Source organism: Panthera onca, chromosome F2 (genome assembly GCF_046562875.1).
Source record: "Panthera onca isolate mPanOnc1 chromosome F2, mPanOnc1 haplotype 2, whole genome shotgun sequence".
Lineage (NCBI taxonomy): Eukaryota > Metazoa > Chordata > Mammalia > Carnivora > Felidae > Panthera > Panthera onca.
The window spans coordinates 79,409,895-80,397,483 of NC_138356.1; the positions used below are offsets into that span (position 1 = coordinate 79,409,895).

The 987,589-nt window shown below is 52.0% G+C and overlaps 4 protein-coding genes and 5 long non-coding RNA genes across 21 annotated transcripts; 3 read left to right on the top strand and 6 right to left on the bottom strand.

The window, feature by feature from the left end:
* Positions 1 to 27,207: 27,207 nt before the first annotated feature.
* On the bottom strand, positions 27,208 to 32,377 carry LOC132664844 (uncharacterized). The gene is made up of 2 exons (XR_009603883.3): positions 31,790 to 32,377; positions 27,208 to 27,425 (listed from the first exon to the last, which is right to left on the bottom strand). It is a non-coding gene; the product is annotated as an uncharacterized LOC132664844 (long non-coding RNA).
* A 54,985-nt stretch (positions 32,378 to 87,362) lies between these two features.
* On the bottom strand, positions 87,363 to 98,712 carry LOC132664845 (uncharacterized). The gene is made up of 3 exons (XR_009603884.3): positions 98,526 to 98,712; positions 97,245 to 97,295; positions 87,363 to 87,585 (listed from the first exon to the last, which is right to left on the bottom strand). It is a non-coding gene; the product is annotated as an uncharacterized LOC132664845 (long non-coding RNA).
* An 8,714-nt stretch (positions 98,713 to 107,426) lies between these two features.
* LOC132674802 (uncharacterized) lies at positions 107,427 to 116,753 on the bottom strand. The gene is made up of 3 exons (XR_013553564.1): positions 116,565 to 116,753; positions 115,384 to 115,530; positions 107,427 to 107,770 (listed from the first exon to the last, which is right to left on the bottom strand). It is a non-coding gene; the product is annotated as an uncharacterized LOC132674802 (long non-coding RNA).
* A 19,521-nt stretch (positions 116,754 to 136,274) lies between these two features.
* KCNK9 (potassium two pore domain channel subfamily K member 9) lies at positions 136,275 to 213,983 on the bottom strand. The gene is made up of 2 exons (XM_060611401.3): positions 212,328 to 213,983; positions 136,275 to 137,162 (listed from the first exon to the last, which is right to left on the bottom strand). The coding sequence occupies exons 1-2, from the start codon at positions 212,995 to 212,997 to the stop codon at positions 136,321 to 136,323; spliced, it is 1,512 nt and encodes a 503-aa protein (XP_060467384.1). The 5' UTR covers positions 212,998 to 213,983; the 3' UTR covers positions 136,275 to 136,320.
* A 29,739-nt stretch (positions 213,984 to 243,722) lies between these two features.
* On the bottom strand, positions 243,723 to 814,557 carry TRAPPC9 (trafficking protein particle complex subunit 9). Of its 6 annotated transcripts, XM_060611402.3 has the most exons (23): positions 814,426 to 814,557; positions 805,348 to 805,941; positions 795,585 to 795,730; positions 792,935 to 793,063; positions 784,739 to 784,765; positions 765,237 to 765,358; positions 757,446 to 757,571; positions 736,352 to 736,568; positions 732,481 to 732,624; positions 700,987 to 701,113; positions 689,566 to 689,711; positions 680,930 to 681,015; positions 677,840 to 677,966; positions 673,900 to 674,032; positions 670,486 to 670,649; positions 653,321 to 653,473; positions 624,808 to 624,932; positions 456,631 to 456,773; positions 435,598 to 435,708; positions 381,480 to 381,633; positions 362,863 to 362,953; positions 244,884 to 245,104; positions 243,723 to 244,345 (listed from the first exon to the last, which is right to left on the bottom strand). In XM_060611402.3, exons 2-23 carry the CDS (start codon positions 805,929 to 805,931, stop codon positions 244,178 to 244,180), a joined length of 3,444 nt encoding a protein of 1,147 aa, XP_060467385.1. In that variant the 5' UTR covers positions 805,932 to 805,941; positions 814,426 to 814,557; the 3' UTR covers positions 243,723 to 244,177. The 6 variants fall into 6 exon arrangements, with proteins under 6 accessions (XP_060467385.1, XP_060467386.1, XP_060467388.1 ...); XM_060611403.3 differs by lacking the exon at positions 784,739 to 784,765; XM_060611405.3 differs by lacking the exon at positions 732,481 to 732,624.
* LOC132664575 (uncharacterized) lies at positions 253,785 to 258,565 on the top strand. Its single transcript, XR_013553372.2, has 3 exons — positions 253,785 to 254,183; positions 257,027 to 257,232; positions 257,430 to 258,565. It is a non-coding gene; the product is annotated as an uncharacterized LOC132664575 (long non-coding RNA).
* A 34,857-nt stretch (positions 814,558 to 849,414) lies between the features above and the next one.
* On the top strand, positions 849,415 to 852,479 carry CHRAC1 (chromatin accessibility complex subunit 1). 2 transcript variants are annotated; one of them, XM_060629584.2, is made up of 3 exons: positions 849,415 to 849,711; positions 851,020 to 851,146; positions 851,832 to 852,479. In XM_060629584.2, exons 1-3 carry the CDS (start codon positions 849,565 to 849,567, stop codon positions 851,948 to 851,950), a joined length of 393 nt encoding a protein of 130 aa, XP_060485567.1. In that variant the 5' UTR covers positions 849,415 to 849,564; the 3' UTR covers positions 851,951 to 852,479. The 2 variants fall into 2 exon arrangements, with proteins under 2 accessions (XP_060485567.1, XP_060485568.1); XM_060629585.2 differs by lacking the exon at positions 851,832 to 852,479 and adding an exon at positions 851,269 to 851,825 and having other exon boundaries at positions 849,460 to 849,711.
* A 7,763-nt stretch (positions 852,480 to 860,242) lies between these two features.
* On the bottom strand, positions 860,243 to 971,748 carry AGO2 (argonaute RISC catalytic component 2). Of its 7 annotated transcripts, none has more exons than XM_078441949.2 (19): positions 971,685 to 971,748; positions 921,130 to 921,325; positions 902,888 to 903,008; positions 894,890 to 895,071; positions 892,741 to 892,877; positions 891,802 to 891,936; positions 890,918 to 891,005; positions 890,099 to 890,246; positions 889,288 to 889,407; positions 889,033 to 889,155; positions 885,397 to 885,530; positions 883,474 to 883,658; positions 882,003 to 882,162; positions 878,337 to 878,427; positions 875,940 to 876,134; positions 873,902 to 874,036; positions 870,650 to 870,751; positions 869,892 to 870,091; positions 860,243 to 869,680 (listed from the first exon to the last, which is right to left on the bottom strand). In XM_078441949.2, exons 1-19 carry the CDS (start codon positions 971,731 to 971,733, stop codon positions 869,572 to 869,574), a joined length of 2,610 nt encoding a protein of 869 aa, XP_078298075.1. In that variant the 5' UTR covers positions 971,734 to 971,748; the 3' UTR covers positions 860,243 to 869,571. The 7 variants fall into 7 exon arrangements, with proteins under 7 accessions (XP_078298075.1, XP_078298076.1, XP_078298074.1 ...); XM_078441950.2 differs by lacking the exon at positions 971,685 to 971,748 and adding an exon at positions 970,402 to 970,540; XM_078441948.2 differs by lacking the exon at positions 971,685 to 971,748 and adding an exon at positions 936,142 to 936,232.
* LOC132675247 (uncharacterized) lies at positions 970,437 to 972,436 on the top strand. The gene is made up of 3 exons (XR_013553615.1): positions 970,437 to 970,550; positions 971,409 to 971,546; positions 972,084 to 972,436. It is a non-coding gene; the product is annotated as an uncharacterized LOC132675247 (long non-coding RNA).
* Positions 972,437 to 987,589: the final 15,153 nt, after the last annotated feature.

Consider the following 987,589-nt stretch of genomic DNA (forward strand, 5'->3'; position numbering starts at 1 on the left):
CCTAACACTGGCTGGGCTCCTTCACAGGGACCAGCTGGGACCTCCTCACATGGTGAGGGGCTACCCTGCCATCTCGCAGGTGGGGGCTCTGTAGACCGTGGCGGGAAGCCCATACAACAATGCCCTGTGGGGTTCTGGAAGGCAGCCGGGCCATGTGTTCATCACTCATTAGCTGTGCAAACTTGGGCAAGTCTCTGGTCCTCCCAGAACCTCAGTACCCTTGTCTGTCAACTACAGTAAATAAAGTCACCATTGCAGGGCCATCCCGGAAGAGTAAATAAGATAGAACATATATGATGTGCATGGCACAGTGTGGGTGGCGCTGTGCTTGGGATGTGATTCCAGGCAGATGTCCCCGCCCCGCTTCCCGGTCTCTCAAATGAGGATGTTGAACGAGGTCAGTGACAACTAAACTGGACATCCACCCATTTAATCAAGGAACTTGTTTACAATGGAGACCCCTGGGGTCTCCTGGCCTGGAATGTGCAGGGGCAGGAACTGGGAGCCTGTATTTGCAAACGAGCACCCCAGGGAAGTCTAATCCTTAGATGGCTCCAGGACGAGGTTGGGAGCTACAGGGCAAGATGCCCTCTAAGCCTGGGGCCTGAGAGCCCGGGCTCTGGGCCGTGTGATGGTCCGGAGGTCACCTCTGCAGACTAGCTATTTTCAGATCCACCTCCCGGGCCTCTGGCAGTGTCTGTGCAGATTACACTGGGCGCCTGCTCTCTGCTTCTCTCTGCTTCCTAATCTAATTATCACAACAACCAGATGTGACAGGCTCCCTCTCAGACCCATTTAATAGCCTCCAAAGGCACCTCTCAGTGTTCAAGCTTTCTCTAATTTTCCCCTCCCTCCTCGAGCTGGACACCTTGGCTCCTGGCACCTTCCCTGTGCCAATTAGCAGTGAAGTATCCTTCTGCCAAAATAATCCGATTATTGGGCACTGAATAGCAACCACAGACTGTCACAATCAAATCCTCGTACCCAGATCTCCAGGGAAAAGAAAATCAGCATTCTCCAGGGTCAGCCTCCTGGAAAAGGACAGCATCTATTTTGGAGAGCCGTACTTCTGAGCACTGTTGTGAGACCGTGCCTCTCCGTACCTTTGAAAATGCGGTGGATGTAAAAATCTCTTTCCCAGAAAAAACGCACATGTGCGCCTTGATTCAATTCCAGTTTCCAGAGCTCATGGCCCCTTGGAGACCATCCTGGACCCTGGCCGTCCGTTGTCTCCTCTGTGGCTGACGTGAACAGTCCAGGCCCAATCTGTGGCCCAGAAGCTCACCACACATGGTTTCTATATTCCCTTCCCTACCTTTCCTTGTTCCCGAATTTCCCTTCCTTTCCAGAAGAGTAAGTGGGAAATTCCCATTCCTGGCCTTGCCTCAACGTGTTCTTTACACTTTGCAATATGCCTGCCGGTCTTCCTATGTCCGGAAGGTGCCTCTGTTATTTGTAATGCCGTGCCCGTGCCATGGCGTGGGTTTTTCTTCACCACGGATGGACGTTTAAATTCCTCCCTTCCTCTTTAAGGCAAATCGTGCACCCCTAGAGCACAGAGAATTAAGAAATCAGCATAAACAATATTGATCAAGGGAGAGAAAGCATTATTTTAAAAACACTGCAGACCACAAATCGAATCGTGGTGTAACCCACAGTTCCGCCCAAGGCCTCACTGGCCGGCAGACGGAGCGCACACTCCCCAGAAGGGCCTGGTTAAGGGCACCCCGCCCACCCAGATGCGTGCCCTGAATCCCAGGGCCAGTGCTCCTGCCTGTGCACCCTCCCGGGTTATTTCTTATTTCTTGAGCAAGCCGTGCCTTTCCCGCACCCATTACTGAGCTCGGACTCCCTCGGGAGCTCCACCGCATTTACATATTAAAGGCTTGAAGCCGAGCTAAGGGAAAGGGAGAGCGACTTCCGTTCACATTCTGCACCTCCTCCTGTCACATCCTTCCACACCAGCCTCACTGGTGCCAGTGTCAGGTGCAGGACAGGAACAGGCGGGCCTGGCTCCCGCTTCCTGGGACATGCAAGCCACCGTCAGCCGGACAGGACAGGCCTCTCGTGCAAAGTTCGTGAACAAGGGACTGTCGTTTTGTGGCTGCTGCAGGGCTCGTCCTGGGCCGTGGATTCCCCCAGGTCTGTGGTGTCCTGGGCTGCAAGAGTGACCCGTTGTGATGTGTCCAGCAAGCCCGACGATCCTTTTCTGCGCACACACCTGGCCTCCCTCCCACTACCAGCAGCCGGACAGGTGGGGCTTATCAGGGCTTATTACCTTACAGCCTGAAAAGGGGTGTGACGGAGGACAGGTCACATGACCCAAGTGGCCCATCATTCATCCCTGGGTCCGCACCCCTGCGTGCTGGAGGGAAGGGCTGCCTGGTAGAGGGGCGGGGGAGGGGGCGGCCACAAGCCACTTGCACAGAGAGGCAGAAGGTCTGGAAGTGGATGGAGGGAAGGGTCAGGTGAGTGTGAGGTCCTCAGCTCAAGTCCTCGGGGCTGCTTCCTGAGGTCCTGCCTTGGCTCCCTGAGCTGCCCCAGACAGCTTTCCAGAAAGTAGAACAGTAAATTCCTCTTCGAAAAAATTTAAGTCTCTTTGATGTGGGGCCCTGACCCATGAAAATAAATGCATGACACACATATAAAGAGTTTAGCAGCTAGATTTGTCTTTTGAGTTAAAGGCTCTGTGCCCTGGGCCCCTCCACCTCTCTGAGCTCACCCCTGTTCACGCAAATCCAAGGCAACCGTTTCTTTCCTGCTGCTGCAAATGCACTTAAGGAGTATTGCGGGCATTTCCCGTTCAGCTAAGATCTCTGTGCCCAGCTCTTCCCTCCGCCAGCTTCGCAGCTGTGCCTCCAACATCTAGAAGAGTGCCAGGCATAAATGGCGTGCAGTCACATGACTGAATGAGCCACCTAACAAACGAAGGAAGTCCTAGAGAGCAAAGGGCTCAGAGGCTGAACCAATGACCTAAAATTGCATATAAGCTCTACCACTTAAAAGCTTAGCTTCCTTGAAAAAAAAAAAGTAGGTAATTTTCTGAGACTCTGTATTGCTACTAACAATGCAGAAAATATCCATGCACAATATAGGTTTTTTTTATTTGACTTTTTTGGTCAGGGTTCTTCCAAAAACCTATGGTCTTAATCAGTGTTCTATAAATGGGTATAACCTTGAGCCCTTTCCTTCCTAAGACTCAGATAACTTATCTCGAACATGAGGATAATAAGCCTATTGATTTATTTTTTACCTCCTACAAGACCAGAGTGCATGAGCGTTCCATGTTAACTGGGAAATGTTGGCCAAATGATGAGGATAATGATGCTAACTGCGGTTAACAATTATGCAGTACATATTGTATTCTAGACATTGTGCTAATAGCTTTATTCTGTGAACTCACCAGGACCCTTAGTCAGGTATTATTCTGTGAACTCACCAGGACCCTTAGTCAGGTAATTAATTAACGAGAAGGTGCAGCTGAGGCTGGGGGGGGGGGGGGGCGGAGGTATGCATAGCATCCTGCGGTCAGCTGGCAGGACTGCCCTGCTATTTGGATCACTCACAGGCTACAGAAACATGCTGAGCAGGGAGGGCCACGCGGCCAGTGGGATGGTGGGACTAAGGAACCGAGAGTGACTTTTGGGGCTCCCAGATTCCGTGAATGTCATTGCCAACCAGCTTCCACTTATGATCTGTTCCCCAGTGCTGCTGTGCTTCCTCTGGGCTGCCACTTGATCAACTCCTCACTCAGTGTGGACCCAAGATACCCCCGATCATGGACCTTTGGGTGAGTTCAAAACAAAGGACACACCATTGTTAGAAGAGGGGTGTGGGCCCCACCTACTGGCTCTGGACCCAGAAAGCCTGAATGTGAACAAGGTGTGCCTCTAACGAGCTGCGTGACCCTAGGTGGGTTATTAATCACTCTTTGCCTCAGTTTCCCCAGGACAAAAGGGGGCATAGTGAGAGTCTGTCCTCACACAGTGTCTGGGAGCATTACATGAGTCAATATAACTAAAGCACTTGGACCCGTGTCTGGCCCATAGTGAGCATTCCATCAGCACTGGCTATAAAAAAATAGGGCTCTGTAGAAATGGGAAGAAAGCAAGTCAGAATTAGCAATTCTGAATTCCACGATGAGAAAAGAACATCAAAGTAATCTCAGGGCCAACTCCCAGCGTACAATACCCTTTGGAATCCTTGAATCTCTTTTATAGCATTCATCTAGCCGCACATTCATTCAAAAACCAAACAAAAAGCCTTACTGAGCTTGGTTAACGCTCCTGCCTGCCCCCACCCCTCCACTCTTCCCACCTGAGACACATGCAGTTATTAGCCTGCTGAACCAAGATGGAAGTGTAGTCAGCAGAATTCACTCAGTAAGAGCGTGCAGCCCTGCGTGGAGTCAGGAGAAATCCAAGGTGAGCCGCCTGGGGATGGGGTGGGGAGGGGGCACGAGTCTCTGAAGGTCCCTGGAAACTGCCTTCTAGGAAGGGGGTGCTCTGCTGAGACGCGGCCCCTTTGTTTGCAGAGCGCTGGTGGAAGCCGGGGACACATGCTCATCTCTGACTAATGCAAGAGGGCGCCTTTGGCAATGGAATCGGAGGTGGGATCTACAGAGAAGGGAGTGGAAGCTTGCTGCTCCTGAGGCTGCAGGAGGAGAGGAAACAGGAAAACCACATACGACTAAACAATCCCAGAAGAGGAGCGGGTGTTGGAAGAAAATATTCCTTCCAGGCTCCCCCAACGGCATGCTGCAAGAAACTGGGCGAAATTTCCAAGAGGACATTTCACGGAGTTAACTTCACGGAGGCATTCAAGTAGAGAAGGGTCTCTCGCTGAGGGAAACACTGGCTTCTGAGTCCCCTGTGTCACAAAGAGAAAAGCAGACTCGTGACTATAGGTCACGTGCTGTGGAGGGGTGTGTGCCTGAAGCCCCTCCTCCATCCTGGGAAATCTTCATCCAAAGCTTTTTCTGCAGGTGGATTATTCTAGCCAGACATAAAGATGCACTTTGTTCTCTGTCCAGGTTAGTAATGGGATGAACACCAGGACAGTGCATGTGGACAAAAAGTGACCCAAGGTTAGGAAGTGTAATGGGCTGAACTGTGTCGCCCGCCCCCCCCCCACTGTTGAAGCCCTAACCCCCAAGACCTCCAGATGTGACTGTATTTGGAAAGAGGGCCTTTACAGAGGTCATGCAGTTAAAGTGAGGTCAGCAGAGTGGGCCCTGATCCAATGTGGTGTCCTTATAAGAAGAAGAGATTAGGACACGGGCACACACTGGGGAAAGACCATGCAGAGGACGCAGCGAGAAGGCGGCATCTAGAATTCAAGGAGAGAGATTTCAGAGGAAGCCAACCTTGCTGATTCCTTGCGTGGCCTTTATCTTCTGGCTTCCAGAATTATGAGAAAATAAATTTCCGTTGTTTACACCACCCGGTCTTTGGTATTTTGTTACTGCTGCGCTGGCAGATGAATATGCAGAGGTGACATCTGGATGACCTCTATTTTACAGAAGGGGAGCTAAGCCTTGGTGAGAATTAAGTGATTTGCCCCAGTGTAGATGATGGAAGATTGTAACCAGGTGGGTCTGATTCCACAGTTCCTGCCTTACTTCTGCTCTTCTGTACTGCCTCTTAGGTGCAAAATAGCACGCTCCACGCTAGGAAATGATAGCAGGGGATCCCAAGCAAAACCTTTCTTCCCTGCTTAAATACCTCCACTGCTAGTGAGCTCACTACCGCTCAGATAAGCCGTTTCCATTTCTGAACATCTGAATTTGTCAAAATGAATCTTCTTTATATGGAAAACAAATGTTATTTTAGAATATTCATTCAGTGCTTTATAGCCCTGTCTTTGGAGCAGCATGGACAGAGTATTTTTTTGTATCCCCAGAATGTCCTTCAAGTTCTGTTAGAGGACAGTCATGTCCATATTGCAGTGTCTCAAGATAAAGCAACTACCATATCATGAGAGCATCTTTATACGACAATAATTCCAACGTCCCTCCTTATTACACTAAAATTAGGTTAACTGACAGTTGCCTGGTCCAGTTAGTAAGACCATCCTTTAAAAATGGACAAGCATGATTTGAAATGAGTATAATTTGGCATCTTTACCAATTCCTAGGCACAGGAAATTATTCACCAACAGTTTGCCTTTTCCCTGAGCCAAAGACATACCGGGAGTGGCCTGTACGTGGACTTGGGCTGCCGATGTACGAAGCAGCCGAGTGGAAACCACCATCTGTTAAATGGAAATGAGAGCACCTGAGAGGAACCTAGAGTCGGCATCTTCTCTCGAAGCAAAGCCGCGAGGAAGGAAGAGTCCAGTGGGAAGCTCCAACCCTACCACACGCTCCAGCACACGGTGTGGACAGGGGAGCCCGCCATGCAGTGCTAGCGCTCCCGGGGAGGCTGGCTCTGGCTGGCCTGTTAGAACAGTGGGGAGGGACACGTGGCCCCCTTCTCGTCTCTCCCGTTCCCTGGCTGTCATCCCGTGCACCCCAAGGTTCCAGTCAGTCCAAATCATCGTCAAGGCCACAGCAAGGTCCCTGCCAAGGAGAGGAAGGAAAGGTGCTATTTCCCCAGCCAAGTTGGATCCCAAATGGGGATGTGTGACCACAGGGTTCCCGTAAAAGTCACTGAAGAATTTTGAGTGGCTTCAGCAAAAGGACCAGAAGTCACGGTTCTACACTGCAGGCAACACTGAGAAAGGCTCAAAGTGCCCAGCAGAAAGAAGTCTGAATGACTTATGTGCAGGCACTTTTGGAGAGTGGTATTAGTTGTGGCTCTGTGATGCCAATGCCAGTGCGAGATGGGTGTTTTAAATACTTTTAAGAGGTATATAATTTTCTACTTTCAAATGCATGCAGATATACAAAGACAGCTAATACAGGGATGTGTAGAAGGGCCTCCGAGAACTGGCTTTAATTAAATTACCCCATTAAGTGCTTCTTGATGGCTTCTAATGTGCCTGAACATTCACCACTAAGTACATTAAAACATTTTTCTCTCATAAGAGCAATAAAAAGGATGAACTACCTCAACAGCCTTAAAATAAATGAACACATCATATCCGAAAACAAACAAAATAACGAAAACTAAACACACTCACACACACACACACACACACACACACGAAAATCTGGCCAAGTTTTCTTGATGGGTATCCAGCAGATTTGAAGAGAGAACTGTGCTGTCTTCCCAGGTGGGCACACTCAGTGTTACACATTATCCGTTCTTTTCAAGTCTATTTACGATTCTATGACTCCAACCTAAATCTTAGTGCGATGTGGTGAAATGCCACAAAGGGTTTCTAACGTTCGTCTGGAAATAAGCACACAGAGGATGCTGGCCAAGATGTGTTGGAAAAGAATATTGGGTAGGACTTATCCTTCCAGGTAGAAACTGGAATACATCGAAAATAGTTTCAACAGTATGATGTGCAATCTTACCAGCCACCTGGTGCCAGATGGGTCATGAACAAAAATGCACGCAGGGCCCTGATATTGCACGATGGTTTTGAACAGGGGTCACCTTTCATATCTGCAAAGGGCCAGATAATAAATATTTAGACCCGGTGAGCGATCCCTTCTCAGTTGTAACAACCCACGTCTGCTGTTCTAGCACGAAAGCCACCACGGATGATGTAAGACGAGTGCCTGTGTTCCAATATAACTTTATTTACAAAATCAGGCAGCAGGCTCAGTTCAACTCATGGGCTCTGTTTGCCAACCCGGATCTTTAAAGGTTTTTGTCCAGAATCTAGAATTCGAAACGTTCATGTACATATTATCCTGGGACTCAGAACTGTTTAGACTTCTTAGGCAGACCTCTGTGGTAGACTGGGGAGAGGAAAAGGTCATCCTCCTTTTCAGCCCTCCCATCAAGAGTGAAACTAGGCTCCCACTCTCTGACTTGCTTTGGCCAGTAAAATGGTGTGATGTCATCATTAGGAGCCTGGGCCCCTGGAGGAGATGCGAGCCTCCTCTTATGCTGAGAGCCAGTTTCCATGGCAACAGACCTGGTTTCCTTTGCTGGAGGATGGGATTCTACGTGGAGGAGAACCCTGGAGCCTTAGCTGAGTTTCTGGATGCCAAGCAGACTCACTTACAAGCCCCAGTTGAGGTCAGCTGAGCCCGGGGAGGTAAACAGAACTGCCTAGCTGAGCCCAGGGGAAGTCACTGACCAAGAGACTCATGAAGTCAACAGAAGATGTCCTGTTAAGCCACTACATCTTGGGATGGTTTGTATGTAGCAAAAGCTAATTAACACCAATCTGCCCCTAAACGTGGAAACCAAACTTATTTCATAAGGTAGTTCTTCCAAAGGGAAGAACAATTAGCAAATCAACTATGCTTTTATTTACAGACTTGTTCTTAAGACCTCTTGGCTCCACTAGGTCCTCCTGTTTTCATTTCTGATTCGATTGTAGGAATGTACTTAAGATTAGATGCTTCATACTAAATGCTATGGGAGTGCAGGCACAATTCTGAAACATCTGATCTGCTAGAACCCATGATCAAGGCAGAATCATTTTTGCTCGTGACCATATTAGCACCAGGAAGCTAAGTACCATTGCCCGAATTGTCTCAGACTAATGAGGAAAGAATAAGGCAGATTAACATGCAAATGGCATGTGTGTGTGTGTGTGTGTGTGTGTGTGTGTGTGTGTGTGTGTGTGTGTGTGTGTGTCTGGACAAGTAAAAGGACATGATTTTATAGTGAGCTATATCCTTTTAAGTTTTTCAGTAGTTTGGAGTAAGATGTGAGAGGAAATTAAGTGTCCGTATGGCAATAAAAAGTAAAGACACACAAATCACCAGAAATTGTCCAGCAGAGCCCATGGTCCTCCACATCACAATCAGACATTTCATTCCAGCAAAATAACTTTCTCCATCACGTCAGTGTCATCGTTTAGAACTTTTTTGTTTTCTTATGGCTTTAATGGGGTGTGTCCTCTATAATTTTTCTTTGGTTCTGATTCTGTGTTTGCTCATTCTCTCAAGGTAAGAACAGAGCCTTCAACCGTGCTCGGTCCACTTTTGGTGCAATTCACCAGGCTAAACCTGGACTAGATGTCAACACGGGAGGTCTCTGCTCTCATCAGCACTCCTGTCAGCATCTGAAATAAGGTAATCTCACTTGAATTATGGCTCTCAAACTTCAGGAACATGTGAAAATGCATAGTTATGAGCTTTACCTCCAGAAAATGTCATGAAGAGTAGAGAGTAAGAAACCAAAGCAAAAAAAAAAAAAAAAAGCAGCAAAAATGGACAGATTTTAAGGTCGATATTAACAATTCAACAAAAGCAGTTGAGTATTTTTTTTATTTTAGAGAGAGAGAGAGTTGGGGAGAGGGGCAGAGAGAGATAGAGAATCTGAAGCAGGCTGCACGTCTAGCATGAAGCCCAATCCACGACCCTGAGATCATGACCCGAACCAAAATCAAGAGTCGGACGCTCAGTGACTGAGCCACGCAGGTGCCTCGGCTGTTGAATATTTTAATACCACACGTGTACAGAACAACTAGACAGAAGATCGATGAGGAAACAGACAGCTTGAATACGATCAACCAACGCCAGGCTAATGACCCTCATAGAGCAGCTCTGTCCTCTCAAGTGCTCGTTCTCCAGGGCAGGGTGTTTGTTAGACCATAAAACAAATCCGAATAAATTTAAAAGAAGTGAAGTCATGCAAAGTGTGTTCTCTGGCCACAATGCTAAGAAATTAGGAGTCAATTACACAAGGAAATCTGGGAAATTTCACAAATATGTAGAAATCAAACAATGCAAGCCCAAACAACCAACGGGTCAAAGGAAAGAAAATCTCAAGGGAAATTAGGAAATACATTGGGATGAATGAAAACAAAAACACAACATACCAAAGCTTATGGGATTCAGTCGAAGCAGTGCTTAGGAGGAAATATGTTCCTGTAACTGCTGTCTTTAAAAGGAGAGATCTGAAGCATAACCCCACTTCCTACGTTAAGCAAATAGAGAAAGAGCAAACTAAACCCAAACCAAGAAAAAGGAAGGACATTAGAGCAGAAATAAATGAAACAGAGGATACAAAAACAATAGAAAAACCAAGGCCTGGCTCTTTGCAAAGATCAACAACATTGACAAACCTTTATGCAGACTGACCAGGAAAAAAACCCCAGAAGACTCACATAACGAAAATCAGGAGTCAAAGAGGGAATGTCACTGTGGGCTTTACAGAAATAAGGATTGTATGGAAATACTATGAAAAAGTTTAGGCAAACAAATTAAACATCCTATATGAAATGGACACATTTCTAAAAAGACAGATTCTAAATTCTAAATGGGCACATTTCTACAACTGAGTCAAGCAAATAGAAAGCTGAATAAACCCATAGCAAGAGCAGACTGAATCAGTCACCAAAGACTTCCAAAAGAGAGACACCAGTACAAGACAGCTTTCTTGGTGAATGCTACCAACATTTAAAGAATTAAAACCAATTATTCCTAAACTCTTACAAAAAACAGAAGAGAGAACGCTTCCCAAGTCATTCTATGAAGCCAGGTTTATTCTAATACTAAAATCAAACGACATCACAAGAAAAGAAAACACTAAACCAATATCCTTTGTGAATATAAATGCAAAACCCTAACAAACTACTACAAAACCAAATCCAGAAACCTATAAAAAGGATCATACAACATGACCAAATGGGATTTATCCCAAGAATACAAGATTCAACACACAGTATGGCATATTAATAGAAGAAAGGGCAAAAACCACAATCACCTCAACAGATGGAAGAAAAGCATCTGACAAAACCCAGAAGGCTTTTATGATAAAAATACTCAACAAACCAGAAGTAGAAGAGTACTTTTTCAACCTGAGAATTAATATGGGTTTATCAAGGCTATAGGATATAGGATCAATTTAAAAATTGTGTTCTATCTACTAAAACTGTCAAAAAATTATCATTTAAAACCACCACTTTCAGGAAGATGGAAAACATGTGCTTTGCCCTATTTCTCCCAATAGGGCACCTGGGCACCTTGGACCTTATGTGTAAAATAAACGTGGCGGGATTCTGAGAAGTAGAGGGAAGAAGGCAGACTGTCTAGGAATCTCAGGACCCAAGGAATGACATGGTGATGAGTTCCCTGCGTTTTCTTTTTGCCTCATTTATCCAAGACTTGGAGCCAAAGAAAATGGCAACTCAGAAACACCAACAGCTACAGCCCCAAAAAGCTCCAACGAAAGCCTGTCCCGTCTAGTCAAGGGCCAGAAAGTAGGCAGCCTAGCAAGACAGAAACCTTTTAAATAATAACCAGTTGGCTCCATGAAAACATAAGAAAAATCTGCTACCCTACCCCCATACACACCAACTCATATGGCTGGACTTCTTCTGCCCTTTGGAGGCCCTAATGAGCCTCCCTCTTCTCAGGGTAGGGGCTAGCTCAGAGAAGGCCAGGTAGAGAGGCATGGCCTTCCCACCTGGAACAAGGCATGAGATCCCCTTCTCCAGTCAGTGGAGACCATGTAGGGAGCCAGAACTCCCAACTCCACCCTTGGGATGAGACCAAGGGAGATCCTGTATTTCTACCTCCATCAGGCAGTGAGGCAGCTGGTGGGAACTTAATTGGTGTGATCACCGTAGAAGACAGTCGGGCTGTTTCTTTAAACATTTACCTGCCATATGATCCAGCCATTCTTGTCACAGATCACTGTCCCAAATGTGTAAGTGTATGTCCACATAAAGACTCATACACAAATGCCCTAGCCATCTTGTTGTTGTTGTTTTAAAATTTTTTTTTTGGTTTATTTATTTTGGGAGAGAGAGCCTGAGCAGGGGAGGGGGGCAGAGAGGGAGGGAGAGAGAGAATCTAAAGTAGGCTCTGTGCTCTCAGCACAAAGCCAGATGTGGGGCTCGAACCCACAAACCATGAGATGATGACCTGAGCCGAAATCAAGGGTTGGACGCTGAACAGACTGAACCACCTAGCCCCCAGCCATGCCACCTTATCTGTAGTAGGCGAACGCTGAGAAACAGTCCAAGTGTCCATCAGCAGATGAATGGATAGACTCATCTTGGTGTGTCTGTACAATGAAATCCCACTTAGGAGGGAGAGAGACAAGCCGTGTGACCAACAATATGCAAGAATCTCAAAATAGTTATACTGAATGAAGAAAGCCAAACAAAAGAAGTACATGCTGTGTGAGTCCATTTAAAAAACTCGCTATTCTCTAATGACAGAGAGCAGATGCGTGGTTGCCTGGGAACCTGAGAAAACAAGAAGAATGTAAGGAGAGCTCACTAAGGGATGCACGAGGAAGCTTGGGGGGTGATGGATCTGTTCATTATCTTAAGGCCCCATGTTTATCCCTATTGACTAGAACAGAAGGGTCTGGAACACTGATAAGTTGGATGCCTTCATTAGTAAAAAAAAAAAAAAGGGCAAAAAACCCCCAAAACCCAGAAGATAAATTTCTCCTCTATGTGAAGTTGGGGGGAAAAATGATAAGGGGACAAATTTGGGGCAAAATATGAAATTGCAAGATTTTCTCACTCAATACTTGAAAAACTTTGCACTATGAAAGTAGCCTGCTTTAGCAAAGAGCATAGTCCTCCTTGCCCAGGTCCACGGGCTGAATCCTCAATGTAGATGTTTCGGTTCAGAAACATGGGCTGAACACTGCAGCCAACAGAGGTGAAATTCCCTGAATCTAGAAAAACTGATTAACACCTTTACGTGTAATAAACTGAGATGCATCGTACATCATGCCTTTACAGTTTTTTTAATAAATGGTCCAATAATTTGAAGTTAAATAATTCGTCCTCCTTGCTCCCTCAGCTCTACAGCTTGGAAGATATATAATAAGCTGAAATCATGGTACAGTCTTCTCTTCAGTGAGTCCTTTTACCAAATTCCAGTCTTAAAGGCATGACTGGCATGGTTCCTAGTAAATAGTAGTCCCTCGAATGGTCATATTTGCCAAATAAATGGGTAAGAGTAGATTTGCGGAATCACAGTGGCCCAGAGGTAAGAGGTGAAGCTCTTTGTTCCTGCCACCAATTCCCTCCGCTCTACCTCATGGGGACCTACTTGGATCACTCACTTTGGAAACCTTGCCATGTTGCTAGAAACATCACTCATACCTCTCTAACTAGGACATCTCCCTTTCCAGGAACTTAGCCCAAATGCATCCAAAAGTGGGACAAAAACATCACAAGCTGTGTTCTTTCGATCCCAGGAAGCAAAATCAAAGAGCGTCTCCACCCTGGGTACCGAAGCGTCTACCTTCAGGAGCGTCCCTCTTGAAAACTACTTGTGTATTGCATCCTTCCTGAAACTAAATCCACGGAAGAAAAACGTGCTTCAAACACCAGAGTGTTTTTAAACAAGCCTTCTTAACTATCCTAAATATGGAGAAGGGGCAAACAGATTCTGTTTCATTAACAAAATTCATGGCCAGCTCCTAACACACTCATTCTACAAGTATTTGTTGACCACCTACTATGTGCTGGTCACTTTTCCAGCTCTGGTGATATAGCCATGAAAGAAGAGGCAAAAATGGCTGTCCTTGTAGAGGACATTCTAGAGAGCAGAGCCAGCCTGCAATACTTACAATAAGTAAGTCTTAAAGCAAGTGAGAAAATCCTCAGTTTTGAGGAGGTGAGGGAAGTATGGGATGGAGATAGGGAGTGCCAGGGAAGGGGCATCTGCAATCAGCTAGAGAAGAAAAGCCCACGTGGAGGCTTGTGAAGGGGGTGAGGAGATGAGCCACACAGATACTGCCGGGAAAGGAGGTTCTTGTTGGAGGAAACAGAAGGGCATTGCTCAGAAGTGCCAGCCGTGTTTGGGGGCCTTCATGGAGGCCCGGGAGGCTGAGAAGGACACCAGAGAAATGTGTAAATGTATACAGACCCTGGCTGTAAGGACTTTGACCATGCTGTGAGTGAAAGGGGGAATCCCTAAGAAGTTTTGAGCATGGATGACATAATCCAACTTAAGTAGTTTTTGTTTTGTTCAATGTTTTTCAATTGTGATCAAATACATACAACATTTGCCATCCTAACCATTTGTAAGTGTACAGTTGGTGATCTTAAGTACATGCACATATCCTTCTTTTCGTCTTGCAAAACTAAAACTCTATGGATACTAAACAACGCCCTGCTCCCCCCTCCCCCCAGTCCCTGGCAACCCCCATTCTACTTTCTGTCTCTACCAACTTGACTACTTCAGGTACCTCACACTGGTGCAATCATACAATGTGCTTTTGTGATTGGCTTATTTTGCAAGCATAACGTCCTCAAGGTTCATCCTCATTTAGCATGCGTCAGAACATTATTCCTGTTTAAGGCTGAATTATTGTCCATCGTATGAACAAACTGCCTTTTGCTTCTTCATCTGTAAATGGACACTTGGGTTGGTTCTACCGTTCCGCTGTTGTGAATGATGCTGCTGTGAGCATGGAGGTACAAATATCTCTTCAAGACCCTGCTTTCAATCTTTTTGGGCATGTATCCAGAAGTGGAATTGTTGGATATGGCAGTTCTATGTTTAGTTGGTGGGGGTGGGGGGGAACTGCCAGACTACTTAAGCTCTACTTAAGCTCTAGAAGGGCACTCTTGCTATAGTGGTTAGGGATACACTACAGGCAGGCAAGAATGATAACTCACTCTTGCTCACTGAGGAGGCTGTCTTAGATATGTTTCCCTGCCGGACTCCAAGATGGAAATCTGCATGTAGACAGTGCACCAGCAATTATATCTGAGGGGAGGGATGTACCCAGGGAGGGAAGAAAATGGGATTTGGTGGAAGGAGGATTTGAACAGAGATGCCGATGCCAAAAAAAAAAAAAAAAAAAGTGCATCCGATCCATGGGACTCTGAAGCTGGGATGGCCCTTTAGTGCTGTCCAACCTCAAGACAAGATGGCTGGGCCTTCCTACCCAACAGCGGCCAGTCTCTGGATGTACACTGACCCCACAGTGAAGATGTGACTTGGACTGAGCAACTCTCCTCCATGGAGGACACTCCCCAGAGAGGGACTCACTGACAACCTTCAGCCACCAACCCTACCAGCAGCTAGGAATGTAAGCTCAGTTTTTAGGGGGAAGGGGTCTTGGTAGCATACCACAGCTCCTCACAGAGGCTACTGCAATAATCTATGCTTGGTCAAGGGTCTTAGCAGACAAGGTGAAGGGAAGTACAGAATTCTTGAACCATCTTGAAGGTGGAGTAGAAATTATTTGCTGACAAGTAGGATATTTGGTGAGGTTAAAACCCAAAGCCAGAATGATGTCGAAACTGTTGACCTAGACACTAGAAAGGTCAAGTTGCCATTTACTAAGTTGAGGAAGACTATTATTGGAACAGGTTTTGGGGTGCTGCTCAGGAGTTTAATTTTGGACATGTTAAACAGCAGGTGACTAGTAGACACTCAAGGGCAAATGTCAAGCAGGTGGTTGGATATACCAGGGTGGGTTTCTGGGGAAAGGTCCATTTGGGCTATAAGCATAGGGACATTAGCATGTAGACATTATTGGAGACTGTGAGGTTGGAAAATGTCATGTGAAGAGGAAAGAGAAGAGGTCTGAGCACTGAATCATGGGCAAGTCCAGCTCTTAGGTGAGGGAGACCCAGCAGAGAAGATGGAGACGGGGCAGTCAGTGACAGGAGAAAATGCGAGAGCATTTAGTGTGTTTCCTATGGTGCTACCACCACCCTCTGCTCTTTGTCCTCTCCAGCTGTTATGTGTCCTGGAAGGCTGTCACCTATGTGATGCATTTCACGGGCTTCCTTGCCCTCGGGATTCCTTTCGGGTTTAGCCAGTGGGAGTCCCTGTCAGGACATCAGAAGGTGCCAGAAGAGAGGTGGGGATATTTATTCCTCCCATGTCATCCTTCCTCAAAGCAGTTTGGGGCTACTGTATCCTTCTATGATCAAGCTTTGTGCCCAGCTGCCCCTTCCTTGGCCCCAACTCTCCACTAGATCCTGGTACCAACATTTCCATCCTCTACCCCATGGGGTGTAGGAGCTCTGACAGCTTCTTGGGGGGTGGTTATTCTCCAGGTGAATCTACATCCCTTTACCCTGTCATGCTCTTTCAAATAGTCCATTCATTAAAATGCCCCTTTGAAAATTCCTGATGAGCATTTCATCTGGATCTGCCAAGACCCTGACTTATGTAATGTGTCATCTTGGAAGGAAAGGAAGATTTAAAAGTTTGAAGGAAAAGGGTGAAATCCACTGTGTCATGTGCTGCCCGTAGTTTCACTAGGATGTGGACTGAAAACATGGCCACAGGGGCCCACAGCCCGGAACAAGTGCAGATATTTTCAAGAGTGATGCCTTTAGCAGGTGGTGGCAAAGGGATGGTAACCGCCTAAGAGAGACAAAGAGAGGAACCTGGAAAAGAAAGGGTATACAACTATTTTAGGGAGTTTTGCTGTAAACAGGAGCAGAAATGGAGCAGAGCACGGAAGGAAAAGTGAAACCAACACCAGGTTTTTAAGATTGGAGAAGTGCATCCATGTGCATGAAAATGACCCAGCACAAGGAGGAATTGACGCTGTAGAAAGGAGTAGAAAGTTACTGCGGCCATGTCCTTGAGTAGGAGAAAGCAGATGCCTCCCTGTGCGGGGGATGGGCTGGCCACCAAATGTTTCTTAGGGTGTTTATCTACTGGGAGAGAAGGCAGAAGGTGTGCTTACAGATGCTGACAGGTGGGGACGTGTGGGAGCAGAAGTGCGTGGGGTTTCTTTTCTTATCACTTCTATTTTTTGAACAAAAAGAAAGGCCATCACCCGAGAGTGAGGATGGGGTGGAGGAGAAGTGTTGGGAGATCCGAAGAGAGAAGCATGGCATGCCATTGTCCCGAGTTGGGGAGACCGGGCCAGGGAAGGTAGGACCATTGTGGGAGTGCGCGAGGGCCACACCATAGAGATTCAGTCCTAAATTCAAATAAGTCCATGGTGTTCTGGGCTCCTTCTGCCATATTTAGCTACCTGGGTGCAGGAACAGAGTAGGGAAGAATTCTTTTACATGTCTGGGGCTTTTCCAAGAGAGTACTGCCTAGCAAGAAAGGGCAAGAGAGCTGGGGTTATGCAGAGAGTGCTTGTAATCCTTTTTGAGGAATCAGCATGTTAAGGTGGAGTGTGACTAACAGTGCAATGATGTGAATCCAGGTACTAGAAGGAATGATCTGGAAATGTGGGTGGTGTATTTGATGTATCAATCCCTACCCAAGATGCACTGAAGGATACAAAGGATCTTTGTATATATTCCTCGTTCTCAGCTGAACGTCTGATGGAGAGGAGTAAGTTTTACACTGTGGGAGAAGAGAGTTTAGCGCTAGACAGCACACTTTCTCCATTCAGGGAAATTTGCAATCTCTGGCTTGAGAGCCTTCACAGAAACTTGAAAGGTAGACATGGTTGCTCCATTGAACGGATGGGGAAACTCAAGCTCGGTAACTTGTCTTCTGTTGGAAGAGCTGGGATAACTCAGACTCAGTGTCTTAGTCACTAGTCACCTCAGCTGCCTCAAGACGGCAGCCTACACAACAGATGTTATTTTCTCAGATTTCTGGAAGCTACAAGTCCAAGATCAAGGTGTTGGCAAGGTTGGTTCCTTCTGAGGCCCCTCTCCTTACCTTGTGGATGGATGTCTTCTCCCCATGTTTTCAAATGGTCTTCCCTCTGTGCCTACTTACCTGTGTCTAAATTTCCTCTTCTTGTAAGGACAGGAGTCACCTGGGATCAGGGCCCACCCTAATGGTCCCCATGATAACCTAATCACCTCTTTAAAGACTCCATCTCCAAACGCAGTCATGTTCTGACATATTGGGGTTAGGACCTCAACATTGAATTTGGGGGTTCACAATTCAGCCCATAACAGACACCAACATTGCATATGTGGGGAGTGTCCACGTGTGTGTGCATGGGTGTTTGTAAGATGTGGAGGTGTGTTTGTAAGTGCAGAAGGTGATGTTTTAAAAGTACACAAAAAAGTAATAGCATTTGCCTTTCGATTGGAGAATTCATTTTGGAGATAATGTATAAAGGAGGATTTGTGCTTCTGATTCTTACACAGGTTTTCCTTCTTGATGTCTTACAATTAAAATATATTAGTTTGTATTGAAAATAATGGAAAATTTTCAAACAATAAAGAGAGGCGTATGTAACAAGGGCCACGTTGCACTTGAGTATGTAAACAAGGTTATATAGACTCAAAGCTTGTGGAGTTTCAGAACCAAAACCAATGGTGGTAGTTGATCACAGCTAAGTGATGGGAGTTTCCCTCCCTGTGTGAGGATCCCTTTCTCGGAACCTTGGTGCCCTCATCTACAGGATGAGGGTCTGGCTGAGATGATGCTCAAGGCCTTTTCCATTTACAAATGTCTACATTCCACAGTGCCTGAAGGTTGGGGTGACAATAGCAGGCAGGAGAGAATCTTGAGCCACAAGAGGTGGGGGTTCTAATCCTCATGCTGGTATCTACATCACTGTATGAACCTGGGAAACTCACTTTCTCTCTATGGTCTTGGTTTCATCATGAGCAGAGTAAGAGACTTGAACTAGATCAATAGTTCTTTACTCAGTTCTGGACTATCCTGACCAGGAGGAACTTCCCAGTGGCTTTTTAAAGGGCCAGTGAGCTGAGGTTTCTCTCTCCTGCCACCAATGGGCAACTTCATATCTGTCCATAAAAAAATAATCGACTTCTGGGGCGCCTGGGTTGGCTCAGTCAGTTAAGCGTCCGACCTCGGCTCAGGTCATGATCTTGCAGTTTGTGAGTTCGAGCCCTGCGTCGGGCTCTGTGCTGACAGCTCGGAGCCTGGAACCTGCTTAGGATTCTGTGACTCCTTCTCTCTCTGCCCCTCCCCCACTTGTGCTCTGTCTCTCTCTATCAAAAATAAATAAATGTAAAAAAAATTTTTAAAAATCAATCGACTTCTAAGGAAGTTTTTACTTAGAGAAGCAGGTTCTTTGGCTAAAGGAAGTTTCTCACAGGGGAAGTGATTTGAGACCTGGCAGTTTAAAAAGGCTTAGAACTCTAAGGGACAGGCAGAAACAACTGCCTGATATGTTCAAGCATTTATACAGGTGGAGTATGTAGCATGCATGAAGATGTAAACTGGACAGCTTCTATCTGGCCAGAGCACACAGGATATTGTGGGCCATATGAAAGCCTTGACTTTTACTGTGCTGTATGTATTTAGGGGCTGTGTTAATATGTGCATACAAATTTATTATTATATCTTGACAAGTTATTCCTTTTATTATTATGTAGCACCCCTTTTCACATAACTTGAAAATAGCAGATACAATGTTTTTTGATACTATTTCCCATCAATTTCAACTACTTTGATTTATTTTTATATGCTGCTTTTGTTGTAGATGGAACTTTTGTAAGCAGCATAGATGCATTTTTTATTTTGCATTATCAAATCTAATATACTCTGTCTTTTAATACATACACATAATCTGTTTACTTTTATTGTAATTACTGATAACATTAGATTATTTTTACCACTATGCTTTCTCTTTCTCTGCTTTCTCTGGGGCTAATGGAGATTTACTGTTTTTCCTTTATCCTTACATTAATGATTCTATCTCTTTTCCATTGTGGTTACTCTTAAATTTTCAAAATATACACCTTTTTCTAACTATTTGTGAAGTTGTTCAATGTCACTATTTTCAGCATCTTTCTCCCCTCGCCAAAAGTGTTGGAACTCAGGCATGCTTTAATTACCCTACAGATTCTGTCTGCATTCATGCACCTCTTATTACCACTTGACTAGCATTTTCCTCTGTTGTACAAACACAAATAAGTGACATTCTTATTTGTTGTTAATGTTTTTTGTTTTTTTTTAATTTTATTTTTAAAATTTACATCCAAATTAGTTAGCATCTAGTGCAACAATGATTTCAGGAGTAGATTCCTTAATGCCTCTTCCCCATTTAGCCCACCCTCCCCTCCCACAACCCCTCCAGTAACCCTCAGTTTGTTCTCCATATTTATGAGCATCTTATGTTTTGTCCCCCTCCCTGTTTTTATATTTGTTTCCCTTCCCTTATGTTCATCTGTTTTGTCTCTTAAAGTCCTCATATGAATGAAGTCATATGATTTGTGTCTTTCTCTGACTAATTTCACTGAGCATAATACCCTCCAGTTCCATCCACGTAGTTGCAAATGGCAAGATTTCATTCTTTTTGATTGCTGAGTAATATTCCATTGTATATATAAACCACATCTTCTTTATCCATTCATCCATCAATGGACTTTTGGGCTCTTTCCATGCTTTGGTTATTGTTGATAGTGCTGCTATAAACATGGGGGTGCATGTGTCCCTTTGAAAGGTAAGATTTAATTACATTTACCAACATAGTATACTGGTTTCTCTCTTTCTTCTTCTTTTAACTTGTATCCTAGCCAAATTTCTAGATTCATCTCTTTTCATGCTCAAATATATCCTTATGGATCTGGGTGTTTCAGCAAGAGTCAGACTGAGGTCAACTCTCTTTGTATATGTGAAAACAACTTCATTTCACTTCACTTTTGAATAATGATATAGATTGGGTTTAATATTCCAGGTTGATATTTATTTCCCTGCTACATTTTGAAGATGTTAATCTAGCATCTAGTATAGTTGATTAAAAGTTCTATATAAGGGGCACCTGGGTGGCTCAGTTGGTTGAGCATATGACTTTGGCTCAGGTCATGACCTCTCAGTTCACAAGTTCGAGCCCCGTGTCGGGCTCTGTGCTGACAGCTTGGAGCCTGGATCCTGCTTCCGATTCTGTGTCTTCCTCTCTCTCTGTCCCTCCCTCGCTCGTCCTCTGCACTCTCTACAATAAATAAACATTAAAAAAATGTTTTGAGTCCCATATAAGTCTAGTTGTTGTTCATTTGTACGTAATATTTGCTTCTCTTTCTGGTAACTTGGAAGAGTTTCCCTTTATTCTTGAACTTCCTGAAATTTTACCACAGTGTTACTAGGCGTGGACTTGTTTTATTCTACTCAGCAAGATTCACGTCTGTCTTCACTCTGGAAATGATTTCTCTTAGAATATTACTACACTTGCCACTCTGCCTATTTTCTAGTTCTGGAAATAGTGTGATAATGTGTATATTATCCCACAATCTGTCCCTAATGTCCTATAACATCTGCTTCACATCTCAACATTTTACACTCCTGCACCAGGGTCTGGGTGAGTTTGTCACAATTACCTTCCAATTCTTCATTCTCTCTTTGACTGTGTTCAGTTTACAGCTGTTCTACCTGTTGACTGAAATTTTATTAATTCAAATTTCTAAAGGCTTTGGTTCCTTCTCTATCGATGCCTCGTTTTCCTCTCTTGCTTTTGTCATACAATGCTCCATGTCTGTATAGAATTTTTCCTTTTTGATTTCTTCTTATTTTACTTCCAAGCAAGCCCACTTTCATTTTTGTTTTCTTTTAGCGTTTTTAAAATGTTTAGGGTCTCCCGGCTGGCTCAGTCAGTAGAATATGCGAGCGACTCTTGATCTCAGGGTTGTGAGTTTGAGCCCCACAGTGGGCGTGGAACCTGCTTAAATGAATGAATGAATGAATGAATAAAACTATTTTAAAATATAGGGTTTTTAATTTTTTATAGTATATAAAATTATCTCACCTATAACAGCTGTTTCTTAGTATTGGTCTCTCCACATAGTCCCCTAGGGTTCCCATTTCAAAACCACATACGATATTGTCATCTCACTGGGAAGTTTCAGTGTTCTTCCCAGTTCTTGATTTGGGCTGCCTCTGCTCATTTCTGCTCCTCTGGGAAAGCAGCATCTTTCTGGCCACAGCCTTGGACCTCGATCACAAATTGCATCTGCCTCTTTTCAATGGCAAACCTCCCTCGACTATGAGCCCCTTGTTTTGTGCGATGATCCCGGATGAGCCGTTATCACACTCTAAGCCTGGGTTCCCCGTGTTAGTGGCCACAGCAGAATTTGAACACATGATCGTCCGTGTGTGTAGGAGGTGTGCATAGTGATTCTTTATTTACAGCTGGGCATCTTTGGTGTCTGACCCATGGAGGTGTTTGCTTTTATTTTCAGTGGGACTAAGTCCACTGATATAAGTGCGCACACACATATTATTGTTCCAAATGTAGAGTTGAAATTGCACAAAATAAGCCTTAGGCCTTAGGCCAAAGGGTCCCCCCACCGAGGAGGGGAATGATGAGGTCAGTTTCACACAGTAGCAGGAGGCAACTGCAAATAAGGAGGAGGAGGTGGGTCTTGTTAGCCAACCACCTCAAAAGGCAGCAGAGGAAGCCAAATGGGAAAAGCGGGGGCTTCAAATCTCGGCCCCGCCACCTCCTTACGGCGTGACACTGAATCTCTCAACCTCCCCGCAGCTTCCTTTTCTTCTCCCGTAAGATGCGAATGGCGGTATACCATTTACCAGTAACGTTTGAGTGATGAGCTCAAATCGGGTGCTCGTCAGCTCTGACTCTTGTTTATTGAGCTGTTCCTATGCTAAGTGCTTTGTAGATATCATTTCAATTACTGCTCACAAGAACCCTGTGAGGTCGGCTTCATGACGCTAAGGTGCAGAGGTAAACTCTGAGGCTTAAGGGAGTAGCAGTAGTGGATTTGTCTGCAGTCAGAGGGCACGCAGGCAGGGGAATGCTTACTTGCCTCTACTTGCTGCTTCCATCTGGCCGGCAACCAGCAGACAGATGACAGCTTTTGTTTTACTCTCCTTATTGATAAGGCCACGTCCCCAGGGAGAGGGAAAGAAGGTGACGGTGGCACAGAGAGTGGGGATATGGCAGGTGAGGACAGGAAGGAAGCGAGGACAATTCGGGTGTGAGCTAGAGGGGCGAGGGGGCGATATTCCTGAGAGCGGGGCACACCCATCTGTCTCTTGCAGGCACCATCTGGAAGCTTGCCTTCAGGCACACAGACACGGGTTTCCGCCTGGGCTCTTGGGACCTTGGGGAAGTCATTTCACCTTCTGGGCTTCCAGGTCCGCGTGCGTGACGCGGGAGTAACAGTGCATAGGCTGCAGGCTTCTGGGGAGGATGAAATCGTGTAGCACGTGTGGAGACGCCTAGAACGGTGCTTGTCAGAGTAGAGGGGCAAGGCCAGGAGTCAGACTCCAGTCCCCATAATTCACAAGTGCTTGTGCGTTCTGCATCCCGCCGAGGACCGGGCGCTTGACCCTGGCCTCCAGAGACAGGCAGGGCTGAAAATGCAGAAGGGAGAAGCCTGCAGACCACTTCAAGGATTGTTTCTTCACTTTTTCAGCTGCTTTTAGCCCTGAAGACACTTTCCATGCGTTGCTAATAAAGCCAAATGGGAAACCGGCCTAAAGAACGTAAAGGTGAAGGCTACTTCTTCCCTTAGTTCTTTCCACCGCGCCCCCCCCCCTTTTTTTTCTAATTCTTGTAATTAAACACAAGTCTTGAATAATGCAAACCTATAATTCATGCAAATTGATCCCTAATGAGATGGAAACAAGCCAAGTTTTAATTTGTTGAACTTGTGGGAGATAGTATAATGAGTTGGAAGAAGCAGATGCAAAAATATGTCCCCTTTCCTCTAAAATGAGCCCAAACATTTCATTTCTGTGCCTAGTCTCAGGCGCTTTTAACGCCTTCAACATGATTTTAAATATTTTTGTCAAGGAGATGACCGCTCATCACAGGCCCCCTGAGCTACCTTCACGCAGGCTTTGCGGTTTCCCGGGATCCCCACATTTGTCCAGGCTCTGCCGTGACCTCTACTTCCTACGACTCCTCGGTGGGTGAGAGAACTTGATCCCTTGACGGTCCGTAACCCGCAAACGCTCTGCCCGAACTGAAGCCTCAAGAATCTTCCGTCATTCGTTCCAATGTGGGGAAGAGGGCGAGGTGCTCCTGAGCTCTGTTCGGGCGAAGCGCTCAGAATGGAAGCCAACAGAGGAAAGCATTTCAGGGAAAAGAACTGAATAAGCCAAAGTGTGGGCGCATGAATATGCATGAGGTGCTTAGCATGTAGCGATGAGACAGATCGTTCTCTTTGTGTGGACTCTGCTAGGTACACACGGAAGGAGGTCGCGCGTGTTGAATTCGTCGGGGTGCCCCTCCTGCGACTGCTGTCCTCCTGGGGCCCCAGCCCTTCCCCTCAACAGTAACCAACACATCCCCCTTTGTACAGAACAGGGGGGAGACCGGTGTGCATGTGCATGTCCCACGCTGGGTGGTGAGCAGGGGTGCCCCAAATGTGGTCCCCACTTGTGAGTGTGCTACTTAAGGAGGCCCCCAAGACAATTCCCCAGGAGGACTCGTAGGACTCACCCTACAGATGTGCCCGGGGCGAAGCTTTACGACAGCAAAACGATCCAAAGCAAAGTCAGCAAGGGAAAGTGTACAAAATCCAGAGGGGACCAGGCAGAAGCTTCCAAGGGTCTTCTCTCAGCGGGCGCAGAGAGGAGGTACCCCGTTCCCACAGCAGGGAGGTGTGAACACACGTGAAGTATCTAGCAGGGGAGCTCACTGGAGGCTCCGTGGCCAGGCTTTTCCCTGGGAGCTGGTGGTGTAGGCCCAGCCATGACTCAGACCAAACTGCAGACGCCCGCTGGGAAAGTGGCTGTTGAGAATAAACCCCTTTGTACGGCGGCCACTCTTATCTATTCCGGGGATGGTGGGAACCCTCCCGAAATCCACGTTTCCACCTCCAGCCAAGCGCCAACCTGGCGAGGAGCCCCGCAAAGGACAGCAGTCCCCGGTGCGCCGTGCTGAATATCCTCTTAGCGGGAGGGCAGGAGAAGCGTTTACTAGCCAGTACGGAACACAACAAGTGACGCTAGAGAGTATGGGAAAAATAATTTCTAATGCGTACTTATGTTTGAGAGAGAGAGGGACAGAATGCAAGTGGGGGAGGGGCAGGGAGCGAGGGAGACACAGAATCCGAAGCAGGCTCCAGGCTCTGAGCGGTCAGCACAGAGCCGGACGTGGGGCTCGAACCCACAGACTGCAAGATCATGACCCGCGCGGAAGTTGGATGCTTAGCAGTGTTCCCCGAGGGAGAAGAAGGTGGATGGAGAGAATGCTGGAGGGTCACATCGATGGCACAGATGAGCGACTTAGGGACGAAACAGACTGGTCAGCACAGGCTCATTCATCTGCCTGTGTCCCCTTCCTTCCGCCACTGGAACCAATCGGTGCAGACGCAGTGACTGAGCGCCACACAAGTTTATTCTCTCACGGTCCTGGTGGCCACTCTGAAATGAGTCTCCCAGGGTTAAAAGCAAGCTACTGGGGACTCTGAGGGGGGATTCCAATTGTTCAAGATGTTCTGATGCCAAATTATGGATTACATTTATTTGGCCAATGGCCGAGGCTATTTTTTTTTTTTTTACAAGAACTTTACCAATTAGTTGTTAATAACAATCTAAGCTGAGAATAATTAAAATACTGTCATAGATACAAAATCAACTTGGTGGTCAGAAATCCCTTATATGGTGGCATCAATCAAATTGTTGAAGTCTGGCGTTTAAAAGAACGAGTGTGCAAGTTTCTGCAAGTTTTAAATATCCCGTCAATGTACATTTAGGGAGCACTAAAGGTGTTCAAGGTATTCTATTAAGGCAAGAGTCACAGGGGCGTCTGGGTGGCTCAGTTAAGCGTCTGACTCTTGATTTCAGCTCACATCATGATCTCGTGGTTCATGAGATTAAGCCCTGTATCGGACTTTGTGCTGGCAGCACAGAGCCTGCCTGGGGTTCTCTCTTCTCTCTCTGTTCCTGCCCCACTAGTGCTCTCTCTCTCTCTCTCTCTCTCTCTTTCTCTCTCAAAATAAGTAAATAAATTAAAAAAAAAAAAAAAGAGTCACAGAACTTGATCTCTAGGAGCCTGCTGGAGGAGACACATGCACAAACATCATGTGCAATTCTGGCCTTGAGAGACGAGGCTGTGTCCGTGCAAAGTGCCTGACGACCCCAACTGTTTCATTCTGACCCAGAGAGTCACACGAATTCCAGAGTAGGCATATGTTCAGTTAAGCCTTGAAGGTCACCATGACAATAGTCATGTTCATAGTTAACGATATCCACTTTTTCTGTTTGTATGAATTTTTTTTGAAAGGAAAAAGACAAACCCATGAGAGAGACACAAATCAGCATGGCTGTACGCATGACCGAGTTCTTGCCAACGTAGAGAAAAGAGCAGGGGTTCTGGACCCACACAGACCAAGATTCAAAGGCTGGCTCTCCCACTAAAGACCTGTGTTTATTTGAGTGATTTATTTAGCTTCTGTAAGTCTTGATATCCTCATTTATAGAGCAGAATTGTTAATAACACAGAACCTGGCAAAGTTACTTCTTTCCAACACCTCAGCCATTTTGCTAACTTGGTAAACTTGGGGGCAATTTCTTCACTGTTAATTTCTTCAACTGCAAAGTACAATTTACACTATGTACTTAAAAGAGATGCTGTGTTAAGATAATGATGTATGCGACATCTTCTCTGTAAATTATAGAATGCCAAACAAAAGTTAATATGTGCAATTTAAATACTGCCTCTGAGGAGATAAAACTACACATAGAGGTTCGAGGGATGAGCAATTAGAATTGGGTAATCTTGGAAGGCTTCCTGTAGGAAGTAGGATATGAATTGGTATATTTATGTCACTTTTGAAGCACTAGGTGTAAATAACACGATTCAGGTCTCCATGATAAGAGAAGTAAGTGCTAAGACGTCCCCACTGGGGATTTGATCAGCATAATGGTCTTCTACACAGGAATATTGATTGAGTGTTCTTTTTATAATACAGTCAGCTTTACTGAGATAGCAATTCTTTTATCCAGGAAATTGATCGGGGACACAGCTCATCCAGGGTCAGTTTTTAGTATAAAGGATGGTCAAAACGGACAGTACATGGGTCTAGACAGGCCACTGAAATTTTGATTTTGCAGAACCATACTGGCAGATGAGGGAAGGTTCAACAGGAGTTACGGGTAATTAGAGTGGCAGGTGTCTCACTTAGAGAGAAAAGAGTCATGTGTACAGACAGGGTTCTGGCCAAGGGAAGCAGGGAGGTCAGGCATGGGAACCTCGCTGCCCCGGACAGCACTTGAGAGCCTGCTTGCTAGAAACAGGTCACTCCAACACCAGCTTCAGATCGGGGAAGTTTCTGACCATCACTCCAGTACGTCAAGAGAAGCACAGTGTGAACACTCTTTTGGAAAAGAGGAAATTTGAAAAAATATCAACTTTATTCCTTCATGAGTATGGAGAAATAAGGATACGCTGGTGCTATGAAGGGTGGTGTGGGCAGGGAGGGTCAAGGTCAGCCGCAGAGTCTTCTGCCAAGAATAATCTAGTTCGGTGCGGTAGAAAATTCCAGAAGGCTGTCTGGGAATTTTCAAAAGGTACAACGAAGTTTATCCCCTTGCAAAGAGTAGCAGAAAACTGTAAAGATAAGACAAGTCGAGTCAACTAGGCATCACAGAGAGACGTGGATGAGAGGGACTAGGGAGACTGGGAACAACTATCTTAAGAGTCAGACCAGAGTCTATAAAATAATTTTTAAGTGGATATAAAAAGGGGCAGGTGAAAATAAGTGATATGGATAAAAAATTTGCAAAACCACCCCAAATTGCAGAGAAAATGCAGAAAGATGAAAACACAAAAATTCAAAGTAGTGTAATTAATATCTGAAAACAAAGATATAGCAATAGGTTCAGAGGACACCACAATATAAAAATGGTGCCTTACTAGAAAATCCGAATATAAGTTATTTTTATATACAAAAATGTAACCAATTAAATAAAGTTATTAGAAAACCTAAATAGGGCAGCAATCATGGGCCAAAATGGAAGGAAAGAAAAGGAGTTAAGGAATTACTTCTGTAAAAGTGCTCAGACAAGGCATAAGTGAATTTTTTTTCAAAATTCTTATCCCTTATAAGCAGGGCTAAAACACAGAAATATGGAAACACTTTACACCCAGTATATAACCTTGTTTCCAAACCCAGATGAAGATAGCATACGAAAAAAATCAAAGGCTTACTTTGAAATATTGATATACAAGCCCATAATAAATTACATGCATATAAAACTCACAGTAAAATACAGTTAAAGTAATAAGGTATTATTTCAGAATGAAAGGATAGATTCTTAATTATCGTTAATATTTTTATCATTTCTGGAAGAGACAGATAATTTTTACATCCTCTTGGTGGTAAAGCCCAACCTTATTGTCTATTATTATCATTTCTCCATGTCTCCACCTCTGATTCTCTTCTCAGACCCTTGCCCTCAGCACCCTGAGAGATGGAACCCCTCTGCCATCTTGCAAAGGCCAGTGGCCAACTCTCTGGACTCACTGTATTCCAACTCTGGTCAGCATTTGACACGGTTGAACGTGGCGTCCTTGAACTTATTTTCTGGAAGACCACACTCTCTTGACATTTCCTTCTGCCTTTCTGGTGGCTCTTTTGCTTATTCCCTCTACTCATGTAAATGGCGGTGCCCCAGGGCTCATCATTTACATTTATATACAGGGCTAACTTATGAGCTCCACTTTCTAGGTGCTCACTGTCATCACCTACTGAGACGTTAACAGACTTCTCGAGGCCAAAGTCTAACTCCCCATCCCTTCCTCCCAAAGGTTCACCTACTGAGTCACTGGCACCGCCAGAACCTTAGGTGGCATCCTTCTCTGCTCCCTTCTCCTCTTACCCATGTGCAATCTGTCAGCAGGTCTTGCCAGCTCTGTTTTCAAAATTAATCCCCAAACTTCCCACTTGTCACTGGCTCAACCATGTTGACCCTCCAAGAGAGATGCTCTCATCTTTGAGCTGAAAGCCCGTGAACACACTCAGGATGTAGGTAAGAACATGTGCATTATTCCACATCCATTTCTACTCTTCCCTCATTGTACTCCCTCACCAGAATTAAGCTCTTAAAATAATGGAACAAGGTTCCGAAAAACCGTCTATCCCATCCCAATGTGTTTCCATTTATCTGACAACCCCTCTTGAACTTGGGTGATTATCTCTCCTCTGCACACACCACCATCACAGAACTCACTTCCTCCAGTTTTCTGAGTTCCCTCTGCCCTCCATGAGAGAATGCTGCTATAGGATCTGTCCCTTCTTCTATACCTGCGCTTTTCCGTACCCAAACTGATCATAAGCATCTGTGAGAGGAGGGACTTCCAGCTGGCACCCCACGATAAAGGGTCTCTGTTCCAGAAGAAACCTTGAAAATCTGCTTGAAGTCAACACTCAGACACTGAAGTCTTGGGGAGCAGAGTCCAAAAACATATGGGGAGCTACAATGCTTAGTCCAGGGAAAGGCGGAAGATGTGGAACACAGAGAAGGAATGGTGGGGGGAGGGGAGACCAGGAAGTAAGGCTCGCCGGCCAGCGTGTCTCCTACACTCAGGGAATCTTGGTCATGATCACACCGTGTCAGTGTAGCCGGCTCCCTCCCGTTCCCCAACTCTCAGGCAAGTTGCCACCAGGTATAAATACCGTGCAATGCTGTGTGCGCGAGTGCTCATGTGGCAACGGAGGGAGGAGGAACAGAGAGGCAGTGTGTCAACTCAGCTCGGCAGATGCAGGAGTCTTGAGCCAGAGGCAACAGATGAGCATGTGAGATAACCACTCCCCACCCCGCCACACACACCTCTCATCACTGGAAGTGTATAGAATCTTAAGTAGGGGTTTTCCTGAGTGTGCAACAGGGAGCTGCCATCCATGGGACCGTCCACGGATGGTCCGTCTTCTACGGACCCGAGAGGTGGGGAGACGGCCACTGCTGCGTGGACCACACACGCTTAGCCTCCAGTGTGCACTGAAACACCCTACATGTCAACACAATACCCAAACAGCAGCCAGTGTTGTTCATAAGGGCGGCGGAGGAGGAGTACTAGACCGTCTTACCCGATGAGACACTTGCAAGCTCTAATGGTTCAGTAAAGGATCTTTTGCTAACTCCAAGACGTGGCCTTAATGAATGCTGGCAAATGTTCAAAGTGAGGGAGGAGGTATGCAAATAAGATTAATCTGCGCCTTATCGAAGGTACAAACAGAAGCTGAGTAAATGTGTTCAAAGGGAGATTTGCTTGCTCAGTGCTTTGTAATACAGTCCCACACATACTCCATCAAGAGCTCAGCCTACAAACACATGCAGAGGCACATCTCCTACCAGCTGCTTGCCTGACTCTTCTCCGGAGTCCAAGAATGTCAGGCCTGGAAGTCACGGCACTGATTTCCAAACAGCTGTCCTTGGCCCAGTGTAATCCATAAGGAAGGTGCTCCCGGTTCGTTATAAAAATAGTGACAATGAGAAGGTTCAATTACAAAGAGCCAGTCTCGTCTCACGCATGTCTCTTCCCACGTGATGTGGCTCGGGCAGTGTGTCTGCACCGGCTGTGCCTCTTGCGTGGCTACACCTCCCACCAGATGGGTCCACGCTGGTTCTGGCCAAGCAACGTTAGCCACTGGGATCCAGTAATGGTGCCTCTTTGCTCCAAAACACGAAACGAAGTGGATTTCTGGTGTTGCTAAATCTGGGCTGGCTCAACATTGCCTACTGATTTATCCACTGTCCCATGACCTGTTGAACCAACTCCCTGCGTTCAATTCCCTCTCAAATACTTGGCATTGTTGGTTCTGAACAGAGATGGAAGGAAAAGGGGGGCCAGTCCTGATCAGTAGGTGGCAGGTTTAAGAAGCAAGGGAACTTACTTACCAGGCTTGCCTTGAGCGCCACCTGACGAGAAGGTCTCTGCACCCACCTGCCAGAATCTGCAGTTTATAGAGAGGCCTTAACAGGATTGATTCAACCACATCTGCCATCGAGATGTTCTCAACAACACCATGTTCTCTCAAGGTGGAGTCCTTGGAAATGGCTCCACTGTGGGACAAGGATGGGGGTGGGTGTGGGGGGGAGGGGTGGAGGGCAGAGAGCACGTCCCAAGGGAGGAGCCTCTGCTGGCTCAGGGCCAGATTGTAGGCCAGCTGGTGGTCACGGCCTCTCCATGACCTTCTCCCAGCAGAATGGTGTCTTCTTTCCTGGTTTTATCCCAACCGGTCCATTATCTTTCTGGGGTTTTGTATAGTTACAAAGTTAATATATGAAAGTAACTACCACAATGCCAGCAACTGGTTGGCATGTAGTGATTGTGGATATGCTACTCAGTACTCAAGATCAGACTCACAGATTCTAAATCCATTTCCATCGCTTACTGGCTGTGTGACCCTAAGCAAGAATGGAAACATTCTTTGCCTCTGGGTGGCTCAGTCGGTTAAGTGTCTGACTCTTGATCTCAACTCAGGTCTCGGTTTCATGTTCATATGTTTGAGCCCTGCATTGGTCTCTGTGCTGGGCAGGAAGTCTACTTAAAAAAAAAAAAAAAAGAATTCTTTGCCTCGTTTTCCAAATCTGCAAAATCAGGACAGAGATTTTGCAACAACCCAAAGCATTGTTGTAAAGATTAGTTTGGTTCATGTAAAGCACGGGTACCAGTCCCAGTTATAATGGGTCCGGTAAATATGGTTCTATTCGTGAGATTATCGCCCACACACAACAAGTCAACTGATAAAATTCCAACAGAAAGGGGAATGCGAAATAAGTTTTTGAGACCTAGAGTGAGCTGGTTGGAACCTTAGGATTTCAAAAGCAAAATGCGTATCTTTTAAATGAGATACTTCAAGAGGTTAAAGAAAGGTATTACCCTGAGTAAACTGGTAAGACTCTGGATGCTCTCATCCCCTGTAGAAGTGAATGGTGTGTATATCTACACGTTTATGTCTATATGCGTACCTGTGTGTGTCTGTCTTTGTAGCTGGCTAGTAGGAGAGAGGGAAATGCACCTGTCAAGTTGTTCCTGGCTTGGCTGGTTATATTCTCTGGAGAAAAGAAACCCAGTTCTGGAGGCAGGAGGCAGAAACTGGGATTTCCAGTTGTGGTTGCCACACGTAACGCTTACGTGATTGCGAACATGTTACGAACTCTCTGAATTTCATTCCATTTACCCCGCCGTGGAATGTGTCTGCCTTCAGAGTCTGTCGAGCAGAAGGAATGGAATTGTGCTTGTAAGATAACAGCGGATTATGAAAGGGATTTCAGCTGTTCTCCAATAAAAAGCAGAGGTGCAGGCTCAGGCTGAAGAAACCGGGAAGCAGGCTTCGATCTCTGTTGCAGATTTTGGTTCCATTTTCAGAGGAGAAAATGTCCCATTTTCAGATGGAGGAAACAGATGCTCAGGGAACTTGACTGTCTTGCCCAAGATTGTTGGTAAAGCTGAAGGGCCTGGATTTGAACTCGACGAGCATGGAAGGAGAGCTCAGGTTAGCAGCCTTGACTGTCTCGAACGCCTCTAACCAGGTGAGGCAGTGGGGCTGGACTGCATCTCCCAGGGGGCTGCAGGAGGTGTGAATGTCATCTGAATGTCATCTATGACATAAGAGCCATTGCCAAGGCAGCCCAGTGCGGGGCTCGAGAGCCAGGGGGATGGAACCAATGGGCTGCTTTATAAGCAGTCCCCAGTGACTTCTCAGACCCATAGGAAAGTTTACAACAAGACCATTCTCGAGTGAAATTAATTCATTGAGAAAAATGGTAAGGGGCCAGGGTCTGTTGCACACAGATATGTGCAGGTGCGCACAGAGGGGGTCATGAGAAAGTTAACAGTAAGACATGATAGATGTTGGGGGGGGGGGGCGCCACCAAAACCAGCCTCTGGTGTTGGAGATTCAGGCCTTTGGGATTTCTGGGCTCCGTGGTCACGTGCTAAGAGAACCCGCAACCATGTGGGAATTACACTTCCATCAGATGCCAGGTGACAAGGGGCCTCGAGGTCCCCGTGTACAGGTATTTGGTGTGTCCAGTAGAAACATTACCTGTCATATCTGTGCCAGCTCCACATAAGGAGAAAACAGGACAAATCATAATAACTGATTCATTATATACTTGTGTTTGCAAAATGTTTCCAAATACATCTTCCCAGCTGACTCTTATACCAACCCAACGATATTAATAAAAACTGATATTTATTGAAAACTTACAATAGACCAGGCATAATAGTAGTAAGCACTTAACCTGTATCTCCTAATTTAATCCTAAACAACAACAACAACAAACACCCACCATCTTATTGGTGAGAAAACAGGTCAGGAGAGATTGAGGACTTTGTTCAAGGCCTCCCGGTAGGGAATTGGTGAGAAGCAGATGCCAGCCCAGAAAGTCCGCTTCCAGAGGCCAGAAGGTGTGGGCAAGGCAGCCAACCACACTCACCTCCTATAAAAAGTGGCTCTGAGGCTCGGAAGATTGAACAATGACTTTGAAAAGTATTGAGTGCTAGCAAAGGGATCACTTTCATGCAGACACAGATCTCATTGCCAGCGGCGAACGGCAGGTGCCCAAGTCGCCTCTGCGGTGTCGGGCCAGATTGCAGTCCTTCTGGTGGGTCCGCGGTCGGCTGATTTGCCTGACGAGTGCCACGCTGGAGTCAGGAAGCTGCTTCCCAAGAGCGGGAGAGCCCTCCCCAGCTCCCCCCACACTGACCAAATGGCAGGTCTTCAGGGCTTCACTTGTTCATTTACATTTCAGGCAGAGCCAGCCCTGCTCGTCTCTAAATATTTTATAGTAGAGGCAAGAAAGACGCCTGTTGTTTAATTTATACCTTAACTTTCTTCCTTTAACCCCTGTCATTGCCTGAAGCCAGAGCTGGAATCTGGGGAGAGTCTGGGCCTGGATTTAGAAAGCAAGTGGTACCCAGAAGCACCTGCTTTATGGGATCCTTATGAGATTAAGTCGAGGCAAGGGTACAGGCAGCCAGACCCCGCCCACAGCTCGGGACATTTGAGTGAGGCCAGCTCCAGGAGGCCCCCAAGGCAGGCTTTCCAGTACATCCAGCACCTCCTTCTTGTCCCGGGGTTCAGTTGCTCTAACAGAATTAGCCCTGCTACTAAGTAAGGTGGAAGGAGTGGAGAGACCCAGCCACCCCACACTGTAACCCCCTTGGAGCGCCACTGCGGGGTCACTGCATCTCGCCTGCGTGGAGCCCTCTTTCTTAACCACTGCTTCCTTGACGTTCCCGCCGTCGGGTTCCAGGGCAGGCGTGCTTGGCCCTTCTAGAAAGGATGACCCTAAGCCCTCTGATGCTCGCCTGGGCCACAGTCCTGCCCCCCTGAGCCAGTTTGTTTATATCCACAAGCTCAGTGTCTTTGAGCGAGCCCTTGGGGCTGGGGAGCAAGGGGTTCAGGCTTTTCCTCCATAGCCTTGCCCGGCATCAGAACCCCACCCGCCACAGAAGAATGTCTGAGACCGCGGTTCTCCCGGGCCTGTTTTGTTGCCACTCGTAATAAGACTCGTACTCCATTAAAAAGGCTAAATAGCGATAAATGTTAAAATGAACAGGATGCGAATATAGTTGGGTCTAAACTGGTCTGTGCAGGGCAAACGGGTCCTCCGCCACCAGAGCTAAGAACCGTATAAGGTGGAAGGAGTTATGGTTCTTGTTTCCAGATAGCTCTGGCAAGTGGCTGAGACTCTGTGAGCATCACTGTTTTATGGCCTGTCTGGTTTCCTCCTGGTATCATAAAGGCAGAGAACAGCATGTAAATCCCGTGGTCGAGGCGGGAACGAGGCGAGACCTCACGAATGTGATTGCATTTAAGCCAAGTCTTAAAGGCCGTTGGGATTGTGATATTCCCCAGAGACAGCGTGGGGGTCCGGAGGTGGAAGCACACGGAAAAGGGGCAGAACTGACACGCGCGGGATGTTCAGGGAGGGTGGAATCATCCAGGCGGAAGAAGCAGAGGATAAAAGAAAAGAGGAAGGTGGAGGTGAGTTGTGGAAAAGTAGTTTGCGGGGCCAGAACGCTCCCCAGGAAGTTTAGATTTGACTCCCAAGGGAGTGCAGACTCCCTCGGGGGGTTGCAATGGAGCAGTGGCCCAATCAGAAGGGGAGACAGAGAAAGTGCTGGCGGCCCCTCTGTGTGTCTCAGGGGTGGAGGGGGTGTCAAGGGAGAAGAGCCACCGTCCAGCCAGACTGCACACAGCAGGAGGGCCCAGGAGGGGAGAGGCGACTGGGGACATCAGCAGAACCCGGTGGTCCCCAAGGGATCAAGGGAGAACCCTTGTTACCTGCTTCTTCCAGATCAGGAGACAAGACAGCCTGAGTGTAGGAAACCTAGAGTGTTATGTTCACGGTGTCGATGGGAACGCAGATTAACAACGGGCTTAAATGAAACTTTCGGGCTGCAGACCCAGTTTGGGGGTCTCATTAGAGGCTTACACAAGGGGCTTCGGCTTTGCTTTCCGGGTGACTTTTAGTGGCAGTGCCGTGGAGGTGAATGGGAGAGACACAGGACATTTCGGTGATGGATGTCATGGGTGCAGCGTGATTTCTGAATGGGTCCTAGAAGGCAGGGCTCTGGAGAAGGGCAGCTCCTACCACAGACCCGTGATTCAACCTGTTTCTGGCAAAAATAATCAGAATTAATTTTAGGGTCTTTGCTGGATACCCTCCCCAAACTCACAGATTCACACTGTTATCCCCATTTCATAGGATGCAAAAGCATACTCACCTCAAAAGAGAAGAATCGCATAGTTGGTGAAGGCCCCAGTTTGGGCTCTGAGGCACCTTCTGTGTGTGCTAGTCTTTTTTTTTTAATTTTTTTTTTAATGTTTATTTAGTTTTGAGACAGAGAGCATGAACAGGGGGAGGGTCAGAGAGAGAAGGAGACACAGAATCCGAAAGAGGCTCCAGGCTCTGAGCTGTCAGCACAGAGCCCGATGCAGCCTCGAACTCATGGACCATGAGATCATGACCTGAGCCGAAGTCGGACGCTCAACCGACTAAGCCACCCAGGCGCCCCAAGTCTCAATACACTCAGAAGAAAACGCCAACCTGAAGCTGACTTGAACTTAAACTCGAGTTCTCGGTAAAAACTAAAGCTTTGGGAATCAATACCGTAAACTTAAAAGTAAGCTGTCTTCGATGTCACTTTCAGTAATAACAATCACGACTCATAGTTACTGAGCGCTTAACCAGCGCCAGCCTCCGCGCTCAGTGGCCTACCCATATCACCTCTTGAACTCTTGACACGGCCATGGAGGTGATGGAGGTGGTACCCTCGAGGAACACAAGAGGAAAAAACCGAGGCTCCTGTTAACAAGTGGTAAGTCAGGGAACCGACCTCCATTCCCTCTGACTCTTGAGACGTGGCAAATACACACGGTGTTCTAGACCTAACACGACCTTTTGCAGGCAGCAATTTGCTTTTTTTTTTTTTATTTTCAAGACAACACAAAGACGTTACTATTAATAGCCTCCGTGCAGCTGAAGCAGGCGGAGGCTCAGAGAGCTTAAGTGACTCACTGAACAGTCATACGGCTCCAGAGTGGCTTGCTGGGGATTTTCAGCAAGTTCCCCTGACTCCAAAATATATGGGTGAGTCAGGTACACAGCCCATCCTGTTCTTTCTCTAACCTGTTCCTCTTCCTTTACTTGTTCCCTATTTTGGTCCATGGCCTTGCCAAGTCACCCCCGCTCAGAACCAGAACCATCTCGATTCTTGTCTCCTTTCTCCCCGCCCACGTGCACAGTCACCGCGGCCTGCTTCTTTATTTCCGAAACGTCTCTTTCCTCCTCTCTGGTTTCATCTCCCCTGATTTAAATAGAGCCTCCACCTCCAACAGTCCGCTGGCCTTTCTGGGCACTCTCCCCATCTCTCCCAGGGACACGTACCTGCGGGTCTGCACAAGAGGTACCTGAGGGCTTTTGGACACACAGATCTAGAGATTCGGATTCTGGGGTCTGGGGTGGGGCTCACACCTTGGCGTCTCTAATGAGCTCCCAGAGGAGGCTGCTTCTCTGGCTGCTGCTTCTGGTCTGACTCACTTAGAGAACCACTGTCCCACACCATAACCCCGGAACCATCACTTCACTCTGCATCTAAACTCTCCCGCGTCTCCAGAGGAAGGTGGATTCCTGGCATTTTAAAACCTTTATGTGAGCCCAGGTGAGGCAAAACAGACCTGATATCACTGCAGAAGCCAGAGCTGAGAAACACCACTCATGCTGATGGTGCACACGTACAGAAACCCTCCTCAGCTCAAAGAAACCAACCAAACTCCGTGGATGCAGAGGTCTGAGTGAGCGGGTCAGGGGCAACCCATCTATGTTCACATCCCCCCCCCCCCCCCCACCAATTTCAGTGTTTCATTTATTTGGTCATTCCTTCATGACTCTAGGTGACTAGAATCCATCTTTGAAAAAATGAACAAAAATCCTTGTTCTCTTTGGGTAAGTATGACCCATGAACCCTGCTCTTAGATATCAGGGATACCGAGATAAAAGAGGCTGAGAGAATATTCCCAAGTCCCCTCGGAAGGCAGGAAGCCATTCACTGCTCAGACCTGCAGTTGGGTTTGGGAGGCTCAGGCCATGAAGAGAGGCTTAAAAGTCCTGCTGATGAAACTATCATCTGGACTATGATTTGTCAATCACTGTAATGCACTATATTAATAGAATAAAGAACAAAAACCACGCAGTCATCTCAACTGATGCAGAAAAAGCATTTGACAAAAACCCAATGTCCTTTCATGATAAAAACACTCCATAAAGTAGGAATACAGGGAGACCTCTCAGCATGGCAGAAGATCCATCTAGGAGACACCCAGCATTCTTACGGCTGAAAGACTGAATGTTTGCCTCTAAGGTCAGGCATGAGATCAGCATGTCTGCTCTTACCACTTCTGCCCAACATTTCACTGGAGGTTCCAGTCCAGATAATTAAGCAAGAAAAAGAGAAAAAAGAAAGACATAAAACTTTCTTTGTTTATAGGTGACATTATCTTTAAATAGAACATCTGAAGGAATCCACTAAAAATCCACTGGACTAACACATGGGGTCAGCAACTTTGCAGGATACAAGATCAATACACAAATTGTAATGGTTTCCTTACCTACCAATGAACAACCCTAAAATGAAATTAAGAAAGCAACTCCATTACTAACATCATTAAAAACTGAAGTGTTTAAAAACAGACTTTAAAAAAGTACCGGACTTATACACCAAAAAGTATAAAATGTTGATGATACTTACAGATCAGTATAAAGGTAAGGAAAGCCCATGTTCATGGATCAGAAGACATAATATTGGTAAAACATAATCCCTAGAGAGAGATCTACAGATTTTATTTAATGTTTTTCAAAATCACAGCTGGCTTTATTCTGCAGAAATAGGCAAGAAGATTCTAAATTTCATTTGGAGGTGCCAGGGACCCAGAACAGCCAAAACAGGGTTGAAAAAGAACAAAGTTAGATGATTCACAATTTTCAAACTTTCTACGAAGGTCCAGTCACGAAGGTGATGTTGTACTGGCATAAGGGTAGACATGGAGATCAATAAATGGAATAGAGACCCCAGGAATAAGTTCTTACATTTACAGCTGATTGGTTTGCAAGAGGGGTACCAGAAAAACTCAACGGGAGAAGCTTGTGTTTTCAACAAATGGTGCCATCACAACTGGAAAGGCATATGGCCCCTCCCTCATATCATTAAAAATAAAAAGATTCCAAATAGATCAGAGATCTACACGTAAGAATTAACACTTGGAAAATCTTAGAAGAAAAGAAGGAGCAAATCTTCACGACCTGGGGGTTGACAGTGGTTTCTTAGATACAGAACCAAAGAAAAGCACCAAGAGAAAAAAAAAATAGATAAACTGGATTTCAATACAAAGAAAAACTTTGGTGGTGAAAATGACACTCTTGAGAAAGTAAACCGGCAACCCAGAGTGGGAAAAAAATATTTGCAAATCATGTGTCAATAAGGGATTTTTATCTAGAATATTTTTTTAAAACTCTTACAATAATAAAAGGGGGGCACTTCAAACAGACCCAAAAATGAGTAGATATTTCTCCAAAGAAGATATACCAGTGGCCAACAACTACACGAAATGGTGCTCAACATCATTAGTCACTACAGAAATGCAAATCAAAACCACAAGGAGACTGTGTTACACTCGGTGATGCACAGGCTGCCGGTGGGAATGTAAAACAGTGTAGCCACTTTGGCACAGTCTGACAGGTCCCCAAAAAGTCACACATAGCGCTATCACGGGACCCAGCAATCCCGCAGCTAGGTATCTGCCCAAGAGACTTGAAAACAGTCCACAAAACCGTGTGCATGAAGTTCATAGCAGCACTATGCATAATAACCAGAAAGTGGAAACAGCCCAAATGTGTTTCAATTGATGAATGGATAAACACTATATGGAACATTTACACAATGAAAATTATTCTGCCACGATAAAGATGAAGTACTAACTCATGCTACAATATAGGTGAGCCTTAAAACATTATGTTAAGTAAAAGGATCCAGACACAGAGGGCCACATAGTCTATGTTTCCATTTATATGAAATGTCCAGAACAAGCAAATGGATAGAAACAGAAAGATTAGTTCCTCTCAAGGGAACTCGAGGGCTGAAGGGAACAGGGGAATCCCATACTAATGGGTATGGGATTTCCTTTTGGAGTGCCAAGAAAGTTCCCAAGCCGGGGCAACTGGGTGGCTTAGTCGGTTAAGCGTCAGACTTCAGCTCAGATCACGATCTCACTATTTGTAAGTTCGAGCCCCACGTCGGGCTCTGTGCTGACAGCTCAGAGCCTGGAACTCACTTCAAATTCTGTGTCTGTCTGTGTCTCTCTCTGTCTCTCCCCCTTCTCCACTCATGCTCTGTCTCTCAAAAATGAATAAACGTTAAAAATATTTTTTTAATTTAAAAAATTAAATAAACATTAAAAAAATTTTAATACAAAAAGGAAAGTTTCCAAGCTAAACCGTGATGGTTATGTAAACACATTGAAATGTACAGTTTAAATGGGTTGAATTTATACTATGTGAATTATATAATAATAAAGTGAGTTTTAGTAAGCCCATAGGATTAACTCCTGACCAGAGCCGGAGAATAAGCCGGTGATGCATGGGAAGATGATACTGAGAAAGTCGCCCAGAATGCAATGGAGGGTTACAAAGAAATGACGGGCCTGGCAAGAAGCAGGGAGGCTAGATCAGGAGCCTCTGATGTCCCTGCAACAATAGTGCCAGAAGGAAGAAATTAACGGATGTTGACAATGGAGATAATAACCAAAAATATTCCAGGAGTGAAGATTTTTTCTTTTGTAAGACATAGTCTCTCCTGTTCAAAGATGATACACTGAGTTCCAAGCAAAAGGCATAGGTGTCTCGAGAGACTTTAAACATAAAGAAAACAGAAAATCCCAGAAGCTTTTCAAAAAGAATAGTTCACCTACAAAGAAATCCTCTTGAGGACAGATTTTTCATCAGCAAAAAAAAAAAAAAAAAAAAAGGCACAGAAATGGAATACTATCTTCAAGGTGCCGAAGGAAAGTAACTTTCAATCCCAAAGCCTCACTAAGCCATAATTTATATGCAATGAAAAGTTGAAAACTTGCGGATAAACGCATGACTCTGGAGCTAGAATGCACGGATTTGCAACCCAGCTCTGCTACATATTATCTATGGGGCCTGGGGCACAGTCGGCCTGAGTTTCCTGACCTGTTGCATGGCTATAAACACCACAGAGGGAGCTGTGAGTACTAAGTGAGTTGGTGGGTGTATGCACTGGTGCTCAGAACACGCGGGGCACATAGAACCGCTATTTAAGGGTTAGTTACAAATTCAAGAGACCTCATTTGACAATGAATATGGAAAACAGCTTTCCAGTCCTATCACCCAGAAAGTTATTTTCGTAACAATTAGTACCAGATTTAAAAAAGAGAACCAAAAGAAAAGTATTGAAAGAATAAAAGGACCAGGGCACCTGGACAGCACAGTTGGTTGAGCGTTTGACTCTTGATCTCAGCTCAGGTCATGATCCCAGGGTCATGGGATCCAACCCACTTGGGGCTCTGTGCTGACATCAGGGAACCCGCTTTAAGATTCTCTCTCTCTTCCTCTGCCCTCCCCCACTCTCATGTGCACTCTCTGTCTCTCTCTCTCTCTCTCTAAAATAAAATCAAGATTAAAAAAAAATTTACTGAAAAAAACGTTTAGAAAGAATAAAAGGGTCAACTCAACAAAAGGATAAAACAAACTACCCATCAACCTATATCACATGCAGGATCTTGCTTACATCTTTGTGCACAAAACATAACCTCAAGGTATGTGCAATAAAAATTAAAGAAAAAAATGGACAAATCCATGGTATATTTTAATGTAACAAGATTACGATAGAAGTGTGAATGAACACACACACACACATACACACACGTGTGCACGCACACACACACTCTCTCCCTCACAAATCTCATAAAAATGTTTCAACAGTTTGAGTTTAGACAGTTTGTAACTATCAATCTCTTGATGTATAGTAAATTAGAAACCAACAGTGAAACTGTAGAACAAACAGAAACCACCCCCTCAAAAAAAATGTATACTTTGAAATCAGGGGGAAAAAATAAGAAAGAGTAAATATATGCAAATTAAGTGTTCAACAACCTAGAAAAATTAGAGGAGGATATAACAGAGAAGCCTGTTGAAAATGTAGAATTTAACATTATTTTTTTTTTGAGAGACAGAGAGACAGAGAGAACAAGCAGGGAGAGGGAGAGAGAGAATCCCAAGTAGGCTCCATGCTGTCAGCACAGAGTCTGACACGGGGCTCGATCTCACAAACTAATAGATCATGACCCAAGCCAAGATCAAGAGTGGGACGTCTAACTGACCATGTCACCCAGGCACCCCGAAGAGGTAGAATTTAGAGTCCACTAATATTTTGCTCTAAAATCTCCTTCCTAGTTGGTACCATTTGTAAAATACTGTTACTTTTCTTTTTACACATACATTCAAAATGTTATTAAATTCTTAAAATTGTGAGACTCGTACCATAAATAGCGTGCCTCTGTGTATGTGTTTGTAATGCTTAACAAAGATTATAAATTCCAGGAGGAGAAGGATGATGATTTATTCACTACCATATCCCCATTCCATATAATAGCGCTTGGCATCTAGGAGCATGATAAATATTTATTGAATATTGTAGTTGAATATGAAGTAAAATGAGTCAGAAGCTCACCCTCAGAGACTTTTGCAGAGTCAAACAGAAGTGGATTATAATCCTGGTTCTAGAACATTCTGGCTGAACTCGAGCAGAGTGTAACGTCTCTAACTACAATTTCCTATGGCATGAAATGGAAATGACAAGAACTCCTTTGCAGGGACCTTGCAGGACTTAGGGATGGGGACCAAGCATCAACTGTTAAATCAGGGCTCTGCTTTGTGATGCTGGGGCTGGGACCGCAAACCACATTTCTGCTGGTTCCTTGTTATGCGCTGGTGACAGTGGTGGGGGGGGGGGGGAGGACACTAGAAAGGAATGTAAGGCTGGGGGAGACAGAGGCTACCTGCTCCTTCCTGTTTGCTCCCACGCACTTCCTGTCTACTTCCTGTTCATGTCTAAATTTTAATGTAACTCATTCTAGCCTTTTCCCTTGGATCCTGGAGCCCTGAAGTCGCCACTTCTGTACACCTTCGAGTTCCCTTTCTATCCTTTTGCTTACCTAGCAGTCGTCTTTGTTAAAATCTCTGTTGAAGTATCTTGTGTGGGTTTTGTCTTCTAACTGGCTGCAGGTGCCGGTTGATGAAGAACTCAAAGCCCCAGTCTGCTGACTCCCCTGGTCCTTTGCTGTCTTTCACAGAGCCCTTTTGCTGGTATTTTGCTTTCTCACAACAGTGCCCACAAAAATCTCTCTAGGCAGTTCCCCTTCCTCAGATAAAAATGGCCAGATTTGGGGTGACCGTGTGGCTCAGTCGGTTAAGCGTTGGACTTCAGCTCAGGTCATGATCTCGCGGTTCCTGAGTTTGAGCCCCGCGTCGGGCTCTGTGCCGACAGCTCAGAGCCTGGAGCCTGCTTCGGCCTCTGTGTCTCCCTGTCTCTCTGCCCCTCCCCAGCTTGCACTCTGCCTTTGTCTCTCTCAAAAATAAATAAACTTAAAAAAAATTTTTTTTAAATGGCCAGATTTACAGAACCAAATCCTAGCTATCTCCGGGATTCAACTTTGCCCCTCATTAGATACACTGTTTCAAAATTTATTTGCCACTATTTTGTTTTAGGATAACAACCTGAGCTAGATATCGAATTAGTCTTCATTGATTTTTCTCAGCACAATGCTGAACTTGATCGAAATCTCTCGGTTCTTTTGAAATGTTTTCCCGTAAAGTCATACTCAAAAAGATATACACATTTGACAAATTGCAACGGTCTGATGAGAAAGTGAGGAGCGCCGACCTTATTTAATTCAGCTAATTAGCAGGCAGCCCTGGGAATCGGAGACCTGGCCTTGACTCTGGGTGGGCCCCACGAGTTATTAGCTGTGTGAACTTGCACACAACAGGGGACTGCTCAACCTACATCTTCCCACACGTAGAACAGCTAATGCCTTGTTGGGCTATTAGGAAGATTAAGTGGTTTCTGTACAGTTCCTGGTACACAGACCATTTTGAGTCAAACTTGGGTAGCATAGGCTACAGACACTGGTCTCATCCTCGGAACGAAACGAAACATATTCCCTTCAAAATTTCTATAAAATACGGTTGGATAATTGGCACAGTTCTCTGGACCCGGAGGACACGGGCTCTTTTCCACCTTGCTGCATCCCTAAATGGAGAAGTGTATTCAGTCCATGACTTCCAGCGGTATTTCTTGGAGCCTGGATGATCCTTAAAGTTCCTTCCGAGGCTGACGTGAAGATCAGCGACACCAGCCAGGAGACAGGAGACCAGTGGGGAGCCTTCAACCCATCAGGAAGGTTCTGGCAGCCCATAAAGGAATCTCTAGTCAAACTGGCATAAACACTAGAGACATTTGTCAACTCAATACCAAGTCCAGCAGTAACATAGGCTTCGGTGCCTGAAAATAGCCACGAGGACCAAGTCTTTCCATTCTGTCCGTTCTGCCATCCTCGGTGTTGATTTCCCCCTCAAGCCAGGAGGACGAGATGCTTAGAATCTTACAAGCTTCACACGTGATCCACTGACACCTTGTGGAAGAAAAGCGTCACCTCTTGCTTCACTATCAGGACCAAAGACTGCTTTCCCAGAAGGCTTCTCAGCCTTTACTTGGTAACTCATCAGGCAGGGCGAGGCCATATGTTCATTTGCAAGAAATAAATGCAATCCCGGAGTCCTGCGGCTGCTTAGGGGAGGACAGCACTCACAAAACACCAGGTTTCCGTTACGAAGAAGCAGGGCTGGGAAAAGGGATCCCATTACAAGCACGTGTCAGGAGACCACTGACCCCAGTGACGCCCAGGCTTCTTCTTGGTTGTCGAGATCTCTGTGCGTCAGTTTCCCAGGGCTGCTGTCAGGAGTTACCACGGCGTGTGGCTCAGAACAGTGGAATTTATTTTATCACAGTTCTGAGGCCTGCGTAAAACATCCAAGTGTGGGCAGAGCTACGCTTCCTCTAAAGCTTCTAGGGGACAACCTGCTGCTCACCTCCACTGGCTTCTGGGGGCTCCTGGAGTTCCCGGGCTGGGGGCTGCACCACTCCGCTCTGCCTCGTTGGCCACATGCCTCTGTCTGGACCAACCCTCTCTCTGCACCCCCTCCCGCCATGAGGGCACGCTCACTGGATTTAGGCCCACCGGATAACCCAGGATGAGCTCATCCCGAGACCCTTAGCCTGATTATGTCCGCAACAAACCCTTGTTCAGCTAAGATAAGCTTTACGGGTTGTGAGGACTAGGATGTGGATAGAACTTTTCGACAGGGAGGGGTGTCACCATTCAGCCCACTGCCCCCACCACAGGGATGCTGTGACGCAGCAGATTAATAGCTCCAGCGAAGCGCAGCCCCCAGTGAGTGTATGATAAATAGTGGTTGAGTCTACATCCATTTATACATCTCTGCGGACTCAGCTGGCATTTTACTCGCTCCCTATGCCATTACTTCTGGGGTTCTTGGCAGAAGGCATCCTTCCCTTGGCCCGAAGAAGAAGAGAGTGAGCCAACAGGACAAAGGGGAGAGGCGGGTGGAGGCTCAAATACAGGGGTGAGGAGGTTGACCCAGATGGCAAGGAGAAAGAACAAGATGGCCGTGACCGTGGGAGTCCAGTGTGTGTGTGTGTGTGTGTGTGTGTGTGTGTGTGTGTGTGTGTGTGTGTGTTGTGTGTGCTTGTGTTAAGAGGTGCACCCAGGACTGCGGGCCGCCTGCCTCACTGCTTTCTCAGTCCTGCCATGGGCCAGGAACACATCCCATGCCTCGAGTCACCAACAAACCCCAGAGCGTGTCATGTCTTCTATCTTGAAAGACTCACAGCACCACAAAGGGCACACCTTACCCTACGGCCAAGCTTGTTTTCCTTTGGGGCAAACACATCAACCTTCCCAATCCTTCATTTTCAAATAATAGCCAAAGCAGTTTTCTCATCACTCTGTTTTCCACTTTTCAAAGACAGGTGGTGCTGAGATTTCATATTGAGATTTCATGCTCAGCCATTGTCCCAGCTGCAGTGAGGGGCCACAGGGGTCACCACCCCAGCCCCGTGTCATATGGGGGAGGGATCTGAGGCTGTGAGACGTTAGCTCACCTGCCCACAGCCATAGTCAGGGGGTTGGAAGGAAAGGCCAGAGGAATAGACTGAGCAAAGCCCCAGATGGAAAAAGTTCCTGGAAATCTGGGAAGATGTGCAGGGCGGGAGCTTGTCCCTTTCCTGGGTCGCCAAACTCAAGTCAAAAATTCCTGTTTTGTCGCTCAAATCATCCCTAAGATTCTTTATGCAATCCCATTTACCAAATAAAGGTTAGACACTTAACTGTAAAAGGGTCATTACTCATGTTCTGGAAACTCTGAGCAAGTCAAGTGAATCCAAAGTATAAAATAATAAGATCTATAACTTTGTCATCGATTGCATCAAATGTGCTATTTATCACCAGCCATTGACATGCAGTTACCATCCTCAAACTGATCCCTTTATATTCACCTTTAAAAAAAATTTTTTTTTTTTTTGGCTTGGGCAAAAAGCCAAAAGTCGAAAATGACAAGATGAATGGAAGAGGTCATCGAAGAAAAGAGCAACCTTGAAACCTTGAACTAGCCAAGTGAAATTGCAAAATCGCATCTTTTTGCCCTCTGTCCTCTGGCAGGCTCTGGCCGTGGGGGCTGGGCGGGAGAGAACAGCTCAGCCAGCACCTTCTCGGTGCTCCCCACGAAAGACAGACCCAAGAATTTAAGTGACTTGTCCGTGATCACATGTTCAGTTAGTGAAACTGGTGGGCTGGGAACTTCTGTCTCCTGACGGCTTTCCACAATGCCACCTTGTTAACCCAGTGACTCAGGGTATGACTTTGTCTAAAATAAAAGTATCTCTGCTCAAAGGCTTTGAGAAAATTGCAAGGAGAGTAATTGACTTGGCAACAGCAACAGAGTAATTCTATCAGTCAAGGTTCAATCTGAGAGCCAGCATGATGGGGAGCATGAGAGGGTGGGAGAAGGGAGGGAGGGGCAGATAGGGAGACAGGAGGAGGGAAAGTGGGAGGGAGGGGGAGGGGAGGAGGGAGGGAGGAGCAAATGGAGGGGGAGGGGAGGAAGGAGGGGCAGGGAGAAAGAGAGAGGAAGAGAGGGGGAGAGAGGAGGAGAGAGGGGGGAGGGAGAGAGGGATGGAGAAGGAGAGAGCAAGGTAGAGAGGGGAAGGGGGAGGGAGGGAGACTATGGGGGGGAGGGGAGGGAGGGGGTAAGGAGAGAGGGAGGGAGGAAGAGGGGGGACAGAGGGAGGGGTGGGGAGGGAGGAGGGGCAGGGAGGGACAGAGGGGGACAGGGGGTGGGGGAGAAGGATGGGAGAGAGGGTGGAGAGAGAGAGGGAGGGAGGGAAGAGGAGGGAGAGAGGGATAGAGAAGGAGAGAGAGCACGGTAGAGAGGGGAGGGAGGAGGGGCAGGGAGGAAGAAAGAGGGAGGGAGAAGATGGGAGGGGAGGGAGGGGGGAAGGAGAGAGGGAGGGAGGAAGAGGGGGGACAGAGAGGGAGAGGGAGGGGGAAGGAGAGAGGGAGGGAGGAAGAGGGGGGACAGAGGGGGAGAAGGAGGGAAGAAGGGGGAGCAGAGGGGGAGAGGGAGGGAGGGCCAGATGGAGGGAGAGAGGGAGGGAAGGGGAGGGAGAGAAGGATGGAGGAGAGAGAGAGAGAGCAAGGTAGAGAGGGGAGGGGAGGGAGGAGGGGGAGGGATGGGAGGGTGGGAGAGAGGGGAGGGGAAGCAAGGGGCAGACGGAGGGGAGGCAGAGGGGGCGAGGACAATGGTCACACAACTCCAAGGACCAGCCAACCAGTGTGAAGGCAGTGGGACAGGCAGGCCACAGGAAGAGAAGATCAAGGGTGGGCTGGGGCCCCACAGGCACGTGTGCACAGGCAGGAGTTGCCCTCCCCCCCTTCTCCCCAGGGAAAGCAGAAGCCCTCTTTTAAGGTCTCCCCTGATCAGGTCAGGCCCACTCAAGATGATCCCCCCAATTTAAAGGCAGCTGAGTGTGGTCTTTAACCACGTCGTAGCGTTTGCACAGCCGCATCTAGATTAGCGTTTCACTGAGTGATGGGTGAGTTGTTCCGCCCAGCCAAGGTGACAAGCCAAGAGGCTGTCATAACCATCACAGATCCCCGGTGAGGGAGCGTTCGAAGTCCACGGTGAAGTTTCCAAATTGTATGTATAACGAAACAATAGTTTCAAGAGATGCCAAGCCTCCAGATGTATTATTGGCTATAAAAGCCTATATGGCTGGATTCAATCTTCTAATATATGTCAAGGATTTTGCATCTATCTTCAGGAGAGGCGGTGGCCTCTGGTTGTTTTCTTTTCTTTCTGGTAATATCTTTCTCAGGCTTCAGTATCAAGATTATGCTAATAAAGTCAGGGTGGTGGTCACCTCTGGGTGGGGGTAGAAACTGCCAGGAGATGCCAGGAGACTTGCCTGGCACTGGGAATGTCTTTCTCCTGATCTGTGTAGCTTACAGGGGTGCATCCCCCTTGTAAAGACTCACTGATTTGCACCCCGATGAAACAGGCACTTTGCCACGTGTAGGCGTGACTGTCCAGGCCTTCAGGGAGCAGACGCTAAGAAGGGCTTTTCCAGGGGGAGTGTGATAGGGGTGACAGAGGGAAGGAAAGGAGGGCCTTGGGTGAAAACTGCAGCAGGTCCCGAAGGTGCGGAGGCTGGAGGCTGACACGCTCCCCGTGGCCAAGACCCTCTTAAAGGGAGGGCAGGCTGACCCCTGACCCGCACGCGTCCACGCTGCTCTGGAGCAGGTACAGAGAGGCGTTTGGAGCCTCCGCGCCCCAAACTAGTGAGTCTTGAGGATACAGAATTCCAGCCCAGCTCCTCTTGGGTCCCATCTTTATGTCCTTCCCGTGTGCAGGACCGCCAGGGCACGGGTCCTCACGGGCTCCACATCGGGCCCTTTATCACTGCAGACCCGTACCGAACTGGCGAGCGAACGGGCCTGCCCCTCAAAACATCCCTCTGCGGCTCGTGGAGCCCCCTGGAAACTTGAGGAGACAAGGTGTTAAATGCAGGCAAAGTCCTCTTGGGTTATTTTGCAGACAGCCGTCCTCAGAAATTGGTGGTAATTAGTATTCTGGCTATTTTTCCAAGGCTGAATTCCTCCGAGGTGAAGCGGTTCAGCTTTGTAATACCTGGAGCAGAAATGATGCATGTTATGAGCGCAGGGAATCATCAAACAGCCACTGAAGGGCACCCACTGAGAAACCAGAGATCAGCCTCGTGAGACGGCAAAGCAAACCAGGCTCAGGCCCCCTGCAGAGGGAAACCAAAGGCCACAGAACGAGAAAGTCCAGGCCAGCTCCCGGGAGGGCAGGCAGACTGCGAACCAGCCTCTCCAATTAATTAGCCAGAAGAGCAGCCTTACTTACCTCTGATGCGGTGCCCAGGTCTGTGTTTCCCATCGTTGCCCTCAGATGGGGAACACTGGCTCCTCCTGGATCAGTTTCCTCTTGCGATTGTAACAAATAGCTCCAAATTTAGAGCCCTCAAATGAAACAAAGTTACTCTCTCACAGTTCTGGGGGTGGGAAGTCCTACCGGGCACCTCCTGGGGCTCCAACGTGGTGCTGGCAGACGCGCCCCCTCCCACCCCCCCAGGAGGCTCTGGGGAGAGTCTGTTCCCTGCCTTTCCCAGCTTTTAGAGGCACCTGCCTCCCTTGGCTCCGGCCCCAGCGTGCTAATCTCCACTGCTGACAACAAATCTCTTCTTCTCCAACTCTGACCCACCTGCTGTCCTCCCTCGGGAGGCTTTAGGTCAAATCCCTGTCCTTGTCTCTTTCGGGTCTTGGAGGCCATCTGCAATTCTGGGCTTGTGGCTCCTTCCTCTGTCTTCAAGCCAGTGGCCCAGCACCTTCAAATCTCTCTGTCCCCTGCCTCTGTCCGCCCTCCCTTTTCTCCTCTGTGCCCCATCATCCTATTACTGCCCCTTCTCTGCCTCTGCCGCCTGAGGAGGTGCTCTTGGGTGTGGTGCGGTCATCAGCATGGAGAGTGTGAGAGATACGTGTGTGTGCAAGTGTGATGTGCACGAGCATGAGTGTGTGCGTGTGGTGTGTGAGGGTATGAATGTCCAAGTGTGGTGTGTGAGAGCCTGAGTGTGTAGTGTGGGGTGAGTGTGTAATGTGTGGGAATGTGTGCGTGAGCACGTGTGTGAGTGTAGTGTGTGAGAGCAGGAGAAGGCATTTGAAACTTGCCAGGTCAGAAACCGAAGTCTGGATCTTGCCCCCAGACACCTGCTCCTCTCCCGGTCTTACCCGCCCAGGGGAAGTGCCAACCCCCTGCGGCCCCCTTGGCATCCTTCCTGCACACCCCCTCCAGCCCACCGGCAAGCCCAGTCGCCTGCAGACTTACCCTAAGCCCGACACCACCACGTCCATGTCCAGACCAGTGGGTCCGCGCACAAAGACGCTAACCCCTCACTGCTTCTCTTGCTTCAAGAGGCTGTCCTCGAAACAGCAGACAAAGTGACCCTGCAGCTCACGCCCGGCCCCTCGAAGCAGGGCCTGCAAGGCGGGTGTGGGTGCACGGGACAGACTGAAGGAGTTCTCTCAGGGGAAAACGTCGGTGAGGGAGTGGGGGGCACAGAATGCACGAGGGGATGGATCAGAGCCAGGACGGGGTCTCGGTGAAGTGTGGCCTCAGCCCATCCGCAGTGGGGGAGCACTGGGAAGAATGAACCGCATAGCAGAGTCCTCACTCCTGGGCACAAGAACGCTCTGAGCCCTTTGCTTGTCCCGAGGGCGGTTGTGGTCAGCTGTGGGCAATACGCCACGGAGGGCAGCAGCTGAGCACCATCAGCCATCAGCACTCGCGGGGCCAGGGATGGTCGCCCCGGCATCCAGGGGAAGGGCACCAGGGTGGCTCATCAACAGTTCTAGAATGGTGATTCTCAGACTTCGGCACACATCAGAATCATCTGCGGGGGGGTTTCCAGGTTTAGTAGATACAGGACACGCAGGTAAATTTGAATTGCAGGTAAATGAGTCTTTTTTTTTTTGTAGAAGTATGCGATATTGCATGGGACACGGTTACATAAACATTATTCACTGTTTTTCAGACATACTCAAATTTACCTGGGCGTGCGGTGTTTTATGTCCTCCCCAGAGGGCTTGGTGACAAACGCACTGTGTGGTCCCTGAATCAGGGGGTCGGGGGTGACGTCTGTGAATGGGTCCTTCTAATAAATTCTCAGGTTCCACTGATTCTGCTGATCCAGGGAGCACACGCATGTTGAAAACTCCTTTTGTAGTGTGTATTTTGAGAGTGTAAGTCAGATTGTTGCTCAAACCCTTCTGGGGCTTTCCAATCCCATAAAGGAAAAGCCAAAGCCTTTTAAGGGCCCAGGTGCCCTGGCAGTAACCTCTCTGGCCACACCCCCTAATTCCTTCCCCTCACCACTGTACACATACTGGCCACAGGACGGTTTCTAGAACAAATCAGTCAGAGTCCAACCCGAGGACCTTCGCACAGAATTCTCCTGATTAAGTGATTCTCCTCTAAATAGATGCACTGCCTAGCCCTCCCCCTCCTTCCACCTTTGCTTAATTTGACTTTTGACCCCATTTTAAATTGCACCATGAATCCCCCCCCCCCCCCCACCGATCTGCTCTGCGATGTTCATCACGGCAGCACGTTTCCATCTGACAAGCAGGAAAATCAATCACTGTTTATGATCTACCTCCTCCTGCTAAACTCAAGTTTCCATGGGCATGCACATTGGTGTTGAGTGTACCCACTTCTGTTCCCAGGAGGGATGTCATTTCCCAGCACAGAAGAGGTGTTCAGCAAACACGTGGGATTGGGGTGTAAAGACAGGAAGACGATGTACCCAGACGCCACCGAGCCCACTGTTCCCTCATTCTGTGAGCACTGGAATAAAGTCACCCTGAGTGCCAGGCACAGAGGATCGTCTGCAAAAAAGAGCTCTTTTGCAAACGGGTAAAGTGAGCCACCCAGGGTACGGGGAGGTGGAATACAGCTTTAAAAATGCGGTTGCAAGAGGACTTCGCGCAGTTGGACCATTGCACGACTGCCAGCTATTCATCGTCGTTTCTAAATGAATCATCAGGCGACAGTGGCCGCTGACACAAGCCGCCAGCAGATAATGTCACAAGGATGAGGCTCAGAGCCCGTTGTGACAAACCCGCCAGTGTGCGTCAGCAATCAGCACCGAGCAGCCCTACGCTCTAAGTTCAGAGGGCTCCCTACACTTTGTCCCCAAGCATTCCAAAAACAGCACGAACATTTCACTCTCAGAAAATACAGTATCTGTAAGGCAGAACCGGCCAAGCCTTCGGTCTCTTCAGGGGATTAGAGGCCTCCGTGAGAGCAGAGAGGCTAAGGAGGAAGAACCCGGCCCCACAAGTTGCTCTGCATGTAGGGTCCCGGGAGGTGCCGGGCAGATGGACTGCTCGGTCCTTAGACTGTTCACCCAAGGGTGGTGGCATCCACAAGCCAGTCACGTGCAGCTTGGCCGTAGCTCGTTGTGCCAAAGCAAAGTTGCTGCGCGCGCCCCTTAGGGACAGATGAAGGCGCTTAAACACTTTGTTGTCCTCTCTAGAGATTAAAATCTTGTTAAATTACTGCAAAGTTAACTAAAGCCTCCGAGTGTGGAGATGAAAAGTATACAAACACCTTCCGCTATTTCTACTGAAATATTTTTTATTGGAACTACACCTAGACGGCTTAACAAATGTCTACATATTAACTCTGAAATGTGTTAACTAAAGTCATCAACACATGTATCAATTAAAACTAAACTAAGCTTTACGAATGGAACAGATTCAAGATGCCTCGATTGAACATCAAAGCTGGCAACTGAACCAAAAACTGTGTCATTCGTTGACCTCACTGGATTGACCAGTCCTGAGGACAAATACAATGAAATAAACGTACAACCTCCCATAGAGGCAGATTCCAAATTCTTTCTTCCGACCATGCGTGCTCTGTTTGAAGGTTCCTCACCTTTGAAACTACCTACCCTCTTTCATGGAGGCCTAAGAATGAACACCTGACACCGAACTCCTCAAGCAGGGGGTAATCAAACTCCCAAAAAAGTCTCAACAGGCACAATTGGTGAGTTTGTTCGTAACTAAGGCACAGAGGTACACATCTAACGAATCTCACAAAACCCTTCACCTTGCTACCCCAACTTGAAACAACTTGAATTGAGAGGAATAGGACATGCTTCCTGTTTTCAATAGGCAGAGTTGGAATAGGTCTAGGGTGATTTGTAAATCTAAGTGGTTTAGAGACACTCAAGGGCATTTAAATACAGCAAAGTGTTTCCTTACAGCTCCCAGCCCAACCCTTGCCAACTGCGGGAGGCCAGACCCCGTATCTTCCTCTACCAGGGTGACCAGCCTCCGGTTTGCTTGGGACCTGGGGGTGGGGGTGGGGGGTGTCTCCCAGGGCACACAGACTTTCAGTGCTAAAACTCGGACAGCTACAGGCAGACAGGGATGAGTTTGTCACCCCAGGTGAACCCTCAGGTCTCTCGGAAAATTCTTTCCCCACCATGACTGCCCCCGAGGCCAGGGAGGACCTCCCAAGAGTTATTTTCTCACTCATAGGATGCTGCTGAGGTTCCCTCCCCCACCCCGCTGCCCCCACAAGCTGTTGCAAGCCCCTCCCCTCAGCTCTGCGTAGCAGTGTTCGTGGCTCTGCCCCCTGAAGGCGCCAGCTGTCCCTGGTCAGCCCCCAGAAGCCAACGGGAGGCCAGGGAGGGCCAGACAGGTGAGTGGCTGCTGGTACAGGTGGCTGTCCTTCTAGTTAACTGAGGGGCGGGGAGAAAGCAGCTTATAAAAAGGCAGGTTGCCGCTGGTCTCTGGTGGGGGGTGGTTGTGAGCTGTTGGGGGCTCTGACATGGGGGTGGGGGGTTGCTGTGTGTTTTCAAGCTGGAAAGTTCGGCTCTCTCTCTAGATTCCTTCCTCTTGAGGAAACTCCTGTTTTCTGCTTCTCTCTCTTGCTTTCGTCCCGCTAGAGCCTAAAGAGGCCGTAGCCAACAAAAGTCTGCTTTAGCGCATCTCCACCTGCACATCTGAGGCCTCCTCTTTACGTAAAAGGCCCTCCTTTGCTTTGAGCCCTTTCCCCCTCTGAAGAGGAAGCCGGGAGCATGTCTTTGGTTCAGAGTGCTAAGGTGAGGCTCTGCTGCTTTTCTCCAACAGAACAGGGCAAGAAGGAACTGGCTGGCCCCTCGTGGCCCAATCTCGGGGGGAACAATAGAGTAGGCTTTCAAAGGCAGCACCCCCACCCCCTCACAATGAAAATCCACGTTGATAGGCGAACCATAGGCAGGGCCCCACAAAGCCTCTGAATCGGGCGTGGAGAATCCTGGGAGCCCGGGGTCTGTGTGACAGCTGTGTCGGGCTATCCGTACCCATCTTCCTTGAGCTTGGTTGTTAGCTGGGTCAGAACAGAGAGCCAGAAACGTGAGACGTCACGTAGATGAACCTGAGCTCCTAACTAGTGAGCTGCAGGCTTTCCTACATTCCGACCGCTCTCTCCAGGGCAACAGGACTGGCCGCTCTGAGCAGTAGGCACTGTCTTCTAGATTCGGCTTTATTAGCTCCTGCTGGGGTCCTGGGGGGTCTAGATAGCTGCTCAGATCTGAATTCATGACAGTCGAGAACACCTGACCCCTATCAGGTGTTGGATCCACACGGCACCAGAGTAAGGTGCTCAGCAGAACCAAAACGTGTGAGGATCTTGCCACAAGCTTTGCCTGAGACTCAGGATGTCAGTCCCTTTTCTGGGCAGTGGCTAAAACAGACTGTTTTCCTTAGATCTCTTCTGATAATCCACACAGACTGAGTTGTCCTGGAATGAGCAGCAAAAGGGGCGATTACTTTACCCTCCCTAGAAAACCTTAGGGCCACCTCTCCCTAACCTGTGAAGTATGAGGACTTCTACCTCCAGTCACTGAAGTGTCGTTTGGGTACCACATTGTCAGCAAAGAGCTGCAGACTGTGAGCTTTCTCGTAAAACTTAAAAGACCGTTACTGCATTAAGACCTTGGAGCTAAAACACACCAAAACCTCTTCCTTTACCTGGCAGGGGTCCGATATTCCTTGCCAATCCTTCTCTCGTCAGGATTCACCTTCCCAGGAGAAAGTGTCCCTGATCCTAGTTCCTGCCTTTCCTGGTGACCGACTTCCACACCTCTCCTCTGAAGGATACTTTATCCCTACCTTGGAAAGGAGAAGTCTCGTTTAGGCTTTCTCAAAGCACCCCAACTAGTCCCTGTTGGGGACAAGAATTTAGGCCCAGTTCTTTCCAATTCACTGGCTCTGATTTTATGATGGGAGCCATGTGAACCTAGTTGTGGCCGGACTCCTTCCTACTCCTGTAAACCTGAGCTTTCTTGATCTGATGCTACTGCCCAAACTTGTGAAACCGGGAATAGGAAATAGCTTCTGAGGCTTTCACAGACCCCATCTCCACGTGGATTGTGCCCAGAGTCCGGGGACCCCAGCTGTGCCACTTCTGTGGGTCCAGGGGTAGCATCGGGTTGGAAATGGGGTGCTAACTAGATCGTGAGGCAGCCCCTGACATGGCCACAAATGGCCAGCAGGTGCAGCTTATGCCAAGTACAGGTGATGCCAGTGCTCCTCGTGGGGAACTTGGAAACGCAGAGCACTTAAACTAAGCCCACAGCTCCGAGGAAGAACCTGGAGTGTTGCCTAGCTTTTGCTGCCCTGCTATAAATACGGTGCAGAAATCCTGCCCTCTCCTAAGAGCTTAGAGGAAGGTTCTACGGAGCCTCATGCTCTGGTCACAGCCTGGCCTTCTGTCTCCAAGCTGTCATTCCTTCGTGAGCTGTCACACTCAAATGTTTGCGTTTAGCACCTTGGTGGTCAAAACCCTCCTTCCCAAACAATACAAGGGCCTGGGTGGGTGGGTGACCACTTTGAATCCTCCACAAAGGAACAGTGTAAGGACTGCTGCAAAGCTGAGCCTGAGTGCCTTTGAAGTATGGTGCTGATGTGACCTTAGGAAAAGTGCGGTAGATGGTAGCTGATCTGGTCTTCCCGCATCTTCTACATTCTCCGTGTCACACCCTCCACTCCGGCCGCGATCAAATGTACGTGAAGTTGAACATGTTGAGGCTGAACGTCAAAATAGGTGGCGTGCAGCGGGGAGGTTAACTTTGCTGATTTGTGCAATGTCCCATGATACTTGTACTAGGGCCATTTAGATGCCATCCCGTGAGGGGCCAGTGGCCCTAGTGCTGAACCTTAAGCTCTAGGTGCCTGGCGAACAGACTCCTCCGCCTCCAGGGGTGGTAAAGCTTATAATCCTAGATTAAACGTCCGTGTATACAGGCGTTCCCCAGAGATCTTGTGGGATCTTCTAGGCTACCACAATAAAGCAGCGAAGTGAACTTCTTGGCTTCCAAGTACGTATGAAAGTTCTACTCTATACTGTGGTCTATGAAGTGTGATAACCTGGTCCTAAAACACTTGAACTAAATATTGCTAGGAAAACGGTAACCATTTGAGCTCTCAGCGAGTCCGGCTTTCTGTTGGAGGGTCTGCCCTGATGCTGATGGCTGCTGACAGATCCGGGTGGTGGCTGCTGAAGGCTGGGGTGACTGGCAATTTCTTAAGACAGCGATGAAGTTTGCCACCTCGACTGACCCTTCCATTCACAAGTGACTTCTCTGTAGCATGTGATGCTGTTTGACAGCATCTTGCCCACAGTAGAACTTCTTTGAAAACTGGGGTCCTCTCCAGCCCTGCTACCTTACCAACTAGAGCTCCAGAGTATTCTAAATCCTGTCCTTCCAACAGTCTCCACCGCATCCTTCCATCTCAGGAAGCCTGTTCTCTGCTCCTCCCCGAGCAGCACCTCCTCCTTGACTAGTTTTATCCTGAGAGGACAGTTCAGTCCCATCTTCAGGCTCTGCTTCTGATTCTGGTTTTCCTGCTGTTTCCACCACATTCACAGGGCGTCCTCTGCTGCTGCCCTGAGCCCCTCAAAGTCCTCTGCGAGGGCTGAATCCACTTCTTACAAACTGCTGTTTAGGGTTAACACTTCAACCTCTTCCCATGACCTCATAGATGTTGTTCATGGCCTAGAACAGTGAATCCTTCCCAGAAGGTTTTCAACTTTGCCCAGATCCATCCAAGGACTCCTGTCTATGGAAGCTATATCCTTCCAGAATGTACTTCCTAAGTAACAAGACTCACAACTCATAAGTTACCCCCGATCTGTGGGCTATGGAATGAATGTTGTGTTAGCAAACATGAACCCCTTAATCTTGCTGTGAGGCTCCTTCAGACCTCTTGGGTGAGCAGGTACTAGGCCGAGAGCAGTAAAACAAATCTCTAGCAGTTCTCAACAGTAAGCCTGAAATATTCTGTTGAACCATGTCCTAAGCACTCAGTCAGGCTTTGTTGTATTGATACAGCACAGGCAGAGTAGACCTAGCATCCTTCCTAGGGGCCTTAGGATTTCAGCATGGCCAATGAGCATTGGCCTTCTCTTAAAGTCAGGAGCAGCATTAGCCCCTAACAAGAGAGTCCGTCTGTCCTGAATTCCTGGCTTCAAACTTCAATCTATAGATGTCCTAGATGACTGCCTCATACAAACATAAGGTGGTTCTTGCTATAGTGAAAAATCTTACGGATTAGCTAAATCTTACAGGTAACTTGCTGTATCACTTCATACTTCTGTTATGGAGATCGCTTCTTGAACCTGAAGAACCAACCTGTCAGCTTCAAACTTCAGCTCCCCACCTCCCTCGGCCCTTACAGAATTGGGAAGTTAGGGCCTTGCTCTGGACTAAACTTTGGCTTGAGGAAACGTTAGGGCTGCCTTGACCTTCCATCTCCAATACTAAAGCTTTCTTCATATCTGCAATCGGGTTGCCTGGCATTCTTATTCCTGTATTCACTGGAGAAGCCCTTTTAATTTCCTTTGGGAACTTTTTCCTTCTTGTTCACAACTTGGGTCGCTGCCCAAAGACTAGCTTTTGGCCTGTCAGCTTTCAATGTGCCTTCCTCACCTAGTTTTTTGACTTTGTGTTCGAGTGGAAAGAGTCCCATCTCCCTTGGAGACCACTGTAGGCTACTAATTGGTCTAATCTCCGTATGGTCTCACCAAGCCTTGAAGAGAAGGGGAGAGACCAGAGTGGCAGGTCAGTGGAATAGTCTGAACACTGCCATTAGCGAAGTTTGTGGTCTTATGGTCATGGTCCTGGATCGTGGTGCCCTGAAACAATTAAAATCACCACATCAAAGATCACGGATCCCCGAACAGCATCACCAATAGAAAAGTCTGAAATACTGTGAATTTCCAAAACGTACTGCAGAGAGCAAGTAGATAGGTGAAAAATCACACTGATAGACTTGCTCCGTGAAAGGTTGCCACAAACTTTAATTGGTGTTTAAAAGTGCAAGCACTCGAGGTAGGTCTGTAGAAGATCAAATGGAGAGCAGTTTCTGTAGCTGTCCTTCCCAACAGGGAAGAGCACTTTTCAAAATACTTGCACATTAGACCTTCGGTCAGGTCAGTAAGAATACTCTGAGCATCCCAACTGAGGGCTGTCCAGAGTCTTAAGTGCTAGACCAGAGCTTACAGGTACATGGCTTTGCTGAGAAAAGGGAGCCACCAGCCTCTGCCCTGAACTGTGCTTGTTTTGGGGAATCCTCATTGCTTTCGAGATAAGAATCCATTCTATCAGGCTCCAGGGTGACAACTGTAGCTAGACTTTGTTCCTGGTTGAAGCTCTGAAGGCCCCGAGATGGAATCCAAATAGGCACGAAGTAGACTGTACTGAGCAAGTTGGCACTTAAGGCAGCCCCCTTAGATGTGGTTCTTCTCTCCCCCCATAGGTTTGGGTCTGCCTGAAACATTCAGGCTCCATGATTCCCGCTCTCCTCTTACCCATGGCTTGTCTCCTCCTGAGGTGGTTTTAATACCTTCATGGACCCTTAGGAACTGTGTTCCTTTGCCTCTATGGTTCTGGGCTTGAGTACAGCCTAGTAGCTAATAAGAACTTCATAAAGGGAAAGTTCTTACTGATTCAAGTGGCAAAAACTAGCAAAGGTTGGTTCAAATATCACCAAAGGATATCTGGACCTGGGCTGGGATCAAAGGGTGGCAAGAAATACAAAGAACGGTTGGCTGCAGAAAGGTTAGCATCTGCTGGCCTGGACTAGTCCTGTAAGAAAGGAGCCCCATCAGAAGGCAAGGGCCTATGGAAAAGCCTCCTGATAGGAGCAGCTTTGTTGTTCTGATGCATGTGATGTTGGAAGTTGGCAACAGTTTTAGGCAAAGTAAAGGACACTGAACTTGGAGCTCTACAGGGTTTGCCCTGGTCTATCCTAAACTCTTCGAGCTATGGAAGTTGGGAGGCTGTACATCACATGCAACCAGATCCTACCATGGCTCTTGATCCTTGTCTAATGAGGTTGACTACAGTTAGGGATACAGGCTAAGTCAGGCTGTCTTCCACATCGAAATCACCTCAGGAGAAGGTGGGGGGTGGGGGGAACACTCATATTCCTGGTCTGAGAATTCATGTTCTCCTAATGTAGCTTCTTACCACAGTTGTGTTTATCGTGCACAAGTGCTAACGAAACTGAAATTGAGGCTAACTGCACCTTGGTGACCAGCATGAGTGGCAGGTAAACAACTGCTTGCTTTGAAGTAAACAAAACTACCAGGAGCTCTGGGTCCCAAGTGTCCACAATCTGAAAGCAACCACAGCCAGAGCATTTTTTTCTGCTACCAGGGCCCCTGGATCTGACTTCGTAGCTGGCCTTCTTACTACAGCACAAAGGCTTGATGTATCTGGGGACAATTGGACAAACCTGACCACATGCAATATCCGTACCAGCTGGGCTTCAGAAGATACTCTGAAACCTACACCTACTTAGGTAGAAGGTTCCTATGGGCATTCACTTTGGGTCCCAGGTGACCTGGCATCTGTCAAAGTATATTCGTGTCCCTCTACTGCAAATGGAACATATCTCCCTCCTCCCCTACCTCTTAAGAATTGAGAACCAGGTATTAATATGAAACAGACCAGAACTTTGGAGGGATTATCCTCCCCATAGGCAACCTGTCTGAAGTGACGGTTTGGGGTAAAACTGGGGCAGAATAAGGCTCTTGCCTCCTGCCCTAAACTGTGTGCTCTTCCCTGTGAAGAGGGCTATACACCCCTATACACTTGGGCCTCACTATCTTCCAGAGGTGAAATCTGGCGAAGTCTGCTATGTACTTCTGGTCCTCCAGACTCTGTGAGGTCTCAGGGCATGGGGTTCTGAATGGTTCGGGGCGGCAGGGGGTGCATGATTTCTGCTCTAGGGACCCAAACAAATCATGGCTCTTTTTCCTTTTGAGTAGGTTTCTGAATTCTTCCTCAGCCTCAAGAGAACTTGGGGGCAGGAAACCAGAGGTTTACTGGGGCGGCCTTTATGTACTTTATGCCTAGGGAAATCTGTCCAGTGTTGCTACTAGGACTACTGACTATACAGGTCACCATGAGTCTGGGAACCTTCCTGCACCTAGCCCTCCAAAGGGTGGCCTTCTGGGTTGGATGAACACTTCTCCCTTAGTTTTCTACCTGGGAGTTCCAGGAATCCTGCCAGGGCACACTATCGGTTTCACCAATATCTCAGTGGTCCTTCTGGTTCCTTGAAGGGACTTCTCAGTCATAGAAGGCACAACGGGGGTCTGTCCTTCATTGGGGGTCTCAGTCCTGGAGAAGTGGATCTTCCTCCAGGATTCTGCCCACTCCACCATCTTCTAGACACTCTACAACTCCTCCTATACCTGGATGTCCTCCTCAAACCAGGGTCTCTGTCCCGAAAACCATCCCCCCACTGATACTTTTGAGTTGGCATGTTGGTAAGATCTTCCCAATTTCTAGGATCTCAATGTGCCCAACAGATTGCAACTTCTCTACCATGAAGGCTTGAGCTGAGGGGGCTCTGGCTCATGAGTCTCTATCTTGTTCATGTCTCCTTTAGAAGCTGTTCTTTGGCTGGTCCCAATTGCTCCTGCTCTGGGTTCTGTCTTGAGACTTCATGGCTTTGACTAGAAGCTCTGTGACTGTTCCACCCCCTATCCCTTCTCTGCTCCCCTCTAATGGAGCTTTTCCAAGTTGCCTCCTAGCATATTCAAACACCTATGGGCTGTCCCTACAGGGGTCTCCTAGGTGCCCCGAATACGAGTTGGTCTTGGTGGACTTGACCATCTCCCCTAAACTAGCTACACCTCCAAATTCCTCATCCTTCTCTGATACCATTTGGAGGGGAGCATAAAATAACACTTTCTCAGCTTCCAGATAACCTTGCACAGATGGTTCTGTTGCAGTCTCTGGGATTTAAGCAGCTATCCTGAAGTTCATAGTGAGAAGGGGCTGAGGGTAAGCAGGTGTTCGTGTTGGGTTACAAATCTGGCAATACTACCACTAACATGACTTCTAAGTGCAGTGGCAGCTCCTAATGGGTCCTCCACCCTTCCATCAACATGTCTGAAATTGGTCTCCCTGGCTGAGGCCCTTGGGAATGGGATCAGCAGTAAGTTGAGGAAAAGGAGGCCCATATATGAACACAAGCCCGTGGTGACTTGTATCAGATGAACCATCTTGGCAAATGATACTCTCGTGATCCTGATCTGCAAGGCTGGCAATCCTTGACGTGCTAGCTTTTTGGCTAGAACACATACTACTAAAAGCTCGGTGCCCACAAAAGCACCTAAAGACTGAAAACCTAAACTGGATTAGAATTCGGGGTTTCTCGTGCTGGGAAAGAATGACCTTGGCATCTATAGCTATGAAGCTTCCCGTGTACAGAATGGCTGCCAGCAGTGCCCCTTCTCCAGTGGTACCCAGAAGTTCTGTGATGGATTTCCCTTGAATGCTGACGTCACTACTGAGACTTCGAATTGTCCTCATTCCTACAAAAAGTTCCCAATGTTTCTAACTTCAAGTGACTATCAGGTGACCAATGGCTAATGCTGCTAGTAAAAATAGGTAGTTTCTGTAGAACTGTTGCTACATTGCTTTAGAAAAAGATGTGCTCTCTTCCAGCCATGAGTGTTAGGTTGATCTTCAATGTCTGGATGACTTAGTCTGCCATGCTTTTATGTACCCAGTACATACAAAGGCTGGGGATAACTTGGTGGCCACCTGCCACGAGACTGGGAACTCCTCAAGGAGGAAGTTGACCTGGAGCACATAAGGGCCGAGCCTTTCTGGGTCTCACCCAGTTGAATGGATTGTGCGGAGCTGATCTGGCACGACCCTTGATCAAAACTACAGATGTTGGCAGTAGTCTGTATGACCAGACATCAAGGCAATTCTGGCTCAGGACCCTTGTCTAACACTCGCTCTAGAAAGCCCTCTACTGAAGTGACCAATAAAAGTTGATTAAGACTTGTTTAGAAAATGCTGTGAGGCCAGTCCTGTTAAAGTCTCATAAGTCCTTCCAGATGCCTAGTTCTGTGAATATAGTCTGGGGCCAGACTAGGTCTCTTCCCCCCCCCCCTTTTGTTTTAAACCTTAAGAGCAGTTTTTAAGCTCACAAAAGATGAGCAGGAACTAGAGGGACTTCTCCTATCTGCTTCCTGCCTCACATATGCATAGCCTCCCTCACTGAATATCTGCCACCAGATGGTACACTTGTCAGTGAACCTACACTGACCCATCATCTCACACAAAGCTTAGTTGATCTTGGGCTTATTCTTTGTGTACACTTCAATAGACTTGTACAAATGTGTGGCCCATATCCACCATCACTGTATCATATGGAAAATTTTCCTGCCCTAAGAAAACTCTGGATGAAATGGTTTGTGCAAAGCAAACCTAATACACTATGGACTTGATTGAAGATACTCCTCTGAGTTCATTAGTGTGTGACCAGACTTTGGTCCATATAGACCTGCCACAGGCCTCCATACTGTTATCCATGGGACGAGAAGAAGCTCAAAGGCTTAAAGTGCATAAGGCAGGTGGTAAGGAAGTGTCTGCCAAAGACCAAACTGATCTTTGGGGTCTGTGCTAGAGGAAGGAGGTGAAATGTAAGCACAGAGCTGAACAGAATGGTGGACAGGACCTAGGTCTTGCATGGACTGGGAGCAAGGGTGAGTGCAATCTGCTGACTGTAACAGGGACAAGCAGTGTGGGTAGCATATTTCCATCTTCAGAGCTCCAGCAGACCTTGAGGATGGAACAAGTTGAAGTCCCCTCCTGCAGGGCCTACTAATTACCAGACCCCCCTGAGAAAGCAGGCTCACCAGGTCTGATGAGACGGGTAGAACACATTACTGTCCTTCCTCAGGGCAGTGTGGGTGCCGAAGCAAACAAAAACAGGGTCCCATCAATGTGACTGGCCAGCTATGTGGTCACATAAGATGTCTTTTCTTTCAAGTAGAAATAATTTAAGCTCACAACAGTTCCAAAGAACACTACTAAGTTTCAGCAAACAAGTAGCCAGAGAATAAACCACTGTTCCCAGGAGACTGGTCAAGGCTTCCTTCAAGCTGATGAAACAAACGTGTGGTGCTAAGGAGTCCAATGTGAGATATAGCAGCTCTGGAAGCCTTAGGAATTTGACTGCACTTGCTTGAGGCCAGCCCAGCCAAGGGTGCTTCCATAGTGACTAGCAGGTGCACAGGGAAATCTGGGTCTCCAACCATGTTCTCTAGGACCCCATCACAAGGACTCCAAATGCTGGAATTGAGCAGAAACAGTGAGAGGCAGACTTGTAAAGTTTGGACTGTCTGAATTTGCCGGTATGACCTTCTGTCCTTTTCAATGTTCCCCCCAGTTCTAATCTATTCCATTCGTGAAATGTTACAGTGAATGTATGTGTGAAAACCAGGGCCCGGAAGGATGAAGTACATTACCAACAAACGAGACGTCTTCCTTGTGCCTCCTCTGATCATTCTCAAGGGCAAAGCTCATCAACGGTGATAGAAGTGGAAAAACAAGTAGTCTTGAACTTCACATACTAGGATTCCATTTCTATATGCTCGTCTTCCACGCTTGTCTGAGACTTATGCATGCTGTATGTAGCAGTAGCTGCTTTCTACTGTACACGATTTCCTTATAGGAATATACTCTGCCTTATCCACTGTGTCATACACAGGTGGCACCATTAATTTTTAGCCATCCCCAAGCTGTCATGTTGGATCTAGAACTGGTACACATACATACCAGTCCTAGGCTGGGTCCTAGGCTTTATGTGCTTGGTTTGGGGATGGGGATTGGGTCGGGGGGGGGGGGGGGGGCGGGGCACACCAGAACAGTGTTCCAGAAGGTAACTGATTTTACACCGTTGCTAGAGCAACTGGAATGCTCCTATATGTACTTGCTAGGGCTTATAGAATTCCTTCCTTGCTGGTGACTCGGCAGTGGTATTTGTAGTATCTTTAACTGCTGAGGTTGTGTCCTAGTTACTTACATCTCCTGCTTGGGTATCTAGAATATGCAAGGTGTCTTCAACGTGACCCACAACACCTCGTGACGATGATGGGAAGAACTTCCAAGTCCTGTGGGCCCTTCACTAGCATGTGCATGTATAGTCTCTGAAAGCTCCAGGGACCAACTAGGGCCCTTGGACTTCTGGGGTAGTTGAGCGTACTTAGGACACTAGTGTTTAACTGAACTAGCTATAGTGAATCGACTGGGGGGGGGGGGCGGGTCTCTGGTTCCTTTCAAGATCAAATATACCTGGAGTGCTGCTTATATAAATCTCCTGCTAAGAAATAAGCAGGGGGTTCCAAGATACTCAAAGGAAAACCAGGCCACCCCTCCTTCCCAGGTCTTCTGAAGATGGAGGTGAATGTCAAGGGCATAAGTCATTGTAACCCTGTTACTCCTGGCTAATGACTGTCACTGCTTCAATATAGAACAAGGCAAGGGCAAGCATTCTTCCATAGTCTGAAATAAGGGTGTTCAGAGACTGAAAGAAAACTCCCTGGTGATGTCTTAACCTAGACTGGAAAATGAGATTGCTATGTGACCTCTTACTGCTGAAGGAATCTGAACAGAAGGAATCATGCCTTCTATCTCCTGAGCAGGACTCTGCTCCCCAGAGTGTAACACATGGGCAGGGAAAATACGTTAGTGGCTCTCTGGATACCTGGAGCTACATGTAGCTTAAGAAAACCATGGTAGAGCACTGCAGAAGTCCACTTCTTCCACAGCCTCCTACGGAGCTTAAGGCAGCTCAGGCCTTGGATGGCCCTGGGAAACGGGCTGAAAACGTGCAAGGAAAGCTATAGCTAATAGACTTCACACTGGGTTTATTTTCCTCTAGGACTCTGGTTCCTAGGCCTATGGCTGGTTCAAAGAGTCTCTTAAGACTGGTGCTGGGGCGCCTGGGTGGCGCAGTCGGTTAAGCGTCCGACTTCAGCCAGGTCACGATCTCGCGGTCCGTGAGTTCGAGCCCCGCGTCGGGCTCTGGGCTGATGGCTCGGAGCCTGGAGCCTGTTTCCGATTCTGTGTCTCCCTCTCTCTCTCTGCCCCTCCCCCGTTCATGCTCTGTCTCTCTCTGTCCCAAAAATAAATAAAAAACGTTGAAAAAAAAAAATAAAAAAGACTGGTGCCTACTCAGGAGTTGCCCAATAGACCATCCCTAGAAGAGCCTTACTTCTCAAGGCTGAACAATTAGCTTCTCTGAACAGCAACTCCACACCTATTTGGTTGATGGTGTTGGAGCTCTAGGAAGCCTGGCGAGACAGGACCTCTTCCCAATTCCTCTAGGAAACTGGCTTCCACCTACACAAACAGGTTTCCGTGTGGTTCTTGGGTCTCAACCCAGCTCCGTGCACTAACGGCCACATCTAGGTGGGTGACTTGTTGCTGTACCAGCAAAATGTGTGCGTTAAACCAGCAAAGCTAAGTCCACCAGTGTCTCCCATTGACTTTTCTGGCTTGGATTTTCTCCACTTGAATAGCAAGTGCATGATTGGTGGAAACCTAACCCATTAGTATCCTACAGAACAGAACATTAAGTGAAAACAACGTGGCCTATAGCCTTTGGATGCTAACTTATTCAAATACAGAGTACTTCCAATGCATTGTGGTGATTTTAAAGAACAAGTGTGCCTCTGCCAGCGAGGAGACCATGACCTAGTCGGTGAGGAAGACCATGTAGTCGAAGAGGTATAGAGTGTAAAGTTTCAAGGCAGAGATCATGCAAGGCCTTAAGGACTCCAAAGACTTTGCCCCCTACTTAAAACTCAACAGTACATTTCCATTTTACTCAAAGCAAAAATGAGGGCTTACTTTTAAGGCTTTCACTCGCTCTTTGTAGAGAACAGGTGGTAGGGAGGACAAAACCAATTAAGAGTATCCTGTAGAAATCAAAACACAGAGTCATGATTCAGTCCAGAGGGGTGCATGGGAATAGAGAATGGACTGAAACTAGAATGTTCTGAAGGAAAAATAGACAACTGCTTTGATACTCAAGTTAGGGAGACCACTATGAGGAGAAAGTCAGAAGTTGGGCAAAAGTTTGAGATCTATAAAAGCAAATAGTTGTTAAAAGCAAACTGTATGAGGTTTAAACTCTCCCCATATTCTCTATGCAGAGCGTAGTGAAGGAGTTATGTTTTTGTTTTTGTTTTCCTTCCATGTCAGGTAAATAGAGGAAGGACGAGCCAACAGTGTTTGCAAGCAAGTCGTTATGGGGGATGGGTCTCCCAAACTCCGTTCAGAAAGGTTTACTGGCAATGGACACTGGCTGTCAAATGATAGGACCTGCAATGATATCAGAGTAAAATAGTGTCAAAACTTGAAGGTAGTCCCTTTTAAAATTCAAGATGGTTGGGGCGCCTGGGTGGCGCAGTCGGTTAAGCGTCCGACTTCAGCCAGGTCACGATCTCACGGTCCGTGAGTTCGAGCCCCGCGTCAGGCTCTGGGCTGATGGCTCGGAGCCTGGAGCCTGTTTCCGATTCTGTGTCTCCCTCTCTCTCTGCCCCTCCCCCGTTCATGCTCTGTCTCTCTCTGTCCCAAAAATAAATAAAAAAAAAACGTTGAAATAAAATTCAAGATGGCGTCTACAGGCAGCTGTGGGTACTGACAGACTCTAGGTGGAGTAGAAAAGCATCTTCTTAGATGGGATCTCAAAACCAGGAGACCAACGGCTCTGGATCCTCTAAATGTATGTTGAAGTAGCCATGGGTGACCTGCGGTGCTGAGGACAGAGGGGAGGGCAAGAGGCAAGGACAGTCAGTGAAGGGAGTGGGGGTGTCCCTACGGGATCAGAAGATACTTGGAACAACTCGGAAAAACAAGGTAGAAAATGATGCTTAGGCTCTAGAGCTGAGGAGTTTGAGGGAGAAGTGAGGAATGTCCTGGAGTTGCTAAGAAAACTTGCACCCATCTCTAAGCCCAGTAACTTCAGGGATGTAAGAAGTCCTAAGCAGAGGTGGTACACTCAAAGGGGCAGCCATGTTTGTTTCCCCAAAATAACGTCCAGAGGAGTTTGGGGATCTAAACTCTGCTAGAAGAATACCAGAAATCCCCAACCCCCCCAATCAAATGTTTTGGGGCATCGGGGGACCTGGGTGGCTCAGTTGGATACGTGTCTCTTGATTTCAGCTTAGACCATGCTTTCCTGGTTCATAAGATTGAACCTCTCATCGGGCCCTGCAGAGCCTGCTTGGAATTGTCTCCCTCTCTGCTCTTCCCTCACTCCTTCAAAATAAACCTTTATTAAAAAAAAAAAAATGCCCCAGGGCATCATACTAGGAATGATGAGTCCAGACAAATAGTAAAGACGGGATATATGAACCTCTTCAGACTCTATCTTCTTGACCACAACTTCAAAACGGTCTCCTCTTGTGCCTCTTCTGTCTTCTGACTCTCTTGAGCCTGATCTAGAGCCTGCAGTTCTAAATCCCTTCTCCCTACAAGCACATTCTCATTCATTGTAAAGAATCTGACTCCAGTTACCTGACTCTATTTTAAAAATACACAATTGACGTGAAAACGGACTTCCCCAATGGGCATCCCTAAATTCTCCTCCCTGGAAATCACTGTACATCTCCTCTAGAAATGAGGGTCTGTTCTTCATCCCTAACGGAGTTGGTCTGTACCGTGCTCACAGGGTTTCTCCTTTCCCCCCTCTTCTGCTAGGTGATCTTGTCCTAGAACACCAGCACTGACCTCCTTAACTCTGAAAAGAGGGACTCCCAGGGAACCAAGGAAATGGATGTGTCATCAGGGAGAAAATCTCCACAAATGCCCGGTGTTTCCTGTTAGAATCAAATATAACCAGACACCAAAGCTTAAGGAGCTGGAGCTAGGAATCCTTTCACTTGGGATTGGCTGATTCCCCCACCTTCTGGACCTGTGGTGTGGGCTTTGACCCTCATGTATATTCTGTCTTCACTAGGAGAGGACTCTGATAGAATCCTGTAGATGTAGTAGCATCCTACCTAGGGAAGTCCTGTGTTCCTGCAAGAATCCTTGGTTTTCTTGGCAAGGTCGAAAGGATCGTGCCTTTTTAGCACTATGTTGTCTTTAATTGGCTAACCTGAAAAGTACCTTCGAATTTCTGAGATAGCAGGGTCTTAGGGAAGTAAGGTGTGTAGTTTTCTTAGCTTTATCCAGGTACATCTTACATGAAATACAAAGTATGCTTTGAGTTTGGACACCTGCATAGACCCATAATACCATCACCCTGATCAAGGCAAGAGTATTTCTAGAAGTGTACACACACCAGGCACTATTGACTGGATCCTAGAGGGAACCAAGAGAAAGTTATGCAGAGAACATAGTCTAGGGTGATCAGTGATGCTGGCAAGAAGGCGTTAGGGAGGCTGAGCCAACGAGAAAGGGAAAACTCTTGAAAGGGGCATGTCCAAGGAGGAAGCCTGTGGCCCTGGTATGGGGTAGTAGAAGCTGGTGGATAGGGCACAATCCCCATATATCCTCACGAGAGGCCCAAAGAAACTTGGAAATGTTGAGGGTAAGATAATTCATGTCCACACTCTAAGTGTGGTAAAGATGGCCTTCTGGTGAGGACAACAGGCCGCTTCCTCTAGGGTTACAGCTGGCTGGACTCCACTCCTAGGGCACTGGCACCACCACTGGTGTCAGGTGAAACAGGATTCTTGGTGGTCCTCTGGATGAACACCCAACGCTGCTGGGATTCCTGGCCACACAAGGCCAAGTTTGTCCTCTGAAGACTGCATCTGGCCTAGATCAAAAGACCCAATCCCCGAAACATCCCTCTACCAGCCCCTCCCTTAAGTTTAAGGGACCCTAACAGGTCTCAGCAGGTGGTGGACCCCCAGCACAATATGGAGGATGAAGTCTGGCATTAAGCTCTCCAAACTCTTTCCAACCAGGCTGAGGTGTTGAGAGTCTTGATGGTCCTGTGTGAACTAAAGAAAGCTACTGTTACCCCTGTGATCAAAGTTCAAACTGGGACCAGAAATGGACCAGTCAGGAATAATCCTCAGACTCCAGCCAATAACCTGGTAAAGCTTGTCTTCCAGACCTGGAAATGGCTTGGTCTTAAATCTTTGTGTTGTACTGGCATTCTGCTGTGAAGAATCTTGCGATTGCTTATGTGTCAGATGACCTCCAGCTTATGACCATTTGGCCACTGGAAAGTTCTAGGCACTTAGTGACCCCTCTCTAGGCATTTATTGCTACCAGGACCCAGGCACAAGAGAAGAGTTGACTTTCAAACTAGTGGGACTGGATGTGTTGCTTCTCCAGGAATCTGTTGTGGTCATCCAGCTGGGGCTTTTCAGTGGCTCCACAATGTAACTCTCTGCCATTGATCCTTCCTGTGTTAAGTCCCTTGAGATGTAAAGACTACGTGGCCTGGCAGCTCCTATCCTGGCCTGGGTGAAGCACAGCCTCCTTGCTGTGTGTGTCCAGCTCTGAAATAGCTATAAGGGTAAACTGTTCCATGGATCCAAGCAGCATCCTCAAATGTGCAGCCTTCCAATTCTAAAGGTGCCCATGGGGCAATGCCTCTTCATGTTAGCACAAAGACCGTAACTTGCCCTCCTCTTGAAGTCATCCTGACAAGTTCCAGATCTCTGAACACCGCAATGACCCTGAGTCCTGCCTTTCCCTAGAGAATCCTATGTGCTTGAAGCAACCCTAGATTTTATCCCCCCCTAACCCCAAGAAGCAGGGTCCCCCAGCTTCACATGGACAAAGTGGAGCTCTGATCTGCTTAGCCAGGTGACCTCTTACTAGCCAGAGGTGCTAGCTCCATGAACTGGATTTGCTTGGGAAAGCCATTGCCTAGAGTTGGGTTAATGGTCAGGGTCCGTTCTGGGCCTCCCTTGCTTTGACAGGGCCTCCAAGGACATGGCTATTCTGCCTGGCACTGTTCTGGGCCCTCTCCTTTGGAGTAGATGAGGGGAACAGTGTTATACTAAGTGCTATACTCGTTGGGGCTGTAACCAAGACCGTGACTGGATGCCAGTGCTCAAGGTAGATGTTCTGCCCAATGAGATCTCTCCTTGACTAGATGGTCAGCCTTAACTCTCCTGAAGGGACTTTCCTAGTTTATCCTGGGATACTTCCATGTGGAAATCACATAGAACCTAGAAGCTGGAGGCTGACCCAGGTTCCTGCATGTTGCTGGAGTAGGGGCACCTCAATGATGTCAAAGTGGGTCCTGTTTCCAGACTCCTTGGTTCTGTTGACCCAATCTGAAAAGAGAAAATAGATTATTTCTGCTGACCTACAAGTTCATGAATTCCTTCCTCTGTCCTCCATTCTACTAGAGTCCATCCAGTGAATTTTAATTTTTATTGTTCTAGAACAGAAATATAGGTCAATCTTCTAACAATCTTATAATTCTAATCTGTGTTCTCAGTGTTCCTCTTGTCAGCCTTTCCCTTCAAGCTGAAGTTTTCCTGGTCCTCAGGAGTAATTTTGGGCTGTACTCCGAGAAATCAGGCTTATAAAACGCAAGCCTATTCTCCCATTTGAGCAGGTAGTCAACCTGTCTGTTCAGAACGCACATCCCTTTCATGAGCTGTGGATCAAATGTCAATTCAGCTAATGAAGCTCCTGCAGAGCTATTCTAGTCAATCCCACCTGTGTTGCCCAGATGACAAGACTCTCCCAGGCATCCCCTCTGCACCAGCTGGTGCAGGGGGAGGTGGGCTGCTGCCCACAGGCTCTGGGAGAGGGGCACCTCTTTCTCACTGCAGGGAGTAGAAAAGCAACTTCCTCCCATGAACTCTGCTATAGTAATGCTCGTTACAGTTGGGAAAAGGCTTGATTTCTTTTTTTTTTTTTTTTTCCCTCCAAGAACTGGCAGGTGTGATTAAAGCATTCTTGTCATGTTGGGTGCCCTTTTTCCAGGCTTCTGGCTGGAGAGAATAGCTGATGATCCTTGGTTATTTCTTGTCTGTGCCTGTTGGCATTTCCTGGCTGCAGCACTCCCCAGTGTCCAGGCAAGGGCATCTAGGAGCTCAGACAACAACCCAGGAAACTCTCGGCTGGGTGGTTGTTGGCATCCCAAGGTCTCCAGCCAGTATGCCTTCTCTACTTCCAGCATCTTCTGGTCAGTGGCTTACTCGGGGAGCTGGCCATTTTTAGGCAAAACTGTGAACTCCAGCTTCTGATTGCAGGGAATGGACTCCTCAAGACCACGAAAGAACACCAGTTTGTACTTCCCCAACTACTATACTTCAGTATTGCTTAGCAGCCAAATAAATGCTTCTGTTTGCTTATCTTCATCCTTTGACTTCTGGACCTTATGCCTATCTTCTGATGCTTAAACAGAAACAAAGCGATCCTGGGTGTGTTTTCTCAGACTCTGACTACTGCTGGGAATATAACGACATGTTTTAATCCCCTTATTCACCCATGGATGAACAAGTGAACTTCCCATTCTGTAGGGAAACAATTAGGCAGACTAGGTCAAAGTTTGTCCTACATACAGCTAGGTGAGGAGGACACCTGCCACATGGGAACAGAGAATCGGGCTGCATGAGGCAGGCTCTGTAATGACCAAAAGATGGGTGTCCCCTGGTTTCCATGGAGGATGTTGTTGGCTTGTCTGAATAATACCATGGTCTGGCAGGGAACTGAAACCTACCACTCGGGGATAAGCAGGGGTTGTGCCTGGTCCCTTAAGGGTTGTTTGGCTGGACCCCTTCTCCAAGGAGGCAGAGTCCAGTAGGGAAACTTGTGGTAAGGCCCTCCTGGCTTCCCCAGAAAACAAGGCAGCACCTAATCCTGAGCCTCCATCTCCGGCCTTAAACAACACCGGAGGAACCATCATCTTTATCCTTCTGCAGCCAATGTGATAGCTCCTCCTTCAAACACCTCAGAAAGCAAACTTCCTTCTATGGATTCCTTCTTCTAGTCCTTCAGTTACCCTCACGTTAACACCATCTCCAATTCTACAACCTATTACCAACATTCGGGACTGCTGCATCAGTCCCTTTTGTGGGATCAGGTGCTCAACAACTCCCCTGCCACTAGTGGAGGGTGGAGCTTCCTGATGCTTGCATTGTCAGATCTCCTTGTCCTGGAACAACCCGTATACCAGGCTCCATGGGCACAGACAAAGCCCAGAAGGTACTACAAATAAAGGCTTACTGGGGTCAAAGAAAGCCCTCCAGGCAAAAAAAGGCCAGTGGAAATTGGTACTAAGACTTTAGCAGGAAACTGCTCAGAGGAACTTAAAATGGAGACGTTGTACATCCTATGTGTCTGACAGACGTACGGTGATGTTATTTTATCATAGGACTTTTTCACTACCCTAAAAATACCTGTGATCCAACAACCATGGACCCCCTGAAATAGAGTATGAACTTGACGAACTTAAAACCTCACTGGGTATTACAAGCCTACAACCCTGATGGGGGAAGTTGATAATGGAGGAGCCTATGCGCAGGTGAGGTGGGAGTTATGTGGAAAACCTCTGCCTTCCTCTGTTTTGCTATGTACTTAAAATTGCTTGAAATCCCACGTTCCCCTCTGGAGCAGGGCTCTGTCCATCTTCTATGTCTGACTGGGGGATCTCTCTTGGAGTTAAGTCTACATATGGAACCTCTTAAGATCACCCCCTGAGCTCTCCAGAATCCCATGCTGGGGGGGGGGGGGGTGTCTGCTGTTCCAGGGCTAGACTCATGGCTGCAGGTGTACCATGAGCACATGAGTTGATCGCTGTGGGGTTAACTCCCTTCTGAAGGGAAAGCTGCTTCATGGTTACTCACAGTGTGAACACATTGTACTTGAGACTCCATAGAATGACTTATTCTAGGGGTGTAGAGTGTGTTGGTGATAATCTTGTACGAACTCCAGGATTTTTCAACCCTTTCCTTACTACTTTGACAAGTTGGCCTGTGGAAGGTTGACCTACTTTCACACCTGGTTGAAACACCATGACAAATGGGGTATGGTATCTGGATTCCTAAAGAAGATACTGAAGTATGGTGTCTAGCTTCACATGGGATAAACCTTCACCTACAAGGAGATGGCAGACAACAGGCTGACCAATTCTTCCATGGGCTACTCAAAGTGCAATCTCTTTGTGACTTTTCTGGACCTGGTGAACAAATCTAACTTAACACCTATATCAACATGTAGTTCTGTGACCGGGTAGCTAGAGGGGGCATGCACAGTCACCCATCACTTCACATCCTTTTCTCTGGGCAGAGGAGTCTACCCAGACTGGGTCTAACTGTAGATCTCACCCTTTTGAGCAAATGGGGGAACTCCAGGGCACAGATAGCCACTAGAAGCCCAGCATAGGGTAGAGATGCAGAATCCTTGGCAGAGCCTGCCTAGGAAAGCTATCCCCTCTGATCAAATACTGGGGTGACTCCTAAAATTACCACTGGAGGCTGTCCAAGGATTCTCCTTGCAGGTGAACACCTTCCTCCTTAAAGACTCAAGGCATATACTCTGGCTGCCCTAGTCCTCACCTGTGCCATACAGGTGCTCTTCATATGTGTAGAGCAGCTTCCCAGCTCTAGAAGAAGGCAAACTTAGAAATGAGAGGTTGGAGTGAACTTGTGCCCCTTACTGTGGGTGGTCTCAGGCCACAACTGTACACATGCTTTTGCTCCTCCACTATCCATTCTAAATCCTCTCCTCCTCATACCTCCCCTGGTCTCAGTGACTGATTTGATGTGACTCAAACCCTCCTTAAGGTTCTGAGCCCCTGATAAATCTCAGGCTGGTGTTGCTGTACTAATCACCCTTGGTTGAGAGAGAGCCATGAATGGAGTATGATGTGTCCAAGAGGACTAATCAATGTCATGGATCCTCCATTCTGCTGTCTGGTGTCACAGAAACCCTACTGTGTCTTGATCAGAGCCAATGCCTCTACCAGGATAGTGACCCTTCTTGCCTGCTGGTTCTGGACACAGGGAGCCCAAAATACCCGGTAACCATTATGACTGAAAGGTCAACAAGACCCTTTGGCTGAGGAACATAACCTAGTCCTTGAGGAACGTAACCTAGTCTAACCCTGTAGAGGCAAGAGTTGCAGGGACAGGAAGCACAGTCTCCCAGCAGGTCATTGGGAGTTATGGCAAGTGGCGGCCTCTGCTGTTCTAACCCCTTGGTTCCTGTACCTGTGTCCCTTCCACTGGAGACCAAGCACCCTAGGGACCTCTGTTTCTGCGCATCCTGGAGGATGGTGCCTCTCCTTGCAGAGGATTGCCTCTGAGCTGGTGCTTCAGCTATGCCTCCAGGAGGCTATTCCAACACTCTGTCAGGCCAGCACCCTCTTAAAGGCACATCTAGGATGCAGCCACTATATCCGAGGGGTCTCCATCATTGTCCCTCCTAGGAGAAACCTTAGACACAGCCAAGTCCCCAAGGTAGCTCACAATACTTTCTTTTAATGTTTATGTTTGAGACAGAGCATGAACGGGAGAGGGTCAGAGAGAGGGAGACACAGAATCTGAAACAGGCTCCAGGCTCTGAGTTGTCATCACAGAGCCCAACGCGGGGCTTGAACTCGCAGACCGTGAGATGACCTGAGCTGAAGTTGGATGCTTAACCGACTGAGCCACCCAGGGACCCCATTACTTCAATATTCTCTACAAGATAGCAAATCTTCATCTGCAGAAAAAATCATTCTTTGCAAAGCCATGGTCCCCTCTGATTCACATAACTATGTGCCTAGTGTCTGAGTCCTAGCTTGTGAATGGATCCTAGGAAGGCCATGGCTGAGCTGCTGGACTGGAGAATCTGAAAGCTGCTGGAAAATGGCAGAGCCCTGTTCTCTCACTGGTGGTCCTGCCTTCTATAGTTTCACCTCCTGGTTTTATTGGGGGACCCTTGACCCATATCACCATGTTGTCACTGGAACTCCTTGTTTTTACTCTGATGTTAGCATGAAGTTGAGGTCTTGCTATGCATACCCCCACCTCTGCCCCACCACATGCTCAACACCTGTGTTTGGTGGCAGCTTTTCGGAATTTTCTCCCATGTCCCGTAACAGAAGCACAAAAGGCTCACAGACCTGGCTCATTTCTCAGCTGGAACCTTCTCCCCAAGTACATCCAGTTGAGTCTGTGATCCTGGCTGACTTTAGGTATCCTTCAAGAACAAAATGTCACTCAAAACAGTGACCCACCTTTCTGTTGCCAGTTGATGTCCAGAGATGGAAAGCATGAGTTTTTGGAGCTTCCGATTAAAGGCCTTTGTACCACAGGCCAAAGGAACCGGTCTTAGATCACAAATGGCACTAAGTGTTCCTGGGAAGGTCCCATGTTTGTTGTTACATGGTGTTCCCAGTGGATTCTGACTCAGGGCTCCAATTGTTATGTTGATGGGCATCTGATTTGAGAAAGGTAGAGCGGCCTGATGGTGTCACCAGCTCTGAAAGCCCTCCTTCAACCGCAAGATGGTTCTAGAAGGCTAGCAGCAGCTCTTCTAGTTCCAATTAAGCCTGGCCTGAAGGTTCCTTCTTAGGGCATAGAGGTATTGACCTGATTGGAGGTGAAGGTGACCATGAGGAAAAGGCTACTAGGTCACTCTGGGTGACTAAGGCGACAGTGGATGGGGGCAAATTCATGTGCACTAAGAATAAAACCCCAAGAGTACTGGTTCTAGGACTAGGACTCTATCCCTGAGAATGGTTCTGCTGGCTTCCCAAACCAATGATTTCTCTACCAATACGCCATATAATCTCATCCAAATTGGTGTGACAAGCGGCCCTGTCTCCAGATGCAGTAAACCATCTGATGGAGCAGCGGCTCTGAGAAGGAGAATCGGGCTGTTGGAGTAAAGGGAAAATGCTGCCATGGATTAAACCTGATGGGGCTCACCTGAGAACTTCTGCAGAGGGGGCAATGCCCTTAACTGCTGTTCCTCTGCAATCCTCACCAGCACCAGAGCTCTGGGATGGCTTGCCTGAAAAAAGCTAGAATCTGACCACTGACACGAGGGTGAAGTGGAGGGCAGCCTGTTAGGAGGGAAGGGATACCCTTTAGAATTGGAGGCTTAGGAGGTGATACACTCCTGGGGTGCAGGCTAAGCCAGTTGTGTGAGGCCCCTTCTCCTTTCTCTGCCTCATGTAACCAGTAGGGAGGGGACCCTAGGATGCTTCTGACTTTTGTGATACGGGCCATCTGGGAAGAGATGAATTTGGTGAAAGTAACCCTGTTCTTTGATAGAAGTTAAATGATTGTCAGTCTCTTTGTAACTAATGGTCTTCCTTCAATCCATCCCACCTGCTTTCAGTTTCTGATGGGTTCCTTTGTGCTGATGTAGACGTAGAAGATGAACGTATCCTTTGTGATTAAAAGGATAAAAGATTAAGTGATAGCTCACTTATTCAAAATTAATGTTTTCTTGAAATGTGTTTGAAGTTATAATTCCCTGATGCAACTGTATGTTACAGGCTATAATAACTCCCATTTCAAATACATAATAACGCTATTAATAAAAACAACCTAAGCCTACTAAAACATTCCTAGTGTTCACTGATCTGTGAGCTACCATTAGAACATGGGCCAGTCTGGAAGCACCGAGTCCCAAGCCACAATGGGTAGATCCTGCTTGCCCCCTCACTTGCCCTCTCGAGGGCCAGTGAGGCCAGGCTTGAGGGTGTCTCCTACCCCAAAACGCTGTTTGTTTACCTCCTGGGGAGGGGAGTGATCTTCCAAGGTAACATGAGGAAAGTGTTGGTCACACTTCATTGGACCCTAGAGAGACAAAACCATATGTTTGAGGTCCTTGTAGGAAGTTAGGCTGGGGCATCCCCATACCTGGAATGCCACAGATTCCTTCCCAATAGCAAAGAAAAAGGACTCTAAGGTTGGGTTGTGGAGAGGGGCAGGGGTCTATATTCCAGTTTAACTTTACAGAGCTAGTGACAGTCCAGTTGGCCACTGGGTCTAGCTGTGGTGCTTATCTAGTTGGGGCCCAGTCTAGTGGTGCTTCAGAAAGCTGGAGGGCCTAGAAGGATTCCACACCTCTTCTCTTGGGGCTCTGATGGGAGTGCTGCAGGAAATGATTGGTTTCTTGATTGCTTACTGAGGAACCTAGTTCAAAACAAGGGACCAGGGAGGACTCTTGGGTTGTGACTCTGTTATAACAAAGGCGTAATTGTCTTGGCTCCATACTGGGCACTGCAAACTAAGCCCACATGGAGTTCCTTTGCTGATGCTGGTCAGGTGCATGGCTGAATTCTCGTGCAGCCCTGGCCAGGTCTCTTGACAGATGGCACCTGTAGGAGGATGGAGCCCAGGCAAGCTTGCTTGTTTAATAACCAGAAGGCACATTGAATTCTGTGCTTAGTGCAGCATTCCAGAAAAGCCTTCCAAGAGGCTATACCTTGCTGGTACCTCTGAATACTTTTTTAGAATACGGAGAACTGCTTGGTCTTTCACTTTATTTTTGATGCTTTTCCTTGTCCTTTTTCTTGACAAACCCTGAATTTAGAGCTTCTCAAGTCTCCTTGACTCTAGGTGAGTCTTCTGATTTTTCCCAACCAGGGGGCCAGAGCACTGCAGGACTTCAAGGAGAACCTTCTGAGGGTGGCAGAGTGTCCCAATTCACAACCTGTCATCATGGGCTCTTCTACCAAAGGCTGACATACCACTTCTGCCTATTGTCTTCTGTACTTCAAGTTTGAGCCTGAGCCTCATGCTGCTTCCTCCCCCTGGCTCTGCCCACTCTTCCTTAGATACTTTCCTCTGATGGTTTGGTTTTTCCCTTTTGGATGCTGCTGCTTTTATCCTTTGCTGGCTCCTTCTATCATGTTTTTCTTTAATGGTTGTGTTCCATGGGATTCAAGGCTGTGCATCCTGAGCATTCTCTCCCTGGGTGACAGTAATGGAAGCACCAATGTGATCTCTATGGATCTCCTCTCTACCTTTCAGACCTGCAGCCTGAATGTGAGTGGAGCTTCAGACCCACCTATTCACCTGCATGTCTGATGGTCTTCCCAACTCCATTCACCCAAATGGAGCTCTGGTTCATTCTCTCCAAACCTGCTGCTTCCTCCCTCCCTGATAGTGCTCTGCACCAGGTGGCCAGGTCGGAATCATTCTACTGGACTCTTCTCCACCTTGCCTTGCCATGTATGCAAATCTAACCCAAGTCCAGATTCTAATCTTCTCTTGAGTTTGGATTTAAGCAAGAGATGGAATAATGGAGACCAATTCAAAACATCCTTCTCTTTTTCTCCCTGTTCACCATAGCAGCCTAACTTAATCCTCCCTTCTAGGCTTGTTTCCCTCCAACACTTGATTCTACATGGTGAGAGCTATGTTCCACTTTATTTCATTGTCTGATATTTGTCATGTTTCTAACACTTAGTGGCAATAGGGGGCACAAAAGCCAGCATCCTATTTGCTTTTCCTCGAGAAACCTGTCTCCCAACCTCTCTGGCTGCCTCCCTCCCTCCCTATCCAGCTCTTCTGCCCTCACCCTTGCTCAACCCAAGCGTATGGCAGCCAGGCTGCAGGAATATAGGTCCCTAATGGGACCCAGAGGAGACCAGAAGAGGGTCCTGCCAGAACCACACCCCTTCTAAGAGTCTTCTTTCCTTGGAAATCTTCCTATGCCTTTCATAAAGGGATCTTGGGAACTGTGTTCCCAGTTTAAGAAGCCAGGGGGAGGTTTGGGTTACTAATTCAAAAGGAAGAGAGGGCAAGGAAGAACAATAGTGGAGGGATTTGACCTCACCATGGAAACCAAGTGCCTGGTAGGGAGCTTGGGGAGGAAGAAATGGGGGGCTGCCCAATACTAGAGGGGTGGAGCCTTTTGCACACGTGGGAGAGCCAAGCAGTGAAGCTTTTTTGTGTCCTTTGTTGAACTCCTTAATTTCCACTTTAACCTGGCAACTGTTAGACAGCTAAGACTTGTGTGGTTCTCTATTGATGATAAGCAGTTATGTTGATCCCTAAATGGGGAGTACAGAACAGTCCTTAGAGATCCTATTTCCTCTTCATAGTGAGGAAAATAGCTGCTCCTCTAGTGCCCATGGAGAGCCAGGCCCTGTCCTAGGATGTTAACTCAATAGTTCTTGTAGTCTGAGGGTTAAATGGTGACAAGTATGGGCTCTTATTAACCAATAGAGCTCTACGTAAAGATTCAGTGTATCCCTTGCTTGATTCAACTCTATATTGTGACATATGCTCTATAGGATTGAGAAAGGCAGGACGATTCCAGTAAAACATGGCCTGAAATTCTTGATGCTGGTTCTTCCTAGCAGTAAGTAAATAAATGTGAAGATTTGGTCTCTAGACCCTTCTGTAGTAATACCACTGTGCTAGCTATGCCTGGGATGGAAGTGGTGGAGAGGGCAAAGTGTGGGATGCTGTTAGTTTCTGCTGATCCCAGGAAGCCTGTAAATATGTAAGTATGTTCATAAAGTACTGACTGGGTACCAGACGTCAGTGCTTTCACAAGATGAAATCGTAACTGTAGACTTGGGGTATTTGCTCCTGTAACTTAAGTAAATGTTACTGGTCTGTTAAGACTCAATTTGACAAACTGAACTTTGGTTAGTCAATCGTTTTTCTTAGCCAGGTAGGATGTTCCACTGTGATTCGTGGTGACATGAGTACTGAGGTTCTAGACCATGTGGGGGTGGGGATGGGTGAGGGTAATGTAGAATGTGTCTCCACTCGGAGTATACTTGAGAGTATACAGAAGCCATCGTTCTGCAACATCACTAGGAGGGGGGAAGTGTGCTTGGAACTCGACTTGCTCAAAGCAACACAGCTAGCTACTGATGGAGAAAGAATGGAGTCTGAGGTCTTCCAGTTAGGCTGAAGGCCTTTGTTAGTTGATGCTGGGAATTAGGGGAGCTAAACTATAGCCATAGACTGACCACAGACCTGGTACCTTGGGCTAATCTCCAAAATATATGTGCACCAGGCTTTCTGTACCTGTACACAAGAATGACCACCTGGGGGTTTTATCTAGTCTCATTGGATGGAGTGGACGTTGTGGGCACTAAGTAATGGAGAGCTGACGATGTGATCAGCATCCTGTTGGAATGCTAACCGTACTTAATGGGAAATGCCACTAACCAGACCTGCTGTGTTAGTCTGGTTTCTCTGGGGAAACAGGATAGAGCAGATGATAAATTGGCTCTTGTAATTATAGAGGTGCACAAGTCCCAAGATCTGCAGGCTGAGTCAGCAAGCTGCAGACCCAAGAGAGCCAATTGTATGGTTCCCACCCATAGGTCATCAGGCTTGAGACCCAAGAGAGCCAATTGTGTGGTTTCCATCCATAGGTCATCAGGCTTGAGACCCAAGAAGAGCCAATGTTCCAATGTCTTAGTTTGAGTCCCAAATCAGGAAAACTGACTTCTCTGTGTGAAGGCGATGAGGCGGGAAGAATTCTTCCTTGGGAGGGAGTCTGTCTTGTTCTAATCAGGTCTTGAACTGCCCTCTGTAGAGGGAGTGACTGACTTGGCATCCACTCTGCTCTATTCAGTCCACCAACTCAAGTGTTCATCTCATCCCAAAATGCCCTCACAGGCACACCCAGAATAACACTTGACTAGATACCTGGGCACCCAGTGACCCAACTAAGTGGACATGTAAAATTAGCCATCACACATGAGAACACTTCAAGCATTCTAGATGAGGTTCTGTGTTCTTAGTTGAAAACCTGAAATAACACTAGAAAATGACCCATACATACAAAATCTTAGAAATTGTGTTTTTTTACAGAATATAGGATACTGTTCTATAAAGAGCTCTCCTGGAGTAGAAAATACTATAGTCTAACACCTTGCCTGTAGCTTCATTGGAGGACCTTACTAAAACTCCTCTTATCATGGTCACAGCCTGGCTCCTGTCCTGGTTTTATTGTCTGTGCAGCTAGCCAAGTCCATTCCCTCAAGAGTGACATCAGAAGATGTTTGTCAAAATGGTGATTGTCAGTAGTATACAACCCTCTGCTAGGATGCCACAGCCTCCCTGCTACTCCGAAAAATGAAAAGTGGGGCTAATGTGACTCTTAATCCCCTCAAACTTTTGCTTCCCTTTGCCTCCTTTATACAAATTGGATAAACTCCATAACTCTTAGCTGAGGCAGGCCTCTCCCTCACTCCAAGTTTGCTTCCTCCACAGCTAATGACCAATACCCCTCTAATTCACTTGGAATCAAGACTGGGCTTTGATAATACTCAAGCAGAAGCAATTTCCCCTTTGGCTTTTCCTGCCTACTTTTCACACCACATGGGACATCTGAAGAAAGAACTAACCTCTAATCTTAAAACTAAAACCCATCCATAGCCAGGATCAAATATTTTGCTGTGTTTCAGCAGAATTGTTTATCCCATTTATCCCACTGTGTTTGGATTCCTCCCAAATTAGGCCCTAAGACAGAATACCCTGAGAAAAAGGTTTGACTGTGAAGTCCTGGCAAAGGAGTTAAGGAGGTGATCTAGAGAAAGGAAAGCTGTTACCATAAGAGTCCTAATAAGCCAGCTTCTACAGGGATAGACTAGAGGTTATACTGATTGTTAGAGCTTTTCTTAAGGGTTAAACACCTACTTCAGAATTATTCTGGACTGAGAAGTCTGGGTTATATATGCTCATGACATGTCAGTCATTTATTAAACAGTGCCTCTGAGATATTCTAAGCTTACTTACAGTGCCTCCAAAGAAGATGGAGCTATTCTGATGCAGAGTCCAGGATGTCAGCCCCGGGGTGCACAAAACTTACGGCATGGCGACTCAAGGGGCATGGTAGAGGATGGGCCGTATGTTCCACTAAGTGTTGGAGATATTAAGGAAGGCTTCTTTAAGTGTCCATAATGCAGAGTAGGAGCTGAGAATAGTGGATGGTAGAAAGGTAGATTTTCCTTTTTTTTTTTTTTTTTTTTTTTTTTTCTCCTTGAAATGGTATCTTAGAAAACCGTTAACACTTGAATTTTTTCCTATAAGATGTAACAGGGCCAGTTCCACCACTCGCCCCTTTCCATCTTGGATTAAGCAAACCTTTCATGGAAATCCCTTGAAATCCTATGTTCAGTCTTGGATATATAGAAACCAGCGGAAACATCTGGTCTGCCTGCAAGCCTGCTCAGTGTCTTTGCTCAATCATCCCAAGATACATATAGGGGGAAGAGAGAGAGCAAGCAAGGAGAACAATCTCTTAAGAACTAAGAACCAAAATATCCCCAAATGTGATAAGTGACCTGAATCTATTCATCCAAAAATTGTAATGAACTCCAAGGAGGATAAACCTAAAGAAATCTACAAGACGCAGTATCGGATTGTCAAAGGACAAAAATGGAGTCAACTCATTATGTACAAGGGTATCCTCCACTAAGATTAACAACTAAATTCTCATCAGATCATGGAAGCCAGAAGGCTGTGGGGTGATTGACAGGTTTTTTTTTTCCTTTTTCCTTTGAGTACTTAAAGAATTTTATGTCTGGCAAAACTGTTCTCCCAAAACAGAAATAAAGAAATTCCTAGATAAACAAAAACTGAGACCTTGCCATACAAAAGATGCTAAATGGAGTCCTTCAGATTTAAAGGACACTGGAAAGTAACTCCAATCCATGTGAATAAATCATTGGAATGTGTTTTCTATTGGGGTGATGCAAACATTGTGGAACTAGATAGCAGTGGTGGTTGCATAACTTTGGGGATATACTGAATGCCACTGAATTGTATATTTTAAAATGGTTCAAATGGTGAATTTTAGGTTCTATAAATCTTATACCAATTTTAAAATGTCTCCTGGGAGACCACCAACTGGAGAACTACTTAGGGCCCATCTGACTGAACTGTCGTGCTCCCAAAGGATCTCATGTCCACAAAACCAAGGTATTAGAACTGCATAATCTTAGTTCTGGAACAGCTGAGAATATGTGGAAGAACATAGTGGAAGATGTCTGACAAGACCACACACATGCATTTGGTTACCTGGGTGGAACTGGCTTCAACCCTCAACCTTAATGAGCTAATAGTAAAGTTTTAGTTCAATAACCATATCTGGTGGTTGTAGTCATGACCCATGCTGAGACTGCCTCTGAAATTCCTGGATTTTGAAAAACCTGTGTCAGATGTTGTTCATCTTTTCAGATCTGATTAACTTTGGGATATATGAATGAAAGGTAGACTTTGGGTAACCTAGTTGCTCCCTCTTTGGGTTGTATTGGTCTTAGAAGGGGGCTGGACTTTGACAGAAGAGCCATCTATTCCTTGGCAGTAATGGTCTTCTCCTCCACACCCAAACCTCTGAAGATGAGGTACTTTTTCCTTGCCTTCCAGGTCCTCCAGGAGGAAGTCTCTTTGACCATCACTGTAGCTTCTGTCCTGGATCATTCCTGAAAAGCAAACATCTACCACTCACGCAGAATTTCTGGGATTGCAGATTCTCTGTCCAGGTGAAATTATTATAGCCTGAGTTTAAGAGGCTGATTAAGCCTGGCCATAGTCCTTAAGGGCAAAAGGTGTTGTAGACTGAGCTTTTCTTGTACATTCATCTCCATCTCAGAAAACTGCTTCCTGAATTGTGTCCCATGGAGTACTGTTGAGAGCAGCACTTGTAGGAGGATTGATCCAGCAGGACTTGGGTAGAGAAGTTGATCTGTCACTTAGGGTGAGAGGGCCAGGCCTTTATGCTCCTATTTTGGGATAACTCTGAATCCTCCTCCCAGCTTCACAATTCTCTGTAGCACTAGTGGTGTTCCCCCACTGGAATGTGTCCCTGAGAATGGTGCATGACCTTTGGCAAAGATGATATCTTCAGATGAGGCAGCCCCATAGAGTGGTAGCATTATTCCAGGTATCACTACATGTAGCTGAGGGGGGAGAAGCTCTCTGTTCCTTGAGTCCTCAGGCAGCAACAATAGCTCATTTTTAAGTTCATCTTTGCTATGTCCCCTGACATAAGCATGCCCCTTTTGGGAGCTAGTGCCTCTAAATCTACAAGTCCCATAGTTGTAAGGTCAGGAAGAAGGACAAATCCACAAAAGTGGGTCACTGGGAGTGATGGTAAATGGGAGGTGTGCCTACTTGAAGCCTTTGACCTCGTCCTGATGCAGAATACGTTAAATCCGATACATTTCTGTAGTGGTATATCATTCAAAGAAGGGCATTTAAGTGTAAAAAGGATGGACTGTGGTTGATCCTGTCATGAACCTGGGAGCCAAAGTATTTTCTGCAAACTGGTACTTCAGCTTTGAAGGAAGATTTGTATGTATGTCCTAAAGAATTAACCCAGGACTCATGAGTTGTCTATACCCTGCATATTCTAAAGAAGGGTTTGATCGTTGCCTGGCTGCTGAGAGAGCACCTCTAATACTTTGGAACATCCTGCCTGATGAGCGTGTTTTTGTTTACTTGGGGACCATGGGCAACCCCAAACCGTCTATGCTAAACCATGTGATTTATAGTGGCAGAGTTAGCCCACATGGTATCAGCTTGACCTCTGGAGGAGCTGGGTACTAAGTTCTCCCACACATGTGGCCATCCCATACCTACTTCCAATAAAAACTCTGGATACCAAGGCTCACCTGAGCTTCCCTGTTGCCATGTGTGTGGTCACACATCATTGCTGGGAGACACAAGTATCTATATGACCCCACTGGGAGAGAACAACTAGAAACTTGAGCCTGATGTCTCCTGGACCCTGCCCTTTGTGCATAGGGGCATGAGTAGCAGCCACTACAATGGGGCTTTACATGAAATCTTATCCTTACTTGGACACCCCTTCCTTCTCTTGCTCATCTTTACTACCTTGTTACTTCCTCTTGGAAGCACTTCCCTTCATAAACCATTTGCATGTAACTTCCATATTTCTGGGATAATCAATGCAAGATAGTTGTTACCAGAAGTCTCCCTTGGAAGCAGAGTTTCAGAATGAGATTTTTGAAGATGAATCACTCGCCAGCCTAATGACCAGGATCCCATCTCTGGAGATAAGTAGACGACTGGTCATAATGGTAAACCTAGAGTGGTGGTTCTCAATGTGGTCCCCAGGCCAGCAGCATTGGCATCTCCTGGGAACCTTCTAGAAATGCAAGTCCCTGGACTCCATTCCAGACCTACTGAATCCAACTCGGGGAGTGGGTCTTAATCAGTTGGAACAAGCTCTGTAGGTGTTTCAAGTACATACTGTGAAAGGCTGACTTCCACCTCTGGATTTGGATGGTGGAAGAAGATGCATGGTTTTGTGTAATCTGTAGCATGTGAGAAAAGTGGGGGGAGGATGGCTTGAATGAATTAAGGATTGGAACTTGTGGAGTAGGACTGGGCCAATCCTCTACACTAAGTAAGACCCAGTGCAAAAATTGAAAAGGCCCTATGGTGATAGCTTTAAGACTTTCATCACCTACAGCCCTGGTTTCATGCAGTGAGACCAGCTGCTAGAATTCTGTGGAGTTTAAGACCCGTTACCTGCATACTGCAGACTCCTGACCACCTCTTGCTATTTCCAATCTTAACACCTGGCAGGACACAGTCTCCTCCCCAGCTTTTTGATGCTGCTATGTCACTTCTAAAGCGTGTACTTGCCATACCCTGTTGACTGTTCAGAATTTGTTAAAAAATAAATCAGAAGCTTAGGTATCTGGCCTGACCATGATTCCAACCCCGAACTTAAAACCCAGAAAGAGCATGCTGGGGTGGAAAAGCCCTTTCCAAGCTGAACTTTCTGAAGGACTACATATGTAATCAGCAATTCATATGCTACAATAGCTGCATTAACGTTTTCTACCTTCTGTTCACTTCAATTTCGGAGGTTCTATTGTGGACCAGACCAAACTGCAATATTCTTAGTTGGTGCTAAATAGAAGTGTCCAATTTAGCATAGCCCTTTGGACTCTGACGATTACGTGGGTTTTTACATGCTTTACTCCAAGCACAGTTATTCTGAAATAAACCTTCCCTTTAAAGAGGTTTGCCAGATAAAACATAAGTGTCCAGTTAAACTTAAATTTCAGAAAAATTAATATTTTAATATAAATCCCAAATATTACATGAGACCTAATTATGCTAAAAAAAAAAAAAAAACACTTGGCATCCACTATTATAAGGCAATAAAAATAGGATTTTTACAGGCTTCACACAGTGCTTTCTTCAAACCGATATTCTAACTTTTTGGTATTTCCTACTAATAGCGAAGCTAGATAGTTTTATGCCTCTAGGTATGAATAAGATCCTGGGATCTGAGATTATACTGACAGATGGTGACTCCACGGATGGCCTCTATGCTTCAGCATGGGGGGAGGGACCCAGAGTAGTCTAACTCCCTGGAAATGGTCATTTTGTCACATTTCAGTTGGTACTGGTCCCATGGATGGTCAAGACCACCCTGGACTATGAAGTGTAGGCTCCTGACTTCAGCCTTAAACATCAGCAACAACATAGAATGCCAGGCAATGGGATCTATCCTGGGACTAGAAAAATCAACTGGAGGCCTCTTAATTGGCAATAAATGGGGGATCTTAAAATTTCCTAAGCCTTCATTCAGTATTTACACTTGGCTCTTTCCATTTGCCTCCTGGACAACTAAAACTTTGCCCGTGTGTGATGGTTCCCACATATTTTAGTAACATTTAGTTCCCACATTCATTATTTAGTGATAATTTTTTTTTACTTTAGGACTACGTTTATTTTCCCCCAACAACCCTCTCTGCTTTCTTCCATTCTTATTTCATGGCATTCCAATATGCCAGTCATGACCAAATACATAGTGAAGTGTAGAGTCCGTGACTCCCATCTGTCCTCACCACTCCTTGATCTTCTATATCTTGGTGGCCAGAAATCTAATGAGAAATCTGTCTCCTGCCACTTCCCATCCATTTAACTGTTCACTTTTAGTACATATGTAGCAGATTTAGAATCATGACAACCTACCCTTGTGGGAAACGAATTTATTGACTAGAGTGTGCTCCCATGCTGTTCCTTTTACCTTGATCCTTAAAGCATCCATTCGTGTTGACATCTCCCTTTGCCCTCTCCAGAGAGGGTTTCATACACCTGTGCTATAGTGAGATTCTTGTCAGTCTGCCACCTTCTGGGATTCCCTAACCTTCTAAGTGACTTCCTAGTTTGTATACATCAAGATTTACTTTGTTTTAAAATTCTACAGGTTTTGGCAAATACATAATGTGTCCACCAGTAGCTTATAGAATAGTTTCACTTCCCCCCAAATCCTGTGCTCTACCTATTCTCTCTCCCTCCTCCCCCACCAAATAACTAGAAACAAGTAAAGTAATACTCTTACTATACGGTATTGGAATCCTACAGTACAGTCCTTTAAAGACTGGTTTAACTTAGCAATACACATTTAAGACTGCTACATGCCTTTCTGTGGCTTGTTAGCTCCTTTATTTTTATTCCTGGGTAATATTCTATTAAATGGATAGAACACAGTTTACTCATCTATTGAATAATACCATGGTTGCTTCGAGTTTTCAGCAGTTGTGAAAAAAACTTGCTATAAACACTTATGTACAGCACTTACTTTGAAGTATAGTCAACAGTGGTATTTTCAGGTGCAAAATGATTCAACAACTCTGTAGGTCTTGCAGTGCTCCTCGTGATAAATGTACTGTTAATCCCCCTTCATTTTATCCATCGCCCCTTACCATCCCTCTGGCAACCACCAATTTGTTCTCCATTTTTTAAGTCTGGTCTTCCTGTGGAATTTAACAAGATGAAATGAGACATGAGTGAAATCCTGTAGTATTTGTCTTTCCCTTATTTCATTCAGCATTCTACCCTCTAGTTCAGTCCATGTTGTTGTAAATGACAAGACTTCATTCTTATGGCTGAGTGATATTCCATTGTGTGTATATACCACATCTTCATCCATTCATCTCTGGATGGGCACCTGGATTGCTTCCTTGTCTCAGCTATTGTAAATAATGCTGCAATGAACTTGGGGGTGCACGTGTCTTTTTGAATGAGTGTTTTCATTTTCCTTGAGTAAATGCCCAGTAGTAGAATTACTGGGTCATATGGTAATTCTATCTTTAACTTTTTGAAGACCCTCCACCTGTGCAGGATTTTGTGTGCACAGAAATTAATGGGGGTAGAAATATCTAGGAGCATAATTGCTGGATTATGTTAAGACTATGCTTACCTTTGTAAGTTAGTGTCAAACTGTCCTTCCAAAGTGATTATACCATCTTTTATTCTCCACCCCACCCCCCCACCCCCAGTGATGATCCTAGAGGTTCTGCACCCTGGTGCAGTTTTTGTCAGTTTTTGTTTTTAATCTAATAGGAATGTAGTGGCAACTGGCTTTAATTTGCAATTCCCTAATGACAAATGATGCTTAACTGGCCATTTGTGTATCTTCCTTGCTGAAATACCTGTTCAGTTCTTACCATTTTTAAAAATTGGATCACTTTTATTCACAAAATCTAAGAACCTCTTAAAATAGAACAGTATCTTCCAAGTCTGTGAAAGAGGTTAAGAAAATGAAAGACAGCCACATAGTAGTACTCATTTTAACAAAGTCCAGCTTACTGAGTTCTTAGATCGAACATCAAAGGCACAATCCATGAAAAATGTATCCCCAAACCCAAGATGATCATGATTGTTCTCACGTGTTCTCTTCTAGAAGTTTTACAGTCTTGCATTTTACATTTAGGTCCATGACACATTTTGAATTTGTGGAGGGTGTAAGGTCTGTGTCAAGATTTTTTTTTTTTTAACACGTGGACTTCCACTTGCTCCAACACCATTTGTTGAAAAGACCATTCACAGAACAAACACAGAAAAGGATAAGCTATATTTGTGTGGATCTTTCTGGACTTTGTTCCATGCCCTCAACTTATGTCTACTTCACAAATACACTGTCTTGATCACAGTAGTGATCTAGTGTTGAAAGTGGGTGATGTTAGACTTCTAACTCTTGTTTATTCTTCAGTACTATTGACTGTTCTGAATTTTTGTCTTTCCATGTTTGCCTTTAGAATGTTTGTCAGTATCCACAAAGGGTGTACTGGGAATTGAGCAGCTCACAATAGCTTATGGGAGTTAGTGTGGGCAAAAGAAATCCTGTCCTCCAAGTATCAGGGATCTGTGCTCTTGGGATCTGTGACCAGAAGCAACAGATCCCTGGTATTTGTGTAGAGGTACGGACAGAGGCAAATAGTCCTTGTTGGACCTCCCCCTACTATCTTAACCTTCTCCTTCTCCAGCTGAAGTGAAAATACGAAAAAAATGGAAACCTCAGTAATGAGATAAAAAAAACCTAAGAAACCAAAACTTTCTAGAGCTGACAAGTATAATAACTGAAATGAAAAACTCACTAGAAAGATTCAAATACAGATTTGAGCAGGCAGAAGAATTTGAACTTAAAATAGGACTACAAAAAGTGTTCCCTTTTAGGGACACCTGGGTGGCTCCATCTGTTGAGCAGCCAACTCTTGACTTAGGCTCAGGTCATGATCCGGGGTGGTGGGATGGAGCCCTGTGTCGAACTCTGTGCTGAGCATGGAGCCTGCTTAAGATTCTCTCCCCCTGTCCCTCTCTCCTGCTTGCATTCTCACTCTCTCTCAAAAACAAAAATGTTCACTTTTATTCAGTCTTTTGTCAGACTCCAAGCCTAAGGGATCCAAGTGGACCAATATGGGCATCACCGGAATCCCAGAAGGAGAAGAGAAATGGGCAGAGAGAATGGTTGGGGAAAAAATAATGCCTGAATTCTTACTAAATTTGAACTGCTTACAGTTTATGAAGCTTCTTGGATGTCTATATCATGTAAGGTGAACTCAGAGGACTGCACTGTGACACATTATAAGCAAAGTTTCCTAAGATAGATGAAAGGATCTTAAATGGCAAGAGACATGACTTGCCAAATACAAGAGGGCCTCAATAAGATTAACAGCATATTTTTCATCAGAAACTTTGGAAGCTAAAGGCAGTGGGCTGATTTTTGTTTCTCTTTTAGCCCCTTTGACTAGGTCAACCAAGAATTCTATACCTGGTGAAACCACCCTTCAAAAGTAAAGCATAATTTAAGACCTTTCCAGAAAACCAAAAGCCGATCAGAAGGACATTCATGACCAGTAGACTTGTCCTGCAAGAATTGTTAAGGTAGTTATGTAAGATGAAATGAAAGGACACTAGACAATACTCGAGGCCATGTGAAGAGATAAAGATCTTAATAAAAGTAAATGAGTAATTATGAAAGCTACTATTAAAACAGTGGCTTAGGACTCCACTGTTTCTACATAATTCTTCTAAATGCATTCTCTTAAACTACTAGTCTGTCTGGGGGCACAAATTGTATAAAGATGTAATTCTGTGAGCACTACAACAGCTCTAAAGGGAGTAGGGACAGCCCTAAAGGGAACAGAGTTTTTGTATATTATTGAGTTAAACTGGTATAAATTCAAATTAGAGTGTAATAACATTAGATACGTAATCCCCTGGTAATCACACAAGAAAATTATTATGGTATATATACAAAAGGAAATGATAGATTCAAATACTTCAAAATCAATTAAAACAAAATACACTAATATAGGAAATAAGCACAAGAACTAAATGAAAGGATAGAAGTCTCTATCAGTAATTATTTTAAATGTAAATGGGTTAAAATCTCCAATTAAGACAGATTGGCAGAATGGATTTTCTTCAGTACAACTAAATGGTGTCAACAAAAGACCCACTTAAGTCCAAACGCTTATAAAAAGATTACATGAAATATGTTTCCATTCTTTCAAATAGTAATGAAAATATAGTAGGGGTGGCTATACTCTGGAAAACTAGCCTTAAAGGTTATTAGAGACCAGGACACTACATATTAATTAAAAGTTCAGTATAAAAAAATAAATACTTAGGTATCTAATGATGACATATATTAAAAGGACAATTAAGGAAAGAACTAGACATCTCAGCAGTTAACAGACTTAGAATCCCACTGAGGGAATTAAACTGGATAATTTCAACTGCTGTGTCTTAAAGTTTGCTGATGCTTCTTCCACTTCACAAGAGCTCAGCAGAAGGTGATCTTTTTAGTTGTCTTTCAACTCCATAATTGTGTTGGTTCTCCTATAACTTGTATTTCTTCATTAACCATCTTTATTTGGGGAGACGACATTCTTCTAGTTCTTAGACATCTTTTGGCCTTTAATTCTTTGAACATTTACAACAGCTGGTTTAAAGCCTAGATCTACGTCTGACTTCTTCCTTGGAGACCGTTTGCTGGCTGCTTTTTCTTTCTAGATGGTTCATACTTCCTCTTTCCTGGGAGACTTGTAATTTCTTGCTGGACATGTTAACTGGAAGTCCGATCTTCCCCTCCTTCTGTTTTGTTGCTTTTTGTTGCTGATCCTGCTGTTCTTTCTTGGATTCAAACAGTACTTGACAAACTTAAGAGCCTTCACTAAGCTAACTGCCATGTGTAGCCACCAGTCAGCTAATAATTGGACAGATTTCTCTTTGTAAAATGTTTGAGAGTGCAAGCAGAGGAGAGGCAGAGAGGGGGAGAAAGAATTCCAAGCAGACTCTATGCTGTCAGTGCAGGGCTTGATCTCCCGAATCACAGGATTTTGACCTGAGCGAAAATCACGAGTTGAACACTCAACCAACTGAGCCACAAAGGCACCCCAGGCAGATCTCTTTAACTGCCTCAGCTCTTAAGTCTCCAAGCTCTTGCTAAGTGAATCTGTGTGTGTTGTAGATCAAGCTGTCACTGTTCTTGTAGGCAGTTTACGACTTTTCAGCCTTTACTTCCTGTTAGCACAGGGCCAAGGTCAGCTAGAGGTAAGAAATCAGGACCTTCTCAGGTCTTCCCCGGGTATGCAACAGCTCTCACCTATGTGTGGCCATGTAGATTTCCAGGAATAAGCTGGAACTTTTCAAATCGTGCTGTAGAATTCTCATTCCCAATTTTTTTTTCCTTTTAAGCTTTTGGGTCAACCTTTATTATCCCCAATTGGTAATGATGCCTCAGACCTCCATGATGTTCACAATTGCCACTGAGTGTCTTCAACAAACACCCTGGTATAGGACTTGTCATAATCCTTCCTGAGAATGGAGATTTCCAGTGGTGTTTCAGGCCAAATCATGAAAATTCTATTAATGTGGTTGTGGAGAAGCTTCAAGCTCCAAGTTGTTCTGTTCTTTCCAGTGGCTGCTGGTTCTCCCACCCACCATGGGAGTAATGTTTGTTGGCTGTAAGTAAAGTTGTAAGGCTGTTGTAATGTTTGGGCTACCCTGAGGCTGGGGAGAAGGAGAAAACACACTGAAGATCACTGCTATGACTGAGACGGAGTCATTTCTCTTGAAGAAATGTTACTGATGGTTCACCTTTGACTAGCCTGAAAAGTTCTAAAGTCGACTAGATTCATTTTGCCAGTGTTCTCCCTACTTTTAATAGAAGAGCAAATTTTCAGAGGTTCCTCAAACTAAGGAGTTCTTACAACAGCCATTTTGGTCTCAAACGTTTCCTTCATCTTTAAAAATGACATTGGTGTTTTTGAAGTGTCTGGATCAGTTATCTACAGATCATCCCATATTGTGGACAGAATCCATCCACTATTTCAAATGTCTTTTTTCCCCCACAGAAAATTCTGGTGTTAAACCATAATTTCTCCATGTCCTCTGGAGGAGGTAATATGGGGGAGATGGAGAAATTAAAACTATCAAAAAATAGCAAAAGTATTTAAGGAGAAAAATGATAAATGTTGCTTATTTACTGTTGATAGTATCTTTTGTGGATTTAATTATAATCAACAGCGCTTTTTTTTTTTTTTAACGTTTATTTATTTTTGAGACAGAGCATGAACGGGGGAGGGGCAGAGAGAAAGGGAAACACAGAATCTGAAGCAGGCTCCAGGCTCTGAGCCATCAGCCCAGAGCCTGACGCTGGGCTCGAATTCAGACCGCGAGATCATGACCTGAGTTGAAGTTGGACGCTTAACCGACTGAGCCACCCAGGCGCCCCGCAACAGAACTTTTGGTATGACTGGGTAGAGAAGGTGTACTAACATTGCAATAACCTACTCCTAATAAACCACATAATAATGTGTACAAACAGGAGTTCCCATAGAAATTCACTAATTGGATACATCATAAGTTATTTCAACCTTTAGTGTTAATACCTAAATTTTACTTCTAGTGCAGATATTTATATTTTTGCATGGTATATGGTAGAGTATACCTGCAACTTCTGCATTAGCAATTGTGTAGATACTAGAGGGGAAACAGGAATCACCAATTACTAAAGGCTACTAGCACTTCCTACAAAAAGTTTTCCCTGATGCAATTAGCAGTATCTGTCAAACCTGACAATTGTCAAAGTGAAATCTTAAAATTCCCACTTGCGTTATGCTATCCATTTTGTCACTTTCTCATTAAAATACTAAATACCACCAGTCTATTACAGGACTTGTGCGAGGTAGAGAGAACTTGGTTGTCCAATTCCCCCCCACCCCCACTACAAGTGGACTCCTTCCCACTACAAGATAATGGTTGCAAATAAGAGTTTAAGGCTTACAAACAAGTAAAAATGTTTGTTTTTCCTTCTACTGAGCCCAGAAGCTTTTCTAAGCCCATGGTCTAAGTCCAAGTCTGGCTGTCCTAGAAAAGAATTCCTTTTCCTAAAAGAGACCTCGAAATTTAATGAAGTGAAATCTTATACCTTTATATTTAATACTGGACTATCAGAGTTTATTCACTCTAGGATACTTGGAAGCCATGAATCACTGAGCTAAGTAAATAGTGAAGAAATTCTAAGATTTCTCCCACATCCAACTTGGCCAAGACACAAACCTATGATAAATAAAGGGATTCTAAAACAAGCGTCTGACAAATTTAGCGATGGAAATTTCAAGTCTCCAATTAAGTATCGTAATTGATTGTTGAGAAGGCATCTTTCCAAACAATTACTTTCAAAACTTTGCAAGTGCTGAGCACTAATTTTAACCCAATTATCTCTACATATCTTCTGAACAAATCAAAGTCCAAGATCAGAGTTCTTCAGTAAAAACTGTTCTTTTCCTATCCAATTCCCTTGCTAAAATTGGGACATCCCCCTCCTTCCCCGCCACCACAATCCCTACTTCAGAACTTCCACATTTTAAAGCCAACAAACTCAGGAACATATTCATTGGTTTGTCTTTCCCCAAAACAAAGAAACTTGAACTATTTTTGTGCTGGTGGTTGTTTATTTTGCTCTCCCTTGTGCCTTGGGGGCTGGATATCTAATAGCTAGTTCTCATTAGTAGAATATAAATCTAGGACCCTGGAGGCAAGGGACTCTGGCAAACCTATGCTTACAGGCTTGATAAAGTAAAATGGAAACAGAATCCATTTCCTTACCTCTAAATGCATGTGCTTGCCAAATAGGAACTTGAGTGGTGTCCTGCGTGATCCCCCGTTACCCTGTGGACTCTGGGGACCTGAATGCTGGGGAGAAGTGGCTATTGAGTCTCTGTAGTGGAGACCCTGAAAGTTAGATTTGGTCCCTCTAACTTCTTCCTTAAAAACGTCACTGTAGGTATTTCAAGCAAAAAATCTCTAATTCAGAGATTCACACACTTACAAAATCATCAGAATGATGTCTCCCTGTACCTTGAATTATATGGCACTTGATGCCAAAACACGAGATTGGCTACTTCCAAGTGTCCTGAAGAGATTAGAGAACAAAAAGGCCACATTCGTACTTTTCCCTTTTCAGTGCAAGGCATGGTCAGAGGAGCAGAGCTTTTTAAGCCTTCCCTAAAAGAATGTAGCCTGTCTTCTGGCTATGGGGTCAGTATATAAGAAAAACTCAAGTATTAGTCCTTCAAGTGGCAAATTAACTACTAAAACTTAGCTTCATATCTGTATCAGAGCTCTTAGGTGAAAGTCTGTTTCATTCATATACTCCCCTTTCCAATCTCCAGAATTCTCCATCATGAAACTCCAAATCCTGCAGAGTTCTACTTCTGCCAAAGTAGCCCCTCCTCCCCTGGCTGAGGCCCCAGATCCCCCGTGCACCCTTGCCTGGAGCTGTGGTATAGACCTGACCTGAGGACGTTACCTTGGAGGGGATTCTGCATCTGTACCAATCCTCACTTCCCTCAGGCCCATTACAATCGAATCATCCCAGCGGACAGAAGTTGAACATAGGAAGCAATAGCTTTTACATGCTGTCAGAATTGCAACTTTTGGTTGTCACATCAGCCAAAACATAGGTATGTGTGTGTGGGAACCAATTACAAGGGTGCTGGACCAAGGAAGATGACCTGGAATCACCTTGGTCCAAAATCCTCAGGAAAAGAGCCCTTCCTATAAAGGTTCAGATGTAATGCGTGGTCCCTAGCAACAAACAGCTCGGTGTCGGTCTGTATTAAGTGAAGTCAAGGTGCTGGAACCCCTCTCATGTAGAGGAAGGAACCTAAAGACTCGAAGATGTACATGTCAGCATGTGGGTTGAGTAGTCTCTGGCTGCCTTGCTCCAGGGTTCCTGCAGCCATTTGACAACCACTCCCCTCTACTGCACCACCTCTGCCTTGCTTTTGGCCCCAGGAAGGCTCTGCTGCTGTCATGTGAAGACCTGTGGGAGCCCGTGTCTCCATCTTGGTTCAGGCACCCATCTAGAATTGCAAGGTAGTTGCCATCTGGCTAAAGCAGAATGGAATATTTATAGAATTCTTCCACCCTATTTTGTGCCTTGTATGGCACCTTCTATATGGTTCCTCAGAGGGTTCCAGAAGTGTTTTCTTAGTCCCAGTTTCCAGAAGTGATAAGGACCCCAGATTTCACCACCGCAGATGCTAGCAGTGGCCCGAGGGGGCTTTCCTATTGAAGTGCATGTGGTGGCTGCCACCAGCCTCCCGTCTTTATCTGACGGTTTCCCTGGCCACTGGTGGCTACTCTGCTTGCACACCTGTTTGAAGTGCCTGAGAATTTGTGCCCTGAAGCCACCTGACAGTATTGAGCTCTGGTTACCCATAGGATGAACATAGCTGATAATGTGCCATGGTGTGGAAGATGATCCCTAGAAGTGCTGGCAAGCTAATGGGAAAGTGAGGGAGGAAAAGGCAGTAAGGAGTCCCTCTCTCCAGGGTTGCTTCTAGGGGGACTTTAAGACCCTTAAACTGAAAGGTTTAAGGTTGACTGCAAGTGGCCTTAGGAAGTAGATGATCGAAATGGAAACCTGTCAAAAGATCAGTTGAGGCACATTAAAAGGAATACTTTATATAAGCAAAAATCCTTCCAAATTGGGCAGCACCATCCCAGAGGGTGTTAAGAGCATTCCACAGACAGGAGCCAGGGGAAACACTTCTATGTGGCAGGCATGGAAGCAAAGAAGGAGTTGCTCCCCTGGCTGTGGCTTAAAGCCTACTTGGCTATTTGTGACTGGCTGTAGGTGGGCAGTTAAAATCCCTGGCACGCTGGAGATCCCATTACTAGGACCTTCCCTGTAGTTGATAAGGATGCGAAGTAGATGGAAGAGGGATCTCTGACAAGGGACATGTGATAGTGTCTGGAGATGGTCTTGTTTGTCACATACAGGGTTGGTGGGGGGAGACTACTCCTGCCATCTAGTATGTAGAGGCCAGGGATGCTGCTGAACAACCTGTCCTGCTAGCACAGCCCCAGTACAAAGATTACTTGGCCCAAGTCCACTCCATGGGGATCAGAAGAACCCCAGGAACCTATTGAGTCTTCAGTTATGCTGACCTCTGGGGTTTATGATCAAAACTGCCCAGATACAGCTGTAACCCCCAAAAACCCCAAGCAAGGGTACCCACCCAGCTGAGCTCAATCAACCCACAGAACCGGGAGAGAGTGTAAAGCTTTACTGTTTTAAGCCACTGAGAATTGGGGTGGTTGTTTACACAGAAATAGATGAACAGTAAGCTAACATAGTTGTTTTTTTTTCTCTCTCCTGCTCCCAACCGAAAGAACCTTCACAGAGTGTCTTTTACTTAAGTTTTTCCTGTGAGGTCTTAGAACACCTGCTTTGTTTATTCAGACTAATTCTCTATTTTGATTCTCGAAGTCCTTCATAAGTCTCAGTCCTTCTCATGTGGAGGACCTCAATCCACAAAGGTGAGAGGGAGAGTCCCTTTCAACACGGACTGTGCCGGGATTCCTGCTACAACCATTGGACTCTTCCCAAGAGTCCACCAGCTGCTAGAGAGTTTTCACTACCTTACCAGACTGGTTATCTTCAGCAGGATTTGGGAAAGGCATTCACTCATTCAGAGCTCTGAGAATGCCTGACTGCCTCTGCACATGTTTGTGGAGCTATGTCTACTGAACACGTTAAGTAGCAGGAGCTATTTTCTCCCCACTGAGTTGGATCACTTATCGATATAAAATAGCCCTTTGCTTGATTTCATACCATGTCTGGAATCAATGGATCCATGCCACCTTTCTGTTTGTTGGCATTGCCCTGCAATAAAAACAGAAGTTCCAAGACAGGAGGGTAAACAAGCTTGAGTTTCTTACAAGGAACATGTGGCTGAAGTGTTTTTTAGCCCATTCTGAGAGTTGGGCATTTGTTTTTGTTTTACATTTTTTCTTAATGTTTATTCATTATTTTTGAGAGAGAGAGTGAGCAGGGGAGGGGGAGAGAGAGGAGACACAGAATCAGAAGCAGCCTCCAGGCTCCGAGCTGTCAGCACAGAGCCCGATGCGGGGCTTGAACTCAGACTGTGAGATCATGACTTGAGCCAAGGTCGGACGCTTAACTGACTGAGCCACCCAGGCACCCCGTATTTGTTTTTTTAATAAATGGGTTTAAATCCTTTGTTTCATCTTTGCTATTACTGTTTGTTACAATAGCGTGTGGTGCTTTTGATCTTGGCTGCTCATAGGTGGAGGCGAGACCAGTATAGTCAGGTGATTTCCCAGAGAAGCTTTTTCCCAAGTGGGAAGCAGTGGTGTGGGCGACAAAAACAAAAAACCCAAAACAAAAACAAAACCAGCCATATTTAAGCCAGTTATGTTGCTATAAATGTGTTAATGATAGCAGGTAAATGCTAGTATCGTTGCAAGGAGTAAATGTGGTCATGTGGGTATGTAAACCTGAACTCCACATATATCCAAGCTAAATGTAGATAAAGTTTAAAGAAACTTAATTTTAATATTTAAGTTTTATTTTGAGAGAGCGAGCACATGAGCAGGGGAGGGGGCAGAGAGGGGGAGAGAGACTCCTAAGCTGGCTTCAAGCTGTCAGCACAGAGCCCAATGCGGGGCTCGAACCCACGAAGTGTGAGATGGTGACCTGAGCTTGAAATCAGGAGTCGGGTGCTTCACCCGACTGAGCCATGCAGATGCCCCTTGAATTAAGTTTTTAAACGATATCCGCCATTCAGAGAACAATGTCAGATCTACGAGATCCCAGATTACCATTACTAAACTAAGAAGTCTGGAGTCTATTACTGCAAAAGCTTGAAGTGTGTGTTTCGTTGTAAAGAGGGGGGAAACCAAACTAAATCTACAGAGGGCTTTCTGACCCAGCCCCTAATAACCATGCCCCGCTCTGGTTCCCCACGGGTTCCAGAACACTGGGAGGCAGTGGTGGCTGCTTCCGCAAACCCTTTGGGCTACAACCTCTTGACTTTGCCTTCACCAGTGCTAACCCTACTACCCAATGACTCCAAGTTAAGCAAACACTCACTGCAGCCTGAAAGTGCAGAGGAGAATAGTGTTGTCGCTGGAGGCGTGGTGCCCAGGAGAGCACAGGAGGGGGCCGCGTCCACATGCCTGGTTTACTCTTCCCCAGTGTCCTATTCAGTCCAACTTCCTCTCTCCTGGATGCAAAATGAAGATCTGGGACAAAGACAGAAGCTAACATTCATTGAACCCTGGCCGCCTAAAAGGAAACATCCAAAATAGAGAAGGAAATCCCCCTATAATACTCACACAGGAGAATCAAATGACAGCCCCAGTGGCACATCTGGAACCCCACACCCCTGTCCTAGCTCTCTCCTCTCTCCCCTGCCTCTTCATTACATCCTTTCCCTTTGCCCGGCCTTCACATGTTCTCCCAAGGTCTGCTCCTTGGTCTGCTTTCTCTGTTAGCACTCTGCTTCCAGGGTGAGCTCATTTAGGACCTTAAATACCAAAAACAGATTTGGATAGTAAGATTACACTAGATACGGAAAACTGAAATTTCTAACTAAAATACAACCAAAATCTAGATTGTATTAGGACTATAAATGTCAATCCAGGAACCTGGTAGCATATCAAAATGTTACTCCTAGGGGGTGGCTGAATGTCCCCTGCAGATCTCCTCTGGCCCCCTTCATTGATGGACATCTGAGCTAATGGGTGGTTGGTGTATGATCAGGCTCAGCTGTGTCCTTCTCTGGGCACTGACATTGGCTGAAAAGACCTGCATCCCCAAGGTCCAAGGTTACACCCTCCCTGTGGATGTAGGTGTGCAAGCCTCCTTGCCTCGATCCAAGACCACTCTGATGGGGCAAAGGCAGAGGACTGGAAAGGAGAGTTTGGGCTGCCAGTCCCCCAGGGCTCTCTGGACGTGGGTGATCATCAGAATTGTTGTTTCACATAAATCTCCACCTTTGAGCTTGTTTCCATGGAACGAACCTGCAGCATTATAGACAATGACCAAATCTGTTTTAGCCCAAGAATGTAAAAATTGGACATCAAGAATTCTACCCTGTTAATGGTACAAATTATGTGACAAAGGAGGTAAAAAAAAAAAAAAATCACATTAATGGCTATCCAAATGTCATTTCCCATAAACCAGCAGTAATTCCTAGTAAAAATTATGTGTAAAAGAGGATTAATCAAAACTACTTCTGGGTTTTAATAAAACTGGCCTTAATATCTGAAAATATGAAAAGTTCTTGTAGCACTTGCTGTTATATATTATAAAGACTGGGAAACATTAACAAGCATAATACACAAAAGTAAATACTCAGAACAAATATTTGAAAAAGCGACCATTCTTTATTTATAGATGCTATAATTACATAACTATAAACCCAGAAAGCCCTAGACACTTTGCTCTGAAAATCTTGGTTTGTTTTTTTAACTTGTTATGGTGAAAAATCCATCACATTTGTACCCAAAAATAAATAGCATTTCCCTATATTAACAAAAAGCTAGAAATTAAAATGACATAAAATCCCATTCACAGTAGCAATAAACCTATAAGATATCTAGAAACTTGCCAAAAATGGTCCAGAATCAATATGGAAAATGTTACAAAATCTTAAGGATATAAAACCAGACCTGAACAAATGACAAGACCTATTATGTCCCTGGATGGGAATATGTTTAATTATGACTAACAAGTTATAATTTATAACATCTGAAACCTGACCTCTTGATCTAAACACATAAAGGCAACAGAGTCTAAAGATAGGAACGTAATGTTTTCAACCAGAATCCTAAAGATCACTTTTAAATGTAATCAAGTGATTTAAATTTTACGAAGAAATGTTCAAATGAACAAATTCAAAGTGTGTGTTCATAAAACTGACTCCTGGGGCATTTTCCCTGTCAGATATAGGACTTCTCACAAAGCCACTCTAAGAAAACAGCATGTGGGGCGCCTGGGGGCTCAGTCCGTTAAGCATTCAACTTTGGCTCAGGTCATGATCTCACGGTTTGTGGCTTTGAGCCCTGTGTTGGGCTCTGTGCTGACAGCTCAGAGCTTGGAGCCTGCTTTGGATTCTGTGTCTCCCTCTCTCTCTGCCCTCTCCTGCACACTGTGTGTCTGTCTGTCTGTCTCTCTCTCTCTCTCTCAAAAATTAAAAAACAAAACCAAACAGAAAACAGCATGTTATTGTCCGAGGAACACACATACAGTCTGGCACACACTTCATCTGATGAAGATTCTGAGGGCGTTATTTTACCCCACTGTGGGTCCTGGATCGTTAATGGCTCTGCAAAATGATTCCACTCCCCTTTGCCCCTGGCCCCCAGGCTTGGGAAAAACCTTTGCAAATATGTCTGGGTTTTTTTTATTATTCCTTTTGAACAGGTTGTAACACCTCACGGGTTTCCTCATTAATTAGGTGAAAATTTTAACATCATGTTCATCTTTATGAGAATCCTCACTTAGATGAAAAAGTTAAACATGGGTTGCCTGGATGGCTCAGTTAAGTGTCCAACTCTTGATTTAGGCTCCAGTCATGATCTCCCCTCCAAGTCAGCCTCCACGCTGGGCACAGAGCCTGCTTAAGATCCTCTTTCCCTCTACTGCTTGAGCGTTCTCTTTTAAAAATTAAATAGAAAAATAAACACATTTTGGAGGTCTTCCCTTGGGATGCCCAATGGATGCACCTATCAGAGTCAGCTAAACTTCACCAAGGAAATGCTGCTTGTGGGCTGTGTTAGCCTATCTATATCTGTCTTGGGTCACAGCAGCCATAAAACATTGCTGACTTTTTCTAATCTTAATTTTCTTCTCTATTAATCTTGTGTCTTGTTTTTTTGGTTTGTGGCCCCTTAAGTAATTTCTTCTAGGGGCCACAGTGATTGGAAATTTGGTTTTATGATCTCCCCACTAAGTGATCTCTGTAAATTGACCAACACTTTCTAGAGATCTATTTTTCTATTGGGTGAGAGAAGACTGAGAATCCGACTTGTTAGTCTTTGTCTATCTTGACCTCAATTACTAATCCTGTCCTCACCAGGAAGGAGAACATCTCTTTAATCTCTAGAGTGGAGAAGTTTGTGGGTCTGTGTTTACCCTTGACCCATGGCTAAGATTGCAGAATTGAAGCTGTAAGCTCTCTGTATGTCTGTGTCTATAATTCAGAAAGCTTCTACCTCTAAGTAGTAATGTTTCCCTACATCCAAATGGCATTAATAAATTAGATTATAACATCTCTTAAAGTAAATGAGCTCTCTTCTGATTATCTTCTGAAGATAAGCACTCATGATTAGAATATCCCTAATTCTGGGAAAATAAGGACATTATAATGTAAGACTTCTAATAGGCTAAATGAAGAAGCAAATCCTTAAAATTTCCTGGGGCTCCTTCATGGCTCAGTCAGTTAAGTGTCCAACTCTTGATTTCGGCTCAAGTCCTAATCTCAGGCTTTGTGACTGAGTCCCTGCTTCGGCCTCTGCACTAACAACACAGGGCCTGATCAGGATTCTCTTTCTCTGCCCCTCCCCCCACCCCCACTCACATGCATGCGTGCTCTCTCTCTCTCCTCACCACTCCTGCAAAATAAACTTAAAAAAAAACACTCCTTACAAAACCAAGTTGGTGAAAAGGTAATCCATAGACTAAGAAAAAGATCTTTGCAAACCATGTCTGATGAGGGACTTCTATCCAGAACATATAAAGAACTCTTACAACTCAATAGCAAAAAGATAACCCAGTTAAAACTGGACAATCGACTTAGCATTCCTCCAAAGCGTGTGTACACATGGCCAATAAACACACGAAAATATGCTCAAAATCATTAATCGTTAGGGAAATGCCAAACAAAGCCACAGATACCACTTCATGCTCCCCAGAATTGCTATAATTCAAAAAGACGATAATGTGGAGATACTGGAACTCTCCTATGTTACTGGTGGGAAAGTAAAAGGGTGCAGCCGCTGTGGCAGATTCTCCATTTTAAACACCAAACTCTTTTCCAGAGTTACCTGTGACTCAGTAATTCTCCTAGGTGTCTACCTAGAAGACAGGAAATCATCTGTTCATGCAAAAACTTTTACGTGAATGTTCATAGTAGATTCATGATCACCCCAAAGCTGAAACAACCCAGCTGTCCATCAACTGACGAGCACATAATACAATGTGTGGTTATCCACACAATGGAACGCCAGAAGCAGTAAAGAGGAATGAGGTACTGATCCATGCTACGGCTTTATGGGCTTAAGAAGTCGTTATGCTAAATGAAAACCCATACAAGACACCGTATTGTATGATTCCATTAATACGAACTGTCATCATAGGCAAAGCAATGGAGGAAAAATACGTTAGTGGTTGCCTAGGGCTGATGGAAGTGATGGCTTTCAGGGGTGACAGAAATGTCCCAAAATCTGTGGTGACTTTTGTATAACTATAAATCTACCAAAAACGTTGCATTAATACACTTAATACTGAATTTTATTATATGTATATTAGACCTCAAAGCTACTTTTAAAAAGTCCATGCAAATATTTTAATAATTCAAGTTCACCTAATTTAAATTTTTAGCAAGTGGAGACTAATATTTTTAATGAAAAGCCAGGTCTTTGATTTTTATCAGTGTTTAGAATATTCATTTTTCATAATCTTAAATATGTAGGAATGATGTTGGCTCTTTTGAGCAGTAAACCTGTATCCGTTTAGGATGAACATCCCCAAGTAGAATAAAAATACGTGCTTTTAACCAGGCTCATTATGATGATGAACTTAGGTTTATTTTGGCCTTATATTTTGTGATTTGTCAACTTCAAGGTTTTACGTTAAAAATCTTAGAAGTCTTTTAACTACTAGGTTAATACTCCCTGGATTCCTAGATGCTTTCTAAGTAAAACAGAAGCATGACACATGGATTACTAAGCTTATTATTTTTATACACTACAAAGAGGCTATATCTTTGGGTCTGTTAATATTTTCATTTTTGCCACTGAGAAGTTTATAAGGAATGTGGCAAAAGCTGTGTTAGGTGTATTCATGAGCTTTGATAGATAAAATGCTGGTGTATGGCCGACATTTCTCCATTCCTTCTGCCTATTTGTCTCTGTGAAAGCACTAGTTACTTGGTTCTAGAGTTACCAGTCTGTTGAGCCTGCCCTTGGGAGCAATGGTCTCCAACAAATACAACCATGTATGTGCTTCTGGTTTGCAAATAAGAGTAGTTTGGTCTTAGAGCACAGTGTTCAGGGTATTTCTTCTTCTCTCTCCAAACCCCTGTATACTCCTCAAAGTTCTTAAGCTCTCAAGAACTTGGGTATTAATGTCCAGTCTGAGAGTTTTTATGTGAACTTGGTAGCAAAGCAAACTTCCGGCCTGTAAGGTAAATTAACACCCTCAATGCACCTATGTGCTTAATCAGGCCAGAACTAAGGAGACCGGCTTTCCTCTGTAATCAGGAAAACTTCAAGATTAACTTCGATTATTGTGTCTCAGTGGAAAATGATGGAAGAGTGTGTTTATAGCCCTCCCTTCTGAGTGGGATTCTGACTCTATGGGAGCTATTTGATAACTCTACGTTGTCACTGATTGATAACAGTACAAAATAATTCTCACTATGAAATATGAATGAAACCTCCACACCCCCTCCACCCCAAAAAAGAAAAAAACCCCAACATTTCTGCTCCATGGGCACATCCAACATTTTTTTAAATGATTTATTTATTTAGAAAGCATAAGCAGGGGAGGGGCAGAAAGAGGTGGGGAAAGAATCTTGAGCAGGCTCCATGCTCAGCGCAGAGCCTGATGCAGAATTCGATACCACAACTCTGGGGTCATGACCTGAGCTGAAATCAAGAGTCAGACACTTAACCTACTGAGCCCCACCCAGGTGCCCCACGTTTTTGGTGGTGGGAGTGGTGGTGTGTGTGTGTGTGTAACTCATTTCAACATTTTTGATCTATAAATGTGTTCTTTGAATTCTTCTCAAAGTGGTTATGGCATCTCCTCAGTTTCCTCATTATTTACTTAAAATATTTAGTGCATCATCTTTATACCTGTATGAAGGTCATGTCTTCCCTTTTCCCGAAATTCTCTTAACACGGTTTTGTTCTGATTTGCATACCCTGGGAAGCTCCCTCTCTGGTGAAGGCCACATTTCAGTTCAGTGGGAAAAGGACTGGGGTGTGACTGCCACTGGTGTACCTGGCCCCCTCTCTGGGAGAGAACATTCTAGACCTCCTAGAACATACCACACAAGAAAGTGAGCTCCGAGTGGATTAAAGGTATAAATGTACAAATGTAAGAACATAAAGATTTTAAATATAAAAATGTGAATGATGAATCTACTAGAAGAACACTTAAGAAAAATGCTAATCAAACTGGTGTGCTGGAGACCTTCCTGAGCCAGGACAGGAAAGTATGCCATTTGAATATTAAGGATGCTAACTTTTATCTTTCCTATGGGTTACATAAGATTCTTGCTCGTAAAATTGGTATTAAAAGGATGAACATTCTCTCAGGCTATTTGTGTTTTGACTGTATAATCTTGTTACTCAAAATTTTACACGCTTCAGTCCAATTTTTCTTACCATAGGATTTCCTGTCTTTCTAAGGAAGGTCTCCATCATACCAAACTATTTTTCTATCCATACGTAGCTCTTCATAGCTCTATGAATAGAAAACAGATCTGGACAGTTACGCACTACGGCACGCGTGGAGACTTTTTCTGGAGCTGGGATTATGGGTGACTTTATTCTCTCTCGGATTGTTTGCTTATCTCCTTAAGCAATATATGTTCGTTGTAGAAAAACTACAAAAGCAATCTAAGAATTTTAAATGCCTTCTCTCTAGAAGGACACGTAAAAGGCATCAAAGGTATGGGCTTTAGCGTCCACACTACCTCCCTCCAAATCCGTGCCCCAGGCTCTTAGCGAAGGGGACACCACAAGCAGCTTGCTTTCCCTCTGCCTGATCTGCTCTTCTCCAGTGTACAGGGAGTTAATTGCAGACCGAGAGGCTTGTTGAGGTTGAGATGCTGTATGTAAAGTGCCTCCTATATAGTAGAGGCTCAATAAATAGTAGCTGTAATGAGATCTGTCGATCAGGTATCCTCCTGAGTAGGGTATCACAGTTTGGCATTATCGGCTTTTTAGATGACTATTTGGGGGGGGAGGGGGTAGAATAACCTGTCCTGTGTATTATAGGATGCTTAGCAGCATCCCTGACCTCTATGCATTAGAACCTCCCCGCCCCCCACTACTGGGCATCCAAGTACCTCTGAAGGCCTCCCACCACGACTGAAGAGACGACTGGGGTCCGTGACTAGCCGAGCGCTGTCTGTGACCAGTGGGAATAGGACCATGCTGCCGTGTCCAAACTCAAGAAGGGGATGTAGGTGACCCCCCGGCCCCCCCAACCCCTGTGTAGAATGTGTATTTGTGCACAAGCTGTCAGGGCAGAAGGCTCCAGATCATTCCAGGGGCTGCCTTCTGGTTGTGGAATCCTCGGACAGCACTGGGGCTTACTCAGGCGAAGGGCCTGGTGCAAAGGGAGCCCGGAGGGTATGCTCAGTGCCCGTGTGGGCTGAAAATTCATCTGGACTCTGCCTTCCTGATGCTCGGTTATTCCTGGATTCCCCCAAGCCATGCGGGCGAGCAGGTGGTAGTGTGAGAAAGGTGGGATGGTGTGTATGTGATGCACAGGTGGCCGAGCACAGATTAAGGGCCTGGCAACTCGGTACTTTGGCCATCGGAGATTAGTATGAAGACCACTGATCGCTTGAGACCTTGCCCATCCCAGGTCCTGCTTCATTTCCTCAGCAGGCCTGTAAAAATACTTTTCCTTGGCTATTATTTCCAGGACGCCTGTGGGGTTCAATGCTCTTGAACTTGAGCATTGGTCTGTCTGAGGGGAAAGACCGGCAGTGTAAAGTAGGATCATCAATCAGGTAGTGTCCTCGTTGAAAGGTCCTTATGGCTTTGCTTTGTGCTGCCCTGGTCCTGAAGATGGGAACATGTGTGGCTCTGGGAAGCCTTGCCCTCCTTCCCACCTCAGGTGGGTAATCAGGGAATGAGGGTTGTGGCTGCCTTCCTCCCACCCCACCCCCACACCCCCACTGACCCCAGGAGCCTTGGAGCTGTATCCCTAGCTCTCCCTTTAAGCAAGAACATTGACCGGCAGCTGCAAATAGTAATTTCCTCCATCTCGCTTGTTCTGAGGCTGCGTTCTTCCCAGGCCGTCCACCACCACTGACTAAGCACTGGGAGATACTATGGCTTTGCCACATCTGTCTGACGCGGCCTTCTCCAACCGGCCACCTTTGCTCTGGAGCTCCTGGCTGAGTTGACTGAAGTTTGGTCAGACCTCTCTTGCTCTTAGGGTTTTCTCTGTCCACCCCTGCTTCCTTGCTCTAACAGTCGCTGATGTTGTCACAATACGCCTCCGGCAATCCTAGTTCTGTCTCCCAGTCGGTTTCCTGTGGCTCTGCACCCATACCGTCCTTCTGCCAATGGCCCCACCGGTGCATCTGAGCAAGATGCCGCCCCTGTGGGCCTGGTGGGCCCACCTGGGCACAGAGGGGTTGGTCTTGCTGAGCTCTGGGCTTTTCAGCTTGGCCATCCTTGGGCCTGGCCCCACTGGGAGGCCTTATCCAGAAAGCTTACTCGACACCTGCTGACCTCCCACCCCTGGCTCACGCACTCCAAAATGACTTCGGCCCTCAGCACAGGCCATCCCTGCTGTTCTCTCTTTCTGCCACGTTTTTAAAGTTCCTCACACAGCCCTTCCCTTCCCCCACACACCTCTGTGGTCTTGGCTCCTAGAAGGAGCCACGGCGTTTATCAACAGGGATCTGCGAGAGGCTCACAGAGCGCCCCAGTGTTCCTCTCCCCACATGCACAAAGAGCGAGTAAAAAGATCCTCCAAGGCCCAGAGCAGAGAAGGGACCAGGACAAGTCACACGACTGGCAGTAAAAGCGTGTTCTGAGGATATTTCACCTGAGATGTTCTGTCTCCTAAAGATAGGGGGTGTTGCACAGATCTCTCATCTTTGTCCCGTGAATCTCCACTAAAACCGCAGGAAAGGAATTTTTTTAGGCTCTGAATCCAGACGAACAGGAAGAGGAGGGGACAGACACAAATCGCTGTAACCAGGAAGTGTTGGGGATGGTAGGACTTCCTTCTGCGAGGCATGGGATACTAACCGGAAGTGGGCAAAGCCAGGAACCAACCGGACGTATGCCACAGGATCTGCAGAGAACTCCAGGGTTGATGGCCCCGGGCACTTCTAGAGGTGGGGTGGAAACAGGCTGAAAGGAGGAGGATTCCATGATTGTCATCCAGAAGCCTCCGTGGAAACCCTCTCTCGCACCCCTGGGCCCCCTCCCCTCTCCCTGGCAGAAGACTGGAGCTTTGTTCACTGCAGTGAGTCACCGAATCTCTAGCCCAGAAGACCCCTGAACACTTAGGGACAGAGATGCTGTTAGAAAACCAGAGGGGGCGCCTGGGTGGCTCAGTCGGTTAAGCATCCAACTTTCACTCAGGTTATGATCTCATGGTTCGTGGGTTCAAGCCCCACGTCGGACCCTGTGCTGACAGCTCAGAGCTTGGAGCCTGCTTCCGATTCTGTGTCTCCCTCTATCTCCCTGCCCCTCCCCTGCTCACACTCTGTCTGCCTGCCTGCCTCTTTGTTTTTTAATATTTTTGAGAGAGGAAAAAGGAAACCCAGGTGCTAAGTGGCCATGGTGCATACGAACGTGAACTGCTTTGCCTCTTTTCCCTTCTCTGCTCCCAAACGCTGGCAGCCCAACCTTCGTCCTCAGACATGAGTTGGAAAGAGTAAACTCCACGAGCTCTGACCGGCTTCAGGGATCCCTCAAAAAAGGGCCCTGAGAGGGCAGCCCACACTGAAGCTGAGTCAGAAAACTATCCTGTGCTCAGGCACCCCATCAGCTCCTTATCCCCCACTCTTACACATGAGCAGACAACCAGAGGTTACCAAAAATCCGAGGGAAACCTCCAACAAAAAGCAGAGGCCAAAACAAGTGGGGGGAACAAGATGAAATCACTGGGACAAAGCAGGAAAAAATTAGGAAAAATTATTAATGTCCTCAGATACTGTATTCATGATGTGGAACAGGATGCTATTTTTTTAGGGGAAAAGGTGAGAAAATAAAGGAGCTCTTGAAATTGGAAAAAGTAATGCAGACCCGAAAAACTCCATGGGAGGACAATGTAAGATGAGTTTTCTTAATTTTTTTAAATGTCTGTTTATTTTTGAGAGTACGAGTGGAAGGGCGGTGGGCAGAGAGAGAGAGGGACACACGGAATCTGAAGCAGGCTCCAGTCTCTGAGCTGTCAGCACAGAGCCAGACGCAGGGCTCAAACCCATGAAGCATGAGATCATGACCTCAGCTGAAGTCAGAAGCTTCACCAACTGAGCCACCCAGGGCCCTGGTGTTTGAGGAAATGTCCAGGAAATAAGCAAAGAACAAAGACGGAAATAGATAAAAGACCCTCTCAGGCAATAGAAGCTGTGAATAGGGGTTCCAGAAAGCAAAGCCAGAGAAGAAAAGTGTTTAAAAATGTCTTCCCAGAAATTAAGGACCTGCTTTCCAGACTTAAAGGGTTTACCAAGTCCCCTTGCACGCACTCCTCCCTGCACCTCATCATGAGGATCCAGAACGACAGATAAAGATTGTACGTCTCGAGAGGAAAACAAACCCCATACACAGGTACACAGGACAAAATGTCAGAATGTCTTTAGACTTCTTAATACCACATTAAAAGAGAATTCTGCAGCAATACCTTGAAGACTATGAGGGAAAACGTTTCCAAACCAAAACTCTATTCCCATTCAGAACAGTAGCCACAATAACGGTAAAATCAAGACCTTTTTGTAGAAAAGTCTCCAAAAACGTACCTCCCATGGGACAATTTTGCAGAAAGCTCCCATAGGATATGCTCCAGCAAAATAATGGAGCACGTAGTGAAAGTGGGATTGAGGACACTGGAGATCTCGCGCTCTCTCTCTCACACACACACACACACACACTTGTGTTGAAGACCCAGAATGACTGCTGTGTACCAAGCAGTTAGTCTGGATTGCACAAGGATGAATCAGGCCAAATCTTGAGCACTGTGATTACCAAGAGACCTACTACGACCATTGCTAGATCCTGGGCTCGTTTTGTCTGAAAGTGTTTTCTTTTTCTTCAAGAGAATGTGAGCTGGGGAGAGGGGCAGAGGGAAACAGCATCTTAAGCAGGTTCCACGCTTAGCATGGAGCCTGACATAGGGCTCGGTCTCACGAACAGTGATGGGACTCTGACACTAAGCAACGAGACGGTCCACGGCAGTAAGTCCTAGATGCTGCTCTCCTGGGGGTGGAGCGTGTTGTCTTACTTGGTTAATATCTTCTTACAGATGTTCACCACAACTGTGAAGAGTTCAGTGCGGAAGGAGAATATAAGCGGGAAAACAGAATTTACATTGAGGGAGTGGGGAGGTGGGGTCAGGGAAACCATCTGAGACCTGAAGAATGGGTAAGGGTTGACCAGGCCCCGGGAGGGTGCGCTCCACATGGACCAAAGGAGCAGGGCCCGGGCCCCAGATCAGGAGAACACCGGATGCCCTGAAGGTGCCAAGAGAAGAGTGTGGCTAGGGGACGGCCAGGAGGAGCACGTTGGACGCCGGGCCAGCCGGGCAGGGTTCATGGCAGGAATTCGAGCCATGGACTTCCTCTGCCCAGAACCTATTCATGGCTTCTCATCGGCTGAGGACAACAGAATCCTGGTGGTGGGGCGCTGTCACTGGCCAGAGAAGGCATGCTCTAGCGTGTCACTCGGTCTGATTGGAGAGGCTTTGATTTAACTCAGAGCAGACCGTGATCCCTGACATCTCAAACCTCGGGAGAGCCAGGGCTGGGTAGGCCCAGAGTTGGACCATCACCTCAAAGTCCCCTACAGGCCTCAGGGCCCAAGCCCCTGGGAGAGGTTTATCCACATGACCTTGTTCTGGTTGCTCTGGCTCACCTAGGGACAAAGGAGGGTGACAGGCACGGGGTGGCCCCTGGCCCCACTACTCTGTGCTGCTGGTTTGATTGAGTGCCGTCTGCCCAGCTCCTGGAAGATGCCTGGTACAGAGGGATACTCGACAGGTCGTTTGTTGAGCCCGTGAGAGCAGGCACCAGATTTATTGTCAGTGAGGCGAGGGACAATCAGGGAAGGGGAACGATGTGTACAAAGGCAGGACTCTGCGGCCCCAGTCCCCTGCCTGGCATTGCTGATTAAATATAGACTCTACTCTTTCCTGCCAGGACTTTAAGAGGAGGTGGCTTGTGAGCTGACAGTGACATTAGAACAATTAAGAGTGCCTGGGGAAATCTAGACCCCACCGCGAGAGAGGTACGGAGGAGGAGCGTTTATCTCCTGTTTTAATTATTATTAAATACTCGGTAATTGTGCTGGGCCCCGGGGACGCAATCTGCCAAGCAATTAGACCCAGCCAGGCCTTCGGAGGGAATTATTGGGGGAAGCGGTATTTCCAGGCGGTGAGCTCCCCGAAGCGAGGCAGGGTCAAGGGGAGGGGGCCTGCCGAGCTACCTGCGGGGTCAAGAGGCTCCAAGAGACAGGGGCAAAGTTGCTCTCCCCTCCCCCACAAAGCCTGGGCCTGGGGACACGTTTGGCCATCTCCCAGAGTGGCAAAGCCGCTGAGCGCCCTGTGTGGCAACCCTAGGTGACTCCGCTCTGGGCTACCACCTGTGCCCATCTGCCTGGGACTGGGGAGTCCCAGCACAAGGGACATGGAGTGTAAAGACCAGGAAAGTCTCAGGCAAACCAGGACGACTTGGGCACTCCGCGGTCGCTGGCAACACCAAGTGGGGGGCAGACCAGTCTGTCCTCTGAATGGCTCACAAAGTGGGTTATTTCCCTGCAGAAGCTGGAGCGGCTCTGCTCCCCCGCTGCCTCAGTTCCTGTCACACACCTTCCATCTCTCTAGGTGGGCTCCCACCCACCAGACCCCAGACCCACATGTCCGTGGGGGCTACAGCCAAATGGTTGCCTTGGAGTCCAATAAAAAGACCGTAAGTATGGGCGCCTGGGTGGCTCAGTCCGTTAAGCGTCCGACCTCGGCTCAGGTGATGATCTCAGTTTGTGAGTTCAAGCCCTGTGTCGGGCTCAGTGCTCACAGCTCGGAGCCTAGAGCCTGCTTCTAATTCTGTGTCTCCCTCTCTCTCTCTGCCCCTCCCCTGCTCATGTGCTCGCTCTCTCTCTCTTTCAGAAACAAATAAATGTAAGAAAATTTTTTCCTTAAACTTTAAAAGACCGTAAATAGATGTGGGAGACCAGGAAGGGAGGGCGAGGCACCCTGAGCCTAACTGTGGGGAGTCTTCTCCGCTCTGGGGCCAGGAGGCTCTGGGGCCAGGAGGCTCTGGGGCCAGGAGGCTCTGGGACAGGCGGAAAGGGGAGTTGCCAGAGACCAGACACAGATAGACCACTACCATTCCACGGCCAGGCACAGAGTGGTCAAGGGGTAGCATGTATGCTGTTCTCCCTTCCCACCCTCTGTCTCCCCCCAGCGTTTGCCACTGACCACCCCACACAGAAGCCAGAGGCGCCTGGGGGATGCGGTCCGCAGGGTCGGCCTCCCGGTGCAGAGCAGGGCAGGGTGGGCAGGGTGGGCAGGGAGCAGATTTGGAGAGCGGTTGGCACATGCATCCACAGGAGGGTTATCCCAGAACCGAGCCTCAGAGCCCTTGAGTGCAAGAGCTCCAAACCCAAGCAGGTACCTCTTCCAAAAATGTGAAGTGTCCGGGAGGTCATGAGCCTTCCAGCCACACAGACCCTGGCCTTACCCACCGTCCGGGCTCGGTGTCCTCCACCATCACACGAGGCTAAAGACCCCTCAGTATGGAGGGCACGGAGGGTGGGGGTGAGGGGACGGGGGCCTGCAACCTGTGTGCAGGATGGGGGCGCGAGCGAATGCACAACAGTGCTTGTCAGCTCTCCTCAGCTTGAACTCTGTCCTGGCCCACCTCGCCTCTATGCACAGCATCCGGCAGTGCTCCTGGCAGAAAATACCGTTTTCTTTGCCTTCTGGCCCCTGCTGGCTCCTGGAAGGGCTTAGACTAAGTTAGGCAACATACTCTCTTCTTTGGCAGGTACCTTTTGATCCTCAGGTGCCAGACAGGGTCTTTGTGAGGATTAGAGGTGCTGAGAAGGTGCCTGGCACCTGGTGAGGATTCCCCAAAGTCCTCTGTGGCTACCATTGCTGTCGGTTCTTGTTGGAATTAGGCCGAAACGAAACCCATTGGGTAAATCCTGCAGCAAGCTCCCAAAGAGCCTGCCAGCCCCGTTCTATCGAGAAGCCACCGGTGACCATGGCCTTTGTGTCAACCTGGTCCCTAGTTCCTTGGCCAAACTCTAATCCGGGCACCGCTGGGAAGGGTTTGTTTTGTTTTTATTTTTTTAATGTTTGTTTTGTTTGTTTATTGAGAGAGATTGAGAGCGAGTGAGTGGGGGAAGGGCAGAGAAAGAGGGAGACACAGAATCCAAAGCAGGCTCCAGGCTCTGAGCTGTCAGCGCAGAGCCCGACGTGGGGCTCGAACTCCTGAACTGTGAGATCATGACCTGAGCCGAAGCTGGGTGCTTAACCGAGTCACCAGGCACCCCTACAGCGTTTTGTAGATGTGCTTAAAGGCCAGAATCAGGTGACTTCCCTGAGGAAGGAGAGACCCCACCTGTGGACATGGCTTCGGCCTGTATTCGAGAGTTCCAGTCTGCCCTTCCTGGTGGTTTGCCCTGTGGATTCCAGACTCACTGAGCCACAGCTGGGACTCCACAACCATGTAAACCAACTCCCTGGAATCTCTTACTGCCTAAGTCCCCCTGGTTCTCCTCTGGTTGGGCATCTGAGCCTTGGAAAGGTTGAGGGACTTGCCTGGGTTTACTTGGTGAGAGGTGCGGACCCTGAGCCCTGCACTCCCCCCTCTAACTGGGAAAGGTCAGGGGCCCAGGGATGAATGGGCACTGGTTATGCCCCCCATGTGCCTGGGGATTTGGTGCCCTGCTCCCCCATCATGTCCAGCACTGCAAACTACAGCATGCAGGTGGTAGATGTTTGTCTCCAGAATGAACAGAAGGGCCACCGCTGGCAAGACAGCTGGAAAGGAGAATCCTGTGCCCACTCAGAATCCCTCAGGGAAAATCCCCTCCCCCAGCCTCCTCATACCTTTTACGAGACTCCACCCACTCACCCTTCAAAAGCCATCTATTCCTGGTGCTGCACTGGGGCATTACCATGACAACGGGACGACGCGGGAGGCCGGTCAGCCGGCTGGCTTCTCTGATGGCTCTGTGGGGACCTCATGGTATGCAGAGCGGCTGTGTGAGCCAGCAACATCTGCTCCGAGCTAGGATCCCCTCCCCTCCCCTGCCCTCCCCTGCCCTCCCCTGCCCTCCCCTCCCCTCCCCTCCCCAGGCTCTACTTCCAGACAGCCCATGGTGAGGGCCATAAAAGGAACCCTGGCTGAGTTCTGATCCCAGCTGAAGCCAGGAGCAAATGGGCCCCACCAATACCCTAGGGAAAAACTGGCCCTAGAACCCCCCCAAAGGGACCTGCTGGGTGCATGGTGCTCCTGAGGCGAGTAGTCAGAGACCAGTGTCCCAGCTGTGTCACTTCAGCCTGGAGCTGGAGGGGCCAGCCTTCTCTAAGCTGGGCGGTCAACAGACAGATAGCTGGACTTGAGGGGGCTGGGCCCACATGCCTCCCAGGGTAACGTGTTCCTGGTCATTCCCTCCCCACCCCTCCTCAGGACGGCCCTCCACACCAGGTGAGTGAGGGCAGGTCCTCCCTGTCTGCAGGGGGGGTGGAGGGGACTGTGGGCTGCACATTGGCTATGCCCATCACTCCTCACTGCCTCATGGACTCCAGCTCGAAGCTGTTCTAGAATTCTCAGCCATGACCCCACAAGGGGGAGGTCCAATCACTTCTCCTTAACCTTGTGTGTCCTGTTGCAGCTCCAGGTCTGTGGAGGAGGGGGGAGAGGCGGCATTGGCTGGCGTGGCTGGCTCCTCTCCTTCCTCAAGCCTTTGCTCAAGTTCACCTTTCAGCCCTGAGTGCCACTTGCACAGGCTACCACCTCCTGCTGGCCTCCAAGTCCCCACTCTGGCCGCTGCCTCCTCCTCCTCCTCCTCCTCCTCCTCCTCCTCCTCCTCCTCCTCTGTTCTGTGACCCCACTCAAATGTGGGACAGCATCACTTCTCTATTCACCACATTTATTATCTCTCATCCCGTACTATATACAAGCTCTTCAAAGGTATCTTTGTGCCTGCCTGGCATATCCTAGGCTTACAATTATTTCTTGAATGAACTAAATGAGAAAAGATGGCTCAAAACAGAGCTCACCTTACTAAATAATAAATGTGTGGTTTTGTGTATGAGGGACTAGGTTTGTGCTAAACATGCCCACAGAGCACAGTCTACCTTTAATTAATACTTTGGCCTATTTGGGATTCAGCATTTGGTCAGCACCAGGGTGTCTGATTTAGCTCTTCCCTGCATGACCTTGGCATGATGTATTTTAACTTCTCTGGTATAAAAAAAAAAACATGAAGGCTGCTGCATACAGGTGTACCTGTTGTGCACTGCACAGGCAAGCTGGACCAAGGTGGCATGTGAATGGAAATAGGGCTGACCCTCACCGAGCTGTGCTTCTGGGGCCAGAGGCTATATCCATGCAAAGGAAAGAGTGATTTTTGTCTTTGTGAAGGTGCCATCTGCTCATCAGATCCTGTGGCCACTGGGTCGTATCTCAGTTTGACACACCACACTGTCCAGGGACACATTAGTCCCATTTTACAGCTAAACATTGATGGGACTGTGGGGAACCCCCAAGTCCTCCCCACAGTCTTAACCTCACCTGCTCTGCCATCCGCCCCTGATCTCCACTTCTTTACCTCTCTCTTAGTAGGTAATAGATGCTGCCTTTGCAGGACACATGGCCACAGGACCCTGGACAGATGGCCGACCACATTAGGAACAAGTCTTGGTGGAGGGAGGGAGGGGACTGGAAGGATGTGCCAAGAAGAAAAGAAGACACCGTGAACACAATTATTAATGGGGATAAGGGAGACCCTCATAATGGGGTGGGGGGCTGGCAATGTAAACAGTTTACAAACGAGGCCGGGTGAGCATCAAAACCTCTGAGAACCTGTAATGTGTTTTTGCTTGAGCAGAAATGTTGTCTGCCCTAAGCCACCCTGGCTACCCATAGATGGGCATCATCATGCCAACCACAGATGTATGACCCAAACCAAGTTTGGCCCATCAGATTCTCTCTGGGAAGTGGAATCGAAATACTGTGAATTAAGAGTAGGAAGACAAGGCGAGAGATCAGGTCAAGTGGGAGCGTGGGTGTAGCCCTAACTTGACGTGAGAGACCCGAGAGCTGTGAATTTGCCTTGGGTCGTTGGTCACGCGCTGAGCAACAGGATTATTGATGACCCTACATCTAGGCTGATCAAATGATCAGTACCTGATCATGGTTCATCAGCTTGAGCCCTACATTGGGCTCTGCTCTGCCTGTGCATTGGATCTGTTGCTTGGGATTTTCTCCCTCCCTCTCCCCCCCCTTTTCTCTCTCTCTCTCTCCCCCCCCTTTTCTCTCTCTCTCCCCCCCCTTTTCTCTCTCTCTCCCCCCCCCTTTTCTCTCTCTCTCCCCCCCCTTTTCTCTCTCTCTCCCCCCCCTTTTCTCTCTCTCTCTCCCCCCCCTTTTCTCTCTCTCTCTCCCCCCCCTTTTCTCTCTCTCTCTCCCCCCCCTTTTCTCTCTCTCTCTCCCCCCCCTTTTCTCTCTCTCTCTCTCCCCCCCCTTTTCTCTCTCTCTCTCTCCCCCCCCTTTTCTCTCTCTCTCTCTCCCCCCCCTTTTCTCTCTCTCTCTCTCCCCCCCCTTTTCTCTCTCTCTCTCTCCCCCCCCTTTTCTCTCTCTCTCTCTCCCCCCCCTTTTCTCTCTCTCTCTCTCCCCCCCCTTTTCTCTCTCTCTCTCTCTCAAAATAAGTCAATAAAATAAGAAACTACCCAATTCCCATCCCTGGTTCTGTTCACCTGGAACTACTTGCAGTCCCCACAGCTGCATCCCTCAGGCATCGGGGTTGGGATGATGTGGAAGCCAGAGGTTCACAGCAGGAACTGGACCCCGCACAGGTGCGGGTGGGCCATGGGGCTCTGGAAAATTTTATAGCGATATGTATATTGTTCCTCAGTAGATTTTTCCAGTGGCTCAGCCTCCCCCTGCCTTTGTAACGTTCCAGAATGTTCATATCTGTATAACAAATAATCGCCAACAGCTAGAAAGAATGTCCATCTACCATGGACTGGCACGCTTCTAGAGTGGAACTCAGCAGTGAGAACAAAAGCCATAACAGGCAATGTGGGTGAAGTTCACACGTACACAAAAGAAGCAGATATTAGCAAGTACACACACATGGGTCCATTTATTTAAGATCTTAATATAATCAGAGGTCAGGAGGGTAGTGGCTTTGCTGGGGTGTCCGTGCCTGGAGAGGGTGAGGGCAGCTTCTGGGGTGCCCGTCATCTGCTTCTGGACTTGGGACTTGGGTGATGTGGATGGGTCAGTCTGTGGAGGTTCATCAAGCCACACACTTAAGATGGGTATACTTTTCTGTAACACCTGTCATGCCTCGATAACACTTAAATTGAAAAAAAGGAAGATAATCTCAGCTCCAGATTTGCTTTCAGCAGAAGTTGAGTTGCTATTGGATGGCCGTATGTCCCTTCGGGTGGTTATTCCAGAATACCACAGACTGGGGGGCTTCTCAACTACAGAAGTTTATTCCTCCTGGTTCTGGAGGCTGGAAACTCAAGATCTAAGAGCCCAATTCCTGGTTCACGGACAACCGTCTTCTTGCTATGTCCTCGCATGGCAGAAGAGGGGGAGGGAGCTCTGTGGGGTCTCCTTTATAAGGTCACCAATTTCATTCATGAGGGCTCCACCCTTCTGTCCTCCACACCTCCCAAATGCCCTGCCTCCCGATGCCATAGCACTGGGGCTAGGTTTGAACATACAAATCTGGGGAAGACCTAAACATTTGGTCCAGAACAGACCATTAAGAAATGTAGTGAACACAAGAGTTCTTCTCTAAAAGCAGGGCCATCCTCACTTGTGAAGGGTGCCAGTTCTTGGGGTGAACTGTTCCAGTGGGAAACCCGGCATCAGAAGTACCCAAGACCATGCATGGCAACAGAACGAATGCCGGCTTGTTTCCTAAGCAATTGCTCTCCTTTGCTAGATGACTCGTTAGCTTTCCCAAGACCATTGTTTGGGCAGAGATGTATGTCCAGCTCTCAGAATGATCTCGTGATATTTTGTCAACGTCGGTTTAGTTGTGTGAATGTAGCAATCACGTGTGTGCAGCAGGCGGGATCCACCAGGAGAGAGACCGCATACTCACAGTGGATGGGTTGAGAATAGTTGATTGCAAGAGCCATTTTCAAAAACTCAGCAGAGTACAAGGAAACCACAAAGGGTGGTACAGTACCTGGGGTGAATGGCAGGGCACTGTGGCCCTCTTGGGGGCAGGAGAAGGGGTTAGTTCAGAACCTTGAAAACCAGAGACTATGAAAAGGCCACCTGGCAGAAGCTGGGACCCTTGCTTTAGAAACCATCCAGAACCCAGAGTCTCCCCAGGGCAAACCAGGAATAAATGTTCCCACCTTCCTTCCCCCTCCCAACCCCAAACTCCAGACTTCACTCTGGATGCTGCTTATTGGCCAAATCTAAATGGAAGCCACAGGTTTGTTTCCATGGACACAGCAGTGTGAAAAAAGGTGGAGAGAGATCTGGAGAGGAAACTCCCAGCTCAGCCTCTGACTTGGGACGGTAGGTCACCAAATCCCACCTCACACTGGCTTCTTAAAAACTGATGACCTCATCAGCCAGTCAAAAGGGCAGGGGTGGATCTGGCCTTGATCAAGGATGCCTTGATTCAGGATTTAAATACTCTAGGCTTTGTAGGATGAGTCTGAATTCTGGCCTCTTCCTCTCCACCTGCCTGCTTCAAGGGACCCCATGCCACAGCTGGTGGCACGTGGACCCTTCTCCACCAGCTCCTGTGGGGGAGGGAAAGGAGGGCTCTGATCGGCTGCTCTGGGCCACAGGTTCATTCCTGGAACAATCACCTGGTGGCACAGGGGACACGGTGCTCTAATCAGAGCCTGGGTGACCAGCCGTGCATGTGGCCAGGGGCAGGGTCTGTTTCCAGTGAGGGGATCCTGCCAGTTGTTGAGCATGGCTACTCCACTGTGCACTCCAGAACTTGAGAAGCAACACAGGGTGACTTGGGAGGCCCCCTGTGAGCTTGGTTGGAGCTAAACTGCACTGATCACCTGACCTCCACGAGCCTCTGCTCCGATGGTGGACCACATGCCTGTGTGGGTCTTCTGGAATTTGTGTCCATTCAGAGCCAATGTCCAATAATCCCCCCAAAATTCTGGTTATTCTCACTCCCACAATGCACGGTCACCCTGGTAAATGGCCATAGGTCCCTTCAGGGAAGGCTGGAAGGAAGATTAATAGTATCAGTTTTTGGCAGTGTGGCTGGATCTTTCCTCAAGGGGACCTGGCCTCCCTTTCATCCAGCAGTTCTGCGTCACTAAACTGGCTCAAGCCTGGAGTGTTCCCAGGATAAGGGGCCAAAGGGGGCACGGGGCAAATAAACACTCTAGAAGCCACTTTTCACGGGAGACCTACGGCCACGGGAACGTGCTTGGAATGCACACAGCTGAGCTGAAAGGAACAGCACAGAAACCGCATTCTCGGTGCCTGGCACACAGCATTTATTATGAGCATTACATATATTATCTCAGTGGGTTCCTTGGCTCATGGGGAGATGTTAATAGTAATAATTCCTCAAAAGAACCTGGTTTTACACATGCGAAACCTGCAGTGTAATGAGGTTAAGTAGCATTTCCGCCTGAGACTGTGGGCTCTGAGCCGGACAGCTGACCCCATCCCATGGGGGACTCCCTGTGGCCCCTCCTGGCCCTGCAGGGGGCGGCCAGGTGAAGGGAGTCCTGCATGCCAGGCTCTTGGGTTTGTTTATCCACGGTGTTCTTGGTCTGGCTGGGGCTTGAGTGGACAGGAGCTGCCGGGAGGTGGAGAGTTTCTTGGACAGCACAACTACCAAGCTGATAGACCTTTAACTCTGTAATGAGGACTTGAAAAGGCTGCCCAGGCTTCACCCGACACCTGGCCCCTGGAGTTCCATCCAGACACGTTGTGTTCTCTGTTCAGATGAATGACTCAGGGTTCTGATGAGAGTTTGGCAGGACAGGAATCCCAGCCATGGTTCTGCTTGTTTCTGCTCCCCGCCCCAATCATCACCACCACCGGCTCTAGACGCATTATGAAAACCAAAGCCCAGATTGCCATCCGCGGCCAGTGCGTCCCCGTCCCCTTCGGCCACTGCTGGTTGACGGATGCTAAGGATTCTGGAGAAGTGGCTCCTTGGCTTTTTCCTTTGTAGAAGGTGTCACCAGCCCCTGCAGGGGCCTCCCCCAATTGTGGGGGGGGGAGGTTGTGCTGGACGTACCAAAGAGATGGTGTAAAAACAATCCCCTGCACGGAGATGGGACTGGAATGGGGCAATGCTTGACCCAGATAAGGAGGAGCCAAAGTGGGGTTTCATTGTAGGCAACTGCCCCCAGCAAGATGCTGCTGGCCAGTGGCTAATTCAATGAATTCTTATGAGCCAACCACGTGCCAGACACAAAAGGGCTGAGGACCCAGTGTCCAGACCAGTTGGGAAAGTGAGAACTCCAGTAGGACTCAAAGGTATTTTTCTCTTTCACTCTATATGTCCACGGTTGGCCAGCTGGGGACTCTATGCTTCATGTCTTCACTTCAAGAACCAGACTTGGCGGCCACTATCTTGAAACCTGTCAGCATGACAGAAGGAAAGAGAGTTCCAGAAGGCCTCACACCATGACAGTTAATGCTCCAGCCAGGAAGTGACCTATGTCGCTTCCCTCATGATGCATTGGCCAGAACTAGTCCTAGGAATCCACTCACCCAGGGGGCCGGGAAGAGCCACCCTATCGTGTGCCTGGAGGGTGGCGGACTGGAAGGAGTGGGTGCACAGCATGGCTGACCACCAGGGGACACGCGCCTGGGGCTCCATGCACGTGAGCACGTGTGCTGGGTGGGGGGGGGCGTGGGCGCAGTGCTCCTCAGACCCATTTGCTGAGGAGTCACCAGGGTAACAAAGCTCAAAAGTTTCTTCAGGATATTAAAGGCTGTGAGAAGTTGTGGTGTGTGGTGTGGTGGGCTATGAATCACCAGGAGAAGGACATAGAACACAGCAAGGCACATCACCTTTCGGGGGATGAGGGGAGGAGCAACTTGGAGAACCAGCGTTCTGGGAGCACACTGTGAGAAATGCTGCATCATTCTGTGAAAAGCACTTGGGGGATGAGTAGGAAGACAGGATTTCAGGGCGGTGAAACTACTCTGCATGATACTCTAATGGTGGATACGTGTCACCACACGTTTGTGCAAGCCCGTGGGGGGTACAGCACCAAGAGTGGGCCCTACCATAAACTCGAGGCTCTGGGTGATATGTCCATGTGGGTTCGTCTTATGGCGGGGGATGCTGACAACGGGGGAGGCTTGGGAAGGGGGAAGGAAGAGCTCAGGGAACCTCTCTGAACTGTCCTCTCCATCTTGCTGTGAACCTTAAGCTTCTCTAAAAAAAAAAAAAAAAAAATTTGTTTAGGGCACCTGAGTGGCTCAGTCAGTTGAGCGTCCAACTCTTGATTTCAACTCAGGTCGTGATCTCAGTTTGTGAGATCAAGCCCCGTGTCAGGTGACGTACTGTCCTATGAGGAGCCTGCTTGGGATTCTCTCTGCCCCTCCCCCACTCAAAATAAATATTTTAGAAGGGGATGAATACTAAATAAGAGGTGAAAACGTTATCTGAACCTCTTCTCCATTAAAAAGCACTTGGCACACAGTGATAGTATCTCACCGTTACTAAGCAGTGACTACCTGACCCTTAGTTAATAGTGTCTCTCTGCCCACGTGCAGATGAGGAATGTCCAAGGACATGGCGCCATTAAATGGTAGAAGTGACTTAGGCTGCTTCAAAGAATTACTAATCGTCATAAAATAAAGTTCCTTTTACTACTCCTTTTGGAGGACACAGAGGTGCCCACAGAAGCAGCTGGTTTGAAAACCAGCCCCTGCGATCGGGGATGTCCACCCTGTGGCTTTTGATGATGGGATTTTCCATTTGTGGCAAGGGAGAATAAAATCTTCAAAATCTCACGTTCTTTGCACTGTGACCTGTCCCCCGCCCCCCAATAGGAGTCACAGGACCTCTTTGTCACCTTGGTTTCAGCCACCCTGGTGTCCTGTTTAGGGACCCCCAAAGTGAATGTTTTTTATACTATACTTAATATCGGGCTAACATCAACATACCCTACAATGTGGTGAAAATCCAACAATGTGATACAGTAAAAGAAAAATTACACAGAGCTTAATTTATTTAGATGGTCATTTTTATTAATAGGTGCACAGCGATAACTTTAAGGGTGAATGTTGATGAACAGATTCCCTGAGTAGGCTCCAAAGCCACCACCCTGCAAAGGCAGGACGTGGAGACTGGACGTGAGCAGGTTCTCTGCGTGGTGCAGGATGTGGGACAGCGGCCCCTGTCCCTTGCCCCCACCTCGGGAGTGAGGATTGCTGCGTCTGGCCCTTACCTGTGACTGCGGGGTCATGGCCATGTCTTGGCCCATGCTGGGGTGGAAGGAGGCATGGCACAGAGAGATAGGAAGACGATGCATGGGGTGAGGGTCAGGGAAGGCTAGTCTGGGTCTGCCCAGGGTAATAATCTCTCTGAACCCTCCCAAGAAGTGGCATCCCAAGAACAATGGGTAAAATAAAGGCTCCTCCAACTCGTGACCTGATTTTAGCCCTTCTACTGTCGTTAAGAAGCAGGAAGCTGACAACCTTCAAACTCTGGCTCCCTGCCCACCCCCCCAACCTTTTATAGATGACCTCACGGAGGGGTTCACAACAAGGGTCTCTGTATGACCTCCCAGCTCAGAATGACTTTTACATTATTAAATGGGGGGGAGGGGCAAGAGGAGAATAATATTTAGTTGCCATGAAAATGAGAGGAAACTCAAACTTCAGTCTCCATAAATACATTTTTTATTGGGCACCATCCCATATGTTCCTTTAGGAATCCTCTCTGGCTGCTTTCCTGCCACATCAGCCCAGTTAGGTTGTCGCACGGAGTCTAAGCTACCTAGCCGGCATTCTGTAGAAAGTTTGCCGATGCCTGGCTCAGAAGACCCAGCTCCTGAAGCCAGGCATGTGTTCGGGGAACAGGTGCAGTCACCAAGAGCTCAGGTACTCACCAGGGTCCGTCCTGTTTCCTGTATGAGCCTCTGGCAAGCGCCCGAGGAAGCCACACCAAGCTGGGAGGGCAGCTAGGTGTTCCATGAGTACAGACGTTTCCTACAAGACAGGCAGCAAGGAACCTGGCCTTGTGGGGCTCCCCCTGTGGCCATGATGTGCTTTTGGCCAGGGTCTCCCCCTAATCTCAGTTGGGACAGTATGAAGACCGCTGTCTTCAAGGTGGGGCCCCCACCCCAGCAGCGTCAATGTCACCTGAGACCTTGTTAGAGGCACATACTCTCGTCCCCATCCTGGACCTACATTCAGGGTGGGGTCTGGCAGTCTGTGGGAGCCCTCAGGCAAAGGTGATGCCCAGATTGGGGAGCCACGGCCCCCGGGAAGCTCTGACCCTGGCATCCCCAGGTGGGGCTCCATGAGGCCTGTGACTCCAGAGCACGAGTGAAGTCAGGAAGCCCCCAACGTCGGGGGGCTACCACAGATTTTGCCCTTGATTTAGAGAATACCGGGCACCTGCTGTTTTCCCCATCTTTCTTCAACACTCAGTAGTTGAAAAGGGGCAAAGGGGACGTCTCCTGTTTTGAACTAAGGCTCCTCACTCGGAAAAGAAAAACAAATGCTGTGGGGTGCCTGGGTGGCTCAGTCGGTTGAGCGTCCAACTTCGGCTCAGGTCATGATCTCACGGTCTGTGAGTCTGAGCCCTGCGTCAGGCTCTGTGCTGAGAGCTTGGGGCCTGCTTCCGATTCTGTGTCTCCTTCTCTCTCTGCCCTCCCCCTGCTCATGCTTTGGCTCTGTCTCTCTCTCTGTCAAAAATAAATATTTAAAAAATTTTTTTAAGAAAAACAAACACTGGCAAATCAGCTCTCGGTTCAGCTGAGGTCTTTGCTGGGCTTTTTAGGACCAAGGCTCCTTAGTGGGCCTGCCATGGGCTGCCCAGTTTTGACCCTGTCTACCTTGCTACAGGAAGCCGTCAGAAGGTGGCTGAGGGGTGGGGGGCCCCACATCAGGGGGACTCTTTCCCTGTCTTAGTGAAGGAAGACAAAGACACATTTGCAAACGTGCCATAGAGATTTTAATGAAAAAATTAGAAAAGTGCATTATTTTACAACACTACAGTAAATGATTCTTTCTTTTTCTGTAAAGACATTGTAAAATATATACAGGTTGCTTAGTGCATTCGTTACAAAAGAAAGATGCAATCCCTTGCATAAATTACATATTTTACACGGGCTGGATGTCTACTCGGACTTGTAAACATTGGTGATACAGTTTTGTTTGTTTTCGTTCTTCAGGTAAGCTGTGACAATAAATACCTCTGATTTCAGTTGATGGTTATCTCATTCTGTTCAACTTCAGAACGGCATGCTAAGGCCATTTGTGAAGGCGCCCTCTCCACAGGCGGAGAAGGCCAGAGAAGATCAACAAAGGGGAAACACAGGAAAAGGACAAGAGTAGGCTTCTTGGAATTTGGTTCACTGTGGTCCAGTTGGAATCACTGGTTTTGCCGAACCCAGAATGGCTTCCCACCGCCTGGTCTGATGCCCAGACCACAGTTAGACTCGTGGTCCGGTGCCCAAACCACCCACCAGGGTGGGAAGGGAGGTACCAGCTAGGGGCTCGGGACAAACCATCCCATCCACCCGCAGTGTGGCCGAGCCGGCCCAGCTTCTGGTAGAAACATCCTGACTTCCAAAACCGTCCCCTGGGAACATCCTTGAGGGCCTCCAGCCACATCCACATGCCCATCAGAACCAGACCCCTGTCCTCTTCACACGCAGACATGAAAACGTCCAGCAATGAAGAAAAAAAAAAAAAAAAAAAAAAAAAAAACTCAGATACCCAGTCAGTGCGCGCACACACACATACACACACACACACGCTCTAAATGAATGTGAGAATCCACATCTCTGTGCCCGCCCCATTCCCGTGCATATATACCCATCATTTCACTGCGTGTGAGTTTGTAACTAATCCAAGCTTAACGACTCTATGCATGGGGTCACAAATGATGCTTTTTTCTTGTTAAAGTTTTGAGGTACAAGGACACACGGTTGGCTGACATTAAAAATTGTGCGTCTTCGAGGGAGCATCTGTAATTTCTTGGCCTGCTGGGAATAGAATAGAAGTTCTTCCTCCTTGTTAACCAGATCAGTGGTTTAAAACCTACTTGTCTTCTCTGAAGTCTCTGCCTGGGTCTGATGTCGGTTTAGTTGCAAGCCCCATAGTTAACATTTAAGGGCATACAAGACTGCTTCAAACCTTCCAGTGGGGGCAAGCTGGATAATGCAGAGGGTGACCTAAGAGAACCTCTGCAAGTCCCTGCCGTCCCCAGATGGCTGTCAAAATGCTATTTGTAGGCTGAATAAACCAATATATAATTGGCCTTTTTTCAGGAGTGTGTTCTCTGAGGAGCCATCAAATTACAGAGAAATATTATTAATTGTGGGTTCTGCTCCACCGGGTTCTCGATATCATGTTTTTTCCGTTCGTTGGATTTTTACATTTCTACCCAACTCCTAAAATTCAGCTCAAACTACAGTAATTGCTGAAACACGTTCTCATCCCAATATCTGTTCAGGCGACTCTCTTTCTAGACCTCGGGCATCTTGGAAGCATGTGCTAGAGTTTGGTGTTCTGAGGTCAGGGACCTTGATGGTCCCATTCACCACCATGCCTCTTGCTGAGGCTGGCCCATGGCCGATGTCCAGCATGCTCAGTGAATAATCAGCAGGCCATACCCACACAGAGGGGCCCGTGGAGCCACCAGGGCCGCCATGGCTGCAGCTCACACCTGGTGGCTGTAGGGTCCCCTTAGATTAAGGAAAGGTCCCCTTTCCCCCAAGGTTTGTCAGGGGCTTGGGACAGACTGTGGGCTTCGGGTCCTTGGAGGACCTCCCACCCACCCCATCACCAAGCATCTGGTCCACTGGGAACTGAAAGGTGGGGCCAGAGAGGAGAACCCATCAACAGAGAGGGGTCGGAGGAAGTAGATGGAGACTTGATTCATTGGTGTGAGAAGGCCTACAGAAAACCTGTACCTGAAAAATGTGCTGTTCCTGGGATAGAAGAGCTGGTCCAGCTCAGGAACCCTTCGCTGGGAGCACCTGGTCCTGCCCCCCCCCCCCCCCGCCCCCGCCACTCCACTGAAAGGTCAAGCAAGAGCCCCACACATAATGACACGTATTTCCTTCATCTCCACCTATACCTATCTGGGGGACACCTGCTTCTCCCTGGCTATTACATCATCCTTTGTGGAAGAGACTAAGACACGGCTTGCCCAAGGCCATGTGGCCTGATCACAAAGGGGGAGGCAGGAAGCCAGGGCCAGGTGCTGACAGAGGTCCTTGAGGCCGCCAGCTCCCAGTGCTGAGGAGCTGGAAGAAGCAATGCTGGGGCTTTGTTTTCACTGGCCGAGGCTGAGGGCCACACCTCACGAAACCAAGAGCTGCTCTCTGGATGCTGGAGGTCTCCAGGAACCTGAACTGGGACCCAGGAGTGACAGGAAGCCATGAAGAACACAAGCTTCCCCAAGTAGAGATGCCTCACCTTGCAAGTGCCCTCCTGCCCTGACTCCTCCCATGGTGACCAGGCAAGGAGGCACAGGTGCCAGGAAGGTGCCAGGAAGGCCATGCCCCTGTGCCTCAGGCAGAACCCAGGCAGCATCTAAAGGACCGGGTTTTCCACTCTCAATCCTTCTGGAACAATCCCACCCTTCTAGACCCTTCACAGGGGCCCAGGGAGATGGGGCATGTCCACCCGGATGACCTATCTGAACGTCAGTCCTCCTCCAAGCCATTCTCATGTCTCCCTCCCAGGGACGGTGACCTCCCCAGGCACAGAGTAGACTATGGAGAGGGTTCAGCTGAAGTTCTTCTGTCCCCCTTGGCCAGGCCCTTTGCCTCATGCAGGGGACCCTATGGCCTTTTTGGGAGACCCACATTTCATAGTCACATTCTGACTCCCCTGCCTCCTGCCTGGGTCTACCAGCCCACCCTCCCTGTAGCAGGGAACTGCCCTCTGGGCTGGGGTCTGCCCTCTGGGGCCACTGCTACTCAGCCAAGACACCTGAGGATGAAGCTTGGCAAGATTAATGACAAAGTCTTGTTCTGAGCATGGCTCTCCTCTCGGGCTTTGGGCCCTGGTGATTTGCACAGAGCTGGGCATTTGAACCATGTGAAGGAACCAGCACATTCAGCAAATGCTCTTCCTGAAGGCCCAGAACTTTGTCCTGTCCAATGCCCGCCCATCTGGAAGCCTCCCTGTTCACCTAGAAGTGACCCCCTTCTGCCTCCCCCCTCAGGCAGTCCCCGTGTCCCTTCTGGTAAGCAAGAAGACCCACCTCTCCCTGTGAGCCTGAGCACAGAGCCTGGGGAGGAAGGGCCAGAAAGTGTGCATTCAGGGCTCCCTCCCAGTGATGCTACTTCTGAACCCAGCCACCCCACCCAGCACAAGACTGGAGGAGCAGTAAAGGGGCTGTCTACATCGTGCCCCTGATGTAGAGCTGTCATGGCTCAGCCCCAGTAGAGCAAAGACAGCTGACCTGAGTCAGATGGGGCCCTGCAGGAGGCCCCGTGCTGAGCCAGTGGCTTCTGTAGGGGGGCGACATATCCTCCCAGGAAGCAAAGAGCCCTGAAGTCAGGACGAGCTGAGAACACAGCAGGGAAGAACAGAGGTAGATGGAAGGGAGAACTAGGGTTTCAGGACTAATGGGAAGGCAGATCCTGGGGAGGCAGACCCATCCTCCTACCAGAGAGGGGGAGGGCTGCAGACACGGCGTCCCAGGGTTCCCCCAGGCACAGGTGCTCTCTCTTTAGAACAGGCACCTTGCACAGTCAGGGTGCCTTACGTAGACCCAGGAAACTAAGCAAAGATGCACCACAAGAAGCTATCGGTTAATTAAGGATCCATATGCCATTAAACATGTCTAACTGGGAGAGTTACCTTCAGCAGAAGGTGTCTGGGTAGATACTTCTAGATGCCGGTTGACGTCAGCCCAGCTGGTCCTCCCCAGGCTGGAGCTGGGGGCAGAGAGAACGAGGCAGACAAGGTTTGGGGGAGGGGTGGGGCAGGGTGGGAATTTGGGACCTTGGCCCCAAACCCCTCAGTCTAGAAAGGAAGAAACTCGGGCCCAGAAAAGTGAAATGACTTGCTCTGGGTCACACAGCAAATCACAAAGGCAAGGTTTGAACCCTGGGTCATGTTTCCTAGGCTAGACTACTTTCCACTCAGCCAATGCCTCCCCTCAGCCTCCACCACTCAGAGGCCTCACCTCAAAATCAAAGTCCACAATGCATTGCCTATGGGGGTGGGTGGGGAGCTCCATACCAGGATGCCACCCCTTGACCTTGACTGTACATCATGGCACATGCCCGCCAGCGCTCACCACGACGGCAGACGGCCCTGGCTCTTCAAAGGACCCTGCCCTCAGCACCACAGCCATAAGAGACCCCAACTCAAGGGGAGAAACCTGGAATAAGGGCAGGGGCCCAGACCAGCATCTGCAACTCCCATGAGGCCTTAGCCCAGGGCCCGAGGCCCTAGTCATAGGCAATCACAGAATCTGTTGATCAGAGAGTGGCAAATTCTTCAAGCCAAGTGAGCGTGACCTTTCCCTTTTCCTTTCATCAGCTCCATGCTAATCTTTGGTAGCTGTCAGACTTTGCCAGGACAAGTCCCACGGATGCCCGAGTGACAGACCAAGCAGCCCTTATCCAAAAATGTTCCCCTATGCAAATTAGAGCCAATGTCCAGAAGACTTAAACACTCCTCCCCCCCCCCCCTCCCCGCCACACACACAACCATTAACTCCACCTCAATGATAAGACTCCAAAGGATTCAAGTTTGGTGAGACTCCAGGATCTGCCTCTGGAGTTCTGTCATGAGAGGAAACCCCAGTAGGGACATTCGGATGGACAGGTCCTCCACAGAAGCCTGAGACTCGGGCTAGGGTGTGAGGGGGAAGGGCCTTGAAATAAACTTACTGTGTGGGCACTGGGGAGCCAGGGAATGTTCTTGAGCACAAGACTGGCCCGAACGACTGAGGATGTGAGCAGCTTGTGAAGGGCCTGGACAGTCACGCTGCATCCTGTCTGTCGGGTGTGGCTCTGGGGCAGGATTCCACTGCTCGCTGGCTGAAATCTGCGCTCCCGTGCCATGCCTCTGCTGAAAACAGCACCCACCTGCTCCTTCAAGGCTTGCCTAGAGAGTTCCAAAAGCTACTTCCTCCACAAAGCCCTACCTGAGTTCCTCGACCAGACTCCATCACTTCCTCTCCACGGTATGATTTCAAGTCCAATGCCTGGGAGTTAACCCACGGGAGCCTTGAGGCTGGCCGCTCTGAGAGCAGCAGATGGTGAGGGCACCAGTGTGGCACCTGGCATGGACCGGGTACCCAGTGTTATCCCCTGTGGTTCCCGTAGCCACTCTGCACAGCAGGGTTTATTTCTAACCTCCAACTTAAAGCTAGGGAAACGGAGGCCCAGAGAGGCAAAACCACCCCCCCACCTGTGTATGTCAGAGGCCAGTCTCGGGTGTGCAAGGTGCCGCCAGACTAAGCGGCTTCCTCCCCACACGCTGCCCCACAGAGGCAGGAAGGGTGTGCCTGTGTCCCAGGGCCCCAGAGCCATGCTGGGCAGGTGCAGAGCTGAGGCCCAGGAGGTTCCGGTCACTTACTGCGCATGGTCCCACACTACCCAGCCTCTACTGGCGGGACTTCTGTGAGAACACAGCGCTGACCTGGCTCCTGGTGACAGACGGGGCCACCACAGGGCCCCCTCCCCCCACTGCAGGGTGAAACGTCACAAGCGTGCTTCTGGAGACTGAGGACGTACCAATCACCCACTTTATGGGAAGTGCCCAGCCGTGGGCAGCTTGGGGCACACTCAACGTTGGCAGGCAAATGACACGGAGTAACCAATGGCAGGTGATGGATTTCTAGCACACGGGCGTGCACTGATTTTCAGGGAGGGAGCAACTACCTGACTACCTGCATTGAAGGTCAGACATGTCTTGATAGCGGGGATGAGTAGGCAAGAAGCTAGAAATGGGACTGCCACGGTTCACCTCTCTGGGTCCTCCCAGCACTTACAGCACTTAAGGCCAGCGCCATCGCCGTTCGCCCCCCACAATGTTCTCCTGGGACAGAAAGAACTAGGGAGCCCGGAGGAAGGCATCCCTGAGTCCATCAAGGGACAAAGGGTCAAGAGCGGCTTTTGAAGGATGAGGGAGAAGCCCCCTTCTCCACCTGCATGCTGGAAAGCAGCAGGGAGACCTTCCAGGTAGCAGGAACAGCAGGGGCAAAGGCTCAGAGGTGGGAGTCTGCATGGGCATGTTTTCTTGATTTTCTTGATCAAAATGAAAGGTTACTTAGCCACGGCAGGTAGGCTGCTTGATGGCATCAGAACCGAAAAATCCGTGCTATAGAACCTGCCGGTGTAAAGATCTCAAAGACAGAGGTCAGAATCACAGTATTTAATAGCCAAGAGCACGACCATAAAACCAATTACAGTTCTATGATTATTAATGATAGGAAAGGCTCAGCGATCATTAATACTCATTGAGCAGCTATCAGGTGCCAGAGTACCCTAACTAGCTTACAGGATCCTTACAACAATCCTACTGGGTTCTACCTGCCAGCCAGCTTTGAAATCGATAAAAGCAGATCTCTGTGCTTCATGTGTATTTATAGCTGGATCACCCCTACAGATGTTTAGGGAAAAGATGGCTGGTGTTCCCACAGCACAGCAAAGAGCTCCGTGTCAGAAGTCAGAAATAGCAGGGCGGTGTTGGGCTTTGGTATCCAGGGACTCATGGACACCTCCAGAAGCTTCCACTAGTCTCACCAACACAAGAGAACCACATTTAATGTGACTTATCTTTCTACAATGAGAGGGGTAATCACAGAGGTCTCAAGAGAGCCAAACACCTCAAATGCATTAATCATGGCTACACATCTCCAGTGTTTTCTTGCCTAAAATTCCCTAACCTGAGCAAACCAGCAGATGGAAGCAGACCATGGGTCCGTTCCCCAAGACAACTGGCCTGGACTCTTCAAAATGGCAATCTCCCGAAAGACAAAAATGGTGAGGAAGAATGTCCTAGATTGGGCAAATCTGGGCCAACCAGACAGGCAACATGGAACGTGACCTTGGGCTGTCTGTCCGACTCACAAGAAAGCTCCGGAGGACATTTCTGGGACAATCGGGGAAATGTGGATGCTGTATTTGAGATATTATTATTGTACGAATGCTAACTTTCCTAAGGTGTTAAGAGCACTGTTCTCTAGGACAATGCTCTCGTTCCCGGGAGATCAGCAATTTTTTCTTTGGCTGATCCACCTAAATGGTCCAGACCCCACTTCATTCTCCACATACCTCAGCATGGGCATGAGGGCATGGGAAGGGTGGGAGAGGTAAGCAAATGTCACAAAGTACCAAACACTGGGGAGTCTGGGTGATAGGTATACGGAAATTCATCATACTGTTCTCTCAACTTTAATCTGGAACTTTCAAAACAGAGTCGGTGGGGAGAATCATGCAAACAAGATCTCCCCCCACCCCGCCCGGCCCCGCCCCGCCCCCCAACAGCAGCGCCTACCAAGGTGTGGGGCTCTGGGGAACCCAGAACGCACGGGTCCTGGTTCACGTGATGACCTCTGTTCTCGGTGTCACCACGTGTCCCTCTGTCTCCCCAGCACCCTGACAAACCAAATCGCTGTTGGTATTCTTTCTGGTGTCCCGACCTTCAAATATGCCCATTGATGGGGGCACCCAGGGCACACGTCTTCATGGGTCAAATTCATTTTGTGCTAAGTGCTCATCAATCCCACCCAAGCTGTCCCGTCGTGTTATGGGACAGTAAGAGGTCTGGGAAGGTCCTATGACTTCTGAGGGCCCAGCGAAGCAGCAGGTATGCACCAGGTCCCTGCCCTGCCAACCCTTCCTCTACTGGGAGGCGTCCAGGGTCCCACACAAGCCATTACCGGAGGAAACCCACATCAGAGCCCCAGCAGCAGGCCTGCACGTGACACACGCCCAGTCTGACACCCCTCTTGGAACACTTCAGAAGGTGGTACCCGGCACACTAGTAGAATGGATGCATTCCAACACAGGCCTCAGACCTCACGCCTCTGTGGATGCCCGTAACTGGTATCTTAATTAGGGCCAATTATTTAAAAAGACTGCGTAAAGAAATAGGGCCATAGACCTCAGTGGTGGGTGGCTTTCCTCCTCTGATCATCTGTGCTCTTACCTCCCTCTCCAAGTCAATGTGCACACACAGTGAACGCCTCTAACCCGTTCCTTCCAGCTGCTAGTGATCATTGCTAGGAATCAGGATCCACAAGGCTTTCAGATCTAGGTGAGGCAGAGAAAAACGACCTCCTAGACTTATTGGTGGATTTCTGAGTTACCGTCCAGACGGTTCCCCACTCAAGGCCCCTTGCGCAGAGAAGAAACAGCCAAGGTTCTGCAGTCACCCTCCCCTTTTTACAAATGGGGTTTTAGCACCTGCAAAGGCGGGCCTCCTGGCCAACAGCCTGGGTCCATCCATTTCCTCTCCCTGTGGGGATCTTTGGGCTGCAAATGACCTGCTGTGATCATGCCCAGTGCGGGCAGCTCTTCCCCATCAGTGATGCACGGCAGGAGCACAACAGATGCTGCAGGGAGCACCGGGCAGCTGACTGCACTGAAGGGTTTGCTGCCTGGGTTTCAAGACAAAGGGGTGTGGGTGGGAAGAGACCAGATCCCAGCTCCGGGGCTAACCAGGCATCTCAAAAACCCAGACAGTGGGTTCACTCTGAGGTAAATGAGAGTCTAACAGTCCCATGGTGTGATAGCACCTTCCACCCAGCAAGGGTGTGGTGAAGAGGGAAACAGGGAAGGTCTCTAGAAAGCACCCAGACCTGTTTGGGACGATCAGGGCCACTGCCCACCCTCCTGTCTTTGGTGGAGTGGATGGATTGAGATCTCCTAGGGGGAAAACGTTCGAGCAAGAGTCCAAAAGCTCTTGAAGGATCTACAAGGCATGTTGACTTTCAGACCCTGCATCTAGAACTGGGTGGCCAGCCAGTCCCCCTGTGATTCAGGTGGAATGCAGCTCTTCTCAGCTCGTCCTAACTGAAGCTGAAGCCTGCCTCCAAACTCCTGTGACTTCTCCCCTTCGCCGAGTGGGCACTGCTACCTGGAAGGGTGTGAGAAGCCTGACTCCAGAAAGAAGTCGCCAGGCATGAGAGGGAGGAACAGAGACTCCTTGAGGTGCTGAGGGACCTTGGACATATAAGCAACAGCAGTGACCGAAGAGCCAGGAAGAAAGCAGGAGAAATCCACAAGAAGACCAAGGGCCTGGCTGGCTGACCTGTGATGCCAGCTCACTCTTTCTGCACCTCAACTCCTCCCCCACCCCCCCGAAAAATGAGGGATCTCGGTGAGGTGACTCAGACTAAGCTTCCTCTTGGCTTTTTGAGGATTCTTGTGCTGACTGAGCGGGTCTCAGGTGTCCAAGCCCTAGATGGAGATTCCTCAGACCCATTTTATTGGAAGAGAAGGACCCTGGAGGCCCTTGACTCACTGTCCCCAAGAGAGCACCTCATTGGTGCGTATGGAGAACTCCTTGGCCAGAGACCACGGTAGCGAACCGCTGGGCCATCACCTAAGAAAGAGATGGCTGTCACAAAAGAAGCAAAGCTAGGTTCCCCTCTGTCCCCTCAATATACCAAGCATGAACAAGGATGTTTAACTTTGGAAGAGAAGACTCACTGTCCTTCAGAGGGCTGAACAGTCGCCAAGGACAGAGAAACAAGAGGGATATGGCAGGACAGGTTCCATGCTGCTTCCAATATTAAGTTGGTGGTCTTCACTGAACAGCAAAAACTCCATCCTATGATCCTTAATCCTATACAGAACAGTCAACTCTGTGGAAATATAGAATACGGAATGTTTTCCCAATCTCCCCAGGAAAGGAGGAGCTCTCTGTCACTGGAGGCATTTAAGTAGAAGGCCACTTTAAATGGATATTTGAGTCAGGAAACCAGCTCTGAATGAAGAGTTGAGCCCATGCTCCTCTGACTCCAGGGTCCTGGTGCACCTACCTGTGGACAGAGAGGCAGGTGCCCTCAGTAGAGGGCCTAACGAGGACACCGTGGTGTGGCAGGGTCTGCTTCCTGGACCAAGACCAGCTCTGGGACATTGAGCAAACCACTCACTGTCTCGGTACCTCAGTTTCCTCTCTAGATCAAAGACGATCCTACCCCCATCTGAGGACACACCTTACAAAGGTTTTGATGAGAAACCTCACACTTCTTCTAAGCGGACTCCTCCAATACATGAAGCACTCTGCAAGGATGGGCTAGTATTTTCATACCCGTGACCCCCTATCACCAAAAATTTCTTCCGATGGAAAAAAAAATTAACTGCTTCTATTTTCTGGACAGATTTTTATCCCTAAAATATGCATCTATTCAAAATGAGTGCATTGAGACAACCTTGAAGGTTGAGAACGGTCTATTCTGGCCTCGAGAAGCTGTGGTTCCCAGACCCCTTCCTCAGGCTCTGTGTCCTGATGCAGGCGCCATTTTCAACATGTGACATAAGCACTACAGTATCTGCCTCTTTGGAGGAGCCTGGACTGCTGCATTTCAGTCCAATGGCCCAGGTGCTTGGGACTGGTGGCATTTAGTGCCCTCTCCTTTCAGGAAGCTTGAAGGTCCACTCCTTCTAGGGAGATCCTCCCTTCTGGGAGATCCCACGGGGGCTCCCACTGCTGCTTCTGGGCAAAGCAGTTAAAGCCCTTTTCTATCTAAGAGCCGTGACCTTTGAGTTTATGTAGAAGCCATGAGAGGATAGGTGAGTTTTACAAATGACAGGGGTGGTGACCAGGCAAATGAAAGGCACCAGACTTTCCTTTACTCCTGTCATTGAAAAGGCCTGCAACATGCCATATTCAATAACCTAGCTGCCCCCAGGAGACTAACAGGCCTTCCCATTGAGCCATCTAAAGGGAGGGTGGGGAGGAATTTCTCCACTACTCAGGAAAACCATCCCCGGAGATCGACAAGTTCCCAACAGGCCAAGACACCACCCTTACCTCCAAACGCTTCCTGAGACCAACACAGACTTGCCCTTATTTACAAATCAAATGCAATTAGAGACCGTCTTTCTTGAACTACATACATACATACATATATATATATTTTAAACAAGGAATGCCCTGTCATTTTTTATTAGGAAAAGAAACCACATCCACGAATACCCATTCTCATCCAAGCATCCCACACTGTGATTCTTACTTATGCAGATCGATGCTGCATAAACCACCATCACCACCATGTAAGCGAGAGGGAAATAACAAAATAGATACTCTGAGGTTCCAACAATTTTCCAGTTTCCCCTGACGCTTCCAGTTGTGCGGTAAATTGTTGGAACTGGAGATGATAAAATTAAAAATGTCTTTAATTCGTATTATTCTTGGCTTTTGATTAATTCCGCTGCTAGTTTTGTTTTCTTGCGTTGATAATGCATACCAGTTTTAACAAAGTGCATGCTTTTAAAAATTTTTGAACTGGCAAGCTAAGATGATCCGTATCTTCTTTCCCACCCACCCCGAAAAAGAAGTTAATATAATTTAGAACGTAGTGTCTAAAGAATATGGTCATGACACATCTGGGATCGAGCCTGCTTATGGAGCATGCTTGATTTGGCAGAATGGTAAATCAAAAGCCTCGTGGGTTTTGTTTTCCCGTTTTTGTTTGGAAGCAGCTGAAAGCAGGTTCTTAACAGAACTGTGTCGTGGAAAAGAAAAATTAATACCTGCCACTTTCCGCTTTGTCGCACGATACACACACACACACACACGGGTACACGGGCGTGTGCACTCACTCACACACCATCCGCGCACGCACACCCACCCAGTGCTCGGGAGGACGAGAGGGAGGAAGTTAGGGCAGACAGCACGTCGGTGGTCCCTGGCCGGCTGGCAGCCTGGGGGGCAACTTTGGGTCGGGTATATTCTCTCAGCTCTGCCTGGTGGTCTTGGTCTGACACCTGTCCTGGGAGAGCCACCCCAGAGGTGGGGCAGGCTGGGGAAGGGTGTAAGGCATTCTTCGCTGGGAAGGAAGGAAGGGAGGGAGGGAGGGAGGGAGGGAGGGAAGAAGGAATCCATGCTTCATGCTCAGACGCGAGTCTCAGAGGGAGTCGGGCCTTTCTCTCCCCTTGGGCCTGCTCTGTCTCGCCGGGGGCGGTGGGGGAGGATGTGAAACCCGGGGGGGGAGGGGAAAGGAAGGAGGGAAGGTAATCGTGACGATGACCATCACAACCAAGGATGCTCGGAACGAATAAATGAGAACGAAAAGACGAGGTGGGCCGGTGGCACTTGACGTCAAGGAGGACAAGCGACTTTTCCCGCCTGCCCGGCACGCCCCGCACCCTAAACGGACTTCCGCCGTCGCATCAGCCTGTGGTTGTCGGTAAAGCTGTGTAACCCGGGGGAGGTGGAGCTGATGGGGGAGGGGAAGAGGCTGTTTTTCAACGTGCTTGGTGAGATCTCCTCGATCTTGTACGAGATGGAGTGGAAGTAGTGGGGGGCGAGCTTGGCGCTGAAGGAGTTCTGCTGGGCAGCCGGGCGGCCCCCGTACTCCTGCGGGCGGTAGCAGGTGCAGGAGCACACGTACTGCAGGTCCGGCGCGTCCGCCTTGTAGCGGGGCCGGCCCTGCCGCGCCTCCTCGGGGATGTGGATGACCATGCTGTTGCGGTTCCCGGCCAGGGACGCCCTCTCCTCGGCGTCCCGTCGCTCGTCCTCGCTGTTCATGGTCAAGAACCTGAGGACCACCAGGTTGAGGAAGGCGCCGATGACCGTCAGCCCCACCAGGATGTACATGAAGCTGAAGGCCACGTAGAGCGGCTTCTTCTGCAGGGCGCCCTTGGTCTGCAGGGCCACGTAGTCCCCGAACCCGATGGTAGTCAACGTGATGAAACAGTAGTAATAGGCGTGGAAAAAACTCCACTCCTCGCACTGGGAGAACGCGGCCGCGCCGATGCACAGCGTCCCCATGCAGGAGAAGAAGCCCACGGTCACCATGTTCTCCATGGACACCTCCGTGTTGCGCATGCCGCAGCACCTCTTGATACGCTTCAGCAGGTAGCGCACAAAGGTGTTCATCCGCTCGCCCAGGCTCTGGAACATGACCAGTGTCAGCGGGATGCCCAGCACCGCGTAGAACATGCAGAAGGCCTTGCCCGCGTCGGTGCCCGGGGCCGCGTGCCCATAACCTGAGGGGAGGGGTGAGAAAACAGGGAGAAGGCGTGAGGAGAGGCCCCGTGAGCTCTGGGGTGGGGTCGCACTTGGGCATCTCCGTTGGGGTGGGGCTGGGACAGACAGGGAGGGAGAGAGGAGGACAAGGGCGAGCCGGGGAAGAGAGGTCGCTGGAGGCTGGGGCTGGGAAGACGGTGGAGGCTGGGAGAGGTGGGGAGACGAACAAGGAAGAATCGGTCAAGGGTCCTTTGCAATTCGGGGGGGGGGGGACTTGGGGCGGTTCATCTGGGGCCGTTCAGAGGGGTGCGGAGGGCCTTTCCCTGCTCCTCTTAGAGCAAAGCAAAGCTTGAAAAGGAAAAGCCGCACACTCACTAACGAGAAGACTGCAGAAGGAGTGAGCCCAAGGGAGAATAACACATATGCCCACCATGCAACACCAGTGCTGCTGCCTCTCTGCTGAGTCCTGGTCCTACGGTGCCTCGTTCTGACCTCCTAAGAGCCTTCCAAACCCGGCACGATGAGTCCAACACCAAGGGCGGGAAAACTGAGTCAGTTACTTAATAGCAGGATAACTTGATCTCTTCAGAGCTGGAATTTGAGCCCAGAGTTTTCAGGCACCAAGAATAAGGCAGAGATGTTGACAAGAGGAGTCATTGCAGAGTGGAATATACACACCATGATAGCAAAGACTCGTATCCGCTTTGTTCACGGTTGGATCCCCGCACCCCCCACCCACCCACCCACCCACGGTGATAGGTAGCAGGTAGAATATTGAACAAATGAAGGAATAACATTGTGCCACTGTGTGAATGGGGGCTTCTCAGGAACGAGGGGACCAAATAATCCTTCCAGACCTCCCATGTGTAAGTGCTTCTCAAACTCTTCATGCAACTTCATCCATCCCGTGTCAACTTTACAGAGTTGAGCTGTATCTTCCTCACATTCTGAATGAAGATAGCAGTGCTTGAAGGGTGAAGGTACCTGCCAGGGTCATTCAGGTAGTTAGTGATCATGTGAGAGCCAGGATAGGGTCCATACAATATGGCAGAAAGAACAAGAGACTCGGGAGGCTCTAGTTCAAATTCTGGAACTAATACTGTCCAGGAAAAAAACAAACAAACCCTGAATCATGGGGCGGTATTTAGACTGAGACCTTCCAACACGTCAAATCCTGCCCCATCAAGAAAGGCTTCCCTGATGTTACCCCGAGCCATTATGGGCCCATAGCTCTTTAATCATGTACACTATCTTGGGCACCAACCCTTCCCAACCCTGGTTTCTTCGTGTTACTATCATCCCATGTAAGTCCCAGTCCCCACTGGGACTGGGTTGTGCAGATCTGCTGAGTCAGCACCTAGTCAGGGCCTGGTACCTCCGTTGGGACCAACCAGGCCCCCAGACCTCCACCTGCCCCTTCTCCCCCCTAGGAAACAGTCTGACTACTCAAGCCCCCAGCTCTCTACCAGGGCCACATCACTTAGGGTCAGCTTGTCTGTCTCTCCCCTGGCGTGAATCTGTGCATGCCCTACCTGCCCCAAGGGCCCTAATCTTGCTAGAGCAGTGGCCTCCTATGCTTGCCTCCAGGGTGCCTTCTCTTCATCCTCTCTGGCCCTCAATCCCACTGGGCCAGCACGGAGCTCCAACCCCTCAGAAACCCCATCGTCCTTGCACAAGAGGGAAAACGACAGGACAAAGTTGGAGTCAGGCCAGAAAGGCTAAAATGGGAAAGAGAAAGCCGAGGGGGAGAGCAACCAAGATAGTAACAGAAATCCAACCTGAAGAACAGAGCAAAAGCAGATTAAAAATAAATTCTCAAAGCCTCAGAGACCTTTAGGAAAATATCAAAAGGCATCCCAGCAAGACCAAAAAAAAAAAGTGAATAGCCAAAATGGACCAAATTTGGTGAAAGACACAGATTTACAGATTCAAGAAGCCCAGTGAACTCCAAGCGCGAGAACTACAAAGAAAACCAGCCATCAGAGCCAAACTGCTAGAAACCAGAGAGAGAAGTCTTGAAGGCAGCCAGAAAGAAACAAGACATCACACGGAAAACCATCTCAATACTCCTCCTTCTAATCATAAGCAATAGGAGCCAGGAAACCGTGAACGAACATCTTTATGGAGCTTGAAACAAACAAAAAAAGACTGGTAACTTGGAATTGTGCATCCATAGAAAACAGCATTTAAGAGTGACGTCAAGGGACACCAGGGTGGCTCCATCAGTTAAGCGTCCGACTTCGGCTCAGTTCATGATCTCACGGTTCATGAGTTCGAGCCCCACACCGGGCTTTCCACAGTCAGCACAGAGCCCGTTTCACATCCTCTGTCCCCCTCTCCCTCTGCCCCTCCCCTGCTTACTCTCTCTCAAAAATAAAACAAAAATAATTCTAAAGAATGAAGTCAAAGCACATTTTAACATGAAAGAAAACTTGTTCCCAGTAGATCTGCACGGCACAATTACTAAAGGAAGCTCTTCTTCCTAGAGGGAAAGGGTACCAGATGGAGGCTTAGGTCTTCAGGAAAGAATGAGGCACATCTCGGTAAACAAGTGGGTTTATATTTATACAAAATGTAAGGGTGGGAGTCCCACTGTGTCTCCATATAGCTCACCTGCGTGGCAGATACCAAAGCCAGATGGATGGTGGGGAAACAGTAGATTGTTGGACACGTAGAAAGTTGGTGATGTTAGCTGATGGCTCTGGATGCAATCTATTTACTACAGGAGACCAATGATGCATCTGCTGGGTCAAAAGCTGCTCATGGGGTTCCCGGGCCCCACCCACACCTGTCAGCAGTGATGGTCAGAAGCCGTTTCCTTCACGTGGCCCCGGGGAACAGCAGCCCCAAGCCCGTGGCAGGGTGGTTCAGTTCTCCGGCCATCTGTCCTGCTGCATAAGGAAAGCACTTCCTCATTCTGGCGCCCCCATGGCGTATCCCGCTGCTCCATTACAGTGGTGACACACCGCAGTCAGGTGCAGGTGTCGCCGAGTGTGGGAGATGGATGCCCCCAGAGGGCAGGACCTTCCGAGGAGGAGACAGCCAGGCAGGACCTCTTCAACAGCCTGCTGTCTGGCTTCCAGTTAGGTCGCCAGGAGGCCAGAAGACGACCAGGACCTTGGTCATGAGCCTCATCTGCCAGCAGCCTCACAGCCTCGAGCCACTCTCCACAGTCCCAGCAACGCGGACCGCACCCTGCCAGGGAGCCACGCCCTCCCTGGTGGCTTTCCCTCTGCCAGACTCACCCTTTCCAGAAGAGTCTATAAACAGCCCATTAATTGATTGCTCGAACTGAGAGTGCTGCTTCCTGCACAGGCCCCAACCGACACACCGCATGTATTCTCCACCGGACCCGCTTCCTGTCTCTGCTGTGACACAACACTACAACCAGGTGTACAAATAACCACGTGTGCATGTAAAGTACGCACAAGCTATCTGTGGAACACACAAGGGCAGCGTCTACGGGTACATCACACAGGACGTCCACAGCACAGAGGGGAACTTTGTGACCAGCGTGAACGTGTGGGTAGAATGACCACATGTACGCGGAACGGGACCCATAACCACCTACATTACACTGATACCCAAAAGGCACATACGCTATATTCCTAGCACACCCGCGTTCAAGGACACACTCTATGTGCAATATGTGTGTGTAGAGTCACTCAATGCACAGGACGGGTACACCCTGTTCCTGTATATGCTGCAGGGATTACATGCAAGGATTTGAAATTCAACAGCATCCACGCGATCTATGAGTTACACGTATGAGAGGAAAGGAGAGCACGTGCGCCAGACGTTGGGAAGGCCATTGCTCCTTCCCCAGAGAACGAGGCCTAAATCGCTGGGGTCTCACGGAACCTGTGTGACAGTTCAGGCCCTGAAAGACGGGGTTTTCCGTCCATGTGTGAACGAGTGCACCCCGGCCTCCCTGGGTTGGGCGCCATATTCATTCAACGATTCTTGTGTTTTCTGTCCAGACTGGTGACTGCGCACCAGGACCTGTGCTTGTCACGGGGGATCCACAGGGACTTCTCCCAAAATCTCCCAAGGGGCTCTAGTCAGCCAGCCTGGGCCCAGGGCCCTGCCCAATGCCTGGCACGATGGGTCCTGGGAAGTTGAGGGCAGATGGGTGTCCAGGCCACCAAAGACCTCCAGGGTGAGCCGCCCCTGTCCTCCTTGATCATCTCCTGTCCCCCGACCTCTGGTTAGGACCAGTCCTGGAAGCTTCAGGAGCCACATCCCCGTCCAGGCTTTCCCACTAAGTCCCCACGCACCCCACGCACCCGGGCCAGTTCCCCCTCCACCTCTGGGCCCTGCAGAGGCAACATAATGTCAGAAATCCCACCGAGGACTACACTGCCCATCCCCCCCCCCCCCCACTGTATGAATAACCCATCCTTCTGGCAAAGCAGTGTCAAAAAATGATTGACACGGCATTCAGGAGGCATGCACAGGGCCCAGAAGAGCTACCAACACCAGGTATCCGGTGCCTGCCTCTGGGCTGCGGGCCTGTGACCTCTGCAGGGTCACTCAGTTCACTAGATGGAGGTGGAAGAGGAGGCTGAAAAGGGGACAGTAGACCAGCTTGCGGCTGCCCTGGAGAGACGGGGTCATCATTCCCCAGCCCTGCAGGTGACCAGCGCTGACCGTCACCCAGAGCTGACGAGCCGGAGCATGCACTACTGGGTGCAAATCTCCCTGTGCACAGGGGCACAGCCGCTCATGCTGTCCGTCTGCACCCGGCCGTGCCTCCCACAGACTTTTCCACGTGTGCAGAGTCAGGGACGGACTTGCTTGTGGCCCCAGCGCTGGCCATGACAGGCTGCTTGGGTGGCTGCTGGGTGTGGGGCCAGCCCTGGGGCCTGCTCACAAGGACAGCGCACAGTCTGAAAAGCTGCCCCCGGTGCTGCACCCCAAACACCACGCTCCCTGAGTTCCCGGGCGCTGAAGCTCCGACGAGTCACCCGTGAGTCCGTCTGAGGAGGTAACCCATCCTCCCCTCCCCAGCCCTTGCCGCGTCCTCACCCCCAGCAGACAGCACCTGCTGTAGCCTTAGCCTCCCGACCACTGCCAAGGCTCTACCCGCCCCCCCCCCCCCATCTACGGTGTTTGTGCGGTGCCATGGGGTGCCTGGGGCTGGCCAGGAAAGAGCTGAGTGGCCCCGGGTCGAGTCCAGTCTCCACACTGTAGAGGCTCAAGGGTTCCTGGCCCAGCACAGGAGCTGACAAGGACACAGATTGGAATCGAATTCAAGGGACCTCGGTGCCATGAGGCAGCAGAGTCCTCGTCAGAGGGACCCCGGCACCTGAGACCCAGCTTAGCACACTGGCTAAGGCAGGGCTGTTGCTTAGGGCCCAGGAAGTGGTGGGCGGGGAGGGTATGGGTTGAACTGCAGCTACGGCCCTCCCCAGTTCAGGCCCGGCCCTGTGTGGGCTGCTGGAGAATCAGAGAGGAAGACAGACCTGACTGCCAACTCCAGGGAGGTGAGCAGTGTCAGAATCATCTGCTCTGCCGGGTGCAAAGTTCTAGCACGAGGCCCATGCCGGAAGCAGGGGAAGCACAGAGGAAGGACCCAAGTCAGACGGGGACATCAGCCTGCAGTCACTGCCTGGACGCAGCCTCCAGGGTTTTGATGGGTAAATAGGAGTTTGCCGGGAGGAGAGGTGGCTGCAGACTGCTCAGGCTGCCCACCTCCGTGGCGTTCGGACCTCACTCAGTGCGTCAGGCCATCTCGCTCTCACCAGTCAGTGCCCCTCCCCGGGCCTGGGAGCTCTCTGTCAGCAGGTGGCAGGGCCTGAGCCCATCAGGAGCGCTAAGGACAGGGCAGGGGGTGAGGGAGGGCAGGGCCAACATGGGTGTGTGTGGTGAAGAAGGCTTGGGAGAATGGGAAGGAAGACCCGTGCCCCGTGTCCTGCCCCAGATTCTAGCACGTGAACCCCCACCCCCAGGAGAGCACCTACTTGCTAAGCCTGGAGGGGGCTGGAGGGTCGTAAGAGCCACGAGGCTATTCGTTACGAGGCACGCGCGGAGTGACCCTGGAAAAGGCTCATATCACCCTCCCCACGATCAGAGAGGCAAAGCAAGGCCCAGGGGCAGGCAGGTCGCCCCCCCACTCCACACACCAGGCCATCACCACCCCGACTGTACTCCCCTCTCACCCACAGACACTGACCTGCCCTGGTGGAGAGTCACAGCTGGGCTGCTGTGGGCCAGGCCACGGGCAGGGGGTCCTGGCCTCCCTCCCTTCCACCGCCCTCTGGCCAGACTGTGAGCTCTGAGGACAGTTCTGCCCGCTCCTGACTCACCTCTGTGATCCCAGAGTGTGGCACGGGGGAGGCACTTGGAGTTTAGAAGGATGCATCACTGGGTAAATGATTTCTGTCCCCAGGGCCCTGCCTGGAGTCCTGGCCAATCCCGAGCCCAGCACGGCTGGGGGCAGCTTTGCCCAAGACACTGCATCATCCAGCCTGATTTCATGGCCTCTTTAATATACTTCCTGGGTCTCCTTGATCTGTCCCGGGAGAGGCTTTGCAGAGAAGACGCCTGCGTCTCCCGGCTGCAGCTGGCTAACAAATAAAATGAATAGGCGCCAGCTTTCCGGAGGGGAAAGATGCAGGGAAGAGGGTAATAACACTCATCATTTCTGTTGGGTCTGGGGCTCCCTGAAGAACCAGCTGTGGCTAGAAGGCAGCCCTGCCTTCCAAGACGCCTTGTGCTCCTCGCTGGCTCCTACTAGACTTTCCAGAAGTTGACAGTCACTAGATATAAGAAGTTTCCCAGACCTGGCCCCTGTTCCCGGCAGTGATTCATTAAAGGTGCCGTGAGGGTCCGGCAGGCTCTCCCCACTGTGAAAAGTAAGTAAGGCAGCCAGACAGTGTGGGTCACAGAGCTGCCTTGCTCCTGGCACTCTGGTGCTCAAGAACTCTTTGTGGCTCCCCTTAGCTCCCTGGAAATCTAGGCCCATCAACAGCTGGCCTAAATGACTTCCTCAGGCTTGCACAGCACCTCACAGTTTGCAAAACTTCCTGCTGGGGACTGCCCCTCCCTGAAGCCTGCCCTGATCCCTTGGCCAGAATTCCACTACAGGACACAGCAATGGACGCGACTGGCCCCCGGCATGGGGCCAATTCAGGTTGGAGCCCCGACTCTGGATGGTCACCCTCCCTCCCCAGGTACCCTCAGTCTCTTCTGTCAAGTTCAGGGGGGCTGGGCTGCTCCCTGAGCCATCACAGGCCGGTGCTGGGTGAGGGTGATGGGGGCTGTCAGCTCCAGCCCACAGCTGCCCGGGCTGGGGACAGACTGCCCCACACAGGGAGGGAGATGGCTACAGGGGCCTTGGGTAGTGGGAAACTTGCTACCGGAAGAGAATGAAATGTTTATAAAGGACATACAAGGTTTTTGTGCCGATAGGAATTAAAATAGGCATACACTGCATTAAAGAATGACTCAGGGAGGTGCCAGGGAGGGGGGCCGCCCTCAGCCCCCTGTGCTTCCTGGCTGGCTCCCCTACCTCTGTGTGCAACATGCGTCTCACTCCCTGCACCCTCCCACGAAGCTGGCCTTGCTCAAGCCCCCAGTGAGGGCCGCATGATTATTAAGACCCAGGTGTCTGCTAACACCAAAAAGGAAAATGACTCATGGGCGACCAGGGGGTGGTGAGTGGGCAGGACGGGTTCTCAGGAGGTTCCTGGGTAGGATCAGCAGGTCCCAAGGTCTGCCACTTACTGACCATGACCTTGGGAAAGCCACCTAGACCCTCGAAGCCTGAGCTTTCTCTCTGTAACGGGGGAATGTGGAGGGAAGCAGTCCCTTGCGGTTACACGGCACCTTACAGTTTACAAAGGTGAGCTCTGAGGACAGTTCTGCCCACTGCTGACTCACCTCTGTGATCCCAGAGTGTGGCACGGGGGAGGCACTTGGAGTTTAGAAGGATGCATCACTGTGTAAGTGAGTTCTGTCTCCGGGGCCCTGCCTGTCCACAAAGCTTGTCCACATCCATTCTTCCATCCGAGAGGGACATCCTTCCTGCAGCTTCCCCAAGTCGGCTCTGCCTTCCTGCAACGTAACAGAGCTGGGTACCACCGCCTGGGCTGGGCTCATGCGCAGGTCTCCGTTCAACCCCTGAGAGGGTCCGGTGCTTCTTGTGGGCTCTGATTGGGTGGCTAGCCGAGCCCCCCAAACCAATGAGCCTTTGGCTCTGTCCCGCCAGACTAGTAGGGTGCCAGAGCGTGATGTCCGGAGCCGCTGAAGTAATTTTGGCACCATGAGGATGGGTGCAACCACAGAGGAGAAATCCCTGACCAGAGAGACCAGGCGGATCATTGCACCCCTGTGTCTGAGCCCAGCTCACAGACGGTCCAGCCTGTTCCCCAATAAGTCTTTTGGCTTCAGCCGGTGTTTTGATTGCAATTGGTTAACACTCCACATGATCTACTGCTTAGCATGACTAAAAATAGCGAGCAACAGTTTTGTATGGACAATGCAGTCCTCTGTAGGTCACTCTCCCCGCACCTGACACGGCTTCTCCCACAAGCACCTCAGATCCGTCCGAGGGCAGACGGGTGGGGGAGGCGAGGCAAGCCGGCAGGTGGCCAGAGGCACAGCCCAGTCCCCGGAAAGAGCAGCTTCTCCAGGGCCCGGCCACAGGGCACAGGCCAGGGCGACCCAACTTCCTGATTTTTAAAGAGAAGCTGGAAATACAGATTTTGTAAATGTAGAATCCAACTGGTGTCTAATTAAACATTTTAATGGCACAGGCCAAACAAAACGAGACAAAACAGACCATCTGTTTGTCTAAAACAAGAGGTCGTGATGCTCCAGAAATGGGGGGAAAGGAGGTGAGAAGGGCAGGACAGAAGGCTGGAAAGCGGAGGTGGGGGAACAGGGGGAACGAGAGGTCAGTGAGCCCACCACTCGTCACTCCCTGCCACCAACCCTCCACGGTCGCGAGCCCAGGGGACAGCAATCACCAGCCAGTCCGTCTCACAGATGCACAAACCCAAGGCAGCAACAGGTGCCATCGCCCATAGAAGCTCCTCCCCAAGTGGGCTGAGGCCAGCCCCGCCTCCCGCCACGCAGATGGGAAAGCCACACCCAGGCGGGCACAGTCCTCCTGGGTAGACTGAAGCCCCTCCCACAATCCCCATGGGGAGCTCCACCCCCACAGAATGCACGAACCCATCTCACAGATGAGAACACTGAGGCTCTTTGCCCAGAGCCCTCGGATTCCAAGTCCCCAGCCCTTCGCCCTTCTTGGAGCCATGAGGAGGCCCCAGTGATTTGCTGATTCACAGGTTTGGCACTCTGTGTTCTCTGGAGGAAAATCTGGCAGATTTGGTCTTATTTAATGAGAGAACATCTCCCTCAGATACTTTTAAGATTATTATTAATTTCCCAAATAGTTCCCTTTTGGTTTCCCTTCATTTTATGTCTTAGGGGGAAAAGGGAACCTGAAAATTTACTTTTGGAAACTATACAAGCTTAGGGGCGCCTGAGTGGCTCAGTCGGTAAAGCGTCCGACTTCCGCTCAGGTCATGATCTTGCGGTTCGTGAATTTGAGCCCCGCGTCGGGCTCTGTGCTGACAGCTCAGAGCCTGGAGGCTGCTTTGGATTCTGTGTCTCCTTCTCTCTCTGCCTCTCTGCCCCTCTCCCCCTCATGCTCTGTCTCTCAAAAACAAATCAAAAGCATTAAAAAAAAAAAAACTTTTAAAATGTAAAAACAAAACACTGTCTAAGCTTATAAAAGGCATGAATCTCTGACCAGAGTGCCTGACCGGCCTTTCTGCTCTTCTGTCCTGTGCGAGGGCGGGGCAGGCTGGATGCTGGGTGCGGGCACAGCCCGTGCTGGCCACAGGGAGCCTCCACAGTTGGCACGTCGGCCTGGCGCCCACTCGCACAGCTCTGCCAGACGGACATCCTATCTTCTCGTCTGCAGGCATCCCTCAGGAGGGAGCACCTCTCAGTGCGCAGACTCACGGGAAGCCTGGCCCAGACCCCAGCTGCACCTCCACCCCTGTTTCCTTCACCTTGGGAGGGTCCAGTGGGGGTCAAGTAACAGGTTATCCCAAGTGATGAACGAAAAGCAGCCCGGGCGGCCACACGCACGTCTCCGTTAGTCCCCAAAACAACCATGCAAGGTGGGCATCAGGGAGCCCTTGGGGGCTCAGGTGCATCCAGGGGGGCCCTGCTGGAGGCGGTGTGCCCACCCAAGAGTCCGCAGGAAGGCAAGAGACAGGCCTTACAGCTTTCTCCGCTCTCGGCGCCGACCCAGATAACAAAGAAATGCATTCTTTAAACGTTATTTTCAGCACTTCTACTGTAGATGTCTAGCCCAAAGACTTGAAAATAAGTCTTTAGACACTCGTACGCCCATGTTCACAGCAGCCAAAAGGGAGAGACCACCCCAATGTTCCCCCGTGGATGAACGGACAAGCAAACTGTGGTCTACCCTCACGAGGGAATATTACTCGGTCTTGAAGAGGAAGGATATTCTGACACATGGTAGAACGTAGATGAGCCTTGAAATATCACGCCAAGTGAAAGATGCCAGGCACCGAGCCCATACTGTAGGACTCCACTTCCACGAGGGGCCCAGAACAGGCAAATCCACGAGGCAGGAAGCAGGTGAGCGGTCGACCGAGGCTGGGGGAGGGAAGAATACGGGGTGGTTGCCTGCTGGGCCCGGGGTTTTCTTCTGGGGCGATAAAAATGTCCCAGAACTAGACAGGGGTGGTGATCACACGGGATTACGAATGGACCAGATGCCACTGAATTGTACACGTTAAAATGTGAATTTCATGTTGCGTGAATTTTACTTCAACGGAAAGAGTAAAGAAGCTATTTATTTTTAAAGCAAAACTCTCCCCATTTTCTCCCTGAGGCTGAGGGAGGGAGGAGTGGCGGAGGCCTGGGGGTCGGTGGGGTTCTGGGAGGAGAGGCTGAGCTGGCCTGGGCACAGGGCCCCCAGCAGACTGAGCACACCCAGGAGAAGCCCGGACTCTGGGCAGCACCGCCCTCCCTGCCAGCCTCCTGGGGGTGCAGGGGCGACGCAGCCTTCACACCTGCCCTCCATCCCCAAGCCTCATCACAGTCCTGTGGGCTCCCTTAACCAACCCCCACTCGGGCCTCTGGACGCAGGTGACAGGCGTCCATCCTGAACCAGCCACGGGCCACCTCCTCCAACACAAGGCCCCCCCCCTGGCAGGCGCTCTGACAGCACAGCCTGGCGGGCAGAGTCAGAGCAAAGGACCTGGACCAGGGTCGGAGGCCCAGGCCTGCCCCAGAGGGGAGGGTGAACCAGGCCGTGGGGCGGGCAGTGGCCCAGCCCGCTCCCTCCTGCCATGAGATACATGGCGATGCACCTGCCTTGCCGGGCCGCCAGGCTCTGATGAGGCACCCACGGGGGGGAGGGGTGGCAGTGGGGGGCAGCTCTGACACCTGGGGCAGGACGAGGTCAAGGTCGGCCCCGCCCACTCGAATACCCTAAGCCGGAAGCACAGAAGCCGGGACTACAGGGCTAGGGCTGGGAGAGGCTAGTGCCGACCACCCACCAGGCAAGCTTGTTCCTGCAGGGGCGCCCCCTCCAGGGGACAGGGAAGCGCGCGTGGGGCAGGGACTGGCGGAAGCCGTGTCCCCATCCTCCCGGTCGGGCCCTCCCCGGGGGCCCGCTCCGCTCAGCGACCAAAGAAGCTCGGGCGCCCTCTGGCGGGCACTCGGCGGCCGCAGAGCCGCCAGCCCGGCCCGCAGCCCACGTTTCCCTGGGCGGCAGCCAGAGCCCGTTCACCTCCTCCTCAGTGATCCTTGTCATGCGCGGAGTCTCTTCCCAGAAGTTCCCATCAGTCAGCGGCAGCGCTGACGACACAGAGGAACGATGGTAATAACGCGGCGCTAATGACCGCAACCACCTATACCGAGGGCGCGGGCTGGGCCAGGAACTGAGCTAAATGGTTTAAAGACTCCCTCACTCTGGGGGGAGGGGACACCCTCTGCAGGTGCGTGCTGTCACCTCCACAGCGTGGAAACGTGCCTTGCCCCCACCTGGGCTCCCACGCAGGCCCCTAACACCAGGCACGACCCCGACCCCGACCCCACTGTGGGCGTGGTGGCGCCCACCCCTTCCAGAACGTGCCAGAAGCCCGTGGTTCCCTTCCTGCCCTCCTGCGTCCCTTCCTAGTAACAAAAAAAAGAAAAAGCTCCTCACTCTTCTGTTCTTCTCTCCTTTCCTCCTCACCCACAGTACAAAATCTCCCCAAAAAGAAACCAGAAGAAAATGTGGTAAAAACAAACCCATATTTAAAAACTTAAGTTCGGGGGCTGCTTGGGTGGCTCATTCAGTTAAGGGGCCGACTTCAGCTCAGGTCATGATCTCACGGTTCATGGGTTCGAGCCCTACGTTGGGCTCTGTGCAGACCGCTCAGAGCCTGGAGCCTGCTTCGGATTCTGTGTCTCCCTCTCTCTCTGCTCCTCCCCAACCCCACCCCCATGTGCGCGCTCTCTCTCTCTCTCTCTCTCTCTCAAATAGACATATAAAAAAATTTTTTTACGAAGATCATAGGAATAAGTATATAAAATTTGGCTGACTTTTGAAAGTCAATGGTAGAATAAGAAAATGTAAAGTCAAGCAAAGCCTAACGCCCTTTAATAACTGGTACATTTTTTAAAAAGAGAAACCAAGTCAAAAATATTAAAACTCATGCTGTTTGATGTGGAGACTGTCTTTCGGGGCTAATTCACCCTGGAGTGCACGGGAGGAAGGAAGTGAGAATTCATACCAGAAAGACCAATAGGGCAGAACATGCAGAGCCTTGAATGCCAAATTACTCTTGGCTCTAAGAGCCAGCCAAACTAGGCAGGTGGCCATGGCCCCAGGGGCCGGCAGATTCCACCGCTCTGTTCAGATGCTCCCTGCCCTCTCAAAGGACCCTGTGCAAATGCCACCTTCTCCAGGAAGGCTCTCTCCTCCTTCCTCTGAATCCCCAAAAGAGCCCGGGCACACGTGGATCTAAGTGGCACGGAGTTACGGGGCCTGATGGCAAGGTCCTCATCCCTCATCTGTGACATGGGCATGACCCGTGGGGCCAACAAGGCCTGGGGAGCAAAGACAAGGGTGCACATTCCGAGTTGAAAATGGTAAACTACAAACACCCGTGCCTCTCAGATACCTAACGCGCCGAAATGAAGGTAAAAAGCGTTGCGTTTGTGGCTTCTGAGGCGTTGCTTCCTAAACTTTGGTGCTCACGGGGACTGGACAGCCTGGGATCTTATTATAGTGCAGGTCCTGAGTCAGGAGGGCTAGGAGCCCAGGACTCTGCATTTCTACCCAGGCCCCTGGGGACCCACTGCTCCATGGAGCTCCCGCTGTGCCGGTAGGACCTAAAGAGAAGCCAGGTCACATCAGAGCCGTGGGGGGGCCAGTGCCCCCTAGAGATGGTAACAGGCCTTGTTCTAAGCACATCTGAGCTGGAGGAATTGAACTCGTTTCCTACAGCAGCTGCAGGAGCCGGGTGGCAGCACACTCCCTTCCAGGGCCTCAAGCGTCGGGAGATGCTCATTTTGTCTAGAAGCAACAGGAAAGGGCGGTTTCCAGCCCGCTGGTGCCCACCCACGTGCGTGACCTCCTCTTGCTCGTGCGCACACAGCTGGCCCACGCCGTCCCTTGTGAGCAGACACGGCGTATGACTCAGTGACAGCAGCAGGGTTCCGGCTTGGCCCATAAACACCGGCCTCACAGTTCTCTCGCTCTCTCTCCTCTCCTTCTCTGAGTGTGTCTGTCCCCTTCCCTCTCTGTCCCCCTCCCTCTCTCCCTCCCTCTCCCTGAAGATTGCAGAAGACTCAGGATCTCGGGAGGACAGAGCCTCTGGCTGTCAGGAGCCGGGGTTCCTGAACAACCACACAGAACACAGCCCTGCTGACCCAAGAGGACAAGTCGCTTGTACTGCGCCACGCCCCTGAGACTCGGGCCACACCTGCAGTGACGCGTCATAGAGAGGATGGTCTACCAGCTGAGAGGCCAGACCCCAACGGCAAACACGTACAGACGGACATCGCCCAGCAGGCCCGAGGAGAACCCACACTTGCATGTGGACACAGACCCCACAAAGCCCTTCTCCGGCCCGTCCTCACATCTGCCACGCGGTCAGCACTGGGACAGTCCCGTCCATTTCACACGGGAGGAAACTGGATCTCAGGTCCTGTGCATGTGCACACACAGACACACGCAGGCCCGTGCACATACATGGATGTGTGCACACATATGCACACGGACATGGAGACGTGCACACGCAGGGATGTGTGCAGGCACAGGAACATGTGCACACACAGGTGCACACACACACACACGCACAGGCCCACGCAGACTCACACACGCATGACCCCTGTGGCCCTGGATGCTCTTGGAGAGTCATGAAAAAGGAGCAAGAAAGACTGAAGAATCTTAGCCCCACTCTCCCCACTCCCTAACTTTTAGTGGTAAACATGCATTAAACGTGAGCACTGATAAAAAGCACAGAACGATGCTTGGCTCATAGCCTTTCTGTGCTCGGTTTCCTTGTTGGCAAATCAAGAATACCACCACTGCCAGCCTCTTGAAGTTGTAAGGATTAATTCAGCCCAGTCACTTGCCCGAGGACATACGATCCTACGTAGACAACCCTCAGTTGCCACAAAACCACCCTGTGTCAAGATCGTGTGAAAAGGCCGCCTCCGGCACCTGCGGGAGAACATACGCGCACAGACACACATGGCCCAGACCCACCCTAGCAGAACAGTAACCCCAGGTCTCCCAGTCTCAAGGCAGAGTGGAAAAACCCAGATGTAGAGGCAGACGAGCTCGGCCTGACTCCTGTTCACCTGCACAACTTCAGGAACAGGCTTCGGCACCTTGCGCCCGGTCTGTTCTGGAGATCAAGTACACACAGCACCTTCCCCCGAGGCTTGCTGGGAGTTCAAGATAACAGATACAAGTTCCAGGCCTGTGCCTCCCTAATGTCAGGGGCCTCTCCCTGGACCCTCTGGTCTTGGCTTCTGCCTTTCATTTTCCAAGATAGTGGGTAAACGTTGTCCAGGAGTTTGTCACAGGTGCACACGATTCCTGTTTCTTCTGCCTTATGCCTCAGGACCTTTGCACATGCCGAGCTGCCAGCCTTGAACACCCCCTCCTCTGCTCGACACCCCGCCTACAGGCTCACTCCCTTTTCCCTCAGCCTTGGGCTGGGACGGCTCAGCGGCAGGGAGCCAGGGTGCTGAGTCAAAGCACTCCTGCTTCTGGCTCCCTCAGGCTGGTGGTCCCAAGTTCAAATGGCTTTGGGACCATGTAAGCGCCATCTGCAGGGGAACAGGACTTGTCTCAGAGGTCAGAGGGAAGTGGAGACCCCGATGAAGGAGACAACCACCAGGGAGCTCCAGGCGGCTACTGCTTTAAGGGAGGGAGGCCCAGGAAGGGGGGGCCCAATGCTCCCCTTCTCTGAAAGGCAGGCCTCCAGATGCTTCTGTGGACGGAGTGCAGACCACGCGTTCGCAAAGCCCCTCCCTTATTGCTACGTCCTCCTCATCCGCCCAGCAGGATGCATTTGTGTCTGGTGCCAGTGACCCGCCACTGCCCCCCTGTGGCCCTCACTCCCTGCGGGGCCAGCGGGACACGGGCAGCAAGCCCACCAAATCACTGGCCATCTCTTGAGATTTCCCACACCCTCCTGCCCCCTGAAAAGGGCCCTTCACAGAAGCCCACTTGGGTTATCTACACTGTGGGGGGCAGGGGGGCATCTGTCCTCCCCAGACCAGCAGGAGCACCTCAAGGGCGAGCTCTGACCCCAACTCTTTCTGAAGTCCTGGGGCCGTGCCGGGCACACAGGGAGCGGGTGCTTGCCAAACAGCTGGGTAAGGAAGGTCTGCTGTAGTGTCTCTCTCCACCTGGTCTCCTTAGACACGGGATGGAAACTTCGAGTAAACCGCACCCTTGAATGAAGGCGGTGGTAAGTAGTTTATAAAGAAATCAATTCGGGGCGCCTGGGTGGCGCAGTCGGTTGAGCGTCCGACTTCAGCCAGGTCACGATCTCGCGGTCCGTGAGTTCGAGCCCCGCGTCAGGCTCTGGGCTGATGGCTCGGAGCCTGGAGCCTGCTTCCGATTCTGTGTCTCCCTCTCTCTGCTCCTCCCCTGCTCGCACTCTGTCTCCCTCTCTCTCTCTCAAAAATAAATAAAAAAAAAAAATGTAGAAAACAAAACCATTAAGAGCATAAGGATGTCGGCCATGTGCCGGGCACTGTCCTAAACACCAAAGTGCCTGCAGTGAGTACAGCTGCTGTACCCATATTTTAAACGCAGACTCTGAGGCCCAGGGGTTAGTAACAAGCACAAGGTCACTGTCAACCTGGCAAAGCAGGGATTCAAATCCAGACCCCTGCCTGCCCCACAGCCCTGTCCCCTGGGCCACCTTGCTGCCAGGGTGGCCTCAGCTTGTCCACAGAGCAATGCTCACTGTCCCAGAGCAGGGTGGGAGGGGCGTGGGTGCAGGGTGGGGAAGGAGGCCGGGGCAGGAACGAGGGAAGGCCACAGAGAGGCAAGCGGAAAGTGTCGACGTGGACAAGAGGCAGGCTGAGGGCCCCGACGTCAGGGGGTGCGCCTGCCGTCACATGAACAGACGGTCACCGTCCGGGCTGGGGGCACCTCCTTCCTTCCTATCTCGGGGGATGAAATGGCCGTGTCGTTCGTTTCGGCATTCCCAGTGCCTGGCACGTGTGGGCACCTTATCCAGTGCACTCACTCGCCAGGTGACTACTGGGCACCTAGCACGCGTCGGGCACCATGCCAGGCACTGGGGAGCAGTGACAGCAGTGGCCATGGTGCTGCTGACCGCAGCACAGTGATGGGCAGGAGGGCGCTCTGTGCGGGGCCCTCTTCTCCAAGCTCTAGCCGCCGGGGACAGTCGGCACAACGCTCACAAGGATGCCACACAGCGTGCGAGGGAAGAACTCTCGGGTGGGCCGCTAATAAGCCCATTTCACAGGCAAAGAAGTGAGGCACAGGGAAGCTGTGCCCACTCAGGGTCTCACCTGCCCAGCCCCCCGCCCAGGCCCTGCCTGTAAATGGGAGCCTGGCCCCACGCTCGGGTTCTGGAGCTGCCGGCCCACCCGCCCTGCGGAGAAGGACCAGCCGCACACCTCCATCCCTGTCTGCAGGAGGCCTCTATAAACACAAGCTGGCCTCGATTCATCTCTCCGGAGCCACGGAGCCCTTTTAATCAAAGCGGCTGCCCAGCTGTCTGTGGGTGAGGGACGGCCCTGGACCGTGAGAACAGCCCTGCACCTGTCTTGTTAGCGGCCTGGTGTCTGGCAGGCGCAGGGCGGGGAAGGACACGGCCTCAGCCAAGGAGCCCGGACCGCGGGGGCCACCCCAGCCTGGGGTGCCATGAGCTCTCTCTGCCAGGACCAGGCCCGGCCCCTGCTCAGCCCCCCCAGCCCCCCGGGGGAAAATGAGGACAAGTTCAGCTTCTGTGGCTGCCACGGACGGGGTCCCTCCAAGAGCCCAGATGCTGGCCGCGGGGGGCCGTGCTGGGGAAGGCGGCCTTCACGGGACGGGTCTGGGAAGAGCGCTGGGCTCAGGTCACTGTCTCCCTCTCTGGGGCTCCATTTCCCGTGTCCCTTGGGGGTGAGCTTGGCCCTGCTGCCTGGGGTGGCTGTGAGGGCTCAAAGGAGCGACCCTGCGGAGCGCTCGAACTCTGACGGGGTGCCAGGCACGCAGCAGGTGCCGTGTCGACGCTAGAGAGAGCACAAGGCAGCCTCTGTTCCGAGCTTCCTCCTCAGGGCCCCGCGGCTGTGATGTCACAGACGTGAAGCACACAGTGGGCCCTCCACAGATGTCAGTGGGAACTGGATCCCGTCTGCCATCCCCCTCGTTCCCACAGTCAAAAGCTGTCCCCAGAACACAGTCTTCGACCAGGACGACCTGCTGGAAAGGCCGGGTCAGCCTTGCGGCAGGAAAGCCGTCCCCGCCGTGAGGACAGGGCCGACGTCCAGGGAGCCGGCCACCGGCCAGTCCTCGTGCCGGCCGCTGGCCGAGCCTGGTGTCCTCATCTGTCACAGGGCCCGCAGCCCCTCCCCAGCCCAGTCAGGTGGGCGTTGTGTGGGACCCGTGCAGCCCAGGCCCGAGCACAAGGACGTCCCCACAGTGGTCACCTTTCCTCCCAAGCCAGCCCTGGGCCACCCCCACATCTTTCTGCCGAATCCCACATCACGTCCTGCCGAGGGGCCAACCACCCTCAAAGTGTGGCCACAAAACGTCCCTGGGAAGCCACAGGGTGCTGGAACCAACACGCAGGTTCCCGGCCCTGACCCTGACCCTGACCCATAGAACCAGGACCCTGGGCACAGGCCCGGCATCAGCATGGCAGAACCACCCAAACGAGTCGAGGAGCCACGGCCCCCACATGCGGGGCTCTGGGCTTGGTGCCCACTCCAGGGCCTGCCGTGAGGCAGGAGACGGGATGGGTCTCCGGACCTGTGCAGTTTGTGCGGACGTCCACAGGGTCCCCAGGGGCAAAAGCCCATGGGGTCCCCAGAGGCAAATACCCACCGATAAAGCTTCCTTCCACCAGCCCCGCAGGGAGAAAATCATGCCTGACCACAGCATCGCCCCTGATACCCTTCCTGAAAAAAGCCAAGGGTGACAGTCGTTTGGGTAGACTCACTCCAGAATCTGTCACCGCCAGTTTCCATCACTGCCCAGTGCTGGGCAGCACCAGCAAGGGAGCAGGCCGGCAGCTCCAGGGGGCTGCTTTGTGATCCGATTACCCTTCCTCACTGTTCGAGGAGACCCGGGTCCTGGCACCAGCCCCTCCCTGCCTCAGCTCTGTGACCTTGGGCAAGTCACGTAACCTTGCAGAGATCAAAAACTGAAACGCAAAACAAGAAATGGAAAAATCCCCACAGATCTAATCCTTCTTAATTTATCTCCTAGACTCCCAGCTACTTTATTTCCTACTTCTTAGATTTTTTTTCCATTTTGTAATTTGCCAATTGTAGGAATAATAGTCGCTCGCTGCAAAGGGTCGTGAAAAGTCTTTTTAAAAGGCTACGGAAGCAGGAGAGCATTACCCACAGACCGACCAGTTCAAGAGGCAGCCTCGTGAGCGTTTTCTCATATCTTCCAAATCGTCCTGCCAAACACACCTTCCAGGGCTGAGAGCAAACTCTAGAGAAGCAGTTATGTGGCCTTCTTGTAAGAAAATGTTTGTGTCGTTATATTACCGGTAAAAATTCTTCACAAACATCATTTTTAATTCTTCGTAAGCTTCAAGCGGACGCACCATAATTTCTTCACCTAAATAAGCTAAATAGGGAATCCAAGGGGCTCTAATCTGTCTCCATTGCTAATAACCATTTGTGTTTTGACCAAAAGCACACCATTTCCGGCCCTTGGGATTTTATTCTTACCACGTAAAAAGACCAGACACCAAGGAAATGCCAGAACGCGGGCTGAGCACTGCACAAAATTAAAAAATAGCGATGCTTCATCGTCTCCTTTCCTGAGGAAGGGTCTGAAGAGAACTTTCTTCTCATAGCACCCCCCCAACTGCTAGGGATGATTGCTCCCATTTTCCTAGAAGAAACATGTTCAGAGAGGTCGAGTCCCGGCTTCTGCTGATGAACCCAATCCTTAACGTGCTTTCTGAGGTCACAGAACCTCACTGACGGCCAGACAACTTCCAGAGTGGCAGAGTAAGGACTGTTAAAGATCTCCTCCTCCAAAACCATGAGAACACTCCCAAAAGTATCTAAATCAACTTTTTTGAGGGGCTCCCGGGGGGCTTAGTCAGTCAGGTGTCCGACTTCAGATCAGGTCATGATCTCACAGTTCATGGGTTTGAGCCCCGCATCAGGCTCCTTGCAGACAGCTCAGAGCCTGGAGCCTGCCTCAGATTCTGTGTCTCCCTCTCTCTCTGCCCCTCCCCTGCTCACACTCTGTCTCCCTCCCTCTCAAAAATAAGCATTAAAAAAAATATTTTTAAATCCACTCTTTTGAAACCTGGAAGTTAACTGCAGGCTTGCAATAATCCAAGAAGTGTTTATCCAAGAAAAATAACTACATTTCAGAAAAAAAGGAAAGCTTTACGGTGTTCTAACTTACCCTCTTCCCACCTCCCTGTTCCCAGCTGCAAGGTAGCCTTGAAAACCAACAGCCCAGCAATCACGATCTCTATGAAAAACAGCATCCACCAACACAGGAAGGGGGCAGAGCAAGTCTGGAGCACCCCGTCCCCAAAACCTCACCCCGACAGAAATGCCATTATTTGGCCCGTCTGGCGGCTCCCTGTAAAGTTCCATTCCCATGGTTTGTCTTTATGTGATCTGACTCAGAGCCTGCTCAGTGATAAACCATATCGCCGGGACATTTGTTGAAAACAATCACAGGCCATTTTTTTAACATTACAGTTGCCTGAATGGGGATTACTAGTTGGAGCTCACAAGAGGGTGACCTTAAAACTAGAAAAGAAAAACTGGAGAATGGGAGACTTTGAAACACTCCAATACACCCATGGGAACCGAAAAGGCCACACATGCACACAGGGCTGTGCACGTTACTGGGAAACCCTTGAGGTGGTCCCCATCCCTCACTTCCAGCTGACCTTGAGGCCCCGCACAAGCAGGAAGCAAAGGCTAAGATAGCTGTAAATGTCCTGCCAGAGCACTGCGTACCCCCCCCCCCCACACACACACATAGCTTCTCTTGGAGAAGCCTGGGGGACCTGCTGGCTTAAGGCCTTTAAGGAAATCTCTGTCCAATGATTAGCTGACCACTAAGCAAACCAAGGAGAGATTTTGCGGCCACATGTGACAAAGATTACAGATGTTACAGAATTCATCCAGCAAAACACAAACAGCAACAACACTGAACCCTGCGGAGGAGGGAGCATTGATTCCCAGAGTTGCCATATTGTATCATTTTAAATACTTACTTCTGAACAGAAAATTCTAAGGCACACAAAGACCTAGGAAAGGACGGCCCATCCACAGGAATAACACACAGTTGGTAGCAAATGTCCCTGAGGAATCCAGAGATTAGTAGAGATACATCAGCTGTTACAAATATGTTCAAAGAATAAAAGAAACCACATCTAAAGACTTACAGGAAAGTAGGAAAATGGGGTCTCACTAAACAGTAACAATTGAATAAAGCAATAATAATAAAGCAGTGTTGAAGGGCTCAGAACATATACAGATGTAATTTGTATGATAATAATAGAGCAGAGAAGAGAGAGGAACGGAGTTTTGTGGCATTCTGCATACTATTGAAATTAAGTTGGTATTAATCCAAACTACACTTTAAAAAGTTAAGATGTTAATTATAACCCCCAGGGCAAGTACTAAGAAAATAATTCAGGAAACATAGTAAAACAAACAACAAAGGAATCCAAATTGTATACTAGAAAATATCTACTTAAAAACAAAATGCAGTAACAGAGGAATGAAGGCACACACACACAAAGATATACAGAAAACAAACAGCAAAACAGCAGACTTAAATCCTACCTTATCAGTAACTGAATATAAATTGGCCGCATACTACTATCAACAGGAAAAAACTGAAGTATGGACAAAACATGATCCAGCAACATGCTGTCTATAAAAGACACACTTCAGATTCAAAGACACAACCAGATTTGACTTAAAAGGACAGAAAAATCACGCAAACCACCCAAAAGAGCCACAGCGTCTCTACTGCCATCAGACAGAATAGACTCTAAGACAAAAATTTTTACTCGAGCCAAAGAGGGAGATTTTATGATAGTCAAAGCTCAATCTGTCAGCAAGGCACCACCATTATTCACACACCTAACGGCAGAGCCCCAAATACGTGAAACAGAACGTCACTGCTGTAACCGCTGGTTAGATTTTTCTCCGTCACTGCCTTCAACCACGCCCTGTCAACCGTCCCATCGCCCCTTCAGGACACCTGGGGAAGAGTCCATAACTTCCCCGCCCCTTTCAGTTATTCAAACCCCAAGCTAGTCTAAGCGTCCTCTCAGACTCCATCTGAATCTCGTCTCCTCCTCTATGCCCAGTGCAGACCGTAGCTGGGATGCAGACGGAGACAGGAAGGAACGCAAGGGGACACTGGTCTGGCCGGGACGCCTCCTGCCCCTTCCCTCACAAGCCCGCCTTGTGTGACCCCAGGGACAGACCGCAGGAAAGAGCGGAGTCCTCTCCCCGTCTGCCTCCTGCTCCCTCTGCCCTGCGGTGGCCGAGGACTGGCACTGCTGTGGGCACAAGCCTGGGTTCCCAGGTGCTTTCATGCCCCCGTGCCAGCGTGAGAAGGAAGAGCCCCCCCACCCCCCTCTTGCCACTGGGGTCCCCTCACCTCAGGTGGTGGCCGCTGTCCCTCCCCAGCGTTAGGCTGGACCCAAGAGGGCCTCTCTCTCTCCCTAGGGCAGGGACCCCCAGCAGGAATTCCTGTGCTGGAAGTGGTGACCGCCCCTCTGCACCCGCGTAGGCCAAAATCAGAGCCCCCCCCCCCCCTCCCCGCCTGGGTCTCCAACATCATCTTCCAGCTGGTCCCTAAGTCTCATGCCTTCCACCATCCATCCGCGTCCCGCAGCCCACCCCCCATAGCCGCTGCCAGGCCTCAGCGCCCTTACCCCCTGCCGGAACCTGCTGAGGGGCTCCTGCCCCGAGCCCCCTGCCACGGCCCCGCTGCCTCTGACATCTTCTGGGCATTCGCTGCCAGGTGGATTTTACCAGACGTATTCTGCAGGCCACAGAGCCATTCAGTGTGTGATCCGAATTAAATAAACGGGAGGGGCACGGAGATGATGCAACCTGAGCTTTGGAGCCTGGGAGCTGTGCCACCTTAGGAAAGTTGCTTCCCCTCTCTGAGCTCCACGTTTCCCATATAGAAAATATCAGCTGCTGGGGCGCCTGGGGGGCTCAGTCGGTTGAGCGTCTGACTCTTGGTTTCGGCTCAGGTCGTGATCTCGTGGTCTGTGAGATAGAGCCCCACGTTGAGCTCTGTGCTGACGGTGTGGAGCCTGCTTGGGATTCTCTCTCTCCCTCCCTCCCTCCCTCCCTCCCTCTCTGTCTCTCTGTCTCTCTCTGCCCCTCCCCTGCTCACTCTCTCTCAAAATAAATAAAGTTCAAAAAAAATATTAGCTGCTAACGTTCACTCTCTGCCAAGTGATTCCACGCAGATAAGCCCACTAATTCTCCCGACCACGCCAGTCACTGCAGGAGTGGTCTGGAGGCTCAGAGAAGGTCAACAGCCTTATCGAAGGCCAGGCCTCCAGCAAGTGGTGATGCCAGGGTTTGAACCCAGGCGGCCTGACTGCACACTGGCGTATCACGGGTGACCAGCAAATGCCAGCGCTCTCCCCTTCTCTGCCCACAAGCGCCAGCGGACCCCGAGACGCACACGGTGAGTCAGCGCCCCGAGCTGAGCAAGTGGGTGAAGGGTGAGAACCAAATCACAAAGCCCTTTGCCGTGCACTGGCCGGCGGGTCCGTCTCCACAGCTCTGGGGGTCTGGAATCCGGGCCCGGTCACAGGGCTTGTTTTAGCCAAAGGGACAGTAGCAAAGGTGAGGAAGAAAGGGTGACAACACACTTCTGATTCCAGGCTTACGCCCTCCGATTGCCTTCAGGGCTCAGCCTCCGTGTGACAAGACCCCAGCCCGCGTGGAGCAGAGAGTGGCCGGCCCGGCTGAGGCTCCAAACCAACCAGCCCCCCGCCCAGCCCCCGCCGGCTGCCCCCACCCAGGCCAGCAAGACTGCCCAGCCGGGCCCTGGACGTAACCTCCCTGAGGACGGCATCCGCATCTGTGACGTGAGGTAAGGACCCCGGCCCTGCCCCCTCAGCACACAGGTGCCAGGGGGAGAGGGCAGGCCTGTGCCAGGGCCGAGCCGCTGTCCGTGTCCCCTCACCTCCGCTGAGCCCGCTAACACACACCTCCAACTGCCCGCCCCCCACCTCTCCCCTGCTCCTCCAGGCAGGGCTCAGGTCACAGCGACTCCCGTGCCTGGGGCTCCTTCTAGCCCCAGAAGAGCAGCGGACATCAGCAAACCTTGGCTAGCATGAGCGTCCACAGGCACTGTGGAACTGAAATAAAATAGCGGTGTGGCCCTCTTACCTGCAGACCATCGCTGCCTTGGGGGTGTCAGCGGTCAAGCTGGTCGCTGGAACCCTCGTCTGTCACCTGACCCACCTCTTTAAGTCTGTCTTCGCTCCACTGCAAAAACCGCTCCCAGCTCCTGCCACACCGCGCTGATCTGTTCACGGGACAGGCCAAGTGGCCGGGACGATGACGGGCTAGTCCCTTGGCCTGTGACGCCAGCTCGAAGGTGTGCTAGTCCCTCGGCCTGTGACGCCTCGCCCCCCCTTCCCCAGGAGTGCAGTCGGCTTGTCTCCCGGGTCCCTCTGGACCGGGCTGGGGGTCCCCTGCCCCGGGCTCCTGCAGCTCCTGGACTGGCCCGTGTCAGAGCCCTTTGCTCACAATCTGTGGGCAGGATTCAGGGGCCCCAGGAACTCGGACGGGAAATCAAACCACCGCCCTTATCTCCACCACCCTCTGGCTGACATTCAGCGACTCCTTCTACGACGCACGTGAACAAACCGAGGAGGGGTCTGCGGTGGCCGTCACCGCTGTCACCGCAGCAGCGAAGGAAACGCTGTATTTCCGTGCCACGTTCGCGGCTGGGGACCTGACACATCTCGGGTGCATACTGTCACCTAGAGCCCAGCATAGTTACCCCCGGCCGTCCTTACCGAATGCATCGGTCAGGAGGCACACTTCTCACCGGCTCCCTCCGCAGAAATTATCTTCCTTTCCGCGTTTCGGTTTTACTGGTTTTTCGGGGAGGGTTGAACGAGATCAGGGAGTCACCTGCCCAGAGTCTGGTGCCCCTAGAGGCTCCGTCCCTCCTGGCGCAACAGGGCAGCCTGTGACCCACAGGTTTGGGGGTGGACGTCTGGGCCGCCGTGCAGGGCCGGGCCATCTGTGCCCTGCAGCTGCACGCTGGATCCACCCCAGGTGCCAAGGCACAGGACACCCCATGAACTCCCCTCTCCAGCGCTGCCCTCCTGAAACCCAGCCATCAGCATGCAGGGCCCAGCACAGGTGCAGACCACAGAGCCTGTCCCTCATTACTGGAGGGACACGGGCCTGGCTCTGGCATCTTAGTGCTTGCCCGCCCCCCCGAGACGGGCCACACGCCCTGTCGCGCGTTCACCGGGGTCTCCCCCCCCCTGGCCCGGCCTGGAAGTCAAAACCGTCCCCGCGAAACCGCAGCCTGCCCAGAGCACAGATGATCGTTAGCAGGACTGGCCCCCAGAAGGGACCGCCAGCAACAAGTTCAGGGGGAATCAGGGTCTTGAGAGAAACTCCTCTCTCTCAGCAGCACAACCCTCCCTCCAGAACGTGTTAGAGCCGGGGGAGGGGGTGGTGAGCTCTGCTGTGCTGTTCCCGGGGAGACAGGGAGGTGATCTGCCTCCAAATGAGGGAGCCTCTGGCCGGGGTGCCCTGCCACCAAGTGGGTGGGGTCCGGCAGCCCCATGCTGGACTGAGGGACACCGCAAGGAAGGGGGGTGGGGCGGAGAGCAAAGAAGATTCTAGAACCTGGACCCAGAAGCCCAGTGCGGTTTGGTCCCTGAATCTGTCGTGTGATGCTGAGGTCAACCCCGCTCTCCAATCACTCTCTCCACTGTGACATCATCAAGCAGGACAGCTCTCTGGCCCCCTTCCCCAGAAGAACAAATAACGCCCCTCTGAACGCCACCCTATTCAGGCAGAGGGCTGCGTGCGGCTGGCTCCGACAGGCCCGTCCGTCCGGGACACCAGGAAGCATCCCTCTTGGGCAGGGGAGAAGGCTGGGGGGTTGACAGCCCAAGCACACAACCTGGGGACTGTGGTCAAAAGGGGACACCTGCGGTCCATCGCCCTGCCCCAATACACCCAAGGGCCACCCCCTCCGCAGTCCTGCCAAGGAGGCCCAGCCCCCAGGCCTCTCCCCACCTGCCCTAAACCCGGCTGGGCCTCATGCTCTCCGCGCCATGCTCCTGCCTCCCGGGTGTGCGGTGAACGAGCTAGCCACGGCCACGGGTTGCCTCTGTAACGTGGGCTCTGATGCCTGCTCATTCTATCCTGTCCACAGAGGAGGGGCTTCAGGTGACACGGGTTCAACGGTATAAAAATCCACAACGCCAGCCAAACCAGACGGGCCCCCAGGAACCCTCACTCAGCAGTTCCCACCCTCCGCCGTGCCATGCCCACCGCTGTGTCTCCAAGCCGATCCCTTTCCACCAGGCTGCCCTTACAGGAAGCCTCCCTGCCATTCCAACAGGAAGCATTTTGGAGAAGGTGGGGAAGAACGTCCCTTCTCTTGCTCAGTCACATACTGTGCAGGCATCATGGGAGCCCAGAGCGCTTGGAGCAAACAGGTCAGGGCTGGTCAGTGTGGAGCCAGCACCCCCAACCGGAGGCCACGTTCAAGGCCACCCTGATCAGTCCCTAGGCTGCGGGAGGGGACCTGGAGGAGACGCTGGGAGCCCGCACAGGTGTCCCTCGCCCAGACCCCCGGACTGTCCAGAGGGGGCTCCCTGGAGGGGGCAGCAAACCTCATCTCCCATCGGGACTCCGCTGCAGCTGCACAAAATCCCGGGGAGCAGGGGTCCGACGTACGACTGCCAGAGCCAAAGCCCAAGGGCTTCTAATGCAGACCCTGGGAAAGCCAGCGGGGGAGCAGGGGCCCTCACGGGGGCTCCCCCACACCTGCCCTGGACCCCTCTGGTAGCTATTGTGAAACAAAGATCATCCAGGCTTTAATACTCTTATTCTGCAGAGCTGGGTCCACACAAAGCATATCTACAGACCCCCGAGAAGACAGACAGGGGAGGAAGGACCCCTGTCCCCAGCTCATAGGTGGCACAGCCGACCGTCGAGCCCAGGCAGCCCGCGGGTGGACCCGAGCCCAGGACTGCATCCCAGCAGCCGGTGCATGCAGCCTGACTCCGGACTGTTTCTCTTGCCATTCTTTTATTTGATTCCATTCTATTATTCTATTTCATTTTTTAATATTCTAGCTGTGACCCACTAACTCGATTTCGTGACCCACTAATGGATCATAGCCCACGGTTTAGACAATATTCCCAGGCAGGGCTTTTCAGCCAGAGGCGGATCGGGGCAGGCCGGGAAGTGAGCGGGCTTGGAACATCCACACGGGTCCTGAGGCTCAGACCCGACATTCCTAAAGTGGGCGCCACTGCTCCCCCCCAATGCCGAGCTGAGGAAACTGAGGCTCAGGAGGCCTGCTCAGCAGCCCCAGGTGGCACAGCGGGGTTTGGAGCCAGGCCCAGCTGGGGCCACACCAGGCAAAGGGAGCTGCGGAGGTGGAAGGCTGGCCTCAGACCCGAACACAAGGATGCTTCCCTCCACGCGCACTGCTGCCCCCTCTGTGGAGACCCTCTCCCCAACCAGAGGAGCCCTGGAGAGTGCACATGGGGCCCTGGGCACGGAGGTCGGACAGAAGACTCATGCTGTGTGCCTTTTGGGTGCCTCGCTCACCCTCTCTGGGCCCCGGGGGTACCACCTATAAGAAGAGGTCAGGACTCCTTCACCTTCCGAAGGCTGGGACTCACCCAGCTCAAGGATTCAGCTCCAGAGGGCAGAGTGCCTGCCCCCAGCACCAGAAAGGGCAGGGGCCTTCGAGGTCTAGGCTGGGAGGGCGGGAGGTGGCAAAGCTAAGCAAGGGGGCGCTGGGACCCTCCCCAGCCTGGGGCTTCCCTGCCAGTAAGCAAGGCCTGAACCCCCTCCTGCTCAGGCTGCGGGAAGCACCACCAGAGAGGATGTTCGGAAACATGGCGCTCCATGGGAGGCCTGGAGCAGGTATCTGGTGGGAGCCAGTTTCCTGCCCCCCCTGCCCCTCCCCCACATTCCCAGCACCCGTGTGTCTCAGCGTCAGCTTCAGCCAGAAGGTCCCTCACGTCACCCGGAGCCAATTAGCCAGCCTTCTGCGCACCTGCCCGCTGCCATCCCCAGAGGCGGACGGGAGGGCTCCATCGTCACCGTCTGGGGCCTCACCTCCCTCAACCTGCTCCCCAGCCTGCACCCCCCAGGCAGCCCAAGGGGTTTCCTGAACCTCAGACCTGCCCTTGCCGGAGACCCTGAATGCTCTGTGACTGCACCCCGCTGCCTCAGCTGGCTCCTAGCATGCCCGGGGCTCTGGCGAACACCTGTGCTCCCCCACCGCCATCCTCTCAGATGACCGCACCCCACGGCCCTGCTGCTCACCTTTCCAGAAAGATCCCCCCTCCCCTCCTCAGGTGGGAACTGTACCCAGTGTTCAAGGCCTGGGTCTGAGGCCACCCTCCCCAGGAGGCCCTGTCTGCGTCTAGGGAGCAGGGGAGCCCCGGGGGCAGCCCCTGCAGACACACCGTGCTGGTTCAGCGTGCAAAGCCCAAGACCAACAACAACTGACGTTTTGCCAAAGCCATCAGTTTCCGAATCTCTTCCAGTATCCCGTGGAGGAGACAAGGGAACGCGGGCCGACGACAGGTCAGCGGCTTCCAAACTTCTGTTAGTAAGAACCACAGAGACCCGACTGCCGGGTCAACGCGGAAGGAGGTCTCTAGCGGCTGGCCACAGGGCTCCATCTTGACCCGAGCAATATTTTTCACTGATGACTCAGATATGACCCAGAAGAAGCCTCACACGGAACAGAGGGGGACACCCCACCAGTAAACGCTCGCCGTCCTCAAGGAGGCTCCTACACACGGGAGCGTCAGGTATTCCAGGGGCATCTGCTAACTGATGGGCCGAAAGACTGAACGAACGAGCCGTATTGTGGAAGAGAGCTCCGGCCATCTTTCCAACCTTTCATAGTCTAGAACTTACCAAGGGAAGATAGATCAGATTCCTAGAAACGGGGGTACGTTTGTGGCTTAACACTAACTGGCTCTTCTTGGTTTAATACAATGAGGTGATGTGGTCGCCCCAGAAGGGGGGGGACCCTGGTTCGTGGTCTGACACAGGCCATCTGCTACCACACCCACCTGTGGGCTGGGCACGGCCGCCCCCGCCCCCCCTCTCCCACGGCAGTGGGGAGCTCCACAAGCCTGAGGTTCAAGGGCACAAGCAGAGAGGTGCTCAGGCCGTGCTCCGCTGAGCATTAGCATTAGTGGACTGTCCCAGGGACGATGCCTGGGAAGGAAACGGTAGAGGCTGAGAGGTGGTTCCAGGCCTCCCACCATCACTAGCCCCTGAGGAGTTGGGGGGTGCTTACGGCAGAAGCTGATCTGTGTCCTTCGCTCCGTTCACCCATTTAACAAGCATGTACTGAGTACTCACAACCTGTCAGGCCCAGTTGTAGACATTTAGACTCTTTGGGGAAGGAGAGGGAGGGAGACAATGAACACCAAACACAATAAATAAGTGAACTGTGCAGGAGGACAGGAAGTGCTAAGGGCGGGCCGCCTGGCCGGCTCAGTCCCGGAGCGTGCAACTCTTCAACTCTGTGGCTGTTAAGTTTGAGCCCCACGTTGAGTGTAGAGGTTAAAAATAAAATCTTAAGAAAGAAAGAAAGAAAATGCCAAGGGCCCGTGTCATGCTCTCCTGCAGTGACCCCCATGGCTAAGGGGCAGCCGTGCAAAGGCCCTGAGACACAAGCATGCTGGCCTATAGGAGGAAGCAGAGGGACAGGGTGGCCGGGGGCCGCTGGTGAGGGGAAGGAGGCAATGACATCACACAGACCCCATTAGCAGGGTCGGTGGGCCATTGTAAGGACTCTGGCTTTTGCTCTGAGAGAGACAGGAAGCTTCTAGAGGAGCCTTCTAGAGCTTCCCAAAGTGCCCTGCCCTGACTTTCACTTTACAGGAACCCCCCCCCCCCCGGAGTCTCCAATTTCTACCTCTGCCCCCTCTGAAGAAACCGCCTCAGAATACACAGCGTGCAGCCGCTGTAGAAGCGGTCAGGCAGCTCCACAGAGAGTTCAACCCAGAGTTTCCACACGAGCCAGCGATTCTCCCAGGGAATATACCCACAGGGCTGCCAAGAGGACCCCGACCAATACTTGCACACATCTGTTCCCAGCAGCACCGCTCACAGCGGCCACGAGGAGGAAGCAGCCCACACGTCCGCACGTCTGTAGAGGGACAGACCGGCCGAGTGCGGCGGGACAGCATCCACGGTGGGGTTATCCAGCCCTAGACAGCCACGAAGGGCTGAGCCAGGCGGCCAGCGTGGATGAGCCTCGAACACGTGAAACTGAGCGAAAGCAGCCAGAAACAAAAAGCCACATGTGGTCTGGTTCCGTCTGTGTGCAGTGTCCACAACAGGCCAATCCGCAGAGACAGGAAGCAGGCTACTCATGCCACCAGGTCTGGAGGGAGGGGCGCGGGGAGTCAGTGTTTATGGGTACAGGGTCTCTCCTTCTGGGGAACTGGAACGAGACCCGAGTGGCAGCTGTGCAATACCGCGAAGGCACTGGAAGCCACCGGACTGCATACTTTAAATTTGCTAATTTTGTGGTATGTATTTTACGTCAAGGTGGGGCAGGCAGAGGCCGGCCCAGCCATCCGCGCCCAAGAGAGTGGTGGCCGCCATGCCACCCCTCACAGGGGGCTCCTGCCCCCCGCCCCCTCACCCAGGGGGCGGCCACTAGCTCAGCACACAAATTCAGAGGCCGGCTGTCGCCGAGTGCTGACCACAAATGGCAGCTGGCACCAGCCCGTCCCCAGCAGCTGCGTCTCAGCCCTCAGCCCAGAGGAACAAGCAGGGTTAAGGATCTTCCCAGCCTGCAGACTGGTAAGGACCTGAGCCTGCCCGCAAGGAGCTCGCCGCCAGCCTCCAGTGTCCTGGAGGGGCTCTGACCGCCGGGCCATGATGGGTACCCTCGGGCACGTGGGTGTCCCCACCACTCCAGGCTGGGATCTGGCCCGGGGGGCGCTGTCTTTCCAGATTTCAATCTCCACCTCCCACGTCCCCTGTGGTGGCAGGTCACTCCTTACAAGGGGAAAGAAGCCACTGGAAGCCTAAGGAATTATGTTCACTGGTTTTCACAAGCCCCTTCTGTGAATGTCCTCCCAAAAATAACCGAAGAAGGCTGAGCTAATGTTCACCCTCCAAGAAGTGTTCTCTGCCCTCCCCAGCGCCACGGGCCCCCCCACCTTCCACGCCGCCAGCCTCGGATGGGACTGTGGTGCTCACGTCCACTGAAGATGGACGGGCTCCCCTGAAATTCTCCTTTCTCACTCCAACTCGGCTGGTGGAAAATGGCAGGATTTTCGAGTAGAGGCGATCTGGAAAATCGGTCCTAGCAGCGTGTCACAAGCGTGTGTTTAATTATGCAGACGCGGAATCCTGGGGCACGGGAGGCTGCTCGGTGAGCTCGGGCCCTTTGATTCGGGGGGTGGCAAGCACGTGGCTATCGTGGCTGCACAGTGAGGGTGGATTTTGCGAAAACAGAGAGTCACCGGGCGGGCCACAGTCGCTCCCACGCTTCACGGGGCTCCTGCTCTGAATCCCACCCCTGGGCGGCCCCAGCCTGGCCTTTCTGTGGCTGGTCCCATTCCTGATCCTCCTGCACTAGGCCAGCAGGGCGTTCCCCTGTGCAAGTGCCTTCCATGGCTCCCTAGCACCTGTAAGACAATGGGGTGTGGCTTTAGGGCTTCTAATCCCAGTCCTACCACTTAGCTGTGTAACTCTGGGAAAATGACTTAACCTCTCTGCCTCAATCAGTCATTAAGAGGATACTTACTGGGCACCTAACATGCCCTAAAGTCTGAGGACAGAGCAGAGAACAAAGTACCACCACCAGATGGGCAGTAAACATTTCCCCACCAGAATGGAGACTCCGTGGGAGCTGAGTGGGAATTCTATGCTCACCAAGGAAAGAGGGAGGGGTAGGAGTGGCAGTCAGGAAAGGACCCTCTTTTGTCATCTCCCAAAAGGTACTGAGAGAGCAAGCCAAGGAGATACCTGGGGAAGAGCATTCCAGGCAATGGAATAGCATATACAAATGTCCTGTGGTAGGAGCAGCCTATCCAGGTAAGTTAAGATCAAATGCGGCCTTGCGGCCATATGAAGAACCTAGTTCAGAACTCCTGAGTGGCTTCTCACTTCACCCAGCATAAGATCCAAAGGAGTGAATCTGTCTGATCTCCGATACCTCATTCTGGTTACTGTCTGAATACACCAGGAGCACAAGTGGGGCATCTTAACACCAGTAGAGGCTGAGCTCACTCGCATCACTGCACAACTCTGTGGGATGCTAGTAGTCTCCCCGCCCGGCCCGGCCTCCATCACGTCTCACCTTGAACACCGCAACAGCCTGGCACACACAATGGTTTAATGAGCACTAACGACTATCGACAGAGTACTCAGAAGCCCGAGGGGGGGCCAGCAGGGGCAGGTGCTCACTTAGTACAGAGGAAGGGGCTGAGCAGAGCCGGGTGCCCTGCGGCTGCCTGGCTGCTTGTGTCTCTTCTTCCTTGTCCCCTCTCTGTCTTCCTCCCTGTCCTCCCCACTGAGGGAGGCTGACCCTGCGGAGGGACTATGTCCTGTCCCCACGTTAGGGTCCTTGTCTTCTGACTCTGAGCAGGAAGGGACTGGATTTGAGCCAGACAGGGTTGAGCCGGTTTGCATCTAGACCAGAGTGAATTTCAACAAGCACAAATCCCTGGGAATGTGGGTGAGGGTCTCGACCCCGTGGTTGGCGGGAGGACCAAAAGAGCTGCCCATCGTCCCTCAATGAGCTCAACCCGGAGATTCACCAAGACCCCACCAAGCCCCTTGTCCCCGCGTCCCTCCCAAGTGATTCTGGTGAGCCTGCTGGCTGGCCATTAGAGCCCCACCCAATCCTAAGAACACTTGTTCCCATTAATATGGAAAGCTTGAGAATATCTGGGTAAATGCAGGATAAATTCATCCAGGAGAGTATCTGGATAAATATCTGGATGAACGCTGGGCCACAGGTCACTGCAAACACGGCTTCATTGCCACTTTGCTTCTTCCTTGCTGCAAGACCTAGGGACCATGCTCCCCCACGTGCCCCCAGGCCGTGGTCCCGGTGGGGCCTGCCAAGCACAGCCCCGTCCGGCCCCTTGCCCGAGTCTTTCCCTGGCATTGAGCACAAGGACACTGGACCTCTGCTCTAGACTCATTTTCTGGGACTGATGCTCTGGCCTGAGCCGGGGAAGGAGCCCACCTGTCCACCACGTCGCCCGGCTCTAGCCCTCCCCGACCTCGGATCACATCGGTTGAGGCCCAGACCCCAAGAACCTGATGTCCAGTCTATTCCAACACTCCCCCATCTTATGAAGCCCCTGCATCACCAGTTGAGTCTCAAATGTCCTCACTCTCAACCCCCACGAACGGGTAACATCACCCCCAGCTGGCAACGATTTGATAAGACAGTAAGTGACAGGCACAGTCTCGTGGGGTGCAAGTGGAAAACACCCACCACAGAGGGTCCCCAAGGCACCAAGCCCTCCCAGCAGGCTGGAGCCAAACAGCCCAAACAGAATTGGCCACATGGGGATGCTTACAACCTGAGCAAGCGGGGCGTGAGGAGCTGACCACATGCACACGGGACCCCCGGAGCTGGGGGACCCGCCCTCCCTCCCTGACCTGTTGGCTGTCCCAAGGGTTCAGTGCTCAATCCACTGTCCTGCTGCCTGCCTGTGCCAGCCCCAGCACCCCTCCCTGTGCCACTTTGGCGGGGGTGGGGGTCTTCCTCTGATCCTCAGAAGATAGGGTGCTGCCCACTGAGGCATCCACCAAGGGCGGGATTCTCCTGCTGGGAGCTGGAGGTTGATTAGATGGTTATTTGTTTTGCCTTCCGGGGGTGGGGGGGGGGGCGCATGTGGACCCTAAAGAGCATTCAGGAGAAAAGTTGGTATTTTATGGGCCCATAAATACACAGAGTGCCGCGTAGCCAAAGGCTGTCCCCCACTGGCTGCCAGGAGCCCAGTTGGCAGGTGGCACAGTCAGGGCACTCCTGACACCCAGTTCCTCGCTGGCAGCCGCGGTGGGTCCCTCTGTGCCACGGGAACTCCTGGTGTGGGCTCCGCTCCTTCTCTCCTGCGGCCTGAATGCAGCATCCCGGGGGCTAGGGACCATGAAGCCGCCCACGTGGGGCATTGCTGTGCCACTTAGGTCCCTCCTTCTGCCCCACCCACACTCCGTCTCTGTTCAAATGTTTCTAGGATGTTGATGGAGCACAGAGCCCGGCGCATCCCAGCCTCCCAGTGTTTGCTGCATGAAGGGCGGACAATAGTCACAAAAGCCACCAGCCCTGTGGGCCTCGGATTCCATACTGGGCTTTCGAGTGACAGAGAGCACTCTTTCTGAAAGTATTTTATTACAAGAAATCACAAATATATGGCCAGGAACAGAAGACGGTATGAACATATTTTACACGCATTTGGCTCTATCTTAATAAAAAGAGCACCTGAGACGTTTTATTTCTTTGTGCCATATTTGCTTTGAATCGAATCCAGGTCCCCCACCCGGAGCCTCCGCCTACTCTAGCCACCTCCCCCCCCCACAGGTGACCCTCTCCCAGTGTCAGGGCTCATCACTCCAGTGGTCCACACTCACAACCGCCACGAGAGACCCTTTCTCTCCTCTCCAGACACTTACGAGGTATCACTATATTTAAACACTTGTTTAACAGACACTCAAAACTCAAATCAGACGACGTAAGGGGAAGTGCTTTCAAAACCCATAAATCGCTCGACAAACACGAGGCGGTATTATCAGCTCAAGAAGAATCTGTCTTCCACGCCCTCTGGAGGCCCATGAGCTCACTCCCCCCACCCCCCCCCCCCAGGCCAGCTCACAACTCAGCTCTCAGGCGGCACCCTCCCCAGAACTTGGGCTTCCACGCTGCCAGGGACCTCGATTCTCACATCCTCTAACTCCAGAGCCTCAGGGCCGAAGGGGTCAGATCTAATCCCCATGCTCATTTCACCCTGGGGGTGGCGGGGGGGGGGGGGGAGTGGAGGTCCAGAGTGGGCAAGCTAGTATACAGAGGCCACACAGCAAGTCAGTGCCCAGGCCAGGACTCTGGGCCTAAAGCCTTATCCACTCAATTCCCTCAAGAACAGAGCTTTCTAGTTTAACACCCTTGGGAAGGAAAAGGAGGAGTCTTTTTTTAAGAGAAAGAAAAGTCTAAATAAGACCAAGCATAACCTAGGAATAGCTGAAGTTTATCTCAATTTTCTGCTTACACAGCCAGAGAAGGCTCTGGGGAGTGTTTCTAACATTTACTTGTAAAACACGAGCCACCAGGCCCCAGGTGCCCATGTCCCACTGCCCCAGCTCCCTTCCTTGGGGACAGCTCTGCCTGGTGGAGGAGAGTGAGCCTGAGGACAGGAAGCTGGCCTCAGAGTGCGTGCCCACACACCCAGACCCAGCCAGGCTGCCCACGGACCGTACCCAGAGGGCAGGCAGACGGACGGACGCTCTCCAGCACGCAGGGCCAAGCACTGACCCTCCACTCCACACCCACCCCCTCCCTCTCTGACCCCTAGACCCTCTGGCTTTCTGACAACAAGCCCATCCCTACTCAAGGGCCTCCCCCAGGCTCTTCCCTCAGCTAAGGCGACAGCAGCGGAGGCACATGCTGGGCGGATGCCTGGACTCTCCTTGGTCACAGATGAGATATCACATCCTCTAAGAGTCTTTCATTTTGGTCCCTGTGTGGTCGCTTCACACTGCACTTTGTTCAAAAGCTTTCCAGGCACCTGAGGATACTGTAAGATCCAGAAGATAAGCATTCAATGCTGAATTCATGGCCTCTGCTGGGGAAGGCAGGTAGCAGTGACATGTCTTGTTTTCCATTCTATCCTGGGGCCTCATGTGGCACCAAGCATGGATTTATGGAGCACCTATGGTGCCTGCTGCAAAAGGCTGGATGCATGGGGGGTTGAGTAGGTGGATGGGTGGATGGATGAGTACATTGGTGGGTGGTGGATGGCTGGGTGGATGGGGAGATGGATGGCGGAGGGGTGGGTGGCTGGGTGGATGAGTGGGTAGCTAGGTAGATGAATGGTGGATCAATGGATGGATGGACGGGTGGATGGATGGGTGGGTGGCTGGGTAGACAGGGAGATGGATGGATGAGTTCATGGATGGGTGGCTGGGCAGATGGCTACCTGGGTGGTTGGGCAGATGGATGGTAGTTATCTGGATGGGTGGCTGGGTAGATGGATAAACAGATGGGTTGGTAGATGGATGGGTGGTTGGGTAGAAAAATGGGTAAACGTTATGAACAGGTGAGAGGATGGCTGGGTGGGCAAACGGGTGGGTGCGTGGGTAGACAGAGATATGGATGAGGGATGGTTGGGAAGATGGATGGTGGATGGGTGGGTGGGTGGGTGGCTGGGTGGATGAGTGGGTAGCTGGGTAGATGGATGGTGGATCAATGGATGGATGGATGGGTGGGTGGGTGGCTGGATGGGTGGGTGGCTGGGTAGACAGGGAGATGGATGGATGAGTTCATGGATGGGTGGCTGGGCAGATGGCTACCTGGGTGGTTGGGTAGATGGATGGTAGTTATCTGGATGGGTGGCTGGGTAGATGGATAAACAGATGGGTTGGTGGATGGATGGGTGGTTGGGTAGAAAAATGGGTAAATGTTATGAACAGGTGAGAGGATGGCTGGGTGGGCAAACGGGTGGGTGCGCGGGTAGACAGAGATATGGATGAGGGATGGTTGGGAAGATGGATGGTGGATGGGTGGGTGGGTGGGTGGCTGGGTGGATGAGTGGGTAGCTGGGTAGATGGATGGTGGATCAATGGATGGATGGGTGGGTGGGTGGCTGGATGGGTGGGTGGCTGGGAGATGGGGAGATGGACGGATGAGTACATGGATGGGTGGCTGGGTGGATGGATGGTGGTTATCTGGATGGGTGGCTGGGTAGATGGATAAACAGTTGGGTCAGTGGATGGATGGGTGGTTGGGAAGAAAAATGGGTAAACATTATGAACAGGTGAGAGGATGGCTGGGTGGGCAAACGGGTGGGTGCATGGGGAGACAGAGATATGGATGAGGGATGGTTGGGAAGATGGATGCATGCGTGGGTGGGTGGATGGATGGATGGATGGATGGCCGGATGGACTGATGGATAGAGAGATGAATAGATGGTCCAAATGGGCAAATGGATTGGTGGGTGGATGGATGGATGGACGGATGGTTGGTTGGAAATGGACAGGTCAGTGGGTGGATGGGTGGACACACGGGCAGATGGCAGGGCTGGAAATAAAATTCTCGTGTGTCAGGATCCGAGTTCCCTGCTTTCTCAACCCTCCCCCCGACTCCCCTGCTCTCAGACACGGCTTAGGAACAAGCTGACAGCGACAAGTGATGGGGGCTAGGCTCCAGACCCATGCGGCCTCCAGTTGTCAGGAAGTCTGACAGTCCGTCTCACAGAGAACCACGTCCCTCCTTCTCTCCCCCGAACCTTGCTCAGCTCACTCCGTGTCCAGGAGAGGAGAGGGGAGGCAGGACTCACCACCTCCTGTGATCACGAGGAACAAACAAAACAAAACACTCCTTCCCCAGCTCGTTCCCAAAATAGCCTCTCTCGCCACCCAGACACGCTGGCTGGCTGGCTCTCCCTCATTCAGACCTGACTAGGCAGATTTTCTAGAGCCCTGAGCTAGGGGGAGGGGGGGGGGGTGGGAGAGGCTGAGACTCCCACCGGTCCGGGGCCAGAATGACAAGGGCAGTGCCACCCAGCAGAGCAGCCGGGAGCGGAAGTGAGTGGAGCCAAGCCCTGTGCAATCACCAGCCATCCCAATTCCACCCTGCAAGGAAGCTGCTGTCATCCCCATTTCACATATGAGTAAACCAAGGCCCAGAGAGAGGGAGTGATTGCTGAAGGCCACACAAGCTGCTCTCCCCATGTCCCCGGGCCTCCGTATCCTGGGCAAGGCCAACCAGAGTCAGGGGGAGAACGCAGATCCCAAGCAGTCAGGGAGGCTTCCTGGAGGAGAAGGCAGGGTACCAGAGAGCCTCCAAGCCTACAGCAAGGGCAGCTCCTGGAGCGCCTTGAGTCTCTGTTTCCTGGCCTACACAAAGGGAACAAGAGCCCTGGGAGGAAGGGCAAGAGGTGAGGTTCTTCTAATGGGAACTGAGCCACAAAACCCGGGGGGCACGCAGGAGACACGGCCGCCCTTCTCCTGGACACAGCCACGGAGGTCGGGATGGGCCAGGGTGGGGGCAGGGAGACTCCCCGGTGCCAGTGAATGGGCCCAGACCTGAGGCGAGAGGCAGCTGTCGGCCCTCCGGAGCACAGGAAGAAAGCAAAAACAAGCAGCTTGAGCAGGGAGCCTGTGCTGGCTCAGCCCAGGACACGGCGGTTCTGCCTCCCCCTGCCCATGCCTCCCACCACCTCCCGCAATGTCACCCTTGCTCCCCTCTGGGCTTCCACCCGTGCTCTTCCCTCGGCCCCAAGGGCCCTTCCCATTCTCCTGGGTGCCCTCAGCCCTCCCCCAGCACCTCAGGCATGACCCCTGGGTCCTGCTCCCAGAGGGGCTCCCAGCCCCAGGACCAAATGGATGAGCCGCCTCAGATGGCCCCTCCTCCAGGAAGCCATCCACAACCCCTCACCACCTCCCTGCACACAACTGACCACTTTCTTTTAGGTCAAATTTTGGAGGGGCTCAAACTGATACGATGCTCTGTCTTCTGCCACCAATACTTCCTAAGTAACCGTGGGCATGGCCTAGACCTGTCACCTGTCTTGACCTCCACACACAGGCTGGCACAGGCCACCATCACCTCTCACCTGAAACACACCACATCCTCCTCACGGCCTCCCTTCCCCGGTCCCGAGGGCCAGACCACAGGGTGACCAGAGCGAGCTTCAACACAGATCACGCTGCCCCCGGCTCAGGCCCCGACACAACCTGTGCTCCCCTCTTCCGGACTCGTCCTCCCACAGACCCTGGCCCCCGGGCCCTTCCCCGCCCACCACCAGCGCCCCCACACCACAGCACGCTCCGTCCTCCAACAGGAACGGCCCATCTGCAACCTGCACGGTCCTCCTGGCTCAGTCCTGCCTGTCCCCTGGGGCTCACCTCCCACCTCGCCACCCCCAGGACGACTGCCTCGTCTCTCCAGGCCACACAGAGCAGTGGGAAGTCAGCCGCCGGCTTGAGCCAGGACGGGACCCAGGCACCCCGGTGCCCCTAACTGGCTGTGGGACCTTGGTGGGTTGCTGAACCTCTCGGGGGTCTGGCAGGGAATGAGAGCCGACCTCAAGGCTTCGGAACAAAGAGGATTCCACCCAGAGCACTGGTCTCAGAGGTGACAGGGAAGCCGAGGCAGTCCAGAGCCGGAGGCACAGGACCACCCACCAGGGGCCGGAGCCACAGGGAGGGAGGATGTGATGTGCATTCTCCGATGTCCTGTCCACTGAATGGGACAGGAGCGAGGGGTTTCAACGAACACCTCCGTGATCTGTCTTAATATCTGGGCTACGTGAAAGCATCACCTGCTGAAACAGCCGGTCAGGGCTATTCTGTTTATTTTTGTGTTTACTCACCCTGGGCGAGTAGCACCTTTCCAAAGGTACCATTGCTAGCGGTGAAACAGAGTCTCCACCTGCCTGGAATGTTAGGATGTTGGTTAAACGGGAGAATGTCTGCAAAGCTCTTAGACCACCCAATCACTGGCAGCAAACACTCAGGAAGACGAGAGCTATGTGCCCCAACTTCACCGTAGAAGGCACAAAAATGTCGGTAAAACCCACATATTGGATATATTTTTCATTCAGCCAACAAACATTTATTGACTATGAAAAGTACACGCTGCCTTGTCATCAAGGGGCTTAATTAGCACACGAAACAGCCACTTCGACACAGGCTGTTCTGAGAACTTGGGCATGTCTGTGACCGTCTTCATACTCCAGATGGGAAACTGAGGCTCCCAGGAGTCATCTGCCTAAGGAGGTCTCAGAGCCTGTCGGTAGAGGAGCCCGGCTTCAGGGCCCTCCTTGCTGCCCCCACCCCACTCCCGAGGACCCCCCTCACCACCCTCCCCCAGCTCCTGACCAGCACCCACACCTTCTATGCATCTTTGGTAAAAATGCAATGACCCTGTCTCTCAATAATAAATAAACGTTAAAAAAATTTAAAAAAAGGGGGGGGGGCACCTGGGTGGCTCAGTCAGTTGAGCGTCCGACTTCGGCTCAGGTCATGATCTCACAGTCCATGGGTTCGAGCCCCACGTCGGGCTCTGTGCTGACAGCTCGGAGCATGGAGCCTGCTTCGGATTCTGTGTCTCCCCCTCTCTCTACCCCTCCCCTGCTCACACTCTCTGTTTCTCAATAATAAATAAACGTTAAAAAAAAAATGCAATGAAAATGCACAACTCCAGATACTTTCCCAGAGCGGAGCCAGGACTCAAACCAGCTGTGGTGGACTCCACAGCACCAGCTCCCCAACCTTCCCCAGGCCTCAGGCTGCACAGTGGGGCCAATTCATGCAGGCCACACACACGTAATGAGCGCCTACTGTGTGCAGGCCATGTTCTAGCCACTGAGGAGGACAGTGATTTGGGGGACCAGATGTAAACTCCCTGCTGTGGAGAGTGGAGGCATGACCACCTGGTGAGACAAAATAAGGCAGGGCCCGGGCATAGGTACATACCACGGGGGAGGGGAGTAAGGGTGATGACAGAGGGCTTGGAGCTCACTGAGGCAGGAAGTGGAGAGGTATCTCCCAAAAGAGCATCTCTGCCAGGAAGATGCGGTCCTGGGCAGGTGTCGAGGCAGCAGGCAGGCGGGAACAGAAGGACCGCATCTCCTGACCTTTTCCTGCTTCCCGGGCTGGGGGTGCAGGGAGGCAGGTAGCCCATGGCTTCAGGGGTGCCCTGAGGGCTTTAGCACTACCTCTTTGTGGGAAAACTGAGGCTCAGAGTGGAAATCTGGTCCAGCTTCCCAGGTCTTCCTGGAGAATGAGGCCCGGACCCCACGACCCCCAGGGGGCGGCCAAGAGCCACCACCCAAGAAAACCAAGCGAGCGAGCTCACTCCTGCCCTCCAGAGCCCACACCACCTGCTTCCCCACAGCCACAGCAGCTGCCTTAAAGGGCCCTGCTACCCACTCTGAGGTGGTGAGGTGGACACGAAGTCAGGAGAGCCTCAGCTGAAGCTAGAAGGGGCTCAGGACCCGACCCCAGCGGTGCTGGGCAGACAGCTGTGCCCTCCTCCTCCGGTGACTGCCCAGGGCCCGGACCATGCTCAAAGCCCCACCTGGAGAGCCACTGCCTGGGTTCAGGACCCGGGAGCTGTCCGCACCCTGGGGGAGTCTCCTGGCCTCTTCCTCAGGCCTTACTCTCTGAGTCCCTTTGCTCCTGAGGTCCCATACACCCTGCCAGCCTCCAGGCCCGGCCTCCTGCCCACAAGCCCACTTTACTGCGGGCAGGGAGGGACAGGTGGGCAGCATGGAGGTGAGCAGAGAGGCCAGTGGTCCCACCCTCCCGGCCCGGGGGCTCAGGGAAGCCAAGTGAGGGCTGGTGAGGGAGGAAGTCTGGCAGAGGCACAGGGGTGGCCAGAGGAGGACAGGCACATGGTCAGCAACGGCAGGAGGGGAAGGAAGGATGAGGTCTTTGTACCGAGCCACATGCCAGATGACTCTGCTCTCCGCCAGCTGCTCTGGTTAATGAGACAGGTAAGCGCGAAAAAGGAGATCATAGTTCTGACCATCATCCTCTGCTAACATTCCCCCAAAGGACAAGCCTCCAACCAGCCTCTGGCCCTCCTGGTGTGGGGGGAGGGGAGGGCTGGGGGACTAACCTCAGGCCAGGAGTAGCACCGGCATGGGTGTAGTGATGCTTCAGGTGCAGGAATCCAAAAAGGGAGCTCCCCTGCTCCTCACCAGGGCAGCACCCCACTCCCACGAAGGACACCCCACGCAGAAGTGTTTGGTAGTTCTACCTGATGGATTTGGGGGGATGCTCACTTCCCAGAAGAAGGATGCACAGACCCCACTATTGTTTTATGCAGAGCAATCAAGCTGACATCTGGCGACGGCATTGTTTCTCGTAGCTGCCGGAACTGCCACAAACCTGGTGGCTTCACGCAGCACAAATTTATTTTCTTCGGTGCAAGAGCTCAGAAGCCAAAGTGTGTCTCACTTGGCTAAAAACGGGGTTCGGGTTTGGGGGGATCTCATTCTTTCTGGGAGCTCCTGCTCTCTGCTTCCCTGGCCCCTCCCTCTGCCTCCAAAGGACCCAGATTACTTCTGGCCCCCAGGATCATCCAGGACACTCTCCCTGTCTTCAGGTCAGCTGCTGAGCAACCTTAGTTCCGTCTGCAACCTTAATTTCTCCTGGCCACGTAAGGTAACGGACTCACGGCTGTGCGGGCTTTGGGGCGGGGGCATTACTCTGCTTACCACAGTGAGCAGCTGCTGGGTGCCCCCCACCCGCCCACAGCACTGCGCGGGGGTGGGGTGGGGGGCTCATGGAGCTTACAACTTCCCCTTCTGTGAAATGGAGCAAGGAGGCATGTGGGGGGGGGGGTGGTGTCATTACCCCCAAGAGCTGCCTCAAAACAGCCAGGGCAACATGAGCTACAGCCCACTGTCCAGACCAGCGCCTCCCAAACTTGTAACAGTCCCCCGGGGCCTTGTCAGAATACAGGACGCAGGTCTGGATGACCCCAGCACTCCCCCTGTCTAGCCAGCTGTCAGGTGAGGCCCCAGACTGCCCCTTGCATGGCCACCTGTGAGAATCTCCGCCCTAAACCACTTCACAAGAGCCAAGTTCATCAACGCCCCCCTTCTGCTCCCTCAGCACCATACCTGGTGAAAGCACTCACACATTAGCCAAGTACTCCCAAAGCTCAGTCTTTTTTTTTTTTTAAGGTTTCTTTTAATTTATTTATTTTTGAGAGACACAGAGAGAGAACGCGGGGAAGGGGCAGAGACAGGGAGAGAGACAGAATCCCAAGCAGGTTCCGCACCAGTAGCATGGAGCCCGATGCAGGGTTTGAACCCACAAACCATGAGGTCATGACTTGAGCCGAAGCTGGATGCTCAACTGACTGAGCCACCCAGCTGCCCCCAAAGCCCCCCAAAATATATATATATTTTATTTTTTTAATGCTTATTTTTGAGAGGGGGTGGGAGGCGGGGGGTGGAGGGGGGGGCGGGAGACAGGATCCTAAGCAGGCTCTGAGCTGTCGGCACACAGCCCAATGCGGGGCTCAAACTCACGAACCGCGAGATCATGACCTGAGCCGAAGTCGGATGCTGAACTGACTAAGCCGCCCAGGCGCCCCACAGATCCACTTTTACTATGTACCATGGGCCGGGTGACCAGAGGCAAGTTCCAAAGATTCCTGAGCCTCGGTTTCCCCACCTGCGCTGTCGCACAGGGCGGGCAAAACAGTATGCAATGCTGCTGCCAGGGGCTGACCCCCACTGTATGCAGTGCTCACCAGACCCTTCTTCCATTAAGTGCTAAGTAAATGGGTCCCCATGAGCACCTACCTCTTGGCTCTCTCTGTGACCTCTATGGAAACCACAATCATCCCATTTCATAGATAAGGAACCTGATGGGAGAGAGGGTCCGTTCATCAGCCACCCAGCTCTTGAGGCCAGGGAGCAGCACTGCTGAGACTCGAACCCGGCCGCCAGCCCGAGTCTGTACTCTCAACCACCACAGCACCGCACACAGCAGCCCTCAAATACCTGCTGACTGAAAAGGAGGTACCTGACGACACAGAAAGACCCAGATCACATCAGACTGCATCTTTTACCTGGCACCTCACCGCCTCCCCAGCAGCATCTCCAGCAGCGTCTAGTCTGATTTTCTTTCTTTCCCGCGACTTTCGCTCCATCTGGTTCTCAACCGCGGCCGTGTGCCTCCTTCAAGGTAAGACCAAGCGGGGCACCCATGGCCCGTGGCCTTGCCCTGGCCTGGAGAGCTGGGTCCCGCCCTAGAGTAAAGGGGCTCCCCCATCCACTGCAGCAGCACTGCGGCTACACTCGAGGCCAGACCGAGTCAGGTGCACGGCTGACCCGCCCAGCACCTGAGGGCTCAGTGGTGCAGGGGGGCCCGGAGGGAGGCACAGCCCGGCTCCCGCCTGCATGCCTGGGACATGATGTGGCCTCGGAGCAGTCCCGGTGGGACGGGGGTCAGGCTGCCGTCCCCACATTTGCGAAACGAGGCACCACGTGCAACTGTCTACAAGCATCCCTGGGATAGAGGTGAGGACACAGCACAGGGCTCAGCACATGGACGGTTCCAGCACTGCTGACGCCATGAGGCCAAGGACTTGTAGCAAGGATGAACGTTCAGGCGAGAGAGAAAAGCACCCGTTTCCAGAACCTGCCACACCCTACACACCCCAAAGCATCCCTGCACGACTCATCCGCACACAGCAACATGTCACTGCTGATTAAAGCTTGCAGCGGGCTGGGCACTTCCCACCTCCACTCCACGGAGAACTCACTGCACCTGTCACCCCCGTTACAGGTGAGGAGACTCAGCTGCGGTGGGGAGGGGGGGTTTGCACCCTGGCTGGCTCCTCAACCTGGGACCCTGGCCCTCCGTCCCTCAGATGTGACGTTTGAGACCAGACGGTGGGGAAGGAGCCAAGGTCAGGATGACAGAGCTCCTGGGGCATGCCAGTACCCCATGTGAGACATCCGCTCTCTCCGAACCCTTCCCAGGACCCTGTGAGCCCAGGGCCACGGTCCACACCCCACAGATGGAGAAAACCTGTGGCTTCATGAGGCCAAGGGGATCATCCAAGGTCCTCTGGTAAGTGTGAGCTCGTCTGGGGTTCAAAGCTGTCCGACTCCCAAGTCAAGGCAGGACCTCCGTGAGAGCCCGCTCCCATGGGCCCACCCTTAGGGGTGTCCATTGGCTTGTAAAGTACGTGACCCAAGGTCCACCTTTAGGAGTGTCTGCCCAGTTCTGCTGGTGTTTCCCTGGGCAAAGGGAAAGTGGGAGAGGCGGCCGGGGCCAGAACACCTGGTGCAGCAGGGCCCCCACTGCCCTCACATGCACTCTGCCCACCTAGGCCTGCCCAAGCCTCTGCCTGAGCCCCAGCACGCCTGGATCAGGGACCATGGGCCACAGTAGTGGGCAGAGAATCAATTTCCCAAAAATGGGATCCTTACCTTTTTCTGAGGATGGAAGTAAAGGAGGGAAGGAGGGAAGGAGGGAAGGAGGGAAGGAGGGAGGGAGGGGAGGGAGGGAGGGAAGGAAGGAGGGAAGGGAGGAGAGAGGGAGGAAGGAAGGAAGGAAAGAAGGACAGAGGGACGAAGGAAGGAAATAAGGAAGGGAAAGAAAGAAGGAAAGAAAGAAAGGAAAAGGGAGAAAGAGAAAGGAAGGAAGGAAGGAAGGAAGGAAAGAAAGAAAGAAAGAAAGAAAGAAAGAAAGAAAAAGAAAAAGAAAAAGAAAAGAAAGAAAAGGAGAAAGAAAGAGAAAGGGAGGGAGGGGAAAATAGCATCAAGGGAGCCCAACACAGTTACCACTTCATGAACTGTCTCATTTGTAAGAGTGAAGGAGGTGGGCAGACACGTGCTGGGCCACGGAGTATACGGTGGGCCTCACGTTGGTCAGCCTGGAGTCCCCCGAGGCTGCCATCCAGCTCGGCCTTCCAGGGGTCGGCACCGAGGCCGCCCGGCCGGCACCCAGCCCCTGGCCTCTGCCTGTGTCCTCTCCACGCTGCCCCGCTCCTCCCGGGAACATGAGGGGCCCACGGGGGCAGGCGGCCTCCTGCCCTTCACATGCTATCACTCACGGCCAGGGCCACGCAGAGCCGGCGTCGGGCCACCAGAAGCCTCCTAAGTGGCCTGGGAGAACGGCGCCGTCCCGGGACCCCAAGGCGCCCCGAGCGGGACCCTCACAACCTCTGCGGCCCGGGGGGCAACGGCCGTGAAGCTCTGAGAGCATCACCCCGTGGGACAGCAGCTCACTGCTCCCGCCCCCCTTCTCTCTGGGAATCTCTGCACTTAACTGCCCCCTTCCTTTACCAGGACAGCCCCTGCCCCCCACCCTCCCCTCCTCAGGGACGGCTGCCCACAGACCCGGGAGCCGCTGAGCCCCTTAGACTCTGGGGGCCTCTGGCCCACCACACCACCATTTTTTCCGCAACACCACCAGTCACTCTCCGGGGCGCCAATTTTCTCTCCTCCACGAATGGTCTGCAGGAGCCCCAGGCAGCACCAAGGGGACCGAGGAGGGCCAGGGTCCACCATGGGACACTGGCCCTGGCCCAGCAGCGGAAGGAACTAAGGCCCAGCTTCCACCCTTGAGGCACACGTGGGATGCCACACACCCAGGGTACCAGCCGTGCACTTCCTTAGAAAGGCCAGCGCCCGACACCAGGAGGGGCCAGGCGCCATGACATTTCCCCTGCCAGGCGGACAGTCATCCCCCTTACGGAGGCGAGGACACTGAGGCTCGGGGACGTCGATCGGCGGCTCTTGGTGTCACACACAATTGCCTGGAAGTAAAGAAGCCTTAGCAACCGCCAGGAGGAGGGAAGTTCACATCAGCTGCCCCCCACGCCCACCACACAAGGGTCCAGTGGACACGGGCCCCACCTCACAGCCCAGGCAGCACCATCCCTGGGGGCCTCGCTGAGGAAGACGGAACGAACGGAACGGGGTCGGGCGTGTGTGACCCTGTGGCCGCACGTCCGGGGACGCATGCGGAGGGGAAAGGGGACGGGCGCACGGAGGGGAGTGCACGGGCCTCATCCCAGCAGCCCAAGCAACGATGAAAAGTCGAGTTACTCTAAGCCTCCAACACAGGAGAATGGTGAGTCCCAGCTTAGGAAGACTCCACCGCACGGACCGACGGTTAAAACCACGCTCCAGGGCTGCGGTGCTGTCTTTACGTCCATGAAAGCAGGTTCTGGATACGTCAAATGGAAAAACACCAAAGTTACAGGGAAGTTAAGGGGAGCAGAAACCCGTTTTTATCAAGTAAACGGGAACAGGAACCAGGTGCCAGCTGTACGTGTGTTTGGAAAGTATGGGCAAGTGACATCTAGGGCCTCTGAGCCGTAGATCTGGGGGCAGGAGCGCAGGAGGTCTTTGTTCCTTACGCGCGTTTTCTGTCTGCTCCCACAAGGACTGTGTGGTATTGGTGCAATTAAGAGGTTTTGTTTTTCAAGGTGAAAACCATCGCGGTGAGACAGGCAGGCCGAGCTTCCCACCTCTGGCCTCCTCGGGGACGTCCCACCACAGGGCAGGGGCAGGGTCCTGAGCCCGCGACAACCACCTGCGTCTGCCTCATCCCCACCCCTGCGGCCGCTGAGCCACGCGGAGCGGGAACAGTGTCTCCTGCTCAGCTCAGCTTTAGACCTTGCTCATCCCAGGGGCCCCCTTCCTGCATCCACGTCTAACAACACAGGTCACAAGAAGGAAGCACACGGAACACAGCAAGAGCCAGCCCGCGTGGGCACAGGCATGTCACCTGCCACTCTGCTCCTGCAGCCCGAGGCGACAAGGCTGGCCCATTTGCAGAGGTGCCCAGGCTCTGGGTGGCCTGGCCCCAAAGACGGGCACTCCGTGGTCGGCGCTCCCCTCCCTGCCTCCCTTTCCTGGCTCATCCCTCCTGGGTGACGCTGTTCTGGACCCCCTTGGGCCTACACGCTCACGTCCTTGCTCTGTGGCCCCAGCAGCAGGGCCCCCAAGCCTGTGGGGGAGGTGCCTCCAGAAGCTGCCACAGGCAGAAGGCTTCGTAGCTCCGTCCCCGCACGGCGGCAACCCCAAGGCCACTTGCGTAAGGTCTTTCTTTATCCCCAAGTGTCCACCGCGGCTCCCTGCACATCTGCAGTCCGGTGGGACACAGGCTTGGTCAAGTGTATGAACACACTCAGCTCACGCTCTGGTGAATGCCGGGAAGGGGAGGCTGGGGGCCACAGGAGCCAACAGCAGCCGCTGACCGTGGTCCCGCAAAGGCTTGGTGGCCAGGCCTACTCCCAAGCACTCACACAATTCCCGGAGCCCAGGAAGTGCTCCCTGGGTCCCTCTGTCGCAGAGGGCATGTGCCCCGCCCACGGATGTCACCAAGCTGATCAGAGGCAGAATCTGGGGACAGGACACTGTGTCAGCCCCCTGCACCCGCTCCACAGCAGCAGGCTGGGGAGCCCAGGCTTTGAAGGGGGTCACGGCAAGGCCCCTGTCACCTCTTACTAAACGCCCAACGTTCTGGGCAATGCCATACCCAGGAACAAAAACGGCCAAACCTCACTGGCTAGCCGAAACCCACTCCCTTGGGCAAACGTAGAAAACCAACAGCCAACACCAGGCAGTATTAAGAATCACACTACAAAACGGTCTCAAAATAGATCCCAATACATAATTCCCATGGCAACGGCCCCACGCCTGAGGACCGCCTCCGGGGAGTGGGGAGCGGAGGGGACACGGGGCAAGGTGGGTCCAGGCTCTCCAGGACATGGCCCGCCAGAGGGACACAGAGGGCCCAGCCCCTCCCTTCCAGTCCCATGCCTTCTGAAGGGCCCGTGTGGGGAAGGACGTGGGGGTCCAGAAGCATCCTAGAATCTGTGGGGCTGGAGGGCCGTGGGGAGAAGCACCCAAACCTGCGGACCCCCCCACCGCCCCAGGCTCTTCACCGGGCCGGTCTTCCCAGTGTCGCCGGGCTCGAGGCTACGTGCCAGGACGGACAGACTCAGAGATCTGGGGAGTCCAAGTCCAGGGAGCGGGGACAACTGACGAGACAAGAGAAGTAAACAGCCACGGTTCAACCCGCCCACCACTGACAGAGCCCCTGCCCCATTCCAGGATGGGATGTGAGCGCACAGAATGACAGTAAGGAAGCCCTGGGTTCTTGGAGTCAGGGACCTGATGCCCCCCTGCTGCTGAGCGGCCGGATGAACACCCAGCAAAGCCTGACACACAGAGAGGAGACCAGTGGTTGCTTCAAGCTGGGGGAAATGGGGGAACAGGGGGCAGGAGAGGGCTAAGGGCTTGGGGCTTCTCTCTGAGGCAACGGACGGGTCCTGAGGCTGAGCGGGGTGCTTGCACAATCTGAGAATGTACTAAAAACCACGGGATGGCACACTCTGAGAGCGAGAACCGGACGGTATATGAACTACATCTCAATGAAGCTATAACAAAGACGACCTGGCTGTACCTGGGCCAGCAGTTGGGACAGGAAACCCTAGAAGTACCTGGCAGGTGCCGGGTGAGCAGTGGGGACCCCGTGCATTCACCTCTGTAGGTCAGTATCTCGGTTAAAGGCCCTGATGATCTGACCTGGTAAGCACCGTGAGCCCATTTTACAGATGGAGACAATCGGGTTAGGAAAGCTTCGGAGTTTACCAAGGCTGCACAGCTGGCAAACAGCAGGCCGGAAAGAGAATGCGTGTCTATAAGCAAGATGTCAGCTACGTATATTTGGGAGGATGGGCGAAGCGCCTTTTGGCAGGTTGCAGAAATGCCGTCCAGGAGATGGCCAGGCCTCCCTGAGCTTCTGCGGCGGCCGGCAGAGGGGAGGGGCCTCACGGTCCAACAGGACAGAATTCATCCCAGCAGCACCTATCACCCACGGCCACAGCAACCCCTCCAAGGCCAGATTTGGGGCCCCCCTCCCCCCACCGGAGCCAGCCCCAGCTGCTGAGACCCCATGCTCGCCCCTCTGAGTTCCTCGGGCCCTAGGCACGCCCAGGACATGGCAGCCCCAGCTCTGTTCCCACAGCCCATCCAGGGTGTGATCTGAATGTCTGTGTCTCCCCCAAACTACACGTTGAAATCCCAACCCCCAAGGTAACTGGGTATCGAGTCCATCGTAACAGTGGAGCCCCCGTGACCGTAAGCGTCCTTCTGAGAGGTGAGAAAGCAGAGTGCTCTCTGAGAGCGACACGGAGGCCGCCCCCGAGCCAGGAAGAGGCCCTCGCCGGGCCACGGGGCAGCGAGGGCACACTTCCCAGCCTCCGGAGCCGTGAGGAATGAATTCGGGGCGCCTAGGCCACCAGCCTGTTACAGCAGCCGGCAGGCCAGGCAGACAGACTGCAGTGTCCCTGGTGCCATCTGCGTGCGAGGCAGGGGACCCCAACGCTCCCGTTTCACAGAGGAGGCTCTTTCTCACACTCGGGCACACAGCTCCAGAGGGAGGAGCCGGGGTTTAGAACCCCAGACCCCGCGACCCCAGCGCCCCACGCTGCCCGGAGCGGCTGGCCAGACAGCCTCCCTCCCCTTGTTCTAGAGCTCCGAGGCCCTCCTCCTCTGCTGACGTGTTTGTGGGGACTAACAGCACCCATGACGTCAGGGTCACCCAAGCTCCAACTCCCACTGGCCCCGAGGCCAGGGGCAGAGCAGGGGATCAGCACCAGGAAGGGCCCGCACGTACCCGCATCCCACGGGCCGTGCTCCCCGCAGGGCAGCGCAGGGACGTGGCAGTGCCTCCCCCCAGAGCCTCCCCCACGCGGGGTCCCCACCCCGCGTCCTCTCAGTCTCGCTGAAGCAAAGCGGTGTGGGGTTCCAGAAATAGCTCTGGCCGTAGAGTCACGCACACCAGGATTCAAATCCGGGCTCCGTGCTACTTGGCTGTGTGAGCTACGGGAAAGCGACTTCGTCTCCCAGAGCCCCGCTGCCCCCCAGCCCCACAAGAGCAGAGGTGGGCGGACTGAATGAGGTAATAATGTCCCTGGCCAGGCCCTGCTTGGGGACACAGGCGGTGCCTGAACTGGAAAGGACGCAGGGATGGGGGCAAAGAAGACGGCGGGGAGACAGGCTATGACTTCCCGCACTCCCTTCCACCCACCCCGACCCCCTGGGCTTCTTGTGCCCCCAAAATGAGCTGGACACTCTCGTCCCTCGCCCGGGTTGACCCCTCCCCACCTCCTGCCACCTTCCACAGGCTGAGCCACGCTCGGCTTCTCCCAGAAGCCTCCGCGGCAGACCCTGCTGGGCTCGCCAAACCTCGCAAACCTCGGCTCCCTCCTGGGCTCACAGCTAGCCCACACGTGCCAGACTCCTTTGCGGTGAGGCAGGACCACGTGACTGCGTGCCGACCCGTGGATGGGGTGGGGTGGGGGGGCGAGACACGGCGATTCCAGGTCCGGCCAGTGAAAACGCTCCACGCACGCCTCCAAGCTCTTGCCCCACCAGCTAGTTGAATGGAGAGGACACCGAGGACCTGAGGAGAGCGGGGCCACAGGCTGGAAGGGGCCTGGGGCCCTGAATGACCCGGCAGGGCAGAGCCTGTCACCCGTATCCACGTGAGAGGGAGATGAGCTTGCACCGTGCTGAGCCGCTGGCACCCGGGGTTGTTTGTTACGGCAGTTAGCCCACGCTGACAAATACACAGCCCTGACTCCCTCCTCGTGTCCCTCCTGGCCCTTGGTCCTCTGCACCATCATCAGCCAGGCGTCTCTCTCCCGCCCTGTTCGGTGAGCTGTTGGAGAACCAACACCTAGGACTACTCATTTCCGTTCCTAGCTGGGGCGGGTGCAGAGAGGGCGCTCCTAAACTGTGCCCAGCAGATAGGCTAGGATTCCCGAGAACGGGAAGTCTGTCCCCAGAGGGCCCTCCGGCCGTAGCGTGCCCCTGATCCTCTGAGAGTAAGTCTTACTAGCCACACGCCAGGCACCGTTCTAAGCGCTTCCCAAGGACGCACTCACTTTGCCCTTCACAACACAGAGGCGCACTTGTCCACGGCCCATGGTGGGCAGGCCGCAAAGGCAGGACAGAAGCCCAGGCTGTGGGGCTCTGAGACACACGGGCTTCCCCGGGAACCATCCAGCGCACGTTTGGGCCCCCTCCTGTCCCACGCCCCACTGAGAATGCACCTTCGGGCCATCACAGCCCAGCCCTAGGGTCCGCTGCCCCCCAAGCCGCCTTCACGGGCTGCTCACCCCCACCGCAGCTGAGCGCAAAAGCTGGAGACTCTGGGAAAGACTGGGGTGGCAGCAGGCACTTCTCCCCGGCCGGCCAGATGCGAGTGTCACAGGGGAACAGAGCGCCCTGGCAGCTGCCCCCACCCCCCCCCATCCAGGAGCTCCACATGGTCTGGGAATAAGGACCCCATGCTGGGGGGTCAGAGACTTCATGGGACCTCCAGGGCCTGCCCTCTGCACACAAGATGCCCCACAGACACCGCTGCCCCTTGCAAGATGGGCACATGTGTCGTGAGTGGTTCTCACCAACGTATGACCACCGTGATGCTAACATGCCATAACTCCCAGCTCCGCTGGTCAGCAGCCACCCCCTTGCCTGTCACCACCCTGCCACCCCATCCCTTACGTCTCCCAGCTCAGCTGATCACAGGCAAAGTGGGTCCCGCAGCACCGATGTCAGATGTTTCCGTGGTCACCTCTGGGTGTGCAAACCCTCATGCAGCCCATGGGGAAACTGAGGCGAAGGCACTGACTCACACCAAGGGGAAGGGATGGCATCCGGCTTCCCAGCAGTCCCGCCTCACCCACGGCCTGTGGCTCTATCCACACTGCTTATACCGCAGGCTGGTCTGACCCCAAACGCCGAGAAGCGTTCATCATCCAGCCGGCCCTGGCTGCCGCTTTGTTCAAACCCCAAGAGGCAGCTCAGGACCCAGTGAGAGTAATTTCTTTGAACTCCAAGTACTCTGTGAGAGGTGACAAGTGGGCTGGACCCCTTTACAAAGGAGAAGAGAAAAACCCGATGCTCCCGAGTGTCTGTGACCACAGAGGGGAACGTGGCACCTCGTCCCGACGGGACCAGCCCGCAGCCGCCCCGCTGAGGCACGCAGTCCGTCACCTGCTCTCCCCGCTGCCCACACCTGCTTGGCCTGGTGACCACCGGCCCCCAGGCCTCCACCTTCTTCCCCAGAGGTCTCAGGGCCACAGCAACCCTTTGCAGGTTCTGGAATCCAGATTTCACCCACGGGTAAAAGGGCTCTCAGAGAGGGCTTTCCCCAGGAGGGGGCCTCCCCGAGCCCTCCTCTCAGATTCAGGAGTTGAACCCACCTCCCCTGCGGGCTGAGAGAGCCGGAGCCACTGCCCCTCTGGGACCACTGTCCCGTGTTCACCCCGGCTCGCAGGGTACCTGTCTCCAGGTCACTTCAAAGTGCATCTGGGTCTTAGCTCACGGCCAGCATCTCTGCCCTCACTCCCGGCTCTGCTAGGATGAGCCTCCAAGAAGCCGGATGTCCTGTCGGGAAGGTCCCAGGTTCAGCGGCGTGGCCGGTTCTCACCTCCACAGACACCATTCCCTTTGACGGCCTGAGGACACTGGGCTGGCCCGTGGCCCCACGTGGCCAGGCTGGGGCCACCAATGGGTCCTTGCTGACATACAGGCTCCCATCCTGGGACCAATGTCCTCGCTCGGAGACACGGCAATGAATGGTCTCTCTCTCCAGACTTCAAGCGGGCCAAACAGCTGCCCCCTCGCTCCCCAGGCCAGCCACGCCCAGCTTGTCCATCCACACGGTGGTGGAGCCCCAGCCGCCGCTGCAGGGGCCTGGAGAAACACCCCGATGATTTACAAGTTTGTTTTTGTTTTAAAGCACGTTTCAGAGTAATGAGCACCTGATTCCGGGACTGCACACAGGTTGCCCCCTAGACACCTCACCCCTCGTCCTCACGAAGAGAACCTCAGTCTTATCTGAACGGCCACGGGCCCACCTAGAAATACCAGGGGTGGCCACGCGACCCTGATGAGGCCAGGGAGGGCGGACGCTCACTCCAGGCGGGGCTGTGGGAGAGTCTATGTCCCTCATGCTCAGGTACAGCCCCGGGGGACACCCCCCTTAGCTCCTCCCCTTCCTCACCCCACCCCAGAAGATGAGGAAGGACAAATAAAAGCCACTCGCTAAAGACGGGGACACAGGAGGCCAGAGGGGCTGAGTCCTTGACGACCTCCTGAGGAGCTAACCTGGCCTGTTGACACCCAAGCTTCCTCTTCCGGGGAGAATCCCCAACCGAGCCGCTGTGGTCACATTCTCCTTCCAAGAGGTCAGCACCATGCTGACTGACGGACACAGGGAGGGACCATTCGGCCCAGGACGTCTGGGTGCGAGCATCCCCGGTAACACTGGGGGCACCGCAGGGACCGGCACCAGGCACCAGGCACCTAGAGCTCACTCCCCAGCATCTTCTCAGTCAGTCCTCGCGCTGGGAGTCCCACATCACAGGTCACGTACTGCTCAGAGAGGTTGATGAGCTCACTCAAGGCCACACAGCCTGCGAGGGCAAAGCCCAGGATTTGGGCCAAGTCTCTCCCAGGTGCCCATTCACAGCTCGGGAGACTAAAGCCGGGGAGGGGAAGCGGCCGCACAGCTGGGGGCAGAGCAGGACTCCACGCGGATTCACTCATTAACAAACAAGCATTTATCAAGTGCCTTACGTGTCACAAGCACTGAGTCACTGAGGACACAGGGACAAGGAAGGAGCCAGGATGAAGGATGCATCACCACGGCCCTCCCACCTGTGTGCTGGGGCTCCTTCCCAACTGCCCTGGAGCCCCCGTCACAGCTGCCATGATGTGTTGAGTCGAGGAGCGTCCCTGCTGCGTGTGCCAGGCTCAGTGCCGTCCCGGGGTGTGTGGCCGGGGAGCCCACAGTTCCCGGGTCCCTTCCCCTGAGCCACCTGGTCCCACCCCACGCCAGTAGGGACTTGGGAAGCTGCACCCACAGCCAGCGGGCGCTGGCCGCTTCTCTTCCTGCTGGCACAGCCTCGGCCCGGAGCAAGCCAACTGTGGGCTCCTGGCTTGATTTTTGGCCAGCAGCAGAAGTGCAGGGACCGGAAGTTCCAGGGCTGGGTCCTCCGGGGATGCCACAGGGGCAGGGAAGGCCCAGCTTCAGGACGGAGCCTTCGCCAGGGCCACGGCAGCATGCGGTCTCTTAGCCCGGTCTCCCATTTCACGCCCCGTGACGCGTCCGAGCCAGGGCCACCATCCGGAACCTGCAGATGGCAGCTCGTGAGGCCGGCCAGGTCCTGCGTGTCCAGAGGGGCTGTGATCGGACAGCCCTGGGCAGGGGAGGGTCGTGGGGGAGGCGGGGGGTGAGCCCGAGGAAGCTGGTCTGTCCCCCTGAGACTTCAGTGCCCCAGGTCTGCCTCTCTCCTTCAGTGCGGCCGGGACCTGTGCTCAACGGCTGGGGGCTGGGGGCGGGAGGCTGCAGCCGCTGCCACTCTCCAGCCTCCCCACAGCCCCGCCACCCCACTTCCCCTGCAGCCGGGGGCTCTTTCTCAGGTGCACCTTGCCCTGTGTCATAGCTGCTATCGTTGATTGGGGGACGGTGTGTCCTACGTGAGATGCATGCCCAGCGTGCACCAGGCCTGTCACCTGTAGTCCCTCTCTGGAGCCACACCCAGCCCTCTAGCATTGGCATTCTTGTGGTCCCCAGACCGTCGTGGAGAAAACGAGGGCAGACAGAGCGACACCTGGGGCCACCCTCTAGTAAATGGCTGAGCCAGGACTTGAGCCCAGTGGGTCTCGTTCTCCGGCTCCAGAGCGGAGTGCCCTCCCCCTCCATGTCCTCCAAGGCGCCGCCCATCCAGCCTCACCCCTGCCTTCAGTGGGGGGCCAGCCTGAAGAGCTCTCCTCGGGGGCACGGACGCCGTCCCTGACCATCAGTCAGAACTCAGCCCCGCCCTGGCTCCCGCCTTCTCGGCCTATCTCATAACCGCAGCTCCAGACGCACGTTTGCTCTTTCCACAACTGGGTCCCCAGACGTGCGCCTCCCACCCCCTGCGCAGGGGCGCCTGGCACAGAGTCTGCCTCCTCACAGCCTCCCCCGCCCGACGGTGCACCTTTCGGCCACCGTGCACCGCGTGCCCACGTCATCTCACCACACCCTCACGGTCTCTCTTCTACCCACATTACTGATGGGAACCGAGCTACATGGCCTGTTCACGGTCGCCCGGCTAGAGAGAGGCCAGGCCAGGCCGTGCCCCCAGCAGAGTGGCGCCCCCGGCGGCTCTGACCGCTGGGCACGCTCCCCCTCGAACGGGCTGCTCCACACGCTCCCACCGAGCAGAAGGAACAGCACAGTGGCCTACAGAGGTGCCAGGCAGAGGGACCAGCCCGAGCAAAGGCGGGAGGCGGGGGCACAGGCCACCTGAAGAGAGGCAGCTGGCAGAGGAGGGTGGCTTCGTGTGGGCGCCCGCACACCCCAGAAGTCTGGACGTGATCCTGCAGATTCCCCGGAGCCCCCTCGGGAGCTGGGACGAGGGCCTCCGGCCTCAGGAGGCTCACCCCTGCTGCGGAGCCGTAGACGGCACAGCGGTGGGAAGGCTGGGTTGAGTGATGCCTCTGCCAGAAAGAGTGAGAGTCCGGAACATTCCGCAGCAAGGCTGGCCGTGGGTCAGGCCCACCTCACGGGGACGATCTGAGTGGAGAGGCCAACGTGAGGGCCAGTGCCCAGAGCACCACTGTGGAGCACAGCTACTAGGCTGGCCCGCTGGCCGGCCCGGAGTTAGGGGGAGCGAGCCACCTAGAAGAGTGGCCCAGCCCCAGGTGGGGAGAGGGCTCCCTTCCCAAGCTCCTGGTGGCCCCACGGAAACCAGGCCAGGCCGTGCAGGTGCCCAGGGAATCCGGAGGGAGACCAGAAAAGTCAGTGGGTATCTCAGAGTGAGCGGAGAGGCCGAGGGGTGCAGGGAGGACCCAATCCCATGGAAGGCGGGACCGCCCTCCCAACAACGACCCACCACATTGTGCCGACACCTGCCCTTCAGCTGTTGTTTTTCAAGAATTTGCTCTTCTGAAAGGCCTGGAGAATATTCTAGAACAATTAAATACAGCTTTTGTGGAAGCTGTTCCATTTACACGCCTATGTTCATTCAACAAACGTTCTCGGAAGGGCCTGCTCAGTGCCAGACGCCAGAGGACAAACGCCTCAGCCACAGGGAGGTGAAGGCAGTCCTGCTGAGGCAGGGGAGGAAGCCAGGCCTGGGACGCGCTGAGCTGCACGCAGGGCGACAGGTGGTAAGCCCGCAGGGGCCCTGGCGCTGCAGGGACACGTGGGAGGGGCACCTAAACAACCAGAGAGGACTCCAAAGAGGGTGGGTCTTGAGTGGTCGGGAAACTCGGTCTGCAGGCCCCGGGTGCTGCCGGGACGGGGCTGAGCGGCAGGCGAGAGCTCCGACTTCAAGGACCGCGAGAAGCAGCGCCCGCATGCTCTAGGCCGCCGGGAGCCATCGATGGCTTTTCAGCAAGGGAGTGACTCGACGCGATCCCATGGCCCGCGGCCAGCGCAATGCACATCAGCACAGGCCTTGAGCCACCCCAGAAATGCACGCGCCTGGAGAGGGCCGGCGGGAACCGCGGTCTTAGTGCTGTGTTGCATAATGCCTGGCGGCCCCCGCCAGCCCTCTGAAAACAAATGCTTAGGTCATCCCCAGAGGAAGCCAAAAATTAGAGGGCTCCTCTCTGTGCCCAGAAAGGACCTAGGCTGGGCTGGAAAACAAAACCCGAAGGAAAAAACCCAGAACACCTCTGCTAGCTGGGTCTCCCGGGTCTGCGGTGGGGAGCGGGGGGTAGGATGGGCTTCAGCCAGGGGCGTCAGGGGCTGGGGACAGGGGCCCCCACAGGACTCTGGTAAAGCACACGAGAGCAAGGTGCTGGCTGATGGCCAAGGCCCCCCCCCCCGCCCCCGCCCGGGTACCGACACACTTAGCACCCCCTCTTGGGAGGCCGCTGCTGGGCCCAGGAGGAAACGCTTAAGAAGCAGAGAACGACGTCCTGCCAGGGCCAGAGTCCCCTGCCTAGAGGAGGAGAGCAGATGTCTGGAAACCAGGCAGCCCCCTCCTATACACCCCTACGGCCATGCTCGCTGCCCTCTGGGGTGCCCCTCCGTGCAAGTGTTTCCCATTTCAGTGCCATCTTCTGGGCTGATTCCTCCACGAGGGATTCTGGAGACACCCTGGCCCTTGCCTTCAGCAGAAGGAGGCCTCAGAGCCAACCCCGTCTGCAGGATCAGGATCGCTCCCTAGATGGGGGGAGAAAGCCCAGACAGGGAAGACAGATCTGTCCATGGGACTGCCTGCAAGGCGCCCGGTCGCCCGTCGGCACGCGTAGTGGCTGACCGCGGCTGAGGGCTCAGAGGGCTGTCCCTGCCACGGGGAGAGCGTGAGCAGAGTCTGCAGGGTGAATGAACGGGTGGTCAGGGTGTCCAGGGGTCGGGGCTCTGTGTCCCCGGGGCCTGGAGGCAGGTGTGAGACGGGGCACGCAGCCACGCCCCCCACGCTAAGTGGGGCCGTGAGACCCGCCCCCGGCCAACGAGGTAGGAGCAGAAGCTGCCCCGGGCTCCCAGGGCAGTGTGTCCAGAGGGTGGTGTTGGCTGGCATAACCCTGCTGACCTCTGCCCCGTCCTCTCCCTCTTGGAACAGAAATGCAGCCAGCACAGGTCCAAATGGCAGCACTCAGGAAGACAGAGTGGGAGAATCCAAGGAGCCTGGGCACCGATGGCCCTGGGGAGCACACCCCGGAGACCTGCACCTTTACCCCCTGGACGGTCCACTCACACTTCCCTGGGGAATCCGCGTCCTCTGGCTGCCTCCAGGCCAGCCACACCTCAGCCTGGTCCCCATCGCTGTTCCTGACACAGGCACCTTACTCGGCCAGCCCTCTCCGACCACAGGAGAACACACTCTGCAACTCTGAGCCCAATGTGTGATGTTCTCTTTTTGTCCTGCCTCCTAGGAAGCTCCAAATACACATCAACTTGTCTCAAAGCCGTTGTGAAGGTTAATATGTATGAATCTCTCTCTCTCTCTCTCTCTCTCTCTCTCTCTCTCACACACACACACACACACACGATTTTTGACCTGGTTCTATACCTTACTTTTACACCTTTTGTTATAAGCCATGTCACAACCTTCCTGATGAAAAAGGGTAAAATAGAAGCTAAAAACACGAACATCTATATAACAGGTGCTCATAGAAGAAATCAGACACAGATATAATCTCAGGACAAGAAAGAATTTACAGCTAAAAGTATCAAAAACAGGGGCACCTGGGGGGGCTCAGCAGTTTAAGCATCTGACCCTTGATTTTGGCTCAGGTCATGATCCCAGCGTTCATGAGTTCGAGCCCCACATCCGCCTCTACGCTGACAGCACAGAACCTGCTTGAAATTCTCCCTCTCTCTGCCCCTCCCCCGCTCACACTGTGTCTCTCTCAAAAACAAATAAACTTTAAATAAATAAATAAAGGTATCAAAAACCATACAGAAGCTTGCTTTGTAAAGCTTCTCCACCAGGGAGAGAGAACACAACTTTATACATCCAACCACGTGGCTTCAAAATACACGAAACTAAAAATCGCCAGAGATACAGAAATACAATTTGCCAGAAATACACTGGCAAATCCCAGTGGCAAAGTGCTGAAGGAGGCACTAACAGACGTCCCTTGGAAATTCATCGGGCCTCAGTAAGAATGACGATCCTCACACGACCACAGACCGGGCGTGGGACGGGATGTCTCCGGGGCCCGGCAGCGGAAGCGAGCGGCGTGGGCACCTGACGTGACCGCCATGGGGGCCGTGGGCAGCGGGAATGAGCGCAGGTTCCGCTACGGGCATGAAAGGCAACCAAACAGTGATCATTTAAGACACTCTGTGTGCCGAACCCCACGTGCGCACGGGCTGAGTTAGCCAGCATTCGCTGGTTTTCCACCCTTGAAAAGGAGTCAAATAACGTAATAAACCAGTCTGATTTTACAGGTGTATGTAGAAATGTAGGCAGAGCGGAGAGATAGATGTTCTTTTCCAGCATCCTTGGAACTTTATAAAAAGTGATCCTTGGGGCGTCTGGGTGGCTCAGTCGGTTAAGCATCCGACTTCGGCTCAGGTCATGATCTCACAGTTTGTGAGTTTGAGCCCCGCGTCGGGCTCTGTGCTGACAACTCGGAGCCTGGAGCCTGCTTTGGATTCTGTGTCTCCCTCTCTCTGCCCCTCCCCCACTAGTGCTCTCCTTCTCTCTCTCTCTTTCACTCTCTGTCTCGCTCTCTCAAAAATAAACATTAAAAATAAATTTTTTGGGGGGACGCCTGGGTGGCTCAGTCGGTTAAGCATCCGACTTCGACTCAGGTCACGATCTCGCGGTCCGTGAGTTCGAGCCCCACGTTGGGCTCTGTGCTGACAGCTCGGAGCCTGGAGCCTGCTTCGGACTCTGTGTCTCCCTCCCTCTCTGTCTCTCCCCCACTCATGCTCTGTCTCTGTCTCTCAAAAATAAATTTAAAAAGTTGAAAAAAAAAGTGATCCTTGAACTACAAGGAAAAAGCCCAAAAATCTTGAAATGTAGAAGCCGTATGTAATTCAGACATGAACTTCCAGACAGAGAGCACTCAACAGCTGTTAGCGCCTTCAAAAGTTTGGAATGCAACAGCTAACTCAGTCTTCTTGACAACCTTGAGGGCTCTTGTTATTTTCATTGCTATTATTACCCCCATTTTGTAGATGGCAAAAGCCAAAGCACAGAGAGGTTGCATTATACACTGAAGGTCACACAGCTAGTAAATGGCCAAGACAGGACAACAGCCAGGCAGCCTGGCCGCAAAGCTCACGTTCGTAATCACGATGCTGACAACAGTGTGTGCGTGCACGTGTGCGTGTAAATTTAAAACAGAACACTTCAAATAATTCTTGGATTAGAGAAAAAAATATGCCCAGCAGTGAATTATTTACAAATAAGTGATGATAACAGACCTGCGGGATGCAGCCATGGTGGTACACAGAGGAACAAGCGTAGCCGTTAATGCCTGCATTTAAAAAACAAAAGCCTGGCATCTCTCGGTGCTTGAAGGTGAAGAAGGAAGAACAAACCTAAGGCACGTAAAAGAGGCATTTGATAAATACCACTGCAAAAGTCAGCAAGACAGACGGCATGACTAATAAACACAACAAAGAACTGGTTCTTTTGAAAGATCAATACGTGTCCTCAACTAACTCCAAATATCTTCAAGCAACATAAGGGCCAAAGGAAGCTTGCGAGCAGGCCAGAGCCTGGGGGGGCAGCCGAGGAAGTGCTCCGTCCCCCTGCGCACGGCCCGCTGCCGGCCGCTGCCCCGTCCCGGGGACCCGACCGCACAGAGGCGGCCGCTTCCGCTCCGCGTTCTGTTCAAATGGTTTCAGTTTCACGATGCAAATTTTCAAATATATACTAAGGTAAGAAAACCGTGTAACAGTCTCCTGCATACAAATAATGAACAGCTCATGGTCGCTCCACCCAATTCAGATTATTTTGAGGCTAGTAATTCCCAGCAATTCAGATTATTTTGAAACAAGTGCCAGAGGCTGCATTTTATCTCTAAGTGTTTTGGTATCTATCTCCAAAAGAGAAGGACTCGTGTATTCTATAGAACCATAATAAGATAACCACACCAAAAACCTAACATTAGACAGTGTGTGTGTGTGTGTGTGTGTAACTTACAGAAATACTACATGTCACCTGTTTAAAAATCCAGTTACAGACACGTTTAGAAGCAGCACGTTAGACTTCGTGTATCCGAACCCGCAGACATGCCGAAGGAGGCAGGATCACTCCCAGTCTGCGAGTGGGGACACTGAGGCTGAGACCAGTGAGGGGGCTCCCCCGCCACCCCCTGCCAGCATGGGGAGGGGGCAGGGATGGGAGCTCGGTCTCCCGAGGACACATCGGACGCTGGGTCCACTCCGCCACCGTGGCCTTTCCACCCAACACAGAACTAGATTTTGAGAATAACAAAAAAACATGGGACACATCGGGGCAATAAAATATAAACTCCCCTTGACCATAATGAGACAGGCTCGTCTTCCTACGGGTGACACAGAGGAGAACCAGCATGCGTGGAACAGCCTCTCCACGCGCATCCTGCGCCAGGCGGTTCGGGTCCACTTTCACACTTAATGCTCAGCCCCAGGAGGATGTCACGGCCCGAGCTGCATTCCCCAAAATCCATATGCTGAAGTCCTGACCCACAAGACCTCAGAATGGGACTGTATTTGGAGACGGGTCTTCACAGACGTGATCAACGTAAACCGAGGTCAGGCACGGGGCCCTGCTCCAAGGTGACAGGTATTCTTATAAGAAGAGATTAGGACACGGACACACTGGGGGACAACCAGACACCTTGACCTCAGACTTCTGTTCTGTAGAGCTGGGAGAAATCAAGCTTCTGGTGCTCCAGCCCTGGGTCTGTGGCACTTCATCGTGGAGTGGGGCTGCCGAATGCAGAGAGATGGCTCCCTGTCTGCCTTACAGAGGGGTGGGGAGCATTTGAATCCAGATCATAGTCCAAAGCCGTGCTCGCTCCACTGTGCCCAGCAGCTGAGTACAGGGAGCAGCAAGGGGCGTGGACGGGCTCTGGGTCAGCCAGCAGAAGAAGCAGACAGCACCGGCAACCTGGCCCCATCGAGGGGAGGTGGATGTCCTGCCCATGGACGCTGGCTTTGATCATGTGACTGGCTTCAGCCAATGGTATGTGGACGGAATGACAGCAAAAGTGTAGGGTCATGGCATAAGGGACCTCACTCGCCTTCCCTGCCTGCTGACCCCTTGCCACCACCACAGGAAAACACACAATGGCTTAGCACAGAGCCGTCTGTCAGCCTGAAGACCAGCAGTGAGAAAAGGCGCCCAGCTGAGCCATCTGGGGCAGCCAAGCCCAGCTGAGCCACAGGCTGCAAGCAGTAATAAATGGTTGTTGTTTTAAGCCTGCACATTTGCGGGTGATTTGTTACACGTCGCTAGCTAGCTGATACAGAAGGTCAAAAGAAGCAGTATGTAACGCGATAGCTACAAGCACAGACTCTGAGGTCAGACTGCCCGGGCATAACTCCTGGTGTGGCCGCTCTTTAGCTGCGTGACCTTGGGCAAACTGTGTAACCTCTCTGGTCTACCACGTCAGCTTAAAATGGGAATACACGAAAGTATCCGTCCGATAGGGTTGCTGACAGGATGCAACTCGCTGAGATGGAGTGTCAGGAACCAGAACCCCATGGAGAAATCACGAATGATCACTCCGTTGTTGTGGCGAGAGAAGGGAGGTTAACCTTGCCCCGGGAAGCTCTGGTCGGCATGACTAAAACAAGCCGCCGAGAGATCTTCTGTCTCTTTTGTTTGTTTCAACACTGATGCCACATCTGCCTTTGTCACTGTGTGACCTCGGGCAAGTCACTGGATCTCTCTGAGCCTCAACATAACAGGGCTAATCTTTGACCCCACCTAGTTCACAGGGTTACAAAGGTGGTAGAGAACGGGAACCCCCCCCCCCCCCCCCGCCCAGGGACAAGCAATACCTATGGAGTGCCGGCACTCCAGGCACAGCGACGGAAAAGCCTTCCATCTCCGCAGTTCTCCCTTTCACTGGTGCAGGGTGGACAAGGACGCACGCCACCATTGTCCACTCTATCCCCAAGGCAGACACGACTAATCCATCGCAGAGGGCACTCTTCCCACTGGGGCTGCTTCTCAGCTCGGTGTTCCAGTGACCAAGCCAACCGACAGGACCAGAGGGACCCGGCAAAACTTCCCATCCCCGGAGCTAGACCAGGGCCCAGGGGCTCCCCTTCCCAGGCCTGGCTCCACGGTGTTCAGAAGGTCAAGGGCCCCAGGTCCACAACTGCACCCACGGAGTCCCTTGGACCAGCTGTGTCCGAGATGACGGTGGATTTTTTGCACCTGGGGACACCAGCCTTCCGACGCGGCACGACCGGGTCCCGGCCACACAAAGATTGCTAAGAAAATGTTCTGAGATGGCGAGGACCTCAAAAACGTCTTCCCCACTGCCGAGAGCTGCCGAAGCCGCGGCGGCACCAGGAGACCCACACCCTCCTGTGTGGTTGGTGGGAACACTACCCGCCATCACCGGTGCCCTCGCGCCCTCTGGCCTGGGAATCCCACCGTCACCCAAAACCCTTAGGGAAGAACCCAACCCAAGCTACACACGCACACAGATGTTCACGAAAGCGCTGCCTAGAGTTGGTGAAAAATGAAAATAAAAAAAGGTACATTAAATTGCTATGAATAGAGGAGTCAAGAGATGACAAGACATTCTGTTACTGGAGTTAGAGCCGTGAAAACAAATCTCCCTTAAGACGGCAGAAACACAAGGCAGTGCTGGACGCAAACTTAGAAACAAAAGGGCTCTGAACTGCTAGGCGTCCCCTACAGACACTATGGGTGCCTACCAACACCTAGCTCCGCTCCTTCCTCACCATCAGAACCCCAGTTAGGTCTGAGAAACAGCACGCCTCATTTTCCAAGCTCCCTTGCAGCTAGGGTTGGTCATGAGACACAGTCCTGGCCGTGGGTGGGCCATCCGGAAAAGCTCTTCAGATAGGAGCAAGCCCAGCTGGCACACGCCTTTCTCTTTTGTTCTTCTGCTTCTCGCTGCCAGGAGGATGCCGGAGGTGATGCCAGTGCTGATGCAGCCATCTTGGAGCCATGAGGCACCGGCTTTAGGACAAAAGCCACACTAAGATGGCAGAAGAGAATGACAGCAGGAGCCAGAGTCTCTGAAGGCATCCTGGAGTGCCTGCCAGCCCACCTGCTCATCCCAGACTCCAAAACAGAGAGACAGGAAACTGCTTTTGGTCAAGGCACCACCGAAAGGGTTTTCAGCTACAGGCAGCTGAACATAATTTCTAACACACTCATTCTGATGAAGTGATAAAAACAGTACACAAATGTGGGCAAAATGATGAGCATGTGAACAGGAAAAGCTAAAGTCATTTTCAGATACGACTACAGAACCACAGGGGAGTTGTGGGGGCTTTTCTCCCCTCTTTATAAAATGTTCTCTGCCATTGCATTCTCTGCTCAGTGATGTGAGCACACACCAGCATTCACTCTGCCGGTGCCTGGGTCCCTCTGGCCTGAGCACTGTCCCTAACAGGTGACAGACCCATTCTGCCAACCGCCAGTGTTCCCCAGCGCTCTGGGTTTATCTCCCAGAAATGGCGCTCACGCTGGGAGGCCCCTCATGACAACCAGACCCGGCAGGGACATCTCCCCAGTCGCTCCCAGCATCCCAGGGCCTGGCCCTTTCCTGGGGCCCAGACAAGATACGTGGCTCGAAGCCCAGGCCAGCCCTGTACCACCAGCACCCGTTTTCACACCTACTCCAAGAGACACAAAGGCCCCAACACCACCTGGCAGACCATGGAGCCCAGAGCTGTCTCCATTCCCAGGGCCTCAGGGCAGGGCTGGAGCCGAGGCCACGCTCCCCCAACACAGCGTGCTCGGGGTGTCTGCTTAAGGGGTGGAAGCTGAGGGTCCACCTGGGGTCCTCCCAGCACCAGTGAGCTTACCCTGCCCACCTGCGTGGCCCCCCCCGAGACCCCCTAAAGTGGCCCCCCCGAAGCCCCTTAAAGTGTCCCCCCTGAGACCCCCCAAAGTGGCTCCCCCCAAGACCCTCTAAAGTGGCCCCCCCGAGACCCCCTAAAGTGGACCCAAGAACCCCTAAAGTGGCCCCCCCAAGACCCCCTAAAGTGGCTCCCCTCGAGACCCTCTAAAGTGGCCCCGAGACCCCCTAAAGTGGACCCAAGAACCCCTAAAGTGGCCCCCCCAAGACCCCCTAAAGTGGCTCCCCTCGAGACCCTCTGAAGTGGCTACCCCCGAGGCCCCCTAAAGTGCCCCCCTGATACCCCCCAAAGTGGCCCTCCCGAGGCCCCCTAAATTGGCCCCCGAGGCCCCCTAAATTGGCCCCCCGAGACCCCCTAAAATGGTCCCCCCGAGACTCCCTAAAGTGGCCCCCCGGAGACCTCCCAAAGTGGCTCACCTGAACCCTCTGTAAGCAGGCTCACCTCAGCCCCACCTGAGCTCCCCTGCCCATCCACATCCTGACACGGATGTCACCTCCCCTGAGAAACCCCACCACTGGGCTGCCTCTCCCAGCGTGGCCCCCACCTGCCATGGCCCAGAAGGTGGCTTATTCTCCAGTTCCGCGGAAGAGCTTCAGGGAAGAGAATTCACCAGGCCAGGGGCCATTCTGCACTTCAGGGGACATGTGGCGATGTCTGGGGACGTTTCTGTGTGTCACAACTCAGGGGGTGCTGCTGGCAACAAGTCAGTGGAGGGCAGGGATGCTGCCCAACGTCCTGCCGCGCACAGGATGACCCCCACTGCGCAGACGCATCCCGCCCCGAAGTCAGGGGTGGGCCCCGGGGAGACCGCTGCCCCAGCCCGAGGTCACCGGGGAGGATTAGAACCCAGCACACCCCAGGCCCGGGCCGGGGCCCTCCGCGCGGTCCCTCCACGCGGTCCCTCCACGCGGTCCCGTGCTCTCTGCTGCGCTCACACCAGCATCCTCGCCGTGGCTCGGAAGAAATCACGGTCTCTTGCCCGCAGAGGTGGGAACCCTGCCGGCAGGCACCACACAAGCCCCCAACCAAGGCCCCGAGTCGCCGGGCAGAGTCACCTCACCGAGCTCCTCCTGGGCTCCAAGCGGCGGGCGGGGGCAGCCGCGGTGGAGGTGCGTGGGCACGAACGGTGGCGGGGGCCCGGGGCGTGAGTGCACAGCCCAGACCGCCTCCGGGGGTGGACGGCCCCCCCAGGCTCTGCCCCTCATCCCTGGAAGACCGCAGCCACCCCTGAAACCCACAGCGTCCCAGCTACGTGCCCGCTCCGCACCCCCAGGGAACGGTCGACAGGACCCGGAGACACACATCACACGCTCACGCTCCCGGCCCCTGACCCTCTGGCTGACAGTCAGTCAACAAACGCCTTCTCTGCATCTTGCGCCCAGGCTGGGTGGAGGGAACAGCGCGTGCGAGGTCTCCGGTGGGAACTGCCAGGTAAGCGGTAGTCCGGGCCGTGTGTGAGGGAGGTAGAGGGAGGAAGGGAAGCAGGGAGAGGAGGGGCCCCAGGATAGGAGGCCGGGGGGGGGGGGGGCAGCGCCAGGGGTGCAGCGGCCACGTATATGAACCCCCGTGGCCCTCGGCCCAGGCAAAGGCCTCATGATGTTTGCTGGGAGGCCTGTCACCTTCCCCAACGGGGTGCCCCCCACACACCCGGCACAGCTGGTGAAGCCAAAGGCCGTGTCGCAGATGGGTGTCCCTTCCTGCCAGGCACCCAACTAACTCACATGGGTCTGTCACCAGTAGTGGGTTGGGGACCAACGTCACACATTGAAGCCGCAGGAGCGGGAAGGTCCCCATTTGGCACGACGGGCCCCTAACCTGCCATCTCCCATTATAACCAACAGCTCGAGTTCCAAAGGGGCCTCCTCCATCGGGCACGCGCCCGGGGCCCCAAGGCACAACCACGCGGGAAGATGGCCCCCTGAAGCAGCCAGCCCGAAGTCCTCCTGCCTCTGGGGGCCAGAGGTGGCACTTGGTGTCTAGGGGGCCTGCCCTGAGCACCGTCCGGGGAGCCCGAGCCCAGCCCTGCCCTGGGGCCTCCGGTGCAGGGGATGCTGTGGCACAGACACAAAACTAGGGCACCGGGTGAGAGGCGCCCCAGGACGGCGAGGTACAGCAGGCCGGGGGCACAGCCACGCATCCCCGGCCCAGGCGGGGAAAGGACAGCGGGGGAGGGGCAGGGCACAGCTGGACCAGGGAAGCCGGCACGAACTGTGACCCGGGCAGGCACTGGACCGGCTGGGGCTTTGGCCCGAGGCTCTGCCTCTGGCCCTATGGGGAACGGGGTGCTGGGGGGCCTGGCAGGGTGTCACCTTCACAAAGGGGGTCATGGCGGCAGGCATCCCCGAAGCCGCATCTTCTCGGCAGGAACCGTCTGGGGAAATCGAGCACCTGGGCTTGTACGCGGTGGCCCCAAAAGACCCGGGCCCGGCGTCCCGCCCTGAGAGCCTCCTTCTGCAGCTGGCGGGAGCCCCTCACGAGGGTCCGGGCCACGGGCCCCACAAGTCGCAGTGCAGACCAGACGACCCTCAAGAGGGCGGGCAGTGTAGCAGCACGTGACCAGTCCCCCACGTCGCACACAGGAGTCCGGCGTCCGCCTGACCGTCATCATCACAACCAAAAGCCCCAGGTGCCTCCGAAGACGCCTTTCACAGACGTGCGCTCAATGTTCACAGCCACACACGCAAAGCTCTAGGTCCCCATCTCACAGACAAGGAAGCGAGGCTGGTGGGTCACAGCTGGGATTGGGCGTCCGGGACAGACAGACACGGGGCAGTCCTGCCTGGGGCTACAGGCCCCCGGGCTCCGCCTGTTCCCCGAGCCCCTCTGTGCCGAGTCCGAGGAGGCACGTGGCTTCCCCTGGACGGGAAGGCCGAGGCCACGGGCAGGGCTCAGGTCTACCTCCCCCACTCCCTGGACACCTGGCCCAGCATCCCCCGCCGCACCAAAGCTGTCCCCGTCGCGACCACCGCACCATGGCCACAGGGCCGCCTCCTCTAGTCTGACCCCACGCTTCACCCGGGGCCACCCACTGGCTCCTTCTAAGGCTGGGCACGTGATGAGGGTGAGGACCGGGCAGGGCTCGCCCACCCCACTCAGCTAGCACCCCTGCGAGGGGCTGTTCCCCAGGCAGGTTTTGTCATTGCTCAAGGCCTGGCTGACCCCAAAAGCCCAGGCGGGAGCAGGTGGGGTGGGGATGCGGCCACGGCCAGGATGCACCCGCCAGGGAACCCCCTGCACTGACAGCTGCTCACAGTGCCCTGACCCGCGGGCCCAACACACTCCTGGCCACTCCTGAATTTCCTCCCCTTCCCCTGCCACCGCGAATTCTTCTGTCAACCATCCCCTCTTCTCTGGGTCCACAGCACACGATCCCACTCTCTTCCTCAGAGATCCACGTCAGGGACTGTACTTGGGTTCACACCAACGCAAGACAGAGAAACCGCTGCTCAGGAGCAGACGAAAGAAGTCTGCGTGAACTAGAAGCTCGAGACACGTCAGCGCAGGGAGGGGCTGCCCAGAAAAGCTGGCTTACCAAGCCGGGGGGGCATGAACAGAAGCACAGCACCTAGACGAGGGGAGGGGGTATTCTGCACTCAGAGAGCACACACGCAGACCGAAATTGCTCGGAGAAGAACCAGGCTTAGGGAGGTACGACTAGAAGAAACTCGGGGGCCTAGGACTATCTCCAATTTCCTAAAGTCGGTTACAGGACAGGGGGCAAGCCGAGCTCCGCTCACTCCTTCCTTTGGAGAACCGCAAGCTACAGCTTGGGCGCCCTTAGCTATTGTACAGGCAGAGATCCCAGAGTCGGGATGGGCGGGAAAAGGAGCCCTCAAACAAAATCCCTTGGTGAAATGAACCCCAGAACCCCCTTCCCCAAGGCTGGCAGGGAGGCGGATGCTCCACTGGGGGAGGAGACCCTCACTGGAATGCTCATATCCCAGAATTCCTCTGCCCGCGGGACTCCCTTAACGGCGCAGACTGCCTGCCCCTCCTTTGTCAGCCCAGCCCGCCTGGGTCCTTGCCGCCAAATTCCTGGGGCTCTGCTGAGTCCAGGACACTTGTTTCCCACGGTGTTTTCCTGGTGCTCCGGCAAGGCTGGTGTAAACCAAGAGTAGCATTGCTCCGTGCCCTAACTCACAGGGGCAGGCCCCCTGGGCTGGCGGCCTGCCCGTCCTGGCTCCAGGGCCAGCCGCACCCTGGACTACCCAAGCACACCCCCCTACGGCGGTGGCACCACACATCCAGGTGCTGAGTCCCTCCCTCTTCTCTTCTGCACCTGAGCCCCCCCCCCCGTCTCCAACTTCTAAATGCAGACCTTCTGTCCCCTCTTTAGGTGACCACCACAGAGACTGGCCACCCCTTTGAAAGAATGACCCCCCCAACACACACACCGCTTTTCCACATGGTGGCCCCACCAGATCAGAACCTCACACAATACCTACATCGTGCATATAAACACACCCTACCACCTTGCATGCAAGGGAATGAGCTCCCTGTCAGTAGGGGCATTCAAGAAGCTGACCAGCGGAGGGAGGTTCTGGGGTGCCGGTAACAACGTTTCTTGATTTGAGTGGGGCTTACAAGGGTGTGGTTTGGTCACAGGAACCACTGAACGATATACTTCTGCTTACACGCGCTTTTCCGTGTGAACGTCGTACTTCGGTCAACATTTCTAAAAAGCAAAAGTGCCTGGGATTGGCCGACCGCTTTTCAGGAAGGTGATGTGGCTGGGACACCTCGGGTCCCCCCACATCGGGGCATCAGCACTTACTGAGAGGCTACCCGGGGCCCTGGGCACTCCCACCCAGCACAGGGACGGAGACGGGTAAAACCCCAGCGCTGGAGGAGTGAACACGGTACATGGAGGGCTGAGTGACCGTTCAGAGGAGTCAACGAGCGAACGAGTGAAAGGGGGAGTGAGTGGCTGTAGAGAAGGCTGGTTGCAATCATGCACGGATACACAACACAAACAAACAGGTGCCTGGAGCACCCTGGGAGGGAGCGCAAGGGGATGGGGGGCGGTGCGCACGCAAGACGCCTGGGGGACCCGGGGATGGACCGGCGACTGGAGGCGTGGACACAGGTGCGCGTGGAGGCCAGATGCACAGAGGGCCGCTTCGCCTCCTGCTGCTGCTCTGACCCTCCTGGACTTGGCTAGTGAGGTGACCCGGGAAAGAGGAGGCAGCGGCGACGGGTGTCGGGACGGTGGATGCCGTCTGATACCTGCCCCCGCCTCAGAGCACCTGGCTAGGTGTCCCCATGCCCTTCAGGAAAGCTATCTCTCTCACGTCACCCAGGGTCAGAAGGAACCTCACTTCTCGGCTTCCTCCACGACACCCACAGGCAGTGTTTACTGGAGGGCCGATGCTACCTCGAGCGCCGCGGGGTCCAGGCGGGGCCCGGGGAGGAGGAGCCAGCCACGCACTCCCGCCCGCCTCCTGCACACGCCAGCGGCCACACCGGAAAGTAGCAGGGAGACGCCTCCTGTCCAGGCCCCGCACGCTGGGTGAGCCGGCCCTTCACCTGACCCTGGCTAAGCAGGTCTCCTGAACAGCAGAGTGAAAGGGAGAAGCAGAAGATGTGGATGGAATGTTCCACAGGCCCATCCTCGGCTCCTGGGACAAAGCCACAGTTGGAGCTCGCAGCCCTCGGCCTCCGCGTGGGCTGCCTCATCATGCCTCGGTTTCCCCATCCATCAGGTGGGGTGATGCTCCCACCGGTCTTGTGGGAGAAGCGAGTGCAGTTGTGTGAAAGCACCACGCTCCCTCCGGCACCAGCCTGCTGGGTCCCCCCGGGCCTGTTTCCACCCTGTGATCCTTCACAAGATGCCCGCGGGGGCGGGATGGACAGACAGTCTGCCTGGGGCGGGACAGATGATATCAACCTCGCTGGCACCAAGGGAGGCACAGGGGGCAGGGGCACAGCTCAGGGAGGCCGTGAGTGGCCGAGGGGAAGGCCAAGCCTCCCTGGAGGGTGAGAACCTGCCAGAAGGATGCAAAGGGCCAACCGAGGAACGCACCCCTGGGGCCGTCTGCACCCGCGGCACTGAACGGGTTAAGGGAGTTTCACTGTCCCTGTGCCTCACACTGAAGCTCAACCAACCGTTAGGGTTTCCAGCTCCGCCTCGCCCCCCCTCAAGGCCAGGCCTTATCTTGTCATCTAGACTGTCCCCAGAGTCTCAGAGGCAACGCAGACCAGGCAGGGGCAGGCGCACAGCAAGAGTGTAAACTGTGTATTGAAAACTACACCCAAGAGTGCCAGAAAAACACAGAAAACGCTTTCCACTTTGTGAAAACTCCACTCAGGCTCTGTGCGTGAATGAGGAAGGGGAGATGCCCCTCGGCGCTCCGCCTCCAAGCCGGCAGGGGGCCTGGAGCAAGGAATGCACAGGGGCCCCAAAACTCTCAGGGTGTGCCCCACCCCCAGCCAGCAGACCGTGGCTCCCAGGCCTGTCACCTCAGCTCCCGGGGCAGCCACCCCGGCTTCAGAGGAGCCCAAAGGGCCCAGAGAGACACCGCCCCTCCAAACTGCAGCCAAAACAGAAAACCTGTGTCTCCTTCCCTCCCTCCTTCCCCTACACAGACCAGTTTTTAAATGGGCCTCCTGGACCCCGCGGAGGAGATCTGAATTCTAAGCACTGTTTCTTCCTCTCTGATGATCCTAGAGGTGGTGACAACTTAGATCACAGACGTCAGATTCAAAACAGAAGGGTCCAGGAGATGCCCCCTCTGCTGTCAGACCGGCACTGACTGTGGGGCGCAGTGCCTCCTACAGGAAGCCTACAGACCTGCTGGGAGAGTGGGGGTCCCTTAGGCCTCTGCCCCAAGCAGGAAATTCAAGTGAGGCCCTGGCCCTGCCAGGCAGAGGCTTCCCACCATCCTGCTAAGCAGCCGAGCACAACGGGACATGGATACAGGGCTCCCACCTTCCACACGGGCCTCTCGGAAGTCAACACCGCCCCATCCCGCAGGCAGCTTCAGATGGCAGGTGGCGCAAACATCAAAAAAGAGAGAGGAAGGAACCGCACCCGGAAGCGGTGGAGGGCGGCATTGGGCGTGCCCTTCCGGGCCCGCTGGACCTGTGCTGCCCTCCTCTGTCCGCGGTGCCCGGGCCCGAGTCCCCCGCCCCGAGGGCTGGGCGAGGTTCACGGGCCAGCCCCTCACAACCTGTCATGGGGCCACGGAGCCAATGCAAAATGGTAACCGCATTGCTTTTAAAATCCACCTCACGGAAGGAGCTAGTAACTGAACCCGAGAAGCGCCGTTCGCCTACGGACCACGAGCGCCACGAGGTTCCCGCCCGCCTCGTGGGCTGGAGCTCAAAGTTGAAGTCCGCTCGAGAAATCGCTCAAGGTTAGATTAAAAATAAGAACACCCGTGAAGATTCACCTGACCCGTTAATATCACCGTCCAATAGGAGACGGTGCCTCAGAGGGCCCGGCTCGGGGCTGCTTTTCGTTCTAGGCCTAGGAGGACCTTAATTTGCATTTATATTAAAAAAAGAAGAAGAAGAAGAAAACAAACAGAATTAACTAGAAAGGTGCTTTGTTTCCTGTAAATTTGAGCTCTTGGGCTAAACAGCTTCCCAGGGCAGACAGCACGGGCTCAGCCCGTGTCAAACACCGTGAATTCACACCTACAGAGTGAGTGCTTTGCGCTATGCTGAGGTAGCCGCAGGCAGCTGGGCGCCTGCCCGCCCTCAGGTCCAACCGGGCAGATCAGTCCTGTGTCAGGCTCCTCCTGCAGGTGGGGAAACTGAGGTCGGGAGAAGAGACACGGCCCCGCTGTGGTCTGCCAGGATGGCCAGACTCGAGATGCAAGGCAGATCGCTGGGCTCCAAGTTCAGCGTCAGGGCGGCTGAGTTAGGGCAACGTTTTCTTCCTTGTCCTTGCGTCTGTGCCCCAACCTTCCTTTCCAGAAACTGGGGTTGAAAACTCGACGAAAGAAGTGAGGAAAACCAACAGCCAGCAGGTGTCCCCCTGGTCCTGGACAGACTGGAGGCCCACCCGTGTGCCGGACCAAAGAACACCCTCGGTCTGGCCACACGTTCCTTGGCGTGTTTCTCCTTAGAATGTGCTCGGAGCTACCCGCCAGGGTCAACAAACACGCCTTGATGAGAACTTTACCAGCCTCTTTCTATTTTCAGGTAAATGGGAGCATCTCAGGGTTTGATTTTAACTCCAACCCGCTCCGCGAGGCTGGAGCTCAGCTCTCGCGACCAGATGGATTTCAGGTGCGCGTTTCGCTCCTGGGCGCGGTGTGCTAGCAGATTTCACCTGCCAGGGGCTAGATCATCGGAGGCATGCTGAGGGGATGACGGGTTCCCCTCCCCGCCCAGAGCAGTCAGTTCTCAGAGGCCCATTTCTTGTTCTCGGGCTCTCCAGCAAACAGGCCCCCGTACCCCAGGATCGGCACCATGTGTGTCTGTGACCGCCACAGCTCATGCTGGAAGTTTAACGACAAAGATGACGGTAATGACCGCCTGGCCCTTCCAGGCACTGGAGGCACAGTGGGGTGTGGGGAAGGAAGGACTTTTCTGTGTTTTGGCCGCCGGGCCAAGCGGGAGCAAAGCTAGTTACGTAGACAACAGAAGAGCATTTTCCTCCCAAAGACATGAAAACCTGCACCAATGAATTAAACATTTCAAACAAGATGACTCTCTACAAAGTCTTCTCAACCAAGAAGCAGAGACAGGCCGTCCTGTGCTGGTACATCCTGTTGCATATGGCACTGAGAAATCCTGCTTTTTCAGCATACAGAGCTTTCCAGACAAAGAAAAATACCAAGGGGGAAATTAGAGGAGGAGGTCCGGAGGAGTCAGGGCGGACGGAGGAGACAAGGGTGGGCAGGAGGGGACCTCTTCTCACGGCGAGGGGGCACAGGGGGCTGGGCAGACACAGAAAAGAGGCCACCCGAGCCAACACAGCGGCCCTGACAGGTCCAAGGAGATGGCTGGGCAGAGGCAGGGTGCCGCGCGGGGACAAGTTGCAAACCACAGAGACACCACCCTACCTACTGCCGTGTCCGCTGGGTTGAAGCGACCCGCTCCGGTTCCCAAGGGTCTCCAAGTGCCACGTGATCTCAGCCAGGGCCCTGCCCTGGGCACCCACTAGGGACTTTGCTCTCTGGCTAGCACCATTGGGAGAGGGACCCACAGGAGTCCCCAGGGTGTACCCATTGGCCTCTCTTCCCCAGACCAGGGCTGAACCTCCCCAGTTTCTGGGGACTCCGCAGACCTGCCTCACCCACTATCACAGCCGGTGGGGGCGGGGGGCCGGAGGACAGGTCCTGCCCTGCCCCCCACCCTCCACTGCCCTCTTAGAGCACTTCACCCGGTTGCCACCCCCACCCCAATCACCAGAGAGCAAACTCTCTCTCTCCTCCGGGTACCTGGCACGACCGGGCTCCAGAATTCGAGGAGGAGCCCCGAGGGAGGAAAGCTGGACTCCGGGCTCAGAGAAGGCTGGAGGCTGGCGAGGGTCCCCCGCCGCCCGAGTCCCTCTCCGCGCGGCGGAGCCAGGCCAGCCGTCTCCAAGTCCCGGAGAGGTAGTAAGTGTAAGGCTTGGAACCCCGCGCAGCCCAGCCCGCGCCGGGGCGGTGGGTGGGTGGGTGTCTGCTACGGGATTATTCTTAGCGCTCCACTCTCTTCGCAAAAGTGGCGCCTCCGCCCTCCCGGCTCCGGCACGCTCGCTCGGGGCTCGCACGCCCGGCCCAGACGGCGGCGCGGAGCGGAGCCCCGGGTGGGGTCCACGAGGGGCGAGGCGCGGAGGCGCAGGAGAGGCGGGGGCTCCCGAGAGAGGAGGGGGCGCGGCGGGAGGGGCCCCGGCGACGAGGCTGCGTTTAACCCTCGGCGCCCCGCACCCAGCCCTGCGCCGCGCGCTCAGCCGCCTCCCCGGACTCCTCCCGGGGCGCGGGGAGCCCGGCGGCGGCGCGCCCGGCCCTTACCTATGGTGGTGATGACCGTGATGGCAAAGTAGAAGGAGCCGGCGAATTTCCACTGGACGCCGGCGCGGTGCGGCTCCGACTGCAGGATCACCAGCTCCAGCTGCCGGTAGTCCTCGGCGCTGATGTTGTACTTCCCCTTGATCCGGATCTCCTCGGCTTTGAGTTTCTCCTCCTCGCGCATCTCGTGGTCCGACTCGAGGGCGTCGAAGACGGCGGCGCCCACCAGCAGGTAGGTGAAGGTGCAGACGATGAGGGACAGAGTCCGCACGTTCTGCCTCTTCATGGCCGCCAGCAAGGAGCCGGCGCGGGGGGCATGTCCCGCAGGCTCGCAGCCGCGCGCGTCCCACTGCAGCGCCCGGCGGCCGCCGCCGCCTCCTCCGCCGCCGCCGCCGCCTCCAAGTTGTAAGCGGCGGCGGCAGCAGCAGCAGCAGCAGCAGCAGCGGCGGGGAGGCGGGGGGCGGGGAGGCTGGGGGGGCCCCCCTCCGCCGGGGCCGCCACAGCCGCCGCCACCGCGAGGCGGCTGGCGGGGCAGGGGCGGCGCGGGCCCGGGCTCGGGCGAGAAGGCGGACAGGCACAGGAGGCTGCTCGAGCGCCGGGGCCAGGCGTCCGGGAGCCCCGACACCCTGCGCCAGACCCGGCCGAAGCAGCCCGCCCCACTGCGCAGGGCCATGCACGGCGGCCCCGCTGGGCACCGCGCGGGCCGCGCTGCCCTCCGCGCCCCGCCCCCCGCTCCCGCCGGAAAAGCAGGGGCGGGAGCCGGAGCGCGGCTGGAGGGCGGCCGCCGGAGCCCGCGCCCCTCCGGGTCCGGCTCCCGGGCGGCGGCGCCCGGCTAGGAGCCCGCAGGTCTGCGCGCGCGCCTCGCGGGACCTCCTTCCCCTTCAGCCCTCTTCGCCCCCCCCCCTCGGGGGGGGGGTGGTGGTGGAAAAGTTTGCGAAGTGGCGGCGTCTCCGGAGTCCCCAGCAGGCGGGGAGGGGGCCGAGCAGGTGCAGCGGGCGGGGCGGCCGGATGCCCGAAGGTCCGAGCGCCCCGCGCCCACCCGGGCGCGCAGGGACGCGGCGGGGTCCCCGCCGGGCGTCGGCCGGTTGGCGAAGTTTGCTCGGCTCAGCCCCCGAGGCGCGGGAGCGGGGCGCGGCCCCAGGGCGGCAGGGCCCGCGGCGGAGCGGCCTCGGGGGCGGCCCGGGGACGGCGCGGCGGCGGTCGGCCAGTCCGCTCCTCCGGGGGCGGCGGACGCGGCGGCGGCGGCGGCGGCGGCGGGAGGGGTCCCGCGGGCCTCGCGGAGCTGCGGGATGGGCGCGGGCGCATGAGCCGCGCCGGGGTCGGGGCCCTCCGGCGTCCGGGCGTCCGGGGAGGCGGCCGCGGCGCTGGTCTGCCAGGGGCGCTGCGTGCGTGCGCGCCGGAGGGAGCCGAGTGTGTGTGCGTGTGTCTGTGCGTATGTGTGCCCGTGTGTGTGCCCGTGTGTATGTGTGTGTGTGTGTGTGTGTGTGTGTGCGCGCGCGCGCGTGGCACCTCGCTCCGGCGGGAGGGCCGTGGGGGGCGGGGGCCGGGCTACGCCGAGGCCAGGCCTCCCTCCCTTCCTCTCTCCCTCCCTCCCGCAGCCTCCCGGGCGCGCCACCTCCCGCCTGGTCCCCAGCCAGCTGGCGAGGCGGCCTCGGCGGCTCCCGCTGCAGACCGAGCGCGGCGCACGGCGCACGCGGAGGGAGCCAGGGAGGGGCGGCCGGTGCCGCTGGGGAGGGGGCGGAGGCGGGCCGAGGACTGGGTGTCGCCAGAGTGGGGGTGGGAGGCGGAGCCACCAGCAGGTTTCGCAAGGGGGAAGGGAGGATAAATGAGACTGCTCGGGTCCTTGTAGCCCAGCTCCCCGGGAGCGCCTGCCGCTTCGCGGGGCTGAGAGTTTGAGAGAACCGGGCCTGGGGGAGGAAATGGGATTCAGCCCGAGAAGGCCGACCGGCGGCTTAAGGGAGAGGAGAGACCCGGAGGAGGGTGGGAGCTCGAGGGGAGGGCGTTCCCCGGGGGCGGCCACCGGCCGGGCGCACCTCCTCCTCGCGCGCTGCGGTCCCGAGGGCCGCCTCGGTCCCTGCGAGCGTCTCCGGCCAGGTGGCCCCGCACCTGCTGATCCTGAGCTCTTACCCCGAGAACGCGGAGGATGTCACGGGCGGCTGCTACTCTCGCGGTCGGGGCCTCGGGGGGAGGATGCCGCATTCCTCCTTCCCTGTCCCCTCCTCCCTGTTGCTTTTCCCAGAAACACTCCTTAGTTCCCCGAGGCTGGGCGCGGGGTGCACCCAGAACAGAAGCCTGCCCCTCCTCCTGCACCCCAACGCCTCGCGACGGCCCCACTGCCGGCCAGCCTGGGCAGGCGAACAGGAAGCCCAGGCTGGGGAGAGCTATTCCTTGAGTCGGAGAGGAGGCTTCGCCCTGCTTTGTCCCTTTCCCATACCCTTCAGGTCGTCGAGGGTTTTCCCTCGACCACCGACCCCCTTACTCTCCACTTGAGCAGTGGAGCTGGAAGTGGGGAGGCCGAAGGCGCGGAGACCCTGGGCTCCCACTTGCCTGGGTCTGGCGACCTCCCTTGGACCCCAGCCGGGGAAGAGATGGAGACTTGGGGAAAGGGACGCCCCCAGGCGGCGGGCTAGGAGACTGGGCAGAGGCGGCCAAGGGCGTCGCGGAGTAGGCCAGGGAAGCCCACCCATCCTTGCGCAGCAGCTCGCGGGCGCGGGCGCCTTGAGCCCTCAGCGTCGCCCCCCTCGGGCAGTACTCAGACTCCCCATCCGCGGAGACTCGGGGCCCCGCGAGTCTGGGAACCCTGCTAGGGCGCTCTCCACCCCACTTCTGGGATTCGCAGGTGTTCGCGCCCACGGCGCTGTGGGTGAGGGGACCCGAGCTGTGGGAGACGTCTGGGTCGGCGGGCACCGCTGGGCACAGGGAAGGGGAGCCCCACCCGGAGCAGTCGCTTCCCCAGATTCATTTTGGAACCGAGGCCCCTGCGCTTGGCGAATGAGCCTGGCCTCCCGGTGAGTCACCGCGAGCGGGCGACAAGGATTCCCGCAGCTGGTAATTAATCGCGCCGCTCGGCCCACGACGGAACCCCAGTCGGGCCTCCCGCCGCCCTGCAGAGGCGCCACCCCTGAGTCACAGCCGTCGGGCCTCGGCAGTCCGGAAGCCGCCTGCCCGCCGGGGCGCCACCAGGGGGCACTGGACTCCGACCCACAGGTGGCCCCGCTCTGAGCCAGCCCTGTAGGGGAGTCCAGGCTGTCCCCGCAGGCAGGTGCAGGAGCGGGGGCTGAGATGCGCTCCATCGACAGATCCCAAGCTTTGTAGAGAGCCGCTTTTATTCGGTTTACATACAGCCTTTCGGGAAAACGGAACCGCTTTGCGTGCCTACCGGAAGGGGCCTCAGAGATAAAACTAGTCCAAACTGCTTGTTTGACAGATGGGAACACTTCCAACCAGAGAGATTCGCGTGCCCGGGGACACAGGACAATTACCATCTACAACCAGCTCTTGAATCTCTGCCGGGGTTCTGTCCAGCATTCCTTCCAGGACCCCAGCTGCCTTCTGACCCCAAAGTCCCAGCGCCTTGAATGGCCCCAGACCGCCCCTCAAACGCTGGTTCTTCCTTTTCTGTATTCCTCCAAAATACAGCCTTTGGGCTCAAAAGAAACAAGCTCAGGGAGCCAAGCCTCCCGGAGGGACCTTGGGGGGCTGGAAGAGGGGACACACACGCACACAGCCCTCTCTGTACCCCACACTCCTTCCATGGCCTTGGCCTGCAGGTAGAAGAGAAGTCCTTGGAGCAGAGCTTGGCTCTTGGCATCTTCCCTGTGTCTCCAGCCCTCTTTGCTTCAGTTGCTCAGCACCGTGGGTTGGTACCACTGTCCAGAAAGAGGTTAGACTGGCGACCGTGCCTCTGGGGAGCCCAACTCCCTGTCCACCTCCAAGGTTGCAGCCCAGCCCCAGGCGGCTTGGGAGCTCAGGTGTGGCGAATCAGAGCCCAGGCTTTCCACCCCCCACCTCCCAGCCAGAGAGTGGCTGGGCGTGGCTCATCTCTCAACCAATGAGAGCCCGGGAAAGCATTCCTAAAAGGAGCTGATGGCACAGAGAGGGAGGCAGGAAGGCCCCCCACCCAAGAGCCACCCGCTTTGCTTTAGGGGAACAAGTGCATTCTCTGTGCCGCTTAGGCCACTTGGTGAGTTAATCCCGAGCCTGAGCACTGCTGCTGGTGGCCTGTCTGTGCTCCTCCAGTGGACCGTCACTGGGCCTCCCTGGACCTCGGTGTCTTTTTCAGTAAAAACAGATGTATTTGATTAGATAATAAAGAACATCATGGTTTCATAACTAGCTACTGCCTACTTGTTTCCTAGGTTCTTTACACACGCCTGGCATGTTATTAGACCCTAGGGGCTAATGAATATGACCCCGTCTTACCCAGAGAAGCCGAGCGGTTGATTCTGGCCCCACGGTGACTACGAGTGGCCCCGACTCCCAGCCCGGGGCTTCTTCCACCTCAGCGCTCCGTGTCTCGGAAACCGATTCTGCTGCTAGCCGGGAGGGCCAGTGCTCTAGGCCAGGGCCCCAGCTGGCTGCCCGGGTGCCTCCGCAGGCAGAACCGTCTTGCTGGCCCACGACCATTTGCTGGCAAGGAGCTACGACAGCCCGCTGCTTCCAGAACATCACAACTCCCTGGGCAAGTTTAATGTTTTGTCGTGGTAATGCCCACATCATTGAAAGTGGGCAGGACATGCAGAATCATCGTCCCCATTTGACAGATGGGAAAAGTGAGGCACTAAGCCTAGCAGCCCCCGAATCACAAAGAGAAGCTGTAATGCCAGCCCTATCGGTTCCTCCCTGTGCCCCCAGCTCTGCCAGCCCCATCGGTTCCTCTGGCCCATGACGTTCGCAGCTGATGAACCCAGCAGTGGCTGATTCCGGAGGGAAATACTCTATATCCAGGCAGCTAGGCCCATCAGGAGCTTCCCAGACTGTTCTCGGGAACATGAGAGAGTTACTCTGGGAACACTGGTTAAATGGGGAAATGAAGGATTTCTCAGAGCCCTCAGTCTCCTAACGGGCATCATGACCCCCAGACAGGAGTAGGATGAGCGGCATTTCTCAAATTCATTTGACCACGGAATCTGCTTTTGGGCACAGAGTTGGCCCCAGCGCCAGGTTCCAGGCTGCTTTTTGGGAACCGCTGTGCCAGCCCACGGAGCTGGGCACAGAGGGGCAGGAAGCCTGGATTCCACTTCTGGTCCCACATGGACGAGCCCTCCTCCAGCTCCAGTCCTTTCTGTCTCCAGCTGAGCACCGCCCCCTCTTCTGCCTGCAGAGGTCTTGTGAACACGCTGACTCTTGAACTTCCCTGATGGAACCCTCTTGGAGCTCCTAGTCAAGCCTCTGCCCACCCCTGGCATTGCCTCCCTCAGCTCCTGCCTCCCTGCTGCCCTCCTCCAGTGCCAGCCATTCAGTGCACATCGAGCCTCCGTGCCCTTGCTCATGCTGTTCCCTCTGTATGCCTTTCCCTGTCTTCTTTGGGCTCTCTGCTTTCAAGATTCAGCTCTGGCAGTGTCTCCTCCAGAAGCTTCCCTGTCCTCAGGCTGGACTAGGCTCCTGTGTCCCTGCACACACTTTTCTTGCAGTGACCCCTTTGGTGCTTGTCACATCTCCCCTGCCAGACTGAGCTCCTCGAGGGCAGGGCTGTGCCTGCCTCAACTCGGTCGTGCAGAGCCTGTCACTCAGCAGGTGCACAGTAAATGCTTGATGACAACTAAAAAGCAGAGTGGGGTTCACTCACTAGCAGGCCTGAGGTCACTCTTAGGAAGAGATGTCTCTTAGGAAATCAGGAAAAAGTCGATGCACAGAACAGAAAGGAAAAACTGCTGTGCAGATGGCAGAGGAGGCTGCCTACTGGGGTCCTGTAGGTCCCCACACTGTAAGCCTTGACTCTGATGTCGCCTGGGGTCCAATGCAGTAAAGGAGGAGGAGAGAGAACAAGAAAGAGGTGGGAGAGAGAGGGGACATCAGGAAAGAAGCTCAGACAGGAAAGGGGACTGGGCCTGACGCCAGTGGGGCCAAGGGCGAGTTCACCAGGACTGGCACTTAGGGTACCTGTCCTTGGCCTGTGCCCGTGGCAGACACTGTTCATCGATCCCAGCCCTGTCTTCGGCCGGGAGACTCTTGAAACCGGGGTACACACAGGGCTCATCCTGGGCTCAGCACGGACATGTTTCCTTTCAAGGCCGTCACCAATCTGGCTTCAGCTGAGATGGCCAAGAAGAACGTGGACAATGTGAGAGGACATAGGGACCCACTGTAAGTTCTTGAGCAGGAGAGTGGTACAGAGATAGTGGGGAACGGCACCCTGCCTGGTGTGCTGGTCCTGAGTGTTTCTTGAACACCTGCTGGATGCTGGGCCTCAGGTGGGCATTGCATCCTCGTAACTCTTAGCTTAGGGTGGTAGCCATGACTCCCCTGCCCTTGTCGGGGTGGAGGTGGGGTGGGAGCTAGGACGCTGTGCCCTTTCTTTCCAGGCACAGGTAACAAGGGGCTGGACCAGCAAGGTGACAGGAAGGACAAGAAGAAAGAGGGAGGGTCAGCCCTGCCCCTGGTACACAGCAGGTGCTAAAAGGTGCTTCATTAATCCCATGATTGAATCCAGACGATGCCAAGATAAGTCCCAGGGTTTGGTGACATGCGGTGAGGGTCAGAGGGGAGGGGGGTGGGAAAACGGCCCAGCGCTTCTGAGATACAAGAGGCAAAGCCACTGATGGGAGACTAAGGGAAACTAAGGCTGGGTCTGCCTCCGTCTGCCCACAGGGTTCCAGAACGTTATGGCAGGGAGCAGGGGGCATGGGTCCAAGCGTGGACAGCCAGAGCCTGTGGCCTTTGGGTTGTCAGATCCCCACCTCCCCCGAATGCCCATTGCCAGGCGACCTGGGGACATGAGCTGCAAACTGGCTGGGGCTCCGCCCCGAGTTGTCGGGCCCGAGTGGGTCCTACTGGACATTTCCGAGCTCCAAAGTTCTTGGGTCTCAAGACTTCAGTGAGGTCTCCAACTGCAGCCATGTGGGTACAGTCACCCTGGGGTTCATCCTCTAAACTGCTGTAGGGACGGATGGTATGGGGAGCCATGGCTCGGGGCAGCTCTGATCCGCTCCCAGAGTTAGGGCACTTTTAAAAGCGGGAACTTCGTGTAATGGGTGGTGAATGTGCCAGCCCTCCCGGACTCACGGTCACGTGGCCAATGAAGCCAGGCTAAGCGCCCCCACCTTCAAGCCAAGGACATCCTCCCAAACCCCATGCACACGTACTTTATTAGAGGACAGGTGATCAGTGGACTTCAGGCTTCTTAATGGGGCCTGAACCACTGCCCATCTCCACACCTGATCCATAAATCGCTCCATAGCATTCCCCACAGAGCCCAAGTGCTGCCAGGATCAATCCAAGGATCGCAGAGGCTTCCTGCCCTGACAGCTCCCGGGAGGGGCCGCCGGAGGGGCGTGAACCTGCGCCCACCGGGAGCGTCTCATTAATTGAAGCCCCAGCAGCAGGCCGACCCCCTCAGGAGTCAGTTCTAAACCAGGCTCAGCCGGGTTCCTGCGCAGCAGTAAGGGCACCCTGCCCGCCCTCCACTTCTGGGTATGTGGGACTTAGCAGGACAGAGGCTCCCGGCGTTGGCCGACTGGGTTAATGAAATGGATTTGGGAACAACAAACCGATGGCCCCGAAATGGCACTGGTGACCCTTCTCTCAGTCCCTTCCCCACCCCCAGTGCCTGGAATAATTAGATATTCATAGAGGGGACATTTGTTGAACCCAACTCTCTGCCATCTTAAAATAAATAAAAATAATAATAAAACAAGAATAAAAACCTTCCACTCTTAAACAAAAAGAGGGTCTCCTGGGTGACTCAGTCAAGCACTTGACTTCGGCTCAGTTCATGATCTCACACAGTTTGGGGGTTCGAGCCCTGCGTCGGGCTGTGTGCCCACAGCTCAGAGCCTGGAGCCTGCTTCAGACTCTGTGTCTTCCTCTCTCTCTCTGCTCCTCCCCCGTTCACGCTCTGCCTGTCTCTCAAAAATAAATCATATTTAAAAAATTTAAATAAAAAATAAAAAGAATCCTTTGGAATAAGGCACTACCTGCAGACGTGGGGAAGCAGCCCATCAGAACTTCCTCATCTTGAACCTGAGCACGATGGGATGATCTCCTGCAGTTGTGGACCAGGCGAGATAGGAGTGCTTGGAAAGTGCCAGCTCAGACGAAGGGGCAGGGCTAGGACCGAAGGCAGGTCTGGGACTCCAGTCACGGGAGCAGCCTGCCTCTGTAGCGCACGCCCCGTGGGGCCAGGCTGTCCATCGTCCGCACTCGGGCTGTGGAGGAAGTCCGTGCTGCAAAGGCAGGCCACCAACGTCCAGATCCCAAGGTGGTTACTTTCTCCGGCTGTGACCTGGGGTGTGACCGGGGGTGAGGGAGGCGCCCTCTCGGTGCCTCTCCTGGGTTGGTCAAGCCAGACAAGAGCCCTCGGAGAAGTGACCGGGCGTGGTGGCTCCATCATCGTGGCCACTCCCCCCGCACCTCCCCGCCCACCCGGGCTGGCTGTCAGTGCTCCCGGTGGGAGCCGACTCACCTGGGGGCTCCCGTGGGGGTTCTGGGCGCAGCGCCTGCGCGGGGAGTTTACGGATACCTGTGGAAGGTGTTGCAATATTTTCCCTTTTCAGAAGCCTGGTTCTCGCCTCTGCCATTTTCACCTTTGTGCGGCAGAAGGTATTTTTGCAAACACAGCCAGGGTGGCAGCCACAGCGGGTCCCCGCGCACACGGCTGCTATTTTGGGGACTCGCAGGTGTACGTATGGATCATTACAGGCCTGTCGACTCACGGGGAGAAGGAAGAGAGCCCCCCCTTCCGCCAACCCCTCTGCCCCAGGAGGGTTCTTGCACCAAGGCTGGGTCTGGACAAGGCCCTGTGCTCCCGTTGCAAACACCCAGCATCGTTTCTCCATTCCCTGCCCCCGCCCCCCAGGCCTAGAGCATCCTGAGGACGGGGTCTGTGCAACCCACCATGTCCCCAGCACAGAGTAGGGCTGGGTAAACTTTTACTGGGCTGAATTAATGGCCAGTGCTCTGCGTGCAAGTGCCTGGGCTCTTCTGAGAAGCTTTCTCTACCTCTGACCTGCTCTCTGCCCCCATCCCCCCAACATCACCTGCCAGGCTAGGCGCTCCATGCCGGATGGTCTGGGCTCTGCAGCGTGGACGGGAGACCGCGGGGTCTGGAGTTGGAGACCCAGGGCTCACATGAGGTCTGTGGGACCCCAGAGGGCTTCCCCGCACAGGGGACTTTGCCTTCTGGTCCCCAGGCCATGGAACAGGCTGATCCCCAGCTCTCGCGGTTGTTGTGAACACTGGGTAGACTTGGCCACACCCTGATGTGCACACAGTAGGGCAGAATCCAGGGTTTAAGTCCTTCCCCCCACCTAGGGCTGGAAGGAATGCTGGCAATTAGATCTCCTTCCTCCTTTGACCGATGAGGAGTCCATGACCTAGAGAAGTCCAGGGAGTTATCGTCAGCAGAGCTGGGACACGATGTACCTCCTGTGTTCCCTGCGCCCAGGGAAGTCTGTGCAGCTCAGCAGTACAACCCTTGCCTCCAGGGCCCACTGGGGGGATTGGAGAGCCAACAGCAAGGTCCCTGCCATTGTGGAACATACATCCTGCTGGGAGAGTGGACAGTAAACCAGGGAAGTGGCAGGGTAAAGCTGGAGCCAGATGATGGTAGGAAGATGAGAAAATGTGGGGCAGTGAAAGGATGGGGTGCGTAGAGGGAGATTTGGACATGCTGGTCAGGGATGGCCTCCGCGAGGAGACGGCATTTGAGCTGGGACAGGAAATGCCATGTTCCAATTCAGGGGAGGCTTCCAGGCAGAGGGAACAGCCAATGCAAAGGCCCTGGGGTCAGTGGAAGGAGTTTGACTTGTTCAGGCAAGAGCAAGAAGGTGAAGGTGGCTAGAAGGTGGCACAGAGGAGATCAGAGGGTATGGCTCCAAGGCCCCCAGCAGGATGGGAGGCAGGGCCAGATTATGACGATTCTCACAGGCCACGGGAGGGACTCAGAAGTCTCACGTGCACTGTGGGGACAGACTTGAGGCATGTCACTCCCCACTGGGTGGGTGTGGGGCATCCACGTCCTGTCTGCATCATCAGTGCAGGGTCTGGGGCCTGGGGATCTCTGTGACCCGGAGGAAGAAGGGCCCCCAGGAAGTGGATGGCTAATTAAAATAATAACGGCTCCAACTCTGATGACTCCGAGAGCGGGCGGTGTGCACAGCTTGTGTGACCAGCCACCAGCCTGTCGGAGACCACTGCTGAGCATCTCTTTGCTCACAGGGCGCCGGGGGCTTCTGGGGGTGAACTGGGCGAAGTCACTGCAGGGTCTGATGCTGTCTGATCCCCAACACCCTAGGGCAGGCCCCACGGACGCAGCAACAGGAAGCATCCCAGTCCCCGAATCACTGCCCCAGCGCACCGTCTCTGTGGCTCTAATCTTTTAAATGGTGGCAGTTTGAATCGCTGCCTCTTTTTTTTTTTTTTAAATCATTTTATCCTTTTTACGTATTTATTCTTGATCGCAAATAATACTTTTTGCATAAAATCTAAAAAGGAGCGGAAAACAGAATGAGACACAAGAAAAGTACCCTCCAGGTCCTAAGGATTTTGCCCCCCACCCGGGGAAGTTCACAGCATTTCAGCAACAGGCACCAGCCCTGACTCTTACACCCTGAAGCGGATGGATGGCTGCTGGCGTAAGTTTAAAGGAGCAGGAGAGGGGGGCAAAGGCAGGGGATGTTCGAGAGGGTTTGCAGGGGAGGTTGGAGGGAGACAGGAGGCCCCGATGCCACCGGGCTGGGCCCAGACTCGCATCACGGGCCTGTGCCCATCTCTGTCCCACTCAGGTCCCCAGTGCAGCCTGGGGAAGTCAGACAGAGGTTCCATCCATCCCGGGTAGATGACAGCCAGGCAGTCCTAACACCACACAAGTAATTATCACTGTACGAAGACTGACTCAAGCATGGGCACATCAGGGTGTGAAGCTTGGGGGCAGTCGTGGCTGGACAGGGCACCTTGTGCTCAGAGGTGTCCTGTCACAGTCGAGGGCTCAGTCTGTGCTCGGGGCCGGCCTGGCTCAGAGCCGAGCACCGACATTTCGTGGGTGAGGGCCCTGGACTCTGAGCCCCCGGCCCTTCCGTCGCAGAATGGGTGCCGTGAAGGCTCCTGGATGATCAGGTGGCAGGAGGGTGACAATCCCTAAGGTGAGCCATGTACTGGTTTCTGAACTGGAGATGGGGGTTATCCAAACAGGTAGGCTTGGAGCCTGATGGTCCTGGCTCCACCGAAGACTGGCTGGCTGACCCTGGGCTGGTCACTTCACCTGTGTCTCAGTCTCCCCATCTGTGAAATGGGGATGTGGTGCACGTTGTGCCCTTCGCAGAGCGCCCTGCACAGGTGAGCACCGAATGCAGCTGCACCTGTTGTGTTTGTCTCAGTCTCTCGCCTTGAACCTTGTTCTCTTGTAAGATACCATTGTTTCTCCAGATGTAGGGACACTGGTGACCCCCACGCAACTGTCCCGGGGGATTCTGGACCCAGCAGAGGAGAGGCAGCACCAGAACTGGACACCAGAGAGAAGGCAGAAGAGATGGACGGTGCGGTGAGGAAGGGAGTGTTGGGGAAGATCAGAGGGAAGGTGGCAGAGGGGGTGACCAGGTGGGTCCAGGGGGACCTCTCCTTGGTGTTTCCACCCCAGAGTCTCATCTCTCTCAGACTCGATCTTCGAATGCGAGATGACCAGGAACAGAAGCTACATTTGTTCATTCTTTCTTGACACAAAGTTCTGCTAGGCACCTACTGAGCCAGTTCCTGGCCCGGGCCCTGGAGGCTGCCAAGATGAGGTCAGGGTGCTCACGTGTCACAGACCAAGGCGTTGTGTTCCTGTTGGCATCTCTGGTCCACTGTCAGCAGTCCTGCCCCTAGTTTAGCCCCAAATGCACCGACCCATTTCCGTTCTCATGTAGCCCACGCCTGGCCATACTGACCCTACAAGTGCGTCCAGAGTGTGCACCTCTCAGCTGTCATGGGGAGCATGTGGGAAAAGGATCAGGTCCAGGCTCTGGAGGTCAGGCCTCTCTTTACCTCCAGTTGATTTGCCTTTTCTGAGCAGGAGGCTGAATCCAACTGAGCGTTTGGCCTCTACCCTCCTGTCCTTCCTTCCCTCCCTCTCTCCTCTTTCCCTCGGGGTCAGCTCTGTATCACTGGCGATGGCTCTCCCGGCTTTCTCTCCATTTCCTCTCCTAGGCGTCCTGCCCAGTTAAGTTCTTGTGTGTTCAACTGCATCCCAGCAACTGCTTCTTGGTCGTGGCGGGTGTGGTTTCAGACTAACACAGGGCCATTCTGCAGTCGGACCTGAGCCCCCAAAGAGCTGACAAAGAAACTGCTCTCTGCCACGTGAGGCTACGACTGCTGCCAGAAAGGGAGCCCTCCCTGGGAACTGATCTGCTGGCATCCTGATCAGGCACCTCCAGCCTCCAGAGCTGTAAGAAGTATATGTCTGTGGCTTAAGTCCCCCCAGTCTGTGGAATTTTGTCATAGCAGCCAGAGTTGACTAAGACAGCAGTACCAAAACAATTTTTTTTTTTAGTTAAAAAAATCAGTGGCTTAAAATTACAAAAGCTTATTTCTGGCTCATGTGAGTTGACAGGGAGCTTTGCTCAGTGAGGTCCCTCTGAGACCCAGGCTGACAGACGCTCTCCTCCCAGGGACTTCCGTGGTCCCTGATGGGGAAGGGAATCTGACAGATCTGGCCGTGGTCCTGAAAGCTTCTGCTCAGAAATGTCCTTCATCACTTCGGAGTGTGTTTTGTTGACTGAAGTGTGCCACGTGGCCAAGCCTGGGGCGGGGGGCAGGGGCTGTCAGGCCAACCTCATGCCCAGCGAAGACCTTTGCCCAAGAATCCTGCCCCCTGCCCTGTGGAGGTAAAAGGAAGGTGTCTGAGAGTAATTCCTGAGTCCTCGTTCATCCCCGGCATCCCTCACTCAAGGAAAATACTCAAGAGAAGACTCAAGCCTGAACGTGAATGAGAGCAGGGCTCACAAAATGAAGATCCATGAAAAGGGAAAGACACAGTGGTGAGCGGCAGACCTTGATATGTGGATACAGTAAATCAAAATGAATAAGGATAGACCTGTCTTGGACTGTGTCATCCAAGTGCTAAGTAAGGGTTCCTGAAATAGAAGGTCCATACTAGAAGCAAAAATTCTACTGATTATCTATTTATAAAAGTCACAGCTCAGCAACCTCTACAAGTTATGGGCATGGGGAAATGATAGACTTCCCAAGGATCTCATCTTTGACGGGGACAGGAGAGGAAGAAAATAAAAGAATTCTAGAAGTGTCATCTTATCAGACTGAGGAGAAATAATCAGGAGGAAAATAGAACATCTTATGGTGTGAAATAGCCAGTATCTCATTCTCAGCTACTAGTGGAGAAATCTGTGTCTGGTTGTACACACAGGGAAGAGAAGTTGGCCGTCACTGCAGTGGAAGGTGTCTCTATGTCTGCTCTGGCTGCCATGACAAAATTCCACAGATTAGGGGGCGTAAACAAATGTTGTTTTCTCCCAGTTCTGGACACTGGTAGTTCATGGTCAAGGTGCTGGCAAGGTAGATTTCATCCTCAGATTTTGTCTCTTGGCTTACTGATGGCTGCCATCTTGCTGTGTGCTCACATGACCTCTTCTTTGTTCAGGTGCTGAGGGGAGGAGGGGAAGAGAGAGCACTGTGTGTCTCTTCCTATAAGGACACCAATCCTGTCGGATCTGGGCCCCACCCTTAAGACTTCATTTAACCTTGCTTACATTCTTAGAGGTCCCATTTCCAAATATGGCCACGTTAAGTAGTAGGGCTTCAACATAGGAATTTTGAGGAGACACAAACATTCAGCCCATAACTGAAGGGCCAAGGTAGGGACCTGCAAATTAATAAAAGGAAAAATGGAAGGACCAGGAACTTGATGAAACCATCAAAAATGAGGGACAGTGATGCAAAATAAATAACCATCAACAGACTATTGTAAAAATCACATTAAACATAGGAGATAATATCTCAAATGGATAGGACTGAATTCTCCCAGTACAGGAAAGGCACTGTCTTACTGGGCTCGACAAGAAAAAGGAATAAAGGAACAAAGTTAATTATATGCTGTTTTTTAGAAATACACTTGAAACAAGATGATATTTTAAATATTTTAAAAAATTGTTGGGAAGATATTTACAAGGATAAAGCAAATTAAAATAAGGTAGAACTAACAGATATTAATCTCAAACAGGTTAAAAATACTTACCTGTGATAAATTAGAATATCATACAATAAAGTGATATATGGCCATAAACCTGTATCAAAAAAAAAAAAAGATACAAAGCTGTATATAGCAAAGCCTATTAGGAAAGGACAGAGAACTTGATAAAAATGAAATTAGAGTATGATGCAACTGCACATTTCTAACAGAAATGGACAAAAGTATCAGAAATTAAGGAGCAATCTGATGTATCGCATGGCCACTGATTAGATCATAGTTTGAACAAATCAGATTTTAAAAAGTCATTTTAGAAACAATTAGGGAAATTTGGGGTGCCTGGGTGGCTCGGCCGGTTGAGCCTCCCACTTCAGCTCAGGTCATGATTTCATGGTTCATGAGTTCAGGCCCCGCATCAGGCTCTGTGCTGACAGCTCAGAGCCTGGAGCCTGCTTTGGGTTCTGTGTTCCCCTCTCTCTCTGCCCCTCCCCCACTCATGCTCCATCTCTCTCTGCCTCTCAAAAATAAAGAAAATTAAAAAAATTTTAAAAAAGAAACAATTAGGGAAATTTGAATATGGAGTTTTAGAAGATCATGGAACATCACTGTAATTTTCTCATGTGCAATGATGGTACCTCAACTATGTGGAGAAGCCTCCTTTTTTTTTTTTTTTTAAGACAAAGTCTATCCTGGAGCAGTTCTTTTTCTTTCTTTTTTTTAAATGTTTATTCATTTTTGAGAGACAGAGAGAGACAGAGAGCAAGTGGGGGAGGGGTAGAGAGAGAGGGAGGCACAGAATCTGAAACAGGCTCCAGGCTCCGAGCTGTCAGCACAGAGCCCAACGCGGGGCTTGAACCCATAAACCGTGAGATCATGACCTAAGCTGAAGTTGGGTGCTTAACTGACTGAGCCACCCAGGTGCCCCAAAGCCTCCTTCTTTATTAAGGAGGCAAACTGAACTATCTAGGGATGAGATGCCATGAAACCTATACTTTAAATACCTCAGTAATGCACCATTATTGAATCTTCCTGATGAATATATAGTATACCTTACATTTGAGTTTTTTGTACATTTGAAATTTTAAAACAACAAAGTAATAACACCAGAACTGAATAATTCAACCAATAAATGTGAATATGTATAAAATACAATTACATATAAAATTTTATACACATCACATAATTACATAATTATAATATTATATATTTTAATTCATATTATCTATATTATATGTGAATATCATATATGAAAATTATATATGTAAACACACATGTTCTCAGTGAATACTTTTGCAGGCATTTCCAAAGTCCACTGATAAAAATCAGCATATAACTGTATTTTTATTTTTTTTTACTTATTCTTTTTAATGTTTATTTTTGAGAGAGAGAAGGAGACAGAGTGCGAGCAGGGGAGGGGCAGAGAGAGAGGGAGACACAGAATCCGAAGCAGGCTCCAAGCTCTGAGCTGTCAACACAGAGCCCGACGTGAGGCTCAAACCCACGAGACATGAGATCATGACCTGAGCTGAAGTCGGACACTTAACCAACTGAGCTACCCAGGTGCCCCATGTATTTAAAAAAAATCAGTATGTAATAGGCCACCAAGAAAATTTTACCCAATTCAAGAACACAAGAACAGTTTTTCACCTTGTGCCATATCCAATGCAAGTAGAAATAAATGATTTTAAAAAGGGACCCAAAATCTTCAGTTGAAGATTTAAAACATTCCTATAGAACTCTTGGGTCAAAGAGAAAGTCAAAGGAGAAATCACACACTATTTGGAAAGCAAAGACAAAGATGTTTCACACTAGAACAGTGGAATGGAGTGAATACAGCTGAGACTCACAGGGCCGGAGATGCTTTCACTAGGACCGGGGAAGACTGAACACAACATGCTTAGAGATCAGGAAAAGAAACAACAAAAGAAATACAACAGAGGGAATTCATGAATATAAGAACTGAAATTGATGACATAGAAAACATTTTAAAATAGTGGAAAGAATATGTAAATGCAAAAGCTTGTTCTTTGAAAAGGCTAATAAAACTTTTTTTCAAAGCCCTGTGAGTCCAATTATGGAGAATAAAGAGGGAAAGTGAAGTTAGGGCAGATTACGAGTGAGGAGGCAGACAGACCAGTATAACTACAGATACAGGGGAGATAAAAATAATTATGAGGGAATATTCTATGCCACTCTGTGATAACAAATTGAAAACCTCAGGGAAATGGGTGATTTCCTGGTAAAAGTAAATTACTAAAGTCAGCCCAAGAAAAAATGGAAAATTCTAATAGACCAATTACCATATAAGAGATGAGAAGGTGATTGGCGGTCCATCAGTGAAAAGGCACCATAATCAGATGGGCTCACAGCTGAGTTCTATCTGGTTTCTAAAGAACTAATCATTTCAGTGCTGTTTAGACTATTTTAGGCCATTTAAAACGATAGAAGAGAAAGTCTCTTATCCATTCTGTGCATCTAGAATAACTTTAATACAAGCTATACAAAATAAGGGGAACTATAGACCAGGGCACTTAAGAATATAGGTGAAAACTTCTAAAGAGAACACTAGCAAATAGAATCTAGCAATTAGTAGAAAGAAGAGTATGTCACCCTTCAGGTTTCTTTTGGAAATGTGATGTGATTGAGGACCCTTGGCACTGGGGACATGTTGTAGGCACTGGTCACCCTCTTCTCAAAGCATTTCTTGTGACAGAGTAAAGATTGGGCAGAACTAAGACGTTGTTGCCAAATGCCAAGACTTTATATGGGAATATTATGGGGCTTATTTCCAAAACAATCTCTAAAAGGTAGTATTGGTTCATCATCTTTTAAATGTTCCACAAAACCAATTACTTTCTGATTTGAAATCCGCTAAGGGAATTTTTTTTTTTTTTTTTTTTTTTTTTTTTTTGCATTTAATTGAGCACCGGTACACAAGACACTGTGCTCTTGTTTGTGATACGTCTAATATCATTGAATCCTTGCAGCAGCACTGTGGGGAGTGGGTGTGATGGACACGGAGGCTTAGAGGTGCAGTGACTTCTGAGAGCACTCAGAGTCTGGACCTAACCCCTGCTGGACTGACTGCTAAGCCCATGGGTTTCAGTGGCATACAGGGAAGCCACATGTGGAAGTCCCCCAGTGACTTTCTAGTTCCTGAAGGAGTTCCAGTCCTCTCCTCCAAAGCCAGGGGCAACGGAATGAACACTGGATTAGGCTCCAGGAGACCTGGGTTCTAATTAGTGCTCAGCCACCAACTTGCTGATGGGTTGGGTTTTGACTCTGAAGACCTTTGCCCTTCTGCAAAGTTCCACAGCGCCAGCTCTTGGTCGCTGTCCACGGTGCTGAAGGCACTCCTGCCCCAGGGCTCCAGCTTCACCCATTTTCAGGGAGCTGGCCTGGGTGGTTGCCAGGAACATACTGCGATTAATCAGCAGGTTTGAAATGGCAAACTAAATTCTAAAGGTGGAAGAAGGGAAGAATTCTTTATTGGTTTGCTGAATCAGTGCCAAAGGATCTTTCCTTTTTTACCGAAAGCCATGTCTTTGACAATTCTTGTCACGCAGGCCTGAATTGAACATCTCAATTTTTGGAGAGAGGCGTATAATTAAGTTTCCACTGCCCAGGTGAATAAATGGAACATTACCTAATTCCCAAAACCCCCTGTTTGCTCCTCTCAAATCCAATCCTTCTCTTCTTTACCCAAGAATCTATGCCAAGTTTTACGTCAATTACTCACTTTTGTCCGTATGCTTTTTTTTTTTTTTTTTTTTTTTTTTTTAACAATCTGTGTATGTATCTTTAATAAACACAGTGATTTACTTTTGGGATTTCAGGTAACTAGAATCGTAGCACATGTATTCTTTGATTGCTTTCTTCATTCCATCAACCTGATTTTGAAGTACATCTGTATTGCATATTCACCATTGTATACAGCGTTCTGTTACACACATATGCCACAACATACATGTACATTCCATTCTTAATATGGCAGATAGGCTTAAGTTCCTTTTTCATACTATGAAAAATTCTACTATAAACATTCTGGCACATGGCTCACATTGCACAAGCCACGAAATATTAAGATATGTACATTTTAGTGGGATCATTGGGTCATACGGTATGAGCAGTTCAGCTTTACTAGCATTGGTAGAGACTTCTGGTGCTTCCCATTCTCCCCTCCTCCCTATAGGAGACATGCCCCTTTTGCAGTCAGGTGGGGCCATATAACTTGCTCTTCTCTGTGGATTGTGAGCATGAGTTACATTATTTCCAGATTGAATAATCTCACTACAGTGTCAGACCCTCCTATTTCTCCCAGTTTGTGACCTGTCTTTCCACTTTCCTCATGAACAAAAGTTCTTAATATAGTAAAATTTATCATTTTTAATGGCTTATGATTTTTGTGTCTTATTTAGGATAGCCATCTCTACCCTAAGATTGTAAAGATATATATCATGTCTTCTAAACATTTTATGCTTTGGCTTTCACATTCAGATCTTAACCTAGAACAGATTTTTGTATATGGTGTTTAGTAGGGTCTCATGTCTCTCCCTATGGCTACTCAGTCTCCCAGCACTATTCAAGGAAGAGTCTATCTCTTTCCATTGGCATGTGGTAGCAATATATGTAGGGGTCTGTTTCTGGGCTCTCCATTCATCCATTTTTCTATTCCACAGTGTCTATTTATTTTGTATCATGATACATTTTGACTTATTCTTCAAGAATATGTTGGATATTACTGAGCCTTTGAATTTCTAAATAAATTTTAGAATCAAGTTGCTAAGTTTCACCAAAGAAAAAGTTGTGAAGATTTTTATTGAGGTTGTATTGAATCTATAGATCAATTTAGTGAGAATTTATATCTTTATGCTATAAATACAGTGTTCCACCATTTATTTAGATCTTCTTTAATACCCTCCAATAAGTTTTTTTCTTCACAATGATCTTGCACATAAGAAAGATTTACCCCTGGGTTCTGTATTATTTTCTTATTGCTGCTACAGCAGCAATACAACAATATAACAATAGCAGTAGGTGACTGCAAACTTAGTGGCTTAAACAATGCAACTTGTTATAGTTTGGATGTCAGAATTCAAAATTGAGTCTCACTGGGCAAAATAAAGGTGTTGAAGGGCTGTGTTCTTTGTGGAGGCTCTAGGACAGAATCTGTTTCCTTGCTTCTAGAAGTTCAGGCATCTCTTGGCTTATGGACTCCTTCCTCCATCTCCAAAGTCAGGAATATCAGGCTAAATTCTTCTCAAGTTGCCATCTCTCTTGTTCTCTTTTGTCTCTCTCTTCCTTCCTCTTTTATGGATCCTTGTGAATACATTAGGCCCTCCTGGATGCTTCAGGATAGTGTCCCTATTTTCAAGTCAGGTGATTAGCGACTTTAATTTTATCTGTACCCATAACTACTCTTTGCCACGTAACCCCATATATTCACAGGTTCTGAGAATTCAGACATGGACATCTTTGAATGCCATTATTCTGCCTGCCACAGATTCTTTTTGTGTGTGTGTGTAGTTTTATGAACGGTAAATTTTATCATTTTATTTTCTAGCTGTTGGTTGCTGTGGTACAAAAATGCTGTGGATTTTTCTATATTGACTTTGTATCCAACAGTTTTGCTAAGCACTTATTAATTCTAATAAATATGAATATTCTTTAGTTTGTTGTTTGGTTGATGATATAATGTGCAAATAATGATAGTTTTGCTTCTTCCTTTCTAACTCTTATGCCTTTCAATTTGTTCTTTTCTTGAATTTCTCCGCTGGCATGGACCACTTATATAATGCTGAACAGAAGTTCAGCTCAGAAATAATGAGCTTGTTTTGTTCCCGATCATAAAGAGTGCTTATAATATTTCAACATTAAGAATCAGATTTTCTGTATGTATAGTTTTTGTAGATATCCTTTTTATCAGGTTAGGGAAACTCTCTTCTAGACCTAAATTGCTAAGAGGTTTTTTGGGGACTTAGGGGGTTTTTGAAAGTCGTGAAAGGACATTGACTTTTATCAAAGATTTTTCCCACATCTATAAGAATGATCATATAATTTTTCTTCTTTCATTTTTTAATGTGGCGGATTCATAATATCTTTACCAATGTAAAACCAACCTTGCATTCTCTGAATAGATGTAATTTGGCCATGATATGCTATCTTCTTCACATAACACTAATCTGCTTGCTAACATTTAGATTTGAATTTTGCATCTACACTGATACATGATTTAGCCTGGAATTTTCTTTTCTCATGCTGTTTGTCAGATGTTGGTATCAAGGTTATAATGGCCTTCTAAAAAATATGAGTGTTTTTCCTCTTTCTCCATATTCAGCAATATTTTGTATATCATTGGAATTTTTGCAGTTGTTGTTCCTTGAACTAGAATTTACTGGTAAAAACCATCTGGTCCTGGATTTTCATTTTGAAACAGTTTTTAACTACTGATTTGATTCCTTAATGGCTCTAGGATTATTCAGTCTAATTACTATCATCATAAATTTCAATTTTTATCACATTTTTCTAGAAAATTTATATTTCATTTGTTTTCAAGTTTATTGGTATGAAGTTCTTCATAATTTCCTCTTATAATATCCTCCTATTATTGTCTGCAGTATCTGATGTCCCCTCTTATTTGTAATGTGATTATTTGTGCCTTTTTTCTTTATTAATCTAGTCAGAGGTTTCTCAATTTTATTAGCCTTTTCAAGAAATAACCTTTGGCTTGTTGTTATTGTGTGTTTCTTCTTTTATTAATTTATGATCTTATCTTTATTATATTCTTCTATTTATTTTAATCTCTTCTGCCATCATTTTCAGCTCCTGGAGATGGTGCTTAGTTCATTAACTTTTACACTTTTCTCTTTTGAATATAAGCATTTAAGTATATATAAGCATCCCTCTGAAATCTAATTTATCTGTATCACACAAGTTTGGGTACATACTTTTATTATTGTTCAACTTCAATATTTCTTACTTTTCAATGTAATTTCTTCTTTCAATTATCTATAAATGTTTCCTAATTTCCAAATACATGAGACTTTTATAATCATCTTTTTGTGATTGATTTCTAACTTAACCATATTAGGTTCGGAGAATGTGTTGGTATGATAACAGTCCTTCAACTACATGTTGGGTCACAAAGCAAATCTCAACATATGTGCTTGATAAAAATGTCTCTCTATAGCTGTTGAGTGAAGTGTTCTATATAAGTCTATTAAATCTATTGAGTTTTTCCAATTTTCTACATGTTTAATACTTTTTGTCTTCTTGATTTTTCAGTTATAGAGAGATACTTGTTTACTTCTTGTGGTTCTATCAATTTTGCTTTATGTATTTGTAGCTATATTATTGGTTGCATATATATTTAGAGATACTATAGCTTCCTGGTGAGTTATCACTCCTATCATTATGATGTTATTGTCTTTATCTCTAGAAGTAATTTATTTTTTGCTTTAGACTTTCTATTATTGGGATTTTTCAGGTACAGCTTTTCCTTGTGTAGTCTTTTATTTGGGGTATATCAGACTTTATTTCTATAACTTATTATTTTTTAATGTTTATTTAATTTTGAGAGAGGGCATGAGTGGGGGAGAGGGATAGAGAGAATCTCAAGCAGGGCCTGCATTGTTAGCGCAGACAGAGCCTGACTCCAGGCTCCATCGCACAAGCCATGAGATCATGACCTGAGCTGAAATCAAGAGTTGGATGCCTCACCAACTGAGCCACCCAGGTGCCCCTCTATAACTTATTTTATAACCAATTCTGTTACTTACCTGCTGTATGCCTCATTTTTCTCAACTATAATATGAGGATAATATAATTATTGTTGTGGTTTTATTTGTTCTGCCATTTTCATTTTATTTCTGTGGTCTTTTTTCGTTTTTTGCCTTCTTTTTGGACTGAATAATTCTGATTTTTTTTTAAAGTTCTTTTTTTTAGAGCATCTAGTTTAAAGTTGCTCATGCTATTTCTCATTTTCCTAATGGTTACCCCAGAATTGAAGTTTACATGATTAAAGCAACAAAGCTTAAATCTAACTTAATATCTTTACCCTCATTCTAATCCTTTGAAATTGAAATTAAAGCACTGTAGGGGTGCCTGGGTGGCTCAGTTGGGTAAGCGTCTGACTCTTGATCTCAGCTCAGGTCTTGATCTCAGGGTCATGAGTTTGTGCCCCATGTTGGGCTACATGCTGAGCATGGAGCCTACTTTAAAAAAAAATTAAAACACCTTAGAACACTTTGATTCCAGTCATACCAATATTTATGTTATTTTGCTATATATGTTAATTCTGCTTAACTCCATAATCCATAATTATTTACACAGTAAATGCTTATTTAGATACTCACGTATGTGCCACTTTATTGTTCCTTTCTTCACGCATCTCTATCTGGTATCAATTTCTTTCTGCCTGGAGTTCATTCTTCAGAATTCCATTTAATGGGGGTTTGGTGGTGGAAAACACTACTTTTTTAAACATGAAAATGTTATTTCACCTGTTGAAGAGTGTGTTACTTAGCATATTCTCAGGTATTATTCCACTGACTTCTGAACTTTGTTTTTCCTGATGACAAGTCAGCTATCAAGCAAATTGCTATTTAAAAAAATATTTTGAGAGGGAGACTGAGAGTGTGGGACAAGAACAGAGAGAATCCCAAATAGCCTCCACGCTGTCAGTGCAGAGCCCGACGCAGGGCTTGATCTCACTTTTTTTTGAAGGTAATTTGTCTTGTCTTTCCAGCCCCTGTTAAATTATCCCTTTGCATCTGGTCTTTGAAATTGTATTATGATGTGTGTACTGTGTATTTTAAATGTTAAGCTACTTGAGTTTGTTGAGCTTCTTAAATACATGGATTTTTGTCTTATCATTCTGAGAAGTTCTCAGTCATTATCTCTTTGAATACTGCCTTTTCTCCATTCTCTTTACTGTCCTCCAGGACCTCTGATGAGATATATGTGAGAGCTTCTCACTCTGTTCTCCGTGTTCTCTTAAGTCTCTTTCATGCTTTCTGATCTTTGTGGGCTGCATTTTTTATAACTTGTTCGGCTCTCTCTTTCATTCACTAGTTCTCCCCTGAGCTGGGTTTAATCTGCTCTTCAACCTATTCATTAAGTATTTAATTTTAATTCTATTTTTCAGTTATAGGAGCGCCATTTGATTATTTCTTTATGTTCTAGATCTTTACTCGTTTTAATCTTCTTTTTCATTTCTCCTGACGGATTAAGCATGCTTATTTTATAGTCTACGTGTGATAAAACCAATACCTGATTTTTTTTTTTTTTATCAAGCCTAAGTTGATTTTTTTCTGGCTCTCACAAATGATGCATTGTGTCCTTTTATATTTGATAATTTTCTTTTAACACTTCAAATTATTCATTTTCCTTGTAGAAACCCTTGGAATTCTGAGAAAAAGTGGATTCTTTCAGAAAGGATGTGCTTACTTCTGTAAGGTGCCAGTATGTGATAGCAGGGTGTGTGAGGTGTGTAGGACCACTTTCAAGCTTATAAATGACTCAAGGTTTGGGGAAAGCACTTAGGGAGTGTGGCTTGGGAATGCAGGTGCATGGGAGGGCCATTCTGGGTGAGAATCAAAGTGTGGAAACAGAAAAGTTTTATTTCTGCTCTCTGAGTAGGGTAGGGGATATTTTCAGTTCATCCTTTACTAAGGATTTAATTCTTTGGACTCCTAAATTCATGAGGAGTGGTCTCCTATGATTCCCCACATGATGAGCCCAAGGGGTTGTCTTTCTCCTCTCAATTTTTTAAGACTACAAAAATTGATACTCCTATGTTGACAAAAACCCTCAAAGTGAAAGTTGGCATCAGTGCCCCACTTGCCTCTCTGGAGGTTCTGGGGCTGAGTATCTCTCAGTTTCCTGCCAGCTAATAGATGCATTCACAAATGTTTTTTGTATAATTACCATCCTTTTTCATTGTTTTCTGTAAGAGTCTTAGGACCCCTAACCCATCACATTGACACCCTCTTTTGATCCTTATTTATAATTTGTCTTAATCCCTTAAGACAATGTTCAGAGGCCCCAGGAGCCAGGTGACCCCATGCATCCCACTCTCTTCTCTGCTTACTGGGACCAGGCTGGCTCAGAAGGCGTCATAATGACAGTGCTTTCTGGGCTGGCAGGGATGATCTTTTGAAACCATCCACAAATCCAGCCTTTGCTTGAATACAAAGAGCTCACTGTGACAAGTCACAGAGCTCACTCCTTTGCCAGGCAATCCATTTCTCACTTGGGCATGTGCATTGGAAAGACCTGCCTTCTATTATTTCATGTTACCTAATAAATGAACCCAGGGAGCAGACTAATGGGGAACAGAGACATCAGGTGTCAGGCTTCCTAGAAGACTAGTGGAATGCCAGGCTCAGAGCTGGACAGGTACCTGGTAGGACAAAGAAAGGCAGTGAGAAGGGAGGAGAAGGAAGCCGGGATCTATCAAGGCGTTGCTATCGTGTGTAGCAATGTTGAGGACAAGGTGCCCATGAAATGAGAATTTTTATCTCCATTTATCCAGAAGAAAAAAGAGGCTTAATTTAAGTGACTTGCCTGAGGTCAGAGTTGAGAAGAGGCTGAGCCGGGTGGGGTCCAGCTCATCCGGTGTCTTCCTATGGATCGTTGCTTGGTGAATTTTGGATGACAGAGTGTGATGGCTGGGTGATTATGGGGCCATTGCAGGCCTGTCCTGCCTAAAGGGAACAAACGTCAGGAGGACGAGACCAACCCGGCTCAGCTGGTGAAGTGAAAAGCACACAGCCTATTCCTGGCATAGCTTCTTCTGGCCCTTGGGAGAGGGGAGGTTTCTAGATACCCCAGCTGTAGGATGGCAGTGCCCGGGAGCACACAGCACCTGGAGGAACCAGGATGTGGAGCCCTCACCAAGACACCTGCTCCTGGGTTCCTGCCTCGGCCAATGCTAACGCGTAAAACAATTCTGTGATCGCGAGGACTCAGCAACACAAATGCCGACAAGCAGCCACCCCAGGTTTTCATGGGTCTTGGCTCCTGCTGAGCCCGCGACAAAGCTACAACTTCCTACAGTCCACGTGGCCTGACTCCGTTCACGTCTTGGCCTGAGGGTGGCGGGGGCGTTCTGGCAGCGGAAGGGGCCGGGGGCATCGGAGCACAGGCTCTGGCTGGGTCATTTTTCGGGGTGCCTGGGTTCTTTTGAACATCCCCTCCTCCAAAAAGACAACAACCTCTGCCCTTCAAGACTTCCCTCTCGTTGCAGTCAGTATCTTCTCCGGTAAGTGTTGTGAAGTTTCTGTTTGTTTGTGGAAACGAAAAATACAGAAAAAGTCAAAGAAGGACAACTGCCACTATGCTTCCCGGTGGGAGTCACACGCTGTCAGGGTTTTGCACAAGCTTTCCTGTGCTTCCATCTCTGTCCTCCTCTCTCTCCGTCTCCACCCGTCATCTCGCCCCCTTTCTCTCCATCATCTCTATTTCTACCGCACCTCTCTCCCCCCTCCCCCCACGTACTTGTAAAAAGCAAGTTGCCATGACTGAGGTGCCCCCAGCCTGCACCCCATTCTGAAACCCCCTTTTGGCCCCGAAGGAGACCACTGTTCTCAGAGAGGTATGTATCCTTTCCATCTCTTAAACGTGTTTTTCTAGATAGCTTTTGATGCATAGAAATGTAGAGTCTGTTTGTTGTGGGGGGGGGGGGGTTGTTTGCCTGAGCGGGGTCAGCTGCACACATCAGTTCCATCTACAGCGGCCCCTGGGACGTGTGCACGCTGGGTGCTCAGGTACCGTCTGTCCCATCTGGCCTCGTCTCCATAAGTGCAGTAGACTCGTCCAGTCCCCGTTAGTGGCCATTTAGGTTGTCTCGAGTTTTTTGCAAAGCCTGCGGTGATGAGACGCGTCTTGGCTTCTGCCGGGCTGGCTAAGCTCTTTGTCCTATTTCCTGTCTCCTGATTCCAGGTCCACCCCCTCTCCATCTGGGTGGGTGGAGGCCCTTCGGAGCCCGCCTGTTGGCCCTGCTCAGGAGTTTACAGAGAGCTGATACACGGCCTGGGGCCCTTTTGTCTCGAGGGCCCTGATGACCTGGGCCCAACGTTGTGCCCAAGCTTCCCCTTCTCCATCTCGTGGCCTCTTCCCTGTGTGTTGGGGGTGGCAGAGGGGCAGGGTTGGATGAATACGGACCACAGAGCATCCTGTGCTGGCTTTGCTCAACACTTTTCACAGGGTGGAGAGTTGGGGTCCTACCTGCCTCAGAGAACCCCGTCTGGACAGCTCAGAGCATCTTGGGGGTCAGGAGAGCCTTGAAAGAGCCTCATGTCTTCTCCTCCTGTGGGTGGTAGATTTGGGGGCTGAAATGGGGTAGATCTCATTTTATGGAGCAGGACACTGAGGCCAAGGTCATGTGTCTCACAGGGCCAAGACTGCTTCACAGCCGGGGAATGGCTATGTTCATTCTTTCATTCAACCCATGTTGGCTGGGCACCCAGGCATGCTCATACATTCCGGGCTTTTAGATAGAACCTTCAAGCTCCCGCTGAGTTGCACATCATTATCTCCATTCTACACATGAGAAGTCCAGGCTCAGAGAAGTGGAGTGGCCAGCCCGTGCTCACACAGCAAGGCAGAGCAGGAGCTGTGTTTGAGCTCCAGACCTCGTGCTTGACCCACGCGGGGCCCTGCCTCCAGACTGGGGACGGCTCGCAGCCACCTCCCACCCAGTGCCCTCCACCCACCGGCCACCTTCCCAGGGGCTCACATTTCAGCAGAGGACAGAGCACACAACGCACGAGCAAGCAAAGAGACCATTCCAGATTGGGCCACCTCCTCCACGGACAGCCGGGTGGTCAGGAGGGGCCCCTCGTGGGAGGTGATGTGGGGCTGAGAGCGGAATGCAGGCGGCCCCGTGAGGCCGGTGGGCAGGGCACCCATCCAGGCAGAGAGAACAGTCGAGCCCGCAAGGCACAGCAGGTTTGCTGATGGAGAAGAAAAGGCCACCGTGGCTGGGGCACACTGTGTGCCCTGTGGGAGGGGTACAGGACGTGAGGTGGAGAAGCAGGCAGTGGCCAATACCCCCATCCCCCAGGTCCAACAGGACCCAGCCACAAACCCCACACCCCCCACTGGCCCAAACCCCTCTTCTTTCCCTCCTGTCTCCCGGCCTGGCCTCTCTCCTGGGCTCCTGCCCGTTGGGCTCCTGCCTTTTTGCCTCCTGGGTGTCTCCGCCCTCGTCAGGCCCCCGTCTGACCCCAAACAAAACCCGACCCCCTCCCCCGTGTCCCCACAAGGTCACCACCTCTTCGTGGGGCCTGCCCCAGTCGAGCACAGACTCTGTCAGTCCTCGGTGGCTGAGAGGAGTGGAGGGGCCCCTCCGTGTTCCAGGGGCTCACGAACCTGCTGTCCTGCCTCCAGGTCTTTGCTCTGCCCTCCTGCACTCCTAGAAATCCCTTCTTCCTCCCCCACCCCACACCACCTCCTCCAGGAAGCCTTCCCAGACCCTCCTGCCCACAGGCCCAGCCAGCCGGCCCTTTGGTCTCCCAGGTGCCGCTGCTGCAAGCGGGTTCCATATCCTCAGTCCTGCTGCTGGGCCCTGTACACCTGCCCACCGGCCCACCTGTGGGCGGCGCTGAGTTCCTGGCTGCCTGGGACAGGTGCCCGTCTACCTGCTCACAGCATGGCATTCAGTTTAATCCAGTTAAGCCCCACAGTGTCCTGGGCTCCTTCCTCAGGCTGGGGCAGAGTAAAACCAGGTCTTCCCATGTCCCTCTTCACTGTTTGCCCGGCCCTGGGCAAGTGGCCCCCTGAGCTCAGCAATCCTCGCCAGGGAACTGCTTCGGTTTCCTTCTGAAGGCGTCTCCGGACTCGAGCCAAGGATGAACAGCCAGCCTCACATGGTCCCCACCCATTGGGGTGATGCATCTGAAACAGGTGCACAGGATGGACGCCACGAGTGGACCCCCTGCCGGGAGTCCCAGGCTGCCCGGGGACACAAGGCACATTCCCAGACCCTGGCCCAAGGGCCAACTGGCCATTCAGAGAGCACCTACTGTGTGCAGGGCAGCGGAATAAGCCCTTGTCTTGGATCCCCTCACCTGAGCCTCACGGACAAGACGCCTCAGGCGAGGAGCCCAGGAAGCATCTCAGCCGGGACTTGACCCGGGACGAGGCCTCCTGCAGTGGGCTTGTCCATCTGACCTCCGTGGACGGAGCATCTCGGATGGGGAGCCACGGACGGATGGTCACACGGCCCGGGAAGGCGTTTTCTCGTGCCCGAGCAAAGGGCTTTGGCCGTCTGCTGCCAGCAATCCTGCTCCGAGGCCCCAGCCCCTGCCCCGGTGGCCACCTGGGCCTGTGTTCCATACGGAGCCGTGAGCCTCGGGCAGCCAATGACGTGTAGCACTACCTCCCGCCACCCACGGCATGCCCTCCCCGACTGCCCCGCAGGAGGCCACGGACGGCAGCCCGGACACGGGGTCCCTGGGGCCAGATGCTGCAGGGGGACCCTGTGCCTGGGGAGGAGGCTTGGGCCTGGAGTTTCGGGTCCCTGGGAAGCTCCCCGGCCCCCAGGCCAGCTGATGTAACCCCCCCGTCCCGGCCAGGAGACGGGGCAGCCGGTTCCCTCCCTGGCTTAGCCAGCGAAACGGCCTTCTCACAGCGCCTTCTGATGCCAAGTGCGTGGTTCCCACCCCAGCCAGTTCCCCGCTCCGGCCCTGGCTGGGTGTCCTGCAGGTCAACTTAGCTCTGACGTGAACTACCGGGAGCTAGGTCAAGGGCTCAGTCCCATAAAATGACCGCCACTGCACACACTCTTTGCAAGTCCTGGCCGCCTGTACTTCTGACCAGCCAGCTACCAACTGGGGTTCCCATGACCCCCTCCTCAGGTCCCAGGGCAGCTCACAGAACCCAGGAAGATGCTGCTTATGTTTACCGGCTTATTATAGGGGATATTACAAAGGGTACAGATGAATGGCCAAATCAAGAGGTGCACAGGGGAGGTCTGGAAGGGTCCGGGGCTGTCCCGTGAAGCTGGGGTGACCCCCTCCAGCATGTGGATGTGTTCACCAAACAGGAAGCTCTCTGGAGCCTAGAGTTCAGGGAGTTTTGCAGAGGCTTCGTCTCACGGGAACAACGGGTCCTTAACTCAAGCTCCAGCCCCTCTCTGCCACCACCCACCTGATGGAGGGGGTGGGCCCGAAAGTTCCAAGCTTTTAGTCATTCTGGGTCTTTCTGGTGACCACCTCTCATTAGAACAAAAACACGCCTATCACCCAGGGAACCCAAGGGACGTAGGAGGCCTGTGTCAGGAAGTGGGGGCAGCGGCGGGATATCATTGCTATGCCACACCCAGCCCGTCTCAGAAAATGGCCTTGGGCAAGCCCCCACTCCCTATCCCTGCCTCCAAGATTCCGGGGAACTTCCAGTGCCCCGGGGACAACGGGGAAGCATTGGCTGCCGATCTGGCAGCGACCGGCAGGCGGGCAGCAGGAACCGACTCCGGGGGATGGAGTATACGCGCAGGCTGGGGGGCCCCGAGGCAGGCGCTCTCTTGCTGCTATGTTCCATCACTTGCCCTTTCCCTTCCCTTTGACCCTCACTCTCCACGGGGCTGGGGGTGGGGGTGGGGGCTCCTCCTAGACATGCTGCTTGGGCTGATTCCTGTCTCAGGGCTTGCTGCGGGGACTCAGACACGGACCCTCCCTGGGTCGGCCTCTGCCGAAAAGCTGAGGCTTCCTCCTGCCTGGGAGACTGGAGGCGGGGGGTAGGGGTGGGGCTGCTCAGAGCAGAGCTCAGTGACAGACGTGTCCTGTGAGGGTGGACGCTGAGGAGCCGGGTGCGGGCCACCGCGGTCCCCACGGAAGCTTCGTGTGATCTCAGTCAGGTGCCCCTCCCCTGGGCGGCACGGGCCTGCAGGGCAAGGCTGGGCTCTGGCCCCACTCACCCTCGTGGGAGCCGCTGAGCAGCCTGACCTCAGGGCCTGGGCCTGGACGCACATCCTCGGAGTGAAGTGTGGGGGAAGGCGGCCCCTCCTGGCGGTCTCCTGGGCGCCGAGGGCTGCAGCAGCAGGGAGGACCCCTGTGGGGTTCTCATCCCACTCGGCCATCTCCTGCCATGTGTTCCAGGCACGTGGAGACTCAGTTCCCCGCCTTCCCCCCGCCCCGTGAGGGGGATGGTGCCCCTGGGCCCAGGGTAGTTGGGGAACGCACAGCAGGGCCACATGTCCCAGCCATGCTTGGCACAGGGGGGCATTGACTGGATGACCTCTTATGAGGTTGGGGCTGTAAAGTTCTCCCCACTCCGAACCCGCAGCTTTGATCGGGACCAGGGGGCTCTAGACCCCTTCAAAGAGCACCCACCTCTCAAGTCATAGGGTCCCCCTGGGTCAACGCACCCAGGCCTTCCTCCTGGACGGGTGACGGGTGACCGTCCTTCCTCCTCTGTCCCTGAGGGTGAGTCAGTGCCATACCCGCTGTCTGGGTGGCCTCGTGGAAATGGGGTGGCCCCAGAGTCCCGCCCAGAGAGCGATGTGTGGCAGACAAAAAGCAATGCTGGTGGGGCAGAAGTGGGGCGCTGGGGCCCGCCAGGCAGGGAGGGCTGCAGGTGGCAGGGGGTGGGTGGCCCCGAGGGAGCGAGGAAGAGGGGAGTCCTAAGGGGAGAGCCGCCCTCACCAGCCAAGGGCTGCTGTGGCCTCAGCAGGGCTTGTCCCCTGGGGCCAGGGACGCCCAGACCAACCTATGCCCGCTGTCACTCCCGAACGTCCTCCGAGGGAGAGGAAGGGGAGAAAGGAGAGGATGTGGTGTGGATCCCATGAGAGAAAGTGGGAGGCCGAGACGGCCAGAGCTGTGGAGAGGGGCCCGAGTCAGTGCTGTGACAGGGGCCGGGGACCCAGGCCCAAGGAGCGCATGCACAGGGCAGGGCTGGGGTCGCAGAGACAGACAGACACAGACCCGACCGCGTGGGCCACCAGCCATGTGTGACATGGGGATTTCTGTTCCGTGTCCCTACCGGAGTTGGGGGCTGACAGCTGGGTGGCCCTGACCACACTGGACGAGCAGATGCGTGGATACAGGCGGAGCAGCAGAGAAGCAAGGCGGCCTTTTATTGGAGAACTTGTCACAGACACACAGACACGCAGGCCCGGCCGGGGAATGGCCCCGGGCCCCCCGACGTCGGCCTGCTGGGGGCAGACTCCCTCCAAGCCGTCTCTCCTGCTGGGGCTGCCTCAGGGGGGATCCCTGCCTCACGTGTGCCACCTTTTTCTCCTGGCTGGGCTGCGATCCCCAGGTCCGGGGAGCAGGTGCAGGGACCCCGGGGCCCGGGCCGGGTGGGTGCTGCGCTCTGGGGTTTGGTTAATGCCAGGCTCCAGCGGAGGGTCCTGCTGGCCAGTCCAGGAAGGGGTGAGGCTGCCGTGTCTGGGGCGCAGGAGAGAGGGGAGGAAGAGTAGGGGCCGAGACTGGGGCCGGGTGGAGGGAAGGCGGGGGCCAGGCCGGGCCAGCTGTGCCCACAGGAACAGGGACCCCGAGGGGGCGGGAGGGGCTCAGGCCTGTGCGTCCAGGGCCCGCACGTGCACGCTGGGCAGGCAGAACCAGGATGGCGGCAGCTCCTTGCTCGCACTGTCCTGGTGGAAGCGGATGTGGAGGAAGAAGTCACCCGTGTACAGGAAGAGCAGGGCTCCGAGGCAGGCCGACTGGCCTGAGGGCTGCACCTGTGGGGAAGAGGGAGCGATGTCAGCCCAGAGTAGCACAACCCCCAATGCCACCAGGAGACCCTTGAACCTGCCTGGAAGTGGGGGCAATGGGGTGGGGGGGAGGACCCCCCCAAGGGCTTTCCTGCTGTGCTCCCCCAAGCAGGTGGCTGTCCCTCTCTGAGCTTCTGGCTTTGGAAGGAGCATGGCACTTCCCTCCCTGGACCATCCAGGGGTGCCGGCAGGGTGGGGAGTGGCTGGGGTGAGGTGTCATTTCAGTGGCGTGAGGGCTGCTCTCAGTGGACTTCCCCACTTCTCCTGGGCTGCGGGCTGCCGCGAAGCGGGGGGCGCTGACTGAGAGGGGCAGGGGCCGGGGATGACGGCAGTAAGGCCCCAGGTCTCTCCATCCTGGTTCACGGCCAGGACTCAGTACACGGAGAAGTGAGCTACGTGAGGCCCACGGTGAGTCAGGGAAGACCCCGTCCCCACCAGGGGAAGGCAGGGGGCACCGGGACAGTGGCCGTGGGGGCCGCTCTGGGGCTCACAGACCGCCACGCACCGCATCAAGGTAGAAAGTGCTGGAGCCCACGAAGGAGACGGCGTCATGCAGGTCGTAGTTGTGCACGCCATTCTGGTGGTCCTGGAAGGGGGCCACGGTGAGGGCGAAGGGCCCCACGCTGCGCGGGCTCTGGTTGGTCAGCCGCACCTCCAGACGCACAGGGTCGCCCACCCGGCAGGCTGCAGCCTCACAGTCACATGGCTGTCCGTCCACCAGCACATCTGCAAGGGTCACAGGACACGAGAATGTCAAGGGCACCGCCCAGCTGGCCTTGCTAGCCAGCCAGCCATCCAACCATCCATCCGTCCGTCCGTCCGTCCATCCATCCATCCTTCCATCCACCCACCCACCCACCCCCTCACTTGTTCCCCCACGAACACAGCCAGCCCCTCCGTGTAGGCTGACTGCTGGGACGCAGACATGTGGCCCGGTCCTTGCCATCCTGATGTGCAGGCTGGAGGAGACAGGTGTGGGCACCAGATCTGTAACCCAGAGGGTGTGTGCCACGCTGGAGGGGCCCCGGGTCATTTAGGGGTCTCCCAGACGCTCCTGCCTGAAAGGGCTGAACCGTGATGGCAGCCCATGGGGGCTCCTGCAGGTGAGAGAGACTCAGAACCGCAGGGCAAGACTGTGGCAGGGGTGGCGCACGGTGTTTGTAAGATGAACAGCCAGTAGGCACCTGGGTGGGCCTCTGCCACACGCACTGTTGATTCACACGCAGAAGGGCCTGCCCAGCTTCCCCCAGACACCCCAGAGGTGACAGGACGCCAGCTGGGGAAAGGTCTGGAACCCAAGGAGCAGAGCAGGGATTGGGGGGCAGAGGTGCGGGGGAGAGGGGGGTGGGGGCCGGTGGACTGGAAAGTGCCGTGCTGGGAACCCCAGCCCCCTGGAGCCCCCAGCACATCCCAGTGGGATGATGGGAGGGACGGTCTGGGGGACCTGCCTGGAGGCAGGGGTCGGGGGCACAGGCTGGGATCTGAGCAGGAGACGTTCTCAGGACAGGCAGATAAGGGGAGAGCAGACCCCGAGGAGAACCCCCGTGAAGATGAGGCAGAGACTGGGGGCTGCAGCACGAGAAGCTGCAAGACGCAGGAAGGAGCCTTCCCCGGGGCCTCCGGAGCGGAGCACAGCCCCGCGGCACCGTGACGTCGGCCTTCCGGCCTCCAGACCCTGCTGCGTGGAGCCCACAGGTGGTAACGTCTCACGGCAGCCCTAGACGCCGACGCGGCGGGTCAGGAGGTCATGGGGGTCAGGGAGGGGGTCCTAAGGGTCCATTGGGACCTTGCATCACCCGGTACCGGTGCGGCTGCCAGCCCGCCTCACCGACCTCTCCCTGTCACGTCCACGGGCCCACGGAGGAGTGACGTGACCGCGACCCGCGGGTGTGCACGTCCTCACGCGTGAGGACTGCTTGCAGCCACAGAAGCACTCCCGCCCACCCCGCCGTGTAACGATTCCTCACGTGCTCATGAGCGTGACCCCGTCATCGCCACTTCCCATGGCGGGGGCCGGCTGGGGTCACCAGGTGGCCGTGGCGAAGACCCTCCTGCCCGGCAGCCGGGGGGGCCCAGGCATCCACACGAGGCTGATTCCTCACTCGGGGTCCTGGAGGCGCAGTCTTGGGGGAAGGTCAGGGTGGCCTGCCCTGGAGTGGAGGGGGGGAGATCCTCCCTCCAGGGCGAGTGCGGTCCTCAGGGAGCGTGTGCATCCGTGCAGCTGACCCTGCGTGGCCAAGCCAGGGCTCGGAGCGCGTGAGCGTGTGTGTGTGTGTGTGTGTGCGCAAGAGCGTGCAAGTTATGGGTGCAAGTGTGTAAGTATTGCGTGGGGGGAGCATGCATGTGTGTGTGAGTGTGCGTGGGAGTGCAAGTGCGCATGCGAGTGACGGTGTGGGTGTGTGTATGAGTGTGCCTGAGTGGGAGTATGTGTGTGAGAGTGTGGGTGTGGGTGTGGTGAGTGTGCGTGAGGGGCAGCGTGCGTGTGAGTGTGGACAGAGAGGGGGCACGCCCGGACGGGCTCCGTGGGCAGCTGGGTGGGGGGAGGGAGCTGCGGGTCCAGAACCCCCCACGTTTCCCACCAAGTCCGTTCTTCCAGCAAAGCCTTCTGAGATGAAGTGCCCCCCACATCCTTTGTTTCTTGAGAATCACAAGCTTTTACGACACGTTACGGAAAACTTGGGAAGTTCATAGAAACAGAACTCATTTTCTGATAACCCCCCATAATCCCAGCCCTTCCCCCAGCCACACTCAGCGTCACGGTGCCGATTTCCACGTGTCTTCAGTACCGTGGCCCGGTAGCTGCTCTCTGGGACCACGGAACATAAGCGTGTTCCACACGTTGACGTTTCCGTGAGCACATTTTCAAAGCCTGCAGGGGATTCCGTTAAAGCAATAAACTAATCTACCCACCCAGCCCCATGCAGGCCGTGTCCACTTTTTCGGTATATAAATATCCCCGATGTACACACTTTTATACTGAGCTCTGTCTGGATTCCTGCCTCACGTTCCTGGGATACAGTGTCACGAGTGGACACGAGTGAAAATGTCTCTGAGAGTGTGGGTGTGGGGCGCCAGTGGAGACTGACCTCCAGGAAGCCCCAGGGCCCGCCCCTTGCCCACCCCACGTCCCCAGGAGGAGAACCCACTCCCTGCCGCCTGCCCCAGATCACTGGATAACATGCACTCGCTCTAATGTTCGCCACCGACCCACAAGTCCCACTAGCACCTGCAGCAAAGGTGACAGGAGCAGAGAAATGCGCAAGTCCCAGCCTTCAGAAAGTTCTCAGTCCAGACAGGCAGGCCATGAGCTGGGCCACGCTGAGCCACACAGCCAGGTGTGCAACGGCGGGGGGGGGGGGGCGGGGGGGCTGCTACACGGCCCGGAGGACAGGCTGTCACCAAGTGCAGGCACAGGCCAGCCCGGTAACCCTAACGTCTGCTCAACACTGAACTGGACGTGACCCGGCACCACCTAAACCTCTTGAATCAAATGGGGAAAATGGAGGGAGCAGGTGTCAGGGCGCCTCGGTTGGTGGTTCCATTAAGGGAAAGACACGATTATGTGCAAATCAGTGAAGGGTGGCTGGCTCATTACAGCTCTGCTCTTTTTTTCCTTGCAGAGAATTGTGTGGGTCGCGGGCTTGCTAGGGCAGCTGAGGACTGGCCTCTGGCTCATCTGCAGAGCGGCCCCCAGCCCGCCTGTGGGTGCTGTTAACCCTTCCCTGGCCTCCAGCTCTGTCTGCCTTCCGCCCCCCACCCCGGCAGGGGAGAGGGGAGACAAGGCTCCGCACGCAGCTACTGGTGGTGACCTTCCCTCAGCACTCTCCAGAAGGAGCAGGGACTTGTGGCCAGGCCAGGGCAGCAGGGGTTGGGGACGGGCCCCTGGCTAAGCAGCAGGCTGGGCTGGGGTGTCAACTTTGCCTTGACCCTTCATCCTGGGAGAGGCCTCTGCCCACCTGAGTGTCCTTCACCTCATCTGCAAAGCTGGGATGCTGATCCTGCCTCAGAGGCCTGGGGTAGGGCTGAAGACCAGAGAGAGAACAGAGGACCCAGCCAGGCCTTCCCTGCCCTGGTCTGAGGTGAGCAGTCCCCGCTGGGCCCCCAGATCTTTGGCTCTTACTCATAAATGTGACTGCTGGGCCCCTGGGAAACAGGCTGTGGCCCTCCAGAGGGGCAGGACCCACCTGTCTTGCCACCTGCTGGGTCTTCCCTCACAGGATGACAACTGTCCCTGTCATCCTGGCCTGAGGGCTGTGTCCTCCCTCACAGGGTGACAACTGTCCCCACCATCCTGGCCTGAGTGCTGGGAGTCCTGCACCCAGAAAACCCCTGGTACCAGGCAAACTGGGAGCGCAGGGCATGCCCCCCCAGACCTGGCACCCATAATGACTGCCAGGGTCAAATTAGGGAACTTCTGTGCTCAGAAAGCAGCTGTTTCCTTCCTTTCTGCAGTCCAGCATCTCAGATCTGGGCACCAAACCTTCCCAGGTCACTGGGAGGACACAGCGGGGCAGAGCAGAGGGCTGTAGTTCCCTGAGAGAGGGACAGGCTTCCTGAATCGAGAAGGGTGGTGAGGCCGGTCTCCCCTGGGACTCGGGGGTCGGGGGGTCGGGGGCTGTTTCAGAAACCTGCTGAAGATAAGCCCAAAGATGCTGGGGACATGGAGGATGCTGGCTGTGCTCAGGTGGGGTCTGTAACCCCACTGGCACTGCTTCCCCAGCACACGCCGGGCTCTGGCTCTGAACCGGGCCAGCCGTGTCCCGTCCTGGGAGGAAGGCCCTTCTGGGCACAGCGGGTAGAGGCGGCCGGGACCAGAGGAGAAGACTGAGCTTTCTGCCAGTGGTTCACGGGACTCACCGGGAAGGGGATGGGGTTGGATAACTAAATACTTCTCAAAGGCGAGCTGTTCTGGAGTCATTTCTAACATGCCGGGGAGGGGACGAAGACCACCCAGTCACCGTGGGCCTGTGGCACATGCTGGGCTCAGCTCCAGCTTCTCGTTTCGAGTCCTGTCTGCAGAGGCCCCTGTGAAGGCCTCCCCGCCAGGTCAGCCCGCTGCCCTCACACTGGGAAGGTGGGTGCAATGTCTACCCGTTCACGGCAAGACTGGGACCTTGAGAGCCTGGGACCACGGCAAGACTGCGACAAGGAGCTCCCGCTCTGTGTGCACAGCGGACCGGCCAGCCGGCCCCCTGCAGGTGGGCGGGGACACCAGCGTGTGTGATGTGTCCCACGCAGGCGGCACGTCCCCCACGACCACCATGGTGCCTTTCTATGGCGTGTGGGGTGGGCTCATCTGGGGTCGGCGTGAGTGGGGCCTAATTTCCCCCCTTGACCTCCAGGGCCACCTGCCCCGCTTCCCCCCACACTGGTGGGGACACACCCCACGTCCCTCTGCAGGCGGGGTGGGGTGATCCTGCCGTCCGCGTCTGCACCCGCCACTGCCTGCCTTCTCTGATCCTCGGCTTCTGCTCTTTCAGCTGGGAGAGCAGAACGCGTTTCGGGGGCTTTTGTGAGAATCGGGTGTGTGTGAGCGGAGCTGGGGGTGCACGGTGGCCTCAGGGCTGGTCTGACTGGTGCTGTTACCACCGTGACTGGCACCCACGCTGGGGGTACAGGTCGGGCCCGTGGGGCTGTCACACCACTGCAGACTCCCCAGCACCCTTCTTCACCCAGAGGACTGGGTGGCGCTGGGGAGCGGGGCCTTGGCAGTGAGGGGCTAGGAGCCAGCGACAGAAGGGACAGACGCGCAGCCTGTGAGGTCACATGGCCGGGACCCAGAACGTCCCAGCCTCAGGGAAGCGGAGCCCCGGGAGGGGCCAGCCCACGAGGCGCCCACCTGCCTACCCCCCGTGCCAGCGACAGGTGCCCGGCAGCTGTGCACGGGGCACCCCCACCTGGGAGCGGAGAGTAGGACAGACAGGTCTCTGGCTTTGGAGGGTCCCACCTTCCAGAACCCTGAGTCTGCTTTGCTGCCACAGGGATGGTGTGGAGACAGAATAACGCCCCTCTAAAGACATCATAATCCCTGGGACCTGCGGAATATGTTCCCTCGCGTGACAAAGGCACTTTGTGGCTATGATGAGGTTAGGGATCCTGAGACGGGGAGATGATCCTGGAGTATCGGGTGGGCCTGATGTCATCACAGGGGCCCCGCCTTGCACCTGATGGTCACACGGAGGCCACACCACCTCGGCACCCACACCCAGCCCATTGGCACGACCGCTGGTCAGTGGCCACCACTCCCTTCTCCACCCTAGCCCTGGCCAGCTTCCTGGCAGGCCTCCCTATGTCCACACTTTCTGTTCTACCCTTTTCCACACAACAGTCAAAGGGATGGTGTAAAAATGCCATTCGATCTTGTCACCCCCTTGGTTGACCCTTGGCTGGCCTGTGGCTTCTCTTTATACTCAGAATGAAAGGGAGGTTCGATCAGACCATGGCTACTGACCCTGGCTTCCCAGGCCCTGCGTGGCTCCAGCCAGGGTTCCCCCACTTCCTACTCTAACCACACGACCTCCTTCCTGCCCCTCCAGCACGCCCGGCACGCACCTGCCCTGGGCTTCTGCACCTGCTACCCTTGCCACCTTGGCCCTGTCCTCAGGCCATTTCGGACCACTCAGTGAAAAGTCTTCCTATCCTTTTTCCTCTTCATGACCCCTCCGTCACCCTCGACATCTTATCTCTTGTTTACCCGTTTGTTTAATATTAACTGTATTCCTTCTTCCCTGGACACTCCGGGAGAACTGGCACCTGCTGTGTCCCCAGAACCAGGCCAGGCGGGCACTCGCTGTTTGCTATCTGCAGGGTGACTGAGAGGCTGGATGAAGGAGTGCATGTGTGCGCTTTGGGGCTGGCCACGCCCTGCCCCCTTGAGGCCCCCAGTCACTTGTCCGTAACTTGTGACTCAGGGAGACTGGGCCACGTCCCTGAAGTGCCCTGTGGGGAGGACGTTCAGATCAACCTGCCACTTCCTGGCTCCGGGTCCCTGACTCGTCCACCAACCTTTCGTGGAGGACATTATTCATGCAGGAGAATCTCATGTTGTAAGAAATCTCCTGGGAGCAGATTAGTCTCTTCCCTCAAAGCATTAAATCGGGTCCACCTTCTCCCTCCGCCCCCGGCCCTGCTTCTCCTTCACTTTTAATACCAGCCAGAGTCACGGACTTAATTTTGTCTGGCCCAGAATTCTTCCCGAAACCGCTGCCACGTTTATGCTACAGCACGTCCCCGGGCTCTGGCAGAAGCACAGGCTATAAATAGAAGCAGGGATGAGGGAAGGGCCCCGGGGGGCCCACTCTGGAGAGGCGCGAGGAGGAAGAAGCCGCCGGTGCTAGCCTGCTCTTTGGCCGAGGGCAGCCACCGTTGGGTGGGGGTTGAGGTGCGGAGCGAGCCACGAGATGGGGGAGAGGTGAGCACCCCGGGTGGGGGTAGGAATCTGGTGTTGCCCCCACCTGCTGGTGTCTTACTCGGGGCCAAGCCCTCGACTGGCAACCTCCTGTCCCTACTGGAGGGCACACAGAGCGGTGTGACTATTGCTAAGGGACCCTGAGGTGCAGGAAGCTGATGCAGCTGCCAGGGCCTGGGCCCAACAGCCTGGCCTCTGGAGAGCCTGCTGTGGGCCAGTGAGGTCAGCAGGGGCTGCTCCCAAGTCCCCAGGGGAGACCGCCCGGACGGGGAGCCCGTCATCCAGGTCTCGGAATCGGCATGAGAGACCGGGGTCCCGCTTCTGGGACAGGTCTCTGCCCTCCAGCATCAGTTTCCTATCTCTCCCCAGGAGGGGCCGGAGCAGCTCTGCTTGGCCACGAAGGCTCCCGGGAGGCAGACACGGGGCTAGTTTAGGTCCCTGCCTGGGTTCCTGTCAAATGCTGACTCTGCTGAGCTCTGCTCCAGTTCGCAAGCGGTGCCAGGAAGGAGCAACCTGTTCCTGGTGCCTTGGAGATGCGGAGGTACGGTCCTGGGGATGCACCAATCTACTGCGTGCATTTCACCCCAGAAGTTTCCATGATCCGAAGAAGCCCAGAGAAGGTGGAAAGCGCAGTGGAAGGGGCTTGTCCCGACTCGGCCCCTGCAGCCAGGCCTCCGGTACGCCTGGCACTGGCTTCCCTGTTCTTGTTGGTTCCTCGAGCACCCGCTGTATCCTAGCTCGGGCTCAAAGGCTCCATGGTGTTGTCTCATTCAGTGCCCAGAACAACCCGCCGGGCACCCTTGCTGGTGCAGACAGTCTCGGGAGCTGGCCCTGCTGCGTGGTGGGCCGGGCCGAGCTCCCCCTGCACCCCTGCACTCCAGAGCTTTACTGAAATATACTTCACAGACCCCACGGCTCTTCCATTTACAGGGAACAATTCAATGTTGTTAGTACATTTCCAGAGCTGTGGAGTCATCACCACGGACGATTTGAGGATGTTCTCATCGCTCCAAGAAGAACCTCCATTCCCTTAGCCTCACCCCCCCTCCCCATTCCCCCGGCCCTGAATGACCACCGACCGACTTCCTGGCTCTTCTGGACTTCACCAGGAGGAGAATCACGCATATGCGGTCTCTGTCTGCCTGGTTTCACTCAGCATCCTGCCGTCAAGGGTCATCCTTCCTACCATAGGACAGGGCTCCCGTGTGGACATACCACACGTTGTTCGTCCTTCTGTCCGTCCGTCACCAACATTTGGGTTGTGTCCACTTACGTCTGTCAGGAGCAGTGGTACCGTGGACTCCCGTGGGCACGGTCTGCACGGATGCGTGTCTTTGTCACCCCAGGGCACATACCTCGGAGTCGAGTCGCCGGGTCACATGGGGACTATATTTAACCCGAGGAGCCAGCAGGCTGCTTTCCGCAGCAGTGGGACTGTTTCACATTCCCACCTGCAGTGCACGGGGTTCCGGTTTCTGCATAGCCTCCCAATACCTGTTGTGGCCTTTCTGGTTCCAGCCGCCCTAGTGGGGATGAAGGAACATTTCCCGACGGTTTCCTGGGTATTTCTGGTTTGGCCACGTCTGGTCATGCCGCAGCGGCCCTTGCTGCCCCACGGGGTGGGTGGGTGTTCCGAAGGGCTCTTTTGTGAAGTCGTTGCTCACCCTGCATAGCTGTGAGAACCTTCTGGAATCCCAAGCCCTTAGCTCCCACTCCTCCCGGAGCCCAGGACCAGACCCTGGGACAAGCAGGGACCGAGAGTGTGGCTGCAGGCGAGGGGCAGGTTGGAAGCGGGGGTCACAGAATTGCAGGGGGGCCTCTGCGAGGAGAATGATCCCGAGGAGCGCAGGTCAGAGGTAGGCAGGCAGGCAGTCAGGCTCGGCTGCGAGGCCCACGGTTGTCTGTCCAGTCTGCTCTGTGCAGAGAGGCTGTGTGAGGGGTCACGGGCAGGGGCGTGCTCCTGGCCAATCAGGAGACACCTGCTAACCAGCTGTGAACAGCCCTGGGGGTTCCGACCCACAGTAGACTTTTCAAAAGAGAACTTCCTGGCCGTGCTGTGTCCTGAGTGTCTGGCTTTCTGGGTCTGGGGTGGCGCTGAGCATACAATGGCGATGTGCCCGCGTCCACAGTCTCACCCAGAGCGGGCAGCACAGAGGAGCAGGGAGGGCAGGAGAGGAAGCTGGGGCGGACCTCCTGAAATACCAGTCTGCCCCAAGATCATGTGCAAATCACCTTCAGGGGTAAAAAGGGTGGATCTCTTGCTCAACTGGCTTATGTGCCAACCGGCTCATTTCTCCTTTAGGACCAGGCTCCCACGGCCAGGTGAGCTCAAACTCCTAGCAAGGACACCCTCCCCGCCCTCCCCCCACAACTCGCCTCTCCCTGCCTTTGCTGACGGTAAGAGATGGGATGGCCAAGTAGACTTCAGGCACAAGTGTCTAATTTGGGATAAAGAAAAATTCAAGGACGTAAGAACAAAGCCAGAGACACCAATTAGGTGAAGACCCAAGAACAGCTGAGGTGTCTCAGGTTTTGGAAGTTAAAGCAGACGCAAAACTTAAACTTCACAGGACACACGTTTTTCTGGTCCACATAAATTTGGGGTGGGCCTAAATTTTACAGTCACATTTGATTCAGGTGAGGCGTGGCTCAGGCATTAATTGAGCAGCTTTGTCGCTCTTTAAATGAAGAGAAAGAACTTCAAGTGGACAGACAAGCGAACCCTGGGATGGCAGGAGAGGTAAGGTGAGGCCCCGGGTTGCACCCTCCTCCCTGGCAGCAGCTGGGCGGCTGTCCTGGGGCACATCTAGCAGGCAACTCTGCAGTTTCCAAGAACCCAGTAAAAAGTGGAGAATTTTCTCTAATGCCAATGTACTAGTCAACTGCCATATCTTTCCTCTTTACCAACAAGAGCCAAGTAACTGACCTTTTCTCTCTGGCTGTTAGGAAGCCCAGAGCCAATGGTGTACCAATCTAGACCACCATGTCGGCCCTCAGTGAGCCGTGTTGTAGTCATGTGTGCACACGTGCACACACACACACACCCTCTCCTACAGGTCTTGACCAATTATGCCAAATATGGTCCCTTTTAGTCAAGGAATTTTCGGTTTAATTTTGCTGCTTTCTTGTATATCGAGAGAGGGTTTAGAAGAGGTTAGAAGCATGGACACGCCCAGGAGTGGGGGGTGATGGTGTCTGGGACAAGGGTATTGTGCCCAGAAAGGCCGTGCACAGCCTGGGGAGGAGGTGACAGACCACACAGCCCCCTCGCTGTTCCCACGGCTCTGTGAGCCTCCAGCACTGGGGGAAGCGAGTCTTTCCGTCGGATGTGCTGCTCGGACGGAGCTGGCCGGAGATGGACAGTGGCCGGCAGGAGGAGGGCCGGCTTGTCTGCCCAGAACCACGGTGCTGTTTTTGGAGAGCTCAGCGCCCGGGGTTCCTGCGGGTCACGGGGCTGGAACACAGGCTCTCTCTGTCCCCATCGGCGACTGTCAGGGTGTGCGCCAGATGAGGCCGGAGCTTTGCTCTCAATCCACCAAATGGCATGCATTTTTACCAGTTATTGAGGTAGCTAATTAGTTCATAAACCAGAATGCCTCCTCCTCGGCATCCAGGGAGGGAGACTGTTCAAGGCCCACACGTGTAATTACCCTCAAGTGGAGAACAGCTCCTGAGGAGCCGTTTGGCTCTCTTGGGTAAATAATTTACTTTTACAACTTTTCATTAAAGATTAAAGGGAATTAAATTAAAATTAAGGCGGGTTGGACTGGCAGAGGAGGACCGTGCCACTCAGAATTCTCTCACCGAGAGGCTCTCCGGCCTCCTGAGCCCGGCCAGGGCGTCCAGTGCTGTGGGGGGCTCAGGGGGCGGAGTCCAGGGTAGGGGTGGGGGCGAGCTCTGGCAGGAAGGGAGCGCTGCCCCCAGCAGACAGGTCTCAGGCTGCATCCTGGCGCGGCCCGCGGCTGCCTGTGGACCGCGGCGACCCACCGCCTCGAACACAGGGAGAAACACGCATCCCCAACACCGCACACCGGTCTGGGGTCCCAGCCGCAGACACCCTCCACAGCCTGCAGGCCGGTGCCCTCAGGCCACACAGGTAGATGGCAGAGCTCAGATGCCAAGTGGAGGGCCAGGTGAGCCCCTTCAGAAGCTGCTTCCTCAGCTGAATGCGGGCACCACGCCCGCACCACCTGGCACATGCAGTGGAGGAGACACACGCGGGCGAGGGCGGAGCCTGCCCAACAGGCATGGGGGCCTGGGGCAGGGGACCCCGCAAGGCAGTGGCTCGGAGCACACTGACACGGCTACCTCAGTGGCAGAGGCTGTAAGTAAGGGCAGAGCCCCAACCCGGGTCCCCCAGGCACCAGAGCCGGTGCATACCCCTCGCCCGAGGGCTCCACGCTCACGGCGGTGCCTGCAGCTGTCTGTGCCCACCCTGCCGTCTGTGCCGGGCTCCTGTTTCCTCTCACTGGCACGCAACCTCCCAGCTCTGCATCTCAAAGCCCTGCTCATACGCCCCCTCCACCAGGGAGCCCTCCCTGCTCTTCCCTCAAGGAACATTTGCTTGAACTTGAGGAGGTTCTGGTGGCAGAGGCCGGCCGGGCATTCATCAAGCCATGCCCTTTCCTCCTGGGCACACAGCAGCGAGTGTGAACACGGGACTGAGTCCTGCTCAGGGGACAGCTGGGGAAATGACACCCCCCAAACCTGGCCCACAAACACATCCGTCCCACAATCCCCATCTCCACAGAGAGGACTAGAAGTGGAGAGAGGGGCCACAGAAGGGGCAGAACTGGGGTCCCCCACTGAGCTCCAGAAAGGCCTCCCCAGAACAGCATGAACCCTAAACACAGTAAGGTTGGTGTGAGGTCCCCGAAAGCTGCGGCTGTCACAACACCGAGCCGTGACACCCACAGGCCTCCAGCGCTCGCGTGCCCAAGCTCCCGGCACTCGGGAGCATGGCTCGGACGCCTCGCTGGGTGCACTGCAGCCGGGTCCCCGCTCCTTCCCAGGGGACAGGGAACACACCGGCCGAGGGAGAGGAGCCTCCAGTGAGCCCGCCCCCTTCAACCGCCTGGATTTGGACACGCTGAGACAACCGGAGATCAAAGGGGAGAAAACCACGGAGGACGTGCCTGCTGGCTGGTAGCATTAGGCAAAGACGTCTTTCTGAGAAGAGCAGAGAGTGTGAAATGACTCCCCGGTCCCCGAGCAATGTCTGTGCCTTGTCACTCTCTCAGGTTTCATCTTTTCTCGGGCCTTTCTACACAGAGCTGGCCCCGCCACCCGGGGAGGCCTGGCACAGCTCCGCCCTCCCGCACCCAGCCCTGCTCTCACCGCACGACGCCATCCCAGCCTCGGACCCCCTCGCCTGCGGGGCCAGCTCACACACGGGGCACCAGTGGCGGCAGGGCGATCAGGGGCAACCGCAGGGTCTCCTCTCCTGGTGAGCGAGCACGAGGTGGGCGAAGGCGGTGTGGGAAGCGGTCACACACAGGCAGTCTGTTGCCCTGCCCGGGCGCCTGGCCTCCCCGGCAAGCGTCCCTGCCGCCGCCTTGGTGGCCGTACTTGGCCCTCTGCATCGGCTGGGGGGATGGCTCCTCCAACGGGCTCCTGAGGCCTGGGCACCCCCCCCTTCCCCAGGGCCCAGCAGGGCCAGCTCACACGGGGCCTCCACCAGGATCTGCAGGCCTGCCACCGGCCAGGCCCCAAAGCCAGGACTCCGGCCTCCTCGGCTGCCCAGCAGAAGACAGAGGGTTTTCCGGAGAGAAGACATCGAGTGACGTGGGCCGTAGGAATGAATGATGCCGACTGCTCCCGCAGAGTAGTCCAGACCAAGGTGAAGGCGGTCTGCTTCTCCCTCCCTGTGGTCGCTCTCCCCCAGCACCCTGAGACCACCTCCACATGTCAACCCCCCACAGCCATATGCAGTGCCCCTCAGAGCCTCCCCTCGCTGACTCCTACTGGCCTCTTCAAAACTCAGCTCAAGCAGCACCTCCTCCTGGAAGACTTCCTACATACTGCACCCAGCCCCACGCCAGCTCCTTGCCATACCACGAACTGCCCCTACTCAAGAGTTTTCTGTTGACAGACTGCCTTCGGGCGGAGACTAGCTGCTCAAGGGTAGGGGCTCAGGGTTCGTTCACTGAACTGAAGAATGAACTCAGCCAATCTACCGCTTGTTGTGTGACCTTAGGTAAATCACTTAACCTCTCTGAGCTTCCCTGTCTGCTTCCTTATCTTGCTACATGAGAGGAACGGGCTGGATGATTTCAAAACGGGCTATTACTTTATGATTCTCATGCTTGGGCTCAGCCCCTCCAAGTACACGTCCAGACCCCTCTTTCTACTGGGCCAGGGTGGGACATCTGCTCCCACAGTATACCAGACACTGCCAGGGGCCTCCCCCCACTCCCACACACAGCCCAGGGCCTGACATCTGGCGGGTCAATGTTCATCATGTCGGACAGACTCTTCGAGTGGCAACAGCCCAAGCTTGCCGCAGAACCACAGCGTCCCGGAGCACACACAGTCAGTCGGGAACGACTTGGGCCACCAAAGAACCTTCCGAGCGGCCGGAGAGGCCAAACCACAGGGGCAGCTGGACAAACAGGGTGCTGGTGAGCCTGCTGCCCTGTGCTTAACTGGGAACAGGGTCAGGGCTGCTCCCGGCCGTGAGGATGGGTGCCCCAGGGAGTCCATCACTGCCTTTGGTTCACAAGGACACGGTCAGGGGGCAGGGCCCCTCGCCTTCTGCCTTCCCCGGGGCGAGAGCCGGCAGTGCAGGAATGCGTAGGGGGTGGCAGGCCCGGGGAGCTCACGGAGTAGGGGGAGACTGAGCCCTGCATAGACCCAGGGCAGGGCAAGGAGCCCACCAGCCCACAGCCCACCCCAGGACGGTACAGGGGGACGTTAGGGCAGAGACGCCTGAGGGTTAGGCGCCCCAGGTGTCCCAGGGTGGCACGTGGGATGCCTGCTGGACCTGAAGACCCTCGTCGAGAGCGATCCCCCTGACTGAGGCCCCAGGAGCAATGCTCCCAGCCTGAGCTTCTCTGACTAGGGCTGAACATCCCAGAGGCCCCAGAGGGCAGCATGTGCATGAGATCCCAGCTCTCCCGGGTGGAGGCATATGCCCTGCAAACGCGTGTGTATTTACCGCATCCCCGAGGCAGGTCTCCCTGGGGCCCTGGCCAGCTCCCATCTGCTGGTCCTCCGTGGCCCCTCGGCCCCAGCCACCCCGGCACAGAGACACATGTCCTCAGGCCGCTGCCCCTCTGTGTTGGCTGGGTCCTCTTGGGTGTGCAGAGGAGGAGTCTGGGGCCAGGCAGCACCCCTGCACGTACAACCCCTGGGGCTGAGCTGGGCATAGGCTGAGGGGGCGTCCAGGCAGACAGAGTCGGAGAAGGGCCTTGGCAGGCCCCACAGCAGGCCTCTGGGCCTCTGCTCTCAGGACAGACCTCTTGACTGTCTCCACCGACGGGTGGCTTCTCTGAATGCACGTTCTAGGCCTGGGAGGGCGGGATCTGGGAGTCCTGGGATCTCCCCATGGCCTGAGGGATGTGTCCTGAGGGGCCACTCTGATGGCAGCTGTCCACCAGGTCAGGCAGTGCGCTCTTGGGGGGCGCCGTCCTGATGGCGTGAGTGGCTGCTGCGGGTCACAGCTGTCACTGTGCCGCCTCGGGGGGGCACTGATCCCATAGCAAGTGTGGATGATCCCGCCAGGGCAACCTGGCTTCCCACCCGGAGCCTTCCGCACAGCTATCCCTGGAGGAAGGGCTCCCTGGTCCTGCGCCCACACAGACGACACACAGCAGCCGCAGGTTCGCAGAGAATGCTCAGCGGGAAGGACACGCCCAGAGGGCCCTGCCTGGAGCTGCTGTGGACGAGGACTGACAAGCCTCAGTCTCCTCATCTGTAGGATGGGACGAGACCGCCCACCCGGCAGGGATGCGGGACGACAAAGGGCTGTAGAGAGCAGGGTGCTCTCTGCGTGCAGGCCTACGCAAGCATGCTGTGCCACTCGCAGCGTGGGGGTGCTGGAGCTCTGAACGTCCTCCCAACTGCAGCCTGGGCGACCCCGGCTGTCCCCGCCTATCCCTGCTGTGTCCCCATACACTGGGAGCCCCAGAGGCAGGGGCTGAGGGTCACCCATCTCCTGACCAGCGAGTGCCTGTGAATGAAGGGATGTGTGAGGGGAGGGACGACGGCGCCTTCCTGTGGCCGCCGTTGGCCTCCCCACTCCCAAAGTCCCCCTGCAGTGGCCACCACTACAGCCCCACTGTACGTTAACTCCCACTCTCTCAAGGCTCCCTGTGCACCTGGCACTGTTCTCAGTCCACTGGACGGATGATCCCATCAAGCCTCACAAGGGCGATAGGACAAAGGAGTCTTACTGTCCCCATTTTACAGATGAGGCGCACAGAGGTCAGGTCACCTGCCAGCGCTGAGATTCAATCTGCAGAGCTCACACTGCTTCCTTCTGCGTGACTTCATCTGTTCCCTGCGGCAGCGGCAGCCAGTGACACAGGCAAGAAAGCCTGCCCCGTGGACCCACAGGCACCGAGTGTGACCCAGCACAGGAGCCAAGAGCCCTCGCCCCTGCACCAGGCAGCTCAGGCAGGGCTCCGCTTGGAGGCTTGCAAAGGCCAAGCAAGAGGGAGGAGGCCTTTTCAAGGGCAGCGCCGGGGCCGGTCAGCGGGGCTGCAAAGGCCGTCCTGAGGAATAACTGGCCTGCTTCCTGCTGAGCCGACCAATATGCCATTGAGTCCAGCCTGGGGTGCCTGGGTGGCTCAGTCGGTTGTTGAGCATCCGACTTTGGCTCAGGTCATGATCTCGCGGTTTGTGAGTTCGAGCCCCGCGTCGGGCTCTGTGCTGACAGCTCGGAGCCTGGAGCCTGCTTCGGATTCTGGGTCTCCCTTTTTCTCTCTCTGCCCCTCCCCGCTCATGTTCTGTCTCTCTCTCTCTCTCAAAAATAAACACTTAAAAAAAAAAAGATTTTGAAATGAGTCCAGCCCATCCCAGCAAAAGGTTATGGGTAGCCCACCGGGTCGGCCCACCTGGCCATGTGTCTGAAACTTCTGGCCCAATTCTGTCAGCTATCAGTCTGAAAATCACAAAGGACTTCTCAGCTCTGAAATGACCAGCAGCCAGAACTGAACAGAACACATCTTTGTGGGGATCAAGAGGCCAGGGATGCTCAGGGGTCAAGATTATAGCTCCTGGAACTGACCACAACTTGGCTCTCAGACAAAACCGGCCCTTCCAGAAACCAAGTCACCCATAAGCAACCTTGCTCTAAGTATCAGGGCCGTCCTCTGGCCCTTACTCATGTCTCTGTCTCTGTGTGCTGCCCACCTGCTCCCAACACCAGCATGTACCCATTGGCAACAGGGTCAGGCTCCTCTGTTTCACCTACTGAAACTGTCGACCATGGCTTTGTTGTGCCCCCGGCTAAGGTGACCCCCACAGCTCCTTTTAATCTGCCTAAGCTATTGGGGTCCCTGTGCCCACAGGATCTGGATACTTCATCTCTGTCTTCATAAACTCAACCAACACTAGACTACATGTCCCATCTATCCACCCACTCACTCGCCCATCCCATCCATACACTCACCCACTCATCCATCCACCACTCACCCATCTACCACCATCTGTCCACCTATCTATCCATCTACCCACCATGCATCTGTCCATCTAACACCATCCACCTATCCATCCATTTAGCCACCATCCATCCATCCTCCCTCCCTCTGTCATTCACTTTCCATCATATTTCTTGATTGCATTTTCCCCCTTTACTAATTTGCTCTGTTCATCCTTCAGGGTGGGATAACCCCAGTGCCTGCTAAACTCTCATTCCCCCTTTAGGGCCTAAATTCACTACTGTCTCCAACACAAGCCTTTCTTATTCCTTCCAGATTTTCCTATGTTTTCCTGGGGCCTTGACTGTGCCTTTACTCAACTTCCTGAGTCAAATAGGCCACACTGAGTCTCCCCTCTGCCATTTATTAGTTGTTTGCCCTTTGGAGAGCTACTCATTTTAGGAGTTCCAGAATCCTACTTGCAATACAGACTGAAGGCAGGTGGGGACTGAGGGAAAGTGCCTGCCCTCTGCACACCACTGGATGGATCATGTCAACCCCCTTCCCTCTCACAGCATCACAGCTGGCTTATACGATGGCTCACTTACCTGTTGGTCTGTTTCCTCAGCTGGAACACAACCATATTGTCTGTACCTCCCAACCCCATTTCTTGGCACTTAGTAGGCATTCAATAAACATTTGCTGCATTGAACTGACTGCATTATGCCAAGTATGGACCTGTGAGCTGAGAACCACAGGGACAGAGAGACACTCTGGAGCAGTCCTGGTTCATCTGGCTTGGGGGACCCGAGCAGGCAGCAATCACTCAGTGGCACAGCCAAGGTTGCCCTGGGTCTCTGGGCCTCGGTTTCCTTCTGTAAGATGTGGCAGTTACCTGCAGCCTGCAGAGCCCTTCCCCTGCCTGGTCTCAGCCACCTAATCAGCAGCAAATGTCACCACAGACGCACTGACGGCATAAACCCTAGACGACTACATCTACCCCCTCAGAGACAGGAGCGCTGCCCCCAGGAGCATGGTCTGTGGGGGCCACTGACGGTCCCCATCCCAGGCACCACTCCAGAGTGAGGCCTTAGTCCCCCAGGGGCTGGCAGTGCTACCTGTAAACAGCCTGGACTTAGGAGCACTGCCCCACCCAAGGTCACATCTCCTTCTCCAGGCTGCCTAAATCCAGGGACTGCTGGAACGGGGTGATGAGGCCCGACCCTTAGTCCCTGGGGGCCATCCCCGCTCTAGAGCTCTCGTGGGCCAGCACCTCAGCCCAGCTCCTCCCTGCCTCGCACAGGGCACAGTGAGCCAGTCTCCACCCCAGTACGGGCCAGGGATCTCGACCCAGGATGCAAGCCAAAGGTACAGCTCCCTTCCCTCCTGTTGTTACACAGCCAGCCTTCCAGTTTGGGTTGGAGACTTAAACCCTGGCAGAATGTCTTGCTGTAAAATGGACCAAAGCACCACATGCACACAGCACCCTTTGGTGATTACGGGAGGTGAACCACGGAAGCTTCGGGGTTCATGGCGCTGTCATGGCCTGGGGGCCCAGGAAGGACCGGCAGGGCCACCTGTTCTGGTGGTCAGGGGCCAGTGGACCAGCGGGTGAGGAGACGGAGGGCCAGGAGGGCACCGTGGCTTGGCAGAGCAGAGGGGGAGAGGCAGGCAGGGACGGCGAGCTCTGTGCCGGTGGGCCTGTGTGCACCCTGCTTCCCTCTGCTGGCCCAGCGCTGGTGGGCCTGCTCCTTTGCCGTTCTGTGCTGGGCGAATCCGGAACCCGGGATCACACAGAGCACACGCTTCGAGGCGAATCCACAACCCGGGATCCCACGTGCCCCGTTCTGCTTACGAGGCAGTCCTGCGACACACCCAGCCAAGCACCCGGGCCTGGGAGTGGCCTGCACCTGCCGGCAGGAGCTGGGGCTCACGGCACAGGGTCTGCTGTGGGCAGGCGACCTGTGGTGCTGGGCTCTGTCTGCTCATCTGAGGGAGTACGTGTCGTCCCGCCCGTCTCGCCACGGAGGGGAAACGCCAATGCCCGGGCTTGGTTCAAGTACAGACCCTCCCACCAAGCTGGCGCTCACACTGGCTGTGCGGCCGCAGAGACGAGGTCCCGGCAGGGAGGCAGACGCAGACCCGGGATGCAGGAGGGACGGCCCTCCCGCCTGTGATGCTCAGGGCAGCAGGTCGGGGGAGCCAGGGGCCGGGGGGCGCGTGGGGAGTGTATCCTGGGGACGGGGCGTGGGTTTTGGGCAGTTCTGGAGCTGGACGGGGGGACAGCTAGTCAGCAACAGTGCACGTGATGTCACTCAGCCGCACAGATGCTTACGTGGTTTTACGTTGTGTGTGTTTTACCATGTCAGACGATGTGCGGAATCCGATACGTTAAAGTTATAAATAAACTGCCTTAAACATTTTAAACTGCATGTAAGCAAGTCTGCAAATGGGCCAAATGGAATCAAGGCTCCCCTAAAAGAGACTGTTAAAATACCAGATTCGTAAACGACATCGCAAGACACAGAAGTTCATGTGAAGGGCTTACGGAAGAGCTGAGATTTGGAATTTAATGTCATAAATTAAATAGCTTTTTAAAACTAAAGCTAAGTCTTTGGACAGTTTTTTCTATGAAAGAGAAAACACCCCCAGGAGCTTGAAAGCCTCCCATTTGACGCCTGGAGCCCCCATGACCCCTGGCCCCGCCTCCAACCAGCAGCCGCGGGCCCCCACCCCTGCCGGGGTACCAGCCCAGGGCCTCGACTCTCTGGTCCAGCAACAATCACCTGGCACTTCTCAGAGCCCCAGTCGTGCTCCTCCGTAATCCTGTCCTTCCCCAAATGGGCCCACAGCTACCTGCCTCCACTGTTTTGGGATGGGGGATGGTTACACTGAACATTCCTGGCCCCCCAGCCCCAGAGAAGGGTCCCGGGGTTGTGCCGTCAACCACTCTCTGTGATGCTGAGCCACAGCAGGTGGGGTCTGGGGAGACCCAGCCCCACTCCCTGTTGCTTCCTCTGCCTCCCCACCCCGTGCCCCCACCCCCAAGGCTCCAGCAAGCACTCAGGGGACAGTGAGGTCTCCAGACAGATTGCTGTTTTCCATTTCTCAGAACACAGTGGTAGGTACGTGTATCAGCACTGAGCAGGGCCTGTGCTTTTCAGGAAGATCCTTGGGTAATGGGCCCCTCGCTGGGCCTCCAGAAGCTGACTCGGCGGCGGTGGGTAGGACAGTGGGCAGGACAGGGCAGATGTGGCCAGCAGTCTCGTGGGCAGCGGTGTGGCCGGGGAGCCCTGCACTATGGTCGAGGCCCAGAACGGCCATCCAGGAGGTGACATAAACCACCTTTCCTCGGTGGCCGGCCTCTCCTGCTCCCGCTAGTCGTGCACCCCCAGCCCCCCAACCCTCACCGCCACCACTGGCTCTAGACGGAGCGCCTGGGCCTGAGCTGACCCTCAGACCTCAGAGAAGGGAGGCCCTGGGGACTGCTGTGGTGACAAGTGTGGACCTCTGTGGGCCAGGAGCATCGTGGGGCCATGCGGTGGGCCTTCAGCTGGGCAGCGGGGGGATGTGAGGAAAAGCAGAGGGCGGGGTCCACAGGGGTGGCGGTGGGGGGACGGAAGTGAGCGCAAACGTGAGGTGATGGGAGCGGTGAGGCTGCACGGGCCCTGAGGAGACCAGGAGTGTGGGCTGGGGACCCCGAGGGAATTTGAGGGGCGTGCCTGGCAGCGGCTGACCATCCCCCCCCCCCCCCCCCCGGGCCCAGGCAAACGTCAGCCAGGCTGCTCTGTGCCCTCCTGGCCATGGCCTGCCAGCTGGCACCGTCCACCCTCTCGAGACGGGTTAGGGAGACCCCTGCCCGCAGCGTCTGAGCACATGGCCTGCCCCACGTCTCCTCTTGGTGCCTCTTCCACCCGCTGACCCTCCTCCAGTCCCGGCTGTTGCACGCGGACAGACGTGGGCCTCATCTCTCCCCACTCTCCGTCGTCCTGACCCCCGCAGCAATGGTCTGGAACAGTCTCCCTTCTGTTTCAACAAGTGTCACCTTCTCTCTCATGGTACACGGCTTCCGCACGCCCCCCCCCCCCCCACCTCTGCAAGCCCGGCTGAAGGGTTAACATGCGCTCCACCCCAGGCCTAGGCAGGACGGGGAGACCCTGGACGATACGGGGCAGGGTGTGGACTGCCGGATAACGGGCCTGGGTTCAAACCCCAGCCCTGTATCTGCAAGCCCAGGTCACGGGGACGACCGCGTGCCGGGGCCTGACCTCCGGGCTTCATCCAGACACGAGGTGCACGTGTGCAGGTGTGTGGCTCACATAACCTGCTCTCTGAGGGCTCCAGGGAGGCACGGCTGGGCGGGGGGCGAGGGGCAGGGGGCAGGGCTTGGGGTGCACGGTGGGTGAGCACGGCTCCTTCACTCTCGGTCCTTGCAACACCAGATGGAGAGAGCAGAGGGTGGAGAAGAGATGGTGGGAGGGCCCAGGCTGAAGGGTTGCAGGGGGCTGGGTGCCCCCGCCTGTCGCCTCCCTCTCCAGGACAGGCGGAGAGTGTCCCCACAACCCAGCGCCCCAAAGGACGCCGGGTCCCTGGCAAAGCTTCCGGCGTGTCCTCAGAGGCCCTGCCCCTGCTTCCTCCTCTGTGAAGCCCTCCTGTACCTGCCCAACTAGAGCAAGGCCCCCGTCAGTCCCCCACGCCAGGATGCGCCTTGCTCTGAGCCCTGACCACTGGTCCTCAGCATGGGAACGCAGCAGGCTCCACTAAGCCCGGCAGCGAAGTTTCCGACCCTCGGTCCCTGCTCGGGCCGGGCCTCCAGGGGGACTTGATCGGCGCCTGCTGATAGGATGCAGCAGCACTTAAACCCCTTCTGGTCACAGCACTTTCCGTCTTGCTGGTGGCGACTTCCGCGGGTCTGTCCCTACTGCATAAAATACTGCCCTTTTTTCCCCTAGCCTCAGGCCCTGCACTAAGTTTGGGGTGAGGGCCTGCTAAGCTTCTCATTCTTAGGCTGGGGAATTCTAAGAGAAGCAATCTTGGCACAGTCGGAAAATCCAACCCCCACCCCAATAAACGATGTCGACCCTTATGTACAACCATACACATCTCATCAGCTGTTTGCAGACCGGTTTTTCATTAACAGAAAATGAAAAGATTAGAGACAGAGAAGTCCCCAGAGATGCAGGAGGCGGGTGGTGGGGGTAGGGATTGGGCCCTGGTGGCTGCCCTGCCCCCCCCCCCCCCCAGGGCCGGGCACAGCCACTCGTGGGACGTGGGACGTGGGACCGTCACTTTCTAACACCAGAGCTGGGGCAGAGCACGGTGCTAAGGCCACGCCAAGGTCTCGAGGCTGGGGCGTGGCAAGGCCAGAATAAGGCCTGTCTGTGGGACTCCATCAGGTCCCGCCCCCGTCCCTTCCCACGGGGCTGTCTCTCAACCTTCCTTGTCCAGCAGCAAAGGTCCAGGGATGGCTGGGAGGAGGTCGGCTCACTCCGAGGGCCTGGACCGGGAGGCGCTCAGGAAATGGCTGATGAGGAGCAGAGACCCCAGCCCTCCCGGTCCTGGTGCAGCTGCTGCACCTCTGCCCACCCGAGCTAGGCTCCCCGAGACTGCCATCTGCCGAGGGCCACGGAGCCGTCCCTCCCTCCCGGGCTTGGGAGACAGGCAGTGTGTGGGAACAGCCCGTTCCCTGGGGAGCTGGCGGTGGGTTAGGGGGGCTCCTAACCCTTCAACCAGGACACTGAATTAGGGCCCCAAGCTCGTGCTGGTGTCCTCAAGCGGTCCCATGTCACCCCACCCTTTGTCTGCGCCCCTGAACACGCCCTGGCCCCGGGTCCCCCCAGCCAGCCCGAGGGCCGTCTCCCTGTCGAATGCAGACTGTGTATCTCAGCGCAGCCCAGCACGTGGAGGCTGGGCCACCGTGAAGGCAGACGGATGGACGGAGCCTGAGCGAGCCCGGCCGCAGGACCGCCTGCCCGTCGTCCCACAGAACCTGCTGGCCTAAGTGAGCGAGGCCAAATGGGCTGCCCCGAAGAAGTTCCCTCGTGACGTTCCAGGTGCCCAACCGAGGGCCCCCGGGAGCTCCGAGGCGCCCACTGGAAACGTGGCAACGCGGACCGAGCCACCCGGAGCGGGGCTCCGAGGCCGACGCGGGCTGAGCCCCTTAGTCCTGAGCAGCTTGAGGGGCCCCTGCAGCCGGCTGCTCCCACGCCCTCCACCCACGGCCCACGACGACACGTGAGGAACATCTGAGGAACCCCGGCTGCACGCTGGGTGTCGGGGACCCCGGGGCCCCGGCCCAGGCGATTCACGCAGGGTGGGCTCTCAGCAGCGCAGAGCTCGGCGGGGACTGGAGGTCCCAGGGGCGACCTCGCTGGCCGTCCTGCTGGCCTGGGGGCGGGTCCTGGTGTCCCACTGCTCTGAGCGGTCCCGCGGAGCCGGGCTCCGGGGCAGGCGCAACCCGCGCATACGCGTGCAGTCCTGTGGCCGGCCGCGGGGGAGAGAGTTCCGGCCCCGGGAGGCTCGGCGAAGGCTCGCCCTCCCCCGACACACAGCCCGCGCCCGCGCCCGCACCTCACCTGCGTGTCTGGTGGCCCTGCTCCGCCGTCCACCCCAAACACGGCACAGGCCCCTTCTCTGGGTGGTGTGAACTGGCCTGCGGCTGGGCCCTCGCCCCGGCCCTGCGATCCGCGCCCCCCAGGCCTCGGGCGACAGCGTGGCTGCCATGACCACGCGGGACCACCTCCACCAGGTCGCGAGTCGCCTCGGCCCCTCACCTCTGAGGTCGGGTCCGGTCCACACGGCCAGCCACCTACCCCGCAGCCCCGCGTGGCTGCCTGACCGACCCTGCGCTTCGCTCCCGCCTCCACCCCATCTTGAGAAAGGCCCAACAGCACCTCTACGCCTCCCCCTTCCCCATCCTCTCCACCCACTCTATCCGCCTACACTGCACTCCAGAAATCAGACCGCTACAGACACCGCCTGCCTGGTCTCCTGGCTGTCGTTCCCATTCTCCACAGAGCTGCAGAAGTCACGTCATGTAACTTCCCTGAATAAAATGCACCAGCGGCTCTTCAGTTCACTTAGAATAAAAGTCCACATTCCACAGTGGCCTCCCCCAAACCCTATACAGCCTGGCTCCTACCTATCTCTGTCCTTTCCCCATGGCCCACAGGGCTTCCTTCCGTGCCCCAAACGCACCGGTCTTGCTGCCACCTCAGGGCCTTTGCACATGCTGCTGTGCCTGGAACACTGTCCCTAGCTCTTCACATGACGGGACCCCTCCCAACTCAAGGCCCTCCCACTTCAAGAGGGGTCCTCCCCGGGCCCCCAGTGGCCCTCGCTTCCTCTCCTTGATTCTGTATCTTAGCAGCACAGCACTGAGTGAACAGTCTTCATGTGTGGGTCTCTGTGCACCATCTGTCTCTCCGGCAGAAGTCGGGAGAGGACAGAACAGATTCTCCCTCACGGCCTCAGAGACGACCAGCCGCACTGACACCCTGGTCTTGGACTTCTGGCCGCCAGACCTACAAGACCACAGATTTCTGTTGCTTTAGCCACTCCAATTTTCACCTCGTAGGGCAGCCTCCAGACACGAACGAGAAGGCTGGCCGGCACTCACGCTCTGTAGTGAAGGCTTCCGACGGGAACATAAGGCAGCAGACCCAGAAAACTCCCCCAAAACAGCCATCTTGCTTTGCTCCCGATTCTGAGCTGAGCTCAGGGGTTGAGGGAGGGCTCGGCCGGGCCCAGGGACGTCCTTCCTGCCCCGTCCTGGGGGCTGCCTCACTCTCAGCGTCCGTCACATGGTCTCTCACAGTGTCATCGTCTCAGTGTGGTCACCCTGCGTATGTGGTGCTGACACTCGAGGGCGGAGAGGGAGCTGTCAGGCCAGCCAAAGGCTCTGTCACCCCTCTGGCATATTCTGTGGGTCAAAGCAGTCCCAGGGCCGTCCCAGCCCCAAGCGGGTGCAGAAGGAGGTCCGTCCTCTTGACAGGGAGCACGAGGTTACAGCACAAATGTGCATGTGGGAGGGGAAAGGGTCTGAGGAAAACACAGGCCGCCACAGGGAGAGGGTTCGGGCGCTGCTGGAGGTTCCCGGCACCCACCCGGCACCCACCCGTAGCAGAGACCCAATCGGAAACAATACACACTGGTCCCTGACTGCAAGCCCCGTGGCCGGGGCTCTCACAGGCTAGGGGAGCGGTGCCTGGGGCAAAAGCAGGGAGGCACAGATGTGCACAGAAGAGGTGACTTCTGGCTCAGGGAAGCTCGCCCAGGAGCAAATGACAGGGTCCCGGTGGTGGGTGATGGCAGCTAAGAATCAGTCTTTCTGCTCCTTCCTGGTTCGGCTGGTCAGTCCCTGACTGTCCACTGAGAAGCAGCACTCACCTCTCTGGGCCAACAACACTGCTTCCATGAGAAAAATGGGATTTTTATTGTTATAATCTTTTTAATGTTTATTTTTGAGAGAGAGAGAGAGACAGAGACACACAGCATGTGAGTCGGGGAGGAGCAGAGAGAGAGGGAGACACAGAATCCAAAAGCAGGCTCTAGGCTCTGAGCTGTCAGCACGGAGTTCGATGCGGGGCTCGAACCCACAAACTGCAACATCGTAACCTGAGCTGAAGTCCGACGCTCAACCGACTGAGCCATCCAGGGGCCCCAGAAAAATGGGAGTTTTAAAGCAACTTGGGAATGACTGCTTGCTAGGTCTGCTTCATCGAGCAGTTTCTGACCCAGGGGGTGGGCGGCCGTGGCCTCTGCTGCTGAAGGCGGCGGGGAGAGATCCGGACCAGCCAGGCCCCCCCACACCATCTGCGGGGCTCAGGGCAGGAGCTCTGGAAGATACCCACCACCCGGTGTCTGCACGTTCAGAAGCTACAAATCCAGCTAACAAACCAGAACCTAACATTTGTCTCCTCCTCCTCCTCCTCACTTGACAACGATACCTTCGTGAGGACAGGGAGGGCCGAGTTCCCATCTAGGATGTTTGGACTCCTCAGGGTTCGGGACGGGAGGCTGGCCCTCCCCTCCCCCACCTGTCAAACTTCTGCCTGCTGGGCCTTCAACGGCCTCAAGGCTGGTGACGTGAGTTCTGACTCCAGACAAGTGACGGGTCCCCCACTTCCCAGCACCTCCACCAGATGACGGCGAGCTGGCGAGCACTCTCAGTGCACTGGGCAGGGTGGCCCCCCCCCCCCCCAGAGATGGCCCCTGACACTCAGCCAGACCCTGGACCCAGAGCTACCCAGCCCCGCCCTCCTGGAGGTCCAAGGTCAGGCTGCTCCCCAGTCCTTGGGCTGCCCACAGCACATATCTGCGTCCCGTGCTCTGCTCCCCTTCGCGCCCCCCTCCTCCAGATTCTCTACACTGGGACACAGACATCCCTCTGCAGGACAGGGGGGCTCCCTCCTGGGCCACCCCGAGGGAGGGTCCCCGCCGCACCTGGTCAGAGGAGGGGGAGCCCTAACTCCACACGGGCGGAGTCACGGCCAAGGAGCACCTGTGTGGTGCTCCCACTGTACACACAGCAGCCGACCAGAGGGCTCGCTAAGGGCTGTGGCTTCAGAGGGGCAGGAAGAATGGTTCGTCGTGAGCACATGAGGAGTCAGCGTGCAAATCAGCCTGCTTGCAAACACTTTGTTCTCTTAAATAATTCAGTCGTCTCCACCGCCATCTTCTGAGCGCCATGTGTTTGCTTCGGAAGTGGGTGGCAGAGGCGGCCTGGGTACCTGGGTACCAGAAGCCCCCAGGGCCGCCCCTGTTAGCTGTGGGACCTTGGCCTCCATCGCAGCCGCAGAGTGGGGATCAGAACCCCAGCCCTGAGGCTCCCGGGGTTGCAGAGGTGGGGCGAGGCAGGAGCCAGGGCCCTGCAGCCACGGCAGGCCCCAGCAGAGGGAGGTTACTGTGGGCCTTCCCGGCCCACACCCCCCCGTCCAAGCCCCGAGTCCATGCGGGCCAACCCGACCCCTGGCTTCCCAAAGTGGGGATGGGGTCTCTGTAACGGCACGCGCTGAAACTTTGGCCTATTCTTTGATCAAATAGGGAAGAAAGCAATATTTACTGAGGGCCTTAACACTACCCCGGCTATGTGGAGTAACAGGCATGTTTCAAGCAACTCCTGTTTTTCTTCTCAATAATCCTATAAGCCAAGCTTTAGAGAGAAAGAAACAAGGCTGAGACAGGTAATTTGATTGCAGCCATGCAGTGGACCAGCATGAAGACAAGCCTCCATCTGAAGACAGAGCTCACGACCTCTCACCACAGCCACACAAAGGCCTAGTCTCTGGAGAGAGTGAAAACAGAATCGTGGATTTACCTAGGAAAACAATTCTTTATGGAAACGCCCTTCATGAGTCCTGGGGAAGTTTGAAAATCAGACGGAAGCCCCAGCCGGTCTTAGCCACCAGAGCCCTTGTAGTCTGTCCGTCCGTCCGTCCCTCCAGCCAGTTTGTTCACCGGGCACCTGCCATGTAGCACGCACTGTGCTCCGTGCTAGGAGCACATGCTGAAGGCCCTGACTTCCAGCTTACTCCTGGCCGGAGAGGAAACTGACAAGCCGTGAACACACACACACACACACACACACACACGTGCACTTATGTGCATTTATCGGTCAGCCAGCGAGGGATAAATGGGAGGCTGTTTTACGTCGGGGGTCAGGGAGGGTCTCTGTGAGGAGGGGACATTCAAGCTGAGTCTGGAAGGAGCTGGACAGACACCTGCAGGAACTTGCAGAGGCCTTGGTGCACAAGGACGCTGGGCAGAGAAGAGGCCGGAGAGCAGAGGGCTGAGTCCAGGAGGAGCCCTCTGGAGCAGGGCAAGCTTTCCACCAGGCGACATGGAAGCTTCCAGAGGGCTTCGGGCAGAGGGGACGTGGGGGCTGACAGGCTCTGCGAGCTCCCTCAGCCTGCTGTGAGCAGGACACAGGGACGTGGGCAGTGAGGAAATCAGGCAGGGATGCTCAGACCGGGTGAAGCAGTGGTAAGGTAAGAAGTGGTCAGGCCCAGAGGGATCAGGGGCTGGGTGAGGGGGCGGGTGAGGGGGCATCCAGGTCCCAAGCAGCCTAGATGGCTGAGCAGGGCCCCAGGTGGGATCTGGGATTTGGGATAATGGGGATTCGGGAGTTCGGGGGATTACGGATTCATTCATGGCCCTGCTTAACTGAAGTGCCCTTTGGGTATCTAAGCACACTCACTGACAGGGGCTGCGGGGAGAAGCCACATGCTGGCACACGCCGTGGGACCCCCACTGATGCGAGCCGTCCAGACAGGCAATCGTGGAGACAGGAAGTGGATGGGGGTGGCCAGGGCTGCGGAGGAGGAACAGGGGTGACTGCCAATGGTCTGAGCTGATGAAAATGTTCTAAAATGAGACCATGGTGATGGCGGGCAGCATAGCTTTGTGAAGACACTACCAGCCACCAAACGGTGGACCTTAAAGGGTAAATCTTATGGCACACGAAATGTATATCGACGGTAGAGACGAAGTCAAGGGTGGGCACGGAAGGGACGCTGTGCACTCGCAAGGGCCCCTGGGGCTCAGGTGACCCTGGGAGATGTCGGTATGTGAGAACTGAGCCCAGGGCACTGTGGCCCAGAGGTGGGGGGAGGGCAGCGAAGGCACACACAGTGTCCCCTGGGAGCCAATGCAGGAGGGTCTTAGAAGGAAGGGTGATCAGGGTGACAACGTGATGGCAGGACAGGGGGTGTGGAGGACAGGTGTCTGGGTAGGACGGAGTGATGGGGACAGCAGCCTGGTGCACGTGGGGAAGGGGCTTCAGTGAGCCCAGGAAGAGGGAGGAGCTGGTCCCAAGTCAGTGTGGTTATAAAGGGGGCAGGAAATTCGGGGTGTCTGGAAGCCAGGCTCACAGGAGGCCACCACACGGCACGACAGCACCTTTGCAGAGGGGCACAAGTGGAGCTACCCCTGGGAGCAGAGCCAGGCCACAGCCCAGGACAGCATGAAGAGGCGTGTCTCAGAGAGCGGCCAGAGCACTGTCCTGCATCGTCCCCTCCCCTGTGCTCTGGTCTGCTCTCCTCTCCCCAGCCCCATGGCTCCTTGCTTACTGCCCTTGCCTGGAAGTAGGCTGAAAGCAAGGGCCTGGGTGGGTGCCCAGGTGTGGGAGTGGGAGCGAGGGGAAACCCTGTGCAGGGAGACTCCAAGGGAGGGTGGCCACCGGGAGCCCGGCCCACCCCTGCGGGGTCCTGCCCGGAAGACACGTGTGTTCGCTCACGGGTCTGCGCTTTTTCCTGAACGGAAGGCCACCTCCATCTGAATTTTCAAATGCTCTGAGGCCCCAGCAGGTGAAGAGCTAGGATTTCAAAGGACGTGCTGGGCCCGGGCAGGGGGAGGGGTGAGGGGGGCAGGAGGAGAGGTGAGGGGGGCAGCAGAGGAGTCAGTTCAAAAAAGGAAAATGAGGGAGGGCTTGTGGTCCGCTCACGGCCCGGCCCGGCCCCGCGTCCAGTGTGGCGCAAGGCCCCGCCGAGGCAGAGCAGCCGGGCCCCCAGGCAGGCCCCGTGGGGTGAGCCGGGGAGTCTGAAGGCCCAAAGCAAGAATGCCAGAGTGGGTGCGAGAGACACATGGCCTCGGAGGGCAAAGCCCACACCAGTCTGCTTCCGGATCACGCCCGAGCCGGCGCTTTCCCCACAGCCGAACTTCACACACAAGCACGAACGCCCACCCGGCCGATCACACTCTGTCCCCGTGCGCTCCCCCGTGGGGACCTCTCCTTGGGGCCAGGAGTGGGGGAGCCGCTCAGCCGGGCTCCTCACACCGGACCAGCAGCTCAGAAACCGCCAGTGGCCCCTTTTAAGGACACAGATCCAGTCTGGAGAGCTTTATCCCCAGAAGGGTTACAGGCACAAAAATAATCACCGAGCAATTTTCATAGACAAAACATCTAACACACAAAGCAATTCAACGGCAGAGTGTTTCGCTTTTTTTCTTTTTCACTAGTCCTCAGGGAACCGTCAAATCCCTTTGGCCCCACACATGGAAGAACAGAGATGGAAAGTATGTCTCAAAGACCACACTCTGCCCTCCAGCTCTGAGCCCTTACGGCACACGTGTCTTTGGGCAGGGCTCCGTCCCGACCTGTGACCGCAGAGGGGCTCAGGGATCAGGTAGTCCCAGGGTCCCCCGCTCGGGCTTACGGGGCTGTGGCCATCTGCAGCCCACAGCCCCCCTGGCCCCAGGCCGGGCCTCCCCTGCGGTCCCCACCACCCTCTGCATCCAGAGCATCACGCACATCCTCCGGAGGCAGGTTGTAATCCACCTAAACCTTCCTCCAACAAACACGTATTGATCTCCACACCAGGGTCTTTGAAATCAGCTCATCTTTCAAATCGGGGCTCTGATGCTGACCACCACTGGGATCTTGGAGAGGACATGCCACCTCGGGGCACTTCCGTTCCCTCATCCCTGACGTGCGTACCTGGCATCGCATGGGGACCCAACAAGCTGGTCCCTGGACGGGCAGTCCAGCCATGGCTCCCGAGGCTCCCACGGGAGGGAGGGAGGACACGGGTGGGTCACAGGGCTGATGCTCTGCGTTCATCAGCCTCCCTGCCTGGCTCCTCCTGGGAGCACCTTCTTCAGGGGCAAAGCTAAGCTGATGTCACATCCTCTGGGGAGCGTCCTGTTCTCCAGAGGGAGCTGCCTGACAACTGCTTTAATGGTGCCCCATCGTAGGTTCCGTGTGTCTGGGGTCCTGGGCCCAGCCCGGCACAAGTCCCGGTCGACAGCTGCTACATCACACCCGATGCCACCCCTCCACGTGGTGATCACCACGGCCACAGCTGCCAGCCTCTGCTGGCCCCAGGACCTTTACACACATCACCTCACTTAATTCACATGACAGCCAGAGAGACAGGAACGGTCACTCCTCGTACTACAGATGCGAAGACGCCCCCCCCCCCCCCCCCCCCGCCGCTAAGGGGTCATACCACATGGCCGGACCAGCTCTGTCTGATTCCAAAGCCCTGCTCCCCCAGCTCTGGCCAGGCATTCTGTGGCATGCTGAGTCAAGGAGTTCAACACAAGGAGAAAACGCCAAGTGCGGGAAGGGGAGTCCACTTTCTCTCCCGACACAACAGGATGGCTGGCTGGGAAGGGCCCTGGACGGTGGATTAGACAGGCCCCCGTGGAGAACTCAGGCAGGTGCAGGTGGGGAAGGGAGAAGAGGTTCCAAATGGAGGACATGTGGGGGCCCAGGGCCCCCAGAGCTGGGAAGGTGAGTGTGACCTACAGCAGGTCACTTTCCCCGCCGGGCCCGCATCCAACCGAAGCCAGAGGGACAGCAGACGTGACGGGCACATGGTTCCAGAAGAAACACAGGCAGTGGGCTCTCACCCCTACGTCCCGAAGACTGGCCGGCCGGGAATCAACGCATGCAAAGTGGAGGGCGGTGAAGCCTGTCTTTCCGACCCAGTGACTGGCTCCGGCTTGGGGAAAATAAAAGCTGCTTCCGGCAAGAGTCAAGGGAAGTGATGTTTGCACACGTGGGCAGGCAGCATCCAGAACCTCTAACGTTCATGGAGGGCAATCTCATAATGTAGCAAACAGCCTTAACGAATACACACACTTGGGGCAATTTCACCTCTAGAACGTTATCAGAATGGGTGGATTTAGGTTATAACACCAAGAACCTAGAAACCACCTACGGTCCCAAAACCCAGGGCAGGGGCTGCATAACTTAGGGAACACCAGTGTGGAGGAATACTACGCAGGCATTAAAAAACACACTTTAAATGTCCACGGCAAGTCTGTGAATATATACATAAGAAAAAGCAGATATACACCCATATTCTCAGTCGTGTCTCGTTTTTATAAAATACGTACATACAAAATAATCTAGATGACTGCATACCCATTTGTTATAACTACCATCTCTGGATGACAGGGTTAGTGGTAATATCTAATTTCTCCTTTGCATCTACCTATAATTGTTATTTTTCTACAATGAATATGAGTTGTCGTTAAAAAATCGTCCACCGGGGTTCTCTGAATGAACCTCATAGCCCACTTTTATTTTCATCATTGCATAATTTGTATCAAATGAATACCAGTGTATATTTCACATTATGGGCTAAACGGTGTCCCCCCAAAATCACATGTTGAAGCTCTAAGCCCCAGTACCTCAAAATGAGGTCCTTAGTGGGTTCCGATCCAGGGCGACTGATGGGCACAGGATGTATGCCCATGGAAGCCACGGTGGCGCCCACGGCGGGGCCCACACCAGCCCCGGGAGCCGCTTGCCGTCCTTCTCAGGAGTCCCAGGAGCCTGTGGGCCCCGCCCGGAGCAGCCGCCCAGTAATGCAATTTTGACCGAGGCAGATGAGTTCTCCTTACGTACGTGCCCACTCTTCTGAAATAGGGGCTAAGTGCACGCGTTCAGATAAAAAATGTTCGAGGAGAGAACCTGGTGCCTGCCTATGTCACTGAGGAAGGGGGCAGTGGGGCTGGGAGGGACCTCGCTGGTCATCTATAAACAACTCCACGGAGGGGAAGAATGGACACATGGAGGGGGAAGAGGACACGTGTCTCCTGACTCAAGCATGGGGACCTTGCTCCTGACTCAAGCATGGACACATGGAGGGGGAAGAGGACACGTGTCTCCTGACTCAAGCATGGGGCGAGTACGTCGGTGACTCCAGCCCGTGCGCGTGCAGACGGCAGACCCCACCCTGCCCCTGCAGCCTCCATCTGGGTTGGGGGTGTCCAGGAACAGAGTTCCCAAAGCCTCCTTGCCTGCCGAGAGCTGAGGCCGGGAGGCGTCTCTCCCATGGCACGAATCCGGACGGCTGCCCAGGTTGGCTGGGCCGGGAGATGACTCAGTTAACTGTGACAGCCCCTTCAGTGGAAACGTAATTTTGCTGCAACCTGGCTAGGAGGGTCGCAGGGGCGCTGCCTGAACATTGGCCAATGGCTATTGATCAGTCCCACCAATCGCCAAGGCCTACGTATAGCCTGCTTACACCCAAATGGAAAGCGATCATTAAGCCAGTAAGTGTGCACAGGTGAGCCCACTCACACACAGGTCCATGCATGCGGGTGGTGAGGAGAGACCCCTATGGGGCGCCTTCATCTCCCCCCACAGGGACCCCGCAAGGCAGAGGGGATCATCTCATTCTGGAGTTGAGGACATGGAGGTGATCTGCCCACGGGTGCCCACCCGGTGACAGGTGGCTGAGCGGAAGAATGGAAAGCCCCTCGCTGGTGAGGCCCACCCAGTCCCTGCTCTAGAAAAGGACCAGGGGCCCACCCACAGTGGCCGTGGTGTTCTCGCTGGTGGGGTGAAGGGGAGGGGCCGGGCCCCCATGCAGAGACCTTTGCTCCCAGCTGCTGCAGAGTCTACTTGGAGAGGAAGTGGACATCCAGAAAGATGACGAGGTAGCCCAGGCCGGGGCCTTGTGAGGGGCCCCTTCTCCAGGCCCAAACCCCTTCCCTCCAGCTGTCTCCACAGCTACCCCATCTCACCCCACACCTCCAAGGTCCCAGGGCCATGGCAGGAACCCGTGGCCGCCAAGAAATCCCACACTCTGCCCGTCTGCTCCCTGCTCTGGCTGCACCCTAGCTGTCCCCCCACCGCCCCACCTGCAGTCCTGCTCATCTCCCGAGGACACCAGGAGTCCCCGGAGCCACAGCAGAGCCCAAGGGTGTTCACAGGGGAGGTGAGGCCTGGCTGGGGTGATCGTGTCTCCTTCCAGCCTGAAGCCTGCTCTCCCCGCTCTGGCACCTGTCAGCAGCCCCACAGGCCAGGGTTCATGCTGTGCTACTTCTCAGCGGCTGGCAGCCAGGGCCTGGCTTCTAGGGAGTGGAGCCCTCGCTTCCTTAGTGGCACCACGTGGCTGTGCCCACCTGGCAGGCAGGGTCGCATGAGGCTGGCTGTACCAGCTCAATGCCAGGCACACCTACGTCTCTGCCTCTTTGTCCATGCTTGTGGCTGTCATAGGTCTTAACTAAGATCCAAAGGAAAAAAGTGAGGCTGTACTTAGTGCTAATTGGGACCATTAAACAGAAGTAAATGAAGACAAAGCTCCCAGTGGCTGCCAGAGGCTCTGCCTGCACTGGAGTTTTCCCTGAGGCTATAAATCACCCCTTGGTATCCTTCGAAGCAAGCAGCGGACCCAGATGAAAGCTCACGGGAATCAGCCCCGAAGGCAGACTTCCCCTCCCCTGAGGATGGGCCCCAGAGGCCAGCAGCTCCCTACTTGCCCGGCCCGTGGCCCCCATGGCTTCGTGGCCCGCGCTCAGTTACCGCCAGCGCCTCCCGGGCACCCGCTGCCTGGCGCTGGGGCCCGTCGCCACTAAGGCCAGCCGCGCCAGCTCTATGCGCCTCTGTGAGGCGCAGCTCCTGTGCCTGAAACCATCCGATCAATTAATCAATGCATTCTTTCAACCAACGACTCTTAATTCAACTCCTCCTATGTGCCAGGCACTCTTCGAGAAGAAACCCCACAAACTCGTAGAAAGAATGGAAAGGCAAACAACGTGCCTGCTCTCAGGAGCTCACGTTCTAGTGGGAAGGCAGAAAACACACACACAGTGTGTGCTTTGTCGGGGAGGGATGGGCTCGGAGAAGGGGCCCTGCTGGAAACCGTCCTGGGGGGCGGCAGCCACAGGACTGGCAGACAGCAAAGAGGGCGCTTGGGGCAGGGAGGGGAGCGGAGCTCTCTGGGCTGGGCGGCTGGGCAAGGGAAGATCCTCCAGGCCAGCCGGGCCCCCTCCTGGTGGACCGCCAGCAAGGGCAGGTGCGCCTGTGCTCCGGGCCCCGGACTCAGCCGGCCCAGGGCAGGCACTGTGTTCCTCAGGCCCAGCAGCCAGCAGGGAGGGGGTGCTCGCTGGCAGTTACCGAAGGAATGTAGGTATCTCCCTGCCAACCAGAGCGCGACTCCTTGCCTCTCGTTATTGAGATGATTATTTCCTGATAAGGACAGGAAAGCTCGGGAAGGGGAGGGCGTGTGTCTCACTGACAAGGGAGGGCAGTGCTAGGGACTGGCCTCAGCTGCCCTGGCCAAGCCCGATCCTAGCACACACTTCTGGGAGTCCCAGGGGTGACAGGGCACAGGCGGTGGGCTAGTCATAGAGGGACATGACCCAGTGGGGTCGACCTTGGGGTAATGCCTGATAAAGAAGCATGTGGAAGGCTGTGATTCAAGCGGTCTCCCAAACACCCAGAGCGGGCCCAGGAGGCTCCCTGGCAGCTGCTGAGCCTGGGGTGGGACTCCTGGGAGAGTGCGGGCATCTACACCTGTCCCTTAGGCGCTGGTGGCCAGCAAGCACACATTCTTGTGCATCCTGGGTATGGCCTCCTGTCCACAGGGAGGGACCCCGGCAGGAGGCCCTCAGGGCCCCTTCTCCCAAGCCAACCCAGGAGGCCTTGGGCACCCCCAGTGCTCTGGATTAGCTGTCTTCGGCTCCCTTTTCTAACAAATGCAAGAGACTAGAATGTTGGTCTCTGGGGACCAAGAGCCACGCTGTGATTAGTCATGTTCTGTGCCTTCCTTTCCTGTAAACACTTCCCCCTTCACGAGCTGACAGATTTGCTGTTCCCAGAAACTGAGAAGAGGGCCTTTGGCCCAGGCCAGGCGCGGAGTGTGTCGTTCAGGGCTAGGAATCACCAGCTGCTCTCCCGGGGCACCGCCAAGCAGAGGGGCCGAGGCCACATCCCGGGGCGGGTGGTGCAGGCCGGCTCAAGGCAGGGTGGCGTCCCTTACTGATCTGGCCCGGCCACAGCACAGAGTGCCGGGCTGTGTGAGCACAGGGTCTGGGCTGGGAGCCCGGCAGGCTGGGCGACCCCTGCCCCCTGCCCCATGCCCTGGGGCGTTAGGACAGCCACGTGAATCTTTACCCATGGTCCCAGGGTGAAGCCCAGACTCTGGAGCCTTTGAAGGCCTGAAAGACCCCAGCCGGGACCACGTGCTTTGACCTGTCCTCCATGACCGTCTGTCCTTCCAAGCCTTGGTGCCTGCCTCGACGTGGCTGTACCCACATGGAACCCCACTTCCACTGCTGAAATTCAACTCTGCCTCTGGGGCCGACCTAGAGGCAGGTCCCTTCCTGGCCCCTCCCTGCTATGATGTCTTGGGGACACGCGCCCGGGCCCGGTGGCTACCCGAGTCCCGGCCCGGTGGCTCATGCTGCCCCTGCACCTGAGCGGTCTCTCTCCTCTCACTGGCTACTCCCAGAGGTCGTGGGTATAGGCCTCCGGGCCGGCCCCTACGCTACCAGAGACAAGGGGACGATGCTGGGCAGACTCCACCAGGACCCTGGCTGGTTCAGTGGGGACTCGGAATCTAGACCCAGTACCCTCTAAAGATGCACACCAACTCCGGGTGACCGGGTGTCCAGGGTCCCTCAGCTGTCCCAGGGAAGCCTGCCCCGGGGGGGCCAGCGCGCCAGCCTGGGAAAATGGACTGCCGCGTGACGTCCTCCGACTGCTCTCGGTCCAGCGTCTGTCCTCTGTGGTCAGAGAGAGGCAGGCCTGCCTGGAAGGCCGGATGGCACGGAGGTGGGGCTGGTGAAGGCACAGCCCACGGGTGAGCACCGCCAAGTTACAGAAAGGGGACGCGTCCCTCCTTCAGGAAACAGGAGCCTAATGACAAAATCAATCGCCGAATTAGGGAAGTGTGCTGATCACCGCAGCAGCCAGGCCCTGCACCCGGCCCCAGAGTGGTTTCCATCAGCCGCCTCTCAGCATCCCAGGTTCTGGGCCCAGCCGTCTGCCCGTGAGCACAGCTGCGTGTGTGTGCACACGCATGGAGCACATCTGTGTCACAGAAAGACACGTGTGTGCGTGGCTTCAAGAGCTCCAAGCCGACAAACAGATTTGACTGTTTTTTAAAGGATTAAAAAAACTTTTCCTTAATGTTCATTTAAATTATGAAAGAGAGCGCGAACAGGAGAGGGGCAGAGAGAGAGGGAGACACAGAATCCGAAGCAGGCTCCGGGCTCCGAGCTGTCAGCACCGGGCCCGATGAGGGGCTCGAACTCACAAACCGTTGACATCATGACCTGAGCTGAAGTCTGTGGCTTAACTGACTGAGCCACCCAGGTGCCCCCAAATAGATTTTACTTGAGAAACTACAATAACGTTCCTTCAGGGAAACCAAAAATGATTTTGAGACAATAAAAGCAAAAGTCTATCATGCCTCTGAATTCATATAAAACGACCACATAATCACTTTTTCCTAAACCACAGATCCGACGTGCCTTTGAGCCTCTGCAATTGATCCCTCACCTGCCATGGCACCCCCTCCCCCCGCCTCGATCATCTTTCAAGATTCAGCTCCATGGGCATCTTCTCCGGTACTTTCTAGCTCATGGTCAAAACTGAACACATTCACCCTGTCTCTGGATCTGTTCTGGCATTCAGCAGGCAGCCTTCTGGATTCTCTGTTTGTGCACGTACCTCCCCCAGGCCGGTCTGCTCCTCGGGCAGCGCCGGGCAGAGTCTGGCAGGATGCTGGGTGCTTAGTACACGTCCGCTGAATGAATGATGCAGGGTTTTGTTTTACTCAAGTTTTCCTAGGGGGGTTGTTAAAATTCCTCAGATCTGGTTCCAAATTAGCTCCAAAGGAAACAGAGTGCTTTATTCTCCCCCTGTCCGGGTAGGGGCTAGGTGAACATTTCCTGAATGGGCAAATAAATGAATAAATGACTTTCTTCTGGACAATTATGAATAAGTTATGCATCCTGGCCATGAGACTTCTTACATATTAACACACACTTTAGTGAGACAAAACCATGTCAAAACATCTAGAGTGAAAGAGACTTTCACTTCTAGTCAAGAAGGAGTAGTAAGGACAGATTCACCCTCCCTCTGGCACAAAACAAACAAGACAAAATGCACGAAATGATGGTTTTCAAGACACTGGCCATTAGGCAACACAGTATGGTGACCCCTGAGAGAGAAAGAAGTGAAGCGGGCCCTGTGAGACCTCGAGAAGTTCTGGGCTGTGACACAGGGAGAGGGGGCCCCCACGCCTCTGTGGGTTGAGGAGAGAGAGCGGAGAGTCTGGGGAGACGAACGTAGCTAGAGCTCACAGGATCGAAAACTGGGAGGACGAGAGCAAGAGGAGGATTTGTACCTTCCTCTGTAGAGGATCCCCTCAGGCACTCAGCGGAGTACCAGAAGGACCCGAGGCCAGGGAGGGCCCGCCCAAAAGGACTGCAGGGAGAAGGGTCCAGGGCTCACACAGGCCCAGGAATAGCACCTACTCCCCGAAGCCAGACAACAAAACATCAGAATTCTTAAGGTGCTGGCCTACTTACGAAGCTCTTGCCTTTGTAGCGGGGCATAATTAGCCCTAGACTAAACACTGCTCTGGTCCTGCCCCAAAAATCTTGAAAGCAAAACCCCAAATGATGTAACTTTTTCTAAGTAATAAAACAGCGTCCTAGAATCTCAAGGATATTTATATCCAGCACCCAAAAAGATAAAATTGATAATGTCTGGCATCCAGGGAAAGATTACCAGGCATGCAAAGAAACAGAAAAACATGACTCACAAGGAAGAGGGAAGAAACCACCAATCAAAATGGGCCCAGAACTGACACAGACGTCAGAATTAGCAAATGAGAACACCAGAACAATTAAAACCACCCCAGATGTTCAAGAAGTCTAGCAATGGCAGAGAAGGTACAAAGAAGACCCAATTCCAACTTCAAACAGTGAAACGTACAGTATCTGAGATGAAAGCAAACTGGATGGGTTAACAGCAGATTACGCGCTGCGGAAGAAAAGATAAGCGTACCTGAAGACACAGCAATAAAATCTGTCCAAAATGAAACACACAGATAAAACATTTTATAAAAAGAACAATTGGTAAGCTCTCAGAAAATTTCAGGTGGCCAAACTTATCTGCAGCTGGAGTCCCCCGAAGGAGAAGAACACGGGGGGAGACAAAAAATAATTGAGAACTAATGGCTGAAAAATTTCCAAAACAGACACAAATTATAAATTCCTGGATCTCAAAAGCCCACAAAATATGAAGCAAACTAAATCAAACGGCCCTCTAATCACATGGCTCAAACCTAGTGATAAAGAAAGAAAAACTTTTTTTTGAAGTGTGGTTTTATTATTTTTTATGCTTTTTTTAATGTTTATTTTTGAGAGAGAGAGAAAGAGAGAAAGAGACAGAGCATGATCAGGGGAGGGGCATAGAGAGAGGGAGACACAAAATCTGAAGCAGGTTCCAGGCTCTGAGCTGTCAGCACAGAGTCCGACGTGGGACCTGAACCCACAAACTGCGAGATCATGACCTGAGCCAAAGTTGGATGCCGACTGAGCCACCCAGGCGCCCTAAGAAAAAAATCTCAGAAGCAGTCAGGGTGGGGGGCTGGGAGGGGACATATTACATCTAGAGAAATAAAGAATGACAGCAGTTTCTCCTTAGAAACAGTGTAAGAGAGGAGACAGTGAAGCAACATCTTACAGTACCAGGCAGGGTGGGGTGGAGAACTACTGACCTAGAACCTGAAACCAGGCAAAAAAGGAGTCTTTTGAAAACCAAAGTAAAATGAAGACTTTTTCAGAAATACCAAAGCAGAAAGAAGTTAGCAGCAGGAGACCTGAACTTCCAGAAACATTAAAATCTTTAGGCACAAAGAAAACACCACCATGTGGAAACACAGATCAATAAAAAGAAATGAAGGCACAGGAAATGGTAACTACATGGGTAAATATGTAAGATGTTTTTTCATACTTAAATCTCTTTAAAATAAAAATGTTTTGTGGGGTTTATAACACATACACAAATAAAATATGTGATAACAGTAGTATTCAGGTTCAGAAAGAACTGAAACTCCAATATTTCAAAGTCCTTGAAGTATAAAGTTGTATATTGTCACTTCTAGATGGACTGTGGTAAGTTAAAGATGTATGCCAATAAACCCTAAAAAAGGCCCTACAACAACGAAATGAAAGGGTTCTAGTTATAAGCCAACAAAGGAGATAAACTGTCTTTGTTTGCAGATGACATGATGGTCTATGTAGAAAATCTGAAAGAAGTAACAGCAACAGCAACAATGACAAAAAGCTCTCGGAATTAAGTGATTGTGGCTATGTTGCAGGACATAAGGTAAATATATGAAAGTCAGTTAGCCCCCTGCCCCCAGATGAAATACTTAGGTATAAATATAACAAAATGTGTGTTAGATCTACATGAGGGAACCAATAAAACTCTGACTAATGCAATCAAAGTACTAAATCTATACAGAGATACTACATGTTCATGAACAGGAGAATTGAATATTGTCAAGATGTCAGTCCTTCCCAACTGCATCCACAGAGTCAATGCCATCAAAATAAAAATCCCAGCAGGATTTTACTTTTTTTGGGCACTGACAAACTAGGTCTAAAGTTTATATGGAGTGGCAAAATAAAAATGAACAAACAAACAAACACCCTCCGCCCCCCGCCGCCACCCTGACCCAGAAGAGCGAACACAATATCGAAGGAAAAGAACAAAGTCAGAAGACTGGCATTATCTGACTTCAAGACTTACTATAAAGCTACATTAATCAAGACATGGGGGAGGGGAAGCGGAAAAACAAAGTTACAGAGAGGAAAACCAGAAGAGACTCTTAAGGACTGAGAACAAACTAAGGGTGGATGGGGGTGGGGGAGAGGGGGAAGTGGGTGATGGGCAGGGAGGAGGACACTTGTTGGGATGAGCACTGGGTGTTGTATGGAAACCAATTTGACAATAAATTAAAAAAAAAGTGTTATTGGTGAAAGAACAAACAGATCGATGGAACGGAATAGAAACCCGAGAAATAGATCCAGATCAATCTAGCCAACCAACCTTTGACAAGGAATAAAGGCAATACAATGGAGAAAAGATAGTCTTTTCCATGAGTGATCCTAGAACATGTGCATCTAGACACAGATCCTATGCCCCTTCACAAAAATTAGCTCCAAATGTATCATAGACCTAAACACAGAACGCAAAACTACAAAATTCCTGGAAGCTCACATAAGAAAAAAAATCTAGGGGCGCCTGGGTGGCTCAGTCGGTTAAGCGTCCGACTTCAGCTCAGGTCACGATCTCGCGATCTCGCGGTCCGTGAGTTCGAGCCCCACGTCGGGCTCTGGGCTGATGGCTCAGAGCCTGGAGCCTGCTTCCGATTCTGTGTCTCCCTCTCTGTCTCAAAAATAAATAAACGTTAAAAAAAAACATTTTAAGAAAAAAAATCTAGACAACCTTGGTATGGTAATGACTTTTTTTTTTAATTTTTTTTTAATGTTTATTTATTTTTGAGACAGAGTATGAACGGGGGAGGGTCAGAGAGAGAGGGAGACACAGAATCGGAAGCAGGCTCCAGGCTCTGAGCTGTCAGCACAGAGCCCGATGCGGGGCTCGAAATCACGGACCGCGAGATCATGACCTGAGCCGAAGTCGGACGCTTAACCGACTGAGCCACCCAGGCACCCTGGTAATGACTTTTTAAATAGGACATTGAAGGCACTCCCCTGAAAGATTTGGTAAGCTGGAATTCATTAAAATTGAAAACCTCTGCTCTGCAAGGACATTGCCAAGGGAATAAGATAAACCTGGGAGAAAATATTTGCAAAACACATATTTGGTAAAAAAAAAATAAAATAAAATAAAAAATAAAAAATCTAAAATACACATAGAACCCTTAGAACTCAATGATAAGAAAACAACTCAACTGAAAAATGGGCAAAAGGTCTGAACAGACAGCTCACCAAAGAAGACAAATGGATGACAAATAAGCTTTAAAAAGACGCCCCACATCATAGGTCATCAGAGAATTGCAACTTAAAACACAGGATACCGCTCTGGATCTGTTAAAGTAGCTAAATTCCCAAACACTGACTCCAAGTGCTGGCAAGGATATGAAGCAAAGGAAGCGCTCGTTCATTGCTGGCGCGAGTGCACGTTGGGACGACCATTTTGGAAGACAGTTTGGCGGTTTCTTACAAAACCAAGCAGACTCTTACCATACAATCCAGCAATCGTGCTCTTTGCTATTTACCTAAATGATTTCAAAACTTATGACCACACAACAAACGCACATGGATGTGGATAGCAGCTTTTTCACAACTGTCAAAACTTAGAAGCAACCAAAATGCTCTTCAGTAGATGAATGGATAAATAAACAGTGGTCCATCCAGACCACGGAATTTTAGACTAAAAAGAAATGAGCTATTGAGCCATGAAAAGACACAGAGGAACCTTAAATACACATTGGGAAGTGAAAGAAGCCAGTCCAAAAAGGCTACACACTGTAGAATTCCAACTACATGACATTCTGAATAAGGCAAAACTATGGAGACAGTAAAAAGATCAGTGGTTGTCAAGGGATTAGGTGGAAGGATGAATGGGCAGAGGACAGAGGATTTTCAGGGCAGTCAAACTACTCTGGGTGATACTATAATACAGATATATGGATACATGTCATTAGACATTTGTTCAAACACGTAGAATTCACAACACCAAAAATGAACCCTAATGTAAACTATGGCTGGTGGGTGATACTGATGTGCCCACGTAGGTTCACTGATTGTGACCAATGCCCCACTCTGGGATAGTGACGGTGGGGGAGGCTGTGAGGGTGGGGGTAAAGGGTATGTAGGAACTCGCTGTACTTTCCACGCAGTTTTGCTGTGAACCTAAAACTATTGTAAAACAACAATGTCTATTTTATAAAATGGAATCATAAAAATACTTAACAAGCCCAAAAGGAGGCAATAAATGAATAAAACGGAAAAAGAACAGTTGGGACAGACAGGAAACCAAAGATCACAGATTTCAACCTAAGCATATTAATGATTATGTTACATGTTAGTAGACTAAACGTGAAAGGGCCCAAATAAAAGGCAGAAATTGTCAGGATAAAAACAAAACATAATTTAGAAAGACCCATGAACAAAATGTTGCTTACAAGAAATGCACTTAAAAAGATTTTTTTTAATGTTTGTTTTTGAGAGAGACACAGAGAGACAGAGTACGAGCAGGGCAGAGGCAGAGAAAGAGAGGGAGACAGAATCTGAAGCAGGTTCCAAGCTCTGAGCTGTCAGCACAGAGCCCGACGTTGGGCTTGAACTCATGAACCGTGAGATCATGATCTGAGCCGAAGTCAAACGCTTAACCAAATGAGCTACCCAGGCACCCCAAGAAATAAATGCACTTTAAATATAAAGAAACGAATAGGTTACAATTGAAAGCATGGGGAAATGCATATCATGCTAACACGCATGCAAAGAAGGCTGGAATGAATATATTAATATCAGAGCAACTGATACTAGGAGGTTAGGAATGTTATTTCATAATTATAAGGGGGCCAATTCATCAAAAGACATAATCCTAAACGTTTATGTACCTAATAACAGAGCTTTAAAATATGTGAAGTAAAACCTGTTAAAGCTGCCAATAAAAACAGAGAAATCCACAACTGTGGGTGCATACTTCAAGACCCTTCTCTCTGCAATTGATACGTAAACAGAAAATCAACCAGAACATAAAAGATGACCATCATCAAGTAAGTTGGTCTAATTAACACTTACAGAACATACTACTCAAATAGCAGATACACGTTATTTTCGAGTACAGATGAAATAGCGACACAGACCATATTTTCTCAACTATAGATTTAAGAGAACTTACATCATAGAAAGTACGTTCTCTGACAACAATGCCATTATATTAGCAATCAATCTCTAGGAAGAGATCTGGAAAATCTCCAAGTATTTAGAAATTGAACAACATGCTTCCAAATAACCCTCAGGTCAAAGATGAAATTAAATGGGAAAATTAGAAATCATTTTGAATGGAGTGAAAATGAAAACATATCAAAATTTGTGAGATGTCAATACAGGGGTGCTTACTGGGGAATTTATAGCACTGAACACCCACTAGAAAAAAAAAATCTCCAATTTATGATTTCAGCTTCTATATTAAGAAATTAGGGACACAGGAATACATTAAACCCAAAGTAAGAAAATAGAGGAAATCATAAATGGCCCAGTAGAAATCACTGAACTAGAAAGCAGGGGATCAATAAAGAAGAACAATGAAAGCAGAGCTGGTTCTTCAAGCAGCTTGTAGAGTTGGTGACTCTCTAGCCACACTGGTGAGGAGAGAAGAGGAAAGACCCAGACCATCCCGGTCAGGAGGGAGGGGGACGTGCAGAAGACGTGCACGCTCCCGCCCTGCGACCCAACGATTCCGCTCCTAGGCGGTGACTCCAAACGGATGAAAGCCCACGTCCACACGAAGCCTTTTGCGCAAATGGCTGTAGCTGATTGTATTTCTAATGGCCACAACCTGGAAGTAACCCAAATGTCTTCGTACAGGTGGAGGGGTAAGGAACGCGTGTTGTGAGCATACGACGTGCCGCGACCCAGCCACAGAAGGGAACACACTGTTGGTTCACGTCGCGATATGAATCTCTCTCGACGCAGCTATTCTGAATCCATGAGGCGGGCCACGGTAGCACACAGCGTAAGCGTCTGCAGACAGGAACCTCTAGGCAGTGAGAAGTGACCTACAGGAATGGAAAGGACACTGGTGACCGGGAGGAGTGCCAGGAGGGCGCAAGAAGGCCCTGGCAAGGATGAGGCGAGGACAGCGGCTTCAGCGAGTACACAGATTCCCGCTGCTCCGCTTGGCTCTTACAAGCACACCCGCCACCAAGACCTGCTTTGCTAACCAAAAGAAATCCAAGGCGGATTTTGTTATTGTAAAAAAAATAGAAAATAGAAAATAAAATCAAGGCAAGAAGAGCGCTCAGTGTTCACTCTGCAGCCAGCCATCACAGGGGCCGCACAAGCCCCGAGCAAGGAGAGTGGTGCCACCGACTCCTTCCCGGGAAGGGCACGTGGGGTCACGCTGCCGTGGCCTGAGGAGCCGTGTCTGCGAGTATCTGTGCTTCACCTCCATGTATTTTGTGCATCTGTTAGCAAGATGCGTCCTCAGGGCTCCAGAACGCCCAAGAGAGGTTCTTTTTTGGGTCTGCTGACGGCTACGTAACTGCCACGAAAGGTTTCACAGGAACACCCGGCTTCTGCATAGCAGAGGAAACCTACACACGTTTCTCCAAACTTACTGAACCGCACGTTTCAGATGTACTTTACTGCGTGCTAATCAGACCTCGACAAAGCTGCTTACCAAAATCCGAAGGCTGGCCAGGGTGCAGCGATGTTTCCTCTCATTACTGGCCCCCAGGCAGGCCTTGCCCCTTCCCCGAAGAAGCGCTGAAGGGTTGTATGACATCCAGTCACTGCTTAATCTGAATGCAAGGAGGGGGTACTTGCTCAGAAGGGACTGAGTCACTTCGTTCCGTGTCACAGCCCAGCCGAGAGGAGGGGGACGGGCGTGGGTGGGCCCCGCGGGACTCTGGGGTCACCAGCGCCCTCCGACCTCATCGTGGCCGGAAGCACAGCTGCTGCGCCCGCCTGGGATGGAGGAGGACCTCGGCTCAGAGAGGGGACTTCTTCCCCGGGGTCTCCTTGCCAACACGAGAAAAGGGTCTCACAAAAGCTTCAGTGTAAATGGGGCAATCCTCTGACGTACGTTTACGTTTGTTCACAATCTGTATCAGGTTAAGAGTTAAAAATTGGTGACCACTTAACTGTGACTTTAATGTTTCGAATCAGCCTCACCGTTTTTTAACCTGTGAATCTAACACGTCCTGGCCCTTGGTCGGGTACTACCTAACCGTCCGCACGCGGCCGTTTCTGCCCAGGCGCCACTGTGTGCGCACCAGGGGCTGCGGGACAGCTGCTCCACGGCCGGACCTGGGGCAACGTGTGATTTCGTGGCGGGGGAAACCCGTGAGGTGGCCTCACTCCCAGGGCCATGGTCAGCATGAAACAAGCCGGGGCCCAGGAGAGCCGCGGGAGGCACGGGGCACTGCCTGGAGACCAGAGGACCGCCCGTCCACTGCAGGATGTACCCAAGCCTCCCAGGGGCCTCCCCTGCCACCACCCCACTTCCGGGGACGACAGGGGGCATCTGGATCAGGCCCTGACCAGCCACTTCTCCCGGGACTCGTTCCCATTGCATACAGTGGTGCTGACGGTCACCCGGATCGCGGCCGCCAGCGCCCCTCGCGGAGCCTGGCGTGCGGCAGCCCCTCCCCTCCTGCAAGACTTCACACCCGGTGTGGCCGCCGTGTGTGCGGGTGCGTGCTGGAGGGGGAGGGGCAGTGGGTTCATTTAAAATTTAACTTGCTTTCTTCTTCCCACAGGGAAAAGGAGTGGGAACAGGTTTCTAAAAATAACCTGGCCTGTCAAAGCTGGTAACCATCAGGCAGGGCAAAGACAGGGCTGCTTGGGGAAGGAGCGCAGTGAGGAACGGGGAGGACTCCCAGCTCTGGACCCTCTGCTGCTGACGCCTGCCAGGCTCAGGGGCCAGTGAGCGGTCTACACCCTGGGCCCAGGACCGCCTCTCAGGCCAGGCCGTCGGAACCCGGCTTGGGTACTTCCCGACAACCGCCACCACGGAAGTCACGGCGCCTGGGTCAAGGGCTTCCCCCACGCTCCTCGACCCTACCCCTCACACACCTGCAACGCCCCGTCTTCCTTCGTCAACACAGACGGAGGCTCAGAGAGGGTGGGAGCCTCCCCCAGGCCACCCAGCTGGCCTGAGGCCTGAAAGTTCAGCGCGTCTGGGATGCCTGCCGGGCACCAGGGCCCCCCGCGTGTGGAGGTGTGATTCTGGTGCCCTCCCACAGGCTCCGGGGTGGCCGTTCACGTGCAGCGGGAGGGACTGCGGGCACTCCAGCCACGGCCTGTGCTGGGCTTGGGCTCTATCCACCTCCTACCTTCCTCTCCAGGGACGGAACGCGCCCAGCAGAGGTGTGCACGGCTAGAGGGAAGGAACCCCCGAGGCGGTTTCAAACGGCCAATCCCGGGGGTCGCAGCCCAAGCCCCACACAAAGTCAGCCCCCCACGAGTCTCAGCAGATTCACCCACAAACTCGAACGGGGGGCCAGACCGGAGGCCCTCTGCCACTGCTCTCCAGGTCAGCCCAGAGGGATCTGGAAGCAAAGTCCACAGGAAAAGCACTTCACACGGAACGCTGGATTCTGACACTAAGATGCAAACCGTGGGAGTGAACAGAGTGCAGCTAAGACCGGCGTGAGTGTCAAAGTAAACACGACACAGTCCTAAGAGCCTGGAGCTCCCGTCTGGGGAAGTGCACCGCCCACCTACGCGTGGGGCCCACACGCGCAGTGCTCCCCTCTCTGGGCAGCCGCGAGATAGCCGCCCCGGCCTCGGCCCCAGGCGACAGCACAGAGCCCGGTTGGGGGGGCCGTACCACCACGGGACAAGCCACACCCTCCTCTGCCCGCCACCCAGCTCACTGGGAGCCCCACCGAGGGGGTCCCGGCACCTTGCCCACACCACCACGCTCATCACAGCGGCCTCACCGGACCTGCCTTCGCACACCTGTTTAGACTTGGCCTCACCATCTCCCGCACTACTCAAATTTTAGCCCAGCTGAGCCACACTTTAAGACGAGGAAGGGCTGCCTGCCTGGATTATGCCTTCTAGGGGGCCCGCGCTCCGTGGCTGTCATCTCGTGGAACCCGGAAACGCACCTGCGTGGCCAGGATCCTCGTGCGCATCGGCGGTGTGGGGAGGTGGGGGTGGGAGGGAGAGTCGTGAGCACACCTGGAGCCTCGGCCATGCGACATCCACGTGGCCTCCTGCCCTGGCCAGACACAGCACGTGCTGTTTGCTCACGTCTCCGGGGATGGGAGAAAAGGTAAGCACACCTTTGACCCCGCCCCGGAGGGAGGCAGGTGATGGAGGGCAGCCAGACTGAGGCAAGTGTCTTACTGAGGAAGGACAAAAAGGCAGCCTTATTGAGCGAGATCTCAACACCGGGCTGAGCACATCCATTTTATTAACAGCCTCGATTGGAACATGTGAGATCAGTAATCTGATTAAGGAGGGTTTCGCTGGCTGCCTCCTCCCGCTTTCTCCCCTCCGCCGCCCCTCCCGACTGCGGGCAGGACATTTGGTATGGATCATCTTTCTCAGTAATGGGGTTATTTGGGGCCTGGCTGGGCTGGGGAACATGACGACGTGTCGCTGCTGAGCTGGGACAGCAGGTGTTTGTCGATGCATCTGTGGAAAATGCTCACAGCACAATCTCTGCATCAGGACACACACGCGGGCAAGGACACCGGGAAATTGAATCTTATTACTAATTAATGGCTTTAATGCCTATGATTAGGCCTGAAACACAGTCTATTTTCCCAAAGATAAGTTTAGCTCTGTTTGAACCAGGAACCCAAGTGCTCTGTTAACGCTGACGCCAAAGAGCTCAGCTCTGCTAATCAAATTCAGAAGTTCTGAATCGACCGCCTAGATTTTCGAAAACCGTCATCTGAGAATAAATGACACCAGGAGGGCGGCTTTGTTCTCTAGCAAGTGCCACGGTGGGGGTGGGGGGTGAAGGAGCACAGGTGTGGGGTGCAAAAGCCCAGGGGTCCACGCTCGCTGGGCAAGGCTTGCATGCCAGGCCCTGTGGCCGGAGACTCAGCCCTGGGACTCAGGGTGTGGGGAACGTTCCACAGGGTGGGGGTGCAGAGCAGGGGTTCGGGATGGGGGCGATTCTGCCTCCCCCCACCACAGGGCACTTGATAATGTCTGCAAACAGTTGTGGCTGTCACACTTGGGGGAGGGGCACCACTGGCATCTAGCGGGTAGAGGCATGGGGTGCCGCTGGACCTCCCACGGGGCACGGGACGGCCCCCGACAAGGCAGCATGCAGCCCCAAACGTCCACACTGCTGAGGGGAGGGCATTCAGCGTAGGACACGGGGCCCGTCGGGAGCACACGACACCTCCTGCCGAGACAGGGTCAGTGCCTCCGGCCGGCCGGCCACAGACATCACCTGCAGCCCGCGTGCACATGCGCGCTCACGCGCTCACCCCCAGGCGTGCACGGGGTGTGTGGCGGCGTGAGTGTGCCCCCACCGGGCAGAGCAACAGCCTGCTGGAGGAAGCCCCGAGCGTGGGGCTGGAGAGGCAGGCCAGGGCCGGGCCGCAGGGGCCCTGCTTCTCTGGTCTGTGAAGACAAGGACCCTCCGGCCCCCGAAGACAGCGAGTCCTCTGCCCACGGGCGCCCAGTGAGCAGCAGCTCGGTGGACGCCGAGGCCCGAGCACAGCAGAGCTGGCGTCCATGGGCCAGTGAGAGCAGGTCTCAGCCTGCACCACCCCCGGGGCAAAGTGCCACTGTGTGGCTGGACTTGAAATCCTCTTGTCCAGAGACGTTAATCAACAGCAGCTGAATATCACCATCATTCACGGGAAAGCAGAGTGACAAAAGGCCTCCTTGGGAGGCCATCAGTCAGCAGGACAGGAGCTGGCTGCTGGCAGGGTCGCAGCCAACAGGACTTGCTTGCTGCCTAAGACGACTGACTCACTGGCCTTGCACGTCCAGCTGGGAGGTCCAAGCGGCCCAGCCATCAGGGGCAGAGGGGCCTGTGTCACTTACCAGGCTGTGTGCCCTGGGCAAAACGCTTAACTTCTCTGAGCCTTGTTTCCACCCCTCTTATAATGGGACATAATTCTTGCCTCCCAAGATTGCTATAAGGACTAGCCTGTGGGGGGGGTGGTGCTGGGGGGCTAGCACAGAGGGACCATATCATGGATGAAGGCTTTTCCGGGACTGGCCTGAGGGTCCAGAGCTGGCTGCAGGGCAGAACGAGCTTTCTAAAGGCCAACAGAACCATGTCTGACTCTGCCCAGGACACTCAAAGTTTCACCTTCCAGCCCAGGTTCTGGCCCCCTACCTCCACCCTGCGGCGCTCCCCTCCGTGGGGGCACCTCTGTGCCCTGTGTAGCAGCCTCAGCCTGACTCCCAGCAGATGCCCCTGCGCTTGTCATTCTGTGGCTGCTCCCATCGGACTGGGTCCCACGCCCCCACCTCAGTTAACAGGACAGGCTCCCGGGGCCGGGCAGGGCCCTGAGGACGCAGGTGGCAGGGGTCTGCCTGTTTACAGGCAGCACGTGAAGGGTGGGCCACGAGACCCGGAGCCCATCCTGCTCAAGCAGCTCTGAACTGGAGAAGAGGCGCTTTCCCTTCCCAGCTGAGTTGGCGAGGGGGGTGGGAGTAATCAGAAGAGGCCCTGAAAACCACATTTGGGATTGCAGGGGCCTCTGCACCCCTGTGCCCGGGGCCCTGGAGGCCCTCCTTTCCCACCACCCCTTTGGCCGCGGCACCAGTTCCATCACATGACCCCACGGGCAACGTCCCAACTCAGAGCCTTCTTACACCCAGGAGCTTCTCCCTCGAATGTTCTTTCCTTCCTGCAGGTCTCCTCGGAGAGACCTTCCTCTACAACCCTCCTCACCTCCGTCACCTCCTCGCCCTTCTTGACTCTGCTTTTCCTCATTGCGCTTGGTGCCCGTGGACAGACTTCCGTCGTGTCCTCCTGCCCCCTGGCCCTCTGTCCTGGCTACGTCCAGGAGCTCAGAGACTCGGTTTGGGACCCCACCCGGCACTGTCCACGACAACACCCTCCCTGGCTGCCCCCAGCATTTGCCAAACTATTGTACAACACAAATAGGGTTGCCCAAAGTTGCCGTCAACAAACAGGTGTATCAGGAAAAATGGGTTCCAAGGCCAAACGGGGACGTTCTCATCACAAGGGGGACTTCCTGGAGCCTCAACTGTGCTGAGGGCACCACAAGGGGCTTGGGGATGCACTTTGGGAACCCAGGTGTGAACACGCACTCCCCGGGAGCGGGACAACGACCTGGCCATCCTTTCTGGCCCTGTTCCTGGCACAGAGTGGGTCACTGCGTCCCCCTGTTCCCAGCAGACTGAGCTTTCCCTCTACTCTGTCAGGTCCGGGCCACCACGAGAGGCGTCCCGGGGCACACTGTGCCTGCCCAGGAGCTCTCGGTGCCTGAACCTCAGAGGGTCTGGCGGGGACAGGTGCTGAGTCAAGACGTGCAAACTGTGCAGCCCTGCATCCCAAACAAGCAGCACAGAACTACTGAGGTCACTGTACTTTTAAGGCCGTTCATGTGACGGAGGCTGTGTGTGTCCTGAAAGTGATCTGACGTCAGGCCCGTGGCCTGAGAAGGCGCATCTGCTCCTGTCCTAAGCCTGGGTGAAGAAAGCAAGGGAACGGAAGGGCAGGGACCAGGATTTATGAAGTACCTACTATGAGCTGGGTACCCCTTGTACCCTAACTCACCCAGTCCTCTTAGCTCCCTGAGAGACAGAGCTTGGCGGGTTCTTAGGGACAGAGTGAGGACGTGCACAAAGGCTGATTCTTTGTACCGAGCTGGGCTCTTTATACACAAGGCTCAGGGGTGAAACGTCCTGGTCCAGGTCCCTATAGGCCATAGTGGGTCAAGGATGGGGACCCAGGTGTCTTGGCCGGCACAGATCCCGTTCCTCACTACCAGGTCTGTATCCTGCCCGTGACCCCCTCCACCCACAACTGCGGCAGGAGAAAGGCCACCCAGGCTGCCACCATGCACCCCCAGTGACCTCTCTGTGGGCCCTCCGGCAAGACCCCATGCTTCTCCTGGACACAGGGGTCCCAAACACTGCTCAGAAGTCGGGTATTTGGTCAGATAATCCCCAAGGACCTTCTAGCTCAGGAAGTCTGTGCTTCCATGATTCAGAAACGGCTTTCCCCCAGATCTCGCACGGCTTAATTGCCAGGCAATGCAGCTGATAGGATCTGTAATCAAAGCTGGGTGGTGGGGGTGGGGGGGGTGAGGTCATCAGTAAGGGGACACTTTGATGAGCACTTACCACCATCACTTAGCCTCTGAAAGCATCCTTTTCAATTATCAGAAAAATAATCCACGAACTAGCCTGAAACCCAGAGCACGCGGTTTGAGTGTGGTAAGTGACCAGAGATCATGGCACCCGCCCAGGTCCCCGTGAGGCTCAAGAGGTGGGAGGCAGACCTTTGCAACTGAAAACCAGCCAAGTCTGAGCCAATTACCAGCCTGAGATCAATTCTCAAAATGGCACGGGAGGGAACAGGGACCCCGGTGCATGAATGCTTAGGGTCCTCAGCCTATGGTGGACAGTCACCGAGAAAATCCAACAGAGGAGACGGCCAGGCTCGGGCTCAAACTGCTTTAAGAACCAGACATCCCTCGTACAGCGAGGCGGCGGTGGGGGTGGGAGCTCACTGGAGATGCTTCCTTTCCTTTCTGTGCTGCTCACAGCGATAGCCACAAAAATTAGCCCCCGAGCAGTGTCCTGGGCTGCTCAGGGTGCTCAGAGCCCAGCTCTGCACTGTGGGGCGCCCTGAAAGTCCCTTAGGGATGCTGGGGCTCAGAGGAGTCCGCCTCGGTCTCCTGACAGGCCTGTTCCAGCCCCCCACCTGAGGCACGTGCTCAAAACCAGGGTGATGGCAGTCACGCCCACCCTAGTCCCAAACCCTCCCAGCCCGGCCACCACCCACACCATCTCGGTACATTTCCATCTCGGTACATGTGCCCCCTGTGGACATTTCACACGAACGGAATCATACAATAGGTGGGCTTTTGCGTTTGCCTTCTTTCAGTTGGCATGAGGTTTTCAAGATTCATCCGTGTAGCGTGGGTCAGTACTCCATCCTTTTTATGGGAGGGTAACACCCGCCATGGGGATAATTCACATATGGTGGCAGATGCTTGTGTGGCCTCTACTCTTCAGCTATTATGAATCATGCTGCTATGGACACTCATGTATGTAAGTTCTTGTGCAAACATTAAGTTTCCAATTCTTTTGGGGATATATACGTAGGTGTGGAATTGCTGGGCCATACGGTAACTACATGTTTAACGCTTTGAGGAACCGTCAGACTGTCTTCCAAACCAGCTGTACATTTTATATTTCTACCAGCAATCTAAGAGGTTCTCCACATCATCACCAGCACTAGCCATCCTAGCGGTGAGAAGGCATTTACTGTGCTTTTGGTCTGCACTTTCCAAATGATTAATAGTGTTGAACATCTTTTCATATGTTTGTTGGCCATTTGATTTTTCCTTGAAGAAATGTTCATCCTACTCCTTTGCCCATTTTTAAATTGGGTCATTTATCTTCATTGTTGAGTTGTAAATTCTCAGAATTCGTAACTACTCTGGATACTGGTCCCTTATCAGATACATGATTTACAAATATTTTCTTCCATTCTGTGAGTTTCTTTTCACTTTCTTGATGGTGCCTTTAGGAGCACAAACGTTTCTAGTCTTGTTGGAGACCAATTTGCCTTTTGTTGTTGTACTTTGGTATCCGATCTGGGGAAAATAGGGCCAAATCCAGGGTCATGAAGATTCACTCCTATGTTTTCCTCTAAATGTTTTATAGTTTTAGCTTTTACAAAGTAAGTATTTGATTCATTTAGAAATAATTTTTACATGTGGTATGAGGTAGGGGTCCAATTTTGTTCTTTTGCTCAGGGATATCCATTCAGTTGTCCCTGCACCATTCATCGAAAAGACTACTCTTTCTCTATTGAACTGTCTTGCCATCTTGTTAAAAATCAATTCGTTAATGTGAAGGTTTATTTCTGGACACTCAATTTTATTCCATTGACCTATACGTCCATTCTTGTGCAAGAACCACACTATCTTGGTTACTAATAACATTATAGTAAGTTTGAAATTTGGAAATGTAAGTTGTCCAACTTTGTTCTTTTTTCCAATATATTTTGGCTGTTCTGGGTCCCATGGATTTTCATACAAATTCTAGGAGCAGGTTGTCAATTTCTGCCAAGAAGCCAGCTGGGATTTTGATCAGGATTGTGTTGAATCTATAGATCAGTTTGGAGACGATGGAAATCTTAACAAAATTAAATATTCCAATCCATGAACAAAGGATGTCTATTTACTTAGAGTTTTTAACATTAAAAAAAGTTTTTTAATTTTATTTATTTTTGAGAGAGAGAGCAAGCACAAGTGGGGAGGGGCAGAGAGAGAGGGAGACACAGAATGTGAAGCCCGCTCTGAGCTGTCAGCACAGAGTCCAATGCAGGGGCTCGAATTCCCGGACTGTGAGATCATGACCTGAGCCGAAGCCAGACGCCTAACCGACTGAGCCACCCGGGTGCCCCAGGTTTTTTAACATTTTCAAAAGTTTCTTTCAAGGTTGTTTTATAACTTTCAGTGTATACTTCTTATGTTAGATCTATTCCCAAGTATTTTATTATCTTTGCTGCTACTGTAGACAGAATTGTGTTCTTAATTTCATTTTTGGATTGTTCATTGCTGGTATACAGAAATACTGGGTATACCAACTTGTATGGGAACAGAGACTTAATCAGAGCTGGGATTGAAAAATGTTACCTTAGTATCCTAAAAAAAGCTTCTGGAGATACTGGAAACGTTGAACTTGGTGGCTTAAAACAACGTAAATTTATTCTCTTATAGTTCTGGAGTCAGAAGTCTGAAATTAGCATCACGAGGCTAGAAGGAAGGTGTTGGCAGGACAGCATCCCTCTGGAGGCCCTAGGGGAGGTTCTGTTCCTTGTTTCTTCCAGCTTTTCACGGTTGCTGGCACTCTGGCTTGTAGCCACATCACCCAACCTCTACGTCCAGGGTCGCAGGGCTTTCTACGTGTCACAACCACCCTCAGAACGATACATGTGATTGCATTTGGGGCCCACGCAGATAGAAAATCCAGGACGACCCTATCTCAAGTTGCTTAACCTAATCACATGCGCAAAGACCACTTTTTTGGCCATATATGCTCAGATTCCCAAGGTCCCAGGGATGAGGACTTGTACATCTTTTGGAGGGCCGTTTCTTGCCCAGCACACTGCCCTTTGTGCAGCTGGGGATAACTCTGCAGACGAGAGGAATCCTATAACCCCATCATCAACTACGGACCCTCAATCTGCCTGAACCTCCACTCCTCAGTGGCTCCAAAAGGGCCTCACAGTTACATTTTCCATTCAGTTGCAGAAGGCTCTGGTAGAACCTGTACTCCTGAACCGAATGACCACCATGAAAACTCTACGCCCTGTCTCCGCCCGTCCGTGCTGAGCCCTGAGCCAGGCAGTGTAGTGAGTGAGGCCAGACAGCCTTCTGGAAGGCCCTGCAGTTCCATGGGCTGGGTCTCCATGGGTCATTCATTAAACGTTTACCGAACCTGGGTCTGTGCTGGGCACAGGGACCCTGAGGCCAGTACAACATCACTGCTGCTCTCAAGACACAACCCCACTCGTTCAGCACCTGCTGCCACCTGTACAGTATGAGCTATGGGCCTCAAGCAGGCCACCTGTTGCCTCCGGGCCCCCGGCCTCTCATGACCCCCTGCTCTGCGGCCCGGAGACTGGGTGCTCAGTACCCAGCGGACATGGCCTCAGGCCTGTTCTTACCTCCATCCAGGCAGAGGCTCTGGGCTGGGGTCCTCAGCTGTGACACTTTAGGTCGCTTCCCCTTTCTGGGCCTCAGTCTCCTCCTCTGTCTGCAGACGGTTAAGCGAGAGGGTCTGGAGGAGGCTAGGAGGCCGTGTGGTCCCACCTGCCCGTCCCTCCAAGAGGAGGGAGCTCACAGCCAGGGGGGCTGCCCTGGAATGAGGACGGGGCCTCTTTCCCTGGCCTCCTCATCTCCTCTAGCAGGGTGGGGGCCACAGGTTCGTCCCCACACCCCATGGAGCTCCTGCCGGAGGGAGGTTTCCACAGCAGGCCAGTGGGTGACACTGCAGGGACCCTAGGCTCCGCAGGAACAGAGGAGGAAGCTGCTGGGATGTGTGCTGCACAGGGCAGGCTGCTGGGCCCCAGGGCAGAGGACAGGAGAAGCGTCTTCCTGGTGCACAGTGGGGTTTTGGCAGTTCTATGGAAAAACGGCTTTTCAGAAGGAAGCTATACACAAAATGGAATATTTTTAATATGCATTTATCTATTTATCAAGCACTTGCTGAGGGCCTTGGAGATGCCCAGGCCAGACGCTGGCTCAGCTGCAGGCCCAGGGAAATGCGAGGCTAGGGTCTGTTCCGTGAGTGGGGAGCCAGAAGTTCTAGCACATGGCACTGATCATTACTGTGCTCCTGTACCTGGACCTTCACACGCGTGCCGTCCTCAAGTCCCACAATGCCCGTGCCCTGAAGCAAGAGACGGAGACCCTGCTGAGCGAGCGGGGACAGATGCTGGGGGGCTCCCTGGGAAAGATGCTGGGGAGCCCCCAGCTGCGCCCCTGCTGGCCGTGCAGATGGCAGAGGGGCCCAACAGGTGGGGCAGGAGCACGTGACAGACACATGAGGGGACCTCGCGCTCCCTCTTTCCCACACTGTCGCACGGAGGAAGCTGGCGGTGCAGGCCCCTGAGACGGCGAGGGACAGCCAGCACCCGCTTCGTCACGTGTCACGTGGGGCTCTCCCAGCGCAGCTGCCCAGGGATCAGGGCCAGTGTGCGGGCGAGGGGGCACCCCCCGGCTAGGTCTCTGCGCTCCCCTATCCGCACACAAGCCGGCCGAGGTCAGGCTGGAGCTAGTGATGAGGAGCCGCGTGCCCGAGCAGCTAAGGTTCGCGGAGCCCTCGCCGAGCCCCGTTCCGGACATCTGAGACACGTGAGCTCACTCGGCCCGCACACAGCCTTCTGAGGCAGGTGCTGGTGTCGCCTTCACTTTACGGAGGAGGACAGTGAAGGCCAGAGAGGCTGTGTGGTCACACACACAGCCGCCCCACCCTCCTAACCCGCACCATAAAATCAAGAAGGAGGGGAGGCGCAGGAGCAGATAGAGAAGCGGTAAGCTTTTGATGCCCACCCTGAAACCAGCCACTTCGGCAGGCGCCCCCGCATGCCTTCACCTCGGGAGATGCCCCCAGGAGTCGACAAGGCAGGGACTGGCACTGTTGAGATGGGAAAACCCGGGCTCGCAGAGCTTAGGTAAGTTTTGCAAAGTCCACACAGAAGGCCAGATTTAAATTCGCCTGCCCGGAACACATACGCTGCGTGGCCTCGGCCTCACTCCCACACAGGTCCTGGAGCTGATGGGCACCCCGAGGTTGGGGACGGGGCAGTCTGACTGCTCACACGCGGGGCACTGGGGCAGGACGGCTCAGAGCAGGGATGGGTGGTTCCGGCCAAGTCACGGTCACTCCCGGCACTCACGAAAGCGGTGTGGGTCACGCCAGACGGCCTCGCCACCTGACAGGGGAAGCCCCAGCCCTCACAACCCGTGACTCCTCAAGGCCTGGCTTTTCAGGAAGGCGTCTCATCCTAGAAAATCCTGGTACTTCTCCATCACTCAGAGCATCAGAAGTTCAGCCAGAGACGCTGTGGCTGTCTCAGAAATACACAGGCGTGGCAAGAACCGGGCCGGCACAATCACCCAGACTCCTCTCCGGGGGACAGGGACAGCTGGCTTCCACACACGCCTCGGGCCGGCTGGCCCCGGGACACACTTGAGGGTCGACGGGCCCAGCGCGCAGGGAACTGGCTCCTGTGGGGGGACAAGGAGGGGTGCCGTGTTCGGCGGAAGAGGCTCCCTCAGACACTTCGTATCCAGACCGCCCGAAGGGCTGCCGGGCGCGGCAGCGCATCAGGTGTGGTCAGAGCAACAGGCGAGGCCTCCCCTGCCCTCGGCCCTCAGATGCGCTCTCTCCGCCTCGAAGATGAGGACGGTAGCCAACTGTGCGCAGGACTGCCGCCAAGATGAGATGCGACAGGGCCGTGCACGCGGCCAGAGCCTGTGAGACGCGTGCACTGGCCCCGAGGCAGAGGCTCAGTAATGGTCTCTTCCGCGGGCAAGGTGTCGACGGCTGCTTATTTCTGACGATGGTGGAATGTGCTCCATGCAGCATATTCTGTTTGGAAAAATGACGGTCTTTGCCTCTAATGCTAAGAGCTGGTCTCTGGTTTGGGAAATAAAGCTTTGTGCTGGAAGCAGCAGTGGGGTTTGCAGCGTGGAGGGGGTGGGAGAGAGAGCGTGGGTGCGTGTGTGTGTCTACGTGGTACGAGGGAGTCTGTGTGTTACTTCGTGTGTGCTGTTCTGTGTCTGTGTGATGCTGCGTGTGTCTATGTGTTGTGTATCTGTGTTGCGTGTATTGCTATACTGTGTGCATGCGTCTGTACGTGTGCATCTGTCTCTATGCTGTGGTGTGTGATGTGTGGGCGTGTGGTCGGGAGGAAGCCTAGAGCAGCCGGCCACAGCCTTCCCTCCGGGGGGGAGGTGGGGGCGGCACCCCACTCCCTGCTGGACCCCCCACGGGGTCGCGGCACGGCCGCCAGGCCCAGAGCCCAACCCCTCGGGCCAGAATCATCTCTGGGCAGGCAGCTGGACCAGAAGACACGGCCTCCGCCCTGGGGCAGCCAGACGCACACGAGTCCCTCGAACGTGGCTGGGCACCCACTCCTGTGACAGGCCGTCCCGGCAAGCGGTACATTAGGCCATCAACAAACGGTTTCTGTCTTGATTCACGGGTGGCGACGCCCAAAGAACGTCAAACCCTTTCTCCTCACGGGACACAATTAAAAGCCCCACGAAACAGCCAGGAGGCTGGCTGATCTCTCTCAAGAAGGACGTGGTGCGTCCTCCAGCCTCTTGGAGCCTGGTTCCCGCTCATCACCTTCCCGGGACAACCGTGCCGCAGAGGGATTTCTCTTTCGGTCACTTTGCCAACAATCATAAGTGAACGCTACCCGAACACGGCATCTGAACTTACGGTGAATTCACCAAGTCAGAAGCCAAGGCTTTCCCCATGCGCCTTTGAAGCCGCCAGTCAGCAGACAAAACACCAAGACCACCACTGTCGACCCTTCTGAGGACAGGGCACCACAGGCAAAGCACAGACAAGCTGCTCAACTTGTCCTGCTCGGCATTTACCACAAAAGGGAAAACATGTGACCGTGAACCGTACCAAAGCTGTTTCTAAAGCTGCCTCTGAGTGCAGTCTCGTCCGAGGCAGAGTCGGCAGTGTGTGCCCTGTGCCAGCGACACAGCAACTCCGCAGCCCCACGACCGGGAGTGAGCGTCCCCTTTTCAGAGCACCCGAAGGCTGGCTGTACTGAGGGGAGGCAGACCGGGGGCTGGGGAAAGTGGGAGACCACCGAGGGCCACTGGGTGGCTGCCTGCTCCAGAAGGGGCAGTTATGCAAGTACTCGGTGCGGACGGTACGGATCTCCTTCCCACCCGGTCACCCTTTCGCTGCGGACGGCGCGGGGGTGGGGGGGGGGAATCTCCTTCTGACCCAGTCACCTCCGCTGCCCGGGACGCTCAGCTGCCCCCTGAGGTCCCGCCCTTCCAGCCCCGTTCCTCCTCCCCTCCCACTGCAGCCTCCATTCTCTCTCGGGGGTCCCCACAGACCAGCCCCGTCACGCCCAGACCCGCACCAGCCGCCGGCACACGCCCTACAGCCGTGGCTATGCCCACCGCAGCCACGTTGCCACGAGATAAATGACCGGCAATGGTGGGCCAGCGCCCAGGTCACCGGCACTTTCCCAAGGGCACGAACATCCACCAATTCCCTCGCCTTCCCCGTGCCCCCAGTCCCCGCTCCCACCTTGCTCCCTGATGGCTCCCTGAGCAGGTGTTGCTGTGGGCGCACCTGCCTTGGGTGTAGATCCACCGGGGACCTGGAAGGACATGGTGGTCGGGATTCGGGGGACGGGCGGACGGCACACACAAATTCGTCTCCGTGGCCTCCTGACTCCCGCAACAGAGCAGCAACAGAATAAGTGAGGCGTGAAGCCAGGAGGGAGAGGTAACAGCCGCTGAGGAAAGAGAGCAGCTAACTCTGGGGAGAAGGGAGGAGGAAGGCCACTGAACACAGCGGCAGGTGCCAAGGAGGAGGGAGCAGGGTGGGAGGTGAGGGGTGGGATGCTGGCACAGGAGACACATGAGGCTAATGCGACCCGAGGCCGGCGGCACGGACACTGGGTCCGGGGAGCTGAGCGACACAGCTCAGGACCTCATGAGTAGGTGACATCGTGTCGGCAGCCTGAAATTGGCTATCGTAGGAATATGTGCGTCTCTGAACCCAGCAAATGCCACCAGCCAGAGCTTCCCCCCGGCCCCTCTCCCAGACAGCTGGCTGTTAAACATTTACCAGCACATCACTGTTTAAATGCCTGGACCTCGGTCCAAGAGGACAGAAGGCGTATTCTCGACAGAAGTTGAGCAGAGGAGCCTGTGGACTCCACCCCACGGCATCAGACACGGAATGCTGGGAAGAACAGCGCCTTCTCTGACCTGCTGGCCCTCGTCAGCAGGTCTGGGGGTCGGTCCAGAGTAAAGATCGGAGCATCCGGGCAGTGTGAGGGGTCCCCGAGGAACTGGAAAGGCCCCCCCCTCCCCCAGCCTGGGGCCCCCTCCTCGACAGGAATGAAAGCTCAGGGGCACAGTCCTCTGGAGAAACCTTTCCAAGGAAAGAGCCCAGATAACGGAGGAGAGGAGAGTAGGGAAAAACAGAAGCCGTGTGGGAGCCGAGAAGACATCACAGCCGACTCTACTTGATAGTCTCAGAGGCCCCCGAGAAGGCAGTCCGTCCGCGAGGAAGGAAGTGGATGCTGTGAAAAGGGGCAGTCGGACCAGGAAGAGCTCTTGGAAATTAGAAGCGTAACTGGAAAAACACAAGAAATGCAGGACACGGACCGGAGACACACTTGTGGGCATTTCCCGGGAAGCGGAATAAAAATTCTAAGAGATGGAAAATGGGGGGAAAAGAAAATCAAAGGGCCAGCTAAGGAGACCCCACCTCTGCTTCACACGCACCCTGGGAGAGAACACAGAGGGAGCAGAAGGGGTGATCATTAAAGAAATCGTAGGAGAGATTGTCCTGCTTTTTCCTTCCTTAGTGAAACGGCCCACTAAGGGCGCCAGTGACTTTCACGAGAGCAGCTCCAGGAGACATCATGAGAAATTAGAGAAGGCCAGAGGAGGAAGACAAGGTACCAAAGGCTCCCAGGAGAAGCAGGAGGGTTACTCACAAAGGTCAGCAATTCAGAATTCCCGGAGCAGCGGACTTCTCGCTAGGAGCTTAGAAACTCATGTTTTAAATATGTAAGTTTTTGGAAGCTGGAAGATGGAAGAAATGCCCTCCAAATTCCAAGGGAAAGAGAATTCCAAGTTCTAAATCCAGGCAAATAATCAGTTAGGTTCGGGGGAGAATAAAGATACCTTTCAGACACGCAATACTTCAAAACTATTTTTTCTTGTGTGTTCTTTCCTGGCTCAGCACTCGAGGATGCGCTCCAGCCAGCTGAAGGAGGAGACCTAGTGTGAGAAAGCAGGGGCAGGAGAAGCAGGGCTCGGCCCAGAGGAGACACAAAAGGGCGGCCGGGCCGGTGGGGGCGGTCAGGACATCTCGCTGCTGGGCAGCCTGCGGGCGCACAGACCAGATGGGCAGAGAGACAGGAGGGCACCGGGAGGGCGCCCTCCAGGAACGAAGCAAATCCTGCAGGTTAGCCGATGGGGCTGGCGGTGAGCGAGGGGTTTATGGCTCCGGTGGAGAGCTTCAGAAAGTTAAGTTCGGTTCACGGACAAATTAAAAAAAAGGAGAGGGGGCAATGATTAACTGCAGAAAAAGCAAACAACACACAAAGAACGAAGTATAATCGTAACACATAGATGGCTCTGCTGGAGAACATTCACCTTGTCATAATAAAAATTAACAGAAGAAACGATGGTGGTTGAAGCAAAACCCGCGATCCACCCGCAGTCAGAGGGCAGAGGCCGGAAGTCAGTGTGCATCTGGCCCGGAGGCTCTGGAAAGACCAGTGGCCACTGCTTTGCATTAACTCGGCCGCGGTCTTCGAGGCGGGTGCCTGAAGGAACAGCTGAGCCGTCCTGGGGGTCAGAGTGCTCGGGGGTCAGGACTCAGTGACGCAGGGAGACAGGGCTGCTGGTCCCCTCATGTGTCTCCTGCAACTAACGGGCTGTTTCAGTCCTGTGTGTATGTTAATTTGAATAAAAAGTATTCTTACAGAAAACTAATCATCAAAGGGCAACGTTAAGGAATGAAAATAATAGACACTTTAGACTCCTGAGCGCACCGGTATTCAGGAACACAGACTGGAGTCTAGGGTCTGGGTCCCTCCAAGGGCTGGTCTGTTTTTTGGTGCCCTCAGTGAGGAAATGGGCCAAATGCCCACCCTGCCTGGCTGCGGGGGATGAAAGAAACTTAGCATGTCAGGTGCGGGGGACATCATGGGCGCTGTAGAAATACGTGATGGAGGGTCCTGTGGAAAGCGAGCTCCGTGCCTGACCCCTGGCAGGTCCTCAGGAAGGCAGTTCTTTACCACTTCCGACCCTTCTTCCAGGCTGTCCTCCGGGCTGTCCTGAGTCCCTCGGGTAAGCGGGTGAGAGCAGAGAGGCCCGGCTAGCTCGGCGGGGGGAAGAAAGCAAGAGGACGACTTGGGACCCACACCAAGGGGACGTCGAGTTTGCCTGACTTTGAGGAAGTCACTTGACCTTTGAGCCCCAGTGTCCTCTACAAGGTCTGTCCACAATGTACCCTCTGCAGGGCTGGTAGGGCGACAGGGTGAGCAGAGTATGAGGGCCAAGCCAGGCCTCTTGCTGCCCCGAGGCCCGAGGCCTCCCGCTCCCCTTGGAAGGATGGCTGATGGGACTGACGCCGAGGCCCTGAGCAGGACATGAAGAAGGGAAGGGGACCTGAGGCTCGTTAGGGGAGACGAGCTTCATGTCCAGGGAGAGGTGAAACCGACGCTCGGAATACTAACTTTCTGGGGCTTTCCGGCTAACAGGCAGCAGAGTGAGACTCTGAATCCGGATCTGACTTCAGAGCATCCCCCCAAACTCTGCGAGCCCGGCCCAGAAACCAACAGAGGCCAGGAGCGGAGAGACCCCCAAGTCTTCAAATGCTGGAAGATTCCGGGAAGAATGCCAAGGACGCACAGAAGGCAGTGCTGCATCAGGACCCTGTGCCCGTAGAGCTCGTGAGGGTAGACACAACAGGGCCACTGAGGCTCCAGACAACCCATTTGCTTCCCGCTGCCACTGGTGCTGTGCACGGCGGTGTGGCAGGTGCCCAGCCGGGGACCCAGGGGCTCCCCCACCCCTCGGCCTGGGCCAGCTGCACCCCAGGGCAGGCTGGGGAAAGGGACGCTGCGGGCAATCACTTGGTCTGCCCGCCAGTGACAGCTGGGGAGGAGAAGGGACAGAGCTGTCAGGGCCCAGCAGAAGGCAAACTCTATCACCCCGTGTCAGAGTCGACACGGGGGTCCAGGTGCAGTAGGTCACCGGCTCGAGGTCACACAGCTGCCCTGAGACCCGAATTCTGTTTCTAAGTCACCAGGATGGCTCCACGTTCCACTGGCGCCCAGCGCCCATCCACCCACTTGCCTCAACCCGCCGGGGTCCACCGAGGGCCAGGCTCCGTGCCGCCCGCGGGGGCTCACGGTGGAGAAGGCCGGGCTGGGCTAACGAGGGAACGTCGGCGAGGACGAGAGAGGCCCTATTCTAACCACCGCTCCTGGTCACACCCTGGACCACCACAGCCACCCTGCAAGGTAAGGCCGAGGCCCACGGAGGCTGAGGAACAACAGTACAAGGCAACACAGGCAGAGGTGTCAGAGCCAGGAGGTGAGCCCGGCAGCCTGACCCCAAGCCTGTGCTCCTTACCAGGGGCCAGACCCTTAAGAACCATGACGGTTGGTGAACGTCCACCAGACAACATGCAGGGCACTCTGGGCAGACTCGCTGACCAGGGAGGCTTCTGGAAGGCCAGACAAGAGAAGAGAGGAGTTGCTCAGGCAAAGCAGGGTGCAGAGGAGAGCTGGGTTGTTCCCAGAGCGGGGCTGACAGCCAGGGGCCCCTTCCAGACCCAAAGCAGCTCGGCCCAGCCGGGGTTTGGGGAGGCCAGGGGAGGCGGGGAAGGTGTGAGTTCATTCAGGAAACGCCCTGTCAGTCCACCAAGTGCACATTTAGAACTGCGTAGGCCCAGGCAGGCACACAGACGGTTCTGAGAGCCCAGCTGCACGGGGCCAGCCAGGACCTGGGGCCACTGGCCCACCCCACTGTGGAGATGGATGGCAGGGGCTGGCAGAGGGGCAGGGGCTGTATGGTTCCTTCTGATCCTGACGATGCCTCTAAGGATGTCTCATGGTTACCAAGGGTTCCTTCTAACTGCCTTTCTAGGACTTTCCATTCAAAGGTGCCTACAAGTGGGAAGGGACATCTCCTAAGAAAATGGTTTCCTCCGTAGGTAACATTCACATTTCAGAGACAGAAGCACGAGTCAGGACGACCTGGATGTGCTTCTGGAGAGAATGCCGTGGTGGGCCTCTGCCCTGCTGGGAACGGGGGCTGTGTCCCCAAGGGTCCTCCCCCACCCGATGCTCAGAGGCCTCGTGCAGCCGGAGGCCACCATGACACATGCCATGGCTTTGCTTTTGCCTCCATTTAATGACCACACTTCTTCCTTTCTCCTCCTGCCCCAGTTTAAATGTTTATTCTTTTTTTTTTCTTTTAACGGACGTTTATAAGCCATTTAAGTCCTGCCCTCCACGCGGCTGGATGTAAACAAGCACACGTGCCAACCACTGTTGGGGGCCAGACCTGTGCCTAGGGCTTCCCGTCCATCCCGCCTCTGAGCAGACACAAGGTGCCCGGCCTGGAGCTGCACCGGGGAGGCTCGGAGACACGACCTCCTGCTCAGCAAGTGCAGCCGGTACAGGCAGGACACGAGGAAGGGAAGGGACGGCTCTGGCTTGTCGGAAGACAGACCCTTAGAACGTTACTTATGGCAATGGCGTCTCAGAAGCTCCTTCTTCCTTGACAACTGAGCAGCTCATGAGCCACTCAGAGAACAGGGGAAGACACGGCAGAAGAACTGTGGCTCACAGCCCTTCAGGCACCCAGGCCGTGACGTATCCCTGCGTCACTCAAAATAGCAGCTATAGAGCCTAAGAAAGCCCTCTCTGCCTCCCTGGACTCCCTGCTCCACAGACTTGGTTAAACCTCACTTCTCATTCCTTACATTACCCGTGGCTGCTTCCTGCTCGCTCCTGTCATGAGGCTGGTGGGCAGAGTGATGGGTAGCCTTCGCTTTGGAAGGCTTTTCCTTATTTTAGTCTCTGCCACTGCTGGAGGGCACCAGCCACGAGCCCCTGCTGTTCTGTAGCGTGGTGGGACAGCCATGGCTCAGGTGAGAGAGTTTCAGGGGTGACCTCGAACAGCACAGGCCAGGAGACATTATGACCTGCGCCCTGGGTCGGAGGTGACCTTATCGATGTCCTACAGAACCACTCCCAAATCCCAAAGATAAACAGGAAGATCCCAACAACGTGCAGAATTAATGTAGAGTTTCACCATTTTATTTTTAGGCCAACACGTACCAATAAACACTAAGTGATTGACACGTATTGATTACGCACTTGTGTAGGGATTATTGCCCTCATTTCACAGGTGAGGAGACAGGCTGGGGGGGGGGTTGTCCGGTCACCCGCCCTCGGCCCAGGCTTCTGACTCCCAAGTTCTGCCGCGTTCCCCTTTTCCAAGTACCAGGCCCTCACAGTGACTCTGATTAGGAGCTCAGGATAAGGTAAGAAGACAGCGACCAAACATTTAACAACCCACTGTTTGGGAAAAAAAAAAAAAAACCCAAAAAACAATAAAACCCAAACTGACTTGTCATATTTGCCAATTTCCATGATGTAAATTCTTCCCACCCTGCTGATTTCCAGCTACCAGTGTCATGTTAACTGAAGTCATAAAATTCCTGAAAATGTGAGCCAGCCCACATGTACTCCAGCACATGTCTGGACAGTTTTCCTCTTCTGCCATCTCATTCAGTCCAGAAGGATCTGTTCAAGTGCCAGCACCTTGCAAAAGCCTTCCGTGACCTCCCAGGTACAACCCACACCATTTTCTGGCCCCTCCGCCCCTTGTACACTTATCAATCACAGTGGCTATTCCCTAGCACGATCACTGTTGTGGGGAACCCCCAAAGATAGGGACCTCATCAGTGCCCAGAGGGGACCCAGGGGAGACAGCGTTTCAGAGACAACTAGAAAGAAATTCCACTTAGGAGCACACAGGCAACAAAATCTAGTTGCTAATCCAGTATTAGCAAACAGAATCCAACAGCCCTTCAATAAAACAATTCACCGTGATCAAGAATGGTTTCTTCTAAGGATGGGTCACATCAAGAAATCTATCAGCCTGGCCTGAATCACCACTACACTTAAAATGGGAAAGAAATTACGATTGTATTAATTATATTAATAAATGCCAAAAGTTATTTGGTGAAAAAAAAATGCAGAAGGCTTCTGAAAACAATAAAATAGGACTAGGAGAAAACAAAATTATATGAAATATTTTTATGAGAAAGCAAATAATTCACCTACACAGTTGACCCTTGAATGACGTGGGGGTTAGCGGTTAAGGGGCGCTGGCCTCCCCACCCCGTGCGGTCAAAAATCTGTGTATCATTTTTTACTTGCCCAAACTTAACTACTAATAGCCTACTGTTACCAATAGTGTAAAGGGCTAATGTCTACTTTGCATGTTACACGTTAGACACCATTTTTACAATAAAGAGAAAAGAAACTGTCAAGAAAATCATCAGAAGAAATACTTTTACAGTGCTAAAAAATGTCAGTGGGCCTCTGCAGGGCAATCCCGGGTCGTTCAAGGCTCAACTGCCCATAAACCTGTAAATTTGTTTCTAATGTCTAATTAGAATGTTAATTTTTAAGTGAACAAAAATGCCCTTAAACTTCATATGGACATAGAACTTCATATGGCTCATGGTTCATGACCACAAAGACCTCCTCAGTGCGGTCCTCCCAGCTGTAAAAGGAAGGGGCTGAACCAACATAGTGCCCGAGGACTCCTGTGCCAGACCCTGGGGACAGACAAGCTTTAAGGAAAGCTTAAAAGGAAGCACAGCAAGAAAAGACTTGCTTTTGGGGTGCCTGGGGGGCTCAGTCGGTTGAGTGTCCGACTTCGGCTGAAGTCATGATCTCACAGCTCGTGAGTTTGAGCCCTGCGTTGGGCTCTGTGCCGACAGCTCAGAGCCTGGAGCCTGCTTCCGATTCTGTGTCTCCCTCTCTCTCTGCCCCTAACCCACTTGCATTCTGCTCTGTCTCCCTCAAAAATAAATAAACATTAAAAAATTTTTTTAAAGAAGAGACTTGCTTTGCAGATATTAAAACAGCCTAAAGCCGCCATGATATCGGTGCAGAAACAGGCAAATCTCCTCAATACAACAGATAAGAGCCTCCAGAGATAGACTCATGTTTATAAAGAAACTAAATATGTCACACAGGTGGCATGTTAATTAAGAGGAGAAAGAATATTTGCCAAAATAAACTGGTCCTGGCATAACAGACTAAACATCTCAGAACACAAAATTCAGGATCCGCCTCATTCTACATCCACAAGTAAGATCCAGATAGATTAATGCTTTAAATCAGAGGGTAAAAAAAAATAAATCAAGAGAACATGTATACAAGAGAAGTGGGGGAGGCATTCCTAAGAAGAGAGACATACTTGAAGACTGCACAAAGTAGACTTCCTGTGGCAAAAGCCATGTAAACAAAATCAGAAGAAACACCAGAGTGGGAAAATGAACCTGCAGCATGTGTAACAGACGATCGGCTCTTAAGCCCAGGCTAGTTTCCTACAGACGGGAAAGACAAAGAAAGGCTCTTCTAGGAGGGGTGGAAGACGCGCACAGGGAATTCAAGGAGAGGACTGAAGAACCCCAACCTCACCGGTACCCGGGGAAAGGCAAAGCAGCACGACACCATGTCTGACGCGGCAGAGCGCGAAGTATGGAGACATTAGATGGGAACGTGAGGACACAGGCAGGCAGGTGCGAGAACCACTGCGGCAGCTCTTGCTTTGGGAGGTAGGCTGGGTGTGCACTGAAATGCCAAGTACATGGACCTCAGAAGAATCCAAAAACGGTAGGGTCCCGCGTGTGTCAAAGAAATATGGGTCATATGGGTGTAAATTACACCTACATGCAGTTTTTGAGCCTGGAGGAACGTATGGAGAGATACAAATATGTATATTCGTGCAAGGGTGTTGCTACTGGGTTTCTTCTTGGAAGGATGGAAACGGTAGGGGGACCAGTACGTTTCATACCCGCCTCTATTATTTCACTGGTTAAAATAAACAGGGATTACTTCTATAATTTAAAAAAGCGTAACACACGTTTTTAAAGCGCTTTCTAGACCGAAAACCAATACCAATGGCAAGGCTTATACCTGTAACCATTCTCATTGCTTACAGGGTCCCTGGGCTTGTTAGGGCTTCGGCGTAGAGCGATCAAGGATTCTCAGCATCGTAATAACCTGGTAAATAGGAATCAAAAAGGTAGCAGCTGGAGCTCTCCCTGCGGAGCTCGATGGAGAGAAAATGAATCACAGCACCACGTGCAGCTATTGGCTGGGCCTAAATTGTTCCTCACTCTGAGAATTAGTTAAGTGGCTGAGCAATAAAGCAGAGAGATTGGAGAGTTCTTTCTCAGCACAACGGCCTTGACTTCTGCCCTTTCAGTCGGCATGGCTTCCTCGGGGACTGTGGCGTGCTACAGAGTCCCAGGCGGGGCCTCGGGAGGGTGTGCTCCGGCCCCCTCCTCCCCCGCCCCTGGCTGCCCCAGCAGCCCTGCGGCCTCGAGGCTCTGGACAAACCAGTTCATCCAACTTGACTGAAAACCCATCACTGGGGCCGAGCTGGGCCAGACCCGTGACAGGCCTTGGGTTGCGTCGGTGACTCCTTCATTTCCGGCCAAGTGCTAGGGTGCCAAGGAATCAGGCATGGGGAGGCCACACAGACCCTGGCCCAAGGTGGCTCGTGGTTCACGACCACAATGGCCTCCTCAGTGTGGTCCTCCCAGCTGTGAAAGGAAGGGGCTGAACCCACACACTGCCCGAGGACTCCTGTGCCAGACCCTGGGGACAGACAGACCCAGGCTCAGAGCCCCAGTTCACAGACCGTCGGTGCCAGAAGAGAGCCCTGCAGGGCTGGAGAGAGCAGCCGGGGCCACGTCTCAGGCGGGTGTTAGGCCCCCACAGAGGAGAGAACTGAGCCAAGAGCAGTGGGAAGGGGAGAGGTAGGCTCTGCCTGGATGTCACAGGGAGGAGGCAGTGGGGCTGGTGCCCACCGGGTGACAACTGCAGGGTACACGTGCACTTGTGTCCTTTGTCAGCAGCACACAGGGCCGTCAGAAACCGGGACCGTGTGCTGCACGAGGCTCTGAAAATGCAAAGATGGACAGAGCCTTGTTCCCACGGTCTGGGTCGGCTCGGGCTGCTACAACAACAGCCCACGGGCCAGGGGCTCGGACAACAGGTGTGTGCTTCCTGCAGCTCTGGAGGATGGAGTCCAGGAACAAGGTGCTGGGAAGCTGGGGGTCTGGGGAGGGCCTCCCCTCGGGGTGAGCGTATGGGGAACTCATGAGCTCTCATTCCTCTTCTCACAAGGACACCAGTGCCTGTCAGACTGGGGACCCACCCTTGTTGACTTCCGCAGAGGCCCTGTCTCCCAACACAGCCACACAGCGGGTCAGGACGTCAACATATGAACTTGCAGGGGACACACTCCATACACGACCCCTCCGGGTGCCTGGTTGCTCCAGAGGCATAAAGAGGGGAGGAGCCCCAGTTGTCCTAGACAAGGTGGGAGCTGGGACTTAGGATGAACAGTGGTGTGGCACAGAGTAAAGGGTATTAAGTGAAGGGGTGGGAGGGTTAGAGTGAGTTGGGGGGAACAGTGGGCATTCGAGCTAAGGGGCCCGAGTGAGGACAGGCCGTGGTGCCTATGACGGCAGGGAGGCTTGGAGAAAAGACCAAGGTGCAGGGGGCACCGTGGGGGTGGGGGCAGTGGGTGAGGAATCTGAAAAGCCTTCGAGGAAGACACGGACGCCAGGCCAAGGATGTCATCCTCTAGCCCCAAACCCCCGGAGACCCAAGCAGGGGCCCCAGGCAACCCAGCGAGATCAGGGACGTGACCATTTCTCCACTGCTGGACATCTGGGCCTCTCTCCTGTGCCAGGAGCTTCCACCCCCGGGGAAGAAGTGAGACCAGGTCCCTGCCTTCCTTGATCTCCCCAGTTGGTGGGGGAGACACGAATCCACAGCACAGCCTGGGTGGGAAGTGGGTGTGGGAGGGTACGGGAGTCATCCAAGGAGGAAGACCAACTGGAAGGATGGGAGGAGGCCAGAGGTTCCTGGAAGGAGCCCTGCCATGGTCAGTGGGGGAACAATGAAAAGTTGTTCTGGGGTTTCGAAAGCACTGCCTTCAGGGGTCAGAATAAGCCGGGCAGTGTAGACAGATTATGCAGCGCCTCCCTTGCAGACTGAGAGAGGTGACCATGTCAGTGGGGGCCCAGTTCGTGTAAGATGCTGTGAAGGTCTGACCACTGACGCCATGACTCCTGAGGCTGGAGGGAGGGTGGGCGGAGCAGTGAGGGGCCCTCGCCGCCGGGGGGCGCTGCCTGAACAAGCGCACTCACGGACACGGGCCTCGACGGAGCTCAGGGTGCGTTCCTTGGTCAAGGGTCCTAGGACCCTTAGGGCCAGCTGGGCTTGCTGTGATTCAGACGTCTGTACTCCAGGACGCCTCCGAGCCTCTCCTGTGCTCACAGGAGTCTCCAACAGGGAGGCGGGTGTGCCTAGGGCAGACTCCCTTCCCTTACACGGAGCACGGTGAGGAACGAGGGCTCCCGGAGATCACACAGGTGGGTGCCAGAGGGAGCGCGGCCACCGAGGCGCCCCGGACAGTGTGGGCAGACTCGTCAGGGGTGGGGGTACAGGGAGAAACCACTGTGGCCGGAGAGGGGAGTCCTGGGCAGGGGGGGGCGTGAGTCTGCTGGTCCTTCCCGTACCGCAGTCTCTGGGGGTGGGACAAGGCCGGCCCTGGAGGCTAGAAGATGTGAGGTGAGGTGAGTCCCCTCTCCTCTCAACCCGAAAACAAAGGCTTCTAGTGAAGATCAAAGGAGATGCGACACACCAGGAGCCCCTGTGGACTGTGACCCGCTCTCCAGACACGGGGCAGTAGTTACTGCATTACGTTGTGGACGACGAAGTCAGGCGTCCGTCTACAGCACAGCCTCCCCGCCCGCCTCGGAGGGCTGCTGTGAACACGGGGGTTGTTGGTTGTTTTCCTTTGTTTCTCAGCCAAACTTGCTGTTAAGCTCCAAGTCAGGCCAAGTGGGTGAAGCAGGGGCTACCAGTGTTGGCCCTGGATCACCGGGCCAGGCGGGGTGGCCACCGGGATGGGTCGGCCGAGCGCTGGGGACTGGAAAGATCTCACTGCGGGCAGCAGCCTGGGTGCAGAGGCTGGTGTTGGGTCCTCGAAAGGACCTAGAAGGACCCACAGAGCAGCCCTGCAGGGCCACGCAGAGGGGCAGCTCCAAGCCTTCCTGCGGGTGGCCTCCCCTCGGGGGCCTGTGGCTGCACTGGCTCCAGAAATGGGCTGGTACGGGACTCCCTCCACACCAACGCTCAGCACAGCACTCACAGCTGTGCCCAGGCGGTGCCGGCTGGCGGGACGAGGGCCACGGAGGGCACAACGGAGGCCAGAGGACGCAGTCGGGGTGCTGCATGGGCAGCAAGTGTGGCCTCAGGATCCCCTGATGTGACACTCTGACCCAAGAATCTCTGCCCTCCATCCCTGTGGGATCAATTAATGTTCCCAATAAAAATGGAAATTTAATTTCCATAAGTTCTAAGGAAAAGGTCACCTCCACCCCTGGGAAATTGCGTTCCTTGGTTGGTTTGTTTTCAGCCAGGCACTCTGCGGGACAGAGCGGTGACGCATGCCCCACGGAGGACCCGGGGGCAGCTCACCCGAACAGAAAGGCCAGGCGTCCTCAAGAGTGGCCACACCCCAGACAACAGCAGAATGGCGTTTTGGTGCTGATTTTCCAGCCACTCCCTCCCTCACACGTCCATAATCTGAATATTTATCATGCGAGGGCAGAGCCAAGTAGGGATGAGGCCGCAGTGATGAAGAGCTGGCCGAGGGCAGGGGAGGGGCAGGGAGAGGTTCTCCCAGGTGCCTGCTCCTGCTGTGGTAGGCAAGCCGGGAGGGGTGTGGGGCCTGAGGCAGACAGAGAAGCCAAGCTTTGGTGCTGGGAATAAACTGGGGGGCCACCGGAGAACCCTGAGACATCTGTGATCTGTTCCGGCAATGCAGACACAGGGTTGAAGGGACGAGATGACAGGTGGACCAGAGGACATGGGGCCTGGGCAGCTGAGGCTATGGGAGAACAGTCAGTCACGCACAAGGCACACCTGATCCAGGTGGGCAGTGACTTGGGGAGGAGGAGACTCGGCAGGGACCCTGCCAGAGTCCTGGGTGGGGACCGAGGGGATGCGACAGAGGAGGACAAGGCCTTAAACACGGCAAGTGAGGACTGGGGTGCCAGAAGACAAGGCTGGAGGACACAGAACCAGATCCTCGCGGGGGACACGATGAACGGCAGGCAGACCGTCCAGCAGCAGAGCATCCGAGGGCAAGAGGCCAAGGTGGGCCACCCTGGGGGTCATCCAGGGACCAGGCACCGGGAGGCAGGAGGCAGCCCTTAGGGAAGGAGAAGCAATTCTGAAACCCTCGGAGACCACAGAAAAGGTAAGTACTTAGAACAGAACCAAGTAAGGCCTCCTGCACGCCGGGCACTTTATATTTGCCACCTCCTTCGATCCCACGGGGCCAGAGTTGCCACCTCGTCCGTGTGGCTGCAGAAGCGGGGCCCCGAGGAGCACAGTCACCGGCCCTGGTCCGGCTGTCATAGGCGCAGCCGGCGACCGGCCTGTGTCCCAACTCCAAGCAAAGGCTCGTTGGCTGAGTGACTCATGCTAGTGTCGAAGCTCCTGTCGTCCTGTCCCACAGTCACCACGTGGAGCACCGGAGCCGAGGGCCATCAGGGGACCGCCAGGGGCTGGGGCCTCTTTCTGCCCCACTTCTTGGTTTCCCACAACCCCCAGGCCCTTCACAACTGGAGGCGGCACAGAGATGCAGCGTTTCAGCCTCTGGGTTATCAAATGAGCTTCAGCTGTGACTTATGGCGCAGCGAAGGTGCAGATGCCTCGTCAGCCTTCAGGCCCACAGGGGAGGGAAGAATAAGGACAAAGACACAGAGCAGAGGCCTGGTATTCCTGCCTGAGCACCAGCAAGCCCCGTACGTCATCTTACCGTCGCCAGACCCTCACGGCAAGCCCGCGGGGATGTGTCCCTGTGCCCACTGCGCTGCAGGTGATAAGACGCAGGGCCCCGTCTTTCCTTCCATTTACAAGTAAGGCGCTGAGGGTCACTCTCCACAGAGCCATGGATCCGGGATCACTGGCACACCAAGCGAAGGAGTCCAGGATGAGGAGGCCACTGAGGACGTCAAGCAGAGGCTGACCTGCCGTGTTTACAAAGATCGTTCTGGACTGGGTATAGAGGAGGGTCTGGCGGTGTGCATCCGTTCGTGTAGCACGCGTGTTGCTCAGTACCAGGCATGTGCTAGGAGCTGGCTTCACAGGAAGCCTGGTGGCTGCAGAGGAGCAAGGGCTCTGTGGCAGAGAACACAACGTGGGAAGTCTGGGCACTGGGACCTCAGAGCAGGGTCCCCCGTGCACGTGGGAGGGGAGGCCAGTGATGGCAGTGACCTAGGCACGGCACGGTGAGGGTCTGCACCCAGCCACAGCATGGGGAAGGGAAAACATGGCAGGTTCGAGAAAGATTCCAGAAATAAAATTTACAGGTAGTTGTCAAAGAGGAATGGGGACACGGGTCAGAGGAATCCCTGAGGGACTCCCAGCGGTAAACAAGTTTCCCTGATAGTTTGTCCTAATAGGCAGAGACCATAGAAAGAACACCCCCCAACCCGATGCTTGCATGCATGCTCACATTAATATAAACACATATCCGGATTTGTGCACACATGTATACACAAATCACTCAGACACACATGCACGTATGAATATACATATATACACACACGTGTGCACGCACGTACACATAAACCACTCAGGTACACATGCATACACCCACTAATATACACGTATGTACCCACATGGGCACACATGTACTCACAGATCACTCATAGGTGCACATACACATACACATACCAATATATACATGTCCACAGACCATTCACAGATGCACACACATGCATGTACATGCTAATGCACGCAATATACACACATGTGCACACACAGATCACTTGAAGATGCATGTATATTTACTCAGGCAAACACACACAATACACGTGTCCACACATATAAATTACTCACACATGCATTCATATACATGCTAATATATGCATATATTCACGTGTGCACACATGTATATACAACTCAGATGCACATACACACACAATTACGTATATATGCATATGCGCGTGCATATGCTAATAAACACATATATATGCACGCGTACACTCATGTACACAAATACACTCAGATGCACATGTATACACAAATATACACACATATATATGCACGTGTATATACGCAAATGCACACGTGCTTACACCAATATACACACGTGTACAGATATGTATGCATATGTATACTAATATGCTCATGCATGCACACACTGATACACGTATACACACTCACAGGTGCACATGCATGCACCAAGACACATATACAGAGACAGGTACACTCATACACTCATACACACGAATACATACACATGCATGTGCACATACACTGATGCACATGTACACGTGCATGCATACACATACCAATACACATGCACACATGTGCACACTAATACACACATACGCACAGGTAAGCACACGCGTATACTGGTGCATACATACCACGCACATGCTAATATATACATATACACACTCACACACATATGTGCACACATACACTAATATCTACACAACTCACGGGCAAATCATGTCAATCATGACACCTGCTCCCTACATAGAACTGGGATAGCTTTGGATTTCCCCAAACTCAGGCATCCCCTAGGAGGCCCACCGCCTGTGGGCCCGCCTCACGGCATCCTCACGAAGATACCCCACCCATCAGCATCCCTTCACAGCAGGAAGTCTCACGCGAATACACCCAAGACCTCTGTTCACCACCCCTGGACTGGGGGCCAGGCACTACACAGGAGCTACTTGAGACACGGCCTTATTTGCATGCAAAGCAAGCTTGCAGCAGTGAGGTCATCACTGTCGTCATTCTAGTGAGGGAGACGGAGCTTCTGAAAGGCCGAGTCACGCATGGAGGGGTCTCGGCCAGCCCGTAAGAGAGCCAGCACGTGGTGGGTCAGCCCAGGGCCTGGGCTCTTCCCCCGGGCACCTGCAAGTCACGTTTCCCAACGGCCCTCATCCCGGCTGACCGTCAGAAGTTACTCAGAAGCTGTGCCTTTTCCTCCGTGCGAAGGGCCCAGTAACCCGGTCTCTCCAGGTCCTGCTTCCTCCCCCAGGGTGTCTCCTGCCAGGAACATTATGAAGGGGGTGAGGGCAGGGGTGGCCTCAGAGGGGACCCCTTCTGGGGCTCTTGGGCTTTGTCAGGAAGGCTTTCTCTGCCCTTCCAGACTTACTGGTCTCCTCAGATGAGGCCTCGTGAGGACATTTTCTAACCAAAGTGCAAAACAGTCCCTCTCTGCCTTGGCCTTCCTGCATGGTAACACGTGAATCTGTGAAACCTGACGAGGCAGGTGCACCACGGAGACGAGGTGCCCAGGACACCCTGCACGACAGCTTATACACCTGCCGTCTTCTGCCAAAGTCATGCTTCTAGTCATCGGGGGGAATGGCCAGGGGAGAGGCAGCGGACCTCACCATTTCCCTGGAGCCCCATCAGAGTGAACAAAGGGTTCTGCCCTCTGCTCGGAGCACCTTGCTTTGGCTGACCTCTATTCTACTCAGCGTTCACCATTCTGCCCAGAACAGCCTCCTCCAGGAAGCAGTCTGTGCCTCCAAGCTGGACTGGCTGTCCCTCCCTCCAGGTGGCAGGCAGAATTCTAAGATGACCCCCCAGTGACTCTCACCCTTGTATAATCTAACGTGTGGGTAGAAGCTGTGGATGTGAGGATGTCACTGCCGTGATAATGTTTCATCATCTGGCAAAAGGGAGATTATCTGGGTGGGCCTGACCTAATCAGGGGAGCCCTTTAAAAATAGAGGATTTTCTCCACTGATGTCAGAAGAGGAAGTCAGAGATGCAGATTTGATATGCTGTTGCAAGTCTGCGAGGGAGGGGCTACATGTCTAGAAGCTGACGGTGGCCTCCAACTGACCGACAGCAAGGAGATGGGATCTCAGTCCTAAATTCTGCCAATAACAAGTCTGAGAGCCAATTCTTCCCCAGAGCCTGCAGGTGAGAACTCCACCCAACCAACACCTTGATGTCAGCTCTGTAGCCCCTGAGCAGAGAAACTCCCTGAAGCCTGAAGCCCCCTCACCCTCACTGACGTCTCCATAACGTTCAAGATTCTGCCAACAGCAGGGGCTTTCTGCCTTGGTTTCCCCAGAGAAGCCTCCTACTGCCTGCTGGGTAGGGAGTGCTCCTGGGCAGGCTGCTGGCCCCTCCCCTTCCCCTCAGGTGACCATCCAGCCTCCTCTACGCCGGCCTGGAAGGAGCTGGTCACAAAGAATCCGGTCACTGGCACTGGCCGACTACAGAGGGTCCTGTGTAGCAGACCAAAGCCCCCTCCTTACACAAAGTGGAGACTCCCCCCGGTATGGCCCTGGCCCAAGGCTCACTGCCAGGGCACTGCACTGCCCCCTCCCCCAGTCCGGCCCTCCGCCCAGGATACGTGAAGAAGTGGAGTATTACCAGAAGAAACTGGTACCAAACTGGAGAGACCCATTTAAAGTAAATTACTGACTCATTAGGTGTTCCCTGTCACTGGAATGCCTGATTTTAGCTTCCTTCTGTCCTCACAGGCGGGAGGGAGGGAATGTACCTGAATGTGGGGGAGGGGATCCGGGCCACACTGGGTGTTATGTGTGGGCACAGCCGACAGCTCGGAACCACTTCCGGAGCTGCCATGATCCAGATCAGAGATGGGACAGCTACGAGAAGGAGTCCCGGCAGTAGAGACAATTCAGGGTTTCGTCTGGAACGACTGGCTTCATATCCCTGCCCCAACCCCCACCAGGCCCGGGGCCTCGGGCAGGCCATGGGACCTTGTGGGCCTGTGATGTAAAATGGGGATAAAATGCCCACTTCAGAGCTGTGAGGTGTGGCCAAGTGCCCGACAAGCCCGGCACACAGTAGGCGCTCGGTAACTACCAAGCGCTCTGCCCTCCTAGTGGCTGCTGGTGCTGCGGTCCCCAGAGACCCTGGGGGCCGATAACCTCAGGCCAGGTCAGGCGTCGCTCCGGTCACGGCACACCTGCCTTCCGAGGAGCAGAAACTCTGGGCAACTCAGTGGCTACAAATTCGTATCTGGGCAGCGCTCCACGGACAGCAGAAGGCTATGCTGGGAATAACTGGGCTAAGATTCCTATAATCTGGGCCACTCATGCATTCGTTAGATGATCTACACATTGAGAGTTAGGTAGCTTCTTCACGGAGATGGAGAACAGAAGCCTCTAGAGCACACGTGAGGGACCCACTGCCAACAAGACAGTGCGACCGTGTGGCGAGTGCCAGGGGGGCTGTCCTCTGTGACTTAGCCTTCGGGGCCACATGGGGCGGCGGGTACTTTTGCCACCTGAGCCTCCAGCCGAGGGAGCTGAAGTCCGGACAGATCCACTCGTCAGTAGAACAGCCTGAACTTGGCCTCGATTCCTGCAGGCTGCAAGGTGAGTTTCTCCACCTGTCCTTGCTGATAAGCCGTCCTACATGCTGACCTCTCTTCCCTCAGTCTGTGCAGGAGCCCGAGGGGGTCACATCCGAGAGACACAGGCTCCGTCACCAGCACCCCTATTTCAAGACGCCACGCCCACGTGGCAGCAGGGCCGTGAGGCGCAGGCCTGGGGGTGTGAGCGCGCACGACCACGGGCGCGCCCTCACTGCCTCTGCCCACCCATCCCTCTGCGCCTCCATCCACCCTACATCCACAAAACAGTCTGACTAATAACGCTGGGAGATCTCGGAAGGCGGCAAGGAAGGAAGGCCGGTCACTGCCGCTGCTGTGAACTGACCGAGGCCCGGCCGACAGCAGATAAGAGCTCCCGTTGCCAAATCTGCTTTCTTTAATTAACGGGGGAGATTGATAAGAGCTGTCAGGGTGAAATGAAGCGTCACTGGTTTGCTACGACAGGAGGAGAGAGACCACGGCAGATTACAAAATAAAAGTTTCCCTGGCCAAGCCCACGGCAGCAGGGACAGCGAGGCCTGGGCGGACGACAGCAGGAGTCTAGTGACATTGTGGAACCGAGCCGCCCCGGAGCCTCCGGCACAGGATGTGGATGCGGCTGGATCTTGCCAGGTGCCTGGACAAACTGTATTTTTTTTGTGTGTGTGTATATATATATATATAAATAGTATCCTCACCGAAGGAAGCTGGAAGAGCACAAAGGCAAGTGCTCCCAGAGAAAGAGCGCATCCTGGCTTCTCAGGCATCTAAGGGCGGCCGCTCCGGTTCTGGCCGGGGACTGGGCCTACACACGCCTCCCGTGATCCTCCCCAGGCCCGAGGCTGCGGAGCCCTCTTACAGGTGGATTGGCAGGGACAGAGCTCGCCGGGATCGGGCCCCAGGACTCAACCCCAGGCCGTCTAACCCCCGAAGCCGCACCCTCGGGGCGGAGGCCTCTCCATCTGGATGCAGGAAGAGAACGCAAGAGAAGCAGGCTTGGCTTCCCAAAAGGCCCTCGGAACGTTCTCTTGAACTCCCATGAGCAGAGACCAAGGCTCTGAGAAACCTCAACATACGTGTAATTTGTTCTGAGAAGAAAACTGTTCTTCCAGGAGGATGCTTCTACTTGGAGACATTTTATTTTATAAGCTAAAGAATATGGTCGTCTAAAAGCCCCAACATTTTCTATTCTTGCTGCCAACAGTTAAGATGTGACTCCCTTCAGGGAGTCGGCGAGGCCTGATGGGAAGCCTTCTGCTGCTTCTATTTTTTTTTTTTTTTCCCCAAAAAGAAAACCAAGGCTGAGGACTGAAGCCTAGGGACCTGGGTTCAAGTCCAGCCTCAGCTGTGAGACCTGGACCAAGAAGCACAGACCTGAGTTCACGGCAGGGTCCGGACAGTCTGCCCAGCAGTGGGGTTAGGAACCAGAACCAATATGAAAACGGACAGAAAAACACTTTGTAAACTTCAAGGCTCAAGAGAACACATCCATATAAAAGGGCTAGTCAAAGTCACCAGCTAGATCACGGTCCCTATCGTCACCACAACTAAGTGTGAGAACCCCCTTGGCAGCAACGACCGCGGGACAGGCTGTGTCTACAGACACAGAGGGCAAGTGTACCTGATGGGGGCCCCTCCTGGGCACACAGCCGCCTGGCCGGTATCTTCTGGCGCCCGGCCGGGCACGGCCCCAGCACCGGGCAGCTCTCCCCAGGGCCCAGGGCACTCGCTTCTGCTGTGGCCTGCTCTCCCGTGGAGCTCCTGTGGAGCCCTCGTGATCCCTCACTGACAATGTACATACTGAGCTGCCTTTCAAGCTCTGGGAGCACAGGGACGGGAGCGGTCGTGCCTCACTGCAGCCTGAGCGCTAGAGAACGAACACAAGTGCGTGAACCAGTGAAGCCATGGAACTTCAGGGCATGTGAGCGGCGCTGGGGGCTGCAGAAGGGATCCTTTTGGGTCTATGCCTTCTCCATCAGAACTGGAAGCCACCCAAGCAGATGCCCCTCTTTTCCTGCTGCTGTTGGACCTGGGCGTTCGGAACCCTCGGGGGTGCCGGCTCTGGGGCTGGCCTACGTCAGGTGCCCCTCCTCTGGGTGGCCAGGCTCCCGGGGCCCGACGCCTGGCCATTACCTGGGTGGCGATGGCCATCCCCACCTGCTGGCCACTGCCTGGCGGGAGCCTACTGGGGATTCTCGACCCTGTCAAAGGCATTTTTATGGTCGCCCCCGACAGATGGTCCTTCTGAATGATGCTTGATGTCCAGAAGTCGCCTGGAAACCTGATCATCAGTTTTCTTCCCGTTGTGCCCCCACCAGTCCAGCCCCTTCTGTGGGGAGATCCAGGCCTTTACCTAGCTGGTGGATGGGCAGCTGTGGGCCTGGTCAGCCAGCCTTGCACCCAGGGCCACGTTTCTCCCTTTCCATAGAGGGAGGCTTATTTGGTAGAAACATCTACCCAGTAATACCAAATGCATCCCAACATAGTAAGCACCAGCCGCCTGCCTCTGGCCTTTGGTCAAGTTTCACCTGGGCCCCTTTGCCTGCCTGGCTGCCTGACACCGTTTGTTGGGAAACGTGATGCAGGCGAGCCCTGGGGGACTTGCTCCCTTGTACATCCAGCAAACGGAGCGCCTGTTAGGTGTCTGACCCCGTGCTTGGTGCTGGGGACGTGGCGAGGGGATGTGAGTATCATGGCCTTGCTCTCATGGACACGCAGCTAGGCGGGGAGCTCAGTAAGAGCAGGGTCGGGGTGGAGCATGACTTGTGCACCCCTGGGTGCTGAGGGAACTGGGCAGGCCACCAGGGGCCCACACAAGTGGACATGGGGGTAGCACAGGTCAATAAACGCCTGATGCCAAAGGGACTCAGTCTTTGCCCCTTTAAAAGGGACTCGTTCAGGGAGAGTCTAACCTGTCATAGTGGTCCTTCTGCTCCACACACCTGCCAGCAGCCGTACCCTCAACAGGGCTCTGTGCACCTCCCTTGTCCTGCCCACTCCCTGTGACCAGCCACCCGTCCCTCAGGTCACCACTGAGATGCCACTTTCTCCGGAAGACTTGGACTCTGCTGGGTAGCTCCTCTGTTTAGTTAACAAGATGAGGGAGGGAAGGAATGCTCTGAGGGCAGCAGATGGCCGGTGCATCAGGAGAGGGAGCACCGGACGTCCCGGAGCTGGGAAGTGCCAGCCTGTGCCGGGAGCTGGGACATGCGGTGGAAGTCCATGGCCTCTCCCTTCGGGGACCCAAAACTTTCAGGGCAGTGTTCATGTCGTCTCCAGCCGACTTCATTTTCTAAGAGGCTGTGCCAAAGGATGAGAATGAGCGGGTATTCACAATTACTTCGCTTCTGTAGCGACTGCCACACAGGTTGCTGTTTCCCATCAGAGGTGATATAAGTGGAATTTGCCACTGGTCGAGGCCACCTGAGCCCAGAGAGAGAGCCACACACACCCGAGGCACTCAGACGTGCTGGACACGGCTCCCAGCTTCCAGCCCTCACCTGGGGGACCTCCGGCCATGGCCACGGAAGGGTCACGGGACCTGTGCATGACCATTTGCCCAGAGCCTAGCAAATAGCACCAGACAGGTATCTATTTATCAGATGTTTCACCACCATGTGAATGGAAGTCACTGTGCCAGGGCAAACCTGAATAGGCTCTCAGTAATGGATGGGACAACCCTGCATGGCTCCCCAGGAATCCGAGAGGCCCCATCACTGCCCAGGTGGTGCGGGCTGACGAGGGAGGCTCCGAGGGCCCCTTGTCACAGGCTTCCAGGCTCTAAAGCAAACAGCAGAGCCAGGTAAGAACCCATCACGACTCTCACTTGCCTTCGGTCTCAGGCCCAGAGTCCTCCCGGGGCAGGAGTTCATAGCATCTGCCTGTTTCCGGATGACCTTGGCCCAGCAACGTGGGGGCGCCTCAAGAGCCTCCTGGACACCGCGGTCCCCGCTGAGGGATGCCTATGCCATCTCCCGCGTGTGGTCAGAGGCTGCTTTTCACTCTTGTCCATCCGGAGCTCAGATGGGCTGCTGTCCACCCAGATTTGCTTAGAGAAGCGCTGCTCTTTGTGAAGACCCTCTGCTGCACCGGCCCGTCCACGGGAGTGCTTGGGACGCGTCCCGGCCCGCACAGAATGCACGTCCTCAGGCGGCTGTGGGCAGAGTCTGCTGGGGGCTGAGGTGTGCTCGATGGAGCCGGTGACTGCGTTTCATCGGCTGCTACTGGTCTCTGGAAACCCATCTGGAGAATTCTGAGCCTGGGAACCAGACAGTCCTCCGCTGGCTCGCGGCTCTGCCACAGAGAAGGCGGGTGACCTTGGGTGAGTCCCTTGACTTCTCTAAGACTGATGGGGTGGGGGGGGGCCCCTAAGTGACGGTGTGAGACCACAGCGCCCGTGGGGTTCCCGCCTCCGCACACGGTGCTCTCCTCTGCCCTCCCCACGGCCTCTACCCCAGGGGCGTGGCTGATGCGCCAGGACCCTCATGCGGGGCCGGCTCCACGGCCTCGGGAGCAGGGGGTGGGGAAACCCACGAGCGAACGAATGCAGACTCGGTGACCACCTACTGGGTGTCTGCTGTGTGCCGGCCTCCGCCGGTTGCACTTACTCACCCCTACCCTACCTCACGCAGTCCCCACGCCACGCCCGCGAGGTGAAATGTAACTGGCTCCCTGTTTCAGATGCAGCAGGTGGCGGAGGGTCCCCGACTACACGGCTCACCAGGAGCCGAGCCCGGACTGGGTTCAGAGCTACCTACAGCCACTGGGGCCTCTTTAACGACCGCACACCGGTGGAGGCACGGGGGGAAGCACAGGCTCTTCGGGTGAGAGTGGGGGGAGGCTCTGCAGGGGAGAGTAGGGGGAGGCTCTGCGGAGGAGAGCGGGGGGAGGACTGGGCTATGAGAAGAGTGTGCCTCCCAGGTCTCTGTCTAGCCGGGACCTCCGATTGTGACTTATTTGGGCACGAGGTCCTGCAGACACAATTAAGGAACTCGGACGGGATCTTCCTGGGCTTAGGGCGGACCCTAAATCCAACCAGGAGAGGGAGGGAGACACACACAGAAGGTGGCCGTGTGGACACGCAGGCGGAGACCGCACTGAGGCAGCAGGAGCTGGGAGCGGCAAGGGAAGATCCGCTCCTGTGACTTCGAGGGGCGTGGCCTGCTCGCACCTCGACCGTGGACGTCTAGGCTCCAGAACCGTGAGAATAAATTTGTGGTCTTAAGCCCCTCAGACCAGTCTGTGGCATCTTGTTTCGGCAGCCACAGCCAACGCCCCGACCGACCCAGAGGCGCCTGAAGGGCAGAGTCCACGCCATGCCCGGCCCAAAGCAGAACCCAGCGGACCCGGGCCACGGACGTGGACCTTGCTGCTACCACGTCCTCACCAGACTGGCAGGTGCCTCGGTCGCGTGCACACAGCTCGCCCACGAGGAGGCGGGCCGCCGCGGAGGAGGGCAGGACCACGGGAGCACACGGATGCCACTGGGGCATCCTCGTTCATTCTTTCCTCGCGTGGCCCGTGGCATTCGCTCCACATCTGCGCTGTGACAGGCCTGGTCCTGGACGCTGGCGGCACAAAGCCGCTTCACGTGAGTCGTAAACACAGTGCGTATCATCGGTTTAGACACAAGTCTGAGCCTTCGAGGGAACATTCGCGCAGGGCCTGGCGGCACGTGACGGGGCTGGCTCTGCTGCGGCGGACACAGCCGAAGAGACAGCATGTCCAGAGGCGAGGAGGAAATGCAGCTGGACGCTAAATCCCAGGGGGTCTGCACCCACCGACGTCCCGAACGTCCTGCTGGGGGACTGCGGACGGTTTCCTCAGGGGGCTTCGGAGCAAGACAGTGACACGGCCCGACAGGGTTCTGGGGACCTCTCACACCAGGACCGTTCAGCCCTGTTCAGAGGCACCAGGGGCACAGAGGAGCCTGCCCTGCTCTGCTGTCCCCGGGGCTGCCACTAGAGTCCCTGTTTCTCTCTGGCCTTCTGTCCCTCGCACCAACTCAGAGTCTTCTGCCACCTTCTGCTGTCGTCATCTGATGCTGAGGCTCCTGCTTGACCCTGGGAAGCCAAGAGAGGCGGCATAGCCCCCCAGCCGCCTACCGGGGTGCTTGGGGCCGGGGAGGGACAACTGGGGTGTATCACTTCCCCGCTGCTGGGGCTTAACCTAAAGCCACACAAATCCGTTTTCTTGTAGACCTGGAGGCCAGAAGTTGGAAGGGAGTCTCACTAGGCCAAGGGCAAGGTGTTGGCAGGACTGTGCTTCTTCTGGAGCCCGAGGGGAGCATCTGCCCCTGGCCCTTTCCAGCTTCAGGCGGCCTCCCGAGTTACTCAGCTTCCAGCCCCTTCCTCCACCTCCAAAGCCAGCAACACAGTCAAGCCCTTCTTATTGACGTCTCTCTGACCACCTCTTGGGCCTCCCTCACCCACTTTTAAGGGCCCTTGTGATTACACTGTGTCCACCTGGAGAACCCTAGCTATTTCCTACATTTAAAGTTAGATTAACAACTTTATTCCACGTGCAAGCTTAATTCCCCCTGCCACTTACCGTGACATATTCCCAAGTTCTGGGGGTCAGGAACTTTGGGAGGCCTTCTGCCAACCACATGGGCTGGCACACCCTCACTGGCCTCCAGCCCTCATTGTACCTGTTTCTGCCCCCATTTCTCCCAAGATTTCTGCCTGCCTGGCCGGGGAGGCTCACCCATGAAGTCGGCCAGCACAGAGTGGCTGAACTAATGGTCACCGCCTGACCACCCACCGCTGAGGGCGGGCTGTAACAGATCTATCCCAGAGTGCTCAGGCCTCACCCTCCCAGAGAGGCCATGGGCACCTCATGGATGCAGACAGAATCCCCAGAATTCACCTTGCTCACAGCTGGGAGTGGAGGGAAGGGATCCCTGTGCAGGCCCCGGGGAGATGCACACAGCAGGCCCGTGCCACCAGAGACCCCGGCCCTGAAGCACCCCAAGGCAATAGGACGAGATCTAGGAAGGAGTCAGGCCCAGAGGGGGAAGCCAGGACCCCCCCCCCCCCCCCACTGAGGTAGCCAGGGAAGGCTTCCCAGCAGAGGGGACATTAGAGCCAGGACAGCAGGAGCCAGGAGGAGCTGGGAAGGTGGTGGCGAGCAGGTGGAGACACAGAGGAGGGGGTCGGGCTCACTGCAGAGAAGCAGAGCCGGAGGCTTTGGGAGGCCACTCCATGAGGCCGTTGGATTGGAAACTAAGATGTCTGGACTGGGTCCTTTTGGCCACTGGGTCTATGCTTTTATTTTTTTTTTTTTTATTTTTTTTTTTTTTTAAATTTTTTTTTCCAACGTTTTTTATTTATTTTTGGGACAGAGAGAGACAGAGCATGAACGGGGGAGGGGCAGAGAGAGAGAGGGAGACACAGAATCGGAAGCAGGCTCCAGGCTCCGAGCCATCAGCCCAGAGCCTGACGCGGGGCTCGAACTCACGGACCGCGAGATCGTGACCTGGCTGAAGTCGGACGCTTAACCGACTGCGCCACCCAGGCGCCCCGTGGGTCTATGCTTTTAAAAGACTGCTGTGGCCCTGACCTGGCCAGGTTGCAGCCTCTCTGGACAGCTGTAGGGAGCTTTAATTTTATGGCCCCTGCTTGGCCTTGGGAGCTTTTCCTCCTCCGCCCACTGAAGGAACAGCCTGGGCCTGTGCCATCCTGCCTGCAGCAACGTGCTTTAGAACCTCTGCTACCGTCCGGCTCTGTCCGGAGAGAAGCCCTCCAGCCAGGCCACGCACAGAGTGAGCAGCACGGGTCTGCGGGAGAAAACAAAGCCCTTCGAACTTCTGCCAGAGCAGACACCGGCTTCGATCGCACAGACACCCCCCACGGACACTGGCTTCGCGGCAGCCTTGACAAATAAACACAGTCGGCAGGTGAGCCGTCACATTTGTAAACGGAATCGACATCTTCTCCTGCCCTCTTCCTGGGCCACCATCACAGCCCCCCCTGGCACCAGGAGCAGGGAGGCAGGCTCGGGATGCAAGGTGGACCCCGGCAAGGGGGCAGCGGGAGCCAGCACTGCCCACCGAAACCCAGGCAAGGGCACGGCAGCTGCCACCCCGCAGCTCACTGCCCTGCCCTTCGGTTTTCAAAGTCGCTGCAGGGGGAACAGGCGTGACTTGGCCGGGTGGCGTCCACACTTGCACACTTAGCCTCCCCATGAAGTGAGTGCCCGTGCCAGGCCCCAGGACAGGTGTCAACCGATCTGACGTCCTACAGTCCAGCAGGCAGGGGTAAGGATTTTCATTCTATGGCCAAGGCCACCCAGGCGGGAGGGTGATGAGGAAGCTGTCCCTGCCTTGGCCTGGTGGTCAGCCCGCAGGCAGCTGGAGGCGGACGGCCTGTCTCGCTCACTGGTCTGTGCCCGGCACTGTGTCTGACACATGACAGCACCCACCAGCCCCGAATCAGAGAAAGAATAAGCAGACACCGTAGGTATTCAAATATCTGTGGAATAAACAGTCGTGTGGGGTGAAGAGGGCAGAGCTGGGTCTTCATTTCAGAAGTGAAAGACTGTTGGGGCGTCCGGCTGACTCAGTCGGTAGAGCATGAGACTCTTGATCTCGGGGTTGTGAGATCTAGCCCCGTGTCAGACACAGACATTACACGAAATTAAGAAATGAAACACCGAGGCTCAGAGAAGCGAACCAGTGGAGCCACGTGGGGGCAGGGCTGGGGCCAGAACCACCCTCTGATCTCCCAGTGAAATGCTTTCTGCATTCCAGGCTCCTGAGCCTCAGGCGGACAAGTCCTGAAATGCCCACTCTGTGCACTGGGCTAAGTTAAACTCTGGGGAATTTCCATAATTCTTAGCAGGTGTGGTAAGCCCTGCCCCCAGATGCCCGGAGCATCTGTCAGGTCACCTGACACTTGTCAGGTCACGGGGCAGAGGGAACTTTAGATTGTGCGTGGAATTAAGGTTGCTACTCAGCTGCCTTCCAAATAGCGAGATTAGCGTGTATCGCCCAGGCAAGTCCAACATCACCACCAGGGTCCTTAAACGTGGAAGACGAACCCGAGAGATGGCATCAGGACAGAGGCTCAAGCAGCCATCGCTGGCTCTGGAGGTGAACTGGCCAGCAGCCAAGGAACACGAGCGGCCCCTGGAAACACGAGCGGATACGGAACGGAGCTTTCTTCAGAGCCTCCAGAAGAACAGAGCCCTGCCGACACCCTGACCTTAGCCCAGCGAGACCCATTCCTGACTTCTGACCTCTGGAACTGTAAGATAACAAATGTGTGCTGCCTTAAGCCACCAAGTTCATGATTATTGCAGCAGCACCAGGACTCGGACACAGAGCGTAAGGCAGAGCTCAGCACCAGCTTCTTACTCTCCTCACAGCTCGCCTCAGTTTCCCCTTGATAACCTGCGGATGGCCACACGCCACACTGCCCTTCACGTCTATGCCCAACCTCTAGAAGGCACAGCCTGGGGGTAGGGTTCTCCAGACTTCCACAGCATCTCCCCACCTTCCAACACGGGCTCCTTCACGAAGAGACCCTCCTCACCCCACCCCACCCCACCCCAAAGTCAAGGAGCAGCCTGCACCCAAGACCTCATCGCTGGAAGGATCAGGTCAGGGACACCTGTAGAATTGCCCCCTGGCTGGGGACATGGTGTCTCTGCCCGCCTCCTTTTCCCCATCTGTCAATCAGGGCAACTAACAGCACACCAGGCTGTCTGGGAGGCTGCGTGCAACAGCTAAGTGCCTGGTGTAGGGAAGGGAGCCAACCCGCTGGCCCCCCTCCCCCCGCACACCGTAATGAGGCTTGAAACCCTCCGAGGGCTGAGACAAAAGGACGAGGCATTTCTGTCTCACCGAGACTTCCATCCTCGTCCTCTCCGTGAACAACTTTTCCAGAAAGGCAGGTAGATTGGGAAGAAAACGCCTCTCTCCACGCCACGGAGACAGACAGACGCACCCACACACCCAGAAGAACTGGTGGGAGGGCTGCTCCACAGCTAGCCTACCTCCTGTTTGTCCACAACCCACAGACCCCAAATTATGTGCTGTAAGTTAAGAGAGGAAGAGGGAGAATAAGAAAGGAAGGTGGGGGAGGGGCTCTACTCTCACAGGCTATTAGTTTGAGTGTGAATTGGCACAGGCTTTCTGGATAGTCTGGAAAAGAAAAACCCTTTTTTCATTTTGTAAAAGCAAGTACTCCTCATTCACCACTTACGTGAGGTCTTCATCTGCTTTTTTAGAAGTTTTTTTACAAATGTATTTCTTTTGAGAGAGAGAGAAAGAGAGCGTGGGCGTACGCAGGAGTGGGGGGAGGGGGGAGAGGGAATCCCAAGCAGGTTCCACACTGTCAGCGCAGAGCCCGCTGCGGGGCTCGAACCCACAAACTGTGAGATCATGACCTGAGCTGAAATCAAGAGCCAGACAAGTAACCAACTGAGCCACCCAGGCGCCCCTTCATCTGCTTTTTCAGAACCGGGTTTGGGTCACTCTGGCCATGCAGGTGCCTCGCCTGGGACCCTTAAGTGGCCAATCTGACTGGCCGGCCAGGCTCGGCCTGAAGGCCTCAGCCCTCATGGGCTCCCGGCCCTCACACGGTCGCCAGGGCCACGGAAGTCCCATCGCGGCATTTCTTCTGGCACCTTCCCAGCCCAGCTTCATCACGGTGTCCTCTGGCCCCAGCACTTGACCCTGCTTTTGTCCTGTGTTAGAGTTCAGTTTCTCCCATCAGAGGTAACTAAGAACTGTAGTCTTTGGAGTAAGAAAATTCTAGCTTTTAATCCCAGTTTACCATCGCCTGGCTGTACAACTTGGCTGAATCTCTTCACTTTTTCGGGTCTCAGAAACAAGGGCCCTGTGCCCCTGCCTTGTGGGGCAGGGAGGGAGGTTGGAGGAGGTGCAGACACAGAGCGCCGGCCTCTATTTACACACTGGTCCTTGTCCCTCCTGCCTCGGGGCCTATAAATACGCACAGTGCTCCATCAACGTCTCCAAAATCCAAATACACCAACGTAGCAGAGACTGCTAATTGCCTCCTAATACTTTCCTCCACAGCGAGGGGATCCCAACTCTACCTGGGTATTTGACCACTGTGAACAAAGCCAAACTTCCCCACTTCCCTGGCCGCCAGGTGTGGCGCCGGAAGGTAAGCGGGGGTCTGTACAAATTCCACCAAGTCTCCTTGAGGAGCGGGAATGCCTTCCTCCCCCTTCCTTTGTTCTGCTGGCTGCACACCTGCAGGTGCCCGGCTTGGGGGCAGCCGGCCTAGACTCCCAGGCCACTCAGGGTGGGAGGAGTCCTGGTACGCGGCAGGGGGCGTGTCATGCCAGCTTTGGCCCTCCTGCCACCAAGTTTTTGTGTGACTAAGACATTGTAACATAAGCTACTATTATTACTTTGAGGTCTCCGCTCTGGTAGCCAAACCTCACCTTAAGGGACACCACCTAGGCAGCCTTCTGAGCGTTCCGGGCACGGTCCTTCTTCTTCAAGCGCTCACAGCCTGATGGGGAGCCAGCTGAGTCAGCCCCCGAATCACAGTCAGGGAAGCGCTTGGACCAGAAAGCGTCAAGGGCCAGGGGACGGTTCGTCACAGAGCAGGTGACATGCAGTCTGCCGGGCAAGCAGGGGACACAGGGAAGGGTCTGGGCGGAGACAGGCATGGCTAGGAGGGTTCAGGAACTCTGTGAAGGGCCCGGAGGTAGAGGACACACAGCCACACCTGCATGACAGGCTGATGTCCTGGCTGGGAGAGAGGACAGTTCTGGTGACAGGGGACGAGGGCACGCTCCCCACCGGAGTCAACCATCAGTCCCAAAGCGAATCGGGCTCTTTCCTAGGCAGCCAGGACTGTGAGAGGCTGGGGACTGGGATCAATGGCCCAGTTCCAGGCCCAGCAGATTCTCCCAGTCTACCAGCCTAGGGCTCTGAGCGCCCCAAGCTGAATGAGCCTGGTGAGATCCTGAATCAGCACAGTGGATGCCATGAATCCATCATTTCCGGAAGAAAATGAATAATGAGGATAGATATTTACAAACTACTGCAAAGACGTTAATTCTCACACCCACGTCATTGTAATGGTCTCTGAAAGAAAACGTAACTACTGCACCGAGTTCTGGTTAATCTGGGATAGAAACTCGAATGTGAACACCGGACGCTGGCTGATGGTTTCGGAAGTCTGACGTGTGAGGCTACAAGCCCCCACGGCCTCATGGGCGGGAGGGCACAGACCCACATGGACGAAGCATTTCTCACCCCCTCCCGCTGGGTTCTTCTGCTGTCTGGATGGGCCCCGACACTCCCTCCAGGGGAGGCCCCAGCAAGCCCAACAGACTGGGGTTCCCATGACTCCATGAGTCTGTGAGTTTAAGACCACAGCAAATCAACACCCTTTTAATTACACTGATGATCCAAACTCATTGAGAAGCTATTGAAACTACCTGGTCAAGCGAATCAAAACATTCCTTCCTTCAGTCACCCACTCAGACACTGCTTATTAAGAGAGAACTGTGTGCCTGGATCTGGGCTTCCAGCTGTCCCTGCCGGGCCAGGTCCCCAAATGCCGGCCGCCATGGGCACACAGCAGCACGAAGCCCTGCCCGCCAGGGAGGGAAGAGCCCGTGAGACCATTCAGAACCAGAGGGCCCCCGGGGAACAAACACACCCGTTTTCCAAAATCAAGGGCTTCTGCCAAGAAAGCTGAATGCCGGCTTATGGCAAACAGGAAAAAAAGAAAAAAAAGTTGAGGTTTGTGAGAAGGGGAAACACACACTCCCAGAAGAGCTGAGGCGAGGAAAGACTGGAACCCACGTTTATCCTGGATGAGGGAGGGAATCAATTCAGTTCATTCTGTCAGAGTCGTGTGCGGGCACGTGTGCACGCGGGCGCGCGCACACACACACACACACACACACACACACACACACACACACTCGGGTTTCTGGAGCCAGTGAGCACACTGACTCACCCCCATATCATGCTTCAAGACAAACGTGGAGCATGTGAGACAGAAACCTGGAAGGTTCGGGAGCACTCGCACCCCACGGAGGGAGCACAGCTAAAGACCCCTCCCAGACACAAGAATCCCCACCAACCAAGCGCTGCCCCTCCTGGCCCAGCGTGCACCGCCCCCCACCCCCACCCCCCCACCAGGGGCCGGGACTTCAGTCTCCAGGAGCTGGAGGATTTCAGTCCGTCGGCAGGGCTGTGCTGGGACGCCCCACGGCCGCCTCCCTCGGGCACATCAGTCAATTTCAATGGCTTTCTCAATAGGCCTTTGAGGGAAAAGGGCAGATGACAGAAACGGGTAACAGAAGAATGCAGGGGATGACAGCCTGGCTCTAGACAGCTGGGCCCGTGGGGCGCCAGCCAAACATCCATCATACAGCCAGCCACCAGTCCCGAGCAGCGGGCATCACCCACGGGGCGGGCTCGGAGGAAGCGCCATCATCTGGCCCCCCGACCCTGAGGCCCACGTGGCCGCTCTAATGACCACGAGAGATGAGCGGCACACAGCCACGCACGTGTGCACACGCACGCACGTCCAATGCACTTTACACAACGGCTGAAGACCCACACAGGCTGGAAAAGAGAGCAACAGGATGTGCTGTAGGGCTTACGCGTGTGTGAGGACGTGTACACGCAGACTCCGCGTGCGGGACTCTTCCTACAGATGGACGTAAGTGTGGAAAGGTGCGGCCCTCTCCACAGAAATACGCATGTGCGCACATACATCTCCCAGCCCTTGAGACAGAGATCGACGGACCGAGATGAATTTGAGTGTTTCGGAAGGAAGATGCCTGAGCCGAGCACCGCGCCCCGGACTAGGCGGGCCTCAGCTGCCTCCTCCTCCTGAAGCAGCCTCGCCTTGGCGCCACCTGTGTGTCTGATTCAGGGCGGGGTGACTTCGGCCCCACAGCCGGTGGGCGGTCCAGTGACCAGCGTGTTGGCCAGAGGCAGGTCTGCTCGGGATGGAGGGCTACGTAGACACCCCAACATCAAAGGGCGTCACCTTAAAAGGCTTGTGCCTGTTTGAGTCACTCTCCATGCAGGTGGCTTCAGGACACGCCTGCCCGGGACTCAGGTTTCTGAGCATCAGCCCCACTTGTCCACCCCCTGCCGCACGATGCCCATCCTCAGCACTGCGTCTCCAGCAGCAATCAGGAGAGGCCATCCCCGGACCCCGCTCTCCCCTCCTGCCTTTGCCTGGACACCTGCAGACAAGACGGACCTTCTGGGGTCTCCAGGAACCCACTCTAGGGCCACGACACAGAGCACAGAACAAATGGGACATGGACGGTATGGGGCGTGCCATCTGGACGCGCTCCCATCGCCAGGAAGCCCTCACGATGGTCGCCCCTGCCTGCCCACCTGCTTAGGTGTCCGAGGCAGCCAGGGTGCCAGGAACCAGGAAGAGAGGGAAACACAGCTGTTGCCTGTCCTTACCCCACCTCCCGGTTCTGCGTCTTCGTTATGCTCCTCAGTAGGGATTTCCTCATAATCGCAAGGGAACTACACAGCAATTATTATAATTTTACAACAAATACAACAAATGCATTTACTTACCATATTAAGTAGACAACATATCCTTGATTATATATACTACAGTATACAATTTAATCCTTGATAATACGACGTAGGATGGTGAATACGGTCACGGTAACACCATCACATTCTGTGCAGGAACCGTGCTGAGTGCTCCCGGCCCCTCACCCTGTCCTGCAAGGTGGTCTCACCGGCCGGCTTTGCCATGGGTGAAGGAGCTTTCTCTAGGGCACCCTACCAGGACTCCTCTCTGAGTGTGTGTGAGTCAAGGGAGCACCGTCAGGGCGCCTCCGCGAGCATGAACCCCGGCTCGGCACCAGGGACTCCTGACCTCTGGGGGAGAGGGCCTGGAGGGGCTGCCACTTGTGGCCTGGGGGCCTGTGCATTTCCCCACTCGGCCCACAGTGCCCGGGCTTCCGACGGTTTTTGGCTCTGCTTCCTGGTTCCTGTATCAGCATCCCAGCTGCACCTGAGCCCATCCCTGAACCTCCACCTAGTTGCTTGGGGGCTGGACCATTGTCCAAGTGCCCTGGCATCCACTGTCTCCCCGGTTCACGTTACATGGGAAAGACTGGAGAAAAACTAGAATTGTTGAGTGTTCACTATGTGCCAATCACGGTGGTAAGTATTTTACATGCATGACTCTAATTCATGCTGACCTCTGCAAAGTGGGCAATCTCGTGAGGAGTAGCTGGCAGAGCCATGACTGGCCCCTGGGGCTCTGGACCCCAGTTCAGGGCTCTCCCCACGTGCCCAGAGCAGCAGAGCTCCCAGGAGCGGTCTTGCCACTGCGACCCCCACAGTGCTTTTGTCCTAGCGACAGACAAGGGGTCTTACGACAATACTCTCATCATGAGTCACCAAGCTGTCCCCAAAAAAATAAGAGACTCTAATACACATCTCAGAACATCTACAAAAGCTGGGCCATAGAATTTGTCTTGTGAAGGAATTCAAGCCCCCAAAAGGAACGCTTTTTTGTATGCCAATGTGTTGGGCAAGCAAACTGTCCATCCATCCAGAAACAGCCAACCATCCGCCCATTCCTTTGTCATGCACTCAGCCTTTTTCACCCACCTGACCATCCACTTAACTCTGCACCCACCCACTCACCCAACTTCTCGACCTGTCCGACCATTTACCCAGCCAGCGACGTACTCATCCTCCCATCCTCCCGCCCTCCAGTCCACCTCACCAACGACTACGGAAGACCAGTCGCGTGCCGGGTGCTGGGGCACCAACATGAAGACAACAAGCCCCCATTGGAAGGGAACTCGGCGTGAAGGAGGTACCATCGCATGAGGTCACCTACAGAAGCTCCAGCATCCACAGACTCTCACTTGAGTGACTGGCGGGAATAAGGACGGCCAAGAACGGACAGACACGCCCACGAGCTCAGCCCCCAAAGGGCACATGACGTTACCGGACACTTCCATGGTGTTGCTCCCGGACATACCGGTGGAAAGGCTAGTGACCAGACTTTCAGAGTTTACTCTGCCGGTTACTAGAGGAACTTTGGTCCAACAACACACTAAGTTCTACAGGGAGGTACAGAAGACGTACCACAGGAGTGGGAAGAACATTGCGCCAGGGTCAGAGAAGACGGTACGTCACGTGCCCCTGACTTGACTCAAACCTAAGTCTGGGTGATTCGAAAGCTTACGCCCGTCCCTGCTTTCAGTAAGAACTCAGCACCTCAGGCCCCGAACAGCTCAGCAAGTAGAAACGCTGACCCCCAATACTATCAGCTGCTCCCCCATCTTGACTGCAGGAGCAGTGGGGGTGGCCGGCAGGTGGTGGACTTCCTGACAACATGGTGTCCTGGGAGGAAGGGGGCCTTGGATGCTGTCCAGAAGGCCCCCGGGCTTTGGTGTGGCCCCGCACCACCCCCGGTCCTCCAGAGGAAGCACAGCACGAAGAGCATCATGGACACTGGGGACGTAGCCTGGGAAGCATGGAGGGTGCCAGAAACCAAGTCTAAACTTTCAACAGAGAAACCGACTGGTAAGGGAAAGGGGTCCCGTGGACTAACTGGAAATATGTATATTTAAGGATCTTAGAGCACACGGCAGGGGGCCGCATAAAGTAATTTTCTGCTTAACATTCTGGAGAAAGTCAGAGGGCATCAGGAAGGATTTCCCGAGTCATGAGGCTACAAATGGTCCAGCCACCCCAAGGAACCTGAGCAGGCTCTGTCGGTATGAAGCAGGGCGGCGGCGAACAGATACGGGTTTAGTAACAAGCGTGCATTCCGCAGACGCTCCCGGAGGGCCTCCCACCAAGAGAGCACCTCATGTCTGAGATCTGACCCCTGCCCAGCCAGCACTCCGTAGCCCTGGACGTGCCCGCCTCATCGTTCAACACTGGGTCAGAAACGCATTTGCTCGCGCCTGGCCCCCACTGGACCATAAGCCCCTCACATAGTGCAGGGGGCGCAGTAAACACTCATCCGGCATCAGTTCTGGCCCTGCCCCGATGCTCACGAAACTGCTTCTCGTGGGCAGTGTGCAGATGTGTAAGATGACAGAGACGAATCATACCGACGGCTCCTACCTGGGGCCTCCTAGAAGCACCGATGGCATTCGGGCTCGTGATTCTCAGTATTTCCGACAATCCACGGGAAACCACAGGTTTACCCTCCGTCGGGCAAGTGCACGCTAAGGAAAACATCACCTGTCCTCCCCTCGGGCTAGAATGCTCTCAGCTCCGTGAGCGTGCACCAGTTACCGAGGGCTGGCAGGTATGTGGTTCTGCCTAATGAGACGAGAAAACGGGATCATCATCCTTCACTGAACAGGCTGGGACACAACCTTTTAAAATACGGGTGGACCCTGGGGAGAGAGAGCAGAGAACGACGGGTTCCTCGGCAGTGGAGAGAGAAAACCCCTCAGGTGCCTGCCCACTCCTACCTTCTGAGCAACCGTGTAAACCACGGAGCAGGCCACATGTCGTTCCTCCATTCAACGCTGCTCTCTGCATCTTCCTTCCTGGTAAGGGATCGCTTGTGAAACTTTTTTTTTTAATGTTTATTTATATTTGAGAGGGGGACAGAAAGAGAGAGAGAGACGGGGGGTGGGGGGGTGCAGAGAGAGAGGGACACAGAATCAGAAGCAGACTCCAGGTTCTGAGCTATCAGTACAGAGCCCAACGCTGGGCTCGAACCCACGAGCTGTGAGATCATGACCTGAGCCAAAGTCGGAAGCTCAACCGAGCCACCCAGGTGCCCATCTTGTGAAACGTTCTTAAGCAACACCAAGGCCTGATATTAAACTGCTCCTGTCCTATCAGCACACGGGAGGCCCTTGGCCCACAGACCTGCCCCGTCAGAGCCCGTGCTAGCTGGCGTGCCCCAAACCCAGCACCTGTCCGTAATGCCACAGCAGGCAAGAACATGGATGTGCAGGTCACCTTCTTCTTTGTGACCGAAATTACCAGTTTCCCGTTTGCAGGTGCCCTCAAGGGTGAACCACAGGGGGAGGTCCAGAGATCAGCACAGAGTCACTCGGAAGCCCCTTCCAAATCTCTCCTCTGTTTTGGAAAGAGCTAGAGATTGTACTCCACCTTACGCAACACAGGGCAACGGATCAGTGACTTGGAGTCTGTCCGCCCCCAGCTAGGACAGGCTGGGAAGAAAGGGACAGAACCCAGTGCACCCTGAGCTACCAGCATGAGGGGCACAAGGCAGGTATTCACAGGGTGAACAAACAGATGAATGAGGGAATGAGTGGATGAGTGAATGAACGAACGAACAGGTCTCTAACCCCTGGCCTCCCCAAGGTCATGATTTACATCCAAGCTCCAGGAAACGGGAGGCAGGTTGCCCCACAGGCTGTGACTGTCCCCTTCCGGGTTGGTGGTGGTTAGGAGCTGGGAGGAGGGGGGCCAGGGGCACACCTGGTGAAAAGCCGAGAACGGAGGGTGGGACACAGCATGGTGTGCTCTCTCCAAGGACCTAGAATGGAACCTCGGGCACAGGTGCCCTTCAGTAGATGGGGAGCACGATGGCAGAGCTGGGGAAAAACACGGGGCAACGGTGAAGAGAAGGCAAAGGGTTCTCGTTTTGATTTGGGTATTTCTATTTGCATGTGAATATGTGAATATTTAATACTTTTGTATTAGACACCACATGCGGCTATTGTAATTATGAGGAATTATTATATATACGTACATACATGTGCATATCATATATCGTTACATAACAAACGTGCAAACGTGTAATTATTCTCGTTTTGCTTCAATTCAAAGGGCAGGTGGTCTCACCCTGAGGCTCACCTGAAGAAAGCAGTAAAGCCGGGAAAAGGAACACATGCGTCCATTCTTCATCTTTGAGCATTCTGGGGTGGAAAACTCATCGTTTTCCACCAGCTCATCAGAGCCTGGGAGGGTGTCTGGGGGTTCCCTGTGCCGGGAAACCTCAGCAGACCGACTTCTTCCAGCACTCGGGAAATTTCTGCGTTCCTTGCACGACTCTGGAACGTCAGAAACCGCAATCGCCACCTTCTCTGAGTCCAGATCGACAGGGCCAGCTTGGTTCCCTGGGGCCGCAGACCACAGACACCGCCGTTGACCAGGCTTTCAGCCTGGCTGGGAGTCAGGCCTGGGTTGGGGCCCCACCCTCCCCGGGCAGCGATCCAACCCTCAGCAGCCTCGTCTGCGCCCGGCGTGGAGGTGAGGGATGAGGCACGGGGGCACCCGCCACGGTGTCCTCACCGAAGCCTAGCCTATCCAGGCCCCCAGACTCAGATCTGGCTCCTCGTCTTCCCGGCCGTGTGGCTGTGGGGAAGCCTACAGGGCTACCCAGAGGGTGGGCGGGGGGGGGGGGGCGGTAAGATGCACAGCGATCACGGCAGCTACCTCGTGAGGAGCCCTCAGCATAATGCCAGGCGTGTAGTAAAATCGTAATAAACGCTAAAGAATGCCTCTCCTTTCTCCTTTCTGGTCGAATCTCTCAGGAGCCTTGCCGGGGGTGGGGAGTTCTCGCGTGAGCTAAGCAAAGCGGTGCCAGCGGGCACCGGGGCCGGCACAGGGAGCACGCTGGCCTCCCCTCCCATCCGCAAATCGTACCAGCCTGGCCACCCGCCTTGCCTGCTTGAAGCCAGGCTGACAGGGCCCGGCCTCTGTGCGGGCTCCCCGGCTCCTGCCGCGGCGTGATTCGTCGTCTTCCTATGCAGCTGGCACGGTGCTGCCGAGGTAGACGCGTCAATCATTAAACCACTATTTGTTCACGTCCCGGAGAGGCGGGCGACTTTGCCTCCTCCACAAACATGCCTGGAAGACCAGCGGGCCTACGTGGTTACCCTGTCACCAGGAGCAGGCCCACAGATCAAAAGAAAGAAAGATAGATAGATAGATAGATAGATAGATAGATAGATAAAAATAAGCCCCGAGACTCTGTGATTCTGGGACCTGAAGCCTCAGACGACAGTGGCACCACCAGGCCGCAGGTCGACCTGGAGATGCCCAACAACGAAAAGCAGGAATTGCCAACTTGGCCTCTCGTAACGGTTGTGTCGGGCGCTCAGCACACACGGGGATTCTGAGCCCCATACCTGACCTCCGACATCAGAACCCCAGTGAGGCAGGGGTCGGGACCTTGTGCTTACCCTTCAGGAGATTCCAATGCGGCAGCCTCGCACCCGCGTCCTCCATGGGACTAGCTGGTGAGAAGCCCTCTCAGGTGCCGGGCACCCAAGAGCCGCTGGGCAACGGGCACGCTCTTCTTCCGGAGGGCCCGGCTTGGCCCTGGTGTCGTGGGGCTGCCGTGAGATGGAACCGACAGGTCCTGAGGAGACCACCGAGCCACCCTGTCCGTCAGCAGGCACCGCCAGCACGGGCCTCCCACAGGATCGTAAACTGGGCGATGTTCTCCTCCTCCCGGGGCCGAGGAGACGAGAGGTGGTGGTGCCCACAAGCAGGAAGGACGCAGGACACAGTAAGCACCGCAGCGGCTTCCCCGGGCTACCTCATCCGTCCTGGCTCCTCCTACCACCACATCCTCGGCACGTCAGGCGTTTGGGAACTTGGGGGGCAGACGCTGGGCAGAGCTGCGGGTCGAGGACTGAGCTGGGAGGCCCCAGGCTGGGGGCAGAAACATGCCCAACTTCATGGCATCCCCCCCCCGGGGGATGGACCTCACGGCCCTTTGTGCTCCCCCAGCCTCCCTGACAAGGGGACAGGGCGGTGAGCCCACCCACTCCCGATGCAGCCTGGGATGTGTGTGGGCCCCTGCTCTCCCCAAGCCCGCTTGGGCCTTCCCAGAGCTCACCTGTAAGGCAGGCCGACAGCAAAGTGGTCAGACTGGGGACGGAGGGGGCGGGCAAAGGGGCTTACGAATGTCTTTTCTCAAGAGAAGCCACAGAATCGCGTCTGAACGCCGTCACCAATTGTGCATGTGACAGGCTTGCTTCCAGAATTCACTTTTGCCCGTATCAAAACCTGGTGCTTGACAGCAAAAGACCAGGGACAGCAAAAGACCAGGACGCAGGAAGTTCAGGCAGAGCCAGCTAAGGCGCAAGACCGTATGTATTCATTCATTCATTCATTCATTCATTCATTCATTCACGGAGTCGTTTTCTCAACACTTGTGTGTCCGTCTGCCATTTGTCCTCATTCCTTTGTTCATTCACGCAGTCATTTCTCACTCAGATGTTCTCCGAGCGCCTGGCGGGTGTCTGGTGTGCTCGGCATGAGGACACAAACTGACTCTGCCACACCTCTGCCCTCAAGGAGGCTCCCGGTCAGAGAAGAAACAGGGCAACAAGTGTAGGAGGAGCCAGCTGGGAGGCCCGGGAGCCCAGGGCAGGGCTCAGAAGGATGGGGTCCCCGTGCTGCATCCTGAGAGGAGGGCAGGAAGGTGCGTGGGGCCCTCCGGGCAGAGGTGTCCAGAAGCTGTGTGTCGGCCAGCATGGCAGGAGGAGAAAAGGGCGACCAGGCCTGGCCCCGGAGGTCCCACTAGTGTCTGCCCTCTGAGGACAATGGGAGCCAGGGGGCATGTGAAGTAGGCAGGTGTTTAGAAATACAGGCAGGGGGACAAAGCACTATGGCTTCCCGTGTTCACGAGGAACATGACACGGGTCTCACAGTGCGGCCTGAAAGCAGCTCTGCGACATGAACTCAGGAGAGTGGGGGCCCCCACGGCGAGCAAGGGCAGCAGCGGGAACCCCAACCTGCCTGCGAAGGTCAGTCCAGTGCCCGCCGACGGCCACGTGCAGGGACACACCAGCCAGGGAGGCTTCGGGGGTGCCGCGCGTGCCCCCAAGAGTCAGGAGCTGGGCGCACGGTCCCTTCGGTCTTCTGCCACCCCCCAGTTGAGGGCGAAGCCCCTTTCCGATCGGGAAGAACTCATCAGCCGCTGCCACGGAGCCCGCGGCGGGGGAAGGGAGCGGCCAGCCCGAGTGAAGGCGCGAAGGAGCCAAGTGGCCTGCCTCGTGGCCCCCCTGCCTTTCAACCAGTCACTGAACAGACCGCTGTCCCAAGGATAGGAGGCCTTGCCACCTCGGAAGTGCTCAAAAAAGAATACTTTTAAGTGAGTCCGTGTACAAATGGGACTAAGTGGTCACAGCACATAGTGGGAAGAAGGTGTGATTGGGGCTTTACTTGGAAAGTGAAATTAAAAAAAAAATGATGAAAACAAGTTTACTTGAGGTGAGCTGATAAAATTCAGGTCCTATTCGCCATAGGTGCCCATCCTTTACAAGGGCAAAGAGTCCGTTGTGATCGCTTTTTCCGGTACCTTTCTCACCAGCGTGTGTGAGAGCACAATACAGCACGCTTACCCTGCACTCGACCCCACGGTATGACTGCAGAGGGGGCCGCTTCTGCACGGCCCTAGGAATGCCCCTGAGGCCCAGCTCCCTGGGACCTCAGCAGCCTCCCCAGCTGGCGTCAGGCCCCTGCAGGCCTCCTCCTCACCGTCAGCTCTGCCCCACGGGCCCTCCTTTGCCCAGGGCTGGGGGCAGGGCGTCCAACAGCAGCTCTCCCCTATCGTTTTCACCCACTTCGAGAAACTCTGCATCTTTGCCAAGATTTGCAATGTTGACATTGCAACCGGTTGACATTTTCTCTGCATTCTACTGTCAAATGTTCAGAAGCTGGGGACAGGGGACGGCACTGGAAGGGTGGTGGCTGCACGGGAGGAGGCGCGGAAGAACGTGCACGGAAACCCACGTTACCGTGATCCTCACCTGTGACACGGCCTGCACCCGCGGGGCCCTGAACACTGAACGACGACACGCTGCACATTCCAGAAGCACCAGCAGCTTTGCCCAGGCCGGGGCCTGCGAGCAGAGCGGAGGTCCAGGTCTGCTAATGCCAGGCACACCACCCACACCCCTCTGGCCACCCCATCCTCACACCGCCTACAGGCCACCCCGTGGCCCTGGCTCATCCTGCTGCTCATCCACCTAGGATCTTTCCCTGTTTCTGCACACTGAAATCCTACTAATTCTAGCCCTCTCTCACAGGTGACTTCCTCCACCACGACTCTGCTCAGCCCCAGACGAGGCACTGAGAGCATTCCGTATTTGCGATGCCACATGAGTGACGCCTAGGCCAAGCCCAGGAACCTGGCGCTTCTCCAAGGCTGGAGCTTCCCCCCCATCCCCCGCCGCATCCTCCAACACCTGGCCCCAAGTCAAAGTTTGAGAAGTGACTCTGACTTGAACTGAGCTGCAGGGTCTGAAGCCCAGATGCCCCCCAGGCGGCCACAGAACCGGATGGCTTCCTTGAGTGCTGGGGCACACAGGAGAGCCCCTCACACCATGCCCTTCCCGATCATCAAGCCCATCCTGTTTCCACATATTTAGAAGCAACAATCGGGGGCGCCTGGGTGGCGCAGTCGGTTAAGCCTCCGACTTCAGCCAGGTCACGATCTCGCGGTCCGTGAGTTCGAGCCCCGCGTCAGGCTCTGGGCCGATGGCTCGGAGCCTGTAGCCTGTTTCCGATTCTGTGTCTCCCTCTCTCTCTGCCCCTCCCCCGTTCATGCTCTGTCTCTCTCTGTCCCAAAAATAAATAAAAAAAGTTGAAAAAAAAAAATTAAAAAAAAAAAAAAGAAGCAACAATCGATACCGCTCACTGTCCTGATGACCTACAGAGACATTAAGTTAAAGCAGGGCCCTCCAGTGCTTACTAAGCAAAGCTGGGTTTCCGCATAATGAAGTTCATGTTTCCAAAAATAGAAAAGGTGTGTGGGTGATAACATGCCATGGCTTCAGAAAGCAGGGGCATTAATGTTTCCTCGTGACGACAGCATGGCAGGCTTGGTGTCTGAGAAAGGGAACGGCCACCCAGAGACCGTTCGGCCTGCAGCTCTCACCTTTGCACACACGGAGCGGGCACTGACACCACTTCTGTCCCCATGCAGCCAGCAAGGTGCACAAGAGCTGCTGAGGACGGGTATTTTATCTTTGTACTTCCAGGACTCGGCCCAGGGCCTGGGGCATCCAGAGGCACTGAACACAGGCTCCCTGCATGACTGAATCAATGACCGTCTCAAGCTCTTCATTAACCAAGTTTATCTGGTTTTCTAGAGATAAACCCCCATCTTCCCCAAATTAAGAACAAGCTCATGAAAACCACCTGTGGAACGACAATACAGGCCCGAGTCCTAAAGAGACGGTCACAAGGTTCCTGGAGGCAGAGGAGGGCAATGTGCCCCTGGGAGCGGAGTGTCACGGAGCAAGGCACGTCGTCGGTGGCTCTGATTTTCCAACACAAGCCCCCGAGGCTCGTCCGCACAGGAGACCAGCACTGGGGGATGCAACTCATGATGAAACGCAAGCTGTATATTCTCACTGTGGTTTCTCAAGAGCTCAGATGGGGTTTTAAGAAAACTTGGCCAAATTTAAACCAATCTGTTGCACACCAAACACCGGGACTAGAACAGACGGTCCAATCAGACCAATTCTTCCTGCCCGCCCTCCCCGCCCGCCGCCGTTCCGAGCGCCGATTGTGTGTAACTGTCCCAAAGGTGCAGAAAACCCCAGTATTTCCAAGTCTGCCGTGAAGCCTCCCGCCGCTCAGGCCGCCTGTTACACCCGGAAGCACTCGATCCTACGTGAGACCCTGGCCCCTGACTTCGCTTCAGAAATTAGAGACCACGCCGGTCTGTGTCTGAGGCCTCATGCGAAGTGCCCCGAGGGGTTGGGAACCCAAAGAACGGATGGATTCGGGCCTCAGGAAGATCACACACAGATAAGTAGCTGCCGCCCAGAAGGGGAAGCGGGTGGTCTCCTGGGAGGGCGGCGGTGAGGACCGGTGAGCGGAGCTGCAGAATCTCGGCTGGGATGGGCCCGGGCACGAGGACACCGGCTGAACGGGCAGGGAAAGCAGAGCGCTGGACGTCACCGTGCACCGTGCAGGCTTCAGGCAGGCGACCGCGGAGAGGTCCTCCTGCTTTTTGTGACCTCCGACCCGTGGCAGCGTGGCCTCTCTCCACGGGGGGCCTCGCCCACTCCTACGGCCCGTGCCCGTCTTGCTCCCCTACCTCCGGAATGACCTCTGTCCTGAACCTTGGAACCAGAGTCCGGCCCCAGCCGTGTGCAGGTCTGCCCCTCCACTCCAGGACGAGGCCTGCACAGATTCGTCTGTGTTCCCACCATCCACCATCTCCTCAGGCTTGAAGGAGAGGAAGATTAGCAAAGGGAGACGAACATGTTCACAGCCCGCCGAGAAACACACTCCAGCGTGAAACTCCCCGATGGCTGGGTGGTGAGCCTTCCTCCTGCTCCGGGCAACCAGCCTCCGTTCCACACCCGGCCTGGGCCTGCCCATGCAGAGCCCTTAGGTAATTCCCTCAGGGTTATGAACGAAGAACCTTCCATCTGTCAGGCCCAGCACTCCATCATCTCTGCTCACGCTGGGCCCTCCCCATCTTCCTACAAAGTTCTCCTTGGAACGGAATCTGCCCCTATCATGACCACATCCCTTCCTCCTCCTGCAAATTCAGTGTAGGTCTTGTGAATTGTGACCAGGGCTAGGCTCCTTCTGTGTCCCATACTGTACATAAACTCTCCTACACCCTCATGTTTCTCAGATCCACGCACATCCCCCATCCCTTGCCATGATCTCACTGCCTGTTTCACAAAGAAAACACAGGCCACCAGTGGGACCCCTGCATCTTCCTGCTACAAAATACATGCCCCAACTGTAACCGGACCTCCCTAGATTCCCTGTCACCTGCCAACATGGGGGCTTAGCCTCCTTACACACCAGGGCCAGCTGGAACGGTCATGCCTCTGTGAGACAGTCAGCTCCCTGGCGACAAGCTGGGAACCTCTCCTGCATGCTGCTAGGTCCTGAGCCCTGAGAGCAGAGAGGTTTCGACAATCCCGACAATATGCTCCTGGTCATCCAATAAGCCAGTATCGGCACTAAGGGCTGAGCCCAAACCCAGCACTTTCCATCAAGCAGGCTACACTGCCTTCAGCATCTCCTACCAGCCCACCGCCCTTGTACCCCATTTCTCGCCCAGAGCTGGGCTCACGGTATGTGCGCAGGAAGTGAGTGTTGAGTGAATGAGCCCCCTGCACAGAAGGGGCTGGACCCACCTCGGCCATCTGAACATAGCTTACCGCTAGATGAGGCTGTAAGGAACATGCCAGCCTACAGGGTCCAGGAAGCCCGTGGCCATGGCAGAGAGGCTATCTTGCACCAATCCGTGGCTGCACCTCTGTACTTTCTGTCAAGCCACCCACACGGAAAGGACACCTGGTTTCCACGGGCGCCCACCCTAGACCAGAGGAGCGTGGATGTGCCTGGGGCCCCGTGGCGCTTACGAACCAAGGGATCCAGAGCAAAAGCTTTAGGTCTCTGAGCCCCGGTCTCCCTACGCGACAAAGTGGAGGCAGTTTCGTCTACGCAGCTGTCCGGCCCGTGGCCACCACGTCGTGACGGTGCTTCGCTCCCGCCCCCTTGTGAAAGCAGGCTCTTCACTGAGAACCAGCCAACTTCTGGGTGGGCCCGGGGGGGAACATGTGGAAGAACCGGTCGAGTCTCTGGAAGGGAACACAGAACCTTGTTTCCATGTGGGTTTATCATCAGATTCTCAGGAGTCCTCAGCACAAGATACCTAGTCACCGCTGTTGTGTCTGGACGCTTCTCCATTTGTGGACAACACGATGTCACCGGCCACTCCTGCTCTGCAGAGGCCACGTGTACATTCTGCCATCACCTTCCCCACTCTCGTTTGCATTGGGACTGGTCCATCTGCAGACTCAGAGACCAGGTTCTGCAGGCCAAACAATGAACCTACCCTCATGAAGGGAAAAGGTCCCGTCAGGAGAAGCCAGGCTCTTGACCCTGAAGGCTGTGCTCCCCCTGATCTGCTGTGATTTCAGAAGACGGGCTGGCGCCTGCATTTTGCGGCCCCACCAGGAGTTACACATCCACCATCAGGGGAGATGTGGCAAACTCGTTTCAAGCTAAGGAGCTCGTCCTCTGACAGAACGGACATCTCTGAGAGCGAAGGTTATGTGGCTATTTTTTTCCAGCTGTTGGACTGGATCAACAGTCCAGGGACGAATTGCCAGCCAAGGGCCTGGGGGAGGAGGCTGTTGTCAGGAGCTGCCCGAGGAAGGTCAGGAGGCTCGGTCTTTGAAGTAGGCCTGACTGCTCAAGGTCTGGCTTCAAAGTGGCCCGGAGGCCAGCGCTTCCTTCTCAGGTCCTCAAATGGGAAGGAGCTATTTTTCCCCCAAACCTCTCAGTACTGCAGACTAAGCTGACCCACATTTGCTTCCAGACCTTTTTTTCCTTCCTAAGAAATTAAACAGCTTAATTTCAAACACATTCCCTCAAGCATCTGCTCTGTGCTTGTTTAGCACATTCCGAATAATGCAGGGCAGACAAAAAACGAGGGTAAGGCACAGCAAGGCCAGCAGCCTGTCCCTGTCCTCCGATGGCAGCCCAGGAAGAGGGACAGACCAGAAGGGGACAGGCTGGGGTCCAGGGTGCTGGGTGTGACACGAGGGAGGTGAGGTGACCTCCAGGCCCCGCTCACACTGGCCCCACACGAGCTCTCGGCCCTGAGCGTCTCCCTGTACCGCTCACTTCCGGCAAGACTGTCCCTGGAGGGAGAGGGGAAGGAGCCTCAGAGCGGGAGCACTCAGAACTGGAAACCTGAGTTTCTACACCCAGACCTGTGTTCCTTCCGCTGCTGGTGGCTCCTGGTGGGGGTGGGGACGGCTCAGACAGGGTCCGTGAGTGACATCAACTGGAGGGAGGTCATCAGGCCGCCAGGCCTCCATCTGCTCAGCCGTACACAGGGGCCGGAGCATAGCTCGGAGGTGGTGGCCGTCCCACCACGAGGGAGCACGGCCCCTCTCCCTTCCCCAGCTGACGGGCAGCGCAGCTCGGTGCAGTTCCGGCAAAATGACCCAGATCCATCCTACTTCATGGTGTTTGATTTGAAGCAAGTTGCCAAAACGTGAGCTTCTCCATCTGCCACGGGGGAAATGTCTGTGGCTCTGGATGGTCCCCAGATGCTAGCCCCAGAGTATGGGGAGGGCCAGTGCCTGCCCCCCACCTCCAGACCACCCACCATCTTCCAGGGCCCTACTGAGATGTAGGCGTGTGAGAAGGGCCCTTTCCACTTGGCCTGCCTTCCTTCTACAGCCTGGTGTGCCGGGGGTGACTCGGTCACCCCTGTGGCATGGGCAGACGGCCCGAGACGCCTCCCCCACCTCCTGGCAAGAGCCAGAAGCCGGGAAGCCCCCTCCTCTGACCCGGAAGCTCCTCATGCCCTGCCTGGGTCCAGGGACCCAGAGGCCAAGCCCTGCGCCCTTGTCTCAGTCGACGCTTCCAAAACTACTGACAGGACGTCCTGCGGCTCATCTCCTCCGTGAGAAGAAGCTGCGGGACTCGAACTTCACACAGAGTGCTGGAGCCAACAAGTGGCATGGCTCCTGCATGCCCCTCAACTCCGAATCCCGGGCCTGGCTCAGCTCCTGGCACCGACCCGACACGCTCACAAATCTGCCTCCCAGAGAAACTGTGAACGAATCCCTGTGCACATGAGCAGAGGACGTGCTGCCCCAGGCCTGGCCTCCACGGGCTCCCGGCGGCACCACCAGGCTCAGGAAAACAGAGACGGGGGTACCGGACCTGACGCGCTCCAAGCGCCCCCGGGAGCACCTCCCATGCTGAGTGAGCGCAGCCTCTTGGCGGGAGGTTCCCCTTCCTCCGCGGGTGGGCCCCCCGCGGCTTCGACACCTGGAGCTCGGCCTGCCGGGCTGTGAGGCGCCAGGCCCCACGAGGGACTCAGCTTCTGTGTGGTGCATGGAGCCAAAGGCGGGAGCCAGGAAGGACGGCGGGCACCCCGTTCCGAACGCGCCCTCGACCTTTCACGCCGAAGACTCTCGTACATTGCAAAAGGCTGAAGAGGCAAGCTTGTCAGCGCGGGGACGGTGGAGGCGCCCCGGCCACCACCGTGCATACCCAGGGCTCCCTGTCTCAGCCGCAGCCTTGGTTTGAGCGCTGGCTGCAGCTAAAAGCACACACGGGACGGAGGAGCCTGGGAGGGGCGCGCATGGCAGTCGGCCCGTTCTCCCCAGGGCAGGCTGCAGACAGGATCGGAACAAGGGCAACAGTTAATCCTGCCCGGAAACGCCAATAAACCCTGTGCTTGCAGCAAGGACCGAAGCATCGGGGGCCCAGGAACGGCACTGCCCACCAGCGGGAGCCCCAACGCCATCCCCACCCTGAGTGAGCCACCCCCCCCACCCCCGCCCCGGGCACAGCCCCTCGGAGAGGGGTGCGTGGGGCCTGGCATATGAGCTACTTAAGGACAGACCTCATTTCCCTAAAAGATGCCTTGCGGGGCCACAGGAGAAAAGCAGGTAGTAAATACATACATTTATCACCGGTTGGCTGTGGATCCTCACAGCCACGTCTGGGTCTTAGATCAAGACAGTTGCTAAGGCCGCAAAGCTGGGACGGGAGCCCTAAACAGCTGCCTCCCAAGTCTGCCCGGAGGCAGAGGCAGAGGTGAGGGAGTGGGGCCGCCGTCCAGGAGGAGCTGGCTGCTGCAGGCCTTGCTGCCGGTGGCTTAGCAAGGACACGGCCCCAGCGTCCTACCGCTCACCTGCACTTCTCAATACATGTGGGCACCCACTGTGTCCGCATCTCACCAGGCGTCCTTGCTCCCTTCCGGTGGAAGCCGCGCAGTACCCACCCGCAGCCCTCACCGGGCCTCGGGAAGCAGGCAGCCTGGGGGCACAGCGGAGGGACTCGGAGGCCTGCAGTTGATTTCCTGGCCAGGAGACCTCGGGCGGGTCACCTCGCCTGGCTGGAGGCCCCAGGGCTCTCGTCTGTAACTCTGTGACTGAGTCCAAGGCCCTGATGCGAACGGATGTGGGAGCGCTCTGTGAGCTCATCCTCAGGGACCGAGGACATGGGCACCGGTATCAGGCATGTTCTCCAGTGAAGCAGGAAACGAGAGGCAGAGCCTGCGTCTACACTTGAAGAGTGTCCACACTAGAGGGGGAGGCCTGGGTGAAGTGACTTAAGACGTGAAGGACACCACCAGCCCAAGGGCACAGAGCTGGCACGGCCTACACACAAGCATGGTGTATTCACACACGGGCTCACACTTGCCGCATCCCTGCGGAGGACACCCAGGGCAGGGGTGACGTGATGGGGGCTGGGCTGCACCGGGAAGCTCCCCAAGGGGACCTGAGCCTTGGAGGATCTGAGGGCTAGGGACAAGGAGAGGCCGGCAAGGCTGCTGATGGGCCACCGGGCAAACGTGCAAGTGACCCTCTGGCAGAGGCTCCTCCCTCCTCAGGGCTCCCACGACACCCCTGGATGGTGGCAGCCTGCGAGACACCCCGCGTGACCAGACGAAGCCCAGGGGTGAGGGGCAGGAGAGGGGAGGGGGTGTATCTCAAATGCAGGGGCTGACAGGACCTGGACGGGGAAGAACCACCACCATCAGGACATCCTCCGGCAGCAGCAGGGGACGCGGTGACTGGAGGAGGAGGGAAAGGGGCAGGAGGCGGCGGGGGAGGCGGGCTGCCGGTGGAGAGGCCTTTGTGATGGACAGCCGATGGGTGAGACAGGTCTGGGCTGCGGGGAGTGGCCAGCCTCGTGCGGAGGCCCCAGCGCAGCAGCAATGGGGACAGGCTTCACCAGGTGAGCCCCCAGGCTACCGCAGCCCCAGCCCGCATTCAGCAGAATAACCAAGTTCCGGTTCCCAGCAAGGCCCTATTTAACAGCCAGGGCTCCCAGCAGCCCGGAGGATGGGGGGAAACGTGGTCAGAGGACTCCTTCCTCTCCTGCATGACCTCCTCTACCAGAAGCCCTTAGTGCCCCGGCCTGTCCACAGAACCATCCACCTGGCCGGTGCCCGAGGACCTTTCCCGTGTTGTCCTCGGACGAGGCATCCAAGAAAGCGGGACCTCACTGACGGGTACGGTAAATCCTGGCTGGTCCGCGTCTGGACACCCTGTTCAATTACACTGAGCTCCAGCAAGAACATATATTCTCCCCCAAGCCCCCCATTCAGGGACTGGGAAAGGCCTGCAGAATCCAGAGAGAAAGGTTCCTGCAGTGCGGAAGCACCAGGGGCTAAAATTTTCTATCATGTGAAGAAACAATGGAAGATGAGAGAAAGACTGAAACGTCCACCTCCTGGGTCAGCAGGTCTCAAAATTTCTTGAAATACAGTCTTCCTGAAGGTACAGTGAACACCCAGGCAGTGTGACAGAGCGTAAGCCCCATGGTTGGCCCCAGACAGACACCGATCCCAATGCCAGCTCTGTGACTTCCCGGCTGGTGACCGCACAGCTGCTGGTCCCCACCTGCAGGAGGAGAGGTACTCTGCCTGAGGGGTAGCAGGCGCGTCGTGCAGGGCGGGAGGGAGAGCCGAGAGCACCCACGCCCGCGGGGAACTGCATGGCCACAGCCCCGGACAGACCCCTGCTGCCAGGGCACTGGTCCTGGAGGAAAAGTCTCAGCAGATGGCAAGTCCAGTATAACCATCGCTCATGGCCTCAGACCTGGGTGGGGGCAGGTCATTTACCCCACCCCCGAGAGGCCTGCCCCAGCCACTGGTGACAAAGGTGACTTATGCCTCAGCCAAGTGCTGTGTCCATGTGCCAGGGGAGGGCAGGCGGCCACCAGCATCCCAGGACACGGAAAGTATCATCAGGCCCAGGAGGGCGGTGTGAGGCCGCAGGGAACACGTGTCATATGTGACCTCTGCCTGGCAGGTCCTGTGACCCTGGAACCACGGGCCTGACTTACATCTACACTAATTAGCACCAGTTCAAAGCAGCCAGCTCAGGTCTCTGGATTCCGTGTGGTCAGGCGGCAGGAGCAGAGGAGCGGTCGTCACCACGGACGCTGTCCCCGTGGGGTCTGGCGGAAGGCTGCTCTCAGGGCCCAGAGCCGCAGGCACCCTCACAGATGCCTAGAGAGGCTCTCCTCCATGAAGTCAGGTCGTTCTGTGTGCTGGGAACACAGCCTTCCTCCCCAGCGGGTCCATGAACTCCTCGAGGAAAGGGACTATTTCTCTCCCGCACTCACTCACCGAGTATTCGCTCAAGGCTCACTGCTTACCAGTCACTCAAGCAGCAGCTCTGTGCCCACTCCGTGCCAGGTAAGGAGCAGGCCGGGGTGTGGGGATGCAGACGTAACTTGGAGCTCCCAGAGAGCCTGTGACAGGCACGGATACCCCCAGGAGGACCGGGAGAGGTCCGGGGCTGGGGGAAGAGTGGAGCCCAGGGAATGGGGTGTTGGAGAAGAGTATACGCCTCACGCGGGCCCGGAAGAATGAATGAGCACGACTGACCAGCCAGGAAAGGCAATGGCAGGGGTGGGGGCCTCACCTCACATCACAGGCAGCCTGGCAGAGCCCGGCCCCCTTCCTGCATAAGCCGAGTCCCGAGGCCCCAGGGAGGGTGGTTGTTGAGGGCATCTGCATGACAGAGCGGCCCCACACAGGACACCAGGGCCCAAGCGGGGGGAAGAGGGCGCCCGCCTAAAGGGCAGCCTGGCCGGGGTCCAGAGCATAAGCTGGGGTGTCCCCAGGGCAGGGCCCCTTCGCTGAGAGGCCAAAATCCTGTGGGGGAGGGGCTACAGCAGGTACTTGCAGCCAGTTTCTCAGTGCCAAGGGAGAGGGGCACTTTTTATTTTCTTAAGTATTTATTTATTTTTGAGACAGAGAGACAGAGTGTGAGCATTTTGAGAGACAGAGTGTGAGCAGGGGAGGGGCAGAGGGGGAGACACAGAATGCGAAGCAGGCTCCAGGCTCCGAGCTGTCAGCACAGAGCCTGACGCGGGGCTCGAACCCACAAACCGCGAGATCATGACCCGAGTTGAAGTTGGATGCTCAACAGACTGAGCCACCCAGGCGCCCCTGGAAAACACTTTAAAGTTGGATTGCAAACCAAAATTCAACTCCTTGCTTCATCTAAGAGAACCACATGCAGGGAGAGAAAAGGACATCTTAAATGTTTAAAATAAAATGACAGGCAAAGGCATCCCAGCCCAACTAAAAGTAGGCAGGGACAAGAGTAATCGTATCAGACCAAACAACAAGCACTGAAACGGACAAAGAAGGGCACTTCAAGGGATACAGGGCACAGCACGATGAGGGCAAGGAGGATATCTATGCACCACAGACCACCCACACTCGTCCTGCGGACCCAGGGCCACTGCACCCATGGACAGAAGTCCCCTCGGGGTGAAGAGGGCCCACAGTAGCAGCGGCTGTAAGACACCTCTCAAAGTCTGTGGCGGTTCAAAGAAGTGAGCGTCCTAAAGACCTAAGCAACGCAATTAATGAGGGAATTGAACGGATACGTGTTGCAACACAATATATTTAAAACCAGGAACATGCCTTTCTTTTCATCGTCTGTGGTGTGTTCACAAAGAATGAAGCACAAAGAAACCTCAGTAAACTCTCAGAGGTGAAAACAGCACTAGGATGGTCACAATTCCCTCACATTACAAAGTCACCACAAGTTCAGGAAACAGAACACCTATGTTTTAAAGGACCCTGGGGACAAAGAGGAAACAAACCAAAATTGCGCAATGCCTGAACCATATCAAACGTGGACACGTCAACTATCAGGACACAGGTAATGGGGTAATTGTAGGAAAATTCATAGCCTTAAAATCATTGCACTAATAATAGGACATTTTAAATAAATGGACTCAACAGCTGGCTCCGTAAGTGAGGAAAAACTAACAGAGTGAGCCCACACGAAGCAGCAGTGTGAGGACGGGAACGGCAGGTACTGACTTAGAGAAGGGAGAACGGATGGGGAGGAGATCATCGGTTAGCCGGCTGAATCAAGAAAAAGAGGAGGAAGGAAAACTATATAAAAGAAACAAAACTGAGAAAATGACCTCAGGTGAAAAGGCAGTTAAATACCAACAGAAGTTCAATGTTTAAAAAGTGAGCTCCTTCTGAAGTTCCGTAAAAACATGAAAGGTGTTCCATAGGTGCAGGGTTCCGACTTTGCAAGTAAATGGTCTGGTGCACGATAGTATGCATGCAGTTAAGCCTCGAATTGTACACTTTAAAATGGCCCAGATGGCATATTTATGTGTTTTTATCACAGTTTTAAATAAAGATGAGAAAGAGAGGCAAGCAAATGACATGGAAGCAAATACTCAAGCAAATATTAAAATATACTATCAACCCATAATAGTTACGAGGGTGGTTCTGCCTCATGGGTGGAAAAAGATCCATGGAAGAGAGTCCAAAAATGTTCCTACACACGAGAAAAACAACACTGCTTATTAGTGGAGAAAGTTTACCATTAAGTGACTTGGAGACAATTAAATGGTTTTCTGGGAGGAGAGGCTCCATGCCTCGTTCCTCACACCTTAATAAATTCCAGATCAAGAGGAGATCTCAGTGTTGCAGTGGATGAGCCCATGAAGCATGAGAATTTAAAATATGCATATAATCTAGAGGAGGGAAGTCTTTCTAAGCATGACACAGAAACAGAAGATATTTTTAAAGAGCTTGCTAAATTTAAAATAAGCGACTTCCAGCTTGTCTCGCTCATGTGAGGACTGGCACGCTTACTTGTTCCGACAATGTTCAGGAGAGCGAACGACCAGGAACCACCTAAGGGCTGGTCAGAAGGCGGAGTACGGACAGAAGAATGTGGCCGCTCCGTGTGGGCGGCCGGGGGAGGGTACCCAGGACCTGTCGGTAAGTGAGGAAGACAAGTGGCAGGACTCCCTCATGGGCTTCCACGGGGAGAGGAGAAGGCAGCAGGTGCTGGCACAGCTCGGCCTGGGGGATGGGATGGCTCCGGGGCGAGGGGGGGGGGGGGGACGGGGGCAGGACAGAGACTCCACACACAGCTTGCTGCACCTCCCCAATTCTGAAGCTCGTTTGTGCCTGTTTATCTTTGCAAAAGCAACAGACCAAACGCGGAGTGTGTGGCCTCGAAGGGGTTACACTTAGACGGGAGCTTAGCAGGAAGCTTCCGATCAGAGTCTTTCCCTCTGAGGCAGGGGCACAGGCCTAGAATCACTCCTCACTCTGCCACCCGCATGCACGCCAGGGATGGGGACGTGAGCTTTCTATAAAACAAGGGTGGTCTTTCCAATCTCTCAGGGTTGTCGTGGGGACTGTGCTCTTGGGGCACGTTCAGTGCCAGCAGACGTCCACCCCAGGGCATTCTCCACACAGGTAGTGGTGCTGATATCGCTGGTCCCAGTTTGAGAGCTGGGACATTTCTTGGCTTGGTGGCTCGGGTCTGTCATAACCAGGGTGCCTGGCCCACTTGTGCTGGGCAGGGAGCTCTCCCAACTCTTTGCCCATCAGGGACTGGAAACCTGCCGCCTGGCACCCTGGAGATCTCAGACCTGTCTCCTTTCTTCTCAGAGCTTGACAGCCGCACGCACACCTGTCCTTTCTCAGCACCTGTGGAGCAGGGGCGCGGTGTAGCACGTGCACTGGACCTCTCATCTCCTCCTGGATGGCCTGTCCTGGCCCAAGGGGCCACAGGGCAGCGGGGAGACCCCATACACCACACTGCAGAGACACGAACCTTGATTTCCCAGATTCGGAGTCAAAAGTTGAAAGGCATGGCCCCGTGGCCCATCCTCCCGTGGGCAGAGACTTACTGCAGAAATCTTCTTCCAGAAGGAAGGTGGCTCTTAAAGAAAGTGGCAGGCAGCTGACGGCTGGGGGGCCCAAGGCAGTCCCCCTGAGCATGGCCCAGACGGGTACCTCGAAGGGGTTCAGTAGCCATTTGCTGGGTGGACGGCCGGGTGACTGGGGGCAGCACAGGGCATGTAAGAAAGAACCACAGGTCTGCAGAGAACCCTGGATCACAGGGAGCAGATCAGATGCGGAAGTAGCAACTTTGGGGACAAATTATATGACCTTTTCACTCACCAGCTTCTCCCGTAAGATACGTAATAACGCCAATCTCAGTGGGTGATTACGGAGAGTGAGTGAGGGGACAGAGAAAGCGACCATGAACTGTTCCTGACGTGCTGCGGTAAGCTCTCCACAAAGTTACTCTTTGGGGGGAAATCATCACAAGAAAGCAGTGCTCCCAAACATTATTTTACAACTAGGATGCCTGGGACCAAGGAGAAGATTGGGGTGGAGGGGGGCGGAGGAACAGGTGGGAAGACGGGTCTCACAGAGGTGCCTGGCCCCACGAAGCCTGCCTCACCAGTGGGCCTGTGTACTAACACTCTCTCCCAGGCACGGATGCTTGGAGAAATCCACAGCCCTGTGCCATCGCCAAGTTCCCTGGGAAAGAGGCAGGGGTCAGCGGGCAGGCTGGGCCTCCAGGGAGGCCTGGGCCACCTGCGGCCACGTGTGGCTGTCGCCTGTCCTGCCGGACGGCTGGCTGGAACCTGGCTCTCCACGTGCCCTCTCGAGGCGTCTGAGACACGACATCACTTGCTGACTCACCACAGCCATTGCGCACGACTCTCAGGTCGGAGACAAACTGAGCTCCACAAGGCCTCCACGTGACACATGTGACAAAAAGACACTCTGCCGAAGTGTCCCCATGATGCAGCCCCACCTCGAGGCAAGGACAGCCTGGCTTCCTGGACCCCAGATCCAGACTCCTGAACAGGGTTGCCGAATGCAGCAGGTGCCACGGAGGTAGGAGGATCAATGTTCAGACGCGACAGGCCTGCAGGTGGTTCTGTGCCTTGTCCCCAAGTGCAGGGCTGGCCCCTCTGGAACAAGGTGGCTGCAGGAGTCTGGTTCCTGAGCTGCCTCTGGCCTCTGCATCCAGGATGCCAGGCTGTGTGTGGGTGGTCTGTTAAGCGACCTGGGTCCACCACCCACATCAGACCAGGAGCGTCCTGAAGGCAGGGATGAAGTGGAACTTCTATCTGGGTCTCTGGCACCCGAGACAGTGCGTGCTACAGACTGGATGGTCAGATAGACAGCTATCCACTGAGTGAACGTACAAATCCCTCGGTCCAACAATCTAGGTTTTCCCGGTAACCTTAGGTGACAGAAATCCCTGAGCACCTCCTACCCTGTAAAAGGAGAACAGTAAGGCCTTACAGACTCGCACAGGTTGGACAAACCGCACGGAAAGTGTGGACCCCGTGTCGCGCTCTCCAAACGTGAGGGCGTTGTTCCCTGAGGCAGGACACCAGTGTCACGTGTCTGCTGGTCCCCAGACCCATGACTCTCACACCCGTGCGCGTGGCTGGCACATCACAGCCCGGGTCGGGGCCGGAGCGCATGGTGGGGCTGGCTTGATGATGACTCAGAAGATGTGCGCTCAAAATATCCACTGCCTAACGTAGCCAGCACCTAACCTGTACTCCCGGCTGTCAATGAAAGCACAGACCATCCCTGATATACCTAGGAAGCTACAGAAAGTGTCATCAGCTGAGGGAGGTGGCAGGGGGCACAGTAATGGGACACTGAAATCAGTGTGGCAGACCGCTTGGCCTCATTTGTCACCACACCCGGCACCTACGGACCAGAAGGGAAACAGCCCTCAGGCAGTCAGGGGATGCTGGGCTCTGCCACCTGCCCTGTCCTCCCGCCTGGCGGGCAGGGCAGTTTCCAGCCGGAGACGGGAGCACCTGGGAAGCTGCAGCCCAATGATGCTGACCTGGGGTCCCGCCCTAGCCCCGCCCTGCCTCTGGATGCACCCCAGAACCCCAGCTTCCTCCTCCCCACGACCAACAGGCACCCAGCAATTCCACGGTCCCCCACCCGCCTCAGAGGCAGAGAAGCACGACCTCGCTGGGATCACGGACATCTCCGCAAACCCTCACTGAGGACCTGCTGCGGTCGCGGCCTCCGTAAGAGACCGAGGCTCAGAGGACTCGTCCGCTTGCACGAGGACGTCACCGCGAGGAAGCAGCAGAGCCGAGGCCAAGATGCATGGCAGCCTGGTGCCAACAGCGTGCCCGTCCGCGCCAGGTGATGCCACCATCACACACAGATGCCGACACGTTTGCGCTCTCCAACCGCCCCATGAAACAGTAACGACTTCAGAGGTTCCTTGCAGAGGGACTGACCCCCAAACACGGAAAAGCTCTACGTGCAAGCCGCTGCATGCAACCTGCAGAAACATGAACATCTCAAAACAACCCAAACATCCAACAACAGACCAAGCACTACGTGACCTCGCATCCATCTGATGAGGTTACCACTAGGCCTTTAACAGCGAGCATTCGACAGGCCTGTGATACAGGAGATACGTTTCGTCAAGTAAAAAAAAAAAGAAAAAAAAAAGACGCAATATACAGACACGGTCTGGGCATCTCTATAAACAGAATTTAAACTTGGGGATAGCAAAAAGGCTTAGAAATACACAAAAGTTCAATGAAATAGAGGTTGTTTTGGAAGCTGGGAAGAGGGTCATTTTTTTCTGACCACGTTTCTGATTTTGCCTGGCTTTCCGCGGTGAGAATATATTCTTTTTATCGAGTCATCTGGTGGAAAGGTCAAGATTCCAGTTGAGGGCGTCTGCCTTTGAACGTGGATCAGTCACCCCTCAGCGGGGCGGTGCTGGACAAGACGGCTGACGTGGCCGAGCCGCAGCATCCTCGTTTAGGGAAGGACACGTGGAGCACGCGAGGGTACCAGAAGTGACCATGTGGGTCCTCGTACCTCGCCTGGTATGTTATACACACGTGCAGAGTGGTGAAAGTAACAGGCTGGATGTTGGGTGGCCCACCTGAGCCTGCTCTAAGTCAGAGAGAGGACCCTGCCGGCACAGGCCAAGCCGGCCAGCGTTCGGTCAGGTGAGCGAGGGCCCGGCCGGGCTAGGCCACCTGTGCAGCACAATCTGGACCCCCTCAGGTCAGAGGAGGGGCCCGGTCATGGGGCGGGGACGGGGCAGACCCCAGGCCTGCCTGCCGTGAGGAGGGGGGTATAACCTGCGGGGTTACGGAAGGGTGGGCACTGGCACGGGCAGCGGCCAGGGAGGAAGACCCTGTCCACTGTGGACGAAACCCACCGCCGTCCCTCGTGGGCCACCGCGCCAGAATCGTGCTCACAACACCACAGAGGAAGTGGCCTCAGAAACCCCAGTGCCCACAATGTCCACGTCGCCATCAACAGTCACGTATTCACTTAGCAGAACAGCTCAAGGGACTTAACGTTCACGTCTTTTGACTCAGAACTCCGAAACTACATAACTGGTCCAGGCAGAAAACCAGACAAAAATCTGAGCATGAAGATGTTCACTGGCAACAGCCAGATACGGTAACAGACAAGTTAATTACGACACTCGGACCAGGAAGACATCATGCGCGGTTTCTGGGGGTGTTAACGCCGTGGGTACAAGAACTCGGCTGGTGGGACGCTCCGGGACACGACAGGTGTGGCACCTGGCCGCCCCCATGCAGGAAGCGGCACACGTCCTCCCAGCGACACTGCTTGGCACAGTGCCTTCCAGGTCCTAGGATTTTCTTTTCAAGCCATACATCTTCTCCAGGATAACATAACTAACACCTGTGTCATCTACCAACCTGCTGCTGCGCAAATGACGCGTGTAGGACAGCTGACCCAAGTTGTGTTAACAGAAAAGAAAAACACCCATAAGGAATCCAGAGCAAAGGCAGGGACCTCCAGGCGGGCTCTGGAAGGAGTCCGGAACCTCTGGGACCCACTGCAGGGTGTGGCTACGGTGGGACCGTGTGGGTCCTGGCCAAGTTCTTTCTTTTGGTGGACAGGATATGTTAACACAAGTTTTGATTTCATTTTGTTTCACGGGGCTGGCTTCCTGGGCCTGTCCCAGCCCTGGAGGCAGGGCGGTCTGGGTGTCTGAGCCTGCTCAGCTAACCACACCTGGTGGAAACAGCTGGCTGTGTCCAGGTAAGCAAGAGATCGGACATTCCAACCTGGAAAAGTGGGCTGAGGGAAGCCCCCCATGGGGCAAACACTGATTCTCTGCAGAAACACCCCCTTCCTTCCACTCAGGCCGGACGCACGAAGGAGCCCCTTGGGTGTAAAAGGCCATCCATTCACTGCTGTCACGTCGGCAGCTCACGGACTCCCGCCGGCCTTCATCTGTGAGAGCGGGAGCCGGGCAGCGAGGAGAGCCCCCCCCACCCCCCGCAGTATGTGGGGGTCGAGCAAACTGATGGGGGAGGAAGGGAAGGCCAGGAAAAAGGTTTTTCTCTTCAAGACCCTGGGACAATTCCCATGTGTTTCTAGCAGGCAAAAGGAGGAGATCATACTTTAATTAACCAGAGAAAAGACTTGACACTAATTACAATGATATCTGGGGTATAAAAAAAAAAAACAAAAAAACACACAAACTGCTTGCTCGCATCTGACCTAAAATAGATTATATAATGAAACCGTTTCCAGAAAATAATGAAGCCTCTCACTTCAACAAAAATGCACTTAGCTTGTTTCTCAACAAAGCAGTTTTGACTCCTATCTGGGAAGACACAGGCCAGGGTAACGGCTTCTGGTGCAACAGGAAGCAGACATTTGGAAAGATCGTTCCAGGTGAACTCACGGGCCGAGGACCCAGTCAGGGTGTTGACCACACAGGCACCCTTCCGGGCTGACCCCGTACGAAGCCGTCAGAGCTCATCCGGAGAAGGGTAGGAGCAAGGAGGCTGCACACCTGCTCGCGTCCGCCACGCCAATCACTCAAGACCCAAACGCGGAGGGGGGCCGCGGCCACGCACACGAGGCCAAGTGCCACCACGGAGGAGGTCGGACTCCGCGGCGGCTAGAACCATACGGGGTCTCGACGTCCACCGCCACACGCGTATCTGGACGGCGTTGACCCTTTCACGGGTCCGTGCTGACGGGACACGTCTGAAGACGCACCCTCGCCGTGGCCGGCTGGCCCACGCAGCCGCGCTCAGGAGCAGATGCGGGCGCGGGGAGGGCCGCGCTCACCCGGCGGGGACCGGCAGGTACTCACCCCACTGCAGCGGGGCCAGATGCAGATGTTCCAGGACAAGCTGGCTCAGGAGCCCTTCCACGCTCGCCTCGCCGGTGCGCTTCAGAGACGGGTGAGAGCCAGTCAAGGAAAAACCTGTTCCCGCCGAGCCCCAGGGACAGGAGGAGGAGTTCTGGAAATCTCTACAGACTCCCACACGGGAACCCTCCCACAGCAGATCCAGGTCCCCCTTCTTCGCCAGTGATGGCCCAACCAACCACTGAGACGTGACCTGCGGCTGGAAAACAGGCATATAAACACGGCGAGTGCCTCTGTCCCCTCAACCTACATCAAGTAAAGCCGCTGCCGTGTAAAGAAGGGGAATCCATCGGGATCATTCTGATCCAACAGCTATTCTCGCTGGCGGAAATAAGGAAAATGGAAGTCGTTTTTCCTTAATGAGGCAAACTATGGCTCATTGTTCAATGTAACCCGATGTGTTTCTGGACACGTGTTGGCTTCATGCTGGTTTCCTGTCTGGCGTGCTACACGTCTTGATGTAATCACACATATTATTACAAATGGCTCACTTAGGCCAGTTCGTAATTGAGGAAGTCAAGGTTTCTCAGCAAGTACCAGTGGATGAAGAAATTAGGTTTAGGAAGGCAGAAAATAGATGTCTCCTGGGCGCTAATATTCAACAGCCAATGCAGCACTCAGACACAGATCCGCAAACCTCTTTCCCTTTTCCTACATGAATTTAAGCCACAGAATGTAAGTTGCAACCAAAAGGGAAGAATTCAGTTCCTGACACTCTTCCCTGATTAGGGAAGTGAAAAGAAAACCCTCTTCTTTCTGCTTTTAGCAAGTTAACTGCACCCAGGAAACATATCGTGGCTCTAATCCGAACCATGGGTGGCCATGCATGGAGGATGCCGAAATAACTCAGACAGGAGCTCGGACCTGGGAGGCTTACATCTGGGTGGAGATGACAGCACAGGGACAGAGGGCCGTGCCCAGCAAGACGGAGGGCAGCTGTGTGGGGACGAAGCCACGCAGGCAGGGCAGATCAGGGCCCAGGGGGAGGCACAGAGGCACCAGGGCCCCGAGGAACAGAGACTAGAGCTCCCAGTCCTTCCTGCCGAAGGGCCTGGCACACGGGGGCCACGTGATCATCTGGGTGGGAGCATCTGGGCGCAGGGACACTGAGAGCAGCGAGGACACACCGGCCAGGCACCCAGGAAAGCTCGAGAGGGCAGGGCTGAGCGCGCACGGCAACAGGACTCGGCGGGGAGAGCAGGCCAAACAGTGCAGTGACGCCGGGATCCCTGCCTCCCACTCCGCCCCTAAGTCCTTCTTCGGCTATTTAGGACCTCTTCCAATTCTTCCAAAACACCGTGTGCTCTCTCTGGACTCCATGTTTCCCGCAGCTGTGCTGTGTTCCTAGAAGTGCCTCTCCCTGCCCTCCTCCTTCAACTCTCAAGCCCTCCCTGAGCCCCGTCCCTGCTCTGAAGGCACTCGGGCCTCCCTGTGGCAGCCCGCCCCAGATGTGCCCACTCTCCAGTGCTCAGCCTAGACACCAGCCCGGCAGCTGCATGAGGGCCCAGCCCTCGTCCTGGGACCTACACAAGGCCCTAGAGTTGCTCGGTGCATTCTGTCTGATGAATAAACAAACTCAGGATGGTTACACGTCCTCGACAGGTGGTACAGGAGCCCACAGCCCTCAACACGCGGCCCAGAGGCCGCAAGACCCGGAAACTTCCCTACCCTGAGCCCAGTGCCTGCCTCTAGCTGGTGCCCTCTGCAGACGCTCAGCCCCAAACTCCAGGGAACCCGTGCTGCCTGCCCCCACCACACCAACCCGGACATCAGCTGGGCAGGCATGAAAGCAGGCTCCTTTCGGCCAAGCTGAGCTCCCCAACAGATGTGGGAAAACGCGGGGGCACTGCGGCCCGAGCAAACGGCACCTGCCCCCTCTGCCCCTAGAACGGTGGGTTCTGGATACCCTCAACCCGGCTGTGAGTCCTGGCACCACCACTGACACGCACTGGTCAGTCTACCTACATTCCTGGGTCTATTTCCTCACCTGTGAATGGGCGTAACAGCCCACGAACTTCACAGGACGGTCCTGAGGAATAAATGGAACTGCAGTCCGGGCCACGGTGAGCAGGCCATAAATGTCCCGTCCACGCAGACCCCTCCCCGGGCCCTGACGACGTCGTGCCTGGTGCGCGGCCAACCACACAGCGCCAAGCACTGTGAGCTCCCATGTCTCGGAGGCCCCGGAGTCAGCAAGCTCGTGGGGACAGCTCTCTCTCTCCCCCCACCCCCCTCTAGGAAGGCGAGCACAGCGGTGCCGGGGACTTATCTCCAACAGAAGAGGGAACGGAGTCCTTGGAGGGAGCGAGCGTTGGTGCACACACCCGACCCCAAGGCCCCGCTGGCCCTCCTGCTCCCTCAAAGTGGCAACGGGGTGGCATTCCCGAGCAACCCCGCGGATGCCCTGGCCCCTGGGTGTGTCACAACCGCTCAGTGTCCTTCCGTCCTCAGGCCACATCCCAGTGAGGGGAGCCCACTTCTTGGCACAGAGTGTGGGGGCATGGAAGCCACCTGGGGAGGGTCCTGCCAGTTTCCGTCCCCCCAGCGGCAGCCAGGGCCCCTCAGCTCCATTACCTGCACAGCAGAAAGCCCGGCATCCAGGATGCACTGCACCTCAGGGGTGACCGGCGCAGCCCCCTGCCCAAGCCAGGACAGACACACAGCGCCCCAGACGGGACCCCGCACTCAGCACTGCCACCCCCACTGCTCGGGAGCCCGGGGGGGCTTACCCAGCTGGTGACAGGCTGACACGGGGAGGAGGGGGTGTGTGCCAAGACAGGCCGGAGCCTCATACCGAGACTCATTCCGGGCAAGTCAAGCTCCAGAACGGAGGACCCTCTCTCTGCCCACATCTTCCTGCAGGCGTCGCCCCTCTCAGTTACTCCTCTGAGCCTCACTCAGGCTCTGGGCACCTGATCACACTCACAGGCCGAGTGGGGGACCCTGGCTGAATGGGGAGAGGGCCCAAGGCCACCCAGGGTCTGTTCTCTCTACTTTAAGACTGGGAGGAGAACTTGTCTCCGACATGAGACTCTGAGATCTCAGAAACTTGTTCTCCCCAGAACTGGGCATTTAGGTCCAGAGTGGGGTTCAGAAAATATCTGTGGTTGTCTGTGATTGGCCACCCGGCTCCCCCAGAGGAAGAGGGTTCAGCCTGCTGCTTAGACCACCTGCTTTCACAGCAGCTGAAGATAACGGGCCTTCTCCACCCCAGAGCCAAGGAGCATTACCTGTGCAAACAACCACTGAGTAAACGGCAACGCACTCTCCCTTCCCTGAAACTGAATGTTCTCAAGAGAAGTGCTCAATATTAAAAATGTATTCACCGGGAAGGTCTCTGTCTTAAGGAACAGGACATTGTATGGTGTTTAATTTCCATGGATAATGACTGACCGACCGTGTTTCTTCTTCTCACCCCACAGATCCGAATATTCTAATTTTAACATGTGAGACGCCGTATTAACTTACTTCTCCAGGTGAGGAACGTGACAGAAGCGATTCCGGTCAGGGAAGAGTGGAGGGCTTCTCTGGAGAGGGGAACGCAGGGCCTGGCCCACACAGGGGGGCAAAGACCCGCCCTAGGAGGGGGCAGGCACCTCACTACTTCAGTGTCGCCTCGGGGCGGGGGCTGGGGGGACGTGCTCACGTGCTTGCTCACAGACATACGTGCGGGCGTATGCCCACGGCCAGACCAGAGCACAGCTCACCAGGCCCCTTCTTCTCGCTTGGCGCTCACAGTCTAGTGGCAACGGGCCAGGCAGGGCCGGCTGCCCTGTGCTTCCTCCTCAGACTCCCCAAATCCCTCAGGCATGTGGGCTTTTGGGGGGCAGGCAAAACGTTCAGACCCCAACCTAACCCTATGGATCCGCACGGGTGTGGTTGTGCACAGACTCTAATAGCCAAGATCACTTTCTGGCTGAGGCCTGGTCTAAGCACCTTACACAAACTGACTCAAAGTCTGTCACCCACTAAGTACTAGGCCAACTTTGCACACGAGGAAATGGAGGCACAGGGAGGTTGGGACACTGGCCCAAAGCCACACAGCCACGATTAGTGCCCAGTCTCACTCCAGAGTCTATGTTCTTACTCACTGCTCAAAGCTGTTACATTATAGACAGCAGACAACAACGTAAGACCCAGAATGTCAAAAGTTCGGTTCGTGGGCCAGTGTATACACACCAGCGTAGAGTCACGAACGCCCAGGTGGTATTCCGCTCCCCACCAGCACTCACTCCCTCCCAGGCCTCACCCCACAGAAACCCTGACGTTGGGCCCTCTCGGCCGTGCCTAAAGGAACACAGAGAAATTACCCCTCGGGCCAGGGGCTCTCATGGGAAGAAACCAGGGCCCCCAAGACGGTCCTGACAGTCCAGCTGCCTCTCTCCAACAGAGCTGTACCTCCCAGGACAGTCTCCCTTTGAGAATCCGTGAGGCAGAGGCCCGAGGGCCTCACCAGGAAGAGAGCAATACAAAAAGTGACCACACAGGAGAGGGAGGCGCGGAGGAGGGGCCACCCTGACAGCATGAGGGTAGGGGTGCCTCCTCCACGTGTTAACTCACACCGCACGGCCAGGGTACAGACACCCGCATCCCGTTTGTTATCGTAAACACAGCGGCGCGCTCCAAAGCCGCTCCGTTTGTGGCTGTCCTCCGATGATCACAGGCACTGATGCCTCAACATCTATCTCCCCGGGGGCACCGTGAGCACGTCTTTCATCGTTCAAGTGCCAGCGTCTTGCACAATGCCTGGGCCCCAGTGATGGCTCGATAAATGTTGACGTCACCTAATGAATGAAAGTGTGAATGCACATTTGCGTGACTGTCAGCATGCAGAAGTGGGTGGCTTTCATCAGAGGCTAACTTTCACTGGTGTGCGGTGCCCCCAGCTCTCACTGCCGGAGCAAGGAAATTAGGACCCTCTGATAGGATTACTCCAGCGTCACCGTGGGATACCCGGTAGAGCCCTCGGCACAGCCAGGCACATGTGGCTATTACAACAGTTCGGAATGTGAGGACACAGAGCCTCGGAGAGGTTGGCAACTTGCCTGCTGTGAGTGACAGAATGGCCATGAGGCCTGGCCCATTACTCAGCAGCACAGGGCACTAACAGGGAGCGTGGCTGGATTTCTCAGCTAATATGAGCCCACCTCCCTCTCCAGGAGGCACGAGGTAGACACAAACGCACTCCCAGGCAACGCTGGCCCAATTCTGTGGACCCCTCTGTGACCAGCGTTCAGCACTGCAAGCCTGACCATGGCCAGCACATGGCTGGTCTGCTCCGTCCCTGTCAGTCAATCAGCCAGAGCAGCACGCGCTGCCATGACACCACCAGGGAGAAACACAAGGAAACAGCTTTTCTTAGAGAACTTAGAGATTTTAGGCAATAGACTCTCACCTGGGATGGGTCTCTAAGAGGGGATGGCACCTGTCAGTCCCATGCTGGGACTCCTCTTTTCCAATCCCTGAATGAATAAGATCCATGGGAAACAGGATGAGGGGTCACCCCCCTCCCAAGAGAATGATCCAGGAATGGGCCAATGCCAGCCCCCAGTGAAACCACAGACCACTGTGCAGGTACTGGGTGGTCACAAAGAGTGGGGTCCTTCTTGGGATAAATCACTTCTGCTGAGTCAGTCCCCTAGGCCCTGATCCTGCCACTCACTCGGGTCAGCATCTCCCTGCTATCATGGCCCCAGTGCTACCCAGAGACAACCTCCCTGTTGGGAAAACACATCCCCTGCAGAGTCTGATGAAGGACTAGAGCCCAGGGACTTGCCAGGCAGTGGCAAAAAGCAGTTACATTTCCCTTCGCTCCCTTTGCGGCCACCATGTGAAGAGCTACTTTCTCCTTATAAAGACAACACCAAGTCCCCCTTCCTTAGCTCATGACCATGTCCCTGCACAGCACTCTGTGATTCACTGTAATCAAAGAGATGAAGGGAAAGCGGTATTTCACGTGTGGCGCCGGCCAGGTAAGCCAGCCTCGCTTTTTTCAGTTTGGGTTTCAGCTGCGATCTGGTGGGCCACGTGCCTCACAGGCACACAGAAATTCACTCTCAAGGGTGACCAATTCCCAACATACAACATGCTCCCAGAGGAATTCTAAGACTCAGACTCAAAGACATACATTGCAAAAGACGGGGGCTGGGGAAGGGAACAAATGTTGGGGGCATTCCTGTCGGGGCAGGTTCTGTGGCAAGCGTTCTACATGTTCCCTTCAACCAGGGGGGGCTGTTCCAGTTGACGCAGTGCAGATGAGGAACTGGAAGCCGGGAGCACAGAGCAGGGAATCCCCCAGAGATCCTTGCACCTCAGGCATCCCAGGGCTTTCCCACAGAATGGCAGCTCCACAAAGGAAAGAGATCTTGTTCAACATTACAGCTTCCAGACGGGCCAACCTCCAAAAGTTCGAAAACCCCCGTGATGGCAAAGCTATGGGAGTACAGGCATAAGACTCACACTCTGCTACTGGGCAAAGAAGAAAGTTTACTATGAAGATGCAAAGTTTTCCAAGGCGTGCACAGTTAAGTGGAAAAACCAAGATGCAAAACATTCTTTACACAAAATAGTTTTGTGTAAAAAAAAAAAAGTATGTGTTTGCAATTATAGTTTCAGTGAGAAATTCTGACATACGTGGAAGGAACGGAGAAAAATGGGCATGTGGGGATGACGGGCAAGATGGCAACACCTTTTTTTAAGATGTGTTGAGCCACGTGCATCTTTTACACATTTAAAATCAACATTTTAGAAAAAGTCAACAATACAGTTCTGCTGATAACATTATGAAACAACACCCAGAGCAGCTGAAGTCAACACGCCTCATCCCAGTCAGAAGGGAGAGGGGCTCAGCATGCAGGTTGTCAGCGGATTTGGGTTCAACATGCACATTTTCATGTTTCTTTCTTTTCTGATTCCCTCCAGGGGTATCAGATTAAGACTTCAGAACATGGTATATTACTTCCTCTTAGGGAAAAAAAAAATATGCCAGACTTTCGAGGCGGATCTCACCACAGTGCTTGAAACGTAGAAATAGTGCCTACTGGACAGGGCCAGGATGAGGAGTTTTGAAATGATTATCAGAGGAGCAAGTTAGCGTGTGAGTAGTTACAAAGTTGCCAAATGGCACTGGGGCTCTGGAAACCATTCCAATAACATATTTCTGTATTAATTTGCTTCCGGACATGAGCCATAAAATTATACAGCTGAGCTAATAAAGCTAATTACCTGCATGCACGCCCCTCCCTTTCAGCCCCATAAGCCACCAAAAAACAGTCTGCTGTCTGAGCCTGGACCCAAATGCAAAGCTGGCTGACCAGTCAGTCATGCAGCTGCCCTCATCACCTGCTAGTACACGCAAGACCGCAACGTGGCCGTAGCGAGGGTGGAGGTGGAAGCGGTCACTAAATGATGATGGTGTTCTAATCCCTGTCATCATTTCTGTTAGAAGGAATGCTTCCAAAGTGCTTCCCATGAGAAAGGCCCTTTGGTAAGGAAGTGATACATATCGTTGCAATTTAATGCTATCTTTAAGACTTCAGAACCCGATGGGTGTAAGGTAGGAGCTGCTATTTCTATTTCAAAAAATTCTTTTAAACTTGGGCACAAGGTGAGAGCAAGAAAGGTGACACAGCCGTGAGGCGGCAGGATCCAGGTAGTCTGACCCTGCAGCCCCCAATCGGGACCCCACTTTCTGACAGCTTCCGGTAAACACTGGATCAATTCTTCACGGTACCCTCGGTGTGGACCCACAACCTCCACACCGGACAGACAAGGATCTTTCTGTGCACAGGGCTGGGTCAAGCCAGAGCCCCGAGGCTGCGGGGGTGGTGGAGCTGGCCATGAGGGGGACTCTCCGTGGTGCTGAAAATGCTCCCTGCCTTTAAAACCCTTTCTGGACACCCAGGACACAGCAATCACATCTCCAAGCAGTCCGCATGTCTTTGTCCTGAGATCCTGCTCCTGTCCCTTAGGAGGGCAAGGATGCAATGCCACAGCAGGACTGTGGAGCCCCTGTTGGCATGGACCCAGGCTTTGTGGATCTCCTAAACCACACCCACATATAATGATCCACAATCTGTGTGCCTGAACCAGAAGAACACACAAGCTCCCAGCTCAGGTTAGCACAACCCACATTCTGCCTCTGGGGTCCCCAAAGGCAGTATCTAACTCCCAGCAAGAAATGCCAAATATCCTTTATGGTGCCCTCCATGCTTGCCACTTCTGCCTCAAAAACACTGCTGAGTTACCTAGAGTCACTGCTGTTGGCTCACTCCTACTGGTCACAAACCCTTGAAAGGTGGTGATCCATGAGCCCAGGGTCTGGTGCTGGACCTTGCTCAGCATGAACTTCTGCCCTCCCCTCCCCAAACTAGCAAGGTCAATAAACAGGCAGCCATACCTTCCCAACTGCTTAGCTGAATTCAGAGGACTGCTTGTGGTCGTAAGCCCCAGGAGAGTAGGTGTCGTCTCTGGTCACCAGCACTGTGCCTGGCACACCGTAGGTGCTCAATAAATGCCTGCCTCTTCCCTGAGCACGTATTATGTGTTAGTTACCTACAAATCATCTCATACAGTCCTTACAACAATGTCAGATTGATGAAACCTCTTCGAGGATACTAAGAAACTTCTCCAAAGCCACATAGCCAAGAAGAGTGTGAGGTTCATATTCAGTTGATTCCAAGTGCACTGCTCATTCCCTGCTAGACTTTCTCCACACGTGCCACATGTTTCCAGGGAGATGTGTCTTAAGTCCACTGTGTAGCAGATGGAATGGGTCAGGATCTCACCTTCAAGACATCTTCAAAGCCACAGACTCAAGATGCCATGGGGCCCCAGAAGGCACCTTGCTGAGGTCAAGAGTCTCTTGGACCCTAAATGGCTCACTCTTCCTCCTGTGAGGTGATCCATGAAGTCCTGGGGTAGGACCTAAAGGTAGTGGGCACCCAGATGTGTCCAGCAATACTGGCTCAAGCCCACAGGGCTTGGGTACGTCCCACAGATGAGACAGTGTGTTACCTAGTTCTAGCACTGTAAGGCATGTGTTAAGTGAGGTCCGCTTCTGGAAGGTTTAGGGCCGGGGGAGGAGGAGGAGAGATGATGCTTCCTGCATGGCAAGAACAGGCCCAAACTGGCCGATGAGTACCAACACGAACCTAGCAGGCCATCCCTAAGCTCTGGGCTCCCACCTAATTCCCACTGTAGCACTGGTTACCCAGGCTCCAGGCATCTGTTGCCATAACTGATTCCCCAACTAAGCCAGGGTGAGCACCCTGGGGGCAAAGACCAGGTTTCCTGCCTCTAGGTCCCTAATTCAGACCTATGGAGTTGAGAGGCAGTAAAAGTCAACTAAGTAAGTTTTTCCAGGAATAACGTAGAAGGAATTGTACTGGTAGCTTTAAGTTATCATCTCTGCTGGGCCACAGTTTATCATCACGTCGCTACCTGCACAAGCTTGGGTCAGTGACCATCTACTGAGCACCTACTGTGTACCTAGACCCTTGCGTGTGCAGTCCATGATGACACAGCACCCTGAAGGACACCATGGTGAGGACATGTCTGAGCCTCATGCCCACCCCATGCGAGAGCTGTGCAGCAGAGAGGAGACATATGCTTACAGAAGATACACAAACATAATGAGTGACCCCCATGCTCAGAGAGACCTCATTCTATATTCCTTTTCCACACTCAAGGCTCAGAGTGCCGCCATTATTCTGGTTTTCCTCTGTAGCATTTTACCTAGGTAGCTAGCTAGCTAGCGTGTGTGTGTTGTGTGAAAGCATGTGCAAGTGTGTGAGTGGGGGAGGGGGAGAGGTAGACAGAGAATCCCAAGCAGGCTCCACACTGTCAGCACACAGCCAGGTGTGGGGCTCAATCCCATGAACCATGAGATCATGACCCAGACTGAAATCAGGAGTCAGACGCTTAACCGTCTGAGCCACCCAGGCACCCCTCCGCCTAACATTTTAGAGCAGAAATGGATGTCAGGTGTCTGTAGCCCAACAGGAACCCCAGTCCTAGCAGTGATCCTCCATATGTTAACTCGACACCCTGTGAGAGCCTCACCAAGAACACGAGACAGCAGAGACAGACCTGCACTGCCCTGTACATCTTTGCAGGTTCTTGCACCAAATTCCCAAAAGAAGGCAGCGGAATCGCACGATACAAAAACAAACACGTCCCGGAGACACCATGCCAGAGAGCAGTGGGGTGAGGAGCACCAGAGCCATCTTCCTAAAGGGAGTCTCATGACAATGCTCCCTTGCCCAAAATCCTGCTGTGGCTACTTGCTGCTCGAGGGATAAAATCCGACTCCCTAGAAGTTTATGCAAGTTCCCCATGGGTTTTTCCGTGACCTCCCCCCGACCCCCATTTTGCACATCTCACTCCTGAGAACATGTACCAGCCACGTCAAACTACCAGTACTTCTTACAACAGATGGTGCTGCCTCCTGCCTTGGTGCCTTGACTCGCGTCCTCTCCCTGCCTGGAACCCTCTTCAGTCTTTCTAGTGAGCACACCCCAGTCTCTGGAGCTTAAACTCCACTTCACCTGGGACATCCCCTCTGACCCATGCCCAGCCTGGAAGCCAGCCCTTCCTCCCCCGCTGGCTGTGGTGGCTGAACCCTGGAGTATCTTTCCTGAACTGGTCACATGCATTTGTCCCCGTGTGCCTCCACCACTGCAGCGTGTGCACTGTGATTCGTACCAAGTACCTGTTAATACCTACTCCGTGTACTGTGCTAGCTGTTGTGGACAGAAGGCTAACCAAGACGAGAGTCTTCCTACTTTTAAGGAGTTCAGTCTGTTGTGTAAGGATTATATATTATTATTACTCACCATTATTAATTAAACTTAATATGTGGGCACAGTCTTTTTATTTACAACATTCTCCATGCACACTCAGTTAATATTCTGTGTCTTGAGAACCATGAATGTTTGCTTCCAAATCTTTGAAAAACAGCTAGATGCAAGGAAAATGCAGGAAGTTAATAAAATACCTTCCCTCTCATCTTCTGCTAGACCATTAGCAGTGAAATACTTGGGAATGTACTGCCATTTGAAAACACTGAGCAGTTTTTTGAGGTCTTGTCTTTATTCGTGTGACTCAAGTTTACCATGAGTTGGTGTTCTGTTACAGAAAAAAGTGATTGCTCAACCAACTATTCCCTGGGGGAACCTGGAGCCCAGTGGGTCACCAGGCTCTCTTCTGAGCCCACAGGCCTGAGTTCTAATGGCCTTGCCTCTCACAGGAGAAAGCAGTGCCAGGATCAGAACTCTTAGTTCTTACCCACGGCCTTCTGAGCAAAAGCTGGAAACCCATCACACGAGAGCAACTGACAGTCACTTCCAAGTTGGCTTCTAGGTGAGTGTCCCAGAGAGGGTGCTCTCAGAAGGGGTGGCGCTGTACCTCAGGTGACCCCCAGGAAGATGGGCGTCTGCACCCCACGTGCCAGATCTGGAAGAACTACAGGTGCAAGGACTTAGACCAGGCCCACTTCAGCTCAAATAAATTAGCAGATTGTCAAAATAGAAATTACACTAATGGAAAGGCTGCTTTAAGTGATTGCTGAGCCTCTTTGCCGTGACCGTGTTTTCTAATCTGCCTCGTGAACTTTGAGAATGCTGATGTGGGCTGTTCTCCTCTCAGTAGGGGCGCCCGCATCTCGGCTCAGCTCCCTGGTGTCAGAGGCCCAGCTGGACGCAAAATGCCATGCAGCGTGGTGAGCTGCCAAGGGGTAGTCTGCAGTGGCTCATCTCTGCACGTCTTGTGGGGCTGTGGGTGGAGCAGGTGAAATGGAGGAGGACTCTGTGCGGTGGGTACAGTACCAAGCAGCAGGGTGCCCAAGGAGCATTGCAGCCTCACTCAGCCTCATCTGAAAAATGGGGGTAACGCGGAGACCTTGGCAGTGACCAGATGCTCTTCTGCTGTCCCCAGCCTGGGGCCAAGAGCACAGACCCTGAAGCCAGACGACTGGGGACGAATCCCAGCTCTGCCACTCAGTACCTGGCGACCTGGAACAAGTCAGTGTCCTTACCTGTGGGACGTGCATAAAACTACTTCCTAGGGTTTTAGTGAAAAGCGAGTGAGTCAATCCAAATAAACCACTCAGAACAGTGCCCGGCACCTGGCAGGTGGTATATGGGCGTTCGTGCTCACAGTGACCGTCACACCCGAAGGACAGAGGAAGGAGCAGGCTTACACGCACCCGCACACACGGTGCATATCGATTTGGGTGAGGTTTACACACACACGTCGTCTGCGACAGGCACACACCATACACCCCCCCCACACCCCACCCCCCCCACACACCATGGTGCACACGCATCACACACAGATCTGAAACAGTGCTTTGCATCTGGGGAAGCCCTTCTTCACTCTCACGAGCCAAATCTGAAATCTATGCTGGGTGCCAAACCTTGATTCTTTTCAAAGTAACTGGCTACCGTGTCTGGATTGGGGGAGGCAGCAATCAAACCCGCGTCGTCCTCGCCTTCCTCCCTCTGCGCACCGCAGGCCAAAGAGCCGGGGCCACGGCACCGCACTGGTGGTCGGCGGAACCTTCTCCCCGGCTGGCGAGGCTCCTCTGTGAGATCAAAGACCTCTGAGCCCAGTGATTACCAGAAGCTGGAGAAGCTAACCTCCCTGATGGCAGACACAGAAGGCAACCCTGTACTGCACTTAAGATGATCAAGCAGCCAGCTGTACTGACGACAGGAGCTATTTGTACTAAATTCATCTAGATTAAACCGCTTCTCCGCACAGGACTACTAGGAGAGCACAGCGTACTGGGTTTTAAAGGAATCTTGTTTTAAGAAATCTGATTTTTCTCAGGGTGTGTGAACACACAGCCCCACGAAGCAGCATCTTGGAGAATAAGCCACAAGCCAGGTGGCAAGAGTGAAGAGTAAAGGGCAACACCCCCCTCCCCCCCAACACACACACACCGCTCCATCTAGGCCTCGCCTTGAAGGGAGGGGGAGTCAGCTGAAGGCAGATTCCCCTTCACGAGAAGAGTGCAGTCTGGAAAACTGAGAAGCCAGTCATAGCTGTGTTCCAGGCCGGATGTCCTGGTCAAGACCAACTAAACTGAGGACACTGTGCCTATAGTCTTGTAGGCTTCTGCTTGTCAAGCCTAGCAAAAACCAGTCACAAATGTCACAGCCCGTGGAGCTTCCTGGGTTTGTAGAGGGCGAGTGGTGTTGGCAAGGCCAGACGCAGACACTGCCTAGCAACGCACAGGCTGGGGCTCCTGGGCCCACGCACGACCCCACGCTCAGAACAGCCGCACTGCTCCTTGTCCTGCCACGTTCTGGTTACTTAGGTTCACGTGACCTCAGCAGGCTGTGAGGATTCCCCATCTCCCGCGCTGGGATGTGAATCCCCAGGCATCTGAAACCCGGGCTGCAGTTGGGCTCCTTGAGCCTCTACCTGGCCCACAAAGCAGCCAGATGGTGACAAATGGTCTCCAGACAGTACGGAGGAGACGCATGTTTGTCAGGCCACCTGGCGGAGACGCTGCCCAGATGGCCCAGGTCACTGGAGCCGGTGCACCCGGCTCTCGTCGTGAAACCTACACGGGGTCGGATTCCGATACCCACCGACCCCTGAAATGCTCCTTGGAGGGACATTTGCAACGAAACCAAGAAAAGGAGAAGGTGAGAGGCCTCCAGGCTCATCCTTCGTCTGTTTCCACCACAGATCGTCCGTGCACGGCTGCCCTCTGGAAAAGGAGCCAGGCTTCAGAGATGATTCACCCTGTGCGTGGAAACTCCCTTCACACACGCCACAGCAGCGGGCACAGCACAGCAAGGCTGGTAACCATGCAGTCTGCAGCATCAATGAGAGGGAGGCTGTTCATTCGCCACGGGTTTTAACACCTACGTGCCGGGGAGGACACGTGGCTCTGTCGGGTCAGGGTCCACACCTGGTCTCGCTCATCACGGAGGTCCCTGGTGCTGAGCGCAAGCCCAGCACACAGCGGGCCACCAGTCAACAGCTGCTAAAGGAAAGGCCGCGATGTGGCTTCAAGGACAGCACGGCTGGGCACAGGAGACGTGAACTTTGGGAAAAATAAACCTCCCCGCACTTTGCAAGGCCTGTAGCAAACAAGACCTAGGCACAGAGTGCTGCTGGAGTCCAGCAGAAGGGGCGGCTCCAGCCGGGGGAGATAGGAGAGGTCAGTGATGGACCAGGCTCCTCGGGAGACTGGAAGTGCAAGGTCAACCACAAAGGATGAGGAAGACTCATCATCAAAGGATGAGACACTGACGGACACTCTCCTCTCCTGAATTACAAACGCAAAGTGAAAACAGACACAGCCGATGTCCAAACGCCCCAGAACTGGCTACTCCGGGGGACTCTCAGAACGACAATCCCAGACCCTTGTGGCAGGTCCCATCACAGGCGGAAGTGAGGACGTGGGGAAGGCCTGGCCCACCTGACTTGTGTGCAGGATGGTCCTCCTGTGAGGCCAGGTCACAGGAGCAGGGCGGTTCTGGCAGCAGGAGAGGGGGCCCACAGTGTGGACACCTCCCAGCGTTAGAAACAAGGCTTACACCTGGACAGTGAGCCTCACTTCAAGTAGCCAGTAAGAAGATCACACAGGTTTTCGGATCCTGGCTGTCTGGCCAGCTGTGTTGCTCTCAGGTCAGTTACTCAACTTCCAAGATGCATTTATTTTGAAAACCAGAGTACTATCTGTTTTGCAGGTTCGGGGTTAGAAGAAAATGCGAATATCTTGGTTGATACCTGGGAGATGATCAAAAGGGCAAGACGATTATTAGAACTAAGCCTAACAGCTAATTGAGCAAGTGTTCTCACCTGAACAGACAAGGACAAGGGCCCCTTGGGCCACAGCCTCTCCATGGGGACACTGGAAACGGCAGAGCTGGGCCTCTGACCCTGGGCTCCAGCCCCAACAGTGCGGCATCTTTGGTCCCATCCCAAAGCCAAACAGGTACTTTCTGGATTATGTGTGGAAGGCTATTATCTGCTACCAACAAACTTGGCCATATCAAGGTTTCCAAAGTTCAGTAAAGACTGCCCAGGAGTGGTAGCCAGCAGGGAAGAAGGTGGAAAGGAGATCGTGCAAAGGAGTTGAAAGTAAGGGTGTATTCCATCGATAAAGTAACAATGTCTGCCACACGAGCCCAGCTCTCCAGGCCAGATGCCGCCTGTGCAGGCTGCTCTCCCACCCCCCTGGGAAACCGCACAGACATTCCATGGACGTGAGTTCCTCTTGAGAAAGAGGAAAAGTCCCTTTAAAAATTACCAGGCTGGGCCGCCTGGGTGGCTCAGTCGGTTGAGTGTCCGACTCTTGGTTCTGGCTCTGGTCATGATCCCGGGGTCCCGGGATTGAGCCCCACATTGGGCTCTGTGCTGAGCATGGAGCCTGCTCGGGATTCTTTGTCTCTGCCTCTGCTCCCCCACCCAGTTCACTTGCACTCTAAAATTAAAAAAAAAAAATGAATGAAAACAATTACCAGCAAAGGTTGGTGATGAGGAATGGGTCATGTAGGAGAAAGAGCTTCCTAACAGATTTTTGAGTATGGCAGGGAGGGGCGGGGGGAGGGAGGGAGGAAGGCCCAACTCCAGGCACAGCGCAGGAGGCCCCTAGACCCTGCCACCTCTCTGGTCTGCCTGCTGTATTATTGGTCACAGGGAATGACATAGGTCCCTGCTGCTTTCGGACTCTGGAATGTGCCAGCCCTCACACAGGAAGGCTCCTGTCTCAGCCCTTCCAGGCTGCGCTGTAAGAGCCCATCTCTGTGTCTGCTCAGCCCCTTAGACTGGGGCATCTCCAGGGCCCCAGCACATGAGCGCAGCAAAACGTACAGCTCGTTAAGCAGGCAAACGCTGGAGCTGGAATCCCTGGTGTGCCCGGCTGCTTATCTGGTCATTACAGATGCGATGCTGACGGGTCCAGAGGTCCACCATCTCCACGGAAACAGGTCGAGCTAGCCCTACATGCTACATGTGGGCCACTGTTATTACTCCTTAGAGGAGTGTCAAATTAGGCTCAAATCTTGGCATAAAGTCTAAATATTGAGAAAATATCACTAAAATGCATAATAAAAGTATTAGCCAATTCAATCTTTGGTCTTTCCATCTGCTTGAATCCAGGTTGACAACAGCAGAATTGTGCTATTCATCCCATGCCAGATGTCATTACCAGATGAGAGAGAGAGAGAGAGAGAGAGAGAGAGAGAGAGAGAGGTGTCCTACTGTTCATTCTCTTTAATGGAATCCGCCTGTAGGGACGGTCTCTCAAAAGCTCCCAGTCAGTACATCTAAGAGACAGATGTACCTGGCACATGGTAGACATTCAATAAATATTTGTTGCATGAATTATTAAGCAAATACAGAAAATGGGGATATCAGCCTCTTAAAGGAGGCAAAACTAAAAGGAGAGAAACCAAAGACATTTTCAGCATGTTTCTGGTCGGTGTTATCAAAATATAAGCATTTTGACGGTCAGCATCATCCCACTAGAAGGCACCGCATCCTGGCCAAGGGCCACCGGCTTGCAGGGCGACTGATGGGCTTCTGGTAAGCGCCAGCTCCCCTTCTTCCTGTGTGTGAGCTGGAGAGGTCGTCATCTCTAAGACAGGGCGGCGGAGCCCCCCTGGGACTTGAAACCACGGAGAACGACCTGGGCCAGCCCAGGGGTGCACCTGGGAAGTGGCAGGTGCGTCATCAGCAGATGCTACCGTAGCCCTAACAGCAGGGGTGTAAACCACCCCCCCTCCATTCCGAGGCTTCGTGCTTCTATCTTCACCCAGAATGAGACACTCGGGAGACAGATGCCTTCCTGCCAGGCCCCCCACGCACACTGCCCTTCCCTCCATGGGCCAGAGGCGGACTCGTTCGCAGCCAGGATTCCTGGTCTGAGAGAAGCTCCCCGCATGAAGCCCAGAGGCCTGGGAGCAGGGCATGTCCTGCCTCACATGGGGACGTGCACATCTAGAGGTTACAGAGCCTCTCCACCCCAAACCCCCCACCCCAGCATCAGCATCACAACCACAGATACCAGGACAGGAGAGCTCTGTGCCTTCTGCTGTCCCCCAACAGGACGGGGGGGGGCGGGGTTGTTTCCTCGATCTTCCCTGAGGACAGGCAACCCCACCGGGCAGCTGGCCTCACCACGTCCTGGCTGGACTCACAGGCGACCCAGCCAACCTCTCCCCAGGGGTGCGAGAGCACGCGTCAGAGACGGAAGGGGTAAAGGAGACGGCCTGGTGCGCGGGGTGAATGCCGCTGCCTTCTGGGCTCCGTCACCAGCAGGCACTGGCTGGGCCCCGGCCCTATGCTGAGCTCTGGATGGGCCTGAGACAGGGAGGACTCCAATCATCCCTCCTTTTCACCTCCTTCTGTACAAAGGCAAACACCTTAACTCTGTGATGGCCACTGAGATTCTGAGTCCCCAGGGACTTGGGTTTAATGTCTTATTCCCGAAGCTTCCGGTTTACATGTGAAGGGCTTATTTTGTCCCAGCTCCTTGGGGACAGGGTCTATCAGCTCCAGACCCTCTGTAGTGGGCACAAAGCAATGTGCCTCAACTCTTGGAGACGGCCACCTGCAGACTGAGGATCTTTCCAGAATCCAGGGAGATGGTCTAGAATGATCTGAGACCACACAGCACATATGTGAGTCAGACAACTAAGACAACCACCTCGGAATCGCCTCTTCCTGGGCAACACTCTGAGTGAGCCATCCTCCTACACACTGGGACCGCTGGGCCATCCCCTACCCTCATCCCTCGAATAAACTTCTACTCACCCTACAAAAGCCACTCTAACGTCTCCCCTTGTGTCAAGCCTTCTCCAAGGGCCCCATGCCCACAGCTTCCACCCCTGAACCTCACAGACGTGGTGTGATGCCCTGCCCTGTGCCTCAAGTGCATGTCGTCCCCAGTTGGCGAGCCACACCCCGCAGGGCCATGAAGAAACACTGAGGCCTCTCTTGCCGTCTCAGCCTAAGCGTCTTGCTGAATACCCAGCCCAAAGCAGGTGCTCTGGAAGACGGTCAAACACTCACACAAGTGCGCCTGGGATCCTCTCACGTGCTCGCTGGTGGAACGGAGCACCTACAGTGAGCCAGGCACGTCCCAAGTTCGCAGCAGGGCCGGGGACTGCCCTGGGCGCTCTCGTGCAGCACTGCCCCTGTGAAACCCCTCAGGGTCCTCATGCCTCGTAAGCCGTGCAATGCGATTTCAGTCTCCCGGACAACTGACCGGGAGGAGTGGACAGTCTGTGAAGCCTGGAGCCCAGCATTGACAGGTAGGCATGAGAACGTGTCACTAACACAAACATCAACACTGGCAAGAAACATGTGATTTGAGACGTTCCAGGGAAGTGGCCTTTCCTCACCCTGAACTGATACCTCGTTGGTGGGGCCCTGGGAGTGGGAAGAGGCTAAGAAAGGACAACCTTGGTCCGTGTCTCCTTGACACACCCTTTGTCTACAGCTCCACGGTGAAGCCCCTCGGGGGTCCTTCCCAGCGGGCAGAGCCCCCAAGCAGGGTGTGCCCGGTGCCAGGGCGGCCACCGTGAAAAGGATATGATTCTCCAGTGGACGTCCAGCTTGCTGTCGATCTCCAAGCCGCGGGCCTCCTGCCTCTCCTCCTCCAGCTGCTTTGGATTTGCAAGCTGTCCCTTCTCCCCAGGGGATTCTGGGAAACTCTCGAAGCTGAACTTGTCCACTTGAATGGCCATTCTAAGAGAAGGGGGGAAAAAGCAGAGGATTAATCAGCAGGGCAGTATCTTCTGCTGGCTGTTGGAGAATCAGCACATGCCAGCGTGAGATGGTATAATGAATCATTATCGTTAGTAATTCATAATGGATTCATTCCAAGAAAATGAAATAATAGACTCCCAGGGTAGCAGTGGCTTCAGAGCTGGTTCAACACACAGTTTAGAGCTGAAGACACAGTCAGAGAGCCCAACCTCAGAGAAGACTCACATACCCCGAAGGAAATGTAATTTCTAGAATAGGACAAAGCAGACAGGACCCCATGTGGAAAATCAGAGAGGACTAGCAATTATTTAGCCCTGGGGGCCCCAAAAGCCTCCTCATCAGAGCCCTGCCCATCAACTTCCATTTCACCTTCAGCCACAGGACTTGCTCACACACACCAGGCCTGACCAGCTACACCCCGCCCATCCCCTTCTGGCCCCTGCACCCAGGACCTTGTCTTGTGACACCCACCCCTTCGGGTTTCTGGTCAACGGTCACATCCTCCACAAAGCCTCCCTGCCTTCTGTGTCCAGCCCTCTCCACCTTCTGGAAGTTTCTAGAACACACCAGGCTCTTTCTGCCTTAGCCTTTAGTGCTTCTTCTCCTGCCCCACATGTGGCTGGAGCCCCACACTCTCGAGGTTTGAGCTTAAGGAAGGTGTTCTGGGCACCTCCCCCACAGCATCCTCCTCCTTTCTCCCCCGCTGGCCTCCCCTCCATGGCAGCGTCCATTCTGCCATAGCCTTTCCCACGAGCTGTAGACACGAATGTGTGGGCTTTGCTGTCCAACAGCTCTACTGGAATTTAGCTCCCTGAGGACGGAGGTCTGTGTGGTCTTGCTCCCACAGTCTCCCAGGCCTGGATAATGCCTGGCATGCCACAGCAACTCGGCCAACGATTCCCCACATAAACGAACACGTGAACTAAGCACGTTCCCAGACAGCCTGGGCCGGCGTTCACCTCCTCCCCATCGCTGCTGCCTGACCTCTGCACCTGTGCCCTTCTGCTACACCCCCAGACCCTACAGCACCTGACATGTAGACGCCACATAGCACACAGGTGTGGGCGCTCTAATCGGCTGCTGGCAGCCTGCCTCAGCTCCCGACCGTGACCTTCATGCCAGCAGAGGCTGTGTCTCACTGATGCTTGCAACCCTACCTCTTAGCACAGAATCAGGCATACAGGAGGTGCTCAGTAAAGGCGTGTTACGTGGATAGATGGAAGGAGAAGGGGAGGAAGGGGTTTTCTTCATGTGAGGCCCCCGACGTTCTGGCTCAACCGAAAGTTGACAGAGTCACTCAAAGGATAAAAGTGAGTGTGTAATCCCAGACTCTGCCGTGGCCCAAACATTCAGCCAAACCCAGTATGATCTAAGCGACCCTCGGGGCTATTCCGTGGGACAACCAGGAGACAAGAGTTGCTACTCAGTTCGGGGTGTACACACCTAAGATTCAACCCCAAGAACCTTAACAGCTTAGCGAAAACTACTGGGGTGCCAACAAATGGATGGCCTTTGGCCAGGAGATGTCTGAGGCTCGGAGACCCCCAAAGAATGAGAGACTCCTGTGCACACAGAGAACACGGCATCCCATAGCAAGAACTTCGTTCCAGAGTCACACTGACTCTCTTTTCAGCCCGTAAAACTCTTTTCAAGCCCAGAAAAAGCGGGAAAACGGCAAAAAGCACAATAAAGAAACAAGGACTCATCCTTAAACCCTAATTGTAATGCTTTAATTCTAGAGTCTTTTTTCTAAGTATTTGTATTTTAATGCAGTTCAAACTACTATAGGTGTATGTTATCACACGTCTCATTTTATACGAACACACACATATATACATGCATTTTATATCTTGTTTTACTCTTTCAAGATACTGTGAACACGTTCACGTCATTAAAAATTAGTCTGCAGAACGTCTTGTTACCCAACCCTATCATCGCTTACTTAACAATTCTGCTATTTTCAAACTCATACTTTCCATTTTTCAAAAAGTTACTATTGAAAAAAATCCTAAACATCTTTGTGCTTCAATTTCCTGTCTGCATTTATGCTGCGGGTTGAGGTCCACATCTAGAAGCAGAGACCGAATCGAGAGGGTGGAAAAGGTCAAGGCTGGCAGGTGGGCGCCCAGTTCCTTCTCAGAAAGGCGTTCACTGGGGCACGCGCCCCAGGCAGCGAGGCTGGCGCCCCTCTCCCTGCGCCCCTGCCAATACTGGCCATGATCGATTTTCCACCTTTGCTAGGAAGGGGCGAAATGCTACCTCACTGATGTTTCAATTTGCAGGTCTGAATCGCTCCTGCAAGTGAACGCTTTTTGAGAAGCTTATTAGCCATTTTTTGTACATACATTTCTTCCCTTGTGAGGTGTCTACATGTCCAGCAGGAGTGCCTCTAATGTCTCACTCAGTGTAGGCTCTTTCCAGCCCCCACCTCGAAGGGAGAATGAACCAAACAAGGGCTCTCCTTAAGCTAAAGGTCAGAATATTCCTAAGTCTCACTAAAAACGCCGATTTCAGTTCATCACCTGATAACCCAAAAGGAACTAATAACTTTCACCTTTGAAAGGGGTTTGGAAACATTCTGGATACCAGGCTCTTCCTGTTGAACACAGAAGGAGACAGCGCACCTAGAATGCCAGATCCCCGGGGCCAGAGACACCCCAGACGCTGTGGCCACCGGGATTGTATTTATGTGATCACTTGAAGGGCTTTTCTGAACAATCTCGATGAAGTAAGCATCACACTACATTCCGCCCCCCCCCCCGCCCCCGCCCCCAGCCTTGATGAAATCATAGCCACGTGGGCCCACAACACGGAAGGGGGAAGAAGATGAAATGTAACAGACACTACGTGCCAAGCCCTGTGCTAAGTGTCCTGCACGTACCTTCATCTTATTCATTACAGCAAGTGTAAGGACGGGCACGGTTTGCTTTCTCACAGCTCTGATGAGGCGCTGAGCACAGGCTGCAGCCCCACACCACAGAGCCTGTCGCTCAGACTCAGCACCACGATTTTGTTTTTCGCTCCATTTGGCTCCCTCTTGCTCAGGCAGAGCACCTCAAAGGAAATGATGGTTTACTCACGCCGTGTGCAGAGCCAGAATGGGACACAGACCTAGTGACCGTGAAGCCTGCTGCCACATGAACCGCCACTGCCCCGCCACCTGTGACAGAGCTGTGAGCATCCCGAAGGCGGCACGCCTCCTTTCCCACAGGTGCTAATGCTGAGGTACCAAGAAACTGAGTACCGCACCAGGGTCACCCAGCTCCAAGCCCTGGAGCCAGAATGCCAAGGCCGGAGGCCAAGGATTATTTCCCCAAACCACGGGCAGCATGGCTGGCCTGGACATCGCTACGTGGTCTCAGAGCACAGTCCCCAGACATCACCACCTCCCCCTCTAGCCTCACCTCCAGGAAGGAGAGGGTAGCGTGCGACGACCTGTTTTCCTAGAGCCCAGTCTTGATGAGTGACCTCTCCCGCTGTGGGAAGCTGCTGTATTATGTGCAGCACCAGGGACAGCACCAGGCGGCAGTAGGGGGGGTGGGGTGGGGGGGTGGGTGGGGAGGGCTGCCTGAGAGCCCCAGGAGGGGTCCTGGCTCCGAGTCCAGCCGTCTCACTGGCTTCAGCCATCATGGTTTGAGGCTGTTGCTTCTGTCAGAAAGCCACGCAGACTAGGGACAACAGTGCTCCCGGCGATGACAACGACAAGGGAGGTGGGAGCAGGCAGAGGACAGAGCCCTGGGTTCAGAGCTGGATGCCCACTCCAACCCAACCAGAGATGCGGTCGGCAGTACCTGACCCAGAGGGAGGGCTGAGAGGGTTCACGCCTTCTCACCCAGGCCTGGTGGCAGCCTCCATCAGCCCAGGGAAGGATCGGCCTCACGCCCTGGACGATGCACATCCCTCTTCTCAGTTAGCAAGCGCTCCTCATAACCAGGAAGCAACAAAACCCTCAGCAGACACGGAAGCCATGGCATCCCCACCGCCCTGCCAAGGACAACTTCCCGGGCACAGCCCTCCTCAGTTGGGTATAAGCTCATGGCCCTGTGAAACCTCTTCTTGGGGGTGAAGCAACACGGATGGGAGAGTATTGGCGCAATCCCCCACAAACAAGCGTCCAAAAAATAATCCCAAACACAGCTGACCCTCTGGCAAATCACAGCAAAACTGGAAAACACTATCTTCAGTAATGACAAAGAGAAGGAAACGAGAACAGGTGGGCCCAGGACCCACGGGGTGTGGGGGCGCACCTGCCGTTGGGGCAGCTGCAGGGGCTCGGCACATAGCTGCACGGTCTTCACGGGGGACTCAGGCCAGCAGGGAAATCATCCTTCACACACCTTTTCTTTTTCTTTTTTTTTTTTTAATTTTTTTAACGTTTTATTTATTTTTGAGACAGAGAGAGACAGCATGAACAGGGGAGGGTCAGAGAAAGGGAGACACAGAATCCGAAACAGGCTCCAGGCTCTGAGCTGTCAGCATAGAGCCTGATGCGGGGCTCGAGCTCACGGACCGCGAGATCATGACCTGAGCCGAAGTCGGACGCTTAACTGACCGAGCCACCCAGGCGCCCCCACACACCTTTTCACCAGGATGCCTCTCCTGTCCGTTGTTGGTTTCTACTTAATTTTTTTTTCATTTCAAAGTATAATTGGCCCGTATTAGTTCCGGGTGTACAACACAGTGATTCAATGCTTATGCGCCACCTGAATGTTGCCGACAGCAAGTGCACCATGGTATTATTAACTACACTCCCCATGCTGTACGTTTCATCCCCGTGACTTATTTTTTTGCCTGTCACCTGCCCGCCTCCCCTCGGAAACCACCAGTTTGTTCTCTGTATCTACGAGTCTGTGTCTGTTTTCTTGTTTGCTCATGTCTGTGTGTGTTTAGTTTCCACATGGAAGTGAAATCATACGGTGTTTTTCCAGCTCTGGCTTATTTCATTTAGCATCACGCCCTCTAGGTCCATCTACACGGTCACAAATGGCAGGGTCTCTATTTTTAATCAAGCAGCAGCATGACACTGAGCGCAAGGGGCATGATCTACAGTCAGTGGCTGCCTTGGGGCAAGAATCTGTTCTCTGGGCTCTCTGTCCAGTGTGGTCTCAGAAGCGGGAGGGCATCTGCGAGGGGCGCCAGGGCGAGACCGGTCCCTGGTGAACGGCAGAGAGTAGAAGAGCCCGGCCACTTGCTGGCCGAGGAGGCAACCTCCAGGGCTCGGCCGCCAGCTCCACGTGAGGGCTTTCTCAGTTGTCTATCTTCCACGTACCCTGTAGCTTCTCGAAACCCAACCTCATTTTCTGAAGTGGGGAATATGCCCACTGGCTTGCTGGTCATGCTGTCGAGAAGTCTGATCCTGTGTGTAGACACGTGTGGCACTTTGTCAGGGTCCCTCTGGATTAGATGAAAGGACCAGACTTGAATCCCAGATGGGGGAGAGGCCCAGGCCCCACACACACCTGTCAGGACAGGACTCCTTCAGATCTTCTAAATCCGTGCTCAAGGGCCAGCTCTCCACAAGGTTTGCCCAACTGCACAAACCCTCACTGCACATTTCCCCCTGGGAGACTGCTATCACCCCCACGGTCCCTCGGGGTGTGCAGAACACCGCAGCTAAGACTGGGGCTGAACCCCACCTTGTACGGTTTTGTGTGGCTTAAGTGAGACGTTAGACACAGCATGGTCAGCCCAGTGCCCAGCACACAAGCAGCACGCCATAAATGGCACCTGCTGTCGTGGCGGTTAATCCCTCGCCAGGGACCAGGAGCCCACGGCACTGCGGAGCCTCGGAGATAACCTCGGCTGCCCGCGGAACCGCGGACACTCTCACTTCAGATGCGGCTGTGAGCCTACAGGCAATATCCTGGGAGCGCTCCCTGGCCTCCCCGTCAGAGAGTCCCTACCGCTACTCCATCCTGTTCATCTTCGATGAGTCGGGAGCTAAATAAAATTAATACGACTACTGAATGCCAATTTGCATGCTTAATTTTATGGCCAAATGTGACAATAATAGTCAAGAGTTGGCACTGGAAGAAGGTGCTGTGATTTCTGAAGAGTCTATATAAAAGCGGTGGTTTTTAAAATATCATATGATTCAGTCTTTGAACAGCTGATAACCTCACCAGGGAAGTCATAATGATGACATTTAAATACAAATCAGGGACTTGGATTTAGAAGGACTATCCACATATAATTCAATTGAACTTTCATTGGGAGATAATTGGTAGTTATAAGACTGGTATTCTAAATTTATGTGCCGCGTCACATGGGCGTCTGCTCGGCTCTCCCAGCCCATTCTGTTTTATAATGAAGCACAACCCAAGTGAAAGGAAGCAGTCAACCTTGAGGAGCCATCCATCCTGAGGAGGGGCTCCAAGCAGGCAAGAAAATGCCCTGAACATCGACATCTGGATCACACCCAAAGAAAATAATTTTCTTCTTAGGCCTCATAGATCAATTATAATAGAGAAAAGCCATTATTTTTAATTGAAGAGAAAAGATACACTGGATTCCAAACATCGAAGCCCAGCACAATCCAATCGGAGCATCGCCAGGGACTGCGCCAACCACAGGCCACCTGGGTGCCATCAGTGTGCCTCACCGCCATCATCGCCATGTTCACGGCAGCCCAGAGACGGATTAAATCTGTATGCGGCAAAAATAACTTGCCTGAGGACACAGAGATGGCAAACGGAGGTGAGGAATTCCTCACCAGGCCTGAAGATCCTGGAGCCTGAAGCAGGCGGTGACTGGACGGGTCCAGACGGGCATCCCCGCTCTCCTGAACTCCGGGCGCACACCTGGCGGGTGCTCAGCGATGAACGCTGTCCAGGGGTCAACAGCTGCGCACCCGCGGCCGCTGTGGTTAGTGCAGCTACAGGGCCCGAGGGGCTGGACTATGGGTCGGTGCGGCTTATGAACAAGCCTGGGGCTGGGGGTCAGGGGTCTGAGGTCCAGTGCTCTGCCCCCCACCCCGTCTGCTCCGTGCAGAGGCTGGAAGATCACGAGGCCACGGCAAGCTGAGCAGAAGCCTGCATCAGACAGATAGATGCCCGGTCTCTTTCACTGGTAAAGTCTGGGTCTCTGAGGTACTCAGTTTGTCTGAATCTCAAGTGCCTCGTTGTAAACTGAAGGGGTTTCGAACACACCTACCTCTTTAGTGTGGATTTTATGAGCTCGGGGAAGGCCCAGGGTGGGGATTAGAGTGGCTGTCAGGTGACAGTGGCCTCTCACTGCCGAGACAACTTCTCAGGAGAGTGACTGTCTGGTCTGAACACCCCGGTACCTTAATCAGAGTCCAGCTGGTTCCACGAGAGACAGGGGCCAGTGAAGACACCCCGCGTGACACCGAGGAAGCTCCTGCAGTCATAGTGTCTCATTCTATACTCACCCACTTTTACAGAGGGGTGAACTGAGCTCACAAGAGGGAAACAGCCCCACACAGTCATCAGGTGTTAGTAAAAACAGCAGGATTCTACTGGGGTCCGCAGCCTTGGACCGCTAGCTGCTGGTGCTCACCCCGCCCCACCTCCAGGGAACTGACTCCACCCACCCTTGCAGCCCTGGCCGGAAACGGCCTCCCTGAGAGGCGTCCCTGCCTGCCCCCTCTGCTTTCCGAGCCTCTGAGGTGCCCGGGGATCGCCAGTGTCCATGCCTACCCCACCCAGGGCAGGACCGCGTGTCCACGCGCCGAACTTGCTCTGGGACCCCCGGTGAGGGGACAGGTGCAGCTCCGGGAACACCCTGCACTTGCAGACGCTTCTTTTATAAACTTTACACACTTTACTCTGTATCGGAGGGAGAAGGACGAAACGAACGCTGCTTCCAGTGTCTGGAGACTGTGGCCCCGCTGCAGAGAAGCCAGGTCCGAAGCGTGGGACGCAAGGAGCGCCTGCTTCTACCTCGGCCAACGTGTGTGTGGAGGCACAACCCCTTAGCTTGCACGTCTGTAGGTGAACATTGATTTCAGGACCCGTTAAGTACCTTCCTTGGCACAGAAAACAGCGCCCAGTAAAAGGAGGCGTGCGGGTGTGCACGGGGCCAGCAAGGGCGACCACATGGCGAGGCACCAGGTCCTCCCTCCGGTCCAGGCAACACATGGGACACCCGCTTCCCAGAAGCCAGAGCCCGGTGGGGTGGGGGTGGGGGGGCAAGTCTCCAAAGCGAGAAGGCGACCTTGCTAAGTGCATCACGAAGGACCACACAACAGAGCAGTCCCAAACCCCCCCCAGTGAGTAGGGGCAAACACTCACCACCAGGACCCCAGGCCCAGAGAAATGAAGAGAAAGAGACAGGAAGAAAACATCTCTGGCAGTTTTTTTCCCCCTAGTACGCTGCCATAGAGAGAATGCACAAGCAATACACAGAAGTATTTTTGACATCTGGATTTAAGACGGACGGTGGCGGTTTCCCTCGTCAAGACGCAAAAGGACCAACGGAGTTAAATAACCCTAAAGTAGCTTTCAAAGAGCAGCTACAGATCGATCAGACAGGGAAACCGATCAGAATGTGGCACAAGGATCCCGTACACTGCCAATTCCAAAGGTAAATGAAAATATACTGGGCGTGTTCAAGGACAACAGTGTTTCAATTATCCTCCACGGAAATAAAAATTCCCTTGTAGAAACACGTTCCTGTTAAAGGGAGCTGAGCCTGTAGAAATTACCACGTTGTTATCAGCCCTCGTGGGCAGAAATCTTTCCATGTTAGCATGCGGATTCCCCTACCTTCCATAGGCCACGTGCCTGCATCACCTACCCTGGAGATGGGGGTTCCCTGTGAGCCACGGGGACGGTCTCGGCAAGGGTCAGGGGCACCTGACTACATCCGCACCTGTGGAGTGGTCCCCTCCCCAAGGACTTCCTCACAGGCCGGGTGTACCGCTAGGATCTCTGCAATGTCTCCACCGCCCGGGTGATAAGTGTCGTCACAGGATAGTCTGGATCCTATAGGAGAGGAAGCTGGGACTCGGACCACCGAGCAGCATGTGGCGGGATCGGCACACCAAGGCTCAGGGGTCAGAGGAGCAGAAGCGCCCGGGGTCCAGGGGAGCCGAGTCTCCCCACATCACAGTGCTGCCCAGAAAGGGTCACAGGTGGCCTGGCAGATGCCGACCGGTCCCCAGGGCCGAGCCCTGACACGTGTGAGTCACCTCTGCGGACTCAGTTCTCTCGCCAGAAGGCGGCGCTCCTCTTGCAACAGTCACGTCGTGCCCCAGGAGGATCCTGGACATCGAGCCTCAAGCGTGTCTCCTGTACAACGAGCACACTACCTGTCTACAAGCAGGTGATCCGTGGACCAACTAGGACAGTGTGTGCTTAATAATAAGAAAGCCTAGGGGCGCCTGGGTGGCTCAGTCGGTTAAGCGTCCGACTTCAGCTCAGGTCATGATCTCACAGTTTGTAGGTTCGAGCCCTGCGTCGGGCTCTGTGCTGACAGCTCGGAGCCCGGAGCCTGCTGCTGATTCTGTGTCTCCCTCTCTCTCTGCCCCCCCCCTACCCCCCGGCTCACGCTGTCTCTGTCTCTCAAAAATAAATAAATGTAAAAAAAAAAGTTAAAAAAAAAAAAAGAAAGCCTTTTAGAAGTTCTAGTTCTTTTATCACTATCGTTACTGCACCTCCACCTTCCCACCGGCACCTCAAATCCATCCGCCCCAAGCCAGACACACGACGTGCCCAAGCCTACACTCCTCCTGGGCCTTCTGCATGTCACCTCTCTCGGGGCTGCACTCCCCACTCCCCTCCGCCCTCCAGGCCTGGGATTCCAGGCGAGGCAGCCCCTGCCTCCTTCCCCACACCCTAGTCCAGGCCTCCTGCCCTGGGGTGTCATTCTAACTGCCGGCCCCGCCCTCCTCTCCCAAGCCCCCAGTACGCGGTGCCCAGGACACGGATCACAGTGTATACCAGCCGCCCTGCTTCTGAAGGGCTCGCACTTTCCTGGGGGTGCGGACAAGCGGAGGCCGGCCTCGGAGGACCGTGGTCCTGCCCAGTGGTTTCCTAGAGTTTCCAGAGCTTTCTTCAGACAGACGGGGTCAAGGAGGTTTAGCAGAAGGCAGGGATCAGTCATCCCTGTGCTGACAGAAGAAGCCAGATGGAAGGCTGGATTGGCGGGGTAACTGGTGACAAGGCCAGTGTGGACGCTGGTGCGGTGGCCCAGATCCAAGAGAGCGTTGCCCAAAGAAAAACGAAGTTCCCAAGGTATGGAATTGTCAAAGGGACTGACAAATTGCCTAATTATCATCTGTGTACAAAATAGCATTTGTGTGGCCGGCAAACAGCACAAATACAGACTATTTATAGAACACAGACACAGAATTAAAGGAGATTCCTGGAGGAAATAAAAATTAGAATACATTTCCCGAAGGCCAAAACTCTTTCAAAGAGGCAAGAGTGCCAGGGAGCAAACAACTTTCTAAAAGAGGAACCCCTAACACGTATGTGGCCCTCCTCTGGGCCAGGCCCCGCTCCGTCTGTGAGCAGACATCAGCGGGATGCTGGGCACAGGACGGGTGGCTGAGCCCAGCCTGAACTAGCAGCGCGAGCTCGGGGAGCCGCAGGGGCCAGGCAGTAGCCGGGACACGGCAGGGCCCGGATGCCTCAAAACAGCGTTAGGAGGGTGCCACGGTCCCGGGCGCAGCACGCGGCCCCAGAAGGTCTAACAGCAGATGGCACCACCAGAGCCCCGGTGAGGCCTGGTGTGAGGGGTCCAGCTGGCCGCAGCGCTACATTAACAGAGGGTGGGCTGGAGAGACCAGACCGAGGCCAGCTCTGGCGGGGCAGGTGGGGCAATGATTCTGGGATAGATCCTGGGTCCCGAACTCAAGTGGGAAGGAAAACAAGAAGCGGGGGCCTGAACTGATCCTGCTTCCAGGAACAGCCTTTCTGACCTAGTCCTCCATAGTACTGCACCAGAGCTGTCTCCAGGACAGCAGTGAACAAACCCATCCCAAGTTCAAAGTACCTTCAGGTCAAAGTGCATGTAACACACCCAACCTACCGCCCACCACAGCTGAGCCACGCCCTCCTGAAACCTGCTCACAACACACACACACACACACGCGCGCGCGCGCGTGCACACACACACACGAGGCTACCGGTGGGCAAAACCATCTAACACAAAGCCTGTTTCATAACTGAGTGCTGACTGTCCCTTGTGATGTAATGAACACTGTACACAAAGTGATGTAATGAACACACACACACACACGCGCGCGCGCGCGCACACACACACACACGAGGCTACCGGTGGGCAAAACCATCTAACACAAAGCCTGTTTCATAACTGAGTGCTGACTGTCCCTTGTGATGTAATGAACACTGTACACAAAGTGACAGGATGGCTGTGTGGGCACAGAATGGTTTTCGGTGTTGGCTGTCGGCCCTCGTGATCTCCGGCTGATGGGGAGCTATGGCCGCTGTCACCACCCCGTACCACATACGCATCGCTCCTGCACCATCGCAAAGTGGAAGGAGCTGGGTCAAATAATTATGAGGTTGGGGACGGTCCGTGCCAGCCTCCACCTGCTGCCTGACGCCAGCAAAACGGCTCAGAGCGACTTCCCCCAGCACTTCCAAGTCGAGACGCCGCAGAGCTGCACAGGCTTCCTTCCAGCTGCCTCCTGCTGTCACCACTAAGGTGCCACTGTCCCCACACCTCCATGTCCCACCACGCTCACACAGCAGTCGGCTTACCCGGCCCACCCTCACCTGGCTGAGTCACCTTCCATCAAACCACCTCCTTCCTCACCCTCTGTGCTTCTAGTAGTTTCTCTGCAAAGTGTCTACTGATGAAATTAGCACTGAACACACGTTTCTGCCCACACGACAAGTAGAGACCTAACCTGTCCTCACCTTCCTAGTGCAAGGCACCGTGCCTGGTACGTGAGTGCTCAAGAAAATGTTGGCTCAACCAAGAGGCACCCCGAAAGCTTTTTGTGTGGCTGAAGCATTGTCGACCCCCCCCCCCCCAGGCAGAACCAATCAGTACAGAGCAGATTGATTTAAGGCCATGAAATGCCCCCATTTTGTTAACAAAAATGCCTCAATCATACTAAATCAGTTGCCATTAGTTAAAAAAAAAAAGCGCTATTACATCTAATTACACATTTCATTGATCCTGAGTTAAAGCTCTTATTTCCTAAATTAAATGAGGAAAACAAACAGGAACAGGAAACAGATTTCCCTGGCACGCGCTTGGAAGGTGTGCGCCAAGCTCGGGGAGAGGGACCCGCCAGGGTCCTCCCATCCGAAGCCTGAGCTCAGTGCGGGCAGAGCGGGGCTCTCGGGGCTGCGGAGACAGGAAATCTGGGTCTGCATTTCAGCTCTGCCTCAACAATGTCTGTGTCATCCTGAGCACATCATTTGGCCTTTTAAAGCATTTTCTTGCTGTAAAAATAAGGATAATGATGCCAACCCCAGAGTGTAGTAGTGACTGTTTAAAAAGCCACGAGCCACGCGCTGAGCACTGAGTATACACCCAAGCGGCGGTGGAAGCTGGCATCACTTCCCGGCATCCACAACATCCACGCTGGCACTTAAACCCGCCACAGGGAGAAGAGAACCCCGAGGGCACAGGAAATGAAAGCTCTGCAGGAAGGCGTCCAAAGGCTGCTGCCGCCTGGGCCCACGCGCCTTCAGGCCTCAACTGTCGTGACTCACCTGCACACACGCACCTGCCCCACGGGACCGCCTCCTGCCCGCGGACCTTCAGCACGCTCATGGGGCTGGGCCTTGGCTCATTGCTCAGGGACACACTTTGTCCAGCCTGCTCCGCCCTGTTCCCCACCCCCACCCCATGAGAACCGCATCCTTGCTACACTGAACACTAACAGGGGGTTTGTGCCCACTGTGTCGACACGGTGGTTTCCCGACATGCCTACTTCACCCATCTCCATCCCCTGGACCGCGAATTCTACGGAGTGAGGAAACTAGGTCTTTCTTACTCATCTTTCACAGACCTGGAACTTGAATGTTCAACAAGTGTTTGCTGAATGAATCACTGCAACGTGCCTCTGATAACCTGGAAGATCTTAATGAAAACGAGGGGTCGGCTTGGTCCTGTGTGACCCCATAGGGAAGAGCAGAGGGACTAAAGCCACGCCGAGTCCTCCTCAGCCTAGAGACACCTGGCACAGCCCCCTCCTACTCCCACTGACCGCAAAGCAAAGTCCAGGCAGATACAAAAACAGCCCCTGAGCTCTGGGGGGTGGGGGGACACAAGCAGACCAAAGTCACACAGGACTAGCCCCCGACACCGTCCTCTCACTTTGCCCGTGGCGTGGCCCGGGGTGCCCGGATGGCTGTAATTCTGATAGAAACACTGTCTTTCTGGCCAGAAACACCAGGAAAAGGGATACCTAGGTGTGACGGGACATGTGTATGTGTGGAGGGAATCCAAGAGGGGACAGAGCCAGGGAAGGGGATCCCCCAACCCAACACAGCCAAGGCTCAGAGATCGGGTCTGGGATTTGAGCCCTCAACACGCACACATACATTTGAGATTCACCTCCGAGTCGCGTGCACACAGGATGGACCCCACTCGGCACGGCCAGGACGCGGAGGGCGGACACGGGACCGGAGCCGCACGCACGCGCCGTGGCCTGACCCCGAGCGGCACAGGCCGGCACGGACCACGGGCGCGCTGAGGCCACCTCACGCCAGGCCACGGGAGCCAACCGTAGGCATCTCTTCTCAACACTGCATTCCGTGGTGTCGCGCTGGCAGCCTGAAATTGGCCACAGGGAAGTTTGAGCGCCCCAGAGACTAGCAGATGCCGTACGATCCACGCTTGGTTATTAAAGATTTCCAGGTCACAAGCGGACAGACCCAAACGAAGGAAACAGAGGCTTGGGGAACTGAGCCGGGAGCTAAGATCCTGACCTCCACCCAAGGATGGGGAGCAGGATTTGTCCCTGGAGCCTCACCAGACAGGCTGCCTGCCAAAACAGGCCATCCGTGTTCTCCAGAGCCTTATAAAAAGTAACATGCAGAGTTATGGTCCACAAAAAATGACATTCACAATGTCCCAATACAATTTAAAATAAATGCTATGCAAAAAACTTAGGAAAATGTGACTGATTCTCAAGCACCCATGATGCCAACCTCAAGCTGATCCAAATGCTGTGACTGTCAAAGGCTTTAAGGCAGCTATTATACATGCTCCCTAAGATAAAAGAAAACACACGTGGAAGGAACAAAAAAAAATAAGGATTTGCAGTAAAGAAATAGAAAATATTTTTAAGGAGGCAAAAGGAAATTTTGTACCTTAAAAATATAATAAAAATTTTGAAAAACGTGACAGAATGAGTTCCATGGAACAGAAATGACAGAAAATTAAGTGAACTTGAAGACCAAGCACAAAAGAAAGTATTGTAAACTGGACTTCATAAGAATTTAAAACTTGAGAACCTTCAAACAGCACCTGAAGCAAACAGGAGACTCGTACCCAGACAATAAAGAACGCTCACAACTCAATACCGAGAGCATCAACGAACAACCTAACCAAAAATGGGCGAAAGACTGAAACAGACACTTCGCAAAGGGGTGCAAAGGGGCAGCCAAGCACAAGAAGCCACTGAGAAGCCACCAAGAAGCCACCTGGAAGGAGCTTTCCATGTGAGCGCGTGTCCAGACCAGGGACGTGCACCTGCTTGCCTGACAAGTGCAAGAAAGCCTGGCTGCTCCCAGTGGCTCTGATGAGCAGGGCTCCCGGATTCCTGGACGGTTATACACAGACCTGTCCTAAGAGCTAGTGAAATGAAAACAGGAGTCTCTCAAAGACTTGCACGCAAATGGCCAGAGCAGCAGATCTATAAAAGTCAAAAGGAGAAACAGCCCAAATGCCCAACAGGTGAACAAATAATAGTGGCATGTCCTTGTGGTGAAATACTGGCGGGCAGTAAAGGAGAGAGGGGCGATGGGACACAATACAAGGACGCAGCCCAGAACTGCAAGCATGCGGGGCGCTGGGGTCTCCTGGCGCTTAAGGCCTTAAAGGGACCAAACCGCATGCTTTAAAGACGTACATTCTCCCTCTACAATGTGGTGCCAGAAGACAGTGCGAATGTCTCAGCCCAAAACCACCAGCCTCCATGACGTGGGCTCTTAGTCACCTGAAAAATGACACCTGGGCTTGAACCCTGGCCTGGCAGGTGACTGCCTTCCCTCAAGTCAATTCCCTTGTAAGGTGGAAACAGCCAGGGAACCCACCTCCCCGCAGGGTGCTGTGCTTAGGGAGCCATTGGCCAGGAAGTGCGTCCGGGCCATGGTGTGGTGGTCACTCAGCCTCTTGTGCACCCGGACTGCCACCCTCACACCTCCACATCCCTGCGGCACTCTTCGCTCCTCCCGGCAGCCACCACTAGTTACCGTTAGCGAGCAAGGACCCGATCCCTCCTCAGACCCCCAAATCCTGTATTCGGCCTGTTCAGGGGGCTTATGTGGTTTTCACCCACACTTTTGCTGGGATCCTGCACAGCTCTCGCAAACAGCGGGCTCCCGGAGGAGGAACGCACCGTCTCCTGTGCCATACGTCCTGCGATTCCTAACATAAGGACCGCGTGCTTCCACACCTCGAAGGATAGAGGGTGAGCGGGGCGGGGCTGTGACAGACTCTGTAATACCCTGAGGACAACTGTATTTTGCGGCAAATCTGTGAGAAGCAAGGGCTTAATGAAATCAACGATTATCTTTAAATCAACGATTATCTTTAGTTCTATTCGTCTAAAACTTAAAGCGATTCTCTTACAAAATACAATAATTCATGAGCAATCCCCTAACCTTGAGCTGTTAGAGGCCTTTTTGCTCCTTTCCCTAACAAAAGTCACACAGGTGGGACTGTGTCTGTCGCATCCCGGACAGTGAAGTCTCTGAGGCTGTTCACAGCACAACACAGGGTACGTCAACAACAAATGAATGTTCTTAAAACTCAGAGCCACCAGCATAAAGTCTGACAAATTTTAGTTAAGACAGGTGCCTTTAAATAACTTCATGAGGGGCGCCTGGGTGGCTCAGTCGGTTGAGCATCCGACTTCAGCTCAGGTCATGATCTTGTGGTCCATGAGTTCAAGCCCTGCGTCAGGCTCTGTGCTGACAGGTCAGAGCCTGGAGCCTGTTTCGGATTCTGTGTCTCCCTCTCTCTGACCCTCCCCTGTTCATGCTCTGTCTCTATCTCAAAAATAAATGAACGTTAAAAAAAAATTTTTAAGTAACTTCATGACACGGCGATTTTCAAACACTGCTGGCCTCAGATTTGCAAACAAGAGGAAGCCGCTGGGCGCTGTCCACCCTCAGGCAGCTGCCCCTCCGGGCTGTGCCTGCTCCCCTCTCCCCCTGCCCAGTTTCCAGCGGCTCCGTAGCATGATAGCCCTATCTCCTCTGAGACCGTGCTCCTGTGTGTGTCCTGCAATCCCGGGCCACGGAGCCGTGGCCTGACGTGCGGCCCCCAGCAGGGCCAGGTGGAGTTCGCTTCGGGGTCTGAGAACAGGCTGACCCCAGGAGGGACCTCTGGGATCCCCTCGTGCTCCCTTTCCAGCCTCACTTCCAGCCCAGCCTCACATATACTACAATCTCCCTGGACACACTGCCAAATGGGGGCGACAGCGACCCCACAGGTGAGGGGGTCTCGGCCCTGGGAGCAGCACTCGGCGTGCACAGAAGGCCGTGGAAGTCACTGACGGAGGCTGTCCCTAGATGTTTCCCTAAGCCTCTGTTACGTACAGGGGACGTGAAGAAAACATTCGGCATCACGGCTGGCACAGAACAGGTGTTGGCCAAGCACAGCCGGCCCGCAGTTGACCCAGAACGTGAGAACAGCTGGACTGCACCCTGAACTATTCTCTCGGGCAAACCTCAGCCACGTGCTCAGGTGGACAGCTGGCTCGGACCACACGGGAAAACAAGGGACTTGATGACTGACCGAAGCTCTGAATTGAGCTTCTGTTGTGCATTCAAGAGAGCGATCACTACTCAGGTCTTTAAGGAAACAGACTGCGGCTATTTGCAGCTCCTTCCTTCCAGCTAAGACGTTAAAAGGACCAAAAGGTAATAGTGACAAGATTAACATCCAAAGACAATTTCAATCTCTCCAGGCCTGTCAAATATAGTAAGAGGCATTCCAAATCTGGCCCCACGGAAGAGGAAATTGACGCAAAGACATTTCATTTTCCAGCCATCGGAGTGACTGGAGGCTCCTCGGGAGCCCAGAGTTTCCCGGGAGAGGCTCAAAAGAGGAAGGCGGAGGGAAGGAGGCCACGTGGTGGCGTCATCACGAAGGTGAAATCACAACAGGGACCTTGTGAGCGTTCACCACACACAGACACGTGCATTAGGTCAGCGACTCTTCACGACCCTGCAGCGCCCCCCTTTCACAGATGCAGAAACTGAGGCGCGGGCAGGCCAAGCACAGGGCTAGAATCGGCCCTCGGGCACCGGCACTGCCTCCCTTCCCGGCACTGCTGTCCTGCACGAGAAGCAAGCCCGAGGCCCCTCCTCTCCAGCTGCCACCTCCCGGGCTGCCCTGGCAGGGTGAGGGCAGGAGCCCGTCGGCCACCCCAACCCCATCTCCACCATTACGAGCGTGAGGTCACGGCCATCTGAGCCGAGCATGAGCAACCTGACAGCACGAGACCGCCAGGTACTCCACGCCTCCAACCCTCACAACCACCTCGGGAGCCAGGGACCAACACCCCGGCTCACGAAGGAGGAAACGGGCGATCGGGCAGCTTAGCGCTGAGGCAAATACAGATGGCGGCAGCTTCCCAACGCGAGGTCTAACCGGGGGAATCCCAGAGAGGAGGAGGAAGGCTCTTCCAGAGCCTCCAACACGCGCCTCTGACAGCCGTCCCCATGGAACCTAGTTGGTGGCGTTGGGAGTCTTAGAGCTGAAGGGGGCAAAGGTGCAACAATCCCGAGCCCCGGCCTCCACTCAAGGCCCCAGCCTCCGCCCTGTGCCTGGGGAGTCCCCGCTTGCCCGTGCGCTGCTGGCCCGCGTGGGCCAGGCCCTCTCGGCACAGACCTCCGTCACGGTCACGTGTCGGCCCGTGGGGGTAAGACAGAGGCTCTGACTGTCATGTCCCATCACAGGGTCATTTAGGATCACAAGCGCCGCGTGGCAGGGGAGGGAGGGAAACCTCAACGCGTGAGGAGACCAAGCCTGTTTCAGCCTGGCAACGCGACTGTGATTTATCACTCGACGGCAGACGACGGTGGCCTGTCACAGGAGCGCTGCTGAAAATAAAGAATGAAAACCACCCAGAGCTGTTGTGCCACACAGCCAAATTAGAAAACGCTACTCCCTGGGTGATTTATGCTTCAAATTTTCCCTTGTTCACAGAGAATTTGTCAAGCATTACGGGAGCACCTAGGAGTGGCAGCAGGGTTTCAGGATGATAGGCGAGGCGAGTCCAGAGGTACGGCTGAGGTCGGCGGTGGCTCCAGAGTGAGAGGTCCCCAGCTTGGTGGCACTGACCTCCCGTGTCTGGACACAGAAACTGGGTGGGCAGCGCCTGAGCCTTCAGGAGGGGCGGCCTCCTGGGAAGGGGGTGTGTGTCCTCACCTCATGGGGTCAGGGTCGGGCTCGGCCACATGACGTGGGCCCGGGGACACACCCGCTCGGGATCAGCAGCCTGGAGGAACACGGTGTGGTTCGGCTGTCTCCCTCCCTGCTCGAGTACAGGTTACGGGCTGGCTGGCCTGACTTCTAGAACGGGAAGGGCATGCGGTGCAGGGTCCCGGAGCCTCGGCCAACCTCGCTGACGGCGATGAGCCACGTGAGCACAGCATAACCCGCTCTCCTCCCTGCCACAGCACGTGTGCACTTCAAGGCCTAGCTCAGGGGCCACCTCTTCCAGAAGCCTCCGTGACTCCTCAGCCAAGACCCATGTTTCCCCCGACCAGACCCCCAGCCCTTTACCTGTCTACCTGGGGACTTTATTACTTGGTTCCTTGCATTGTGGTTCTCACACCTCACCTTTCCTTCCCCGGCCACGGGATAGTTTCCCCGAACGCATGCCACAGGTAATACCACTCTGACTCTTGTCCTAAAACAGCTATATCTGCATGAGCAAGATCTCGTCCGCATTTAAGAAATATTGAACGATACTCTATGTGGTAGCTATACACTGAGTGAGCTAACGTCTCCTGCGGGGAGGAATTCCTAACTTCTGTTAACCCATTTCGAATAAAGGAGAGCAACTACTTACAAACCCTCGGATGCCAGGCCAGAGCAGGACCCTGGGGCCAACAGAGGCCACGTCGGAACAATAGGGCCAGAGTCCCAAGCCCCCCACACGGCCTCCCGCCGGCTCCCTGGCCAGGCTGAGTCTCAGGCCTCTGCGCCTGCATCTGGGCCTTTCCTCTGAGGACCGCCGGCGGTCGGATCTGACTCGTCCACACACGCTTGCTCATTTTCCTGATACCTGCCCTCAGCTGGGCCCTGTCTTGGTTTCTGATCCACGAGTACTGAGCTGCGGGGTCGAGTCAGACATACGTGACGTGTGATCTAAGCCCACAGTCGGTTTTCCACGGGCACCTGTTTCCACATCAATTTCCCTCAAGAAAGCAGCTCGGAGGGACTGAGGATAGGACCCCCACGTCTGCCTTGCCTGCTGTGTGAGCCCAGTGATCACACAACCTGTCTGAACCCTAACTTCTTCACCTGCAAACGGCAGTAATAACGCCTCGAAGGTTAAGGTAAAGACGAGGAATCATCTGCTCTAATTTGCAGCTGCTGGTAGTTACCAGCTGCTATTTTAGAACTCTGTCTGATGCGACAGCTTCCTGCCCGCAACTTCTCCATCCTCAGCTGAGACCAAATTACAGAAGCGAACATGAGAAGTTACTCAGCAGAATTCACGTTCGAGGACAAATTCGACCAGAAGGACGAGCCACGCCGCAGCTCTCATTCATCCCACACAACGTTCTGTGCGCTGACGCGGCGCCATCGCTGTTTTAGGGGAATTGGCCGAGTCCCTGACTTCGAGGCCCCCCGAGTGCCCCCAGAGACAGGCTCACGAACAGGGTGCTTGGTGGTGGTGCCCAGCGGTGCCAATTTTCAGACGAGCAAGCTCTGGGCTCTGTGGACGTCGCTCTCCCAGCCTCTCGGACCGTGCACCACGGCTGGCATCACGCTACCGTCTCCGTGGTACCCGCGGCACAGTCAGCGACCAAAGTCACCGCTGCCGAAACGCTAAGTGCTTCTTCCCCTTTCCTTCTCCTCCAGCTCCAGGAACCCAACTCTCGTCCCGCGGCGGAGCCTCTGGGCTGAGCACGTGCTCAAAGACCTGCCCCTGCCACGGCGAGCGGACACCCCGGGCACAGAGCCAGGGGCCCTTTCGCGGGTGTCCCCGCAGACGGGGCACCACTCCGGACAGGACGTGGGGTCATTCACACTGGGGTTCGGAACCCCGGCTCTGCCAAGTGCTGCTGCGACCCTGGTCGGGCCGTGGACGGCTCTGAGGTTTCGCTCTCCCCCACTGGGTAACGGGGATGACGACCGGTGCACTTGCCGTGGTGAGAATCGAGTGCCCCCTCCTTCATGGAGTCTTTGGCACAACGGAAACAGGAGGGACGGGGACCCGCGGGCACCACCAGAAAACCTGTGACTCCAGGCAGTCCCTTCCCGGCAGGACGTCAGCCCCCTGCCCACAAATCACCTCCGCGAGTCCTGTAAAGACCCAGCAGGACAACACCGTGAGAGAGCGTGCTGCCAGTGAACACGCCATCGTTCGAGACGACGGAGGTCTTCACGCAAGACCATCCGTCCTATAACGACGCAAATGGGGGACCCAGTGGTGCCGCAAGCACAGCTGCTGAAAGGGAAGGAGGAACAGGCTTCATTAGTCACACCTGCTTTTCACGTTAGACTCGACGACGAAAGACACTCGTCCTGCCCACCGCACGTGGCTGCAGGACAACTGGCGAGCCCTGAAGCCTCTGACAGTGTCTTCCTCTCTGGTCTCCATGTCTCTGTCCTCAAGATAAGACAAAACACGTATGCCATGGCGTCCTTACAAGAACGAAAGGCAGAAAACGTCCTGAGTGCTGAGCCCAGTGAGGACCACCAGGCCCAAGATGCAGACGTGGAAATTCCTTCTGTTTCCACTCCCGGCACCTGCAAACACGGCGAGCAGGTGCAGCCCGGCTGGCTCCGTCGGTGAGCACACGACTCTTCATTTCGGCTCAGGTCGTGATCTCACAGTCGCGAGATACAGCCCCGCGCTGGGCTCCATGCTGAACATGGGGCCTACCTGGGATTCTCTCTTTCTCTCCCTTTGCCCCTCCCCTGCTGTGTGCACACAATCCCCCCCAAAATACAAAAGAAAATAAAACTCTAAAAGCCAAAGCACACAGGTAGCAAAGATGATGTCGGGGTCCCTCCAGAGCCCCAGACCAGGACACAGGCATGCGATGTGGCATTTTTGCACAAAGCATCTCCCAGATCCGAACCCCACATCAAAACAGGTTTCTTCAAGACTCTGTGTTTAAAAAAAAAAAAAAAGTTGACATTTGTTTTGAGTTCAACTACCTGGCTGCATGAGCTCTGGGTCCCCACGGGAAGAGAGTGAATAAAGCGCTATTTCTGCCACGACTTGCTGAATTATCATTTCACGTACTTTCAGATCATTTCCCTCATTTCACCTCCACACGGGCCCTGCCTCGCTCGTGGATGAGGAAACCAGGGCACAGGGCACAGGGCACAGGGCAGGCATTCGCGGTCTCACCTGACAGAGCCAATGTCAGTGCAGGACGCACACATGACCTTTCCGAGCCACGCCCCACGGCGGGGCGGCTGGCGTGGGGCTGTGAGGACCACACCTCCCAGGGACTGCGGGCCGGTGGGACCACTAGGCGAGGCGGGGCCACTCGGCAGACGAGGTTCGCTTTGGCCTCACCCACCGGCCACATGCTGCCCCTCCTGGATCCTCAACCACTGCCCCAGAGAGACAGGACGCGGCGGGCTAGGAGAGCCACAGGCTCAAACAACATTTGGCATAGATGCCGCCGGGCTCGCCAGTCCCGCTAGAGATGGAAAACCCAAAGCACCTCCCCAAGTGATTGTCGAGGATGCGGTCGTTTATTCAGTCACAAACTGCACCCCGAGGGCAGCCCTGTAAGGAGCCCCTGGGCACGTGGAAGAAACACACGAGGAGGGGGTGCAGCCCCACAATCAGGAGCCAGGGTCGGCGGGGGCCGGCCCACCTCACACAGAAGTGACGGGAATGGCGGCAGAGCTGAGCGCGAGCCCCCGCGGGGTACAGGGGGCACTGCAGGCGGCACCCGGAGGTGGAGGGACGCCCAGCATTCACGCGCATGTCAGCGGGTGACAGGGTGGAGGGGCTGCAGGCAGAAGATGGGCGGGGGTCAGGTGGCGCCGAGCCGCATCCCCGGCGGGGCACCGCGCAGAGAAACTGTGTTTACGGGATACCGTGAAACCGAGACAAACAAGAAAAGCTCTCGTTACGTTGTGGGGGAAAGGCAGCTTACAAGAGCGGACACAACGCGATCCTGGCCCCGTATGAATCAAGTTGACACGCGGTGGGTGTGGGTCTGGAGGGTAAGGGCATCTAAGGGGGCGGGATTACGCGCAATTTGAAAAGCCATTTTCCTCACGGTCTGAGACCAGCATGTGTCATTTCTGCAGGGCCAACAGGTGCCACCTCGAAGAAGAAAGGAAACTGTCACTGGGAAGCTGGACGGAAGGGCGAGGGCAGCCGCAGCTAGTGGCAGGGTGAAGGCGGAGGGCCAGGGGCTGGCATAGGGGACGTGACACTGCGGGCAAGCAGGTGGAGACGGGCAGGGGTGATCAAGCAGCCCTACACAGTTGCCACCCTGGCCCTTCCATCTGCTGCAAGGCCGACACTGCCCAGCAAAGCAAACCACGTGAAAATACGTTAACAAGACCTACAAAGAGAGGCACACTTCCTAAACTGCTCTGCACCTTTGGGGATTTGAAAACAGAGGACTCAACCTTGTGAGACATCGATTCAACTAGAAAAATCTTTCAGGAGTCTGGCTGATACCAAAACCCCAGAGCCATGGAAAGAGGACTAGGACAAAGGCCCTAATGGTAGGGAATTGATGACGGGAACAACAAAGAATTTTGGAAAGAATGTGTCCTCTGCAACAGCCCCTCGGGCAAATGCTCACTTGCTGTGACTGACCAGGACCAGCCTGACCACAGCTGGGGGCAATTCACCTATCACCACAACATCTTCTACCTTAAATCCCAGAACCAGAAAGAAAGCTCTAAGCTCGGGGTGGGGGGCAACAACAGTGCCCCAGGCCTGGCAGTCTCCCTCTCCGACTGTGCTGACGCAGCCTGTGCGTGCAGGGAGGCGGGGGGCAGGGCAGGGCAGGGGAGGTCCGGCTTGGGCAGGCGAGCGGTCTGCAGGACGTGGGTCCCTGCTACCCAGTCTCCAGAGTCTCCAGGAGCACCAGAAATCTGAATCCGAATCTGAAACCTCTACATATTTTAGATGGTGGCTCCATGTTTTTTCCAACACGAGGCAGGCCAAGTGTGTCTGTGAGCAGCCCCGGGCCCACTGTTCCTCCATCTAAGCCTCCCTGGCACGCGTCCCCCTCGGCGCACAGCCCCCAGAAACACCTCCTTAGAGGCTGTGCCCCAGCTTGGGGGCTCGTCATGGCCTGGAATTACTCTCGTTTGGGGACAGCTCTGGGAGTCAGAGCTGTTCACACACCGCCTCTGCCATCGCCAGCCCAGCACGGAGCGGCTCTGGAGAGCTTCGGGAGAGAGGATCCAAATGGCACCTGCCCCCAACCACTTGGCCTGGAGGTGCTGGAGTGGGAAGCCCCAGGCAAGGGCAGAGGTGGTGTCCTGGCAGGCAGACAGGCTCAACGTGGGGCTTGAACTCACGAACCACGAGATCATGACCTGAGCCGAAGCCGGATGCTCAACCGACTGAGCCACCCAGGTGCCCCGGGAATCCTAAAAAGCTTTTAAGAGAGGTGACGCATTAAAGCTTAAAAAAATTGTTCCCAGAACTGCTGCTGGTGTTTACAGGTATAACGCAAGCACGATTGTCGGATAAATTGGGAAACATGAAATTTTAAAGAACAGACAAGTTCTGGTATGCCCGAGGAAGCCTCAACTGCTCGTGCAGATAACAACTGTAAACTCTGACCAAGACATTTAAAATCCAGCCACGTGAAGGCACGGTAGGGTGAAGGAAAGCAGGCGGATCCCCAAGGAGAACGGACATTTGGAAGGACAAAGCCTCATTTCCATTGTGAATCCCAAGAGGGGGTTGGCTGGGCACTATTTCCCCAACGTATCTGGCTCAAGACCTACACGGCCATCCCTAAAGGAAGATCTCAAGGAAACGGGGGCCCTAAGACCGTCCTGGGGTTAGCAGGACAGGCCTCACCAGAACATGTGTCAGGTAGAACGGGTCTGTATTCTGATCTCACTAACCCCTGACCGTGGAGCTTTTGTATCTTCCTGAGTCTCAGGTCCACCACCCATAGAATGCGGCCAATAATCGATCTACTTTCAGGATTCGGTGGGAGCTAAAAGGGCCCGGGGATGTTCCAAGCCTACCTCGCTGTCTGGAACACAGCAGGCACGTGGTCATTCTTAGGGACCCTCCCCTACCCCTTGGGCAGCACCATAAAGGCAGTTGTTTAAGGAACGAAGGTCAGTTCTGCTGAGGAGGAGCTGAGGCTCGGGACAGCCGAGGGGACGGCCAGGATGCAGGGCGACCCAGCCCTGCTCTTCTCCCGGGTAGCAGCGGCTCCACCGTCTGACAGGGCGACAGAGGGGCACAGGACCATCACCTACAGCCCACCAGGCAGCCACTTAAGCTCAGGGCACCCTCCAGGCAGGGAGGGCCAAGCGCCAAGACGAGGTACGTGATCATCACTGCGTCTGCCAAGCGTAGTCAGGGTGGGAGACGTCCCGGCCACCTCCGTTGCCGCATCTCAAAGACTTGTTCGTCAGGCTCACCAAAAGACGCGTTTTAATAAAGGACAATTTCTCTGTTCTAATCTCCTTCCTTCTGAGGAATAAGGAGGAGGAAATGAACCATCTCTGCAGCCTGAAAATCCGAGGGTCTATCTTGCTTTCTCTCTACTCCATGAATTAATCTCTTACTAAATTCGGTCTCAGAATGGCTGATGTTTTTCTTCTTTCTGCGCTCCTGAGGCAAAGGTGCTGGTCCGTGTTATGCATGGTGAGCATGTGCACCGTGCAAGGGGCTTTGTCCTCAGTGTCCCAGCCAGTCTTCTTTACAGGCCGGACAAGTCACTCCTCTTCTCCTTTCCAAGGAAGAATCGGCTCGGGGGACTCAAGTGACGCCCCTGGTCAAACAGTGAAACAGACAGAATCACGGAAGCCTAGGGCAAAACCCAGTGAACTGGACCCCACGCACCGAAATGTCGCAGGTGTCCGGCAGCTGGAACATCTAAGGCTGCTCCCCAGGAACAGGGAACAAAGAGAGAGCCAAGAACATGCACCAAGAGAGAACACTGTGCCAAGAACATGGAACGACGAAATAAAAGACAGCTGACAATGTTCAGGGGTGCCTACATTTGAGAACGAGCTATTACAAGACAGGACACCCGAGGATGGGCTGAGGGGCCGGTAGGCAGGCACGTTCACCGCACAGGGTGATGGCGGCAGTGAGGACATCAGCGCTGTGAGCCGGGCCCCTCCCTTGCGCCGGACCCTGTGCTAAGAGCATGAGATACAGCATCTAAGTTATCATAAGCTACATTATCAAGAATAGCATCTATTAAGCTTTCTCATCAACTCTAACAAGTATACTCTGTTGATAACCACACTTTGCAGATGAGGGGACTGAAGGTTCAGGGCCCAGTTAATTCCCCAAGGTCCTGCTGCTCGTAGGAGGGATCTGACTCCAAGGGGCCCAGGCCTGAGCCACCATGCACGCCACCTGCCATGAGCAGCAAGGGGACCGCAATTAGTTCTGAGACAGGTGCTGACCTCTGTGGGTGACCATCATGTGCAACAATGACCTCAAAATATGCAACCTAAAATGATGAAACTTCTAAAGTCAACCTAAGAGAAAATCTTTGTGGCCTGGGAATAAACAAAGATTTCCTCATACAGAAAGAAACGGGCGCCTGGGTGGCTCAGTCGGTTAAGCGTCCAATTTCGACTCGGGTCATGATCTCGCGGTTTGTGAGTTCGAGCCCCACGTCGGGCTCTGTGCTGACAGCTCAGAGCCTAGAGCCTGCCTTGTATTCTGTGTCTCCTCCTCTCTCTGCCCCTCCCATGCTCATGCTCGGTCTCTCTCAAGAATAAATAAACGTCAAAAAAATTAAGAAAAAAAAAAGAAACAAACTGGTCAGTTAGGCCTCGTTAAAGTTAAAAACTTCTGCTCTTTGACACTTGAGCAGATAAAGTAGGTTGGAATTAAATACTCACAGATCATTTACCTAATTACGTATTTTCATGTAGCTACGTTAAAGATCTCAAAACTCAATACTAATGAAATAAACCAGGTCAAAAATAAAGAAATGGAACGCACGCTTCATCCAGGAAAGTTACAGATGGCAAAACAGTCCACAAAAAGGTGGCCATTGATCATTAGGGAAATTCAAATTAAAACCATGACGACATGCCTCTCTACACACCTGGTAGGAGGGCTAAGCGGAAAGAGACCGCGTCAAGTATTAGGAATATGGAGACACTACAGGTGCCCAACAACATGGACAAATGTCACAATAATTACACTGAGTCCAAGGAGCCACGTCAACAGGGCAGGGCAAGGAAAGAGCGTGTACAATACGATTCGTTCATATAAAACTCGAGAAAATGCCAACACTCTGTAGTAACAAAAACAGGTCGGAATTTATTTCCCTGGGTACTGGGCCAGGGGTGGGGAGAGATAAGGGGGACTCAGGGAAACTTCTGGGGGTGAGGACATGCTCATCATCTTGATTATGGTGACTGCTTGAGTGTAAACTATGCCAAGATTATCAAACTGAACCATTCACTCCTGTGTACTTTATCGTACGTCAGTTGTATCTTAGTGACACTGGTGTCACAGACTGAATGCTTGTCCCCAGGACGCCTATGCAGAAGCGCTGAAGCCTGATGCGATGACGCTTGCAGATGGGGCCTTAGGAGGTACTTGGGGTCAGATGAGGTCCTGAGGGTGGGGCCCCAGGATGGGACTAGCACCCCCATGAGGAGAGACACCAGAGACCTCGTGTCTCTTGCCCTCACCCCCCATGCGCACACAGGGAGAAGGCAGCCGCTGGCCAACCGGGAAGTGTCCTCACCAGGGAAGGGAGCGGACAGCTCCCTGACCACCGACGTCCAGCCTCCGAAGCCCCGAGACATAAACGCCTGTTGCTCAGGCTGCCCCGTTCGTGGTGTTCCGTTATGGTGGCCTGAGCTGAGACAGCGGTTACAAACCAATGCACAGACATCCTAAGTCACCTCGATGACCACTTAGGAGAGGAACCTGCCTTGTAGTCTCAGGGCCTCACCCACACCATCCCAGTGATGGCGTTCATGGTCACCAGCTACGGATCGAGGAACAAATGCAGACGTGATCGCACTGCTGGACACTCAAATAACATCACGTGCGTCGATAAAGGTTTTCCCTTGGTCTGAATGAAGACAAACGTTGAGAATACACACCGTCCATCCCATCCACAGGCAGGCTACCAGCTCTGCAGTGGCATGTGCCCCCATTTCCATCAGCTACTTGCTTTGACCAAAACATCTCCAGTTAATCTTCGCACCGTAGCCCAGTGAGAAAAGGTCACTCAGAACTTGGGGAGAGGGTGCAGTGCTGCCCGGGGGCGCAGCTCTGAGGCCCCTCTGGTCAGTGGCCACGGGAGGGTCAGAGCACAAAACACAGAGAGGCCTCTGAATCACCAGCCATCAGACTGGACTGAGTTTTGCAAATCATTCAAGGCCTGCGCTTCTGCGTCCAGCTAACCCATGACAATGAGTCACAGCACCAGGACAGACTTCTGGGGCGTTGTGGTGGCCGGCCATTCGTACGCCGCAACCTGTGGGCAGCTGTGTCTGCACACGGCCCTCCTTCAGAGGCACAGCATTGTGGTGGCGGTGGTACTGCGTCTGCACGGACCGGACCTGGTCCTTGTGGAGCACTGCAGAAGGAAGGGGGAGGAGCCCTGCAGAAGGAAGGGGGAGCCCTGGGGACCCACCGCCCTGGAAGGAAAGCACCCACCTGCCTCAGGCCAGTTCTGCCACGGGAGGTCACGTGCAATCATTTCCAGCTGGAAAACAACCATCCCCCCTTCTAATAAGCCCAGAAAAGCTTTATGGGGGTTCAGGAGCTCTAAGTCCAAGAGCAAGTGCATCGGGGAGCACTTGCGTAGCTCGCTTCGAGTCTGAGAGAAAACGGCAACAAAAGGCCATTTTCTCAGAGATGGAGAGGTCACGTTCCACACCGAGTGTGCTCGTGTGCTCTAGAAACATATTTTATCCGGTAACGTTTCTAAGTCAAAAGATGTTCCTCACCAGAGCTAAAAATAGCTAACACAATCCAAATCAGTCCCAACAGCAACCACCACCTTCGTCCGCCGACACTTGGGCTGGCCCAGGCTGAGCGAGTTGCCATAGCAACAGTGCACAGGGGAAGGCGCCAGGAGAGAAGGGCTCGGCACCTGCCAGGTGTCCCGGGACCGGGCGACCCCAGAGCATGGCGCCAGAGGGGGTTGCTGGGGCCATCTGGCAGAGACGTTTCTTCCAAACACCCGTCTTGGGCGAAAAGCACACAAACTTCTGCGCCGTAACGTGAGCCAGCCCTGTCTTTGTACAGTAAGCAAGGAGATGGCGGGAGGTACTGGACGGCAAGCACCGTGGAGCCGGACAGGGCTGGGGTCACAGGGGACCTACCGCACACTCACTGCTTGGACCAGGTGGACCGTCCTGGGTCCCGGTTTGCTCGGTAACAGACGGGCCGGCGACACCCCCCACGGGGTGTCCTGTGACAACAGGATGTGCCTTTCCGGCCCCAGGCACACCTGTGTGCAAATGGGCTGCTGATTGCCGCTGGCTGCACGTGCTGAGAAAGAATATGAAGACGTGAGGGTCAGGTGCCCCGGCATCAGGCACATCTCAGAGCAGAAGCTGGGTCACGGCCAAGAAACACGCTCGCTTACTCGTCAAGCCGAGCGGAGAAGCCAAGGGCTGGGTCGGACGCTCAGCGCGAGTGGTCCCGTTCCTCTGCCTGCAGGATCAAGTCAGCCTGACGTGTGGGGGGCTGTGAGCTGTCAGCCACGTGTCCAGGTGCCCCCCGTGCCCCCCCCCAGAGACCCTGTGTTCTAATCAAATTCACCTCTTTACTGTTCCCAAATGTACCTGACCTTTTAGCCCGTTTTCCAGGTCCACCCACAGCCCTACAGGAGCCGCGCTGTGAATGGAAAGATCCTGAATGTCGGGGGGTGGGGGGGGTTGGCACCAAAAGCACGTGCTGGGTCGGGGCCAGGGTCAGGCACGGTGTGGGGACCAAAGACGAGGCACTTGGCAGCGAGGACAGAGGAACCATGAAGGCGGGGACCGATGCAAGACACCAGAGACGGAGGGACGGACAGAGTGGCAGCCCCAGGCCCTCCCAGCTGTCCAGGCCCCAGAACGGATCCCAGGACACCTCCTCCTGACAAAACACCTCCCGCTTCTTGAGCCGGCACGAGAGTCTTTATGCCCCCAGCTAAATTCTCCCATTTGCTTTAAACCTCCAAGTCTCGTCTTCAGGTTTCCCAACACCTCAGCCTGTTGAAACCCGCCACTTCACGAGAACAACGTCCGGGGACTCCCACGGCTCCTGCTGGATCCTCAGGTCCACGGGGTGCATGGCCCTCCCGTGGGGACACCGGAATCTCGGCTCTCACCTGTTCCGAGGTGGCAGGCCCACGTACTGTCTGTACGTGCCTCTCGTGTCGCCTCCTCCGCTGGACGGTACGCTCCGTGGGACAGGACCCGCTCGTAACTCCCACGCCCCACTAGCACCCAGCTCCGAGAAACCCTCCGGGCTGGAGAACACAGACCCCTACTCTTCTGCCGAAGCGCTGCCCCCATGGACACGGAGACCACGGGTTCTGAAGACCGTGCACCTGCGGGGAGCGGCACTCAATGCTCCGTCCCTGAGGAGCAGGGCTGTGGGGCTGGGAGGACAAAAGCTGTCGGGCACTAAGTGCACGTGTGAGGTGCCCCAGAGGACGCTTCATCTACAGCGGCTCACGTGCTCATCGCGAGGAGCCGCTCGCAGACGCGGAAGTCAGCGTAGGGGGGTTGAGAAATCATGTCCAGAATCGGCGGCCGGAATTCAAGTGTAACTGCTTGGCTGTATGGCCTGTGAGGAACATACTCTGGACCCAGCCCTGCACCGAGCCACCCAAGCAGAGCACTGTGGCCAAGCCCTGCCCCATCCCAGAAGGAGGGCCCTCCAACCACACCCACCTGCCGAGGGCCTGCACACCCACGTGGGGCAAAGCGAGGGGAGACCCGGGCCCCCGTGAAGCTCTCCAAGGGAGGGCCTTGGAGCCCAGGCCCACTTCTACCCCGAATTCAGAGCCCTCCACCTGTGTGCCTGTTCCAAACCCGCCTCCTGTCCTGGTTCCCCTGTCACTGTCACTCACACCTGCAGGCCGCCTGACCATTGACCAGGCCAGCTCCACCCACCCCCCGCATCGACAGCCCCCACAAAGGCCGGACCGCTTCACGGTCACCACCCACGGCACCAGAAAACCCAGGCGTCGGGTCCTGCCTGCCTCTCCCTGGCACATCCAGCCCTGCTCACTGGCCCTGACCCTCCAACACCTCAGCTGGGAAGCAAGCACACGGGCCACCAGGCAGAGCTCTGCGGACGGCGGCAGCGCAGGGCGGCCCCCAGCACCCGGGAGGGGCCCAGCCTGACGGGCACAGGGCAGTACCTTGTGTGCGGCCTGCGACAAGGACATCCGTTCCCAGGGATGCCCTGAGGAAGACGGGACCGCAAGTGCAGGCGGCCTAGAGGCGGAAACCCTAACTTGTTAGGATTTGCCTTCGGGGCCCAATTGTTCCCAACACCAAGTTCCGTAAACCAGGCAACAACGAAACACGTCCTTATGACTCAGAGACAAGCGGGAAAACTAAAACCCAGCAAGCAGCCTATGGGACATTATGTTCTAGTCAGGAACGCGCACTTCTGAGGTGATGTTTAAATGGCGGCGGCAGCAGGAACACGTTAAAACCCAGAACACGCACATGTGTGCACGGGTGCGGCCCCCAGACCCTCACTACACGCCCACCACGTGGAGCTGGGGCACGTGGGGAGCAGACCAGGACTTTCCAGATGGGTCTGCCTCAGGGCCTGTGCTAGTTCCGGGGCCCGAGAAATGGTCAAGTTACCGACGTGCCCAGGCAGGAGAGCACGAGCAAGGGCACAGAGGTTCTAACACGTAAGCTGCACGTTCTCTCCCATCCGTTCGGTCAGCAAACGTTTACGGGGGACCCAAGATGTGCTGTGCCGGCTTCAGGTACATACAAAGATTTTACAAACGCTTTGAATCTGCTACTGCCACCAAGTTTAGGGCCTGTGCAAGGGGCACGCGGGGAGTCAAGTGAACTGAGCAGAAAGGGATGAAAACGGGCACAAGTCATGGAAGGGCGACGTGGTGCGTGTGCCAGGTCAGGGACGGGTGGACGGGGCCCCTCAGGAGGGAATCTCACCGAACGCAGGAAGGAAGAACAGGAGAGAGCGAGCTCCAGGCGGAAGGAACACCACGTGCAGGGGAATACCACGGTGGGCCCCAGTCCACCTGCTAGAGCGCGTGGTGCGGGGGAGGGGGGACGCCTACAGATACCAGTGAACAGACACGAATCCAGGAAGATGATGTACGAGATGAGGCCGGGGGCCCTCACGTCCTGCGTCCTCACCGGCCGGCACCTGCCTGCCTCCCTGCTACAGAACCTTTCAGGAGTGACGACAAGATCTTCTGCTACGGAATCCAGAGCAGCGCCTAGCACCATCGTCTCACACACCTGAAGAAGGGGCAGGAGGAAGCTGGAGAACTCAGTCCTGCGCAGGGGCGAAGGCCTTCCTGCACAGGTGAAGGGGGAAGCTCCTGGAATATTGACATGACATTCCCGAAATCGGAGGGACACCCTGGATGGAAGGGAATGCCCTTAGGCCAAAAGATAGATAAAGGGAGCCCAAAAACCAGAGTGAGGTCTAGCGGCAGAGCTGGAGAACAGAGGACGCCCGGAAGGCAGGTGTGCAGGGGCGAGATGAACAGACTCAGATGTAGGGTGGCCGCACACCCCACGGGGCCGTCTGGGGTCACCCGCTGGCGAGGCAGTCCCCTGCCCTGCAGAGGACACAGGGGAAGCCAGCTAACGTCCTACGGCTCGCTCTGGCTCATCCGAGGCGCCTCCAGTGGCTGAGCAAACCCGAGGGAGAAGAGAGTCCACGGGCGCCGAGAGAGAAGAGAAAAAACAAGAAGGCCAGCTGGACGGCCGTGTGATTTCAGAACTGCAGTCTCCCCTCAAGGGAGCAAACACCCAAAAGCTGCTTTTCTAAACAGAGCAGCTGAGCCCTGGAAGGAAGGTGCCTGGCTGGCAATGCGATGGGCAAGTGTCAAGTTCAAACCTGTCCCAAATAAACATGAAGCTTCTACAGCCCCAGACACAGTGGGGGCTGCTGGTAGACAGCACGTGGGCAACCCCAATGCACACCCGATGAAAATGGCATAAACGAGCAGTAGGGCTCTTTGAAAACCAAAAAGCACTTGGTAATGTACTATGGTGAGGGTTTAAAAAAAAAGGATGTATTTCAAATAATAGTACATGCACATCATAAAAACTGAAAGACGTATAAGGAAATGATTCACCGTGATTCTCGAACATTTTGCTGCATTTCCTTGCAGGCACATGAACACGTGCATGTATTATTTATGCTACTTGATTTTTATGTATTGTGTATCCCATTATAAACACTGCTTTGCATCCCGCCTTCCCACATATTAAGTAGTGGATCCTTACCCATGATGCAGGAATCCACTTCAGGCCCCTCTGAAGTCTGGGCCTACAGGAAGGTGCTGGGTCTCGGCCGTGACCCTGAGAACTGGGCTTTGTGCTCGTCCAGCCTCGTGGGAGCGCCCGTGAACGTTCAGCATGCGGTGGATGGGGGGACGGCAGAGTTTCTGTGAGAATCTGACCAGAGCCCCCTCCCCACAAGGGGGTCCAGCAGCAGCTTTGGGGCGTCCTGACCTTGCAGACCAAGGCACTGGGGGCTCTGAGGGGACGGGTGCTGGGCCTCCTGTCAGGGTAGGACCGTGCCTCACACGCCTGGGGCGGGGGGGCGGGGGGCGGATCTCCTCGCAGCCTAGTAGGGCATGTGTCTCTCCTGCCTGTGCCTGTTGTCCTCACTGTGACAACTGAGCACTGCATTACAAATTCTACAAAAACACAATTTCTGATAGCTGCCTAAGTCAATTGTATCCATGTAGCATAATTTACTCATCACGTCCTAGTGTCAGACATTTTGGTTTCTATAAATAACAGAAATAAAAGCCTTGTGTTCAGCACTTGGTCTATAGATTTCTTTCACAAGGAGAGCTTTCCAGGAGGGAAACACTCACCTGTTCAAAAGCTTCCAAGCCTCTTTGTTATGTTATCAGACGGCCCTGCAGGGAGGTGAAGGTGTGTTCACGGTCACGAAAACCTCAACGTTTCATGGCAGAACATGCAAAAGTGGAAGGCAGAGGGACCCAGAGGCCCAGAGGCCCATTCCTCTGCAGGTGCTACAGAACTGTGCACACAGGGTGCCACGCCCACCTGGGGACACGGGGAAAATGAGGGACAGGTGACCCAGGCCGATGCCCTCAAAGCCCACCTCATGAGCCCCGTCTTAGCAGTTCAAGGACGCCAGAAGCATGTGGGCAGCCCAGACGGAAGGACAAGCCCAGGCCTCAGAGCCACAAAGACGGCGGTGTGAACCCCATTTCTGGACCTACCGGCTGAGCCCCTAATAACATCAGTCAATGACATCTGTCCTTCTGCGCGTAACACTCCGGTGCCTTCCTGGTTCCGAGTAAACCCAGGGTATTTCCCAAGCCCTTGAACCTGTGAGGCTCCGTCCTGCTCTCCTTTGTGACCGCCCCCCCTGCCACGGATTCCTTCCAAGCACTTCGCATCACCAGACACTGCCCGGGGTGAGTGCCCCACTGGAACGTAAGCCCCACGGAAGCAGAGACTCATCTCGTGCTTACAGTTACATCCACAGAACTGAAAATGGAATCTTGTAGGCACGTGGCAGGCCCTCAGTAAATCCTTTCACAGGAACGAGTAAAATAACGAAAAGGGGAAAATGGCTAATTCTCTAAACCTCAGCGGCCATCTGTGAAACCTGGAACAAAATCTACCTTATTAGGAGGAGCAAACACAGTATTTTGAGATTTCGAGATCCCTAACAACGTGATCGCTAGCCACAGTTTGGCACAGTGGTCTCCAAGGCCAACCAAGAGATCCTCCCAAGTGCAGAAGAAATAACATCATAATCTATTCTATATATTTTGCCCACAAGTATACAAAAACCTACCTCTTCCGAGTACATAACGTGCAGGCTGAGAATAGTCCCCGTACGTGATTACAGTGGGTATCCAGGAAAGGGGGGACTAGAAAGGACTCTGCCCTTGACACTGGCAGACCTGGGTCAGAGCGGACGGCAGCCGCTTGATCGGGGGCAGAGAGCCTCACTTCAGCAGGCAAATTTTATCCTCCCGTCCGTAAGCCGAGGTGATCACAGCGGCCACCATCCTGAGGGTTACTGTGAAGGTCCAAGACAGCCTTCCGGGCAAAGAGCACAGCTCGGGGCCCAGCTGAACGAGAAGCAGAAGCCGACTGCCCGCCATCACATCACCGAGCTCTGGACTCGCCGTAAGATGAGCCTGGAGTGCACACTCCATGCATGTGCAAACGCTCACCCCAGATTTGATCAAGTTAACAGTTTAACAAATCTGTCAGAGGGACATTCTGGACCAAACACAGAACCGGGGAGCAGCGGAACATGGTTAGCACCTCAAGCCTCAACATTAAGGCTTCTGGCCTAAGAAAGCACGAGTCCGAAGGCCCCCAAGGCTCAGAACCCAGGACTGCGTGCTACAGTGGGGGGAGCTCCTGTTCTCTGTACCCCTGCAAGGTTGGCCAAGTGCTCTGCACCCTGTCCCCTCTTCTCCAGGACGCCCCAGAACCGCTGCGAGGAGGGGAAGGGGGCACGTCGAAATGAGGCCGACCTAACAATGTGACTGACTGCATGCTGACCTCACAGGACGCGTCTCTGGGTACTTCCCCCACACCGCACACACACACCCCACTGTTCCTCTAGGTCCCTGTGCTGTTGTGACAAGTTACCACACAAACTTAACACAAACTGTCACGTTACAATTATGCAGGTCAGAGGTCTTAAAACGGGTCAGCAGGGCTGCGTTTCGTCGGGAGGCTGAGGAGAAGCGAGGTTCTGGCCTCTTCTAGCGACTGCCTCGAACCTCTCTGCTTCCATTGTCACATCTTCCCGGGCTCACACCCGATCACCCCCGTTTCCCTGGGAAGGATCCTTGGGACAGCAGCAGGCCCATCTGGATACCCCAAGGGCAATGCACCGCATGTCTGCGTCCCTCCAAACCGCCAAAGCAGGGACCCCAATCCAATCTCTGCGAGGTGAGGCGGTCACAAGGGAGAGGTCCTCATGAATGGGATCAGCACCCTCCTAAGAGGAGGCCAGAGAGCGGCTCCCCTCTTCCCACCACGCAAGGATGCGCTGAAAAGGCAGCCGTTTGCAAGCTGGAAGAGGGCCCTCACTCAAACTGGGCCATGATGGCACCCGATCCTGGACTCCCAGCCTCCCCGAACTGTGAAAAATAAGTTCCTGTTGTTTAAAGGCCACCCGTCCTGTTACAACAGCCCATGCAGACTAAAGCACCAGGATCATCTCCCTAGCTCAAGGGAGCTTCACTTAATCACATCTGCCTTGTAAGGAAACACACAGGTTCTGGGGATTAAGATGTAGATACCCTGAGAGGGGAGGGCATTATTCTACAACCATACCTTTTTTTTTTCTTTTTTTTTTAATAGGAAGTTTATGGCCAAATTGGTTTCCATACAACACCCAGGGCTCATCCCAACAGGTGCCCTCCTCAATGCCCATCACCCACCCTTCCCTCCCTCCCACCCCCCATCAACCCTCAGTTTGTTCTCAGTTTTTAAGAGTCTCTCATGGTTTGCCTCCTTCCCTCTCTATAACTTTTTTTTTTCCCCTTCCCCTCCCCCATGGTCTTATGCCAAGTTTCTCAGGATCCACATAAGAGTGAAAACATATGGTATCTGTCTTTCTCTGTATGACTTATTTCACTTAGCATAACACTCTCCAGTTCTATCCACATTGCTGCAAAAGGCCAGATTTCATTCTTTCTCATTGCCAAGTAGTATTCCATGGTGTATGTAAACCACAATTTCTTTACCCATTCATCAGTTGATGGACATTTAGGCTCTTTCCACAATTTGGCTATTGTACAACCACACTTTTTAACCACTTATGACTGCACTGGGCCCTGGGGATAGAGAAAAAAAATAAGGCAGAGACCCTGCTCCCGATGCCCCCGTTTGGGGAAAGGCACCTGCAGACACACGGTAATGTCAGAGTGCAGCCTTAACCACAGGGGCAGGTACCAGGGGCCGTAAGACACAGAGAGGAAAGTAGTGTCTCAGGAGGTCAGGGAAGGCCTCTGGCAGACAGGATGCCTGGCCCGGGGCAGGGAGAATGAGCAGAGAGTCCAGGCTGAGAGAAGGGAGAAACGAGCCCTTATGCAACTTGGACAGTACACCCCGTCTCAGAGATCCCTGGTCCAAACCGAGAATCCACCGCCTTTGGGAGGATAAAACTATTGCCGTGTTTACGAATCAGAAAACCAAACCAAGTCTAGTCTGGGCTCTTTCGCTAATCGGCCACAAAATCTTGGGAAAGACACTCTACCTTCTCTGGGTCTGAGGATCCACATCAGTACTGTGGGGTCTGGGCTTTGGGGATCTCAAAGACCCTTGCAACTTGCAGATTCCAAAGTCTCATGGGGTTAGGTATTTTTCAGAGCAATCATTACAGATGTTCGGAACCGCACCTCCAAAATGATACTAAGAACAGTTAAGAAAACACTGAGATTAAAGCAGAAAATCAAACATGGCAAGACTGAATTTCCCCACATTTGCTGAGTGCCTTAAGTTATATAATGTTTGATAGAAGCTAGATCTTTAATTTCCCTGAAATATTAAACATTTCCACTAAGGAACTATGATGACACCCCCCACCACCATGCTATTAATATGCTCACTGGAGAAGGTCATTCAGTGACAGCAGCAGGGGGAGGCCGCCCATAACACCATCCACACAAGTGCCTCCCTCCGTGGGACTGAGCACAGGTAGAACCTTCACCCTATGCTGGCCAGTGATGGCAGGGCAGGCCAAGGGCCCTCCTCACTGTGTGCCCTCAGCCTGCCCGGCTGGTGGCAACTGTCGGCTTGTCCGTGTTCATCCCCTAGAGCAGGTGCGCCCTGGGGGAGGTGCTGCCCACCTCCCTCTACACCACCTGTAGCTACGGTGTGGAGCTTGCTCCTCTCAGACCCTGGACACCTCACACGTGCAGACACTTAGAAAGGGCTGGGAATGGAGAACAAGGATTGACATACTCTTGTGTATCCTGAAATGTGCCCTTTGTGCACATTCGGAGGTCACAGCTGCTCCCCACAGGACAACCCTTTTCTCCAGAATAGACACCACGTCCCCTGAACAGAGTGGGGTCTGCACGAACCCTACTGGGTCGGGGAGCACAAGCCTCGTGCACGGAGCTGCAGGACGTGGGGTGCCAAGGGGGCCCTGCCTGAACTCCTGTTGAAGCAGAAAATGCTGCCTCTGTGAATTTTTAATAGAAACACTTGCCAAGGACAAAGACCCCCAACGCACAGAAGCTTTGCCTCCCGGCCTCTGGGAGCCCCCGGCTGGCAGGGGCTAACTAAGATTTTCCCATCAAGGTGTCCATTATCATTCATCAACCACAACCTCAGCTTCCTTGTTCTAGAAACATCCCCAAACACAAGGAGCAAATACAAATAATGCAATTACTTTTTAAAAATAGAGAAGAATCCCAGAGGGGAGAGAGGAAGCTCCATGTTAAGCAGGGAGTCTGCTGTGTGCTGAATACAGAGCAGGTTCACGAGGGATGATTAATTGGAAATAACAGAATTTCCTTTAACCTAATCGCCAGTAAGCAGCGCAGAAGGAAGCAAGGCAGACGGGCATCTGGGAGGGTGGTGCGGCCTCCGGGACGGCCTCTCCCAGCACAACACCCTGTGTTCTCACCGAGGGGGGCTCAGGGGGAGAGGTCCTCGGGATGCATCAATTATTGAGAAGAAAAAAACATCTTCCAGAAAAATGGGCATACGCAAGCAGGAAAGGTAAGTGTTCAGCCCTCCCCACCCCTCCCCCACGGGGCAAGAAGCCCATCCGGTTCTCCCTCTACCAGGCGGGCATAGGCCTTCCTCGGATCGCTGAGACGTCAAGGAAGTCTACCGAACCAGCCGCACAACACCGGGCACGTGCCGGGTGTCCATGCATCATGGTGCCTTTCTGGCTCTGCTACAGCCAAGCCCGAGAACAGACAGCAGGCCTGTTTCTTCAAGCAGCAGGGTCGGGGGAGTCTGACGGGTGCTCAGTAAACCCCAGTTAATGCAACAAGGGGCCCATTTCCACACCAAGCATATGCACATCACGCCAGGCCAAATGGGCAGTTCTGTGTGCCCTCCTCAGCACCGTGGCCCCAGGAGAGCCCTCTGGGTGTACACAGGAAGGAGGGAAAGAATGTAGAGCCAACTGTAACCAACGTGTTCACCCGAGGAAAAAGCAAGCATCCTCCGAAGAGGGCGAAGGTGAACCCAAGACATGCCAGGCTATGCAAGTGTGTGAGGCAGACAGAGATCATGGCTGTGTCCACACATCCAGTGTCCCTCCCTACGGGGCCGTCCACCCCCGCCTCCCGGTGTCTCTCCCTATGGGGCCGTCCACCCCCACGTCCCGTGCCCTTCCCTACAGGGCCATCCGCCCCTGCCTCCCAGTGTCCCTCCCTACGGGGCCGTCCACCCCCGCCTCCTGACTTCAGGCTGGCTGTGACCTGCTGGACACAGAACACGTGGAAATGACAGGCCACATGTAAGCAGCATGCTCCCGAGCTGTCATGTGGCCTGCCCCCTTCCCTTCTCCCTCTGCCACAAAACCAGCGCGTCTTAGACAGAACGTGGGTCCTGAATGACAGCCCCACGAGCTGAGCTGCAGCCTGCCTGTCGTGCACACAGGAGGCCTGAGCAGGAAGCCATCGTTCGTCGTGCTAAGTCACAACAATTCCGGGCCTTGTGCAACTGCACAGGACCTGAGCCTCCACTGCCGGGAGGCACGTGGGGATGTCATTCTGTTCCCAACGGGCTGGGCACCAACACAGAGATGTGACAAACACGTAAGCCCTGCCCAAGGTGGCTCCCAGGGCAGGGACATGGAAGAGACACTGGCATCACGTGAGAGGCGGAAGGCGCGTGGACACAGTCTTAAAGGACAAAGAGGTGGTTGGATTGGGCGGTACACGGCGTCCCCAAGAAAGGACCACTGGCGCCATCCAGGCCCCAGCCTCCGTGACGCTCTACGTTGTGACGCTCCAATGCGACATCCTTCTTTTTCGTTTCCTTAACTGGAACAGCATGAGGAGAAGAGAAGGGCAAGAACGCACACATTGTTTCCGGCTTTTAAAAATGTACAGTGATTCTTATAAAACTGAACATACTTCGACCATGTGATCTAGACACCACACACCTTGCTATTTACATAAAGGAGCTGGAAACCTCTGTCCACACGAAAACCCGCACGTGGATGTTTACAGCAGCTTTATTCACAATTGCCTGAATTTGGACACAACCAAGATGTCTTTCAGGAGGTGCACGGGTAAGCTGTGGTCCACCCAGACAACGGGTTATCACCCAGCGCCTCACGGAAATGAACTACCGCGCCATGAGGGAACCCTAAACACGCATCGCTGACTCAAAGGGGCCGATCTGAACGATTCCAACTACAGGACGTTCTGGAAAAGGCAAAACTAAGGAGGCAGCGAAAGGATTAGTGTTTATGAGGGTTGGGAGCACGGAAGGAGGAACAGGCAGAGTGCAGAGGATTTCATCATGGCGGATGCAGGTCATTTGCCCAAACCCACGGAATAAGCAACAGTAAGAGGTGAGACTCTTTTCCAGTACAAAGCCGGTCTCCCTGCAGGTGAGGGCAGTACAGGGACGTGGGCAGGTGCTCTGTTTCTCCTAAGAAACCCGCAGCCTTTGCCCTGGGGCCTTACGACCTCCCCACCTCTCAGAGCTGGCTTGTTATCTAGGTGTCCCCTGGCCCCCTCTCAGGAGTCTTAGGCTCCTTCCCGGCATGAGAAGCCCACTGTGTCCCCAGTGTGGAGTCTCAGGAGTGTCCACGACGACCCTGAGGTCAGATGGGAGGACGCGGCCACAGGCAAAGCAGGCCTCGGGCATGCCGTCTGCCAACTGAGTCACACGTTCAGGAAAGTAGCCACTGCCCACTCCCTCGGTCTCGTCCTACGGGGCCTTTGCCTCTTCTCCTCCGTGCTGAGACAGACGGCACTCTGAGGGTCTCAAGAGAAAAGAAGTAGACTCCCATTTACGGAGAGGTCCCCAAATCCTGCCCAGGCTCTATGCTGGGACCGGATTGCTGGTCGTGCACTGCTCAGACCCACCTTGCCCGGTGGGCGTGGTCACCGTCCCTGCTTTGTAGATGGCAGCACGGAGGCAAGGGCGAGCTCTCCAGCCAGGATCATACAATGTGCAAAAGGCAGGACGACTGTGACCCAGGTCTCCAGGCCCCAGAGCTCCCGCCTTCCCACCGTTTCCAAAGTGGGGAGGTTATCAGCCACAAGCACGCTTCAGACAAAGGCCACGAGCTGTGACAGTAACTCACAGGCATGAAGAATAACGTTCATGGTTTCATGCGTGTGCAGGTACGGGTAAACTCAGGTCCCTCACAGATCATACGTCGTGCGTGTATAACACGTATGTCCTACAGGCATCCCTGGGAGATTCCGGAAGGCAGCTGGCAAGACGGCCACGAATGGGGAGAGGCCTGTTCCCACATGGACACTCCACACCCAGGCTCCAGGAATGACACCCAACACGGTGTCCCTCCTGCCTGTCTCGCAGCCGCTCCTGTGATGCACTGACTGCCCGGTTGCCAGCCTTCCCCCCAACCCAGCAGGAGGCTCTGTGCTGCCTGCGTCCCCGTGCCGGGCACACGGCGTGGCTCCCGACTCGGTCAAAACGAACAGGCGGGGGGAGTTCCAGGCATCACGTACGCAAGCCCAGCTCAGACCCTGGCTTGGACGCATACCTGCTGCGTCACATGGGGTGAGTCACGTGATCTCACCGAGCCTCAGTTTCCTCGGCTGGCAAGTGGGGATCATCTGACAAAAGGGTGACAGAGGCGACCTGAGAGGACTGGAAGTCTGCTAACAGGCGCGGCTCTCCAACGTGACCACGTAGGGGAGAGCGTGTCAGCAAATGGTCAGTGCGGAAAGCCCTGGAACGTTCCCTCTGCCAAGGGCGGCAGGCATTACGGTTCGCGCCCTGGAGACCATGCTGGCTTCCCTGTCCATCTTGGGCAGGGGCCAGCGGCTAACAGGTCTTCGGACTAGATGTAAGTTCGCAGAGACTTTCTGAACTGACACAAATTAAAGGCTCCATTTCGTCCACCCCATCTCACCCGGGTTTTGCCGCCAAGCGCTCCCGCAGGCGAGCACTGGGCCTTGTCATCCAAGCTCCCAGCCGGTTTTCAACTGCAGTACCTCCCTCACGATGTGAAAAACGTTGTGTAAGCCACAGTCCGCGGAAGGACACGGCCATTCTCCTGGGCCGGAAGTCACGTGCTAAGTCACACGCACACACGCACAGCATGCCTTTGACAAGATCCCCCCGCCCAAGAGCAAAGTCGCTGGACTGGTTTCGGGGCTGCCGATCCAGGACGTGCCCGCCTGGGGGACCAGCCTGCCGGGTACACCCCATGCCCAGCAGGCAGGCCCGGGTAAACCTCCTACAGCCCCTTCCACTTCTCCTCCAGCCCGGAGTGGAGTTTGCGTTGCATTCCTGGGCTGCAAAGCTGTATGAGGTCCAACCTGAGGAAACACAGCGCCAGCCAGGCCCCAACAGAAACAGCAGACGCCCAGAGCCCCGCAGAGGGTCTACGCCCCCGCTCTCTGAGCTTTCACGGTGAGCAAGCCCCAGCAGGGCCGGGACAGCCAGGTCCCAGCAGCTTGAGGTCCCCTGTGCGGCTCCAGAATGCCCTTCCCAGGAAACAAGGGATCGCTTGGCCCTCCCACTCTCCCAGGAAGACCTGTTCCCTTTCTCCCAGGAGGGAACAGAGTAACAATGGCCAAATTTTCCAAGGGCCCCGCAGGGTACCTCAGCCCTGGCTTCTGTTCTCTCACGGGACCTGAAGAGGTCCCGGTCTGCGGGGCTGGAGGCTTCACAAGGCCCGAGTGGCAAGCCCCAGGTCAGAGACCGAGGACTTGGCAGTGGGATAGACGGACCTTTGGCCCCCCCGTCTGGTTCTCCTTGCCCAAGGTCAGAGCGGCATTTCTGCCTGGCAGGAAGCCAGCCTGTGGCCACAGCCTGTGCAGCCCACCGAGCCCTCCCCCAGCCCGCTCCGACCCTGCACTCCCTGGGGGAGTGAACAGCAACACCATCCACCCAGCTGTCCGAACTAGATACTTCCTTCCTTCTCACACCCACCCCCAAGCCCTGCCAACTCTCCCTCCCTCCCGAGGGGTCTAGGGCCCAGCCTCTCCTCGCAGCACAGAAGGCACCCCGGTCGCACCCACTACCTAGACCAGGACCCGGGCTCTCTCCAGCTGTCACCCCCTTCCAGACACTCCCTAGAGGCCAGTCTGACACTGTCCCACCTAAAACGCTCTTGTGACCGTCCCTTCCCCTCCAGAACATGACCCGGCTGTGGCTCACAGGCCCTGCTGCCTCTCTGGCTTCCCCCTGGCCTCTCCTCTCTGCCCGCACAGCCCCAACCCGGAACAGTCCCCTCCCTCCTGCTGGACCCAGCGTGTTCTCCTGGCCTAGCAGCCCCCTCTCCCATCTGCCCTGGTCTGGCCGGCTCCTTCTTGGCCCCAGGCTCCCGGGAAGATCTTCGTGGAGACACTGTCCACAGCCACCCCACCCCACCCCACCCCCAGCTGGCCAGGGGATGGGCCCCGGCACTCACATCCCCTGCCCCGAGCCCGACGCCAGGGTGGGTGGTCAGTCTGCACAGTGCTCTGTGCGACACAGCCAAGTCTCGCCCTCAGCTCTTCTGACGACAGCGAGTCTGGAACAAACGGAAACAGGAATGAAGGCCAAAGGTGTCCATTATAGATTTATGGACCGGTGCCTACACATCCCACCGCCACCCAGCCCCCACGCCCACAACCCTCCACCAAATCCTCGACAGAGACCTTACTGAAGTATGTTAAAGGGACGTGGTCTCTAACCACTTGTAGATTATCCAGGCACAGCTCTGATGCGAGGGTGAGCCCCAAACTTAGAGGACCACTTTATCCTATAGGGGATAAAATGTGGTATCTTCTTGCCAGTTTCCCCCACAGGAATAGGTACACAAGACTGAGGTAAGGAGAAGAATCACGCCTTAGGAGGACACACCCAGGATGCCCTTCGGTACATTAGAAAAGCATGTCCCCCCTTTGGGTGGGCACGCTGCAAACGCCACTCCCCCTGTGCAGGCCAATTAGAAGAAGGCACTCTCTCCCCTGCGCTAACACCGGCCCTGACAGCATTCCAGACCACAGTGTGGGTGCAATTTCAGACCCCCCCGGGCCAGGGACAACGTACACAAGGTACCGACTATGCCGTCACATGCCACGGCCCCAGTTATGACTCAACCAACTCAAAGCAACGCTGGTCCCTGAAGCACTGACCTCAGCATCTGAGGCCGGATCCCTGGAGCAACAGAGAGAACGAAGACCTCAGACCCCCGAGAGGAGAGGACACTGTGAATGACACTGCAGCCAGCCCACTGTTACCCCACTCACCACCAAACAGCACCTGAGCACCTACTACGTGCTGGACGCTGGCCCAAGGAGGGGAGACATCCGACAACAGCCACGACACAAACACGGCTCTCAAACAATTCCCCACGTGGCCCCGGCGGTTCCGGCACTTGCCACAGGGGAGAGTCACAAATCCTGATGTCCTAGCAGCACCCAACCAATCAGGTCAGGACACGGGATTGGCGGGGGGGGGGGGGGGGGGGGGGAAGACAGGCATCACTTTATTAGAAAGGTCCCTGTCATTACAGTACACAGCAAAGCTCGGGGCCTTCTAGTCTGGCAGGAGTGAGAATAAGAGAGCCCACCGAGACCCCGTGGGCATGCAGAAGAGCAGGACGTTTCTAGCAGGGAGACCAGGGGGTGCAAAGCAGGGCGTGACGCTACATCCTGCAGGTGCCCCCTCTGCAAGCCACATCTCTGCTCTCCCAGCCGCCCAGGGTGTGGAAGGAGGAAGCAGGACATAGGGGAAGGAGGCACTTGCTCCCTCTAGGGCTTCCTGTGGCCTCCTGAGGGTTGTCCTTCTGCCCTTCGTTCTAACAGGTACAGTCCCGCAACGTGGCACCTCCCTCTGAGACCCCAGACTCCAGGCATCCTCAGAGTGCCGTGTGTCGGCCCCACGCGCGCAGTGGCCGGCTTCTAACTAATAATCCCAGTCCCCTGCCTTGGCCACCAGTACCAGGGACGGTGAAGCTCCCTGCAGCGGCGACACCGGATGCCTCACTGGTCCGTTCTACGCTCACAGTTACCTAGTTACCAACCTCACGCCTCGGTAACAATTCCTTACATCAAATCCTCTCTGTGGCTTCTGACTCCTGATGATGAGAACTTTCTCTGCCTCAACATCAGACACCATCGAGAAGCCAGGGAAATGAGGTTCCAAATAACAACTAGTCACCTAAGCAACACTCTGGCACAGTCATCTCCCCAAAAAGGAAACACAAGACCTCAAATGTATGCCCTTCACCCACCAGCCACGGCGGCTGGACTGGTGGGAACCGTTTTCAAGGCGTGACACGGGAGTACTGAAAAATAACCACGTGCCACCTGTGGAGCGCCCACTGTAGGTCGCGGGTGATGCCGTGTACTCAACACGGCTTAACGCTGGCGTTTGTAACCACCTCTGACAGGCATTACTGTTCCCATTTTAAAGAAAAGCGCTGGGACCTCAGACCATAAAAATCCTCGAAGGGAACACAGGCAGTAATTTCTTTGACATTGGCCAAAGCAACGGTTTTCTATATATGTCTCCAGAGGTGAGGGAAAATGAAAGCAAAAATAAACTACCGGGACCTCATCAAAATACAAAGCTTCTGCACAGCAAAGGAAACAACCCACAAAACTAAAAGGCCGCCTGCAGAATGGGAGGAGACATTTGCGAATGGCATATCCGATAAAGGGTTAGTGTCCAAAATATATAAAAAACTTCTAAAACTCAACACCCGAGAAACAAATAATCCGATTAAAAAATGAGAAGACGTGAAGAGACGCATTTCCAAAGACAACATACAAATGGTCAACGGACACATGAAAAGATGCTCAACATCACTCATCATTAGGGAAACACAAATCAGAAGTACAATGAGATACCACCTGACACACGTCAGAACGGCTAGAATTAACGACACGGGACACAACAGATGCTCGCTATGATGCAGAGAAAGGGGAGCCCTGTGCACGGCAGATGGGAATGCGAACCGGCACAGCCACTCTGGACAACAGGCCGGAGGTTCCTCAAAAAGTTTCAAGAGAAAACAAACTACCACCTTACAACCCAACAATTGCACTATTAGGTATTTACCCAAAGGATACAAAAATACTGATTCAGAGAGGTACACACACCCTGATGTGCATTGTGGCGCTCTCGGCAATAGTCAAATTATGGAAGGAGCCCAAATGCCCGTCGACTGGTGAATGGATGAAGAAGATGTGATGCGTGTACACACACACACACACACACGCGCGCGCGCGCTAGAATGTTTCCCAGCCATCAAGAATGAAATCTAGCCATTTGCGATGATGTGGATGGAGCCAGAGAATATTATGCTAAGTAAAACAAGTCGAGGACAAATCCCCTATGATTTCACTCATATGGGGAACAGAACAAAGGAGCAAGGGGAAAAAAAGAGACTCTGGGAGGCAAACCGAGAAATAGATTCTTACCTCTAGAGGACAAACGGATGGTGACCAGGGGGAGGTTGCGGGGGGTGGGGGGGGGGGGGCAGGTAAGGACGGCAGTGGGCATGGAGCCGGGTACTTGCTGTGATGGGCCCCGAGTGTTAACACAGAATCACTACATGGATGGCTACGTGGTGCACCTGGAACTAGTATTATGCTGCAGGTAACTACCTGGAATCTAAATAAAAGTAAAATAAAGGAACAAAGAAAGAAAAGCACTCAGAATTCACCAAGGGCCACACCACTTGCCCAAGACAGCGGAGGGAGCCAGCGGCTAAGCCTGGACGCGGGCTCGGGGCGGCCCCAGGCCAGTGGCCGCTCAGCCTTGGCGCACGAGACCCCCCGCAGCCACGGGCGGGCCGCGCGGGAGGAGGGGCCGCGTCCCGCACCGGAGGGAAGACCCCCGTCAGGAACAACGCGGCACAAAGCCCAGCGGAGGCCCCGCATCTGAGACTTTTCAGGAGGAGAAAGCCGCGTGGCGTACGGAACCAACCAGTCATCTTTCGCTTCTCTCACCAAAAGCACCTCGCCCATCACCTGAGTCAGCAGAGGGCTTCCAAGGGGCCAACTCTGTAGCTCACCTGCTCCAGGCTGGACTCCCGCATTTCTCCTCGCTGCCCATTAATCGTCAGGGGCTCCTCCTGAGCAACCTGAGGCAGAGCCGGGTGGTGGAAGCCTCCCTGGACGGGGAATTTAACACCCCGGGTTCTAACATCACTCTACCCAGGGCCTGCTGGATAGACTTGAGCCTCAGTTTCCCCACAAGTCAGCTGAAAGACAAGAACACATCAAGATGCTTTCTGAAGCTGTTTCTAATGGACTCTCCCAGATTCTTTCCAGTTTTCAAGCAAGTCCCCAAAGCCCTCCACTCAGAATGTGTCAGGAGAGACCGCCCAGGTCAAGGGCACAGGCTCGTCCACCGCAAGGGGCAGGGTATGCTGCCCTGGCCAGGAGGCGAGCAGCAGTTACAAACATGAGTGAGGAGCCCCCAGCACGAGCTCGGGCCCACACAACGAGGTGTGCCCTGCGGGACTCACAAAGGTCCTCAGAGCATCTGAAGAAAGTGAAGAGGAAAAATAAGGTTACAGGCAGTTGAGCGGTGGACCCAGTGTTTGGGCTTGGGCTGTTCTAGGCTGGGGTACACAGGAACCTGCTACACGACAGCAGGTAGGGCCACGCAGAGCTCACGGTCACCCGCGTCCAGGGCAGGCGCTCAGTGGCTACAGGTGCCCAGGGTGGGGGATGTGGGTGCCTGGGGATGGGGGGAATGCAAGTGCCCCGGGGGGATGGGTGGTATGGGTGTCTGGGGGTGGGGGGGACACATGTGCACGGTGGGAGAGTGTGGGTGTTGGGGGTGGGGGGGCGCAGGTGCCCAGGGTGGGGTGTAGGTGCCTGGGGATGGGGGGGGGACCCATGTGCCCCTGGGGGGTGCTGTGGCTCTCTGGGGATGAGGGGACGCATGTGCTCCCGAGGGTGGTGTGGGTGTCTGGGGAGGGGGGGATGCGTGTGCTGGGGGGCCTCACTCTGCCAGCACCTTCCCTGCCTCTAAGTGCCTGTGAAGACTTTCATGAGATCACAACCGCAAGAACTGGGGAGGAAGGGGCCCTTGCTGGTCACCTCTCTGAGCTGGACTTGTCGTCTGCTAAGAAGGGACGGTGACAGTGAGGAGGACGGCAAGGTGGGAGGAGACCCCGGAAGGCGAGCAGCGGTGTGACTGACTCACGTAGGCGCTGGCACAGCAGCACTTGCTGTCCCCCTACGTCCACTCATTCATTCCCGTGGCCAACGTCTTCTCTCCTGTGACCAAGGAAGAATGAAAACCCAGGGGAGGGAAGAGGCTTGTCTGAGACCCCTCAAGAGGCAGGACAAGAGCTGAACCAGAGACGGCCCGCAGCGCGGACGCAGCCCTGGGCCGCAGCTGGAGCCCGCTCACAGATTAGCAGGAGATGTGGGGTTCGGGGGGGGGGGGGCACCTGGCCGTCTCTGCCACCGGAACAGTGTCCAGGCGAGGCTTCGGAGCACCGGGGCGCAGCGTGCTCTGGGAGCCCCTCCTGCCCTGTGGCAGGAAGGCCACTCTAGCGTGCCTGCGACAGGGCAGACCGCTCACCGCCAGCCAGCAATGGGTCCTCCCAGGGAGGCCCCATCTGGACATGCTGCTACACAGGCAGGGCCTCCGCGTGGGGCAGGGGACAGCGTGGGACAGCCTGAGGCACGGAACATCCTATTACCAGAGTTTTAAAGAGATGCGTACATAAGTGAGGGTGGTCACGAAATTTAATTTTAATGGTTTGACAATTAAGCAAAAAAACACATTAATTACCATCTCAATTCTCCAGTAAATTTGCTGCTGGCAGCATCGTATTTTCTTAAGAAAGTTTATGCTATTTCACGGTGAAAGCTTTCTACTGTTTCTAGTTGTCATCTGCCATCAGACAGGAGGGACGCCCAACTCCGGGGGACACGGCCCCGGAAAATGCAGACGGCCCCCGCAGACAGGCACCGTGGCCAACAGGCGGGCTTGGCTCCGGGGGCACCTGACTTCCGCCCGCCTTGGCCAGGCGTGGCCTCTCTTGTGCAGAAGCAAACGTGCGTAGCGCTCTCACCGGAGCTGCTGTGAGGTATGGAGACACCACGGCCTGACAAAAGGGGTGTCTGCGGTACACAGCCCTCGGCTAAATATGGCGTTGCTGCGGGCACCCAGCTAAGGCAGGGGGACAAGGTTGTGAAGGTGACCACTGATGGCGGGGAGCCCCAGGAAATGCAATCCCTACGGGCCAAGCGTCACGATTCACGTTTGGCAAAAGTGAACTTAACTCGCGGTCCCTGATTACAGGACTGAAGCACCGGCCACGCCCCAGACACTCATAAGGTGAGCGAGGAGTCACTGATTTCCAGAGGACCCTCCAAAGGAGAGTTCAGGAAAGGGAGGTGGCTCTTTCTACATCCATTTGCTGAAATGCTCTATTTTAAGCTGAAAGATGGGGAAGATATCTCTAAGACACATGGTCACAAGAGTGGTGTTTCTAAGCTAAGCACACGAGCGTTTCATCCATCAAGAGCTCTCTCACAGTATTCCCGAGAGCACGCCGTGCCTGCACTTGTACGGCAGCCCGAGCTCACTCCTACTCCGCTGTTCTGCTCCACATCGGCACCCCTTCCTCCAGGAAGCCTTCCCAGCCGCCCCTCATCCTGTCTGGCCCAGATTTCTGACTGCATGCTTTCACCTCCCCTCACTGTGCATGCCGACTGCCTGATGGTATGCCTCGATTCCACACCAAAACAGAGGGCGGGGCGGTGCCACCTTCTCTCACCGTCTCACCTGCTGGCCAGGCCCGCCACCAGCCCAACACTCTGGGAGTATCTGTGAAATGAATTCATGAACACCTTGGAAGCCAAAATCCGAGCAGCTTCTCCATCTTCCCGGCCTTCTGCCGGCCTTTACACTTGATAGGGGACCTCACAGGGCTGGTCACACACAGAGCACAAGGGGAGAGGAACAGAACCTCTCTCAACCTTCGGTCACCACTGCAAGGACAGCCGTGAGCCAGATAAATGAGAGGCCCACCGAGTGATTGTCAACACCGGACTCTTCACTTATCTATAAAATGCAGACAACGCCTCCGTCGAGTGACCTTGAGGACACGAGTGCCTAACTCCCAACACACAGGCCCAGTAACCGTGCCTTCCATGGTTTCTTCCACCTGGAAGCACGTTGCTCCTTCGTGCTCCTGAGGACATACGCTTCCGGTACTGGGTAGAATGAGGTCACCTCTTCTACTGGCGGGGAGCAGAGGCAAGCACCTCAATCCGGTGGAGGGGTCCCCCTCCTGGAGGACAGGCCACCCTTAAGAGAAAGTCAAATGCCTGTTGACCCAGGGATGCCCGGGCTCCGGGCAGGGCGGTAACAACGCCACACGAACCCAGCGCCCTGGCCATTTAAGACTAGGCTGTGCCACCTCTAGTGCAATGCGCTGTCCGTCCGCCCACCTCCGGGGTGGCCGTGGGAACATCACCTACGGGCAGAGGGATTAACGTGGAGTCCGAGAACCACTGCGCCCTCACCTGTGGGCAGAGCCCAACCCCACGTGGGAGCTTAACCGCAGAGAAGCCTCCTTCTTCCGCCCTGGGCAAAGCATGAGGTACGGTGGGGATGGTTCCTCATGGGGGGAGGGAAGAGGCAGGACACTGGCTGAGCTCAGGACTCCGGGAAGAGACGGGACCCTGAGGACACAGCCTGGATACACAGGGACGGCGTCCCAGCCAAGGTCGGCCAGGTGCTGCGAGGCTCCGCCGTACCTGCTCCCTCCACCAGAACTGCTCTGTGAGAACCCAAGAACTGCGATGCCCGCCGCAGGGGTAGAGGGTGTGTCTGATGTGGTCCGGGGAAGGCCAGGGAGGCTCGGAAAGCAGAAAGGAAGCACCTCCCTGCGGCCCAGAAACACCGAGCTCCCTGGCACTCAACACTGGTTAGTGGGGACGGTGGGACCAGAGGCAAACAGGAGCTCCCAGACCAGCGGCTCGCCACTCGCACCCGGGCCAGCAAGATGCCCCGTTGGGCAGGGAAGGTAGAGGTGCCTGGCTGGCTGCAGGGGACGCTCATCGCCTGCACCTCGCACCTGCTCCCGCTGGGAGGGGCCCCTGTTTATGCCGGCACTCCCGGAGCCCGAGGCAGGTACCACAGAGCAGGTTCTCGAAGCACCAATGCTTATTGGGTGAATATTTTATGAATGAATAGAGAACATGTGAGCTAGGAGCATTGAGAAATGAGAATTTAAGCACAAGGCTCAATAACGAGCAAGCCTGAAGCACAAGACTAATTTGTGATTATCTGCGAATGGGACTGCTAACATCATTCAGCCTTCCATCCGTGAGAACGATCCAGGAGAGAACGGGCTTAACAGTTTCTAATTTTTAACAACAGGTTTCACGTCAGTGTCAGAAGACGGCCAGATTTACGTCCCCTGGGGCCTCAGACCGCATCCAAACATCCAGACAAAGACAAGGCAGAGAGCAGACAGCGTCCTCCACAATCTGGAGCACAACACTGGGCCCAGGCAGCTGCCGGGGGTGTCGAACCCAGGATGCGCCGGCGCCCTACAAAGCAGCCGGTCCTGCACCAGGCGCACTCAGCCGCGACCTGTGTGCAGGTGCAGCACGTGAGCCCCCGCACAGCCATCCCCACACGGCCAAGTCCTCTGCAGGGGACCGGACAGACACCTCCAGGGGGAGTGTTCCGGGCTCCTCTCAAAGGCAGGCCACGAAGGCCCCAAGTCACTGGACCTCAGGCCTCCAACTATCAGCCTAAACTGTCCCGCAACGGGGACCCCAGAGCCTGACCCTGCATCCGTGTGCGTCATCAGCAATCATCACACGAAACAGCAATACTTTGGAGCAGCCTCAGAGTGGATTAGCGTGGACACAGACAAAGTGGCGTATTCGTGCAATGAAATATAAATACCAGTTGAAAGAAGAGAAGCAGATTTATACTTAGCTCCGAAGCGGAATGCTGATTTAAAGTTATAAAAAGATGCATTTTTAAAAAGACATATGTGATATAGAACCGCTTGTCATAAAAAACTCTGGAAGTAATGTTTGGTTGTAGATATAAATACAATAAAAGTAGCAAAACATGGTATGAATGATTCCACCGCCTCCAAGACAGCAATTTCCCACCGAGGAGGGACGGAGGAATGAAGATGGCAGTCCAGGGAGGAGGGCTGAGCTACTCCGGCACTCAATTTTTTCCAGCATTTGCTTATGAAAAATGTCAACCGTAACGCTGAAAGAAATCTCCCGCGAACATCCCATAAGGCCCTTGGAAGAGCCCACCGTCGACAGTTCACCCCATGTGCTTTCCAGCTCCTCTCTCCACGACCAGCCCCTTTGCCCATCATCAGTCCTTCTCAGACCTTCCGGAGATGCTGCTGACGGCGGGCGGCCCTCCACAGCCCTCCACAGCCGATCTGCAGCTAGAGCCCAACATGTGCACGGTTGTTCTTGCGAGGTGAAGTTGACTTACAACGGAACGCGCCAGTCTTAAGTGCACAGGTGCTGAATTTTAACAAATGCGAACCCGTGTGTGGCCCACACCCAAAAATCAAGTTGTGCAACAAGACCCCCCAGAAAACACCTGTGCCCCTTCCTGCTCGACCCCCAGCCCAGCCTCTGCAGAGGCAACTGACGTGCGGCTTTTTCCACAGTGCACCAGTTTGCTCGCTCTGGGATTTCGGGCGAATGGAATCCCACGGCGCCTGCCTTCCTCGGGGAGACCCCCCTCCCTCAGTGCTGTGCTCCTGGGATTCACCCTGCTGGCTGCGTATTGGGAATGTGTCAGTCTGGTTGCTGAGCGTTCCCCCACTTGCAGGAGAAATGCCACCCTTTGCTTATCCACTTTCCTGTAATGGACATCTGGGCTCTATCTCTTGGCTACGAACATTCTTGTGTAAGTCTTTTTGTGAATAAACATTTACATTTTTCTTGAATAAATTACTGGCTTTGGAACTGCTGGGCACAGGGTAGGTGTACGTTTAGTTTTCTAAGAAACCGCAAACCCTCCTGAAAGTGGTCGCACCAGCTCATCCCCCCACCGAGGCGGGTGAGTTCCGGCTGCTTCACATCCTCACCAGCATCCAGCACCGTCCGTGTGTTTAAGTGCTCTGATGAACGTGGAGTGGTGTGGCTGGAAATTATAATTCCCCCACCGACTGTGTTCATGTCAGTTTTTTTTTAAACATTTTATTTCCCTAAATAAAGAGGAAGACACAGACAAGACTGACAGAGAAAGAATGATGAAGTGAAGGAGTGAGGAAGAAAGATAGGAAGAGACAGAGATCTGGGGCCAATATAACCGAGTGCTTAAATCTGGGACATGCGTGTGCCGGTTTCCAAATTATTTTCTTTCTGTGGAAAGTATTTTGCAATTAAACATAAAAATTGCATTCCATTTCCATCTCATCCCAGCTATAATTCCGTCTATACCATACGAGCTGGGCTTGGGGACACAGGTGCCGACGTGAGCAGAGGCCCCGCGGGCAGGGGGCTGGCCTGGGGAAGGGGCTCCCCAGGCAGAAGAGCTTCCTCCTCAAGTCCACCTGCCTCGGGACATGCCCTGGGGGCCCTGGTTTGCTCGGGTCAGCGCTCACTTCCAACTCTGCTCCTGCTGGACCAGGGCACGTCCACAGCTCGGTGGAGCCCCGTCTTTGCCATCTGGGGACTGGGAGTGGGTGGCACCACACCCCTCCCGCAGGTCTGAGCCTGGACTTTTTGCGGAATTCTTCCAAGGGACTTCCCGGTACTACCGATGCAGGCCCCGCAATCAACATCAACTATTCCCAGATACAGCTTCGAGAATTTGCCAGCTAAGGCAGGCCCAGGCGCCACAGCGTCTCCCAAGATGCGGTTCCCGGAAGCACGTGCCACTGCTTCCTTCGACAGACACCCCATGGCTTTACCTGGACTCGACACCTGCCTCCAATTCGAAGCCACTTCGGGTTCTTTCACTGAACCTTGCACGGAGAGACAGACAAGCCCGTCTATCCTCTGGGGGCTCAGAGGGAGGGTTATCTCAAGGTGCTTCCGAGTGAGGTGACGGGAGCAGGGAGAGGCAGGACGCGGGGACACTCACCGCTGACACTCGCCGGCGTGCAGGATGAGCTCCTCGTTGCCGCGGGCGCTGACCGTCACCTCATGCTCCGTGGAGTTGAAGATGTCTAGGAGCAGGTGGCACTGGCGGGTACTGTGTGGAAGACAAGGGAAAGTTGAGGATCTTCTGGGAGCCAGAGAGGAGAGCTACTTGGCCTTTTCTCCTCCCCAAAGACCTCCCGTTTCTTGAGGATATCAGAGGAGCAACGGATCAAACTGTCACGTGCCCCAGCATGAAGGGTTACAGAGGCTCACTCTGCAAAACAGGTTTGGGCATCAGATCCTCCCTGGCCCCGGGGACACACGCCTGTAACGCAGCGCGCCCTTTACAAACGAAATCGCCCTGGGACGGTAACCGGAGTTCTCCAAGCCTCGTGCGTGTGAGGCCTCGAACACCGGACGCAGAAGTAAGACAGCGGCTGGCAAAGCGCTTGGTGCACACACAGTGCCTGTCAATGAACGGCGCGTGCACGTCGCGACCCCGTTGCCGGGCCTGCGGGGCTCCCGCTGGGGCCCAGCGAGGGGCGGGGCGCTGGCACGTGGAGAACCACATCGCGGGGTGTGTGTGTGTGTGTGTGTGTGTGTGTGTGTGTGCGCACACCTACTGGGAGCCTCACACAAACTGCACCTTCCTTACTCTCCCGCACACTCCTGACACCAGCAGCCCTGTTCTCTCTAGTCCAGAAGGTAACAACGCTCAAATCCCAGTGCCCCCGCCACAGCAGAAGTCCAGGAGCCACGGTGTTAGCCAGTGAGGACAGGAGACCTTCTCTCCCAGCTAAGACGGCCCGGCCCCCCCAACAAGAGAAGGTGGTCCCCTCTTCAGCCTCCCCATTCCCACGCCCCACCTGCCTCGACAGGAACAGGATGCTGAGCAGTCCAGCACCCACCGGGAGGCGTGGAAGCTATGGATGCAAGTGGGGCCAGGAGGATTCTGGGAGGCCAGGACATGTGCAGCAGCAAAACCAGCCCCCCGGCGCCTCCTGCCCGCCAGACTCCTCAGCTGCACGCGCAAACAGCAACCGCACGCGTGCCGTCTGGGTCAGTCACCATTTGGTAGGTTTCCATTACACTCGAAAGCTCGTCTGAAGCTTGCCCAGTGTCTTAAATACCAAGTGTCACAGCGGGCACACGACAAAGAGCCAGTAAGTGTTTGCTCATGTGACCGGGACAGCCGTACCCACGACCGGAGCAGACACAGATGTCAGCAACAGAGGCAGAAACGGTTCTGGAGTGAGGCAAGCACTTTTTCATAGGAGGAAAAAAGGCCTCAGAAGAAGATCTGTGCTTGGGGTCTTCTTCAGCTTGGTAGGTCTTCAAAACATGACCCTCCAGCACCTGGGGGCTCAGTCGGTCAAGGGTCCGACTTCGGCTCAGGTCATGATCTCCTAGTTCATGAGTTCGAGCCCCGCGTCGGGCTCCATGCTGACAGCTCAGAGCCTGAAGCCTGCTCCGGATTCTGTGTGTGTGTGTGTGTGTGTGTGTGTGTGTGTGTCTGCCCCTTGCCTGCGCACACTGTCTCTCTCTCTAAAGTAAATAAACATTAAAAAAAAAAAACATGACCCTCCAAAGGGCATCAAAGTTCTCAAGTTTATGTCTCAAGGCTTTGTTGGTAGCACAGGAAGGCGGGAGGGCAAACATCCCGTGTGTGAGGGCTGCCTGCACTTCATTTCACCTCCACACCCTTGGGAAGCTGTCCTCCCCAGACCCGTTTATAGGTAAGGAAAGTGAGGCTCAGGGCACGGCCACCAACACCAGTGAGGCGGCCAACACCCAAGTCTTACAACTCAAAATCCTTTGCTTTTCAGGGTAGAGGGAGTCAAGTATTCTAAACTTCATTGTCTGCTCTTTCCAGAGAAGGGATCTGAGGGGGGGAAGTGTGCAGTCACCTGGCCAGGGACGCACACACACACACATGCGCACCGCCATCATCATCACCAGGCTACGGGGCATCTGTGAAATACCAGCTCTTCAAGATGTGCACTTGTAAACTTGCACTCTCAGGGAAGGAAGGTAAACCTTTCTCGTTCCTGCTGTTTCTGTGAGACGTTGCTCCACACGGCTTCAGAGAAGCAGGTTCGCGTTGGTTGATTCTAGGTTCCTGGGGTGGGAGTGTTTTCCCCAGAGGTGCGGCACTTGGAAAATATTCATTAGCTCTGACAGCTGCATACAAGAGGCATCTTCACTCCGCTCACAGAAAAATGAGCTTTCAAGAATGAAGATCTATTCTGCCTTTGTCATAACTTCATGAAATCTTTAATCACAGCAAAATCTTTCATCAGGAATGGGAATTCGTAAAACATTTATCAGAGGAGGAAAATTGAAGTGATTTTTTAGAGCAGGAAGAAAAGACTCAGATATATGTGGTTTTCACTCACAGAATGTTAGAGAACCGCACGGGAATGAACACCAGTCCGTCATGCTCGTGTGTCCTCTGTTTCCTCTGACTCACTGAGTGTGGGGGCCTCTTGACATGGTGTTTCTATTCCCCGGGAGTGTTGGAGTCATGATGTACTGGAAGACCTTTACTTTCTATCATTCATAAATTAACTTCCTCAACTGCAGCAGCATTTTGTACCCACCATAATGTCCTTTACTCTGTGTATCTTTCCATATCACTTTGGATGATTTTCTTAGGTTTTACGATCCATTTGAGCACATAGCTACTTTTAATCTCAGTTTGCTTTGCTTTGTTTTGTCTTCTTTTTTAGTTTGTTTTTTTTCTGGATCCATCTTTATGAAGTATAGGGAAACCCAGGAATACTTCCTGGAAGAACTGGCCCATCTGCCTGGGAAGGGGATGATGCTGTCATGTAGACAGGAGACACACATTCCAGGCAAAGACAGCCGTGTGTGTGTGTGTGTGTGTGTGTGTGTGAAACCACCTCAACTGAGTTAGTATGTACTGTTTCCTCTGCTGAGGGTTAGGAATTGTGTTACTTCATCTAACACATACAAACATCCACTGAGTACCTGCCATGTGTCAGGCACTGTTTCAGGCACTGGGAGTCTGTATGAAAGTAACGAGAAAAATTCACCTCCACCTTCATGGAAATCACAGTCTTGTGATGGGAGAGGGATGGGAAAGAGGAGGTGAGCTTACAAAACAAAACGTTTAGTCATTTTGTAAAATGAGGAAAACCACACTCAAAAGGCTGTTGAATAGTAGGTGAGGACACAGACCCACACAAATCAGTAACTTTCGTATATGCCAACGAGAAACGATTACCAAATCATTGTGTTAAGAAAGCGTATTTACAATAGCAATGCACTTAGGAATAAATCTTTTTTAAAATGTTTGCAGGACACTCATGAAGAATGGTTTTAAAGTTTTATGGATTGGTATTGAAGACAATGAATAAATGCAGAAACGGATTTTGTTCAAGGAGGGGAAGACTTAACTTTTTTAAAAATACATCCCAAGGGGCGCCTGGGTGGCTCAGTCGGTTGAGCGGCTGACTTCGGCTCAGGTCACGATCTCGCGGTCCGTGAGTTTGAGCCCCACGTCGGGCTCTGTGCTGACCACTTGGAGCCTGGAGCCCGTTTCAGATTCTGTGTCTCCCTCTCTCTGACCCTCCCCCATTCATGCTCTGTCTCTCTCTGTCTCAAAAATAAAAAAATAAAAAAATAAACATTAAAAAAAAATACATCCCCACTTTATAAATTTCTAGAAATTCAATGAAACACAATATAAAATCCCAACAGAGTTTCAGTTTTGGTCAAAACTATTCAAAATACTGCTTCTAAAATTTATATGTAAGACCAAAGGGCGAGTAACATACAGAACAATGGTCAGGACGATGTTTGGAAGGGAGCTGGCCAAACAGATATCAAGAACTGTTATAAAGCTGGAGTAATGAGGACAGTGATGCTGGGGGCAGTGATATATCAATACATCAGTGGAAAAAAACAGGCCCCAAACAGATCCATGAATATAAGACAAGTAGATATATGACTGAAGTGGCAGTGTTGATTAATGGGAAGATTCACTAACTAGTGCTGGTACACATGGTGATGCAGACACACCAAGAAATGATATCCCTACCTCACACCATCAACAAAAATAAATTTCAAATAGATGTGTAACTAAATGTTAAAAAAAATAAGTCCCTTAGAAGAAAGTATAGATAAACCTACGTAGGAATACATCAAGAACTACATTAAATATAAATGACCTAAACATTATAATTAACAGAGACCGTAAGAATAGACTCAAAAAGATTGAACTATATGTTATTTAGAATAAACTCACTTTAAATAGAACAATATAGCTAGGCTAAAAGAATAGCCTAGAAGAATAAAATAGAATAGCCTAAAAGAATAGAAAAGAATACACCAAATAAACATTCATTTAAAAAAAACAACAACCCTGGAGTATTACATTAGTACCAGACACTTCGGGGTACATGTAAGAGCAGAAAATAAGCAGAGATAAAGAAGAATGTTATATCCTAGAGGAGAACACAGGCAGAAACCTCTTTGACTTCAGCGGGAACAATTTCTTACTAGACCCATTGCTGGAAGCAAGGGAAACAAAGCAAACATGAACTACTGGAACCTCATCAAGATAAAAAGCTTCTGCATAGCAACAGAAACCATCAACATAACTAAAAGGCAGCCTATAGAATGGGAAAAGATATTCACAAAGGACATATCAGATAAAGGGTTAGTATCCAAAAATCTATAAAGAACCTATCAAACTCAACACCTAAAAAACAAACAATCCAGTGAAGAAATGGGCAAAAGACATGAATAGGCATTTTCCCAAAGAAGACATTCAGATGGCTAACATGCACATGAAAAATTGCTCAACATCACTCATCATCAGGGAAATACAAATCAAAACCATGATATCATCTCACGCCTATCAGAATGCCCAAAATGAACAACACAAGACACAGTAGGTGTTGGCAAGCATGTGGAGAAAGGGGAATCCTTTTAGACCCTTGGTGGGATTGCAAATTGGTACAGCCACTCTGTAAAACAGTGTGGAGGTTCCTCAAAAAGTTAAAAGCAGAACTACCATATGATCCAGCAACTGTACTACTAGGTATTTAACCAAATGATACAAAAATATTGATTCAAAGGGTTACATGCACCCTGATGTTTTAGCAGCATTATCAACAATAGTTAAACTATGGAAAGAGCCCAACTGTCCACCAACTGTTGAATGGATAAAGAAGATGTGTTGTGTGTGTGTGTGTGTACACACACACACACAATGGAATATTAGCCATCAAAAAGAATTAAATCTTGCCATTTGCAATGACATAGATGGAGCTAGACTGTATTATGCCAAGTAAAGTAAGTCAGAGAAAGACAAATACCATACGATTTTACTCATGTACAGTTTAACAGAAGAACATACAGGAAGGGGAAAAGAGAGAGAGAGAGAGAGAGAGAGAGAGAGAGAGAGAGAGAGAGAGAACCAAATCATGAGAGACTCTTAACAACAGAAAACAAACTGAGGGTTGATGGAGGGAGGTGGGTGAGCAATGGGCTACGTGGGTGATGGGTATTAAGGAGAGCACTTGTGATAAGCACTGGGTGTTGTACGTAAGTGATGAATCACTGAGCTCTACTCCTGAAACCAATATTGTACTGTATGGTAATAACTAGAATTTAAATAAAAATTTGAGAAGAAAATCAATAAAAACATGAAGGATCATTATATAATGATAAAGCATTCATATACCAAGAACACATAATAATTCTTAACCTAAATACACCTAGCTACAGAAGCTTCAAAATACAGAAAAAAAGAGAAGCGAAAGAAGAAATGGACAAAATCGCCAAGTTGAAGATGTCACCCCACTCTCAGCAAGGCACGGCAAATCAGACATGAAATCAGCAAGGACACAGAACAAACAACCCCACAGACCACCTGGATCTGATGGACACTAAGAGAACACTCCACCCAACAGCAGCACAGCACATGTACTTCTCAAGCGTTCAGCAACATTTACCAGAATACTGACCATATTTTAAGCCATGAAAAAAAAATCCCCACGAATACTACATTCATGAAAACACTATACACAGGTATTTATAGCAGCTCTATTCACAATCACAAACAGCTGGGGACAATACCCAGAAATGGGCCCACAAATATAGGGCCAACTAATCTTTGAAAAAGCAGGAAAGAGAGTCCAATGAAAAAAGTCTCTTTAGCAAATGGTGCTGGGAGAACTGGACAACAACATGCAGAAGAAGGCAACTGGACCACTTTCTTACACCAGACACAAAAATAAATTCCAGATGGATGAAAGACCTAAATGCGAGACAGGAAACCATCAAAATCCTACAGGAGAAAACAGGCAGCAACCTCTTTGACCTCGGCTGCAGCAACTTCTTACTCGACATGTCTCCAGAGGCAAGGGAAACAAAAACAAAAATGAACTATTGGGACCTCATCAAGATAAAAAGCTTCTGCACAGCAAAAGAAACAATCAGCAAAACTAAAGGCAACCCTTCAGGATGGGAGAAGGTATGTGTAAATGACATATCGATAAAGGGAAATCTATAAAGAATTTATCCAACTCAACACCAAAGAAAACCCAATAATCCAGTGAAGAAGTGGGCAAAAGTCACGAATAGATACTTTTCCAAAGAAGACATCCAGAGGGCTAACAGGCACATGAAAAGATGCTCAACATCACTCATCATCAGGGAAATACAAATCAAAACCACAGAGATACCACCTTGCACCGGTCAGGATGTCTAAAATTAACAACTCAGGAAACAACAGATGCTAGTGAGGATGTAGAGAAAGGGGAGCCCTATTGCATTCTTGGTGGGAATGCAAACTGGTGCAGCCACTCTGGAAAAGAGTGTGGAGTTTCCCCAAGAAATTAAAAATAGAACTTCCTTATGACCCAGCAATTGCTCCTAGGAATCTATCCAAAGGATACAAAAATGCTGATTTGAAGGGGCACATGTATCCAATGTTTAGAGCAGTGCTGTCAATAATAGCCACATTATGGATAGAGCCTGAATGTCCACCAGCTGATGAATGGATTAAGAAGATGTGGTTTACATATACAATGGAATACTATTCAGTGATGAAATAGAATGAAATCTTGCCATTTACAACAATGTGGATGGAACTGGAGCTTATTATGCTAAGCTAAATAAGTCAGAGAAAGACAGATATCACATGATTTTACTCATATGTGGAATTTGAGAAACTTAATGGGTGATCCTAGGGGAGAGGAAGGAAAAAAATAAAAACAGAGAAGGAGGCAAACGTTAAGAGGCTCTTGAAAACAGAGAACAAACTGAGGGTGGCTGGAAGGGTGTTGGGTGGGGGGATGGGTTAGATGGGTGATGGGCATTAAGGAGGGCACTTGTTGGGATGAGCACTGGGGGTTATAGATCAATGATGAATCACTGGTTTCTACTCCTGAAGCCAAGACTACAGTGTATGTTAACTAACTTGAAAGAAAAAAAAAAAAAAAAAGCTGGAAACAATCCAAATGTCTTTTAACTGGTACAAGAACTCACAAACTACAGTACATCTATACAACGGAAACCTCCTTGGCAATAATAAAAAAAAAATCCAACTACTGATATATTCAACAACTTGGGACGGATCTCAAAATCAATAGTCAGTGAAAAAACTCACTTTCAAAAGCTTAAATACAGCATGATTCCATTTATATAACATTCTGGGAGAGTCAAACCCAGCGACGGAGAACAGATCTGTGGTCACCTGTTGAGGGGTGGGGCAGGGTAAGATTATAACGGGTAACACAATGAATGAACTTTTGGGGGGTGATAGAACTGTTTTTTACCCTGACTGTGGTGAATATACAAATGTCATTTTGAGTTAGAACTCATAAAACTGTACATCAGAGAAGTCAAGTTTACTGTGTGTCAATTTAAAATGTTTTTAATTGACGCAATGAAAAAATAAACATCACGACGAGTCTGATGAGCTCTAGTGCATAAAACTTGTCGTGAATGAATACCAATTCTGTAGCACAATGTCTGTAACGTCTTAAGCAAACCGTTTCATTTCCCTGAGCCTCAGTTTTCCCAACGGGGACAAGAGTGCCTGCATCATAAAATTATTAAAAGGTTCCAATGGAAAAAGAAGGTGAAAGTAGGAGTAGGAAGAAAACTCCGGCAGAGGATTACATCAACACACGAGCTGGTGATTATTATTAGCTGGGTGGCTGTCAGTGGAGCCGCCAAAGGGAAAGCATACAGGCCTGCCAACCAAGCACTCCCAGCTAATTATTCAATACTGACTCAGCTGAAAGTGAGCCTGAGAAATTCCCACGCCAAGGTCTGAGTCTATCTAAACACCGCAGTGCCTCAACCAGAAAGTAAGTGGGGCGCTCTCTCCCCTCAGCCCCCCAGAGTCTGGTCAGTATCTCTGAGGCCTCCCGGGGTCTAAATGTTAGTGTTCAATCATCCTGAGGAGTGCAGTCAAGTGAGCAAACAAAACCAAAACACACGGGGATAGCCACGCACACCAAATTGGCCAAATCCGTGTGGTCTTTTATCAAAATTCTGTAAGCCTTCTTGTTTTCTCTCATCTGCTTTCTTTCCAGAAAAAAAAAAAAATGAGTGCCCAGCTTGAGAATGGCAGGAAGGATCTCTGTTTCTAACTTTTCAGTTAATAAGTTCTTAAATGATGTTTTAAAAACTTCCCTTTAAGAGAAGCCACTTGGAATGGCTATAATTACAAAGACACACTAACAAATGTCGGCAAGACGTGCAGAAATTGGAACCCTCAGATACTACTGTGGGAATGCAAAATGGTGCACCCACTTTGCAAAACAGTCTGGCAGGTCTCTAAAATGATTAAATATAGAGTTACCATATGATCTGATATTTCCACTCCTAGGTATCCCCAAAGAAATAAAAACATATGTCCACACAAAAACTTGCCCATAAATATTCAAAACAGTATTATTCGTAACAGCCAGAAAATGGAATCAACCCAAATACCCATCAACTAAAGAATGGATCAACAGAACGTGGTATATCCACACGATGGAATATTATTCAGCCATAAAAACAAAGGACAGGATACTTCGCTATGGGTGAACCTTGAAAACCCTATGCTAAGTGGAAGAAGACAGTCACCTACTGCATAATTCCACTGATATAAAATATCAAGAACAGACAATCTAGAGAGATTTGTGGCTGCCAGGAATGAAGGATCGGCGTAACTACTAAAGGGTACAGGGCCTCTTCGGGGAGGGTGGAAAGTTCCAAATTTAGACTGCGCTAAGGGTTGAACAACTCTGTGAACATACTAAACATACTCACTTACGGTCTAAGCGGGTGGACTGTATGGTATGTGAATGACGTTTCGATAAAGCTGTTTAAATAGAAAGCAACCACGTCACAGGCTGAGGGTGCAGGACGCAGCGCGCCCAGGAGCCGCTGGCGCTCGGAGAAACACGCTCGCGGCTCGGTCACAACGCGGCCTCGTCTTCCAACAGACCGGCATAGCACCACAGCAGCTCCGAAGAACCCACCGCTTACTCTCCGTCACATCGCCGAACTTGTACTCAGAACGGACCACGAGTGAGAGACAGGAGCCAGGAGCACACGTGTGACATTGTGCCTCTGGTGACTGACACCAGGTGTGTGTGCTGGGCACCGCAAGATGCTTTGTGACTCACACGATAGCACATAAGCATGACCGGGTCCAATATGGCTTTTCGTTTTCTGGGAATGGTGAGAAGCCAGATTCAAATAGAATTGCCCACAGAAGAATATTTGCAAACACCCGCCTGGAATCACTCCACGTATCAGCATTTGAGACTCACTCTACAAGGATTAAACAAACAAACTAGTAAAACTTTAAAAATGCAAAGTGCAAGAATTCTTTTTTTTTTTTTTTTTTTTTTTTAATTTTTTTTTTTAACGTTTATTTATTTTTGAGACAGAGAGAGACAGAGCATGAACAGGGGAGGGGCAGAGAGAGAGGGAGACACAGAATCGGAAGCAGGCTCCAGGCTCTGAGCTGTCAGCACAGAGCCCGACGCGGGGCTCGAACTCACGGACCGTGAGATCATGACCTGAGCCGAAGTCGGACGCTCAACCGACCAAGCCACCCAGGCGCCCCCAAAGTGCAAGAATTCTAATCATTAGGTTGCAAAGAAACTCTGGCCAACCTTTGCTTTTATAGAATCTACCTTTACCCTTACGTTCAATCCCTAAATCAAACGTGACCCAGGCATTTTAAATTGACATTTGTAAATCACACTTTCCCAATATATTAGTGTCTATTATTTGTTAAATAGAAAACTTTACATCTGTCTTTAGTAAGTATATGGTCTTAAAACGAACATCAACATGTGATATTTAAGGATATCACAACCTAAGATAAAATACAGATCACTTAAAATTATCGATTTTTTTTGTTGTTTATTTATTTATTTATTTTTTTGAGTGAGAGCGCAAACGAGCAGGCAAGGGGCAGAGAGAGAGAGGGAGAGAATCCCAAGCAGGCTCCAAGCAGTCAGCACAGAGCCCAATGCGGGGCTCAAACTCATGAACTGTGAGATCATGACCCAAGCCAAAATTGAGAGTCAGACGCTCAACCAAGCCACCCGAGCCCCCCAAAATTATCAGTTTTAATAGTTTATTACTAAGTATCAGTAAGACACAAAAGGAGTCTCCTCAAGATACACCTGTGAGCAGACACAGAAACTGGGAGGCGGTACACCTGGGGCTCATGGCCAGCAGACCAGGAGCCAGAGAGGGCTAACCGTGTGGGTATCAGTCTAGACGGAATGTCCAGCCGCTCCTGCCTCTGACAGGCTGGGTCCCACCCTCCGGGCCTCTGCAGGCCTACAATACACTAACAGCTGGAAAGACAATGAAAGGGGGGGTCATCATCTCAGGGAACGTGAGCCAGCAGGTGGGGGAGGGGAGGAAGCTCCCTCCAACCTGACGCGCCCACCGACCGAACCGCCGTGGCAGCTGGGGGCAGCGGTGCCGTGTGTGGTTCTCCAAGAGGCAAGGCAGCCCTCCTCCCGTCCCCGCAGACAGCCGAGAAGGTGGTGATGGTGGGGCAGAGGCGGGCTCATCACCCTCTCACGTGGGCTCGCTGGCTGGACCACCCTGGCCCCTGCCACAAGGCAAGAGCACGAGTTCCCCACCCTGCGCTGGACCATCCTTCCCAGAAATTAGATGTGTGAGGCAGCAGCTGAGAGTGGCATCCCAACGATACCATCTCCAGTCCAAGTGGGAGCGGGGCCGCAGCGGGCCTCCCCCAGACACGGACCCAGGGCTAAGCACAGGGCACCGTCTCCAGGACTTCTGGGCCTTTCATGGCCTACTATATCTCATGGACATTAAAAACCTTGCTAAAGCCTCTGTGTTGAAAAAATCTGGAAAGTCTGGGGCGCCAGGGTGGCTCGATCAGTTACGCATCCAACTTCGGCTCAGGTCATGGTCTCCCGGTTCATGGGTTCAAGCCCCGCACAGGGTTCTGTGCTGACAGCTCAGAGCCTGGAGCCTGCATCGGGTTCTGTGTCTCCCTCTCTCTCTGCCTCTCCCCTGCTGGTGCACGCTCTTTCTCTCTCTCTCTCTTAAAAGTAAATAAACATTTAAAAAATTTTTAATAAAAACATTTGGAAAGTTCATTAAATATTATAAAGGGGTCTTCACTGGGCACCTCAAGTAATTCTTTTCAGTATTTATTCTCTCCATTTCCCAACTGCAGACCTGAATATCTTATATCCTACTGGGGAGGGCGGGATGTGGGCTGCACAGGATCTGTACATTTTTTGGCAACTTCCTGTGAAAATCTACTTCAAAATAAATTGAAAAAAAAATGGCATGGGTCTGAATCAGACCAACAGAATTTAAAACCTCATTTCATTTTCTGTCATCTCAGAGGAGAGGAGGATTGAGTCTTTTCTTCCTAGGTTTAATTGGTAATAAATACTCCGGTGCAAAAGATGAGGCAGCTCTCTGGTGGCTGCCAGCCACCTGGGGCCAAACCAGGTTAATACCCGCCCCCCAGCAGCCACCAGGGCCACTCCAGTGCCCAGCCGCACCCTGCACTGGGCGCCCCCTTCTGCCCGTCGCTCCCCATCACAGGGACCATGAAGTGCCCTACCCCCACCTCCCCGAAGAGTTCCTGCCATACCCCCCTGAAACCATCCGATGCAAATTCAGCCGTTTGCTTCAAGATTCTCACCCCACACTGCTCACATCCCCATTCTAATATTTAACAATTCCATTGATTTACTGCCTGGTTATTTTTTTTTAAGTAGGCTCCACGCCCAGGGTGAAGCCCAGTACGGGGCTTGAACTCACGACCCCGGGATCAAGACCGGAGCTGAAATCAAGAGCCGGATGCCTAAGGGACCGAGCCACACAGGGGCTCCAGTGACCGCTTGCGTCATTGGCTAGGCGGTACTGATACAGCCGTACGTCCAGCAGTGGGGCAAAGGCGAAGGGACCGTTCAGATACGTTCCGTGAGTGACATCATAAGGACGTCCACAGAGCCCGCTGCACCAAAGCTGTTATGTTTCTGCACGACCCACCCAGCCCTTTGTCCCTAGAATGTGGCACATGACTGGAACACGCAAGGCAGACACACGAGAAAAGTGACAACCACCTCCTTTCAGTGATCTACCTGGTGTCAGGCACTGTATTAGGTACTTTGCACACATTTGTACAATGTCAGCACAACTGGACACTATGTTACCTGTTTCAGGCTAAAGGAATATAAATGATTTACTCAAGATCACAGTGCTGGTAAGCAGTGGAATCAAAATTTGAAGGCAGATACAGGTACGTCTTCTGAATCCTGGTGCTTGTTAAAACGCTACATTCTTGTTAAGCTTGAAACCAACTTAATAAATAAATGTAACAACTTGAAAAAGATCTACCACAATAAAACCCAACAACCCAACGTTAAGATTGCCTTTATTATGGGTCTGTGAGCACATGTTCCCTACAGAGCTGAGCGGTCTTACCCCATGGGGGGAAATGGAATTTTTCTAAACGGCCAGGGGTAAGTGCTGTGATGTGTCAAGTGGTAGGATTTCTCTTAATAACGTAGTAACGATTACACCCTGGCCCTGCGCAGGGGAGAGTGTTTTTCACATAGCTCAGAGTAGCAATGCAGGAGATTGGATCATTTATTCTAACAGACTAGAAAGAAATTGCTCCTCAGGAGAGACGAGGGCTGGGCATTCAGACGGGGGTGGCATGGCCCGATCCGTTTCAGTCTGCTCCCTAACAACATACCAGCCAGCTTGGTGTGAAACGAGTGAATCTCAAAGCAACCGATCTCCTCAATACAAGTCATCTGAGACCCATGCACACCCCTGAGGGAGAAGTGGGGGGAAAGAGCAAAGAGAGCTCTGCCTCCCGTCTACACCGCGCGCTGGGGTCAAGAACACACCTGTGTCCTCCGTGGCATCCTCTGCTTCTCGCATCAGCCAGGTGAGGTGAGCAGGGCCACGCCGAGCACTCCCGTGAGGGGCAGGAAGGCGGACCTGGGGGAGAGCCAGCCGCCTCCAAAGATATGGCAGGGGTGAGGGGCAGAATGCAGACCAGAACCCAGGCCTCTGCGCTCCCAGCTCAGAGGACCGCTGGCAGAAACGGTGCCCAGAAGGCCGGAAAGCACACCACACCTCTTCCACTCGTTAACGTGCGGCTCAGGCAACATCTCCAGAGAGCAAGGCCGACTTCGAAGGGTTTACGGAGTTTAATAGGACGCTGAGCCCGACAGACCTGGGTCACTCCCTAGAATACAGCAGGCCCTGAATAAATAGGATTTCCCATCCCCCTTCACTCCTAAAACACTCTCATTAAACAACTCCCAGTGAGAAAAACTGCATCAGTTATCAATATTCGCGAGAGGAGCAGGTATATGGAACCATCCAAAGGAGCATAATGCCTTCGTATCCATTTATATTTGGGGTTCCAAGTAGATTGTTTATGCCAGCAATAGTTATCTTTTGATGTGTATGTGGCTTTTTTGCACCAAAGTCAGCCCGAATCTCCACACAAGCTCCAACTAACATGTACTGTGGGTCACCCAGCCATCTGTGCTGCAGAGGCCTTGAAGCCGTGACCTGTGGATGCCAGTCTGTCACCAGCAAGCTGTGAGAACCTGGGCAAATCACACACCCTTCTCTGGACCCCATTTATAAAGCAAATGCGTCAAAATGGGCCCGCTATGGGGATGGATGCTTGACTCTAAAATGGCATGATGCTAACAGAAAACTCACCTGTGAGCAAGATAAAAAATAATGAATTCCAGAGGCACTGTCACATCAACCTCAATGAAAAGCAAAACTGGAGTACCCAAATCAAATGCATGGTAATTCTACTATATTCCAGGCCATGTAGTTTACACAGGTCTCTAAGGAAAACAGAGCTTAAGAAAATTTTTTAGAAGCAATGCCTTTTACACAAAAGACACCTGAAAAAATGTAGTATTGCCATCATCTACAGATCTTCCTCCAGTTACAGTGGAGTTACATCCAGATAAACCCATCCTAAGCTGAAATGCATTTCATACACTAACCTACCAAATACCACGGTTTAGCCTCGCCCACCTTAAATGTGCCTAAGAACACTTACATTAGTCTACAGTTGGGCAGAAACATCAAAAATGCCTATTTAATATCTCATATAACTGACTACTGTACTGACCAACAGAATGGCCGTTGCGGATGTAGAATGGCCGTCAGTGTGCCAGTCGTGGACCCTCATACTCACTGGCTGACTGGGGCCACAGCTCCCCACTGCTGCCCAGCCTAATAAGCAAGTATCCACATACCGCTAGCCCAGGAAAAGATCCAAGTTCAAAATCACAAAAACAGTAGAAACTGAATTCAGATCACTTTCACCCTACTAAAGGTTGAAAGATTCTAAATCAGGCCATCATAAGTCAAGAACTGTCTATACTCGTCCAATCACTCCTTAAGTTTCACACGGCCCTACCATGGGCCAAAGGTGCCAAGCCTTGAGGTACCAAGGTTAACCTCCTGCCTCCGCACTGCACAGAGCTCAAAATCTGGCCAAGGAAACAGAAGTCCAGCGTTAGTCCCCCACTCCTCCCAGCAAATGAGTGGTGAAACCTTGCTCATTCTTCAAGAATTTGGACAATGTTCCATTTTCTTTGCCACCTTTCCTTCTCCAGTATAAAATCAAGTGTTCTTGTGGCTCCTGGGAGTCTCAGTCAAACGTTTGACTTTAGCTCAGGTCAAGATCTCACGGTCACTGAGATTGAGCCCTGTGTCAGGCTCTGTGCTGACAGCTCAGCCTGGGGCCTGCTTCAATTCTGTGTCTTAAATTTTAAATTTTATCAACTTTATAATTTTATAGTTAGTAGTCTTTGACCCCACCTGAGGAATCTTTGCACCAAAGTTACAAAGATACTTTATAAACCTTTTCAAAGAAAAAGTAGCAAAGTTTTTTCTTTTAGGTCTAGAACCCATCTCAAATGAATTTTTGTGTATGATGGAATCTATGGGTGAAAGTTCTTCTTTTCCCCACATTCGTATCCAGTTCTTCCAGCACCATTTGTTGAAAAACCTTTTCACTCCACGTGAAGTTGTTTTCATACCTTAAAAATCATTTGATCCTATATAAAAAAGCCTATCTCTAGACTATTATGGTCCATTGATCCCTTTGTCTATAACAATAGCACTGTCTTAGCTAGTCTAACGGCACACTGCCTTAAAATCATCGCCTACACCAACTTTGTGTGTGTGTGTGTGTGTGTGTGTGTGTGTGTGTGTGTGTGTAGATGTGTGTCTAGTCCATTGGCAATAGGCATTTTGAAATAATTTCTGTAACAACTTGTCAATTGCACTCCAAAAAAAATCTGCTTGGATTTTATTTTTTTTCCAAGTAGGCTTCACATCTGGGGTGGAGCCCAACGTGGAGTTTGAATTCATGACCTTGAGACCAAGAACTGAGTTGCTATCAAGAGTCGGACGCTTAGCCGACCAAGCCACCCGGGCACCCAACCTGCTGGGATTTTGACTGGAATTGCACTGAATTCATAATCCAATTTGGGGGAACTGGTATCTTAGCAATAATTGATTCTCTAAATCAACAGGCATGGTATAGCTCTCCAATTATTTAAGTGTTCTCTAATTTCCCTTAGCTGTACTTTGACATTTTCAAGGTAGAGATCATCTTTAAAAAGATTTATCCCTAAGTGTTGAATGTTTTTTACTATAATACAAATATTTTCAAAATTTCATTTGCAAATTAACTGCTACTATACGCCAGTGTATAAAACCATAGTTGATTTCTGAACATAATATGGTATCATCCTGCAATCTTGTTAACTTATTAGTTCTAATAATTTCTTTAGGGTGGTAGATCTCTTAGGATATTTACGTACATGATCATATGTATCATGCAAACACATGTGATTGCTAACTTCTTCATTTCCAATTTTTACAGCTTTAATTCGTTTCTCATCTCATTGCCCGCCCTGATTAGGTAGAAATGGCAGAAAAGTCATGAATACACTGGCAAGAGCAAACATACTTGTCTTGACTGGTCGTGATCTCAGAACAAGTGCTCAGTCTTTCCCAATTAAGTATTATGTTAAGCTACATAATTTTAGGGTTTTGTAGATCATCCAGATCAGACTGCACAAGTTCTCCTCCGAGACTTGTTTATGGACAGTTTCTATCATAAGTGTTCAATTTTGTCAGAGGATTTTTTTCATCAACTGACATCTTATTTTTCTCCTTTATTTTGTTAGTAAATGCACTGATTTTTCAATGGTAAAACAACCTTGTGTTGTTGGATGAAACCTGAATTATTCATATTGCATATCTCTTTTATATTGCTAGGGTGGATTTCTTAGTATTCGGTTCTGAATTTTTAGAATTATGCACATGAGGACATGGATCACAACATTTGCTTTCTCATAATGTTTCTCCCAACTGGCATCAGGGTGAAGATAGTGTCATAAAATGAGAATTGGAAGTATTCCCTCCCTAGTCTACTTGTGGAAGAATTTTTGTAAAAGTGGTATTATTTCTCCTTAAAAGTTTGATATATTTCACAGTGAACCCATCTGAGCGTAAAGTTTGCTTCATGGGGAGTTTTTAATTAAGAATTTAAACTAACTGATATGTGACTATCTCAAGGACTCTATTTCTTCTTGCATCAACTTTAGTAATTTCTGTCTTTCAAAACATTTTTCATTTGTAAAATTTATCAGAATATGATTTATCATAATATACTTTTATTATTTTAATGTGTACAGAATTTATAGTGATTCATTCACAGTAATTTGTATTTTCTCTTTTTAATTCTGATCATCCTGGCTATAGTTTATTAATTTTATTAATCTTTTCCAAGAATCAACTTTTAGTTCCATTTACTTTACATATTATTTTTTCATTTTCCATTTCATTGGTAACTACTCTTCACCCTTTTTTTGAACCATTCATCTTTTCTAATATATGCATTTAGTGTCCTATAAATATCAGTTAGCTGGAATTATTTACTACAAGTATACATGTTTCCTATATTATTACTAATTTTCTGTCTGCTTGTCTATCAACTACTGAGATACAGGTGTTGAAATACCCAACTATAACTGGTATTTTCCGTTTCTCCCCAAGATCCTGGTTTTATTTTGAAGTTATGTTTTAAGTACATTTGCATTTATACTTTTTATGTACTCTTGAGGACTCGACCTTTCTATCAATAAAATTATCCTACCCTTTTCTCCTCAAAGTCTACTTGTTTGATATTAATATACCCACACCAACTTTCTCATGATTGTTTGCATGGCATATCTTCCCCCCCATATTTGTACTTATACACTCTACATAATTGTGAGTTTCTGGTAGAAAACATGTAGTTGTCTCTAGTTTGTTTGTTTGTTTGTTTTACTATAGTCTGACAACTTGCACTTTTACATACAGTCTTTAGTCCATTTACATTTAATACAATTCTTGGTACATTAGACTTAAGTCTACCACATTGCTATTCGACTATAAGATTCTAGTTCTTTACTTGCCACCTCTTCCCCCCTTTTCAGATTAAGCATTTTCTAGTAACTCATTTTCTCTCTTCTGGCTTATTATCCACACTTTAAGTGGTTGCTAAAGGGTTTCCAATATGCATCTTTAACTTACTACATTTTAACTTCAAACGGTATCGTAACAGTAGCATGTAAGAACCGCCATCCTCCTCTCCTCCGTCTCCCTTCCATTTCTTTGTGCTATTTTTGGTTACATATTTTACTTCTCTATATGATATGCACAACAAAATTATATGCTCCTATTTTTTCTTTAAATAGTCAATAGTCTTTTAGAGAAATTAAGAAGCAAGGGGAAGAATCTTTTCTGTTTATTCACTTGCTATTTCTATTTCTAGGATTCAACATTCCTTAATATAGACCCATGTTTCCATTTGATATTATTTCTGCCTGATTAGCTTTTACCAGGCTGATGAAACACAAGGACGGGCTCTACCCATTTACTACCCCACTGAGTGCTTTATCTAAAATATGAAATACTGGTGTTTATTTAAAGAATAAATGAAACATTCAAGGTACTTGTTGAAAGGCTTATAGTCTGGTAAGTACTTTACTGGAAACACAAGGCGCACAGAAGGACCAACCAACTCTATCTAGTCACATTCAGGAAAATTTTACAAAACTGGTGACATAGTAGATCATCAATGGCCAACAAACTTTTCCCAAAAGAGTAGGTGAAAGACAGTTTAAGAAGAGTTTTAGAAATGTATGCAAAGACATGTTGCAGGAAATGGTCTTGATACACCTAGTGCTGCTGACAGAGGCAAAGTGTCTTCTCCTGGATGTGTGGAGGAAGTGGGAACAAACAGAGCTAAAGGCAAAGGTCTGGCTCAAATTTTTAAGTCCCCTGAATATCACGATAGGGACTTTGAATTTTATCTCCCAAGTACTGGGAAAGTCTTTAATCCGTCTGCATTTACAGGATGATGCAGGAGCAAAACTGGAGGCAGGGGGACCACACAGGCAACTACTCCTAAAGTGTCAAGGAGAGGTAACCAAGACGTGCAGTGGAATGCAGAGGGGGTCAGGAGATGTCTCAGAGGTTCAATCCACAGATCTGGGGAGAATCAGACTTAGCAGGAACGGAAAGGGAGGGTTAGGAGATCAATCCCGAGAGCAAGAAAAAGACCACGTCGGCCGACAAGAAAGAATAGAATCAGTGGGTGGGGTAATCGGGAGCCAAAGAGCACTTGAGCTAACCACTGACTTTTCCAAGTGTGTTTGCTCCTTTCCACATGGCAGCATTTTTGTCATCTTAAATTGTCATTTAGAGCTGCAGGGGCCATGACATGGAAGCCAGGTATCAAGAGGGGGGAGAAAACCCAACTCAGTGACAACCTGTGCTGCTTCCAAGAACTATTTATATGAGCAGTGGCAGCAGGCGATGCGAGGATGAGAAAGGAACACAGCAGGTACATCACGGAGCAGCCCTAATGCACAGGAAGGGCCTGAAATACTCTCAGAGCATCTGGCAGCAGCCCTGGTCACAGCCTCCCCAGGGGTAAGTGCTTTGATGCTTTATACAACAAATGCAAAACAGAGGCAAGCCTTGGCAAGAAAGACTATTACTCCACGGACTGAAAAAAGTGACAGATGATGAAATGTGATGCTAAGAAGCCCAAGCTAAGCCATTAATTCTTGCGGAGCCATTCTCCAACGGCTGGGAAGAAAAATGGTCTTTCCTATAAACCAAAACCACACTTATTATTTGGGGCTGTATCACTTTAAAAGGAGTTTTTTATCAACATTAACGTGGGCAGCAACATCCCTCTCTTTCACTCTGTGGAACACGGAACCCACGGGTGGAGGGAAGGGGCTGCTGCCTGTGATGTTCTTTCCCAGTTCAAGGCTACAGAGGTGCTTGTGATCACTGCCACCGTAACTCTATCAAGAATAAACAATACTAGGGGCACTGGGGGCTCAGCTGGTTAAGCATCTGACTCGATTTCAGCTCAGGTCATCATCTCACAGTTCATGGGTTCGAGCCCCGCATTGGGCTCCACGCTGATGGCACGAAGCCAGCTTGGGATTCTCTCTCTCCTCCCCGCTCTCTGCCCTCCCCCACTTGCATTCTCTTTCAAAATAAATAAACTTTAAAAAAAAGAGGAAGAAGTAATCCTGTCCCACTGCATCCTACCCCAACATGCAAGGAACCACTGGACACGAAAATAAATAGGAAGTACTCGGTGGTAATCTGCACCTGCTTCCCACAGGCTGCTGGCCGCTGGAGGAGGAATCTGAGAAGAGCAGCCCCATTGGATGGAATACCACCCACCACTTTCAGAACCAACCACTCCCGGCTCTCTCTCAAAGTTTTCAATGCGATATTGTCATTCTCCTGCCTCAGAGCAGAGTACCTCTAGGACCTCTGGCCACTTCTGGGTTTGACATAGACACGCTATCTGATTTCTTTCCCCCTGGAGGAAGGCTAGGCCTGGAGGAGTAAACTGGAGAGAAAATGTCTGTGCAAGATGGGCGCCCTGGGCAGAAACAGCCCAGGGCTCTAGATGGCCGGGAACTCCACGAACAGGGAGGTGGCTAGATCCTGGACAGCCTGGCTCTGCACGGTGTTTTCCAGGGATGCCGGAAGTGACACAGGAAGAGATGTTAGACTCCAGGAGTCCCCAGGACATGTGGCTACCTGCCGAACCCCTACTAGCAGGAGAGGGAATCAGACTGAAGCCAGGACCAGCCTCACGGCCATGAGTGGGAAATGTGTCCTGTACAATGACGGCCACAAGCAAGCATGTTGCAATGTTGATGTTATTATTCTGCCACGTTACAAGGTGTAAAGCCCGTCCACTACAACTAAAGGAAAAGGCACTTCTTAGAAGGCCTGTTTTTCTGATACAGAAACCTGAGTCCCAGGGAGGCTACGCAACTTGGCACGGTGGTGTGGATTTGACTAGAGGTGGGACCAAGATGAATCCTGAGGTCAGAATTCCAAATGCAGTGCTGTCAGATTCCAGAAGAAGGCAATCATAGGGCAGAGATCCTCTTACCTGGTCGCCGGCAGAGTAGTGACTCGGGTGAAGAACACAGACGGCTCAGCCTCCACGTGCAGCCCCAGGGACAGGTTCCTGTAATACCCTTCAGCGTGGCCCGGGCCTCCAGAGTATTTGAAATTCAGGATAGCTTCCAAGGTCTGAAATGATGTAAACACGGTATGTTAGTAATCGCGAAGTTGATGGGCTTTCTTCCAGAAGGCAGGCTTCACTTAGGTAAGAGGGAAGATAACCCCAACTGGGCAACTCGGAAACTGGGCCCCTGCACCGTCTTTCCTAGGATGCCCTGTGTCTGCACCAACATCCCTCAGCCCAGATGCACAAATGGAAAAAGGCTCCAAAATTATTCTGTGGTTCCTAGAGCATTTCTGAGAGAAAAATGCATTTCAATCAGCATCACTTCAACATACAGACAAGGGTGTTGGGGGAAGGTGGCACTTCTGTCCAGGAGGTAGAGCATAGCTCCCAGGTCAACAGTCAGTAAGGCTGACCAGCTACAAACTCCTGACACTTCCTTGAACCCATCAAGAGATGAGGTCACAGGGCAACCACAGAGCCAGAAGGCCAAGGAGGTACAAGGCCCTTCTGGAAGGTAAAGGGTAGGGATATCTTCTCTACAAGTACAGAGCCAGCCAGCACGCAACTGGCAGGAAGCAATTAGCCCAAAGGTTAATAAATCGCTAAAGGCTGAGTAGGGGCTCTAATAATAGCAAAGACCCCCTTGGGAACCCAGACCAGAAGGTAGTTCCCACCCACTGTAGGCTCCTCACCATGAACCCTCTCGGGGTATACACACAGAGGACTAGGGCAGGGGGCTGCGGTGGGGGAAGCAGAGGTAGCCTCCCTCCAGAGCGCGGGCATGGAGGAAGGGAGTCAGCAGCCACCAAATAAAGGTAAGAAGCCAAGACACCAGCCCCAACCCCACACTCCCCTCCCATCCCCAAGCAGACCCTTCTCTACTCTGAAGCAAAATCCTAAGCTTCTGGAGGAGGGGCAACCAATGCCAAGAGTACAGTGGCAGGGATAAATACCCATTCTAGCGGGGGGAAGGGCAGGAGGTGGTCCCCAGCCAGAATCCCGTACCAATGCTGTCGGAGCTGGAAACCCACTCGTCCACAATGCCCACCATGTACTGGGCAGAGAGGTCGCCACGTGGGCAAGGAGCAGGGATGCCAAGGAGCCCATAACATCAGACCCAGATGCACAGTGCAAGACAAGGACAGCAGGGAGACCCCCACCTGCTCCTGCCACCAGCACCAGTGGGGAAGGAACACGGTATGGAAAGCCCCTAGCCCTGGTGGTGCAGGAAGGGCTGGGGACGGAGGAAGACCACTCTGGGCAAACGCCCTGGCGTCTCAGCAGCCCCTACCCTCTGCCCTGCCCCCCAGCATATGACAACAGCAGAGGAATTTGGGAGTCTGTGGCGTGCCCAAGTAACTATAGCAACAAGAAATCTCAAACCCAGCTCAACTCCTCACTCTTGTGACTCAACCTTCTGCAGTCAAGTCCCAGCATGGGCCCCAGCCAACTACGGCCCAGCCAAAAGCAGCCTGAAGCCTGGTTCTGTACACCCCCGAGAGCAGTTTTTACGGAGTCAAAAGGCTCTAAAGCAACAACAAAGAAAAACAAAGAACATATGAAAGTAACCATTCGTGGCCGACAAAACCAAAGTATGTACTGTATGGTTCTTGACACGGAAAGCTTGCTGATCAAACCGTAAGAAGAAAACAGAAGTAGATCTTCGTGACCGTGGACGAGGCTGTGGTTTCACAGGTAGGACCCCAAAAGCATAAGCAACGAGAGACGAAAGTCACGGGAATCCCAGGGAGGCAGACCCTCAGGATGAAGGGCCGGAACGCCCACCGCTGCAGCTAGGCCACGTAAAGAGGGGTCTGAGAAAGTACCCACAGCCGGCCCTCAGCGGACCACTGAAGACACGTGTGCAAGTCCGAGCTCTCCGCTGGGCCAGAGAGACCAGGGCGGCGCCGGCCATGGCCAACCGGGACCTCAGCGCCATGTGCCCAAGGCGGGGGGGGGGACGCACGCGTCCTCTCCCCTGGTAAGAGCGCCACCAAGCCACGCTTCCGACAGGATGAAGGAGCTGCCTGCCTTCCTCTCTCTGTTCAGGAGTCCTGTTTCAATAAACCCTCCTGGCCAGACACCGTGTTGAGCCTTTAGTTATAGCTTTTGTTGACTTATTTCTTGTCTCCAACGGAGAGGCGACTGCAGCGCAGACTTGGAAAATAAACAACCTGCATGGACAAGTGGTCACAGAAAGGGCATCGGGAGGGGGGACAAGAACTTGGCCGTGAGAAGGCCAGGTGAAAAAAAACTCCAGAAGTGGCCAAGCCGCACGGTACGGGGGAGGGGCGCAGGCCCGCAGGCCAGTTAAGCTCAGTCTGACGCACCGGCTCCACCAGGTCTCGGGCTCTTGCCCACCATTCCCAGCCCGTTTCTCCACTGTGACGCGGGGACAACAACGAATGCCTATCTCAGACTCCAGCGAAGATTCAAGGAGAAAACGAGGTAGCAGAACCAACAGACGCTCATTAAACAAACGCCTTTCTCCCTCTGCAACCCCACCATTGGACACCCTGAGGCAACACGGCTTAAAATGGGAAGAAATGGGAAATGGATTTCAGCACTGTTTCTTTTTCTTTTTTCCACCCCCATTTTGTATCATGGTAAGATATACGTAATAAAATTTACCATTTTAATCACTTTTAAATGTAAGTTCTGTGGCATTAAGTACATTCGCATGGCTGTACAACCATCAGCACCGTCCATCCATATCCAGAACTTCTTCATTTTCCCAAACTAAAACTCTATCGTTAAACACTAAGTCCCTGCTTCCCTCCCCCAGCCCTGGACAACCACCGTTCTCTTTCTGTCTCTGTGAATTTGATGACTCTTGAAACCTCACATAAAAAGATCACAGTTTCTGTCCTGTTGTGACTGTTTATTTTACTCAGGTGAATGTCTTCAAGGGTCATACATGTTGTAGCATGTGTCACAACTTTTCTTTCTTTTAGAGAGCACATGTGAGCAGAAAGAGGAAGGAGGAAAGAATTAGAGGGAGGGGGAAGGGCTGGGGGGGAGGGAGGGACAGAGGGAGGGAGGGAGGGAGGGAGGGAGAGAGACAGAGAGAGAGGGAGGGAGAGAGAGAGAGAGAGAGAGAGAGAGAGAGAGAATGAATCCCAAGCAGGCTCCACATTCAGAGTGGAGCCCAACATGGGACTCAATCCCATGACCTTGGGATCATGACCTGAGATGAAATCAAGAGTAGGACATTGAACCTACTGAGCCATCCAGGCGCCCCAGAACTTTCTTTTGAAAGCTGGATAACATTCCATTGCGTATACAGGCCACATTTTCTTTTATCCATTTGTCTGTTGATGGACACCTGGGTTTCTTCCACCTTTCGGCTATCGTGAGTAGTAACACTGCCATGAACATGGGTGTACAAACACCCGTTCTGAGACAGAGCTTTCAACCCTTTGGGAAATTCATGTATTTCTATATATTGAATTGTTTTAGGACTCAACATACCATTTTCCACAGCTGCCACCAACAGTGCACAAGGGTCCTAAATCCTCCATAGCCTTGTCAACATCTGCTATTTCCTATTTGGTGGATTTGTTGGTTTTATAATAGCCCTCCTAACGGGGGTGAAGTGGTATCTCTTTTTGGTTTCGATTTGCATTTTCCCAACGGCTAGTGATACTGAGCGTCTTTCCATGTGATCACCGGCCACTTATGATTATCTTTGGAGACAGATCTGTTCAAGTCTGTCACGACATTTTAAAAACTCACTTCCTACCCCTCTTTAAGGTGTCCTTCGCACGTATGGGCTTATAGGTTCCTTTCAACTTTTGCCCTACCAGGAATACTTTCCCTGATGTTCTCCACCTGCATAAATGTTCCTCATCCTTCACGGCCCAGATAAAGCCACGCCTTATCCAAGATGACTTCTACACTCCCTCGCTTCAAAAAAGGCTCAACAAAAGACAGAATCTTTTTTAATACCCAAAGATCCTACTTTGGATTCACCACAATCACCGATCTTTTTCCCACAGTATAAAGCGCTGCCCTATCATCTCACAAAGGGATCGCTGGTTTCTTGTGAATGTTTCTCACACTTTTTGAAAAGTGCCTAGTCACCAGCAAGTAGCAAGACCCCCCACATACACACATCCCAATAAGCCTTTCTCTAACGACCTTCTGAATACAACAGATTCCATTCGCTCAGCCTATTCTTTCATTCATCTTTTTTTCCCTCCTGGGTGCTTTCGGTGTCAGGCTCTATGCTCCCAGCAGAATAAGGGTTGACCCCTGATCTCAGAGAACGCAGTACACGGTGAGTGAACAAGTATCTCAATAAATAACTAATAAACGAAGCCAACCCATCAACCAACATCTACATGGCTGTCTTCCCACACTGCAGGCACAGTCAGGGAAACAAACATTCTGAAAAACAGCCTTGAAATGCCCAAACCTGTGAAGTAACACAAGTGTCACATGGTCTTTGTTTTTTTAAGGCAAACTTAAGAGTCACTTTCAGGATGTGATGTAGTAGAAATCGCCTAGGAAGGGAGCAAAAAATACACAGGATAGGTAACAGTATAACAAAGAAGAAAGAGTCTGTGGTTTTGTTTTTCTGGAAGTGGCTGAGTCTTTCCTCTGTTAAGAAGCAAGGAAAAGATGTAATTACAGGGAAAATAATTTATAAAAGTCAAGCAAATTAATTATTTTGTGAAATTATCGTTCCTGTCTTTCTTCCTTCATTTCAAAAAAAAAAAAAAAAAAAGTCTCCTCAGCCCTATAAAATTACAATATTTTAGTCAACAGAAAGTGGGTTGCTAAGGCAAAAGACACAAGATGCTCAAACTTTTTTTCCAATCAAAATGTAATGAGAAGCAATGTGCTATTCTGTCCTGAGACTTCCCCTTCTCAGAACATGGTGCAGTCCTTACTTGGAAAAGGACTATTAGAGAAATCAGTAGTGGGCAAGGAACTAAAGGAAAGAAACTTCTAGGCATACAACTTATTATTTGAGCTAAAATAAAAGGTCTTCCAAAGGCTACCTTTTCTTGAGCACCTACTAGGTACCAAATACTATGATAAGTGATCTATATAGATTGACTCTAACATTCTTAAGAGTCCTACAAAGAAAGTCCTATTTTCAAAAACAAGGTTCACAGCAGTCAGAAGACTGCACCAAGCCACACACCCAGGAAGACAGCACATCCAGGATTTAAACGCAGAGCTACATGGCTGCATAGCCCTCTCTCTTGCCATTTTTGCAAACTATTCAGAAGAGCATCCATCCATCCACGTACTCGTTTGCTGACCGTGAACACATGTCTACTGTGTAAGGGACACTGGGAGAAGACACGAGGCAACCTACAGGGATTCAAGTCTAGTTAAATACACAAGCCCAGAGATATCTTAAGATAAACCATGGCATGTTCTAGACAAATATCCCAGGATATATGGAGATACAGAATACTATTACAGCTGGAAGGCCAGGAGTTGGATAAGAAGGAACAACATCACAGCGAGAGGGGCATAATCAGCCAATTATTAAATTGAAATGGATAAATAGAGAAAACTAAATTAAACTAAAATCTAGTTCTTGAAAACATCATTAAATGTGATATTCCCCTAAGTCAGGCCTATGAAAAAAGGGAAGAAACTTCTTACCAATACCAAAAAGGAAATGAATGTCAGCATAGACCCTACACACATTAAAAGAATAATAAAATAGTGCAAACAACTTAGTGCCAATAGATTCAACTTAAATAAAATAAACACATTACCAAACGGAACCAAGAAAAACTAGAAAACCTAAGGGCCCTATGTTAAATGATGACACTGGATTCACAACTGAAAACAGCTCTCCTAAGAGAAGCCAAGCTCAGAGGATTGCCCCACTGAATTCTATCAACACTTCAGGTTAGAGACAATACCAGTTTTATACAAACACCTTCAGAAAATAGAGGAGATGGCCCCATTCTTTTTAAGAGGCCAGTCTCACCCAAATACTAAAATAAGGGTTTACATGGAAAGAAAAACTACAGACCTATATTCCCTCATAAACTTAGATGTAAAAATCCTAACAAGGATACCATAGTTTTGAATGACACATTGGACCGAATGAACTTAACAGATATATTCAGAAAATTTCATCCGAACACAACAGAATACACATTCTTCTCAAGTGCACATGGAACATTCTCCAGAACAGACCACATCCTGGGTCACAAATCAGCTTCAACAAGTACAGTAAGATCGAGATTATACCATGCTTATTTTCGGACCACAACACCATGTAACTTGAAATCAACCGCAAGGAAAAATTCGGAAAGACCATAAATGCTTGGAGATTAAAGAACATCCTAGTAAAGAACGAATACGTTAACCAAGAAATTAAAGAAGAAATTAAAAAGTACATGGAAGCCAATAAAAATGAAAACACGACAGCCCAAAACCTCTGGGATGCAGCAAAGGTGGTCATAAGAGGGAAGTATATAGCAATCCAGGCCTTCCTAAAGAAGGAAGAAAGGTCTCAAAAACACAACCTAACCTTACGCCTCAAGGAGCCGGAAAAAGAATAGCAAAGCTCAAAACCAGCAGAAGAAGGGAAATAATAAAGATTAGAGCAGAAATCAATGATATCAAAATGAAAAAAAAAAATAGAACAAATCAATGAAACTAGGAGTGGTTCTTTGAATGAGTTAACCGAATTGATAAAGCCCCAGCCAGACTTATCAAAAAGAAAAAGGAAAGGACCCAAATAAACAAACTCACAAATGAAAGAGGAGAGATCACAACCAATACCACAGAAATACAAACAATAATAAGAAAACATTATGAGCAATTAGATGCCAACAAATTGTGCAATCTGGAAGAAATGGACAAATTTCCAGAAACATATAAACTTCCAAAGCTGAAACAAGAAGAAATAGCAAATGTGAACAGACTTATAACTAGTAAAGAAATTGAATGAGTTATCAAAAACCTCCCAACAAACAAGGGCCAGGTGGCTTTCCAGGGGGAATTCTACCAAACATTTAAAGAAGAGTTAACACCTATTCTTTTGAAGCTGTTCCAAAAAAAAAAAAAAAAAAAAAAGACATGGAAGGAAAACTTCCAAACTCATTCTACAAGGCCAGCATTACCTTGATTCCAAAACCAGACAAAGACCCCACTAAAAAGGAGAACTATAAACCAATTTCCCTGATGAACATGGATGCAAAAAACCTCAACGAGATACTAGCAAACCAGATCCTACAATACATTAAAAGAATTACCACGATCAAGTGGGAATTATTCTTGAGATGCAGGACTGGTTCAATACCCACAAATCAATGGGATAAAATAAAGGATATTAAAAAATAAAGGACAAGAACCACATGATTCTCTCAATAGACCCAGGGAAAGCATTTGACAAAATACAGCATCCTTTCTTGATAAAAACCCTCAAGAATACAGGGATAGAAGGAATATACTCAAGATCATAAAATCCATATACAAAAGACCCACTGCTAATCCTCAATGGGGAAAATCTGAGCACTTTCCCGCTAAGGTCAGGAACATGACAGGGATGTCCACTCTCATCAATGTCATTCAACATAGTGTGGGAAGCTCTAGCCTCAGCAATCAGACAATAAAGTGAAATAAAAGGGATCTACACTGGCAAGGAGGCAGTAAAACTTTCACTCTTTGCAGATGACATGATACTCTACATGGAAAACCCAAAAGACTCCACCAAAAAACTACTACAACTGATCCATGAATTCAGCAAAGTCACAGGATATAAAATCCACGTACAGAAATTGGCTACATTTCTATATACCAATAATGAAGCAGCAGAAACAGAAATCAAGGAATTGATCTCATTTACAATTGCATCAAAAGCCATAAAATACCTTGAAATACACCTAACCAAAGAGGTGAAAGATCTATACACTGAAAACTATAGAAAGCTTATGAAAGAAACTGAAGAAGACACAAAGAAATGGAAAAAACACTCCATGCTCATGAATCAGAAGAACAAATATTGTTCAAATGTCGACACTACCCAGAGCAATCTACACATTAACTGCAATTCCTATCAAAATAATACCAACATTCTTCACAGAACTAGAACAAGCAATTTTAAAATTTGTATGGAACCACAAAAGAGCGCAAATAGCTAATGTAATGTTGAAAAAGAAAACCAAAGCTGGAGACATCACAATCCTGGACTTCAAGCTGTATTACAAAGCTGTAACCATCAAGGCAGTATGGTACTAGCACAAAAAGAGACACTCAGATCAATGGAACAGAATAGAGAACCCAGAAATGGACCCATAAATGTATGGCCAACTAATCTTTGACAAAGCAGGAAAGAATAGCCAATGGAATAAAGACAGTCTCCTCAGCAAGTGGTGCTGGGAAAACTGGACAGCAACATGCAGAAGAATGAGCCTGGACCACTTTCTTACACCAGACACAAAAATACCCTCAAAATGGATGAAAGACTAAACATAAGACACAAGCCATCAAAATCCTAGAAGAGAAAATAGGCAACAACGTCCTGGGCCTCGGCTGCAGCAACTTCTTACTTGACATGTTCCCGGAGGCAAGGGAAACAAAAGCAAAAATGAACTACTGGGACCTCATCAAGATAAAAAGCTTCCCCACAGCAAAGGAAACAATCAGCAAAACTAAAAGGCAACTGATGGAATGGGAGAAGGTATTTGCAAATGACATATCAGATAAAGGGTTAGTATCCAAAATCTACAAAGAACTTATCAAACTCAACACCCAAAAAACAAATAATCCAGTGAAGAAATGGACAAAAGACATGAATAGACACTTTTCCAAAGAAGACATCCAGATGGCTAACAGACACATGAAAAAATGCCCAACATCACTCATCATCAGGGAAATACAAATCAAACCACAATGAGTTATCACCTCACAGTGGCCAGAATGGCTAAAATTAACAAGTCAGGGAACAAGAGATGTTGGCGAGGATGAGGAGACACGGGAACCCTTTCACACGGCTGGAGGGAATGGAAACTGGTGCAACCACTCTGAAAAACAGTATGGAGGTTCCTCAAAAAATTGAAAACAGAACTACCCTACAACCCAGAAATTGCACTATTAGGTATTTATCCAAAGAATACAAAAATGCTGACTCAAAGGGGTACACACACCCCAGTGTTTATAGCATAGCCAAAGTATGGAAAGAGCCCAAATGGAGTGATGAATGCATAAAGATGTGGTGTGTGTGTGTGTGTGTGTGTGTGTGTGTGTGTGTGTGTGTGTGAGAGAGATGGAATACTACTTGGCCATCAAAAAGAATGAAATCTTGCCATCGGCAACAACATGAATGGAACTAGAATGCATTATGCTAAGCGAAATAAGTCAGAGAAAGACAAATACAACATGATTTCAGTCATATGTGGAATTTACAAAACAAAACAGATGAACATAGGGGAAGGGAAGCAAAACTAAGATAAAAACAGAGGAAGACAAATCATAAGAGACTCTTAAATACACAGAACAAACTGAGGGTTGCCGGCAGGGTGTTGGGTGGGGGGGATAGGCTCAATGAGTGATGGGCATTAAAAAGAACACTTGTGGGGATGAGCACTGGGGGTTATATGTAAGTGATGAATCACTAAATTCTATTCCTGAAATCATTACACTCCGTATTAACTAACGTGGATTTAAATTTTTAAAAAAGATGTGAAAATCCTACATTCAGTAGCACATAAGATGGAAAATACATCATGACCAAATAAGTTTATCTCAGCAATGCAAGGTTGGTAGTATCAGAAAATTGGTTAATGTCATCACAACATTAAGAGACTATTTTACCAGACAAAAAGGAAAAGCCACATGATCATTTCAATAACATCAGAAAACACAGTTGACAAAATTCAAAACCCACTTATGATTTTGTTTTAAAAATCTCCACAAACTAGGCATAGAAAGGAATGCCCTCAATCTATAAAACACACTCATGAAAAAAAAATTTTTCAGTTTTAAAACCACAGCTCATGGTCAACTAAGTGTTCTGTCACAAATTTGAACCTGGACTCAGGCAAGGACATAGCTGTCATTACTCCAATCAACATTGTTATTGAGACCCTAGTAAGTCCAATAAGGTAAGAAAAAGAAATTAAAGACATACACGTTGGAAAGGACAAAGTAAAACTGTCTGCTCACAGACAGCACAATCATATAAAAACAAAATCCTAAGGAATCTACCAGAACTCTCAGAAATTGCTCGTAGTAATATACAATAGTACCATCACTTCAGAAAACAACTAGTCAAAATTCCTTCCAAACATAAAGACTTAACATACTGTTCAACAACAAAACTCCTACCAGGAAAAATAAAAACACATATCCACACAAAGACATATATGTAAATATCTATGGAAATTCTATTCATAATATTCCCAAACTGGAAACAACCTCAATGTCCAGGAAGAGGCGGGTGACTAGATTAATCATAGTATGTCCATAAAATGAAATACTACTCAGCAACTGAATGGAACAAATTACTGATACACACAAATGGAAGAATCCCAAAAACATTATTCTGAGTGAAAAAGGGAGTAGGCTATACTATATGCTTGCCTGTATATGAGATGCTGGAAAAAAGTTGGTCTTTAGTGACAAAAAACCCGTCAGTAGTTGTCTGGGGCTAGGGACAAGAGAGGATTGATTGTAACGGGATCAGGAAAACTTTGGGGGGTAATGAGAATATTGTACATCATGGCGGCAGTGGCGGTGACAAGGGATACACTTTTGTCAAAACTCATCAAACTGTATAGTTAATGTGGCTGAATTTTATAGAAAGCAATTCACACTCAAAGTTGACTTCACAAATTGATCCTGACCATTAATAGGCACACAATCATTTGCCAACATTACACCCGAAGATTCCAGGTAACAGTGTGGGCCACACCGACGTGGGACTGCTCACGTCTAAGGACAAAGGATTCCAGGATTTCCAGGATCCAGGATCCAGGAGTCAGGATTTTCGGGTTCTACAGCAAAAATCATCAAGTAAAATTATGATTTACTACAATTAAAATTTCACATAATCTCGGTAAAGTCATGTCCCTTCTCCAGGTCCCCATATCCTCATCTGTAAAATCAGGGTTGTGCCAGACATTACCTAAGGTTCTTACCAGTTTCTCGGTGAACTGTTATTATTCATTCTGTATTACTAATCTCCTGTTTCATGATTCTAATCTAACTAAGGCTCTTGCCACATAGACACCCTCACCTTTATACAGTATCCTAACTAATTTATAAGATACAGATCTCTAATTTTTAAAGACCCTAATTGGACCTGTCACCACAGATTTCCTTCTGCTCTCTTTCTGTGATAGGACATAAGATTAATAGCTGTGATATGATCCACTTAAGAAGTCAAACATTCAGGACCAGAGGTCCCAGCTGGGGTTCATTCCCAAGAGACCAGCCCTATGGTTTACTTAAGGTCAGAGAAACATACAAATGAAAGCCATACCATTACTTTCCAGTTAATTAGCACTTTCAGCCAGTCTTTCTTCGGTGTTAATTATGCCTTAAAGATGCCAAGTGACTACAAATTAAACGGTACATCCACAATAATGTAGAAATGAGTTTAAGCAATGCCAGCCATCCAAATGGCTCCTACTCCAGAAGCACAACAGTCCCTCAGTGGCTGAGAAGGCTTGGGACACTAGGGCAACATGGAGGCAGGTGTGCCTGGGACTGTTGTTAAAAGACCAAGTCAATCGGATTTTGGTACCAAGAAAAGGAGCCATTTTCACATCTTTATTTGAGAAGTATATGTTCTCATCATTTGAGGTTTTTAAAAAAAAATTATTTTTTTTTTAAATTGACCTATTAGTCTTCCAGATTTAAAGGTTTTATATATTAAGGGAATTACTCCTTGCCTGTGATAGAAATTGCAAACATTTTTCACAGCTGGACGCTGTCTTTGGTGCTGTTTATTTGCCTTGCAGAAAGGGTTACTATTCTTCTAGTTAATGCATCAATTTTTTATGTCTCTTGCACGTTTATTTTTTATGGTTCCTGAATCATGGTTGGAAACACCTTCCACGCTCCCAGGTCATAAAATTTTTTTCCCTACTGCTTTAAAGTTAATCTTTTAAACTTTTAACTTCAATATTATCTCAAAATGACAAGAAAGTTCAAAGTACGAAAAACCTCCCCATGACCTAATTCAAAAATTGTTCACATTTTATCCCATTGTTGTATAATTCTCTGTCACTCTTTCATACTTATATATAGATAAATACGCTAAGGAGAATGTCTGCAAGGTTTCTCCTCTGTTTAGTTCCTCGTTTTTCCCCAGTAATCAATAAGTAATTTGTGTGCAGATGCTTTGAGGATTGGTCAATACTGTATTCCTCATTAAATTTTCACCCACTACTGTACCATCCACTCACAGTCTTCTAACATCATCATTTCACATTTATTAGATGCCAATCTACTTACACGACCTTTTCCTTCCCTGTTTATTTGGTTAATATCCACACAGATTAATGGCTCCTTGTTTTATTCAATGGGTTATAATCTGTTACCGCCATTACTCATGCTGATGCGCAGATGGTCCCAGATTTGGCATCTGTTCAGGCTGGCTGCTGTGTCCTTTGACACGCCCTCATCAATCTTTAAGCAATTCCTTACTTTACGGAACAACAGGATGTTCCAGGGTCATCTTCTGTGTTCCCTGCCCTAGAAATCAACCATTTCTTTGAAGAAGGCTGAGGGTCTTTTTTGTGGGGAATGTTAACAAGAAATAGGTGCTCACTGTGCTCATTGCTACTAAGATGCTCCGGCTGGAGGGCTTTTTCCACGAACAAACCTCAAGTGTGAGCTTATGCCTGTGCTTATATGCGTGTGTTTGCGTATACCGATACCTATTTCCGTATCTAGTTTTATACAGTCACTTGCATATATATGGACAACAATATAGAAATACACCACAAACTGGGAGTTCGTAAGTGAAAACTCAGGTTCCAGACTCCCACCCTAAGATTCACTCAAATTTCCCCTTTCCACATCTGTAACAACCTTCTTTAATTGGGAGAAATGAGGTCCCATCATCCTCAATATGCTTACTCAATTGCTCACACATAAAATACATAGAAAGTAGTATCATAATTGCTAATACACACTACTACAAAAAACAAATCTACTAACTGGAGTTTGATATTTGTTAGGCTTTCCTTTTTGGTGTGAGGTAAGCTTACATACAGTAAAAGCATTCAACCAAGTATACAATTCATTAAGCTTTGATACACGCACGCCCCATGTAACTATTACCTAATAAAGACACACAACACGTCCACCAACCAAGGACACTCCCTTGCGCCCCCTTCTAATCCAAGACAGATACAGTCTCCTGGGCAACCACTTTTCTGAACATTTTTATCACAGATTTGCCCTCACCTGAATTTCACATATAGAGCATCATACAGTATGTTCTCTTTCATAACTGGCTTCCTTTGTGCAACATGTTTTCAAGATTCATCCATTATGGTGTGTACACAGATATATATCATGGCAGCTACAGATGTATAGTTACTTTTTCACTGCTCAGTAGTATTCCATTGTATAAATCTACCACAATCTGTTTATCCATTCTCCAACTCACAGGCATTGGAGTTGCTCCCAATTTGAAGAAAATAAAAATCGAGCTACTAAAAAATTCTCGAGCAAGTTTTTTTTCTTTTTTTTTTTGTGAATGTATGTTTTTATCTCTCAGGGATATATACTTAGGAGTGAACTTGTTGGGTCATTACAGCAGGTGTGTATTTCAGTTTAAGAAGACAGCAGTTTTCCAAATTAGGTTTGCGATTTTATACTCCCACTAACATAAGAGAGTTCCAGTGGCTCCACATCCTTGCCAACGTTAGGCGTCGTCGGTTTTTCTGAATAACCATTATTCTGGCACATGTGTTATCTCCCTGTGGTATGAATTCATGTTTCCAACTGGCTAGGTCTTCTTCATGTCTGGGTTGACAACAGTGCAAATGAAGAACATCTCCAGTGAGTAACCAACAAACAAACACAGGATGTGGGTGCATGGACACCACGTGACCCTGGCTCATGCACACTGCTAGGTGAGCAGACTACAAAATAAATTAAAAAAAATAAAATAAAACAGAAGACACAGCAACTGATTCAAGAGAGGCAGTCATCCTCATTTACAAGCACCCAGCATCAGGCATGACAATGGCCTTGGGTAGGGTCAAGCAGAAACACTAAGAAAGGCAAGAGGGGGTTGCACAAAGCCGTCTTGGTAGGCAACAATCTACTCTGTCAGATCCACGTCCCTGGTTTCCACCTTCAGAGCCAGGGGACAGGCACCCTCCTCCTTGGAGGCATGCAGTATCCTGCACCGCATCCACAGGACACAACTCAGTGCTTCAGAATGGGCCAGCTCCCACCCCGACCGTGGGGCCACAGACAGGACTCAGAGCATGTCAACATTAGACTCTGGCACCTGGTACTCATGGAAAGCTGAGTATATCACATGGAAGGGGAAAAAGAGCCTAAATCCACACCTTAGAATCGTGGCCCTAAATCAAACGCACTGTGCCATCTCCTCCAACGTTACATCTGTGACAAGTCGGTCTTTGATCTCATTAGCCCTGGCATCATCCCTCACACTGCAGCACGTTCATTACGTCCCTAATAGTATTCCAGCCTTAGAGAGAGGGATCACGGTCCCCCACACTTCCAGTGCATGCTGCCACTCTAATAGGCACGGGGCCATGTGGTCTGTTAACCAAGGCTGGAAACGTGGACTTCATTTACTCAAATGGTTGGGATGCAATTTTGGCTTTACTCAAGAGAGGTACAAGAATCAGAAAGGCTTAATTCACAGAGAAGGAAGGATACTTTTTTGTTAATGAGGCTTAAGTAGCCAGATTCTTATCTGGGGGAACTGTAAGTAAGCCAGATAAACAGTGGGAGGATTTCCCAGCACATTAAGTGCTTCCCTGAGTGCGGTTAAAAACAAAAAAAAACAAAAAAAAAACCACAATTATTACCCACTTTTTTAAACAGAATGATTTAATGTTCCCTATAGCTAAATAGTTACAAATGCCAGCTATATATAAATCCAAAACTTATGTTCCGGTCATTAAACCATAGAGTGCACCCGACTTCTCCTTCCCTAATTTTTACTTCCATGTTTTGACAGAAGACTTGACATAAGGATGTCTGTGCACATGGAAGGTCCCCAGTAGAAGCTCTCTGATCCACTCTGCCCAGCAGAAAGTGGCACCTTTTGCTATCGTACCAGCCAAATCCCTAGGACCTGATGATGCTCAGAGCACATGGGATGGGTTAGACATCTGCTCTACCCAGGGATTCTTTCAACTCTGGAAAAGTGGACACAGTGTCCAATGATCTCGGCATTGACCTTTCCATTGATCTCTTCGTTTAACAAATGCATGGTCTGCCCATTCCAATAAGATTCCACCCATCCCAGGTCTGAAAGGTCCGTCCAGGCTGCAGATAGAATTTGTGACCCAAGGATAACCCTGTATCCATCTTCCAGGAGCAGGAACCCACCCACACAAACACCAATAGAAGTGATGTTAATACTAACATGTTGTGGCGCCTACAGCTGTCTTGGAAACTGCCAGACTCACCCGAAAAGTAGAACCAGAGGAGCTAGGATCTCTTCTCTCCCGTCCTGAGAGCGAGTCACAAGAAGCATGAAAACTCCCTCAAGATTATCAGCAGTGCCTAATCTACCACCAACTGCCTCCCACCCAAGCCCCCCTAGCCAAGATGATCCGTGACAATTATGACACGGTCGAGACATTCATGACCTCAATGTGTACCAACATTGCTTCCCAGAAGACCGAGTGACCCCTTTGACAAAAGGTCACTTGGTGGCCTTGCTCAGACGTCATGCCTGATGCATCCCTGACACTACCAAGGCCAGTGATCAAGTGGCAAGGTCAGCCCTGAGCTGAACGGGTGCACACTGGCAAGGCCTTCTTTGCCCCCATGCCAAACGTGTGTCAGGTGTATGACCTACTGTCCAGAGGCAGCCAAGTCTGATGGCGTCAAGAAGGTGGCGGTGCAGGCACTGAAGGGCCCCTCGGAAGGTATCCCAGCTACCAGGGGGCCCATGACTGCTGAACCCGTGATGAAGGTACCCACTCAAAGTTAGGAACCTTGGATGCTACAAGCTGTATTACCCTCAACAGAGAGCTTGTCAAGCCAATTTCCGGGTAGGAATTTAGCTACAACTGCACGGTGGACCCCAAAGTCCGTATGATCTCCACGGATGACCACTGAAGCAGCAGAAGAAAATGAGGCCTCAGCCACAGGGATTCCCTGAGCCATCTCCATTCCCAACATACTTGCCATCTCCCAGGCAGCTTCCATCCCCAGGTGCCTGAGAAAGGGACCCTAGGATCAATCCAACGGATGCACGGTACCCAGCAGGAAAACAAAATAAACATGTATACACAGTGAAGTGCGCCAAACCACTGGAGTCCTGTGAAACGATGCGCTCTCAGCACAGGTGTTCAAATAGCGAGCAGCCGTAGAGGCCACACTGCAGGGCAAAGATGACCCCAGTGACCTCTCAAGTTCTCCCTCCTGACAGCATGAATTCAGTGATTTTAGCTACCAAGAGTTAGAATTAAAAGGGGGCCTTAGAAATAATAAAGTCAAGGGGCACCTGGGTGGCTCAGTCGGTTAAGCATCCGACTTCAGCTCAGGTCACGATCTCATGTTTCGTGGGTTCGAGCCCCACATCGGGCTCTGCGCTGACGGTTCAGAGCCTGGAGCCTGCTTCGGATTCTGTGTGTCCCTCTCTCTCTGCCCCTCCCCTGCGTGCGATCTCTCCCCCTCTCAAAAATAAAAAAAATAAAACATGAAATGAAAGAAAGAATCAAGTCAGCAACGTTGTTTTTCACCTGGGGAACCCAAGATCCAGAAAGGAACAACTGACCTGGCCAAGGCCAAGGCTTCCTATCACACAAACCCCCTATGGAGAGGACCCTAAACCTTTTCTAAAGGTGGTCACATGCCGAGAGGACCCCAAGACAGCATTGAGATCTACTCCAGCTTGTCAGTGAAGCAAAACAGAGAAAACACCTGAGAATAAGCTATACTGGAAGGAGGGGCTATAAACTGAAGTAGGAATTCTTTATCCATCAGGAAGGAAGGTTATCAACAAACCATTACTGGGTAAACACAGAACACATACTGGATGAGATCACCGCGCCCACACTAGATGCCACGGGCACGGCAACAGCACCACGGAGATTCAGGAAACGGCCACTGCTCTTGGGAGCCAAGTGGGGGGAGGGGGGGAACGCAGCATCAAGTCTTCCATTTGCTTCTGAACGTACTTCCACTTTCCCCAAAGGACGAAGGCGGAGAGCACGGCTGCTCACTGCACTGTCTTTTCAACTTCGTGCTTAAAATGTTTCAAAACACAACACTGAAGAAAGTACGGATACATCAAGGACTCTAGAGCCTGGACTTTAGGAAAAACTAAAAACTTGTCAACAATGCAGCTACTCTGCAGAGCACACACGTGCTCCAGGGATGGTACCAGGTGCCCCCTGGAACAGATTCCCAGTCCCCCCAGGGCCTCAGCATGGCTTCAAGGACTCGCCACAAGGTCCTGGGGGGGGGGGGGGGCGCTCAGCTGGACTCTGACCCCCAGGCCTGTGCTCTCTCTCTCTCCTGCAATGTCACCTCCTCCAGCGCTCGGACCCGGCTGAGAGCAGGTGGTCAGTGGGGAAAGGGCCTTCCACCGAAGCCAGATGAGGCTGCTCAGGCCTCACGGCTGGGACTGCGGCCAAGCCTGCCACCAGACCGGACTTGCTCTCCCTGGAGCTGGGCTGCTCCTGGTCTCCCTCGTCTCTGCTGCTCTGCTCGGGGTTCGGCAGCCCTTCCGGCCGGTGGCCTTTGCTTCTTTCCCACTCCAGAAAACTTTTCCTTCAACAGAAAACACTAACTTTCTGCCTGCTTGGCCAGCAATGGCACTTCTGGACCCTTCGAGTCAGTGGCCCTGGTGAGCACCTACCTCTCTCGGGACCTCAGTCCTTTGTCCCCGCAGTGAATCAATTTACCAGCTGCTTCAGGGAATATCTCTTGGCTCAGCTGGCACGAAAGGCCACCACCTAGAGCCCGTATTCTGTCTCTTGAGCGGATGTCCGTCATCCCCACGACGGGGTGAAAGCTGGGCACAGAGACAAAACGAGGCGCTCCCACAAGTGGTAGTGGCAGCTAACTCCAGGAGTGGGGGTTCCTTCTTCTAGTCTACAAGGTAGAGATCCTCCAGAATATCTCATCCTATTGGCCAACAGGAAACCGCCTTTGAACGACCATCTACCACAAAACACTGATTCAGTTTTGTTTGTTCATCATGTGGTTTAAGCCTCACCATCTTTCAGAGAAGAGCTCGGCCGCATTTCGCAGTGACGAAGAGGAGGCCAAAGGGGGGCCAGGACGCACGTCCTCGGCCACACCTCTGCAGAGAACCCTCATTTTCTACTCTCGCGTTCCCACATGAAGGACTTGGCCACGAGAACCGCTCACCCTGTCGATGCCCAAGCTCACGCAGAAAACAGCATGGTACAACCCATGGGGGTGGGGGGGGGGTGGCGGGTAAACAGACCAGGGGCACCACAACCAGACACAACAAACCTGCAGCCCTGCGCCCCGAGGCCCAAAGCATCGGCCGGGCGGCCCACCAGCACCCCCCTACCGGCACGTGTGCCGACGAGAGCTCTGCCCGAGAGCCTGCATCGGGACCACCTACAGAGCCGGCTCCAACAGGCTGCTGAGCCCCATGCCAGTTTTCTGATTTGCGGGTCAGGTAGGGTCTGAAGCTGCAGGTCTGGAGACCACGCACTGAGAACCACCACCCGGAGACGGGGAGCTAAAGCCAACTCCCCTGACTGGTGAGATGCGGGGAAAGAGGAGGTACGGAGGGCCCCACCCCATCCCTCTCTCCTCCAGGGGCCCTGCCAGTTTGCCCCGCGGGTGACAACAGGGGTCTCCAGCCCAGCCCGTGATGGCGCGGACGCAGGATCGTGTGGGAGGCCCTGGCGAGCCCACCTGGCGGCAGTGAGGCCAGACCTCCAACCGAGCTTCTCCAGATCGGTAAGGAGACCCTGCCACTCCCACCCATGCCTCTCTGCCATTCCACGCTCAGCTCGTGCAGGCAGGGGGCGACCAGGCACCCTCCGGGACCCTGCCACACACTGTTTGTAAACAAACAGAGGCACAAGGACTCGTTGAAACGTCAGGTCCCTCCCCCAAGAGACCCTCAGGCGAGGCGGTGCCCCCAATGCCAGCTCGAAGACGGGCACACTGCCCACTGAAGGAGCTCCATCAAAGCTCACTGAGCAAGCACATGAATGAAATACCTTCGGCACCGGTATTAAGGGCTTTCCGAGGATTATGTCTTCCCAGCCTCCGGGAGAATAAATCTCTATTATAAATGGAAACCGTATAGTCCTGCAGATGCTATTTTTTTAATGCACAGCCGCGTAAGAAAATTATCCCTTGTGCGCTCAATATGCATTTCTAATTACACTCACTAAAGACTAAGAATAGTTAAGTAATAAAAATTACAGAGGAGTAACATTCCACGTCAGCTGAAAATAGTAAGCCAAAGGTAAGCCAGGATTAGTGAGTAGTCAGGAAGTTATCATGAAAAATCATGAATATTAAAAACAGAACGGTCAGAATGTGGGCAGAGAACTTCACCCACAAAAGCAAGAGCCAAGTTGCCACCAAGGCACCTGACTATCTACTTCATTCGAGTCTCTGCCTCTGGCCACCTCACCACCAGCACAGGTGCAAAGAAAAAGAAACGGGGAGACAAGGCACCTGAAGACTGAGTGCGGGAAGGCCTGCCGTTCGCGGGTCCAGTGACCCAGGCCGATGGCATCACGGCCTGTGCCCTGGGCTCTAGCGTGTGCGATGACAGGCTGGCGGTCTACCCGCGTGAGGGGCAGGCGTGAGCATGCAAGGAGCAGTCACTCGTTCCACTGCTTCCACGTGGAGACCGAGGCGGTGCGCTCTGGGACTTCCGGGGAGACCAAACCCACGGGGTCGCAGGAGGAAGGCCACTGCCCCGCTCAGCCCCCAAGCCGGGGAGGAGCCCCAGATCCGCTACGGCCCTCACCTCACTCCTTCCGCCAGACGGTCGCTCTGAGTCAATACTGGCCTATTTAACCAAGAAAAATGAAAAGCAGTTATCACCAAGAGTACAGTTTGAACCTAGTTAATATTCTAACAGTGCTGACCGTCCACAGATCAGAGCCCTTCTCCAAAGTACAGCGGAATTTTAACCAGAAGGAAAAGGAATTTGCGACTGGTTCTAGACAGGGTCCATGGAGCTGACGCCAAAGGACAAACCCCCGTCCCCGCTAAGGAACACCCGGGCAAGACACCCCCGGCTGCTGGAAGACGAGGCTAGAAAGACAGGTGTGGGCGGGCTGGAAGGGCTCAGCCTGGACTCCTCAATGCCGCTGAGCCCCTTCTGTCAGGACCCTGGGCCTGGCGGCCTGCCCCGGCCTCCCAGCCAAGCCTGCGGGGGCTTCTGTCACGACAGCTGGCAGCCAGGGCCTCCCAGCAGAGCTCATGGGGTCCACAGCCTTGCAGGGCCTTCCCACATTTCTCGAGAAAACAACCGGGGGACGGTTTTCAGACATGGTGAGGCCAACACCTGCTGAAAGGCACAAAGTCTGGGAGATGCTCAGAGAATGAAACTTGACCATTTTCTCCTCTCTAAAGAATCTAGGAATGAAGAAAAGAACACAGAGGTTTACTGTTCAATGCTCCCCTGCCCACTTCTAAGTTGTAACTGCCTTTACAATAGCCCTAAGTTACAAACGGTTTTCCTTCAATCCTCATTCTGAGCTGTACGTGAAAAGCTGGGTTCAGGTCTGAGCTCCACCAGCCAGAAGCCCGATCAGAGTATTTCACGCTGTTCCCTGGACTTCAACTTCCTCATCTATAAACCAGGAGAAACGTCCCCTGTTCCGGAGAACAGAAGTGTGTACCAAGAGCCTGGTGAGGCGGCCGCCACATCCCAGCACCCCACCTGCTCTCCTGCAGAAGTGGCCATGACGAAGGACCGGTCTCTTTTGTGACTGGCTCAGCCCGGTGGCCTGGGAAGCAGGCCCGCAGCCCCCACATGAGCTTCCAGGCCACCCCCTGCACAGCCTCCAGGGCAAGACAAGTGCAAGCAGCTAAAGATAGCTCCTTGTGCTCAAGGGAGTGGAGTCACACAGCCTGTGCGCGCGCGCACACACACACACACACACACACACACACACACACAGTCCTCGGCGGAGGCACCTTTCAGAAGCACATGGGTGCTCGATGAACCCAGGTCCAACACACGGCAGGTCTTCAGCGTGAATGTGCGGAGAGGAGACCAGGGGAGGAGCCCAGGGTAGAGGAGGAGCCAAGAGGAAGTGGGCACGTAAGTGTCCGCAGAGGCCGAGCTGGGGGGTGGCAGGGGGCAGGTGGGTCCCATCACGTCCAGGGGAGAGGTTCCAGAATGCAGCGGAAAACCAGTGACGGCCTCGAGACTCAAACTAAGAGAAAACACCCCACTCGTGAAAGAGACAAGGGTGGCAGGAGGGGCTCCAACACCACTGCCTAGTTCCTCCTGAGTCTCCACCTGTTTGAGAGAAGACAGCTCCTCAGTCCCCTACAGAGAGAGCAACAGTGACAACACATTACGGGTGTCTCCCCTGACAGGAGATGGGCTCACGCACCCTCACGTAGACCTGTGACCTGGGCTCCACCGGTGCCTTCAGCAGGAAGCTGCATCAGACTCCAATCAGGCTCCGATGGAAGCAGCGGGACGTGCCGGCCAGCCGTGCCCCTCTCCGTGGGACAGGGTGGGGAAGAAGAGGTCAGGAAGTCAGGTTCCTTGTGTGCTCACTGCCCAGAAGGTCAACAGAGGAAAAGACCGGGGGAAGGGGTCCTAAGCTGAGCTCCCAAGGATGGCAGGAGGTCATCCTAGGAATCAAAGGGCCATCAAGGGCCAGAGGCACATGGCCAGCTACGGGAGACCCATCGGAAGCCACAGGCCCCCAACCAGAACCCAGAACAAGGCCATGTACAGAGTGCTGGCCACAGAAGCCCAGTGCATCTTCAAACATGACCCAGTAGGAGCTGAGCTTGAAGCTCCTTCCAACAAGAAGTCCCCGTAATGACCCTTCTGGAGACACACATACTGGTTTTCCACTAGGTCTGCATTAACACCGTGGGTCCCTAGGCAAGGCGCCCACTCCCTGTCTACAAGAGGAGGCCGCGCACCCTGACCTCACAAGGTGGCTGTGAGGGCTGGAGCCTGGTGCATACCATGTGCCCAATCAACTGTCAGGGAACGGGAGGGGCGATGACAACAACAATGCCACTGTCCACACGGGAGCGCTCACACCTGTGCAGACAGTCTCACGGGAAGCTCTGGAAGAGACGCGCTTTGACCCTGTGGTCCATCTCTGTGCAGCCGTCGGGATGAGAGGCGGGAAGACAAGGAAACCAGCACCACTGACCGCGGCCACTGGGCCCAGAGCCTGGTCACTCGTGTCCCTAATACAACAGGTGTCAGCTCACCCAATTTTACAGCTTTCCACGAACTGGGGACAAAGGCTCCAACTGAGAGAAGAGCCAACCAAGGTTCAGAAAGGTTGCTATCTACAGCTCGGGTGCAGTGGGGCAGTTTCCGCATATCCGTGGCCCAGGAGGAACATTCTGTCTACCTGCCAAGCTGTGCTCTCTCCACTGAACCGCACTGCCCTAGCACCCAGCACCGTGCCCGGCAAGCACAGGCCGGAGATGCCGTGCCCCACCCCTTGCAAAGCAACCCTAGGTGTCCCGCACTTACCCCTGCCTCTGGGGCAGGAAGATGCTGGTTTACAGAGTGAGCTAAGGGATGCGGGCGAAGCACAAAGCTATCAGAAGAGCAGAATCGAGCACGAGGGAGCCGGGGCCCACGATGCTGTGTGGATGGCCATGCCGGTGGGCACCTGTGCTCGGTTCTCAGCGTCTCAGAAATCTGTGCTGCTCTTAATCCCCATCTCTAGCCGATTAGTCTGCACCACCCCCAGGAATTGGGTGCTGCTGATCTCGTATAACCTCTGGGCCTGGAACACCATAGGAATTCCAGAATCATTCACCCTAAGGGAGAAATGGAAGAGTGAGGTGGAGGGAAGGCAGACCGACTATGGGCTTGCACACAAAGTCCAAGCCGTGCAACGGACAGGGTCCCGCGTCCACACCCGTATTCCGCCATTACAGATCTGTCTCGTCACCTCCATTTCATGCGACAAGGGCTCTTACCAACATCCATCTCAACTCTCTCGTTTTACAGACATGGAAACTGAGACCCAAATAGGTCAAGTAAGTTCCTCCAAGTCACACAACCTATGAAGGTCGGGGCCACGACTGAAACACATCACTTGGGGCTGCTGGCCCAGACTCTGTCCCACTGCCTGACACGCCAATAACTTCTGGCAAGAGGAGGCAGATCATCTGACTTGAGAAAGTCAACGCTCCTTCCCTGAGCTAAATGGAAAAATCAATGCGCCCCAAATCAGCCTTGCCATTTGCCTGAGGAGGTGGAGTTTTCAAAGGTTACTTGTACTACAACTGGGCTCCTGTTGTTTTCACAGGGGCCCTAAGGAAGGCACGCGGGACGGATGGTCCGCACGTGGGAAGCGACAGCCTACAATGAAACCAGACACTCGCAGTCAAGCCTGTCACCAGGCGTGACGAAGGATGTGACAGGGCCTCCGTCGGAGACCAGCAGCTGATTTCTCCAGCGCAAGGAAAGAGGCAGAGGCCTCCTCATTAGGCTTTCTTCCCTTCTGCTCATCAATCTCTGATAAAGTCAGCTGCAAGAGAAGGACACGGGCTACTTCCTTGCCTGCCTCCAAACCTGGGGGTTTGCCGGAGGCTGGAGGTAACGGCGGGTTACGAAGCGTGTGTCTACGCGGGCCGGCGCCGTGCGAGGCATCCCCGGGGTCTCTCGCGGAACCCTCAGGGTAACTCTGGGATGGCGGCTTTCGTCCTCATTGCACAGTTAGGGGAACTAGCACAAGGTCGAGGGCCAACGGCTCCTCCCTCGATTCCACTACAAGTCGGCCCAGCCCTGACAGGCACCAAGCCAACTGTGGAAGTTACATGCTTAGCCCGTCATGTGAAACACGCAGTGTTAGCAGATGGGGGGGGGGAGAGGTGCGGAAACGAGGGGCCCGAGTACAGACCAGGGTGAACCGGCCTAATGGCTGAGTGTGCAGGGGACATATGCCATCAGCCAGGGCACCGGGCCATCACGTGCTGGGTCAGCTCAGGCGTGACCCCCTGTGGCACTTCCGGGAGTCCTAAAACTCAATGAAGAACTCGTCCTTGGGAGTAGGAACTTCAAGTTCCCTCTAACACCGTGGTGAGTCTGGCACGAACCACGTGTCTCAGGTGCTCTGGGCTGCAGGGCACACGAGTCCAGGACCTCCCATCAGGGAATCAGGGAAGAAGGGATGAACTTCTGTGAAAAGCCTACTATGTGTGAAGCAATGACAAACCTGGTCTCCTGATTCTCACAGCAAATCTCCATTTCACAGATGAAGAAACGCTGCCCGCTGGCGTCTGCTAGAACTCAGATGTGTCTGAACACATGCCCAGGCTCCTTGCATCCTGCGCCTGGAATCGCCGGCCAGTCCCAACCCCCGCCCGTGTACCCACATTTCCTCGGGCGGGTCTTCCCCACCCCCCTCCCCTGGGCCCCACGTAAAGGGGACTGACCTGTGTCACGGCATAAACACCTCCTCCTGGGACTACCTGAGGCTTGTGGCCCCTCACTGGTCCTCATGGGGACTCAAGCCACCCTCATGGGTCCCTAGCACATCCACCTGGGGTACCCTGAGTGCTCTGTAAACATCTGTGGAGGGAGAGGCAAAGTGAAGAAGGCAAGGGACAGTAGGTTAGGGGACAAAGCAAGGGACCAGTCCTGAGCCTGGGGTCTCGCCAGGCAGCACTGGACAAGAGCAAACTACCAGTGGCCCCAGGAGGGAAGAGACCCTGTCCACTCGGTAGAGTACCGATGCCCGGCGGCCACAGAGCCCCTGCGTGCTGTGGGGGAGGGTACCCGTGAGCACCCCATTTCTCGCTGTGGACTAGAAATCATTAAAGCAGGCCTGGATGGCTCTCTTTGGATCTTCAACTGTTGTGTCGACACAACCTCATACCCAGGGCTGTGGCCACTCTGCTCACGATGTTAACCAGAAAGACGACCTCTGGTTCTAGACACTTGTCTTAACTGCACAAAATATTAGGGACCTGGAGGCCAGCCACAGAGATTTGGGTCAATTATTACACACCCTTCCCTCTCCCTGAAAGAGGTGAAGGGGCAGGTGGGCCTTTAAAAGTGGGGCCACGGGAGCAACTGGGTGGCTCAGTCAGTTAAGCATTGACTCTTGATTTCAGCTGAGGTCATGATCTCATGGTTCTTGAGACCTAGCCCTGTGTCGGGCTCTGTGCAGACAGCAGGAAGCCTGCTCGGGATTCTCTCTCAAAATAAACGTAGGAACATTTTTTTAAAATGGTGGAACCACGGAACCACGTGAGAGGCCCGTGATCACTGTGTGACCTGCTGAGATGGGCAGAGTGGACACCCAGGGCTCCTGCAGGCACTGTGGGGTCAGGGTTCTCACATGGGGAGGTTGGCCTCACTGCCTTTAAGGCCCCAAGTTTGTCTCTTTCTTCCAGCTAGCACCTTGGCGGTCCTTCTCCCTTTCTAGACCAGGGTCAGCTCCCTGGAACAGGGGAGGAGACAGCACAGATGCCACACCCGCCAAGGCCTTCCAGAGGTGGGGGCTTCCGGCCCCCACCCCTCTGAACCCGAACAGTCAAGTGTGCCTTTTTTGTTTTGCCTTTAAGAACGTGCAACAGCGTATTCTCAGGAACAGGGAAGCTTCAGTCACAAGAGATCTGCTTGTAATGGCAGATAAACGACATTTATAATTATTTAAAGATAATTAATTAGGATGGCTGCTCCCCCATGTAAGGTAGAAATGTCTTTGTGGTCCTGAGATCCTTCCGGGGAAGCACATGCAGAGAAGGAACTAATGAGAAGAGCACACACTTAAACTCATTATTAGCAACTGAGTATTTCTAGTTCTCACAGAAGAGCCTGCACAGCGTGAGTGTAGCTGTTTCCATCCAGATGCATCAGCCATCGCTGCTCCCACTGTAATCAGAGCATGAGAAGCAGAAGGGAGGGGGAAATGGAGGGGTGGGGACAGAGACCCTTCTCCCCTTGCAGCTCTTCTCCAGCACCGGAAGCCTCGGCACAAGCAATGGAGGAAGGCAGGCGGCCAGCAGGGAAGCAGGCGGTGGCCAGAGGGATGGGCCAGGGCACGCAGAGCTCTGGGACTTGAGGCGAGCACAGCAGAGATGTCGGCATCCCAGCCCAGGGGTTTTAGAAAGCGAATTCAAAATCACCACAGCAAATACAGAGTATGTCAAGTTTTATCTCAGCACACAGCACGGGGGAGGGGGTGGGGAGACTTCACGGGAAGAAGAAAAACACATACAAAAACCTCCTCAAATGTGCAGAAAGTCTAACGGTCAAGTCTGAGCTAATTTGCCCATTAAGTAAGAGCAGTGACGGATTACAGTCCACAGAATAAAACCACGATCCGTGACCTTCTACTGACGGTCAGTAGATGGAGGAGAGGGGACATCTCATTCCTACAAAAGAATTCCCACGGATAACAGGCAGGAGGGATGGTAGAAATACAAAAACCACCCTTTCGTAGATCCTGTCATCACCACCGAAGGTGCAGGACTCATCACTGGGTGCAGAAGTCAGAGAAGAGAAGGGAAGGAGGGTATCTACACGGTCTCAAAGTCCCTCCCGTCTTATTTGTTAATCACCAAAGGACAGCTGGTAACTTTTGGACAATCTGACAGACATGTCCTTGAGCACATGATCAAAGTTGCCATCAGCAGGAATGAGACGTAACGACACCATGTGCCTCGAGGGGTGACACTTTGAGAAGGGCACACATCACTGGAGCTATTCCTGCCGAAAACCACTAACCTCCACTGACAGTCCCAAACTGAAGGGCATGCTAGTGTCTGGACCATGACAGACAAAGACAGAGGACCTGGACCAGACCAAAGGCTGCAGGAGACCCATCAACCTGCTGCACTGTGTGGTCCTGGCCTGGATCCTGACCCAGACAGCGGCTACCTAGAAAAGGAAAAACACGGCGACCCTGGAATAGGATCCGTACTACTCCGCGTCAGTGTTAATTAACTTCCTGGTTTTAATCATTTGACTTTAGTTACGGAAGACATTAACATTGCGGGGGGGGGGGGGGGGGGGGGGCGGTGTGCAACAATGCTCCGAACTACTTCCGCCTCCTTTTGGAAATCTGCAACTATTTCAAAATACAACGTTAAACAATTTTTCCTGGCAGGCAAGCAGCAGCTGTGGCAGCAGGTAATGTTCACCGGGCTTGTGGTGCTGGACGTACACTAACCACAGCTCCCAGACTCCCTTGTTGACCCACGGTCTTGTGCAGTATTCCCACCTTACAGATTAGGAAACTGAGGCACGGGGTGGTAAGCCCCACAGTTAGTAAGCAGCAGGTGCCAGGGAAGAAGACGTGGAGAGAGGGGTGATTCCGTTCACCAGAGCCCCACCAAGGAACTGCGCTCCAGCCTCTATAACGGCACAGGCTGGCTTCCTCCAAAGCATGTGAGTGACGGCCACAGGTGTAGTCATCCCGAGGCCAGGACTGTGACCACACGGCCCTCAGAAGGGAAGCTCTTGGGGCCCTGAGGCCAGGCCGGGACTGGAGGGAGGCAGAAGAGAATGGAGAGGCTGCTGGAAACACAGACGTGGGCCTCAGAGCAGAAGGCCTGAGCACCTGCTGTCGTGCCTGGTGCCTGCACGTGACATCTGGGCCGTCCATGGACCCCTCGCCTCTAGGCCATCAGCCTAAGCGGGAACGACCCTGGGAGGCCTCTTCCTCCCTGCCCAGGAGCACTGACACCGGCTCACACGTGGGGAGGAAGGGTACTAGAGAGAGGTGCATTCACTCTACAGTGACCCAGACTCCAGAAGCTGGCGGCCCCCAGGACCACAGCAGACATGGAGGCTGGGCCCGGGGCAAAGTGGAGCTGACAAGGCCACCACCACTTGAGCGTCTGCTGACATGACGTCCACCGTCCTGCTAGAAGTTTCCATACACGAAGCCTCCGTAGGTGGTCATCATATTTGCACTTTACCGATGAGAACAGAGACTTGAAAAGGTCAAGGCACCATAGCACCTGCTCCTAGAACTGGAAACCACCTCTGCTTGACCCCAGCCAGTTCTGTCTCCGTTTTACCACGTTGCTTCTCAAGCTGCACATGACCAACCGCTCAGTGTTCACATGTGGAACCCACCATTCAGCTTGAGAGAGCACTCTTAGGAGAACAGGCTATCTTCCAAGCAGATCCTTGAACCACTCCTAGGTAACACTGCCATTTCAGGCAGGAGACCGGGTCAGAAAAAGCCAAGAAAAGCAGCACAAGGGCTTAGATGCAAGGAGACGACCTACCCTAGAGACGGCAGGCCGCGCCCAGAGGCCCCTGCACCCGGCCACTGTGTGGACACGGCTTCTCTACTTTCTGGCCTCGGCTTCCCCTTGTAGACATGGGGGATGATGCCAGCCTGGCAGTGTCGCATCAGAGGGGACGGCAAATGCACAGGTGCAGCCATGCTGGCCTGGCCCCCGGGGATGACGGGTGTGGGACAGTGCCAGAGTCTCCTCCCAGATCCACTGTGTTCCGGGCGGCACGCCTCCCAGAGCGGCCACGTCCACGACACGGTGGACGGCACCGCCTGTGAGCTCTTGTCTTTCTAAGCACATCACATACAGGAAGCTCTCGGCAAACAGGACAGGGCGGGTCTCCTCCCAACTTCTGGGACACTGTCCCCGGCTTGGTTGTAGAAGAATCTTGGGTCAGCCCTTAAATGAGCTGAGATCACAATCAGTCAGTGAGGACGGAAAATTAATTTCCTCTCCCCAGTCGCTTCTGAGAATCTTTAATATATGAGGTGCAGGGGTGCAGCGTCACGTTGGCAGCTAGTTCCAGAACGCCCTCCCCACCAACATTCACAGGGCTTGGTGTCGGCCTGCGAATGAGAATCTAAACCCATTGAGGACGGTACACGGGCCTTGAGGACGGTGCAGGTCCCTCCTCTTCCGCCACGTCAGACCCCACCCCCATCTCCTCCAGCCCAGCCACCGGGCTTCTCCACCACTCACCCACCAGGCGGCCTCTCGGGCTGTGCAGACACCCTGGGCAGGCATGGAGACGCAGGGTCTGGCAGCACCCAGTCTCAGGAGGCAGGAGAGACCAGGGACAAGGACACACTAGGCAGGGGGGCCTGGGCGGGAACGCGCAGGACGGCAGCGGGTCATCGAGAAGGGCTGGGGCAGGAAGCAGTTTCGGAAACTGCAGGACCCGCCATGGGAGCTTCTGGATGGAGCGAAAAGTGTGGCGGACGGAAGAGGAGAGTTTGGAATGCTGATGGAAAGGGCAGGCAGAGGCCAGGTTCGGTACTTAGAGGCAGCAGTCCTCGAACTCTGCTGCAGACCAAACCTCCTGGACAGGTGCCCGTTGTCAAGGTCACTTTTTCAAGCCCCTAGCAGTGAAACCCAAGTAGATACGATGTGTTGTATAGAAATTGTCAAATTCAAGGAGTCGTGGCAAACATACGGTTATGTAATCGACACAATAAACATAGAGCTTCCCCATCACCCGCTGAGAGTTCCTTCCTGCCCCTGCGCTGACAACTCACAGCCCCACACCCCCAGCAGAACGGAGAACCGCTGTCTATAGACAGGTTTGCTTACTCTAGAATACATACACACGTCACCACACAGCATGCGCTCTCTGGGTCCGGCTTCGTGCATGCATTCAGCCTAACGTCTCTGAAACCCCCATTACCGAGGGTATGCTTGTTTGGTCCTTGTCACTGGCCCGAGCACTCCACGATCCCGCCCCTGTTGACTTCCTCCTATGTGACACAGGGCCATTTGCAGTGTTTGGCTCCTCTGAGTCAAGTTGCAAAGAACACCCATCTGTAAATCTTGTGTAGACCTAAGTTTTCACTTCTCTGGCTACGGGCCACGGAAAGGGACTGCTTCGTGGTGCAGGACACTGCTGACTGCTCTTCAGCGTGGCTGTGCCCCGCTCCGTGTGGTCCCCAGCTGCACACCGTCCCAGCTACTCGGTTCGTCACCGGCTTCCCAGGGCACTGTGCGTGTAGCAGCATCTACCCGTGGTCTTGAGTTTTCTTCCCTGAACACTTATGACCTTGGCCATGGCTCCACACGTGTGCTGGTCTTTCATACTCCTGCTTTTGTTTGGTCAAATTTTCATACGTTTCAGTTTAGGTTGTCTTATGGTTTTAAAATTCCTTCATATGTTCTACAACCAATTCCAGGTGGACTTTCAGCAAAAGTTCTATTTTGTTCTTCCCCCTCCATTTCTTTCATTAGGTTTACATTTTTCTTGAAATCCTTGAGCACAAATCTAGTAACTGCTTCCAAGTCTGTGCATGCTAACGCCATCACCTCTGTATCACCTGAGTCTGTTCTGGTAGCCGACTCTCCTCCACCTTATGGCTCCCATGTTTCTGGATTTTGCAGGACAGCACACGCCCCGTGTTGCTGAGGGCCCGCTGAAGAATGAAGTCGGCTTTGCCTGCCTGTTAAGGTATTGTGGATCAGCATGCTCCTTGCACGGCTTGATTTTCAGCCCTCTTAGGGGGAGTCCAGAGCAGCCTGTCCCGTAGCATGGGGCCGGCCCTCCTACTGAGGTGTGACACCCCCCCCCCCCCCGCTGCCATGGTTTCTACCACAGAAGGCTGCAGGTGCCCATACGGAGGCCTCTGCACTCAGGCTGGTAAGAACATGAATGCTTCCCAGCCACACGTGAGCTCCTGGATCGTCCAGCTCACCTGGAAGCTCTTTTCCTGGTTTACAGGGGGCTCTCCCTCCACGCACAGGGCTTAGGATTCAGCAACGAGCTCGAGGTGACCCCCACGCAGGTTCTGGAGCTCCCTCTGCCAGATCCTCCTCTGGGACTCCGCGCGCAGTTTCAGCCACCTCGGCCTCCCTGAGCTCTGACTTCCGTGCCCTCCTCTCAGGAGGACGGCCCTGCTCTGCTCCAGCTCCCTTCTCCCCACACATCCTGGCCCAACGCCAAGGCAATCCTAGGGCTCACCTCATTTGTCTCTCTCCTCTCAGGGAGCATGACGCCGTGCTGAATTTCTGGTTTTGGTTTTGTTTTATCACCTGCCAACCGTCATTTAAATCATTTTTTCTAGTATTTCATTGCATGAGGGCAGGCCTGTCACCAACTGCTCCATCGGGATGCTCACATGGTGAGCTCCTAGGGCCCTCCACACACAGACCACGTTCCAGACCGACGCAATCAGTACTTCTGGGAGGGGTCCCCAGTGTCAGCAGTTTTTCAGCTCACCAAGGGAGGCCAACCCTCAGGTCAAGAATCTGGGCTTTCTGAGCCAGAGGGTGGAGTGCCCCAGGCCCGTGCTTCCGGGCACACCGCAACTGCCCGGAGAGACCGTGCCAACCCCCTACCTCACTCAGATCTGGATTCAGTCAAGCATGGGATCCTACTTTTAAAAAGAGGTGGAGGGGGGGGGGCGGGGGGCAAGCTGCCCATGGGAAGACTGCCATTTCCCACGACCGGCCAGCAGGCCACGTCACCCTCCTCTGTAGCTCTCCTGACCCCCTCTTCGGCTCTGACACCTACCACGTGCAGGTACTAGTGCAGAGCTGGGGGGCTGGGGACGTGAGCAGGGCTGGTTCCTGCCATCAGGGAGCCCACAGTTATGCAGGAAACAAGCAAACAGAAGGCAGGACAGTGAGCTCAGTGCCGTGTACAAGGACAAAGGGGAGGCCCGCCCCAGCGGTCTGTGGGTTCTCCAGGATAAGGATGATAAGACAGGCAAAAGAAGCAGAAGTCAGTGGGCACAGGCTCTACGCAAAAGCAAGAGAAATATGAAACTCAGTAAAACAGGGACCTGGAGGAGAGGGCGGGCAGAGCCAGGGAGGAGAGAATAGGGAGGCAGTCAGGGCCAGGCGATGGAGAGCTTTGGGTACCTGTCTTAGCACAGCAGCCAAATTGATAAGCCCTGAGGGGTCCAGGCCAGTCTTAGCATCACCTTCTAGAGATCAGACCCATTTCTATCACGTGCAAGGAGCAGGACAAGAATCCAAGCAGGACGCATGTCCCCTATGTCCAAGCCCACGGCCTATTACCTCTTCCCACCCACGTTTGTGTCCCCCCCCCCCCCGCCCTGAGTTCCCCTCCTGCCCAGAGGACAAGGCCAATGCTCCCAGGCCAGCCTGACCCCAGGGAGTTTGAGTGGAACACGGATCTGCCGCGCAGAACAGGAAGACACCGGGCCAGGCCAACGACTCCCGAGTGCTGACTGGACCTGCACGAAGCCAGCGGAAGAACCCCATCTTCCCTGAACACGGCACAGGCACAACCGGGGACCTGTGTGCGCCCTCGCTCCGAGGTGTGCTGATGCTCCATACTGCTTTGCCAAATCATTCCATAGCATCATCTCAAACTTGGAATGAACCCACAGCACTGACCATGGCTTCCTGGAAAGAGGGGCAGCATCTGGCACCTGCTACCTTTCCCACAGTGCCTCCTCTCCCTCTCCCCGTTCTGAGACCCAACAGCGCACTCTCCAGCCTGAGCCCTTTGCCTGCCCCTCTGCCCCAGCTATTTCCTCTGACCTTTTGGCTTTTTTTTTTATCCTTCAGGGCTCAGCTTTGCCAGCACTGCCTGAGAGGTGCCCCTGGTCTCCCATAACCCTGCTCATTGCACGGCACCCTGTGTGTTCCTTTAAAGCACTTTTCCCCAGTCACACTCTGGCTCTCCTGTTCATTTGCTTATTGCCTGCTCTCTCGCTAGAAGGTTCGCCTCTCGGGGACACGGACCTCACCCATTCACTGCCTTGCCCCCAACATACGTACAACGGAGCCCAGCACACGGTGGTGCTCAGTAGGCATACGCCCAATGGGGCCCGGGGCACACGGCGACGCTCCGTGGGCATACACCCGACGGGGCCCGGCACATGGTGGTGCTCAATGAACACCTGAGGAGTGACGGAGGGTCTTCAGGCTCTCTCCAGTCGGGTCCCAGATTCGACTCTACACCCGCGCACGAGACCCCTCCCCCTCCTGCGCCCACCTAGTAAGCGCTCACAGACTCCCACGAGGCAGCTGTCGCCTGGGACGTCACCCCACAGCAGCTCCGCTCAGCGCTTCTCCGTCCATCTGCCGTACTTTCCTTCAGCACTGGACCATTCGATCCTGTCGAGGATTGGCACCTGTCGGCCACAGAGGCCCACGGGAAACGTGTGCTGGGCGGCTGGCTGGCCAGAACCAGAAAGGGGGACAGTAAAGAAAGCTTGGATTTTGATACTGAAGGACAACGATGCCGGAGTCGCGCTCAGACTCCTCGGCGCGTACTTCTCGTTATGGGACAGTTAACACGGCCGGTGTTAAGCCAACGGTTCCTGAAAACGATTCCGCCTCGGAAGAAGAATTTTACATCGTAAGAGTAAGACACTCCCCAACTGGAGGGCGGGGTGTACACAGGGCTCTTCTTCCCATCTCCCAAGGGGCCCACGTGCCTGGCACCCCTCTGGGCCGACGCTGTCACTGTCACACAAAGACTAAGCACCAGGCACAGCCTGCAACCTGAACACGTCCACACTCCCGCACCCCTGGGGATACTGTGTCCCTCTTCTCCACCAGCCCCACTCCCACTACCTGGAAGAGGAATGGCAGTGGAACGGCAGTCACTCAGTGAAGACTTTCCTGGGGAAATTAATCCATTTTTCTCCGTGCAGTCATTATATTCCAGTTAGCCATTTATCTAGTGTGGTTTTGTGGCTCTGCATCAAAACAGCATACCTCTCCACAATGACATATTCAAATAATTAATTTTCCCAACTCAACGGATGTATTTGGCAGGAGTAACAAATTCCTATGCCAATTATACACTAACCCACATGACCCTTTCCTGAAAGATATAAAGAACGTCATTGTGTTCACACAATAATGGATTATGTGAAATGGTCGGCTTTTCTTTTTACCTTTTCTTGTTTTACAAAGTGACATTTTCTGATATATACCCAGAATTGCGTGTAACGTGCGTCGGAGATTTCAATTCTAATGGCAAAAAGGAAGGACACAACAACACAGGAGGGATAAGAAAGCATTTTTAAATCGACAGACCGTGAAGGCTCCTGGAGAATGAGGTGGAAATGATGGAGCTCTGACCACAGCCCACCAGGCAGCAGCATCCCTGGAGCACGCAGAAACACGTTGCACTTGTGGACGTGCCCTGTGCTCAGCACAGGGTCCTAGCAGAATGGGCGAGCGGACAGACGAGAGAGAGGCCGGTGTGCATGCTCGAGGGGTCTAAGTGACAGAGGGCGAGGAGCAGGGGCAGGAGGCCGTGTGAGTCGGGAAGCCTCTCGCAAACCTCGGTCGGTGTATTTTGGCAACAAGCTGACCTCCTCACAGTAGGGTCCACGTTCTGGGGTTTCTCTGGGACTGGTTTGGACGTCAGACTCCGGAAAAGGGACAGAGCAGTAGGGTCTGGTACACGGGGACGCCCCCTTCACTGCACCCCTGCAGGGCTGTCCAGGCCCCCATCCACGTGCGTCCTCTGGCAGGATGTTTGCCTGGGAACTGAAAGTGACAGCGCATCCTGTCCACAACGGAAGGCAGGATCCTGTGATTTTACACGAGCGCCACTCTCCCTCTAATGAGCACAGACTTGGTGCGACAGAAACGGTTGGTGACTTCGGCAGTAGCCACCTCCCCGTAATGAAAGGGAAGAAGCTACGTGTGAATGTTCCTACACCTGGTGTTAACGTTCCTCATCACCTGCTTACTTGCCGAGATTGTTATTACTGAACTGGGGGCTCCGTTTCACATTGGAACAGCCTGTGTAGAGCATTCGTCAGGGGACCTGCTGACACAGGTAGCCACTCACAACAGGGACACCGGGTATAGTGGGAGGGCAGAACCCTTTCGGAGTTCTGCCTTTTGGGGTTGGAGACGGTGAGGCACATCGTGTCCTTCCCTTAGTTTCCCGTTCTCTAACATGACGGCAGAGGGGGGACTACAGAAACCTCCCGCTCACACGTCCAACCCCTGAAAGGTCAGCTTTCCCTGGCCGCCGCTACGGCTGCACCCAGAGCATGGTGTGCGACCAGGGGTGTCGTGCCCGCCACCAGCCAAAGCCATCACGGACTTGGGTCTCGTCCCCTGGGCACCCAGGACTCTTCCTATTCCAAACACCTGCTCCAGGTCAACAGTCCAATATTTGGACAAGTGGGGGGATGGGAGCAGTGACTGGGAGGACGGTTCACAGAATCCCTCCTTCAGCCATGAGAGGTCGGGGCCTAGGTAAAGACGGACTGAAGACGGGGGAATGGTCCTCAGGTAGCTGTGAGCTCCTTGGAAATGATTAGGCGGTGTTCGGCGGGCTCCCCATGCTTGGCACAGGTGTGTCTGCTGAAGGGCAGTGGGTGAAACTGAGCCATGTGCTGGGGCGAGACGCGGGAGTTGCAGGCAGCGGGTACACGGGGATGTCTCCTGGAGAAAATTACCACCAGGATGTTACTGGGTTTGCCCCAGACTGCAGTCCCCTACTATGTGCACGGCCCACAGCAAACCACCATCTAAGGAACAACTGTTGTGTTATTTTTTTTAAGTCTTAAAAAGAAAGACAGGCATCAAAACTACCTGGCACCAACGTGAGCCAACAGGGAACGTAAGGGACGGCGACGGGGGTCACGGCTGATGTCCGACAGCACCAGGCACAGGCTCGCTGGGTGGCAGGAGTCCAGCTTTTCTGTGCAGCGCTTGTAGGTACATTCTCAGGAAAAGAAAGGTGTCTGTACTTGAAGTGCAAGCCACCTGGTGACAGGCACCCGTCACAGCGCCAGGGGTGACAGGAGAGGGGAGTCCTGAGTACATGTAAGAAATACCTGTCCTTCAAACACCTCAGTCACACACCACAGAAGGCAGGAACCTTTCACAGCAACAGCAGCGGCTTATGCAAGACCCTCTCCTCCTAATTCAACCTTCTATGCGTTTAAATGGTCAGGTTTGGGCCTTGGCAATAAGCCACTCTGATTTCACTCAAATTCCATGAGAAAACTACTGTCCACAGTTAAGTGACGTGGGGACAGGGTCAGGCCTTTGGTGGGACTTAAGCAAAGGGATGAACTAAAAGAAAACATGGAGGGCATCTTTCCCAATGTCTTCATTTTGAACATGCAAATCCGTAGCAGTAAAAGTCTTCACCAAGTCACAGGACAAGTAAGTGGACAACGTGAGTACATTAAAGGAGGAGAGTATAAAATGCCAAACTTCTGTTTTTGTTTTTTTTTAAGGTGCTGTTCACACAGACCAGTCAGAGCCCATGCAGAGGAAGGACAAGATTAGAGAGAGGCCTGAGCCCACGCGATAACAGAAAATGCTGAGCAAAGCAAGGAAGGAATTCCGGAAAGCTTGGATGCCAGCACCAAAGCTTTCAAGGACCACAGGAGGAGGAGTGAGCCGTGCGTCGTATCCACCAGGAGGAAGAGCCAGGTCCCACAGCGTCCAAGGCGGCGTGCACGTATAAGAGCGCCTCACTGGGCAGATGCAATGGGCTTTGACACAGGCCTTCCTTTATTCTGGGGGCTGCCCGTGGTGGGCACTTACCTACGCCATGTGAGCGTGCGCACGGACGTGCGCATCACCTCCAATGGGGACGGTCAGCCTCCTCCTGTGCCAGAGCTCCGTGCAGCAAGGATTAGGACACATTCATCTTTAAATCTCCAATGCTGTGCTGGGCACTCAGTAATAGAATGGGGCCACCCGGCGACAGGCAAGCCTTCATGGACACATGACACGTGAGATATTTATGAAACCAATAGTGGCTGCACGGGGGCTGGAGAGAGGACGGGCACCTTTCCCAGCAGACAAAACAACCAACACGTGAAGGTGTGTGTCCTGCATTAGGTTTTCAGGAGGCTGTTGCAACCCTCCAGTCACAGACGCCAAAGGCGACCAGAGGACCAAACACCCAGTGGGACTTAAGGGACTCGATGGCCACCTCACATCGTGGCCGAGACGCTTAAGCAGGCACCCAAGTGATACAAGTTTTACATTCGCAGGAGACATTCAAGGAGTTATCTCAAATTGTGAATTACACAATTTCCACCTCCAAAGACCTTTCCATCATCAAGGCTTGTCACCCAAAAAAGCAATTCAAACTCAGCCAACCTCTTGATGAAACCAGGCCAGTGGATAAAACAAGAACGGGTGATCACCTGTGTTAGGAAATTCTTAAATCAAAGACGCTTCATTTGTCCATGTGTATTTTGCAGGCAGCAATCAAAGCCTAATTAGTTTACCAGAAACACCAGCACTCTGGCCCTTGTTCAGTCCTCGTTGGTAACAACGCTTCATTTGGCACAGCAATAGCGCTTTGCCTAATAAATCAAATCAGTATTAACTACCTGAATAATGCATGAGCCTTTCCACTGTCAATGCGAATAGGATTATTTAATCTGTGTTACTATATTAAGGAATTCGCCCTTGAATCTCCCTCGTATCCACAATATATAAAGGATAAAACACACCTAGAAGGAAAACAGGATTTTAAAATAATGTTGGGGGGCACCTGGGTGGCTCAGTGGGTTAAGTGTCTGACTCTGGACTTCAGCTGAGGTCATGATTTCACAGTCTGTGGGATGGAGTCCCAGTTGGGCTCTGCGCTGACAGCATGGAGTCTACTTGGGATTTTCTCTCTCCCTCTTTCTCTCTGCTCCTCCCCCACTCGTGCTCATTCTCTCTCTCAAAATAAATAAACTTAAAAAAAATCATGTTGAGATAGAAAACTAACTGAAAGTTGACGGAGGGAGAAGGGCAGGAGTTGGGGCTAGATGGGTGCTGGGCATTAAGGAGGACGCTTGTTGCGAGGGTGCCTGGGTGGCTCAGTCGGTTAAGCACCCAACTCTTAATTTCGGCTCAGATCATGATCTCATGGTTTTGTAAGTTGCAGCCCTGTATCCAGCTCTGTGCTGATAGCGCAGAGCCTGCTTGGGATTCTCTCTCCCTTTCTTTCTTTCTTTCTCTCGCACGCCCGCGTGCACTCTCTCTCTCTTCTCCCCCTTCACACACGCTCTCTCACTCTCTCAAAATAAATAAACATAAAAAAAGGGGAGCACTTGTGATGAGTGTTAGGTGTTGTATGTGATGCCTCACTGAATTCTATTCCTGAAATCAATGTTACGTTGCTGGTTAACTAACTAGAATGTAAAAAAATAAAGTGTTGAAAAAATTACTTTCTGAAATGCACAAGCCAACTGGCCACGGCAGATTCGTGTCCTAGCACAAACACACGTGCCCACCAGCCCAGGGCTTTGAACACAGTTATGCCTATAGACAACAAGCACTCCCATCCCCCCTCCTGAAGTCACCGTGCTCAGGAAACTTGTCAACAACATAAGTGTGCAAACAGAATTTAATTGTAAAGACAAAGAAGCAGCCCAGTGTTGCTATCTTACCACCACCACCCAGCATAGCACTGATGCCAAAAGTTCGTGATTCTAAATCCGACCCCCAGGGTCAAGGTTCAGTGCCCACATAACCTGGGCCAATTAACAACTTAAGGCCTCAGCGTCTTCCTTTACAAAGTTAATGTTACTCACCGCAAGGGTTTTGGTGGAAACAGGTAAAGCACCAGACTGGGCAGAGAGGCCTGAAATAACTTCACTATGGCTCTCCCGTGGGGATTCCCCTCTGGGCTGTGTCCACGTGCACGCAATTTAGAAATAACCAATACAGAGAACAGACCTTCTTCCAGTGACCGCGTCACGTATCGTTACATACGTGAGCTGTCAGCCACCAAAACGTCCCCTGCTGACAGGCACGGGACTGTTTCTCCTACTTGCTCATACGAACAAAGCTTGGAAGGACACCTGCATGTCGGCTCTTTACTAAATTTGACTCCAAGACAGAAGCAAAAGATAGAAATGTCATCGTAGCACAGATTACGTGTATTGACCGTCGCCCTCTTAAGAGAGCGCAGCCACTCACGTTGGCCACGGAAGCAGTGGTACTCCGGTCTCCACACACGTTTGCCAGCAATGGACTTAACGTTAAAAAGAAAAGCATACCTAAACACACACATACACACACGAACTGGTGACTCACAGACACGTGCATTTGAGTGTTGTTGAATAATCAACAGTAACTGCAGCGAGAGCAAAAATGATTAGATACCAGGTGGCCCTTGCTCCGTGAAGGGAGGAACAACGGCGTCTTCTTTTGACACCCGTCGCGGTGGTTGGAGCCATTCAGCCACCAACCTCTCTTTCACAGCAGCAGGGCTGTCCCCTGAAGCCAGACAGACGCACGGGCTCCCAGCTGAGCCACGGCGATGAAGGCCATCGTGGGGCTAGCACACGCTTCCAGAGGGGCCTTGGGACGTGCCAGCCAGTCTGCGTCCGTCGCTCACCCTCCAGGCTGTGTCATGAGGCAGAAGGAGCAGGAGGGCACAGGTCTGCCTTGGTGGCAGACGCGCTGGGTCTCTGACCCACAGGAGGTCCTCAGCGAGCGTCCGCACCTCGTCACCCAAGCACGCGCGGCTCCCACACCAGCCACTTTGCCCACGTTGTCTCACACGCGCCCTCAAGAGCACCCTGAATGGCGAGTAACACTTTTTCTCCGGGTGACAGGTGAAGAAACCGCGGCCTGGGTGGGTGGTTCCACTTTTCTGATCCGATACGGCTGTCAGGTGATGGAGCCACATGCTAACTCGAGAGTTTTGAACGAGGCGGCAAAGCAATTTAATGGCAAGAGGAAACCCTTTATACCAATGGGGTGGAAAAACTGGATATTCCGTATGAGCAAAGTGATTCAAGACGGGTCCTAGACCTCAATGTAATGGGAGAACTGTAGAGCTTTCAGGAGAAAGCACGGGCAAACGGAAACAAGAAAGGACCATGCATGAACAGAACCGTTGATAAAGTAGGTACATCAAAGTTGAAACTTCCCATCAAAAAAGACCACTAAAAACTGAATTCCATCTTCTACCCAGAGAATAAAGAGCTGGCAAGATCCTCACTCCCTTCTAACAGCCAGAAAAAAACACATAATCTACAAAACATAACCTTTCTCATCAGATAGCTGAGGCTTCAGGGTAACAAACCATCCACTTTATGAGGCCAGGATTTTTATGAGGCTAGGATTACCTCAGGCCACAACGAAGAAAGGCACTATAGGAAGAGAAAATCACAGGCCCACGTTACTCATGTACTCAGATGCAAAACAAAATAAGATGACTGACAAAAATCCTTAAAAAAACAAACAGAACACCTCTCAGCAATCCAGAAGCACAAGGGAACTTTCTCAACCTGAAAAAGGACATCTGTGAAAAGCCAACACTTAGCACCCCACTTAGTGGTGAAGAACTAAATGTCTCCCCTAAGATCAAGAGTAAGGCAAGGACACACCCTTCAACCATTCTCACTGAACATCACACTGAAGATCTGCCAAGTTCAGTAAGGCAAGAAAACAAAGTAAAAGACATATATTAGAGAGAAACTAAATTATCTCCATTCACAGATGACAACAGCACCAAAACCATGAAATACACACACACACACAGAGGTACACACAGATACACATACACACACACATACACACTTAGATACACACCCAGATACACACACACCCAGATACACACAGATACATACACACACACACACACACACACACACCAGGTGTGGGTGCTCAAATCTGCAGAGCACTAATAGATACAAGAAAGACCTGAATAGAGAGATGTGCTCTGTGTTCATTGAAAGACTCCATATACTTAAGAAGTCAATTTTCTCCAAATTCATCTACAGACTCATGTAATCCCAATCAATTCCAGCAGGATATTTGGTAGGGATCAATGAGCTGATTCCAAAATTAATAAAGAAAGGCAAAAGAATGAGAATGGCAAAACATTTTGAAAAAAAAGAAGAAAGCTGGAGAACAATGCTTCCAAACTTCCTATGAAGCTCCTACAATCAAGACAGTGGGGCACTGGTGAAAGAGACACATCAATCAATAGAACAGAACAGAGAATCCAGAAATAGAATCAGGGACATATGGCCAGGTGCTTTCCAACAGAGGTGGAAAGGCAACTCCATGGTGAAATCCCAATCATTTTAACAACTATTTCTGGCACAACTGGACATCTACACAACAAAAATAAGTAAGTTCTCAACTCAGAGCTCGCAACATGAAAAATAAAGTAAAATCAAAATGAACTGTATTCCTAATGCAAAATGTAGACGTGTCAAAGTTTCAGAGGAGATCCAAGGAGAAAATTCTTTACTTCCTTGGGTCAGGCAAAGATGTGTTAGACATAACCTCAAAGTCATAACGCATAAAAGAAAAATACTGATTGTACTTCATCCAAATTTAAAACTTCTTTTTTATAATTTTTTCAATGTTTATTTATTTTTGAGAGCGACAGGGACAGAGTGTGAGTGGGTTAGGGGCAGAGAGAGAGAGGGAGACATGGAATCCGAAGCAGGCTCCAGGCTCTGAGCTGTCAGCACAGAGCCCGAAGCGGGGCTCGAACCCACGAACCGCGAGATCATGACCTGAGCCGAAGTTGGATGCTCAACCCAGGCGCCCCTAAATTTAAAACTTCTATTCTTTAAAAGGCACTGTTAAAATAAGAGACAAGTAACAGAGGGGAAGATAGCTTTTTAAAGCACCTATCTGGTGAAAGTTTCATATCCAAAGTATATCAACAACTCTCAAAACTCAGTAATAAAACCAACAATCTACCATTTACCAAAGATGAGCAGATGAAAAGATGTTTAACCTTCTCAGTCATCAGGGAAATACAGATTAAAAGCACACACCTACTATAGTCACTGAAAAACCAAGCTAGTCGGACTGAGCGTGGGCAAGGATGCAGAACAGCTGGAACTCTCACGCCCTGCTGGTGGGAATGCAAAATGGCGCAGCAACGATGCAAAACAGGTTGGCGGTTCCTCATAAAGTATAAACATGCACTCACCCTGTGACCCAGCAATCACGTCCCTAGGGGTTTCCCCAACAGTCAACTACAGGCAAAAGTTGATAGCAGCTTCATGCATAAACCCCCAAAAGTGGAAATAAACCCAACATTCTTCCACTGGTGGACGGTTAAGCAAATCATAGTACCTCAACACAATGGAAGCTTATTCATCAACCAAAAGGGGTAAGCTACGACAGACAATACATCTTAAATGCATTATGCTACGTGAAAGAAGCCTGACACAAAGGGCTACATACTTTGATTCTGTATGTTCGGAAAAGATTCAGGAAAAACAAAACCATAAACCAGAAACTGTATCAGTGGTTGCCAAGAGCTTGGCATAGGAAGCAGGGTTGCCTGCAAAGGAGCATGAGGAAATTTTTGATGGCGAAAGAACTACTCTATCTTGATTTTGGTGGTAGTGGTTATATGTATGACTTTGTCAAAATTCACAAATCTCTACACAAAAAAGGTGAATTTTATTGCATGTAAATTATACTTCAATAAATCTAAATTTTTAAAAAGTGAAGAGGCGAGCCACGAGAAAGCATTCCCAATATATGTATCTGACAAATGACATAGATCCAATATATATAAAGGACTCCTACAACTCAGTAATAAAAAGATAGACAATCCATAAAATGAACAAAAGGTTTGAAGAGACACTTCAGAGAGGAAGACCTACAAGAGGCCATTAAGCAGGCGAAAAGGTGCTCAATGTCATTAGAATTAGGGAAATACAACTTCTAATACATGGTAAGTTAACCACTACGAGGACTAAAATTTTCAGGTTTGGGAACACTATTTCGGTAGACCAACTAGAGCTCTTACACATTTTCGATGGGAATGTAAAGTGGTGCCATCATGTTATAAAATAACTTTTATAGTCTCTTATAAAGGTAAACGTCCACTTAACATATGATCTAACAATTCCACTCCTACATAATACCAGTGTTTCCATACTACCAATATTTCCAAGAGAAATAAAGTCCTACGACCATAAAATCAATTCTGCAGGAACATTCATAACACCTTTATTCCTAATAGCAAAAAATGGAACACTCCAGCACTTGTCAACAGGAATGTGGATAAACACATACAATGGAGATGAAGTTCAGGAATAAACAGGACTTCTGATCGACAACACGGGTGAGTCTCTTGAACATTAACCTAAGCAAAAGAAACTAGGCCGAAGACTATTTGCAATGTGATTCCTCTCCTAGGCCGTTCTAAAATAGACAAGGGGGGGTGGGGGATGGAGAACAGAAGTGGCCTCTAATTCGGGTGCACAGACTGATTGAGAAGGAGTAGGAGGGAGCATTCTGGAGAGGCTGAAACATCCTCAGTCATGAGAAGGATCCAGAGCAACAGGGTGTAGCCATCTGAGTTAAGATCTGTGCATTTAAATGTGCATCAATTCACGGTTGAGGGCAAGTAAATGACAACCGCCACCGCCATCCTCCTCATCACCGCCCAGGGACAGAGGAAGTGGTGTAGCCGAGATGACCAAGGCTTGCGGGAGGAGTGCCTGAAATTACTGAAGCCAGTGAGTGGACAGGTGGGGATTCAGTATGCTCCCATTCACTTTCTATGTGTTTGAAATTTCCCACAATCAACATTTGTAACTTAATCACCTACCATGCCCCAGATATATGCCTCCCATCTGCTGGCTCATAAATCCTAGCAGCAATCCTGGGGGCCCAGCTGATGGCACAGATGAACAGACCGGGGAGCCAAAGACAGTCGACGGCTGAGCTCTGCAGAGGCACCTCCAGCGCAACCGTGTGAGAAGTCGGCGTCCTCACCACCATCGTCCCCACCTACTGCACCATGAGTTAGCATCTACAGTGAGTACCTCAAGCCGGTGAGATGACCCGGCACGTCTCCATTCGCCTCTATTTCTGCAACCCAGTTTTTTGGAGCAGAGAAGAGGAGGCTGCCAAGTAGGGGAAGCCCCCACCCAGGGTCGCCGGGCACCTAGGACCTTCCCACGGTAGCACAGTTTCACCTGTGTAACAGCCAGGGAACGAGCCTTCTGCAGCGAGACAGGGGCATTGTGAGTCACTTCTCCTTAGCAGCCTTTTGCCGTTGCAGATTCTGAACAGAGGAGTCGAACAGGGAAGTAAAAGCTCTTATGCTCACCCACCAGTAACAATGGTGAGGACTAGAGCCCTTACCACTACCAAGAGCTAATGTGACTTGCTTGCTCCTCTACAGGCTGGAAGCCCTTCCTACTGGAAGCCCCTCGCAGTCCTAAAAGGAGGTATGGTCAGGATCCCCATTTTGTAAGTAAGTAGGGAGGCAGTGAGCTGTCTGACCACTTTTAAGCACTATATGCATACGCCACGTCTCCCTGAACATTCGAAATCCTGAAGACACTGACTTGCAACACTAACACAGAAGCCACGGTCCGCAATGGCTCCCTTGATAACATCATGAGGAGGATGCTTCCCAAGAGCCTCTCAAAAGATCTAGCACTTTCCCCCCTGCTGCTCGGTGAGTGGATCCAGCTAATCAGTGGGCTCAGATAATGGGCTCTCTCCAATCACACTAATTCACGGGTCTTGTCCTTATCCTTGTAAGTTTACGAAGTAAAAACTCCCTCAAAAATCACGGTCTCTGAGAAAGCCAGGATTTAACCAAGATGGCTCATCAAAATGTGAGGACACAGGAAGAGCACAGAAGAGATGTCAGGCCGCCCGGGTCCAGGAGCACTTCCCCCTCACGCCATACCAGGCCTCCTTCTGGGAGCCCCCGTGCCCATCAGGGACAGCACCACCCAGCTCCTGGTGCAGCACTAACTTACCAGGACACCAATCTCCATTCCAACTGTCACATTTTGTGTGTGTGTGTGTGTGTGTGTGCATGCGCGCGCGACCCTGTATTAAAATACAAGTAACAAAATATAGCCATGGAAGGAATTCTAATCTAATACATACTTGTTTGTGTTTTGAACAAATACCTCCCCATTAGACTGACGCTCTATGAAGACTGACTCACTTGTTCGGCAATAGGTATTCCATAAATACCTGAGTGACTGAATGGATTAATGAATCAACAAATGGGTAAGTGAATGGGCATAATCCCTGCTTTAGGGAATATGTGGCTTCATGAGAGGGGCTAAAAAGTAAGATAATCCAATGACTTTCTTTTCCTTCACCTCACGCAAAATTGTACAAGGGTAGGTGCGACAGGACCCCTACTGGGCAAGTACGGACCCCAAAGTCAGAGGTTGACAGCCCCCTGGGCCAAAACCGGCCCCGGGAGGTGGTTTTAAGGGTCTTCATTTTAACTGCCTCTGAGCAGGGCCTGTGCTGCTCCCTCTGGGACAGGGAGTCCGGGACATGGGAGGCGCATCCTGAAGGAGGCAGCAGCTGGGCCAGACCGTAGGGTGGAAAGACCAGAGGGGTTGAGACACGGGGCAAAAGCAAATAAAGCTGAGGAATCGGGGTGGGGGGGGGGGGAAGGAGAGGCAGAAAAGCCATAGGAAGAAGCAAGAGTCCAGAAAGTCTCAGGTGGAGAACGAAATCTGCCTAACGTGTCTAAGGTTGCTGGTCCTTACAGCAAAACACAGTTTTCTTCCCCAAAAAGCAAGCCCTTCATCCTGCATTTGTCTTGGAGCTCATGAAATTAGAAAGAAAGCACGTGAAAACCACCAACAGTAGCAGAACCACCGCGAGACAAGATGCCTTCAAAGCATGCAGTTCATCTCCGTTTAATTAGAAACTGTTCTCAAAGAAAGAAACAAAACGCTCCGCCATCAGCTTACAGACAAGGAATCTGTTCCGAAGGATTTCCTCACTGCTTTCTTGCTTTTAAATAGCTCTACGTGGTCACTTGCAAGAGTACCAAGGTTTATGAAATTTTAAAACAACCTTTTAATTTTTAACACAAGGCCAGAACTGCCCGCGTGGATCCTGCGGCAGCGCCCCCCACCCCCGCCCGCGGCGCTGGGGCCTGAGCCACTGACCGCCGACCTGGCAGAGGGTCCAGATTCAGCCCCCAGGCCTCAGCCTCCAGAGGGAGGGACGGGCAGGCGACAGCAGCACTAGACAGAGGGGAGGTCCAGGGCCTCAGTGGTGGACGTGGGACAGCTGGTTAGGCTGGGGGTAAGTGAGTAGGTAGGAACTTTGCAGGTGGGGAAAAGAAAGCCTACCAGGAATGGAAGGCCATCTGGAAAAAACACTACCCTGCAAGGACAAAGGCGTCTGATGCAGGACTCGAACCCACTTTAGAAAGGAACAGCTCATAGTCCAGCATGTGTCATCTTCAAGGACTCCATCCAGCAGAGAGGATGTCCTATCCAGGCACGTGGCCTGTGCCCTAAACCTGGATCAGCCCCTCCCTGTCTGCCCTCACCACCACCTGTCAACGGGAGACCTGGCCAACCACGGCTTGGCCCTTTGGCTCTGACACCCTCAAGACCCCACTTAGGCCACTGGTCCTCTGCGCTAACGTCCAGCTTCTCAGCCTGGGACAGAAAAAAAGCCAGAACGAGCAAACACCAAACTGACAAGAGTTTATGCTCTGAACAGGCCAATCCTGGCTCAAATCCTGGTTCTGGCCGTCACAGGGCATGGGAATGTGGCAAGTTCCTCAACCTCAAGAAGCCCCAGAGAAGTGATGTGACGCCCACCTGTGACGGGCTGTGAGGACCGGGGCGGTGCAGGTGCAGAATCAAGAAGGAGCCCAAAGTTTGGCAGTCCTGCTTGCTGGCCTCAATCGCAAGCATTCTCCCGAAGTCAAGCACCCGGGACTGCTCTCTTTCTCCCCTTTATTATATTTCAGTGTTTGTTTTTGAGGGAGGGGAGGGGCGGAGAGAACTTCAAGCAGGTTCTACCTGACTCAGGGCTTGATCTCATCACCACAAGATCAGGAGCTGAACCCAACTCAAGAGTCGGACACTCAACCGACTGGGCCACCCAGGTGCCCCTCTATTTCTCCCTTTTATATGACAGGGACACACACTTGATAATGACAGTCAACCCAAAAGCCCAAGCAAGCATACCCAAAAGGTATCCCTTTCACCTGGTCAGATGGTGCCCCCTCTAACTTCTACTTTAAGAAATCTCACCTTATACGAATCAATTCCATTTCACAAAAAGGCCAAGGTTCCCAGAAGAGATGCTGGAAGACTCATGAGAATGAAGTACGTTAAAGGTCAGAAACAAGGCCTTTGACCGTGAACATCTGGTGAGGTCGTGCAAAGGTCTCTCAACAGCTCTCCTTGTAACTTGGCACTCGGCATGGTGGAGATTTAAGCCTTGCACCTACGATTCGGGGTGGCTGGGCACACAAATCCGCCCACAGCCTGCCCATGTGACTCCCAGTGCTGGGGCCAGAGCCACACAAGCCGTGTGTGTGTGGACACTGACCCAAGTGCCAAAGAAACAGGCACAGAGTTTCTATCCAACGCTTTAGAGTTCAAGGTGCTGTACAACCACCATCTCCTGAGGTCCTCCTACTGGCACCGTGGGCAGGTGCTGGGATGGGCCCATTGTGTCCACGATCACAAGCCCTAGACTCCTCGTGGGCCAGTAGTCAGGAAAGCACCACGTTGCCTCTGCAGGTGTGACTGGACTTTCTCAGAGAAGGCACCAACCTACCAACCTGCAAGGGCATAACCAAGACTGAACTGCCACCTGCTTCCAAATACCTCTCCAGGTGACAAACCCAAGGGCCCTCCCCCAGGACACACTTCACCCGGCCCTCTCCCCTCACCGCACATCCACATCTCCAGCTATGAACCTCCTCATCCCTCAGATCCCAGTTCGATGCCCTCCTCTGACCAGACTGCCCCCCAACCTGTTCCCCTTCACTCTCAGTGTTTACTCCATCAAAGTCAAGGTGAAGAGTAAAACTGATGCATATCTGATTCCTCTAGAAGAGAGCTCACAGAAAGACACTACCAATCAAGGAAATCCTCTGTGGAGTCCTGGCAGGGGAGGGGTGCCGGGCAAGATGGTCATACTCGTGTGTCGAGTTCACAGTTCTATTACAATGCAAGCCTACAAATGTACAACTGTCCCCTAAAGCAACGCTAAATGGATAGGGTAATCAGAGTGGGCTGGACACACCTGCCTCCCCACCAGCCTGCACACGTCTGGGCACCGCTCTGTCCTGCACATCGAGTCAGAGGCCTCGCCCACAGGAGAACTCATTCGGTACTTTCCTGCCTCGCATGTAGCAAGTCTCTGAAAACAGCTCTCCCTCTCCCGGGGACCCCAGGCACCACGGGCACTTGTGACCACCCGGCACCCAGCCCTCTCAAAATAAGACTGGTGAACCAAATGAAACTGAAGAATGTTTAACAAGCGAAGGATGTTGTCAGTGAAAAAGAAAAGCTTTAGAATCCTCTGACCCCACCTCCTCCTTATCTGAAATTTGAGTTATCAGCCCCAGATGAAAGCCACATGTTTTGTTATCGGACCCAGCAGCCACAAGAAAGCCAGTGCTTTTCTGGCCCGGGCCAGCAGCAACCTTCTTCAAAGAATTTAAAGGAAAAACAGAATCTGAAACCACATCAGACAGCAGCGGGTCTTCTAGGGCTGAAAATGTCAACGCACGGTGCACCACCAGTTCCCTGCCCAGAGAGAACCCAGGCGACAGCCGCTCTGGGGCTGGAGAGCAGCAAGGGGACCCCCAAAGCATTGGCAGAGAACACATTCTGATTTGCCAAATAAAGATAGGTGAAAGAGGACAAGCCCCTGCAACTTGATATTCTAATGCATTTTAACAGCCTAATTAACATTAACGTGGTGACGGGTCCACAGAAGAAAGGGGGTGAGAAGGTAAGTCTTCTCAACTACGAAACTTGAAAATACTGCTTTGAAGAGCCCAGCGCTTGACAAACTGTTACAAACTTCCTATTTTTCCAGCCTGATGTTTAAGTTAACTTTTCTGCTAGAAACTAAGTTTCTGCAAAAGACTGTTAGACTCATTCTTTTCTCCTTTTGTTAAACACAAAAACACCGAATGGTCTTAGTTTGAGATCGAGTGCCCGCAGGCCAAAATTATTTACGTCTCAGTTAAGCTTGAGGTTTGTTCGAGGTTATAACAAGAGTGTCCGTTGCTGGAGAGTCTGGGGCAAGATCAACATCCTCACACACAGCTGGTGATGTTGACTCAGGAGAGCTTCTCTGGAAAGCAATTTTACAGCAACCAACAAGTGACTTTAAAACGTTCACACCTCTTAAGTGAGTAATGACACTTCTGCGAATCTAACCTAAGAATACGATCTGGAATTCAGACAGCATCTTTCCACAGAGAAAAACAATGTTTATCACAGCAGTGTTTATGAAGTTAGTAGTAAAAGGGTCAGTACCAGAATGCCCAACGTTTAAGAAAAATGTTTAGCATATTCTGGTCACATCATATGGTCATATATCATACAGCATTCGGATTACACTGACAGTGACGTTGACTGAAAGGGGGAAATGCTAACACTGAGTGAAGAAGGCAGGACACGAAGATGTGTGTGCAACTTGTTACAACACAAAGAGTCGGAAAGGCGGGAGCTGTGTAGGCATCTAGCAGCTGTGTGGTCCGGGTCGAGGCATCTGACTTGCCTCATCCTCAGGTTCTACAGGTGTCAAGGTAAAAAGGAAAAAAAACCCACAGAGGGCATTATTCTAGTAAAAGGCTTAGGATAACATCTGTTACATAGGAGTCACTCAATAAATGGTGGCTGTGATCACAGTTGTGCAAAGAGAAGAGAATTAAAGACAGAGATTGAGTCCGGGCCATAGAAGACAGTTGATTTTTTTTTTCCTCCCACATTTTTGTATTTGTAACATCTTCTGTAGTGAACACGTTATGCTATTATAATGAAAATACATCTCTATAAATGTAAAATCGTCCACTAGAAAAATCCTAAACGGACAGAGCACTAAAATTACCCTAAGTATCGTTGCTTTTGATTCATCTTTAATTTAGCTGGGATCCCAGCCGTTTTTCATCTAGATATAATGCTTAACTCCGTGGTGAACATGAGCACATTCCTGTTCTGTTTAAAAGCCTTCATCGGTGGCCTACAGGACAACATCGAAGCTCACTGCATGACACCCAAGGTCCTTCACATCTGGCCCAACCCGCCTTTCCAAAAGTCAACATGAAAATCAAAATGGATCACGTCACCGGAGCTAATGTGCAGTCTTAGTTCTGCCGGGAGCTGCCCGGGGGTGGGGCTGCCGTGACTGGTGGGCGGGGCTGGGACCACACATGGCTCACGGTGGTGACCAGCGTCCAGGGAAGCCCTACCTGGTTCTTAGCCAGAGGGTGGGTCCACATGACAGCCCTGAGCCTGGAGCTGACACTCTGCCACCTTAACAGACACCTGACACCGACCAAATGTGACTCGGTGCCAGGCACAGAGCATAGCACGGGCTCCTACCTTCTTTTTCACTTCTCACAATAAATCCCTGCAGCAGGCACACCGCTGTTCCTGCTTCACAGACAGGAAACCCATACCTGGGGACATTCAGTAACTCGCCCAAGGTGGACAGGCAGGGAGCAGGACTGAGCTCTCAAACTCCTCATCAGATAGCTCTGGTGTACGTGACGTGACTGTTTGCCCACTCACCGCCAGAACGCAGGTAATGGAGACAGACACACAGAGCCAGCGTGGTCCCCCCCATGCCCGGGTAAGCCTCGAGGCCAGCGCACGCCTCCTTGAAGAGGAGGGCTCCCCCTGTGCTGGATCCAAGGTTTGTTGACGCCCTCTGGGACCGATAGGGACCTCGTGATTAAGGCTCCTGAAGGAGCCCACGTGCCTGCTCCGGAGAGGGGGCTACCTCAGTCAGGTTTATACCTTAGGTTCCCTCTGCTTCGTTGCAGAAAGGATGCTGTTAAAAGTGGGGGGTCAGGGCGTTAAAACTGTAGCCCATACTGGAAATCCACATTTCCACTTCCCTCTGTAGCATCCTGATAAAATGTCTCTAAGTATAAACCATCCTTTCTCTTCTGTGTAGGTCTTCACGTTGTGCCATGAGAACCCCTGGGAACCGTCTCGACCGAAAGCACCAGGAAGGCGCGGCCAGCTCACCAGCCGAGCACCTGCCTCCTGAAGGAGACGCGCCGAATGGAAGCAGAGCTTCTCGCGTCGCCAGGTGCCCACTCTGCTGTTTCAAAGCAACCGGCTCTCCTCTGCCCTGCCCGTCCACTCAGAGGGCACAGGGACACGTAGTCTCCTTCGAGGCCTGCCGGAGAACAGCCCCACGCACACCCCTGTGGAAGCGGACAAGAGCCGACGCTTTGGTCGATAATGCCCTGATTTGGCGCTCTCTGTGCGGGGAGCCGCGGCCTGCCTCTGTCAACAAACCTTCCGTTTCTGATTCATTGTTCAAAACTAAACATCTCTTCTCCAAAGTGCTGCCGAAACTGTCTCCCAGGCCTGCACTCTGGACGGGCTGGGCTCTCTACAAGGGCAAGCAGGCAGGAGGACACAAAGTGAGGAGTGCAGGCTTGCACACATATCTCCCCAAGTGTCCATACCACAGCTGCGACCCTGCCAGGCACAGGCAGGGTAGCCAGTTGCCTGATCTTGCCCCCTCTTTGAGACTTGAATGGGGCCCAACTACCAAGGACCCCTACGCACTGCTGTCCCCACCCCCGCCAGGTGTTGGAGAGGGGGTGTGGCACCAGAGTGCTGTCATCAAGACAAGCCACGGGGGGGGGGGGGGGGGGGGGGGGGGGGCGGCCTCTCAGGGTTTGGAGGGTAAAGGAGGGAGGAGCCTCCTCTCCCAGGCCTTCCCCTCCCCGAAGGACGCTCTCCAGTCCCAAAGCCAATGCGGCTTTCTGGCCTGGTCTCCCCTGATGCCCTCAGCAGCTCTGACTCGGTTTCCCGCTCACTCACTGGTTCTGAAGAGACTCTTCCCCAGGCTCCGAGGGACCCGCCCTTGCTGCCTCGCACTGGCTCCCCCTTCTCCCTTGTGCACTCCCAGCTCCATCACAGATGTTCAAGCGCCCCTGGGGCGCTGTGGGCCCTGCCACCACCTCCACAATTTCATCCAGCCCCGGGGCAGCAGACGCGCCCCGGCTCTCCGCACCTCTGCTGGACCCTAAGTGGCGCTCAGAGGGAACCTGCCCAACAAGAACCCTGAGTTCTCCCCACAATCCAATCCCGCCCAGCTTTCCTGACCTCAGTAAGGACATCACACCCCACAACTCTGGTGCTCGGGCCGCCAGCTGACGGGACACCCTTACTCTCTCCTGAACAGGTCCTGAGTCCAAGTGCCTGTCACCAGGAGCCCCTCCCCACCCCACCCCTCCCCCACAGCCCACGTCCAACCAACACAGTGACCCGTCTGCAGCACAGGGAGCAAGCCTACCCTTCCCTGGGCCACTGCCAAGGCCCCCGTGCCCCCGCCCCACAAAATCTTGGGGTCGCCAACTAAAGCTCCGAGAACACGCACTCACGAGGCCTCGGACTCCTCCAAAGCACCACGCTGGACTCACCCTGCTCCTTTGCACGGGCTGTCCTTTCTGTTTGGACAACTACTGCGCACCCCTGGGTGTGCACATGGCCATCTTGCTCTCACTGTTGAGACTTCAGAACAAATGCCCCCTCCTCACAGATGCTCCCCCGTCGCGTGTCACATTCCTTCCCAGAACCATCACTCTCAGAAATTGTTTTATTCATTCTGCCTTCTCCCCGCCAGGACAGAAGCCCTCTGAAGGCAAGATTCTGTTTGTGGTGCTCACGGCCACACCCCCAGGGCCTCCGCACCTGCCTGACGGTAGGGATTCAGCACCTGTGAGCAGCGGGAGAATGAGAAAATCACCTAAGGGGCAGCCATCCTCAAAAATATTTCTGGTAAGGTCCACCAGCTGAGAGAGAAAGGAGGACACGCTCGGGAACGGGCAGCTGTGGCGAAGGGCGGCGGGGAGCATGGCCTCCGGTGAGATGCACAGGGAGCGCCGAGCACCGTCTGAGAGGACAGACAAGAGACCGTAAGTGCTGCACGTCCTGAAACGGCTGTGTGTGGGGAGGACGACGAGAGGCAGGAAGTACACAAGTATAAATCTCCTCGTTTTTCACAACGAGAAATCAACCGCCAATTTGGAGAACGGAAGCGCACAGTTTAGCAACACGAGGTTAAGCACGCGACTCCAGGATTCTCACGTTTCTCTCCATCTTAAAGCTCCTAGGCCACCGTTTCTCTTGTCATGCCTGAAGATACCCCAAGTGCAGCAACTCCTTCGGTGCTCATTCCATTTCATCCCCCTGTTCCAGTGAAGTCAACTAACCACAGTTAATAATTCCATTGCAAAGAGTGACACTACTTCGGGGGACAACCCTCTTTCCTTCTGGCCAGTCTTCCCCCCGTGCAGAAACGCAGAGGCCGTGTCTTTCTGGGGGCTCACTTCACAGCAGCAGCTCTCCTGGGAGCAGGAGGGGGGACGTTCTCTTCTCCATACCTTTCTGTTGTGCTTCTGTTTTTAAAACTGAAATTCTTTTCAGGAAAGCAAGTTGCGGGAAAAGCCAACGCAGAGGCTCTTCCCGCACCAGGCTCATGCGGTGCCTCCGCAGCGTCTCCTCGGGGTCCTTGCTTCGCTGCTGTCCCGGCAGAGCCTTCTCTTCTCCCCTCTGTGCCCAGACAACCCTCCTCCGCAGGGCGCCCTCCCAGGGCCCCCCGCCCCCAGCGCCTTCCTCCACATCCCCCTGGAGAGCTGCCACTCCACACCCTCCCAACTTCCCCGCTGCACAAGTCAGAAGGGCACTGGTCCGGAGCCTTCCGTAGCGGGGACGTCTGCAGATTCGAGAAGGGCGATGAGGTAGGCGCACCATCACACGCCACACCTGTCACATTAGGCGTCTGCTGTAACAGAGAAGGAGTCCTACTAAGTGAAACAAAGACTTTAGACAGCATCGCACAAAATCAGGTCTGGTTTCAACGCCCGATAGGTTGGACCCATCTTCACAAAAAGGAAAGCGTTCTTCAGGGAGCTTTTTGGATTTGGGACTAGGAGGCGAAGGGCCACACATCTGCACACATCTTCCCCGCGCCAATACTCCGAGCTGCGCAGAGTGCCCAACGAGCAGATGTTCCGTTCCTGATGGATGAGTGGGTGAGAGGCCTTTGGAGCCTATGCCTACAAACCCAAGAGCAGGCAGATGTTTAATTACACACAGCCACACACACCGGGGATTCTATTGTTTCTGCCAGCTATTAGAGCTTACATCGCTTGACCTAGGGCTGAAGCCTAGCGAGTATTTCCATACGAATCCAGGTTCCACCTGAAACACGGATCACACCGATCCCCTCGCTCCGAGCACACCCCCCTTCATCCATCAGACCTCCCGCCGCCGCCACGGCTGCTCAGAGCCAAGGCTGAGAAACTCAGCTCCTCCTGTGCCCTGTTGCTCATAGCAAGCCCTAATCTGAGGGCAAGTTTTGTGTTTTCACCTGACATTAAACAGCTGATACTTTAAAAAAAAAAAAAAAAAAAAAACACTCTCATCGTGTTGATCTCCTCCGGCTGTGTTACCAGGCACCAGGTGATTCATTCCCAGTTGCCTGGGAGGCCTGGGGGATTGGAGCTAATCCAGGTAATTTTGTATTTATCGGACACTCAGGCCAGCTCAGGCCAAGTTCTGCACTGCACCCTTTACACGCTTTGTCGCTAATCCTGGAAACTGTCGCCCCTGCAGAGAGGCGGCCAAGGGGAGGGGTGGTGAGCGCCCACAGAGAGAGAGAGAGAGAGAGAGAGAGAGAGCAGCAGAGGACTTGGTGGCAAGGACATGGTTGCTGCTTCGCCAGAGAAAGGGACCCGGTTGCCACACCCCTCCCCTCCCTCACGGGGCCATGCTCGGCTGGTACCAGCACAGGTAGAGCTCAGTATGCTCACGTGGGATAAACCACCTCCTCGTGCACAGAGGGAGGGACCTCCCCAAGCTGGCGAGACCACACCCCAGACACATGGACAGTCACCTTCTCACACAGATTTAGCCCTCACTTCCTGCAATGTCCCTCTGCAGGATCGCCGAGGCCAAGGCCAGACTGATTTCGCCTCATTTGCTAAAGCCTCTGTGGTGGACTAGGTGGGGACAAAACTGACAACATCTCAGACAAGTGGGAATTAAGACCAACTCCAGAGACAAGCAGTCTGGTCAACATGAGATGAACCAGGAGTGAGGCACGTGATGGCGGCTCTGAGGGAGGGCTCCCAAGCCCCCAGGAGTGCCCTGAGCCCAGGTCGACATACGTGTTTCTTGAGATTCACACAGCGATCACGGTGGGATTGGCCATCCGCTGAAGCGAGGACCGGCCACCCAGCGTCCCACCGAGCGCTGCCCCAGGGGAGGCGCCTGGCCCGCCCGCCCAGCCCGGAATTCTAACTCCCGGCCCATCCTGGCTCCCTGCACTGACACCCAAGGCTGAGAGGGGCCCAGCGGGCCGATGGAAGGAGCAGGTGCACACAGAGCCCCACTCTGGAGCCCATGTCTGCTCCAGAGAAGCTGGACTGGCATGACTCTCCAGAACGTACAGAAGCTCAGTGCTGACGGGATCGAGTCTGAAAAGCTGCAGGTCAGCCTTTGAGGATGGACAGGAGACACAGCCCAGAGACAGGGAATAAACCATGAATACACAGTAACAAGTCCTCAGCAATGATAAGAGCAGCCAAGAGAGGTCGTCCCGTCTCAAGGAAGGCAGAGGCGCAGTGAGGAGAAACCCTCGGCCGGGCTCAGGCCGCCGAGCACGCAGCGCTCACTACAGGCGCTCTGTCCGACCACCTGCCGTAGCTGCCTGGGAGGTCCAGCTGCCAGTGTCCCTCGCGTGCGGTGACGGCGTCGATGGCTGTGGACTCTCAGTGACACCAAAGCCCAGTGCTGTGGAAGAAGCATGGGCAGAGAGAGGGGCAGGCAAGGCCGAGTCCACAGAGGGGCTCTCCAAGCTCATGCTCTGCACAGAGGTGGAGACTTTCAGAGCCCCAGATGGGCCCCCCACATTGACAGGAGTTTGCCCAAAGGAAGGATCCCTTAGTACCAATTTGCATATGGGTAGCCACCCTGCTGCCTCTATTTCGGGCACCAAAGTATCACTACCAACGGTGTTTCCTGCAGAAAGCAGCAGGTAGTCTTTGGAAGATGATGGAAAATCTCATTATAAAGTCACGGACAGAGTTAATATTTGGAGAGATAATTAACTCCCATGATCTAGATAAGAGCAGAGATGAAAAACGCTAGAAAGTCAGCAGTGAAGCAGGGGCACCAGGGGCCTCTCAAGTCGGCTTCAAAGGGTTCTGATCTGCTGTCCCTCCCGCTGCGGCTAAGTTGCAAAAAATAACAGAATTAAAAACTGTTCTCGGCCCAGCAGTCTCTCCTCAACTGTCAGCGCCCCCCACAGCCTTGGGACAGAAGCCGACCCCCCAGCACGGCCTTCAAGGTCTTCCACAGCCTGGCCCATCCTGCTCCTGCACGCAGCCCTCCACGCGGCTCCCTGCCCTCCGCTCTCCTGCCGCCGGCTCCCTCGGCCAGTCTCCAGGCCTCATCAAATGCATTCTTTACCAGAATCATCGCAGCCAAAGCCGCCCTTCAAGGAGTGCCTCATCCGTATCGGGCCCCCCCCGCTACTGTCACCACATTACTTCATCCACTCTTTGATACTTTATACACCGCGCACATCCTTATCCTTCTTTCACAGGTGTGGAAAGTGCTATCAGAGGGACTGAGTAACCTCTCCAATATCACACAGCTACTGACTCCAGGAATTGGCCAGGACGGTCTGACCCCCAAACATGTCCCTTTGCCCAAATCCTGTCCTCCCTCTGACCAAGGGGGTGAAGAAGAATGTGCTCAAACGTCAGTCACCTCTGGGTGCTGGAAATGATGGTGTACACTTTCCACAGTTTTGCTCTCCTTTTTGTAATGAGCATACAGGTTAAGAAAATGGGACTTGGAATCAGAAAAATCGACACTGCTGGCCCTGCCCCTTAGTTACGAGAACTTGGGCAAAGTTCACCCTACATCTCATGGTCCTGCTCTGTCAACGGGAGGAACCATCCACCTCCACATTACTCTGAAATCAAATTAAGAAGTAAGCATGTTGCACAGCACGCTGTCTGCTGTCAATATGGTTGGAGAGTTATTATCACTTCTACAACAGGCAAAATAGCTTTTTAAAATGTCCTCTGTTCATCTTTCTCTTTCATCAGCCCAAATGTAAACCATCCCAGAGCCCTCGAGTCTTAGCTACCTGAGAACCTCCAGGGTCTGGGAGGAGGACATTCTGCCCCGTTTCCAAGGCAGCACCCATCAAGCCCTCCTGGCAGGCACTCTGTGTCTCTCAGAGTCCCAAGGCAGATTATGGCAGGAGGTGACCCCGGGTCCCGGTCAGGTGAAAACATAGCCCATTGTCCGCACCCAACCTTGGGAGAGTGAAGAACCCCCAGTGCATGATTGTTATCTGAAGAACCAGCCCTTACAGACCAACAACTCCTTAGTGGGCACAGGTGGACACTGAGCCCGTAGAGCCAAGGTGCCTGCCTGACATTGCCTGGACGTGACCCCAGGGCTGGAATGAGAATCCCCCTGTGACCACGGATCTAATTTCCCTCCCCTTGGTCCTCCTCATTCTTGCTTCCCTTCCACCACTGGCCCTGGACTTCACGTCACACAGTCAAGTCAAGGGCAGCTGCCCCACACAGACTCCACACCGACCCTCTCAGCAGCATGGCCTCCATGGGGACAGCAGCACCAGGTACGTCCCCACTCTCACTGATCGGCACACCTTCCCAGACACCTTGGGGCCAGCTCATCTGCAGGTGACCTGTGCCCTGGCCCGCTTGCTGCCCCACCACTCTGAACTTGGAACCTGACTGCCCGAGGCAGCAATAGGCAGTGTCTGCTGAGGGGCACCTACGTGCAGGGAGCTGGGACCCCGTCCTGTCATGCCTCGGCCCAGGGGAAGGGGGTGGTTATCTTCCTCTTTGCCCAGAAGACTCCAGGCTCGGTTTCCATCAGCATCAGTGGTGGCAGCCCCAGGCAGGCCAGGCTGGCTCCAGAGGCTGCCCGCTTCCACTCCAGCCCCAGAACCCAAGTCCCCTTCAACGCTCCCACCATCCCACCCTACCCGGAGCACAGGCAGCCAAGGAAGGGCTGAATGACCTATGTGCAGCCCCCCAGCTAGCAGGACACAGGGACACCTGGAGACGGGCTGCTCGCCCTCAGATCCGCATCCACAGTGCCCACACACCTGCTGACCTGACACCAGCAACGCTGGAAGGAGAAGGACCTCAAATGCATCCATCTGTTTTAGCGCTGAGCATGGCACCGGCAGACCTGACAGCAACACAGCAAAATGGACAGAGCTGCTCCCTGAGTTTGAGTCCCAGTTCCAACACACTGCAGCATGTGATTGCGGGCAACTTACTTCATTTTCAGAGCTGTTTCCTCACCTACATAGCAGGGTTAATGGCATGTACCTAGTCAGCTCTTTATCGAGATGGTATTTTATGAAGAGACTGATGCAGTGCCTGGTGCTCTTCTACGCTGGTAGTAGGTACTCAGAGCTTTCATGGTTGATGACCACCATATACGTTTTGTCCCAACAGTGAATATGTAAACCACGTCCGTTGGAACTGGAGTTCCAAAGCTCGATCCATGGGTCGTGCCACAAAAGGGGTCTCTTCCCTCAAATGCCAAACCACAGTGGACTGAGCGGTCATAGCCACCAGTGTCATGCTACACAAGTACGAAGCCACCCCAAGATGTGAACAGGGACACAATTTACCCAGAGGCTATCTGGCTGGACCCCTGAGCACGTCTTCAGCACCATGGCCAGCAGCTTCTGCCAGCCATGGCAGGGGAGTGAAGGAGCAGCTCACCATGACACTTTCCCAGCAGGCACCTGACAGATAGTCAGTCAACAGCCAGGCCCTTCCCTGGGCTGGGAGAGAGCAGCAAGTCAGCCACTGGGAGGGCAAGGCCCTTCCAATAGCTCCACGGGACACAGGCTGGATATCTGAGGACTGGTTCTAATCCTGAAAGACCTGCGTTCATTAAAAGCTGCATTCTTATCAATAAACAGTTTCCAAAGAGAGAAAGAGAAGAGACAAGAGGGAGGCAGAGAGGCAGAAGGAAGGGAGCCCAGCACTCCCTTAATGCCTCCAACAGACCTAAAGAAACCTTACCGACCCCTGTGTGCCATGGAAAAATCAACACAAACACATCCTGACACTCATCAAGAGGAATCCTTACTGAAAGGTCCCATATGCACACAAAGACTGCCAACCACAAGACGGTGCCTTTCAAGCAAGGGCAGCAAATATAAGTAGGCATCTCCCGCAGCACACGTCTGAGCCTGGAAGCTGAGAGCTGGAGAAGAAGGCTGCAGGAGGAGAGGGGGCTGCCACCTGACACTTGGCAGGTGCCTCGCTTGCTGGGAAGCTTACATTCAGCCAAGACGTGGAGGTGGTGAGAGGAGCCATGGAGATCCCAGGGGAAGAGCATCTCAGGAAGAGTGAAGGGCCTCTGGTAAAGCAGGGAGGCAAAAGGGTAGGCATCATGGTCCTGTATGGGCTACAGCGGGCCAGGGGCAGGGCAGGGCTGTGGAGAGCAAAGACAAAGGGAGTCAGATGGGAGTGGAAGAGGTTCATGCACACAACCTTTGGACCACTATTAGGACTCTGGATTTTTCTGTGATGCAGGGAAGCCACCACAGAGAAGTGATGGATCTCACTTAGGTGGCAAGGGGATCGCTCCGGCTGCTGCACTGCACGAAGCACAAGAGATCACAGGGAGGAAAGTGGCGAACACAGACGCCGGTCTGGAAACCACCGCCATCACCCCAGGGAGAGCCAACGGTGATGCGGGCCAGTGGGATGGGTGACGAGCAATGCAATTCTGGACACATCTCAGGGTAGGGACAACAAAATTTGCTCACGAATGAGGTTTTTGAGAAAAAGTAAGGAATGATTCCAAAAACAAGAGCAGGAGAGGGCTGCCATCCGCTAGGAGTGCACGGAGCAGGCTTGGAGGGAAAGGTCTGCTGGGTAAAGCACAGGGCGTCCAGGCTGCACAGCAGATATCGAGCCGAGGGCCCCGGAAGGCCAGCCAACACAAGCATGTGGAGCGTGGGGGAGGTCACCACGCGAGTGAGTGTGGAGCCAAGCACAGGGCTGGGCCTGGAACATTCCCACATGAAGAAGTCAAGGAGGAGGGGACGCAGCTCCTCATGGCACAGCTCCCGCACGGTCTTCCAGCTGCACAGGCTCTTGGTCTGGGTTGGGCTTTCCTCCACCTCCTTCACTGTTCGCTCCTGTTTCCCTCTTCCCATTGGAGTGGGCGGAGACAGTGAGCAGACACCTCTGGCTGCCGGGGGCGCGGGGCGACGGGCGCCTCCGATACCACCCTCGACCCCCCCACACTCCCCAGCGCTACATCCTGCCTGCCTGCAGAGTCATGGTGTCGGTGCTGGACACCGTTCAGTCCCCACATCCCGACAGCTCCCGGGCTCATGTTTCTGAAGAGCCAGGACTGTATCTGACTCACCAGGATGATGCAACCATCTGACACAACGCAGACAGCCAATAAAGAAATGAGATACAGTAGCCCCCTTATCCACAGGAGAGCCGTTCTGAGACCCCACAGTGGATGCCTGAAGTCATCCATGGTACCAAAGCCTATTTAGACCATGGGTTTTTTTTTCCTACACACAGAAATCTATGGTAAAGTTCACTTTATAAACTGGGCACAGTAAAAGATTAACAAAAAGTAAAATAGAACTATAGTAATTAAAACTATGCAAATATGGTCAAAATACCGGGCCGTACTCCCCCTTCTTCCCGTGATGATGTGGATGCTTACAGGCCTACAGGATGAGACCATATGAGGCCACCACTGGAATTCCAGCCACATGTCACAAGGAGAACCATAGGCTTCCGGGCTGCAGATGACAGAGCCCTTGGATGAGGGGGACAACTGTAAACCTGGATGTCGAGAGGGCATGGCGGGGCACCTGCAGGGGGTTCGGTTAAGTGCCCCACCCTTGAGCTCAGCTTGGGTCATGATCCCAGGGTCATGGGATTGAGTCCCATGTTGGGCTCTGTGCCGAGCATGGAGCCTGCTTGAGATTCTCTCCAACCCCCACTCTAATAAAAAAAAAAAAAAAAAACCGGAAGAGTGCATGGGGAGCAGGAATCAGAAAGGACACCAGCTCCACCTCTCCCACCCATGCAGAGGCTGGCAGAGCAGCAGCAGAGAGGGGGAAGCACGAGGTCCCCTCACCCTCAGCCCCACGACTCCCTCCGCTCTCCCGGAACCTTGAGAAAAACTGTCAGGAACCTCCCTTTCTGTAGAAGCATCGTGAACACAGCATATTGGAGCAATCACGTCACCTCCCTGTGCCTCAGTTTCCTCACTTGTGGACCAGGCCCAGTAGCGGTCTCAGCCAAGAGAGCTGTGAGGAGGAAGGACAGAACACGTGGGAGGTGCTGCCCTCCCCCAGAGACATCTGGCAGCATTTGTAGACATTCGGGCTGGTCACAACTGAGTGGGGGAGTTTACTGTTGGCAACTTGTGCGTGCAAGTCAAGGGTGCTGGTACCAGTGCCCCCGACAGGGGACTATCTAGAAGGAGCGTCAGGAGTGCTGCTGCTAAGGACCAGGACCTTGAATCTAACAAGCAGCAACAAATCGTTGGTGGACTGTAGTCAGCGATGCCACCGTGACCACAAAGCACTCAGAGCTGTTGGCTCAGCTGCCAATCCCAACAGCCCTTTGAGAGACACTGCTGTTCTTTTACAGGTGAAGGTGCGGAGGTTCCACAAGACAACACAACACACCAGAGGTCACCCAGCGAGTACGTGACACGACCGGGTCTCCACCTGGGCAGCCTGACTGCAGAGTCGGGGCTCCAGACACCTACCCACCACCGCGAGTTTCTGAGCTCACAGGAGGATCAGCAGCAGCACGGATCCTTCTTAAACATCGCTCTTATGTTAGAACATTTCCCAGAGCCGCTCTGAAGAAATGAAGCCACTCTCCCTCTTCCAACCCTCCTAGAGATGGTGTTAAACTTTCAAAGTTAACAAGATGCCACCCCAACCCGCCCCCTGACCAGGAACCTGCACTGCACCCCAGGGAGCCAACAATGGCCTCCAGCCCCTTGGGCCATGCTGTGCGTGCGCACTTCTCAGCCTGCTATCAGCCTGGCAGGGGCTCCACGGCCACCCTCGGGAGGACAGTCCTTATGGAATCCAGACAGGGTCTCCCTCTTCCTCTCCCTCCCCCAGGTCTACCACGGTCCCCAGCACCTCCCCTTTCCCAGGGCAAGACCACAAAGACTTTGGTTCCTGTTCCCCTTACTGGGCTTTAGCACAGCCCATTACCGATTGGAGGGTCATCCAGAGGTTTCATCTCAGGGGAGCGTAGCCATGCTAATCAGGGCCTGATGTAGTAAGTGCTCTATAAATATGTGGCAAGTTGACAAATGAACCGCTCGTTTATCCTCAACAGTCATCCCTTCTCCCGAGACATCGCCTAACACTCGCTGAATCCGTCTCCTGCCTGGCCACTGGGTAGGACTCCCCCGCTGACCAGACCAACCCTTCCTGTTCTCGATTTCGTTTCTTCCTTCCTTGGAACCTCTAGCCTCTCCATCGTTCGGAAAGACAGACACAGCTAGACTCCATAGAGCTCTGTGCTCTGCAGAGCGAACGGAGCTCGTGTAGGAACACTCCTACCGTGTCCTCGCTCCCCACGAACTCCTTGTTCCCCTCCTCACACATGCTCCCTCCACCTCTCCCCTGTCCCCCTGGTGAGTATGTCATCTTCCTTCCAGACTCAGCGGGGACAGTACCCCCTCAGTGAAGCCCTTCCTCTTCTCAAGCTCCTCTGTCCCTCAATCCATCTTCCCGAGTGGGAGAGGATCCACAGAGGGGCCGGACCACGCACGACCGGAGTCAGAGAGCCCCTTGAGGGTCTCCTCCTGACGGGAGCCAGCAGGCAGCATCTCGTCACACCAGACCTGCTGCAGTGCAGGGGATGGCCCTCACCTCTCCTTGGAGGCAGGGACCAAGGGAAAGAGCAACGAAAGGTCTAAGCCCAGTTAAATCACCCGGTGGAATGCAGATTTTATAATGATGGATTTTTTTTTTTTTTTTTTAATGTCTGCTGCTCAGATCAAAAAGAAGCCCAATGACAAAGTGCCAGATGATGAATCACACAGGGCTCGGCTCAACCTTCAGAACTGAGGCAAGGTCAGCACCACCTCAGAAAAGCCTCTCGGCTCCTGCACTCGGCTCCCACGCCACGGCCCGCATGCCAACGCACCAAGACCCCGGGCCCCGCAGGATGGACGCCGGGTTTAGTGTCCGAGGCCAGGCAGCAGGGCACAAAGCTGGCTAAGTTGCTGACAGAGACAGGTGCCCGGGAAGCTGATCTTGACACAAGATCAGACACACGTGCCAACTGTCGGAGTCTCCCCTGGAGTAGACAAGGAGCTGGAGAGGGGCTCCGGGTTGGCAGCCACACTCATACGCGTCCGACCCTGCAAAGAGGAGGTCAGGGCCATCCGTGCCGGGAGGCCCGCAGGGTGAAACGGTGAGGAAGCTGGAGTGGCCAGGCGGGCTGAGACGTCCACTCCAAGAGACTGGCAGTGCCGAGAGCCAGAGAGAAAACACAGACTGTGCCCCCGAAGACAGCGGTGGAACAGAAGAGCCCAGGCTTCGGAGCAAGAGAAGCCTTGCCTTCAAAGTTTCTACTTACTAGCTGTGTGACCGGGAAAAGTCACCGCACCTGGACCTCCACTTAGGAAAAGGGCACGAGGCCTCCTCCCTCAGAGCTCCAAGAATTGAATGAGACAACGCACATCAAGGGTCCGGACGGCACCCCACTCCTAGGGGATGCTCGGGAGACCCGTTTCATCTTTCTCTCCAAAAGTATCATCTTTATGCCCCCAGCAGCTCATCTGCCTGGCAGGCAGCGCACTCTTCATCAACCCTGGCGCGTCCGGGCCGCGGTGATCTGCGTCAGTGTGCGCCTGTGTCCGGAACGGGAGCTCTCGTCCCGAGCCCCGCCCCCCCCCCCCCCCCCCCCCGCCCCGGGGTCTGAGGTGCTCCTGACACCGTGAGGGAGATTTGGCACATGTGTGCTTTCCCGTGAGGAAAATCCACCCTGCTCCGCTCCGGGCTTCAGGTCCCAGTTCAAGCCCATCACCTCCCACGCATCTCGGAGGAGTTTCCATCGGTGCACGTCCTGGGTAACTACGGAGTCGCGGAACCACCAAGAGGTGCACTCGCTCACTCCTCACACCCTCGACACGGCACACGTGGCCCTCCCTGCGGAGACCAGAGAAGGAAAGCAAACCAGCCCCGGACGCCCCGGGAGGTGCGGTGTGGACAGAAATGGAGGGTGGTAACACACCTTTAGAAGGGAACCTCACCTTCTACGGGGCACGGAAACAAGGGGAGCAGGATTCCGAGCAGATGTTTCAGCGGGAAGAGCGCTCAGTTCAGGACGGGCTTCTCGGGAGAAGGGACAACACAGCTGACACTGGAGAACCCAGAAGGAGGAGCCAAGAGCAGGGGGGCCGAGGGGTGGGGGTGGGGGCAGCATCCCCAGCAGCCAGCATGCACATGCCACAGCTCCCGGGCAAGGGAGACGAAAGGATTTCATCCCCACCAGGCCACACGAGGACCCGGAGAAGGGCCAGGGCTGGCCGGGTGAGAAACGCGACTGGACAAAGAGTGTGGACTCTACGTGCGACGAGGAGGCAGGAGGTCAGAAACGGGCCGTGTGTAAGTGACCAGCTGGGGATCACGAGGCAGCACGCACCAGCTCGTGGGGCGCAAAGAGGAGCAAGACGTGGAAAAGCCCGAGGTCTTCACCTCGCCCACAGCCCCCGCCAGCCAGGGCCCGTGTGCAGCTCCCGGTCTCCACGGCGAAGAAGAGTGTGTACGTGTGTGTGTGTGTGTGTGTGTGTGTGTGTGTGTGTGGCACCTGGTGAAAATCGCGGACTCGTAATCTGCGAGGATAAAGCGGCAGAGGGCAGGGCCGGGAGTTTCCCCAGTCCAATCCTCTATTTCCAAATAAGGAACTCGAACCCTAGAGAAAATAATACCCACATAATCATCAAATAAATTACAGGATCATTTGCAAAATGAGGATTAGGACCCAAAATGCCCACCTCCGGCCGTGAGCCCTGAGTTTCTCATCTTGGCGGCTCCCAGCTTCTCTCATAGCAGATGCTCAGTGCTCCCTCCATTTAATGGGCAGTTCTGTCTTCTGTCCCCTCTGCAAGCCACCGTCACCACCACCTCCCAGGGCCGGGCACAGAGACGGTGCTCAAGCATGTGAGTCATCTTCCTGACAGAAGAGGGCAAGGCCCGTGAGCGCCGGCCCTCCTGCCCTCCGCCTGGATCACACCCCCTCCCCGTCCTCTCCCCTGTCACACTTTCTGAGCACGTGTGACCAGGACTGCTGAGCTGAAGGCACGAAGTCTGTTTGGACAGGGCTTTTCCCCATCCTCCCCACCTTAGAACACCATCCTCCTGGCGGTGTTACCTGTTTGGTTCTCGGTCGTGCTCCTGGTGCATGGAACAGTGTCAGGGAATAGCAGAGGCTCAACAAACACACACACAATTAATCGCATCAGTGTTCCCAAAGCGCCAAACATCCACTACGTTGCTTCAGACACAGTAGCCCCACGTCGATCTTCTCTGTGTTTGGGGGTTCTGTGAAGATTTCTTCTGGACACAACATACTACAGCTAAGAATAAATTCAAAACCACTATCCAGAGGGTGTTTTCTTTTCCTCTTTTTTTTTTAAACATTTTTTTTTAGTGTTTATTTTATTTTTGACAGAGAGAAACAGAGCATGAGCAGGGGAGGGGCAGAGAGAGAGGGGGACACAGAATCCGAAGCAGGCTCCAGGCTCTGAGCTGTCAGCACAGAGCCCGACGCGGGGCTCGAACTCACGGACTGCAAGATCATGACCTGAGCCGAAGTCGGACACTCAACCGACTGAGCCACCCAGGCACCCCTCTTTTCCTCATTTCAAGAAAACTTTTACTTACTGAAAACGAATATAAATGCAGTTTCCTAAAACCAAAGCAGAGGTGATTTATAATTTACCCCAAATACTTTCTTTTCTAATTCTGAAGCAAATGTGATTCCAAAATGCCTCCAGGTACATGTTCAAACTTTATAAAAATTCTACACCCCAAGTCGCACGGCACAAGCAGAGGGCAAGTTGTGTCAGCACGAGTCTCTCCCGGGGCCGAGGGCCTGCACACACACCGGCAAGGCGGAGGCCCCTCCTTGCTGAGCCCAGGGGGGAAGGGGACAACCTGATGGGCTCTGGGGCAGTTCGGAGAAAGGCACGAGGCACTCCCGGACAACAGGTGCCAGCAGACACAGCAGGGCCCACGGCCACTCTAAGAACAGCCAGAGTGAGCCCAGTAAGTGCAAGACCACCGCTCATCCACATGCAGAAAGGTGACGGTCTGGTCAGGGACAGAGTCAGGTGCTCAGGAAATGTGGCGGCCACGGAAGAAAGGCCAAAGAGAAGAAAGGCCACGTGGCACCATGACACCAACGCAGCGGGTCTGAATCTCAGATCTGCCGTTTACCAACTTATGATACAGAGCAGGTACTACTTACCGCACGGGGCTGAGGAGGGAGCAAGAAAAGGGGGCGGGATTCAACCCACACTCTCATCTGTGCGCATACAGGGTAGTGGGTGCGGGTAGAAACCACTGCGAGTCCTGGGTGGGCGTCAGCTACACCCTCCATAAACGACGCCACGCGGGCAGGGCACATTACCAAATGCTTTCAAAACCACTGTCTTCACCTCTCCCACGTGACAACAACCACACGGACGACGGTCACAGCCCACTGTCCTACCCTGGACCCCACCCCTGGTCTCACGAATGCCGAGGGTCACCAGAGGCTGGCGGGGCCGGGTGTGGAAGCCTTAGGTCCGGTATCACGCTTGGGGTCCTTGGAGCCAAACACGCCCCCTGCAGTCCTGTAGACCCACTTCCCACCCTGCTGGGCGCTCCCCGGGGCCGACCCACAAGACACAGTGACAATGACCCCTGCCCCGGGCGGGCTTCCCGCCAAGCTCCCCACAGGAGGCAATGGCGGAGGACGGCTGGGCAGAGCGTGAGGCCAGGCTCCCGGCCACACTGCCTCACAGGTCAGCTCTGTGCTTCAGCTCGCTCTAGGCTCCTGAGCCGCCCTGGTCTGGCTCCCACCTGGAGGGCGCAGGGCTCTCAAGTCGTGCCAGCGCCCGCCACTTGCCCCCACCCCTGCTCAAGACTCCCTTCCCTCAGCTCCCCCCGCCTACGGCTGAGCCCCCTTCTTTCCCAATCACTGGCACGTGCTCAGGCACCAGGGAGGCAAGCTAACCCACAGGACCGCCCCTGCTCCCCTGCAAGGGCCAGGCGCTGAGTGAGCCTCAGAGGTCAGCTCCTCCTCCAGGCAAGCTCAGAGGTCACCTCTTCCAAAGGCCCCTCTCAACTCCTCTCCACCTGCCTTGGCCGGGCGGGGCCGGGCCCCACGCAGCCCACTCCCCGCGGCTGCCTCTGGGACTCGGGGGCGGGGGACCAAATGCCACCCACGGGAATCAAGACGGAAACCTAACTGTGCAGTCACGTTCCCTCGGGCCGACGGTAACCCCTTCAGGAGTCCCAAATGCATGGGGAGGACACCGTGGATGGAGACCCACCTCGAAACGGGAAAGGGAAGACGGAAACTGACAACGGTGCGTGTGGCTCCCTGACAGGAACACAGACAAGGCCCTTCGTCCTGAAAGTGATCCGTCTGATAGATGAGCATACAGAGACAGCCAGCCGGCAAAACCCCTTAAAATATGCATGAGGGCGAAGCGGCCTGGAAAAGCAGCGAGGTTCCCGGCACGGGCCGGCACGCTCCGTCAAAGGGGACACCTTAACAAGGGGACTCCTGCAGGAGGCGTTGAGGTGGGGCTCTGTGGTGTGCCTCGTCAAACATTCACAGCTTGCTCTGGCAGAGGACATTCTTGGGTAGCTCTCGCCTTTATCCGCACGGCCACTTTTATCAGCGGAACGGTGACAAAAAAAAACCGATGCGCCCACAGCCCGCTTTGGCTGGTCCCGCCGCCGGGGCAGGAGGGCAGGTGGCGGCAGCAGCCAGCACAGGAAGCTTCCACCCGGCGTCAGGCACCAGGCTGGACCCGGCGACCGCATCACTTCCCATCCATCTCTGTACGCGCGAGGCGGGTCGGAGCTGCGGGGACACCACCGTCATCATCCCCAGACCCCACAACGCCCCGTCCCCTGGAAGCTGTGTCCACAGGCCACACGATGCCCTCCCGGGCCCTGCTGTTGGGAGGCAGCCGGTGCGGTTCAAGCCGGGGCGTGTGCGACCCCACGTCTCCCCTGCTCTGCCACACTGTGTCCTGGACACGCTCCGTTTTCACGTTCCTGTTTTGTTTTCCTTTAATAAATAAAAACGATTCTCCCACACCATTTTTCATTCGCTTATTTATTATTTACGAGTCATTTATTCGGTATTTACTGAGCATCCAGTACGCATTATTCAGGAGACTGTTTTAGGGCGTGTAGGTCAGTCCCGCTCTACTTTGGGGAGCAGAGAAGGGGAAGGGAAGACACCACTACAGGCCCAGAAGGGAGTCATCGACAGTGGAGATCCGAGCATGGAGGACACGGTCCCCCGCCCAGGAGGACCGCTGCTTTAGGGAGGACACGCAAGCACCATCCCAGGTGGCATTTGCCGCATCAGGTGCAGGCTGACACCCGCTCTCGGACCACACAGCGAGAACATCAGGAAAACAGCAAGAGACAGGCGAGGACGGGGGCGTTCGGGAACCAGCAGGGCTGCAGCAGTCCCGTTTGGGGGGATTGGGGAGGCCCACGTGGGAAAGGCACAACGTCGCGAAGGCGGAGACCTGCATTGGGGAATTCTCCGTGGTCCCAACTGGCTGCGGGACGCAGGTGTGCGGCCCCACTCAGCTGCGCGGGGCTCAAACCCACACACGTGCTCATTACCGTTTACAGGGTAGGACGACCAGTCTTAAAACTGCAGAATGTTGGGAAGTTATTTTTATGTTGAGGAGAAGAAAGCAGATCACCTGTTCCCCAGCTTCAGACTTTCACAGGGGGCACCACGCGAGGGACACCCCGGTCACAGGCAGGGCCCACGTTTGCCCAGGAGCATTCTGGGAGCGGCAGGGAGGAGGGAGGAAAAGCCCAGCCTGCTGAACACAGACCCTCCCCGCTCATCCTGGGAGCCGCCTGCCTGCAGGAGGCAAACATTTTTCATTCTCTATGCCTAATGCCCCAAAGGGGAGGGTCCTTGGAGGAAGCCTGGCCTCACAGGGAGAAGTCCGACTTGGGGGCGTTTTCACGAGGCCACGTGGCTGCCAGAACTGGGACACTACCGGTAACACGGAGGTTATGTTCACCTTCCGATCCCCAAGCCAGAGCCTGCCACAAGCCAAGTCTCAGAGGCCACAGCTGGTGTTTCCCACCATACCTGCAGGTCAGGCCCTCCCCCGTGCACAACAGCTGGTTCACTGGTCAATGAGCTGACTGTGGCATGTGGACCACCCTCTGCAAGCGTCACTCAGCGTCTCTAATCAGCCACTGTCACCTCTAAAACCCTCGTGCAAGTCCCCTCTCCGAGGCCGACAGGCCTCTCCAATTCCACAGCCCTCCGTGGCCATCCAGTGTCCATTACCTTGTCCGTGTCCCCATAAGACGCCTTCTCCTTTGCACCAAGGGCTGCATTTCAGTCCTGCTCCTAACCCCTCATCTGGCCCGTCACCTAGGACACACTGCCCTAACCGTGGCTGGAGTAAACCGAGCACCCTCCCAGGCCACACATCTTGCAAGCCAGTCGACATGCTGTGCCCACGATGCACCTAGCATCGGGTTAGTATGGGTTAAGTTTATTTTTAGAATTTCCAATAAAACTCTCTCCAAAAAAGAAGATCTTCCTAACAGCAGCAACTGACGTTGCAAAAGACACGCAGCACTTTGGGGTCACGTAGCCTCAAGTCAAAATCTGTTATCATAATGTCATTAATTTGACTATGTTCAGTGACAAAAATCTGGGTTAAGTCTGATCAAGAAGATGGCACTAATGTGGTCTCCTTGGCACTGCATGGTAAGGTCTTTAATCCCAGCACAGGATGTAATCATAATGGGACCATCCATCACTGAGGCAATCATTTCATAACCGCTTTTAGGCGCTGGGTCATTACATTCAAGACTTAAAGACAAAGGAGGAGAGGGGTGAAGTGCCATGATTAGGAGGGCAAATGAGCGGCACATGACAGGGAAGCACGGAGGAGGAGGAGGCTGGAGAGCCACGGTCCCCCACCAGTTCCCACGATGACAGCAGACACCAAAAAAGCTTCTAGAACAGAAGGGAAGTCCAAGTCAAGACTGGTGATCCAGAAATAAGGCTGCTTCCCAGGCTACGTGACTAGTAACACAGGACTCAAGGAAGCCCATGCAATACCTGGCATAACGCCCCCCATCCCATTCAGCCGGGTCTTCCTGACCGCCCCCCAGAGCCAGATCCACGGCAGGCCATGGAAAGGACGAAGGACGGAAGGCTTGTCCCTGTCTGCAGGAAGCTCCCACTGCAGCGAAGAGCATGGATCTGAAGGGAAGAATTACGACCGGTGCACTCACTGTAGCGGGAACCAGCACAGCGGCTAAGAGAAGGGACAGGGCGCTCACGGTCGGGAAGCCACCTGGACGGGGCAGTGATTGCACACCTACAAACCCGCCTCTATCGGAGTGGGTGCTGGCGAAACTTGGGAGACAATCAACATTACCGGAGGGAAAGAAGGACGGACTGCCAAGAAGGCAGCGTGGAGGGGGAGTCTGAAGGAGCTCGCAGGGTGCCCGAGGAGAGGAAGGTCATGCCAAGCAGAGTGGGCAGCAGGCACCACGTGAAGAGGTGTGACAAGACACAGGGGTCTGGGGGCCACACGCCGATCTGGATGTTGGTAAAGGGTGGGGTGAAGAGGCAGAGCGCACGCCCACCGGGCAAAGGGGGCGGACTCGGAGTCAGAAGGCCAGGAGGAAAACTCAAAGTGTTTAAAGCAGGGGTGCGGGGCGATCCCATCTGAATTTTGGAGAGATCATGCTGGCAGCTCTGTGAAAGACGGAGAGGGTTTATTCTGCACCTGTTGGAAGAAACCCTGGCCAACTTTCGGAGGCAGGAAATTCACACCCAAAAGTGAGGATCGTCACTCCCCTGGAGGCAGGCTATTTCTACATATGACATGCTCTCTCCCTGTGACACTTTCAGAACAATCCACTTAGGCAGTCCACAAAACACTCACTTCTCTCCCCTGAGAGAAGGTAAGAATTGTACGAAACGTGAGGGAGACGCTGAGTTGCTTGTTCGGCACGGTCATTGTTTTATTGATGCTGATGCCTGTAATTTACAAATTTTCGGGGGCCGTTACGCTGAGCTGCATAGCTCTCTCACGCACTAAACTTGCTTCATACTGCTATTGCTTCTTCAAGACCATAAACGCCTGTTGTGACCCTACGTGGAAGCTCCCCAGGCTGTGCTCAGATGCGGGGTCCACCCCCTGGCAGCACCCGACAACCGTGACAGCCCTCAGGGGAGAAACCCGCTGCCGTGGACCCCGTCCGCCAGCGCATGCAGTGTGCGCGTTGGTGTGTGGGGAGGAGAAGAGCTCCATGGCGCCCGAGCGTGCTTACGGGTGCCCTCGGACTCCTTGGGGGTGGGACAAAGGCCAAGAGGGGCTGAGCGGGCAGAGTTCAGGCCCTCCCAGCCATTCAGATGCTGCCAGAGCAACAGATCACACGTCGAACCTATAAAAGCCAAAGGGGGAGAGCTCTTCCTGCCTGAACCTCTAATAGGTCCTTGTGCTCCATTGTAAGGCAGGGTGGAATCCCAGGGAGAAGGCAGTCTTTGGAGTCTGAGAGTCTTACGAACTTCACTGAGGTCATTTTTACTTGCTGAGACTCAGTTTCTCCATCTGTAAGGTGGAGACTGGTGCAAGGATAAAAATGAAATGATGCACATAACGTGCTTGGCACACAGCAGGTATACGATGGCAGTTTTTACTCAATGCCAAGCCGCAAGAAAAATACGCCGACAGGAAGCGAAGCAGCCTCCAACGAGGTGCATCACACAACTCCATGAGCAGCAAAGGGAAGCTCGAACTTTCCTCTTAAAAGGAATCTGGAAAATAAAGTCTGATTCAGCACCGTACTCATGTGAAGAGACACGACATCAAATGCACACTGTCTAGAAAGAAAATAATAGATCCCTTCCCACATTTAAGACCTGCCAAGACCAACAGGACCCTTCCTGCGATGGCTGGTCATTTGAAACCACATCTGCATCATCATCTGAGGGACAGCTTACGAAGTCCATAAAAGGTGATTTCTCACAGAAATTCCATGAGGTGGTTACTCATCATCTCATTTTACAAATTAGGAACCAAGATGCGCTTGGGGTGAAGCCCTGCTCAACGCACCGGCTGCCCACCCCCGCCCCCGGCAGCAGGACCCTGGTGGCCACAGTGCCCACAGGACAGCCAGGAAGGAGCACCCGAGAGGAAGCTCATCAAGTCCAGCCAGAACAAAGCTTCGGGACAGGTAGTCAGATTCCTACCCGATTTCTGGAAAGTAACCGAAGAAACACACACACATTGCCCTCAGAGTCCAGCCAGCACCTGTCAGGAAAGACGACTCATGAACAATGAATGAATGGCCTTTGCAACACCTGTTGTGGCCTCCCAAGGGGTCCCAGGCAAAGGATTCCTCGCCTCTCTGATATTCAGGGAGAGCACCCTACAGTCTCTGCCCAGCCCACAAACAGCCCCTCTTGGGCACCTGTCTTCTTATTCACAGGCAAGGATGCCAGCAGCCAAGTGTGTGTCACCAAGGGGCTCAGGCCTCATGGCCACAGGGACAGGGCCAGGGGAGGACACAGAAGCTGAGCCAAGAAGACGCTTTCTCCAGGAAGTCTGGAGCTGGTGGTGCAGGTTTCACCAGCAACGGTGTGAACCCAAGGGTGAGACGCTATTGTCGGGGGCGTGGGTTCGAAGAAGCAGAGCAGCCAGGGAACAGCACGAGACAAAAGAGGGAAAAGAAACCACTGAGAGTGAGAGAGGGACGAGGCACGCTGACGTGTGAGCGCTTTCCAGCCTGGGGCCTGTCCCTGGATCCCACGACAGAGCCAAGCTGCTCCCCGGTGTACTCCCTCTTCTGCTTAAGAGAGCTTCAAAGCCATTTTGCTAACCCCATCAAGTCTTAATTCAGACCGGTCCCTCCCCAGTACAGCCTAACATCACACCCAAGCCATAAGAAGGGTGAGGGTCTCTCGGAGACCCAGGCGGCACAGCCAGTTTTTAAGTGTTGGGCAAGGACACAGAGGAGCAGAGATCCAGAACACAAGGCGGGGAGCTAGGGCACGAAGGCGGCCAGCCCAACGACGCCAGGCAGGGTCAGCCTGCAGCCAGCAAGCACATGGCAGGAGGGCTGACATTTGGACTGCATTCAGGAAACTGGGCTAATTTTATCCACAGCCTAAGAAAACCGATCAGGATGATGAACTGGTTGAACAGAAACGCAATACATGATAAAACAGAAAGGAATAGCTCCTCTCGGGCACCCGTCCACCCTGGGCCCCCACCATGAGGCCAACACTGCAGCTGGGCTCTCTCAGACCCAGGCCCTGCCCCTGGCTCCCGCGGGCCCCGCCTCCACTCGGCCCCCCAGCCCAAATACCCTTCCTTCTTCACGCACAGCTCCTACCCACCCTCTCAGGTCCAGCTCCAATAAAATTATTTCCATGAATTTCATTCCTTAAGGCTCTCTTACATCGTTACAACTTCCAACGGTCACAAGAACACCTCCCAGGAGACGTTAATGCTGCCGTCTTAGGGATGACTCATGAACAAGGCAGGGGACTTAGCCAGTTTTGACTTCAAATCCTTTCACCTCATGGCATGAGGTCTCCCAAATATCACTTCCTCCATTAAAACCTTCCAAGTTCATCTAAGCCAGAAAGGAAACCCCAACTGCACTCCTACAGACCTGTTTGGGGGCTTCCTGAAGTATTCTCCTCGGCCGGCTCTATGTGAGCCTGTTCTGACACCCATATCAGGACCCCACAGACCGAATTCCCTGGCTCCACATCTCCTTCAGACTCCCGGAGGTCCAACTTCACCCATGACGTGCTGGGCAAATGTTCAGGACGTGGGGATCAATCTGCCCATGAGACTTGTGCAGGATTGGTTTTTGGACATCACCTGCAGGCTTTCGTGTGCACATGCCCGGTCCTGCTCTAGGCGCTACAGCAGACTCCCCAGGACAGGGTGCCATGGCTTGAGCTTGGACTGGGGGAGACCTGTGTGTGCCCATGAAGCAGAAATTAAGGCAAACGTGGACTCTGGAACAAACTCCCTTCATCTCGAAATAGGGTGTGATTTCTTCTCCTTATTTACCAGAAACAGAAGCACAGCCGGCCCTAGGTTGAAAATGATGAATGGAGAGGACACTCTGCCAGCTTCTCTCCTCGGTAACTGGAAAAAGAGATTGCGAGCATTTCCCTGATTTGCAAGCTTCTGAGTTAATTAATACAATATAGCGTGCTTCCTCCAGAAAGGCATTTTAAATAGGCTTTGCTTTTAGGATTTTCAGTTCCACCCAGCTTCACGGAGATGCTTTTATTCAGTCATTCATTCATCTGCCCTTCCCACTGATTCCATCAGAACTCATGGAGCATATGCTATCGACACACGTGCGAGGTTCTGGGAGCACAGGTGCATTTTCAGAAGTACAAGAGCAAAGCCAAATGACTATGTAACACGTGTAGCTCCACGAGGGCACGTCCCTGGCACCGCAGTGCAAAGTGGAGAGGACACGCGGTTCCCGAGGACGTCACAGGCCTCCGGCGAGGAGGAAGCCTCGAAGCACATCGTGAAGAAAGGGAATCGGCCCAGCCACGTACAGATGGGAAGCTGGATAAGGAACGGAGTGCAAGGGCCTCTCAGGGAGGGAACGCAGGTGCGGAGACACGGGCGGGAGTCGGGACTGAGGGACGAGGGGACCCCTGGGTTCAGGTGCCGTGGGGCATCCAGACACAAGAGACAGAGCTGTGCAAACATGAACGGCAAAGGCCATGGAGGAGTGGGGTCTCCCAGCAGCCTGGGTTTCATTCCAGGCACCCTGGGAAAGCCACCGGCCCCACTGAAGAAGGATCCCCTGGCAGGTAAGGGGGATGATAGGCTGGCGGGGCCTGACCCAAGGGGGCGAGGCCAGGGTGTCACGGTGGCCCAGGAAGAAGGGGCAGGACCGGGCCAGTAGCACCAACAGCAGCACCAGAGGTGACACAACGTGTTCACAAGAGGACCTAATTTTCTCACCAGCATTAGAACCACAGGCACACCATGAGCTGACCACCAAAGGGAAAACGGTGTGCCTATCCTTCTGGAGACACAGCTGTAAGTTCTTTGACAGGAAACCAATGGCCGAAATCTCGCCAACGTTCACAGAAGGCCTCCTCGGCAGAGCTCTGTGCTCCCTCCAAGAGGGGCTCAAGTGGCCAGTAAGACATGGTCTCCTGCCCCCGTGACACACAGGGTCTCACAACGGCGCCCAGGATCCCCGCCTTCGGCTGTTCACACTCCCGTGGGATCCACTCCACCTGAGTGGGTTCGCGACCACGACTTGCCTGCAGTAGAGGGAACACGCCAAGGTGCTGGGATGCAGGCGACGCAACAGACGTGATCACGTGACGGGAGACCACAGGCTCTCCTCTTGCGTGCCGTCCTCGGCAAAGCCAAGACATCCTGGGGAAGCCCACGTGGTGAAGACCCTCCCCCCGCCCAGGCACCCTCCGCCTGAGAGCCAGCGGCAAGTTGAAGGAACTGAAGTTTGTCAACAACCGGAGGGAGTTGAGAAACAGATCCCTCCCCAGCGGAGCCCCAGACGACACGGCCGCTCTGGTCCTCACTGTGACGGCCACTTGGGAGGCCCCAGCTGAGCGGCGCCCCAGGCCCTGAGCCCCAAAAACCACGGGATGAACACGAGCTGGTGTGAGGTGGTAAGTTCGTGGTACGTCGTTACAAAGCAACCGGTTCCCACTACAGATCGTTTGAGTCAAAATCCTCACCTTAGAGAGACCTGATTCAGTCCCAGAGCTGCTACTTGTGAGGCTCATGACCTGGGACAGGACACACGGGCTCTCTGGGCCGGAGTTTTCTCTCTCTGGGAGAAGTAACGCCAACACGCAGGGGTTCCTCGGAGAAATTTTCACGGAGCATGTGGGGAGATCTGCCACATACAGGAGCTCCGACCGTTCAGGCCTCTTCTCGAAGGCCTATAACAGGTGTGGGAAACGGACAAGACCCAGGCTCGAGTGTCGGAGGAGGGACATACGGCCCCCGGGAAAGCACACAGCACCACACACGCACGCGCTCACATACACACCACGCCAGCGCAGCGGTGAAGGAGGGAAGGACGGAAGTGACTTCGTGAGGCTGAGGCGTGCGGCCGAGCTGAGTGCGGTCTGATACACAGTTTGTACACAACACGCATGTGCCGAACGTGCGTCCACACAAGTTGTACTGAGCCCTACACGTTCTTGCTCCTGCTCTACGTGCTGGGCAGGACCCATCTACACAATCACCGCCTGACCTCCCCTGACATGTCCTCAATGTATCTACAAGTGAATGCCCCGCAACTGAACGTTTCATTTCCCTTTCACACCTGACCCTCTCAGGCTTCTGCGTCTCGGGCGGCCCCGGCATCCCCCCTGGTGCCTCTCACCGCCCCGACTCCCCCACACTCCACGCAGAAGCAAGTCTAGTTATCGGTCCCGGAACACGTACAAAGCCTCCCTCCCTCCCACACCACTGTCCCTGTCAGTCGGGACACCCCAGCTCTCGCCCAGACTCATTACTGACCTGCCCACGGCCACATCTTCCTTCTATTTATTCTCCATAATGCAGCCAAAGTGGCTACTTGCTTTACAAGTGAAACTGCAAATTTTACCTCCCTGCCCAAAGTCCTTCCCTGGCACGCACCGCCCTTTCATCAAGTCCAGACCCCTGACCCCCTGGTCCACGAGGCAGGTGTGATCTACCCCTTGCTTCTCCGAAAGCTCAGCCACACCCACCTCCGGTTACGCAGGCACGGCCCTGGCCCTCACCTGTGCATGGCTGGTCTGCCCCCCTTCCACTGGGTCAGCCTCGGGGTCGGCTCCCACAGGGCCCTCCCGGCACCCCCACACCCTACTACTTTCCTTGCACCTCAGGTATTTCTGCCCCATTGCTCATCAAAAATCAAAATTAATACTCACTTGTTCCTTACATCCTGCCTTCTCAAGAGGCTGGAAGCTCCGAGGGGTGAGAACAATGTCTGGCGGCTGGTATATCAGGGGCTGAGACGGTGCCCGGACATCAAGGGACACTGACAAGTATCCACTGACTTAACGGAAGGCTTTCCCTCTGAGGCGCGCACGGCTGTCACCTACCCCGGAACAGGGGGTCAGTCGGAGGAGGCCGGGTCCTGCAGTGACCCCCACTGGTGTCGGGTCTCTGCCCCCCAGGGGTCTCAGGGCCTGTCCCAGATGGGCTCTGGGCCTCGACAGGGCAGTGATCCTGTCTAGAGCACGGCCAGCCCCGCGCTGGAGCACAAGGTGAAGGTGCCCCGCGGTGACTCCCGAACCACGTGCTCAGAAGCAGCAGGCACCCCGGCCGTGACGGCCGCCGAGGACATGCTCTCCAAGTTGATCGGAAGGTCGGAAGCCCTCGCTCCGATCCAGGTGTGCACAGGGCTGCGCTCCGCGTGGAGCTCCAGGCAAGAAGCCACTTCCTGGCTTCTGTCCGCCTGCGCTCCCCGGCCCGCCGCCCCTTTCTGGCACCACTCCGCCCTGGCTGCGTCGTCACACGTCCCGCCACTCTTTCCGAACCTCCTGCCTCCCTGTCACGAGGGCCCTGGCCGTTAGGCCGAGCCCACCCAGGTAACCCAGGAAAACCTCCCCATCTCATCCTCAACAGAGTCACACGTGCACAGTCCCGTCTGCTGCAGAAGGCGACATCATCACAGGGTCTAGGGTTAGGACGTGGACGTCCTCGGGGGGCCCTATTCCATTTCCCACGTGCCCCTTCCGTTCACATGGGCCAAAGCACGTCACAAGAGCAAGCCTGACATGCGCGGGGCAGGGGCCACCATCATCAGGACGCCTCCTGTCAGTGGGGTGAGGGCGTCGCCTCCACAGGGAAGGGCGGCGACTATTTGCTAACGGTCGTATCCTCTAGCAGAGTGGGGGTGACCTCTTGGGCACAGCAGTGTCGTTTGGCGGAGGGAACACACGGTTGGCAGAGCTGGAAGAGAAGACGTTCCGAACCCTCAGGCTCCAGCCCTTCCGTTTTTAGAGCAAAAGCCCCCGTCCTCTGAAGGTGGGCTCTTGATAAGAGGAGTAAAGGCTCACTGCTCCCCAGGGAGGTGGCCTTGGATAAACCCTAGATGCTGTCTCCTCACCTTTAAAGCAGAGAGGACAAGAGTCCCTTTGGCGCTCCCTCAAAGGGGCCGTGTGGGAGGCTCGGAGGCCGCAGGAGCCCGGCCGGGGCTGAAGCTGCAGGTGACAGAGCAGCCAGGGCCCAGGGCAGGACGCGGCTCTCCCCGGGGGCTGCAGAGGCCCTCCGAGGGACCACAGGGCTGGCTGGTTTCTGCAGGAGGTCCCTTCCCTCCATGCTGTGGGGGACGCACGGCAGAGTGAGGGGACTGCGCGCGGGAAAGCCACTCCACAGACAACAACGACCAGAACCTACGCCCCACCTAGGGGGCAGAGACCGGACGCCATGACTCCCAGACAGATGTGAACGAGGTCACTCATTTCTATGGAGTTCCGGAAAAGAAATCCATCCTACGACTGCAGGAAGTGCCCAGGAACAAGGGTGAGGACTCAGCAAAGGAGCGGGGAACCCGTGGGGCAACGCAGGTGCTCTGGCCCTGGGCTGTGGTGGCAGTTTCACGGGCACATACCTCGTCCCAAGTACTGCGCTGTACTCAGCCAGTACAGCAGTGGTGTTTCACTGGGCCTAAGTGACACTCGCTCAAGTGGATTCCAAAGACGGGGTGGAGGGGACACGGCCAAGTGGCAGGAAGGGGGAGCCATCCACTGGGAGGGGCGTGGGGCAGGGACCAGCTTAGAGACAGAGGCAAAGCAGGTCTGTTTGGAGCACTGTGAACACGGGACACCGTCTGTGGCCACCAGACAAATGGACACGTATGTGCAGGTCTGTGTCAGAGCCTCACTCACGAGGCCCCAGGTTCTGAACAGATAAATTTAGTAATCAACACCCCCCTGCCCACGTTAAGGGGTCCTGTCAGAGACTATCAGCAGAAGGGAATTCGAATACCACATCAAGCCAAGCTGATCAGACACTCGTAAAAATGTGGCATTTTATAATGTACAAAAGTTCCAAGAGAGGGTCCAATTTAGTCCGCAGTTGAATACAAGACGCACAATGATCCTGAAATTAAATGGCATCAGCTGTCAAAATAGCCTTCTCATCTGAATTACAGCACTGTAGAATTTTAAACGAAAAAGCAACATTTAATTAGGACAATGTATTTAGCCCAAGTGTAAGTAGTGACAAGAGGTAGCTCTAACTTTACCAGAGCTCATCTCGAAGTCTGACAGCTGCAGCGACGTGGGGAAACCCAGCAATCCTGCAGAGCCTGGGGGCCCGGACTCTGTGCCACAGTTCGGACAGACAGACGTCCGAACCCCCAGACGACTCCTGCGCAGATGGGCCAGGAACCCAGTACCGGCTCCAGAGCCGGCTCTGGAACCGAAGCGTGTGTTTCCTTAACAGCCGTGCTCGTGCCTAACACAGGTATCTGTAAGCAGACAGAGAGAAACGCTCCTTCCCGTGGGCTGAGAGAACGAGTCGGTACAGTGCAAAACAACACTGAGTGGGGCACTTTTCCCCAAGCGGATGTCTGCTAGTTGTTGACGAGCACGAGGTTTGGAACCAACAAGGGTCCAGACAGAGGTTCCAGGAGGGCATGTACCACACCAGTTCGGCTCACGGTGGAAACGGATAGGGGCTCAATACATACGTATGAACCAAGAACAAATGAATGAAAAGAATCCTGGACATCCACATACGCAACCAAATAGAATATGAAGAAACAGAATTAAAATAACTTCCAAGGACTTAGATATGGACAGGAACAGCTAAAATCTGTGGTTCTACGTATCGCCCATAAAATGCACTGTCACACAGCTCTCTTCTGTCATCCTGAGCCTCTGGAGGGCAGCGGCCTTATTATATGCATGACCATAACCCCAGCAGTCAGGCTAGTTTCTGGTATACAGCAGGCACTCAAACATCCAATGAGTTAAACACACAAGTACCACTTGGCTTAATTTAAAGAGCTATTTTAAGGATGTGTTCTTTAAGACTGATTTCATTAATGATAAAAAATACACTCCAGAAATCATTTCCAGTGAACATTTAAAGGAGATATGTTGTTGGCCACCAAGTCTAGCCCATCATGGGAATTGTCGACCAAACCCCCAAATGCTACTCCTGTCCATCAACCAGTAAGAGCCAAACTAAGACAGGAATGAAGTCTAAGTTAACAACTATTTGCATCTGTTGCAATTTCTTGCCAAAATCAGATCCCCATAATATAAAAGATAAGGTGGCTTCACTAGATTAGTGTCAAGTCATAAAGTGTCAAGTCCAAATTCACCTTTATTATTGAAGTGTAGGGAATACTGAATTTTCTGCAGAGTGAATACAAAGCCAACCAGATAGCATCTGTCCGACTTACTAAGACGGTTCACAGCAAAGACTTAAATTGGCTTTAGCCAAAAACAAAATTGGGACAATGACAGACACAAAAAGAGTTTTTAATTTGTTTAACTTGTTTTTAATCAACATCAAAGGCAGGAAGTATTCCTCTGACTTTCCCTATGGCTCTTTAGTCACTGCCTAATTCAGACTGTCATACATCAGGCTTGATCTGGCTTGGTACCCTAGATCCAGATCCGAGATCTGGTACCCAAGAACAGACCCAAGATCTTGGTACCCAAGATCAGGCTCGGTACCCAAGATCAGACCCAAGATCTTGGTACCCAAGATCAGGCTTGGTACCCAAGATAAGTATGGCTTCATTTACTTTGGAGCATAAGGGAAGAAACCAATCCCAGTTCCGGCACAATATGCTACCTCACGAGGACATGGTTAGTGCTCAGAGTGATGGAGGTGGGCCCGTCAACCCATGCCATCCCAGAATGGGCAGCTAGCCCCCAAGCAACGAGTGAGGGTCTCAAGCTGCTGTGTGGGCTGAAGACCAAAGAGGGGGACACAGGGTGTGGGGGAGGGGGTCTCGGGGCCAGAGAACGCTAAGGAAGCATCTCAAGGGAATGTGTGCCTATACCCGTCATCCGGTAACACCCATCACCAAGCCTGGAGCCTCCGCATCCAGAATGAGGATTTACTTCCAGGTCCGGGTGAAACACTCAATTTCTTTGAAAGCTGTGAAAGGAAGGAACTAGCACTAATCGAAACCTGCTACACTCCATGTACTGTTGGCCCCTCCAAACGCCCTGTGAGATGGGGGTCCTCAGTGCTCCACTTTACACAAGAGAACGCTGAGGCTCGAGGGGCTCAACTGCCCTAGGGGCCAGCAGGACTTAGCCAACCAAGGGCAGAGCTTAGGGGCGCCTGGGTGGCACAGTCGGTTAAGCGTCCGACTTCAGCCAGGTCACGATCTCGCGGTCCGTGAGTTCGAGCCCCGCGTCAGGCTCTGTGCTGATGGCTCGGAGCCTGGAGCCTGTTTCCGATTCTGTGTCTCCCTCTCTCTCTGCCCCTCCCCCGTTCATGCTCTGTCTCTCTCTGTCCCAAAAATAAATAAAAAACGTTGAAAAAAAAAATTAAAAAAAAAAAAAAAAAGGGCAGAGCTTAGACTCGGAAACAGGTCTGTCCAGATAGAAACACCTTGCGTTTACGCCCATGCACACTGCCTCCATGCAGCCCTTTGGATCAGGAGTCAACCTCATCCCCCGAGAGGCCTGCACACACGAGCCAGGCTCGTTCCCAGAGCAGGCAAGTCCGCAGCCCTCGAAGCCCCCCAGTAAGAGGACTCCTCTTCTGTGCCTTTGTCACTCAGCCCGTGCGGAAGAGCCTCCTGGGCATCTGCAGTTAGCAGGTCAAGTCCCTCTCTCTAATCAAGTCACCTCCACATCTTATTCCAATTCCCTATTTAAATCTGCTTAGCAAAAATTAGTAGTAATAATAATAATAGTGCCCCATCTCCTTTCTGAACAGTTCAGTGTCCACATCACCAGGTGAGGTGGAGCAGGGCAGCCTCCACAAGAAGAGGCTGGGTGTGGGGCGTCAGAGCCCAAGCAAGCCAAGGTGAGTGGGGCCAAGTGAGGGAGTGCCTTAAGGAGTCAAAGCTCAGGGGATGAGGGGGACACCTGTGGCTGGGGCTGGCCTGACGGGGTGCAGGGCATCTGGGTAGAGGGGTGGTCCATCATGGGTGGCAGAGCTTCAACAGCCGAATGTGAAGGGCCAAATTGGGAGAGAAGGAAATCCTAGTGGTAGGACCATCTGGCAGGGGTCACTTGAATCAGAGAGGGGACACAGGGTATCCATACTGGGTGTGGCCCAGTATAGGGGAGGAAGCCTCAGCGGGGCGAGAAGGATGTCCACACAAGGGCCAGGGGACAGCCTGGCACAGGGCATGAGAACCCAAGTGGGATGAGGAGGTCACGTGTGGGGCAGGAGCGGTGGGGTCCAGGGGCCACAGCCCACACGAGGGGACTGAACAGTGAGTACATGTGTTCAAGATGAGGAGAGCCAGGCTTCTCCCTAAGAGAAAGGGAAGTTAGGAATATGGAGAGAGAACATTAGGATAAAGCCAGGGACACTGGATTGGAATTAGAAGTACTGCTGAAGAAACTCACGCTTCTCAATATATGTAAATAGACACAGAAATAGGGAGGTACGTGTGTGTGCATGAGCAGAGCCCGTCCGCTGAGAGGGACATCTCACTAGCCATGGGCACAACCTGTTCCCGGATCTGGGCTTCTCAGGAACCAGGGCTCCTGGAGAAAAGGTCAGCTGCACAGATGGAGCAGGGCAAGTACAAGGTCAGCTCGGAACATCTTATACCACAAACTGAAAGCACTGGGAAAAAAGGATATACGTACATCAGAAAGACAACGCAGCTCGAAGGGACTTCCTTTGGTCAAATATGAGGCAGTATAGTGTCAAAGTGAACAGTGACAGTAATGGATTATAACCCAAAAGACAAAAGGGTTAGGAATCCGTAGGGGTGTGACTGAATGAGTAGACTGTTGCAAGGTAAGAAACAGGACCCTGACACAGTTTCGCGGTTCCCTCCTATAAAATAGCTCTCCGTTTCAAACAAGCTTCACAACGGAGTCCGGCAGACCTTAACCACGTGCTCATCGTCAACATCAGAAGTGGAACAGAAATCTTGCACCACTGATGTAATGAGAACAGGCATCATTTCTGTCATGTTCCTGCCAAAGACAGGTAACCTGAGTCTAATCGTGAAGAAACATCAACCTCAAATTGAGGAACATACCACAAGATCACTGAATTATAATCTTTAAAAATGTCAAGGTCATCCATTCATCTACGGATGGACACTTGGGTTGCTTCCATATCTTGGCTACTGTAAATTCGCACTGTAATAAACATGGGGGGTGCACCCACCTTTTTGAATTAGCGTCTTCATGGTCTTTGTAAGTATCCAGTAGGGGAATTACTAGTAACTCTATTGTTAATTTTTTGAAAAATGTCCATGCTGCTTTCCACAGTGGCTGCACCAGTTTGCATTCCCACCAAGAGTGCATGAGGGTCCCTTTTTCTCCACATCTTCACCAACATTTGTCATTTCTCGTGTTTGTGATTTTAGCCGTTCTGACAGTGTGACGTGCTACCTCATTGTGGCTTTCATTTGCATTTCCCTGATGATGGGTGATGGTGAGCATCCTTTTGTGTGTCTGCTGGCCATTGTATGTCTTCTTGGGAAAGATGTCTATTCAGGTCCTCTGCTCATTTTTTATCAGATTATGTGGGGGTTTTGGTGTTGAGCTGTGGAAGTTCTTTATGTATCTTGGATATTAACCTCTTACTGAACATGCCATTTGCCATTATCTTCTCCCATCCAGTAGGCTGCCTTGTCATTTTGTTGTGGTTTCCTTTACTGTGCAAAAGCTTTTTATTTTGGCGTAGTCCCAAAAGTTTAATTTTGCTTTTGTATCCTTTGCTTGAGGAGACAGATCTTAAAATAGGTTTCTTTTTCGTTTTCATTTTTTTCATTGTTTTGATGCAAACATACATGACAAGTCCAGAGTCAACCACATAGGTTCCCTCTTTATTTTTTGAGAGAGAGAGCGAGTGAGCGAGCGAGCTTGTGCATGTGAGCACACAAGCATGGGAGGGGCAAAGAGAGAGAGAGAATGTTAAGCAGCCTCCATGCTTAGCACGAAGCCTGATGCAGGGCTCAAACCCACAACCATGAGATCATGACCTGAGCTGAAATCAAGAGCCAGACACTCAACCTACTGAGCCACCCAGATGTCCCCCTAGAAAAATGTTTCTATGGCTGATGTCAAAGAAATCTCTGCCTATGATTTGAGTTCTAGGATTTCAGGTCTCATATTTAGGTCTTTTATCCATTTTGAGTTTATTTTTGTGTAACACACACACACACACACACACACACACACACACACACACTGGAATATTACTCAGCCATAAAAGGAATGAAATCTTGCCATTTGCAACAACATGAATGGATGTAGAGAGTCCAGTGCTGAGATTAAGCCAAAGACATACCATATGATTTCACTCATATGCGGAATTTAAGAAACAAAAACAAAAGAAAAAAAGACAAAAAAAACCGCAACAGACTCTTAAATATGGAGAACTAGTGGTCACCAGAGGGGAGGTGGGTGGGGGATGGGTGAAACAGATAAAGGGATTAAGACTAACACTTGTAAAGTGACAAGTGCTGAGAAATGTCATTAATTGAATTCTGATACCACACAGCTGAAGCTAACGAAACACTGTTAATGATACTTCAGTACAACATATAAACCTATGTTTAGCAAGATCATGAAACTCAAAGACAGCCTAAGGAACTGATGTGGACCACAGAAGTCTAAGGGGTAGGACTCTGAAACAAATGATTTGGAGCACGACCCTTTTGTCATAAAGGCCACTATGGGGACACCTGGCGGATGTGGATGGAGTGTGAGGGTGGAAAGGCGGTTTCCTTATTTTGGTGATTAGGTAAGTGGCTGCAAAGGAGAATCCTTCTATTTGCAGGAAACACGTGGTGTTGGGGGTGACCGAACATCAGGCTGACAGCTCACTCTCAACAGAGGAAAAACACAGTTCGTCGTGTTGTACTTGACTTGGGGAAGTCGGCAATTTCAATGTTTTTTAATTACACAAAAAAGTTGTCAAGCATAGTAATCAATAATAAAAAGAAATTATAGGGGCGCCTGGGTGGCTCAGTCGGTTGAGCGTCCGACTTCAGCTCAGGTCACGATCTCTCAGTCTGTGAGTTCGAGCCCCGTGTCCAGCTCTGTGCTGACAGCTCAGAGCCTGGAGCCTGCTTCAGATTCTGTGTGTTTCCCACCCGTCCCCCTCCCCGGCCCTCTCCGCCCCACCCGTTTGTGCTCCATCTCTCTCTTTCAAAAATGAATAAACATTAAAAAAACTTTTTAAGGAAATTATATAGGATGGAAATTTCAAATAACCCATTATCCCATCACTAAGGTAAGAGCCATTAAGGTGGAGCCTTCCACCTTCTTCCCATACAGATTCTGCTGTAAAAATCCACTGTAAATTACATTGAAAAATCCACTGAAATTACACTGTAAAAAGACTTTATAATGTACTTCCTAAACCCTCTCAGTGGTTGCATATAAAAATGGCTGCATTATAGATGTGATCAGTAATTCAATTAACCAATCCCCTTATTTCACACAGATTGTTTCCAATTTTTTCTTTGTTATAAATAACATTGCAATAACCCTCTTTGCATGCAAATCCTTTTGCGCATCAGATTTTTCTTCCTTGGGGTATATTAGTGTAAGCGGTGATAGGTTTTAGACTTTTAAAAGGTTCTTGATACATAGAGGACTGCCAAATTGCCCCACAGAAACATTATACTAAACTATGATACAAGCTGCTAAAAATTGCCTTGGATTTTAACACAATGGCCTCTGCCCAGCACTTAGCTACTTAGAAGGTTTTTGCTTAGACAGACATAGCTCATCTGGCCTCTCCAACAAGGCCCTGAGGAAAAAAAGACATTAACATGACACTCCCAATACACACTGAGAAAGTCAAGCTCACGGGGTTGAGTGACCGGTTCTGGGCCTGGAAGGTCATAGGGCTGGACCTCAGCCAGAACTAGGTCCCCATGTGGGAGATCGCATGCCCTCTGTCCTAGCCGACCTTGCCTCTCGTAAATGGAGCACTTACCTATCCTTCTCCCAGAGACTTGAGGAACAAAATCTTGACGTTGGGTCCCCTATGTGGTCCTCTCCACGCAGACATTCTTGGGGTCCCAGACAACTGCTTACTCACAACACCCATGTTCAGTAACATCTCACCAACTTCAGGCTTCAGCAAAAGGTCCGCCAAAGCTCTTCATAATGTGGACCAACGCTTCTCTCCAGACTTCTGTCTACAAGAGGGGACACCGTGTGCTGTGTCCTGTGTGACACCACTGAGTCCTTGCAGAGGCAGCCTCTCCATGGCAGCGTCTCTGACTCCCTTCCCACGCACGGAGCTCCCACTTGCCCCACGAGGCCACGCGCTCTCTGCTTTCCAATCCCGGCCACGCATGACACCGTGACAAAAAAGCACTCTTCCTGCTGCCTAGGAACTACAGACAGTTGGTGACCGACAGTGACATTGCCACCTGTGTGCCCAGCGTCCAGCACAGCACTGTCCACACACAGGGCGCCTTCTCAGAGTACTATGCCCAAGGCCACGGACACCACAGCTGTCGGTACAGCCTCACTCCTCAGACTCTCTTTTAAAGAGGCACTACCTCTCAGGAAAAGGGCCGCTCAAAAAGGGACTGAACCCACGTAACACTTTGTTTCTGATTTTGAAACCCAAGCATGTTTTCATTCGCTGGAGGAGTTTTTCAGCCAGTAAAACTTTCTCCCTGTATTGTTCAGCCTCACTCGTTTCCCATCCCCTTCCCTGTGTTATCCTGTGAGCCACTGAGAAATGACACCGGGGCTTGACTTTTCCTACTGAACTTCTTTCATCAAGCTCACGGCCATGGAGCAGGACACAGAGATGGCCCAAATGGCAGCCCTCCTCCACGCGGGGAGTCCTCCTGGCCTCGGCAACAAGCGCCGGTGAGCGCTCGGACCTGTAGCTGCAGGCCCGAAGGTGAACAGGCGAGACCTCACCCCGGAGACCGGCCTGGTGGGCAAGAGACACAGGTCACAAGACAATGACAGGATGCCGACAGTGACGGAGGAAATGTGAAAAGTCTTAGAGACACAAGTGGGGACGACTGGTTAGAAGGAACTTCCAGGAGGGGGAGGAGGAGGGGACCTCGGTTGAGAATTCAAGCGTGTGCTGGGCCCACAGGCAGGCAAGGGAGAGCATGAGCGTTCCCAGCTCTCATCAGAAACAGTCCTGGGGTGCCTGGGTGGCTCAGTCGCTTAAGCGTCTGACTTTGGCTCAGCTCACGATCTCATGGTTCGTGGGTTCGAAACCCACGTCGGGCTCTGTGCTGACAGCTCAGAGCCTGGAGCCTGCTTCGGATTCTGTGTCTCCCTCTCTCTCTGCCCCTCCTCTCCACATTCTCTGTCTCCCAAAAATAAGCAAACATTAAAAATACTAAAAATAAATTTAAAAAAAGAAACAGTCCTAAAACCCCAGCCATGACAAGTCTGGCACCAGATGGCTTTGCATGTGAATTCTACCAAATATTTAAAGAATGAGGACCAATCCTTCTCAAACTCTTCCACAAATGTAAGAGGATTAACACTTCTTAAATCATTCTAGGAGGGGAACACTACTCTGATACCAAAGCTAAAGACATAACAACAACAACAACAGCCACGGGCCCATATTCCCCATGAACATAAATGCAAAATGCTAGAAAACCGGGGCGCCTGGGTGGCTCAGTCGGTTGAGCGTCCGACTTCAGCTCAGGTCACGATCTCGCGATCCGTGAGTTCGAGCCCTGCGTCGGGCTCTGTGCTAACAGCTCAGAGCCTGGAGCCTGCTTCCGATTCTGGGTCTCCCTCTCTCTCTGACCCTCCCCTGTTCATGCTCTGTCTCTGTTTCAAAAATAAGTAAACTTAAAAAAAAAATTAAAAAAAAAATACTAGAAAACCAAACTGAACAACAGCACGCTAAAAGGACTGTAAGGGTGGTTCCATATGGGGGGAAAAATCTATCCATGTTTTATACCACGGTATTACAACGAGGCAAGAACACGGGACCATCTCAACATATACAGATAAAGCACTTGACAAAATTCAATACCCTTTCATGGTAGAGACACTCGGCAAAATAGAAATGGATGTGATTTTCCTTAATATGACAGAGGATATTTATGAAAAATCCATAGCTAACGTCACATTCAATGAAGACTGAAAACTTCCCCCCAAAGATCAGCGACAAGACAGGCTGCCCATTTTCACCACTTCTACTCATTTCACAGAAAGTTGTCACCAGAGCAATTGGACAAGAAATAAAAACCATCCAACCTGGAAAGGAAGTAGAACCATCTCTATTCACAGGCAAAATAATGTTGTATCCAGGAAATCCTAATCAAGGGATGCATAGGGAAACCAGCAAAGCTAATACATGAATTCAGCAAAGTTGCAGGGTACAAGATCAACACACACAAATCAGTTGTGTTTCACACACCAGCGACGAACAACCTCAAAATAAAATTAAGAAAGCAATTCCATTTCCGATGGCATCTAAAAGGATAAAATACCTTGGAGTAAGTTAAACCCAAGAAGTGAAAGACATACACCAAAAACAAGACATTGTTAAAATAAATACCTAAATAAATGGAGAGCCCCCCGTGTTCCTGGATTCAAAAGTTAATTATTAAGATGGCAGTACTACCGAAAGCAGAAGAGAGAACGAATGCAGACCCTAGCACAATTCCAACACCCCATTTCTTCAAAATGAAAAAGCTGCTCCTCAATTTCTTATAAAATCATGAGGGGCTCCAAATAGTGAAAACAGCAATCAAAACAGGGAGGTACTGGCATGGGACACAGAGAACAATGGAACAGAACAGAGAGTCCAGAAATAACCCCATACACCTGCAGCCAAGTGATATTCAATAAGGGCGCCCGGTCCCTTCTAGCACAGTCTCACCAATAAATGGTACTGGGACAACTGGATTTTACATGAAGAATGAAGTTGACCCCTACCTTCATATACTACACGTCAATTCACTCAAATTAGATCAATTCTCTGTAAGAACTAAAAATATAAAACCTCTCAGAAAAAACTTGGCGGGGGGGGGATCAATCTTCTTAACACTGGATGTGGCAATGAATTCTTAGATGTGACACCAAAAGTGTGAGCAAAAAAAGAAAAAAACATGACTTGGACTCCCTCCAAATGTGCCGAGGGCATTACCAAGTAAAAAGACAATCTCCAAAATCAAAGAACATATTAGAAATTCATATCTGATCAGGGTTTAATACTGAGAATATATAAAGAACTCCTACAACTTGAGAACAAAAAGACTAACAATCCAGTTAAATTGTGGACAAAGGACTTAAGGAGACATTTCTCCAAAGAAAAGATGCAAATGGCCAATAAGCACATGAAAAGATGACATCATTAGACATTAAAGAAATACAAATCAAAATCACAATGAGATACAACTTCATACCTATTAGGATGGTGGGGAGGGGAACTGGAGGGAAAGGAAGGGAAAGGAAAGGAAAAACAACCAAAGTTGGTGAGGATGTAGAGAAACTGGAACCCTCGTACGTTGCTGGTGGGAAAGTAAAATGGTGGAACCAATGTGGACAACAGTCTAGTGGCTCCTCAAATAGCTAACCATAGAATCACATGTCATGGCAATTCCACTCCCAGGTGTGTTCACCCAACAACAACAACAAAAATTGAAAAGTGGGCCTCGATGCTTGTGTGCCAATGTTCACTGCAGCGTGTTATCACAACAGCCAAGAGGTGCAAACAGCCCAGGTGTCCATCACCAGTCAAACAGACAAAGAAATGGGCTGTATGTACACGCTGGCATATTATTCCACCATCAAAAGGAATAAAGCTCTGACACATGTTGCAATATGGATAAACCTTAAAGACATTAAGACTAAGTGGAATAAGCCAAACACAAAAAGACAAATATTGTGTAATTCCATATATTCGAAATATCGAGAAAAGGCAAATTCATGAAGACAAAGTTAATTACAGGTTACCAGGGGCTGGAACATGGGGAAACAGGAAGTTACTCCTTAATAGGGTGATGGAAACTTTTGGCAATAATGGGAAAGCTGCATAACACTGTAAATTTAATTAATGCCACCTAAACTGCGCATGTAAAAATAGTCAAAGTGACATGTGTATACGTCATAACAAAATTTTTAAAGAGAGAATTCTAGATAGTTGCTGCACTCAGAGTGGAGGAGAAGACAGGATGGGTCAACAGTGGGATGGGGGTGGGGGTTCTGAAACGGCAGGGGAGGAGTCTGGCTTGCATTCTACAAGCAAGGATTTTAAGGGGAAAAGTGACAGAACCCATGGTCTTAGAAAGATACGTCATGGTAACAGAAACAACAAATTACTAAACTGCAATCAGGCAAGTTATTCATTACCGCAGCAGAGGAATGGGAAGAAGAAAAGGAAATAGATTTCCTTCTCCCCTTCCCTACCTGTGATGTTTCTGGCCATCTGGAGAGGAAGGTAGGTACTTTCACCAAGGCATGCAACCACCAAGGGGGAGGGGCAGGAGAGAAAGGAAGAAAATGGTCAGGACCTGCCCTGGATAAAACAGGTTCCAGCCAGAACAAGCAAAGCTGCACAAAACCAGATGACCAGCAGGGGCCAGGAGGAGGCGAGGGGCTGCCCAGTGGGGGTGGCAGAATTCTGTCATCTTGGCTCCTTACTGAGCACAAACATACATTTATTGTTCTTTATTTACGCGCAAGGAACCGTGAGACACCTTGGGAAGAAGTAAAATGAATCACCAACTCTGATGGGTCCTCCAGGAACTTCAAGCCTGGGGTCAGGGCCATTAACAGCAGCCGGAAAGGAAGAAGGCACTCCAGGGGAGAGCGCAGGGGCAGAGAGCCAAGGCTCAGGGAGAAACAGTGTGCGAGTTGGGTCTAGAAGGGTGGGTAGTTCCCCGAGAGTGGAGATGGAGAGAGGAGCCCATGGAGCTGCAGGGAGCACACATTCACAGTCAGGGAGCACAGTCAGAGAGTGGGCAGAGCTCTGGGTCTACAGCCAGGTCCAAGTTCCGGAGGTGTTGAGGCAGGGTCAACAGGGCCACCAGGAGCTCAAGGGGGCAGTGCACGCAGTCCACACTCGGACCCTGAGTGCAGCAGGGCAGAGCGCAGGGTCCACACTGGGACGGGACGTAGTAGTAAGCAGCGTGGGGGCCACACTCGGAGCCGGGGCACAGTGTGCAGCATTCACACTCGGACCCAAGCTGTGACCATGCACGAGCAGGATCCACACTTGGACCCAGGGCACAGCAGTGCTCGGGGCAAGGTACACTCTGACCTGGGACTCAGGAGTGGGGAGTGTGGGGGTCACACTTGGACCCAGGGTATAGAGCGCCGGGTCCCCCGGGCGGGAGCGCAGGACTCACACTGGGACCAAGCCTTGCAGCATGCAGGGTCCACACCAGGACCCCAGGTACAACTTTGCAGAGCAAAGCAGCCTAGAGCATAGGGTCTACACTGACAGAGGGTGCAGCAGTGAAGAGTGGGGGTCCACGCCCAACCTGAAGGGCGGCACATCATCCCCAGGTGCCCACACACACTTCCTGGCGGTGGTCCTCATCTCATGCTACTCAAGGCGCCCTCTGCAGCCCAGGAGCAGCAGCGACGTGCCGGAGAGCCGATTCTAAGTGCAGGTTCATTAGCCCGGCCCCAGCCCAGACCTGATCAGTAAACGTTGACCACCACCCTCAGATGATTCAGAGCAAACACCTGCTTCACACTTCAGTATTTCATTTATGATCCCATGAAGTAAATATTAGCATCCCCACTTTCTATATGAAAAACTGAGGCTTGGTGACATTATACATTTTGTCTAAGATAGTAACTAAGTCGACATCCAAATCCAGGTATGTCTGATTCCGAAATCTGTGCTCTTAAGCCTATCGAGAGATATCACCAAAACTCCATGAAATCCTGGAACGTACATGGCAATAATACTATCATTAACGGAATAATTAAAATAGCTAATCACCGGGGAACACTCAAGTCTGCATCGGGCACCGTGTCCTGACACATTCTGTCTGCTCGGAGTTTTGGTAAGAAGGACTTGCAAGAGGCCAAAAGGAAGCCCTAAAGCCCCTTTCTGAATCTCTGTGGTCTGTGTGATGTTCTCCCAGGACAGCTCCAGGCTCCTCTACGTGCTTGCTGGAATTAATAGTAATTTCCAGTTCGGGCCTGACAGATCCTGCAGGTCTAGAGAGACTGTTCCTCTCCCCCAGCCAACACTGTGTGGGAACAGCAGCTCAGAACCATGAGCACACTGTGCCTTGTCCCCTCAGAGTCTAAGCGAGCAGAGACACATAAAGACAGGAGTGGATCTCGTGGGCTCTCCCTCAATGAGACAGAGACAAGTGGTTCGGAGACAAAATAAAAATCCTAAGGAAGGACAGGGGAATTACGTACTGGCTTTCAATCCACAGTGGCAGAGTCCACCGGATCCACGGCCGGTTGTCTCCACCTGGGGCCCTGAGCCAGGTGCACTGTCGGAGGCAGCCAAGCACACAGCACCACACGGGCCTCGCTGGGCTGGCACAGCACACGGTCTGTGCTCACTCCAAGTTAAGACACCTGACGGATGAACCCACGGACTCCAAGAGGCCAGGCAGGCTATCTGGGAACTCTTGAGTCAGAAGTCCACGACATGCCCATTCTAGAAAGGGCAGCCGAATAAAAAGTTTCGGAAACAAAGAAGGGCACAGCTAAAGCATCCTAAGCTCAGGAGTCCAAGGGTGGATGACAAGTTAAGGCACAGTGGGCACCTGTAACTCCTAGTCCCTCTGCTGGGACACTGCTCCCACTCCCACTGGATGGCCCTTTCAGATTCTTGAAATAGCCCTTTAAACTGTCCTTCCTGGGAGGGCCAGGTCCTCTCCCCTCCTTGCACCCATTTCACCTTTTCTACACTGTGCTCATAAGAATTGTTCTTAGAAATGGCTACAGGGCTTATGATCCAGCATATCCACTCTTAGGGTTACATCCAACAGAACCACGTAATCACGTGCATCGAAAAGACACATACAGGGCACCTGGGTGGTTGAGTCGGTTGAGCGTCAGACTTCGGCTCAGGTCATGATCTCACGGCTCGGCTCGTGGGTTCAAACCCTGCATCAGGCTATTGTCAGCACAGAGCCTGCTTTAGACCTTCTGTCCCCCCCTCTCTCTCTGCCCCTTCCCCACTTACGCTCTCTTAAAAACAAATAAATAAATCATAAAAAAAAAGACACAGATAGCAATATCATCCAGTATTCTTACAGAATAGCCCCAAACAGAAAAGAACCCAATGGTCTATCAGCAGAGTAAGTTGGGGTGTATCCATACAATAGAATACTGTACCCCAGTGGAAAATTAACTGACTCCGGCCCCACATGACCACGTGGAGGTCATTGAAAAGCCAGACACAAGAAAGTACAGATGGTACAAAGTCGTTTATGTCAAGTTCAAAAACAGGAAATATAATCAATGGTATTAGACTCTGGGGAAGGACGAGGGACAGTGAATGAGCAGGGACACCGCTAGTGTTCTATTTCCAACCTGAGAAGTGGTTACACGAGAGGATTCAAAATTTCACAGGTACACAGGGTAGTCAATATTTCATTAAGCTGTATTACGATTTATGCATTTTTCTGACTTTAATTCAATAAAAACTTCATGAAAACCAGCCACCATTTACTGAGCAAATATTATGGGACAGTGCCAGGTTGAGTAGAGGGCATGCATGATCTCACTGAAACCTGCCCACCGACCCTGCTGGCTGGGAACCATCTTCATTTTCCAGATGTGCACCTGAGCCTCAAGCCATTGTGACATGTGGCCTCCCTCGAACGGTAACCAGGAGGGAGACCAAGGGCTTTTCGACAATACAGCCTATGTGATATTTTCACTCTACTGTGGACATCAGTAATCCTCTGTCGATTCACGACGTAACCAGACCATATGCTCCTTGGAAGCAGACCATAACCTGCCTTTGTTCTGCTCTGCACCCCCTGTACGAGCGCAGGCCAGACGGAGCCATGAATAAACTACAGGAGCCCTAAACGAGGGGCAGACACGACACTGAGTGCTTTTCTCAGAGTTTCTCTTGCAGTCCTTGTCAGGACTCTCGTTGCCTCTGCTTTACGGATGATGAAATGGAGTGAAGACGCGCATCCTCAGATGTGGGAGTGAAAGAATGGGCGAAACACGGCAGGCTGCCCCACCCCCAAGGACCCCGGGCCGTAAGACAGTGGCCAAGGGCATCTCCCCAGGGGTGTACCTGCCTCATCCCATGGGTCCCTGCTTGTTCCAGCGAGGTTTTTCCGCTTAGGCTGTTCTTTCAACTAATTTAAACACTGATTCCACGTCTCTCCTGTCCACGTCTGAAATGTCAGGAGGCCCCCCAACCATGACAGAGCTGGCGTTAAGATACATCGAGTGAAGCAAAAGCTTCTTTAAGCCGCCAGCAGACTGTGCCAGGCACCTCCCGCTGGTTCTCCGCTTCAACACCAGATGAACCAGTTAGCCCCCAAACTGCCCCAAAAAGAAGGCGCACCCAACCTTGACCTGGTTTTAAAGCCACCTTGAAATGGGTAACCAAACTGATACAAAAAAGTACAGAATCCCAACTATGGATGGACAGCGTAGTCCCCTTACCAACTACACGGCACTTTTTTAAGACATCTTTATTCAGAGATACACTTCTGATGTATATACACCATCGTAAGGTGCTAGAATGTTCCTGAATATTCCTCCTGGTTTCATCTGCTTACCAATTTGGTTACTTTCTTCCTGGGCAACTGACAGCAAACCAGCTTGGCAATCCTCTCAACAAGAGAGTGGAAATCCGTCTCATGGCACATCTGGGGTTTTTTTTTCCCATTAAATAAAGCATTTTTGAGAAAACATTGTATTTTTCTGCTTTCTCGAGATTCTCCAGAGGTTTGTAATCCATAGCTGGTATCTGATTGGCAGCAATCCACTGGCATACCCAATGACAAGACTTACTGGGCCATATGCTCATTTTTCTTGTGATTAAAAAAAGATGGCAAAGTCTTACCTAATTGTTTTTTGGGTTGTTGTTTTGTTTTTTTAACAAATAAACACAAGTGTGTGGAGCTCACACCGTTATGTTTCAACGTTGGTGCCCAGGCCCAGAATTTATTTCTTCAGTATCTCAGGAAATCATGGTTTTCTAAAATGTTCAAGTGTAGTTGATGAAATTCCTCCATTGTTATATTCCCAGGTATTCTTCCTCACTTAGAGAGTTAGGACAGTGTCTGCCATGATGTTTTCTCAAATACACATAAAAGCAAAACGTGAACGTCATGGTGCCTTGTACCACAGGGTCCACCAACAAGGAAAGGAGCCGTCATTATTTCAGTCACCGGGACACGTGTGATCTCTCCTGGTTCTGGATGTCCACATTGGGCTGTGTTCCCTTTGCCGGCCCGTCCCCTTCAACGTGCCTTAAGTTCCAAGACTCAAGGCGCCTCTCCACATATGTGTCTGACACTGCCCTGGTCCCTACGTTCTACTCCAATACACATGCAATTGATAAAAGGCAAGCTGGTCCCTACATTCTACTCCAATACACATGCAATTGATAAAAAGGTGAAAATATGCAAATTAATACTAGTTACTGCTGAGTGGTAGCTTCTTGATGGGAGTATAGAGAAACACATGGCAATGATAAACATCCAACTGGGCACCGTGGTTCCCTCTGTGGAGGGGGCAAGGCTCTGAGGGGGACTTCCTACACAGAAGCATCAAAGGAACCCAGCCCTTTAGCTGGGCAGTAGATTCAGGACTGATCACTAAATTATTCTTTATACCTTTCTGTTATAGCTCAAATAATTCCTAATAAAATTTTAAAAACCCACTCTACCAAAAAGCCATTAATCTCTCAGTTTTCTTTTATTCATTCAACACTCACCAGTACCTACTGTGAGCCAAGCTTTGTTCACTGTGAGGACAGGGAATAAACCAAGAACTAAGATCAGTTCCTGCCCTTCAGGAGCTTACAGGCTGATGCTGGGGGTGGAGGGGAGTGGGAAAGGGAGAGGAGATGGAGAGGAAGAGAGTGTGTGACACAGGCAGGGAAGGAAAGTAGGAATCAGACCACACCCCGCGTGGGCGCCACAAGGGGGTGCCCGTGGGGGGGGGGGGGGGGCAGGTGGCCAGCACTGAGCTGGGCAGGGAGGGGTGGGCACAGAGGGAGGAGGGCTGAACCTAGCACTGTTCCCTCCTCCCTCTTCATTTCACACATGAGGAAATCAAAGCCAAGGAGCTGGACCAGGAATTCATACCTTCTGACTCCCAGCAATGACCCTTTCACTGTATCCTTAAACCACGCATCATGTTTATATCTTGTATTTTACCTTGTTCAAATAGACCATTCGCTTCAGTCTTCCAACCAAGTCCTGTGTTCTAAAAAGCCAGGATCATCTCTCTTTTCCTATTGGGGGGGGACCCCATACACTTAATGCCTTGCTTCCTCCAGTACGCCTGGCATTTTATCTGGCATTTAACAGGAGCATAAAAATGTCTCTTGCATAAATCTCAATCAGTGAATGAAAGATAATTCAATTCAACAAGCAATGCTCTTATACCAATTAAGAAAAAGAATCTGTGCATTTCAAAATTCCACCCAGAAATAGCTCACACTCCGCTATCCTGCTCCCTCCGATACCTCGCCACATTACCCACATAGCTGCCTTCATAAAACTCAAGTCAGACCAAGTCCACACCTCTCACAACCTTCAGGGGCTCCTCAGACAACACCAGTCCCTCAGCCTTCCTCAGGGAGACCCCACGACGTCCTGCCAAGGCGTCTCACGCCACAGCCCCTGCCCACAGGCCACCCACGGCCAGGCCCTCCTCAGCCAGCAATCTTTCTCCATTATGCGAACCAAAATCAATACCGACCATCAGCCCAAGTGGCAGCGTTTCGAGGTTTCCAGAAAATATTTATGCTGCTTTTTTTTTTTCTAACGCTGATTTTGTTCTACATTGTAGAATGCTTCATTCCTCCTGCAACTATAAGCTACTTGTGGGTGGAAGAACCAACCATGGTTCCTTAAAAACGGGGGGTATGCCTACTTACTGGACTGTGTCTACTTATTTTGAACTCATGACCCGGAAGTCCATGTAGGTAAATCAGGACTGAATCTACACCCTAAGGGACACCAGATTCAGAGCTCGCTGGAGGAGTGCTCCATTCAGGAGAGAACAATCAAGAGATTAGATTTCTTAAACCAGTAAGCTGCCAAGCTGGAGAAATCCTAGGCAGAGTACGGCAGGAACAATGTATCTTATGGGACTGAGCCCTCTCTCCTAGACGGTGAGTCTATATTCACATTGAAAGCATGATTTTAGCACAGCAGTGCTGAGCAGTGGCTACAAAGCTAACTTTATTTTTCTATTTTTTAAGGGCAAGGAGGAACCTCTACTTCTATTACCCGTGCTGCCCATTCATTTATGGAGTTTATTCACTGTTTAAGCATTAAACACACTCCATTTTTTCGCTTCCATTTCAGAGTACATGTATGCATCTGAATGCTACTGGGCGCCCTAGGGGAACAAAGCATCCCGACAGATAGACTCTTCTGAGGCAAAGGGTTAATGGTAACCATGGCAACCGCCTCCAAGAATAGCATCCTCGGCAGCAGCATTCATGCTGGGGCCCTTGACAGAATGGTTATAAATATACCTATTAGCAGCCTGAGCTGAATCTTTAAACAGCACTGTTGGGAGAAAGGATGCCTAAAAATAGACCCACACGCTTGCATTTGAAGACGTGTCCTCAGAAACACTGCGTCTCGTGCACACTTTCACACACGCACGGGATGATTTCTCATTTTCTTTTTTCCAAGTGCCAAGGAATGAATGTTGGAAGCACACAATAGACTATGTGACATTTTATGACCTTTCTCTTTCACTGTAATATTCCAAAAATGGAGCCCCCAAAACACAAAGGGCAGCCTTTTGGGGGGTCCTCCTGCCACAGTTGCCTCGAGTCACTGCCCATGCACCCCGCACGGCAGAGCAAACCCCCGTCGGGCACCGTGCGTCAGGCTCACTGGGAAGGGTGCCCCTGCAGTGACCACACGCGGGGGACAGGCCAGGGTGGACAGCGGCTCCAAGAAAGCGAGTGTCCCATCCCTGCTCCTGCTCCCCACCAGGGTTAGAGGCCACTTCTTCAGTGCAGTGTCCTATCCTCCTCTACTGGCCCCACCTGCGGGCACATCTGTATCCCTGTACAGGTGGATAAACGTATGGTTATTTCCTGCAGAGGAGCAGGGGACTCAGAGCCAGAGAGCTGCAGTCTTGAATTCCAGCTTAGCCATGTTCTTAGTTTACTGGCATAAATAGATCAGCCTCTCCAAACCTCCCTCTCTTCATTTATAAAGAGGGATGATAAATGCCTGCATCGGAGGGCTGCTGGAGGAGGAAAACAGGAGAGTGCCTGGCAGCACTCAGCTTGTGTGCTCTCCTCCTGCTCCTGCCTGTTCCCACGGAGTAGAACCCTCTGGAAGGCAGGGCCCACAAGACCCAAGCTATGCGTCCAAAGAGCACGTGCCCAGTATAAAAGCAACCACAGCTCCATCCAGGGCCCCAGGACACAAATACAGAATAGAACGGCTACCCAGACCCAGATGTGGGACCTCCTGCTCTGGTCTCATCCGTCACAATCCCTCCATCATTCCATCAGTCAGAGGTGAAGCAATGCTGTATCTAGAGCCCTAAAGGACATGTGCGACCAAGTGATAGGACAAGGAAAAACTCCATTCACAGCAACAGAGGGGCACCTATATATGCCACAGACCTCCAAGAAAACCATATCCCAGCACAGAGCCTGGACCAGAGGGCCTGCTGCGGCCCAGTGCCCCGAGTCAGTCACAAGCCAGAGACCAAGCTCAGGTTTCAGTACAGTGTTTTCATCTACCTCACACCTAAGCCTCTGTTTCTGCTCTTAAAACGGAGACGACAGGATCTACCTCATGGAGGCGATGTGAAGAATGTACGAAACACACAAAGTGCTGGAACCTCTGACACACCTATCTGGCCCACCCTGTGGCCTGTGTGACAGGTGACCCTTGGGCTGTATTACTCCCTGGTTCTCTCTGGTTGGGGTCAGCCAATGGAGGAATGGCAGGATGGAAGGGTGTTAGGAGGGGAGCCCAGGGTATGTGTCCCCCGCTCCCCCTCTGCCACAGCACAGTGGGGCCGGGTCTCCCCATGCCCATGGCCCTGTCCAGCCACGCTTCCATGGCTCCAGCACTCAGAAGCTCTGGTAACACCAGCCAGGGCCCTCACTCCCTCAGGCCTAGAGAGGCTGGCAGATTCCCATGGCTGTCCTTTGCTCAGTGCTGTGCCTGCACACCTGTCCCTTCCTGCTGTGCCTGCTAAGACACTGACCGGTACAGGCAGCAGCCTTCTCTTCCCTACCACCTGCCTCTTGGAGAAAATGTCCTGGACTTGGGCAGGGGGCTTTCTACCAATGGATGTGAAAGGCACGATATTTGTGCCAGCTTTTCCCATCTATGGAAGGACCTTACGATCCCTTCAACCTGCCCCTCCACTGGGCAGAAAATACAGTGAGCTCGCATCCCTCTCCTTATTACAAGGAGATTCTAAGGGAGGAGGTAAACCATGAAGGACCAAGTCTTCTGAAACCTCAGCACCAAAGTAAGTTACTGCAGGAATTCAGATGGGAGTGTAGGATTTACGTAGCTCTCCCCGACTCCATGGATGAACTTGACAGGAACACGTGTGTGCCATTGGGAACATGGTAGTTCCCGATCCTGTGCACTGTGCCTGTGCGTGCTTCACACACACACACACACTCTTCCAGGCATGCCCCTCCCACCTGCCCTATCTCCAGAACAAACCAACCAATAACCAACCAGACAGGCTGAGACAACTGTACCTTTAATGTTACATGTCCTTGGAGGAAAGACAGGCAACTTGGTAAAATGTTAAGAATCCAGGAGCTGAGGGGCGTGGACCCAAACCCACATGGCCATAATAAATCTTCACTTTTTTCTGTTTACATAGCTAGACAGAGCCCCTAAGTGCCCCTGCCTTCTTCCTCAGACATAACCATCATCCTGAAATTGGTGTATGTTACGCACATATGTTTTTGTAGGCTTGTTACGTGTATGGAAGCATTCTGCAGGTTTTGAAATGATGGAGACGTAGTCCTACTAATCACTTTATTCTGAAACTTCCTGTTTCACTCAGTAAGCGATCATTTCAAGATTTCACCACATTGATAAGTCTGTGATCTTGACTACCGCGGCACGGGGCAGTGCATAGATTTATCGCATTTTCCTTGCGAGTCCCCATCAACAGTCAGGTTCTTTCAGTGGCCACCGTCCCAGCAGTGTGGGAGGGAGCAGCCTGTGCTGGCCCCTGCCCAAGAGCTCCTCTGATGCCTTGTCGAAGGGGTGGGGGGTGGGGGGGAGAGGCCAAACGGCACACCCAGCCTCGATTTTACTCCAAGTGCCAAATGGCTGCACAGATCTGTACTTTGGCCAGAACTCCATAAGAGTTCCTGTTTTGCTGCGTCCTTGCCGTTTCTGGTACCACAGACTTTGTTAATTCCCATTCCAGTAAGTACAGACTTTATACATGTGAAACTGTACCTGTCCCCTCCGCCCGTCCACCCATCCACTAAAACACTGAAACTATTATGTGCATGGGGCACCGGGTGGCTCAGTCGGTTAAGTCTGGACTCTTGATTTCAGCTCACATCACGACCCCACGGTTCGGGAGTTCAAGCCCCGCACTGGGCTCCATGCTGTCGGTGCAGAGCCTGCTTGGAATTCTCTCCCCACCCCTCCCCTGCTCGAGCTGTCTCTCTCAAAATAAAATAAACTTAAAAAAAAAAAAAAAGATTATGTGCCAATCACTGTGCTAAACACGATGAAGACGCAGCAGGGAGCGAGCCTACAAAACCAGCACTGCCCTTTTGGAGAGCAGGCAACACGCAAAACCAAGGCAGATGATGAAGCTAGCGGCAGGAGGGCGCGGAGCCCTGGGGGGACAGCAAAGCAGGAGAGCGGGTTGGACAGGGAGCTGCTACTCCGCATCAGTATGCACTTCCTTGACTGCTATTTACAAGAGCGTTCCTAACAGTGTTCAATCACCGGGCGGGACCACACAGGAACACAGACGTGGCCGTGCCAGCTGAGACGTCCTCTTCTGGAAGAGGCCTACTGGGCTCCACAGCCCATTTCCCTAACTTCTGCTTCTAGATGCGAGTAGGAGTGAGAATCCCGTGCACAGTCTAGTCCTTTGTTGGGTAAGCGTGCTGATCACATCTCCCTTCCCGTGGGTTCTCTCTGCCTCTGTCCTAACTTTCGCATTATTTGGGATATGTCATATATACCTAACGATGCACAAAATGTCATGATATACATGTGACTTAGATTTAAATTTTGTTCCCAGTCTCCTTTGCAGAATTGTGTACAAGTGTGATGTGATCAAATCAAGCTTGTCAGCCTCTTTCTTTCCGGTTTGTTCTCTGTATGCCCAGCCTGGGCAGCCCGGCCCGCCCCTGGGTCGCTGAGAGGGTCTCCTGTACCATCTTCCAAGGTTGCAAATATGTTGCTTTTTCATACCGGGGTATTTCTGCTATCTAATACTGATCTTGCTTGTGGCATTCCTGGGTTTTTCCCCTGTACATAACCAACCATGCCAGCACCGTGTATGAAAAGTCCTTACTTTTTCCCACCGATGTATAACATCTCCCCACCATTCCACATTCTATCAGTTCTAAAATTCTCATCCTAAGGTTTTTATAAAACCATGTTAGGTCTGCCATCTGGCTGACAACAATTATAAGACATCATAAATAAGATGAAACTGTATTTCGGAGATACAACAACGTTATTTCATAGAATTGATGAAATAGGGCACATCAAACTTCCCTGTATGTACAGATCTGACTTAGGGCTTTCTATTCTTTTCCATCTGTCTAGCTGTCCCTGTATATTTATGAGTCTGTTTTAATTAGTCTTGCTTTATAAGTCTTACTATCTCACAGGGCAGGACTCCTCAACTTGGTCACTTTCTTCTTGGCTCCCCTTGGCTCCTTCTTCTATATGAACTTTAACATTAGTACATCAAGCTGATTTTACAACTCCTGTTGGAATTTTTCCAGGAATTACAGGTACTTCGCAGATCCGGGAATAAGCAGACATCCGCACAAGACTGAGTCTTCTTACACACAAGTATGGTGTATCATTTGCTACTTTTTCACATCTCCTTGCACGTTTTAGGATTTTCTTCATAAAGGTCTGACATACATTGCTGGATTTTTTTTCAGGGTAATAGAGTAGTAGTCACTACTGTGAATGGGAGTGTTTTTTTTAATAAGATTTTTTAACTTTATTTATTTATTTTGAGAGAGAGAGACAGAGAGAAGAGCAGAGGAGGGGCAGAGAGAGGCAGAGAGAATCCCAAGCAGGATCCTTGCCATCAGCACAGAGCCCGGTGTGGGACTCGAACCCATGGACTGTGAAATCATCACTTCAGCCAAAAACAAGAGTCAGGCGCCCCTCTGAATGGAATTATTTTAAACTGTATTTTCTAATTAGCATTTGGTACAGAGATATGCTATTTTTTTTTATCTTAAATCAAGAAAACTTGAAGTCTCTCATTCTAACAGTCTGTCCATAGCCTCTGGAATTTTCCACGTAGACGAGCCCACCATATGCAGTTTGGTTTCTTCCATTATAATTCGCATACCTCTTACGTGTTTCATCTTTTCTTATCACGTTAGCCAGAACTGAGAGAATTCTGAGTAGAAGCAGTGACAGCAGACATCCTGGTCTTCCTCCTAACTTAAGAAGATAATCTGTCTAGGGTGTCACCTTTAAACAGGCTGTTTCTTCTAGATGTCTCACAAACAATTAAGCTAATACTGCCTCACAGTCTTAGTTTATGAAGAGCTATATTGAATGTATGTTGAGTTTTATTTTTTCTTTATTAAATTTTTGTACTTTTCCTTAAATTGTTAGTATGATATGCCACACAGAGAATTTCTTAGAACCATCCATGCACGCATTTTTAAGATAACATCTACGTGGTTGTGACATATTATTCCTTTCAGAGCCATCAGAATTAGATTTGCTGATGTTTTATTTGAGTTTTTTGCTTTGTGCTAAAATCGTAGTCACCAACAAACCTTTTGGACCCAGAACCCAGAAAGCTGCTTCATATTTTTTTTTTCCAGTTCATGGAATGTTTACCCAATTTTTTTTTTTTTTTTAACTCACAGCAGTATTTCTGGTTTTCTCCTTTTCAATCTTTTCTGTTATTGCCTAAGCCCTTTTGCCGGCAAGGACAAGACAAAGCAGGACCTCACAGGGCCGTCTTGGCTGCAACTCCTTTCCAACTCCCTTTTAACTCCGTCCTCACTGTTTCTTTTGCTGAGAACGTCACTTAAAGCCACTACCTACTATGGAAAATGGGACAGTGTGCACTAAAATTCATAGAATAGTTGAATTTTCAAAACCAGCTTTTCTTTTTTTAGAAAGTACCGGGAAATGTGACATATTTAAGGAATTTATGAGGATGTATTTAGTAAATTCACCAGCGACTCAATTCTTCTATGTGCTGGACGTCCTGAGCACTCTGTCCGCCTCCTGGGGCACAGAGCACACGACGCTGCCACGCAGGAAGCAGCTGGATGGCCACAGGTGCATGTGACAGAGGCCATAGCAGGCACCCGTCAACCCGCTCCCATCAGAGCGTGTTCCAAGTAGGGCTCAGGGAGGAGCCAATACCCACACTCAACGTCCAGGAGCGTGTGTCCTCGGGACACGCGTGAGGCCACAGGAGGGGAGGTCTCTGCACATGATGCTGTGCATATATACACCCGTCTTTCGACTGGACCACTCTACATGGCAGCGGATCTCCAGTAAAAGAGACGCTCCTAGCAACAAGTACTTAAAACTATTTTTAAATAACACTATGACACTTTATAATTATTTTGAGCTTTTAAATTTCCTACGAAAATGTTACAGCCACCTTCACGATATGGCTCTCACCTATTACTATGGCTCTTCTACTTTATAATGAGTAGTAACCAATACGCTTCTTAGAGTTACCCACACCACACTCTGAAACCACCCCCGTCATTCATACGCTATAATCTCGGGCAAGCTACTTATTACCTACGAGCCCCAGTTCTGAGAACAGTGAGTACAAGCGCAGTCACCCTGCAGCATGACTGTGGCCAGCAAGCCAGTCAAGTACCGACATCACCCATCACGTAACACAGGTGCGTGATAAGGGCAAGTTTCGTTCTCTTTCTGTCCAAGCATGCATTTATTCTTTTCTTCCTGTATGGCTGCCTCTTTTCCTCAAGTCCGTGTTTTACTCTACCCTGCCACGTTCAACAGCTCAATACCCACTTTAGTACAAACTTAAGCAGAAAATCCAACAAAGCCTAAGTGCTTCCTGGGGCAACAACGTGGGAGTCCCTCCCCCACGCCAACCATCGTGCCGCACACCTCTTATTCCCTGTATGTTTACATGAATGATTTTCTTTAGTGGGGGCAGCACATGTGCTCTTAGCGCACGCGCACACACACACACACACACGTTCCCATCTCACCAACAACTCAGTGTCTCAGCTGACACCTTACTGTGGGCACGAGACAGCAAGGCATCGTGGATAACTGCAGGAGACGCTGAGTTGCACTGGGTAACATCGTAAGGACAAGTTGGGTGCGTCAGAGAAGCAATGTTTCAACCCCTAGTGTCCTAAAAGTCCTAATATTTACCTACAGCTTGATAACTTCATAGCAAGAAGATGGCAAATCAGAGAATAAATCTGAGCTGATGAACATTATCCGTATTATTTTCTTCTTGAGCCTGAACATCACTCTGGCCTAAACGAGCATAATTACACCAACTGCAGGTAGACAGACACACACACAGCTCAATCACCAATAACATCTCGTGGTTTTTAAAGCACTTCTTACATATTATTTCATTTGATTCTCAAAATAAGCCATGGAGAGTGAATGTGCAGAAGAGGCAACACATAGGCAAAGGGACTCACCATCGCCTAGGCAAAGCACATGGTGTTGGCACCCGGGCCTCCAGGCCCAGACGCTCACCCCTGGTGCCAAACGCCACGAGGCTCCGGGGCTGTAGGAGGCTGCTAAGCACACACAACCTCTCCTGTGGGACTTTCCATCCACGGGGAAGGCAGGCACGCATTCACTCACTTATTCAGGAATATTCACAGGGATTCTACTGTGGGCCAGATGCTGGCTCAGGTGCACAGCAATGAACCAGACAGCGAGGCCCCACCCTCGGGAGCTCATTCTCAAGTGGGCCAGGCCAACAACAAGACAACAAGGAGAGCGTGTGCAGGGAGGCAGCAAAATACCCAGACCGCTTGAGGGGGTCACAGGCCCCTCAGCATTTAGTATTTATAGCTCTAGACCATTTAATAAAATGGATTCCCTCACTCATGATTCTGTACTTTCCAAATTCATTTCCGCTCACCCATCACGGCAATTAACCACATTTTCACCTGACTTACACACCTGGCTTCTGGAGTCAGCTGTATTGCACCAAAGTGTTTTCTATGCCAAGTTTCTTGAGGTCAGAGGAAAAAAAACTCCCAGTTTACTTATCTCACCACATGAGAAGAAACTGGAGAACTGCCCACTTCTCATCTCATTCTTAGTGCCTGGAGACGTTTAATGTACCACCAGGCCAGAAAGTGCCCCCACCGGGGCTCCAGGCCGTGAGAATACCCCAAGCGGCGTGCCCGAAGGCCCACGGTCACGGTGTCTCACGGAGAGCCTCAGGTCCACACAGACCCTGACCCTAATCCCAGGAGCTCCTCCAAAAAACCCTTTCCAGTTCTCTTGCTGGAATTCAGAGAAAACTTCAAGCAATTCATTTAGAGATTCCCCTCCACCACCATGTATATTCACCTTACAACCGAAGGCACACAAGATTCTTGAGTTCTGAGCCCAAGATGAACAATGCAATAAACAACACGAGTCGAGTGACTCTCATTTTGTGCTCAGTTTTTCTATCTATTGTTGCAATCTGTTCATATTTTATCAGGATTGCAAATTGCTGGTTTACAAATACTATTTACAGCCATGTCCTATTGATTAGGTTTCCCAGAGGAACTAACCCACTTGGGAGCGGCTCTCTTGGTAAGTTCCCTGCATCTACAGCAGCAACGGTGAACGGGAAGATCTCCTACGTTCTCAGTCTGTACTTCGCTGCACTAAACCCGTCTGCCTGGTGGAGCTAAGTAACAAACCGTGTGACGACCCCGTCCAGGGGGCAGGTCCCATCCCCCTCACACTCCTCAGAGCCACGGGGTGGTCAGGCGGACTGCCCCCCAGCGCTCTGGGTCTCCGCCAACGGCCAGAAGTCAGCAGGGCCCAGGGGACGAGCCAGTTCTGGGCAGACCAGGGACAGCTGGTAACCATAGGCTCCTCAGCACCCGTGGAGGGGGAGGAATAGCATTCTCCGGGATTAGTGACTGGGCTTCAGTCACATTGTTCCCTTGTGAAATGGGGACCAAAGGTCTACCACAGAGGGCCGTGCGATGGTTCAAATGGGTACACACCATCTTCTTCCAGGGTGGCCGGCAAAGATCGGCGAATCCCGTGCTCACCTCATCCAAGTGTTGGCTCCGCGTGACCGAGGGCACAAAGGGCCAGCATGAGCCCCGAGGAACCAACGTGAGAGCACGCTACAGTACAGCGGGCACACGCATGCACACGTATGTAGGTAAGATTTCAGGTCCCACACTTTGTAAACTCCTAAAGGCTCCCGGCCACATGACACATAACGGGAGAGCTGCCCGGCCAGGGCCCAACGCCAGCAGCCCCACCCTGCCCTAGCGAGGGCCAGGGAGACACGAGGGCAGGACGTCTCTGCTGACAGCCCCGTGCCTGTGCTGGTGGGGGCACAGAGGTCACAGTAACAAGAACACGTCCTGAGGACTGTGTGTGTTCCAGGCACTACTGCCGAATTCCCTACTTGTACCAGCTCCTTTCATCGTCTCAACACCCTCGTGTGTGTTATTACTACCACCTCCGTTGTATACCAGAGGAAAGCCAAACCCAAGAGTCACCTGCAGGGGATGCTAGAGCTGGACCACTGACAGCCGCAGGCAGGAACTAGTCCCAGGAGCCGACAACATCAAGACAGAGACTGCGATCCACGAAGACCACCTGGTGAAGGACCACACCCAGCCACGCCCACGTTTCAGGGGCGGGGGGACAGGAGGTGCCTACAAAGTGGGGGGTGGGGAGCTTGCTGGGACCGTCCTGGGACCCAGGAGCCAAGAGAACAAAGACTTTCCACGAGGACCCCGGGGGCACGGCAGGGACTCGACCCTATGCTGCTGCCCTGTGGGCCCTACCTCCTACAGGCGTTTTCTTGCTTCCATCAGTCACTGAAACCAACACAAAAAATAAGCAAATTCCTTTCCATTCTGGGGCCGCCACGGGTCTCCAGAGAAAGCTTACCTGCAAGACAGAAGAACTGACGCCGTAAGCGGCTTGTCCCGGCTGATGCGGGGCATCGAAGCCAGCAGGACAACATTTAACAAGGACTCGTGTAACTCCCACGTCTGGTTTGCAAAACCTCAACTGTACGGGGACAGCTTAGGAGGGGCCGAGACGGACAGCCAATGATGGAGTCACAGGGAGGGAGGGATCCCTGCTGCTCCCACCCTGGAGGGGTCGGAGCAGGACTCGGACGGGGCTGTGGCCTCAGGCCACAGTAGCGACCAAGCAGCCCTGCAAGGGGGACACCGTGATCCCAGGCACCCGGTGGGCAGGTCTGGCTTCTGTCCTCTGTGCGCCTGAGACTGGTGACAATCCCTCCTGTCGCCCATCCTTCTTCCTTCCTGCATTGGCCCGCTAGGGCTGCCAGAACAAAGTACCAGAACCAGGTGGCTGAGACAACAGGGACTCATCACCTCCTGATCCTGGGGGCTCCAAGTCTGAGACGGAAGTGTCGACAGGCTGGGCTCCTCCTGAGGCCTCTCCTGGGCTTGTGGACGGCCGCCTGCACGTTCACACGCATCCTCCCTGTGAGCGGCTCCGTCTCCAAGTTTCCTTTCAGATGAGGACAGCAGTCGTACTGAACTGGGGCCCATCCTCATGACCTCATTTTCACTGGACTGTCTCTGTAAAAACCATCTCCAAATAAGATCCCATTCTGAGGGCCTGCGGGTAGGGCCTCCACATGCGAATTTTGAGAGAGCACAACTCAACCCGTGACCTTTGGTCTCTCGGTTCCTGTGACACACAAGTCTGTCGTCAGCTACACGCTCTTCTCGCTGTCTCCTCCCAACAACGGTGACGACTGCCTTCGTGGCGATGGTGCTCAGACTCTCATCAGAAGCCGAGCCCCCTCCCCAACTTCCAGATGTGAAGCCAACCGCCCACTGAGTACCTCCACCCTCCATGTCCAGAGGCCTCCGGCTCAGGATGCCCGGCTTGGCTCCTGTATGCTCGGTCTCACTGAGGACAGCAGCAGTAATCAGTGCGGGGTCAAGACCGTGGGTTGTGGGGCCAGACTGATGGGACCGGAAACCTGGTTCTCCTGCTTCCAGCCGCGTGGCCTAGGGCTGGTTCCCTCCTGTCTCCTCACCCACCAAACGGGGACTCGCAGGCTCCTTATGAAGATTACCTCGTGAACATAGGTCAGAGGCTTAAAACGAGGCCCGAGACCTCGTCATGCCACATACCCGTCAACCCCTCACTAAGTCAGCCGTGTCTGAGCAAAGCCACTCTCCCAGGAACTCGTGCCAGAAAAACATGCATTTTAGGATCAGCTTGATTTCTGCGAAGAATCCAGCTGGGATTTTGATGGAGGCTGCAAGGAATCTGTCAATCCGTTTGGGCGGCAAGTCCACCTCAACCACAAGAAGCCTTCCAATCCGCGGACACGGGATGCCTTCCCATTATTCACGTCCTCCGCAACTTGTGATGCTCTGCAGTGTCCATCACACAAGGCTTGCGTCTTTTTGCGCGTTTTATTCCTATTATTTTTGACATCAGAAAAAGAACTGTATTCTTAATTTCCGGGTTGTTCATGTTAATTGTTTATAACTACAACTGACTTTCGCTACATCTTGCAACCTTACTGAACTTACTGGTTCCAACAGCGTTTTAGTGAATTACTTCTACTACTGCAGGCTATTGCAAATTTCGGTAAGTTTTACTTACCCTTCCTAATCCAGATGCTTTTGGTTTCATTTTCTAGCCCAATTATCCCGCTAGAACCACTTGCACAAGATTTAGTAAGAATGGCAAGCGTGGACATCCTCCTCTCACTCTCGATGGGAAAGCCCTCAGTCTTTCATGACCGGGTAGGACATTAGCAGCGGGTGTTTCACAAATGGTCTTTAGGCATGTAAAGAAGTCCCAGTCCCTCTCCCATGAGGTTTCAGGGCTGGGGGGTGTGGGGTTATTTCTCATCATGAGGGAGGCTTCATCGGCTCTTGCCTACAAACCCACTCTCCCCACGGCTGCCAGAACGATCATTCTAAAAGACAAAGTCGATCCTATCCCGGCTCTTTGCTTCGTCTCCAGACACTGGAAGTCCTGGCCCATCCTCACTCTCCACCACTTTCCCTCTGCTCTTTGCCTTCTGGCAACAAACCAACGGTGGTTTCCTAACACACTGTGTTACTTGGGCCCTCCATGATTTCGTTCTTTCCATCCCTTTGTCTGGGATGCAGTTTCTGTGACCACCCATTTCCTCGACGGTGTCTTTCAACTTTTCTAGTTTCATCCTAGGAGCGTCCTCTCTACACAGTCTAGGTGAGCTCCCCTTCCTCCATCCCAATACCCTCTGTACCTGTGTCTCCTTACAATTACCATGTTTTATTGTCAGTTTATGTTTGTGGGTCTCTCTTCCCCCCACAGACAAGCAACGCCAAGCGTGGTCTCGGCCGTGAGCTTCACCTCCCCAGCATCTAACACAGTGTTGAGCACAGAGAGCAGGACCTACGGCATGGCAGGGACACACGCGTGAACGAATGACTCACCGAATCCATCCTTCCCTTTCCTGGCAGCGATCTTTCTCAAGTATCAACTTGACTGTAACCCTCAATTGCTAAGAAGCCCTCCAGCCGCTGCTGATACATTTCAGGATCAAGTCCCAATTCCTTAACATGGCACAGAAGATTCCCCAAGACCTGCCAACCCCACATCTCCCCTTTCCCCTCCTTGCCACACACCCAGCTCTCAACCCCACAACAGTTCACAGCCCCTTAACACCAGGGCTCTTTCCAGCCCCCACCCCCACTTTCCCCTCCACACCAGACTGCCTTCATGTCCTTCTCTGCTGCTGTTCACCTGGAAACCATGAGATCTTTTTTTTTCCAAGAGTCAGTTCAAACATCACCTTTGAGCTTTGTGTAAATCTGTTTATACAGCTGTCTGCTCAGCGTGGATATCTCAAAGGCACCCTATGCTCCCCAAATCTAAGACTGAACTCACGACCATCTCTATCCCGCCACCTCAAGAAAGAGAACACCTCTCTTCCCCGCATCATCCTGCTCAACGACTCCACTGTCCATGGTCACTGCAAATATCCAAGTCAAAAACTCCTCTCTCTACACCCTCCATCACAAGTGCCATCCTTTTTTGGTGTCTCTGAAGCCCATCCATGTCTGTCTCTGTGCTGCCTCCTCACTCCAAGCCATCACTGCTGTCCCTGCTCTCGTGGAATGGCCTACTGTGATCCCTGGGTCAACACCAGCCTCCCTGCGAACACCACGCCCCACAATGCAGCCAGGGAGCGGGTCTTCTCTCCCTCCCCCACTTGCAACCCTCCGAGGGCTCCCAGTTACCTTGATGATCAACACCAAAACCTCCAGGGGCCCACAGGGCTGCACGCGCACAGTTCCCACCAGCAAGCAGGCCTCCTGGCCCCTCTCACCGTGGCTCCCAACCTCATCCTCAGTTCACTTCTCCCAGCTTTCACTCATCCGCCTGGATCTGGGCACCCCCTCAAGACATCCTCATCTGGCACCCGGCCTGCAGCCTCACACCGTCAGTCTTTTCCTGCCTCGTTTTTATCCCAGTTTGAAATAACACCCTCACGTGAATGGGAGACCACCAACCCCCAGAAGAGGTGCAGTGTCATTAGGCCCCTGAAATCCAGCACAGGCCGACACAGAAAAGGCTAGAAGTATCTGTCAGGTGAATCAACATACGTGAAATCTTGACTCATTGCAACTGGCAAGTCGAAATGACCACTCCCTTCTTCGAGCTCCACATAGCTTGACCGAGTTCCAGCTGAGCACTTGGCCAATACTGTTAAAATACAGACAGATCTCCCCCTACTGGACCGTGGGTCCCATGTGATTGGGGAGCCTCCTCTTTTCAGTCAGGGGCACTTAGCAAATGTTCAACAATTATATGTCTACCGAAGGGCTCCCTCCTTGGGGAGGTGGGTTCTAGGGGCTACAGCTTAAAAGGGCCAGAACTCTCACCGATCAACACAGGGGCATGGATATCTTCCCAACCAGGACTGCTTAGGGCCGCCTGGGTGGCTCAGTCGGTTGAGCGTCCAACTTTGGCTCAGGTCATGATCTCACACCTCATGAGTTCCAGCCCTGCATCGGGCTCTGTGCTGACAGCTTGGAGCCTGGAGCCTGCTTCAGATTCTGTGTCTCCTCTCTCTCTGCCCCTACCCTGCTTGTGCTGTCTCTCATAAATGAATAAATGTTAAAAAAAAAAAAAAAAAAAAAAAAAAGTAAGCCAGGACTGCTTAGCTTAAGGACAGAAATGTGGAGATGGGGTGGGGGCAGGGGGGAAACCCCTCCTCTGTGTTAAAAGTCTCTAATGCAGACCTGGCCAGGCCCTGGAAGGGGGGACCAGGACCATAGGACCAGGGAGAAGCTGTGGACGTCAATGTAAGGAGGAACCTGAGTTCCCATCACCAGCCAGGACCAGGGTCTGCCCCCCACCCCTCCCAAGAGCCATTGCTTGGATGCTCTATAGACAATCCCTGCATGCAGTTAATTTCTTTAATTCAATAAATATTTCTTGAGCACCTAGTTCATGAATGCTAGGAACAGCAAAAAAAAACAAAAAACAAAAAACAAAAACAAACAAACAAAAAAAAAAACAGAAGATCTACAGAGCGCCCTGGGGGACCTTGCAGAGGACAGTGTTGATCACTTCCAAGCCTTACATAAGCAACCTTTCGGCCAAAAGGATAAATTTCTTTGGGTGTATTGACATGTGGCCCCCTGACTGTCCATCAATGCACAAAAGAGCAGGCCAAGAAAACCAACCGAGTGTGTAGTTTGGTTCCCGCAGCACTTGCCAGATTGACTGGCAATGCCTGACGGGAAAAGGGGCCGCGTCCTAATAACAAAAAAGACATCTCGCTTTTTTTGCAGATGCTCAAAAACCCTCAGAATGACCTATCTGAGGGCTACACCTTTGCCAGGGACGTTCCTGGGGACCCTGCGAAACCCAGTGGTCCGTGCTGGGTTTTGGAATCCACAAGGGAGGCGGGGAGAGGTGGACCACGCTGGGTTTTGGAATCAGGGAGCCGGGCCTCTGTCCCACTAGCTGTGTGATATTGGACTCTCTCTCCCCCTCTGAGCCCCAGCGCACCTCTTGCCAAATGCAAAGAGCAAAACTCAACAGAAACGGGACGGTTGTCAGGATCTAAAGCGCACCCTAGCAGCGGGGCCTGGGGACACAAGGCACTCGACACCCCCCCTCACCTCTCCCACAGAGCCAACAGCCCGCAGCGCGGACCCAGGAGCGACGAGTCCCGGGCATCCGATCCAACGTGGACACTCGCTAGCCATGCAATTCCGGTGCCATCAGCTAACACCTTAAAGCCTCACTTCCTGCCCCCGGGAAATGAAAATGCTGCTGCTTACCTTTGTTGGACTGCCGTAAGGCTCCAACAAAAGATGGGTACCGAAGTGATGTGCTCAGCCTCTGTCAGCATCACTGCAAGAATACTATCGAATTCTTCTTTTAATATTTTTACTTCTTTATTTGGAGAGGGGGAAGGGAGGGAAGGATAAAGACAGAAACAGAGAGAATCCCAAACAGGCTCCATGCTGCCAGTGCAGAGCCTGCTGTGGGGCCGGAACCCACAAATCCGTGAGATCATGACTTGAGCCAAGATCAAGAGTCAAACGCTTAATCAACAGAGCCACCCAGACTCTCCTCGAATTATGTTTTAATTATAAATTTATTTTCTTTCTTCTAGCATACAAGAAAAACACCCCACGTTTCCTGAAGATATGTGAAAATCATCAGTATCTGCAGCAAGCACCTAGTGGCAATTTGTGACGTAAGAACGGGGCCCGGCTCCCTCATGCCCCCTGCAAGCCCTCGGAGGGACAGCCTCATGCTCTCAAGGACGGACCAAGGCACTCTTTACATCATACCTCCAAGAAAAGAGGAGGGCCCCTGGTACAATGCGGGGACTGTCACCATACCTCTAGTACAGAGACGTGGCTGAGAAAACACGTGAAGAAAAAAAATGTGGAAAGCAGAAAGAATAACAAAAATTTTAATGTAGAAGGAGAGCATCTCAGATAAAAGGGCCACAAAACCATTATGCTTCAGCCCAACTAGAAAGACTCCTTTCCTGTTCAAGTCCTTCCTCCTCTTCTCCCGGCAGACAGGGGAGGGTGACCCGCCACCATCGGGGTATGACGAAGGGAGCACGCCGCTCTGCGAGGAGTCAAGAGCAGAACAAGGCTCCACGAGACACGCTGAAGCGCCGAGCAACAGGGCTGTCGTCTCATCTGGGCCCCAAGATTCAATTCAAAGAAACAGCCAGTCCAGAGTGGAACTTTCAGATGCCAATCCTGCATTAGATCATGAATTCTTTTCCACTCAATTCAGTAATTTTTCTTTAAAAAAACCAAAATGGGTCCTTTTTATAACATTTCACTGTCAAAACATTAGTCAACACTAAGAAGCAAAAATAAAGCACCTAGTATCTCAAAACACAGAAATAAGCCTTGTGAACATCTTGCTGTATATCCTTCTAGACTTTTCCCTAGGCATGCATATAAAGGCATGTATTTTATACGAATGGGGGATCATTCATAACTGTTCTGTAACACCTATTTAATCGTGGATGTCTTTCCATGTTAACATATGTCCTTCCAGACTTTTAATGTCCTCATACAGATATCATAATTCCTTTAATTCCCTATTACTGAATGTTTATGTTCCTTCTGGTAATTCTGCCATTTTGAATAATGCCATGACAAAGGAGCTGGTATATACATCTTGGTGCACTAGTCTATTTCTTTTTCTTCAACTATATGTGGAATTTGGGGGTCAAAAGATTTGCACATTGTGGTCAGCTAGATAATGTCCCCCAAATCACGTCCACTCCTAATCCCTAGAACCTATCGATATGGTCCTTTACATTCAAAAGGGACTTTGCAGATCTGATTCAGTCAAGGATCCCAAGATAAGGAGACTGCCCCAGAGTAATCGCAAGGGCCCTTCTAAGGGAAAGAGGGAGGCAGGAGGACCAGAGATTGCTGAAGAGGCGACACCACAGGCTTTCAGGACAGAGGGGCGGCCAGGAGCCACGGAAAGCTGCCACGTGTAGAAGCCCCAACAGGCAATGAGAAGGGACCCCCCCCCCCCCACCTGCCACTGAAGCCTCCAGGAAGAAGGCAGGCCTTTATGTTCATTCACGGAGTCTTCTGACCTCAAGAAATGCAACATAGGAAGTCTGTGTTGTTTTAAGCCTCTTCGTCTATGGGCTTTGATGCAGAAGCAGGAAACATACACGTTTTTACTCAATAGTAGTGTTTCTTTAATCACCATGTTACACCTAAGGGAAGCGATATTGGATAATTCAGTACAAGTCCCCCACTCCAATCCTGCAGCTGATCCACTCTGCGGCCACCATAGGCAACTTGTCGCCAAGAAAACGGAATTAATACTTTCTCAAGCATCTACCAGGAGCCAAGTGCCACGCTGGGCTGGTCTCATACATCTCTTCCCTCGGAGTGGTGAGCAAGGACGGACTTACTGCGACTTTACAACTCAACAACCTACCCCTTGAGAAAGTGAAGTGACTGCCCCCAGATTCATTATTTATTCAGTAAATATCAAAAGAGCACCTACTGTCGCCCAGGCGCTCAAGAGGCAGCAATAGACACGACACAGTCCCTGACTCCGGGGGAGCCTGACTCCCCGGACCGCACGGTGGGGGAAGCGGGCTGGGAGTGGGTCCCCCCGGCCTCCCTTCCCTGCTCTCCTTCTTGCCTGCACTACTCGTGACCTAAAATCCCGCTGAGGGCCCTTTAGATTTAAAATGTCTCTATCGGCTCATAACGCGTGTCCTACCCGGCCTGCTGGGAGGACCTCCCCCTCCTCGGTGCACCTGCCACGGTGCCTCGCACGCAGCCGGTCCTCTACCGATGCTTGCTGCACCACTGTGCCAAACCGCACCTTTCCCACTCAGCGCGGTCTTCCAGCTGCACAGAAACCAGAGGGGGGCCTGGCTCCCACCTGCCCCGCTGCAAGTCGAGTCCAGAGTCCAGTGCACAGGGCCCGCACTCTACGTGAAGTGGTGCTTCCCCGGGAAGACCAGCACTGCCTCTCAATCTCACCCAAGGCGTTCAGCTCAAGGAAGGAAGAGGACAGGTGTCTCATTCCGCAAATCCAAGGGAAAGCAAGCACTGCTGGTAAAAGCGAAGGGGATCAAACCTAACCATCGCCCCTCCTTCAGAAGGAGCCTTCCGGCAGGAGCCCACGGACTGCAGCGCGGAGAAGGGGTCTGCTGACAGCGGGCGCCCCCGTGCGGGGAGACGAGCAGCTGCAGCGCCGGGCGCAGCCGGCAAGACCTGATTTTGTTCCTTCCTCGAGCGGAGGGGACAGGGGCACAAGTGGGCTCCCCACTGAGTGGTCAGCGAACGGGGGCAGACACCGGTGAAACAGACTCTCCTGGGTCTGGAAACGACAGCAGGAAATGCAAAGTGCTATTACTACAAACTACGAGCACCCACTATGTGCCACGTAACACATCCAGCGCCTCAGTGACGGTCTGATTTCGTCTCATGTGGCTACTCTATCCGTTTTACGGAGGGCTGAAAGTGTCACAGCCAACACCTGAGGAGCCCCGGAGCCCGCTGGAGCCCAGGTGTACTTCATCTGAAACCAGCAGGCTCAATCCTCCTGGACTCTTGCTTCTAGTAAGACACAGTCAACGGTCACCTGCAGGTGACTCCTTGGTCCGACTTCATAGGAAACTTCACGACCGAGCAACTCCATCCGCTTCTCACGCACCCCAGTGGCTCCGAACACATCACGACCGGCTTCCGCCTTTTACCCCGCCGAAACCTTGCTCAACAAACTTGACGAGGTTGCCGACAACTTGCACGATGCCCAATTCAGGGGTACTCTCCCCATTTCTCCTCCCGGCCCTCCCTGCCATCAGCAGTTCCACCTGTTCTGAGGACCCCTGGGTTTCCAGAACCCACCTTTCCTCCTCTGTCCCTCCCCCCGAGCTTCTGTCCACTTGCACACCCTGCAGACACCGCTGACGGTCTTCCTGAGTGCTGGCACCATGCCCTGCGCGTCCCCCACCTGCCGCTCACGGCCAGGCCTCCGACTCTGACTCCCACTCGTCCCCTGGGCCAGGGACTTGTCTGGACAACCAGCTGCTGCCCTCCAGACACGGGGACACGACTCGGGGTCCCCTGGAACTCAGGACGTACCCGCCAAGTCCCTCTCCACCCCCCGCCACACCCTGCCAATCCTGAGGCGTGCCCACTTTCTCCCCGGGACGCGCCTCGTTATGCGTCTCTTGCCATCCACACCGGACACCGTGGTTCAAGGCTGCCATCATCTCCCAGCACAACCAGTGGCAGCCCTGTCTCCTCTCCCTGGTCTCCTGTGAGCTGCCAGAACAGCGAGTCCCCACCACACCCCTGACATGCAACACCTTAGCATACATCAAGTCCCGGGTGAGCTGGCCCCTGCTGGCAGTAAGGCGTAAGCAGGTGGGTGCCTACTGGGCACCAGGACCCAGGCCAGGATGAGCAGACCCAATGGTGGCATCTCTGTGTGGAATGGGTGCTGTGCTATCCCTGTTTCACAGGTAAGAGAACGGAACCCACGGAGCTCACACCAAGTCAGCAGCACAGCCCTAATCGAACCACAGCAGTCGGCCCCAGGACCGCGCTCTCGGCCACCCTGTCACCTCTACCTGCTTCTCCACATCCCCTGCCACCGCTCACCCCTCTGGGGGGGGCACTCCAGGGACCCACCGCCCCCCACCCCGCTCCCATATCTTCCTCTGTTCACACTGCTCCCTTATGCCCCAAGCAACCCAACTCGTCCCTTAGAACACGGAGCCTAACTGTCCCCCCCACTGTCACCCCTTTTAGGGCCCTTTCCACATGCTGCCACCTCAGGGCCAGGTGGCATGGCGTCTGACTGGAATGAACGAAGCGTCAGAAGAGGACACATAGCACCAGGCTCAGGCAGCATGACAGAAAGGCCACCAGAACAGAACGCTGGCTTATGTACACTATCGGGTAGGATGGCTCTCGGTCCAGGTGGGGCTCGGCTGGGCATCTACACGGAACAGCATCACAGCAGCATCCAGATGTGAGCCTCGAATAACGTAATTTTCTGTTAAAATACACTGTCCCTCCCGCCCAAGCCTTCTAGTGCACGGTTCTGACACGCCATGAGTAGTCCTCCCTTCTCTGTGTCCCCCTTGAGCCTGTGAGCTACTCGCAGACCATGCTCCCAGGGGCAGTGCGGGGTCTGGGACATATTCCCTATTTCTAGGGAACCATTCGCTGCCGAGGGACATATGTGCCAAGCCACTCCAGTGAGGGGCACTGGGCCAGGGCCCCGAAGGCCGTGTGTAGTGAGGAAGAAAGCAGGCTGACTCGGCAGGGTGGCAGCGTGGGCTGCAGATGCCTACACCTGGGCACCCCCCGCCCCCGCCAGCCTTCCTTCCCCCAAGTGTGTCTGGAGCCTCCTGTCCAGGGAAGGAACAGTGGTTTTCCCTGACAGGGCCCAGGACCAGGCCTGTGCGTGCTATGCTACCCCAAACCCCTCCCCACTCAGCCACGAGCTGGGATCCCCTCCTGAAGAGCTGGAGGGGAGCATCCTGTCCCCAGCCTCCCGGCTGGGATAGCTGCTATTGGCTCACGTGGACCCAAAGCCACTGTCTCTCCGTCATACCACGAGGACAAGAATACAGGCAGGGGAATCAATCAAACCTAAGCACACTCCGGCCGCCTTCACCTTCACAATGATGCAGTCACCTGGGTGATGGATCTGAGACTTAAAACTTACACCAGGTTCGGCGGGAGCATGTCGGGCCAATGTCAACAGCAACAAAACACAGGTCCAAGTAGAAAGTAAGCACTTAGGTCTCTGGGGACCTTAACAGTGACACTTGTAATGAGGCGAAGGATAAATGGTTTTGTCAAAGACTTTCTTAAAGACGTCACAAACCACGGTGAAGGGGTTCCATGGGATGGGCGAAAAAACAGTGTGCTACTTTGCACCTGTGCCCCCCCCACTCCCACCCCCCCCCGCCACCAAAACACAGCGTGCACTTTGCCCACATCATCTGCCCAGCCCTCGGAGCCACCCTGGAACAGGCCTCCGCGCAGCCTCTCTGTAAGGTTGGGAACCACGGTGCTGAGCCATGATCTGTGTCGCACGTCAGCACCCCAGACAGGCCTCAAACCGAAGCCTGCCTGGTGCAAAGGCAGCTTCAATTGTCAGCTTGCTGAATTTATAGAACCACAAAGGCATCTGAATGGGACTACCTCAAAGAAAACTGGAAATTGCAGGAGTAAAACTGTCAGGTAGGAAAATGGAGCTCCAGATGCGTTTTACGTTAATATTCCACGAGCCCCGAGTATGGATTTCTTTCTCTTCCCAAAGTAAAAGGCCACACACAAGCTAACCCCGTACCTCTGTAAGGAAGCTGTAACAACGCTCAAGGCCGTCTCCCTTCCCTGGGTGACTGGCCCAGAAGGAAGAGCGCTCTGTTCTGGGTGAACCTGCTGCAGCCAGGAAGCCCACGATGCCCGAATGGGAGAAGGGGAGGGTCTGCAGAAACCCGTGCAGCAGGTGCATGAACAGAGGCCGCTGGTGCAAAGTGGAGAGACGGAGACGGAGAGCACAGGCCTCGTCGCCGCTCCTGAGGCCGCGGTTCTCGGCTCCCATCAGCAGGTCAGGGAGCCAGGCCGACGGACAAAGGCAGCGGCGACACGGTGATGAAGGAGGGATCCCACTGGCTCATTACCGTACTGTCCTTGGCGTTTGTAGTGTGGCCCTTCCAAGTGACCACGGTGACTTAACTTTTCAGTAATTTTTTTCATGGAAGTGGATTTGACTTGACACACAACTCACCAGTTTAAAGTGAGTAATTCAGGGGCATGTAGTGTACTCACAACGTAGAACAACCACTGCTCCATCCGAATCCAGGACATTTTCATCACCCCGAAAGGAAACCTCATGCCCATTAAGCAGCTGTTCCTCCGACCACTGGTCCCGCCCTTCAAACGACCCCTCGGCATTCTGTCTCCATGGATTTACCTGTTCCCGATATTTCATGTAAACGGAACCATTTCTCGTAACATGTTTTCAAGGGTCATCCATGTGGTAGCATGTGTCCGTATTTTATTCCTTTTTATGGCTCAAAAAGAATCCACTCTGCAGAAAGCCAACCATTTTTCACCCATTCACTCGTTGAAGAGGCTTCCACTCTTTGGCTACTGTCAACAGGGCTGTGGCAAACACGGGTGTCCACGCATCTGTCTGAACCCCTCTTCTCAATTCTCAGGTATAAAGCCAGGAGTCGAATGGCTGGCTTATGTGGTAACCTCTCGCCTTCTGAGCAACTGCTAGGCTATTTCTACAGCAGTTGCACCAATGACATCGCCACTAGTCAGGTAAGAAGGTCCCAATGTCTCCACCTCCTCACCAACACTGGTTAGTTTCCATTTTTCTGATAATAGCCATCCTAGTGGGTGTGAGGCCATACCTCATTTTGATTTGTATTCAACAAATTCGGTTTTGATTTGTATTCAACAATTACTTTTGATTACAAGTGTAATCAATGTCCACCATTAAAACAAAAAAAAAAAAGGTTACTTTTCCTAACTTAAATGAATTTTCCCAGACTCCTCTGGGCTCATGTTCCACCTTGTACTGACTTCATTGTTGGTCCACCTGCCTGTCTCTCTTGGCGGGGTGGGGAGTGGGGAGGGGGTTGACCCCTAACAACAATTCACAGCAGTATCTCCAGTGTCTACATATTCTTTCAACAAGTATTTATTAAAAGCCTCCTACATCCCAGACACTATTCAAGACATTGAGGGAGGAATGGACAAAGAGGAAATCAAAAAACAGTTGGGAAAAATTTAAATGAAACCACAACAATCCAAAACCTTTAGGATGCAGCAAAAGCTGCTCTAGGGCGGAAGATTACAGCAATACAGGCCGACCTCAAGAACAATCTCCACAAACCAAACCTGACATGTAAAGGAGCTAGAAAAAGAACAAAGCACCAAGCCAGTAGAAGAACGTAATAAATATCTGAACAGAAATAAAGACAAAATCTACAAATAGAAATGATCAATGAAACCAGGAGCTAGTTCTTTAGAAAGTTAAAGAAAATTGATAAACCTCTAGCAAGACGCCTCAAAAAAAAAAAAAAAAAAAAGACAGGATTCAAAATCATAAATGGAGAAATGACAACCAATGCCACAGAAATATACAGGATTGTAAGAGAACATGATGAAAAATTTCATGCCAACAAATTGGACAACCTAAAAGAAATGGATAAATTCCTAGAAACATAACTATTTAAAGCTGTATCAGGAAGAAACAGAAAATATCAACAGGTTGATTACTAGCGACAAAATTGAGTCAATAATAAACTCCTGACAAACAAAAGTCCAGGGCCAGATGGCTTCACAGGTGAATTCCACCAAACATTTAAAGAAGAGCTAATACTCATTTTTCTCAAACTATTCCAAACAATAGAAGAGAAAGAAAAGCTTCCAAATTCCTTCTATGAGCATTCCATCAGCATTACCCTGAAACCAAAACCAGATGAAGATACTACCAAAAATTAAAACTACAGGCATGTATCTCTGATGAACATAGAAGCAAAAATCCTCAATATTAGCAAACAGAATCCAACAGTACATTTTAAAAACTCATTCGCCACAATCCAGTGGGATTTATTCCCAAATTACAAAGGCGGTTCAATATTCACAAATCAATGGGACACAGCTTATCAACAAAAGGATAAAAACCATATGATCATTTCCATAGATGCAGAAAAAGCATCTGACAAAGTATAACATCCAATCATGATAAAAACCCTCAACAAAGTAGGTTTAGGAGGAACATACTTCAATATAATAAAGACTACATATGAAAAACCCACAACCAATGTCATCCTCAATGGCGAAAAATGGAGAATTTTTCCCCTAAGATCAGGAACAAGGCAAGATGTCCACCCTGATCACCTGCATTCATCACAGTACTGGCGGTCCCAGCCACAGCAATCAGACAAGAAACAAAAATAACAGGCATCCAAACAGGTAAGGAAGAAATGAAATTTTCACTATTTGCAGATGACATGATAGTATATACACAAAACCCTAAAGACTCCACCGAAAAAAACTAGAAAGGATAAATTCAGTAAGATCGCAGGATACAAAATTAATACATAGAAATCTGTTGCAGTTCAATACACTTATAATGAAGTAGCAGAAAGAGAAATTAAGAAAACAATCCCATTTACAACTGCACCAAAAATCAAATCCCTAGGAAGAAACTTAACCAACGAGGTGAAAGGCCTACTCCAAAACTTCATTAATGAACGAAATTGAACAGGACAAACAAAGGGAAGATACTCCCATGCTCATGAACTGAAAAAACCAATATTGTGAAAATGCCTATACCATCCAGAGAAACCTACAGATTTAATATAATCTCTATTAAAATACCAACAAATTTCACAGAAATACAATAATCTTAAAATTTGTACAGAGCCACAAAAGAGGTTTTTTCCTGCTTTCTTCTCTAGGGTTTTCATGGTTTCCTGTCTCACATTCAGGTCCTTCATCCATTTTGAGTTTATTTTTGTGAATGGTGTAAGAAAGTGGTCTAGTTTCATTCTTCTGCATGTTGCTGTCCAGTTTTCCCAGCACTGTTTGTTAAAGAGACTGTCTTTTTTCCATTGGATACTCTTTCCTGTTGTTTCAAAGATTACTTGGCCATACATTTGTGGGTCCAATTCTGGGGTCTCTATTCTAGTCCATTGGTCTATGTGTCAGTTTTTGTGCCAATACCATACTGTCCTGATGATTAAAGCTTTGTAGTAGAGGCTAACGTCTGGGATAATGATGCCTCCCATTTTGGTTTCCTTCTTCAGTATTACTTTGGCTATTCGGGGTCTTTTGTGGTTCCATACAAATTTTAGGATTGCTTGTTCCAGCTTCGAGAAGAATGCTGGTGCAATGTTGATTGCGATTGCATTGAATGTGTAGATTGCTTTGGGTAGTATTGACATTTTAACCGTATTTATTCTTCCAGTCCATGAGCAAGCAATGTTTTTCCATTTCTTAGCATCTTCTTCCATTTCCTTCATAAGCTTTCTATAGTTTTCAGCATACAGATCTTTTACATCTTTGGTTGGGTTTATTCCTAGGTATTTGATGATTCTTGGTGCAATTGTGAATGGGATCAGTTTCTTTCTTTTTCTGTTGCTGCATTATTGGTGTATAAAAATGCAACCGATTTCTCTACATTAACTTTGTACCCTGCAACTTTGCTGAATTCATGTATCAGTCCTAGCAGACTTTTGGTGGAGTCTGTCGGGTTTTCCATGTAGAGTATCATGTCCTCTGCGAAAAGTGAAAGTTTGACTTCATCTTTGCCATTTTTGATGTGGAATGCAAACTGGTGTAGCCGCTCTGGAAAACAGTGTGGATACTCCTCAAAAAATTAAAAATAGATCTGCCCTATGACCCAGCAATAGCACTGCTAGAAATTTACCCAAGGGATACAGGAGTGCTAATGCATAGGGGCACTTATACCCCAATGTTTATAGCAGCACTTCCAACAATAGCCAAATTGTGGAAAGAACCTAAATGTCCATCAACTGACAAATGGATAAAGAAGATGTGGTTTATGTATACAATGGAATACTACTTGGTAATGAGAAAGAATGAAATCTGGCCATTTGCAGCAACGTGGATAGAACTGGATGGTATTATTGCTAAGTGAAATAGGCAGAGAAAGACAGATACCATAGGTTTTCACTCACAGGTGGAATTTGAAAAACTTAAAAGACCATGGGAAAGGGAAAGGGGGAAAAAAAGAAAAGTTACAGAGAGGGAGGGAGGCAAACCATAAGAGACTCTTAAACACTGAGAACAAACTGAGGGTTGATGGGGGGTGGGAGGGAGGGGAGGCTGGGTGATGGGTATTGAGGAGGGCGCCTGTCAGGATGAGCACTGGGTGTTGTGTGGAAACCAATTTGACAATAAATTAGATTTAATATAAAAAAATAAATATTAAAAAAAAAACTTTTAAATACAATAAAGAACAAACAATACAACTCAACACCAAAAAGACAAAATAATCTGATGAAAATCAAAAGACATGAGTGGACACTTTCCCAAAGAAGACAGGCAAATGGCCAACACATGGACAGACGCTCACCATCACTCATCATCAGGGAAATGCAAGTCACAACCACGATGGGTGATCACCTCACACCTGTCAGAATGGCTAAAATCAAAAAGACATGAAATGAGCGTTGGCAAGGATGCGGAGAAAAAAGGACACTCGTGCACTGTTGGTGGGAATGCCAACCGGCACAGCCACTGTGGAAAATAGTGTAGAGTACTGAGGCTCCTAAAAAATTAAAAACAGAACCACCACATGATCCGATAATTCCACTACTAGGTATTTACCCAAAGGAAAAAAAAAAAAAAACACTAATTCAAAACACCTGTTCATTGCAGCCTTCTTCACAGCAGCCAAGATATGGAAGCGGCCCAAACGTCCATCGATCAATGGGTAAAGAAGTGGTATGTATACACACTGGAATATGACTCAGCCACAAAAAAGAATAAAATCTTGCCATTTGCAACAACATGGATGGATCTAGAAAGTACAATTCTAAGTGAAATAAGTCAGAGGAAGACAAATACCATGATTTCATTTGTATGTGGAATTTAAGACCTAAAAAGTGACAAAAACAAAGAAAAAAAAAAAAACCCACCAGACTGAAATTCTGAGAACACAGTGGTTGTTACCAGAGGGGAGGTGGGTGGGGGGATGGCTGAAATAGGGGATGGGGATTAAATGTACACTTATGATGAGCACAGAGAAACGGAATTGTTGAGTCACTGTATTGTGCATCTGAAGCTACCATAAAACTTTGGTTGATTATACTTGAATGAAAAGACTCAGGACATGGCAGAGAGCAAAACCCCATGCTCACCCTGACAGAATTCACAGGTCACTTCTAGGGAAGCAGACACCCCGTGAACTGGTCGATGTTGCCAGGTGGTTGAGGGCTATGCAGAATGAACGCATCTGGAGCTGTATGGCCTGGCCACAGGCCTGTTCCTCTGGATTCCCATGCTTGCGTCCACCTGTCCCAGCCTTACAGGGAGGCCCAGACAGGGCAAGAAGTGCCCCCAGAAAGGAACATGCGCTCAATTCGGCGACGGTGCAGATCACCCGAGAGCCCCCTCACTCCCATCAGCAGTTCTCACTGCCGGATTCCCCAGGGCCCAGGGCCCAGACTGACACTGCCTGTGCACACGCACGCCCATGTTAGCAGAAGAAACTAAGACCAGCACTTGGGAATCTCTTCACTGGAGGAACAGAAGCAGCAGCCCGGAGAGAGATTCTGGAAATATGCTGGCCTCAAGCAACAAAGGAACCAAACAGATTCAAAGACAAAAGTGGCCCAAATAGATCTACTTTACATCATTTGTTCAAGCAGTTTATTGGAAGCAGATATTGTATGAATTCTCTCCGGTTGCTGTCTTCATGAGTTGAGGCCCTAAGAGGATACTCAGTCTGTGATGTCTGTCAACGGCGAGGCGGGGGTGGGAGGGACACCCATCTAAGAGATCTGCCTGTCCCCTACTTCACACATGTCAAAGCCATCAGCTTTAATTTTTCTCAGACGCCCTCCCAGGCATCCTGCAGAATCCTCACATCATGCTACAGAAGGACAGAGTGGGGCGCCTTGGGTGGGGGGGTCAGTCGGTTAAGCGTCCAACTCGTGGTTTTGGCTCAGGTCCTCATCTCACAGTTCGTGGGTTCAAGACCCTCCTTGGGCTCTGTGCTGACAGCTCGGAGCTTGCTTAGGATCCTGTCTCTCTCTCTCTCTGTCTCTCTGTCTCTCTCTCTCTCCCCCCACCCCCTGCCCTATACAGCGTCCTTCTCAAAATAAATCAACTTAAAAAAAAAAAGGGACACACAGTTATACCTGTCCTCAGAATAAGGAAGCAGTGTTCACGGAAGCAAACTGCACCCACAGCACCGGCTGCCCAGGGAATCAGCAGAGCAGCCCCAGCTGGAAGCCAGTGTGTCTGACGCGGAATCCACGAGCTCTGCCTGCTGCCCTCTGAACCATCTGTTGAGCATCTGTCACGTGCCAGTGTGGTGGGCAAAGTCCTCACCCTCCAGGAACTCCACTTCCAGTTGTGAGACAAGTCACGGCATGTAAAGTACAGCACAGGGCACACGGTCGGTGCTATCGTCCTGACACTGTCCTGACTGGGATGAGGAATGCTAACTAGACCCATCTTGGGGATCACCTCGTAATGTACAAAAAATACATCCAGTCCCTTTGATGTACGCCTGAAACTAATAAGGTATTGTGTCAATTATAACACCATTTAAAAAGTCCAGTTAGGGCAAGAAACCACAGTGGACAGTCATTGTAGGCTCCAGGGACGCACAGTGGGGCCAGAGAAGGGGCAGTGGGCGGAGCTGACAACATCAGGAGTCCTTGCAAGTAGACAGTGAAGAGGTCTCTAAAGGAGAGCAGAGGACGTGGGTCACACCCATTTCTGATAACCGTGGCCCCACTGTCCTCAGCGGAAGCCCCACCCCAGCGCCTAGGATGCGTGCTCTGGGTGGGAACCATCCACGCCCAGACTCAAGGTGCGTCTGGGGCTCAGGCCTCGCCAACGCCACCTGCATCCATCTCAGGCAGCCGGCTAGGAGTGGGGAGACAGGCCCAAGGTTTTCCATCAAGAGAACTGACTGCTCTTTCCCCTCGTCCTAAACCTAGGGGAACACAGGCCTGTCCTTTCCGGTGGCCACATTTCTGCCACAGGCACGCTAAGACATCAATACACTATCAGTTTGAAGGAAACAGAGATGAGAGTTCAGAGAGGAAGTCTGAATGTGAAACTAAACCTAGACCTATACTTTCCCATGAAATGAGCCAGTCACTCCTCTCCTGAGCGAGCCACTTGGAGCCAGGGTTTCTGCCACGGGCACACTAACGACAAGCATGTGGCTGTATGGAAGGCGAGTGCTCACGGAGTGGGCCCAGCGGGAGCCAGTGCTTAGGCACGCTGCCCCCCGTGCACCCCCAAGGCAGAGGCTGCACCCCGAATGGTGGGCGTGGGCTGGCACGTGCTGGTGGGTGGAACCGTGCTGGCTCCTCCCACTGTGTTCTCCTGCCCGCCCCCAGGATCGAGCTGGAAGGTGAAACGACCCAGCATCGTCCCCGCAGACCTAGCTATTTCTACAGAGCTGTGGCCAGAGAGACGGTGGCAAGACCCAGAGTGGGCAGAAGGCACACTATCGAAAAGGGAGGACCCACCAGAGCCCCCCAGACTCGGCCTTCTGCTCTGAGCCTGTGTTTACCAGAGCTTGGTCCTCGCACAGACGCTGGGGATGGGACCCTGAGCCTCACCTCCTTTCTTATACAGTTTCTTCAAGGGCTCAGGCCGCGAGAGAGAGGTGATTAGCAGGTCACCGTTTGGGCACTTCTGGGTCTCTGGCTACATCACCGAAACATCCTCAATCTTAGCATTCTTACGCATAAATAATGGAGACAAAATTGTATCGCTAAAAATAGGTGGTAGTACACGTGAGGGGAAATAGTCCTTTATGAGAATATAGACAAAAGTAGTAAATACATGCTCAAACATTACTCATTTATTCACCCATTGCGAGCATGATTGAAGGTCTACTATACATAGATAGGAAGTGAACTAACCAACTGCTGAAGACTAATCCCCCCGAGGAATTGATCTAAAACACGTACAAGTCATTGAGGGTCTCTGCGCTCACCCGTGCTTAGAGCTGTGTCTGTTAGTAACAGCAGGAGTTCTAAACAGCGACGTACAAAGCAACCTCCCCCATCAGAACACACCGAAGAGCCAAGGCCCGCGCCGCGAAGGCTCTTCCGACACCCCTCTCACAAGCTCCCGACACCACAGCTGGAGGGGATGGAGGGGCCCCAAGACGCTGCAGGAGCTAGGAGAACTCAGTGCCGCCCTGGCATCGCCTGTGCCGAGTCCTGGTGCGGGAAGGAACACTTCCGCCTCTTGCTGCGTGTGGTGTAGGGAGGGCGACACCAAACCCACGCACGCTGCGCAGGCATCGCCAGTCTCGGACGCCGAGGAACGAAGACGCAGAATACCAGGTCTCTCTCTGCCTTCCAGGAGGGCCTGGTCTAGCCGAGGGAACAGAAGAGCAGCAGGAGTCACTGTTGTTCCAGGTGCCACGTGGGAAGGGCGGAACCCGGAGCGAGAGAAAGGTGAAGCAGGAACGCGAGCTCAGGGCAGTCACTGCACCTCTCGAGGACGCACGACAGCAGACATCAGAGAAGAACCGTGGCTGTCTTGCTCAGGAACGGAAGGGCAAGGTGAGGAAGTGACCTTGGCTGGACCTCAAGGCAGGGGCACACCTGAAACAGAGCAGACGTGGCCGGGCGTTCTGAGCCGGTGAGCAGTGTTCCTTGAACGAGAAGGGAGCCCTACAGGAGCTGAAGGGGAAGGCCAGAGCCGTGTCAGACTGAAAATGACCTTTCGTGCCAGTTTGAACGATCTCTGGTAGACAATGGGAAGGGATTTAAGAAAGGAATGCCCTAATTAAATTTGAGTTTTGTAAGAGGTATGGTAACAATAAGAGCAGTTGACATTTCCCAGGTGTTGGGCTAAAAGCCCAGCACTGTGTTAAATGTGTTCCATGAGTTTACGAAGTCTCCAACACAGTAAACATGCAACAATGTCAGCTATTGCTAGTACTAAATCTAATCCCGCTAAAAATATAGAAAGGAAAGTACTATCATTCCAAGGTTTACCGACAGCTAAACAGAGGTTTGGGAGATTAACATTAATTTGACCAAGGTCAACAGCTACTAAGTGGTTGGGTCCAACAGTCTGCCGAAACTGTCTGAGCAACTACGCATTGGCAGGCAAGCAGAGAATGGACTGGCGGGGGGGGGGGGGGGGGGGGGCCGGAGCCAAATGGCCAGTTAAAAGGTTCACAATGGTCAGAGCCAAAATTCATAGGGCCCTAAGGCAGTGGCTCTAGGGACAAACCTGCTCAAGTCACGTCCCACCCTTAATAAGATAAAGCTACTGTTCCATGGAGTCTGCGGCTGTACTGGGTTTATACTGACCTACGCACAGCCTATGAACCGAGGAGACTTCTAGTACTTTACATATTGTGAGAAAGGAGTGAGGAAGAGACAAGAGCACTGGGGAAATCACAGACCAGAGTCCCTGGGCCAGAGACACCTTCTGCCCAGCCCTCCCAACGTCTTCTAGAAGTTGGTGACTGACTCATCTTCAGGGTCCAGGCCTTCTGGTCTTCCACACACCTCCAGCAGGCGGCCTGCTTGCCCTGCGGTCACTTGCTAGCCCTCGTCTAGGACGTGTCTATAGACCAGGGCTTGAACTTCCCTATCCACTCCTGGGGAATATTTACCAGGAAAATAGGTTTGCATGAGATGGAAAACAATGAGGAAAGGAATGCTCTAGAGGTCAGGTCACCCTTCAACTTCTGGCTCGGTCGCGTGCTGTATGTGAAATGGCAAGGGACTGGTGTCTGGGCCTCCGATGACACCAGCATCTCTGAGAGGGAGTAACAGCGAGCATCTGGCCTGGCACAGCAAAGGACACATGGCAGAAGCCCAATGAATGACGACAGCACATTATTATAATTATGAATCAGAACACGTGTGTGGGGTAGGGGTACAGCAAAGGGCAAGAGGAGAATTGGAAAAGGGACAAAAAGTTTACCCTTTTGGGGGGGGGGAATTGAGGTGTCATTCACATACCACACAATTCACTCTTTTAAAGAGTGTACAATTCAGCAGCTTTTGGCACCTTCACAGAATTGTGCAACCATCACCACTATCTAATTTCAGAATATTTCATCATCCCAAGAGGAAAAAAAAAATTCCTGTACCCATTTTCAGTCACTGTGCACTCCCCCTGCCTTTCCCCCAAACTCCTGGCTATCACCCATCTGCTTTCTGTGTCTCCAGACTTGACTACTCTGAACATTTCCTGTAAACGAAATCATGCAACGTGTGACCTCTCCAACCTGGCTTCTTTCACTCAGCACGGCATCTTCCAGCTTGTTCTTACCGTAGCAGGCATCAGTACTTTGTTTCTCTTATGGCTGAAAAATATTCCATTGCATGGATACACGGCAGTTTATCCGCGTCCGCTGACGGACATCTGGGCGGTTTCCACCGTTCTGGTGTCATGAACAAAGCTGCTACCAACACCGCTGTGCAAGTCTGTGTGCACATTCATGTTTCCAACTCTCAGGGGTATCCATCTGGGGGTGGACTTGCTGGGTCATAAGACCGCTTAGTTTGGGGGTTTTTTGAGGAACCGTCAAACTGTTTTCTAACGGTAGCATTAGTTTTGACTGTGATCTAAACTCAGGGACATTTAAAAACCTCTTTAGAGTTTCAAAGAAAAGAAAAATGTGGTAGTAGGGGTTCTGCTGTTCCCTGGTTTCCATCACCCCGTGTCAGAATCCGTCCGATACCATGTGATTTCCAATAGATGTCCCCTCAACCACACTTCTATGGAATAACAGCACACACGGCTAACAGGGGATCAGCCGACAAAAGGATGCCCCCAAAAAATTCATACCATCGTTCCCAAAATAACTGGCATTTGAATCATGGATGTCTATCCTACTGACGGTGGTAAAAGACATTTTTCTTTTCCTTGAGAGAAAGGAAACAAGCAGGAACTGGCAACGTTGTCATGCGAGCTTTTTAGGCTCAGGTCACGTATTGTGTGCATTTATTAAGCACCTAAGCCAACAGCAGTGCTGCTCAACTTGAACTCCCGACCAGGTTCTGGTAGGTAGGGTGGTTCACAAACAAGAGAAAGAGAAAGCGATTAGAAAATTTAAGGCTCACGTCTCCAAAGAAAGTTCTGCTTGCTGGTAAGACCAATCGAAAAAACAGAGAAGTAACCCAAGCTATAAACACATGCACACAGTAGCTGAAGATCTGTATGTGAAAAAAGAGAATCTGAATCATTTCCCCGGGTTTTAATCCTGACACTGGCATGAAACAGCTGAATCATCTCAAGCCAACATTTCGGCCATTTTGCAGATATACTTTGTAACAGGTGCAACCGAGAGCCACCGCCATTTCTGAAATGTAGTGAGGGCTCCTTACTTGTGCAACCAACATTTACTAAGATCAGAAGATGGCACATAGGACACAATTATTAAACTGAAACTGTTATAACCAATACACAGTTAAATTAAGAATGACTATCCCTGCCAAACGCTGGGCTATGCTCAAGGGATATACACAAAGACATTCCTCGCTCTTAAGAAGCCTGAAGTCTGATGGAGGAAGCAAGGAACGAATTACAACTCCATGTGTGAGGAGTATAATGACAGAGAAAAAACACAGGATGTAATGAACACATCAGTACATTAAGAGGTGAGGAAAGATGGTCAAAGATTTCTCTGAACGCAGGAAATTTTTGGTCAGTTTTATGGAAAATAAGCAACATGCAATAAAATGCCACCATATTAAGCGTACGGAACCACTGACTTTATCAAGTGGATTTACTGCCGTAACCCCCAGCACAAGTAACATAAGGATCATGTACTTCTTCGATCCCTTTAAGTTCCTTCTTGCCTCTTCCCAGTCAGTGCTAGTGTCTGCCCCACCCACAGCCCCCATCAACCAATGACCTGCTTCCAGTCCTTACAGTTTGGTTTGATACATTCCAGAACTCCTTGTAAATAGAACCATGTGGTATATACTCTTTGGGTCTGGCTTCTCCCACAGAGCACGTTTTTGAGATTTATCCATGTTGTTGGGCATAATGGCTCCTGTTCTCACTGCCAAGCAAAAGCCCATTATGTGGGTTCATTCATTTACCTGTTCGTTGGCACTAGTGGATTTCCAGTTTCGGCTCCTATGAATAAAGCTATGAACCCAGTCGAGTCTCTCTGTGGACCTGGGTTTTTCCTTTTCTAGGGTAAATAGCGAAGGTAGAACTGCTGGGCCCTAGGGAAACTTCGCAAGAAAGGGCTCAGTAGTTCTCTGAACCACTGTACTATTTTACATTCTCATCAGCGATGGAGGGGACTTCCAGCTCCCCAGCAACACTTGGAATCCTCACTTTTAAAATTTTCGTTATTCTCATCAGTGCATGATGGGATCTCCTTGGGGCTCCAGTTTGCACCTCCCTACTGACGCGTGATGGAGTTTCTCCCATGCAAATTGGTCACCCACGCATCTTCCCCGGTGAATTAGATGGTCAAATCCTTTGCCTATTATCAACACAGGTTATCTTCCTGAGTTGTAAGAGTTGTGTATGTACACTCTAGATACAAGTCCTTCAACAGACAGGTTTTGTAAACACTTACTCCAAGGCTGAGGCTTGTGCTCTCATTTCCTTAAAAGTGGCTTTTGACAAGTAGGTTTTAATTTTGGTCAAGTTTAATTTCTCATTTTATCCTTTATGCTTCATAATTTTTGTGTCCTAAAAAATCTTTACTTGTCCCAGGACCACATGTTTTCTTGCAAACACTTTACCACTTTATATTTCGGTCTATGGTCCATTTTAATTTAATTTTTCTGTGTGAGGTGAGGGCAGAAGTTGATTTTTCACATACTGATAACTGTTCAGGGTCATTTGTTGAAAATGTTAATCCTTTCCCCTCTTTGAATTACCTTGGCACATTTGGCCAAAATCAGCTGATTGCACATGGATCAGTCTCCTGCTAGATTCCCTATTTTGTTCCCATTATGTGTTTATCCTTACACCAGGACCACACTGTTTCGATTACCACAGCTTTGTTTTCTGGGATAGGTCAGATCGTGAGCACTTCCATGTAAATTTTCGAGTCAAGCAATGACCTCTTTAGACAATAAGCCTGCTAGAATTTAATTCAAACTATACTGAATCTAAGAATCAATTTGGCAACAACTCCCATCTTAATATTAGGTATTACTATCAGTGAACATGTGGAACTTTCAGTCTCCTATTTATTTTGGGTCTTTATTGTCTCAAGGAAAATAAATATTTTGTAATGTTTGACTCACAGTTCTTACATATCTTTTCTTAAACACAATCCTAGTTATAAGATTTTTTTGTAACTGGTATGGTAGTTTTAACTTAATTTCCTAAATGTCCATTAATACATAGAAATAGTATTGATTTTTGTATATTGACCTTGCACCCTGATACCCTGCTATATTAACTTAATTACTCTAATGTACTGTAAATTCCTTAGAATCTTCTGTGTACATGATCATATTTTCTGTGAATAAAGTTTCACTTTTCCTTTTCTAATCTGTGGGCTTTTTATTCTTGTTCATTCCTGATGGGCACTAGCTAGACTTTTTGGTACAATGTTAAATACAAGTATTAAGAGTGAGCACCCTTGCTTCTCATCAACCCTAGGAGGAAAACATCTACCACTACGTACCACATTAAGTACAGACTTTCCTGTAAATGCTCATCAGCCAACTGAGAAAGTTTCCTTCTCTAATTTACTGCGAACTTCCCTATCACTAGTGTGCAATGTGTTTTGTCCACGGCTTTACATGTGTATATATGTATATGTGTATACATACATATGGGCTTCATATATATGTATATGTGTAATATACATATATAAGGGCTTTATATTACATATTATATAATGATTATGATTGTGGTTTTTACTCTTCATTCTGTTAATATGGTCAATTACATGAATTGAATTTTGAATGGTTAACCAACCTTGCATTCTTAGAATAATTCCCACTGGATTATGATGAATTACCCATTTTACATATTAAAAGGAAGAAAAAGAATCCAGCAATAAGTATATCACTAGAGTCTACTTGCTAATAATTTTTTAAGGGTTTTGCATTTGTGTTCATGAAGGGTATTGGTCTCTAGTTTTCTTAAAACATCTCTGATTTTGCTATCAAGATAATGCTGTCCTCAAAATAAACTGGGAGATGTACTCTCCTCTATTTTCTGAGAGAAGTTTTTATAAAATTGGTGTTTCTTCATTACAATGTGGTAAAATTCACCAGTGAAGCTCTTTGGCCAACATTTTCATTGGGGCAATGTTTTAAAATAAGAAGTTGACTTTATTAAATAGGAGTATTTAGGCTTTCTATTTCATTTTATGAAATTATTCATTTCATATTTTATTATTATTTTTTATTATTCTGATTTATAGTGATTTTTTAGGTCTTTTTTATTTATTGATCAGTTTAGGCAAGAGGTTTATGCATTTTATTGATCTTTTCAAAGAACAATCTCTTGGTTTTGTTGATTTTTCTCTGATTTGTCTCTGATTTTTCTCTGATTTGTCTCTGATTTCACCAATCTCTAGTCTTTACTTTCTCCTTTCTGGTTACTTTGGCTTTAATTCATTCTTTTCTTCTTTAGTTAAGGTATAGTTCATTAATCAAACTTTTTCTATGGGAAAATTACAGTTCAAACTATTTTTCTATGGGAGCAATTACGGTTACAAATTTCCCTCAAGGTTAATGCTTTAGCTGCATCCAGAAATTATGATATGCCATGATTTTATCTTTACTCAATTCACAAAGTTTTCTAAATGCCCTTGTGATTTCTTCTTTTAACCTGTGGACTTTTTTTTTTTAGAAATGTGTTAATTTCTAAATATTTGGGCCAGTTAAGGCATTGTTGTTTATCACTAATTTAATTCTGTTGTAGTCAGTACATGATTTAAATATTTTTAAATCTATTGAGACTGGATTTACGGCCCTACATATGGTGTATCTTGCTAAAGGTTCAACACGTACTTGACAAGAATGTTTGTGATTTTGTTCTTGGGTGTTCTACAAATATCAAATAGATCCAGTTGGTTGTGTTATTGAAGTCTTCTTTATCTTTAGCAACATTCTATTTCATCTATCAGTTACCAAGAAAGGAGTGGAGGAATTTCCAACTATAATTATGGATTTGTCCATATCTCACTTCAATGTTCTCAGTTCTTTGCTTCATATATTTAGAAGCTCTATTATTAGATGCATACACATTTCAGAATGTTGCAGTTTCTTGAATTTATCCTTTCATCGTTAGGAAATGTCCCTCTTTACACCAAGTACTATTTTTGGTCTACTTGGTTTTATGCTGATAGAGCTGCTCCTGCTCTCTTCTAAGTGTCTGCACAGTAGGTCTTTCCAATCCCTTTAGGTTTATTCTGCTTTTATATTTAAAATGCATTTCCATAAGCAGCATTTATTTAGGTCTTGATGTTTTTTGTCAAATAGGATAGTCTCCACCATTACATTGAAATGCTTAGACCATTAACGCATTTAATGTCATCACAGGTGTGGTTTGGTGTAGTTCTACCATCTTGCTAAACTTGTCCCGTTTCTTTGTTCCTTTTTCTTTTCCCACTTTTAGGATTCTGATTTTACCTTCCTTATTGAATTAGCTGTATCTCCTGTATAGCTTAGTTTTGTGGCTTTACTATGGTTACAATGTGCATGCTGAACTTGTCACAATCTTCAAATATTACATAATTATACATACAGCCTAAGAATATTGTCCTGTATATTTCCCTTTCTTCCTCCCACTCTATTTTTGTCGTATTTTTACCTTACGTGTGTTTTTACAAACTGGGTGTTTTTCCTTAAAATGTGGTTTTGGGGTGCCTGGGTGGCTCAGTCGGTGCAGCGTCTGACTTCAGCTCAGGTCACGATCTCGCGGTCCGTGAGTTCGAGCCCCGCGTCGGGCTCTGTGCTGACAGCTCGGAGCCCGGAGCCTGCTTCGGATTCTGTGTCTCCCTCTCTCTCTGACCCTCCCCCGTTCATGCTCTGTCTCTCTCTGTCTCAAAAATAAAATAAACGTTAAAAAAAAATTCAAAATGTGGTTTTAAGAAATTTTTTAAATTCCAAGGCATAATAATTTGTATGTATCCATATTTCTACCGTTTTCAACAAATTTCAAGATCTGAGATATTGCTTCCTCCTGCCTCATGAATGTCCTTTAAGGACTCTCACAGAGCAAGCCCAATAGAGATTAATTCTCTCAACACGTGCTGGTCTCTAAGTCTGTATTCCATCCTCATTTTTTTTTCTTTTTTTTTTTTTTTAGGATATGTTTGCTGGATGTAAAATCCTGGCTTAGCAATTATTTCCTGTTGCCAAGTAAAAGATAAAGTTCCATTGTCTCCTGGCAGCAACTTTTATATCACAAAATGTCCACAATCCTGACCTTTGCTCCCATTTAATGTATGCTTTGTCTCTAGCTGCTTTAAAAGTTTTTCTCAATACAATCAGCTTTTAGCTATTTGAGTGTATGCTTTTCTTTGTTTATCCCTACTGGGGTTTAAGCTTATTGGATCTAAGGATTTATCATTCCCACTCCGTGTGAAAACTCAAAACCTGATGTACTTGTTCAATTTAAGAGCCCATGTATTTTCTTTGAAAATACGTATATATATTTTGAGAACGAGCATGAGAGAGGAGAGAACATGAGCAGGGAAGAGGGAGAGACAGAGAGAGAATCCCAAGCAGGCTCTGCACCATCAGGGCTGAGTCCGACACAGGGGTTCGATCCCATGAACCATGAGCTCATGACCTAAGCTGAAATCAAGAGTCAGACACCTAACTACTGAGCCACCCAGGCACCCCAGGCCCATGTATTTTATTAAACTGTCACTCATGATCTCTGAGTATCTTACTCTCTGGGATTTTCCCCTGTTCTCTATTCCTGAAATTCCTCCTGGACATATATTGGATTCCCTTACTCTACCCTCCCAACTGCTCTTTGACATTTTCCCCTCGTCCGACTGTGGATGTGCTGGGACACTCCTTAGGGCCCTTCAATTCCCTCATTCTCCCCTCAGTCCTCAAGTGCATTTAGCGTCCTCTTCACCATGTGTAATTTTTTACTTCACATATACAAATATACATACATATATATGCATAATACATATATAATATACATGTTTATGTTATATGTGTATACATCTACTATCTATTTTATTTTTTTTTTTTTAATTTAGAGTTGTCACAGTTTCCACCTGGCTCCTTTTCCAGTTCACCTGGTTCTGTCTCATCACGTCACCTCTTCCGGTACTGCCCTGACCGCTGCCAACAGGACTACCTAGAAGTCTCTTCCGTTTATCCTATTTCTAGAGGTTCAGTTTCTTCTCGTGTTGCACCTGTGGTCATCCCTCCACAGTAACCCCACCCCCCGCATGGTTTGTGGCCTCTGACTGTACACCCATCCACCAAGAAAACCATTTCATATGCCACCTTTTGGGTCTGTGGCCAGGGGAGTGACCACAGGGCAGTTCTGTACCTGACTTGGTTGCTCCCTGCTGACTCATGGAAGGAAAGGATGTCCTCTGGCTAACTGTATGTGTGCCCATAGTCCTCTTTGTCCCAGTCACTCTTCTAACCAGACCCCGGTTCTGGAGGGGAGGCTTTCCTGGTCCTGTGTCTGCAAAGCCCTCCCAGCTAGGCACCAGAGGCCTGCAGCTGCGATTGCCTTCTCCATGGCGGTGGCACAAGCCCAGCGCTGGCTTGTAAATGTTACCACAGGAAGGCACTTTGGCTTTACTTTCCATTAATCACACAGACTTTGAATTTCCTCTTTGGTTTGGGTACCTGGAAATCATACTCTCTAGGCTTCCAGTGCATACATCTATCAGAAAATTCATTCATTTATAGTCTCTAGGTTGAAGCAGGAGAGTGCTTCAGAAAACTGTCTTTCCCTAAGAACTTGGTCTATTAATCTATTGTCTACATATTTCAACTAAATCAAAAGAAACATGACTTAGGAAGATCGGCTTCCAAAAATAACTGCCCACTGCTTTCAACTCAATTTCACAGATCTGTGAGAATGGCTGCTTCCCCAAACTGTTACTCAATGAGCAGAAAACAGCTCCACTGATACACTGGGATCTGCTAGTTCAACTGCACACTTCTACCCTCATACTCATTTTCAAGGCCTTCAGTGCACACTGATCCACTGAAAAGTGCTATTTCCTGTTTTCAACTCTCTGCTCAGAGCCCTTCCATCTTATTCTCCAACAATGAACACCAAGAGCCGGCACAACAAGCCCACGTCCCACGTGACCATTAAATCCCATGTTCACTTCAAGACATCTCAAGTTCTAAACACATACTGACCATCAAGACCTTCTCGACCCGGCTCTGCTCTCTATTCTTGGCCCAACACTCTGTCCTACACACACCTGACTCCCAGGCTCGTGGGTCAGGTATCCCACAGTCACCCTCTGCTCTGCCTGATGAGCCTCTCTGCACCCTTCACACCACGGTGTGCACCCTTCAGCTCCCAGTGGAGGCTTGCCTGTGAATGGGACCAGCAACTGCTCCCCCTTAAGACAGCTTTGTCTTTGTCACTGCGATTGCCTTAGCATTACCTTCCAGCATCAGCCAGAAGCTTCCATACCTAACACCTCACTCATTCCTCATAGGAAACTGTGACAGAGGAAAGAAGAGGTTATTGAACTGGCCATAGTTTTCCCCAGTTCCAGCTTACTCTACCACAAAGCTAGTATCTCTTTCAGGGACCCGATCATGCCTTCCCTCATTCTTTAGTCCCAAGAGCCCTTGCTGAGCCTACAAGGTGCCAGGCACTGCACTGGGCACCAGGAGAGAATAAAAGGGAAAGAAATGATCCCTATCTAGGGGTGCTCATAGCAAACCTGGGGAGCAGGGAAGGTTGGTGGCAGACACGCATACAGACAAAGCACACAAAACTCGCCTTTCTTGTCTCTACAGCCCCGGGAGCTGACAGTGTCCTCAACAAGGGGGCCTACTGACTCCAGTGACATAGGCAAAGGAACCAGCTGGGAGAGGGACGAACAACACTGACAACTACCAGCCACAGAACTCCACGGCAATCGCTTAGCATCATATGCAGCAGCTCTGCATGTTCAAGTCCGAACTGGGAGGATCCCAACAACACTGGCTGGTTGGTGACCAGCCGTAAGCTCCTGACAATAAGCAAGTGAGGTTGAAGCTATCTGAGCACTAGCCTGCTCTGCCCAACAATAAGGTCTGACCCTCTGGTTCCCAGCCATGTCTGTGGAACTGGCCACAACACGGTCGCCCAGCAGTGGTGGGCTGGGGGTGGCGGGGTGGTGGCGTGGCCGCAGCCAGGAAGAAAGCAGCAGGGAAGGGAAACAGCCTCCACGTGGACAGGCATATTCGACGAGCCTTCAAGTGCCATCTAAGACAATCCCTTCTCTGCAGGCATGTCACAGTTTAATTTAGACAAGGCATGGTTTGTGGCTCTTTTTCCACTTTGAAAGTGCTATACTATTCTTTAAAAGGCAATATACATAAGCAGAGAAAGACTGGAAGAAAATTCCCCAAAAGTAGACACTGGTTGTTCACTAACTGGTAGAGGCAGTGCTTACTTTTTATATTTAGAGTAACTAAATTTTTTTTTTTAGTTTTTATATTTTATATGTTTTTATATTTAGAGTAAATAAAATTAGCTACTCTTAAATACTGTTTATTAGGAAGTAGAAGCCACATACAAGACCACCCTAAAACTTGCATGGAACCACAGAAGATCCCATATAGCCAAAGCAACCCTGAAAAAGAACCACCAAGCTGGAAACATCACACTTCCTGGTTTCACGCTATATTACAAAGCTATACTCACTACCACGGTATGGAATGGTGTCTTTTTTTTTTTTTAATGACATCAACAGAACAAAATAGTCCAGAGATAAACCCACACATATATGGCCAATTTACAGCAAAGGAACCAAGACCACTCAATGGGGAAGGACAGTCTCTTTGATAAATGCTGTTGGGAAAACGGACAGCCACATGCTGAAGAATCAAACCGATGTCAATTTTACACCAACCATAAATTATCGACTCAAAGGGGATTAGAGACTTGATCTTAAATGCTGAAACAGTAAAACTTCTAGAAGAAAGCATAGGGGGTAATCTTCTTGAACAAAGGCAATGAACTCGAGAATAAATGGGACAAGAGCAAACTAAACAGCTTCCCCACAGCAGAGGAACCCAAAACAAAAGGGCAACCCGCAGGTGGGAGGATATATTTACAAATCATCTAATGGAGAGTTACTATCCGAACAATCAAGAACTCCCACAACTCATGAGTGCAGAAAAAAATCGAGTTAAAAAGCAGGCAAAGGAACCGAATGAGACATCTTCCCAAAAACATCCAAATGGTCAACAGGCACATGACAAGGTGCTCAGCATCACTATCAGGAAACTGCCAATCAACACCACAAGGAGACATCACCTCACACTTGTTACGATGGGGGTCATCAAAAAAAGAGGTAAGGGTTGGCGAGGATGTGGAGAAAAGGAAACCGTGGTGCACTGTTGGTGGGAATGTAAACTGGGGCAGCCACAGGGGAAGACAGCATAAAGGTTCCTCAAAAAATTGAAGACACAACTACCCTACAACCCAACAATTCCACTTCCGCATACATACCCAGAGATAATAATTACAGCGTGTCCAAGAGCTCTCTGTACCCCCAACTTCACTGCATTATGTCCAACAGCGAAGATAAGGAAACAACCTTCGTGTTCATCAACAGATGAACGGATGACGGAAAGACGGCACGGGGACACGATGGAATGTTATTTTGCCACGAAAAAGGAAATCCTGCCGCTGCAGCAACACGGGTGGGCCTAGAGGAAATTACGCTATGTTAAGTCAGTCAGAGAAAGAAATACTAGAAGATGTCACTTCTGTGTGGCATGTTAAAAAACTGACCTCCTAAAAACAGAATAAGGGCCAGTAGTTGTCAGGGGCGGGGAGGGCGTGAGGAGTAAGTTCCAGAGACGGGCGGGTCCAGCATGGTGGCCAGAGAGAACAACACTCTATTGCCCAGTTGAAAGCTGCTGAGAGAGTAGATCTTAAAAGTTCTCATCACAAGAAAAACATTTTACTCCGTGAGGTGAGGGGTGCTAGCTTAGCCTATTACGACCATCGCACAACACATACACACACCGAGTCATTAATTGTACACTTCAAACTGATGTGTCAATTATTTCCATAAAACCGGGGGGGGGGGACCATACAGAAAAGGACACCAAACTTCAAGATAAGCTTGAATTATCACCAAGCAAGCATCTATAAAACCCAGGGCTCAGTTCGAGAAAGAACACAGACCACCCTCAGGCACCTTGCCCTTCCTTCTCCCCAGAGCAAGGTCTGTCCTGACTTCTAACACCAAACTTTAGATTACCATAGAATAAAAATGAAAACGTTTATTCCTAAAGTCACTACACCATTTTCAACAGGAAAGCCTTCTTTCCCTACGATATTTGGTAGTTCACAGCAAGGTAACAACTGTAATCACATTAGATTCTCAAATTTAGCCATCAGCCCAGCTACAGAAGTGCCTTTCCACAGAGACCAAAGCCTAGCAGGTGGCCCCCGTCCCCCAGGCACCACAGAAGCCATGGTCACCCAGCAGGTGCGCTGGAGCCCGTGGCTCGCTAATGACACAAGCAGGGGTGAGCTGGCCTCCCGCCCTCCGGGGCTCCGAGCCGTGTGTGCCTGCACACGTGGGTACAGAACCCTGCAGGAACACGTCACAGGGGCACAGAGGAGAAGCACCACGGGGTGAGGCCCCCAAGCCACAGCAGCCGCCAAGTGTGGAGCATGAACCACAAGACACAGGCACTGGGCACGTGGCCTGGTGAGACTACAGGCTTGGGGGCTACGCCACCACAATGCCAGTGACCTTAGGACAAAAGAACCGCCTCTCCGTCTCCCTCAGCAGCCCAGCCGAGCAGGACAGGGCTAACTCGGCAGCTCCTCGAAGTTAAGGACAGCTTCCTGCCTCACCACTCTGTCCCCAGGGTGTGGCCCAACCATCACAGAGTAGGAGGGATCACGGCCTGGTGCTGTTCCAGCCAGGGGGAGGGGACAGAGCTCCCCCTGCACCGCCTGCACTCCAGACGTTTCCTTGTCCAGAACCCAGCCCGTGCCCACACCCAGGAGCAAGGGAGGCTTGGAACGGGGTCCCCGGCAGCCCATGCCCAGCCGGAAGCAGGTAGTGAGCAGAGGCAGCAGGGCAGTGGGCAGTGAGGGCCAGGCGCAGCCTCTGCCAGGGGGAAACAGGGGCCGGGTGGTGGAGTGCCACCGTCCTAGAGTGCCACGGGCGCCACGCTCAAGAACCCCAGAGGACCTGGCCACTGATGGGCAGACTGGGAACGGTTTATAGTGGGGAGTGCCACCAACAAATTTGTATTTTTAGAGGCTGCTCAAATAGCTTTACGGCAAAGGGAAACTACGGGCAAGGGGTCTAGCTGGGATGCCACCATGGGGTCCAAGAGGCCTGACCCAGGCACCTGGCATCAGAACAAAGGAAAGCAAGATGCAGAGCCTGGAAAAGGCGAGGGGCCCCGCGCACCCCAGGCTCTCCACCCATCACAGCATCAGGCTGCTGTGAAGGTCAAATCCTACCCAGGATACGCAACACCTGTGAACGGTAAAGTAGAACATGGTCTCAAATTAAATTTCAACGATTCACACAACAAACATAAACCCTATTAAGGAATGTCTATAACCACAAGATAATAGCTGCCCTACAATTTGTATCAACTATTGTTCCTATTGTAGGACGCATCGATCTCTTCAAGAACTCATCAAACCGCTACAGAACTTCCATTTAACATTACTGCGAAAAACATAAGCAATCATCTTTCTCTTGACTGTATACTTCATTTTAAGCCTTTCTGCGTCCCATCTACAGGGAATTCTCAGGCGATGGGGTGTGAGACATTTGCTCAAAGCCACACAATTATCAGGTCATAACAATTACGTGCAACACTAACCATTAAACCAGCATTTCAAGTTTTCCCCTTGTTTTCTGAAATCAACCAAATCCATAGGATTTGAAAATCAGTGAACAAGACTGTTGAGACTCAGTGGAAAAAGAACACACCAAAGAAAAACCTTGGTTGTTCTAGTGGAAGTAATTCTCATATTTGCCAAAGATACTCATCGGTACTTCTCTGCACGTTATTCTCAGAAGCTGCGGCTTAAACAGATCAGTAGGGTCTCCCGCGTGGCTCTGACTCGGCTCAGATCAGTCAACCGCTGCGCATCACCGAGAAGAATCTCAGCCCCTGCCTCACCTAAATCCCTCTGCCCACATTTTCCTCCGCCCCCTCCTCCCGCCTCGAGTCCCAGCAAGACCCCAGTGCCAGCTCTTGACCTGTCCCCTTCCTCTCCCATCCCTCCCCAGGCTGCACACTCCCTAAGCTGTTCTTGTTCTTCTGGTTACTCCGATTTGCCCCCAGGAGGACCCAGGAGCAGCCAAGAGAAACAGGGCCCTCTTCAGAGACCATAGGGGGAGGAGAAGCAGAACAGAGGAGCAAGCTGGAATATTCTTCAGCAGGTTAGGTGAGGGGTGGGAGGCACTGGGAATTTTCCCAGCATAATTGAGTGATAGCGTCATTGCCTTCAAATTTTCAAAAGTCACTAGTATCAGGAAGGATACAAAACATGCAGAGAATCAAGTCAGCGCACACACAGGATGTAACCAATCTGTAAAAACAGGAGCAGAAACCCACGAAGGAATGCATCTTGCCCGACCCTGCAAGTGCTGCCCTGGGACAGGGGTAACCTCTCCCTCCTCTGAGCTCTAGAACAGCTTACCTCTCAGCGCTGCTCTTAGAAACAGCGCTCCGCACTCCACATCTTCTATCTACGCCTCCTACAAGAATCCCAGCCCAGCCCCAGCTCCATCAGGCCTGACGGCAGCACTGGGACCAGTGACGGGCGGCTGCTCTGGAACGTGGCACTCCCCTTTACCCCGCCCCCTTGCCCTGCACACGTGGTCTCCCCGCCAGAAACGCCCTTTGCCTCTTGTCAAAGTGTTGTTTACCCCTCGAGTCTCCATCTTCCTGACCACCCCTTAAATGGGGACACTCCCCAGGGAGCCACCTTTGCTCCTCTTCCCTTCTATTCATTCCCAGGAATCACACCAGATTCAGCCACTATCCACAGCGATGACCCCCAAGTGAGATCAGCAGCCTCAACCTCCCTCTAGAATTCCAGCTGAAAATTCCTCAAGAGAACCCATCCACCCGGGTGTCCAACAGGCAGCCCTGTCGCTCATGTCCCAAAGGCCCTTTGCCCCTGCCCTGTCCCCAGTAACACTCCAAGTGCTTCTGGAACTCCTCGCCCCGCCCCAGGATACAACACTGCTTTGAAACCAAACACTTCTAACATCAATCTCCTTTCTCACCACCCTCACTAAAACAGCCTTCTGCAAACTGGAATCATCTGTGCCTGGCCTTCCCAACAGCCTCCTGAATGGCCTGACGCACACCTGGTGCGTTTGCTACAAGGAAGCTGGACTCCATCAAGTCTGCCCGCTGCCCCAATACCTGCTCCTGCCAGGTTGCTTCCACGCAGCCACAAGAGTGACAGACGAGACTGGATACCTAACTGCTGGCTTACAAAGTCCTTTCATGTAAGGTCAACCCCCCTGATCAAAGTGTTGCCATTGTGAAAACTTAGCAATCCGAGCACCAAACAAGTAGAATCCTGATATACCTCTTTAGGGCAGTGACTTTACGTATTTTTTAATGTTTATTTATTTTTGAGAGAGAGAAAAAGAACACGTGAGTGGGGGGGAGGCAGAGAGAGAGGGACACAGAGGGTCCAAGCAGGCTCTGTGCTGTTAGCACAGAGCCTGACACAGGGCTCGATCTCACGAACCGCAAGATCATGACCTGAGCCTAACCAACTGAGCCACGCAGGTGCCCCTGGGCAGTGGCTTTCCCTATGCTTGCAAAGGGCCATTCATACAGCAGGGAGGGGGTTACGGTTGAACTCTAGTGAAATGGGCAGAAGACTAAGCCACCCATAAGGTATGATCTCATCTCTGCAAAAACATGCAGAGAAAAACTGGGAGGAGATAAACCAAAACGATCAAAGCATTCAGTTCTGGGTAGCAAGATTATAGGGACTATTTTGTTATCCTCCTTTGAATCTTCTTAACTTCCCAGATTCTTCTCACAAGGAGCATTCGTTACTTTTGAAAAATAACGTTACAAGAAAAAATAAGCACAAATAAAAGCACGAACTCCAAAATCTTTTGCTCTGCATTTGCAGGCCTCTGGTCCTCGGCTCCCGCGGGCTGCTCTTTCCCTTCTCGGCACACAAACTCCCCCCTCCTGACACCCGCCGTGTGCCGGGCTGGAAGAGTGGCCAGGCTCTGCAGGGCAGACGCACAGCCTCCCCACCTCCCTCATCAGTCATGGGACAGCCGCACGGACCGTCCTTTCTGAAGCACAGACACTTCCAGGAAGACTTGAAGTGAGAAGCCAGAGAACTCAGTGAGTCACCTTGGCTCGTGCTACCAGCAGCTCTGGGGAGAAACCGGAGGAGAGTACGTCCCGGAACATCTCTCGAGAATAGCAGAGCACTGGGGCGATGGCCCAACGGGAGTCCCAGGCAGGTACTGACCGCCTCAGGGGCTGGCTCGGCCGCCCACGTGTACAGAAGCGGAGCCATCGAGGCACGTCGGGGAAAGAAAGCAACAAAAAGTTCCACACAAGAAAGGACTAGTGGCCCCTGTCGGTTCTAAGCCCCTTTCTCACTCCACAAATCTGCTATTTGCTTGAGAAGATTTACCTAAACAAACAGAAAAGCCTTCTGTTGCCCAGACCTCACCAAAGGAGGAAGGTCAAATGTTAAGACCACAGATGAACAGAAGGGAAGAGACCACCTTCAGACCACCGCAGCCGGGCAGGCCACTCCAGTGCCAGCCAGCTAACAGCTTCCCAACAGTGGGCTTTCCAGTACCAAGTCCCCATGTAGAGCCCAAATCATCGGACAGAGAAGTGCATGGGGGGGGGGGGGGGGGGCAAGCTAGCCTCTCAAGTTCTCAGCAGCTGCCCCAGCTGAGGCGCTAGTCATCGATGGCTCTGACCACTAGGAGACCAAGGACAGCAGCTTATAGAGGGCCTGTGTGCCAGATGCTCTCCTGGGCATTTTCTCTGCTCTCCTATCAACTCTGAGATGCTATTTATTCCCATTCTACAAATGGAGAAACTGAGGCTCACACAAGCTCAGTAACTTGTCCACGGTGACAGACACTGGCAGACCCCTAAACGTAAACCCTGGGCTACCATTAGAGCAAAACTTCTCTCCTGGTCCCATATTCCTTCCAGTAACACTATGCTACCCAGGAAGAGGCAGGTGTGAAAAGGCCACAGGCTGAGATCAAGGAACCCAGAGTCTGAACCTCCTCTCTTGCACTCCCACCTGCCTGACAGAAGACATCGCTCCCTTCCCGGGCCTGACCTCCCTGCAGGGAGCCACGTGTGTGTAACACTCAGGACTGCCACAAGGATTGATGAGATTATGGATACTGCCTGGCACACAGCAGGCATTTGAGAAATACAGTATCCCTTCTCCCTCCAAAAAACACGGGCATCTTGGAGAATCTAAACCAACTGTGTTTATGTGCAATGCCAGCCTTCACACCGCCCCTTGAATGGACTGCAATTTGCAAACCCAGATCCAGGCAATGAAGACCAAGCAGGCAGGGTCAACTGCCAAGCCCCAGAAAGGAGTTCCGGGAAGTCAGAGCAACTTACAGGAAGCTCAGCTCCAGAACTGAAAAGATCTACTCCAAGGAGGTTCCCTTGAAGTAGAAATAACATGCAGTGTGCTAAATGGAGTGCCTGTCACATAGGTAGCCATTATTAAGCATTTTCACTACTAAAAACTAGTGGCCAGTATTAGGTATTTTTCCCCAAACTTCACAGAATGGGTGTTTAAATCCAGCAGAGGCAAAACGAGTGTCCTGCTGGGGAAAGACAAGTCTCCAACCTTTCTCTGCCACATATGCCTCTTCTCTTGAGTTGCTTAGAGGAAAGTTTCCAAGCGAAAAAACATTTCAAATCCCCGGCTCAACAATCTAAAATGTGAAAACGTGTTCCAAAGTGACTTTCTAATGGAGACCTTGGTTATTCCCCCAGAGGAATAAATTTAAATCACACACTTAGAGTGAAGGCACGGATTCTTGCAGATCTCAGCTTAAAAATCATTAACACAAATTTAACCTAAAAGGAGTGACCTCCCTTCAGGATGGGGCACCGCCTCAGGTTGTAGACATTGCCAGGTCTACCTGAGCCAGTTAAATATAAATCTGCAAAGTTGAGCTTAAAACATCTAGGACAGAACTATTTTTCGGATTCCTGCCAAGTTTGAGAAGTTCAGATTTGGGCCAGAAAAAAAAAAAAAAAAAAAAAAAAACAATGACACTTTTCCACAAAGCTCCAGAAGAGCACAAAGAATCTTTGCACTTTCAGAGAAAAAAAGTTTGAGGATTTTTACTTCCCCTGGAACCTCCAACCGAAAGGTGTGAGGCTAGACCAGGACAGGCAGAGCATGTGCCTGGAGGTCAGGCAGGCAGCCAAGCCACTTCCAAGCCGCCCTAAGTGAAGACGGCCACACTTCCCTCTCAGGGCCATTCTGAGAACTACCGATAACCTACGCGAGCCATTAGCACAGATCCAAGAGGGCTGCTGATACACGGAAGCTAGTTGGTTTCATCATTTTGCGAAAAGAAAACATCGAGTCTAGTCCTGCCTTCAATGCTTACCTAGAGCCACGAATTCTGCTCTGAGGGGTGGTGCAGCATTCTAACCCTGGGGCTACCGGAGCACGCCCTCTCCAAAGGCCTGTGAAGGAAGCCGAGCAGGCAGGGCCCTCCCACTCTGTGGGTGAGAAACCCAGGACGGCACAGGGACGGACTATCCCAAGTGTGAAGGAATCAGAGAACACAACTTGGCTGGAGCCCGGGTGGGTCCTCCTCCTCCTTCGCATGTGGACTTGCCAGCGGGACCCGGCCACCCTGGGATCGAGGACTCTCCCCATCAGAGATGTGGGTTTTCATTTCTGCTCTCCTCACCAAACCGATCAGGACCTTCGGGCCACAGCCCGACCCTTAGGGGGATTTCATCTTACGAGTTTCATGTTGCTTTTTTTAGATAGCTGGATCTCCTCAAGAGCACAGAACATAAAAGAGCATAGAAGAAACTCAGTATTTGTCATGGGGAGACGCAGCACAGGCTCAAGACAAAGCAGAGTCGGTGGCCTGGGGACTCAGTAAGAGTCCCTTCCCTAAAGCTTACCAAACACCCGGGATGAACGGGCCTGGACCGGCTAGTGCATCCCACATCAATGCTCAAGACACAAGAAAACAGCAATTTTCCTCGGCAGGCCTATGCAGTCAAGCGTGAAGGTCGAGTCTGTTGGCTGGCTGGTCTTCAAAAACCCCCCAGAAGCCACCCCTCCAGGGGAGGCAGCTCACCACCCTCCTCAGGGCATTCACAGCATCGAGCACCTGACCCTGGCCCCGCGGTCCACCGGGGGTCAGCTCCTGAATGGCAGGGACCGTTTCTTTCCTGTAGTGTTCTCAGAACTCGGCACAGAACCAAGAACATTCTCATCCTCGGCAAATGTTTACTGAGCACATTCAACGTGCCAGACGCCGCTAGAAAGGGAGGATGTGACAGCGAGGACAGAAGGCACAGCAGGCTACATGCTTCAACTGAAAGCACGGGGCCAGGGGGTGAGCACGGGCCTCCTGAAGGCGAGGCCAGAAGCGCCAAGAAGGAAGGAGCAGGGGAGCCGGGGGCTTGTGTAGATCACAGCTTCTCAGAGCTCAGCAGAGAGAAGGTTCCCCAAACTTCAACGTGCATTCAAGGCCCCTGGAGATACTGTGAAAACGCAGATTCCAAACTCAGGAGACCTGGGGGGTCAGGGGCCAGATGGGCTTTATTTCCAACTGGATCCCAGGGGACACTGATGCTGTCGGTTGGCAGACCAGACTTCAAGTAGCAAGAAAGCAGCGTATTCCAGATCCACATTCCGATCCACACAACAATCCTGGGAGATGCCTATTGACACTGGAGTCGTTTTTTCTTCCTGTAACTTTGGTTAGGTAACTTGCCTGATGTCACACAGGAGGTGGCCAAGCTGGAACATGAAGCCAGGCTCTAAGCCCCCAAACACTTACCATTTCCAGTGCGTCCCGCTGCCTCCAATAAGTATCTGCTCCAAGCAGTACATTAAGGCAAAGCCATACAAATACGTATAATTCACCCCAACATCAAAGGCGATGACGTTTGCGTCACCTGAACCACCGTCTATGTCTGTCAATCTTCGTTTTATTACATGCCTGAGTTAAACAACTTTTCAGACTGCAGCACCAATATGCTTTGAAAACACACATGTGCACGTCGAAACATATGTATAAATACTCAAAAAAATGAGACCATAACCTCGGAAGACGGTGTCAGACTGGAAACCGCGGGGCTACAGACCAGAGGAACTTCACGGCACCTCTGTGCTCTAGTTGGTCATGCTCCTCGTGGGGGCCCATTAACCACAGCTTGGAAAGTGTTTCACCCATAGACAGGGTGGAACGAGCAGGAAAAGGGTGGCGGGGCAGGGGTCTCTCTGCTGGAGAGACGTCACAGGTAAAGGAGTGAGAAGGCCAGAGCAATCCCACTGGGCCCGGGTCAAGTCAGACACCAGTGTGAACTCATGCTTAAGCTAAGGAGGTGTTGCCTTAAGCACATGGATAAATCCCTTCGTAATTGTGTGTAGACACGTGGGTTAGTGCGCACACACGTAGTTCCCGGCTCTGTCCTCTGAGGGGGCGGGAAGCAATGTCATGCCAGGGCAATTCCTAACAGAATCCCAAGTAATTCCCACAGCTACCTGCCAACCGAAGCGGAGCCCGACGCCCACTCTCCCGCCCCCATCCCCTGGAGCGTGGGCTGCATACGTAGCGACCTGCTCCCAGAGAATCGAGTACAGAAACTCAATTCAGGCCGACACCACTCAGGCCACGTGCCTGAGGTCAACACCATCCATGGTACATGTGATGAGAAGGGCACATCACTCTTTCCCATCACAGGAAAAATAGCAGAGGAACCCAAATCCAGGAACCGTCGACAGAGGGTCTGATCACTACTCCTCAAAACCACCAAGGCCATGAACAAGAGAGACTGAGAAACCATCACCGACCAGCGGACGCCAGAGGACTACACATCGCGCGTACCTGTGGGACCCTGGGACAGAGAGGCCAGCGGGGGATAAACTAGTGAAACCAAACCAACGAGCAGAGTTTGTCTCCAGTGGCACGCCGATGCCACGGCAAACGCGCTGTGGCAACACAAGAGGTTTTCAGCGGCAGAAAATGCCAAGACGTACAAACACAGGAACGCACTCCCGCTCTTGCAGCTTTTCTGCAACTTTCAACCCTAGATTCCAAAATTAAAAAACGCTTTTTAAAAAACAGATGAAAATCTCCAATCTTGCACCCAGTGGCCCCTCTGGGGCCCACTGTCGGGACACCACAATCTCCTAGCTGCCAAGGCCAGGATGAATGCGTGAAGCTGGCAGGAGGGAAGCACCAGGTTGCTGAGCTACGGCCTAGAAGGCACACACCAGGTTATCCAAGCACTAAATATCCTTAAAGTGCAGTCGGGGCCCAACATAAACCCTCAGGCTACATTTCCCAGCCCGCTAAGTGCTGGTCTGCTCCCTCTACACTGATGTATGGACGCTGGAGACCGAAATCTAAAGTCTACGACAGAAATCCTTCACATTTATGTAGTTTCAGCATATATTTTGCGAATCTTTTTTTAATATTATAGCCCTGTGTTGTATAGATTCAGTTTCTTGAGGGAAGGGCTTCCTGCCTGCAACTTCCTGGCTAAACACTGCGGATCAATGATCCGGCTTGCTATAACCCACAATCCGCCTTGCTGTAAAACCAAAATGTTCCTGGACTCTTCTAAGACTGTCACGGCTCTGTCTTCTGAACTCTCACTTGACATTTGACTAATTTTCTTTTATTCTTCCAGAAAACCTCATCAGAGTACGTTTCACTCAACTTGTTCAACGCCTTCCATGTGTACCGCTACAGAATAGCTCTGACTGCTCGGGACAGTTCTCATTTCACACATCAGATCTCATTGTCATGTATACCTTCTGTCAGATGACAGGCTCTGATATTTAATGTGAAAGTACAGTCATACTTTAACGAAGTCATTGTGATGCTGGAGACGTTTACACACATCACGTCCGACTCCCACTCAAGATCTTATCAAAGGGGAAGAAGGGAGAAAAGGATGGCAGCAGGGACAGGCGGAGGCGCGGGGAGGAGACGATGACCCGGCCCGGGGAAGGCATGTGTTACCCTGAAGACACGGCAACACAGGTACAGACACAACAGTGTCTACAGCAGCACTGTGAGCCGCTGGGAGGGACAGCCTATACCCAACTAACGTAATACGACACCAGCAGGGTGATGGTTGACTGGAGAGGGCCCAGAGGAAAGAACATGGAAACTTCCAGAACTATGGGAAAGACTGTGTTTGGACCCCAGCAATGCCATTTATAGCCGTATTAGCTGTTATGAAGTGCCTGCTCTAAGCCGCAGTTTCCCCTTTCCAAATGGAGATACCCATTGGACATTGTTGGCCAATAGTCAAGAGCACATTTTGCGTAAAGCATCGAGCAGGCTCCCGTGTGACAAATTACCACAACCTTCACAGCTAATAGTTCCCCCGGGGGGAAAGGCAACCTGAACAAGCTTCAAAGAAGGCACCTCCCTCCACCGCTCCTCTAGAGTCTGGAAATGTCGGCGAGCTGGTTTGTGACCGCTCCCACAACATTGTCAGGCGACCCCTCTTATGTTCTGCACCGTTTCCATAACAAACTCAAATTTCAGTTACATTTTCACTTGTGTGCTAGTAAGTGGTAGTAGGTAACTGCTCCAAATGAGCATGAATTCTGAGTGGGAACAGTGACAACAAATTTGTCCCATCAATGCTAAAGAGAGGAGTCTGGCAGAGAGCACTGGATAGAGAGTCAAGGATGGGAGAGTGTCCACTTTGCCACCACCTGGGAATACAAGCACTCAATCCCCACAGGCCCCATTTCCCCGGCCCCATTTCCCCGAGGAATAAAATAGGCTCGGCACCCCTGGTCTGGGACCACTCTTGTCACAAAAAGCAATGAATCTTTCCAGGATAAAAGAGGCGTGTCAACAGCACACAAGAAAACTAACATTACCTAAAGCGGGGACCACAGAGCAATCAGAATAATGACTGTCATGTGGAAAACTACTTGGCCATGAGAAAGGATGAAATCCCACCATTTGCAGCAACGTGGATGGGACTGGGAGGTATGATGCTGAATGAAATAAGTCAGAGAGAGACAGATATTGTACATTTTCACTCGGGTGAACTTGAGAAACTGAACAGAAGACCATGGGGGAGGGGAAGGGAAAAAAACAGTCACAGAGAGGGAGGGAGGCGAACCATAAGAGATTCTTAAATACAGAGAACAAACTGAGGGTGGATGGGGGGGTGGGGGAGAGGGGTAATGGGTGATGGGCATGGAGGAGGGCATTTGTATGGATAAGCACTGGGTGTTGTATACAAGCCAACTGGACAATAAATTACGTTTACGAAAAAAAAAACACCAAGTCAATGAAAACCCACAAGTCTTTAATGGTCTTCAAAAGAGGAGAAAGGCATAAAAAAAATCTAATTTCTCAACATTTGAAGACATTTGTAAACAGTTCCTTAATGTGAAATTACAAATTAAAAGGAAAAAGGAAGCATTTTGTTAACTGGTAGGCATTGTATTTCTGAGTAATTGAATGACCCCAGTAGTTGAGCTAAAAAGTGAGAGAAGGCCACTGATCACATTAGAGACAAAATCTAGAAACCCGTTTCATAAAACCTTAATGACATTAAATCCCGAAGGATAATCTCCTGATTTTAAAACCCTCAGATGCATGACTGATGCATTTGTATTACTACTCAAGTACCAACATGCAGAATATTCTCTAGCGGCTAGAGGAAGAACAAGGTTGGCTCAGACCCCCCCATCACCCTCTCCAGGGGTCAACCTTAACCTCGTTAATTTAGGTGGAAAGCTAGATATAATCTAATTTCTACATCTCTAATGTCACCCAACTTCAAGTACCAACTTCACCTGTGAAGCATTCTAGCCAAAAATGTTCCATCCATACCCATCAAGCCTTTACATACTATTTGCAATTTAAAGGAAATCAAAGGATAGAGGAACAAATTGAGTAGTACTATGGGGCAGCAAGCAGACAAATGTAGATGGTAGGACAAATGGCCTGGTCTCTTCACAAGGGTTACAAAAAAACAAACAAACAAAAAAAGTGCAAGATTAAGAGAAACCGTCTGGCTGACCCAGATGCAATGAGCAGTCCCCGACTCTGCACCGGTTTGGACCAATCAGGTGAAATAGAACTCGGGGATCAAACGAGGCAAATGTTTCTATCTTCTGCATATTTGAGGCAACTAAAAACATTTCCTAAAATATAGAATGGGATAGCACTAACTGAAGGAAGTGATAAAATATTTATGGTGATCTCATTTTGGTCTAGGGAAAAGAACACGCACAGGTATCCCTGTTCATAAAAACATGCCCGAGCATCCGTGTATGGGATGTTCATGCAACACATCAACAGGCATCCACACGTGAACATTCAAACAATCCCGAATGGTGCGCACTCTGGTTTCCCACGGCGGGGGGCGGGGGAGAGAGGGGGGTCTCGGGCCGTGGGAAAGTGCAAACCCACTCCTTGCACTTCTGCTCGTCTCAACTGCACTATGCAATTCGTTTTTGCTGCCACCATTTCTGCAATGATTAAAAAGTTCCTTCTGTGTGAAACGTGCCTGTGCTCCAACAACCTCCCAGTGTGGCTCACGGAGGTCAGGACGGCAGCAGTGCTAAATGCTTCCACCTGTGTGGGGCCCCACTGTTGATAATGACCACCTGGGGCGTCATGGGAGAAAGTAAGTTCTCTAGCACAAAGAGGCTGAAGAAAAATCGGTACTTGGGGGAAGGCTGAGTGACAGGTGATTCGATGGCAGAGCGACCAGGCCGTTTGGAAAAGACCAAAGGAACGTAGCTGGAGTCAAGAAGGCTCCACTAAGGCACCGGGGTGTGAGCGACCATGGAAGAACACGCTGGCCTGAGAGACGCCGGGGAGGGAGCATCTACAGGACTTGCTGGCTGACGGGTTCTGGCAGCGACCGGACCATCACGTGCGAGGCCAGGGTATCAAACTTCAAAGACTCCGAACGTAAGGAAACACGAGAAGACCTCCATCGACGTAGAAGGGGCAGGAGGCACCTAGGGCAAGTTATGGTGCCGGGAGAGTCCCATCTGGTGAAAAGCGCAAGGAGGAGGAGGGCGGGGGAGATCGGATCTCATCAACAGGAGGTCGACAGATAGTCCCGGGGGAAGTCTTCATCGCCATGCTGAGAATTTAAGCCAGATGCTGGAACTTTAGAGGACAGTAAACAAACCTAATGGAAAGGGCTTGTTAAAGAAATTCAAAAACCATCTCTGGAGCAAAGGTAAAACATGTACCAACAGCCACACGAGATGCAGAAGTGATCACATTAAGGAGCAGTCATGAAGTCTGTCATTATGACCAATGCCAAAATTATGTGGCCTAGAAAATTCTTAGTGTCACCGGGGCCTAACAAGGTATCACTGGTTCTCAGAAGACACAAAGATTATCAACAACGTGATAACTTGATAACCAGAAGTTATCAAAGGAAGTCGTTTGTATCACACAAAACACGAAGTCGTCCTGAAGACTACAGTCTGTGTTCATTTGTTTAGCCCTGCAAGGAACCCCAACATCACTAAGAGCATGTAGAATAAGAGTGTTATGTAAATCTCATTAATACGGATTCTTGTTTAAGTGCTGTGATCCAGAGGCAATCGTAAGATTAAGAACTTAAATTCCAAGATTGCCACTTCGTGGCTGTTTGGAAATGAGACTTTAAGCCATGAATGTACTACATGACCCATCTTAAAAATCCAAGAGGATACGCAAAGAGATTGACAGAATATAGAGGCAGAGAAGGAGTCCGCCCAGGAGCCCTGACGGATTCTGACCAGGGGCCATGCCAACGGGCAGCTCTGGAAGGTCCTCATCAGAACGTGACCCTGCCACCCGTTCCCCTTACGTTCTGCTCCTTGGGCCAACCCTCGAGGCCAGTCTTAGGACTCTGCCTCGCCCTCTCCACACTAACCCCCATCACAAAGTAGCACCACTGGGACTAGGAGAAGCCCCTGAAATCAGGCCCCTTTTTCCATGCTCCCTACTTCCTATCTCCCTCATCTTCCTCACCTTTTCAGGGCACAGACTGCACGTCTGGTGTCAGATTTATTCCTCAGTGTTTCATGGGTTTTGACACTGAGAAGGCTGTGTGATGAAAAACGCAACTCCTCCAGGGTACTGTGTAGGCACTTCCAGCACGACAACCTGCTCGCACCCAGTGTGGACGCTCAGACAAGGACCTGAGCTTAGGATTCCAAGCCCCAAGTTCCCGCCTGGCTTTCCCTCCAGGCACCTTTGAAAATCACCAGTTAGAGGTGAGCCCCTGAAAAGTCAGTGACCTCCCTCCCAACCACCTTATAAGTAACAGGTGCTCATGCCCCACTATTTCCTGCTCTCCGGTGACCTGGGACAGAGGCCTGCCCTTCCACTGGCTCGGAGAATCCCCAACTGGACCGCAATTAATCCCAACCCATGGAAATGCCCACGCTGGGATCAGGCAGGTTTCTGGGCCTCCTAGATATGGGGGGGGGGGAGGGGGTTCCCTAAAATAAAGCATTTTAATACCTGAATTTCATTTTAATTGTATGCTTCTGCTCAGACCTTATAATCTTTATCAAAATGCCTCCCCAGGAATCCAGGTACTACAGATCAGTGACTGGGGTCCCTCAGACCAGGCTACTTAGAGCTCATCACGTGCTAATCTAGGACATACTTGAGGAAGGTCACAACTGTTGTTAGGGACACACACAGTCAGTCCCAGGGACTGTAAAAGAGGAGGAGGGGGAGGAGGGGGAGGAGGGGGAGGAGGGGGAGGAGGGGGAGGGGGAGGAGGGGGAGGAGGGGGAGGGGGAGGAGGGGGAGGAGGGGGAGGGGGAGGGGGAGGAGGAGGGGGAGGAGGAGGGGGAGGAGAAGAAGAAGAAGAAGTAGTAGTAGTAGTAGTAGTAGTAGTAGTAGTAGTTGTTCAACATTCCATACCTTCAGACAGCGGTCCTCAAAGCACGGTGCCCAAAGCAGCAGCACCACCTGTGACCTCGTGTGGAAGGCACACTCCCAGCCCCCCTCCCAGAACTACCAAACTGCAAACTATGCAGCTGGGGCCAGCACTGGTTTGAACCAGCCCCTGCAGGATTTAGACACATGCTCATGTTTACAAACCGAGGCAACGTATGATCAATAGCAAAAAGAAATGAGGGAACACAGAAACTTTAGAAGCCTTTTCGTTGTCTTTGTTCTTTCATTCAACATTTACTGAGAGCCTATCACATGTTGGGCCCCGTACCAGGTGCTGAGGATGCCGAGATTAAGAAAGGATCATCCTTGGCTTTGACTAACAATCTGGGGGGGGGGGGGGGGTGGGGTGGGGGGTGGAGACGGCTTATAATAAATACTTTGGCAGTTGTGGTTGATATTCCAAATAACATCCTGACTTCAGCACAACCGACCGTCACCGGCACGCACTATTTGGATCTCCCTGATGGACGTCCGTGGCATCTCTGCAGAAAGGCCTCCCCTGACAGTTCTACCCAAACCAGCAAGCGAGCCTCATCCCAGCTCACCCTTTACTTTTCTGGACAGCACTTTTCACAACCTGACACGTCTGTTTACGGCTTGTCCCTTCCACCAGAAGGCGGGCTCTGGGACTCCAGCTCGCGTGCACGGACACACGCCCTCCGCCACTCGGAGCCGGGCATGCTGCGGCTGTCCTCCCAAAAGGGTGGACGAAAGGTCACGGGGTTCAGGCGAACACGACCACGGCAGGCCCAAGTCCACAGGTGTTCCTGAGCCTCGAGGGGCATCCTTCCGACCTCTCCTGGACGTGGCTTCAGAATTCCACATGCAGCAGACTCTCGCAGGTCTTCCTGCTGAAGTTCTTATTAAGTTTTAGAAGTGCTGAGCAGATTAAAGGATTCCTTGAAGCTTTTATGCTTAACTCTGTAGAAAGAAACGCCATCTCTCTATTACTGGGACAGATTACGAATAATTTGGAAGTGAATTGGATTGGCCATTTTGTAAGCTTTTCTTATCTAGCAGGGCTAATAGCAGACACTTTACTCCTTACAACAGCCCAGGAGGAAGTCTTATTAACCGCATTTTACAGATTGAAACGCAGGGTCAGATAGGCAGAAAGCTTATACTGTGCTATAAATATGGCTTCAATCAATAGAGAATGTTTTGTGCCCCATAATCAGTTCAGACTTAGAAATTATAGAGAGGCAGCGCAGTATCGTAGAAATAGCACAAGCTTTAGATTCAGGCACATGCGATTTTGAATTTTAACTTCTCCTGTGGAACCGCTTGCCCTCGGGCACGTTGCTTAACCTTCCCCAACTGTTGGGTGATTTCCACTTGCACGCTGTGAAGGTAGGAGCCTGAGAGAGCTACTCTGTACATACTGCTTCAAGTGCTCCATCTCCCAGGCGGCACATGCCAAGACACTCCAGCCAGCACGACCAATGCCATCCCTGAGCAGGTTGAGGACCGTGAACCGACGGCCTAACATACGTTCTCCTCCCAGATAAAGGGAACCTTAATTCTGCCGCCTCTAGGCCCCAAAAGGCTCATGGAGCCTTCTTCTATCTGGAACGCTGCTTCAGAAAGCATCTTATCTACGTAACATAGCAAATGTATTCGAGTTAAAAAAAAAAAAAAAGTCACTAAGTTTCTTAAGCAGATCGTTCCAATCTGTCCATTCATAAACACAATTACTCAAACGTAAGAGCACATGAGAACTTTATGTACATCCCACAGCCCTTTATACCGTTCACAGTTCTTTATTATAAAAGCTAAAAGATTCCAGAACATTTAATATGTGATGTAAGCTATCATCTGAATGTGCTGGGATTCGAACTGATTGAGAAGAAATTAACTTCACAGTCCTGCTTGGCCACACCGAGGACCATCTCTTCAGAGAAAACAGAATTCCCATGGACAGGCGATGTTCAACCTAGTACTCTGGACTACCTGGATCAAGAGAAGGTTTGCTGAAGCCCGAGCACTGGGCCACGTGGCAGGGACCACCCCGCAGCCACGAGGATCTTAGTTAGTTCGAGGAATTCGGAGACATCGGCACAGAACGACTATAGAGGTGGGAGCAGGCAACGGGTGGGAACGGGGAGGGGGAATGCCCAGCTCTGCCCGTGTGCAGGCTGACCAGACAGGCAACGGCAGAGCACAGCCCTCAGCCAGGATGGGGAAAATGCCCAGGACCCAAGGCACGTGGACAGCCAGCGCCGGTGACGAGCAGCGTGAGCTGAGCCCGGCCAAGCGCGTGGCCGCCCTTCGGGGAACGCGTGGCCAGCGTTCGCCTGTAAGCACCGTGGGGGGTGGAGGCGTTCGGTGGGTGCACTTAGCAGGCTGAGGAAGTTCCCTTCTATTTCTAGCTCACCGACAGTTCTGTCAGAAACGGGTATTGTACCTCGTCAGATGTTTCTTCTCTATTAAGACGTTTGCATAGTTTCCCTTTTTCGGTTTGCTGAAATGAAGAATTACATTTGTTGGCTTTCACGTTACGCAGACAAACCCTACCCAGCAGGTGTCGGGGACGATGTCTGCGGCCATGTCCAGGAGTCTTTGTTGCCGTTTTCGTCATCTTTGTCTGCTTCTGTCACCGAGGTCGTGCTGACCTCACAGAACGGGTCGGGATTATCCCCACCTTCAAGGCCCTGGAAAGAAGAGTTGATGTACGACTCTGATTAATCCTCCCTTCGTGTTTGAAGAGGTGCAGGAGTGAAGCCACCTGGGCCTGGATTTGTTCTATGGCCAAGGTTTTAACAAAAAATTCTACCTCCTTAGCGGACTCAGATACTCCCAACAGCCCGGTCTGTACGCTCTGGTGTTTTGTGTCTTTCAAGGCATCTGTCCAGTCCGTCTCGCTTTTCAGACTTGGGGGCACAGAGTTGCTCAGAACACCCGCCTCCCTTCCCTCTGTAGAGTCTGTAGGAGGCCACGTCTTCTGCTCTGGGTGCATTCAGTCGTGCCTTCCTCTCCCGTCAAGCTGGCTGCAGATTGGTAAATTGCGTTTTTCTCCAAGAATAGGCTTTTGGTCTCCTCATCTAGATTAGGGTTTTCGTTCCCGTTTTGTGTTCTCATCTTCATTTCCTTGTCTGCACTACGTTTAATTTCCATTTCTCCTACTTTCTTCAAGCTGAAGCTGGGGTCTGACTTGAGGCCCTCCTCCTCCAACACGGGCCTCTGGAGTGACACGTCCCAGAAACACCGTTCTGGCAACAGCCTACCAACAACCTGCTGTGCTTTCATGCTCACTCATGGCCAAATACTCGCTATTTTTATTTTTTAACTCTTCTCCAGCCCATGGGTTAATCAGGAGTATGTCGTTTCGTTTCCAAACATTTGAAAAATACTCAAAGACTTAGTTATCGGATTCTGATTTCATTACTGTCAGAGTATACTTTGCAAAATGAGAATCCTTTTAAATTGATTGAGATTTGTTTTGTGGTCTTTATCAGTCCCAGCTCCCTGGAGAAACAAAACCACAGAGCCAGGAGACCAAAAAAAAACAAAAAAAAACAAAAAAAAACACCTCAGAGAGGGGAGCAGCAGCGGATGACCACCGACCACGTGCAGCCAGGATGTCAAGGCCCCGGCCTGGGGGGCTCGGGGTCCAGACGCGTGCGGCGATACTGCCTAAGCTCCTGGAGGACGGCCTCCCAGCTCCCCGTGCTCACTTACACTATGAGGGCGGCCTCCCGTGGAAGTCAGGGGAACAGAGTTCCATCTGGCCTCCTCCAAACAAACACTCCTCCTGTCCGGCGAGTAACTTGCCCAAAATTGGCAAAACACGTGCTCGACCACCACTTCTCCAACACTTGCCATGTGTCCCGCCCTCTTGGAGGCCTGGACACAGGAGAACAGGAGGGGGAACCCTCTGCTCCGGCACCGTTTACGTCGTGGTGAAACAGTGAACACATTCAACAGAGAAATGCTGGGATCGCACAGAGCACGGAGGCGGCAGGAGAGCGAGTACTCTGTGGGCCCAGCCGGGCTCGTCCACGAGACAGAACACGGGCCCATGTCTGAGAGGCGGGAAGGTTCCGGCAGGGGGTGGGGGGGGAGGCGGAGGCTCCCAACCAGGAAGCCCCTGGCCCTCCCTTCAGCACCCCCTCCCGCTCCCCACTCAGGGACCCCCCCCGGTGTTGTTCCCCCTCCACATGCTGCCCAACTAGTCCTTCAATGGCTTTGCACCGACAGCCGTGGAACAGACTCTTCTCCCCAACTGGTAGGTCAGGAAACCAAGGCTCGAGAGTCTTGAGTGTGTGGCTGGGACACCGGCCCAAAGGTGGACAAAGGTGCCACCGTTACGGCTGTGGCCAACACTCCTATTCTGATTTTTTTTTAAGTATTTATTTATTTTGAGAGGAGAGCAAGAGAGAGCATGCACACACACCTGAGCAGGGGAGGGGTAGAGAGAGGAGGAGAAGGAATCCTAAGCAGGGTCCACACTCAGCATGGAGCCCAACAAGGGGCTCAATCTCACAACCACAAGATCATGACCTGGCCAGAAGCCAAGAATCGAGTGCTTAACTGACTGAGCCACCCAGGTGACCCCCACTCCGACATTTTTAAAGACAAGATGTTGTTGACATGGATGGGCATGTACCATCAAGCCCCCAGCAGCCAGATGTGCACATGTGGGCCAGAAGCAGGCCCGCTCACCCACCTCCTGGAGAACCTTGGTTGTGGTAGGACTTCCGGATTGCTTTTCGGCAGGCGTGAGGCGTTCACAGAGCAAGGCTGTAGATGGAGGCGTGGGTCTTCATTCGGCAGCTCGGGCACAGACCGCGAGCGACGGCTGCAGCGTCCGCGTGGACGTGGCCGACCGGCTCCCGGATTTTGTGTGTCGTCCAGCCCCAGAGGCTGAAGGTGGAGGTTTCCAACAGGCAGGGCCACGGGGACCCCCGAGTGACACACGCCACACAGGCCACCTCAGGTGAGAAACCTCCCCGCAGCCCAGGCCAGGGTGCCCCGGGAGGGCTTCAGGGAAGTCCTGGCCACCTCACTGTGCACATAGGGTCAGACTCGGAGGCACGTACTGGCCTCGCCAACCCTGGGGAAGCCAGGCCTGAGCAGGAGCAACAGCCAACGACTTAAGCCAGGTCAGTGACCCCATAACCCGGCCCCACCCAGGGCTGCTCGCTGTTAACCAGGACTCACTTACCCAATCTTACTTTTCTCTTAATATACAAGAATCAGGTCTCAGTTTGGTATTTCTTGATTTTCTCCAGCTTTTCTCCCCTACCAAGCTCTTCTATTAGTGAAGCCTCCCAAAAACCCTACAAAGCAAGATTATTCCATTTCACAGATGGGGAAATCGAGGGTCAAGAGAAGCCGTCCTGCAGAGCATGGCTTCCAGGAATATTATTTCTAAAGTGTGGCCACTTCACACACCTCTTTTTTCAATCAAAAGAATGAATCAAAGAAGATTCTTCACAAAGTATACAGAAAACCAGTCCCCAACATGGACAGACACAATCAGTGCTGGCAGAGAAGGGGACACAACCTTTCTGGGGGATCTCTTGAAGCACATGCTAGCCTTCCCCACTTGCACAGGGCGGGTGGGGGGGGGGGTCCCTAGAAGCTGCTTTCACCGGGTTACTGGTTTCCATGACTACACCATTCCTCGGTGGTAATTTTACAGCTTTAGCACATTTCCAATTAGGTCACATTATTCGTGCTTCAGGGAGGACTGGGGAGCATGCTGAGCAGAGCCAGAAAGCCCCGTGACAGGGCCCCCCCAAGCACAGCTCCCACACGGCTCCCTAGGAAAGCAGCCGGACCACAGAAGGCTTACTTGCACAACCTCACAGGTTTGCAGTTAGTTACCAGCACGACCGGGTCTCCTATGTGCCCGTGAATGCTCACGCACACCCCTTCTTGCCTGCCTGTCACCAGAGTGCCCTCCTCGGACTGCACACACAGGAGCCTGTCCTACTCAGGGTCCAACCCCAGGGTAAGAAGAAGTAACGTGGATTCAGCCCTTAATCCACCACCCGCACGCCTGAGCCAGCCACTCCCTAAATCTCCGTGTCCTTCCTTATCTAGTAGGCAGTTTGCCCAAATGGTGCACGTGTCTGAGCGAACATGGCACCTGGCACGGTTCCTGGCCTGCAGGACATACTTCACAAAGGTTAGTTCCTTTCCTTCCAGTTTTCTTGCTAAGAAACTGGTTGAGGAGGGTCCCCAGGCTGTCTGAAGTTTCAGTGTGGGTGGTGGGTACACAGGAAATGCTGAACGCCCAAGCCCAGCAGGGGCAGACCCTAAGGGTCTGGACACAGGATGGAGGGGAATGGGGTATCCAAGATCTACCAAGAGCTTGTACAAGTCAGCACCCCAGAACCCAATAATCCAATGAAAAATGGGCAGCAGACGTGAACATTTCTCCCAGGATGACATCCAGAGGGCCAGATACGTGAAAAGATGCTCTTTCGTATTTTGACATAACTTACATCTTTTTATTTTGTGTATCCCTTAACTGCTTATTGAAGTTCTTGTCGATTTTACTATTTTCTCTTTCAATTCTCAAGCTACTTCTCAAGCGGCTGATCCACAATCTGTACCATTTGCCTTTAGCAGTGAGATGGTTTCTTTCCTGAATTTTTTTTTTTTTTGCTTCTATTTATGGCATTTTCTTTTCTGAAGACCCTTGGACATTCCTCGTGAGGCTTGGTTGGTGGTGCCGAGCTCCCTTAGACTTTGCTTGTGTTGGACACTCCTTGATCTCCTTCGATTACCAATAATAACCTTGCTGAGTGGACTACTCTTGGCTGTATGTTTTCCCCACCAGCACTCTTAACACACCCTACCAATGCTGTGGCCAGCCAAGCTTCTGCTCAACAGCCAGCCGAAAGGTCTATGGGATTTCCCTTGTAGCGAAGCATTTTTTCTCCTGCTTCCTTTAAGAGTCTCTCTACAACTTTTGGTATGTTGATTAGATGGTGATAGATCTTCATGTGGATCTCGCTGGGTTCTTATCTGGGTCTCTCTGTGCTTACTGGACCTTGAGGTCTGTTTCCTTCAGGTTAGGGAACTTTTCAGCCATTATTTCTTCACATACATGTTCTTGTGCACACGCTCTCTCCCTCCCTCCCTCCCCTCCTTCTAGGAACCATACGGTGGCAATGTTAGCACATTTGGCATCATTCCAGAGATCCCTTCAACTACCCTCATTTTTTTTTAATTGTTTTCTTTTGGCAGTTCAGCCTCCTTGCTTTCCCATCCTGTCTTCCAGATCGCAGATCATGTGGCCCCTCTCATCTACAGTGAATCCCTCCGTGGGTCTTTCATTTGAGTTACTTATTCAAGCTCTGACTGGTTGTTGTTTCTATTTTCTCTCTCTTTGTCCAAGTTCTGAGTTCATTGACTTGTCTCAATTCAGGGAGGGTCTTAATACTTTGAACTCTTCAGGAGGCATGTTGCTTATAACTGTTTTGTTTAGTTATTTGAGATTTCGTCTTGTTCTTTCATCTGGAACATATTCCCATCTCCTCATTTTGTCTGTGCTTGTTTATATGTATCAGGTCAATCAGTTGCATCGTCTCCCAGTCTTCAAAGTAGAGGCCTTGTGGAGAAGTCATCCCCGGGTCCCACAAGTGCGCTCTGGCCCGGTCACCAGAACCGAGTTCTCCAGGCGTGTCCCTTGTGTTGACTGTATGCATCGTCCTGCTATGGCTGGGCTGTGACTGCTGCAAGCACACCTGTGGGCAGGGCTGGCTCAGAGGCCTAGCCGTAGCTGCTGGGAGTATGCTGGTGGGTGCAGCCGGCTCCCCTCCTCCCGGGGGCAGGACCCCTCTGGAAGGAGTTGGTCCTGCCTCAGGCTGCCTGCCAGGTACAGCAGGATGGGAGCCACCTGGAAGGAGCCTCTACAGGGGTAGGTGGGTGGGGCGGAGGGAGTCCACAGGGAACACCAGGAAGCAGCAAGCATTGCTAGCAAGGGAGACAGAGGGTGTGCGAGTCTGCATCTGCCCATGTCGGGCCAACTAGTGTGGAAGGCTACACATGTTCAGCACCTCCTTTCCTAGAGAAACTTCCTACAGACCCCAGTCCCTCTAGCACATACCCTACAAGTAGTGAACACCCTCCTTCATCTATGGCACATGCGTTTCTGAAAAATGCAGCTCCGGAGCTGTCCCTGTGACCCAGTGATATAGCCCACAAGCCCTTTCAGAGCGAAGACTGAATTTCCTATAGCCCTCTGGTTTTGCTGGAGTGATGTCCCATTGATTTTCAAAGCCATAGGTCATGGGGGCTTGTCATCCCCAGGACAGGGTGTACCGAATGTGGGGCTTGATCCCTCGGTCCCTGGGGAGGACATCCACACCTAGGATAGCCCTTCCAATCGTGGGTGCCCCTGTAGGAGTTTGATTCCCCATCACATTTCAAAGTGGGGGCTTCTTTACGTGTTTAAGCTGCAGAGAATCCATTGTACCTGTCTTGAGGTCATTCTCAGAGACAGCTGCTCCATTGTAGTTGTAGACTTGGTATGTCTGTCAGACAAGGGGAGCTCAGGATCCAGATACTCAGTCATCTTTAAAACTTACATTGTAGGGGCGCCTGGGTGGGTCAGTCAGTTAAGTGTCTGACTTCGGCTCAGGTCATGATCTCACAGTTTGTAAGTTCAAGCCCCACGCCGGCCTCTGTGCTGACAGCTCCGAGCCCGGAGCCTGCATTGGATTCTGTGTCTCCCTCTCTCTCTGCCCCTCCCCCGCTCACACTCTCTCTCTCTCTCTCAAAAGTAAATTTAAAAAAAAAAACATTTAAAAATAAATAAATAAAACTTACGTTGTAAAGAGGAATTTAGGATAGGCATTTTAGCAGTCACTATTGTGCCTTATATTCAATTCTTCCTGTACTCCAAAGCTCAAGGTCCTATTTCAATCTGATTTTCTCCACTCACTTAGAAACTTACTTCATGTTTTCATATTAGTCCTCTAATTGATCAACTGTAATCTCCACCCTTATAAATTCCTGGTGAAACCTCCGTAGCACCAAAAGCAAAGGTATATAGTTGATTCAAGTCCCTCTGTTTCTGGTTCCTATAGAACACATTACTTTATGGTCATAGATGTAATTAAAATGTCATAGGCATCTCAACAACAAAAAAAAGATGCTCATTATCACAGAAATACAAATCAAAACTGCCATGAGGTATCATCACACACCGATCAGAATGGCTAAAATCAACAACACAAGAAACAATAGGTGCTGGTGAGGATGTGGAGAAAGGCGAACTCTCACGCACTATTGGTGGGAATGCAAACTGGTGCAGCCACTCTGGAAAACCATATGGAGGGTCCTCAGAGAGTTAAAAATACAACTACCCTATAATCCAGGAATCACACTACCGGGTATTTAACGAAAAAATACAAAAACACAAAATCAAAAGGATACATGTGCCCCAATGTTTATAGCAGCATTATCAACAGTAGCCAAATTATGGAAGCAGCCCAAGTGGCCCCTGACTGATGAATGGATAAAGATGCAGAAATATACAATGGAATATTAGCCGTACAAAAGAATGACATCTTGCCATTTGCAACAACATGCACAGGACTACAGAGTATAATGCTAAGCGAAATAAGTCAGAGGAAGACAAATACCTTATGATTTCACTCGTGTGTGGAATTTGAGAAACAAAATGAGCAAAGGAAAAAAGAGAAGCAAACCAAGAAACAGACTCTTAGAACAAACTGATGGTCACCAGAGGGGATGGGGAAATAGGTGATGGGGATTAAGGAGGCACCTGTCAACACCACGTGTTGTTTGGAATTGTCGAATCACTATCACATTGCATGTTAACTACGCCGGAATTAGATTTCTTAATTTTTTTTAATTTTTTCTAATGTCTGTTTTTGAGAGACAGAGAGACAGAGCATGAGTGGGGGAGAGGCAGAAAGAGAGGGAGACACAGAATCTGAAGGAGGCTCCAGGCTCCGAGCTGTCAGCACAGGGCCCGACGCGGGGCTCGAACTCACGGACTGCAAGATCATGACCTGAGCCTAAGTCGGATGCTCAACTGACTGAGCCACCCAGGTGCCCCTGGAATTAAAATTTTTAAGAAGAGGCATTGGGACTCTGTTTCTCAGTAATTTTGGGAAAAGGCACAGAGAAAGAAGGTGTCACGGTGCAACCGACAGGGACTGGAGGGGGGACTGGTGGTGTCATCGCCTCAGAGCCACGGTTCTCTCTTTGGAGGAGACCACCTACTCAGAAAGTTGTGTAGAACCTGTCCGTTTGCATTCTCGTGACACAGGCCTGACACACAGGCCGCACCCAGCAAACGGACACTCCAGTTGGGCACTTCCATTTAAGCACGTTTACACTCATCTTACATCTATACACACTTACCGCCCAAGAACTACAGCGCACCCAGCCTTGCAACGCTCAATTCAAGAAAACGCAATTGATGGCACAGCCACCACGACCCAACCGACTCTGAACGAGGACCTCCGGGATCCTGAGGTTCTGCCCTCGATTCCAAGAGTCTGTCCCGTGGGGAAGGCCACACGACGGTGGAGCGGAGCGGCAGAGGAAAGTGCCGGTCCTCGGGGGGCCTGGGCAGGGAGGAGAACCGACGACGGGCCAGGGCTGGCTGTCAGGAGGCTTCAGGGGACGTCACACCCAAGGACCCACGAGGACATCACTGCTGCAGCTTCCCCATCCCTCCGTGCCCCGAACTCCCCCGACAGCATCCCGTGCCCTGCGGTTCCACCACACCTCCCTGCCTTCCTTCCCGCACCGGGAAGCATCTTCCCACATCCAGTCCCCGGGCTCCCAGAGGAGCCCAAACCCGCAGTCGGGCTAGTGTGCGGGAGCCAGATGCTGGACAGCTCCCAGCTACACCAGCACCTCTCTCTCTACTGCGGCGCCCTCAGTGGCGGGGAGGACTCCCTGAAACCCGACTCCCTGTGACTTCCATCCACGGACAGGACCGCCGTCGACCAAAAGCAGCTGGCGTCCCTCTTGCCCTGACCTCTCCTCAGAGAGCATCCGTGCTCAACATTCTCCGTGCCACAACCAGCTTGGTCAAGCTCGGTGGGTGGGTCCCCTCGATCAACACCCCCCAGATGCTGGCGTCGAGACTGTACGCAGCACCCACAGGGCTGGGCCTCAACACACGCTCACTCGACAAGCCATTCTGGTGACCCTGCTGCCCGCACCCCCGCCGTAGCTGTGAAGGCCTTCGGCGCTCTCGCTACACCCCGTCCCTGGACAGGCGCAGACCGACAGAGCTTTCCCAAATGCTGTGGACGCCAAACTCCAAGCTCGGGCTCAGGCCCCTCCCAGGGCTCCTGGCAAACAGCGTCCTCTGCTCTGCCAGAAGTCCCTGGCACCTTTACACTAGCAGTGTGTATTCATTTTGACTTCCTCACCACTCAGAAACCAATTCGTGGTTGGTGGCCAAAAGATTAAGTTTCGGGATGAATACAGAGAATGGTCATTCAATAAATACAGTTTTCAAACAGGTAAAAGGTAGGAAACATTCCACTTTCATCACTGCACTCCTTGACTCAACCCCCAAATTCCCAGTATTTCATGGAAATGAGACTTAACCACACAATCATACAAGCTTCATTGCAACGGCTTTCCAAAACATGCCACAGGGAGAAATACTGAGGAACCAGCTTTCCACCAACACGATTCTCTTTCTTTCTTTTCTGAAGAGCACTCAACACTGCCTCCAAAAAGGCAGAGTGGCCGAAACCGAGAACACCAAGCCACCGAGCAGACCGTACCTGTGCAGGGTGGACTCACCTTCACGTGGCTCGGGTCTCCTGGTTTGCTGCCTTCAGGGGCGTTCACAGGCTTGCTCTCCACTCGAGGCCGAACGACCTGTCGAAAGGGACTGCACAGCGGAAAGCCACTCACGCTGATTCCATCTAAAAGTAAAATTTTAAGATGCTTTAGCACTTATAGAATATGGAGTATTTTAAAACCGGTTGGTTTCCCTGAACTTGAATTCAGGTATCAGTTTCGAACAAAAAGAAGGTAGACAATTTTACATGCGTATCTGTAACCAGCTCTGTCCCCAGTAAAGACCTAGAAACGATCACCAACACAGTACAGTAAGCATCCCTGACGTCCAGACCGTGGTCTCGAGTTCTCACTTGTTCACTTTTAGGGAAAAGCAGCCAGGGCAGGCTTCTCAAAGAAACGGATGACGCCAAGTCAGTGGCAGGAAACGTACGGGTGAGCTTGGACACCTCGTTCTACGCCAGAGCAAGGAAACCAACCAAGACAAGGGCTGGGTCAAAGGCCTCTGCACCCAACTGCAGAAGCTCCCTCTGGCCAAGAGGAGACAATGCAAACTCAAAGTGATAGTAAATCCAACTGATGGATGCTCTTCAGGTAGGTTTAAATCCGTATCTAATGGATCTAATTTAAATCCACATCTAGGGGCACCTGGGTGGCTCATTCAGTTGAACATCTGACTTGAGCTCAGGTCATGATCTCGCGGTTCGTGAGTTCAAGCTCCACATCGAGCTTGCCACTGTCAGCACGGATTCCACTTTGGATCTTCCATCCACCCCACCCTCTCTCTTCCTCTCTCTGCCCCGTCCATGCTCACGCTCGCTCACTCCCTAAAATAAATAAAACGTGAAAAAAAATTAAATCCACATTTAATCCATGTGTTCATTGTAATTTTCTTTTAAAGTCAATGGCCATCTGTGGAGGATAAGAATCTTGATTTTCCTGAAAATTGGTAAATTAAAAAAACCAAGCATTTATGAACTGTACAACTCAATAATCTCATGATGAGCAGCATGTATCTTTATAAAAGCATTCTAACAAAATGATAAAGAAGGGATAAAATCGGAGTACTATTTTACAACCCCTAGTCCAGGATTTTTCAACCTCAACACTGAGACGTGGGGCTGGACAATTCTCCCTGTTGGGGACTGTGCTGTGCAAGCAGGATGTATAGCAGCATCTCGGACCTCTACGCACAAGATGCCAGGAGCAACCTCCCCCCAAGTTGTAACCACCAATTGCCACACGTCCCCTGGAAAGGGGAGTGGGAGCAAAATCGTCCCTGGTTGAGAACCACTGATCTGGACAAAGCATGGGCAATTAGCAACATCACAACGAGAGAAACAAGTGGGCATTCGCTGCCTCCTGACCTAAGAACACAAGACCACGCTGGACTTGCCAGAGGGATCAGAGGTGAACCTGATCCAGCTTCTGGATCCAGCTGCCCATTTTCAGGAAATGCAGGGGACGGAAGAACACCACAAGTGTTCAGAAGGACACCACAAGTGCTCCATCAACAAGCCCACGCTGTCGAAGTCTCCTTGGGCTGGATGTCCCAGCTTCCTCAACAGATAAATTATCAGGAAAAGGAAAGAGCAGGGGTACCTGCACATTAAGAGAAACTTAAACAATCAACTCGTCTATGTAGGGACATACTCATAATGCTAAGACTATAAGTAAGTAAAGCTAAGTACTGACTAGAAATCAGGACGGTGCTCCCTTTGGGGGTAAAGATGGGGCAATGAGAGGCTATCCAGCTGGCAAAGCTCTAGATTTTGATCCAGGTCCTAGTTAGAAGAGTGTTACCTTCTAACAACTCATCAAACTATTTATTTGTTTTGTATCATTTTCATCTTTTTTTTTTTTTTTAATTCCCGTATAATCAACACAGCGTTAGGAGTTTCAGGTGAACAATATATTGATCCAACAATTCTACACGCTACTCAGGGCTCAAGATACCCTAATCCCTTCACCTATGTCACCGTCCCCCACTCACCTCCAGAATCTGTTTCTAATGTCACCCTAAAAAGCTTTAAAAACACAGTTCTGTTTTTATTTTCAAAAAATTTTTAACTGACTTTTCAAGTAAGTGTTAGGATTCACATGTATGTGTGCCAGACCCCCTACTTTCTGGGACACTGTTCCATTTGCAAACAAGTCTATTTATATGGACAGGTCTGAAGTGACAGATACCTAAGTATCTGTTGCTGGAAACAAGTTCCCAACGAGCTAAGAAGACTCCAGCTGAGTTAGTGAGTTTATTGAACAATAGTTTTATTATTCAAGAACATAAAGAGATGCTGTCCTGTCAAGTAAAGCTCAAGTAGTTGAAGGTGTGTAACAAACCAGCTGGCATGCACAAGTGTACCCCCAGTGTGTCAAGTACGAGAGACCTCTAGCATAGACCAGGCTAACGGAACAAGTTGCCAGAGGCCATGTATGTGAGAACTGAAAACCACTAATTTCGGCTTAAGATACATGGGAACAGACACAAGAGAAAAACAAACATCAAAAACTGAGATCGGTAAGATACCAGCTCCTTTCTGTAAGGTATTTTGTGGCTTGTAAACTTGCCCCCATCTTACAGAAGAGCCATGAATAACCTCCCCGAGGTCAGAGTGGCAGTAACTGATCCTGGGACAGGCTACCCCACACCAAGGGACTATCCATCTAGTAACTTGGATGGCTGGGTCCCACAAGTAGGTCAAACCGCACAGGGACAAAGTGAGTATCGGGGCATTACTTTTGCAGACAGCAGGCTAGGCAATTCAGACCAACTCAGCCACAGAGAACAATACAGAACACAAGACAGCCTTCAAATCTCTTCAAGGTGCTGGAGAAGCAGCAAGGCAGTGAGTAACCACAGGGCCATGATCTGGCAGAAGAAGAAACTACTTAGACGGGAGGTGGCACTAAATTTCCTTAGACGCCTCAGGGTGCCTGCAGATTCCAGAAGAATTGACCGAGAAGCTGAGAATCAGGGCAGAGCCTCTGACAAACTCTCAGCACAAAGTAGGAAGTGTCCCCCAGGCAGAGCAGAAGGAAGTCCCAGAAGCTTTTAGGGGAGGCACCAAAAGATGACCCCATAAGTGAAGGGTAGACTGGAAAGAAAGCAGGCTCCCAGGGGCCACGGCCCAGCCTTGAACTGGGTCGGTCCTTCTAGCCAGATTCTGGCAATTCTGCCAGAATCCATTCCTTGTCACCTCTATTCTACCCCGTGTCTTCTCATCTTTGTGCTTTTCCAATTCTCTTCCCTCTGACAACCATCTATGTGTTTCCTCGTGTCCCGCTGTTAGTTAACATGCTGCCTGTTCCATCACGTGTCCCCTCGTCACTGTGGCAGAAAGCAAGGACTCTTCCTCGGAGTCCAACCACCTGTCCACCCCGAGGCCCGTGCCTACTGCACGCAGAACGAGTCCAGGAAGACAGGAAGGCATACAGGCCAGGAGCTGCTGGCTGACGTATCTTTGCCAAGTTACTTAAACTCTGAGCTTTCAATTCCTCATCCCCAAAATGGGACCAACCAGAACCTGTCAACTGCATGCTTCTCTGCAAGAACGAGTTACAACATACCAAATATTTGTCACAATGCTGGGTACCTGGCAAGCATTCAACAAAAACAGGTATTATTATTAGAGCAACTTACACACATTAGAGATTCCTTAGCAGACTATAGACTCCTTGAAGACACAATTCTTGCTTCATTATTCTATCCCTTACAGTAGCTCACACAGGCTCCAGCAAATCAAACTCTCAGTAAATATTAAAGCAATGACTAAGCTATAGGGTCAGATAGGATACTCCGTTTGCACACCACGTTCACCCAAAGTCCCATCACCCCAAAGTCACAGTCAACCATCAGCTGCGGGTTAGGCGAAATTCCATCATGCAAAGTCCCAGCCCACAGCTGTTACACTTGAAGGAGCTTCCCCTCCCCGCTCTCCCAGTACCATGGGCACCATCTAGAAAAACTCTCCACCACACCATGGGGCCTGTGAGGGGGCTAGCACTATGAACACAGACACTGCAAAACATAAACCCCACACTTCTCAGCACCGTGCCCTAGACACGAGGTCAAATGAAGCCTGTGAACCAGCACAGCGCTCAAGTCGACCAACAGTCACTCAGCCCCTAGGTCACCCTCTGCTGAGTTAAGGTCAGGTGCCCAAAATATTTTAAATGTGAGCACTGTCACTCTGACTCCCACACTCACACACAGCCTGGGACAGAGTCTTCTGCTCTCCCCCAGGCAAAGCTCCCATCATCAGCAAATTACACAAACACCACCAGCCCCCAAAGGACACAGATTCTTTTTTACCATGGAAATACGAGTCCTTTCTCACACTAACACACTGCTAAGGTCTCCTTTCCTGCAAGTGGTCCAGAGCCCTGGAGGCAAGGGGAGGGTGCTGTAAAGCCAGCCCACCCTCTGTTCCTAGTTCCTTCTCCAGCAGCTGGTTTTGGTGGGACTAGGGGTGGCCCAAATCCAGCCGTGGCCAGAAACGGAAGTGTCGTGTCAACAGCGGCTGATCCAGACAGGAGGCACCAGAAGGGCCACACGTGGACTTTGTAGATTTCATGTACAAATTCTAAAGGGCAGAAGTTGGGGACGGAGGCATCTTCCTTTGAATCAAATGCTATGAAGACATAGGCATTCTTCCCAACACATCGAGAGAATCTGAGCAAGTCACAAAACCCTATGAACCTCCGTTTTCTTAGCTTGAAAATGGCAACCAACTCAAGGTGATCTATGAAAATATAAATCTGCAATGTCTCTGAGCTAGAAGGATCTAGGCTATGCACTTAGCAAAAAAAAAAAAAAAAAAAAAGCTGAAAATTAGATCTGAAATTTGCCTCCTTTTTGGAGAGAGACCTCAAAACTTCAAAGAAACCTCAAAAACCTGTCATCTTGAAGCACAGAAAAATACAACCAAAGCCCCTCCACAGCTTCTTTATAGACTATTCTGCCCTCGGATCCAACCGCGGGTGAAAGAAGGAATGCGTAAGTAGGAGCGGAGGCAGAAGGGAGCTATCTGAAGGTTGGAAGATGAGCCTCGGCCCACACAAGGATGGGGCTGGAGAGAAGAGGCGGCTGCAGAGGGGGGGAGGGGAGAGACGGAGCAAACCACCCACCGCGCCCGTGGAGGGGCGGCTCGCCAGCTGGGCCAGGCCGCAGGGGAGAAAATTCTGCTCACTCACTCGGGCAACTTTTCTGCCAGCACGGGCCATCACAAATAGAACAGAGAACAGATTGCAGTGGCAATTACTGGGAAGACAAGACCAAAAAAGTGACAAACAGGAAGGCGGCCTAGTGGGAAGACCAGAGAGGAGTGGATTCTCGGGGTATTTAAGAATGGATGAAACCGCGAGATCACCATGAATCAAATGGAGCTTGACAGAACTTCATAGTTACTGTTTACAGCGCTCAACTTTTCCATTAAGAGCGTTTCTGTGGGCAATTCAGAGGTACGATTCTGTACGCGAAAAGAGCCCGCTCCCGAATTCAGCTCCAGCACAACCACGGTGACCACTCGGGAGGAGGGCAGCTCAAAGTGGGACCCGCGTGGCAGAAACCAATGGCAGGCACAACCAACAGCTGCAGTGACGAGGGGCGGTGACGGCGTCTCCACGTGCCAGGCCCTGGCAGGGGCCATCGAAGGTCCCTCACTCTCCGCGGGGCAGCGCTGTCTTCTCGGCTCCACGGAGGAGGAGGCTGAAGAGTCTGAGAACATCGGTAACACCGCACAGTTCGTCAGACGCGGAGCCAGAACTCGGGACTGTCGGATCTGTGACCACCCGGAAAAACCGCGACAACACACGTCAGTGCCCCCATGAGCTTCCAGGACAGCTCGCCAGCCAGAGTGTGGTGCGGTATGCCACACAGCCCTCAACCTGCCTTAAGGAGCCTCACAACGGCTTAGCGTCCACCTCCACTGGTGGGTCTCCTCAAGCAATGGGTCCATTTTTGCACCTTCCAAAGAAAGTAAGGCTTAAGGCAGAGTATCAATTTCTCTTGCGACAAGTTACAGGCGCTGGAATAAAACAAAACTAGGACAAAATACATTTACAAAAGCAAAAGGAGACAACAATCTCCCAGGGGGAGTTGGTCAGAATATGCAGTTCCAGGTAGGATATATTTTGAAGATGTATTTTCATTTATTCTTAAAAAAAAATCAATGGGTGCCGGGGGGGGGGGGGGGGAGGGGGAAGCCCATCTGGTTATCATAAAATACAAGAAAACCGAAGGAATAGAAGCATTTGGCTCAGAAATTAGCCAATACTCATCCTCAACTTGCATAGAGAAAGCAGGGAGTTCATTCATTCAGAAACTTTAGGATAGGCTTAGGAGAGAAAGTTCATGCAGAAACAGCAACCTTCATAAACCATTCACACAAAACCGTCCTCACACCCACGGCAGGCCGGCTTTCACACTAGCCTCCCTCTGTTGGATGCTCAGTCTCGATCCTGTGAGGACTCCCCACTCCAGGCCCTGTGCCCTCACTGACCTTTGGAACCTTCATGTACGTGATGCTTAAAAACTACCCGCTGAGCCCATGAAGGGTTCCCAACTAGCTACCCTAGGCCCACACACATGAGCTGAGCCCATGAAGGGTTCTGGGTGGTTCCCAACTAGCTACCCTAGGCCCACACACATGAGCTCCTTGGGATTTCACTTATTGGTAGAACACTCATTTATTCCCACACTCCCACCCCCAAACCTGCTCTGACCTCTGAACACTCCCATGTACCCCCTGCACCTCCTCATTATCCATCAGCCCCCTTACGTCCCTGTCTGCCCTCTCCAGCCTTCGCTTCCACAGTCGAACCACAGGTCACAGAGCATCGTCCGTAAAGGATCCGACAGTAAACACTCGAGGCTTTGTGGGCCGCAGGTCTCTGCCACAGCTACTCAGCTGAGCTGCTGTCGGGCACAAGCAGCCGCCAACATCCAGAAACGCATAGAGATGGCTGCGTTCCAGTAACACCAAGACAGGCAGCAGGCCCGGGGCTGGCGGCTGGGCCACAGTCGGAGACACTCACCTGCACTTACAACACCCCATCCCCCAGGAAAGCACCCATCACTCCCCTGCCTGCTCCTCCCTCGACCCACCTGACAAGGCCCCACTCCAGGCTAAACCCCAGTCTACCTTCTCTGTAGGGGCACCTGAAGCCCAAGGTCAATGGGGAAAACCATGCACTGGGCCCAGCAGGCTGCCTTCAGACCCACCACCACACACCTGGGGCCCATAGTCACCATGTGCGTAAGGTGGCCCCCAGATGAGTCTTCCCTCTCCTCACATGTCACTATCACCCACTCCCCTGCCTCCTCCCCACTGAGCAGCCAAACCCAAGGGGAGCAGAGAGACAACCAGAGGAGAGGGGAGGACCACCCATCTCCCATCACTGGGCCTAGGACTGCACTTGGGGTCCTGTTAAGGGACAGCCTGGCTCATCCCATTTCCCGGGTGCTCCCTGTGAACACCCTCCCTGTGCGGTCAGCAGCTCTGCCCCCTCCCCTACCACAGCTCTTTCTTTTAACACCCCTACTGAGATGTAACCAGCACAGAATAACCACCGAAGTTTAAAGCATCCAACCGGAGGAGCGGACATTCGTAACACCATCAGCGCAACGGGGATCGTGAATATATCCATCAACTAAGCTTGCCTGTGCGTCCTCGCATCCACCCCCCAAATGCCGTCCTCCCCAAGCCCAAGCCTCCTCCCAGCCCCATGTAAGCACTGCCGTCACCATAAAGGAGTTCACATTTTCCAGAAGTTAATCCAGATGGCATCATACACATTAGATACTGTTTTCTGTCAGGCTTCTGTCACAAGGCATCCTCCTCTTAGACTAATTCCAACATACTGCACGCATCCAGGCTGGACTCCTTTTAATTGCTGAATAGTATTCCAACGAATGCCTGTAACAATCTGCTTACCCATTCACCTAATTTATGAGCCCTCAGGCTGCTTTGAGTTTTTATTACAAATATAGCCGCTCTGAACACGTGTGTCCTAGTCACTGTATGGACACATGCTTTCACTGCTCTTGATTAAATTTCTAGGAGTAAAATGGCTGGGTCACATGGTAAGTATAGGTTTGATTTTCCCAGACCGTTATTGATGAGCTACTAACGTTTGCAAATAAGTCAAAAGGACTCCAAAGAACAAGGAAGAGAGCACCAAAAATGAGCAGGCGACCTGAGAAAGAACGCAGCGTGACCTCTAAAAAGGAGAAACAGGGCAACGCAAACGCTCATCGAAGAGCGCACCCGAAAATCGGCCATCCCCGACGGAAGACCCCAGGCGTGGCTCTACCCGACCGCACACGACACATACGTCCGTGCAGGAGAGCACCCGTGGGTCCCCTCCAGGGGCACGTGTGGAAGTCTGGGCCACAGCAAGGCCTCCTCCCAGCGCCCAAGGTGTACGGCATGCTGCAAGAGCCAAGTTCCAGGAAGCTCCTACCTTGCAGCCTACTGGTAGCGGTCCCCTTTGTTGGGAAGGAATGCCATTTGAGTCCCCGGCTGCACAGGAGCCCAACCACAGCAGACGTTAAGACCATTTCCTACTTCTGTTGACAGGACAGTATTCAATCTTCTCCTCCCAAGACGCTCAAGTGGACACAACTGAAGCAGGGGACACTGAACCCCAGATAAGGACATTTGTGGCCACTAGAGACAGGGCCTAGAAACGCGTGACCAGAACGCAGACTTCTCTTCTCGCAACATCTTCAAGAGAAGCCAACACTTCCCAGCCGCTGGCCACCCTGGCGCTCCACTGACCGAGACAGACCGCACCACCAGAGTCGGGACAAGGACCCTGGCATGGACCACAGACCCCTGCACTAACCTGACTCTGGCCGGAAGCCCCTCAGGGCAGGAACAGTGACCTTCCACCTGTACTTGAACCATCTGTCACGGCACATAGCACATGGGGGAACTATCTGCTGGGTTAACAAATGCATCTACATCCTTCGGTCAATTACTAAGCGACGGGAAACACCTCTCACCGTCAGGCCGCTGCACGGCACACAGGTGGCACAGGGCAGACCTCCAGGGCCATCACTCAGACGGGCGGGGACGCGCAGGCCCCTGAAGCTGCCTGATGGGACGGCCCGAGCTGCGAGCCTGCATCTGGAAGCTCCTAATCAAAAGGAGGGAACCAATGATTTTGTGAATGAGTCACTTCATGGAGGAATAATCATCCAAGGACTATATTCCAAAACACCAATAAGTCACTTCTCTGTAGAATAAGAAGGTCAGAATGGGTTGCTTTGAAAAGAGGTGCGTTCCTCATCACCATGCTGGGCCAAGCCGGAAATGGCAAACTTCTTAGCCAAGACCTTGGGGACAACTGGCACGAGGACAAAGTGTGGTGACCTGGCCCTTGTCTCTCCTTCTTGAAGCAGCTCTCGGGTCATCCAGGGCCCCCCATGTCCCACTAGCCCAGGCCTTCTCCCTGTGCACATAGAGGAGGGGAGTCCCATGGGACCAGGAGACAGGAGGCCCTGGGTTCCAACCGCAGGGTATCCCCATGTCTGGCCACAAGTGGACTGCTGACCAGAGTCTGGACATGGAACCAGAGCTCTGCCAACCTGCCCCCCACCTTGGGGAGGACATCCCGGCTCCCTGTTCGACAGCACGAGTGAGGAAGAGCTCCTCGCAGGTTCCCGCTCTGGGTCTTACAGCTTTTACATCTTGTTTACATGCATTACTCCATTTCTACTTCAAGAAACACAAATAAATGAACACCATTTCTCCAAAGAAAGCTGCAGAAAAAGCTCAATTAGCATATGTTATTTTGGGATAAAAATCAGGCAAACAAAACCAGAGTACTGCCAGTTTGAAATTGGAAGTAAACGCCTTTTCACAAGATAATCAAGGGAGAGTGGTGGTGTCCCAAGGCAAATAATGACATGTGCCTGTTCTCCTCTTAGAAACAAGAGATGCAAAGTACAGTCCGAATGTTTTGTGTACCCTTCACAGCACTCCGTGAGCACAGAGCACCCCCAAAACACAGGGAACGTCATTACCTCGGTAGTCACCCAGCCAAGCCACAGTTTCCTGTCGGAACACCAATTTAAAAAGTTATCAAAAGTACACCCCAGTCTCCCACAAAACCCTTCTTCCCCAACAAATCAATGTTCATACCTACAGGCACATGCTCATAAGGACTAACATGCACACCGTTCCAAAAACTTGCTTTCCTCTTTCTGCCACGAGGTTTTGTGTTTTTTTTTTTTTTAAGTTTATTTATTTTGAGAGAAAACACATGCACATGAGTGGGGGAGGAGCAGAGAGACAGGAGGAGAGAGAATCCCCAGCAGGCTCCACACTCAGCATGGAGTCCAGTGCAAGGCTTGATCGCACAAACCATAAGATTGTGACCTGAGCAGAAATCAAGAGTCAGACACTTAACCAAGTGAGCCAACCAGGCGTCCCTGCCACAGGGTTTTCACCCACACATAAAGAACATTTTCCCCAGCTCACCCATTACCTGGACACCAAAGCCAGGCACACTACAGAAAACTACAGACCAATATGCCTGCTGCAACCAGATGCAAAACTCCTTGATATAACATTAGCAGGGGCTCTTGGGTGGCTCAGTTCGCTAAGCATCCAACCTCAGTTCGGGCCATGGTCTCACAGTCATGAGTTCAATCCCTGCATCGGTCTCCATGCTGGCAGTGCAGAGCCTGCTTAGGATTCTCTCCCCGCACCCCCCCCCCCAACTCTCTCTCTCTCTGCCCCTCTCCCCTGCTCATGCTTTCTCTCTCAAAATAAATAAACCTAAAAAAAAAAAAAAAAAAAAAACAAACAGTAGCAAACAAATTCAACGGCACATTTAAAGGAGTATATACCATGATCAAGTAGGATTTATCCCTGGGATGCAAAGACAGTTTAACATACATAAGTCGATAAATGTGATACACCATGCTAACAGAAGGAAAGATAACAATCCTATCATCTCAGTCGATATAGGAAAACCATTTGCCCACTTCAAAATCTTTTCATGATAAAAGCCCTCAGAACTGGGTGTTGAAGGACGTACCTCAACATAATGAAGGGCATATAGGACAAGCCCAGTTACCATACCCAATGGCAACAGCTTGCAGCTTTTCCTGAGATCAGGCACAAGACAAGGTGGCCCACGCTCACACGTGTTCAACTTAGTGTCCAAAGTCCTTGCCAGAGCCATCAGGCAAGATTAATAAAAGGCATCCAAATCAGAAAGGAACAAGAAAAAATGGCTTTATTTGCAAATGCTCTGATCTTAAATATAGGAAATCCTTAAAACTCAACCAAAGGGGGAAAAGAAACACATTAGGTCTAATCAAATTTAATCAACTTGCAAGATAATAACATTAGTACACCAAAGTCAATCGCTTTTCTATGTGCTAACAAAGAAATGCCTGAAAAATAAAGACAACAATCTCAATCACAATAGCATCAAAATCAAGAAAACACCTATGAATAAATTTACCTAAGAAAGTGAAAGATCTGAACACTGAAAACTGTACAACTTCAATGAAAGAAACTGACACAAATAAATGGAGATATCCCGTTTATGGGCTGGAAAAATATTGTTTAAAATGTCCCTACTACCCTAAGCCATCTATAGATTCAATACAATCCCTATCGAAATTCCAATGCATTTTTCACAGAAAAAGAACAAGCAATCCTAAAATCTGCACATAGCCACAAAAGACCCCGAGGAGCCAAAGCAGTCCTGAGGAAAAAAGACAAAATCGGAGGGATCACACTCCCTGATTTCAAACTCTACTAGGTAGCTGTAGTAATCAAAACAGCATGGCACGGGCATAAAAACAGACACGCATACTACGGAGACAGAACAAGAGCCCAGAAATAAACTCTCACAGAGACTGTCAACTAATATTTCACAGAAGAGCCAATAATACTCAGCGGGGAAAGGATAGTTTCTGAGATAAGTGCCGTCGGGGGAAGCGGATAACCACACGCAGAAAAAGGACACCGAGCCTTATCTCACACCAGGCACAAAAATTAACTCAAAAGAGATTAAGACTTCAACAGATGAACTCCAGCAAAGAAGCTCCTGGAAGGAAACAGGAGAAAACCGCCATAGCATTGGTCTTGGCAGCCGTGTCTTCATGGGACACCAAGGAGCAAGGAACCAAAGCGAAGACAACACGTGAGACTACCAAGTAAGCACAGCCAGAGAAACTATCGACACAATGAGAAGGCAGCCTACAGAATGGGAGAAAATCTCTGCCAATCATGTATTTGGCAAGGGGTTAACATCAAAATATATGAAGACCTCACACAGCTCAGGAACAAATCAGCAATCTGATTAAAAAAGGAGAAGAACCGGGCTGCCTGGGCGGCTCAGCCTGTTGAACATCTAACTCTTGATTTCGGCTCAGGTCACGATCTCACAGTTTTTGGTTTTGAGCCCCATGTCGGGTTCGGTGCTGGCTGTGCTGAACCTGCTTGGGATTCTCCCTCGCTTGCTCCCTCCTGCTCCCGCTCCCGCTCCCTCCCTCTCCCCTGCTCATGCACTAGTTCATGTGCATTCAAAATAAACTCATAAAAAAAAAAAAAATGAGAAGGGGCACCTGGGTGGCTCAGTCAGTTGAGCATCCAACTTGGGCTCAGGTCATGATCTTGCAGTTCATGGGTTCAAGTCCTGCATCAGGCTCACTGCTGTCAGTGCAGAGCCCACTTTGGATTCTCTGTACCCCTCTCTCTCTGCCCCTCCCTGCTCATGCTCTCTCTCAAAAGCAAAACATTTTGGGGGCGCCTGGGTGGCTCAGTCAGTTAAGCCTCCGACTTCGGCTCGGGTCATGATCTCGCGGTTCGTGAGTTCGAGCCCCGCGTCAGGGCTCTGTGCTGACAGCTCAGAGCCTGGAGCCTGCTTTGGATTCTGTGTCTCCCTCTCTCTCTGCCCCTCCCCTGCTTATGCTCTGTCTCTCTCTGTCTCAAAAATAAGTAAAACATTAAAAAAAATTTTTTTAAATAATAAAAATAAAACTTTTTTTTTTAATGAAAAGAACCAAGTATTTCTCCAAGGATGAACTACTAATGGCAACAAGTACATGAAAAGGAGTTCAACATCACTAAACATCAGGGAAATGCAAATCAAACCACAATGAGCTATCATCTCACACTGATTATGACAGCAGTCATCAAGAGACAAGAGACAGGAGTTGGCAAGGATGTGGAGAATAGGCAATCCTTGCACTGTGTTGGTGGGAATGTAAATTTGTGCACCCACTGAGGAAGACAGTATGGAGATTCCTCAGAAATTTACAACCACCATATGATCCAGCCAGTTCTGAGTAGATTTCCAAAGGAAATGAAAGCAGCATCTCGAGACGTCGGACTCCCATGCTTATTGTAACATTATAGCCAAGATACGAAATCCACCTAAACATCCATCTACAGATGAGTGGGTATATACAGATGAGTGGTCTGTATACGATTCGATATTATTCCTTGATAAAGAAGGAAACCTTACTATTTACAACAGTATGGATGCACTTTGAGGACATACTAAGTAAAATAAGTCAGAGAAAGACAAATACTGTAGGATACCACTTCTATGTGGAATCGAAAAGAGCCAAATACATAGCAACAGAAAGAATGACAGTTACCAAGGGCTGAGATATGGGGAAAATGGGGAAAGGTTGGTCAAAGCGTACAAGCTTTCAATCAGAAGATGAATATATTCTGGGGCTCTAGTGCACAGCACTGTGATTATGTTTAATAATAATATATTACATACTTAAAGTTGATTTAAAAATAGATCTTAAATGTTCTCACCACATGGGAATGCAAAGTGGTATAGCCACTCTGGAGAACAGTATGGAGGTTCCTCAAAAAGTTAAAAATAGGGGCGCCTGGGTGGCTCGATCAGTCAAGCGTCAGACTCTTGACTGTGGCTCAGGTCATGATCTCACAATTCGTGAGATCGAGTCCCCGGTCAGGCTCTACAATGGGCACAGAGCCTGCTTGGGATTCTTTCTCCCTCTCCCCTCCCCACCCTCCCCTGCTTGCATGCGTGCTCATGTACAGGCATCCTCTCTCAAAAAACAGTTAAAAAAGAGAACCACCCTGTGATCCAGCAATTGCACTACTAGGTTTTGACACAAAGGACACAAAAATACTAATTCAAAGGGACACATGCACCCTAATGTTTACAGCGACACTATCTACAGTAGCCAAATTAGGGAAAAAGCACAAGTGTCCATCACCTGATGAATGGATAATGAATGTGGTATGTGTATACACAAACACACACAACATACACACACACACACACACACACACACACACACACACACACACACAATGGAACGGTACCCATAAAAAAGAATGAAATCTTGTCATCTGCGACAACACGGATGGAGCTACGGAGCATTAGGCTAAGTGAAGTCGGAAAGACAAATACCATAGGATTTCAGTCATGTGGAATTTAAGAAACAAAACAAATGAGCAAATGGGAGAAAAAAAAAAAAAACAGACACAAACCAACAGACTCTTAAGGATAGAGAACAAACTGAGGATCGCTGGAGGAAAGTGGCCGGGGGGATGGGTTAAAGGGTGATGGGCATTAAGGAGGGCACTACTGATGAGCACTGGGTGATGTCTGGAAGTTGTGAATCACTCCGTTGTACATCTGAAACTAATACTATACCATATGTTAACTGAAATCTAAACAAAAACTTAACAAAATGTGATCACCACAAAAAACCCACTAATTATGTGATATGATAGAGATATTAGGGATATTAGCTCTAACTATGTATGGTAATCATTTTGGAATGAGTCAAATCAGCACACTGTAACTTATGGTGTTATGTGTCAATCGTATCTCAAAGCTGCAAAAAAAATAAAACCAGTAACTGTACACCCTTCATGTGTTTACTTATCATTTGGACACATACTTGTGTGAAATGCCTGTTAAAATATAGTCTTCACTTTTCACTGGGCAACAGTTTTAGTTAGGTGAGAAAGGCAAATTCAAACCACAATGAAATACCACTACACGTGGGCCAGAACAGCTAAAATGTAAAAGACTGACAATATCCAGGGGTGAGAAGGTTCTGGAACAGCAAAGAACCTTCAGGTAGATGGTGTGGGTGTAAATGAAAATAAGCACATTGGAAATATATGTGGTAGGGATGTCTGGGAGGCTGTCTGTTGAGCATCCGACTCTTGATTTTGGCTCGAGTCATGATCCCAGGGTCGTGGGCTGTGTGCTGAGAGTGAAGCCTGCTTAAGATTCTCTCTAGCTCCCCCTGCCCCTCCCCCACCTCCTGCTCCCTTTCTTAAAAGAAAGGAAGAAAACCTACATGGCTATAAATCTACTAGAGCTAAACACACATAAGATCTATGATCCAGAAAACCACTCGTAGGCTTATGTGGGCTTATGTCTACCCAGTACCTGTGCCAGAAAAATTATACGTATTCATAATAGCCAAAGGCCGGAAACAACCCAAATGCCAATCACGAGTGGATAAATTGTGGTATCTTAACACAGTGGAATAGCATCCAGCAACATAAAGGAACAAACAAACCCAACATGCATGGATCTCGGACATAATGTTGAGGGGGTGGGGGGGACCACATACACTGATCTTGGACTTCTGCCCTCTAGAACTTAATGTTGTTTAAAGCCTCCCCCCCAAAAAAAAGACACCAAAGAGTATGTACTATATTTCTTCCTTAACAAAGCCAAGAAGTCAAGAACAGGCAAAACTAACCTATGATGACACAAGTCACAATTACAGTGATCTTTGTGCAGGCCAATCACCAGTGACAAGAGTCAATTACACCGGACAGGTAGAAGTTATCCAGTCGAGTTCTGGGCGGTGGGTGCAAGAATTGAGGAGAATAAAACATTCATTCAGCTGTATACATGCTATCTGTGTTCCCAACTGCATGTAAGCTATATCTCCATAAAAGGGCTCAACACCTTTATAACAAAAATAAGGTAGCTGGAAACAAATCTAGTGAAATTCTTTAAAACCTTCATAGAGAAAATTAGAAAGTTACTGAGACACATTCGAGAAGACAAATAAATGACAGGGCATCGTTCATCGATAGAAGACGCTCATAAAAATGCCAATTTCCCCCACCTGGTGCTCAGGTCAGCTCTAACAGACTACTTGGAGGAACCTGATACATGGATTCTAAGATTTATAGAAAGGAGCAAAGGACAGAAAGTATCCCAGTACCTCAACAGTAATCCAGAAAGGAGACTGGCCCTACCCAACGTCAAAACTTCTCACAGGAAATGGAAAATACACAGCAGCGGGGTCTGCCTGAAGCAGCCCAGACTTTCGAACAACTGACCTCAGACCAGGATGATGATGTTTTCCCACAAGGGGAAGACAGTCCCTATCGATGGTTTCCAAACTTGGCTGCACGGAAGATTCATCTGGAACACTTTAAAAACCCAGATGGCCAGGTCACACCCCATGCCCCACCAAGTCACAATGTCAAAGGGTGGGAGCCAGGAAGAGGTTTTAAATATTCCCCCCACAATCCCCAAGTGCAGCAAAGTCTGAGAACCACTGGTCTGTTCTCAAACAGTAAGCCTGAGAGAGCACGGCACATCAGAGAAACACAAGTCAGTCCCTGTTTCGGAAATCCAAGCCCAGTGAGAGGCAAGGGTGGGCAAGGACGCTACACAGACAGCCACAGTGAGACCACACAAGCCATACTGGGGACTTTATCCAGAGGTCAATGCCAAGACCCTGGAAATCACGCAGAAAGATGACAGTCAGATTCTGCTCTAGGAAGGACCATCGGGGGTACCTGGGTGGCTCAGTTGGTTAAGTGTCCAACTTGGGCTCAGGTCATGACCTCACGGTTTGTGAGTTCAAGCCCCACATTGGACCCTGTGCTGACAGCTCAGAGCCTGGAGCCTGCTTCAGATTGTGTCTCCCTCTCTCTCTGCCCCTCCCCTGCTCATGCTCTGGCTCACTTCTGCTCGCTCTCTGAAATAAACATTAAAAAAAAAAAAAAATTAGAGCCAAAAAAAAAAAAAATTAGGAAGGACCATGGGGACAATGTGGAAGACAGAGAAAGGAGAGCACAGTGAGCAGCTGGGAGGCCAATCATAATGTTAAACAGACAAGAGGGGACAGAGAGACTTTAAAAACAAACTTAACAAGACTGGATGCAATCAACAGCAGGAGCTAACAGTAAACCGATCTGCAGTGATCCATAAAAATCATTCCTTTCTCTTTGCAAAAAACAAAACCTCTTGAATCCCTTCTACTGAACACCCACCTAATTTGTTTCCCAGCGAACCACCACCAGCTGGCTGGCAAAGCAATAATGAGGGCAGTGAGATCAATGGTCCGGAAGGCTTCAGCTCTAGGGGCCTGCAAAGGATCACCTGTTGCTCATGAATGACAACCACCTGGGTTTTCATTCCATCCTGGTGGTTTAGAAAGTTCTCTTCCAACCTGAATTTAAATCCAGGAACGCAGTCAACCTGCCCCGCTGCGTAGGGGGTGGGGAACAGTGGCCCGGGGAGAAGCGCACCTCCACAGGTTGCTAGACAGACGTCTAGGGCAAGACCTCAGCTTCGGGGTGTTGGGAAGCTTTTCCTCACCCAGAGAGGTGCTCCTCAGAGCTCCCAGGAAAGCAGATCTTCCCCTTGGCTGAGCCACTGAGCTGTGAAGTTATTGTTTGGGAGTCAGAAGGCTGGAGGCCAGCGCAGGCTGTTGGTGCATTGGCAACCTCTCCCTGCAGAAAGGGAGCAGGTAAGCCACTGAACACAAAACAAAAGCAGTAGGTCATGTGACAAATGGCCACACAACCTGAAACTTACTGCAGGCCTGCATCACCCCCAGCAGGCACATTTCTGAGTTCAGCTGAAAGATGTTGAGAACTGGAAAAAGCATCACTCCCACCCTTAAGAAAAAAGCTGGATAAACTGAAAAACAGCTTTTCCCAAACTGATCAGAGAACTGAAGTCACAGGGAAAAACTAACCTGTGATCTGTTGACAGGCAGCCGCAGGGGAGGAGCAGGACCCCCAGCATCGGCCTGCACGGGCCTCTGACAGACACTAGCAAGGTTCAGCTAGAAATGGCTAGTGAATTGTTCAAGGCCTTGCAGGGGCTTCAAGAGTGTAAAGCTCCTGGGGGATGCTGTACGATCCTGACCCTGGGTCTCCTCAGGGCCGGCCAGGAGGGGGACGCCGGCCACCACGCCAGCCCCGGTCCCTCGGCTCTCCCGTGAGATCCAAGCCCTCACCTGCAAGGGGAGAAACAGCAAAGACTGTGCCCGAGGGCACGAGGGACGCCCACCACAGCTGGGAATGGGGAACAGCCGGCAGCCAAACCTCCCCCCAGATTTTCCTGCCCTCTCTCCCCTCCAGAATTAAGAGCCTCACGGGACACGTGGTCAGATACACAGACCAGGAGTGGGAGAAGTCTGGCCTGGGTGGGATGGTTACGGAAGCCATGCAAGCAGGGTGGAGGGTTTCGAGAGACAACGAACTCAACAAGTACAAGACGGCCTTGGATGGAGCCCTAAGGAAATCCGTGTGCCGTGGGGAAGGGGACAAGGGAGACGCCGCAGAAGAAGCCGACAAACAGCTCCAGGTGTGGAGACAGGAGCCGGAATCACAAGACACACAAGACGCTGGCCCGGCCCTTAAGATGGGGGTCGCAAGGAAGACCGACCGTGAAGACACGGCTGCAGCAGCCGGGAATCGGTGCCGACACAGAGATGCCACGGAGCCGCGGGCACCAAGCCCAGGCGGGTGCCAGACAAAGCGCAGCCAGGGGGACAGGAGCACCGCCTCCCAGGGTTACGGCGACAGATTCGAGAGAACCAACAGGAGGTGCCTCAGTAACATGCCCAGAACACGGCACGCGTTCAGTGTTCCTTCTCCTCTCATCCCCGATACTCGCTAGCCTCAGAAAAAAAACCACGATTCAATAAATTCCTTGGCCACCCTCATAAAATCAGGTCTGTGAAAGCCTAGGCACCTAGAAATTGTAAACATATTGTGTAATTGTAAACATATTATGGCACCAAGATTCCAACCACCTTTGATTGAAAAAATAAGACTGAGATTTGCAAAAATTCCTATTTCTTTTCAGAGAGAACAGCAGACTGGGACAAGGATACTGACCAGCGCCCCAATTTCAGAGGGCAACGCTGGGGTAGTGGACTAGATGGGAGGGTCTGCACCATGCCTGCTCTCAACATCAATGCCTGGCCTCCAAGAGAAGTTCAAGGATCCGTTATCATTGAATTGTGAAGAAGCAAAATATAATGAAATGTCAAATGTAAAAATGGGTTGTTTTTTTTTTACACAAGTCTCCAACTTGGGACAAAGAACGGAAAGCACCCCATTTTCCCATAGGCAGAGCCTGTCTTAAGCATAATAAGCATGAGGCACTTTCAGGCAGGAAGAAATGCATTCTTCCACAGGGAACAGAATAAACTCTAACAGGAACTCACCACACTGCTCGACCAGCTACTAAAGTCTGTGCTGCAAACGCACGGGGTCTTTCGAGGAAAGAGGCCAGCGAGGGCCTTTTGAATCCCCTTCCTGCAGGAGGCCCTCCTCCCCAGCCAACCAGGCTCCGCCTGCTTCACACCGGCGAGCCTTACCCTTGAACCATTGTACGTGTCATCCCCCACACCCAGGCGAATCCACTCACTCACCATCTCAAAACAGTCTCCATCAAAGCAACCTTCTGAAAAGCTCTCCATGGTTCTCCAGGATCTCCCAATAAAGCCGCACAGGGCCCTCTCTCAAGAGCCCTACATCCAGAAATCAACACCTGATCCTCCCCCCACGCAGCTCTCCCTTCCCCGACTTCAGGGTCAGGAACACTCGAGGCAGCTTCACAATTTGGTCTTCCGATAACTATCTGCTGGGAATCTTCTCTGAGGCGGGCCCGGTGCTGGGTTCAGGAACAGTGTGGGAGAAACTGAGAGCATTCAAAGCTGCCAAGGTAACACCCAGGCCAGGAGAGGCCTTCAAAAAGGAGGTGAGCAAAGCTGGGGTTCGCAGGCGAAGGCTGACGGGCACTCCAGGTGGAGGAAAAGGCAGCCGCTCAACACAGCGTTTCAAACAGCTGCAGTGTGAAACGCAAGAGAGCGACTGCAAAAATGAGGCCCAGCGGGGTGGGGCGGGGCTGGGCCCAGATCACACAAGGCCTTACACGCCAAAGCCAGGGCACATTGGTTTTTGAGAAAAATCGAAAACATAACAGAAGACGGATTCAAAAGGCAAGGCCGGGGGCAGGGAGGAGAGTTCACGGGATGTTATAAGGTTCGCAGGCAAAGCGGGAGGCAGGACGCAGGGATGTGAACGGACGGAGCTTTAGCAGTGACAGAGCAGCCGCTTCTGGGTGCACGGTGACAGCTCTCGTCCACAGAGGGAGCAAAGGACGAGGAGCAGGAGCGCAGGGAGCTGCAGTGTATCGGAGTTTACGGGGACGCACGTGAACCACGGGCACTGCCACGTGACGTGTCAGGAAGCCAGCTACAACTATAGCCGTGCAATTCAGGAGCAGAAATAAAGATTTCGGAGCCTCAGCGCAGCGCTATTAAAATCATTTAGGACAGTATGACATAGAAAGGGGGCAAAGGGCCAACTTAGGAATGTCATTAGCTAGAATACAGCCAAACAGAGAGAAGCCAGTGTGGGCGAGTCTGGAGGACAAAGGGGCACCCAGACCTCAGGGGGCTGATGAGTGGGATCCTGGCCTGGGGAGGACAGGGACGAGGAAGGGAAGAGAAAAGTAGCAGCTAGAGAGAAACCCATGCTTGAAAGGGTTTGTTCTGTGTTATATCAATTTTAAGATAAAGATTGAGCATAATTACTGAGGAACTGGTACATCACTGCTCCAGCCTTGGTATACAGAGGAGTCCCCAGGGGACCCTGTCGGAAACACACACCCCAGCCCAGTGCCCTCAGAGGTGGACTGAGAGGGGCTGGCAGGCCGAGGAATCTGCATGTTATCAAGCAGCCTCTGGTGCATGCTGTCCATAGACTGCGACCTAAAAACCCATTGGTCAGGGGGCGCCTAGGTGGCTCAGTCGGTTAAGCATCTGACTCTTGGTTTGGGCTCAGGTCATGATCCCACGGTCCGTGGGTTTGAGCCTGCATCAGGCTCCACACTGCTTGGGATTCTCTGTCCCCCTCTCTCTCGTTGTCCCTCCCTGCCTCTTGTGCTCTCTCTCTCAAATTAAATAAATAAAAACTTAAAAAAAAAAAAAAAGTGGTCAAATTTAAAGGCCCAAAGAGAGAGGATCCTTGAACACATGTCAAAGAATTTGCCTCTGATTAAAGGAGAGACCTCTTCCTCCAGGATCAAACAGATGGAAATATACACGTACTCCAGACGCGAGAAGGAAGCAGAGAGCCCTGCCCAGCGGCCTCTGTGAAAAGAAGCCATGTGCCGAGAGGAGGCATGCAGGCGCAGGTCAGAAGACCAGGAATGCAGCACACGGGCAGCAGACGACAAGGCATAGGCCCATCCGAGGTCTCTGAATGACGGGGAAGGACTCCCTGATGCAGACAAGCACCCTCTCCCCGCAGCGTCCAAGTGCAAGAGACTGAATGAAGGCTGTTCAGCAAAGGCAGCTGGTTCAGGCAGCATCTTCTCAAGATGCAAGAACAACGGATAATCTGAAGGACAGGGTCTGGCATCGCCCTCTCCCTCCCGCCACCCCACCAAGAGTGCTAAGACATCTAAATGTACTGGTGTCAGAGGCACCTGGGAGGCTCATTCGGTTGAGAGTCTGACTTCGGCTAAATGTACTGGTGTCACACGCCCGCTACGAAAGTTTCCTAGGCTCCAATTGTCCACAGCACCACAACAGCCATGCCGTCTCCACTGCCACCAAACGCACACGACTGGAAATATCCCGTTTGTTACCTAAGGAGGGAAGGAGCACACAACAACACAACAAAGCCTGAAGTGAGCGGGGACCCTGGTGCTATTACGTCGAGCCTTGAACACACTGGTCCACCTCCTGGGACGCGGGTTCCCCAGGGGCAAAACAAACTACTAGACCGGATACATCTTGTCTCCCCTGGTCTGGGATGCTGAGCATCTCCAGGGCCCACAGTCAAATGGAGATGTCACAGTCAGTTATCACGTCCAACAGAAAGTGTCAGCAAAGATCACATTTCTCCTAAAAAAACTGAGAGCCAAAAAAGTGTACAGACAGAGACACCCAAGTTAATTGATTAGAAAGGAAACCAAAAGCAGGGGATGGATGCTTCCCTTCACTGTCAAAAACCAGCAGCCCCGGAAGACGGTTTTCATCCAAAGCATCAGCCCCAGTAAAATCAAAGCACTAACCGGTCAATGTCTCTCAAAGTTCGTTGTGCTCAAATGTCCCCCCGGAGAAAGACGCGTGCAGCCGGCCTTACTCGCTCTTCAAGATAACACCTTGATGAAAAAACTCCTTGGCAAAAAATAGTTTTTCGACCTGGTCTGATAAATTATGAATCTGTTTCTAATGTTTTTGTTGGTTTAAAAACATTTTATCATAAAAGCTACGTGAAGTAAATGTATACTGCTGTAACCAAGGTCTACTGGAGTCACCGCACGATTCAACAAATGGGGTGTGGCCAGGCCCCCGACAGCCCTGGATTTGCCTCATCCCATCAGAGTGTCCTCCCTCCCCTGAGCCAGCCCTGCCCCGACTTCATGGGAGTCATCTCCGTGCTTTTCTTTTTTTTTAAATTTTTTTTTTCAACGTTTTTTATTTATTTTTGGGACAGAGAGAGACAGACAGAACATGAACGGGGGAGGGGCAGAGAGAGGGAGACACAGAATCGGAAACAGGCTCCAGGCTCCGAGCCATCAGCCCGGAGCCCGACGCGGGGCTCGAACTCACGGACCGCGAGATCGTGACCTGGCTGAAGTCGGACGCTTAACCGACTGCGCCACCCAGGCGCCCCTCTCCGTGCTTTTCTTAACTGTCCTACTACCCAAGCATGGTGCCATGGGTGCTTGGGCTTAGTTGTGGTGTGTATTTTCTAATATGTTGTTTAAATTTACTCTGATTTAAGTTTAAGCTAGCCAAGTTTAACTACAGGAAGACCTCTGATCCCTTTGGGGGGTGGGGAATGAAATACACGTAAGTCAAAGTTACCATTTTAATCATCTTTCAGTGTGACGCTGAGTGGCACTGACACCTTCACCCCGCTGTGCAAGCTGTCCCCGACTTCATCCCTGTTTCCCCTTATGCTCTACCTGTTAAGTAAGAACCCAGTCGTTGGGCTGTAGAGTTGACCCTACGGCCTGGACTGGTGTCGCTGAACAGGTTTTCCTGTCGTCCGAGTTCCTGTAAACTGACAGCTGGACCTAGAGCGCTGACCTGTCCCAGGTGTGATTTTCGGGAGGTGTGTGTTCTGCCCCCAGGGGGACCGTAACGTCCTGCTGTCTCTTATTCTGCGCCGTGGCTGCTCGCGGTCTTGGTCCGCTCACCTACTAGGGGCTGCCAAATCAAGGTACTTCAATTCCGTCACCCCTTCTCAACCGTTAGCTGGAACACGTGGGTAAAGGGAGACCCCTCGTCAACTGCTGGCTTGTCCCACGGTGCACGTGTACAGAAAAGCAGAATAAACGCTCATTACTGACCGTGTACAAAATAACGAACTGGTCCCCTGTCATCTGCAAAGGTGGAAGATGCTTTCTGGCAGCACAAAGAACGCGGGATCGGAACAGCCGTCATCCCCGGTGACCCTCCGACTGTCAGCGGCAGCGCCTTCGGGCAGGCCCTCCTGACACGACTCCAGCCCACTCCGCCAGCGTCCCTGCTACAGCCTTCACGCCACGTCCCAAGATCATCTTCCTACACTGCCAGCTCCAGACCGGGAATGGTCACTTCTCCGAGGAACCCCGGCTTCCGAGTCGGGAGGAGGGTTTCCAGACCACGATGGGGGGGATTAGGAAGGCTCCCTGCTCTGGGGCTGGTCAGTGTCCAGGCCTTGGCAGGCAGACAGGCTGGTTTTTAAATACCTCACAATTTCGTATTGGCATTTTTGTTCTACTCCTAGACGATAAGGCTCTTACTTAATCTCTACTAGCTTACATCCGTTACCTCCTCTCTTCCGTACAAGAGTCCTAGTTCAAGACCAGATGCTAGAATCAGATGGTCACAAAATTAATCACTCACTTTATTCCACACAGTTTCAGAATACCAATACCAACATCATCTCCATCAAAATAATTACTAACGCAGTTTAAAACTACTTTGCGGGGAGTGGCCTCGTCATCACGGAGGAGTCAGTTTTCCACGGTCCTCCCCACAAAGCACACTGATTTAGACCATCACCCACGTGCGAGAGAGCCCCTGTGGGAGTCTGGGAGTCCAGCGGCGAGCGTCGGCTCCAAGAAACCCAAGAGTGGACGCACCGAGGAGGGCCGCGTCCCCCTCCCACAGCAGCACAGCCAGCCCAACCCCAAGAGAGGCCAGACCCCGGCCCAAGACTTCTCCCTCGGGGACGTGGAGAGCGTGAGTGAGCCCCTTGCCTGCTCGGCTGTGTCCGTGGCTCCCGTGCCCCGTCCGGAACACAGAGGTCCCAAAAACGTCCTCGGAGCATTTTTATTCAACCCAGGATACGATTAGGATCGCATCCAGCATTTCACTGTTGGATTTCTCCTCGATCTCCTTTAATCTAGAACAGTCCCCCCACCTGTTTTTACAAAATGGGAATTGTTTTGTAAGATCATCTACTTTACAGAGCTGTTGGGAAGGTTAAATAGAAATTGTACAAACGAAGTGGCTGATCCAGGCTTCTGTGCAGCCTCTAACATTGCTCAATAAATATTAATTCTCTTCTATCTGTCCACAACGCACACTGAATCCAGTCTCCTGGTTTGCATGATAGCTATATTTATTGCTCTAAATTCTTCAAATGGCATCTAATTTCGGTACCCACAGTTAATCTGAGTCCATGCTGGAAAAGCAAATTGGGTCCACAAGTGGTTCCCGGATGAAGGCTTCTGAAAGTGCCAGACTGAGAGCCACACGCGGGTCACCTCCCAGTTCCAAGAGGCCACCGTCACCGAGTTTATGGGTGTCTCCCAGCAGGGCTACATGTGGCCTCTCTGGAGCTGTCAACTCCAGGTATACGATACCGTGACTCAACGCATCTACCCGTCACCCAGTGCTCATCCAGGTCGGTGACTCCCAACCCCATTCGCCTGGCTCACCAGTCCCCCCACCCGCCGACGCTCTGGCAACCACTGGTGTGTCCGTCCTCTGTGTGTGACAGCTTGGGGTGGGGCGGGGCGGGGGGGGGGGGTTGTCTCTTGTTTCTCTTTTGTTTGTCTTGTCTCTTAAGTTCTTGACCCCTTAGCCTGAACTACACGTGAGGGTATACTCTGGAAGGGTCTTCTGTGGGCCGTGGTGCCCAGCTTTTGTCCCTCTATAAAACTTGCCCTGGTTGTGGCCATTAAGATTCTGTGCCTCAGATTCTACAATCTGCCGTGAAAACGACCAGCCAGAGCGTCTGTTCACCGTTATCAGCAGAGAGGGCATCTAGTTCGTAACAACCACATTGCGTGTCACCCACGTGCCATCGCTAACTGTTGGGAAATTAGGGCAGCCTCCCATTTACAAACAACTCGGCGATCATTATCCTAGCTCTCTTTGATCCGGTTTTATTTTAAAGGACAGGAGAACGTATTCCCAGACGACAAATCTCAGATAACAATTTTACTTTCAGCTCGGAACTGCAGAGACCACGCTCCAGAGCTCTGTAACAAGAGGTGGAAATGCACTAACATAACAAACTATGTGCGCCTGAGCACATCAGCTCACACGGCCACCAAAACGAAGACAGGTGGGGCCCCCCGGAGGCCTCCCGTTGTGTCGCTCAGGGAGAGCGCGCCCCTTCGGCAGGCAGCCAAGTCGGTGTCCTGTCCTTCCCTGCCCACAGCCAGGTAGCTCGGCTGGAAGTCTATCTGCCCAGACAGGCCCCGGGGACAGCATCTAATCAAGCACTCCCTGGACAGGTGTCAGGCACCATTTACTCGGCCAAACTCCCTTCTCGGGAAAAAGACAAGTCAGAACCTCTGTCTGCAGCCCTCTGTCTACTTGCAGAGGAGGGCACTCTGGTGCTATCAAGCAGTTTACAAGCAGAAAAAAATCCATCTTATCTGATATTCAGGCCTGGTATAATGTTAGGTCCACTTGACATTTTCACAGTTTGTAAAGTGTCCAACAGCAAACTGGCTTTTCTACCTGCGTTAATGACATACAAACAATTTTAATCCAACATTAGTATTATACGAGGAGCCTCACTATGGTCAAATACCACAGAGTACAGGAGAGCAAATTTCATGCATTGCGTTGTGGACTAAATGCTTATGTCCTCCCCAGTGCTCCAAGGTGTGGCCCCTGAGAGGTAATGACATTGAGAGGAGGTCATAAGGGTAGAGCCCCCACAGTAAGGAAGGGGGAGGCATCACTCGTCCTGACTACATCCTGTGCAACAGCTCTCTCTCCGTTGCAGCCCAGACAGGGTGAATACGGACAGATGGGGTCCTTGTTCCCTGAAACTTCTCCTCTAAAGGCAATTTCTTGTCTGCAACAAGAATGACGAGGGAAGAGGTGCTGGTCCCGCTGACGGGGTCAGGGCGGCCTCTCTGCAGGGGAGGCTTCTGGATGGAGATCTGAACAACTCGGGGCGGATCTTGCAGACTGTGGGGGAAAGCAATTCGGGTAAGAGCAGAGCCCCTACAAAGGCCCTGAGGCAGGACAGCTGGGCATGCTCCTGGGACGGGTGGCCAGTATGGCTGGAGATTCCTCGGAGGGGCAAGAGGGAAGAAGAGAATTCCCCATGATGGGAACCCGAAGCATTAACTGACCTCTGCCTCTCGGGTTCAACAGGACAGCATCATTCCTAAGCACCCAGGTCCAGCTGGAAGAGACCGGCTAGGTAAGAGAGCCCCGTTCTCAGAGACAGAGAGAGGCAGACAGACAGACAGACATCTAGCCCCTGGAGGCAAAACCCACTTCCTAACTGACAGGCCTCTGGGCCTCTGTACCCACCAATTCCTCGCAAGGCCTGGGGGCCATGCTTTTTCTTTATCGAAGAAACTTCCTGGTCGAGGCCCAAGTCACACCATCAACTCTGGGGGCCCCTACTGGTCCCGACCAGATAAAGCAAGCTGCACCTCACGATGTCCCTGAGTCGCAGGGCACTCCGCTTCCATATTTATTTTTCTGGCTGACCCTCTGGGCAACAACGGGCCGCAAAAGGGTTACGAGGACACACTCCGGAGCCAGCTGACGGGGTTCACAGCCTAGCCCTGTCACTTCCTAGCTGTGTGACCTTTGAAGACTTAGTCAACTTGTCTGGGCCTTAAGGTCCTCCCTTGTAAAATGGAGCCATTAAGAGCGCCTATTTCAGACGGCTGCTGTGAGAATTAAGTGGTCGATTTGTGTAAACCTCTTAGCTCTTAGTTGCTATCACCCTCACTGTTCTCCGGGCGGCCGACCATCACCCATTCTGCGGCCCGAGAGCCTACTCCAGTGCCTGTTTCATAATCGGAGACAGTTAGGTGTCGCATCACGCTCTACATGAGTGATGGGGGACAGAGTACGACGACAGCCGCTGAGCCCGGTGAAGTGCAAATGCTCCCACCGACCCTAGAGACGGTCACTTACACTAGAAGACTCAGGCACAGACAAGCCAGAGTCACTCGCCCAAAGCGACACGGGAAGTTCTAGTGACAGAACCCGCCGTCTCAAACAATACCCTTCAACTGAATGTCTGTGGCCCCCAAAATCCAAGTGCTGAAGCCCCGACCCCACACGTGACTGCGTTTGGGGATACGGACGGTGACGAGGCGATAAAGGTTAAGTGAGGCCACGAGGGTGAAACCGTAACCCAACAGGGCTGGCGTCCTTGTAAGAAGCGGAGGGGACACCGTGCCGGCACCCTGACGCCCAGCCTGCAGAATTGCGGGAAATCGATTTCTGTCCTACGGAGACACTGTCTGTGGTATCTCGTTACAGCAGCCTGAGCTAACGAACACGCACCACGATGCCTCCAAACGAACGTATGAACGCATACGTTCATTCACAACTGGACACGATGAATCTAGGAAATCCGACTCCTCACCAGCTAGTCCTGACGCTACAACGAGTATTAATGCCCATTTTCTCCAGACACCGCCTCCTTACAGAAATCACCAGACTCTGACAGAGAACTTTACCGTCACAGATAATTAGATCACGGCAGTTATACTTGAAAAAAATAAAGCAGCTCCGCCGATCTGAGATGACCTCCTGGCAAATGAGCACAAAACAGTAAAGACTGGGAAATTAAGAAATGATTTAACTAAAAAGTACCCTTATGACTTTCAAATCTATACAGTAACTCAGTGGGCCAACTAAATGCCAGGAAAAGTCACGAGCAGCTCGAGCTAATGAATGGCAAGCAGGTTACAGCGGGTAAGCAGCAAGCCCGAGGGGCCACGACGTTCTGGTTAAAACTGGGGGGCTGGCGGGGGGGCTCACCGTCACTGAGGTCTTGGAGGAGATTCTCCTGGCATGAGAAATCCAGCTTCGCCTTGATGTTGATGACGAGAGTGGCCACCTTCCCAGGTTGCAGAGGAAACTGGGCAAGGGTTTCTTCCAGGTTCCAGCTCAAGAAGTCACCGTACAGTTTTTCTACAATGACAATGGCAGTGGTGGTGATGACGGTGTCACTGAGGCAACATGAGACTTCCCAATCCCCCCAGAAAATTCTGATCCATTCCCAAAGGCAAAGGAGAAGGCAAACCATTTACAATGTGACAGATCAAAGTACTAAGAAAACTCCAGACCCGTGGGTGTTGCAAGGCAATCACCTGTGTCCGCGAGCGAGGCACAAAGAGGCACAGGGCGCTGAGCTCAGGGCCAGCTCACCTCCGCCCCTGCCGCGCAGCCTCCTCTCTCTGACCACATCAGCGCACCCCTGCTCTCGTACGTGGAATCAGAGCTGACCTGAGCTTCCCCACAACAAGGACGATCCAGGTTGTATCACCTTATGGAGAAACATCCATGTTGAGCGGGAGAAGCACAGTCAGTAGGAGAGCCTCGCAGGAAACAAGAGGTCAGAGTCGGACATACGGGCCTGGGTGCCAAGCCCGGCACAGGCCTGCAGAGGGGCCTCTCACTCTCCTGCGGACCCTGCACGTCAGGTCACGTGGCCTCGGGTCCGATGCCTCCGTCTCTGACTAACTGGAACAGATAGAGGGCAATGACTCCATCAAGCCAAGATGTCCTCGCGTGGACAAGGGGGTGACAACTCCCACATCACAGGGCTGCTCTGGAGATTAAGCAAAGCAGTGTGTGTGAAGCACTATAAACACTGGGGCTACAATGCACGGAGGGGGCGGAAGGGAGACAGGAAGGAGGCGGGGGGGGGGGGCAGGGGACGTTAGTGCCATTTGGAAGCAGCCGTGTCACTTCGCGGCTCCCACGCCTGCCAGACGACCCCTGCTTCAGGCCTAAAATCAAGGCCCAAAGTCACACGCTACCTCGGCATCTGGTGGAAATGGGAGGGGAGGGGCTTGGAGCGGCCTCACCAGCAGCCGCCCCCACACCCCGCGTCCCACCGCCCTGCTATGTGGCGGGTTTCAGCTCCCTCCAGCACATGGCCTTACTCAAACAGGTCAACGATATCCCCCACAGGCTCCAACGGCGCCCCCTTGTGACCACAGAGCCCACCTCCCACAGCCCCACGTGGCCCTACGTGCACACGCTATCCCCTCATCCAGGCTGTATGTGTGACTAGAAAATGCCATTACGTCTGCCCCGTCCCAGGTGTCATGTGCGTGGCCGTCCCCATAACACTAGGGCAGGAACCTCTCCTCACCGACCAGGTGATGGGAGATCATTAAAACAGGCCCCTCCCCTGTCCACCAGGAAGGCCCTGCTAGGGTTGTCACCTCAGGGCCCAGCCCCCTGGCTCTGCTCCTGTCCCTCCTCCCACAGACCCTGCAGTCCCAGAGGCAGAAGCGACTTGCTGCCCTTCCCACTTCTGGGCCACCTTCCCGTCTCCCCTTCTAGAAACCACTTATTGGTGAGAAATGTCCTGTCAGAATAAGGCAGCCAGGACTTACAGAGATTAGGTAACTTGTCCCTGGTTGAAACCCAGAGCATCCAAATGGTTCCAGAGCCATCATATCCATTCACTTCCTGCATGGAGGCACCTCAAGGCACAAACATAAGGTTCTGCTCTTAGGACCCAGAAGTCACCCAAACAGGAAGTGAGTAGAAGACGGGGAGCCTGACTGAGACCCACAATGAAGAAAACAGACATGCAGGGTTCGCTGACTACAGAGCCCAAGGCCAACCCAGACTGCGAACACAGGTCACCTGGTGCCCTCGGTCAAGGCCCGCCCTCCCCGCCCCCCAGCGAGTCGGCCACATCACACCTCCCAGACCACATTTATTCCCAGCGGACCCTCAGAGGCAGATGCTAACAAAGAGGAGCAGGTCGGGTGGTGTCCACGCAAGGCGCTCAGAGGCCGCATCCGCTTGTCGACGCGGCACTCACTCACGCCTCGGGGGTGTCAGACGCTCCACACACAGGTTACGTCTCCATGCCCACCACAGCCATCCTCCCCGCTGCAAACCAAGGCGGGCGTGCTTGGTCAAGGTCATTCGGCTAGTGAGAGCAAGGCCTGGCACACGACAGGTGGTCAGAGCACCAGCTGCATGGCGGCCACTTCCGCGGGCTCACAGGGCGTTCCGAGGCCCCGTCCGAACGACCGCGTTCGTTCAGAAGGACCGAGGAAGGGTAGGAGGGACGAGGGCTCTCGGGTCGTAAGACCAACCACAACATGGGGCAGAGTCCCCACAGGCAGGGCAGTGGGGGACGTGCCCGCACGCCACAGATACGACCCCCAGAGGAGACTGCTCTGCAGACACGGCTTGGGAGGCGGGGAGAGGTCAGGCAGGTTAAAAAGAGGGTGGGATGGGGCGTCTGGGCGGCTCAGTCGCTGGAGCACCCAACTCTTGATTTCAGCTCAGGTCACGAACCCAGGGTCACGCTGAGCATGGAGCCTGCTTAACATTTTCTCTCTCTGCCCCTCCCCTAATGGCGTGTACTCAGGCGCTCGCTTACTCCCTCTCTCTCTATCTCTCCCCCCCCCCCCAAAAAAATAAAAATTAAAAAAAAAAGAAAAAAGACGGAGCGGGAACCCGTGTGGCTGGCCCGGGCTCGTCACGTATGTGCCGGCACAGCCCTGCGTGTGTAGGACATCCAGCGGCCCTGCCGTATCTCCCTGCACGGCCACCCGCACAACAGACCCTCCGTGTTTGCTGGTCACTCCTCTGCCTGTGGCCGCGGGGCGGCAGCCGCCTCTGGGAAACACCGATGGAGTTTCCCCAGCTGACCTGGCCCCTGGTCTGAACGGCAGCCCCAGAACTCACGCCGGGTGTGCTCCCTGAGCACGCCAGCACCCAACTGCAGAGAAGTTGCTGCCTCTGCTCCCAAACCAGTAAAAGGACCCAAATGCTCTCAACGACCTAGTAACTCACATTCTATAAATACGAGTTTGCCTGATTACTATACTCTACGGCTCTACCTTCCAACCCAGTAAACTATTTCGGAACAGAAGGGGCATCATAATGCCGGGCTACGTGCAGCCAGGACAGAAGCTCACGTGGGCTGTACGTGCTGGAGGGCCAGGTCCCAAAGCCCCAGGGGTACCGAAGTGCACCCTGACTTCTCTAAACGGCCGAGCAGGACTGACCAACCTTAGTGTGAAACGCCACTACGAGCCAACATACTGAGGCCCTGCAAAGGCCGCACCGCCCGAAGGTCCCATCGGGCCCAAGGTTTCCCAGGCACGGGCAGGAACTGGGCGAGGGCTCTGCGGCACACTCCAGCTGACCCTGAGTATGAGGCCCCGAAGGCACGGACGTGCCCTGGCAGGAGCGGCCTGGCCTCACCCCCTAAGCCCTAGTTACACATCCACACACACACTGCTCCTCCCCCGAGATCTCCTGAAATCTCACTCATCCCTCACAACCGGACTCAAAGGCTCCTTCCCTGCAATACTTTCCCATCCCACTCAGCTCCTCTGGGTTCCAAGTGCCCACCTCTGTTGGATCACCCCCTGCATCAAGCAGCTCACTCTTCCACCAACCAGTCAACAACTGGAAGACGGGCCAGACCTTGCCTTGAGGCTCTCCGCTCCCTTGAGAAGCAGGGCACCATGCTGGTTAAGAATGCCAGGGTCAACTCCCGCTTCAACTCCTGGCTCTAGCTGTGTATCCTTGGGTAAGCCACCAAACTTCCACATGCCTCAGTGTGCTCGTCTATAAAATGGGTTGTCATGGAGAAGAAATGAGCTAATGAAAGTAAAGCAACGAGAACAAGGTCTGCCTTAAACACAGCCCTCCATGTTAGCTAGTCCCACTGGACCACCCCAGCGCCCCTCCGCGGAGCTGTGCGTGGAGTTTCCAGCCCTGTGCTTGGCACTCAGCAAGAGCACAGCGGTGTCAGGTGCCATCAACATCCTTCCCACTCAGGAGGAACAGCGCCGGGCAGGCGGGGGGGCACTCAGGAAGCGTTCGATGTGAAACGGACAAATGTATTCCAAGACGTTTCAGATTTAGACTTAAAACAGATGGGAAGAAAGCGACACGAGAAAAGCAGATTACAGGAGCGAATGTATGCTTTGATTTCCCTGCATAAAAATGTTCACATGGAAAAAAGAAGAAAGCAAACCTGTAAGCTAATGTTGGTGCTCCCTGAGGACTGGGACGACAGGTAACTTCAAGTTTTTCATTTCCTGGACTTTCTACAATGAAGTAATATATTACACTTTCACAGACACACACGCGGACGCACATGTCAACGACGGACTCTTGCGTCTAAACCCGCCCCAGCCCGCGCCGCTCCGGTGTCATGTGGGGAGAAGCCCTGTGAATCTGGCCTGTGAGTCCACGCTGAGGACCGAGGCCCAGCCGAGACAGCGAGGTGGGGCTCTGAGCCAACCAGGCGGCTTTCTGCAGTGCCCTCTATCAGGGCCAGACAGTAATGTGAATTGACGACAAGGACAGCAATCACCTGGAGCACGTGTGTCACTGAGTCCCCAGACTCAACTCCGCCAGCTGGATAAACTTCTCTGGAGCAGGGGTTTAAGTCTGCTGCAGCTGTGCAGACTGGCAGGCAGCCAAGTGCCCAAAAAGAACTTGAGGGGCTCAGGAGAAGCTGGTCCAAACTAGTTCGGTAAGCTCGGCCTGTCCTTTCCACTCCCCATGCCAACTTGCTCTGCAGGGCAGACGGGAAAGCCTGGGAACAAGACAAATTTCTATCCTAGAATTCCTTTTTAATAATAGTAATTGACATAACCATCTATTAAGTACTATCTTCTAACTTCAGACCATAGCTATGTTGTTCCCATGTTATCAGACAGGCAACTGCAACTCAGAGAGCTTAAGCGACTTACCCACTGTCACACAGCTCTTTTAGAGGTCAAAGAACCAAGAGTCGGGGCCAGGACCAGCAAACAGCAGGCTCTTCCCACTATACGTTCTGTCTCTCACTGCTTTTCTGGAACATTAACCCACCCAGCTTCACAACCAGAGTGCAGAGTATGTACAACGAAAGCATCACTACAGTGATGGGATAGAGGACCTTGAAAAGAGATGGCAGAAAATAGAATGTAACAGGTCGTGTGCGTCGGGACCAGCACTGCCCCCTGACAGCTGTCCTCTGTCATCCCAAGATGCCTCTTCAGCAGGTGAGAGAACACCAGAGTCGGCATGAAGACACCATGAGGCCCCTTGGCCTCGGCACACAGGCGGCCTGGATGATTTATGTGAAAGTCTGGGAACCGCAGAGCGCCCTCTGTTAATGTTTGCTTCTCACATCCTACCCTGCCCACTTCATTCCTGCAGGGAACACTCACCACACGGCCACTGACTGTCCCCAGGGCAGCCACGGTGCTGGGTTCAGGGGGAAGGAGGTGAGAAGTGGTCCCTGCCTGTAAAGGGACACACGCCAATCTCTGACTATAGGAAGGAACAAGTGTGGGGGGCAGAGGAGAAACCCCAGGAGCTCAGAGCAGATGACAGAAGAGATTCTTCTCAATCTGAACATTTCTTAAAAGTTTATAATACCATCACCCACAGACCAGATTCAAAACTGCTCCATCAATGCACTGCCCAAATCGGGGCCACAAAAAACTGAACAGCATCCACTGTCCCGGTAGCGTGAACTGGAAAGGGGGCCTGCTGAGGTCCCAGATTTGTGCAAAAGAATGGATTCTCTCGGCCAGCAGTCCAGTCTAGCGGGAATTTGTAACCAGGGTGGGAGGGCGGAAACTAAACTAAACCCGGTATCTACAGCACTCTTCTTGGCTGTTCAGATGACTTCTCATTTCTCGACGTGTTTCAACTGAGAGATCAACTCGGCCCAAATGAGCTGTGAGATATCCTCGGGGCTCCCCATGGTCTTGGCTGCAGTACACGGAAGGCTGGATGTGTCACAGACCCGGAGGCAGTGGTTTGTCACAGAGACGCGAAATTAGAGGAGCGGCATCGACTGTGATCCCCCCTGGGCTGGGGGGCGCCCACAGACACAACCCAGGAAGACACCAGACACCTACTGCATGCTAGGTGCTGTCCCTGAACAGCCCCGCCAGGTGGCTGACGTTAAGGACAGGCGCCAGGCCAAGCTGTCACTGAACCCACACCACGACCCTCGGAACATGTCCTGCTACCGTCCCCTTGCAGACAAGCTGCTCAAGGCCATACGGGTGGGCGTGGCCAGGAGTCCACCACCCGTCATACGCCGACCTATTCAGTCCTGATGGCAGACTCATGAAAGAGTGCTGACTTCCGTGTTCAAAACGTACTTTTGGGGCACCTAGTCTCAGTCAGTTAAGTGTCTGACTTCGGCTCAGGTCGGGATCTCACGGATTTGTGAGTTCAAGCCCCGCGTCGGGTTCTGTGCTGACAGCTCAGAGCCTGGAGCCTCCTTTGGATTCTGTGTCTCCGTCTCCCTCTGCCCCTGCCTGGCTCATGCTCTTTCTCTCTCAAAATAAAACCAAATTTTTTAAAAAATTTTTGAGGGGCGCCTGGGTGGCTCAGTCGGTTAAGCATCAGACTTTCAGCTCAGGTCACGATCTCATGGTTTGTGAGTTCGAGCCCCACGTCAGGCTCTGTGCTGACAGCTCAGAGCCTGGAGCCTGTTTCAGATTCTGTATCTCTGTCTCTCTCTGCCCCTCCCCTACTCACTCACGCATGCTCGCTCTCTCTCTCTCTCTCTCTCTCTCTCTCAAAAATAAATAATCATTAAAAAAATATATACGTACTCTCTTCCTGGTTTCAACTGTGTGCACCAGCACTGCTTGGTGTCTGCACTTCCTGGGGGAGCCTGAACCCCGCTGAAGCGGGCAGCAGAGTGCCTGGTCGCTACGGGCTGTCAGCGTGAAATACCACTGGCCCCCAACAACCAGTCGGGAACGTGATGTTCTGGAGTTCCCGAAGTGCAGGGCCAGACACTCACTTCCTCTTCCTTCCCCGTCCTGCTTGTGTACTTCCTGCCTGTGCTCCCAGGGGCCGAACGCACCAGACCCCGCAGGAGTGATCAGAGGCATTCCGCTAGATCTCCCGATGAATTCTGCACACTTCTCCATCGGGACCCTACAACTGTGCAAAAGGCCAACCCGTACGGGAAGGCCACCGCAATCGTGCACGCGAGGGGACACGGAGCCGAACGAGCGCTAGACATTCGTGAACCTCAGTGTCTTCCTGGGAGGAGCACCGGTCAGCCCACTCACTGCGGCTACTCACAGGTAGCAGCGATAATACAAGATGCGTGTTGGAATCCACTTCCGCTCAGCGAACACGCCTGACGCCCCACACGGAACCGTGAGCTCCTTCAGGACGGGGTTCATGTTTTATTCATGGGCCCGGAGTGGTGACTGTATATAGACGTGATATAAACATCTGATTGTTGAGTAACACAAAGCCAAGTGAAGTGAGTGTCATTGTAACCGCGTGTAAGCAAGACGACGTAAAGGAGGAGCAGCATAATTCCATCGGAGGGATCGGGAAAGCTTTCGGGAGGTGGCGTGGGGGCTGCTGTGTGGACGATGGATGGGATGTGAGATGCACACAGGACCCCTGAGAGTCCGCAAAGCTCTGGAAACATCCAAGTGGAAGCACACTCTGCAACGCAGAGGACGGGGACTCGGGGCTGACTCCTGGGTGTTCCAGCGCCCGACACAACAGCCACCGGTAGCAGGTGCCCGGTAAGGCTTGTTGAAGACTTGAGCAAAAGGACAGACAACCGGTCGACACGAGGACAAATGAGCGAGCAGAGGATCAACGGTGGGAAAGAAAACGGAAAGGGGAACTTCCCGCCGCCTCGTGGCCCACAGCGCACATGCCACAGTCCAGGTTCCCCCCGACCTCAGCCCCAGGAGGGTGGGGGTGGGGGTGGGGGGGTCACTGCTGTCCTGATCCCCAAGCACAGGGCCGGAAACAAGCTGGGTATGACACAAGTGTGTGTGCAAAAAGGAAAGGCGGCGGGCAGCAAGCCAGATGGTGAGTTTCTCTGAATGCCGGGCTAAGAAACAGAGCCTACGACAGCTCCGTAAAAAAGATGTTCAGTAAAAGTGAGACAAGAACAGACACCTTTACAGGTAACAGCACAGGTGGCACGAAGACGATGACGACAGCTGTCAGGAAGAGCTACTGAGTGCCGGCCCCTCGTGATGTGAGGCGCACGTGTGCCAACACCCGGAGGGACAGCATAGTCCTCTACCCAGTAGGCGGGTCAGACCGTCACGGAACTGCGCACCGCAGTCCAGGCCATTGCTCCAGGAAGGGGCAGAGCCAGCATGGAACCCGAGTGCGTCCGGTGCAACAACCGTAACGGCAATCGTACTGGCTAAGTCTACACTGACGACAGCCGGATCCGGGGGGCTCCTCACCGGCCTCCCAACCCACTGCCGGCCACAGCAGCCTGCTCCCTTCCACCTGCGTCCACACCCAGGTATGCAAGTGGGACTCGGCACGACCACGGAAGGAGGCATCGAGAAACCTAGTCCTTTCTCCCATTCCCGAGACACGCCAGGCTTTCACAACGCGGGAAGTGAGAAACCACTTCTCCAAGATTTCTTTTTAAAATTTTGCCCTGTGTTTCCATGTTTAAAAATAAACATAGTATAACATAAGCAACTCGGAAACAGGCCAGGCCAAAAAGTTATAGACCTTGGCGGGGAGGGTAACTCTTACCGTAACTTTGCATGGCACGCCACCTCATCACGGAACCCCTCGGGTCCTGAGAAGTGCACGGCAACAGGTTCCCGTCTGTGATTGAGAAGAGAGGAGCCAGTGACCCCTCACTCCAGAGCTGCCCCTGCTTCTCTCCCCTGTCTGGCTTCGTTCCCCGCGTGACAGCACTTACGCGGACCCCACTAGGCGGTTTCCAGTCCTGAGTTACTACAGTTTTAAGGCAGGAACGCGCTCGTCCATCTTTTGTTACATCTCACCATTTCAGGAAAAATCTGAGAACAAGGAGAAAGCGAAGATGGCTTCTGAAAGCCACGAGGTCAGCCCAGGCAACTGAAACAAAGGTGTCCGTCTTCCCTGAGTGGGGCCTGAGTTTGCTTATTTAGAGTCGGACTTAACAACTCTGACGCCCTGGTTTCCCAGGCCCTGGCGGACAGACGTGGAAAATGGGAAGCAGGAAGCCGATTCATTCCCCACTTCCAGGGAAGGGAACCCAGTAGTTTCTCAGCACCTGCCACCTGCCAGGCGCCGTGCTCAGTGCACCAGAGGGTTCACTGCGTGTTCCTGAATCGCCACCCAGGAGGGAGCCCGGCACCCGGGGACAGCCCAGGCTGGAACGCTCACGCTTGCTCAGGACTCGTCCTGCAGCTCATAACTAATGGATCGGGGGCCGGAAGCCCAATCCGTGGGATGCCAAGACCCACCTTTCCCTCCCCCAGGCCGAGGAGAGGCCCTGCTACACAGCCTACTGTGACAGAGCCCAGGGGCCACAGCAAGAAGGAAGGGGAAGGAAAGTTCGCAGGAACCGGAGGCTAAACACACGGGCCAACAGCAGCGTGGCTCCGGACAGATCGGACACCTGCCGCCCGGGTCTGTGCCCCCACCCACAAAGGCGGCAGGTAAGGAAAGAACGTTGCAAGTCGTACTCAGAATTGAGTTCCGAAGCGCGGGGAATACGGAACAACAGCTCTGAGCGCCCTGCTGGTTTCTCTTTAGTCCCACGGCTTAGGAGTGACATATTCAAACAGCAGGCAAACCCGCTCACCCAGTACAGCTAACTCGCCCTCCGCTGACAAACAACCACCGCGTTTGTATCTGAATAGTGACTCCGAGGAAGTTCAACTACATCAACTACAACATCAACTACATCAACTACAACAGCCGTGGTATCGAAGCAGCCCCGTGTGCGTGGACAGCGGAACGAAGAGAGGAGATGCAGTGCCCTACAATGGGGTCCCACTCCCCCGAAGAAAGACAAGATCCTGTCGTTCACGACAACACGCACGGCCCAGAGGGCGTTATGCCCAGTGAGGTAAGTCAGAAAAAGACAAATATCCTATGATTTCACTCGTATGTGGACTCTATAAAACAGGACAAATGAATAAAGAAAACAAAAGAGAAAAAAGCTCACAAACACACAGAACCAACTGGCTGTGGCCAGAGGAGGGGGTGGGGCAATGGGCAAAATAGGTGAGGGGGTGAGGAGGTACCAACTTCCAGTTGTGGAATAAATGAGTCACAGGGATGTGACGTACAGCCGAGGGAGTAGTCAATAACGCGGCCACAGCTCTGCATGGGGACAGATTGTAACCAGACCTACGACGATCATTTCATGATGTATGAAAATATCAAAGCCCTATGTTATTAGACGCCTGAAACTAACATAATACAGTATGTCATTTACAACTCAATAAAAAATATTCTCAGGTTTGACCTAAAAAAAACTCCCATGTGACGATACGCTGCAAGGAATAACCAGATAAACATAAATCAGGAGCATAGCTTCTGTCCCTAATTTTTCCCCCTGTGGAATTTAGTTTCAGAAATAAGTCATTATTCTAATGCTAGAGTCGAGTTTCACGCAGTCCAGTGAAACTGGCTATTTCACATTGACAGTAATGCAGAAATTGCTACTGCTGCTGACCCTCAACACTGAGGCCCATTCACGTTTGCTTCCAGTTGCAGACGAGACCACACTCTTCAGGAAAACAGGAAGCAGCAGAGGCTCTTCCACCAAAACACTTACGAGTTTTTAGTCACAGCAACACGGAGTCATCGCTTTCTGTCAAAGAAATGACGCTAGAAGAAGAAAGACATCAAGGGGTGTGTGTGTGTATTTATGTATGTGTATGCGCATGTTTGGGTTTGTACACACAAACGTATCTAGGAAGATTGTTAAACGGCAAATACAACCAGGGCGCCTGGGTGGATCAGTCGGTTAACTGACCTCAGCGCAGGTCATGATCTCACGGTTTGTGGGCTCGAGCCCCACATCGGGCTCTGTGCTGACAACTCAAAGCCCGGAGCCTGCTTTGGATTCTGTGTCTCCCCCTCTCTCTGCCTTTCTTCCATTCAAAAGTATCTCTGTCTCTCAAAAATAGGCATTAAGAAAAAAAAAAAGAGGCAAATACAATCAATTCTTTTTAATTTGGGCTTAATTATAACAAAATCCATGGTTATTTAAGTACAGGCAGAAGTGTTCACTTTTAACAACCTACACATAAAGACTTGCTTGCAAACGTGTTATAATTAAAATTTACATGACACTGGCAGGTAAGGTAACCCTTGTCTGCTGGCGCTGGATTATAACTGCTCATCTCCACGTCAGGCACTTCCGATCGTGGGACACACTCACCCCGTGAGGGCCGAAACTACAGTTTAGACTCCTGAGGGGACCCAAAAGGTCTGTGTGACTCCTAATATCATGGACCCTAAATGCAAAAGGATTTTAAAGACAGGTTTGTAGATTAGGGATTAAAACAAGACAGGAAAGCAAGGAAGATGGAGGAGGAAAAAAACAATTCTTCTTTACCTGAAGCAAAGGGGGTTTGTCCAGAGGGGAGAGAGGACGTGTCCAAGTTGTCAGGGCCCCTGACACGACTCTGGGTGCTTTAAGGGCGTCAGGAACAGGAGGAAAGAGAACATGGGGCCTGCACGGCCTCCGCACACAGGACACACTGAGAACGATCGGTATTCTTGGAACAAGCACGAGGCAGACGCTTTTGTGCTCAGAACCGTCCTAGGACCTCTCCGTGTCCTGCATGAACATTTCAGCCTCGTGACAGCCCGGCACAGCGGTGCTGACCCCGCTCTTATTGAGTGCCTGCCGTGTGACGAGCATCGCTCTTAGTTCTTGGGCACTGGGACGCGGCAGTGAGAGAAAAGGCCAGCCAGACCTCTTACGTGTGTCGTGATCGTTGAGGAAGGAAACACTGCCCGAGGACCACGCACCTGGCAGGTGGTAGGCGCTACAGCGTAAGAGTCCGGGTCACCATTGAGGTACACGGCAGCCAGCGGCAGCACAAAGAAAGTGGTATGGAGCCCAGAGAAGGAAGCATCAATTCCATGTGGAAGATTCCCACGGAGGAGACGCTTATGTTTACGAGGCCCTTAAAGAGGCTGAGCCCAGTGGGCTGAAATGTCACCCAGACTGTCGCCCGGACTCTGCTGCCTGCCCCACTCAATGCCTCAGGTCCCCAGTTTAAGACACTTTCCCTCTTCTCCGGTATATGAGATCATCTATTAACACAGAAAGCTTTTTGGAACCGCGGAAAGGAAGTGACCAAAATTATTCCCTCTTATATTTTAGAAGCAGATTGTTTGTTTTTATGAGTTTAATTCCAGAGGTGAATGTACTATAACTGGGGATGAGAATTTTAAGAGACCGAAGCTTTCCTTCCTCACGTGTAAACGTGCTGTTGGGAAATAGGCCTGCCACGCTCTATACTGTGGCTCCGAGGCTCCCAGTCTCGTGATGAAGGGTAAAGGTCCCAGAGCTGAGAGGGAGGGACCTGCAGTCCTCGTGACCTGTCCTGTGGCCTCAGACAGATCATTTAACCTCTGGCGCCTTCGCTATCCCCATCCATGCAGTAGGGGTAATGACACTGTCCTACGACCCTAGAGCTGAGAGTCGGGGAGGGGCTGCCTGGGAAAGCGACACGGCAAGAAGGACAGGGAGGTGTGGGCACGGTGGCCACGGGAACTCAGTTTGGGAACTGGGGTGAGGGGTGATTGGTGGAACATGGGATGTGCCCACCTCCATGGGCTTCACCTTGGAATTCTGTCCAATCCCCATGACTGTTTCCAACTGTCTGCATCACTATCAGTAAATACTGAGAGCCCACCCGATAAATATGCCCACTCTGGGGTGAGCCAAGATTGGCTGGAAAGGGAGCGACGGGACCTTCTGCACAATAAAAATATTCTAAGATAGATCTTGGTAAGAGCTTGGGCTGGACACGTGTGTTTGTCAAAACTCATCAATCATAATTTAAGACGTGTACATTTCACTGGGGCACCTCACTGAGTGGCTCAGTCAGTTAAGCATCTGACTTCAGCTCACGTCATGATCTCACGTTCATGAGTTTGAGCCCCGCATCGGGCTCTGGGCTGACAGCTCCGAGCCTGGAGCCTGCTTCGGATTCTGTGTCTCCCTCTCTGGCCCTCCCCCGCTCAACACTCACTCTTGTGCTCTCACTCTCTCTCTCTCTCTCTCTCTCTCTCTCAAAAATAATAAAAAAAAATATTTACACATTTCACTGCATATACATTTTACCAAAAAAAAGTAAACTTTGAACTCTAATTAGTGATGTGCATCCTGAAGTATTAATGGGTAAAACGCACCGCAATCTGTGACTTACTCTGAACCACCCGAAAGAATAAGATGGGTTAATGGATATGGATAGGAGGCTGGGTACATACGTGATCAATCAAATGTAGGAAAACGTTAATTACAGAACCTGGATGGTGGTACAGTGTCTGCTCTAAAATTCTCTCAGCTCCTCTGTGTGTCTGCACCTTCTCATAATAAAACACTGGGGGGTGGGGGCATAGCTGACACAAAGAGTAAGTTCCACAGGAGCTCAAAAGCAGAAGAACACCAAAGGGCAGGGTAGCCCAGACAGGGGGACAAAAGCTGGACTGCAGAAAGGCAGTGCTCAGCTAAGAAGCAGCTGAAGGTCTCCACAGGAGGAGAAGGATCCAAGCAAAGGAGGAGAGGCTGGAACTCACATGAAGCTGTGTATCTAAAGCGACCCACACAACTCATTAGAAACATCAAAGTGATCCACGCACATCTATCCCCCCCCCATCACCCAGCAAGTGAGACAGGCACACTCCTATCAGTCTTGTTCTGTAAATGAGAAAGCCCTTTCCGTCCACAACCCCTCAGCACTAAGCACCTACCAGGCACAAGGCATGGAAATCAAAGGGCAATCATCCCTGCCTCTGGGAGACTTGAGACAGAGCCATGAACCAGCAACTGCCTGGGTAGGGCAAGGGTGCCTGCATAAGCATCCTGGGGCACTCTGAGACAACAAGGGCAGGGACCCAACGGCCCAGGCCAGGAGGGTACTCCCAGAGTGACCACTAAGCAGAAACCCAGATGAGATGTGTTGGTAATGGAGGTAATGGAGGCAGGAGCAGAAGTTAGCAAGTTGAGCTCTAGGGAGAGAAGACAGTTTACCCTAAAGTGCAAGAGACCGCGCGGATGTCCAGGAAACTGAAGTTAGTTCCCAACAACCCATGTGATTAGAGTTTAAGGGGAGAGGCGGCCAAAGATGAAGCTGAAGCGTGGGCAGAGGCCCCATGCACAGGCCTCTGTGACTGGGGACCAGGACAACAGGAAGTTGTTGGAGGATTTCCAAAGGGGACAATAGGAGGATTCCTGCTTCAGAAAGAGGCAGCAAGTTCGTAACGATTTCCACGTGGGTTTCTCTGAGAACAGGAAGAGATGCTTTCCAGTTGCTAAGCTATGACACAAGGTAAATTACAGGATGTGCTTCACCATGGTTATCAGCTCTGTAATCATCAGCCATTCACTATTAGTTCCCTTGTTCCAACATCGACCACACCCTCTCACCAATTAGTGACATTCGCAACACCAGATAAAGGTATTTTGTGTCAGAGAGGCACTTTCTACGTAATAACCCATATGCACTTGCTACCAAAAATCGGGGAGAGAAAGGATGAGCCCAAGGGAGGATCAGCACAGCTCCCCATAGGCTAAAAGTGTACAAAAATGTTTTAAATGAAACACAAAGAGCCATGAGCACAGAAGAAAAAATATTAGTGAACCTGTAGTAAAATAAGTAACTTGTATGCACCCAAACAACACTAAGAGAACGTACAGGCAACCACACGGAAGAAGACATTCACACTTATTCCCAACAAAAAACTCACACTGAGAATATATACAAGTCTTACAAGTCAGGAGAGAGGGGTAGACAGAGGGAGACAGAGACAGAGAGAGAGAAGGAAGAACACTCAATGGGAAAAACGGACAAAGCACTTGTACAAAAAAGGATCTGAGTATCCAAAACCATAGGAAAGGCATTCAACATCACTGCTCATCAGACAAATGCAAACTAAAACCCCAGTGTTATACGGTTACACCCCACCCTCAGCACCAGCACGGATAAAATGACTACAAACACCGAGTACCAGTGGGGACTTGAGCACCGGGACTCACACGGCGATGGTGTGAACCCGTGTGGCCACCTTGGAAAAGTATCTGGCTCGAATGCTGAATACACGTACACCCCCACCCCCGGCATTCTACTCCTGGAGGTACACTCAACAGAAACATCTGCAGAGGTCCACCGACACATGTGCCGAAACACTCAGAGCAGCACTATTCTCAGATGCCCCCAGATGGAAACCACCCAAACCGGCTCAGTCCTAACGTGTGACGAGTTCACAGTAGAGTGTTCTACGACAAGGAAAACAAATGGCGATGGTGGTGGGGTAGTGACGGTGGCGGCAACAAGGGTGGCAGGAGGGGTGGCGGCACTGTTGCTGATGGGGGCAGCAAATGTGGTGATGATGACGATCACAGTGGGGATGGCGGTAGCGGGGATGGTGGCGGAGACAGTGGTTAGTGGAGATGTCGATGGTGGAGATTATGGTGGAGACGGCGGTGGAGGTGATGGTGGCGATGGTGGTGGTAGAGACAGCGGTGGTGATGGTGGTGGCGGTGATGGTGGAGACGGTGGAGACAGTAATGGTGGTGGCGGTGGTGATGACGGTGTGTTGGTAGAGACAACAGTGATGGTGGTGACGGTGGCGGAGATGGCAGTAATAATAACAGCTAACGAGCCTGAGGCTAACAACATGCCAGGCACGTTTCCAAGCACTTTGCGCATCTGATCTCATTTCATTCTCATTATGACCCTGTGATGCAGGTGCTGTTATTAGTGTCCTTTCACAGAAGAGGAAAAATCCAAGAGAGGTTAAATTACTTGCCCAAAAGTAATACAGAGCTAGTAAGGAAACAGGCAACATTTGAGCACAGGCAGCATTTCCCAGTGAGGAGAGGTATAGACGGGGACGACAGGCAAGATAAGACAGGCAGCCACAGGCTTCATTTCCCTCGTGCATCAGAAGCAGTGGGAGAAACAAGGGAACACGAGACACACTGGCACTCGCCCCCACATTACCCTCCCAGTGGGACGAGCTCACATTAACCTCCCCCCATGGGACGAGCTCACATTAACCCTTTTGACACAGTGCAAATTCCCTCTGTCATGGCATAACTGTTTCCGGGACAAATTCTCCCCAACTCTTCCTGGACCTTCCCTCCAACTGGAACTACAAGATGGCGTGAGGCCCTACCTCTAATAAACACTTCACTTGAGTTTTCCCACTACAGTGTCATGAGCCTGCGGAGGGAACCCTCTGTGGGGGAGTAGTGCGTGGATGGCACATCCGGAAACTCAAGCTCCCGCCCTGCACCTGGCTCGCCTCACCCCTACATCAACCGCACGTGCACACCCCACGTTTTCCCTCAACAGAGGGAAACAGCTCTCACTGGCCCATATGATTTCTCTGACTTTAGTAAATGAGCGGCTTTTCTTTGCCCTTGCCTCCCTCCTACACTACACCCTCCACCTTGATCAATGCCACTCAGAACCTGTAATATACTCAGTTCGCCACCACACGCTACTTGCTTACCTCTCAGAACCTCACGTGGCAGGGGCCACCTCCCCTACCTACCCAGGAAGGAAGCGAGGCGTGTAAAGGACAAATAGCTAGTAAACAGAGAAGCCAAACTCTCAACACAGGTCTTGTGACCCGCCCCGCCCAGCTCATGTGTCCTGGGACAGGAAACGGAGCGCCTGCCTTCAAGAGGGAGCGCACGGGCTCTACGCCTGAACCCACGGAAAACCTGGGGCTGGGCGGATGGATCCCAATGGCACCACGTCTGAGCCGCTAACGTTTCTCTCCATCCATTCAAGAGCGTCCTTCCTGAGGATCTGGTACATGTGAAGAGCACCAGGGACGAAGGAGCAGTCTTCATTCCTTTGTGTGCCCTTCACACACCCATTTCACGATGGCAGCAAATTAAAAGAGTAAGAAGCTTTTACAGTTTCTGAGCACCGGTTATTCAAAGTGTCTCTTTGGCAAAAAGACAAGACAAACATTTCTGGGGTCGAACCCACCTTTGGTGGTGAGAAGTCTGGAGGTGACTTCCAGTGTCTCCAGTGGCTCCGTCCCAATATTTTCCAATTGGATGACGAGTTGCTGAGCCTCCCCGTTGTAAAGCTGGACGGACACATTAGTAGAGATTTCATCACCAGAGGAGGGTTGCAAGGAATGGGCAGATCTGAAATAGCAGTAAGAATTACAGGGATTTTTTAAAAGAAAGAATCAAAGTAAAGAAAAACAACGGCATCTCAGAATATTCACATCCCCGGACTTAACACGTTCCAGAAGCAGGAAGTGGCGAAGCCCGGCTTTCAACATGGAACTCAATCTGAGCTATCAGGAGGGGAGGGTGAGCGCCACATGCGGAGGGCCATCCACACGCAGACGCATTTGGGGTTTCCACTCGGCCTCAGCGTCGTGTGTGTGTGTGTGTGTGTGTGTGTGTGTGTGTGTGCGTGTGTGCGCACGTGTAGCATAAAAATACTTAACTACTGGATTATGGTGAGGCCTACGAGACACAGTGAATTAATTCAAATGATCTGTGAATCGTCACTCTCTAAAAAGAAATTTTTAAATCTCATGCTTACAACTGTCTTGGGAAAACCCATAGACTGAAGAAGAAAACAGGACTGTCCCGACGGATACCATGGGGACTGGAGTGGCGAGTACGTACAAGAGACTCCACGTCACAGGTACAAACGACAACCAATCCCTGCAAGTGCCTAAGGGGACACAGGGCAGCTGGGCGGCGTCCTCGGGCCACATGGCATCCTCTGCGTGGCCAGGTGAGGCCCAGGCCTCGTGGGAGCGCAGGCCAGCGCGCAGGCCAGCACCCAGCCCGAAGGCTGCGCCACAACCTCAGGTTCAAAAGCACATACAATGCTCTGGAGAAGACTGGCCGCAAAAGAAAGGGGGTGGTCACTGGAGGAAAGGGTGAACATTCTTTCCTGGGGTCCCAAGAGCCCACGTGGCCCCCCACTCTCTTCCTCCTTACACCTGAAGGATTTCCACAGAAAGCCCATGAGTCTACACCATATACTGAACTGACCCAGAAATGGACAAAGACTCCAGGCCACACCACCCCCACCCAGCAAGTGACCAACAGCCTCCCCGCCGGCCAGGTCTTTCTAACTCTGCTCCCGGCCACAGGACAAAGGACCAGGGTCAGACCCAAGTCCCATTCTACATGCCACAAGACAGCTTCATATCCCCACACTGCTCCAAAAAAGATGGCAAGGAATATGCCGGACAGTACTGGTCTCACCCCCCTGGCATCCAAGGGAGGAGACGGGGTTTAAACAAGTTGGGCATACCGAGCCAGCCCTGCCCTTCCTGGGGGCCTCCTGCCCCAGGCTCTGAGAGAGGAGCTTCTATATCCAAACCACATGTGCAGAAAATAACAGCATAATGAATCAAGGTGAATTAGTTCACATTTTACACCTTTAAAGTTATTCATGAGTCAAGAAATAAACTTTCTCCGTCAAGGAAGGGAGATGAGTCCTATCCTCACTATAAACAACTTCTTTCCAGATTTTAATCTGCAGTCCTTCTTAAGTGCAAAAGCTGTTGTAGTCAACTTGAAATTGCAGAGGACGTATACAGAAAAACTAAAACACAGCGAGACTACTTACTTTGCCTCTCAAAGAGAGAGGATACCAGCCCCTCTGGGACCATAGAAAAAGAAGGTGGGAAAAAGCAGAACCTTAGCGAGGCCACAGGGCCTGGCCGACACAGGAGCCGACCGTCCCTGAGTACGGGGTTCCATGTGACAGAGCCGGGGCCAGAAAGGGGCTGAGTCCTGGGTGAGCCGTGGCAGGAAGAGGATGGCAGTCAGACATGTCCCCTTTTCTGGGCATATTTTTTCCTTGCTTGATCATCTGGCCAACTTGTGTGAATCTTGTAAGGCCCAATTTAAACATCACATCTGTGATATGATGCCTTCCTGAACCGTGAACGGGAGTCTTCAGGTTAAGGAGCACTTAGCAAACTTGACTACGGTGAGTCTGGCTCCCCTCCGGACATGAGCTCCTACAACAGGCAAGGCCCAGGTCGAGGGCATTTCTGATTACTTGCTAGTCCTATAGACTAGGCCCAGATCACATGGCAGGCATCAAAAAAACGTGTGGGAGTGAATGTGTTAACTCAGTCACAAGGATACTGATGTTAGATTAATTAGAAGCAACCCTCATTTAAAGAATAGTCATCTGAAATCATGTGCTCCACACTAAAACCAACAAAATTCATTTTTTTTAACTGAGGTGTTACATACAATGAAATTCACTTGTTTTGAGTATATAATCCAATCATTTTAGCAAATTTACTGAGTAATAGAACTGTCACTGACAACCAACCTGTTTTAAAACATTTCCATTATCCAAACTGAGTATCTTTATGATGTACATTTTGAAGCAATTAAAATAGAAATTTTTTAGCGTATGTTATATGGCTATGCAAAAAATAATAAATGATACTCACATAATGTGACATCATCTCAATATTCAAACATACATTTGCAAAAAGAAGGTAGATAAGCGATATCTTGCAAAAAGAAGGTAGATAAGTTACTGTGAAGGTAGATTCACAGTAACTGTCTCTGGGACTTCGGAGATATATTTCCCTTTTTTCTTCATGCCTTCCTACAAGGCTACTTTTCTACTTTTTATAAGGTAAAAGTTAACTGTCTTTCACAAAAAAAAAAAAAAAAAAGATTAGAAAGGCTAATTTCACATTTTGTTCCGCTCATGGTAAGAAACATTTCAACCGTGTTGTGCTTCACTTTAAGCAAAGCATATTGCCTACTGGTTACCCTGAAGAAACCCTTCACCCATATTTTTTTTTAACGTTTATTTTTTTGAGACAGAGAGAGACAGAGCATGAAAGGGGAAGGGTCAAAGAGAGAGGGAGACACAGAATCCGAAACAGGCTCTAGGCTCTGAGCTGTCAGCACAAAGCCCAACATGGGGCTCAAACTCACAAACTGCAAGATCATGACCTGAGCTGAAGTCGGATGCTCAACCAACAGAGCCATCCACTCTCCCCAACCCATATTTTGATCCTAAGAATCATATATTAACTCAGATTCTTGGTACCATTAAAAATGTCTACTACAGAGGCACCTAGGTGGCTCAGTGGGTTGAGCATCTGACTTCTGCTCAGGTCATGATATCACGGTTTGCGGGTTCAAGCCCCGCGTCAGGCTCTGTGCTGACAGCTCAGAGCCTGGGGCCTGCTTCGGATTCCGTGTCTCCCTCTCTCTCTCTCTGCCCCTCCCTCGTTCATGTGCTGGCTCTCTCTCTCACTCTCTCTCTCTCTCTCTCTCAAAAATAAATAAACACTAAAGAAATTTAAGGAAAAAAAAGAAAAGAAATGTCTCCTCCCAACTACTCTGTGCACCCTTTCTTGTCAGAAGGCAGAGGCCTGCGCCCTACCTGGGCAGTGAGGTGCTGATCTGCAGCCTGGGCAGGGCGGGAATGACCTCCACCGTGGAGCCACTGGTCTTCACTCCCGGGAGGTTGTCCAGCAGACAGTCACTGAAGACGCCGAAGACCGTGGTATGGTAACCTGGGAAGCAAAATGAAGGGCTTCACAGCCCCTGGACAGGCCTCCAGCCTCGGGCCCACGTCTAAAGGCGGACTCCAGCAGGGAGGAGCACGGCCCCCCGCCCCAGACCTGTGTCCGGTCAGCCCTCACCCCGCCGGTCCCACCCGCAGCTCAGCCTGAAACCCTGGGTGACGCACGCAGAGGAGTGACAGTCCCCGCATTCCTACCCACGGGGCCGACTGGGTCGCAGCAAAAGCACATGTGGGTCTTTGTCAACTAAGTCAACTTAAGACCAGGTCTCACCGCTCTCACGATTTGCTTTTCAAATCTGCCCGTCTCTAAGACAGTGATAGCTAGCGTTCCTTTGCAGGACATAATGTGACTGAATAAGTATCTGGAAAATGATCCGACATCTTCCGGGGACAGATCGAAGTTCAAGAGCCAACTATGGTGACTATGACTGCTACACGATATGACAAGCCTGCTGGATGTGTGCAAACACCGTAATCTAACATTAGCGAGTTTCTCATGCCAAAAACAACAAAAAAACCTCCACTGCTTAGACAAGCACTTGAAATTACTTAAGAAAGCTTTAAAATGGCTTTTGAAATTTCGAGAGAGAATTATTATAAACAATATTCACCGTATAACAAAATTAAACCATGCCCACGGGCTAAATGCTCTGTGCCTTCACATTAACAGAATGGATACTAATCAGAGAAGACAGCTGTTGGCCCGATAGCCGTGTCCTTCACCTTCTGCCAGTGTTAAATTGCTCTGGCGACTTGGGGCACCTGGGTGGCTCAGTCGGTCAAGCGTCCGACTTCGGCTCAGGTCACGATCTCACGGTTCGCGAGTTCGAGCCCCGCGTCGGGCTCTGTGCTGACAGCTCGGAGCCTGGAGCCTGCTTTGGATTCTGTATCTCCCTCTCTCTCTGACCCTCCCCCACTTTCTCTCTCTCTCTCTCTCTCTCTCTCTCTCAAAAATAGATAAAAACATTAAAAAAATTAAAAAAAAAAAAAACTGCTCTGGCAACTCAAAGTTACCCATCACGGCACCCACACTTCCTTCCTTTGGAAATAGGTCACTTAAAAGCCTTCTTTAATTTAGCCTGCAAACATTTTCCTCCCCAGAAACCCATATCTGGTGTAACGCCCCTGCATGTTCTTCTTTCTATAAAACCCGATACAGGGGCGCCTGGGTGGCTCTGTCAGTTAAGCGGCTGACTTCGGCTCAGGTCATGATCTCACAGCTTGTGAGTTCAAGCCCCGCGTCGGGCTCTGTGCTGACAGCTCAGAGCCTGGAGCCTGCTTCGGATTCTGTGTCTCCCTCTCTCTCTCTCTCTCTCTGCCCCTCCCCTGCTCACACTCTGTCTGTCTCTCTCTCTCTCAAAACATAAATAAACATTAAAACATTTTAAAAATAAATAAATAAATAAAACCTGATATAACGTGGTTTTGCCTAAGCAAACTTTGTTTTCCACTTCTTAATTAAAATCAGTCATTTTCCCTTTCTTACCTGTTGCTGAAAATGACTACAAAGAAATTCAAAACCTGATGACCAATCCTGCCGTGTCTAATCATATTTCTGAGAGTACACAGTCAGCCCTTCCCACTTTGCACAGCAGGTGCGCCAAAAAGAACACAACCAGTCTGTACCAACAAGAGCTGTGCCACCAGGGCTCTGAGTCCTCATCCACCGGTGGGTTATCGGTTATTGGTTAGCCCCTCAGTCCTAATTATTTCCTCTGCCATCCGTCTCCTTCGCTCCACTCCCCGGTCACGGCTGCGGCCCTACCTTTGTCATTTCATCCCTGGATTATGCCAACAACTTCACAGTCGGTCTCCCTGCCTCCTGCCCATCTCCAGCCCACATTGCACGCAGCAGCCTGGGGTCCCTCTGGACTGCCCGCCTGGCTGTATCTCTCCTCAAATCGAATGCGGCCCGCGGGAGAAAACCAGCATCCCGTGGCATGATTTACAAGGCCCTTCCAGGTCTGTCCTCTGTCTCCCTCCCTTCACGGCCTCGTCACCCCTCTGCTTTGGGCCAGGTCCTCGAAGCCGCCCCTGGTTCCCCAACACACGCAGGTCTCTGGACCACTTGTTCTTTCTGCCTGGAAGCCCCCTACTCCCCACCCCATCCACTCGCATAATTCCCCTCTGGCCTTCAAAGCTCAGGGTCCCTCAGTAGGAGAAAGAAAGCCCTTCTCGGCCCACGCTCCCCTTCTGGGCCTTCTCCCCCACGTTCGGCCAGTCACGTGCTTGGCCCCTCCTGGCACTTGCTGCCACATATCGTAACCCACCTCACCCCCCGCAGACATCGCCCTTCCCCAGAACTGTCCCCATTTCAGTCACTAAGTATCTACTGAAGACCCACCGCGTGTCAGGGACCAGCAAGACGGATGAGCCCTGTGAGCAGTTGCAACCACTGGCCTGGAGGGTCACACGCGGGTGCGGTAGGAGCGCCTAGCAGCACACCTGCCCCAGCACGGAGAAGCTGAGCACAATCCCCAAGGGGAGAGGAAATGTGAGCCAAGAACTGAGAGAGGCACAGGGCCAGGCAAGTCCGGAAGCAGCAGCAGAAGGAAAAGCACAGGCAGAGGCTCAGAAAGCCTATGGGAGGGACGCGTAACTCAGGGGGAGGGGAGGGGAGGGGCACGAGGCGCCACGGGCCCGGATCACACGGGGGAGCTCCGAAGCCACGTTACGGAGTCCAGCCCAGACGGGGCAGGTATGGGGAAGGTGCTAAGACTCATGGTTAAGAGATGACACGGGCAGATGGGCACTGTGGAAAGGCCACTTGACAGCAGTGTGGGAAGCGGGCTCACCAGCCACCAAGACGTGACAGAGAAAGATGAGCCCGTTGGTTTTGTGACAAACCCTGTAAGAAGGTCTCCTTCTGTCTCTTGAGGGCCTGCAGAGGCAGACAGGAGCACTGAGGTTCCCGTCAGTAGGGCAGGGGCAGGGGTGGGGCTGGTGAGAGGCGGCAGGGGGCAAGGCAGCATCCGAGGACCCGCTTCGGGCACCCAGCAGGATGGTGACGCCCTCACCGAGATGAGGCAACCAAGGTGCCAGCCGGTCAGTGGTTGGCTATGCAGGTTCAGGAAAGGGGTCTGGACGGAGCCCCGGCCTGGGAATCAGCAGCATATGGATGAGCCCTGAAGCCGAGAAGTCACTGAGAGGACAGAGACTGCCTAGAGGTACCCCGATGGGGGCGGGGGGGAAGAGGGCAGATGGGGGAAGGGGGAGGGAAGGACAGAGCCTGGCCCTGAGGAACACCATGGGGGGTCATGTAGAAGCAGCATCTGCAGGGCACTGAGTGTGAAGGGGAGCAGACGGGGTGTCTGACAGAAGCCGGAGGAGGACGCCCACGAGGGCGGGTGGGCCCAGCAGCAACGGCAGACCAAACTGGGTCAGCAGGGACAACCCCCACACACGGCAGGTCACGACACCAACAGAGAGGGGGACAGTGGACTCTGTGTGTCTACACGGACACTTGACGAGGTGTGGCAGGAGGGCCCGATGGCAGAGGGGAGCCCACAGACACATCTGCAGACCCACCGGAGGAGATGGGCCGCACAGAACGGTGACAGGAGGGCGAGGAGGCCAGACACGGAGTCGGACCCCTCCCGCTGTAACAGCGCTGAGGGCCGACTGCATCCCGGGCACTCAAAACCGTTCCTCTCCATGTCGCAGCCCCAGGCAACGTGATCCGGCCATCACCCCTGGACTGGGACCGACACCAGGGACCAGTGACGGGTCTCCGTGGGGCAGGACAGGGGGTTCGGCAGCCCTGCTCGAGCTGAACTCAGAAAGCAAGTCTCCTTACCGTTCACAGTAATCATCCCAGTCGTCTGTGGGACCCCAACGAGAGTCACTGGGTAAAGACCAGACTCCGCCGGAAGGGAGAGTGCCGCGGGGAGAGACTCGAAGTCCACGCCGCTGGTGAGGAGCCCCTAAAACAAGCAATAGCAACGTGGGACACAGCACAAAGCACCGCTGCCTCACGGGTCCCCCCAGACGCAGGGCGTCCGCCCGCCCACAGGCCCAGGCCACCAGGAGGAGGACGGCAATGCCTGGCCTGCGTGAAGGTCCACAGAGAGCCGCAGGCTTGGTCGCGACGTGCACGTGACACAAACAACCTGGAAATGGGCAGCACTGTGGGTGCCTGAACAATTCCATCTCGATGTTAGCCCTGCTTTCTGTTGCTTTACCAAGTTGGAATGTAAACGTAATGGAAAAAAATAAAATATGTGAACACAGAGAAAAAAACAAAGGATGGAAATACGATCATCCGTTAACATCCCTCACTGAATGATCAAGTCATGTCACCATGTGCCAGGCCGTGCTCCACAGGGAACAAGACAGATTCCTCGGCTTCGGGGAGCCGCCCACAACCGTCAACAGCACAGGGATGTCAGTGCTCAGCACTTCTCCTCGGCGCTGTAACAGAGGTCCTACCCAGTGCAAGAGGCAAGAAAAAGAAACTAAAGGCACGCAATCAGTTTACTCACAAAAACCAAAACTATAAACATAAAAAGCCCTGTGGAAACCACAAGGAACCTTGAAATAACAAGTGCATTTAGCAAAGGCACAAAGTCAGTGTGAAAAAAAGCAAAGGTATTTCTATAATCCAGCAACAAACAAAAAATATTAGAAAATAAAATACAAAAACACCATTAACTAAGAGAACAGAAACATCGACCGCATGGCAGTCGAGCTGATGAACGACGGGTAAAGACTGCTCCCCAGGCGAGGACACGCACGAAGGAGGGGCCCAGGACCTTTCTGGGGCTTGTCTTCCGCGGTGCCGCGGTCTACGTGGCCCTGAACCTACCAGACCCAGACACGCTACAGACTGAGCCACTGAGCCAGCACAACGGTGGCGGGGCCCCAGTTCTCACGCTGACGGAAAGGACAAGGCGTGGGAAGGAGGAAGGCAGGACAGGGCCCCGTGGAGACTGGCGAGAGCCGACGGCACCACCCTGAAGTCAGGGCTGACGCAGTCTGTACGTGTACCGTGCACGCATGTGCGTATGGGCACGGGTGTGCGCGTGTATGCAGATGTGTGCATGCAGGTGTATCTGTGAGTACATGTCTGCGTGCACACGCGCATGCTTTTCCTCACTGTGTCTCTAGAGAGCCCCCAGAAGCAGACACTCCAGCAACACGGAGCGCACCTAGGCCCAGATCTGGAGCAAAAGCGCGCAATGATCTCCATGCAGAACAGAGGCAGTGGGCCAGAGAGCAGGCACAGAAACCAGAGGATGGCTACTGGCTCCAGGCGAAACGTGTTGGCATTTTATTTCTTCTCAAAATAGCTATGAGCAAACGTGGCGAAACGTGGACAGTGGACATTCTAGGAAGGCCTAACCCTCCCTGTAACATTTCATACGCTTGAAATATTTCGTTATTTTTTCATTCTGGCCACGATCTCTGGGCTACCTTCTAGTGGCAATTTTTATTTTATTCTTTGTGCTTCCTAACTTTTTATTAAAAAGCACATATTACTTTTAAACCAGATAAAAATAAAAGCCACTTTTTAAGACAAAAAGAATCAGTGTGTCAGAAAGAACAGCAAGCATCTGACACTTGAAGCACTTTGGGGAAAATTCTCTAAACAATTATTTCCCGATTCAGGCCAAGAGACAGAAAGTCACCATTAAAAGGCCTGATGCGAGAGCAAACCCTAAAGCGGGCAGCTTCTTGCACAAGAGGAGGACGACAGTACTCACTCCTGTCGGCCTCCTCCCTAAGTGACCTCAGGGCTGTAGGCTTGACGGTGGGCTGAGTGTCTCAGGGCTCAAATGAATTCTGGAGACCTATGCCTCACGCGGAGAGCCGGCACACTACCTTCGATAACCACCAGTGGGCCGGGTGCACTCCCACTCTTCCTTCTATTCTCAGTTAAGCCTTTGTCTCTCCGGAAAGCCTTCCTGGACTCTCCACGGGGACCCTGCAGCATCTCGTGCACCCACAGCACTGACCACGGCAGGGACCAGATCTCCCAAGGGCCCTGCCCGCGGCCTGATACGTGGCATGAGCACTCAGCAAGATATCTGCATGAAAAGCCCACCTCTTACCCTGAGTGTAAGTCATTCAACTCTGAAGGAAAACATGAACGATCTCAAAACCATCCTTCGCAAGTCTCTGAAAAATTACCAAGCAGTACTATACGCTAACATGCAGCATTAGATAACAATATACAGCACAAAGCCTACGTGACAACGCACGGCAGCCGGTGGTGACCCGAGGCACCGTGCAGTGCTACATAATAATAAGCAGAGAAGACTTGAGAAACGGAACCCGCGTGACGGGTGGGAGGCTCTGCTCCGGAAACACGATGAATCTGGAGAGACAATACACATCTCCTTCCCACGGACTATGGAATTGGGTGAGTGGCCCCAGGAGAGACCGCTACGGAGTGAACCTTCAATGCCCTCCACAAAACACGAGAACAGAAAAGCAGAATTCAAAGCGGAGAGAAACCTCACACTGGCGGTGCAGTAACCTCCACTCTTACTCCACAGCCTGCTCTTCTCTCAGGCCTTGATCGTCTAGCAATAAAGTAAGGCTGATACTGAGCAGTGGACACAATATACACTTCGTAACCCGTGCCAATCTCATGTAAATTTCAACATGATTATTTCAAATCTCACATCCAATCGACTACGCTTGGCATGTGTTCAAATCAGAGGTTATCTGTTCACAGATTCAACCACAGAGCACCAAGCACTAAGGACGCAGAAAAGACAAGAACGTGGTCGGTCTTCCTTCACAAAAACCTCATAATCTCTGGCAAAACAAATATAAAAATAGACGCCTATCATAGGGCGTGTGTCTCAAACATTAATTTAAAAACTTAGTTTCATGGTAAGCTGGTGTCGAGCCCAAAAGGTCAGTGGTTAGTGATACGTACCATGTTTTCAACTCGGAGTTCGAACGGCATCGGGTTGTAGACCATCAGCTGAACTTCACACACGTCTCCTTGAACCCACTGGAAATCTAGAAACACACACACACACAGCGATGCGTCAGCTGGTATCCTGCATATTTTACATGGTTTCAGATCACTCTCTGGCAATTCATCTTTCCAGTGAGACAGTGGGCATTAAGATTGTCTCTCGACGAAAATTCAAAGCCAGCGTCACTACAGCTTTTTCTCGAAAACAAAGTCACCACTGCCACTTGGATGCTTCGTATCCGCCGTTGGTCACCATCTTTAGCAGGGTGAATTCATGCCAGTGTGTCAAATGCAGCTTTACAAAACTGAGATCAATCCAGACAGCACCACTCCCGGCGCAGACCTGTAAGTCACACAGACCTCCACTGACCCAGAGGCTGGTACTTAGGAAGACGGTGATAGTCAACTCCAGGGAGCATACACCATGCCCCCCCCGCCCCCGTCCCCTCTCTAAGAATGTGAGAGAAAATGGTGGCCTCTCCTCCAGGCCACTCCCAGGTCAGCTGTAGTCCAACAGCTGTCGAAGGCAGAATTCTGAGATGACCCCTGAGATCCCCAACCCTGGTGGCTACACCCTGTGTAATCTTCCCCCCACCCCAAGTGTGAATACGGTGATTAGGTTATGCTCTATAACAAAGGTGAAGGGATTTTGCATAAAGGTCCCAAATCACTTGGCTTCGAGCTCATCAATGGGAAATTGTCCTCGGGAGGGGCTGATCTAATTAGGTAGGCCATTAAAAGGGACCGCACCCCTCCTGGGAGAAAAGATTCAAAGCATGAGTGGGTGTATGGAGAAGGCCACAGTGGCAAGAATCCAGAGGGCCTCGAAGAAATGGCAACGGTCCTGGTTAACAGCCAGCAAGAGAGCTGGGACCCCAGTCGTGCAACCACAAGGAAGGGAATGAGAACAACTTGAAGGACCCTGACCCAGATCCTTCCCTAGTCAAGCCTCCAGATGAGGACACAGCCCCAGCTGACACCTGGATTTCAGCCTGGGAGACCCTGAGCAGTGGACCCAGCTAACGCACACTAAACTCCTGACCCACAGAAACGGCGAGAATATAAATCTCGGTTGTTTTAAGCCACTGAGGTGGTAGTGATTTGTTACAAAGCGACAGAAAACTAAAGCAGTCCCCACCTCCACTCCCCTAGCTCTCTGCTTCCTTTAAGATAACCCGTTCGCAAACCAGAAGGAACTTCGAAATCAATTAACATATGTTGGGCACGAGTCGTGTCGTGTGGGTGTGAGGCACTGCTGAGGAGTTTATCTCATACTCTTCATCATCACCTCGTGAGACAGGCCTCATAATCCCCATTGTGACAGGGCAGACACTCGAGGTCCAGACGAGTTCGTAAATGCGCCCAGGAATCACACAGCTAGGAAGTGGTGCAGCAGGGCCTCGAACCCAGCACTGGGAACTCAAAGAGTGTCTAGAACAGACACTGGTGTTAAAAGGGTTTTTCAGGAGACACAGAATTCGAAACAGGAGTTTCTGAGTAGGTACTGAGATTTACTAGTTAGAATTCTACAGCTTTCACCGAGCTTTCATAAAGATACCAGTGCAAACACTGCGCCCGGCAGCCTGCACGCAGACTAGACCGGCCACGCCAAACCTGTGACACACGGCCCACAGCTGGCATCCTCAAACTGATGAAATGAAGAAATAGCCTGCCAGGTAATTTCGTTTTAAAAGTGCTGGCACAACCGTGGGGCGCCTGGGTGGCTCAGTCGGCTAAGCGTCCGACTCTTGGTTTTGGCTCAGGTCACGATCTCACGGTTTCATGGGTTCGAGCTCCTTACTGGGCTCCACACTGAGAGGACAGAGCCTGGCTGGGATTCTCTCTCTCCCCCTCTCTGCCCCTCCCCTGCTCATGTACTCTCTCTCTCTCTCAGAACAAATAAACTTCAAAAACAAAAACTCAAAGTGCTTGCACAACCATGTGTTCATCTGAGCCTGCTGTCAATGCAGGGAAGTGGTCAGCAGAGCAAGGACGTCCTCATTCACACACAAGGAGCAGGCCCCGCCAGGCTGAAGGGCCACCCTCCCGGCCACTTCGCGAAGGAGGCGGCTGAGAGCGGGACTCGCGGCTGCCGGGCTCCAGGCCCGTGCTCTCCTCGCTGTGCTGCCCCACCACGCTGGCCCCAGAAACCCAGGCCTCCTCCGACCTGCGTCCTGCCCCCTCCTTCCCCGGCCCCTGGCCGTCAGGCAGAACCCGCCAGGACAGGCTCACAGAAGCCATCCTCTGGGATACGCCATGCCTCCATGGGGCCCTGCAGCAGCAGCTCTGAGCCCACGCCAGGCACCTTCCCACAGCCAGTGAAAACGTCAACTGTTTTAACAGGCTGCTCTGCCCGGCCGCTGAGGGGCCGTTTTCTCTGTCATTGTCAAAAAATCATCACTTAAAACCTCATTTTCTGGGGCGCCTGGGTGGCTCAGTCGGTTGAGCGTCCGACTTCGGCTCAGGTCATGATATCAGAGTTCGTGGGTTCGAGCCCCGCGTTGGGCTCTGTGCTGGCAGCTCGGAACCTGGAGCCTGCTTCGGAGCCTGGAGCCTGTTTCAAATTCTGTGTCTCCTTCTCTCTCTGCCCCTCCCCTGCTCACGCTCTGTCTCTCTCTGTCCCTCAAAAATAATTAATAAGCATCTTTAAAAAACATTTTTAAAAGTCATTTTCCTGGGGTTCTGAAAGGAATCATTTAAACTTGCGTGGCCCCACTCAATCTAAGAGAAATCACTGGTGACATCACCGGTCACGTGACTATTTTCTTCTGAAAGAAGGAGATCATCTCTCCCAGCCTCAGTGTGTCAGACCACACAGTGGAGGCCCTTCCTCGAGATTCCCCCCCAGAAACCGCGGAAGGGACAGCCACGGATCCAGGCCCTGCCCGCCCTGAGCCGCACCACACTCTGTCCGCTACGCTGGATGACGCACGCGGCAGGACGCGCTCTTGAGCCCCCGCTGCATCCCCAGCACCTAGCACAGCGCTCGCCACAGCTGCCAGGGACCTTCGGAACATCCCCTCGCTCGACCCTCACGAGAGCCCTCTGCGTGAGCCGCTCTGGTCTTCCGCACGGCAGCAGCCCGGGGAAGCGCGGTCTCGTCTGAGGCTGCACCGTGGGAAGCCGCGAGGCCAGGCTGTGGCCCGAGGCCACGTGACAGCCACGGCCTGCCCGGGCCACCACACTGCCTCTGGGGCGGCGGTCGACCTCGGCACTGAGCCCAGCCCTGCCACCATGTCCGAGCACCCATCACACAAACCCCCCGGCCCTGCCCGCCGTGCCCAAGCCCGGGGCATGTGCCACAATCGGCTCGGCCCAGAGCTGAACTGGGGCAGCAGCGACGCTGGCAACAAGCAGACAGAAAGATGGGTAAGGTCTTCCAAGCTGGAGCGCAGCCGGTCCCAGAAACTGCCCCCCCCCCCCGGGGTTTTTTGTTCCCGAACACTCTACGTCCCCTGCTGTGATGATGGCTCCCCCAATTATACGCAAAGATTCATTTATAGAGATGGGAGTTTTAGGTTAAAGATATGTGATTCTTCAAACCTCTAGGCAGGTCTTCGCTGATGAGTGTATTGCCAAAAAGATACTGGAAGCCACAGAATATAAATTACATATTCCTACCCGTGGGTATTCAACAAATAACATGCATTTTGGCTGAGGCTTCTGTTATATTTCAGAAAAACCCTTGCATCATCCACTGAATTCATCCTCAGCCCAGACGAGCGGGCGCTTGTCACTGCAATGAGGACCCACATGATAAGGATAATTCCTGGGCTTTGAGTCGTAAACCTTGGCCGGAGACTGGGTCCCGCACTCGCTGGCTGTCCGGCCCGGGGTAGGTCATTCTTACTGACTCAGTCTTAATCTTCTCCCTTGTCAGTTGGGGATATAATGCCTGCAGCATCATGCAATTATGCGAATCACTGGAAAATGCTTGTTTAAGCTCTCTGCAACAATGCAGGGCGTGATTTTCATAAAGAGAAGCCTCAACAATTTAAGACTGGAGAGGAAAAACTAGAGGCAGGACTGGCTCTAGAGGGACTGGGGGGCGGGTGGAGCCACAACCACACAGGCCCAGGCTGAGGTGATGGGGTGGGGGAGGGGGTTGGCTAATGCTCTGCTGTCACCAGGTCAAAGCCTTCATGATTTCTCAACAAGGGGCCCCACAAATCATGCAGCTGGTCCTGAGAAGGAGTCTCACGCTTCCAGGCCTCCCAAATAACCTCTAGAAATTCCTCTAAACAAAATGGGTGACAGTTTCCTAAAAACATTCTTTCATGGAGAAAGCTCATGGCCAACTCCAATGAGACCGAAAAGAATAGCCAGAGACTCCAATGGCCCAAGGGAGTACAGCTTCCACTGCGACTGCCTGAAGACGAAGCCCGCCCACCATCAAGAGCCAGGAAGACACAGCCCGGAACTGGACCCCAGTCTTCCACCTCCAAAGAGGTCAAAGGAGGCGTTTCCGTGGGGAAGACAGGCCCTGCCCACGGGAGCCCCGGGCCCTCCCCGGTCTCCCCCCATGAACCCTGAGCCCCCCTGCTTCCTCCAGTCCTCCCAAGCCTGTCCTCCAGAGCAGGGGTGCCTGGGGGGCGGGGGGGGAGGAGGGGCAGGAGAAACTGTCTCCAAATCAACAGACTCCAACTAGAATGTCAAAGACAAGCTTTCACCACAAATGCCTGTTTGGGGGTGGTCTATCCCCAGTAACATCCAGGAAACACTAGCAGCTGGTCACCCATTCAAGTTAAGGAACATTTACCGGTCTTTGCTGACTCCGTATCAGGTGCCAGCCCCCACTGGACAACGGGAGGGAGCTGGCGGCACAGACCCCACCACAGCCCCGGGCTGCCACAGATTCAATCACCAACGCAAGGGGAGCCACGTCACCCGGCACCGCCGCCGCCACCAGGGAGGCCACCAGGGGCAGAACGGCCCCTGTCACCCCCACGCAAGGGCCACGGTGGCAGACCCGACGGCATCCGCCCGGCAGGGAGTGGGGGGAATGTGGTTTTCAGGCTTTCGGCGCAAGCAGCCCGGCGAGGAGGGCGGGCAGCAGCATGCGGCTCCTGGGGAACATGCCCGTGGCCTGGTTCTCATTCCCCTGATGGTGGCGCAAACGGAAAACAGTCCAACACTGTCAGAGAAGGCTCAAGACCTCATCATCTTAAATATACTTCTTAAAGCTACGCAGTCGAGAAAGGCCAGGGTTCCAAAGCCACAGAGGAGGCTGGTTTTTTCCACTTCAGCCCATCTCTGTTTAGTTAATGGCGCTAATTAAAACTAGCCATTATGTTATTTATTGATCCACCTACTGGTACTTTCTACTGCTTGAAATTGCTACTTAACACTTCCCTCCAGCTTGTACCTACACCTCACGACTGCAGGGGCCACGACTACCTCGGCACCATTAGAACCGCAGGGCCCCAGCTGCCACATGCCTGGCAAGTAGGAAACCTGAGGGGAGTTTATCGATGGGTGAACGACTGAACCGATGGGGACACACACGCGCACACGCGCACGTACACAGAGAGACTGTAGTGTGCTACGCACTTGGGATCCTGTTTTCAGAAACGTATCAGAGGGGCACCTGGGCAGCTCAGTCCACTGAGTGTCCAACTTGAGCTCAGGTCCTGATCTCACGGTTTGTGGGTTCAAGCTCCGCATTGAGCTCTCTGCTGACAGTGTGGAGAGAGAAACTTAAAAAAAAAAAAAAAAAAAAGAAAAGAAACTGGGGCACCTGGGTGGCTCGGTCAGCTGAGCATCCAAGTCCTGATTTCAGCTCAGGTCACGATCTTACAGTTCAGGAGTCTGAGCCCCATGTCAGGCTCTGTGCTGACAGTGGAGAGCCTGCTTGGGATTTTCTTTCTCTCTCTCTCTCACTCTCTGTTTTTCAAGGACATGATCCCGTATTTCTTCCTTTATTTGCTTCTTGTTTTAAATAACGAACCACCAGAGCCCCCCAAACCATACCTTGCTCCCCAAGAGACATCACCACCACCAAGGGAGCCTCTAGGACGCCTTCCGAAGTGTGAGGTTTCCCTGCCCCCAGCTGGTCCAACGCCTACTGCTTGTCCACGCTCAGCAGGAGAGTCAGCAGGTACCGCTGGTGACAGGCCTACCGTTTCAGACAACCCGACCTACACCTCATCTTGTCATTCAGCCTCTCGTGTGTTTACGCCCTGCCTGCCCACACTGAGCGGGACACCAGGCAGAGGGCAGGGGCTGGTGTCGTCACTCACTCGAGCCCCTGCCACATGTGCTCTGTGCTCGGCAGAAAACCGGGGGGCACCGGCCTGCTCTAAAAAGATGTGGACTCAGGTTTTTGCTCTGCCGCCTGGGAGGTCATCACTCTTTGTTTCTGCAACTATAGAAGAAAACTAACACTTACTTCTTCCAGAAACACTAGGAAAACTGCGTGTGCTGAAGCGTGACACCCTCAGATGAAGGTGGAACAAAGAAATGCCGGCCGTTACAAGAAAGCACGGGGTCTGTCGAGTACCCCCGGCCCAGGTACGCCCTCTGACTTAGGAACAACTTCCTCTCTGATGAAACACTTCGGTTTCAAGGTGTTCAGATAACTAACTGGGAATAAGGTTTACTCTGAGATCCATACAGATGCTAAGAAATTCTAGTGCCGGTATTCACGTTAAGAACTCTTCACTGAGACCGTGTGGCGTGCATAATGCTGGCACTCTGGCCTTGAGCCGCATGGTGCAAGCCAACAGGCACGAGATGCGCCAGGAGCCAAGGCCTGAGCTGAGTTCTTCAACAAGTCATGCAAACTTTCTGGCTCTCAGTTTCCGCATCTGTAAAATGGGGTTCATAATATCTACCCCATTCCTTCCAGCATCCGTGCAGCACCCTTCCAGGGCTGGTGGGAGGACAGCGGGTGAACAGACGGCAGGGAAACAGAAACAGATGAGCGCGTACCTGAGGACTATGAAGAGAACCCAGCCTCACGGAGGGCTGGGAGGGCGGCCCCAGGGGTGCAGGGATCAGAGAAGACTGCTCTCTCTGAGGATGGCACGGGGGATGAGCCCCGGGCAGAGGGCGTAGCCGGCACAAAGCCCTGAGACCGCAGCTAGACTGTAACATTCCAAGGACAGCAAGGAGCCGTGCGGCTGGGTGTGAGGACAGGGGCAGTAAGAGGGGCAGCAGCAGAACACAGAGGCAGGCCACGGACGGTCCATGCTGCAGGGCAGGGGTGGGGGTAAGTGCAGCAGGACCCCTGTACCCTGGGAGGAAGCTCCTCATGGAGTCAGGCTGCCTTTTTGCTACCTTTAGGGTACAAATTAAGAGGAGGAGTAAAACGGGAGAAGAAAGCAGAGAGCAAAAGCTTCTCAGGTCTCGTGTTGAAACTCCTCAGAGGGCGGGGCGCCTGGGTGGCGCAGTCGGTTAAGCGTCCGACTTCAGCCAGGTCACGATCTCGCGGTCCGTGAGTTCGAGCCCCGCGTCAGGCTCTGGGCTGATGGCTCAGAGCCTGGAGCCTGTTTCCAATTCTCTCTCTGCCCCTCCCTCTCTCCCTGCCCCTCCCCCGTTCATGCTCTGTCTCTCTCTGTCTCAAAAATAAATAAAAAAAAACGTTGAAAAAAAAAAAATTAAAAAAAAAAAAGAAACTCCTCAGAGGGAATCAGCAATGACCCACCAGGGCCGCGCCCATCAACCCTTCAGCTACGACACTGTGACACTCAGGCTCCCGTGTGGCAGCACTGGGCACCATTATGTCAAGATGTAAGGAAGAGGAAGCTGGTGGAGAACGAGACCCGCTGCGGGGCCAGGCTTTGGAAGGACAGAGAGGGGGCACCCGAGCCCCGGGTCTGCTGCGAGGAAGGACATGAGCAGACAGGGCTGAGACCCAGGGGGGAGCTTGGCACACAGAAAAGCACGTTGGAGAGTCTCAAGAATGACCGCTGACCCTTATCTATCCCTGAAACACAGCTCACCGGTCCTTGCTGGGCCACCAGACGTCTTGGCATGGGCATCCGCAGCTCCAGCACAAACAAGGGCTCAACAGAGAAAAGAGCGTGCTGCCCCTACCCCAGTCCAGCCCAAACCTAGGTCAGCCTCTGATGGCTGATGATTCCCAGGTCACTCTGGGCTCCAAAGATCACTCTCTGGTCGTCTGCCTCAGTCTAGATAACCCAAGTCTGCCCATTTCTAAAACTTCCCCAAAACTCACCTTTGATGGAATCAATTTTAAAAACTCAGATCTAGGGATGCCTGGGTGGCTCAGTTCAGCATCCAGCTCTAGATTTCAGCTCAGGTCATGATCTCACAGTGCGTGGGATCAAGCCCCACATCAGGCTCCACGCTGGCAGGCAGAGCATGCTCGGGATTCTCTCTCCCTCTCTCTCTGCTCCTCCCCCATGTGCTCTCTTCCTCTCTCAAAATAAATAAATAAATAAGCATTTTTTAAAAATAAAAGTAAAAGACAAAACACCAGATCTAGGGGCAAAGGTCTGACGCTGGCAGCAAATGGGACGAACTGACATGGAGCATACACACACATGCGCGAAGGAAGCGGACTGTAGAAAAGCCGACGGAAGCCGGGCGGCAGGGCACAGCCAGGAAGCCAGGATAAACGGGCCTACCTATTTTCTTGTTCCGCTCTTCTCCACGGTTGTGTGCAATAATTGGTGAGTAGATGAAGGGGCTCTTGGTCGACACGTTCTGACCCAGCAAGCTTTTCATTTTCTGTGGCCGGAGGCTGGCGGGAAGGTTCAACAGCTTCACACGCCTGTTGTTTCAAATGGAACAAAAACACTTCAGCCGCCCTGTTAGTGTGGTCTCAGCATAAATACTGCCAAACCTCACGTCACAGAGAAACAACAAACCAAACAGCAGAAGGAGAAACACGCTGCACCTGACCTCAGGGGACCGTGCTCCCCAGGGCGGACGGCAGTCACGCCCTCGGCCAGCCCCCGGGGCCAGGAGGACCCGGCCGAAATCTGAACTGCACCGCTTGCCAGCTCCACGCCTGGGGACAAGTGCCTTGCCCTTTCTGCACCGGGCCCCTCGTCCACAGGACGCGTACGGGGCCCTCCCCCACAGACTACTGGGAGGCTTCGAGTCAAGGCTCCGGTACCTGCTGCGCGGCACAGGCTGGCTCCCTGCCACCTGCCTCCCCGCTGGTGGGCACACCCTCCACACGGAGGAGCCCCTGACCGTGAGAGCCAACGGTGCCAGGTACAAAGGCTGATAGTGCCGTCTGCTCTCCTGAGGAGGGGGGCTGACTCCCCAGCAGCACAGCCTGCGTCTTAAGCTGCTGTCCCCACTGTAGGCGTTCGCTCACAGCCACTCACGCTCAGGTCGGTCAGCTACCGTTTATTTGGAATGGGCCGAACTCCGCAGCCTGAGCACATCCAGACCCCTGCTCCCCACTTCGTACATATCACCTCAGTCAAGCATCCCAACCACCCTCCCAGGTTGGGTTCTATCACTATGCCCTCCGCGTCATCCATCAGGTAACTGACACGAGAGACTGCAAATTACCCCAATCACACGGCCTAAAGCTGTGACACCACGGGAGGTGCTATGCTTCTTTTTTAATATGAAATTTATTGTCAGATTGGTTTCCATACAACACCCAGGGCTCATCCCAACAGGTGCCCTCCTCAATGCCCCTCCCCCACCCTCCCCTCCCTCCCACTGCCCATCAACCCTCAGTTTGTTCTCAGTTTTTAAGAGTCTCTCATGGTTTGCCTCCTTCCCTCTCTGTAACTTTTTTTTCCCCTTCCCCTCCCCCATGGTCTTCTGTTAAGTTTCTCAGGATCCACATAAGAGTGAAAACATATGGTATCTGTCTTTCTCTGTATGACTTATTTCACTTAGCATCACACTCTCCAGTTCCATCCACATTGCTGCAAAAGGCCATATTTCATTCTTTCTCATTGCCAAGTAGTATTCCATTGTGTATATAAACCACAATTTCTTTATCCATTCATCAGTTGATGGACATTTAGGCTCTTTCCATAATTTGGCTATTGTCAGAAGTGCTGCTGTAAACATTGGGGTACAAGTGCCCCTATGCATCAGCACTCCCGTATCCCTTGGGTAGATTCCTAGCAATGCTATTGCTGGGTCATAGGGTAGATCTAGTTTTAATTTTTTGAGGAACCTCCACGCTGTTTTCCAGAGCGGCTGCACCAGTTTGCATTCCCACCAACAGTGCAAGAGGGTTCCCATTTCTCCACATCCTCTCCAGCATCTAGAGTCTCCTGATTTGTTCATTTTAGCCACTCTGACCGGCGTGAGGTGGTATCTGAGTGTGCTTTTGATTTGTATTTCCCTGATGAGGAGCGACGTTGAGCATCTCTTCGTGTGCCTGTTGGCCATCTGGATGTCTTCTTTAGAGAAGTGTCTATTCATGTTTTCTGCCCATTTCTTCACTGGATGATTTGTTTTTCGGGTGTGGAGTTTGGTGAGTTCTTTATAGATTTTTGGATACTAGCCCTTTGTCCGATATGTCGTTTGTAAATATGTTTTTCCATTCTGTTGGCTGCCTTTTAGTTTTGTTGATCGTTTCCTTTGCAGTGCAGAAGCTTTTTATCTTCATGAGGTGCCAATGGTTCATTTTTGCTTTTAATTCCCTTGCCTTTGGAGATGTGTCAAGTAAGAAATTGCTGCAGCTGAGGTCAGAGAAGTTTTTCCTGCTTTCTCCTCTAGGGTTTTGGTGGTTTCCTGCCTCACATTCAAGTCCTTCATCCATTTTGAGTTTATTTTTGTGAAGAGTGTAAGAAAGTGGTCTAGTTTTATTCTTCTGCATGTTGCTGTCCAGTTCTCCCAGCACCATTTGTGAAAGAGACTGTCTTTTTTCCATTGGATGTTCTTTCCTGCTTTGTCAAAGATTAGTTGGCCATACTTTTGTGGGTCCAATTCTGGAGTCTCTATTCCATTGGTCTATGTGTCTGTTTTTGTGCCAATACCATGCTGTCTTGATGATTACAGCTTTGTCGTAGAGGCTAAAGTCTGGGATTGTGATGCCTCCTGCTTTGGTGTTCTTCTTCAAAATTATTTTGGCTATTTGGGGTCTTTTGTGGTTCCATACAAACTTTAGGATTGCTTGTTCTAGCTTCGAGAAGAATGCTGGTACAATTTTGATTGGGATTGCATTGAATGTGCAGATTGCTTTGGGTAGTATTGACATTTTAACAATATTTATTCTTCCAACCCATGAGCACGGAATGTTTTTCCATTTCTTTATATCTTCTTCAATTTCCTTCATAAGCTTTCTATAGTTTTCAGCATACAGATCTTTTACATCTTTGGTTAGGTTTATTCTTAGGTATTTTATGATTCTTGGTGCAATTGTGTATGCGATCAGTTTCTTCATTTGTCTTTCTGTTGCTTATTAGTGTATAAGAATGCAACTGATTTCTGAACTAAGCCTGCCCCTCCCGCCCCTGTGCACCTCGCGGATCCACCCCAGCTAATACGCCCTTGGCCAGATCCCATCAAAGCAGCACCACAAGCCTGGCAGTGTGCATGTAGCCCAGACAGGGGCCACACCACTCCACAGTGAGTCCTGCCCCTGGGAGAGGGGACGATAAGGTACACACCAGTCTGACTGTGGCCCCAGCAGTGGGCTGGGGGCAGACATCAGGTCTGACTGCAGCCCCGCCCACCAACACAAGTTAGTCCGGAGAGCACAAGGGAAGTGCCCTGCAGTTTGGAGCCACCGCAGGGACTACCCAAAAAGGCACTATGCTCTTAAACCACAGCACCTGTGACCCTCCATGACCAGCTAGGCAAGTGGGGTTAGAATCTGGAATGTTCCAAGGCCAGGCACTGACAGGACAGGGTGGAGGTGGGACGCTGGGTGGCCTGGCAGCGACCCTCCCAGCACACCTGCCCTCTGCACGTGCAGCGCCTCCTGGCAGGAAGGGCAGGCCAGCAGGTTGTGAGGGAGCCGTGGGCGTCCCCCTGGGACTCCGCCCAGGTCGTGAGGGAGCCATGGGCATCCCCCTGGAACTCAGCCCTTTGTTTGTTTCTCATTTCCTTTCAGCACCTTTAGGACGTTGTTTTTCACATATTTTTTATCCCATCTGTTGATGGGCGTTTGGGTTGTCTCCGTGCCTGGGCCATTGTGAGTAATGCTGCAACGAACACGGGGGTGCACGCGTCTCCTCGAGATGCTGTTTTCACCCCCTTTGGATCCATACGCGGAAGCAAGATTGCTGCATCATATGGCAGATCTATTTTTAACGTTCTGAGGAACCTCCACGGTGGGTGGACTGATTTACATTCCCACCAATGGCACACAAGGTTCCCTCTTGTCCACATCCTCTTCTTGACGACAGCCACAGTAACAGGTGCACGGTGATAGCTCGTTGTGGTTTCGATTCGCATCTCCCTGATGACGAGTGACGCCGAGCACCTCTGTGGTGCAGACACACAACGGGATGTCACTCAGCCACGAGACGACGCACGCTGAAGCAGTGCGCCAGCCTCCAGCTCTCTCCCCTCCACCACGCGGCGATCCGGGAGGCCAGACACTGGCACAGCGGGGCACAGGCGTGGACGCAGGCTCCGGGTCACCGAGTAGCCTCAGAGGTCACCTGCCCTGGAAAACTGCCCGACTTGCATCAAACTTCGTGTGAGACATAAACCCTTGTTGTAAGGGCTAATCTCTCCGAGATTCAGGGTTAGTATTTCTGCCACAGCGCAGGCCAACCCACACTGACTAATAAAGACCCCGTATAGAATCGGCACGATCAGTGCCTTTCTCAGCTAGAAGGAATCTCAGATACCTAGTGCAATCCTGTCCTATGCACAAGTATCCCTACGGCGCGTAGCGGTCGCTCACAACTCCCCCCGGCCCCACTGTGGACTGTCACAGCCACATGCATGACTGTCACCCATTTTCCACAACGATCCAAGGGAGGAGACAGAGCTTACAAACCAAAGTGCTCCAAGCCAAGGATTCTATCTTGCACACTTGCTCTGACCCCCCCCCCCCCCCGCATGCACCCAGTATGCTTTATTCATACTGGACCAGAACCACTCACAATTTCTTACCTGTTTCAGTTCGGCTGTGAGCTCTCCAAGGACAGGGCACCTGGGCATCCAGTGCCCGGTAGCTCAAGAAACACTGAATGGATCACCTCCCAAAGCTGAATTTCTAACTCAGCTTCCAAATCTTTCAAAACTATAAACTCAAGCCAAAGCAGTTGATTACCAATAGTGGCAAACGCTAGCTGTCTGCAAGCATTCAAGAAGTTACGTGCCACACTACACTGGGACTAAGGTGACCAAACCTCAAGACTGGCCAGGATGCTATGCCTGGTATGGATCTCACGTCCAGCCAAAAGCGTTCACCTGCAGGTAATTCTCAGGCTGCCCCCTGAGAAGCACACCGAGGTGTGCACAGACCCTGACCAGAGTCTGAAGGAACCACCAGCTATTCAACCATCATGGATTACTTCATCCCCCTGCACCTCGGCCTTTCCACCTGCAGAACAGGAAAACAACCGCTACCTGATAATGCTATGGGGAAAGAGGACACCTCCTTTCCTAGTTCCACGCCTCCGTGGGAAGGGATGTCCTCAGAGTAATGGTCCTGTCCTCGCTCTGCCCCTGCCTCACTCCCCCTAAGGCAGGTAGCCAATTCAGAAGGAGAACCAGCTTGTGCAATGCTCAGCACCTTCTCTTGGGGCCTGCCTGCAGAGGGCACACACTGCAAAGAGGCGTAGTCACCGAGCTTTGTTAGACACTGGGGTGGCATCATCTGGCCAGACCTGGGCCATGCCGCTCACTGGATCTTCCGTCTGCCTGAGACAAGTCTTTGTTTCTACTGATCCGAGCTCAGGCAAAGACGGAGAAGTATCTGAAGTGATATATTCAAGCTGTAGCAGGCCACTTTGAGGACTAAGCAAGCTCCTACATCTAGAGCACCTGTAAATAGTGCCTAACACAGAGTTGGGTTGCAAAAGCCTTTCTCTTCCCCCCCTTAAAACAACACTTGTTTACCAACAGACACCAAAGCCCCTGGTGCAAAGACTCCAACACTGGACTGGAATAAGGAAATTAAGTTCTGGTTCCAAGCCTGCTGGGACCAGACTGGTTCCAAGACTGCTGAGCCTTGGACCAAGCATAGCGTCGTTGAGCCTTAGAGTTTATTTACGTGTAAAACGATTCTGTTTTCTTACAACACAAAGAGCTCTCCACCCCATGCCACAGTCACCACCTAAAAACGAGTGTCATCTGTGATTCTACAGGATTCCTCTATACAAGCACAGAAATTCCAGATCTCATAAAAGGTTTCTATAATAGGCAGAAGAGGGGCGCCTGGGTGGCTCAGCTGAGCATCTGACTCTTGATTTCAGCTCAGGTCATGATCCCAGGGTCATGGGATTGAGCCCTGCCTCGGGCTTTGCGCTGAGGGTGGAGCCTGCTTGGGATTCTCCCTCTCTCTCTCTCTCTCCCTCTCTCTTCCTCTCTCTCTCTCTCTCCCTCTCTCTCTCTCCCTCTCTCTCCCTCTCTCTCTCTCTCTCTCTCTCCCTCTCTCTCTCTCCCTCTCTCTCTCTCTCTCCCTCTCCCTCTCTCTCCCTCTCTCTCCCTCTCTCTTCCTCTCTCTCTCTCCCTCTCTCTCTCTCTCCCTCTCCCTCTCTCTCTCTCCCTCTCTCTTCCTCTCTCTCTCTCTCTCCCTCTCTCTCCCTCTCTCTCTCTCCCTCTCTCTCTCTCCCTCTCTCTTCCTCTCTCTCCCTCTGCCCCTCCCACCTGCTCACTCTCTTGAAAAAAAAACACAGAAGTAAAAAAGAAACTAAAATTAAATATGCAAAGGAATTCAAAGAGAAGGAATTCTATGGTCAGCCAGAAAAGTAGCCCAACAAGCAGTCACAGCATTCATTCATAACTCAAAACTTGGCATCAAATGTCTTTTTATAAAATGGATCCTATGGAAGAACAATTATTGAGCCCTTGACCTAAAGGAAACATAGTTCATTTAGCAGGAATCACTGCAAAACTAATAACATTACATATAGTCTGTGAAGCCGCCAACAGGAAAGCAGATTTCCAGGGATAAAGTGTCCAAAACAGGGCTCATATTTAGAGATTCCACTTGGAAAATGCCGACCTGTCAAAGCCTGACCGTGGCTGATGGGGACCATGCAGGGCAGTGCAGAGCACCCCCTGGGATCGCGACATGAGCCGCACCAACGACAGGAAGAGGGGAAAGCTGCCGACCTTCTCTTGCTTGGTTTTGACTCCATCTACCTTCTTCACAGCAGAAACCTATCTACGAACCTGCCGGGGACCTCTGCACGGAGGGGCAGGGACTAGAGCAGCCACACATGCCCCACACTTGGCCAAACACGACCAACATGGCTGGAAAGGGCTCACGTGCCGCCACGGCAGCGACACGTGAGCACCACAGGTCTCATGATCCCCACAAAGCGCTTGTGAGATGCGTCAGGGAGGTTATGCGTGTGGCGATCACACAGAGAAAAGATGCTGGGCAGAGGCTGAACCCGATGAGGTCCCGGGAGCCGAGCCCGGACTGGGATCTGGGAGGCTGGCTGCCCAGCTTCATCAACCAGGAAAACGGCCCCAACTATCATGGCCTCTAGGCCCCTTTGTGAATAAATACCTGTAACCCTTCCTCAAATAATACAATTAAGTTTTAGGGGCACCTGGCTGGCTCAGTCAGTAGAACATGCAACTCCTGATTTCGGGATTGAGAGTTTGAACCCCATGTTGGGTGTAGAGATGACTTAAAAATAAATTTTTTAACAACAACAACAAAAAAAAAGTTTAAGTTTTAAAAGTACCAAAGCCACTCAAAGCCACTCAAAGCCCATTCTGACTGGAGGGTTTGATCCTTATCAATCAGAATACCCACACGAACTCTAGAGCTCTTTCCCAGACTAAAGAAGTTCAATATTAGTTTCTCAGAAAACAACCAACAGATCCTCCCCCAATACCGCCCCCAGATGAACCCTCACTATTTACTGTAAATGGCGGCTAAGCTTTACTACCATTTCTTCCTTAATAATTCACAACTTCAGTATGTGAACACTCTACAGGACTGTTACTGGCCTTTGTGTACATTATCATTTTATGGAGATTTCTAGAAGGAACAAAACAAAAGGGCTTCTAGTTTTCATGGGACTTCCTCTGCTCTCACTCTGGGCAGTGGGAACCAGATGTGGGTTTGGCAGCCTCCTGCTTGACCATTCGGTGTGGGTGTGGCTCTTGCCTGACCACGACTGAAGCCCCAGCATTCACCACTGGGCTGAGCAGCTCAGGCACTCAACAAATATTCGATCAACTGAAATTTAGAATAGAATTACAGCAGAGGGGCGCCTGAGTGGCTCAGTTGGTTAAGCGGCTGACTTCGGCTCAGGTCATGATCTCACGGCTCGGGGGTTCGAGCCCCGCGTCGGGCTCTGTGCTGACAGCTCGGAGCCTGGAGCCTGCTTCGGATTCTGTCTCCCTCTCTCTCTGCCCCTCCCCTGCTCACACTCTGTTTCTCTCTGTCTCAAAAATAAGTAAACATTAAAAATTTTTGAATTGGGGCGCCTGGGTGGCTCAGTCAGTTAAGCGGCCGACTTCGGCTCAGGTCATGATTTCGCGGTCCGTGAGTTCGAGCCGTGCATCGGGCTCTGTGCCAACAGCTCAGAGTCTGGAGCCTGCTTCCGATTCTGTGTCTTCCTCTCTCTGACCCTCCCCTGTTCATGCTCTGTCTCTCTCTGTCTCAAAAATAAATAAATGTTAAAAAAAAAAAAAATTAGAAAAATAGAAATAAAAATTTTTTTAATTGAAAAAAGAATAAAATTACAGCAGGGATATCTTTTGGCCCCTTTTGTTGGGCTAACTTGCATCACATGACTACTTTAACCGCTTCTGGGTGAGCCCATGCCACACACAGCAGGTAAGTATTTCCTGTAAGCTGATGAGATGGTTTCACTGTCAAGGACGAGGCAAGTTCTCAACAGACGTAAGGGCTCCAGTCTTCTCTTCTACAGCTGAAGCCAAGCCCACGAGGCATCTCCAGCAAGACAGCAGCCTGTGCCTCACAATCCTACCCAGCGGGTCTGGTCACTCACGGCTGTGGGCCTTTTTCAACCAGCTCCTCTGGAACACTTCCCGGAAGCTTAGTCTTCAACTGCACCTAATGCTGAGCTCCTCCTGGGGCTACAGGGCTGACTCTTGATGCTGGCTTCAATCTGGCTCTAATTATGCGGACAAAGTCCTTGTTTCCAGGCACGAGTGCCCGAAACGTCGTCCCAGTCCGCATGAGCTGCATCGGCCCTCTCCAAGAGAAATGAGGAACGCGGGTTTTGTAGGAGGGTGGCAATCCCACACGCAGCGTGGACCCCCGGCCATCCCACCCAGGCTCTCTCAGTTCCCACCGTGCTCCGCAGTCTGGCTGAACACCAATCACGTGGTCTGCCACCTGTAATCAGCATCTGTGCTTGCTTTCTCACACGATGGTACAGGTCTCAGTCTCCACCGCTTAACTCTCGTCAAAATCTTGCTCCTGAGAAATCACACTCATGCCTGATGTATACGCAGCCCCCACAATGCAAGACACTCCCCACTGTATGGCGGGGACAATCCAGACCATTAGAGTGCCGGTCGTGGTCCGTCAGGCCTGCTGTGACACAAATACCAAACATAGGGGGACCTAAACAGCAAATGTCTCCCCCTCACAGCTCTGGAGGCTGAAGTCTCAGACCGGGATGCCAGCACGCTTGGGCCCTCGAGGGCCCTCGTCGTGGTTCCCAGGGTGTCCTCACACAGAGGAGAGAAAGAGCCCTGTCCCCTTCATCCAGGGTCAAGTTGTGGCTGAAAGAAATTACAATGTACACGGAGGGTGTACGTATTTGCACCTGGGGGGCTTCAGGAAAGGCTGTAGAGAAGAGATATTCCTTGAACTAAATCTTGAAAGACGACTAAGTAACAGGCAGTCGGGGCAGCAGAGACATTTCAAGCAGAAGACGAAGCCCAAACAAAGGAATGAAACCCCGTCACACACTTCTGCGACCCCAAGTGCTTGTGCAAGGTGCACGGCCCTGATGGGACCAGAGGAACAGGAGCTCACAGCAAAATCTGGAGACGGAGCGGCCACAGGCGGCCCTGTAAAGTCAGGCAAAGCAAACAAGTCGGGTTCTGTCCCATGAGCAACGGGGAGCAAGGCAGGCTGGGAGATGCGCTGACCTGCCAAATCTTCCAAAAGGGTTTCCTTCCACTTCACCAGTGGTGCTGATCGGCCGTGGGGTGAAGAACCCACCCACGGGGCATCCCACACCTGATTACATGCAGTTTCTCGTTCTAGTTTTAACAACATCAGGCATGAGTGGGGTGACGAATGAGTCACCGGGACAAACGGCTTATTTCTGAGGCTGACGGTCTCTGAGAACCATTCAGAACGTGTTTACACCTGGTGGGTAGTACATAAAACCAGTTTCTTGTAGATCATCCCTGACCACACCAGGCAAGAGAACTGGCACGGGCCTCCGGCAAGGCTCACCTCGCCGTTCAGAGGCAGCTCCCCAGCACAGGTTCGTTGCCGAAACACTGGTCGCTGAAGGTTTCACAGTATTTGCCTAAACGTCAGACCGCCTGCTTCTACCCAATCTGTTTCATCTAAGGATTTTAGACATCTAAGGATGTTAGACTGAAGAGCTAACATCACAGTATTTTTTCAATCAATTCTCTATCTGCAAATGTAGGTGTAAGATGTCTCCAAGAAGAAAACGGAGATTTACTGAGTGCTTGGATGTGCCAGCCACCGGGCTCCAGGCTTTTGTAAGCATCAGCTCAGCTAAAACAACACCAACAGCCCCAGGAGGAGCAATTTTTACACCCATTTTCAAGATCTGAAACTGAGGCTCACAGGACCAAGGTCACACACTAGTAAAGAATAAACCCTACGTTCTAACTTCCATACGGGGCTGCCTCTGTGACATAACCTTCCCCTCCCGGTGTCTCTGTGTGGAGAAAAGCACTTTTCCTCCTCAGCCCCGATAACCTGCCAGGACCAGCCCACCCTGCTCCACTGACAAAACTCCTGACCACGTGGGGATCTAGATGCAGCACCAAAATCCTAGAATGTTCTGTTAGGTTCAGGATGTTCTATTATGCAAATTTAGACGTGGACAGTTCATGATGAAGATGAAAAATCATTAAAAAAGACCATAGACAGTGGCGCATACTGTGAGGCAGGCCAGCAGTGGGTGCAATGGAGACCCAAGACTCTCCTACCCATGGCAGGTGCGTGCAGCAGGAGGGAGTGCCGGCAAAGGCCTCCTAAAAACCAGGCCTGTAATGAGTCTGAAAAAACGAGCGTGCACTCGACAGGTTACCGCCAGGGAGAAGAAAGACGGACCCCAGGGCACGCACGGCGTCAGGGAAGTCACCCAAGTGTGTGGGAGGGGCTACACCCTTGTCCGTGTGGCAGGGGCCTGTGGTCTAAGGAAAGGGGAAAGCCTGGAAGCCTGTGGGAGGAAGAGGCAAGGCCAGGTATGTCTCATCCCCGCAGAGGTCACGCCGCGGGCTCTGGAAGCAGGCAGACCAGGGTCTGCATCTGGTTGTGTCGTCCACGAGGCACACGGCAGTTACACGATGCCCTGGCCCGATTCTCTCATCGACACGATCCTCCCACTTCCTAGCGCCACTGCTGAGATTTAAGGAGATAATGAACCAGATACACAGCAATCAAACATTGAAACTCTCAGGGGTGGAGGGGAGGGAGCAGGGCGGCTCGGTCAGTTACGCGTCCAATTCGTGATTTCGGCTCAGGTCAGGATCTCGCGCTTTCACGAGTTCGAGCCCCTCATCGGGCTCTGCAACGGGCAGCGTGGAGCCTGCTGGGGATTCTCTCTCTCTCCCTCTCTCTCTGCCCCTCCCCCACTCCCACTGTCTCTCTCTCAAAATAAATAAATAAAACTTAAAAATTTTTTAAAAAGAGAATGGAAACTCTGGTCAGGATCCACATTTATGACGCAAGTGGTAGACAAATCTGGCAGTGAGGCGCCCGTTGGGCACGCTGGCAGGGCCCGCCTTACCTGACGATGGGAAGCTTGGTGAAGGGCACTGGAGGCAGGGTGGGCCCACCTGGGAGGGTGAGGAGTTCCATGGTCCCAGGACATTTGCACGTGTAGTTCTCCAGGCTTTGAGTCACGTCTTTCTTTTCTGAAAAGAAAAAAACAAAATGAAGGTCAATTAAATAAGAGTAAAAGTAGGGGTCTTTGGGTTTTGCGGGGGGGTGGTTTGAGCAAAATAAAATTCTTAACCCAATCCATGCCAGTCCAGCAAGTCCATATTGTGACAGAAATGAAGGGGCACTTACACAAGAGACCAAAAGAAAGCAGATGCTTTATTCACTTCATTTAAATAATCACCAGCAATGGCTCCATTCAGGGGCATATGGATAAAAAGGAAGTTAAATTACTGTCTTCTAGAAGACTTCATTTCCCAAGAGAACAAATCCTTACCAAATTCCAAGAAAGTCAGTAGGCAGGCAGGACTGGAGAATCAGTATATTTTATTACCTGACATATATATTTCCAGAAATTACTAGGTACCAAGCCAAATGCCAGGCCCTTTCCCCAAGGAGTCTACAATCCATCTGTGTAATAGATATTTAAGAGAATAATTACAAACCCAGACTACTTTGCTCCACCCCACCCCCACCCCTTGGCTGGGAGGGAGGAAAACAGGATACAGGGAATGCCGGCTAACGGTCCACAACATGCTCACAGGCTTTGTAACACCCCGGAGCCCAAGAGCACGTTACACACCCCAAACTGCGTAATTACTCAGGAAGGCAGGCATCACAATGCTCTTTTTACAAATGGAAAAGCTGAGACCAAACCAGGCCCAAGGCTTGTCAAAGATGTGTCAGACCTAAGCCAGTGGTCTTCTCACTGATCCCTTTGGAAGGATTAAGGGAGGCGGAAAGGGAGTTCACTCCTCCTGGCTTCCATTTCCTCTGCCACTGCCTGCAGGGAAAGGTGGAGGGCACGGGGACAGTGGTGACAGAGGGACACAACACCTAGGAGTCACCCCAGCTTCAGATGAATGGCTTGGTCCCGCTGGTCCAAGGTGGGATCGCCTTAGGGGAAGGCATTCAACCAGAGCCAACCTTCTGCTCTGAAGAAACTACTCAGGATGGAAAGAGGTAAAGCATTAAAAAGCAGTGACTGGCAGGGCGCCTGGGTGGCCCAGTCGGTTAAGCGTCCGACTTCGGCTCAGGTCATGACCTCGCGGTTTGTGAGTTCGAGCCCCGCGTCGGGCTCTGGGCTGACGGCTCAGAGCCTGGAGCCTGTTTCGGATTCCGTGTCTCCCTCTCTCTCTGCCCCTGCCCTGCTCACGCTCTGTCTGTGTCTCTCTCTCTCTCTCTCAATCAAAAAGAAAAAAGAAAGCAATGAGTGGCAGATGTGAGCACTGAGTGCAGTGAGACAGTGAGAGCTGACGGTCATCACACAGCCACACGGCTGCACTGAGAGAAAGGGGACAAGGTTGCCAGAGACCAGATATAGTGCTCCTCCGGGACTGGGGACCATAAGTAGCAAGTATCGAGGCAAGGACACATATTTTAACTGGTAAAAGCTGCTGCCACAGGCATTTCTGTGTCGAAGCAGCATTCTCCGGGAAACAGGGGGGCAAGAAAGCAACCAGAATTAACTTTGGATGTGACACTGTAATGTTTATCTGCAAGATGAACAAAATTCTTTAAATAAGGAAATCTATACGCGATAAATCTCCTGAAGGGCTCCAGGCGATGGTGTGCAAATGACCTCATTTGCCTAATGCTGGGTACGGGGCTCGTGGCTTAGGTGTCTTATCAAGTTGGATTACGGCCTCTGAGTAAACCCTGCTGAAATGAGGGAAATGAATGTACCCGTGAAGCCTGACGCCCCCTGCAGGGTCATCCAGGAAAAGCCCCGCAGCACACGCCTTGGCTTAGCTGTGGATCGGCCTTTCCGCGCCGACACTGTGCACAGCGCGAGTGCCAGCAGGGAGGCGTCGCGGCTGCCGGCTTCTCGTGCAGGGCCGGCTCACCGGGGACCCCACGGCCTGTGCGTTCCGGCCCCTCCTTTCCGTCTGCTCGCTGTCCAGGCGGGGGATGAGCCTGGCTGCGAGCGTCCTCGGGGCTCTGCGGAAGCCAGGTGCACGGGGCCCTCCCCGCCAGCTGTGCGCGGTGGCTCCAGGCAGATCAACTCTCGCCTCACTTCCCATCAGGTGACATGCTAATAAACTGCTGGGGGGGAGGCCTCTCCCCCCGGAGCCAGGGAGGGGACGTGGGGGTGTCACCGGCTCCTGACAGGACTATCGGCCAATTCTCCTCCCTCATCCCTCTCACGGCACTACATCAGGAGCCCCCTCTGCACCACGCTCACGTCCGGGGCGCCCGTGCCTTCTGGAGCTTCCACAGGGCACAGGAACTAGGACCACGTCCCACCACCCAGAGACTTCATGTCACTGCAGTGGAGTTTCCGGAGTAAATGCTTGCGTGCGATTGCTGCTGAGGTCCATCCGATGGGAAGGTCCCACTGACCTCTCTCCTCGTGGATTTGAGCACCTGCCCTACGTTGTTTCCCAGATTCGTTATTTTATCAAGGATTACAAAATGGTGATTTTGTAATTCTTAAGTTCTCTGTACTTAAAACCTAGAATCTGTCTGTGAGGAAGGATTTTGTTCCTTATCAACCATCCCAGAACACCAATGATACAGAAGAGAGGGGTGATGAATGGCTGAGCCTTTCCCTGTACTTACTGGAGTGGACAACTGCCTCCAGGGATGTCCAGGGGGTTAGATGTGATTTAGTACCATTATGAACTGGTGGATTTTTATACATTTGGTATGTCACTTGATTGCCATCACACTTTTTTTTGATGTTCAGGTTGTCCCATCTTTGTCCACTGGGAGCTCTGTCACAGTGATTCCTGTGTCCTTTAGATAAGGCCTCATTATTCATCAACAGCTTGCTCTTTCTAGCTCATTTTCAGTCCCAGACCTAGAACCAAACCATTTCTCCAAGAAGCCCTTGGATCCTAGTGGGAAACAGTGCTTAGAAATCAGAGTCTGGAAGCCAAGGGCACTCATCACTGCTAGATTCTTACTGTCTCTCTAGGCCTTGACAAAAGGGACCACTTACAAAATGTTTTAAGTGTTGAGATTTTGTTAAGTGACTTTACTTTAAATTTTAAGATTTGGCAACTAACGGGTGCCTGGGTGGCTCAGTGTGTTGAGCGATCGACTTCAGCTCAGGTCTTGATCTCACGGTCTGTGAGTCTGAGCCCTGTGTTGAGCTCTGTACTGACAGCTCAGAGCCTGGAGCTGCTTCGGATTCTGTGTCTCCGTCTCTCTCTCTCTGCCCCTCCCCCACTTGCGCGCGTGCTCTCTCTCTCTCTCTCTCTCTCTCTCTCAAAAATGAATAAACATTAAAGAGAGAGAGAGAGAGAAAGAAAGAAAGAAAGAAAGAAAGAAAGAAAGAAAGAAAGAAAGAATATGATGTCAAAATAAAACACTACAATTCCTCACAAGTGATTTCACAGAGGCAGGACCAGAGTCTGGGAGAAGACCACGCACGAAACCTGATTCTACTGATAAGGCTTCATAAAGAAGAGGCAACATTCGGTCTTTGTCTAGGGGCACAGGTCTCTGGAAGCAAACACCATGAGTACAATACTTGGAGGTTTTGCTACGTTGCAGGGAAAGAATGACAAGAATAAGGACATATGGCCATTAAAGAAACCATGTCTGAGGGGGAAAAAAGACTAAGGACACAGAATGAATCCCAATATATCATTATAAGTTGTATGTGCACAACAAAACCTAACAGAGAAGCTGCCCGAGGCACGTGTGAGAGGGAGCAGGCTAAGACTGAAAACGCCCAAAGGGCTGAGGGTGCAGGGGGCACGGGGGCTCCAGGTGGAAACAGCAACGTAGAATATGACACTGGCTGCCGTGGGAGGGGGCTGCTGGCTTTCCCACGCGGTGACTGGCAAACATTTCACACGCGCCTCACACGTGCGTCCCTCTCTGAGACAGGACACCTCAGAGACTTGTGACTTTGCTGCAGGGATCTCACTGCTGGCAACAGAGGACGCACCCAAGTTTGCCAGGCAGACAAGGAAGGCCTCCGTGCAGGGAAGGAAAGGAGAGGTGCTCAGAGGCGAGAAACGGTGGGGCCGCTCAGGGTCCACTTAGTTTGTACTTGGTCCTGCCGTCAATGGAGACCAGCACTGTTTCAGCACTAAGCGGCCCCTACCTGGACAGCTGCAATCGCTACTCCCAGTTACACGTACTGAGCACTTACTGCATGCCAAGTATTGTAACAGGCGCTCAGACTACAGAACCGTAAGGGAAGAGATCCTGGTACAGAGCAGAACCTCAATAATTTTTATCCGAAATACGTTTGCCATCCCCCTCCCACAAAATCCTGCCAAAAAGGGGTGGGAGGCATCATTATCCTCCTTTTAAAGTGATAAACATTAGCTTGGTGACGATCTGAGAGATCTGATTGTGGATTAATATAAAATGCTACCAAAATGATTTATTAATGTTTAAGTGTGATATTAAATACCATGGGTATATAAGGAAATGTCCTTTTTTTAAGCAGTGCATCCTAAGGACTGAAGGTGTGAACTGAAATGATGTCTTAGGGTTTTTAAAAAGTAATTCAGCACACAAAGCAAGTGAGAAATGAAGTAAATGTATAAAAATCTTACTAAGCATCGAATCTGGTGTATGGGACCGCTTCATTATTCCTGGTACCTTTCTGTTTGAGAATGTGTCGCAGCAAAAATATTTAACGAGCCTGGGGAGGTGAAACGATCTGCTCAAGAGAGGCACCGAGCTGGAATTTTGGAATTTGGATCCGAGGTGACGACGTCTTCCTGTCCCCCAGATTAGGCCTGATCACAGACACCCCAGTGTCGCAGTAACACAAACAGCAGGGCTCCCGGCCACAGCGGTTCGAACCCGTGTTCCGCACGCCCAGCTGAACGAAGCTCGTGACCAATCCGAGCGTTGTCCTAAGCGTAGGATTTGGTCAGAGGGAAGTGAGAACTCCTTAATTTATTCCACTAAAACTCAGCTGCCTTAGTCTGCCCTGGCCGACATAACAAAATAGCATAAAGTGGGTGACTCACCACAAACACATACTGCTCACAGCTCTGGAGGCTGGGAAGCCCCAGATCGGGATGCTACAGACTCAGTCCCTGGTGAGAGCCCACTCGACGGCCTGCAGCTCCCACCCTCCCGCTGTGTCCTCGCAAGGCCTTCTCTCCGGGCACGTGTCTCCTCCTCCGAGGGCATCAATCCCACCAGAAGGGTCCCACCCTTAAGACCTACTGCACGCCTGATTACCTCCCAAAGACCCTGCCTTCAGTTCAATCATACTGGGGGCTTGGGTTTCAACCTATGACTTTGGAGGGAGACACACGCAGCCCATAACATCACTATAAACTTGTCCAACTTTGCCCAGAAGACCCGACGGTTCATTTCACTCAAGCTTGAGCACCTAATACCCTTGAGAGTTATTTTTCCATCCCAGAAATTAAAGAAATCATGCAAAGACAACATTTTTAAGAAAGCCCAGCTGCCACCTGACTGTACTGTTTCTTATAGAAGCAGAAAATATGAGCACCCCAACTTCTGAGCACAGAAAAAGTCACAGGCCATTTGCCATTTCAAAAGATGACACTGGCACAAAACCCAACACATCCTGATTTCACAGTTCGGCGCTTTGTGCTCCTTCTAAATAATCATGTCAGACACCCGTGTCTGCATAAATCAGGTATGATGTTCTGAACAGGAGAGAAGAGAAAGGAGCACGTCTTTTCTTCCAAATATGAAAGAAAAATACTAAGGAAGAAGAAAATAAAAGATACACAGGAAAAAAGCAGAGGTGCGGCCCAAGACGAGACGATTTGAAAGTACACTTTCGGAATCGGTTCTGACACCTTCACTTACAGAAAATACAAACCGCAGCTCACCTTGGAACTGCTTTCCTAAGACTAGTATTATTGATCTTTCAGCATTATGACGCTGAGATCTTTGAGGGGGTTCCCAATAAGTAGACCTCCTCGGCCCCCCCTGGCTTCTAGATGAGTTGAAAACAAAACAAAAAGACAAGACAGGGATAAAACGTCATCTGTGTTACCGACACAGCCCATGTGAAAGGACACGACATGTTTCTCAGAAAGTGCAACTGCTCCCTGGCACCAGGACCTGGGCAGACAGAGGCCGTGCCGAACTGGGCGGGCCCCACCGCCCAGCCCGCTCTGTGGCCATACACGTCACTAACAACGACTTGGAAACGTGCCTTACTTGTTTTCTCTTCTCGTCATAAAAGGAAATGTCACAGGGTGACCCAAAAGACAACCGCACGACCCTCGTGTACGGTTGGTGGGAGAGGGCAAAGCGGGGCGGCCTCTGAGGAACGCAGTACGGCAGTCCCACGGAGTCACCACACGAGCCACCAATGCCCCTCCTGGGTGGATACTCAGAAGCAGTGAGGGCAGAGGTTCAAACCGATAACCTGCACACCGTGTGCACAGCAGCGCTGCTCACGGCGGCCAACAGGTGGAAGGAGCCCAGGGGTCCATCCGTGAACAAACACAATGTGGTCATAGAGAAAACGGAGTGTCATTCAGCCTTAAGAAAGGACGGAGACTCTGACACCTGCTATGACACGGATGAGCCTTGAGGACATTGTGCTGAGTGAGGACGACTAGCGCATGAGCCCCCTTCTGTGAGGGCCCTGGAGCCGTCACATTCATGCATGCACAGGAGAGGCGAGCAGGAGGTACCAGGGGCTGGGAAAGGGAGCTACTGTTCAGTGGGGACAGAGCTTCAGTTTGAGATGATGGGGAGACCCTAGAAATGGGCAGTGGTGATGGATAAACAACAGCGTGCACGCACTCGATGCCACAGAGTTATACCTCGAAAAATGGTGAACACGGTAAACGTTGTGCCGTGTATATCTTACCATGATTAAAGAAAAAACGTCAGTGAAACTAAGGCATGTGCCAGGTGTGGTGTGGGCCCTGGAACACAGATGTGTGGGCACGAGCAAAGACGCCACACTCCAACTAGTCTCCCTATTAAGGGTGTGAGGAGGAGGCTCGGCCGTGCGAGCGGACACGGCGCGGATGGGTGTCGAGGCTGGCGCCGAAGGCCACGGGGCTGGGGGGACGGCAGAGGCACCGAGCGGGACGTCCCAGGACAACAGAGGCCAGCAACCACAACATCCCAACACGGGGCTCAGACGCACCGCGTCTGAAGTACGGAGGAGCTGCCCAGAGGGGCCAAGAGACCCAAGGGACGGCCGGCTGGTGACGAGGCCGGTGGACCGGAAGAAGGTAGGGTCCTGAGCACCAGGAACATCAGCAGAGAGAGAACACCTCCTGGGGAGAGCGTAAGGAGGCCACGGAAGACCGGAGGCCCCATGACGACACTCAGGGAAACACAGAGGCAAAGGGCAGGGAGAAAAGGAAAAAGTAGGAAATCAGCTTGAAAGGAAACCATCCTGGAAGTTCGGACTGAGACGCGAGAAGCCAAAAGATGAGCGTTTCCACAAGAAGAGAAACAGGGGTGAATGCGACACAGAGGCCAATGAGGATGCAGACAGAAAACCAATGTCACTCCTGAAGGTTCAGGGTCACGTGTCCCCATTGAAGGGGACCGTGGCAGGCGCAGGAACCCAACAACAACCACTTGGGACCTGCTGGGGACCGAGAAAGTGGCGCCAGCCCCCAAGCCAGGAATAACGTGCCAAGTACGTCCAGGCGGCCAGCGGGAGAGCCCAGCCCGCCGTCAGGGGCCATCACCTGCACCGTCTCGCCCCTAGATATTAACACTGACCCAGTGATGAAACGCCATCACCCACCCCACTGCAGCATCCAAGACGAGATACCGCTTTTCTAAGGTCACACTGCTCACGAGCAAGGCTGGGACTTTAAGCCCAGGCTTCTCAAATCCAGGGCTTCTTCCACCATATGGAGCGACTTCCCTTGGGCATTACTGTGCCCATTTCACAGAGAGGAAATCTGAGGCTTCAGAAGGAATTTCCTAAAGCATTCAGATACGAAGTGGCTAAATTACATGCAAACTCAGAGCTCTGAGTTCAAACTGTTTTTTCCATTGTGTTGCACGGCCCACCCGAGCCGCCCCAGTAAGTGAAAATAACGGAGGAGAACACGGGTGTCTCGGAGCAGCCAATCCAACACGTCCGGCAAGTCAAGCATCTTACGTAGCAGGAAAAACCAACTCAACTCTTCTTCATTCCACGTGTACATCCAGGCGGGACGATGGTCCAACCCCAAAAGGCAAAACAGTCCCCAGTGTCACCACTAGAAAGATGACCAACGATGTGCCAAAACAGCAGACACTGAAGACGCCCTTGTGTACCAAGAAAACAAGCCCTTCCCTAACTGACGGGACGGACTTAGACAAACCCGCAGTGAGCCACACAGGCCGCCTCCCGCCCGCATAACTTCCTTCTTGTTTCTCGCTTAATTTACATGGTGGCAGGTCAGAGTCTCTGACAAGCGACCCTTCGAGTAGACCAGGAGATGAAACATTTTTCCTTGTTCTTTTCAAGTATGTAAACATGTTCTACCAAAATGAAAGGCAATTATGTGAAGCCACCCGCTCGTTATATCCTCATCTATTTAAAGCACTACCTAGAAAACATTTAAATATCTCTAGAGACCTCAATAAAACACCCACCAGGGGAAATTCTCCTAAGCATAAAGACTTAATAAATAATTAGAAAGAATGTGCACATCCAACTATGAACTAACAGTCAGATAAGGTAAAGTACAGTAACAGTGCAAAGTTACATAATCATTAACGATGACATTTATAAAGAGTCTGAGATAATACGGAAGATCTCTGTTATGTGGAAAATCAGGATGCAAAACCATATTTATAGAGTAAATTCAATTTAAAGATAAATCCAGGGGCGCCTGGGTGGCTCAGTTGGTTGGGCGTCCAAGTTCAGCTCAGGTCATGATCTCACCGTCTGTGAGTTCGAGGCCCATGTCAGGCTGTGTGCTGACAGCTCGGAGCCTGGAGCCTGCTTCGGATTCTGTGTCTCCCTCTCTCTCTGCACCTCCCCTGCTCACGCTCTGTCTCTCTCTCTCAAAAATAAATAAACATTGGGGCACCTTGCTGGCTCAGTCGGTTGAGCGTCCGACTTCAGCTCAGGTCATGATCTCACAGCTCATGAGTTCGAGCCCCGCGTCGGGCTCTGTGCTGACAGCTCAGAGCCTGGAGCCTGCTTCCGATTCTGTGTCTCCCTCTCTCTCTGCCCCTAACCCACTCGCATTGTCTCTGTCTCTCTCAAAAATAAATAAACATTACAAAATAAATAAACAAACAAATAAATAAATAAATAAATAAACATTAAAAAAAATTTTAAAGGTAAATCCAATTTAAAAAGAATAGAAAACAATACAAAAAAATTCACTGAAATGTTAACAGTGTTTGCCCATGCAGGATTATGCATAACTTTTTCTTTTCTGTTTTTTTTCCAAGATTTCTAAAGTAAGTATAATAAGGACACACTAGTTGTACAATAAAAAACATTTCAGAAATACTTGGAAGTGAATTTCCAACACCGTTTGGTAAAGAAAAGCCAGGGGTTGTGTACAGGGGTGCTCCTCACGCGTGAAGAACGCAGCACCCTGAAATGTCCGTGGGCAGCGCCAAGGCACCCTCGTTGCGACAGAGCTCCTAGTTCACTGTGAGGGCGTGCGCAGCCTGTCCCCCCACACGCGCTGTTCTCGACGGCAGCCTGACGTTTAAGGAGGACTTGCTATACGCCAGGCACTGGGCCAAGCACTCCAAATGTTGTCTCACTAAATTGTCCCCAAGAGATTACGTGAGGGGTGCCACCGCCACCCCGATTTACAGAGGAGCAGAGTGAAGCTCAGAAAGCCCTGCTCCGGCCGAGTATTCCCTCCACGTCTCCCCCAGGCTCTCCCTCGTGACAAACTGCTGTGCTCAGCCATGTCCCTTCTTCTGAAACTATTTCATACTTCACTCAGCATTCCTTTAACCAACAAATACCGGGGGTGCCTGGGTGGCTCAGTCGGTTAGGCGGCTGACTTTGGCTCAGGTCATGATCTCACGGTCTGTGGGTTCGAGCCCCGCGTCGGGCTCTGTGCTGGCAGCTCGGAGCCCGGAGCCTGCTTCCAATTCTGTGTCTCCCTGTCTCTCTGCCCCTCCCCTGCTTGCTCTCTGTCTCCTTCTCAAATAATAAACATTAAAAAAAAAAATTTAACCAACAAATACCGGCTATCTGCCCTGCATGAGGAAGATCTATACCTCAGACCCTCAACCGATGGCCTCCTCTTTGAGGACAACAAGATCCCCTAACTCCTCAGTCTCCATCAATACATACTAACGAATAACGTGGAAAAGACAACAGAAATCAATTCGGTTTCGCATGTATTGACTACTTTCCAGGTAAAGCACTATCCAGAATGGGGAAAGATCAAAGGTGAGTAAGACCCAAGGAGGGCGTGACCTCATAAGAGAGCCAGAGCAAAATTACTCTCAGGACACAAGGAAACGATCCTGAATTCTGAAGTAGGTAAGGCCAGGAGGAGGTAAAGAGGGGGCGAGTTTGACTTTCCCGTTTGTAGGAGGCGGAGCTCACTGCGACAGGAGCAGCGCGGAAAGCCACGCCACACGCTTAAAGAACGACACAGAAGTCCAGCAGATAGGAGATACAGGTTAAGCAGATGGAAGTGAAATGAAATTAGGTTAAAAAGATGGTTTGGATCAAATTGCCAACGTCCTTGAGAAGGAGCTGAGACTTTATTAAGACAGAGAGGGGCCGTCACCGCCGCTCGCAGGGAACAGAAGGATGCGATTTCGCTTGCATTTCAAGGAGATACTTCTGGCTTCCGTGTGAAGAATGGATCAGAAGGAGCAAAGCCAGGAAGCAGGACAGGAGTCCAAGAACTGGCTGTTGAAAGTCTGAACCGTGGCTGGGACAGTGGAAGGGGGAAGAGGGATCCCACGTGAGAAAAACTCAAGCATCAGAACGGATAGAGGACCTATCCAAACAATTAAGAGGATACAGGATGCAGAATTTAACAAGCAAAACGGATGAACATATGGAAGGAAAAAGAGGAGGGGAGCAAATCATCAAAGACTCTTAATGATAGAGAACCAACTGAGCGTTGCTGGAGGGGAGGCAGGTGGGCGATGGGCTAGCTGGGGGATGGGGACTAAGGAGGCCACTTGTCCTGATGAGCCCTGGGCCTTGTATGTGAGGGATGAATGCTTAATTCTACTCCTAAAACCAATACTCTACTATACATTAATTAACTAGAATTTAAATAAAAATTTGGGCCTGGGGAGGGAAAGAGGATATAGGCCGGGCAGGATAATTTGGGAACGACTCCAAAAGTTTTAGGCCTCCAAGAAGAAAACCATGACACCCTCGAGGAAAAGATAAGTCAGCTGGGGCAACGGTGATATTAGGACCCTTTGAAATTCAGGGGACACGTCCGGTTTCCACGCGTAAATTAGAGTTCAGAGGTCAGGACTGCAAGTACAGCTGTAGGAGCACCAGCTGCGGTGCCAGGCAGAGGAGGCAGGAAGCTGAGAGCGAGCCGGGGCCGGGTGGGCACCGTGGAGGCGGTGAAGCACAACACCCAGGTTCTGCGGCCGCTGGCACAGAGGAGGGGGCCGAGCGCCTGCAGGAGGGAGGGGAAAGGAGGGCCTCGGTACAGGCCGAGCTGAGATGGCCTCCCCGAGCCCCGGGACCCAGCCGGTTGAAGGGGAGCTGGAGGGTGCCCAGGAGGGCCCGGCCACTGCCCTGCAAAAGCTGACGGAAGCCAAGAAAGCCTCTCGTGAGAGCAAGAGGGACGTATGAAGGGCACTGAAAATCGAGCCTCACAAGGTGAAGGAAAGGAAACGTGGGTGGCTCAGTTAGTTAAGCATCAGACTCTGGATTTCAGCTCCGTTCATGATCTCACAGTTCATGAGTTCGAGCCCTGTGTTGGGCTCCGGGCTGACAGTGCAGAACCTGCTTAGGACTCTCTCTCCCTCTCTTTCTGCCCCTCCCTTACTCATGCTCGTGCTCTTTCTCTATCTCTCTCTCTCTGTCTCTCTCCCTCTCAAAAATAAATAAACTTATTTAAACAAGAGCGTCCGACTGGCTCGGGTCATGATCTCGTGGTTCGTGAGTTCAAGCCCTGTGTCAGGGCTCTGTGCTGACAGCTCAGAGCCTGGAGCCTGCTTCGGATTCTGTGTCTCCCTCTCTCTCCGCCCCTCTCCCACTCATGCTTGCATGCACACTCTCTCTCTCTACCTCTCTCAAAAATAAACAAACATTAAAACTATATATTAAAAAGAACAATGAAGATGAACTCTAGGAAATCCAACTCCGAGAAGCTAGGCTGCAGAGGGGGCAGCCCGGAGGCACGGAGTGGCAGCGGGGACGCTGCTGATGACGGAGGGGGGCCCGGAACGCACAGAGGCGTGAGCTGAGCCGCCGGGAGATGGGGGAGTGGACCACACTGGCGGACCAGAAGCTGGAGGGCCTCAGTGCTGCTGAAGGAAAGTACTCTCAGAAGGAGGGCCAAGCGGAGGAAGAGACAAGGATTCTTGAGGATAAACCCCAGGAGGCAGAGGCCCGTGCTGAGTTTGCTGAGAGACTGGGGACGAAGCAGGAGCAGACCACCCACGACTGAAGCCAAGACCCCCCACCCCCCACCACGAGGCAGCACCTCTGCTCACAAGGTGCCTGGCCAGCCTCTGCCTGACCCGAGCGAGATGCACAGCACCCCGGCCCCCCACTCTGAGCCTGCCCCAAGGTGCCCCAAGCTGGCCTTGAAACCCAGGGCTGGCCTTTAACTGGAAGGCTGCTGTCTCCTTTTGCCGCGCCTCCCACCCCACCCCTGCGTCTTCTTGTCTCTTTGCCGAACCGCCTCTGTCTCTCCCATGAGGCCCCGGGTGGGCTTGAGGCTGAGCACCGGTGGGGACAACGTTCAAGGGAGTGCAAGTGCGGTACCAAGTGTCTCTAGAAACATGCCGTGAAGGGGGCGCCTGGGTGGCTCAGTCGGTTGAGCGACCGACTTCGGCTCAGGTCATGATTTCGCGGTCCGTGAGTTTGAGCCCCGAGTCGGGCTCTGTGCTGACAGCTCGGAGTCTGGAGCCTGCTTCGGATTCTGTGTCTCCCTCTCTCTGACCCTCCCCCGTTCATGCTCTGTCTCTCTCTGCCTCAGAAATAAACAAACATTTTTTAAAAATTTAAAAATTTAAAAATTTAAAAAATTTAAAAAAAAAGAAACATGCCACGAGGAACACACTTGGCAACTGCCTTATTTGTTGCTGACGCAGCGACCACCTGCAAAACATTCCTCATGACGCCACGGTCCTGAAGCAGCAGTCTTGCCCCGCCCTCAGTCCTCACGTGCAGAAAGTCACTTTTCAGCTGACGCACACCCGCGTCTCCCCACGGTGGCGGGGAGAGTGGCAGGGGCCCACCTCAGTGAGGGCCAGGGTGCGGAAAGGAGATTCCCAGAGGAGTCAGCCAAGACAGTGTGGTTCAGGGTTCGGCTCCCAGCCGTCTGTAAGCAACTTTATTTTTGATTTTTTTTTTCATCAGAAGAGACCAAGTTAAGATGTGAGACCTCCACCTGAGACCAGATCCTTGCCCTTTCCTTACCCCTTTCCCAACCGCCCACGGAATGGGTCATGTTCCCCTTATGTGGAGGTGACCACTTATCTGCTCTTCTGCCTCCGTAAAAGAAAGAAGAAAATTAAGAGAATTATGTGTTTGCCACTAGATTTAGCCGCATGAAACAAACACCTGTCACCCCCCCCCCCTTCTCTGGGTCTGAAGCTGCTGTCCCTGAAAGTGCCGTCTCACTGTGCTTTGTATCAGCTAGTACTGGAGAAATCCTGAATAGCTTATGCACAAAACTGGTTTTACATTTTATACTACTTTGAAACTTCGCTTCTGTAGGGTTGGGGCACCCTGGCCACCCCGTCGGGCTGAGAGCTCTCTACAGTCTGGGCTGACATGTGCTGGTCTCTTAAAGTTTCTTTCCCTGCCCAATTCCCCTTCTGGTGAGATTTGTGTGAGGTCTGCTAGGTGCACATCCAGCAGCTTCTGGGCTTACAACACACTCTCCTTTGGTGGGCTCTCTCTGGGCGCCGACTGGGAGAAAGAAACCAACAGTGTAACTGTATTCATGCTGAAAATTGACAAGTGTCTTTTTGGAATAAAGGACCAGTTCCTCCATTAAAAAAAAACAAAACACAGGAAATATAAGCGTAAAATATGAGCAAATTTTTATTTTAAAAAGTATATTTTAGGGGCGCCTGGGTGACTCAGTCGGTGAAGCATCCAACTTCAGCTCAGGTCATGATCTCATGGTTTGTGAGTTCAAGCCCCACGTCGGGCTCTGTGCTGACAGCTCAGAGCCTGGAGCCTGTTTTGGATTCTGTGTCTCCCTCTCTCTATGCCCCTCCCTGCTCATGTTCTGTCTCTCTCTCTCTCTCCCTCAAAAATAAATAAACATTTAAAAAAAGATCTAAATATATATTTAAAAAACCCATATATTCACATATCTCATGGTTAGTGGGTTCAAGCACCACGTCGGGCTCTGTACCGACAGCTCGGAGCCTGGAGGCTGCTTCGGATTCTGTGTCTCCCTCTCTCTCTGCCCCTTTCCCTTTTGTGATCTGTTTCTTTCTCTCTCTCAAATATAAATACACATTAAAAATAATAATAAAACTATATTTTAAATATACCAAGAGCTTAACTCCTTTGTTTTTAATTTTTTTAAATATTTATTTATTTTTGAGAGAGAAGACAGCACAAGCCGGGGAGGGGCAAGGAGAGAGGGAGACACAGAATCCGAAGCAGGCTCCAGGCTCCGAGCTGGCAGCACAGAGCCCGACGCAGGGCTCGAACTCATGAGCTGTGAGATCATGACCTGAGCCGAAATCGGACGCTTCATCGACTGAGCCACCGAGGCACCTCAGCCAAGAGCTCAACTCTTAAATCCATACCATAAGTCTTCAGAGACTATTTTAAATTTACACCCTCGCTGACCTATTTTGTGATTTCTGGTTGTTAATAACCTTGCTTTTCAATACTCAAAGAATTACTTCTACATAATACTAATCTTGTAATTTTTCAAAACCAGAACTTTCCTTCCAGCTGCTCTGGTTTCTCCCCCAGGGAGAAGGATGTGAGTGGCATAAACATACTTTCGTGGCACGTCCCCGACATAAAAAACCTTTCTGACTTTACAACACATGATCACAAGTTGCAGTGTAACAAGAGATTTCCCTCTACAGAGATCTGTCACGTTTCCAGATGCAGCTGTGGTCCCGGGGAGCCCGCGTCCGCCACGCCCATGTGTGAGCAACACAGAGGCCACGTCAAAGTGAGGACCACGGAAACATCGGGAAAATACACAACTTCTCTTCCTTCCCACCCTCCCTCACCCCGTGACACAACTGGGAGGGAGGCCCAGGAGAGCACTTTCCCCGGGCCAGGGTCCAGCCCACTGTGATGCGGATGACGAGGAAGTTCTAACGCGTGTTCTCTGGGTTGAGGAGCAAAGCAATGAGCTGGGGATAAAACGAAGCCGCTGAATAAATGCAATCTGACATCGTCTCTCTCCTCCAATCCTTGTCTTTCCAACAAATGACACCTGTACCCAAGCTGACAGAGAACTCTGCACGGGGACAAGCTAAGGTGTGGCACGTGGCCGGGCTCCTCATCAGGGCAGGGCGGGGACACTCGGCGGACGGAGGAGTGCTCGTCGGGGAGGGGGCCCTCGGGGCCAGCGGCCCGAGCGCAGACTCCAGAGCCTGGGGCCACAGCCCCCTCCCTCCCGACCCTACAGTGGAGGCTTTGCAGGCTAGCTGACCTCCGACCTCTGACCTCATCTCCTCACCGCAAAGCAAGCGTAAGGACCGCGAGGCTCAAGCGGCCCACGCGTGTCAGGGCACGTGCAGGGACCTTCCCGGGGCCCAGCGTGCGACACCCAGCGCCGTCGGGACCCTCTCGGGACCCAGAAACCGCCATGAAGGCAGAGCAGGTCCGGGTTCTCTGCGCCCTGAGGGCGCCGCGCTTGGGAAAAGTCGAAGCAGGAAAAGCAGGAAGGAGGGGGCGGCCGGGAGGGGGAGGCCGGTCAGGCCTCAGACGGGCAGGGCCGGGGCAGGTGGACCGGGCGCGCACACGGAGAATGAGGCCACCAGAAAGGCGCAAACAAACCCGAGGGGAGGCCACGGGTCCGAGCCCCACGCGCGCACCGCAGGGCCCCCGGCTCAGCCACACGGCCCTGCCAGCGCCCGCCTCGCCAGCGCCCGCAGGTGGGCTGCTCGGGCGCCCCGTGCGAGGCCAAGAGCACCGGGTCCCAGGCAGCGTCCACGCCCGGGATACTGCTGGTGACGCTGTGAACTCGACTCGCTAAAGCCACAGGGGGCCTGAGGCACGGAACCAACGGGATCGTGGCCCGCGTCCCCGCGGTGAGCCAGGCGCTGGGCTGGGTACGGGGCGCGGGGCGTCCGTCCGCTGCTGAGGAGGCAGCGGGCTCTGCGAGGGGCCGAGAAACCACCCCGCTCGGGACGCTCCCTCCCGTACCACGCGTGGCCCGGCCACAGGACCCTGCCCCTGCAGGCTCACCGCGACATCGCAGCCTCCGGGAGCCCAAAAGCCGCCCGCAGGCGGTGCCCTCCTGTTTCCCGCTCCAGCACCGCCGGCTCTTTCTGTCCCTGTACCTAAATCCACGGCCAGCTGCACCAACACTGCCTTGGGCGCCACTCTGGGACGCTCTCTTACCCCACTGCCGTGAGCCGCACAGAGAGCAGAGCCTTGACGTCCGACACAAATAAGCCCCTGGACCTTCGCATCTTCCCAGGTTCACTGACATCATCCCCGGAAGTACATAAAACACGGCTGGAAGGTCGGGAGCACCTGCGGACACTGAGCGGGAACTCGCCTTCGCGACGACGGAACGATGTGCCGTGACAGGCGGGTGCGGGCAGTCGGCCAGGCTCAGTCAGCAGCCTTGTGACGCTCTCTTCTTCCAGCACCGTCCAAACCCCCTGCCTCTGCAGACCGTTCGACCTACCACATGACACAGACCCCCGGTGCTGTTCACGCAGAGAAAACGGGCTGGCACTCTGCGCTGCGGTTTGGGTGTTGTCTGGACTGCATACAGGCTCTCCTCCCCTGCAAAGGGGGAGTCACCTGTCCAGATAATCACCCAGAGAAGAGATAAAACCTGAACAGCCTGGAGAAGGCCTCTGCCTTTTACTAAGGGACATGCCATTTCTGGCCCCAAAATAGATCCCTGCCACTTAGAAGATGCCTTGTCAATATCAATTTGAATTCAACTCAATCTCTTAAAAAAAAAAACAAAAAAACAAAACAACAAAAAAAAAGATGCACAGAGAAGCGTGCACAAATGCCTCTTTCCTCTCTCTTAAGTCAATGTCCCAGGACACCAGGGAGATACAACGGCTGCATGAGCCAATCAACTTTATTCTGTGCACATGCTACACAGGGAGGAGACACGGACACGTATGGACCACTGGTCGTAAGAGACACTGGGAGTGTGCAGGAGACCCATTTCAAACGAGTCCCCTCCATTTCAATTCCACCACCAGCTCTAAAAGGAAAGTGCTGTAACTTAAGGCAAATTTTGACTTCTCTATGGTTCATAAAAATCAGCTTAGAGGGCAGTGACTAGCATCCCAGGGGAGGGGACAGGATAGACCAGAGTTCACATTCCAGGCAGAAGTGTGTCCCCTGCAAAATCATACACTGAAGTGCTCATGCCCAGTAGGACACAGCGAATATGACTGAATTTGGAGACAGGGCCTTTACAGAGGTCATTATGGCAAAGCAAGGTCACAGGGGGACCCCAGTCCAATCTGACTACAGTCCTAATGGGAGGAGATTAGAGCAGACTCGTACAGAGGGTGACCCTGTGAGGGCAAAGGGAGAGGATGCGGTCCGCAAGCTGACGAGAAAGGCCTCAGAATAAACCTGCCAGCACCTCCATCTTGGACTTCCAGCCTCCAAAACTGTGAGAAAATCGGCCTCTGTTGTTTAAACCACCCCATCTGGTATCTCGTTCCAGCAGCTGAGCTGGCTGAGACGGGACATCACACATAATCGATGTTGCTTCATGAAACATACGGGTTTGAGTACACAATGTACTTCCTAAGCTGGGTCACGGCCAAGAAAGTCTGAAGGCCACTGTTGCAATGACAGCAGGTGAGCCGTCCTCCCTGATGCCCACGACGTCCTGCCTCGATCCCTCACTCCAGGAACTGCGTGTGCAACGTGTGTGGAAACACCTCGGCAAGTCAGAAGCAAACCATCGGTGACAATGACAGTTTATTGAGCACATACTACCTTTTAGGCTCTTCACAGACACTGTCTCTAACCCTCTCAGCAGCACAGAAGGAAAGCATGATCCTCCCGAGACCTACCCATGAGCGGTGTCAGGGAAAACGGGGCAATTCTTAACAAGCACCTATGGAGCCCCCCTGAGCCAGATTTCGTGCTGGGCTGGGGTTTGAGGAAAAAGAGGCCTCAACCCCACCTGCCGGCCTCAGTGCACACAGTCCACAGACAGGAAGTCCTGCCGTTAGCGTGCAAGTGACAAGCACGGTTGCAGAAGTGTGGGGGACACGGAGGAGAAAGACTTTTCCTGCTGCCTGAAGGTGTCACGGAGAGCCGTCAGGGGTGGGGGAGGTCGGTGCTGCATTCCGGGCAGTAGAAACCCCGAAGAGGAAGCTCACACGTGAGCAAGGAGGCTCTGTTCCGGGGACAGCAGCTAGGCCTCGTCCACGCAGCAGCCACGGGCTGGGCCACACTGAAAAGCACACCGCCAAACACACTAGGGACTTGAACTCTATTTCTGTAGCAACGGGAAGCCTTGCGCGCGTGCTGAGCAGAGGACTGCTTTGCATAAAAACGTGCCATGGGAAGACCACCTGAGAGTCTGGGGGGCCGGTAGGCGAGAAAGGGGTCCCGGGAGACAAGGACATCCCCTGGGAGGTACCGCCGTATTCTAGACCAGAAACGGCCACATCTGGCCTGGGCAATGGCACGCAGACACTTTGTAAGATGGTGGGCAAGTAACAGGACAGCAAGACCGCACCCCACGGCCGACAGCGCGCCCCATGTGGCCCACGGAGTCCTGTCGAGGCTACGCGCAAAGGGCCCCTCGTGATACCACCCCAGGGTGTTCTATTCTGGTTCACGTAAAACTTGGCAAATTAGTATTTTCCCATAACTACTAAGTCCGCTAATATATTTGGGATTTTGACACACTGAGAGTTTTTCTGCTCATTATGTTACATGTGTGGTTTCTCCACCGAGAACGCGTTTAGCTAGCAGGTACTTATTATGTTGTGCTACACAGTATTTATCTCTTCAAACACAACTACAAGAAGTCAAAAGCTTCCCTTCACTTCTGCCCCGTTTGGGTTCAGCCCCTTCTGTCTGTTTCCGAACAAACAAAAGGGACTGTATAAACCTCAGGGGAAACAAATCATACCCTTTGTGGAGGAGCTCCCACATAAGGGTTCATACATTTATCCTCCCTTCTCCCCACCCAGGTGAAAAATGGAAGCCACCTCAATCAAAACCTCCGAAGAAACCACAGGTGCCATCTGGAAAAAAACCTACGAGGGGTAAAAAGCACGACAGGAATGGAAAACGTGAAGCCAAATAATACACATTACCTTGACAATTTAAAAATTGTGGCCTTCATTTCTGGGCAGAGTACGTATCACAGTTCCTGATGCCTTGCTACACAAAGCTGGGAGGTAAAACTTAAATCTGAAGACTGTATGTTTCCTAATGGGAATAGTTACAACATGTGGAGTTTAAAACCCAAACCCTGGGTTTTCATCCGTTAGTCCCCATTATAGGAGACTCTCAATGTTATTTTTTCCATAATCTCTGATATCAAAATCTAGTAAAATGATGTATTCTTATTTTCTTTTTTTTTAATGTTTATTTTTGAGAGAGAAAGAGAGAGAGGCAGAGAGTGAGCAGGGGAGGGGCAGTGAGAGAGGGAGAGACAGAATTGGAAGCAGGCTCCAGGCTCCGAGCTGTCAGCACAGAGCCTGACGCGGGGCTGGAACTCACGGACCGCGAGATCATGACCTGAGTCGAAGTAGGACGCTCAACGGACTGAGCCCCCCAGGCGCCCCTGATTTCGATACCATCTCTCAATTTACTTAAATTCAAAAAATGTCAATGAGACATATTAACATACCCTCAAGTACAAAAGGTCACCAAAAAAGTATAATTCACAAAAAGTCTACAATTGCAGCAGGCGAGAAAGCATGGGGGTGGGGACACAGAGGTGGGCTTGTCCGTACGCGCCTCGTCCCGCCTGACACCGCGCAGTCCTGAGCCTGCCCTCCCGACTCCCTCACAGAGGAAGGTTTTGCCGACAGACACTCGGCCTCGACAACTCCGCTTCACGTCGACCTCAGGCTCTCCTCTCAATGAAAGCATTTTGCCAAATCTATAAATGTAATGCCATTGTGTAGTTTTGCATGACTTTTCCTACAAGAAATCTCACCGGATGTCAAGCCACAAGTGTGATCTGGGAAAACTGGCTCCCACGGAGCAGGGACACCAGAGGCCCCCTCTGAGGACAGCGAGCCTGTGTATTTCACTTCCTAACCAAAGAAATGATGACTAAGGAAGGCAAGAGAAAGATGCTGGTTTTCAGGAATTAGTGACGAGGACTCCGTGAAAAATACCCCACTGCTTCTCAAAGGCCATTTCTCAGCCCCTGGAGCACACCGGCTCTTCTGGCCTCCCAGGGGTCCCGGTGAAACACAGACTCCTGAGTCCTGGGTCCTGGCTCCAGACTGGGGCCCTGGAACTGGTCCTGCACATTCTGAGCTAACGGTTGGCTCAGCAACATTTTCTTTTGACATGTGAGTACTTCCCCCGAGGGCTAAGTGTTATCTGCACCAAATACCTGAATCCACACACAGCTGAGTGATGCACAGGAGAGGAGGGACTCGGCCTCGGGAGCCTCCGGCCGCAAGGCAGACGGAGGAGGGATGATGGGTCTTAATCCTCACGGTTCCACAAGAAGCGGGCTTGGGTGCCCACTTCATAAAAGGGGAAGAGGAGGTGGAGGGAAACTGGACAACTTCCCTCGTTGGACGGTGAGTGAACAAACACTGAGCGGCACCTGCCCCACACGGTCCTAGGTGGCAGCGTGCCCAGGACACGGAGCCTTCCCCCAGCACGCTCGTGTTCCGGCCAGGAGGGCGACTAGCCACGAAGGGGCAAGGAGATAAGGGTGCCACGAGGCAGACGGCGAACAGGGCACATGAACTCGGAGCCGAGGAACGCAGAGAAGGCAGTCGCACGAACATCCTGGGGAGACGATTCAAGCGGAAAGACCCAAGTACACGGTCCAGAGACAGGGTGGAAACAAGCTTCCTGGGAGGACAGAGACAAAAGCAACAAGGCCTGAAGCTGAGCAGCGGATGGAGGGAGGCCGGTCTGGGGGGCTAAGGAGGGAATGATGTGGGGCCAGTCGACTCTTCAACGTGACGGGAGCCCATGGACAGTCTGAAGCAGAAAAGCAACGAACGTGACAGCAGGTGCAGGGCTCCAGGCCAGGGAGACCCCAGGCAGCCGAAGGGGCAGCTGAGACCTCGCAGTGGTTTCCCCTGTGCCTATAAGGACACAGGTGGGGACAAGCGGCCACATCAGGGGCCTACTGAGGAGGTGAGACCCTGAGGACCTGCTGATAGGACTCAGAGGAGGGTCTGACAGGGAAGAGAAAGAGTCAGGACTGCCTTCCCGGTTTCTGGCCTCAGCGTCTGGCTGAGCGGGATATGGAGGGGCAGGCCATCCGGGGTGCAGAGCTTGGCACCAGGGACAGGAGAGAGCTGCGCACACGGACAGAATCCTGCTGACATCCACCAGGAGAAAGCACCCATGGACAAGAGCAAGAGAGTGCTGAACGGACCCTGCCCAGGGACACTCAGGTCACGGAGAACAGAGACAGTGGAGCTGCTGCGGGGGAGGGCAAGCCAGCAGGTGAAGGTATCAAAAAGTGAGGAGGACGATCGGGCTGTTTGAAGATGACCCCAACTGGGGCGCCCGGGGGGCTCAGTCGGTTGAGCCTCCGACTTCCGCTCAGGTCACGACCTCATGGTCCGGGAGTTCGAGCCCCGCGTCGGGCTCTGTGCTGACAGCTCAGAGCCTGGAGCCTGCTTCAGATTCTGTGTCTCCCTCTCTATCTGCCCTTCCCATGCTCATTCTCTGTCTCTCCCTGTCTCAAGAATTAAAAAAAAAATTTTTTTTTCAAAAAAAAAGAAAGAAAATGACCCCAACGAAAGCCAAGGCAGGGGTGATGGGTCCAGAAGCAGCAACAGGAAAGGGCTACACCCCAGCTCTAGGCCGCGAGGACTCGAGCTATAGGAGAAGCAGGGCCCTCAGGGGAGAGCAGTTTCCCAGGGTGCTGCTGGCGCCCTGAATGCACGGCTGGCTTCACCCCTGCCCGGGGCTGCTTGTTCCCGGCGACTGAGTGCAGATGACACACGTGACCACAGTCACATCCAGGACACGCCCACACCTTTCCAAACCCCCACGCTCAAGAGCCACCAGCTTAATAGGAGACGGCTAACGGACCATTCAGGAAGGAAAGAAGGCTGAGCCGAAACAGGGCATCTGCCACAACAGAGCCTAAGTCCTGGCGGCCACAGTGGAAGGGGCCAGGAGAGCAAGAAGGGAGGGGAGACAGATCTGCTCAGGGACACAGGTGGCATCTCTGTTTCCAATGTCAAGGTCTGCTGGGGAGACCACCATAAAAATGTTTAAGACACTTTCCTGACACTTTCAGCTTTAGTCCAGTGAAACGCTTGTGGGAGGCGTCCCAACCCCTTTATGCTGCTGGGCACCATCCAGGTCTATTATGGCACGGGACAGATTTTATAGTTAGCTGTGCATATGTCCTCTGACGAGGGCTAAAAGCCCCCTTCTAGAGTCTGCCTACCCTGAATAACTGGGAGTCTCTGGGTGAACTACTCGGCATCTCACAACGTCAGCAACCTCGACAGGCCGGGAGCTGGGACCCTACCTGCCTCCCAACCCCACCAATGAGACTCGAATGAGGCAAGACACAGGAAGGTGATGAGAACACTGGAAGGATTTCATGTGAAAGCCATACAATTAGCATACAGACACACAGGAAAAATACTCAGCCTTGCAAGTTACCAAGAAAATACAAATTAAAACACCAAGGCAGCACCCTGTACGTACTGAATCGGCAGCACACTGCCAGCAGCATAATCAGAACCAAGCTTCCAGAGGCAATTTGGCAATATGCTTCCACAGCAATAAAAACGTCCAAAATGACTGATCCAGTGAGCCCTCTCTGGATAAAATCTCCCTCCTGCTAAAAAAGCCAAAGACCTGAAGATGTTCACCACGGCATTGCCAGGAACAGCAAGAGTGGGCCAGGAAAAGAAAGCAAGCAAACCAAAGTACTTACGATGAATGCATTCAACACGACATGAGTGCCAACACGTGCCCCTAGCCGGCTACAGGGGACAGGGTTCTCTCTGAGGTGATAAAAATGTTTACAAATGACTGTGATGGAGGTGCACATATCTGTGAGCATACGAAAGTGTGATTGTGTGGTCCGTGATTTCAATCTCAATAAAGTTATTTTTGAAAAGAGGAAAACGTGTGTTATTCGTGCACTCAAGAACACGTGCACGCCAATGCACGCCACGAGGTGCCAGGGGCGAGAAACGGCCGGTTAAGAGACCCTGCAGCCCCAGCGGGCAGTCTGTCCATTAGACAAGCAATAGGCACAGAGTGGGTCCAAAGTGCTCCTGTAGGCAAGTTACATCCGCCAGTGGGGACACCGCAGAGGAACCCAAAATGGCCTTGAGGGCCCAGGAAAGGCTTCATAGGAAAGTATAAACGTGGTGTCTACACTGAAACGTGAAGGATGAGCACAAGTTAGCCACGAGGAAGGAAGGACGGCAGGGAAAAGGAAAGCAGGAAGGGATGAGGAAGAGAGAGTCATCCAGGTAGGATGCCCCGCGTCTTCTTCATCCATTCATCTGTCCATGGCCACTTGTGCTGGTCCCGTCTCAGGGCCATTACACCCAATGCGGCTGTGACCACCGGTGGCCAAGTGTCTGTGTGCACACGTGCTTTCTCGGTCTTGAGGGGACACCCAGGACCGCCACGGCTGGGTCGTACGGTACAACCACTGGTCATCCGCTCTGCTTCCCCAAATCCCAGACAACAGACTGCCACCAAGCTACCGTGGCCAGCTTGCCCTAAACACAACAAATACTCTTAATTCCACCAGCATTAGAGAAAAATCTTCTAAGTGACACTATTTCTTCTGCTCAGTCTGGTCTGGCAAACACCAATTGGTTCTTCAAGGTCAAAGTCACCTTCTTCATGGAACATCACCCCTAACACTCTTCCACCTCTGAAAAGAACTGTCAACTGCCCCATGATGCTCCTGTACCCACCTGTTTACACGGACTCCTCTCTCCCCTTAGCCGACGCTCTTCCTCAAGCCGGTTCTCTAGAGATAATCACCTAAAACGTTCTTACCACCGAACGCACACGACGAGGTCAGGCACCACCCTAGGCACTTCGCCGAACGTAAGACTCACAGCCTGTGAGACACTCTCGTCCCCAGTGGACGGGCAAGGAGACTAGGGCTGAAGGAAGTTAAATTATTTGTTCAAGGTCACGGAAGTCATAAAGACAACGGCATTCAATCCAAGTCTGTGGCAACTCAGAACGCGATACACGGGACTGACGGATGACACAAGGGAATGTGGGGGGACAGGGAGGGAAAAGAGGGGACGAAGAAGGAGCGGTTACCACAGTAATGAGCAGCAGCTCTCGACACCTGCAAAGCCCACCTGTGCTTCACATCTCCCACCCCACCTGTGCTTCACGATGACTCACGGTTGAGTAGGGCACGGATTTTCATTCCCATAAAATAAAACAGACCAGGAAACCAGGCTTCGGTAACCTCTTCAAAGGTACCCAGCTTGAGGCACCTGGGTGGCTCAGTCAGTTAAGCATCCGACTTTGGCTCAGGTCATGATCTCACAGCTCGTGGGTTTGAGCCCCACTGCTTCGGATTCTGTGTCCCTCTCTCTCTGCCCACCCCCTGCTTGTACACGCTCTCGCTCTCTCTCTCTCTCTCTCTCTCTCTCTCAAAAATAAACATTAAAAAAACTATTTCTGGGGCACCTCGGCATGCCTCCCGAGGGCTCAGGCGGGGGCTGAGAGGGCACAGAGACTGACAGGTGTAAGGCCTCCTTCAGGGAGGATGACAGTGTCTGTCGGCCAGATGACCCTGGGGATGTACCAGGGCACCTTCAGTGGGTGAACCGTATGCAGGCGAGTGCCTTCCCAACACATTTTCTTTTAAAACATACAGTCTAGGGGCGCCTGGGTGGCGCAGTCGGTTAAGCGTCCGACTTCAGCCAGGTCACGATCTCGCGGTCTGTGAGTTCGAGCCCCGCGTCAGGCTCTGGGCTGATGGCTCGGAGCCTGGAGCCTGCTTCCGATTCTGTGTCTCCCTCTCTCTCTGCCCCTCCCCCGTTCATGCTCTGTCTCTCTCTGTCCCAAAAATAAATAAAAAACGTTGAAAAAAAAATTAAAAAAAAAAATAAAAATAAAAAAAATAAAACATACAGTCTAGTAAGATACTCGGGTTCCCACAGGAAAAGCATGACAACTGTTGTGGGGGGGACGGGCGACACAGTGGCCACTCCAGAGGCCCGCACTGCTCTAACGTCCAAGCCATGACCTCACTCACTCTCACACTACCCTCACAAGATGCACCTTATAATCCCGTTCTAGGACAGGGAAACTGAGGCTAGCTCTGAGCTCCGGGCCCTGAGGCGCCCCACACACCACCTCAGGGGTAGAGGCCAGCGACCTCGGGTGCTAACCGCCAATCGGGTTCACGTTCTAGACCACAGCGACTGGGATTCTTGCGCTCCTCCAGCAGGACCACGACTTGACTGCCTGATCTCACTCCACACCTTCAGTGGCAGGGCAGCAACGGGCACATTCCCAACAACTTCAGTGTGGGGTGCGGGACGTCGGCCAGGAAGGAGACGGCACGCGCTCGAGTGCCAGACCCACTGACCGCCTTTCCTCGGTGGCCCGGCCCTCCCCTGGCCCTCCCCCGCTTTCCCACCTGCCCCCCACCCCCTCCCCGCTCCCATCAGATGGGAGGGATGGTGCTTCTGTGCATCACCTATGACACAACTCAGAACATCTGCACGCCGACCAGCCCTCTGCACTCACTCTGCCGTTCTCCTGATGAGAGATTCCATTTCTTTTTTTTTTTTAATTTTTTTTTAATGTTTATTTATTTTTGAGACAGAGGGAGACAGAGCGTGAGTGGAGGAGGGGCAGAGAGAGAGGGAGACAAAGGATCTGAAACAGGCTCCAGGCTCTGAGCTGTCAGCACGGAGCCCGACACGGGGCTCGAACTCACTCGCCATGAGATCATGACCTGAGCCGAAGTCGGACGCTCAACCCACTGAGCCACCCAGGCACCTGAGATTCCATTTCTCTCGGGTCCTCTTAAGGCACCTCGGGCAAAAGAACCACTGACCTCTGACCAAGGAGCTGGAGTCCTGGTCCCCTGGGCGGGAAACAACAGAAATGTCCTAGGACACTTTTTAGGCACTTTTTTGCATCAGACACACTGCACTCAATCCAGGTACCTGTTCTCTAATCTACAGGAATCCTGCCAAGTAGATAAGAAATTGCAGCTTTGACAGGTTTTCGACCCAGTCGCCTCCAGCAAAATACTGAACCCAGTAACACCCAAAAACCCATTAGTCCCCAGCAGGGACAAGCCCAAGCAACTATGCGAAGTTTAAATTTCACTAACGAAGCATCTGAACCTACAGCAAGAACATCACCCTGTCTGCCGCCACAACACGGTGCACCAAGTCTGATGGAGGAAGCTCCCTAACACAGGTTCACTCGCTGGCTGTCCCACAGTCCCAGCAGCACCGCCACCCCCACCCTCCGTCTGTTCACGAGCCACCAACAGGAATTACTTAAAGCGGGGCGTCTCTCTGCTCCACACTCATGGGCCACACGTACTGTGTGGCTAATCTTTATCCTCTCATCTGGGACTTTTCATTTCAATCTGTCGGATTCAATCTCTACCTAATTTTTCCCCTTGCCTTTAAGTAACTTGATGTGAAAGCAGCAAGCCTTTTACTTTCCACAGGAATGTGGGGTCAGCAACTACAAAGCCATCCTAGAACCACCAACACAAGAATCAAAATCAGGTGGCGGGCTGGGGCTGGCCCCCCGGGCAGTGGCTTCCTGAACCCTGCTGCAGAAGGTCAAAGGCTACAGGATTCTTAAAGTGGCCAGCTAGAAGACACAGGAGCTGGGCAGCACGGCAGGGGCACACTGAACGGGACAGAAGCCCCCACTCGCCCCGCAGCATCGCAGGGCCTACCAGGAGCCAAGTTCTGGGCCAGGTATTGGGGACACTCCCTGTCCTTGAGGAGCTCACAGGCTGTGGGGGCGGGAGGGGTGGAGGGGACAGACCGGCAGCGCTGGGAGCCAGGACCACGTGAGCAGGGTAGGCTCCGTGAAGGGGGTGTCACAGTCAGAAGGCGGCAGAAACAGGCGTGGCCCAGAACGCAGGCAGAGATGCAGACGGCCAGGGCACAGGCAAGTAAGAGCAGGAAGGGGCGCCCGCCACGCTGAGCCTTCGTGAAGTCAGGGATCCCGCTCCCTTTCAAGGGGCCCCTGGGCAGCACACAGGACCAGGTTTGCACCTGCAGCCCACGGGGCTCACCAATGCACTGCCACGATGCCACGGGAGCTGGCACGCCCAGTCAGGAGAAGCGACCCCACGTCAGTGATCGTAAAAGGTTAACGCGGTCACGCTTCCCAAGAAATGTCCATACATCCTCAAGTTAGTACTTTCATCTTGCAAAAACTGGCAAGAGTGCTGGGAACTGAAGCCTTTTGTGTTAACAACCGTCCTCGTATCTTACGAGTTCACTCAGATCTGCACACAGTTGGGGTGCATGTGGGAGAGGGAAGGGCAAGAAAGCCCCAGATCGTGGCGCCTTCACCTTGCAAACGCCCAAGCAGTCTGACGTAGGATAAGAAGACTAGAAAGCACCCCCCTCAAGCCCAGGATCGTTTCTTTCTTTCTTGGCTGTTTCCTAGTCCACACTTCATTTCAATGCAGCAATATGTAGAAATGTTAACTATCAACTGTATAAATGATACCATGAGCTCTCCAGAGGAAAGGTCATCCAATAAACTAAAATATTGGTCATTAAAAGAATAACAAACTATCTCACAACTGTGCCACCCTAGCTGTACAAATGAGAAAATGGAGGCCCAGGGAGAACGTCACTATCGATCCGAGGTTACAGCCATCAGAGGAAAGAACTCTTGAGACCTCCTGACTTTTGTCCTTTTCTCCAAAGACTCCAGTTACCCAAATACCATTACACACAGGCCTTTAAGGAGACGACTCTTTGCTCAACAGTCAGACGCCCCAAGTTCCTCTGCTTTCAAACTCAAGGTCTTTAGGTCACCAACGGACATGACCTCCAATAACCAGCAAGCTCCTTCTCCCCGGAGCTCCAGGAAGGACGACAGACGTTGACCAGCTAGCGATGTGCGGATCTTTCACCGCAGCCGTGAGCAGCGCACAGAGGAAGAGAACGGAGTGGGAGGGTCTGTCGTGCCGGCACCTGCCGACAGCTGCCAAGAGGGAGTCCATACCTGGAGGAGTCACTTGGTGACAGGGAACGGAGGGGGGGGCGGGAGCACAAAGGCCCTGCTGCAGGACAGGGGGTGCATATGTAAGAGAAAAAACTGCAAGAAGAAGCAGACGAAGGTGTGAGCAGCTCCCGACAAGGACGTGGGGCCCCGTCCTCGCGACTCACGGTCGTGCAACATGGCACACAATTAAAGGTGAGGCATGTGGGAAAGCGGTACCGAGAGAGAGCAGGGCCGTGACGAGAGTGGGGAGGGACACGTGCCACGGATCAGAACTCTCAGGCCCAGCGGGCAGGTTCCACTCAGACTGGACACTATGTCGTCACGGTTGCTGGGGCAGGGGGCGGTTCAAGCACCCTCGGGGAGAGGGGGGCGGTGAGGAGAGCCAGTCGCCCATCGCAAAGCAAACGTTCAATACAGCAGACAAGGGACAGACCCATGCCCGCGTCACCACTGGACACTAGAGACGGCCTGTTCTGGGAACTCTGCCTTCGTCTGCAACCCTTGCTTCAGAGAAACCAAGGTGCGGACCGTTCACGAAGCCAGCTGCCATGCGAGTCCTCAATGGCCGAGTTCTGCAGGCGGCAGGAAGACAAACACAATTCAAATGCCACACCAAAGGCAGCGGAAACCAAGTGGGCACAGAGGACGAGCTGTCCCGCCATCCGTGGGGGACCCTGTCTGGGCAGCGAAGCCCAGAGAGATACAAATAACCACGGGACGTGGCAAGCGCGTCAAGGGCATTAGCAGCGAGATGTTACGGGAGCTCCTCGCTCCGAGACCGCTGTGGAAGTCACCTGAGGAACGTGACAGTCCCAAGTTCCAGCAGGTGCCACCGGGCACAGAAAACGGCACACGATGGGCACATGTGGCAGGTACAACGTGAAGTCCGCGCGGCCAGCCTGAAGTTCGAGGACACACGGGACGTGGAGGAGGAGGCCCCACAAGAGGAATCTCACCCAAGCCTGTGACGCGCGCTTGAGCTTCACCTTGAGCCAAGGTCCTCAACTGTTTCTGTTTAAAACACAGCACTGCACTTGTGCTGTCACAGCTACGAAAGAACCCCTTTCCTCTCCCATTTTAGAAGAGCGCGTGAGTCAGACCGACTGTCTTCTTGGTTTTGTAAAGGCAATCGCACGCCAACTTGAGTACTTGTTCTGAAGCTAACCATTACCAGTTGTAGTATAAGCTCCAGGATAAATGCTTTATTGGAACTAATGCATTTAAGCCTCACACCCCCCTTCCATCCTGGAGCAGAGGAGACTGTTACGCCCGCAGGAAAGGAGAGCAGTCGGGGGAAATCAGCAGGCAGAGGGGGAGGAATACCCACTAACGTTAAAGCCCTGAAGACAGAGGATGCGCGGTGAAGGAGTGCGGTGGCCGAGCCGTGGCAGATCCCCGCAGGAACACCTGGAAGGAGGGGCGGCTCTGCGGCAGACAGCGGTGCACCACCAGGGACGGGAGTGCTGCCCTCTCCGGACTGTTCTCTGCTGGAGAGAGCCGCCCCGCCCACGAGCATGCCCCCTCCTGGGAGCAGCGTGCATCTAGGGCCCCGGCTGTGGGAGCAGTCGGGCCTGGCCCCTCACCACCCAGCAAGCTGTCTCTCTGAAGGGCCATCCCAGCTTCAGAGTCCCACGGGGTCAGCCGAGGCCTTACCCAGCTGTGGGAGTCGTCTCCAGAAACTGCCTCGGCAGGCACGGCAGGACCGGGCACCGGGCCTGGCTTTCGCGACAGTGCAGGCCAGCACTGCCGGGCCGTCGCAGCACAGAGCCCTCCGTGGGCCGGCGGGGCCTCTGCTGACACCCCACAGAGGCTCAGCTCCCTCTGCCCCACCTCGCCTCCTTCGGTTATCGATCCTCAGGAGCACTTCTGAATAAACTCCCCACTCGTTCATCTCCAGGGCAGAGAGGGCACGGGGCCCAACCAGCAACACACACGGGCTGGCTGAGCGGCCCCGGCAGAAGGGGCGGTGGGCCGGGGACGCCACGGAGCTCCAGTGCTGGCGTGCTCCCTTCCAAGTGGCTGTGGCACAGGCAAAGGGCCGTGCCCTGCAAGTGGCCAAGTGTCTGGACCCAGGGTGGAATCTGGGCTGGAAATAAACAGATTATGACCGAAACCCAAAACACAGATGCCACCCAGTAACCGTAGGAGCGGACGACCGACAGAAGGGCCCAGAAGAGAGTCACCTGACGCCTGGGCAGAAATACCACGTGATGCCACAGGTACAAACACAGGCAAACGGCACCCTTGGTTGTAAGAGCAAGACAGAAGCCGCCCTTGACGGGCAGACAGGGGTCCTTGTGGTTCTGGTCACGTTTCCCCTCCAGCTGCCAGTTACAGAAACGGTAACAGTCACGGGGGCAAATGCACTGAGCTACGTTCTGATGAACCATGCACTTCTCTATATACATGCTCTACTTGGACATTTCTGTCTGATACAATGTAGGCAAAAGGAAGTGGGGCCTGTGCGGGGGGGGGGGAGGGGGGGCCATCCCGCATCCCGGCACCAGCCAGAGACATAGAAGCAGCAGAGTGGGGTGAGAGACGGTCCGGGAGGGGAGGGAATGCTGGGCAGCGGCATCAGGCACCCGTGGAGGACAGTGAGGGCAGCACGGGGAGCAGAGGGCACGGAGGATGGGGAAGCGCCACCCACCTAGACCTAAGCCCAGTGTTTACGGGGGCCAGAGCCAAGAGTGCTGAAAAGGGTGGTAGTCTGAACTCACTCACCCTGATCGGACAAAAAATCCAGCATGGTCTGCAGCAGGAAGGACAAGTGCCTGACGGAAAGAGCAGGATTCCCCATCCTTCGGGAGGCGTAGACCAATTCGTGAAGCAAACGCATCTGGACAGCAGCCCAGCCTCGGTGTGTACCTGTGGGGTGGAAGTCACAGAAGGTGCTCAAAGGGCTCCAGGAGGGCGCCGGCCACGGAGCCGGAGACGCGAGCCTCCGTGGAAACACGTGCGATGGCATGTGTCAAACCCGGTGATTTAAAGACAAGTGCCTCGACTATCAAACCAAAGGACAAGAGAAATGTGCCGTGTTTACGCACCCCAGAAAGAACTCATAAGGGATGGGTGTTTTCATACAGTTAAAAAAATGGTTTATGGTACACTTTTTCTCTTCTGTGAAGACACAATGTAAACGTAAGCACTTTGAAGGGCTCCCGGGTGGCTCAGTCGGTTGAATGTCTGACTCTTGATTTCGGCTCAGGTCAGGATTGCGCACTGACAGTGCGGATCCTGCTTGAGATTCTCTCTCCCTCTCTCTCTCTGCCCCTCCCCTGCATATTCTCTCTCTCTCCCCCTAAACCAACAAATAAATAAAAATAAGCACTTGGAAATCATTACAATAAGGTTATAATAAAAGATTATCTTTCCAATGGCACGTATTTGAGTTAGATACACAACTTTTTTCAAAGAAACACTGGTACTTGATGCGCCTTCGTTAGCAACCACCAAGGCCATTAGAAGATGTGTTTGTTTGTTTTTTACTTTAGCCTATAAGAAAAGCTCATAAAGGCAGACAGCTAAAAAAAGGTTACCAACAGACTTCTGCAGCTGTTCCTCTGAAATAAATCAGCATGGGTAAAATTTAGGGTGAGGCAGTCAGTTGCACAGCCATCGAAAATTACCTCTTTAAGACCTCAGAAGTTTAGAGTTATTTATTCCATCTCCCTCTGGCAACAATTACTGCTTCTAAATATTTTCTACCTGGAGATCCCTCATGAAGGAGACCTTGTAATGGGATCCCAACACACATGTCACTGCACAGTGTTGCATGTCCGGGGCCCTACGGCTTGGGAGAGAAGACTGAGGGCTCCAGTCACAGCCCCCACTGACCTCCTCGCCCACCGCCCTGCCACACGCGGCTGGCCAGCCCTCCCTCTCATGTCCTGCTGCCGTATCGTGCACAGACTCGGCCCCACAGGCGTTCTCTGGCAGGTACAGCGACGCACCTGTAACCTCGTGATTTATTCCTTCCACCGACCCTCCATTTCCTTGGGAGCCAGGACTGTGTCTTATTCACCCAAGTATCTTTAACGCCTGGTGGGATGCCTGATACACGGTGGGGTTTCACAGCATGTGGGTCAAGTTGAAAGCCTCATGAAAGGCAATGCCCTCTTTTTCAGGCATGCAACTTAAGCACGTAGGGTAAAATGACATGATTTCTGGGATTTGCCCTAAACACGTCCACAAACGACAAATACACGGGAAAAAAAGGTAAAAATAAAGCACAAGTGGCACACTCTTGATAATCACTTACTCTGGGTGATGGGCTCATTGTACTATTCTCCTTAATTTGTATATATTTAACTTACTTCATAATAATTTTCTAAACTGGAAGTCTTGGAGGTGCATGAACACACACAGACACACACACCACAAAATCTACCTCATACCCTAGAGTCTGTCTTACAAAAACCACTGGGAATGGAAAACAGCAGCACTCTTCATACCACGGGGACGCAGAGAAAGACAAGTCCCTGCAATACTTCCTCACTGTCCAAAGAAGCAAAGACCGAATGCCAAAACGAAATAAGAGATTTTAAAAAGGATTAAGAAGCTGAAATCAATTTCATGACTAACCAAGCCATGAATTCTAAATGACCCAATTTAACGAATCTCAACACTAGGACATCAAGAAGGTTTTCTCACTTAAACATCAGGCAAATATCCCTATGCTGATTTTTTTTTTAAATACATAATGATACAGTTCCTGCCACAGGCAATTATGAGTAAGGCTGAGCACAAATTTTCTTAACACTAAATAGTGTACAAGCCACAATTTCTATGCGATTCAAACTGCTCCCGCAATAAAAGGTGACTCTCTTTATTCTTAAGACAGATATGCAACATATGACCAAGTGACAACATTTTCAACATCTTGCATTCAGAAAGTTCTCCCAATTTGAGAGTTTGTTACGTCAACAATTGCCTTTAAGCAAACCCATCTGCCCTGCCAGTCTCTTTTGCAAAAGCTCCTGGGGAAGACTGAATCCCTCACTCAGGAAAAGGCTGATCTTCATACACAGCACATACATTCACAAATCCTCATACACAGTAACACAAGATGAAAATGATAATACGCAGCCCTGTGAGCTGGCCAATACAACACCGTATGCTTCTGTGTGCCTACCCTCACTTTCTGTAACCAGCTAGGGAAAATGCTCATTTCAAGAAATAGAAATACATTTCAGGTCCTGAGAATACAATTTACTTTCATCCGCAGGTTCAGGGTTTGAGAACATTTCCATCTAATTCTCTGAGAAATGTCTGAAGTGGTCCAGAGCAACAGCGGAGATGAAGTTTAAAGAGATTTTTATTTCTTATTAAAAATATAGCCAGCCAACATTTATCACTTTTACTTTATTTGATCGCACTTCTTTACCTTCGGTCTCAACCTCTTTCACAAAACGATGGCAAGCGTCCCCTCCCAAACAAAAGGCTAAAAAAGTACCGAATCACTTGAAGATGTGCTCATTTGTTGTACTTTTTAAAAGAAACCTATGTTGTTCATCTCATTCAAAAATTAAGATCAAGAAATTCTATTCGACAACTGGCAACCAACACACGAAGCTGTAGCCGCTCACTAGGCTTTGGGACACCTGCCGTGTGCCAGCGGGGGGACACAGTGGGAGTCGGGGGCTCTGCTCCCACAGGGCACACAGGCTAGTGTGGGAAGCATATGTGAAACCATCGCCCCAACTGATTTTTAAATGCACGTGCAAATTATGGAAGGTGCCAGGAGGAGGAACAACAGGATTCGATGAAAGAGGAAAGATAAACAGGTTCCGCTTAGGCTGAGGGACCCTGGGGGACCTCTCTGCGTAGGTGACGTTCAGCTGAGACCCAAGGGCGGCTGGCAGTTAAACAGTGAGGAACAGGAAAGAGCGTCTGGAAGGAAGCCTCCGACCCTGGACTCTCAGATGTTATGTTTCACAGGACACATCAGACGACTCCTGGTGACTCACAGAAGGCCTGGGTAGCTGGCTCTCCCTCTGGAGCCAGCTTGCAGTTACATTCAAAGGGCACCAAAAAACGGTAACTGGAAAGCAACAGCGACCTTGCCTACTGTCTCTCTGAAGCACGGTAAACGGGGATTCTATTCAGTGTGCAAGTGGAAACTTTTAAAATACCCTTTATCCTCTCTGTACAAAACAACTGTGTGATTGCTCTAAAAACTCTGCCCTTTTCCCGAGCGCTAACCTCCTCCCACGAAACCTCTCTGGAAGGTGGCTGAACTGAGCCTGTACCCACCTTCACAGCCCCATCTCCTCTTCCACCAACAACACCGAGCTTTTTGAACGTAAATCCCACAGGCGTCCACGACTTGCCGGTTATTTCTGCCCTGAACTCCAATCTCTACCACCAGGGCCAGGACAGGGACCAGCCAAAAGAACGCCAGCCCCCAAGCAAAGCACCACTCTTTGTTTATTAGATCATCCTAAGTATTCTCGTAAGTACCCAAGGGCAGGCGGGGGCTTGGTGGTTTTGAACCCCATCCGCCGCCAACCACAGTGTCTGACCGGGAGGGCAAGTGCTCAAACGATGCGTGGGGAACTGGGCCAAACAGTTGCAGCAGTGAGACCTCCAATACCTCTGCTGAAGTCCTTGGGGTCCAGCGACAGGCTGTAGCCGGGAAGCGTCTCCAGGAGCAGCTTGTAGCAGGCCCTCCACCCGGGCTCCGAGATGCTCGGGGCCACGCACTGCATAGCGGCCACGCGCTTGAAGAACGCAGACTTCCGATGGAAGCCGATCAGTTCGTAGAGCTCAGAGAGGATGCTGTATCGCTGGATTTTTTCTTCTTCGGAGAGCTGGAGCACAGACAGGAAGCAAAAAGCTTGTGAGAAATGAAACACATAAAAGGAGCTTTTTCATAAAACAGAGACACGATGAAACGCTGAGGCAGAGCCAGGCCGAGTTCCCACACCCTGAAGACACCACCCGGAAAAGCACAGAAACGGTGATACACACAAGTCCCAAAGCCTTTAGGAGACCCATCTCTTCAAGTTCATCCTGTCCTTTTGTGAGTAAGGCCCGTAACTCTGGAACAAAGGCATTTGTTACGTAGCACACGGCATCCGCTTTTAGCTCCCTTAAAAAAGAAAAGGAACGACAGTTCACCGAGACACTAGGATTTCGGAAGGGACCTCCATCAAACACGCAACTTTTCAAAGCAGAAAACATATGGAGCCACTTAACCAGACAACGAGCCGTTAACAACCACAACACCTGACTTGGGCTTCAGCCTTCAGGCTTCCAGAAAGTTTTCTTTCATCCGTGACCTGCCTGGACTCTCCCCACACCCCCGTGATGCAGTAACAACTCTGTTTCTCAAACGGCAGCAAATCTATTGCACCTCAATCATTACAACAATCCCATCAACTATTTGTACCCCAGCTCACGGATAAGGGAATCTGAAGCTCAGAGAGGTATTAACAGCTATGTAAATCACACCGTCCAGAAGTGTCAGAGACCAGACCAGAATTCGGGTCAGGGCTCTGCTAACCCTCACTGAGCCACAGCTACCTGTAAAGAGGGAGGCTAGTCCCCGCCCACCCTGCTGCTCAAGGCTATGCCGCTTAAGGAGGCGGTTCGGTCGCTCTGCTGGCCCTGCCGATCAGCCTGTTGCCCAGATACCTCTGTGAGCACAGAACCACAGCCTGGCGGCCCCACCAACTTGTGCTCCTCAGTGCCCTCTCCGTGCCCACCTCCGTGGTCCTCACCTGGGCCCTCACCTGGAAGACGAATCTAAATGGTCTCCCAACCAGCATTCAAGACCTTCCTTTATCCACTCACAGACACACGCCAGACCGGTGTTCCTGGGGCACAGCTCAGAGCCCGTCACCCCTTCTCAGAAACACTGGGAAGCCCCTGGGTACTACAACCACAAACCCAGAGCCGTCTCTGGCACACCAGTGTGCCCTCGTAACCCCAGGCCCGCTGCCTACCTGTGACCCAGCCAAATGGGACAATTCTGATGTGTGTGTTTTCTCATTCTGTCGACACCTGTTCACTGAATGCCTCCTGGGGTCCACCGCCCCTGGGGCTGGGCTCACGGCAGGGAACAGAACAGGGAAAGACGCCTGCCCTCAGGGAAGACAACAGTGAAGAAATGTAGGAAGAACTGCTCAGAGTTCAATGAAACACAGATGAGGGCTGACTCTCCAGGAGGCGGGGATGAAGGAGGGGTCAGCCAGGCACGGATATTCCAGGCAGAACAAGAAAGTAACAGGCAGGCCCGTGTCCCCCCACGGCAGCAGCCCACCCAGCACCCCTCCCAGACACTGGGCCTCCTGCTCTCCGGTGTGAGCAGCCTCTTCCTTCCCTAAATCCTCACCGCCTTTCTGGATTCCACTGCGTCATTTCCCTCTTCTCCTGCATTAGTCACATTCATACTCAATCTCCGTCCCCCACCACACCCCCCGTACGACCACTGGACATTTTCTAAAGTGAAAGCATCATTTTTTTTATATTTCATACAGGATTTACACATAGAATATATAAAGAATTCTTACAATTCAATAATAGGTAGACAAGCAACCCAACTTAGAATGGGCAACGAGCGGGCGCCTGGATGGCTCAGCCGGTTAAGCGTCCGACTTCAGCTCAGGTCATGATTTCTTGGTTCGTGGGTTCAAGCCCTGCGTCGGGCTCTGTGCGGACAGCTCAGAGCCTGGAGCCTGCTTCGGATTCTGTGTCTCCCTCTCTCTCTGCCCCTCACAGTGCTCGCACTCTCTCTCTCTCTCTCTCTCTCTCTCTCAAAAATAAACATTTTTTTAAAAAATTGTTTAAAAAAGGAGATATACAAATGGCCAATAAACACATAAAAAATATTCAACATTATTAGCCATCAGGGAGATGAAAATCAAAGCCACAAAGATACACCATTCATACCCACTAATAAGGCTAACATAATAAACACGTAATAATAAGTGTGGAAGAACTGGAACCCTCATACACTGCTGGTGGGAATGTAAAATTGTGCAGCAATTTTGGAAAACAGTTTTGGTGGTTCCTCAAGAGTCATCATATGACTCAGCAATTCCACCCCAGACATGCAGCAAATAGAAATTGAAATATAGGGGCGCCTGGGTGGCTCGGTCGGTTAAGCGTCCGACTTCGGCTCAGGTCACGATCTCACGGTTCGTGGGTTCGAGCCCCGTGTCGGGCTCTGTGCTGACAGCTCAGAGCCTGGAGCCTGTTTCAGATTCTGTGTCTCCTTCTCTCTGTGACCCTCCCCCGTTCATGCTCTGTCTCTCTCTGTCTCAAAAATAAATAAACATTAAAAAAAAAAAATTAAAAAAAAAAAAAAAAAAAAGAAATTGAAATATATATTCACACAAAAACTTGCACATGAATGTTCACAGCTGCATTATTCATAATAGCCAAAAAGTAAAACAACGTGAATGTCCATCAACTGAAGAATGGACAGACGACACGTGGTATATCCAAATAATCAAAATCGTTTGGCACTAAAAAGAAAATGACATACTGATACACGCCCCAACTTTGATAGACCCTGAAAACACTATGCTATGTGAAAGACAGAGATTATATTGTGCGATTGATTCCTTCTTTGGGAAATGTCCCAAACAGGCAAATACAGAAAATAGAACGGTGATTTCCCAGGTTTGGGGTGAAGCAGGGGAGAAACACAGAAGGACTGCCAGTGCATGCAGGATGTCTTTTCAGAGAGGCATCATTTTTTATATGAGATCTTTTAAAATTTTGAATTGAACTATAGTTGACCTAAAATGTCAAATTAGTTTCAGGTGCACAAATAAAGGTTTGACAATTACAGACCTGGTCAAATGCTCAATATAATCAGTGCAGCTACCACCTATCACCACAGAGGGCTTGCAGTATCACCTGACCATATTCCCTCCGCGGTACTATTCATCCCCGTGCCTCACTTATTTCACAGCTGGAATTTGGTGCTTCTTCATCCCCTTCACCCATTTCCCCCATCCAGCCACCCCTCTGGCAACCACGAGTTTATTCTCTGTATATATGAGTCTGTTTGTCTTTTCACTGTTATCGTCTGTTCATTTTGGGGGGGGGGGGGGGGGGGTTTAGATTCCACGTGTAAGGGGAGATCATATGTTATTTGTCTTTGTCTGACTTATTTCACTTAGCATAATGTCCTCTAGGTCCATCCACATTATTGTGAATGGCAAGATTTCATTCCTTTTCATAGCTGAGTGACACTGCAGTGTGTATGTGGGTCTACAGACGGACACTTGGACTGCGTCCACACCTTGGCCACTATAAATTATGCTGCAATAAACACAGGGGTGCATGTATCCTTCCAAATCAGTATTTTCATTTTCCTCAGGTAAACGGCCAGAAGCAGAATTACTGGATCATATGGTCCTTCTATTTTTACACTTTTGAGGACCCTCCATTCTGTTCTCCAAAGTGGCTGCACCAGTTTGCATTCCCACCAACGGTGCACGAGGGCTCCCTTTTCTCCACGTGTTCACCAACGCTTTTTTTTTTTTTTTTTTTTTTTTTGTCTTTTTGATAACAGCCGTTCTGACAGGTGTGAGGTGGCATTTCATCATGGTTTTGATTTGGACTTCCCTGATGATGAGTGATGCTGAGCACCTTTTCATGTGTCTGTTAGCCATCTGGATGTCTTCTTTGGGGAAAATGTCCATTTAGGTCTTTAATCTGATTGTTTGGTTTTGAGTTATATGAATTCTTTCTGTTTTGGATATTAACCCTTTATCAGATATATCATTTGCAAATATCTCCTCCCATTCACTGGGTTGCCTTTTTGTTTTATGGTTTCCTTTGCAAGTGCAAAACCCTTTGAGTTTGGTGTGGTCCCAACAGCTTATTTCTGTTTGGCTTCCCTTGCCTGGGGAGACAGATCCAGAAAAGTGTTGCTAAGGCTGATGTCCAAGAGATTACTGCCTATGTTTTCCTTTAGGCATTTCATAGTTTCAAGCCTTATATTTAGGACTATAATCCATTTTGAATTTACTTTTATATACGGTGTATAAGAATGTGGTTCAGTTTCACTCTTTCGCATGTAGCTAGCTGTCCACTTTCCACAACGCGATTTATTGAAGAGACTGTCCTTTCCCTATTGTATGCTTTGGACTCCTTGGTCATAGATTAATTGACCATATAAACCTGAGTTTATTTCTGGGCTCTCTGTTCACTGATCTATGTGTCTGTTTCTGTACAAGTACCATACTGTTTTGATCACTATAGCTTTCTAGGATAGTTTGAATTCAGGAAGTGTGATGCCTCCAGCTTTGTTCTTCTTTCTCAAGACTGCTTTGGCTATTTGGGGTCTTTTGCGGTTCCACACAAATTTCAGGATTCTTTGTTCTAGTTCTCTGAAAAATACTATTGATATTTTCATGGGAATTGCTTTGAATCTGTACATTTTTCCGGGTAGTATGGAGTTTTAACGATGTTAATTCTTCCAATCCATGAGCATGGTATATCTTTCCATTTATTTATGTCATCTCAATTTCATTCACCAATTTCTTATAGGTTTCAGAGTACAGGTCTTTCAACTCCTTGGTTAAGTTTATTCCTAGGAATTTTGTTCTTTTGATGTAATTGTAAATGAGGTTGTTTTCTTAATTTTCCTTTCTGTTATTTCATTATTAGTGTATAGATATGCAACAAATTTCTCTATATTGACTTTACGTCCCACACCTTTCCTGAATTCACTTATTAATTCTAGTAGATATTTGGTGGCATCTTTAGGATTTTCTATAGATAGTATCATCTCGTCTGCAAGTAGTGACAGTTTTCTTTTTTTCTTACCAACTTGGATGCCTTTTATTTCTTTTTCTTGTCTGACTGCTGTGGCTAGGACTACTAGTACTATGTGGAAAAAAGTGACAATAGTGGACATCCTGGTCTTATTCCTGATCTTAGAGGATATTTGCTGTGGACTTGTCACATATGGCCTTTGTTACGTTGAGGTATATACTCTAAAGTGGAAGCATCATTTCACATTCACACTGGTAACCTAAGTGAATTACAGTTGCCCCACATGTTCACCAACACTAGATGTTATCAGTCTTTTCCATTTCAGTCATTCTGGGGGCTTCAGTTTGCATTTACCTGATAACTAATGGTGTTAGACATGCTTCCATACAATTACTGGCCGCCTCTATATCTTCTATCATAAAGCATTTGTTCAAATTTTCTGGTCATTTTTTAAAGTTATATCATGTGTCTTATTACTGAGTCATAGGAATTCTTTATATATTCTCAATGTTCTATTTTCCCAGTCTGATGCACATTTATTTTCCAAAAGGAGTCTTTTGATAAGCAGAAATTGTGAAGGAGCTCAATTTATTAATTTATCAATTGTAAAGTAGCTCAATTTATTTTTCTTTTATGGTTAAAGCTTTCTGTGCCCTTGCCTAAGAGACTTTTGCTTACCCCAAAGTCCCAGATATATTCCCCTATGTTCTCTTGTAGAAGCTTTATGCTTAGGTGCAGGATCCATGGGGATGTGGATTTAAAGGACAAGGTCTTTGCCCTCTTAGCATACAGTACCAGCTGCAGAGAGATGCCAGCGCAGTGAGGTGCAATCATGGGCAGGAGACTAAGGAGGTCTACACAGGAGAGGCTGAAGTACTTAATGCTTTCGGCACATACCTGTAAACTCCCAGACCATCAACTGTATCCTTTGGTTTTAAATACGGTAAAAGATGTTGGGGGATGTAAAATATTAGTAGTCATAGCCAGTATGCTCAACGAGGCCACCATCTAAAATAAGGATGACAGCCAAGGCAAGATGAGAAGCCGTGGCCTCTAATCCCTCAGAGTTCCCACTGATTCTTTCATGGACACTATTAAGGATGAAAGACCAGGGGCACCTGGGTGGCTCAGTTGGTTGAGCCACTGGCTCTAGATTTCAGCTCAGATCATGACTTCATGGTTTGCGGCATAGAGCCCCACATGGGGCTCTACGCAACAGCATGGAGCCTGCCTGGGTTTCTCTCTCCCTCTCTCTGTGCCCCTCCCCTGCACACTCATACTCTCTCTCCCTCAAAATAAATAAACATTAAAAAAACATTTAAAGATGAAACACTGGAATACTCTCATCGGTAATATACTCTTTGATTCTTTATATCATTTGAACATAATAAGAAACCAAATGATAAACACTATAAATAGAACTACAATCACTTCAAGCCCCAGAAAATCTTGGGCACAACTGCTTCAGAGCCCCCGGAAAACACTTGACTGAAAAGCCCCTCATTGCCCATGGGACCTGTGAAAAGCCATGTTAGGTCAGCAGAGACATCCACAGCACAAGAATCTGGGGAATATAAAAGAGTCCCAGGCAAAATTTTAGGCCACAAGCTTCACCAAATTTTGATGTGAAATCAAATTCCCAAATTCATTTCAGATCTGCTGCTCTTTTAGGGAGTATTAATCAACACATCTTGTTCTAGTTTTTCAATAGGCTGCATGGCCATGACAGCTGAGCCCACAGGGCCCAGACATTTGCATGAAGTTCCAATGGAAAGTAACTGAAAGATTACTCAAGACAAGTAGCTTTACTCATAGGACGGGCTCTGAGGAATTCCAATGCTAACTTAACCATTCCCTCCCCAACTTGAAAGCACGTCCACACCCGTTTTATCCACTGGAAACAAAGCTGTGCTATTAACGAACAGGAAGCTGGCTGTCTGGAAGGATGGGATAGGCACAGGAATCAGAAAGACCCAAGTGCCAGCTCCAGATGTGCATGCACATCACTAACTCTGGCGCTTTCCTTATTAACGCAGGTAATAAAATCCATTCATGACCATTGGGAAGACTAAATGAAATACTGTGTGTGGTCAGCACAGGCTTAAAACTCCTAGTGAGTGTGCAGGAAATGGGAAATACCATTGTTAACTAATTAACGCCTTTGATGTCACTGGTGTTAACTCAAAATTAGCCAGCCAGAGATGTTCCAGAAAATGCCTCAACGGCCATCAGCCTTCTCAAACATGGGAACCTGCGGGGACCTGACGAATAAGGCAGCGGCAGTCGCTGTGAGACAACCCAGTGATGGCTCTACCAGCGATGACTGTGACATAGCAGGGCAGAAAACCGCGGGGACCGTACATTCTCAAGTGTGGAAAACACATTCTGTTTCTATCCACATTTATTTCTAGCCATAATTATACAGAGAGAAAATATATCTTCAAAATTACACAAAATTTCCATACATACGTGTCAAAACAGTTTGGAAAGGAAAGAACGTAACTTTCTTCCCTGCATCCCAAAGCAGGGTTACGAGGTTTGTACCAAGGACCTTTCTTTAAAAAGCATCTGCTAAAGTAACTGGATCCATTTTTGGTTTTAATCATTCAAAGGGAAAGGATTAAAAACAAAACAAAACAAAGTTACATAAGCCCTGGTCCCTCGATGGTTGACAAGGTCATGGAGGAAACAGACAAGCCAACAAGAAATCAATGTCCTGAGTTCCCAGTTCCCGAGAAGAAGAGGGATGGAGGGAGGGGTGGTACTGGGGCAACTGTGCCCAGCACTGTTAGGCAGGTACCTAAAAGGCTCCTAGAGCAGGTGCACACACCATGTGCCTAACACCTTGACAAACATTAAAGAGAGATGAAACTTTATAGACTATCAACCCTTGGTAAGGATGCTACCCAAAACTGCTGGAGCACTTGACTTTGCTCATCTCAGTTCCCTTGATTTCATTCTTAGATAACCTTAAAAACCAAGTCACCTGGCCTCAAGAAGTACTGCCTGCCTTTACCAACTTTGGGTTTAGTGACCGAGCAAGCTTATGCGTAACTGGACAAACTCTGACTATGTCTTTCTCAGCATCCATTCTTTAATTCCGAAGAGTCCTGAGTTGAAGTATATCCACCATAAAATCTATTCCTTCCAATGACAAGTCATGGAGCCCGGAACTAAAAGCCAACTACATAAGTCCATAAACAACCAAACTGTCACCCACCCATCATCACTTTCTTAATATTATCTCCTGACTGTAATAAACACCTCCCTCCACCAAGCTCATAAAACACAGATTTGTCTCCTCAAATAAAATGTAAGCTCCATAAAAGAGAAGACTGTTTCATATTCACCTCTGAATTCCTAGCATACTACAATATCAATGAATATAATTATGAAGATAGCTTTTTCCTCTAAAAAACCTTTTTGCGTATTTAAATGAAACTTTGGGAGAAAGGCAACGTTGATATATTTGGGCTCCGACATCCTGATTCAGAACCATATGAGGACCTTTTTGTATTAACTGTTCATTGAGTCATTCAAAACACAATTTCTCATTCCAGGAGGATTTATATATTTCTGCCAAGAGTTTATGGTCACTCCCATGCCAGGACAACTTGAAACTAAATCCTCAGGTTGGGTTGTTTTTTCCCTTCGAACAAGATTCAGAGTTTCCTTATTTTCTTGCTTTGAGGAGTGGGATTTTTTTCTTCTAGGTCTCCCTTTCATTAAACATAGCTCAGGGAAGGTCTTGGCTTTACAGATGGGTCTGCCACCTGATTCCCAATGGGGGCCGCCCTGAGGCTCACCTCCTGTCCCTCCTACATGGGCGGTTGAAACCATGTTCCCAGAGGTAGGTGGCATTTGCTGCCTTCTGAGACTCACTTACCTTCCAAAATTCATGCTTTGTAGTTGTTTTGGCCCCAAAGGATTTCCCCCTTACTTTTTTGCTATGCATCTTGAAAAGATGGGGGGAAAACTTTACCTTTTTTTTTCTAATATTTATTTAATTGGGGCAGAGCGCAAGTGGGGGAGGGACAGAGAGAAGGGGACAGAGGATCTGAAGCGGGCTCTGCGCTGAGAGGCTGACAGCAGTGAGCCCGATATGGGGCTCAAACTCACGAACTGCGAGATCCTGACCTGAGCCGAAGTTGGACGCTCAACTGACTGAGCCACCCAGGTGCCCCGAAAAGTTTCATCTCTTAATCAGCATATTTAAAAAACACATGCAAAGAGGGCTTTTGAGAGTTTCTACACCATGATATTGCCCAAACAGAAAATACACTAGTTTTCCTCTAAACATACATATCTGAATTTTTCTTTAACTACTAACGGACATTTTTTAATTAAAAAATAATTAAGGGATGGGGCGCCTGGGTGGCTCAGTCGGTGAAGCGTCCAACATCAGCTCAGGTCATGATCTCACGGTCCATGAGTTCGAGCCCCGTGTCGGGCTCTGTGCTGACAGCTCAGAGCCTAGAGCCTACTTCAGATTCTGTGTCTCCCTCTCTCTCTGACCCTCCCCCATTCATGCTCTGTCTCTCTCTGTCTCAAAAATAAATAAACATTAAAAAAAAATTTTTTTTTTAAATAATTAAGGGGGCGCCCAGGTGGCTCAGTCAGTTAAGCATCCGACTCTTGATTTTGGCTCAGGTCATGATCTCACAGTTCATGAGACTGAGCCCCACACCTGGCTCTGTGCTGACAGTGTGGAGCCTGCTGGGGATTCTCTCTCTCTCCCTCTCTCTCTGCCACTCACTCACGTACTCGCTCTCTGTCTCAAAAATAAATAAATGAACTTTAAAGCAACTAAAATAAAATAAAAATAGATAGTTAAGGCCTGCCATAGACACATGAAAAAATGCTCAACATCACTCAGTATCAGGGAAATGCAAACCAGACCCACAACGAAATATCACCTCACACCTGTCAGAACGGCTAAAATCAAAAAGGCAAAAAATGACAACCGTTGGCAAGACCGTCAACAAAAAGAAACCCTTGTGCACTCTTGGTGGGATTGGAAACGGGTGCAGCCACTGTGGAAAACAGCATGGAGACTCCTCAAAGACCTGAAACAGGGGCGCCTGGGTGGCTCAGTCGGTTAAGCGTCCAACTTTGGCTCAGGTCATGATCTCGCGGTTGGTGAGTTTGAGCCCCTCATCGGGCTCCGTGCTGACAGCATGGAGCCTGGCTTCAGATCCTCCTTCCCCCCTCTCTGCCCTTCCCCTGCTCATGCACGCGTGCGCTCTCTCTCTCAAAAATAAACATTTTTTTAAAAATTAAAAATAGAAATACCATATGATCAAATAGTTCCACCCCTGGCTTTTATCCAAAGAAAACAAAAACATTAATTTAAAGATAGATGCAGCAAAAAAATAAAAAATAAATAAAAAGTAAAAAAATAAAGATAGATGCACCCCTCTACTTACTGTAGCACTATTTATAGTAGCCAAGAGATGGACACAACCTAAGGGTCCACTGATAGACACTCATGGATAAGCATAGCGTGTGGATGGTGGGTAAGGAAGATACGGACATATATACGCACATACACAACAGAATATTACTCGGCCATAAAAAAGAGATGGGATTGTGCCACTGCAACAATATGGATGGACCTAGAAGGTATTATGCTGAGAGAAATAAGTCAGTCAGAGAAAGACAGATACCATAGGTTTCCACTCATTTGTGGAACTTGAGAAACTGAACAGAAGACCATGGGGGAGGGGAAGGGAAAAAAGAAAGTTACAGAGAGGGAGGGAGGCAAACCACAAGAGCCTCATGGATACTGAGAACAAACTCAGAGGGTGGATGGGGAGGAGGGAGACGGGAAGTGGGGGCTGGGCATTGAGGAGGGCGCTTGTTGGGATGAGCACTGGGTGTTGCATGGAAACCAATTTGACAATAAGTTATATTTAAAAAAAAAAAGACTGGAGTTTCAATGACAGAAATGATAATACTAATTCACTCATATTATAAAGTACGTCTTCACGTTCAGCGAGCAACATGGCGGGGTCCTCAGGGACGAAGGATTTTATGAAAACGCTCAGCTCGGGGACAGGCGTCCTTGGTGAGCGCCACAGCCACGCAATCCGGCTCACTCGTGCCACCTGACTGGGATGCTCCAAAGGCGCCTCAACCTCCACCGGCGCAGAGCCGTCCCCACGGTCCTCCTCCCACAGCTGTCCTCCCTGGGGCCCCTGGCCGCCTGCCCCCACTGGCACACACACCTCCCCACCCCCCCGCCCAGAGCTCAGCATCGTCCTCGCACCCCCAGCTCCCTCACAGCCTGTGATCAGGGACCACTTCCTATCAAGCGTACCTCCCCTGACAGTCGTTCGCCAACACGCAGCCTGAAACGGGCACCGTGCCGCGCACTGCACGCGCGTTAGCTCGCTGACACTTCACGACAGGCCCGGGGCGTCAAGGCATTAGCAGTCCAACCGATTAGAGAAATTCTGTTTCCTCAAGTGAGCCGTCCAGGTCACACAGCTCCTAGGTGGCTGAGCTAGGATGAAGCCCCAGTTGACAGCCAAACCTCAAAGCCACCTCCTCTAAGTCACCCTGTCACCCCCTGCCCAGCCTTCCACAGGTTTCCAAGCATGGACACGCAAAGAATGATCCTTCACAGCACAGTAGGCCCTGGCTTAAAGTCCTCAGGCTGTACACGGGAGGCTGCACACAGCCCACAAAGCCTGTGGCGGTCGGCTTCCTGTCACCTCCCCCGTGCGCCTCCCGCACGCCTGTCCGGCCGGCTCTGTGTGCCTCAGACCCTAAGCGCCCACCCTCCCTCCCACCTTGGGGCTCCCCGCTTGCTAATCCTCTGGCCTAGAATTCAAATTCTGTAGAACCCTGGACTCCCGCGCAGGAGTACCGTACCACGTAAATCTCAATCACACAGTGGACTCCACGGTCACCCTCTTTGACACGGACCCAGGGTCAGCTCTCAGAAAAAGGCTTTCGTGGGAGGAACCCAGATCTCGTTCTTTATGTGACTTCTACCCATTGAGCCGTAGTCAGCGCTCGTGGCTCTGTTTCAACAGATGACTGGCAAAATATTTAGTAAGCTCACCTCAGCAGGCCATGACAAGCATATTAGAAAATATCAAAGTGGCTGTGCCTACAACTGCAGCCAACCAACACGGCCACGGGGGAGAGAGCCCTCGTTCTCACAAGTGCCGTTCGATCATTTACACCTGGAGGTGTTTAATAAACACAAGTGCTGATCAGTCAAGCTTCCGAACGTGACCCTCTTCAAAGACATACGAATCAGGTTTCAAGTACAGCACTCTTACCAGAAATTTATTTTGGAACAGATAGCCCTAAGCTACTCTATGCATCTGACTCAAAGCATCTGACTAAATTCACCCAAAGGATTAAGGTGAATCCATCCTGAATACGCTCCCAGTAGGACCCACACAGTGCCCCACCCAAGGGTCTGATTTCTCGCCATCACATTATGTGCTCGGGTAGCTTAACCTGAGTCTGGGTTTCTCGTTTATAAAATGGGGGGAAAGAGGCAATTGCGAATACATTCATTTAACAAATATAGATCTGGCACTTACTGTGAATAAAATCCTAGGAATACACAGATAAATGCCCTCAGGAAGCTCAGCCTTTCCATTTACAATAGCATTGAAAAGAATAAAATAATGAAATAAATTTAACGAAAATGCATAAGACCTGTACACTGAAAACAACAAAATACCACTGAAAGAAATTTTTAAAGACCTAAACATATGGAAGACACCTCATGTTCATGGGATGGAAGGCAATATAAAGACGTCAAAACTCCCCGAAGTGATCTACAGATTCATCCCGATCCCTATCAAAATGCCAGCTGGCTTCGTTGGAGAAACTGGCACGCTGACCCCAAAATTCACACAGAAGTTCGAGGGACCCAGAATAGCTGAAACAATCTTGAAAAGGAAGAGCAAAGATAGAGGACTCACACTTCCCCACTTCAAAACTGACTACACAGCTACTGTGATCAAGTCAGTATGGCACTGGTACAGATGGACATATAAATCAGTAGAATAGAATCTAAAATCCAGAAAAAACCTCACACTTACAGTCATTTTTCCACAAGGGGCCAAGACCAATCAGTGGGAGAAGGATGTGTAGTCCACAGAGGGCGCTGGGACAACTGGGTGTCTACCTGCCACAGAAGGAGTCTGAGCCCAACTGTGTACCATCAAAATTAACTCAAAATGGACTCACCGACCTAAATGTAAAAACTAAACCCATAAACTTCCCAGAAGGAAACAGTAAATCTGTGTGACATTGGATCAGGCTACGTTTTCCTAGACGCAACACCAAGAGCATGAGTGACAAAACAAGCAACAGGTAAACTGACTTCATTAAAATTAACATCCATCCTGCAAAGGACATCATCAGCAAAGTGAAATGACAATCCACAGCAAGGGAGAAGACTTGTGCCAAGTGTCTATCTGATAAGAGACTAGTATCCGGGATATAGAACGAGCTCTTACAAGTGAATAATAAAAAGAAAACAAAACCCAATTTCCCAAAAACTGGCAAAGAATTTACACACACATACAAACAGCCCATCAGTACACGAAAAGATGCTCAACGTCATTAGCCATCAGGGAAATGCAAACCAGTGACACAACACTACACACCCAGCAGGACGGTTATAACCAAAAAATGGACAATAACAAGCATCAGCACGGATGTGAAGACAATGCCGGTGGACACGTACAATGGGGCAGCTGCTTTGGAAAACTGTCTGGTGATTCCTCAGAAGGTTAAACACAGAGTCGCTGGATGACCCAGCAACTCCTCCTTGGCATATACACCCAACGGAACTGAAGGCACATGTCCTCATGAAAACTTGCACATCAGTGTTCATAGCGGCATTCTTGATAACAGCCAAAGATGGAAACAACCCAATTTCCATCGACTGATGAATGAATAATCAAAATGGGGCCTATCCACACTGTGGGAGACTATCCAGCCCTGAAACAAGAAGGAAGCACAGGTTCCTGCTACAACATGGATGAACCTTGAACACGTTATGCTCAGGGACCCAGCCAGACACACAAAGACCAATACTATCCTTTTAGGTGAGAAGTACGTAAGCGTTCATTGTACGACTCTCATAACTTTTCCAAAGGTTTAAAATCTTTCAGAATAAAATGCATTACACATTAAAAACACAAAGTAGGGGCATCTGGGGTGGCTGGTCAGTTAGGCATCGGACTCTTGATTTTGGCTCGGGTCACGACCTCACAGTTCGCAAGATGGAAGCCTGTGTGGGGCTCTGTGTTGACAGCACGGAGCCTGCTTGAGATTCTCTCTTCCTCTGTCTCTGTGTCTTCCCCATTTGCATGTGCTCGCTCTCTCTCTCTCTCTCTCTCTCTCTCTCAAAATAAATAAATAAACCTTAACAATACAAAGTAATTTCTCACAGGAGGGTTTTAAGGATTAAAGGCAGAAGCACGCGTAAAGCTCTCAGCATGATGCCGTGCACGTCCGCACATGGTCACTGCTGTCACTGCCACTGGAGGAGGGGTGCCAACGCCCACGAGCACTGCATTCGTCACCGCTGTCTCACGTCTACCGTCCAACAGACGTTAGCGGGGCCTGCCCTCTGACAAGCGTGCATGGCCCAGCGACCACGGAGATGACTAAGACAGTCCCTGCGCTGGACTCCGCAGGCATTGCCAAACTTTCTTAGTAGAGATTTAGCACTTTAATGGCGGCTCCATTTTTAAGCAACTACCAGGGCAAGTAGCTTCGAATTTTGAAGAGCCATTCTGTTTATGCATTTACTTACATTCTGCCCCATTCTAAAAAAAAAACAAAAAAAACTAAATCAACTTTTTAAACACAACTTAGCAACAATAACAACAAAAAGACAAAAGCAGGGCGAAGAGAAAGTGAGGGGTGCACAGTTAAATGAAACCAGGGGAGGTAAATCATCATGCGGGCCACGACGTGTGTACCGTGATTCAAAGCGGACAACAGATTCTGACAGCTGACGCGGAAGAGACAGCTACAAGAGCCCGGCGCCCACGACACAAAGATCTGTGTCAGCTGCCGGCCCGTCCCCACGCGGCAAACTCTGTCACAGCCTTCTCACCTCGGAGCGCCATTCTCAGTGCCCCCGAGTTAAATGCAACCGCGTGCGAGGCACCGTCTCTGTCTCTGACTCTCCCCCGGTGTCAGCCCTCGCCCTGTGTCCTCACTTCACTGGGCTCCCACGCCAACGAGTGAAGCCGACCCCGTGGCCTGGAGGGCGGCTCCTCCCCTGGAGCCCAGTTGGCGGCAGGGCTCCCCCACCCCCGGTCTGCTCTGCTCCCTTCTCCGCAGCCTTGACTTCTCACCAAGACATTTCCTCCTGTGCCTGCTGCCCACAAAACCCCCTGCCATATCCAAGAACGCCGTGCCGTATCATGTTCAATCAGAAATTTCTCCGTTCCCTCTCACCTTTCCCTTCTCCAGGAAGGAACTCGACTTTCCTCCCTCCCCACGCAACCATTTCTTTTCCTTGCGAGAGCTGTGAATCCCGCACGTGCCATCCGGAAAGCCGGGTGCCCTGCTGGCCAGGACTGACACGTCTCGGCCTCACCTAGGCTGTATCTCTACACTTTCCCCTTCTATCTTAAAAAGCCTCTCCTGAATCTCCCCATCCCTCTGATTTGGGGCTTAATTTGACATAAAGTTCTGAGGTTACAATTATCATGTGCATATCTGCCCACTTTTACTGGGTTTCCTTAGCAACAGCTTCATTAAGGAACTGCAGCCAGACGTTTAAAGAGGCTGTTCTATCTGAACGGAGTAGCCTGCACAAAATTCAAATGGCTCTGAGGAAAAAACTAACCAGAGACAAAGCGGTCGCGGATCATGAGCCAAAATGTTCTTCAAGCGGCCCAGAATCATTCCTGAGCATCAGGTCTATGGCAGGCATCAGTGCTGGGATGACTGCACACTGGTCCCACAGTAGGCTCGCCAATCTGGTAAGCTGCTGGGCTTTCTCCAAGTTTCTCAAACAATTTCTTACTACCACTTTCTCTTCTTGTCACCATTTTCTACTAATTAAGAAATTAATTTCAGCCACCTGGGTTGTCCGGGGAAAGCTCCGCGATGCAGTTCACGGACCTCAGACTTCAGAGTCACAACCAGCTACATTTAAATACCGGTGGTGGTGTTTACGAGGCAATCCCGGCACGGGCACGCAGCCAACTGGTGTCCTCAACTTGCTCTTGCCTACAACTGGCTACGGTAAACTACTTCGCAAAGTTGCTATGATGACACGGTCAACATCTCTTCACGCCTAGTTCAGGGCCCGTAATAAGCTGGCTGCGTAATTAGTATCAGGTATACTCAGGGAGTTTCAGTTTACCTGATGATGGGGATGCTCTCCCTCTCCCTTGTCCCCACCTGGTGACAGAACTTCTGTCGCTGGGATCAACGCCACCAGAGCAGCCTGGCGAGAACATTGCCCAGCTCTGCATGATGAAGCACGTCCTTTTCCACTGTAGAACCACTCACGGTCGGTAGCCATTTATTTTGTGTGTCTCCTGCCTGCTTCCCCCCTAGACTCTACACCCAAGCGGTACAGTAAGCCCAACCATGCCTGTCCTGTCACCCACTAAATATTCTAGGGCTCGCAGATGGCAACACGGCACCTGGCCTCTGCTAGGGAAGGTCGTGTGAAGGAAAGTGTCAGCAAGCATGCTTTCTAGAGGCCCCTTCACCGCTGAGCTTGGGATCTGACTCTGGACACGTTACATAACCCTCCTCTAGCCTGAGGCTCCTCTTGAATAAATAGGAATAACTACACTTAAGTACCCAGGGTTATGAGAACTAGTAACAAATTCACAACTTAGGAAAGAGCCTCAACAAACATGAGCTGCCTTTATTGCTCCGATCCACGACCGATGGGGCAGACACATATACAGAACGCTTTCTATGCGCCGAGCGGTATGTTGAAAGCACTCGCCGTGTATTACAGTAACGTAATGTACACTTACAACAAACCCGGGAAGAAGCGAACAGTATCCTTCCCGTCTACAGACTCACAAACAGGCTATGGGAGGTCACACGTTAGTCCAGGGTCCCGCGGCAAGGAAAACAACGGCAGGAACCCAGGTCTGGGGTGCCAGGACTGGCAGCCCTTCCCTGACTGCTACCATTTGCCTATGACGCCCACGCATCCAAGACACAAGTTTACAGTCATTACATGAAGTGTGTGCTACCATTCGCTATGGGACAATTATCGCAAACCCCTTTCACAAACAACGTAAGAAATGACACGTCCCTGGACCCCAACACGAGGAATCCTGCAGAAACCCTCCCCAGCACCACTAGATTCAAGCATGTTTCTTATCTGTTTCTATGCCTGCACAGGGCTTCTTAAAGCAGAAAGTACCTACGAGACTCGTTACCTCCATTCCTTTCAAAACTTCCACAGTGGCCAAAACCACCGCCAGGAATAAATACAACTCATCAGTTCTACAATGGCACCCATGTGATCAAGAACTGAAAGCCTGTTCCATTTCAGAAAAACCCGGGACCCTTTCTTTTCTTGTTATTCTAGAGTCCCAGCAGAGCTCATTATTTTGCTGCCCCGGCAAGCACACATGGAGAGGCGTCAACTGTGGCAAAGTGTCGTGTTGGGGGAAACTGAAAGGGCCGCGCCCCAGAGCACCTCACGGCACTCACCCCAACCCGCGTGTCTCTGCTGACCTCTGGTGCTGTCCCTGAGGACCGAGCCAAGGGGCAGAGGGCCGTTCCACCAGCAGCAACTTCCCACGCATCGTCAGCAACAACACTTTATTTTACGAAAGATGTGTACTCCTACGGCCACCTGCAAAGACGGCGTCCCGGCAAGCCAGAATCGCCGGCATTCATCCGCGAGGCAGCTCCGGCCACACGGCCAGCGAGCGAGCATTAAGGCCTCCGGGGGCCTCCCCCGACCCTGCCCCCGGCACCCAGCCTGCGGTCCCATGGCTTCAGGTCTTCTGGTGACCGCTGGAAAGCGCAGCCCACCCTCCACTCTGCCCCCCCCCCCCGAGGTGACAGCAGCAGGGCGGCTGCAGGGCAGACACCACGACGCTCCCGGACACGGCGCAGCAACTCTACACCGAGCCCCCCAACCACCGCGAGGGTCTGCTCCCCCGTCGCGTCACAAAGGAAGATACTGAAACAGAGCGATTCTGCGGAAGGTTGCACAGCGAACCAGGGGCAAAGCCAGGACTGAGCCCAAGGCTGTCTGACCGCCCTCCACTCCTGCACGACTCCTCAGCGTGAATTCCCACGAGGGCCCCCACCCCCCTGATGAGCCCGTGTCTCCACACTCACTCCGGACCCACGACAAGGTCTGGCCCCGGCCTGCCTCCTGAGCGTCTCCCCTCTGCGGTCCCTCAGGAACAAAATCCCTCGGGCCAGGAGCGACCGCCACTCAACAGCTCGGAGTCTCTGGGGTGCCGTTTCCCTGACACCAAATGGCCCCAAACAAAGTGGTGGGATTTTTCTTCTTCTGGTTTGTCTGTACTGGGTTTACTGGCTCTCCTCTGTTCCTGTCTCTCCCTTCCGTGTCAGGCCTACAGCTGCTGCTTCTTACTTGTTCCAGCAGCCTCCGTCTACGCCTGAGCTAAGAAATCACTGCGCGGGGTGCCTGTGGGACTCAGTCGGTAGAGCAGGAGACTCTTGATCTCAAGGTCGTGAGTTCAAGCCTGACACTGGGTGTGGAGCCTACTTTAAAAAAAAAAAAAAAAAAAAAAAAAAGAGCCCTGATGCCTATTCTTGTTCAAAACATAAACTGATTCTAGTCTCTCTCCCCCTCCCACCCCCGAGCCTCCCCCTCCCCCTCGCCTGAGCCTCAGCCCACACATCTAACAGGCTTCCCGTCACACCCACGGCCGGGTCTGTCACCTCTGCTCCAAAGCACCCTCCACAGCCCCCCTCTCAGAGCACAGGGCGACCTCGCAGCCACAGCCTGGGTGGCGTCCAGCCGACCCTCACGCAGTCCTCACCACTCCCTTTTCACCACCCATGCGTGTCGGCTGTCCCGCCTCTCAGCTGGGAGCATCAGAACTGCTCACCAGGCCTGCCCACAGCACTCTTCCCCACCTGAGACAAGGGGATCCTGTCATTCCCATGCCTCCAAGCCCTTTCCTTTAAAACCCACTGTCAGGGGCGGGTGGGAAGCTCAGTCGGACGAGCGTCCGACTTCGGCTCAGGTCATGATCTCGCATTTATGGAATCGAGCCCCGCGTCGAGCTCTGTGCCGACAGCTCGGTGCCTGGAGCCTGCTTCGGATTCTGTGTCTCCCTCTCTCTCTTCCCCTCCTCCACTCATGCTTTCACTGTCTCTCTCTCTCAAAAGTAAATAAATACTAAATAAATAAACATTAAAAAAAATTTTAGGGGTGCCTGGGTGGCTCAGTCAGTTGAGTGTCCGACTTCGGCTCAGGTCATGATCTCACAGCTTGTGAGTTCGAGCCCCGCGTCGAGCTCTGTGCTGACAGCTCGGAGCCTGGAACCTGCTTCCAGTTCTGTGCCTCCTTCTTTCTGCCCCTCCCCTGCTCACTTGCTCTCTCTGGCTCTCTCAAAAACTAAATAAACATTAAAAAAAAATTTTTTTTTTAAATAAATAAAACCCACTGTTGGCAGAATACACTTCAAACCCTTCACCTGGCCAGAAAGACCTCCAGTTCTGACTGGGACCCCCTCCCTCAAGCTCCCTCTCCAGCCTGTCTCCATCTGGCCTGGTTCCTTCCAGGGAACATGCCGTCTCAGATTTCAGACTCACTCCTGCTGAGCCATCCTCCTGGAATGCTCCGTCCCCCCTCCTCCTCTCCTGGCTATCTCCTATCCAGCTTTCCCGCCCCAGCTTGAACCTCCCTGCCCCAGATGGCCCCTGACCCCACACCCTCCACCACCACCAAACTAGCTCAAATCGATTTGCCACACTCCCTTGTCCCCTGTTTTTCAGTCACCCCACCACCGGAGGTCCACCTTTGCCATGAGGCTGTCAGCTCGAGGAGGGCAGAACCTGCCTTCTCCCCACCCCTCCCCCGCCCAGCACGGCCTGTGCTCAGCAAAGAGCTTTGCCACTAGTTACCTGTGTCCCACTCCCAGCCATAGGTCCTTATAGAAGCTGCTGCACTTTGGGACTGGGTGGCCCCATCCATACAAATCCAAGTTAAATGAGCTAAATGTCTCCAATCTTTCTAGACTACCAACTTTGTGACTTTGCATTAGCAACCTACAACTAAATGTTCTAATGACTTCGTTTTATTAAAATCATATCCAGATGCAGACTGAGTGGTATTTCTTGAGTGCCTACTGTGTACCATGAGCTGTCCAAAGAACTTTCCCAGACTTTGTGTTTTAGAAACCAGCCCGGGTTACAAATGGCAGTCGTGCCACAAGTGACCAGAGTGAAGCAACAGGCAGAGCTGGACCAAGGTCACGAAGCTGGCGAGAGACAGAGTGGTTTCTCTACTCAAGAAAAATTGTGAAGGGCAGAAAACTCTGAATGTGGGGGGCACCTGGGTGGCTCAGTCGACTGAGTGTCCAACTCTTGATTTTGGCTAATGTCATGGGACTGACCCCCACATTGGGCTCCATACTGAGCATGGGTCCCTCTTGGTATTCTCTCTCTCCCTCTCTCCCTCCCTCTCTCTCCTTCTCTCCCTCCCTCCCTCTCTCTCCCTCTCTCTCCCTCTCTCTCCCTCTCTCTCCCTCTCCCCCTCTCCCCTGCTCACATGTGCTCTCTCTCTAAAATTTAAGAAAAAGAAAAGAAAAATCAGAATCCTGAAAGTAAAGTATCATAACGTAAAGCAGTATTTAGGACACCGAGTTCTGGCTGCAGACTTCACACCACACTGAGTCCTAGCAGCAGGGTCACAACGGGGTCCAGGAGAGCTGCACTAACCCTTCCACGCACCGCACCCGCCTGTCGGGAGGACGTGCACCCACCTGTCGAAGATTAATGTAAACCGCGTTCTGGAGAAATTCTGAAGCATCCATGCTCCGCTTCTGAATGGCAAGGACTCGCACAGCCTTGACACACGCTTCTAACTCAATCACTCCGGCATTCTTGTACTGTAGGGCACAAAGGAGGATCCTCATCAAAAAAGAAGATTTTCTACCGTATCGCAAAGCCTATATATCACGGGGAACTCGGGGACCCTTCAGGGCACCTCCCCAAGTTCCAGGACCTAACAGTCCCTCCCAAGGGGGGCGGGTGGAGAGCAGAGAGGGAGGACTGTGTTGGGGGAAGTCTTATCACGCCACACTGTGTGGCTCGGAGCCTGGAGCAGGCTGCTGAGTGGCCCCTGGACCCCGACCCAGTGCCCTCCCTCCAGCACCCTTTGCCCCGCCAAGGCTGCACCACAGAAACTCTGCACACTAGCTGTCGGCCTGTTTTCTTTTCCACTCCAACCGGTTTTGTTTTCTTTCTAAGCATCCCGAGCTGGAGTGATTTTCAATGGCGGTATCTGTAGAAACTTGCAGTTGAAGAAAAGTTTAACAGAGATAAATCCATGTACACCAGGGCCTAAAGACCGCCCGGGGGGAGGAGGTCCCTCACAGATACTCCTACAGAGGCATCAAACACTGGAGTCCCCCCTTTCCATCAACAAGTATTTACCGAGACCCCCATGGGCCCAGCAGGCAGAAATGCTCGGGAGAATGCAGTCTGTCCACCTACCAATTGTTACAAAGGTCACGTTTCTTACTAAAAGTATTTTTATAAGGTAGAAAAAGAAAGTGCTGTGCTGTTAGGGCAGCCTCCTTCTTCCCTCTTTTCAAGTATGTAACACGTACGCAATTCATGGCACGGGACAAAAACCACCATGCCCAATCATGAGGAGAAACTCTGCTTCCCTAACTGGCAACACTGAAGTCAGAAATCACCAATTTTTACATACCATTTAACAGCACAACAATAAACTCACAGAAGGACTTTATTCCACTGAAATTAAATGACTTCTTTTCCTTCAAATCCCTTGAAACAACTTCCATGTAAGTGGCAATAAAAGCCAACTCCATTTTTTTCACATGTTTATGTTACACTTACATATTTTTAATTATATTATAAAGATTTAAACTGCAATCATAAAAAATTGCTCTTATATCAGTAGAAAGGTATCCACAATCAGCAGGGATTAGGTAAAGAATGGACCATTACTAAAAACCTCCATACCTGCTCTCTATAAGCATTCTCCAGGAACAAAAATTCTGGGATGCAGGGACCAAGCCCCGTTCTCACTACTGAGTCCTTACTAAGGACTGTCCTACCAGCACAGATCCCAGCATAGCATTGTATAATCAATAGTTCAGGAATAAATGAGGGAACTCTCTCATTCAATTCTAAAACAAAAACCCTAAAATAAATATTATCCTTGTTAGGTTCTAAAATGAGACTTAAAAAAGTAAAGTTTCGGGGCGCCTGGGTGGCTCGGTTGGTTAAGCGTCTGACTTCGGCTCAGGTCATGATCTCACGGTCCGTGAGTTCGAGCCCCGCGTCGGGCTCTGTGCTGACAGCTCAGAGCCTGGAGCCTGTTTCAGATTCTGTGTCTCCCTCTCTCTCTGCTCCTCCCCTGTTCATGCTCTGTCTCTCTCTGTCTCAAAAATAAATAAACGTTAAAAAAAAAAAAAAAAATTTTTTTTTAAAAAAAGTAAAGTTTCTTGGGGCACCTGCGTGGCTCAGTCAGTTGAGCATCTGGCTTCGACTCGGGTCATGATCTCACAGTTTGTGAATTCAAGCCCCACGTCGGGCTCTGTGCTGACAGCTCGGAGCCTGGAGCCTGTTTTGAATTCTGTGTGTCTCCCTCTCTCTCTGCTCCTCCCCCGCTCATGCTCTGTCTCTCTCTCTCTCTCTCTCTCAAAAATAAACAAACATTTAAAAAAATTAAAAAAAAAAAAAAAAGGAAAGTTTCTTGCCCAAGGTTACAAAGCGAGTATCTGGTGGAGACAGGGTTTGAATTGCATCCATCTGACTCCAGAACTAATATGAAGCAAACATGCCATTAGGAACCAAGTGACCTACCAGGGTCGGGCCTGGTTAGTACTTGGATAGGAACCAAGTGACCTTCACTTGAGAGGCCACAGGAACATAGCTAAAGGTAGGTGAACACCGAGAACTCTGCCCGACACCATAGCTCAAGCGTGGAGGGTCCTCTGCCTCCCAATCCAGCCGTCACTGTGTGACTTCAATCGAGTCACGTACCCTCTCTGGGCTTTAGTCTCTCACCTATGAAAAAGTATGAGGCTATATGCTCTCTAAAGTTCCTTCCAACTATAAATATGACGACACCAATGTCTCGGGAGAATGTCTATGTCTCCATTTCATTTCTTCTAATAAAAGAGAATTTCCTTGGCCACAAATCAGAAATCTAATAAAAAATCATTTGTGAAGCCACCAAGAATCTGCTTACAAGATTTCACTATCACTCACAGTGAATGAAAACCAAAAGATGGGGCCTCTCCCTTGGTAAGTGAGAGGCAGCCTGACATGTGTGTTCATGTGTGTGCGTGTGCACATGTGTGTGTGCGTGTGTGCACGTGTGTACAAATCAAATACGATCAAATCAAATCTGAGAAGCATTCAGAGATTCTTATACCACTGTCGTCTCATGGCGGGGGAGGACGTAAAGGAGGAAAGACAAGGAGCTACGAGGAAAACGAGGCAAATGAACAGAACTACAACCAGAGAAAGGAAGATATCCACTTGCTCTGTCTGTCTGCATCACATACACAATATTAGGAACGGGCTTCTCCCCAGACGTCTCGTTGAGCACGTACTCAACCGAGGAAGGACAGACGATGACCGTTTTTTTATTGAGCAATACAAACAGGTCTGCCCCGGTAGTAGGCATTTTACACATATATTGTTTACTCTGATTAAAAACTCGATGCAGGGGTGCCTGGGGGACTCAGCCAGTTAAGCGTCTGACTCTTGATATCTATCGGCTCAGGTCATGATCTCACGGTTCACGGGATCGAGCCCCGCATTGAGCTCTGTGCTGACAGCATGGAGCCTGCTCAGGATTCTCTCGCTCCTTCTCTCTCTGCCCTTCTCCCACTATCTCACGTGCTCTCTCTCTCTTGCTCTCACTCTCTCAAAATAAATAAACATTTAAAAAAAATTTTTTTTTAATCTTGATGCAGTAGGCCTTAACCTCACCATTTGAGAGAAAAGAAACCCAGGGCTGAGAGAGCATACAAAGGAAATGAGGTCAGACGGCACAGACACAGTGGAGAGACTCAAATCCAGTTCTGTCTTACTCCAGAGGCTGCTCCTTCCACTCTGGGGACTGGAAAACTCAAGACCCACGGCCACCTGCCTCCCCTGCTGTGCCCACGGCAGACAAGTCTCTCCCACCGAGAAGTCTCGAATTCTTACTAACACAGTGCTGTGGGCAGCCACTAACTTTCCATCAGATATGGCTGGTGAAGAGCCATCCACCTGCCATGCCCGCAGGGCTCTGCCACAAAGGCAGGAGAGCCTGGTTCCTGTGCACATTCAGAGCCTTCCCTGGTCTAACCCTGGCTCCTTCTGCTTCTCTAGTCCAAAGGCAGTCACCAAACTGCTAGAATTAGTTACACGAGCCACGTGACTTCTCTCCATCTGTCTGCCCACCTACAGAACTTAGCTATGATCATTTTGATAATCTTGGAAACAAAGTTTAAAAGACAGAAAAGAAAGGAGTTTGAAAAAAGTACTTAATATTTAAGATTTTTCAACAGCCAGTTACAAAATGAATATTAAAACCTCAATCTGCCTTTCTACATTTCAGCTATAAGCAGTTCAAAAATATAATGGCAAAAAATCTCATCCACCAAATTAACAAAAACACATGCAATAACTAGAAATAAACTTAAAAACAATGCTCACGTTCTCTGTGAAGAAACCTGCAACTCTGTATTGCGGGACTTAAAATAAGATGTGTAAGTGCAGAGACATTAACATATTCTACAGAGACAGTAATTTTGCAAAGATAGGAGTTCTCCTAAAAATAATTCAAAACTTACTTTAAGCCCCATGAAAATTCCAAACTGTTTTGTGTGTGTGTGTGTGTGTGTGTGTGTGTGTGACATGAACGAAATATTTCAGGATTCTTGAGGAATTATTATTCATAATACTAGCCAAGAAAATCTAGGATGGGAGGAAGGGATTTTAAAGAAAAGAAGACACACTAGTACACGTTAAAGAAACCACAGGAGATAAAATATCATGATGCTGGAGTAAGAAAAGAAATTCATAGAAAGGAATAAAAAGCTCAGGGGCGCCTGGGTGGCTCAGTCGGTTGAGCGTCCGACTTCGGCCCAGGTCATGATCTCGCGGTCCGTGGGTTCGCGCCCTGCGTCGGGCTCTGTGCTGACAGCTCAGAGCCCGGAGCCTGTTTCGGATTCTGTGTCCCCCTCTCTCTCTGACCCTCCCCTGTTCATGCTCTGTCTCTCTCTGTCTCAAAAATAAATAAACGTTAAAAAAAAAATTAAAAAAAAAAAAAAAAGCTGAGAATTAGACTCCAATATATGTATGTATTCAGTGTAAGTGGGATTTCAAATCAGAGACAAAAAGTATGAATTCCATGAATTGTGGTGGAACAAGTAGATAGTAACCTGGAAAAAATAAATGCTATTTCTGTGTCATAATGTACACAAAATAAATTACAGGTAAGGAGATAAATATTTTAAAATGCTAACCTCATCAAATACAATACTTTCCATATACTTAACTCTGCTTATCCTCACCACAACACTTCCAGATAGGTACTATCATCATCCCCATTTTAAAGATTAAAAAAAAAAAAAAATGAGGATGGGGCTCCTGGGTGGCTCAATCAGTTAAGCATCGGACTCTTGATTTCGACTCAGGCCATGATCTCATGGTTCATGAGCTCAAGTCCCACATCAGGCTCTGCACTGACAGTGTGGAGCCTGCGTGGGATTCTCTCTCTCCCTCGCTCTCTGTCCCTCTGTCACTCGTACGTACTCTCTTTCTCAAATAAACTTTATTATAAAAAAAAAACTGAAGAAAAGAGTTCCATGTTATTGTTAAGGTATTTCTAAGCATAATACCAAAGGTAAAAACCCAAAAGGAAAAAATTTACTGTATTAGAAACCTGTTTTGACCACAAAAAGAAAAAGAAAAGCTCCTGAACAAAATGAAAGGCAAGCAACCTTAGGAAACAGATTAGTAATAGGCATCAATGAAAGAAAAGAAGCTGGTATTCACCATATATAAAGAGCTATAGCAGAGCAACAAGAAAAACACCCTAACTTAAATGGGTACAAAGGACACAAATGGGTAATTCATATAAGAAACATAAATGCTATAAAGCAAAAACTGTCCAATATCTCACTGGTAACCAAATCCAAACTAAAACAATGGGAAGTTACTTTCACCCATCACAGTGACAAATACTCTGAAAGGATACAATAGCTGGTGTTTGTGACAGAGCAGACTGTTACCCTTTTGGCACGACACTATGGCAATGTGTAAGTAAACTCTAAAAACACCATGTATGCTCTTTGACTCAAGTCCACTTCTAGGTACTATCTCCTTAAAATAAATAATAAAAAAATAAATCAGTCCAAAAAGATTTCTCTACCAGGGCGTTTATCACAGCACTGTTTACAACTGTGGCAAGGAAAACTGAAATGAACTAATATTCATAGAAGAGAATCAGTTAAATAAATCTATACCTTTTCATATCCTATTGGAGAAGGAATTTGGGGAGTAACTTGAAAGTAACTTATCACAAGTGTAAATGTCATATCCAGTGATTAAATTTCCAGAAATCTTTTTTGCTTAATTTTCAATATTTAATTTTTGTATTTTTGAGAGAGCGTGAGTGGGGGAGGGTCAGAGAGAGAGGGAGACATAGAATCCAAAGCAGGCTCCACACTATCAGTGCAAAGTCAGGCACGGGGCTCGAACCCACGAACCCTGAGATCATGACCTGGGCCGAACTTGGACGCTCAACCAACTGAGCCACACAGGAGCCCCAAATTTCCAGAAATCATAACGAAAGGGATAATCACACAAGAATATATGTACAAGAATGTTCACTGATGCATTTTTTCCTAACAGGGGAAAGTGAGAAAACCTAAGCATCCATCAAAAGGTAAGAATTTAGGAAATCAGAGCGAGCAGTGAGCTCTGTGGGAGCAGGCATTTCGCTTTGCTCTAGGTGCCGTCTACTCCCCGTGTTGGGTTCCTGATGGCCTCTTACAAAAGTGTTGACAAATGACTACATCCACACTTTAGAAGACTTTCCACCCGAGGGGCGCCTGGGTGGCTCAGTCAGTGAAGCGTCCAACCTCAGCTCAGGTCATGATCTCACGGTTTGTGAGTTTGAGCCTCACCTCAGGCTCTGTGCTGACAGCTCAGAGCCTGGAGCCTACTTAGGATTCTGTGTCTCCCTCTCTCTCGGCCCCTCCCATCCTCGTACTCTGTCTCTCTCTCTCTCAAAAAATAAACAAACATTTAAAAAAATTTTTAAAAATTGGAGTGCCTGAGTGGCTCAGTCGGTTGAGCGTCCGACTTCGGCTCAGGTCATGATCTCGCGGTCCGTGGGTTCGAGCCCCGCGTCGGGCTATGTGCTGACAGCTCAGAGCCTGGAGCCTGTTTCAGATTCTGTGTCTCCCTCTCTCTCTGTCCCTCCCCCTCTCACACGCTATCTCTCTCTCTCTCTCTCTCTCTCTCTCAAAAATAAATAAACATAAAAAAAAACATGGAAGACTTTCCACCCTATCTGAAATAATCAAGCAGGTTTGCAGTGGGAGGACATCTGGGATGAATCTGTGAGTGAATAAAGCAAGTTGCAGAATAACACATGCGGTATAATCTCATCTTCCTAAATAAGAGATATACATACACACATATATGCATTTCACAGGCATAAAGGTCACAAGAGAGATGTACCAAATTGTTAACAGCTGTTACTCTAAGAAACAAGGGTAGGAGAGGTGGGCGGGTTTCATCTTCTGCTTTTGCTACCGCTCTTCTACACAGCTTGACTTCTTGTTTTCAGTATTTCAGAAAGTAGATATGAAATTTAAATTTTTTTTTTTTAAATCCAAGGGTCACCTGGGTAGCTCAGTCGCTTAAGCATCTGCCTTCGGCTCAGGTCACAGTCTCCCGGTTCGTGGGGTCGAGCCCCGCGTCGGGCTCTGTGCTGACAGCCTAGCCTGGAGCCTGCTTTGGGTTCTGTGTCTCCCTCTCGCCCCACCCCTCCCCCGCTGATGCTACGTCTCTCTGTCTCTCAAAAATAAATAATAAACATTTAAATAAATAAATAAATAAACCCAGAGTATTAAGAAGGGTGCATCCAAAAGATGGAATGTCGCCCACATCACTAAAAATCAGGCCGTGGAAGGTTTAACTACAGAGATACGCCACATGAAAAATGCAGGTCTCCACACAGTAAGTATAGGATGCTCACCGTTTTTTATAATATAGGCAATATATGTTGACAGAAAGACCAGAAAATAGATATCAAAATGTTAAAATGGTTATCTCCGAGTAGTGGGGCTATGATCGTCCTTTTTCCCCTTTTTCCAAATATGAAATTCACACTATTATGAATCAGAAATAAAGAAGTGTTTTAGTATATAGTATCATGCACTAGAGAATGATACATGAATACTTACAGAACCAAATAATTGGGATGTGCTGCAGTATTTCACAGTGTAAACCAGGAACCCCGGATTAAAACAACACAATTATGTAAGGGATTTACGAAGCAGTAAAATCACCTTGCTGTAATAGGAAATGGCCTCCTTATATTTGTCAATTATGTCCTCAGGACTCAGACAGTTCTTAGCACGTCCAATTTCAGCACTGGTGTCGGGATTTATGCCATTGGTTGTGAGGGCACCTGCAAACCAAAAGAAAGAAAAGAAATAATCTTTTGCTTTTTCTGTCTTGCTTCTTTGTTTGAAAGAGGGGCACAAACCAGATAAAACTTAAATATTCCCTACTGCAATTCAAATAATGATGCTGTTTTTTAAACCTTCCTAACTCATATACCCCCTTCCTGGCTCATATACCTCCTTCCTGACTCATATATCCCCTTCCCAGCTCATATACCCCCTTCCTGGCTCATATACCCCTTCCTGGCTCACATACCCCCTTCCTGACTCACATACTTCCTTCCCGGCCCACATACCCCCTTCCCGGTCACATACCCCCTTCCTGGCCCACATTACCCCCTTCCTGGCCCATATACCCCCTTCCTCGCTCATATACCCCTTTCCTGGCTCATATATTCCCTTCCTAGCTTATATATCCCTTTCCTAGCTCATATACCCCCTTCCTAGCTTATGTATCCCCTTCCTAGCCTGTATATCCCCTAGAAGTCTTACCATCGAAGCACCATATGAAATGTTAAGTGACTCAAAGTAAGTTTTCCTCCTTGTTGAAATTTTCTGTTAAAGAACACGAAGTGCATTATAGAAAAGTACCGTGTTCATAATAACCAGCTTAGGCATCTGGAAGACCACGCCAGTGGCGAGCACTATCTCACAGCTCTACACTCTGAGTGCCAGCAGGAGGCCACACTGTCTCCTCAAATGACCACCAACAACATGAAAGCATTTTCTGAACCGTCCAGCCCTGAAGAAACAGAACTCATAAATGCCAGGATCCTTTCTGTGGTCGTCATTGTCTATTTCTGGCTGCCTATCAATTAGCAGAACCACCTAATTCCCCAGCCATCCGACCAACGTGGGGGAGAGTTCTGGAGAAATCTCCATTTACAGAACATAACCAACTACACGTGGAACTCGGACAGGGAAAAAAAAAAAAAAAAAAGGATGAAGCAGTTTTTGATTTCACAGAACACAAAAGCGACTCTCCCAAGCCTGGTAACAGGAACAGCTGGGCTCCTGCTAAGCCGCTAGTTTATCACCGGGACAAACTCTTCAGGCCTTCACGCCTGCTGGGGTCTCAGGCACAGGGCTGCTGCCCATCCCGACAATCCATAGGACACAGGCGTGCCTCTCAATGCCTGCCCCACGCGTGCCAGCTTGTCTCCTACCCTCGCTTCTGACCTTGGCCCCATCTTCTCACCTGCTTGTTTGACATTCTGTTCTTCTCTAAGCTGTCTCAAATACTTTTGGGAACAAGACAGAAGAATAAGTGGATAGAAACACAGATGGACAGGTGACAAATGGACAGAAAGACTCCAAGAAAAGGGAAACAAAGAAAATTTCCTACACAAAACCCTCCTCTCGTTGGGGAAGACAGAACCACCACAGGGGACCAGGAAGAGGCAGGTGGCTTAGGATCTTGTTTCCTCTGGATTTTGTGAAAATCACAGCAAGGGATGAGAGGGTTGAACTATAAATAATAAAAGAAAAGGGCATGCTCGAAAAAACCTAAAATATACATTTTTTAAAGAACAGATTCCAATCACTGAGGCCCAATGACACAATTCTTGAGTGCTACAGAACTGAGAATTCCACCTCCCAGCCACAAGACACCCCTCTGGAGCGATGAGCACTTACACAGAGTGGCTGTACCATCATCACAGCCAAAGATAGGTTCTTTTGCACTGAGAAGGACTCAGAACCTGTGCTAACAAGGACTTTGCAGGTCCTCACTCACAACCCCCAGCCACTCTAGGAAGAAGGCACTCCTAGTGTATCTCATTTCCGCGGGTGATGAAACAAGTCCTGGAGAGGCCGAGTATCCTTACTAGTGTTCAAAATTACAGAGCCAGTGACTCCAGGGTAGGATCCGAACTTGGGCCTACATTTTCCACCACTATACGATTGTGCTTTGCATGTTTTCCTATATATAATACACTTATTTCTGGCTAAAATATTTAATAAGTAATAGGCAGTCTTGATTTATTTAATAGGTTCTAACAATTTATCTTTACATCCTTAAATTCTACCCTTCTCCCTTGAAGAAAGGGAGGGAAAGATAAGAGGGGCCAGAATGAAGCGGGTCCTTTGCTCTTCATATGGTACCTCCTCTCTTCCGAACAGTACATGATCAAGACGTCTCCAACCAGGAAGAAGGAGGAAATGCCCCTCCATCTTTTACAGAAATGGCACCACTGAAAATGAGGGTTCATCCAATGATGACCTTCAACGCCAATACGGGGCGGTGGGGGGGGGGGGGGGGGGTACACGCCCACACCACAGCCCAGAACAGCACAATATGTCAGAAACTAACAAGGGCAGAGCTCACAAGACAGCTTAGTGGGTCACAGCAAATTAATTTTGTTCAATAAAAGAATAAGAAGCTCTAAAAATACTAGTATGCGATAGATGCAATCTTTCTGGACATCTACAAAGGGTCAACAGCCTGCACATAACGTTAATGTGGACCAGTGGAACCAGGAGTCATCAAGGCTATAGCCTGGAGTCTACAAACGGGAAAAATCAACGAAACAGCCAGGCTGACAGCCAGGCTGGAGGGGAGAAAATGAGAGAACACAGTTAGGAAAACGTGGGCAGAGAAGTTGGGAAAACAACATAATCACACGGGTTCTCAGGTATCCATCCAACCATCATCCATTCATCCAAGAGACAGGGCGAGAGTTACGGAGTCCGCTTGCGTGCAAGACTGCGTACAAGGCCCAAAACCGGAAAGGCAACAGACACAAAGGAAAGCAAAGCAGAAATAAGAGGGCATAAAGCAGAGACAAAGGAGGCAGGGGACAGAAAGACAAAGCCGTGAGAGAGAAGAGAAACACCGGTGTTCAGAAAAGGCAGGTGCCAACTGGCGCGGAGGAGATGCCGGCAGCGGTGCTGGGTCACACTTACAGCCGCTGTCCTGCTACGAAGCGAAAGCCCGGCAACGTGATACTCCGCCCCGTCGGCGGAGGGACAGCAAGGAAGACAGTGCCGCCAGTAGGTCTGGATGTTACCCTGGGCGAGCGCATAGTGAGCTCCCCTGGCACGTCAAAGATCAGCAGTACTGGGACCCCTGGATGGCCATTCGGAAAAAGATGAAAAGAGACCTCACACCAAACGCAAGAGTAAATGCCAAATGATCTGGGATCCAGATATAAAACAGAAAACCATAAAAGAAGTTCAACAGCATAGGTGAATGCCCCTAAAACCTGGACAGAGGGAAAGGTCTCTAAATATGATGCAAATCCAAGCGCAATTTTAAAACACTGATAAATTCGGTTATGTGGCAATGCAACAAAAATACCACAAACGAAGCCAAAACATAAATGATGGTCTGAGAGAAAATAGCTGCAATATACATCACAAAGGGCTAAGAGCTCTAATATACAAAGAGGTCATAAAATTGAGAGACAAAAAGCTAAAAGTCCAAAAGAAAAAAATGAGCCAAAGATACGAGCAGACAATTCATAAAAGAAAAACACAAAGACGGCCCTCACCATTTAAAAAGATGCTGGATATCACCTGTGGTAGGAGACACCCCGCTTCTCACTCTTAGCCAGCTGGCAAAAGCGTAAAAAGTCAACAAGGAGCTCGGCTGACAAACTCGTGGAGAAAAGGCACCCTCCTGCGCGGCTCCTGTGAGTGCAAAGTGGTGCGACCCCAGTGGAGAGAAATTTGGTAAAATCTAGTAAGTGTGTCTATATTTTTTAACCTTTTGACCCAGGAACTCCATCTCGAGGAATTTATGGTGAAGACACAAGCCCAGTAACACAGCAGTACGTATGGATGAGGCCACTCACTGCAGCAGCACCTGTAATTACAAAATGCTGGAAACCAAAAGTCCATGCAGAGGAGACGTGAACAGAATATGGCGCAGGTGCGTGCGCGCGCGCACACACACACACACACACACACACACACACACACTCTGTGTGTGTCACACAGCTGCGGAAATGGATGAGGAAGATCTCCACAGCCTGATAGGAATCAATTTCCAAGATATGTTGATAAACAGAACAAAAAAAGCCAAATATAAAAGAATATGTCATATGCACAAGAAATAGAAATAAGAACATCTATCTGGGTTGTTTGTTTTTTTTTTTAACAACAACAACAACAAAACACACACACACACACACACACACACACACACACACACACACACACAAAACACAACCCCTACAAGAATGAAAAACTAGGAACAGATGAGATTAGTTACCTATGGGGTAGATGGGAATCAGGTGGGAGGGATAAGAAAGGCAGTGACCCTTCTCTGGATATAACTTTTTGTAACGTTTTGACTTTTAGAACCATGTTCATGTTTTATATAGTGGTAAAAAAAAAAAATCAATCAGTAAAGATATGGGAACCCTATATGGCATACAAACAGAAACAAATGAGCCTAACGGTATTTCAAAGTAATAACACAATTCCATTGACAGGGAGATTAAAGAACAAACCCAATCAACTTCTGATCAGAGTACCTTGTACATTTATCCTCAGTATGAAGACAAAGAGAGCACAAACAGTTCTTAAATTTTACTTAAAGGTTTGTTTTTGTAGTGATATTGGTTAGTAATTCTGACGTTCTATATACTGTAGGACTGAGAAAATGAGTGCACACTGAAAATAGTGGGAGCCAGATTTCCCGCTGTTGGAGAAGGAAGATATGAATATAAAACAGGGAAAAACTAGAAAGGTTCCTTGGGGTTTGGGTTGGAATTAGAGATCACAGAGTATGAACTCTAGATGACACTATGAACTTCTCAAAGGGTGTAGAAGCAATAAGCCTATTTAGTGCCCAGGTTTTGGTTTCTAAATAGCATTCACCAACAAAAGGTACTAGAACACTGGAGAGGAGTGTCTAATTTCAAAGCTGGGTCAGGGAAAGTATAAAATGTCCATAAATATCTCCATCCAGAAAGTAAAGAAGTGCTCAAAAAATGACGGGGAACTTATAAAGGATACCAAGGCCAGCATGAAGAGCTTCCATTGATCAAATCTAGCCAATGGACCATATAATAAAGAATTAAAGCAATGGATTAGAACCCACTGAATAAAATAAAGATCCACAAGTCCACAGTAATGACAGATGGACAGACGGATGGAAAGATGGGAGGGAGGGGTGGTAGGAGGGGTGGATGAATCGACAAATGGGAGGGAGGAAGGAAGGAAGGAAAGAAGGAAGGGACAGAGAGAAGGACACAGGAGCTCTTACTTGCATTAGAATGCTAATAAGTGAATAAGTAATGATGAAGTTAGACCATCAACACTTGGCAACCATCAACAACTCAGGTAAAAATCTTTAGTAAATGCCAACTGCTATATAGAAGTTTGATGAGAAATAGAGTATTTACATAGTCTCAAAGTGTTTTTCCACAAAGCACTCATCAATCACAGAAAGGAAAATAGTTAACTTTACCCTGGAGAAACCTAGCCAACGCCACAAAGTTATCGCCAATAATGGGACAAACCCACCTCACGGGGCTCCCTGATACAATGCAATGAAGTCAAAACACCCCTTATTCTGGATCCTTCACCCTAGCAAAATGCATAACATCACAATCATGAGGCAACTTCAGGCAAACCCAAACTAAGGAACATTCTATAAAATAAATGGTCTATGCTCTTCAGAATATCAGTGTCACAAAGGACACAGAAAAGCTGAGAAACTGTACCAGGTTAAATGATACTAAATGACGGGAAAACAAAATGCAATGTGTGAGCCTGAGCTGGATCCTGACTCGAGAGACAGAACTGCTGAACTGCACCAGTTAGTACAACAGGTTAGTACAGAAAACTGAGTACAGTATTCTCTCAGTTTTCAATTTTCCGATTTTAATCACCACACTATGTTTTTGTATGTACATGATCTTGTCCTTAGGCGACGCTCTACCTTACTCAGGGGAGGGGCAACAGGTCTGCAACTTACTCTTGAAGGGCCCTAAAAGCTGTATATTGGCACGCAGAGTTCCAATAATAAAACAAGTGCTAACAATGGTAAATCGGGACGAAGAGTGTGTCAGATTTCCTCGCACTGTTCTTGAAACTTGAAATTTTTGGAAGTTTTAAGTTATTGCAAAATCGGAAGTTAAAATAATTATAATTCTGGTAAATTCAATCACAAAGCAAGTCTATTAAAAATAGGATGTGGGGGCACCTGGTTGGCTCAGTCAGTAGAGCAGGGGACTCTTGCTCTCAGGGTCTATGCTGGGCATAGAGGCCTGGCCACCCAGGCACCCCAAGATTACTTTCAAACAAATAAATACATACATACGGGGGCGCCTGGGTGGCTCAGTCAGTTAAGCATCCGACTTCGGCTCAGGTCATGATCTCACAGTCTGTGAGTTCGAGCCCCGTGTCAGGCTCTGTGCTGACAGCTCAGAGCCTGGAGCCTGCTTCGGATTCTGTGTCTCCAGGGGCGCCTGGGTGGCTCAGTCGGTTAAGCGGCCGACTTCGGCTCAGGTCATGATCTCGCGGTCCGGGAGTTCAAGCCCCGTGTCGGGCTCTGTGCTGACAGCTCAGAGCCTGGAGCCCGTTTCAGATTCTGTGTCTCCCTCTCTCTGACCCTCCCCCGTTCATGCTCTGTCTCTCTCTGTCTCAAAAATAAATAAACGTTAAAAAAAAATTTTTTTTTTAAAAGCGGATTCTGTGTCTCCCTCTCTCTCTGTCCCTCCCCTGCTCATGCTCTGTCTCTCTCTGTCAAAAATAAATAGACATTTAAAAAAAAATTTGTTTTAGGGGCGCCTGGGTGGCTCACTCGGTTAAGCATCCGACTTCAGCTCAGGTCACGATCTCACGGTCTGTGAGTTCGAGCCCCGTGTCGGGCTCTGGGCTGATGGCTCAGAGCCTGGAGCCTGCTTCCGATTCTGTGTCTCCCTCTCTCTCTGCCCCTCCCCCGTTCATGCTCTGTCTCTCTCTGTCTCAAAAATAAATTAAAAAAAAATTTTTTTTAACTTTAAATAAATACATACCCACACACACATACACACATGCACACACACATATACGTAGCTACGTAAATAAAACCTAAAAACATCTTAATTTAAAATAACAAAAAAACAGGATGTGTTTTTGTAAACACAAGAGCACTACAACATACACACTTAGGAATATAAATGAAGTTGGAGAAGACACATCACAGACCAAGATCATAGGCCACAAGCAGAACAGTGACTCTTCCACTCATAACATCCACCGCGTTCCTCCAACAAGCCAGCCGCCTGGCTGGGCGCTGGGAAGGGATGCACTGCAATGAAAACATCACCGCAGGGGCCCATGATAAAAGCGACACTGTGACGACTGCCAGACCCTTCATAATGAACCAAGTCTAGCATGAGGATCTAATTTCTTTTCCCTGAAAAAGTAGAAATCCCAGAACAAGAACGGTGATATATCAAGAGAGTTAGCAACTGACTCAGGAAGAAATACTGAAGGAGTTGTGATTCTTAAGCAAGCGGAAGGAAGTTGGAGGAAGCGTGGTAAAAATCCCAGAGCAGAGATAAGATAAGACCAGAAAAAGTCAATAGCAAGTAGAACCAGCAGACCTACGGAGCGCCCCACCCGATGGGAGCATGGGAGGGGAATACACATTCTTCTCAAGCATACACAGAACATTCTCCAGGAGAGGCAACATGCTAGATCATAAAACATATCTCAACAAATTGAAATGAACTGAAATCACACAAAGTACGATCTCGGACTACAACAGACTTATATCAGAGATCAAAAATGGAAGGAAATTTAGGGAATTCACAAATATTTGCAAATTAAATGGCACACACCTAAATAACCAATGTGTCAAAGAAGAAATCACAAGGGAGATTAGATAATACTTTGAGCTGAATGAAAAGAAGAGCACAATATACCAAAGGCGGGATGCAGCAAAAGCAGTGCTTAGAGGGAAATGTATAGCTATAAATACCTACTCAAAAAAAAAAAAAAAAGAAAGAAAGAAAGAAGACCTCAAGTCAACAACCTAAGAAACTAGCATAACAACAAACTAAAATCAAGGCAAAAGAAGAAAATAATAAAGATTTTTGTCTTTATAAAATAGAAATAATTGAAATAGATCATTTTAAAAATAGAGAAAAATCTACAAAACTAAAAGTTGGTTCCTTAAAAAAGATCAATAAAATTGACAAAATGCCCCCCAAAAAAGAACAGAAGAGTCAAATTACTAAAATCAGGGATGAAAGGGGATGTCTGGCTGGCTCAGTCAGCAGAGCATGGGATTCTTTATCTCAGGGTTGTAAGTTCAAGCCCCACGTTGGATGTAACGATTACTTACGTAAAGTAAGTAGGTGAACAAATAAATAAATAACAAAATTTTTAAAAATTACAAATTAAAATAAAATCAGGGCTAAAAGAATGGACACTACTACCAACATTAAAAAATAAAAAGGAGGGGCGCCTGGGTGGATCAGTCGGTTGAACGCCAACCTCAGCTCAGGTCATGATCTCACAGTTTGTGAGTTTGAGCCCGCGTTGGGCTCTGTGCTGAAGGCTCAGAGCCTGGAGCCTGCTTTGCTTCTGTGTCTCTCTCTCTCTGCCCCTCCCCCGCTCATGCTCTGTCTCTCTCCCTCCCTCCCTCCCTCTCTCTCTCTGAAAAATAAACATTAAAAAAGAAATTAAAAAAGAAAAATAAATAAAAGAAAATTTAAAAATTAATTAATTAAATAATTAATTAATTTTAAAAAAGGATTATTATGGGGCACCTGGGTGGCTCAGTCAGTTAAGCATCAGACTCTTGGTTTCAGTTCAGGTCATAATCTCATGGTTCAAGAGTTCGAATCCCATATCAGGCTTCATGCTAATGGTGTAGATTCTGCTTAAGATTCTCTCTCTCTCTCTCTCTCTCTCTCTCTCTTTCTCTCTGTCTGCCCCCTCCTGCTCACTCTCTCTCTCTCAAAATAAATAAACAAACCTAAAATTTTTTAAATAAATAAAAAATAAAAAGGATTATAAGGGGATATTATGAATCACTGCATGCCAATAAATTATATACCCTAGATGAAATGAGAAAACTCCTAGAAAGGTGCAAGATACCAAAACAAACTGAAGAACAAACAGAAAAACTAAATAGACCCATAACAAATAAAGAGATTAAACCAGCAAAGTTTCTCAAAGAAAAAAAAAAAAAAGCCCAGATACCAATGGCTTCACTAGTGAATTCCACCAAATGTTTAAAGAACTAATACTAATTCTTCACAAAAAATATAACAGGAAAGAACATGAGCCATTCTATGGGCCTGACACCAAAATCAGAAAGACGTCAAAACTACAGGCCAATATCTCATGAATACAGATGCAAAACTCATCAAGAAAATAATAGCAAACTGAATCCAGCAACATTTAAGATGATTCTACAATAAGACCATGTGGTATTTATCTCAAGACTTGTTTAACACACAAAAATCAATTAATATAATACACCCTATCAGCAGAATAAAGGACAAAACCATGATCACCTCAAAAGATGCAGAAAAAGCATTTGACAAAATTCAACATTCTTTCGTGATAAAAACACTCAACAAACTGGGAATAGAAGGGAATAAATAAAGAACATCTGTGAAAAACCTATAGCTAATATTATACTTAATGTACAAAACTAAACGCTTCCACTCTAAGATCAGGAATAAGCTAAGGATGTCCTCTCTCACCACTTTTACTCAACAAGGTACTAGAAGTTACAGCCATGACAATTAGACTAGAAAATTAAATAAAAGGCATCCAAATTGAAAAGGAAAAAATCCTATTTTCAGGTGACATGATCTTGCATATAGAACATCCTTAAAAATCCACTAAAAAAAACTATTACATCTAATAAATGAATTCAGCAAGGCTGCAGAATTTAAGAGCAATACATAAAAGTTAATTGTTATTTCCACACATTCTACACACTTGCAATAAACAATCTGAAAATGCAATTTAGAAAACCTTTCCACTCACAATCATTTCAAAAAGAATAAAATATTTAGGAATAAATTTAACCCAAAAAAAAGCATTAAATGATACTCTGGAAACTCAAAATACTGTTGACAAGAATTAAAGAAGACCTAAATAAATGGAAAGACAACCCTTGTTCACAGATCACAAGACAATATTCTTTTTCTTAACTATTTTTTTATTGTTTATTCATTTTTGAGAGAAAGAGCATGCCTGGGAGAGGGGCAGAGAGAAAGGGGGACAGGGGATCTAAAGCAAGCCCCATGCAGGCCTCAAACTCACAAACCGCAAGATCATGACCTGAGCCAAAGTCAGACACTCAACAAACTGAGCCACCCAGGCACCCCAAGACTTAATATTCTTAAGACGGCAATACTCCCCAAATTGATCCAGAAATTCAATGTAATTTCTACCAATATGCCAGCTGGATTCTTTGCAGAAATTAACTATCTGAATCCTAAAATTCATAGGGAAATTCAAGAGACCCATAACAGCCAAGACAAATTTGGAAAATACAAGGGGCGCTTGGCGTGGCTTAGTTGGTTGAGCATCCAACTGTTGATTTCGGCTCAGGTCATGATCCCAGGGTCATGGGATCAAGCCCCATGTCAGGCTCCACACTGAGTGTGGAGCCTGCTTGGGGTTGTCTCGCTCCCTCTGCTCCTCTCCTGCATTCTCTCTCCCTCTTTCTAAAATAAAAAATTTTTTTAAATGTTTTTTTTAAATCCCAGCTGGATTCAGTGTAGAAATTGACTAGCTGAATCCTAAAATTCATGGGGAAATTCAAGGGACCCATAACAGCCAAGACAAATTTGAAAAATATGAACAAAGTTGGAGGACTTACATTCCCCAGTTTCAAAACCAATTACTACTTATCCCTAGGAGGGAAAGTTACCACTAATTTTTAAATTTATTTTGTTTATCTTTATTTTCTAAATTCTCTACAATGAACATGACTTTTACAACAAGGAAATATAAGGTACTTTTAAAAGCATGCACACCTAAAATTGTATTAATTAATTATAAAGAAGTAGGGGCACCTGAGTGGTTAAAGATCCCACTTCGTCTCAGGCCATGATCTCGTGGTTCATGAGTTCAAGCCGGGCACCAGGCTTTCTGCTGTCAGCACAGAGCCCACTTTGGATCCTCTGTCACCCTCTATCTCTGCCCCTCTACCACGCAGGTACACGTATGCCCTCTCTCTCTCTCTCTCTCTCTCTCTCTCTCTCTCTCTCAAAATAAACTTGAAAAAAATTATAAAGAAGTAAACAAATAGTGAAAAAACAACAAATGAGTACATTTAAGTTGTTTATAAATGGAAAATTTAAAAGCGCAAACACATGCAGTTTCTACGTAAATCTATAAAACATTGAAATAAACCCATTTTCAAAAATTATAATTGAATAATAAAAATTCAAGAAATGAAGGAAAATCATATTTGACACACCAACTTCAAGTACATGGAGAGGAAAGGCCTAGAAATCACAATTCCTGTAACTCTGACACTAACTCAGTATAATGAGAGGAAAATCTTTATCCAGGAGATGGCAGAATTCTGAGCATAAGACAGGTTAAACCCAGTACAAACTGCACTAGACAAAGTGATGATTTTTTAAAATAGAATTCTAAAGTTAGAACATTGTTGAAAAGCTACAAAAATGCTCTGAAAAGCAGATTGAAATAGAGGGGAAGTCTATCTTCACACCACATACAAATGCAAGCTTATATTTGTTTACTCACAGCACTAATTAGTTTAACCAAGGCAGAATATTTTAATTAAAGCAAATAATCAATATTACACTTCCCTTGTCAAGTCTAGTTCATGAAATTTACTCTGCTATGTAACCATAAAATGTCTTAGATAGATCTAAAATTAGTGAAAACAGCTTTGTATGGTTCGTGGAATTCTTCTCAAAGTTCCAGGCTTTTCAAATAGATCTGAGAAGTATTTCTATGTCATCTTTTCCCTTGTGAAACAAACCACAGATACCGTTGTCAAAATTCTGGTACTACGGGGGTGCCTGGGTGGCTCAGTCGGTTGAGCGTCCGGCTTCGGCTCAGGTCATGATCTCGCGGTTTGTGGGTTCGAGCCCCGCGTCAGGCTCTGTGCTGACAGCTCGGAGCCTGAAGCCTGCTTTGCATTCTGTGTCTCCCCCTCTCTCAGCCCCTCCCAGGCTCATGCTCTGCCTCTCTCTGTCTCTCAATAATAAATAAACGTTTAAAAAAAAATTTTTTTTTAAATTCTGTTACTATGGACGGTGATCATGGTCACAGTGTTCTAACTAATCTGCTGGACAAAAGGCACTGTCTAAACACTATAAGCAAACAAAATGAATATAAGGAAGAGAGTGACCCTATTCTGGGAGACTTATAATCTATTTCGACACCGGGGGTTTGTTTCATTGGTTAGCAAAATGAAATCAACCCAATGTTTTCTCTGAATGCTCTGTAGTCATGACTCTACTTTTAGTGTCATGACTAGAAAAGCCTGAAGCACAACTTTCTTAGTTCAATTAGCAACAATCATCACTGGAAGCTGAGTAATGCAGAAATTCATTCATAGCAATGCTTCCACCTGCACTAAACCTAAATAAACCTACACTGAACTCTGCAAGGTGAATGAAGAGATGAGGTCCCAATGAGAAAAAAAACAGTAAGAAATCAAACAGGCAAAGAGAAAGGAACAGAGTATGGTGGTTGAGAGGCCAGATACTGGAGACAAACTCATGGGTTTGAACTGCCACATCACCACTTACTAGCTGTGACCTTGAGCAGGTCAATGCACTTTTCTGCATCTCGATTTCCTCATCTATAAGCGAGCCATCACAACAGTAACTATCTCCTAAAATCTTTGTAAGGATTAGGTTGCTTTATATGTAAAGTTTATATACAGCACCTTATATCTTAGATATGACCGAAAAGCACAAGCAACAGAGAAAACACAGACACACTGGACTTCATCAAAATTTATAACGTCTCTGCTTCAAAGGGCACCATCAAGAAAGTGAAAAAAACAACACACAGAAGAGTAGGAAAAAAATTTAAATCATGTATCTGATAAGGAAGCTGTATTCAGAATATAAAAAGATCTGTTACAACTCAATAAGAGAAAGACAAATAACTCAAGTAAAAAAACGTTTGATAAAGGATCTGGACAGATATTTTTCCAAAGAAAACATACAAATGGCCAAGAAGCACAATGAAAAGATGCTGAGCATAGTTAGCTATACGGGAAATGCAAATCTCCAGGACAATGAGATACCACTTCATGCTCACCGATGACAATAATCAGGATAGTAACAGGCACTGGTGAGGGCGTAGTGAAATCGGAACTCTCCTATGCTGCCGATGAGAATACAAAATGGTACAACCACTTTGGAAAACAATCTCGCAGTTCTTCAAAAAGTTAAATACTGAGTTACCACATGATCCAGCAATTCCATTTCCTAGGCTTACAGATAAGAGAACTGAAAACATTCACCCACAAAAACTTGTACGTGAACGTCCACAGCACCATTACTGATGACAGGCAAAAAGGAGAAACAACCCAAATGTCCATCAACTGATGAATGGGTCAACAAAAAGTGGTATATTCACACAGAATAATATTATTAGCAATGAAAAAAGTACTGATTCACGCTACAACATGGATGAACCTTGAAGACATTATGTTAAGTGAAAGCAGTCAGTCACAAAAGACCACATGTTGTCTGATTCCATTTTCCTAAAATGTCCAGAAGAGACAAATACATAGAGGCAGGTGAGTGAGCGTCTGGGATTGGGGGTGTGGAGGACGAGGCAGTGAAGAGTGACTTCTAAGGAGCACAGGACTTCTAGCTAGGGCAGTAAAATGTCCTAAGATTGATGTGGTGATGTGTGCACAGCTCTGGGAATACAGTAAAAACCACGGAATTGTATATTTTAAAAGGGTAAATTGTATTAAAGCTGTTTAAGAAAAAAAAAAAAAACAGCACCTTAGAACAGTGCCTTCACTGTAAGCACAAATTTCTTATTTATTTTTAAGTTTATTTATTTTGAGAGAGAGAGAGACAGAGACAGTGCCAGTGGGGAAGGGGCAGAGAAAGGGGGAGGGAGGGAGAGTGAGACAGAGAGAGAGAGAGAGAGAGAGAGAGAGAGAGAATCCCAAGCAGGCTCCAACATGTCAGAGCAGAGCCCAGCGTGGGGCTCGAACTCACGAGCCATGAGATTATGACCAACTGAGCCACTCGGGCGCCTCTTGCTTATTTTTATTATAGGCAGAGAAAATCCCTTCAATGTGAAAACAGGAAAGCAAATTTGAATTAGCTGAAATTGGCCAACAGTTGAAACAGTTGCTGAATGGACATGACATGTTCAGAAGTGACAAAAAAAAAAAAAAAAAACAACAGTTTGACACCAGGAAGTATTCTGTTTCAAATGCAGATCAAGGGCTCAAAAGCCTAGCTGCTAGAAACGACTAAAGGAGAAACTTGGTTCTTTTTCTTCTTTTTTTTTTAATTTTTTTTTTTTTAGTCCAAGTTAGTTAACATACAGTGTAATAATGATTTCAAGAACAGAATTTAGCGATTCATCACTTACATTTGACGCCCAGTGCTCATCCCAACAAGTGCCCTCCTTAATGCCCATCATGCACTCAGCCCATCTCCACACCTCCCCTCCAGCAAGCCTCAGTTTGTTCCCTGCATTTAAAAGTCTCTTATAGTTTGTCCCCCTCTCTGTTATCTTATTTTTGCTTCCCTCCCCCATGTTGATGTTTTGTTTCATAAATTCCACATTTCAGTGAAATCATATGATATTTGTCTTTCTCTGACTTATTTTGCTTAGCATAATACACTTTAGTTCCATCCACACTGTTGCAAATGGCAAGATTTCATTCTTTTTGATGGCCGAGCAGTACTCTGTGGTATATATACCACATCTGCTTTATCCAGTCGTCAGTCGATGGGACATTTGGGCTCTTTCCATACTTTGGCTATTGTCGACAGTGCTGCTATAAACACTGGGGTGCATATGCCCCTTCGAATCGGCATTTTTGTATCCTGTGGATAAATACCTAGTAGTGCAATTGCTGGGTCATAGGGTAGTTCTATTCTTAGTTTATTGAGGAACCTCCATACTGTTCTCCAGAGTGGCTGCACCAGCTTGCATTCCCACCAACAATGCAAAAGAGATCCCCTTTCTCCACATCCTCGCCACCATCTGGTGTTGCCTGAGTTGTTAATGTTAGCCATTCTGACAGGTGGAAGGTGGTATCTCATTGTGGTTTTTGATTTGTATTTCCCTGATGATGAGTGATGTTAAGCATTTTTTCATGTGTCGGTTGGCCATCTGGATGTCTTCTTTGGAGAAGTGTCTATTCATGTCTTTTGCCCATTTCTTCACTGGATTATTTGTTTTTTGGGTGTTGAGTTCGATAAGTTCTTTATAGATTTTGGATACTAACCCTTTATCTGATATGTCATTTGCAAATATCTTCTCCCATTCTGTTGGTTGCCTTTTAGTTTTGCTGATTGTTTCTTTTGCTGTGCAGAAGCTTTTTATTTTGGTGAGGTCCCAATAGTTCATTTTTGCTTTTGTTTCCCTTGACTCTGGAGACGTGTTGACTAAGAAGTTGCTGCGGCTAAGGTCAAAGAGGTTGCTGCCTGTTTTCTCTTCTAGAATTTTGATGGCTTCCTGTCTCACATTTAGGTCTTTCATCCATTTTGAGTTTATTTTTGTGTCTGGTGTAAGAAAGTGCTCCAGGTTCATTCTTCTGCATGTCACTGTCCAGTTTTCCCAGCACCACTTGAGGAGAAGCTTGGTTCTTAAAACAAATACCAGACCAAGCACCCAAACGCTGTCAAACTCTTCCTTCTGGCCCTCAAGACAGCTGTAGGAAAAGCAGGTATAAAAAAAAAAAATCTGAAAGTTTGCTTTGAATGGTATATCCAATTCAATTTCAAAAATAAAATGGAAGTGATCCAATTTTGTCATGACTTCATGTGGAAGGCTTTTCTAGGGAGCTGAACAATTCTGTGACCCCAGAGAGAACATCCGCTGTTCAGATTTAGAAACAAAGAAGAATCATTCTACATTGCTCCAAGGAGTGATGAAGTGATTCCCTACCAACACATTTGCCAGGGTTTAAGTAGCAGGAAAGAAATTGTTGCAGAGGAAAAATTTTCCTCTACCCTTCAAAGGTTCCTCTGGATGGTCTAAGAATTAAATTGACACGAGACAAAAATTTTTTAAAGGTTTATTTATTTTTGAGCGAGAGAGCATGAGCAAGGGAGGGACAGAGAGAGGGCGGGGGGACAGAGAATCCAAAGCAGGCTCCATACTGACAGCAGCAAGCCTGATGTGGGGCTCGAATTCACAAACCATGAGATTATGACCCGAGCTGAAGTTGGACACTCAACTGACTGAGCCGCCCAGATTCCCGATATGACACAAATTAACAGAAAACGAAATTTAATTTCGTGCATTCAAGAACCCCACGTTCATGAGCTACAGAGACAGAAAGGTAAAATGATGAACCTACGCCATCCTGAGCTAAGGAATGGGAAAGGCCTGGGCTTTAAAGGGAAGGAGCACAATTTACAGGGCAATAAGAAGAAAGGCACATGTTTGGTAATTAGATATATGCCCTGCCATACAGATGGGTCATTTTTCTTTCCTTTTTTCTTTCTAATTTAATTTTTAGTTAGTTAACATACAGTGCAATATTGGCCTCTGGAGTAGAATTCAGTGATTCATCACTTACATGCAATACCCAGTGCCCATCACCACAAGGGCCCTCCTTGATCCCCATCACCCATCTAGCCCATCGCCCACCCTCCTGCCTCCATCAACCTTCGGTTTGTTCTCTATCATTGAGAGTCTCTTGTGGTTTGTTTCCCTCTCTTCTCCTCTCCCCGTTTCCCATATGTTCATCTGTTTTGTTTCTTCAGTTCCACATATGGTGGATCTTGAGGAACTTACCAGAAGACCATAAGGGAGGGGAAGGGGGAAAAAAGAAAGTTACAGAGAGGGAGGGAGGCAAACCATAAGAGACTCTTAAGGTGAGAACAAACTGAGGGTTGATGGGGGGGGGGGGGAGGCGGAGAGAGGAAAGTGGGTGATGGGCATGGAGGAGGGCATTTGTTGGGATGAGCACTGGGTGTTGTATGGAAACCAGTTTGACAATAAATTATATTTTTAAAAAAATAGAAAATAAAAAAATAAATTCCACATATGGCTGAAATAATATGGGGCTTTTCTCTGATGGACTTATTTTGCTCAGCGTCATACCCTCTAGCTCCATCCATGTCATTGCAAATGGCAAGATTTCATACGTTTTGATGGCTGAGTAATATTCTACTGTAAATACAGATCTCTTCTTTACCGATTCATCAGTCAATGGACATTTGGGCTCTCTCTGTAGTTTGGCTATGGTTGATAGTGCTGCTACAAACACTGGGATGCAGGTACCCCTTCGAATCTGTATTTTTGTATCCTTTGGGTAAACACCTAATAGTGCAATTGCTGGGTCACAGGGTAATTCTATTTTTAGTTTTTTGAGGAACCTCCACACTGTTCTCCAGTGTGGCTACACCAGTCTGCATTCCATACGGGTTATGTACATAAAATTTATCATTGGTAATAACTCTTATTCTGGAAAAGGTACCAAACTGAGATTCTTCTAGGTAGGTAAGAGAGGAACTAAAGTTTCTCTTGATCCCACAGAGTTCCAATTGCCTTCAACTCCAAATAGTCCACATGCCAAGCAGGCACAGTTTGGGGAGACTTGCTCTGAACCCCCTCAAGACTAAGGCCTGAAAGATCAGACCTTAGTGAGGAAGTTGGCCCTGGCACCAAAGGCCCCGTGAGCAGAGGCCAGGAGCAGAATGGCAGGAGCTGGGAGGTAGGGGGAGAGCAGCACCTCAATGTTCTACTTGCCCTCCCCTAGGAACAAAGATCAAGTTGGGACTGCTACAGAAGATGCCCTGGGACACCCCATGCTGGTTTCTGCGCCCTTCCCTGCCAGCTTCAACCTCGACCACAGGATTCCCACATGTCCCCATATGACAAAACCCGTAGACCCCCCCCCTTCTACCTCCATTACTCTAAACTCGATTTCATTTCCATTCAACCTCATTTTGAAAAGTTTCAGGAATAAAAAAGATGTATTCTTTTCTCTCAACAAAGGACTGGTTTTCTGACAGCTCAAAGCTACTTCTACTTGGTGTAAGTATCTACTTCTCCTGCCAGTAGTGGTTGACACACTAAAATTCAGTACTTCCATCAGGCAGAACTAGCCAGATTGGGCTCAGCAACTTCTACTGATCAAACATCAGTATACCCGACAGCAATGTCATTGTTCAGCTTCTCAGTGGGGGGCTGGGGGGGCCATTCGTCCCTCAGCCACCCCCAAATTATTTCCTCATCGCAACCCAGGTCTCCAGAAAACAAATCAAGTCCTTTGTTTTCCTTTCTCTACACCTTCCACAAACCCTGTCAGGAAATTAGCACAATCGTATGTCAATTATATCTCAATAACCTAAGGGGAAGAAGGAAGAAAGGAAGAAAGGACAGAAGGAAAGAAGGACAGACAGAAGGACAGAAGGACAGAAGGAAATGAAAGAAAGAAAGAAAGAAAGAAAGAAAGAAAGAAAGAGAAAGAAAGAAAGAAAGAGAGAGAGAGAGAAAGAAAGAAAAGAGAAAGAAAAGAGAAAGAAAGGAAGAAAGAAACTATCATGGAACATCTTCTAGAGGAAGGATTCAACACAGATGTGAAAACAGAAATCTGCAAATCTGAAGCAATTTCATTTCAGAACGGAGACACATTGTGAGATTGAAATAAATGCACTGGTCACAAAACATTTATTAGCATGACTGTCCGATTTCTACTCCTCAAAGGAAGAAATTTTTTGATTTTTTATTTATCTTTTGTCATTGATTCTAATTAACCCAGAAAATAATAGAGCTCATTATGAAATAATTGGGCACTACAATAAAAGAGATTTAGCTGCATTAATTACAGAAGTTAAGAAAGAAAAACCCACCTCTGTAAAACACAAAATTTCTTTCTCTGTTAAGAATACATATACAGGATGCAGTAAAGAATTTAAATTCATGTTGAGAGAGCATAAACCACAAAATCAAAGTAAAGTCATTACTATGAATAAATTCACAATTAACTGGATAAGCATGCTCGATGCATTCAAAGAATTTTAAATCATTGCAAATCATTCACGTAACCATGCGAGACAAAGAATATACCTCTTCAACAGACAACATAAATCAGCAGGGTGCCCCGTCAAACAAAGACCACACAATAATCAAGTAGTTAACAGTTCTGATTTAAAGTTACTTAAATCAGAATGTTCCAAAGATCATAATCCAGAAATTTTAACCATTCACTCACACCACCATGAAACAAGCACTTAAAGAACCAAAAGAAACTAAGCACATAGATCATGTACCTGGATCAATGAGAACTTCTTGTGCCCCTGGAAGAAAGAACAGAGTATGGTCTTTTATTTGGAAAACAAAACTATTTTTAAAGACAGCTACTAATCACATTTCATGCTTCACATTGCCTTGAAAACTCTGAGGCACGTCTCTCTCATCAGAAGAGCAATTCTGAATAACAGTATGTCACACAAGTTTGGTGCCTTTTTACTTTGGAAGGAAAAAAAAAAAAAAGCTGCCATCACCCACACCCTGCACAAACTGTAAAGTGCCTCTTGCCTCCTGCCCTCCCACCTTCCAAGTGCATACTCCCCTACTCGCCTTAACCAAGGAGAATTTCTTATTCCCACAAATAAGCCAAACGACAAAGGAACAGTCATTTTTTTGTGTGCAAATATACGCCCACAGCTTGGAACGGAGGGGAAAGTTATTGGAAGGTTATATGGAACTTAGCTCTACCCTCCTGAAATCTCACACTGGTTCACTGAATCGCTGCACACCTCACCAGCTACGGATCTCCAACTTCTAGAAGGTGCAATACCAAACAGTTAACTCCACTATTATCAAGAAGCTTTTGAAAGCCTTGATCATCTGCTAAACTACCCAGATACTAATGAGATCCAACTAGCCTTCTCTGGAGGACAGAATTCCCTGTCACCTGAAGAAACACTGATCTAAGAGTTGTGCTTATCATTAGCTACGATCATTTGCAAATATGTTGACAAGTTCCAAAAGGTGTGTCCCAGTAAAAGCTAGTCATATTCATTCAATTGATAATACAGAGACTACGTCCCACAATCCTATTTAAGAGCTAGTTTGTGTACTGCAATCTCTACTGTTAAATGAAGACAAAAACAATCACTGCGATGTGAAAGCCATGACTATAATAAAATTTGAAAAATAAAAACAAACATAAAAAAAACAAAAAAGGTGCTTCTACTGAATACCAGCTATACACCAAGCACGTGCTTGACAACATTGTGTGTGGCCGTGTGATTCTCACAGCATCCCCACAGAGTGGACAGCGACGATTAGCCCCACACGGCTGATGACGAAACCGTAGCTCCGAGGAGCCAGGGACGCCCCACCGCCCCACCCCCCAAGACACGTGCTCTGTGAAGAACACACAGACCTCCCCTACAGGGACACTTTGGGGAACTGGGGGCTTCCAGATGACCCTACGAACTTCTCCTTCATTGGAAAACCTGCTCGAGTATATTACATTGTGCCCTGTCTGTTAAATAGGGAATGAGACTGAAACTTTTTCCTGCCTCAGCTCAGTCATTATCACAACCATCAATTACTTGACCTCTCGGCACACGTAGTGACGAACCGGGCCCCATACTAAGTGCACTGCGACTGCAGGGCTTTTAAAGTTACCTTCGTCCGTGTGTAAGAGTCTTTGTCTCACGTCTCACACAGGCCGAGGACTATCACTTCTCACTGGCCTGGAGGGACCGCCTAAAACAACCCTCGTCTGCCTTTTAAATTCCCTTCATCTCATCCCGTGTGAGTCTGTGAGCCACATGGCCCAGATAGTTTCTTCAAACAGCAAAGAAAAAGCTCAGCCACAAAAAAAGTAGACAGTCCTTTCCCAAATGGACTTTAACATCTAATTGGACTTCCTGGGAGCCTTTCCTTTTATTAGCTCACCTCCAGCCACTTACCAGTGTTCTCACTGGGAGGAGCAGCCCAAGTACTTTGCTGTCTGTTACCTGGCCTGTTCGGAAGGGTGGGGGACACGGGAATAGTGGGTGCTGTCTGAGGATATCGCACAGTGAGAGAAAGGGTGTCCTGCAGCCCGGTCTCCACGGCTACAAGTACCCTGACGGGCTCTGAAATTTGATTATCAGCATCATGAGGCTCCAATGGACCGATTTCACATTAACCGAACTCCTAAGAGACTAACGTAAGAAGAGCAGAGGTTGAACTTGTTAGTGTAACAGAAGACAAAAAGTTACCGAGCAGACCAAATATCACAGTGCAAATATCACAGGGGAAGAGCACACTGCCCCTCAACGGCCCGATCACGGACAGAAGCAGAGCAGGACGGGTTTTCGTAGATTCACTAGGACCAAATATCTGTTAGGGGGACGGACTTGCCGCCTGGACGAACAATCGAGGCTGGCCACAGTGACTCCCACGGACACCACGGTCAACACTTGCGTAACTCTCCCTCTGCCAGGCTTTCTAGGCTGGCAGAGCCCTGACTGACGGACAGACACACATGCAGACCTGCAGACGGGCTGACGTCCCAGAAACACCTGAAACCAGTCTCCGGGAGCCCAGCCACACTGCCAGGTCCCTGCTCTGACGCCAGCTCCGTGAGCTTGGTCGGGTTGCCTACCCTCTCTGTGCCTCAGTGTCCACATCCGTAAAATGGGGGCAATCATCAAGCCTACCCTGCCGGGCTGCTGTGAGGATTCAGGGATTGCATCAGGCACGCTCTGAGAAACACGGATAGCACATGTGAAGCGCTCAACGAACGGTAACTATTAAGGTGACTTCACAAATCTCCCTTCTAATCATCTTCCATAGTTCCTCGTTGTCCCACTTACAAGCTCTTGGGGAGTACCCTTCTGCTCTACCCCGTGACCTGTGGAAAGTGGGAGGAAGGGGCCATTCCTCCCACTGCTCCGGTCCCCGCGAGGAGGGCTCTCGCCGTAACGCTTCTGACCGTGTGGCCCGGCTCGTCCTCCTCACACGCGTGGCGTGGCTTCGGGAAAGTTTGGGGGGCGAGCAGAGCATGTGAACCCCTCTTCTTCCCTAGGGTGTCCGGCTTACCCCGTGTCCTGAAGACTTGGGCAGGTCCCCTCAGGCCCAGAGCCCCCTGGGCCGGTCTGACCAGTTCCAGATACAGGAGGAACATTTTCCTGCACCCCTAAATTTCGTGGAGAATGCGGCTTTATCAGTAATAAAGGTGACATCTGTCTCCTCCTGCCCACTCCCACCTCATCTCCCAGTTGGCTGGTGGAGAACACAGGAGTGCAATTATTGGACCCCTTAAGCCCCAACATACGCTTAATTAACGAACAGTTCTGTGACTTCAGGTGGGTTGACTACAGAACGCCCCATCTCTGACGCTGCCGCTAAATTACGGCCACAGGAGCTACCGACCCTCCTCAAACCGTTCACTCACTTCTTAACTGCATCTTTCTTCGTGGAACTGTCACTTCCAATTTTAGTAATCACCAAAGAGTATAAAATAACGGCTTTGTGCAACATAACAGCTAAAGTTCACGAGCTCTTTTACGAGATAACCACTGTGCTAAACGCTTGACAAAATTTCTCCCTAATCCTCATAATTCTCCAAAGAAGACATTAGCATCCTCATCCAGATGAGGACAAATCTCAGAGAACTGACGCCAGGTCGCACGACTAAGTGGCGGCCTGCACGCTCACGCCCGAGACGAAACACGAGGCTCGGTCCCCGAAACCAAATCACCTTCCTCTGATTAACCCTCAGAGAGTTCGCGGTTCTGCAGCTTGAAGGCGCTCCGGGCGCTGCATCTACCCCTGTTATGAAATCACGGCTGCCTGGCTTCTAACACTGGAAGAAAGTCTTCACCACTGTTCACACAGCACATCTGAAATTTTCACACCGAGATGACAGAATAAAAATAAGATATAAGTGGAACGCCTAGACAGAATGGACGCTGTACCATTCTGAAACACGAAACAAAAAAAAAAAAAAATCAAATTAAAGGACTGTTGGTTAAATAAATCTTCTTTTACAAACAGGAAAAGTGAGACTAAGACTTTTCAAAGGTGCAACAGCGCCACCTACGGCCACAGAAAGGCTTTCTACGCTGCTGGAAAAGGTGCAAGAGAAATTGCCTGCGCGGTAAGAAAAAAGATCAGCAAGGGTTTTAAAAACAGGGTGCTCAGACACCTTCACCGAAAGCTTAGCGAGCACACAGCGAGGACACGGCAGCTTCAGGGAAGGGAGCGTACTCAGCACTTGATCTGGGATCCTTAACACTCCCGAATATAAACAAGACACAGGCTCACGGAAACTAATCTGAACGGGAAGGAGTCTTGGGCGTCGGGTCCAGCCTCTTCGTTTTGCAGACAGGGAGACTGAGACCCAGGGAATCTGTCCTTCCAGCCATCAGTAGGAAAGCTTACTCCTAGTCCTTGCTTGTTGCACTTACCAATACCCAGCAGATCTATGCTAACCCTGTGTTCATAAAGGTCACATCGGTTTTTTTCTAACAGTAGGTAGGTATTCTAAGTGTCTTGCAAAATACTGCCCAAAGAGCTGGTAACTATACATCATACAACTTTGTTGAAATACAAAAATGTTTATTTACATAGTAAAACAGCATGAGTTCCCCCCTTCTATTATTCCCTCTATTTAAAAAAAAAAAGTGATGCCAAATGAACATTTTGACTTGTTTTAACCTATTAAGAGTACAGAAAAAAATCAAAATTTTCTTCACTCACAAAAGAGATAAGCTTATTCCCTGAAAACAGCTCAATATCAAGTTTTCTAAACATACTGGCTATGTAATGTAAAGGTTTTAATGGTTACATGGCAATATGAATTCTAAGTTGTAAAAACACACGTTCTATACAAATAATCTTTAAGTTCTCCATCTTAAGGCAATTTAGCTATTCCCTATGTCACTAGAACGACACTGATCCCATCAAAGCTTCATACCCCACTAAAACAATGTAACTGGGTCCCTATCACTTTCAATCATACTCGTATTATCATATGCATATACGTATGGAGCATGCATCAGAAACAAACTGCCCTCTTCAGTATTCAGGGTTGATACTTGTAAATAATCTATGCTATTGTGACAGCAAATGCTTACTGAGCACCTCTTAGGTGCTTTGCATACAAGGCAGCTAACTCTCATAATCACACAAATTAAATAACACCACTCAAATTTCACAGGTGAGGAAATATACTTAGGCCATAAAAAGCAAGTCCCAAGTCCCATAGAATCTGCGTGCTCACCAGCAGAAAGAGAAGAGTCTAGGTTTTTACCTTCTCTCAACATTCACTAACTTCATCTTTTCTTCTGTACTAATGGCTACAGAAAACCATTTCTGTCTTTGGAGGTTTTCTCCCAACAAGCATCACCAGGGAAAAGCAAGGGCTAAGCCATTAGCACTGATGGCTGGATTTTCAAAGCCCACTTCTCTTTTGCACTGTAATCATTTTAAATGTTTTATTTTTTAGTGCTTACAGAGTTGAAACTAAAATGTTAACTTTTTACATTGTTGGCTGAGACTAAATCAATTGCAAAAATATGTCATTTCAGGGACGCCTGGGCAGCTCAGTCGGTTAAGCCGCCAGCTTCAGCTCAGGGCGTGATCTCACGGTCCGTGGGTTCGAGCCCCACATCAGGCTCTGTGCTGACAGCTCAGAGCCTGGAGCTGCTTCGGATTCTGTGCGTGTCTCTCTGCCCCTCCCCTGCTTGTGCCTTGTCTCTCTCTGTCTCTCAGAAACAAATAAATGTTAAAAAAAAATTTTTTTTAATATATATCATTTCAATCTATGTCCCTCTGTCTCATGGTCTCACTGATCTCTTCTTTTAAGGCCTCATCAGGCTGAGATCACTAAAAAGTGGCAGTGATGAACTCACCAGTGCTCTGGAAACCAGTCAACGGGCGGCTGGTCAGAGCAGCAACCCAGAACACAAGCTGCACAGTCAGAGCAACCTGGGCCCCGGCCCCAAGTCTGCCTTCACTGGCTGCATGACCAGGGGCTGGGGCCCAGCTCTTTCTGCCTCAGTGCCTCACCTGCAGAAAGGAGATACTGATATGTGCCCTCCAACACCTGCTGGGAGGCAGGACATAAGGACAGCGCTGAGCACAGCCACTGGCCTAGGCAGGTGCTGAGTAATCCATAGCTGTTTTGATCATGACAATGATGGTGATGATTAACACATGAAGACAGACCAAAGAGTAGAGGTAACCACAAAAAAGAAACATGTACGAGTCAATAAGCATTTCTCTTCACATTGACTGCAGAATGTCCTATTGATTTTCTTAATAAACCAAGGTTTGTCCATTAATTATAGCATTACAAGTTCACATGCAAGCTTCCAGAATAAAAGAATTTGTGGCTTCTAACTTTTGAATACTAAGAAAGTTGAAGGAAAAAAAAAAGGAGAACGAAAGCAAAAGAGGCAGGGACTACAGAATTCTTCTGCAACTACAATAACTCGATGTTAGGAGAGAAACAATTTCCTTTCATCCAAGGACGTCTGCCGGATCCGAGATGTCTGGGGTATTCTAACCGTACTCATTAATTCACATCACCAAGTCTTCAAACTACCTACTGCTCACCCTAACACTCTCGATGACATTGTCGCTGACAGTTACCCAGGGCCGGGTAGGACAGGTCCATCTCGGGCACCTTCACAGGAACCCTAGGAGGGGAATACTGTCACTACCTTCCCCGTTCTGGAGACAGAGCAACTGAGGCACCAGGAGCCTAAATGCTCCAGGTCCCACTGATAGTAAATGCTGACAGTAAAGGACAATGTGCATTTCTGCTGTTGAGGAAGGAATGGATGCAAACGCAGGGAGAATGTTAACAACCAGATCGTCTGGTCTTGATGCCATCTGCCGTGACGTAAGAGGAGGGTGCGGCGGACAGCCCCGGGGTCACTATTCAGGACGAAACGACACACCTGTCCGTGCCACCGAGCACGGCAGCAGACCTGAACCCTCTTCTGCGAGAAGGGAAGTAAAATCAGCCCAGCTCTGTCTGCCCTCACCTGGGCTTCACTGCACAGCCTTCTCATCGGTGCCTCCAACGGTCAGAGCGCCCGGGCAGTCTACACGACGCGAGGCTAAATAAAAACACTTCTCTACTGCAGACAGAGCAGTTTCTCAGAAAAGTTTAAACCTTTTTTTTTTTTTTGCCTACACTCAGCAAAGTGGAAAAATGAAACATTTCTCTAAAAAGTCTTGAGTCTCACTAATCACATCAGTACAACAGTCTCAACACATCAGAACTCTTCAAATCACAAGGGAAACAACCATCCCCACCAGAAGGCACTCCCAGAATGTGCAGGAGACTGACTGGGGAAGCAGGAGAGCCCCACCGCAGGGCCACAGGGCCGCAGCCAGGACCACAGCCATGCACTCGGCCTCTCAGCCAGCTTTCCCTTCCCATCAAGTAACTGGGGGACGACTGAAGTCATCCAGGATGCTGTGCCGAAGAAGGATAAAATATCTTCTCTTCTAGAACCATTACAGACCCACCCATGCAGCCCTACACACAACTGTGCAGCCGCAGGAAACCAGCTCCCGAAGGTCGCGTCTCACTGTCTGTTGGTCACAGGTGAAGTCAGGACAAAATACATTCAAGCCACTCCCCTACCCAATACACATTTACTACCAAGGGCTTTCTCTCTGGGGGAAAAAGTGTCAAAGAATCTCATGGATCAAAAACCACCTCAAGGTTGTGCATGAGGCCTTGATCTCCACACTCTTTGCTCTTATCTTCATGACCTAAGCAGTATGACAAGTTCATCCCTTAAGGGCCAAAAGGCTCAAGTTTATTCGAAAAACACTTGTAAGTCTGCTGCTCCAAGAAGACGTTTTACCCCTCACCGGTGCTGACAAACCTAAGCAGATCAAACTGAACTTATTAAAAGAACTTCATCGGGGCGCCTGGGTGGCTCGGTCTATTAAGCGTCCGACTCTTGATTTCAGCTCAGGTCATGATCTCATGGTTCGTAAGATCAAGCCCCGCATCGGGCTCTGTGCTGACAGCGTGGAGCCTGCTTGGGACCTCCCTCTCCCTCTTCCTCTCTCTCTCTGTCCCTCCCCGCCTCGCAGGAGTCTCAAAATAAATAACTAAACTTTAAAAAAGAAAAGAGAGAAAGAATGTCATCAAACTGAAAACTAAGGAAGAGACCAAGCCCTGAATCAGCTGTTAAAGTTGACACCTGGGAAAAAGACCCAGGCACAGAACTTTGAGGCCAGTCTACCAAGAAACTTTATTCAAGTGTTCCAGAAATGAAACAATCATTGTAATCCATCAATAGTAAGATTCCATAAGATCAGTACTCAATAAAATCAGAAAAAAACGTCTCGTCCAAGATTTCTGACTCAACGGCTTTTATATTTTATGTAAACATTAGTCAGGTTTCACTCAGAGAGAAACGTAATCAATTACTCCTGCATCCTTAAGAGGCAGGGAAGGAGTCCGGGCGGGAGGAAGGCACAGAGCTTACCTGGTCGGTGTCTGTTGGCTGCTTCAGCAGGGAGAGAGCTCCCCTGGAACCTGCGAGCTCCAGTCTTACCCCCAGTTCCACCAGGATAGTGACAGATGACAGACGCGGAACATAACCCCTCAAGGGCAGCTGGGTGTTTTAAAAACAAAAAAAAAATACAATTAGTAAAGTTAGTGGCCCATCATGAGCTCAACCTGCAGGGCCTAAGAATGATCTGAACACGGAACAATTCGATTATGTAGAAGTGCCAGTTTCTCCCCAAAACAAAGATGGTTCCTCCAGATCACGGGTTTTGTTCCCAACAGGAGCGTAGCACCCACTACCTTTCCCACGCCCATGCCGAAGCTGGCAACACAGAACACTGTCGGGAGACTCGAGGTCTCACTGGGAGACTGAGCACACACGTGGAACAGGCCAGGCTCTTCATCCTTGTCACCAACACTTGAGTGCCCACCACATGGCAGGCCCAGTGCCAGACCCTGACACTACAGAGCCAGGGAGCGACAGATGCTCCGGATTGAAAACGTTCAAAAATAAGACAGCAAAGCCGGCCCACAACACCTTGCCCCGCCATACGCCCTAAAATGCATCGGTTTCCTTTGGAGCAAACACCTGTAAGCCTGTCTGGTCCTCAAAGGCAGCCACGGTTACTTAGAGTACGGCCGGCAGGCAGGCAGAGCCTAAGAATCAAGCTCGGCCCCGGGCCTTCTAAGTTACTCTACAGTGTTCATGTCTATGACTGCAACGCTCCCCAAACCTTTTGGTCTTAACACCCCTTCGCGCTGTGAAAATCACTGAGGATCACAAAGAATTTTTTTCTGTGCAGGTTACATCGACAGATATTTACCATATCTGAAACTATAACTAAAAACAGATTTTAATAGGTATGTGTTCATTCCTTTTTAAAATAATAATAATCCCACTATATATTATATATTGATGAACAATAACTATTTTCCAAAACAAAAATATAGGCTGGAAGGCTGGTACTGTTTTATATTTTTACAAATGTCTTTAATGTATGACTTGATACAGTGAGCTGGAGTCTCCCATCTACCTCTGCGTTCAATCTGTGGTGATGTCACAGGTCACGTAGCCTCTGGGAAACTGCACTACACGTTCGTGAGAGACTGGACCAGGCAAAGAGCATACAGCACAGGCCGTGCCCCCCCCCCCCCCCCCCGCCCTTCTTCAGGGACACTACCGACCCAGCTGGTCCCTATGTGGGTCATGAGCAGGGACCCTTCCTTCTGGATAAGTGCCCACCACAGGGGCCCTAATGTTACAGCTCCCTGAAGTATGGATATATTCCACCGACCAATCTCTAGCCCCCTTAAATCGAATTATGGAGTTTAAGTCCATTTTAAGAATTTCTTATATTTAATGGTTCCAGAGCACATTGCTAAACTTCCATTAAAGAACTTACTCCATTACTGTATTCTGACTTGTATTTATCGTTGTAGCTCACAGGCCTCCCGACTAATCTTTCCGGGAAAGAACCTGATTTCACTCCTTACCCACACAACATTTATTTAACAAGCTTTTATGGAACATGTACAATAAGCTGAGTTACGGACACACACAGACCACGCGTCCCACCCCACGCCGAGGAGATGGTCCCTGAAGGAAAAACGCATGTAAACACACAATTCCAGCACAAAGGGCAAGCTCCACGACAGACGGGGCTCTGGACAAGACTCTGCAGGCCCCCACTGCCTGGAGGGGTGAGGAAAGGCCATCCTTTGAAGTAGGTTTTTTCCTTCTTTCTCTAGTTTTTCAAATTGAAATGTAACTCACAAAACTCACCCGCTGAAAAGTGCCCAAGTCAGCAGTCGTTAGTACACAGACAGTTGGGCGACCATCACCACCGTCTAACTCCAGAACGTTTCCATCAGCCCCAAAAGAAACTCCACGGCCACCTCTACCTCTGGCAGCCAGGAATCGGTTCTCTGCCTATTCTGGACATTCCAGCTGACAGGTGGCCCTTTGTGCCCGGCTCCTCTGACTCTACGTGCTGCTATCAAGGTCCGTCGCAGTTTATGTCTTTCATGTTATGGAAGGACAGGGGACGTACCACGTGGTTCTGGTTTCGGGTGTATGCCACACGGACCGGACGACTCCATACGTCACTCGGCGTTCCTCGCGACAAGCGCGGTCACCCTCTGTCACCACTCCACGGTATTACGGTATTACTGACTATCCTCCCTGTGCTGTAACTTTTCACATTTTCACGTCTTCATGACATTCCACTGTGTGGACATACCACGTCTGGCTGACCCGTCCACCAGCTCGTGTACACACGGGGTTTTGAAGAATGAGGGTAGGAGGTGACTTCGGTGGGGAATGGCATTAGCAGAGGGCAAGATGTGCTTAAAAACAAACAAGCCCAGAGGAACACGGAAAGGCAGCCCACGATACAGGACAGTGCGTGGGGGTGCCTGCAGGATGCCAGGGCAGGCCCGGGTGGGGACACGGCGGCAGACACGGCAGGAGGGCTGTCCCCGCCGATCCCCAACACCGACCAGACAGCCGACTGCCTCTCCTCCCTCATCCTTCGTTTTTAGAATTCCTTTTCATTTTTCTCTTTTCTCTTATTGCAAATGACAGTTGCTACAATCACATATCTGATATCTTCATGAGATGACCTTACCTCCGAGCCACAGGAAGTCATTGACTGAGCGGAGAAGTTCCACGGACATGTGGTAATGCACCAGAGAGTCCTGCAGCATCCCAGCCTGGAGGCACAGGTCTCCCACGTGCTTCCGCATGCGCCCCTGGCACCGCTTCTTGTAATGTCTAAAAAACACAACGCGTGGAAATGTGTCACTGCTAGCACGCACGACTTCTGCCCCCAAAGCACACTGGCTAAGCACCATTCAACCCTCTCACTACAAAAAAAAAAAAAAAAAAATGCTAAGAAGGCAACGTTAGGCTCTGTGACTGAGAGGCAGCAACCATCATTGCCAGTATGTGAGCTGGAACAGTCCCGACTTCAAAAACACCTGCCAGGTTATTTCCTAGAGGGACGAGGTACATGTGACTTCCACCATGTATTTCCCTCAGACAATATCTGAGTGGGATTTTCCTTCACAAATTTTCCTACTGTAACGTCAGCATGAGAAAGTTTATGTTTCAGCTTTTTAGAAAATCAATCACCTTCCACTTCCTTAAATTCAAACCTACTATTATTTTATAAAGAGAGTGATGTTTGTATCACAAGCCAGCCATTGGCTTTTGCAAATAAGACCTTTATCTTCACTACTTTAGAGCCAGCTTCAATAATGCCTTGAGAGGGCGGGGCCTGGGGCGTCACCAACAGCTCCTTAAATATTGGCAAGGATGTGCTATAAATAATGCAAAGGCTTCCCACTCCATATCAACTCAAAACCAAAAAAAATTGTATCAAAATATTCGTTTATCATTTTTTAAATATTCCTATTCTTTTGAATATTAAATTTCTTCAAAGAGAAGTGTTTTTCTTTTCAAGAAAAATCGCAGCTATATTAAATTTTTTTCTCACCAAGAAAGCCATCATATCAAGAATAAAAACCCCTACAGGAATCCAAAAGACGTGAAGTTTCTAGCTAACTGAGTGTTATTGACAGATCTCAGTACAAAGTTAAATCTTCACAGATCTAACTCTAACAAACACTATAAACTCCTTGGCCACCCCAGAGTTTAGTCTTTCTGTTCCCAGTATGGGTTGTACTAAGATCATCACGTAAGGCAGGGGAGAGGGAAGAGGAAAGCCCAGTCTCCTTCACAGCCACAACGCAGTGTTAGCATGTCCCCCTCCCCCACTAACAAGCCAGCCCTCCCCATAAGAAAACTCCACACCTAGGCCACCCTGGCATCCCCAACCAGACGCCCTCATCTCTCTCCTCCTGGATACCTCCACAGCCTTCCAACGAGCCCCTTGCCAGTCTCCACTCCGTCCCTGCTACACTCACGCCCACCCGGAGCGGCCTTCCCGAAGCATAAATCTGATTCAGTCCCCCACTTCAAACCCTTCAAGGTTCCCCAGTACAGTTCTGGCTCCCCCACTGCCCACCCCCTGCGCTCTGCAGCCTTACCCGACCCCAGTGACCGCGGGCCCCACCTTCTGCCTCACTACTTCACGCTCTCCTTGGGCCTCACCCCATTTGATGGTCAGCTTCTCAAGACAGCCTTCCCTGCCTCCTACCTCTGCACTTTGGGCAGGCGTCCCTGCTGTGCTCCTAGAACATTCTAGCTGAATCAACTTCTGACATCTGTAAGCCCCAAAATGACACGTACGTTTTGCTTCCTACTGTGTATCCATTCCTCTCCCTGGACACTCAGCAGCACGTTTGCTATCAATAAACAGATGAATGGATGGGTCTCAAAGGGACTGAGCTGCTCCTGCCCGGCCCAACCCCCTCCTTCCACTGAACCCAAAACCAAGAACCCTCTCCTAAAGGCCACTCCCCACTGACCCCTTCACTGCCTCCCTCTGTTGTCAGTTCTGATAAAACCCAAGCTCCTCCGAAGCCCTGTATGACAGGCCCTCTCGAGTGTCCTCTCCACCAGGAGCAGCCCCCACCCTGAAGCCTGGGACACGGACCCCCGGCCCCCCAGCACAGGACACCTTCCTCAAGCCCCAACCCCACGAGCCTCCAGGCCTCCGCCCGGGACGCTCCCGCCACCTGAGCCGCCCTCATAGTCCCTTCACCTGGCTAGCTCTTATCCCGTCTTCAGAATACACACAGAGCCCTCTGTCTCCTGGAAATCTCCCCTCGTTATGTCCCTCAGGTCTTGGCCGGGCTGCCCCCCACAACGCGACCGCACTGTTACCATTCACCCCATTAAAAGCAGGGCCTCTCTGAGAGCATCTGGGGAGACGAGGAGGATGAGAGCAGAGAAGGGAGGAACAAAAAGCAAACACAGCCAGGGGCGCCTGGGTGGCTCAGTCGGTTGGGTGGCCGACTTCGGCTCAGGTCATGATCTCACGGTCCGTGAGTTCGAGCCCCGCGTCGGGCTCTGTGCTGACAGCTCAGAGCCTGGAGCCTGTTTCAGATTCTGTGTCTCCCTCTCTCTCTGACCCTCCCCCGTTCATGCTCTGTCTCTCTCTGTCTCAAAAATAAATAAACGTTAAAAAAAATTTTTAAACAAAAAGCAAACACAGCCCAAGCCCCAAAGTCAAGGCTTCTCACGTGTGTGTCACAAGCCACCGGACGTGACGGGGAACAAAACTTCCACTTAATACCCGTGAAAACATCTCACCGTGATACCAACATGCAGGGACTTTTCACCCTACTGAGTAAAATAAGACAACAATGTCAACGGAACAGAAGTTCAGGACGCACCGCTGTGTTCTCCGTTCCAACCGGAAAAGGACTCGGCATCCAAACGCACATTTCCCGCCTCCAGTAACGTTACTGTCAACTCCCGACACGTGGCTCAGCGTGCGAAGACTGCCACGGTGCTGAGTGACATACGTAGGGACTAATCGGCACCTTCCCCCTCCCCTGACCCCTTCCCGTCTTAAACTGGCATTATTCCCCCTCGCGACAGAAGCCCCGTGACAGGCCCTCACTCTTCTCTGAACCCGCAAATATCGTGCCTTACCCTTAGAAGGGTCAAAACAGAACTGCTTCCTCCAAAGTAACTATTGACGTACTCAGGAGATTCTTTTAAAGTCTTTGCGGGGGAAAGACTATTCCAGAACTATCCACCAATCCTACAGGTCAGCTCCTGCTCCCAGTCCCCCCAGAGCCCTACCCAACGTGCCTTCTGCTCCATGGGACAGACCAGGAGTCTGGGACGCCCCCACTCCTCAGGCCTCTGCGCCCTCCCTCAAGGACCAGCGCGGCTCTATCCCACCGCCCCATGCGACTCTGGCTCCCAGGGGGCTCTCCTCCACCCTCCTGCTGCAGGAGCAGTCCTCCCGGGATGTAGGTCCAGCACACCATCCCCCCCGGGGCTTCCTTAGCAGCTGCCCTGCCCTCCAGCGCTTTTAAGATAAATGGCACCAGCTCCCAAAATCCCAGTTTGTATGTTGAATAACATACCGGGCTTCCCTCCAGCCCACTGGTCACAGCCCCGGCCCCTCCTCCCGCCCCAGTCTACACCTCGCTAGGTGAGTTCACCCACACCCTTGGTTCTAAACACAAGCCACATACCGACACCTCCCAGGGTGTCTCTCCAGTCCACTGTCACCTGCACTCCAGGCTCATAAATCCAACTGCCTCTTTGAAACGGTCACTTGAATATCAAACGAATACAGGCATGTAAAAACACGTCCAACATTCGCTCTGGAATTTGACCCCCAGCAGGTACCTCCAGTCCTTCCCAGCAGACCGCCCCACCACACGCCCAGCTGTTCAGGTCAAAACCCTGACTTTCTCACTTGATTTCCTCTTTTCCTCACTCCGCCCCCCCGCCCCCGGCCCAGTGACAAGCCGTGACATTTCTGTCCCTAAGTATACCTCAGTGCAGGACACGGCAGGCGTGCGCTTAGTGTCACAGCCCTCTGAAGAGAGGGAGGGCTCTCCTGGCACCGACACTCAGGGAAGGCACGTGGTCTCGCACAGGAGGCCACGAAGACGGCCCAGAAAAAGAGGCTCATGGCTGTCCCGCAGTCTGAACTTTGAAGGGTCCGAGGTCTGGGAGAGCTCCCGCTGAATGGACCTACCTGCCAGAGGTGAGCAGGTGAGAAGGGAGGAGGCCGGGCAAGGCCACTCTTACACCAGTCCCCTGGGGGCTAGGGAGCAACGGGAAAGGTCCCGTGTTCCGGGGCACAGCCCGGCCGTCACAGCATCCCTGCCCTGCCTTTCTGAAGGCGGACGGCTTCTCGTACTTGCTCCACCGCACTCCTGCCTTAGTCCCCCACCCCGGAACATGAGGGACTCTTTCTGAAAGTCCAGCCAGTCTCAACTGAGGCAAAGTAAACGAAGGACAAAAGTATTCCCCTTCGGGCCAGAGCATTAAAGAAGAAATCAGGGCCTCCTGGCCAGCACGGTGGCCGCGGCAAAACCTCCCCCCACCCCCGGGGGAGCTGGGCCGGGGCGGGGGAACACAAGGACCTGGATCAGCCCCAGGTTCTCCCTCCAGGACCGAGCTTGGTTAACTGCTGGAGTTCCCCCGCCGCAAACTAATGACACGCCCTTCAGTGACAGACGTGAGCCTCAACAAACACAGAAACGGCTAATTCTCACCAACACAGAGTTTCATGAAGAATAAAGGCTGGTGCAAGTAAGGGCCCGCTCGACCGCTCAGGTGAACCCCATGACCCGGCTCTGCATGCCTACTGGCTAACACAGAAAGTCAGCTGTGGTCAACCACAGAGGTCCCTGTGTCCACAAGATCCAAATGAACCAGCTATTGAGAAGGCCACATTTTCCTAATGCTTAGAAACAGTCCCTGTCATAAAAGGGCATGAGACCGGTGCAGACTGTTGGACAGTCTCTGCCCTTTTATGAGGGAGAGCTGCTAAGGTGAAGTGAAGTCAGTAGCATGCTGCGGGGGTGGGCAAGGGGCAACCGTGCCCTCCTCGGCGTCCCTTCGCGTCCCTGCACCGGCGACCGCCGCGGGAGCTAAAGCACCGTCATGCACATCACACAGCAACAGCCAGGAAACACGTGCCCGAGGTGCTCATTCAAAAGCCAGAATGGAGCGAGGGGCCGCTTGTCTTAGACTTTACAGGTTAAGATGCCCAGCGGAAAAGCCCGCGAAGCCACCCAAATCAATTAGCATCTCACTTCTTCAAAACGAACAAAAAAGATGAATCAGGGCTCATTTGTCACCAAATGCAAAGGAAGACCAAACAAGTTCCCCAAAGCAAATATTTTAAACAGATATCAAACACCCATGGGTTACGTGCTAAAAAAGCAAAAAAAAAAAAAAAAAACTTTTAATAAGATAATTCAAAAATAAAAAGATGATCAGAGTAATATGGATCCAGGCAGCGGTAAGTTTTGGTTTTTTAAAGCAGTAAAGGCAATGAGGAGGCAGCACACAGGGAAATCTAGCTATTTTCAAGGCAATATGTTCACAGCCTACCTTTTCAGACCCAACAACATACTCACAGGGCGGTATGACAGAAAAAAAAAAAAGGAAAAGAAAAGAAAGAGGAACAAGCAAAAATTAGAAACACACAAGAACAAAAATAACTTTCACGCCTACGACACTGCACGTCCAGGAACCTACCAAGGGGCTCTCATGAGGCCAGGGGCACGCGGGATGTTCAAGTGAAATACACCCGCACCCCACGTTACTGGGAAGTGTGGGGCCTGCACTCAGCCGAGTCGGCCACGGGGCCTATCCATGTGGCCAGTGCACCAACCGAAACTTGGCCTTCACCTAGACATTTCCTTGTGAGCTGCAGAATACGATCTCATTTCAGTTGGACGCTCCTACAAGAGCTGCAGGAACGGAACCCGCTACACAGCAGTGAGAGCAACAGTGTTAGCAGAGATTACAGAAGAATGTATTTGATTTGAGGTCAAAAGAGAGCTGAGTGTTTACAGCACTCAGAGCAGAATGGACCCACCGGGAGGCCAGTTCAATCCACTGCCGCTTTTCCGGGGCCTAGAGCCACGCCTGGCACGTGGAGGCCCTCACTCGATGCTTGCTGATATTATTACCCGGCACATGCCAGGCAGTGTCCCAAGACAGTCCTGTCACTCCCTTCAAACCGTGAGCATAGATTTCAAAGGGCAAGAACAAGCTGGCATTCCCTGGTGGGTCTGCAACCTCAAAGCCAAGAAGTCGATGACTAAAATATGTCACTGGTGCCTCGTGTAGCAAAGGAGGATGTCCCAGGCATGGGGTCAGAGCGGGGTTCCCAGCTGCCTTTGAGGCTTCAGCCTCTCCCCCACTGGTCTGGGCGGCAGGGACAAGCCAGTCCGTGCCCGCACCCCAGGCCGCTGCGGCTGGGGAGTGCAGGGGCTGTGTGCACGTTGCAGCCCCGTGTGGTAAGGGACAGTGGCCAGGGCGCCCGCCCCACTGAGCATTGCTGTGGAGAGGGCTCAGTGGGCACCATAGCTCTGTCCCTCGTGGCTGACCAGCTCCTACACCTTGCCACCCCGGCCCCAAGGCGTAAAAGGGGAGGACCAGCATGTAGACCACAGGGCCACCGGGAGGACTGAGCACAGGTCACAGGTGCAAAATGCCTGCCCCTTCCTTAGGCCACTAAAAGTGCGTGGCGAGGAAATGAACACCACCCCAGACCCTGCAAAGCACCACAGGCAGGTGGAACTTGGGCTACTCTGTGCTCCCCACTCACAGGGCTGGCCTAGGGCCTGGTTTTTCTCGGTTCTGTGACAATTTCTCCTCCAACTTACCAACAAGCAGAAGGGCAGTGTTTGACCTTAGGTAAATTCAAGAAACTTACTGACCACCTACTTTGCAGTGGGCACTCTGCCAGCATGCACACTGGGTTAATTAAGCCTCACCCGGGAGACCCTGATCCACAATCTACAGAAAGGGACACAGAGGGGGACCTGGGTGGCTCAAGTCAGTTAAGCATCTAATTTTTGATCTCAGCTCAGTTCATGTCAGTTCGTGGGATCGAGCCCCACGTTGGGCTCTGTGCTGACAGTGCTTAGCCTACTTGGGATTCTCTCTCTCTTCTCTCTGTCCCTCCCAGCTCGTGTGCACATGCTCTCTCTGTCTCTCTTTCAAAATAAATAAACTTAAAAAAAAAAAAAAAAAAAAAAGAAGAAGAAGAAGAAGAAGAAGAAGAAGAAGAAGGGGCACCTGGGTGGCTCAATCAGGTAAGTGTCTGACCTTGGCTCAAGTCATGATCTCATGGTTGGGTTTGAGCCCCACATTGGACTCGCTGCTCTGAGTGCAGAGCCCGCTTTGGATCGCTCTGGATCTCTTTGGATCGCTCTGATCTCTATGGATCGCTGTGGATCTCTATGGATCACTCTGGTCTCTTTGGATAGCTCTGGTCTCTATGGATCGCTCTAGATCTCTATGGATCACTCTGGTCTCTATGGATCACTCTGGTCTCTTTGGATCGCTCTGGTCTCTTTGGATTGCTCTGATCTCTATGAATCACTCTAGATCTCTATGGATCACTCTGGTCTCTATGGATCGCTCTGGTCTCTACGGATCGCTCTGGTCTCTATAGATTGCTCTGGTCTCTTTGGATCGCTCTGGTCTCTGGATCGCTCTGGTCTCTATGGATCGCTCTGGTCTCTTTGGATCACTCTGGTCTCTATGGATCCCTCTAGATCTCTATGGATCGCTCTGGTCTCTATGGATCGCTCTGGTCTCTTTGGATCGCTCTGGTCTCTATGAATCACTCTAGATCTCTATGGATCGCTCTGGTCTCTATGGATCGCTCTGGTCTCTATAGATCACTCTGGTCTCTTTGGATCGCTCTGGTCTCTTTGGATCGCTCTGGTCTCTGGATCGCTCTGGTCTCTATGGATCGCTCTGGTCTCTTTGGATCGCTCTGGTCTCTATGGATCACTCTAGATCTCTATGGATCGCTCTGGTCTCTTTGGATCGCTCTGGTCTCTATGGATCCCTCTAGATCTCTATGGATCGCTCTGGTCTCTATGGATCGCTCTGGTCTCTTTGGATCGCTCTGGTCTCTATGAATCACTCTAGATCTCTATGGATCGCTCTGGTCTCTATGGATCGCTCTGGTCTCTTTGGATCGCTCTGGTCTCTATAGATCACTCTGGTCTCTTTGGATCGCTCTGGTCTCTTTGGATCGCTCTGGTCTCTGGATCGCTCTGGTCTCTATGGATCGCTCTGGTCTCTTTGGATCGCTCTGGTCTCTATGGATCACTCTAGATCTCTATGGATCGCTCTGGTCTCTATGGATCGTTCTGGTCTCTTTGGATCGCTCTGGTCTCTATGGATCGCTCTGGTCTCTATGGATCACTCTAGATCTCTATGGATTGCTCTGGTCTCTATGGATCACTCTGGTCTCTTTGGATCGCTCTGGTCTCTATGGATCGCTCTGGTCTCTTTGGATCGCTCTGGTCTCTATGGATCGCTCTGATCTCTGTGGATTGCTCTGGTCTCTGTGGATCACTCTGATCTCTATGGATCGCTCTGGCGCTCCTCCCCTGCTCGCTTGCTCTCTCTCTCTCTCTCTCTCTCAAAAATAAATATTAAAAAAAAGAAGAAGAAGAAGGGGACTAAGAGACTAGGTGCCCAAGGCCACGAAGCCGACACTCTCCCTCACTCAAGGGGACCTCCTCTAGGCAAACTATCACACGTCATTCTCTTCCGTGCATGGACACAATGGTCACAGCACAGGGAAGCAGAGCAGGGGACAGACCAGGGAACAAACAGCACAGAGAGCTAACCTGCAATTCTGGGGCAAAGTTCAGTTGTTGACTGAATTTCAGGGGAAATGTGAGGCCTGATCTTTTCCTGCTCTGTCCAACACCCCCTCTAATACAGAGAACGTGAACACACTTTCATCTGTATAAGGATCTCTTTGGGAAGTCCCTGGTGGTGTTTCTGACACCCTGATGATGCTTGTCTAGGCTGACTGTCAGCGAGGAGTCAGACGCTGTGGCTATCGTAGGAAGAAGGGGCCTGACCCGTGCGCAGCACCCAGGCTGGGCGGCCAGACCTCCTTTCCTGCTCAGCTCAGCTCAGCTAGCTCCTAGCTCTGGCGCCTCTCCTGCTTTGGCACCTCATCTATGAATCGAAGGGACGAGGATGAATCAAAGTTTCAAACTGGGCGCTGAGGCAGTGCTATCCAATAGGAATAAAATGTGAGCCACGGAAATAAGACTTTCCTTCCAGTTGCCACAGTTTAAAAAGTAAAAAAACTACTGAAATTGATTTTAGTATTTTGTTTAACTAATACATGTAAAATACTACCATCTGACATGTAAAAATATTAATGAGGCGCCTGGGTGGCTCAGTCGGTTAAGTATCTGACTTCAGCCCAGGTCATGATCTCACAGTTCATGAGTTCGAGCCCCGCGTCAGGCTCTCTGCTGTCAGCACGGAGCCCACTTCGGATCCTCTCTTCCCCTCGCTCTCTGTCCCTCCCCCACTCATGCTCTACATCTCTCTGTGTCTCAACAATGAACAAACATTAGAAAAATAAAAAATACATTAATGAGATGTTTTCTTTTTTCCATGCTAAGTCTCAATACCTGATGTGCGTTTTACGTACAGCACATCTCAGCTCAGACTGGTCACCTCTCTGGTACTCACAAGCCACAAGGGGCTACCATGTTGGACAGCACCTCAGGGGGTCCCACAAGGAGTCTGAAACGGGGGAGGAGGGGTACACACTAACCCTGCAAGGATTTCCCTTAACGGAAGGCTGGCCCATCCTTACAAGTCTGAAAACTGCGGACTGCACCTGTCTACCCCCCACTGCAGTGCAACTCTGCTATCTGCTTATCCCGTCTTGCCGTCCAGAAGCAGCCCGATCACGAAGCCTCTGGGCCCCCAGGTAAACTTACCTGCTGTCTGTGTCCAGTCCCACAAAGTCCTTTTTCTCAAACGGGACACAGAGGAGGGGGATCTTATCCCCAGACTTGTCTGTGGCCCTGTCCAGACGCTTGGACTCGAGCACAATGAAGAGGGATTCGATGAAGTCCTCGATTCTCTTCTCCACCGCCTCACAGTCCTCGTAGTTGGGGTAGAAGGCCACATCGGTGCGCGGCTGCTCCGTGATCTCCCCCTGCAGCCCAAAGACGAAGAGGCGGGAGTCGTAGAGCGTGGAGCCGTAGATCTCCTTCTGCACGTGGAACTTCTCGAAGGTCTGAGGCCAGTCCTTGGCCGAGAAGCAGTCTGTGATGGTGATGAGGCCCACGACCTTGCGATGGGTCTGGAAGTCGCCCCACTCGTTGTTCTCCGGTGGGTAGTGGTGCCTGTAGCGGATGGAGAGCACCCGCTGGGAGTCCCGCACGCTGATCTGGCTCACGGAGGAGATCCTCTTGTAGATCCTGAAGAAGTTCTCTTCCGACACAATGCCCACAGGCTGCACCACCACGAGGAGGGTCTGGTGGTCCTCGGCACATTGCATGTAGTCAGGGACACTCATTTTGAAGACCCTGCCCAAAGACAGAAAGGGGACTTTGAGGTGCACGGGTGTTGAAGGCTGTCGGCCCACCTTGGGATACGGCGGTTCTGACGCTCACCACCGGGGAGGCCGGGTAAGCCCCACGCAAAGCCGCGGGCTACAATCTGTCCTTGGACTCCTGCACACGGCCACCACGGCTCTTATCACAATGCCACGGCTCTCGGTCTAGGCCTCGAGGTCCTGCAGAAAAAGCGCGTCTCTCATTGTCTATTTCCAACACCTGGCCAGGTGCCGATGGAACCACTGAACTGCTCCCTCTTCCCCTCGGCGGGACATAATGAGAAGAACCACAGTGGAATCAGAAGATCTGGAGTTGAACTCCGGTCTACAGGACATAAATGGTTTATATGTGTAGCGTCTCACTTAAACCTCTCCGTAACACCACCTCAACTCTACTGGTGGAGGACCTGAGGCAAACAGAGGCCCCCTGAGAGGCAGTGTTTGAGCCCGAGTCCCACAGCAGGTGCCACACGGCCCGCCACTACCCCTCCTAGCAGGCATTCTCCAAACATTCTCTTCCACGCCGCCTCAGAAAGAACCACACCCACCGCAGCGTTCAACAGAGAGGTATGGCAGTCCCTGGGAGACTTCTCAAGCCCTCGAGGGCCAGGGCTGAAGGCGGAGATTTAAGGTTTTCTGTTTCTCAAAAGGAGCCATGGCTTTAAAAGCAACAGCAAAACACATATCTGGTCCAGGCCTTCACTGCGCAGAGACGAAGGGAAGCCCAGAATGGCAGTGGACAGGCCCTACAGACAAGGACCATGGACAGGCCCTACGGACAAGGACAAGGACAGGCCCTATGGTCAAGCACCGCAGACAGGCCCTATGGACAAGGACAAGGACAAGCCTTACGGACAAGCACCGCGGACAGGCCCTACAACAAGAACAAGGACAGCCCCTATGGACAAGGACAAGCCTTACGGACAAGGACGGCAGACAGGCCCTACGGACAAGCACCACAAACAGGCCCTAAGGACAAGAACAAGCCTTAGGGACAAGGACAAGCCTTACGGACAAGGACTGCGCACAGACAGGCCCTACGGACATGGACTGCAGACAGGCCCTACGGACAAGAGGCCCTACGGACAAGAACAAGGACAGGCCCTATGGACAAGCACCGCAGACAGGCCCTATGGACAAGGACAAGGACAAGGACAAGGACAAGCCTTACGGACAAGCACCATGGACAGGCCCTACAACAAGGACAAGGACAGCCCCTATGGACAAGGACAAGGACAAAACTTACGGACAAGGACCGCAGACAGGACCTACAGACAAGCACCATGGACAGGCCCTATGGACAAGGACAAGGACAAGCCTTACAGACAAGGACCGCAGATAGGGCCTATGGACAAGCCTTACGGACAAGGACCATGCACAGACAGGCCCTACGGACAAGTGCCGTGGACAGGCCCTACGACAAGGACAAGGACAGGCCCTATGGACAAAGACAAGGACAAGCCTTATGGACAAGGACGGCAGACAGGCCCTACGGACAAGCACCAAAGACAGGCCCTAAGGACAAGAACAAGCCTTAGGGACAAGGACAAGCCTTACGGACAAGGACAGGCCCTACGGACAAGCACCATGGACAGGCCCTACGGACAAGGACCATGTCGCAGCAGCACCTGCAAGTCCTGGGCGCTGTGGAGGCATGAAGCGTCCACGAGGCCCAGGAGAACAAGTGCATAGAAGAAAGAAAGAAAAGACAAGGACAAGCACACAGGCCTTCTCTCCACAGTGCTGTACGGTGAAGTGTCACCAAGTTATTCAGTATGTTTGCACCCAAAATAGAGGTGTCACAGGTTACAGAAGTTGGGAATTTTGAGTCACGATGGAAATCCCAGCCTTTGCTATGGCGTTCCCACTTCCTGCAGGGGCTCAGCGGGCACTCTGAGCCAGGCTCTACACAAGCCATGAGCTCTCCCAAATACAGATCCTTATTAACATGTGCACACATCACACCTAGACCCACCTAAGAAAAGCCACCTACAGATAAGATCGAATTAATGAAATTTAAAGCAGCCAAGTAACCCACGTTATCAGCAAAAAGGATGCTGCCAGCCCATTAGGTGGCAGAGGACATGGAGGCAGGCACAAGTCCTTCGAGTATGTCCCTGGCTGTCAAGCTATGTGACCACGAGTCGCATAGTTTCACCAAGGTTTAGTTTTCTTTTTTGTGAGGGGCTCTGGTTGACATTAATGATGCGTAAAAGTTCATCATTCACATACCCAACATTTAGTGACAACTTCCCACATGCCAGGCTCCGTACAGAGGAAAAGACAGGGTCCCACACATAGTCATGAGTACAAAGAGAAGAAAGATGTTAATCCTCCCCAACCTGGTATATAGATTCAATGCTACTCTGATTAGACTTCCTACCGGGAAGTCTATATATAGAGAGAGAGACTGTCAAGAACAGCCAAGAATCACCACTGAGGAGGGGCATGTGTCCCCCTCCCCAACAGCAAGACCAGATACAACTGCTAACAGGATACAGGGTTTCTTTTGGGGCTGATGAAATGTTGTAAAACCAGTGGTGGCTACGTAGCTCTGTGAATACACTAAAAACCGCTAAACTGTAGATTTAAATGGGTCAAATGTATCGTATATAAATTATATTTCAATAAATCTGTGGAGGGGAAAAAAGACCACATAAAAAGCTACAGTCAGCACAGGGTTGGCACAGGGATAAAAAGAAAGATGGACCGTGATCATGCCCAGACCCAGACCCACACATACATGGTCATTTGAAATATGGTAGAGGTGCCATTGTAGAGCAGTAGGACAGGACAGACTCCCCAATAAATGACACCGAGACAATGGGTAATCCATGTGTAAGAAAGACACTTGACCCAATCAGAATATGGGGAAAATGCTCAAATAGGTATCTTTGAAGAGGAAACTCAAACAGCCAAGACATGGACAGAAGGATGCCCCGCTTCAATGACAATCAGGAAAAAGCAAATTAAAGCCATAGTGATAGACCATTTCACACCCAAAATAAATGGACAAAATAAAAGTCTTATTGTGGGGGCGCCTGGGTGGCTCAGTCAGTTAAGCGTCCAACTTCAGCTCAGGTCACGATCTCACGGTCTGTGAGTTCGAGCCCTGCATCGGGCTCTGGGCTGATGGCTCAGAGCCTGGAGCCTGCTTCCGATTCTGTGTCTCCCTCTCTCTCTGCCCCTCCCCCGTTCATGCTCTGTCTCTCTCTGTCTCAAAAATAAATAAACGTTAAAAAAAAAATTTTTTTAAGTTTTATTGTGGTAAAATATACATATCATAAGATTTACCACTATGGCGCTGAGTATATTCACATCATTGTGTAGCTGCTTCCAGAACTTTTCCATCTCTCCCACCTCACACTCTGCACTCAGTGGACAACGACCCCCCAACCCCGCCCTTCCCGTCCCTGGTAGCCACCATTCTGACTTTCTGTCTCTGTGAATTTTTTTTTATTTCTTTAATATTTGTAAATTTTAGAGAGAGAGAGAGACAGACAGAGCATGAGCAGGGGAGGGGCAGAGAGAGAAGGAGACACACAGAATCAGAAGCAGGCTCCAGGTTCTAAGCTGTCAGAGCAGAGACTGACATAGGACTCTCAAACTCACAGACCGTGAGATCACAACCTGAGCCAAAGTTGGACGCTTAACCGACTGAGCCACCCAGGCGCCCCACTGTCTCTGTGAATTTAGCTGCTCTGGATCCCTCATGTAAGTGGAATCATACACTATGTGTCCTTTTGTGACTACCTTATTTCGCTTAGCAGAATGTATTCAGGGCTCATCCGTATTGTAGCATGGGTCAAAATTTCCTTCTTTTTGAATGCTGAGTAATATTCCGTTGTATAGATATACTATTTATTGGGGCACCTGGGTGGCTCAGTCAGTTAAGTGTCCGACTTCAGCACAGGTCATGATCTCACAGTTTGTGGGTTCGAGCCCCATGTCGGGCTCTGTGCTGACAGCTCAGAGCCTGGAGCCTGCTTCGGATTCTGTGTCTCCCTCTCTCTCTGCCTGCCCTGCTTGCGCTCTGTCTCTCACTCTCAATAAAAATTTAAAAAAATAAAAAAATTTTAAAAAGTAACTCTCCTATATGACAGTGGCCATACAGACTGGTACATCCTAGGCAACTCTGGCCTGCAGACGGCAGGAGACATAAACAAAGGTTCTTAGAAGCCAGAACTAAAGACAACCCAAATGTCCACTGTCAGGAGAATGGATAAATGAACTGTGGCCCTCCAACATAACGGAATACTACAGAACAGTGAACATGAATGACCCAGGAACACGGTTGAATCTCAACAACACGATGGACAAATAAAGATGTGGATTAACGCAAAGAGCGTAATTCTCCCCCCTTACATAAAATTAAAAACCAGGCAACACTAAACAATATACTGTTTAGGGATATTTACACGCATGGTAAAACCATAAAGAAAAATAAATTTGATGTCCATCAACTGACAAATGGATAAAGAAGATGTGGTTTATATATACAATGGAATACTACTTGGCAATGAGAAAGAAGGAAATCTGGCCATGTGCAGCCACGTGGACGGAACTAGAGGGTATTACGCTAAGTAAAATAAGTCAGTCAGAGAAAGACAGATACCATAGGTTTTCACTCACGTGTGGATCTTGAGAAACTTAACAGAAGACCACGGGGGAGGGGAAGGGAGAAAAAAAGTTACAGAGAGAGAGGGAGGCAAACCATAAAAGCCTCTTGGATACTGAGAACAAACTGAGGGTTGATGGGGGGTGGGGGAGAGGGGAACGTGGGTGATGGGCATTGAGGAGGGCACCTGTTGGGATGAGCACTGGGTGTCGTATGGAAACCAATTTGCCAATAAATCATATTATAAAAAAAGAAAGAAAAATAAATGTGGGTAGTGGTTCCTTGCATGGCAGAGAGGAGCGTAGTTCGAGAGAGACACAGCAGGCTTCAGAATTAGCAGTTCTGTCCCATTCCTTAAGCTGAATGGCAGACACGGGGGCATGAGTTTTGCCATTCTTTAAACTATACATAAACATTACGTATACTTTTGCTATCGTCTGTATTTTAAAATTTTTAAACAGTTGAAAAGGGGAGAAGGTCCAACTTCAAGGAGCTTACAGCCTACTTGTCAGCAGGTCAACTAGTTTTGGAGGACTTGGGGGGGGGGGTTGGTTTTTTCTTATTTTAGAGATGGGGGAGGGACACAGAGAGAGAGAGGGAGAGAGAGAGAATCTCAAGCGGGCCCTTCAATCTCCCAACCGTGAGACCAAGACCCAAGCGAAAATCGAGTCAGATGCTCAACCAATTGAGCTACCCAGGCGTCCCCAGGTCAAGTAGTTTTAGAGCCTCGCCTCTGCACCTGTCCTCTGTCAGCAGGGTATGCTGCTTAGTCCTGCAATGCCTTCTTCTCTGAGCAAGAAAACTGAGACACAAAAGAGGCAGGTGCAGGGGCGCCTGGGTGGCTCAGTCGGTTGAGCGTCCGACTTCCACTCAGGTCATGATCTTGCGGTCCGTGAGTTCGAGCCCCGCATCAGGGTCTGTGCTGACAGCTCAGAGCCTGGAACCTGCTTCGGATTGTGTCTCCCTCTCTCTGCCCCTCCCCTACTCATGCGCGCGCTCTCCCTCTCTCTTAAAAAATAAACAAAATTTAAAAAAAAGAGGCAGGTGTGTTACAGACGCAGATCCACCTGAAGATGGGTGGACGGGGAGTCCTGGACATGGGTCTCAGGACAGGCGTTCCGTTTCCCTAGCCTCAAGTAAAATGAGAAAAACCAGAATAAAACTAACCTTACGTAAATTTAGTAGGTGCTTTATAAATATTCACTACTATTGTAATTGATGGTAATGAGCTTCCACATTTTTTGGCCTTAAAACACCCTGGTTTTTACAAAATGTTGGTGAGAATAGATGGCGGTTATTTTTCCATTGTCCTATCTAGGCCAACACTAACACTGGCATGCCTGTCTCTGCCCCCAGTTTTCCGGAATTTACGAATCTATGAAATCTAAACAAATAAGTCACCCTGAACCAAATGATCCCTCTGGGTCCCTTCGAGTTCTAACAAGGCACTAAAAGACACCAGCAATCAAATCCACGCCCCAGGTCAATAAACCTTACAGCAGCCTCACGCAAGGATTATCCCCGAGGCGGCTCAGTTTCAGCAAACTTCTTCACTTTTGCCCCAAATTCAAAATACGCATCTAACACAGGAGGAAACTGGTCTCACGCAAGCTGGAGAAAAGAAATCCACTGGGCTCTCTATAACGTGCCCTATTGAGATTTCCCATCAATCCTAAGAAAGAAGTATTACTGTCTTTAATCTCACAGATGAGGTAAGGCTCCGTCATTCTGTTCACCATCTCCTAATAGTATCGAACACAATATTAAAACATCAAAACTATATTTCTTCAACATGGTAGTCCCCCCAAAAGCTAAACATAAAGCTACCGTATAAACAGCAATTCTACCCCGAGGTACCTACCAAAGAGATTCGAAAACATACGCCCACGCAAAAACTTGTCCACAAATGTTCGCAGCGGCCTTATTCTTAATAGTCAAAAAACGGAAACAACACCAGTGTCCATCAACTGATGAACGGATAACCAAAATGTGGTCTATCCAACAATAGGCTGTTACTCAGACATAAAGGGAACAAAGTACTGATGATACAGCTACCACACGGGTGAACCTTGAAGGCATGCTACGTGAAAGATCGCCAATCACAAAAGGCCATGCACTGCATGACTCCACTTATATGAAATGCCCACAACATGCACATCCCTGGAGACAGAAAGTAAACTAGGGGCTGCAGGACCAGAGAATAAGTCGCTAGCAAGGAGAAAGGAGTTCTTTTTGAACTGATAAAAAATGTTCTGACACGACGATGATTGCACGACTGTGGATATAGCAGAACCATGCGGCTGTACATTTTAAATGGGTGGATTTTGTGGTATGTGAGTGATAGCTCAATAAACCAGTTATTTAAAAAACTACGTTTCTGGGGCGCCTGGGTGGCGCAGTCGGTTAAGCGTCCGACTTCAGCCAGGTCACGATCTCGCGGTCCGTGAGTTCGAGCCCCGCGTCGGGCTCTGGACTGATGGCTCGGAGCCTGGAGCCTGTTTCCGATTCTGTGTCTCCCTCTCTCTCTGCCCCTCCCCCGTTCATGCTCTGTCTCTCTCTGTCCCAAAAATAAATAAAAAACGTTGAAAAAAAAAATTAAAAAAAAAAAATAAATAAATAAATAAATAAATAAAAAACTACGTTTCTTGGGGCGCCTGGGTGGCTCAGTCGGTTGAGCGTCCAACTTCGGCTCCGGTCATGATCCCACAGTTCGTGAGTTCCAGCCTCACGTGGGGCTCAGTGCTGACAGCACAGAGCCTGGAGCCTGCTTGGGATCCTAGGTCTCCCTCTCTCTCTCTCTCTCTGCCCCTCCCCCACTCATGTTCTCTCTCTCTCTCTCTCTCTCTCTCTCTCTCAAAAACATTTTTAAAAATTAAAATAATAAAATAAAATAATAATTAATAAATAGTTATATTTCTTGACAACTAGTTTTCCGTCTATACTACTAGTCTGCCACACAATTTAAGAAAAACAAACAGAACCCTGCCAGGAGATCTTTAGTGTGGCAATATTCCTGGGTCTCCAACATCATGCCTCCGATGCTGTTGTGTCATGTTCACAAGCACTCGCTGGGCTGGATTAGGAACTGGCTGCAATTATTTTTCAAAAATTGCCAGTCACTAGTTTAAACTGGTGGTGGGGGGGGGGGGGGAGAGATGGATGGAGGATGTCACAGCCCCACGCCTTCAGTTCATTTTGAACTAAACCGAGCCCTCTTCAACATTTTAATCCCTCTCTCTAGAAAAAAAAAACAAAACATAGGAACTCAACAAGCACCCTGTCTGAACACCAGAAAACCGTGGGTTAAAAGACATCTGTGCCGGCGGTTCCCGAGAAGGAGAGGAGCGTAGGCAAGCAGAGTGCGGGCACGCGTCTGTCCCCGCCACCCCAGTGGGGTCAGCCGGAGTTGACCACGCGAAGATCTCACCCCGGGGAAGAGCGCCTGCGGGCGCCGAGCTCACTCGGAGGCACTCTCTACCCCGCGCAGAGCCAGGATGGCAGGCACGGGGGGGGAAGCCCCGGGCAGGCCGGGCGCCCAGCCGGGAGAGAGACCGGCGCCCGCCGGGGGTCCCCAGACCCGGCTCGGCGCAAGAGGGGAGGGGGCCGCCGCCGCGCGCCGCGGAGAGCAGGGCCCGGGACCCCGGGGTGGCAGGTGCGGACGCGGCCCTGGACACGTGTGCTGCGGGAGCCGGGCAGGGTCACGGGCTGGGGCGGGTACGAACTGGACCCCGGCCCGGGCAGGTGCGGGCTGACTCGCGCCGTCGCTCGCCGCCACACACAGGCAGCCCTCCCGCAGCCGGCCGAACCCCGGCCCGGAGCCCCCCACCTCGCACTTACACAGCCGGCGCCCCGGGCCCGGAGCAGGAGCCGACGGCCTGGCGGGCGGCGGAGCCGAGCAGCCTCTGCGGCCGCTCCCCCTACTCAGAGCTGGCGCTTCCTACCAGCGGCCGCGCCGGCACCCTCCTGCGCATGCGCGGGGCCAGTCCGGGCCCGGGCTCCGCTCCGGGCTTTACGAGAGACGCGGAGGGCCGCAGGGAGGGGGAAGAGAGAGGGGAAAGGAGAGGAGAGGGGAAGGGAGGGAAGGGACAGCAGATACCGGGAGAAAGCCTCCCCTCCTGGGTCGCCACACCCAGCAGGGTGTGTGTCTCAGCGCCACTTTCTAACCCCCTCGAGGCGCGCTGCTCAAACTTCAACGCCCCTGCCGGGGCCCGGCAAGACCCCTAAAGTGTCAGCCCACCGCCCCCTCCCCCTGCCAGGCTCCCCTCCTCCCCGGGGACCAAGCACCCACAGAAGGGATCGCTGATGTTCAGAACTACCTGTTGGCTGTAGTTGTTCTCCTTTTGCAGGCTTGGAAACAGGCACGCGCGGTCTAAGCGTCCTCCTGGGCGTGCTTCACCCGCGCAGCAGCCGGGCTGGGCAGGGGCGCGAGGTGAAAGGTCAGAGCCGGAGCAGGAGCGTGGTCCGATCCCTCGTGGGTGGAACCTCTACCCCCCTGGAGGGCCCCAGCAATCCATCCACACCCAGCCCCCACCGACCCCGAAATGGCCCGGGGAGGGGGGGCGGGGCAGCTGTTCCAGAGGGCAGAAGCCACTTAAGGATTTAAACTTACCTATTTTAAAAATAAATTTAAAAGGAATTTACATACATAGCTTAGATCATCCACAGCATGTTTGGAAAGACACACAAGGAATTGTTAATGGTGCATCTCCAGAAAGGGCTTCGAGAACTGAGGGTGATGGAGGGAGACACTCTTTCCCTTGTGCATCTTTGTGTTCTGTTTAAATATTTTACCATGAGCATGTATTTCTTTTTCAATTAAAAAAAAATGTTTCTAGGGGCACCTGGCTGGATCAGTCAGTTAAGCGTTGGACTCTTGATCTCAGCTCAGGTTTTTATGTCAGGGTCCTGAGTTCAATCCTTGCATTGGGCTCCCAGCTGGCGATGAAGTCTACTTAAATTTAATTAATTAATTCTTTTAATGTAATAGAAGACCAGAATGGTCCCCTCAGCAACTACAGCAGCCATGAAAACCCATGTTTGCTTTGAGTCAGGCAAGCATTTATTGCCTCTTTGCTACGTGCCCAGTGCTGTTTTATGACTTACTTTATTATTCATGTTTTCTATAAAATAATAAAATGCTATCCCTCATCCTTGTCCAGGGCCAGTGGAAAACCAATTGAGTTTTTATTGAATTGCTTTCCAAAGAGTAGGAATGAGTTATAAGCAGAACAGATCTTCAGGGAAAAACAAGTAGAGCAGATTTCCAGCATACCAGAGAACCAGGAGGTGTTTTCAACAGAGGCACACAGGGACTGAGCGAGAGTGCCTTCATGACAACACAAAAAGATGCCCATAGTGCCTGCTCCATGGCACTAGGAGCGAATGTCGACAGTTACAGAAAACAGCCATCTATTGGGCCACCCTTGACGGAGGTCTGTGTGCCAGGAGTAGAGCCCCATGACTTAGTAGTTCACACTGTCTTCATAACCTCCATGCAGAGTAGCTATTCTTAGTGTTGATGAGCTATTCTTAGTGTTGATGTCCAGAAAGGACACACAGCTTGGCTGCGGTTACACAAATGGCTGGTGTCATTTAGGGATTCAAATCCAGGGCTGTCTGACTCCATGGCCCGTGCTCTTTCCATAGTCTTCCTCTGTTCTTATTCTCTAAATGAATAAGACAAGCAATTAAAAAGCGAGACTGAAAGCTGGCAAAAGGAAACACTGCTATTTTAGTACAGTGTTTCTCTGTTTACAGTGCACTCACTTATACTAATTTATTTTATTGTTCCAGCAAGTCTGTTAGAGAGAGAGAAAGAGAGAGAGAGAGAGAGAGAGAGAGAGAGAAGGAGACTAGCCTACATTCTTACCAACGAGAAAGCTGAGGCCAGAGAATGCAGAGGCTGGCATTCAAATGGATCCATGGGGGTGTCCACACCAGTGCAGGGCTGTCTTGCTCCTGGAGTTGTGCCCCTTTCATAGCTTTAACATTTCCCGAGTGTCTCATCTGAATGTTCAGAATTCAAAGATGACAAAATCTGCTCTCCAGGAGTCTGTAGATTGGACTCAAGATGGACTGGAAGGAGCCTCTAAAGTAATCAGGTCCAACCCCACCCATACCAGATCCCTTCTACAAAAGTCTTAGTGGAGGTGGAAAGTTTGATGATACAGAGCTCTATTAGGAAGTTCTCCAATAAAATGAGGCAGAATTTGAGGCTTATTAGAAACATCCCAAAGATGAGGACCAACGCCCAGGAGGCTTTGTGGAGTTCAGAACCGTCACTGAAACATGAGTCACGAGTGCAGGGAGAGCACCTACCCCATCACTCACTAACTACACAACCTCAATGTCTTCCTCCATAAAACGAGGATAATCACTTCATGGGCGGTCGCCAGGATTCAATAAAATCACATAGGAGAAAGCGTGTTGAGACACAGTGGGGCAGACTGGGGTTCCATCTCAACACTGTCACATGCTGCTTCTTCAGCTTTGGGAGAGGGTGACCACATACCTTGATTTCTCTGAAACAATCCCAGTTTATGCCTGTTGTCCTGACTACGAGTGTTCTGGTCAAGCGATATGATCTCCCCACTTTGGGCAAGTCCATCACCCCTCAGGATTTCTGATCCCCCAAGAGCTTAAAGGGTTCCTCACCCCTCTCCGTGTTGTACGGCTCTGTTCTACCCTGCAGTCTACTCAAACACGCCTGTAGTGCCCTGTCTCACTTGGGCTCTCTAGTTCCCAAGCGAAAAGGGAAGAGGTTCATTTTGTTAGCTACAACTACCTAATACCACTAAACACCAGCCACTGGAGCGGGTCTTTCCCATCTATTCCCTCACAGTAATAAAATCACAAAAGCCACCACTTACCTGGCAGGTAACGTGCAATATGCTGATCACAAAATTTCTCGTAACCCTCATGAGGACTTTACGAGGTAGGTTGTTCTGATTTAGGGGGACTAAGCAATAACATCCCTGTTTTCCCCTCCTGAGTGTGGAACAATTGGGAAGCAAGACACAGAATCAGACAGCGGATATTTACAACTCAGTTTTATTACCAATGTGTTGGTTCGACAGGGTGCTTTGGACCTGGAGGCCAAACTTTGATTTTGGTTTACGAAATCCTTCCCCTTCGCATTATTCAGACTCGAGTCTTAGCCAGCGCTGGACAACCAGAGGCCAGAGAGAGTGAGGGGCAAAGCCGGGATTCAAACCAAGAGAAGCGCCAAAGCTCAGGTTAAACTTCACGACACCCGCGCGAAGAGCTACACTCTTTTCCGAGGTAAAGCCTTTCAGTGTTCCACTGCTGCTTTGGGGCGGGGGAGCTCTCCGCCGAGGTCCTTGCAGGAGGATGGGATGGGTGTCCCCTCCCTTTGCAAGGGCGGAGAAGAGAGGCGACACGGTTGCAAAGGAGGGAGCCAGCCAAATCGTGGACTCCTGGAGTCCGACTCGGGTCTAAATCCCCAGCGCCGAGCACAAGCTCCGACACAACGTACTCTCAGGGAAAGTTGAGTGAATCAATCCATTCTATGAATGAGCGAATGAATGAAACTCCAGAGCCCGCCAGAGGTCGACAGCGGGTCGGCTAGCGGGGCTTCTAACTGACCAATCAAAGCCTTCGCTCGCGCGACACGCCCCACCACTGACACGCCCCCGGCCCGCCCGTCTGCAATCCCACCGGCTGCGCAGAAATCCCGGAGCAGCGGTTCCGTAAACCTGGGTCGGTGGGAAGTGCGCATGCTCCAGATCTGGCAGGCCGCTAGGCGTCCTTTAACCGCGGCTTCCAGGGGGCGGATTTGAAAGCGACTGGCAGGACGACGGAAGCCAAGCTCCACCTGCGTCCCCAACAGCTCCTCCCGCAGGATCCGAGTTGGCTGTTGGCTAATCCCAACCCCGTCACGACAGCCCAGCTACGCGGGGAGAGATGCTCCCAATTGGAACCTCTCCACAGGCCGCAGGGTACGCGACGAGAGGCCGGAAGTGACGAATGGGCGCGAGCGCCGGGACCGCGGTTCGACGCTCGTTGCCGGGGAAACCTGGCCAGTCGCGGGCGTTCCGAGTGCGTCAGCGGCTCCGAGGTCCCCGCGCGGGGCGGGCCAGCTGCAGGCCGGGAGGGACCTACGGCCTGACTCTTGGGCACGCCCTTTTCCGCCCAGAAATACGCGACAGGGGAACCCGACGCAGGGGGGTGGGAGGCGGTGGGTCCTGCGCCCGTCTCCCTCTGCAGCGGGGCGACCCGCCCACCCGGCTGCTGGGCGTTCAAAGCCCAGGCCTGGACTTCGGGGCAAACCCGCGGCCCTTTTCTCGCCCCGTCTAAGCCATCCCCTTCTGCGCCTCCTGGTGTTTTCGGTGTGGTCCTTCGGCGCAGAGGGCCCTCCCCCCCAGCACAGGGCTGCCCCCCGACCTTCCGCTGCAGGGCACCTTCCCCGGCAGCGCCGGTCCCGGACTGATGGGTTTCCTCTTTGAACCGCCCTGTGCTCCCTCACACTTTCTTCTAGAAGTGCACAGTCGTTTCGTTTCACAGAGACCGGTTCTTTGTCCCCAACGAGCTTGTGTGGGGGAACACTGTTTTGGGTTAACGTTTTTACGTAATTTCAAAGTCACAGGAAACTGGCGCAGAATTGTAAAAAGAACTCCCATACACTCTCTCTCCTTATTCACCAATGATTTACATTTTTGCCAAATTTGTTTTTTATCATTCTCTAGATAGATAGATATAGGTATCCATGAACATATCCTAGCTGGGTACTTTGTAGCTATTTCCCCCTGTTGCAATTAGTTGTCAGATCTTTTATCTGGAACGGTTTCTCAGTCTTTCTTTGCTTTCGTGACTTTAATATGTTGGAAGAATGCAGGCCAGCTATTTTCTAGACCGTTCCTCAATTTGAGTTTGTCTAATGCTTTCTCCTGATTAAATTCGGGTTATGTCTTTTTTTTTTTTTTTTTTTTAATGCCATAGAAATGGTGTAAGCCCTTAGTGCCTGTGGTCTCAGTCCACTCATGATGTTGGTTTGTCCCATTATGATAACTGGTCACTTGGCTAAGGTGGAGCTTGCTGTCTCTCCCCTGTAAATTTATTCCTCTTCCTGTTGTGATAAGTAATTTGCGAAAAGATACTTTGAAACTACATAAATAGCGCATTTTCCTTCAAACTTTCAGCAACGAACTTAACATCCACGGGAATCTCAAGAATGATTGCCAAACAGCCTAGTAATGACTACAATATACTGTTTACTACATTTCAAACAATGCAAATGAGCTGTGGCATTTTCTCAGAAATGACATGTGTTCTACCAGATAGCAGGTGATCAGTAAATATCATTTACTATGTTAGGTTTCGTTCTTTTATAGATTAATAAAGAGGCTTCCTGTTTCATGAAGGATAATTAGAAGCATCATGTTAATTTGACATGCAGATCATTCTTGTTCCTGCTAGCATCTACCTCTGTGCCTGTCATATATTAGCAATAAGTTCTTGGAATCAACAAAGGAAAACATCCCCAAACACACACACACAGAAACTACATACGCCAAAGACTGAAAAGTTATAAATTTGAGCAGCTAATACTTATGAGTTCTCACCAATACATGGTGGTAACTTATAGAACCAGAGAGATTTAAAGATAAATTATATTCAACTTAAGAAAATCTATTTTACATTTTTAAATCTTTTTTAAACTGCACCCCTAGGATCCCACTGAGGACCCGCAATGGCCACCCTGTCCTCTCACACACTTTACATTTCAAAATAAAGTTTAAATAAGGGAAAAAATATTTTTAAGAGAAAAATCCTGAGAAGGGGGAAATCATGGGTAGCTGCAATTCCATATGTGACCACCAGGTGGAGGAATAAGCTAAGTAGCTACTAAAAAACAATACAAAACAAAACAAAAAAACCAAGCATCTTGTCTGGCCTGAGTTAGGATCTAATTGCCTTAAATTGCCTCCAAAGCCTTGGATTTTGTCAGTTTGTCAGGGAAGCCTGGGTCAATCAGTTCTGGGCAAATTCATAGTCTACTGAAGCTGAAAAGCAATTCACAAGAGAAAGCTGAATTGGTTAGTGGCTTAATTCTTGAACTCAGTGGTTTGAGAATTCAACTGTTTTATATTATATTATTATATTATATTATATTATATTATATTATATTATATTATATTATATTATATTTATATCATATTGTATCATTTTATATGTTACATATAATATGTAATAATCCAATTGGAAATGTATGTTGTATATTACATATATTACAGATGTTATTATAATTCAAGTCATAGTATTCTTTATACATTTTGTGTGTTTTAAATATTACAGCATTAAGGCTAATTTTTATTTTTATTATTATTGGGGTTTTTTAGTTTTAGAGAGTGTGTGTGAGCACCGGAAGGGGCGGGGCAGAGGGAGAGCAACAGAATCTTAAACAGGCTCCATACTCAGCACAGAGCCCAATGCAGGGCTCAGTCCCACAACTCTGCAATCATGATGCTCAACCAACTGAACCACCGAGGTGCCCCTAAGGCCAATTTTTAAAGGAAAGACTGAGGCCGTGTCTCTACTGCCTGCCAACTTGATACGGGATATATCTGAATTATTCAAAGAACATCAATTAAATTATTCAAAAAACATTGATCAAGTGGAAGGGTATTTTTAACTTCAATTATCCATACCTTTTCCATTTCTTCTTTCTCTGAAGCAGAGAAAGAGGATTCAGATTGCTTTTGAAACAGTAGAATGGTGGTTACCAGGGGCCGGGGGTTGTCGAAATTGCAGAGACATTGGTCAAAGGGTACAAGCTTGCAATTAGAAGATGAATAAGTTGTGGTATATTGTTGAGAGAGAATAAGTTGTAGAATAATGCTGTAGTATATTCTTCAAAGTTGCTAAGGAACTAGATCATACATGTTCCCACCACCACAAGGAAACAATAAGTATGAGATGGGATGTGTTAGCTAACACAACAGCAGTAAAACCTACTGCAACATACAGGTGTATCCAGTCAACATGCTGCATACCCTATTACACAATGTCATATATCAGCTGTATCTCAATTTAAAATAAAAAGAGAGAGAGAGGAGGGGCCCCTGGCTGGTCCAGTCAGCAAAGCATGGGACTCTTGATCTCAGGGTCGTGAGTTCGAGCCTCATGTTGGGAGTAGAGATTACTTTAAAAATATATATATACTTTTTAATGGGGGTGCCTAGGTGGCTCAGTCGGCTAAGCATCCGACTTCAGCTCAGGTCATGATCTCACAGCTCATGGGTTCGAGCCCCACATCGGGCTCTGTGCTGACAGCTCAGAGCCTGGAGCCTGCTTCGGATTCTGTGTCTCCAGTCTTTCTCTGCCCTCCCCCATTTGCGTGCTCTCTCTCTCTCTTAAAAAATGAATAAACATTTAAGTTTTTTAATTTTTTAAATAAAAAAGAGGATTCATATCAAACTGAATCAATGCTAATGGGACAACTTTAAATCATGCACCACCTGACCGGACGCAGTAAAGGGAACATAGCATCACTTCTGGGATGTTTCTGCCAAAGATGCACAGCCTGGATTTAATCATGAAGAAACAACAGATGAGCCAAAATTAGGGACGTTCCACAGAAGAGCTGACCTTTGATCTTGAAAAGCAAGTGTCGAGGTCATACAAGTGAAGGACAGACTGAGGAACCATTCCAGATTAGAGAAGAAGAAACAGACAAGACAACTAAAAGTCACACATGACTCTGGACTGGATCATTCTGCTAGAAGAAGGAGGAGGAGGAGGGGAAGGAGGAGGAGGGGGAGGAGGAGGAGGGGGAGGAGGAGAGGGGGAGGAGGAGAGGGGGAGGAGGAGGAGGGGGAGGAGGAGGAGGGGGAGGAGGAGGAGGGGGAGGAGGAGAAAGAAAGAAAAGGAGCGGTGGGTAAAACTTGAACAGAATCAGTCTGAGGATCAGACCATACTCATGTATCAATGATACTAATGTATCAACGCTAATGTCCTGATTTTGATGGTTGTGGTTTATGCAGGAGAATGTCTTTGTGGAAAGTACACACTCACCTCTCTAGGGGTGTTGAGGCAACAGGTCAGCCATGCACACTAAAATGGTTCAGGAATAAATTATGTGCACTATACTTGAAACAAGTTTGCACTTGTTGAAAAATCATTAAAAAGAGAATTCCAAAGAAAGTCCAAGCAGTAAAAATACACTGCAATTTCCTGGCCTGACTCAGAGGTACTGAATGACAACACTGGAGGTGTGGCCTTAAAATGTGTATTTTTAAAAGCACAGTCAGGTTTGGAAAGTAACTAGTTCCAAGACCACAGAAAAGGAAGAATAATCTGTACCTGCAGACCAATCTCCTTCCACCTTCGTTTCCCTGAGATCATCGCTAGGGCAGCTAAAGAAGTCTGTTCCACACAAGTTGCCTGGTTCGATGAAACCTTCTGAGGCTCCCAGAAGGAAGGACTTCTGGGGGCCCCAGCCTGGTCCAGGGCTGCACCCTTGCTGTCCCCTGTGTTAAGACACAGCCTCAGGTTAAAGAAGCTGAGGCTGGTGATGGCAGGTCCTGGGGGCCCCCTTCCCCTCCCTCATCATCCCCAGGAAAACTGCTGTAGCTCTCTTTTCTTTTCTGCCTGGACCCAAATGCCATCCCAGCTTCCCCTCGTGAGTCCTTATGTGCCCAAACAACCCCTGAAAGATACTTCAAGGAGCCCCAGGACAGCCACCTTCAATAGGACCTTACAAGGGCTTCAAAAATCGCTCCCCATGGTTACACATAACTCTGAAGATACTAAAAGCCAATAGATCGTGTTCTTCAAATGGGTAAATTGTGTGCCTTGTGACTTCTATCTCAATAAAGTTGTTTTCTTTTAAGTTTATTGATTTATTCTGAGAGAGAGAAAGAGAGAGAACAAGCAGGGGAGGGGCAGAGAGGGTGCAACAGAGGATTCAAAGCGGGCTCTGTGTTGACAGCAGAGAGCCCGATGCGGGACTCCAACTCACGAACCGTGAGATCATGACCTCAGCCAAAGTCAGACGCTTAACCAACAGAGCCCTCAATGAAGTTATTTAAAAACTCACTCCCTGCCTGCCAGTCTCACCCCTGCCGTCCCACCCTGACGCCCTGGTTCAGTTTCCTGAGTGTCATTCTTCCCACACCTCTGAGTTCTCCAAGACGCTGTCCTCTCTCCTCCCTACAATGCCCATCAGGCAAATTTCTACTCACTCTTGGAATCTGAACTCAAGACCTTCACCCTCTGGGAAGCCCCCTTGACTTTCCAAGCAAAGGAAGTTACTCTGTCCTCAGGGCTCCCTCCACCACCCCGCCGTGTCTCTTTGTTGTAAGACTTCCCACTCCGTGCTGTGATTGACTGTTCTCTGACCTTCTCTAGCACGGGGACCAGGATGAGTAAGGGCTTCAGTGGAAAGTTGTTTCATGAGTAAAACGTAATGATGTTGGAATATGGGCTGCAGCCCAGAGAAAGCAGGCTTGACTCAGAAACCCTGGGTGGGCAAAGATAACATCTTTATGTTATCCCAGGGGCCTCAAGGAATAAACTAGCATTTGACAAAGAAGACAGTCATTAATAGTCAGAATCACCTATTTTATTATGTTGTACTAAAATCAGCTACCATTTATTGATTGCCTAAAATATGCAGATACTATTCTAAGAACTCTATGCATAGTCTTGTTTTAGGGGACTCAACCCCTACTGAAAATCGCAATGTCCACACGCACTCTGCAGACTATGTCTGCAGTGGGAGAATGGAGTCTCTACCCGCTCCTAAGAGAGAGTGTGTAAGAGCAAGGAGGGAGGCCGCTGGTAACACCAGAAGTGGCAAAGCCCGTGCCTTAGCTCCGCCCCTATGTTACAAGTCTGTGAAAGTATAATTTTCAAAAAGTGAAAAACAAATATAGGGAGAATAACAGCATTCAGGCCTATCCTCCCACTGTCGACCTACCAGAAAATGGGAAGGACGGGGGTCTGGGGGGCTCAGTGGGTTAAGTGTCTGACTCTTGATCTCGGCTCAGGACATGATCTCGTGGTTCGTGAGATTGAGCCCCGTGTCGGGCTGTGCACTGACAGACTGCTTGGGATTGTGTCTGTCTCTTTCTCTCTGCTCCCCCCCTCCCCATGCTCACTCCCTATCTCTCTCTCTTTCTCCAAATAATAAACTGAAAAAAAGAAAGGAAGAAAGAAAGAAAGAAAGAAAGAAGAAAGAAAGAAAGAAAGAAAGAGAAAGAAAGAAAGAAAGAAAGAAAGAAAGAAAGAAAGAAAGAAAGAAAGAAAGAAAGAAAAACTGGGAGGAAAAAAGCCTGTGTTCAGACCCCAGGACAGGGCGGCTCCCAGACAGAAGAGAAACAAAAGAGGACCTGTGTGTGATCACCCCCTTCCTGCCTAGAGCGCACGCCTGACCCACGGCCCAGACAGGGGTAACTCAAAGCCCACCAGTTCCACCGTGTTGAGGACACAGAGACTGAAAGGAGAGGACTGGGGACAGCTACCCCCAAAGTTGCCCATGAGTTCCCGGACTCGGCATCCAGGAGCCCCTGCACAGGAAGAGCACAAACCCTCCCTCTCCCCTTATCAGGTCCTGGCCGGGGCGCTGTGCGTCAGGCTTGCTGGCAGGAATGTAACACGATGCAAAGGCTTTGATGTTAAGATGTGGCCAGTTCCGTTAGACACACACACATTTGCTGTACGATCCAGTCATTCCCCTCTTAGGAAGAGGGACAAAAACCTACGTTCACGAATGTTACAGCTGCTTCATTCCTGATGGTCACCAATGGGAAATAACCCAGTGTTCATCAGCAGGAAAATGGGACAATCCAGAGCAAGAGAAAGGAGAAACGACCGACACCTGCCGCCATGCGGAGGTCTCTCTTCCTTGTGCTGGTGACAGACAGTCTGGCACAGAAGAGTAAATGACTTCATTTACACGAGACTCTAGAAAAGACGCATCTCACCTACCCTGACATGAGACATCACGTGTTGCCTGGGGCCCAGATCGGAGTTGACTGGAAAGGGGCACAGGGGCTTTCTGGGTTGACGGAAATGTCTGTACTTTGATCGTGCCGGTGGTCTGCAGGTGGTGGGTGCACTGACCAAATCTCATTGACTTCTACACTTAAAATGGGTACATTTTATCATGTGTAATAACGTACGCAGTCAAGTTGATAACAAGTACACAAAATGAACCTGAAGCAAATCAAAACTCCCCGGAAGAAATAATACAGAAATAAGGCTGTAAAATGAATACAAAATAAAGCTCTAAGTTTCGGACTGCAACGTTGCATGTCTATGAGACGATATTCATTTGCCTTGCTCTAGCTCAAAATCCTGCGTGTCCTATCAGTTTTCTACAATTGAACACCTGACCTCACGTATTTATTAAAGCCCAATTTACAACACCAGACTGACCCTACCCAGCGCTCAGCAGGACTCTGAAAGAACGCATGGTAAACTCTGTCTCATTTCCAAGTGTTGGATAATTTTTCCTTACAATTAGAATTTTTGAGACGTGTCAAAAGCGTGCTGGGGAGAAAACCAATTTTCTCCAAAGCCTTTTTGTTGGCTTTTATTGTTCTCAGCAACAAGAAAGGGTTTGTGAGATATTTTTACTCTCCCCCACCACACACACACACACCAGCTCAGACTGTAACTCATTTGCATACCCTGCACGATTTCAGTGAAGAAGAGAAAAAGTTTCTTTTGGCAAAAAAAAAAAAAAAAAGAAAAAAAAGAAAAGTCTCATTTTGCTTTTGACAGATCAATGTTATATGTAGACATGTTACTTTATAAAATTTTCGTAAGCATTATTCAGACTCAGCGGGCAATTATTTTCATGAACATTTCCCAAAATATTATTGGATGCTATAAATTAATATATACATGTTTTTACTTGGCAAAGGTGAACAAGGATTAACAATATTTCAATTTTCCCACCTTCTTCTGAGTATGCTGGGTTAAACAGGATGCTTCTTTGTCAAAAATAGCAAGTATATTTAAGAGTCCTGTGCTAGAAGTCCAGAGAATTGAGAGGCACTGTGATAGCACATTTCTTCTATTCCCATCTACTTATTACTATTTTAATGTCTTTTTTTAAGTTTATTTATTTTGAGAGAGAGAAAGAGAGAGAGCACAAAAGCAGGGGAGGGGCAGAGAGAGAGAGAGAGAGAGAGAGAGAGAGAGAGATATGCAGGACTTGAACTCATGAACCATGAGATCCTTGAGCAGAAATGAAGAGTCAGATGTTCAACCAACTGAGCCACCCAGGGACCCCTCCCATCTACTTATTTATGTGAATAAGTTTCTCAACATTTACACACTAAAGCTAAAACTAGGCATAGGATTGGTGCTGGATTTCTCTCCTTCAAGCAAAAAATAAAACTGTGGGGGTGCTTGGCTGGCTCAGGGTTGTGAGATCAAGCCCCATGTTGGACACAAATCTTAGCTTAAAAAAAACATTTGCAGATTCATAAAATAAATTTAACATGTTTATTTTACTATGAGATTTATTTCCAATGAAACCTTTATGTCAATTTAATATTTATCCATATTTATAATATATTTGTGATGCTTTGGTCAATTGTGTGCCGGTGGTAACTTTAATGATAAGTCCACAAAAAAGAAAAACATTCTAATTCGTAGAATCTATGGGCTTCGGAAGTTTAAAGTTGTTTTTAAATGTCAATTTGTGTAGATATTTTTATCGAAAGGAAATATGTCAGGTGATCAGTAAAAGAATAAAACTCAGGGGGGCACCTGGGTAGGTTGAGTGTCTGACTCTTGGGTTTCAGCTCAGGTCATGATCTCATGATCATGACATTGAGCCCCAAGTCAGTCCATGGTCTGCACAGAGCCTGCTTGGGATCCTCTCTCTCCCCCTCTCTCTGCCCCTCCCCAATTCACAAACATACATGTGTGAACTCTCTCTCTCTCTCTCTCTCTCTCTCTCTCTCTCTCAAAAATAAATAAATAAACTTAAAAGAAAAGAAAAGGAAAGGAAAGAAAAGAAAAGAAAAGAAAAGAAAAGTAAAGAAAAGAAAAGAAAAGAATAAATCCTGGTGCGGGAAATGGAACAGGAATAGGACTTCAAGGTTCAAGGACAGTTTGTTTCCAGGGGGTTATGACACTTGGTATTTACATTCTACTTGGATGCAGTTAAAAGCAACATTTAAAAAATGTTTGTTTATTTATTTATTTAGAGAGAGTGTGAGAGAGGGGCAGAGAGAGAGAGGGAGAGAGAGAATCCCAAGGAGGCTCTGCACTGATAGGGGCTCAAACTCATAAACTGTGAGATCATGACCTGTGCCGAAGTCAAGAGTCAGACGCTGAACCAGCTGAGCCACCCAGGAGCCCCTAGTGACATTTTTGTGTTAAAATTTCAGTATTTATAAATGCTGGAATTTACGTCCTTTGCAACTGCTTAAATTGAAAACATTTAGATATCTACATAAAACCCACTAAAAAACATATGTCATTTTTGAGAATTCTTCAAAAAATCTTACAGTCATTGGTGAAGCATAACAACTTCTCAGGAAATGTAATACCAGTCAAGACGGGGGTAAATTTAAGCTTTGACATGTCCCTTCTGTTCCAAATCACAGCAATATGGAGAACATACAAAAGAAGGAAATTTAAAAATACGTAAAATAATAACCCAAAAATACGGCACATAATCCCCTTGATGGGAAACAGAAGACACAGAACTGAAGGGGGAAGGAGTGTGGGAGACCTGGGCTTGGCAGAGGAAGGTGGGGTTGAATCCAGGAGGGGAATGAGCACTGCAGGCACACCATGTTAGACGTGAAAGGACACAAGACCAGAGGACAAGGTCCAGACCCACAGGGGCTCCCCACTTGCGAATGGGGACTACGAAACATGCCCTAGCAAACTAATAGACCAGGAGTATCTTGAAGCCTCCCAACAGCCTTCCAAATTGGCATGATCAGGGGCGCCTGGGTGGCTCTGTTGGTTGGGCATCTGACTTCAGCTCAGGTCATGATCTCATGGTTCAGAGGTTCCAGCCCCTTGTCGGGCTCTGTGATGACAGCTCGGAGCCTGGAGCCTGCTTCAGATTCTGTCTCTCTCTCTCTCTGCCCTTCCCATGCTCACTCACTCTCTCCCTCTCAAAATAAATAAATAAACTTTAAAAAATACAATAAAAGCAGGGGCGCCTGGGTGGCTCAATTGGTTGAGCGTCCAACTCCAGCTCAGGCCATGATCTCAACGGTTCGTGAGTTCGAGCCCTGCGTCAGGCTTTGTGCTGACAGCTCGGAGCATGGAGCCTGCTTCGGATTCTGTGTCTCCCTCTCTCTCTGCCCCTTCCCTGTTCAGCCTCTGTCCCTTTCTCTCTCTCTCTCTCTCTCTTAGAAGTAAACATTAAACAATTTTTTTTGATAGGCATGATGATCACAGGAATACAATGGCCCCACGGATATCAACATGCTGATGCCCAGAACCTGGACATAGGGGACCTTTCCTGGAGAAGCGGCCTCTGCAGATGTGATTGAATTAAGGGTCTGGTGATGGGACATTGGCCCATGGGCCCAGTGGGGTCTCGAAGGTCCTTACAAAAGGAGGCAGGAGGGTTGGAGTCAGAGACGGAGATGTGGCAACAAAGGCAGATGTCACAGAAAAGAGACCTGGAGGGGCTGCATTGCCGGCTGTGAAGGTGGAGGAAGGGGCCACAAGCCAAGGAACGCAGGTGCCCCATGAGTGGGGAAAAGCAAAGAATGGATCTGCCTTTGGAACCTCCAGAGGGAACACAGCTTCAGGGACATCTGGCTTCCACAACTTTCTTTCTTTTCTTTTCTTTTTTTTTTTAAGAGAGAGAGAGAGAGCACGTGCTCACAAGCGGGGAAGGGGCAGAGGGAGAGAGAGAATCCCAAGAACGTTCCAAGCTCAACGCGGAGCCCGACGCAGGGCTGGATCCCATGACCCTGGGATCTTGACCTGACCCAAAATCAAGAGTCAGACACTCAACCGACTGAGCCTCCCAGCACCCCAGTCTTCCAGAACTTTAAGAGAATACATTTGCGTTGGTTGAGCAGTTGAGTTTGCGGTGGTTTGTTACATTGTTACAGCAGCCATAGAGAACTAGTACAACTCCCATCTTACAGATGGGATGACTGAGGCTCGCCGTAAGGTCCCCCCAGCTGGTGAGAGGGGGCTGGCTGACTTCAAAGTCCACGCTCTCTCCGTGACTCGCTCCTCTCATCCCCGTATCTTGGTGCTGGTGGGGGCTCTTGATGGTATCAACGGGGCCACCCTGGACCAGGACCACCTTGGCCACCCAAGCCCAGCCCTGCTTGGAGGCAGGCGGCCCCTTGGAAGACACAGCCTTCCAGAGGAGACGCTCTGTCCTCGTAGCGGTCCCTGTGCCCGCCTGCAGTGGTGATGGTGACCGTGGTCTGCCGTCAGCCTGTGCTGCCTTCCACAGGAGGGCCGCAGTGCTGGGGACCAAAGGCCATGCGGCATTTCTCCCAGCTAGAGAGTCTAACTCAGGCCAGACTCCCAGCCCCTCCACTGCCAGGCGGATGCAGTTAAAAGAAAAACGCCAGCTTTTTGCAGAACTTTTGCTACGTTATCAGATGTTGGGGACCAGCCCTGGAGAGCCCTTGTAAGCACTTCTCTTTCCAATTGAGGTGGGTGATGTCAGTCCTGGGAACAGCATGTACTGGAAATAAATTTCCTTTTAGAGGGACATGTCTGAGCCAGAGCCGTCAGGGAAAAGTGGGTCAGCACTTGGCTTTTTTTTTTTTTTTAAAACAAGTACACTCCTAACCAGAGCTTTATTTGGGCACAAAAAGCCAAATAAGCCTGGTCTTTTCAAGACTCCACCATCCTGCCCACGTCCCGGCCAGAGAACGGTCTCCAGGCTGATTCAGGAGGGCAGGGCTGGGGGCCCAGCACTTGTGAGGCACCTTGCTGCTGAGCTGAGTGCCAAGCCCTGTTCCCGAGGGCGGGGGCTTGAGGAGTACGGTCATTTCTCCCTGCCCTAATAGGCTGCCACAAATTTCGAGGCAACTTTTTTTATCTTACAGCTGGGTGATGGGGAGGTCCCGTAGGGTTCGGGGGAAGAATCTGGTTGCCTGGCCCATTCGAGGCGCTGGCAGAATCCAGTTTCTTGCAGTTTTAGGACTGAGGCCCCACTTCCTCTCTGGCTGTCAGCTGGGGCCCGGGTCGAGGCTCCAGAGGCAGCCGGCCCCATCCCCAAAGCCACGAATTCGTGTGGAGTCCTCTCCCAGCTGCTGAACTCCCTCTGATGTTGAACCTTCCTGACCCTTTTGTCTGCTTCTTCCTCTTTTAAAGGCGCCTGTGTCTACACTGTGTCCACCCGGATAATCCTGGATAATCTCTCCAACTCGAGGCGGGCAGCTTAGTCCATCTGCGAAGCCCCTTTGCCACGTGAGAGGGCATAGTCACAGGCTCTGGGATCGGGGCACTGACACGCGGGGGCCACTCTTCAGCCCACCGCGAGGAAGCAGACGAACTCCAGCCCCCAGGACAAGAACGGGCTCGGTGACAAGACCGTGGTGGGCGTTTAGGGAGTGCATTGTGGGCTGCCCATATTTACTCCTGCCCCTGCCCCGCCATGCTCCACTTAACGCTCCGGGAACTACAGTTCAGGGAAGGGAAGCGACGTGTCTATAGTCAAAGTCCTAGTAAGAGGCGGAACCCAGGTCTGGCAGACGTGGTGTCTGCGGGTGTGGGCCGACAGGGAGCGAGCAGGGCTGTTGGGACAACGTACGCTCACCCCAGAGCCTGCAGCGGGGCTGGTGCGTAGGACTGACGACATCGCGTCACCCCTGTCTGATGGGCAGCTCCCAGCCAGGCTCCCAACGTGCCACTTCCATGTTCTGTCCCGTCCCCTTTTCTGGAACATTCCCTCCCCTTGGCCCGAGCACCGCTCTCCCGTCACCCGGTGCACCTGTCGTGGTGGGCATGCCTTGGTTGGGTGCAGCCCTGCCTCTTCCAAACTGGGGCCTGGGAGCCCGCCAGCCCCCCCAAGGGCAGGCAAGCACCCCGCCCGCTCTGTAATCCCAGCATCCGCCTGAAATGTAAGCGTCTCTTGGGCTAAAACCACTTTAGGAAATGACGGCTCTTCCTCCACCCAACGTCCTCATCATACACACTTGGCCTTGCTGACGGGGTGGGTGGGGGGGCAGTGCAGGCCTTGCGCCAAGTCGAGAGCTAGAGGCAGGGTGTTTCCGGTGGGGGCGGGGGGGGGGGCAGGGATCTCCAATGACCACCGGCTTCCCACGCTGGGCCCCACCGCTTACCTATGGGATGTTTTCCCTCTTGGGCCCTCAGTTTCCTGATCTACACAGGGGCAGAGAGCAGCGCCTGGCGCACAGTGAGGCCCACACAAGGGTCAGCTGTCGCTCTTTGCATTAGTATCCTTTTCAAGAGTTCAGAGTTAGCGACAAGTGTGTCTGAATCCCCAGCCTGTCTGCCTGGCAGCTGTGTGACCTTAGGCACGTGGCCTCAGCCGGCTGAGCCTCCCTCTTCCGCGGTGAAACGCAGACAGACCTGGTGCTTCCTTCGGGGCATTTGTGAAGGTTAAAGGCCTCAGGGGACCTGCAGGGAGCCTGCACATAGTAGGTGTGTTCTCGATTCTTCTGCTGCCCGAAAGCCCCACATACCACAGAGGTGCACTCTGTCTCATCCTGTGCACGGTGATAAAGCTGCTCTCACCTGCTTCGCCTACTCGATAAGCGATCCCTGGGGACCTGCTGAGCACTGGGCCAGCACGGGGCTCTGCAGTCAGGCCCAGGGCTTCCCCCAGGGAAGGGGGTAGAGGGACTCGGTCAACCCTGGGGCCCTGGGGCCCAGTGCATCAGGGGGGTCTTTACACAGGCTCACGGAAGGGCCAGAAAGGACAGGCAAGGAGGAGGCTTTGGCCTCAGTAGGTCAGTGGGTGAAGAAGGAGGAGAGTGTGAGAGGAGACACAGCAGGAACGAAGCCCGAAGAAAGCATCTCTTCTTCTGGGCCAATCGGAATAAGACGCTCCCCCGGCAGGAGAGACCCTAGATAGCCCACGTGGATACCGTGTGCTCAGGGCTTTGTGGAGGGGGGCCACTGACTGGCATCGACGATCAGGGCATTAATTATGTCACATTACGAGAAGTCAGGGGGATGTGAGTTATTTCAGGGGCCCACACTGTCATCAAGGGCCCCAGGGCTCCCCCTTTTAGTGCTTGACTGCTCTCTGCATCACACCCTCATGTATCAAACCCAGAGGCAGGAAAAAGGGGTTGTGTAGTCTCATTTGTTTCAGTTGAGATATAATTCACGTATATAAAATGTACCATTTTAAAGTGTGCAATTGAGTAGTTTTTACTCTACAACCATTTCTTTCTTTCTTTTTTTAAGTTTATTTATTTTGAGAGAGAGAGAGTCTGTGTGCCAGCAGGGGAGAGGCAGAGAGAGAATCCCAAGCAGGCGCCACACTGACGTGCGGAGCCCGATGCGGGGCTCGATCCCATGAACCTCAAGATCATGACCTGAGCCAGTGTCAAGAGTCAGACGCCCAACCGACTGAGCTGCCCAGACCCCCAGTATAACACTTTCCAGTGTGCAGCTCAGAGGCATGAAGTACATTCACAATGCTGGGCAGCCATCACCCCCATCCACCTGCAGAGCCCTTTTCATCTTGCAAAACTGAAACTGCATGCTCATTAAACACTCACTCCCCAAACCTCCTTCCCCTCTGCCCCTGGCAAACACCATTCTAATTTGTCTTTATGACTTTGATGACTCTGAGTCCTAGTTGTGCTTTTATTTTATTTCATTTATGTTTATTTATTTTTGAGAGAGAGAGAGAGAGCATGAGCAGGGGAGGGGCAGAGAGAGAGGGGGACAGAGGATCCGAAGCAGGCTCTGTGCTGATAGCAGACAGCCCGACTCGGGGCTCAAACTCATGAGCCGTGAGATCAAGACCTGAGCTCAAGTCAGACACTCAACCAGTTGAACCACCCAGGTGCCCCCCACCCCCATTTGCACCTGTAAAGACTCTTGTGATAACACTAGGGACATCGGATAACATAGGATAATCTCCCTATGTTAGTTAAAGTCAGTTGATGAGCAACCTAATTTATTCTGCAACCTTAATTCCCCTTTGCCACGCATCCTAACAAATTCACAGGTTCCTGGGATTAGGCCAGGAACGTCTTCGGGGCCACAATTCAGCCCACCGCACGGTGTGAGGCAGAACCTGCAGGCATATACTGTGCACACCCACTTCTATCTGGGGACACCTCCACACATCTAGATGATTGCACACACTACTAGAGCAGCAGGGGCGGCCGGTCCCGGTGAATTTATGCTCTTACTTTCTCACTCCTGAAATAAATCTACTTCGGTCGATATCTTCAATATAGATTCAGGAGAGAACACTCAGAAAAGTGTGTTTCCACGGAAAACTCATAACGAAGCCAGAGCTCTGTGTTCTCCTGTCTGGATGATGAGGAATTTCTCATGAAAAGGCACGTTGTTTATTTCATAAGACAGGAGAAGATGGTTTCTGAGAGCAGCTCTGGTCGGATCAATTCAAGGCACTCAGAGAAGAATGCTGTGTGGTACTGTGGCCATGGCATTTTCCCTTGTCGTTTGAAAGAAATTTTTTCATCAACTTTAAAGCCTTATTTTTCTGATCTCTACTTGGATTCCTGGAAATAAACCATGGATGAGCCTTGAATTCCTTCCCCAGGGCACTGTGAATTATAGCTCAGTGAACCACCCTCATTCCCCAAACATTTACTGAGCACCTCCTATGTGTCAGGCCCCGTATGAGGCTCACGAACAAGCAATGGTCCCTGCTTTGTAGAACTCGGGGGTGGACTTGCCCTTGTGAAATGCACTAGGAAAGAAGCAGGGATAGCATTCCAACATAAGTTACTGGGCTGACAGAGCACTTTTCCCTTCCCGAGACATAGGCATGATTTAGACCATGCTTTCCACCCTTCAGATCGAGAACATCCGGTGCGCACCTCTGGAAGGGATTACAAGTGCTGTCTGTCTTTCTTTCTTTCTTTCTTTCTTTCTTTCTTTCTTTCTTTCTTAATTTTTAAATGTTTTATTTATTTTTGAGAGACAGAAAGAGTGTGAGTGGGGGAGGGGCCGAGAGAGATGGGGAGACACAGAATCCTAAGAAGGCTCCAGGCTCTGAGCTGTCAGCACAGAGCCCGACGTGGGGCTTGAACTGTGAGATCATGACCTGGGCCGAAGTCGAATGCTTAACCGACTGAGCCACCCAGACGCCCCACAAGTGCTGTCTTTCTTTCTTTCTTTTCTTTTTTTAATTTTTTTTTAATGTTTATTTATTTTTGAGAGAGAGAGAGAGAGAGAGAGTGTGTGTGTGAGCTGTGAGCGGGGGCGGGGCAGAGACAGAGGGAGACCCAGAATCCAAAGCAGGCTCCAGGCTCCGAGCTGTCAGCACAGAGCCCGACGCGGGGCTCGAACTCACGGACCGCGAGATCATGACCTGAGCCGAAGTCAGACGCTTAGCCGACTGAGCCACCCAGGTATCCCAGCCATATATTTTTTTCATAAAGTGTATTGCAAGAAATCTAAAAATGAGGGAAAGAAGAAAAACATTCCATAATTGTACTACTATCACACAACCACTTGTAGCAATTAAATGTATTCCCTTCTAGTCTAAAAACAATGAGCAATCATTCAAAAGAGCAAGAGAAATACTTTAACGTTAAGCAAAAATGCAGGACTCCAAACTGGACAAAGAGCAAGAACGCGACACAGAAACTGTCCTGCACATGGTAAACGCCGGGAGGGAACTCACAAGCATGACGATTATGGGATTGGAGTCGTGGAGGAACGTGGACAATTTCCACAGCTCCCCAGAATGGCGGTGGGTTTGCGCCCGCAGCTCAGGCTCGAGGAGGGACTAAGCCACGCAGCGGGCTGGCGCACAAGTACAGCAGTTAAGCTTGTAAGTGTACCCGGGGCACCCGGGGGCCTCAGTTGGTTAAGCCTGGGATTCTTGGTTTTGACTCAGGTCACGATCTCAGTTCGTGAGTTGGAGCCCCACATTGGGCTCTGTGCTGATGGTGCAGAGCCTGCTTGGGATTCTCTCTCCCTCTCTCTCTCTCAAAATAAATAAATATACTTAAATATACTTTTTTGGATACAGGTATCCAAAAAAGATGCAGAAAAAGTCAAGAGGACTCAAGAACTGCGGTAGGAAGAAGTCAGCCTCTGGAGTCAGCCAGACCTGAATTTGAATCTTATCTCTGCCTCTACTTTCTTTTCTTTTCTTTTTTCTCTTCTCTTCTTTTCCCCTTCCTTCCTTCTTTCCTTTCTTCCTTTCTTTTTCTTTCTTCCTTTCTTTCTTTCCTTCCTTCTTTCTCTTTCCTTCCTTCCTTCCTTCCTTCTCCTTCCTTTCCTTTCTTTCTTTCTTTCTTTCTTTCTTTCTTTCTTTCTTTCTTTCTTTCTTTCAGGCTCCAGGCCCAACGTGGGGCTTGAACTCACGACCCTGAGATCAAGAGTCACATGTTCTACGACTGAGCCAGCCAGGCACCCCCCTCCTTCCTCTTTACTATGTGACTCTGCGTGAGCCCCGAGCCCGCTCTGAGCCCCCGTCTTGCCATCTACAGAATGGGCACGGAGGGTAGGAGGGTTGGTGGCAGGATCGCAGTCAGGAGCAGCACAGCGGCAGGCGGAGCACCCGCTGAGTGCGAAGTCAACGCGAGGCACCGGGGCAGGGGCTACGCGGCCGTCTCTCCTTTGAGGGTACATTACTCTCACCGTGTGCGCGAGGCAATTGAGATTCAACAGCGTTCAGGAATGTTCCCAAGGGAAGGGCAGCACAGGGACCACGCGGGACAGCTGAGCAGCTCTGACCGGAGGTCAGGAGGACCTAGACATCACCATTGCACAAAAGGGCGTGAGTCCCGGCTGACTTGAGGGCAACCTTCGCACCACAAAAGCGCATGTTTCTTTTTTGCTTTATGATGTAGCCGATGGTCACTTCTAGTGGTTGTTATCAGAGTCACTGCAAACTGAATTAACACATACGGAGCCACTGCTCCTCGGGGACGTGGGTGATGGGGTTCGTGGAGGCCCCGGATTACGACACCCTCACCAACAGGACAATGAACAGCTTTGTGCTTGGTGTGTTTCTGTTTAAAGACACTTTAATACATAGCGGAGATTCTGTAATATTCCTTAATACCAAACTCATGCGGAAACTTGAGATAGCTGTGAAAAGTTCTTTCCCAAAAGCTTCCCCAGACTTTGCCCAACCCGAGTTTCCAGCTGGCGTGGTTGCAACCGCACTGTGCCTGCCCACAGCTCCACAGCCTGACTTCCACCTACCAGAAGCATTTTCAGTGCCATTACGGCTGGGGGCGGGGGCACCCAGGGAGCCAGTTTGACGGAGGCCACACAGACCAACACATCCCAGCTGAGTAATAATGAAACTGAGCATCCAAATGAACCACGGTGGCACAGAGTACTCCTGGACATCACTGGTGGGGTCAGCGAAGGGAGGGCTGGCCAAGGGCCCAGAGGAGCAGGAGTTGAGAGGCATCCAGACCCCCCTCCCCCCAAGCAGGTTCCTGGGTCTGAGTGCTTTGCAAATGTCTCCAGGCTGAGGTCTGCTCCCCGGAGGTCAGACTGTGTGTGTGAGGTGCGAGTACTCTATAATCCTCACTGGAGGATGACCTCAGCATTGGGGGGTGGGGGGGTGGGGGGGGTGGACAACAGCCCCCAACCCTCAGGGTCTCAGTGGGACAGCTCCCAGGCTCCCAACTCCTGGCCCCCAGAGCTCCCCCCACCAAGCCACTCCTGGTTTCCAGCCTGTCATTAACCCAGATCCAGGCAAGTGCCAGGTTCTGATTAGAAACACAAAAAGGGATTCACTGTAATGGGCACCAGCAGGGAAAGACAATGGGGGGTGTTGGTGACTAGGAGACATTTAGCAGACACTGCCCGAGAGGAATCTGGCCATGTGGGCCACACATGAATGCCCTGGGGGATCTGGTTCCCACCAGTTATTTCTAAACCTCATCACCGATGGGTGGAATTAAGAGTTTTGTGGTCTGTGGATCAAGAGCTAAATTCCGTAAGCCGGAGGGCACGGACCCATGGGGACAACGGCAGGATTCCCACATCAAAGCTGGGTCCCGCATCCTGCCCATCTCCTCCCCGCCCCCCCCCCCCCCCCCCCCCCCCCCGCCGCCACAGCAGGAATTTGGGTGCCGGCCATTCCCTCTGTGTAGCTGCAGCCACAGCTGTGACTGTGGCCCCTCCTTCTCCAAAGTTGTCACTCAGACGGGATTAGGAGGCACCACCAGTAGTCTGATCACCTAACTAGCTTCCTTTGCCACCCCCTTCCCAGAGGCTGTTCCTTCTGCCCACAGTGCCTTTCCCTCTCTGTGTGGCTGAACTCCTGCACGTCCTTCAGGCCAGCTCCATAAGAGAGGTCTCAGGGAACCTGGGGGGCTCAGTCTGTAATGGGTCTGACTCTTGATTTCAGCTCAGGTCATGATCTCACAGTTCATGGAATCGAGCCCTGTGTCAGACTCCGTGCTGACAGCACAGGATCTGCTTATGATTCTCTCTCTCTCCCTCTCTCTCTCTCTCGGTCTGTCTCTCTCTGTGCCCTTCCTTCACTCATGCTTTCTCTGTCTCTCAAAATAAATAAACTTAAAAAAAGGCAGGGGGGGCGCCTGGGTGGCTCAGTCGCTTAAGTGTCTGACTTTGGCTCAGGTCATGATCTTGAAGTTTGTGGGTTTGAGCCCCGTGTCGGGCTCTGTCCTGACAGCTCAGAGCCTGGAGCCTGCTTCAGATTCGGTGTCTCGCTCTGTCTGCTCATGCTCTGTCTCTCTCTCAAAAAAGAAAAGAAACGAAAAGGTCTGAAGGGGTGCACCTTAGGAGGGGGCAGCAGCAGAAACCCTGTGAGGCAGGATGCTGGGTGTCTGCGTGAGGTTTTCTGTCATCTTCCTTTTACATACCTGCTTTCTCTAAATGTTTTCTACCCTTGATAAATGTTGCTTTGGTGATCCGTCTCCCCACATGTGAAGCTCCCCGCACATCCCCCAAGTGGTGTTGATCTCCTGCTCCTCGGGGCTCCCTCTGCGAGGTCCCTCCCCCGCTCCTGCACCCTTCAGGGCCCTTCTGACAGTGCGGGGCCCCACATGCACTTGTGTCCTTACCTGAATTCCACCTCTCGCCACGCTGGCTCCAGAGGAGCAAGGACAGTGCCTTTTCTTTCTTTCTTTTGTTAGATCAACTTCACCGTGACATAATTTCATACAATAAGAGGCATCCATCTGAGGCAGGCAGTTATTAATGCATTCAGACGAACATATACATATACACCCTGGGACCAACCATCACAATCACGACACAGAAGGTGCCCCCAGCCCCCGGAGTCGGCCCCCTCCCCACCTTGGCGAGCAACCGAGGATCTGTTTCCTGTCACCATAAATTAGTTTTGCCCGATCTAGAATTTCACGTGATGCTTTTGAGGCTGCTCCGGGTTGCCGTATGGGTCGCTCTTTATCGCTAAGTCCATTGCTCGGACATGCCGTGACTTGGCTAACAGCCCATCTGTTGGGGGGCATTTGGGTGGTTTCCACTTTGCAGCCACTATGGAGAAAGCCCATATGAACACCCAGGGGCAATCTTCTGTGTGGACGGGAGCGCTGGCTTCTCTGGCTGAATACTGGGAGTGGAGCTGTTGGGACACCTATAAGAATGCATCTAGGGGCGCCTGGGTGGCTCAGTCGGTCGAGCGTCTGACGTCGGCCCCGTCGTGATCTCACGGTTCGTGGGTTCGAGCCCCGCGTCGGGCTCTGTGCTGACGGCTCGGAGCCTGGAGCCTGCTTCGGATTCTGTGTCTCCCTCTCTCTCTGCCCTCCCCCACACGGGCTCTATCGGTCTCTCTCAAAACTAAACATTAAAATATTTTCTTTTTTTAAAGTCAAATGCTTAACCACCCAGGTGTCCCACTGAGGATTCATTCTTAATTTCCCTTTTCTTCCTCACCCACCTCTAATCCGTTACTAAATGCTATTAATTTCACCATCCAAACTCCCCCAAAATCCCCTCAGGTTGCTCTACAGTCAATGCTACTGAGACATTCAGAAACACCATCACTTCTTGCCTGAACTGTCTCCTAGCTTATCTCCTGTTTCCATGCTCGCCACACCCCAGGTTAAAATCATATCGGCCAACAATATTTTTTTGCAGAAATAGAAAAATGCATCCCTAAAATTCATATGGAATCTCAAAGAACTCTGAATAGCCAAAAAAATCTTACAAAGAACAAAGTTGGGGGGCGCCTGGGTTGCTCAGTCGGTTAAGCGTCCGACTTTGGCTCAGGTCACGATCTCACAGTTCGTGGGTTCAAGCCCCGAGTCGGGCTCTGTGCTGACAGCTCGAAGCCTGGAGCTTGTTTCAGATTCTGTGTCTCCCTCTCTCTGCCCCTCCCCCACTCGTGCTCTCTTTCTCTCTCAAAAGTAAATAAACATTAAAAAAAAAAAAAAAAAAAAAAGAACAAAGTTGGGGACCGCGTGGAGCCTGATTGGGATTCTGCCTCCTTCTCTCTCTGCCTCTCTCCTGCTCGCACTCTTGAGCTCTGTCTCATAAATAAATAAATAAAGTAAAAAGCAACAACAACAACAAAGTTGTAGACCTCGCCCTTCACTTCAAAACTTAGTACAAAGCTGTAGCAATCGATACAATGTGGCACTGGCCTAGAGACGGGCACATAGATCTGTGGAATAGAACAGAGCCCAGAGAAACCCCGCGGGTACGGGCAAATGATTTTTGACCAAGGGTGCCAAGACCAGTCAGTGGTGAAAAGAAAGTCTTGTAGAGACAGAAAGTAGGATGGTGGTGCCAGGGCTGGGGGTGGGGAATTAGTGTTTAGAAGTAAAGAGTTGGGGGCGCCTGGGTGGCTCAGTCAGTTGATCTTAGCTCAGGTCACGATCTCACAGTTTGTGAGTTCGAGCCCCGTGTCGGGTTCTGTGCTGACAGCTCAGAGCCTGGAGCCTGCTTCCGAGTCTGTGTCTCTCTCTCTCTGTCTCTGCCCCTCCCCTGCTTGTGCTCTGTCTCTCTCTCTCTCAAAAATAAACATTAAATAAATAAATAAAATAATTTTTTTTTAAAGTTAAAAAACATTTCAAGAATAAAAAAAAGAAAGGTGCAGTTTCAAGGTGACTGGGTTGGCTCAGTTGGTTGAGTGTCTCTCTCTTTTTTTTTTTTTTAAATGTTTATCGATTTTTGAGAAAGAGAGTGCAAGTGGGGGAGGGGAAGTGGGAGAGGGGGGCAGAGGATCCAAAACGGGCTCTGCAGTAACAGCAGTGAGCCCAATGTAGGGCTCGAACCCACGAACCGTGAGATCATGACCCAAGCCGAAGTCAGACACTTAACTGAGCCCCCCAGGCACCCCGGCTGTCTGGCTCTTGATCTCCGCTTACGTCTTGATCTCAGGAAGTCCAGCTTTGGGCCACACACTGGGCACGAAGCCTGCTTTAAATACACACATACATAAGAAAATAGAAGGTACAGAGTTTCAGTTTGGGAGGACAGAAGAGTTCTGGAGACGGACGGATGGTGGTGACTCAGTGTGGATATGCTTCATGCCACTGAGCCACACATTTAAAAACAGCTTCAACGGTAAATTTTAAATTAATTTTTTAAGTAAACTCTACCCCCAACGTGGGGCTCGAACTCACAACTTCGATGTCAAGAGTCGCATGCTCTACTACTGACTGAGCCAGCCTGGTGTCCCTTCGATGGTACATTTTATTATGCAACATCTTTTTTTTTTTTTTTTTAATGTTTATTTATTTTTGAGAGAGCGAGAGCGAGCAGGGGAAGGGCAGAGAGAGAGAGAGGGAGAGAGAGAGAGAATCCCAAGCAGGTTCTGAGCTGTCAGCACAGAGCCGGCTGCAGGGCTCGAACTCACAAATGGTGAGATCATGACCCGAGCTGAAATCAAGAGTCAGACGCTTAGCCGACTGAGCCACCCGGGCGCCCCTCAGTTGTGGTATCTTGCCATGACAAATTTTCGTGCTGAAAACCCTCCAGTGACTCCCCACTACCGCATCATGGGCCGCCAGACTCCATGCGGTCTGGCTCCTACCAATCCCTGCCCTTGGCCCAGACTGTTCCCGCAGCCCCTGCCCCCCACAGGAAGATCAGCGCAGCTTTGCAAGCCGTAGCCTGTTGGCAGCCATGACAATGGGGGGCTCCGGTTTGCCCCTCATTATCCCTGTATTCAAGCCATTATCTGTAATGACAGCCTGGCATAATTATGTTTTTACAATTTGTGTAATTACATTCTACCCAGTGAAATAATCATTATTATCATTAAACATTTATCAAGCACTTCTAGCCGTTCAAAGCTAGTAAGAGGTGGCCTCAGCTCTCACAGATCTTTCCTAATCCTGCCGCAAATTCTTTTCAGCTGAGGCTGTTCTTCCTTCTTGGGGAACAGGGAACTTCCGTGTGTTTTTTGCCTGGGGCTCTACAGGCATGAGCTCACATTGGTTTCTCAATGATGCCGGGGAACAGAGGCTATGATCCTTACTTTACAGACGAGGGGACAGAATCAGGAGAAGCCAGGAAGAGCAGAGGTGAGACTCAGATTTAAGCCTTTCTGACAGCAATGCCTTAACCACTCTTCTTATGCAATATAGTTTGGCTCCTTAGGATGGGCTACCTGCCCCCCAACCCCGGTCCCCCGACCCGTCTTATTTACAATATACGTGCCAGAGAGTGTGCTAGGCTTAGTGGGAGAAACATACCAGCAAACAGATCACTCTAAAACAGTGTCCTAAGCCTGGGCTCACACTCAAAGGCCGGGGCCAAGCTGATGGTGGAAGTAAACACGCAGGTGATGATAGAGGGTGATGGGCTCTGTGGCAGACCCCAGGGCACATGACTCCTAGAGAGTACAACCGATCTTGCCATGAGGACGTGTGGGATCAGGGTTGCCTCACTTTCTCACTCTTTTAGATTTGTAAGTGACATCTCCAGAAATTTAAATGTCGGTAGCTTTGGCACACACTGGTTATTGTCTAACCTACAACCAGTCCCGGTCTTAAGACTCCCCTCCCACCCACCTCAATTTTTCAGTAGGGATTACTTATCCTTTGATCACAGGGAGACAGCCTCAGGGAATAAATCCTAATTGGTTCAAAGCAGTCGGACTGGTCTCATTCCTTTTGGTCAGTGATTGCTCTCAGGGTGAGCTAATGACCCAATTCTGACCAGGTGAGTTAAGGGAATGAGTGCTGAGATCATCCTCTCCTGGTAAAAAGACAGTCCTGGGACCTAATGAGCAAAGAGCCTTTGGCCTCTCGCCTTTCTCCCTTGTTCCCGTCTAACGCGGTCATGACCTCTGGACCAGCAGCAGCCATTTTGGAACCATGAGGCAAGAAACAACGAAGCCTGAAACCAACGTGCCAAGAGGGACACGGCAGAAGGACACAAAGATCCGGTGGCTGGTAAAAGACAACAAGTGATGTGTCCAAGCGTGGCATCTTGTCACTTGTTCATTCACGGCCTCCTGTGCGGAAGGAAGGGGAGCATCCCACAGGCCACATGCCCCTCACGGCTCTTCCAACTCTGAGTGCATCTACAAACCTCTTCCCCAGACTTTTTTGTCTTGAAGTCTCCAATCTTGTCCTGTCCGTGTTCCTGGGCCCCCAAACGGTGGTGAACTACTACCCCTGAATGGCTGTCGGTCCTGTGCCCCTGGCTTTCTGTCCATCCCGGCAGTGGGCCTCTGGGAGGACCCGTGCTCACCTCCACCTTTCTGGCACACTCGCGTGAGGCGTCACGGCACTCCCGTCCCCTTGGTGTCCGCGTTATTTACAGAGCAATCTGTTCACGGGCTCTGTTTTTCTTCTGAGACCACAGCTGTGGGGAGTGGGCAGAGAGAGGAGGGAGGGGGTGTGCCCTGGGAGTCTAAGCCACCCGCTCAGGTGACTTCCTTGTGCTCCCGGGACGTGCTCGGGGTTGATACACCTCGACTTCCCCTGGACAGTGGGGCTCACATCACACCCACCTCAGGTCACACACTCACTTGGGGTCTCATAATCTGGCACTTCGCCTCTACCAGTGTCCAGGGGCAAAACTCTAAAGCTGTTTCTCAAAAGGAGAACAGTTATTTGTAGAGATAGTTTTGCTCCAAACCCCTTGGAGGCTGTGCTGTGCCTGTTATGGGGACCTGCCCAACACCCCACCCCAGATCTGTGGGGTTACCTGGTGCACGGGTCACAGAAGCACACGCAGAAGTGCTTCACGGTCTCTAAGAGTCACAGGTTCCGCCCCCCCCCCCCCCCCCCCCCCGTGCAGGACACGCCAAGTCTCACCCCAACGATTTAGCAAAGCAAACCGATCGAGCCACTCCCAGCTGTCGGCAGGACAGAACCCCTGAACCCTAGTAAGTCAGCTACATTGGAGAGTTCAGCCCAACCCAACATAACGCTCTGCCCTCCTGGACTGACACCATTAGGGGCCGTGCCTCATGCACCCCCAAAACGTATGCTGATAAAAACGCTTATGTGCCCCAACTCTTTTATCGTGTGAACATCTCCTGCATCGGATTGGGCCGTTGTGGCCCTGGAGCATGTTGGGATCGGACTCCGACTGTGGAGTGGAGGTAATGAGGGGCCAGTTGTGGGAAGACTCCCCTGGCCAGGGAAGCACCTCAACGAAGCTCATTAACAGGACTCTGAAGCCGTCAAAGACTGGTCTCCTCAGGCAGGGGGCCATTTCCCAGAGGGACGAGGGTCGAAGGTAGCCTTGGCCCCCCCAACTGTCCCTACTGACCTCAGGACCCTGTTCTTCCCAGTCAACTGCCTAACTTCACAGGAAAGATCTGGTGAGGCTGTGAATTCAAATCAGGTAGTAATTCTGCCTCAGAAAGAATCAAAGGTGGGTCTGACCCTTAGCCCTACGAGCCCCGAGGCTAAGGAAGATAAGGAATCTTAGGGCCACCACGGGAGCTACTTCTCTGGTCAGGCGTGGTCGGACAGTCAAAAGCCCCCAGCACCAGTTTTCCCGAACGCTCTCCAAGGCAGTCGGGAGCCAGCCTGTCCCACGAGACTCCATTTCCACCATGAGGGTCACCTGTGGCCCCTTGTCTTCAAGGAGCACTCCACCGAGGCAACAAACAACAGGCAACAACTAAGTAACTGTTTTCCAGGGCGCGCTGCCAGTGAAGGCATCTCTGTACCAGCACGGTCAATGCAGGTAACGAGCCCTGGATTCCCGCTGTACTCGGTCGGTCTCCTTGGACCAACGTTCAATCAGGAAAGCAGGAACTTCTCTGCGTGTTTCAAACAGACGGGGGTTTAATGCCGAGAACTGCCTCCAAGGGTGACATTAGGGCTGCAGGAGCGGGAGGAAGGCGCTCTGACATCTCAGGGGAAGGAGGCGCAACCCAGAGATCGGGAAGCCGGTGCCGCCCCTGGCTTGGAACCCAGGCTCCCCAGTGAAGTCCCAGGGGTGCCTGGCGAAGATGCTCAAACCACCACCTTCGCGGGAACATTCCCTGTAGCCGCCTGCAGTCCCGCCTGCTGCCAGCACTCTGGTACAAGCAGGGTGGGACTTCCTCCTTCCTCTCCACTGCACCTCTCACCTGGGCCTCCCACTGGCAGAGTCTGACCAGAGGCCAGCTGGCAGGGGAGGTAACTGCCTTCTAGTGCCTGGGATGCAGACACAGGAGGCAGCAAGAAAGAAGGAAGACTGTGCAGAGGCATCAGAAACGAGGGGCATTAGGGGTGCCTGGCTGGCTCAGTTTGTGGAGCGTGTGACTCTTGATCTCAGGGTTTTAAGTGCAAGCCCCACGTTGGGTGTGGAGATGACTTAAGAATAAAATCTTAGCGCAGAGCCCGAATGCGGGGCTCGAACCCACAAACCATGAGATCATGACCTGAGCAGAAATCGAGTCAGATGCTTAACCGACTGATCCACCCAGGTGCCCCCTGAAGCTTATTTCTTGTTTTAAAACCAGTGTGCACCTTCCCTCTTTTCTGAAGATCTCCTCCTTTGCACCTTTCCTTGTTCCTAACATGATCGATGACCGAATGTCACCTGCAAATTCCCTAACCTGAGCTCCTCATCCTCCACTTCCTGAATCCTTCTGGCTCTCCTGATCCCTTCCTCTTCTGTTTTATCTCCTAACACATCCTGCTTTCCAACGTCCCAAGAAAGACAAACCTTACAAAAAGCAATAACCAGGGACGCCTGGGTGGCTTAGTCGGTTGAGCATTCAACTTCAGCTCAGGTCATGATCTTGTTGTTCGTGGGTTCGAGCCCCACATTGGGCTCTGTGCTGACAGCTCGGAGCCTGGAGCCTGCTTTGGATTCTGTGTCTCCCTCTCTCTCTGCCCCTCTCCCACTTGTGCTCTGTCTCTGTCTCAAAAATAAAAACACACTAAAAAAAAAAAGCAATAACCATCTAGAGAAACAAAATGTCTAGGAACTTCAAAATACATCAGCAGTACAGCGTGCCCCCTGTGTGGACCGAAGGACTCCACCGTGTAGTGGGTGTTTGTTGGGTAGTTTCTGGCTCACCTTGGCAATGTCAACCACTTCCGGAGGAACGGAGCTCCCTGGAGTAAGAGCCGAGTCCTGAGGCTGGAGCGGGGCCTCCTCTCGGCCCGGCACCGGGCACGCTGTCACTTCGCCATCACTTGGCAACCGGGCTGGCCTTTTATGTTGGGTCTGCTCTCACCCCCCAACTCTCAGGGCTTCCAGAATGAGAGCCACAGGTCTCACCTGCCTGCCTGAGCGGGTCCCACGTCTCCCACACCGTCTCGCTCACTAAGCTCCAACCACACTGGCCTTTCAGTTCCTCCATTTTGCCAAGGGATCTTCCTCCTCGGGTGTCCTTCCCGCAGGCTGTCCTGTTGGGGGGGCTCATTTTGCCCCAGCCCTTCTGCACTGCTGGCTGTTCCCTTCTCTTCACACGGAGCAGAGACTCGCTTCTGAAAGGCTACCTGCCACTCACACGGGTTTCTCCAGAGCACTTACCATAGGAGAGGTTCCTATTTTTTTTTCTGTCTCCTTTGTACTTGAAAGCAAGCTCTGGGAGAGCCGGGACCAGAGCTGTCTGCTCACTGGCTGCCCCTCCGTGTCTAGCAGTGCTTGGCATGTATTTGGACAAAGACCTGAGGTGACAGTGGTGAAGACAACATCCTTGTATCCTCGACCTTCACCTTCTAAGTCCGTAGCACATAGCAGGTGCTGAAATTACTGGGTCATTATGGCTGAAGGCAGATGCGAAAACTTTCCTAATACCACTAAGATCAGTAATCTGGAACATCTGTGATACCTGGTCTCGGGTCCCCTCTACAGGAAGGACAAAGAGCAGTTTTCAAAATTTACTAAACTCGTAGAAACATGCTGTAAGTTTTATATTTCGTGATCATTACCTAAGTAATGAACAGCCCTGAAGTCAGAAAGGTGAAACAACGTGTGCTTTGAATTTCCTAGACTGTTTGTTTGTAGGTGAACTTTTTTAAAAGTAGGCTCCACGCCCAGCCTCACGTGAGGCCTCAACTCACAACCCCGAGGCCAAGAGCCGCATCCTCCGCAACCGAGCCAGCCACGCGCTCCTTTTTTTTTTTTTTTTTTTTAATTTTTTTAACGTTTTTTATTTATTTTTGAGACCGAGAGAGACAGAGCATGAACGGGGGAGGAGCAGAGAGAGAGGGAGACACAGAATCGGAAGCAGGCTCCAGGCTCTGAGCCATCAGCCCAGAGCCCGACGCGGGGCTCGAACTCACGGACCGCAAGATCGTGACCTGAGCTGAAGTCGGCCGCTCAACCGACTGAGCCACCCAGGCGCCCCCAAGCGCTCCTTTTTATATGAACTTTGAAATCAAAGTTGATTTGGGGTGAAAAGGCCTCGCAGCAGGAACACTGAAACCTTACACGGTAATTTAGACTTTTGGAGGATGCTTTCTAGTTCACAACGGCCTTTCTCATTCCATCCCCTTTGCTGCTCAGGGCTGACCCGAGAGGGCGGTGGTGCCGGGTGGAATATCACTGTCAGGGTGCGGAACTTAACGCCAGGCGCTTCCACACTTCCTAGGACCCCGTGGTTCAGCAGTGGGGTCACACTGCTAGTGAGTGGTAAGACACTCATCCTATTCAACTTCCCAGCCGTTTTCTACCCAGTTGACCAGTTTCTCCTTTCAGAAACGCCTTTTCTTTTAGTTTATTTATTTTGAGAGAAAGAGCACGCACGCGAGCATGAGTGGGGAGGGGCAGAGAGTATCCCAAGCAGGCTCCATGCTGTCAGCGCAGAGCCTGACGTAGGGCTTGAACTCATGAACCGTGCGATCGTGACCTGAGCTGAAGTCCAGAGTTGATGGTGAACCGACTGAGCCACCCAGGCACCCTCTGAACTGGCTTTCTGGACACCCAATCTCTTGGGTTTCCTCCTATTTAATGGCCACTTTTTCCCAGTCTGCTTTGCTGGATTTTCCTTCTTTCCTCCATGTTGAAATGTTGGGAGCACCCTAGGCTGGAGTCCTTAGATCCTTCCGCTCTATCTACACCCTCCTCCTAAATATGTTCATTCAAGTTCACGGTTTTAACTACCACCCAGACAGTGCTGGTTTCTAAGTTAACTGCTCCGGCCTCAACTCCAGGCTTCAATGTCGAATTATCCGCTCAACACCGCCACTAGTGTTTCACAGGCAACTGGAACTTTAACTTGCTCCAAAGCAAGCCTCTTGGCCAAAGTTGCTCCTCTGGCAGTGTTCCCCGTTCTGGAACATGGCATCACCATTCTTTGGCTCCACATCTCACTGACAGGTCCTGCTGGCTGTCTTCATATTAGATCCCAAACCTACTCCTTGCCACCACCTCACTCTAGTCCAACCCACCATGGTCTTTGTCCCAGCAGCAGCCTTCCTACTTCTGTCCTGTTCTTTGTAAAATTAAGGGGGACCTCCTAACTCTTCCCAGGGCCTCCGGATTCGTTCAGGTGGACAGAATTCCATGATCTACAAAGCCCTGCCCGATCTGGCCCCGGGTTGCCTCCTGCTATTCTTTTTTTTTTTTAATTTTTTTTTTTCAACGTTTTTTTTAATTTATTTTTGGGACAGAGAGAGACAGAGCATGAACGGGGGAGGGGCAGAGAGAGAGGGAGACACAGAATCGGAAACAGGCTCCAGGCTCCGAGCCATCGGCCCAGAGCCCGACGCGGGGCTCGAACTCACGGACTGCGAGATCGTGACCTGGCTGAAGTCGGACGCTTAACCGACTGCGCCACCCAGGCGCCCCTCCTGCTATTCTTTTCTCAGCTCACTTCACCTCAGTCACACTGGCACCTTATTCATCACCTCCAATCACCTTCTACTTGGTCTCTTTGCTTCCGCCCGTACAACCAACTACTCCTGGGCTAGTCAACAGTCCGCAGCCAGAGGGATCCTGTTAACACTTGAGACTTATCCCATCACCCCTCTGACACCTTTCACCCCCTTCCCATTTTTTGCTGGAATAAAAGCCCCTGGCTGCCCGCTCAGTCCAACTGCAGCACATCGGCCCCTCTGAGCTTCCCCGACCGGCTCCGGCCTCGGGGCCTCCACGTGTGTTGTTCCTCCTCCCAGGAAGGTGCGCTCTCTCCCCAGCTCTGAAGACGGTACCCCGTCCCCGTGTCTCCGAGGGCCGCTGCGGCCACCAGCCGCGCCGAGCTCCCTGGCCGTCCCCGTCCGCCGCGCCCCCAGGTCCGCACCGCGCGGGCAACTGGCGGGAAGCCCCGCTCGCGGCCCTGGGCGGCACCGCCCCGCCGGCTGCCTTTCCGCCCGCTCCGCGCAGCATCTCGGGGTTTGTAGTTCTGCCCCGGAAGGGCGGCTGCCGGCCCCCGAGGCCGCGCCTCCCCGACACTACAACTCCCACGGGGCAGCGGGCCTCCGCTCCCGCACCCGCCAGGCAGGCGGGCCGCCTGCCTCGCTCGCGGCGGGTCCGGCGGCCGCCGCGGGGAGGGGCGCGAAGATGGCGGACGCGGTCGCGGGCAGGGACAGGTGCGGGGAGCAGCGGCTCGTGTCGCTGCCGCTGTCCCGCATCCGGGTCATCATGAAGAGCTCGCCCGAGGTGTCCAGCATCAACCAGGAGGCGCTGGTGCTCACGGCCAAAGCCACGGTGAGGCGGGCCGCGCGGGGAGGAGGGAGCGGCTGGGGGGTGGGGGGGGGGGGGGGCGACCGGAACCGTCGGGCCCCGCCCCGCGGCGCTGCCGGTGCCGCCCCCCCCCGCCCCTCGCGGGCTCGCGGCGCGCGCGCCCTCGGCGTCGCGCCCTGTCCCCTCCCTCGCAGCGCGCGCCCCAGCGCCCGGCGCCCTCGCGCCCACCGCCCCGCCCACCGCGCCGCTCCCGTCCTGCCTCGCGTGCCTTTCGCCTACCGCGCGACTCCCGCCGTTCCCCGCGCGCCGCTCCCGACTTCCCCTGCGCGAGGCCCCGGGTGGTGGCGCTGGCTGACGCGTGCCTCCTGTGGCGTCTTCTCCACGCGCATCACCGCACTCCGGGCCCCCAAACCTTCCGTTCTTCCGCTTCCGCCCTGTTCGTGGTTTTCGGGCCCCGGTTCCTCAGGGTGCAGTGAGAGGGTTCTGGAGGTACAGCCCGACGACGCACGCACCTTGTCCGCGCAGCGAGGCTGGACATCCCCCGGCCACAACCAGCCTCCGTTCCCAGCCCGTGGTGCCAGCGCCGTTCTAGGTGCAGGTGGCTCAGGGTCTCTTTGGATTTGGTGTGGACAGTAGCGCCCCAGCACCCTTTGTGTTACTGCACTGGGCCGTGCTTAAGCCTGCCTTGGACCGCGCAGCCCCTCGGGTCTCAGTGCGGTGTCCCTGCAGGGTGCTGGGGCAGAGCTGAGACCTTCTGCCCGCCTGATCCCGGAGCCCAGGGGGGTAGTCGTCCGATCAGCACGTGGTGCTGGGATACTTAGATGCCCTGTGCACTTTCATTCCTTACCCACCAACCTAGAGGGAGGGGAAGAGAGAGGCTCCGTCCAGGTTGTTGATTTGCGGAAGGTGTTTGGGCAAAATGGGAAAGGTGGTCAACTCTCAGCTTCCGGCTGTTTGACTATTATAGTCGTACGCCACCACCTTAGACGCTGTATTTTAAAAATGTGTTCCTGAGTCAAAGAGAATTTTTGAATGGTCCTTTGCTCCTTAAACCAGCCCATAGTTTTCACATAATTATAATCCATCGTTGAATTAAAAAAAAATTTCCCTGAGTTAGAAATCTAAAATAACTTGAGGGAAATGCCTGCTTCCCCGCCAACTTTGATACACCTTTGCCTTCTTTCTGACCCATTTCTCCTTTCCCCGGTAGTTTTCTGTAATTTGAGAAACCCAGGTAATCCGCAGTCATCTAAACAATGTAATTTTAAAAATTAAGTTCTGCGGTAAATTTTCAGGGCATACTTTTCATTTCACTTTTTCATTTTGTTTTAGGAACTCTTTGTTCAGTATCTAGCCACCTATTCCTACAGACATGGCAATGGAAAAGAAAGGAATGCACTTACTTACAGTGATTTATCAAATACTGCAGAGGAATCGGAAACTTTTCAGTTTCTTGCAGGTACTTAGCTTTTGAAACATTCTGGTTAAAACAGATGTAGTAATTTACAGCTTTTTTTCCCCCTGCTTTCACTGAAATAGACTTTTTTTTTTTTTTTTTTTTTTTTTTGCTGCTTTCTCCAGGTGCCAAAGTTTACCATGACCTGGCACAGGAAGACATTATTAGTTTTGTCAGAGTATGTTTGTAATGTGGTTCACCTAGAATGATAGTGAAGTCAACAACCTGCACAAGGATGTTTGGCTGGCTGGGTGGCTGGGGGAGCCTGGCTGACTCCTTACCACTGAAGGGAGGACTCTGGGCTGGTCTGCTCGGCCCCAGAAACAGAGAAACTCGTAGTTGTTGTTGCGGAACAAGCTGTGTGGGCCACAGCTAAAAAAAGAGCTTTAATCTATTCCCCCCGGGGCCCGCCGGCCTGTCTCAGGTGGGTAGGACAGGGTTGCTCCCAGTCGTTACCAGCACACAGGAGCCCATGGTTTGCAGTCCGTGGAAAGGAAACAGGTCTCTGGCGTTAGTCAGGAGGCAGTGCTGGTTTCCTGCGCTGTCACCCAGAGGCAGGGTCGGAATTCTGTCGTGTTTTGGAACCTGTTCTAGAGTTCAAAGCAGGGACTTGCACATCTTGAAATTTGCATTGCTGTGTTCATGGTCTGCCAAAACCAATTGCTGATGTTAGCTTTATATTTTTAAGATATATTACCAAAGAAGATTTTAGCTAGTAAATATCTGAAAATGCTTAAAGAGAAGAGGGAAGAGGACGAGGAGAATGACACGGATGATGGAAGTAATGGGGACGAAGCAGAGTCCTAAACCCAAAGTCAGCCTGCGGAGCGCCCTCCTGGATTAGCACCATTGCTTTGGAGTAAGCACAGCACCACGTGACTTTAGACTCTTCAGTTGTCAGAGACTTCAAGTACATTGTATGCCCTCCTGGCTGCCTCAGGGCACCTGATGTGCCCACGCCATAGATGGCCAACAGGAAAGGAACCCAGACAGCAGCCTTTCCCTGAGGGGCGCACGCTGCAGGCCTGGGGCAGGGCGTACCAAGAAAGCTGCCTATGCAGTCGGGCACGCCTGGTTCATCTGCTGCGGGTAAGCTGTAGAGGCAGACAAGTTGGCTTAACTTTTTAATTTACAGAGTAATTTTAAAGAGCTTCTAAATATCAGTTGTGTAAATTCATAGATGACTATTTGGAAATTAGTTCTTGTAAACAACTAGCTGTAGTTTGAGCTAAAAATATAGTTTATGGGTAGTATGTTGCGTTTGAAAATTTGACGATTTGTCTTAAATACTGCATTTTTATTAACTGAAAAATAAATTTCTTTATTAGAAGCTGTACATAGTTTAATAGTAAATGCTTTGTGGAGCTAGATTTAGAGCCCTCTGTTGTTCTCATGCCTTGCTTGTTACCTGAGACGTATGCAAAATTTAAAAAGAAGCATTTCTGGGATGCCTGCGTGGCTCGGTTGGGTGTCCAACTTCAGCTCAGGTCATGATCTCATGGTTTGTGGGTTTCAGCCCCGCGTGTGGCACACACTGGCAGTGCAGAGCCTGCTTGGGATTCCCTCTCTCCCCCTCTCTCTCTGCTCCTCCCCCACTTGTGCACATGTTCTCTCTCCCGAAATAAATAAACTTTAAAAAATAAATCAAAAGCATTTCTAACACTTTTATTCCCAGAGAAAAAAAATCTCGTTAATATTGTTTGTATTTGATTTAATTATCTCTGCAAAGGCATTTAAACATTTTTTTTTTTTTTTAATTTTTTTTTTCAACATTTTTTATTTATTTTTGGGACAGAGAGAGACAGAGCATGAACGGGGGAGGGGCAGAGAGAGAGGGAGACACAGAATCGGAAACAGGCTCCAGGCTCCAAGCCATCAGCCCAGAGCCTGACGCGGGGCTCGAACTCACGGACCGCGAGATCGTGACCTGGCTGAAGTCGGACGCTTAACCGACTGCGCCACCCAGGCGCCCCTTAAACATTTTTTAATATTTATTTATTTTTGAGAGGCCGGGGGTAGGGGACACAGAGAGAGGGAGATGCAGAACCTGAAACAGGCTCCAAGCCCTGAGCTGTCAGCACAGAGCCCGACGTGGGGCTCGAACTCAGACTGTGAGATCATGACCTGAGCTGATGTCGGACGCTTAACTGACTGAGCCACACAGGCGCCCCATTTCCTAAAAACATTTTAAAATACTGTGTATATTGAAAATCTTAAAAAAAAGAAAACTCTCCTTTTATTGTTCATTACACACAAAGTAATTGTTTTTATTGTTCATGAGAAAACCATAAGCTCTATTTGTTTTTTTTTTGACAGTAGGGTAAATTTTTGGCTGTCTCTTGTCTCTCTTTTTTAAAGAATTGAGTTGAAGTTTACATCCAGTAAAGTCATCCTTTAACATCTGATGTGTTGGTTATGTAAGTAATCAATATGTAGGACAGTTCTATCCCCCCAAATATTCTTCTGTACGCTCAGAGCCCCGTTCCCTTACCCTCCGGTAACTACTGATGTTTTCTGTTCCTCTTGTTTTTAAAATTGGTTTAAAATTAAAAAAAAATTTTTTTTAATGTTTATTATTTTTGAGAGAGACAGATAGCATGAGGTGGGGAGGGGTAGAGAGAGGGAGACACAGAATCCGAAGCAGGCTCCAGGCTCTGAACTGTCAGCACAGAGCCTGATGCGGGGCTGAACCCACGAACCACGAGATCTTGACTTGAGCCGAAGTCAGATGCTTAACCGATAGGGGCAACTGGGTGGCTCAATTTAAAAAAAAAAAATTTTTTTTTTAAATGTTTATTTTTGTCAGAGAGAGAGAGAGAGACAGCACGAGTGGGGGAGGGGCAGAGACAGAGAGGGAGACACAGAATCTGAAGCAGGCTCCAGGCTCCAAGCTGTCAGCACAGAGCCCAACACGGGGCTCGAACTCAAAGACTGCGAGATTGTGACCTGAGCCGAAGTCAGACGCTCAACCGACTGAGCCAGCCAGGTGCCCCTATTTAAACATTTTTAGAAACCCACATTTTGGTGTACCGTTCTGAGCTTTGACAAACTCAGGGTTGTGTAATCACAAGACATAACAGTTCTGTCATCCTGCAAATTCCCTCATGGTCAGATTCATTCCAGCCCTTTACCTTGGCAACCCCTTGAGCTATCCTTTTTACCCAGAGGAGACAGCAAATTTACTCTGGAAAGGGCCATATAGGAAGTATTTTAGGGGCGCCTGGGGGGCTCGGTTGTGCGTCCAACTCTTGATTTATACTCAGGTCATGATCCCAGGGTCGTGGGATTCAGCCCTGTGTCAGGTCTGCTTGGGATTCTCACCCTCCCTCTCTGCCTGCCCCCCAGCCCTGCACTCTCTCAAAAACAAAACCAAAACATTTTCAGCTTTGTGGGCTATATAATCTCGTTACCACTGTTGAACTAGGCTATTGTAATATAGGCAACCATATATAATACATAAAGTAATGAGTATGGCCATATTTCAGTGGGACTCCATTTCTGGACACTGAAATTTGAATCTTTCATGGGTCATGGGTCATGAAGTATTATTTTGGTCTTCTTGAAACATTAAAAATGTAAAAACCATTCTTAGCTTATGGGCCATACAGAAACACAGTGGGCTGGCTTTGGTTCACAGACCATGGTTTGCTGACCGGTCTTTCCCATGCCACAGAAACAGAATTCTAGAGTACAGAGCCTGTGAACCCAGCTCTGCCCTGTTAAGCGTAATGCACAGGGTTCATGTTATTGCTGGTCCCACTCCTTATTGCTGTGTAGCCCCCCACCCCCGCTAGGGATATACAGTAGTTTCTCCATTCCCCAGGCCAACACATAATTCCCAATTTGGGTTGTTTCCAGCATGATTACAATAAAGCCCTAGAAACATTTGTGTGCAGGTTTTATGTGAACAGAAGATGTCCCTTTGCTTGAGTGTACACTTGGGAGTGAAATTGTGTATTTAAGTTCATAGGAAACTGCCAAACTTGTGAAGTGCCTGTACCATTTTGGATTCCCATCAGTAGTAAAGGAGTTTCACTTGCTCTGCGTCCTCTGCAAAACTTGGTAGGTTGTTTTTGTTTTTAATTTCAGCCCCTTTAATGGGTATAGGTTTTAATTTGCATTTCACTAATAACTAATGTTGAGCATCTTAGTATTTGCTTATTTACCGTATTTTCTTGGGTAAAGTGTCCAAATTGCCCATCTTTTTATTGGGTTTTCTTTTGGTTGTGTTTTGAGAATGTTATATATTCTGAAAACAAGCCCTTTGCTACATTATGTGATTTGCAAATATTTTCTCCCAATGTGTAGCTTGTCTTTTCCTTGTCTTGACAGCATCTTTCAAAGAGCAGAAATAATGATATCTCTATGAGAAGTTCTTAATTTTGAGGAAGTCCAGTTTATGTTTTTTCTCTGGGGATCATGCTTTTCTGATCATATCTGAAAACTTGTCATCAAACCCAAAGTCACAAAGATGTCTGAGTATCTCTTTAAGTGCCGTGCACGGCCACTAGTATCTGTGCCTTCCGGACACGATGCTGTTTAAGAAATCCCCCAGAAAAATACTCACTGGTTTGTGTTTAACCAGCTGAACATTCTTAACTCATCTAAGCATTTCCGACCCAGTTCAGGGAGCTCTCCTCCTCGGGTCGTGTGCCAGTCTGAGCCAGGAGCCTCCTCCTCACTGGTTTCCTCATCTCTACAGCCTCCTTCCTCTTCCTCTTCTATACTGGTAACAGATTATCAAAACAGATTTGTGAAGATTTTTCTTTTCCTGGTCAGAAATGTTCAAGTAGCTGTCGGGACCCAAGCCTCTTCTAATACTGTGTACATTTCATCGAATCCTCCCATAAACTGTATAGTGTCCGCGTTTCACAAAGGGAATGGGTGGTCAGGTTAAGGCACTAGTGCAGAACATACCTAGGAGGTGGTGGGCATGGGATTCAAATCCCAGACTACTTTCTTTACTGGACCATGCAGCTTAGAAAGGATCGTCTCTCCCCGCCTATGTGGTGTACATTCTTGGCATTCAAGGCCCCAAACACTGATCTTACTCTGCTGTAGATGCTGTAGTTTTCCTACCTTAACCTTCCATTCTTCTTGATGTGGGCTCCCCGTCCTCTGTGGAGCAGAAACACCCTGATCAAGCAGCTTGCTTTTCTGAAATTATTTCCTAATTCATGTAACACTCACCATCATAGGTTTTTAAAATTTTACTTCTTTAGAGAGAAAGCATGTAAATGGAGAGGGGAGAGGGGGAGAGACAGAGACAGAGAATCCCAAGCAGGCTCTGCACTGTTAGTGGGGAGCCTGACTCTGGGCTTGATCTCATAAGCAAGGGAGGTCACCACCTGAGCCAAAATCAAGGATTGGATGCTTAACCGATGGAGCCTCCCAGGCGCCCCATCATTACAGTTTTAATCCTTAGGTTTTTGTAGTCAGTTCGTGACTATAATGCTTCTGGCCACTCAATAAAGTGAGACTTAAACAGCAAGACTGTAATAAGGTAAGCCCATATCGATTAAGAGATTATAGAGCTCTCATCATTTTCTTACATTCTTCCAGTAGCAGCTAGATGCCCTGGGGCCAGTGGGCACAAAAGTGCTAGGTGGTTTTAGATAGTAAGTCAGTGAGAAGTACAGGGTCCTGGATACGTTAGGCAGGAGGTAGTGGGAAGAACTTCATCTTGATTTTGTCAGGAAAGGGGAAGGAAAAAAAAAAAAAAGACTGGGACAAAATACACCAGAAGTTTTAAGAATCCCTATCCGTGTTGTGATTATAAATAATTTAAAATTTTCATCTTTATGTTCATCTGAATTTTTACATTCTCTGTAATTAATACAGTCTTAAAAATCAGAAAATAACAAGAACGAAACCTTGGCCTGCTTTAGCACCAACGTACGTGTATCCTAGGGTTTTCAGCCATTGTTTGGCTTTAAGACCAGCCCTCCTTTCCCAACAGCATATATTCTTGAGGGTACAGATAGTGGGAGTCACAAACACTCCACAGCAAGGCCACCAGGGCCTTCAGAGCTGCAGCAGTATGTGTAACCCTAGCCTGGTGGAGGGGGTTGTGACGCACCAGGATGAGACACCTGGATGTGGTCAGTTCCGGTTCCCACACAATGTGGATCTCAGGGCTTGCGTTTGCCTGGGGCTTAGTTCTGCGGCTTTTGACCTCATCCTTTCTCATGGCATTTAGAGTAGAAACACCCCAGTCCCCCTAGATACCGCATTTGTTTTTCTAGTTCGTTCCTGTGGCTCTCATCCCCAAACCCGAATTCTCAGGGACTGATGCTTAGCCCTTTTGAGTTTCTGGATACGTTGTTCAAGGAATTGGTCCAATACTTGCAGACTAGGCCTCTGGACGTCCATCACTGGAGGCGTGCTCCCACCTTGGAAACCTGGAATCTTACACCATACCGAAGATAGTGCCCAAATAAAATCTGTGAGTAATTGAAAATCTTTGGGAGAGGCAGCTGTAAATATGAGGAATTTTATTTTATTTTTTGCTGACATACTATGAGGCAAAACAAAATTGACACCATACAAAATAACTTTATAAAATATCATTCACATCATATTTTATCAGATTTACAGCATTCTGTGCATGTTAAGGGTTATGTAAGGAGGTGAAAAAACACTATGCCAAACTTTTAGTATTAGTTTATATACACACAGTAAGAAACAAAACAAGTAACTGTTAGGTTTTCCATGAATTTATTGCAAAAATAGTGCAAACTACTTAACCTAGTAAGCTGTAAAACAAACTCGAAAGGACCCAGCTAAGCTTGAACGTGACAATAGATGCTCAGTGTCTCAGCCTTTGGCATTCTTCACCAGTTTGTCTTTCGTCCATCAAGACCACTCCCCACCTGCCGGGTGAGGGTGAGGGCTGGGGATGGAGAGACGCGGAGACTGGCTCTTCCGAGACCAGATCCATCCGGCTGCCGGATGCCAGCGCTTCCTTTAGGATCATGCTACTTACTCAATGGCAATTTTGTGAGGTCTGTGTTGAAGCCATTAAGATGCCAAGATGTTTGAGTCTGACCTTAGAAACAAGTCATCCAACCTCTTGATGACACGGAGAAAAGAATTAAGGAAGCAGCATGAACAGAAAGGACTGGGAACATTATTGTCTGCCTACACACACGGTATCCTTTTTCGCAGGTGCATTTGGGTGAAGTAGCACTAATGGTGGGCGACCTTTGAACCAGATACTGAAGTTGAAAAGACAAAAACAAAGGATCCTGTATCCCGACAAGAGTCACTTTAAAATCCCGTCCAACAGTCTATTGGGGTCCAAAAAGCATAGATCTAAACAAAATGATAAGAGCAAAACAAAATGCTACATATAAAAGCTAAAGAAACAAAATGCAGCATATTCAGGTTCTTTTTCTTGAGGTACCTATATAAATTTAATCACCTGCCCCAAAGTACTCTTGTTAGGTGAAAGAACAGAATGCTTACTGGTGAGCCAATTGCGGGGCGTTTCTCACCACTGAGAAAGTGCAACGGCGCCGATCTGTATATGCAGCATACCGAAGGATGAGCGACTCTATAAGATAGAGCTCAAGTACTGACCCGGTGGACGCTCAACAAGGAGAACATTTAACTAGAATCGTCCCATTTTTTGGAGATCCTGCAGCAAAAAGCCTCCCAAATCAACTTTCAGAGTTTTGCCACTAAGGAATGTTGGTTCTCTTGTAAAATTCAGAGATCTCTTTAAAATAGTAAAACTATACACTACAGGAAAGATCCCTAATTTTTATTTCTTATTGGTATAAAATCAAATTCTTAAGACTCCAAAATATTGTGTTACCTCCAAACAATTAAGTTAAAAAAGATCACCACAGTAGGAAAAGTCTAGAATTGTAAACTGCCAAATATAAAAGCATGGAAAGTCATCGATCTCCTACCTTACTTTCTCACCTTCCAGAAAGCTTGCCTAACTCAGGGCAACCCCGGGGCTGTTGCTGAATGCAGGCCTCCCCCCACCCCACCACGGCCCACCCCACACTTCAGTGGCTCCCGCACCCCCCTCTTCCTCCGGCTCCCCCCTGGCCACCAACACCTCCACCAGGAGAGACGAAATCGACAACAGTCCATTTGCTGCTTATGAAATAAATGTATAAAATACACCAGAGGTGGTGGTGGGGGGGGGGGGGAGGGGCACAGATGGCAAAACCCAAAACAGTTAAGTACGTGGGAGTTGTTTTGGCTGCCCCTTCATTGGCACAGAAAATGAAGAGAGAGCTTTAAGTACATGCATAGAAGAGTTTGGAATTTGTTTGTAAAATGTTAATTTGCTCTTGGACATAATTTTTTTTTTTTTTTTTTCTTTTCTTTTCACAAGAGGGCAGTTGGGATTTCAGTTCTACCTTACTTGTTGGCTGGGGGCAACCTATCAAATTCCATGGCCAATTGGGCTTTTCTCCCCACCTGCAATGTAAGAATTTTAATTTCATACTGATTTTTTCAATGCATTAGGATTCAACACAAAAGGCACAAAATAAATAAAAAGATTATTAAATAAATGGAAATTATGATTTCAAGCTTTGTGTGGAGTTATATCTTGCTGTTTGGTTACTTTTTCCAATTTGATTTGACAGACTTAGTAAATAGCACCCAACTGTTTAACTGAGGTAGATCCACATTGTAAAGAAAGCTGGGTCCCCTCCATTTTATGTCTAAGTTTAAGATGCTTTTACAAAAACAAAAATCCAGATAATCCTATGCGGAAGCGATGGCAGGTGGCACTACCTGAAGAAAGCTTAGAACGTGAGCAGGTTCAGTAAGATTCATGCCCAAATCACACTCTCCATTTGCCATAAATAAATCTCAGACTGGAGGGAAAAAAAACAAACATTTAAAAGTAACCCTGAAAAAGTCTCTAGACTTTCAGAATAGGTCATTTTGACTGCCACAGAAATGCACAATGGTCTGTTTTCATCGAGCATTGGCAACGGCCACGCCAGACCAGACAGAGCGAGACAGGGATCTGGATCACCGAAAGTTTCCCTTTGTAACTCCAGAGAAGAGACTGGTTGATTTAGGATATAGCATTTTGATCTGAACAGTTTAAACCCACCCTGCCTAATATTTTTGCATACTCTGAAACTTACAATTTTAACATCTGATTAAGGCTTGATTTAAAGTGGCATTACCACCTCGCGTCATGCAGGCATCGGACATCCTCAAAACACACGGAATGGTAGTGAACAAAAGACAAGGACGTAAGCCTCCGAATTGTATTTAGCAGGTACTATAATTTTATAATTTTACAATTCATGTAGCAAATGAGAAATTATACAGAGAGGCCAATGTATATAAATACTAGTTTGTACAGGAACTTTCAGTTTTACAAAACAGCACTGCACGGTTTCTCTATTGCAAGCACAAGACGTCGTCACATAGACCCACCGCACAGGTATCAACAGTCCGTGGACAATACGCAGAGTACCGCCTGAAACGAGGCCCTTGTAGCTGCTCAGCTTCTTAGAAAATAGTAAACTTTCAATGGTCACAATACATTTTGATTCAAAATATCTGCTAAAATGTTTTATTGTGGGGGGAAAATTAAGAAGGGGCACGATCTACCTATGGAACTTCTGAATTCATTTTTGGTTCTTTTTCAATTATTTTATAAAAATAAAATAAAACTAGAAAAGTTGATAAAACTCAGGGTTAAAACCCCTCAATACATATTAGGTAAGTAATCTGAAGTGTATCAGAGGTAAGAAAAATCTGGATTTAGACACTACATTCTTTTCTTGTATTTAATGAGTAATTAGCCACTTTGCTGCACAGAAACTTAACAATTATTCTCTTAAAACTTCTTAAAAAGTAAAAACTCACTTGCCTCTATAGTTACAAAACATGAATTCATACCTTCAGCCACTACATTAAAATCCACTATCAAACTCAGGACTCAAATTTCCATTTAGTGCTACACTATATACTCTCAGGATTTTAGTCACGCGTGTATTTGCCTTGGAAGAAGATCCGAAATTCTGAATGTGTCCTCCCCTCTGCAGCCAGCACCTCTGCCGAGGGAAAGACCACTCACTGCCTTTCAGAAAGGAGAGATTGGGAGAAGGGAGGGCCAAGAGGAGCCAGTAAGGATGGATTTCTATGCATTTTAAAAATAAATAACATCGGGTTCTTTCCCCCGCTTGAAAGCAATAAAAATCATCCTGGACAGGGTAAGGTGTTTTGTCGTTAGACCATCAGCCAAGAAACTGCTCAAAACCTGGCTTAGATGAGTTAGAGATAAAGACTGCATTTTAGGTATGTCAGAATCGGGAGTCCTATATGCACGGCTCACCCCAGTCAGCAGCTTCCCCACACAAAACAGCAACGCTAACGAAAAGCGTCCCAAGAGAAGGACAGTAGGACTGAATAGCACCTTACGTCTGAGGACTTCACACGCAATTTACCAGAGACACGATTCCAATTCCTTTTCTAAAAATCTAGTTCCGTGACACTAAATAGTCTTGTCAAGCGACTAAGGGGACGAAGCCACCAGGTCTTGCTGACGGTTATGGTCGATGCCTGACTAAAAGAGATGGATCTTGCGCGCGTTTCCCGGAATCCCCGCTGCGGACGTGGACTTGGAAAGGAAATCCTGCGGCTACAAGAACCTAACGTTTTCCGACGTGAGACAGTATGCACGGGCATCACAGTTTACAAAGTCAGGAGCTGAGGAGCAAACGCAGCTTCAAAGGCAGAAGGTCAATGATTGACTTGTGGAATGATCCAGGCTTACTTCCCAATGAAAACGCAGCCCCAACGCGATTCCAAAAGGACACTGAGGACCGGACTTTTAAAGGCACAGAGGCTGAGACTGGGTCTTCCAGAACATGCTCAGTCTGGTACCGAGGGAGACCAGAGGAAGGCCTGGTGCCACCCGCTTCCTGGGTCAGAGGGACCTGCCCTCTCCCGTGCCCCCCTCCCCCAGATTGTCCCCACGGTCTCTAGAGTTCAAAGGAGCCTCGGCTCCCCAACACAAGCACCGAGGTCTGCCAAGTGGTGCCAAGGGGCCACGCAGTTGGCCTGCACCGCACCCCTGGCCTCATGGCGTAGGCTGGTCTTGGGATCGACTCACGGTTTGAAGGACCTTGATTCAGAAGGTGCTTAACGAGGGTGGCCTCAACATCTAGTTCCTGGAGACACTTGAGGAGGAAGAGTTAATATTTGGTGTTTTAGCTTTAACTCTTTCACATCAACCAATAAGAGAAAAGTGTTAATAACAAAAGCACCAGTAGTCTTCAGCTCCCTCTTTTAAAATAATTTTTCATGAACGTGAAAATGGTGGGAGAGGCTCACCCCGGGATTCTGGAGACATTTATGCACAGAGCTCATGGGCAGATCTGAGTTCAACAGTTCACATTACTGAATCAGAGTGGGCTGCCGTGCGGTGTCCCCTGAAAACGCCCTGAATGGGATTCTGGTCGAAGAGAAGGCCAACCCAGAGCGCCGGAGCAGTTCCAGAAGCAGCAGGTCAGCAGACACTGAGGGTGCCCGCGCTGAGCGCCCACGCATCTTGGGGAAGGCTGTGTCTACAAAACAGTGTAGTCGCGCCATTATAAAACATTCGTAGAAAGACCGCAAAGGACACTTAGCTCTTTCAGGATTAAAGCACGCCGCGCAGCGAGAAAAGCATCAAAACCCAAAACGACAGTGCTAAAGGCAAAAACTGCCAGGTCACGTTACGCGCGTAACCTCTCTGCGCCAAAGTCAGCATCTGATGAGCGTCCGGTGAGCGAGCAGAGCAACCTCCACGCCCCCAGACGTCCGTTCCCGCAAAACCGCCCGCCTGTCCCTCAAGAATTTAAGAGCAAACCAACGGAGGGGTCTCGCAGCAAATGCGGACCTTCCAAAGATGAGAGAACGTAACGAGCCTAAAGACCAGAGGTGAAGAGGGCAGAGGGCGACCCTGACTGACCCACGGCAGCGTGTGGGCAAAGGACGTTCTGGCAGCAAAGTGGTTAATCACAGGGAGGGCTATTCAGAGCGGTAGGTGACAGACTCTCAGGACTGACTGCCTGCGAGTTAGCGAGTTAGCGCGTCAGATGACCCAGGGGGCCCTGGGAACTCCGACTTCAAGATGCTGGCTGTGGGCCCTTATGTCCGGTCAAACAAAGGGCCTTGGACTCGGACAGAACATTTTGCTTTTAAACCGTAGATCATTTTTAAGTAGGGAGTGACAGTAACTCAAGGTTCCAAGGTCAAAGGCCGATCACGACCGCACTGTCTCCTGCGACCACACGGCCACTTTAGATGGATTATTTTTGCACAAGAGTTGGTGTTTAAGCACCTTTGTGATTTTACAGAGCGTATAAAAAGGGAGGAGAGCGCAGAGGGAGCCATTTTCAACCCATTCACAAGTGAAGCAGAGAAGAGAGTGCTTTCTCACAGCAAACAGGGAAGCGCACAAGGCCAGGACCACAGGCCGCTTCAGGGTCTCGCTGCACGCAGCCCCGCACAGAGGCGCTCCCGCCAGCCTGGGAGGACGGTGCGGGAGGCTCTTCCTCGTGCTGGCTGCTTAGAGTCCTAAAACGGAGCCGGGCAGCCCCGAGGAGTCCCGGCCCGCCTCTCTTACCTCCGAGGGGGAGGAGGGGACTGCCCACGGGTCACAGTATGGCACACACATTTTCAAGCCAGAACTGGAGAGAGAGATGTTCACAATTCAGTTTATTCAGGCAACGTTTTGGCTATTTTCAGTGTGGATAGCTACGCTTAAGAGCAAACACTAATCTACCGAGAATTCAGAGGTAGCCTTTATCTGCATTTATTTACTTTTTTTTTAAACTAAAAGGTATTCAGAAACCACCTTCTGTAGTGATTTGGCTAGGCCAATACATTCACTTTAGACAATAAAATGGCAAAACATAACCAAAAAAGCATTACGGAGGGCACCACGATGGCATCGACGCTACGTTGACACACATTCGTGACTGGTTTGGGTCTAGAAGCTCCGTGTGTGTCTCACTGGGTAGCCTGACCGCAAACGATTACACGCTGTGGGCTGTGGGCTGGAGCACATACTTCTCATCTAGCAACGTCACAAGGCATACAGGAACAGCGCTGGATCTCAGGTCTCTCCAGCATCGATGGGCTAAGCCACAAATGACGGTTTTGACACAACAGTGATCTCATGGCTTTAAAATGATGGCTGACCAAAGAGAAGTGAGGGAGGCCCTCACCGTCTAGCAACATTGGCCACACAGATGCTTCTGATCCGAACTGTCAGATGCTGGATGGAACTGGAAGAAAATGCTTTAAGGAGCCATGAAAAACAACCAGGAATGAGACCAAAGAGAGCGCTCAAAGGATTTATAGTTAACCCTCTTAAAGTTAAATCTTCAGACCTCAACGGGAGAGCATACTCTCCTTTCAATAAACTGCAAACTTCCTTTCTGGAAAACAAGAAAACGAGGCTAATTTGTCCTTCATGAATGGTCAGCAGACACAAGGCTAAAGAGGCAGTGAAGTCCACGCGACTCTAACACATAATACTGAAAACGTGCCAGTACCCTACAACAAAGCGACGCGTCGCGTTCCTATCACGTTTGCGGCCCTACATCTATTTACAATCGTTTCAAACAAGTACAGCAGATGCAAAGTTGGACATAATAAAAAGGAAGTTGTCAAAAAATCAGTGCAATTATTCTGAGTTGAAAATCTTCCTTACAAAAGAGTCAGCGTGTGTGTGTAACACAGACAGCCCCATTACAAAGTCACACGTGCACCGTGTCCACACTGAAGAGAACGTCACCGCAGCCGAAACCCGCAGGCAGGGCAGCTCGAGGGAGAAGATTCTTGGTTACTTTGGGGAAGGGCTTAAAATATAAATAAACTATTTGCATTCTGAAAGTGAGGCGTATGAACACTGAGGAAGTTTCTATTTATTGTACATTCCTTTTCTCATGAGCGTGAGAGATGAGTCAAAGAGAGGTCACAGGGAAATTTCTATGGCTTGTCTGGGCCACTGGGATTGTCCACTGTCTGGATTATGTCAACTTCTAAAGCTCCTCCTAATGGAACTGCCTTAGGTGTAGGAAAATGCCCATGAAAAATCCTTTTAACTGTCCAACAGATCAAAGTCCCGTTGAAGGAGTACATCCAGATCCTGACGGCTCCACGAACCAAGCCAAGTGCTTCCATGATGCCAAGCAACCAAGAGAAGCCGTCCCAGCCCCCCAGGCCCCCCAGAGACAGTCTGGTGTCCCAACTGCAGGACGCTTGGCTGGTCTACCCTTAACATATTGTATCAAATATATAATTTGACTGAAAAACTGCCCTGTAAAAATAAAATTTAAATCACCCTGCAGATCAATGTAAAATTACATTGCTGCATATATAAGAAAAACAATTCATCCAGAAAAATTACATTTGTGGCTTTCAAAAATAAAATCATCCGGCAAACTTGCAGGTAAACATTAGGCAATTTATAAAAGTTGGGGAAAGAAACTGCTAGCATATCCATCAGGTACCACATGCACTGGGATATCCACATCGGCCAAATCGAACCAGAGCAGAAAGAAAAAAAATAAATAGCAACATTTGCATTTACCAACAATAAAAATAACATATAATATGACATCAGTAAAACTACCCCACACCCCGCTGCAGGAACTGAACTACACGGTCTTTTCCAATGAGCACCCCGCAGCCAGGGTGAACATCAGTCAGAGCAGGGACCCCGGCCAACCTCAAAAGAGCAGGGAAATCACTCCGTTGCCACCACGTCCCTCTCGGGCAAGCCCCCCCCCCCCCCCCCCCCCCCGCACCCACCGAGGGCCAGGGGCTGCCTGTGGTTCTAGAGTGCAAACATTCATCCACGGGAGTGTGAGAACACCACCAGAAAGCGACATCACGTTAAAAAAGTAAAAGCAGACCCTATAACGTATCAAAAGTGTGTGTGTGAAGATTTCTCAACTCCCAAACCAAACAGTCCCTTTCTAAAAGTACAGGTATGCCCAGTTTTACAATAACGTATCCGCACTAGGAAATTCTGAGCTTGTAGCACACAAACAGGCTGGAATCTCAGCGTCCCCAAGGGGCACGGGCACAAAGCAGCGGCCGCCCTCGGCTCCCCCGGGGTTTCCTTCATTGCTTTGTCACTAGGGCGAGAGCGGGGCGAGCAGAACAGTGGGGAAGGGAGGTGGGTACTGTCATTTCTCTTAAAGCGAACATTTTAAAATCTACTAGGAAGAGTACCAGTATAAGAATCTCATTGGGAGACCTCTTTGAAAGAGACGAGATAAATCCTAGTTTTCCTCTTTAATGAATCCAGATTTCTACATCATAATTTTCACATTCAGTTTGCTTAAAGCAAGGCACACCTTACTTAACAGTGGGGCGGGGCAAAGCCAGCGAGCGGACGCCACTCGAGTCCACATGGGCCCCGAGCCTCCGGTGACCGCACGCACGCGGAGGACGGGGCTCCCCTGGGAATCTGGGGCCACGAGGGCCGAGGTAGCCCAGGGGCGGGGGGTGCAAGCACAGTCAGAGACGGGCGAGGGCCCCTTTTGGCTTCCACACGAACAGGGCTCAGACTTAGTCTACTGCACTTTGAGGTTTTACGCTGTCTCAAAACTGATCCTAATAACGGGGGGATTGGTAGAAATTTGGGAAAACAATTATTTACCTGAGAAACTGTAACTACAGCCATTTGAATTCTGAATCATCAGATGTGTACAAAGGTATGCAGCTAACCCAGCTGGAGACGTTTGGTCTGTTAATGCTTTTAGTATGAAAGGTTTTGTAAAACTAGCATAGGGCTGTACAAAGTACCTTTCTCAAGTACTATGGCCCACGAAAAGGAACACCTTGCCTTCAAATGATTAAAGAAAAAAAAGGTCTCATTTTCTGTCAGCCTGTGATCTTTCCTAGGCGTTAGCTTAGAAGGCACCTGCCCGCACTGCCAAAGGGCTGGGCCCTTGGTGCTCGAGGGAGATTACTCTTCAGAAAGTTCTCCATCACGGGTTCTCAGACTTCAGGCAGCCCCGGAATCCCGGCTGAAGGTACAAAATACAGACGCCCAGCCCAGCTCTGGAGAATCTGATTCAGGGGTCTGCATTTTTACCAAGCACCGCCACTGCCCTGACCGCCAGGACCCTGTGGCAGGTCGCAGAAACAAGCCTTTGAGACACACGATTCCAGATGACCCTAAACATGGCTGAAAACTAACCTAATTTCAGATTTCGAAGGTGTATTAGTGAAGAGATTCCCTCCTTAGCTTGGATACTCCTGGTAATTTAAGCCAAGAGTGTATTGGTATCCTTCTGAAAATAGGAGAAAGTGCCACTTGCCAATAAAAGGACAGGGAATTGCAACATTTCTTAGAGCAGAGGCTTCTGTTCGTTTAAAAAGACCAAAATAACCAAAAAAAAAAAAGAAAAAAAAAAACCAACAAAATAACAACAAAAAAAACCAACCAACCCAAAAAACAAAAAAAACCCCAAAACAAAAAAGATACAGCAAGAAAAGGCTAATGCCATTACTAAGACACCCACATGCACACACAGACACGCACGCACACACCACTCTGAGTATATATCTTCACAAACAATAGTCGCCCCTTTGTCATCGCCGCCAAAATCTAGGCCAAGTGTCTGTCACAGCCCCGCCTGCGGTCGCCCCTCCCCCCTCCGAGCCAGCAGACAAGGATGGAGGTGGGGGTGCTGTCTCCAGCAAGAGGCAGCCAGCCCATCGGGACCCCCGCCCCACCGTAGGGCCAGAGGTCAGTGTCGGGGACTGGGTCCGGGGAGGGCCGCCGGCAGGGAGGGGTAAACCTACAGAGCACAAAGCAGCACTTGGGGGGGGGGGGGGGGGAGGGGGGAAGGGCTCGTCTCCTTCCCCGAATCTCTACACTGAACGTGGATTTGATTTGTTTTAAAAACTGTCTACGAGGACAAACAGCCCACTTAGCACAGAGTCGTCTGCTGTTACCCTTCCGGAGTTGTCCGTGGTATCACGCTTAGTGCGACGGTTTCTAGATTGGCAAACCCGCGTCTGGGGCCCAGAATGCAAATCTCTTCTGCGGGCTTTGCAGTCCGCCACCTCCGCGGGCAGGCTCCGTCGCGGGCCGCTGGCCTCGCGCCCAACGGGGAGCCACCGCCGACGGCTCTCTGCGCGTTTCAGTGCATAGATCCTACGAGACTCGTCTAACAGAGAACCAGACGCAGAGAGAAGTGCGCTCCGACACGTGGACCTGTTCCGGGAATGGAAGAAGAAGTACATTCCATCTGTGCTTAACCGGCTGAGCAACACACGGGGGGCGGGAGGTGGGGTGGCGGCGAGCGGCTGCCGTGCGCGCTCGGTGCCCCCCGAGGTACAGGCTACGCAATCTACGCGGGGAAGGCGGGTCGCGGTCACATTGAGTCAATTGCATACTCCTGTACGTAAGCGCGAGAACCACACGAGGCGGTCCAGTCTCCAGGCTCCAAAACACTCCTGATATGCTAAACAGATCACAATAAGCACCCCATAGTCAATAAAATGAAAAACAGCATCTACCTATCACATTAATACTGCAAACCAGATATATATATTTTTTTCTCTTACATTAAAGACATAACAGTGAAAAAGGATTGTACTGTATTTATCACCACAGACCCGTATTCTTTAGAAACTTTGGAAAATAAATGTCACAGTCCTATAGGACAAATCTTACGATTAGACTGTCGGCATATTGTCTTTTTTCTTTTTTTTTTTTTAAATAAATTTTTATTAAAATGGCACTTGTCTGCCAATCTCTCTGGACCTATAAATGTTGTAAACACACATGGCCCGTCTTCTGCCCCCGCTCCTTATTTCAAGCTGAGTGAGAGGCGGGTGGTGACAGAGCGAGACGCCCGTGGGCGCCTCGGCGGGCCACCTGCCCTCGGCCCCGAAGAGCTTGTGTGAGCCCTGTCAGGAGCGCACTAGGGTCACTCTGGTGTAGACGTCAGCGACCACCTCACAACGCTCAAGGCTTTAAAACCACTGCCGTGCTCTGTGTTTTGCTTCCACTCTCTGAGAACGTTCACAGCTAGTTTGAGCCCATCAATTTCATAGAGAATCATGTATTAAAAACAAGTAAATTGAATGACCAAATAAATTAAAAATGTTTTAAAGCCCTGAGTTCATAGACTGGTTTTAGGAGATTTTTAGGAAACACGGGACTCTATTTTAAGAAGCAGCTTCTAGATTTTGGCAAACCATACTTCCTACGACAATGGGGTCTCATACAGGTCTGCAGTTCAAAATCCAGGTCTGAAATCCGGGACGGAAGGCATTCTGGAAGATGGAGGATCTACTAAAACCGATGACGTCTCATGTTCGATGCTGGCTGTCACGGAAGGGCTGGGCATCTGTTGGTCTGAGTGTAGCTGGTCTCATGTGAATCCAACTCCGTATACCATCGTAAACACTATGACACGTCAAGCAAAGTACATGGTGCGCAGCGTGTCCTGATGAACCTGGACCGCCTTTGCCAAGGCTTGGTGGTCTCGCCCATTACTCTGCCCGGAGGTATGGCTTCCTTCGGCACTGCGGGCGCGGGGGGACAGACAGAGAGAGAGCGCGGCCTTCAGTGCACCGGGTACCCGGGGAGGCGCCCACGCAGCCGCCGGGCGCGGGGGGGGGGGGCAGACGCCGGCGGGTGGGCGCCTGACGGCTCCGGCCGCCAGGGCCCGGCCGCTTCCCGTTTGGGAAACGCAGCTGCCGACGCGACCCCGGCCAGCAGAGGCACGCCGCTTACCTGTCATGTTCTTTGTCCACCAGGTGGTACCTGGCGCGGAAGGCCACCAGGTGAGCGTAGTATGCCGGCGCCGGGATGGACACGGAGCGTGTGCAGCGCACGTAGGTGTGACACAGCTGGTAGGTGAGGATCTGCAGCTCGTCGGAAGAGAAACGATTGTCGTCCCAAAGCACGTGGTAGTGGGAAGGCCTGCTTGTTCCCTAAAAGCGGACCAGAGGGTCAGGGCGTGAGCACGTGAGCGAGGCATCCAGAACTCACCCACACCGGGGTGCTGCCGAGACCCGTCCACGCGACGCCTCACCGAGGACGCGGCGCCGAACGTCTGATGACAAAAACCGCGGGTCCCTGAACTGACAGAGCGTCCCTGTGCGGCCTGCAAACACGCGTGGCGGGGGACAAGGGTGAAGCCCACCACGTGGGAATGAGTTGGCCCGGAGTCGGCCCCAGGCACGCAGGACGCCCCTCGGGCCTCGCCAGCGCCCCTGGCCTCGCACCCACTACTCCGCCTGTCTGACCTCACCTCATCTAAAACGGGGACCCTGGCCGCAGCACGCCAGTGGGTCCTTCCTCCCCAGCACCCATGGTCCCGACTCACCTGTTCGCCGGCTAACTGCCCCACCTCCCCGGGGACGGGCTCGGGCCCCAGCCCTGCCTTCCGCACCACGTCCCCGGAGCCCACGGGAGCGCTCGGCGTGAGGTCTGTGCTCCTCCGGTGTTTGCTGAACATGCAGACCGTGTCACAGAGACTGTGTCCTCACCTGGATGCCGGCGTGACTACACAGGTAGAAGTCAAACTCGGTCGGGTGGGTGATTTTCGTGTCCACGGTCGTGCCTGCCGGAATGTTTCCACTTTTCCCAACCTTTGGCAATACAGGAACCCGTTAGACACGTCCAGGGGCAACAGAGCAAAGCAAGCCAGCCAGCCTCGCCCACACTGCCGTCTGGTGCTGGGCCTTCCCGACCACGGGCTGCCCCATTTTGAAGTCTTTAAATTGGCTACGGTATTAAAGTAAAATTTAATAAATCCTAGCCACCAGAAGTAAGGAAGCTCCTGTTCTAGGCAGGCTGGGGCCTTTTGGAGGCCCGGGTGGGAGAGGCAGTGTCTTCCCTTTGCTGAAAAATCTGCGTGTAATGCTCGAAGGCTCTTCGGTTATTGTTGAATCTAAAACTGTGCACGATGGACACTGGACAGGTCCTCGTCCACGCACACGTGATATCCAAGGCAGGGGGCGACTGGGTGACTCAGGTCATGATCTCGTGGTTCCTGAGTTCGAGCCCTGCTTGGGATTCTCTCTCTCTCTCCCCCTCTCTGTGAACCCCGCCCCCCCTTGTGCACGCGCTCTCTCTCTATGGCGCCCCCCTCTGCTTCCCTTCTATGTTGCCGTCTCGCTCGGATTTAGACTCTATCACTTTTTTGCTACATATTTAAGTCTCCATCAGCACCACACCGTGTTACTTCACAGGCTTTTAAATTGCATACCTACATCATACATATTCTGCAACTTACTGTTTCTGCCCAATTTTTACCATTTTGAGACGTATTCATGTGATACGCAGAGTTTATTCATATTCGTTACTGCACAGTATGACAGTATATGAACATCAGAGACAGTACTGCGATGAACACTCTTACACGTGTCTCCTTATACACAGGCAGGTGGGTTTCTCCAGGGCAGACCTTTAGAATTACCCGACTGCACCCAAGTTGGCTATCAGTCTGCACTCCCATCAGAAGCGTGGGGGTCTAATGACGCGTTTACTTGTATCAAGGACTATGCTAAGTGCTTAGTGTGTTAGCTCTGCTAACCCTCCCGACATCCTGAGGAAGGTGGTACAGGGAGGCTGACCCCTGTGGGCAGTCCAGATGCTGAGGGGCAGACTAGAGCCAGGCTGCCTGGCTCCAGACCCCGTGCTCCTGAACCCGGCACAGCACTCATACCGTCGCCAACACTTGGTATCATCAGGGTAACTTTATGAGTCCCCCCGACTTTTCCTATTCTCTAAAATATTTTGTGTAAGATTATTCTTTGAAGGTTTGGTAAAACTTGCCTATAAAAAATCTGGATAAACTTCATAAAAGAAACTAAATAGTTTCCGCTTTTTTCCTATCCTCTGCCACACTTTAAAATCATCAAATCTTGAAGGTTTGGTAAAGCTTGCCTGTAAAACTCTCTGGGCCTGATGCCTTTTGGAAATGATGAGTGGATTATCCCCCTGAGCTGACTTCGGTGATTTATGTAATTGCACAAACAACTGTTTGTATCTATTTCTAAGTTTTCTAAGGTATCTACCAGCATAACGCCATTACTATCCCATAATGATTTAAGGTAACACACACCCCTTCCTGAGATCATACATAGTTCTCTATTTGCTACTTAAGATTGTTAGAGTTTCCTCTTTTTGCCTCATTGAGTCTTGCTAGGTTTACCTATCTTCAAAGAAGGTTTTATTCGTGTTAATCTGCTCTGTCCTCACTTTCTCCTTCATTATCTTCCATTTGGAGGGGGGTGGTATAGCAACAAGCAGACTTTGAGCCCTCTTGACTCCTTGCAGGAGTCAAGTTTGCAGGCCAAGGAATGAGGGGACCTAAGCACACCGGCTCCTCAGCTTTTCCTTCCACGCCCAGACAGACATCTCACTTCTGTCCTTCCTGTACCTTCGGGCTTCTTTGATGGTTCTTTCTTATTTTCCAACAAATGTATCTAAGTCTGTACACTTCTATCCAAGCACTGCATGAAGTCTGATGTGAAATGCTCATTTTTATTCAGTTCTGATTACTTTGTATTTTTATTCTCTTTATGTGTTTAATACATGTACTACTTAGAAGAGAAGTTAAAATTTCAGGCCTTGTTAAAATGTCTTTTTAGTTCTACTCTTCCTTTAACATTTAATGTCTGATAAAAAAAAAAAAAATTGTGGTTTGCCCAATACTGAGGTTTGGAAATCTCCCGAGATTGCCTCTGTGACCCGGTACGAGGCAACTTTCACGAGCCTTCCACGTGAACTCAACTGTCAATGGCTGGGTTCTAACTAACCGTAAGATCTGGCGTGGTCTCTTCATACTTCCCATTTCCAGCTTTGACTCATTTGTGCCTGTTTCAGTTTCTGATAGCAGGGCGTTAAAATGTACCTCTTTGCTGGTGGATCTGTCCGTTCCTCCTTGGAATCCTGTCACTTTTTTGCTACACTGGTTTTTACCCCCCTTTCCATATTTTTTAGGTCACAGCGTTACGTCCAAACTCAGTTGTTCTCTCTTCTGGGTAGTTCATCCCTGTGACTGTGACAAAGTGTCCCTTTCTGTCGCTAACAATTTGTCCTCTGGCTCGGTGCTGTGGGTACCGACCAAGTGGACGGCTACAGGCTTTCAGTGTAGTGTCTCTCCCTTCTGGGGGGGGGGGGGTCCCTTTTCTCAGGCAGGTACCTGATAATGTGAAGTTGAGGACAGTACGTCCACGTGTAGATTTATTTTTATTTATCCTGTTGGAAACACGGAAAATACTTTTAACCTCAGGATTCCCGCCTTTCCTCAACTGTGGAGAATTCTGAGCAGTTACATCTACGAATCTTGCTTCTCGCTGACACCCCTTGCTCCGGGACGGCCGGAGACATACCCCTGGACCGGCTCCCCAGAGCCGCCTCCAACCTCCCGTGAGGGTCCCCAGTTTGCCGTGTTCCAGCTACTCTGTCCACCGCCGTGGTTACTAACCGGACCTTTTTCAGAGCCAGATCCCTGCTAATTTCTTTACTGGACAAATGCCGTCTCCTGCCCGGACCTGTCCCAGGCCCGTGGGGTTTGCAGGTCCGAACGTCCCACCAGACTGAGGAGAGCCCTTCGCTGGCGCCTGAGGCTAGGTCCCCACGGAACTCGCCCAGGACGGGGTGTCCCGAGACACCTGGAACGGTGGGGGCGGCACCAGCCCCCTGCAGTGCGGCTCAGGCCGAGGGCTGAGCACAGACCCGCGTCCCTCGCGGCCCCGCATCCCAGGCCCTCCCTGTGGCCAGAGCCTCACCCTCTCGTTCTTGTCGGTGCAGAAGAGCCGCGTGTGGTGCCTTTTCTGCACCACTATGAACGTGATCCCTGGCTGGTAGTCCTTTTCCAGCTTAATACACGCCTCGCGAATGGCCAGTAACTCGTGGTGGAGAACCTGGGGGGGAACACAACACACGCCTTACCCTGCTTTCACCGACCGCCTCTTTCTACCTCAAACTACGCCGTCCGGAACACGTGCTGGCCGACGAACGCTGCAGCTCGGAAACGATACTCCGGCGGCCTGTTAGCAGCTGCGAGCCTCTGCCTCCCCGCAGGTGCTGTTTCGTTTATGTAACTGAGCAAACGAGACCCAGGTCTCGTGGTTCGGTGGTTTAAATGAGAGGATGCGTTACGTCGCTCACGCTGTTTTCTGGAATGTTCTCAGTGACTAGCACCCACCATACACGGGAGTAACGAGGCACCGTGGGAGACATACGCGTGAACGAATCCGTCCAAACAACTGGTTTTCTGTGCTGGAGAGGAGGGAGAGAACCTCGCAGAACACAAGGACCTAGGAGCCGGGCCCGAGGTCAAACCCGAGCCCTACCACCAGGCGGCTGTGTGGCTCGGGGAAAGCCACGGACCCTCTCTGATGGCCGTTTGTTTTCACTTTTAAGACGGGAACAGCCTACGTCCCGCAGGCTTGCTGAGAAGGCTAAAGTGGCGCCAGGCCACGAAGAGGAAGATGCTGTTCCCACCGCCCGTCTCAGGTAAGCGGGCAGAAGTCCTCTCACAGGGTGAAGGCCGCTCTAGGCACCACACACCTTACGTTTCTAACCCCTGTCCTAGTTACAGGTCATGATGATGTTTCACAAACGCCAGCTGTGGTCACGCCGTAAGACCCCGAGCAAGTTCCCAGCGATGAGAACAGAAGGCGCGGACCCCTCCCCGGCAGGGCCGGCTGCGGCAGAGGGTGAGGGGGCTGGGGGCGCAGGAGGGAGGCGAACATCTCCAACCGAGGGAACCCGAGAGGTTCTGCACAGGAGGTGCCTTCAAGGTCGGCTGGCACACGCTGGCGGGGATGGCACAGGAGCGGCCCCCCCACCCCCCCGCCCACGCTCCGAGGGGCCCCGGCCTCAAGTGTCGATTCTGTTCTTCCCGCCAACCGTGGGCCTCAGGGGGATGAGCTGCTTCTACTCTGGACCAGGAAGGTCCAGGCTGCCCTGCTCACGCCTAGTCAGGTGCTATCCAGCCTGTTTGTCAAGGCAGCCTGGGGGCCTCTGGAACACTCCGGCGCGGCTCCCGGAATCCCCTCCCCTCTGGGGTCCCTTCTCCCACAGGACCGGACACGGGCCCTGTATCTTCTGTCTCCCCTGCCAACATCTCCCGGGAGGCACGTGTTGGGATGGGGTGGGTGCCGAGCTGGAATTAGCTCGGACGGATGTGGAGACACATCCGGCACCAAGCTCCCGAGCTCTGGGTTCAAGGCCGACCACTGGTCACCTTCACAGGGAGGTAAGGCAGGTGCCCGGGAGCAGAGCACAGTCTCCCTGTACCCGCTCCCTCGCCTCTCCTCCACTACTCCTCGCGTCTGATGGCAGCCAGCCGGGCCCGGGATCCACAGGTCACCCGAGACCCCGCCGTTCCCTCCACGTCCAGATGGTGGCTGTGAACCCTGTGTTTAACCCTCCTTCCAAAGGGGCCCCCGCCCAGCCCCGCTCCGGGGCCCCCTGCAGTCTGCCTTTCACACTGCACACGGTGACCCCCAGACAAAACTGTTGTCTCCAGCCCACAGACTCTCCCCGGCCAAGCCTCTGGAAGGGCCGCGTGCTGACCTAGACCCAAGCTCCCCGCACAGCCCTTGAGGCCTCGAGCCCGAGCCGAGCCCCTCGTCCCTCCCGTCCCGGCTCAGCACCGCTGGCCGGGCATCCGCTTCCCTGGCCCGCCTTCCACGCTCTGGCCGGATAGAAACCACATCACCGTTTTCACCAGAGAACCGGACAAGCTATCGTACGGGACAAACGGGTGACCCTAAGGTGTCCTGAGACCACAGAGAGGGAAATCACGAGGCGGCCTACCTGCTGAAACTGCCCCTCCGAGACGCCGTCGCGGTAGAAGATGATGCGGGTCGGCTTGAAGCGCGTGGACTTGTAGAACTGGATGAGGAGCTCGCGGACCATGGTGGCCAGGTCCTGGATGATCTCCTGCCGGTGCTGCTGAACCCGCACGGTGGCACAGTAGCGGTTGGGGTGGGCGTCCATGCTGCCCACGACCTGTCGGGACAGGTGCAGGGGAGCGTTGGGGGGACTTCCCGGAAGCCCCCTACTCTGGGTGTGCACTGGAGGAGGGACTGGGGATGGACAGACTTGCCTCTGCCCTCAACTTGACATCACGGTGAAGGGACAGCGGCTGGTCAGTTGTGAACCTGCTGCCTTTATGTTTCTTTTTAGTATGTGGGCAACAGTGTTCGTCAATAGACTGCAAAGAATAAAAACTTGCTTAAAGTGGGGGTGTCTGGGTGGCTCAGTCGGTTAAGGGTCCGACTTCGGCTCAGGTCACGATCTCATGGTTTGTGGGTTCGGGCCCCACGTCGGGCTCTGTGCTGACAGCTCGGAGCCTGGAGCCTTCTTCAGATTCTGTGTCTCCCTCTCTCTGCCTCTCCCCTGCTTGTACTCTGTCTCTCTCTCTCTCTCTCTCTCCCTCTCTCTCTGCCCCTCCCCTGCTCACGCAGTCTCTCTCTCAAAAATAAACAAACATTAAAAATTTAAAAAAAAAGTTTGCTGAAAATATCTAATAAAAAATAGGCAATTATTCTGAACCTTTACTCTGCTTGTGATCACATGGGGCTGAATTACATCAGCCCCAAGAAAGCAACTTGTATCAGATTCCCTAGTTTTTTCAAAGCACACTGCTCACCAGGGGAAGCCATCTGCGTATCAGTGCACATCCCAAGATTCTGAACCTCAGGAACGGCAGGCCATCCCAAAGGCACACTGGCACGTAAGCAGTTGCCTGAAGGTGCCGACCAGGAGGAGCCCGGAGAACAAGGCACACCTCCACCCTGGGGTCTGCTGTGCCCTTTGCTAATCAAACAAGGGCGGGCTGAAAATTGTCTAACAAGGTCAGAGCTGCAGTCCAGGTAGGAAGAGGAGATATCTGCAGGAGGAATCAGGTGACCTGATGCTAACCTGATAAAGGAACAGGGCCCCTGAGTAACTTCAGACACACCTGCTGGGGGCCCACAACAGTCCCCGGGGAAGCCTGCACTTCCTGGGGGTCCTGGCCTTCCTCCCGACTGGGGATCAGCCACCCCTCGGGATCAGACGTGCCTCGGAGAGAAGCACTGGGCTGCGGGAGGCAGGCCCCGTCCACACGTGTGCCACACGTTAGAGACCCGCATCTGCGGCTGCTGCTGCGAAAGCTAGGACTGGTGACTCCAAGCCCCTCCACGAGGCACCTGAGGGCACTGCTCAGACCTCAACCTGAGCCTCAGGGGGTCTTGAGCTGGGTTTTCTGCAGCTTCTCTCGAGCAACTGAGTTTGGCTTTTCCAGACTGCATGTGTAAAACGAGAAAACTAATACTGACCCACAAGATTAGGACTCAGTGTAATTATGCACCCAGCCCAGAAGTCGCTGCAGCGGTCCCCGCTGGACATGCTGGGGACACAAGCCTTGAGCCCCAGGCTTCCTTCCCTCCACTCGGCTGCCCTGGCTGCAGGCCGCCGGGAGGTCCTGCCAGACAACTCAGAGGTACCTCCCTGGGCTCTGTGCTCCACAGGCCAAGTCCACGCTACCCTGAGCGTGTGCTTGTCTGGTCCTCTTGAACCAAAGCCATTGGGCCGACCCTCCCGAGATCAGTCAGCTGTGCGCACAGAGCGGGCGCCTCGCGCGGCCCCTGGGGGCTGGACACGGCCAGCTAGCACGTGGGAAGCTCGGGGGCTCAGGGCCTGTGGAGCGAAGCTCCCCCGACGCCCCGATGGAACTCACAGGCGGAACGAGGGAAGGGCTACGTTGAACTCCGGACGGTGTAATTACTTCACACTTGGTGTTTTGTAATAAAAACAGAAAATGTTCACAAAGAGGCACAACGTTAAAAAAATCCTCGTTGCAGCATCTGGCCCAGTGGGCAGAGAGCCACTGCGGGCCTGAGCCGCGGGCGGGACCCGGCAGGACGGGAGCCACCGTGCCCTTGGCCTTTCTGCTGCCAGATCCGTGCCGTCTGGCCCGGGCCTGGGCGGGCGGACTCACTGCTGTCACACGTGGGTACCCATGTGCCGCGTGCCCTCCAAATGCCTGTTTCCCAGGACACTCTGTCTGCAACTGCCCAGGAGAGCACAGTGGTGTTCAGGAAGATGCTCTGGCCACACCCTGCAAGGGGACCGCGTGCCCCCCTCAGGCAGCTCGGCCAAGGCGTGGGTCCCACAGGCGGCAGGACGCCACCAACAGAGGGTCGGGCGGGACGCGCGGATACTCACGGCGGCAATGGAAGGCTTCTTCCCGTCCCCAGCGGGTGGGTGGGTGACATCGGCCCCCAGAAAGATGACGGGCTGCTGGAACACGGGTGGCCTGCGGAGGGAAGCGGGAGCATCTGAGGCTTGGACCGCTGAGGACACTGGTGCCAGCGTCACTCGCGGGGCACAGGCACCGCGGCTGTTTTTAAAAACGGTCTTATCTTTTAACGGTCCATACCAAAGACCTCGCTCATAAAGTGACACGGGGTCTGAGAGCTGTTTCTGAATAACCCAGGGTGGGACCCGGGGGGATGGGAGGGGGTGTGGGGGAGTGTGGACTAACAACGCTGGTCCGGGGCCGGGGTGGGGGTGGGGGGGGGAGGGGAGGGGAGACGAACGACACTCGGGCGGACAGCTAGTGAGGCCGGGGTCGGGGGGGTGGGGAGGGGTCTGCATCTGTAAACACCTGACTGTCTCCGCAGTGATCGTACGTGCTGAAATGATACTAAAATCACGTCTAGAAGACAGTAACGCCACATGCCAGATTACGCGTGTATAAAGGTCCCGCGCTTTGCTACAGCCTGGACCCCAGCCCCGCTCTTCCCAGGTCTCCCCAGGCCCAACCGCAGCACGGGGCCGGGTCACCCTCTGCTCGGTGTTCACCAGCTTCCCTGTCCCCTGCCCACGAGAGGCCAGGAGCACTCCCCCAGTCTCAACGCCCAGAAATGTCTCCAGACATCACGTGTTTCCTGGGGGTCAAAACCGCCCCAGGTGAGTAGCACGCCAACAGCTTCCCCGCCTCTTTCCAACGCCGTGTTCTAGCACCTTCCTGAAAAGGCCGTGTGCATGGCACCTGGGAGCGTGGGGTCACTCGCTAGCTTTGCGTTCTGAAGTTCACTCTCTCTAGGGCTTACTTTTCTCTTCTGGAAAATGGACACAACGTGAATACTTCCCTCCCATGGTTGTTGAGGTCAGTGTTTTCAGCGGGCTGCTGACATTAGTGTCCTTCCCGCCCAGTGACCAGAAGCACCGTGTCATGGGGAGATGACCCCGGCGGGGCTCCCGTGGGACAGAGCTCTGCCGCCCAGAGCCGAGAGGTGGGGGAAAGGGCTTCGAGTGTGTATGCCATGTGAGTTTCCACACAACGTGGACAAGGTTTCCCCCTTCAGTGCTTGCAAGCACACCAAGGGGGTTCTTCCCCCTGGGGTCCCCGGGACATCGAAGCGGGGCACAGGCAGGCACTGTGACGTCACATGGAAGGGCCGGGCTCGGGGAAGATACTGCCCGTGGCCTGGCTGACCGGCCTGCCTCCGGGCCCTGACCTGGACCGCGGCCCCCCAACCCCTCTCCGTGAGCCTCTGGGGCCGGGCCCCCGCCTCGCTCTCCCCAGCACAAAGACACCGGGCACAGACGAGGTGCTGCAGCCCTCCTCCCGGCTCCACAGCTGTTTGGACTCTCACCTTCAACAAGGAAGACCACACCTGCCCATGAACTCCACTCCTGCCAGGCTCCCTCCGCTCCCTAGCCTGCCAGCTTGCTGCGTGGCCAAGCTCCTAATTAGGCGGACCCATTCACCACCTCCCAACCAGCTGCAGGCCCCGCCCACCAGGCTTCCTGCTGCCGTGGCAACAAGACAGTCTTCCTCAGGTCCCCGCCCCCACACGGCAGAGCCTGAGACCTCATCACACGAGGCTCCTTGGTGGCACCACGTGACAAATGACACAGGAAGCGTTGCCCTAGTGTTCCGGGAGCCACCTGGCTCTCCTTTTGGTGGTGGTGGGGCGGGGGGGGGGGGCTCTACTGCTGGCTCCCTGTCTCCACAACCTTTTAACCCTCAACTCTCCAGGGTAGTAGGCTTGGCATCCATCCTGTCTACACCCTGCCCTGGGGGATCTGGGATCTCACCAGCCTCGTGGCTTTAACACCGCCTCTCTTCTGCTGGGTTCCCCTAAACACACATCCCCGAGTCCAGATCCCTGTTTCCGCCCCCCCCACCCCCACCACCCTGAGCCCCGCTCCAGCACACCTCTCCTGTCTCGCTCACAGCAGCGCCATCTTCCAAACACACCGTCTCTGGGCACCCCCCTCCCCCACACTGCCAGCACCCCTCCCGAGACGGTGCAGGTGCCACCTGGTCCCGTTCCGCCCAGAGCTGGAGCAGCCTTCTAGAACGGGACCCTCCAGGGGCTGCGTCTTGCCCGGGGAGGGGGGAGGGGCGCCTTGGGCCCCCTGGTCCTTTGCTACCATCGGCTCAGTGCCGCCTTCTCCAGCAGACCGGCCACAGAAACCCAGCTCCTCACCCTCCTGGCCCCGTCCCTCCCATGACGTCACTGGTGCTCCCGTCAAGTCCCTTGTGCTGGGTCCTCCCACGAGAGGGCTGGGACTCTGCCTCCTGTACTCACTGCTGTGGCCGGAGCTCCATCGACAGAACCTGTTCACTGAGCGAACGGGGCGCTGGGCTCACCACCTGCTCTTGACAGGCCCTCACTCCTTCCCACAACCCGAGTGGATCGACCTCACCTCGCTGAGCCAGTCTCCCAAGTTCAAGTCTGGGAGGCTCTAACTTCAGGTTCTTTCCGCCTTCCCCCACGGCGGCAACCTACTAAAAAGCCGCTTAACAGCGTAGCTCAGTCTTCTTGGGGTGTGGTCCCCGGACCACAGAGCATCACTTGTGGGCTTGCCGGGAGTGTCAGCACTTGGGTCCCGATCCAGAGGTGCTGGTCAGAACCTCCGTGGTTTAACGAGGCCCGCAGGTAGTTCAGAAACTCGCCCAGGTGGGCCGTCACGGGCAGCCCGAGGCCAGGCTGGGGGCTCCGCACACAGCTGGTGCCTCCTAGCGTCTCTCCCCCAGACACACAGAAGTGGCGAGGGCCGCTGCTGTCCTCACGAGAGCACTTCTACCCAAGGGCAGTGCGATTCACTGGAGGGTGTGTCCAGTAACCTGCTTTTACCCACGCTTCTCGTTCAGATGCTAACCCGACTGCCAAGATTCTTCGGGGACGAGACCTCCTCGGTAACGTCTGTCATCACGGAAACCCCTCTCTGCCGCAGCAGAGGCTGGCCAACCCTCAGGAGGGACAAAAGCTGACCCTGGCCCTCTCCTCGAGCGCCCAGGGCCCCGTGCCAGGCCAGGGGGTACCGGGGGGCCCCGCAGCCCCGCCCCACCCCACCCCTCCCCTGCCAGGCCCCGACCCCGACCCCGACCCCGGCCTGGGATCTGCCAACAGTGTGCTCTTCTGTGGAGCTTTTCCATCCCAACGGCTGCGTTGCCAGCACTGACCGCATCAGGTGGCCTCCGTCCCCTGCCTGGCTCGGGAGACGCAAGGGCGGCTCCCGCCTACACGGCAGCTACGGCTCCCTGCTCCAGAGGCGCGCTTCAGCTCAGGAGGCTGGCGTCCCAGCCGTTCAGGCTGAGCTCCGGCTCCGCCCTGCCAACTCCCTTCACGGCACAGCCGCCGCGCCCCACGTCTGAGCACCCCCGGGCCCTTCTCTGCCCTCCCCTCACTCAGGGAACCTGGCCAAGGCAGCCGAAACTGCGCCTTGCTTCCTGGCGTGTCGCGTCGCGTCCAGGACGGCGGCTGGCACACGCGCTCACACGTGGCCTGACCTGTGTGCGCTTCCCCACCCCGCCGGGAATCAGGCCCGACTCTGCCCCACGTGGTGGGTGCGGTGGGGCGGGGGCGTCCTTACCTCCCCTGGGGCAGCAGGATGTTGTTCACGCCTCCCAGCTTGACGTTGATCTTCAAGCAGAGGTTGGACAGGGTCTGGGGCGTGGTCCTCTGCACGTTCTTCATCTGCACACACTGCGTGGCCATCCCCAGCACCGTGTCTCCCACGCGCTTGACCTCGGCTGCGGAGCACCAAAGATACGCTCACCGGCAGCTCTGGCCGGCACCTCTTCCTTAGCGTGCCCCCCCCCTCCCCCCAACGCCACAGGGGCCCAGATGCGCGACCCCAGCAGCCACGTCCGGCTACGTGGCCCAACCCCATCTGTGGCTGTGGCTGTGGCTGCGCCCACGGAAGCGGGTGACTGGCCGCCGGCACAGGGAAGTCAGGCCCCGGGGCTGGAGTTCTGGCTCCGGCACGGCCCAGGCCAGGGCCACCTCGGTCAGGGAGGCCGGGGAGTAGGACAAGTCTCACGGCAGGAAGGAAGTCCATTTCAGCAGCCTCCAGGGCTGCGTGCGGGGCGTTTTGGGCACAGCCAGGCTGGAGGGGAGGAGGGCACGGCACGCCCACCCCTGTCACGGTGCTCAGGGTGGTTCGAATAAAGACTCTGGCATCCCCGAAACCCGCAGCAAATGCAAGCCTGACGTCAAAGAGCTATCTAGGCCCACGGCCCTGGGTTCTGGATTCCTTCATGAAGCAACTGTCAGCTACTCCCTGGGCAGCCCTGTGGAAACAGGTGACTTCTGGACGGAAACACCGATGGCGTTCTCTTTGCTCTTTGCGTACGTAGCTCAGAGGGGAGGGAGAAACGTGGCTTTTATGCATCTGATTCTGTCACCGTCTAACTGGGAATGCAGCTGGCGAGCCTCACTGCACCCCACACACCCCCAGGTTCTCGTTCCAACACCTCCTCCACTGGGCGCCTCTGGGCTCCCACAGGGCTTTCTTTTTCTTTCTTTCTTTCTTTTTTAGCCACCCCCCCATCGCCTGCCCTGGAGTCAGCAGTCTATACCCGCCACTGCCCTGGCGCTGCCTGATGGGGGGGCTGGGTCTTGTCTCTCTGAACTCTCTAGGCCTGGGGCATCATCAGAGGTAGCTGGGGAGTGTCGGCTGAATGGACGTGCAACTGCCCTTGTGGCACGAAGGACTCTGATGAGCTTCCAGAGAGCTCTGAGGTGGGCCCACAAACGTCACATGGAGGACGACGGACGGTGGCCCCGGCCACCACCGTGTGTGCACTGAATGGACCTTCCTCCGTCCAGCCACCGTCACGTCGGATGGTGACACGATGAGGCAGCGTGTGCTGGCCTCTGGGAACTGCGGCCTCAGGCGAGACCAGCGCAGGCAGCAGCCGTCGGAGACCCCCTCGTCTTTCCTGGATTACAGACGAGCCAGAAACGAGCACTCCCCGGTGTGGCAAAAGCGCAAAGGGCTCTGGCTGCGCCCAACACCCACGGAGGTCGCGAGCAAAGCCAGCCAAACCGCCAAGGCCTACCGTAAACGGGGGTTTTGCCAGGCAGGATGACCACCACCAGCTGAAGGCCAGCGTACGTGTTCTTCAGGTGCCTGAACATGGGCTCCACGCTATCCGCCCCCTGGGCGTACTTGCAGAAGCACGGCTGGCCCTGGATCGGCATCCCAGCGTCCCTCGAGATCTTTCTGAGCTGCTCTGTGAAGGATCTGAAGGAGAAGGGTCGTTAGACCTGACCGCACAGGAGCGCCAAAGAACCCAGACCGGCCAGAGGTCCCAAGTAAAGGGCACGACTTTGACAGACAACCCCAAACCGTTTTCACCGACATCAGCATCTTGGTTCAAGACCCGGACACAGCCGACAACGTGCTAACTCTTGGAAAACTCTTGGATATGCTGAGTACACACGGGGGGTACGGTGGGTACACACAGGGGGTGTGCTGAGTACTCGTGTAGGGTATGGTGGGTCCACACACGAGGTATGGTAAGTACACGTGTGGGGTGTGCCGAGTATACACGTGGGGTATGGAAAAGTCTCCTGTGGCTATTTTGCCTTGATAACACAGAAGATTTCCAACCGCAAGGGCCCATGTGCCTCACCCTGTGACACCCCCAGGGAGCAGTGACAGTGCTGTCCTCTTACAGCAACGCACGGGGCAGCTGCCGCCACTCGGCAGGCCCGGCCAGCTCCCAGGTTCTGGCACAGAACACAGGACTCCGTGGATGGCCAACAATGTCAGAGAGAGGAAAACCGCGAACGGCCCGTCCCCTGGGACTTCCCCCGCTATTCTTGTGTGTACAACTTCACTGGGGTGACACAGTTGTGGGAGGGAACAAAACAGACCACAGCTAGAGTGGCACCAGCGGCGACTGCCAACAGGCCGGGTGAAGCCCGGTGGGGGGATGGGGGGGGCACAGACAGATCAGCAGCTGCTATTTTAAACTTAGGAATAAAAATAACGTCGCCTTCTACAGTAACGGTAAGGACACTGTGATCCAACGGGGCCAGGGCTCAACCTCCCGTATGTGAGTGCAGTTCTGTGTCCGCACTTACATCTACAGGTGGATTCCCTGCGGGGCCATCCGGCTCCAGGCAACGTGCAATGAAGAAGCCAAGGTCAGGGTGCGGGGAAGAGAGGCACCCGGTGTTCCGGTGCTAACCTACTCTGCTTCTTAGCTAAGCTGCTCTGTGCTTCCAGCGAATTCTGCTGGCGGCATGGAAGACGCCTCCGACAGACAGCCTGTCTCCTTGACGTCAGCTCTCGAGAACTTTCTGAGCCGTGGCTTTTCAGAACCACCCTTGGCTACCTTCTCAGGCTTCGAGTTTCCTCCTGCTTCCACCCAAGACAGGCGGAAAGCAAAGGCTTTCTCTTCCCTGTTAGGTTTGTTTGGCGCAAGAGCACGAGTAACAAAGCTCTGTGGGTTTTGTTTTTATTTTTTAATTATTAAGCAGGCTTCACGCCCGGTGCGGGGCTTGAATTCACGGCCCTGAGATTAAGACCTAAGGTGGGAACAAGAGACCCCGGCGCCCCAAAGCTGCGTGGTTATGGTGCTGACTCTCTAAGGGTCCACAGCCTGGGCCAGGCCGGGGCGGGGGGCTACAGAAATATGAAGCTGAAGGGTTTTTTTAAGGGAACTTGAGTTCACGGAAGATAATTTTCTCTTTTGCATCTAATTTTCAAACTTCTCGTTCACTTTCGGTTTTATTTCTTATATAACCTGCACACTCTCTCCACACTCTCTCCGCTAGTGAGTCTGAGAAGTGAAAGCGGCCTCGAGGCGGCTCACGTTTCCTGGCCGGGCCCCCATCCCGGGCACATGTCCGCTGGCCTGGAAAGGTCACCAACTCCTGCCACGGCCACCGAGCTGCCCCGGCCCCGCCCCGCCCCGGCCCCGCCCCGCCCCCGGCCCCGCGTGTCCCCTCAGCAGCACCGCCAGCAGCCTTACTTCAGGTGGACCTCCGTGCACTGGCGCTGGGGGGCGAAGCACGCGATGGCCCACACCTTGATCTCAATGCCCGTGTGAAACTGCTTGTTCCTCATGTCCCAGACGCCCTGGACAGGGGTGGCGATCGCTTTATTCTGCAAATGGCAAGACGTTCAGAGTGAGGGAAAATGGGAAACGAAACCTCCTGACCTTGGGTGGTGCTACTTTCCCTGCTTCTGCCGATCCCCCGACCAGGTGCTCCTGAGGCTGAGAACTGAGCCTCGGTGTGGTGTCCCACCCCTGACCTGCCCAGCGCTGCAAGTGGGCCAGAGGTATCTGCAGGATGGATGGACGGACGGACGGACGGACGAAGAGGTGGATGGGAGATGAGGGATGGGAGGAGGGAGGGATGGGAAGACGGAGAATGGATGGAGGGGTGGGTGCGGGGACAGGAGGAAGGACGGCTGGATGGGTAAACAGAGAATGGAAGGGCGCACGAGGGATGAGGGGACGCAGGCCAAGGACTGCAGAGAGGCCCAGAGCTGCCCCCAACCTCAAGGGTAGCCTGGAAGGACGGAAGTGCCCTGTGATGCTACAGGAAGGCTTCCTGGTTCAGAACGTGCTCTCCTTCGTTTTATCTCCTCTGTGATCACGGAGGCAGCCAGGGAAGGGGAGGCCCCGGGCCGGGGAGCAGAGCGGCCAGCTAGGACCCCTCCGCTCCCCTCCACGCGCCACTGCCTGCGGTCGTTCCAGGACCGGAAGCTACCCCCGCTTGTGAAGAAAGAGCAAGCGACGTGTCCACCTGGTTTTGTCATCTCTCGACCAGAAAGGACCGGGCCTCGGCGTCGCCACCCGAGCAACCTCTGAGTTCCCTGAAGTGACTCTGGAGGACAAGGACAACAGGGAACGGCCACGGGGAGGAGGACGGTGCTGTTTAGGCCCGCGGGCACCACCAACGGGCAGGGCCGCATCTGGGTCCCCGTCATTCAGTTGCAGAGGTGTTTTTAGCAGAAAACGTTTTTAATTCACAGAAGTAACACCGGCCTATTGCACAAATCAAACGTTACGGAAAGAAACGCTTTTCTTTCCTGTATTTTGGTAACGACTGCCGTGGCCCCACTGGCTCCGTCTGTAAGACATGGGCTCCAACTGCCAGTGTGGCGCTCCAGGCTTAGCAAACACACACCCACTCAGCAGACGTGGGCTCGGACGACACCCGCGCTTCTCAACCTCAGCACTGCTGACACCTGGACGACCCTACGCACCGTAGGATGTCGGAAGTCTTTGTCACCAGACGCCAGCCTCCAGACACTGCCAAATGTCCCTTAGGGGGCATTTAATGTTTCGCTCTGACAAAAGGACAACAAGCCGGATAGGCGATGGGGAGTCCAACCCTTAACCTCGGCTCGGGTCACGACCTCACAGTTCGTGAGATCGAGCCCTGCACTGGGCTCTGTGAGCCCAGAGCCTGCTTGGGATTCTCTCCTCTCTCCCTCCCTCTGCCCCTCTCCTGCTTGCATGCACTGTCTCAAAACAAATTAACAAACATTAAAAAGAAAATTTTTTTTAAAGAAGCATTATAAACTTTCAATCCCTACAATCCTCGTGTTTTTGCGAGATAAGATTACAAGAACAAATTTATTTTCCAGACCGTTCCTGTATTTACTAAGAGACAGAATGTTGAAACAGACGCGGGCTCGGGCAGTGAAGAAAAACTCCAGATTTGTGATCTTGGTGTTACCATGTAATAAGGGCCTTTCTAGGCACCTACCTGTGAAACAGAACCAGACGCTCTTCCTCCTACGGTTGTGACAAGGGTTCAAAAAGGTGCTACGTTTGCACTGTGTCTGGACATAGGTTCACAAGTGAGCCTTTGCTGGGAAAACCTCTTTCAGAGGATGGGGACCAGGACGGGGACCCCCACACAGAAGGAACACCACGCAGCAAGACTCAGAACGAACACGCCAGGCCTCACGCATGCGTGGAAGCATCTCCAAGACCTCTACGGCCTCTAAGAGAAAGCTTTAAGTAAAAAGAAGTGTATTTAATGCATCACTATTTGCACTGGGAGGGGTGGAAAAAAAATTGTGACTAACCCCTGGGCAGTTTTATAAAGGGCAGAGAGACACCAGTCACTTCCTGGGGAAGCAACCAGGACAGAGGGAAAGAGATTTCTTCCTGTAATTCTTTGTTTTGTTTTGTTTTTTAAGTAGGCTCCATGCTCAACGTGAGGTTCAAAGTCACGACCCTGGGATTAAGAGTCGTGTGCTCTTCTGACTGAGCCGGCCAGACACCCCCTTCCTGTGAAGTTCTGTGCACCTTTTTTTTTTTTTTTTTTAATTTTTTAAAATGTTTCTTTATTTTTAAGAGAGAGAGAGACAGACTGAGAGGGAGGAAGGGGCAGAGAGAGAGGGAGACACAGAATCCGAAGCAGGTTCCAAACAGCTCTGAGCTGTCAGCACAGAGCCTGACATGGGGCTCAAACTCATGAACCGTGAGATCATGACCCAAGCCAAAGTCGGACGCTTAACCGACTGAGCCACTCGGGCACCCCTGTGTACTATTTGAACTTTGGAACACTTCATTTTATTTTATCTTATTTATTTTATTTTTTAATGTTTTTTATTTATATTTGAGAGACAGAGAGACAAAGCATGAGCTGGGGAGGGCCAGAGAGATGGAAACAGAATATGAAGCAGGCTCCAGGCTCTGAGCTGTTAGTACAGAGCCTGACACGGAGCTCGAATTCGTCAACAGTGAGATCATGACCGGAGCTAAAGTCGGATGCTTAACTGACTGAGCCACCCATGTTCCCCATATTTTATTTTACTTATTTTTTGAAAGAGGGAGAGAATCCCAAGCGCTGTCAGCACAGAGCCCGACTCAGGGCTCGATCCCACGACCCTGGGATCAAGACCTGAGCAGAAATCAAGAGTTGGACGCTCAGCTGGCTGAGCTGCCCAGGCGCCTCTGAACTTTGGAACACTTGAAAAAGCAGAGCCTACGTTTTACAAGAAAGGGAAAACCCTACAAACAAAACTAGGCCTTGCCACTGGTCTGGAGGACCAGCGTAAATGGTAGAGTCAGCTATAGAATGCTTCCGTGAGAGCCCGTGGCCTGTGAGGCTAAGGCCTCAGGCCCCAAGGAGGTGACGACGACCCCTCTCGTGAACTCTGTCAGGGCTCCATGGACAGGACACCCTATTGTGCACTGATAAAAGCCAGGAATTTCATGGGCAACAACACACGAGCAAAAACATGAGTGACTGGTGGCTCTGTTTGCCAACAAATCCCTCTGAAACAGAAGTTAAAAACCCAGAAGAGCAGTATAAGCTTCTGGAAAATAATTCGTTGCTGGCAGAGTACCCATCACGCAAAGAATAACGCTTCTCAGATGCTGATGGGCTAATAAAAATTACCTGTTGGAAAGATAAAGGGTAATTCTGAAAAACTTCCAATACGACCAAGACAACTCCGTCCTTCCTGAGGCTCCCTAACGTGGGCCGGCTTCACCCAGTGTGGGAAGAATCCCTTACCCGGACCACGGTCTACGCCTCTGGTCATGGGTCCGGCCTCAGTGGGCTCAAAAGCTGCTGTTCACCACCGAGCGACAGGCACCCATCGGCGCCCCCCTGCCCCACCCCGGCCACGCACGTACCCTGCCCCCGTAGAGGATGGAGGGCGGCTGGAGGACCCGTCCGGTCACATCTGTCATCTCGTCTTTGACCATGATTCCAAATTCACGAACATACGGATCTGTGTTAAAACTTGCGCTTCGCATCTTGAAAAGGAAAAAAGAAAGAAGCCGTGTCCGTCCGAAGAAGCATCGGGGGCTCCCCTGCCCCGGGCGCCACATACCGCGCTCCCCTGGGCATCCCCACCCCAGGGCTGGCCCCGGGAGCCAGGCGCTCACCAGCTTGCTAATCTCTTCTTGCCGATCGGGCGCCGACCTGGCAGTCGCTCTGATCATGGTTGAGGTCTGATTGTCGGTCAGCTTTTTGATACATCTCTGTCCTGCTACTATGTTACAGACCTACAAAGGAGAGACCCGGGGCGTCGGCACCAGCGCAGGAGGGCCGGGCGGGGGTCTGAGGCTGAGCACGGGGCTGGTGGCCCGGCTCTGCCTGTCCTACACGTGTCTCTTCTCCCGGAACCCACCAGGAACGGCACACTTGCAGGGGCCGCTCAGGGGCCCCGTGGCAGGCACCAGAAATCCTCCTCGGTGAGCCCAGCCTGGCACCAGCAGGAGGTGGGACCCTCCCCAGGTGGGAGCTTGAAGCTGCCTGCTGACGGGAACGAGGCTGGCCTTCTGGACCGGGGTGCGGGAAAACCAGCCGGATGCTTGAGTAACCGGACAAGGACAGAGAATTTAAGGCACTGACAGGAAAGAGTTAAAATCGGGGCCTCAGTTTTAGCGTTTAATCTTTCCAGGATCTTCCCAGCAGGAAGGGAATCTTAGACGAGAAGTGAAGAAACTAGCTTTTCTGAACATCTTCTACCCTGTGGGACGGAGCTGCTAGGCACACGGGGCTCGTCCTCGATGGACGATGGACGGGGGAGAGTCCCCACACACCATTTCATTCACGGGGAAACAGATGTGACAGGCGTGTCGCCGTCACCAGCCCAGGGCCGTAGGCAGGCAGGACCAGAGGTGGGGCCCTCCCGCTGGTGTCTGTCTAGGGTGCACGGCCCCACCCGAGCTGAGCCGCAGAGACCAGACTTGCCTCGAGGGGAAGGTAGGTGTGTTTCTGCTCCTGTCCGACTTGTAAACATGGCAGGTGGGGGTAGCGCAGAACCAGCTTGTGCCTGTCCTTGAAGTACTGGGCCACCGTGCACTCCACCGTCTGCCCGCTCTCCTGCTGAAGCGGAAATCTAGGAGGACAAAGAAGGGGTCAGGCCGGAGCCCTGCACGTGGCCACGCCCACCCAGGGCTGCTTGCTGGGGGCTGAAGGGGGCGTAGGGTGAGACGTGTGGGGCACCTGATCAGGGACCTTCGAGGGCTCAAACCCAAGCCATGCCCTCTGGGTAAGTAGTTCCTAAACTTCCCTGCCCTCTCTGGAGTTGGGAATCACAGACCACAGATGTCTACAGTACATGCAAGCAATTCGGGACAAACTCGGGACGGACAAATGAGGACAAATCCAGAAAGGTCTGTGCACGTTCCGGCCAAGGCTGGGCCAGGGCACAGGGGCAGGAGCCGGCCGCCCCTGCGATCCGGGGCAGGGCCTCCGGACCCCCGACCCTTCCCAGCACCGGCTCAGCACTGACGACTGGAAAACAAACAAAAACGACCCTCTCTCGCCTGAAAATTCCAGAAGAAAAGTCGACAGGGAGCCGCCAACCTGTCCCCACCCTGTGCAAGAGCTATTCCTTTATTTTATTTCATTTGGCGAAGTTTTTGGCCCCACTGAGCCAAAGACACAGGGCTAGAATTTTTAGCTAGAATGAGATAACCCTTTCCGGAAGGGTCACCGCTCTAGACTGGTCGCCGCAGTGACGGGGAGAGCCACAGCCGGTGTGGGCGGGACAGCGAGGCCACCTACGTTTGGTGGCTGGCGGGCCGCCGGGTCACGTTGCAGACGCGGTACTTCCTCTTCATCTGCCCACAGTGCGTGATCTCCACCTTCAGACCTGACAACAGAGCAGCCGAGCTTCAGGGTCAAGACCCGCCCTGGGGCCTGGGGCCTGGGGCTCGGGCCCCCTCTTCCCGAGCGCCAGCTGGCGCAGAGGCAGCCCTCGCCCTGAGAGGGAGGGGGACTGTCGGGCTGGGCCCATCTCAGCCACGGGGATGCCTTCGGCCCCAGAAATGCCAAGGCCAGAGGCTGGACACTGTTCTTAAAGAAGAAAGAGACCATGTTGGCTCAGTTGAGACTCCGCACTTCCTCTAGGATTATTTTTAGCAACGGGTACGTGCGACGGCCTTTAGAAAGCCATCGGGAAAGGACAGGTGCCCGGGGGGCGGCTGGGGGGGGGATGGCCTATGTGTGTGGGGGGGTGGGCGACAGGTGCCAGCCAGCTTTCCGAGGCTGGGCCCAAGCCAGGTCACCGCACTCGGGCTGTGTCTTCCGGGGTGGAACCCTGACTCAGTGGGTGCGGATGCCACCATTGTGAGGACCACCTGACCAGGCACGAGAGCATGCGCCCCACCCCAGAACAGCAAGAGGCACTGACTATAACCACACTGAGGCTCTCTGGTCCCAAAAGCCAATGACCTGGATGCCACCGGTCACTGACCTGCTCCTCACCCTACACGGAAAGCCATTTATTTAGAACATCATCATTCCTGCTCTGTGAAAGGGGTTTAATTCATCTGACGGCTAACCTCTCTTGCCCTCCCCGCCACCCCCCCACCCCACATCCCTGTCAGGACTTAAGGAAACGCACTGGGGAGCAGGACCCTGGCCCGATGTGCGAGGCAGTTACCCACCTTTGATTTCTTTGGTAAACTTTACCCTTTGGGAATCTGTCAGAGGTTTTTGTTGTTCTTCAATACTTTTAAAATCCAAAACTTCACAAACAAACTCGATTACTGGCTGTGCCTTATAAAACGCAGTTGCTGAGACTACAGGTGGGAAAAAACAGCAAAAAAAAGCAAAAGCGTGACGTGGGATGTGCCCGGTGGTGCCCCTTCCATTCTGGCCACCTGGGCTCTGTCCGCCTGATCCCTGGAGGCCACCTTCGGGCCTTGTAGGTGGGACAGAGCCAGAGGGGGCCGCCCTATATCCCTCCGGTCAGGGCTGACAGGAAGCGGTTGGTACAGCCCAAAGACAAAGTCACCCTCTGAGAATAAAATCAGGATTAAACGAAAACCCCAGCAGATCACGACAACCACAAATCTGGGTTTTCTGAGTGGCTCTGGGTGTAGATGTCTCTGAAGTTTACTGTTGCTTTGTGTGATCCAACCGTGAGAGGCTCCCTGTGGGGGGGGGGGGGCGCCAGGCCGCCCTGAACCTGGAGACCAGCGCGAAGGCAACACAGCAGGCTGGCCCTTAGTCAGCCCCCCTGTGCTCATATCAACCAGGCTGAAAATGACAAGGTGACATGAAGGGTGGCCCGAGCAGTGAGGGGTCCCTTCACCTCCCCGCCCCTCCCAAGAAAAGCTGACCCTGCCGGTGGATGCCAGCAGCAGCCTGTCAGAGACGCAGACCCCTGGGCCCGCCTCAGCACCCTGATCCCCGCTGTCTAGAGTGAGCCCTGCGGGCGGCTCTGGTGGGGTCTGAGAGCCACTGCCCAAACCTCAGAGCAGAGGACAAAGGCCAGGGGCAAGAGCGGCTCTGGCTTTGACAGAGGCCACGTGTGGAACTGGCCCGCACAGGCGCCCCCCCCCCCACCCCTCCCCCGCCACAAAGACCGGGGCTTTGCTTACCATCAATGTTTAACATCATTTTCCAAAGAGAAGGTCGGACGGACTGATGGAAGCCAAACCACACTTCCCGGCCCCCCCCGAGGGGGTTGGAGCAGCCCTCGGACGCCGTGAAGAAGGAGCGGCCCACGGGGGTGTACCTGCAACGAGAGACCCCCGTCCGATCAGGCGAGCTTCCTCCAAGCTGACTCCAGGCCTGCGGGTCGCACGTCACTCGCGCAGGCGAACGTTCACGGTCACCAACAATCCCGCTGTCTTCTCCGCACGGGGGTGCTGTCACTGAGCTACGCTGCTGAAGACGCACCCCTGGGGACGCGTGGCCTTGCCACAGGGCAGGGAGAGCAGCGTCCTCAGGTGCTCCGGCTCGGCGCCCATGGCTGCCGGACCCCAGACACAGGCCATGGCTGCGCACGACAGCCCCGCCCCCCTTGACGCGGCTGCGCTCAGACCTTTCTAGAAACAGGCCGTGTCGGGTGTGCCGAGGTGGCGGGACCGGGCCAGCCCCGGGCCCTGGGGGGCCTCAGGGACGCCCTCCCCCGCCCGTATGGGGAGGAGGCGGCGGGACAGAAAGGTCGGGCCCGAGGAGACTCACACGCCTTCCGGGGGCCGGCTGCTGACAGAGCGGAGGGCAGGGGCCCCCGGAGCGAAGCGGACATGTCCGCAGCACAGCAGCACCCACGGCGTCCGGTCACCCGGGGCCGTGTCGTCGCTAAGCATCCAAAGGGAAGACGCGCTGTGTGGAGGCCGCATTCCCCTCTACGGGGGGCCCCGTCCACGGGACTGTGTGGGCGGCCCCTGCCCTCCCCCTCGGACAGGCTCGCCCTGCCACTTTTTCTGTTATTTTTCCACAAGAAAAGTCGGCTTTCCTCCTGATTATAAAAGTAACATCATGGGGCCCCTGGGTGGCGCAGTCGGTTAAGCGTCCGACTTCAGCCAGGTCACGATCTCGCGTTCCGTGAGTTCAAGCCCCGCGTCAGGCTCTGGGCTGATGGCTCGGAGCCTGGAGCCTGTTTCCGATTCTGTGTCTCCCTCTCTCTCTGCCCCTCCCCCGTTCATGCTCTGTCTCTCTCTGTCCCAAAAATAAATAAAAAACGTTGAAAAAAAAATTAAAAAAAAAAAAAAAAAGTAACATCATAATTAATTCAAAAGAACACAGAAAGCAAAACTTCAGAATTCACAGTAATTCCTGCCAACCATTAAAAAAAGGCTTTCAACGTTTTGGCAACTGCCTGTCCAGATTTTTTTTTTTCAACTGCCCCCTTCGGGCCGGGGGGGGGGGGGGTCCCTGCCAGGAGGTACAGCCTGCCACGTATCTGGTCACCCCACCCAATCTGGAGACTGAGAACACCAGGGTCCCTTTCGAAACCTCACAGGCACTTCAGTGCACCTGCTCTCACACCTACAAAGGGACAGAAGAGGCCCCACCCTCCCCTCAAACCTCAGAGCTTCGGTCAATACTCGGGAGAGGTCAGCAAGGGGGCTCGTTTCTCCTTCTGTCCCTGGTTCATTCAAACAGTCCCCAAGGCCCTACCGTGTGCCACACACCTGGAAGCAGCAGGCTTCCCGGGTCAGAAACCCGGGGTCCGGGGGCAGCAAACTGGCCTCACACAGGAATTAGCGCAGCCCCACCACCCGGTTAGTTGTGAGCCATTCAAGGGTCCACCCACCCTCTGTCCCGTCAAGTTCAAGCGTGGCGATCTGAACACGCACCGTGTCTCCTGCCGTCTCAGAGCCGGCCGGGTGGTGGGTGCTCAGCCACGTACGGGGCTGGGGATGCCCTCCTGCTACCACCAGTCCCACGAGGGAAGGCCACAGAGCAACACAACACAGCTCACAAGGCTAGCCGAGCGAGAACGTGACGGCCGGTGGGCACAAAGACGGGCAGGCCTTCTCTCTGCCCAACACGGGCCCCGAACCCACAACCCCGAGACCAAGGGTCACGTGCTCTATTGACTGAGCCAGCCCGGCACCCCAGGTGATTTATTTTTACGTTAAAGATTTTCCACGTTAGTATCGCCATAATTTTCATCACAAAACCCAGGACCGTCAGCACCCCGATTCCAAAACTCCACTCCTCCTCGGACAGAGGTTTCGTACTCGCCAGGCGGCCCTCAAGGCGAGCAGCCGACACTCCCGCTTCCCTGGTCCTCACCTCATGGACGGCAAATGCCGCATGACCACGTCCAGGGCCTGGATCGTCTCAAAGGGGACGCTGGGCAGCCGCCCCGAAAGTGCATCGTGTAACGCCTGCAAGCTCACACAGGACACCCACTTGATGGACACCTTGAAGATGCGGTCCTTCCCTTCTCCCGGCAGCGTGACCTCCAGCTCCACCTGTGAGGACATCCAGAGCACAAGGTCATTCGCACCTGCCTCGTCTTGTTCCCCCCCCCCCCCCCCCCCCCGCTCTTTAAGTAGACTCCACCCTGGGCGTGGAGGTCAACACAGGACTTGAACTCACGACCCTGAGATCAAGATGGGAGCTGAGATTGAAAGTCAGATGCCCAACTGCCGGAGCCACCCACCTGCCCCTCACACTTGGCCTCTTAAGAAGCTACTGGGAGGCCAAAGGCGGTAGGTCAGCTCTCAGAACACTCCTGGCTAGGGAAATGGAGCCAGTCCCTCAGACAACTGCTCACACATGGGCATGTGCACACACACCCCCCCCCCCCCCCCCCGCGTAACCCCTGGGACTTCTGCCTGGTCCTGCACACAGGGGCGCTCAGGAGAGGCAAGCACCCGGAGACGCTATCCTAAGGACGCATCACTAGAACGGGGCTGATGCTATATAGCAGCTTCTTGGCCTGGGGGTCCAGACGGGGGTGGGGGTGGGGGCAGGGAGTGCGACACAGGCTGAGGCGGCTTCTGGGACATAGGAAGGGGGCCTGGGAGCTAGCTGGGGGTCCTGGAGAGCTATGTCCCAATGCAACTGAAAAGCTGCAGTGGGTCTGGGGGTTCCCACTTTCTGGGTCCTCCGAACAGACACGTGGTAAAACAAATGCTAACTGTGGATTCTAGACTGTGTGTGCACCCCTACAATGCCTTCAGCTTTCCTCTCTGATGCAACAGGTTCACGATGGAATGTGGGAAGAGGAGTGTCTGAATAGAGGATGCGGTGGTGGGGACACACACGGGGCTCTTCCCCCACCACTTCCAGAAGCTGTCCTAGGGGACTGTCTGTGCCCCAATGGTACCAGCATCTCCGGGCACAGAATAAGCAGAGAAGAAAAGCCTCAACTACAAGACCCAGGAGGATCTCCTGGCAAGAAATTAAAATTCTCAGCAAAACCTCAGAATATTTGCCACAACAGTTGCTCAATGGTCCACAACGGCTCCGTCCAATAGAACTTTCTGTGATAATGGAAACGGTCTCTTCTTGTGCTGCCCAGGATGACAGCCACGGGCCGCGTGTGGCCACTGAGCACTTGACATGTGGAGGGTGTGGCCGAGGGACTGAATTTTCAGCTTTGTTAACTTTTAGCCAACCCACATTTACACAGCCCCGCATGGCCAGTGGCTGGCGTCCTGGACAGTGGTCAGAGGTTCAGTCCCTGAAGCAGACACCGAGTCGTCTCTGTCTCTCTCCCATCTCTGAAGCGCCCCTCGCCCCCTCACCCCGCTCCACGTGATGCCTGGATCTCCTTCACCCCCATCACTTCGCTTCACCACGTAAAATCCTGCAGTTAATTATTTGGTAATTGATGACGTCATCCTGAACACAGGGCACGCGCAACACTCGGTGACTGAAGCAATTTCGGTATTTGTCAACAATACTTCCCGATCGTCATGGAATGTCTACTTTGACAGATCATAGATTACGTACATTTTATCCTTAAATAACCAAAGATCCCAGTAACTGAGACTTTGTTCACTATTTTCTTTCTTAACGTTCATTTTCTCTATTTTGAGACACAGCACGAGAGCAAGCAGAGACGGGGGGGCTAGAGGATCCCAAGCAGGCTCTGAGCTGTCAGCGTCGAGCCCGACATGGGGCTTGAACTCTCAAACTGTGATTTCCTGACCTGAGCTAAAATCAAGAGTCAGACGCTTCACACTGGGCCCCCCAGGTGCCCCCAGTAATTTTTACACATGAAAACACAGATCAGACGGAAGGTCCAGCCCAAGGCCGCACATCCGTGAAAGGGCAGAGGCCGGGCTGGGGGCCAGGCGGGGCCCCTTCCACTCCCCACGTGCCGACTGGAGGCCGTCGCTCTCAGGGCAACACGACACACACATGTGCAGCCACCGCCCGTGCGCCCAGCCTACCTCCCCCCATCCAGGCTCCCAGGCCTCCAAGTCCCAGAGGGGAGGGGGTTCCACACCGCTGCCTCTGCCCCACCTGCCTGGCATGGCCCCCGGCCAGCGGTCATGTGCCAGGTGGAGCGTTCGGGCCGCACCGGCTCACTTGTCACTCACCCGTCACCCCTCACCCGTCACTCACTCCTCACCCGTCACTCACCCCTCGCCCGTCACTCACCCCTCGCCCGTCACTCACCCCTTGCTCGTCACTCATTCGACAGGCCTGCTGTCGGCTCCCAGCGGGCACTCTCAACCCCTGGGGAACATCCCCCCTCGCGCACTCACCGCGCCACGTCCAGACGTCACCAGAGAAGCAGGCAGGCCGCACTGGAGTCACCAGCAGCACCGCGTGCCGTCACGCCTGACAGCCACCGACCGGATGTGGCCGGAGGCCCAGCCGAGGAGACAGCCGTGACAGAGAGGACCCTTCCAGGCATGTGGACCTGACCAGCAAGTGGCCGCAGCCCAGCCACAGAAGGGCACGACGGTAGGGCCCCTTCCAGAAGGAAACACTGTATGTGACAGACACACACACGGCTGCTAAAACCAGGGCCGACACCGCAGTGAGGTGTCACCTCTCGCCTGTCAGGACGGCTAGAATCAAAACCACAAACAGTTAACCACAGTTGGCGGGCACGTGAAGAAGAGGGACCCTCGTGCACTGTTGGTGGGGACGCAGACTGGCGCAGCCGCTCTGGAGAACAGCGTGGAGGGTTCTCAAAAAGTTAAGAGCAGAAGTGGGGCGCTGGGTGGTTCAGTAGGGGAAGCGTCTGACTCTGGAATCCGGCTCAGGTCATGATCTCACAGTTCCTGAGCTCGAGGCCCTTGTTGGGCTCTGTGCTAACAGTGCGGAGCCTGCTTGGGTTCTCCCTCCCTCCCTCCCTCCCTCTCTTTCTCTCTCTCTCTCCCCGCTGCCCCTTGCACACTCTCACGTGTGCGTGCACTCTCTCTCAAAATAAACAAACGTTAAAAAAAAAAAAGGAGTTAAAAACAGAAGTATCACGTGATCCAGTAATTCCACTATTGGGTATTTAGCTGAAGAAGATGAAAATACTAATTGGAAGAAACGCGTGCACCCGCGTGACCGCTGCCACGGAAGCAGCCCGGGAGCCCACGGACTGAAGACTGGACACGCTGGAACGTCAGCCACACGAAAGAATGGGCTCTTGCCACTGGCAACCACGTGGATGGATCCAGAGGATGTCGCACCAAGTGAACAGAGAAAGACAAATACCGTATGACTTCATTTGTATCTGGAGCTTAAAAGACTAAAGGAACAGATGGAAAGCCAGAAAGAGACTCCTCAATACTGAGGACTAGGGGTCACCAGAGGGGAGGCGGGGACGGTGAATCACGTGAAGGGGCACAAACTTCCAGTTACGAGTCATGGGGATGACAAGGACACCAGACCGAAGAGAGTCCAGAACACTGTCCTAACTTTGTGGTGACAGACGATGACCACACTCATCACGGGGAGAATTGCATAACGTACGGGACTGCTGTCGCCACGTCGAATGCTGGGAACGCACGGGATACAGTGCAATATGTCAACTACACTCTGGTTAGAAAATAAAAGTTTGAACATGCCCCCCCCCCCCCCCCCCCGCCACGGTCTCTGGAGCCCCGGGCGGAAGGGGTGCTGTGTCCCGCGTGAACAGGTGTGCAGGGCCGCCTGAGGCCCAGGCGGGAGGTCATGGTCTGGCCTCCAGCACAAACGCTGTTTTTATGAAGTAATGAGGCACTCAGATAAACGTACCAAACTTTTCTTTGCAGGAAAAGCATCGCAATGCCGTAATCTTGCCAGGTCGATTAAGACAAAGTGAAAACAACCGAAAGAGTGGTAATCACATGAGGTAACGATGTGTTAATTAACGATGGGGATCATCTCACAACGTATATGAACGTCAAATCGTCACATACGCTTTACAAATGCGTGATTTTATCTGTCAATTACACCTCACTACAGCTGGGGAAAATGCCTCCGAGCACTGGGGAGGGGGGGCGGTTCTCAGGGGGCTGTATTTTCCTCAGCACAAGATGCTTCTGGAAATCTGTAAGTGGACTGCAGCCTCCCCTTGGCCCACACGCAGGGAGCCGCACGTGCTCCAGGCCCGACGGCAGCCTCCACCCAGCGCGGCGCCTCGAGAGGCTCAGGGCCAGAGGAGAGCTCGGCGGAAATGCCCCATCGCGGGCAGGGCAGGGCAGCGCGAGGCTGCGGCTGTGACACGACCTGAGGACACCCTCCTGTCGGTCTGGGCCACGCGCCAGGACCCACCACCCTCAGTCCCGACGACGCAGCAGCCCGTGGCTACCGACGCGAGTTGTGCGGGACGCAGGGCTCTGTCGGGCTCCCCGGCTGCGCACACGGGCCACGAGCCCACCTGCCTCCCAGGGCACTAGCGACAGCGCCTGTAAAAAGCTGCCTGTGACACAGCTACAACTGTTGGAACGCTACCACCGTCTTCTGAGCACCGACACCTGAAGCAGCAGCAGAGGGGCACAACCCAGGCCTGGGGGTGGGGAGCGAGCTGTGAAACTCAGGGTCTCCAGACAGGGCAAAGGCACACGCTCAACTCCCTCCTCAGAGCTGCAACCGGGGGGCTCCGTTTTGGTGTCTGCACGGCCAGGAAACAGAGGAAGGGACAGCGGCACCGTGAGGAACACAGAGAGACTGTGGACAAAGGAAGCAGGTGCGTTTCGACCGGGTTTTCTTTTCTAAGACTGGGCTGTCGTGCGGTCGAGGCCACGTGGGGCGGGTTGTGCACTGAGCCAGGTGCAGCCATTGCCCAAGCTCCAGGCCTCACTCCTCCCAGAAGGGGACAGGCGGGTCCCATCTCGTGTTAGATGCGTCCAGGGGCCTCCTGCGAATGTACAGCAACCCATCTTCTCAAAAGGCAAACTGTTGTCCCTCCAAATTACTTTGGACAAAACCCACAGTCCTTCCTAGCACATGCACGAGGGCGGTTGGGAATTCAGTCACCGTCCTCGGGTGGGACCAGCAGGTGTAAGTGGCTGGTCTGTCAGGTATCAGGTCTGAGCCAGGCCAGCTGGGTTCAAGGCCCTGTGACACGTGCTGTGTCTCTACTGGAGGGCCCCTCGGTGCCGAGAGGCAGCGGAGTCGCCCCAAAGAGCAGACGAGGCCAAGGGGATCCTTCCTCCATGTGCCGCCCTAGGAAGGGCCCTGAAGGATGGCTCCCCACCCCCTGGCCTTCCGCAAGCCTGCTGACCGGAAGCTTCGCTGCCCCGCCGGGAACCCCCAACACCTTTTCCTGCCAGGCCAGGTCAGCAGCTCACGGCCCGGGCTTGCCCGGGCACAGGGGTGATGAGGCAGGAGCGCCAGGCATTTTGTGCAGGGTCTGCGTCCCTTTCAAGTTGTACCCCTGGCCTGACAGGACACTTGCTTCCAGGAAAGAGGCGCCAGTGCCGTCCCTGAACAGACAGACCCTGTCGCTACAAGAAGCTGAAGACCCAAAGAGAGGACCCAAGGCCGGGCCCAGCGCCAGGAACCCAACATGACGCATGTTCTGATCTCGCAGAGAGAGCCCAGGAGTTAAATGCAAGTCCTCTGAGCTCTGCCACCTGCTGTGAAACGTGAGGGCCTGGCCCAGGGCACAGGGCCTCTGGGCCCCAGTCAGGGCGCCTCCCCTTCCACACAGGGCCGAGGGTGAGGAGGGCGGGCTCTTTCGGCAGGACGGAGGAAGGGTAAATGACGAGAGCAGCCTTCCCGAGGAAGGGTCACGGGCCACGGGCCACGTAGTGTGTGCGGAGGGGGACGAGAGCCGCCCGCCGGCCCCGTCCAGCCGCTGGCAGACACGGGATCCTCTCTCTTACTACACAGGTGCCCACGACACAAGGAAGGCATTTTGCAGAAAAAAGCAAATGTAAGAGAAAACAAGAGACGCTTTGCTACACAAGGTGAAAGGACAGAGGAGCAGAAAAGCGGCCACATCGTGTCGGCTCCCCAACAGAAGAGATGAAAGTCTGCATATCGCGACCACTTGATAGAAACCTAACGGCTGGAAGGGGTGGCTGGGGGGTGGGGGTGGGGCTCTCTACATTCGTCCACAGACACTGAGCGCCCGCCAGGTACGGGGGGGTGGGTGGGGGGGGGACAGTGTGCACGGGGTGGGGGGCCACGCAGACCTCTGAGACCACCAACCACAGCCGTCCACGTCTCCCAGGCGTGTGCCACGTCCCACGCGCCACAATTTCGTACGTTCAAACAGGACAGCTCGAAGTAGGATCTGGGACCTAGAAGTGCTCCTTAGAAATGCAGACGCCCTCCTGTCCCCCGAAACTGCGTCCGGGGCACAGGCAGCAGGCCACCAGGGGACGCACTCTTCAGGGTGGATCCCTTCGGCTGTCACCAGGACCCCGGGAGGTGGCTTCTACACCTCCCCCCTTTATGGAAGCACCTGGGGCCTGGCCAGGTGGGCGGGCTTACCCAAGGTCCCACACCGCAGCAGAGGGCACGGCAAGGACTCGGCTCAGATCTGTTTCCACCCCAGAGAGCCTGTTAACTTCCACAACAGACAAGCTTCGCATGGGAACACTGGATCAACTCCCCTCACCCCTTCCAAAGGAAAACTATTCCTATGCCCCGCCTAGCGTCTACTTAGAAATATGCACAGATAAACTGCGAACAAACTCCTTATGCTTTTTCCTGTACAACTTTACACAAAAGCAAACACGCACATTCAACATAACACTTCACAATCAATACGTAGCGTATGCGCCAGCACGCTTATCTGTAAGGCGCGATCCCACTCGGGGCACAGGCATTCGGCCCTGGGACTCCCTCAAATTCAGAACGCCCGTGTCAATCGCCCTGCGCCCAGCCCTGCAATGTCCCGCCGGGCACCGCCGTTATCTCGGGGCCCCCTGGAGACCAGTGGGTACGGAGCTCTTATCAGCACCCAGCCTTCCCTTGGCCACAACGTCCTCTACCGTTATCAGAGCACCGCAACTCGGAGCCACGCTGCTGGGAGCTGAGACCACCCGGTCTCCTGGCAACTGAGACCAGCGCAAGGAGCTTAGTCACGTTGAGACGATCAAAAAACACAAAAGCAAGAACACTTGATGCCTTTGGAGAACGTGCAGCTCAGTGGCCAGCAGCGTGAGACTCCGTAGGCACCGAGCTGCCTTCCTCCCGGGGCCCCGGGGCTCACGAAGCTAACTGGTCAGGTCATTCTCGACGGGAATTGAGTTTACTGCACGCACTAGACCAGCTGTTAAGTTACTAGTTTCTTTGTTGTGCTTTTTTTTTGTCTTTAAGGTTCATGTGAAGATTATTCCTGAGCTGAGTCTTTGCTCTTCTAATAAACAGGACCCGTTACCATCCCGGATCAGCCCATCTGTTGGAAGAAATGCCAAGAAGTGACAACATCTAGGCAGAAACTGTAGCCCTCTTGAAGTAAAGCCATGATAAGGACAAAAGCAATCATCAAAGGCGACAGTTTGAAACAACCAGGGTTGGTTAATTAGTCGACGATCATTATTTCAGCCAGAAATCAGCTGTGCCTCACGGCCACCGTCACACGTGCCTTCACCTCTGCAAACATACTTTTCCAAAGGGCTTTTACTACCTGGGCTCCTGTCTGACGGTCTGTGGCATGTGTGTTTTACATTTAAAAGTCTCGTTCCAAGAAGCTCTGAGCTCCTGTCTCTGACCCGAGCCAAATGAGCCCTCTAACACTGAAGGCACAACACACGGAAAGCGGCCTTTGTGGCCGCAGGACGAAGCGTAGAGCCAACCGCAGCTTTCTCTCCCGGGTGACTTAGCACGTGACAACAGGTTTGCCTTTGCCTTCACTGCACCCTGCTTGACCCCAACGCACCCCTGTGCGCTCACCTTATCCCTCCCGATTGGGAGGGGCATCGCTGTGTAGAGATTCTTTCTTCCATCAAACACTGGTTTCCGATCCCCAAAGATCTGTGTTTTAAAGTGCTGGACCATATGTTCCACTATTTCCCTGAAACAAGACAATTCAAGCAAAAGGTCAATAAAATCTGAGAAATGAATGGAAAGACGACATTCTTCTAACACTGGTTTATAAGCGATTTTGTACAACCTATGGCTCCTTCTAGTAATACGACTTTCAGCTTTCTTCTATAAACAATCAAACCAGAACCTTCACTGGGTTTCTGCTCATTCGTTTGGCCACTCAAACACGGGAGAACTCTCTCCATGCCAGGCACTGTGCACGCAACACAGAGCAGACAGCAGACACATCCAGAACCTCCTGGAGGCGCTGAAGACAGGACCAGCATGGATGGGATTCCTGTTCCCAAAGCTGTAGGATCGGACACCACACGTGTCACTGCAGGACTCTGCAGGCCTCCCCCCAGAGCACGGCATGACCCCGGCCCGGCTGACACTGGGTGCTGGCCTGGCCGTGACCTTGCTTTGGTCACCGGAAAGGCAAAGGGTCTGCTCCAAGCACAGGCTTCCAGGGGGGTCTGTGTGATTGGCTCGGCCTCACGCGCTCCCGTGATCTGCTGTAAGTATGCACCCCTGCTGATGCCCCTTCAGTCCGGGGTCCACAACAAAGACCCTACGTTCGACTCAAAGCCAAAGTCTAACCTAACCCAGCAGGGACAAATGACCTGAAGGGCCATGAGCATCAAACAGGATGTGTGTTGTTTTAAGCCCCTCAGATGCTGCTGCCGCGTGTTCCCCGGCATGACGGCACCAGAATCCCAGCGGACACAGAGAGACCGTCCCGTGGCAGTGCTCCGTAAGCGCCGAGTGGTCCCGTGGCCCTCCCTCCTCACTGCGCTACTGGCTGAGAGGTGTGCAGAAACACTCTGGACGGCCAGAGACAGCCGAGCCATCCCGCTGGCTCAAGACTCAGGCAAAGCAGTGCCCGCCCACCCTCTCCGCGTGTTTGTTCAAGAGAGCCCCACTCAGCACCTCTCGACTAGCATTGTTTTTTTAAACGTTTATTTATTTTTGAGAGAAAGAGACAGAGCGTGAGCAGGGGAGGGGCAGACAGCGAGGCAGACACAGATTCCGAAGCGGCCTCCAGGCTCCGAGCTGTCAGCACAGAGCCCGACGCGGGGCTCGAACTCACTAGCCATGAGATCATGACCTGAGCTGAAGTCGGCCGCTCGACCGACTGAGCCATCGGTCAGCATTTCAATTCAGCTCACCAAATACTGGACTTTTCTCACACACCATGCCTAATAAAGTACAGATAGGAAAGGCCCTGATGCCTGCCTGGCCCCCGAAGGTCCTCGTAAGGGAAGCATGCTCCAAATCTCAGTCATTGTCAGGAAATAGCAGCTCATGGGATGTGGCAGACAGGGAGAAATGTACTGTGGCAAGAGGGGAGGGAGAGGACATTTTAGAGACTGCCCCCGGCAAGGGAGAGCTGAGCTCTGCTTGGTTCTAAGGGTGCTTCTCTGGGGCAAAGCCTTGGTCATCCTTCAGGAAGCAAGAATCAGAAATTCATTCCATTCCTTTTCCAGAAAATGAGGACAGCTGGCCTAAGAAGACTTGCCTTATTCAAACTGGCTTTGCCCAGTTGACCTTCAGCTGTGCTGATCATGGCAGAGAAGTCTCTAGGGATCCAGCCGATCCTGCCCAAATACCCACTGCCCGGGGGGGGGGGGGTGGTTTCGGCGCAAACAGAGCCTCTGGGCAACATCTCGTTTGATGGCCCCACAGAGAATCACCAGGCCTCTGACACAGAGGGAGATCACAGCCCGGGCAGGTGCAAGGCCCCGGCAACAACCAGGGCGCCTCTGACCTCCAAGTCTGCCGTTCCTGACCAGCAGCCAGGGCACGGTCTCTCCTGGGTCTCCACACTCTGCTCTGGGCCCCCGGAGACAGGCCGTCTCCAGACCACCGCTCTCCAAGCGTCAAAATCCTCATCTTCTTGGTCAAGATGTCACTGCCCACTCAAGGTCTAGATGGCTCCCCTGGGCAGTTCCACCCACATCCAAAGAACAAATCACCCAACTGAATTCAAAATTATCGTGAACAGAATTAAGAGGACACAGGCTCCCAACTCATTCTATGAGGCTGGCAAAACGTTTACCTCAAAACCCAACAAGGTGATCAACAGCCCGTCTCACTTATAAACATGGATGAAGAAGCAAAGTACAGTTGACCCTTGACCCACACAAGGGTTAGGGGTGCACACACCTCCAGTCAAACTCCACCCCCCCCCAACAAAACTTTAGACACTCCCAAGATGTAACTCAGCAGGGTCCGGGCTCTGACCTGTCAGCACAGAACCCGACGCGGGGCTCGAACTCACGAACCGTGAGATCATGACCTGGGCCGAAGTCGGACGCTTAACCGACTGAGCCACCGAGGCACCCTGCAAAATGTAACTCCTAACAGACTACTACTGACCAATGCTTAACTGGTATCAGAGTTGATAAACACAAATTTGTATATGTATTACATACTATATTCTTACAATAAAGTAAGCTAAGGAAAAGAAAATGTTATTAAGAAAATCATGAGGAAAAGAAAACCTATTTACTTTCAGGACTGTCTTTATTGAAAAAAATTCACATATAAGTGGATATGTGCAGTTCAAACTGTGTTGTGCAAGGGCCAACTGTATTAACAAACTGAGTCCAGCAACACATTAAAAATAAGACATCGTGGAAAACCAAAGCTGGAGGCATCGTAATTCCAGACTTCAAGCTGTATTACAAAGCTGTAATCGTCAAGATAGTCCGGTACTGGCACAAAAACAGATACATAGATCAATGGAACAGAATAGAGAACCCAGAAAGGAACCCACAAACGTATGGCCAACTAATCTTCAACAAAGCAGGTTAAGAATATTCCACGGAAAAAAGACAGTCTCTTCAGCAAATGGTGCTGGGAAAACTGGACAGCGACATGCAGAAGAATGAGCCTGGACCACTTTCTTACACCAGACACAAAAATAACCTCAAAAGCGATGAAAGACTAAACATAAGACAGAAGCCATCAAAATCGTAGAAAACAGGCAACAACCTCTTTGGCCTTGGTGCAGCAACTTTTTTTTTTTTTTTAAGGCTTATTTTTATTTTTGAGAGAGAGAGGGAGAGAAAACGAGCAAGTGGGGGAGGGGCAGAGAGAGAGAGGGACAGAATCCAAAGCAGGCTCCAAGCTATGAGCTGACAGCACAGACCCCAATGCGGCACTCGAACCTATGAGGTGCGAGATCATGACCTGAGCCGAAGTGGGACGCTTAACCGACTGAGCCACCCAGGCGCCCCTCAGCTGCAGCAACTTCTTACTCGTCATGTCTCCAGAGGCAAGGGAAACAAAAGCAAAAATGAACTATTGGGACCTCGTCAAGATAAAAAGCTTCTGCACAGCCAAGGAAGCAATCAGCAAAACTTTTAAAAGGCAACCCATGGAATGGGAGAAGATATTTGCAAATGGCATATCAGATAAAGGATTAGTATTTAAAATCTATTTAAAGAACTTATCAAACTCAACACACAAAAACCAAATAATCCAGTAAAGAAATGGGCGAAAGACACGAACAGACACATCTCCAAAGAAGACCTCCAGCTGGCTAACAGACACGTGAAAAAAAATGCTCAACCATCACTCATCATCAGGGAAACACAAACCAAACCCACAATGAGATACCACCTCACACCTGTCAGAATGGTAACATTAACAACTCAGGAAACAACAGGTGTTGGTGAGGATGTGGAGACAGTGGAACCCTTTTGCACTGCTGGTGGGAGTGCAAACTGGTGCAGCCACTCTGGAAAACAGTATGGAGGTTCCTCACCAAATTAAAAATAGAACCACCCTACGACCCAGCAATGGCACTACTAGGTATTATCCAGGGGATACAGGGGTGCTGTTTCGAAGGGGCACATGCACCCCCACGTTTGTAGCCGCACTATGGACAACAGCCAAATTATGGGAAGAGCCCCAATGTCCACCAGCTGATGAGCTGATAAAGAAGATATGGTACATACACACAATGGAATACCACTCCTCGATTAAAAAAGGATGAATTCTTTCCATCTGCAACAACATGGGTGGAACTAGGGTGCATTATGCTAAGCGAAATAAGTCAGAAAAAGACAAATACAATATGATTTCAGTCATATGTGGAATTTATAAAACAAAACAGATGAACATAGGGGAAAGGAAGCAAAACTAAGATAAAAACAGAGGAAGACAAACCATAAAAGACTCTTAAATACAGAGAACAAACTGAGGGTTGTGGGCAGGGTGTTGGGTGGGGGGATGGGCTAAATGAGTGATGGGCATTAAGGAGGGCACTTGTTGGGATGAGCACTGGGTGTCATATGTAAGTGATGAATCACTAAACTCTATTCCTGAAATCATTGTTACACTATGATTTCTAACTTGGATTTAAATTTAAAAAATAAATTAAAAAAGTACATATATATATATATATATATATATATATTAAAAAAAAAAAAAAGACACTGTGTCAACATTGGCCAGATACCAGGAATGAAAGGTTGGATTTAATCTGACAAAAGTAACCAACACAAAACATATTATAGACATCAAGTAGAATTTACAGCTGTAAAACTTCTGGAAGAAAACATAAGAGAAAAATCTTTAATGAACCTTAGAAAAGAGAAGGATTTCTTAGAACACGAACAGTATGAACACCAAAATAAAAATTAATAAATTGAAAAACATCATCAAAATTAAAAACCTTTGGGACGCCTGGGTGGATCAGTCGGTTGAGCGTTCGATTTTGGCTCAGGTCACAAACCCCATGTCCAGCTCTGTGATGACAGCTCAGAGCGTGGAGCCTCCTTCAGATTCTGTGTCTCCCTCGCTCTCTGCCCCTCCCCTACTCTCTCTCTCTCTCAAAAATAAATATTTTAAAAAAATTAAAACTTTTACTCTTTAAAAGATACCATTATGAAAAGGAAAAGGCAAGACACGGGGATGGGAGTAAATATTTGAGAAATACAAACACGTATCTGACAGAGGACATGCATGCATGATATATTTTAAAAATTCTCTTAACTCCGTAAGACAGAGAGGCCAACTTTAAACAATGGGTAAAAGACAAGAACAGACACACCGGCAAAGGAGCTACTCAAACGGCCAATAAGCACAGGAAAGGGTGCTCCTCATTAGTCAGGAGGAAAATGCCAACAAACCCACAAAGAGACACCACCACATACCCAACAGCTAGGGCTAAAATGATGACTGAGCAGGACCAGGCGGAGGAAGGGTGACAGTCTCACACACAGCTGCTGGGAAAGTACAGTTCCGGGGGCGGGGGTGGGGGGGTGGGGGGAGGAGGTGGGGAGGTTCTTATAAATGTCAGTGTGTATTTACCACGCCGTCTAATAATACCCAGTAATGACACATCAATGCTTGCACGCAAAGGTTTAGAACAGTCCTGAACTGGAAAGAACTATGTCTGTCAACTGGGTGACCAGACAGATAAGGGCACAAATTTCTAACGGGGCACTTATCCCACTGTGTGGATTACTAGTACCCGCAACATGACAGCCGCGTCTTAGAAACATGCTCAGGACAGAGGCCAGGCACAAAACAGTGTATGCTGTATGATTCCATTCACATGAGACTCTCTAACAGGCAAAAAGGAATCCGCATTAGCAGAAGGCACTTCAGAGGCTGTCCGGGGCAGGGGACAGGGGACTAGCTGTGAAGGAGCAGGAAAGAGCTCTGGGGCAGTCAGGATGTCCCACACCTCTACTGAGGTCCTTGTTATGTGGATGTATGTTTTTTTAAAGCTCATTAACTAAAAATGGATGCATTTTGTTGTACGTAATTATATCTCAATAAACTTATATTTTAAAAATCAAATGTAAAAAAAAAATTTAAATTAGGATTATCTCAAAGATGTAGGAGAAAGCATTTACTAAAATTCAACACCCATTCACAATTTTTTTTTTTTTTTTTTTAATTAGCAAACCAGGGAACAGATGGAAATGTCCTTCATTGGGGAGAGATCTCCTTCTGGGATTCACAATAAAACAAAGATGTTGCTTTGGCCGCTTCTGCTCAGTGCTGGGCTGTAGGCCATGGTCACCATGTAGGGTAAGAAAGGGAGAAGGATTGTAAAGATGAAAAAAAACTGCCATTATTGGTGGACATTAGGGCTGTATTTGTTGAAAATCCAGACGAACCTGCAGAAAAACACTGTATGCTTCACAAAGAGTCCTTGCCCTTTTATCTATGTCCAGGGCCCAGCACATAGCAGATTCCCCAGAAATGCACACAAATGCACATTCCCCTGGTACGAAGGCTTCTTTTGTTTTTTAAATAATTTATTGTCAAGTTGGCTAACATACAGTGTGTTCTTGGTTTTGGGGTAGATTCCCATGGTTCATCGCTTACACACAACACCCAGCGCTCATCCCAACCTCCTCAATGCCCATCACCCGCTCTCCCCTGTCCCCCCATCAACCCTCAGTTTGTTCTCAGCATCCAAGAGTCTCTTATGGTTTGCCTCCCTCTCTGTAACTTATTTTTCCTTCCCTTCCTCCATGGTCTGCTGTTAAGTTTCTCAAATTCCACATATGAACAAAAACATGCTGTCCTTTTCTGACTGACTTATTACTAAGTCTTTATTTGTTCACTCACTCACTCGTTCATTTGTCCATCCTCTCAGGGGGGAGTGGGGACGGAGGGGAGGAGCTTGTGGGCAAAATCAATCGTCAAAGAGACCAGGAAGCCCAGTCTCACGCATGAGTGTCATGAGGGGAAGGGGTACGAACCCCCACACACAGGTGTATCTGCTGCCCCACCCTCTCGACCTCTCTATAAAACACAGATGTGCCACAAAGCTTTGGTTTCTGGCAACTGCATTTATGGAGTTACACTTTTTCTTCTCCTATGAGTTTCTGTGACAGCAGAGGACCTCCTGAGTTACTCGGCTACACAGGATGGTCATGTTTGGAAACACAGATTTAAATGATCGTACCGTATAATGCCACATGATATGAAGACATCGTTTGCTATGTACTCATGCATGTTTCCAGAATCAGTGGCCACCCTGCCTATCAGCCTCCCCCTTCCCCTTTTCCCCCCTTCCACAAGGAAAGTACCACCCCTGCTGTCCCTCTCTGCACTGAGATGGGACAAGAGCATGTGGGGCTGTGGTGTGGTCACTTATGTCCCAACGAGGGATGGATTTACCCACAGGGTGAGCGGAATGAGGTACAGGGGACAACTAGTTCCGAGTGGCACACACAAATCTTCTATTTGGGAACTGGAAATACCAGAAGTGTTTAAACAAAACAAAACAAAATAAATCAACTAACATACCATTATCATGGACTGGAATATTCGATTCTCTCCAAACAAAACCACTCCTTCAATCCCAAGAAAAATCCAGAGGGATTTATTTGATGGAATTTAATTGGCTAATTTCTTTTTTTTTTTTTATGTTTTATTTATTTCTTTGAGAAAGAGCATGCATAAGGGGGAGGGGGGGGTGCAGAGAGAGAGGGGAACAGAAGATTCGAAGCGGGCTCTGTGCCGACAGGGTGACAGCAGCAGGCGGGATGTGGGGCTCAAACGCACGAACCGCGAGATCGTGACCCGAGCCAAAGTCCGACACTCGACCGACTGAGCCACCCAGGTGCCCCTGACTAATGTCTCACATGGACTTGGGAGTGTGGGCACAGAGGCCAGCTAGTACACTCTGAGCAGGAACGAGGTGGACGCGTGAGGGTTACAGCGACAGGGACGGTGCTATGGTGAAGGAAGGGCAAGCAGACCCCGGAACAGCGTGAGGAGCCTAGAAAAAAGACGCGTGGGCATGCAGACGTCTCTCCTACGACAGAAGCGGCAGAAAAGAGAACAGGGCACGCTCCTCAGACACCTGTGCTGAGGCGACCAGGTGTGTAGTGTTGAGAGCAGCGAAGCCGTGCCCTTGGCCCTTGAAACGTTGGTCTCTACCAACGCTTGCTGCCCGAGGCTGAACCCAACCCAATCGTCGCCACGACGATTCCACTCAGGTACCACACAGTGGGCTCTTCGGTGGCAGGAGTCACATCCCACACTCCCAGCAGCATCCAGCCCCTGGCAGAACTCGGCACACCGCTGGGGCTCGGTCATCACGAGTCGGGATCACCCCAAGGTGCTACAAAGCGACCCGGCTCGGGTGACCGGTCCTACGGAACCCTGGCCACCGCAGGGGCCGAGAGAAGGCACCCGATACCACCCACGTTCTGCTCCCAGGCCTCAGACGCTGACTCTCTTGGGAAAGGAGGTGCCGTCACCTCGCGTCATCTGGTGCCAAACCCAAGGAATCCCCCCCCCCCCCCCGTAATTTTTATGACAGCCCGGCCACTGACCGTAAAACACGAGGTCCCTTCCCTTCATGAACACTGACCGACGCCCGGGGACTGGCCGGTGACTGACTGACCTTCCTTCCTTCCTGTTTCTTGGTCTCTCTCTGTTTTAATGGTGGCGAAACACAGCGACATAAAATTCGCCCTTTCCATCATTTTTACACGTACGTTTCAGTGGTGCCACGTACACTCACGCCGCTGTCCAACCGTCACCAGCGTGCGTCTCCAGAACTTCTTATTCCTCAGGGGAAGGCCCGCACCCCTTCTCCACTCTCCCCGCCACACCCCTCCATCGAGCCCTGGGGACTACACCTGACTCGAGGCTCCTCAGCAACTGCTGAACTGCTGAGGAGCTAGCCGGGGGCGTGTGACCTGTCGGGTCCCCGTGTTTAGCTCCTCCTTTCCGCCAAGTCTCACTGAAATCAAAGTTCCTGGACTACGGGCCTTTGGCTCCCTGGACAAACACCTTCGCCGAACGTAAGCTCAAAAGGCCGCAGCCCCCGAAGGCTCTCTGTGCTCGTTCCACAGGCTCGAACCGCACGGAGGGTCCACACACTGGGCGTAAAGATGCCAGCGCTTAGCCTCCAGCAGGCCCTTCACACGTACAACTCGCTCAGCCCCCACAGCAGCCTCGGAGGTCAGCACCGTCCTCTCCTCTCACGCACAGGACACAGAGGCACAAAGCCACATGCTGCCAGCTGGCAACAGCAAGGTTTGAAGCTGTTTGCTGATCCAGACAGGCTGGCACACTCCTGTTTTCTTGGAGTGCCCTTTTGCCATAATTCTGGGCAAATTTTTTCTCTCTCTCTCTTTTTAAATTTATTTATTCTGTGTGTGTGTGTGTGTGTGAGAGAGAGAGAGAGAGAGACAGAGACAGAGAGAGAGAGAGAGAACAAGCAGGGGAGGGGGCAGGGGATCTGAGGCAGGTTCTGGGCTGACTGACAGCAGAGAGCCCGACGCGGGGCTCGACCTCATGAACTGTGAGATCCCGAGCAGAAGTTGGATGCTTAACCAACTGAGCCACCCAGGTGCCCCATGGGCAAGTTTTCTCTTTAAAAAAACAATGCGTTCCTTTGTTCATCTCGAGCGACACAAGTTTTGCATGACCACGTCAGCACTGCCAATTTCGAATATGGATCATGCTGGAAGTCTGCCCAGACTACCTCCGCATCCCAATCCTCCTCTCCGAAGCGACTTTATCCTTTTTCAAACCCATGCATTTACATAAATATGTAGGTACATAAAAAGAAATACAGTGTATCATTATTTTTCAAACATATGGCATCAAACAGACCCTTCTGGAGTTTGCTGTCTTCCCACTAGGTGCCTTTGAGACCTTGCCTTGTCACTACATACAAAGTGGCCATCAAGTCTAGAAATAGAGACGTTACCGTGTCTCATAACATAAAGTCACATTAACAAGCCACTTATGACCTAGTTGTCTATGTTTCCAGACTGCATGTTCACACGTGAAACTCCATTGCACTGTTGTCCACAGTTGCACTGAACCGCACAGGATGTTTACTTAACCATCACTACTGACTGACGTGTCCATGGTTCCATCCCTACTGACGTGTCCATGGTTCCATCCCTACTGACATGTAGATGGTTTGGTTTTTCTTCCATCACAATATTAGACATCCTTGTACACCTCTCTTTGGGATAAATACTTAGAAGTGAAGGGTATACAGGGGGGCCTGGGTGGCTCAGTTGGTTAAGCATCTGACTCTTGGTTTCAGTTCATGAGTTTGAGCCCCACATCAGGCTCTGCACTAACAGCGTGGAACCTACTTGGGATTCCCTCTCTCTCCTTTCTCTCTACCCCTCTCCCACTTGTGCTCTCTCTCAAAATAAATAAACTTAAAAAAAAAAAAAAAAAAAGAAAAAGTAGTAGAGAATATACATACTATTTTAACATATACACCAAACCACATTCCAAAAAGTCTGGACCAACCTTCAGCCCCTCCAGTGGACAGTGCCCGAAGCAAACAGCAGGCTGCAAATGACACAGTCATGCTGCACCGCCCCACCCTCCCACCACTTCTGTGCGTACGGGTGCGCGCGTGCGCGCGCGCGCACACACACACACACACACGCCCCACACAGTGATCACTTCTGCAGTGTCCTCCCAGGGCCACATAACAGAGCCCAAGGGAAACAGAAGGAAAGGACAGTCAGAAGACAAGGAACACACCTTCTTTCTGTAGTCCGTCCTGGGCTACTGAGCAGAATGCTGCCGATTTTGACCCCCTGGGAAGGCTTCCAGGCGGCAAGGCCCACACAACCCAGACCGGCGCCGCGCTCCGACCATCCTGGGTGACCATCTCTGTACCCACAATGATACCGGAAGCCTCTGGGGAAGAGGTACCTTGCCTTATACTCAATCCCTCCTACAGCAGCCACTCAGTGAACAGCGGGGGATGGGATGGCCAGACACGGAGGGCACACGAGGCCAGGACTCACCGTGACTCATCGCAACACAGACGGACGGCACGTTTCACTCAGCCTCGCACAGGGCTTCGGGCTGAACCTCCTAAACATCTACCACATGCACTACACGGAGTTTTAAGAACTCAGAGTTAAGACCTGGTCCCTGCTGCCCAGAGACAGCCGTGTGGAAGGAAGAACAGGCTGTGAAGACCGTCTTCACAGTCAGACCACAGGCTGAGCTCCGTGCTCGTCCGCCGCCTTCCTGCTCCGCCCCGAGCTTCCCTCCGGCAGCGCACGCCTGGGGTCCTAGAGGCCGCCGGCTGGACTCTTCCCCACGAGGCACACGGACGGGGTCTAGCCTGCCCACCCCGCACCCCCGGTGCCACAGTACCTGCCTCACGACTGGAGGCTTCATAAATGCTGGCTGGTCATGCTGGAAGCAAGGCTGGAAGAAGGACGGATTAAGTGAAGGTGTCAGCACGTGGGTTTTGGCAGAACCAGAACTTTACACCCAACTTCTTCCTGTGCGATTCTGGTTGATAACAATCTTGGGATTGGACCTCAGCCACAGTCCACCAGAAGGAAGAGCGAAATAGAGAATTCTGAAGGCTCACACATTTAAGTAGGCAGCGAGGCTCAGGCTGGCCCCCAAGCCAGGGGGAAGCAAGGCATGCCGGTAAGTGGGCTGGCCTTGGCCACGAAAACGCAGTCCGCGCCCCACCTTTATTACCTACTTGTGTGACTCGAGGGAATTTCCAAATACTGGGTAACTTTAGAACCTTGTGGACGTAACTCCAAGAACGTAGCAGTGCAGTCAAAGACATCGCGTTTCAATCACCAGCAGCCTTTTCCTGCTGCCAGATGACAACGTCTTAGTCATGCCTCCTTCATGAAAGGAAACGTCCTGTACAATGCGGTTCATCACCTAAGAGCCCAAACGCCACCACATGAATAAAAAGCCCAGAAATGTGCGTGGTTACTCACGCCTCCGTGTTCCACCTCCCAGAGTGCGTTCACATCACTGATCCACACACGTGTTTGTCTCCAGGAAAGTCAACGACGCACAAACCCACTCAGGGAGAGTCTCAGAGCACAGAAGACACTTCCAGTAAAAAAAAGAAAGGTGTTTAAGCCAGCCGTGCCCAATGTTTTTGTTCGGAAACACGTTTTTTAGTAAGCACATATTTTAAAGGATCTTAGATGACCGTCGAGTACCGTCTCTTTGGAGCCATACCTTCTTGGGATAAATACTCAGAAGTAGAATTGGTGGGTCAGAAGGTATATACTATTTTTATTCTAATATTCACACCCAATAACCCTCTAAAGAGCCTGGACCAATGTGTATCGGTCACAGTGAGCAAATCCGACTGTTTGGTTTTATAGATAAGGGAACTGAACCCCCAAATATTCTTTCTCTTACAAAGTTTGTAATCAGGGAAAAAAAAAAAAACATTACAGCAAAGAGCACTTTAGAGGGCAATATCACAAACTGGGAAGCCAATTTAAGTTCTTAAACTGCAGCTGAGAATCTGATCTCTGATCCTGACAAAGTAATTGGTATTGAACTTATCCTTCTACCCTCAACAACTACAGAACTAGAGAAAAACAAGACGGCTATTTCCGGCATTGAAAAAGAGGCAGTTTGAGACTGTGATTATTGAGGGAAGGGAAACGCGTGAGGTAAGCCACACACCCACTCCGCCTGCGAGCGGTTTACAAACCACAACACGGGAGGAAGGTGCAGCAGAGAGGACAATCTTGTTGCACCGAGGAGACAGGGAGGACAGTCTAGGACTGCAGAAGAAGTCGGGATTTGTGGGCAGGGTACCAGAGAAGAGAGCAAAAGCCAGATTCCCTCAATGTAACACACGTAATGTTCAACAGCAACAAAAACGTACTATGCGTGTAAATAAGCAAAAAAGGTGATACGTAATCTAAGGTAAAACCCGTCAACAGAAACAGATCCCGAAATGACCCATATGTTGTAATTAGCAGACAAGGACTGCTCATACGTATGCTATTACTGTAAGGACATTCAAGAAGTCATGAAGAAAAAGGTGGGAACAATGAGTGAACAGATGGGGAAACTTAGCAAAGGATATAAACTATGAAAAAGAACCAAATGCAAAAGCTGAAACTGAAAAGCACACTATCTAATTGAAAAACTATCATTAGACGATTATACAGAAGACTGGATGCTACAAAAGGGGCGGGGGAGGTAAAGTGATCTTAAAGACATCAATAAAGTTAACTGAATTGAAGAAAGAGGAGGAAAAGATTTTTTTTTTTTTTTAAATCACAGGCTCAATGATCGGGAGACAACATAAAAATGGCCTAGAATACACATAACTGCAATCCTATAGAGAAGAAAATGGGGCAGAAAAAGTATTTGAAGAAATGATAGCATTTCACCCAAATTTCATGAAAGACATCAGCATTCAAATCCAGAAAACACCAAGAAGGAAAAAGAAAATCACAATTAGGCACCTCAAACTGCTGAAAAGCAAAATTAAAACAAAATATTCAGAGGAAAAATGACAAATTACGTACAGGAGAAGTACAAGAAGAAAAGTAAACTGAAACTTCATCTGAAGTAATGAAGATTAAAACTTTAACGAAGATGACAACTTTAAGGTATTACGGGAAAAGAATGTCAATTTGGAATTCAATATCCTCCAGCAAAATATCCTTCAAAGAGAAGGAGGAAATAAACACATTTGTAGATCTCAAAAAGGTGCTGGAAGAATTCATCACGGGCCCACCTGCACCACAGGAAGGGCTAAAGGGCATTCTTCAGGCTGGAAGGGAACGACGCCAGGTGAGAACCCGGATCCGCAGAGAGCCAAGGAAGGCTCATTTGTGGCTGAACAGACCATTTTCCCAATTGCTTTAAAAGAGCAGCATTGCACCACGGAATTCATAATGGATAGACAAGTAAGATGCGTGACAACGATAGCAAAAGGCCAGAGGAGTAAGTAGAATTATATTACTATAAAATTCTCACAGGGGAGTCATCTGGGTGGCTCAGGCAGTTAAGCGTCCGACTCTTGATTTCAGCTCAGGTCAAGATCTCACGATTTGGGAGGCTGAGCTCCACGTGGCGCTTTATGCTGACAACGTGGAGCCTGACTGGCATTCGCACTCGCTCGCTCGCTCTCTCTCTGCCCTCCTGCCCCAGTCTCACTCAAAATAAATAGACATTTAAAATAAAAGCATAAAAAACACAGATATAGAAATTTAAAAAAATAGCAACCACAAAAAATTAAATTTAAATTTATGTTACATGTAAGCAAACGTAACATACCCGATAAAATCAAGAAATAAAGGAAGTCCCCATTATATGATATCTACAGGGGACACGCTTGGAGTACGTACACACACAGGCCGAGGGTGTAAAAGCTTGTACAAAGTTGTACATCAGCTAAACGGCAAGCTTAAGAATGGCCATGAGATTGTATTAATAATCAGAATTACAAAATACAGAGAACACTTCCTAGTGATAAAGGGTTCAGTTTATCACAGGAGACAAAAAATCATAAAAATGTGTACCCCTAATAACAGAGCTTTGAAACACAGCAAACAAAAACAGTACTAAAGGGAGAAACAGACAAAACCCACACCACACTCGGACAACACGACGAGGACGGAGATAAAGAACTGTCGTGACGCTACAGACCAACGCCACCTACTACTCAAATCCCCACACCCGCCAACCACAGGACACACATTCTCTTCAACCGGATGAGTAACACTTACCAAGATAAATCTCATACTTAGCCATAAACTAAGTCCCAACAGAGTTCAAAAGGCTGAAATCTTACAGAGTATGTCCTCTAAACTTTATGGTTATGGTTTGTGGAATTAAATTAGCAATCAATATCAACAGGTACCAAAAACAAAACAAAACAAAACAAAACAAAACAAAACAAAACAAAACACCAAAGAGTTAAAATTTGAACACATCTCTAAAAACAACAAAACCCCACAGATTAGAGAATTCACAAGAAAATGGAAAATATTTTGAATTAAAATTACAATGTATCAAAACGCATGGGCTATAGCTAAAATCAGGCTCAGAGGGACATTTACAGCTTTAAACAAATGGATTGGAAAAGAAGGAAGGTTTAAATTTGATGATCTAACCTCAAAATGAATAGAAGGATAATAAATATCAGAGAAAAGAAAACGGACAGACGGGTGGATTCAACAAAAGAGAAAAATCAACAAAGTAAAAAAGCTGTTTCTGTGAAAACATCAATATCATTGACAAACCCTAGCAAAGTTGATCAAGGTAAAAGAGAAAAAAGACAAATTTAAAGTATCAGGAATGATGCGCGCCTGGGTGGCTCAGTCGGTTAAGCGTCTGACCGGCTCAGGTCATGATCTCGCACTTCATGGGTTTGAGCCCTGCGTCGGGCTCTGTGCTGGCAGCTCAGAGCCGGGAGCCTGCGTCCTCTCTATCTGCCCCTCCCCTACTTGTGTGTGTGCGTGTGTGTGTGTGCGCACGCGTGTATGCTCTCTCTCAAAAATAAACGTTAAAAAAATAAAATATCAGGAATGAACAAGACTCTCACCACACATCCTACAGACATTAAAGGAACACAGGCACCATGTTGCACCAGTAAATTCAACAACTTACAGAAAATGGACAGATGCCTTGAAAGACGCAAACTGCCAAAACAGACACACAGAGAAAATTCTGCACAGCCTGGTACCTAATAAAGAAATTAAACCGTACGAGGAAAACTCCAGGTCCAAACGATTTCAATGACAAAGTCAGTGGAACATTTAAGAAGGAAATTATACCAATCTATCTTTCGTCTTGGGAGTTTTGGGAGGAGGAGGGAACATGTCCCAGCTTTTCACAATGCCACATACCCCTGCTATCAAACCTAACAAGAAAAGTACACACCCATGTCTCTCAGGAGCAGAGGCACAAAAATTCACAACGAAATGCTAACAAAGTACTGCAGTATATAAAAATAATAAGTCATGACTAACGATGTATATAAAATAATACATCTTAACTCTGAGAAAATCCAGCCACTCTAACATAAAAAAAAAAGTCAATGTAATTAATACACCTCATTAATAGGAGGCAGGAAAAAAGGAAGAAAAACTATATGATCATCCCAAGAGATGCAGACAAAGCATTTGACAGAATTCAGCACCCAATGATGAGAATACTTCTCAGCAAATCAGGGAGGGAACTCCCTCGGTCTGATAAAGGGTCTCTAAGAAAATCCTGCGACTAATAGAATACACTACAGGTGAGAGAATGAATGATTCCCCCTTAAGAGTGGAAACAAGGCAAGGATGTCTGTTTTCACCACATCCATTCATCATTATTTATAGTGCATTTCTTAGCCACCGCAATAAAGTAAAAAATAAAATGCTTTAGAAACTGGAAAAAAGTAAAACCATCTTTGTTCAAAAGTAACAAAAAAACTTTTTTTAACATCTTGAAAGTGCACAATTAAATGGTTTTAGTATATTCACAGGGTTTTTGTCTCCCTTAGAGCACCACAATCTAGGTTTTGAACATTTGTCATGACTCCAAAAAGAAACCCCGTACTTGTCGGCAGTCACTCCCTCCTGAGAAACTTCCCTCGTGGACAATGCAATTTTAAAATACAATTTGTAGTAACATCAAAGAACACAGCACACTTAGAATAAACAAAACAGAAGACCTCTATGATGAAAAGTATGAGTAAGTTCTGCAAGAAATTAAAGTAAACCTAATGAATGGAAAACACAGCCATGTGTGTGGACCAGAAGATTCAACAGTATCCACTTTCCCCAAATTTATCTACAGTTTCAAAGCAATCATGATAAAAAAATTCCAGGGAACTTTCTGGTAGCAACTGAAAATCAATTGATTTACCCTCCCCCTCAAGGGGGCCCAGGTAAACCGATGGTGAAAGAAAAGTCTTCTCAACAGACCCTTACCTCCCACCACAGACAAAAATTAATCCAAGATGGATCACAGGCCTAAATAAAAAAACAAGCCCAAATTGTCTGCTTAAAAAAAAAAAAAAAAAAAAAAAAAAAAAGAGTACCTGTACCCTTCAGATAGGCAAAGATTTTTTGGAGAGAACACATAATATGGTAACCATTTTCAAAATTTTATAGATTGGATGTCAACAAACTTACAAAATTCTGCTCATTGAAAGACACCATTTAGAAAGTGAATCAGCAGGGGCGCCCGGGGGGCTCGGTCAGTTAAGTGCCCAACTTTGGCTCAGGTCATGATCTCATGCATTGTGGGTTTGAGCCCCACGCTGGGCCCTGTGCTGACATCTTGGAGCCTGGAGCCTGCTCCAGGATTCTGTGTGTGTGTGTCTCTCTCTGTCCCTCCCCTGCTTATTCCTTCGCTCTCTCTCTCTCCTGTTCTCTCTCAAAAATAAATATTTTAAAAAAAAAAAAAAAGTGAAATGACAAGCCACAAACCAGGGGAAAACACTCCCGATACAGACCTGGACCTTAAATATAGTAAAAACTCCTACAAATCAGGAACAAAGAGACAAGCCAGGGAAGAGGCTTCGACAGACACTTTATTAGAAACACTACGTGACACTATATAACGTGTAAACATAATGTAATTACGGTTATAGGCACATGAAAAGGTGCTCAACTCACTAGTTACCAGGAAATGGAAATTAAAACCCCCAAAGAGAAACCATGAGACTGAAACGCGAAACTCCAGGAGCCTGGCCGTCCCCCGTGCTGAGCGGGACGGGGCGCGCAGGCCCCACGCCACCCGCGGGAGAATGAGGCGGTGCGACCACTCTGGCGGCCTCTCGTGCAGCTCAGCCTACACCCACGCTGGGATCCAGCAATTTCCCTCCCGGGTATTCATCTCAGAGAAACGAAAATGCACGTCCCCAAAAGACTGGAAGAACAACGTTCATCGTGGCAAAGCCCAGACAGCCCGAGCGTCCGACAGGAGAATGAATAAAGAAATCACGCAATATTCCTCGGCGATAAAAATAAAAGGCTATTAACACACGGCAGTGCGGGTCAGTCCCACAAACACCAGGCCGAGTCTAGGGAGCAGGTGGGGCGAGACGATCTCACAGGGCAGAAAGGGACAGCACAAAGGGACGCGGAGCACTGGCCTTACTTAGCGCTGGGATCGATGGAGAGGGCAGGAGGCAACGGGCACGCGCACACGTTCGTCAAAGCTCGCTGAGCAGCACGCTTGACAACTGTATCCAGACACAAGGAAACACACAAAACATTTTTCAAAAAGGAAACGCCAAGGGACACCTCCGGGGAAGGAGCTGCCGGAACGGAAGGGTCGATTACTTTAACGCCGGGACCCGCGTCGGCCGGTCGAGACCGATGAGGGATGAGAGGACGGAATACCTGTTGACTCTCCTCGGGCATTTCTCCGGCTTGATATCCAATTCATAATGGTAGATGTCAATTTTTGGAATGTCCATTTCAAAGAAGTTGGCCTGTAACTTGATTGTTCTCCCGGAGGTCCCGAAGTCGGGTCTGGGTGGAGGCTTGAAGGCATATCCTTGGATGGGTGGCGGTGGCGGCGCAGGAGGCGCGAGCACTGGAACGGCCAAGAGAACGCCCGTTACACAGAGAAACACCCGCTGTCCCGGAGCGCTCGCGAGCCCCTCCTGTGAGTGACCCGCCCCTCCCAGCCCTCGAGGACCCCCGCTGTCCCATGTGCCCCCCATACGCTCATCCTCGCCTCCTCCTGCCTCGTGTCCACCCGTTTCCCGGGAACCCCTGACTCTCGTGCCCCTGGCCCTCGCCCTAACTGCCAGGCTCCAGGGACCCTCTGCCCTTCGAGCCATGGTCCTCCCTTTCCAGGCTGTTGCTCCCTTGCGCTGCCCGGATCCTTGGAACGTTGGGTTTTCTCTCCCCAGCCCCCGTCATCTCTCATATAGGCTCACAGACGGTTGACACTGCATCCACAATTAAACCACGGTTCGTGCCTCCATCAGTGAGGCCGTGGCCCACCCCCTACCACGACCTTTCCCACATGATCTGCACGCACAGCCGAACACACAACCGTCCTCATTTTACCTGCTTCCTCTGGAATCCATCCGTTCTATCCATCCCTCTCTGCCCCTGCTCGGGGCCCCGTTTCACCCCACGGGCAGTTAGGAAAGCCTGCCAACGGGGTCTCGGCATCCAGGCAACCCCCCACCACTTTCCGCCCTCCAGGCCAGAGGGGCCGATCTCCACGGGTCCAAGCACCTCCACGGCTGCCCAGCTGCAACCAGGAGCCCTCACGTCTGCGAGGTCTGGCCTCAGCCTGGTCTCTGGCCGCTCAACCCAAGACGGCCTCGACCCTGAGGACCAGCCTCACTCTTCACAGCTCCCTACTTCTCCTGTCTCTAGCCTGCCTTGTTCACATCTCCGGGATAAATCTGCTACGCTGAGCGGGAATCCCAGCCGCCTCTCCAGCTGGACCTGAGCGACTTGAGGACGGTCTGCCTCCCCGAGGGCCTGAAAGCACCTGGTGCGCAAGAAGAGGCCAGAAACACCTGGTCAAGCTCCGGAAGCTGGGGTTCAGACAGGTAAGGGGAGGGATGCCAAAGTCACTCAGAAAGCGTCCTTACAATGGACCACCGAAGTAGGAAGGAGGATGTTTAGGACCTCAAGAGACAAGAAAGCCGAGCCTTCCTGACATCAACACGCGTGCACGCACCCGGCCACACGTGGCCCCAAGCACCACTCCCCACGTGGCAGCAGGTAATCCAGCAGCTTCGGACGGACGGCTGTGTTCGGGTCACACGAGGACTCCACTTTCCGCGCGATCTCTCCCGCCCCTGGAAACCACAGCTCACCCCTTCTCTGCAACAGACCAATGCCACATTTCCACAAAGGAGGGGGTCTCAACAGAAACCAATTCTTTACTTAAAATGCACTGGAGGGGCGCCCGGGTGGCTCAGTCGGTTGAGCGGCCAGCTCTTGATGTCAGCTTAGCTCATGATCCCAGGATTGTGGGATCGAGCCCCAAATCGGACTCCACGCTGAATGTGGACCTTGCTTCAGATTCTCTCTCTCCCTCTGCTCCTCTCCCCTGCTCATGCTCTCTCTCTCTCTCTCAAAAAAAAAAAAAAGAAAAGAAAAAAGGAAAAAAGAAGAGCTGGGGCGCCTGGGTGGCTCCATCGGTTAAGCGTCCGACTTCGGCTCAGGTCATGATCTCACGGTTCATGGGTTCGAGCCCCGCGTCGGGCTCTGTGCTGACAGCTCAGAGCCTGGAGCCTGCTTCAGATTCTGTGTCTCCTTCTCTCTCTGCCCCTCCCCCACTCACGCTCTGTCTCTCTCTCAAAAATAAACAAACGTAAAAAAAATTTTTTTCTAAAGCGCTGTAGTAACTCACTGTGTATTTGCTGTGTATACTGATGTTCCTTCTTTGCACACAAGAGACTAGAAAGATGGGGCAACGTTAATTATCAGAAAAGGAGACAATGCCAACAGGGCACTACCCATATGTAATTAAAGGGACGAAAGTCATCAAGGTGGTGTCCCTCCTTCATTCCTATTTAAGCCATTGATTTAATCAAGGAACGTTCCCTCCTGCCCCCAGCCCTCCCACAGACAGTAGAAAGAAACTTCATCCCAATTCAAATTTTCAGCAATTCTGTTAGTAAAGTTCAAACGGCCGCTTAGAAAAAAAACAATTAAAAATTTTTCCAATAACAGAATACTCTTAATTTTTGCTCACGTTTTCATTTTTTTAAATCTTCTTTATAAAAAAAAAAAATCCATGTACTTCAATGCCTACTGACATTTACTAGAAACAAATGAAGGCTACTAAAAATAAGCTGTTTTTACTGCATTTATGACCTAGAAAAACCCAGAGTTCTCGAATTGTTTTCTGTCTTGTTTTCGATGAGAAAATGAACATGCTTTAAGGTTATTAATCTCCCTGAGTTACACCATCCGGAAACCTGCAGGTCTGTCTGAGCACCTACGACCCTAGAGAATGGTACCTACAGACCTGCACACGACACGCCGTCCCTGCCACAGCACACTCGCATGTACCTAGGGGCTGGGTAATGCGCCTGGGACCGGGGAGACAGGTATAACCCACGTGTCGCCTCCCAGGACAGTGTCTGGGTGTCATCTGACAGATCAGGCGTGTTTACTGCTCGTAAGCTCAGCTCACACGCGATCCTTTGCACTACAGACCCTGACCGCGTCCGGGGGTGGGCTCCACTCTCGCCCAACTCTGTCCCCTGAGGAGAGCCCACTAGCACACAGTCCCCGCTCTCAGGGGACGCCTAGCCAGTGAGGGGAACCTTGTGAATACAGGAGCGCAGTTAAACCACAGAAGTGACATCTGTGCCCCAGGAAACGTCCAGCCACAGAGCCAGAGGCATCTGGTGCCCAGGGTCCATTCCAGGAAGCAGAGTCGTATCTGCACTGAAGGGCTCTCCAGTTTACGAGGGGCTTTCACATACTTAACTGTGTGTCACAGTCACGGAGCGAAGGCGCTCCCTTTGAAAAGTCAAGCCGTCCGAGGCTCAGACGGCAACAGAGTGGTGGTGCCCAACTCTGAGCCAAGACTTCCTCCTGCCACGAGCAGCCATCCGGCCCGGCAGACGCAGGTGATTTTACTTGCCTCATATCTAACCGCTGGCACAGAGATGCCTGGAGCCCAGTTCTCTGCTTGGACCTATTTCCCCCACCTGCAAAGCACGAATTCCTCACACGTGTGCCATGGAAAACATGGAAAACTGTCCACTGGTCTGCGTTACTGACTCGTATTGATGCAAGCATCAGAAAAAAACGCGATGGTAACACATTCATGAAATATATAACTTCACAAGATATTTCTTCCTTGCTTCTAGCTTTTAAAATTTTTTTTCATGTTTGTTTATTTTTGAGAGAGAGCACGACTGGGGGAGGAGCCGAGAGGTAGACACAGAATCGGAATCAGGCTCCAGGCTCCGAGCTGTCAGCACAGAGCCCGAAGTGGGGCCCGAACCCATAAACCACGAGATCATGACCTGAGCTGAAGTAAGATGCTCAACCGACTGAGCCACCCAGGCACCCCGCTTCTAGCTTTTAATAATGAAAATACTGAGAGCTCATGGGAAGACTATGGAGTATACAATGACAAGTGAAAGCTCTAACAGTTTTCAAAGCAGAGTAGGGCGAGGCCCCAGCAGCTTTATTTTTTTGTCTGTTTATTTATTTATTTTCAGAGAAAGCGAGCACAGCAGGGGAGGAGCAGAGAAAGGAAGAGAGAGAATCCCAGGCAGGCCCCATGCTGTCAGCGCAGAGCCTGACGTGGGGCTTGAACCCATGAACTGCCAGATCATGACCTGAGCCAAAACCCAGAGTGTGGCGATTAACCGACTGAGCCACCCAGGTGCCCCGAGGCCCCAGCAGTCTTATGCCTCCCTGCCCAGCCTCAATCCTAGGAGAGATCTCAGATCCGTTTTTGTACTTTACAGAGAGTCAGCCTCGAGCGTGGAGCGCCAAGACAAGCGGGACTCACGAACCAAACGCCAGAGAGGACCCAGCGCTGGCGACGCTGCCCAGAAGCGCCCCTGCGTGAGGAAGGGGCGGGACGGCACACGGGGGTAAGGTCGCTCTCGCGGGACGGTCGGCTCTTGGCCCCAACAGGTGGGTGACGTTCCAGCGTGAAAACCAAATGCTGCCGGAAGCCAAATGCTGCACAGCACACGCACCTTCACCACAGTTGACACAGACTGACTCTGAAAATTAATTCCCGTATCGCCTAGAGATGAACTGTCCAAGCACACCCGGCCCGCGGCCCCCTTCCCCTCGCCGGTTCTGCAGCAGGAACAGAGTCTGACGGCAGATACGCCACAGCGCAGAGCAGCGGGGGCAGGGGGACCAGGAGGACCAGGGGGACCCCGAGCCCACCGGGCCGGGTACTGGCGAGCAGGGGCTCCGGAGAGGCGCGGTGCCTGTCGCGGCCTCCGCAGCCACGGCCACCGTCAACATCCACTGAGTGAGTGAGAGCCCGAGGAGGAGGAGGAGGAGGAGGAGGAGGAGGAGGAGGAGGCGGCGGCGGCAGCGGCGGGGGATCTGGGAGCCACCACAGCGCGGCCATGGCTCCGAGGGTCCGCTCAGCAGAGACCTGGCCCCCAACCCGGCCCTGCAGGAAGACCCCACCTCCACCCCAGCTGTGGCCAAGCCGGCCAGCCCGTGCCAGGCCAGGCCATCCTCCCGACCTTCCAGGTTCTCCCCCTCCCCATCCTTCTCCGTCCTTCACCGAGAAATCCGGCTTCCAGCTTCCCGTGAAAGCTGTGCGGCGACGCCCAGGCCCGCGCCCCCCGCCCGTGGCTCCAGACAGTTCCGCTGGGAACCGTCGGCGCTCCCTCTGCACTGGGGGGCAGGATCCGGTGGGGGGACGGGAGGGCAGCCCCTCCCTTCTCACCCAGGAGCCCCGGATGGTCACAGCTGGAAGAGACCCAGTTGAGGGGGAGGGCGACTGTCGGCCGTCACCGACTCCTCCGCCAGCCCCCACTCCCGACGGGGCAGGTCCTGGGGGCAGGGAGCCCGAGAGCCTGAAGGCGTCAGGGAACGCGGGCCACGAGTGTGTGAGGAGCTGCTACCCATAAGTCAGCACGTGTGTTTAAAAGATCCATTCTTAGAGCCACATCTCAATCAGTGAAAGGGAAGCATAGTGAATGAGTAATCGACTTCCTGTATGAGTAACTGGGCCGCAGCAACCAGGAAGTTTGGGTGTTTTTTCCAGAAGCCATGGAAGGCTGGCTTGTCCTTGCGTTTGAAGCGAGGCTTCTGCGGGACGGCGTGGTCCTAAAGAAACCCGCCCCACGGGGTCCAGACTGTCACCAACTTGTCAGAGGAGGGTCCCAGATCAGGCTGTGGGACCCTGGCCCCAGCAGCCCCCTCAGCAGGGTGGAGCTCTGGTCCCACCCTCCGCCTCCGTACGGGACGGAAACGAGGGACAAGGAACTGGGGTGACCAGAGGAGACAAGTGAAGGTCTGCTGGACGTCCTCAAACGGGTGGGTGCCCTGGGTGGGGGTGGGAGGCGCCCCAGCAGCTCAGGGCCTATCGGCGCAGGCCTCCATGAGGACAAACCACCAGCAGCGACACTGCTAAGAACTTTCTCTCAGGGCTCTGCTCATATCCAACTCACTACCTTCGGTGTGGCAGGGGTAACAGACTCTCAGCCCTGCAGTAAAGGCAGGCAAGTGGGGCACAGAGCACCTGGGGGGGAGCCAGGTCACAGGTGGGTCCTCAAGGAGCAAGTGGGCAATGTTGGGAGGTTCCCCTGCCTGCGGCCACCTAAGCACTCCCAGCAGGCAGGTGGAGGAGGACAGCGGCTCTGGGCTCACAGCTCACAGCGCAGGGGCTGGGGCGACACCTCCAGGCACCGGGCAGGCGCAGGGGAGGGGCCAGGAGGGCACCAGTGCCCGCCGTGCCCAGAAGGAGGTGTTGCAGATGGGCTCCGGGCAGGCTGGGGCAGGGCCTGCTGTGGAGATCTTTCAGGCCCCTGAGAGAGTGATGCCCTAACCCCACCGAGAGGCCCGTGGCTCAGGCTTCAACCCACACAATCACCTTTCCTCTCTCCTACCTGGAATTGGGAGGTCGCAGAACCGAGGATCCAGAGACACTCTGACCCCTTTGCTATATGATGAGCACTGTGGCAGGAGCAGGGTACAGGTTTCAGTCTCCTGGGGGAGAGGAGACACGGCCGGCCACACCAGCGGGGCGCCACAGCACAACTTCACGCACAGCTAGGAGCCCCTCTGAGAGGAAAAAGGTGGCTCCCTTCCAGAAAATCTCACACGCATCTTACCTCATGAAGGATGGACCAGATAACTGAGAGCTTGTTTGGGGGGGGGGGGGGGGACAGGCACCCAGGATACCCCACCCCTCACCTGTCTTCTTCACCTGGCTAGAGATCATGGAGCACCTTCTAAATTTTTTTTTTAATGTTTATTTGTTTTTGAGAGAGAGAGAGAGAGAGAGAGAGAGAGAGAGAACGTGAGTGGGGGAGGAGCAAAGAGAGAGGGAGACACAGAGTCCAAAGCAGGCTCCAGGCTCCGAGCTGTCAGCACAGAGCCCGACACGGGGCTCGAACCCACGAACCATGAGATCACGACCCGAGCCGAAGTCAGATGCCCAACCGACTGAGCTACCCAGGCGCCCCTCACGGAGCACCTTCTAAAGCAGCACCTGCAGGTGACGGCCCCCTGAACCAATGCGTCTTTGCCTGCAATGGTAGACACAGACTGGGTGACTGCTTTCATTTACTGTAGTTTTTATAACAGAAGATACAGAAAAACACGGAGAAAATAAAAGGCCACCGGAGACGGTCCTGTTAAAATGTCAGTCTTCTACATACCCATATGACACAACATGTGCACCCGTGCTAACACGGAATCATGCAGACTTGTGCCGGCTTCTTTCATTTAACATCATATTACGCAATTCTCCAAAATGAATCTTTAATGACCACATTACTCACTGAGCCATCTCCTGCGGATGCATTTCAGTGGTTTCCAAATTTTCACTTTAAAAATGAAATGCTGTGCTGACGACCCACGTAGAAACATCTCTCCCTACATCCTCGAGAGGAAGCAGGGGCCAGCGGGAGGGCTCAGTGCACAGGCGGGCCACCCTCCACAGCTTGAGCCATGTGGCTCCCACCGCATCCGCCTTCTCCCTGCGCCCTCCTGGCCCACCCTTCTCCCTACACGCTGAAAACACAGCCCACCTTCACCCCTCCAGGCTCCCAGCCTCGAGAACAATGGACTCGCTGACCAATTCATCTCCTCAATCTGACCCTAGGCTGCAGGCAGCAACCCAGAGGGGGGGGCGGGGGTGGGGAAGGGAGACAGACAGGCAGGCAGGCAGAGAACCAGGGCCTAAGCCCAGATTCTGGGCCTCAAGATCTATAGGACGCGAGCCTGCAGTGCTCCCCTCCCAGTGCTGCTGCGGAGCCCCACCCTGCCACCTGCCGCCGTCCCTCATCTCCGCCCTCCCTGCTACCCTGCCCAGCAGGTCAGAGGCCCCCTGACCACTGGCCCGCCATCACTTCAAGGCTCAGCTGGGGACGTGTGCCTCCTGAGCCCGCACACAGCAAACCAGGCCTTGGGGGCGTCCTGGGCTCCCCACCATGCCGAGGGCCCTTCCAGGACACATCGCCAGGAGCTCCCAGCCAGGGGTCCACGCAGCCAGCTCCGAGGGTCTGTGAACGGGGACGGAGCAAGTGACACGTAGCGCTTCTTTCCATTACGAACATGGACACGTGGAGACACCGGGACCCTCACGTCACGTGGCGGCTGCTACAGACACCACAGAGCAAGTCTGAATTCACGGCTACTTCAAAATCATGAGATTTATGAGGCCCACTGGTGGACCGGTTACAAAACGTGGTAACATTTGCTGTCATATTCTGATGACTGTATCTCGACATGACCGGCTTTCCCGGTCATCCTACACGTTTTGTTCTGTGCCTTGAAAAACAGGATTCTGGTAAGGGATCCGCCCATCGCCTTCACCAGACTGACAAAGGGGTTCGTGACCCCGCATGCCTGAGAACCGCCCGCTGTCAGGGGACAGCACAGCCTCATCTGGAAGCAGAGGAACCGATGTCTCAGTTCCTCCCCGTGTCTGTGGCCCTGCGGAGGGCGGGTGGGTCTGCGGACAGCACCACGCCCTGCAGGCCTCAGAACGGGGCTGTCTCGAGGCCGCCCCAGAGCGTCTGTCCCTGACGGGACGTGGGCTCACGGCTCACTGGCTGCCATGCCGGCTCCCCAGGCCCGTCACGCAGGCCGCCTACCAGGCAGGGGCTCGGAGTCGGGCCTCGGAAGGCACACGTCCCGCTGCGGCCTCGCGGCACAGCCTCGTGTTTACGACGTGAGGCCAATCTGTGTCCCAAGGCCCGAGCTACACGCGGGCTCAGGAGTCAGCTCGGGGGAGGCCGCTGTCCCCGGCAAGTCCGTCTGGTGACCAGCACGGAAGGCAAGCAGCAGACAGGCATGGCTGTTCGGAGAAGCCCTTCGTTTCTGCTGTTTTCTAAATCCCTAAGCAGGTGGAACGGAATTTTCAAAATCCCTGCGTGACCCATTAGGCCTGGGCACACGCTGGCACACACGGGCACACGCGGGGCCACGCGGCTGCGCCCCCACCCCCACCGCCTGCCTGCAGTGGGGCACCAGCTCAAGCCATCAGGCCAAGAGCAACAGCCCCGACCACAGATGACACATAATAAATAGCAGAATTTGGGGCCAGGAGTCACCGTGGAAACCAAGGAGAGTCAGTCACCCTTCCTTCCCCAACCTGCTCTGAGTCACGGACCTCGAGCCAGGCTCCAGGCGGGTCTGGGGGCTCTGCCTGGGGGTGGTGGGGGGAGAAAGAACACTGAGAGGGGGGCTGAGACTTCCTGCCCCCCCCCGCAGGCGGCGTTCCCTCCACTACATCTTATTAGGAGTCCAGGGCGTTCAGAAACAAAAAGACCTACGTGACCCTTGGCTCCTGGGTGACTTAAATGTTCCTCAAGAAAAATCTACATCACAGAATCGCTAAATAAATGCGGAGTCTGGCTCTTCAATTAAGCAGCTTTGGTTGCTGGCAAGCGAACCACTGTACCTCCATCTGTACTTGCCACGGGGCTGGCACAGGGCACTGGAGGGAGCCCGGCCGCCCAGCACCCGGGTCTCAGTGGGACTGGGGTATTTGAAGATTTGCCACCAAATGCCATAAGGCTACCGTACAGATCTTCCCAGAACCTCGAAGTGAGCATGAGTATCAGCGTCCCATAGCCTCTATTTTCCTTTTAGAATTCTGTGTGCGTGGTATGGGCATCGGCCAGAAACCATGAAGGCAAAAGAAAGTGACAAAAATAGCTCAAGGCCATCCAGCCCGTCCGTACCACAACGTGGGCCAAGCCGGGCACGGACATCAGCTCCCTCACGCTTTCGGACATCTCTTGAGGAGGGAAGAGGGACTTGTCAGGGTCCCAGCCAGGCGGTGGCCGAGAAGGGCCACACCACCACCCAGGGCCGGGGGGGGGTCTCCCGCACACCTTGCTTTCCCCACAGGCTAGAAAAGGACGGGTTCTGACACCGGCCGGGACACAGACCGCAACGCGGATGCTGTCAGACCAGCCCTCTCCTGCTGCACCCAGCACGCACGGCTGCCACTTGGCGAATTCACCTGTTGCCTACACAGGCGGGTCTCGCTTACGGCCGCCCAAGCCGATGGAGCTGCATTACACACAGTCACGGCAGCCTTTCCGGTGAAACGAACGGAGGCATTCTCAGAACGGAGCACCAAGAATGCAGAAAGGAACATCTGCTCCTGTCAGCTGGAGAGCAAGTTAAGAGGACACACGCTCTGCAGAACTGCAGTGCGAGACCCGGGGCGGCCAAGGAGCCAGCTGCGATCAAATACAAAAAAAAAAACCAGACCTCGCCCAAGTTCCCGGAGGGATGTGTTTTTATCTGGCCAGACGCCCAGACAAGGTGCTTGTGCCCTGACATCCGGTTCAGGCACCACGGCCGAGAAGAGCCCAGCTGGGACGCGCAGACACCCTGTACGGGCCCTGGTGCTCCCCTCGGCCCCCAGACCTGCGAGGCTGGGCACGCCCCTGAGGTGGGCGGAGCCTAGCAGGGGTGCCGGGTCACTGTGTAGGGGGGCTGCACTCTCGGCACACTGGAGCTGGGCGTCCGTGCTCAGGGCTCCGCTGGCCCCACCGGGGCGCTTCGGTGTGACAGTGACCGTCAGCCCAGAGGGCAGCGGGCTCAGAGGACACCCCAAGGCCGGCGCCGACCCCGACCGCGAGTCCCTGCCTGGGAAGTGACGCCCTCCCTTTCTCCAGCAGGAAGATGTGTCCACACCCTAGGGAGGCGCTCCCGTCGCTCCTCTCCCTTGGGCATGTGTGCCCAGCGCCTCCCGCCCTGAACGAGGATGAGGGGAGGAGAACCCAGACGAAACCCCGGGCAGGCTCGCAGACAAGGTGGCGGAAGGACGGCCCTGCGAGGAGAGCAGCCAAGCGTGGAGTCACAGAGCCCTTCTCTAGAAATGTGTCACCTTCACGCGGCTACAGTTCCTGTAACTCTTCATTTCTTCCCCTCGTGGTAAAAACCCTCTGGGAAATTCCAATCTGTCGCCCGGTTCTTGGCCACGCACGAAGAAGTGGCCCTGAGAGGCAACCCCGAGAGGGAGGGGCTAGTCGCTCTGGGGGCGAGGGGACTCGGCCCTGGGCACGGCAGGTGTTCCTGGGTGACGGTGGGGTCCTGGCCGGTGCCCAGGGCCGCGCGCAAGGCGAGGGGAGTCGGCAGGAGGACTGCCACCAGAACGCCTCGTTCGACTTTTGTGGTTGAACGAGTACCAGTCTAAAAATACTTTAACCTCGTTTTAGCGAACAATACAGCACGTACAGGATACATGTCACACACGTAGCTTCAGGACGAAGCACAAAACAAACATCCAACCACCCTCATGCCAGTGACTAACAAGGTTATTCTCTATCTTCACTGCAAACTCCCAGAACTTCACCCACAAAAGATTTTTAAATAGACTTTTGTGAAAATCCAACCATCATTTCAAACACTATTTCTTTGAGAAATGGTCCCCAGGCCACCCCCGTGATCTGTAAAAAGAAAACTTCCCCATAAAAGTTGTTTTAATAAACTTTCCCCCCTGCATCAAAGATGTCCCCTCTGACCCGCCATCTGTCTTTAGCCAATAATATTACACATACTGTAAAAAGTACAAGCAGGAATTTAGGAAATCCTTGACAAATGTAAATCGCCACCCCCCTTCCGCTGAGGTGTCCCCCGAATGGCTGGTATGGCCACTGTCCACTGCCGTCCTGCTCCGTGGACGTGTGGTTCTTTCAAGAGCTTGTCAAGACATTCGGCCACGCGACCTGAGCGCTTTACGAAAGCCCTGAGGACACACGAAAACCACCCCCCGCGTGTCTCTCTCTCATGCTTCCCTGTAACGCTTACCAGCTGTGACTCTACTTATTTTGTGATTCTCTGACCAGCCACTGGCCCTCCCACCAGCTCGTGAGCATCGGCAGGGCAGGGCTTGTGTCGGCTTCTGTGCAACCGTGGAAGGAACGAACAGATGAATACAACAATAGCTCAGTGTCAACACTCAGTCTTCGTAGAAACCCCTCCACCGATCTGTAACTCGACGCCGGTGTTTTACGGCAAAAACACAGAGCATCCACGTGGAGACTATGACTCCGTCTTCCACAAGCTGTCTCCACCATCTCAACCAAGGAAGCTGTGTTTATCAAGCATCTACTACGCTCTGGGCACGACTCCAGGTACCTCCTCGTCTGTCCTCACATCCCCCCTCTCGGACACAAGTTGTCCACACTTCACAAACCAGGGCACCCCAGAGGGTGAATCAATGCCAGGCCAGCGAGGTTTTAGAACCTAAATCCTTCTATCACCCCAAACATACAAGAATCTCACCTCCCGTCTTCTGTTCCCATCCTCTTAAGCAGTAAGTTCACGACTGTGTGCTCTGTGACAGTAATGAATCCACCCTGGTTACCAAGGACATCTCTCCACACCAACAGAAAACGACTAACTACCCCTTCTAGCGTGTGTATTAGTTTAAGCTCTCCCGCAATTCCTTGGGAAGAACCACGTGTGCTGTCCCGGTTAGTCCTCACCGTGGGCCAGGCACGTATGACCCCCAGCTTGCTGCTGGGACACCGGGAAGGTAAGGACAGACCAAGCTGGGCTCAGCTCAGGTCCTGCTGCTATGAGAGCCCATGAGTTCTGCCACCAGGCCAAGGTGCCTCAAGTCCTTTTGAGACAGTGGATATGTTTAAGCCAAACACATTTTCCAAAAGAAATGGGTGGGCTAACAGTGCATAAAGTAGGCCCCCCAAGTTTGTTCCGTTGGCACAGGAGAGCCCAGGAACAGCTGTCACTAAACTGAGGTCTGACTGTGTGCCCAGCCTCAGGCTACGTGTCCCATACGCTCCCTGAGCACCTGCTGTGTCCCTGTCCCCGGGGGACTCACTTCAGCAGAGAGCGGGCAGAGAATCACGTCAGGAGCAACCGTGAGGACAGTTCAGGGCAGGCTAAGGTGACATTTCAACCATGGGACAGGAGAGAAGGGACAGGTGGAACACTGAACATTTGAGGGAAAAGTTAAGATGAGCTCCCTCACGTCTTATTACAAAACAAACTCCAAATGGACACAGATTGTAAATAGGCAACATGTCTAACTGAAACAAAGACATCCAAAGAACTACTTTAAAATTGAATAGTCTTAAAAAAATTAAAATTAAAATTAAATTAAATTAGTCCTTTATAATTCGGGAGTCGGAATGTTCTCTGTCTTGGAACCAAAATGCAGGTCACAAGAGACGAGTCTGACTACACGGGATTTTTAAAGCTTCTCTGGTTGCCCAAGAAATTCGGAAAATGTTGTGACATAATAACTTCACAAACCTAAAAACTTAAACCTGGGTAGACGGTCTATATAGATTAATAAGGATTTGAAACTCCAACGGGAAAACATGGAGAGTGCGCACGGGCAACACCAGTAGCCGACAAACAGAAAACATATTCAGCCCGCATTCAAAAAATGCAAATTGAAATCGTAAACAACTTTTTTTGCCTACCTGGCATTTAGAAGAGCCGGGGAAAATGATCAGTGTGATTACATCTAAGCTGGCTGGTCTTGAAGGTATGTTACAGAAATCGGTTAAAATCCTGTGCCCTTTGATGAAGTAACTCAGGGTGCAGGCATTTATCCTCAAGCACGCAGACACCTACACACAACAGCAAGACATCCCCGCCCCGGAACGCATCAACGCCCACCCAACACATGACTGATGAGGACTTCGTCAGCACAAAGTCTGTTAAATAAGCTGCTGCGGTAACCTGCTCACACCGCACACAAACAACTACTCCGCATACCGGGAAGCGGGAGGAGTTCCACAACGGCGCTGGAGGCAGTCCCATTTGTCACGTGTCTACACACGCACACGTGTGGGGTAGGAAGGCTCGTGAACACGAGCGGTGGCTTCTGGGAGGTCATGTGATAAGTTGTCTTTCTGCGCTTTCTGCCTCGATTCTTTTAAGTGGACTATTTACTCTTAGAAAAACAGAAAGCTATTTTTTAAACACCTACAAAACCAACTTTGAACAAATTTTGGCAGGAGAATAAATGGGTGTTTACTCTATTTTTCTCTGACAATTTCCAAAGTTCAACAAAAACTAAGAGGTGGCAAGCACAGCCAGTACTCCGCCTAAGAGACATCTTTTTAAAAAGTTGCCCAATCCAGGGGGCGCCTGGGTGGCTCGGTCGGTCGAGCCTCCGACTTCAGCTCAGGTCATGATCTCACAGTTCGTGGGTTCGAGCCCCACGTGGGGCTCTGTGCTGACAGCTCAGAGCCCCGGAGCCTGCTTTGGATTCTGTGTCTCCCTCCCTCTGTCCCTTCCCCGCTCATGCTCTGTCTCTCTCTGTCTCTCAAAAATGAATCAACGTTAAAAAAAAAATTAAAAAAAAAAAGTTGCCCAATCCAGGATATGAGGTGGGTGTGTCAGGATTCCCACGTATATCTGAGGCCCCTCATCCACAGCCACACAGATGTAGACAGGAGGGGCCCAGCTTGGAGGAGACGCCCCGTCATCTAGAAGATGGGCGGCCACCAGGCCACCCGCAGGGCCCCCCCACGCGCAGCCACGAGGTTGTCCCGGGGAGCCCCCTGGCACCTGCCAGTGCCCGGGGACCTGCCACACGGAGGTAAGCCCGCACGTCCCTATTTCAAGTCCAAGATTAAAGCCACAATTTGGGTTCTATATCCCAGATAAAGCGAACTCATACTGAAAGTGCACCCAAGGGAAAAAAAGTAGGGGACCGATTTCTGCCCATTTATAACCGTGCCCCACACGCCTCCCCCCTCCTCCTCCTTCCTCCCTTCAGGTTACAGGGTTGAGTGAGTTTCTGAGGTGGCAAGAAACCATCTCGCTCACGTCCACCCTCTGCAGCAGGCACAAGCGGGGGTCCCAATGCCGAGCACACACGGCCCCTTCCGATGCCACAGCCCGGTTCGGGGAGCGTGGCATCTGCACGCGTGCAGGGGTGCTGCCCGCACCGACAGCCCCGCAGTCCAGCTAGAGCCGTGACCGCCAAATGCAGGTAGCCACCAACGTTTTATTCACTTTTTAATGGAAAAGAAAACATACACATTGGGAGCACATCTCGCCTGAGGGCAAGCACCTTCTGCAGACGTGCCGTTCACGTGGCAGTCGTGGACCGGGTGTGCTGCAACGTGACCTTCTCACTGGGAGCGGCCGGGAACAGGTCTGGCTGCCTCCTGTCTGCCCTTCTGGAAGGAAGGCACGGCCACCCACCAGCTGTGTGAGCCAAGGCTCTTTCCGTGGGACGCACTCCTGACTTCAAGCCCTAACCTGGGTAACGGACGAAGCACAACGCGCAGGCGGGTGTGTAGCTAACGCGAATCCGCGGGTCCTGATCCATCACCATCAGCTCGTGAGGCCTGATGAATTTTAACAGACAAGGAATCAGGAAGAGAAGAATGGTATCAAAAACGAAAGAAACCACAATTTCAGTTCTGTCCCACGGGGCTACTGAGTGAAGTCTTCGCTTTCCACCTGCCGTGGAAAGAATAAGTGTCTATTTTTACCGGCTAGGCGGCGAAACCCATCATCTCTCCCTCCTCGGCTAACACACAACCCGTGTCACTCAGAACCAAGGCTCTGCGTCATCGGCCCGACTGGGGAACTGACAGGTGACCCTGGGTGCCCAGGCTGCAAGGTGGCTGTCCACTGCCGTATCAGTTACTCTACGTGGTCCAACACAGACGGAAAAGGACGAGCGGGACTGAGGCCAGATGCCCCGGAGGGCTGACGGCCCCACAAAGCAGCTCGGCCGCTTAATGTGGCAACACAGGCGGGAAGGGGACACACACACAACAGTCCCCATGGCCCTTACGGAGGACAAAGTCAGGGGCTTTGTCAGGCATTTTGAAGCCATCACACCCAAAAGAAGTATCTTAGATGGGGACCCTGGGGGGCTCAGTCGGCCGAGCGCCTGGCCCTTCATTTCGGCTCAGGTCATGATTTCAAGGTTCATGCGTTCGAGCTCCGCATCGGGCTCCGTACTGACAGCAAGGAGTCTATTTGAGACTCTCTCTCTCCCTCTCCTTCTTGCTCTCTCTCTCAAATAAGTGAAAGGAGGAGGAAGAGGAGGAGGTGTCTTAGACCAGGCCAGCAGGACGCAGCGGGACCCGCTGGTTTGGGCTCAGTTACTGGAGAAGGGCTCTTTCTAAGCCGCTGCCAACCTAGAAGTCCAAATGACTTCAATCCTGAGCGAGCAGGCATGAGCTTACGTTTCTTTCTGTTGAAGCCAATCGCTTTGCTAAATTCTATCCAGGACAGTCCCGGCTCCCTCCCCATTCCCTGCCAGGCCTGACAGCCGCCCCAGGAGAACACTCCATCTCCCCGCTCGGATGAGTGCCCACCGTGCGGCACGACCCTCAGCGACCCTGTGCCCTCTGCGCACGGGCCACTCCGTGAGCCACAGGGCGTCCCTGACCTGGCTTCCGCACGCCCACTCCCTCCCCAGCCCGTCCCGCTCCTCGTCTCGGCCCCTGGAAACCAGCCACAGCAGACGTCTCTCTCCTGGAGACCCTGCGGTGCCCAGAGCCACCCAGAGCCCCTGCCACCCGACAGGACACTCTTTCAGATGCCGCAGGTTCACAGGACCCACTGACTGCGTCTCTGTCCGGCTGCTCCTGTTCAGTGCGTCCAACTAGAGCAACAGAGTAGTAACTCGCCACGTTCTCCAACTTACGCCCCGCTTTGTCACACCTCTGTCACGCGTGCAGCCTGCCGATGCCAACGCCCGATCTACCCGGGACTTCAGGGGTTTGGGGGCCACGCGTGTCCTCCCACACACCCCAAGTCTCACTCGCGTCGCCCCCCCGCCCCTCGTGAAGCCGTGTGGCCGGCCAGGGCGGTGCATCTGCTCTCAACACCTGGAGAGACGGCCCGGGCCTCACAGGGACCTGACTTCACACTACCTCTGAGGTCCCGGCGGCCCTCTAGCCGAGACAGTTAACGCACGCACGCCTCGGAGCGCCCCGCGCGTCTAAACCCATTTTGGCACCGGTCGTGTGGCACACATACACACGTCCCTTACGTCGTCCGGAAATCAGGACCTTCTCGTGATTCACAAAGCGAAAACAAACAAGACAGGCAAAAGCCCGTGGCCACTCAGAAGGGACTTCTTGGACCTAGTAAGTTACCCAATGAAAACCTCCTGAAAACATCACTCCCGCAAAAGAAGTATCAGAAGGGTGTCTCCTGAGGTCAGAACCAAACAACGAGGCCTGAAATCACCACTTCGACAGGTTTTACCAAGTGCAGAAACAAAAGAAAAAGAAACAACCAACACGACTGGAAACAAAACTGCGAAAGTGCCACGTGGAGGCACAGTCACCTACATCAAACTACGGCGGAACCACAGACAACCGTGAGAACTGAAAGAATTCGTCAAGCTTGCTGAAAACAAGATTCTAAATATCCACTGCCTCCTTCTACCTGAGCAGCTCCTGATTAGGAAAATGACTTTTACAAAGATGCCATTTAGAAACAACAAAAACCGCAGGTACAAAGGAGGGACCAGGCTAGGATCTGCTTGAAAGATACTTCAAGTAATTAGTCTTGCACTCGGTGATAGGCTCAGCCATCTGGCCTCATGTTAACGCATGTTCTCTCTTCAAACCCCTGCAGCACGCTGATAAGTCAGCATCACGGGGGGCTTAAAGATCCAAGAAATGTGCACTGTTCACGGAAAAAGGGAGCCAGATTCTGGGTGGTTATTCCCTATCAGGATCCTACGAGAAGGTGCGACGTGTGACTCTCATTGATGATATCGCTGAACTACTAAGGCCATTCCCTGCAACGCCTTCCGGTTACTATAATCTGAGTGCCAGGTGCCCGGACAAATGGCACCTCACCTTTCGTGAGGTTCAAAACACTTCTGCTAAGGTAGGGAGTGTCGCCATCTTGCAGAAGAGACAGAGACGGACAAGGTGAACTGACTTGCCTGAGGTCGCACAGTCGCAGAGCTGGGACCCGGACTCCGGCGTCTCTGTTTCCAAAGTCTGGACTCTTCCCAGGAAGCCTCCATGCCTCCTCTGGCTCTCTGGCTGGATCAGGATGGTTTGGAAGGATCTGGAAGGGCCAGGAGCTCCCAGCTGCCATAACGTGTGACGGCAGTTAGCTGATAGCCCTCATGCAAGAGCACGGTCACGAACGACAACCGGGCACCTGATGGCCGTCCTGAACCACAGAGCCGGTCGTCAGACTCTGCTTCTCAACCCGAAATAGGTCCTAACTGTTTTGGAAGGACAACACGGAGGCAGTCTTAAAGCAACCCAATTCCTTTTGACATCGAGAGCTGGGGGCCACATCCCCTCCCCTTGAGTCTGGGCAGACTGGTGACAGCTTCGACCCGCAGAGCAGGGGAGAAAGGGAAATGATGCCGGGGATTTGTGAGGCTGGATAAGAAGAGGCCTCGCAGCAACCGCTCTGCTCCCTGGGAATGTCTGATTTCCAGATACTTCCTCGAAGAACTCAGCCCGAGCCACACAGAAAGGCCATGTGGGCGCCCTGGCCAGCAGGCTCTGCTGAAACCAGCCTTGGTGTCAACCCAGCCCGGGTGCCAGACCTGCGAGTGGAGAGGTGTCCAGATGGTCCCAGCCCTGAGCCACTCCGCTGCCTCCCGGATGAGGCTTGACGGGGCAGAGAAAGCACACCGCCCCTGGGCCCGGTGCCAATTTCTGACCCAGAGAATCCATGAGCACAACAGCTGCGGCTTTGCACCACTCGGTCTGGGGGGGCTCTTCCCACAGCAACCAGAGCAAACACCACATGTTTTACAGGCCCACCGACCAGATCTTCCTGGTCGCAGTGCTGTTCCCTACGAGGGCCCCCAATTCAGTACGGACTGTTCAGATGTCCAGCTGCCAGCCAGTCCTGTTACGATAAAGAAGGCCACAGGACAGGAGCGCCTGGGTGGCTCAGTCGGTTGAGCCTCCGACGACTTGGGCTCAGGTCACGATCTCACGGCTCAGTTCAGAAGTTCAAGCGCTGCACCCTGCTTGCCGCTGTCGGTGTGGAGCCTCCCTCTCTCTGCCCCTCCCCTGCTTGCTCTCTCATTCTCTCTCCCTCAAAAATAAATAAAGCAATGAAAAAAATAAAAAATAAAGTAAAGAAAGAAGGCTGCACGAGGACACCTTAAATACGTATGTTGTGGAGGAAGGCTCACTGGGGAGTCTTCTGGCAATCATGTCCCCACTCAAGGATGTGGAGGAAACTAGCAGACAGCTCAGCACACGGAAGGGGCATGTGGCTGCGAAGCCCCCAGAAGAAATGGGCTTTCTGATGCCCTGCGGGGCTCACAGGAAGGGAACATGTCTAAGGGCAGAAAGAAAACAAAAGGAGATGTTGGTCGGTGAGCTGAGCACAAGCGGTTCCCCTGGGATCCAGGGTTGATGCAAGGCCGGTCTGAACCCGGGCCCCAAGTATGACAAAAACACCATGCTGCTGATTGGTCCCATGTTGCCTTAGAGGCTGCCGGCCTCCCGTGACCCTCCGGGTGTTCCGGCAGCCTGCCCGGCCGTGGCCAAATGTCCGGCACGTCCCTCCCGCCCCCTCCCTCAGCTTCGGACTCACTGGCTTCATGGAGGGAGGGTGTAACAGCCATCAGAAGAGGGTCCTGGGCACCTGGGGGACTCAGCAGGTTGGGCCTCTGACTCTTGACTTCAGCTCAGGTCATGATCTTGCTGTTCAGGGGATTCAGCCCCACATCAGGCTCTGTGCTGACCGTGTGGAGTCTGCTTGGAACTCTCTCTCCCTAGCTCTCTCTGCCCTTCCCTTGTGTTTTCTCTCTCTCTCTCTCTCAAAATAAATAAGCATTAAAGAAAAAAGAGAAGAGGAAAAAAAAGGAAAGAGAAAAGAGAAGAGAAGAGAAGAGAAAAGAAAAGAAAAAAGAAAAGAAAAGAAAAGAAAAGAAAAGAAAAGAATAGAGCTGTCCCAGGCCCACACCTCCGGGAGCATCTGTCGGGGGCGAAGAACTATGGTGTCCTCGCCGGGCCCAGCCCTCTGCCTGCAGACCAGGGTGGAATCAGGGACAAGGCTCCAGCCACCCCTCCCCCTCTCTGCTGTGACTCTCCCCTCTCAGTCAGGCTGTTCCCATCTTCAACAAAACGAGACAGAGACAGAGAAAAGACCTTCTAAGACCCTGGAGAGGAAATCGCACATCAGCTATAAAGCAGCTCTGATTAGACAGAAGCGAACGCCAAGGGTGAGGCGTCCCCAAAAAAGAGAAGTAACATCCCGAAGCACCCAAACAAGCAACTCTGAACCCACGAGTGCGAGCGGGAAGACACTGTAAGGAACTAACACAAAGTCGTTCACGGGTAAAAAGCGAGCCCCGCCAGACTCCAGGCCGGAGCGGTCTTTGGACCCCACTGTCCGCCCCCCAGCCGTCGAGCCACTGGTTGCGTTGACTCCTAACTCTCCCCCAGCTCTGCAGCCGGGCGGGGCCCCCACCACGCGCACGAAGCGCTCTCCCAGGGTCGTCGCGTCACACGGTCAAACCTCGGCCCGGCAGTGCCGTCGGCCGCACCTGACAACGAGCGGGCCAGCTCCTCGTGACTCCTCGCGTCTCAGCCCTGGACCCCCGCTCCCCAGCTCTGCCCCTTCATCCACCAGCACCCTCTACACCCTGAGCACCGCTGGAGGCCTCTCCGGTCCACATGCCCCCGGGCACCTCTCAGGGCTCCAGCTGCCCGTCCAGCACACCGCACAGACTCAAATGTGTCCCACGTCAACTCCCGCCCTCCCTCACGCCTGCTGGCCCGCTCGCCGGCCCTCCCCTCTCCCGGCCCCTCTGAGTTGGCCACACTGGGAGCCTCCCAGTCCCTTCCTCCCAGCACCACTGCCCCTCCCCAAGTCAGGAGGATCCCCCCACCCCTCCAAACCCACCTGACAGAGTCACCAAGACCCCGCATTACGCCCCCCCCCCCCCCCCGACGGGGTCTTCGTCTCAATCATGAGGCCACCGCTCAGGCCACCACGATGCTGTCACCCCTCACACCCGGCCTGTGACAATACCTCCCTGCCTCCACCTTCACGATGCCCCCCCGTGGACCCGGAGTCTGCCAGGTCCCCCCTCCGCCTCCGGTGAGCACACGGTGCGAACCCGCAGGACTACTCCGCAATTCCTAAGTGGTCCCCACCCCCCCATGTCCACACAGCTGTCAGAAGCTGGCAGGCAAACTGTGTCACTCTGTGCCCCACCCCATCCGCCCCCCCCTCCCCCGCAGCACCCTGTCTCCGTCAGAGGCCCCGGCTCGGCCACCCTGCCAGCTCTTGCTCCCCGCTCCGCCCGCGGCTTCCGCCCTGCCTTCCCTCCACCCAAACACTCCTCCTCAGAGGCCTGTGGCCCGCGCACTTGTTTTCAGGCCTGTGTTCAGGAGCCACCTTCTCAGGGACACCTCCTTGTCACACGTGGCATCGCCCGGCCCCTCCTGCTCTAGGCTCCGGCCCTCTCGGCCTGCCACGGCCGGGCCACCCCACACCGCCCCTGTGCCGGTGAGACCCGGGGAGACGCACACGCCGCTTCCTGTGGGCGAGGGGGTGCTCGGCCGTCGCCCACGGCGGCTGCACCGGGCCGGGCACCCAGCCCACACGGCCCTGGAGAGACGCACGGGAAACAGAAACTTCTCGGTTCCTGCGAGAGCGGTTCTGAGTCTGCCTTAAGAGCTTCCTGCACCTGGACAACCGCGTCTCTCTGTAGTCACTTTTTTCTACAAGGAACGCTTCAGAGTCCCGTTTTAAACAGAGCATAAGAGAGGCTGCAAATAGATATTACGAAGGAAAAGCTGAAGCTTCTGTTTATATCTTTCTTTTGTGATCAACACGGATTCTCGTTACACATGAAAACACTCCCAGCCTGGGCACCTGCAGGGTCCGGTTTGCAACGCGGCCGCGGTGAAAGGAAAGAAACACACTTCCTCTCCTCAGCAATATATTCAGCAATCAAGCGTTTCATCTCAGACGTTATTGTAAGGATGCTCCCGTGTTTATTTTAAATTACAATCCCTGTATGTTGTGAAAAGTAATGTTATTTTAAGGAAAACAAGGCACACGTTCATCAGCACATATCATGGTACGATTACCAAAAATAAACAAACAAATCCCAGAATGCCCCTTGCACCAAGAAAAGCATCTGAAAAGACTAAGTAACACGAGCTTCGGCTTTGAGTGATTTCCCTGCTCTCTTCAGCAAGGCTCCTGCCGCAGACACCTGAGGTTCACTCCAACTCGACCGGAGTCCCCTCACTTGGAATGAATACAGCTCCCTGAGGGGACACTGAAAAGCAAGTTTACCAAAAGACAGACACCAGAAAATTCCCTCAATCGGTGCAGCTGAACATCTGAGATGTCACTTCTAAATACCGACATCCCGTAGAAGTACAAGTTTTTGTCTTTATTTTGTTTTGTGTCAGGATAATTAATTAGGATTTCTTGCAAATCCAGCAGGTAGAATGCCCAGGACTGTTAACCCTCTTTACTCAATTTTTCCATAAGAGAGACAAGCCCACAACTTAACTAAATAGGAATGTGCTCGGTGTTCTTTAAAGGGCTGGAAAGAAATTCGGACACCTGCACACATCTCAGATTATGGACCCTGCAGGGTGCAGGATGCTTCTGTCTTTAAACGACACAATTGCGGCCTTTTCCCATTCACGCCAGGCTCCAGTCCCTGGCTGGATCGCGTCCATCTTGACACGGAGTAAGGGCGGCGAGGGGGCACTTTCCCCAGCACCCTCTGCAGCTTGGTGAAGCCCGGAGACTAGGTCTCCTGGGTCCTAGCGGACCCCACTTAGCATCAGGTGGGACCCCAGGGTCACGTCTGCTGCTCATGAACCAACCAAAAGTGCACACCTCCAAACGGAAGTCTGCGGGCACCTTCGAGCCCAAAGCTGAGCCTGGAAATCTGGGTTCAGGAAGGGGCAGGCATAGAATGATCCGGGGCCAGTTTTGGGGGGTTTTTTGTTTTGTTTTTGTTTTTTGTAACCATATTAGAATTCACACGACATAAAAGGTACCCCCTTAACCGTTTTACAGCGTATGATGCAGTGGCTTTAGCAGATCCATCAGCATCGTCTGGTTTCGGGACATCTTCACCGCCCCAGAAAGAAACCACACACCCCGCAAGGAGTCACTCCTACCCTCCCCCTCCACCCCTGGTGACCAGTCATCTGCTCTCCTGTCTCTGGATTTCCTTGCTCTGGGCACCTCATGGACACAGACTCACACGCCTGGCTGCTTTCACCGAACACAACGCTTTCAAGGTTCACCTACGCTGCGGTTTTCACAGACTCTCCGTGAGGAGCGCGTTCCTGGCACCGGCTCCCGGGCGCACAGACGTGGCAGGTGGCTGGCCGCAGACTCAGGTGCACGGCCCGCCCTGGCCAACGAGCTGTGTGGAGTAGCCACGACCGTCCGAGGCTTTCGGAAGAACCCGGTGTTTGCACCCAGGTTCCTGGGGGGGGAGGGGGGGCAACGAGGCTGAGTGCAGCAGCACCGAGGGAGCCCAGCCGTCCAGGCCGCCAGAGCACCCGGCCTTAATGGCAGAACTGCCTCCCTCGCCGGCCCACGGCGGCCCAGGTGCACAACCCACGGGCCCGGAGCAGATGTCGTTTGAAGACGGAGTTCCGGGGGCACTCGGTAAATGATGCAATGGACAGCACGTGTCCCTAAAACCACGTGAGCGGCCAACGCAAGCTCTGCACTGTGGGCAAAGTCAGGAAGTCACCGGGCAACGGCCTCCGGCCAGGAGTTAACCTCCACGAGCCTGAAAATTACGTGAGCAAAACTGTTCAGGTGTGCCGGAATTCACGGCTGACTGTGCGTACAAACACCGACGCCAACACACCAGCGATAAAAAGGCAACCGTGAGGCCACGGGGGAACCTGAGCCCTGACCGTCCCTCTGCCGTTAGGGACCAGCCATCGCTTGGGAGTCCTGGTACGTGACCCCACGTTTCAAGAGCCCTCGTCGTTAGAGACACACACGGAAGTATGTGTGGACGAATGACGACGTGTAGGACTGCCTTCGAATTGTTCCAGAAAGGAACCCAAACCGGCCACGTGTTAGGACTCCTGGAGGCCGAGGGAGGGGTGCTCTGGGGACCATCAGACTGTCCGCCTACACACGCTCGGGAGTAAGAAATGCGCCTGGAAGTGTGCCGACTGACAGACGGAACGGCACACGAGGGGCCCGGTCGGTCCCCCGTGGCTGGGGCTGCCCGCGGTGCGGGGGTTACCGTCACGCCGCCTGGGGCCAAGGCCCAGCGATCCCCTCCTCTGGCCACTTCCCCCCGACCGTGGACTGGACAGGAACACGAGTGATGAGACACATGGCTGAGGAAGCTCTATGAGACGGACCCTTAGAGAAAGGGGGAAGCTTCGAGCCTGCTCAGGGCCTCCATGGCAGCCGGGGAACCTCACGGCTCTCGTGTGGGGGGACCAGCAGGCTTACCGGGGTCCTCGGGGAAGGGACAGGCCGACGAACTCCCGTGAGGTGAAACAGAGTCAAACATAACTGTTTGCCCCACTCTGCTATTGACATCTCATGCCTTCGAGTTGTGAAATACATTAGACACGGCCAATACGACAATTGACGCAGAATGGTGTTTTTTATGATTATAAATTGATAGGCTCGCGCTAAAAATTTACAACTCAGGAGGGCTTACTAAAAATACGTAAGATTCTCCCACGCTTACAGACACAGAGAAAAAAAAACACCAGTGCGCCACGTCTTTTCAAACGTCAACTACATCTCGATTTGCCTAAAGTCAGCAGGCAGATTCCAAACTCTCAACAGGGGCTCAGGGAGACTCCTCAGCAGGGCTCCCAACACCCGTGCGCTCACACAGAGGCACCCGGGGCTCCCCCACGCTGCGCTCTCTTCCCACAAGGCAAACAGGGAACGACGGTGACATCGTCCAAAAGCCGATGCTCTCAGTGCAGCATGGAAAACATAGCAAACCGTCCTGTGTGTCCCCTGATAAAAAGGTCACACACGGGGCACCTTGGTGGCTCAGTCCGTTAAGCGTCCAACTTCAGCTCAGGCCATGATCTTGCAGTTTGTGAGTTCGAGCCCCGCGTCGGGCTCTGTGCTGACAGCTCGGAGCCTGGAGCCTGGAGCCTGCTTCAGATTTTGTGTCTCCCTGTCTCTCTGCCCCTCTCCTGCTCATGCTCTGTCTCTGTCTTTCAATAATAAATAAAGGTCAAAAAAAAATTTTTTTTAAAAAGTCACACACATTTGTAATTTTGGCAAAGCTTTAAGGCACAGAAAAGTAAGAATTTTATAATTTAAAAATATCTTAACTGGACACAACTCCGAAGGTCTACTGTCCAGGGAAGGGATAAAACAGAATGCGGGATGTCCCCGCGACGGAATGTTCTCCAGCCGTAGAAAGGAATGAAACACTATCACCCACTGCAGTGCCGTGAACCCTGAAGATACTCTCAGGTGACACAAGAGGTACCATTCTGGACGCTCCTACAAGCAGAACCGTGTGACATGCGGACTTTGGTACCTCCTATACTAAGAGTGGTGGCCAGTGGGTACAGGGTTCCTGCTCGGCGTGGGTGGTGGGGGGGGGGGTGGTGACAGAATTCTGGAACTGGGAGAGAGGTGGTGGTCCCCAGACTGTGAGTGCGCGTGAGGCCACTGAATGGTACGCTCTCAAATGGAGAACTTTACATTATGCGTATCTTACACACCCACAGGGAACGCGTGACCATCCTGTGCTCTCAGCCCTGGGCCCCTTCACGCTCGTGGAGAGGAATGGGCCTTCCTCTGCCAGCTGTGGCACGGAGCTCGCCTGCCGGACCCGGTTATCGGCACTATAACTCATCCTTCAGATCTTTAACCACAACACATAAAAAATACAGTGGTAATTTGGGGCTTTGTGAGCTATATCTTGAAAAAATAAAGCTGTTGTTTTCTCGAGTGTTAGTGTTATACCAGAGAGGGCTAAGCATCCCAACGTGGATCTCGGCATGGTCCCCCCACCCCCCCCCCGTCCCCTCTAGCACACCTCCCTTGTGCCACTCAGTGCATACTCCGGGCCCCCAGCCACGCTCCAGGGGCAGAACGCCAGTCCTGAGCAGCCCATGTGGCCTGCACTCTGCTTCCCAGTCATCAGAGGAGGCCCAGCAGGTGCCCGCAGAGGGGAACACAGCGGAGGGCCCGAGCAGACGGCACTCACCGAAACCCCAAGGAGCGGGCGTGGGCTGAGAGAAGGTCACGGCAAGTGTTCGGCGACCTCGCCCAGAGCTGCTCGCTCGTGGCCACGGGCTCCAGGAAAACCACTGAGTCCTACGCTCGGCCAGCAGAGCGTCTGTGGTTTGAGGCCACTGATCTACCCTCCCCGAAACACCCAGAAGCCCTACATGCTGAGGGAGCCAGACGAAAGCAGTAAAAAGAAGTCCCTGCAGACTTCTTACTTTCTAGTGGCTTCCAAGAGTGATACCGGGGTCACCTGCTGGGTCACAGAGCAGATTCAGGACGTCCAAATGGTCCCACGGGTGGTCAGGGTGGGATCCCACGCAGGGCTAGCACAGCTGAGCAGAGGAGCCGACCATGAAGCCGTTGTCCGTCTGTCCATCTGTCCATCCACAGTATCCAGTGCCCCTCCTTCCCACTGGCACCCCTCGCTGCACACCCACGGGGGTGGGACCTGCTAACATTGTCTCCCAGGGACCCGAGCCACTGCTGGCTTCGCTCCACGGGCCACAGCAGCGTAGGGATCGGGGAGGTGGGATCAGGCTGCTGGGGGGGGAACAAAACAAGCCTCTGACTGGACAAAAGACCAAGGCGTTCTTACTTAGCTATTTGGCAAGGCTTCCCGAGACGCCCACTCTGAGCAGACCCTGGAGGCAAGGAACGTCCATCAGCAGGAAATGGGTGGGCAGGACCAGAACCACGACCAGGGACCAGACGCCTCAAGGGCACGAGGGCAGAAGGGGGAGAGGCTGGTGTGGGCCCGGCGAGGTCACACTGGGTCGTGATGCCAGGCTCCAGGGCTCACAGTGTGTTCTATAAATAGCTGGCAACCTCTGCGACCGGCCAAGCAGGCAGTGTGATCACAGCAGGCCACGGCGGCCCCCTGCCCCCTGCCCTCTGGCCTCGGTTCCGGCCACGGCGGGGTTTGAGCATTCGCCTGTCCCGCACCCCTCCCTCGGGCCCACGGATGTTGCCCCCCGTCCCCCAGCTCCGCTGTCCGACGACGCCCCCCTCCCCACCGTCTCAGTAGACGCACTGTGTCTGCTCCCCCAGGTCATAAGCTCCCCGAGAGCAGGAACCCCCTGGGTCTGCATCACCTCAGCAGCCTGCACACGGCTCAGCCCACGGCAGGTGCTCCCACACACTGAGGGAGGAAGGCACGGTGCCAGACTGCAGAGACACAGGTGAGGAGCACAGAGAACAGGAGGGGAGGGCCCCGCACCAGTCCGGGCGAGACGGCAAGGTCTCTGCCCTGTCCCCGGGCCAGGGCTGGGACAAGGCAGCGCATCAGCACACTCTTCGAAAGTTTTCAAACGCTCGGAGGTGGACGCCTGCTGGTTAAGAATCAATTAGAACACTTTTCTCTATGTGGGTCACACCATTCACTCATCTGTTTCTAGAGCAGGTCAGAAGCTACCAGCGAAAGCACACACACCATCCTGAACAGCAGCCGCAGAGACCACGCTTTACCTGAGCACACCCACCAACAAATCCCCAAGCGGGCTTCTGGCTGTTCCTGGGGGGTGGGCGGGGTAAGACACTCTGGGTTTAAATCCAGTGGCAACAAGGAGCCAGCAGGACAGGCGGTGGGGAAGGGGGTCACTCCCCGTGCCCCAAGAAAAGTGTCTTAAACTCATTCTGGACACAAGCCAGGAATGGAGGTCACTTGCAGACTGCCAGGCTCTCTCAGACGAAGCCCCCAACTCAAGAAGTACCGAAACAAGGACGAAAACTCATCCGTATCGGCTGGCGAAGACAGAGGCTCTGTTAACAGAACGACCTTTACAAACACTTCCACAAAAGGCACAAACGGAATTCACCAAACTGAAGACGCCACTCAGCGAAGCTGCCTATTTCCAAAAAGAACACAAGACCCCTTGCCGACAACCCGAAACACGGAGCCAGCAGGCTGGGCCCCACTTCCTACCCACCCCCACCCGCGCCAAGGAGCCGGCCCGCCCGGAGGACGCAAGCACAGCCCCCGAGCCCCTCACGCGGTCACGGCCAGGCCACGCCACACACACGAGAACCCAGACTCCAAACCTGACTCCCTCCTTGGCGGTTTCATTAAAACATGTTCGTAAGGCTCGCTGCACTTTCATTAGCCTGGACTCTCTAACACTCTCTGCCATCAGACAGTCACACACCCGTCATTCCACAGAGAGAACAGAACTTAGGATTCTCCTAACGCAGCAATTCTCGAAGAGGGGTCCCAGGAATTCCTGGGGGGGGGGGTGGGGGAAGAGGGGTCCCCAGGAGCCTCTGAGGGCGTTTCCCAAGGTCACAAGTATTTTCGGCACGACACCGAGACATTATTTACCCTCTGTGTACACGGAAGGGTCAACGGCCGGTGAGACTGCAGGTGCCGGTACCCGGCTGGGCGGCGGCTCAGCACTGGACCCGCGCGAGGCGGGGAGGCCGGGCTCCCCAGAAGTGCCCCGCGCGAAGGATTCGTCTCACGAAACACTGACCCTTCAGCCTTTTCTGTCTGTGTGAGGAAACAGGAAGTGTGCGTCTCCCGAAACGCGGCGGCTGTCTCCTCGTCTAGAGGAAAAGTACCGGCCTGAGTGTCAGGCCACGAGCTGAGCGTTCTTTTCCCGGGGGGGGGGGGGGGGGGGGGGGGGGGAACGGCCTTGGGTGGTGGACAGACGCGTCCCCGGCCCTGAACCTAGTGGGCCTGCCACTCCAGAAGAGCCACCGGGATCTGCTGCAAGGATACGAGGCAAGCTTTGCCGCCAAAATCCGAATTGTGGAAAACGCGTACTCACCCCCACGAGCTTAACAGAGACTTCTTTCTGGTAAGACGTGTGGCGACATCCACGAATACGCTGTGTGACCGTGTGCAGTGACATGTGCCGATGTTTGGAAAACCCGCGCAAGTCAGTGAGCCAATATTGCCCAACACCTGCCGTGTGACATCACACCCAGCTAAGTACCGATCCCGCTGCAACCAGCTTTTAAGAAACTGCTATTGGCTGAGTTTGGGGGTGGTAGCAAAGAGGAGCAGCCACAACCATCTGAAAAGGCTACTTAAATACTCCTCCTGGGCGCCTGGTGGTTCAGACTCTTGATCTCAGCTCAGGATCATGATCTCAGGTCCTGAGGTCCTGAGGTCCTGAGATCGAGCTCCACGGTGGCTCAGCACAGAGCACGGAGCCTGCTTGGGATTCTCTCTCCCCCCACCCCTCCCCTACTCATGCTCTCTAGTGTGCTCTCTCACTCTCAAAACAAACACTCCTCCCCCCTTTCAGCTGTTTATCTGTGTGAGGCCAGACTTCTTCCTTGCACTTCAACAAAAACAACACATCCCCATAGACTCGATGTGGAAGGCAGCCGCTTGCATTAGGCCAAACCTTGAGGCGATTTACAAAAAGTGTAAAACAGTAGCACTCTTCTCACTACATTTTTTTTGTTTTTAAAAAAGTTACCTTTCATTAAAAAAAAAAAAAACCGATCTATTAACACACATCTCCTAACGTGTGCGATCTATTAATTGACATCTATTAGCATACGCTCTCTTTACTATGTATGCATTATTTTGTAGGCTCCTTGGGTTTAATTTCTAACACGGTAATTATTAATACATAAAACCCACGGAAACAAGGGTCTTTGGGGTCCTTGATCATTTGAGACCTTACACAGGTCCTGATGCAGAAAGCTGTCAGAGCCACTGTCTGAACTGCTCGTTTTGTGGGTGGGGACTGTCATCCAGACTATCTTCTGAAAACACTGCGGCTCTGCCACAGGCTTCTCCAGGAATAATGGCCCCACCTGCGGCCACTGGGGACACACAGGAAACTCCAACTGTTGGGGCCCCACAGAGGTTCGTGGTCTAGCAACCCCGCGGGCTAGCTGGGAGGGCCCACCCTGCCCCAGGCAGCTGGGCTCTGGGCAGTGCAGCTCAGACGTGCTCATCAGCGGTGCCGAGTCTCGCGGACATGGGACGTGAGAAGGACAGACGGCCCCAGATGGTCCCCTCTCTCTAGGAAACTGCCAACCAAAAAAAGGAAATGGACACACACAAAATGTCAACAGAACAAACACAGAGTTAATCATTAATAAACAGTCCCTGCTTGTTCCAAAGTTAGTGCAATGATCCACGGTAGACCTCAGTGGATTAAGTTAATTTACAAACGTCTTTGGATTAACCCACTTAGCATTCTCCTCCAACAGAAACAACCCAGGACGGAGAGGGAGGCAAGTACACAGAGTCTGTACCAGCAGCGCACTTTTGGAATCCAGGAACAGAGACCAGTGCGCGTTTCCAATACTTTTGTTTTCTTTTTTGGAGGTGGGGGAGGTTTTGGCAAATCATCAAATCACTTCCGAGTTCATTCAGCCACTCCAGTTTAAACAACTATTTATCAAGCGCTCAACTCAAAGGCAGCAAACATCATTCACTTCAAAATACATAAACTCTCACCAGGGAAAAGATTTGAGCAAACAGCTTTCTTGCCCAGCTACTATGCTGGAGAATTACGGGCCTGATGACGGCCCCTCACCAGCCCCGGGGGCTCAGTCGGAGGTGATCCTACCAAGAGGGGAGAGGAGAGCATCTGCAGACTGGCTTGGAAATGCCAGTCTGCCCTCCTCCTCCTCTATTTTTTAGCTCAATCTTAAAACAACAACCCGCCACTGAATTTAGGCCCCCCTGTCCCCCTGCACTAACGTGCCAACTGCACACAGGGACAGCAAGGACACCGGCCCACCAGGGAAGTGATCTCAACATGGGCACGCGCCACGATCATACCGGCTAGGTGAAGGTCGGCGCACAAACCACGGTGAGCGACATGAGGCAGAGAGCCAGCGGCACCCCGGCCACCATGGCTCACCAGGCCCCACCCTCAGTGCAGGCATTTCCTTCTGATGTAAAGTGACCTACGGGTCCAGCAGCTGGGCCTTCACCCTATCACCCAATCCTGGTCATCATCCTTCACAAAAGTCTGAAGTGGTCTCAGACATCGGTAAGCGGCAGGGGCAGCTTCAGAAAATGCCTCAGATATTAACAAAGGTGTGGTTAGTGGAAATCCCCCCAAGTGTCGAGTTCTGCAGGGTCAGCGTCACAAAGTATACCAGAGGGCATCACAGACCCACAGCTTAAAAAAAGAAAGCAGGGGCGCCGGGGTGGCTCAGTCGGCTAAGCGTCCGACTTCAGCTCAGGTCATGATCTCGCGGTTCGTGGGTTCCAGCCCCGCGTTGGGCTCTGTGCTGATGGCTCGGAGCCTGGAGCCTGCTTCGGGTTCCGTGTCTCCCTCTCTCTCTGCCCCTCCCCTGCTCGTGCTCTGTCTCTCTCAAAAACAAGTAAGCGTTAAAAAAATTATTTTTTAATAAAAAAAAAAAATAAGAAAGCCAAAGCAGAACCCAAGTCAGTATTCATTAATTCAGAAGAGCATTCTAAAAAACGTTTCAACTGATTGGTCTTTAGTTTCTGCTGCTACAAAGATTTCTCTTAAAGGATCCTCTACACTTGCATAATGGTGGCAAAGCAAAGAGCTACTCTCCTGGCGTTCAACCACGGGAGCGGGCCCACTGGTGTGTGCCAGGTCCTCCCGATATCCGGATGCCGCCGATGGGGGTCAAGGTCCTGGACCCTGTAGGCAGCTCCATGTCTGGGCTCCAGCACGGCCTGCTGTGCCTCAGTTTCCTCACTGGCAGTACTGACTAGGGCCGTGTCAGCACACCCGAAGCACCGCACAGGTACAGAACACCTGAGCTGAACTGCCCCCCCCCCCCCCACCCCGGTCCTCACTCTGCAGCAGAAGTCACTTCCGGAGCCTCGTGATTCTCCTTCCGTCTTCATCACACACTCCTGCGGCCATCCACGTGGGTCCCTGCCACACACCTACTCACTACCTTCTGCACACTTCCCCTACGGTCTCCTAAGTCCCGTAGTCACGCTGTAAATAGCACTTGAGGTCTTAAGGCTAAAGATACTGATTTGCCAAACGCAAGCATTTACGACGGTCCACTCGTAAAACAAACAAGAAGGAAACAAAGTGGAGGGTGACAGGGGCCCACGCGGGATTCAGGTCCCGATGCCCGGAGGCAGCCGACCAGGGGTCAGCGGCCACCCACCGTCTGCACCCGCCCTCAGTCCCCCGGCCCACAAGGGGGCTGCTCTCGCGTCACACTGGCTGGCACGGCTTTCACGACACTGAAACGCCGCGTGAGCAGCGGCCGGCTCAAAGCCAACGTCCCAAAATGAAAAGGGAACCCCTCCACTACCAGACCAACAGCCGATACTTCAGGGAACAATAAAAAGATACCACATCACGTGGGAAGTCATTTCTGTGGACTGCAGCGTGTTGGGGGACACGGACGGAAACTGGTTAAATGAAGTCTTCGCAGGTTCACGGCGGGTTTGGGTTCTCTGCCTTGTTCTTAAAATCTAGACGAGCCTCCTGCAGGTGGTTGCCCGCAACTCTACCGTGTTCCGTGCGGAGATGTGCCCCTTCCGCCCACCACAGACCCCATCCACACCGAGGCCTGTTTCCAATTAAGACACACTATTGAGTTACAGCACCAATGTGCCTGCTTTGCTCCTTCTGGGGCTTTGTTTAGAAAACAGCTCTGACAGCGTTCACGCAAACAACTCGGACCAAGTACGGGAAACAGTCACTTAGAAGAATCAGAAAAATCTGTTCCGGTTCAAAGAAGGGTGTTTCACGAGAAACACGTGCCACACTCGTCTGTATGGGTTTGTAGTCTCTCATGGGGAGTCTCAGAACCGAAGGGCCTCCCTCAGCCAGCAGACGTGTCTTCCAGGAGCGTGACGGAAAGTTCCGTGGAGAGACCTGCTGTCCTGCAGGGCTCAGAGGGACACCTCTGGGCGACTATACAGCGTGTACACCGAGGCGCCCACACCCTCGCATGCACACCCTGTAACCCAGATCCGCGCAGTTTCTACACCCCATCACCCAGGCGGGAGAGAAGGCTTGCCGAGGCCCCCCCCCCACCGCCACAGCGGCCCTCACTGACCACAGACAACAGGCCACGCTGGCACAAACTTACCGCGAAGCATAATTTTCAAGTTCCCAGAGAAGGGCATACTCCCCAAAGGAGGTGCGTGCGACCTTTCTTCTACCCGCTAAGAGAATCGCTGATATAATAAGTAATTTGCATTGAGCACATCCTAGGCACCAGGGGGCGCTTTCTGTGTAGGAACTCACTTTTTCACGGTAATGACTGTTAATTACAATTGTTAGAATAATTAACATTACGTAATTAACAATCATGACAATAATTAAGACAAATAAGTATATCAACAGTTCTCTGCTATCACTAAATATCCCTGCACGTTACGTATAAAATATACAATGTTAATTACCCTGATAATTCTAGGAACAATTTTATATTAACCATTATTAGTTGTAATAACAAAATTGGTACGGTCATTATCTTCACCCTTGTTTCACAGATGAGGAAACAGGCACCGGGAGCTAACGTGATGAGGCCAGGAGGTGAACCCGGGCACGCGGCTGCAGAGCCCCGGAAACTGCCTTCCTCTCTCCACTCGGCCTTGGGGTACAGGTGGCCACACTGTGGGTGCCCAGCAGGTGTCCTGGAGCACCCCCCCCCCCCCCCCCCGCCACCGCCAATGAATGAAGTCAGCTTAGGGCAAGGGGGTGTCTGGGATTAATCCCTTAGGGAAGACATGTTTTGGCATTAATTGTTTGTATCTCAGTGCCTGTGTGGTTTTATGAAGCAGATTATTCCCCTCACACACACCCTGCCTCCACCAGACAGATCGTGATGACCTATTCTCAGCTACGAGCTGTGCGGTCCTGCCCTCAGGCCCCAACCCCCCCAACACTCCATCAGGGACAGAAAATACCTCTGAGGGGAAGGAGGGTGTGTTAAGAGGGCACGGAACAAGGATAATGACACCAGCAGGTGATGGGGCGCTTGCTGCGGGCCAGGCAGCCGGTTCATAAAGCCACCGAATCCTCACGACGGTCGGGGCTGTCCACGCCAGCTCCACCTCATGAGGCCACGGAGGCACAGGAGCCGGGAGTCGGGCCACAGCTGCCCACGGTCACGGCCCGGGTCCGTGGGGGCCGCCTTCCCACGGTAAGCACGTTGTAGACGGGGCCCTGCGCCCCCGGATGCCCAGCACTTATCAACACCCACGATTGGGGGGGGGGGCGGGGGGAACAGGTGTAACATCAGTTATGCGTGCAGGTGACCCGACTATCTCCACACAGGGGACTGAGGAGGAAGGAACAGCAACTCGGGTGACACCGCGGGTAAAGGTCGCCCCTGGCCCCTGAGGTGACCTGCCTACTTTGCAGGTCACCTGCCCGCCCCCCCCCCCCCCCGTTATGCTGAAAGTGCACTGTCATGAAAGTAATAAAAGGTTGAGAAGGTGAAAAAAAGGGAAAAAATATCTAGAAATAAACTCATACATATTAACTATGTCTCCTGAGGATTATTAGGGGTGACTCTTTTCTCTTTTTATTTCACTATCTCCTAAATTCTTTGAAATGAGATGTATTCTTTTCACCGTGAAGGGAAGAGTAATTTTTTAAACACTAGGACCAGGAGACAATGCTGTCTACAGTGGGAGTCTACACAGCCACAGCGTTTCGCAGGAGACCCCCATCAGGGGAGGGGTGCGAGGGAGAGGGGTTGCATGGGGGAGGGGAGGGAAGGCTGGGGGGGAGGGGCTACGGGGGGAGGGATGAAGGGGAGGGGGTACAAGGAGGGGGGAGGGATACGGGGGAGGGCTGCAGGGGAGAGGAAGAGGGACTGCGTGGGGGGGGATGAGGGAGAGGCTGAGGGGGGAGGGATGCAGGGGAGCAGGGAGAGGCTGAGGGGGAGGGGCTATGGGGGGGGAGAGAGAGAGGGAGGGCTGCACGGGAGTGGGGAGGGATGCAGAGTGGGGAGAGGCTGCAGGGGAGGGCTGCGGGGGGGGGGGTGGGAGGGGGAGGGATGCAGAGGGGGGAGAGGCTGCGGGGCTGAGCTGCCTGGACCGCTAACCATGCGCGCACCCGACATGTACACGCAGCCAGCGGCGTCTCGGGGCCTTCCGCTAGCAGCTGTTCCAAGTCCCATCCGGGCTCTGGTGCACACTCTGTAGCAAGGCCAGCGTGCACCTGAGCAACGCCTACAGCAAGTCCACGCAGGAGCTGGGGCTCTGGCCCTCCTGCGTCTGCTTCAGTCCCACCTGCAGCACGAAGAACAACGTCATTTTCCAGTCGGGAGTACTTACTACCCTCCGCGGACACGTAACGGAATGCGTCAGGCACCAGAACGAGAAGCGAGGACCCGAGACCTCCCACAGTGATGCCGGGCTGCACAGGCGGGGGGTGTCAGAGAGAAGGGAGCAGAGGACAGAGGCACCGGGGAGGCCCTCTGAAGCACAAGGTTCCGACCGCGTGTTGTCTGGCTACCCACAAAACGAGCCCCACACACACGCGCACACACACCAGTTCTCCAGTCGGTACATCTGTCTCTCCCAAGGACGCCGGTTAGCAGTTTTGCCACCGCTTTCCGTGTAGTAGGTCTGAACGAGACACAGACTTCTCGCTATCTCACAAGACGTCATAAATGAGGAAAGAGGAAAGCCAGAATAAACCTGGTGGTATTGGACCAGAATCAGAAGTATGGGCAGGAACTCACGGTTTTTCATATATAAATACAGAAGGACGGATAAATATAGATGTGCACGCGCGTGTGTGTGAGAACAAACACATAGCTTGCCTAGCCGTGTCTACCACAAGGACACCCCAACAAGCAAAGCACACACCCCCCGTGCCCAGGTCTTCTCACGCCACTCTCCACCAAAAGGAAATGGGCTGCGGCAGAAAAAAACCCAGCACAGGTGAGCCTGGACCAGCCTGTAGGTCCGGAAGGGAAACAGTAAAAAAATGATGGGGGTGCGTTGAAAGGACCGAGGCACCCACCTGGAAAGGGCTCCACATCAGGGTCACAAAAGACAAAGACTGAGGGACTGTCACAGATTACACAAAGTGCAAGAGACGTCTGGGGCGCCTGGGTGGCTCAGTCGGTTAAGCGTCCAACTTCGGCCCAGCTCACGATCTCACAGCCCGTGAGTTCGAGCCCCACGTTAGGCTCTGTGCTGACAGCTCGGAGTCTGGAGCCTGCTTCGGATTCTGTGTCTCCCTCTTTCTCTGCCCCTCCCCCACTCATGCTCCCTCTCTCCCTCTCTCAGAAATAAACATTAAAAAATAATAATAACTAAAAATAAATCCTGGCATGAATAAATGGATGTATCTTACGGGTATTAAGTAGATCTGGGCAAAACATGCTTAAACCTAGTATTTGTTTGCACTTCAGTAAATGATAAGGGATGGCAAAATGGCTTATTACGTAGAGAACTTCATTCTCTAAAAGGCAGTGATAACAGGGTCGGTGGGAACGTAGGACGGCGCGGCCCCCGCGGAAACCAGTGTGACCGTCCCCTCAGTTAGGGAGTACAACCCAGTGACTACGGATTATGTCCACACACCGCCTGGTACGTGATGCACAGCAGTCGGAAGGTAGAAACAACCCCCATGTCCACCAAGAGATGAACACAAACAAACGGTGCGACATCCATACAACAGCGCCCTTGAGCCTAAGGAGGGAGGCGGTGCCAACATGGGCCACACGAGCCTTGGAAACACCGTGCTCGGTCCAAACAGCCGCGGGCGTAAAAGGTTCTGTAGAGTCGGATTCCATTTACACGAAAGATACAGATTAGGCAACTCGCTGAGACGGAACGCAGAATGGTGTTGGCAGGGGTAGGGGCAACGGTGCAGGGCTGATGGGTAAGGGCCTCTTTTTGGGGTGATGAAAATGTTTTGGAACTTGTGAGACGTAATGGGCACACTGCCCCGTGAATGTGCTTAAATGCCACTCAAGTGTATGCTTTACAATGTCTAGTGATGGGGCGCCTGGCGGGCTCAGTCAGTTAAGTGTCCCCCTCTTGATTGTGGCTCAGGTCTCGATCTCACGGTGGCAATAGGGAGCCCAGCATGGCTTCCAGCCGGGCGTGGAGCCTGCTTGGGATTCTCTCCCCCCCCTCCCCAACTCCCGCCCCCTCTCTGCCCCTCCCCTACGCACACGCTCTCTCTATATATATATATAAACAAACATAAAATCTTCCAAGAAAAAAAATAAAAAACGAAATCCCTTGTTAAGTGAATTTCACCTCAATTTATAAAAAGGCTATGACATTTTGAAAGAATTTCCTATCTTTGAAAAATCGAGTAGCTTCTTCTGCCTTTGTTAACGAGGCAGACACGCTTGGAAAAGCCCACACCAACAGGATCGACAGCAGGGGGGAGGGCCGTGGGGCCCCCAGGGGTGCACGCTGACGCTGGGAAGGGCAGCCAGGGAGGCGGGAGTTGTCTAGGACGAAGGAAACACAGCGTCAGGCTGGGAATGATCCCCGCCCCCCCCCAAGACTTGGCAAGATTCTTTCACAGCCCTCACTCCACAACGCGCACTTAAAAGTACGTTATTTCAATAAAAGCACGCAGAAGTAGATGACAAACCACGCTTCAAAGAGCCGCTTGTGGGAATGACACCGGCTACCACCGGGAAGCTTAGCAGAGTATCTCCTGCAAACCGTGACTGGTGTTTCACCCTCGCTGGACCTGGGCGGATGGCACCCCCGACCCTGGCCCACAGCGCCCCTTCCTCGCCACCCCGACGGGGCGGCAGCGATAACCCACCTAACCCACCGGGGCAGCCCCCTCCGACGGGCGGGGGGCACACGGCTCCAGGCAGCTGGTCGACGCTCTTCCGAGGGAGAGGATTCCCTGATGGAATGAAGGTTAAATCCCTCAAAAAGTCAACCTAGGGCTTTGCTGAAGACCAAAAAACAAACTAAAACAACAAGGCCACACGGAACCCCACAGCTTTACAACCAAATTTCTTACCATCTCTTCCAGAAAAGGTCAGAGCCTTTTCTCTTTCAGCGAATTTTCACCCAAGACATTTTGTCCTTAATTCACCTCTAGAATATTCCGTGACTGAAAGGCAGCCCCGGGTCACATTCCGGCACTCCCAACGGGCCGGTGCTCGGAGCACGGACGTGGTTAACGCACTTGACTCCCGCAGGAAGGCAGGTGGGGGGGGTCACCCCCTCATCACAGAGCCGCAAACCGGCTCACCGGCTCGGGAGCACTCGGGGCTCCACCGCCCAGAGGGGAAGGGGCCGATTCCCACACCCAGGAAGCTTCGAGCTGGGCGTGCGGCCGCGCCCGGCCACCTCCAGGCCTACCCCCCCCCCGCCCCCCGAGGGCGCGGCTTTGGACAAGACTGATGGAAGCACAGAGGGAGGCAGTCGGCCCCCCTCGCTCCACCCCCACCGGCGAGATCAACAGTCGGGCTCGGCGGGGCCAACCCGTGGGGCACGCACTGCACCCACCAGCACCTAGAACGGACGTACCCGCAGGAGGGGAGCCGGGAGTTGGTGGGGACAGAAGACGTCCCGCTGTCTGCCCCGTGACGGGTTATGATTTCACTCTTCCCGTGTGTGTCCATTACCTACGTAAGTAAATCACTTCCTAAGTGGCCCCCACGGTCCTCTTCCCTCCAGCTGCTCAACATTCGTCATCCCTGATGTACGATGCCACGCTCCACTCCAAACAGAGGCGCGAGAGACCACGGCCACAGAGAACCACAGAACCATGTGGGCATGGGAGCGCCACCACCCGAAAAAGCACGGGGGGGGGGGGGGGCGGCGGCTGGGGCGTGTGGCTTTTCAAAAGTGGACACAAGCTTCAAGTCAGTAGATGAAAACAAGAAGCAATTAAATGCAACAAACACTTAGTAAAAAAAGGAAACACCACGGTGGACACTGGAAGCAGACCAAGATGATTCAGGGCAGTGAGCAAACAGTTGACCGGCGATGAAGGAGACAGACAGACCTCCAGGCAAAACGCGCTGGGTGCCATACACCTGCCAAGGGAATGCTATGGATTTTTTTCTCCTGGATTTCCTAGAATTGCCTTAAATGGAGCCCGTCAGTAAAACAGAAAAGTTAGCCCTGCTGCTGCTTCCTCACCACAGTCATCGATGCTTCCTGCCCCACAGGCAGGCGCCCGTCCACACCCTCTGCCCTGCCCTGCTCCCCACCGTAGGTGCATGGAGACTCCCACCCTGTCTGTCACACAGCTGCCAAACACCCCCGGGGGAGGGGGGGTCCCTGCCACCTGGAGAACAAAGCGGCCCCTCCGGTGCCCGCGGCATCTACGGCCTCCAGGCCCGAGCGGCCTACAGCTCTGGACACTACCCAGACCTGTCTCTCTTCTCAACCGGCCGTCCGGCCTTCAGGCTGGTCCCTGACGTTCCTCTGCCTTCAAGACATACCCGTAACCAAACAGGGGACGGGGGGGGGGGAGTTTTTATTGCAGAAGCCGAACGTCAGCGTCCCACAAACCCTAAGGAATTCCTGGAACCTAGGGATCGACACCCCACGGCGACAGTGGTAGGAAAAGCAGCAGACCGGCCTAGAGTCTGAGCCTCGGGGCCCCAAAGTCCTCGAACCCAAGCAAGCACAACACGCATCAGATCAAGCCTTTGGGTCTGACCACCTATTTGCGGGAAATCCACACAGGACGGAGGCACATGCTGGATGACGCCAAGAGGTCACCAGCCCGGTCCAGACCGTGGGAAACCCACATACACAAACCAGCTTCTTCCACCAAGAAGCAGCAAGGAGGAGGCGGGGAGAAGGCTACAGATGAGGACATGGGACGTGGCTGTTTGGGGCTGCGGAGGCGGGGGTCACAGCGACATGGGCACAGGGCTTCTCTGGAGGCAGAAGTGTCCAGAGATGGTGGGAGCGGCCGTGCACAACCGTAAATGTACTGAGTCTTACTTTGAATGGCAAACTGCACGGTGTGCGAGCGACACGCCAATCAAGCTGTCATTTTTTTTTAAGCTTGTTCATTTACTTTGAGCGGGGTGGGGAGAGCACGAGCCCATGCAAACGAGGGAGAGGCAGACAGAGAGGGCATCCCGAGCAGGCTCCGCACCATCAGTAAGGAGCCCAGCTCGGGGCCAGAACTCACGAACCACGAGATCATGAGCTGAGCTGAAGTCGGACGCTTAAACCCCCGGCGCCCCAATCAAGCTGTCATTTTTAAGAGGTACTGAGAGGACACATCAACCCATCACAATGTGGGCCTCACCTGGATCCTGACTCGGTCACCTGTTAGAATCTACATCATGTGTGTAACTGGGTGGATGGGCAGAGAAGCTGTCTCTAAACCGGTAACTAGGGGCCCCCTGAGGAGTACTGGGGGCGGGGGGGGGGGGTAGCAGGCAAAGACACCCTCACCTTGCAGAGCCCGCTCCTGAAGAATTGTCAGTAAAACAGCATGCCTGGGGTCCGCACCAGAACAAGGGGCAGGGATGGCAAAGAGGCCTCCAGGCGAACCAGGGATCTCTGGGGGCGTCACACATGCTTCCACTCCTCCCCATCTTCCACCTGACCCGGGCTCGCCCCGTAGGCGACCTCCCGTGGGCGGAATCGCTGACCGGCCGCCACGCCTCCAGTCTGTTTCCTCTGTTTCCGACACAGCAGCCACAGGGCCAGCAGACCCCTCCTCCCCTCCTGGGCACAAAGTCCTTCGGGGACTCCAACCCGACCCTGACTTCCCCACCCACCTGCACCTGCCTCCCTCCCTCCTCTTCCGGTTGTTGGCCCAAGCTCACATTCTCAGGCACCTGCACCGTCCATGCAACGGGGCCGCCTGCTTCCCCCCCACCCTGCTCACCGGCCCCTGGTCTTTGGCAGGTACCCCAGACATGCTTCGGAACCTCCTGACTGCTGTGTGTCTTCTTTTGACTGTCTGCCTCCCATCACACACGTTCCAGGCTGTTTGTCCCCGAGAGCCTTCACAGCCCACAGCTCAAGGTTAAGTTGTAATTACGAGTCTCAGACGCGCAAGGCCCCTTCCAAGTGCCATCTGATGTCCTCATAGGGAGCCACGTGCTTTGACATTTAGCAAAGTGTGTAATTCTCGAAGCGGCACCCGTTAGGAACAAAGCACCCCCACAGTGGCCGCCCCCCACACCCCCCCCCCCCCGCCAAGTCACCAGCAGGGCCACTCTAGGGTCACCAGGTAGAAACTATAAGCAGAAAATTGTGACTCGGTCCCACCCGGTTGGGACCGGGCTCATCGTGTGGGGACACACCCCGGTGCTCTGTCACAGCACTCCTGGCCACGTGACCGTGCAAGGTGGGTCCCCAACTACTGTGAGTCCTACACGTGGGCGGGTCCTATCGCGACAGTGTACTAGCCTCCGGTCCCTTCTGAGGGATGCTCACGGGAACAGTGGCTCTGAACGCCGAGGCCAAGCCTTCAGGTCCCTGGTGTCGAGCCTTACAAGGCGGCCGTACACACAAGGCACCTGGCAGAGGTTGTTTACTGGGGACAACGGTTTCTAAGTGTTTTTTTTATCCCTCACTGCCTGCAAAGACCCAGAGGTCAACAAGGAGGAGGGGCAGGCCGGGAGCCCAAGTGCACACCCCAAAGGGCTCCCGTGCAGAATGAATAAGGATGCTCCCCACGGCAGAAACAGTGGCAGGCAGCAGGTGCCTCCCGCCCACCGAGTGCCGTGGCGAACGGCGTGCCTGCATTATCTCCTCTGATCCGCTCATTCTCCCTGTGAGGAGGAGACCGAAGTTCAGAGAGGCTCACGCCCAGTCGTGAAGCCAGGATTCAAGTGAGGTCAGCCCGACCTGGAGCCTGTGCCCCGGGTTTGTGTCACGTGGGGGGGGGGGGGACCACAATGCCATGGTGACACCCAACAGCTCTCAGCTCTCAGGGGCTGCAGGCGCCTTGGCACCCGGCCTCTGCACCTTCCTGTGCCTTCTCCCCACCGTTTACTGGTATTTCCCCACCATTTATTTTGTTTCCACAAACAAACAAATGTTGCCGCTGAAGCCCGGGGCGTCACCCCTCCTGGAGCCTGGGCTGTGCCGTGCCCACTGCGTGTGGACGGGACCCTCACCGCCCGTGGGATTCAGAGGCACCTGCCCAGTCCCGTCAAATGCCCTGCCGCCTTCGTGTCCTGCACAAGCTCGGGCACAGCAAGACCGACCACGGGGCCTGGGAGTGTGGTGAGCAAAAACCCACCTGCAGGGGCTCCCACTACCCGGTTCGCGGAGCACCACCCACTCAGTCCCCAACACGGGCACAGGCCTGCTGGGCTCAAGCTCCCTACCAGCAACGGAGAGAGACCTTGTCCAGAAAAACGCCCAATGGTCATATTGTGTCACTTGACTCAACAATGACAAGCCTCTCAAATGGCTCTGACCCGTGAACTTCAGTCAGTATTCTGCTCTCGTGTGCATGCACTTTCTACAGTGGCAGAGCTCCGAGCCCAAGCACCCAGAAATAACTAGAAGAGATGGGCTTAAGTTACAGCGACAGAGATTCGGGGAGGAACCACCCTGATTCCCGAGTCTGGCTGGTTTTAAGGCTACGGGTTCTTAACGACGACGTTGGCCGTTTTCCTGGGGAAGGCGCTGCAGCTCCCAGAGGTAGTCCTTCTGTCCTCTGCCCCAGTCCTCTGCCCCAGTTCTACCCGGAGGTGACAGGCTGCGTTCACAGCAACAGGGAACCCTGACCCGGGGGCAGGGAGGAGCGGCCGCCACCAACCAGACCCGGGAGCCGAGCAGAAAAGGGAACCTGACGTGTCCTGTTTCGTCAAAAAGCCATGTTGGGCACCACACTCTCACCTCCCAGGAACGGGGCCCCAGGGCCGGCAACCCCCCCCCCCCCAACCTTCTCCCGCGGGAATGTCAGGTGCACCGTCTACTCCCCTCCCACGCCCACTCCTCACCACTGGCTCTCACACCCGCAGCACAAGGCAATCACCGGGGACACTGGCAAAATTTAACTTCTAGGGTCTTCAGGGGATTCTTAGACCCGCTGGTTTTAAGGCTGCAGGTTCTTAACGACGTTGGCTAGGCCAAGGAAGTGGGCTCGCTCCCCCGGGGCCCCAGCTCCCACGCGGCCCCCTGCCCCGTCCTCCGTCTCCCGGTGGCCTTCCAGCCCCTTCTCCAGAGCCCGCCTCAGACCCAACATGTCCAAATGCCACACGCGATCCTGCCCCCCAAGCCTGCCAGTCTCCACCGTGTCTTATGTTTGTTAACATCGTCACCACCTGCCACATTCAACAAATGCGGTCACGGAGACGAGGATACGGCCGGCTCCCCACCACCGTCTGCGGCTTGCTTCCTCCGGTGGGCCCCATGCCGGGTGCTCCTTCAAGCTTCACGAACTCGCCTGGGGGAGGGCAGGGTCAGGCCCCTCGAGGGTGAGGACCCAGGCCAGCGCCACCCAGCACATCTCACCTCAACAACCCTGAGGTCAGGGCTGTTACCGTCATTTTCCAGGTATGGAAACTGAGGCTCAGAAAAATTACATCCCTGGCCAGAGGCCCCAAGCCAGCGAGGGGTGCTAGAGTTAAGTACAGGATCCAAACCTGGGCCCAAGCTTCTGCGTGGATGGGACCCGCGGGGGCCCTGTCTATCACTCCACCCACAGCCATCCCCCGGGGGGCGGGGGGAGGGTCCTGCTGTCTCAGGCCCAGACCACCACCTACAGTCTCCCCGCCCCACGCTGGCCCCTAGCGTGCCTGTAGCACTGCCAGAGTCACCTTTCTAGAACAAGTCGGCACTCGGCACCCCAGCAGAGCAGACGGGGCCTCTAGCGGGCTGCCCCACCTTCCCTACCACCTGCACGCGGCCCCTGGGCACTCACAGTCGGAGACGGGGTTCCCAGGGATCACCGGCTCCTTCCTCAGCCCCAGCCACCATCGCAAGTCAGCAGAGGAGTAAAGGCACCTCAGGACGTAGACACGAGGGGACCTAAGCCGGCCAGGCCCAACTCCCTGCTTTCAGGTGAGGAAACCGAGGCCCAGGACACGTACAGAGACGGCGGTGATGCTGTGACTCCCCGCCTGTCTCCACTGCTTGAGCTGTGACCTCGAGGAAAGGACGAGGACTGAAAGGTGGGCTTCGAGTTCAAGGAGCCCCTGCCTCCAGCCGGCAACGGAGGGAGCGAGGTGCGGAGCCCTGTTGGTACAAATCCGCGGCAATCTCTCAAAGACCACGCTCACATCCTCCAGACCTGATGAGGAATTTAATTTAGTAAGAGCAAAGCCACCGAAGGGCGCAACAAGTTTTAAACGTTTAAGCCCTGGGGGGGGGGAGGCGCCTGGGTGGCTCAGTTGGTTGAGCTTGGGCTCAGGTCACGATCTCGCAGTTCACGGGTTCGAGCCCCGCGTTGGGCTCTGTGCTGACAGCTCGGAGCCTGGAGCCCGCTTCGGATTCTGTGTCTCCCTCCCCTCCACCTCCACTCACACTCTGTCTCTCCCTCCTTCAAAAATAAACAAACGTTAAAAATTTTTTTTAAATGTTTAAGCCCCGGGGCGCCTGGCTGGCTCGGTTGGTGGCACAGGCAACTCTCAGGGTTGTAAGTTCGGGCCCCACGCTGGGTGCAAGAGTTTACTTAAAAATAAAATCTTCAAAAATAAGTAAACGAAATGAAACGTTTGAGCCCTTTATTTTCGAACAGATCTACCACGAGCCTAGGATGTAGGAACTGCTTGCAGTCGGGGAGATACCCGTCCCGATTTGTCCAGGTCGTGGGGCTGCCTTATGTCTCAGGGACATAACCAAGGACCACCCCCAGCCCCTCATCACTTGCCAAAGTTTCCAGTGTAGATGACAAACTGTCTGGTCACCCAGGGTACAGCTCTATCGAAAGATAAAGTAGAAAGGCACGGTTGTTTGGTCATGAAAAGTAAAGACCCTGAGACCAATCAGTGGCTTTCAGTTTTTAAAGCTGGAGAGAAAAAAGCAGGGAAAAAATCATAGTGCAGCTTAGTGATGGTTCAACCGTCTAGAGTGCCCACGGGCAGGGCACCTCGCTTGGGGCTCGGGAGACGTGGGTGCCGGCGGGTCACAAAATGCGGGGTGAAGCCATCAAGTCTAGAGAAAGGGCCAGGAACAGACACGGATGGAAATGACTGAGGAGAGAGCCCCATCTCCCCACCTCACCCGCAGAGCCCCACCCACACCTGGGGAAGAGCGGTCTCCACCATCCGTGATGCCAGAGTCACAAGTACGCCCGCGTTTTCTATATGTCGTAAATGTCCCTTCTGCTCAGAGCACCACAAACAAACAAGATTCTTCTGCGATGGAAAATTCCAGATGCAAAGGGGTCTGCGTACAAACACTAAAGATAAATGTGTCGTAATTAAATCACAGCAACTGGGTCTCCAACCGGCCTTACTCAACAAAACGGAGGTATCCTGAACAATGGGGTCCTTTTTAGAAAATGGGGGGGGGGGTGCACATACATACTCTAAAGAAAAGCGATCTTCAAGACTAAGTGTCCCAGCAAGTCCACAGCAGGGGGGTGTGCAGGGGGAGCGGTGCTAGCTTTAGAGTCCAGACTAAAGAGCCCCAAAAGAAATAAAACCAAATTTATGTGTAAACTTTTATTAAAATCCACGATCCCAAACGACCCACTGTAAGCACACACGAGAAACTGATTATGGACTGTTAAGTGTGGAAATGGCGCGGAGATTAAAACGTCCCTATTTCTTAGACGCCGTTCTTAAGTGTCAGGGGTGAAAGGACAAGTCTGGAAGGGGCGTTAGAGTAGTTCCACCCGAAAAAGGGGGGAGGGGCACATCTGAGGCCAAGGCAGATGATCTTGATAATTGTTGAGGCTTGGTGATGGAAAAATGGGGGAGTACTGTGCGAGTCACTCTACTTTTGTGTACTTTAAACTCTTTCACAACACAAACTGTTAAAAAAAAAATCAAGTGTTACATTTTGAACACCCACAGTAACAATTCAGGAAACAAAAACATACTTTATCAGGCTAGCACGCTAGAGTAGTATCGTAACAGTCATTACAAAGAATAAACCAGACTGGTATCATTGGAAGTTCTGACACTGAAACTAGGAGTTGCCAGGAACTAATATTCTGCTTCTCAAAACCAGGTAGGTCTTAGGACTCGAAGCTTTTATATTTTGCTTTCCTACACGCTTATTTAAACATTTCTTCGAGGTTTGAAACAGAAGGGCCCCTGGGTCGTTCAGTATTAAGCGTCCGACTTCAGCTCAGGTGGTGATCTCATGGCCCGAAAGTTTGAGCCCCATGTCAGGCTCTGTGTGGATGGTGTGAGAGCCTGCCTGGGATTCTCTCTCTCTCTCTCTCTCTCTCTCTCTGCCCCTCCCCTGCCCATGTTCTCTCTCTCTTTCAAAATAAATAAACTTAAAAAAAAAAAAAAAAAAAAAAAAAAGGCTTGTCATAGGTCCATGCCTCCCTGCCTGCAGCAGTTTCTAGAGGGGCAGAGAGGGACCATCTGCTCTATGGCCAACGTGCACCATCGCCGGGAGACCAGGGCATACCTTCACTGGCAACTGGGCTGGGGAGCGCAGGAATGGGGTGCAGGAACAGTTCAATGGCACTAGAAACCACCCTGAAAGCCGGTTATTCCCAAAGTCAGGATCCCTTTAGACGACTCTCAAATAAGACTCATGTGTCACAATAGTTACTTTGTTGCAACGCTGAGAGGGGTTAAACACACAGGGGCTGGGGCACCACAAAAGCAAAAGAAACAATCCCCTGGGCTCCCTCAGACACACTTTAAGATCTTTAAGTTGTCAAACACAAACACGCAGACCAAAAAAAAAAAAAAACCCAAAACAAAACAAAATCGAAAACCAAGGAGCCAGATCATCTCCCAAAGTTCAGGGTCACTGGGGAGCCCACCATCCTGAACCACTAACTCTTCTGAAGAGCTAAAAAACTGATAAGCAGTAACGTCTTCAGAGTCCAAACATTAATTCCCATATTATAACAGCATTTATAACGGGCATAACTTTTACCTACTGTGAACTCTACCTTTCGAACTCGTTTATTACTAAGTTGCTTCCCAAGTACGGTAAAACTGAAAATAGCAAACCTATGTGTAATTGTTCCACAATCCAGGTCGACTGTCTTTTCATGATCCCAAATTAGGAAATACAACATCCAAAAAAGTTTCATTGAAGAAACTCTTCCAGAAGTTCCTTCTAGGCCAACTTAAAAGCCCCTGTGTGTAGAATACGAGAGGTGCACCCCGCCTTAGAATTACAGTGCACTCGCACAGCCTGAAATTTGGGCTCGTTCCCATCCTGCCATTAGCTAACAACCATCCGACAGACCTATTTGTTTTTCCAACCAAAGCTGTCCAGTTTCAGGTTTATCTGAGAACCACGGGGCCCTCTCCCCGGCACGCCACAGTGCAGAGGCCCACAGCAGAGCAAGATTCTTCCAGAAGCTGTCAGTGACCAGAAATGAGCCTGGAGACCCGGAGGACGACAGGTCTTTGGAAACGAGAGGTGAGAAAATACCCCCGTGCGGGGCCTACGGTTCAGGGTGAGCGGCGCTCCCTGAAGCTCTCGGTTCAATTATACCTGAACGCATGCGCACAGCAGTCCAGCCTAGAGGTAACAGGTATTTCTAACTGTGGGTCAAGGTCAAAAGGACTGAAAGCCACTTCTTTGAGGAGAGTGTCCAGAGTCGGCTTGGAATCAGACAATATGACCTTGGCAGGGTCCTTAACCTAGCCGAGCCTCTGCGGTCCACCTTCAAAGTGAACATCACCAATTTAGCAAGCCATCCTATGGGTTAGTTAGCGCGAGACGCAGCACAAAAGCTTCACCTTCCTCAAGGTTCTTTACTTTTTCCGGGCCTTCAACTTGCAAACTGAAAATCTGAAAAATTCTACGGTGTAGTGACTACCCCTTGCTGGGTTCCTTTAGGGGCATTCCCGGGGGGACCCTCACTCAGCCAGCTGAGAGGCTACCCTGCCCTTTCATGGAGGGGGGGGGGGAGGGGAGGGGAGGGAAGCCCTCCCGCCCAGGGTGTCAAGAAGTCAAATCTGCCCCCAGGAGTGTGCCAACAGGGTCCACCCTGGCAGACCTGAGGAACCTCCCAGGTGTAGGATTAAAACCATTCTTCAATCAAATTGCTGAGAGGCCGGAAGGGCTTAAAAGTTGGTAGGGCTCAGTCTCGGAAAAGCTTTCAAATTAAGTGACATCAGAAAGAGGACCGTCAGAATTCACGAGGCACAGGGCCGTTGGTGAACAGCCACAGCAGCCAGGGACCGCGTCTAGGGAACTGAGCGGATCAAGAGGGGCTTCCAGACCCCTGACCCCGAGCAGGTGGGGCCAGGGCCCGGCCAGCACGCGGCGGTGGGGGGACCGGGAGCGCACCTAGCACCGGGGCCGGCCTGCAGCCTGCCGGAGCCTGGCGGACAAAGGGGACAGGCGATGCCCTGTGCAAGGGGCAGGGCCAGCCGGGAAATTTGGGAGCCACGTGCCTGGCGGGAGAAGGAAAAAGGCTTTACAACACTTGACCGCTCTCTTGGCCCAGCAACTCCGCGGCCCCTCCGCTGTGCACTTAAAACAAGGGGGGCGACGGGTTACTCCCTGAAGTTCTTTAGAACTTTTCCAAAGAAAGAGCGCGGACCGGTAGACAGGGGTGCGAAGGGAGTCAACACCTCTCCTCGCCGTCTTCTAGTAAATTGTAAAAGGCAATTAGCACTTGAATAAGGAGCCGGCGTGTCTGGAATGAGAACCAGCCGCACGCAGCTTCAGGGTCTCGAGGGGCCGGCCGCCCTGCACCCTCCCGGCCCGCGGCCCTAGAACTACCACCGGGGATTGGCCCAAATTCAGCGTTTCCAGACTTTCCCCCGGAGCAGGGGCCGCACAAGTGCTGGCAAAGAGAAAAACGAAACCGAGTGCGCTCCAGGCCCGCCGGGCTCGGTCTGGCGCCGGGGGCCGCGCGGCCCCGGCCCCCCGCCGTCCGCACGCCCCGAGCTCTGCGCCGCCCCCGGGCCCGAACCCCCCGCCGGCGCTCAGGGCCCGGCCCCGCGGGGCGCAGCGGGGGACCCGCGCCGGGGCGGCGGGCGAGGCGGGCGCGGGGCGCGGGCCTCGGGCCTACACGCGGGCCCCGGCCTCCGGCTCCACCCGCGGGGGGCGGCGGGGGCGCGGGAAGGGGCCCAGGCCGCGCGGGGCGCCCCGACGACCGGGGGCCCGAGGAGGCCGAGCCAACGGCCGGCGGCCCGGCCCGGCCCCGCCGCCGCCGCCGCCGCCACCCCCTTCCCCGGCCGCCGTCTCCCGGCCGCCCGCGCCCCCCCCCCCCCCGCCTCGCGCTGGACCCCCGGCCCGCGCCCCCGCCCCCCGCCCTCCGCCCCGGCCCGCGCCCCCCCGCGCCCCCCGCCAGCCCGCCAACCGCCGCCGGCGCCGCGGGCACGAGCGCGAGCGGCCGGGCCGGCGCCCCCCGCGCCAGGACTCACCGGGGCCGGCTCCCGAGTACATGGTGGCGCCGCCGAGGGGCTCCGGGGCCGAGGGGCGGCCGCGCGCGCGCCACGGGCCCCGACGCCGCGAGCCGCGAGGGAGCCGCCGGCCGCACGATCCGCCCCGGCGCGGCCGCCTCGCCAAACAGGTTTACCCGACGCGGCCGGGGCGACGGGCGGAGGCGGCGGGCGGGGGGGCGGGGGGGGGGGGGGAAGGAGGGAGGGGCGATAGAGAGAGGGAGGGGAGGAGGGAGGGGGGAGAGGGAGAGGGAGGGGCGAGAGGGAGGGAGGGGAGGAGGGGGGAGAGGGAGGGGCGAGGGAGGGGAGAGGGAGGGGAGGGGGAGGGGAGGGACGGGGAGGGGCGAGGGAGAGGGGGAGGGGCGAAAGAGGGGGAGGCGGGAAGGAGAGGGAGGGGCGAAAGGGAGGGGGAGGAACGGGGGGAGGGAGGGACGTAGGAGAGAGGGGAGGAGGGAAGGGAGGAGGTGGAGGAGGGAGGGGCGAGGAGGAGGGAGGAGGAGGGTGCAGGCAGGAGGAGGGGCGGGGTCGGCGCGCTGGTGGCCGGGAGCCTGGCGGGGGGGGCGGGGGGGGCGGGAACGGGACGCGCGGGCAAGTGGGGGCGGGGGCGGGGGCTGCGCGGGCCCGTGGGGCGCTGGGGCCCCCGCCGCGGGGGCGGACGTGGGGCGGGGGACCCCTCGCAGCCACTCAGAGCAGCGACGTGGTCGCCGACTGGGCGGGGCGGGCCAGCCTGGCATCGCCCCTGAGGCCGGGAGAAAGAAAACACCCCCTTGTCCCCGCCGCCCCCGCGCGCGTGGGGGAGCGCATTCTGGCTGCCCGCGGGGGGCGGGAGACGGGTGCTGGGTGGGGGGCGCACGGCCCTTTCCCACCCCCCCCCCCCCCCCGACCCCTGCCTCGGCCGGGGGGAACGGAGTGGGGGGGGCACAGTGCGGCCGAGCTGTTGGAGTCCGGGCGCCCCGGCGCCCCAGCTCCCCAGCCTGGCTTTTTTTAAGTTATTACGGAAACATGAATGTCGGGAAGCTAGCTCCCAGCCCGGAGCTTGAACTTGAACGCCTGCTGGCCCTCGCACACGACCACACCGCCACCTCCCGGCCAGGAACCCAGATCATGCACGTACAAAGCCGTGAACAGTAAGTTTTCAGGAGACGTTAGGGGCCAGCAGCCGGGACGCCAAACCCCACGGCCCCTTCCAGCGCTCAGGCGCCTCCCCAGATTGTTGTCGCGGGGCCTTTCCTCCCCATCGTGCTCCTGCGGGCGTCTGTACTCACCTCCCGAGTTCTTAGGAAGGTTCTCCCTCCTCCCCAAATCCTCGCCCATCCTTCTAAACCCCTGGGTCCCGCTGTTTTCCCGGCTTTTGCAGGGAAGCCGTGCGGGAGCCGTCTCCCTTCTCTCCTAAATTGGTGGGTGATGACAAGTCCGAAGGTGAAACACAATCCAGTTTTGCTCGTCGTTTTAACATACTTCGTCCTGCAAACGTGTCATCTGCATATTGGGTGCAAGGAACGGAGTGTTCTTCCTGCCCAGGGTGGTGCAAAATCTACCAAGCGTCCTGCCCGCAAGGGGCGTAGCATCCTAAATAGGTTTTGGGGGGGGGGGGGGGGTGCTAGCTCTTTGCAATCCTCAAGCACATCCCTAAATAAGCGCCAGAAAACCTTGATTTTCTCCAGAGAGAAACTTAAAAGGACATCGATCTTCACCAAGCCATTGACAGAAACGGGGTCCGTGCCGTGGCATCAGCCTCCCAGTTGCCCGTGGATCCCTCTCCCATCCTCTGCTGAGCACCCCCAGCCCTCAAGGTGGCCTGGACCCCGTGAAAAGCCCTGGCTCTCCACCCACAGTCGTCGTTCGTGTGATCACACATCTGACTTTGTGCCTCCCGTGCTCAACACCCTTCACTGGCTCCCCATTTCCATCTGCGTGGGGTCCCCAATCCGTAACTCGGTGTGTGACACAGCCCCTGGCGGGTCAGAACCTGTAACGTCACCCCTCGTCAGGCTCCTCGGAGGCACAGCTTCGTTTTCTCGAGAGTGTTAATCGTCCGGGTGTGAACCAGCTCTTTGGAAGAAGGTGCTTGGCGGTGCCGGGAGAGGCTGACCCACGGCCCCGGGTCGCCGAGCAGCTGGCAAGTGTGTCTGGGAAGCGCGGGGCGGGGTGGGGGTGGCGGGCGGAGACGCACAGGTGCCACCCCAACAGCCGCCAGCCCGCCGGGGACTGGGCGATGGAGGAGAGCAGCGAGGAGGAGACGCTTCGATGTGGGTGGACCCCCCCCACCCCCGACGGGCGACCAGCACCGCAGGGTCACATCTCTGCAAGTGACAGAATCGGGGGCATAATCACGTCGTGACAGGCCGAAGGGAAGCCAGAAGGTGGTGGCCGGGAGCCGAAGCGCGGGGCCCTGCGGGTGGGGGTGGGGGGGCCGGGGAGGGGCGCGGGATGCTCCTTCCGGCGGTTCTGCGCTCAGTCGCGAGTCTCAAGCCGCACACTTGCGTTTTATATACATTTTCCGCCCGCCCTCCCCCCCCCCCCCCCCGGCGCATCTCACGATAAATAAGATTGAAAACGATGACCATGAGCGTGACGGCTCCGCTGTGGGTGAGCCCGCAACTCCCACGGGCCCGCTCCGGACCTGCCTCTCCCCCCCCGCCCCCCCCCCCCCGCTATTTTCTGCCCGAAATCGCCGAATCGGGGGCCTCCCTGCGGGGCTCTCTGCTGTCCGGTCTGGGCCCCAGAAACGCCCGGAAGGCGCAGTCCGCGCGCCCGGCGCCCGCTCCTGGGAGCGCACGCACGGTCGCCTCGGGTAACTTCGGAGCAAGGGCTCCTGTGCGGAAGGTCAGGCCACCCCGGGTCTCCCCAGCGCCTCGCTGTGTCGCCTCTCGGCGGGGACCGCGCGCGCGCGCGCGCCCCCTGCTGGCGAGGGGGCGCCGTCTCCCGCCCGGGGCCCTCGCTCCCCGCGCCTCCCGGCGACGCTTGCCCCCTCGAGCTCGGGGCCTGCAACGCCAGGTCCCGCGCATCTCCTGTCCCCCGTCTTCCCTCCCCGCCGGCTCTTTCCCCGTGTTCCCCAGCGCGGCCGGAGGGTTCATCCTCCAGCAGAAAAAGCCGGGCCCCCGCTGCCTCCGTTTCTTGCAGCCAGTGGACGCACATATGACCCCATTTAATTGGGTCCCCAACTCTTGCTGCAAAATGCCTCTAGAGTCGTCTCCCCCCCCCCCGCCCCCCGCTGCTCTGCTTCTCCCTGTTTTCATCCAATACCGGGGTGCTGGCCACAGGGGGCCGGCTCAGGGGTCTTCTGGTGCCCCGTCTTTCCCCCTGTGCAATCCGCTGCTCGGTATTTGGGGGTCCCCGTGCTGCGCTAAGACTGCAGGGCTGTCCTCACGGCCTGGGACAGGGACGCTGGTGGGCCTGCGCGCGGGGTGCACCCACCCGCCCCAGCAGGAGCTGCAGGAGAGGCGGAGTGCTTAGGCGGGAACACGCGGTGCACTCCTACACCGTGGGGCCCACAAAGCCCTCAACATTGGGGCCCTTAGTTTCCACAAGTCTAAAATGTAGACGCTGGAATAAATCAGTTCCAGAAACATGTTCTGCACGTGATAAAAGCAAGGCCAAGAGGTCAAATAAATGGGAAGCACTGGGTTAACACTAAACAGACTTAGCGATCGCAGACCTTCTCAAAACCTTTAACAAAGCGTTAAGAATCATGATTCTACAAAGAGGAAGGAGGGGAACAGACAGGAGGCAGTCCCACATCTACGCGGCCACACAACTCTTTGGTCGCAGGGTACCGCCAGGCTCCGTGGAGCGCACTTTGGGAAACACTGAGGCAGCGCTCTTCCTGTGACCCCTTCCAGATCCTTTGAGTGAAACTGCTGGCTGTTTCCTGAATGAAAACCTCAAGAGTGCGGTTGTGAGCCAACAAATACTCGTACGGTAGTAGCAACGAAATACGCGTTTAAGCAATTTCTACACACTGAACCCAACGTTCGATGGAAACCACTTAGTTTGAATACATAAATCACTTGGTCCTCTTGCGCACCCAACAGAGGCTAAAAATCCTGAGCATGCAAGCAATTGGGGGGGGGGGCGCTGACCCCCCTGTGCTGCAGAGGGCGTCACTCACGGGAACAGAAGCGACAGGAGTGTAGGAGCGGCTGCAGCCTGTATACACCCAGGAGACACTCCTTTTGCTCTCGGACACGTTCCTCTGTCTAAAAAGGAAAGGCAGCCGACACGCCACCAACACACAGACACGGAGAAATCAACTCAAAACGGATGACAGGTTGCGATGTCAACGTAAAACGTAAAGAGAAAATTTGGGGGACCTGGAGCCGAGCAAACAATTCTTAGACGTGGGCCCCGGAGCGCAACCCATGAAGGGAGGAACCTACGGGACTTGATCAGAGTTCAAAGTTTTGCTCAGGGAGAGGCTGCCCTAAAAAGGTCAGAGGACCGGACCGGCTTCGAGCAGGAGAAAATATTGGCACACCGAATATCTGACGGACGACTGGAATCTAAACTATATGCAGAACTCTCAAAATTCAACGGGAAAGAAAGCAAATCGTCAGGGTGCCTGGGTGGCTCAGTCGGTTAAGCGTCCGACTTCGGCTCAGGTCACGATCTTGTGGTTCGTGAGTTTGAGCTCCTCTTCGGATTCTGTCTCTCCCTCTTCTCTCTGCCCCTCCCCTGCTCATTATCTGTCTCTCTCTCTCAAAACTGAATAAACTTCAAAAAACAATTTTTCTTAACGAAACAAAACCCAGTCGATTTGGAGCATGGGCAAAAGACAAGACAGGGAGAGACACCCCATCAAAGAGGAGATACTGATGGCAAATGGACCACCGCGGACCATCAGAGTGGTGCACCTTCAGACCACAATAAGACGGTCGTGTACGCCCATCACAGTGGCTGAAGTAAAAAACAGTGACAACAACCAAGCTGAGGACGCGGTGGAGAAACTGGATGGCTCCGCCTTGCCGTGCAAATGCCCAGCGGTACAGCCCCCCGGGGAAAGGAGTTTGGCGGCTTCTCAAAACACGAAACATCCAACCGCCGCACGGCCCAGCAATTGGGCTCCTGGGTATTTGTCCCAGAAAAACGGCACCTCGTGTTTACACGTAAGCCCGCACGTGAATATTTATAGCGGCTTTATTTGCGTAACCAGAACTTGGAAACAACCCAAAGGTCGTTAGTTGGTGAGCAGTCAAACAAACTGTGGCCCATCTGCACATGGAACGTTCCTCACCAGTCGAGGGGAACAAACTATTGACACATACAGCCACTCGCGTGAACCTGAAGAGAAAAATGCAGAGTGGAAGAAAGTTACGTATTCGACTCCATCTATACGCCATGCTTGAAAGGACAAAACTATGGGGATGGAGAGGAGATTGGTGGTCTGGAGGGGCGGAGAAGGGGCGGAGAGAAGGATGACGAGGCTGAGGCTGTCGCTGGCAGAGACAGCAGGAGGGTTCCCACGGTGGTAGAGAAGCTGTGTGTCTTGATTCCTATGGATGCTAATACCTGGTTGTAATATTGGCCTGTGGTTTTGCAAGATACTACCATTGGGGAAACTAGAAAGGGCAGTGGGGTCTCTCCATCCCGTTTCTTACGACTACGTGTAAATCCGCAATTATCTCAAAGTCAAAAGGTTAATTTAAAACAAAGGGGCGCCTGGGTGGCTCAGTCAGTTGAGCGTCTGACTTACACTCAGGTCATGATCTCGTGACTTGTGAGTTCGAGCCCCGCGTCGGGCTCTGTGCTGACGGCTCAGATCCTGGAGCCGGCTTCGGATTCTGTGTCTCCCTCTCTCTCTCTGCCCCTCCCCCGTTTGTGCTCTGTCGCTGTCTGTCTCAAAAATAAATTTTAAACTTTTCAAAAATTAAAAAAAAAACCGCTCATCAAAAGGCATTTTAAGTGAGCCCTCTTTTTGGATTTATTTATTTTTTACTGGGAATAAACCATGAGACTATTAGGGAGATTTGAATTCTGATAGGCTGTTTGGTGATATCGAGGGATAATTATTAGCATTTTGAGCTGGGATGATGGTTTTTGATTATGTCAGTAAAAACAAAACAAACAAACAAAAAAAACCCAGGAGTGCTTGTTTTCTAGAGCATTAAATCGAAGCACTCCCCAGCATGAAGGGGCCACTGCTGGACTTTGCTTCCAAGTTACCCAGTAGGGACTAGAGATGGAGGAAGGCAAGCGATGGGCGTAGGGGGTCACTACGCTCTTCAATGTCTGCACATATTTGAGAATTTCCATAATGAAAAGTCCAAGAAGGACATCATAAAGTGTGGAAAAGCCCAGAGAGTGGGAGGAGACTTTGAGCCACATATGGGCATCAACCAGCAAAAGACCCAGAAGCCATAAGGGACTTAAAAAATTTCTAAAGAAACACAACCCAGTAGAAAATTGGCAAAACAGACAGACGCCTCAAAAAGAGAAGCGCAGGAGGCCAGTAGCGGCGTGAAAAGGGCACTCGCCTCGGTGATCAGGGCGAAGGATATTAAAGTCCCAAGGCGAGACCACCACAGACGCACCGGATCAGGGGCTCTGGAAGGGCAGGAGGGGGACACTGGGGTCTGTTCTGAGCTGGCAGGGGGATCATCAAGTGTCTTTTACCCGAAGTTCCCTCTCCGCCGCCCCCAGGCCATCGGCACCATCGTGATGCCACCTCCCCGTCATCTTGGCTCGTCCACCGCGCCGCCTCCGGCCCCACCTGATGCAGTCCACTCCTACCCCCTCTCCGCACCCCTCCAGGCCACTCTCCGGGCTCTCTGAAGTCTGCTGGACCGCGTCCCTGCTGATCCAACTTTTCCTGCGTCCTGCTGCTTATGGGGGTGAAGACACGCCCTAGTGTGGCCCGACTCCTCGGGACGGTCCCTGCCCCCTCCCCACCTCGGTGCCGGCTGTCCTGCCCCCCTTCCTCACTTGCCCTCACGACACCCTGAGCCTACGGCTGAGAAGCTAGCCCAGAAGTAGGCTGTGGACATCTAGCTTTTCGTGCCGGAGGGGGCCCCAGGACGCCGAGGTCTCCTTGGCCGGCCCACATCTAGAACATCACCTCCGCTCTGGAGAGTTCCATGCGAGGAACACTGAGGAACGCAAGAAGAACGCCTAGCGTTTATGTAGTGCTGGGTTTCCGTGCCGTGAACGGCAGCTCGCGGAGGCTAGATGGCCTCGTTTCTCCAAAGGGGCAGGGGGCGAAGTCCCACAGCTCTGGGATTGGTCTCGCGTCCTGCACCCCTGCTGGGTTCGCACGGTGTCCTCACCGGGACCCACAGGCCAGCCATGGTCAGGAGCGAGGGGACACATGCCTTGTCCTTGCTGCAGGGCCTGGCACACTCGTGGTTACTCTGGGAGTGGTGGCCCAGACTCACCCGAAGTCCTCTGTTTCAAAACCGTGTTTCCCCACTCGGAGGAAGCCACCAGAATTGAGACACATCTAGAGGCCGTGTGGTCACAGCAGAGGAGGGTGCCCGTCCATCGGGGGTGGGGGTGCTGCTTCAGGCCTCTGGTTGGGCTCCCACCGGCGCAAAGGGAAGCGTCTTGTTCTGTGTTTCTTGCAAAAGCAGAACTGAGCATGTGGCCCCGAGACAGGAAGAGCTTTCCACCGTCCCATGGGGTCGCGCACCCCCCCAAAATCCCAGAAAGGATTTCCATCACGGTTAAATAAACACTGGCGTTCTGTGCTGCTTCTGGCCCAACCCCGTTCTCAGCATCACGCGGGCGCCGTCGTTCGTTCCATCCTCGGAGGGCTCCCCTGGTGCTACCGATGGGGACACTGAGGCGGAGGGACCGCACGGCCAGTAAGAGGCACAGCCGGGCTTTGAACCCGAGCGGCACGGCCACCCCGACAGGTGCGCCTGTGCGGTCGGTGTCTCAGTCTCTCTGTGAGGCTCACTGGTGCGTATGGCAACATCGTCTCCAGCTCTGTTCACCTACCCCCTGAAATAACTCAGGATTTCTATCCCCCTCACACACTAAGCTGACACCTAGCGTATCTCGTAAGTTTAAATAGTTACAAAGAATACAGTTCCTGGCATGTTGTAAATACTGACACTTAAAAACAAAAGTGTCCTATCACTTTTTAAAATGTAACCAGATGGAAAATAAATACATTGATTGGATCCAACATGATCCATTAAAAAACGGAACCTGATCAATCTCTTCTTTTGGATACTTGATCTGTTACTCCCAGAGCTCGTATTCCTATTTAAATTCTTCGGCAGACATTTATCCCAGGTTAATATTTTTACATCTCAAAGTCTTACTGATCACTCTACATGTTCCTATACATTGTATCTATACGTTGAAATTTTATAATTTGTTTTACTTCCCGCAAGCCTCTCAGTGTTGGAAAAATTCCTCTGGAGTCATTTTGCATAATGATCAGCTCACAACTGCTTAACAAATACACATATATTATAAACTTGGAATAATAATTACTGGCCACGAAAAGAACAATTTTGTTGGAGTCGCACCTCGTAAAGAAAAGCGTGGGGCTTTCTTTCCCCACGACTTCGCGGGTCCGGGAATGACTGACTCATTACTGAACTGACATGATTCTGTTCTCGTTTCCCATTTCTGTAGCCGTCAGGGCTGCGAGCTGTGTTCCTACAAATAGTAGATGGGAAATTTTGCTGTGGCCGTGGGGGTGTCTGAGCCCCTTCTGCGCCGCCTGCGAAAATCGCGAGGTGATCTCCTGCCAACGGTTAACGGTGTCATGATTTACAGCTGACAGTTCAATCCAATTCGCTCCGTTTTGGGGGGGGGGGGCGGGAAGCTGAGCGTTGGAAATCACCCGGCTTTCCCGAGGATCTTTTACGGCCCCAGGAGAGTCTGCGTGTCTGCGAGAAAGGTGTGGCAGGCCGGATTCCTGTCCCCCAGTCGTTGCTCCTGCCCCTCTCCTTCGGGAACGTTCATTTCTCACCCCACTGATGCTGACTCAATGTTCGCAGTGGCCCCAGGAGACTTTAGTGGGGTTGTGTGGTTGTGTGGTTCGACCGCAGCCTTGGCCTCTCCCCACAGTTCACCTGGGTCAGCCAGAGGCACTCTGCCCGCTCGCCCGGCCCCAGCGCGCACAGGGAGCCTCCCGGCCAAGGGCACCAGGGGGCTAAGGCTCACGGTGAAATCCCCGTGTTGTTACAGCAAAAGCAACTGATTCAAAACCCCGGGGGGCGTTTTAAAAACATGGCCATTGACAAACTGGTTCTACGTAACTGCCAATGAGTTAGAGGAGCCGAAAGGAAAATACCTTGAAAACCGAAGACTAAAATTAGGTGGGACTCGCGCTGCCAGTTGAGGCCGCGTGGGTCTGCAAAGTCCCTGCTCCTTGGCCACCTGGGACATGGGGGACATGGGTTCACACAGGGCTGGGGGACATCACGGTGTCGTCACTCCCTGTATACCTTTCCCAATGAAGTGTCTTAAAAGTTAAACGGCTTTAACTCCTTCTTAAATTTTTGTCAAACCCTTAGAGCTGCAAACTTAGTTCATTCAATTTATGGAAAAAGTATGCATATAATCCTACTCGTCAAACGTGTCAGCCAAAAAGTGACTTCATTTTACGATGTGAATGCTAACAAACATTTCCAGGAATATTACAGAATCTACCGAGAATTAAATGAAAGAATGCATCCTGTACGACAGATTACTAAAGATAGTCAAGATTACATTCGATAAAGATTAAAGTCTAATGTAATTAATGTATCTATTTTATAATATTTTACAAGAGCCAGAAAACAGCATTATATTCTTTTTTAAAAATTTTATTTATTTATTTTCGAGAGCGGGAGCACGAGGAGGAGAGGGGCAGAGAGAGAGGGGGAGACACAGAATCCGAAGCAGGCTCCGGGCTCCGGGCTGTCAGCACAAAGCCTGATGACCCCAGCCAAAGCCGGACCCTTAACTGACTGCTCGAGCCCCCCAGGTGCCCCTGGATTGTCTCATGAATTTAGAGGAAGGGGAAGGATATACTTAAAAACAGTCACTCCTGGGGCGCCTGGGGGGCTCAGTCGGTTAAGCGTCCGACTTCGGCTCAGGTCACGATCTCGCGGTTCGTGGGTTCGAGCCCCGCGTCGGGCTCTGTGCTGACAGCTCAGAGCTTGGAACCTGCTTCGGATTCTGTGTCTCCCTCCCTGCTCCTCCCCTTCTCATTCTCTCTCTGTCTCAAAAATAAATAAACATTAAAACAATTTTTTTAATTACAAAAACCAAAAACAGTCACTCTGGCAGCTCACATGCCATATTTACTTTTTGCTGTTGGGGCAGAAATAGCAAGCATTTGAAAATACGAACTAAGAGGAGGCTGGATTGACCGCAATTAGAACACTTCTTGAAACGTTTCAAAAGGGTGGGACTTAACTACCCCACTGGTTCAGGCCCGTCTGCTAGGAGAGAGAGAGGGCACAGGTTTCCTCCAACGTATCTCGAGAAAAGTGCTCGTCTCCGGAAACGCTCCGGCTGGGTCCCACGGAGCTGCGGTCGTCGGTGTCAGTGTTCCGCTGCTGCGAGTGGCTTTCCCTTCCCACCTGGTAACCTGCCAACCAGGAGGAGTCCCGAGATCGGCCCAAGGAGAGAGTTGCGCGTATACACTTGGTAAGGCGTCTTGGGCATTTGCTACTTCTGATCGATGTCTTTGCTATCGCCAGCTTCTCCCTCAAGGCCGCTCTGTCCTTTGGCGCGTGTTGGGGACACAAGGGGCATAATCCAGGTCATACCTCCCCGGATGCAGAGTGTCCCGACGGCCAATCCCCAGGGTCCGGGCCCCCCGGCGGCCCATGGGCCTGGCCTGGCTGTGAGCGCCCTCCCGAGCTCAGGTCCAGGCACCAGAGTAAGATGTGGGACCAGGGAGGAGGCCCTTGTTCCTCACAGAGAGAAACATCTACAGAACCCGATCGTTCAGAGCCGTCCGAGCTCCCTGATGAGTTGGGGTCCCAGGGGCACCTTCCCGGCTCAGAGACCGTGCTCTCCATGGCCCTGCGACCTGGGCCACGCCGACCGCCTTGAGACGCTGAATGTCAGGACACGGGAGCCACGTAAGAGAGATGCAGGTTCCACATCTAGTTTTGTGCCACTGCTGAAAGGGAACATGACCGATGTCTTTCAGACAAGATCTAAAAGGGGCCCTTGGGTCTGCTCAGTAGTCCCCTGGGTGTCAGAAGATTGGCCATCTCTGGAGATTTCTCTGGTAAGTTTCCGTCTACAGCGCCACCCCGGAGGGCGGGAGGTGGAGGGGACAGCGGCACGCTGGGCGGGGGGCGGGCTCTGGGCTGCTTCGCTGGACCACTTCCCTCACGAATGACTAAGGGACCCCAAGGATAGTTAGCACTGATCCTACTTGGTCCCCTTTTTTTCCCGAGATGAAACACTCAACACACGGCTCCGTGGCTTTGGTACCTTCAGTGGCATCAGTTGCCTCTGTCTAGTCCCAGAATTTTTGCATCACCCCCCACAGAACCCCACGCCCATTGGCAGCGAGCCCCCAAGCCCCCTCCTCCAGCCGCAGCAGCTGCCGCTCTGCTGTCTCTCCCCACGGACTTGTCTGTTCTGACCGTTTCCCACAAAGGGAGTCATATGCCACATGGCCTTGTGTCTTACACTTAGCGTCATTTTGATCCCCTACATCTTGAGGGGCCTGTAACCCCCCGCCGATGGCTGGTTTCCAAGTCTCTCGGGGGACGGAGCTAAGGTTGGTCCTAGCGCCCCAGGGTCCCTCACCCCATCGCTCGCCCAGGACTCCGCCTCTCCGGCCCTCCCCTCCAGCAAGGCCAAGGGCAGCACCCCGGGGCTGGGGGCAAATGCTGGGGCAAACTGTCCCGCCCCAGTCAGGGCCTCTGGAGACCCCCTGCCTCTCCACGGGGCGCAGTCCCCAAGAGGGACCTCCCCCTGCCTCCGGGCTTTTCTCTAGGATACTGGCTACACTGCAGCTCAATGTGGGGAGTGAATTGATCCCGGGACCCCTGCTCATCAGTATTTCCAGGAACTCCCTGCAACTTGCTGTCAGGGGACAGATGACAGGGAGATCCCCCCAAACACACACACTCGTTTCCTGGAACCCCACCAGGCAGCGCCCGCACACCAGCTTTAAGGACATCCTAGTTGTTGGTTGTACCTAAATCGTTTGCTTTGTTATATCGTGTTTGAGCTTTTCCCACTGAACGTTCTACTGTAACACCAAGTCCCAGGTCTTCCTTTCTTTTGGTCCTTTAAGGTCAAAAACCCACTGAGTTTTCTGTTTACTTGTTCTTCCGTTGCTTTGGGGATGTTACGCCGCCTCCAGATGCCTCGCTGTGAGGGCAGCCCGGCTCCCAGCTCCCACCCCCACCTCCGTGTCCGGCCCGACCGGGGAGGGGAAGTAACCTCGAGTTGAATTTTACTACCTAGCGTGAACTCGAGTCAGGCCCATCTTAGTCTGTACTTGACTTTCAATGTCAAAACAGAGGGGCCGCTGAGTTCTTACGCACGGTGTTCACTCCTGGGCTTAGGAAAGTGCTTGGCGTATGGTGCCCACCTGATGGGCCTACGCTGAGTAAGTCGGACACACGCAGAGTGGGGGACGCAGAGCCCCACGCAGAGCCCGGACGGACAATGATTCAGATCAGGGGTTGCAAGGGACAGTCGGAAAACAAAGTTGGTTTTTTGCTTAGATGCTACGGTATCTGGCTCTTTCAATAAACTGGATGGAGGGGCACCCGGGTGGCTCAGTCGGTTGAGCATCTGACTCTTGATTTCGGCTCAGGTCACGATCTCATGGTTATGAGTTCAAGCCCCAAGTCGGGCTCTGCGCTGACAGTGCAGAGCCTGCTCGGGATTCTCTGTCTTCCTCTCTCTCTGCGCCCCCCCCTCCCCCCCAGTTCACACTCTCTCTCAAAACTAACTAAAACAAATGTAAATAAACTGGATGGAGGTGCATGGCCTTCACCTAAGGATACAAAGGCAAGGATCCAAGGGTCTGATTCAACAAGCCGACCTCATATGTGAAGTTTGACCTCCTGATTTAAGCAATTACCGAAACGAGCTCATGAATTCACTTATTCAAGGACGTTTCGGCTCCAGAAGCTGGTGGAAATGTCAGGCCCTAACAAGGGGCTAGGAAACCACTATTTACAAGCACTGGAACAGGTGTGGGTGAGACAGAGCATGTCACACCCGTGAGCGAGGAAGCTCTGAGCAGGGGACCTGTGAGCATAGACGTCACTGAGAAAGGATCTGAGGGGACGTGTCTGCAAAGAAGACCCATGAACAGCCAATATGCACGTGAAGGACGCTCAACGCCGTTAGGCCTCAGAGAAATAGAAATCAAAACCACGTAGCCAGCACTGGGTGGTCAGAAAAATGAGCTCTCACCAGTGTTGACAAGGCTGTGGAGGGGACAGGAGCTCCCACACAGGGCTGGTGAGAACGTGAAACGACGCGGCCACGCTAGAAAATCGTCCGGCAGTTTCTCAGATGGCGAAATACAGAACTGTCATACGACATTCCTGGGTATATACAAAAACTCGTATATAAACGTCCGTGGCATTATTCACACATGATAACCAAACAGGTAGAAACAGCCTGAATGGATGCCCAGTCTCGGTCTATCCACACGATGGAATATTATTTGGTGACGGAAAGGAAAGAAGTACTCATGTGTTAGAACGCAGACAGACTTTGAAAACATGATGGTAAGCAAGTAAGTCAGACAAAAGGACCACGTGTTGTGCGATTCCATTCACGTGAGAGATCCAGAAGAGCCAGAAAGTAGATTCGTGATTGCCAGAGGCCGGGGTGGTGGACGATGGTCAAGGATACAGAGTTGTTTGCGGAAGCAAGGCAGCGTTCTAGAATCAGCCGTGGTGATGGCTGCTGAGAGCGCTCCAAGATGGCGGCTAGAACAAAGGCCGACAGGCCCATACGAGCGGGAATGTTCTAGGCCCACGTGGCCAAGGTCGGGGGTGACAGAGATGTGGTAGGGAGTTGGCAGGTCCCAGGTCGTGCTGGGCCCTGGGGAGGAGGGTGAATTTTCATATTTTATTCTAAGTGTGCTGGGAAGCCTTGAGAGGTGACGAGAAAGGGCATCGCATATTCTGATCATAATTTGAAAAGATCAACACACTCTATTGGCCAGTGAGGGAAGTAGGGATTTTACATTCTTAAAAGGTTGTTAAAAAAACAAAAAAAAACAAAAAAAAACCACGTACAGAGACCATACACAGTCCGCAATTGCTGAAACTGTTACTATCTGGCTTTTTATCGAGAACGCTTACTGACCCCCACGTGTCTTCGGGGACATTGATGCTTCTTGGTTGAAAGAACGACGGGTGGCGGGGGCCAGGGGGCGCTTCCGGGAAGTGGGGAGACTTTTACGACTGGGTCTAGAAGGAGGGGACCGTGCCGAGCAGGTGGGACCTGGCCCCGTCCACACGTCCGCTGGACTCCCGTGCAGCCACCGTGGACAGCTGTCTGTCCCAGGAGCCGTTTGTCACACGTCACGCCCTCCTCCGGGGTCAGCTGCCAGGACCATGCTTCATTCCAGGAAGGACGCCCTCGGAGCCCCTGTGCCTCCTTCGAGAATAGTAATCTCAGCTTAAATATAATCCGGTAACGCCTTTCTGAGGTTGTGCCCGGGACGCCCTGATGGTGTCTTGCACACTCCTGGCCCCGGGCTCGTGGAAGGAAGAGGGATGGTCTGCGTCATCGTCACGGATGCTCCACCTCAAGTCTCCTTATCTCATCCCGAAAGGGTAACTTCTAGTCTCTGACCTACAGCTAGTGCTGCTTTATTTTCGAGAGTCAGGACAGCCAGTGACAGGGGCTGGAAACCCCGTGAGGAAGTTACAGGTGCATTCTGGGTGGCTCGGTGACCGGGAGGATGAGCCACCACGTCCCAGGTGTTTGGTGGCACCGAGGGCGCAGTCCCTCCAACGTCAGCGTGACCCCCACAGATCACTTGCTCGTCTAAATGGGAAATGCAGCCGAGCAGTGGTTGTGACCCTGTGGCCAGGGTCAGGAGCAGCATCACCGGGGTGGGCCCCCAGATTTGTGTCATCTTATGTCACCTGCCAGACACGCACATCACCTGAGACGCGTTCTAGACAAAGACCTAGGCCCTTCCCCGAGACCACTCCGGTTTTCTAAAAATGCTTATTTTTGATGTTCTTATTTATTTTTGAGAGAGACAGAGACAGAGCACAAGCAGGGGAGGGGCAGAGAGAAAGAGACACAGAATCGGAAGCAGGCTCCAGGCTCCGAGCTGTCAGCACAGAGCCCGACGCAGGGCTCAAACTCACGGACCGCGAGATCACGACCTGAGCTGAAGTTGGCCCAGGTGATAACTGAGCCACCTAGGTGCCCCTCGAAATGTTTCCATTTTATTAAAAAATTTTTTTTTAAGTTTAACTTTGAGAGAGACAGCACGAGTGGGGGAGGAGCAGAGAGAGACAGAGAGAGACTCCCAAGCAGGCTCCACCCTGTCAGTGCAGAGCCCGGTGCGGGGCTCGAACCCACGAAACTGCAAGGTCGTGACCTGAGCCGAAACCGAGAGTCAGCCCGAACCAACGGAGGCACCCAGGCGCCCTGAAATGCTTTCAAACATGGACCCTCCCTCTCCCTATGCGGGAGGCGATGTGGGCGTGACGGCCGTCAAGTCCCTGCTGCCGGGTCACCCAGGCCCAGACTGGCAGTCAGTGTCTGTCCACACTCTCGGGGAGCCCTCTGCACTGACGGTGCAGATCTAACAGGGCTCAAGAGGGAAAAGAAACAAAAGAGTTGCAGAAAAAAAAAACCCAAAGCTACTGGATAATCTGATAACACACAAAATTATTTGGTGAATCTTTGCTTAAGAGCCAAGCTATTATGTTTTCTCTTGTTTCATGTGTGAAAACATATTGCCAACCCACTATGTGGAATTTATTTTCCTTCACGCACCTAATACAAATGAAACAGTACAAGCAAGCAGGTCATTGAATGAGGGTCCCTAACTTGTGCGCCGTCTTAGGGGAGGTGGACTATCCTCACCTGAGGGACATACTGAAGACTCTTGGTGTCATCGTGCAAAGCGAGCCAGGACCACCGCCACCAGCATCTTGGCGGAAGTAGGCGGGTCTCGCGAACTCCGCGCACACCGTAGGTTTTGTGGCCGGCCGCAGCTCCTTCCCTCTGGCAGAAAGTGCCGTGTTTGCTCTTTGCCGCATCTACCTCGGGGGTGGAGACCAGTGTCAGCCGACTGTCGACATTCCCGAAAATGTGGATGTCACCCTGAAGGGATGCACTCCCAAGGAACCCTGCGGAGGGACTTCCGTCACATCGACGGAGAACTCAGTCTCCTTGGGGAAAGAAGAGGTTCCCGGCTGCAACGGAGGGGAAGAGAAGAGAACTGACCGCTGGCCGCGCCACCTGCAGCCCCGCACAGAACGTGATCAAGGGCATTACTCTGGCTTCCGTTACAGGGGGAGGGCCGGGCACGCGCGCTCCCCCATCAGCGTTGTTACTCGGGAGAATGGTTCTCTTCTAGGAATCCAACATTTCTTGGGTGAGAAAACACCCACAGGATTCGGACGAGGCCAGGTCTTGCTTGTGCAGTATCTCAAGCCCAGAAAGATGAGTTAATTCTTGAAGGAAGGGACATTGAACTTGCATCAAACTCAGCTGCTTTGATTCAGCAAGCCACAAGAATTGAAAACAAGGATGTCAGAACATGTTGGATGGTATCCGTTTCTAAAAAAGGAACAGTTCAGCAGGCTGATGAGTAGATGTAAGTTGTCCAGCCACAGAAACAGCAAGACGCTGATGATTTTTCAGGTTTATTGGTGATATTTTATTTTGTTTATTTGTTTTTAAAGGTTTTATTTATTTTGAGAAAGAGAGAGAGAGAGAGAGTGAGTGAGCAGGGGAAGGGTAGAGACAGAGGGAGAGAAAATCCCAAGCAGGCTCTGCACGGCCAGAGTGGAGCCTGACGTGGGCCTTGATCCCAGGAACCACGAGACAATGACCTGGGCTGAGACCAAGAGTCAGACGCTTAACCGCCTGAGCCACCCGGGTGCCCCAATATTGGTGATATTTTAAAAATGCAATCAAAGCTGTACTGACTTGGGAATAAAAATAAAATCAAATGTCTTGTTTATCTGGGCAAGTGTTATTACTAAATTTACATCCAAGTTAGTTAGCATCTAGTGCAATGATTTCAGGTGTGGGA

Bases quoted from the DNA above. Each gene is read 5' to 3' on its own strand.
- KCNK9 (XM_060611401.3), bottom strand. From the start codon at position 212,997: ATGGCCCTGCGCAGTGGGGCGGGCTGCTTCGGCCGGGTCTGGCGCAGG. The intron at 137,163-212,327 runs GTAAGGGCCGGG...CCCTCCCCTCAG, and splicing joins CACGGTCATCACCACCATAG to GTTATGGGCACGCGGCCCCG.
- TRAPPC9 (XM_060611402.3), bottom strand. From the start codon at position 805,931: ATGAGTGTCCCTGACTACATGCAATGTGCCGAGGACCACCAGACCCTC. The intron at 736,569-757,445 runs GTGGGTGCACGT...TCTGTGCTCCAG, and splicing joins TTTACATTAATCTTCGACAG to CTCTCCGAAGAAGAAAAAAT. The intron at 624,933-653,320 runs GTGAGCCCCCCC...TTTTACTTTTAG, and splicing joins CCTCCAAGACCTCAGTGACG to ATGGAATCAGCGTGAGTGGC.
- CHRAC1 (XM_060629584.2), top strand. From the start codon at position 849,565: ATGGCGGACGCGGTCGCGGGCAGGGACAGGTGCGGGGAGCAGCGGCTC. The intron at 849,712-851,019 runs GTGAGGCGGGCC...ATTTTGTTTTAG, and splicing joins TGCTCACGGCCAAAGCCACG to GAACTCTTTGTTCAGTATCT. The intron at 851,147-851,831 runs GTACTTAGCTTT...TATATTTTTAAG, and splicing joins AACTTTTCAGTTTCTTGCAG to ATATATTACCAAAGAAGATT.
- AGO2 (XM_078441948.2), bottom strand. From the start codon at position 936,217: ATGGTGATGGATCAGGACCCGCGGATTCGCGTTAGCTACACACCCGCC. The intron at 921,326-936,141 runs GTTAGGGCTTGA...TGGCCGTTCCAG, and splicing joins GTGCTTCGTCCGTTACCCAG to TGCTCGCGCCTCCTGCGCCG. The intron at 895,072-902,887 runs GTGAGCGCACAG...ATGTCCTCACAG, and splicing joins TCCCAATCGGGAGGGATAAG to GTGGAGCTGGAGGTCACGCT.